This window comes from Phyllobates terribilis, unplaced genomic scaffold, assembly GCF_046119375.1.
Source record: "Phyllobates terribilis strain yellow unplaced genomic scaffold, ASM4611937v1 Scaffold_1__5_contigs__length_1240528914, whole genome shotgun sequence".
In the NCBI taxonomy this organism is placed as follows: domain Eukaryota; kingdom Metazoa; phylum Chordata; class Amphibia; order Anura; family Dendrobatidae; genus Phyllobates; species Phyllobates terribilis.
This window is the reverse complement of record NW_027362761.1, coordinates 66,948,494-68,101,926: the sequence shown is the minus strand read 5'-3', so window position 1 is coordinate 68,101,926 and position 1,153,433 is coordinate 66,948,494. Positions and strand designations below refer to the sequence as shown.

The window sequence follows — 1,153,433 nt, the reverse complement described above, 5'->3', positions numbered from 1 at the left end:
GACCCTCCATGTGGTATGCCTTCAGGGTGGATGTAGTGGGTGGCCGTGGCAGATGCTGCCCACAGCCTCCGGTCTCTGGCTAGGGATGTTTTTGCCCCCACCAGCTTGGGTTCCGGTACCCTTGTGCTGACTCCTCACCCGGTGCTCTAATTTGGGTTCTTGGGTCCCTTCAGTCTTCCTCCTCTGGGTCTTTCTCTTTCTTTCTCCTCTCTCTCTCTCCAGGGCTGCTGTTTCCTTCTCTCTCCTCTCCAACTGACTTGTTTTCAGCGTCTGACCCTGATCTAAGTTGGTGCCCTCCTTATATATCCCTCTATGTGTGAGCTCAGGTGACCAGCACCCAATGAGCTCCTATCACTACCCAGACTGCTCCCCCTATCTGCCCCTACACTACATGGGATGTACCACCCCCCTCCCACTCCAGCCAGGAACAGGCTCGGTTGTACCTGCACATTTCTAAGTGGGAGTACCGTCGGCCTGCTCCTCTGGAATGGGATGTATGTAGTGCATGCAGTCTATCTGAGCTCAGTTCCACTCTCCATCCTTACCCGGGAGTGGAATATCACACCTCTGGGTTGAGGTGCAATACCCCTGTAGCAGCCGAATCCTCAGGGTGCTACATTTACGCCGTACGCACCACACACATACACACTGTATACGCCATATGCACCACCACACACACAGTTTACGCCGTACGTGACGCGCCCCTGGGCCTGTGTCGCGCTGCGTTGCGCACGCGGGAGCTTACCCGGAGCCGGATCTGTTTAGGGTTGTAGTCTCGTGGCGGTGACCCGGTCCGTGCCCAGGGAGTCAAACTGGACGGCAGTCTGTTAGCGGTAGAAAATGGTTGATGACTACGCCACCCGTTGAATGCAGCCAGGGGGGGCTGCTGCTGCAGGGCAGACCGCTGAGGCCGGTGGAAGGATGGTGCAGCGTGATAGTATAACCCCCAACGGGAGGGGTATGGCCTCAGGGCAGCCGACGTGGATGATGGGGGTAGCAGGAACCACTCAGAGACGGTATGGTAGCGTTCAGGGTCTTTACTGGTAACAACGATAGACCCTCCCGGAGTACTTGCTAGCGAACGGGGCCTGGTCAGTCCTTGAGCAGATGGGATCTCCCCTGGCCAGGCGTAGTTGTAGGCCTCCCAAGCTGACTGTACTCTTCTGGCTACCTTGCTAGAAGCTGATGTAAGTAGCCCACGTCCCTGAGTGTACCGTGTGGTGCTCACCCGTATGGCCGGTGACTCGGGGCCTTCTAATGGCTTCCGCTCCACGATGGCGGTGCTGGTCCCACGCGTGTGACCGGGCCTTCGGGCTTCTGGGCCAGGGGACCTGAAATCCCCTGCCTGACGGATTCTGCTGCTGGGTAGAAGTTAGTCCCCACAGCCTCGGACTCCGGGTCCGGTAAAGAATCTTCTTAGTCAGGGCGAGCTCTTTAGCTGCCAGCCCCTGACTCCTTGTGACTCTGCTGCTTCCTATGCTGCTCTTGTCTCTACTCTTCCTGGACTCACTAACCCTGCCTAAGCCCCGGGTTTATACAGGGGAAGTTCTTCCCCTCCCAAGGCTGGGCAGGAGGTGTGGCATGCACAGGATCCCTGACCAAAGGACCTCCCACCTGCTCTCAGACGTAATATCTCTATCACTGTGACAACCAGACCCCTGGGGTGTCACACTCCCCCCTAGTGAAATTTAGTACTCCGGGACTAAACACTTTTTAGAAAAATATAACAAGGTATATCAAAGAACAATAAAATACAATAAGGAAACACAATAAGATTGTCACGGATGTCCGCAACCGGGTGCAGTCTTTGAAGAAAAGCAAAGGTGTCCATTTCACCAACACAGGGAGACGTAACCAGGTAGGGGTCTGTCCTACCCCGAGTCCTTAACAGTCTCTAGTCCATCCTGGGTTACGCTCCAACTATATACAAAGGATTCCCGGTAAATCCACCGAAGACTCCTAAAAACAACTAGAAACACAAAATTACACACAAGCAACAATAAACAGGTAAACATTGTAAAACAACTTAAACATTTAGATCCTCCAACGTGCGGGTAACTGGCCTCTAGTGGCCCTAGTGGACCTACGGAGCTGACTGTCTGGCCCTGAACTACAGGGTGTAGGAGCTGTCAAGGGTAAACTGGGCAGCTGTCTACCGGCTCTTTGTCTCACTAGGGGTACGGCAGGCTCACTATAAGCAGAGGGTGGATTCTCCTGTTCCGCTTGGGTGGAGTCTTCTGCCTCCTGGACCGGCTGCTCTTCCAGCTCTACCCGTTTCTCCGTAGGTTCTTGGGATGATGGTTGGAGGAAGGTGAGTACGGGTACCACAACTGCACCATTGACTTGAGTCCAAGACCGAGGGAAGTCCCCGAGCACGGTACTAACCATATCTTCCCTTTCTTCCACGGGTCGATGGTCTTCCTGTTCCTCCTCAGGGTTCCTCAGTTGTTCGGGGCACTTCTTCAGGTGGTCCCGGGATACAATGGCTGTGGTTTCCCCTCCGTCTTTACTGATGGTACAGACCTTCGGGTTCTCGTGGCTTGAGGGCAGTACGGTGTACGGGTCCTTCTCCCACTGGTCGTCCAACTTGTGGAGCCGTCTCTTCCTCTTCAAGACCTGCTCTCCGGGTACCAGGGGAACAGCGGGAGCATACTGGTTGTAAGTCTTCTCTTGTCTTTCCCTAGCCTGACAGAGACTTCGCTCCACGCTCTCCTGTACTTTCCGGTACTGCTGCTGCCTCTCTGTGTCCCAGTCCGTTTCTGGTGAAGTGTCCTCGGGCGTCAGGACTCCCATTTCCAGGTCAACAGGTAACTTACCAGGTCTTGCCCTCATTAGGTAAGCCGGGGTACAGTTGGTGGAACCTACCGGGATGTGGTTGTATAGGTCCACCAGATCGGGCAACTTCTCAGGCCACAGACTGCGTTCTTCCAGGGGCAACGTTTTTAGAAGATCCATTACCACCTGGTTCATTTTCTCACAAAGTCCATTAGTTTGCGGATGGTAGGGTGTCGTCCTTATCTTCCGGCAGCCATACAGATTGCAGAATTCCTGGAAGACCTCCGCTTCAAAGGCAGGTCCCTGGTCCGTCAGCACTTGGTCCGGGTACCCGTGTGGACGGCAAAAGTGCTGCTGGAAGGCTCTAGCTGCTGTTCGAGCCGTTAAGTCCTTGACGGGGACGACAACCAGAAACCGGGAGTAATGATCCACGATGGTTAACGCGTAGACGTAGCCACTTCTGCTGGGGGTCAGTTTTACATGATCCAAGGCTACCAGTTCCAACGGTTGCCGGGTGACGATGGACTGCAGGGGAGTCTTCTGGCTGGCCCGGTCCTTCCTTCTCAGATTGCACGGGCCACAGTCTCTGCACCACTTCTCGATGGTTCCCCTCATGCCTACCCAGTGGAACCGCTCGCGCAGCAGGAACTCCAGCTTTTTCCACCCGAAGTGTCCAGCTCCGTCGTGGTATGCCTCCATCACCATGGCTGCGTCTCTTCGTGGCACCACTACTTGCCAGAGTAGTTCATGCGTCCTGGAGTTAACCATTCTGCGGCACAACTTCCCCTTGTAAAGGAACAGTCGACTCTTCTCTGCCCATAGTTGTTTGGCTTCCTCTGGAGCGTCTGATTCCAGGCTAGCCTCCGGGCGAGTCAGCATCTCCTTCACCAGTCGGACGGCAGGGTCGCTGTCTTGCGTTTCCGCCCAGTTGTAGTGAGGTAAGGGGTTCAACGTAGCAGCCTGCTTACTCCTTACCCGGTGGGAATACTGGATAGTCCCATGACGGTGGAACGCAGGGAGTTCAACTTCTTCCAGTCCCTCCGGATCTTCTCCTCCGTCCGGCAGGTTGGGCATCCTGGACAGGGCGTCCGCGTTGGTATTGGAGCGCCCTGCCCGGTATTTAATTGTGAACTCGTAGTTGGACAGACGGGCCATCCACCTCTGCTCCAGGGCACCGAGTCTTGCCGTGTCCAGGTGTGTCAGCGGGTTGTTATCCGTGTATACGGTGAACCGGGAAGAAGCGAGGTAATGCCTAAAGCGCTCGGTGACTGCCCATACCACGGCCAGGAACTCTAGCTTAAATGAGCTGTAATTTTCGGGGTTCCTTTCGGTGGGTCGCAGTTTTCGGCTGGCATAGGAGATTACTCGTTCTCTCCCCTGCTGAATCTGGGACAGTACGGCTCCTAGCCCGATGTTACTGGCGTCGGTGTAGAGGATGAAGGGCTGGCTATAGTCCGGGTACGCCAAGATTTCATCCCCCGTGAGGGCCATCTTCAGCTGGCGGAAGGACTCTTCTTCTAGCTTTTCCCATTTGAAGGGCGGCTTCTGGTTCTTGGCCTTCCGGGACTGGCCTATCAGGAGGTCCTGCATAGGTGCTGCCTTTTTGGTGAAACCGGGAATAAACCTTCGGTAGTAGCCTACCAACCCTAGGAACTGCCGCACTTCTTTTACGCTGGAGGGGCTTGGCCATCCCTTAATTGCGGTGATCTTATCGGGGTCGGGAGCCACTCCGTCAGCGCTCACCACGTGTCCCAGGTATTGCACCTTTGGTTTCAGGAGGTGACACTTGGAGGGTTTCACCTTTAGGCCGTAACTCGCCAGAGCTTCGAACACCTCCGCCAGGTGTTTCAGGTGGTCCTCATAAGTTTTGGAGTATACGATGACATCGTCCAGGTACAACAGGACCGTTTCGAAGTTTCTGTGGCCCAGACAGCACTCCATTAATCGTTGGAAGGTTCCTGGGGCGTTGCAGAGTCCGAACGGCATGCAGGTGAACTCGCTAAGTCCCATCGGGGTGGTGAATGCGGTCTTCTCCCGGTCCGCCTCTGCTACAGGAACCTGCCAGTACCCGCTAGTGAGATCCAAGGTAGAGAAGAAGTTAGCAGATCTTAAAGCAGCCAATGACTCCTCTATCCTTGGTAAGGGGTACGCATCCTTGTGTGTGATACGGTTGATTTTCCGGTAATCTACACACATCCTCATGGTGTTGTCTTTCTTTTTGACTAAAACTAGTGGGGCTGCCCAGGGGCTACAGCTATCCCGGATTACCCCAGCCTCCTTCATGTCTCTAAGCATCCCCTTGGCGTGTTGGTAATGTGCAGGGGGTACGGGTCGATACCTCTCTTTTATGGGAGGATGATCTCCCGTGGGGATGCGGTGTTCTACCCCCTTGACTCGCCCGAAGTCTAACGGGTGTTTACTAAACACTCTCTCATACTCTTGAACCACCCGATAGACTCCTTGTTTCTGGTGTGAGGGAGTGGAGTCAGTACCCAGATGTAGTTGCTGACACCAGTCCTCCATGTCTTTCTTAGAGCCGTTACCTTCCTCCGGGTGAGATGGAGGCAAGGGTTCCACAGATTGTATAGAATTTTGATTAGTGGTATATAATTTGGCTAGCGTGGCATACCGGGGCAGGTACACTTCCCTCTCCCCGATATTTATTATGCGAACGGGCACCCTCCCATGGCGTACATTGACCACCCCCCGTGCTGTCAAAATGGTGGGCCTACTGTCTGAGTAAACTGGTTCTACCATTGCCTGGTAATCTCTACCTCTCAGACCAATAGCTGCCCGGCACCAAATCATCATTTCACTTTTTGGGGGCATGGCAATAGGAAAAGGGTCACACATTCTTACGCTACCAATCTCACCGCCGGAGAGTTCCACTTGTTGCCGTTGCATCAGTGCCCGGATCTCTTTCTGGAGCACCCGCTGCTCGCCGGAGCTGGCATTCTTGGCAACCTGCTGTAAAAGGAAAATCACCTCTGCAAGACAATTTTCAATTACATTAGTTCCTAGAGTTATTTTTGGGTGACTCTCATGTTTGTCAATATCTACAATGATCAGTCCCTGTGCGGCCAGTTCGACTCTACCAATTTTGATGGTCACCTCTTTAAATCCGATCTGTGGCACGGGCTGACCATTGCTGGCGATGATACTCAAGTCGTCGTCAGGGTAGCTGGTAATATCCGAGTCATTCCAGTACTGCTTGAAGAGCACGTACGGGATGGTGGTGACCTGTGACCCGGTGTCCAGTAGGGCACTCATGGGAATGCCATCCAGTACCACAGGCAAGACTGGACGTCCTCCCACATATCTGTCGCGCCAGTTCGATGGGCCTGGTGATCTTTTTCCTGGGGGTTGGCCCTCTACCCCAGGTTGTGCCCGTTTAAAGAACAGTACCTTTCCATATGTCCGGGTTGATTGCAGCGGCGGCAGATGGGTCGTCCGTCCTCGCTGTATCGGTCACTGGGTCTTCCTCTGGCCGGTGGGGTCCTCCTTGGTCGACGCCACGGGATGTCCTCCGGTCCGGATGCCAGCTGGATCTTCCCTGGAGTGGAAACCTGTAAAGACTGCACAGTTCGGGTTAGCGCAGCAACGCTTTTAGCTAGCTCTTGGACCTGATGGTGTAGGTCTGGAGCCGGGTCATTGTCCAAAGCCTGCGCATCAGCTCCCACAGGCCCTGCTGACAAGGGCGCCGCCTCCTGGTAGTAAGTGGTAGTGGGGCGTCTGTGGGTCACAACGCCACCTGGTGCCGGTTCTCGGAGCACCCGGATGGCTCTGTCCTTGAACTGTGCAAATTCTAGATGAGGGTCCTGTAAGGCCATTGCCCGCAACTGGGTGCGGTGGGCATTGCAATATAAACCCTCTATAAATTGTTCGGTCAACAGCCTGTCCTCGTTTCCCACTCCATTAGGGTCGGTCTGCTTAATGGCCCTCAGGGCCTCTTGTAGGTTGAGTGCATAGTCCCTTATACTCTCATGCGCTCGCTGCTTGCACCCGTAGAATCTAAGTTTAATCTCGGCTGAGGTGCGGGTATCAAAGGTGTCCTTCAGCCGGGTTAGTATCCCTGCGACAGTCTTCCTCCCAGGTGGCCAGGATTTTACTTCCCTTTTGGCTGCCCCAGTTAGTTGGGCCACCAGGATGCTCACTTTTTGCTCTTCTGTGAGGGGGTACACCTGGAAGAGGCTATCCAGCTTTTCTCTAAAGTCATGCAGGGTATGTGACTCCCCTGAGTACTGGGGTAGCCAAGCTGCTCCCGGGATATAGGGCATGGTGAAGGGCATAACTGCAACAGCGGTAGCGCTGGCGGGGGTTGAGGCAGTGGAGCTCTCCTCCGTATCCGACATCTTCCTCCCCCCTAGTGGACCGTGGCCTACCTTGCGATGATCCTGTTCCGTAGGCCGCGGCTCCGCAGTGGATCGTCAGGGTTGAGGACCTTCCGTCGCGCTCCTGTGACGTCGGCGTCTGCTGGGCTCCTTCCAGGACCTTACGCAACGTCCGGACGTGAGGCGGGGCTTCAGTTCTCGCGCGCTTTCGGAGTCCACGCCCCTCTTCTTCCCGCGCGGCGTCCTCAAGATGGCGTCCAATGGCGGGAAAACTCCACGGATGGCGGGAAGAAGGCTGAAGATGGCGCCGGATGGCGGGAAACTTCACCGATGGCGGGAAGAAGGCTGAAGATGGCGCCGGATGGCGGGAATCTTCACCGATGGCGGGAATCTTCACCACTGGTAAGTTTGAACAGTCTTTGCTTTTCAGGCACGCAGTACCCTGTGGTTGCGGGCACGTGATCCTGCCGACTACGCCAAAGTTGACGCGCCCCTGGGCCTGTGTCGCGCTGCGTTGCGCACGCGGGAGCTTACCCGGAGCCGGATCTGTTTAGGGTTGTAGTCTCGTGGCGGTGACCCGGTCCGTGCCCAGGGAGTCAAACTGGACGGCAGTCTGTTAGCGGTAGAAAATGGTTGATGACTACGCCACCCGTTGAATGCAGCCAGGGGGGGCTGCTGCTGCAGGGCAGACCGCTGAGGCCGGTGGAAGGATGGTGCAGCGTGATAGTATAACCCCCAACGGGAGGGGTATGGCCTCAGGGCAGCCGACGTGGATGATGGGGGTAGCAGGAACCACTCAGAGACGGTATGGTAGCGTTCAGGGTCTTTACTGGTAACAACGATAGACCCTCCCGGAGTACTTGCTAGCGAACGGGGCCTGGTCAGTCCTTGAGCAGATGGGATCTCCCCTGGCCAGGCGTAGTTGTAGGCCTCCCAAGCTGACTGTACTCTTCTGGCTACCTTGCTAGAAGCTGATGTAAGTAGCCCACGTCCCTGAGTGTACCGTGTGGTGCTCACCCGTATGGCCGGTGACTCGGGGCCTTCTAATGGCTTCCGCTCCACGATGGCGGTGCTGGTCCCACGCGTGTGACCGGGCCTTCGGGCTTCTGGGCCAGGGGACCTGAAATCCCCTGCCTGACGGATTCTGCTGCTGGGTAGAAGTTAGTCCCCACAGCCTCGGACTCCGGGTCCGGTAAAGAATCTTCTTAGTCAGGGCGAGCTCTTTAGCTGCCAGCCCCTGACTCCTTGTGACTCTGCTGCTTCCTATGCTGCTCTTGTCTCTACTCTTCCTGGACTCACTAACCCTGCCTCAGCCCCGGGTTTATACAGGGGAAGTTCTTCCCCTCCCAAGGCTGGGCAGGAGGTGTGGCATGCACAGGATCCCTGACCAAAGGACCTCCCACCTGCTCTCAGACGTAATATCTCTATCACTGTGACAACCAGACCCCTGGGGTGTCACATACGCACCACACACACACTGTATACGCCGTACGCACCACCACACACACACTGTATACGCCATACGCACCACACACACACACACACTCTGTATATGCCGTATGTACGTTTTGTCCTAATGTGGATACAATGTAAATTAAAGCACCTTTGTCATAATTTTTTCCATGTTAAAAAAATGTTACCTTTCCCTACTTTGCTTTCATTTTAACACAGGGGGAGGGGTGAGTGCACATAGGAAAGAGGGCACACAGGGGGGAGACAGCTCAAACGAGAGAACACATGAGGGAAGAAGACAGCACAGGGGTGGAGAGAGAGAGCAGACAAGGGGGAGAGCCCATGGGGTAGACAGGTCAAAGAAGAGATCACATGAGAGGAGAAGACAGCAGATGGAGGAGAGAGAAAGTGCACAGGGGGAAGAGAGAAAGCGCACAGGGGGGAGAGAGACTGAGCACAGGGGGGGAGAGAGACAGAGCACAGGGGGGAGACAGCTCAAACGGGACAGCACATGAGGGGAGAACACAGCACAGAAAGGAGAGAGACTGCAGACAAGGGGGATAGTACTTGGAGTAGACAGGTCAAAGAAGAGAGCACAGATGGGAGAAGTCAGCACGTGGGGGAAAGAGAGAGTGGATAGGTGGGTGAGCACATGAGGGGGGGAGATTCCCTGCTGGAGGTCATTTTGCAGGGCTCTGGCAGTGCTCCTCCTGTTCCTCCTTGCACAAAGGCAGAGGTAGCGGTCCTGCTGCTGGGTTGTTGCCCTCCTACAGCCCCCTCCTCCTGGTAGCGCCTCCAGACTCTGGACACTACGCTGACAGACACAGCAAACCTTCTTGCTTTAGCTCGCATTGATGTGCCATCCTGGATGAGCTGCACTACCTGAGCAACTTCTGTGGGTTGTAGAGTCCGTCTCATGCTACCACGAGTGTGAAAGCACAACCAACATTCAAAAGTGACCAAAACATCAGCCAGAAAGCATTGGTACTGAGATGTGGCATGTGGTCCCCACCTGCAGAACCACTCCTTTATTGAGTGTGTCTTGATAATTGCCAATAATTTCCATCTATTGTCTATTCCTGTTACAATCCTCCTGTTTGTTTTTTCCCATCTTGTGTTTTGCGGTCACATGACCATCTGCCTTTATATTCCAGCTCCGCCATTTTGGCTTTAAGCCAAACAAGTCCAGCATAGCCAAAAGGGCGGAGCTGGAATATAAAGGCAGATGGTCACGTGACCGCAAAACACAAGATGGAAAAAACAAACAGGAGGGTTCTAACAGTACCCCCTCTTTTATGAGGATCCTCCGGATCCTCCAGGCCCAGGCTTATCCGGAAACCTCCTGTGGAAAGCTTTAACAAGCCTAGGAGCAGAGACATCATTCGTCCTTACCCAGGAGTTGTCTTCGGGACCGAAACCCTTCCAGGAGACAAGATACTGTAATCTCCCTCTATGCCATCTAGAATTCAAGATACGAGAAATTTTATATTCGCCGTCTTCCACCACAGGAGGAACTGTGACAGTGGCATCCCTATCTGATACATCAGCCTTTTTCAATAAGGAAACATGAATAGTGTTGAGCCACCCCCGTAGTGTTCGAGTTCGGTTCGGTTCGTCGAACACCAGTGTGTTCGCCGAACTGTTCGTCGAACTGTTCGTCGAACACCTTCGAACACCGTTAAAACCAATGGCAGGCAAACAAAAACACATAAAAACACATAGAAAACACCTTCAAAGGTGTCCAAAAGCTGACAAACTGCTCAGAAGACATAACTAACACATGGAAAAGTGACAAGTACATATAGTCATGCGAAAAGAAAAGAGGTGGAGGAGTAAAAGGAGGGGGAGACACAGATATAGGCATGTCATGCCCTTCTAAAATCCAAAAAGTGAGAAGCCGACACGGCCAGTCCGTTCCTGCCCGTGCCACCTCCGTGTCGCCGGGTTTGTGCCAGAGCTGCGGTGGACCCTGACGGCCAGCCCCCCTCTCCCAATACTGGTGCCTGTCCGCTGGTGGGTCGAGCGAGCCCCCCTGTGGTGGAAGCAGCTCTAAGCTTTTTAATTTAAATTGTCTCTCTAATTTGAATGAATACACTTTAAATCCTTTTACAAGGATCTATTGGAGAGCAAGTCTCATGCCAGCAGCCGCGTAATTCCAGCTCCAGTAGCGTCCACTAAAGCTGCTGCAGTTAAAAAGCTTTTATAAGGATCGAGCTCGGCTGTCCACCGCAAGGCTTCGTACCGCCAGTCCCAGCCCCTATGCCTTGGGGAGCCTCCTGATGCTCTTCACTGAGTATCCCGTGGTCCCGAAGCATTTCCTTTGAAAAAATTAAGTGTCCAAACTACAGGTGGTGTAGCTTGCTTAACAGCGGGATAATCCGCTGACTAACAGACACTGCTACTAGGCACAAAGTATTTCCAGGGCTAAATGCAGTTACAAATTTGTAATTAGACACTCTGGTTGAATGCTGAGAAAGCATTCCATAGAGTCTCCTGGCACGCCATATATTATTCTCTTAAAAAGCTTGGGGTAGGGGTCTAGGGGACCCTTTTATAGCCAAAATCACGGCCCTGTAGCGCAATACGTCACCTAGGCTGAAGATAAATGGAACTGTAGCACCCTGAGGGCTCTGTTGCTACAGAGGTATTGCACCTCACCCAGAGGTGTGATATCTCACTCTCAGGTAAGGATGGAGTGTGGATCAGGACCCGACACCTGCATGCATTACACCACATTGCCGTGGGGCAGGGCGACCAATATGCCCCTGAGATGGGCACGACAGTCCTTTTCCCTGGCTGGAGTGGGGGGAGGGAACACTGAGGAAGGGGAACCCTGTAGTGCAGGAGCAGGGAGGAAGCAGTTCCTGGGTGCATTGAGAAGGGAGTATAAAAGGTGGGCACCATCTTAGTTCAGTGCAAAGAAGTCTGAGCAGAAGTGATAGGGAGCAGGGGCTCTGCATGAGCTCTGCTCCGGAGGCGGGCCTAGTAACAGAGGCCCAGGCCTGGAAGAGGGAGAAGAAAGGAAGAGGAGCGGAGAAGGCTCCAGGAACGAGGAACGAAGGGATCCCAGAGGTGCGGACGGGCGAGTCGCCACCACACGCCCGAATCCACCTGCGTGGAGGCCAAAGGGGGAGACCGGTCCCCGAAACTAGTGGAGGCGGGAACTGACCCTCAGCTTGAAACCGGAGGCTGTGACATTTTATGTGGCGCAGCCCCTCACTACACCCGCTAGGAAGGCACCACATAGGGTCAGGGAAACTGGCGCCAAGTTTACCAAGAGGAGGCCCGAGGCAGCCGGACAGAAGGGTTGGTAAGAAAGGCCAGACAAAGGACACACAAAGGGGGTCCTGTGAAGCGCTCCAAAGTTATCTGGGAGTTGTCTGAGCCCCTCACCTGGTGAGCACAGTACGACGTGGGCAGCCTTTACCTAAAGAAGTGGTCTGGATAATAAGAACTGTGAGTAAAGGCCCTGGACTACATCACTGACTCCGTGTCGTTACTTCTGCTGCCCTGCACCATCACCCCCATCCTCCGCATACACTGCCCTGAGGCTATACTCCTCCCGTGGGGAGTTATGCTACGCTCTGCTGCACCCACAACACCAGCCTCAGCGGTCTGCCCTGCAGCGGCGATTCACTCTGACCGCAATCCACGGGTGGCGTAGTCGGACATTTAAACATCAAAACCACATAAATAGTTCCGCCACTGGTTTGACCGCCCTGAGCCACGGAACCGGGTCGCCGCCACGGAGACTACAACCACCAGCATCCACCAAAAAGGGTCCGGCTCCGGGTGTCCCAAGGCCCAGGGGGCGCGTCAGAACATTTTCATCACCTTTCATAATCACCAATGGGACAAGGCAGGGATGTCCTCTGTCCCCTCTCTTATACATCCTAGTGATGGAGCACCTGCTCTCATCAATTCGCCATAACCCCAATATTAGGTGGATTGAGGTGGGAGGCACCGAGTACAAGTGCTCTCTATTTGCTGATGATGTCCTAGTATATATCACTGAATCACATATATCCATCCCTGCTGTTATGTCTGAAATAGATCACTTTGTTACATGGTCAAATTTTAAAATCAATGCAGCGAAGTCTGAGGCCCTCGATGTCCCCCTCCCCAAATCCATACAGGATTCCATCCAGTCCAACTTTCCCTTTGCCTGGCCCTCACAGGGTATCAAATACTTAGGAATTCCTATTCATAGAGACCTCTCCCGTCTATGTTATCTTAATTTTGGGCCCTTTATTGAGCAACTCCATACAGACCACGGTTGGCAAGTTAGAACTGTAAGATTCACTATGTGAACCTCTGGTGTTTTGTGGAAAAGCACATGTACACTGTGTTCCAAATTATTATGCAAAAAGTGTTTAGGAGTGATAAGGGAAGAATTTGTTTGTTTGTCAGTTAAACTCATTGATGGTGATGTGTGTCAGGGCTCTTTATATCACTGTAAGCAATTGCAGACACCTGTGCTAATTAGTTTGGCAGGTGTGTCCAATGAAAGGCAAGACTACTTAAGAAGGCTGTCCCACAATATTAAGCAGCCTACATTTTCTGCCAAAATGGGAAAGAAAAAGGATGTGTCAGCTGATGAGAAGCAACAAATTGTGGAGTGTTTAGGTCAAGGCATGACTACAATCAACATTGTGCGATGATCAGGATGAAGTGTCTTGGCAATCAAGAAATATGTAGCTGATTCACAGTGCACACATGTGCGTGCTGATAAAGGCACATTGAGGACTCTTTCCTACACGCAATTACGTCAGGTTAAAAGAGCAGCGGCAAAAAAGCCTTGTCATAGCAGCAGACAAGTTTTTGAAGATGCTGGTGCCTCCAACGTCCCCCGAACAACAAGATGCAGGGTCCTTCAGAGGTTTGCAGCTGTGCGTACGCCATCCTGTCGACCCCCTCTATCCACTGCACACAAGCAGAAAGGGCTCCAGTGGGCCAAACAATACATGAAGACTGACTTCAAAACTGTTTTGTTCACGGATGAGTGCCGTGCAACGCTCGATGGTCCAGATGGATGGAGTGGAGGATGGCTGGTTGATGGACACCCCATGCAAAGACGGCTACAGCGCCAACAAGGAGGAGGTGGAGTAACGTTTTGGGCTGGAATCATGGGGAGAGAGATTGTCGGCCCCTTTAGGATCCCTGAAGGGGTAAAGATGAACTCCATAATGTATGTGGAGTTTCTCAAACAGCACTTCCTGCCATGGTTCAAGAAGAAGAACCGTGTATTCCACAGCAACATCATTTTCATGCATGATAATGCACCGTCTCATGCTGCACATAACACATCTGCATCTCTGGCTGATATGGGAATAAAAGGAGACAAACTTATGGTGTGACCCCCATGCTCCCCTGACCTCTACCCCATTCAGAACCTCTGGAGCATCATCAAAAGGAGTGTCTATGATGGCGGGAGGCAGTTCACATCTAAGCAACAGCTCTGGGAGGGTATTCTGTCCTCATGCAAAACAATTGAAGCAGAAACCATCCAAAACCTGACAAATTTAATGGACGAGAGAGTTCAGAAGCTCCTTTCGAACAAGGGGTCCTATGTGCAAATGTAACATCACCTAGAATAAAGTTTTGAGTTGAAAACTGTTTGATTTCAGTTTCTAATAACCTGCTAATGCTTATAATTTCAAAACTGACCATTTTTTTGGTCTTTATTAAAATGAAAAGGTTGATCGAAGAGTGTGGGGGATCTAAGAGTGTGGCAACCCAGTAGTCAGGATTACTTCGAATTCTGACAATCTGAGGGTCATGTTGCAGGTAGTGCAGCAAGAAGGCAATTATGTGTCTTGCGCATCTCGGAGCCCCAAAATTATTTTCAGGGCTAGATGCAGCTAAAAATTATTATTAATTTTAAATCTGGTGGAGCTTAGTATAGATGGCCTAATAGAATCAGTACTGCACACTGCTACAAAGCCCAAATTATTTTCCAGCCAAGATACAGATAAACATGATTAGTAATTTTAAATCTGGTGGAGCTTAGTATAGATGGCCTAATAGAATCAGTACTGCACACTGCTACAAAGCCCAAATTATTTTCCAGCCAAGATACAGATAAACATGATTAGTAATTTTAAATCTGGTGGAGCTTAGTATAGATGGCCTAATAGAATCAGTACTGCACACTGCTACAAAGCCCAAATTATTTTCCAGCCAAGATACAGATAAACATGATTAGTAATTTTAAATCTGGTGGAGCTTAGTATAGATGGCCTAATAGAATCAGTACTGCACACTGCTACTGACTCGACCCCTGGGCCGCGTGGGGAACCCGGAACCGGGCCTCTGGTGGGATGCTGGGGGTGGTAGTCTCCGGTCCGTGGCTCAGGGTGGTCAAACCAGTGGCAGTCTTAGTGTAATAACAAATGTCCGACTACGCCACCCGTGGATTGCGGTCAGTGAAGACCGCCGCTGCGCTGCAGACCGCTGAGGCTGATGTTGTTTGCGCAGCTGAGTATGGGATAACTCCCCACGGGAGAAGTATTGCCTCAGGGCAGCTAGTGTGGATGATGGGAGTGATGGTGTGAGCGTCCCAGTACTAATGGTGTTGGTACGGCGATGAAACACAGAGACGTGTGGTTGCAGTTTTCAATGCTTTACTCACAGTTCTTTATCAGGTCACTTGTGCGCAGGTAGGACCGCCCGAGTCATGCTGCGTCCACCAGGTGAGGGACTCGGTCAACTCCCAGGCAATTCCAGAGTGTGGCACAGAACTCCCTTCTCTTCCCTTCTCTGGCCGTCCCCACCAGTGACCCACCTTTGTCCAGCTTCCTCGGGCCTTCTGTTGGCGAAACCTCTCTCCGATTTCCCTGACCCTATGTGGTATGCTTTCCTGGTGGATGTAGTGAGGGGTCGCACCAAGATGTGGTCACAACCTCCGGTTTTGGCTGAGGATTAGTCGCCTCCACCAATTTGGGTTCCGGTACCCTGCTCTGCCAACCCTTCACCCTGTATCTCCTGGGCATATGGGGTTCCTTCTGTCCTTGTGTCTCTGGGCCTTTCTCTGTGTTCCTTGCTTCCTTTCTCCTCTGTTCCAGTTCCTTTCTTACTTTCCTTTCCGTTTCTTCTCCTCTCTCTTTCTGCTGTTTCTGGCCTCCTCTCCAGGCCTGCCTCTGGAGCTGGGCCCAGACTGAGCCACAGCTCCCTATCAGCCCTCTCTGGCTGAGCTCCTCTCCTCTTCTCCTCCTGACTGAACTGAACTCTGTCCTAAGATGGTGCCCACCTTATAGACCTCCTTCTAACACCCGAGCCCAGGTGACTAGCAACCAATGGGCTCCTACCTATGCCCAGAGACCCACCCCTATCTGCTCCTACACCACTGGGTATTCCACCCCCCGCCCCACTCCAGCCAGGGACAGATGCTGTCGTGCCTGCACTTCTGTCTAGTGGGAGCACCGTTGAGCTGTCCCACGGAAATGGGGTGTGTGTGGTGCATGCAGCTTAACGAGCCCTAGTCCACACTCCATCCTTACCCGGGAGTGGAATATCACACCTCTGGTTCGAGGTGCAATACCCCTGTAGCAGCCGAGCCCTCGGGGTAATACACTACAAAGCCCAAATTATTTTCCAGCCAAGATACAGATAAACATGATTAGTAATTTTAAATCTGGTGGAGTTTAGTATAGATGGCCTAATAGAATCAGTACTGCACACTGCTACAAAGCCCAAATTATTTTCCAGCCAAGATACAGATAAACATGATTAGTAATTTGAAACCTTAAAACGGTTGGTGAGGTGATTTTAACCAATCATCAAGCTTTTACTCTCCCCAGGATGACACAGGGGTAGAAAAGTCGTTTCGGATCCATGATTTGTTCATCTTTATGAACGTGAGTCTGTCTACATTATCAGTGGAGAGCCGCGTGCGCTTATCTGTCAGCACACCACCAGCAGCGCTGAGCACACGTTCAGACAGAACGCTGGCTGCGGGGCATGACAAGATCTCCAAGGCGTAAGTGGCGAGCTCCGGCCATTTATCCAGATTGGAAGCCCAAAAAGAGCAAGGGTCCAGTGACACAGTCATGGCTTCAATGTTTACTTGGAGATACTCCTGTACCATCGTCTCTAGGCGTTGACTATGTGTCAGACTTCTTGTCTCCTGTGGCCTTGCAAAGGATGGGCTAAAAAAGTGGTGAAATGATTCCGCAAAATTGATGTTACCAGCAGATACTGTGTTTCTGTTACGGTTTGAGTGCTGAACACTCGACGGTCCCACGGTTGGCAAGTTGGACCTGTGAGATACACCACTGGTGTTTTGTGGAAAAGCACATGTAAGATTCTGCAACAGTCTCTGCTGATACTCCTGCATGCGTGCATCCCTTTTTATGGCAGGAATAATTTCTGCAAATTTACTTTTGTACCGGGGATCTAACAGTGTAGCAACCCAGTAGTCAGGATTATTTCTAAATCTCACAATTCGAGGGTCATGTTGCAGGTAGTGCAGCAAGAAGGCACTCATGTGTCTTGCGAATCCAGGAGCACCAAGTCCATGTTGTGTTGGTGGCGAGGTAACAATCATGCTTCCTTCCTCTGTCCTCTCCCCCCAACCCCGCACAACAGAAATGTGATCAAGGTCTCCCTCATCTGATGAGTCTTCCATCAGTTCGTCCTCCACTTCTTCCTGGGCTCCTGCACCTTCCTCACTAGTTTGGCTGCTACCATGCGCCCTGGTAAAACCATCTCCCCCACCCTCACATGCCTGCCGCCTTGGTGCTGCCGACCGTCTGGACCTTGCAGATGTTAGCTCTTCCGCATACAACTCCTCCTCCTCTACTTCCTCCACCTCCTCTTGTGCCACCACCTGACTCCGAATTCTGTTTAACATGTGCTCCAGCATGTAAATCACCGGAATAGTCATGCTGATAATGGCATCGTCAGCACTAAACATCTTCGTCGCCATTTCAAAACTGTGCAGAAGGGTGCATAGGTCCCTGATCTGAGACCACTCCTCCAGCGTGATTTGCCCCACCTCTGGATCTCATTGGCCCAGGCTATACATCAGAACGTATTGCACCATGGCTTGTCGGTGCTGCCACAGTCGCTGCAACATGTGCAGAGTTGAATTCCACCGGGTAGGCACATAGCATTTTAGCCGGTGAAGTGGCAGGCCCAACGACTTCTGTAGAGATGTAAGTCGCTGAGCTGCGGGATGCGAACGGCGGAAGTGAGCACACAGCGACCGTGCCCTCTGCAGAAGGCCATCTAGTCCGGGATAGTGGGCTAAAAATTGCTGGACAACCAGGTTCAACATGTGAGCCATACAAGGCACGTGTGTGACATTGCCCCGGCGAAGGGCCGCACCCAGGTTTACAGCATTGTCGCACACGGCCTTCCCTGGTTTCAGGTCCAGTGGAGACAACCATTCATGAAATTGGTTCTCCAGAGCTGACCACAACTCCTCAGCTGTGTGACTCACATTTCCCAGACATTTCAAAGTAAAAACCACCTGATGACGTTGAGCCCTACTGCCAGCATAGTAAGGAGGTGTGCAGGATCCCTTCTGCGCAGTTAGAAAGCTTGTGGCATGACCAGACAGGCTTTGGGTGCAGGTGGAGGACCGAGAGGAGGTTGAGGAGGCAGAAGCAGTGGAGGAACTTTGACATAAAGAGGATTGACGCACAACTCGTGGGGACGGCAACACTTGGACAGCAGCCCCTTGTCCTGCTGTCACCATAGTTACCCAGTGCCCAGTCAGCGACATGTAACGCCCCTGTCCATGCCTACTCGTCCAAGTGTCTGTGTTGAAATGCACCCTGTCACACAGAGTTTCTCAAAGAAGTGGTGATGTTGTGTGCGACATGCTGGTGGAGCGCAGGCACACCTTTCTTTGAGAAGTAGTGCCGACTGGGCATCTGGTACTGGGGCACTGCGACGGACATAAGGTCTCGAAAATCCTCTGTGTCCACCAGGCGGAAAGGCAGCATTTCTGTAGCCAAGAGCTTGCAGATGGTGAAATTCAACCTCTTAGCTCTCTCATGGCTAGGAGGAAATGGTCTTTTACTTGTCCACATCTGAGGGACCGAGGGCTGGCTGTTGTGCTTAGACGGGGTTGATAAGGGTGTCCCCGGCAAACTGCCAGTCTGTGAGGAAGATGCAGGCGGACATGTTAGGTTGCCTTGATCCAAAGGTGGTGCTATCGATGTCGGACAGCGCTCAACACCAGCTGGTGTTACCACCTCCAATGAAAATGATGACCTGCCAATCACGCTGGTTGTTGCGGGTAAAGAGGTGGCAGGTCTGCATCCCAAAACAGGTGTGACTGCTGTCCCCCCAGTCACAGAAGATGAAGAGGCCGCAGATGCACAAGATGGGGCAGACGGTGGGTGGCCCGGCCGGCTAGGCCGCATTGTAGCACAGTGAGCTTCCCACTGCAACTTATGCTTCATGTCCATGTGCCGGTTCATGCATGAAGTACTCAAACTATGTATTTTTTGGCCTCTACTTAGCTTTTGCTGACAAATGTTACAGATAACACGAGTTGGGTCATCTTTATCGATCTGAAAAAATGCCCAGGCTATGCAAGGCTTAGCACCCATGCGACCTGAAGAGCCACCACGACTTGTGGTCAGAGGCAGAGTTGTGTTTGAGGATGCAGTTGTTGACGTGCTTCCAGTAGTACGTCTCTGTCCAGGAAGGCGCAACCTGACCTCGTCGTCACTAGCATCCTCCTCCACCTCCTCTGCTGACCTCATCTCTTGGCTGACTGTGGGTTGACAGTAAGTGGGATCTCCAACCTCATCATCATCACCCTGTGTGTTATCACACCCGTCGTCCTCAGAGCCAACCTGTTCCTTCCCTGACAAAAAACTAAAGTTGTCGCTCCAATCAGGTATTTGAGTCTCATCATCGTCTTCCTCATTGTCTCCACCAACAGGAGTTACAATGAGGGTCTACATTATTTTCAGAACCTTCTGCGTCTGGTCCTGGATCCGACTCATAAAGATTCTGGGCATCAGTGCAGATCATTTCCTCGTCTGGATTCACAGAAGCGCTGGAGCCGACCTCTGATTCCCAGGCTATAGTATGAGTAAACAGCTCTGCAGACTCAACCATCTGTTCTACCTCATACTCAGATGGGCAGCTGGAGATTTGGGAGCTGTGAGGAAGCAAGTGCGATTGGGGTGACACTGGAGTATTTGTGATGTTGAAGTTGATGTGGAGGAGAGCCCACTTAAAGGAGCACTTGATATCCGTTGAAGCACCTGCTGTTTTTGTGCCTCATCTGGAATTTGTAGCGATTGGCGTGGCCGTAAGAAAGGGATCTTATCACATTGTCTGCTAAAAGAAGTAGACATTTTAGTTTGGCTGGAAGATGGTCTTTCTTCTGCAGATGTTACTGTTGCTTTAACACCTACCCCACGGACACAACCTTTTTTCCCCTTCCCAACACGCCTATTCCCCTTTCCACCAGCAGCAGGCCTTTTCCCACTCATTTTGGTGGTTAACTAATTCACAACTCTGGAGTTGTTTGCACAAAAAAACAATGGATGGGAACCGAGCAGAGCTGAGTGGCCAAACTGTGGTATTAGGCCAAAACTATTGGCTGGGTTAGATGCAGAAAAAAATTATATTCAATTTGCAACCTGATGGAGGTCAGTATAGATGGACTAATAGAACAAGTCCCACACACTGCTAGAAGCCCAAATATTTTTTCAGAGCTAGATGCAGAAAAACATTATATTCAATTTGCAACCTGATGGAGGTCAGTATAGATGGACTAACAGAGAAAGTCCCACACACTACTAGAAGGCCAAATATTTTTTCAGAGCTAGATGCAGAAAAAAATTATATTCAATTTGCAACCTGATGGAGGTCAGTATAGATGAACTAATAGAACAAGTCCCACACACTGCTAGAAGCCCAAATATTTTTTCAGAGCTAGATGCAGATAAAAATTATTTTTAATTTGCAACCTGATGGAGGTCAGTATAGATGGACTAATAGACCAAGTCCCACACACTGCTAGAAGCCCAAATATTTTTTCAGAGCTAGATGCAGAAAAAAAATATATTCAATTTGCAACCTGATGGAGGTCAGTATAGATGGACTAATAGAACAAGTCCCACACACTGCTAGAAGCCCAAATATTTTTTCAGAGCTAGATGCAGAAAAAAATTATATTCAATTTGCAACCTGATGGAGGTCAGTATAGATGGACTAATAGAAGAAGTCCCACACACTTCTAGAAGCCCAAATATTTTTTCAGAGCTAGATGCAGAAAAAAATTATATTCAATTTGCAACCTGATGTAGGTCAGTATAGATGGACTAATAGAACAAGTCCCACACACTGCTAGAAGCCCAAATATTTTTTCAGAGCTAGATGCAGATAAAAATTATTTTTAATTTGCAACCTGATGGAGGTCAGTATAGATGGACTAATAGAACAAGTCCCACACACTGCTAGAAGCCAAAAATAGTTTTTCAGAGCTAGAAGCAGAAAAAAATTATATTCAATTTGCAACCTGATGGAGGTCAGTATAGATGGACTAATAGACCAAGTCCCACACACTGCTAGAAGCCATAATATTTTTTCAGAGCTAGATGCAGAAAAAAATTATATTCAATTTGCAACCTGATGGAGGTCAGTATAGATGGACTAATAGAAGAAGTCCCACACACTGCTAGAAGCCCAAATATTTTTTCAGAGCTAGATGCAGAAAAAAATTATTTTTAATTTGCAACCTGATGGAGGTCAGTATAGATGGACTAATAGAACAAGTCCCACACACTGCTAGAAGCCCAAATATTTTTTCAGAGCTAGATGCAGATAAAAATTATTTTTAATTTGCAACCTGATGGAGGTCAGTATAGATGGACTAATAGAACAAGTCCCACACACTGCTAGAAGCCCAAATATTTTTTCAGAGCTAGAAGCAGAAAAAAATTATATTCAATTTGCAACCTGATGGAGGTCAGTATAGATGGACTAATAGACCAAGTCCCACACACTGCTAGAAGCCATAATATTTTTTCAGAGCTAGATGCAGAAAAAAATTATATTCAATTTGCAACCTGATGGAGGTCAGTATAGATGGACTAATAGAAGAAGTCCCACACACTGCTAGAAGCCCAAATATTTTTTCAGAGCTAGATGCAGAAAAAAATTATTTTTAATTTGCAACCTGATGGAGGTCAGTATAGATGGACTAATAGAACAAGTCCCACACACTGCTAGAAGCCCAAATATTTTTTCAGAACTAGATGCAGAAAAAAATTATATTCAATTTGCAACCTGATGGAGGTCAGTATAGATGGACTAATAGAATAAGTCCCACACATTGCTAGAAGCCCAAATATTTTTTCAGAGCTAGATGCAGAAAAAAATTATATTCAATTTGCAACCTGATGGAGGTCAGTATAGATGAACTAATAGAACAAGTCCCACACACTGCTAGAAGCCCAAATATTTTTTCAGAGCTAGATGCAGATAAAAATTATTTTTAATTTGCAACCTGATGGAGGTCAGTATAGATGGACTAATAGAACAAGTCCCACACACTGCTAGAAGCCCAAATATTTTTTCAGAGCTAGAAGCAGAAAAAAATTATATTCAATTTGCAACCTGATGGAGGTCAGTATAGATGGACTAATAGACCAAGTCCCACACACTGCTAGAAGCCATAATATTTTTTCAGAGCTAGATGCAGAAAAAAATAATATTCAATTTGCAACCTGATGGAGGTCAGTATAGATGGACTAATAGAAGAAGTCCCACACACTGCTAGAAGCCCAAATATTTTTTCAGAGCTAGATGCAGATAAAAATTATTTTTAATTTGCAACCTGATGGAGGTCAGTATAGATGGACTAATAGAACAAGTCCCACACACTGCTAGAAGCCCAAATATTTTTTCAGAACTAGATGCAGAAAAAAATTATATTCAATTTGCAACCTGATGGAGGTTAGTATAGATGGACTAATAGACCAAGTCCCACACACTGCTAGAAGCCCAAATATTTTTTCAGAGCTAGATGCAGAAAAAAATTATATTCAATTTGCAACCTGATGTAGGTCAGTATAGATGGACTAATAGAACAAGTCCCACACACTGCTAGAAGCCCAAATATTTTTTCAGAGCTAGATGCAGATAAAAATTATTTTGAATTTGCAACCTGATGGAGGTCAGTATAGATGGACTAATAGAATAAGTCCCACACATTGCTAGAAGCCCAAATATTTTTTCAGAGCTAGATGCAGAAAAAAATTATATTCAATTTGCAACCTGATGGAGGTCAGTATAGATGGACCAATAGAACAAGTCCCACACACTGCTAGAAGCCCAAATATTTTTTCAGAGCTAGATGCAGAAAAAAAAATATATTCAATTTGCAACCTGATGGAGGTCAGTATAGATGGACCAATAGAACAAGTCCCACACACTGCTAGAAGCCCAAATATTTTTTCAGAGCTAGATGCAGAAAAAAATTATATTCAATTTGCAACCTGGTGGAGGTCAGTATAGATGGACTAATAGAACAAGTCCCACACACTGCTAGAAGCCCAAATATTTTTTCAGAGCTAGATGCAGAAAAAAATTATATTCAATTTGCAACCTGATGGAGGTCAGTATAGATGGACTAATAGAACAAGTCCCACACACTGCTAGAAGCCCAAATATTTTTTCAGAGCTAGATGCAGAAAAAAATTATATTCAATTTGCAACCTGAAGGAGGTCAGTATAGATGGACTAATAGAACAAGTCCCACACACTGCTAGAAGCCCAAATATATTTTCAGAGCTAGATGCAGAAAAAAATTATATTCAATTTGCAACCTGATGGAGGTCAGTATAGATGGACTAATAGAACAAGTCCCACACACTGCTAGAAGCCCAAATATTTTTTCAGAGCTAGATGCAGAGAAAAATTATATTCAATTTGCAACCTGAAGGAGGTCAGTATAGATGGACTATTAGAACAAGTCCCACACACTGCTAGAAGCCCAAATATATTTTCAGAGCTAGATGCAGAAAACAATTATATTCAATTTGCAACCTGATGGAGGTCAGTATAGATGGACTAATAGAATGATGCTATGCCCAAAAGGTTTTACTTCACTAGGTGCTGTAAAAAAATTGGTATTCTATACACAGGTGGTGTAGCTTGCAACACAGATAGGCTACTCCACTGACTAACACACTCTGCAATAGGCCAAAAAGGATTAGCTTTGCTAGATTTAGCCAAATGCTGTGAAAAAAACTTGCACAGCACTGGCAGAGACCTGCCTGGCAAAAACTGATAGGAACTGATGTAACTTAGTCCTGAAAAGGACTGCAATTACAATTAGTCTTTACTCCCAACCTATCTATTTAAGAGCACAGACCTGCCTGATAAAAGTCGTAGGAAATGCTGTAACCTAGTCCTTAAAATGACTGCAATCACAACTATTCCCTACTCCCAAGCTATCTGTAGATTTGTGCGAAAATTGGCTTGAAATTAACAAGGTATAGCGCATGTAACATACCTGGCGGCGTCCTTGCATGGTGGTCCATCTCCCACTGTGCAAGAGCGCGCACTTGATCTCCAGTCCAGAATGTCTCTCTGGCTTCCCTCCTTGCTGTCTGTTTGTCTGTTTTGGCTGCATAGGGCGACGCCCGCTGAACTTCCTGTTTCTTGTACCTGCTGCGGACACGCCCCTGTTGCACCTTCAGCCTATTGCTGTCCATCTTTGGGTATTTATACCACCTTCTTCCTCAAGATGGCGCCTGAGCATTGTGTCCTGTCAGTTGGCTTTTTTGTCTCTGACATGCCAGGTCCTATCCTGTTTTCCTGCCTGTTTTCCAGTTCTGTGTCTGAACTGTGGTCTGTTCTTGTGAACACGCTTCTTGCCTGTTCTTTCGCCTTCTAGGGGCCGTATTCCTAGATCTGCCTGTCTGTGCCTTGCGGTATCTGTTCCCGTCTGAACAGAGTCCTGTTTGTGTCCCTGCCTTGCGGTATCTGTTCCTGTCTGAACTGAGTCCTGTCTATTTCTCCTGTCTTGCAGTATCTGTTCCCGTGTCTGAACTGAGTCCTGTCTATGTCTCCTGCCTTGCGGTATCAGTTCCCGTGTCTGAACTGAGTCCTGTCTGTGTACTCTTGCCTGCTGCCTTTCCTGGAGGCTGTATTTCCAGGCCTGTCTGAACACGCTCCTAGCCTGTTCCTCCCGCCTTCTAGGGGCCGACTACCTAGATCCGTTCCTGTATCGTGTCTGTCCTGTCTGAACACGCTCCTTGCCTGTTCGTCCCGCCTCTCTGGGGGCCGTATTCCCAGACCCGCTCCTGTATCCCGCTGCAGTGTCGGTCTCTTCCGTACACTCAGTTCCAGTCTGAACTCTCTCCTATCCTTTACCTGTTTTGCCTCTATGTCCGTTCCTTTCCTTTTTCTGCAGAGTCTGAACTCGTACCTAACTCCTGCTTGTTGTCTCTGTACTCCCGTTTGTGAGTTTGTGGTCCCCTCGCTACTTCACTGCAAGTACCCTGTGGGTATCTGGCTCTGCCTTTCCCTTCCTGTCTGTTCCGTGTGAACAGAGCCCTGTCCGTCCTGCTCTGACTCCTTGCTCACTGCTCCGGCAGCCTTGCTCCGCTCTTACCCTTTTGCTCACTGCTCCGGCAGTCCTGTCCTGCCCTGCTTCTGCCCGCTGCTCCGGCAGTCCTGTCCTGCCCTGCTTCTGCCCGCTGCTCCGGCAGTCCTGTCCTGCCCTGCTTCTGCCCGCTGCTCCGGCAGTCCTGTCCTGCCCTGCTTCTGCCCGCTGCTCCGGCAGTCCTGTCCTGCCCTGCTTCTGCCCGCTGCTCCGGCAGTCCTGTCCTGCCCTGCTTCTGCCCGCTGCTCCGGCAGTCCTGTCCTGCCCTGCTTGTGCTCGCTGCTCCTGCAGCCCCGTCCTGCTCTGTTCTTGCCCACCGCTTTGGGCGTTCCCTCTCTGCTGTGGTTGTCTACCGCATCTGCGGTTCTGTGACCCAGTCTGTACTGGGTCTTAACCTTTCTGTGCTCCAGCCCGTCCTTTCGGCCAGTACCTCCCTGCCTGCATACTCGCCTGTATCCACCCCTCTGCATACCTGCCGTGTTTGCTTACATCCACCAGTCTGTGCCAGCCTAACCTGCCTGTTCCAGTAATTCCAGTGTGGGTCAACCCCCGTGTCCGGAGTTTGACCTGGAGTAGCACCTGGTCCCTCTGCCCGGTTTCTCCCTGGTGCACTGGCGTCGTATGCCGTCGTGCCACCTTGGTCGGATCGGCCAGATACTTAGTCACGCCCCTCCAGGCACTCTCCGGTCCATGGTCCAGTGGAACCACAACACCCGCACACGCCAGTCAGTCCGGGCGTGTGCATAACAGTGCACACAGAAACAGCGGTGCCGTCTAACACGCAGCTGCAGCCGTGAGAAAATGATGGCGACGGGGAAAATGGCAAGGACATGTGACATACACTGCCAATGACACATGCCCTTGCTTGTGTGAAAAAAAGCAGTTCGCTCCGTGTGTGCGCTGCTGATAGGCTGACAGATTGCACCTCCCCACTGTAAATGCGGGAAAGAGAATCAAAAATGGAGATCTTCATTATTCCTGCAGAGATCCATCCCCTGCCCCTCCCCCCGCCCCACTGTACACTCAAACTGCGTATTAACATTAATTTTCAGCATTACTGAGAAAAAATACAGTTATGATTTTGGTGCATGAACAGTTATCGAACATAACCTCGAACAGCCGAATTTTTTTCAAATCGTTCGTGTTCGCCGAACGGCTCGAACACCGCCCAAAACAGCTCGAATTTGAGATTGGCGAACAGTTCGAGTCGAACAACGCTCATCTCTAAACATGAAACACAGGATTAATCTTCCAGGAAGTGGGGACATCCAACCTAACCGCAGACGGGTTAACAACCTGAAGCACTTTAAATGAACCCACAAACTTAGGACCCAGTTTTTTAGAGCAGAGGTCCCCAACCGCCGGTCCGCGGACCAGGACCGGGCCGTTGGGGTTTTTCAGCCGGTCCGCGGTGCCGCTGACAGCTAGCTCCGCGGCCCTGCGCCTGGTCAGAGCTCGCTCTGTGTGGATTTATAATGTTTTCTGCCATAGCCGTGACAGCTCGCAGCTCCTGGCAGAGAACATTATGCAGGACGGGGTGGGGCGTCGGGCGGGTCTTAGTGACGCGGCCCTCCACAGCACAGCATGGTGTGTTCCTGACGGGGTGGAGCGGCAGGCTCTCCTCACTGACACGCCCCCGGCAGAACATGTTATGTGGGGCGTGCTTGGGCAGCAGACTGGCTTCAGTGACGCGGCTCCCGGTACCGGTGTTCAGTGTGTAGCGCTGCTAAGCAGCAGCGCTGTATACACTGACGCTCAATGTACAATGCTGCTACTTAGCAGCGCTGTACACCGAGGTCCCGCCAGCATCCTCCCCTTACAGCTCCACCCCTCCATAACCCCACCCCCATATGACCAAAGCCCCGCCCCCACCCCCACCGGGCCATGGAAAACTGGTCTTCCTTATAGCCGGTCCCTGGTGCAAAAAAGGTTGGGGACCTCTGTTTTAGAGGGAATCCTCAACCACAAGTTCCTTGAGGACAACCAAACCATGTCACCCACAGTAAACAAACTTCCTTACGCTTCCTGTCAAAATACTTCTTGGCCTTCTTGTTAGCCTCTTGAAGGTTGCAACGTACATTAGTCCAAACTCTCTCCAAATCACCGGAAAAATTCTCCTCCTCCGGCACCGCCGACCCCAATTTAGAGAACGAACCAAAAGACGAATGTCTCCCAGTACAACAAAAAAAGGAGAACACCCAGCTGAGGAGGATGTATGATTGTTAAGAGCAAATTCTGCGAGAGGCAGAAACTCAGACCACACCTCTTGATTGTCCGCCACAAAACAGCGCAAAAACTGTTCTACATCCTGGTTCTTTCTTTCAGTCTGTCCATTAGACTCAGGATGATACCCAGACAAAAATGACAAATGGACTCCCAACCTGTCACAAAAAGCACGCCAAAAGCGAGCCACAAACTAAGGTCCTCTATCAGAAACAATATCCGTGGGAATGCCATGAAGCTTGACAATCTCCTTAACAAACGCCTTAGTGAGTGTCTTGGCGCAGGGCAACTTAATGAATGGAACCAAATTACACATCTTACTAAAACGGTCCATGACCACCCAGATGACAGTAAAACCCTCGGACACAGGCAGATCAGTAATAAAATCCATTGTGAGATGCGTCCAAGGCACACTAGGAACTTCCAGAGGACAAAGCAACCCCGCAGCAGGAGTATGTAAAGCCTTTGACCTAGCACACACAGTACATTGACACACCCACTTGATGACTTCTTTCTGCCATCCAGGCCACCAAAAACTGCGACTGATAAGTTTCTTAGTCTCCGAAATTCCTGGATGACCTGCCAACCGAGACTCATGACACTCCACAAACAAATCTCTCCTAAAGGCTCTAGGCACGAACAACCTCCCATGGGGAGTGTTAGATGGAGCATTATCTTGAGCTTTCAGAATCCCATTCTCCAAAACGGAGTCCAATGCCACCACCACAACTCCTTTCTGTAAAATGTTCTCCTCCTCCTCGTCACCGACCATAGGAGAGAAGCTGCGAGATAAAGCATCGGCTTTAACATTCTTAGTACCAGGGATATAGGTGACAGAAAAATGAAACCGTGAAAAAAAAAGTGCCCACCTAGCTTGACGTGCATTCAAGCGCTTGGCAGCATCCAGATAGATCAAATTCTTATGATCTGAGAAAACCTGAATAGAAAATCTAGTGCCCTCCAAAAAATGACGCCAATGTTCAAACGCGAGTTTAATAGCCAGCAACTCCCGATTTCCAACATCATAATACAGTTCGGTTTCCGGATTTTTTTTTCGAAAAGAAGGCACAAGGATGTACTCCATCCCTGTTCTCCTGAGACAAAACTGCTCCGACCCCCACCGATGAAGCATCAACCTTGACCAAAAAAGGCTTGGTCTCATCAGGCTGCTTAAGGATAGGGGCAGAACTGAACCTCTCTTTGAGATACTTAAATGCTTCAATGGCCTCAGTAGTCCACTGGACCGTATTCGCACCTTTCCTGGTGAGATTGGTCAGAGGCTTAACAATTACAGAAAAATTCTTAATGAATTTCCTGTAATAATTGACAAAACCCAAAAATCTCTGTATAGATTTCAAACCAATAGGCCTAGGCCATTCCTGCACCGCCTGAACCTTCACCGGGTCCATCTCAAAGCCCTCGCTGGAGACAATATAGCCCAAAAAACGAATTTTCTGCACAGCAAACTCACATTACTCCAGCTTAGCAAAGAGTGAATTATCACTCAATAACTGCAAAACTTCACGTACACTCTGCCAATGGGACTCCAGATCTGGCGAATAAATCAAAATGTCATCAAAATACACCACCACATTCTTACCAATCAAAGGTCTCAGGATGTCATTAATAAGGTTCTGAAAAAATGCAGGTGCATTGGTAAGACCAAAAGGCATGGTTACGCTCACGCCCGGACTGACTGGCGTGAGTGTGATTAGTGATCCCACTGTACCATGAACCGAGGAGTGCCTGGAGGGGCGTAACTAAGTATCAACCCGATCCCACCAAGGTCGCACGGAGGCTCAGTCGACTCCGTGAACCAAGGAGGAACCGAGCAGAGGGACCAGGTGCTACTCCAGGTCAGACCCTGGTCACATCTGTTGATCCACACTGGGGAATGCAGGAACAGGCAGGTTAGACTGGCATGTAGACAGGTGGGTACCTGCAAACACGGCTGGTATGCAGACATGTGGATATTGACAGGCACAGCTGGTATGCAGATAGGTGGGCACTGGCAGGCACGGCTGGCGTGCAGACCAGTGGGCACAGGCAGGCACGGCTGACATGCAGAGAGGCGGGTACTGGCAGGTAGAAACGCAGGCAGGATAGGGACCTGTACAGACTGGGACACAGGAAAGGAACTGCAGGTGCGGTAGACGAGCAGAGCAGAGCAAAACCCGCAGATGCGGTAGACAAGCTGAGCAGAGCAAAACCCGCAGATGCGGTAGACAATCTGAGCAGAGCAAAACCCGCAGATGCGGTAGACAAGCTGAGCAGAGCAAAACCCGCAGATGCGGTAGACAAGCTGAGCAGAGCCAGAAACACACAAGATACTTACGATGAAGTAGCGAGTGGACACAAAACTCACAAACAAAAGTACAGAGACAACGAGTTGGAGTTAGGTGCAAGTTCAGACACTGCAGGCAAAAGGAAGGTACGGACATAGAGAGAAACAAGTAACGGGCTAGGACACTAATCAGACAGGAACTGAACCGAGAATAAGATACAGGAACGAGCCTGGGAACTCAGCCCCCAGGGTGACGGAAACAGACTAGAAGTCAGAGATACAGGTAGCGGCCCTGGGTACTCGGCCCCCAGGGTGGCGGAAACAGAGTCAGGACAGGACCTGGCAACTAATAGTTGCACAGAACACAGACTGTAAGAAAGTGTTGCTCAGGCACCTTCCACTGGGTGGAGGGGGTTTAAGTATCCAGTGACTCACAGCAATAGGCTGGGGATGCATTAGGATTGTGCACACAGTAGCTATAAAAAACATTGCAGAAAGCCGCGCCGACGCCCTAAGCAATCAGACAAGAGACATGGACAGAGCAGGTACTGGAGCAAAGAGTGCAGCATGGACTGACAGGTAAGATTGCGGTCTTGCATGGTGGGAGGTGGTGCACTATGCAAGCACGCCGCCAGGGATGTTACAGGCATCACCAGATTCTCAAAATGACCTACCGGAGTGTTAAAAGCAGTTTTCCATTCATCACACTCCTTCACTCGTAACAAATTGTATGCCCCCCGGAGATCAATCTTAGAGAACCACTTGGCCCCCACTAACTGGTTAAACAAGTCAGGAATTAACGGCAATGGGTAGGAATTGTGTACGGTACTCTAATTAATTTCTCAAAAATCCAAACATGGACGTAAACCCCCGTCCTTTTTATTTTTACAAAGAGAAAAATCCAACTGCCACAGGCGACTTAGAAGGTCTAATGTGACCAGCAGCCAGGCTAGTCTGTATGTACTCCTCCAAGGCCTTTCTTTCAGGGATAGTCAGATTAAACAAGCGACTCTTCGGAAGAGTAGCTCCCAGAACAAACTCAATGGCGCAATCATAATCACTATGAGGAGGTAAAACTTGCAACTCCTCCTCCAAAAAAACCCTCCAAAAATCTTGAATAGGTACCGGTAATTCTCCTTTTTCCACAGCCGCAATGCGACCATTACAACATTTATCATTTCACTTCGGACTCCAAGATTTAATCACATTGGTAGGCCAGTCCAGCAAAGGATTGTGCAGTTTTAACCAAGGCAATCCTAGAACGACCGGAGAGGGTAAATTATCTAATACAACCAAGTCCAAAATTTCTTGTGAACTCCATTGATAGTAAGGGGAAATGCAGCAACCTTGTGAGTAATACATTTCAAGGGAAAGTTATCAATTGCAATCACAGAAATAGGTGATAACAAAGGTTTGGATTTCAATTTAAGTTTTTCCAAAAACCCTTTATCAATCACATTAAGTGTTGAACCACAATCCACAAATACCTGAAATTCAATCAAATTTTCCTGCAAAGTAGTACTCCCTGAAAGAAATATTCCTGCAGAGCGTAAACAAGCTATACGAACGTACCTGACCTTTTTTTTTTCTTTCTTAAACGAAGCTCACAACACTTAATCAAATGGTCAGCTTTACCACAATAAAGACACAATCCCTCGGCGAACCTCCGGTCTCTTTCCTGAGAGCGGAGCGACATCGCCCCAACCTCCATCGGTTCTCCGCCGTCTGAGCAGATTTTCTGGGGACTAGGACCTGGCATTACAGGAGTCTTTACCTCATTCTGCCTGGATCTCAGCCTCCTATCCACACGAACAGCTAATTGCAATGCATCCTGCAGAGTCTCAGGTACGAGGAATGCAATAAGCAAATTCTTAATCCTTTCACTCAGACTAGCAAGAAATAGACATTTCAGAGCAGGATCATTCCATTTCACTTCTGAAGCCCATCTTCTAAAGTGTGTGCAATAATTTTCAACATCACCTGACCCCTGATTCAAGCGCCTGAGTTCTGCCTCAGCAGATGAGATTTGATCAGGATCGTCATATAATAGACTCATAGCAGAAAAAAAATTCTTCTACTGACCTTAAGCATGGATCATTAGGTTGGAGAGAAAATGCCCACCCTTGTGGTTCATTGCGCAAAAGTGACATAATAAAACCAATGCGCTGTGATTCATTCCCCGAGGATCTTCGTCTCAAATGAAAATATAACAAACAAGCATTTTTAAAGGAAAAAAAATCTTGCTGTTTACCATAAAAAACATCCGGCAGTACTACCTTGGGTTCCACAAAATGCGCTCCAGAACAGCTACTCACGTGTTGCTGGATCTCGGCCATCTCCAGAGACAATCCCTGCAAGCGTTAAGCCAAATCCTCTACGGAAGCCATACTGATCCCTGAATTTCTTTCCTTTTATTTTTTTTGGGCTGGACTTACTGTTATGATCTGCAACAAGTACTAAGGAAAGAAAGGGGAAAGCTGTCCCTACAGTAAGACTAAGCTGAATCCCTACAATGTAGTGGGCTGCCTGTTCCTTGCAAACAGACCCACCTTAGTCCTCGGCTAGTGTGAACGAAGGCCTATAACATAAAGGAAGGGGTCCCTAAAAGAACTAAGGATTGGAACAAAAATGGGACACCTCCTAAACAGAGAAGGTTGTTGCAGAACACAAAAAGATAAACTGACAAAAAGGTAGTAAAGGTCCCAGAAGGACCAAGCAAACTGACAGAGATAGGCACAGAAGCACCTGGCTAGCAAAACAGTCAAACAACACTGAAGTCCAGCACAGCAAAAAGGGCGGAGCTGTAATATAAAGGCAGATGGTCACGTGACCGCAAAACACAAGATGGAAAAAACAAACAGGAGGGTTCTAACAGTTTGACTGTTTTGCTAGACAGGTGCTTCAGTGCCTATCTCTCTGTTCGCTTGGTCCTTTGGGACCTCTAGTACCTTTTTGTCAGTTTTTATTTTGTTTTCTGCAACAATTTTCTCTGTTCAGGAGGTGTCCCTTTTTGTTCCAGTCCTTAGTTCTTTTAGGGACCCCTTCCCTTTATTCTATAGGTCTTCGTTCAGACCAGCCTAGGACTAAGGCGGGTCTGTTCGCTAGGAACAGGCAGCCCGCTACATCGTAGGGATTCAGCTTAGTCTTACTGTAAGGAAAGCTTTACCCTTCTTTCCTTATTTCTTGTTGCAGATCATAACAATTCCATTTGCACAACAGCATGTGAAATTGATTGTCAATCAGTGGACAGTTTGATTTCACAGAAGTTTGATTTACTTGGAGTTACACTGTGTTCCAAATTATTATGCAAATAATATTTTCTCAGATTTTCCCAAATTACCTATATGAATTGCAGTCATTGTAATTTTCCAGTCAAATAACTATTAGAGTACAATTGAAAGGTTTTTGTACAAACTGCCTATGATAACAGTATATTTTTTAAAAAATAAAAAACTCAAACTGCACTCAAAATGCATGTTCCAAATTATTATGCACAGCAGAGTTTTCAACCTTTTCATTTTAATAAAGAACAAAAAAATGGTCATTTTTGAAATTATAAGCATTAGCAGGTTATTACCAACTGAAATCAAACAGTTTTCAACTCAAAACTTTATTCTAGGTGATGTTACATTTGCACATAGGACCCCTTGTTCGAAAGGAGCTTCTGAACTCTCTCGTCCATTGAATTTGTCAGGTTTTGGATGGTTTCTGCTTCAATTGTTTTGCATGAAGACAGAATACCCTCCCAGAGTTGTTGCTTAGATGTGAACTGCCTCCCGCCATCATAGACACTCCTTTTGATGATGCTCCAGAGGTTCTCAATGGGGTTGAGGTCAGGGGAGCATGGGTGTCACACCATAAGTTTGTCCCCTTTTATGCCCATAGCAGCCAGAGATGCAGATGTGTTATGTGCAGCATGAGATGGGGCATTATCATGCATGAAAATGATCTTGCTGCGGAATGCACGGTTCTTCTTCTTGAACCATGGAAGGAAGTGCTGTTTGAGAAACTCAACATGCATTATGGAGTTCATCTTTACCCCTTCAGGGATCCTAAAAGGGCCGACAATCTCTCTCCCCATGATTCCAGCCCAAAACATTACTCCACCTCCTCCTTGTTAGCGCCGTAGCCGTGTTTGCATGGGGTGTCCATCAGCCAGCCATTCTCCACTCCATCCATCTGGACCATCGAGATAATTTCATGCATGATAATGCCCCGTCTCATGCTGCACATATCAAATAGTTTTGGTCATGAAAAGGTCTGATTGACACCTTGTCATCACCAAACAAAAGAGCTGGGTGTCAGCTAGTTCCATTTACCCAATCTTCATTAGCATTTCTATTCATGTAATTTCTGGGGCAGCTGTGAGCTGGTATTTTTAGCCTGGGAAGGTGCCATTTGCAAACATGGTCCCTGGCCATTAATAACAGCTCACAGCTGGTTTGTTAGCCGCTACGTCCCCCCAATCAGTACTCAGCAGCGCTTTGGACGCAGCGCATTTTTGTTGCGTCTAAAACACGGTGTTCTAATGCTGTACTTTTGTTGTCGGTACATGTGAATCCACCGCATATAATGACACTTCAATCGGTCAAAATCTACAGTGGAGACTGGCGTGGCCGCTACAGAAATTTACATGCTTCGGGTGAATTTGGGTACGTGGCTATGGTCAAGAGCCGCTGCAAGTTTGACGCTGCATGTTTATACAGCGTCAAACCTGCAGCATCCAGATGTTACAGCATAGTGGATGGGATTTCTAGAAATCATGCGGCACATCTTTCAGGACAGCAGCACGTCAAAATCTCTTGTGGAGTTGCTAGTCTCCGCAACAGAAATTTGACCACTAAAATGTATAGAATGCAGTATATCTGCATGGTTCAGTAAACACATGTGGATTTACCTGTGTTCAATAGAATGCAACGTTTTGGACGCAGCAAAAAATATGCATCCAAAGTGCTGCTACGTCCGTATCATGGGCACAGAGCCTAAAATTTAAAAACAAAAATGGTGTGGGCTCCCATGTCATTTTTATAACCAGCAGAGGGAAAGCCAACCGCTGGGGGCTGATATTAGTAGCTAGGGAAGGGGCCATTAGCCAACAATGTTCCCTGGCTATTAATATCAGCCCACAGCTGTTTGTTTAGCCTTTACTGACTAGATTACAGGGGGACCCCAGAAAAAAATTGACGTGGGGTCCCCCTATAAAATCTAACCAGCAAAGGCTAAATTAGACAGCTGTGGGCTGATATTAATAGCCAGGGAAGGGGCCATGGATACTAACCCCCTCCATAGCAATTAATATCACCCCTCAGCAGTCCCAGAAATGGCACATCCATAAGATGTGCCAAATCTGGCGCTTAGCCTTGCTCTTCCCACTGCCCTGTAGTGGTGGCGAGTGGGGCAATGGGGTTGGGGTTCACATCAGCCTTGTATTGGCGGCTGACATGAAGCCCTGGTTACTAATGGAGGGCGTCTATAATACACCCCCATTACTAACTGCGTAATAAAATGGTCACCGCTTTTTCAATAAATACATGGCCAGAATTAAGTATTTTAACCCCTTTAAAGCCCGTGATGTATTAATACGCTTCTGTGCCCTGCGCTTTAAGAGCCTGACCCGTATTAATACGTCATGGCGATCGTGCCCGCACACAGGCTGTGTGGGCGCCATCGCCGCCAGGTGTCAGCTGATTGTCACAGCTGACACCCGGTACTATGTGCAGGGAGCGGTCCCGCACCTCTCCTGGCACATTAACCTCCGCAAGGCTGCGATTGAAGTCGTTCGCAGCATTGAGGTGGCAAGGGGAGGTGATCGCAATACTCACCTCCTCTTCCGGCCTCCAGCGCTGTCTGCCGCGGCTTCCTGGATGTTGCCATGACAACATCCGGGTCACCAGACAGCAGGAAGATAGTTGGGTCATGCGCAGTGCATGACCAAATGATCTTCTCCCTGTGCAGCACTGACAGCCTGCATAGCACAGGTATGGTACTCCATTCCTGTGCTATGCAGGCGATCAGAATAAAAAAAGTGAAAGTCCCATAGTGGGACAAAGTATAAAAGTAAAAAAAAGTCTCAGAAAGTGGAAAAAAAAAAAAAATTGTAAAAATATAAAAAAAATAAAAATAAAAATAATCCATCAAAAATAAAAATATAATGTACCCATCAATAAATATTATTATGAAAAAAAAACAAAACAATAAAAGTACACATATTTGGTATCGCCGCGTCAGGAACGACCTGACCTATAAAACTGTCCCACTAGTTAACCCCTTCAGTGAACACGGTAAAAAATAAAAATAAAAAACAAAGCAAAAAACAATGCTTTATCACCATACCGCCAAGCAAAAAATGGAATAACACGCGATCAAAAAGACGAATATAAATAAAAATGGTACCGCTGAAAACGTCATGTTGTCTCACAAAAAACAAGCTGCCATACAGCTCCATCAGGCGAAAAATAAAGAAGTTCCAGCTCTCAGAATAATGCGATGCAAAAAAATTTTTTTTTCTATAAAATAGCTTTTATTGTGTAAAAGCACCAAAACACAGAAAAATGATATAAAAGTGGTACCGCTGTAAATGTACTGACCCGAAGAATAAAGATACCTTATCAATTTTACCACACGCGGAACAACATACATTTTTTTAAAAAAAAACAATTCCAATTGTTGTTTTTTGTTTATTCTGCCTCCCAAAAATCGGAATAGAAAGCGATCAAAAAATGTCACGTGCCTGAAAACGTCAACTCATCCTGCAAAAAACAAGCCATCACATGACTCTGTCGGCCATAATATGGAAAAATTATAGCTCTCAAAATATGGCGATGCAAAAACTAGATTTTACAAAAAATGCGTCTTTTAGTGTCTGACAGCTGTCAATCATAAAAACCGGATATGATTCTCGTATCGCTGTAATCGCACCGACCCGAAGAATAAAGACGCCTAATTACTTATACCGCATGAGGAATGGGGTAAAAAATAAACTCTCCGGTTAGGGTTGTGCTAGGGTTAGGGTTAGGGTCGGGTTAGGGTTGTTTTTTTTTTTCAATAGTGAAAAAAAAGAAAGATGACGATATGGAGACTAGTGTTGAGCGTAAGTGCTCGCTACTTGAGTTTGCATCGGGTACTTGGGTATGCACTGAGTATCGCGGGTGCTCGAGTCTCCGCCTCATATGCTTCGCGGCCAAAAAATCCTCGCTTGGATTGCCTGCCATGCATGAGCGATCCCCGCATGTTTTTTTTTGGGTGTCTAATAACCGTGAAACATGTGGGTGGGGACTTGAGCATGTCACTCGAGCACCCGCGATACATGGTGCATACCTGAGTACCCGATGCAAACTCAACTAGCGAGCACTTGTGCTCAAGACTAATGACAACTTATTCAATATGATGACCTAATGTTATCAAATTCTGTGTCGTACCGCTGGCTTCAAAATGTTCACTATACCCCTTGATAAAATCTTTGAGGGGTGTAGTTTCCAAAATGGGGTCACTTGTGGGGGGTTTCCAATATTTAGGCACATCAGGGGCTCTCCAAACGCGACATGGCGTCCTCTCTCGATTCCAGCCAATTTTGCATTCAAAAAGTCACACAGTGCTCCTTCACTCCTGAACCCTGCCGTGCGCCCAAACACTGTATTTTCCCCACATATGGGGTATTGGTGTACTCAGGAGACATTGCACAAAAGATTTTGGGGTCCATTTTCTCCTCTTACCCTTGTGAAAATAAAAAAATTGGGGCTAAAACATCATTTTTGTGGAAAAAGTTTGATTTTTTTATTTTTACGGCTCCATGTTATAAACTTCTGTAAAGGACTTGGGGGTTCAGGGTGCTCACCAAACTTCTAGATAAGTTCCCTGAGGGGTCTAGTTTCCAAAATGGTATCACTTGTGGGGGTTTTCCACTGTTTAGGCACATCAGGGGCACATCCGCTAATTATTCAAGCAAATTTTACATTCAAAAAATCAAATGCCTTCCCTTCCAAACCCTGTCGCATGCCCAAGCAGTGATTTTCCCCCACATATGGGGTATCTGATTACTCAGGAGAAATTGCAAAACAAACTGCATAGTACAATTTCTCCTGTTACCCTTATAAAAATGCAAAATTGGGGGCTGAAAAACATTTTTGTGGGAAAAATGTGAAAATTTTATTTTTACGTCTCAATGTTATAAACTTCTGTGAAGCACCTTGGGGTTAAAGGTGCTCAACATACATCTAGAGAAGTTCCCTGAGGGGGTCTAGTTTCCAAAATGGTGTCACTTGTGGGGGGTTTCCACTGTTTAGGCACATCAGGGGCTCTCCAAACGCAACATGGCGTCCACTAATTATTCAAGCAAATTTTACAATCAAAAAGTCAAATGGCGTTCCTTCCCTTCTGAACCCTGCCGTGCACCCAAACAGTGGTTTTTCCCCACATATGGGGTATCTGCGTGCTCAGGGGAAATTGCACAACAAATTTTGGGGTCCATTTTTTCCTGTTACCCCTTCGAAAATAAAAAAAATTGGTTTAAAATAACATTTTTGTGAAAAAAGTTAATTGTTAATTTTTTTCCTCCACATTCCAAAAATTCCTGTGAAGCACCTGAAGGGTTAATAAAGTTCTTGAATGTGGTTTTGAGCACCTTGAGGGGTGCACTTTTTAGAATGGTGTCACTTTTGGGTATTTTCTGTCATAAAGACACCTCAAAGTGACTTCAAATGTGATGTGGTCCCTAAAAAAATGGTTTTGTAAATTTTGTTGGAAAAATGAGAATTCGCTGGTCAAATTTTAACCCTTATAGCTCCCTAATAAAAAAAAATTTGGTTCCAAAATTATGCTGATGTAAAGTAGACATGTGGGAAATGTTATTTATTAACTCTTTTGTGTGACATATCTCTCTGATTTAAGTGCATAAAAATTCAAATTTTGAAAATTGCAAAATTTTCATTTTTTTCACAAATAAACGCAAGTGATATCGAAGAAATTTTACCACAATCATGAAGTACAATAGGTCACGAAAAACCTATCTCAGAATCAGGGGGATCTGTTGAAGCGTTCCAGAGTAATTACCTCATAAAGTGACGGTGGTCAGAAGTGTAAACATGGGCCTGGTCAATAACGTGCAAACCACTTTGGGTTGTACAGGGGTTAATGAAATAAAAAACAAACGGTTTTGAATTTTTTTTTATTGTACTGGCTCCACGAAGCCCTCGATCTCCTGAAAAAAAAGTAAAAAAAACAAACAACCATTTTCTTCACCTGTCCGCCGTCACGACGCAGTCCACGTACCGCCAATGATTGTCCCATGGCATTCCGGGTCACTTCTATAGCAATGACATCAGCCATCACTGATGTCACTGCTGTAGAAGACAGCAATGTACACTGACAAGGAGTGAAAAATCAATCCTGTCAGTGTATATTGCTGTGCTGGAGATCACTGGGGTTCATCAGCTGAAGATCACGCTCCCGCAGTATACCGCTGGCTGCCGGGAGCATCGGATTGCCATCAGGGACCAGGAGGACACCGGGGGCCGCCGGACAGGTGAGTATAAGTTTTTTTTTTCTTTTTACTTTTTGTTCTTTTTTTTTTTACTGCGGGCACGCGGTCTGGGCAGAGCAGACTACTGCTCCCCCCAGACGCGCCGCTCTCGCTGTTGTCAGCGGGAGTGGCGGTCGGATGAGAGGAGCAGTAGTCCTCCTCTCCCGACCTGGGTACCAACCGCACCACGTTTCTGCCGCAAATTCGCAACCATTGGCTTTAATTGAATTGCAGCAAATCCGCAGGTATAGATATTATACCTGCGGGTTTGCTGCAGTTCAATGCAAGTCAATGGGTGCGAATTCGCGGGGGAAACGCCCGAACAATATCCGTGCTGCGGATTTTTCCGCAATGGTAATCCTGAGCGGAAATTAACGCATCATGTGCACAGCACATCAGGATTACCATTGCTACAGCTGGCAGACCTATTAACAAGCATTTTCGCAGCGTTTCTGCGGCTGGAAAACTGTAGCGAAAACGCATCAAAAACGCTTCGTGTTCACATAGCCTTAAAATTGCATTGCAACCAGATCGCATACGCATGGTAATTGGATGTAAATCGGATGCTAGGTTTGAAAAATAGCATTGTTCTCGCATGAAACTCGCATGATACTCGTCCGATTTTTTTGGTCCAGATATCGGAACTTTTTATTTTCCACACGTATGGGTGTGAGCCCTAAGGCCACGGCCCCAATATCAGTATTTGGTCAGCATTCAGTCAGTATTTTTTCTCAGGAGTGGGGAGACAAAACCAGGAGTGGGTGATAAAAGCAAAGTTGGTGCATTTGTTTTGGCTCTTACACCTGAGAAAAAATACTGACCGAATACTGACCAAATACTGATAGTGGGGCTGTGGTCTAAGCCTCAAAGACGCACCATGACAGCTCTCATCATGAAAGCCTCGAGCTGTACTTTGGATTCAAGATTGGTGATCATCAATACAAATCCTGGGCTCCTCACATCTTTTGTGCAAGATATGCTTTTGATCTAAGGCTGTGTGCCCACTATCAGGCTATAAAGCGCTTTGGACGCAGCATATTTTGGCTGTTTTCCAAATCGCTGCATGTGATCACACAGGTAAGTACACATGTGTTCATTGATCATTACCACATCCAATACATTCCATTGGGTATGTAAAGATGTGCGGTTGTGGATTTTAATAATCACCTAGGCAGGTTATCAATAAAATTAGTTTTATTCCTTCCGACCGCGGTGAACAGCAATTCCAGGTAAATGTCCAACAGGCAATTCTCTTAGTCCTCGAGTTTCCAACCTGGGATCAGTAGCTTCACTGCCCCGTACCAGGTGATACCCACTGTCGCCTAACTTTTGGTTGACCCACAGCTTTTTGTATCTCCCGCCGGTATATTGGCAGTCACAGCATATGCTCCTTCGGATAATGGATATCACGACCACAGCCCGTGATACCACCCATCTCTCAGTCCGACTGGCAATGAATCTTCTCTTTCTCCTGCACAGGGTTCAGCCCCCTGAATCGGCAGAAGAGCTCATCCCTCCCTCCCCCAGCTAATTGTGCCTTAGTGGAGATATTTTCTCAGGTGGAACCCATCCCCTGGGTTTGCATGTGAGACTACCTGTGGTGACGGAGAGAACAATGGCCCATGGTCTCGGAGATATGGTCATTGAATGGAATAGATACCTGAGGTTGAACTGATGAGTAGTGTTGAGCGAGCATGCTCGACACTGCTCGGTACTCGCCCGAGCATCTCACTACTCGGGAAGTTCGGCGAACACCGAGCATTTTCGGGTTACTCGGGCAGGAGCTTGGGTCTCCGCCCTGCATGTTTGGCGCTCTTTACAGAGCCAATGAACATGCAAGGATTGCCAGCCAGTCACTGTAATGCCGCAGCCATGTTGGTTGTGGGCATTACAGTGATTGGCTGGCCGCACAGCGTCACCTCGAGTATTTAAAACCGGGCGCCGCCATCTTGGACACAGTCGCTCCGGATCAGACAGTGTAGGAAGAGTGCTGCTGAGCTAGGGAGAGATTTATACTGCGAAATAGGAAGTGTAGGGTCTCTAAAGCCTGTAAAATCAAACAAACAGTCCTTCTGAGGACTAATATCCATCCCAGATATCAGGCAGGCAGGCTGTATAGGAGACGCAGTGGTTATACCAGCAAACACTGCATTACAGTCCTGTGTGTTGCTGCTGCTCAAATTGCTAGACTTAGCCCCAGGTCTCAGGGGCCAGGAAAAATCCTTTTTTTTTCATATAAATCCTCTTTTTTTTTTTTCCTCAGACTGTACAAATACCCATCTTATTAACCTTTTGGTATTCCCCCCCAAAAAAAAATTGAGTGTGTCTGTGAGTGTTCAGACACAAATATATCTGTTTAAAAGAGTCTGGTTTCGGCCAGATAACTAGAACTGTGGTTTTGCAGTTCCACGGTTCAAATCTCTGTATTATCCACTTTTTTGCCTTTTTTCCATAGAAAAAAAACAGTTTGAGTGTCTCGCTGACTGTTCAGACACAAATATATCTATTTAAAAAAGTCTGGTATACACCAGCAAATTAGAACTGTGGTTTTCCTCTTCCACGGTTCAAATCTGGGTGTTATCCACCTTTTTGCCTTTTTTCCATAAAAAAAAAACAGTTTGAGTGTCTCGGTGACTGTTCAGACACAAATATATCTATTTAAAATAGTCTGGTATACGCCAGGAAATTAGAACTGTGGTTTTCCTCTTCCACGGTTCAAATCTGGGTGTTATCCACCTTTTTGCCTTTTTCCATAAAAAAAAACAGTTTGAGTGTCTCGCTGACTGTTCAGACACAAATATATCTGTTTAAAAGATTCTGGTGTAGGCCAGAGAACTAGAACTGTGGTTTTCCTCTTCCACGGTTCAAATCTGGGTGTAATCCACCTTTTTGCCTTTTTTACATAAAAAAAACAGTTTGAGTGTCTCGCTGACTGTTCAGACACAAATATATCTGTTTAAAAGATTGTGGTGTAGGCCAGAGAACTAGAACTGTGGCTTTCCTCTTCCACGGTTCAAATCTGGGTGTTATCCACCTTTTTGCCTTTTTTCCATAAAAAAACCTGTTTGAGTGTCTCGCTGACTGTTCAGACACAAATATATCTGTTTAAAAGATTCTGGGGTAGGCCAGAGAACTAGAACTGTGGCTTTCCTCTTCCACGGTTCAAATCTGGGTGTAATCCACCTTTTTGCCTTTTTTACAAAAAAAAAACAGTTTGAGTGTCTCGCTGACTGTTCAGACACAAATATATCTGTTTAAAAAATTCTGGTGTAGGCCAGAGAAATAGAACTGTGGTTTTCCTCTTCCATGGTTCAAATCTGGGTGTTATCCACCTTTTTGCCTTTTTTACAAAAAAAAAACAGTTTGAGTGTCTCGCTGACTGTTCAGACACAAATATATCTGTTTAAAAGATTCTGGAGTAGACCAGAGAACTAGAACTGTGGTTTTCCTCTTCCATGGTTCTAATCTTCTTTTTATTACCCTTTTGCCATTGATAGTGTGAATGTAAGCTATTTTACTTCATTTACAATAGGCAAGGCACATGGAACTTGATGTTCTGGTGATAGTGCATGCAGAGGACAGGGCCATGGCCAAAATGTGCCACAACCAACTGTTAGGTTGTTGCTGGATTTGAAATGGGTCCAGAACCTTTTGTGGTCTCTCATTCCAGTCCAGCCAGGGCTGATGCTGCACAGCATTATCAGCAGCCTCAACACCTACCTGGTTTATGAGATGCACAGATTATCTCTTGGGTATTTGTGCCTAGCAATGTTAAGCATAGGTAGGCTAGGGAGACAGGGCTCTTGGAGTCTAAGTCCAGGATTCGCCGCACTGAGCATGCCCGTGACCTGGCGGACCGTGATTGGTGGTTTGGCAACCACCTGATCCGGTGACCTGGCACCGCCTGATTGGTCCACGGGTGGCGTCACCAATGGTGCGACGGTGGGCAGGGCTTAGTCTTTAAAAGGCCCGCCCACAAACATGGCGGTGCTCTCTGATTATAGAGCATGTGATGCTGTTGTGTGGACGACTGTGTTCCACGTAGTTTCCATAGGCAGGTTTAGTGGAAATAGGCAGGCTAGTGGAAATAGGCAGGTAGCTTCGTCTTGCAGTCTGGCTCTGCCAAAGGGGTCGCCTAACACCCCGAGCAGCCTGCAGACATCCTATCCACGGCTATCGCCTGTCAGCCACGTGGAGTAGTACCCTTCAGTCCGGTAGCACGCCGGCTGGAGGCACGTGTACCCGTCGGCGTAGTCACACACGCATCCTTGCGCCGCCAGTGTAGTCCCTGTGCAGTAACAGGTCTACAGATAGTTTTTCACCGCCCATCTCTCGTGCTGCTAATGGAGATTGTGCGAATTGCTATACCCGTTCCCGTGTGCAGTAAGGGTTTATAATTTAAGTTGGTTGCTTTCCTTTTCACCAGGAAAGTGTTCGGCAGCAGTCCACAAGGCTGCATCGAGGACCCCGGGGTCGGTTGCGTTCCATTATAATAAAGTTGTTTGCAACCGCCCTCCTAACACCAACAGCCACATCTTATCATTTCCAGTTCTTGACCGAATTACTAGGGAAGCACACAACAACACCACTATTGCCAACTGATCAGTGTGAACAGGTTATTAATTGGATAGCAGATAATACTTCCAGTCACCTGGGAACCATCACCTTCGGTCTGTCTTCCATACGGTCAAGTCTTAGTAGCCGTGAGTCTCGACCACATACTCCTCCTCACCCTGATGCTCCTTCCTCCCAGCATGCCGAGTGTCGTCAGACAGGAACTGATCCAACAGTTGGACGTTCTGAAGAGCTCTTCACTGGTCCATTTCCATATTTGGGGCCCTCGCCTACTCCGCTTGAAGTGGTTGAAGAGGAGATCTCATGTAGCAATGGCCAAATATTTGAACAGCCACGGCCACAGGAAGGCGACGCTGGCAATTTGTCACAAGAGGTGGACGATGACGAGACACAATTGCCACGAAGTGAGGAGGAGGACCGTGGTGTGGAAGTGGAAGAGGAGGAGGTGGTGGTGGATGATCTAGTAACTGACCCAACATGGCAGGAGGACACGCAGAGCGAGGCCAGCAGCACACAGGGAGAGGGAGGCAGAGTACCCCAACAGGCAGGAAGAAGCAGTGTGGTGGCCACAGACAGAGGGCGGGCAACCGTTCCCCGTAACACCAACACGAGGGACATTGCCAGTACAACCAGTAGGTCTTCCAGAGTCTGGAATTTTTTTAAAGACTCTGCTGATAACCCCAAAAAGGCCATTTGTACCACCTGCCAGGCCAGCATCAGCAGGGGTGACAAAACTACCAGCCTGACCACCACCAGCATGATCAGGCATATGTCAGCAAAGCACCCGACTTTGTGGGGCAAACCCCAGGGTCCACGACCAGTGTCAGCGGGTGTCACCACTGCTTCTTCCGCTGTTTGGCGTGTAAGAGAACCCCCTGTTGTACGTGCAAGGCAATCCCCTGTCCATACTGCATGCAAAGATGCCCCCTTCTCTCAGTCTTCACTTGTTATGGCAGTTTCACAAGAAACAGCATCAACATCCACGTCCACGTCCTACCGCAGCATTCAATTGTCCATATCCCAGACCTTTGAACGAACGCGCAAATTCGCAGCCAACGCCCCACAGGCCACAGTCCTAAATTCGCACATTTCACGACTGATTGCGTTGGAAATGCTGCCTTTTAGGCTGGTGGAGACAGAATCCTTCAGCAACCTTATGGAGGTGGCCGTCCCTCGGTACTCGGTCCCCAGCCGACACTATTTTGCCCGGTGAGCCATCCCCGCACTACACAAGCACGTGTCCAAAAACATCTGCCGTGCCCTCAACAATGCAGTTACTGGGAGAGTCCACCTGACAACGGACACGTGGACAAGTGCTTGTGGCCAGGGACGGTACATGTCCCTGACGGCACACTGGGTAAACATAGTGGAAGCCGGGACCCAGTCGGACCTTGGGACGGAACACATCCTCCCCACACCGAGGATTGCGGGCCCTATGTCAGTCAGAGTTGCCCCCACAGTGTACAGCTCCTGTGCATCATCCTCCTCCTCCTCATGTTCAGCTTCCATCTCAGATATCACCACATTAGTTACAAGCTGGAAGCATTGCAGTACTGCCTCAGCCAAGCGGCAACAGGCTGTGCTGAAACTCATGTTAGGTAGGGGAAAGGGGAAGTAGGAGAAGTGTGGATATATAGAAATATTACAATTCATAAACTTTATTGATTTATTAAAATCCTTTAAGTACAAAGCCGGGCACGCTGAGCACATGTGCGGAGAGTGAGGCAGGAGACACCATGACAATTTTGGTGGTGCACACCTGTGGATATAGATCTGATGAGAATAGACCATCTCTTTGACTGTGCTGAAACTCATAAGCTTAGGTGATAAACCTCACACTGCTTGTGAGTTGTGGACAGCTGTGAAAGAGCAGGCAGATCTGTGGCTGAGACCGCTGAACCTACATCCAGGCATGGTCGTGTGTGACAATGGCCATAACCTGGTGGCGGCTCTGAGGCGAGGCGAGATAACACACGTACCATGCCTGGCTCATGTGCTTAACCTCTTGGTTCAGCGGTTTCTTAAATCGTACCCCGAGTTGTCAGATCTGCTCGTCAAAGTACTCCGTGTAACGGGTCCTGGAGGCGGAACCTCTGAGCAACTATACAAGGGGGCGGTCCTTGTAAGGAAGCGGGTGGCTCCCAGGGAAGACGGGCAGGTAGTCACGGCAAGTGACAGGGACAGTCTCTGGGTAGAAGGGCAGGTAGTCACGGCAAGTGACAGGGACAGTCTCTGGGTAGAAGGGCAGGTAGTCACAGCAAGTGACATGGACAGTCTCTGGGTAGACTAGCAGACAGGTAGCAGGTGGACGCTCCCAGGTGAGCGGGCAAGAGTCTCTGGATGGGCAGGTGGTCACAGCAAGTGACAGCAGAGCCTCCAGGTAGGCTAGCAGGCAGGTAGCAGGTGAGCGCTCCCAGGTGAGCGGGCAAGAGTCTCTGGACTGGCAGGTGGTCACGGCAAGTGACGGCAGAGCCTCCAGGTAGGCTAGCAGGCAGGTAGCAGGTGAGCGCTCCCAGGTGAGCGGGCAAGAGTCTCTGGACTGGCAGGTGGTCACGGCAAGTGACGGCAGAGCCTCCAGGTAGGGTAGCAGGCAGGTAGCAGGTGAGCGCTCCCAGGTGAGCGGGCAAGAGTCTCTGGACTGGCAGGTGGTCACGGCAAGTGACGGCAGAGCCTCCAGGTAGGCTAGCAGGCTGGTCGCAGGTGAGCGCTCCCAGGTGAGCGGGCAGGCTGGTCCATAGACAGACTGATAGGTGTCGGAAGGCAGACCGTCGGACCGCAGGCTTGCAAGCAGGTAAGCGGATATCAGGCAGGTATCAAGCAGGAATCTGGCAGGTGACTGACAGGTAACAGGCAGGAATCTGGCAGGTGACTAGCAGGTAACAAGTAGGAATCTGGCAGGTGACTGGCAGGTAACTGGTAATGGGACCTGAGGGTTGAAGCAGAGTGAAGGCTTTGCAACAACATTGCTCGGGCACCTCCATTTTGGAGGAGGTGCCTTATATATGGTGAGGTCCTCCGACCATTGGCCGGGGACTCCTTAGGACGGCGCGCGCGGCCCCTTTAGGAGAGGGGGAGCGCGCGCGCCCTAAGCACAGTGGCCGGGAAGCAGCGCGCGCTGCCAGCAGAGCGGGAGGAGGACGCCGGGCACGGAGCGGAGAGGTGAGGGGAACAGCGTCCCTGCCTAGCAGGAGGCAGGGACGCCGACGCTACACTCCGCCTGTCAGCTCATTTTCGGAAGTCGGCTACAGCTTCCTCCGCCCTTGCTGTGTTGCAGCAGCGTTTGTAGCTTCCGGCACACCGACTGGTGTGTGATGTCCCCACATGTTGGAACTCTACCCTCCACATGTTGCAAAGGATTTGTGAGCAGAAGAGAGCAGTTGTGGAGTACCAGCTGCAACAAGGCCGTCGATATTCAGGTCAGACTCCACACATAAGACCTCAGGAGTGGACCTAGATGTCTGACATATGTACCATCCTGACAAACTTTGAGGAGTCCACCAAGATGGTGAGTGGCGATGACCCCATCATTAGCGTCAGCATCCCACTTGTCTGTCTTTTGCAACGTTCTCTGCAGAGAATTAAAGAGGAGGCAATGCAGCCAGAGTATGATGAGATGTATCAAGAAGCCGTAGCGGGCGATTACACACAGCCCAGCCTCATCTCATCCCAACGTGCATTGGGGGACAATGAGGGAGAGGAGGAGGAGGAGGAAGAACAGGAGCTGGTATCATGCGCTGTAGACGGTAGTACCTGTACAACTGTCATACTGTCGGTTCAGCGTGGGTGGCCTGAGGACAGGGGGGAGGAGGAGGAGGAAGAGGAGAGCATGGTCACTCGTCATCTTGGTGAGGACACGGAAGTGTTGCCCGTTACCAGTCTGGCACGCATGGCTGACTTTATGTTACGCTGCCTTAACCGTGACCCTCGCGTTGTCAAAATGTTGGGTGACAGTCATTACTGGTTTATGACACTTTTAGACCCCCGCTACAAGGAGAACTTCCACTCTCTTATTCCTGAGGTGGAGAGGTCTACAAAAATGGGGCAGTACCAGAAGGCCCTTGCTGCAGAACTGTTAAAAAAATACCCATCTGAACATGCTAGCGGCAGAGGTCACAGTTCGTTGCCCAACCAAGGCGTATAGGCGAGAGAGACGCAACTCCAATCCAGCAGAGGCAGGGGAACACTGTCAACGTTCTGGGACAGTTTTCTGAGACCCGCCCAGCTTACAGGCCCTGAGGCGTGGGGTACTCTCCCAAGGAGTGGAAAGTTTCAAAAGGTGGTGAGGGAGTACCTTGCCGACCGTACCAGCGTCCTCCGTGATTCCTCTGTGCCTTTTAATTATTGGGTATCCAAGCTGGACACTTGGAATGAACTCGCTCTGTATGCCTCGGAGGTCCTGGCCTGCCCTGCCGCTAGCGTGTTTTTGTATCGGAGCGTGTTTTTAGTGATGCTGGGGGAATTATAACTGATAAGTGCACTCGCCTGTCACCTGACAATGCTGACAAGCTGACCCTTATCAAAATGAACAAAGGCTGGATTGGGCCAGACTTCTCTTCACCACCAAATGACAGCAGAGTAACATAAAGTCAAATCCACTATGTTATTTCGGGAGGTGTATTCCCATGCACCTCTTCACACCCACACATGGGTATACGCTTCCTCATTTCGGCGGTTTTTTGCTCTTCTCCTTATCCTCAGCCTCCACCACCACTATACCACCAGGGTGACCATGGTCCATGTTGCCAGCATTGCAAGTTCCTCCGTTCTAATTTTTGGCATCTTTTGCTTGGAAGGCATAGGCAAAGACTATGGGAGACCCACTCCCCAATAATGGGAATAATGTTTTCAATATGCTGTACTGCATGGCTCTTGTAAGGGGCATTGCAAGTTCCTCCGTCCTAATTTTTGGCAGCTTTTGCTTGGAAGGCATAGGCAAAGTCTATGGGAGACCCACTCCCCAATAATGAAAATAATGTTTTTAATATGCTGTACTGCATGGCTCTTGTAAGGGGCATTGCATGTTCCTCTGTCCTAATTTTTGTCAGCTTTTGCTTGGAAGGCATAGGCAAAGACTATGGGAGACCCACTCCCCAATAATGGGAATAATGTTTTTAATATGCTGCACTGCATGGCTCTTGTAAGGGGCATTGCAAGTTCCTCCATCCTAATTTTTGGCAGCTTTTGCTTGGAAGGCATAATCAAGGACTATGGGAGACCCACTCCCCAATAATGGGAATAATGTTTTTAATATGCTGTACTGCATGGCTCTTGTAAGGGGCATTGCAAGTTCCTCCGTCCTAATTTTTGGCAGCTTTTCCTTGGAAGGCATAGGCAAAGACTATGGGAGACCCATTCCCCAATAATGAAAATAATGTTTTTAATATGCTGTAGTGCATGGCTCTTGTAAGGGGCATTGCATGTTCCTCTGTCCTAATTTTTGTCAGCTTTTGCTTGGAAGGCATAGGCAAAGACTGTGGGAGACCCACTCCCCAATAATGGGAATAATGTTTTTAATATGCTGTACTGCATGGCTCTTGTAAGGGGCATTGCAAGTTCCTCCATCCTAATTTTTGGCAGCTTTTGCTTGGAAGGCATAGGCAAAGACTATGGGAGACCCACTCCCCAATAATGGGAATAATGTTTTTAATATGCTGTACTGCATAGCTCTTGTAAGGGGCATTAAAATCGCCTTGTTAAGCTACTGTGACCTCCACGTCTCTTTCAAGGGTCATTGATATTGTCTTTTTATTCCACTGTGACCTCCACGTCTCTTCCAAGGGGCATTAAAACCGTCTTGTTAAGCTACTGTGACCTCCACGTCTCTTCCAAGGGGCATTAAAACCGTCTTGTTAAACCACTTTGAACTCCACGTCTCTTCCATGGGGCATTAAAATCTTCTTGTTAAGCTACTGTGACCTCCATGTCTCTTCCAAGGGCCATTGATATTGTCTTTTTATTCCACTGGGACCTCCACCACTCTTCCAAGGGGCATTGATATTGTCTTTTTATTCCACTGAGACCTCCACGTCTCTTCCAAGGGACATTAAAACCGTCTTGTTAAACCACTCTGAATTCCACGTCTCTTCCATGGGGCATTAAAACCATCTTGTTAAGCTACTGTGACCTCCACGTCTCTTCCAAGGGGCATTAAAACCATCTTGTTAAACCACTCTGAACTCCACGTCTCTTTCAAGGGGCATTAAAACCGTCTTGTCAAGCTTCTGTGACCTCCACATCTCTTCCAAGGGTCGTTGATATTGTGTTTTTATTCCACTGGGACCTCCACCACTCTTCCAAGGGGCATTGATATTGTCTTTTTATTCCACTGTAACCTACACCACTCTTCCAAGGGTCATTGATATTGTCTTTTTATTCCACTGGGACCTACACCACTCTTCCAAGGGTCATTGATATTGTCTTTTTATTCCACTGGGACCTCCACGTCTCTTCCAAAGGGCATTAAAACCGTCTTGTTAAATCACACTGAACTCCACGTCTCTTCCAAGGGGCATTAAAACCGTCTTGTTAAGCTACTGTGACCTCCACATCTCTTCCAAGGGTCATTGATATTGTCTTTTTATTCCACTGGGACCTCCACTACTCTTCCAAGGGGCATTGATATTGTCTTTTTATTCCACTGCGACCTCCACCACTCTTCCAAGGGGCATTGATATTGTCTTATTATTCCACTGTAACCTCCACCACTCTTCCAAGGGTCACTGATATTGTCTTTTTATTCCACTGGGACCTCCACTGCTCTTCCAAGTGGCATTGACATTGTCTTTCTATTCCACTGGGACCTCCACGTCTCTTCCAAGGGGCATTAAAACCGTCTTGTTAAATCACTCTGAACTCCACGTCTCTTCCAAGGGGCATTAAAACCGTCTTGTTAAGCTACTGTGACCTCCACGTCTCTTCCAAGGGACATTAAAACCATCTTGTTAAACCACTCTGAACTCCACGTCTCTTCCAAGGGGCATTAAAATCGTTTTGTTAAGCTGCTGTGACCTCCACGTCTCTTCCAAAGGTCATTGAAACTGTCTTTTTATTCCACTGCGACCTCCACCACTCTTCCAAGGGGCCTTGATATTGTCTTTTTATTCCACTGTAACCTCCACCACTCTTCCAAGGGGCCTTGATAATGTCTTTTTATTCCACTGGGACCTCCACCACTCTTCCAAGGGGCATTGATATTGTCTTTTTATTCCACTGGGACCTCCACGTCTCTTCCAAGGGGCATTAAAACCGTCTTGTTAAACCACTCTGAACTCCACGTCTCTTCCAAGGGGCATTAAAACCGTCTTGTTAAGCTACTGTGACCTCCACGTCTCTTCCGAAGGGCATTAAAACCGTCTTGTTAAACCACTCTGAACTCCACGTCTCTTCCAAGGGGCATTAAAATCATCTTGTTAAGCTACTGTGACCTCCACGTCTCTTCCAAGGGACATTAAAACCATCTTGTTAAACCACTCTGAACTCCACGTCTCGTCCAATTGGCATTAAAATCGTTTTGTTAAGCTACTGTGACCTCCACGTCTCTTCCAAAGGTCATTGATACTGTCTTTTTATTCCACTGGGACCTCCACCACTCTTCCAAGGGGCATTGATATTGTCTTTTTATTCCACTGAGACCTCCACCACTCTTCCAAGGGGCATTGATATTGTCTTTTTATTCCAGTGGGACCTCCACCACTCTTCCAAGGGTCATTGATATTGTCTTTTTATTCCACTGGGACCTCCACCACTCTTCCAAGGGGCATTGATATTGTCTTTTTATTCCACTGTGACCTCCACCACTCTTCCAAGGGGCCTTGATATTGTCTTTTTATTCCACTGTAACCTCCACCACTCTTCCAAGGGGCATTGATATTGTCTTTTAATTCCACTGGGACCTCCACCACTCTTCCAAGGGGCATTGATATTGTCTTTTTATTCCACTGGGACTTCCACGTCTCTTCCAAGGGGCATTAAAACCGTCTTGTTAAACCACTCTGAACTCCACGTCTCTTCCAAGGGGCATTAAAACCGTCTTGTTAAGCTACTGTGACCTCCACGTCTCTTCCAAGGGGCATTAAAACCGTCTTGTTAAACCACTCTGAACTCCACGTCTCTTCCAAGCGGCATTAAAATCATCTTGATAAGCTACTGTGACCTCCACGTCTCTTCCAAGGGTCATTGATATTGTCTTTTTATTCCACTGGAACCTCCACCACTCTTCCAAGGGGCATTGATATTGTCTTTTTATTCCACTGCGACCTTCACCACTCTTCCAAGGGGCATTGATATTGTCTTTTTATTCCACTGTGACCTCCACCACTCTTCCAAGGGGCATTGATATTGTCTTTTTATTCCACTCTAACCTCCACCACTCTTCCAAGGGGCATTGATATTGTCTTTTTATTCCACTGGGACCTCCACGTCTCTTCCAAGGGGCATTAAAACTGTCTTGTTAAACCACTCTGAACTCCACGTCTCTTCCAAGGGGCATTAAAACCGTCTTGTTAAGCTACTGTGACCTCCACGTCTCTTCCAAGGGGCATTAAAACCGTCTTGTTAAACCACTCTGAACTCCACGTCTCTTCCAAGCGGCATTAAAATCATCTTGATAAGCTACTGTGACCTCCACGTCTCTTCCAAGGGTCATTGATATTGTCTTTTTATTCCACTGGAACCTCCACCACTCTTCCAAGGGGCATTGATATTGTCTTTTTATTCCACTGCGACCTTCACCACTCTTCCAAGGGGCATTGATATTGTCTTTTTATTCCACTGTGACCTCCACCACTCTTCCAAGGGGCATTGATATTGTCTTTTTATTCCACTCTAACCTCCACCACTCTTCCAAGGGGCATTGATATTGTCTTTTTATTCCACTCTAACCTCCACCACTCTTCCAAGGGGCATTGATATTGTCTTTTTATTCCACTGGGACCTCCACGTCTCTTCCAAGGGGCATTAAAACTGTCTTGTTAAACCACTCTGAACTCCACGTCTCTTCCAAGGGGCATTAAAACCGTCTTGTTAAGCTACTGTGACCTCCACGTCTCTTCCAAGGGGCATTAAAACCGTCTTGTTAAACCACTCTGAACTCCACGTCTCTTCCAAGCGGCATTAAAATCATCTTGATAAGCTACTGTGACCTCCACGTCTCTTCCAAGGGTCATTGATATTGTCTTTTTATTCCACTGGAACCTCCACCACTCTTCCAAGGGGCATTGATATTGTCTTTTTATTCCACTGCGACCTTCACCACTCTTCCAAGGGGCATTGATATTGTCTTTTTATTCCACTGTGACCTCCACCACTCTTCCAAGGGGCATTGATATTGTCTTTTTATTCCACTCTAACCTCCACCACTCTTCCAAGGGGCATTGATATTGTCTTTTTATTCCACTGGGACCTCCACGTCTCTTCCAAGGGGCATTAAAACTGTCTTGTTAAACCACTCTGAACTCCACGTCTCTTCCAAGGGGCATTAAAACCGTCTTGTTAAGCTACTGTGACCTCCACGTCTCTTCCAAGGGACATTAAAAGCATCTTGTTAAACCACTCTGATCTCCACGTCTCTTCCAAGCGGCATTAAAATCATCTTGTTAAGCTACTGTGACCTACACGTCTCTTCCAAGGGGCATTAAAACCATCTTGTTAAACCACTCTGGACTCCACGTCTCTTCCAAGGGGCATTAAAACCGTCTTGTTAATCCACTCTGAACTCCACGTCTCTTACAAGGGGCATTAAAGTAGTCTTGTTAAGCTACTGTGACCTCCACATCTCTTCCAAGGGGCATTAAAACCGACTTGTTAAACCACTCTGAACTCCACGTCTCTTACAAGGGGCATTAAAGTAGTCTTGTTAAGCTACTGTGACCTCCACGTCTCTTCCAAGGGTCATTGATATTGTCTTTTTATTCCACTGGGACCTCCACCACTCTTCCAAGGGGCATTGATATTGTCTTTTTATTCCACTGCGACCTCCACCAGTCTTCCAAGGGGCCTTGATATTGTCTTTTTATTCCACTGTAACCTCCATCACTCTTCCAAGGGGCATTGATATTGTCTTTTTATTCCACTGGGACCTCCACCACTCTTCCAAGGGGCATTTATATTGTCTTTTTATTCCACTGGGACCTCCACCACTCTTCCAAGGGGCATTAAAACCATCTTGTTAAACCACTCTGAACTCCACGTCTCTTCCAAGGAGCATTAAAACCGTCTTGTTAAGCTACTGTGACCTCCACGTCTCTTCCAAGGGGCATTAAAATCGTCTTGTTAAGCTACTGTGACCTCCACGTCTCTTCGAAGGGTCATTGATATTGTCTTTTTATTCCACTGGGACCTCCACCACTCTTCCAAGGGGCATTGATATTGTCTTTTTATTCCACTGCGACCTCCACCACTCTTCCAAGGGGCATTAATATTGTCTTTTTATTCCACTGCGACCTCCACCACTCTTCCAAGGGGCATTGATATTGTCTTTTTATTCCACTGGGACCTCCACCACTCTTCCAAGGGGCATTGACATTGTCTTTTTATTCCTCTGGGACTTCCACGTCTCTTCTAATGGGCATTAAAACTGTCTTGTTAAACCATTCTGAACTCCACGTCTCTTCCAAGGGGCATTAAAACCGTCTTGTTAAGCCACTGAGACCTCCACGTCTCTTCCGAGGGGCATTAAAACCGTCTTGTTAAACCACTCTGAACTCCACAGCTCTTCCAAGGGGCATTGAAATGTTGTTTTTAATTACCTCTAACCTCCAAGACTCTTCCAACGGGCATTGCATTTCCTCCTAATTTTAGTCAGCTTTTGCTTTTCAATGTATAGGCGAACACTAAGGGAGACCCACTCCCCAATAATGGGTAGAAGGTTTTTAGTACGCTGTAATCCACGTCTGTTTCAAGGGGCATTGCAGTTCCTCATAATTTTTGGAAAGCCTTCCATTCACTGCTTAGGCCAACAGTGTACAGGAGACCCAGTTGCTATAAATGGAAAAAACGGTTTAGTTAAGGCCCTCCGACCTCCATGTCACTTCCAAGGGGCATTGGAGTGCCTCGAAATTTTTGGTAGGCATTGCACTCACTGTATGCCCTATAACTGTGTAGCCGAACCGCTCCTTTTGGTACTGAAACATATCCTACAAGACATGTGTGGTTGACTGGCCTGATATTGATGTGAATGGTCCCTGTTCCTCCTGCTCTTTCTCCTTTGTCACCACCTCATCCATCATTCATCACCTGAAGCTTTGTTTTAACGGGAGTCATAGAATTGGGATAGTAGCAGGAAAACATCCAGCAATCCTCGGAGAAGGTAAGATATGCGCCAAAACGCTGACCACCTCAGGCCTAGCCGCTACTACATACATGCGCTTGCATTCCAAGGAACAGAAAGCTAAGGAGATGGATGGCCTCATGATCATGAATAATTTACTCATTGTGTAAGAGGCCGACCACTGCTGCTGTCTACCTTCTGAACTTTGTGTTGAAGCCTGATTGACCCAGGACCCGCAATCCTCTATGTCTGGAGGACGTGTTGCATCCCAGTGTCCAACTGTGTCTCGGCTTCCACAATATTAACCCAGTGTGAAAGCGTCAGTGAGATGGACCATCCCTGGCCACATTCACTTGTCCACGTGTTTGTGGTTAGGCTGTCCGTCTCACTAAAAGCACTGGGGAGGGCACAGGCAATGTTTTGGTGTGCGCACTTGTGTATAAGGCGCACTGGGACAAATAGGGGCAGTTGGGGACCGAGTATGGACACCCGGCCGCCCCCTGGCAGCTGAGGACCGAGTGTGGACACCCGGCCGCCGGGCGGCTGGGGACTGAGTATGGATACCAGGCCGTCGACGCAGCCATGAAATGGTGGCCGGCGTCTGCCTCCACAAGCCTAAAAGGCCTCATTTCAAGTGCAAGCAAGCTAGCAGTATGGTATTGCAGCCTGGGGGTGGGTGGGTGGCAGGCTGTACACTTACGCTTGCATTCCAAGAAAACAAAGCAGATGCTAACTTCTATCATCATCATCATGCTCCTCACCTTGGCACTCTCAACTCCCCTGATGGAGAAGCCAGGGCCCACTGGAGGAGTCTGGTTGTCTGGTGGGCTCGGCCAATGCTGCCCTAAAGCAGGCCAGGCTAAGAAAAGTGTGGTGAAAGTTACCGGGACAAATAGTGGCAGCTGGGGACTGAGTATGGAGACCTCGCTGCTGAAGCAGCCATGAGGTAGTGGCCAGCTTCGGCCTCCTCCAAACTAAAAGGCCCCATTTCAAGTGCAAGCGAGCAGTATAGTATTGCAGCCTGTGGGTGGGTGGGTGGTTGGCTGCATATTTGCGCTTGCATTGCAAGGAATGGGGGAGGTACAATTGAACACTGCCCTGGGACAAGGACTTGCACGGGGATAGTTGCAAGCCTCCATCTTCTGATGCGGCAAGGATCACTTCTGATGGGCACACTTTTAGGCAGTGACCTGGGTGTCAGAGATGCTTCCAGGGGTCTTCCCCATGCTGTTTCCATGTCTTTTCAGCACTGTATGCATGTGTCACAGAGCACATGGCCAGATAAGGTTGTAAAATGTTAAAATTACATTTCCCGGTGAATGCATTTGTCACGGTTGAAAGCAATACACAAGTGCTAAAACGCATAAAAAATGCTACTTGTGAACATAGCCCAAGGTGTGGAGGAGTATTTTTGTTTTTGGTTATTTATTTTACCTTATACACAAGTCTTTACCCTGGAAAGGATGTTCCTTAACATATTTCAAAGGAAAACAGTTTCAGTTTCTTTTTTGAACGTTTTATTGTGAGTCCGTAAAAGTGGCTTAATACCTCTGACCACGTTGTTGACAGCAGTGACCTGGGGGTCATAAATGCTTCCTGGGGCGATCCCCATGCTGTCCCCATGTCATTTGAGCACAGTCACTATCGTTTTGGGCACTTTTTAGACTTTCTACAGACTGCCGGAGGTGCCGCCGCAAAAATGCTCGGGTCTCCCATAGACTAACATTGACCTCGTTGCTCGGGTCGAGCACCCGAGTATCACAGTGAGCTCGGCCCGAGCTTCGAGCACCCGAGCATTTTAGTGCTCGCTCAACACTACTGATGAGCAAACAAATCACTAACCAAACACAGCAAGCAAATTTCTAACAAAACACAAAATTAAGATTGACCAAAATGGGTGCTCAGTGCTGGAAAAGTATTTAGTAAGTGGTCAGGTCCTCACAGGGTAAATTTCTGTTTCGGAGACTAGCGCCTACGCAACAGAAATTGACAAGTTGTGGCTTGTAAAGCCGAAGTGCAGGTGAATTTATGCGGCGTCAAATAGAATGCCAGTGGGCATGGGATTTCTATAAATCCCAACCACTGTGTTTCTAATGTGGAACACAGCGTTTTGGACTCAGCGCAGGTGAGCTGCACCAAAAACGCTGCTATTGTGGATCGTGGCATGTCACTCATCACTGAGTGAGCATTTCGTGTGAATGCTATTTCTGTTTACCCTGTCTGTATTTCCCTGTCTTGTTGCAGTATCACTGCTCCATCAGCCACAGAGGAAACACAAGGGAGTTAAGGAGGGGAAACCAAAAAGGAGAGAAAGCAGGTAAACATGCAGCAAAACTGCAACCATGATAGCTAAGTAAACCTCCAAGCTCCTATACACAAAGCTCCTCCTTCACTCTCTAAATCAAGCAGAAGAACTGATCACTGACAACCCTGCGTCACATCCGGCATGGATATGGTAACACTGGGTGACAACCTTTGCTGCCCAATGATGCGGCCGATGTCACTTCCGGTAATGCGCATTGTGCTGCGAGTGGACGCTCAAGTCCTCTATGAATCATCTCTAGGGACTCCACTTTTGCCATCCAATGATGTATTTGAAGTCACTTCTGGTTGCTTATACTGTATATATTATGGGGTGGTGTGTATAAAATATACCATATGTGTTTCGAGTGAAAAACTCTTGAACACTTAGCCAGTGTTCAAGAGTTTTTCACTCGAAACACATATGGTATATTTTATACACACCACCCCATAATATATGCTTTGAGGTCTGAGATGTCCATTTTTTATCTTTTCTACAAGTTTTTAAAAGGATTTGCCAATAAACATTGTTGAATTTTAATTAATTGCCCGGTGTGTTGAGCTGGATCCATCTTCACTTCCTCATTGACCCAGGCGCTGTGCAGCAGCGAAGACGCCGTGCTCCATGGCAGAATGGGATTACATCTCAGGGGTGAGCTGAAATTTTGTCTTTATTCATATTACAATCAGTATCCCTTGAGAAAGGCTCGTGCCGAAACGCGCGTTGGGGTGGCGGTGTATACAAGCTAACTGCCTATTATTCACTGTACTTACAGGAGATATAATGTTAGTATACTCTTTCATAATGGTGTGCCGCCTTATTTGTTTTAATATACACGGAGTGTCCTTGTGCATTTTTGCTCCTTCAGCTTGTTGCTTTATACATAATAACGTTTTCTATTTTTTATACTGTATATGAACCTTTTCTGTCGTTTTTCTGGCCTTTTGGCCACCTCCTTTATCTTACTCCATGCAAATGTATGGAGGGAGGTCGCACTGACTGGGCGGGCTCTGGCCAGGAGTAAGTATAACACATACATACCCTCCGGTCGTAGCTCAGAAGCCGGCGAATCCTTGCAGTGCACAGTGCATGTGCGTGTGTTTATAAGTCACTGAGTGACTGCAGACTTATCAATTTGGACTGGACAACCCCATTAAGGCCACGTTCACACGTGCAGCATTTGTAACTGAAAACCAGGAGAGGAACAATCAGAGGAAAGTATAATAGAAACACATCACCACTTTTGTATTTATCGCCTACTCCTGGTTTTGGCTTACAAATACTGATGTAAAATACTGACCAAATACTGAACCTGTGAACGTGGCCTTAAAGTTATTGTCCCAGAATATTCAAGTGGAGGAATAGTAAGCTTATGAAAGTTGGTTTTCTTAGAGAAGTATCGTATCTTTTCGGGTTACTGTTATGAATTTATTATGTAATAAGATGCATTGTGATTGCTTCACCTACTTATTTTTTATATAGTCTTATCTCGTATATACTCCTTTTCTGCTGTGCATACCTAACAAAAGAATAATGAAGAGGATTTGAGATAAACCTTTATTTCATCACAGTAATCCAACTGATAAAAATAAATATAGATATTAAAGGCAATGTATTTGTTTAGTAATGTAGGGTTTTTACAGCATTTCTAGTAAAGTATACACAGATTGTAGACTTCTTTGTTTTATAAACATTTCCCACAGCTATTTGTTGCCAGCTGATTTCCAACTGTGAAGAACAATGAGTAGTTGCAAGCAAAGTGTAAGACTCCATGGTTGGTGAATTTAGAGTTTTGGAAAATGACTGCTGTTTGTGGGTATCATTTAAAAGCATTGAATTGAGATGCAAATTATATTCACATCCATCATTAAAGGGGCTTTACCACCATGATGTTTTCTGGTCTAATAATTATTTATTGCAATTGTTAAAGAAAAGCAATTGCTAGTCCCTGAAACTTCAATTTATGTTCATGGAAGGACCACAGATGTGTAGTTTTCTTTCCTCTTGTGAACAGGACTAAAAGTGCCACCTCTGGTGGCAATTTATCTACTGAAGGAACAAAATGATCAGGTATTAAAATTCAGATTGCATGATCCTACTCTGCCCAACATTACCCGTTGGAGGCCCCCTTAAACACAGATAGTCAACTGGTGCCACTGCAATCCCTTGATCCCTTCACCTCCGAGCCTGTCTTCGCCTTCCTGACAAGGTCAAATTTTACAATTCTGACCAGAGTCACTTTATGTGGTAATAACTCTGGAATGCTTCAACGAATCCCCCTGATTGTTTTTTTTGTGACATACTGTACTTCATGTTAACCCCTTTACAGCCTGTCGCGTATTAGTACGCACCAGGCTGTCACCCCCTGTTCAGCGCGGGCTCCGGCGCTGAGCCCACACTGAACCGGGCACATGTCAGCTGATTCATACAGCTGACATGTGCCCGCAACAGCCGCGGGTGGAATCACGATCCACCCGCAGCTGTTAACATGTTAAATGCCGCTGTCAATCTCTGACAGCGGCATTTAACATCGCTGCGCCGGAAGCGCGTCACTTACCCCGCCCATCGGTGACCCTGTCACGTGATCGCGGGTCACTGATGGGTGGGCATGATAACCCTGGGTCTGCAGCAGACTCCTGTGATTGTCATGTGCTGATCACTATGAGCGCCACCTAGTGATCGGTGCTCATCGCACAGGAGCATTTCTGCTACATAGTGGTGATCTGTTCATCACCTCTATGTAGCAGAGGCGATCAGGTAATTGCAGCTTCTAGTCTCCTATGGAGACTATACACTGTGTTCCAAATTATTATGCAAATAATATTTTCTCAGATTTTCCCAAATTACCTATATGAATTGCAGTCATTGTAATTTTCCAGTCAAATAACTATTAGAGTACAATTGAAAGGTTTTTGTACAAACTGCCTATGATAACAGTATATTTTTAAAAAAAGAAAAAACTCAAACTGCACTCAAAATGCATGTTCCAAATTATTATGCACAGCAGAGTTTTCAACCTTTTCATTTTAATAAAGAACAAAAAATGGTCATTTTTGAAATTATAAGCATTAGCAGGTTATTACAAACTGAAATCAAACAGTTTTCAACTCAAAACTTTATTCTAGGTGATGTTACATTTGCACATCGGACCCCTTGTTCGAAAGGAGCTTCTGAACTCTCTCGTCCATTGAATTTGTCAGGTTTTGGATGGTTTCTGCTTTAATTGTTTTGCATGAGGACAGAATACCCTCCCAGAGCTGTTGCTTAGATGTGAACTGCCTCCCGCCATCATAGACACTCCTTTTGATGATGCTACAGAGGTTCTCAATGGGGTTGAGGTCAGGGGAGCATGGGTGCCACACCATAAGTTTGTCCCCTTTTATGCCCATAGCAGCCAGAGATGCAGATGTGTTATGTGCAGCATGAGACGGGGCATTATCATGCATGAAATGATCTTGATGGTCCAGATGGATGGAGTGGAGAATGGCTGGTTGATGGACACCCCATGCAAACACGGCTACGGCGCTAACAAGGAGGAGGTGGAGTAATGTTTTGGGCTGGAATCATGGGGAGAGAGATTGTCGGCCCTTTTAGGATCCCTGAAGGGGTAAAGATGAACTCCATAATGTATGTTGAGTTTCTCAAACAGCACTTCCTTCCATGGTTCAAGAAGAAGAACCGTGCATTCTGCAGCAAGATCATTTTCATGCATGATAATGCCCCATCTCATGCTGCACATAACACATCTGCATCTCTGGCTGCTATGCGCATAAAAGGGGACAAACTTATGGTGTGGCACCCATGCTCCCCTGACCTCAACCCCATTGAGAACCTCTGTAGCATCATCAAAAGGAGTGTCTGTGATGGCGGGAGGCAGTTCACATCTAAACAACAGCTCTAGGAGGGTATTCTGTCCTCATGCAAAACAATTAAAGCAGAAACCATCCAAAACCTGACAAATTCAATGGACGAGAGAGTTCAGAAGCTCCTTTCGAACAAGCGGTCCTATGTGCAAATGTAACATCACCTAGAATAAAGTTTTGAGTTGAAAACTGTTTGATTTCAGTTTGTAATAACCTGCTAATGCTTATAATTTCAAAAATGACCATTTTTTTGTTCTTTATTAAAATGAAAAGGTTGAAACCTCTGCTGTGCATAATAATTTGGAACATGCATTTTGAGTGCAGTTTGAGTTTTTTCTTTTTTTAAAAATATACTGTTATCATAGGCAGTTTGTACAAAAACCTTTCAATTGTACTCTAATAGTTATTTGACTGGAAAATTACAATGACTGCAATTCATATAGGTAATTTGGGAAAATCTGAGAAAATATTATTTGCATAATAATTTGGAACACAGTGTATAAGCAAGCAAAAAGTGAAAACATTTTTTTTTTTTTAAATATTAAAAAAATATAAAAGTTTAAATCACCCCCCTTTCGCCCCATTCAAAATAGAATAATTTAAAAAATAAAAACACATTCATATTTTTGGTATCGCCGTGTTCAGAATCGCCAGATCTATCAATATAAAAAAAAGAAGTAAACCGATCGGTAAACGGCAGAACAAGAAAAAAATTCTAAACGCTAGAATTACGTTTTTTGGTCTCCACAACATTGCAACAAAATGCAATAACGGGCGATCAAAAAATCGGATCTACCCCAAAATGGTATCAATAAAAACTTCAGCTCGGCGCACAGAAAAATAAGCCCTCACCCGGCCCCAGATTCCGAAAAATGGAGATGCTACGGGTCTTGAAAAATGGCACCATTTTTTTTTTTTTAGCAAACTTTGGAATTTTTTTTCACCACTTAGGCTGTGTGCCCATGTAGCACCCCGAGGACTCGGCTGCTACAGGGGTATTGCACCTCAAACCAGAGGTGTGGTATTCCACTCCCGGGTAAGGATGGAGTGTGGGACCGAGCTCAGTTAGTTGCATGCACTACACTCATCCCATTTCCGGGGGACAGAACAACGGTACTCCCACCAGATAGATGTGCAGGTACGACAGCGTCTGTCCCTGGCTGGAGTGGGAGGGGGGGAGGAACATCCCAGTAGTGTAGGAGCAGTCAGGGGAGGGACTCTGGGCATAGGAAGGAGCCCATTGGGTGCTAGTCACCTGGGCTCGGGTGTCAGAGGGAGTATAAGAGGTGGGCACCATCTTTAGACAGGGTCCTGTTCAGAGGAGGGTCTGTTCAGAGAGGAGCTCAGCCAGACAGGGCTGAGGGGGAGCTGTGGCTCCGTCTGGGCCCAGCTCCAGAGCCAAGCCTGAAGCACAGAGAGGAGGAACAGAAACACCAAGAAAGGCCCAGAGACATAAGAATAGAGGGAACCCTGAGATCCCACAAGAGAACAAGTTAACGGGTGAAGGGTTGGCAGAAGAGAGTACCGGATCCCAAACTGGTAGAGGCTAAACATCCTTAGCCAGGAACCGGAGGTCGTGGACAAGTTTTGGCGCGACCCATCACCATATCCACCAGGAAGGCAAACCACGCATAGGGTCAGGGAAGCCGGGAAAGGTTTCGCCACCAAAAGACCCGAGGGAGCCGGACAAAGGTGGGTCCCTGGTGAGGACGGCCCGTAGGAAGGAATAGAGGGGAGCTTGGGACCACGCTCTGGAACTGCCTGGGGGTTGGCCGAGTCCCGCACCTGGTGGACGCAGCACAGCTCGGGTGGTCACTGCTGGCCGAAGTGACCGGAGCAACACCTGTGAGTAAAAGCCTTGAAACTGCACCACACGTCTCTGAGCTTCCTTGCTGCACCATCACTACCACTATCTTCCACATCTGCTGCCCTGAGGTCATACCCCTCCCGTTGGGGGTTCTACCAGCTACGCTGCACAACCTTACCACCGGCCTCAGCGGTCTGCCCTGCAGCGGCGGCTTCATAGCCGCATTCAACGGGTGGCGTAGTCGAACATTCTAACATCTACTGCTAAAGACTGCCGCTCAGTTTGACTCCCTGGGCACGGACCGGGTCACCGCCACGAGACTACTACCCCCATCTGATCCGGCTCCGGGTAAGCCCCCGTGCGCGCGATGCCGCACGACACAGCAGGCCCAGGGGCGCGTCACCCACGTAGCATTTTTCAAGCGTATATGCTGCGGAATTTCCGCAGCATAAACGCTCCAAAAACGCTTGGTAATCCGCCCCCCATGGTCCTCAATGAGAAGCCGCACTGTCAATACTCACGCTGCGGTTTTTTCCGCTGCGTTTATGCTCCGCGGAAAAATCCGCAGCATGTCATTTAATTTTGCGGAAGCGCGGCGTAATCGCCGCCATTGACTTGCATTGGGCCGCTTCAAATCCGCAAATATGTAAAAATAATTGCGGAAGTGAAGCGCATTTGCTGCGGTCTTGTACCTCAAAACCGCAGCAAATAGGAAGTGACGTCACAATTGGGCGTTCCATCCATCCATCCCATGAGCATCCCATAATCCAGGAAGACGAGAATCCCATAATATTCCCGTCTCTCAGGATCATGGCTGCTAACGTGGGATGGTACAAGCGGATGAATGTCAACGTGGGATTCATGATTAGTGTGGTAAGTGTCTGTATGTGTCTGTGTGGTGTGTATGTGGTCTGTATGTGTCTGTGTGGGGTCTGTGTGGGGTCTGTGTGCGCGGGTGTCAGCAGGCAGACATAGGCCGATGTGACACTACTACTCCCATCGGCCTATGTCTGTCCCCCGTCCACTCCTGCCAGCAGGATCAGCTCGATGGGAGCAGTAGTTCCCATCAGACTGATCCTGCTGTAAAATGTGCCCCAAAATTAAATTTAATAGCCCCCATATGTGCCTCCATATATTATTGACCCTATCCCCCCCCCCTATTTTTTTTTTTTTTTTGGGGGGGGTGCTATCATTATTAAAGTTTTTTGTTTATTGGCCCCAATAATATGTAATCTACTGCCCCCTTTTTTTTCATTGGTGGCCAGTGGTTACCTAAAATAAATTAGTTCATACATTACCTGTCCCCGCCGATCGCCACCTAAAATAAAGTAAAAAATAAAAAACTACACCTATACTCACCTAGACACCTAATTCCCCGAAGCCATCGATCTCCTGTAATAAAATCTAAAATAATAAACCACAACCTTATCCTTACCCCTCCGTAGTAGTCCACGAGTGTCCCACGATGATCTCCAGTTCAGAGCAGCCACATAGAATGTGACCGCTCTGAACCGCTGCCGCCGCTAAAATGAACGGGTTCGCCGGAGTTCAGGCAGCGCTGCTCCGGTTAGCTGCTTTACGGCCCCGCTGTATCGTGAGAAATTCCCACGGTACAACAGGGCTGTAAAGGAGGTCACCGGAGCAGCGCTGACTGAATGCACTCCGGTGACCTCAGTCAGGGGCTCATGCTGCTGGGAGCGGACGTGTTCCCGGCAGTGTGAGCTTACAGCAGCCATGACAGCTGTCACATCTCCAGATGTGACAGCTGTGCATGGGAGATCAGCGCAGGAACGTGGACAGGTAACTATTTTTTTTTTTTTAGTAAAATTAGAATTAAATAAAATTGTGTTTTATTTCAAATAAATTATTTTTTTCTGGGTGTTTGTCTTTTTTCTTTTTAACACTTTGTAGGTTAGTAATGGGGGTGTCTTATTGACGCCCATCATTACTAACCTGGGCTTCATGTCACTGGCGCTGACATGAACCCCACCACTATTACCCCCTGCCACCGCACCAGGGCAGCGTGGAAGAGCGAGGCTAAGTGCCAGATTTGGCGCACAAATATGATGCGCCAAATCTGGGGCAGCTGAGGGCTGATATTATAGCCTGGGAGGGGGCCTATAACCATGGCCCCTTTCTAGGCTATTAATATCAGGTCGCAGCTGTCCGCCTAGCCTTTGCTGGCTACAATTTATAGGGGGACCCCATGTCATTTTTTTTGGGGGGGTCTTCTTATATAGTAGCCAGAAAAGGCAAAGCGGCTAGCCTTTGCTGGCTACAATTTATAGGGGGACCCCATGTCACTTTTTTTGGGGGGGGTCTTCATATATAGTAGCCAGAAAAGGCAAAGTGGCTAGCCTTTGCTGGCTACAATTTATAGGGGGACCCCATGTCACTTTTTTTGGGGGGGGTCTTCATAAATAGTAGCCAGAAAAGGCAAAGTGGCTAGCCTTTGCTGGCTACAATTTATAGGGGGACCCCATGTCACTTTTTTTGGGGGGGTCTTCATATATAGTAGCCAGAAAAGGCAAAGTGGCTAGCCTTTGCTGGCTACAATTTATAGGGGGACCCCATGTCATTTTTTTGGGGGGGGTCTTCTTATATAGTAGCCAGAAAAGGCAAAGCGGCTAGCCTTTGCTGGCTACAATTTATAGGGGGACCCCATGTCACTTTTTTTTGGGGGGGTCTTCATAAATAGTAGCCAGAAAAGGCAAAGTGGCTAGCCTTTGCTGGCTACAATTTATAGGGGGACCCCATGTCACTTTTTTTGGGGGGGGTCTTCATATATAGTAGCTAGTAGCCAGAAAAGGCAAAGTGGCTAGCCTTTGCTGGCTACAATTTATAGGGGGACCCCATGTCACTTTTTTTGGGGGGGGTCTTCATATATAGTAGCCAGAAAAGGCAAAGTGGCTAGCCTTTGCTGGCTACAATTTATAGAGGGACCCCATGTCACTTTTTTGGGGGGGGTCTTCATATATAGTAGCCAGAAAAGGCAAAGTGGCTAGCCTTTGCTGGCTACAATTTATAGGGGGACCCCATGTCACTTTTTTTTGGGGGGGTCTTCATAAATAGTAGCCAGAAAAGGCAAAGTGGCTAGCCTTTGCTGGCTACAATTTATAGGGGGACCCCATGTCACTTTTTTGGGGGGGGTCTTCATATATAGTAGCCAGAAAAGGCAAAGTGGCTAGCCTTTGCTGGCTACAATTTATAGGGGGACCCCATGTCACTTTTTTTTTGGGGGGGCTTCCTATATAGTAGCCAGTAAAGGCTAAGCTAACTGCTGCGGCCTGGTATTAATAGCAAAGGAAGGGTCCATGGTTATTGGCTACTTCACAGACTATAACATCAGCCAACAACCGTCTGCTTTCCCTTTGCTAGTTATTAAAACTATGTGTGAGCCCACTTATTTTTTTGGGTTAAAAGATTTTATTAAAGTGAAAGATTATTGTACAGTGTATGTAGGTTCATTCACTGAAAGCTCCTGCATACGCTGTAAGGTTGATTTCTCACGTCCACATATCCACGTTAGTACAGATAAGTGTGACCGAGCATGCTTTGCAATGGGTCTGTGTGTGGGTCTCCGCTGTGTGTGGAAAATGGCATCAACACTCGTCCCGGAGATTGACGTGTGAAAGAACCGTACAATATAGGTGAGGGGTTAGTGTTGGTGTGTGTGCGTACATATCTCCATATGTTTAATTATTTTTTTGGGGTTAATCTTTTATTCCTCCATTTTGTTTTTAAAATAATATTCACACACGTTATTATTCACTGTAGATTGAAAAATATCCCGAAATATGGGACCGAGCTAGTCCTGACTACAAAGACAAGCAGAAGAAAAAAGACGCCTGGGCCTCTGTGTTGAGCCAAATGTATCCCCAGTGGGTGAATGCGGAACGTGATGCCCAAGAGGAAATTAGTAAGTTTTGATTTTTACACTTATTTTTATATCTATTTATAATTGCACTTTTTGGTGTTAAAGCAGTTCATAAATTGTTTTGGTTGTGTCATTGCAGTGTATGATATTAAAAATCGGTGGAGATCGGTCACCGACCGGCTGGTGAAGTATCACCAGTCGGTGCAAAGTGGCTCATCACCAAAAAAAAGAAAATTTCCTTTTGCGGACGAGCTGGCCTTCATACTAACCAGTAGGAGTTTGCGGAGGTAAATTCCCAAAACATATTAATTGAAATGTTTCCAAAAATGTTGTATTTACATTGGGATTTACCTTTTATTATATACAGAACTGAAGGAAACATCATGGCCCCAACAGCAGAAGAGGACACAAACACAGAGCAAGCAGAGGAAGAATCCGAGGACTTTTTCCAGCTTTCCTCACCGGATCCATCTGCTTCGGCATCTTCAGCATCTGGTTGTCCCTCACATTCTTTGTCCAATCCAGCGGACATCGGGACGGGTTTGGTGACTGATTCTCCTGCTCCTGCTCCAAGTGACGCTGGAAGCTCTGCTGGTGATGTTTTGAGGCCCACTGGGAGGGGGTCTGGTTCTGCTCATCTCGTGGCATCGAGAAAGGCGGGCAAAAAAAAGGCCAACAGCCACGGGGGTGGGACTATTGTGCTTGAAGCACTCACAAATCGAACCCTCAGCCTTGTGGAAAGGGCATCCCAGGAAGATGCCATCGATAAATTTTGCTCAGCCCAAGCTGCCCGCATCAGATCTCTGCCACGAGATAGGCAGAACATGTACATGACTGCAGCAGGCGCTATGGTCATGGCAATTGAAGAGGCAGCAGTTATGCCCTTGCCCCCAGCCGTAGTATGCGGAATATTTAATTGTTTCAAACCCAGTGTGCCTCCACCACGACCAGCAGCTGCAACCCAGCGTTTTGGGCAGGTTGCTGCAGCATACCGTCCAGAAGATATGCAACCAAGTTATGGTCGGCAAATGGCTCATGGTGCATCATCATTTGTCAGAGGACCATCCCCCAACTCTACTTTTTCTCAAGAAATGTTTCCTGGGTACAGCTTTGAAGAAGACCTTCAAAACTTGTAGTTAAAAAATTTTACCCCTCCCTGTCAGCATTTTTGGACCCTAGCAAATACAGACAGCACCTGTAGGTCGATAGATACACAATATTTTAGAGAATCAGACAATTAACAAAGACCTTTTCTTATGGTCACCTATACCAGGCATCAGGCGTAGGGGACTGTAAGAAAAGGTCTTTCTTTTTATATAATTAAACAACCTACAGGTGCTTCCCGTATTTTAGGGCCCAAAACTGATTACAGGACAGGTGTGCTGTACACAGTGTGTAATTTCTTCCCAAGTTATGGGCAATGTTTGTCCGATTAAATTTTCTAGAAGTTTGTTGTTTTGTGTTTTTAAAAAGTTTTTTACAGTTATTCTATATTACGTATTAAAAAAATTATTTAAACTATCTGTTAATTTTTCTTTTCAAGTGTATATGTGGTTGGATTGGGTTGTAATGAAAAAGTGTTCCCCTGATCTGCGCTCACCATAGCGCAGGTCAGAGGAACTCTACATTTTTGAAATTTGTTCAAACTAATCTACGTATGTGGTCGGCTGTATACAGTCGTTTTTAAATTAGAAATATACTTTGATATTTTGGACCACAACTATTTTTTGGATGAATACTACTCTCAACACTGTTATTTGCTAGTTCTGTTCTTAGCGCAAGCAAATAACAATGGTGAGGGTTGACTTTAGCAGACAGTACTTGTGAAGAGCGCTCTAGGTAGTAATGCCAATTTACAGGCTCTGGTCTTTGTGGGTTGTTCACTTTTGCGTTGACGTATTGTCGGAAAACAAAATGTAGAAGGTTGCAATTCAAGAAATATTTTAGACAAATTTAAGTTTAACCAAAATTTATTTTTTTTAGAAACATTTTTTTTTACATTTTTATTTAAAAAAAAAGGAGGAAGTTCTTCTTTTATTGTTCATCAGATCTTCTCTGCTGGTCAGGCTGCTCAACACCAGCACAGGAGTATTGCCAGTGCACGGCACCTTCAGGACTCATGAAGTAGTCAGCGAAGGTTTCTCGCACCCTGGCACCAGAGTTGGATGGCCTTCCCTGACCGGAGTTGACAACTGGAATTAATTCAGATAGCTGTGACTCCTCATCTTGCTTGGTGCTGTACTCACGAGCATAGTTGTGGAGTACACAGCATGCCTTAATTACAGTGTCAACGGTCTCCGTATCCAACTGGATGGCAGTGTGAAAGATCCTCCACTGACTACAGATGATTCCGAAGGTGCATTCCACATATCTGCGTGCACGACTCAGCCGATAATTGAAAATCCTCCGCCGGGCATTCAGTGCCCTTCGTGGGTATGGGCGCAGCAGGTTGGTCTGTAAGGGAAATGCCTCATCCGATACCATCACAAAAGGAACTGGATGTGTGGAACCCGGCAAAGGTCTTGGGGCTGGGAGCGTTACGCCATCTTGAAGAATTTGCAGCCCAATCTGTGATGATCGAAACACCCGAGAGTCCCCAGTACTGCCATAAGCACCAACGTCAATGGCAACAAATTTGAAATGTGCATCAGCCACCGCCATCAGGACCACAGAAAAAAATTTCTTATAATTAAAGAAGCGTGATCCTGATTGTGGTGGCTGCTGAACTCTCACATGTTTGCCATCGACAGCACCAATGCAGTTTGGGAAATTGGCCACAGTTTGAAAGCCTGCTGCGACCTGCAGCCAAGTCTCCTCGGTTGGAGAAGGCATCACGATGGGCTGCAACTTCTGCCAGATGACGGTACATGTGCACCTGACAATTCTGGAAATGGTGGATTTACCAACCCTAAATTGGAGGTGCAGTGATGTATAGCTCTCTCCTGTGGCCAAAAATCTGAAAAGGAAAAATAGATAATTAGAAAAGCCATAAAAAGAAATACAAGCCAACAGTAATTATCCATTATTGATTCATCTTTTAAAAAATTAAGGTCTTTATTACAAAAAACTATTCCAACAATGGGCGCGTTTTTTTTTGGGGGGGGGGGGGGCTCCACATTTTCAATCTTTTTTGGTCATCTTTTGTTTTCTCTTGAGTTCACACATATCAATTTATAATGTGTTTTGACTTTGTGTCTGTGTTTGCCTACGATGTTTGCTCTAGAGTTTACACATCAGTGACCTTTTCAATCTGATCTCTGTGCATGGTGATCTCATGGTCAAGCCAAAAATATGTACACAAAGACAGACACAGTGGAGCCATCACCACAGGGTAACAAAACCAGGTACACCAGCCATCACCGCAGGGTGGCGAACAAAACCAGGTACATATAAATCAACATTCAACTTACCGCAAGGTGATGAGCAGCCTTTCCTCAGCAGAGATGGCCCTTCGCATTACAGTGTCTTGGAAGTCCAGGTCAGGAGACATAAGGCTCAGCAGCCGATCAAATGCAATAATGTTCAGACGGCAGAACTGTTTAAATTTTTCAGGAAAACTATAGTAAACAGAGAAAAAAAAAAATATTAAAAGATAATTTTGTAACATAGTATACAAACAAAACCTTAAAAAAACAGCATAGACGGGTGACATTATACTTTCTTCACATATATCTTACCTCCTTAAATCCTGGTAGAGAACATTAAAGTGGCCCTTGTCCGTCCGCTCCTGCAAGATAGGGTGCACCCAAATTTTTTTTGGTCGTCTTCTCCTCCTTAAACGCTCCTATAGAACAATAATAGGTTAGTACACACACTACATAAAAATAATGTACCCCAAAAAAACTTAGTTTATATTACCTGCTCAACGTTGTAGTGCAGGAGATTTAAGCAAGTCATTAGCAGAAGGTTTAGGCATGGTCTGCTGACCCGCAGGGGCTGCAATTCCTGTGGCATACTGTCTTTTGCAAAAAACAAAATGGTGAAGAGGGGTTGAACTAGGAAATGACATCAGGATTTCCATCTTTTTTTTTTTTTTTTTCAATAACTTTATTTGTGCTCAAAAACGCATGAAATAAGCTTACAAAAACGCATGTAATATCCGCATACAAAAACGCGTCAAAAACGCATCAAAAACGCGACCAAAAAACGCACGCGATTTTCTGGCAAGGGACATGCAGAAATGTTGCAGAAATTTTCTGCTTCATAAATGCAACGTGGGCACATAGCCTTAAATAAAAAAGAACCTATACATATTTGGTGTCTATGAACTCGTAATGACATGGAGAATAAAAATGGCAGGTCAGTTTTAGCATTCAGTGAACATGGTAAAAAAAATTTAAAAAAACCTTCTGTTTTATTGCACTTTTTTGCAATTTCACCTCACTTGGATTTTTTTTACTGTTTTCCTGTACACGATATGGTAAAACCAGTAATGGTGTTCAAAAGTACAACTCATTCCGCAAAAAATAAGCCCTCACATGGCCATATTGACCAAAAAATAAAAACGCTATGGCTCTGGGAACAAGGGGAGCAAAAAACGAAAATGCAAAAACGGAAAATCCCAGGGTTGCAAAGGGGTTAATAGTAAATTTAGGTCAATATTTTTTGCATTTATTTCTGAAAATATAGGAATTTTGGTAAAAATTTAGCAATTTTTAACTTTTAATTTTTATGTTTTATGCCCTTAAACCAGAGTTATATCATACAAAATAGTTAATAAATAACATTTACCCCATATCTACTATAAATCATCATTTTTGAAACATTTTTTTGTTAGGAAGTTAGAAGGGTTACAAGTAGGGATGAGCGAGCTCTAAAATGCTCCGATGTTCATCACTCGAACTAAATAATTCCTATTGCTCGAGTGCTTGTTCTGAGTAATGAGTATAATGGGAGTCAATGGAAAATCGAGTATTTTTCCAAAAAACCCTACAAGGAGGTGGACGAAGCATTTCCTGTGCGAAACGCACGTCGGGTGTGTGGTGGGTGCCTGGACCTCTAACCTACGCTCCTTGGTAAATATATCTATTTTTTACTACTTCCATGGTTATACTGGGCAGTTTATATAGGTTTTTTCTTACACATATATGCAGCTCCAATTGGATATTGTGCACAGAATGGTTATGTATTCATACTTACCTATATATATGTTTATGTTTTGATGCAACCATGCTGTGCATTTATGTACTTATATTCATTATCTCTTTATATGTGTTTAGCCATTTGTGCATTTAATGCTGCTCAAACATGTTAAGTTCTATTATTCCATATATTTGATGTTGTATATTTACCTATGGGAGCCACACGATTAATATAGTGGTTACTTCATACATTATTTTGGTCCAGGCTCCCACCTTTTCGTCATCTGTGGTGTGCCTTGTTTTTATTCTGAGCATTTTTGTCTTGTACATGTTTTCAATAAAGTCTTGGCAATTTTTAACTCAGGCCATGTAATTGATTGTTGCTTTAAGTATATTGGTGTTATTGAATTCTAACCGGGCCCAAATGGTTTATTGGTGTTTATTTACAAATTTAGATATTGTTTTATTGGATTTTGCTAATTTTTTCCATGCTAGGATAGTGGCTCTAATGATGGGATTAAGAGGTTCTGGCAACGCTGGATTGATTAAATGTTTAATGAGTAGTTCTTTAAGAGAAAGATTTTTATTTTTAAATATTTCCATTACCAACCAAGCATTCGATGAATCATCTACTAACCAGGTCTTACTTTGTTTTATAAGAATGGAGAAGTAATAACAGGATAAATTTGGAAGGCCCAGACTGCCTCTAGATTTGTTTTTCCATAGGATACCTCTTGCTATCCTTGCTTTTTTGTCATTCCAAATAGAGTTATTAAGCATAGATTGCAATTTCGTGATAAAAGTAAGGGGGATTAAAAGGTACATGGCTCTAAAGATGTAAAAAAAATTTGGAAGGGTGAACATTTTAAATGGCATTATTTTCCCAAACCAGGTTAGTCCAGATTTGCTTAAATTGTTCAAATCTTTAACGGTAGTATCAGTAATCATGTTCATATTAAATGTCACAGTTGTATTAAGATTCCTTGTGAAGAAAATCCCCAAGTATGAAATATGGTCATCAATCCAATTCTAAGAAGAAATATTTTTTATGTTCTTTGTCAATGAAATGTCCATGTTAAAGTGTAATATGTTAGGTTTTTCTGCATTAATTTTAAAGTACGAGGCTCTAAAGAAGGAATTCAACAAAATTTGAGATTCATTAATAGATTCATTAATAGAGACAAATGGATCTCTCAAGGACAACAACATGTCGTCTGCAAATAGACCAATCTTTAAATGACGATTTGGAATTTTAATACCTTTAATGTTGGGGTTATCTCTGATTTTTTGAGTTAATGGCTCCATTGCAATAGGGAAAAGATTTGGAGAGAGAGGACATCCTTGTTTGGTGCCATTGGATATAGGAACAGATGTAGACAAATGATTGTTGGCATATATTTTCGCACTAGGTTCAAAGTATAAGGCGATTATTTTAGATATAATTTTGTTATTAAAGCCGAATTTTAGTAAAGTTGCCTTCAGGTAATTCCAATTAATTTGGTCGAAGGCCTTCTCAGCGTCAAGAGTGATGATCAGAGAAGAAACTTTCGAAGAGCTCATAATGCTGACGATGTTTATAGCCCTCCTAGTGCCATCTGATGATTGGCGACCCTCAATAAAGCCTAACTGGTCGTTGTTAATAATTTTTGGCAATAATTTCTTTAATCTATTGGCGATGATTTTAGAATAAATTTTTGATGTCCGTGTTGATGAGTGAAATAGGCCTATAACTTTTAACAAGCTCCAGTTTTCCTTTTGGTTTTGGTATAAGAATTATTCTTGCTTGTAAGCCAAAATCAGGAGTGGAACAATCAGTGGAAAAGTATAATAAAAAAACATGTCACCTCTTCTGCATTTACCATCCATTCCTGGTTTTGGCTTACAAATACTGATGTAAAATACTGACCAAATACTGAACGGGTGAACATGGCCTTAGGATAGGCGATTACTTGTTTTCACCGGAGAACCTCTAAGTGCATATTTGCTACTGTGTAATAGACACAGGACTGGAAAGAGTTAAACGTCCAAGTAATTAATATCTATTGGAAATAAAGAATCTTCCCCTTATTAATATCAGAGAGAACAAATGACCTCCATACACAACATAATCCACTATGTCAAGACCAGTAATACCACAAACAAGAGAGAAATAGTGCCACACCATGATCACACCACATATTACCACCACATAGTTACCGAATAATACCACATACAAAGAACAAATATCACCCCACCATGACCAGTTCACATATTACCACCACATAGTGACCGAATAATACCACATACAGGAGACAAATACTGCCATGCCATGACCAGATCACATATTACCAACACATAGTGACCGAATAATACTACATACAAGGAACAAATACCGCCACATCATGACTAGATCACATTACCACCACATAGTGACCGACTAATACTACAATAATAATCATGACTAAAAACCACAATACTAATAACACAAATATTACCACTTGTGACATTATACACAGGAGCTCTGTATATAGTATCAATGTACAGGTAATACAGTGATCTCCAGTGACATTGCACTATGTACAGAGCTCCTGTGTATATGGTTAGTGCTAATCACTGTGTTACCTGTATGCAATATATCATATACAAAGCTCCTGTGTATAATGTCACTAGTGATCACTGTATTACCTGTACAGTGACACTATATACAGAGCTCCTGTGTATGTCACTGGTGATCACGGTATTACCTGTACACTATATACAGAGCTCCTGTGCATTATGTCACTGGTGATCACTGTTACCTGTTCACTGACACTATGCACACAGCTCCCATGTGCATAGTATACAGGTAATACAGTGATCACCAGTGACATTATACACAGGAGCTCTGTATATAGTATACAGGTAATACAGTGATCATCAGTGATACTATACACAGGAGCTCTGTATATAGTATCAATGTACAGGTAATACAGTGATCTCCAGTGACATTGCACTATGTACAGAGCTCCTGTGTATATGGTTAGTGCTAATCACTGTGTTACCTGTATGCAATATATCATATACAAAGCTCCTGTGTATAATGTCACTAGTGATCACTGTATTACCTGTACAGTGACACTATATACAGAGCTCCTGTGTATGTCACTGGTGATCACGGTATTACCTGTACACTATATACAGAGCTCCTGTGCATTATGTCACTGGTGATCACTGTTACCTGTTCACTGACACTATGCACACAGCTCCCATGTGCATAGTATACAGGTAATACAGTGATCACCAGTGACATTATACACAGGAGCTCTGTATATAGTATACAGGTAATACAGTGATCATCAGTGATACTATACACAGGAGCTCTGTATATAGTGGCAGTGTATAAGTAATACAGGAATCATCAGTGACATTATACACAGGAGCTCTGTATATACTATTTAGTGTATAGTGTCAGTGTACGTGTAATAAACTGACTCACCAGTGACGTCTTAAGTTGAAGTCCTTCATCTTCGCTTTTCTTCTTTATCTGGCACAGAACACTATCACTTCTTCCATCCAGGACTCGTCTCTGCAGAAAATAAGACACAAATATCTATAGCTGATCACTTCTAGAGCACATTCCCCACTTTTTCCTCCCCAATTTCTACACTACATCAGATACGTTAGATGAAGAAAAAAAGCGACAGTGCCGCCATGCACAGTAACAGGGCCTCCCTTTTATTCCTCCATGGAAGACAGTATCCTCAAAAGTAAATTATATTACAGCAGTAATGTCCCTTAATTGGCCCCTCCAGTAATTATGTCCCCACTTGCCGCCAAAAACTAATAATGTACGTACCTCATTCTGGCCTCCATACTTTAATGATCACCCATCCTGGCCCCCTTTATTTAATAATATCCCCCATCCTGGGCCTCTATGTATCCCCCTTTCTGAGCCCCTATGTATTCCCCTCCAAATCCTGGGCCCCTATGTGTCCCCCAAAATCCAGGGACTCTATGTATCCCCCCTCATATCCTGGGCCTCTATGTAACCCTCCCCCATCCTGGGCCACTATGTCCTCTCCCTACCCTGCCCATCACATAGTAAATACAAATTATTCTCACCTTCCTGTGCTCCCCCGGCAGCATCCTCTTGCGGCTTTATAACGGCATGGTCTCTTTAACATAGCTGCCGACCCATCAGAGGCCGCGCACTGATATCGGTGTGCAGCGCATAGCAGTGAAATTTAAAGGCCGCTGGCCTTTAGCCGTCACTGCTATTCACCGCATGATGACATCAGTGCGTGGTGCATCAAATGGAGTGTCTCATAAATAAAAATTAAGAAAGTGTAGTTGTGGTACTTCTACACTCATAAAAGCTCTGCACACAGTGCAAAGCCAGGAAAAATTATAAGGAGGGTCATCCATACACCCTTGAAGGCAACAACTCGAGGGCCTCATTCAAATATTGAAGATTAACCGGTTCCCGACCGCCCACTGTAGATAAACGTCGGCGCTTGCCGGGCTCTGTGCAGTGCCGACGTTTAAAAACGGTGGGTGGTCTCGCAGTGCTCAGGACCCCCAGGGTCCTGCAAGCACTGCGATTCCGGTGCAGAGCGTTAGCTCTGACAGGGTACATCATCGGGACCTGATTAGATCAGGTCCCAGTGATGTTAACCCTTTGCTGTCTTCTATATGCTGTGATCTATAGTGATCACGGCATATAGGAGACAGCAGGAAGAGAGGGGGTCGTCTTACTTACCTCCGAAGACCTCCGTTTCGTTTGAGGACCTGGGGTTGCTATGGCAGCTGGAGGTCACATGACCGCCTCCAGCTCTGCCATATATGGTGTCCTTCCTGTCTGACTTCAGCCTGTATGTAGCTGAAGTCAGACAGGAGACTCTGACTGAAACAGTCAGTGAAGATCTCATATAATGTAATATATGTGTATTACATTACATGAGATCAGTGATCAGAAAAATAAAAATTAATGTCCCATACAGGGACTAAGTAAAAATCTAAAAAAAAGTAAAAAAAAGTTTTTAAACTATTAAAAAAAAAAATCACAAAATAAATAAAAATAAATAAATAAAATATTAAACCAATAAATCCGTAAATTATTACAAAACCAAAAAAAGTACACATATTTGGTATCGCCGCGTCCGAAACAACCCGAGCTATAAAACTGTCACACTAATTAACTCCTTCTGTGCACACCGTAATAAAAATAAATAAAAAACGAAGCAAAAAAATATGCTTTTTCATCATATCGCCAAACAAAAAGTGGAAAAAAATGCGATCAAAAAGCAGAATAGAAATAAAAATGGTACCACTGAAAACGTCATCTTGTTCCGCAAAAAAAAGCCGCCATACAGCTCCATCAGCCAAAAAATAAAAAAGTTATAGCGCTCAGAATAAAGCAATGCAAAAAAAATATTTTTTTTCTATAAAATTGTTTTATTGTGTAAAAGCGCCAAAACATGAAAAAAATACAGTAAGTGTAGTATCGCTGTAAACGTACTGACCCGAAGAATAACGCTGCCTGATCACTTTTACCACACGCAGAACGGCATAAAAAAAACCTCAAAAAACAATTCCTGAAGTGTTTGTTTTTGTTAACTTTACCTCCCAAAAAACGGAATAGAAAGCGATCAAAAAATGTCACGTGCCCAAAAATGGTTCCAATAAAAATTTCAACTCGTCCCGCAAAAAACAAGCCATCACATGACTCTATCGGCCGAAATATGGAAAAATTATAGCTCTCAAAATATGGTGATGCAAAAACTAGATTTTGCAAGAAAAGCGTATTTTAGTGTGTGACAGCTGTCAGTCATAAAAACCCGATATAAATCTGGTATCTCTGTAATCGCACCGACCCGAAGAATAAAGTAATCTAATCAGTTATATCACACTAGGAACGGCATAAAAAATAAATAAAACAAATATTATTCACCTGCTACTGATTTGTTTATTATGTCTCCCAAAGATCCCAGTAAGGCTCTGCTCACATTTATCCTGTGCTCTGCGCTGAGCACTTACACCAGAGTTTCCGTGTAAATCTCTGAAATACGTGATTCAGCCAGAACCCATGATGGAAGATTCCCTGTAATGAGGCAGATATAGGCCACTGTGGATGCCGTCTAGCCTGGGATCCCACGGTGTCATTTGTTTTAGGCGTGCATAAAAGTGCGGTTGGCCACAGTTTTGTGCACTTCTGAAAAAAAGGACACCACTAAACAGAGGCCAGACGGAGTCCAGAGTAACTCTGCTGCCTCATTACAGTGAATGGATCCTGCAGGGGTTTCATCTGAATTACATCACTTGGAAAATTAGATGGAAACCCCGATGTAAGTGCTCAGCCTAGAGCGCCGGATAAATGTTACGTAAAATGTTCCCAATAAAAGCTTCAACTCAGTCCTCAAAAAAAGCTAGTCCCCACTCAGGTCCATCATCTGTTAAAAATATAAGGGACTTCCAAGTTACTGGTAGCAGAAAGGCTCTGGAAAAGCAAAATGGTCCTTGCCCCCCAAAAGAAATTCAGAAAATTTTGTGCTCCCAAATCCAAATGCCTATTCTACAATAATTTGTTCTCCAATTGTCAAATAGCGCTCCTTCCCCCTCAAATCTCACCGTATGGCTAAGTGGTACGATACAGCCACATATGGGGTATTGACACTTTTAGAAGAAATTGTGTGACACATTTCGGCACCATTTTTACCCATTGCCCTGTGTGAAAATGTAAAATCTGAGGGTAAAACATTTTTTTGTGGTAAAAATATAATTATGCTTTTTTCACTGCCCAATGGTATAAATTTAAAAATTAAAAAATGCTCACTACTTCCCTAGATGAATTCCTTGAGAGGTGTAGTTTACAAAATGGGGTCACTTGTGGGAGTTTCTGCTGTTTTGGCATGTCAGCGACTCTTCAAATGTGACATGGTGTCTGCTGCCTATCCCAGCCAACATAGCGCTTCTTTCTCTTCCGAACCCTGCCGTACACCAAAGCAGTGGTTTTCCCCCACATATGGGGTATCGGCGTACTCAGGAGAAATTGTACAACAAATTTCATGGTGCAATTTATCCTGTTACCCTTATGATAATGCAAAATTAGGGAATGAAAAACATTTTTTATGGGAAAAATGTGAAAATTTTATTTTTACGGCTCAATATTATAAACTTCTGTGAAGCAGCTGGGGGTGCAAGGTGCTCACCACACATCTAGATAAGTTCCCTAAGGGGTATAGTTTCCAAAATGGTGGCACTTGTGGGGGGTTTCCACTGTTTAGGCACATTAGGGGCTCCCCAAATGTGACACGGCGTCCGCTAATTATTCAAACAAATTTTACATTCAAAAAGTCAAATGGCGCTCCTTCCCTTTCAAACCCTGCCATGTGCCCAAACAGTAATTTGCCTCCACATATGGGGTATCGGCGTGTTCAGGAGAAATTGCACAACAAATTTCATGGTGCAATTTATCCTGTTACCCTTATGATAATGCAAAATTAGGGAATGAAAAACATTTTTTATGGGAAAAATGTGAAAATGTTATTTTTACGGCTCAATATTATAAACTTCTGTGAAGCAGCTGGGGGTGCAAGGTGCTCACCACACATCTAGATAAGTTCCCTAAGGGGTATAGTTTCCAAAATGGTGGCACTTGTGGGGGGTTTCCACTGTTTAGGCACATTAGGGGCTCCCCAAATGTGACACGGCGTCCGCTAATTATTCAAACAAATTTTACATTCAAAAAGTCAAATGGCGCTCCTTCCCTTTCAAACCCTGCCATGTGCCTAAACAGTAATTTGCCTCCACATATGGGGTATCGGCGTGTTCAGGAGAAATTGCACAACAAATTTCATGGTGCAATTTATCCTGTTACCCTTATGATAATGCAAAATTAGGGAATGAAAAACATTTTTTATGGGAAAAATGTGAAAATGTTATTTTTACGGCTCAATATTATAAACTTCTGTGAAGCAGCTGGGGGTGCAAGGTGCTCACCACACATCTAGATAAGTTCCCTAAGGGGTATAGTTTCCAAAATGGTGGCACTTGTGGGGGGTTTCCACTGTTTAGGCACATTAGGGGCTCCCCAAATGTGACACGGCGTCCGCTAATTATTCAAACAAATTTTACATTCAAAAAGTCAAATGGCGCTCCTTCCCTTTCAAACCCTGCCATGTGCCCAAACAGTAATTTGCCTCCACATATGGGGTATCGGCGTGTTCAGGAGAAATTGCACAACAAATTTCATGGTGCAATTTATCCTGTTACCCTTATGATAATACAAAATTAGGGAATGAAAAACATTTTTTGAGGGAAAAATGTGAAAATTTTATTTTTACGGCTCAATATTATAAACTTCTGTGAAGCAGCTGGGGGTGCAAGGTGCTCACCACACATCTAGATAAGTTCCCTAAGGGGTCTAGTTTCCAAAATGGTGGCACTTGTGGGGGGTTTCCGCTGTTTAGGCACATTAGGGGCTCCCCAAATGTGACATGGCGTCCGCTAATTATTCAAACAAATTTTACATTCAAAAAGTCAAATGGCGCTCCTTCCCTTTCAAACCCTGCCATGTGCCCAAACAGTAATTTGCCTCCACATATGGGGTATCAGCGTGTTCAGGAGAAATTGCATAGCAAATTTCATGGTGCAATTTATCCTATTACCCTTATGATAATGCAAAATTAAGGGATGAAAAACGGTTTTGTGGGAAAAATGTGAAAATTTTATTTTTACAGCTCAATATTATAAACTTATGTGAAGCACCTTGGGGTTCAAGGTGCTCACCACACATCTAGATAAGTTCCCTAAGGGGTCTAGTTTCCAAAATGGTGTCACTTGTGGGGGGTTTCCACTGTTTAGGCACATCAGGAGCTCTCCAAACGCAACATGGCGTCCGCTAATTATTCAGACAAATTTTACATTCAAAAAGTCTAATGGCGCTCCTTCCCTTCCGAACCCTGCCGTGCGCCCAAACAGTGGTTTTCCCTCACATATGGGGTATCAGCACGCTCAAGAGAAATTGCACAAAAAAATTTGGGGTCCATTTTTTCATGTTACCCCTGTGAAAATAAAAAAATTGGGTCTAAAGTAACATTTTTGTGAAAAAAGTTAAATGTTAATTTTTTTCTTCCACATTCCAAAAATTCCTGTGAATCACCTGAAGCGTTAATAAAGTTCTTGAATGTGGTTTTGAGCACCTTGAGGGGTGCAGTTTTTAGAATGGTGTCACTTTTGGGTATTTTCTGTCATAAAGACCCCTCAAAGTGACTTCAAATGTGATGTGGTCCCTAAAAAAATGGTTTTGTAAATTTTGTTGGAAAAATGAGAAATCGCTGGTCAACTTTTAACCCTTATAGCTCCCTAACAAAAAAAAATTTGGGTTCCAAAATTGTGCTGATGTAAAGTAGACATGTAGGAAATGTTATTTATTAACTATTTTGTGTGACATATCTCTCTGATTTAAGGGCATGAAAATTCAAAGTTTGAAAATTGCAAAATTTTCAAAATTTTCGCCAAATTTCCGATTTTTTCACAAATAAACGCAAGTGATATCGAAGAAATTTTACCACTATCATGAAGTACAATATGTCACGAAAAAACAGTCTCAGAATCAGGGGAATACGTTGAAGCGTTCCAGGGTAATTACTTCATAAACTGGCAGTGGTCAGAATTGAAAAAATTGGCCCGGTCACGAAGGCAAAAACAGGCTCTGGCGCGAAGTGGTTAAAAACACTTTATGTGCTGCTGTCATCTGGTGGTGTGGAAAAGTTGGGGCTAATCCAGGCTTTGCTCATTTTTATCAGAATGAGCCTATCAGCATTTTCTGTTGACAAGCAAAAGCATCGGTTGGTTACAACCCCCCAGCGACACTAAAAACCCTCTCAGACAAGACACTAGTGGCAGGGCAGCACAACACCTCCAAGACATAGAGGGACAGATCACGCCAGGTGTTCAGCTTTGAGACCCAAAAGTTGAAGGTCACAGAGGAATTAAGGAGTACGCTTGTTTGGTCGGCCAGGTATTGCTTGACCATCTTTAGAAACATTTCCCTCTTTGTCAAAAATACCCAGTCATCAGGGCCTGGATGCTGGGAGGGTGTCATGACTTTCAATGTGTACCCCTGCCTCTGCTATATCTGGTGTGTGTCTTCCTTGCCTCTCCTCCTTGGTTGGGCAAGGAAGCTTGCCCCCTGCTGCTTGCGCTATCTGATGGGAATTTTTTCAACATATTTTCCACAGTAGCCTTCTATTACAGCACCATTTTAGTAGACCCCTCTGCCTCAGGAAGGAGAGAAGCAAAGTTCTCCTTGTAGCATGGGTCTAGCGGGGTGAACAACCAGTACTCTTTTATGGCCAAGATTAATATAATGCGAGGATCACGTAAAGTTGGCCATATGTACCAAGCAGTCTACAGCCAACACTTACCTGTCTATGATGACACTCCATCTCCTCCTCCTTCTCCCTCTCTTTCTCCTCATTCCCCTCCTCAGTACATCCACGTAGCAGAGACGGGACAAAACTTGTGTGGGTACTAGCCTCTGTTGCTAGCAACCAGCTCCTGTTCCTCCTCCTCCTCCTCCTCAGCCTCCACCTCCTCATTGTTACCCATTCTGTGCTAAGCAGATGAGATGAGACTGGGCTGGGTAGTATTGCCCTGTCTCATGTCTTCCTCCATCTTCACCTAGTCCGCATGCAAAGATCATGTTTAATTGTGAGCAGCGACTGTTTAAGTAGATACAGAAGCGGGATTGGTACTCTGATGATAGCGTCATCGCCGCTCACCATCTTTGTGGAATCCTCAAAGTTTTGGAGAACCACACAAATGTCAGACATCCATGCCCACTCTTCAGTTGTTATGTGCGGTGGCTGACCAGAATACTGACGGCATGTTGGAGCTGGTATTCCACAACTGGCCTCTGCTGCTCACAAAGCCTTGCCAGCATGTGCAGTATGGAGTTCCAGCACGTGGTAACATCTCACACCAGTCAATGAGCTGGAACTTGCATGCGCTGCTGCAAAACTGCCAGAGCGGCGCTGATGCAGTGTACCTTGACCATAAGCTTTGGCAAATCTGGTTTTCAGAAACTGATGAACTACCAAGTTGAGCATGTGGGTTGGTTTCCTAGACAAATTAGCTTCAGCAAAGCCTGTTGCCACTTTGCTGAGGTAGTGCTGCTGAGCTTCCAGCTTCCGGCTGATGTGGACGACGTGCTCTGAGATAACACGTCAGTGGTGGAGGATGAGGAGGAGCTGGAGGGGGTGCAGGAACTGGTGCAGGAGGTGGAGGAAACCCTGATAGAAGTAGGGCCAGCAATCCTCAGCGTTGGTAGCACATGTGCCGTACCAGGGTGGGACTCGGCCCTGGCCTCCACAATGTTCATCCAGTGTCCCATCAGGTAAATGTAGTGTCCCTGGCCACAAGCGCTTGTCCATGTGTCAGTTGTTAAGTAGACAATTCCAGTAAGTGCGTTGGTAAGGACATGGATGATGTTCCTGGACACGTGCTGGTACACGGCGGGGACAGCACAACAGGAGAAATAGTGGTGGCTGGGGACCGAGTACTGCAGAATGGCTGCCTCCATGAGTCGGTGGAAATCTTCCGTGTCTACAAGCCTAAAAGGCAACATTTCCATGGCAAGCAGCCTGGAAATGTGCCTCTTTAGCATTTGGGCCTGTGAGTGGGTGGCTATGAACTTTCTTTTCCATTGCAAGGCCTAGAGTAGGGACAGCTGAACGCTGTGCTGGGACAAGGATTTGGAAGTGCCTGATGATGGTGTCTCAGAATGTGCAACAACAGGTGCAGGGTGGGAGGCATCTGCACCAGTGTAATGAGCAGTGGATTGGCAATCACCTAGAACATGGAAGAGGCAGTGGTGTCACCCGCTGGCACCAATTGTGCAACCAGATATTCGACCCACTGAGTCGGGTGCTTAGATGACGTGCCTGATCATGCTGGTAGTTAGTGGTCAGGCCCCTGCTGATCTTGGCATGGCACAGGTTGCAAATGATAATTTTTTTTGTCTCAGATCTATTTTTAAAAAAGTCCCACACTGGGGAACCCCTAACTCTTTGATGGAGAAATTCAGGAGCATCAGTGCTCTGTGGAACTTGCTTGCCTTCTCCCTCTGGTCACCCAACCGCATCTTCCTGCCTGTTTCGGTGATGCTGGTCCCCCCCCCTCAGCATTGCTGGCCTCGCTCTTCATGCTAGCTTCCCAAGTTGGGTCAGTGACTTCTTCATCCACCACCTTTTCTTCCACCACCGCACCCTGGTCCTCCTGACTTGGTGACTTAACAATGACCTGACTTATCGGTAATTGTGTTTCATCATTATCTACCTCCTTAGACAAAATTTGCCATTCCCCTCCATCATCTTCTTGTGACCGTGGCTGCTCTAAGTTTTGTGCATCACTAAACAGCATGTCCTCCTGTCCTTCGAACATGCAGGGTGAGAGGCCACAATCAAGAAATAATGATGTAAAGAGCTCCTCGGAGTGTCCTAGTGTGGGATCACTGGTCTCCTGGGATTCAACATGGTGGGAGAAAGGAAGATCATGGTAAGGATTAAGTGATCCAGACTCTTGGGTGCTGAGATTGGACCATGTGGAAGACTGGGTGGTGCTGGCAAGCATGCTGGAAGCATATCTGCTATCCGACCGACCACCTGTTCACACAGATGTGGCTTCAGAAGTGGTGTCCTGTGCCTCTCTGCAAAATGGGACAAGAAGCTATGTGTCGTGAATGGGCGTGTTGCTTGTGCTCCAGCAACAGGTGCCCACATCCTCACCATCTGCATGAACCATCATCAGCACTTCCACTTTCTCATCCCGTAGCACACGCCTTACGCATTTTCTAATTGCTCTAGAAACCAAGTTTCCTTGATTAATTTAAAGTACATTTTTTAATAAAAAAAATTTTGATCACCTGTAGCAGGCCAAGCAATTTTAAAAATTTTTAAATCACCGCAATTTCACACAAAGCACGTTAAACTTTATGGAAGGCAGTAGTCAATTCTTACGAAAAAATGCATGAGCGCAATAAGGTCTTATCCACGTTAATAATTGGTAAATAAATAATATAACCGCTTACCTAAAAGGATTGTGCAAGACACAACACCTATAAAGCTTGGAATCCAGATGCAGCAGCTTCCTGAGTATATGTCAGAAATAGGTACCGGGAATGGAAGTTGTTCTGCGCTCTCTGGAGTCACGACAAACCAATACTAGGGATAAAAATGTAGGTTTATTGTCTACGCATTTCACCACTCCTTCAACTCCACCGACTCCTTCCTCAGGACAATCATACATAACCGTATGTATTTATGTAGACAATAAATCTAAATTTTTATCCCTCCTACTGGTTTGTTGCGACTCCAGAGAGTGCAGAACAACTTTCATTACCAGCACCTAATAGTCAATTTTTGGAACAAAAAAATTTCGTCACCTTGAGCAGGCCAAACGTTTTTTAAAAATTTTAAACCACTGTAATTTCACCCCCCCAAAAAAATGTGGTCAACTGCAGCAGCTATACACTGTGTGCAGAATTATTAGGCAAATGAGTATTTTGATCACATGATACTTTTTATACATGTTGTTCTACTCCAAGCTGCATAGGCTTGAGAGCCAACTACCAATTAAGTAAATCTGGTGATGTGCATCTCTGTAATGAGGAGGGGTGTTGACTAATGACATCAACACCCTATATAAGGTGTGCATAATTATTAGGCAACTTCCTTTTCTTTGGCAAAATGGGTCAGAAGAGAGATTTGACGGGCTCTGAAAAGTCCAAAATTGTGAGATGTCTTGTTGAAGGATGCAGCAGTCTTGAAATTTCCAAACTTTTGAAGCGTGATCACCAAACAATCAAACGTTTCATGGCAAATAGCCAACAGGGTCTCAAGAAGCGTGTTGGCCAAAAAAGGCGCAAAATAACTGCCCATGAATTGAGGAAAATCAAGCGTGAAGCTGCCAAGATGCCATTTGCCACCAGTTTTGCCATATTTCAGAGCTGCAACGTTACTGGAGTATCAAAAAGCACAAGGTGTGCGATACTCTGGGACATGGCCAATGTAAGGAAGGCTGAAAAACGACCACCTTTGAACAAGAAACATAAGATAAAACGTCAAGAATGGGCCAAGAAATATCTTAAGACTGATTTTTCAAAGGTTTTATGGACTGATGAAATGAGAGTGACTCTTGATGGGCCAGATGGATGGGCCAGAGGCTGGATCTGTAAAGGGCAGAGAGCTCCACTCCAACTCAGACGCCAGCAAGGTGGAGGTGGGTACTGGTATGGGCTGGTATCATCAAAGATGAACTTGTGGGACCTTTTCGGGTTGAGGATGGAGTGAAGCTCAACTCCCAGACCTACTGCCAGTTTCTGGAAGACAACTTCTTCAAGCAGTGGTACAGGAAGAAGTCGGTATCGTTCAAGAAAAACATGATTTTCATGCAGGACCATGCTCCATCACATGCATCCAACTACTCCACAGCATGGCTGGCCAGTAAAGGTCTAAAAGAAGAAAAAATAATGACATGGCCCCCTTGTTCACCTGATCTGAACCCCGTAGAGAACCTGTGGTCCATCATAAAATGTGAGATCTACAGGGAGGGAAAACAGTACACCTCTCGGAACAGTGTCTGGGAGGCTGTGGTGGCTGCTGCACGCAATGTTGATCGAAAACAGATCAAGCAACTGACAGAATCTATGGATGGAAGGCTGTTGAGTGTCATCATAAAGAAAGGTGGCAATATTGATCACTAATTTTTTGGGTTTTTGTTTTTGCATGTCAGAAATGTTTTTTTCAAAATTTTGTGCACTGATATTGGTTTACCTGGTGAAAATTAACAAGTGAGATGGGATTATATTTGGTTTTTATTAAGTTGCCTAATAATTCTGCACAGAAATAGTTACCGGCACAAACAGATAACCTCCTAAGATAGCCAAATCTAAAAAAAAAACACTCCAACTTCCAAAAATATTAAGCTTGGATATTTATGAGTCTTTTGGGTTGATTGAGAACATAGTTGTTTATCAATAATAACAATAATCCTCTAAAATACAACTTGCCTAATAATTCTGCACACAGTGTATATTTAGCAACGGATTGCAAAGCCCTAAGTCCTGCCTAGAGGCTCTATTCAGCCACTCTATTTGCTCCAGTAGCTGTCCCTATGCTAAATGCAGAATGTATAGCGCAGAAACAGGAAAAGAACAAGATTAGACCTTAGAAGGATTTTTAGTATGATGGTTCAGCATCAGCACCAGTATCACTACTAGAGGACTCTAATTCATGAAACTGTGCACACAAAGGCCTGGACATCTACTCTCTCCCTCCAATCACAACTGTCCCTGAGCCGTTCAATGGCGTCAGTGTGCTGAGTGTGGCAGCCAATCACAGTAATGCCACTACTAAAATGGCTACTGCATTACAGTGACTGGTAGGCAGTCCCCACATGTTTATTGGCTGTGTAACAGGGCAGAAATTTGAGCATTCAATCTGAGCACCAGCCAATGTTCGATGAGTGTCGAGCATATCCGAGCACCCAGATACTCGAGTGATATCTGAGTATCACGGTTCGCTCTTACTAGTTAGAAGTTTATCAGCAATTTCTCATTTTTTCAACAAAATACCCAAACGTTACACCATTTTAAAAACTGCATCACTCAAAGTTCTCAAAGTCACATTCAAGAAGTTTATTAACCTTTCAGGTGCTTCACAGGAATAATTGCAATGTGGAAGGAAAAATATGAACATTTAACTTTTTTCGCAAAAATTTTACTTTAGCGCCAAATTTTTTATTTTCACACAGGTAACAGAAGAAAATGGACCCCAAAATTTATTGTGCAATTTTTTTTGAGTATGTCAATACCCCATATGTGGGGGAAAAGTACTGTTTTCGCGCATGTTTGGGCACAAGCAATGTGGAAGGAAAGAAAATGAAAATGTAACTTTTTCCCACAAAAATGTTGCTTTAGACCCAAATTTGTAAATTTCACAAGAGTAACAGGAAAAAATGGGTCATATAGTTTGTTGTACAAGTTCTCCTGAATATGCCAATACCCGATATTTGGTGGAAAACTACTGTTTTGGCGCATGGCAGAACTCGGAAGGGAAGGAGCACCATTTGACTTTTGAAGTGCAAAATTGATTGGAACAGAGAGTGGATGCCATTTCGTGTTTGCCGAGATCTTGATGTACCTAAACAGTGGAAACCTCCCACAAGTGACCCCATTTTGGAAACTATACCCCTCAAGAACTTATCTAAAGCTGTGATAAGCACCTTAAACCCACAGGGGCTTCACAGAATTTCATAACATTGAGCCATGAAAATTAAAAAACACATTTTTTCCCCACAAAAATATTGCTTCAGCCCCAAATTTTTCATTTTCACAAGGGTAACAGAAGAAGATGAGCCATACAACTTGTTGTGCAATTTCTCCTGAGTACCCCAATATTATTGTTTGGGTACATGGCAGGGCTCAGAAGGGAAGGAGCGCCAATTCAATTCTGGAGCACAGTTTCGGCTGGAATAGATCACAGATGCCATGACACATTTAAAGAGCACCTGACACGCCAAAACAGCAGAAATTTTTTTGGAAACTACACCTCTTGAGAAATTCATCTAGGGGTGTAGTGAGAATTTTTAAGCCCTAGGTGATTCACAAAATTGTATAGCATTGGGCTAAGTCCATGAAATTGTTGCAATTTTTTCCACTAAAATGTTGCTTTGACCCCAAATTTTTAATTTTCAAAAGGGATAATAGGAGAAATTGAACAGTACAATTTGTTGCGCAATTTCTCCTGAGTATACCCCATACAGTGGTGGCCAAAAGTATTGGCACCCCTGCAATTCTGTCAGATAATACTCAGTTTCTTCCTGAAAATGATTGCAATCACAAATTCTTTGGTATTATTATCTTCATTTAATTTGCTTGCAAGGAAAAAACACAAAAGAGAATGAAGCAAAAATCAAATCATTGATCATTTCACACAAAACTCCAAAAATGGGCCAGACAAAAGTATTAGCACCCTCAGCCTAATACTTGGTTGCACAACCTTTAGCCAAAATAACTGCGAACAACCGCTTCCGGTAACCATCAATGAGTTTCTTACAATGCTCTGCTGGAATTGTAGACCATTCTTCTTTGGCAAACTGCTCCAGGTCCCTGATATTTGAAGGGTGCCTTCTCCAAACTGCCATTTTGAGATCTCTCCACGGGTGTTCTATGGGATTCAGGTCTGGACACATTGCTGGCCACCTTAGAAGTCTCCAGTGCTTTCTCTCAAACCATTTTATAGTGCTTTTGGAAGTGTGTTTTGGGTCATTGTCCTGCTGGAAGACCCATGACCTCTGAGGGAGACCCAGCTTTCTCACATTGGGCCCTAAATTATGCTGCAAAATTTGTTGGTAGTCTTCAGACTTCATAATGCCATGCACACGGTCAAGCAGTCCAGTGCCAGAGGCAGCAAAGCAACCCCAAAACATCAGGGAACCTCCGCCATGTTTGACTGTAGGGACCGTGTTCTTTTCTTTGAATGCCTCTTTTTTTTCCTGTACACTCTATGTTGATGCTTTTTCCCAAAAAGCTCTACTTTTGTCTCATCTGACCAGAGAACATTCTTCCAAAACGTTTTAGGCTTTCTCAGGTAAGTTTTGGCAAACTTCAGCCTGGCTTTTTTATGTCTCGGGGTAAGAAGTGGGGTCTTCCTGGGTATCCTACCATACAGTCCCTTTTTATTCAGACGTCGACGGATAGTACGGGTTGACACTGTTGTACCCTCGGACTGCAGGGCAGCTTGAACTTGTTTGGATGTGTAACGGGTCTGGGAGGCGGAACCTCTGAGCTACTATACAAGGGGGCGGCCCTTGTAAGGGAGCGGGTGGCAGTCTCTGGATGAACGGACAGGGAGATACGGCAAGTGATCAGGGCAGTCTCTGGGTAAAGGGTAGGTACGACCTGTGATGGCAGAGCCTCCGGGTAGGCTAGCAGGCAGATGGTAGATGTGTGCTCCCAGGTGAGCAAGCGAGAGTCTCAGGAATAGCAGGTGGTCACGGCACGTGACGGCGGAACCTCCGGGCTGGCAAGCAGGCAGGTAACGGAGAAGCGCTCCCAGGTGAGCGGACAAGAGTCTGAAGTAGCTGATGGTCACAGCACGTGACAACGGAGCCTCCGGGCAGGCAAGCAGGCAGGTAACGGAGAAGCGCTCCCAGGTGAGCGGGCAAGAGTCTGGAATAGCTGGTGGTCACAGCACGTGACGGCGGAGCCTCCAGGTAGGCAAGCAGGCAGGTAACGGAGAAGCGCTCCCAGGTGAGCGGGCAAGAGTCTGGAATAGCTGGTGGTCACAGCACGTGACAACGGAGCCTCCGGGCTGGCAAGCAGGCAGGTAACGGAGAAGCGCTCCCAGGTGAGCGGGCAAGCTGGTCCATAGACAGACTGACCGGAGTTGTAAGGCAGACCGTCGGACCTCAGGAAAGCAGGCAGGTAGCTGATGTGCACTCCCAGGTGAGCGGGCAGGCTGGTCCTTTAGACAGACTGACAGGAGTAGTAAGGCAGACCGTCGGACCTCAGACTGGCAGACAGGTAACAAGTATTCAGGCAGGAATCAGGCAGGTAACTGGCAGGAAACTGGCAGCGGGACCTGAGGGCTGAAGCACAGGTGAGACACAGGTGCAAACAACATTGCTCGGGCACCTCCATTTTGGAGGAGGTGCCTTATATATGATGAAGTCCTCCGGCCATTGGCCGGGGACTCCTTAGGACGGCGCGCGCGGCCCCTTTAAGAGGAGGGGAGCGCGCGCGCGCGCGCCCTAAGCACAGGGGCCGGGAAGGAGCGCGCGCTGAGAGCAGAGCGGGAGGAGGACGCCGGGAAGGAGCGCGCGCTGACAGCAGAGCGGGGAGAGGACGCCGGGCACGGAGCAGAGCGGTGAGGGGAGCAGCGTCCCTGCCTAGCAGAGGGCAGGGACGCCAGCGCTACAGTACCCCCCCCTTTAGGCCCCCCCTTTTTTAGGCCAGACAGAAATTTAGCTAGGATGAGAGGGGCATGGATGTTCTCCCGGGGCTCCCACGTTCTCTCCTCAGGACCAAACCCCTTCCAATCTACCAGAAAAAAGGTCTTTCCTCTTACCCTTTTGGTGGCAAGAATGTTCTCTACCTCAAACTCGTCCTCAGCAGAAACCGGAGCAGGAGGCGTACCTGTAGACTTGGAAAAAGAGTTAAGTACCACAGGTTTGAGGAGAGATACATGGAAGGAGTTAGGGATCCGTAAGTTGGCCGGGAGTTTCAATTTATAGGCCACCGGGTTGATCTGACTGATGACCTCCAGTGGGCCGATGAACCGAGGCCCTAACTTATAGGAAGGGATCTTGAGTCGGACATATTTGGACGAGAGCCAGACTTTATCCCCGGGACGGAATTGAGGAGGGTCCAGACGTTTTTTGTCAGCGTGTCTTTTCATACGCTCGGAAGACTGAAGGAGTGCGGATCGGGTACTCTCCCAAATGGAGGAAAATTTGCTAACGAGAGATTCCGCAGCCGGGTTGTCCACCGAGGTGGAGACAGGAAAAGGAATCCGAGGATGCTGACCAAAGACTACAAAAAACGGGGATTTGGAGGAGGATTCGCTCTCGTGATTATTGTAAGAGAACTCGGCCCATGGTAGGAGATCCACCCAGTCAGAATGGTGGGCATTAACGAAGTGCCGGAGGTAACTGGTCAGGTTCTGATTGATCCGCTCCACTTGACCATTGGACTGTGGGTGGTAAGCGGAAGAGAAGTCCAGGGTGACGTCTAGTAGTTTACAAGTGGCTCTCCAGAAGCGTGAGGTGAACTGTACCCCACGATCCGACACGATGTGGAGGGGCAGGCCATGAAGACGGAAGATGTGACGAATAAAGTTTCTAGCTAGCTCGGGTGCAGACGGGAGGCCTGGCAGGGGAACGAAATGAGCCATCTTGGAGAAGCGGTCAGCGACCACCCAAATGACCGTACAACCGGCAGAGAGTGGGAGGTCAGTTATGAAGTCCATTGCAATATGCTGCCAGGGGGCAGCAGGTACTGGGAGCGGAAGGAGGCGACCGGCTGGCAGATGTCTCGGAACCTTGTTGCGGGCGCAGGACACACAGGCAGAAACAAAGTCTATTACATCCTTGTGCAGGGTAGGCCACCAGTATTGCCGGGAAATAAGCTGGAGGGTCTTCTTCTGACCAGCGTGGCCAGCCAGTTTAGACGAGTGACCCCAGTGAAGGATCTTCTCCCGATCAGGTACTGATACGAACGTCTTTCCGGGAGGGAGACGATTTAGACTCACGGGAGCCACCTGCATTACTCTGGCGGGATCGATGATGTGTTTCGGATCTTCCTCGAGATCAGATACCAGAAAGGATCGAGACAAGGCGTCCGCCTTGACGTTTTTGTCAGCCGGGCGAAAATGAAGGACAAAATCAAAACGAGCAAAAAACAAGGACCACCGGGCTTGGCGCGGGTTAAGTCTCTGGGCATGCTGGAGGTAAGCCAAGTTCTTGTGGTCAGTGTAAATTATTACCGGGTGAAGAGCCCCCTCAAGCAGGTAACGCCACTCCTCCAATGCCAGTTTGATGGCCAATAACTCTCGATCTCCTATAGAATAATTGCGCTCTGAGGAGGAGAAGAGTTTAGAGAAGAAGCCGCAAGTTACCATCCTCCCGGAAGAAGATTTTTGAGTAAGTACCGCTCCAGCTCCAGAGGAGGAGGCGTCCACTTCCAGGAAGAACTGCTTGTTGCCGTCCGGGCGATGCAGCACCGGGGCGGAAGAGAAGGCCTGTTTTAAGGAAAGAAAGGCTTCTTCTGCTTCGGGCGGCCACTCTTTGGGATTAGTACCCTTACGGGTGAGCGCGGAAATTGGGGCAGTCCGGGAAGAGAAGTGTGGTATGAAGAGGCGGTAGTAGTTGGCGAAGCCCAGGAACCGCTGAATGGCCCTCAACCCCTCCGGTCGGGGCCATTTCTCGATGGCAGACAGTTTCTCTGGATCCATTCGTAGGCCGGTCTGAGAAATAATGTAGCCCAAAAACGGAAGCGAGGTCTGCTCAAAGAGGCACTTCTCGTATTTAGCGAAGAGGTGATTCTGCCTGAGCCTGAGCAGGACCTGACGAACGTCCCTCCGGTGAGTCTGGAGATCCGGAGAGAAGACCAAGATGTCGTCCAGGTACACCACTACGCAGGAGTAGAGAAGGTCCCGGAAGATGTCATTGACCAACTCTTGAAAGACGGCAGGAGCGTTACAGAGACCAAAGGGCATTACCAGATATTCATAGTGGCCATCCCGGGTGTTGAATGCCGTCTTCCATTCATCCCCTTGACGGATACGAACCAGGTTGTACGCCCCACGGAGGTCTAGTTTGGTGAAGATTCTAGCCCCCCTCAGACGATCAAATAATTCTGGAATGAGCGGAAGGGGATACTTATTCTTCACCGTGATCTGGTTTAGGCCTCTATAATCTATACAGGGACGGAGAGAGCCGTCCTTCTTTTTGACGAAAAAGAAGCCTGCTCCCGCTGGGGAGGTAGATTTCCGGATGAATCCCCTGGCCAGATTCTCCTCAATATATTCGGACATCGACCGGGTCTCAGCAGCGGATAAAGGATAAATACGCCCACGGGGAGGAGTAGTACCGGGTAACAGGTCGATGGGACAGTCGTATGGTCTATGAGGGGGTAATGTCTCTGCCTCCTTTTTATTAAAGACATCAGCATAAGACCAATAAGGAATTGGAAGTCCAGGTAGATTAGCTGGGGTAGGAGAGGGACGGACGGGATGGACGGGAACCAGGCAGGTCTTATGACAGTCTTGTCCCCAGCGAAGGACTTCTCCGGTTTGCCAGTCAAGCACGGGTGCATGTTTCTGGAGCCAAGGCAGACCTAGCAAGAGGGCGTGAGAGAGTCCAGGCAGAACATGAAAGGAGATACTCTCAGAATGCAGCATTCCCACCTGCAGAGTAATGGATTCGGTGATGAGTTGGATGGGGCGTGGTAAGAGACCCCCATCCACGGCAGCCACAGACAAGGGTACAGCCAGAGGTTTGGTGGGGATGCGGTATTTCTCTACCAGGGACTGTGAAATAAGATTCCCGGCTGCTCCAGAGTCCAGTTGGGCTAGTTCGAAATAACGGTTCTCCCCGTAGACGATTGAAACTGACAACAGCAGGGATGGAGAGGATTTATTCTTGTCTAGGTGGACCTCTCTGAGCGAACCTAGACACAGGCGTTTCCCGACCTCTCCGGGCAGGCACGGATCCGGTGCTCCTTACTGCCACAGTAGAAGCAGGTCCCCTCGGCACGGCGTAAGTCCTGACGGGTCTTGACCATCTTGGTCTGGTCGACCTGCATAGGCTCAGGAGGGTGTACCTGGTTAGAGACAGAAGGAGTGACGGGTTTCTGAAAAGTAGGAGCTAGACGTGGTAACCTCCTCTCACGGGTGACCTCTCTGGCACGCTCCTGGAACCGTAGGTCAATCCGGGTGGCAAGAGTTATTAAGTCATCGAGAGTGGTAGGAATGTCCCGACCGGCAAGTTCATCTTTAATACGGCCGGACAGACCCTCCCAGAAGACGGAAACCAGAGCGTCGTTATCCCAGGCCAGCTCCGAGGCAAGGGTACGGAACCGTATGGCATATTGGCCCACGGTGAGACTCCCCTGACGGAGGCGTAGCAACGATGATGCAGATGAGGTCTTCCGTCCGGGTTCGTCGAAGACTTTCCGGAAGGCCGTGAGAAAAGCAGGCAAGTTGGACACCAGGGGGTCTCCTCTCTCCCATAGAGGATTTAGCCAGGCCAGGGCCTCCCCGGTGAGATGGGACATGATGAAGGCAATTTTGGCCCGGTCGGAGTTAAACTGGTAGGACAAAAGTTCGAAATGCAGGGTGCACTGATTTAAGAAGCCCCGAGCCTGGACGGAGTCGCCTCCGAAGCGAGGAGGTGCAGAAAGCCGGGGTCCGGGGTAGGATACCATGGTATTAGTGGGCAGCGGAGCTGCCGGATTGCAAGATATGGCACTGGCGGAGGTTGTTGGTGGATCAGACAGAGTGTTCAGGCGAGTATTAACATTCCGCAGGTGACCCAGGATGGACTCCTGTTGGGACCTCTGACGGGACAGTTCAAGACAGAGGTCCGAGAGCGAGGGAGCTTGGGTGCCACCGGGTTCCATGGCCCGAGCAAACTGTAACGGGTCTGGGAGGCGGAACCTCTGAGCTACTATACAAGGGGGCGGCCCTTGTAAGGGAGCGGGTGGCAGTCTCTGGATGAACGGACAGGGAGATACGGCAAGTGATCAGGGCAGTCTCTGGGTAAAGGGTAGGTACGACCTGTGATGGCAGAGCCTCCGGGTAGGCTAGCAGGCAGATGGTAGATGTGTGCTCCCAGGTGAGCAAGCGAGAGTCTCAGGAATAGCAGGTGGTCACGGCACGTGACGGCGGAACCTCCGGGCTGGCAAGCAGGCAGGTAACGGAGAAGCGCTCCCAGGTGAGCGGACAAGAGTCTGAAGTAGCTGATGGTCACAGCACGTGACAACGGAGCCTCCGGGCAGGCAAGCAGGCAGGTAACGGAGAAGCGCTCCCAGGTGAGCGGGCAAGAGTCTGGAATAGCTGGTGGTCACAGCACGTGACGGCGGAGCCTCCAGGTAGGCAAGCAGGCAGGTAACGGAGAAGCGCTCCCAGGTGAGCGGGCAAGAGTCTGGAATAGCTGGTGGTCACAGCACGTGACAACGGAGCCTCCGGGCTGGCAAGCAGGCAGGTAACGGAGAAGCGCTCCCAGGTGAGCGGGCAAGCTGGTCCATAGACAGACTGACCGGAGTTGTAAGGCAGACCGTCGGACCTCAGGAAAGCAGGCAGGTAGCTGATGTGCGCTCCCAGGTGAGCGGGCAGGCTGGTCCTTTAGACAGACTGACAGGAGTAGTAAGGCAGACCGTCGGACCTCAGACTGGCAGACAGGTAACAAGTATTCAGGCAGGAATCAGGCAGGTAACTGGCAGGAAACTGGCAGGTAACTGGCAGCGGGACCTGAGGGCTGAAGCACAGGTGAGACACAGGTGCAAACAACATTGCTCGGGCACCTCCATTTTGGAGGAGGTGCCTTATATATGATGAAGTCCTCCGGCCATTGGCCGGGGACTCCTTAGGACGGCGCGCGCGGCCCCTTTAAGAGGAGGGGAGCGCGCGCGCGCGCGCCCTAAGCACAGGGGCTGGGAAGGAGCGCGCGCTGAGAGCAGAGCGGGAGGAGGACGCCGGGAAGGAGCGCGCGCTGACAGCAGAGCGGGGAGAGGACGCCGGGCACGGAGCAGAGCGGTGAGGGGAGCAGCGTCCCTGCCTAGCAGAGGGCAGGGACGCCAGCGCTACAGGATGTTAGTCGAGGTTCTTTATCCACCATCCGCACAATCCTGCGTTGAAATCTTTCGTCAATTTTTCTTTTCGGTCCCCATCTAGGGAGGTTAGCCACAGTGCCATGGGCTTTAAACTTCTTGATGACAATGCGCACGGAAGACACAGGAACATTCAGGTCTTTGGAGATGGACTTGTAGCCTTGAGATTGCTCATGCTTCCTCACAATTTGGTTTCTCAAGTCCTCAGACAGTTCTTTGGTCTTCTTTCTTTTCTCCATGCTCAATGTGGTACACACAAGGACACAGGACAGAGGTTGAGTCAACTTTAATCCATGTTAACTGGCTGCAAGTGTGATTTAGTTATTGCCAACACCTGTTAGGTGCCACAGGTAAGTTACAGGTGCTGTTAATTACACGAATTAGAGAAGCATCACATGATTTTTCAAACAGTGCCAATACTTTTGTCCACCCCCTTTTTAGGTTTGTTGTGGAATTATATCCAATTTGGCTTTAGGACAATTCTTTTTGGGCTTTTTCATTGAAGACAAATTAAATGAAGATAATAATACCAAAGAATTTGTGATTGCAATCATTTTCAAGAAGAAACTGAGTATTATCTGACAGAATTGCAGGGATGCCAATACTTTTGGCCACCACTGTATGTGGTAAAAAACTACATTTGAGGCACAGTACAAAGCTCAGAAGGGAAGAAGTGCCATTTTGGAGTTCAGATGTTTCTGGAAAAGTTTTAACATACCAAGAGACTTGAACCGGCATGTAAATTGGTGTACATGCAGCATGTAAGAGCATGTTCACACATGGCCATTAAACAGAAAAATAAACAATGACAGAAATACAATACACTAATACCCTGCAGTCAATAAATAAATTGCAATAGTGCATGAAAATAATAAAGGGTACTTAGTTAACATAATTTTGATCAAAATAATGTGAAAGCCACCCCGCCTCATCATGGTGACCCTTATGGGACAGTCCTAACTCTAATATTTAAAACCTTACCGTTTGTCAGGTGACATACATGTGGATAAGGGCAGAGAGACTGAACCAAAACAGTGGACACAGAGACATGGGGAGCAAGATGAATAAGCTTTCCAGCTCAAAGAAAGGGTGGCCACACCCTTATATGTGCTTGTACACATTAGACTGAAAAAAACAAGAGACTTTAACCTTGACAAACGGTAAGGTTTTAAATATTAGAGTTAGGACTGTCCCATAAGGGTCGCCGTGACGAGGCGGGATGGCTTTCACATTATTTTGATCAAAATTATCTTAACTAAGTACCCTTTATTATTTTCATGCACTATTGCGATTTATTTATTTACTGCAGGGTATTAGTGTATTGTACTTCTCTCTTTGTTTTTTTTTTTTTAATAGTTCGAACATGCCATGTCCCATTGGCAGAGCCCCTGAGGTGTCAGAACAGCAGAACCCCCCCATAAGTGACCTCATTTTACAAATGACACCCACCAAAAAATTAATCTAGAGGTGCAGCGAGCATGTTGACACCACATGTGCCTCACAGAATTTTATACCATTTGGGCGGTGAAGAAAAGAATAATTACATTTTTACCACTAAAATGTTGTTTTAGCCCCAAAGTTTCAATTTTTATAAGGGCTAATTGGAAAAATGGACTTCGCGGTTAGTTGTGTAATTTCTCCTCAGTGCGCCAATACCCAACATGTAATCGGGAAATACTTTTCATGCACAGTGCTATGCTCAGAAGGGAAGGAGTACAATATTATAGTGTGGATTTTAGTGTTATGGTTTGCAGGTGCCACGACCAGGAACCCCCATAAGTGACCCATTTTACAAATTACACCTCTCAATGAATTAATCTAAGGGTGCAGTGATCATATTGACACTACAGGTGTAACAGAATTTTATACCATTGGTCAGTGAATAAAAAATAATTACATTTTTACCACAAAAATATAGTTTCAGCCTCAGATTTTACATTTTCACAAGGGGAAATGGGTAAAAATGGCACCAAAATTTTGAACACAATTTCTGTTGAACGTGGAAATACCCCATATGTGGCTGTATAATACTATTTAACCATATGGCGAGACTTGGAATGGACGGATCGCTATTTGACACCTGGAGGACAGATTTTCCTCAAATAGTTTGCGGACTCCATATACAGAGCTTCTAAGTGCTAGAAGAGTAAAATGTCCCTCAAGTGACCCTATTTTGGAAATTACAACCCTCTGGGAATTTATCTACTGGGATATGTCTCCATGGATGTTTTTCAGAAACAAGCAGCAGTGGATGTTGCTGAGTGAAAATTACAAATCTGCTATTGTAGTGCCCAGTACGTTGTAGTCCCCAGTACATTGTAGTGCCCAGTATGTTATGCCGAGCTTGTGCTTCTGGAGACACGCACCCGTAAATTAGGTCATTGCTTCAGAAATGCCAAAGGTGGCATTTGAATTTGAGAGCGCAGAATTTGCTGAATTTCTTTTAGGGGGTGAGGAGCCATTTCACTTTCCAGAGCCTTTGTGTTACCAGTAACGTGGAAGCACCTATATTTTCATTAACAGATGACAGACCTGTGTGGGGACTTGCTTTGTTGTGGACTGAGTTGAAGCTTTTGTAGTAAACTTGGAGAGAGGGGGGGTTTATGAGCTCATCACACCATGCAGTCTGATGCTGAAGGTTGAAATCTGTGTGTCGGGTGCCGGTCCTGCTGGTGAACTTCAGCCAAAGATTTAAAAAGAGGAAAGTAATCTGCACATCTGTTCAGACGGATGTGCCGATTACTTTCCTCATTTTGAATCTTTTGTTGGGAACATTTTACATAACATTTTGCATCACATTTATCCTGTGTTCTACGTTGAGCACTTACATCAGAGTTTCCATCTAAATCTCTGAATGATGTGATTCAGATGAAATCCCCGATGGATCCAATATGTATAATGAGGCAGCAAAGTTACTCCGGACTCCTCCTGGCCTTTTCAGAAGTGCACAAAACTGTGACCAGGCAGCGTGTTTATGCAAAACTGAAAAAGACAGACACCACTGGATCATAGGCCAATCGGCGTCTACAGTGTCTCCATCTGCCTCATTATAGGGAATCTTTCACCTGAGGTTCCATCTGAATCATGTATTTCAGAGATTTACATGGAAACACCGGCGTAAGCGCTCAGCACAGAGCACAGGACAAATGTGAGTCAAGCCTTACTGCGATCTTTGGGAGGCAGAATGAACAAATCAGAAGCAGGCGAAGAGTTGGTTTTATTTCATTTTTACACTGTTCCTCGTGCAGCATAAGTTATTAGACAACTTTATTCTTGGGGTCGGTGTGATTACAGCAGTGCCAGATTTATATTGGTTTTTTTTATGTATGGCTAGTGCTATTATAACACTTTTTCTTGTTATTTCTCTTCATCCTCACATTCTAATAGCCATAACTGTTTTATTTTTGGAATGAAAAAAAAAAACAAACAAAGCAAAGCATGCAAATTAAAAACATACAGCAATTTTGCCATTGTTTCTTGGGTTTTGATTTAACATTGTTCACTGTGCAGTAAAAAAAATTTAATTTTCTGTCATTCAGTACAACTACTGTGATACTAAATGTATATATTAGTTTTTCTACTTTTATGAAACAAAAAAACGCATCAGTGCTGAGCTGGCTTTCAGGCAGTGCCTAGGGGTGTACTTACATCTGCCGCTTTCAGTGCTGTGAGCGTTGACTGTAATTGCTCACCTGCTTGACTGAAAGCTCCCAGGAGAAATAAAGTTCATTTTCTCCTGGATGTCTCACTTTCAGTACAGTAGTTGGGCACCTCCAACAGGTATATTAACCCGTTGCAGTCCAATAATGTGTCTGTACCAGAAGCTGCTTTTGAGGTGGAAGTGACCCTCTTTATCTCTTGTTCTCCTATGCGACTAAACAGGTTAAACCAATGGTATGTCCGCCCCTGGACTTGCAGATTAACCCTATATTTGCATCTTAATAATCCTTATTCTGATAGGTTGAGTTTACGAGATGTAGTAAGATAACCCCCAGCTGCCACAATGCAATCATGATTTTATTGATCAATTTAAAAGAAGTGATAATAAAATGATTAAAAAAATAGGATACACAAAAGATGATACCAGAAAAAATCCAGAAGAAAAAGCAGAAATGCAATCTACTTGTATAGGGTAAATTCTGTAAAAATCTGTCAAAAATGAAATAAATAACTTGGTGCCTGAATAATGCAAATTGCATAACAGTAATGGCACTAATACAATGTAAAGCACAAATATAGCAGATATCAAGTAAGAACATAAAGTAACATTACCACTGCAATCCCAAAGGGTATGTGCCCACGATCAGGAAATGCTGCGGGTTTGACGCTGTATATTTATGCAGCGTCAAACCCGCAGCATCCAGATGTTACAGCATAGTGGATGGGATTTTAAAAATCCCATGCCCACTATGCGTGCATCTGGGGCTGCGGATCACCCGCAGAAACAGACATGCGGCGCGTTTTTCAGGACTGTAGCATGTCAATTTCTCTTGCGGGTCCGCATGTGGACTTTCCCCATAGACTTGCATCAATGAGAAAAGCCCGCATGTGAGAAAGAAAAATTGCGGCCGCTCATTTGCATAATGAGGGTGGAAGTGGTGCGGCTATTCTGCAGCGCCTCTTGATCGTGGGCTCATACCCTGATATGCAGGCAATCACACTCACCTGATGCGCGTTTCACATTTACTGCTTCATCTGAGGGTAACTACACTGACTAAACTAGGAGTCTTTATATATAAAACTCAATCATAACTAGCAGTTCATAATAATAATATGAAGACACCTTTGGAACATGTGGCACACTATAATGACCACTAGTCAGAATCTAGGTGTACGTCCCAGCTTCATATCATATGTGTGCATGAGCAGGAGCAGCTGAGTCAGCGGCTAGATGATAGTTTGTGAGCGCAGGTTGTGCGCAGAGCAGCATAAGCTGGTGGGATGCAGAGCGGCGGGCAGGAAGACAGTGGCGCGCATAGCGTGCGCTCTCACAAACTATCATCTAGCCACTGACTCAGCGGCTCTGGCGCATGCGCACATATGATGTGAAGCTGGGACATACACTCAGATTCAGTGTGCATGCCCAGAAAGCTGATAGTCATTGTACAAGAGTGGGATCTGCTGGGAGATTTCGGTGATGTAGGGAGCAGTGAAGGGAAGGAATTATGATGCCAAGGGCGTGGAGAACTTGAAAAGGCATTTGACTGACTGTGACTGGAAAGCTAGAGAACACCACCCCTATTACTGAAACAGAAGAATTCTAATGTCTAAAAAGTGTTTTTTTGCAATAAATACTGGGACATTTTGCTTGAGAATAACATGTTAGTGATGCAATGTGCATCACTTTTAAGACATTGGGGCAGTATAATAGCAAAAAAAGCAGATGACAGGTTCCCTTTAATAGGTGTTGCATTACATGCATGACATTTTTTTTTCACTGGTTATACAGTCTATTAAACTCTGTGTATTGGGAAGGGGGAAGAAGTGTGCAGCGCACTCAGCACAGTGAGAGACTATGCAGAGACAATCAAGTCAGCTATAGCTCCTAGCAAACTTATTTTACTTCAGTGCTGGATTCACAGTCACTCAGCTCAAAACTGCTGTATAATGTCTTCCATGCTGCAGCTGCTTTTATCTGTGTGCTACAAAGAAAGACTAGGAATGCATCTCTGTGTGCGCTGTGTGTGCAAGACTTCATAGCAGCTAGACTCCATCAAGCTCAGAGAGATGTTAAAGATGGAGTCTGCACAGGAGAAAACTGGTAAAAGACACCCAGGATACCAGTCATATAATAGCAGTCAGAAATGTGCCAGAAGTGAGCAGAAGGTAAGAGCTACCACTGTTTTTTAACTGTGCTTACTTCTTTATATTCCCACACTTACTCTCTCACCTTGCTGTATATGCCTTTACTGCTTTTGCTCCACTAGTCCTCACTCTCCTTCACTATCCTCAAACCCCAGCACTCTCCAAACAAAAAACTATATCACTTTCCCTCTTAGCCCCCCTCCATTAGATCTCATCTGAAGACCTGCTCCTAGCCCTCACATCCCTCCTACCGAAACACAAAACAAGCCAGGCACTCGCTTTCTCCCACTTGTTTGCTCTCTCTGTGCTTCTCCTCTTTGCTGGCAATATATCTCCCAATGCCGAACCTCCATAGCTGAAAACCACCTCTACTTCTCCCTTCTATCACTCCCCACTTACTAGAAACTACCGCAATCTCTGCAACATAAAACCCATTCCCTTAATAATAATTTAATAATAATTTTATTAATAGAGCGCCAACAAATTCCAGCACTTTACAATTAAGCGGGGACATGTACAGACAATGGAAACAATACAAAGTAACACATAGTTCCACAGTTACAGGAGGATTGAGGGCCCTGCTACAAGCTTACAATCTACAAGGAAATAAGGGGGACACAATAGGTAGAAAGTGCATGTATGGTCCAGCCATCATTATAATAAATAAGGGTTTTCATATTAAGCTGCATGATCCGGTCATCAGCCAGTATCTGTCTAAGTGCAGTTACCAAGTGCTATTGGGTGCATGAAGGATGTGGAGACAGATCAATAGGACGGAACAGATTATGATTAACATTTAGAAGGAGGGAACAGAATAGAGTTAGGTTAGTGAGTTGAGGTGATACGCCAGTGTAAAGAGATGTGTTTTTAAAGCACGCTTAAACACATGTAGGCTACATATTAGTCATATCGTTTGGGGTACTGCATTCCAGAACACTGGCGCAGCATGAGAGAAGTCTTGGAGACGGAGGTGCGAGGTTCGGATTATGGAGGATGTTAGTCTTAGATCAGTGGCAGAATGGAAGGTACTGGTAGGGTGATAGACAGACATGAAGGATGAAATATGGGGTGGTGCAGAACTGTGAAGAGCTTTGTGCGTGAGAGCATAGGCGGATTATAATGAGGGCAATCTGGGCTACCGCCCGGGGCCTCGGGCTCCGGGGTGTCTATGGCCAGATTGCCCTCATTATATGTGCGGCGCCGCGGCACATACTGGCAGACAGTGGCGGGGGGCCCCGGACCACTCCCCAGCAGCGGCGCACGAACGCTGCTTCTTCTCCGGCCGGGCCAGCACTGCAGCTGTTAACTTCCCTGTGCTGGCCCGGCCGCGTCACTGCTAGGAGACACGGCCCTATTGTGTATAGATGGCTACGTGTGGCCTCCCGCTGTGTATAGATGGCTGCGTGCGGCCTCCCTCTTTGTATAGATGGCTACGTGCGGCCTCCTGCTGTGTATAGATGGCTACGTGCGGCCTCCCGCTGTATATAGATGGCTACGTGCGGCCTCCCGCTGTGTATAGATGGCTACGTGTGGCCTCCCGCTGTGTGTAGATGGCGCCGTGCGGCCTCCCGCTGTGTATAGATGGCTGCGTGTGGCCTCCCTCTGTGTATAGATGGCTACATGTGGCCTCCTGCTGTGTGTAGAGGGCGCCGTGCGGCCTCCCGCTGTGTATAGATGGCTACGTGCGGCCACCTTTATGTATAGAAGGCTACATGTGGCTTCTTGCTGTGTGTAGATGGCGCCGTGCGGCCTCCCGCTGTGTATAGATGGCTACGTGCGGCCTCCCGCTGTGTATAGATGGCGCCGTGCTGACTTCCGCTGTGTATAGATGGCTACGTGCGGCCTCCTGCTGTGTATAGATGGCTACGTGCGGCCTCCTGCTGTGTATAGATGGCTACGTGCGGCCTCCTGCTTTGTATAGATGGCTACGTGCGGCCTCCCGCTGTGTATAGATGGCTATGTGCGGCCTCCCGCTGTGTATAGATGGCTACGTGCGGCCTCCCGCTGTGTATAGATGGCTGCGTGCACACTCTTGGCATTCTCTTGATGAACTTCAAGAGGTAGTCACCGGAAATGGTCTTCCAACAATCTTGAAGGAGTTCCCAGAGATGCTTAGCACTGGTTGGCCCTTTTGCCTTCACTCTGTGGTCCAGCTCACCCCAAACCATCTCGATTGGGTTCAGGTCTGGTGACTGTGGAGGCCAGGTCATCTGGCGTAGCACCCCATCACTCTCCTTCTTGGTCAAATAGCACTTACACAGCCTGGAGGTGTGTTTGGGGTCATTGTCCTGTTGAAAAATAAATGATGGTCCAACTAAACGCAAACCGGATGAAATAGCATGCCGCTGCAAGATGCTGTGGTAGCCATGCTGGTTCAGTATGCCTTCAATTTTGATAAATCCCCAACAGTGTCACCAGCAAAGCACCCCCACACCATCACACCTCCTCCTCTATGCTTCACCGTGGGAACCAGGCATGCAGAGTCCATCCGTTCACCTTTTCTGCGTCGCACAAAGACACGGTGGTTGGAACCAAAGATCTCAAATTTGGACTCATCAGACCAAAGCACAGATTTCCACTGGTCTAATTTCCATTCCTTGTGTTCTTTAGCCCAAACAAGTCTCTTCTGCTTGTTGCCTGTCCTTAGCAGTGGTTTTCTAGCAGCTATTTTACCATGAAGGCCTGCTGCACAAAGTCTCCTCTTAACAGTTGTTAAAGAGATGTGTCTGCTGCTAGAACTCTGTGTGGCATTGACCTGGTCTCTAATCTGAGCTGCTGTCAACCTGCGATTTCTGAGGCTGGTGACTCGGATAAACTTATCCTCAGAAGCAGAGGTGACTCTTGGTCTTCCTTTCCTGGAGCGGTCCTCATGTGAGCCAGTTTCTTTGTAGCGCTTGATGTTTTTTGCAACTGCACTTGGGGACACTTTCAAAGTTTTCCCAATTTTTCACACTGACTGACCTTCATTTCTTAAAGTAATGATGGCCACTCGTTTTTCTTTACTTAGCTGCTTTTTTCTTGCCATAATACAAATTCTGACAGTCTATTCAGTAGGACTATCAGCTGTGTATCCACCTGACTTCTGCACAACACAACTGATGGTCCCAACCCCATTTATAAGGCTAGAAATCCCACTTATTAAACCTGACAGGGCACACCTGTGAAGTGAAAACCATTTCCGGTGACTACCTCTTGAAGCTCATCAAAAAAATGACAAGAGTGTGCAAAGCTGTCATCAAAGCAAAAGGTGGCTACTTTGAAGAACCTAGAATATAAGACATATTTTCAGTTGTTTCACACTTTTTTGTTAAGTATATAATTCCACATGTGTTAATTCATAGTTTTGATGCCTTCAGTGTGAATGTACAATTTTTATAGTCATGAAAATACAGAAAAATCTTTAAATGAGAAGGTGTGTCCAAACTTTTGGTCTGTACTGTATATACTGCTCAAAAAAATAAAGTGAACACTCAAATAACACATCCTAGATCTGAATGAATGAAATATTTTCATTGAAAACTTTGTTCTGTACAAAGTTGAATGTGCTGACAACAAAATCACACAAAAATCATCACTGGAAATCAAATTTTTTAGCCAATGGAGGCCTGGATTTGGAGTCACTCCCAAAATTAAATTGGAAAAACACACTACAGGCTGATCCAACTTTGATGTAATGTCCTTAAAACAAGTCAAAATGAGGCTCAGTATTGTGTGTGGCCTCCACATGCCTGTATGACCTCCCTACAATGCATGGGCATGCTCCTGATGAGGTTGTGGATGGTCTCCTGTGGGATCTCTTCCCAGACCTGGACTAAAGCATCCGCCAACTCCTGGACAGTCTGTAATGGAGACAAAAGGGCCTCTAAGAGGATTCTTACAGGATGCTTCAAAGATAGAGAGAGATTGCCATCTGCTGGTCAGACACAGTCATGCGGAACCGAGATGTACAAGACAAGTTGAAGGGGGAGCAGATTTAGACCCTGGACCGAGTCAGGTGACTTCCAGGAAGGAGTTCCAAGGAACAAGGGGCCAGTGCGCCAAGCCTGAGGGGTTTTTGGCGCCAAGCAGCAGAGAGGAGCAGACGTGCTCCCTGCGTGTTGAGAAGCCCCGCGTGGCAGGTCTAAGCCGGAGGCCTGCGAGGTGCCACAACCGGGCGCCGGTGGATGAGCTCCGGATCCCTCACAGATGTGACCCGAGTGCTGTGCCTACTGAGGAGAGTCAGAACCTGCTTGCGGTGCTGAGTGAGTTCGCGGAACCCGACGTCGCCCGCCGACAGACGAGGTCTGGACCCCCCTATCGACGGCTTGAGAGACTGCCTCCAACGGCCAGGAAGAGAGGAGTTGGGAGACTGCTAAGCCAGGAAAATCACGCCAGTGAAGGCAGAAGAGCTGCATACGTGAACAGGGCTGTCACTTCTACTGATGGTACCGGGGCCAGTTGGGTTTAGGTACTCAGGTTGGGAGGGGAACAGTTGGGGCGGAAGAAGCTAAACTTGCTTTAATTGATTTTGTTCAGAGAAGACTTGCGGCCTAGCGGCACACCTGCGAAGTGAAAACCATTTCCGGTGACTACCTCTTGAAGCTCATCAAGAGAATGCCAAGAGTTTACAAAGAAGTCATCAAAGCAAAAGGTGGCTACTTTGAAGAACCTAGAATATAAGACATATTTTCAGTTGTTTCACACTTTTTTGTTACGTATATAATCCCACGTGTGTTAATTCATAGTTTTGATGCCTTCAGTGTGAATGTACAATTTTTAAAGTCATGAAAATACAAATAAATCTTTAAATGAGAAAGTGTGTCCAAACTTTTGGTCTGTACTGTATGCTCAGTGTGAACCTGCTTTTATCTGTGAAGAGCACAGGGCGCCAGTGGCGACTTTGCCAATCCTGGTGTTCTGTGGCAAATGCAAAGTGTCCTGCACGGTGTTGGGCTGTGAGCACAACCCCCATCTGTGGACGTTGGGCCCTCATACCACCCTCATGGAGTCAGTTTCTAACCGTTTGTGCAGACACATGCACATTTGTGGCCTGCTGGAGGTCATTTTGCAGGGCTCTGGCAGTGCTCCTCCTTTTCCTCCTTGCACAAAGGCAGAGGTAGCGGTCCTGCTGCTGGGTTGTTGCCCTCCTACGGCCCCCTCCACGTCTGCTGGTGTACTGGCCTGTCTCCTGGTAGCCTCCAGCCTCTGGACACTACGCAGACAGACACAGCAAACCTTCTTGCCACAGCTTGCATTCATGTGCTATCCTGGATGAGCTGCACTACCTGAGCAGCTTCTGTGGGTTGTAGAGTCTGTCTCATGCTACCACAAGTGTGAAAGCACAACCAACATTCAAAAGTGACCAAAACAACAGCCAGAAAGCACTGGTACTGAGATGTGGTCTGTGGTCCGCACCTGCAGAACCACTCCTTTATTGAGTGTGTCTTGAAAATTGCCAATAATTTCCATCTATTGTCTATTCCATTTGCACATCAGCATGTGAAATTGATTGTCAATCAGTGTTGCTTCCTAAGTGGACAGTTTGATTTCACAGAAGTTTGATTTACTTGGAGTTATATTCTGTTGTTTAAGTGATCCCTTTATTTTTTTGAGCAGTGTATATATACATATATATATATGCCCTCCATCCTGGTATACTGTATATATCCCTCATTCTGGTATATATGTTACTCATACTGGTATATATGTCCCTCATCCTGACCCCATCCTGATATATGTCCCATATCCTGGGCCCCATCCTGGTATATATATCCATATCCCCCATCCTGGTATATGTTCCCCATTCTACTGCTGTTCTTTAATGAACAGAAAAAAATAAACCATTTTACTCACCAGGGGTCATGGGGCCCCATAGCACAAGTGTAATGCACTCCCCATAGTCCTCCATATAGTTTAACGCATATCCCATAATCCTACCTATAGTATAATGCACCCCCATAGTCCTCCATATAGTATAATGCATCCCATAGTCCTTCATATAATATACTGCAAAGCCCATAGTCCTCCATATTATAAAAAGCACATCATAGTCCTCCATATAGTATACTTCACAGCCCATAGTATTCCATAAAGTATAATGCACAGCCCACAGTCCTCTATAAAGTATAATGTACAGCCCATATTTCTACAAAAGTATAATGCACAGCCCATAGTCATCCATAAAGTATAATGCACCTCAGAGTCATCCATAAAGTATAATGCACAGCTCACAGTTATCCATAAAGTATAATGTACCTCATAGTCATCCATAAAGTATAATGGACAGCCCATAGTCAACTATTAAGTATAATGCACAGCCCATAGTCATCCATAAAGTATAATGTACAGCTCATAGTCATAAAAAAAGTATAATGCACAACCCATAGTCATCCATAAAGTATTGTTAGAACTGGAACCCAGCAGCTCTTGTGCACCAGGCAGTAGCTCTTCCCTCTGACAGTTCCTGGCTAACCCAGATTCTAGTATCTTTGTTGTTCCTGATTGGCTCCACCCTGGGTTGTTCTTGATTGGCTTCATCCTGTGATTTCCTGATTGAACACCCTATTTAAACCTGGTCTGGCACCTCCTTCCTTGCGAGATTATTGAGCTCCCAGCCTTTAGTCAAGCTCTCCCTTCACCTGCTGCCTCATCCAAGATTATACTGCTGTTCCTGTGTACTTACCTCTGGCTTTTTCTGACTACGCAACCTGCTAAATCCTTCAAGACTATACTGCTGTTCCTGTGTACCGAACTCTGGCTTTTCCTGACTGCGCAACTTGCTAAATCCTTCAAGACTATACTGCTGTTCCTGTGTACCGACCTCTAGCTTTTCCGGACTACACAACCTGCTAAATCCTTCAAGACTATACTGCTGTTCCTGTATACTGACCTCTGGCTTTCCCTGACTACGATACCTGCCGATGCTAGTTGCAATACCACTACTACAACCCATAGTCATCCATAAAGTATAATGCACAGCCCATAGTCATCCATAAAGCATAATACACAGCCCATAATCATCCATAACATATAATGCACCTCATAATTATAAAGGCTGCACGGCACTCTCTATATGGGTGCTCAAATAAGGAAAAATTGGCACTCCAATTGTTTCGTACAGAAATAATTTATTACAAACAAAGATCCATTCCTACAGCACAGAGGTGCGTTTCCCTATTGTGCCATTCAGTTGTCACGCCAGGTGTAAGTGCAACAAAGAGGGAAAAGAGAGAGGGAGCCCAGATACTAGGGAAAGGGGGAAGTGGAGACCTCCTTGTCTGGTCTAGCATCACCCTGTCTCAACTAACATCCCTATATAGCTTCCTCAGCTATCGACGATCGCGTGCCTCGTCCTACTTTCCCTGGCATAAGGCTACGGCTAGGGTTGGAAGGAGATGAGCACTAGTCAACCTCCACTAAAACTCTAAAGACAACAAGGGTAGACAAAACAGGGGAAAATGGCTTAGCTTTAGATGAACTCCAAATGTGCACATGGCCTCAAGCTCCAGAGAGGACGAGGTACAGCTCCTGCTAAGCTTCACAAGTAGAAATTAATATAACCGGCGACGCCCTCTCAGACACACCAGGTATATATACACCCAGGCCAGAGTGCAAATTAGCAAGAGAGAGGTAGTTGCTCAGTCCTAAAGACAGCCTCCTATCTAAACAGTTGTCTGCAATGCCAAACGTGGAGATCTCCTGCAACCCACTTCAGGGCGACTGTCTGTCACCTCTGACACACCCGTGACATCAGTACTCTTATAGTCACACCTTTACAGCACTCTCCTGCTTGACCTCAGCCATACCCATTTTTGTTCTAACATTCTGTTCTGAGGAAGGCCAATAGTAGGCCGAAATGTTAAGTTTGTATTGGCAACGAACTTGATCTTTGTTTGTAATAAATTATTTCTGCACTAAACAATTGGAGTGCCATTTTTTCCTTAATAGTGCACCTCATAGTCATCCATAAAGTATAATGCACAGCCCATAGTCATTCATAAAGTATAATGCACAGTCCATAGTCATCCATAAAGTATAATGCACAACCCATCATCATCCATAAAGTATAATACTCCTCATAGCCATCTATAAAGTATAATGAACAGCCCATAGTCATCCATAAAGTATAATGCACCCCTATAGTCATCCATAAAGTATAATTCACAGTCCATAGTGCTCCATACAGTATAATGCACAGCCTAAGTCATCCATGTAGTAGTATCGCCACGTGTAATCACTGATTTAAAAGAAAATAAATAAATACTCATTCTCCTTCCGCTCCCCCACCGTGCGGCATACTCCGGTGAAGCCGGAAGCAGACTTCAGCGTGCAAGCAATGGGAGAGCATGACGTCACAGCCATGTGCCCCCGGTCACGTGCCCACTGCACATCCAGTTGAAGTTTCTGCTGGGCCCTCTACGACCACGGTCATTAAGCCCCTGAAGACGATTAATATTGCAACCTGCAAAGTACCATGTATAGCAATTACTGCACAAAAACAAGTTGCATTACACATTCATCAGAGTATTAATATAAACGAATGCAGTACAGGAACCTTGCGCCTTCATACTGTTTGTTCATCTATCACAAATCCCATAGCTCATTAGGAGGTTGTAAACATTAATAATCCTATTTGACTACATAACTGAATGCTATTTTCAGGCTGGCAAGGCAAAACGCCAGTAGAAGCTTTTGTTTAAACAGGTGAAGGAAGTCTATCTGGATTATTGACCCTACAAAGGTGCAGAAACCGCTAGGTAGGAAACCTGCAATGCAGATGAAATAAAGCTTTGTGTAAGATTATGATTATCACTACTACTATGAAATAAAAGTTTTAATTTAGCACATGCCACTCCCACAGGTGCATTAAAAGACTAAAAGTGGACCCTAATGCAGAGGTTCTCAAGTCTCTCTGCATTAAAAGGTTTATCCAGGACTAAATTATTTTTTTAACTTTTTTTTATTTGTTAAATAAGTGCCTGTTTCATTTGGTTCTATTTGGTGCAGGCTCAGAGCATTCACTGACTTTTCTTCTTCCGGGCCACTCTGTCAATGGGGCATGACTGTCAACGTCATGCTCATTGAGAGCCGCCTTCCCGCAGTTATGCAGCGGGGAGTCAGCAGCCAATCAGCATGACATCGGCTGTCATGTCCCATCAATAGAGCAGAGTGGGAGTGAAGCCGCTGCTCTGTTGATGTGACGTTTGCGGATGCCTTAGAGTCACCAGCAGGAGTGGTCACTGACTGCTCTGTGCTGGCAGAGATCTGTGCTGGGCAGAACAGGCAGGTAATTAGCAACTTAAGCCCACAGTAAAAAATGTATATTGTCCTGGATAACCCCTTTAGGGTTCCAAAACTTGTCACCATTGTTCTTGAGGGACTTCAAATAACCATCGCTTAATAGGATTTGTGGAGCTATTACAGAAAAGAGCAGAGAGCAAGTCAACGTTAGGGTGTACCCCCAGAGCACATGCGGGAGCACAGCATCAGCGTATTGGATTAAAGCTTCTTTCTCAGCAATGTTGAGAATAAAGCCATACATAAAAGTCTGTTTAAACACCATTTTAGGTCTTCTACCTATCATACCTATCAGGTTTGTTAATCCATTTGCATGAACTGGTCATTATCGGGATGAGAGCCCAGCGAACCACTTTCTACATATCAGCATCTGTGACTTTTCTTTTGATTAGCCATGTTGGAGTGACATCATGTGTGTTATGATGCAACTGTGGTGCCCCTGAGGGTTCAGTCGCCACAGAGGTATTGCACCTCACCCAGAGGTGTGGTGTCTCCCTTCTCTCAGGTAAGGAAGGAGTGCTGCCCGGAACCCCAACACCTGCATCCAACACTACACTGCTCCAGGCCGGCTGGAAGGGCGAGATGCATGTGCGATGCTGCTGAGCCCTGTCCCTGGCTGGAGTGGGGGGAACCCAAAGGTAGGGGGAACCAGTAGTGGGTGGAGGAAGCAGTTTAGGGGAGCACTTTGACAGTAGGTATAAAAAGGGAAGTCATCTTAGGGTGGTAGTGGAGTCAGTGGAGTGGAGTGAGAGAAGTCAGTCTGGGAGGAGAGTCTCCTTAGGAGCTCTGCTCCACAAGTAGGGCCAGTGCTAGAGGCCCAGGAGCGGAGCAGAGGAGTAGGCTCCGTTGTAGTAAAAGGGATCCCAGGTGGTACGGCGAGTGCAGGACAGAACTCGTACGCCCCGAATCTGCCAGAAGACAGAGGGATCGTAGGCAAGAAGGGGACCGGCCCCTGGACCAGTTGTGTTACTCCAAGTCTCGGCTGGAAAAACCGGAGGCTTCTGGCTTATATAGTTCAGTTGCCAAAACCTCATTCTAATCTCCGTGAGGGTCAAGCAGGTCCGAGAACTCCAGTTAGACAGGAGGGACTTCAGAGCACCCGAGCGGGATTGAGAGTGGGGAAGCGCAGGGCAGGAGGGAGAAGACCCAGCGTGAAGACGGTCTAGAGAGGAACACAAGAAAGCGGGGTTCTGTCAGGTGCTCCTAAACTCCCTGAGGAAGAACTGAACCCTCATCCTGGTGAACGCAGCGCGATGTGGGAGGCTGTAAGCTAGACAGTGCAACCCGAGGAACTCAACAACTGTGAGTAAAGACTGGGATGACTGCACCGCACTGCCTCCGTCCATTATTTCACCTGCATCATCTCCCCCCCCCTGCACTACAACGCCCAGCGCAACCAACAACTCCTACACTGCCCTGGAGCTAGCTCTTCCTGTGGAGAGCCATACCATCACTGCTTCAGTAACATCAGCTTCAGAGGACTGCCCCGCAGCGGCAGCTCCCTTTGGCCGCATTTCACAGGTGGCGTCACGAACACTTTACAAATCCCCTATAAATAATTCCCCTTTTCGTTGACCGCCCTGGACCACGGACCGGGCCAGCCACCGTGATATCCCCCACCGGCATCCATAGGCCCGGCTGTCGAGTATCTCACGGCCCTGGGGACGCGTCACAACGATGACATTGTGCCAGGCTGGCCAATGAAAAGAGAGACCAGAATGGTGTCAGGTAAAAGACTGTTCTCATGACTCCTGTTGTCACGGGAGTGTCAGAGGTGAAAGACAGTCGCCCAGCAATGGTTTGCAGGAGATCTCCACTTTAAGCAATGCAGACAGCTACCTAGATAGGAGGCTGTGTTTAGGACCCAGCGACTACCTCCCTTTAGTCTAGGTGTATATATACCTGGTGTGTCTAGGTGGGCGTCGCCGGTTATACTCATTTCTATTTGGAACTTGGCTGAAGCAGCATCACGTCCTCTCTGGATTCTTGAGGCCATATGCCCTGTTGGAGTTCTTCTAAAGCTGAGTTGTTGTTCCCCTGTGTTGTGTTCCCCTTTTGTCTTTAGAGTGCTAGCGGAGGTTGACTAGTGCTCATCTCCTTCCACCCCCAGCTATAGCCTTATGCCAGGGATAGTAGGGTGAGACACGTGATCCGCGACAGCTGAGGAGGCTGTATAGGGACATTAGGGGGAGACAGGGTGACGCTAGTCCAGATTAGGAGGTCACCTCTTCCCCTTTTCCCTAGTGTCTGGGCTCCCTTTCCCTTTCCCCTCTGTGTTGCACTCACACCTGGCGTGACTCTCTGTGTTGCACTCACACCTGGCGTGACACCTGTCCAGCAGGCACAAATTACTGATGTTGTCCACTAAAAACAATCAACCAACTCTATCTCTTATAACAAAAAATAGAACAGATTACAGCCTTAGCCATTTTGTAAAGTAAATTTTTTTTAACCATGTTGATTCCTATTCTCCTCTTCCTTAAGTCTTTAAAGGAATTCAGCTTTAGATTTTGGCACATTTGATTTTGGCCAGACGTTTGTGCAGGGTAGTGACATAGAAAGAATTTGCCCCTTTTTTTGTTTGTTTTGTTATGGCAAATATTTATACTTTGCTTTATTATTTAGACAATTCGACAATTCATATATCTTTCATCATTTTGGATTTGAATATTAGCTTTATAAGTGTTATTCATAAATAACAGGGTGTTGATATAGAGATGTATTAAAGCCTTCCTTTGTTTCTGAACATATAGTAAACTAGATATAGCCAGATCCTAAGGAATGCAGCAGAATACATAATTTACGACTTTGTTTTTCCCAACTTATCTTCCTTTTTAGGTAACGTAATGTAAGCCACTCCCACTTTCCTTATCTTTGTGGTTAGTAATAAAAACGTGTGACTGGGCATTTGGGAGCAGATAAGTCTGGGACACAGACAGAATTGGTTGTGTGTTCTCTTGTCTCCGATCGATCGACTGCCTGATTTGATCAAAACTTGCAAACGTGTGAAACCTCTTGAGTTTCTCCTAAAACTTTCCATATAGGTTTCTCCATCAGTTTTCAATATTTCTCTTTCTGTTGTCTATGCAAAAAATCTGTGTGAGATGGTAGAATTGTAGGGTTGGAGAGGATGACGTGACACCTCTCTAGAAACCCATGTTGTTTTAAATGTATGAAAATGTACTATTTTATATGAGTTATCTTCCTGGAGGCTGTAGTTCCTGTTAATCAGGGGTGACAGGGTTAACTGTAGGGCTGGCCCATAGTTTGGGAGGAGTAATAAGGACAAGAAAGGGTATTCTCAGAGGAAGGTTATCATCACCAGGTGTATATGTCGGGAAGAGACCAAGAAAAGGGAGCAAGTTTAAGCAAGAGATTTTCAGTGGCGGCAGTGTTCTTCCTTAAGCAGGCAAGTCAAGGGACCTATGACAAAAAACTTTTAGGAACATTGTTAGTGCTTGCCAGACCTGAGATCTGCCGTAAAGTAAGGCAGAATCAACTAGGCTGGAGTCACATTTAGTAAGGTGGTAGCCAGTGGAGCTCCCTTCCGTTGTTCTCAGGAAGTGTAATTAGGGTGCAATGGTCACAGCGTAACACATTGACCCGTGTGGCCCTGTACCAGGAAGATGAAGTTACTCACTTTGTCCTGCTGTTCATCTTTAAGGTTCACCACAAGTATTGTGCCACTGTCCATGACCACAAATAATGTGCTGAAGAAAACAGCAAGCTTATTTCCTGCTACCCTCTGTATGTAAGTTTTATTGTCAGTAAAAAGAACTTTATTTTTACAAACTGGTCTGGTTTCCTCATCGTGGGTTTAAAGGGGTCCGGTGACGCACAATTTGTGGTAGAGTTGAACCTGAAGATGTCCGCCACAGCATCTCGACCAGATTCACATGCACACCCAGTCAGGACCCCGTTTTCATGTAGTACCTCAACCATGGCTACCGCCCCGAGCCACGTTGCACAGTGAGTCTCCTGATCTCCATGGGCAACTATGTGATGTCAGAAACATGATCCTTGTATACATGCTAGCTGGACACAGGGCCAACTGTTGCCTGGGAGGACAGAGCTAGGATATATTGTTATATTGGAAGGATATTAGGGAAGATGATCCTGAGATAGTAAAGTAACTAGCAGTCAGAAACATAGGGTCTTCCTTGTAATTATTAACCATTGTGTGCTTATTACGCTAATTAATTCCGACATGACGTGTTTGACTTGCTTCTGTGCTGAAGTTATTTTAGTGTGGCTGGACATTGTATTACTTTTGGCTTGGCAGGATGTCTGAGATGCAGCTGGGGAGGAAAAGGGCAACCATTTAGTTAATGTGAAGCTGAGTCATACATTCATCTAAACATTTGCCTTGACATATTTTTTTGTGTAGCCAACAAGATGGAATTGAACAAGCTCTCTCTTTGTAAAATATGGGCCAAGGTTCTGTCTAGATGTAACATTTGTACTTTATGTTGTTACTTCATATGGCGTTATTGCTTTTTTGTTGCATTATATGTGCTTGTTAAGTCTAGTCATGTTTTCTATAGAACCCAGTTGCTGAACTTTGACATCGATTATCTATCTATCTATCTATCTATCTATCTATCTATCTATCTATCTATCTATCTACAGTGGTGGCCAAAAGTATTGGCACCCCTGCAATTCTGTCAGATAATACTCAGTTTCTTCCTGAAAATGATTGCAATCACAAATTCTTTGGTATTATTATCTTCATTTAATTTGTCTGCAAGGAAAAAACACAAAAGAGAATGAAGCAAAAATCAAATCATTGATCATTTCACACAAAACTCCAAAAATGGTCCAGACAAAAGTATTGGCACCCTCAGCCTAATACTTGGTTGCACAACCTTTAGCCAAAATAACTGCGAACAACCGCTTCCGGTAACCATCAATGAGTTTCTTACAATGCTCTGCTGGAATTGTAGACCATTCTTCTTTGGCAAACTGCTCCAGGTCCCTGATATTTGAAGGGTGCCTTCTCCAAACTGCCATTTTGAGATCTCTCCACAGGTGTTCTATGGGATTCAGGTCTGGACTCATTGCTGGCCACCTTAGAAGTCTCCAGTGCTTTCTCTCAAACCATTTTATAGTGCTTTTGGAAGTGTGTTTTGGGTCATTGTCCTGCTGGAAGACCCATGACCTCTGAGGGAGACCCAGCTTTCTCACACTGGGCCCTACATTATGCTGCAAAATTTGTTGGTAGTCTTCAGACTTCATAATGCCATGCACACGGTCAAGCAGTCCAGTGCTAGAGGCAGCAAAGCCACCCCAAAACATCAGGGAACCTCCGCCATGTTTGACTGTAGGGACCGTGTTCTTTTCTTTGAATGCCTCTTTTTTTTTCCTGTACACTCTATGTTGATGCTTTTTCCCAAAAAGCTCTACTTTTGTCTCATCTGACCAGAGAACATTCTTCCAAAACGTTTTAGGCTTTCTCAGGTAAGTTTTGGCAAACTCCAGCCTGGCTTTTTTATGTCTCGGGGTAAGAAGTGGGGTCTTCCTGGGTATCCTACCATACAGTCCCTTTTCATTCAGACGCCGACGGATAGTACGGGTTGACACTGTTGTACCCTCGGACTGCAGGGCAGCTTGAACTTGTTTGGATGTTAGTCGAGGTTCTTTATCCATCATCCGCACAATCTTGCGTTGAAATCTTTCGTCAATTTTTCTTTTCCTTCCACATCTAGGGAGGTTAGCCACAGTGCCATGGGCTTTAAACTTCTTGATGACACTGTGCACGGAAGACACAGGAACATTCAGGTCTTTGGAGATGGACTTGTAGCCTTGAGATTGCTCATGCATCTTCACAATTTGGTTTCTCAAGTCCTCAGACAGTTCTTTGGTCTTCTTTCTTTTCTCCATGCTCAATGTGGTACACACAAGGACACAGGACAGAGGTTGAGTCAACTTTAATCCATGTTAACTGGCTGCAAGTGTGATTTAGTTATTGCCAACACCTGTTAGGTGCCACAGGTAAGTTACAGGTGCTGTTAATTACACGAATTAGAGAAGCATCACATGATTTTTCAAACAGTGCCAATACTTTTGTCCACCCCCTTTTTTAGGTTTGGTGTGGAATTGTATCCAATTTGGCTTTAGGACAATTCTTTTTGTGTTTTTTCATTGAAGACAAATTCAATGAAAATAATAATACCAAATAATTTGTGATTGCAATCATTTTCAGGAAGAAACTGAGTATTATCTGACGGAATTGCAGGGGTGCCAATACTTTTGGCCACCACTGTATCTATCCATCCATCCATAGTACATGTATATATCGAACCGAGCAGCTGCACTTTCACCCCATGTTCCCCACAAGAAAGGCGCAGTGCTGCCTGGAGACAGATGGAGACGCAGAGGGAGCAAGTACAGATTTGGATGTAAGTGTAACCCCCTTGTTTCAAACGGGCCTCTGGCTTTGATATTACTAGACTAAACCCAACATCTTTCCTCTTACCCAAACCTTTACAATGTACAATTTATTGCAGAGATCCTCTCATATCCCTAGACTCAAGGATTTTTATAGCACATACTCTAGATTACCTCAACAAATACAGGAGTAGGATAAGGCCATGTTCACACATTCAATATGCGATCAGTATTTTACATTAGTATTTTTAAGCCAAAATCAGGAATGGAACAAATCAGAGGAAAAGTATAATAGAAACACCTGCACCACTAACAGGGTGCACCGGTGAACGGTTTTAAGCAGGTATTTCTGAAACACATTGGTCATTCAGAAGAAAGGGGTGAATTTCAAATGGAAGATTAATGACCTCAGTTATTTCATATGGACCAATGAACTTGGGGCTTAGCTAAGCGGAAGTTTAATATTTTTACAGGATAAAACATCTTGTCCCCAACACCAGAAGTGGTTTGTCTGCCCTGTCCTCTTCTCTGGTTTTCTCTGCCCATGTAGATGCACAATGTGTTTAGTAAACAATTTTAAGCTTGGCAGTTAGGCAACTCAGTTAGCTAAAAAATGACAGTGTTTACTAAATCTGTCCACGCCACCCTAACAATAGTCCTCTTCTTGAAGGATCAGTAATTAAGTTCATGTAGACATGGGTCAAAGGACCTTTAAGAGTAGGTAAAAACTGAAGAAGTCCAGCAGGATGGGTTGAGGGCGTTTTGGTTACCAGAAGGATAGAATTATTAATCCCAGAGTGACGTGCCAAGTCAGAATCTGTCACGCACGTGGATCGTGCCTCCAGTTCCTTCACATCATCTTCCACCCGGTCCCCTGCAGAAAGCACAGAGTTGGCACCTGAGGACCATGGTCATCCGGCTTCCATCTCACCCCCTTGCAAATCAGCCAAGCAGCCTGAGCCCCAAGTCATGCAACAGTTTCTTCTGATTTTTGATGACTCTGCTGGCTGGGGTTCCGTGACCTATCCAACTGGCCCTTCCCCAGAAGTCCAAGACACTGAATGCACTGCTGCCCAACCACTTGTTAGGTTGAAGGATGAGTACGTGGGAGGGCTAGTGCACACGGTCAGTGGACCACCACAGCACATCTCAGAGGATGATGAAACACAGTTGCTAACTACAGCGTCTTTCTGCAGTGTTCAGACCGACAAGGAGGGCAGGGGTGAGGAGTGGGTGGAAGATGATGCGGGGAATGATAAGGTACTAGACCCCAGATGGAGTAAAGGCCATACTAGTGATTTGCGCAATTTGGACGAAGAGGAGGTGGTCATGCTGCTCCAGCAGCATAGAAAAAGAGCGAGCAGGGTGCAAAAGCACAGCTGGCGGCCCATAGCTAATATGTCGCATACTAATGCCCACCACACCGAGGAAATGAGAACACCAAAACCAGCTCAAAGGAGCTCCCTGGTGTGGCATTTATTCAGGCCATGTGCTGACAACAAGACACAGGGTGGTTTGCATGCTGTGCCGTGAGAACCAGAAGCAAGGCATAAATGTTCCAAACCTGAGCACCACCTGGATGACAAGGCATCTGAATTCCAATCATGAGGTGCAGTGGAGTACACACCTTAGAAAGCATGACAGATCTGAGCCTTCTCCTGCTCCCCCTTCTGCTGCGGTCTCGGCCTTTTCCTCCCTCTCACGATCAATGGGGCCACCTGCCCCCCCACAAGGAGAAGATGTGACAGCACCACCAGTGTCACCGAGCATCTCTATACCATCCCATGGAAGTGTTCATCTCTCCATCCCCCACAACCTTGAGGGAAAGAGGAAATACCCCCCCTACACACCCACGAACCATGGTCCTAAATGACAACATTTCCAAATACCTGGCCTTTGAAATGCTACTATTTGGGCTGGTGGAGATGGACAATTTTAAAAAACTGATGGCGGTGGCTGTCCCGCAGTACGTTGTTCCCAGCCACCGCTACTTTTTTAGGTGGGCCCTTCCTGCCCTGCACACACATGTTGTGGAAGGCCTTCTAGCGCATGTCCTAACACCGTCGAGGATAGCTGGACGTTTCTCTGTCCAGGTTGCCTCCTCCACCGCCTCCTCATCCAGTCACAGTAAGACCTGCACCATCAACTGGAGTACAGCCAGGGGGAAACAATAGGAGGCTGTTCTGAAACTAATTTATTTGGGGGACAAATCCCACAACGTGCAGGAGCTGTGGACAGGGGTCAAACAGCAGACAGATGAGTTGTTGGTGCTGTAGAACCTCAAGTCCGGGCTGGTGGTGTGCGATAACGGAAAAAATCTCGTAGTAGCTATGAGCCTAGCTGGTTTGACCAACATCACTTGCCTGGCACATGTGCTGAATTTGGTTGTGCAGAGCTTCCTGAAAAACTACCCACATATGTCACAGCTGCTGCTGAAAGTCTGGGCAGTGTGTGCATGCTTTCGGCATTCTCACCTTACTGCTGTTCACCTGTCTGAGCTGCAGTGTCACTTCTGCCTTCCCACTCACCGCTTCATATGCGATGTACCAACAAGGTGGAACTCCACCTTGCATATGCTGGAAAGACTATGCGAGTAGCAGCAGGCAATAGTGGAGTTTCAGCTACAGCACGCATGGCTGAGTCGCTCTGCAGAACAACATCACTTCAACACCAATGAGTGGGCCTCCATGCGGGACGTGTGTGCTGTGTTGTGCTGCTTCAAATACTCCACCAATATGGCCAGAGCTGATGACGCCATCATCAGCGTTACTATACCACTTCTATGTCTGCTGGAAAAAAACAATTTAGGTGATGATGGAATAGGTGGTGGCACAGGAGGAAATACATGAATACAATCACATGCTGGTAGAGAAACTACTGACTGCTTTCCCACCTGACAGCGGAGGCTCAGTGGAAGAACAAGGCAGAGGCAGAGGAGGAAATCACCAGCGCAGCTGGTGCTCTGCCACCACCTTGGAAGGCAGGGTTAGCATGGCTGAAATGTTGCAAAACATTCTCAGCATGCCACAACATCCGATACCAACATCTGATACTGTCCATATTAGCAGGAGCCAGCGTTACAACAACATGGAAGAGTACTAGTGATGAGCGAGCACTAAAATGCTCGGGTACTCGTTGTTCAAGTCGAGTAAATTGGAATGCTTGAGTGCTCGGTCTAAGTAAGGAGCCCAATGTAAGTCTATGAGAAACTCGAGCATTTTTCCGACGGTCTGCAGAGGGCCTAAAAATTGCCCAAATCAATGGAAACAGTGCTGAAATGACATGAGAACAGCATGGGGAAGACCCCTGGAAGCATTTCTGACTCCCAGGTCAATGCTGTCAACAACATTGTCAGAGTTATTACACCACTTTTATGGACTCAAAATAAAACATACCAAAACTAAAACCAAAATGGATTTTCCTGGGAAATATGTTAATGAACATCCTTTCCAGGATAATGACTTGTATATAAGGCAAAATTAATAGCCAAAAACAAAAATGCTCCTCCACACCTTGAGCTATGTTCACACATAGCGTTTTTTGATGCATTTTTGCATCGCTTTCAACCAAGACAAATGCATTCACCGGGAAATGTCATTTTAACATTTTACAACCTTATCTGGCCATGTGGTGACACATCAGACACATCCTGTTTCATTTTTGAAGGAAGGATTGTGAAAGTCACAAACACTGTTTTTACAGCCGTACTATTCTTAAAGGGCCAGCAGTCGGCCCTCGCTATTGTTAGAGAGCCATCAGCTGGCTATGCTTCGTTGTTCCCATTATTAACGAGTGGGTCTCCTATATTGTTATTGCGTATGCAGTGACTGCAAGGGCTGCCAAAATTTGGGAAAAACCCCACTAAAAATTTAAAGACACAAAGAGATGGTCCACAGTAACGAGTACGACATGTTCCCATTAGAAAGGAGAGGGTCTGCTATTCAGTTAAAAGATATGCAGTGAGTCCACCGGCTGTCAAAATGTAGGAAAAACACTACTAACAATTTAAAGACACATAGAGCTGGGCCACAGCAATGACATATTCCCATTAGATAGGAGAGCAATGGCTGTCAAAAATTTGGAGGCACTCCAATGTCCCTTGCAAGAGACGTAGAGGTCGGAGGGCCTCCTGAAAACAATGTTCCCATTATTAGGAAGTGGGTCTCCCATACTGTTTGCCTATGCAGTGAAGCAACGGCTGCTAAAAATTTGGTGGAACTCCAATGTCCCTTGCAAGAGACATAGATATGTTGATATTGTACAAATGGTGGTGATATGGTGGTGGAGGATGAGGATGCGGAGAAGGAGGAGGAAAAAAGCAAATAGACAAAATCAGGAAGCGTATACCCATGTCTGGGTGTGAAGACAGTGGTGCATGGAAATAGCGTTAGACCTCCTAAAAAAAAGACACTGTATTTGAGTTTATGTTATGCTGCTATCATTCGGTGGTGTTGAGAAGTCTGGCCCAATCCAACCCTTGTCTATTTTTATAAGAGTCAGCCTGTCAGCATTTTCAGTTGACAGGCGGATGCGCCTATTGGTTATAATTCCACCAGCGGCACTAAAAACCCGCTCTAACAAAACGCTAGCGGCAGGGCAGGCCAGGACCTCCAAGGCGTGGAGAGCTAGTTCGTGACACGTGTCCAGCTTGGATACCCAATAATTATAAGGCACAGAGGAATCACAGAGGATGTTGGTACATTCGGCAAGGTACTCCCTCAACATCTTCCGCCACTTTTCAGAGAAGTGGGATGGTGACGCTAATTATGGTGTCATCGCTGCTCACCATCTTGGTGGAGTCCTCAAAGTTTTGGAGGATGGTACATATGTCTGACATCCATGTCCACTCCTGAGGTTTTATGTGTGGAGTCTGACATGAATACCTACTGCCTTGTTGATGCTCGTAGTCAACAACTGCCCTCTTCTGCTCAAAAATCTTTCCCACCATCTGCAATGTAGATTTCCAATGCGTGGGGACATCGCAGATCAGTCGGTGAGCTAGAAGCTGCAAAAGCTGCTGAAGCAGGGCAAGAGCGGCGGAAGCTGTAGCTGACTTTCTAAAATGATCACACAGGCGGCGTACTTTGACAAACAGATCCGGGTAGGTTTTGATAAACCGCTGAACCACGAGGTTAAGCACATGGGCCAGGCATGGTACGTGTGTGAGCTCGCCTCACCTCAGAGCCACCACCAGGTTTCGGCCATTGTCACAAACGATAATGCCTGGCTGTAGGGTCAGTGATGTCAGCCACAGATCTGTCTGCTCTTTCAGAGCTGTCCACAACTCTTCAGTGGTGTGCGGTTTGTCACCTAAGCATATTAGCTTCAGCACAGCCTGTTGCCGCTTGGCCAAGGTAGTGCTGCAGTGGTTTCAGCTTGCGACTGATGAGGTCATTTCGGAGATGAAGGCTGAAAAGGAGGAGGTGCAGGAGCTGTAGAATGTGGGGGCAACCCTGATTGACCCAGGGCCCACAGTAGTCATCGTCGGGAGAACGTGTTCCATCCTAAGGTCCAACTGGGTCCCGGCTTCCACTATATTAACCCAGTGTGCCATCAGCGAGATTTACCATCCCTGCCCACAAGCACTTGTCCACGTGTCCATGGTTAGGTGGACTTTCCCAGTAACTGCGTTGTTGAAGGCACGTCTAATGTTGTGGGACACGTGCTCGTGTAATGCGGGGATGGCACACCGGGAGAAATAGTGGCGGCTGGGGACCGAGTACCGAGGGACGGCCACCGCCATCAGGTTGCAGAAAGGTTCTGTCTCCATGAGCCTAAAAGGCAACATTTCGAGCGCAAGCATTCGCGAAATGTGTGAATTTAGTAGCGTGGCCTGTGGGGCGTTGGCTGCGTTTTTGTGCTGCGTTCCAAGGACTGGGGTAGGGACAACTGAATGTTGCACTGGGACAAGGACGTGGACGTGCTTGCTGATGGTGTTAGTTGGGAGTGTTCAACGACAGGTGCAGGGTGGGAGGCATCTTGGCATGCGCCATGGACACGGGATTGGCGTGCATTCACAACAGCGGAACAAGCAGTGGTGTCACCCGCAGACACTGTTGCTGGACACTGGGGTTCGGCTTTACTTAGTCGGGTGCTTTGCTGCCATGTGCCTGATCATGGTGGTGGTGGTCAGGCTGCTAGTTTTGCTACCCCTGCTGATGCTGGCCTGACAGGTGGTGCAAATGGCCTTTTTGGGGTTATCTGTAGAGTCTTTAAAAAATAACCAGACTCGGGAAGACCTTACAGTCACAACTCTGCGACCACCACACTGCTTCTTCCTACCTGTTGTGGTGCTACGCCTCCCTCCCCATGTGTGCTGCTGTCCTCGCTCTGTATGTCCCCCTGCCAGGTTGGGTCAGTTACTATATCATCCCCACTTTGTCTTCCACGTCTGCACCCTGGTCCTCCTACTGACTTTCTGGCAATTGTGTCTAATCATCATCATCATCCACCTCTTGTGACAGTAATTGCACTTTCCCACCGTCGCCTTTGTGTGACCGTGGCTGCTTCAATATTTGGGCATCGCTACACGCATTCTCCTCTTGACTTGCTTGATGCTGGCCGGGGCGAGAGGCCTGAATCTACAAATGAAAAAGTGAACAGCTCTTCTGAGTGTCCAAGTATGGGATCAGTTGTCTCTGGGCACTCGGCATGGTGGGAGGAAGGAGGATCAGGGTGAGGAAATGCGGTCCAGACTCACGGCTACTGAGACTTGACCATGTGGAAGACAGGGTGGTGGTGGTGGCAAAGTGTCTGGAAGCATTATCTGCTATCCAACCAACAACCTTTTGAAACTGCTCTGGGTTCAATAGTGGTGTACTGCGGTCCCCTAGTAATTTGGACAGGAAGGAGGCCAATATTTTCCATGTTCAGTTTAAATTTCTGAATTTTTATGGTTGAAATATGGAACAGGTCTGTCTTTATTCTGCAGTGAGAACAAGAAAATGGAGCAGAAAAATGATGTACTCTGCTTTTTAAGCAAATAACCAGGATTAAGATAAAAAGAAAATTTGCCCTGGCCCCTGGGGCTATATCTACAAATATCTGTAAAAATTACAGCAGCAGCAGACAGAACGTTCAATGGACCCTCTTGTGCTGTATCGTACACTGCAGTTTGCCAAATACACTGCTTGCCTGCCTAGCACTGATTATATGCAGCTGGATTAGTCCTCAGAAGGACTGTTAGTTCATATGGATATAGATATATGTTGTGGAATACCTATACTAACAGGACGTTCAATGGACCCTGTTGCACTATATGACTATATGCACTGCAGTCTGTCACATGCACTGCCTGCCTACCTAACTCCTGCTATCACCACAGAATATATGCAGCTGGATTAATCCTCAGAAGGACTGTTAGTTCAGATGGATATATACTGTACATATGATGTGGAATACCTATACTAACTATAAAGAAGCAGATCTCTCCCCAGCGCAGCGGCACCTCTCCCTTCTCTGCCTGATTCCGGGTACACTGTGACGAGCATAGCGGCGCCAGGTCTTATATAGACCTGATGACGCTGTACAGCCAGCCAATCACTGTAATGCCCACAACCAACATGGCTACGACATTACATTGCATGGCAGGCAATCCCTGCTTGTTCATTGGCTCTCTAAAGAGCACCAAACATGCAGGGAGGGGACCCGAGTTCCCGGTCCAGCAACCCGGAAATACTCGCCGAGCTCGTCGAGCATAGTGATGCTCGGGTGAGTACCAAGCAGTGGCGAGCATGTTCGCTCATCACTAAAGAGTATGTGTCCTTCACATCTCCACGTACAAACTGATGGGTTTGCCTCATTTAACTTCTGGGTCTCCAAATTGGACACATGGCCTGAGCTTGCCCTTTATGCCTTGGAGGTGCTGGCATGCCCTGAGGCAAGTGTACTGTCGGAACGTGTGTGTTTTCATGTGTTAAGGCAGCTCCATGAAAAAAATAAATAAATAGAAAAAACACAAAAACTGTGTTTTTTTTCATGGAACTGTACAGTACTGGACAGTAAGCCAGTTCCATTAAGAAAAAAAACAAAAATATAAAAACAGTGTTGGATTACTCCTCCCTTGCCTTTTCCACCTACACCACCACGTCCATCTCTTCCACTTGGACCTCCACCACCTGGTTCTAGATTGTTATTTTTTTGTTTTGTTAATTGTATGCTATTTTAAGTCAGTTACATGAAAAAAGACATAAAAAGGCAAAAAAAAAACAAAAAACAAAATATAAAAACAGTGTTGGATTACTCCTCCCTTGCCTCTTTCACCTACACCACAATGTCCACCTCCTCCACTTGGACCTCCACCTCCTGGTTCTAGATAGTTATTTATTGTTTTGTAAATTCTATGTTGTTTTAAGTCAACTCCATGACAAAAAAAAACGATAAAAAACACGAAAAAAACAAACAAAAACAATGTTGGATTACTCCTTCCTTGCCTTTTCCACCTACACCACTACGTACACCTCCTCCACTTTGACCTCCAACTCCTGGCTTTAGATTGTTATTTTCTGTTTTGTTAATTTTATATTGATTTAAGGCAGTTCCATGAAAAAACAAAACAAAAAAAACAAACAAAAAAAAAACAAAACCTACCTAAGTTAGTTCCCTAACCCCCCCCCCAAAAAAAAACAACCAAAAAAACACAAAAACAGTGTTGGATTACTCCTCCCCTGCCTCTTTCACCTACACCGCCACGTCCACCTCCATCTCTTCCACCTACTCCACCTTCTCCTCCACTTGGGTTTGAATCTCCACCTCCTGGTTCAAGATATTATTTTTTATTTCTGCTCTGCTTAGCGTAGGGACAAGACGCAGCTGGAGTGAGTTACAGTATTAGGTTTTGTGTGTGTGCAGTTTTCCAAAAAGCCTGTCTGTGTCTACTCTGCACTCGTGTCTGTGAAATTGCTGTGCGTAACAACAAATTTTTCTACCCTTATGCACCCGTGTCTGTGATAGTACTGTGAGTAAAAACTATTTTTTTCTACTCTTATGCACCCATGTCTGTGATATTACTGTGCGTAAAAACAACATTTTCTAATCTGCAACCATGTCTATGAGAATCATGTGCGTAAAAACATTTTTTTCTAATATGCAACCATGTCTGTGGGACTCATGTGCATAAAAACCCATTTTTCTACTGTTATGCACCCATGTCTGTGATATTACTGTGCGTAAAAATGAATTTTTCTACTGTTATGCACCCATGTCTGTGATATTACTGTGCGTAAAAACAACATTTTCTAATCTGCAACCGTGTCTGTGGGAGTACTTTGCCTAAAAAACACTTAAAAAAAGAGGAGAGAATCAAATAGGGGATGTGGACATGCCGTGGTGCTGCTGGAGCATGTCCGTAATACAAGCTTGTGCAGCGTGCCTGTAATACATCTCTTCCACAGTCCATAACTTGATAGCTTTTTTCCATACATTCATTAACAGATTCATGTTTTTTATGGTGATCTGTAGTCAGAAATTCATCAAAGCAAGCAAAATTAGCTAACTTAATGACCATTTGCAGTTTCACTGTATCATCCTTGTGTATTTGGTAGTCGTGGTACAGGGCTTCATCTTTCAAACTTTTTTAAATCCAATCAACTTCACAATCTTTTTAAATTCCTCCCCAAAATTTTCAGAGGCCAAGTCAAGTTCTTGCTTTTTGTCGTTGTGTTTCTTCTTGTCCCATATTGGTATCATCTGCTGGAAATGAGTGTTCATTCTGGTCACATACATCACTTCCACAGTCCATAACTTGATAGCTTTTTTCCATACATTCAGTGACAGATTAATGATTTCTATGGTGATCTGTAGTCTGAAATTTATCAAAGCAGGAAAAATTAACTCATCTAACCCCTTTATGATATGGGACACATCCATAAGTCCCTGTGACCTGGTACTTACCGACATGGGACATATGGATATGTCCCGGCGATTTTGCGATCACAGAGGTTGTGCACGCATGATTACCGCCGGGTGTCAGCTAAGTGGCAGAGACGGTGCTCGCACTGTTCCCGGCACTGTAACCCCCTAAATGCTGCGATTGCAGCATTTAGCAAGTGAGCAGAAGGACAGATGCCCCTCTGCTCTTGGATCGGAGACCCCACGACGTCATCATTGGGTCCCGGTCGTTGCCATGGTGACCCGATGTCGTCATGGGTCACCAGGCACTAGCAAGGTAGTTAGATCATGTGCAGTGCGTGATCTAACTATCATATGTCTGCAGAGCAGATAGCAATAAGGCATAGAGGTGTTCCTGCATTGCTATGCCTTATAACAGCGATCAGACTGCAAAAAGTGACAATCCCAAAGTGGGACTAAGTAAAAAAGTTAAAAAAAAGTTGTAAAAGTATTTTTTAAAAATCACAAAATAATAAAAAAAATAGATAACGATATATTGTTCCCATAAATAAATATTATTATGAAAAAATAAATAAACAATAGAAGTACACATGTTTGGTATCGCTGTGTCTGGAACGACGCGACCTATAAAACTGCCCACTAGTTAACCCTTTAGTGAACACAGTTTAAAAAAAAAAAAGTGATGCTTTATCATCATACCACCAAACAAACAGTGGAATAAAACTCGATCAAAAAGACGATTGTAAATAAAAATGGTACTGCTGAAATATAAAAAAAGTTATAGCTCTCAGAATAAAGTGATGCAAAAATAATTATTTTTTTCTATAAAATAGTTTTTATTGTGTAAAAGCGCCAAATCATAAAAAAACAATATAAATGTGGTCCGCTGTAATCGTACTGACCCGGGGAATAAGCTGCCTTTTCAATTTTACCACACGTGGAACAGTATTAAAAAAAAACAAAGAACAATTCCTGAATTGTTGGTTTTTGTTTATTCTGCCTCCCAAAAATCGTAATAGAAAGCGATCAAAAAATGTCATGTGCCCGAAAATGGCATCAATAAAAATGTCAACCACTCCCACAAAAAATAAGACCTCACATGACTCTGTCGGCCGAAATATGGAAAAATTATAGCTCTCAAAATATGGTGATGCAAAAACTAGTTTTAGTAAAAAATGTGTCTTTTTGTGCGTGACAGCCTCCAAACATTAAAACCCGATATAAATTTGGTATCGCTGTAATCGCACCGACCTAAAGAATAAAGTTGTCTAATCACTTATACCGCACGAGGAACGGCGTAAAAAATAAACTAAACCAATTCTTCACCTGCTGCTAATTTGTTCATTCTGCCTCCCAAAGATTGCAGTAAGGCTCGGCTCACATCTATCCTGCGCTCTGCGCTGAGTGCTTACACTGGAGATTCCATGTAAATCTCTGAAATACGGGATTCAGACAGAACCCCGGGGGAAGATTCCCTATAATGAGGCAGATGGAGGCACCGTGGACGCCATCTGGCCTGTGATCCCATGGTGTTCGTCTTTTTATTAGGCATGCATAAAAATGCAGTCGGCCACATTTTTGTGAACCTCTGAAAAAAACGACACCACTGAACAGAAGCCAGACGGAGTCCAGAGTAACTTTTTCATTATAGTAAATGGATCCCTTGGGGTTTCATCTGAATTACGTCATTCGGAGATTTAAATGGAAACCCCGATATCAGTGCTCAGCGTACAGCGCAGGATAAATGGGAACATTTTACATAGTATTTTGGATCACAATAAAAGCTTCGACTCAATCCACAAAAAAAGCAAGTCCCCTCTCAGATCCATCTTCTGTTAATGGAAATATAGGGGCTTCCACATTACTAGTAGCATATAGGCTCTGGAAAAGCTAAATGGTCCTTTCCCCCCAAAAGAACATCAGCAAATTCTGTGCTCCCAAATCCAAATGCACCCCTCCTTTCTGAGCCCCACAGTGTGCCTAAACCGCAGTTAACGTCTACATGTTTGGCATTTCTGTAGCGATGAGAGCCCGCCTAATTTACGGGTGCATGTCTCCAGAAGCACGAGCTGGGTACAATGTACTGGTCACTACAATATACTGGTCACTACAGCGGCAGTTTGCAACTTTCACTCAGCAACATCCATGCTGCTTGTTTCTGGAAAACACCCATGTAATTAAAATCCTCACCACACCTGTAGATAAATTTCCAATGGGGTATAATTTCCAAAATGGGCTCACTTTAGGGGGATTCTGCTCTTCTAGTACTTAAGGTCTCTGTTTATGGGATCTGCATACTATTGTAGGAAAATCTGCGCTCCATCAGGGAATTAGCTCTCCATCCCTTTCGAGTCTTGCCGTGCAGCTAAGCAGTACTTCACAGCCACATATGAGGTATTTCTACATTCAGCAGAATTAGTGTGACACAATTTGGTGCTATTTTTACCCATTTCCCAGTGTGAAAATATAAAATCTCGGGCTAAAACAGAACTTTGGTGGTAAAAATGTTATTATTCTTTCTTCACTTCAAAATGGTGTAAAATTCTGTGAGGCACATGTGGTGTCAACATGCTCATTGCACCCCTAGATTAATTCATTTAGAGGTTTAGTTTGTAAAATGGGGTCATTTATGGGGAGTTATGCTGTTCTGGCACCTTAGGGGATCTGCCAATGTGACATGGCACTGTCAAACCAGTCCAGCAAAATATGAACTCTAATATGGCTCTTCTTCCCTTCTGAGCTTTGCACTGTGGCTCAAAAGTAGTTTTCGACCACATATAGGGTATTGGTGTACTCAAGAGAAATTGCACAACAAATTTTGGGGTCCGATTTCTCCTGCTATCCTTATGAAAATGAAAAAATTGGGGGCGAAAACAACATTTTTGTTGGAAAAATATATTTTTTTAATTTTCACAGATCAACGTTGTACAATTCTGTGAAGCACCTGTGGGTTCAAGGTGCTCACCACACATCTAGATAAATTCCTTAAGGGTCTAATTTCCAAAATGGGGTCACTTATGGGAGTTTTCCACTGTTTAGGCACTCTCCAAACACGACATGACACCCGCAGACCATTCCATCAAAGTCTGCATTCCAAACCACCACTCCTTATTTTCTGAGCTCTGCCATGCGTCCAAACAGTGGTTTTCCCTCACATATAGGGTATCTGGGTACTCAGGAGAAATTGCACAACAGATTTTGTGTTTTGTTTTTTCCTGTTACTCTTGTGAAAATAAAAAAATTGGTGCTAAAAGAGCATTTTTGTAGGAAAAATGTAAAATTTTTATTTTCATGGCTCAATGTTATAAACTTCTGTGAAGCATCTGGGGGTTCAAGGTACTCACCACACATCTAAATAAGTTCTCTGAGGGGTCTAGTTTCAAAAATGGTGTTACTTCTGGCAGGTTTCCACTGTTTAGGTTCATCAGGGGCTTTCCAAACGCAACATGACGTCTGCTAATTATTCCAGCAAATTTTACAATCAAAAAGTCAAATGGCGCTCCTTCCATTCCAAGCCCTGCTGTGCCCCCAAACAGTAGTTTTCCTTAACATATTGGGTATTGGCATTCTCAGGAGAAATTGCACAAGGAATTTTGGGGTCCTTTTTTTTCTTTTTTGCAAAAATAAAAAAATTGGGTCTAAAGTAAAATTTTTGGGAAAAAAGTTAAATATAAATTTTTTTCTTCCACATTCCAAAAATTCCTGTGAAGCACCTGAAGGGTTTTGAGTACCTGGAGGGGTCCAGGTTTTAGAAAGGTGTCACTTTTTGGTATTTTCTGTCATATAGACCCATCAAAGTCACTTCAAATGTAATGTGGTCCCTAAAAAAAATGGTTTTGTAAATTTTGTTGGAAAAATGAGAAATCGCTGGTCAACTTTTAACCCTTATAACTTCCTAATGAAAAAAAAATATTTAAAAAATTGTGCTGATGTAAAGAAGACATGTGGGAAATGTTTTTTATTAACTCTTTTGTGTGACATATCTCTCTGATTTAACCCCTTAATAACATCTGATGTACTAATACGCGTCTGTGCCCTGGGACTTTAGAGCCAGACCCGTATTAGTACGTCATCGCGATCGCGCGCGCACACAGGCTGTGCGGGCGCGATCGCCGCCGGGTGTCAGCTGATTGTCACAGCTGACACCCGGTCCTGCACCGCTCCCAGAACATTAACCCCTGCAATGCTGCGATCGAAGTCGATCGCAGCCGATCGCAGCATTGCGGGGGCAAGGGGAGGTGATCGCAGATACTCACCTCCTCTTCCGGCTTCCAGCGCGGTCTACAAAGGCTTCCCGGGTGTTGCCATGACGACCCGCTGTCGTCATGACAACATCCGGGTCACCAGACAGCAGGAAGATTGTTTGGACATGCGCAGTGCATCTCCAAACAATCTTCTCACTGTGCAGCGCTGATAGCCTGTATGACACAGGGATGGTGCTGCATTCCTGTGCTATGCAGGCGATCAGAGAAAAAAAAGTGAAAGTCCCATAGTGGGACAAAGTAATAAAGTATAAAAACACCCAGAAAGTGAAAAAAAAAATAAATAAATAAAATTGCAAAAATATAAAAAAAAAATAATAAAATAATCCACCAAAAATAAAAATATAATGTACCCATCAATAAATATTATTATAAAAAAAAACAAAAAAAACAATAAAAGTACACTTATTTTGTATCGCCGCATCCGGAACAACCTGACCTATAAAACTGTCCCACTAGTTAACCCCTTCAGTGAACACGGTAAAAAAAAAAAAAGAAAACGAAGCAAAAAACAATGCTTTATCACCATACCGCCAAATAAAAAATGGAATAACACGCGATCAAAAAGGCGAATATAAATAAAAATGGTACCGCTGAAAACGTCATCTCGTCCCGCAAAAAACAAGCTGACATACAGCTCCATCAGCCGAAAAATAAAAAAGTTATAGCTCTCAGAATAAAGCTATGCTAAAAAATATTTTTTTCTATAAAATTGCTTTTATTATGTAGAAAAACGATATAAATGTGGTACCGCTGTAAACGTACTGACCCGAAGAATAAAGCTGCCTTATCACTTTTACCACACGCGGAACAGAATAAAAAAAAAAAAAAACAATTCCTGAATTGTTGGTTTATGTTTATTCTGCCTCCCAAAAATCGGAATAGAAAGCGATCAAAAAATGTCACGTGCCTGAAAATGGCACCAATAACAACGTCAACTCATACCGCAAAAAACGAGCCGTCACATGACTGACTGCCAAAATCTGGAAAAATTATAGCTCTCAAAATATGGCGATGCAAAAACTAGATTTTACAAAAAATGCGTCTTTTTGTGTGTGACAGCTGTCAGTCATAAAAACCCCATATGATTCTGGTATTGCTGTAATCACACCGACCCGAAGAATAAAGTCGTCTAATCACTTATACCGCACGAGGAACGGCGTCAAAAATAAACTCTTGGGTTAGGATTGGGCTAGGGTTAGGGCTGGGTTTGGGGTTAGGGTTGTGCTACGGTTAGGGTTGTGCTACGGTTAGGGTTGTGCTACGGTTAGGGTTGTGCTATGGTTAGGGTTGTGCTACGGTTAGGGCTGGGGTTGGGGTTGGGGTTGGGGTTAGGGTTGTGATGGGGTTGGGATTTTTTTCAAAAGTAAGAAAAAAGATGACGATATGGCGACTAGTGTTGAGCGCAAGTGCTCGCTATTTGAGTTTGCATCGGGTGCTCTGGTATGCATTGAGTATCGTGGGTATTTGAGTGACATGCTCGAGTCTCTGCCCCATATGCTTCGCGGCCAAAAAACTTTACGGGGATTGCCTGCCATGCACGAGCGATCCCCGCATGTTTTTTTTTGGGTGTCTAATAACCGTGAAACATGCGGAGCAGGGACTCGAGCATGTCACTCGAGCACACGCTGTACATGGTGCATACCTGAGTACCCGATGCAAACTCAAGTAGCAAGCACTTGCGCTCAAGACTGATGACAACTTATTCAATATGATGACCTAATGTAAACAAATTCTGTGTCGTACCTCTGGGTTCAAAATGTTCACTATACACCTTAATAAAATCCTTGAGGGGTATAGTTTCCAAAATGGGGTCACTTGTGGGGGAGCTCCACTGTTTAGGCACATCACGGGCTCTCCAAACGCGACATGGTGTCCGCTAACAAATTGAATGGAAAATCGGCTCAAATTGTTAGCGGACGCCATGTTGTGTTTGGAGAGCTACTGCGTGCACAAACATTGGAGCTCCCCCACAAGTGACCCCATTTTGGAAACTAGACCCCCCAAGGCACCTATATAGATTCATAGTGAGCACTTGGAACCCCCAGGTGTTTCACAAATTGATTCATAAATATGAAAAAGTGTTTTTTTTTCACTTTTACATTTTTACGAATCAATTTGTGAAGCACCTGGGGGTTCCAATTGCTCACTATGCATCTAGATAGGTGCCTTGGGGTGTCTAGTTTCCAAAATGGGGTCAATTGTGGGGGAGCTCCAATGTTTGGGCACACAGGGGCTCTCCAAACGCAACATGATGTCCGCTAACAATTTGAGCCGACAATTTGCTAGCGGATACCATGTTGCATTTGGAGAGTCCCTGTGTGCCCAAACATTGGAGCTCCCCCACAAGTGACCCCATTTTGGAAACTAGACCCCCCAAGGCACCTATCTAGATGCATAATGAGCACTTGGAATCCCCAGGTGTTTAACAAATTGATTCATAAATATGAAAAAGTGTTTTTTTTTCACTTTTTCATTTTTACGAATCAATTTGTGAAGCACCTGGGGGTTCCAAGTTCTCACTATGCATCTAGATAGGTGCCTTGGGGTGTCTAGTTTCCAAAATGGGGTCACTTGTGGGGGAGCTCCAAAGTTTGGGCACACAGGGGCTCTCCAAACGTGACATGGTGTCCGCTAGCAAATTGAATGGAAATCGGCTCAAATTGTTAGCGGACGCCATGTTGCGTTTAGAGAGCTACTGCGTGCACAAACATTGGAGCTCCCCCACAAGTGACCCCATTTTGGAAACTAGACCCCCCAAGGCACCTATCTAGATGCATAGTGAGCACTTGGAACCCCCAGGTGCTTCACAAATTGATTCGTAAAAATGAAAAAGTGAAAAAAAAAACACTTTTTCATAATTATGAATCAATTTGTGAAACACCTGGGGGTTCCAAGTGCTCACTATGCATCTAGATAGGTGCCTTGGGGGGTCTAGTTTCCAAAATGGGGTCACTTGTGGGGGAGCTCCAATGTTTGGGCACACAGGGACTCTCCAAATGCAACATGGTATCCGCTAACAAATTGTCGGCTCAAATTGTTAGCGGACATCATGTTGCGTTTGGTGATACCATAACCATTGGGCACTAGGTTTAATTCCAACACAAGAAAGTGTTTAAGCACCTCCTTGAAATCCTCTACATGCTCCTCAATGGACATTTTCCTAAAACCAACAGGTCAGTACATTGCAACCTTTTCTTGTCTTCAATATTTTTGTTCTTTTAAGCTGAAGCACTGGCATATACGTTTTTACAGCTTAAGAGCTTTGGTGACAAAAGCTAGGAGTTGCTACTCTTCATTGAGCAGCAAATAACATGCTGGATTGCTCCCTATCAACTACAACTGAACAACTTATTAAAGGAAATCTGTCACAAGGTTTTTGTTATGTAACTAGTGATGAGTGAACGTCCTCGCCACTGCTCGGTACTCGCCCGAGCATCACTGTGCTCAACGAGCTCAGTGCTCGGCGAGTATTTCCAGGTTGCTCAGGCGGAAACTCGGGTCCCCTCCCTGCATGTTTGGCACTCTCTAGAGAGCCAATGAACATGCAGAAATTGCCTGCCATGCACTGTAATGCCATAGCCATGTTGGTTGTGGGCATTACACTGTGTTCCAAATTATTATGCAAATAATATTTCCTCAGATTTTCCCAAATTACCTATATGAATTGCAGTCATTGTAATTTTCCAGTCAAATAACTATTAGAGTACAATTGAAAGGTTTTTGTACAAACTGCCTATGATAACAGTATATTTTTAAAAAAATAAAAAACTCAAACTGCACTCAAAATGCATGTTCCAAATTATTATGCACAACAGAGTTTTCAACCTTTTCATTTTAATAAAGAACAAAAAATGGTCATTTTTGAAATTATAAGCATTAGCAGGTTATTACAAACTGAAATCAAACAGTTTTCAACTCAAGACTTTCTTCTAGGTGATGTTACATTTGCACATAGGACCCCTTGTTCGAAAGGAGCTTCTGAACTCTCTCGTCCATTGAATTTGTCAGGTTTTGGATGGTTTCTGCTTTAATTGTTTTGCATGAGGACAGAATACCCTCCCAGAGCTGTTGCTTACATGTGAACTGCCTCCCGCCATCATAGACACTCCTTTTGATGATGCTCCAGAGGTTCTCAATGGGGTTGAGGTCAGGGGAGCATGGGTGCCACACCATAAGTTTGTCCCCTTTTATGCCCATAGCAGCCAGAGATGCAGATGTGTTATGTGCAGCATGAGACGGGGCATGCTGCCTACCTACTTTCACTAGCCTGCCTACTTTCACTAGACCTGCCTGAGGAAACTACACGTGGAGCACAGTCGTCCACACAACAGCATCATGCTCACTGATCCGAGCGCGCCACCATGTTTGTGGGCGGGCCTTTTAAAGACTAAGCCCTGCCCACCAACACGCCATTGGTGACGTTACCCATGGACCAATCAGGCGTGCCAGGTCACCGGGTCATGTGGGTGCCAAACCACCAATCACGATCCGCCAGGTCACGGGCATGCTCAGTACGGGGAATCCTGGACTTAAACTCCAAGCACCCTGTCTCCCTCTGCAACCTATGCTTAACCTTGCTAGGTGACAATACTTGGGAGACAATCTGTATGTCTCGTGGACCAGCTAGGTGTTGGGGCTGATGACAATACTGAGCAGCATCAGCCCTGGCTGGACTGAAATGGGAGACCACAGAAGGTCCTGGACCCATTTCGAATCCAGAACCAGACCGACGCCTAACATTATCCCCCTCCACTTGATGCTCATTTTCCTCCATGAGCCGGGGGGCAAGGATGTGGTCCATCGGGTCACAGAGAGGATTCCCGAAACTGTGACCCCTCCGGTATACAGGATACCATTTTTTAGGGCGGGAAGCAGGATGGCAAGAAGTGACAACTGGTTCTCTATGTGTGGGATCCTTCACGGGTGACAGAGGGAAAGGACCCGCCAGTCTCTGGCGGAAAGATTTATCTCTCGTACAGACGGGACACGCGAGAACAAAGTCCTTGACGTCCTGGCGCCATCGGGGCCACCAATAGGACCGTTGAAGGGACTTAGTGGTACGTTTGACCCCCAGGTGAGCTTCAGTTATAGGGGCATGAGCCCAGGAGAGCACCATACTCCATAGATTAGGGGAAACAAACGTCCTCCCCGACGGAACCGGGTTGGAGGACACTGCAGCCACCCTCTCTTCCTGAGAGTTCTTTGCGACATAATCTGACAATACCCGGGTCCTGGAAACAGACAAGGAATCTGTACTGGATGTCGCAATGATAGGAGGATCAGAGACTACCCTCCGGGTGACTTTGACCAAGCACTGAGATGCACAATTCTCACTTCAGGAAGAAATTCTCCCCGTATTCCAGTCAATGTGTGGAGTATGACAACGTAACCAAGGGAGACCCAATAACACTTCGTCTAATCCACCGGGAATAATAAGAAAAGAGATAACCTCCTGGTAGCCCTGAGGAAATTGTAGCGTCGGCGTCCCTGCCTCCTGCTAGGCAGGGACGCTGTTCCCCTCACCTCTCCACTCCGTGCCCGGCGTCCTCCTCCCGCTCTGCTGGCAGCGCGTGCTGCTTCCTGGCCACTGTGCTTAGGGCGCGCGTGCGCGCGCTCCCCCTCTCTCAAAGAGGCCGCGCGCGCCGTCCTAAGGAGTCCCCGGCCAATGGCCGGAGGACCTCACCATATATAAGGCACCTCCTCCAAAATGGAGGTGCCCGAGCAATGTTGTTGCAAAGCCTTCACTCTGCTTCAGCCCTCAGGTCCCGTTACCAGTTACCTGCCAGTCACCTGCCAGATTCCTGCTTGATACCTGCCTGATATCCGTTTACCTGCTTGCAAGCCTGCGGTCCGACGGTCTGCCTTCCGACACCTGTCAGTCTGTCTATTGACCAGCCTGCCCGCTCACCTGGGAGCGCTCGCCTGCTACCTGTCTGCTAGCCTACCTGGAGGCTCCGCCGTCACTTGCCGTGACCACCTGCCTGCCCAGAGACTCTTGCCTGCTCACCTGGGAGCGCTCACCTGCTACCTGTCTGCTACCCTACCTGGAGGCTCCGCCGTCACTTGCCATGACCACCTGCCTGCCCAGAGACTCTTGCCTGCTCACCTGGGAGCGCTCACCTGCTACCTGTCTGCTAGCCTACCTGGAGGCTCCGCCATCACTTGCCATGACCACCTGCCTGCCCAGAGACTCTTGCCTGCTCACCTGGGAGCGCTCACCTGCTACCTGTCTGCTAGCCTACCTGGAGGCTCCGCCGTCACTTGCCGTGACCACCTGCCTGTCCAGAGACTCTTGCCTGCTCACCTGCTACCTGTCTGCTAGCCTACCTGGAGGCTCTGCCGTCACTTGCCGTGACCACCTGCCTGTCCAAAGACTCTCGCCCGCTCACCTGGGAGCGCTCACCAGCCACCTGCCTGCTGTCCTTCTACCCAGAGACTGTCCCTGTCACTTGCCGTGAGTACCTGCCCTTCTACCCAGAGACTGTCCCTGTCACTTGCCGTGACTACCTTCCCTTCTACCCAGAGACTGTCCCTGTCACTTGCCGTGACTACCTGCCCGTCTTCCCTGGGAGCCACCCGCTTCCTTACAAGGACCGCCCCCTTGTATAGTTGCTCAGAGGTTCCGCCTCCCAGACCCGTTACAGTTTGCTCGGGCCATGGAACCCGGTGGCACCCAAGCTCCCTCGCTCTCGGACCTATGTCATGAGCTGTCCCGTCAGAGGTCCCAACAGGAGTCCATCCTGAGTCATCTGCGGAATGTCAACTCTCGCCGGACACTCTGACTGTTCCACCAGCAACCACCGCTAGTGTCATGACTCGCAGCCCGGCAGCGCCGCTGCCCACCAATACCATGGCTTCCTGCCCCGGACCCCGGCTTTCTGCACCTCCACGCTTCGGAGGCGACCCCGCTCAAGCTCGGGGCTTCATAAACCAGTGCACCCTGCACTTTGAACTCCTGTCCCACCAGTTTATCTCCGACCGGGCCAAAGTAGCCTTCATCATGTCCCATCTCACGGGGGAGGCACTGGCTTGGCTAAATCCTCTATGGGAGAGAGGAGACCCCCTGGTGTTCAACCTGCCAGCCTTTCTCACAGCTTTCCGGAAAGTCTTCGACGAACCCGGACGGTAGACCTCATCCGCATCATCTCTGCTACGCCTCCATCAAGGAAATCTCACCGTGGGCCAATATGCCATACGATTCCGTACCCTTGCTTCGGAGCTGGCCTGGGATAACGACACCCTGGTGTCTGTCTTTTGGGAGGGTCTGTCCGGCCGTATTAAAGATGAACTCGCCGGTCGGGACATACCTACCACTCTCGACGACTTAATAACTCTTGCCACCCGGATTGACATCCGGTTCCAGGAACGCGCCAAAGAGGTCACCCGTGAGAGGAGGTTTCCACGTCTAGCCTCTACCTTTCAGAAACCTGTCACTTCTCCCGCTATTCCCCAGGCGCACTCACCCGAGCCTATGCAGGTCGACCAGACCAAGATGGTCAAAACCAGTCAAGAGCTACGCCGTGCCGAGGGGAGCTGCTTCTACTGTGGCAGTAAGGAGCACCGGATCCGTTCCTGCCCCGAGAGGTCGGGAAACGCCTGTGTCTAGGATCGCTCAGAGAGGTCGTCCTAGACAAGAGTAAACCCTCTCCATCTCTGTTGCTGTCGGTCTCTATCATCTGCGGGGAGAACCGTTATTTTGAACTAGCCCAACTTGACTCTGGAGCTGCCGGAAATCTCATTTCTCAGTCTCTGGTAGAGAAATACCGCATTCCCACCAAACCTCTAGCTGTACCCTTATCTGTCGCTGCCGTGGATGGGGGCCTCTTACCACATCCCATCCAACTCATCACCGAATCCATAACCCTGCAGGTGGGAATGCTGCACTCTGAGAGCATCTTCTTTCATGTTCTGCCTGGACTCTCTCACGCTCTCTTACTAGGCCTACCTTGGCTTCAGAGACATGCACCCGTGCTTGATTGGCAGACCGGAGAAGTCCTTCGCTGGGGACAGGACTGCCATAAGACTTGTTTAGTTCCCGTCCATCCTGTCCGTCCTTCTCCTACTCCAGCCAATCTACCTGGTCTTCCGACTCCTTATTGGTCGTATGCGGACGCCTTTAATAAAAAGGAGGCAGAGACATTACCCCCTCATAGAACATATGACTGCCCAATCGACCTGATGCCCGGCGCTACTCCTCCCCGTGGGCGCATTTACCCTTTGTCCGCTGCTGAGACCCGATCCATGTCAGAATATATTGAGGAGAATCTGGTCCGGGGATTCATCCGGAAATCTACTTCCCTGGCGGGAGCAGGCTTCTTTTTCGTCAAAAAGAAGGATGGCTCACTCCGTCCCTGTATAGACTATAGAGGCCTTAACTAGTGTTGAGCCACCCCCGTAGTGTTCGAGTTCGGTTCGGTTCGTCGAACACCCTTGTGTTCGCCGAACTGTTCGTCGAACTGTTCGTCGAACACCTTCGAACACCGTTAAAACCAATGGCAGGCAAACAAAAACACATAGAAACACATAGAAAACACCTTCAAAGGTGTCCAAAAGCTGACAAACTGCTCAGAAGACACAACTAACACATGGAAAAGTGACAAGTACATATAGTCATGCGAAAAGAAAAGAGGTGGAGGAGTAAAAGGAGGGGGAGACACAGATATAGGCATGTCATGCCCTTCTAAAATCCAAAAAGTGAGAAGCCGAGACGGCCAGTCCGCTCCTGCCCGTGCCACCTCCGTGTCGCCGGGTTTGTGCCAGAGCCGCGGTGAACCCTGACGGCCAGCCCCCCTCTCCCAATACTGGTGCCTGTCCGCTGGTGGGTCGAGAGAGCCCCCCTGTGGTGGAGGCAGCTCTAAGCTTTTTAATTTAAATTGTCCCTCTAATTTGAATGAATACACTTTAAATCCATTTACAAGGATCTATTGGAGGGCAAGTCTCATGCCAGCAGCCGCGTAATTCCAGCTCCAGTAGCGTCCACTAAAGCTGCTGCAGTTAAAAAGCTTTTATAAGGATCGAGCTCGGCTGTCCACCGCAAGGCATCCTAGTGCCAGTCCCAGCCCCTATGCCTTGGGGTGCCTCCTGATGCTCTTCACTAAGTATCCCGTGGTCCCGAAGCATTTCCTTTGAAAAAATTAAGTGTCCAAACTACAGGTGGTGTAGCTTGCTTAACAGCCGGGATAATCCGCTGACTAGCAGACACTGCTACTAGGCACAAAGTATTTCCTGGGCTAGATGCAGTTAAAAATTTGTAAGTAGATACTCTCGTTGGATGCTGAGAAAGCATTCCATAGAGTCTCCTGGCACGCCATATATGATTCTCTTAAAAAGCTTGGGGTAGGGGTCTAGGGGACCCTTTTATAGCCAAAATCACGGCCCTCTATCACAATACGTCACCTAGGCTGAAGATAAATGGAACTGTAGCACCGAGGGCTCGGTTGCTACAGACGTATTGCACCTCACCCAGAGGTGTGATATCTCACTCTCAGATAAGGATGGAGTGTGGATCAGGACCCGACACCTGCATGCATTACACCACATTGCCGTGGGGCAGGGCGACCAATATGCCCCTGAGATGGGCACGACAGTCCCTGTCCCTGGCTGGAGTGGGGGGAGGGAACACTGAGAAAGGGGAACCCTGCAGTGCAGGAGCAGGGAGGAAGCAGTTCCTGGGTGCATTGAGAAGGGAGTATAAAAGGTGGGCACCATCTTAGTTCAGTGCAGAGAAGTCTGAGCAGAAGTGGCAGGGAGCAGGGGCTCTGCATGAGCTCTGCTCCGGAGGCGGGCCTAGTAACAGAGGCCCAGGCCTGCAAGAGGGAGAAGGAAGGAAGAGGAGCGGAGAAGGCTCCAGGAACGAGGAATGAAGGGATCCCAGGGGTGCGGACGGGCGAGTCGCCACCGCACGCCCGAATCCACCTGCGTGGAGGGGTCAGGCCAAAGGGGGAGACCGGTCCCCGAACTAGTGGAGGCAGGAAACGACCCTCAGCTAGAAACCGGAGGCTCTGACATTTTATGTGGCGCAGCCCCTTGCTCCACCCGCTAGGAAGGCACCACATAGGGTCAGGGAAACTGGCGCCAAGTTTACCAAGAGGAGGCCCGAGGCAGCCGGACAGAAGTGTTGGTAAGAAAGGCCAGACAAAGGACACACAAAGGGGGTCCTGTGAAGCGCTCCAAAGTTATCTGGGAGTTGTCTGAGCCCCTCACCTGGTGAGCACAGTACGACGTGGGCAGCCGTTACCTGCAGACGTGGTCTGGATAATAAGAACTGTGAGTAAAGGCCCTGAACTGCATCACTGACTCTGTGTCGTTACTGCTGCTGCCCTGCACCATCACCCCCATCCTCCGCATACACTGCCCTGAGGCTATACTCCTCCCGTGGGGAGTTATGCTACGCTCTGCTGCACCCACAACACCAGCCTTAGCGGTCTGCCCTGTAGCGGCGGTTCACTCTGACCGCAATCCACGGGTGGCGTAGTCGGACATTTAAACATCAAAACCACATAAATAGTTCCGCCACTGGTTTGACCGCCCTGAGCCACGGAACCGGATCGCCGCCACGAAGACTACAACCACCAGCATCCACCAAAAAGGGTCCGGCTCCGGGTGTCCCAAGGCACAGGGGGTGCGTCAGAACATTTTCATCACCTTTCACAATCACCAATGGGACAAGGCAGGGATGTCCTCTGTCCCCTCTCTTATACATCCTAGTGACGGAGCACCTGCTCTCATCAATTCGCCATAACCCCAATATTAGGTGGATTGAGGTGGGAGGCACCGAGTACAAGTGCTCTCTATTTGCTGATGATGTCCTAGTATATATCACTCAATCACATATATCCATCCCTGCTGTTATGGCTGAAATAGATCACTTTGTTACATGGTAAAATTTTAAAATCAATGCAGCGAAGTCTGAGGCCCTCGATGTCTCCCTCCCTAAATCCATATAGGATTCCATCCAGTCCAACTTTCCCTTTGCCTGGCCCTCACAGGGTATCAAATACTTAGGAATTCCTATTCATAGAGACCTCTCCCATCTATGTTATCTTAATTTTGGGCCCTTTATTGAACAATTCCATACAGACCACGGTTGGCAAGTTAGAACTGTGAGATTCACTACGTGAACCACTGGTGTTTTGTGGAAAAGCACATGTACACCGCGTTCCAAATTATTATGCAAAAAGTGTTTAGGAGTGATAAGGGAAGAATTTGTTTGTTTGTCAGTTAAACTCATTGATGGTGATGTGTGTCAGGGCTCTTTATATCACTGTAAGCAATTGCAGACACCTGTGCTAATTAGTTTGGCAGGTGTGTCCAATGAAAGGCAAGACTACTTAAGAAGGCTCTCTCACATTATTAAGCAGCCTACATTTTCTGCCAAAATGGGAAAGAAAAAGGATGTGTCGGCTGCTGAGAAGCAACAAATTGTGGAGTGTTTAGGTCAAGGCATGACTACAATCAACATTGTGCGATGATCAGGATGAAGTGTCTTGGCAATCAAGAAGTATGTAGCTGATTCACAGTACACACGTGTGCGTGCTGATAAGGGCAAATTGAGGACTCTTTCCTACAGGCAATTACGTCAGGTTGAAACAGCAGCGGCAAAAAAGCCTTGTCATAGCAGCAGACAAGTTTTTGAAGCTGCTTGTGCCTCCAACGTCCCCCGAACAACAAGATGCAGGGTCCTTCAGAGGTTTGCAGCTGTGCATATGCCATCCTGTCGACCTCCTCTATCCACTTCACACAAGCAGAAACGGCTCCAGTGGGCCAAACATTACATGAAGACTGATTTCAAAACTCGATGGTCCAGATGAATGGAGTGGAGGATGGCTGGTTGATGGACACCCCACGCAAACACGGCTACAGCGCCAACAAGGAGGAGGTGGAGTAATGTTTTGGGCTGGAATCATGGGGAGAGAGATTGTCGGCCCCTTTAGGATCCCTGAAGGCGCTAAAGATGAACTCCATAATGTATGTGGATTTTCTCAAACAGCACTTCCTGCCATGGTTCAAGAAGAAGAACCGTGTATTTCACAGCAAGATCATTTTTCTGCATGATAATGCACCATCTCATGCTGCACATAAAACATCTGCATCTCTGGCTGATATGGGCATAAAAGGGGACAAACTTATGGTGTGACCCCCATGCTCCCCTGACCTCTACCCCATTCAGAACCTTTGGAGCATCATTAAAAGGAGTGTCTATGATGGCGGGAGGCAGTTCACATCTAAGCAACAGCTCTGGGAGGGTATTCTGTCCTCATGCAAAACAATTGAAGCAGAAACCATCCAAAACCTGACAAATTCAATGGACGAGAGAGTTCAGAAGCTCCTTTCGAACAAGGGGTCCTATGTGAAAATGTAACATCACCTAGAATAAAGTTTTGAGTTGAAAACTGTTTGATTTCAGTTTCTAACAACCTGCTAATGCTTATAATTTCAAAAATGACCATTTTTTTGGTCTTTATTAAAATGAAAAGGTTGATCGAAAAGTTTGGGGGATCTAAGAGTGTGGCAACCCAGTAGTCATGATTACTTCGAATTCTGACAATATGAGGGTCATGCTGCAGGTAGTGCAGCAAGAAGGCACTTATGTGTCTTGCGCATCTCGGAGCCCCAAAATTATTTTCCGGGCTAGATGCAGCTAAAAAATATTTTTAATTTTAAATCTGGTGAAGCTTATTATAGATGGCCTAATAGGATCAGTGCTGCACACTGCTACAAAGCCCAAATTATTTTCCAGTCAAGATACAGATAAACATGATTAGTAATTTGAAAGCTTAAAACGGTTGGTAGGGTGATTTTAACCAATCATCAAGCTTTTACTCTCCCCAGGATGACACAGGGGTAGAAAAGTCGTTTCGGATACATGATTTGTTCATCTTTATGAACGTGAGTCTGTCTACATTATCAGTGGAGAGCCGCGTGCGCTTATCTGTCAGCACACCACCAGCAGCGCTGAACACACGTTCAGACAGAACGCTGGCTGCGGGGCATGACAAGATCTCCAAGGCGTAAGTGGCTAGCTCCGGCCATTTATCCAGATTGGAAGCCCAAAAAGAGCAAGGGTCCAGTGACACAGTCGTGGCTTCAATGTTTACTTGGAGATACTCCTGTACCATCGTCTCTAGGCGTTGACTATGTGTCAGACTTCTTGTCTCCTGTGGCCTTGCAAAGGATGGGCTAAAAAAGTGGTGAAATGATTCCGCAAAATTGATGTTACCAGCAGATACTGTGGTTCTGTTACGGTTTGAGTGCTGAACACTTGACAGTCCCACGGTTGGCAAGTTGGAACTGTGAGATTCACTACGTGCACCACTGGTATTTTGTGGAAAAGCACATGTAAGATTCTGCAACAGTCTCTGCTGATACTCCTGCATGCGTGCATCCCTTTCTATGGCAGGAATAATTTCTGCAAATTTACTTTTGTACCGGGGATCTAACAGTGTGGCAACCCAGTAGTCAGGATTATTTCTAATTCTCACAATTCGAGGGTCATGTTGCAGGTAGTGCAGCAAGAAGGCACTCATGTGTGTTGCGCATCCAGGAGCACCAAGTCCCTGTTGTGTTGGTGGCGAGGTAGCAATCATGCTTCCTTCCTCTGTCCTCTCCCCCCAACCTCGCACAACAGAAATGTGATCAAGGTCTCCCTCATCTGATGAGTCTTCCATCAGTTCGTCCTCCACTTCTTCCTGGGCTCCTGCACCTTCCTCACTAGTTTGGCTGCTACCATGCGCCCTGGTAAAATCATCTCCCCCACCCTCACATGCCTGCCGCCTTGGTGCTGCCGACCGTCTGGACCTTGCAGATGTTAGCCCTTCCGCATACAACTCCTCCTCCTCTACTTCCTCCACCTCCTCTTGTGCCACCACCTGACTCCGAATTCTGTTTAACATGTGCTCCAGCATGTAAATCACCGGAATAGTCATGCTGATAATGGCATCGTCAGCACTAAACATCTTCGTCGCCATTTCAAAACTGTGCAGAAGGGTGCATAGGTCCCTGATCTGAGACCACTCCTCCAGCGTGATTTGCCCCACCTGTGAATCTTGTTGGCCCAGGCTATACGTCAGAACGTATTGCACCAGGGCTTGTCGGTGCTGCCACAGTCGCTGCAACATGTGCAGAGTTGAATTCCACCGGGTAGGCACATCGCATTTTAGCCGGTGAAGTGGCAGGCCCAACGACTTCTGTAGAGATGTAAGTCGCTGAGCTGCGGGATGCGAACGGCGGAAGTGAGCACACAGCGACCGTGCCCTCTGCAGAAGGCCATCTAGTCTGGGATAGTGGGCTAAAAATTGCTGGACAACCAGGTTCAACACGTGAGCCATACAAGGCACGTGTGTGACATTGCCCCGGCGAAGGGCCGCACCCAGGTTTGCAGCATTGTCGCACACGGCCTTCCCTGGTTTCAGGTCCAGTGGAGACAACCATTCATGAAATTGGTTCTCCAGAGCTGACCACAACTCCTCAGCTGTGTGACTCACATTTCCCAGACATTTCAATGTAAAAACCGCCTGATGACGTTGAGCCCTACTGCCAGCATAGTAAGGAGGTGTGCAGGATCCCTTCTGCGCAGTTAGAAAGCTTGTGGCATGACCAGACAGGCTTTGGGTGCAGGTGGAAGACCGAGAGGAGGTTGAGGAGGCAGAAGCAGTGGAGGAAAAATGACATAAAGAGGATTGACGCACAACTCGTGGGGACGGCAAGACTTGGACAGCAGCCCCTTGTCCTGCTGTCACCATAGTTACCCAGTGCCCAGTCAGCGACATGTAACGCCCCTGTCCATGCCTACTCGTCCAAGTGTCTGTGGTGAAATGCACCCTGTCACACACAGAGTTTCTCAAAGAAGCGGTGATGTTGTGTGCGACATGCTGGTGGAGCGCAGGCACACCTTTCTTTGAGAAGTAGTGCCGACTGGGCATCTGGTACTGGGGCACTGCGACGGACATAAGGTCTCGAAAATCCTCTGTGTCCACCAGGCGAAAAGGCAGCATTTCTGTAGCCAAGAGCTTGCAGATGGTGAAATTCAACCTCTTAGCTTTCTCATGGCTAGGAGGAAATGGTCTTTTACTTGTCCACATCTGAGGGACCGAGGGCTGGCTATTGTGCTTAGACGGGGTTGATAAGGGTGTCCCCGGCAAACTGCCGGTCTGTGAGGAAGATGCAGGCGGACATGTTAGGTTGCCTTGATCCAAAGGTGGTGCTATCGATGTCGGACAGCGCTCAAGACCAGCTGGTGTTACCACCTCCAAAGAAAATGATGACCTGCCAATCACGCTGGCTGTTGCGGGTAAAGAGGTGGCAGGTCTGCGCCCCAAAACAGGTGTGACTGCTGTCCCCCCAGTCACAGAGGATGAAGAGGCCGCGGATGCACAAGATATGGCAGACGGTGGTTGGCCCGGCCGGCTAGACCGCATTGTAGCACACTGAGCTTCCCACTGCAACTTATGCTTCATGTCCATGTGCCGGTTCATGCATGAAGTACTCAAACTATGTATTTTTTGGCCTCTACTTAGCTTTTGCTGACAAATGTTACAGATAACACGAGTTGGGTCATCTTTATCGATCTGAAAAAATGCCCAGGCTATGCAAGGCTTAGCACCCATGCGACCTGAAGAGCCACCACGACTTGTGGTGAGAGGCAGAGTTGTGTTTGAGGATGCAGTTGTTGACGTGCTTCCAGTACTACGTCTCTGTCCAGGAAGGCGCAACCTGACCTCGTCGTCACTAGCATCTTCCTCCACCTCCTCTGCTGACCTCATCTCTTGGCTGACTGTGGGTTGACAGTAAGTGGGATCTCCGACCTCATCATCATCACCCTGTGCGTTATCACACCCGTCGTCCTCAGAGCCAACCTGTTCCTGCCCTGACAAAAAACTAAAGTTGTCGCTCCAATCAGGTATTTGAGTCTTATCATCGTCTTCCTCATTGTCTCCACCAACAGGAGTTACAGTTTGGGAATGAGGGTCTACATTATGGTCAGAACCTTCTGCGTCTGGTCCTGGATCCGACTCATAAAGATTCTGGGCATCAGTGCAGATCATTTCCTCGTCTGGATTCACAGAAGCGCTGGAGTCGACCTCTGATTCCCAGGCTATAGTATGAGTAAACAGCTCTGCAGACTCAACCATCTGTTCTACCTCATACTCAGACGGGCAGCTGGAGATTTGGGAGCTGTGAGGAAGCAAGTGCGATTTGGGTGACACCTTTGAGGACTGGAGTATTTGTGATGTTGAAGTTGATGTGGAGGAGAGCCCACTTAAAGGAGCACTTGATATCCGTTGAAGCAGCTGCTGTTTTTGTGCCTCATCTGGAATTTGTAGCGATTGGCGTGGCCGTAAGAAAGGGATCTTATCACATTGTCCGCTAAAAGAAGTAGACATTTTAGTTTGGCTGGAAGATGTTCTTTCTTCTGCACCTACCCCACGGACACAACCTCTTTTCCCCTTCCCAACAGGCCTATTCCCCTTTCCACCAGCAGCAGGCCTTTTTCCACTCATTTTGGTGGTTAACTAATTCACAACTCTGGAGTTGTTTGCACAAAAAAACAATGGATGGTAACCGAGCAGAGCTGAGTGGCCAAACTGTGGTATTAGGCCAAAACTATTGGCTGGGTTAGATGCAGAAAAAAATTATTTTTAATTTGCAACCTGATGGAGGTCAGTATAGATGGACTAATAGACCAAGTCCCACACACCGCTAGAAGCCCAAATATTTTTTCAGAGCTAGATGCAGAAATTTTTTTTATTCAATTTGCAACCTGATGGAGGTCAATATAGATGGACTAATAGACCAAGTCCCACACACTGCTAGAAGCCCAAATATTTTTTCAGAGCTAGATGCAGAAAAAAAATATTTTTAATTTGTAACCTGATGGAGGTCAGTATAGATGGACTAATAGACCAAGTCCCACACACTGCTAGAAGCCCAAATATTTTTTCAGAGCTAGATGCAGAAAAAAATTATTTTTAATTTGCAACCTGATGGAGGTCAGTATAGATGGACTAATAGACCAAGTCCCACACACCGCTAGAAGCCCAAATATTTTTTCAGAGCTAGATGCAGAAAAAAATTATATTCAATTTGCACCCTGCTGGAGGTCAGTATAGAAGGACTAATAGAACAAGTCCCACACACTGCTAGAAGCCCAAATATTTTTTCAGAGCTAAATGAAGAAAAAAATTATTTTTAATTTGCAACCTGATGGAGGTCAGTATAGATGGACTAATAGACCAAGTCCCACACACCGCTAGAAGCCCAAATATTTTTTCAGAGCTAGATGCAGAAATTTTTTTTATTCAATTTGCAACCTGATGGAGGTCAGTATAGATGGACTAATAGACCAAGTCCCACACACTGCTAGAAGCCCAAATATTTTTTCAGAGCTAGATGCAGAAAAAAATTATTTTTAATTTGCAACCTGATGGAGGTCAGTATAGATGGACTAATAGACCAAGTCCCACACACTGCTAGAAGCCCAAATATTTTTTCAGAGCTAGATGCAGAAAAAAATTATTTTTAATTTGCAACCTGTTGGAGGTCAGTATAGATGGACTAATAGAACAAGTCCCACACGCTGCTAGAAGCCCAAATATTTTTTCAGAGCTAAATGAAGAAAAAAATTATTTTTAATTTGCAACCTGATGGAGGTCAGTATAGATGGACTAATAGACCAAGTCCCACACACTGCTAGAAGCCCAAATATTTTTTCAGAGCTAGATGCAGAAAAAAATTATATTCAGTTTGCAACCTGATGGAGGTCAGTATAGATGGACTAATAGAATGATGCTATGCCCAAAAGATTTTACTTCACTAGGTGCAGTAAAAAAATTGGTATTCTATACACAGGTGGTATATCTTGCAACACAGATAGGCTACTCCACTGACTAACACACTCTGCAATAGGCCAAAAAGGATTAGCTTTGCTAGATTCAGCCAAATGCTGTGAAAAAAACTTGAACAGCACTGGCACAGACCTGCCTGGCAAAAACTGATAGGAACTGATGTAACCTAGTCCTGAAAAGGACTCCAATTACAATTAGTCTTTACTCCCACAATCTATCTATTTAAGAGCACAGACCTGCCTGATAAAAGTCGTAGGAAATGCTGTAACCTAGTCCTTAAAAGGACTGCAATCACAACTATTCCCTACTCCCAAGCTATCTGTATATTTGTGCGAAAATTGGCTTGAAATTAACAAGGTATAGCGCACACAGCAACAGCGGTGCCGTCTAACACGCAGCTGCAGCAGTGAGAAAATGGTGGCGACGGGGAAAATGGCTTGGTCTTATAGGGCAAGGACATGTGACATACACTGCCAATCACACATGCCCTTGCTTGTGTGAAAAAAAGCACTTCGCTCCGTGTGTGCGCTGCTGATAGGCTGACAGATTGCACCTCCCCACTGCAAATGCGGGAAAGAGAAAAAAAAATGGAGATCTTCATTGTTCCTGCAGAGATCCATCCCCTGCCCCTCCCCCCGCCCCGCTGTACACTCAAACTGCGTATTAACATTAATTTTCATCATTACTGAGAAAAAATCCAGTTATGATTTTGGTGCACGAACAGTTATCGAACATAACCTCGAACAGCCGAATTTTTCTCAAATTGTTCGTGTTCGCCGACCGGCTCGAACACCGCCCAAAACAGCTCGAATTTGAGATTCGCGAACAGTTCGAGTAGAACAACGCTCATCTCTAGCCTTAACCAGATCACGGTGAAGAATAAATACCCCCTTCCGCTCATTCCGGAATTATTTGACCGTCTGAGGGGGGCTAGAATCTTCACCAAGCTGGACCTCCGTGGGGCGTATAACCTGGTCCTTATCCGTCAGGGGGATGAATGGAAGACGGCATTCAACACCCGGGACGGCCACTATGAATACCTGGTAATGCCCTTCGGTCTCTGTAACGATCCCGCCGTCTTTCAAGAGTTGGTCAATGACATCTTCCGGGACCTTCTCTACTCCTGCGTAGTGGTGTACCTGGACGACATCTTGGTCTTCTCTCCAGATCTCCCCACACACTGGAGGGATGTTCGTCAGGTTCTGCTCAGACTCAGGCAGAACCACCTCTACGCTAAATATGAGAAGTGCCTCTTTGAGCAGACCTCGCTTCCGTTTTTGGGCTACATAATTTCTCAGACCGGCCTACGAATGGATCCTGAGAAGTGGCCTCGAGCAGAGGGGTTGAAGGCTATTCAGCGGTTCCTTGGCTTCGCCAACTACTACCGCCTCTTCATACCGCACTTCTCTTCCCGGACTTCCCCAATCTCTGCGCTCACCCGTAAGGGCACTAATCCCAGAGAATGGCCGCCCGAAGCAGAGGAAGCCTTTCTTTCCTTAAAACAGGCTTTCTCTTCTGCCCCGGTGCTGCATCGCCCGGACGGCAACAAGCAATTCTTCCTGGAAGTTGACGCCTCCTCCTCTGGAGCCGGAGCGGTACTTACCCAAAAATCGTCTTCCGGGAGAATGGTAACTTGCGGCTTCTTCTCCAAACTCTTCTCCTCTTCCGAGCGCAACTATTCTATAGGAGACCGAGAGTTATTGGCCATTAAGCTGGCATTGGAGGAGTGGCGTTACCTGCTCAAGGGGGCTCTTCACCCGGTAATAATTTACACGGACCACAAGAACTTGGCTTACCTCCAGAGTGCCCAGAGACTTAACCCGCGCCAAGCCCGGTGGTCCTTGTTTTTTGCTCGCTTTGATTTTGTTCTTCATTTTCGCCCGGCTGACAAAAACATCAAAGCTGACGCCTTGTCCCGATCCTTCCTGGTGTCTGATCTTGAGGAGGAACCTAAACACATCATCGATCCCGCCAGAGTAATGCAGGTGGCCCCCGTGAGTCTAAATCGTCTCCCTCCCGGTAAGACGTTCGTAACGGTACCTGATCGGGAGAAGATCCTACACTGGGGTCACTCGTCTAAGCTTGCTGGCCATGCCGGTCAGAAAAAGACCCTCCAGCTTATCACCCGGCACTACTGGTGGCCTACCCTGCACAAGGACGTAATAGACTTTGTTTCTGCCTGTGTGTCCTGCGCCCGCAACAAGGTTCCGAGACACCTGCCAGCCGGTCGCCTCCTTCCTCTTCCAGTACCTGCTGCCCCCTGGAAGCATATAGCTATGGACTTCATAACAGATCTCCCTGTCTCTGCCGGTTGTACGGTCATTTGGGTGGTCGCTGACCGCTTTTCCAAAATGGCTCATTTCATTCCCCTGCCGAGCCTCCCGTCTGCACCTGAGCTGGCTAAAGACTTTATCCGCCACATCTTCCGTCTCCATGGCCTGCCCCTCCACATCGTGTCGGATCATGGGGTTCAGTTCACCTCACGCTTCTGGAGAGCCACATGTAAGCTGCTAGACGTCACCCTGGACTTCTCCTCCGCATACCATCCACAGTCCAATGGTCAAGTGGAGCGGATCAATCAGATCCTGACCAGTTACCTCCGGCACTTCGTTAATGACCACCATTCAGACTGGGTGGATCTCCTGCCATGGGCTGAATTCTCTTACAATAATCACGAGAGCGAATCTTCCTCCAAATCCCCGTTTTTTGTAGTCTTCGGTCAGCATCCTCGGATCCCATTTCCCGTCTCCACCTCGGTGGACAATCCGGCTGCGGAATCTCTCGTTAGCAAATTTTCCTCCATTTGGGAGAGTACCCGATCCGCACTCCTTCAGTCGTCCGAGCGGATGAAAAAACACGCTGACAAAAAACGCCTGGATCCTCCACAATTCCGTCCTGGAGATAAAGTCTGGCTCTCGTCCAAGTATGTCCGGCTCAAGATTCCTTCCTACAAGTTAGGGCCTCGGTTCATCGGCCCACTAGAAGTTATCAAACAAATCAACCCAGTGGCCTATAAATTGAAACTCCCGGCCAACTTGCGGATCCCTAACTCCTTCCATGTATCTCTCCTCAAACCCGTGGTACTTAACTCTTTTTCCAAGTCTACAGGTACGCCTCCTGCTCCGGTTTCCGCTGAAAACGAGTTTGAGGTAGAGAACATTCTGGCCACCAAAAAGGTAAGAGGAAAAAACCTTTTTTCTGGTAGATTGGAAGGGGTTTGGTCCTGAGGAGAGAACGTGGGAGCCCCGGGAGAACATCCATGCCCCTCTCATCCTTGATAAATTTCTGTCTGGCCTAAAAAAGGGGGGGCCTAAAGGGGGGGGTACTGTAGCGTCGGCGTCCCTGCCTCCTGCTAGGCAGAGACGCTGTTCCCCTCACCTCTCCACTCCGTGCCCGGCGTCCTCCTCCCGCTCTGCTGGCAGCTCGTGCTGCTTCCCGGCCACTGTGCTTAGGGCGCGCGCGCGCTCCCCCTCTCTTAAAGGGGCCGCGCGCGCCGTCCTAAGGAGTCCCCGGCCAATGGCCGGAGGACCTCACCATATATAAGGCACCTCCTCCAAAATGGAGGTGCCCGAGCAATGTTGTTGCAAAGCCTTCACTCTGCTTCAGCCCTCAGGTCCCGTTACCAGTTACCTGCCAGTCACCTGCCAGATTCCTGCTTGATACCTGCCTGATATCCGTTTACCTGCTTGCAAGCCTGCGGTCCGACGGTCTGCCTTCCGACACCTGTCAGTCTGTCTATGGACCAGCCTGCCCGTTCACCTGGGAGCGCTCGCATTGCTACCTGTCTGCTAGCCTACCTGGAGGCTCCGCCGTCACTTGCCGTGACCACCTGCCTGCCCAGAGACTCTTGCCTGCTCACCTGGGAGCGCTCACCTGCTACCTGTCTGCTAGCCTACCTGGAGGCTCCGCCGTCACTTGCCGTGACCACCTGCCTGCCCAGAGACTCTTGCCTGCTCACCTGGGAGCGCTCACCTGCTACCTGTCTGCTAGCCTACCTGGAGGCTCCCCCATCACTTGCCGTGACCACCTGCCTGTCCAGAGACTCTTGCCTGCTCACCTGGGAGCGCTCACCTGCTACCTGTCTGCTAGCCTACCTGGAGGCTCTACCGTCACTTGCCGTGACCACCTGCCTGTCCAGAGACTCTTGCCTGCTCACCTGGGAGCGCTCACCTGCTACCTGTCTGCTAGCCTACCTGGAGGCTCCCCCGTAACTTGCCGTGACCACCTGCCTGTCCAGAGACTCTTGCCTGCTCACCTGGGAGCGCTCACCTGCTACCTGTCTGCTAGCCTACCTGGAGGCTCTACCGTCACTTGCCGTGACCACCTGCCTTTCCAGAGACTCTTGCCTGCTCACCTGGGAGCGCTCACCTGCTACCTGTCTGCTAGCCTACCTGGAGGCTCCGCCGTCACTTGCCGTGACCACCTGCCTGCCCAGAGACTCTTGCCTGCTCACCTGGGAGCGCTCACCTGCTACCTGTCTGCTAGCCTACCTGGAGGCTCCGCCGTCACTTGCCGTGACCACCTGCCTGCCCAGAGACTCTTGCCTGCTCACCTGGGAGCGCTCACCTGCTACCTGTCTGCTAGCCTACCTGGAGGCTCCCCCATCACTTGCCGTGACCACCTGCCTGTCCAGAGACTCTTGCCTGCTCACCTGGGAGCGCTCACCTGCTACCTGTCTGCTAGCCTACCTGGAGGCTCTACCGTCACTTGCCGTGACCACCTGCCTGTCCAGAGACTCTTGCCTGCTCACCTGGGAGCGCTCACCTGCTACCTGTCTGCTAGCCTACCTGGAGGCTCCCCCGTAACTTGCCGTGACCACCTGCCTGTCCAGAGACTCTTGCCTGCTCACCTGGGAGCGCTCACCTGCTACCTGTCTGCTAGCCTACCTGGAGGCTCTACCGTCACTTGCCGTGACCACCTGCCTTTCCAGAGACTCTTGCCTGCTCACCTGGGAGCGCTCACCTGCTACCTGTCTGCTAGCCTACCTGGAGGCTCTGCGGTCACTTGCCGTGACCACCTGCCTGTCCAAAGACTCTCGCCCGCTCACCTGGGAGCGCTCACCAGCCACCTGCCTGCTGTCCTTCTACCCAGAGACTGTCCCTGCCGCTTGCCGTGAGAACCCGTCCCTCTACCCAGAGACTGTCCCTGTCACTTGCCGTGAGTACCTGCCCTTCTACTCAGAGACTGTCCCTGTCACTTGCCGTGACTACCTTCCCTTCTACCCAGAGACTGTCCCTGTCACTTGCCGTGACTACCTGCCTGTCTTCCCTGGGAGCCACCCGCTTCCTTACAAGGACCGCCCCCTTGTATAGTTGCTCAGAGGTTCCGCCTCCCAGACCCGTTACAGAAATGACATGGTGAGAGGGATCGACTGATGGGTGATTTGCACATCCAGGAGTGAACCATTGGCAACACTAATGTGCATTGGACTAGAGAGTAGCTCAATAGGGATGGCATGCCTCTGGGCAAATGTAGATGATAAAAAATTGCCCTCAGCACCAGAGTCCACCCATGCCTTGGCAGTAACTGCAGATTTACCAAAGGACAATGTCACATTATATGATAACTTGGAGGAAGAAGTCCCGGAATTTAATATACCTCCACCAAAGGTGGTAAGACCTACTCGTTTTACCGACTGCTTGGAACCCTTATTTACGGGGTGCTCCAAGAGATGTGCTGGTCGGGAACGAGAGGGACTAGACTCAGTCCGGGATATATCCATAGCCTCAGGCTCCGGGTCGAGAGTCTTGGGTTTGGATCTAAAGACGCCTGGTGCCAACAGATACTGAGGTCTGCCAATCTCTAGCTCTAACTTGTGTTCTGCATGACGCAAGTCTATACGGTCAGCGAGAGATATTAACTCCTCCAGAGAGGTTGGAATCTCTCTGGTAGATAAAGCATCATTAATATGCCCTGCCAGACCCTTCCAGAACACCGGGATAAGCGACCGCTCAGACCAATCCAGTTCAGCCGCTAAGGTTCTGAACTGGACGGCATAGTGACTGGCGGTGGCTGAACCCTGGACCAACGCAAGGCGCTTAAGAGCCGTATCATGCGTGACCTGAGGACCCAGGAAAACACTTTTTAGGGCCTTAAGCAAAAGACCCGCATTTACTACAACCGGGTGGTTCCGCTCCCATAGAGGAGTAGCCCACTCCAGAGCCCTGTGAGAAAGCAATGAGATGATATATCCCACTTTGGCTCTTTCGGAGGGGAACAGTGCCTCCATCATCTCCAAATGAATGGAGCATAGATTAATAAAACCCCTGCAGAGTTTACTATCCCCAGAAAATTTCTCCGGGAGAGCAAACCGGGGTAATGGGGCACTTGCAGTGGTTGCAGTATTCACCGCAGCCGAGTTAATAATATTGGCTGCTAGAGTAGCCGCCTGGGAAGCTACTGCAGTGATATCAGCGACCAGAGCAGTTTGTTCCAGTGTTCTAAGTCTGGTATCCAGTTGCTGTATATAACGCTGCAGTTGTTGATTGTTGGCCATGCTCGGCAAGACCCTGGCACTCGGATACTGTTAGGAGGGCGGTTGCAAACAACTTTAATAAATGGAACGCAACCGACCAAGGGGTCCGCAATGCAGCCTGGTGGACTGCTGCCGAATACTTTCCGGGTGGAAAGGAAAGCGACAAACTTAAATATTAAACCCTTCCGTGTTCCTGCACACAGGAACGGGTATAGCGGTTCGCTCTATCTCCGTTAACTGCACGGCAGAAGAGCGTCCGGGATAGCACCTACTTAACTGATAAACCACTCCGTGTTAAAGCACACGGAGTGGATTTCAGTGGTTCACACAATCTCCAAGAACCTCAGGGAGACGTGCGACTGGGGGAAAAGTAGTAGCCCTGTCTTCGATACAGGCACTACGCAGTAGGAGTTGGCGCTAAGATGCGTGTGTGACTCACGCCGACGGGTACGTGCCCTCTGCCGGCGTGCTACCGGACAGAGGAGTATTTCTCCACGTGGTCCACAGGTGTCTACAGGGAGTAGGACGTCTGCAGGCTGCTCGGGGTGTAAGGCGACCCCCTCTGACAGAGCCAGACTGCAAGGCGAAGCTACCTGCCTACTTTCACTAGCCTGCCCTACTTTCACTAGACCTGCCTGAGGAAACTACACATGGAGCACAGTCGTCCACACAACAGCATCAAGCTCAATGATCCGAGCGCACCGCCATGTTTGTGGGCGGGCCTTTTAAAGACTAAGCCCTGCCCACCGACGCGCCATTGGTGATGTTACCCGTGGACCAATCAGGCGGTGCCAGGTCACCGGGTCAGGTGGGTGCCAAACCACCAATCACGATCCGCCAGGTCACGGGCATGCTCAGTACGGGGAATCCTGGACTTAAACTCCAAGCACCCTGTCTCCCTCTGCAACCTATGCTTAACCTTGCTAGGTGCCAATACATGGGAGACAATCTGTATGTCTCGTGGACCAGCTAGGCATTGGGGCTGGCGATGATGCTGAGCAGCATCAACCCTGGCTGGACTGAAATGGGAGACCACAGAAGGTCCTGGACCCATTTTGAATCCAGAACCAGACCGACGCCTAACATATATCCATCTGAATAGTCCTTCTGAGGACTAATCCAGCTGCATATAATCAGTGCTAGGCAGGCAGTGTATGTGGTAGACTGCAGTGTATGATACAGCATAAGAGGGTCCATTGAACGTCCTGTCTGCTGCTGCTGTAATAATTACAGATATTTCTAGACATAGAAAGGCAAAATTTTTTTGAATCTTAATCCTGGTTATTTGCTTAAAAAGCAATCCAGAGTACACCATTTTTCTGCTCCATTTGCTTGTTCTCACTGCAGAATAAAGCCAGATCGGTTCCATATTTCAGCGATTAAAAATCCAGAAATTGAACTGAACGTGGAAAATATTGGCCTCCTTTTCCATTCTGTTGCCATGTGTCGGTGAAGCTATTAACACTAGATCTCTGTGAAGAATAATATTAGTAAATTGCAGGCCTGCTATTTAAAACACGACTCTCTGTCAGACATATCACCTATAAGACTGTTCAAAAATCATACATTTCTTCCATTTTCATTCTGTTGCAGTGTGTCGGTGAAGCTATCCACACTAGGTCTCTGTGTAGAATAGTATTAGTAAATTACAGTCCTGCTATTTAAATCCATGGTTCTTTGTCAGACATATCACCTTTAAGACTGTTCAAAACTCAGACATTTCTTCCATTTTTATTACGTTGCAGTGTGTAGGTCAAGCTATTCACACTAGGTGTCCGTGAAGGATAGTATTACCAAATTACAGGCCTGCTATTTTAAAAAGAGTGTTCCAAAATGTAGCGCCGGCGTCTCTGCCTCCTGCTGGGCAGAGACGCCGCTCCCCTCACCGCCGCGGTCCTGGTCCGTCATCCTCCTGCTCCCCTGCTGCTGTTGCGCGCACCGCGCACAGCTTCCCGGGCACTGTGCTTAGGGCGCGCGCGCTCCCTCCCTCTTAAAGGGGCCGCGCTCGCCGTCCTAAAGAGTCCCCGGCCAATGGCCGGAGGACCACTCCTATTTAAAGCACCTCCTCCAAAATGGAGGTGCCTGTGCAAGGTTGTTGTTTGTATGCTAACACTCTCCTCAGCCCTCAGGTTCCAGTGCCCACCCGCCTGCCTGTCTATCAGCCGTGCCCACCAGCCTGTCTATCAGCCGTACCCGTCAGCCTTTCTATCAGCCATGCCCGCCAGTCTGTCTACTTGCTGTGCCCGCCGGCTTGCCTACCCAGATCACCTGTCAGGTTACCTGCTGTGTCCGCCTGCTTGTCTACCCGGATCACCTGTCTGGCTACCAGCCGTACCCGCCTGCTTGCCTACCCGGTTCACCCGTCAAGCTACCTGCCGCTGTACCTGTCAGCCTCACCCACCTTACCCGTGTGAGTCGCCTGCTCTCACACAAGGTCAGTCCCAGAGTGGCACCTTGTTCCCCTGCCTGGTCCCTCCTTGGTTCACGGAGTCGACTAAGCCGCCGTGTGGCCAGGGTCGGTCCGAGTAGGCACTTAGTTACGCCCCTCTGGTCCCTCCTTGCATCCCAGCACAGAGGTTCCACCACCCGGACCCGTAACACAAAATCAGACATTTCTTCCATTTTCATTCCATTGCAGTGTGTCGGACAAGCTATTCACACTAGCTATTCACACTTTGAAGAACAGTATTAGCAAATTACAGGCCTGCTATTTAAAATTTTGGTTCTCTGTCAGACATATCACATATAACTGTGTTCCAAAATCTGCCATTTCTCGTGAACGTGGAAAATATTGTCCTCCATTAAAAATGGGCAATGGGCGGGGAAGTAGACGTGTTGGTGATGGTGCATGCGGAGGCAGATGACGTGAGAATGGGCAAGCTGAAATTGTGCCACAACAAACACCAACATCTTGTCTCTCGACCTTTCTGTCCCAATTAATAGGGGACCGCAGAACACCACTATTGAACACAGAGCAGTGTCAAAAAGTTATTGGTTGGATAGCAGATGATGCTTACAGTCACTTTGCCACCACCACCACCCTGTCTTCCACATGGTCAAGTCTCAGTAGCCGTGAGTCTGGACCGCATATTCCTCACCCTGATCCTCCTTCATTCCACCATTCTGAGTGCTCGGAGACAACTGATCCCATACTTGGACACTCAGAATAGCTGTTCACTTTTCCATTTGTAGATTCGGGCCTCTCTCCCAACCAACTTCAAGCGAATCAAGAGGAGAGCGCGGGTAGCGATGCCCAAATATTGGAGCAGCCATGGTCACATGTAGGCGACGGTGGGAAAGTGCAATTACTGTCGCAAGAGGTGGATAATGATGATGATGAGACACAATTGCCAGAAAGTCAAGAGGAGGACCAGGGTGCGGAAGTGGAAGACGAGGTGGTGGATGATATAGTAACTGACCCAACGTGGCAGGGAGACATACAGAGCGAGGACAGCAGCACACAGGGGGAGGGAGGCGTAGCACCACAATAGGCAGGAAGAAGCAGCGTGGTGACTGTAGACACAAGGCGGGAAAGCGTTCCTCATAACGGCAACACGACGGAAGTTGCCAGTACAACTGTTAGGTCTTCCCGAGTCTGGTTATTTTTTAAAGACTCTGCAGATAACCCCAAAAAGGCCATTTTCACCACCTTCCAGGCCAGCATCAGCAGGGGTAGCAAAAGTAGCAACCTGACCACCACCACCAGCATGATCAGGCACATGGCAGCAAAGCACCCGACTAAGTGTGCCGAACCTCAGGGTCCAGCAACAGTGTCTGCAGGCGACACCATTGCTTGTTCCACTGTTGTGCGTGCATGCCAATCCCTTGTCCATGGCGCATGCCAAGATGCCTCCTGCCCTTCACCTGTCGTTGCACACTCTAAACTAGTACCTTCAGCAAGCACGTCCAAATGCAGCGTTCAGTTGTCCTTACCCCAGTCCTTGGAACGCAAGCGCAAATATGCAGCCAACGCCCCGCAGGCCACACTACTAAGTTCACACATTTCGCAAATGCTTGCGTTCGAAATGTTGCCTTTTTGGCTCGTGGAGATGGAAGCTTTCCGCAGCCTGATGGCGGCAGCCATCCCTCGGTACTTGGTCCCCAGCCACCACTATTTCTCCCAGTGTGCCGTCCCTGCATTACACGAGCACGTGTCCCACAACATTAGACGCACTCTCAACAACGCAGTTACTGGGAAAGTCAACCTAATCATGGACACGTGGACAAGTGCTTGTGGGCAGGGACGGTATATCTTGCTGACAGCACAATGGGTTAATATAGTGGAAGCCGAGACCCAGTCAGACCTTGGGACGGAACACGTCCTCCTGACGCCGAGGATTGCGGGCCCTGGGTCAATCAGGGTTGCCTCAACATTCTACAGCTCCTGCACCTCCTCCTCCTCCTCTTCAGCCTTCATCTCTGAAATGACCACATCAGTTGCACGCTTGAAGCACTGCAGCACTGCCTCGGCCAAGCGGCAACAGGCTGCGCTGAAGCTAATATGCTTAGGTGACAAACCGTACAACGCTGAAGAGTTGTGAACAGCTCTAAAACAGCAGACAAATATGCGGCTGACCCCACTGAACCTACAGCCAGGCGTGGTCGTGTGTGACAATGGCTGGAACCTGGTGGCTCTGAAGTGAGGCGAGCTCACACACGTACCATGCCTGGCCCATGTGCTTAACCTCGTGGTTCAGCGGTTTATCAAAACCTACCCGGATCTGTCGGATCTGCTTGTCAAAGCACGCTGCCTGTGTGCACATTTTAGAAAGTCAGCTACAGCTTCTGCCTCCCTTGCTGTGCTTCAGCAGCGTTTGCAGCTTTCAGCTCACTGACTGATCTGTGATGTCCCCACGCGTTGGAACTCTACATTGCATATGTTGGGATGGATTTGTGAGCAGAAGAGGGCATTTGTTGACTACCAGCATCAACAGGGCCGTCGGTATTCAGGTCAGACTCCACACATAATACCTCAGAAGTGGACATGGATGTCAGACATATGTACCATCCTACAAAACTTTGAGGACTCCACCAAGATGATGAGCGGCGATGACGCCATAATTAGCGTCACCATCCCGCTTCTCTGTCTTCTGAAACGCTCTCTGCTGACAATTAAAGAGGATGCATTGCAGGCGGAGCACGATGAGATGGAGCAAGGAACCATACAGGGTGATTACACACAGCCCAGCCTCATCTCATCCCAACGTGGATTGGGTGACAATGAGGAAGAGGAGGAGGAAGAAGAACAGGAGCTAGTTTCCCGCGCTATAGACTGTACTACCTGCTCAACTGTCATATCGTATGTTCAGCGTGGATGGCCAGAGGACAGAGAGGAGGAGGAGGAGGAGAGCATGGTCAGTCATCTTCTTGGTGAGGACACAGAAGTCTTGCCTCTTTGCAGTCTGGCACACATGGCTGAGTTTATGTTACGCTGCCTTTCCCGTGACCCTTGCGTTGTCCAAATTTTGGGCGACAGTCATTATTGGTTGGCGACACTTCTAGACCCACGCTACAAGGAGAACTTTCTGTCTCTTATTCCCGCGCAGGACAGGCCTAATGAAATGGTGCAGTACGGGAAGGCCCTTGTTGCGAAATTATTAAAAAAATTCCCATCTGAAAACGCTGGCGGCAGAGGTCACAGTTCGCTGGACAACCAAGGAGTACAGGCGAGAGAGACACAAATGCAGTCGAGCAGAGGTAGAGGAACACTGTCAAAGTTCTGGGACAGTTTTCTCAGACCCTCCCATCGCTCAAGCCTTGACGCGCGGGGTACTCTCCCAAGGAGGGAAAAGTTGCAGAAGATGCTGAGGGAGTACCTTGCCGACTGTACCAACATCATCCGTGATTCCTCTGTGCCTTATAATTATTGGGTATCCAAGCTGGACACGTGGCATGAACTGGCTCTCTACGCCTTGGAAGTCTTGGCCTGCCCTGCTGCTAGCGTTTTGTCATAGCGGGTTTTTAGTGCCGCCGGTGGAATTATAACTGATAGGCGCATCCGCCTGTCAACTGAAAATGCTGACAGGCTGACTCTTATAAATATGAAGAAGGGCTGGATTGTGCCAGACTTCTCAACACCAACGAATGATAGCAGCGTAACATAAACTTAAATACAGTGTCTTTTTTTGGGAGGTCTAACTCTATTCCCATGCACCTCTGTAATCACAGCCAGACATGGGTATACGCTTCCTGATTTTGTCTATTTGCTCTTTTCCTGCTCCTTCTCCGCATCCTCATCCTCCACCACCATATTACCACCATATGTACCATATCAACATATCTACGTCTCTTGCAAGGGACATTGGAGTTCCTTCAAATTTTTGGCAGCTGTTGCTTCACTGCATAGGCAAACAGTATGGGAGACACATTTCCTAATAATGGGAACATTGTTTTCAGGAGGCACTCCGACCTCTACGTCTCTTGCAAGGGGCATTGGAGTTACTCCAAATTTTTGGCAGCCGTTGCTTCACTGCATAGGCAAACAGTATGGGAGACCCACTTCTTAATAATGGGAACATTGTTCTCAGGAGGCCCTCTAACCTCTACGTCTCTTGCAAGGGGCATTGGAGTTCCTCCAAATTTTTGGCATGGCAGCCGTTGCTTCACTGAATAGGCAAACAGTATGGGAGACACACTTCCTAATGATGGGAGCATTTTTTTGCAGGAGGCCCTCCGACCTCTCCGTCTCTTGCAAGGGGCATTGGAGTTCCTCCAAATTTTTGGCATGGCAGCCGTTGCTTCACTGCATAGGCAAACAGTATGGGAGACGCACTTCCTAATAATGGGAGCATTTTTTGCAAGAGACCCGCTGACCTCTATGTCTCTTGCAAGGGGCATTGGAGTTACTCCAAAGTTTTGGCAGCCGTTGCCTCACTGCATAGGCAAACAGTATGGGACATACACTTCCTAATAATGGGAACATTGTTTTCACTAGGCCCTCCGACCTCTACATCTCTTGCAAAGGGCATTGGAGTTCCTCCAAATTTTTGGCAACCTTTGCAGCCACTGCATACGCAATAACAGTTTAGGAGACCCACTAGTTAATAATGGGAACAACAAAGCATAGCCGGCTGATGGCTCTCTAACAATAGCGAGGGCCGCCTGCTGGCCTTTTAAGAATAGTAAGAGTAAAAGCTGAGTGAGTTTCTGGGATCCAGACAGACTCTTGCATCCTTCGTCCATCCACTGACGTTTCTGGATTGTGAGTCATGGGGAAAGCAAAAGAATTGTCAACGGATCTAGAGGAAAAGGTAGTTGAACTGTATAACACAGGAAAGGGATACAAAAAAATATCCAAGGAATTGATAATGCCAGTCAGCAGCATTCAAACTGTAATTAACAAATGGAAAATCAGGGGCTCTGTAAAAACCAAACCACGGTCAGGTAGACCAACAAAGATTTCGACCACAACTGCCAGGAAAATTGTTCGGGATGCAAAGAAAAACCCACAAATAACATCAGCTGAAATTCAAGACTCTCTGAAAACTAGAGGTGTGGCTGTTTCAAGATGCACAATAAGGAGGCACTTGAAGAAAAATGGGCTGCATGGTCGAGTCGCCAGAAGAAAGCCATTACTGCGCAAATGCCACAAAGTATCTCGCCTACAATATATCAAACAGCACATAGACAAGCTTCAAAACTCAGAACAAGGTAATTTGGAGTGATGAGACCAAAATTGAACTTTTTGTCCACAACCATAAACGTTACATTTGGAGAGAGGTCAACAAGGCCTATGATGAAAGGAACACTATTCCTACAGTAAAGCACAGAGGTGGATCGCTGATGTTTTGGGGATGTGTGAGCTACAAATGCACAGGAAACTTGGTAAAAGTTGAAGGAAAGATGAATGTAGCACGCTATCAGCAAATACTGGAGGCAAATTTGCACTCATCAACCCAGAAGCTGCGCATGGGACGTACTTGGATGTTCCAACATGACAATGATCCAAAACACAAGGCCAAGTCGACCTGTCATTGGCTGCAGCAGAACAAACTGAAGGTTTTGGAGTGGCCATCTCAGTCTCCTGACCTCAATATCATTGAGCCACTCTGGGGAGATCTCAAGTGCGCAGTTCATGCTACACAGCCAGGAATTCACAGGAACTGGAGGCTTTTTGCCAAGAAGAATGGGCAGCTTTACCATCTGAGAAATTGTAGAACCTCATCCACAACTACTACAAAAGACTTCAAGCTGTCATTGATGTTAGAGGGGGCAATACACGGTATTAAGAACTGGGGTATGTGAACTTTTGATCAGGGTCATTTGGATGTTTTTGGTCATTAAGATTTAAAATGAGAAAACACAGTAGTTTGACAATAAATGGCTTCACCCAACCAATAACCATGAGTGGAGAAAAAGTTTTTTGTTATCATTCATATTTTCTGAAACAAGGCCAAGAAAGGAAAAATTATGCCGGGGTATGTAAACTTTTGAGCACAACTGTATGTTACTTTGAGATCCCCCATTGGCAGTTGATGAGGGACACATATCACTTATTGAGGTTCTTTGAAGAGGCTACAAAATGTGTTACTAGGGACAATTGTGGCATCAGAGATGTTGTTCTCCTCGTAATTATATTCTAACAAGGATACAACAAAAGATAGAGGAAGTATATCAGCTTTCAAACTTTCCTCGGCATCCTGGGACTATTGGGTCCCCATGGTGCTTCCCACGGCTTAAAATATTTTCAACACAAATGCACCACTTCCATGATTATGATTTTATCTACCATCATCATCCTTTTTGGTAATAATAAGGATTGTCTCGGCATTGAATAATATGAATTTACCTGGTTCTTGTGCAAAACTGGACACAAATCCATTTTTAATTTACCATTTTTATAATTTTTTTTTTTAATAGAAATAAGGATTTTCTGAGCATTGATTGTTGTAAACTCCCTCACTAGGCTCGTTTTTAGGACTAGGCAAAAAAAGGTTGGTGCAAAGCATTTCACTGTTGACCTACATCAAATGTTTCGAACTGCAACGAGGCTTCACACCGCATAAGGCAATGTGCTGTTTACACCTTCCAGCAACACCTTACTGGCTCCTGTTCAAAATTGGGCTCTTGCCAGGATTGGGAACGAAAAGGCTGTTGTAGTGTTATTTTTTTGTCTCTACTTCATCAGCTCAGAGAACGTGATCAATCCAAGAACTGAATTCTGATTCTACTTTTTCCATGGTCTGGTCACCATCGTAGCCACAGAAAGTAACATACAAAGGCCCCTGCCCTGTGTTTCTCATTTCTAAAATAGATGGTCCAATCAGGTGTGACCTGTATATGCTGAGCCAGGTGAATTTTAATAATAGACCCATGCACAATAAATTTCACTTGTTCTCCTGGGCTTATTGGCAGAGACTGAATGTTCTGCCTGATCAAAAAAGAGGTAATTTTTAAAATATTCTTGTATTTTAAAAAGCAGCGTGTTATTAAACTGTCTATTTGTTACTGTTTATGGACACTCATTTTCCCATTACTAAGGCTGTGTTTGCATTAAAGAGGCAAAAATGGGTTGAATACAATCCTAGGAAGCCTCAGAATGTCATAATCATAATTTCTGGGCATTTGGAGGCTTTGGAGTATTTTCACTTCACTGCAAATCAAATTTTCCTGCCAAAATTTGATGAAGCTGGCAAACTGGAATTTCAAAAGATTTGCTTATCTCTACTTTTTAACACCCATGATTCTCAAATTTTTGGTTATGATACTCCTTAACCAAAATGAGAATAAGTCCTTTGCAATTTTTCTTAACGGGTGAATGTCACGCCATGTCGTTAAGCATAAGAGCTGTAGTTGTGGTTAGTTAGTAGAGTTGTTGTAATACTTTTTAAATTGGATATTCAGATATCTGACAACATACAAGTAATATTGATCTATTCAGTCCTTAATTCCCTAGTGAATAAACATTTATGTAATATAATAGCCTAACACTTCATATACAAGGCATCTCGTCTCCTAGCACCTTACTTCAGTGATAGATTTATGCTGAGTTGGCTTTGACATATTGTTATTGCTGCTAAGCAATAATGTGTATTGATGTACACAGATAACATCTAGTATATATTATGGAAAATGAGTTGCAGGACAGATTTAAGTTGCTAATTTATTTTCCTATGGAGAGGACCAATTTGTGCTTTCAAAAATATACAATCCTAGTAAGCCTGACATAAAGAACTTTTATTTGTGGTATAATTATATATTACTGGAAGCTTAAGGGCTTTAGAAGCGTATTTTGTATTAATCACTATCATTACACAGCACAGAGTATATTATTTCCACAAGACGTGGGGGGCAACTGCTGCCCCTCACTATAAGGGGAACATCTCTGAGTCATTGGTTGCTCCGAAGCCTTTCACTATCAAGAACATAGCTTATTAAAAGAGTAGTGATTGAAGAGCCAGCAAGTTCAACATAGAGGACAATTAACAGTGACTTGTGCCGAGAAGCTGCAATTAGCCGTGAATATGCTACAGTAGTTGTGGATCCCATGGCTACTGAAGCAGCGGAAAACCTTCCGATGAACAGGAGGCTTAAATTGTAATGAGCAAAGGAGCAAGTCTTGCTGTGTCATTGGTTGGGATCCTGGTAGGTAAGCAAACACATTGACCTACTTATGACTGGTGACTCTCGAAAAATTGCAATATATCGTAATTCGTCAATTAAACGGACCCTAAATTTAATGTCTACTTTGTTATCTGTTGCTGTGCAGCTACATGTAATTTATTGTTCCCTGTTACCATTCATGCACATGCTATAGAAACCTATTCACATATAATGGATATTTAGTCCACGTGTTAATAAACATAATAAGCCATTCGTGCATACTTCTTCCCTGCCCTGTGGACCAAAAAGCCACAATCTACTATAACAAAGTTATAATCCAGCAGTTCAGTCTGAATGGGTAAAAAACACTCTGCTTAATTAAAGAAGCAAACCTGCATGAAGGTATACATAGTGTAGTTTAGATGTATTACAATACTCACAGACTGCAGTCTTCTCTAATGTCCGGCACCGCTCCGGTCTTCTTCTGTGTACGTGACTAAAGTTCCCGCTCTCTGGATCACACAGAGCCCTATGGGTAGGTTTACACAAGAGTATAAATCCAGAGTTTCATCCAGAGTAGTGGGATGATTTTTTTCTCACTTGTCATCCATATGTAGTCCGTATGCAATCCGTTTTTCTTTTTACAGTGTCAGCTATTAATCATTTACAAGATTATTTACAGTTTCCTATGTTACTGAATTGCAAAGTATCCGTAACGATCAAATGCCATACTGATGGTTCGTATGGTAATCGATTATTTTTCCACTCACACATAAACTTGAATGGGTGCGTTTCGATGAAACTTGTGCATGCTGCGATTATTTCACACTCAGATTTGGTCAGTGAAAAAAATCCATCATCTGCATTACCCATTGAATAACTGGTCCAAGTGCTGTCCGTTTTATTCACGAACAGCACTGGGGCCAAAAATACAGTCATGTGAACAAGCCCTTAGTGTGAGCCAGAAATAGTTTTTACAATGTAAGTCTATGGAGTGTCAGAACGAGGCTCTATAGGCTTACGTTGTAATAGCGAATTGCGGCTCACACATAGACCCCAATGTGATCTTAACAGTTGGAATAGAAGTCACGTGAGTATGAAGAGAAACGGAGAACTAGAGAAGACATCAATTGGTGAGTATTTTAACACACCTATGCTATATATACATTCACACAGGTTTATCACATATAATTTAAGATTAAGTAGAAACATCAAAAAAAGAATGAAAGGCAAGGAGTAATGAAAGCACATAGAGATTAATGCCAGCTATGCATGGTACAAATTTGATTCAATATCTTGTGCCAAGTATACAGATATGTACCATGCAGAGTAAGGCCAATGAGATACAGTGGGGGAAATAAGTATTTGATCCCTTGCTGTTTTTGTAAGTTCGCCCACTGACAAAGACATGAACAGTCTATAATTTTAAGGGTAGGGTAATTTTAACATTGAGAGATAGAATATCCAAAAAAAAAATCAAGAAAATCACATTGTATCATTTATTTGCATTTTGCAGTGAGAAATAAGTATTTGATCCCCTACAAACCATTATGAGTTCTGGCTCCTACAGACCAGTTAGACGCTCCTAATTAACTCGTTACCTGCATTAAAGACAGCTGCCTTACATAGTCACCTGTATAAAAGACTCCTGTCCACAGACTCAATTAATCAGTCAGACTCTAAACTCTACAACATGGACCAAAGAGCTTTCTAAGGATGTCAGGGACAAGATCATAGACTAGCACAAAAATGGAATGGGCTACAAAACCATAAGTAAGACGCTGGGTGAGAAGGAGACAACTGTTCGTGCAATAGTAAGAAAATGGAAGAAATACAAAATGACTGTCAATCGACATTGATTTGGGACACGATGCAAAATCTCACCTCGTGGGGTATCCTTGATCATGAGGAAGGTGAGAGATCAGCCTAAAACTACATGGGGGGATCTTGCTAATGATCTCAAGGCAGCTGGGACCACAGTCACCAAGAAAACCATTGGTAACACATTATGCCTTAAAGGTTTAAAATCCTACAGTGCCCGCAAGGCTCCCCTGCTAAAGAAGGCACATGTGCAGGCTCGACTGAAGTTAACCAATGAACACCTGGATGATTCTTTGAGTTATTGGGAGAAGGCGCTGTGGTCAGATGAGACAAAAATTGAGCTCTTTGGCATTAACTCAACTCGCCGTGTTTAGAGGAAGAGAAATGCTGCCTATGACCCAAAGAACACCATCCCACTGTCAAGCATGGAGGTGGAAACATTATGTTTTGGGGGTGTTTCTCTGCTAAGGGCACAGGACTACTTCACCGCATCAATGGGAGAATGGATGGAGCCATGTACCGTAAAATCCTGAGTGACAACCTCCTTCCCTCCACCAGGACACTAAAAATGGGTCGTGGCTGGGTCTTCCAGCAAGACAATGACCCAAAACATACAGCCAAGGCAACAAAGAAGTGGCTCAGAAAGAAGCACATTAAGATCATGGAGTGGCCTAGTCAGTCTCCAGACCTTAATCCGATGGAAAACTTATGGAGGGAGTTGAAGCTCCGAGTTGCCAAGCGACAGCCTCAAAATCTTAATTATTTAGAGATGATCTGCAAAGAGGAGTGGACCAAAATTCCTCCTGACATGTGCGCAAACCTCATCATCAACTACAAAAAACATCTGACTGCTGTGCTTGCCAACAAGGGTTTTTCCACCAAGTATTAAGTACTGTTTGCCAGAGGAATCAAATACTTATTTCTCACTGCAAAATGAAAAAAAATGTATCTAATTTATACAATGTGATTTTCTTGATTTTATTTTGGATATTCTATCTTTCAATGTTAAAATTAACCTACCCTTAAAATTATAAACTGTTCATGTCTTTGTCAGTGGGCAAACTTACAAAAACAGCAAGGGATCAAATATTATTTCCTCCACTGTATTAAAAGTACTATTACGAAAATGAAAATGAAATGCCTGGCTAATCCACCTCTCTTTTCGCTACTCCTCCACTTCTCCCCTCTACAAATCCCTCCACTGGCTCCCAATTCCCCAACGAATCCAGTGCAAACTACTACACTCACCTACAAGGCTGTCCATAATCTGTTTTATCCATATATCTCTGAATGTCACGGTGATAACTCGCACACGTACCTCATGCAGCACTGAGTACCTCATGCAGCAATTCCAACTCTGCTGCATATTCCTGCTGTCTCCACCTGTCTATAGGGAGATGAGAGCAGATCCTGCAGGAATTTAACCCTGCTGTGTCCTGCAGCGTTTGGGTTCAACAGCCTATCCCCTACTAGCAGGAGATATATTAGGCTGCTCATCCTCCTGTTCCCTGCCTGAACTTAGGTTCCTCTTCATGTCCGTCTCCATCGTTCAGTCTAGTGTTTTTATCTCCACTCGCCTGTTACTGACCCAGTTCGTTTACCCATTCTCACTGACCTCTCCACTCCTGACCTCAGCTTAGTTTTGTGAACCTATGCCATTTGTCCCGACCTCAGACCATCTGACTATACTTGTGTTTTCGCCCCTCTCTGCCACATTTTCCTTTTCGACTCATGGGTCAGCTACTGCAGGTCCGTGGACTGCCCTGGAGTGACTACCTGTGGCCAAGCCTATCCAAGCCACCAGTGGCTATAGTGAAAACCAGGTAATCACTTGGCTACGCCCCTTCAGGGTAAGCCCCGCTGTCACACCAAACTAATCTCCCAATATATTCTTTCATGTAATATCCGGTCCACCCAAGATCACCTTCTCTCCTCCACACTCATACATTCCTCACTCAATCGTCTCTAAGACTTCTTTCAAGTATCCCACATCCTCTGGAATTCTGTGCCCCAACATGTCTGATTATCTATCACATTTTGAACTTTCAGGCGGAACTTGAAAACCCATCTCATCAAGAAAGCTTACTTCCTGCTATGACCCCGCTGTCATCTCATCACCAACGGAGCTGCCACAACACCCAACCTACTGTCTTCTTCCCTATTACCCAGTAGGCTGTAAGCCTGCAGGAGCAGGGTCCCCTCATCCTCTTTTCCAGTCTGTCACTGTTATTTTGTTCACTGTAAGTGTATAATAGTATTTAATATGTAAACCCTTTTCACATGTACAGCACCATGGAATCAATGATGCTCTAAAAATAAATAATTACCACTAAGTAACCAGCGGATATGTGATTATTATGTCTTTTTACCAGAATATCCTTTTAAGGCATGCTCACATGTTCAGTTTTTGGTCAGTATTTTACATCAGTATTTATAAGCCAAAACCAGGAGTGGAACAATCAGAGGAAAAGTATAATAGAAACAAGTCACCACTTCTGGATTTATCACCCACTCCTGGTTTTGCCTTACTAATACTGATATAAAATACTGACCAAATATTGAACGTGTGAACGTAGCCTAAGGCTGAGACTAGATCTGATGACACCTTAGATATAAAAATAGAAAACAGATACTCATGAATATCAGTTCAATATTTTCCATTCCATCTTAATATTACTATGTTAGAATACTGCTGCTCAAATGCTTTTCATTTATGTTGGGTCCTCCTCTTGTTGCCAGTCCCTTCTTTGTTTCCTTAATATTGTAGTATAGGAGAATTATACTAGAAATAGGAAAGAATTACATGGATTGATAATGTTGTGTTTGCATAGATATAATAAGAACTGAGGAAACTCATCTTTTCAAATATCAAGACAGTCAATTATTGAATACCCAACTACATACAATGGGACCATTAGTACTTTAAAAATTTATAATGCTAGATTCATTATTTAGCTTAATTTATTAATATGAAATTAATTCATAAGAAATTTTAGCTGCAAAATGTTATAGAAATACAAGCTTAAAGGGCAATTGTGCTTGCAAGTAACTATTCAGAATTAGGTTTTCCTGTGTGTATGTAATGCAGGTGTCTGGATGCAACGCACAGAGAACACAAGGCATCAACAGTCAATGATCGATATAATTCTATTTAAATGCAGTAGTAATTTTACAGTAATTTAAAGTAACTCTGAGCAATTGGTGTTAGTAACTAAGCAAATAAACAATGAAATGAATAACCATAAGCTTGGACTATCAAATAGTCTTTCACTATATAACATTAATGTCCAATTAACAAGGGTGGTACACCCATTCGTTGGACTCGCCATGTAAGTTCCTTCTGGTGCTCTGGCCCTAGCAGGGGTCACCGGGTTTTCCCACTAGACCACAAGTTTCTCTCTTACTTAGTCTTTTAAAGCATATTGGGCCTCCTACACACCAACTGGCCCCCTTCCAACCTGTTGTCCTAATCCCAGGCGACCCCGGTATCGTAGGTTATAGCTGGAAGTGACGGCCCTGCTCACTCGCGTTGTCTCTCCGCAAATGCAGGTGTGTCTCTTATGGCACAGTCGCCTCACAGATCATCTCGGCTTGACCTTGCGCTCTCTTGGCCCCCAAGTGTCCTGGGATTTGGCACACAGGGCTTTTATATCAAAGAAGTCCTTCCACTTGGTCACCTGATCAGGTCCTGCACACAAAGTCACTTCCTCTGCAAATCATCAAGCACAATTTGGTTCCACTTAATTTCGCCCCGCCAGCAGATGGCAGTCTCTTCTCATTAGTGACACATCCTGCAAGGGCTCGTCAGGGATATCACTGCTTCTTATTACATGTACATGAAGAATAACATAATTTCTGACCATTATGTGACATATCTTTCATTCTCACCAGCTTTCCCCTCTGCATGTGCTGTCTGTAATAATTCACTAGGAGCTGAGACCAGCTGCAGTGATTGCTCCAATAGACCGCACAGAGATGGGAATGCGTTCTTTTCATTCACTTTTTAGCTGACAGAGACAAGCTGCAGCAATATGGAGGGTGTTATACAGTAGAGGTCAGCTGTTTTGATCTGAGTCAAGCTCTGATGTAACGTAAACCACTTGTTACAGAGCTCTGCACAATGTTTTTCTTTCTGCCTCTGTCTGTTCCCTTCCCTGCTGCTCACTTCTCCTTCCCCTCTCCTCTCCATAAGGCTGCGTGCCCTGTGTGATCTGGAGCCGTTGCGGGTTTGGTGCTGTGGACTTATGCAGCATCAAACCCGCAGCGGCCAGATGCTACAGCATAGTGGATGGTATTTGTAGAAATCCCATGTCCACTATGCGTCTGCGGATCACCCGCAGAAACTGACATGCGGCGCATCTTTGCAGACCGCAGCATGTCAATTTCTCCTGCAGGTCCACATAAGGGCTTTCCCCATAGAGCTAACCTCTATAAGGAAAGTCCGCAGGTGAAAAAAAAAAAGGTGCCGCTCATTTGCATATCCGCCGGGGGCTCCTCCGAAGCGTCGGGGCCACAGGCTGGAATTCATCATGAGCACATACCTTAAAGGATAGTGGGCTGTGTCACATGACACCTGCAGTCCATCTAATCTGAGCAAAATGTACTTCAGCTGCTTTTGCTCAATGGATGACACATTCATGACGTAGGGGGATGGGAAGATGTGTCTGATAAGGGAAAGGAAGCTGATTTCAGTGATAAGATGCATTTCTTATAATCTCCTGTAATATTGATTTATCCAAAGTTTGATAAACGTACAGTTTTGTTTTAAACATGTCAATCTAAAATGATAGTTAATATTCATGTTTTTAGTTAATATTCATGAAGTGAACCTGTAATCTACAAGAATAGGATTTTTGTATAAAATATTGTGGAGAGGAATATAGTATTAAATTGAGAGGATCTGATTTATTAAAACTGTTTAAGTCCGATTTCAAACAAGTATTTTTTCCATATACTGATCTGTGCCCAAGGACGAAAATTAACGGAAAAGGGACAACTCCTTTAAGATAAAAATAGGAAATAGTGGTGGTTTCACTGAGTAATGGTCTGGCTGCTGCTTACCTGTCTCTAACCATGACTCCATATAGGGCTGAATTTTCGCATAAGGCCAACCTAGGCCATAGCCTAGGGTGCAGCAGTCAGGGGGGTGTATGTACAGAAGAAATAACAACCAAATAGCCACAATTTTTTTAGTATTATTTTTAAAAGGCCATAAAAAATGCTGTTTTTTTAATTTAAATCCATGTACATTACATAAATGGATCAGTACGTACGTTGGCCATCTCTCTAGCTTGCGCTAGCTTTACCAAAAAAACGTAATTCAGTCGTTTCAATTCTTTTTTTCATTACGCCGTTTACCGATTGGATTAATTCTTTTTTTATATTGATAGATCGGGAGATTCTGAACGCAGCAATACCAAATATGTGCATATTTGATTTTTTTTATTATTTTGAATGGGGCAAAAGGGGGGTGATTTCAACTTTTATATATTTTAGATATTTTTTATATTTTTCAAAACATTTTTTTTTTACTTTTTGCATGCTTCAATAGTCTCCAGTGGAGACTAGAAGCAGCAATTACCTGATTGTCTGTACTACACACAGGCGATCATTAGATCGCCTGTGTGTAGCAGAATTGCTCACTTGTTATGGGCACTGACCACTGGGCGACGTTCATAGCAATCTGACAATGACAACCGCAGAGGTCTCCTGAAGACTTGAGTTGTCATGCCAACCCATCGGCGACCTGCGATCATGTGATGAGGTCGTCGAAGGGCGGGGCCAATGATGCGAATCCGGTTAGCGTGAGTTAAATGCCACTGTCAGAGATTGACAGTGGCATTTAACTAGTTAACAGCTGCGGGTGGATCAGCTCAGATCAGCTGTCATGTGCCCGGAAAGGTGCGGGCTCCGGCGCTGAGCCTGCACATTTCTGGGCACATAACAGCTGATCTGAGCTGATCCACTGAGCCCGCACCTTTCTGGGCACATAACAGCTGATCTGAGCTGATCCACTGAGCCCGCACCTTTCCGGGCTCATGACATCTGATCTGAGCTGATCCACCCGCAGCTGTTAACTAATTAAAGGGAGGGAGCCAACGTGTGTCATACTATTACGACACACATCTGAAAGGGGCTAATGCATTACACTCAACAAATGCTACCTGAGACCCCGGCCTTAACCTATTTACAATTATAATCACATGCAACCTTGCAGTAACACCCCAGTGTGCACAGTCACACATAGTGTAAGATTGCAATACAAAAATGACACTTGTCAAAGAAACTTCAGTGTTGTTTGTGTACTGAATCTACTAATACCCCTAGGTCCCAATTCACCAAAGTGTATTATGCCAGAATTCTGGCATAATACACTTTGAAAAGTGACACATTTTATGCTCATCTCAATGTTGTTCACTCAGTCTTGTCCAGATATACCAAAGTGGGAAGAACATGGGCGAGATGGAGCATGGCAAAGCCTGCCTGCCAAATTCTTCAAAAGTTAAAATATTTTAGTGGCCTACCTTATGCCAGAAATTCGATGGAAAGATTTTTTTCGTACGTGTTAATGTCATGCAATTTCATAAATGGTGTAGTAGTGTAGTTTTGAATTTAAAATATAATGTGGTTCAAAGATTGTAAAAATTGTATTAAATACTTATACGTTTCAAAAATAAACTATTACTGTCATGACTCTGTTGTCTGGTATCCCGGGGCCAGGGGCTCCAACTCTGTCCCCAATGCTAGGGGCACCCTAGCTGGCCCTGTTCCCCTGATTACTTCTGAAGGCGCCGGGGCCACGTACCTTGTCAGAGCTCCTCAGTCTGTTTCCTCCCCCTTCCCCAGGGAAGAGGGGTGTATTAGTGTATGGCTGTGCACAATACAGACTAACAAGGTAATACAAACAGGGCTAAAGGAAAATGCCAATCATACAAATATATGCACAAAAACAACAGAGGTTAACACCGGGAAGTGGAGGATGGGAAAAAAACTAAATAGGAGAAGAATAGGATTAACACACAACCTAAACCACACAACAGTCTAAGCTGAAATCCACCAAACACCTTCTCAAATAACCACTCTCCACCACACTCCTAGAACCATGCAGCATAAGCTAGCTCTGGCAATGATAGCCTGCCAAAGCCCAGTATAAATAGGAGCGGGGAGTGGCTAACACTGGACAGCAGAGAGACTAAATGAAGGTAAGCTTCCAGGAGCTCACAACTGAGCAGATTAACCTCTGCACTGTTAAAAGAAACCTGCACCATTTAATATGAAGGCGAAAGGCTTCTAATGAGTGCAGGAATGGGAAGAATCAGTTGCTGCGGTTTTCTGGCTTCTCTCTGTCGCGGTAAACCCGTGACAATTACATAATTTAATTGAAAATTATAACTCTAATTTTTGAAGGGGGAAGGTAGGGGCGCAGAATTATGTACTTTGGCCAAGGGTGTAGAAATGTGTAAATCTGTCCCTGACATCATAGTTGCAGATGTTACATTCTTCCACTCGGATTTAGCACAACACTCACAATATTTTTTCATTGTCACTGGGGGTCCTCTGTCAGGTCTTTCATTTCATCATTCATTTCATTATTCATTGTTCATAAATGAAACCTTGACATCAAAGGGAATTTTAGAGAATGTGTATTCTGTCAAAATGGTTCACCAGCCTCTGATATTTGTTCAGTTGGTATGTACTCTAAAGTCTGTGGACAAAACACGTCACAGAAATTAGATGCACATTTTAATGGTCATTTAGTTGGAAAGTTTTTCAAAACAGTAAATGTTCCAAGCAAATGTCCTTGAACCGCATGGCATGGCTAATTTTACAGATTTGTGTTGTTTTCCTATGATTTTCTTTTGTTGTGAGTGCCAAGATGTTAGTTAATGTGGGAATGAATAGTTCACTCCATCCAGTGCTAGGAGTTAGCTCAATTTAGGATCTCTTGTAACTATTGCTTTAGCTCATAAGTGAATAGTTATACTTTCCCATGCAAGAACATTTTTTTTTTATAGTGCATGGTAATTTATGCCGGATCAAGTACTCTACATGAAGCGATTCACAAGGACATTCCATTTATTATCTACAGAAAGGGCAATTTTGTTCTACCAGAAAGAGACGGACACCTATAAATATACCCATTACTGAAGTAAGCATACTGAATAGAATAAAGGGGTTGTCCAGAATTAGAAAATCATCATTTCTTTCTTACAGATGACTAGCCCAGGGGATGGGGATGACTCCGTACCCGGGCCTTTGCCTTGGGGATATCGCTGTGGTCAGCTCCCGGGCCCATACCCTGGGGTCAGCTTTTTAAAAAGGGATTGTTGGTTAATTTTACTTTTATGAAAGTTCGTGACGCCACCTGTGGCTTCTGGTGAGAATCACCAGCGCTGCGCAGTCCACTGAGGCCGATGACAAGGCAGCTTGATGGTATAACTCCCCACAGGTGGAGCTAGGCCTCAGGCATCGTATGAAGGGGGATGCAGGACAGGCGAGACCCAGCCGGATCAGAGCAAGAACAGGGACAGACACGATAGTCACTTCAGTACCTTTTACTGGTGGAAATTCAGGCACGTCCCGGAGCACTGTAGGGTAAAGGGTGCATGTCAGGATCCTCCCCAATGAGCGGATTTAGGGCCTCCTGTTTCTTGCCTCTGCGTAGTAAGTTTCTGACCTGCCTGGAGCTAGGCCTAACTTTGTCTCTGTCCTGCGCTGGCTGACCTTGTGGTAGGGCGTTTTCTTGGAGTACACGCTCCTCAGCTTACGGGGCCTATGTGTCTCCCGGCTCTGTTACATATCAGCACTTTAGCGATCCTGGGACTTGTAGTTCTCCTGGGATTCCGGTTCTACCTTACTGGGTCATAGAGATTCCGGTAAACTTCGGACCCGGTGTCCGGTAACTTCTTCGGGGTGAGCTAGTTAAGCTCCTCTGCCCCTTATGTACTAACTCTCCACTCACCTTCGGCCTACTCGGGCCCTCACTAGGCTACTCACACTAACGGCAGCTTGCCGTGCTTCACCGAACTTATGGCGCCGGCACACCTAAAGCTCACCACTCTGAGCTACGCTGAGTCTTGGTCTGGATAAGCTCCACTGCAGGATAGCAATTGCAGGAGCTGGAACAGGCTTTTGTCCTCTGAGGTAACTCTTCTCAGACTATACTGGACTCACTGCTAAACCAGACTGAACTAGACTCTGAGTGACTGCTGCCTGGCTCCACCTTCCCTATTTATCTATCCCTAACGGGCTCCCTCTGCTGGTCTGAGGTGGAAGGTGAAGATGTGTGAATGGTTATGGGGGCCTCTTGTGGAGGAATCCATCAATGCACTCTTCCAGGATTTGTAATACCAAGCGCAGCTGGGCGTCACATTCCCCCCTAGTTAAGCTCAGCACTCCCGGGCTGAAGTACATTTTATAAAACAACAATGAAAAACATGAACAATCTTCCCTTTATGGGAGGCACCAATCTTAAACGTTACATAACAATAACAAATACAAAGTGTCCTCAGAATTCGAGTCTCCTATGGTGAGGTTCCCAGCACGGATGTCCATCTCACAGGGTAGAGTACCTGGTGGTTTGAGGGACCTGTCCCAAACCCTCAACGTAGGCCCTGGGGTGGCTGCAGGGCATGAAGATCCCGAGTTGGACCTCCAATAGAGCCACTCCCGACAGGTTTTCCTTCTGAGGTCACCTAAAAGGGGCACTCCAGGGAGTGCAATTATATACAAAAGCAGTTTTTGGGCTGCACATAGTCCTCAGCCACGCAGTTCTTAGGTATGCAATAAAGGAATTAATGAGGTTAAGCACAAATTAATAAAGGCATACATTTAGGAAAGTACACAATAATACAGTACATTTCAATTTAATACACGATACCCCAGGGGTAACTATCTACATTTTCAGCAATTTGGCTACTTACTGAGTGTACCTAACAGGGGGTTTACCTCTTGTGCTACGTGTTGCTCTGCGTAGTGCGGTGGTCTGTGGGGTATCAGAGTCTGTATTTTCAGTTACCCTACCAGTTCTATGTGTGACCAAGTTATAAAACTGCCTTAACCACTCTCTTGGGCTGGCAAGTCTACCATTGGCTGGGCCCTCTTGCTCTGCTCCTACTGGGGATCCTTCATCCGGGGATACTTCTTGAGCTGGCTCTTCTGCAGCACTTACAGGTTCAACTTGCTGTGGAGGGTTTTCTGGCTGTTCGTAGAATTGGAGTACTGGGATGATTACTGCACCTCCTATTTGAGGCCAATCTGCCGGGAAATCTCCTAAGTAAGTGTGGATCACTGTTTCTTTAGGCTCTTCCGGGATAGTAAGAGGCACTTCTTCTTGGGGTTTCAGTAGGTCTGGACACAACTTTAGGTGGTCCCTGGACACTGTAGCAGACGTTCTTCCTCCATCTCGACTGATTAAGCATGTCTTCTTATTGTCAAACCTTGACAGTAACACAGTGTAGGGTTCTTTTTCCCACTGGTCATCAAGTTTGTGGTTGCATCTTTTCCTTTTCAATACTGTTTCACCAGGTGTGAAAGGTTATGCGGGTGCGTTTTTGTTGTTGTGCGCCTCCTGCTTTTCTCTCACCCGAGTGAGACTGTCCTCGACACAGGCTTGTACTCTTCTGTACTGCTCTTGTCTGGTCGTGTCCCAGTCCTCAGTGGGCATATCAGCTTCTGGCTCAACAACACCAAGCTCCAGATCCATGGGCAGCTTTCCTGGCCTTGACCGCATGAGATATGCCGGAGTGCAATTGGTGGAACTTACTGGTATATGATTATACAGATCCACTAAGTCAGGTAGTAGGTCTGGCCACTGATTTCTCTCCTCAAGTTGTATGGTCTTTAGCAGGTCGATGATGATGTTGTTCATCTTTTCGCAGCGACTGTTTGTTTGTGGGTGGTACGGTGTAGTTCTTATCTTTTTACACCCATAGAGATGGCAGAACTCCTTGAACAACTCAGCCTCAAAGGCCGGGCCTTGGTCTGTCAGCACCTGCTCAGGATAACCATGGGGTCTACAGAAATACGCTTGGAACGTCTTTGCTGCTGTTTCTGCCGTCAGGTCTTTGACGGGGGCGACCACCGAGCCATCCATCGTTGTTCCAGTGCCCCCAACTTAGCTGTTTCAAGATGGGTCAAGGGGTTGTTATCAGTAAAGGCAGTGAACTTACTGGAGGCTAGGTAGTGCTTGAACCTTTCAGTGATGGCCCAGACTAAGGCCAGGAACTCCAACTTAAAGCTGCTATAGTTCTCTGGGCTCCTCTCAGTCGGGCAGAGCTTCCTGCTTGCGTATGCGATGACTTTCTCTTGGCCATTCTGCTTCTGACTTAGAACAGCACCCAGCCCTTCATTGCTGGCATCTGTATACAGCAGGAATGGTTGGCTGTAGTCAGGGTAGGCTAGGATCTCATCGCCTCTCAGGATCTCCTTCATCTCCTGAAATGACTCGGCTTGCTCCTTATCCCAGTGTAATGGGGGATTTCTGCCTTTGGGGGACTGCCCTACCAGGAGGTCTTGCAGAGGAGCTGCTTTCTTAGTGTAGTCTTTTACAAACCTCCGGTAGTATCCTACTAGTCCCAGGAACTGACGCACCTCCTTGAGGTTCTTCGGCTCCGGCCACTTCTGGATGGCTGTGACCTTCTCCGGGTCGGGTCCTGCCCCTTCTGGACTGACAATGTGCCCCAGGTACTGTACCTTTCTCTTGAGCAGGTGGCACTTTGAGGGCTTCAACTTCATCCCGTACCGGGACAGTGACTCAAATACCTCTGCCAGGTGTTTCAAGTGGTCCTCGTACGTTCTGGAGTACACTATCACGTCGTCCAGGTAAAGTAGCACAGTCTCGAAGTTGCGGTGTCCCAGGCAGCACTCCATCAAACTCTGGAACGTTCCGGGGGCATTGCAGAGTCCAAACGGCATACTGTTTAACTCGCAGAGTCCCATCGGGGTGGTAAAGGCCGTCTTCTCCAGATCCTCCTCAGCCACAGCTACTTGCCAGTACCCACTAGTGAGGTCAAGGGTGGAAAAGTAATTTGCAGACTTTAAGGCAGCTAGGGACTCCTCTATGCGTGGTAAAGGTTATGCATCTTTATGTGTAATGCGATTTACTTGACGGTAATCTACACACATCCTCATGCTCCCGTCCTTTTTCCTAACTAGCACTAGGGGAGCTGCCCAGGGACTACAACTATCCCTTATTACTCCCGCCTTTCTCATGTCCTGCAACATTTCCTTAGCCTTCTGGTAGTGAGCTGGTGGTATAGGCCTGTAACGTTCTTTGATTGGGGGATGGTTGCCTGTGGGGATATGATGTTGAACCCCCTTAATCCTCCCGAAGTCAAGTGGATGTTTACTGAACACCTGCGAATATTCTTGAACCGCCCGGTGTACACCCTGTTTTTGATGGGCAGCAGTGGTGTCTGTCCCAACATGGAGCTGTTGATACCAATCCTCCACCTGGGTTGCAGGGTCGTTATCCTCCACTTCGTCTGGTGAAGTTAAGGACTCCGCCTCGTGAATGCAGTTGTTATTGACAGCATGTAATTTGGAAACAGTGGCATAACGTGGCAATCTGACCTCATCTTCCCCTAAGTTGAGAAGACGGACGGGCACCCTCCCATTACGTACATCTACCACTCCCCTGGCAGTTAAGAGCGTGGGTCTATGCTCGGAGCAAAGGGGTTCTACTAGCGCCTGGTAGCTCTGTCCTCTAAGACCTATAGCAGCTCTACACCAGATGACCATTTCACTCATTGGGGGGATGACAATGGGTATTGGGTCCGTTACCCGCACGTTACCGATTTCACCGTCTGTTAACCTTACTCGCTGTTGATACATCAGGACTCGGATTTCCTTCTGCAGTGCCCTCCTCTGTCTTGGTCTGGCAGTGTCGGCTATCTGTTGGAGCAAGAACACAACTTCTCCCAAACAGTTACCAACAATGTTAGTGCCTAGTACCATATACGGATTGGTGTCATCAGGATTAGTCTCTACTACAATTAGACCCTGGTCCTTCAGCTCCACTCTCCCCACCTTTACAGTCACATTCTCAACCCCGAGTAGGTTAAGGGGGAGTCCGTTTGAGGCATATACAGAAAGATTTGGAGCTGGCGGACGTAGGTCGTCCATGGACCAGAACCTCTTGTAGAGGACGTCAGGCATGATGGTTACCTGAGATCCTGTGTCCAGCAGAGCATGCGTCGGGATCCCGTCCAGTACAATGGACAGGAAAGGTCTTCCTCCGACGAACCTGTTGTACCAGTCTGATGGGCCTGGTGAGTTTACTCCTGGGTGTCGGCCCTCGGACCCAGGGTTTTCTCGTTTAAAGGACAATTCTGGGCGATGTGTCCGGTCTTGCGGCATCGGTAGCAGGCAGGGTCCTTCGGCGGACGGCAATGGTCACTGGTCCTCGAAGAGGGTGATGTTGGCCTCCTCCTCCTTCGCATCCAGTGGACATCCTCAGGGCTATCAGCTAACAAGATCTTCCCTCCTTCCTCGGGCTCCGTCCGCAGCTGCAGAGCACTCAGCACAGTGGTCAGGATTTTGCTCAACTGACGCACCTCAGAGCGCAGACTGTCCAGCTCTCTAGGGGACGTTGCTGGAACCTTAGCTTCAGCAGCCACTGGGGAAAAGGTGGGTGTAGCTGGTACTGGGGTAGCCCCACCCTGGTAACGTTGGATGGCATTTGCTTCCAGGGGCTGCAGTCCTTTTATAGCCATGTCCTTAAGATTATCAAAGGTGGCATCTGGATGATCCAGGGACCACCAACGCACAGTCCTGCTCTCCTCTGGAGACCTCAGTCCCCGGACAAACTGGTCTTTCCGCATTTTGTGTTAATTTTCAATGCTTGTTGGACTGACCTGTTTAAGAGCCCGCAGGGCCCCCTGTAGAGGCCAGGCGTAGTCCCGAACATTGTCCTCCGTTTGTTGGGAACAGTTGTAGAACCTCATCCGGAGGTCCGCCTCAGTAAGGTCCTCAAAGACAGTCTGTAGTTTTTGGAATATTGCGGACACTGACTCCTGGTCTGCGGCCGACCATGTTTCCACTTCCCGTTCCGCAGCACCGGTCAGTTGTCCTAATACGACAGCGGCTCTTTGCTTGCCTGTCATAGAGTACATATCCAAGATACCACATATCTTCCGTTTGAATCCAGACAGGGTATCTGGTTTGCCGTTATACTGGGGGAGCCACTTTGCTCCAGGAAGAGTCATGGGAATAACAGGGGTTACAGGCGCTGTTGGTGGAGCGGCGGCTTTGGCCTGCTCATCATCGGGCGCGGGCTGAACTTCAGGGACGTTGACCGGCATGTCGGCGTTCTGCTGTTCGTCAGACATCTTGGCGGTCCCCTAGTTAACCGTGGCGTACCTTCTAGTTTTTCTTCCGGCAGGCCGCAGCTCCGCAGGTGATGGTCGCCTTCAGGACCTTGCGTCGCTTGCGTCCTACGTCCGAGCGTTCAGCGACTCTCCTTACAGGACCTGGCGCTTCCTGATTTGACGTTGAAGCGTGGGGCGTGTCCGGGGCTTCGCGCTCTTTTGCAGGTACGCCCCTAAGTTTCCCACTTTTACGCCCTTCTTCTCGTTCGGCTGCCCAGCAATGGCGGCTGTCTTCACCACAGTCAAATATACAGTTCACTTTAATAAAGGCGCACAGTACCCGGTGGCAAACGAGCAAAACACGGCGTTGTTGCAGCGGGCACGCGATCCTGTTCGTGACGCCAGAAGAGATGACTAGCCCAGGGGATGGGGATGACTCGGTACCCGGGCCTTTGCTTTGGGGATGTCGCGGTATCTCTGGGATTTTCTGCCCAGTGGGTGGTCCTATCAGTGACTGACAGTTTTCTTGTAAATAGTGTGCATACAGAGATTCCTCTCAGTCAGTGCTAAACCAGCCCATTGGAGCGAAAATCTCCAAAAATGCAGAGGTTTAAATGATTTAACAGGTTATACTGAATCTTTTCTCACAAAACTATGTTTACAAATCTGATCAGCTCCCCTGCTCTATAAAATGGTGCCTGCAGATTGGGCTACATTTTCAAGGTGATGGCTTCCCTTTATCCAAACGTACTTCATCCATAAAAGTGCTTATTGCAATCTTGGTTCAGTAGGAATTTTTCCTTGTAACCACTGTAAGTACTTAAATATGCCTTCAGTTGTGCTTTAGGATGCCTGCCTGCTTACTGAAGAAACACATTACACTGTTATTGCTGTCCTCGAGGCTCCTACACAAAAAAACAATTACCTCTTCTGAATACATTTGATCCTATATTTTTTTGTTAGAAAACGAAGCAGCAGTTTGTTAAATGTATAAGCATCTACCATTTAAGCTCTAGAAAGTTCATTATCCTGGACTTTGTCATATTATTTTGCTGATATTAAATTACAGGTCAAGGCTCTTCAATGCCAGTGTACCCCAATACCCAGACTAGGCAAAGAGGCTTTTATCATTTCCTTCTTCTCTACTGAATATCAAAGGTCCTAACTAGAGATGATTGAATATTTTAAAAATCTAATTTGCCAGATTCAACAAACTTTTTCTAAAATTTTGATTTGAGGTGAATCTCAACTGCTGCTAAGCCTATATTTGCCCAGAAAAGATGAATAACATTTCAAGGTCTCCTAGGACTGTATTTAATCCCATTTTAGCTCTTCAATGCAAACACAGCCTTAAAAATGTCAAAGTGACCTCAACCTATCTGGGCATGAGAAAATTGATGCTAACCAGTGGTAAGCACAGCTTATTGAACAACACAATGCATTAGCAAACTTTTTAGGCTACTTAAATTGTAAAAGGAGTCCAAAAATTATCCCTTTTTGGGAAAAGATGCCTGCCTTGCTGGTGTTTATTCAAAGGTGGTGGAAACAGAAGACGTCTTGGCTTACTCAAAAGGGCTGGTGCAAAAATTATTCCTGTTTAAGGAGTACCAAGAATATTGATCTTTGTCAAATGTAAAAGTGATAGTGTTTTCCCTAGTCATCCAACAATTATCTCTTTATTTGTGGCGCAGAAGCTGGTGTGCTGCGTGGAAAGTGAAAAAGCAATGGCCTATAGACTAGGGCTAGATTAGAGTTTGATTTATTTGCCCATTTTTCATTTTTATTTGTTCATTTGTTCTGCTGCTGCTTCTATTGTATATATAGCAGTCATTAAGTGATGTATATAGAGCACTCACTAAGTGATGCACTGTATATACAGAGATGAAGACATCAGAAAGGGTAAAAACCAACCAAACAAAAAATTCTTTTCTTCTGAGTGCCTGTTTGTCATTTTTGTGGGGTGTGCTGCACTGTTACTGTTTCAGTTCAACAAGAGCACTCTTGACAAAATTGATAAATTGTGCTCTTCATGGTGTGGAGACTGAGGGGGCAGTGCATGGCACAGGGATTAGAAGAGCAACAAAGAAGAAATTTCTGTATCATGTACATGGCCCTTGGCTACGCAGAAAACAATGGCGCAGAAGCCAAAAATATGCGCCCCTTCTAATCATATAATACTCTTTATAGAAAAAATGAACTTAAATATTGACAGTGCTCAGTAGCTGATACCTTTTAATGGCTAACTGAAAGGGTGGTGGCAAATAGGAAGCTTTCAAAAATAACGTAGATCTTTTCATTGGGCCTCAAAATGTTGCTATTTGTCATCACCTTTTCAATTAGCCATTAAAAAGTATGATCCACTGAGGACTCTCATTTTTTTTTTATATCTATTGGTTAACACAAAGCAAATATACTGTACATATATTTTTCTTTGCTTTCTCCTTATATTAGAAATCAAGAGTTTGTGTCAAGATTTGAAGTTCTCCCCAGTCCACAGGGTAGGGAACAACTCACTGATCATTGGGGCACCAACCTGTGAGACCCCCAAAGATCCCAAGAATGGTGCTCTAAAAAGCGTAATCTTAATGGAGCTGAGGTCAAATAAGTGCACCTCTGCTCCATTCATTCTCTACAGGACTGCTGGAAAAAGCATAGTACATCACTCGGCTATCTCCAGCAATTCCATAGAGAATGAACAGAGCGAAGGTGCACATGCTTGACCTTCACTGAATGCAGATGGGGCTTTTCAGAGTCTCGCATCATGATTTGTGGGGGTTACCGCTGTTGGACCCCAAGCGAACATTAAGTTATCTCCTGTTCTATGAAAAGCCATAACTTCAAATCTTGGCACAAACCCCTAACTGCTGTTGTACATTTTGAAAGAAGTTTGAGCAATGTGATGGAACAATAGAAGTTTGCAAGAAGTTACGCAGATGAACATGAAATTCTACAGATGTTTTGATAATGTTTTTCTCTTTAATTACACATACCAATTCATGATTAATGTGTTGTCATTGCTAGGAAAAATTACACAAGCCCACAGGAAGTAATGTCAATATATTTTCATCTTTTTGTCACTTTATGCAATACATAACTGTTATTCAAACTGTATAGTATTACAAAATATGATTACTTGTAAATTAAGCTGTTATTTACACCTATTCCAATGTAATAGTTGCTTATTTAAGCTCAATACTTACACTATATATTTCATGATTTGATGAAGCTTTATCTTTAAATCACTTATATATCAAAAAGTGATAGCCTTGCGGCAACTAGGAAACTGGGGTTGTCTTCATTTCATCATTCATACAGTATCTCAAGGGTTTGAAACGAATAGTAACACCACTGAATTTGAACGAATTCTTCGTGTGAAACCAAGGGGAGTGAAGAGGTGTAAAAGTAAGGTTGTACTTTTTACAAATTAGGGATAACTGTGAAATTAAGAACAGTGTGGATTGTTGGGGAAAGGTATGAAAATTAAAGGGGTTGGACCATGAACAACATTGACACATGTGGACAAAATTGTTGGTACCCTTCTGTTAAAGAAAAAAAAATCCACAATGGTCACTGAAAGGTAATTTTCAGTTTAAATTTACTAAATATAATTTAATGAAAATCAGACATTGCTTATGAATTGTGGCTCAACAGAAAATGTAAAAGAAAAAAACAAGAAACTGCCATGGACAAAAATTATGGTACCCATAACTTAATATTTTGTTGCACAGCCTTTTGAGGCAATCACTGCTAACAAACTAATTCTGTAACTCTCAATGAGACTTCTGCACCTGTCCAGAAGTTTTTTTTTTATCTGCTCCAGATGTTTCAGGTTTGAAGGTTGCCTTCCCCTGACTGCATGTTTCAGCTTCTTTTACAGATGTTGAATAGGATTTACATCAGGTTGCATAGAAGGCCACTTCTGAATAGACCAATGCTTTGCTCTTAGCCATTTTTGGATTTGTGTGTTTTTGGTCATTATTAGTGTTGAACGAGCACTAAAATGCTCGGGTGCTCGAAGCTCGGGCCGAGCTCGCCGTGATACTCGGGTGCTCGACCCAAGCAACGAGCCCAATGTTAGTCTATGGGAGACCCGAGCATTTTTGCGGCGGCACCCCCGGCAGTCTTTTAAAAGCCTAACAAGTGCCCAAAACGATAGTGACAGTGCTCAAATGACATGGGACAGCATGGGGATCGCCCTAGGAAGCATTTCTGACTCCCAGGTCACTGCTGTCAACAACGTGGTCAGAGGTATTAAGCCACTTTTAAGGGCTCACAATAAAACGTTCAAAAACGAAACTGAAACTGCTTTCTTGTGAAATATGTTAAGGAACATCCTTTCCAGGGTAAAGACTTGTGTATAAGGTAAAATAAATAACCAAAAAAAAATACTCCTCCACACCTTGGGCTATGTTCACAAGTAGCATTTTTTATGCATTTTTGCACTTTTGTATTGCTTTCAATCGTGACAAATGCATTCACCGGGAAATGTCATTTTAACATTTTACAACCTTATCTGGCCATGTGCTGTGTGACACATGCATACAGTGCTGAAAAGACATGGGAACAGCATGGGGAACACCCCTGGAAGCATCTCTGACACCCAGGTCACTGCCTAAAAGTGTGCCCATCAGAAGTGATCGTTGCCGCATCAGAAGATGCAGACTTGCAACTATCCCCGTGCAAGTCCTTGTCCCAGGGCAGTGTTCAATTGTACCTCCCCCATTCCTTGCAATGCAAGCGCAAATATGCAGCCAACCACCCATCCACCCACCCGCAGGCTGCAATACTATACTGCTAGCTTGAAATGGGGCCTTTTAGTTTGGAGGAGGCCTAAGCTGGCCACTACCTCATGGCTGCGTCGGCGGTGAGGTCTCCATACTCAGTCCCCAGCCGCCACTATTTGTCCCGGGAACCTTCCCCACACTTTTCTTACCTTGGCCTGCTTAAGGGCAGCATTGGACGAGCCCACCAGACAACCAGAGACTCCTCCAGTGGGCCCTGGCTTCTCCATCAGAGGAGTTGAGAGTGCCAAGGTGAGGAGCATGATGATGATGATAGAAGTTAGCATCTGCTTTGTTTTCTTGGAATGCAAGCGAAAGTGTTCAGCCTGCCACCCACCCACCCCCAGGCTGCAATGCCATACTGCTAGCTTGCAGTTGAAATGGGGCCTTTTAGTTTGGAGGAGGTCGAAGCTGGCCACTACCTCATGGCTGCTTCGGCAGCGAGGTATCTATGCTCAGTCCCCAGCCGCCCGGAGGCCGGGTGTCCACACTCGGTCCCCAGCTGCCAGGGGGCGGTCGGGTGTCCATACTCGGTCCCCAGCCCCCCGCGGCCAGGTGTCCTCACACGGTCCCCAGCCACCTGGGGGAGGCCGGGTGTCCATAAACGGTCCCCAGCCGCCCCTATTTCTTCTGTCACCTTCCCACACACTTTTCTTAGCCTGGCCTGCTTTAGGGCAGCATTGGACGAGCCCACCAGAGAACCAGACTCCTCCGGTGGGCCCTGGCTTCTCCATCAGGGGAGTTGAGAGTGCCAAGGTGAGGAGCATGATGATGATGATAGAAGTTAGCATCTGCTTTGTTTTCTTTTAATGCAAGCGTAAGTGTGCAGCCTGCCACCCACCCACCCCCAGGCTGCAATACCATACTGCTAGCTTGCAGTTGAAATGGGGCCTTTTAATTTGGAGGAGGTCGAAGCTGGCCACTACCTCATGGCTGCTTCGGCAGCGACGTATCTATGCTCAGTCCCCAGCCGCCCGGAGGCCGGGTGTCCACACTCGGTCCCCAGCTGCCAGGGGGCGGCCGGGTGTCCATACTCGGTCCCCAGCCGCCCCGCGGCCGGGTGTCCTCACATGGTCCCCAGCCACCTGGGGGAGGCCGGGTGTCCATAAACGGTCCCCAGCCGCCCCTATTTCTTCTGTCACCTTCCCACACACTTTTCTTAGCCTGGCCTGCTTTAGGGCAGCATTGGATGAGCCCACATAAGAACCAGACTCCGCCGGTGGGCCCTGGCTTCTCCATCAGGGGAGTTGAGAGTGCCAAGGTGAGGAGCATGATGATGATGATAGAAGTTAGCATCTGCTTTGTTTTCTTTTAATGCAAGCGTAAGTGTGCAGCCTGCCACCCACCCACCCCCAGGCTGCAATACCATAGCTTGCACTTGAAAAGGGGCCTTTTAGTTTGGAGGAGGCCAAAGCTGGCCACTACCTCATGGCTGCTTCGGCAGCGAGGTATCTTGGAATGCAAGCGCATGTATGCAGTAGCGGCTAGGCCTGAGGTGGTCAGCGTTTTGGCACATATCCTACCTCCTCCGAGGATTGCTGGATGTTTTCCTGCTACTATCCCAGTTCTATGACTCCCGTTAAAACAAAGCTTCAGGTGATAAATGATGGATGAGGTGGTGGCAAAGGAGAAAGAGCAGGAGGAACAGAGACCATTCACATCAATATCAGGCCAGTCAACCACATATGTCTTGTAGGATATGTTTCTGTAATAAAAGGAGCGGTTCGGCTACACAGTTATAGGGCATGGACAACAAAAGACAGGAATGGAGCTTTTCAAAATGCAAATAGAAGAGAAACTTTATTATTGGTATAAATACATTAAAAGATACATATAGGATCCATAAGAGGGAACATGAATCATGATGTGTGCAAAAGGAGCAGAAACCCCCCCCAAAAACAACAGGCCTCAGGTAGGCATCCCAAAAGGAGCGGTTCGGCTACACAGTTATAGGGCATACAGTGAGTGCAATGCCTACCAAAAATTTCGAGGCACTCCAATGCCCCTTGGAAATGACATGGAGGTCAGAGTGCCTTAACTAAACCGTTTTTTCCATTTATAGCAACTGGGTCTCCTGTACACTGTTAGCCTAAGCAGTGAATGGAAGGCTTTCCAAAAATTATGAGGAACTGCAATGCCCCTTGAAACAGACATGGATTACAGCGTACTAAAAACCTTCTACCCATTATTGGGGAGTGGGTCTCCCTTAGTTTTTGCCTTTGCATTGAAAAGCAAAAGCTGACTAAAATTAGGAGGAAATTCAATGCCGGTTGGAAGAGTCGTGGAGGTTAGAGGTAATTAAAAACAACATTTTAATGCCCCTTGGAAGAGCTGTGGAGTTCAGAGTGGTTTAAGAAGAAACTTTTAATGCCCCTTTGAAGAGACATGGAGGTCACAGTAGCTTAACAAGATGGTTTTAATGCCCCTTGGAAAAGTGGTGGAGGTCGCAGTAGCTTAACAAGACGGTTTTAATGCCCCTTGGAAAAGTGGTGGAGGTCCCAGTAGCTTAACAAGACGGTTTTAATGCCCCTTGGAAAAGTGGTGGAGGTCACAGTAGCTTAACAAGACGGTTTTAATGCCCCTTGGAAAAGTGGTGGAGGTCACAGTAGCTTAACAAGACGGTGTTAATGCCCCTTGGAAAAGAGGTGGAGGTCACAGTAGCTTAGCAAGACAGTTTTAATGCCCCTCGAAAGAGACGTGGAGGTCACAGTAGCTTAACAAGACGGTTTTAATGCCCCTCGGAAGAGACGTGGAGGTCACAGTAGCTTAACAAGACAGTTTTAATGCCCCTCGGAAGAGACGTGGAGGTCCCAGTAGCTTAACAAGACGGTTTGAATGCCCCTTACAAGAGCCATGCAGTACAGCATATTACAAACATCATTCCCATTATTGAGGAGTGGGTCTCCCATAGTCTTTGCTTATGCCTTTCAAGCAAAAGCTGCCAAAAATTAGGACGGAGGAACTTGCAATGCCCCTTACAAGAGCCATGCAGTACAGCATATTACAAAAATTTTTCCCATTATTGGGGAGTGGGTCTCCCATAGTCTTTTCTTATACCTTCCAAGCAAAAGCTGCCAAAAATTAGGAGGAAATTCAATGCCCGTTCGAAGAGTCGTGGAGGTTAGAGTTAATTAAAAACAACATTTCAATGCCCCTTGGAAGAGCTGTGGAGTTCAGAGTGGTTTAACAAGACGCTTTTAATGCCCCTTGGAAGAGACGTGGAGGTCCCAGTAGCTTAAAAAGACGGTTTTAATGCCCCTTGGAAAAGTGGTGGAGATCGCAGTAGCTTAACAAGACGGTTTTAATGCCCCTTGGAAAAGTGGTGGAGGACACAGTAGCTTAACACGACGGTTTTAATGCCCCTTGGAAAAGTGGTGGAGGTCACAGTAGCTTAACAAGACGGTTTTAATGCCCCTCGAAAGAGACGTGGAGGTCCCAGTAGCTTAACAAGACAGTTTTAATGCCCCTCGGAAGAGACGTCGAGGTCACAGTAGCTTAACAAGACGGTTTTATTGCCCCTCAGAAGAAACGTGGAGGTCACAGAAGTTTAACAAGACGGTTTTAATGCCCCTTGGAACATAGGTGGAGGTCGCAGTAGCTTAACAAGACAGTTTTAATGCCCCTTACAAGAGCCATACAGTACAGCATCTTAAAAATATTATTCCCATTATTGGGGAGTGGGTCTCCCACAGTCTTTGCTTATGCCTTCCAAGCAAAAGCTGACAAAAATAAGGACGGAGGAACTTTCAATAATGGCAACACGGACCACGGTCACCCTAGTGGTATAGTGGTGGTGGAGGCTGAGGATAAGGAGAAGAACATAAAACAGCCGAAATGAGGAAGCGTATACCCATGTGTGGGTGTGAAGCGGTGCATGTGAATTCACCTCCCAAAATAACACAGTGGATTTGACTTTATGTTACTCTGCTGTCATTTGGTGGTGATGAGAAGTCTGGCCCAATCCAGCCCTTCTTCATTTTGATAAGGGTCAGCTTGTCAGCATTGTCAGTTGACAGGCGAGTGCGCTTATCAGTTATAATTCCCCCAGTGGCACTAAAAACACGCTCCGATAACACGCTAGCAGCAGGGCAGGCCAGGACCTCCAAGGCGTACAGAGCGAGTTCATTCCAAGTGTCCAGCTTGGATACCCAATAATTAAAAGGCACAGAGGAATCACGGAGGACGCTGGTACGGTCGGCAAGGTACTCCCTCACCATCTTTTGAAACTTTCCACTCCTTGTGAGAGTACCCCGCGCCTCAGGGTCTGTTCGAAGGGAGGGTCTGAGAAAACTGTCCCAGAACATTGACAGTATTCCCCTGCCTCTGCTGGATTGGAGTTGCGTCTCTCTCGCATGTACGCCTTGGTTGGGCAACGAACTGTGACCTCTGCCGCTAGCGTGTTCAGATGGGAATTTTTTTAACAGTTCTGCAGCAAGGGCCTTCTGGTACTGCCCCATTTTTGTAGACCTCTCCACCTCAGGAATAAGAGAGTGAAAGTTCTCCTTGTAGCGTGGGTCTAATAGTGTCACCAACCAGTAATGACTGTCACCCAACATTTTGACAATGCGAGGGTCACGGTTAAGGCAGCGTAACATAAAGTCAGCCATGCGTGCCAGACTGGTAACGGGCAAGACTTCCGTGTCCTCACCAAGATGACGACTGACCATGCTCTCCTCCTCCTCCTCCTCCCCCCTGTCCTCAGGCCACCCACGCTGAACTGACGGTTTGACAGTTGTACAGGTAAGACCGTCTACAGCGCATGATACAAGCTCCTGTTCTTCCTCCTCCTCCTCCTCCTCCTCTACTTCATTGTCCTCCAATGCATGTTGGGATGAGATGAGGCTGGGCTGTGTGTAATCGACCGCTACGGCTTCTTGATCCCTCTCATCATACTCTGGCTGCAATGCCTTCTCTTTAATTCTATGCAGAGAGCGTTGCAAAAGACAGACAAGTGGAATGCTGAGCTAATGATGGCGTCATCGCCACTCACCATCTTGGTGGACTCCTCAAAGTTTGGCAAGATGGTACATATGTCATACATCTAGGTCCACTCCTGAGGTCTTATGTGTGGAGTCTGACCTGAATATCAACGGCCTTGTTGCAGCTGGTACCCCACAACTGCTCTCTTCTGCTCACAAATCCTTTGCAACATGTGGAGGGTAGAGTTCCAACGTGTGGGGACATCACACACCAGTTGGTGTGACGGAAGCTGCAAACGCTGCTGCAACACAGCAAGGGCGGTGGAAGCTGTAGCCGACTTGTGAAAATGAGCTGACAGGCGGCGTACTTTGATGAGCAGATCTGGCAACTCAGGGTAAGATTTAAGAAACCGCTGAACCACGAGGTTAAGCACATGAGCCAGGCATGGTACGTGTGTGATCTCGCCTCGCCTCAGAGCCGCCACCAGGTTACTGCCATTGTCACACACGACCATGCCTGGATGTAGGTTCAGCGGTGTCAGCCACAGATCTGCCTGCTCTTTCACAGCTGTCCACAACTCACAAGCAGTGTGAGGTTTCTCACCTAAGCTTATGAGTTTCAGCACAGCCTCTTGCCGCTTGGCGGAGGCAGTACTTCAGTGCTTCCAGCTTGTAACTGATGTGGTGATATCTGAGATGGAGGCTGAACATGAGGAGGAGGAGGATGATGCGCAGGAGCTGTACACTGTGGGGGCAACTCTGACTGACATAGGGCCCGCAGACCTCGGTGTGGGGAGGATGTGTTCCGTCCCAAGGTCCGAATGGGTCCCGGCTTCCACTATGTTTACCCAGTGTGCCGTCAGGGAGATGTTCCATCCCTGGCCACAAGCACTTGTCCACGTGTCCGTTGTCAGGTGGACTCTCCCAGTAACTGCGTTGTTGAGGGCACGGCAGATGTTTTGGGACACGTGCATGTGTAGTGCGGGGATGGCACACCAGGCAAAATAGTGTCGGCTGGGGACCGAGTACCGAGGGACGGCCACCGCCATAAGGTTGCGGAAGGATTCCGTCTCCACCAGCCTAAAAGGCAGCATTTCCAACGCAAGCAGTCGGGGAAATGTGCGAATTTAGGACTGTGGCCTGTGGGGCGTTAGCTGCGAATTTCCGCTTTCGTTCAAAGGTCTGGGATATGGACAATTGAACGCTGCAGTGGGACGTGGACGTTGATGCTGTTTCTTGAGAAACTGCCATAACAAGTGAAGACTGAGAGGAGGGGGCATCTTTGCATGCAGTATGGACAGGGGATTGCCTTGCACACACAACAGGGTGTTCTATTGCACGCACAACAGTGGAAGAAGCAGTGGTGACACCCGCTGACACTGGTCGTGGACCCTGGGGTTCGCCCCACAAAGTCGGGTGCTTTGCTGCCATGTGCCTGATCATGCTGGTGGTGGTCAGGCTGGTAGTTTTGTCACCCCTGCTGATGCTGGCATGGTAGGTGGTACAAATGGCCTTTTTGGGGTTATCAGCAGAGTCTTTAAAAAAATTCCAGACTCTGGAAGACCTACATGTTGTACTGGCAACGTCCCTCGTGTTGGTGTTACGGGGAACTGTTGACCACCTTCTGTGTGCGGCCAGCACACTGCTTCTTCCTGGCTGTTGGGGTACCCTGCCTCCCTCACTCTGTGTGCTGCTGGCCTCGCTCTGCATGTCCTCCTGTCACGTTGGGTCAGTTACTAGATCATCCACCACCTCCTCCTCTTCCACTTGCGGACCACTATCCTCCTCATCACTTCCTGGCAATTGTGTCTCGTCATCGTCCACCTCTTGTGACAAATTGCCAGCGTCGCCTTCCTGTGGCCGTGGCTGTTCAAATATTTGGGCATCGCTACATGGGATCTCCTCTTCCACCACTTCAAGCGGAGAAGGCGAGGGGCCCAAATATGCAAATGGACCAGTGAACAGCTCTTCAGAGTGTCCAAGTGTGGGATCAGTTGCTGTCTGACGATACTCAGCATGGTGGGAGGAAGGAGCATCAGGGTGAGGAGGAGTATGCGGTCGAGACTCACGGCTACTAAGATTTGACCGTGTGGAAGACAGACCGGAGGTGGTGGTGCCCAGGTAACTGGAAGTATTATCTGCTATCCAATTAATAACCTGTTCACACTGATCAGTTCGCAATACTGGTGTTGTTCTGTGCTTCCCTAGTAATTCGGTCAAGAAGTGAGAGTGAGAAGATGTGGCTGTTGGTTGTGGCACATTTTCACCTTGGCCACGGCCCCGTCCTCTGCACGCACCATCACCAGAACGTCCAGCTCCTCTTCCCTTGCCACGCGCCTTGCCCATTGTAAAGGAAGTAAAATAGCTTACACTCGCACTATCAATGGAAAAAGGGTAACAAAAAGTAGATTAGAACCGTGGAAGAGGAAAACCACAGTTCTATTTCTCTGGCCTACACTCGACTCTTTTAAACAATCTAAACAATCAGGGAGACAGTATTAGTTTTTTTTTTTTACGGCAAAAAATGCCAAAAGCAGGATAATAGAGATTTTTTACCGTGGAACAGCAAAACCACAGTTATAATTTACTGGTGTACCAGACTTTTTTAAATATATATACAGTTATATGAAAAAGTTTGGGCACCCCTATTAATCTTAAGCTTAATGTTTTATAAAAATTGGTGTTTTTGCAACAGCTCTTTCAGTTTGATATATGTAATAACTGTAGGACACAGTAATGTTTCTGCCTTGAAATGAGGTTTATTGTACTAACAGAAAATGTGCAATCTGCATTCAAACAAAATTTGACAGGTGCATAAGTATGGGCACCCTTATCATTTTCTTGTTTTAAATACTCCTACCTACTTTTACTGACTTACTAAAGCACTTTTTTTTGGTTTTGTAACCTCGTTGAGCTTTGAACTTCATAGCCAGGTGTATGCAATCATGAGAAAAGCTACTTAAAGTGGTCACTTGCAAGTTGTTCTCCTGTTTGAATCTCCTCTGAAGAGTGGCATCATGGGCTCCTCCAAACAACTGTCAAATGATCTGAAAACAAAGATTATTCAACATAGTTGTTCAGGGGAAGGATACAAAAAGCTGTCTCAGAGATTTAACCTGTCAGTTTCCACTGTGAGGAACATAATAAGGAAATGGAAGAACACAGGGACAGTTCTTGTTAAGGCCAGAAGTGGAAGGCCAAGAAAAACATCAGAAAGGCAGAGAAGAAGAATGGTGAGATCAGTCAAGGACAATCCTCAGACCACCTCCAGAGAGCTGCAGCATCAACTTGCTGCAGATGGTGTCACTGTGCATCGGTCACCTATACAACGCACTTTGCACAAGGAGAAGCTGTATGGGAGAGTGATGCGAAAGAAGCCGTTTCTGCAAGCACGCCACAAACAGAGTCGGCTGAGGAATGCAAAAGCACATTTGGAGAAGCCAATTTCTTTTTGGAAGAAGGTCTTGTGGACTGATGAAACCAAGATTGAGTTGTTTGGTCATACAAAAAGGCGTTATGCATGGCGTCAAAAAAACTCAGCATTCTAAGAAAAACACTTGCTTCCCACAGTAAAATTTGGTGGAAGTTCCATCATGCTTTGGGGCTGTGTGGCCAATGCCGGCACCGGGAATCTTGCTAAAGTTGAGGGACGCATGGATTCCACTCAGTATCAGCAGATTCTTGACAATAATGTTCAAGAATCAGTGATAAAGTTGAAGTTACGCAGGGGATGGATCTTTCAGCAAGACAATGATCCAAAACACCGCTCCAAATCTACTCAGGCATTCATGCAGAGGAACAATTACAATGTTCTGGAATGGCCATCCCAGTCCCCAGACCTGAATATCATTGAACATCTGTGGGATCATTTGAAGAGGGCTGTCCATGCTCGGCGACCATCAAACTTAACTGAACTGGAATTGTTTTGTAAAGAGGAATGGTCAAAAATACCTTCATCCAGGATCCAGGAACTCATTAAAAGCTACAGGAAGCGACTAGAGGCTGTTATTTTTGCAAAAGGAGGATCTACTAAATGTTAATGTCACTTTTCTGGTAAGGTGCCCATACTTATGCACCTGTCAAATTTTGTTTGAATGCAGATTGCACATTTTCTGTTAGTACAATAAACCTCATTTCAAGGCAGAAACATTACTGTGTCCAACAGTTATTACATATATCAAACTGAAATAGCTGTTGCAAAAACACCAATTTTTATAAAACATTAACCTTAAGATTAATAGGGGTGCCCAAACTTTTTCATATGACTGTATTTGCGGATGACCAGTGAGCGACACACTCAAATTGTTTTTTTTTAGATACAAATGGCCCAAAAGTGGATAATACAGAGGTTTGAACCGTGGAACTGCAAAGTCACACTTCTGTTTCTCTGGCCTACACCAGACTATTTTCAACAGATATATTTGTGTCTGAAAAATCAGTGAGACACTATTAGTTTTTTTTTTTACGGCAAAAAATGCCAAAAGCAGGATAATAGAGATTTTTTACCGTGGAACAGCAAAACCACAGTTAAAATTTACTGGTGTACCAGACTTTTTAAAATATATATATTTGCAGCTGAACAGTGAGCGACACACTCAAACTGTTTTTATTTAGATACAAATGGCCCAAAAGTGGATAATGCAGAGGTTTGAACCGTGGAACTGCAAAACCACACTTCTGTTTCTCTGGCCTACACCAGACTATTTTCAACAGATATATTTGTGTCTGAAAAATCAGGGAGACACTATTAGTTTTTTTTTTACGGAAAAAATGCCAAAAGCAGGATAATAGAGATTTTTTACCGTGGAACAGCAAAACCACAGTTATAATTTACTGGTGTACCAGACTTTTTTAAATATATATATTTGCGGCTGAACAGTGAGCGACACACTCAAACTGTATTTTTTTAGATACAAATGGCCCAAAAGTGGATAATACAGAGGTTTGAACCGTGGAACTGCAAAACCACACTTCTGTTTCTCTGGCCTACACCAGACTATTTTCAACAGATATATTTGTGTCTGAAAAATCAGGGAGACACTATTAATTTATTTTTTACAGCAAAAAATGACAAAAGCAGGATAATAGAGATTTTTTACCGTGGAACAGCAAAACCACAGTTATAATTTACTGGTGTATACCAGACTTTTTTAAATATATATATTTGCGGCTGAACAGTGAGCGACACACTGAAACTGTTTTTTTTCAGATACAAATGGCCCAAAAGTGGATAATACAGAGATGTGAACCGTGGAACTGCAAAACCACACTTCTGTTTTTCTGGCCTACACCAGACTATTTTCAACAGATATATTTGTGTCTGAAAAAACAGTGAGACACTATTCTTTTTTTCTTTACGGCAAAAAATGCCAAAAGCAGGATAATAGAGATTTTTTACCATGGAACAGCAAAACCACAGTTATAATTTACTTGTGTATACCAGACTTTTTAAAATATATATATTTGCGGCTGAACAGTGAGCGACACACTCAAACTGTTTTTTTTCAGATACAAATGGCCCAAAAGTGGATAATACAGAGGTTTGAACCGTGGAACTGCAAAACCACACTTCTGTTTCTCTGGCCTACACCAGACTATTTTCAACAGATATATTTGTGTCTGAAAAATCAGGGAGACACTATTAGTTTTTTTTTATGGAAAAAAATGCCAAAAGCAGGATAATAGAGATTTTTTACCGTGGAACAGCAAAACCACAGTTATAATTTACTGGTGTACCAGACTTTTTAAAATATATATATTTGCGGCTGAACAGTGAGCGACACACTCAAACTGTTTTTTTTTTAGATACAAATGGCCCAAAAATGGATAATACAGAGGTTTGAACCGTGGAACTGCAAAACCACACTTCTGTTTCTCTGGCCTACACCAGACTATTTTCAACAGATATATTTGTGTCTGAACTGTCACAGACACACTTTTTTTTTGGGGGGGGGACACCAAAAGGTTAATAAGACGGGTATTTGTACAGTGTGAAGGAGGAAACAAAAAAGAGGATTTAGATGAAAAAAAAAGGATTTTTCCTGGTCCCCGAGACCTGGAGCTAAGTCCAGCAATTTCAGCAACAGGAGCACACAGGACTGTAATGCAGCGTTTGCTGGTATAACCACTGCATCTCCTATACAGCCTGCCTGCCTGATTGCTGGGATGGATATTAGTTCTGAGAAGGACTGCTTGTTTGATCTGGCAGCCTTTACAGACCCTGCACTAACTATTTCGCAGTATATATCTCTCCCTAAATCAGCAGCGCTGTCCCTACACTGTCTGATCCCAGCCGTCTGTGTCCAAGATGGCGGCGCCCGGTTTTAAATACTCGAGGTGACGCTGTGCGGCCAGCCAATCAATGTAATGCCCACAACCAACATGGCTACGGCATTACAGTGACTGGCTGGCAATCCCTGCATGTTCATTGGCTCTTCTAAAGAGCACCAAACATGCAGGGCGGAGACTCAAGCTCCCGCCCGAGTAACCCGGAAATGCTCGGTGCTCACCGAACATCCCGAGTAGCGTGATGCTCGGGCGAGTACCGAGCAGTGTCGAGCATGTTCGCTCAACACTAGTCATTATCGTGTTAGAGGACCCTGCATCTTAAACCAAGCTTTCTGATATTAGGCAGCCCATTTTGCTCCAGAATGACTTGATAGTCCTAAGATTTCATTGTATCCTGCACAGATTCAAAACACCCAGTGCTAGATGCATGAAAGCAGCCCCTAGACATAAACAAGCCTCCTCAATGTTTCACACTAATGTAATGCATCGATGTTCACACAGTGCAGTAAAGAGGCAATGACCCAGGTTAGTCCAACTTAAAAGTCTTTATTTTGGCAATTCACAACAAAAAGGAAAACATTATCCTCTGGATCGCAGCCGGATCGTCTAAATAGTCCTTAACCCTCCATTGCCATGGGCGACTACACCACCGTATCTCCCGTGGGTGCTTCAGTGGCTTTGTTTTCGGTGGTTCTGGACTGTGTTCAGCCTCACACAGACCTGTGCTACAGAGATCTCCTGCTCTCAAGCTGGCAAACCAAAAACTGACACACCCAACCCTATGTTTAAATGAAATCTGTGGCCATGGGCCACTTGTAAGACCCGGATTGGAAGGAGAGACCCACCATCCCACTACCGATCTTATAGATCTCTCCAAAAATAAAAGCCCATATCAGGTATTCGTAAATGTGACTTGGTCAAATAGTTTGACCAAGTCCACACTTACTTTTATTTTGCATTGAAACCGCACCTGTAGCTTTGCCTACAATGCACTCCAGCGGCTTCAATATGCCTCTATGCGCATCCTGGGTGACACATAACGGCCCTCGCATATTATTCCTCTTACTGTCTCACACTAGATACAATGTTCTTTTCTTTGCATGCTTCATTTTTGCATTTGTCAACATACAGCTGATGTGACTTTCCAAAAAGCACTGGTTTTGTCTCATCTGTCCAAAGAACAGTCTCACAGAACCTTTGTGGCTTATCAATATACAGTACAGACCAAAAGTTTGGACACACCTTCTCCTTTAAAGATTTTTCTGTATTTTCATGACTATGAAAATTGTACATTCACACTGAAGGCATCAAAACTATGCATTAACACATGTGGAATTATATACTTAACAAAAAAGTGTGAAACAACTGAAAATATGTCTTATATTCTTGCTTCTTCAAAGTAGCCACCTTTTGCTTTGATGGCTGCTTTGCACAGTCTTGGCATTCTCTTGATGAGCTTCAAGAGATGCTTAGCACTTGTTGGTCCTTTTGCCTTCACTCTGCGGTCCAGCTCACCCCAAACCATCTCGATTGGGTTCAGATCTGGTGACTGTGGAGGCCAGGTTATCTGGCGTAGCACCCCATCACTCTCCTTCTTGGTCAAATAGCCCTTACACAGCCTGGAGGTTTGTTTGGGGTCATTGTCCTGTTGAAAAATAAATGATGGTCTAACTAAATGCAGATCGGATGGAATAGCATGCCACTGCAAGATGCTGTGGTAACCATGCTGGTTCAGTATGCCTTCAATTTTGAATAAATCTCCAACAGTGTCACCAGCAAAGCACCCCCACACCATCACACCTCCTCCTCCATGCTTCACGGTGGGAACCAGGCATGTAGAGTCCATCCGTTGACCTTTTCTGCGTCGCACAAAGACACGGTGGTTGGAACCAAAGATCTCAAATTTGGACTCATCAGACCAAAGCACAGATTTTCACTGGTCTAATGTCTATTCCTTGTGTTCTTTAGCCCAAACAAGTCTCTTCTGCTTGTTGCCTGTCCTTAGCAGTGGTTTCCTAGCAGCTATTTTACCATGAAGGCCTGCTGCACAAAGTCTCCTCTTAACAGTTGTTGAAGAGATGTGTCTGCTGCTAGAACTCTGTGTGGCATTGACCTGGTCTCTAATCTGAGCTGCTGTTAACCTGCAATTTCTGAGGCTGGTGACTCGGATAAACTTATCCTCAGAAGCAGAGGTGACTCTTGGTCTTCCTTTCCTGGGGTGGTCCTCATGTGAGCCAGTTTCTTTGTAGCGCTTGATGGTTTTTGCAACTGCACTTGGGGACACTTTCAAAGTTTTCCCAATTTTTCGCACTGACTGACCTTCATTTCTTATAGTAATGATGGCCACTCGTTTTTCGTTTCTTAGCTGCTTTTTCTTGCTATAATACAAATTCTAACAGTCTATTCAGTAGGACTATCAGCTGTGTATCCACCAGACTTCTTCACAACACAACTGATGGTCTCAACCCCATTTAATAAGAAATCCCACTTATTAAACCTGACAGGGCACACCTGTGAAGTGAAGACCATTTCCAGTGACTACCTCTTGAAGCTCATCAAGAGAATGCCAAGAGTGTGCAAAGCAGTCATCAAAGCAAAAGATGGCTACTTTGAAGAACCTAGAATATAAGACATATTTTCTGTTGTTTCACACTTTTTTGTTAAGTATATAATTCCACATGTGTTAATTCATAGTTTTGATGCCTTCAGTGTGAATATACAATTTTCATAGTCATGAAAATACAGAAAAATCATTAAATGAGAAAGTGTGTCTAAACTTTTGGTCTGTACTGTAAGTCATTAGTAATTTTGGTGAGGGCAGTTTCGGTGGAATGGTGGGGGCGGAAGCCAGATTGTCGGTTGTCAAAGAGAGAGCTTTATGAGAAGTGAGAGGAAAGTTCAGCGTGAACGTGTTGCTCAAGGAGTTTGGAGGCAAATGGGAGCAGCGATATGGGGCAGTAACTAGAGAAGGCGGTTGGGTTGAGGGTTGGCTTTTTGAGGATGGGCGTAATTGTGGCATGTTTGAAGGCAGAGATGAAGGTACCAGAAGTTAGTGATAGGTTGAAGAGATGGGTTAGGGATGGGATGAGTGTGGGGGTGAGGTTGGGAAGGAGGTGGAGTGGGATGGGGTCAAGTACATAAGTGGTGAGGTGTGATTTGGAGAGGAGATGAATAAGGTTTCCTTCCGAGATGTTGCAAAGGGAGGTTATGAAGGAAGGGCAATGGTCTAGAAAACAAAGGGGTTGTGGTGGTTGAACAGTAAAGACTTGCCTTGTTTGGTCAATCTTGTTTTGAACTGTGTGGCAAACTCCTCGGCAGAGATGATGCAGGTCAGAGGCAGCAGTGGAGGGCAGAGGAGAGAGTTAAAAGTGTTGAATAGCTGTTTGGGGTTATAGGATAAGGAAGATATGAGGGTTGTGAAGTAAGCCTGTTTAACAGAGATGAGGGCTGATTTGAATGCGAGCGTTGCTTGTTTGAATGCAGTGAAGTCACCTTGCGAATGTGTTTTCTTCCAATGCCGCTCTGAAACCCTGTGGGTGAAGTGGAGGCCACCATAACACAGTGCAGCAGGGGAGGCAGTGTTGGAGGGTGTCAACCATGTCTCTGTGATGCCCAGGATTGAGAGATTACGAGAGGACAAAATGGAGCTTGTTGCAGACAGAGCGAGCGTTCCAGAGTGCTCCAGAGAGAGGGAGCAGGGGGTGGGCGTCCAGGGCAAAGGTTTTACGTAGGAGAGGTTGCGGTAGTTTGCAGTTGGTTGGAAGCAATAGGAGGGAACATTGGTGGGAGGTGTAAGCTGTGGGGGTCCAGGATTGGGAGATATGTAGCCAGCAGTGAGAAGAAGCAGAGAGAGGGAGAGCAGGTGGGAGAAGGAGAGTGTCCGGCTTGTTTTATGTTTTGGTAGGATAGATCTGAGGTTGAGGAGCACTTCTGCAGATGAGGTCAGGTGGGGAGGTAAGAGGGAAGGAGAGATTATTATTTGGTTAGAGGGTGCTGGGGTTTGGGGATAGTGAAGGAGAGTGAGGATTAGTGGTGCAAAGACAGTAAGGGCATATGTTAGCATAGTGAATTTGAAAGAGAATGCTAAGTACAATTAGTAAATAGTTATTCGTACCTTCTGGTGACTTCTGGCCCATTTCTGGCATATTTCTGAGGTACTTCATCTTTTCCCTAAACTTTTGGACATAATCCAGAATGGGAACCTCTTCTTTGTGGAAAGTGCCCTCCCAACCCTCTTGTACCAGCTCTAAAGGCCCTTGTACTTTTTGAGTGTACAGCAATTCGAAGGGGGAGAACCCGATAAAATCCTGCGGTAGGCGAAGAGGCACTGCTGTAGGTTTTTCTCCCAGTCTCCTCTCTCGGACTCCACATACTGGCTAATGAGTAATTTGAGAATTTCATTGAAGCGCTCACACAACCTGTTGGTTTCAGAGTGGTAGGGGATGGCACGCATGTGGAAGATCCCATGTTTCTCTCAGAGGGTCTGAATCAGCTCGCTTTGGAACTGGGCCCCCTGGTCGGTTAACATCTCCTGCAGAAGCCCTACCCGACTAAAGATGTCTAATAGAGCTGCAGCCACGTTCTCCGCATCTATGGATGACAGGGCAATGACCTTCGGTTAATGGGTGGCAAAGTTTACCAGTGTGAGGATGAACATCTTTCCGCTGTGGCTGGGGATGGCTTAGGGGCCTACTAAATTGATGGCAACCCCCTGGAATGGTTCACCTAAAAAGGTCATGGATTGGAGTGGGGCACAACTGGGCACTCACCCCATCCATTGACACACCGGACAAGAGGCTTGGTATTTCTGCACCTCTTGAGTCACCTTCAGCAAAAAAAAACTACGCAGGGTTCTTTTTGACTCCCTTGTGCCCAGCTTCAGGGATGCCATGGCCAAGCACAGGATTTGGGGTCGGTACTGCAGGGGTAACATGAGCAGATGGACATGGGTCCAGGGTTTCTCTGAGCAGGATGAGGGCTTTTCCTGACATAAGAGCCCCTTCTCCCATCTATACAACTCCCCCTGATTTCCTTCCCAATATCAGGCAGCCATACTGCGGGCAAGCTCCATGATGGGGTCTGTGAGTTGGGCTTCCCTAAACTCCTTACAATCTATCTCCCCCCAGTCAATGGCCACAGTCTGGTCAGGTGTACTCACTGTTACCGGCTCAGAAGAGGATGATGGAGGCTTGGAATGTGGGTTATCCTGGTAAGCGGTGGCAGAAGGATCCGCATCAGGGTGTTGCTTGGCTTGGTTGCGGGTGATGACTGACAAACTGGCTGGAAAGTCTTTGTCATAGGTCGTTCCCCAAAATAACATGTGTGGGGAGGCTGTCCATGAGCTCCACTTCGACCTCTCCCTGGTCAGTCCCCCAGTTCAACTGCACACGTGCCAGAGAGATGTCCGAGCGCTGGCCCTCAGCAAGGAAGATAGTCTCTTGGTTGCCTGGTAGTGTTGAGCGAGTATGTTCTATTAACCCTTTCGCCGAGCATGCTCGGGCCGAGCTCCGAGTATTTACAGCTGCTCGGTGATATGGTTAAATCGCTCCCGTGAACATGATTTGCAACTGTTTGGCAGCTTTATTACATGTGAGGAATGTGTAAGAAATAGACATTCCTCCCATGTAATAAAGCTGTCAGACAGTTGCAAATCATGCACACGGGAGCGATTTAACCTTATCACCGAGCAGCTATAAATACTTGGAGCTCGGACAGAACATACTCGCTCAACCCTATTGCCTGGTAAATGGTGTTCTAGGGGGACACTATCCTTGCTGACCAGGGTGATGGAAGACTCAGTGTCCCAAAGTCCCTGGGCTTGGATGTCACCGACCTTGATCGGCTGAATCTGATGATGAAAATATAGATTGTAAGCTTGCGAGCAAGGCCCTTCCTCCTCCGGTAACTGTTGAAATGTGATACATTGTATTGTTTATGTTGTCTTTATAGTCTACAGCTTTGAAAACATGATAGCGAAAAAAACTAATTCTGCATGCCATATTGAATATTACATGTTTTACAAATGTGTAGAATATTTAGCATCTCTGTACCACAATATGACTTGACAGATATATATGGAATTTTCCCCATGGTGCTAGAAGTAAATTTTTCACTTACCTAATACCTGATTCCAAGAGACATAGGTTATCAGTTTGTTTTTGGCTTTTCTCAAGTACCTCACAAATTCGAAAATAAAGGAATATGAGCTGCTTTTTTCAAGTAACGTTTCCTTCTGAATTTATTAATTGAGATAGAAACTTCTGATCCACAAATAATAATAAGTAGAATTTTTCTCTAATAAACTTGTTGGTGTACGAAGGATCAAATCTCGATTAACTAAACAAGTTCAATAAGTGCCTGGATGCCTTTCATGAAAAATATAATATTTCAGGTTATGAGTACTAGACTCAACAATGGGACTTTGCCATATGTGGAGGCATGAATTAATTTTACCAATAACATGGGGGCAATTAGCATCTGCCTCATTGGGTTTTTGTCTTCCTTTGGATCAACATGTCCTGGTTTGAATTTTGATGGATTTTTGTCCTTTTTGTACCTTAAAACTATGAAATAGTATTAATATGATTCCTATTTCAGTCTAATAAATGCTTTAAAGTACAGAATATTTGAGCAGAAAACCCTCTATATTTTCTTCTACATAATGCATTTAGTGTATATAATCCCAGATACAGCATTATTCATACAAATAATCGGGAGCAGAGTAGATAAGTATCGACTATGCTACCCTATAGGACTTCATAAATAACATGTATTGAATTTAGGAGAAACCATATGGAGTTAGATTGACTAAAAATCCAAATTTTATTTAAATCCATTAAAAGATGTACAAAAATGTAAGACATAGACAGAACAAACACTGATACATAAAAAATGGGTGTGCAGTGTTGCACAAAACCATACACTTAGACCGATACATCAATCAGATAGAATGTCTGTATATCAACTACATAAATATTCACAAAAGATCATCAGTAAAGGAGAGCAATGCTGGTGCATATAAAATCACTCTGTCAAAAAGTGTGCATCAAGCATAAAGAGGTGCAACCATAGGGGAGCACATACATTGAACACATATATCATTAAGTCATTAGGTACATGCAAAGCCCTAGCTTACCCAATTAAATAAGTCATGGAGAGTGCAGAGAGCTGCCACACACAGGGACCCCCAACCAAGACCCCTACGCGCGTTTCACTATTTGTTAGTATTGCTTCATCATGGGGGATAACACACATAGCCCAACCAGGACCTTTTATCTCCATAGTATCCTGTCACATGGTCAGGAGACAGCCAATAGTGAACAATGAATCACACCTGTGTGTTGGTCATAGTATCAGACGAGGACCTGAATAATTGATCACATGATGGCCATACTCCCACCCACATGTTGCGCATAGCGGCGCATGCGCATCCGGAAACAAGGGGTCAGACGATCAACCAGCCGCGTCACCGCTAATGCGCATGCGCGGGAGCCAGGACGCGAGGCCATGGAAACCGCGCACGCGCACAGCAGCACTGGACGCCCTGGGGATCCCAGACCACAGGAACCGAACAGCGCATGCGCACCGCGCTCCCAGACACTGAATCAGCGTCCCAAACAGCAAGTACATGATAATACAATATGAAAAAATACATATAATCCCAATTTAAGAGAGAAACTTTATAGTTATATATAAATAACCACTCTGAACAATTGCATCTTGAGTCGTATGCTTCACATAGATGTTTTTCTCTTAAAAAGAAGGGGGAGATTCGTATGTGCTGTTGAGAGGAAAAGATCCAGTATCAAAGTGTGGCATCAAGTTCTGAATAGTCCAATTCCAATAAATATGGAGACAGATGACTGGTGGGTATAAGAAAGGACAAATAAGTAGGGAAATAAAAACAATTATAGGAATAATAAAATCATAACATATTCAAAAAAGAGAAAAAGAAAGGGGAATACATATAAGGAGCCTAGTGTCAAGGAAAGGTCTACAGGAATGAAACAAAATTTACAGTCTCATTGAGGCCATGCGGAGTAATGGACCCTAGTACTGAAATCCATCTCGCCTCTTTTTGTGCCAGCATTTTCTTGAGGTTTCCCCCCCTGATGCCTGCATGGACCACATCAATACCTTTAATAGATAGTGATTTTGCAGAGCAATTATGAAATTGCCAAAAATGACGAGGTAATGTTTTCAAAGTGGATATGTCCAGTACAGTCACAGCAGCCTCAATGTCACGGACGTGCTCCTTGGTCCTTATCCGAAGCTCTCTCGACGTCAATCCAACATATACTTTACGGCATCCACATGTGGCATAGTATACCACGTGTCGTACCACATGTGATATAATGTTGGATACTGAAAGTTCGAGTACCATCAACAGAGGAGAATTTTGCCGATCGAGAAATGTTGGCACATGCGGCACAATGGCCACATGGAAAACAGCCAACAAGGGGCCGTCGAGATCCAAAAAGTGAAGGGACGAGGGGAGCATAGTGGCTACATGTCAAAAAATCTTTCAAGTTTTTGCTACGTTTTGGGGTCATTGAAGGCCTGTCACCCAGACATTCAGCCAAGCATGGTTCCGTCTTAAGGATAGACCAATGCTTGGACAAGATCTCCCTCATGGTTTCCCATTCATGGTTGTATGTTGAAATGAATCTGATCGTTTGATCAGACTCACTTTCCTTAAATCTAGACTGAAGCAACTGACTCCGGGGAGTTTGTCTAGCCCTTTTGTAGCCTGCCCTAATACTCCTCCAACTGTACCCCCTCTGAAGGAAACGGTCCCTGAGATCATTTGCCTGTGCCTGAAATCGCTTCTCAGTGGAACATATCCGCCTCATCCTGAGAAATTGGCTGATCGGGACGGCCCGAATGGTTGACCGGTGATGGGCTGACGACGCATGAAGGAGGGAGTTGACGGAAGTAGTTTTCCTGTAGACGTCAGTCTGGAGAACGGCATCTCCATCCACCTCCAGACTGACATCCAGGAAATCAATGTGGCGCCTGTCTCACCTATAGGTGAGTTTAATATTCATGGAATTCCGATTCAACTCCCCCATAAATGCGTCGAGCTCACCAGAAGTGCCCTGCCAAATAAATAAAACATCATCTATATACCTCAGCCAGCACTGCACATGGTTAGCGGCAAGCGCGCCTCCATCGCCAAATACCCCCCTCTCCCATATTCCAAGGAAGAGGTTGGCATAAGAAGGCGCACAGGCCGCACCCATCGCAGTGCCACGTTGTTGGAGGTAAAAACAATCCTTAAACACAAAAAATTATGCGTGAGCACAAACTGGAGAAGCTCCACCACTAAATCTCAAAGGGGGCCGCCCAGATCGGTTCCTCCCAGGAAGAAGCGGACCGCCTCCAACCCGTCCCTATGATCGATACATGTATATAATGACTCAACATCTGCCATAACAATGAGCCAATCAGAATCCACAAAGACCCCGTTTACCCTATTCAGGACGTCCGTCGTGTCTTTAACATATGAAGGTAATATTTCAACCAGTGGTTTTAAATAAAAATCGATAAATTTACAGATACAATCACATAAACGTCGATTCCAGACACGATCGGACGTCCCGGAGGGGCAACGAGGTCCTTGTGGATCTTAGGTAATAGGTAAAATGTCGGTACCTTTGGGAAAGGGGTCAGAAGCCCATCAAAAACTTTCTTGGTAATGGTACCATTGTCCAGCGCCCTGGACAGTATATCAAGAAGAGCACGAGAAAAGGACGGGAGGAGATTATAAGGCAATTTTACATATGTTTTTTTGTCCCTTAATTGGCCAAAGGCTTCCCTCTCATATAACACATTTGGCCAAATCACCACATTCCCCCCCTTGTCTGCCGCCTTAATTACCATATCATCAAGGGCCTGGAGTTCAGTCAGAGCCTGCCTTTGGCGGTGTGTTAAATTGTCGTATCGTCTCTTAGTAGATATGTGTCTAAACTCCTCACCAACTTGGTAAAAATCTCTACAGGTGCACAGATAGACAAGGGGGGGAACTTAGTAGATCTAGGCAAAATGCTGGCAGGAAACCTACCTTCCTGAACCGGCATCTGTTCCCTAAGTAGGTCCTCAAGAACCCCAAGGGCTTCAAGTTCAGCTGTAGAGTCGAGGCCACAGGTGTTTGCTTGTCTATTATAATGAAGCCTCCTTAGGATCAATTTCCGTGAAAAGATATGTAGATCTTTCAATGCTGCAAAAAAATGAAAGTAATTAGTGAGTGCAAATGTCAACCCTTTAGAAAAGACCTCATTCTGTGCTGGAGACAGCACATGATTGGAAAGATTGATTACCTGAAGTGCATTCTTATTATTTTTTGTATTAGACGTGTAGCGTGTTTTTGACTTTCCTTGATTCCTTGTGACTACCGTGGATGGCTTTACCTCAACATTTCTGATCTTGGATGTAGCCCCCATACTGTAGTCCTCTACAGAGGAACTGGATCGTATCAATGCAGAGCGTGACCGTGTACTCAAACCAGACCTTGAAGGGGCTCTTGAACGATTATGTGGAATGCGCCATTTATATATTCTTTCCATCTATAAGTCACTGATGTCTCTTTGAAATTTTTTTAATTTTAATTCCCTCACGTCCTTTTCCCATTTCAGGTAGTCCTGATCTAAACCCTCATTGAATTTCTTCAATGCTTCCACTGAGAGTTCATTCTTGATGGAGTTTTGTAGATTCTCCATCTCAGTCTCCATCTCAATGAGTGATGAAGAATTCAATTCAGATAATAACTTCATAAAACCAATGGAGTATGTACTCGATAATTCTTCCCATTTCTCCTTAAATTCTGAATTATCAATGGGAAACGAGGTATAACCATGTGCAGTGCTGGCTGAGGTATATAGATGATGTTTTATTTATTTGGCAGGGCACTTCTGGTGAGCTCGACGCATTTATGGGGGAGTTGAATCGGAATTCCATGAATATTAAACTCACCTATAGGTGCGACAGGCGCCACATTGATTTCCTGGATGTCAGTCTGGAGGTGGATGGAGATGCCGTTCTCCAGACTGACGTCTACAGGAAAACTACTTCCGTCAACTCCCTCCTTCATGCGTCGTCAGCCCATCACCGGTCTACCATTCGGGCCGTCCCGATCGGCCAATTTCTTAGGATGAGGCGGATATGTTCCACTGAGAAGCGATTTCAGGCACAGGCAAATGATCTCAGGGACCATTTCCTTCAGAGGGGGTACAGTTGGAGGAGTATTAGGGCAGGCTACAAAAGGGCTAAACAAACTCCCCGGAGTCAGTTGCTTCAGTCTAGATTTAAGGAAAGTGAGTCTGATCAAACGATCAGATTCATTTCAACATACAACCATGAATGGGAAACCATGAGGGAGATCTTGTCCAAGCATTGGTCTATCCTTAAGACGGAACCATGCTTGGCTGAATGTCTGGGTGACAGGCCTTCAATGACCCCAAAACGTAGCAAAAACTTGAAAGATTTTTTGACACGTAGCCACTATGCTCCCCCCGTCCCTTCACTTTTTGGATCTCGACTGCCCCTTGTTGGCTGTTTTCCGTGTGGCCATTGTGCCGCATGTGCCAACATTTCTCGATCGGCAAAATTCTCCTCTGTTGATGGTACTCTAACTTTCAGTATCCAACATTATATCACATGTGGTACGACACATGTGGTATACTATGCCACATGTGGATGCCCTAAAGTATATGTTGGATTGACGTCGAGAGAGCTTCGGATTAGGACCAGGGAGCACGTCCGTGACACTGAGGCTGCTGCGACTGTACTGGACATATCCACTTTGAAAACATTACCTCGTCATTTTTGGCAATTTCATAATTGCTCTTCAAAATCACTATCTATTAAAGGTATTGATGCGGTCCATGCTGGCATCAGGGGGGGAAACCTCAAGAAAATGCTGGCACAAAAAGAGGCGAGGTGGATCTCGGTACTGGGGTCCATTACTCCGCATGGCCTCAATTTTGTTTCATTCCTGTAGACCTTTCCTTGACACTAGGCTCCTTATATGTATTCCCCTTTCTTTTTCTCTTTTTTGAATATGTTATGATTTTATCATTCCTATAATTGTTTTTATTTCCTTACTTATTTGTCCTTTATTATACCCACCAGTCATCTGTCTCCATATTTATTGGAATTGGACTATTCAGAACTTGATGCCACGCTTTGATACTGGATCTTTTCCTCTCAACAGCACATACGAATCTCCCCCTTCTTTTTAAGAGAAAAACATCTATGTGAAGCATACGACTCAAGATGCAATTGTTCAGCGTGGTTATTTATATATAATATCTCTCTTAAATTGGAATTATATGTATTTTTTCATATTGTATTATCATGTACTTGCTGTTTGGGTCGCTGATTCAGTGTCTGGGAGCGCAGTGCGCATGGTCTGTTCGGTTCCTGTGGTCTGGGATCCCCAGGGCGTCCAGTGCTGCTGTGCGCGTGCGCGGTTTCCATGGCCTCGCGTCCTGGCTCCCGCGCATGTGCATTAGCGGTGACGCGGCTGGTTGATCGTCTGACCCCTTGTTTCCGGATGCGCATGCGCCGCTATGCGCAACATGTGGGTGGGAGTATGGCCATCATGTGATCAATTATTCAGGTCCACGTCTGATACGATGACCAACACACAGGTGTGATTCATTGTTCACTATTGGCTGTCTCCTGATCATGTGACAGGATACTATGGAGATAAAAGGTCCTGATTGGGCTATGTGTGTTATCCCCCATGATGAAGCAATACTAACAAATAGCGAAACGCGCGTAGGGGTCTTGGTTGGGGGTCCCTGTTTGTGGCAGCTCCCTGCACTCTCCATCACTTATTTAATTGGGTAAGCTAGGGCTTTGCATGTACCTAATGACTTAATGATATATGTGTTCAATGTATGTGCTCCCCTATGGTTGCACCTCTTTATGCTTGATGCACACTTTTTGACAGAGTGATTTTATATGCACCAGCATTGCTCTCCTTTACTGATGATCTTTTGTGAATATTTATGTAGTTGATATACAGACATTCTATCTGATTGATGTATCGGTCTAAGTGTATGGTTTTGTAAAGCACTGCACACCCATTTTTTATGTATCAGTGTTTGTTCTGTCTATGTCTTACATTTTTGTACATCTTTTAATGGATTTGAATAAAATTTGGATTTTTAGTCAATCTAACTCCATATGGTTTCTCCTAAATTCAATAATGCATTTAGGTATTGCACCTCCACTGCAGCTCTCTCCTAGGGTGGGCAACATTTTTTTCATACCCCCAGACCTGAGAAAAGACAAAGTGAAGGTGTTGGTCTGCTTCTTTCATCAAAATGTACTTTTCAGGTCATTCACCCATACCTTCACTTATTTTCCCATATTTTGAGGTCGATACCATCAGACTTTTCTACTCCTTCTCCCTGCAAGTAGAGTGTGTGCATCACCCTCTGGGCCAACCCCACTACTTCATAGATCACTTTGCAACATGGTTTCCCCATTTCCTGTCCTGTGACATTTCCATTCTCATCATGGGGGACGTTAACATCCCTATTGATAATCCACTCTCCCTATCTGTCACTTATTTTCTATCGCTAACTTCCTTTCTAGGCCTTTAACAGCTTACTATCTCTCCTACGCATGAAGATTGGAGTTCACTGGACCTGGTCTTCTTACAACTTTGCTCAGTTTATGACTTTTTTAACTCCCCTCTCCTGGTCTCTGACAGCAACCTCCTTTCTTTCCCTGTCAAAATTTGTTGTCCAACTCTGGAAACTCCTATATACCACACATACAGAAATCTATGTGCCGTCAATCAATACCCAGCAGCTTTTGAAAAAAGGACAGTCATCATTGGCTCTAATCAACTCCCACTCATGTCCCAGCTTAGCTTTATCTCATTGTAATAAGACACTAGAAAGTGCTGTTGATGAAGCCGCACCTCCCACACGTAGAACAACCTGGCACAGACGATAACCCTGACACATGCTGCAAACAAGTTTTCTCAAGAGGTGCCCTATGTGTGCTGGACATCTGTGGAGAAAATCTTTTGCGACAGAAGATTTCATCCATTATAAGTTTACCCTCACAACATATAACTCTGCCTTTCATCTCACAAACCAAGCTTCACCACCTTCACCACTCTCACTACCTCAGCTTTCAACAATCCAAAATGACTCTTAAACATTTTTTACACCCTTCTCAGTCTTAGGCTGAATTCACACGATGCGTATTTCATGCGTTTCCGCGGCGTTTTTGCAGTTGCGTAAACGCCGCGGAAACGCATGAAAAACGCATGGTAGAAGGGAAGCAATGTTCCCCAATTGAAATCCGCATGTGCTGTGCCCATGATGCGGATTTTTCCGCAGCGGAAACGCTGCGCTCAAAAATCCGCAGCATGTCATTTAATTTTGCGGAAACGCGGCGTTTTCGCCGCCATTGACTTGCATTAGAACGCGCCAATTCCGCAAGACTGCATCTGTACTTGCGTAATTGGTGCGTTCTAATGTGCGGATGGTACCCGAGTGTGGAGGAGAGGAGAGTCTCATCCACACCCAGGTACCATTAAAAAAGCTGTAAAAACAAGAATAAAATAAAAAATATATATATACTTACCATCTGTCGGCCCGCACACCGCTCCTGCTTGCTTCCCGGCACTTGCAGTGAGTTGTAGGACCTGCGGTGACGTCAGAGTCATGTGACGGGTCACGTGACGCTGACGTCGGCAGGTCTTTCAATTCAAAGTTGCCGGCAGCCGGGAGAACGGAGTGAGCAGGACAGCGCGGGCCATCGGAGGTAAGTATATACACTCTCTCGGGTCACACTATATAAATCCATGCTGTTTGCATGGATTTATATAGTGTGACCTAGTTGTCAAGCACTTTCCAGGTGATGCTAAAATCGCCTGGAAAGCGCTTGTCAATCTGCATGCGGAAACGCATGTGAATCTGCATGTGGATCCGCATGTATTCTGCAGGAAAAACGCATGCACAATCTGCATGCGTTTTTTCTGCCAGGGAGATGCAGAAATGATGCAGAAATTTTCTGCTTCATTTCTGCATCGTGTGCACATAGCCTTAAAGTGCAGGCCCATTTTAAAAACCTCAGCGCTGACAATCTGGTCACTTATTTCAAAGAAAAATTTGATCATATCTAAGAGGAAATTGTCTCCAAGTGCCCTAATATCATGGATCTTCTTTCCTCCTGCACATGAACAGTTAGATGTAGGTGGAAGATCCTTAAAGATGATTTCAGGGAATTATACTGTAAGCTTAAGGCAAGGACCTCGAAGGTAGTATTTTCTGAAATAGTACCTGTACCATGTGCAACGCAAGAGAGAAAGCGGGAGATTAGGGAGGTGAATAAGTGGCTTAGGAATTGGTGTAGGAAGGAGGGTTTGGGGTTTCTGGAGAACAGGGCTGACATCTCTATTGGCTACAGGCTCTACGCTAGGGATGGCTAGAAGGTTAAAGGAGTGTTTAAACTATGGACTAGGGGAGGGTAATTACAGTACAGCTGGGGAAAATTTTCATGTATCCTTTAATAAGATGTATAGTAGAGGACAATAAACTTCAGAAAGGCTAATGTCCAACGGCTAAAAGATGATCTTAGTACCATAAACTGGGACAATGTAAAAGTACATATTGCAAATGGGACACTTTTAAAAGCATCCTGAATAGGACCTGTGCACAATATACAGGATACTCTATGGGAATAGACAAGCTAGAAATAGGAGGAAACCACTATGGCTAAACAGAGTTTTAAGGAGCGCATTAAATGCCAAAAAGAAAGTGTTTAGAGAATCAAAGCAAGAAAGTAGTGACGAGCGAGCACTAAAATACTCGGGTGCTCGATGCTCGAGTCGAGCAAATTGGAATGCTCGAGTGCTCGGTCCAAGCAACGAGCCCAATGTAAGTTTATGGGAAACTTGAGCATTTTTCCGGCGCCCCTCCCCTCTTCTCCCGGCGGTCTGCAAAGGGCCTAAAAATTGCCCAAATCAATGGGAACAGTGCTAAAATGACATGGGAACAGCATGGGGAAGACCCCTGGAAGCATCTCTGTCTCCCAGGTCACTGCTGTCAACAATGTTGTCAGAGTATTACGCCACTTTTACGGACTCACAATAAAACATACAAAAATGAAACCAAAATGGATTTTCTTGGGAAAAATGTTAAGGAACATCCTTTCCAGGGTAATGACTTGTATGTAAGGCAAAATAAATAACCATAAACAAAAATGCTCCTTCACACCTTGGGCTATGTTCATACGTAGAGTTTTTGATGCATTTTGCACTTTTGCATTGTTTTTGTGGCACCCTGCTGTGCACAGGTACCACAGGACCCAGGGTGCATGGATAGACTTCTCCACAAGAGGCCCTCATTACATACAAACACCTCCACCCTTCCACCTCATACCACCAGAGGGAGCCCGTTAGGGATATATAGATGGAGGGTGGAGCCAGGCAGTTCAATCAGTCAGACAGAGTCAGAGAGAGAGCGTGCTGACGCTGAGAGCAGCAAAGACGCAGCACGTCTGCTGCTGAGTTCTGAGGGCCCTGAGTTTGGCCGATGGCAAGGAGGAAAGGAGAGAGGAGTTGAGGGGGCAGAGGAGCATCATAGGCTCACCCCGATATACAAACCGGACACCGGGTCCGCGCCTACAGGGTCCAATTATACCCAGTAGGGACCACCGGCATTCCAGGAGGACTACAAGTCCCTGGCCGACCTGAAGCTAGACCCATCACAGGACCAGGAACCACGAAGGCCCCGGCGACCAGGGATAGTGGTTGCCAGCAGAAGGTCCTACTACCGAGCGACAGGTGAAGGAAAAGCATGACACATAAGCTAGGCTCAGTTGCAGGCTGGCCAGGAGCATACAGAGAGGCAGACACGGACCAGGAGGCCTTATACCCGCTCACTGGGGAGAAGTCCTGAAGTGCACCCATCCTACTGAGTACCCTGGACCGTACCTGACATCCGCACCAGTAAAGGTATTGAAGCGAATCCCCTGTCTCTGTCAGTTACTCCTGCTGCGCCATCCCGCCTGCACTACAAGCCCCAGCATCACCACCCACCAAACTCGACACTGCCCCGGGTGCCCGCTCCACCTGTGGGGAGCAAAAACACCTCAGCTGCCATCCCATCACCCCCCCCGGAGGTCTGCAGCGCTGGTAAACCTTACCATGTACTACAGGTGGCGTCACAAACTATTTACTTTAATTTTATTTTCTATCCAAGTTACAATCCCATTTTTGGTTGACCACCCTGGGCCACGGACCGGGCCAGCCACTGTGACATACCCCCCCCCAGCATCCATAGGTCCGGCTGCCAAGTACCCCATTGCCCCGGGGGCGTGTCAACTTCTGGCGTCACAAACAGGATTGCGTGCCCGTTGCCACCGGGTACTGTGCGCCTTAGAGAACTGTGTCGCAAACCGTGGTGAAGTTTTCCCGCCAATTGCCGCTGTTTCCCGCCATTGTCTGCCATTTTCGAGTCGCCGCGCAGGAAGAAGAGGGGCGTAACTGCGAGAATCGGAGAGGCGTGACTGCTGGAAGTGCGCGAAGCTCAAGCCCCGCCTCGCGCTCTGATGCAGCACCAGGAAGCGTCATGTCCTGGAAGGAGACTGTAACGGGTCTGGGAGGCGGAACCTCTGAGCTACTATACAAGGGGGCGGTCCTTGTAAGGGAGCGGGTGATGACCAGGGAAGACGGGCAGGCAGTCACAGCAGGTGACCGGGACAGTCTCTGAGTGAACGGGCTGGAGGTCACGGCAAGTGACCGGTGCAGTCTCTGGATGAACGGGCAGGAGGTCACGGCAAGTGACAGGGGCAGTCTCTGGATGAACGGGCAGGAGGTCACGGCAAGTGACAGGGGCAGCCTCTGGATGAACGGGCAGGAGGCCACGGCAAGTGACCGGGGCAGTCTCTGGATGAACGGGCAGGAGGTCACGGCAAGTGACCGGGGCAGTCTCTGGGTAAAGGGTAGGTACGACCTGTGATGGCAGAGCCTCCAGGTAGGCTAGCAGGCAGATGGTTGATGTGTGCTCCCAGGTGAGCAAGCGAGAGTCTCTGGAATGGCAGGTGGTCACAGCACGTGACGGCGGAGCTCCAGGTAGGCTAGCAGGCAGGTAACAGGTGTGCGCTCCCAGGTGAGCGGGCAGGAGTCTCTGGAATGGCAGGTGGTCACAGCACGTGACGGCGGAGCCTCCAGGTAGGCTAGCAGGCAGGTAGCAGATGTGCGCTCCCAGGTGAGCGGGCAAGCTGGTCCATAGACAGACTGACAGGAGTTGGAGGGCAGACCGTCGGACCTCAGGCTAGCAGGCAGGTAGCAGAGGAGCCCTCCCAGGTGAGCGGGCAAGCTGGTCCTTAGACAGACTGACAGGAGTCGGTAGGCAGACCGTCGGACCTCAGGCTAGCAGGCAGGTAAGCAGAATATCAGGCAGGAATCAGACAGCAAACTGGCAGGAATCTGGCAGGTAACTGGCAACGGGACCTGAGGGCTGAAGCAGAGTAGTGAACAGTGCTACAACATTGCTCGGGCACCTCCATTTTGGAGGAGGTGCCTTATATATGGTGAAGTCCTCTGGCCATTGGCCGGGGACTCCTTAGGACGGCGCGCGCGGCCCCTTTAAGAGGGAGGGAGCGCGCGCGCGCGCCCTAAGCACAGTGGCCGGGAAGGAGCGCGCGCTGCCGGAGCAGAGAGGTGAGGGGAACAGCGTCCCTGCCTAGCAGAGGGCAGGGACGCTGGCGCTACAGTACCCCCCCCTTTAGGCCCCCCCTTTTTTAGGCCAGAGAGAAATTTAGCTAGGATGAGAGGGGCATGGATGTTCTCCCGGGGCTCCCACGTTCTCTCTTCAGGACCAAACCCCTTCCAATCTACTAGAAAAAAGGTCTTCCCTCTTACCCTTTTGGTGGCCAGAATGTTCTCTACCTCAAATTCGTTTTCAGCGGAAACCGGAGCAGGAGGCGTACCTGTAGACTTGGAAAAAGAGTTAAGTACCACAGGTTTGAGGAGAGATACATGGAAGGCGTTAGGGATCCGCAAGTTGGCCGGGAGTTTCAATTTATAGGCCACCGGGTTGATCTGACTGATGACCTCCAGAGGACCGATGAACCGAGGCCCTAACTTATAGGAAGGAATCTTGAGCCGGACATACTTGGACGAGAGCCAGACCTTATCTCCTGGACAAAATTGAGGAGGATCCAGACGTTTTTTGTCAGCATGTCTTTTCATACGCTCGGATGACAGAAGGAGTGCGGATCGGGTACTCTCCCATATGGAGGAAAATTTGTTAACAAGAGATTCCGCAGCCGGATTGTCCACCGAGGTGGAGACGGGAAATGGGATCCGAGGATGCTGACCGAAGACAACAAAAAACGGGGATTTGGAGGAAGATTCCCTCTCGTGATTGTTGTAAGAAAATTCGGCCCATGGCAGGAGATCCACCCAGTCTGAATGGTGGGCATTAACGAAGTGCCGGAGGTAACTGGTCAGGTTCTCATTGATCCGCTCCACTTGACCATTAGACTGTGGGTGGTAAGCGGAGGAGAAGTCCAGGGTGACGTCTAGCAGTTTACAAGTGGCTCTCCAGAAGCGTGAGGTGAACTGTACCCCACGATCCGACACGATGTGGAGGGGCAGGCCATGAAGACGGAAGATGTGGCGGATAAAGTCTTTAGCCAGCTCGGGTGCAGACGGGAGGCCTGGCAGGGGAACGAAATGAGCCATCTTGGAAAAGCGGTCAGCGACCACCCAAATGACCGTACAACCGGCAGAGAGTCGGGGAGATCAGTTATAAAGTCCATTGCTATATGCTGCCAGGGGGCAGCAGGTACTGGGAGCGGAAGGAGGCGACCGGCTGGCAGATGTCTCGGAACCTTGTTGCGGGCGCAGGACACACAGGCAGAAACAAAGTCTATTACGTCCTTGTGCAGGGTAGGCCACCAGTAGTGCCGGGTAATAAGCTGGAGGGTCTTTTTCTGACCGGCGTGGCCAGCTAGTTTAGACGAGTGACCCCAGTGTAGGATCTTCTCCCGATCAGGTACTGATACGAACGTCTTACCGGGAGGGAGACGATTTAGACTCACGGGAGCCACCTGCATTACTCTGGCGGGATCGATGATGTGTTTCGGTTCCTCCTCGAGATCAGACACCAGAAAGGATCGGGACAAGGCGTCCGCCTTGATGTTTTTGTCAGCCGGGCGAAAATGAAGAATAAAATCAAAGCGAGCAAAAAACAAGGACCACCGAGCTTGTCGCGGGTTAAGTCTCTGGGCATGCTGGAGGTAAGCCAAGTTCTTGTGGTCAGTGTAAATTATTACCGGGTGAAGAGCCCCTTCGAGCAGGTAACGCCACTCCTCCAATGCCAGCTTGATGGCCAATAACTCTCGATCTCCTATGGAATAGTTGCGCTCAGAAGAGGAGAAGAGTTTGGAGAAGAAGCCACAAGTTACCATTCTCCCGGAAGATGATTTTTGGGTAAGTACCGCTCCGGCTCCAGAGGAGGAGGCGTCAACCTCCAGGAAGAACTGCTTGTTGCCATCTGGGCGATGCAGCACCGGGGCGGAAGAGAAGGCCTGTTTTAAGGAAAGAAAGGCCTCCTCTGCTTCGGGCGGCCACTCTCTGGGATTAGTGCCCTTACGGGTGAGCGCGGAAGTTGGGGCAGTCCGGGAAGAGAAGTGCGGAATGAAGAGGCGGTAGTAGTTGGCGAAGCCCAGGAACCGCTGAATGGCCTTCAACCCCTCCGGTCGGGGCCATTTCTCGATGGCAGACAGTTTCTCTGGATCCATTCGAAGGCCGGTCTGAGAAATAATGTAGCCCAAAAACGGAAGCGAGGTCTGCTCAAAGAGGCACTTCTCATATTTAGCGAAGAGGTGATTCTGCCTGAGCCTGAGCAGGACCTGACGAACGTCTCTCCGGTGAGTCTGGAGATCCGGAGAGAAGACCAAGATGTCGTCCAGGTACACCACTACACAGGACTAGAGAAGGTCCCGGAAGATGTCATTGACCAACTCTTGAAAGACGGCAGGAGCGTTACAGAGACCAAAGGGCATTACCAGATATTCATAGTGGCCGTCCCGGGTGTTGAATGCAGTCTTCCATTCATTCCCTTGACGGATACGGACCAGGTTGTACGCCCCACGGAGGTCCAGTTTGGTGAAGATTCTAGCCCCCCTCAGACGATCAAATAATTCTGGAATGAGCGGAAGGGGGTACTTATTCTTCACCGTGATCTGGTTAAGGCATCTATAGTCTATACAGGGACGGAGAGAGCCGTCCTTCTTTTTTACGAAAAAGAAGCCTGCTCCCGCCGGGGAGGTAGATTTCCGGATGAATCCCCTGGCCAAATTCTCCTCAATATATTCGGACATCGACCGGGACTCAGCAGCGGACAATGGGTAAATACGCCCACGGGGAGGCGTAGTACCGGGTAACAGGTCGATAGGACAGTCGTATGGTCTATGAGGGGGTAATGTCTCTGCCTCCTTTTTATTAAAGACATCAGCAAATGACCAATAGGGAATCGGAAGTCCAGGTAGATTAGTTGGGGTAGGAGAAGGACGGGCGGGATGAACAGGAACCAAACAAGTCTTATGACAGTCCTGTCCCCAGCGAAGGACTTCTCCGGTCTGCCAGTCAAGCACGGGTGCATGTCTCTGGAGCCAAGGTAGACCTAGTAAGAGGGCGTGAGAGAGTCCAGGCAGAACATGAAAAGAGATGCTCTCAGAATGCAACATTCCCACCTGCAGAGTTACGGATTCGGTGATGAGTTGGATGGGACGTGGTAAGAGGCCCCCATCCACAGCAGCGACAGATAATGGTATAGCCAGAGGTTTGGTGGGAATGCGGTATTTTTCTACCAGGGCCTGTGAAATAAGATTCCCGGCCGCTCCAGAGTCAAGTTGGGCTAGTTCGAAATAACGATTCTCCCCGCAGATAATTGAGACTGACAGCAGCAGAGATGGAGAGGATTTATTCTTGTCTAGGTCGACCTCTCTGAGCGAACCTAGACACAGGCGTTTCCCGACCTCTCCAGGCAGGTACGGATCCGGTGCTCCTTACTGCCACAGTAGAAGCAGCTCCCCTCGGCACGGCGTAAATCCTGACGGGTTTTGACCATCTTGGTCTGGTCGACCTGCATAGGCTCAGGAGAGTGTACCTGGGGAGAAACGGAGGGAGAGACGGATTTCTGAAAAGTAGGAGCTAGACGTGGAAACCTCCTCTCACGGGTGACTTCTTTGGCACGCTCCTGGAACCGTAGGTCAATCCAGGTGGCAAGAGTTATTAGGTCATCGAGAGTGGTAGGAATGTCTCGACCGGCAAGTTCATCTTTAATACGGCCGGACAGACCCTCCCAGAAGACAGATACCAGAGCGTCGTTATCCCAGGCCAGCTCCGAGGCAAGGGTACGGAACCGTATGGCATATTGGCCCACGGTGAGACTTCCCTGACGGAGGCGTAGCAGAGATGACGCGGATGAGGTCTTCCGTCCAGGTTTGTCGAAGACTTTCCGGAAAGCCGTGAGAAAGGCAGGCAAGTCGGACACCAGGGGGTCTCCTCTCTCCCATAGAGGATTTAGCCAGGCCAGGGCCTCCCGGTGAGATGGGACATGATGAAGGCAATTTTGGCCCGGTCGGAGTTAAACTGGTGGGACAGGAGTTCAAAGTGCAGGGTGCACTGATTTATAAAGCCCCGAGCCTGAGCGGAGTCGCTTCCGAAGCGAGGAGGTGCGGAAAGCTGGGGTCCGGGGTAGGATACCATAGTATTGATGGGCAGCGGAGCTGCCGGATTGCGAGTCATGGCTCTGGCGGTGGTTGCTGGTGGAGCAGTCAGAGTGTCCAGGCGAGTATTGACATTCCGCAGGTGACCCAGGATGGACTCCTGTTGGGACCTCTGACGGGACAGTTCATGACACAGGTCCGAGAGTGAGGGAGCTTGGGTGCCACCGGGTTCCATGGCCCGAGCAAACTGTAACGGGTCTGGGAGGCGGAACCTCTGAGCTACTATACAAGGGGGCGGTCCTTGTAAGGGAGCGGGTGGCGACCAGGGAAGACGGGCAGGCAGTCACAGCAGGTGACCGGGACAGTCTCTGAGTGAACGGGCTGGAGGTCACGGCAAGTGACCGGGGCAGTCTCTGGATGAATGGGCAGGAGGTCACGGCAAGTGACAGGGGCAGTCTCTGGATGAACGGGCAGGAGGTCACGGCAAGTGACAGGGGCAGTCTCTGGATGAACGGGCAGGAGGTCACGGCAAGTGACCGGGGCAGTCTCTGGATGAACGGGCAGGAGGTCACGGCAAGTGACCGGGGCAGTCTCTGGGTAAAGGGTAGGTACGACCTGTGATGGCAGAGCCTCCAGGTAGGCTAGCAGGCAGATGGTTGATGTGTGCTCCCAGGTGAGCAAGCGAGAGTCTCTGGAATGGCAGGTGGTCACAGCACATGACGGCGGAGCCTCCAGGTAGGCTAGCAGGCAGGTAACAGGTGTGCGCTCCCAGGTGAGCGGGCAGGAGTCTCTGGAATGGCAGGTGGTCACAGCACGTGACGGCGGAGCCTCCAGGTAGGCTAGCAGGCAGGTAGCAGATGTGCGCTCCCAGGTGAGCGGGCAAGCTGGTCCATAGACAGACTGACAGGAGTTGGAGGGCAGACCGTCGGACCTCAGGCTAGCAGGCAGGTAGCAGAGGAGCGCTCCCAGGTGAGCGGGCAAGCTGGTCCTTAGACAGACTGACAGGAGTCGGTAGGCAGACCGTCGGACCTCAGGCTAGCAGGCAGGTAAGCAGAATATCAGGCAGGAATCAGACAGCAAACTGGCAGGAATCTGGCAGGTAACTGGCAACGGGACCTGAGGGCTGAAGCAGAGTAGTGAACAGTGCAACAACATTGCTCGGGCACCTCCATTTTGGAGGCGGTGCCTTATATATGGTGAAGTCCTCCGGCCATTGGCCGGGGACTCCTTAAGACGGCGCGCGCGGCCCCTTTAAGAGGGAGGGAGCGCGCGCGCGCGCGCCCTAAGCACAGTGGCCGGGAAGGAGCGCGCGCTGCCAGCAGAGCGGGAGGAGGACGCCGGGCCCGGAGCAGAGAGGTGAGGGGAACAGCGTCCCTGCCTAGCAGAGGGCAGGGACGCCGGCGCTACAGAGACCGTCATCTGCGGAGCTGTGGCCTACCCGATTAAAGAAGCAGGAGGTAGGTTACGGTTCACTAGGGGGGCGCAACCATGGCCGACGACCGGTTAACGCTCCTGATGCTCAACTTGCGCCTGGCGCTGCACAGGCCGAAGCGGCCGCCCCACCAGCAGGGGTCGTGACTCCGTTGATACCCATGGCCCTGCCGTATATCCCTGGAGCGAAATGGCTTCCCCAGTATGATGGCAAACCAGACACCCTGTCTGGGTTCAAGAGAAAAATATGCGGTGTACTGGACATGTATTCCATGACTGGTAAGCAGAGAGCCACTGTTGTGCTGGGACAATTGACTGGTGCCGCAGAGCGGGAAGTTGAAACCTGGCCAGCCGCAGACCAGGAATCAGTATCCATTATCTTTAAGAGACTGCAAACTGTCTTTGAAAACCGCACTGAGACAGATTTCCGGATGAGGTTCTACCACTGTACCCAGAAACCTGAAGACAGTATCCAAAACTACGCCTGGCGCTTACAGGAAGCCCTGCGGGCCCTGAAACAGGTTAGTCCAGCCAGCATACAAGATGAGAATAAAATGCTGACAGAACAATTCATCCGGGGGTTGAGGTCCCAGGAGTAGAGCAGAACCGTACGGTGGTGGGCCTTAGATCATCCAAATGCCACCTTTGACACCCTGAAGGACATGGCTATTAAGGGTCTGCAACCCCTGGAACCATCAGATACTGCTATCCAGCGTTACCAGGGTGGGGCCACCCCAGTGCCCGCAGCACCCACTGCTCCTTCATTAACGGCTGAAACAAAAATGCAAACAGTGCCCCCTAGCGAGCTGGACAGCCTGCGCTCTGAAGTGCGTCAGCTAAGTAAAACCCTGGCCACTGTCCTGAGCACCATGCAGCTACAGACAGAGCCCGAGCCGGAAGAAAGGACCCTACTCGCCGACAGCCCTGAGGATGTCCTCTGGATGAGGAGAAGAAGGAGAACAACGCCACCCCGTAGGAGGACAACGCCACCCCGGAGGAGGACAACGCCACCCCGGAGGAGGACCAAGGACCAACGACCAACGTCGCCCTCCAGGAGACTTCATCTGCTACCATTGCCACAAGGCAGGCCACACAGCGCGGAACTGTCCTTTAAACGGGCAAACCCTGGGGCCGAGGGCCGACACCCAGGAGTAAATCAACCAGGTCCATCAAGCTGGTACCATCGGTTTGTAGGAGGAAGGCCTTTCCTGTCCATCGTGCTGGATGCTATAGCAGCACCTGCATTACTGGACACCGGCTCACAGGTAACCATCATACCTGATGTCCTCTACAAAAGGTACTGGTCCATAGATGAACTCCATCCGCCAGCCCGAACCTCTCTGTGTATGCCTCTAATGGCCTTCCTCTTAACCTAGTACGGGTTAAGGACGTGACAGTGAAGCTGGGGACAGTGGAACTAAAGGATCAAGGACTGATTGTAGTGGAATCTAACCCTGGTGATACAGACTTGTATATGATACTTGGCACAAATATTGTTGGTAACTGTTTGGGTTTGGAAGAAGTGTTGTTTTTGCTCCAACAGATTGCTGACACTGCCAAACCAGGGCAGAGGAAGGTGCTCCAGAGAGAGATTCGAGCCCTCCTGTACTAGCAACAGGTAAAGCTAACAGGTGGTGAGATTGGTAATGTATGGGTGACAGAACCGATACCCATTGCGATTCCCCCAATGAGTGAGATGCTGATTTGGTGTAGGGCAGCAATAGGTCTCAAGGTACAGAACTACCAGGCGGTAGTGGAGCCCATTAGCTCGGAGCACAGACCTACACTCTTAACTGCTAGAGGGGTAGTTGATGTACGCAATGGGAGGGTACCCATACGTCTCCTAAATTGTGGGGAGGAGGAAGATAAATTACCAAGATACGCCACTGTTGCCAGGTTGTACACTGTGAATGATGATGCCATACACACAGTGGAATCCTTGACCCAACCAGATACAGTGGAGGACAATGACTCCGAAGCTCAGCTGGAGGATTGGTGTCAACAGCTCCATGCTGGGACTGACGCCACTCCTGTCCATCAGAAACACGGTGTTTACGGAGTGGTACAGGAATATGAACAAGTGTTTAGTAAACACCCACTTGACTTTGGAAGGGTTAAAAGGGTACAACACCACATACCCACCGGTGACCATCCACCCATCAAGGAGCGTTACCGACCCATACCACCAGCACATTATCAGAAAGCCAAGGAAATGTTACATGACATGAAAAAGGCAGGGGTAGTAAGGGATAGCTGTAGCCCCTGGGCAGCTCCCCTGGTCCTGGTCAGGAAAAAGGACGGTAGCATGAGGATGTGTGTAGATTATAGACAAATTAATCGAATAACACATAAGGATGCATACCCTTTGCCCCGTATAGAGGAATCCCTGGCTGCACTAAAATCTGCCAATTATTTCTCTACATTGGATCTCACTAGCGGGTACTGGCAAGTCTCTGTCGCTGAAGAAGACCGGGAGAAGACAGCCTTCACCACCCCGATGGGATTATGCGAATTCAACAGCATGCCGGAACGTTCCAGAGACTGATGGAGTGTTGCTTGGGACATCGGAACTTTGAGACAGTGCTGCTGTACCTGAATGACGTTATCGTGTACTCGAGGACGTACAGTACAGAACCTAGAATATAAGACATATTTTCAGTTGTTTCACACTTTTTTGCTAAATATATAATTCCACATGTGTTAATTCATAGTTTTAATGCCTTCAGTGTGAATGTACAATTTTCAAAGTCATGAAAATACAGAAAAATCTTTAAATGAGAAGGTGTGTCCAAACTTTTGGTCTGTACTGTATGAGGACCATCTGAATCACCTGGCGGAGGTATTTGAAGCATTGTCCCGGTATGGGATGAAACTAAAGCCTTCTAAATGCCACTTGCTCAAGCAGAAGGTTCAGTACCTGGGGCACGTAGTCAGCTCGGAGGGAGTAGCACCAGACCCGGAGAAGGTCACTGCCATCCAGAAGTGGCCTGAACCGAGAAGCATCAAAGAAGTACGGCAATTCCTGGGATTGGTCGGGTACTACAGGAGGTTCATAAAGGACTATACCAAAAAGGTAGAACCTCTACAAGAAACTCCTGGTAGGACAGTCCAAAAGAGGAAAGAGTCCCCCATTCCAGTGGGGCAAAGAACAGGCTGAATCCTTTGCAGTAATGAAGGAAATCCTGACTGGTAAAGAAATCCTGGCTAACCCTGACTACAGCCAGCCTTTCCTGCTGTACACCGACGCCAGCAATGAGGGACTGGGAGCTGTGTTGGAAGAGAGAAGATAATTGCGTATGCCAGCAGGAAGCTACGCCCTACCGAGAGGAACCCGGAGAACTAAAGTTCCTTCAAGCTGGAGTTCCTGGCCTTGGTGTGGGCTATCACTGAAAGGTTCAAGCATTACCTAGCCTCAACTAAGTTTACAGCTTTTACTGACAACAATCCCTTGACACACCTGGAGACAGCCAGGTTGGGAGCCATGGAACAGCGTTGGGTGGCCAGACTGTCAAATTATCAGTTCACCATCAAGTACCGGGCAGGTCACAAGAACACCAATGCTGATGCCCTGTCAAGGATGCCCCACCAGTCAGACACCGAGGATGAAGTGGATGATTTAGAGGAAGTTGAATTACCTGCTTTCCACTGAAGCGGAGTGGTCCATGAGCAACACGTCACCAGTAGACGTCAGGGAAGGCCGCTGAATCCTCTACCCCATCACAGTTGGAAGAAGACTCAAGACAGTGGCCCGGTTGTCAGCCTCATCAAAAGACTGATCACCCAGGAAGGTTCTCACCTGGAGAAGGATGCTCCTCCACAAGCCAAGCAACTGTGGAATGAGAGAAGCCGGCTGTTCATCTATAGAGAGAAGCTGTGCAGAAGATATGTCAACCCCAAGACCCATGAAATGGTGTGGCAGATTGTTGTACCCAGAACGGATATCCAGATGGTGTCGCTTTGGCTGGAAGAAACTGGAAACCCTGCTGAAGGATAGATTCTATTGGATTGGAATCCGGAGTTCCATAGAAAGGTGGTGCCGAAATTGTGGGCCCTGTAGCCTCAGAAGGAAAGACTACGACAATCAGAAAGCACCCTTGCAGTCCATCAAAACAACCCAGCCCCTGGAGATTGTCGCTCTGGATCACGTCAAGCTGTCACCAAGCAGGTCAGGCTATTCCTATGCACTGACCATGGTGGATCATTATTCCCGGTTCCTGGTGGTAGCCCCTGTCAAGGATCTGACAGCAGAAACTGCAGCAAGAACGTTCCAAGCATACTTCTGCAGGCCCCATGGATACCTTGACAAAGTGCTGACGGATCAAGGCCCTGCCTTTGAAGCCGAGCTGTTTAAAGAATTCTGTCATCTGTATGGGTGCAAGAAGATCCGGACTACGCCGTATCACCCTCAGACCAATGGTTTGTGTGAGAAAATGAACAACATTGTCATAGACCTGCTGAAAACCTTACCCTTGGAAGAAAGGAACCAGTGGCCAGACAAACTACATGACCTGGTAGATCTGTACAATCACATACCTGTGAGTTCTACTAATTGTACCCCAGCGTACCTCATGAGAGCAAGACCCGGAAAGTTGCCCATGGACCTGGAACTCGGAGTGGTAGAACCTGCAGCAGATACGTCCACTGAAGACTGGGATACAAATCGGCAAGAGCAGTACAGGAGAGTACAAGCCTGTGTCGAAGACAGTCTAAACAGAGTAAGGGAAAAACAAGAAGAACAGTACAATAAACATGCACCAGCAGGACCCTTGGCACCTGGAGAGATAGTGCTAAAGCGGAAGAGAAGAAGTCACAAGCTCGATGACCAGTGGGAAAGAGAGCCCTACACAGTGTTGAATTCTAGATTTGACAACAGTAAAACCTGCCTGATTAGCAAAGATGGAGGAAAAACAACTGCAACAGTCTCAAGAGACCATCTGAAAGTGTGCCCAGGTCTACTGAAGACAACGGAAGAAGAAGTACCTCCTATAGCACCGGAAGAACCCAAGGAAGAAGTGCTTCACACAGTTCTAGGAGATTTCCCTGCGGACTGGCCTCAACTTGACGGAGCAGTAATTATACCCGTAATACACTTCTATCAGCCACAAGAAGAACCTGTGAGCGCCCAGGAAGAGTCCCCAGTAAGAGGAGGATCACCCGTTGAAGCAGAGCTTGCAGGCCCAGTGGATAGTGCACTTTCCAGTCCCATAAAGAGATTAAGGCAGTTGTACAATCTACCAGCACGTACACCTGCTAGATTAACAGAAAGTGCATGCACAGACACTAGTAACACCCCAGTGCTACGAAGGTCCACACGCAGCACACAAGGACAAATCCCTGCCCGGTTTAGGGAATAAGAATAAAGTGCCTACCATTGTAAATAGTTACCCAGTTGGGTATTGCCTATTATTTATTGTGTAAACTGAAAATATCTGTGCATTTAGTTACCCGTCAGGGTATAAAGACTTGTAGGCTGAGGACTGTGAGCAGCCCAAAAAAAAACTGTCTTGTAAATAGTTGCACTCATCAAAAGTGCCCCCCCTTATTTGACCACAGAACAAAAATCCGTTTGGCGTGGCCAGAGACTTGGTCCAGCACCTGGATCACTTATGCCCCATAGCCACGCCCAGGGCCTACGTTGAGGGTTTTCAAGCGGGTCCCTCATGTTTCTCCTGTTACACTTTCATCGGTGAAATGGACACCTGGTTACGGGACTTACTGTAACTTAATTATTGTTAATATTATACTCGTTATTATTGTTGTAACCTGTTACAAAATGCTTCAGTCCAGGAGTACTGAATTGTACTAGGGGGGAATGTGGCACTCTGCTGTGCACAGGTACCAGAGGACCCAGGGTGCATGGATGGACTTCTCCACAAGAGGCCCTCATTACATACAAACACCCTTCCACCTCATACCACCAGAGGGAGCCCGTTAGGGATATATATATGGAGGGTGGAGCCAGGCAGTTCAGTCAGTCAGACAGAGTCAGAGAGAGAGCGTGCTGACGCTGAGAGCAGCGAAGACGCAGCACGTCTGCTGCTGAGTTCTGAGGGCCCTGAGTTTGGCCGATGGCAAGGAGGAAAGGAGAGAGGAGTTGAGGGGGCAGAGGAGCATCATAGACTCACCCCGATATACAAACCGGACACCGGGTCCGCGCCTACAGTTTACCTTTATACCCAGTAGGGACCACCGGCATTCCAGGAGGACTACAAGTCCCTGGCCGACCTGAAGCTAGACCCATCACAGGACCAGGAACCATGAAGGCCCCGGCGACCAGGGATAGTGGTTACCAGCAGAAGGTCCTACTACCGAGCGACAGGTGAAGGAAAAGCACGACACATAAGCTAGGCCCAGTTGCAGGATGGCCAGGAGCATACAGAGAGGCAGACACGGACCAGGAGGCCTTATACCCGCTCACTGGGGAGAAGTCCTGAAGTGCACCCATCCTACTGAGTACCCTGGACCGTACCTGACATCCGCACCAGTAAAGGTATTGAAGCGAATCCCCTGTCTCTGTCAGTTACTCCTGCTGCGCCATCCCGCCTGCACTACAAGCCCTAGCATCACCACCCACTAAACTCCACACTGCCCTGGGGGCCCGCTCCACCTGTGGGGAGCAGAACACCTCAGCTGCCATCCCATCACCCCTCTGGAGGTCTGCAGCAGCGCTGGTAAACCTTACCAGGTACCACAGGTGGCGTCACAAACTATTTACTTTAATTTTATTTTATATCCAAGTTACAATCCCCTTTTTGGTTGACCGCCCTGGGCCACGGACCGGGCCAGCCACTGTGACATATCCCCCCCAGCATCCATAGGCCCGGCTGCCGAGTACCTCATTGTCCCGGGGGCGCGTCATTTTCAACGGTGAAAAATACATTCACCAGTAAATGTCATTTTAACATTTTACTACCTTATCTGGCCATGTGGTGGGTGAGACATGATCAGACAAATCCATACAGTGCTGAAAAGACATGGGAACAGCATGGGGAAGACCCCTGGAAGCATCTGACCCGTGTTCATCAAACGTGATTCTATATTACTCCGGTAATAATACAGACATTTTTGGCAGCGTGACAAATATTAAACTCCATTTAAAATGGGCAAGGGACGGGGAAGTGGACGTAATGGTGATGGTGATGGTGCACACAGAGGCCAAGGCCGTTGGCAAGATGAAACTATGCCTGCTGAGGGAGCACAACAAACACCCACATTATGTCGAACTACCTTCCTGTCCCAATTTCTAGGGTTGCGGAACACCACTCTTGAAGGCAGAGCAGTGTGAAAAGGTTGTTGGTTGGATAGCAGATAATGAGATAATGCTTCCAGTCAGTTTGCCACCACCATCTCCCTGTCTTCCACACGGTCCAGTCTCAGTAGCCGTGAGTCTGGACCACATTATTATTATTACTTTAGTGCCATTTATTCTATGGCGCTTTACATGTGAAAAAGGGGTATACATCTCAAAATCAATTACAATAATCTTGAACAAAAATGTGACAGTGACTGCTACAGGAAAGAAGAGGACCCTGCCCGCAAGGGCTCACAGTCTACAAGGGATGGGTGAGGATAGAGTAGGTGAGGATAGAGCTGGTCGTGCAGCGGTATGGTGGAGCGATGATTACTGCAGGTTGTACACTTGTCCGAATAAGTGGGTCTTCAAGTACCTTTTGAAGGTTTCAACAGTAGGTAGTCAGAAATGTTGGGGTAGAGAGTTCCAGAGAAGAGGGGATGCACGGGAAAAATAATGCATCTAATTGTGGGAAGAGGAGATAAGAGGGAAGGAGAAGGAGATCTTGTGAGGATCAGAGGCTGCATGCAGGTAAGTACCGGGAGACTAGGTCACAGATGTATGGAGGAGACAGCAAAGGGATTGACAGAGAGGAGAGGCCAGGGAATAGTAAGGGGACAGGTGAATTTGTTGGGCAACAGAGTTTAGGATAGATTGGAGGAATGTGAGAGTATTAGAAGGGAGGCCACAGAGCAGGAGGTTACAGTCATCGAGATGGGAGATGATGAGGGCATGCACTAGTGTTTTTGTATATTCGAGGTTGAGGAATGTGCGGGACGGGAGATTTTTTTTACTTGGAGTCGGCATACTCCTCACCCTAATCCTCCTTCCTCCCACCATTCCGAGTGCCCTGAGACAACTGATCCCACACTTGGACACTCCGAAGAGCTGTTTTGTTCATCTCTCCATTTATAGATTATGGCCTCTCCCTCGGTCCGCTCGGAAGTGGAAAGAGCTTGGATATATGGTTTGAAGGAGAGATTAGAGTCCAGGGTTACCCCAAGAGCTGTTCACTTTTCCAGTGATAGATACGGGCCTCTTGCCCAGCCAGCTTCAAGCAGGGCAACAGAAGATTGCATGTAGCGATTTGAGCAGCCATGGTCACCCGAAGGTGACAGTGGGAAAGTGCAAGTACTGTTGCAAGAGGTAAATAATGATGAGACATAATGGACAGAAAGTCAGGAGGAGGACCAGGGTGCGGAAGTGGAAGACGAAGCTGTGGACGATAAAGTCACTGACCCAACCTGGCAAGGGAACATGCACACCAAGGACAGCAGCAGGGAGGGAGGCGTAGCACCACAACAGGCAGGAAGAAGCAGTGTGGTGGCCGCATACACAAGGTGGGCAACTGTTCCCCGGAACACCAAGACGACGGAAGTTGCCAGTACAACTGTTAGGTCTTCCTGAGTCCGGTTATTTTTTAAAGACTGTTGTTTAGATAACCACAAAAAGGCCATTTGCAAAATCTGCCAGGCCAACATCATCAAGAGCATCAAAACTACCAGCCTGATCACCACAAGCATGCTCAGGCACATGACAGCAAAGCACCCGACTAGCTGGGCCAAACGCCAAGGTCCAGAAACAGTGTCTGCAAGTAACACCACTGCCTTTTCCGCTGTTGTGCGTGCACGCCAATGCTCTGTCCATGGCACATGCGAAAATGCCTCCCGCCCTGCACCTGTCATTGTGGACTTGCAACCATCACCGTCCACGTCCTTATCCCCGCGCAGCGTTCAGTTGTCCCTACCCCAGTCCTTGGAATGCAAGAGCAAGTATGCAGCCAACCACCCACCCACAGGCTGCAATAGTAAACTGCCACATTTCTGGGCTGCTTGCTTGCATTTGAAATGTTGCCTCTTAGGCTCGTGGATGCGGAAGCTTTCCACAACCTCATGGCAGCGGCCAGGTGTCCATACTGGGTCCCCAGCCACCACTATTTCTCCCAGTATCATCTCCACCTTCTACAAGCGTGGGTCCCAGAACATTACCTGTGCCCTCCCCAGTGCACTTAGTGGGAAGGACTGCCTAACCACAAACACGTGGACAAGTGAATGTGGCCAGGGACGGTACATCTCACTGACGCATTCCACTGGGTTAATATTGTGGAAGCCGGTACCCAGTGGGACCCTGGGACGGAACACTTCCTCCTGATGCAGAATATCGCAGGCCCTGGGTCAATCAAGCTTCAACATAATGTTCAGAAGGTAGACAACTGCAGTGGTCGGTCTCCTAGACAACGAGCAAATTATTCATGATGGATCATCCATCTCCTTAGCTTTGTGTTACTTGGAATGCAAGCGCAAGTATGCAGCCAAGCACCTACACACCCACAGGCCGCAATACTATACTTCCACATTTCTGGACTGCTTGCTTGCACTTGAAATGTTGCCTTTTAGGCTCGTGGAGGCGGAAGCTTTCCACAACCTCATGGCGGCGGTCGGGTGTCCATACTCGGTCCCCAGCCGCCACTATTTCTCCCGGTATCGTCTCCGTCTTCCACAAGCGCGACTCCCAGAGCATTACCGTGCCCTTCCCAGTGCACTTAGTGGGAAGGACCGCCTAAACACAAACACGTGGACAAGTAAATGTGGCCAGGGATGGAACATCTTACTGACGCATTCTACTGAGTTAATATTGTGGAACCCGGGACCTAGAGGGACCCTGGGACGGAACACGTCCTCCTGATGCAGAGGATTGCGGGCCCTGAGTCAATCAGGGTTGCCCCTACATTCTACAGCTCCTGCACCACCTCCTCCTCCTCTTCAGCCTCCATCTCCATCACTTGATTCATTTTTTTAGGAGATATTCCAGATCATGTATTTAAACTTCGTGTGTGCCAATAACAATAAGCAGGACTGTATGCTTAGGCGACAAACCGCACACCGTTGCAGAGTTGTTGAAAGCTGTATCACAGAACCTGGTGGCGGCTCTGAAGCTAGGCAAGCTCGCACACGTACCATGCCTGGCCCATGTGCTCAACTTAGTGGCTCTGCGATTTCTCAAAACCTACCCGGATTTGCCATAGCAGCTTGTGAAAGGACGCCACGTGTGTGCCCATTTCAGAAAGTCAGCTACAGCTTCCGCTACCCTGGCAGGGCTTCAGCAGCGTTTGTAGCTTCCAGCTCACAGACTGGTGTGCGATGAGACCATACGTTGGAAATCAATTTTGCAGATGTTTGGAATGATTTTGAGCAGCAGAGAGCAGATGTTTAGTAACAGCTTCAACACGTCTGTTGGCATTCAGGTCAGCCTCCACACATAAGAGCTGATGAGTGGGCATGGATGTCTGACATCTGTGCCATCCTCCAAAACTTTGAGGACTTCACCAAGATTGTGAGCGGCGATGATGCCATAATTAGTGTTACCATCCTACTTCTCTGTCTACTGAAATGCTCGCTGCTCACAATTAAAGAGGAGACATTGCAGGCGGAGCAAAAAAACTATACAGTATGATGCTACTCAGCCCAGCCTCATCTCATCTCAACGCGGATTGGGTGATAATGAGGAGGTGGAGGAGGAAGAGAACATGGACAGTTGTCCTCTTGGTGAGAACGGGGAAGTCTTGGCTGTTCGCAGTCTGGCACACATGGCTGACTTTATGTTCCGCTGGCTTTACCGTGACCATTGCATTGTACGCATTTTGTGCATTACAGAAAACTGGCACGTTGCGAGAGAATTCTTGGAGACTGAGGTGTGAGGTTCCGATTAAGGAGGATGTCAGTCTTAGATCAGTTGTAGAACAGAGGGCACGGGAGGGGTGATACACAGAAATGAGGGATGAGATATATGGTGGTGCAGAACTGTGGAGAGCTTGGTGGGTGAGAGAGATGAGTTTGTATTGTATTCTGTAGTGATTGTTTAACCTAACCAGTGCAATGACTGGCACAGTGTAGAGGCGTCGGTGAAGCGACTTGATAGAAATACGACCCTGGCTGCTGCATTCAGAAGGGATTGGAGAGGAGACAGTTTGTTTAGAGGGAGACTGATTAGAAGAGAGTTGCAGTAGTGAATAACAGTGACAGTAAGCGTTTTTGCAGTATCAAAGGTGAGATAAGGTCTAATTCTGGAGATGTTTTTAGGTGACATGAGTGAGTGATTGATTTTCCACGTTGAATAAAGGAAAGTTGTATGTCAAATATTACTCCAAGACAGCAGGCGTGCCAAGTGGGAATTATGGTGGCACCACCTAAAGGAAATTGCAAAGTCAGGTATAGGTTGGTTAGTAGAGGGAGGAAAACGAAGGAGTTCATTTTTGGAGATATTAAGTTCAGGCTCTTGTTGAAGAATTATAACAAAAAAAAATTCCCATCTGACAACTCTGGCCCAGTCAGACAGTTCATTGGACAACCAAGGAGTACAAGTGAGGGAGACACAAACCAGATGCGGCAGAGGCAGGAGAACACTGTCAAAGGTCTGGGACAGTTTTTTCAGACCCTCCCAGTCTGAAAAGTGTTGGAAGATGCTGAAGGACTACCTTGGCAACCATACCAGCGTCCTCCATGATTCCTGTCTGTCTCTGTGCCTTAAAACTGTTGGGTATCCAAGCTGGACATGTCGCTCTGAACTGTCTCATGAACTGTCTTTCTACGCCTTGGAGGTCCTGGCCGCTAGCGTTTTGTCAGAGATGGTTTTTAGTGCAGCCGGGGGCATTATAACTGATAAATCGGATAGGCGCATCCGTCTGTCAACTGAAAATGCTGACAGGCTGACTCTTATAAAAATGAACAAGGGCTAGATTGGGCCAGACTTCTCAACACCAACAGATGAAAGCATCAAACATAAACTCAAATCCAGAGGTTATTTTTATTTTCCCATGCACCCCTTCCCACCCAGACATGGGTATACACTTCAGGAATTGTTCTATTTTATGTCGCCCTCCTCCTTCTCCTCATCCTCCACCACCATATCACCAGGGTGACCGTGATGCAACACCCACATATTTTTTTTACGGGTGTTTCTGATTAGAGACGAGCGAACATTTCAATATTTGTTTCGGATTACAATCGCCATTTTTGCAATATTCCCCAATGTAATTGTCGAACATTCGCCGAACATTGCTGAACGCCATTGGATTCAATGGGTGCCAAAACCAAACGGATACACAACACCTTCAAATGGGACCAAAAGTTGCCAAAACACATCAATTTAGGGGCAGACACCAGGAAAGTGCCATCAATTGACCCAGAGTACAAGTAGTATAATTATTATTATTTATTATTATAGCGCCATTTATTCCATGGCGCTTTACATGTGAAAAGAGGTCACTGACTGGTACAAGAGCAGAGAGGACCCTGACCGTGAGGACGCACAAACAGTCTGTAAGGGATGGGTGAGAATACAGTAGGTGAGGGTACAGCTGGTCGCGCAGCGGTATGCTGGAGCAAGGGGTACTGCAGGTTGTAGGCTTATCGGAAGAGATGGGTCTTCAGCTTTCTTTTAAAGGTTTCAACAGTAGGCGAGAGTCTGATATGTTGAGGTACAGAGTTCAAGAGTAGAAGGGATGCACGGGAAAAATCTTGTATGCTATTGTGGAAAGAGGAGATAAGACAGGAGTAGAGAAGGAGATCATGTGAGGATCGTAGGTTGCGTGTAGGTATGTACCGGGAGACTAGGTCACAGATATATGGAGGAGACAGGTTGTGGATAGCTTTGCATGTCATGGTTACGGTGTTGAACTGAAGTCTCTGGCCAATGAGGAGCCAGTGAATTTTACAGATTGCTGGAGCCAGTCCACAGTAAAAAAAAGCAGCCATAGAGTGTCCAGGAACCTTCACACAGACTTTTCTTAGCCAGGGCTGCTTCTCGACAGGGTTGGACAGGCCCACCAGAGAATCTGAGACTCCTCTGGTGGACCCTGGCTTCTCCTTCAGGAGAATTCATAGCGCAAACTTTGCAGGTCGTGATGATGATAGAGGCCACCATCTACTTAGCTTGCTGCTGGTACTTTTCTGTGGGAATCAGCTTGGCTCCAACCAGCCTGGAATATTTCCGTTGTTTGGTATTGGCACCCAGTACCAGAAGCAAAGCCATCCACAATTTCCTTCTCAGGAATTTTATTTGGTAGACTGAGTGGCTGCCCAAATACATTAATTTCTCACAAAGGAACTGAAGATACTGAGTGGCAGTAGGTGCAAGTTTCTCCAGCATGTTAGATATCAGAGATAGAACAGAGAGGGCAGCACAGTGGCTCAGTGGTTAGTACTGACGCCTTGCAGCGCTGGGGTCCTGAGTTCAAATCCCAGCAAGGACAACATCTGCAAGGATTTTGTATGTTCTCTCCACGTTTGCGTGGGTTTCCCCCTCAGTAAAAAAGCAGCCATAGAGTGTCCAGGAACCTTCACACAGACTTTTCTTAGCCAGGGCTGCTTCTCGGCAGGCTTGGACGGGCCCACCAGAGAAACCTAGGGTAGGCCCTGGCTTCTCTATCAGGAGAGTTCATGATAGCACAAACTTTGCAGCTGCTATGGGACTCTTGAGCGGGGAAGAAAGGTGGGCCCTCAGAATCAAATCCTCTGGTGGGCCCAATGTTCTTCAGTCTGACACTGCTTCTCGGTGAGAGTTGTATTTCATCACAGCCATATTCTTTAGCTCAGTGAAGGGACTGGCATAGAGGGAAACCATATCTACTCCGGCTGTCATTTCTCCGCCACCAGATTCCGGCCATTGTCACACATGACCATGCCTGGCTGTATGTTCAGCGGTGAGAGCCACAGATCAGTCTGCTGTGTTACAGCTTTTGTGTTACAGCTTTGTTACAGCTTTGTCACCTAAGCATTAAGCATATTATCTTCAGCACAGCCTGTTGCCGCTTGGCCAAGGCAGTGCTGCGGTGCTTCCAGCTTGTGACTGATGTTGTCATTTCAGAGATGGAGGCTAAACAAGAGGAGGAGGAGGAGGTGCAGGAGCTGAACAATGTGATTACATTGAGGTCACATTGGCGAGTCTGGTTTATATGCTAAATAAAGATCCTACTGTGTTTTTATTTATTTATTTTTTTATGTCTCTTCAAATGTGTATTGGAGTGCATCCTAATTTTTGGCAGCGCTTGAAATTGCTGCATATGCAATAACAGTATAAGAGACCCACTCTTTAATAATGGGAAGGACAATTCAAATAGATTCTATATTCTAGAATATTAACTGTTTTATCTGAAATTCTTTTAGGGGTGAGGTATCGCAGTATGGATAGCGTATTACACCGATCCAGCCAGGTATTATTGCCTTATACTGCGTGCTGCTGGTGCTGCCCTAAAAAAAAAATGCTAGATTAATTTACAATAGGAACAGGTGCTGCTAGGTGGTATCATCACCAGCTACAGATGAGTGATTCATTCTGGTCGCATCAATGTCTTCCACAGTCCATAACTTTTTTTTTTTAATTCTTTGGCCTTATATACGAGTCATTACCCTGGAAAGAATGTTTCTTAGAATTTTTTCCATTTTAGCTTGTTTTTTGTATGTTTTTTTTTGTCAGTCCGTAAAAGTGGCATAATACTCTGACAACATTGTTCACATATATGCTATTTGTCAGCGGTCAACTGTGAATAGGTTTGAACCCACAACAGAAATACTTTAAGCGTATTTACTTTATTTGTCAGCGACCAAGTGTCAATTGGTTCAACAAAACACAGGTGGCTGACTTTAAATGGAGTGGAATATTCAATCACTGCAATGCCACAACCAACATGGCTATGGCATTACAGTGCGTTGCAAGCAATCCTTTCATGTTCATTGGCTCTCTAAAGAGTGCCAAACATGCAGGGCAGGGACGTGAGCTTCCGCCCGAGCAACCTGGAAATACTCGCCGAGCGCCGAGCTTTTCGAGCACAGTGATGCTCAGGCGAGTACCGAGTAGTGGCGACCACTTTTGCTCAACACTAGTGGCAAGGCATTAAATAATTATAGAAAACAAATTAAATTGTGTAAAAATTCAATCAAGGTATCAAATTCAATCAAGGTATCAAAGATTGAGACAGAGAGACTCATTGCCAAAGAAAGTAAAATAATCCAAAAAATATTTTACAAATATATAAACAGTGAGAAACTCAAAAATATGTCCCCTCAAAAATAGTCTGTGGAAAATGGTGGAGGAGGATGAGGGAAAGGTCAATATGCTAAACTCCCTTTTGTCTTCAGTATTTATACAAGAAAATCCTATGGCAGACTACATAATCAGGGATACTAGAAATTCTCCACTAAATGTCACCTGCTTAACCCAGCAGGAAGTACGTCGCTGTCTCAGTAATCACTAAAGGAGACAAATTTCCGGGCTAGGTTGGCATACACCCGCGAGTACTGCAGGAATTAAGTACAGTGATAGACAGACCGTGATTTTTAATATTCATAGATTCCATAATAACAGGGTCTGTATCACAGGACTGTCGCAGGAATGGAAATTATAGGCCAGTAAGTTTAACCTCGATTGTGGCTAAAATCCTTGAGGGTCTCCTAAGAGATGCTATCCTTGAGTATCTCAATAATAATAATAACCTTATGACCCTGCATCAACATGGTTTTATGAGGGATCGGTCCTGTCAAACTAATCCGATCATCTTCTATGAGGCTGGACCATGGAAATGCAGTGGATGTTGCGTATATGAACTTTTAAAAGGTATTTCATACGGTGTCACACAAAAGGTTTATATATAAAATTAGAAAAATGTGACTAGGGGAAATATGTGTAATTGGATTAACAACTGGCTTAGTCATAGGAAACAAAGGGTGGTTAATAATGGAACACAGTCGAATTGGATAACAGTTGACAGTGGGGTAACACAGGGGTCAGTATTGGGACCTCTTTTTTTAACAGATTTATTAATGGCCTTATAGGTGACATACCAAGTAGAATTACAATATTTGCTGGTGATACTAAAGTCTACAGGGTAATCAATACAGAGGAGGATTTTTTCATATTACAGAAGTATTTATGTTGGGCAGAGAAATGGTAATTGAAATTTAATGTAGATAAATGTAAGGTTATGCACTTGGACAGAGGAAATAAATGTATAAAAAAATGTATAATTCTGTACTAAATTGTAAAACACTGGGTAAAACTGTCACTGTGTCACTGAAAAAGAGTTGGGTGTATGGGTGGATGGCAAACTCCACTTTAGTGATCAGTGTCAGGCAGTTTCTGCCAAGGCAAATAAAATAATGGGATGTATTAAAAGAGGCATAGATGCTCGTGACCAGAACATAGTTTTGCATCTATATAAGTCACTAGTGCGGCCACACTAAGAATACGATGTACAATTTTGTTTACCGGTGTATAAGAAGGAGATAGCTGAACTAGAGTGGGTGCAGAGAAGAGTGACCAAGGTTATTAAAGGAATGGGGGGACTGCAGTATCCAGGAAGGTTGTTAATCTTGGGGTTATTCAGTTTGGAAAAACAGAGGCGTAGGGGCGATCTTATTACAATGTACAAATATTTCTTTAATTTTACACTTAGGCCTGCAATAAGGACAAGGGGGCATCCTCTATGTCTAGAGGAAATCATAGATGCAGATTCTTTACTGTAAGAGCAGTGAGATTATGGAACTCTCTGCCATATGATGTTGTAATAGTTGATTCACTACTAAAATTCAAGAATGGTCTGGGTGACTTTTTAATAAATATAATATTACAGGGTATGGGCAATAGATTCTGTGATAGGAAGTTGATCTAGGGAACTAGTCTAGTTGCCGTTTGGAGTTGGGAAGAATTTTTTCCCCCTGATATGGAGCTATTAATGTCTGCCCCAGGGGGTTTTAGCCTTCATCTGGATCAACATGTTAGGCTATATGTTTAACTCGATGGATTTACAGTAAGTCTAACTTCAACCTTATAACTATGAAACTATGAAACAAGCTCACTTTCCATCCCTGCATTTGTTACAGAAGAAGAAATTATCAGATTATTTGCTTTTGCTCACTCTACTACAAATTATTATGGGGGAGGGGTTCCATCCAGTAAATGGTGTCCTTGAGTACTGTCTTCAAATTGGAACTGGCCTTGTGGAGTTGTGGGACACTTCAGGGTGGGGTCCCTTGGAGTTGGTGGTATGGAAATAGGTTACCAGTGGTATAGGTGCCCTTGAGCTTGTGGTGTAACTGGCGGTAATGTTGGAAGATTATATTTTGGTTATGCCAGGATTTTGGAGCTCCTACATATTGAGCCCACTATCCAATATCCTGTATGTATTGTACAGGGCACTCATCTAGCAGAGGTATTTGTCCTCACGCAGGAAACAAAGTCGGCAGTTTGTATGTATGGAAACGTCTTTCTAATTGACAGCTTTTCCTGTTTAAGGGTTTATATACAGGGAGAGATATCAATTTCTGTGTGTGAGGAGGGGGAAGAATTTTCTATGAGCCCTGGCAGCATTATTAAAAAAAGCTTTTTACATGAAAGTACTGAAAAAAGTCAAAGAAAACTGTATAATTTGGCTCAGTGTACCCCTCCCAGGGGCTGGCTGGCAAATTTTGGCCTAGGGGGCAAGCATACAGCAGTGGCCCATGAGCAGCGGCACAGCCTCACTGCGCAGGCGTGGGACTAGCGCCGCACATGTAGAAATGCACATGCGCCCCACAATAATACACTTGGCGGGAGCAATGTTCAAATACATGGGCGGCGCCAGCAGTGACTGAATATGAGGATCACACCCCTATGACTGAAAACGAGCAGGTAGGACAAAGTATATATAATGTTATAAAATCATTATACTGCCACCAATTTTAATGAAAAAAGCTTATCAGTGATGCACATTACATCACTAACAAAGCAATGGGGGCAGTGTAGATATTAGATACAACATGACAGGTTCCCTTTAAAGCCAGGGATGTCAAACTCAAATACACAGAGGGCCAAAGTTCAAAACTTGGACAAAGTCGCGCATCAACCTTTATATTTATTAAAAAATATGTCTACAATTGAGGACGTTTTTCTTTATCGATTCTTTTAAAAATGATAGTTGAATATTATCCTTGAATGAAACAGATAATAATGTATGATGCAAACAAAAGTTCCCCCAAACACAGTATGATACCCCCACAGTGAATTCCTCCACACTCACAGTATGATGTCCCTACTGTACTCCTCTCCCTCAATCCCCCCAACAAAGAATTATGACCTAATCACAGTATGATTCTCCAACTGTAATCCCCACACAGCCCTCCATACAGTATAATGGCCACAAAGAGTCCTCCATACAGAATAATGGTCGCCACATAGTCCTCCATACAGTATAATGGCCCCACATAGTCCTCTATACAGTATAATGGGCCCCACATAGTCCTCCATACAGTATAATGGGCCCCACATAGTCCTCCATACAGTATAATGGGCCCCACATAGTCCTCCATACAGTATAATGGCCCCCGCATAGTTCTCCATACAGTATAATGAGCCCCACATAGTCCTCCATACAGAATAATGGGCACCACATAGTCCTCCATACAGAATAATGGGCCCCACATAGTCCTCCATACAGAATAATGGGCTCCACATAGTGCTCCATACAGTATAATGGCCTCACATAGTCCTCCATACAGAATAATGGCCCCACATAGTACTCCATACAGTATAATGGCCCCTCATAGTCCTCCATACAGTATAATGGGCCCCACATAGTACTCCTTACAGTATAATGCGCCCCACATAGTGCTCCATACAGTACAATGGTCCAACATAGTGCTCCATACAGTATAATGGGCCCCACATAGTTCTCCATATACTATAATGGGCACCACATAGTCCTCCATACAGAATAATGGGCCCCGCATAGTCCTCCGTATAGTATAATGGCCCCACATAGCCCTCCATACGGTATAATAGCCCCTCATAGTCCTCCATACAGTATAATGGGCCCCACATAGTGTTCCATACAGGATAATGGCCCCACATAGTCTTCCATACAGAATAATGGGCACCACATAGTGCTCCATACAGTATAATGGGTCCCACATAGTCCTCCATACAGTATAATGGGCCCCACATAATCCTCCATACAGTATAATGGGACCCACATAGTTCTCCATATAGTATAATGGGCCCCACATAGTTCTCCATACAGTATAATGGGCCCCACATAGTCCTCCATGCAGAATAATGGGCCCCACATAGTCCTCCGTACAGAATAATGGCCCCACATAGTCCTCCATACAGAATAATGGCCCCCCATAGTCCTCCATACAGTATAATGGGCCCCACATAGTCCTCCATACAGTATAATGGGCCCCTCATAGTGTTCCATACAGGATAATGGCCCCACATAGTCTTCCATACAGAATAATAGGCACCACATAGTGCTCCATACAGTATAATGGATCCCACATAGTCCTCCATACAGTATAATGGGCCCCACATAATCCTCCATACAGTATAATGGGTCCCACATAGTTCTCCATATAGTATAATGGGCCCCACATAGTTCTCCATACGGTATAATGGGCCCCACATAGTCCTCCATGCAGAATAATGGGCCCCACATAGTCCTCCGTACAGAATAATGGCCCCACATAGTCCTCCATACAGAATAATGGCCCCCCATAGTCCTCCATACAGTATAATGGGCCCCACATAGTCCTCCATACAGTATAATGGGCCCCACATAGTCCTCCATACAGAATAATGGGCTCCACATAGTGCTCCATACAGTATAATGGCCCCATATAGTCCTCCATACAGAATAATGGCCCCACATAGTACTCCATACAGTATAATGGCCCCTCATAGTCCTCCATACAGTATAATGGGCCCCACATAGTACTCCTTACAGTATAATGCGCCCCACATAGTGCTCCATACAGAACAATGGTCCAACATAGTGCTCCATACAGTATAATGGGCCCCACATAGTTCTCCATATACTATAATGGGCACCACATAGTCCTCCATACAGAATAATGGGCCCCGCATAGTCCTCCGTATAGTATAATGGCCCCACATAGCCCTCCATACGGTATAATAGCCCCTCACAGTCCTCCATACAGTATAATGGGCCCCACATAGTGTTCCATACAGGATAATGGCCCCACATAGTCTTCCATACAAATAATGGGCACCACATAGTGCTCCATACAGTATAATGGGTCCCACATAGTCCTCCATACAGTATAATGGGCCCCACATAATCCTCCATACAGTATAATGGGTCCCACATAGTTCTCCATATAGTATAATGGGCCCCACATAGTTCTCCATACGGTATAATGGGCCCCACATAGTCCTCCATGCAGAATAATGGGCCCCACATAGTCCTCCATGCAGAATAATGGGCCCCACATAGTCCTCCGTACAGAATAATGGCCCCACATAGTCCTCCATACAGAATAATGGCCCCCCATAGTCCTCCATACAGTATAATGGGCCCCACATAGTCCTCCATACAGTATAATGGGCCCCACATAGTCCTCCATACAGAATAATGGGCTCCACATAGTGCTCCATACAGTATAATGGCCCCACATAGTCCTCCATACAGAATAATGGCCCCACATAGTACTCCATACAGTATAATGGGCCCCACATAGTACTCCTTACAGTATAATGCGCCCCACATAGTGCTCCATACAGAACAATGGTCCAACATAGTGCTCCATACAGTATAATGGGCCCCACATAGTTCTCCATATACTATAATGGGCACCACATAGTCCTCCATACAGAATAATGGGCCCCGCATAGTCCTCCGTATAGTATAATGGCCCCACATAGCCCTCCATACGGTATAATAGCCCCTCATAGTCCTCCATACAGTATAATGGGCCCCACATAGTGTTCCATACAGGATAATGGCCCCACATAGTCTTCCATACAAATAATGGGCACCACATAGTGCTCCATACAGTATAATGGGTCCCACATAGTCCTCCATACAGTATAATGGGCCCCACATAATCCTCCATACAGTATAATGGGCCCCACATAGTTCTCCATATAGTATAATGGGCCCCACATAGTTCTCCATATGGTATAATGGGCCCCACATAGTCCTCCATGCAGAATAATGGGCCCCACATAGTCCTCCGTACAGAATAATGGCCCCACATAGTCCTCCATACAGAATAATGGCCCCCCATAGTCCTCCATACAGTATAATGGGCCCCTCATAGTCCTCCATACAGTATAATGGGCCCCTCATAGTGTTCCATACAGGATAATGGCCCCACATAGTCTTCCATACAGAATAATGGGCACCACATAGTGCTCCATACAGTATAATGGGTCCCACATAGTCCTCCATACAGTATAATGGGCCCCACATAATCCTCCATACAGTATAATGGGTCCCACATAGTTCTCCATATAGTATAATGGGCCCCACATAGTTCTCCATACAGTATAATGGGCCCCACATAGTCCTCCATGCAGAATAATGGGCCCCACATAGTCCTCCGTACAGAATAATGGCCCCACATAGTCCTCCATACAGAATAATGGCCCCCCATAGTCCTTCATACAGTATAATGGGCCCCACATAGTCCTCCATACAGTATAATGGGCCCCTCATAGTTTTCCATACAGAATAATGGGCCCCACATAGTCCTCCATACAGAATAATGGGCCCCATATAGTCCTCCATATACAATATAATGGGCCCCGCATAGTCCTCCATACAGTATAATGGGCCCCGCATAGTCCTCCATACAGTAAAATAGCCCCGCATAGTCCTCCATACAGAATAATGGGCACTGCATAGTCCTCCATATACAATATAATGGGCCCCGCATAGTCCTCCATACAGTATAATGGGCCCCGCATAGTCCTCCATACAGTATAATGGGCCCCACATAGTGCTTCGTACTGTATACACGGCCCTGCATGGTACTCCGTACTGTATACATGGCCCAGCATGGTACTCCGTATTGTACACATGGCCCCGCATAGTCCTCCATACAGTACAATGGGCCCCGCATAGTCCTCCGTATTGTATACACGGCCCCGCATGGTACTCCGTACTGTACACATGGCCCCGCATAGTCCTTCCTACTGTATACACGACCCTGCATAGTGCTTCGTACTGTATACATGGCCTCGCATAGTGCACCATACTGTATACACGGCCCCGCATAGTCCTCCATACAGTATAATAGCCCCATATAGTCCTCCATACAGTATAATGGGCCCCGCATAGTGCTCCGTACTGTATACACGGCCCTGCATGGTACTCCGTACTGTATACATGGCCCAGCATGGTACTCCGTACTGTACACATGGCCCCGCATAGTCCTCCATACAGTATAATGGGCCCCACATAGTCCTCCGTACTGTATACACGGCCCCGCATGGTACTCTGTACTGTACACATGGCCCCGCATAGTCCTCCATACAGTATAATGGGCCCCACATAGTCCTCCGTACTGTATACACGGCCCTGCATAGTGCTCCGTACTGTATACATGGCCTCGCATAGTGCTCCATACTGTATACACGGCCCCGCATGGGACTTCATACTGTATTTACGGCCCTGCATAGTGCTGCGTACTGTATACATGGCCCCGCATGGTGCTCCGTACTATATACATGGCCCCGCATAGTGCTCCTTACTGTATACATGGCCCCGCATGGTGCTCCGTACTATATACATGGCCCCGCATAGTGCTCTGTACTGTATACATGGCCCTGCATAGTGCTCCGTACTGTATACATGACCCCGCATAGTGCTCCGTACAATATAATGGCCCCCCATAGTGCGCCATACTGTATACACGGCCCCGCATTGTGCTCCGTACGTATACATGGCCCGCATAGTCCTCTGTACTGTATAAATGGCCCCGCATAGTGCTCCGTACTGTATACAAGGCCTTGCATAGTGCTCCGTACTGTATACATGGCCCCGCATGGTGCTCTGCGCTGTATACATGGCCCTGCATAGTGCTCTGTTCTGTATACATGGCCCCGCCTAGTGCTCCGTACTGTATAAACAGCCCCGGATAGTGCTTTGTACTGTATAAACAGCCCCGGATAGTGCTCCATACTGTATACAATGCCCCACATGGTGCTCCGTACTGTATACATGGCCCCGCATGGTGCTCCGTACTGTATAAGCAGCCCCACATAGTGCTCCGTACTGTATATGACTCGCCCCCTGGGCCGTGGGGCACTCGGGACCGGGCTTCAGTGCAATGTTGGGGGTAGTAGTGGCAACCCAATCCCGTGGCTCAGGGTGGTCAGACCATATGCTGTGGCAGTCTATTTGTAGGGTTTTAGATGTCCGACTACGCCACCCGTGGATTGCGGTCAAGGATGACCGCCGAAGCAAATCAGACCGCTGAGGCTGATGTTGGTATGCAGCACAAGGATAGGATAACTCCCCACGGGAAGAGTGTAGCCTCAGGGCAGTGTAATAGGATGCTGGGGGTGATGGTGCAGGCAGCAATAATAAGGGTTCAGAGTCTGCTTCAAACAGTCCAGGGTCTTTATTGTAGTTAGTACTAATGACCCAACAGGAGTACAGGGTAGGAATGGGCCTGGGTGTCTGAGAGCATTCGGGCGAGCCCCACTGGTCAGGGTGAGTGGGTAGGCCTACCGTTCTCTCTCTGCCCTTGCTGACTATCCCCCTTTTCGTGGTGTGATAGCCCACGTCCCTGAGCTGGCCGTGTACTACGCCTGTATGGCTTGTGACTCGGGCCTTAGGTACCTGTTGCTTTTCCGTGCTGTACCGGTCCCTCTGTGTGGCGGAGCCTCCAGGCTTCTCAGGCCAAGGGACCTGAAATCCCTCGCAGGTTGGTTATCAGCTGCCGGGCTTGCAACCCTGACAGCCTCGGACCCCAGTGTCCGGTTGTGTAGTTCTCTCTCAGCCAGGACCGGCTCTCGTCGCCTCTGTCCCTGGCTCACTGCTGCTCCTCTGCCTCCCGGACTCCTCAGCTGCTGCTGACATGTCCCTTTCCTTTTGGAACCCTTCTGGATGCTTCAGAAGTGGGTCCTGGTCTCTCTAACCCTGCCCTCAGTTTCAGTTTTTATAGGGGTAGCCTGCTCCCCCTACTGGCCTGGGACAGGAGGTGCTGCATGCTAATGGTCCCTGACCAGTTAACCTCCCTCCTGCTCTCAGACATAGCCTTTAATATTTGTGGCATCCAGGCCTGGGGTGACACATATACAATGCCCCGCATGGTGCTCCGTACTGTATACATGGTCCCGCATAGTGCTCCGTACTGTATACACGGCCCCGCATAGTGCTCCGTACTGTATACATGGCCCTGCATAGTGCTCCGTACAATATAATGGCCCCCCATAGTGCTCCCTACTGTATACACGGCCCCTCATTGTGCTCCGTATGTATACATGGCCCCGTATAGTCCTCCATACTGTATAAATGGCCCCGCATAGTGCTCTGTACTGTATACATGGCCCCGCATAGTGCTCTGTACTGTATACATGGCCCTGCATAGTGCTCTATACTGTATATATGGCCCCGCATAGTGCTCTGTACTGTATAAACAGCCCCGCATAGTGCTCCATACTGTATACATGGCCCCGCATGGTGCTCCGTATTGTATACATGGCCCCGCATGGTGCACCGTACTGTATACATGGCCCCGCATGGTGCTCCGTACTGTATACATGGCCCCGCATAGTGCTCCGTACTGTATAAACATCCCCGCATAGTGCTCAGTACTGTATACAATGCCCCGCATGGTGCTCCGTACTGTATACATGGCCCCGCATTGTGCTCCGTACTGTATAAACAGCCCCGCATAGTGCTCCGTACTGTAAACAATGCCCCACATGGTTCTCCGTACTATATACACGGCCCCGAATAGTCCTCTGTACTGTATATATGGCCCCCCATAGTACTCCATACTGTATACATGGTCGCGCATAGTGCTCCGTACTGTATAAACAGCCCCGCATAGTGCTCCGTACTGTATATGACTCGCCCCCTGGGCCGTGGGGCACCCGGAACCGGGCTTCAGTGCGATGATGGGGGTAGTAGTGGCAACCCGATCCCGTGGCTCAGGATGGTCAGACCAAATGCTGTGGCAATCTATTTGTAGAGTTATGAATGTCCGACTACGCCACCCGTGGATTGCAGTCAGGGATGACTGCCGCTGCAAGGCAGACCACTGAGGCTGATGTTGATGTGCAGCACAGGGATAGGATAACTCCCCACGGGAAGAGTGTAGCCTCAGGGCAATATAGGTGGATGCTGGGGGTGATGGTGCAGGCGCAGCATAAATCACACAGAGTCCAATGGTGCAGTTCAGGCCTTTTACTCACAGTTGTTATCCAAGTTACTTCCGTCGGCAAGGACTGCCTGAGCCGTGCTGCGTCCACCAGGTGAGGGGCTCGGTCAGCCCCCAGGCAATTCAGGAGTATGGCACAGGACCCCCTTCTATCCTTTCTCTGGCCTCTCGTGCCCCACCAGTGACCACGCTTCTGTCCAACTGCCTCGGGCCTTCTCTGGTAAAACTTGCCGCAAGTTTCCCTGACCCTATGTGGTGCCTTCCTAGCAGGTGTAGCAAGGGGTCGCACCAATAAATGATCACGACCTCCGGTTCTTGGCTGAGGGATGATTTACCTCCACCAACTTGGGAATCCGGTACCCTTCTACGGCCTGACCCTTCACCCGATATAACGCGGGTTTGCAACGGTTGCTGTCCGTTCTGCTCTCTCTTAGGGTCCCTTCTGCCTTCTTGTTTCTGGAGCCTTTCTACTCCTCTGTCCCTCCTTCCTTCCTTCTTCTTTTCTTCTCCTCTCTGGCCCCGGCCTTTTCTCTAGGCCTGCCTTCTGAGCAGAGCTCCTACAGAGCCTCTGCTCCCTGTCACCTCTCCACTGTACTGAACCGACTGAACTGACTGCCCTCCCTCCTAAGATGGCCCCCACCTTTTATCTGCTTCTCTGTGTCTGAGCTCAGGTGACCAGCACCCAATGAGCTCCTTCCTATGCTCCAGAAACCGTCCCCTTCTGCTCCTACATCACTGGGTTCTCTCCCCCCTCCCCACTCCAGCCAGGCACATGGTCAGTTGTGCCTGCAATTATATGGGAGCACCGTCGAGCTGTCCCCTGGAAATGGGGTGAGTGTGTGTATGTTGCTACTGAGCCCTGGTCCATACTCCATCCTTACCCGGGAGTGAAATATCACACCTCTGGTTAAGGTGCAATACCCCTGTGGCAACCGAACCCTCGGGGCGCCACATATACAATGCCCCACATGGTGCTCCATACAGTATACATGGCCCCACATGGTGCTCCACAGTATACATGGCCCCACATGGTGCTCCACATACTATAATGGCCCCAGATTAAAAAAAATAAATACTCACCTCTGCCATTCCAACGCTGATCATTACCTTCCTGTGGGCCCACGGGCCATCCCCTCATCCATGTCAGCGAGCCGCCATCCCCTCCCATCAGGCTTCCTGATGGGAGGGTGCGTGCAGAGGAGAGTGGCTGCGATGGATGACAGCCGGGCGGTCCAAAACCTCTGCTGGAGGACCGGCCTGGGGGGCATTTGCCCCTCTGCCCCCCGGCCTAGCCCATCCCTGACTCCTCCCCTCTTCTATACTATGCTGCTCTCAGGTGGGAGACTTTGGAGATCAGACAGATATGCTTTTAAAGGTCACAGAGGCCATATTAATACTAGAAATGTATATGATGTGCTCTAATTGCAGATGTTTTAGTACTTCTATGCATTATGGCAGCAGCATTGGAATGTTTTCCTTGAAAGATAACCCTGAAAGTGGAAAATAGATAATGACAAGTGCACAGTGCAAGGGGGTTAATAAAATGTCAAAGAAAAAAAGACAAAACAAATCATACTTTCCAAGAAAGACAAAAGTTAGCTATCTAAATGCACATAGGTTATAAGAAAGAATCGTACAATGACACACAAAATGTTAAAGGAACAGTCCAGGCAAAATGTATACACAGCGCTAAGCCCAGTGCAGGGCTTGAAGTGGAAAAGGATCACACAAGGATTCAAAAGCTGGGTATAACAAAGTGTATGACATGTTCTATATCTACCTATGGGGTGGGAAAGGCGAAGAGTAGAAATGAAGGAATAGCCCCTAAGAAAGAATTGTTTATTTAATATATTTCAAAATAAATTCATGCAAACATTGTTTTTATATTTGCCAAATTATATACCGTAATTAATAACTCCTTAATGACTTATAACGTACTATGTCTGTCATAAGTCGTCTCCCTGCCTTTGATGCGGGTTTGCAAGCCAAAGAATTCAGCCATTATCGGCCTCTAACAGCTGTGGGTGGATCGGTGCTCCGCCAGCCGCTGTTAACATGTTAAATGCCGCTGCCAATCTGTAACAGTGGCATTTAACATGCGCCAGCAGGGGAGCGGCCTGTTCTATCTCCTCATCGGCGCTCTTGTGATCGTGGGACGCTAATGTGTTGAAATGACAGCCAGGGGGTCTGCTGAAGACCCATGTTTTTGTCATCACAGTACTCCTGTGAAAGCCAGCCCATGGCCGGTGTTCATAGGAGACTTAGCTATTTATATGTATAGCAGAAATGATCAGATGATTGCAGCTTCAAGTCCTCTAAGGGGACAAACAAATACAGTAAAAAGTTTAAAAAAATGTTTTAAAAATATAAAAAAATATAATAGTTCAAATCACCCCCTTTTTGGCCCATTAAGAAATAAAAATATTTGAAAAAATGCACATATTTGGTATTGTTGCATTTGTAAAAGTCCGATCTATCAAAATATAAAATAAATTAATTTGATTGGTAAATGGCATGATAAGAAAAAAAATCAAATTGCTAGAATTATGTTTTTTTGGCCACCGCAACAACAGAAAAAAATGTAACAACAGGCTATCAAAATATTGTATAAACCCCAAAATGGTATCAATAAAAACATCAGCTTGGGGAGCAGGAAACAAGCTTCACACAGCCCTATATCCCAAAAATTGAAGACATTACAATGTTATACCGGTTTCACACGTCCGTATATTTCCAATACCGGAAAAAACAGTATCGGGGATATCCGTGTCCCGTGTACCGATGCTGGGTGCTGATCACTGCCCTCATCATGGTTCCCTGCCGACACCGCAGGGACAATGGTGAGGGTAGTAGTGTCTGCTCCCGCAGTGTCCATCTGTAATAATAAAATATAAAATCCTTATACTCATTTGTCGTAAGTGTCCTCAGCTGTAATCCATGAGACCGATCAGCAGAGGAGCTGGGGAGAATGAGCCGCTGCAGTGGGCTCCTGAACTGAGCTCAGGAGCGGTGTCCTGTCACTCACTAAGCACAGCTCCGGAGCGGCTCATTCTCCCTGGCTCCTTGGCGTCAGCGATCAGAGGATTACAGCGGGGGACATCTCCGGACAGGTGAGTATAAGAATTTTATTATTTTATTATTATTGTTACACGAGGACACTGTGGGAGCAGACTACTACTGATCGGAGATGTCCCCTGCTGTAATCTTCTGATCGCTGACACAGATGAGTCGGGGAGTATAAGCTGATTCAGAGCTGTGCTCAGTGAGTTACAGGATACAGCTCCTGAGCTCAGTTCCGAGGCCCGCTCGCTGCAGCGACTCATTCTCCCCAGCTCCTCTGCTGATCGGTTGCATGGATTACAGCGGGGGACACTTAGGACAGGTGAGTATAAGGAATTTATTATTTTATTTTTACACAGGGACACTGTGGGAGCAGACTAATACTACCCTCATCATTGTCCCTGTTGGTGCTGATCGCAAGCAATGCCAGCAGGAACCATGATTTGGGCAGCGTTCAGCACCGGTGCTTGGGAACAGCGCTAACTGTAGCGCTGATTCCCAGGCGCCGGTACGTGTCACACGGATGACACCCTGATGTCATCCGTGTGGGTCGTTTTGCGGACCGTGCATCCTCAAATAACGGACATGTCAGTGTGTGGCGCACACAGACACATGGTCCGTGGAAGCACACTGACATGTGCACAGTCCCATTCATTTGAATGGGTCTGCGTGTGTCAATGTCTCCAATACGTGTGGAAACTGTCACCACACGTACTGGAAACACGGACGTGTGAAAGAGCCATTACGTTACTGTCAGAAAGTGGTGACATGAGCAAAAACATTTTTTAATTTTTTTTATTTTTTTCACCACTTACATAAAGCAAAAACTGGGCATGTTTGGTATTTGTGACGCGCCCCTGGGCCTGTGTCGCGCTGCGGTGCGCACGCGGGAGCTTACCCGGAGCCGGATCCGTGGAGGGTTGTAATCTCGTGGCGGTGACCCGGTCCGTGCCCAGGGAGTCAAACTAGACGGCAGTCTATTAGTAGTAAATAGTTGATGACTACGCCACCCGTTGAGTGCAGCCAGGAAGCTGCTGCTGCAGGGCAGACCGCTGAGGCCGGTGGTAGGATTGTGCAGCGTGATAGTATAACCCCCAACGGGAGGGGTATGGCCTCAGGGCAGCCGACGTGGATGATGGGAGTAGCAGGAACCACTCAGAGACGGTACGGTGTAGTTCAGGGTCTTTACTGGTAACAACGACAGACCCTCCCGGAGTACTTGCTAGCAAACGGGGCCTGGTCAGTCTTTGAGCAGATGGGATCTCCCCTGGCCAGGCGTAGTTGTAGGCCTCCCAAACTGACTGTACTCTTCTGGCTACCTTGCTAGAAGCTGATGTAAGTAGCCCACGTCCCTGAGTGTACCGTGTGGTGCTCACCCGTATGGCCGGTGACTCGGGGCCTTCTAATGGCTTCCGCTCCACGATGGCGGTGCTGGTCCCACGCGTGTGACCGTGCCTTCGGGCTTCTGGGCCAGAGGACCTGAAATCCCCTGCCCGACGGATTCTGCTGCTGGGTAGGAGTTAGTCCCCACAGCCTCGGACTCCGGGTCCGGTAAAGAATCTTCTTAGTCAGGGCGAGCTCTGCAGCTGCCAGCCCCTGACTCCTTGTAACTCTGCTGTTTCCTATGCTGCTTCTCTTCTCCACTCTCCTTGTCTGACTCACCCTGCCTCAGCCCCGGGTTTTTACAGGGGAAGTTCTTCCCCTCCCAAGACTGGGCAGGAGGTGTGGCATGCACAGGATCCCTGACCAAAGGACCTCCCACCTGCTCTCAGACATAATATCTCTATCACTGTGGCAACCAGACCCCTGGGGTGTCACATTCCCCCCTAGTGAAATTTAGTACTCCGGGACTAAACACATTTAGAAAAACATAACAAAGTATAACAATAACAATACTATAAGAAAAACACATAAGATGGCTACGGCGTGTCCGCAACCGGATGCAGTCTTTGAAGAAAAGCAAAGGTGTCCATTTCACCAACACAGGGAGACGTAACCAGGTAGGGGTCTGTCCTACCCCGAGTCCTTAACAGTCTCTAGTCCATCCTGGGTTACGCTCCAACTATATACAAGGATTCCCGGTAAATCCACCAAGGTTTCCTAAAAATAACTAGAAACACAAAATTATACACAAGCAACAAGACACAGAAAAACATAAATAAAACAATTTATACACTTTAAATTCTCCAGCGTGCGGGTAACTGGCCTCTAGTGGCCCGAGTGGACCTACGGAGCTGACTGTCTGGCCCTGAACTACAGGGTGTAGGAGCTGTCAAGGGTAAACTGGGCAGCTGTCTACCGGCTCTTTGTCTCACTAGGGGTACGGCAGGCTCACTATAAGCAGAGGGTTGATTCTCCTGTTCTGCTTGTGTGGAGTCTTCTGCCTCCTGGACCGGCTGTTCTTCCAGCTCTACCCGTTGCTCCGTAGGTTCTTGGGATGATGGTTGGAGGAAGGTGAGTACGGGTACCACAACTGCACCATTGACTTGAGTCCAAGACTGAGGGAAGTCCCCGAGCACGGTACTAACCATATCTTCCCTTTCTTCCACGGGTCGATGGTCTTCTTGTTCCTCTTCAGGGTTCCTCAGTTGTTCGGGACACTTCTTCAGGTGGTCCCGGGATACAATGGCTGTGGTTTCCCCTCCGTCTTTACTGATGGTACAGACCTTCGGGTTCTCGTGGCTTGAGGGCAGTACGGTGTACGGGTCCTTCTCCCACTGGTCGTCCAACTTGTGGAGCCGTCTCTTCCTCTTCAAGACCTGCTCTCCGGGTACCAGGGGAACAGCGGGAGCATACTGGTTGTAAGTTTTCTCTTGTCTTTCCCTAGCCTGACAGAGACTTCGCTCCACGCTCTCCTGTACTCTCCGGTACTGCTGCTGCCTCTCTGTGTCCCAGTCTGTTTCTGGTGAAGTGTCCTCGGGGGTCAGGACTCCCATTTCCAGGTCAACAGGTAACTTACCAGGTCTTGCCCTCATTAGGTAAGCCGGGGTACAGTTGGTGGAACCTACCGGGATGTGGTTGTATAGGTCCACCAGATCGGGCAACTTTTCAGGCCACAGACTGCGTTCTTCCAGGGGCAACGTTTTTAGAAGATCCATTACCACCTGGTTCATTTTTTCACAAAGTCCATTAGTCTGCGGATGGTAGGGTGTCGTCCTTATCTTCCGGCAGCCATACAGATTGCAGAATTCCTGAAAGACCTCCGCTTCAAAGGCAGGTCCCTGGTCCGTCAGCACTTGGTCCGGGTACCCGTGTGGACGGCAGAAGTGCTGCTGGAAGGCTCTAGCTGCTGTTTGAGCCGTTAAGTCCTTGACGGGGACGACAACCAAGAACCGGGAGTAATGATCCACGATGGTTAACGCGTAGACGTAGCCACTTCTGCTTGGGGTCAGTTTTACATGATCCAAGGCTACCAGTTCCAACGGTTGCCGGGTGACGATGGACTGCAGGGGAGGCTTCTGGCTGGCTCGGTCCTTCCTTCTCAGGTTGCACGGGCCACAATCTCTGCACCACTTCTCGATGGTTCCCCTCATGCCTACCCAGTGGAACCGCTCGCGCAGCAGGAACTCCAGCTTTTTCCACCCAAAGTGTCCAGCTCCGTCGTGGTATGCCTCCATCACCATGGCTGCGTCTCTTCGTGGCACCACTACTTGCCAGAGTAATTCATGCGTCCGGGAGTTAACCATTCTGCGGCACAACTTCCCTTTGTAAAGGAACAGTCGACTCTTCTCTGCCCATAGTTGTTTGGCTTCCTCCGGAGCGTCTGGTTCAAGGCGAGCCTCCGGCCGAGTCAGCATCTCCTTCACCAGTCGGACGGCAGGGTCGCTGTCTTGCGTTTCCGCCCAGTTGTAGTGGGGTAAGGGGTTCAACGTAGCAGCCTGCTTACTCCTTACCCGGTGGGAATACTGAATAGTCCCATGACGGTGGAACGCAGGGAGTTCAACTTCTTCCAGTCCCTCCGGATCTTCTCCTCCGTCCGGCAGGTTGGGCATCCTGGACAGGGCGTCCGCGTTGGTATTGGAGCGTCCTGCCCGGTATTTAATTGTGAACTCGTAGTTGGACAGACGGGCCATCCACCTCTGCTCCAGGGCACCGAGTCTTGCCGTGTCCAGGTGTGTCAGCGGGTTGTTATCCGTGTACACGGTGAACCGGGAAGAAGCGAGGTAATGCTTAAAGCGCTCAGTGATTGCCCATACTACGGCCAGGAACTCTAACTTAAATGAGCTGTAATTCTCGGGGTTCCTTTCGGTGGTTCGCAGTTTTCGGCTGGCGTAGGCGATTACTCGTTCCTTCCCCTGCTGGATCTGGGACAGTACGGCTCCTAGCCCGATGTTACTGGCGTCGGTGTAGAGGATAAAGGGCTGGCTATAATCCGGGTACGCCAGGATTTCGTCCCCCGTGAGGGCCATCTTCAGCTGGCGGAAGGACTCTTCTTCCAGCTCTTCCCATTTGAAGGGCGGCTTCTGGTTCTTGGCCTTCCGGGACTGGCCTATCAGGAGGTCCTGCATAGGTGCTGCCTTTTTGGTGAAACCGGGAATAAACCTTCGGTAGTAGCCTACCAACCCGAGGAACTGCCGCACTTCTTTTACGCTGGAGGGGCTTGGCCATCCCTTAATTGCGGTGATCTTATCGGGGTCGGGAGCCACTCCATCAGCGCTCACCACGTGTCCCAGGTACTGCACCTTTGGTTTCAGGAGGTGACACTTGGAGGGTTTCACCTTTAGGCCGTAACTCGCCAGAGCCTCGAACACTTCCGCCAGGTGTTTCAGGTGGTCCTCATACGTCTTGGAATATACGATGACATCGTCCAGGTACAACAGGACCGTCTCGAAGTTTCTGTGGCCCAGACAACACTCCATTAGGCGTTGGAAGGTTCCTGGTGCGTTGCAGAGTCCGAACGGCATGCAGGTGAACTCGCTAAGTCCCATCGGGGTGGTGAATGCGGTCTTCTCCCGGTCCGCCTCTGCTACAGGAACCTGCCAGTACCCGCTAGTGAGATCCAAGGTAGAGAAGAAGTTAGCAGATCTTAAAGCAGCCAATGACTCCTCTATCCTTGGTAAGGGGTACGCATCCTTGTGTGTGATACGGTTGATTTTCCGGTAATCTACACACATCCTCATGGTGTTGTCTTTCTTTTTGACTAAAACTAATGGGGCTGCCCAGGGGCTACAACTATCCCGGATTACCCCAGCCTCCTTCATGTCTCTAAGCATCCCCTTGGCGTGTTGGTAATGTGCAGGCGGTACGGGTCGATACCTCTCTTTTATGGGAGGATGATCTCCCGTGGGGATGCGATGTTCTACCCCCTTGACTCGCCCGAAGTCTAACGGGTGTTTACTAAACACTCTCTCATACTCTTGAACCACCCGATAGACTCCTTGTTTCTGATGTGAGGGAGTGGAGTCAGTACCCAAATGTAGTTGCTGACACCAGTCCTCCATGTCTTTCTTAGAGCCGTTACCTTCCTCCGGGTGAGATGGAGGCAAGGGTTCCACAGATTGTATAGAACTTTGATTAGTGGTATATAATTTGGCTAGCGTGGCATACCGGGGCAGGTACACTTCCCTCTCCCCGATATTTATTATGCGAATGGGCACCCTCCCATGGCGTACATTGACCACCCCCCGTGCTGTCAAAATGGTGGGCCTACTGTCTGAGTAAACTGGTTCTACCATTGCCTGGTAATCTCTACCTCTCAGACCAATAGCTGCCCGGCACCAAATCATCATTTCACTTTTTGGGGGCATGGCAATAGGAAAAGGGTCACACATTCTTACGCTACCAATCTCACCGCCAGAGAGTTCCACTTGTTGCCGTTGCATCAGTGCCCGGATCTCTTTCTGGAGCACCCGCTGCTCGCCGGAGCTGGCATTCTTGGCAACCTGCTGTAAAAGGAAAATCACCTCTGCAAGACAATTTTCAATTACATTAGTTCCTAGAGTTATTTTTGGGTGACTCTCATGTTTATCGATATCTACAATGATCAGTCCCTGTGCGGCCAGTTCGACTCTACCAATTTTGATGGTCACCTCTTTAAATCCGATCTGTGGCACGGGCTGACCATTGCTGGCGATGATACTCAAGTCGTCGTCGGGGTAGCGGGTAATATCCGAGTCATTCCAGTACTGCTTGAAGAGCACGTACGGGATGGTGGTGACCTGTGACCCGGTGTCCAGTAGGGCACTCATGGGAATGCCATCCAGTACCACAGGCAAGACTGGACGTCCTCCCACATATCTGTCGCGCCAGTTCGATGGGCCTGGTGATCTTTTTCCTGGGGGTTGGCCCTCTACCCCAGGTTGTGCCCGTTTAAAGAACAGTACCTTGCCATATGTCCGGGTTGATTGCAGCGGCGGCAGATGGGTCGTCCGTCCTCACTGTATCGGTCACTGGGTCTTCTTCTGGCCGGTGGGGTCCTCCTTGGTCGGCGCCACGGGATGTCCTCCGGTCCGGATGCCAGCTGGATCTTCCCTGGGGTGGAAACCTGTAAAGACTGCACAGTTCGGGTTAGCGCAGCAACGCTCTTAGCTAGCTCTTGGACCTGATGGTGTAGGTCTGGAGCCGGGTCATTGTCCAAAGCCTGCGCATCAGCTCCCACAGGCCCTGCTGACAAGGGCGCCGCCTCCTGGTAGTAAGTGGTAGTGGGGCGTCTGTGGGTCACAACGCCACCTGGTGCCGGTTCTCGGAGCACCCGGATGGCTCTGTCCTTGAACTGTGCAAAGTCCAGATGGGGATCCTGTAAGGCCATTGCCCGCAACTGGGTTCGGTGGGCATTGCAATATAAACCCTCTATAAATTGTTCAGTCAACAGCCTGTCCTCGTTTCCCACCCCATCAGGGTCGGTCTGCTTTATGGCCCTCAGGGCCTCTTGTAGGTTTAGTGCATAGTCCCTTATACTCTCATGCGCTCGCTGCTTGCACCCGTAGAATCTAAGCTTAATCTCGGCTGAGGTGCGGGTATCAAAGGTGTCCTTCAGCCGGGTTAGTATCCCTGCGACAGTCTTCCTCCCAGGTGGCCAGGATTTTACTTCCCTTTTGGCTGCCCCGGTTAGTTGGGCCACCAGGATGCTCACTTTTTGCTCTTCTGTGAGGGGGTACACCTGGAAGAGGCTATCCAGCTTTTCTCTAAAGTCATGCAGGGTATGTGACTCCCCTGAGTACTGGGGTAGCCAAGCTGCTCCCGGGATATAGGGCATGGTGAAGGGCATAACTGCAGCAGCGGTAGCGCTGGCGGGGGTCGAGGCAGTGAAGCTCTCCTCCGTATCCGACATCTTCCTCCCCCCTAGTGGACCGTGGCCTACCTTGCGATGATCCTCTTCCGTAGGCCGCGGCTCCGCAGTGGATCGTCAGGGTTGAGGACCTTCCGTCGCGCTCCTGTGACGTCGGCGTCTGCTGGGCTCCTTCCAGGACCTTACGCAACGTCCGGACGTGAGGCGGGGCTTCAGTTCTCGCGCGCTTTCGGAGTCCACGCCCCTCTTCTTCCCGCGCGGCGTCCTCAAGATGGCGTCCAATGGCGGGAAAACTCCACGGATGGCGGGAAGAAGGTCGAAGATGGCGCCGGATGGCGGGAAAACTTCGCGGATGGCGGGAAGAAGGTAGAAGATGGCGCCGGATGGCGGGAAACCTTCACCACTGGTAAGTTTGAACAGTCTTTGCTTTTCAGGCACGCAGTACCCGGTGGTTGCGGGCACGAAATACTGCCGACTACGCCAAAGTTGACGTGCCCCTGGGCCTGTGTCGCGCTGCGGTGCGCACGCGGGAGCTTACCCGGAGCCGGATCCGTGGAGGGTTGTAATCTCGTGGCGGTGACCCGGTCCGTGCCCAGGGAGTCAAACTAGACGGCAGTCTATTAGTAGTAAATAGTTGATGACTACGCCACCCGTTGAGTGCAGCCAGGAAGCTGCTGCTGCAGGGCAGACCGCTGAGGCCGGTGGTAGGATTGTGCAGCGTGATAGTATAACCCCCAACGGGAGGGGTATGGCCTCAGGGCAGCCGACGTGGATGATGGGAGTAGCAGGAACCACTCAGAGACGGTACGGTGTAGTTCAGGGTCTTTACTGGTAACAACGACAGACCCTCCCGGAGTACTTGCTAGCAAACGGGGCCTGGTCAGTCTTTGAGCAGATGGGATCTCCCCTGGCCAGGCGTAGTTGTAGGCCTCCCAAACTGACTGTACTCTTCTGGCTACCTTGCTAGAAGCTGATGTAAGTAGCCCACGTCCCTGAGTGTACCGTGTGGTGCTCACCCGTATGGCCGGTGACTCGGGGCCTTCTAATGGCTTCCGCTCCACGATGGCGGTGCTGGTCCCACGCGTGTGACCGTGCCTTCGGGCTTCTGGGCCAGAGGACCTGAAATCCCCTGCCCGACGGATTCTGCTGCTGGGTAGGAGTTAGTCCCCACAGCCTCGGACTCCGGGTCCGGTAAAGAATCTTCTTAGTCAGGGCGAGCTCTGCAGCTGCCAGCCCCTGACTCCTTGTAACTCTGCTGTTTCCTATGCTGCTTCTCTTCTCCACTCTCCTTGTCTGACTCACCCTGCCTCAGCCCCGGGTTTTTACAGGGGAAGTTCTTCCCCTCCCAAGACTGGGCAGGAGGTGTGGCATGCACAGGATCCCTGACCAAAGGACCTCCCACCTGCTCTCAGACATAATATCTCTATCACTGTGGCAACCAGACCCCTGGGGTGTCACATTTGCATACTGGTACTGTCCTGGAGAATCATATTGCCAGGTCATTAAATATAAAACCCAAAATACCATTGCGAAATTGTACTTTTACTGCTATTTTGCCACACTTGAAGTTTTTTCCTGGCTTTCCATTACATCATAAGATAAAATGTATGGTGTCATTCAAAAGTACTTTGTTCTGCAAAAAAAACAAGCCATCACACAGCTATATTGATGGAAAAGTAAAATAAGTTATGGCTCTTGGAATAAGAGGGGGAAAAAACGAAAATGAAAAATCGCCCAGCCCTTAACCCCTTTTGCGTTTTCGTTTTTTGCTCCCCTTCTTCCCAGAGTCATAACTTTTTTATTTTTTGGTCAATATGGCCATGTGAGGGCTTATTTTTTGTGGGACAAGTTGAACTTTTTAACGACATCACTGGTTTTACCATAGCGTGTACTGGAAAACGGGAAAAAAATTCCAAGTGCTGTGAAATTGCAAATAAAGTGCAATTCCACAGTTGTTTTTTTTTTTTTTTTTTTTTTACCACATTCACTAAATGCTAAAACTGACCTGCCATTATTATTCTCCAGGTCATTACGAGTTCGTAGATACTGAAAAAATCCAAAGTTTGGTAAAAAAAAAATGGCACTTTCCGAGACCTGTAGCATCTCCATTTTTCAGGATCTGGGGCCAGGTGAGAGCTTATTTTTTGCTCGCCGATCTGACGTTTTTATTGATACCATTTTGAGGTAGATACAATGTTTTGATTGCTCGTTACTGCATTTTATTGCAATGTTGCAGCGACCAAAAACACATAATTCTGGTGTTTAGAATTTTTTTCTCGTTACGCCATTTACCAATTTGATTAATTCTTTTTTTATATTCATAGATCGGGTGATTCTGAACGCAGCAATACCAAATATGTGTATGTGTGTTTTTTTTTACTGCTTTATTTTGAATGGGGCAAAAGCTGCATAGATCAGCTGACATGTGCCCGGAAAGGTGCGGGCTCAGCACCAAACAGAGGGATCTGAAGTGGGGTGTACTATTATGCTCCACGTCAGAAAGGGATTAAAGGGGGTGTGCCACGAACAAAAGTTCATTTTAATCAACAGATCTTGGGATAAAAATAAACTCCACAAGTTGATGCATTTAAAAAAATGTTCCTGTGCTGAGATAATCTTATAAATATTCCCCTGTGTAATAGTTGTGTCTGACCGTGCAGGAACATGGTCTGATCATACCACAGCTCCTGGGCAGGGGAGGAAGAATATACAGACATTACAGCAGGGGATAGCAGCTGATTATATCTGTGAGGTAAAAATAAAAAGGAAATGTTTTACTCACAAAAAGAATCCTCTGCGATCCTCTGCTGTAATGTCTGTATACTCTTTTCTGTTTCTTCCCCTGCCCAGGAGATGTGGTATGATCAGACTATGTTCTGTACATGGTCAGACACAGCCATTACACAGTACACAGCAGGGGCACATTTATAAGATTATCTCAGCACAGGAACATTTTTTAAAACACACCCAATTGTGGAAATTATTATTCCTGTTGATTAAAAGATACTTTTGTTTGTGGCAAAACCCCTTTAAGAGGTTAAAACCCAGCCTTAGGCCTCATTCAGACATCCTTTTCTCATATTAGTATTCTGTCTGCATGTATTTTTCACGGATATAACACATATTTATTTTAGTCTGTGGGGCTGTTTACATGTCTGTTTTTGATCAGAGTCGCGGATCAAAATTACCTCTATAGGTCTGTGAAAACCATGGCAGGATATGAATGGTATTAGTGAGCAATACAGCTGCTATCCTTGATTAACATTGCAATGGTTAAGAGGAGCTTTGTAATGTTTTGATTTTTTCAAATGTAAAAATCACTGATAAAACTAAGATCCCACAAACTGACAGCGGTTCTTAAATATGATAAAAATCACAGACGTCTGAATGAGGCTATAAGATGCATTTACACCACACGATTATTATGAATGAGTGTTCTTAGGATCTTTCGTTTCCCGATAATCGTGCAGTGTAAACAAGCTGCTAATCACCCGAAATGACATGTGTCACGCTGGTGGGTGTGGAGCCACTGCGCTACAGACCGGGGAGAGCCTGGAGGGGTGTAACTAAGCGACCACCTGGTTCTTCACTAGAGCCCCTGATAGTGTTGTTAGACTTGAGTCACAGGTGGTCTCCAGGTACCACTTCAGGACAGACCCCATTACCGCAGCAGCTGACCCCAGGGAATAGGGATGCAGGAGCAGACTCAAAGTCCATGGCTGGACCGGATGCTGACGCTAGTTCAGACAGAGCGGATTCTGGTTCACAGCCAGGATGGACACTGGTGCTGGTTCAGACAGTGTGGAAGCAGGTGCAAGTACTGGTTCAGACTAGGTAGGTTCAGGAACGCAGAACAGGTTCAGGTTCTGAGAACAGGACAGGTACAGGACTAGGGACCTGACAATGGACTTAACAGCTTGAAGTCTAACTAAATACTAATGTTGCTCAGGCACCTTCCAACAGGTGAAGATTAGTGATGAGCGAGTATGCCTTATTAACTCTTTTGGCGAGCACACTCGGGTGCTCACCGAGTATTTTGGTGTGCTCGGGGTTTCATTCATTGTCGCCGCGGCTGAGAGTGTCACGGCTGTTAGACACATGCAGAGATTGCCTGTTTGATCTGTGCTGCTGAGAACAATGACAGCCTATTACAGCTTGATCATCTGAAGTCAGGTTGACTTATCTAAAGTGGCTATTAAACGATCACCAGTTGGCAATGTAGCTGACCAGAATTAATTTAAGGCCATGGCCCCAAATACTGATAGTGGGGACGTGGCCTTACACAGCGGTTGGCTGTAAACCCAGTTTATGCTCAACTCTTCAGACACAAAATATGTTTATTCTTTTCTAATCAAGCATAGTTAGGATCCTGTCTTTATCTATAGTGAGTAAGCGCCTTGTGTCCCTGATAGCTGAATATTTGTTATCAGGGTCACCTTATCCCAGACTCACAGACTGCCAACATTTTTCATGGACACATTGGAAGAGCTTAATAAATGAAATAAAAATGATAAGAGATGCTTGTTTACAGACCAGAATACCGATATGAGGACCTTATTAGCATTTACATGACCTGATTATAAAACAGTAATAATTGTATCTGAACAAACTCCTCCAGCTTCATACAAATTGAAGGACGGATTATTTTTTAAGGACACTAGTGAATGGTAAAAGTGTAATTTACAGGCGATTGGCAAATTTGACTGTTATACTGTATGATCAGTATTTGACTGAACAGACTACTTTACTTTTTGTAAACCACATGATAGCCCAGGTCACTGAGATATCTACTGCACTACTATATTACAGAGGAGCCAGTGTAATGAGCAAAATGTTCCACCACCTCTGTGGCATTGACCTTGGGACCTGGTGAGGGGTACCCAGAAGACTTCAGTAGCAACTGATATCACCTTAAGGGCTTGTGCACACGACCAATTTTCTTGGACGAGTGCTATCCGTGGTTTTCACAGATAGCATCCGTATTTGCGATATTCTATGGGGCTGTGCACATGTATGATCTTTCCTTCGGAACGAGTGTTTCATGAAAAAATCGGACCACACTCAGATGACATCCAATATTTATCCTATAAATAAAAACTGTAGGCAGAGAACCGTGATGAAGAACAAAATATAAATCTTTATTATAAACTACAAAAATGAATGGCTAAAAAGTGAGAGACCAGCAAGTGGCACTATGACACACACTCAGTGTGTAACAAGAGGTAGGTATAGGAATCATATACGTTATGCAAGGGAATAGAACTACTACAATCAAAAACAATATAAAGGTAAGATGGAATAATACACACAAGACAGGTAAAGCAATCTTGTATAAGGAATGTACCATATAATTATTGCTATATAGATACATAAGCTATATATATTCAATAACGATTTGTGACTGTGTATGTGCATGAACATATAATAAATATCACGCAGTATACCTAACTATGGTGCTGTATAGATACATTCTGCCTGTCATTAGAAATCCTAGTCCCAGTAATAAGAACCTAATACAAATAAATACAATATAAGTCAATTACCTCCTACAGAGTGTGGTGCTAGGCTCCGACGCATGTTTCGGCATGTAGCCTTCTTCTTGGGTTGGTATCACACATGCAAGAGAACATTTATTTACACATATACAGCCAATCACATAAAAAAATGTGTGAGTCGCAAATGAGTCCCAATTTTCTATTGATTACATCATAAGGGGAAAGGATAGAGATCAAAGGGGAGGAGCCATCTATACCCAGGAAACATGCCATTATAACCGCACTATATAAGCCCTCAGTTCTGATTGGCGCAGGTTGCATGATAAAACAGGGGCAGGTGCATCCACAGAGTGCGTCATGGATGATGGTCTGGCCATGAAATGTAAATTACGTGAGCACAAGCCAGGTCACATGACCGGAGCACCACCTTATCTGAGCTATCACAATAAATGTCCTCATGCTTTCCCCTGTACCGGAAGTCCACTGCCTCGGATTAACCCTTGACTCTGCCCTGTCCTTTAAACCCCATTTCCAAGACCTCATCACCTCTTGCCACCTCCAACTCAAAAATATTTACAGAATCCGTCTCTTCCTCAACCTTCAATCTGCTAAAATGTTAGTGCATGCCCTCATCATTTTCCACTTTGACTACTCCTCTGTGGCCTACTGGCTAAAACTATCAGAGCCATCCAGTCTGTCCTTAACGCTGCTGCCCGACTAATCCACACGTAATTTCTGGTCCTCCCAAGACCTTCAAATATCTTCCACATTGATACGTTCCTCATCCAATCACCTCCAAGCCTTCTCAGAGTATCCCCCATCATCTGGAATTCTGTGCCCCAACACGCATCTGATTCCACCACATTTGTAACTTTCAGACGGAACTCTTCAAGAAGGCTTTCAGTTTGCAATAACCCCGCTGTTACCCTCAACTTACCCCGCAACCCCCAACTTACTATCTCCTTCCCCATTACCCTGTAGAGTGTAAGCCTACAAGGGCAGGGCAATCCCATTTCTGTACTAGTCTGTCATTGTTAGCCTGTTCATTGTAATTTATATTTGCATTTGTATGTAACCCCTTCTCATGTACAGCACAATGGAATCAATGGTGCTCTAACAATAAATAATAATAATTTCTGTTGTGTTTCATTGCTCCTGAGTCCTGACCAGCCCCCTTACCTGGTACATTACAAATTAATCCTCGGTATATTAGGCATAATGTAAAGTGTTGACATTTAAATAATATTGCTTTATTTTATATCCCTATGAGTGTAAGTATAAATAAAAGAACAATCGATTTTTGTGTCAAAGAGTTGTGACTTTCAGTTCAATTAAAGCTTTTATGTAGAATGTATGCTAATTAGGAAGAAAAATAAATGTGACTCAGGTTTCCTTTCTGCTGCAGAGTATTTCTGATTTCTCATCAACTTGGCAAACAGTACTTTGCAGGCAGATTCAATAATTAAATGGCTATTCAAGGAGAAAGGTTCAGGATTTTGTGGTCATCCAGCATATTGAAGATGTAGAGATTGCAGTGGATTAAAGTTATTTTTCCATAGCCTCAGTACTCAAGTTAAAGTCAGGAAACACAATAAGCCACAAAGGGGTTTAATATTTATCACTACACATAAGCACTTATATGTATCAGGTATAAAAAGGAGAAAAAAATTGTAGCAACATTGTTTTCTAGCAATATTAATAGGAATATGTAGACTAAAGGCATGGCTTAAGAGTTCTGTATACAAAGTTGGCAAATCTCTATTGATGACTTAGTTGGTAACATGGGCACGTGTATAGGCTGCAAATTCTGCAAGCCTCAGCCCAGCCAACATTGGGTCCTCATTGGAGTTCTTATGGTGGCTGTGATTATATCCATATAAAAAAAAGATAAAAACTTTTTGACTAAGAAGGTACTTTAAAATTTAAAAACAAACAAAAAAACATATTTTATTCTCTGATGCAAAATGTTTCAGCCCTGAAGATTTTGTCAGTAGGGATGAGCGGAACCGTGGATGTTCGGGTTCATCGGTTTCATCGGTTTCGGCCGAACTGTAGTCGAACCCAATACAAGTCAAGTAGAGGAGATTGATTGCACTGAGGCCCAACCACTTGTTTTGTTTGAGGATGAGTATGTGGCAGGAATAGTGCAAACGGTTAGCAGACCACCGCAGCACATCTCAGATGAAGATGATGACGCAACACAGGTGCCAACTGCTGCGGCTTTCTGCTGTGTGCAGATCGGCAAGGAGGATTCCTCAGAATTCCAGAGGATGGGGATACTCGGGAGAGGTTTTGCAGGCCATTGGAGTGGCCTGACACAGGCCTCCCCTATCGGCAGGCGTACACTGCCTAATGTTCCTCACTCCTCACCCTCCCCTCCTAGACTGTATGTAACCAGGAAATGGTTTTCTGTAAAAACTGTTCTTCTGCTGTACCTGCTCCCAGCTGATGATGTAACCCTTGTCCTAACCTTCTGGTGTCTAAGCAGTGTAGTGTACTAAATCCCTATCTCTATTGTATAGTTCCCCTCTGGGCAGGTCTTCCGCATCCCAGGGACGGCCTTAGGCAAAGCCTATAGGAGAACCAGCATACAATAATCGGCCATAGGCATTTCACAGCAAGACATACTTTTATCACACAAATAAACATAAAGACATTTAACAATTATTAACCCCATCTTCAACTCAATGTTTTCATTACCCTCAGCCCCCTACACCTGCGCAACGAACGCCGAGTTACCCGGATTGTTACTGACGCGCCCCCTGGGCCATATTCTTTAGGGGGAATATCCGGAGCCGGATCAGATGGGAGTTGTAGTCTTCCGAGTGGCTGTGACCCGGTCCGTGCCCAGGGTGTCAAACTCAGTTGTATGTGGCAGTACTACAGATGTTAATAAGTTCTTAATGTCGACTACGCCACCCGTTGTATTGCGGTCACTATGGCCGCCGCTGCAGCAGGGTCCGCTGAGGCTGATGGTGTAGGTGCAGCTTTTGATGGTATAACCCCCAACGGGTGGGGTATAGCCTCAGGGGGTCAGGTGCAGAGAATGGGGGTTGTGGTGGTGCAGCATAGATGTTAAAGGAAGACAGAGTCGGGTTATGCAGTTAAGGGTATTTACTCACTGCTGATGTTCCGGTCACTCCAGCTTCAAGTGACCTCCCGAGCCGTGCTGCATCCACCAGGTCCTGGATCCAGCCAACCCCCAAGCGAGTCCGGAGCGTGACCCTGAGCTCTCCTTCTGTCCTTTCTCTGGCCGTCCCCACTAGTGATCCACCCAGGTCCAGCTCCCTCGGGCCTTCTGTTGGGAGACCCTTGGCCTTGGGTTCCCTGACCCTCCACGTGGTATGCCTTCGGGGTGGATGTGGTGGGTGGCCGTGGCAGACGCTGCCCACGGCCTCCGGTCTCTGGCTGGGGTGTGTTTTTGCCCCCACCAGCTTGGGTTCCGGTACCCTGATGCCGACTCTTCACCCGTGGATTGGATTTGGGGTCTCAGAGTCCTCTCTTCTGTTTCCCCCTCTGGGTCTCTCTTGCTTTCTCCTCTCTCTCTCTCTGGGGCTGCTCTGCTCCTCTGCTTCTTACTCTGACAGACTGACCTGCCTGCAAAGACTGACTCTGTTCTTAGTTGGTGCCCACCTTATATACACCCTCTATGTGTGAGCTCAGGTGACCAGCACCCAATGAGCTCCTATCTTTACCCAGGCTGCTCCCCCTATCTGCCCCTACACTACTTGGGATGTACCACCCCCCTCCCACTCCAGCCAGGAACAGACTCGGTTGTACCTGCACATTTCTAAGTGGGAGTACCGTCGGCCTGTTCCTCGGAAATGGGATGTATGTAGTGCATGCAGCCTACCGAGCTCAGTTCCACACTCCATCCTTACCCGGGAGTGGAATATCACACCTCTGGGTTGAGGTGCAATACCCCTGTAGCAGCCGAATCCTCAGGGTGCTACATTACCAGTGCTGATTAGTGGGTGGCCTCCCTGCTGCATCCCTGCTACAAGGACAACGTACCATCCTTACTTCCGTCACTGAAGCGGGATCGGAAAATATGGGAATACAATCACACTCTAGTAGATGCACTAGTGACAGCATTCCCACCTGAGAGGGGCTCAATGGAAGAACAAGGCAGAGAAGGAGGAGGAAGTCACCAATGCAGCTGGGGCACCGGCATCACCTCGGAAGGGAGGGTTAGCCTGGGCGAATATGGAAACCCTTTTTCAGCACGCCACAACATCCAGCACCACCTTCTGATATGGTCCGTATTAGCAGGAGGCAGCGTTTCAACAACATGGTGGAAAAGGATGTGCTCACACGTGTCCACATACTGAATGATGGGTCTACCTATTTAACTTCTGGGTGTCCAAATTAGACACATGGCCTGAGCTTGCCCTTTACGCTTTAGAGTTGCTTGCCTGCCCTGTAGCAACTGTACTGTCAGATTTGTATTTTTAGCATGGCAGGAGGTGTGATCACAGACTGGCCTATCCGCCTGTCCACAGCCGACATGGGCAAGCTCACATTTATGAAAATTAACCAGACGTGGATAACACAGGACTTGTTGGTACCTATGGCTGAATAGAAAAGTATACCAGCCGTACCCACCCATTGTTGTACTCCACCGCAGTTTGTTCATTCTATTTGCCATTTGCCTCCCCAAATTGAAATAAAAAAACCAAAAAAACTCAATGAGAGGTTGTTTTGCAGAGTATCCCCACAGAGGCTGTTTTGATGAGTACACCCACACAGGCTTTTTGGCAGAATACTGCCACAGAGACTTTTGATAGAGTACACACACAGAACCTAACACTGTACCTCACTCAAGCTGCGTTCTGTCCCTACACTAATCACAGCAGAATAACGGCACCACCCATGATCTGGTGGTTGTACAGGCCGGGACATGTGGTGCACCAGTCAATCACAGCCATACCAATCACAGCCATACCAATACTCAGAAGAGGAGAAGAATGGTGCTGGACACCATAAGAGAGCGGCGGTGGGTGAGTATATTAACACAATCACTACATACATTTCTGGGTGCTTCTTGATATATGTTTGGGGTCACTGTTCTGCTGGAAGACATATGACCTAGGAGGCAAACCCAGCTTTCCGACACTGAGCACTACATTGTGACCAAAAATCCTTTGGTGATCTCTGATTTTATGATTCTGTAGAGCGGCGCAGGGCGGTAGCTGCAGGCTAAACACTCATCTCCTTTTATGCCTGTAACCAAAGCTCTGTCCATGGTTGTAATATATCACCCTCCCCTAGGTCATTCGTTGAGTGAGTTTCTCCCCACCAGGGCTGTCTAGCTGTACCCGGATCCAGTGCTCTCTCTCCTTTTAATCCTGGACCACCCCCACAATCCAACTGATCCAAGGGATAAGGGGGAGGGGGATAAGGAATGGGCAGACCGGTGGAAGTTCGGATTTTTGAACTTGACCTGAACTTTTGAGAAAGTTTGGTTCGGGTACCAGAGCAGTACCCGAACTTCCAGCAGAACCTGAACCCCATTGAAAATAATGGAGACCTGAACCCGTAAGAAAAGAAAAACTCTCTCCTACCCCCCTCATCATGGACTGACTTCAGGAGAAATTCCGTGTTCAGCGTTCAGACCCGAATAGTGACTGTCTGGTATGAACGCCGAACATTTCTGTTCAGTTTTGCCCATCTCTAATAAGGGGTGTACATTGGTTGAGTTCACCTCCGGGCTAGATGGGGGCACCATCAGGATTAGAAGGGGACCCTCGGACTTGGGTGGGAAACCTACCATACACTGAGCCAACAAGGCTTTAAGGCATTTGACCCGTCCACGGGCCAGAGGCTGAGCCAGGAAGTAGGCCTCAGTCTCTGATTTGGAGCAGAAGGATCCGGAAACCTTCTCTGTCAAGCCACCCGGCCTCACCTCTCACTCCACCAAGGTCATAACTAGAGTTGAGCGATACCTTCCGATATCAGGAAATATCGGATCAGATTGGATCGGGCCGATACCCAAAAAGTATCGGATATCGCCGATTCCGATACCGGAAACCAATGCAAGTCAATGGGACACAAATATCGGAATGAAAATAAACCCTTTCTTTCCTTGTAGGTTAATTCTACATGAAGGAAAACAACTAACAATAATGTAGAATGTATTGGGGGAGGTGGTTGCCCAAATCGATGGGAACAGTGCTCACAGTGAAACATGAAAAGCCGGCAATTCAGCAGCGGCATACACCGGTACCCGACAATTTATAACAGAAAGAATAGAGCTTCACACATAGATTAGATAGATAGAAACATGTCAGTCACATATATATGAAGTACAGTGACAGTGTTGCTTACTGTACTTGTCATTTAGTGTAAAGGATTTATTAAAAAAAATATTAGTGTTTTCATGCACCGTCTCTTTAAAAAAGCCGGCCGGCAATTCAGCAGCTTTACCCGACAATTTAGAATAGAAAGAATAGAGAATCACACATAGATTAGATAGATAGAAACATGTCAGTCACATATATATGCAGTACAGTGACAGTGTTGCTTACTGTACTTGTCATTTAGTGTAAAGGATTTATTTAAAAAAATATTAGTGTTTTCATGCACCGTCTCTTTAAAAAAGCCGGCCGGCAATTCAGCATCTGTACCCGACAATTTATAACAGAAAGAATAGAGCATCACACATAGATTAGATAGATAGAAACATGTCAGTCACATATATATGAAGTACAGTGACAGTGTTGGTTACTGTACTTGTCATTTAGTGTAAAGGATTTATTTAAAAAAATATTAGTGTTTTCATGCACCGTCTCTTTAAAAAAGCCGGCCGGCAATTAAGCAGCGGTACCCGACAATTTACAACAGAAAGAATAGAGCATCACACATAGATTAGATAGATAGAAACATGTCAGTCACATATATAAGAAGTACAGTGATAGTGTTGATTACTGTACTTGTCATTTAGTGTTAAAATAAAGGATTTATTAAAAAAAAAATTGGCGTAGGGTTCCCCCTAATTTTAGTCTCTAGGGGAGGTTAAGCAGACGGCTGGGGCAGATGTTTGAAGCCTGGGAAGGGGGTAATACCCATGGAGCTTCCCAGGCTACTAATATCAGCCCCCAGCTGAATACCTAGCCTTTACTAGCTATTAAAATGGGGGACCCCCCAAAAAAAATGACGTGGGGTCCCCCCTATTTTAATAGCTAGCAAAGGCTAGGCAGACAGCTGGGGGCTGATATTAATAGCCTAGGAAGGGAGCCATGAATATTGGCCCCCTCCCAGGCTAGAAACACCAGCCGTCAGCCGCCCCAGAAATGGCGCATCCATAGGATGCGCCAATTCTGGCACTTAGCCTCGCTCTTCCCACTGCCCTGTAGCGGTGGCAGTGGGGTAATGGGGTTGGGGTTGATGTCAGCTTATAATGCCAGCTGACATCAAGCCCAGGTTAGTAATGGAGAGGCGTCTATAAGACACCCCCATTACTAACCCCATAGTCAAAGTTAAAAAAAACACAACACCCAGAATAAAATCCTTTAATTGAAATAAACACACAATTCTTTATTGTTCTAAATTAAACCATACTTACCGTCACGCCCATTCCAGCTGAAGCCAACGATCTCCTGCAATAAAAATAAAATAATAAAGCAACATCATCCTTACCTTTCCATGGTTCCCAGGACAGCTTCAGCTCTGCTACATCGAGATGACAGGCTGGACCGCAGCAGAACGCTGCCATCCAGCCTGTCATCCTGCAGACACTGAGAAGCGCAGGCATGCTTGCTCTCCTCAGTGTCTGGCTGTGACGGCATCCAGATAAGCCGACAATGAACTCAGCTCACCTCATGCACGTCACTGACAGCGTGGGAGAATTCTCCTGCGCATGCGGTGACCGTGAGAGACTCGGCTCATCGGGATGCCGTCACAGCCTGACACTGAGGAGCGCAAGCATGCCTGCGCTTCTCCGTGTCCGCGGGATGACAGGCTGGATGGCAGCGTTCTGCAGGTCCAGCCTGTCATCTCGATGTAGCAGAGCTGAAGCTGTCCTGGGAACCATGGAAAGGTAAGGATGATGTTGCTTTATTATTTTACTTTTATTGCAGGAGATCGTTGGCTTCACCTGGAATGGGCTTGATGGTAAGTATGGTTTAATTTAGAACAATAAAGAATTGTGTGTTTATTTCAATTAAAGGACTTTATTCTGGGTGTTGTGTTTTTTTTAATTACTTTACTAGAAATTCATGGTGGTCATGTCTAATATTGGCGTGAGCCCATGAATTTTGGGCTTAGGGCCAGCTGATAATGCCAAGCTGGCCCTAACCCCTTTATTACCCAGTGAGCCACCGCACCAGGGCCCTGGATGAGTTGGGTACAGCGCCAGAAGATGGCGCTTCTATGAACGCGCCATTTTCCGGGGTGGCTGCGGACTGCAATTTGCAGCGGGTGGGGCCCAGAAAGCTTGGGCCTCCCTGCGCTGCAGATTCCAGCCCCCAGCTGCCTAGTTGTACCTGGCTGGACACAAAAATAGGGCGAAGCCCCACGTATTTTTTTTTTTTTTATTATTTCATGAAATTCCTGAAATAATTAAGAAAAAAAGGGCTTCCCTATATTGTTGTGTCCGGCCAGGTACAAATAGGCAGCTGGTGGTTGGGGGCAGCCCGTTCCTTCCTGCTGTACATGGCTGGACACAAATATAGTGCGAAGCCCCACGTCAATTTTTTTTAAATTATTTCATGAAATAATTTAAAAAAAAAAGGGCTTCCCTGTATTGTTGTGTCCGGCCAGGTACAAATAGGCAGGAACGAGCTGCCCCCAACCACCAGCTGCCTATTTGTACCTGGTTGAACACAACAATATAGGGAAGCCCTTTTTTTTTTAAATTATTTCATGAAATAATTAAAAAAAAATTGACGTGGGGCTTCGCACTATATTTGTGTCCAGCCATGTACAGCAGGAAGGAACGGGCTGCCCCCAACCACCAGCTGCCAATTTGTACCTGGCCGGGCACAACAATATAGGGAAGTCCTTTTTTTTTAAAATTATTTCATGAAATAATTTAAAAAAAATTGACGTGGGGCTTCGCACTATATTTGTGTCCAGCCAGGTACAGCAGGCAGGAACAGGCTGCCCCCAACCACCAGCTGCCTATTTGTACCTGGCCGGACACAACAATATAGGGAAGCCCTTTTTTTCTTAATTATTTCAGGAATTTCATGAAATAATTAAAAAAAAAAATACGTGGGGCTTCGCCCTATTTTTGTGTCCAGCCAGGTACAACTAGGCAGCTGGGGGCTGGAATCTGCAGCGCAGGGAGGCCCAAGCTTTCTGGGCCCCCCCCCCCCAGCTGGAAATTGCAGTCCACAGCCACCTCGGAAAATGGCAGGTTCATAGAAGCTGGATGCTGTACCTGGCTGGCATGCAAAAATATGGCAAAGCCCACGTCAACATTTTTGGGAAAAATTAATTAAAAAATAAATAATAATTTAGGGACTGCATCTTTATTAACTCCTCAAATGTCATTTAGTGTTAAAATAATGGATTTATTTAAAAAAAAATTGGCGTGGGATCCCCCATAATTTTAGTCTCTAGCGGAGGTTAAGCCGACGGCTGGGGCAGATGTTTGAAGCCTGGGAAGGGGGTAATACCCACGGAGCTTCCCAGACTACTAATATCAGCCCCCAGCTGAATACCTAGCCTTTACTAGCTATTAAAATGGGGGACCCCCCCAAAAAAACGACGTGGGGTCCCCCCTATTTTAATAGCTAGCAAAGGCTAGGCAGACAGCTGGGGGCTGATATTAATAGCCCAGGAAGGGTGCCATGAATATTTGCCCCCTCCCAGGCTAGAAACCCCAGCCGTCAGCCGCCCCAGAAATGGCGCATCCATAGGATGCGCCAATTCTGGCACTTAGCCTCGCTCTTCCACGCTGCCCTGGTGCGGTGGCAGGGGGTAATAGGGTTGGGGTTCATGTCAGCGCCAGTTGCCATGAAGCCCAGGTTAGTAATGATGGGCGTCTATAAGACACCCCCATTACTAATCTACAAAGTGTTAAAAAGAAAAAAACACACACTACACCCAGAAAAAACTAATTTATTTGAAATAAAACACACCATTTTATTTAATTCTTAGTTCACAAAAAAAAAATAGTTACCTGTCCACGTTCCTGCGCTGATCTCCCATGCACAGCTGTCACATCTGGAGATGGTGACAGCTGTGCATGGCTGCTGTAAGCTCACGCTGCCGGGAACACGTCCGCTCCCGGCAGCGTGAGCCCCTGACTGAGGTCACCGGAGGGCATTCAGGCAGCGCAGCTCCGGAGACCTCCTTTACGGCACTGCTGTACCGTGGGAATTTCTCACGATACAGCAGGGCCGTAAAGGAGCTAACCGGAGCAGCGCTGCCTGAACTCCGGCGAACCCGCTTATGCAGTGACGGGGCTGCTTTACGACCCCGTCATTCTAGCGGCGGCAGCGGTTCAGAGCGGTCACATTCTATGTGGCTGCTCTAAACTGGAGGGGTAAGGATAAGGTTGTGGTTTATTATTTTATATTTTATTACAGGAGATCGATGGCTTCGGGGAATTAGGTGTCTAGGTGAGTATAGGTGTATTTTTTTATTTTTTACTTTATTTTAGGTGGCGATCGGCGGGGACAGGTAATGTATGAACTAATTTATTGTAGGTAACCACTGGCCACCAATGAAATGTATTTAAAATTTATTGGGGACACAATAGGGCAATTTAAATAGCAGGATCAGGCTGATGGGAACTACTGCTCCCATCGAGCTGATCCTGCTGGCACGAGTGGACGGGGGACAGACATAGGCCGATGGGAGTAGTAGTGTCACATCGGCCTATGTTTGCCTGCACGCACACACCCCCCAGACATCGCACAGACACCGCGCACACCCGCAGACATCGCATAGACACCGCACACACCCGCAGACATCGCATAGACACCGCACACACACCCGCAGACATCGCATAGACACCACACACACTCGCAGACATCGCACAGACACCGCACACCCCCCAGACATCGCACAGACACCGCGCACACCCGCACACACTCGCAGACATCGCACAGACACCGCGCACACACCCGCAGACATCGCATAGACACCGCACACACTCGCAGACATCGCACAGACACCGCACACACCGTGGCTACTTCAAATGAACAACTGATCAGTATCACCTGATACCTCAGCTGTTCATTTGAAATAACCGGCGGGAAAGCCGGCGGTGAAGTCTTTTCACTGCCGGCTTCCCCGCCCGGGTCCTTCTCTCCCCCCTCCTTGGTGCTGTGCTCCCCGCCCGGTCCTAACTTACGATCGGGATGGGAGGTGGCGAGGGGAGCGGAGGATCGGGGTCGGAGGCTGCGGGGAAGCAGTATGGGGCTGTATGATTGTTTAAAAACAGGTGGCTTTTTACCGCCCGCCGGCTTTTAAACAATCAGGAGAATTCTCTCACGCTGGGATGGCATTCTGATGACAGGCTGGATCGCAGCTGAGTGCTGCCATCCAGCTTGTCATCCTTCAGAGACACTGCAGAGCGCAGGCATTATGGGAACTTCCGATTCCGGTATTCGATATTGTAAAAGTATCGGAATTAAGTATCGGAATTCCGATACCGCGAATATCGGCCGATACCCGATATTTCAGTATCGGAATGCTGAACACTAGTCATAAGCCTCAGCCACTCACTGTGTCCTGGTCCTCCTCGATTTGGTATGCCATACCAGAGCCCAGTGCTCTTCAACCATGCTATTCCATCCACCATGTCTGCTTGCCCTTTGTTATCCGACCCAAAAATGGCGCTGTCTCTTCCGTTTCCTGAGGCTCGTCATGGCCCTGCCTTTCACTGAGTGGAGTCCTCTCAGACTCACCATCCAATTTCAGTCGTCTCTGTCCATTTCCTTGGGCCACACCTTACTGGGTGGATCTTCTCTTTACACTTAACTCTGCGACAATAGTCACTCTCCACTGGGGGCTGGCGCTCTCGGTTCTGGCACTCCCCTGTGCAGGCATACCTCTCGAAGGCTGGACACCACTTAGTGTCCTTTTACTTCGCCCATGCCCACGATGGGCTCATCCATCTTGCCATTTCGCACCACTCACCGCCATTTTTCAGTCCTTGCTCAGCACCATCTTAGACCGAGTACCGGTCGCCATCTTTCTTGTGTCTCGAGTCTTCCCTGCAATGCATTGCTTTCTAAGATGCAAGACTCAATCTCTGGTGACTTTGCCAAGTGTAGAGGGTCACGGGGCGGTAGCCGCGGGCGAGGAATTCATCTACTTTTATGCCCCGGCGTGCTACATGAAAGTGTGGGTCCTGGTTGGATGTGTGGATTTGTGCTGTGGGGCCTTACGCCCATGCAGGCTGCATATAGACGGTGTTGTGGGCTGGCAAGGACTAGTTGTTTCACAGTTCAATGTGAGAGAGACTTCCAAACACACTCTTTACTGAATGGTAACTTGGTAAGGGTTACATACAAGGGATAGCGGGTACAAAGTCTTATGGACGTTTCCTTTACACTAAAAAGCATTTTCCACTTCCAGTATCCTTCCTTAGTAGTTTACTCCAGGGCTAGCGAGGCACACTGTTTCTCTCTACTTCGCCACAACTCAGCTTTAACGCTACAGTCTTGATCAGCAGCAAGTCTCCTTACATGCTATGCGGTTCTGCATCCTAATTCTTCCACCACTGGCACCCTGGATCTAGTGCTCTGGATCCCCACTAGTCCCACATTCTCAATCTTGTTCAGGCCAGTTACCTTATGCGATACAATCTCTGTGGTTCGTGACCCGGCGTCCTCTCCCAGGATTTGTTTCCAGAAGGCCACTCTGTCTCTTTCTTTCAGGTTCTCTTCAGTATCGCACTATTCCTTTGTCTTAGTACTCCTCTAACTTTCAGCCACCCTTTTGCAGCTCTGCTCACTTTGCACACCAATCTCTAACTCCCTACCTAACAGGAAGCCGTCACTTACCCTAACACTAACCCCACTCCTTATGGGCTAGTCTCAAAACATTAACTCTATCTTACCCTAAAGTCACTACCTATACTACAGTGAGCTATCTACATCCCTATACTACCTGTCCTATAACTATACCTTATACTATGCATCCCATGCATTACTAACATTACTTATAACACTGCTACACACTATACATAATAATATCACAATACATTACAATTCACATTACATAATATATACAGCACATAGCACGATTGGTGTCTTCAGGGGTAGTAACACGATAGCACAGCCCACCACTCGTGTAATGCCTTGCACACAGTAAAGGCACCTATTGTCATGCCAGACGCAGCAAAACACCAAAAGATCTTTGATCCACCACCATATTTGACTGTAGGTACTGTTTTCTTTTTTTTTGTAAGCCTCATTCCATTTTCGGTAAACAATAGAATGATGTCATTTACCAAAAAGCTCTATTTTGGTCTAATCTGTCCAAAAGATACTTTCACAGAAGGATTTTAGCTTACTCACGTACATTTTGGCAAACTGCAGTCTAGCTTTTTATGTTTTTCTGTCAGCAGTGGGGTCCTCTTGGGTCTCCAGCTATAGAGTTTCACTTTATTCAAATGTCGACAGATAGTTTGAGCTGAAACTGATGCAAGCTTAGACTGCAGCACAGCTTGAATTTCTTTGGAACTTGATTAAGACTGCTTTTCCACCTTCCAGACTATCTTGTGTTGCAACCTTTCATCAATTTTCCTTTGCCATCAACGTCCAGGGAGATTAGTTACAGTGTCATGGGGTGTAAATTTGTTGATTATGTTGTGCACTATGAACAAAGGAACATCAAGATCTCTGGAGATGGACTTCTACCATTGAGATTGTGGATATTTTTCAACAATTTTGGTTCTCTAGTCCTCTTCTCTTTCTGTTCTCCATGCTTAGTGCGTCACACACAGACACACAATGCATAGATTGAGTCAACTTCTCACCTTTTTATTTCATATTGCCCACAACTGTTACTTGCCACATGTTTGAACGTGCATAAGATGCTTGAAACAAAGTTATTTACCCACAATTTTGGAAAGGTGCCAACAATTTTGTCCCGCACATTTTTGAGGTTTTGTGTGAAATTATGTCCAATTTGCTTTTTTTTGTGTGTGTTGTTCCAATCCACACAAAGGAAATTAACATGTGTATAACATGTGTAATTGCAATAATTTTCTGTTAGAAATTCTTAATTTTCTGTTACAATTTCATGGGTGTCAACACTTTTGGCCATGACTGTATACACACATTTAAACAATAAAAATGTTAGTGGGAGCTCTTCTTTAAAAAAAATATGGTGATTGGCATCATGGAACTGGTGTCAATGGAAAGTTGCTGCAAAACAGTCAAATTTCTCTTATTTCCCACACCAACATTTACTTCTCAAACACATAAACTTCTTTACTGCACAGCAGAAGTCTGATCAGCGTTTCTGAGGAACCATATTACTGATTATTTCAAGTTGCTTGCAGCTGGAGTTTAATATATATAATACATAATATATTCAGTTGAAACCAGAAGTTTACATACACTATATAAAAAAACACATATGCATGTTTTTCTCAATATCTGACATTAAATCAGAATAAACCTTTCCCATTTTAGGTCAATTAGGATTACCATCATTTTTAATATTTGCCAAATTCCAGAATAATGAGTGAGAGAGAATGTTTTAAGGCATTTTTATTATTTTTTATTATTTTTATTAATTTCAAAAATTTACATACATTTCATTAGTATTTGGTACCATTGCCCTTAAACTGAACGACTTGGGTCAAACATTTGGGATCTCCTTCCACAAGCTTCTCACAATAGTTGGTCCGAATTTGGGCCCATTCATTCTGACAAAACTGGTGTAATTGATCCAGGTTTGTAGGTCGCCTTGCTCACACCTGCCTTTTCATCTTTGCCCATAAATTTTCAATAGGATTGAGATCAGGGCTCTGTGATGGCCACTCCAAAACACTGACTTTGTTATCCTTAAGCCACTTTGTTACCATTTTGGCAGTATGCTTCTGGTCATTGTCTATTTGGAAGACCCATTTCCGCCCAAGATTTAACTTCCTGTCTGATGTCTTGAGATGGTGCTTTGATATTGCCACATAATCTTCTTTTCTCATGATGCCATATTTTTTGTGAAGTGCACAAGTCCCTCCTGCAGCAAAACAACCCCACAAGATGATGCTGCCACCCCCGTGTTTGATAGTTGGGATGGTGTTTTTAGGCTTCCAAGCTTCTCCCTTTTTCTTCCAAACGTAACGATGGTCATTATCCCCAAAAGTTAAATTTTAGTTTCATCAGACCACAGGACATGTCTCCAAAAATTAAGGTATTTCTTGCTGTGTGCATTTGCAAACATTAATCTGGCTTTTTTATGCTTCTTTTGGAAAAATGGCTTCTTCCTGGAAGAGTCGCCTTTCAGCTCATATTGATACAGTGCTCGTTTCACCGTGGATATTGACAAAATCTTTCCAGCTTCTGCCATCATCTTCACAAAGTATTTTGCTTTTGTTCATGGGTTGATATGCATGTCAGACCAAAGCACGTTCATCTCTGGGACACAGAACCCTACTCCTTCCTGAGCGGTATGATGACTGGACATTTCCACCTTGTTTGTACTTCCGTATAATTGTTTCGACAGATGAACGAGGCACCTTCAGAATTCTTGAAATTGTACCCAAGGATGAGCTAGACTTGTGCAAGTCCGCAATTATCTTCCTCATATCTTGGCTGATTTCTTTAGACTTTCCCATGATGCTACACAAAGAAGCAGTGTGTTTCAGGTGTGCACTAAAATACATCCACAAGCGTGTCTCTAATTAATTCAGATGTTGCCAAAAAAACTCAGAAGGTTCCAAACACATGACATCATCATATGGGCAGTAGTGATGAGCGAACATGCTCGCCATTGCTCGGTACTCGCCCGAGCATCTCACTGCTCGAGATGCTCGGCGCTCTGCGAGTATTTCCTGGTTGCTCGGGCGGGAGCTCGGGTCCCTGCCCTTCATGTTTGGCGCTCTTTACATATATATCAGAGCTAGGCAGGCAGGCAGTTTATGTAGCAGACTGCAGTGTATAATACAGCACATGAAGCTCCATTCCAGTTCTGTGTGCTGCTGCTGTTACAGATATTTCTACAAATAGCCCCAGGTATCAGGGGCCAGGGAAATTATTTTTTTAATCTTAATCCTGATTTTTTGCTTAAAAGGCAATCCAGAGAACACTGTTTTTCTGTTCTACTTGCTTGTTCCCACAGCAGAATAAAGCCAGATCCTTTCCATATTACAGCGATAAAAAGCCAGAAGTTTTTAGTGCACGTGGAAAATATTGGCCTCCATTTAAATTTTGTTGCAGTGTGTTAGTGAAGCTATTGGCACCAGGTCGCTGTGAAAAATAGTAACCTACAGGCCAGCTAATTAAAACTGTGTTTTTTCGTCACACATATCACATATAAGTTCGCTCCAAATTCAGCCATTTCTGACCTCCATTTAAATTTTGCTGCAGTGTGTTACTGAAGTTATTGACACCAGGTCACTGAGAAAAATAGTTACCCACAGGCCGGCTATTTAAAACTGTGGTTTTCCGTCACACGTATCACATATCACTGTGGTTCATATCCAGCCATTTGTAGTGAACGTGGAAAATATTGTCCTCCATTTAAAAAGGGCAAGGGACGGGGAAGTGAACTTGATGGTGATGGTGCATGCAGTTGACGAGGCCGTGGGCAAGCTGAAATTGTGCCACAACAAACACGCACATCTTCTCGCTCGACCTTCCTGTCCTAATTAATAGGGGACCGCAGAACACCACTATTGAACACAGAGCAGTGTGAAATGGTTATTGGTTGGATAGCAGATAATGCATCCAGTCACTTAGCCACCACCACCACCACCCTGTCTGCCACACGGTCAAGTCTCAGTAGCCGTGAGTCTGGACTGCATATTCTTCACCCTGATCTTCCTTCCTCCCACCATGCCAAGTGCCTGGAGACAACTGATCCCACATTTTGACACTCCAAAGAGCTGTTCACTTTTCCATTTATAGATTCGGGCCTTTTGCCCGGTCCCCTTGAAGCGGGGCAAGATGAGATCGCATGTAGCGATGCCCAAATATTTGAGCAGCCACGGTCACACGAAGGCGACGGTGGGAAACTGTCACAAGAGGTGGATGATGATGAGACACAATTGCCAGAAAGTCAGGAGGAGGACCAGGGTGTGGAAGTGGAAGATGAGCTGGCGGACAATGAAGTCACTGACCCAACCTGGGAAGGTGACATGCAGAACGAGGACAGCAGCACACAGGGGGAAGGAGGCATATCACCATAACAGGCAGGAAGAAGCAGTGTGGTGACCATAGACAGTAGGCGGGCATCCGTTCCCCGTAACATCAACACGTGGGAAGTTGCCACTACAACTGTTAGGTCTTCCCGAGTCTGGTTGTTTTTTAAAGACTCTGCCAATAACCTCAAAAAGGCCATTTGCACCACCTGCCAGGCCAGCATCAGCAAGGGTAGCAAAGCTAGCAGCCTGACCATCACCAGCATGATCAGGCACATGGCAGCAAAGCACCAGACTTTGTGGGCCGAACCCCAGGGTCCAGCAACATTGCCTGCGGGTGACACCACTGCTTGTTCTGCTGTTGTGCGTGCACGCCAATCCCCTGTTCATGGCACATGCCAAGATGCCTGCCGCCCTGCCCCCATCGTTGAACACTCTCAACTAGCACAATCAGCAAGCACGTCCACGTCCTTTTCCCAGAGCAGAGTTCAGTTGTCCCTACCCCAGTCCTTGGAACGCAAGCGCAAATACGTAGCTAACGCCCCACAGGTCGCACTACTAAATTCACACATTTCGCGAATGCTTGCGCTCGAAATGTTGCTTTCCGCAACCTGATAGCGGTGGACGTCCCTTGGTACTCGGTCCCCAGCCACCGCTATTTCTCCCGGTGTGCCGTCCCCGCATTACACAAGCACGTGTCCCACAACATTAACCGTGCCCTCAACAATGCAGTTACTGGGAAAGTCCACCTAACCACGGACAAGTGGACAAGTGCTTGTGGGCAGGGATGGTACATCTCGCTGATGGCACACTGGGTTAACATAGTGGACGCCGAGGATTGCGGGCCCTAGGTTAATCAGGGCTGCCCCCACATTCTACTGCTTCTGCACCTCCTCCTCTTCAGAATTCATCTCCGAAATGACCACATCAGTCGCAAGCTGGAAGAGCTGCAGCACAGCCTCGGCCAAGTGGCAACAGGCTGTGCTGAAGATAATGTGCTTAGGTGACAAACCAAACAACGCTGAAGAGTTGTGGACAGCTCTGAAAGAGCAGGCAGATCTGTGTCTGACACCGCTGAACCTACAGCCAGGCATGGTCGTGTGTGACAATGGCCGGAACCTGGTGGCGGCTCTGAGGTGAGGCGAGCTCACACACGTACCATGCCTGGCCCATATGCTTAACCTCGTGGTTCAGCAGTTTCTCAAAACCTACCTGGATCTGTCGGATCTGCTTGTCAAAGTACGCCGCCTGTGTGCCCATTTTAGAAAGTTAGCTACAGCTTCCGCCGCTCTGCCCATGCTTCAGCAGCATTTGCAGCTTGCAGCTCACCGACTGATCTGCGATGTCCCCACGCAATGGAACTCTACATTGCAGATGTTGGGACAGATTTGTGAGCAGAAGAGGGCAGTTGTTGACTACCAGCACCAACAAGGCCGTCAGCATTCAGGTCAGACTCCATGCATAAAACCTCAGGAGTGGACATGGATGTCAGATATATGTACCATCCTCCAAAACTTTGAGGACTTCTCCAAGAAGGTGTTATGTTCTGCTACCAAAGCTAAGGAAAGAGAGGAGATCTGTCCCTACTATAAGACTCAGCTGAATCCCTACGATGTAACAGGGAACCTGATCCTGCGATCAGACCTGCTAAAGTCCTAATCTAGTCTGTACGGAGACCTATAGATTTGGGGAGGGAATCCCTACAAGTACTAAGGACTGGGAGGAATATGGGACACCTCCTAACAGAAATAGTAGCAGACAGACGAACAAACAAAATAGATAGAACCTAGAGGTCCGTAGACCAAGCAAACTAACAGAGTTAGATACAGAGCACAGGCTAGCTAGAAAGTAGATATACAATGAAGTCCAGCAAAGCCAGAAGGGCGGAGCAGGATTAAATAGGCCAACAAGGTCATGTGACCAGCAAAGGAAAAAAAACCTAACAGCAAGGTTCTAACAGTACCCCCCCTTCTAAGAGGATCCTCCGGATCCCCTAGGACCAGGCTTATCAGGAAATCTCCTGTGAAACGCTCTGATAAGTCTGGACGCGGAAACATCATCTGACCTCACCCAAGAGTTATCCTCGGGTCCGAAACCTTTCCAGGCCACAAGATACTGCAAACTACCTCTATACCGTCTAGAGTCAAGGATGCGAGAAATTTCATATTCCCCGTCCTCCACCACCGGAGGAACAGAGGCAGAGGCGTCACCATCCGACACAACAGCTTTTTTTAACAGAGAGACATGAAAGACCGGATTAATTCTCCAGGAGGTAGGAACCTCCAACCTAACAGCAGATTGGTTGACAACCTGAAGCACCTTAAAGGGCCCTACAAACTTGGGACCCAATTTCTTAGAAGGAATCCTCAACCGCAGATTCCTAGAGGACAACCAAACCATGTCACCAACAGCGAACAAAACCTCCTGTCGTTTCCTATCAAAGTAGTCTTTAGATTTTCTGTTGGCCTCCTGAAGATTACCACGCACATCCGTCCAAACTCTTTCCAAATCACCGGAAAAATTCTCCTCCTCAGGCACGGCAGATCCCAACTTGGAGAACGACCCAAACGACGGATGTCTCCCAGAACAACAAAAAAAAGGCGAACAACCAGCAGAAGAAGATGTATGATTGTTCAGAGCAAATTCGGCAAGTGGCAGAAACTCAGACCACCCCTCTTGATTGTCTGCCACAAAACAACGCAAGAACTGCTCAACATCCTGGTTTTTCCTTTCTGTCTGGCCATTAGATTCAGGATGATATCCGGACGAAAACGACAAATGAATTCCCAACCTGTCACAAAAGGCACGCCAAAAACGAGCCACGAACTGAGGACCCCTATCAGAAACAATGTCAGTAGGAACGCCATGAAGTCTGACAATTTCCTTGACAAAGGCCTTAGCGAGAGTTTTAGCGCAGGGCAGTTTGACGAAGGGAACCAAGTGACACATCTTGCTAAAACGGTCCACGACCACCCAGATGACAGTAAAACCCTCAGAGGGGGGAAGGTCAGTTATAAAGTCCATAGCCAAATGTGTCCAAGGAGCACTGGGGACCTCCAAAGGACAAAGCAACCCCGCAGCAGGAGTATGTGAGGACTTAGATCTAGCACATATAGTACATTGGCGCACCCACTTAATGACTTCCTTCTGCCATCCAGGCCACCAAAAACTGCGACCCACCAGTCTCTTGGTCTCAGAGATTCCGGGATGACCTGCCAACCGAGATTCGTGACACTCAACAAACAAATCTCTCCTAAAGGTCCCAGGCACAAACAACCTCCCATGAGGAGTGTTAGATGGGGCATTCTCCTGAGCTTTAAGAATCTCATCTTCCAAAACGGAGTCTAAAGCAGCTATCACAACACCTTCTTGTAAAATGTTTTCCTCTTTCTCAGCACCGACTATGGGAGAAAAACTGCGAGACAAGGCATCCGCCTTAACATTCTTAGTACCAGGGATGTAAGTAACGGAGAAATTAAACCGCGAGAAAAACAGTGCCCACCTAGCCTGACGGGCATTCAGGCGCTTGGCAGCGTCAAGATATATCAGATTTTTATGATCCGTAAGAACCTGAACGGGAAATTCCGCACCTTCCAAGAAGTGGCGCCAGTGTTCAAATGCGAGTTTAATAGCCAATAATTCCCGATTACCAATATCGTAATTCAATTCAGTCTCCGAAAATTTTTTTGAAAAAAATGCACAGGGATGTAATCCATCCCCGTTATCCTGCGACAATACTGCGCCAACCCCCACAGAGGAAGCATCAACCTCAACCAAAAACGGCCTAGTAACATCAGGCTGCATAAGGATGGGAGCAGAGGTGAACCTCTCCTTGAGATACACAAAAGCTTCAATGGCCTCAGAAGACCACTGAACCGCATCAGCACCTTTCCTGGTGAGATCAGTCAGAGGTTTGACAATACTAGAAATTTTTTTTATGAATTTTCTATAGTAATTGGCGAAACCCAAAAACCTCTGTATTGATTTCAAACCAATAGGCCTAGGCCATTCCTGCACAGCCTGAACCTTAACCGGATCCATCTCAAAACCTTTGCTGGAGATAATGTAGCCCAAAAAACTAATTCTCTGTACAGCGAACTCACATTTCTCCAGCTTAGCAAAAAGCGAATTGTCCATTAATAACTGTAATACCTCACGCACGCTCCGCCAATGAGACTCCAGATCTGGCGAATAAATCAAAATGTCATCCAAATACACAACCACATTTTTACCGATCAAAGGTCTAAGGATGTCATTAATCAGATTCTGAAAAAATGCAGGAGCATTAGTAAGACCAAAAGGCATAACCAGATTCTCAAAATGACCCACAGGAGTGTTAAAAGCAGTCTTCCATTCATCACCCTCCTTCATGCGCAACAGATTGTATGCCCCCTTAAGGTCAATTTTAGAGAACCACTTGGCCCCCAATAACTGGTTAAACAGATCAGGAATCAATGGCAGTGGGTAAGGATTGCGTACCGTAATTTTGTTAATCTCACGAAAATCCAGACAAGGACGTAAACCGCCGTCCTTTTTTTTTACAAAAAAAAATCCAACCGCCACAGGAGACTTAGAGGGCCTAATGTGACCGGCGGCCAAACTTGTCTGTATGTATTCCTCCAAAGCCTTCCTCTCAGGAATAGTAAGGTTAAATAAACGACTTTTAGGAAGAGTCGCTCCAGGGACAAATTCAATAGAACAATCATAGTCTCTATGGGGAGGCAAAACCTGCGATTCTTTCTCAGAAAAAACTCTCCAAAAATCCTGAATAGGAACAGGCAATTCTCCCCTATCCAAAGCTGCAATACGCCCGTTACAACACTTGTCATAACATTTATGGCTCCAGGATTTAATTTCACTGGTAGACCAATCCAGTACAGGATTGTGAAATTTTAACCAGGGCAAACCCAATATTACTGGAGAAGGCAAGTTATTCAACACTACCAAATCCAATTTCTCATGGTGAACACCATTAATAGTGAGAGGAAATTCACTGACCTTGAGAGTAATATTCTTCAAAGGGGAGCCATCCACAGAAACCACAGCAATGGGGGATGATAAAGGTTCAGGTTTTAAATTGAGTTTTTCCACGAATCCCCCATCAATAACATTCAGTGTAGACCCGCAATCAACAAACACCCGAAATTCCATTAATTTTTCCTGAGCAATCGTGGAAGCAGCTAAAAATATACCCTTGGAATTTAAACAGGCAATACGGGCGTGACTGACCATTTTTTTTTCTTTCTTCATACGAAGCTCACAGCCTTTAATCAAATGACCAGATTTCCCGCAATAGAAACACAAGCCTTCTGAAAAACGACGGTGTTTTTCTTGAGAGCGAGGTGCCACCGATCCAATCTCCATCGGTTCACCACTGTTAGTACACACATTATCATAACCAGAAACTGACATAGCAGAGGATTTGCTCTCATTAACCCTAGCACGCAGTCTTCTGTCCACCCGTATAGCTAATTGCATAGCCTGTTGCAAATCCTCAGGTGTAGGATAAGCAATTAGCAGGTCTTTAACCTTTTCACTGAGCCCAGCAAGAAATAGACTTTTCAGAGCAGAATCGTTCCACCCTGTTTGAGTGGACCAACGACGAAAATGTGTACAATATTTTTCCATATTACCTGATCCTTGTTTTAAACGTCTCAACTCAGTCTCAGCTGATGCCACACGGTCAGGATCATCATATAATAGTCCTAAAGCAGAAAAAAAACTATCCACTGATCTGAAGCATGTATCACTAGGTTGCAAAGAAAAGGCCCACTCCTGAGGCTCTTTGCGCAAAAGTGACATTATGAACCCTACGCGCTGGGATTCATCCCCAGAGGACTTGGGTCTCAAACGAAAATACAATAAGCAAGCATTTTTAAATGAAAAAAATTCTCGATGTTCACCAAAAAATAAATCCGGCAAACATACCTTAGGCTCCAAGAAATATGCTCCAGGACAGTTACTCACGTGCTGACGGAGCTCGGCCACTTCCAGAGAGAGTCCCTGCAGGTGTTTAGCCAAATCCTGAACCGACACCATGATGGAACAAAAAAAAAATCTTTCCTTAGAGAATTTACAGGCTGGACTTACTGTTATGTTCTGCTACCAAAGCTAAGGAAAGAGAGGAGATCTGTCCCTACTATAAGACTCAGCTGAATCCCTACGATGTAACAGGGAACCTGATCCTGCGATCAGACCTGCTAAAGTCCTAATCTAGTCTGTACGGAGACCTATAGATTTGGGGAGGGAATCCCTACAAGTACTAAGGACTGGGAGGAATATGGGACACCTCCTAACAGAAATAGTAGCAGACAGACGAACAAACAAAATAGATAGAACCTAGAGGTCCGTAGACCAAGCAAACTAACAGAGTTAGATACAGAGCACAGGCTAGCTAGAAAGTAGATATACAATGAAGTCCAGCAAAGCCAGAAGGGCGGAGCAGGATTAAATAGGCCAACAAGGTCATGTGACCAGCAAAGGAAAAAAAACCTAACAGCAAGGTTCTAACAGAAGGTGAGCGGCGATGAGTTTATGTTACACTGCCTTTCCCGTGACCCTCGCGTTGTCCAAATTTTGGGTGACAGTCATTACTGGTTGGTGACGCTTCTAGACCCACGCTACAGGGAGAACTTTATGTCTCTTATTCCTTTGCAGGAAAGACCTAATAAAATGGGGCAGTACGGGAAGGCCCTTGTTGCGGAATTAGTGAAAAAATTCCCATCTGAAAACGCTGGCAGCAGAGGTCACAGTTCATTGAACAGCCAAGGAGTACAGGCGAGAGGGACACAAATGCAATCCAGCAGAGGCAGGGGAGCACTATCAAAGTTATGGGACAGTTTTCTCAGACCCTGCCATCGCACAGGTCCTGAGGCGGGGGGTACTCTCACAGGGAGTGCAAAGTTTCGGAAGATGGTGAGGGAGTACCTTGCTGACCCTACCAATGTCCTCCGTGATTCCTCTGTGCCTTATAATTATTGAGTATCCAAGCTGGACACGTGGCATGAACTGGCTCTCTATGCCTTGGAGGTCCCGACCTTCCCTACTGCTAGTGTTTTGTCAAAGCGGGTTTTTAGTGCCGCCGGTGGAATTATAACCGATATAACTGAAAATGCTGACAGGCTGACTCTTATAAAAATGAACAAGGGCTGGATTGGGCCAGACTTCTCAACACCACCGAATAGCAGCGAAACATAAACTCAAATACAGTGTCTTTTTTGGGGAGGTCTAACTCTATTCCCATGCACCTCTGCCTTCACACCCAGACATGGGTATACGCTTTCTGATTTTGTCTATTTGCTCTTGTCCTCCTCCTTCTCCGCATCCTCATCCTCCACCATCATATCACCACCATGTACCATATCAACGTCTCTTGCAAGGGGCATTGGAGTTCCTCCAAATTTTTGGCAGCCGCTGCTTCACTGCATAGGCAAACATTATGAGAGACCCACTTACTAATAATGGGAACATTGTTTTTAGGAGGCTCTCTGACCTCTACGTCTCTTGCAAGGGGCATTGGAGCTCCTTGAAATTTTTGGCAGCCGTTGCATCGCTGCATAGGCAAACACTATGGGGGACCCACTTCCTAATAATGGGAACATTGTTTTTAGGAGGCTCTCTGACCTCTATGTCTCTTGCAAGGGGCATTGGAGTGCCTTCAAATTTTTGGCAGCCCTTGCAGTCACTGCATATGAAATAACAGTATAGGAGACCTACTTGTTAATAATGGGAACTACAAAGCATAGCCGGCTGACGGCTCTCTAACAATAGCGAGGGCCGACTGCTGGCCCTTTAAGAATAGGCTTTGTGACTTTCAGAGTCCCTCCATCATAAATGAAACAGAATGTGTCTGATGATGTGTCACACACCACATGACCATATAAGGTTGTAAAATGTGAATGCATTTGTCTTAAAAAATAGCGTAAAAATAAACAAAAACACAGTAGAATCTTTCTTTAGTATAAAAACCAGAGTCGCCAATGTAACCTCAATGTAATCACATTGTTCACCTCCTGCACCTCCTCCTCCAGTTCAGCCTCCATCTCCGAAATGACCACATCAGTCACAAGCTGAAAGCACTGCAGCACTGCCTTGACCAAGCGGCAACAGGCTGTGCTGAAAATAACATGCTTAATGCTTAGGTGACAAACCGCCTACAGCTGCAGAGTTGTTGAAAGCTGTGACACAGCAGCCTGATCTGTGGCTCTCACCGCTGAACATACAGCCAGGCATGGTCAAGTGTGACAATGGGCGGAACCTGGTGACGGAGAAATGACAGCCGTCACCAGGTTCCGTACCATCCCTGGCCACATTTCATGTGAAAGCAGCTTTAGAGGACTTCATGGGAGAAATGACACCCAGAGTAGATACGGTTTCCCAAGTCCTTTCACCAAGCTAAAGAATATAGCTGTAGTGAAATACAACTCTCAGCAAAAAAAGCTGTGGACTGGCTCCGTACTGTCCCTGGCCACATTCACTTGACCATGTGTTTGTGATTAGGCGGTCCTTCGCAGTAAGTGCACTGGGGAGGGCACGGGTAATGTTGTGGGACCCGTGCTTGTGGAATGCGGAGACGACACCAGGAGAAATAGTGGTGGCTGGGGACCGAGTATGGACTCCCGGCCGCCGCCATGAGGTTGTGGACAGCTTCTGCATCCATGAGCCTAAAAGGCCACATTTCAAGTGGGAGCAACTGTCAAAAATTTGGCTGTATAGTATTGCAGCCTGTGGGTGGGTGGCTGTATACTTGCGCTAGCATTCCAAGTAACAGAAAACTCAGCAAATGGTGGCCTCTATCATCATTATGGCCTCACATCGGCACTATGAACTCTCCTGATGGAGAAGCCAGGGCCCACTGGAGGAGTCTCCGGTTCTCTGGTGGGCCCGTCCAACCCTGCCGAGAAGCAGCCCTGGCCAAGAAAAGTGTGTGGGAAGGTTCCCGGACACTCTATGGCTGATTTTTTTAATGTGTATTGGACGTGCTTAATTGCATGTTATTTCTGAAACCGCATTGCAGATCAGGCCATTGCCCAACTGTGTAGTCATGAAATTAAAGGGCAAAGAAAGATATTTGTGTGTCGAAGCACCACCGACAAGTGCGAGCTGATGTTGGACATGCTACTGCCATTGCTTATGCACCAAGCTGCATTAGAGGACTTCCTGGGATAAATGACAGCTGGAGTAGATACGGTTTCCCGAAAGTCAGTCCTTTCACCGAGCTAAAAAAATATGGCTGTGGTGAAATTCAACTCACCGACAAGCTGTGGACTGGCTCCGTACCGTCCCTGGCCACATTCACTTGTCCACGTGTTTGTGGTTAGGCGGTCCTTCCCAGTAAGTGCACTGGGGAGGGCACGGGTAATGTTGTACGACCCGTGCTTGTGGAAGGCGGAGACAACACCGGGACAAATAGTGGTGGCTAGGGACCAAGTATGGACAAACAGCCGCCGCAGCCATAAGGTTGTGGACAGCTTCTGCCTCCACGAGCCTAAAAGGTGCAAGCAGCTGTCAAAAATTTGGCGGCATAGTATTGCAGCCTGTGGGTGGGTGGGTGGCTCGCTGCATACTTCCACTTGCATTCCAAGGAATGGGGTAGGGACAACTGAACGCTGCACTGGGACAAGGACGTGGACGATGATTGCTGCAAGTCTGCAATGACAGGTGCATGGCGGGAGGCATCTTTGCATGTGCCAAGGATCACTTGTGGTGGGCACACTTAGGCAGTGACCTAGGAGTCAGAGATGCTTCCATGGGTCTTCCCCATGCTGTTCCCATGTCTTTTTCAGCACTGTATGCATGTGTCTGATGATGTGTCACACACCACATGGCCAGATAAGGTTGTAAAATGTTATAATGACATTTCCCAGTGAATGCATTTGTCTTGGTTGAAAGCAATGCAAAAGTGAAAAAATGCATCAAAAACGCTACGTGTGAACATAGCCCAAGGTGTGGAGGAGCATTTTTGTTTTTGTATATTTATTTTGCCTTATATACAAGTTATTATTACCCTGGAAAGGATGTTCCTTAACATATTTGCAAGGAAAATCCATTTTGGTTTTGTTTTTGCATGTTTTATTGTGAGTCCGTAAAAGTGGCGTAATACCTCTGACAACATTGTTGACAGCAGTGACCTGGGCATCCGAAATGCTTCAAGGGGTCTTCCTCATGCTTATTCCATGTCATTTGAGCACTGTTCCCATCGATTTGAGCAATTTTTATGTCCTCTGCAGACCGCCGGGGAAAGCAGCCGGAAAAATGCTTGAGTTTCCCATAGACTTACATTGGGCTCGTTACTTGGTCCGAGCACTCGAGTATTCCAATTTGCTTGACTCAAACAACGAGTACCTGAGCATTTTAGTGCTCGCTCATCACTAATGGGCATTCCAAAATTGTTTAAAAGCATAGTAATCTTAGTGTATGTAAACTTTTGACTTTGCAGTAAGTAATAAAAATGCCTTAAAACATTATTTCTCTCTCATTATTCTGGCATTTGGCAAATATTAAACATTATGGTAATGGACCTCAAATTGCCCATTTTTTATGCTAAAAAATGCAGTTAACGATTGCCTCCGTGTCACATTTACAACCATGTTATAATTACTGTGTGCAAGGATATAGTTTTTTAATTTTGACAAGGAAATGCTGAGCTGATGAAATGAAAAAGCTCTCAATAATGGCATGCAGGAGTTCTTATTATGAATGCCTTTAATTAGTGCATACAATGACCAGTACTGTGCATGTGAATTCAGTAGTACTCAATGGGCAAGTGCTCTGTGGGGCTCATAAAACAATGGGACCACTGTGCTTTGGAAATGGTGCTTGTCACATATTTCGAAGAATCTGCTTTTAATATAACTGAAAATATGCAAGAGACATGGTGAATGTTTTCTTAGGCTTAACATTAGTAGTTTGACTTCCCTTTCTGTAACAACTAATTCATTGTACAAATGTGCAGCTTTCACTAGTGTTTACCAAAAAAGAAAAATTATGGTTAATGCTTTTCTAAGATGACACAATAGCAGGTATATAATGAATTATAAGATTTGTTCCTTAAGCAACAGCTTCATTAAAATAAGAAATAAAAAAAAGCACATGAAAGTAATTGTTAATAAAATGTAATATTCAACAAAAAACGAGTAGAGATGATTGAATCTTTTGAAATTCAAATTTGCCAGGTTAAAGGAATGTTTCCCAAAAAATGGATTTGCCGCGATTCTTAAATACTCCAATTGACCTGAAAAGATATGTGTAACACTCTTAGCTCTCTTTTAATCTCTTTAATGCAAACACAGTTTTAGTAGTGTCAGTGTGACCTCACTCACCAAAGAAACGGATGATAGTAACCAACAGCCCAATTGATGACATAGTGCACTAACAGACTTTTCATGTTTTTTTTAATGAAAAAAACTGTCCAAAAATTTTCCCTTCTAGTCATTTGTGATCAGGCAGATGCTTCTATGCAGAATTATGACTCAAAGTAATGACCGGACTGCTAACAGGAGGAAATTCCCCTCCCCTTTCTCCCTTTACTCAGTTATTTATGGTGTTGTCCTATGAGCGTGACGCGCCCAAGGGATGGGGATGACTCGGAACCCAGGCCTTTACCTGGTTTGGGGATGTCGCGGTGGTCGGCTCCTGGGCCCGTACCCTGGGGTCACTCTTGAAAAAGGGGATTGGAACTTGGATAAAATAAATAAACAGTTTGTGACGCCACCTGTGGTACCTGGTAATGATTACCAGCGCTGCTTCAGACCTCTGGGGGTGTTGGGATGGCAGCTGAGGTGTTTCTGCTCCCCACAGGTGGAGCGGGCCCCCGGGGCAGGGTGGTGTGAAGGGATGCAGGAGAGAGGGGACCCAGCCGGGTCAGAGGAAGAACAGACACACACACCGGGGCTAGTTTCAGTACCTTTACTGCAGATGGTAGTCAGGTACGGTCCGGGGTACTTGTAGGTGGTGTGCACTTCTGGTCTTGCTCCCCAGTGAGTGGGTGTAAGGCCTCCTTTCTGTATCTTCCTGTCTCTCTCCCTGGAGCTTCTGACCTGCCTGGAACAGGGTCTAGCTCCCTTGATGTTTCTCTCACCCGTCTTGCTTGGCGGCGAGGGCTTTCCCACGTAATCTACACTTGACTGTATCCATAAAGTTTTGTAAAAGCCAAATACCAGGAAGTATCAAAAATAAAGCAACTCTGTTTAAAACATGGCATACCCTAAAAAGAAAAAAATGAAGTGTCAAAAATGCAATTAAAACACAAGTAAAAAGATGCACTCAAAAACGCACTGAAAAACGCTAGTAACCTAATTCAGTTAATAGGTGAAGAAAAGTTGGAGAAAATCTGCAACATCAAAAATTCACCAAATACTCATCATGGGAACATAGCTTTACACATACTACATATTATATTTTGCTCGTATGCAGTTTATCTAAAGTATTTTGTAAATTAGGATAAATACCACATTTGGCTCAGTAGCAAACATAAAATTGTGTCCTCTGTCTACTGCATAGTATTTTACAGGTTTCCAGCAGGTGACATTCACAATCCAGTAATAGGACTCTGCAGTGACAAAGTAATTCCCCTACTCAGAGGCTGACTAGCAGTACTTTTTCTGGGCACCAGTGAACCTTCCCTGGTCTATGAATCAATACAGCTGTTCTCTGCTTCCTGACAAGCCTGTGGATTTCTGCCAGCTCATGGAAATGATTGTCATATTCTTCTTTGAAGGGCAATGCAATGAAGACCAACTGTTCTGTGGCCTTGGCCTAAGTTGTTTCATAGACTTGAAATGCAGTAACTTTATATCTGTCTGTGCAGGAATTTACTTATTTCACTGCCTGTTTCCTGACTTTCAACATCTATAGTTTTGAATACTAGAAACATAGAGAAATGTTTTTTTAAAGAAAGTTCACATAAGATAGTAAAAAATGTGACGTCAAAGCAGAACTAATAGACTGTGGCACCTCTGACGGTGTCCTGTGGTATCTGGCACCAGGTAGTAAGCAGCAAATCCTGTACCACCTGTGAGTTGTAAGGTGAGGCCTTCATAGATTGGACTTGTTTTTCCAGCTCCCATACAAGCATGAAATGAAGATCTGGCCACATCAACAATTTTTCATGCTAACTAAAGGGTTGTCTGCTCGATCACTTCAACCCCTTCTCAATCACTATGTTCCCCCTTTATAAAATAATAACACCTATACTCACCTCCATTCTCGGCACTGGCTCTCTCGGGACTTGCGAGACATTATGTTACAAGATCCCTACGGCCAATCAGTGGCCGATTCACTGTCCCCTCCTTTGGACAAATCAGATATCCGGAAAGAAATGAGAGCTGCGGCTGTTCTGTTACTTCCTTCAGCATCGGAGATGAGTATAGGTGTTATTATTTTATAAGGAAGGAACATAGTGATTCAGAAGGGGCTGTCGGAGTAGTGGGCGTCCCCTTTAGAGCATTTTTGTTTTTGTAATAAGGCAGTGCACCTTATCCTATTCAAAGGTGCCTCAGCCTTTAGAGAGTTCTGTTTCCATGAAACCGTGTACTTTTTTGCAACAATTGCTATTGTTATATTTGGACAACCATAACAAATCATAAAGATTATACATGTCTACTGCTTAGACTGCTGATATGAAGACATTCGCAGCATTTTCTGTGAACTGAAAAATGATGGTAATTATAATTCAGATAATGTGTACAAAAATCAAAGAAACATCACTGTGTGTTCTAACCCTTTTCTATCATAGCTGGTGGTAATTATTTCAGAAATTTTTGCTATAGTAGTCTTTCTGTGAGATAGGACTGTATGGGCTAGTCATCGCTCCTCAAATGCATCTATCTGCCTTAGACACTTATGTCCCTGTTAAGTTCACTGGTTGTCCTTCCTATTACCACTTTTGTTGATGCTTAACTGACATGAGCGAATTGAATTCTACTACAATTTTACAAAAATCTGCAATTGCCAAAATGTAGATTTTTTTGTAGTTTGTTTCCACCAGCAATTTCAGCAGCTGCCATTTTTCTCTCCAATAAAGAACCATCAAAAGGTTAAAAAATAAAAAAAGTCCTGATACTCACCTCACTGCTCACTTATCTGCCCCCCACTCTCACTGTCACCCATCCGTTCCTCGCCTCATCTTCTGGTCACCGTCGCTCATGCTGAAATCCCCTTATGATAGACTGGGACTTCCAGCTCTGATTAGGCACGGGACAGTTCTGCGCATGTGCGTGTAAGGCCATGGCACATATAATAATGTTGTGACTGTTCAGCACGAATGGCAGTGATTAAAAGATGCAGAGAGGACAAATGAGTGATGGAGATGAGCAGTAGGGTCAGGTAGGTGAGCGGTAAGTGTAAGGATTTTTTCTTCTTTTTTTTTAAAAGACTTATGTTTATTATGCTCTGGGGTCTGGGGTCTGGAAAGACCCCAGAACGCAATAAGAACATTAAACTCATTGAGAATAACTTCTCTGTAAACTGAATTTCCTGTGTACATCCGCTCAAACATGCAAATTCGAGTTTTACCTGATCAGCTCATCTCTAATACTTACCAATGCACTCTACAGGAATTGCCAATTTAAAAAATCTCTCATCCAGACATCTAGACATCACAACGTGTCTCTTTTCAAAGTGGCTCAGATGGTTATGACTCGCCCCCTGGGCCGTGGGGCACCCGGAACCGGGCTTCTGTGCGATGCTGGGGGTAGTAGAGGCAACCCGATCCCGTGGCTCAGGGTGGTCAGACCAAATGCTGTGGCGGTCTATTTGTAGAGTTATGAATGTCCAACTACGCCACCCGTGGATTGCGGTCAGGGATGACCGCCGCTGCAAGGCAGACCGCTGAGGCTGGTGTTAGTGTGCAGCACAGGGATAGGATAACTCCCCACGGGAAGAGTGTAGCCTCAGGGCAGCGTATGTGAATGCTGGGGGTCTTTAGTGTAGGTATTACTACTGACCCAACAGGAGTACCGGGTAGGAATGGGCCTGGGTGTCTGAGAGCACTCGGGCGAGCCCCACTGGTCAGGGTAAGTGTGAAGGCCTACCGTTCTCTCTCTGCCCATGTTGACTATCCCCCTTTTTGTGGTGTAATAGCCCACGTCCCTGAGCTGGCCGTGTACTTCGCCTGTATGGCTTGCGACTCGGGCCTTAGGTACCTTTTGCTTCCTCGTGCTGTACTGGTCCCTCTGTGTGGCGGAGCCTCCAGGCTTCTTAGGCCAAGGGACCTGAAATCCCTCGCGGGTTGGTTCTCTGCTGCTGGGCTTGCAACCCTGACAGCCTCGGACCCCAATGTCCGGTAGTGTAGTTCTCTCAGCCAGGACCGGCTCTCGTCGCCTCTGTCCCTGGCTTGCAGTTTCTCCTCTGCCTCACAGACTCCTCAGCTGCTGCTGACCTGTCCCTCGTCTCTGAGAACCCTTCTGGACACTTCAGAAGTGGGTTCTGGTCTCTCTAACCCTGCCCCAGTTCCAGCTTTTATAGGGGCAGCCTGCTCCCCCTACTGGCCTGGGACAGGAGGTGCTGCATGCTAATTGTCCCTGACCAGGGAACCTCCCTCCTGCTCTCAGACACAGCCTTTAATATTTGAGGCATCCCGGCCTGGGGTGACACATTCCCCCCTAGTAAAATTTAGTACTCAGGGACTAAACAGGAAACACAAATACAGGGTATAAACAATAACATAACATATATACAAGTACATTTTGTCCTTAAGGTCACGGCGCTTCCGTGACCGGGTGTCCATATCACCCAACAAGGTGAAATTTTCCACGGTGTGGGGACCTGTCCCTATAAACCCCAAGTTCCTGGCCTTGGGCGTGGCGGCAAGGCTGAGCTACCTACTTTGGACCACAAGGAGGCCACGCCGGACAGGTTTTTCTTCTGTGGCCATCTTCACAAGAGGGCACCAAGGTGCAATTATCTACATGGTAGTTCCGGTCATTCAGTGTCCATGACCTGTCAGTCCATTATACTAGGAAAAACTGGAAAACAGCATTAATAACCAGGGTACAAACATAAAACATTAAATATATGCACTGTGCATTTAGATCTTCCAGCGAGCTGGTATTTGACCCCTAGTGCTCCAGGTTGACCTGCGTAACCCACTGTCTGGTGGTGGTCTAACCTGGTTTTCCCCACTATCATTTAGGGTACTGCTACTAGCTGGGTTCACAGGCAGGGCAGGCAGCTGTCTGCGGGTCCTTTGGCTTACCGCAGGCATGGCAGGCTCACTGTCAGCAGAGGGTTGATTCTCCTGGGCTGCTGGCATGGGTTCTTCTGCCTCCAGGGCTGCTTGTTCTTCTTGTTCTTCCTGCTCTCCTGTAGGCTCCTGCTGGGTTGGCTGAAGGAAGTGTAGGACGGGTACCACTATTGCGTCATTTATCCGAGTCCAGGTCTGGGGGAACTCTCCGAGAACGGTGCTGACCATTTCTTCCTTGTCCACTGCGGGCTCAAGGTCATCTTGATCTTCAATTGGACTCTGCAGTTGCTCGGGGCACCATTTTAGGTGGTCTCTGGAGACGGTGCTAGTGGTTTCTCCTCCATCCTTGGTAATCACACATACCTTCGGGTTGTTATGGTCGGACTGCAGTACTGTGTACGGGTCTCTCTCCCACTGGTCATCCAGCTTGTGAAGCCTTCTCTTCTGCTTCAGGACCTGCTCTTCAGGTTCCAGGGGACCAGCAGGGGCGTGTTGGTTGAAGAGCCTCTCTTGCTTTTCTCTCGCTTGAGCCAGACTCCTCTCCACACTCTCCTGTACCTTCTTGTACTGTAGCTGCCGTTCCGTATCCCAGTCCGCATCTGGGGAGGTGTCCTCGGGTGTCAGGACTCCCATCTCCAGGTCCATAGGCAGCTTACCTGGTCTTGCTCGCATCAGGTAAGCCGTGGTGCAGTTGGTAGCATTCACCGGGATATGGTTGTACAAGTCTATCAGGTCTGGCAGCTTCTCCGGCCACAGACTGCGTTCTTCCAGGGGCAACGTCTTGAGGAGATCAATGACGATATTATTCATTTTCTCACACAGCCCGTTGGTTTGTGGGTGGTAAGGTGTTGTTCGAATCTTCCTACAGCTGTAGAGGTTGCAGAACTCCTGGAAGACTTCAGCCTCAAACGCTGGGCCTTGATCTGTCAAGACCTGTTCCGGATACCCGTGTGAACGGCAGAAGTGTCGTTGGAAGGCTCTGGCCGCTGTTTGGGCTGTCAAGTCTTTAACAGGACCCACCACCAGGAACCAGGAGTAATGGTCCACAATCGTGAGGGCATAGATATAGCCGGACCGGCTTGGAGCCAACTTCACATGGTCCAGAGCTACCAGTTCAAGAGGCTGCCTGGTGACGATGGGCCTCAAGGGTGTCTTCTGGCTGGTATGGTCCTTTCTTCTGAGGTGACATGGGCCGCAGTCCCTGCTCCACTTCTCTATGGCCCCTCTCATACCGACCCAGTAGAACCACTCTCTCAGTAGGAACTCCAGTTTCTTCCACCTGAAGTGTCCCGCTCTGTCGTGGTTGGCCTCCAGGACCATTGCTGCATCTCGTCTTGGGACCACTATCTGCCAGGTCAGCTCGTGCGTCCGGTGGTTGACAAGCCTTCTGCACAGCTTACCTTCGTAGAGGAATAGCCTGCTCTTCTCCTTCCATAACTGCTTGGCTTCCTCTGGAGCATCCGGGCCAGGGCTAGCGTCTGCCTGGGTTAGCATGTCTTTCACCAGGCGTATTGCAGGGTCACTATCTTGCGTTTCAACCCAGCCGTGGTGGGGTAAGCGGTTGAACATGATGGTGGTTAGGTCTTTATCTCTTACCCGGTGAGAATACTGAGTGGCCCCATACCGGTGGAACGCAGGGAGCTCTACTTCCTCCAGCTCTTCCGAGTCTTCTTCTCCTTCGGGTAGGTGGGGCATTCTTGATAGAGCGTCTGCGTTGGCGTTGGTTCTGCCTGCCCGGTATTTGATTGTGAAGTCATAATTTGATAGCCGGGCCATCCACCGCTGTTCTAGGGCACCAAGTCTTGCATTGTCCAGGTGTGTCAACGGGCTGTTGACCGTGTACACGGTGAACTTTGCGGAGGCCAGGTAATGCTTAAACTGTTCTGTGACGGCCCACACCACTGCCAAGAATTCTAGCTTGAAGGAGCTGTAATTCTCCGGGTTCCTTTCAGTAGGCCTCGGCTTCCGGCTGGCGTACGCGATCACCCTTTCTCTGCCCTGTTGATTCTGTGATAGTACGGCTCCCAGCCCCACATTGCTGGCGTCTATGTGGAGGATGAAAGGCTGGCCATAATCGGGGTAGGCCAGGATCTCATCCCCCGTGAGGGCCATCTTCAACTGGCGGAAGGACTCCTCTTCCGGCTTGTCCCACTTGAAGGGTGGCTTTTGACTTCTGGATTAGACTGACCTATCAGGAGGTCCTGCATTGGAGCTGCCATCTTAGTGAACCCGGGGATGAACCTTCGGTAGTAGCCTACCAACCCGAGGAATTGCCTCACTTCTTTGATTGTTAGAGGGGCTTGGCCAGCTCTTGATGGATGTAACCTTGTCGGGGTCGGGGGCTACTCCTTCTGCACTCACCACGTGCCCTAGGTACTGTACCTTCGGCTTTAACAGATGGCACTTGGAGGGTTTCACCTTCAGGCCATAGCCTGCCAGGGCTTCGAACACCTCTGCCAGGTGATTTAGATGGTCCTCGTAGGTCTTCGAATAGACGATCACGTCGTCCAGGTTAAGTAGGACCGTCTCGAAGTTTCGGTGCCCTAGACAGCATTCCATCAGCCTCTGGAAGGTCCCGGGTGCATTGCAGAGCCCGAATGGCATACAGTTGAATTCACTCAATCCCATCGGGTTGGTGAAGGCGGTCTTCTCCTTGACAGCCTCTGCCACAGGAACCTGCCAGTACCCGCTAGTAAGGTTCAAAGTAGAGAAGAAATTAGCTGATTTTAGTGCGGCTAAAGACTCCTCTATCCTAGGTAACGGCTACGCGTCTTTATGGGTGATACGATTGATTTGTCTATAGTCCACGCACATTCTCATGGTACCGTCTTTCTTTTTTACCAGAACCTAGGGGGCTGCCCAGGGGCTACAGCTGTCTCTAATGACTCCGACTTCTTTCATTTCTCTCAGCATGCCCTTTGCGTTCTGATAATGTGCGGGGGGTACAGGTCTGTATCTCTCTTTTATTGGTGGGTGGCTTCCCGTGGGGATGTGGTGTTCTACCCCTTTCACCCTGCCCAAGTCTAGCGGGTGCTTACTAAAGATTCTCTCGTACTCCTGAACCACCCGGTAGACTCCTTGTTTTTGGTGCAAGGGAGTGGAGTCAGCACCCACGTGGAGTTTCTGGCACCTGTCCTCCTTAGGTTTCTGGGAGCCATTACCCTCCACCGGTGGAGATGGAGGCAAGGGTTCCACGACCCTGAGAGCATTGTGTTCGACGGCAAACAATTTGGCTAGTGTAGCGTACCGGGGCAAGTGTACTTCCCTTTCCCTGATGTTTAAGATCCGGACGGGCACCCTTCCATGGCGGACATCAACCACCCCCCGGGCCGTCAAAATGGTGGGCCTGCTGTCTGAGTACACGGGTTCTACCATGGCTTGGTAGTCTCTCCCTCTTAACCCGATTGGAGTCCGACACCAGATCATCATTTCACTTTTGGGAGGCATGGCAATGGGGAACGGGTCGCTCATCCTCACGCTACCGATCTCACCACCAGACAGTTCTACGTGTTGCCATCTCATCAGGGCTCTTATCTCCTTCTGGAGGACCCTCTGTTGGCTGGAACTTGCATTCATCGCCACCTGCTGCAAAATTACAATCACTTCTGAAAGACAATTTTCAATCACGCTAGTACCCAAGGTTATTTTAGGGTGACTTTCTCGACGGTCAATGTCCACAATGATCACTCCCTGTGCCGGCAGTTCAACTTTACCAATCTTAATGGTCATCTCTCTGAACCCCACCTGCAGCACGGGCTGGCCATTGCTGGCGATGATGATCAAGTCACTGTCTGGATAGCGGGTTATGTCAGTGTCACTCCAGTACTGCTTGAAAAGTACATAGGGGATGGTAGTCACTTGAGACCCGGTGTCCAGCAGTGCACTCATGGGGATACCGTCCAGCACTACGGGTAAAACCGGGCATCCCCCTACGTACTTATCACGCCAATTAGACGGGCCTGGTGACCTTATGCCTGGGGGTTGGCCCTCTGCCCCAGGTCGGACCCATTTAAAGTACAGTACCTGGCTACGTGTCCCGGCTGGCTGCAACGGCGGCAAATCGGCTGTCCATCCTCAGTGTAACGATCGGCGGGCCTACCTCTGAACGACGGGATCCTCCTCTGCCAACGTCACGGGACATCCTCCGGGCTGGAAGCCAGCTCGATTGGTCCTGACGGTTCCACCTGCAACGACTGTACGGTCCTGGTCAATGCAGCAACACTCTTTGTTAGTTCTTGGACCTGATGGTGCAGGTTTGCAGGCTGGGATGGATTTAGGGCCTGCGCATCAGCCCCCACAAGGTCTGCGGGGTATGGCGCCGCCCCCTGGTGGTAAGTGATGGCAGGGAGCCGGGAAGCTACAGCGCCACTTGGTGCGGGTTCTCGGAGCACCCGGATGGCCCTATCTTTGAACTGTGCAAAAGTCAAATCGGAGTTCTGTAGGGCCATGAGGCGCAGCTGGGTTCTGTGGGTGCTGGACAGCAGACCTTCTATGAACTGGTCAGTCAACAGTTTATCGGTGTCCTGCACGCTGCCAGGGTCAGCTTGTTTGATTGCTCCCAGGGCTTCTTGCAGGTTCAAGGCATAGTCTCTGATACTATCTTGGGCTCGCTGCTTACCGCCATAGAACCGCATTTTGATTTCTGCTGAGGTACGGGTGTCAAAGGTGTCCCACAGACGGGTCAGAACCCCCTTTACAGTCCTTTTCTCCTCAGCTGTCCAAGACTTTACCTCCCGCTGGGCCGCACCAGTTAACTGCCCTATCAGTATGCTTACTTTCTGTTCTTCTGTCAGGGGATAGACTTTAAATAAACTGTGCAGTCTTTCCTCAAAGTCACTTAATGTATGGGATTCCCCTGAGTACTGGGGCAGCCAGTCCGCTCCGGGGATATAGGGCATGGAAAACGGCATCACCGCTGCTGCAGCCACGCTGGTGGTAGTGGGCCCCTCCGCTTCCGTCATCTTCCTCCCCCCTAGTTAACCGTGGCCTACCTTCCGTTGATCCTCTTCCGTAGGCCGCGGTTCCACTAGCGCTGCTCTGCGTGAGGACCTTGCATCGCGTCCTGGTGACGTCAGCGTCGCTCTCTTTCCTTCCAGGACCTTGCACAGCGTCTCAACGTAGGGCAGAGCTTCAGGTCTCGCGCGGTTTTGACATCCACGCCCCTCTTCTTCCCGCGCGGCGTCCCGAAGATGGCGCCCGATGGCGGGAAAATGGCTGAAGATGGCGGGAAAACGGCTGAAGATGGCGGGAAACGGCTCCGGATGGCGGGAAATCTCTTTTTAAGGTATGTATACAGTCTTTTCAGGCACGCAATACCCGTTTGTGGTGGGTTGGTCACAATCCTGCCGACTACGCCAAAGCTGACTCACCCCCTGGGCCGTGGTGCACCCGGAACCGGGCTTCTATGCGATGCTGGGGGTAGTAGTGGCAACCCAATCCCGTAGCTCAGGGTGGTCAGACCAAATGCTGTGGCGGTCTATTTGTAGAGTTATGAATGTCCGACTACGCCACCCGTGGATTGCGGTCAGGGATGACCGCCGCTGCAAGACAGACCGCTGAGGCTGGTGTTGGTGTGCAGCACAGAGATAGTATAACTCCCCACGGGAAGAGTGTAGCCTCAGGTCAGCGTATGTGAATGCTGGGGGTGATAGTGCAGGCCGCAGTAATAAGAGTTCAGAGTCCGCTTCAAACAGTCCAGGGTCTTTATTGTAGGTATTACTACTGACCCAACAGGAGTACCGGGTAGGAATGGGCCTGGGTGTCTGAGAGCACTCGGGCGAGCCCCACTGGTCAGGGTGAGTGTGAAGGCCTACCGTTCTCTCTCTGCCCTTGCTGACTATCCCCCTTTTTGTGGTGTAATAGCCCACGTCCCTGAGCTGGCCGTGTACTTCGCCTGTATGGCTTGCAACTCGGGCCTTAGGTACCTTTTGCTTCCTCGTGCTGTACTGGTCCCTCTGTGTGGCGGAGCCTCCAGGCTTCTTAGGCCAAGGGACCTGAAATCCCTCGCGGGTTGGTTCTCTGCTGCTGGACTTGCAACCCTGACAGCCTCGGACCCCAATGTCTGGTAGTGTAGTTCTCTCAGCCAGGACCGGCTCTCGTCACCTCTGTCCCTGGCTTGCTGTTCCTCCTCTGCCTCCCGGACTCCTCAGCTGCTGCTGACCTGTCCCTCGTCTCTGAGAACCCTTCTAGACACTTCAGAAGTGGGTTCTGGTCTCTCTAACCCTGCCCCAGTTCCAGCTTTTATAGGGGCAGCCTGCTCCCCCTACTGGCCTGGGACAGGAGGTGCTGCATACTAATTGTCCCTGACCAGGGAACCTCCCTCCTGCTCTCAGACACAGCCTTTAATATTTGTGGCATCCAGGCCTGGGGTGACACACTTACATTTGTCCATTTTCCTACTTACAATACATTAAAGAGAACCTGTCAGAATAATTTTGTCATTTAAAGTAAATACTTGGCTGTAATGATGTTGTAATACAGATTATATTGATACCTTTGGTTAAGAAATACGATTTCTGGTTCTTCTTTAATCACCATTTGAAATATTATGCTAATTAGATTTTGGTGCACAGGGGCCAGACTGTGCACGGGGACTTCTCCTCCCTGTCTGTGATTTCTCGGCCCCTCCATTGCCTCCGGTCTGTGAATGACCTGCCTCCTCTGTTTGAAATCTGAGCAGAGACCTCTATTTCAAAGACCAGAGGCAGGTGGAGGGGCTGGAGCATCACAGACAGGGAGGAGAAGACCCCGTGTACAGTCCGGCCCCTGTGCACCAAAATCTAATTAGCAGAAAACTTCAAAAGGTGATTAAAGAGCAACAAAGTAGATTTATTCACCAAAACTATCAATTTTGATCATTTGTATTACAGGGCCATTACAGCCATGGCTTTATTTTATATTACAAAGTCGTGTTGATAGGTTCTCTTTAACATCATTAAATAATTGCTGCCTAATATACTTTACCCCTTGAGAGGTGACATTGTCATTAAAGCAAGAGAGAATATCCATGTGGTGTAACATTCTTATTTTCTGCTGGTGAGTCACCAGCCATAATTAACATCACTGGCCTTATGAATTCCTACTAAATTGCCAAGGAAAGTGGAATCTGCTGTAACATTTTATGAATGAATCAATAAGCTCAGATAGGTGAGTCATGAGTGTAAGGATTTTTTTTTAAAGTCTTATGTTTATTCTGCTCTGAAATCTGCAGACACCCCAGAACACAATAAGGGACATTAAACTGATTGAGGAACTCAGAATTAACAGTTGTATGTCTTGTGCAAACAAGAGAGTGATTGACACCATACTGTATGCATTGCATGGAACTGTGAAAAGAAAATTCAAAAATAGGTTCAATGAAAAATTAATAAAATGTGAATGTGGAGATGATCGTTAGTGAGCAATGCTGCATCTGTCGCTGAGATCAATCCAGTCCTTCTGGATTAGCTCTTTTAATCTTGTGGCTTGGTGGTTTCCATTACTAGTAAAAACAGCTTTACAGTAAAGTGGCGATGAAAGATATGAGAAGGTTTAGCAACAGAGAATACTTTATGTTACTGTTGGGATTGTTGCAAAAAATTAGTTCTCATGATTAGGCCCTTACACCTCTTTATAAATCATTGGTATCTTTCATCTTCATGCAATGAAAGAACGATCTCAAGTGTTCTCAAGAGAATTATGTGTAACAAAAAAAATCAAATAATATCTCATTTGAAAAATTAAAATAGCTATTACTTTTGCAATATTTTTGCTGTTTTCATTTGTCCCACCTTAGTTATAGCCATATACCCTCTTCATTATAGTAGGGAATTGGGTCATATAATCTGCTCTCTAATCTGACAACCTTTCCAGTACATGCTAATGTTCATACAGCAAGTCAGTCTCTGACTTCCTTTGAAAATAGGAGATCATCACTGATCAAATTCTTTGTTAGTTAGCTCTCAGACTCCTTCCTTCCCCACCGAGCTGCAGTCTCTCTGTCACTCTGTATGCCTTCCAGTGTTGGGAATAAGTATGTCTCCTGTCCTGTAATAATGTCCCCCATATTGACACTGTCCTATAATAATGTCCCCCATCCTGGGCCACTTTCCATAATAATGTCCCCTATCCTGACCCCCATCCTCTAATAATGTCCCTGATCCTGGCCCCCATCCTATAATAATGTCCCTTGTCCTGTTATAATGTTCCCCATCCTGGTCCCGTTCTGTAATAATGGGCACCATCTTGGCCCTTTCCTGTAGTAATGTCCCCCATCCTGGCCCCTTTATGTATTAATTGGCCCCATCCTGGCCACTTCCTCTAATAATGTTTCCAATTCTGGCCCCTTTATGCAATAAGGGGCCCCATCCTTGCCCCTTCCTTTATTATTGTCCCCCATCCTGACTAGAGATGAGCGTTGTTCTACTCGAACTGTTCGCCAATCTCAAATTCGAGCTGTTTTGGGCGGTGTTCGAGCCGGTCGGCGAACACGAACAATTTGAGAAAAATTCGGCTGTTCGAGGTTATGTTCGATAACTGTTCGTGCACCAAAATCATAACTGGATTTTTTCTCAGTAATGATGAAAATTAATGTTAATACGCAGTTTGAGTGTACAGCGGGGCGGGGGGAGGGGCAGGGGATGGATCTCTGCAGGAACAATGAAGATCTCCATTTTTTTTTCTCTTTCCCGCATTTGCAGTGGGGAGGTGCAATCTGTCAGCCTATCAGCAGCGCACACACGGAGCGAAGTGCTTTTTTTCACACAAGCAAGGGCATGTGTGATTGGCAGTGTATGTCACATGTCCTTGCCCTATAAGACCAAGCCATTTTCCCCGTCGCCACCATTTTCTCACTGCTGCAGCTGCGTGTTAGACGGCACCGCTGTTGCTGTGTGCACTATACCTTGTTAATTTCAAGCCAATTTTCGCACAAATATACAGATAGCTTGGGAGTAGGGAATAGTTGTGATTGCAGTCCTTTTAAGGACTAGGTTACAGCATTTCCTATGACTTTTATCAGGCAGGTCTGTGCTCTTAAATAGATAGATTGTGGGAGTAAAGACTAATTGTAATTGGAGTCCTTTTCAGGACTAGGTTACATCAGTTCCTATCAGTTTTTGCCAGGCAGGTCTGTGCCAGTGCTGTGCAAGTTTTTTTCACAGCATTTGGCTGAATCTAGCAAATCTAATCCTTTTTGGCCTATTGCAGAGTGTGTTAGTCAGTGGAGTAGCCTATCTGTGTTGCAAGATATACCACCTGTGTATAGAATACCAATTTTTTTACTGCACCTAGTGAAGTAAAATCTTTTGGGCATAGCATCATTCTATTAGTCCATCTATACTGACCTCCATCAGGTTGCAAACTGAATATAATTTTTTTCTGCATCTAGCTCTGAAAAAATATTTGGGCTTCTAGCAGTGTGTGGGACTTGGTCTATTAGTCCATCTATACTGACCTCCATCAGGTTGCAAATTAAAAATAATTTTTTTCTGCATCTAGCTCTGAAAAAATATTTGGGCTTCTAGCAGTGTGTGGGACTTGGTCTATTAGTCCATCTATACTGACCTCCATCAGGTTGCAAATTAAAAATAATTTTTTTCTTCATTTAGCTCTGAAAAAATATTTGGGCTTCTAGCAGTGTGTGGGACTTGTTCTATTAGTCCTTCTATACTGACGTCCAGCAGGTTGCAAATTGAATATAATTTTTTTCTGCATCTAGCTCTGAAAAAATATTTGGGCTTCTAGCGGTGTGTGGGACTTGGTCTATTAGTCCATCTATACTGACCTCCATCAGGTTGCAAATTAAAAATAATTTTTTTCTGCATCTAGCTCTGAAAAAATATTTGGGCTTCTAGCAGTGTGTGGGACTTGGTCTATTAGTCCATCTATACTGACCTCCATCAGGTTGCAAATTAAAAATAATTTTTTTCTGCATCTAGCTCTGAAAAAATATTTGGGCTTCTAGCAGTGTGTGGGACTTGGTCTATTAGTCCATCTATACTGACCTCCATCAGGTTGCAAATTAAAAATAATTTTTTTCTTCATTTAGCTCTGAAAAAATATTTGGGCTTCTAGCAGTGTGTGGGACTTGTTCTATTAGTCCTTCTATACTGACCTCCAGCAGGTTGCAAATTGAATATAATTTTTTTCTGCATCTAGCTCTGAAAAAATATTTGGGCTTCTAGCGGTGTGTGGGACTTGGTCTATTAGTCCATCTATACTGACCTCCATCAGGTTGCAAATTAAAAATAATTTTTTTCTGCATCTAGCTCTGAAAAAATATTTGGGCTTCTAGCGGTGTGTGGGACTTGGTCTATTAGTCCATCTATACTGACCTCCATCAGGTTGCAAATTAAAAATAATTTTTTTCTGCATCTAGCTCTGAAAAAATATTTGGACTTCTAGCAGTGTGTGGGACTTGGTCTATTAGTCCATCTATACTGACCTCCATCAGGTTGCAAATTGAATAAAAAATTTTTCTGCATCTAGCTCTGAAAAAATATTTGGGCTTCTAGCGGTGTGTGGGACTTGGTCTATTAGTCCATCTATACTGACCTCCATCAGGTTGCAAATTAAAAATAATTTTTTTCTGCATCTAACCCAGCCAATAGTTTTGGCCTAATACCACAGTTTGGCCACTCAGCTCTGCTCGGTTACCATCCATTGTTTTTTTGTGCAAACAACTCCAGAGTTGTGAATTAGTTAACCACCAAAATGAGTGGAAAAAGGCCTGCTGCTGGTGGAAAGGGGAATAGGCGTGTTGGGAAGGGGAAAAAAGGTTGTGTCCGTGGGGTAGGTGCAGAAGAAAGACCATCTTCCAGCCAAACTAAAATGTCTACTTCTTTTAGCGGACAATGTGATAAGATCCCTTTCTTACGGCCACGCCAATCGCTACAAATTCCAGATGAGGCACAAAAACAGCAGGTGCTTCAACGGATATCAAGTGCTCCTTTAAGTGGGCTCTCCTCCACATCAACTTCAACATCACAAATACTCCAGTCCTCAAAGGTGTCACCCAAATCGCACTTGCTTCCTCACAGCTCCCAAATCTCCAGCTGCCCGTCTGAGTATGAGGTAGAACAGATGGTTGAGTCTGCAGAGCTGTTTACTCATACTATAGCCTGGGAATCAGAGGTCGACTCCAGCGCTTCTGTGAATCCAGACGAGGAAATGATCTGCACTGATGCCCAGAATCTTTATGAGTCGGATCCAGGACCAGACGCAGAAGGTTCTGACCATAATGTAGACCCTCATTCCCAAACTGTAACTCCTGTTGGTGGAGACAATGAGGAAGACGATGATAAGACTCAAATACCTGATTGGAGCGACAACTTTAGTTTTTTGTCAGGGCAGGAACAGGTTGGCTCTGAGGACGACGGGTGTGATAACGCACAGGGTGATGATGATGAGGTCGGAGATCCCACTTACTGTCAACCCACAGTCAGCCAAGAGATGAGGTCAGCAGAGGAGGTGGAGGAAGATGCTAGTGACGACGAGGTCAGGTTGCGCCTTCCTGGACAGAGACGTAGTACTGGAAGCACGTCAACAACTGCATCCTCAAACACAACTCTGCCTCTCACCACAAGTCATGGTGGCTCTTCAGGTCGCATGGGTGCTAAGCCTTGCATAGCCTGGGCATTTTTTCAGATCGATAAAGATGACCCAACTCGTGTTATCTGTAACATTTGTCAGCAAAAGCTAAGTAGAGGCCAAAAAATACATAGTTTGAGTACTTCATGCATGAACCGGCACATGGACATGAAGCATAAGTTGCAGTGGGAAGCTCAGTGTGCTACAATGCAGTCTAGCCGGCCGGGCCAACCACCGTCTGCCATATCTTGTGCATCCGCGGCCTCTTCATCCTCTGTGACTGGGGGGACAGCAGTCACACCTGTTTTGGGGCGCAGACCTGCCACCTCTTTACCCGCAACAGCCAGCGTGATTGGCAGGTCATCATTTTCTTTGGAGGTGGTAACACCAGCTGGTCTTGAGCGCTGTCCGACATCGATAGCACCACCTTTGGATCAAGGCAACCTAACATGTCCGCCTGCATCTTCCTCACAGACCGGCAGTTTGCCGGGGACACCCTTATCAACCCCGTCTAAGCACAATAGCCAGCCCTCGGTCCCTCAGATGTGGACAAGTAAAAGACCATTTCCTCCTAGCCATGAGAAAGCTAAGAGGTTGAATTTCACCATCTGCAAGCTCTTGGCTACAGAAATGCTGCCTTTCCGCCTGGTGGACACAGAGGATTTTCGAGACCTTATGTCCGTCGCAGTGCCCCAGTACCAGATGCCCAGTCGGCACTACTTCTCAAAGAAAGGTGTGCCTGCGCTCCACCAGCATGTCGCACACAACATCACCGCTTCTTTGAGAAACTCTGTGTGTGACAGGGTGCATTTCACCACAGACACTTGGACGAGTAGGCATGGACAGGGGCGTTACATGTCGCTGACTGGGCACTGGGTAACTATGGTGACAGCAGGACAAGGGGCTGCTGTCCAAGTCTTGCCGTCCCCACGAGTTGTGCGTCAATCCTCTTTATGTCATTTTTCCTCCACTGCTTCTGCCTCCTCAACCTCCTCTCGGTCTTCCACCTGCACCCAAAGCCTGTCTGGTCATGCCACAAGCTTTCTAACTGCGCAGAAGGGATCCTGCACACCTCCTTACTATGCTGGCAGTAGGGCTCAACGTCATCAGGCGGTTTTTACATTGAAATGTCTGGGAAATGTGAGTCACACAGCTGAGGAGTTGTGGTCAGCTCTGGAGAACCAATTTCATGAATGGTTGTCTCCACTGGACCTGAAACCAGGGAAGGCCGTGTGCGACAATGCTGCAAACCTGGGTGCGGCCCTTCGCAGGGGCAATGTCACACACGTGCCTTGTATGGCTCACGTGTTGAACCTGGTTGTCCAGCAATTTTTAGCCCACTATCCCAGACTAGATGGCCTTCTGCAGAGGGCACGGTCGCTGTGTGCTCACTTCCGCCGTTCGCATCCCGCAGCTCAGCGACTTACATCTCTACAGAAGTCGTTGGGCCTGCCACTTCACCGGCTAAAATGCGATGTGCCTACCCGGTGGAATTCAACTCTGCACATGTTGCAGCGACTGTGGCAGCACCGACAAGCCCTGGTGCAATACGTTCTGACGTATAGCCTGGGCCAACGAGATTCAGAGGTGGGGCAAATCACGCTGGAGGAGTGGTCTCAGATCAGGGACCTATGCACCCTTCTGCACAGTTTTGAAATGGCGACGAAGATGTTTAGTGCTGACGATGCCATTATCAGCATGACTATTCCGGTGATTTACATGCTGGAGCACATGTTAAACAGAATTCGGAGTAAGGTGGTGGCACAAGAGGAGGTGGAGGAAGTAGAGGAGGAGGAGTTGTATGCGGAAGGGCTAACATCTGCAAGGTCCAGACGGTCGGCAGCACCAGGGCGGCAGGCATGTGAGGGTGGGGGAGATGATTTTACCAGGGCGCATGGTAGCAGCCAAACTAGTGAGGAAGGTGCAGGAGCCCAGGAAGAAGTGGAGGACGAACTGATGGAAGACTCATCAGATGAGGGAGACCTTGATCACATTTCTGTTGTGCGAGGTTGGGGGGAGAGGACAGAGGAAGGAAGCATGATTGTTACCTCGCCACCAACACAACAGGGACTTGGTGCTCCTGGATGCGCAACACACATGAGTGCCTTCTTGCTGCACTACCTGCAACATGACCCTCGAATTGTGAGAATTAGAAATAATCCTGACTACTGGGTTGCCACACTGTTAGATCCCCGGTACAAAAGTAAATTTGCAGAAATTATTCCTGCCATAGAAAGGGATGCACGCATGCAGGAGTATCAGCAGAGACTGTTGCAGAATCTTACATGTGCTTTTCCACAAAATACCAGTGGTGCACGTAGTGAATCTCACAGTTCCAACTTGCCAACCGTGGTCTGTATGGAATTGTTCAATAAAGGGCCCAAAATTAAGATAACATAGATGGGAGAGGTCTCTATGAATAGGAATTCCTAAGTATTTGATACCCTGTGAGGGCCAGGCAAAGGGAAAGTTGGACTGGATGGAATCCTATATGGATTTAGGGAGGGAGACATCGAGGGCCTCAGACTTCGCTGCATTGATTTTAAAATTTTACCATGTAACAAAGTGATCTATTTCAGCCATAACAGCAGGGATGGATATATGTGATTGAGTGATATATACTAGGACATCATCAGCAAATAGAGAGCACTTGTACTCGGTGCCTCCCACCTCAATCCACCTAATATTGGGGTTATGGCGAATTGATGAGAGCAGGTGCTCCGTCACTAGGATGTATAAGAGAGGGGACAGAGGACATCCCTGCCTTGTCCCATTGGTGATTGTGAAAGGTGATGAAAATGTTCTGACGCACCCCCTGGGCCTTGGGACACCCGGAGCCGGACCCTTTTTGGTGGATGCTGGTGGTTGTAGTCTTCGTGGCGGCGATCCGGTTCCATGGCTCAGGGCGGTCAAACCAGTGGCGGAACTATTTATGTGGTTTTGATGTTTAAATGTCCGACTACGCCACCCGTGGATTGCGGTCAGAGTGAACCGCCGCTACAGGGCAGACCGCTAAGGCTGGTGTTGTGGGTGCAGCAGAGCGTAGCATAACTCCCCACGGGAGGAGTATAGCCTCAGGGCAGTGTATGCGGAGGATGGGGGTGATGGTGCAGGGCAGCAGCAGTAACGACACGGAGTCAGTGATGCAGTTCAGGGCCTTTACTCACAGTTCTTATTATCCAGACCACGTCTGCAGGTAACGGCTGCCCACGTCGTACTGTGCTCACCAGGTGAGGGGCTCAGACAACTCCCAGATAACTTTGGAGCGCTTCACAGGACCCCCTTTGTGTGTCCTTTGTCTGGCCTTTCTTACCAACACTTCTGTCCGGCTGCCTCGGGCCTCCTCTTGGTAAACTTGGCGCCAGTTTCCCTGACCCTATGTGGTGCCTTCCTAGCGGGTGGAGCAAGGGGCTGCGCCACATAAAATGTCAGAGCCTCCGGTTTCTAGCTGAGGGTCGTTTCCTGCCTCCACTAGTTCGGGGACCGGTCTCCCCCTTTGGCCTGACCCCTCCACGCAGGTGGATTCGGGCGTGCGGTGGCGACTCGCCCGTCCGCACCCCTGGGATCCCTTCATTCCTCGTTCCTGGAGCCTTCTCCGCTCCTCTTCCTTCCTTCTCCCTCTTGCAGGCCTGGGCCTCTGTTACTAGGCCCGCCTCCGGAGCAGAGCTCATGCAGAGCCCCTGCTCCCTGCCACTTCTGCTCAGACTTCTCTGCACTGAACTAAGATGGTGCCCACCTTTTATACTCCCTTCTCAATGCACCCAGGAACTGCTTCCTCCCTGCTCCTGCACTGCAGGGTTCCCCTTCCTCAGTGTTCCCTCCCCCCACTCCAGCCAGGGACAGGGACTGTCGTGCCCATCTCAGGGGCATATTGGTCGCCCTGCCCCACGGCAATGTGGTGTAATGCATGCAGGTGTCGGGTCCTGATCCACACTCCATCCTTATCTGAGAGTGAGATATCACACCTCTGGGTGAGGTGCAATACGTCTGTAGCAACCGAGCCCTCGGTGCTACAGTTCCATTTATCTTCAGCCTAGGTGACGTATTGTGATACAGGGCCGTGATTTTGGCTATAAAAGGGTCCCCTAGACCCCTACCCCAAGCTTTTTAAGAGAATCATATATGGCGTGCCAGGAGACTCTATGGAATGCTTTCTCAGCATCCAACGAGAGTATCTACTTACAAATTTTTAACTGCATCTAGCCCAGGAAATACTTTGTGCCTAGTAGCAGTGTCTGCTAGTGAGCGGATTATCCCGGCTGTTAAGCAAGCTACACCACCTGTAGTTTGGACACTTAATTTTTTCAAAGGAAATGCTTCGGGACCACGGGATACTTAGTGAAGAGCATCAGGAGGCACCCCAAGGCATAGGGGCTGGGACTGGCACTAGGATGCCTTGCGGTGGACAGCCGAGCTCGATCCTTATAAAAGCTTTTTAACTGCAGCAGCTTTAGTGGACGCTACTGGAGCTGGAATTACGCGGCTGCTGGCATGAGACTTGCCCTCCAATAGATCCTTGTAAATGGATTTAAAGTGTATTCATTCAAATTAGAGGGACAATTTAAATTAAAAAGCTTAGAGCTGCCTCCACCACAGGGGGGCTCTCTCGACCCACCAGCGGACAGGCACCAGTATTGGGAGAGGGGGGCTGGCCGTCAGGGTTCACCGCGGCTCTGGCACAAACCCGGCGACACGGAGGTGGCACGGGCAGGAGCGGACTGGCCGTCTCGGCTTCTCACTTTTTGGATTTTAGAAGGGCATGACATGCCTATATCTGTGTCTCCCCCTCCTTTTACTCCTCCACCTCTTTTCTTTTCGCATGACTATATGTACTTGTCACTTTTCCATGTGTTAGTTGTGTCTTCTGAGCAGTTTGTCAGCTTTTGGACACCTTTGAAGGTGTTTTCTATGTGTTTCTATGTGTTTTTGTTTGCCTGCCATTGGTTTTAACGGTGTTCGAAGGTGTTCGACGAACAGTTCGACGAACAGTTCGGCGAACACACGGGTGTTCGACGAACCGAACCGAACTCGAACACTACGGGGGTGGCTCAACACTAGTAATGACGTCATGTGTAGCCCGTGCCAGGCACACCGACGTCAGCTACCGGCCTCTGATATAGGCTGATGGTCACTATAGCTATTGCGGCACAGGGAACTGGTGGATCTCTGCGTCGTAGTACATTTCAGCTGAATGTGTTTCGAAGGACTCACATTTAGTGATGGGCGAGTACTAAAATGCTCGGGTGCGTGATGCTCGGGTCGAGCAAATTGGAATGCTCAGGTGCTCGACCCCAGCAACGAGCCCAATGTAAGTCTATGGGAAACTCGAGCATTTTTCAGGAGGCTTCCTCCGACGGTCTGCAGAGGGCCTAAAAATTGCCCAAATCGATGGGAACAGCATGGGGAAGACCCCTGGAAGCATTTCTGACTCCCAGGTCACTGCTGTCAACAACGTTGTCAGAGGTATTACGCCACTTTAACGGATTCACAATAAAACATACAAAAACGAAATCAAAATGGATTTTCCTTGGAAATATGTTAAGAAACATCCTTTCCAGGGTAATGACTTGTATATGTGGCACCCCAGGAGTCCGGTAGCCACATTGGCATTGCCTCCCTCACAGGGGGTGATGCCATGCCTAGAAGCAAGGAGGGGTCCCCTTATCAGGTAACACCAGCATCCAATACTTTTCCTGGCTCCAGACCAGAAGGGGGAGCTCTAACCCGGTTTCAGGGGAGCTTCCCCTTTAAATTGGAGCCTGGAGGCGGGGGTTAGAAAAGTCAGTTGGAGTGAGAAAAGTCAGTTGGAGACAGGAGAGAGAACCTGGGAGAGGAGCTGTGACCAAGCTCGCCCCAGAGAAAAGCGCCAGAAACCGGACACCGGAGTCCGTGGTTGCTCGGGAACTGAAGTCCCGGCAACTAAATCCGGAGGGCAGGAGACTGCAGCTCTCCTGGCCCCACCAAACACCTGGCGGCTCAGCAGCATACTAAAGCCCGGAGCTGCCACGACGGAGCGACGCCTGAAAAAGGCTCGAGCTGCCTGCCATACGGGTGAGGATTAAATGATTATTCAGGAAAGAGGGCCGCAGCATAGCTTCAGGCAGCAGGGCCAAAGAGGACAGTGCAGCAGGAAGGTCTACAACTCCACCTGGCGAGTTGGATCCCCAAATTGCTTCTAGGCCACCCGGATCTCCATTACCTTCTGTGATCAGTGCCCCGGTCTGCTCCAGCAAACCTCAAGTAAAGGTAGAGGAAATCGCCATTCTTGTGTCGTCTGGTCATTATCTGCACCCTCAGTCTTGCACCCCAACATCCATCCAATATATTGCCCTGGGGCCTAGCTCTGCCCGTGGAGAGCTGCACTATCTCAGCTGCATCACCATCAGCCCCAGTGGATCTGAATAGCAGCGGCGGCCCCCCTATAGCCGCACACCACGGGTGGCGTCACAAAACTTTTCTTTCCCCTAAACAAACTGTCCTTGTCCTTTTTATTGACCGGGTCACTCCCCCGTGACAATCCCAAGGAACCGACCGACCCGGTGTAGAGTACCCCATGGTCCTACGGGGCGCGCCATATATAAGGCAAAATAAATAACCAAAACCAAAAATACTCCTCCACACCTTGGGCTATGTTCACACGTATTGTTTTTGATGCATTGTTGCACTTTTGCATTGCTTTCAACCATGACAAATACATTCACCGGGAAATGTCATTTTAACATTTTACAACCTTATCTGGCCATGTGGTGTGTGAGACATGATCAGACACATCCTGTTTCATTTATGAAGGAAAGACTCTGAAAGTCACAAAGTCTGTTTTTATAGGGCCATCAGGCGGCCTTTACTATTCTTAAAGGGCCAGCAGTCGGCCCTCACTATTGTTAGAGAGCCATCAGCCGACTATGCTTTATTGTTACCATTACTAAAGAGTGGGTCTCTTATACTGTTGTTGCGTATGCAGTGAGTGGCAGGGATGGACAAAATTTGGACGCACCCCAATACCCTTTTGAAAATTTGGACACTCCCCAATACCCCTTTTAAAATTTGGACGCACTCCAATACCCCTTTGAAGAGACTTAGAGGAGGGCCTCCTGAAAACAATGTTTCCCATTTTTAGGAAGTGGGTCTCCAATACTGTTTGCCCATGCAGTGAATGCAAGGCTGCCAAAAATTTGGACCTACACCAATGCTCCTTGGAAGATACATAGAGGGGGACCTCCTGAAAAAAAATGTTCCCATTATTAGGAAGTGGGTCTCCCATTGTGTTTGCCTATGCAGTGAATGCAAGGGTTTCCAAAAATTTGGAGGCACTCCAATGCCACTTGGAAGAGACGTGGAGGTCAGAGGGTCTCCTGAAAACAATGTTCCCATTATTAGGAAGTGGGTCTCCCATTGTGTTTGCCTATGCAGTGAATGCAAAAGCTGCCAAAAATTTGGAGGCACTCCAATGCCCCTTGGAAGAGACATAGAGGGCCTCATGAAAAAATGTTCCCATTATTAGGAAGTGGGTCTCCCATTGTGTTGGCCTGTGCAGTGAATGCAAGGGCTGCCAAAAATTGGGAGGCACTCCAATGCACCTTGGAAAAGACGTGAAGGAGGGCCTCATAAAAAAATGTTCCCATTAGAAAGGAGCAGGCCTCCTATACTTGTAATGCCCATGCACTAAGTGTATGGGCTGACAAACATTTACCCCTGGGGGGGTATGCATGAACATACCTGTATAAAAAAAATTTTTTACGGGCATCATAAACACCCTTTAAAATAATTATGTGGGTGTTGCATTACGGACCACGGTCACCTTGGTGATATGGTGGTGGAGGACGAGGATGAGGAGAAGGAGGAGGACAAGAGCAAATAGCCAAAATCAGGAAGTGTATACCCATGTGTGGGTGTGAAAAGGTGCATGGGAATACACCTTACAAAAAAAGACACTGAATTTGAGTTTATGTTACGCCACTATCATTCGGTGGTGTTGAGAAGTCTGGCCCAATCCAGCCCTTGTCCATTATTATAAGAGTCAGCCTGTCAACATTTTCAGTTGAAAGGCGGATGCGCTTATTAGTTATATTTCCACCAGTGGCACTAAAAGCCCGCTCTGATAAAATGCTAGCGGCAGGGCAGGCCAGGACCTCCAAGGCGTAGAGAGAAAGTTCATTCCACGTGTCCAGCTTGGATACCCAATAATTATAAGGCACAGGGGAATCACGGAGGACGTTGGTACAGTCAGCAAGGTACTCCCTCAGCATCTTCCCAAACTTTGCACTCCTTGTGAGAATATCCTGCGCCTCAGGGCCTGTGCGATGGGAGGGTCTGAGAAAACTCTCCCAGAACCTTGACGGTGTTCCCCTGCCTCGGCTGGATTGGAGTTGTGTCTCTCTCGTCTGTACTCCTTTGTTGTCCAATGAACTGTGACTTCTGCCGCCAGAGTTTTAAGATGGGAATTTTTTTAATAGTTCCGCAACAAGGGCCTTCTGGTACTGCCCCATTTTGTAGACCTGTCTGCCTCAGGAATAAGAGATATAAAGTTCTCCTTGTAGCATGAGTCTAGAAGTGTCAACAACCAGTAATGACTGTCACCCAAAAATTTGAGAACGCGAGGGTCAAGGGAAGGGCAGCGTAACATAAACTCAGCCATGCGTGCCAGACTGCTAACAGGCAAGACTTCTGTGTCCTCGCCAAGAGGACGACAGACCATGCTCTCCTCCTTCTCCTCCACCCCCTACTCCTCCTTGTCCTCAGGCCATCCATGCTGAACAGACGGTATGACAGTTGTGCAGGTAGTACCGTCTATAGCACATGAAACTAGCTCCTGTTTTTCTTCCTCCTCCTCCTCTTCCTCATTGTCACCCAATCCACGTTGGGATGAGATGAGGCTGGGCTGTGTGTAATCACCCTATATGGTTCCTTGCTCCATCTCATCGTGCTCTGCCTGCAATGCATCCTCTTTGATTGTGTGCAGAGTGCGTATCAGAAGACAAAGAAGCGGGATGGTGACGCTAATTATGGCGTCATTGCCGCTCACCATCTTGGTGTAGTCCTCAAAGTTTTGGAGGATGGTACAGATGTCTGACAATCATGTCCACTCCTGAGGTCTTATGTGTGGAGTCTGAACTCAATATCGACGGCCTTGTTGATGCTGGTAATCAACAACTGCTCTCTTTTGCTCACAAATCCTTCCCAACATCTGCAATGTAGCATTCCAACGTGTGGGGACATCACACACCAGTCAGTGAGCTGGAAGCTGCAAACGCTGCTGAAGCAGGGCAAGGGCGGCAGAAGCTGTAGCTGACTTTCTAAAATGGGCACACAGGCGGTGTACTTTGACAAGCACATCCAGCAGCTCCGGGTAGGTTTTGAGAAACCGCTGAACCACGAGGTTAAGCACATGGGCCAGGCATGGTACATGTGTGAGCTCGCCTCGCCTCAGAGCCGCCACCAGGTTCTGGCCATTGTCACACACGACCATGTCTGGCTGTAGGTTCAGCGGTGTCAGCCACAGATCTGCCTGCTCTTTCAGAGCTGTCCACAACTCTTCAGCATTGTGCGGTTTGTCACATAAGCATATTAGCTTCAGCACAGCCTGTTGCCGCTTGGCCGAGGCAGTGCTGCAGTGTTTCCAGCTTACGATTGATGTGGTCATTTTGGAGATGGTGTCTGAAGAGGAGGAGTAGGCTGAGGAGGATGAAGTGCAGGAGCTGTAGACTGTTGGGACAACCCTAATTGACCTAGAGCTTGCAATCCTCGGCGTCAGGAGGATGTGTTCCGTCCCACGATCCGACTGGATCCTGGCTTCCACTATGTTAACCCAGTGTGCTGTCAGCGAGATTTACCATCCCTGCCCACAAGCACTTGTCCACGTGTCCGTGGTTAGGTGGACTTTCCCGGTAACTGTATTGTTGAGGGACACGTGCTCGTGTAATGCAGGGACGGAACATCGGGAGAAATAGTGGCTGCTGGGGACCGAGTACCGAGGGACGGCCACTGCCATCAGTTTGCGGAAAGCTTCTGTCTCCAAGAGCCTAAAAGGCAACATTTTGAGCGCAAGCAGTAGCGAAATGTGGGAATTTAGTAGTGTGGCCTGTGGGGCGTTGACTGCGTATTTGCGCTTGCGTTCCAAGGACTGGGGTATGGACAACTGAACGCTGCGCTGGGACAAGGACATGCTTGCTGATGGTGCTAGGTGAGAGTGTGCATTGACAGGTGCAGTGCAGGAGGCATCTTTGCATGCACTATGGACAGGGGATTGGCTTGCACGCACAACAGCGGAAGAAACAATGGTGTCACCCACAGACACTGTTTCTGAACCTTGGGGTTCGGCCCACAAAGTCGGGTGCTTTGCTGCTGACGCGCCCCCTGGGCCTGTGCTGTGCAGGGGGATACCCGGAGCCGGATCGCTGGGGGTTGTAGTCCTCCGTGGCGGTGACCTGGTCCGTGCCCAGGGCGGTCAAACCAGTGGCAGTCTTAGGTAATAACAAATGTCCGACTACGCCACCCGTGGATTGCGGTCAGTGGGGACCGCCGCTGCGCTGCAGACCGCTGAGGCTGATGTAGTTTGCGCAGCCGAGTATGGAGTAACTCCCCACGGGAGAAGTATTGCCTCAGGGCAGCTAGTGTGGAAGATGGGAGTGATGGTGTGAGCGTCCCAGTACTAATGGTGCTGGTGTGGCGATGAAACACAGAGATGTGTGGTGCAGTTCAGGGTCTTTACTGATGGTATAAAGCAGACCCTCCCGGGAGTACTGGTTAGCAGTAGGGGCCTGGTCAGTCTGTGAGCAAGCAGGATCTCCCCCTGGCCAGGTGGAGTTTTAGGCCTCCCCGTCTATCTGCACTCTTTCCTGGCTACCTTGCTCTATGCGGGTAGAAGTAGCCCATGTCCCTGAGTATACCGTGTGGTGCTCACCCGTATGGCCGGTGACTTGGGGCCTTCTGTTAGCCTCCGCTTCACAATGGCGTTGCTGGTCCCTTGCTTGTGACCGTGCCTCCGGGCTTCTATGGCCAGAGGACATGGAATCCCCTGCCGGTTGGATTCTGCTGCTGGACCTGGATGTCCCCACAGCCTCGGACTCCGTGTCCGGTATTAGTGTCTTCAACCAGGGCGAACTCTGCTCAGCTCCAGCCCCTGGTATTCAGCTACTGTTCCTACAGAGCTCCTGGTTCTTACTTTCCCTTTCCAGGCTCTGACTGCTCTGCTTGTTCTGCAGGCTCTGTCTCACCTAATCCCACCCCAGACCCAGTTTATAAGGGCAGATTCCTCCCCTCCCAGGTCTGGGTGGGCCGTGTTGCATGCTTAGGGCTCCTGACCAGAGAAACCTCCCACTTGCTCTGAAACATAATATTTCTATTACTGTGGCAACCAGACCCCTGGGGTGCCACATTCCCCCCTAGTAAATTTTAGTACTCCGGGACTAAACACATTTTTAAAGAAACATAAATGCAGGGTATAACAATAACATATTTACAAGAAGCTTTAGTTCTTTAAAGGTCACGGCGTATCCGCAACCGGGTGTCCATATCACCCTAGGTGAAGCTTTAGGCGAAGTAGGGGACCTGTCCAAAGCAAACCCCTTGCGTTGGCCTTGGGCGTGGCTGCAAGGCTGAAGCTAACTACTTTGGGCCGCAAGGAGGCCACGCCAGACAGGTTTTCTCTTCCGCGGCCGTCTTCGCAAGAAGCACAATGTGCAACTATCTACAAGAATTGTTCCGGTTATCCAGTGTCCATAACCTGTTAGTCCATAGAAATCTGCAGGGTAACTGAGAAACATAATTAATAACAGGCAACAAACATAAACCATAAACATTTTCAAGAAACAGGTAAATTTACAGTGCATTAGTTTATATTTTTCAGCGACCTCTAGTGACTCTAGTGGACCTACGGAGTAGAGATGAGCGTTGTTCTACTCGAACTGTTCGCCAATCTCAAATTCGAGCTGTTTTGGGCGGTGTTCGAGCCGTTCGGCGAACACGAACGATTTGAGAAAAATTCGGCTGTTCGAGGTTATGTTCAATAACTGTTCGTGCACCAAAATCATAACTGGATGTTTTCTCAGTAATGATGAAAATTAATGTTAATATGCAGTTTGAGTGTACAGCGGGGTGGGGGGAGGGGCAGGGGATGGATCTCTGCAGGAATAATGAAGATCTCCATTTTTTTTTCTCTTTTCCGCATTTACAGTGGGGAGGTGCAATCTGTCAGCCTATCAGCAGCGCACACACGGAGCGAAGTGCTTTTTTCACACAAGCAAGGGCACGTGTCATTGGCAGTGTATGTCACATGTCCTTGCCCTATAAGACCAAGCCATTTTCCCCGTCGCCACCATTTTCTCACTGCTGCAGCTGCGTGTTAGACGGCACCGCTGTTGCTGTGTGCGCTATACCTTGTTAATTTCAAGCCAATTTTCGCACAAATCTACAGATAGCTTGGGAGTAGGGAATAGTTGTGATTGCAGTCCTTTTAAGGACTAGGTTACAGCATTTCCTATGACTTTTATCAGGCAGGTCTGTGCTCTTAAATAGATAGATTGTGGGAGTAAAGACTAATTGTAATTGCAGTCCTTTTCAGGACTAGGTTACATCAGTTCCTATCAGTTTTTGCCAGGCAGGTCTGTGCCAGTGCTGTGCAAGTTTTTTTCACAGCATTTGGCTGAATCTAGCAAAGCTAATCCTTTTTGGCCTATTGCAGAGTGTGTTAGTCAGTGGAGTAGCCTATCTGTGTTGCAAGATATACCACCTATGTATAGAATACCAATTTTTTTACTACACCTAGTGAAGTAAAATCTTTTGGGCATAGCATCATTCTATTAGTCCATCTATACTGACCTCCATCAGGTTGCAAATTGAATATAATTTTTTTCTGCATCTAGCTCTGAAAAAATATTTGGGCTTCTAGCAGTGTGTGGGACTTGTTCTATTAGTCCATCTATACTGACCTCCATCAGGTTGCAAACTGAATATAATTTTTTTCTGCATCTAGCTCTGAAAAAATATTTGGCCTTCTAGCAGTGTGTGGAACTTTCTCTATTAGTCCATCTATACTGACCTCCATCAGGTTGCAAACTGAATATATTTTTTTTTTGCATCTACCTCTGAAAAAATATTGGGCTTCTAGCTGTGTGTGGGACTTGTTCTATTAATCCATCTATACAGACCTCCATCAGGTTGCAAACTGAATATAATTTTTTTCTGCATCTACCTCTGAAAAAATATTTGGGCTTCTAGCTGTGTGTGGGACTTGTTCTATTAGTCCATCTATACTGACCTCCATCAGGTTGCAAACTGAATATAATTTTTTTCTGCATCTAGCTCTGAAAAAATATTTGGCCTTCTAGCAGTGTGTGGGACTTTCTCTATTAGTCCATCTATACTGACCTCCATCAGGTTGCAAATTAAAAATAATTTTTATCTGCATCCAGCTCTGAAAAAATATTTGGCCTTCTAGCAGTGTGTGGGACTTTCTCTATTAGTCCATCTATACTGACCTCCATCAGGTTGCAAATTAAAAATAATTTTTTGTCTGCATCTAGCTCTGAAAAAATATTTGGCCTTCTAGCAGTGTGTGGGACTTTCTCTATTAGTCCATCTATACTGACCTCCATCAGGTTGCAAACTGAATATATTTTTTTTCTGCATCTACCTCTGAAAAAATATTGTGCTTCTAGCTGTGTGTGGGACTTGTTCTATTAATCCATCTATACAGACCTCCATCAGGTTGCAAACTGAATATAATTTTTTTCTGCATCTACCTCTGAAAAAATATTTGGGCTTCTAGCTGTGTGTGGGACTTGTTCTATTAGTCCATCTATACTGACCTCCATCAGGTTGCAAACTGAATATAATTTTTTTCTGCATCTAGCTCTGAAAAAATATTTGGGCTTCTAGCTGTGTGTGGGACTTTCTCTATTAGTCCATCTATACTGACCTCCATCAGGTTGCAAATTAAAAATAATTTTTTGTCTGCATCTAGCTCTGAAAAAATATTTGGCCTTCTAGCAGTGTGTGGGACTTTCTCTATTAGTCCATCTATACTGACCTCCATCCGGTTGCAAACTGAATATATTTTTTTTCTGCATCTACCTCTGAAAAAATATTGGGCTTCTAGCTGTGTGTGGGACTTGTTCTATTAGTCCATCTATACTGACCTCCATCAGGTTGCAAACTGAATATAATTTTTTTCTGCATCTAGCTCTGAAAAAATATTTGGCCTTCTAGCAGTGTGTGGGACTTTCTCTATTAGTCCATCTACAGTTATATGAAAAAGTTTGGGCACCCCTATTAATCTTAAGCTTAATGTTTTATAAAAATTGGTGTTTTTGCAACAGCTATTTCAGTTTGATATATGTAATAACTGTTGGACACAGTAATGTTTCTGCCTTGAAATGAGGTTTATTGTACTAACAGAAAATGTGCAATCTGCATTCAAACAAAATTTGACAGGTGCATAAGTATGGGCACCTCACCAGAAAAGTGACAATAATATTTAGTAGATCCTCCTTTTGCAAAAATAACAGCCTCTAGTCGCTTCCTGTAGCTTTTAATGAGTTCCTGGATCCTGGATGAAGGTATTTTTGACCATTCCTCTTTACAGAACAATTCCAGTTCAGTTAAGTTTGATGGTCGCCGAGCATGGACAGCCCTCTTCAAATGATCCCACAGATGTTCAATGATATTCAGGTCTGGGGACTGGGATGGCCATTCCAGAACATTGTAATTGTTCCTCTGCATGAATGCCTGAGTAGATTTGGAGTGGTGTTTTGGATCATTGTCTTGCTGAAAGATCCATCCCCTGCGTAACTTCAACTTTATCACTGATTCTTGTACATTATTGTCAAGAATCTGCTGATACTGAATGGAATCCATGCGTCCCTCAACTTTAACAAGATTCCCGGTGCCGGCATTGGCCACACAGCCCCAAAGCATGATGGAACCTCCACCAAATTTTACTGTGGGTAGCAAGTGTTTTTCTTGGAATGCTGTGTTTTTTTGCCGCCATGCATAACGCCTTTTTGTATGACCAAAAAACTCAATCTTGGTTTCATCAGTCCACAGGACCTTCTTCCAAAAAGAAATTGGCTTCTCCAAATGTGCTTTTGCATACCTCAGCCGACTCTGTTTGTGGCGTGCTTGCATTAACGGCTTCTTTCGCATCACTCTCCCATACAGCTTCTCCTTGTGCAAAGTGCGTTGTATAGTTGACCGATGCGCAGTGACACCATCTGCAGCAAGTTGATGCTGCAGCTCTCTGGATGTGGTCTGAGGATTGTCCTTGACTGATCTCACCATTCTTCTTCTCTGCCTTTCTGATGTTTTTCTTGGCCTGCCACTTCTGGCCTTAACAAGAACTGTCCCTGTGTTCTTCCATTTCCTTACTATGTTCCTCACAGTGGAAACTGACAAGTTAAATCTCTGAGACAGCTTTTTGTATCCTTCCCCTGAACAACTATGTTGAATAATCTTTCTTTTCAGATCATTTGACAGTTGTTTTGAAGAGCCCATGATGCCACTCTTCAGAGGAGATTCAAACAGGAGAACAACTTGCAAGTGGCCACTTTAAGTAGCTTTTCTCATGATTGCATACACCTGGCTATGAAGTTCTAAGCTCAATGAGGTTGCAAAACCAAAACAAGTGCTTTAGTAAGTCAGTAAAAAGTAGGTAGGAGTATTTAAAACAAGAAAATGATAAGGGTGCCCATACTTATGCACCCTGCAAATTTTGTTTGAATGCAGATTGCACTTTTTCTGTTAGTACAATAAACCTCATTTCAAGGCAGAAACATGACTGTGTCCAACAGTTATTACATATATCAAACTGAAATAGCTGTTGCAAAAACACCAATTTTAAGAAAACATTAAGCTTAAGATTAATAGGGGTGCCCAAACTTTTTCATATAACTGTATACTGACCTCCATCAGGTTGCAAATTAAAAATATTTTTTATCTGCATCCAGCTCAGAAAAAATATTTGGCCTTCTAGCAGTGTGTGGGACTTTCTCTATTAGTCCATCTATACTGACCTCCATCAGGTTGCAAATTAAAAATAATTTTTTGTCTGCATCTAGCTCTGAAAAAATATTTGGCCTTCTAGCAGTGTGTGGGACTTTCTCTATTAGTCCATCTATACTGACCTCCATCAGGTTGCAAACTGAATATATTTTTTTTCTGCATCTACCTCTGAAAAAATATTGGGCTTCTAGCTGTGTGTGGGACTTGTTCTATTAATCCATCTATACTGACCTCCATCAGGTTGCAAACTGAAAATAATTTTTTTCTGCATCTACCTCTGAAAAAATATTTGGGCTTCTAGCTGTGTGTGGGACTTGTTCTATTAGTCCATCTATACTGACCTCCATCAGGTTGCAAACTGAATATAATTTTTTTCTGCATCTACCTCTGAAAAAATATTTGGCCTTCTAGCAGTGTGTGGGACTTTCTCTATTAGTCCATCTATACTGACCTCCATCAGGTTGCAAACTGAATATATTTTTTTTCTGCATCTACCTCTGAAAAAATATTTGGGCTTCTAGCTGTGTGTGGGACTTTCTCTATTAGTCCATCTATACTGACCTCCATCAGGTTGCAAATTGAATATAATTTTTTTCTGCATCTAACCCAGCCAATAGTTTTGGCCTAATACCACAGTTTGGCCACTCAGCTCTGCTCGGTTCCCATCCATTGTTTTTTTGTGCAAACAACTCCAGAGTTGTGAATTAGTTAACCACCAAAATGAGTGGAAAAAGGCCTGCTGCTGGTGGAAAGGGGAATAGGCGTGTTGGGAAGGGGAAAAAAGGTTGTGTCCGTGGGGTAGGTGTTAAAGCAACAGTAACATCTGCAGAAGAAAGACCATCTTCCAGCCAAACTAAAATGTCTACTTCTTTTAGCGGACAATGTGATAAGATCCCTTTCTTACGGCTACGCCAATCGCTACAAATTCCAGATGAGGCACAAAAACAGCAGGTGCTTCAACGGATATCAAGTGCTCCTTTAAGTGGGCTCTCCTCCACATCAACTTCAACATCACAAATACTCCAGTCCTCAAACGTGTCACCCCAATCGCACTTGCTTCCTCACAGCTAGAGATGAGCGTTGTTCTACTCGAACTGTTCGCCAATCTCAAATTCGAGCTGTTTTGGGCGGTGTTCGAGCCGGTCGGCGAACACGAACAATTTGAGAAAAATTCGGCTGTTCGAGGTTATGTTCGATAACTGTTCGTGCACCAAAATCATAACTGGATTTTTTCTCAGTAATGATGAAAATTAATGTTAATACGCAGTTTGAGTGTACAGCGGGGTGGGGGGAGGGGCAGGGGATGGATCTCTGCAGGAACAATGAAGATCTCCATTTTTTTTTCTCTTTCCCGCATTTGCAGTGGGGAGGTGCAATCTGTCAGCCTATCAGCAGCGCACACACGGAGCGAAGTGCTTTTTTTCACACAAGCAAGGGCATGTGTCATTGGCAGTGTATGTCACATGTCCTTGCCCTATAAGACCAAGCCATTTTCCCCGTCGCCACCATTTTCTCACTGCTGCAGCTGCGTGTTAGACGGCACCGCTGTTGCTGTGTGCGCTATACCTTGTTAATTTCAAGCCAATTTTCGCACAAATATACAGATAGCTTGGGAGTAGGGAATAGTTGTGATTGCAGTCCTTTTAAGGACTAGGTTACAGCATTTCCTACGACTTTTATCAGGGAGGTCTGTGCTCTTAAATAGATAGGTTGTGGGAGTAAAGACTAATTGTAATTGGAGTCCTTTTCAGGACTAGGTTACATGAGTTCCTATCAGTTTTTGCCAGGCAGGTCTGTGCCAGTGCTGTGCAAGTTTTTTTCACAGCATTTGGCTGAATCTAGCAAAGCTAATCCTTTTTGGCCTATTGCAGAGTGTGTTAGTCAGTGGAGTAGCCTATCTGTGTTGCAAGATATAACACCTGTGTATAGAATACCAATTTTTTTACTGCACCTAGTGAAGTAAAATCTTTTGGGCATAGCATCATTCTATTAGTCCATCTATACTGACCTCCATCAGGTTGCAAACTGAATATAATTTTTTTCTGCATCTAGCTCTGAAAAAATATTTGGGCTTCTAGCAGTGTGTGGGACTTGTTCTATTAGTCCTTCTATACTGACCTCCATCAGGTTGCAAATTGAATATAATTTTTTTCTGCATCTAGCTCTGAAAAAATAGTTGGGCTTCTAGCGGTGTGTGGGACTTGGTCTATTAGTCCATCTATACTGACCTCCATCAGGTTGCAAATTAAAAATAATTTTTTTCTGCATCTAGCTCTGAAAAAATATTTGGGCTTCTAGCAGTGTGTGGGACTTGGTCTATTAGTCCATCTATACTGACCTCATTCAGGTTGCAAATTAAAAATAATTTTTATCTGCATCTACAGTACCTCTGAAAAAATATTTGGGCTTCTAGCAGTGTGTGGGACTATTTGTATTAGTCCATCTATACTGACCTCCATCAGGTTGCAAATTCAAAATAATTTTTTTCTGCATCTAACCCAGCCAATAGTTTTGGCCTAATACCACAGTTTGGCCACTCAGCTCTGCTCGGTTACCATCCATTGTTTTTTTGTGCAAACAACTCCAGAGTTGTGAATTAGTTAACCACCAAAATGAGTGGAAAAAGGCCTGCTGCTGGTGGAAAGGGGAATAGGCGTGTTGGGAAGGGGAAAAAAGGTTGTGTCCGTGGGGTAGGTGTTAAAGCAACAGTAACATCTGCAGAAGAAAGACCATCTTCCAGCCAAACTAAAATGTCTACTTCTTTTAGCGGACAATGTGATAAGATCCCTTTCTTACGGCCACGCCAATCGCTACAAATTCCAGATGAGGCACAAAAACAGCAGGTGCTTCAACGGATATCAAGTGCTCCTTTAAGTGGGCTCTCCTCCACATCAACTTCAACATCACAAATACTCCAGTCCTCAAAGGTGTCACCCAAATCGCACTTGCTTCCTCACAGCTCCCAAATCTCCAGCTGCCCGTCTGAGTATGAGGTAGAACAGATGGTTGAGTCTGCAGAGCTGTTTACTCATACTATAGCCTGGGAATCAGAGGTCGACTCCAGCGCTTCTGTGAATCCAGACGAGGAAATGATCTGCACTGATGCCCAGAATCTTTATGAGTCGGATCCAGGACCAGACGCAGAAGGTTCTGACCATAATGTAGACCCTCATTCCCAAACTGTAACTCCTGTTGGTGGAGACAATGAGGAAGACGATGATAAGACTCAAATACCTGATTGGAGCGACAACTTTAGTTTTTTGTCAGGGCAGGAACAGGTTGGCTCTGAGGACGACGGGTGTGATAACGCACAGGGTGATGATGATGAGGTCGGAGATCCCACTTACTGTCAACCCACAGTCAGCCAAGAGATGAGGTCAGCAGAGGAGGTGGAGGAAGATGCTAGTGACGACGAGGTCAGGTTGCGCCTTCCTGGACAGAGACGTAGTACTGGAAGCACGTCAACAACTGCATCCTCAAACACAACTCTGCCTCTCACCACAAGTCGTGGTGGCTCTTCAGGTCGCATGGGTGCTAAGCCTTGCATAGCCTGGGCATTTTTTCAGATCGATAAAGATGACCCAACTCGTGTTATCTGTAACATTTGTCAGCAAAAGCTAAGTAGAGGCCAAAAAATACATAGTTTGAGTACTTCATGCATGAACCGGCACATGGACATGAAGCATAAGTTGCAGTGGGAAGCTCAGTGTGCTACAATGCGGCCTAGCCGGCCGGGCCAATCACCGTCTGCCATATCTTGTGCATCCGCGGCCTCTTCATCCTCTGTGACTGGGGGGACAGCAGTCACACCTGTTTTGGGGCGCAGACCTGCCACCTCTTTACCCGCAACAGCCAGCGTGATTGGCAGGTCATCATTTTCTTTGGAGGTGGTAACACCAGCTGGTGTTGAGCGCTGTCTGACATCGATAGCACCACCTTTGGATCAAGGCAACCTAACATGTCCGCCTGCATCTTCCTCACAGACCGGCAGTTTGCCGGGGACACCCTTATCAACCCCGTCTAAGCACAATAGCCAGCCCTCGGTCCCTCAGATGTGGACAAGTAAAAGACCATTTCCTCCTAGCCATGAGAAAGCTAAGAGGTTGAATTTCACCATCTGCAAGCTCTTGGCTACAGAAATGCTGCCTTTCCGCCTGGTGGACACAGAGGATTTTCGAGACCTTATGTCCGTCGCAGTGCCCCAGTACCAGATGCCCAGTCGGCACTACTTCTCAAAGAAAGGTGTGCCTGCGCTCCACCAGCATGTCGCACACAACATCACCGCTTCTTTGAGAAACTCTGTGTGTGACAGGGTGCATTTCACCACAGACACTTGGACGAGTAGGCATGGACAGGGGCGTTACATGTCGCTGACTGGGCACTGGGTAACTATGGTGACAGCAGGACAAGGGGCTGCTGTCCAAGTCTTGCCGTCCCCACGAGTTGTGCGTCAATCCTCTTTATGTCAAAGTTCCTCCACTGCTTCTGCCTCCTCAACCTCCTCTCGGTCTTCCACCTGCACCCAAAGCCTGTCTGGTCATGCCACAAGCTTTCTAACTGCGCAGAAGGGATCCTGCACACCTCCTTACTATGCTGGCAGTAGGGCTCAACGTCATCAGGCGGTTTTTACATTGAAATGTCTGGGAAATGTGAGTCACACAGCTGAGGAGTTGTGGTCAGCTCTGGAGAACCAATTTCATGAATGGTTGTCTCCACTGGACCTGAAACCAGGGAAGGCCGTGTGCGACAATGCTGCAAACCTGGGTGCGGCCCTTCGCCGGGGCAATGTCACACACGTGCCTTGTATGGCTCACGTGTTGAACCTGGTTGTCCAGCAATTTTTAGCCCACTATCCCAGACTAGATGGCCTTCTGCAGAGGGCACGGTCGCTGTGTGCTCACTTCCGCCGTTCGCATCCCGCAGCTCAGCGACTTACATCTCTACAGAAGTCGTTGGGCCTGCCACTTCACCGGCTAAAATGCGATGTGCCTACCCGGTGGAATTCAACTCTGCACATGTTGCAGCGACTGTGGCAGCACCTACAAGCCCTGGTGCAATACGTTCTGACGTATAGCCTGGGCCAACGAGATTCAGAGGTGGGGCAAATCACGCTGGAGGAGTGGTCTCAGATCAGGGACCTATGCACCCTTCTGCACAGTTTTGAAATGGCGACGAAGATGTTTAGTGCTGACGATGCCATTATCAGCATGACTATTCCGGTGATTTACATGCTGGAGCACATGTTAAACAGAATTCGGAGTCAGGTGGTGGCACAAGAGGAGGTGGAGGAAGTAGAGGAGGAGGAGTTGTATGCGGAAGGGCTAACATCTGCAAGGTCCAGACGGTCGGCAGCACCAAGGCGGCAGGCATGTGAGGGTGGGGGAGATGGTTTTACCAGGGCGCATGGTAGCAGCCAAACTAGTGAGGAAGGTGCAGGAGCCCAGGAAGAAGTGGAGGACGAACTGATGGAAGACTCATCAGATGAGGGAGACCTTGATCACATTTCTGTTGTGCGAGGTTGGGGGGAGAGGACAGAGGAAGGAAGCATGATTGTTACCTCGCCACCAACACAACAGGGACTTGGTGCTCCTGGATGCGCAACACACATGAGTGCCTTCTTGCTGCACTACCTGCAACATGACCCTCGAATTGTGAGAATTAGAAATAATCCTGACTACTGGGTTGCCACACTGTTAGATCCCCGGTACAAAAGTAAATTTGCAGAAATTATTCCTGCCATAGAAAGGGATGCACGCATGCAGGAGTATCAGCAGAGACTGTTGCAGAATCTTACATGTGCTTTTCCACAAAATACCAGTGGTGCACGTAGTGAATCTCACAGTTCCAACTTGCCAACCGTGGGACCGTCAAGTGTTCAGCACTCAAACCGTAACAGAACCACAGTATCTGCTGGTAACATCAATTTTGCGGAATCATTTCACCACTTTTTTAGCCCATCCTTTGCAAGGCCACAGGAGACAAGAAGTCTGACACATAGTCAACGCCTAGAGACGATGGTACAGGAGTATCTCCAAGTAAACATTGAAGCCACGACTGTGTCACTGGACCCTTGCTCTTTTTGGGCTTCCAATCTGGATAAATGGCCGGAGCTAGCCACTTACGCCTTGGAGATCTTGTCATGCCCCGCAGCCAGCGTTCTGTCTGAACGTGTGTTCAGCGCTGCTGGTGGTGTGCTGACAGATAAGCGCACGCGGCTCTCCACTGATAATGTAGACAGACTCACGTTCATAAAGATGAACAAATCATGGATCCGAAACGACTTTTCTACCCCTGTGTCATCCTGGGGAGAGTAAAAGCTTGATGATTGGTTAAAATCACCCTACCAACCGTTTTAAGCTTTCAAATTACTAATCATGTTTATCTGTATCTTGACTGGAAAATAATTTGGGCTTTGTAGCAGTGTGCAGCACTGATCCTATTAGGCCATCTATACTAAAGCTTCACCAGATTTAAAATTAAAAATAATTTTTAGCTGCATCTAGCCCGGAAAATAATTTTGGGGCTCCGAGATGCGCAAGGCACATAAGTGCCTTCTTGCTGCACTACCTGCAGCATGACCCTCATATTGTCAGAATTCGAAGTAATCATGACTACTGGGTTGCCACACTCTTAGATCCCCCAAACTTTTCGATCAACCTTTTCATTTTAATAAAGACCAAAAAAATGGTCATTTTTGAAATTATAAGCATTAGCAGGTTGTTAGAAACTGAAATCAAACAGTTTTCAACTCAAAACTTTATTCTAGGTGATGTTACATTTTCACATAGGACCCCTTGTTCGAAAGGAGCTTCTGAACTCTCTCGTCCATTGAATTTGTCAGGTTTTGGATGGTTTCTGCTTCAATTGTTTTGCATGAGGACAGAATACCCTCCCAGAGCTGTTGCTTAGATGTGAACTGCCTCCCGCCATCATAGACACTCCTTTTAATGATGCTCCAAAGGTTCTGAATGGGGTAGAGGTCAGGGGAGCATGGGGGTCACACCATAAGTTTGTCCCCTTTTATGCCCATATCAGCCAGAGATGCAGATGTTTTATGTGCAGCATGAGATGGTGCATTATCATGCAGAAAAATGATCTTGCTGTGAAATACACGGTTCTTCTTCTTGAACCATGGCAGGAAGTGCTGTTTGAGAAAATCCACATACATTATGGAGTTCATCTTTAGCGCCTTCAGGGATCCTAAAGGGGCCGACAATCTCTCTCCCCATGATTCCAGCCCAAAACATTACTCCACCTCCTCCTTGTTGGCGCTGTAGCCGTGTTTGCGTGGGGTGTCCATCAACCAGCCATCCTCCACTCCATCCATCTGGACCATCGAGCGCTGCACGGCACTCATCCGTGAACAAAACAGTTTTGAAATCAGTCTTCATGTAATGTTTGGCCCACTGGAGCCGTTTCTGCTTGTGTGAAGTGGATAGAGGAGGTCGACAGGATGGCGCATGCACAGCTGCAAACCTCTGAAGGACCCTGCATCTTGTTGTTCGGGGGACGTTGGAGGCACAAGCAGCTTCAAAAACTTGTCTGCTGCTATGACAAGGCTTTTTTGCCGCTGCTCTTTCAACCTGACGTAATTGCCTGTAGGAAAGAGTCCTCAATTTGCCCTTATCAGCACGCACACGTGTGTACTGTGAATCAGCTACATACTTCTTGATTGCCAAGACACTTCATCCTGATCATCGCACAATGTTGATTGTAGTCATGCCTTGACCTAAACACTCCACAATTTGTTGCTTCTCAGCAGCCGACACATCCTTTTTCTTTCCCATTTTGGCAGAAAATGTAGGCTGCTTAATAATGTGAGAGAGCCTTCTTAAGTAGTCTTGCCTTTCATTGGACACACCTGCCAAACTAATTAGCACAGGTGTCTGCAATTGCTTACAGTGATATAAAGAGCCCTGACACACATCACCATCAATGAGTTTAACTGACAAACAAACAAATTCTTCCCTTATCACTCCTAAACACTTTTTGTATAATAATTTGGAACGCAGTGTACATGTGCTTTGCCACAAAACACCAGTGGTTCACGTAGTGAATCTTACAGTTCTAACTTGCCAACCGTGGTCTGTATGGAGTTGTTCAATAAAGGCCCCAAAATTAAGATAACATAGATGGGAGAGGTCTCTATGAATAGGAATTCCTAAGTATTTGATACCCTGTGAGGGCCAGGCAAAGGGAAAGTTGGACTGGATGGAATCCTATATGGATTTGGGGAGGGAGACATCGAGGGCCTCAGACTTCGCTGCATTGATTTTAAAATTTTACCATGTAACAAAGTGATCTATTTCAGCCATAACAGCATGGATGGATATATGTGATTGAGTGATATATACTAGGACATCATCAGCAAATAGAGAGCACTTGTACTCGGTGCCTCCCACCTCAATCCACCTAATATTGGGGTTATGGCGAATTGATGAGAGCAGGTGCTCCGTCACTAGGATGTATAAGAGAGGGGACAGAGGACATCCCTGCCTTGTCCCATTGGTGATTGTGAAAGGTGATGAAAATGTTCTGACGCACCCCCTGGGCCTTGGGACACCCGGAGCCGGACCCTTTTTGGTGGATGCTGGTGGTTGTAGTCTTCGTGGCGGCGACCCAGTTCCGTGGCTCAGGGCGGTCAAACCAGTGGCGGAACTATTTATGTGGTTTTCATGTTTAAATGTCCGACTACGCCACCCGTGGATTGCGGTCAGAGTGAACCGCCGCTACAGGGCAGACCACTGAGGCTGGTGTTGTGGGTGCAGCAGAGCGTAGCATAACTCCCCACGGGAGGAGTATAGCCTCAGGGCAGTGTATGCGGAGGATGGGGGTGATGGTGCAGGGCAGCAGCAGTAACGACACGGAGTCAGTGATGCAGTTCAGGGCCTTTACTCACAGTTCTTATTATCCAGACCACGTCTGCAGGTAACGGCTGCCCACGTCGTACTGTGCTCACCAGGTGAGGGGCTCAGACAACTCCCAGATAACTTTGGAGCACTTCACAGGACCCCCTTTGTGTGTCCTTTGTCTGGCCTTTCTTACCAACACTTCTGTCCGGCTGCCTCGGGCCTCCTCTTGGTAAACTTGGCGCCAGTTTCCCTGACCCTATGTGGTGCCTTCCTAGCGGGTGTAGCGAGGGGCTGCGCCACATAAAATGTCAGAGCCTCCGGTTTCTAGCTGAGGGTCGTTTCCTGCCTCCACTAGTTTCGGGGACCGGTCTCCCCCTTTGGCCTGACCCCTCCACGCAGGTGGATTCGGGCGTGCGGTGGCGACTCGCCCGTCCGCACCCCTGGGATCCCTTCATTCTTCGTTCCTGGAGCCTTCTCCGGTCCTCTTCCTTCCTTCTCCCTCTTCCAGGCCTGGGCCTCTGTTACTAGGCCCGCCTCCGGAGCAGAGCTCATGCAGAGCCCCTGCTCCCTGCCACTTCTGCTCAGACTTCTCTGCACTGAACTAAGATGGTGCCCACCTTTTATACTCCCTTCTCAATGCACCCAGGAACTGCTTCCTCCCTGCTCCTGCACTACAGGGTTCCCCTTCCTCAGTGTTCCCTCCCCCCACTCCAGCCAGGGACAGGGACTGTCGTGCCCATCTCAGGGGCATATTGGTCGCCCTGCCCCACGGCAATGTGGTGTAATGCATGCAGGTGTCGGGTCCTGATCCACACTCCATCCTTACCTGAGAGTGAGATATCACACCTCTGGGTGAGGTGCAATACGTCTGTAGCAACCGAGCCCTCAGGGTGCTACAGTTCCATTTATCTTCAGCCTAGGTGACGTATTGCGATACAGGGCCGTGATTTTGGCTATAAAAGGGTCCCCTAGACCCCTACCCCAAGCTTTTTAAGAGAATCATATATGGCGTGCCAGGAGACTCTATGGAATGCTTTCTCAGCATCCAACGAGAGTATCTAATTACAAATTTTTAACTGCATCTAGCCCAGGAAATACTTTGTGCCTAGTAGCAGTGTCTGCTAGTGAGCGGATTATCCCGGCTGTTAAGCAAGCTGCACCACCTGTAGTTTAGACACTTAATTTTTTCAAAGGAAATGCTTCGGGACCATGGGATACTTAGTGAAGAGCATCAGGAGGCACCCCAAGGCATAGGGGCTGGGACTGGCAGTAGGATGCCTTGCGGTGGACAGCCGAGCTCGATCCTTATAAAAGATTTTTAACTGCAGCAGCTTTAGTGGACGCTACTGGAGCTGGAATTACCGCGGCTGCTGGCATGAGACTTGCCCTCCAATAGATCCTTGTAAATGGATTTAAAGTGTATTCATTCAAATTAGAGAGACAATTTAAATTAAAAAGCTTAGAGCTGCCTCCACCACAGGGGGGCTCGCTCGACCCACCAGCGGACAGGCACCAGTATTGGGAGAGGGGGGCTGGCCGTCAGGGTTCACCGCGGCTCTGGCACAAACCCGGCGACACGGAGGTGGCACGGGCAGGAGCGGACTGGCCGTGTCGGCTTCTCACTTTTTGGATTTTAGAAGGGCATGACATGCCTATATCTGTGTCTCCCCCTCCTTTTACTCCTCCACCTCTTTTATTTTCGCATGACTATATGTACTTGTCACTTTTCCATGTGTTAGTTATGTCTTCTGAGCAGTTTGTCAGCTTTTGGACACCTTTGAAGGTGTTTTCTATGTGTTTCTATGTGTTTTTGTTTGCCTGCCATTGGTTTTAACGGTGTTCGAAGGTGTTCGACGAACAGTTCGACGAACAGTTCGGCGAACACACGGGTGTTCGACGAACCGAACCGAACTCGAACACTACGGGGGTGGCTCAACACTACTCACAGCTCCCAAATCTCCAGCTGCCCGTCTGAGTATGAGGTAGAACAGATGGTTGAGTCTGCAGAGCTGTTTACTCATACTATAGCCTGGGAATCAGAGGTCGACTCCAGCGCTTCTGTGAATCCAGACGAGGAAATGATCTGCACTGATGCCCAGAATCTTTATGAATCGGATCCAGGACCAGACGCAGAAGGTTCTGACCATAATGTAGACCCTCATTCCCAAACTGTAACTCCTGTTGGTGGAGACAATGAGGAAGACGATGATGAGACTCAAATACCTGATTGGAGCGACAACTTTAGTTTTTTGTCAGGGCAGGAACAGGTTGGCTCTGAGGACGACGGGTGTGATAACGCACAGGGTGATGATGATGAGGTTGGAGATCCCACTTACTGTCAACCCACAGTCAGCCAAGAGATGAGGTCAGCAGAGGAGGTGAAGGAAGATGCTAGTGACGACGAGGTCAGGTTGCGCCTTCCTGGACAGAGACGTAGTACTGGAAGCACGTCAACAACTGCATCCTCAAACACAACTCTGCCTCTCACCACAATTCGTGGTGGCTCTTCAGGTCGCATGGGTGCTAAGCCTTGCATAGCCTGGGCATTTTTTCAGATCGATAAAGATGACCCAACTCGTGTTATCTGTAACATTTGTCAGCAAAAGCTAAGTAGAGGCCAAAAAATACATAGTTTGAGTACTTCATGCATGAACCGGCACATGGACATGAAGCATAAGTTGCAGTGGGAAGCTCAGTGTGCTACAATGCGGCCTAGCCGGCCGGGCCAACCACCGTCTGCCATATCTTGTGCATCCGCGGCCTCTTCATCCTCTGTGACAGGGGGGACAGCAGTCACACCTGTTTTGGGGCGCAGACCTGCCACCTCTTTACCCGCAACAGCCAGCGTGATTGGCAGGTCATCATTTTCTTTGGAGGTGGTAACACCAGCTGGTGTTGAGCGCTGTCCGACATCGATAGCACCACCTTTGGATCAAGGCAACCTAACATGTCCGCCTGCATCTTCCTCACAGACCGGCAGTTTGCCGGGGACACCCTTATCAACCCCGTCTAAGCACAATAGCCAGCCCTCGGTCCCTCAGATGTGGACAAGTAAAAGACCATTTCCTCCTAGCCATGAGAAAGCTAAGAGGTTGAATTTCACCATCTGCAAGCTCTTGGCTACAGAAATGCTGCCTTTCTGCCTGGTGGACACAGAGGATTTTCGAGACCTTATGTCCGTCGCAGTGCCCCAGTACCAGATGCCCAGTCGGCACTACTTCTCAAAGAAAGGTGTGCCTGCGCTCCACCAGCATGTCGCACACAACATCACCGCTTCTTTGAGAAACTCTGTGTGTGACAGGGTGCATTTCACCACAGACACTTGGACGAGTAGGCATGGACAGGGGCGTTACATGTCGCTGACTGGGCACTGGGTAACTATGGTGACAGCAGGACAAGGGGCTGCTGTCCAAGTCTTGCCGTCCCCACGAGTTGTGCGTCAATCCTCTTTATGTCAAAGTTCCTCCACTGCTTCTGCCTCCTCAACCTCCTCTCGGTCTTCCACCTGCACCCAAAGCCTGTCTGGTCATGCCACAAGCTTTCTAACTGCGCAGAAGGGATCCTGCACACCTCCTTATTATGCTGGCAGTAGGGCTCAACGTCATCAGGCGGTTTTTACTTTGAAATGTCTGGGAAATGTGAGTCACACAGCTGAGGAGTTGTGGTCAGCTCTGGAGAACCAATTTCATGAATGGTTGTCTCCACTGGACCTGAAACCAGGGAAGGCCGTGTGCGACAATGCTGCAAACCTGGGTGCGGCCCTTCGCCGGGGCAATGTCACACACGTGCCTTGTATGGCTCACGTGTTGAACCTGGTTGTCCAGCAATTTTTAGCCCACTATCCCAGACTAGATGGCCTTCTGCAGAGGGCACGGTCGCTGTGTGCTCACTTCCGCCGTTCGCATCCCGCAGCACAGCAACTTACATCTCTACAGAAGTCGTTGGGCCTGCCACTTCACCGGCTAAAATGCGATGTGCCTACCCGGTGGAATTCAACTCTGCACATGTTGCAGCGACTGTGGCAGCACCGACAAGCCCTGGTGCAATACGTTCTGACGTATAGCCTGGGCCAACGAGATCCGGAGGTGGGGCAAATCACGCTGGAGGAGTGGTCTCAGATCAGGGACCTATGCACCCTTCTGCACAGTTTTGAAATGGCGACGAAGATGTTTAGTGCTGACGATGCCATTATCAGCATGACTATTCCAGTGATTTACATGCTGGAGCACATGTTAAACAGAATTCGGAGTCAGGTGGTGGCACAAGAGGAGGTGGAGGAAGTAGAGGAGGAGGAGTTGTATGCGGAAGGGCTAACATCTGCAAGGTCCAGACGGTCGGCAGCACCAAGGCGGCAGGCATGTGAGGGTGGGGGAGATGGTTTTACCAGGGCGCATGGTAGCAGCCAAACTAGTGAGGAAGGTGCAGGAGCCCAGGAAGAAGTGGAGGACGAACTGATGGAAGACTCATCAGATGAGGGAGACCTTGATCACATTTCTGTTGTGCGAGGTTGGGGGGAGAGGACAGAGGAAGGAAGCATGATTGTTACCTCGCCACCAACACAACAGGGACTTGGTGCTCCTGGATGCGCAACACACATGAGTGCCTTCTTGCTGCACTACCTGCAACATGACCCTCGAATTTTGAGAATTAGAAATAATCCTAACTACTGGGTTGCCACACTGTTAGATCCCCGGTACAAAAGTAAATTTGCAGAAATTATTCCTGCCATAGAAAGGGATGCACGCATGCAGGAGTATCAGCAGAGACTGTTGCAGAATCTTACATGTGCTTTTCCACAAAACACCAGTGGTGCACGTAGTGAATCTCACAGTTCCAACTTGCCAACCGTGGGACCGTCAAGTGTTCAGCACTCAAACCGTAACAGAACCACAGTATCTGCTGGTAACATCAATTTTGCGGAATCATTTCACCACTTTTTTAGCCCATCCTTTGCAAGGCCACAGGAGACAAGAAGTCTGACACATAGTCAACGCCTAGAGACGATGGTACAGGAGTATCTCCAAGTAAACATTGAAGCCATGACTGTGTCACTGGACCCTTGCTCTTTTTGGGCTTCCAATCTGGATAAATGGCCGGAGCTAGCCACTTACGCCTTGGAGATCTTGTCATGCCCCGCAGCCAGCGTTCTGTCTGAACGTGTGTTCAGCGCTGCTGGTGGTGTGCTGACAGATAAGCGCACGCGGCTCTCCACTGATAATGTAGACAGACTCACGTTCATAAAGATGAACAAATCATGGATCCGAAACGACTTTTCTACCCCTGTGTCATCCTGGGGAGAGTAAAAGCTTGATGATTGGTTAAAATCACCCTACCAACCGTTTTAAGCTTTCAAATTACTAATCATGTTTATCTGTATCTTGACTGGAAAATAATTTTGGCTTTGTAGCAGTGTGCAGCACTGATCCTATTAGCCCATCTATACTAAGCTCCACCAGATTTAAAATTAATAATAATTTGTAGCTGCATCTAACCCGGAAAATAATTTTGGGGCTCCGAGATGCGCAAGACACATAAGTGCCTTCTTGCTGCACTACCTGCAACATGACCCTCATATTGTCAGAATTCGAAGTAATCATGACTACTGGGTTGCCACACTCTTAGATCCCCCAAACTTTTCGATCAACCTTTTCATTTTAATAAAGACCAAAAAAATGGTCATTTTTGAAATTATAAGCATTAGCAGGTTATTAGAAACTGAAATCAAACAGTTTTCAACTCAAAACTTTATTCTAGGTGATGTTACATTTTCACATAGGACCCCTTGTTCGAAAGGAGCTTCTGAACTCTCTCGTCCATTGAATTTGTCAGGTTTTGGATGGTTTCTGCTTCAATTGTTTTGCATGAGGACAGAATACCCTCCCAGAGCTGTTGCTTAGATGTGAACTGCCTCCCGCCATCATAGACACTGCTTTTGATGATGCTCCAGAGGTTCTGAATGGGGTAGAGGTCAGGGGAGCATGGGGGTCACACCATAAGTTTGTCCCCTTTTATGCCCATATCAGCCAGAGATGCAGATGTTTTATGTGCAGCATGAGATGGTGCATTATCATGCAAAAAAATGATCTTGCTGTGAAATACATGGTTCTTCTTCTTGAACCATGGCAGGAAGTGCTGTTTGAGAAAATCCACATACATTATGGAGTTCATCTTTAGCACCTTCAGGGATCCTAAAGGGGCCGACAATCTCTCTCCCCATGATTCCAGCCCAAAATATTACTCCACCTCCTCCTTGTTGGCGCTGTAGCCGTGTTTGCGTGGGGTGTCCATCAACCAGCCATCCTCCACTCCATCCATCTGGACCATCGAGCGCTGCACGGCACTCATCCGTGAACAAAACAGTTTTGAAATCAGTCTTCATGTAATGTTTGGCCCACTGGAGCCGTTTCTGCTTGTGTGAAGTGGATAGAGGAGGTCGACAGGATGGCATATGCACAGCTGCAAACCTCTGAAGGACCCTGCATCTTGTTGTTCGGGGGACGTTGGAGGCACAAGCAGCTTCAAAAACTTGTCTGCTGCTATGACAAGGCTTTTTTGCCGCTGCTCTTTTAACCTGACGTAATTGCCTGTAGGAAAGAGTCCTCAATTTGCCCTTATCAGCACGCACATGTGTGTACTGTGAATCAGCTACATACTTCTTGATTGCCAAGACACTTCATCCTGATCATCGCACAATGTTGATTGTAGTCATGCCTTGACCTAAACACTCCACAATTTGTTGCTTCTCAGCAGCCGACACATCCTTTTTCTTTCCCATTTTGGCAGAAAATGTAGGCTGCTTAATAATGTGAGACAGCCTTCTTAATTAGTCTTGCCTTTCATTGGACACACCTGCCAAACTAATTAGCACAGGTGTCTGCAATTGCTTACAGTGATATAAAGAGCCCTGACACACATCACCATCAATGAGTTTAACTGACAAACAAACAAATTCTTCCCTTATCACTCCTAAACACTTTTTGCATAATAATTTGGAACACAGTGTACATGTGCTTTTCCACAAAACACCAGTGGTTCACGTAGTGAATCTTACAGTTCTAACTTGCCAACAGTGGTCTGTATGGAGTTGTTCAATAAAGGGCCCAAAAGTAAGATAACATAGATGGGAGAGGTCTCTATGAATAGGAATTCCTAAGTATTTGATACCCTGTGAGGGCCAGGCAAAGGGAAAGTTGGACTGGATGGAATCCTATATGGATTTGGGGAGGGAGACATCGAGGGCCTCAGACTTCGCTGCATTGATTTTAAAATTTGACCATGTAACAAAGTGATCTATTTCAGCCATAACAGCATGGATGGATATATGTGATTGAGTGATATATACTAGTACATCATCAGAAAATAGAGAGCACTTGTACTCGGTGCCTCCCACCTCAATCCACCTAATATTGGGGTTATGGCGAATTGATGAGAGCAGGTGCTCCGTCACTAGGATGTATAAGAGAGGGGACAGAGGACATCCCTGCCTTGTCCCATTGGTGATTGTGAAAGGTGATGAAAATGTTCTGATGCACCCCCTGGGCCTTGGGACACCCGGAGCCGGACCCTTTTTGGTGGATGCTGGTGGTTGTAGTCTTCGTGGCGGCGACCCGGTTCCGTGGCTCAGGGTGGTCAAACCAGTGGCGGAACTATTTATGTGGTTTTGATGTTTAAATGTCCGACTACGCCACCCGTGGATTGCGGTCAGAGTGAACCGCCGCTGCAGGGCAGACCGCTGAGGCTGGTGTTGTGGGTGCAGCAGAGCGTAGCATAACTCCCCACGGGAGGAGTATAGCCTCAGGGCAGTGTATGCGGAGGATGGGGGTGATGGTGCAGGGCAGCAGCAGTAACAACACGGAGTCAGTGATGCAGTCCAGGGCCTTTACTCACAGTTCTTATTATCCAGACCACGTCTGCAGGTAACGGCTGCCCACGTCATACTGTGCTCACCAGGTGAGGGGCTCAGACAACTCCCAGATAACTTTGGAGCGCTTCACAGGACCCCCTTTGTGTGTCCTTTGTCTGGCCTTTCTTACCAACCCTTCTGTCCGGCTGCCTCGGGCCTCCTCTTGGTAAACTTGGCGCCAGTTTCCCTGACCCTATGTGCTGCCCTCCTAGCGGGTGTAGCGAGGGGCTGCGCCACATAAAATGTCACAGCCTCCGGTTTCTAGCTGAGGGTCGTTTCCTGCCTCCACTAGTTTCGGGGACCGGTCTCCCCCTTTGGCCTGACCCCTCCATGCAGGTGGATTCGGGCGTGCGGTGGCGACTCGCCCGTCCGCACCCCTGGGATCACTTCGTTCCTCGTTCCTGGAGCCTTCTGCGCTCCTCTTCCTTCCTTCTCCCTCTTCCAGGCCTGGGCCTCTGTTACTAGGCCCGCCTCCGGAGCAGAGCTCATGCAGAGCCCCTGCTCCCTGCCACTTCTGCTCAGACTTCTCTGCACTGAACTAAGATGGTGCCCACCTTTTATACTCCCTTCTCAATGCACCCAGGAACTGCTTCCTCCCTGCTCCTGCACTACAGGGTTCCCCTTCCTCAGTGTTCCCTCCCCCCACTCCAGCCAGGGACAGGGAGTGTCGTGCCCATCTCAGGGGCATATTGGTCACCCTGCCCCACGGCAATGTGGTGTAATGCATGCAGGTGTCGGGTCCTGATCCACACTCCATCCTTACCTGAGAGTGAGATATCACACCTCTGGGTGAGGTGCAATACCTCTGTAGCAACCGAGCCCTCAGGGTGCTACAGTTCCATTTATCTTCAGCCTAGGTGACGTATTGCGATACAGGGCCGTGATTTTGGCTATAAAAGGGTCCCCTAGACCCCTACCCCAAGCTTTTTAAGAGAATCATATATGGCGTGCCAGGAGACTCTATGGAATGCTTTCTCAGCATCCAACGAGAGTATCTAATTACAAATTTTTAACTGCATATAGCCCAGGAAATACTTTGTGCCTAGTAGCAGTGTCTGCTAGTCAGCGGATTATCCCGGCTGTTAAGCAAGCTACACCACCTGTAGTTTGGACACTTAATTTTTTCAAAGGAAATGCTTCGGGACCACGGGATACTCAGTGAAGAGCATCAGGAGGCACCCCAAGGCATAGGGGCTGGGTCTGGCAGTAGGATGCCTTGCGGTGGACAGCCGAGCTCGATCCTTATAAAAGCTTTTTAACTGCAGCAGCTTTAGTGGATGCTACTGGAGCTGGAATTACGCGGCTGCTGGCATGAGACTTGCCCTCCAATAGATCCTTGTAAATGGATTTAAAGTGTATTCATTCAAATTAGAGAGACAATTTAAATTAAAAAGCTTAGAGCTGCCTCCACCACAGGGGGGCTCGCTCGACCCACCAGCGGACAGGCACCAGTATTGGGAGAGAGTGGCTCGCCGTCTGGGTTCACCGCGGCTCTGGCATAAACCCAGCGACACGGAGGTGGCACGGGCAGGAGCGGACTGAACGTGTCGGCTTCTCACTTTTTGGATTTTAGAAGGGCATGACATGCCTATATCTGTGTCTCCCCCTCCTTTTACTCCTCCACCTCTTTTCTTTTCTCATGACTATATGTACTTGTCACTTTTCCATGTGTTAGTTGTGTCTTCTGAGCAGTTTGTCAGCTTTTGAACACCTTTGAAGGTGTTTTCTATGTGTTTCTATGTGTTTTTGTTTGCCTGCCATTGGTTTTAACGGTGTTCGAAGGTGTTCGACGAACAGTTCGACGAACAGTTCGGCGAACACACGGGTGTTCGACGAACCGAACCGAACTCGAACACTACGGAGGTGGCTCAACACTACTACGGAGCTCACTATCTGGTCCTGCACTACAGGGTGTAGGAGGTGTTATGGGTAAGCTGGGCAGCTGTCTGCACACTCTTTGGCTCACTAGGGGCACGGCAGGCTCACTACTAGCAGAGGGTTGATTCTCCTGCGCTGCTGGTGTGGACTTTTCTGCCTCCTGGGCCGGCTGCTCTTCCAGCTCTACCTGGTCTTCTGTAGGCACTTGAGGGGCTGGCTGGAGAAAGGTGAGGACGGGCACCACGATAGCGTTGTTTACTTGTGTCCAGGACCGGGGAAAGTCTCCGAGTACGGTGCTGATCATTTCCTCTTTTTCCTCTACGGGTTAAGGGTCTTCCTGATCTTCATCCGTGCTTTGCAACTTCTCGGGGCCCTTCTTCAGGTGGTCTCTGGAGACAGTGACTGTGGTCTCTCCTCCATCCTTGCTGATGACGTACACCTTTGGATTATTGTGGCTTGAGGGCAGTACGGTGTACGGGTCCTTTTCCCACTGGTCGTCCAACTTATGGAGCCGCCTTTTTCTTTTCAAGACCTGCTCTCCAGATACCAGGGGAACAGCGGGAGCATGTTGGTTATAAGTCCTCTCCTGTCTTTCTCTTGATTGACAGAGACTTCGCTCGACGCTCTCCTGTACTTTCCGGTACTGCTGCTGCCGTTCTGTATCCCAGTCTGTCTCTGGCGAGGTGTCCTCGGGTATCAGGACTCCCATATCCAGGTCAACAGGCAGCTTACCAGGTCTTGCTCGCATTAGGTAAGCCGGGGTACAGTTGGTGGAACCTACCGGGATGTGGTTATACAGGTCCACCAGATCGGGCAGTTTCTCAGGCCACAGACTGCGTTCTTCCAGGGGCAATGTTTTTAGCAGATCTATCACCACCTGGTTCATCTTCTCGCAGAGTCCATTGGTTTGGGGGTGATAGGGTGTTGTTCTTATCTTCTTGCAGCCATACAGGTTGCAGAACTCCTGGAAGACCTCCGCTTCGAAGGCTGGTCCTTGGTCCGTCAGCACTTGGTCCAGGTACCCGTGTGGGCAGCAGAAGTGCAGCTGGAAGGCTCTAGCTGCTGTTTGTGCTGTTAAGTCTTTGACGGGGACCACCACTAGGAATCGGGAGTAGTGATCCACGATGGTTAGGGCGTAGACATACCCGCTTCTGCTTGGAGCCAGTTTAACATGGTCCAGAGTGACCAGTTCCAACGGCTGCCTGGTGATGATGTGCTGCAGGGGAGTCCTCTGGCTGGCACGGTCCCTTCTTAGATTGCACGGGCCACAGTCTCTACACCATCTCTCAATGGCTCCTCTCATGCCTATCCAGTAGAACCGTTCACGCAGCAGGAACTCCAGCTTCTTCCATCCGAATTGCCCTGCCCCATTGTGGTAGGCCTCCAGCACCATAGCTGCGTCCCGTCTCGGTACCACCACCTGCCAGATCAGTTCATGTGTCCGGGAATTGACCATTCTGCGGCACAACTTCTCCTTGTAGAGAAACAGTCTGCTTTTCTCCGTCCACAGTTGCTTGGTCTCTTCCGGAGCGTCTGGGTCCATTCGGGCGTCAGCCTGGGTCAGCATCTCCTTCACCAGACGGACTGCGGGGTCACTGTCTTGCGTCTCCGCCCAGTTGTAGTGGGGTAAGGGGTTGAACGTAGCGGATCGCTGGCCCCTCACACGGTGGGAATACTGGGTAATCCCATGACGGTGGAATGCAGGGAGTTCGATCTCTTCCAATTCTTCTGGATCTTCCCCTTCTTCCGGTAGGTTTGGCATTCTGGACAGGGCGTCTGCGTTGGTATTGGAGCGTCCTGCCCGGTATTTGATCGTGAACTCAAAATTGGACAGGCGGGCCATCCATATTTGCTCCAGGGCACCCAGTCTTGCAGTGTCCAGGTGTGTCAACGGATTGTTGTCCGTGTACACGGTGAACCTGGAAGAGGCAAGGTAATGCTTGAAACGTTCGGTTACTGCCCACACCACTGCCAGGAACTCTAGCTTGAACGAGCTGTAATTCTCAGGGTTTCTTTCCGTGGGTCGCAGTTTTCGGCTGGCGTAAGCAATTAACCGTTCTCTCCCCTGCTGGATCTGCGACAGTACGGCCCCTAGCCCGATGTTGCTTGCGTCCGTGTGGAGGATAAAGGGCTGGCTGTAATCAGGGTACGCCAGGATTTCATCCCCCGTGAGGGCCATCTTCAGCTGGCAGAAGGACTCCTCTTCCAGCTTTTCCCATTTGAAGGGTCGCTTCTGGTTTTTGGCCTTCCTGGACTGGCCTATCAGGAGGTCCTGCATAGGAGCTGCCTTCTTGGTAAAACCGGGAATGAATCTTCGGTAGTAGCCTATCAGCCCGAGGAACTGCCGCACTTCCTTTATGCTGGATGGTCTTGGCCAGTCCTTAATCACGGTGATCTTGTCAGGGTCGGGGGCCACTCCGTCAGCACTCACCACGTGTCCCAGGTACTGTACCTTTGGCTTCAGTAGATGACACTTTGAGGGTTTTACCTTTAGGCCATAGTTTGCCAGGGCTTCAAACACTTCTGCCAGGTGTTCCAGATGGTCCTCATAGGTCTTGGAATAGATGATGACGTCGTCCAGGTATAATAGGACCGTCTCGAAGTTCCGGTGTCCCAGACAGCATTCCATCAACCGTTGGAAGGTTCCTGGCGCGTTGCAGAGCCCGAACGGCATACAGTTAAATTCGCTGAGTCCCATCGGGGTGGTGAATGCGGTCTTCTCCCGGTCCGCCTCTGCTACAGGAACCTGCCAGTACCCGCTAGTGAGATCCAAAGTAGAGAAGAAGTTAGCAGATTTTAATGCAGCTAAGGACTCTTCTATCCTTGGTAACGGGTACGCATCTTTGTGTGTGATACGGTTGACCTTCCTGTAGTCTACACACATTCTCATGGTGTTGTCTTTCTTTTTCACTAAGACTAGTGGAGCTGCCCAGGGGCTACAGCTGTCCCTAATTACCCCAGCCTCCTTCATGTCTTTTAGCATCCCCTTGGCATGTTGATAGTGTGCAGGGGGTACGGGTCGGTATCTCTCCTTAATGGGAGGATGGTCTCCCGTGGGGATGTGATGTTCTACCCCCTTTACTCGCCCGAAGTCTAGCGGGTGTTTACTAAACACTCTCTCGTACTCTTGAACCACCCGGTAGACTCCCTGTTTTTGGTGTGAGGGAGTGGAGTCAGTACCCAAATGCAGTTGCTGACACCAGTCCTCCAGTGGTTTCTTAGAGCAGTTACCTTCCTCTGGTTGAGATGGAGGCAAGGGTTCCACGGCCTGTACAGAGTTCTGGTTGATGGTGAACAATTTGGCTAGCGTGGCATACCGGGGCAGGTATACTTCTCTCTCCCCGATATTGATGATGCGGACGGGCACCCTCCCATGGCGTACATCGACCATCACCCGTGCTGTCAAAATGGTGGGCCTACTGTCTGAGTAGACGGGTTCTACCATTGCTTGGTAGTCTCTACCTCTTAGACCAATAGCTGCCCGGCACCAAATCATCATCTCACTTTTCGGGGGCATGGCAATAGGGAACGGGTCACACATTCTCACGCTACCTATCTCACCACCAGATAGTTCCACCTGTTGCCGCTTCATCAGTGCCCGGATCTCTTTTTGGAGGACACGCTGCTGGCTGGAACTGGCGTTCTTGGCAACCTGTTGCAAAATAAGAATCACCTCTGCAAGACAGTTTTCAATTACGTTAGTACCTAGGGTTATTTTTGGGTGACTCTCGCGACGGTCAATGTCCACAATGATAAGTCCTTGTGCCGGCAGTTCAACTTTACCGACCTTGATGGTCACTTCCTTAAATCCTATCTGTGGCACGGGCTGACCGTTGCTGGCGATAATGCTCAGGTCGTCATCTGGGTAGCGGGTTATGTCCGAGTCATTCCAGTACCGCTTGAAGAGCACGTACGGGATGGTGGTGACCTGTGACCCGGTGTCTAGTAGGGCACTCATAGGAATGCCATCCAGTACCACAGGCAAGACCGGACATCCCCCTACGTATTTGACATGCCAATTCGATGGGCCTGATGATCTTAAGCCTGGGGGTTGGCCCTCTACCCCAGGTTGTGCCCGTTTAAATGACAGTACCTTGCCATATGTCCGGGTTGATTGCAGCGGCGGCAGATGGGTCGTCCGTCCACGTTGTATCTGTCGCTGGGTCTTCCTCTGGCCGGTGGGGTCCTCCTCAGTCGGCGCCACGGGACGTCCTCCGGTCCGGATGCCAGCTGGATCTTTCCTGGAGAAGAGACCTGTAAAGACTGCACAGTTCTGGTTAGCGCGGCAACGCTCTTAGTCAGCTCTTGGACCTGATGGTGCTGGTCTGTTGCCGGGTTATTGTTCAAAGCCTGCGCATCAGCTCCCACAGGCCCTGCAGACAAGGGCGCCGCGTCCTGGTGATAAGTGATAGCAGGGCGCCTGTGGGTCACAGTGCCACCTGGTGCCGGTTCTCGGAGCACCCGGATGGCTCTGTCCTTGAACTGTGCAAAATCCAGGTCAGGGTCCTGTAAGGCCATTGCCCGCAACTGGGTTCGGTGGGCATTGCACAGTAGACCCTCAATAAATTGTTCGGTCAACAGCTTGTCTTCATTTCCCACGCTGTCAGGGTCTGCCTGCTTAATGGCTCTCAGGGCCTCTTGTAGGTTTAGAGCATAGTTTCTTATACTTTCATGTGCCCGTTGTTTGCACCCGTAAAATCTGAGCTTTATCTCGGCTGAGGTTCGGGTGTCAAATGTGTCTTTCAGCCGGGCTAGTATTTCTCTGACAGTCCTCTTCTTCCCAGGTGACCAGGACTTTACCTCCCTTTGGGCTGCCCCGATTAACTGGGCCACCAGGATGCTTACTTTTTGCTCTTCCGTGAGGGGGTATACCTGGAAGAGGCTATCCAGTTTTTCCCTAAAGTCACTCAGGGTATGTGACTCCCCTGAGTACTGGGGTAGCCAGGTTGCCCCCGGGATATAGGGCATGGTGAATGGCATGACCGCTGCAGCGGTTGCGCTGGCGGCTGGTGTGGCGGTGGAGCTCCCCTCTGTGTCCGACATCCTCCTTCCCCTCTAGTGGACCGTGGCCTACCTTGCGATGCTCTTCTTCCGTAGGCCGCGGCTCCGCAGTCGATCGTTGGGGTTGAGGACCTGGCGTCGCGCTCCTGTGACGTCAGCATCGCTCTTCCTCCCTTCCAGGACCTTACGCAGCGTCGGAGCGTGGGGCGGAGATTCGGATCTCGCGCGCTTTCAGCATCCACGCCCCTCTTCTTCCCATGCGGCGTCCCGAAGATGGCGTCCGAAGGCGGGAAGCAGCTGCGGATGGCGGGAAGACGGCAGAAGACGGCGGGAAAGAACCCAAGATGGCGTCCGATGGCGGGAAACGGCTCCGGACGGCGGGAAACTTCACCACAGGTAAGTACAAAAGTCTTTTTTTTTTTTCAGGCACGCAGTACCCGGTGGTTGCGGGCGCGAAATCCTGCCGACTACGCCAAAGTTGACGTGCCCCCTGGGCCTGTGCTGTGCAGGGGGATACCCGGAGCCAGATCGCTGTGGGTTGTAGTCCTCCGTGGCGTTGACCCGGTCCGTGCCCAGGGCGGTCAAACCAGTGGCAGTCTTAGGTAATAACAAATGTCCGACTACGCCACCCGTGGATTGCGGTCAGTGGGGACCGCCGCTGCGCTGCAGACGGCTGAGGCTGATGTAGTTTGCGCAGCCGAGAATGGAATAACTCCCCAGGGGAGAAGTATTGCCTCAGGGCAGCTAGTGTGGAAGATGGGAGTGATGGTGTGAGCGTCCCAGTACTAATGGTGCTGGTGCGGCGATGAAACACAGAGACGTGTGGTGCAGTTCAGGGTCTTTACTGATGGTATAAAGCAGACCCTCCCGGGAGTACTGGTTAGCAGTAGGGGCCTGGTCAGTCTGTGAGCAAGCAGGATCTCCCCCTGGCCAGGTGGAGTTGTAGGCCTCCCCGTCTATCTGCACTCTTTCCTGGCTACCTTGCTCTATGCGGGTAGAAGTAGCCCACGTCCCTGAGTATACCGTGTGGTGCTCACCCGTATGGCCGGTGACTTGGGGCCTTCTGTTAGCCTCCGCTTCACAATGGCGTTGCTGGTCCCTTGCTTGTGACCGTGCCTCCGGGCTTCTATGGCCAGAGGACATGGAATCCCCTGCCGGTTGGATTCTGCTGCTGGACCTGGATGTCCCCACAGCCTCGGACTCCGTGTCCAGTATTAGTGTCTTCAACCAGGGCGAACTCTGCTCAGCTCCAGCCCCTGGTATTCAGCTACTGTTCCTACAGAGCTCCTGGTTCTTACTTTCCCTCTCCATGCTCTGACTGCTCTGCTTGTTCTGCAGGCTCTGTCTCACCTAATCCCGCCCCAGACCCAGTTTATAAGGGCAGATTCCTCCCCTCCCAGGTCTGGGTGGGCCGTGTTGCATGCTTAGGGCTCCTGACCAGAGAAACCTCCCACTTGCTCTCAGACATAATATTTCTATTACTGTTGTAACCAGACCCCTGGGATGCCACACTGACATGTGTCTAATCATGCTGGTGGTGGACAGGCTGGTAGTTTTGCTACCCCGGCTGATGCTGGCCTTGCAGGTGTTGCAAATGGCCTTTTTGGGCTTATTGGCAGAGTCTTTAAAAAACAACCAGACTCGTAAGACCTTACAGTTGTACTGGCAACTTCCTGCATGTTGGTGTTAGGGGGAACGATTGCCCGCCTTTTGTCTGCGGCCACCACACTGCTTCTTCCTGCCTGTTGGGGTGGTCTGCCTCCCTCCCGCTGTGTGCTGCTTTTCCCGCTCTGCATGTCCTCCTGCCAGGTTGGGTCAGTTACTATACCATCTACCACCTCGTCTTCCACTTCCGCACCTTGGTCCTCCTCGTTACTTTCTGGCAATTGGGTCTCATCATCGTCCACCTCTTGTGACACTTTCTCACCGTCGCCTTTGTAGGACCGTGGCTGCTCAAATATTTGGGCATGGCTACATGCGATCTCCTCTTGCCTCGCTTCAAGTGGACCAGGCGAGAGGCCTGAATCTATAAATGGAAAAGTGAACAGCTCTTCGGAGTGTCCAAGTGTGGGATCAGTTGTCTCTGGGCACTCGTCATGGTGGGAGGAAGGAGGTTCAGGGTGAGGAATATGCAGTCCAGACTCACAGCTGCTGAGACTTGACCATGTGGAAGACAAGGTGGTGGTGGTGGCTAAGTAACTGGAAGCATTATCTGCTATCCAACCAATAACCTTTTCACACTGCTCTGTGTTCAATAGATGTGTTCTGCGGTCCCCTATTAATTGGGACAGGAAGATCGAGCGAGAAGATGTGGATGTTTGTCAGCTTGCCCACGGCCTCAGCCTCTGCATGCACCATCATGTCCAGTTCCCCTTCCCTTGCCATGTGCCTTCTTCCACGCTTACTACAAATGGTTGAATTTGGAGCGAACTTATATGTGATCCCTGTGACGGACAAAGCACAGTTTTAAATAACTGGCCTGTAGGTAACTTTTTTTAACAGCGCCGACCTCGTGTCAATAAGTTCACTGACACACTGCAACAAAATTTCAATGGAGGCCATAAATGGCAATATTTTCAGCACAATTATATATGATCCGCGTGACGGACAAACCACAGTTTTAAATAGCTGGATTTTTAGCGCTGTAATATGGAAAGGACCTGGCTGTATTCTGCAGTGCCAACAAGCAAATGGCGCAGAAAAACTGTGTTCTCTGGATTGCTTTTTAAGCAAATAATCAGGATTAAGAAAAAAAAATATTCCTGGCCCCTGAGACCTGTGCCTATTTCTACAAATATCTGTAAAAGCACCAGCAGACAGAGCTGGAATGGACCCTCTTGTTATGTGCACTGCAGTCTGCTATATGGGTATACTGCCTGCCTGTATACACTGCCTGCCTGATATCTCTGCAGATGGATTAGTCCTCAGAAGGACTGTTAGTTGAGATGGATATGTGTCTCTAATATAGTCTGGTATACCTACACTAACTAGAAACAAGCAAATCTCTCCCTATCTCAGCAACAGCTCTCCCTACACTGTCTGATTCCGGAGTGACTGTGACGAGCATGGCAGCGCCAGGTCTGATATAGACCTGATGACGCTGTGAGGCCAGCCAATCACTATAATGCCACAAACAACATGGCTGCGGCATTATAGTGTGTGGCAGACAATCCCTGCATGTTCATTGGTGCTCTAAAGAGCGCCAAACATGCAAGTGAGGGGACCTGAGCTCTTGCCGAGCAACCACAGAAATACTTGGTGAGCGCCGAGCATCTTGAGCAGTGAGATGCTCAGGTGAGCACCGAGCAGTAGCGAGCATGCTCACTCATCACTACTCACATTCAGATAAAAACGAGGCTGGTTCAGCAGGCTTCTTGACCCTATGGGCCCAGTCTCAATCATACCTTATGCGATCAATACGCCCCTGTTGGTGTGTAACCATCAAGCTGTCTACCTCTTTAGACATTATACAGATTACACTTTTTAACACATAAAGTTGAGCTCTATGCCTCTTTGTGTGCCAAAATAAATGCAATTTGTTTGCACCATCAAGTGTCTGCAACATTGTAGTTGGGTGTAGCACTATCATGCTGGCTTATTTCTTTCATTTAACTCCTGGTAATAAAAGTTAGGCAGGCTAGCATTGACAAAATCAGAATTTTCTTTATATGTTTTTTAAATTAGAGCTAAACATTCTGTATTTACACATACTTTACTTAAATTTTTGTATTTTTCCTAATGTAGCAGCGTGCTTACTTTACATTACAGAGAAATCGGAAATCCTAGCATTCCAGATAATAGCTGGCAGGAAAAATGCGTAATGTTAACACATGCTGAGAAAACATACACCTCCAAAATAAACAAGAGAATAACAGGATCTCATTTATTACAAAGTTTTATATATTACAAAACCTTTGGCTGACAATACTTATTGTTCTATGGACGATATTTGATTTTTTTTTTCTCTGCTGCGAAAATAGAAGCAGGAAATTTTTAGACTTCACCAAATAGAAAAACAATTATAAATAGTACTAGAGGAGATACAAATCAAATAAACATGAAAGGTCTGTATGTCATATACACAGCCCTCCACCCTAAGTTACTACATCATCTTTTCCTTTTGCATAGCAGGCAACAAAATAAAAATATGAAGAACAGAAAGAATTACTTTATTAAGAAATCAAGTTTATAAATTCATATCATACCATGAATGCACAGTAATATTATAGGGAGCATACCTGGGTATGAGTCCCGGGCCACCATCACCAATCCACCCTCCTGCAGCTCTTTTCTAGTTCTTAAAATCAAAAGCCTTCCTTGACCAAGCAGCAGGCTAATAATGTAAGTACTGTCCACCAGATGTCCTTTTCCTACATGCAGGCAAAATTGGAAGTGTATGCACTAATACATACCGTATATGGGTCCCACAACTCTCAGGAAAAATGAGGGGGTCTTCTGATGGCTGTTTGGTGAATAGCATTTAGATATTAGAAAAGGTATCAAAGATAACTGGGGCTTATACTGAAGGAGAAGAGTGCACATCTTTGCACTACATTTGCCAGGCTGTTTCTGTACGAGGAAAACTGTAAAAATTCACAAATAGGGATGAGTGGACCCGTGGATGTTCGGGTTCTTCGGGTTTGGCTGCACTGAAGTTCAAAGCTCGGTTCGGCATCTGAACGTGACCCTGAACTTGACCCCAAACTCAAACTCAAAAGAAGTCAATAGGGACATGAAGTTCGGTGCTTTAAAATGGCCGTAAAATGGTCATAGTAAGGGCTAGGGGCTGCAAAGGGAAGTTAAATGGTGGTAAGAGTATGATAATTGCCCTGCAAACAAATGTGGATAGAGAAATAACTTAAAATGACATAGAATGAAAAAAAATAATAATAAGCTTGAATCAGAAGGCACAAGTCCAAACAGAGAAGGTGGAGGTGGATATGGCGGTGTAGATGGAAGAGGCAAGGAAGGAGTAATCCAACACTGTCTTTTGCATGTTTGTTTTTTTCATGTTTTTTATTTTTTTATGGAACTGACTTAAAAGAACATAGAATTAACCAAACAAAAAATAACAATGTAGACTCAGGAGGCAGAGGTCAAAGTGGAGGAGGAGGTGGACATGGCGGTGTAGGTGGAAGAGACAAGGGAGAAGTAATCCAACACTGGTTTTGAGTTTTTGTTTTTTATATTTTTTTCATGTTTTTTTATGCAACTGACCTCAAAGAACATAGAATTAACTAAACCAAAAAATATATAGTCCTAGGAGGCAGAGGTCCAAGTGGAGGAGGCGTTGGACGTAGCATTGTAGATGGAAGAGCCAAGGGAGGAGTAATCCAACACTACTTTTGGTTCTTTTTGTTGCTTTTTTCTTCTAATTTTTTTCATGTTTCTTTTTTTAATGGAACTGACTTAAATGGACATAGAATTAACTAAACAAAAATTAAAAATGTAGACCCAGTAGGGTCCAAGTGGAGGAGGAGGTGGACGTGGAGATGTAGATGGAAGTGGCAAGGGAGGAGTAATCCAACACTGGTTTCTGTTTTTTTCTAACTTTTTTAATGTTTTTTTTTTATGGAACTGACTTACAGAGATTTTCCCACAAACAGAGTATTTTTTATTTAATAGATCTTGGAATAAAAATAAATTCCTCAATTGGATGTGTTTAAAAAAAAGGTTTGTGTACTAAGATAATCTTATAATTGTGCCCCTGCTGTGTACTGTGTAATGACTGTGTCTTCTGCAGGAACATGGTCTGATCATACCACATCTCCGGGGCAGGGGAGGAAGCAAAAGAGAGGATACAGAAATTACGGCATGGGATCGCAAATGATTCTTTTTATAAGGCAAAACAGTTCTCTGCCTGTTTTTAAGCAATGTTTTACCTAAAATAGAGAATCATTTGGGATCCTATGCTGTCCTGTCTGTATCCTCTTCTCTGTTTCCTCCCCTGTCCAGGAGATGTGGTATGATCAGACCATGTTCCTGTATAGTCAGAAACAGCCATTACACAGTACACAGCCAGAACACATTTATAAGATTATCTCAGCACAGGAACATTTTTGTAAACACATCCAATTGTGGAATTCAGTATTATTCAAAGATCTATTGCTTAAAATGTTGATTAAAATAAGCTTTGCTCATGGGAAAACCATTTTAAAGAACATAGAATTAACTAAACAAAAAATATGGGGGAGGCCCCAAAGTAAAAAAAAAAGGCAAATAGAGTTGAGCACTGGCTGGGTGCGGCTGGTATAGTTGTCTAGTCAGCCAAAGGTACAGACAAGTCTTGTGGGATCCACCCCTGGTACATTTTAATAAATATTAGCTTCCCCACATTGATTGTGAACAGGCGGAAGCGTCTGTCTGTCATCACACCCCCTGCTGTGTTAAACACATATTCTGACACTTGCCAGAGGGCAGGCCAGCCAATTTGGACACCCAGAAGTTAAATGGGTCAGAACCATCAGTTAGTATGTGGAAACGTGTGGACAGGTTTTCTTCCACCATGTTGTAACCCTGCCTTCTGCTAATATGGACAGTATCAGATGGTGCTGATGAATATTGTGGAATGCTGAGAAAGTTTTGTCACATTTTGACCATGCTAACCCTGCCTTCCAAGGTGGTGGCGGTGCCCCAGCTGCATTGGCGACTTCCTCCTCTTCCTCTGCCTTGTATTTCCAGTGATCCCCCACTGTCAGGTGGGAATGCCATCACTAGTGCCTCTACCAGCATGCGCTTGTATTCACGCATTTTGTGATCCTGCTCAAGTGACGGAAGTAATAATGGTACGTTGTCCTTGTAGCGGGGATCCAGCAGGGAGGCCACCCAGTAATCAACAGTGGTAACAATTCGGGCAACTTGCTGGTCATTGCACAGGCAAAGTAGCATATATTGGCTCATGTTTGCCAGGCTGTCCAGAGGCAACGACAAGTTGAGGGTCCTCTGTATAATCCCAGCCAAAACCAGCGATGCCCATGAGCGAATTTGAGTGTCACCCTGCTGTGAACACAGTTCCTCCTCCTCATCCTCCAGAACTGTGTCCTGGCTAGACAGCTGGATACCTGGCCGCTGAGGTGGTGGTACAGGAACCCATCCTCCAAGCCATGTGTGGACGACAGGCCTGATAATGTTGTGAATGGTCCCTGTTCCTCCTGCTCCTCTTCCTCCTGGGCCACCACTAATCCATCATCGCCTGAAGTGTTTTTTCCAGCAGGCATAGAAGTGGTATAGTAAGGCTCATGATGGCATCATCAGCACTGGCCATGTTGGTGAAGTATTCAAAACAGCACAACACGGCGCACACGTCCCACATGGAGGCCCACTCATTGGTAGTGAACTGGTAGTGTTCCACAGAACGACTCAGCCAAGCGTGCTGCAGCTGAAAATCCACTATTGCATGCTGCTACTTGCACAATCTCTCCAGTATATGCAAGGTGGAGTTTCACCTTGTTGGTACGTCGCATATCAGCTGCTGAGCGGGAAGGCAGACGTGACTCTGCAGCGCAGACAAGCGAGCAGCAGCAGGGTGAGAATGCTGAAAGCGTGCACGCACTGCCCGCACTTTCAGTAGCAGCTCTGACATTTGTGGGTAATTTTTAAGGAAGCTCTGCACCACCAAATTCAGCACATGCGTCAGGCAAGGGATATGCGTCAAACCAGGTAGGCCCAGAGCTGGTACGAGATTTTGCCCGTTATCGCACACCACCAGGCCAGGCTTGAGGTTCACCAACACCAACCACTCATCTGTCTACTATTTGATGCTCATCCACAACTCCTGCGCGTTGTGGAATTTGTCCCCCAAACAGATGGATTTCAGAACAGCCTGCTGTCATTTCCCCCTTGCTGGGCTGAAGTTGGTGTTGCAGGTCTTACTCTGACCGAATGAGGAGGCGGTGGAGGAAGCTGAGTAGGAGGAAAAGGCAGCCTGGACAGAGGAATGTCCAGCAATCCTTTGTGGTGGTAGGATATGCGCTATAACACCTACCACCTCAGGACCAGCCGCCACTACCTTTACCCAGTGGCCAGTGTAAGGTAGCGCTAATGATCATGTTGAGGGGCACTCACTTTACCAGCCTTCTCAGTGGCTAGCAGGAATGTTACACATGTAATATCGTAGAGCCTTTTCAGTGGCAGCTATGCCCGCTTGGCTTCAGATACAGACTTCAGCAAGGTACAACATCAATATTCATTTAAAGCACCGTTTTTTTACCTTTGCCGGGTCTTAGCTGCTTCAACCAGCTCTGTTCTGCCACAGCTGTGGTTTAAGGCTCACCAGACATGGTCTCCAGGCCACGTGCCTTCCAGGGCCAACGGTGTCCCAGACACAGGGACCAGGCCTCTTGCCTCTCCAGTCTAATGGTGTCCCAGACAGGGACCAGGCCTCTTGCCTCTCCCGGTTAATGGGGTCCCAGACACAGGGACCAGGCCTCTTGCCTCTCCAGGCTAATGGTGTCCCAGACACAGGTACCAGGCCTCTTGCCTCTCAGGGCTAATGGTGTCCCAGACACAGGGACCAGGCTTCTCCACTGTTTCAAAAACCACCAGGATTTATATATCCTTCTGTGCGCACAGGACCTGTGATGATGTCACAGTCATGTGATCAGTAACCTGAAGGGGAGGTTATGTGGTCAGCCAGAACACACACCCTCTGACATTTTGGCAATGCAGCAAGCCGCTGCATTACATATCCCACCCCCTGTTCAAACTTGTGGGGTTGAACACATAATATACACTATCACATTATAACCCACAGTTCATACAGAGACCATGTACTTGACATTTTCGCTGCTCAGCCCCTGGAACATTAGTCATCAACATTAGCCCTTTCCTTAGGGACCTACCATCCGTCATTGTCTCCAACTTCGTCAAGTCACATTTCCTAGTCGTAACCTTGTCAGACCTCCCCCGCTCCCAGCGGTCAATACAGCAGTGCGACTCATTTGCGCTTGTATATAAGGTCCGGTCCGACTCCGTACTGTCTCGTACTCTATTGGGACTGACTTCTATACCAGGAAAGATCTTTGAACAAATTATTAAACAACGTGTATGTAAGTACATGAATAAGAATGAAGTGATTAACCAGAGTCAGCATGGGTTTGTAACTAACAAGTCATGTCAGACTAACTTATTTTCCTTCTATGACAGAATCACTGACTGGGTGGATCAGGGAAATGCTGTAGATATAGTATATCTTGACTTCAGCAAAGCATTTGACAAAGTATCTCACACCATCCTTATTGAAAAAATGACCAAGTATGCAATGGACCAGGCAACTGTTAGGTGGATTCATAACTGGCTTAGTGATCGGACTCAAAGGGTGGTTGTAAATGGCTTCACATCCAGCTGGATGAATGTCTCAAGTGGGGTACCACAGGGTTCCGTCCTGGGACCTGTATTGTTCAACATCTTTATCAATGATTTAGATGAAGGAATTGAGGGTAAACTGATTAAATTTGCTGATGACACAAAGCTAGGAGGGATAGCTAATACTAGAGAAGAGAGAGAGAGGATTCAAAAAGACCTAAATAAACTGGAGCAGTGGGCAGCAACCAACAGAATGGTTTTTAACAGGGAAAAATGCAAAGTACTACATCTGGGCAATAAAAATGAAAAAAGCATATACAGAATGGGAGGAATAGAGCTAAGCAACAGTACATGTGAAAAAGACTTAGGTATACTAATAGATCATAGACTGAACATGAGTCAACAGTGTGATGCAGCAGCAAAAAAGGCAAATACAATTCTGGCATGTATTAACAGAAGCATACAGTCTATATCACGTGAAGTCATTATCGGTCTTTACTCCTCTTTGGTCAGACCTCATCTGGAATACTGTGTACAGTTTTGGGCACCACATTTTAAAAAAGACATATACAAACTGGAGCAAGTTCAGAGAAGAGCGACCAGAATGGTGACTGGTCTGCAAACCATGTCCTATGAGGAACGGTTGCAGGATTTGGGAATGTTTAGCTTGCAAAAAAGAAGACTGAGAGGAGACTTAATAGCTGTCTACAAATATCTCAAGGGCTGTCACATTGTAGAAGGATCATCTTTATTCTCATTTGCACAAGGAAAGACTAGAAGCAATGGGATGAAACTAAATGGGAGGAGACACAGATTAGATATTAGAAAAAACTTTTTGACAGTTAGGGTGATTAATGAGTGGAACAGGCTGCCACGAGAGGTGGTGAGTTCCCCTTCAATGGACGTCTTCAAACAGAGGCTGGACAGACATCTGTCTGAGATGATTTAGTGAATCCTGCTTTGAGCAGGGGGTTGGACCAGATGACCCAGGAGGTCCCTTCCAACTCTACCATTCTATGATTCTATGATTCTATGATTTCTATGGGACATTTGCATGGGCCTCTCAGACCTGAGTTACTGGAGGTCTCACTACCTCTAAACCCACGCCCACTACTCTCAGGACATCCTGAAAGGTCTCTAACTTCTGCTGTAGCTGTTCTAATATTTAGGTGGCCCTTTCTCTGTCTGGTCTCACAATTTATAGACGGCTGCCATCTTCTGCTGTTCAGGTGACGCTGTCTTTCTATTCGCAGTCTGGCAAGATTCAACTGTTCTACCTCTCGCAGGAGGATTTCTTCTGTGCCTACAGCAGAGAATGACACCATGCCGTCTTCATCTGGTATCCAGTCCTGATGATCACGTGGACAGCTTATTTTTATCACACCAGACTTCTTTACCATCATTTGCATGGTGCATGCCTTTTCTCCCAATGAGCTTTCTTACCAGAGCATGAGGCACCCGGATGACTTCTTCCCGCAGACTTTGAGCTTTTCTCATAAGCTCCAGTTGTCTAATGGCTTGTTCCGTCTTCAACCGGACAAACCGCTTTGTGCGAACACATCGCCAGTGCATGTCACTTAGGATAGCCACCCTCTTCACTGTGACTTCGGTTGTGGACAGGACCACCAGCTGTTTATCTTCTGAGGTCGAGTACACCTTACAGGCTCCCACAGCCTTCTTAAACTCTTCATGCACTGACTCTCTGGTGCATTCTTCTCTCAAATCTTCGGGTACATCTATGAGACACTTTTACCGAGACGTTTCTGTCTCATCAGTGGTTTCCAGACAATCATCCGGCTAAGGTTTCAGGGACAATTGACTTTCAGCTTCTTCACCCTGTATGCTTCCCCTGAGCTGCCTCACAGCTATGAACTCAAGAATTCTCATCTTGACAACTTCCATTCTATACTTATCTTCTTTTAACACTCTCTCAGCTCTCCTCAGGTCCACTTTCTCATGGTTTAAAGGATTAAGCGCAATTTGTTTGCCCTTCTCCTTCTCCAAGGATGCCTCGTTCACTGATTGGTACTTTGTCAGGCGACCTTTGCGCTCGACAACTTCTTCCTCTAGCTCAGCTACTCGCCTCTCAACAACCCATCTCTGAAGCTCTTCCTGCTTCAACTGCTCCTTTATCAGCAGAATTCTCTCAGACCTCTCTGTCTCCAATGCGCCCACTCGGCTCTTGACAGCCAGTCTCTCAAGCTTCTTTTGCTTCAAATGGGCTTGTAGCGTCTCCTTGAGCTCCTTGATCTCGGCTCTTACATCCACAGATTCATCCAAGCTCGCATTATTCGAGGAGGCATTTGCTTCATACCTCCCTTCTCCGACAGACTCCTCCATCTTTTTCCGCTCAGCTTCCATCCTGCCGATTCTATCCTTAAGGCACGTCTCTGCCCTCTGGAGATCATCACAAAACGTCTGCAGCTCCTTCATCTGAGCTTCCAGTCACGAGATCTTTCTGCGGAGATCATCATTCTCATCACGGGTGTCCTGTAGAGTAGTCTCAATCACTTGGCGCATGTGCTCTGCATCCGCCTTATCATCCTCTAGTTTTTCCTTAACCTTGAGGAGATCCTCATAGTCTCTCTTAGTTTGTTGTAGTTCCCTATTGAATTTTTCACGCATCTTTTCTGCCTAGTACAGAGAGTCCTCCAGCCGCTCCTTCTCCTGCATTAGAGGCTTTACTTGGTCCTGGAATTGCTGAAGCTCCCTCATGAGTTCACCATACTCCTTCTTGAATTCACACAGCTCCCGGTCGAACTGTTCGTGCAGTTGTTCTAGGTCTTGATCACGTCCAGAAACTTCATCCTGCAGCGCCCCTTTTAAGGCAGATAGCTCCCTATCCCTCTGGTGTAGACCCTCATCCAGACTTTGCTTCTCCTGCATTAGCTGCTTCACCTGCTCCTGAAATCTCTGCACTTCCTTTCTTGAGGCCTCTGCTTCTTCCGCATCCACAGAGCCTTTTGTGGCACCCCAGGGGGTCTTGTTGCCACAGTTGTAGTAATACTATGTCTGGGAGCAAAACTGGAGTTTCCTGGTCAGGGAACACACTACATGCAACACCTCCTGCTCCAGACCAGAAAAGGGGAGGATCCTGCCCTACATAACTGGATCTGGAGGCGGGGTTAGTGAGTTTGAGTCTAGTTCAGTGTCAGGAGTCAAGCAGGACACAGGAGCAAGAAGCCAGGGACTGGAGCTGTGCATAGCTCGTCCTGGCCAGAGTACATACAGAGAACCAGACACCGGAGTCCGAGGCTGTGGGACCCTTCAAGCCCAGCAGCAGATACCGCAAGGCAGGAGATTGTAGGTCTCCTGGCCCCCAGAAGCCCGGAGGCTTAGCCACACGAAAGGACCAGTACCGCCGCAGAGGAGCGAGGAATACACGGGATTCGAGTCGCCAGCCATACGGGTGAGCACTGCACGTCACGCTCAGGGACGTGGGCTACAACACGACTATAAGCGGGATAGCCAAAAGAGTACAGTTAGAACAGCAGGCCTACAACTCCACCTGGCCAGGGGAATTCTAGGATTGCTCCCACACTGACCAGGCCCTCATCTCTAGCAAGTACTCCGGTTGGGGCCACATAATTGCCACCAGTAAAGACCCTAGGACTGCACTGCAAAGACTCCTTGTTATTATTACTGATCCAGGCACTATCACCACCATCATCCATACATGCTGCCCTGAAGGTACACTCTTCCTGTGGGGAGTTACACTACCTTGCTGCACATACCACCAGCTTCAGTGGACTGCTCCGCAGCGGCGGTTCCCAATAACCGCATTCCACAGGTGGCGTAGTCAGACTATTTAAACCAGATACACATAGACTACCCTGGTTTGACCGCCCTGTGTCACGGACCGGGTCATCGCCACGGTGACTACAACCCTCAGCATCTACAAGGCCCAGTTCCCGGTATCCCCCACGGCCCAGGGGGCGCGTCAACTTTGTCGTAGTCGGCAGGATTACGTGCCCACTACCACCGGGTACTGCGCGCCTTCACAGACTGTGTCGCATACCGTGGTGAAGATTTCCCGCCATCTGTCGCCGTTTTCCCGCCATTGTCCGCCATTTTCGGGTCGCCGCACGGGAAGAAGAGGGGCGTGATCGCTTAAATCGCACGAAGTCCAAAGCCCCACCCCACGCACTGACGCAGCGCCAGGTCCTGGAAGGAGCCACAGCGCACGCTGACGTCAGACGCGTGCGACGCTAGGTCCTCGACGGAGACCATCGCCTGCGGAACTGCGGCCTACGGAATGAAAGAGAAAGAAGGTAGGCCACGGTTCACTAGGGGGGAGGAAGACGCCCGATATGGAGGGAACTTCAACCACCGGCGTGGCCGCTGCCGCGGTAATGCCATTCACCATGCCTTATATACCGGGGGCAGCGTGATTGACCCATTACTCAGGAGAGTCGCACACCCTGAGTGACTTCAAGGAGAGACTCAACAGTTTATTTAAAGTATACCCGCTGTCCGAGGAACAGAAAGTGAGCATCCTTATAGGCCAGTTGATTGGTGCAGCCCAGAGAGAAGTAAAGTCCTGGTCATCCAGGGAAAAAGGGACTGTAAAAGAGCTGGCCCGCCTAAAGGACACTTTTGACACCCGTACTACAGCAGAGATAAAGATGAAGTTTTATGGGTGCAAACAACGGGCACAGGACAGTGTACGGGACTATGCTTTAAACCTGCAGGAGGCACTGAGGGCCATCAAACAGGTAGACCCTGACAGAGTGCGTGATGAAAGCAGACTGTTAACTGAGCAATTTATTGAGGGTTTACTGTCCAGCGCCCAACGAACCCAGCTGCGCATAATGGCTCTGCAAAACCCTGACTTGGACTTTGCTCAGTTTAAGGACAGGGCCATCCGGGTGCTACGAGAACCAGCACCAGGTGGCGCTACAGCTCACCGGCGCCCAGCTATCACCTACCACCAGGAGGTGGCACCCTTTTCCCCGGAGCCTGTAGGAGCTGATGCACAGACTCTGGACAATGCTCCGTCTACAGACCAGCACCATCAGGTCCAGGAGTTAACTAAAAGTGTATCTGCACTAACCAAAACTGTGCAGTCCTTGAAGGTGTCTCCCAGAGGAAAGATCCAGCTGGCTTCCAGTCCGGAGGATGTCCCGTGGCGCCGACAGAAGAGGATTCCACCATCCAGAGGGAGGAACAGCGACCGCTTCGACCAGGACGGACAACCCATCTGCCGCCGCTGCAACCAGCCGGGACATTATGCAAGGTACTGTCATTTAAACGAGCAAAACCTGGGGCAGAGGGTCAACCCCCAGGCATAAGACCACCAGGCCCATCAAGCTGGCGAGACAAATATGTGGGAGGACAACCGGTCCTACCTGTCGTGCTGGACGGCTTTCCAATGAGTGTGTTGCTGGACACTGGATCCCAGGTGACCACCATCCCCTACATTCTTTTCAAGCGGTACTGGACTGACTCTGACCTCACCCGCCATCCAGATGAACATTTGAGCATTTATGCCAGCAATGGTCAACCCGTACCCCAGGTGGGGTTCAAAGAAGTGACCATAAAGGTTGGCAAAGTCGAACTGCCAGCACAAGGACTGATTATTGTCGACATTGATCGCTAGAAAGTCATCCCATGATAACCTTAGGCACTAATGTCATTGAAAATTGTCTTGCAGAAATAATTGTCTTGTTACAGCAGGTTGCGGAGACCGCCAGTTCCAGCCAGCAGCGGGTTCAACAGAGAGAGATCAGAGCCCTGATGAAAAGACAACAGGTAGAACTGTCTGGTTGTGAAATTGGCAGTGTCAGGATGAGTGACCCATTCCCTATTGCCATGCCTGCAAGAAGTGAAATGCTGATATGGTGCCTGGCAGCCATCGGTCTAAGGGGCAGAGATTACCAGGCCCTGGTAGAGCCCGTCTACTCTGACAGTAGGCCCACCATTTTGACAGCCAGGGGGGTGGTTGATGTTCACCATGGGAGAGTGCCAGTCCGCATCCTGAACATTGGGGAAAAAGAAGTTCATTTGCCCCGGTATGCCACCCTAGCCAAGCTATTCACCGTCAACCAAAATTCTATAAAGACAGTGGAACCCTTAACTCCATCCAAACAGGCGGAGGATAATGGCTCCAAGGGACAGATGGAGGACGGGTGCCAGAAGCTGCATGTGGGCACTGACTCCACCTCTCCACATCAGAAACAAGGAGTATACCGGGTGGTCCAGGAGTATGAGAGGGTCTTCAGTGAACACCCACTCGACTTCGGGCAGGTAAAGGGGGTTCAACACCATATCCCCACGGGAGACCATCCACCCATTAAAGAAAGGTACCGGCCTGTACCGCCAGCACACTACCAAAATGCCAAAGGGATGTTACGAGAGATGAAGGAGGCTGGGGTAATAAGAGACAGTTGTAGCCCCTGGGCAGCTCCATTAGTTCTTGTAAAGAAAAAGGATGGCACAATGAGAATGTGTGTAGACTACAGGCAAATTAACCGCATAACTCACAAAGATGCATACCCGCTACCCAGGATAGAGGAGTCACTAGCTGCGTTAAAATCTGCTAATTATTTCTCTACTTTGGATCTTACTAGTGGGTATTGGCAGGTTCCTGTAGCAGAGGCGGATAAAGAAAAGGCCGCATTCACCACCCCGATGTGCCTCAGCGAGTTCAACTGCATGCCATTCGGGCTCTGCAACGCCCCAGGAAACTTCCAGCGGTTGATGGAGTGCTGTCTAGGACATAAGAATTTCGAGACAGTCCTCCTGTACCTGGATGACGTCATAGTATGCTCCGAAACATATGAGGATCATCTGGAGCACCTGGTGGAAGTGCTTGAAGCCCTGGCTAGCTTTGGCCTGAATGTGAAACCATCAAAGTGCCACCTGCTGAAGCCCAAAGTACAGTACTTGGGACATGTGGTAAGCGCTGACAGTGTAGCACCAGACCCCGACAAGATCACCGTAATCAAGGACTGGCCGAGACCTTCCACCATTAAAGAAGTGCGGCAGTTCCTCGGGTTGGTAGGCTACTACTGAAGGTTTATACCAGGCTTCACCAAGATGGCGGCACCTATGCAGGACCTCCTGATAGGCCAGTCCAGAAAGGACAAGAACCAGAAGCCACCATTCAAATGGGACAAGCTGGAAGATGAGTCCTTCACCAGGTTGAAGATGGCCCTAACAGTAGACGAGGTCCTGGCCTACCCTGATTATGGCCAGCCCTTCATCCTTCACACAGACGCGAGCAACGTGGGAATAGGAGCTGTGCTGTCCCAGATCCAGCAAGGCAGAGAAAGGGTGATAGCCTACCCCAGCAGGAAGCTCCGGCACACAGAAAGAAACCTAGAGAACTACAGCTCCTTCAAGTTGGAGTTCCTTGCCATCGTCTGGGCTGTGACTGAACATTTCAAGCATTATCTCGCCTCCTCCAAATTCACCGTCTTCATGGATAATAACCCGCTGACTCACCTGGACACTGCAAAACTTGGTGCCCTGGAACAAAGATGGATGGCCCGACTGTCTAATTATGAATTCACCATCAAGTACCGGGCTGGGCACAAGAATGCAAACGCAGATGCGCTGTCCAGAATGCCTAACTTACCAGATGGGGGAGAAGACCCAGAGGAGCTGGAAGAGATAGAAATCCCCGCGTTCCACCGCCATGGGATAAAGCAGTGCTCCCATTGTGTGAAGAACAGGTGCTCTGCCAACAGAGAAGCCACGTTCAATCCATTGCCCCACCATGGATGGGCAGAGACACAAGACAGCGACCCGTCTGTTTGCCTAGTTAAAGAGTTGCTGACACAAGCTGACTCATACCCTGATTCAGATGCTCCAGAGGAGACCAAACAGCTGTGGAAAGAAAAGAGCAAGCTGTTCATCTATGAAGGGAAGCTGTGTCGAAGAACTGTCAACTCCCGGACACATGAGCTGGTCTGGCAGGTGGTAGTCCCGAGGCGAGATGCGTCTATGGTCCTGGAAGCGTACCACGATGGAGCGGGACATTTTTGGTGGAAGAAGCTGGAAGTCCTGCTACGTGAACGGTTCTATTGGGTTGGCATGAGGAAAGCAGTCGAGAGGTGGTGTCGAGAATGAGGACCATGCAACCTGAGAAGAAAAGACCGTGACAGCCAGAGGGCTCCCCTGCAGCCCATCATCACCAGGCAGCCACTCGAACTGGTAGCCCTGGACCATGTGAAGCTGTCCCCGAGCAGGTCAGGCTACGTCTACGCTCTCACCATCGTAGACCACTACTCCCGGTTCCTGGTAGTAGTGCCAGTCAAGGACCAAATGGCTCAGACAGCAGCCAGAGCTTTCCAACAGCACTTCTGCCGCCCGCATGGTTACCCAGAACGTGTGCTAACTGACCAAGGTTCTGCCTTCGAAGCAGAAGTCTTCCAGGAGTTCTGCAACCTGTATGGCTGCAAGAAGATCAGGACAACGCCTTATCACCCCCAGACCAACGGGATGTGTGAAAAGATGAACCAGGTGGTGATAGACCTACTGAAGACATTGCCCCTGGAGGAACGCAGCCTGTGGCCAGAAAAGTTGCCAGACCTGGTGGACCTCTATAATCATATCCCAGTGAATTTCACCAACTGCACACCAGCTTACCTGATGAGAGCAAGACCTGGTAAGCTGCCCATCGACCTGGATATGGGAGTTCTGACGCCAGAGGACGCCTCACCAGACACAGATTGGGACACTGAGCGGCAACAGCAATACCGTAAGGTGCAGGAAAGTGTTGAAAGAAGTCTGTCCAAAGCAAGAGAAAGGCAAGAGAAGACTTACAATCAACATGCACCTGCTGCCCCCTTGTCACCAGGAGAGCAAGTCCTAAAGAGGAAGAGGCGACTCCACAAGTTGGATGACCAGTGGGAAAAAGAGCCGTACACCATTCTACCATCAAGTCATGATAACACCAAGGTGTGCCTCATAAGTAAGAACGGAGGTGAGACAACAGCAACAGTTTCCAGAGACCACCTGAAGAAATGTCCCGAGCAGCTACAGCATGCTGAAGAAGGCCAAGATATCCCTCAACCCGCAGAGGAAGTGGAAGAAATGGTCAGCATAGTACTCGGAGAATTTCCACGGTCGTGGACACAAGTAAATAATGCAATAGCAGTGCCAGTCCTTACATTTCTCCAACCAGCCCCTCAAGAAGCAGTGGAAGTCCGAGTAGAGTTGGAAGAACCATTGGCCCAGGAGACAGAAGATTCCTCATCAGCAGACCAGGAGAATCTACCCTCTGCTAGTAGCAAGCCTGTCGTACCCACCAGGGCCGGCTCCAGGTTTTTCTGGGCCCCGGGCGAAAGAGTCTCAGTGGGCCCCTTTAACACATACCACGATTCATGATGCAGAGATACAGCGGAGAAATATATATATATATATATATATATATATATAGTACAATGCAAAGATTTCACGTCTTACATTACATGAGTGATATCTATTGTAAATTCCACAACAGCTCAGAAACCGGTGAATCGCTCCACACAGAATACTGGCCCCCATATAAGGCTCCATACGGAATACTGGCCCCCATATAACGCTTCATACGGAATACTGGCCCCCATATAAGGCTCCATACGGAATACTGGCCCCCATATAAGGCTCCATACGGAATACTGGCCCCCATATAAGGCTCCATACGGAATACTGGCCCCCATATAAGGCTCCATACGGAATACTGGCCCCCATATAAGGCCCCATACGGAATACTGGCCCCCATGTAAGGCTCCATACGGAATACTGGCCCCCATATAAGGCTTCATATGGAATACGGGCCCCCATATAAGGCCCCATACGGAATACTGGCCCCCATATAAGGCCCCATACGGAATACTGGCCTCCATATAAGGCTCCATACGGAATACTGGCCCCCATATAAGGCTCCATACGGAATACTGGCCTCCATATAAGGCTCCATACGGAATACTGGCCCCCATATAAGGCTCCATACGGAATACTGGCCCCCATATAAGGCTCCATACGGAATACTGGCCCCCATATAAGGCCCCATACGGAATACTGGCCTCCATATAAGGCTCCATACGGAATACTGGCCCCCATATAAGGCTCCATACAGAATACTGGCCCCCATATAATGCTCCATACAGGATACTGGTCCCCTTATAAAGCTCCATACAGGATACTGGCCCCCATATAACGCTCCATACAGGATACTGGTCCCCTTATAAAACTCCATACAGGATACTGGCCCCCCATATAACGCTCCATACAGGATACCGGTCCCCTTATAACGCTCCATACAGGATACCGGTCCCCTTATAACTCTCCATACAGGATACTGGCCCCCATATAATGCTGCATGCAGGCTGTTACCCCCCACATAATGCCCCATACAGGCTGCCCCCCCCCTTATAATGCTCCATGCAGGCTGTTACCCCCCACATAATGCCTCATACAGGCCCCCCCCCCTTTTAATGCTCCATGCAGGCTGTTACCCCCCACATAATGCCCCATACAGGCTGCCCCCCCTTATAATGCTCCATGCAGGCTGTTCCCCCCACATAATGCCCCATACAGGCCCCCCCCCTATTAATGCTCCATGCAGGCGGTTACCCCCTACATAATGCCCCATACAGGCTGCCCCCCCCCCTTATAATGCTCCATGCAGGCTGTTCCCCCCACATAATGCACTATGCAGGCTGCCCCCCCCTTTATAATGCCCCATGCAGGCTGTTCCCCACCTTATAATGCCCCATGCAGGATGTCATACCCCCCTCTATATAATGCCCCATGCAGGATGCCCCCCCTCTTTATAATGCCCCATGCAGGATGCCCCCCCTCTTTATAATGCCCCATGCAGGATGCCCCCCCTTATAATGCTCCATGCAGGCTGTTCCCCCCCACATAATGCCCCATACAGGCCCCCCCCCTTTTAATGCTCCATGCAGGCTGTTACCCCCAACATAATGCCCCATACAGGCTGTCCCCCCTTATAATGCTCCATGCAGGCTGTTCCCCCCCACATAATGCACTATGCAGGATGTCACCCCCCCTCTATATAATGCCCCATGCAGGATGTCCCCCCCCTTTATAATGCCCCATGCAGGATGCCCCCCCTTCTCTTTATACTGCCCCATGCCTCCATACATTAAAAAAAAAAAATCAAATACTCACCTCCCTTCTCCTCACCTGCTGCCCGCTGCCCGCTGCCCGCAGCTCGGGTCCGAACGCCAGCGTTGTCGGTGTCTTCCCGCTCAGCGCTCCCTGTGACGGCTCAGGGGAGGGCGCGGTGAAAAGACGTCACCGCGCCCTCTGACCTGAGACGTCACAGGGAGCGCAGAGCAGGAAGACAGCGGATCTGCGGAGGCACGGGGAGAGGTAAGTATCCAGCTGCCGGGGCCCTGAGCAAGCGGCGGAGAAGGGCAGGCGCTGACACCGCTCTCCTCTGCCCATAGCCCAGTGCGGTACGCGACCGCCAGTGGGCCCCTCTGCCTGCTCAGGGCCCCGGCATTTGCCCGGGTGCGCCGGGTGCTGACGCCGGCCCTGGTACCCACGGTAAGCCAAAGGATCCGTAGGAAGCTGCCCAACCTACCAGAGACACCTCAAAACACCTGTAGTGAGGTGAACATTGAGCCCACCACACCAGGGGTAAATACAGGGGACCAAGGTAGAACACAGACAGACAGTGTGTTACGCAGGTCTACCAGAATCACCAGAGGTCAGATCCCTGCTCGTTGGAGAATTTAAATGTAAAATATAACTGAAATGTTAATATGTGTGTATTAAATATGTTTTTTCCAGTTACCCTACAGGGTCCAAAAAAGACTTTCAGGTTATGGACAATGAATAACCAAAAACTTTACCTTGTAAATAGTTGCACCTGGAAAGTGCCCCTTTTGTGCCAGACCAGAGAACAAAAACCGGTGGAGGTGGCTGAAGACGTGGTCCAGCATCTGGATCATCAATGCCCTGTAGCCACCCCAGGGCCTCCGTGGAAGGTTTGGGATGGGTCGCTCAAACTACATCTTCAGTGGAATGGACACCTGATTACGGATGATACCGTGACCTATAAAGACAGTAATGTTTGTAATATCCTAATGTACATTGTTTATTGTTATCTGTTATATTTTTGCAAAATATGTTCAGTCCCGGAGTACTGAAATTTACTAGGGGGGAATGTGGCACCCCAGGGGGTCTGGTTGCCACAGTGGTAGTAATACCATGTCTGGGAGCAAAACAGGAGTTTCCTGGTCAGGGAACACACTACATGCAACACCTCCTGCTCCAGACCAGAAAAGGGGAGGATCCTGCCCTATATAACTGGATCTGGAGGCAGGGTTAGTGAGTTTGAGTCTAGCTCAGTGTCAGGAGTAAAGCAGGACACAGGAGCAAGAAGCCAGGGACTGGAGCTGTGCAGAGCTCGTCCTGGCCAGAGTACATACAGAGAACCGGACACCGGAGTCCGAGGCTGTGGGACCCTTCAAGCCCAGCAGCAGATACCGCAAGGCAGGAGATTGTAGGTATCCTGGCCCCCAGAAGCCCGGAGGCTCAGCCACACAAAAGGACCAGTACCGCCGCAGAGGAGCGAGGAAATACACGGGATCCGAGTCGCCAGCCATACGGGTGAGCACAGCACGTCACGCTCAGGGACGTGGGCTACAACACGACAATAAGCAGGATAGCCAAAAGAGTACAGTTAGAACGGCAGGCCTACAACTCCACCTGGCCAGGGGAATTCTAGGATTGCTCCCAGACTGACCAGGCCCTCATATCTAGCAAGTACTCCCGTTGGGGCCTATATAATTGCCACCAGTAAAGACCCTAGGACTGCACTGTAAAGACTCCGTGTTATTATTACTGATCCAGGCACTATCACCACCATCATCCATACACGCTGCCCTGAAGCTACACTCTTCCTGTGGGGAGTTACACTACCTTGCTGCACATACCACCAGCTTCAGTGGACTGCTCCGCAGCGGCAGTTCCCAATAACCGCATTCCACAGGTGGCGTAGTCGGACTATTTAAACCAGATACACATAGACTACCCTGGTTTGACCGCCCTGGGTCACAGACCGGGTCACCGCCACGGTGACTACAACCCCCAGCATCTACAAGGCCCGGCTCCGGGTATCCCCCACGGCTCAGGGGGCGCGTCACTTTCTTCACTTGGTACAGCTCTAACTGTACCAGGGAGAAATGATCTTTCATCTCGCACAACTCATCTTCACACTCCGCTTTGTCAAGCTTCAATTGAAAAACCTCCTCTTTATTTCTCTGGAACATTTCTTTTCATTTGTTGATTTCCTCCAGTTCCCGCTGCAAGTTCCTCACAATCTGATTTATTTTCTGCCGTTCAGACTCCAGGCTCAGCTGGTCCGGAAACACGTTCTCCATGTTTTTCCTTAGTTGCTGCACGTCACTCTGATACTGCTGCCTGTGTAATGACCGGAGGTCCGAGAGAGATCCAGTGAGTCACGAACTGAGACGGAGACAGAAATAAACAACACTTTCTTTATTAACCCTCCGTCACATACAATAGGCCTGACAGGCACATCTTTTTTACTTTCATTTCTCCTTCCTCACCAGATTGTGAGGAAATCCCCTCCCTCCAGGTAGTCTCCTGTCTCTAGCAGCTCTGTGAAACCTCATACCACAGTTGGATTGCAGAGCTTCAGGAGGACAGATATAACTGCGCTAATCTCTCGGGCTCATTGTATGTGAACACGTCACACTCAATAAGGTTGGTATTTTATGTTTTTATTCATCACAATTGTTTATTTAGCTTGTTTTATGAATGTATAGCACAAAGTGTGAGGATATTTCATAGAAATAAGGCAGATTAAAAAAGAAAGTGTGCTGCTCAGGCATATACAGTAGTTCCCTAACACATATTCCTTCTCTTGCTTCAGATTATCTGCTGAAATGGAGAGGAAAATGTACAATTTATCAAAAAACCTTGATGTTGAGGAAGTAACAAACATGCTGTTAGATGATGCAGACCCCACGCTGAATGAGGATTTAGGAGAGGAAAGTGAGATTGATTCTCATGATGAGGTGGAAGTATGTGAAGTGGATTCTGAAAAAGAGCAAGATGGTGACAGTGATGAGGATGAAGATGTAGAATCTTATTATATGGTAAAAGATAAAAAAAAAACAATGGAACAAGAAGCCACTCCAGAAAAAACGTAGGGAACCTCAAAACATTATTACTCACCTTCCTGCAGTTATAGGAACTGCAAGTAATGCAAAAACTGCAGTTGAATGCTGGAATAGTTTATTCACAGATGACATTCTGGACTCTATTGTCACATATACCAACCAATATATAGACATTATAAAGGACAAGTTCATCTGCAACAGAACCATCAAGGCCACAGATGAAATCGAACTGGGTGCTTTTTTTTGATTATTATACCTTGCAGGAGCTTACAGGGCAAATAGACAAAGTTTGGAGGAACTTTGGAGTAAAGATGGGGATGGAGTTGAAAAATTTGGCCTTGTTATGTCCATAAACAGATTCAAGCTTCTAATTCGTTGCCTTCGGTTTGACGACAGAACTACCCGAACCGAACGTAAAACACATGACCGACTTGCTCCAATTGTTGATATATTCCAAAAATTTGTTGAAAACTGTAAAAAAAGTTATTGCCCTGGGGAGAATCTCACTATTGACGAAATGCTCCCTGGTTTTCGTGGTAAATGTGCCTTTCGTCAATATATTCCATCAAAGCCTAACAAATATGGAATAAAAATGTATGCCCTTGTTGATGCCAGTAAGACCTACACTTACAGCCTGGAAGTTTATGCAGGAAAACAACCAGAAGGTCCTTACTGTGTCAGCAACAAACCCAGTGATGTTGTAAAAAGACTGGCTAAGCCCTTATTTGGATCGGGTCGCAATATAACAGCTGACAATTGGTTTTCAAATTGTGATCTGATTGATTATCTGAAAATGCAGAAGCTTTCATATGTCGGAACTGTAAGAAAAAATAAAAAAGAATTGCCTACACAGTTTGTAAGTGTGAAAGGGAGACAACAGTACAGCAGTATGTTTGCATTCCATAATGGAAAGGTTTTGGTTTCCTATGTACCACAAGCAAAAAAAATTGTACTTCTTCTATCAACACTTCATGATGATGATGCCATCGATCCTGGGACTGAGGCACAAAAAACGGAGATAATTACATTTTATAATGCAACCAAAGGGGGTGTTGATACAGCTGATCAGATGTGCTCAACTTTCAACGTCAGCAGAAACACCAAACGCTGGCCAATGGTCATATTTTTTGCTATGTTGAATTTGGGTGCTATAAATTCACAAGTCATTTACCTTGAAAACAAGCTTGAACCACTCCTTAGCCGATTCTATCTGAAAAAATTGGCCCATGAACTAGTGCTTGGAGAGCTACGCAGGAGAAGTATGAAAACAATCGATATCCACTCTCACCTTCAAGTTCAGCTCAAAAGATTCCGCCCAGAAGATGATAGTGAAAATTCACCACCTGCACCACCTCCCAAAAGAAGGAGATGCACCACCTGCACCACGGAAAGCGGAATCAGAAGGCTTTCTAATTATGAATGTCACAAATGTCATAATGCAATCTGCCTGACACATGCAAAAATGATGTGTAATTCTTGCTCTTTGCTCTGCAAGTGTAATTTTTCTGGGGAAACTTCAGGATCTAATTCTGATTGAATATGTGTTTAATAGTACTTAAGGTACCATAAAATTAAGTTTGTTTCCATAAATTTTCTTTGTAGAGTTTTTTGACAGAGTCGAACTGGGGACTATTTGGCGGGAGTTTTGAAATGTTTGTATTTCAGAGTTATTAGTTTTATGTTAAGTAAATGGGTTTTTTTTGCACCTGATTATGTGTAGTCTCTTTTATTACATCCCTATGAAGGTCACTGATCACTTTTAGAGCACTGAAATTGCAAACATTACATATTATAGGTATTTTTCTAGCCTGCGCCTGACAGTCACATTGTATGTGAACTCGTTAGAACCGATATTGTATGTGACGGAGGGTTAAAACAGGGATAAGACTAAAATTCAGTATTGCATGAATCAGTCTCAGGTTCTACCTGGGACACTGTCCCTACTAAATACACACAATCAGCAAAAGCTGAAATCAATGTGCCAATCTCAAGGTTTCCAGTTTATGTGAATTATTCTAGGGATCTGGAACAATTTTACCTAAACACAGTGTCAGTCTAGTGAGGGCGGTCTATGGGGACCCCCTGAGATGGCACACTGAGTACAATCCTATCACTATTAACAATAACAATGCATGAAACTATACCAATTGCTCTTATACCCCTATTACAAGGATACCCAGGTATCTTAAAGTTACGGTACCGTTAACCTCAGATGTAGTCTATCACAGGCCTGTGAATCGCGGTGGCTGCAGCTAGTCCCGGAAAACTTTGGCGCAAAAACAAAAGCAACATTCACAAAAACAGCAAAGGTTCCTGTCTTGTCGGCCGATGCCGAGCCCACACGCCGGGGACTTTAGTCCTGTAGCCTCAGGTTAAGGTCTGGGATGATCTCTTCACAAGGCTTGTCAGTATCCTCTCAATGGGAATGGCACCGGACCCCTTCTTTCCTCTCGCAGTCACTCACTCTTTTCCAGACCACGACCACGTGCTCCGTCACAGAAATGGATTCCTAAGTCTCTTCCCTTCTCACTCGACACTTGGCTCCTTCAGCACAAAGTCTCTAGTCCACTCAGCATGGACTTCAACAAAACCCCACAGAGCCACACAGCTTTCCCCAGCTCAGCACTTGTTCTTAAGCAGGGACAGGGGTTAACAAACTCCACAGGGAAGCGTGTAGAGACAGCGTCTTGTTGCAGCTCAGTTCTCACAGACTTCCTGTCTTGCCTCTCACACAGCAGACACTCTCAGAATGCACAGGTTCTCCAGCTCTGCCCCTGCTCTGAGCTCAGCCTGGCAAAAGTCACAGGGTCCTAATGCTCTCCTGCAGCTATCACAGTTCACACTCTCACATGCCACCCCACTAGAGGTTGGCGTCCTTGACACACCTCCCCACTCAAAGTCGTCTTGTGCATATCGCTGTGGAGGTATACCCGCCGTAGCTCGAGTAGTTCTCCTGGGACCCACCCCAACAGGCTCGGCTCCCGAGGGGGCAGAAATCTCTTCAATGGGAACCAATGAGGCTGCTCCCTCCTGAGGTGTGGCACCCTGTGCCACATCATACGGATCAGGTAACTGTCCTGATTCCCCGTTCTCTGAAGGACATACCACATTCTCCATACTCTCTCCACACGGGGACAAATTGATCGCAGGGGGCAAGTAAGCAGGCGCGGAGGCAGACCCACCATCAAATTCAAGAGCATTAGGGATGCCCACCCCTCGGGACACGGCCTGTGGTTCCGTGGAAACGGGGACGGCATCTTTAAACCAGCAGCGTTGTAGCATGTTACGATGAAGATTACGGGTTGGTCCCCCTGTCCCCACCGGCTCGACCTCGTAGACTGGAATCTCAGGGCTCACCCATTTTTTTTTACCAGGTACGGAGTCGCCTTCCATTGTTCACTCAGCTTTCCGAACCGTCGTTTGATTCTCACCAACACGCTATCCCCCGGGGAGAAAGGCTTGGTTTGCACGGGATGCGTGTCCCTATGGGTCACCTGACTGAGTCGATCACCCACCACCTGATACACCACCCTCAATCGTTGCCGGTGTTCCCGAACCCATTCTGATGCGGTCTGAGGGGGATTGGAGGAGGGATCTGGCATGCTCAAATCCTCAATGTCCTTCCTTGGCCTCCCGAACATCAACATGTGTGGTGAGTAGCAAGTAGTGCTGTGCACTCTATTATTGTAGGCCCACATCAATTCGGGGAGATACTCAAGCCAGCGTACCTGTTGTTTACCCTCTAACGTCCTCAACATCTGCAACAGAGTCCGATTAAAGCGCTCACAAGCTCCGTTACCTTGGGGATGGTAAGGTGTCGTTCTCGACTGTGCGACACCATACAGCTGGTACAGCTCCTTCATCAATGACCCCTGAAAACATGCCCCCTGATCCGAGTGTATTCTTTGCAGACACCCAAACACCTGGATGAAATGTCGACACACGGCTTCAGCCGCCGACTCCGCCGTCTGATCTCTTGTCGGCACTGCTACAGCATACTTGGTGAAGTGGTCTGTCATTACCAAGCAATAGGAATACCCAGACGTTGAGTATCCTATCAAGACATAGTCAATCATGAGCAGCTCTAAAGGAGCGGAAGTCTTAATAGATTGTGTGGGCGCCCGCTGCTCTGGGCTCTTACTGATCCCACAGACCCGACACTGCCGACAAGCCTCTGTCACCATCTCCCCAAATTCAGGACAATAGAGGACTCGCTGTAGCCACTGGAGTGTCTTTTCACTCCCAAAGTGGGCCCCCTTCTCATGTGCCTCGCGAGCGACCACCGGACCCATCCCAATAGAGATTACTAGCTGGTACCGGTGCTGCAGCTCAGATGGCAGGTACACTTTACGGTACAAGAGGCCCTGTTCCACACACAACTTATCCCACTGTCGCAGTAGTTTCATTCCTTCCACGGACAGCTGGGCCTTTTCCTCTGTATGCGGCCAGACCCCTTTTAGTACCCAATTGCGCACAAGTGCAATGTCAGGGCAATCGTTCTGGTCCTTCACCCAATCCGAGGATGTTTTTCCCAGAACACATGGATGGCATCCCTGACGCCACCCCACTTGAATGTACCACACTTCGGAAGATAGGTACCTGCCCCAAGTCAGGGGTTTCAGTGTCCTCAAGCTGGTCATCAACATTTTCCCCCGAGGACCCAAGGGGCACCCTTGAGAGTGCATCCGCATTTCCGTTTTCCCGTCCAGAGCGAAACTTAATTCAATACTTAAACTTAGCAAGGCGAGCGACCCACCGCTGCTCCAACGCTCCCAGCTTTGCGTTTTCTAGGTGAGCCAGAGGGTTATTATCAGTCATGACTAGTACCTCAGCTCCCTTTAAATACTTGGCAAAGTGTTCTGTCATCGCCCACACCAGGGCCAGTAGATCTAGGCGAAATGAGCTGTAGTTAGCTGGGTTGCGTTCAGTGTCTCTTAAAGACCTGCTGCCATAGGTGATTACTCGCTCCTGACCATCCTGCACTTGTGCTAGTACCGCCCCCATCCCCCAGCCCATGCAGACTGCCATCGGTGTATAACAGGAAAGGAGAATCAAACCGGGCATACGCTAACAACGGAGCACTCGTTAGGGCGGCCTTCACCTCCTCAAATGCCTTTAGCTGCTGGGGTCCCCATGGGATGGGGCGATTTTGGGGGCCTTGTGCCGTCCCTCTCAAGAGCTCATTCAGGGGACTCACTACTTGTGAAAACTTAGGAACAAATCGCCGATAGTACCCCGCTAAACCTAAGAAGGCCCGAACCTCTCGCAGGGTACAGGGGGGGGGGTGGCCACTCCTGCACAACCATGACCTTACTGGTCGCGGTCAGAACCCCGTCCGGAGTCACCACGTGACCTAAATACTCAATCTGACTCTGTAACAATTGGCACTTCTTTGGTTTTATTTTTAGGCCATAACAACTGAGCCGCCGGAGAACTTGATGTAACTTCTCAAGATGGTCTTCAAATGAGGTCCCGAACACCACAATGTCATCTAGGTATATCAGGACTGATTCAAAATTCAGATCGCCTAAGCAATGTTCCATCAGGCGTTGAAAAGTTCCCGGGGCGTTAGTGAGCCCGAAGGGCATCCGGTTGAATTCATAGAGCCCCATTGGTAGGACAAACGCCGTCTTGGCCCGATCTTTTTCGGCCATTGGTACCTGCCAATAGCCACTTGCTAAATCCAACGTCGAGAAATATTTGGCCCGACCCAATGCCGACAGAGACTCTTCTATGCGAGGTAATGGATATGCGTCCCTCACCGTGTGAGCAATCAATTTGCGATAGTCCACACAAAACCGAAGGGTCCCATCCTTCTTCTGCACCAAGACCACAGGGGCCGCCCAGGGGCTCTGGCTCTCTCGGATCACTTGGTTGTCAAGCATACTGGCCACCATGCGCTGCACCTCTTGATAGAGCATTGGGGGAATTTGACGATAACGTTCCCTAATAGGAGGAGCATCCCCCGTGGGAATCTCATGCTCAATCGTCCGGGAACAGCCGAAATCCTCCGCATGTCGCGAAAAGGTCTCTTGATGTTCCCACAAGATCTTCTCCAGCTGCTCCAATTGCACGGGGGTCAGTTCCTCCCGATCCAATCCCATCTTGTCCATGATCACACGACCATTCCATTCTTCGGTAGGAGGTTCGGTCCGGCCTACTTGGACCGCGAATGTCCATGAAGACTGTTCATCTGGGCGAAGTTCGAACACTGTCTTGTCAGGCACCTTCCCTGCTGGCACGAACAGTTCAGCCAGAATGGTCCCAGCAGGAATTGTAACAGCCTCATCTAAAACGTTGATACATCTGACTGGCACCCGTCCATTCTTCACAATCGCCAGAGACCGGGCCACATGTGCCTTGGCGAACGAGGACTTCTCTGGGGCTGGCTCGATGAGTACTTCAAGCCCATTTAGTCTCTGCGCAGCCCCCACCGGTAGCATTAAGAGTTCTTCATGCCGGGGCGCTAGCGAGATCGTGGTCCGCGATGGCACTCGGACCAGGCCCACACGACCCCCAGGGACCGCACTCTTCAGGAGATCGCAACTCAGCACTAGACGGTGTAACATTCTCTCGGTGGGTCGATGGTGGGTAGCACGCGCCCAGTATCGGGGTCCCTCACTGGCATGCATCTGATGTTTTAAATCTCGCAGAACGTTCATTCCGAGCATCACCTCCATCCCTCTCCTAGGAGGGTGGTCCACCAGCACTATCCCTTTCTGACCCAGCTCTTGACCAAACATTTTCAGTTGCATCCACACGATCCCCTTCACCATCAGTTGGCCATTGTTAGCGGCTGTAAGCCTTATCACTCGGCCGTCCTCGGGTACCACAAGTTGACTGAAGAGCCTCTGGTACACCTCTAAGGGCATTATGGTACATTCGGAATCTGTGTCAACCAAGCATCTCATCTTCCACCCTTCAAACTCTACTTCCAGCACTGGACTGCATGCGAACAAATCTTGTTCTTCTCGTCGAGGGCTTTGTGGGGGGTGGGCCGCTGCTGCTCGCCCTCTCATGGCAGTGACTGGGAGTTTAACGCCGGCGAAAGAGGCTCCGGGGCTGCAGACATCCAGCAGTCCCGGGAGATTTGTCCCCGACGCCCACACCTCCAGCAGGTGACTGCTCCTCGTGGATGAGAACTTGGATGTTTCGAGGAGGGCGACCTGGCAGACTGTGGAACCACCATTCCAGAGGACGGGGTGGGTGGCCCTTCCGTAGGAGTAGGGACCGGCCCAGCTCTGAGTTTAGACACCTCCAGCTTTAGCTCCTTCAGTTCGGCACGCAGAGCCTGTACAACGTTTACCAGTCCCCCCCCCCTGAAAATGGCGCCGGAACTCCCTCCAGCTGTGCACTGTCAACTGCCCCCTCGGCCACCAGAGTAGACTCCTCCTCCCTTTTCACCGCGGCCCGATAAATCTGCCAGAAGGATAATTCAGGGGTAGCTCGGGACATCTCCATCAGTTTGTCTCGAAGGAGTCTAATGGCTAACCCCATTATGAATTGATCCCGGAGCAAGCGGTCTACCTCTCGGAATGCCCCCATGGCCCCAGGGTCTAGTCGCTGCACCTCATTCAACGTTTCCTGTAAAGTGTTCGAGTACTGCATCAAAGTCTCACATTCTCTTTGGGGCCGATTGAAAAACAAGGAACAAAGCTGGGCCACACGAGCCTGGCCTCCTGAACTCCCTTCACATATCCTCCTACAGTCGTCGCGGCTGCCAAGGGTTCCGCTAACAGCAGGGGGGCTGCTGGTGCGGCAGAGTCATTTCTTCATCATTATACTATTTAGTTGACAGCCCATATTTACACCTGGTATACATTGTAAGCTGTCCCTGGGGATGTTAGTCTCTGAACAGGGCTTTCCTCTCTTACCCTGTCTTCTCTAGTTGTCCTCTCCCCTCCCCATCCATTTTTACACTTTTTTATCGCTACTGTGTAATCAAATGTAATATTGTGTAATAAAATTTATATATTTTTTGATTCAAACCCCCTTTCTTTGTCAATCTGGGATTATCTACAGGATAATAGAGGTAATTACTTATAGTATAGGGGTTCTTTCTCCCCGTTCGTTTCACCTCTTTTTCCCTAATTGAACTCTTTGTTGGTGTTGTTAATATTATAGGGGCTACAGACCATATATTGTTTGGTCGGTTAATAGGATTTCATTTCTTCCCTCGCCTCCGTCCATGACAAGCACTGAATCCTGCCGACTACGCCAAAAATGTAATGACCGGAGGTCCGAGAGAGATCCAGTGAGTCACAAATTGAGACAGAGACAAAAATAAACAACACTTTCTTTATTAAAACAGAGATAAGACTAAAATTCAGTATTGCATGAATCAGTCTCAGGTTCTACCTGGGACACTGTCCCTACTAAATACACACAATCAGCAAAAGCTGAAATCAATGTGCCAATCTCAAGGTTTCCAGCTTATGTGAATTATTCTAGGGATCTGGAACAATTTTACCTAAACACAGTGTCAGTCTAGTGAGGGCGGTCTATGGGGACCCCCTGAGATGGCACACTGAGTACAATCCTATCACTATTAACAATAACAATGCATGAAACTATACCAATTGCTCTTATACCCCTATTACAAGGATACCCGGGTATCTTAAAGTTACGGTACCGTTAACCTCAGATGTAGTCTATCACAGGCCTGTGAATCGCGGTGGCTGCAGCTAGTCCCGGAAAACTTTGGCGCCAAAACAAAAGCAACGTTCACAAAAAACGGAAAGGTTCCTTGTCTTGTTGGCCGATGCTGAGCCCACACGCCGGGGACTTTAGTCCTGTAGCCTCAGGTTAAGGTCTGGGAAGATCTCTTCACAAGGCTTGTCAGTATCCTCTCAATGGGAATGGCACCGGACCCCTTCTTTCCTCTCGCAGTCACTCACTCTTTTCCAGACCACCGACCATGTGCTCCGTCACAGAAATGGATTCCTAAGTCTCTTCCCTTCTCACTCGACACTTGGCTCCTTCAGCACAAAGTCTCTAGTCTACTCAGCATGGAATTCCACAAAACTCCACAGAGCCACACAGCTTTCCCCTGCTCAGCACTTGTTCTTAAGCAGGGACAGGGGTTAACAAACTCCACAGGGAAGCGTGTAGAGACAGCGTCTTGGTGCAGCTCAGTTCTCACAGACTTACCGTCTCGCTTCTCACACAGCAAACACTCTCAGAATGCACAGGGTCTCCAGCTCTGCCCTTGCTCTGAGCTCAGCCCGGCAAAAGTCACAGGGTCCTAATGCTCTCCTGCTGCTATCACAGTTCACACTCTCACACCTGATAGGCTCCAGCTCTTGGTCATGATTGGCCACCTCCTCTTTCAGGGCTGTCGGTTCCTGATCCTTCTGTCTCAGTAGATCATCCTGCTTGTAACGAATCTGCAGAACTGCATCCAACTCTTCCACCTGATCTTCATTGTTGTCTGATACTGTACCAGAGGTTGCTACTGGCAACTTCACCTCCTCTTCCATCCTGATCTCCTCTGCTTCTAAAGGAGGATCCACGCTTGGAATAAAGGCACACAGCATTGCATTTTCTTTATTTACCCTTTCAGCAAAGGGTACAGGAGCAACTTTTTTGTGGCCCTTGCGCCTTCGACGATGAGAGGGGGACTTTCTCACCTCATTTAGCTCCTCCTGACTGAACTCTCTTTCTACTTTCGTAGTGTCACCGTCAGCTGTGGGGTCTGTGTCACTTCCCATGGTGTTATGGACCAACAAGTCACCTCCCGCTTTGATGTCAACCCCTTTTACTGGAGCTACCCAGTTATCAATGGTTAAATTGTCATTTTTAGGCGGTACCAACCCACGACCAGTAACCAATTTTGGTTTTCTATGCTCCACCCTCTTTCGAGACCCCACCCCCTTTTGGACAACCACACCTATAGGGTGTACTTTAACAAAAAAAAACGCAATAGTCTTAGGACCCAGTTCACAACATATCTTACTGCCTACCTAGGCACTCTGTGATAGTACCGGCACCACAGGAGAACTCAAGGAACGGTCCGCTACCACCTTTCTGTAAAGGGCAACAGCTCCTACCCTTCCCGTACCACGTCCTGTTGTCATTTCTCAAATACCTGCTGTTGTTTCTCAAATGCCTGCTGCGAGTCCTGTTGTCGTTTCTCAAATGCCTGCTGCTGCGATTTTAACAGGCACTTTAATCATTCAATAGCTTCAGTCTCATTTGCTGCTCCCTTCACAGCCTTCTTTATCATCTCCTGCATTTCTTCAGGACACTCCATTTTGCTGCAGACCATTTGCATCCGGTCATCTAACCACTTCTCCATTCCGTCTGGAGATACTGCTCCATTCATAGCCATCGCGGTAAGCTGTTCACGCTAGACACTTCACACCGCTCTCCCCGGAAAAATTTTCGTGCCCCCACCAAGCCACAGCAAACCAGGTTTGAGTGTGACGACAATTTTCGTAACCCCGCTGAGTTACAGCCAGATGCTTTAATCTTCGTGGCCCCGCCGAGCCGCAGCAAGATGCTTGCATCCACATTCGTCGTCCTGTGCCGTTACCCCTTGCAACCAGGCTGCAGTTGCCCGAATTCTCCAACCAATTGTAAGGTAGTGCTAATGATCATGTTGAGGGGCACTCACTTCACCGGATCAATCAAAGCACACATGTAACGTTTTCCGGTAATATGAAGTCCAGCAGTTTATTACACATCATAAACTGCTTATAACATAGTCCATCTCAGTGGCTAGCAGGAATGTTACACATGTAATATCCTAGAGCCTTTTCAGTGGCAGCTAAGCCCGGTTGGCTTCAGATATAGACTTCAGCAAGGTACAACATCAATATTTATTTAAAGCACCGTTTTTTTACCTTTGCCGGGTCTTAGCTGCTTCTATCAGCTCTGTTCTGCCACAGCTGTGGTTTAAGGCTCACCAGACGTGGTCTCCAGGCCACGTGCCTTCCAGGGCCAACGGTGTCCCAGACACAGGGACCAGGCCTCTTGCCTCTCCAGGCTAATGGTGTCCCAGACACAGGGACCAGGCCTCTTGCCTCTGCCGGCTAATGGTGTCCCAGACACAGGGACCAGGCCTCTTGCCTCTCCAGGCTAATGGTGTCCCAGACACAGGGATCATGCCTCTTGCCTTCCAAGGCTAATGGTGTCCCAGACACAGGGACCAGGACTCTTGCCTCTCAGGGCTAATGGTGTCCCAGACACAGGGACCAGGCTTCTCCACTGTTTCAAAAACCACCAGGATTTATATATCCTTCTGTGCACACAGGACCTGTGATGATGTCACAGTCATGTGATCAGTCACCTGAAGGGGAGGTACGTGGTCAGCCAGAACACACCCCCTCTGACATTTTGGCAATGCAGCAAGGCGCTGCATTACCCCAGTTAGAGAGACGTAATGTCCCTGTCCATGCTTACTGGTCCATGTATCGGTGGTTATGTGGACCTTACCACTGATGGCGCTAAGCAGTGCACACCTAATTTGGTTGGCATAACGTCCTGTCGCTGGCTGCACCAGAGGAAGGTGTAGTATTTGAGCAAGTAGCAGGAACAGAACGACCACGTCCTCTCCCTGCAGCAGGTTCACCACTGCCAGCAGCAGTTATACAAGCACCACCACGGCCACGTCCTCGTCCCGTCATTTATGGTCTACTCATTTTTTAAATTTTTTTTTAGGCATAATACTCGCGCACACACACAGCGGCAGAATATAATTTTTTTTTTCTGCCTGACCACAACTCGTACAGACACAGCGGTATAGTAAAATTATTTTTTAGTCCTGTTTACAACTCGTACAGACACAGAAGTAGAGTAAAATTTGTTTTTTAGGCATGGCCAGAACTCGAATAGACATAGAAGTAGAGCATAATTATTTTTTTAGACACGGTCACAACTCATACAGACACAGCAGTAGAGTATAATTATTTTTTAGGCCCGGCCACAGCTCATACAGACACAGCGGTAGAGTATAATTATTTTTTTAGGCACGACCACAACTCATACAGACACAGTAAAATTTGTTTTTTCAGGTACGGCCACAACTCGTCCGAACACAGCAGCAGAGTATAATTAAATTTTTAGGCACGGCCACAACTCGTATAGACACAGTGGTAGAGTAAAATTATTTTTTAGGCCCACTACTTTTATAGACATGGCTGCAGAGTACACAGAGGCTTTTTGGCACAGTCCTACCACAAACAGCGGTGCAGAGTACACACAGAGGCTTTTTGGCAAAATACTCTCACAGGCAGGGCTGCAGAGTAGAATCATAGAATCATAGAATGGTAGAGTTGGAAGGGACCTCCTGGGTCATCTGGTCCAACCCCCTACTCAAAGCAGGATTCACTAAATCATCTCAGACAGATGTCTGTCCAGCCTCTGTTTGAAGACGTCCATTGAAGGGGAACTCACCACCTCTCGTGGCAGCCTGTTCCACTCATTAATCACCCTAACTGTCAAAAAGTTTTTTCTAATATCTAATCTGTGTCTCCTGCCATTTAGTTTCATCCCATTGCTTCTAGTCTTTCCTTGTGCAAATGAGAATAAAGATGATCCTTCTACAATGTGACAGCCCTTGACATATTTGAAGACAGCTATTAAGTCTCCTCTCAGTCTTCTTTTTTGCAAGCTAAACATTCCCAAATCCTGCAACCGTTCCTCATAGGACATAGTTTGCAGACCAGTCACCATTCTGGTCGCTCTTCTCTGAACTTGCTCCAGTTTGTCTATGTCTTTTTTAAAATGTGGTGCCCAAAACTGTACACAGTATTCCAGATGAGGTCTGACCAAAGAGGAGTAAAGACCGATAATGACTTCACGTGATATAGACTGTATGCTTCTGTTAATACATCCCAGAATTGTATTTGCCTTTTTTGCTGCTGCATCACACTGTTGACTCATGTTCAGTCTATGATCTATTAGTATACCTAAGTCTTTTTCACATGTACTGTTGCTTAGCTCTATTCCTCCCATTCTGTATATGCTTTTTTCATTTTTATTGCCCAGATGTAGTACTTTGCATTTTTCCCTGTTAAAAACCATTCTGTTGTTTGCTGCCCACTGCTCCAGTTTATTTAGGTCTTTTTGAATCCTCTCTCTCTCTTCTCTAGTATTAGCTATCCCTCCTAGCTTTGTGTCATCAGCAAATTTAATCAGTTTACCCTCAATTCCTTCATCTAAATCATTGATAAAGATGTTGAACAATACAGGTCCCAGGACGGAGCCCTGTGGTACCCCACTTGAGACATTCATCCAGCTGGATGTGAAGCCATTTACAACCACCCTTTGAGTCCGATCACTAAGCCAGTTATGAATCCACCTAACAGTTGCCTGGTCCATTGCATACTTGGTCATTTTTTCAATAAGGATGGTGTGAGATACTTTGTCAAATGCTTTGCTGAAGTCAAGATATACTATATCTACAGCATTTCCCTGATCCACCCAGTCAGTGATTCTGTCATAGAAGGAAATTAAGTTAGTCTGACATGACTTGTTAGTTACAAACCCATGCTGACTCTGGTTAATCACTTCATTCTTATCCATGTACTTACATACATGTTGTTTAATAATTTGTTCAAAGATCTTTCCTGGTATAGAAGTCAGACTCACCGGCCTATAGTTCCCTGGGTCCACCTTCTTCCCCTTTTTGAAGATAGGAACAACATTTGCTCTTCTCCAGTCTTCTGGGACTTCTCCTGTTCTCCAAGAATTTTCAAAGATTATGGAGAGTGGTTCTAAAATTTCTTCTACGATCTCCTTCAGTACTCTGGGGTGTAATTCATCTGGACCTGGAGACTTGAACTCATTTATGTTAGCTAAATATTCCCTCACAATCTTTCTGTTTACAGATAACTTGGATTCTTCTATTCCTTTGAAAGGACAGTGAAGATCAGTTGATGTTACATTTTCTTTCTGAGAGAAAACAGATGCAAAATAGGAATTAAAAAGTTCGGCCTTCTCAACATCCTCTCTTACCATTTCTCCATTTTCATCCTGTAAAAATCCTATAGCATCTTTGACTTTTCTTTTACTTTTGACATACCCCCAAAATTCTTTTTTATTGCTTTTGACATATCTTGCAAGCCTTAATTCATTGTCAGCTTTAGCTAACCTGATACGTGCCCTGCAGGATCTGCAGACTGCATTATAATCTTCTTTAGATATGCCTCCCTCTTTCCATTTAATAAACATTTCTTTCTTTCTTTTTAGCATGTGTTTAAGTTCTGTGTTCATCCATCCTGGTTTCCTTAAATGCTTCCCATTCTTCCTACTTTTCGGGATTGTTAACGATTGTGCTTTGAGAATCTCATTTTTAAAAATTTCCCATCCTTCCTGGACATTTTTGTCCTTAAGGACATCCAGCCATTGGATCCCTCCTATTCTCTTTCTGAGTCTCTTAAAATCTGCCTTTCTAAAATCGAACCTTGAAGTTTGAGTCTTCACATGTCTTCCTCCTCTAGTTATCCAAAATTCTATAATAGCATGATCGCTGCCTCCTAGGGTCCCAGCCACCTTTACCTCCTCAACCATTTCCTCCCTGTTTATAAGGATTAGATCCAAAGTAGCAGATCCCCTTGTTTTCTCCCCTACCTTTTGGAAGATAAAGTTGTCAGCAAGAGAGGATAAGAATTTGCTTGACCTGTTAGTTTTACTTGAGAGAGATTCCCAACAAATGTCTGGATAGTTGAAATCTCCCATGACCACTACGTCATATTTTTTGGAGAACTTGGTCATTTGATACATAAAGAGTTCATCCATATCTTCAGCTTGCCCAGGTGGCCTGTAGTAAATGCCTACAATGGTGTCCTTTCCGTTGTTCTCTCCTTTTATTCTTACCCAAACAGTTTCCACAGAACTCCCAGTCTCTGAAGCTTCAATCTCTGTGCAGATATACGCTTTTCTAACATACAATGCGACACCTCCTCCTCGTTTATCAAGTCTGTTTCTTGCAAATAAGTTGTATCCTTTTAGCCTTTTATTCCAATCATGTGTATCGTCCCACCAAGTTTCAGTGATTCCAATGACATCATATTTCTTTTCCTGCATTAGTAGTTCCAATTCTCCTTGTTTGTTGCCCATGCTTTGTGCATTTGTATAAAAACATTTTAGTTTGTGATTGGTTTCTCTTCCTCCCATATTTTTATTATTTAAATTGTTTTGTCTTTGTTCTTCCTTTCCACTTCCAGTAGCAGAGATCTCAATAGTATTTGTCAGCTGTATGGCTTTTTCTGGCCTTTTGCTTCCCTTCCCACATTGTTCTAGTTTAAAGCTCTCCTGATGAGTGTACCAAGGCGACTTCCAAATACATGTTTTCCAGTCTTCGTAAGGTGCACCCCATCTCTAGCAAGTAGTCCATCGTATAGGTAATTCATTCCGTGATCCAGAAATCCAAATCCTTGTTGACGGCACCATCGACATAGCCAGTTGTTCACCTGTAGAATCTTATTCCACCTCATTGTTCCATGGCCATCCACTGGGAGGATGGATGAGAAGACCACCTGCGCTCCCAATTCTTTCACTTTCTTGCCTAAGTCTTCAAAGTCACTGCAGATGGTTTCCAGGTCCTTTCTTGCGGTGTCATTTGTCCCCACATGTATTAGCAGGAATGGGTAGTGATCTGTAGGTCTGAAGAGTCTTGATATCCTGTCAGACACATCTTTAATTTTTGCTCCTCTAAGACAGCACATTTCTCTTGAGGTTATGTCTGGTCTGCAGATAGCGGCCTCAGTTCCTCTTAACAGGGAATCCCCCATGACCACCACTCTCCGTTTTTTCTTCACAACATTCTTCTTTCTCCATCCAGGAGAATTCTGAGGGCTTACAAGGTTATTCATTGCTGGCAAAGTCTTATTTTGCTGTATTTCTTCATGGTTTCTTCATGGTTCTCCTGCGTGAGAGCCTGGTACTGGTTCCTGAGCAGTATGGGTGCTGACTGCCTCTCGATCCTCCTGCTTCTGTGGGTCACATGCTTCCATTCCTCTGTTTCATCAGGTGCAGTTCGAATTTCTTCTCTTTCTGAATCATGAAGAGATAATTCTGCTCTGTCTAAGAACTCTTCACATTCCTTAATGATTTTCAAGGTAGTTAACCTCTCTTCTAGATTTTGCAACTTTTCCTCCAACAGGGACACAAGCTTGCATTTCTGGCATGTGAAGTTTGGCTTTTCCACTGGCAGTACACAGTACACAAAGAGGCTTAAAAGCACAGTACTTCCACAGGCAGGGGTGCAGAGCACACACAGCCCAGCTGAGACCCTTGTGATAGGTATATCACAGCAGTAGCAGCTGCGATAAGCCTATCATAGCTTTTTCACATGCCCAAGAAATTAGCAGCTGGAGCATAATGATTTTACTGGGATTTTATTCTAAAGCGCAGCCATGTAAAGGCATTGCTGTAGAATAAGGTACATTAATGAACAATGTAAAAAGACATATTGGCAATGATTAACACCTTATTGACTGGTGATACGTGTTTGTAACGGCAGTCATTAATAAGCCTCAGGCTCGGACTGCCCCAAAGGGGAACAAGTTAATCCCCTGGTGGGCCCCTGTGCTGGAGCGGGCCCCCGCTACACCTATTTGAACAGTAGCTGGTACCATTGTACCAGCAGCTACTGTATGTACAGACAAAGGAAGCATCTCATCGTTCAATTAACAAACTACCTAGCTTACTATCATACAGAAGCATAGGTAAATTGGTGAAAGAGGGTAATATAATACTGACATGTAGCTGAACAGTGGGCAACAAGAGTCAATGTTCCCCTGGCACCCCAGTCAAAAACTGATGGCACTGAGGAATAAATATATAACGTACCTCTGTTCGCAGGTGAATACTAGTAGTATTCTAACATCCTTCTGTAATCACAGTCGGTGCTAGCACTGATTTCTGCCATTTAACTCCTTAGATTCTGCTGTTCTTAGCTATAGTGCCAGCTAAATGGTTAACAGAGAGGAAATATGTTTTGCCTTGAAAAATGCAAATTCTGTGTAAAAATAGAAATAAACAAATAAACCCCCCATACATATATTTAGTATTTCCGCCTCTGGATGGAAAGTAGCTATAAAAGTGTCACATTGTTCAACCCATATAATGAATGCTGTTGAAAAAAATTAAACAAAACACACCAAAATATAGTTTTTTCATCATATAGCCACTCAAAAAATGGTTTAAGAATCGATCGAAAATTGTTTTATGCACACCAATGTGGTATCAGTAAAACATCAATTAGTTCTGCAGAAAACAATCCCTCAATGACCTCTGTTAGTGGAAAAATAAAAAAAATTCTAGCTCTCACAATATAGTGATGTAAAAGCAAATATAATGAGCGAGCATGCTGGCTACTGCTCGGTGCTCGCCCGACCATCTCACTGCTCGAGATACTCGGTGCTCGCCAAGTATTTCCGGGGTTGCTCGGCGGGAGCTCGGGTCTCCTCCCTGCATGTTTGGCACTCTTTACAGAACCAATGAACATGCAGGGATTGCCTGCCACTCACTGTAATGCCGCAGCCATGTTGGTTGTGGCATTACAGTGATTGGCTGGCCGCACAGCGTCATCAGGTCTATATTAGACCTGGCGACGCCGTGCTCGTCACAGTCACTCCGGAATCAGATAGTGTAAGGAGAGCTGCTGCTGAGCTAGGGAGAGATTTGCTTGTTTCTAGTTAGTGTAGGTGTACCAAACTATATTAGAGACACATATCCATCTAAAAAAAAACAGTCCTTCTGAGGACTAATCCATCTAAAGAGATATCAGGCAGGCAGTGTATATAGGCTATATAGCAGACTGGAGTGCACATAGCACAAGAGGCTCCATTCCAGTTTTGTCTACTGCTGCTCAGGGGCCAGGAATAATTTTTTTTTGGATCTTAATCCTCATTATTTGCTTAAAAAGCAATCCAGAGAACACAGTTTTTCTGCGCCATTTGCTTGTTAGCACTGCAGAATACAGCCAGGTCCTTTCCATATTACAGTGCTAAAAATCCAGCTATTTAAAACTATGGTTTGTCCGTCACACGGATCACATATAATTGAGCTGAAAATACTGCTATTTCTGGCCTCCATTAAAAATTTGTTTCAGTGTATCAGTGAAGCAATTGACACCAGTTTGCTGTTCAAAATAGTTACCTACAGGCCAGGTATTGAAAACTGTGGTCTGTCCGTCACATGGATCACATACACATTTTCAGAAAATACTGCCATTTCTGGCCTCTATTAAATATTTTTTTCAGTGTGTCAGCAAAGTTTTTGACACCGGATTGCTGTTCAAAATAATTACCTACAGGCCAGGTATTTAAAACTGTGTTTTTTCCGTCACACGGATCACATATATGTTTTCAGAAAATACTGCCATTTCTGGCCTCCATTAAAAATTAGTTTCAGTGTGTCAGTGAAGCAATTGACACCAGATTGCTGTTCAAAATAGTTACCTACAGGCCAGGTATTTAAAACTGTGGTCTGTCCGTCACATGGATCACATATACGTTTTCAGAAAATACTGCCATTTCTGCCCTCCATTAAAAAAATGTTTCAGTGTGTCAGTGAAGCAATTGACAGCAGTTTGCTGTTCAAAATAGTTACCTACAGGCCAGGTTTTTAAAACTGTGGTTTGTCCGTCACACGGATTGCATATACGTTTTCAGAAAATACTGCCATTTCTGACCTCCATTAAACATTTGTTTCAGTGTGTCAGTGAAGCAATTTACACCAGTTTGCTGATCAAAATAGTTACCTACAGGCCAGGTATTTAAAACTGTGGTTTGTTCGTCACACGGATCACATATAAGTTCGCTCCAAATTCAGTCATTTGTAGTGAGCATGGAAGATATTGTCCTCCATTTAAAATGGGCAAAGCACGTGGCAAGGGCCGGGGAACTGGACGTGATGATGATGGTGCATGCAGAGGCCGAGGCTGTGCGCAAGCTGAAATTGTGCCACAACAAACACCCACATCTTCTCGCTCGATCTTCCTGTCCCAATTAATAGGGGAACGCAGAACACATCCATTGAATACAGAGCAGTTTGAAAAGGTTATTGGTTGGATAGCAGATAATGCTTCCAGTCACTTAGCCACCACCACCACCTTGTCTTCCACATGGTCGAGTCTCAGTAGCTGTGAGTCTGGACCACATATTCCACACCCTGAACCTCCTTCCTCCCACCATGCCGAGTGCCAAGAGACAACTGATCGCACACTTGGACACTCCGAAGAGCTGTTCACTTTCCCATTTATAGATTCGGGCCTTTCGCCCGGTCCACTTGAAGCGGGGCAAGAGGAGATCGCAAGTAGCAATGCCCAAATAATTGAGCAGTCACACAAAGGTGACGGTGGGAAAGTGTCACAAGAGGTGGACGATGATGAGACACAATTGCCAGAAAGTCAGGATGAGGACCAGAGGGCAAAAGTGGAAGACGAGGTGGTGGATGATATAGTAACTGACCCAAACTGGCAGGAGGACATGCAGAGCGAGGAGAGCAGCACACAGGGGAAGGGAGGCAGAGCACCCCAACAGGCAGGAAGAAGCAGTGTGGCCGCAGAAAGAAGGCAGGCAACCGTTCCCCGTAACACCAACACGAAGGAAGTTGCCAGTACAACTGTTAGGTCTTCCCGAGTCTGGATGTTTTTTAAAGACTCTGCCGATAACCCCAAAAAGGCCATTTGCACCACCTGCCAGGCCAGCATCAGCAGGGGTAGCAAAACGACCAGCCTGACCACCACCAGCAAGATCAGGCACATGGCAGCAAAGCACCCGACTTTGTGGACCGAACCCCAGGGTTCAGTAACAGTGTCTGCGGGTGGATCTGACGCGCCCCCTGGGCCATATTCTTTAGGGGAATACCCGGAGCCGGATCAGATGGGGGTTGTAGTCTCCGAGTGGCTGTGACCCGGTCCGTGCCCAGGGTGTCAAGCTCAGAGTATGTGGCAGTCCTACAGATGTTATAAAGTTCTTTATGTCGTGGGGTATAGCCTCAGGGGGTCAGGTGCAGAGGATGGGGGTTGTGGTGGTGCAGCACAGATGGTAATTAAAGACAGAGTCGGGTTGTGCAGTTCAGGGTGTTTACTTACTGCAGATATTCCGGTCACTCCAGCTTCAAGTGACCACCCGAGCCGTGCTGCGTCCACCAGGTCCTGGATTCAGCCAACCCCCAAGCAAGTCCGGAGCGTGACCCTGAGCCCTCCTTCCTGTCCTGTCTTCTGGCCGTCCCCACCAGGGATCCACCTAGGTCCAGCTCCCTCGGGCCTTCTGTTGGGAAACCCTTGGCCTTGGGTTCCCTGACCCTACACGTGGTTTGCCTTCAGGGTGGATGTGGTGGGTGGCCGTGGCAGATCCTGCCCACGGCCTCCGGTCTCTGGCTGAGGTGTGCTTTAGCCCCCACCAGTTTGGGATCCGGTACCCTTTTGCCAACTCTTCACCCTGTGTTTGTATGTGGGTTCTCAGAGTTCCTTTTTGTTTCTCCCTCTGGGTCTCTCTTTCTCCTCTCTCTCTCTCTGGGGCTGCTCTGCTCCTCTTCCTCTGACTTCTCACAGACTGACTGACTGTCACAGACTGACTGACTGTGGCAAACTGACCCTGATCTTAGATGGTGCCCACCTTAAATACTCCCTCTATGTGTGAGCTCAGGTGACCAGCACCCAATGAGCTCCTATCTTTACCCAGGCTGCTCCCCCTATCTGCCCCTACACTACTGGGATGTACCACCCCCCTCCCACTCCAGCCAGGAACAGACTCGGTCGTACCTGCACATTTCTAAGTGGGAGTACCGTTGGTCTGTTCCTCGGAAATGGGATGTGTGTAGTGCATGCAGCTTTCTGAGCTCAGTTCCACACTCCATCCTTACCCGGGAGTGGAATATCACACCTCTGGGTTGAGGTGCAATACCCCTGTAGCAGCCGAATCCTCAGGGTGCTACAGATCCACTGTTCTTCCGCTGCTGTGCATGCAAGCCAATCCCTGTCCATGGTACATGCGAAGATGCCTCCTGCCCTGCACCTGTCACACTCTCAAGTAGCAGCATCAGGAAGCACATCCACGTCCTTATCCCAGCGCAACATTCAGTTGTCCATACCCCAGTCCTTGGAACGCAAGTGCAAATACGAAGCCAACGCCCCACAGGCCACACTACTAAATTCCCACATTTCACGACTGCTTGCGCTCGAAATGTTGCCTTTTAGGCTTGTGGAGACAGAAGCATTCCACAACCTGATGGCAGCGGCCATTCCTCGGTACTCGGTCCCCAGCCGCCACTATTTCTCCCGGTATGCCGTCACAGCATTACACAAGCCTGTGTCCCAAAACATCAGCCGTGCCCTCAACACCGCAGTTACCAGGAAAGTCAACCTAACCTTGGACACGTGGACAAGTGCTTGTGGGCAGGGAGGGTGCATCTCGCTGACAGCACATTGGGTTAACATAGTGGAAGCCGGGATGCAGTAGGACCTTAGGACGGAACACGTCCTCCCAACACCAAGGATTGTGGGCCCTAGTCAATCAGGGTTGCCCCCAAAGTCTACAGCTCCTGCACCTCATTCTCCTCCTCCTCTTCAGCTTCCATCTCCGAAATGACCACATCAGTCACAAGCTGGAAGCACTGCAGCACTGCCTCGGCCAAGTGGCAACAGGCTGTGTTGAAGCTAATATGCTTAGGTGACAAACCGCACAATGCTGAAGAGTTGTGGACAGCTCTGAAAGAGCAGGCAGATCTGTGGCTGACACCGCTGAACCTACAGCCAGGCAAGGTCGTGTGTGACAATGGTCAGAACCTGGCGGCGGCTCTGAGGAGAGGCAAGCTCACACAAGTACGATGCCTGGCCCATGTGCTTAACCTCGTGGTTCAGCGTTTTCTCAAATCCTACCCGGAGCTGCCGGATCTGCTTGCTAAAGTACGCCGCCTGTGTGCCCATTTAGAAAGTCACCTACAGCTTCTGCCGCCCTTGCCATATTTCAGCAGTGTTTGCAGCTTCCGGCTCACAGACTGGTATGTGATGTCCCCACGCGTTGGAACTCTACACTGCAGATGTTGGGAAGGATTTGTGAGCAGAAGAGGGCAGTTGTTGACTACCAGCATCAACTAGGCCGTCGGTATTGAGTTTAGACTCCACACATAAGACCTCAGGAGTGGACATGGATGTCAGACATCTGTACCATCCTCCAAAATTTGAGGACTTCACCAAGATGGTGAGCGGCGATGACGCCATAATTAGCATCACCATCCCGCTTCTTTGTCTTCTGAAATGCTCTCTGCTCACAATCAAAGAGGATGCATTGCAGGCGGAGCATGATGAGATGGAGCAAGTAACCATACAGGGTGATTACACACAGCCCAGCCTCATCTCATCCCAATGTGGATTGGGTGACAATGAGGAAGAGGAGGAGGAGGAGGAAGAACAGGAGCTAGTTACATGCACTATGGATGGTACTACCTGCACAACTGTCATACTGTCTGTTCAGCGTGGATGGCCTGAGGACAGAGAGGAGGAGGAAAGCATGGTCACTCGTCCTCTTGGTGAGGACACAAAAGTCTTTCCTGTTAGCAGTCTGGCACACATGACTGAGTTTATGTTACGCTGCACTTCCCATGACCCTCGCGTACTCAAAATTTTGGGTGACAGTCATTATTGGTAGGCCCACCCTACAAGGAAAACTTTATGTCTTTTATTCCCGAGGCGGACAGGTCTCCAAAAATGGGGCAGTACCAGAAGGCCCTTATTGCAGAACTATTAAAAAAATTCCCATCTGAAAACGCTGGCGGCAGAGGTCATAGTTCGTTGGACAACCAAGGACTACAGGCGAGAGAGACACAAGTGCAATCCAGCCGAGTCAGGGAAACAATCTCAAAGTTCTGGGAGAATTTTCTCTGCCCCTCCCATCACACAAGCCATGAGGCGCGGGGAACTCTCACAAGGAGTACAAAGTTTGGGAAGATGCTGAGGGAGTACCTTGCTGACCGTAAAAATGTCTTCCGTGATTCCTCTGTGCCTTATAATTATTGGGTATCCAAGCTGGATATGTGGAATGAACTGGCTCTCTACGCCTTGGAGGTCCTGGCCTGCCCTGCCTCTAACGTTTTATCAGAGCGGGTTTTTAGTGCCGCTGGTGGAATTATAACTGATAAGCGCACCCGCCTGTCAATTGAAAATGCTGACAGGCTGACTCTTAAAAAAATGAACAAGGGCTGGATTGGGCCAGACTTCTCAACACCACCGAATGACAGCAGCGTAACATAAACTCAAATGCAGTGTCTTTTTTTGGGAGGTGTATTCCCATGCACCTTTTCACACCCACACATGGGTATACACTTCCTGATTTTTGCTATTTGCTCTTGTCCTCCTTCTCCTCATCCTCATGCTCCTCCACCATATCACCAGGGTGACTGTGGTCCGTGATGCAACACCCACATAATTTTTTTAAAGGGTGTTTAAAAATTTTTTTTTATACAGTATGTTCATGTATAACCCCCAGGAGTAAATGTTTGTCAACCCATACACTTAGGGCATGGGCATTACAAGTATAGGAGACCCGCTCCTTTCTAATGGGAACATTTTTTCATGAGGCCCTCTACGTCTCTTCCAAGGGGCATTGGAGTGCCCCTCAATTTTTGGCAGCCCTTGCATTCACTGCATGGCCAACACTATGGGAGACCCTCTCCTTTCTAATGGGAATTTGTCATTACTGTGGCCCTGCTCTATGTGTCTTTAAATTGTTAGTGGGGTTTTTCCTAAATTTGGTCGGCCGTTGGACTCACTGCATACCCTAAACTGTATAGCAGACTCTCTCCTTTCTAAATGGAATTTGTCGTTACTGTGGCCCTGCTCTATGTGTCTTTAAATTGTTAGTGGGGTTTTTCCTAAATTTGGTCGGCCGTTGGACTCACTGCATACCCTAAACTGTATAGCAGACTCTCTCCTTTCTAAATGGAATTTGTCGTTACTGTGGCCCTGCTCTATGTGTCTTTAAATTGTTAGTGGTGTTTTTTTCCAAATTTTGGCAGCCCTTGCAATCACAGCATGGGCATTACCACTATATGTGACCCGCTCCTTTATAATGGGAACATTTTTTTTAACTGAGACCCTCCTCTATGTCTCGTCATAGGGGTATTGGGTTGCGTCCGAATTTTTGGCAGCCCTACAGCAGCATACACCCACTCGTTAATAATGGGAACAACAAAGCATAGCCGGCTTATAGCTCTCTAACAATAGCGAGGGCCGAATGCTGGCCTTTTAAGAATAGTAAGGGCCGTCTGATGTCCCTATAAAAATAGGCTTTGTGTCTTTCAGAATCCCTCCATCATAAATGAAACAGCATGTGTCTGATGATGTGTCACACACCACATTGCCAGATAAGGTTGTAAATGTTATGTTCTGCTACCAGAGCTAAGGAAAGAGAGGAGATCTGTCCCTACGATAGAACTCAGCTTGATCCCTACGATGTAACAGGGAACCTGATCCTGCGATCAGACCTGCTAAAGTCCTCAGCTAGTCTGTACGGAGACCTATAGATGTGGGGGAGGAATCCCTACAAGTACTAGGGACTGGGAGCAAAATGGACACCTCCTAACAGAAATAGTAGCAGACAGACGAACAAACAAACAATATAGAACACAGAGGTCCGAAGACCAAGCAAACTAACAGAGTTAGATACTGAGCACAGGCTAGCTAAAGAGTAGTAATACAATGAAGTCCAGCAAAGCCAGAAGGGCGGAGCAAGACTAAATAGGCCAACAAGGTCATGTGACCAGCAATAGAAAAAACCTAAGAGCAAGGTTCTAACAGTACCCCCCCTTCTAAGAGGATCCTCCGGATCCCCTAGGACCAGGCTTATCAGGAAATCTCCTGTGAAACGCTCTGATAAGTCTGGACGCGGAAACATCCTCCGACCTCACCCATGAGTTATCCTCGGGTCCGAAACCTTTCCAGGCCACGAGATACTGCAAACTACCTCTATACCGTCTAGAATTAAGGATGCGAGAAATTTCATATTCCCCGTCCTCCACCACCGGAGGAACAGAGGCAGAGGCGTCACAATCCGACACAACAGCTTTTTTCAACAGAGAGACATGAAACACCGGATTAATTCTCCAGGAGGTAGGAACCTCCAACTTAACAGCAGATTGGTTGACAACCTGAAGCACCTTAAAGGGCCCTACAAACTTGGGACCCAATTTCTTAGAAGGAATCCTCAACCGCAGATTCCTAGAGGACAACCAAACCATGTCACCAACAGCGAACAAAACCTCCTGTCGTTTCCTATCAAAGTAGTCTTTAGATTTTCTGTTAGCCTCCTGAAGATTACCACGTACATCCGTCCAAACTCTCTCCAAATCGCCGGAAAAATTCTCCTCCTCAGGCACGGCAGATACCAACTTGGAGAACGACCCAAACGACGGATGTCTCCCAGAACAACAAAAAAAAGGCGAACAACCAGCAGAAGAAGATGTATGATTGTTCAGAGCAAATTCAGCAAGTGGCAGAAACTCAGACCACCCCTCTTGATTGTCTGCCACAAAACAACGCAAGAACTGCTCAACATCCTGGTTTTTCCTTTCTGTCTGGCCATTAGATTCAGGATGATATCCGGATGAGAACGACAAATGAACTCCCAACCTGTCACAAAAGGCGCGCCAAAAACGAGCCACGAACTGAGGTCCCCTATCAGAAACAATGTCAGTAGGAACGCCATGAAGTCTGACAATTTCCTTGACAAAGGCCTTAGCGAGAGTCTTAGCGCAGGGCAGTTTGACGAAGGGAACCAAGTGACACATCTTGCTAAAACGGTCCACGACCACCCAGATGACAGTAAAACCCTCAGAGGGGGGAAGGTCAGTTATAAAGTCCATAGCCAAATGTGTCCAAGGAGCACTGGGAACCTCCAGTGGGCAAAGTAACCCCGCAGCAGGAGTATGTGAGGACTTAGATCTAGCACATATAGTACATTGACGCACCCACTTAATGACTTCCTTCTGCCATCCAGGCCACCAAAAACTGCGACCCACCAGTCTCTTGGTCTCAGAGATTCCGGGATGACCTGCCAACCGAGATTCGTGACACTCAACAAACAAATCTCTCCTAAAGGTCCCAGGCACAAACAACCTCCCATGGGGAGTGTTAGATGGGGCATTCTCCTGTGCTTTAAGAATCTCATCTTCCAAAACGGAGTCCAAAGCAGCTATCACAACACCTTCTTGTAAAATGTTCTCCTCTTTCTCAGCACCGACTATGGGAGAAAAACTGCGAGACAAGGCATCCGCCTTAACATTCTTAGTACCTGGGATGTAAGTAACGGAAAAATTAAACCGCGAGAAAAACAGTGCCCACCTAGCCTGACGGGCATTCAGGCGCTTCGAAGCATCAAGATATATCAGATTTTTATGATCCGTAAAAACCTGAACTGGAAATTCAGCACCTTCCAAGAGGTGGCGCCAGTGTTCAAATGCGAGTTTAATAGCCAATAATTCCCGATTACCAATATCATAATTCAGTTCAGTCTCCGAAAAAATTTTTGAAAAAAAGGCACAGGGATGTACTCCATCCCCGTTATCCTGAGACAATACTGCGCCAACCCCCACAGAGGAAGCATCAACCTCAACCAAAAACGGCTTAGTCACATCAGGCTGCATAAGGATGGGAGCAGAGGTGAACCTCTCCTTGAGATACACAAAAGCTTCAATGGCCTCAGAAGTCCACTGAACCGCATCAGCACCTTTCCTGGTGAGATCGGTCAGAGGTTTGACAATAATAGAAAAATTTTTAATGAATTTTCTATAATAATTGGCGAAACCCAAAAACCTCTGTATCGATTTCAAACCAATAGGCCTGGGCCATTCCTGCACAGCTTGAACTTTAACCGGGTCCATCTCAAAACCTTCACTGGAGATAATGTAGCCCAAAAAACTAATTCTCTGTACAGCGAACTCACATTTCTCCAGCTTAGCAAAAAGCGAATTGTCAATTAATAACTGTAATACTTCACGTACGCTCCGCCAATGAGACTCCAGATCCGGCGAATAAATCAAAATGTCATCCAAATACACAACCACATTTTTGCCGATCAAAGGTCTAAGGATGTCATTAATAAGATTCTGAAAAAATGCAGGAGCATTAGAAAGACCAAAAGGCATAACCAAATTCTCAAAATGACCCACAGGAGTGTTAAAAGCAGTCTTCCATTCGTCACCCTCCTTCATGCGCAACAGATTGTATGCTCCCCGAAGGTCAATTTTAGAGAACCACTTGGCCCCCACTAACTGGTTAAACAGATCAGGAATCAATGGCAGTGGGTAAGGATTGCGTACAGTAATCTTGTTAATCTCACGAAAATCCAGACAAGGACGTAAACCGCCGTCCTTTTTTTTTACAAAAAAAAATCCAACCGCCACAGGAGACTTAGAGGGCCTAATGTGACCGGCGGCCAAACTTGTCTGTATGTATTCCTCCAAAGCCTTTCTCTCAGGAATAGTAAGGTTAAATAAACGACTTTTAGGAAGAGTCGCTCCAGGGACAAATTCAATAGTACAATCATAGTCTCAATGGGGAGGCAAAACCTGCGATTCCTTCTCAGAAAAAACTCTCCAAAAATCCTGAATAGGAACAGGCAATTCCCCCCTATCCACAGCTGCAATACGCCCGTTACACCACTTGTCATAACATCTATGGCTCCAGGATTTAATTTCATTGGTAGACCAATCCAGTACAGGATTGTGCAATTTTAACCAGGGCAATCCCAACACCACTGGAGAAGGCAAGTTATTCAAAACTACCAAATCCAATTTCTCATGGTGAACACCATTAATAGTGAGGGGAAACTCACAGACCCTGAGAGTAACATTCTTCAAAGGGGAGCCATCCACAGAAACCACAGCAATGGGGGATGACAAAGGTTCGGGTTTTAAATTGAGTTTTTCCAAGAACCCCCCATCAATTACATTCAGAGTAGACCCACAATCGACAAACACCCGAAATTCCATTAATTTTTCCTGAGCAATAGTGGAAGCAGCTAAAAATACACCCTTGGAATTTAAACAGGCAATACGGGCATGACTGACCATTTTATTTTCTTTCTTCATACGAAGCACACAGCTTTTAATGAAATGACCAGAATTTCCGCAATAGAAACACAAACCTTCAGAAAATCTGCGGTCCTTTTCTTGAGAGCGAGATGCCATCGCTCCAATCTCCATCGGCTCTCCACTGTCAGTACACACATTCTCATGACCAGAAACTGACATAGCAGAGGATTTGCTCTCATTAACCCTTGCACGCAGTCTCCTATCCACCCGTATAGCTAATTGCATAGCCTGTTGCAAATCTTCAGGTGTGGGATAAGCAATTAGCAGGTCTTTAACCCTTTCACTAAGCCCAGCAAGAAACAGACTCTTCAGAGCAGAATCGTTCCACCCTATTTGAGTAGACCACCGACGGAAATGAGTACAATATTTTTCCACATTACCTGATCCCTGTCTCAAACGTCTCAACTCAGTCTCAGCAGATGAGACACGGTCAGGATCATCATATAATAGCCCCAAAGCAGAAAAAAAACTATCCACTGATCTAAAGCATGTATCACTAGGTTGCAAAGAAAAGGCCCACTCCTGAGGCTCTTTGCGCAAAAGTGACATTATGAACCCTACGCGCTGGGATTCATCCCCAGAGGACCTGGGTCTCAAGCGAAAATACAATAAGCAAGCATTTTTAAATGAAAAAAATTCTTGGTGTTCACCAAAAATAAATCAGGCAAACGTACCTTAGGCTCCAAGAAATGTGCTCCAGGACAGTTACTCACGTGCTGACGGAGCTCGGCCACCTCCAGAGAGAGTACCTGCAGGCGTTGAGCCAAATCCTGAACCGACACCATGATGGAACAGAAAAATCTTTCCTTAGAGAATTTGCAGGCTGGACTTACTGTTATGTTCTGCTACCAGAGCTAAGGAAAGAGAGGAGATCTGTCCCTACGATAGAACTCAGCTTGATCCCTACGATGTAACAGGGAACCTGATCCTGCGATCAGACCTGCTAAAGTCCTCAGCTAGTTTGTACGGAGACCTATAGATGTGGGGGAGGAATCCCTACAAGTACTAGGGACTGGGAGCAAAATGGACACCTCCTAACAGAAATAGTATCAGACAGACGAACAAACAAACAATATAGAACACAGAGGTCCGAAGACCAAGCAAACTAACAGAGTTAGATACTGAGCACAGGCTAGCTAAAGAGTAGTAATAAATGAAGTCCAGCAAAGCCAGAAGGGCGGAGCAAGACTAAATAGGCCAACAAGGTCATGTGACCAGCAATAGAAAAAACCTAAGAGCAAGGTTCTAACAGTAAAATGTTAAAATGACATTTCCCGGTGAATGCATTTGTCTTAAAAAATAACATAAAAAAAAACAGTAGGATCTTTCTTTAGTATAAAAAGCAGAGTCGCCAATGTAACCTCAATGTAATCACATTGTTCAGCTCATGCACCTCCTCCTCCATCTCCGAAATTATCACATTAGTCACAAGCTGAAAGCACTGCAGAACTGCATTGGCCAAGCGGCAACAGGCTGTGATGAAGATAACATGCTTAATGCTTAGGTGACAAACCGCCCAGCGCTGCAGAGTTGTTGAAAGCTGTAACACAGCAGCCTGATCTGTGGCTCTCACCGCTGAACATACAGCCAGGCATGGTCGTGTGTGACAATGGGCAGAACCTGGTGATGGAGAAATGCCGGAGTAGATACGGTTTCCCTCTATGCCAGTCCTTTCACCGAGCTAAAGAATATGGCTGGGGGGGAAATACAACTCCCACTGAGAAGCTGTTTCAGATTGAAAAACATTGGGCCCACCAGAGGATTTGATTCTGAGGGCTCATCTTTCTCCCCCGCTCAAGAGCCCCATAGCAGCTGCAATGTTAGCGCTATCATGAACTCTCCTACTGTAGAAGCCAGGGCACACCAACCGTTGGGACCGTCCAACCCTGCCAAGAAGCAGTCCGGGCTAAGAAAAGTATGTGGGAAGGTTTCCGGACATTCTATGGCAGCTAAAGAATATGGCTGTGGTGAAATTTAACTCTCAGCAAAAAAAGCTGCGGACTAGCTCCGTACCGTCCCTGGCCACATTCACCTGTCCACGTGTTTGTAGTTAGGTGGTCCTTCCCAGTAAGTTCACTAGGGAGGGCATGGTTAATGTTGTAGGACCCATGCTTGTGGAAGGCGAAGACGACACCGGGACAAATAGTGGCAGCTGGGGACCGAGTATGGATACCCGGTCGCAGCCGCCATAAGATTGTGGACAGCTTCCACCTCCATGAGCCTAAAAGGCCACATTTCAAGTGCAAGCAGCTGTCAAAAATTTGGTAGCATAGTATTGCAGCCTGTGGGTGGGTGGCTGGCTGCATACTTCTTCTTGCATTCCAAGGAATGGGGTAGGGACAACTTAATGCTGCCCTGGGACAAGGACGTGGATGGTGATTGTTGCAAGTCTGCAATGACAGGAGCATGGCAGGAGGCATCTTCGCATGCGCCAAGGATCATTTATGATGGGCACACTTTTAGGCAGTGACCTGGGAGTCAGAGATGCTTCCAGGGGTCTTCCCCATGCTGTTCCCATGTCTTTTCAGCACTGTATGCATGTGTTTGATGATGTGTCAAACACCACATGGCCATATAAGGTTGTAAAATGTTAAAATGACATTTCCCATTGAATGTATTTGCCTTGGTTGAAAGCAATGCAAAAGTGCAAAAATGCATCAAAAACGCTACATGTGAACATAGCCCAAGGTGTGGATGAGTATTTTTGGTTTTGGCTATTTATTTTGCCTTATATACAAGTCATAACCCTGGAAAGGATGTTCCTTAACATATTTCCCAGGAAAATCCATTTTGGATTCGTTTTTGTATGTTTTATTGTGAGTCCGTAAAAGTGGCGTAATACCTCTGACAACGTTGTTGACTGCAGTGACCTGGGAGTCAGAAATGCTTCCAGGGGTCTTCCCCATGCTGTTCCCATGTCATTTGAGCACTGTTCCCATCGATTTGTACAATTTTCAGGCCCTCTGCCGACCGCCAGGGGGAGCCGCCTGAAAAATGGCTGAGTTTCCCATAGACTTACATTGGGCTCATTGCTCGGGTCAAGCACCCGAGTATTCCAATTTGCTTGACCCGAGCATCGAGCACCCGAGCATTTTAGTGCTCACCCATCATTAACAATGACTCATCATCTTAGTCCTATTTTTAGTGCACAAGTGTGGATGACCATAATTCTGTGCACACCTAAAAGGATGGATACAACCGAAACAGTGGCCAAATGGACTCCAAATAGTCTCTATCTGTCTCATTATGGTGGGTGGTTCTGTTGGAGGTTTCGTCTGAATCGCATTTTTGTGGGATTTACACGGAAGCCCCAGCGTAGAGCACAAAAATGTGATTCCGGATTTTAAATTAAAGCAATCAAAATATGTTATGTACCTCAAAATGTTACTAATGAAAACTCTAATTTATCCCGCACAAAACCAGCCCCCACTCAGGTCCGTCATCTATCGCTGGAAATATAGGAAGTTCCCACATTACTGGTAGAACAAAGACTTGGCTTCCACGCCCTCAAATAAAATCCAGTGAATTCTGCGCTCTCAAATCCAAATACCGTCTCCTTCTGAGCCCCACTGTGCCTAAACTGCAGTTAAGCGGCCACATGTTTGGCATTACTGTAGAAGGCAGAGCCTTATTAACAATTTACAGTGGGTCGTGGTTCCGGAAGCACAAGCTGGGCATAATGTTTGAGGGCGCTACAATATATGGGGGCTCCATGCTGTATGAGGGCACAATGTATGGGCACTAAAATGGCATGTTTGCAATTCTGCAGAAAAAATCATGGCGTGGATGTTGCAAAATAATTTTTCAGCAATAGATAAATTCATTGAGATTTGTCTGCTGTTCTGGCCCCTTAGGTTCTCTTCAAATTTCATCCGCAAACTATTCTAGAAAAATCTGTGCTCCAAAAGCCAAATATTGCTTCTTCTTTCTCAGCCCTGATGTGTGGCTTAACAGTAGTGTCTGACGACATATGGGGCATCACGTCGTTTGGGAGAATTTTCACAATAATTTGTGTGGTCCAGTTTCACCTATTAACCCTTAAGTAACTGATACATTTGCAGCAAATACAGAAATTACATTTTTACCACTACAATGTTATATTTTCATGTCCCAATGTTATTAAATTTCCGTGAGGCACCTGTGGGTTCAAAATACTCACTACACCCCCAGATGAAATCCTTAAGCAGCGAAGTTTCCAATATGGGGTCAGTTGTGATGGTTTCTGCTGATCTGGCACCTCAGGGGCTCGGCTAATAGAGCCTACAATCTGTTCAAATGGAATCTGCGTTCTAAAAGCCAAGTAGCACTACCTCCCATCTGATCACTGTCGTGTGCTCAAACGGTAGTGCACAACCACACATGGGGTACTGCCACGTTCAGTAAAAATTGCACAACAAACTATGGGGTCCATTTTCTCTCATTACCCCTCATGTAAATGATAAATTTGGTGCTAAAACAGATTTTTACTGGAAAAAACTCAATTTTTTGTTTTCACATCTAAATGTTATAAAGTCTCATAAATTACCCTAGGTTAAAAATGCTCATCACATCTCTATATGAATTCCTTGAGGGGTCTAGTTTCCAAAATGGGGTCACTTATGGGGGTTTCTGCTGTTTGGCATGTCAGGGGCTCTGCAAATGCGACATGGCACTCACAATTTATTTCAGACAAATTTACGCTTCACAAATAAATCAAATAGTGCTCTTTCCTTTCTAAGCCCTTTCATGTGCCCAAACAGCAGATTTTGACCCCATATGAGACATCTTTGTGTTCAGAGAAAATTGTATAAGAAATTATGGGGTTCGCCTTTTCCTATTATTCAATGTGAAAATGACAAATTTGGAGCTAAAACAACATTTTAGCAGAAAAAAAAATTTTCATTTCACATCCATTTAAAAAAGTTTCATGAAGTACAACATGAAAGTTCAACAAATTCAACACCTCCCTAGATAAATTCTCTGATGGGTTCATTTTCACTTGTGGAGGTTTCTGCTGTTTTGTTATCTCAGTGGCTCTGCAAATAAGACTTGTGTCTGCAATTGATTCCAGCCAAATTGGCATTCCAAATACTAAATGTCGCTTCTTCCCTTCCGATCCCTGCTGTTTGTCCAAACAGAAATTTTGGACTACATGTGGAGTATCGCCACATTCACAAAAAAGTGAGTAACAAACCTCTTTGTCCGCTTTTTATATTAACTCTTGAAAAAGTGAAAAATTTGGGGCTAAAGCAACATATTCGGGAAAAAAAATGAAAATTTTCAATATGACGACCTAATGTTATCAAATTCTGTGCAGTACCTGTGAGTTCAAAATGCTTACTATACTCCTGAATATAATCCTTAACTAGTGTAGCTTCCAAAATGGGGTCACTTGTGGGGGGTTTTCTGCTATTTGGGTACCTTAGGGACCATTCAAATGCGATACGATGCCTGCGATCTATTTCAGCCAAATTTGTTTTCCAAAAGTCAAATGGTGCTCCTTCCCTTCCAAGCCCTTCCGTTTCTTCAAGCAGAACTTTTTGAATACATGTGGATTATCAACATGCTCAGAAGAAATTGGGTAACAAACTTTGCTGTCTACTTTTCCATGTTACCTCTTGCAAATGTGAAAAATTTGGGGCTAAAACAATATTTTTGTGAAAAAAATTAAAATTTTCAACATGACAACCTAATGTTATCAAATTTTGTGTACTACATGTGAGTTCAAAATCCTCACTATACCCCTGGATGACATTCTTGAGGGTTGTAGTTTCCAAAATGGGGTCACTGGTGGAAGGTTTCTGCTGTTTGGGCGCCTTAGGGGCCCTGCAAAGCGCCATAGCTCTAGCAATCTACAGGGTGAGCCATTTATATGGATACCCCTAAATTAAGTGGAATGGTTGCTGATATTAACTTCCTGTTTGTCGCACATTAGTATATGGGAGGGGGAAAACTTTTCCAGATGGGTGGTGACCATGGTGGCCATTTTGAAGTAGGCCATTTTGGATCCAATTTTATTTTTTTCAATGGGAAGAGGGTCATGTGACACATCAAACTTATTGAGAATTTCAATCAATGGTGTGCTTGGTTTTAACTTAACTTTAATCTTTCATGAGTTTTTTACAAGTTTATGACCACTTATAAAATGTGTTCAAAGTGCTGCCTACTGTGTTGGATTGTCAATGCAACCCTCTTCTCTCACCTTTGACACACTGATAGCAACACCGCAGAAGAAATGCTAGCACAGGCTTCCAATATCCGTTGTTTCAGATGCTGCACATCTCGTATCTGGATGGTATGGTGGTATATAAGTTTGATGTGTCACATGACCCTCTTCCCATTGAAAAAAATAAAGTTGGATCCAAAATGGCCGACTTCAAAATGGCCGCAATGGTCAGCACCCATCTAGAAAAGTTTTCCCCGTCCCATATATTAATGTGCCACAAACAGGAAGTTGATATCAGCAACCATTCCCATTTAATTTAGGTGTATCCATATGAATGGCCCACCCTGTATTTCAGCCAAATTTGTGTTCCAAAATTCAAATGGTGCTTCTTCCCTTTTGAGGTCTGTCGTTTGTCCAAACTGAGGTTTCTGACTACATGTTGGGTATCAAAACCTACAAAAGACAAAAATATCTCATACCCTACCTTCATTATATATAAATGTAAAGCAAAGTTGCATATGACATATAGGGTACTTAGTGAACTATTTTTGATCAAAAAAAGTATACAAGCCGTCCCACCAGCGACAAGGTGCATATAAAAGGGTAGACAAATGGAACCGGGTCCCAACATCAGACCACCTAAGCCCGTGGTAAGCTACATATATACTAACCAGCTCAACAATGGGGATGCCACACCCTTAATTTGCACAGAATGCAAACAAGACAAAAAACTAAGCAATGTGAACACATGCAAGAAATAAGAGCATGTTCACACCAGCAAAAAGAAGCAAAACCTACAAAAGACAAAAAATATCTCATACCCTACCATCATTTGATTTACAGTAAGGTATAAGGTATATAAGTACCCTATATGTCATATGCAACTTTGCTTTACATTTATATATAATGATGGTAGGGTATGAGATATTTTTTGTCTTTTGTAGGTTTTGCTTCTTTTTGCTAGTGTGAACATGCTCCTATTTCTTGCATGTGTACCATCTTAGACCTTAGTTCACATTGCTTGGTTTTTTGTCTTGTTTGCATTCTGTGCAAATTAAGGGTGTGGCATCCCCATTGTTGAGCTGGTTAGTATATATGTAGCTTACCACGGGCTTAGGTGGTCTGATGTTGGGACCCGGTTCCATTTGTCTACCCTTTTATATGCATTACTTCAACTTTGATATACAGTAAGGTTTTTAATATAGACAGTGTAGGAACCGTCCCAATTTAGGGTCACCTTGCCGCTGGTGGGACGGCTTGTATACTTTTTTTGATCAAAAATAGTTCACTAAGTACCCTATATGTCATATGCAACTTTGCTTTACATTTATATATAATGATGGTAGGGTATGAGATATTTTTTGTCTTTTGTAGGTTTTGCTTCTTTTTGCTAGTGTGAACATGCTCCTATTTCTTGCATGTGTACCATCTTAGACCTCAGTTCACATTGCTTGGTATGTTGGGTATCAGTGTGCTCAGAAGAAATTAGGTAACATATTTTGTGGTCCATTTTCTTGTGCTATTAGTTGCAAAAGGGAAAAAATTGAGGCTAAAGCAACATTTTACAATAAAAGTTACATTTTTTTTTAATTCAACTTTAATTCCTGTGTAGCACCTAAAGGGTTAAAAATGTTCTGCCAGCAGTTTTGAAGTCTTTGAGGGGTCCGGTTTTTAAAATGGTATCACTTTTGGGGAGTTTCCAATATATAGGCCCCGCAAAGCCCATTTAAATCTGAGTAGGTCCTTAAAGAAACAGGTTTTGTAAATTTCTCGAAAAAAATAGAAATTGCTATTAAACTTTTAACCCTTCTAATGTTTTAACAAAATAAAAGAACATTTGAAAAATGATGCAGATATAAAGTAGATATGTGGGAAATGTTATTTATTAATTATTTTGTACAGCATGACTAACAAGTTGAAGGATATAAAAATTGAAAATTTGAAATTTTTCAAACTTTTCGCCAAAATTCCAATATAAATAAACACAAAACATATCAATCTAAACTTATCAGTAACATAAAGTACAATGTGTCTCGAGAAAACAGTCTCAGAATCACTGGGTTACGTTGAAGCGTTCCAGAGTTATTACCACATCAAGTGACACTTGTCAGATTTCCAAATTTGGCCTGGCCAGGAAGGTTTAAATTGGCTCGTTCACTAAGTTCAACAAATAGTGAGTTTTTAAAAACATTGTAATGATTTTATTTACAGAGAAAAGGCTTTATTCGTTAGTATGTCAGCAATATCATTGTTACTGGTGGTCAGTCGGCTGCTCTCAGCCAATCAGTATCACTAAGATCATTTTCAGAAATCATCACAGTGCACCTCTCAAATGTCTTTTTCAGCTGTATACCAGTCACAGTGTACAGCCCCTAAACTCTATTTCTGGGGATTATAATACTATAAAATATGTGCTAGTATAACCCTTTATGGCTTCACTTAAATGACCACTTTTAAAATTCTTTAATCAAGTATATACGTAGAAAACAAAATAAAAATGAAATCTAGGTATTTTGAACAGTACATATACAAGACATTTTAGTCATATTGAAATTGTAGAAACCTATTCAATAGAATTCAGGAAGACAAATTTGATACATTTAAAACTCATTATTTAAACCATTTTACCATCACCATGCAAAATGTAACACTAACTTAAGAATAAGGAAATTACCTGTCATATGCCTATTGAGTGCTCATTGGTATCTTGCAATGAATACGAAAACTAAATATTTCTCATAACACATCTAATTGACATTCTCCAGTAAAGGCTTATGCCATTAAATATAAAAATTCTTCATGTGAATGTGGACTACAAACTCTTTCCACATTCGGATTCATTCACATAAAATGCTCATATGCTTTATCTCTATTTATCAAAACTATCACATCACGTTTACATCAGAATACCAAGTTACAATAAAACTGAACAATGTATAGCGATATCTTATAAGGCATGACTTTATTCAAATGTTTTGGGTTTTTTTCAATTAAAGTGATAGAAATGTTTGTTTTTCTATTTAAATTTATCAACTCACAGCATTAATGAAATATAAGTATTATTATGCTATAACTATATAAATATACTACATACTGTAAATATATACTATACTGTATATCTATTTACTATAATTTTACTATTACTATATAAAATTTGGGGAAAATAAATCATCAATTTTGATTACTATGAAGACAGGACATTCTTCATATGCTCACCAGTAGTCACATAATAATAATAATAATAATAATCATAATATAATCATATTATGATTATTATTATTATCTCTGTAAAAAATGGTTTTCCAAGTTTTAACAATGAAGACCCCAAGGTGTTATCTATAAAGATGTAATTCCTCAGACCTGCAAAATGAAGGGTTCATAATACTTGTTTGAGTGCCATGGTGTTTCACTGCAATACTACAACAGATAGGGAATAGCAAAAAAAAGACATGGAGCGAAATAGTCACAAAATATGTATAGCAAAATTTATTTAATATATAAGAAAAATAGACATACATATAAATATAGAAAGTCAGTAGTTAAGAACAGTTATTAAGGACATGCTGTCCACTGACAGATTTTGTGGGTGAGAAGATAAATGGGAAACCAGAAAATACAAAAAGTGCCAGTGCTCATGTAATCAAAAATGCCTCACTACATGCATCATCTTTTATATATGCCAGTATACCATGGTGCATGCAACATTCAAGAGCAAAGAAGACAATAAAATGTCAGCACTAAGCTCTATTATAAAGAAGGGTGTGTATACCACTTTAAGGATACATAAAGTAAAGGTAAAAAGTAACAACATTAAATCTTACCCATGATCCCAACGTGGAACAGTATGTCACCAGCCCCAATGCGCATTTTGCGTGGGCTTCTTCGGGGGCTATAGCTTACTGTGTGTTGGGATCATCCTTTAAAAGAACTCACCACAGGTGTATAATACCACTGCGCAATAAACGGCGCGTGTGTGGTGACGCCCGCCACAGTGTTAGCATCGCTTCCGGTCTCATCCATGACGCTGCGGGTCAGGGGAAATCCCCTGTGATGTCACTTTCCGCTCACGTCAGGAAAAAAGTGCCCGTTGGAAATGCTCAATGTATCATCATGTCACAGGCAAGCGCACTGGCAGGAAACCATTTTAGATTATATTATAATTTAGATTAATTGTATTAAATTTAGATTAGATTACCTGGCATAAGGCTATATTCATTTTTTGACTATAAATTCTGTTCTATTGATATTGCTTCTAAGGCTAAGTGCCCACGTTGCGGAACTGAAGCATATTTTTTACGCTTCTCCCTGGCGGGAAAATCGCATGCGGATTTTACATGCGGTATTCTCGCCAGGTAGAAGCGTTTGTGAGGCGTCTTTGCAGCGTCTTTGCATGCATTTCCGCATGCGGGTTATCAAGCACTTCTCCAAGTGATTTAAGCATCACTTGGAAAAGTGCTTGACAACTTGTTCACACTATATAAATCCATGCAACCGGCATGGATTTATATAGTGTGACCAAGTAATAGTTAAAAAAAAGAATCAGAATGGTAAAAAATAAAAAAATAAAGTTTATACTCACCTTCTGATGCATTCTCGGCCCTGTCCGGAGTCTTGAGCGGCTCACGCTGTTGTGTGCAGGACCTGCGGTGACGTCATTGAGTCATGTGATGGGTCACATGACTCAATGACGTGGCAGGTCCTGCACACAACAGCGCGACGGAGGGAAAACACCGGGAAGACAACAGAAGATAAGTATAAACTTTATTTTATTCTTTTTTTTACAGGTTCTTTGGTACCCAGGTCTGGAGGAGAGTCTCCTCTCCTCTAGACTTGGGTACCATCCGCATGCGGAAACGCAAAATTAATGAACATGCTGCGGATTTTTGACCGCAGCATATACGCTGTGGAAAAATCCGCAGCATGGGCATTGACATTGCGGAATGCCATTGGGGACCATGGGGTGCGGATATACATGCGTTTTACAAGCGTTTATGCTGCGGAAATTCCGCTTGTAATACGCAACGTGGGCACGCAGCCTAACAGATAGGGAATAAGTTTCACTGGTGTAAGTAAGTTCTTACTTAATTCAATTCAAATAAAAGGAGAATCCAAAGGAAGTGTCATCTTTAAGACATCAATAAATAGGTAGTCCATGTATCTACCAAATGCCTTTAGACTAACCCTTGGTGGGTATACATACATGGAGTACCTTGTAATTGGTGTCAGTTAAGACAACATTCCCTGCAGTACTTGACACAGTTGTGTCCTTGTGTAAGTGCCTGTGCATTTAGTATTGCAATTGAGCCCTATTAAAAAAAAAAAAAGGGGTGGAGCTGTGGATTACTATACACATCGACATGAACGTTACAATTGATCATATAATCCTTCCTAGTAATCCCTTTAACCCCTTAGTGAACTGAGCTAATTTTGACATTAATGATCAGGCAAAATTTTAGAAATCTTTGTCACTTTATGTGGTAATATCAATGGATCCAACTAAATCTGAGATTGTGTTTTTTCATGACATATTGTACTTCATGATAGTGGTAAAATTTGTTTGACATGATTTGTGTTTTCTTTGTGAAAATATCACAATTTTCCAACTTTCAATCTTTATATCCTTAAACCAGTTAGTAGTGATGAGCGAGCATTTTCGCTACTGCTTGGTGCTCGCCTGAGCATTTCACTGCTCGACATGCTCGGCACTCGCCGAGTATTTCCGGGGTTGCTCGGCGGGAGCTCGGGTCTCCTCCCTGCATGTCTGGCGCTCTTTACAGAGGCAATGAACATGCAGGGATTGCCTGCCATGCACTGTAATGCCGTAGCCATGTTGGTTGTGGCATTACAGTGATAGGCTGGCCGCACAGCGTCATCAGGTCTATATCAGACCTGGCGCCGCCATGCTTGTCACAGTCACTCCGGAATCAGACAGTGTAAGGAGAGCTGCTGCTGAGCTAGGGAGAGATTTACTTGTTTCTAGTTAGTGTAGGTGTACCAAACTATATTAGAGACACATATCCATCTAAAAAAAAACAGTCCTTCTGAGGACTAATCCATCTAAAGAGATATCAGGCAGGCAGTGTATATAGACAGGCAGGCAGTGTATATAACAGACTGCAGTGCATATAGCACAAGAGGCTCCATTCCAGTTCTGCCTTCTGCTGCTGCTGTTATATTTCTAGAAATAGACCCAGGTCTCAGGGGCCAGGAATAATTTTTTGGGGATCTTAATCCTCATTATTTGCTTAAAAAGCAATCCAGAGAACACCGTTTTTCTGCGCCATTTGCTTGTTGGCACTGCAGAATACAGCCAGATCCTTTCCATATTACAGCGCTAAAAATCCAGCTATTTAAAACTGTGCTTTCTATGCCACACGGATCACATATACGTTTTCAGAAAATACTGCCATTTCTGGCCTCCATTAAAAAAAAATTTCAGTGTGTCAGCAAAGTTTTTGACACTGTGTTGCTGTTCAAAATAGTTACCTACAGGTCAGGTATTTAAAACTGTGTTTTCTCTATCAGGCGGATCACATATACGCTTTCAGAAAATACTGCCATTTCTGGCCTCCATTAACCACTTCGCCCCAGAGCCTGTTTTTGCCTTCGTGACCGGGCCAATTTTTTCAATTCTGACCACTGTCACTTTATGAAGTAATTACTCTGGAACGCTTCAACGTATTCCCCTGATTCTGAGATTGTTTTTTCGTGACATATTGTACTTCATGATAGTGGTAAAATTTCTTCGATATAACTTGTGTTTATTTGTGAAAAAATCGGAAATTTGGCGAAAATGTTGAAAATTTTGCAATTTTCAAACTTTGAATTTTCATGCCCTTAAATCAGAGAGATATGTCACACAAAATAGTTAATAAATAACATTTCCCACATGTCTACTTTACATCAGCACAATTTTGGAACCAAAATTTTTTTTTGTTAGGGAGCTATAAGGGTTAAAAGTTGACCAGCGATTTCTCATTTTTCCAACAAAATTTACAAAAACATTTTTTTAGGGACCACATCATATTTGAAGTCACTTTGAGGGGTCTTTATGACAGAAAATACCCAAAAGTGACACCATTCTAAAAACTGCACCCCTCAAGGTGCTCAAAACCACATTCAAGAACTTTATTAACCCTTCAGGTGCTTCACAGGAATTTTTGGAATGTGGAAGAAAAAAATTAACATTTAACTTTTTTCACAAAAATGTTACTTTAGACCCAATTTTTTTTATATTCACAGGGGTAACATGAAAAAATGGACCCCAAATTTTTTTGTGCAATTTCTCTTGAGCGTGCTGATACCCCATATGTGAGGGAAAACCACTGTTTGGGTGCACGGCAGGGTTCGGAAGGGAAGGAGCGCCATTAGACTTTTTGAATGTAAAATTTGTTTGAATAATTATCGGACGCCATGTCACATTTGGGGAGCCCCTAATGTGCCTAAACAGTGGAAACCCCCCACAAGTGCCACCATTTTGGAAACTAGACCCCTTAGGGAACTTATCTAGATGTGTGGTGAGCACCTTGCACCCCCAGCTGCTTCACAGAAGTTTATAATATTGAGCCGTAAAAATAAAATTTTCACATTTTTCCCTCAAAAAATGTTTTTCATTCCCTAATTTTGTATTATCATAAGGGTAACAGGATAAATTGCACCATGAAATTTGTTGTGCAATTTCTCCTGAACACGCCGATACCCCATATGTGGGGGAAAACCACTGCTTTGGTGTACGGCAGGGTTCGGAAGAGAAAGGAGCGCTATGTTGGCTGGGATAGGCAGCAGACACCATGTCACATTTGAAGAGTCGCTGGCATGCCAAAACAGCAGAAACCCCCACAAGTGACCCCATTTTGTAAACTACACCTCTCAAGGAATTCATCTAGGGAAGTAGTGAGCATTTTTTAATTTTTAAATTTATACCATTGGGCAGTGAAAAAAGCATAATTATATTTTTACCACAAAAAAATGTTTTACCCTCAGATTTTACATTTTCACACAGGGCAATGGGTAAAAATGGTGCCGAAATGTGTCACACAATTTCTTCTAAAAGTGTTAATACCCCATATGTGGCTGTATCGTACCACTTAGCCATACGGTGAGATTTGAGGGGGAAGGAGTGCTATTTGACAATTGGAGAACAAATTATTGTAGAATAGGCATTTGGATTTGGGAGCACAAAATTTTCTGAATTTCTTTTGGGGGGCAAGGACCATTTTGCTTTTCCAGAGCCTTTCTGCTACCAGTAACTTGGAAGTCCCTTATATTTTTAACAGATGATGGACCTGAGTGGGGACTAGCTTTTTTTGAGGACTGAGTTGAAGCTTTTATTGGGAACATTTTACGTAACATTTATCCGGCGCTCTAGGCTGAGCACTTACATCAGGGTTTCCATCTAAATTTCCAAGTGATGTAATTCAGATGAAACCCCTGCAGGATCCATTCACTATAATGAGGCAGCAGAGTTACTCTGGACTCCGTCTGGCCTCTGTTTAGTGGTGTCCTTTTTTTCAGAAGTGCACAAAACTGTGGCCAACCGCACTTTTATGCACGCCTAAAACAAATGACACCGTGGGATCCCAGGCTAGACGGCGTCCACAGTGGCCTATATCTGCCTCATTACAGGGAATCTTCCATCATGGGTTCTGGCTGAATCACGTATTTCAGAGATTTACACGGAAACTCTGGTGTAAGTGCTCAGCGCAGAGCACAGGATAAATGTGAGCAGAGCCTTACTGGGATCTTTGGGAGACATAATAAACAAATCAGTAGCAGGTGAATAATATTTGTTTTATTTATTTTTTATGCCGTTCCTAGTGTGATATAACTGATTAGATTACTTTATTCTTCGGGTCGGTGCGATTACAGAGATACCAGATTTATATCGGGTTTTTATGACTGACAGCTGTCACACACTAAAATACGCTTTTTTTGCAAAATCTAGTTTTTGCATCACCATATTTTGAGAGCTATAATTTTTCCATATTTCGGCCGATAGAGTCATGTGACGGCTTGTTTTTTGCGGGACGAGTTGACATTTTTATTGGAACCATTTTTGGGTACGTGACATTTTTTGATCGCTTTCTATTCCGTTTTTTGGGAGGTAAAGTTAACAAAAACAAACACTTCAGGAATTGTTTTTTGAGGTTTTTTTTATGCCGTTCTGCGTGTGGTAAAAGTGATCAGGCAGCGTTATTCTTCGGGTCAGTACGTTTACAGCGATACTACACTTACTGTATTTTTTTTATGTTTTGGCGCTTTTACACAATAAAACAATTTTATAGAAAAAAAAATATTTTTTTTGCATTGCTTTATTCTGAGGGCTATAACTTTTTTATTTTTCGGCTGATGGAGCTGTATGGCGGCTTTTTTTTGTGGAACAAGATGAAGTTTTCAGTGGTACCATTTTTATTTCTATTCTGCTTTTTGATCGCATTTTTTTCCACTTTTTGTTTGGCGATATGATGAAAAAGCATACTTTTTTGCTCCGTTTTTTATTTATTTTTATTACGGTGTGCACAGAAGGAGTTAATTAGTGTGACAGTTTTATAGCTCGGGTTGTTTCGGACGCGGTGATACCAAATATGTGTACTTTTTTTGGTTTTGTAATAATATACGGATTTATTGGTTTAATATTTTATTTATTTATTTTTATTTATTTTGTGATTTTTTTTTTAATAGTTTAAAAACTTTTTTTTTACTTTTTTTTACATTTTTACTTAGTCCCTGTATGGGACATTAATTTTTATTTTTCTGATCACTGATCTCATGTAATGTAATAGACATATATTACATTACATGAGATCTTCACTGACTGTTTCAGTCAGTTTACTGTCTGGCATCAGCTACATACAGGCTGAAGCCAGACAGGAAGGACACCATATATGGCAGAGCTGGAGGCGGTCATGTGACCTCCAGGTGCCATAGCAACCCCAGGTCCTCAAACGAAACGGAGGTCTTCGGAGGTAAGTAAGACGACCCCCTCTCTTCCTGCTGTCTCCTATATGCCGCGATCACTATAGATCACAGCATATAGAAGACAGCAAAGGGTTAACATCACTGGGACCTGATCTAATCAGGTCCCGATGATGTACCCTGTCAGAGCTAACGCTCTGCACCGGAATCGCAGTGCTTGCAGGACCCTGGGGGTCCTGAGCACTGCGAGACCACCCACCGTTTTTAAACGTCGGCGCTGCACAGAGCCCAGGCAGCGCGGACGTTTATCTACAGTGGGCGGTCGGGAACCGGTTAAAAATTTGTTTGTGTGTCAGTGAAGCAATTGGCACCAGATTGCTGATCAAAATAGTTACCTACAGGCCAGGTATTTAAAACTGTGTTTTCTCCGTCACACGGATCACATATACGTTTTCAGAAAATACTGCCATTTCGGTCCTTCACTAAAAATTTGTTGCGTGTGTCAGTGAAGCAATTGACACCAGATTGCTGTTCAAAATAGTTACCTATAGGCCAGATATTTAAAACAGTGTTTTCTCCGTCACACTGATCACATATACGTTTTCAGAAAATACTGCCATTTCTGGCCTCCATTAAATTTTTTTTTCAGTGTGTCAGCAAAGTTTTTGACACCGGTTTGCTGTTCAAAATAGTTACCTACAGGCCAGGTATTTAAAACTGTGTTTTCTCCGTCACAGGGATCACATATACGTTTTCAGAAAATACTGCAATTTCTGTCCTCCTTTAAAAATTTGTTTCAGTGTACACTGCCATTTTGGACCTTCATTAAAAATTTGTAGCAGTGTGTCAGTGACGCGGTTGACACCAGATTGCTGTTCAAAATAGTTACTTACAGGCCAGGTATTGAAAACCTTGTTTTCTCCGTCACACGGATCACATATACGTTTTCAGAAAATACTGCCATTTCTGGCCTCCATTAAAAATTTGTTTCAGTGTGTCAGTGAAGCAATTGACACCAGATTGCTGTTCAAAATAGTTACCTACAGGCCAGGTATTCAAAACTGTGTTTTCTCCGTCACACGGATCACATATACGTCCTGCCTCTGCTGGACAGTCGTGTCTCTCTCGCCTGTACGCCTTGGTTGGGCAAAGAACTGTGACCTCTGCCGCTAGCGTGTTCAGATGGGAATTTTTTTAACAGTTCTGCAGCAAGGGCCTTCTGGTACTGCCCCATTTTTGTAGACCTCTCCACCTCAGGAATAAGAGAGTGAAAGTTCTCCTTGTAGCGGGGGTCTAAAAGTGTCACCAACCAGTAATGACTGTCACCCAACATTTTGACAACGCGAGGGTCACGGTTAAGGCAGCGTAACATAAAGTCAGCCATGCGTGCCAGACTGGTAACGGGCAAGATTTCCGTGTCCTCACCAAGATGACCACTGACCATGCTCTCCTCCTCCTCCCCCCTGTCCTCAGGCCACCCACGCTGAACCGACAGTATGACAGTTGTACAGGTACTACAGTCTACAGCGCATGATACCAGCTCCTGTTCTTCCTCCTCCTCCTCCTCTCCCTCATTGTCCCCCAATGCACGTTGGGATGAGATGAGGCTGGGCTGTGTGTAATCGCCCGCTACGGCTTCTTGATCCATCTCATCATACTCTGGCTGCAATGCCTCCTCTTTAATTCTCTGCAGACAGCGTTGCAAAAGACAGACAAGTGGGATGCTGACGCTAATGATGGTGTCATCGCAACTCACCATCTTGGTGGACTCCTCAAAGTTTGTCAGGATAGTACATATGTCAGACATCCAGGTCCACTCCTGAGGTCTTATGTGTGGAGTCTGACCTGAATATCGATGGCCTTGTTGCAGCTGGTACTCCACAACTGCTCTCTTCTGCTCACAAATCCTTTGCAACATGTGGAGGGTAGAGTTCCAACGTGTGGGGACATCACACACCTGTCGGTGTGCCGGAAGCTGCAAACGTTGCTGCAACACAGCAAGGGCGGCGGAAGCTGTAGCCGACTTCTGAAAATGATCTGACAGACGGCGTACTTTGACGAGCAGATCTGGCAACTCGGGGTACGATTTAAGAAACCGCTGAACCACGAGGTTAAGCACATGAGCCAGGCATGGTACGTGTGTGATCTCGCCTCGCCTCAGAGCCGCCAACAGGTTACGGCCATGGTCACACACGACCATGCCTGGATGTAGGTTCAGCGGTCTCAGCCACAGATCTGCCTGCTCTTTCACAGCTGTCCACAACTCAGACGCAGTGTGAGGTTTATCACCTAAGCTTATGAGTTTCAGCACAGCCTGTTGCCGCTTGGCTGAGGCAGTACTGCAGTGCTTCCAGCTTGTAACTGATGTGGTGATATCTGAGATGGAGGCTGAACATGAGGAGGAGGAGGAGGATGATGCGCAGGAGCTGTACAATGTGGGGGCAACTCTGACTGACATAGGGCCCGAAATCCTCGGTGTGGGGAGGATGTGTTCCGTCACAAGGTCCGACTGGGTCCCGGCTTCCACTATGTTTACCCAGTGTGCCGTCAGGGAGATGTACCGTCCCTGGCCACAAGCACTTGTCCACGTGTCCGTTGTCAGGTGGACTCTCCCAGTAACTGCGTTGTTGAGGGCACGGCAGATGTTTAGGGACACGTGCTTGTGTAGTGCGGGGATGACACACCGGGCAAAATATTGTTGGCTTGGGACTGAGTACCGAGGGACGGCCACCGCCATAAGGTTGCGGAAGGATTCCGTCTCCACCAGCCTAAAAGGCAGCATTTCCAACACAAGCAGTCGTGAAATGTGCGAATTTAGGATTGTGGCCTGTGAGGCTTTGGCTGCAAATTTGCACTTTCGTTCAAAGGTCTGGGATATGGACAATTGAACGCTGCGGTGGGACGTGGACGTAGACGTTGATGCCGTTTCTTGAGAAACTGGAATAACAAGTGAAGACTGAGAGGAGGGGGCATCTTTGCATGCAGTATGGACAGGGGATTGCCTTGCACGCACAGCAGGGGGTTCTCTTACACGCACAACAGCGGAAGAAGCAGTGGTGACACCCGCTGACACTGGTTGTGGACCCTGGGATTCGCCCCACAAAGTCGGGTGCTTTGCTGACATGTGCCTGATCATGCTGGTGGTGGTCAGGCTGGTAGTTTTGTCACCCCTGCTGATGCTGGCCTGGCAGGTGGTACAAATGGCCTTTTTGGGGTTATCAGCAGAGTCTTTATAAAAATTCCAGACTCTGGAAGACCTACCGCTTGTACTGGCAACGTCCTTCGTGTTGGTGTTATGGGGAACGGTTGCCCGCCTTCTGTCTGCGGCCACCACACTGCTTCTTCCTGCCTGTTGGGGTACTCTGCCTCCCTCCCCCTGTGTGCTGCTGGCCTCGCTCTGCGTGTCCTCCTGCCACGTTGGGTCAGTTACTAGATCATCCACCACCTCCTCCTCTTCCACTTCTGCACCACGGTCCTCCTCCTCACTTCATGTCAATTATGTCTCATCATCGTCCACCCCTTGTGACAAATTGCCAGCGTCACCTTCCTGTGGCCATGGCTGTTCAAATATTTGGCCATCGCTACATGGGATCTCCTCTTCCATCACTTCAAGCGGAGCAGGCGAGGGGCTCAAATATGGAAATGGACCAGTGAACAGCTCTTCAGAGTGTCCAACTGTGGGATCAGTTGCTGTCTGACGACACTCGGCATGGTGGGAGGAAGGAGCATCAGGGTGAGGAGGAGTATACAGTCGAGACTCACGGCTACTAACACTTGACCGTGTGGAAGACAGCCCGGAGATGGTGGTGCCCAGGTGACTGGAAGTATTATCTGCTATCCAATTAATAACCTGTTCACACTGATCAATTCGCAATAGTGGTGCTGTTGTGTGCTTCCCTAGTAATTCGGTCAAGAACTGGGAGCGAGAAGATGTGGCTGTTGGTTGTGGCACATTTTCACCTTGGCCACGGCCCCGTCCTCTGCACGCACCATCACCACAATGTCCAGTTCCACATCCCTTGCCACGCGCCTTGCCCATTGTAAATGAAGTAAAATAGCTTACACTCGCACTATCAATGGCAAAAGGGTAATAAAAAGGAGATTTGAACCGTGGAAGAGGAAAACCACAGTTCTAGTTCTCTGGCCTACACCAAAATCTTTTAAACAGACATATTTCTGTTTGAACAGTCAGCGAGACACTGAAACTTTTTTTTTATGCAAAAAGGTGGATTACACCCAGATTTGAACCGTGGAAGAGGAAAACCACAGTTCTAGTTATCTGGCCTACACCAGAATCTTTTAAACAGATATATTTGTGTCTGAACAGTCAGCGAGACACTCAAACTGTTTTTTTTTAATGGAAAAAAAGGCAAAAAAGTGGATAATACAGAGATTTAAACCGAGGAACAGAAAAACCACAGTTCTAGTTATCTGGCCTACACCAGACTCTTTTAAACAGATATATTTGTGTCTGAACAGTCAGCGAGACCATGAAACTTTTTTTTTTATGCAAAAAGGTGGATTACACCCAGATTTGAACCGTGGAAGAGGAAAACCACAGTTCTAGTTATCTGGCCTACACCAGAATATTTTAAACAGATATATTTGTGTCTGAACAGTCAGCGAGACACTCAAAATGTTTTTTTTTATGGAAAAAAGGCAAAAAAGTGGATAATACAGAGATTTGAACCGAGGAACTGCAAAACCACAGTTCTAGTTATCTGGCCTACACCAGACTTTTTTAAACAGATATATTTGTCTCTGAACAGTCAGCGAGACACTGAAACTTCTTTTTATGCAAAAAGGTGGATTACACCCAGATTTGAACCGTGGAAGAGGAAAACCACAGTTCTAGTTATCTGGCCTACACCAGAATCTTTTAAACAGATATATTTTGGTCTGAACAGTCAGTGAGACACTAAAACTGTTTTTTTTTATAGAAAAAAGGCAAAAAAGTGGATAATGCAGAGATTTGAACCGTGGACCTGCAAAACCACAGTTCTAGTTATCTGGCCTACACCAGACTCTTTTAAACAGATATATTTGTGTCTGAACACTCACAAACACACTCAATTTTTTTGGGGGGGGTGGGGGAAATACCAAAAGGTTAATAAGATGGGTATTTGTACAGTCTGACTGAGGGAAAAAAAAACAAACAAGATTTAGATGAAAAAAAAAAGGATTTTTTCTTGGCCCCTGAGACCTGGGGCTAAGTCTAGCAATTTGAAAAGCAGCACACAGGACTGTAATGCAGTGTTTGTTGTTATAACCACTGCGTCTCCTATACAGCTTGCCTGCCTGATATCTGGGATGGATATTAGTCCTGAGAAGGACTGTTTGTTTGATTTTGCAGGCTTTAGAGACCTTACACTACCTATTTCGCACTATAAATCTCTCCCAAGCTCAGCAGCACTCTCCCTACACTGTCTGATCTGGAGCGTCTGTGTCCAAGATGGCGGCGCCCGGTTTTAAATACTCGAGGTGCCGCTGTGCGGCCAGCCAATCACTGTTATGCCCACAACCAACATGGCTGCGGCATTACAGTGACTGGCTGGCAATCCCTGCATGTTCATTGGCTCTGTAAAGAGCGCCAAACATGCAGGGCGGTGACCCGAGCTCCCGCCCAAGTAACCCGGAAATGCTCGGTGCTCGCCGAACATCCCGAGTAGTGAGATGCTTGGGCGAGCACCGAGCAGTGTCGAGCATGCTCGTTCAACACTAGAAACAATGTTTGAATTTTTTACTTTCAGGCTTCCAATCAAACCATCTACTACTGCTTCGAACTTGAGACTATCAACATTTTATAGACAATCATCTTGGCTATCTCATACATAAATTTGACCTGCAACTATTTAGTATATGATTAGTTATGCAGATTCTTGTCATGTCACTGCATTGTTATTATTTTGCTCCTAAAAATCTACATTTTCATTTTTATTATTTTGTCAGTATTTTGTAAATTCTTGTAATTGACTTTTAACACTACCTGAATCCTTCTTTGCATGCTCTAGATCAGATTCAAACATGTAGGATACTCACCTATAGCTCAGCATTGAGACCACGATCGATCCTGGTCAAGTATTGTGAAAAAAAACCATATCCTCAGGCTTTCTGCACCGAACTTGACAGTTCCTTCAATTTCTCGATTCGATAGCCCATTTTTCCAGACTCATTTTCACCCATCAGAGCCTAGTCTATTGGCATTCGTTTCATTGCTCCAAATCAACGGTTTCCAATTTTCTACTGTCCACTTTTATGCAAACTCAAGCCAACGCTTCTTATACCAATATTGAAGTCGAGACTTTTTTGAGCCACCATTCCAGACTTGTGTAAAGCCATGCAACAGTGCTTGCATGGACATATGTGATCTCACTATTATGAAGCATACAATCCACCTCCACTGCCATGTTTGTCGTGCCAGAACTGTAGACCTTGTGATGAGCTGATTTGTTGACTCCGATATTTTGCCTGAACGACCACCTCTTGGCTTTTGAATGAATGGAAGGAGTTAATTTCATATTCTTTCAACTGTCATGGCACTCACATGATGCAGTTTGACAATTTTCTCGGCCTCTATTGATGACCTGGATGATGCGGTTTATCTTTTCTTGGGAAATCTTCTTCATGGCTGCTCCTCGATTTGAACCAGTGACCTTTCGCTTGGAAATCAACCTAATAACACATTGAACTATTAGGAAATGTGAGAACAGGTTGTATTTTGTAGTATACAGGAAGAAAAAGATTTTTCCACCACCAGGAGCAACACAGTAGCAATCTTTCTCTCCCTTAATGCAGTGACATGACAAAAATCTGCATAACTAATCATATGCTAAATAGTTGCAAGTCAAATTTATGTATGAGATAGCCAAGATGGTTGTGGATGGTGAGATGTGCATCCTGAAAGTCAAAAGTTCAAAACATTGTTACATTTTTGCTGATTACTATAGTGTACATAAACCGTTTTTTACTTTCAAAAGTGTAGAAAAATGTATTATCCTCTAGAAGCACTCAAGGTTGGATTAAGACAGTAGAACCACCATGCAAAAACAGTATGAGCCCCTTGTTCTCAAATAGCTCAGGATAAAGTAAACCACTTACAGCATGTCTCTCTAACAATTCACCACTAGAGATGAGCAAATCAATCCAAAGAGGATCAAGTTCCAGTCGAATTTCCTCAAATTCACGCTTTTACACAAGTTCAAACATTTTGAGATTTGATTTGTGGTTTGCAAAAAAAAATTTGGCCAGCACCATTTTCCACACTACTGAAGCATTAGACAGTGAGCTAATGTCTTTTTTTCTTGTCCGCGTGGATCTCCCCATAATGCATTGCAGCTATTACACCTGTGACGCAGTAACCGGGATCGTATACTAGGGACATTATATATCCCCCAGAATGTGTACAGAGACCTATTAAATCCATTGGAGTGCATTGCAGTCACAAACTCACCTGCGGCTGCAATGCAGGAATAAAGGTGAGCATTGACCTGGTCAGGCTATCTGGCTAAGGCAGATTCGTAAAACCCGGAAGGGCCTTCATTTCTTGGGGGAAGCTACAGGAAGGCAGTGGGGCGGCCTCCTCCCTCCAACCCGGGTTTTCCAGTGGCTCTTGCCACAGGTCCTTTAAAAACCCTACATTAAGGATTAGTGTTGTTCAGTGTTGGGACCTGCTAGGAGCATAGCAGGAAAGCTCGGCGGCCCTGTGTGTAGCTGAACCTACGCCTGGGAAGGCTCTGCACCCGTCAGGCTCTGAGCGGCCCGGTGCGGCCGTTGCCCACGTCAACCGTTGTTATGGACTTATGTTAACCCGGCTGCGAACATGAGGACTTTGTGTTTTACCCATGAGTGCTGAATAAAAGCTGCTTATGTTGGACTTGCTTGGGTCACTGCCTCAGTTACTGCACGGTGTGAACACCGCCGCCTTACACACCTTTCAGATTATCTGTACCTTGTACAGTGATGGTCGGTAACTGGGCCATCTGAAATCAGTGGTTTTCAGCAGAACACAGGTTGTATGGCACAGTCGTTTTACATCTCAGTCTCTCTCTTCTGTAGAGTGTAAGCTCTTATGATCAGTGTGGTCCTTTCTCTCGCTCCCTTTTCTGTTTCTTCTGTAGAATGTAAGCTTTTGTGATCAGCTGGGACTTCTCTTTCCTGTCCCCCGTGTGTATCTTCTGAGTACTTACAAGCATTGCAGTAATGAAATTCATGCAAATTTATACGTTATCAATTGAATTTCAAAGGGAAAATTCCGCAAAGCTGGCGAATTTGAATTTCAAAAGATCCGCCCATTTCTATTCATCACTAATAGTAAGCAATGACATTCACCTCAGTTTATGTGCAATCTAACAGACAGTAGGAAGCTGATGTTGAGCTAGTGATCCTCTTTACCGCCAGGCCACCTCTTGTACTACAGGGGTTACAATGGCTATGTCTGTCTCTTGGCTTTCAACTGAAAACAGTTTATGTGAATATTTAGAGCAGTTTGGCATAGTGACAAGTTAATATCCTTAAACAATACCCAATTAGGTATTGTAGGAGACTTGCTGTACCTTTGATAAATATTGGATATGTGTTCAGGAAATGTAGACTCTAGTTTTGTCGGTTGAGATAAGGGTGCAAAATTTAAACCAGGATTGCACAACTTTTTTTTGGTGCAAGGGCCACATTGCTATACAGAACCAACCTGGGGAAAAAAAATAAAAATAATGGATTTTTTGCTTACTGCCTAGCGGCAGCTATCTATTGTGTATAGGGGCCTATAGAATAGCTGTGTTAGATCTACAGGCTACAGACTCTTTAATGTCCTCCTGTAGTTGACAATATCAAGATAACACTATCTACGTGACATGTAAACCAATGTACAAAGTTAAAGTGAGTGCAATCGGTTGCATTCAAAGCTCTCATAGCAGTGAATGGAGAGAGCCAGCAAATGTGAGGTCATGTCATCTGTAATTGCTATCAGGAAACAGTAGAAACGGGGCCCTGAAGATAGGTACAGGCTACAGAGGTCAACCCAAATCAAAAAACATTTAAGGTATATCACATGGATATGCTATAAGTGTCTTTTGTGCGACAACCCCTTTAAGTACTGTAATTGTGGCACCCTGCTACCACAGGTACCACAGGACCCAAAAGGGTGCATGGACGGACTTCTCCACAAGAGGCCCTAATTACAAACAAACATCTCCGCCCTTCCACCTCATACCACCAGAGGGAGCCCTGTTAGGGATATATATATGGAGGGTGGAGTTAGGTAGTCAGTGAAAGAGTCAGTCAGAGAGCAGTGAAGACGCAGTCTGCTGCTGTTCTGAGGGCCCCAAGTGTGGCCGAGGCAAGGAGAGAGGAGCGAGGAGCTAAGAGGGTAGAGGAGCGTCTGAAGCTCACCCCAAGATACTAGCCGGACACCGGGTCCACGCCTACAGGGTTCTCTACACCCAGTAGGGACAACCGGCATACCAGGAGGCTTCCAGACCCCTGGTCACCCTGAAGCTACCATCAAATACAGGACTAGGAACGACGACGGCCCCGGCGTCCAGGGATAGTGGTTGCCAAAGAAAAGTCCTACTACCAAGCGGTCAGGTGAGAGAGCAATGCACATAGAAGCTAGGCCAAGTTCCAGGCTGGCCAGAAGCTTAGAGAGAGGGAGACACGGATCAGGAGGCCTTTTACCCGCTCACTGGGGAGAGTCCTGAAGTGCACCCTTCCTAGCAAGTACCCTGGACCATACCCGCCGTTACACCAGTAAAGGTACTGAAGCGAATCCCCTGTGTGCGTGTCCGTCATTCCCCCTGACCCGACCGGGCCATCTCTCACCTGCATCCCATCCATCAACCATGCCCCGGGGGCCCGCTCCGCCTGTGGGGAGCAGAAACATCCCAGCTGCCATCCCATCACCCCCGGAGGTCTGCAGCAGCGCCGGTAATCATTACCGGAAACCACAGGTGGCGTCTTGAGACAAACTAAAAACATTAAAACCCCTTTTAAAGAGTGACCTCAGAGGACGGGCCCGGGAGCCGACTGCCGTGACACCCCACAGAAGGTCAAGGCCCGGGTACCGAGTCTCACCCATATATCCCCCTGGGCGAGTCAGCTCTTCCTGGCGTCACGAACAGGATTTCGTGCCTGTTGCCACCGGGTACTGTGTGCCGTATTGAACTGTGTTTTAACTGTGGTGAACATCGCCGCCATTACCGCGCTGCCGCGCGGGAAGAAGAGGGGCGTAACCGCGGGAACCAGAGAGGCGTGACTGTTGGTAGCGCGCGAAACTCAACCCCCGCCTCGCGCTCTGACGCAACACCAGGAAGTGTCAGGTCCTGGAAGGAGACCGTCGTCTGCAGAGCTGCGGCCTACCCAAAAAAGAAAGAGAAGGTAGGCTATGGTTTACTAGGGGGGTGAAACCATGGCCGATGACCAGCAAAACGCAGGAGCACCAGTTAACGCTCCCAATGTTCAACTCGCGCCCGGCGCTGCTCAGGCCGGAGCGGCTGCCCCACCAGCAGGGGTCGTGACTCCATTGATACCCATGGCCATGCCCAGGGCTGGCTCCAGGTTTTTCTGGGCCCCGGGCAAAAGAGTCTCAGTGGGCCCCTTTTAACACATACACGAGTCATGATGCACAGATACCGCAGAGAAATATATATATAGTACACAGGGCCCAGCCTGCCACCTCATCCTTCACATACGCAGACATGCGCACACACACGGTACGCAGACATATGCGCGCACACACACACGGTACGCAGACATATGCACGCACACACACGGTACGCAGACACATGCACGCACACACACGGTACGAAGACACATACACGCACACACGGTACGCAGACATATGCACGCACACACGGTACGCAGACATATGCACACACACACGGTACGCAGACATATGCACGCACACACGGTACGCAGACATATGCACGCACACACAGTACGCAGACATATGCACGCACACACGGTACGCAGACATATGCACGCAGACACGGTACGCAGACATATGCACGCACACACGGTACGCAGACACACGCACGCACACACGGTACGCAGACACACGCACGCACACACGGTACACAGATATGTACACATACAGACATACACACATTTTTACACAAATTCTTAAAACATATATAAAACAGACAAATATATATACACAGTTATACACACTGACATTCACATACATGCACTCACACAGACCCATTACAAATGTTTTTAATATGGGGATTGGGGAAGCCTCACTCACCTGTCCCCGGTCCAGTGTCCTGTCCAGCAGCTCCTCAGGTATGGGGCAGTGCAGGGCCCCCGGCGTGTCACAGACATCATGGCCCTGGACCATCAGAGGGGCCCACTTGCGGTCGGGTCCGGGCCGCTCCACCCCATCTGTGCAGGACCTCCGACGGTGCTTGATTGCCGGCACTCCCCCAGACATGGCCGCGCGCTGTGCGGCTGTGTCTGCTAGTAATGACGCGGCAGGGGCGACACACAAGCACAATTAAAGGTGCAGTGCCGTCGACCCTTCCGTGTCATTACTAGCAGACACAGCCGCACAGCGCGCGGCCATGTTTGGGACTAGGGGAGTGCCGGCAATCAAGCAGCGCCTGCGTCACTGAACAGGTGCCGAGGAAGCGGCCAGGGCCCCGACAGTGAGTGGGCGGTGGGCCCCGACAGTGAGTGGGCAATGGGCCCCGACAATGAGTGGGCGCTGGGCCCCGACAGTGAGTGGGCGATGGGCCCCTCTGATTTTCCAGGGCCCCGGCACTTGCCCGGGTACGGCGGGTGCTGACGCCGGCCCTGGCCATGCCGTATATCCCCGGAGCGAAATGGCTTCCCCAGTATGATGGCAAACCGGACACCCTGTCTGGATTCAAAAGGAAAATATGCGGTGTACTGGACATGTACTCAATCACTGGTAAACAGAGAGCCGCTCTTGTGTTGGGACAATTGACTGGTGCCGCAGAGCTGGAAGTTGAGACCTGGCCAGCCGCAGACCAGGAATCAGTATCCATTATATTTAAGAGACTGCAAACTGTGTTTGAAAACCGCACTGAGACAGATCTTCGGATGAGGTTCTATCACTACCCAGAAGCCTGAGGACAGTATCCAGGACTATGCCTGGCATCTACAAGAGGCACTACGGGCCCTGAAACAGGTTAGTCCAACCAGCATACACGATGAGAACAAAATGCTGACAGAACAATTCATCCGGGGGTTGAGGTCCCAGGAGGAGAGCAGAACTGTACGGTGGTGGGCCTTAGATCATCCAAATGCCACCTTTGACACCCTGAAGGATTTGGCTATTAAGGCCATCAGCCCCTGGAAACATCAGATACTGCTATCCAGCGTTACCAGGGTGGGGCCACCCCAATGGCTACAGCGCTCACTGCCCCTTCATTAGCGGCTGAGACAAAAGTGCAAACAGCGCCCCCTAGCGAGCTGGACAGCCTGCGCTCTGAAGTGTGTCAGCTAAGTAAAACCCTGACCACTGTCCTGAGCGCCCTGCAGCTACAGACGGAGCCCGAGCCGGATGGAAGGATCCTACTCGCCGACAGTCCTGAGGATGTCCCCTGGATGAGGAGAAGAAGGAGGACAACGCCACCCCGTGGGAGGACCAACGACCAATGTCGCCCTCCAGGAGAACTCATCTGCTACCGTTGCCACAAGGCAGGCCACACCGCGCGGATCTGTCCTTTAAAATGGCAAACCCTGGCCGACACCCAGGAGTAGATCAACCAGGCCCATCAAGCTGGTACGACCGGTTTGTAGGAGGAAGGCCTTTCCTGTCCATCGTGCTAGACAGCATAGCAACACCTGCACTACTGGACACCGGCTCACAGGTAACCATCATACCTGATGTCCTCTACAAAAGGTACTGGTCCATAGACGAACTCCACCCGCCAGCCCCAAATCTCTCTGTGTATACCTCCAATGGCCTCCCTCTTAACCTAGTAGGGGTTAAGGACGTGACAGTGAAGGTGGGGAGAGTGGAACTAAAGGACCAAGGACTGATTGTGATAGAATCTAACCCTGGTGATACCAATCCGTATATGATACTTGGTACAAATATTGTTGGTAACTGTTTGGGAGAAGTGTTGTTTTTACTCCAACAGATTGCTGACACTGCCAGACCAGGGCAGAGGAAGGTGCTCCAGAAGGAAATTCGCGCCCTCCTGTACCAGCAGCAGGTAAAACTAACAGGAGGTGAGATTGGTAATGTACGGGTGACAGACCCGATACCCATTGTGATTCCCCCAATGAGTGAAATGCTGATTTGGTGTAGGGCAGCAATAGGTCTCAAGGGACAGAACTACCAGGCGGTAGTAGAGCCCATCAACTCAGAACACAGACCTGCACTGCTAACTTCTAGAGGGGTAGTTGATATGCGCAATAGAAGGGTACCCGTACGTCTCCGAAATTGTGGGGAGGAGGAAGTTAAATTGCCATGATACGCCACTGTTGCCAGACTGTATACTGTGAATAATGATGCCATACACACAGTGGAATCCTTGACCCCACCGGATACAGTGGAGGACAATTACTCCGAAGCTCAGCTGGAGGAATGGTGTCAATAGCTCCATGTTGGGACTGACGCCACTCCTGTCCATCAGAAACACAGTGTTTACAGAGTCGTTCAGGAATATGAACAGGTGTTTAGTAAACACCCACTTGATTTTGGAAGGGTTAAAGGGGTACAACACCACATACCCACCGGTAACCATCCACCCATTAAGGAGCGTTACAGACCCATGCCACCAGCACATTACCAAAAAGCCAAGGAAATGTTGCATGATATGAAAAAGGCAGGGGTAGTAAGGGATAGCTGTAGCCCATGGGAAGCTCCCCTGGTCCTGGTCAGGAAAAAGGACGGTAGTATGAGGATGTGTGTAGATTACAGACAAATTAATCGAATAACACATAAAGATGCATACCCTTTGCCCCATATAGAGGAATCCCTGGCTGCACTGAAATCTGCCAATTATTTCTCTACATTGGATCTCACTAGTGGGTACTGGCAAGTCTCTGTTGCTGAGGAAGACCGGGAGAAGACAGCCTTCACCCCATCGATGGGATTATGCGAGTTCAAGAGCATGCCATTTGGACTCTGCAACGCACCCGGAACGTTCCAGAGGTTGATGAAGTGTTGCTTGGGACACCGGAACTTTGACACAGTGCTGATATACCTGGATGATGTTATCGTGTACTCGAGGACGTATGAAGACCATCTAAAGCACCTGGCGGAGGTATTTGAGGCATTGTCCCGGTATGGGATGAAACTAAAACCTTCCAAGTGCCACCTGCCTAAACAGAAGGTTCAGTACCTGGGACACGTGGTCAGCTCAGAGGGAGTAGCACCAGACCCGGAAAAGGTCACTGCCATCCAGAAGTGGCCTGAACCAAGGAACATCAAAGAAGTACGTCAATTCCTGGGACTGGTCGGGTACTACAAGAGGTTCATTAAGGACTATACCGAAAAGGCTGCACCTTTACAAGATCTCCTAGTAGGACAGTCCAAAAGAGCTAGAAGTCCCCCATTCCAGTGGGGCAAAGAGCAGACTGAGTCCTTTGCATCAATGAAGGAAGTCCTAACCAGTGAGGAAATCCTGGCTTACCCTGACTACAGCCAACCTTTCCTGTTGTACACAGATGCCAGCAATGAGGGACTGGGAGCTGTGTTGTCCCAGAAGCAAAACGGCAGAGAAAAGGTAATCGCCTATGCCAGTAGGAAGCTTCGCCCTACTGAGAGGAACCCGGAGAATTACAGTTCCTTCAAGCTGGAGTTCCTGGCCTTGGTCTGGGCTATCACTGAAAGATTCAAGCATTACCTAGCCTCAACTAAGTTCACAGTCTTTACCGACAATAACCCCTTGACACACCTGGAGACAGCCAGGTTGGGAGCCATGGAACAGCGTTGGGTAGCCAGGTTGTCGAATTATCAGTTCACAATCAAGTACCGGGCAGGTCACAAGAACACCAATGCAGATGCCCTGTCAAGAATGCCCCACCAGTAGGACACCGAGGATGAAGTGGATGACCTAGAAGAAATTGAATTACCTGCTTTCCACAGAAGCGGAGTGGTCCATGAGCAACATGACTCCAGAAGACGTCATGGTAGGACGCTGAATCCTTTACCTCATCACAGTTGGAAGGAGACCCAGGACAGTGACCCGGTTGTCAGCCTCATCAAAAGACTGATAACCCATGAAGGTTCTCACCTGGAGAAGGATGCTCCTCCACAAGCCAAACACCTGTGGAATGAGAGAAGCCGGCTGTTTATCTACAGAGAAAAGCTGTTCAGAAGGTATGTCAACCCCAGAACCCATGAAATGGTGTGGCAGATTGTTGTACCCAGGACGGATATCCAGATGGTGCTAGAGGCCTACCATGACCAAGCAGGTCATTTTGGTTGGAAGAAGCTGGAAACCCTGCTGAAGGACCGATTCTATTGGGTTGGAATGCGGAGTTCCATAGAAAGGTGGTGCCGGAATTGTGGGCCCTGTAACCTCAGAAGGAAAGACTACGGCAGCCAGAAAGCACCCTTGCAATCCATCAAGACAACCCAACCCCTGGAGATTGTCACTCTGGATCACGTCAAACTGTCACCCAGCAGATCAGGCTATTCCTATGCCCTGACCATGGTGGATCACTATTCCCGGTTCCTCGTGGTAGCCCCTGTCAAGGATCTGACAGCAGAAACTGCAGCAAGAATGTTCCAAGCCTACTTCTGCAAACCCCATGGATATCCGGATAAGGTGCTAACAGATCAAGACCCTGCTTTTGAAGCTGAGCTCTTCAAGGAATTATGTCACCTGTATGGATGCAAGAAAATCTGGACTACACCATATCACCCGCAAACCAACGGTATGTGCGAGAAAATGAACAACATCGTTATAGACCTGTTGAAAACCCTACCTTTGGAAGAAAGGAACCAGTGGCCAGAAAAGCTACCTGACCTAGTGGACCTGTATAACCACATACCCGTGAGTTCTACTAATTGTACCCCAGCGTACCTCATGAGAGCAAGACCTGGAAAATTGCCCATGGACCTGGAGCTCGGAGTGGTAGAACCTGCTGCAGATACTTCCACTGAAGATTGGGACACAAGTTGGCAAGAGCAGTACAGGAAAGTACAGGCCTGTGTTGAAGACAGTCTAAACAAGGTGAGGGAAAGACAAGAAGAGCAGTATAACAAACATGCACCAGCAGAACCCTTGGTACCAGGAGAAATAGTGCTCAAGCAAAAAAGAAGAGGTCACAAGCTTGGTGACTGTTACGGGTCCGGGTGGTGGAACCTCTGTGCCGAGGTGCAAGGAGGGACCCAGAGGGGCGTGACTAAGTATCCACCCGAACCGACCCTGGTCGTACGACAGCTAATGACACCGTGACCAGGGAGGATCCGAGCAGAGGGACCAGGTGCTACTCTGGGGACGACCTTGTAAGAGAGCAGGTGGCTCCCACGGGTCAGATGGCTGGGACTGACCGGTATGGCGGATGGACACGGCAAGCAGGCGGAAGTCTCTGGTAGCAGACAGGTGGTCACAGTTCGAGAAAGCAGGGCAAGTAGCAGTCTTTAGGTTTACCAGTAAGGTGGTCACAGCAAGTGACGGCAGGGTCTCCAGGCAGGCTGGCAGGAAACAGGCAGGTGCTCCCAGGTGAGCGGGCAGACAGACGAGGCGGGTAACTGGCAGGTAACTGGTGGGCGCTCCCAGGTGAGCCGGCAGACAGACGAGGCTGGTAACTGGCAGGTAACAGGTGGGCGCTCCCAGGTGAGCGGGCAGACAGACGAGGCAGGTAACAGGCGGGTGCTCCCAGGTGAGCGGGCTGACGGACACAGCAGGTAACAGGCGGGTAACTGGTGGGCGCTCCCAGGTGAGCGGTCTGACAGACAAGGCAGGCGGATGCTTCCAGGTGAGCGGACAGATAGCCAAGGCAGGTAACAGGCAGATAACAGGTGAGTGCTCCAGGAGAGCAGGCTGGCAGGCTCGGCAGGTAACGGGCCGATAACAGGCTGGCAGGCAGGACGAGAAGTCAGGCTAGCAGCGGAACCTGAGGGCTGAAGCACAGATCAGACACAGTGCAAACAACTTTGCTCGGGCACCTCCATTTTGGAGGAGGTGCCTTAAATGTGGGAAGTCCTCTGGCCATTGGCCGGGGACTCTTTAGGAAGACGCGCGCTGTCCCTTCAAGAGAGGGGGGAGTGCGCGCGCGCGCGCCCTAAGCACTCTGGTGGAGGAAGAACGCGCGCCGGCCACAGCAGGGAACAGAGCGCAGGAAGAAGCCGCGCCAGGAGCCGGGGGGCGAGAGAGACGGTGTCCCTGTCTGACATGGGGCAGGGACGCCGCTGCGCCGACAGAGACAGGAGCGCTGGAGGGGCCCAAGTGAGGAGCGCGGAGGTGAGAGGGACGGCGTCCCTGCCTAGAAGAGGGCAGGGACGCCGATGCTACAGTACCCCCCCCCCTTACGCCCCCTCCTCTTTAGGCCAGAAAGAAATTTATCAAGGATGAGCGGGGCATAGATGTTCTCCCGAGGCTCCCACGTTCTCTCCTCAGGACCAAACCCCTTCCAATCCACTAGAAAAAAGGTCTTTCCTCTTACCCTCTTGGTGGCCAGAATGCTCTCTACCTCAAACTCGTTTTCAGCGGAAACTGGAGCAGGAGGCGTACCTGAAGACTTGCAAAAAGAGTTAAGTACCACGGGTTTGAGGAGAGATACATGGAAGGAGTTGGGGATCCGCAAGTTGGCCGGGAGTTTCAATTTATAGGTCACCGGGTTGATTTGCTTGATAACTTCCAGAGGGCCGATGAACCGGGGCCCTAACTTGAAGGAAGGAATCGTGAGCCGGACAAATTTGGACGAGAGCCAGACCTTATCTCCAGGACGGAATTGGGGCATATCCAGACGTCTCTTGTCAGCCTGTCTCTTCATCCGCTCGGAGGACAGAAGAAGTGTGGATCTGGTACTCTCCCAAATGGTGGAGAATTCGCTAACAAGAGATTTCGCGGCCGGGTTGTCCACCGAGGCGGAGATGGGAAACGGGATCCAGGGATGTTGGCCGTAGACTGTAAAAAACGGGGATTTGGAAGAGGATTCGCTCTCGTGATTATTGTAGGAGAATTCGGCCCACGGTAAAAGATCCACCCAATCGGAATGGTGGGCATTAACAAAGTGCCAGAGGTAACTGGTTAAGATTTGGTTGATCCGCTCTACTTGACCATTGGACTGTGGGTGATAAGCAGAAGAGAAGTCCAAGGTGACCCCCAGCAGTTTACACGTGGCTCTCCAGAAGCAAGAGGTGAACTGAACCCCTCGATCGGACACGATGTGGACAGGAAGACCATGGAGACGGAAAATATGATGAATAAAGTCCTTAGCCAACTCAGATGCAGACGGAAGACCCGGCAGAGGAATGAAGTGGGCCATTTTAGAGAAGCGATCAGCGACCACCCAAATGACCGTACAACCAGCAGAGACAGGGAGATCCGTTATAAAGTTCATAGCGATGTGTTGCCACGGGGCAGCAGGTACGGGAAGAGGCAGAAGGTGGCCGGCTGGCAGATGTCTAGGAACCTTGTTGCGGGCGCAGGATGCACAGGCCGAGACAAAGTCTATTACCTCCTTGCGCAGGGTAGGCCACCAGTAATGCCGGGCAATAAGCTGGAGGGTCTTCTTTTGGCCAGCATGGCCGGCTAGCTTAGACGAATGTCCCCAGTGAAGAACCTTCTCTCGATCAGGTACTGTCACAAACGTCTTACCAGGTGGAAGACGATTCAGATCCAAGGGAGCCACTTGCATTACCTTGGTGGGGTCGATGAGGCTCCTCCTCTAGATCGGAGAACAGAAAGGAACGGGACAAGGCATCGGCTTTGATATTTTTGTCTGCCGGGCGGAAATGAAGAATGAAATCAAAGCTGGCGAAGAACAAGGACCACCAGGCCTGGCGCGAGTTAAGTCTTTGGGCACTCTGGAGGTAGGCCAAGTTTTTGTGGTCCGTATAAATTATTACCGGGTGAAGAGCCCCCTCGAGCAGGTAACGCCACTCCTCCAGTGCCAATTTAACGGCTAACAATTCTCGGTCTCCTCTAGAATAATTGAGCTCAGACGAGGAGAAGAGTTTGGAGAAGAAGCCGCAGGTTACCATTCTCCCGGATGGCAACTTTTGGGTGAGCACCGCTCCGGCTCCGGAGGAAGAAGCATCTACTTCTAAGAAGAATTGTTTGTTGCGTCCGGACGGTGCAGCACAGAAGCGGAGGAGAAAGCTTGTTTCAAAGAAAGGAAGGCCTCTTCAGCCTCGGGCGGCCATTCTTTGGGACTAGCGCCCTTACGGGTGAGCGCGGAGATAGGGGCAGTCCGGGAAGAGAAGTGCGGAATGAAGAGGCGGTAGTAATTGGCGAAGCCCAGGAACCGCTGAATAGCCTTCAACCCCTCCGGTCGGGGCCACTTCAGGATGGCAGAAAGTTTCTCAGGATCCATTCGTAGGCCGGTCTGGGAGATGACTTAGCCCAGAAATTGAAGCGAGGACTGCTCAAAGAGGCATTTCTCAAATTTTGCGTAGAGGTGGTTCTGCCTGAGCCTGAGCAGGACCTGACGAATGTCCCTCCGGTGTGTGGGAAGATCCGGAGAGAAGATCAAGATGTCGTCCAGGTGCACCACCATGCAGGAGTAGAGAAGGTCAAGGAAGATGTCATTGACCAACTCTTGAAAGACGGCGGGAGCATTACAGAGGCCGAAGGGCATTATGAGGTATTCATAGTGGCCATCCCGGGTGTTGAATGCCGTCTTCCATTCATCCCCCTGGCGGATACATACCAAGTTATACGCCCCACGGAGATCCAGCTTGGTGAAGATTCTGGCACCCCTCAGACGGTCAAATAATTCAGGAATGAGCGGAAGGGGGTATTTATTCTTCACCGTGATCTGGTTAAGGCCTCTATAGTCTATACAGGGACGGAGTGAGCCATCCTTCTTTTTAACGAAGAAGAAGACTGCTCCCGCCGGGGAGGTAGATTTCCGGATAAATCCCCGGGCCAGATTTTCCTCGATATATTCAGACATGGCCCGGGTCTCGGCAGTGGACAATGGGTAAATACGCCCATGGGGTGGAGTAGCGCCGGGTACCAGGTCGATTGGGCAATCGTATGGTCTATGGGGGTTAATGTCTCTGCTTCTTTCTTGTTGAAAACATCAGCATAAGACCAATAAGGAGCCGGTAGACCGGGTAGATTGGCTGGAGTAGAAGAAGGACGAGCAGGACGAACGGGAACTAAACAAGTCTTATGACAGTCCTGCCCCCAGCGAAGGACCTCTCCGGTCTGCCAATTCAGCACTGGTGCATGTTTCTGGAGCCAAGGAAGGCCTAACAAAAGGGCGTGAGAGAGTCCAGGTAGAACATGGAAGAAGATCCTCTCAGAGTGCAGCATTCCCACCTGCAGAGTCATGGGTTCGGTGATGAGTTGGATGGTTAGTGGTAAGAGCCCTCCATCCATGGAGACGACAGATAAGGGTTCAGCCAAAGGTTTAGTGGGAATGCGGTATTTCTCTACCAGGGACTGGGAAATGAGGTTTCCGGCAGCTCCAGAATCGAGTTGAGCTAGTTCAAAGTAGCGGTTCTCCCCGCAGATGATAGAGACCGACAGCATTAGAGATGGAGGGGGTTTACTTTTGTCTAGGACGACCTCTCCGAGCGATCCTAGACACTGGCGTTTCCCGGCCTCTCCGGGCAGGAATGGATCCGGTGCTCCTTACTGCCACAGTAGAAACAGCTCCCCTCGGCACGGCGTGACTCTTGACGCGTTTTGACCATCTTGGTCTGGTCGAGCTGCATGGGCTCTGGCGAGTGCGCCCGGGGAGTTACAGAGGAAGAGACGGGTCTCTGGAAAGTGGGAGCAAGGCGGGGAAACCTCCTCTCACGGATGACCTCTTTGGTACGCTCCTGGAACCGGATGTCAATCCGGGTGGCAAGTGTTACTAAGTCATCCAGGGAGGTAGGAATGTCCCGATCGGCGAGTTAATCTTTAATCTGGCCGGATAGGCCTTCCCAGAAGACGGACACTAGGGCCTCGTTATCCCAGGCAAGCTCGGAAGCAAGGGTACGGAACCATATGGCATATTGGCCCACGGTGAGATTCCCCTGGCGGAGGCGTAGCAGAGAGGAGGCGGATGAGGTCTTTCGTCCTGGTTCGTTGAAGACTTTCCGGAAAGCCGTGAGAAAGGCTGGCAGGTTGGACACCAGGGGGTTTCCTCTCTCCCATAGGGGATTTAGCCAAGCCAGTGCCTCCCCAGTGAGATGGGGCATGATGAAGGCCACTTTGGCCCGGTCGGAGATGAATTGGTGTGCCAAAAGTTTGAAGTGCAGGGTGCACTGGTTAATGAAGCCTTGTGCCAGACCGGGGTCTCCACCAAAACGAGGCGGGGCGGATAGGCGGGGACCGGGAAGGGATGCCATGGTATAGATGGGCAGCGACGCTGCCGAGGTAGGAGTCGTGTGACTGGAAGCAGGTCCCGATGAAGCAGTCAGTGTGTCCAGGCGGGAGTTAACATTACGCAGGTGGCTCATAGGTCCGAGAGCGAGGGAGCTTTGGTGCCACCGGGGTCCAAGGCCCGAGCAAACTGTTACGGGTCCGGGTGGTGGAACCTCTGTGCCGAGGTGGAAGGAGGGACCCAGAGGGGCGTGACTAAGTATCCACCCGAACCGACCCTGGTTGTACGACAGCTAACGACACCGTGACCAGGGAGGATCCGAGCAGAGGGACCAGGTGCTACTCTGGGGACGACCTTGTAAGAGAGCAGGTGGCTCCCATGGGTCAGATGGCTGGGACTGACCGGTATGGCGGATGGACACGGAAAGCAGGCAGAAGTCTCTGGTAGCAGACAGGTGGTCACAGTTCGAGAAAGCAGGGCAAGTAGCAGTCTTTAGGTTTACCAGGAAGGTGGTCACAGCAAGTGACGGCAGGGTCTCCAGGCAGGCTGGCAGGAAACAGGCAGGTGCTCCCAGGTGAGCGGGCAGACAGACGAGGCGGGTAACTGGCAGGTAACAGGTGGGCGCTCCCAGGTGAGCGGGCAGACAGACGAGGCAGGTAACAGGCGGGTGCTCCCAGGTGAGCGGGCTGACGGACACAGCTGGTAACAGGCGGGTAACTGGTGGGCGCTCCCAGGTGAGCGGTCTGACAGACAAGGCAGGCGGATTCTCCCAGGTGAGCGGACAGATAGCCAAGGCAGGTAACAGGCAGATAACAGGTGAGCGCTCCAGGAGAGCAGGCTGGCAGGCTCGGCAGGTAACGGGCCGATAACAGGCTGGCAGGCAGGACGAGAAGTCAGGCTAGCAGCGGAACCTGAGGGCTGAAGCACAGATCAGACACAGTGCAAACAACTTTGCTCGGGCACCTCCATTTTGGAGGAGGTGCCTTAAATGTGGGAAGTCCTCTGGCCATTGGCCGGGGACTCTTTAGGAAGACACGCGCTGTCCCTTCAAGAGGGGGGGTGCGCGCGCGCGCGCCCTAAGCACTCTGGTGGAGGAAGAACGCGCGCCGGCCACAGCAGGGAACGGAGCGCAGGAAGAAGCCGCGCCAGGAGCCGGGGGGCGAGAGAGACGGTGTCCCTGTCTGACATGGGGCAGTGACGCCGCTGCGCCGACAGAGACAGGAGCGCTGGAGGGGCCCACGTGAGGAGCGCGGAGGTGAGAGGGACTGCGTCCCTGCCTAGCAGAGGGCAGGGACGCCGATGCTACAATGACCAGTGGGAAAGAGAGCCTTACACAGTGTTAAATTCTAAATTCAACAACACCAAAACCTGCCTGATCAGCAAGGATGGAGGTAAGACGACTGCAACAGTCTCAAGAGACCACTTGAAGTTGTGCCCAGGTCTACTGAAGATACCGGAGGAAGAAGCACCTCTTGTAATACCGGAAAAACCCGAGGAAGATGTACTTCATACAGTTCTAGGAGACTTCCCTGCGGACTGGCCTCAACTTGATGGAGCAGTTATTATACCAGTAATACACTTCTGTCAACCACCAGAAGAGCCTCCACCACAAGAAGAACCTGCTCAGGAACAGGAACAGTCCTCAGTAAGAGGAGGATCACCCATTGAGGCAGAGCCTGAAGGCCTAGTAAACAGTGTACTTGCCAGTCCCATAGAGAGATTGAGGCAGTCAACAGAGAGTGCATGCATAGACACCAGTAACACCCCAGTGCTACGAAGGTCCACACGCAGCACACAAGGCCAAATCCCTGCCGGGTATAGGGAATAAATACAGGATGCCTACATTGTAAATAGTTACCCAGTTGGGTATTGCTTACTGTTATTTATGGTGTGAACTGAAAATAATGTGTTCATTTAGTTACTCATAAGGGTATAAAGACTTGTAGGCTGAGGACTGTGAGCAGCCAAAAACTTTCACTTGTAAATAGTTGCACTTACCAAAGTGCCCCCTTATTTATTTCATATTAAAAAGACCACAGAACAAAAACCCGTTTGGCGTGGCTGAAGACGTGGTCCAACACCTAGATCACTTATGCCCTGTAGCCACGCCCAGGGCCTACGTTGAGGGTTTTCAGGCGGGTCCCTCATGCTTCCTCTTGTTACACCTTCATCAGTGAAATGGACATCTGGTGACGGGACTTACTGTAACATTGTTATTGCTATTATTATTGTTACTTGTTGTTGTTACCTGTTTGAAATGCTTCAGTCCAGGAGCACTGAATTGTACTAGGGGGGAATGTGGCACCCTGCTACCACAGGTACCACAGGACCCAAAAGGGTGCATGGACGGACTTCTCCACAAGAGGCCCTCATTACAAACAAACACCTCCACCCTTCCACCTCATACCACTAGAGGGAGCCCTGTTAGGGATTTATATATGGAGGGTGGAGTTAGGTAGTCAGTGAAAGAGTCAGTCAGAGAGCAGTGAAGACACAGCACATCTGCTGCTGTTCTGAGGGCCCTGAGTGTGGCCGAGGCAAGGAGAGAGGAGCTAAGGGGGCAGAGGAGCGTCTGAAGCTCACCCCAAGATACTAGTCAGACACCGGGTCTGCACCTACAGGGTTCTCTACACCCAGTAGGGACAACCGGCATACCAGGAGGCTTCCAGACCCCTGGTCATCCTGAAGCTACCATCAAATACAGGACTAGGAACCACGAAGGCCCTGGCGTCCAGGGATAGTGGTTGCCAAAGAAAAGTCCTACTACCAAGTGGTCAGGTGAGAGAGCAACGCACATAGAAGCTAGGCCAAGTTCCAGGCTGGCCAGAAGCTTAGAGAGAGGGAGACACGGATCAGGAGGCCTTATACCCGCTCACTGGGGAGAGTCCTGAAGTGCACCCTTCCTAGCAAGTACCCTGGACCATACCTGCCGTTACACCAGTAAAGGTACTGAAGCGAATCCCCTGTGTGCGTGTCCGTCATTCCCCCTGACCCAACCGGGCCATCTCTCACCTGCATCCCATCCATCCGCCTGTGGGGAGCAGAAACATCCCAGCTGCCATCCCATCACCCCCGGAGGTCTGCAGCAGCGCTGGTAATTATTACCATAAACCACAGGTGGCGTCACGAGACAAACTAAAAACATTAAAACCCCTTTTAAAGAGTGACCCCAGAGGATGGGCCCGGGAGCCGACTGCCGTGACACCCCACAGAAGGTCAAGGCCCGGGTACCGAGTCTCCCCCGTATATCCCCCTGGGCGAGTCATAATAAAACTAGAGAAGAGTTAGATTACCTGGTATGTATAGAATATACATTTAAAGAACAGGAGGCAGAATCAGTAGGCAATAGTCAGGGTCTGAAAGACAAGATTATTAAGAGTAGGACAGGGACAAATCTGAAGTCAGAAATGGAAAGACAGAGGACTAAACAAGATGTCAGGTAACACAACATGGCTAAAGACTAGTGATGAGCGAGCACTAAAATGCTCGGGTGCTCGAAGCTCGGGTCGAGCACATTGGAATACTCGGGTGCTCAACCCGAGCAACGAGCCCAATGTAAGTCTATGGGAAACGCGAGCATTTTTCTGGCGGTCCCCCCAGACCAAAAATTGCCCAAATCGATGGGAACGGTGCTCAATTAAACGTCAGGCAGGCAGAATATATAGTTAAATACACATCGACCAATATACATAGCATCATGGATAGGAGATATAGAAGAAAAACAGCTTATACTCCATAACCATGAAAAAATAGCCTACTCAAAAGTAAATACAAAAACTAGAGGAGACTGAGTACATGGCATCAAATAGAAAAAGCTTTATTAAGAATAAAAGAGTCACATTAAAACATACATATCTCAAGTATGTATGAGTTGCAGAGCATGTCAAGGTAGAGAGACATATGAAAAAATTGCCATAGTCATGCTTCAGTCATAGGGGAAAAAGGTACCTATACACATAAGTGGCCAGGAAAAAATCCTGATATGTACACCAAATGAAAAGGTCTTCCCAAATCACAGAGTTAGCCAAATCTCCATAAATGATAAAACATGGGGTGGAAGCAAAAAGTGGGTTATTTAGAGAATCAATAGCATTCTGGAAGTACAACATATATATATAGGCTGCTACAAGCATCCAACATTAGGAGAAATAACCCAGATACGCATTGTTTCAGACATAAGTAACTCACCCGTATATATATCAATAGTAATGAAAAAAGATGGGGAAAGAGCGGTAAGGGAGTAGACCAACGGAGCAGGAGCGAGCTGATATGGAGCCCGCAAGCCTCGACGCGCGTTTCGCGTGATATGCTTTCTCAAGAGGCGTTGCTGGTCCAAATACCGGCACCTTTTTAAATGTAGCGCTAAAATGGTCACATGTGCGGTCATGTGACCGGAAGAAGATGGCCGCCGACCGGAAGGCATATCTGGCGCATGCGCGGGGACCACCACAACATCCCACCCCCCGCTGAGTCCGTCAAGACAGCGGCGACGCCCCGGAAGCGCTGATAGAACAACACCCGGAGCGCCACCGACGCCATGGAGACAGACACGCGGGACCGTAGGAGGGTAAGTAGCCCCGCGCATGCGCACCGCCCACCCTCTAAGGCCATATCATACCAGCAATACATCCAAATCTTAAATAAGCACAGATCTATAACATCATAAATATTAGACATAAAAGTCAATATGAATATGCTAAAAATTCATATTTGATGAAATGCAGGGATTCACAGGCTTGGATCTCATAGCAGAGAGTGGGCAGTCAATTAGATCCATCAGGGCTGGTCAGTCATTCCTATGTATTTTAATTCCCAGGCACTTTCAATAAGTGAGGACATCAGAGCCGGGATAGGGACCATAATTATGAAAACTAAAATCAAAAAAGTGAAAGAAAAAGAAGTAAGAACAGTTAAAAGAAATTTTAAAAGTGGGCAATCCACATAAGCACGCCCTGCCATTATAGGTATATATTAAATAGCAGGAACTACAGGAGAGCAAAAGAACAAAAAAAAACAAATACAAATAAACTAAACTATTAAGTCAGATGTGACACGGGGAAGATATCAAACACCCCAAAAATAATGTCACTCATCCCAATATCAATTAAATCATCAAAAGAATATATATAATAGTACATCTGAGACGCAGAGCAACACCATGATGGATCATAAAAATGATGAAAAGCCCAGATTTTCGTTCAGACCCTGCGGTGCCAAGGTGTCAAGAGTGATGATCCATTTTGCCTCCTTTAGTGCCAAGAGGCGTTTGGCATTGCCTCCCCGGGAGCCGAGGCACACTTTATCGATCCCCCGCACCTTAAGTGAGCGAGGGTCACAATTGTGAACAGCCCTAAAGTGCCGGGGTAGTGTCTTCAGCTCCCGGGGATCCGTGGCTGTCCGTGCCGCGCCAATGTTCCGCACATGTTCCCGAACTCTGATTCGAAGCTCCCTAGTAGTGAGGCCAATATATATCAGTTGGCACCCACATGTGGCAAAATATACCACATGTGTGGTGCCGCACGAGATAAAGTGGCGGATGTCAAAATGGCGGGAGCCATCAGAGTTGGGGAATGATGTACAGCGAAGGACATTGGCGCAGGCAACGCAATGGCCACATGGAAATGACCCCACCGTGGGACCGCGGGATCCAAACGGATTAGGCCGGGAGGGGACATAGTGGCTGTCAACCAAAATGTCCCTCAAAGTGGGGGAACGTCGTGGTGTCATAAGCGGGAAATCACCTATTCGCTCCCGCAGGGAGGGCTCCGTGTTGAGTATATCCCAATGACGAGAGAGGATCCGCCGCATAGTATCCCACTCATGATTGAATGTGGATATGTAGCGGATCCTCTCCGATTTCCCATGCTTAGGCACAATAGATGGATAGATGAGATGATCCCTAGGGGTATTTCGGGCTCTCCTGTAGCCACGGCCAATACATCGGTTGCTGTACCCCCGTTGATGAAAACGCTCAGCCAGATCTGCGGCCTGTTTCTCAAAATTAGAGTTGGTAGAGCAGATTCGCCTCATCCTGAGGAACTGGCCAACCGGGACAGCTCTGATAGTAGAACGATCATGAGCCAAAGTGGCATGTATTAGGGAATTCACAGCGGTCGGTTTCCTATACACATCAGTCTGGATCCGACAATCATGGTCCACCTCAAGGGTGATGTCCAGAAAGTCGATCCGTGTAGAGTGATGGGCATAGGAAAGCTTGATTGCATATGTGTTAGAATTCAGTCGTTGCATAAACTCATCGAGCTCCTCCACCGTCCCCTGCCAAAAAAATAGAATGTCGTCTATATATCTCATCCATGACACGACATGGTCAGCGCCCGGTACCCCCTCGTCACCAAAAATCTCCCTCTCCCATGCACCAAGGAAGAGGTTGGCGTACAAGGGGGCACAGGCCGCACCCATTGCCGTGCCAACCTCATCCTTACCTTTCCATGGTACCCAGGACAGCTTCACCTCTGCTACATTCACATGACAGGCTGGATCGCAGCCAAAAGCTGCCATCCAGCTTGCCATGCCGCAGACACTGAGAAGCGCAGGCATGCTTGTGCTCCTCAGTGTCTGGCTGTGACGGCATCCAGATGAGCCGAGTTCATGTCCAAAGAACTCAGCTCACCTCATGCATGTCACTGACAGCATGGGAGAATTCTCCTGCGCTCAGCGCTTGAACAGGAGAATTCTCCCACGCTGGGATGGCATTGAGATATCAGGCTGGATCGCAGCTGAGCGCTGCCATCCAGCTTTTCATCCTTCAGAGACACTGCAGAGCGCAAGCATGCCTGCGCTCTGCAGTGTCTATGAAGGATGACAAGCTGGATGGCAGTGTTCAGCTGCGATCCAGCCTGTCATCTCAATGCCATCCCAGCGTGGGAGAATTCTCCTGCGCTCAGCGCTTGAGCAGGAGAATTCTCCCACACTGGGATGGCATTCTGATGACAGGCTGGATCGCAGCTGAGCGCTGCCATCCAGCTTGTCATCCTTCAGAGACACTACGGAGCGCAAGCATGCCTTCGCTTCTCAGTGTCTGCGGCATGGCAAGCTGGATGGCAGATTTCGGCTGCGATCCAGCCTGTCATGTGAATGTAACAGAGCTGGAGCCATCCTGGGAACCATGGAAAGGTAAGGATGAGGTTGCTTTATTATTTTACTTTTATTGCAGAAGACATTGGCTTCAGCTGGAGTGGGCGTGATGGTAAGTATGGCTTAATTTAGAACATTAAAAAATTGTGTGTTTATTTCAATTAAAGGACTTTATTCTGGGTGTTTGTGTTTTTTTTTAACTTTGACTATGGGGTTAGTAATGGGAGTGTCTTATAGACGCCTCTCCATTACTAACCTGGGCTTAATGTCAGCTGGCATTATAAGGTGACATCAACCCCAGCCCTATTACTCCACTGCCACCGCTACAGGGCAGTGGGAAGAGCGAGGCTAAGTGCCAGAATTGGCGCATCCTATGGATGCGCCATTTCTGGGGCGGCTGACGGCTGGTGTTTCTAGCCTGGGAGGGGGCCAATATTCATGGCACCCCTCCTGGGCTATTAATATCAGCCTCCAGCTGTCTGCCTAGCCTTTGCTAGCTATTAAAATAGGGGGGACCCCACGTCATTTTTTTGGGGGGTCCCCCATTTTAATAGCTAGTAAAGGCTAGGTATTCAGCTGGGGGCTGATATTAGTAGCCTGGGAAGCTCCGTGGGTATTACCCCCTTCCCAGGCTTCAAACATCTGCCCCAGCTGTCTGCTTAACCTCCGCTAGAGACTAAAATTATGGGGAACCCCACGCCAATTTTTTTTTAAATAAATCCTTTATTTTAACACTAAATGACAAGTACAGTAATCAACACTATCACTGTACTTATTATATATGTGACTGACATGTTTCTATCTATCTAATCTATGTGTGATGCTCTATTCTTTCTGTTCTAAATTGTCTGGTACCGGTGTATGCCGCTGATGAATTGCCGGCCGGCTTTTTTAAAGAGACGGGTGCATGAAAACACTATTATTTTATTTTTAATAAATCCTTTATTTTAACACTAAATAACAAGTACAGTAGCCAACACTGTCACTGTACTTATTTTATATGTGACTGACATGTTTCTATCTATCTAATCTATGTGTGATGCTCTATTCTTTCTGTTCTAAATTGTCGATACCAGTGTATGCCGCTGCTGAATTGCCGGCTTTTCATGTTTCACTGTGAGCACTGTTCCCATCGATTTGGGTAATCACTGTAATGCCACAACCACCATGGCTGTGGCATTACAGTGAGTGGCAGACAATCCCTGCATGATTGGTGCTCTAAATAGCGCCAAACATGCAGGACGGAGACCCGAGCTCCCGCCCGAGCATCTCGAAAGTACTTGGCGAGCTCCGAGCATCTCGAGTACTGAGATGCTCGGGCGAGTACCGAGCAGTGGCGAGCATGCTCGCTCATCACTACTAAAGACCAAGTTTTTTTGTCCCCTGAGTGATGTGTTCTACAAACTTTCCCGTGATTCTATATATGAAAGTTCTCTTGGATATTACTACAGCAGTGAAAACTTGTAATGGCTTTTAGTTTTGGTACATTTTGGCATTTGTTTCCATCATTTCAACTGCACAAGATGTGTTATGTTAGATTCCTCAAATGAGGGTACATTCGTAAATGGTGCAGAACATAGTACAGAACTGAATAAATGCACTAGGATAGGAACAATCTTCTTAGGCATATCCCTGTTGCTCTCACATAGATCACACTGTGCCTCCTAACATAGTCTTACACCTAACTCAAAGTTTCCAGGCCACTTCTTAGGCATCTGTTTCTTTTAACTGTACCTACATTTAGAGTGCTGTGCCTTGACTTCTTGACCTGCTCTTAAGGGACTCGTCGCCCCCTCTGTCACTGTTCTTGAGTCTTTATGTCCCAGTCGCAATGGGTTACTTTTTGTTGTTATTGTTCCCTATCACTCAGTCAAAGCTCTATGACCCTCAAGAGCTATGTCTTCAAAGACATTATACCAGGGGTCTCAAACATGCAGCCCGAGGGCCGCATACGGCCCCTGAGTCTGCTTAATGCGGCCCGCATGCACTGGAGCCCCCACAATGATTGCGGCCTGATCCTGAGGGCCGCCAAATCAGTGATTCTTTTCAGTTGAATGTTCTACAAGTTAGGGACCAAAAAGGGGGGGAGGCCGAAGCACAAAAAAAGATGATCCAAAATATGAACATGGTAAAAAGGTATAAATTTATTAGCAATAGGGGTGGAGTAACACACATAAGATGCAAAGTATTAAAATGGCGCACACATTGGATGGAAAAACTCAGGATCAGGTGAGATGTACATATGGTAGCAGATACACAATAGACCTGAACTGGCTTAAACATATAACATTTGTAATATAAAGCATAGTTCATGGAGACCTTAAATTATACATAAACCGTACTACGTAGCATGACAGTAAGTCCCCAAAAGATAGTCTACCTGTGCCTGGGGTCTGCGCACACATACCAGGCACAGGTAGACTATCTTTTGGGGACTTACTGTCATGCTACGTAGTACGGTTTATGTATAATTTAAGGTCTCCATGAACTATGCTTTATATTACAAATGTTATATGTTTAAGCCAGTTCAGGTCTATTGTGTATCTGCTACCATATGTACATCTCACCTGATCCTGAGTTTTTCCATCCAATGTGTGCGCCATTTTAATACTTTGCATCTTATGTGTGTTACTCCACCCCTATTGCTAATAAATTTATACCTTTTTACCATGTTCATATTTTGGATCATCTTTTTTTGTGCTTCGGCCTCCCCCCCTTTTTGTGTAGTGTTACACGATGATCCCTTACCGTATTAGTCCTTAGGTGGGCAATCTGTTATAGATATGGAATATATTGTGCATACTAGGGCCACTATAACCATTTTGCCTCAATCTATTAAGCTCCTTTGTCAAGTTAGGGACCAGCATGGGCCATTACTACAAGATGAAGACCAGCATGGGCCATTACTTCAAGGAGGAGACCAGGATGTGCACATTACTACAAGATGGGGACAGGATGGGCACATTACTAAAAGATGAGAACCAGGATGGGCACATTACTGCAAGATGGGGACCAGGATGGGCACATTACTACAAGATGGGGACCAGGATGGGCACATTACTACAAGTAGGAAACCAGGATGGGCCATTACTTCAAGATGGGAACCAGGATGGGCACATTACTACAAGATGGAGACCAGCATGGGCCATTACTTCAAGATGGGAACCAGGATGGGCACATTACTACAAGATGGGGACCAGGATGGGCACATAACTACAAGATGGAAACCAGGATGGGCACATTACTACAAGATGGGGACCAGGATGGGGCACATTACTACAAGACGGGGACCGGGATGGGCACATTACTACAAGATGGAGACCAGGATGGGCACATTACTACAATATGGGGACCAGAATGAGCACAATACTCCAAGATTGGGAAGCTACTATAAGAAGTTGGTCACAATAACTATATGGTGCAAATTGTAAGAAAAAAAAATCACTGTATGTGGCCAATTAGGGGAGACAAAAAGGAAATATCAATTGTAAAAACTGTAAAACTGTAAACTTGTAAAAAACTATAAAACTGTACCATAGCCCATAAAATGAATGCCATTTAAAAGAATAAAATAAAATAGCCAAAAATGTAAAAAAAAATTATCTAAAAGGGGGATAGAAAAAACAATATGGTATCATTAAAAATTTCATATCACCCTGCAAAGAATGCGGCCCTTCAAATTCACATTTTTTTCTATGTGGGGCCCATATACTGAGCCGAGTTTCAGACCCCTGCATTATACCAACTATTTAATTTATAATTATGGCTTGAAGGTACTAGTCTTTTCAAAAGACATGCACACACAAACATACACACTTTGACAGCTAGGCAGACATTCATACTGTTTTTCTCACAGTAGATCTTACTAGGTCACCTCTCATATTGTCTACACTCCCCAGACCAATACTATTCAGGACATTTCTACCAGGTTATGTTTCAGGCTTATAGGCCAACTGGACATCCGCTATAGTTCATATTGGAACAAAGGATTCTATGCATCTTACTAAAGAGCATGACTACAGTTTCCTCAGGCTTAAAGGGAGTCTGTCAGCACAGAATGACTGTTTAAACTAAGTTCAAGTGCTTGGTGCACTCTTGGTGTGGCCAAACATTTAAGTGCACCTTAACACCTACTTGTTTTTCATGTATCGCTGCCCTTCTCTGGCTCTGTAAAGCCTCAGCTATCAATTAGAAATGAGACGATCGATCTTTGGAGGATCAAGTTCAAGACAAATTTCCAGAAATTCACAGTTTTATGCGAATTCGAACATCTTGATATTTGATTTGTGGTTCGAATAAAGAAAAAAACACTTGCCTGGCACAATTTCCCACACTGCTGAAGCATCAGAGAGAGGGCTAATGTAATTTTGAGTGGCAGCATGGGCCTCCTCATAATGCCTTGCAGCTAAGACCTTTAAAGGATTATCATACTTTGTACAGTGGTGGTCAGTGCCTGGATCATCACAGATCATCAGTTCCCAGCAGAGCACAGTTTGAATATTAAAGTTGTTTTCCATCTCCAGAGTCACTGGATATATCTTTCTCTTCTGTAGAGTGTAAGCTCTTATGGTCAGCAGGGTCCTTTCTCTCTCACCTTTAGAGTGTAAGCTCTTAAGATCAGCAGGGTCTTTCACTTCTGTAGAGTGTAAGCTCTTATGAACAGCAGGGTCTTCCCTCTCTTTCTTCTGTAGAGTATAAGCTCTTATGATCAGTGGGGTCCTCTTTCTCTCCTGTGGAGTGTAACATCTTATGGTCAGCAGGGTCCTTTCTCTCTCACCTTTAGAGTGTAAGCTCCTATGGTCAAGTAGGTCCTCTCTCTCGCTGTCTCCTGTAGAGTGTAAGCTCTTAAGATCAGCAGGGTCTCTCACCTCTATAGAGTGTGAGCTCTTATGATCAGCGGGTTCCCCTCTCTCTGGTACAGGGCAAGTTCTTATGGACTGCAGGGTTCTCTCTCTCTTTCTTCTGTAGAGTGTAAGCTCTTATGATCAGAAAGGTCTTATCTCTCTTACTTCTGTAGAGTTTAAGCTCTTATGATCATCGGGGTCCTCTCTATCTCCTGTAGAGTGTATGCGCTTATGCTCAGAAGTGTTGTCTCTCATCTTCCCATGTGTATTTTCCAAACAATTACAAGCTTTCCAGTATTGAGATTCACGCAAATCACATCAATCAAGTGTTTGGGGGAAAATTCAGTAAAGTTGGCATATTTGAATTTCAAAAGCTTTGCTCATCATTACTACTACTGTCAATCAAAGAAGAGGGTGTTCCCCTTTACAGTCACATCTGAGTGACATGTGCAGCTAGTGAGCAGCATTAATAACAAAATTGGTGGTAGTGGGGGGATAATTTTTTATTAGAGCAGTAAATGCCTGGATTATTTTATTCATTCTTGCACTTAGGGACAGTTAGAATCATTGCAAGGAGCGCTACATTCATTAAGGACAAACTCAGTGGTTAATTTTGTTTATTAAGACATACCTGCAAACCAGTCAACCTCTATCATTCTTGTATTTATTTCCTTTTATTTGGCCAGTATAATCTAAGATGGCTACTACAAAGCAAGAGAAAGCTATGTTGATTTACTTTTGTGAAGAGAGAGGTATCGTTAATACGGATAAATCCAAGGAGATGTTGATTCATGCCTTGATGGAGGATGATGCCAAGCACCAACGCTGTGTGATACTAGATCCAGGGACCAATGTCACCCCAGGATGACGAGCCATGGATTTTGTTCCAGAACTGTCCGACCCAGAGGATATCAGCAGCAACCACAGCTCCCACAGTGGATTGAACTCTTGCTTTCCCCTATAAGTCTACAGCAATTGGAAGAATGTGACTGCCATGTTTTACAAGAATGAGAAGCAGAGAGTCAGTTTTGTGACCGCAAATGCCTATGCAGCATGTATTACAAGAACGAGAACCAGAGCGTGAGTTTGCATAGTGGCAGCTGAATGACAGGTCAAGTGAGAAACTGCAGTCCAACACGCCGAGTAAGAGGCTTCTGAGCGCCAAGTTGAGCGAGAGTACCAGCTGGAGTTACCAAGACTCCAAATGCAGCGCTCCACTCCACAGTACAGAAAGTCCAGTGATGACAACACCTTTAAACCCAATTTGGAGCACTTTCCTCTTATGGAAAAAGATGGGGACCAGGACACTTTCCAAAAAGGAGTTAAAAGGACCTGCAGATAGTACCAGTTGCCCAGTGAGCAATGGGTCAGAAACAGAACACTAGGGTTAAGAGGCAATGCCCTGGACGTGTTTGCAGCTCTTCCCCTAGACAATGATAGAGATGATAAGGCCATCATTCAGGTCTTGAAATGGAAATATAATCTCACACTGGAAGTATATCACAAAACGTTTCAGACATTCCAAAGTGAGCATAATGACAGCTATTCTGATTTGGTGGCTGGGCTGTAAACTAGCCTCCATTAGTGAATTCAAGTACTTTCTATTTCTACCTTTGAGGACCTGAAGGGTCTGATGGTTAAAGACCCTTTGCACATTTGCCCCATGAAAGTGCAACAGTTTTTATGAACTGGGAGCCCAAGGTTGCAATACAGGCAGATTGCAGTTGCATATGTGGCCAACTGAACAGCCAAGGAAGCCTGCATTCATCAGTTGTTAAGAGGGTAAGCCGATACCCAACACCCTTACCCCTGCCAACCGACCCTTTGGGGGTCCAGCTCCATCTCCCAATGCCAGGCTTGCATTTCACTCCTTCAGATGTTTTGTATGCAAAAAACTAGGACATATCAGCACTATCTGCCCTGACAAAAAGAACATACCCTCACCCAAGCCACCTGCCTCCTCTTCAGTTGTTGTGTGTGTGTGTGGGGGGGGGGGGACCCAGTGATAATTTACAGTCTTTTACTGTTGGCGATACTGTTACTTTGGGCCTGAGAGACAGTGGTGCTGAGATTTGTCCCAGGATTTTACCCCAGGAAAGACACTGACTGTCACCAGAATTGGACGAGTCATCTCTGCATTGCCGATGAAATGGGTTTGCATTCACTGGGGTTCAGGGTGGGGATTAAAGGAAGTAGGGGTATCTGAGAACATTCCCACAAATATCTTTCTCTAGATACTGACCTGGGATGGTTGATATCCCAGTATGTTGCTGAGGACCTCCAGTACTCTATTATAATGCATAATGATGATAATGTAATCTGTTCTCCTCTTGACTGTATAAAACCCTGTAGTACTGTGAAAACTGTCTTTCAAGAAAGTCAGAGTCAGAAACGGAAAATAGCTACAATACATTCCCAAGAAAAGTAGGGTGAATAGTCTGTTACTCAACTGTAAGGTGTTCATGACAGTAGCTGTGAGTGAGCTGCTGCTCCATAATGCCCTGGCACTTTACAAATAAATCATGTCCCAGTCCATAAGTGTTGTGCTCTGTACATTGCATTGTACCCACTTGTAGGCCGGAGGCCTTCGCTGTCTCCAAGTCCAGGACCAGCCAAACACACATCAGGGGACACCCAGGTTGTTTAAGAAGTTCAACTTTACTGCACAGTTCAAGTACATCAGTCTTTAACATGCAGTATAGAGGACACAGCCCCCTCTGGTTCTAGTTCCATCAACACATTACATTTCAATCATTTTCTTATGTTCAGCTCAAACTATCCCCACTTTAAGGCTATGTGCGCACTGTGCATTTTTGATGCGTTTTCGCAAGGTTTTTCTGTGCTGAAATGCACCAAAAACTCTAGTTAATCCGTCTGCTAGCTAACGCAATGACAATCCTGATGAGCTGTGCACATGATCCAGAATTTTACGCTCAGGATTGTCATTGCATTAAAATACGCAGCATGTCCATTCTTTGTAGCATTTCTGCAGCGCAAAAACGTACAAAGAATGGTACCTGGGCCGAGGAAGAAGACTACTACTCCCATCATCTGACCGCCACTCCTGCTGATAATAGCGAGAGCGGCGCGGCTGAGGGGAGAAGTAGTCTCCTCAGCCGAGCCGGTGTCTGTGCGCGGTGTAAAAAAAAAAAAAGTAAAAATCTCTATTAAAATAACAAACACCTTTCTCACCTGTCCGGCGTCCTCTCAATGTCCCCCGGCGACCCGATCACTCGGCAGCCTGCGGCACACTGACGGGAGCGTGCTTGCTCCCGGCAGTGTACATCGCTGTGCTGCTGGATGAGGTCACGTGAGTTCATCAGCTGAAGGTTAGCTGAGAGCTCTGGGACCTCACTTTATGGCACCGGTGCTGCATGGGAATATTCTCACAAATTTTCCCATTAACACTGATGCAGTAAATGAGGTCACTGGGGCTTATCAGCTGATCTTCCGCTGATGAACTCACGTGACCTCATCCAATAGCTCAGAGATGTACGCTGACAGGAGTGATTACACTCCTGTCAGTGTACAGAGTTCTGTCTTCTACAGCAGTCACATCAGTGATTGATGTGGCTGCTGTAGAAGTGACCTGGATCGCCGTGGGACACTTAGATTACGTCATGACGGTGGACAGGTGAGGGATATGGTTGTTTTTTATTTTTGTTTTTTTTACAGGAGACGAAGAATCCGGGAATTAGGAGAACAATAAATAAATTATTAAAACCGTGTGTACACATTCACACTAAGCAATGTTTCCATATGTTTTCATTCTCTCACCTATAGTCCTTCACTTTCTACTCACCCCCCTAATACCTACACCTCATCATGAACTGTTCATCTCTCCCTCCATCCTACCCCTCCATCTCACCTCCTCATCAGAATTGTTCTTTAATATTCAATCCTGTGTCTCCAAACACAGACAGCCACCTCATGCTCTCTCCTGCTCCCACCTACTAACACTTTCTCTTCTTCTCCTCACTGCTGGTGATACCTCTCTAAATCCTGGCCCTCCTCACCACATCCCCACAGTCACTTCTACCTCTTATACACGACCTACCACAAATTTCTGTAACCTCTCTAACCTTATACCCATCCGCCCAGCCCCCGTTTCCCCAGCCCCACTAACCGGAGCTCTCTGGAACGCTCACTCTGTCTGCAACAAACTTTCCTACATCCATGATCTTTTCATTACTAACAAACTCTCCTTCCTCGGCATCACATAAACCTGGCTCACCCCCTCTGACACAGCTTCTCCAGCTGCACTTTCCTATGGTGGATTCCATCTTTCCCACACACCCCACTCTAGCGGGAAGCATGGCGGAGGAGTTGGTATCCTCCTTTCAGATAACTGCTCCTTCTCCCCAATTCTACTGCCGCCCTCTGTTACTTTCCCCTCTTTCGAGGCACACTGTGTGCGCATCTACTTCCCCTCCAACCTCCAACTGGCTGTCATTTACCGCCCCTCAGGGCCAGCCACCACTTTCTTATATCACTTCACCACCTGGCTGCTTCACTTCCTTTCCGCTGACATCCCCACTTTCATCATGGGCGACTTCAACATCCCATTGACACTTCCCACTCATCTGTCTCTAAGCTTCTATCCCTCACCTCCTCCTTCAGCCTTGCTCAATAGACTTCCGCAGCCACTCACAAAGATGGCCACACACTGGACCACATCTTCACCTGCCTCTGTTCCCTATCTAACCTCTCTAACTCACCTCTCCCTCTATCTGACCACAACCTACTCACAATCTCTTCCCTCTCCTCCCCAGGTGCACAATCCCCACTCCACAAACTTGCATTGAGAACTCTCAAACACCTCGACCTACACTCACTCTCTGAATTCCTTCTCCCTCTTACAGACATAACCTCCTTACATGATACAGATGTTGCTGCCACTTTATATAACACCACAACAGCTGCAGCCCTCAATTAGGTCACCCCCCTCACACATACCAAAGCTCGCACAATCAACAGGCAGCCCTGGCCCACCAGCCTGACTAAAGAACTGAGACGAACCTCTAGGGTTGCAGAAAGGGGATGAAAAAAGTCCCACTCCCACAAGCACTTCATCACATTCAAACAGTCCCTCACTACTTTCAACTCCACACTCACCGCAGCAAAACAAACCTACTTCTCATCTCTCATATCCTCCCTGTCACACAACCCTAAACAGCTATTCAACACTTTCAATTCTCTCCTCCGTCCCTTAGCGCCTCCTCCCTCTCCTCTCATCTCAGCCAAGGGCTTTGCCTCATTCTTCAAGCAGAAGATTGATACCATCAGACAAAGCTTTTACCTAAAGTCCCCACAGCCTCTTCTCATATCTACTCAATCCTCCTCCTCCAAAAACAGCTTCTCCGCCATTACAGAAGATCAACTTTCCTCCTTACTCTCCAAGTCACACCTCACCACCTGTGAACTTGACCCTCTCCCGTCCCACCTTATCCCTAACTTTACTACAGTCTTCATCCCAACTCTAACCCACCTCTTCAACCTGTCACTAACAACTGGTGTCTTCCCCTCATGCTTCAAACATGCCTCGATCACACCCATCCTCAAAAAACCATCCCTTGACCCATCCTCTCTGACTAGCTATCGCCCCATATCACTTCTCCCCTACGCTTCAAAACTACTGGAACAACATGTCTATTTTGAACTGTCCTCCCACCTCTTCTCCTGCTCCCTCTTTGACCGCTTACAATCTGGCTTCCGACCGCACCATTCTACTGAAACTGCCCTGACTAAAGTCACCAACGTCTCAACTGCCAAATCCAAGAGACACTATTCTGTCCTTCTCCTCCTGGACCTGTCATTTGCCTTCGACACAGTGGACCATTCCCTCTTATTAGAGATTCTCTTATCTCTTGGCATCAAAGACTTGGCCCTATCTTGGATCTCCTCATACTTAACAGACAGGACCTTCAGTGTTTCTCACTTACACACCACCTCCTCATCTCGCCCCTTATCTGTCGGTGTCCCCCAAGGTTCAGTCCTAGGACCTCTGCTCTTCTCAATCTACACCCTCTGCCTGGGACAGCTAATAGAGTCCCACGGCTTTCAGTATCATCTCTATGCTGACGACACACAAATTTATGTCTCTGGACCTGATATCACCTCCTTACTAACTAGAATCCCACAATGTCTGTCCGCTATCTCAACCTTCTTCTCTGCTAGATTTCTAAAACTTACCATGTATAAAACTGAATTCATCATCTTTCCCCCATGTCACTCAGCCCCCCCATCTGACCTATCCATCAAAATCAATGGTTGTCCACTTTCCCCAGATCCACAAGCTCGCTGCCTTGGGGTAACCCTGGACTCTAACCTCTCCTTCAAACCACATATCCAAGCCCTTTCCACTTCCTGACGATTCCAACTCAAAAACATCTCCCGGATCCGCACATTCCTCAACCACGAATCTGCAAAAACACCTCCTGCTCTGTGGCCTCCCCTCTAACACTCTCGCACCCCTCCAATCTATCCTAAACTCTGCTGCCCAACTAATCCACCTGTCCCCCCGCTATTCCTCGGTCTCTCCTCTCTGTCAATCCCTTCACTCCCCATTGCCCAGAGACTCCAGTTCAAAACCCTAACCATGGCACACAAAGCAATCCACAATCTGTCTCCTCCATACATCTGTGACCTAGTCTCCCGGTACATACCTACACGCAACCCACGATCCTCACATGATCTCCTTCTCTACTCCCCTCTTATTTCCTCTTCCCACAATCGCATACAAGATTTCTCCCGTGCTTCCCCCCTTCTCTGGAACTCTCTACCCCAACATATCAGACTCTCACGTACTGTGAAAACCTTCAAAAGGAACCTGAAGACCCACCTCTTCCAACAAGCTTACAACCTGCAGTAACCTTTGCTCCACCACACCGCTGCATGACCAGCTCTACCCTCATCTACTGTATCCTCACCCATCCCTTGTAGACTGTGAGCCCTCGCGGGCAGGGTCCTCTCTCCTTCTGTTCCAGTTTGCCTTTGCGTTTTTGTTCAAGATTTCTGTAATTGTTTTTGCTATGTATACCCCCTTTTTCACATGTAAAGCGCCATTGAATAAATAGCGCTATAATAATAAATAATAATAATTTTATTTCAATAAAATGCTTTATTCTGGCCGTGTCGTTATTGAAAAAGCATAGTAAACCTTGCTACGGGGTTAGTAATGGGGGCATCTTATAGACGCCTCTTCATTACTAACCTGGGCTTCATGTCAGTCGCCAATACAAGGCTGGAATGAACCCCAATCTTATTAACCACTCTCCACCACTACACGACTGTGGGAAGAACATAGGCTAAGCGCCAGATTTGGTACATATTATGGATGTGCCATTTCTGGGACTGCTGAGAGCTGATATTATTAGCCTTGGAGGGGGCCAGGATCCATGGCCCCTTCCTGAGCTATTAATATCAGCCCGCAGCTGTCTGTTTAGCTTTTTCTGGTTAGATTTTATAGGGGGACCCACGTCAATTTTTTTTCTGTGGTCCCCCTGTAATCTAGCCAGTAAAGGCTAAGCAAACAGCTGTGGGCTGTTATTAATAGCCAGGGAACATTTTTGGTTAATGGCCCCTTCCCCGGCAACTAATATCAGCTCCCAGCGGTCGGTTTTCCCTCTGCTGGTTATGAAAATGACACGTGAGCCCATGCCATTTTTTTCTTAATTTTAGGCTATGTGCCCATGATCCGGAAGTAGCAGCGTAAATCTGAATGTGGTAAATCTGGATTCACCGCATTCAATACATTCTAGTGGTCAAATTTCTGTTGCGGAGCCTAACGACTCCGCTAGAAAATTTGACATGCTGCAGTCCTGAAAGAAGCGCTGCATGTCAGTGTCCATGGGTGATCTGCAGCCTCAGATGCACATCTAGAAATACCATCCACTATGCTGTAACATCTGGACGCTGCGGGTTTGACGCTGCATAAATACGCAGCTTCAAACTCGCAGCGGCTCCTGACCATGGCCATGTACCAAAACTCACCCGCATTATGTCAATTTCTGGTCTCCGCTGCAGATTTTGACCATTTGAAATGTCATTATATGTAGTGGATCCACATGTACTGACAACAAAAATGCGGCATTAGAACACAGCGATTTGGACGCAGCGAAATTATGCAGAGTCCAAAGCGCTCTTGGTTGCTGATCGGGGGTATGTAGCGGCTAACGAAACAGCTGTGAACTGTTATTATTAGCCAGGGAACATGTTTACCTAATGGCACCTTTCTAGGCTAAAAATAGTAGTTCTCAGCTGCCCCAGAAATGACTTGAATGGAAATGCTAATGAGCTTGGGTTTATTGGATTAGCTGACACGACACCTAGCCCTTTTGTTTAGTGATGACAAGGTGTCAATCAGACCCTTTCATTACTAAACCTAATTAAAGTAAAGAGTTAAATAAACACTTTATTTGAAATACAAAAGACACATTCTTTAATCATGTGGCTCGGCATGTACTGACAAAACAATTGCGGCATTAGAACGCAGCATTTTGGACGCAGCGAAAATACTCACCCCGGGTCTGACGGTAATCCAAGGGTTATTAAAGCGATGTGCCACGTTTCTTTTTTCAAATATCTTTATTTAGTTCCAAAAAGCATTCATTGATGTACAAAAACGCATTAAAAAACGCGTCAAAATTGCGGCAAAACACACATTTTTTCTGCCAAGAGATGTAGAAACTCTGCATAAATTTCTGCAATCAAATCCTGAATATGCGCACATAGCTTTTCAGGTTCTGTTAGCCCTAGGAAGTCCGGCACCGCAGTATGCCCTACTGTACCTACAGTAACTATCTATCTCTATCCTAAGTATTAAACTATATCCCATACTTTTATTATACCTGAGCTGAGTGTACCAGAGTTATCTTAGGCATTACCTTTGCAGTACCCACACAGCAGCATCAGTACCTATCACACTATACGTTAGTTACATTATACTCTATACATTTTACATTTCACATGACACCATGAAACGCAGTAAAAGCGCATGTCAGTATTCACACTACACAATTTGTTGTCTTCAGGGGCATGAACACGACAGTCTCTGTCACACCCTTACACAACTACAAAAAGAGGTAAAAGAAAAAAAACTCCATAATTCTATATAGTGTTAAAAAAATGACACAATTATAAAAAGGACATATTGGGGGGAGAAAATATGATATCCCACGCATTTCAAACCGATATGTCTGAATGGTTTTAAGTCACATAAGCTAAGTCATCTTATCTCCTTCAGGATGCCCTGTTTTTAATTGTGTAATTGGTTTTTAACACTATATGAATTGAATAAGGTTTTTCCATTTTACCCTCTTTTTGGAGTTTAATGCAGGATTATACACCCTTGGGTTGACCCACCAAATCTAGCAAGCTGGGATCCCACTTACACATCAGCTGTCACATGCAGCCAGGATATCCGTAATGTAGACAGCAGTCTGCTGTCTGAACCCTCACTATTGACCTCTGGAGAGAAAGCTGAGCCCTGGAGCCCTGTATGAATTATGGTACTTTAAATGGGAAGGTGCCGAGATTTTTATTTTTGTATTAATAATTATTCATTATAAAATCCATTATTTTTAATACAAAAGTAAATTTACTGGTTTAATTGTTTTTAATTATTATTAAGCCCTCTGGGCTGTCCAGGTCATAGATGTGGGAGGAAATCGCATCCATTTCTTTGTAGCCCCAGCTTCCCCCTGCCACCGCCCACACTGCTCAGTGCGTGCGATGACAGTAGCTGCCGGGGAGAGAAGGTGAGCGGTGAACAGCAGCCTGGGATTAGTAGAACATTACCAGGCTGCTGATCACTGCTCATTCTGTGCGGTGACAGGAGATGCCAGGGAGAGGAGGTGCCATGGAGCAGAGGTCTGGGCTGAGGTGAGTATCAGCGGCGGTGAACTTTGATTAGCAGCTTGGGATCAGTAGTACATTACCAGACTGTTGATCACCGCTTCCCGCCGCTGTCACCACAGTGATCAGAGCACAGCGGAGTAATTATCACCCTGCTGTGCCCTGATCACTGACACAGATCATTATACGGTGGAGCACTATATGGGGCTATTATACTGTGGTGCACTATATGGGGCCATATACTGTGGAGCACTATATGGGGCCATTATACTGAGGGGCCATTATACTGTGGGGCACATTATACTGTGGTGCACTATATGGGGCCATTATATGGATACCTTCCCCTCTGCTTTCAAACATGCCACAATCACGCCCATCTTCAAAAAGCCATCCCTCTACCCAACCACTTTGTCCAGCTATCGCCCCATATGGCTGCTACCATTTTCCTCCAAACTCCTTGAGCAACCTGTTCACGCCGAACTTTCCTCTCACCTCTCATCTTACTCTCTCTTCGACAACCAACAATCTGGCTTCCATCCCTACCATTCCACTGAAACTGCCCTGACCAAAATTACTAAGGACTTACTTAGAGCCAAAGCTAATGTGGCGCCCCTGAGGGTTCAGCCGCCACAGGGGTACTGCACCTCAGAACGAGGTGTGGTATCTCCTCTCCCAGGTAAGGATGGAGTACTACACCTGACCCCAACCACACACTCAACACTACACCACTCCAGTTCTGAAGGGGGCCTAAAAGCACCATAGTGCTGCCCCGGGCCTGAATGGAGGAGTTGGGGGGAACCAAAGTTAGGGGGAACCATGTAGTGAGTGAGGGTGGAGGAAGCACTTTACTTAGGCACTTAATTAGAATCATATATAACTGGAGGCTATCTTTATAACAGGGTCTTTGGTCGTGGGTCTTTGGGACGGCAGGTCAGCACAAGGCTGCAGCTGGCTGAGAGGTCCACGGTTCCCGGTATCAGGCCTCGAGACTGGGGGTCAGGGCAGAGTTATAACCGGCTCTGTCCCCGGTCAGGGTCCAACCAAGAAGGCCCAGGAGGGGAGCAGAGGAGATAGGCTCCACAGGCGAAAGGATCTCAGGGGGTGCGGACGGAGCGGAGTCGCCACCTGCATACCTTATTCTCGCTCTGCCAGAGAGACCCTGCTGCAAGAGGGGGTACCGGTCCCCGATTATCTGACTTTACACTTCACGTCTCTGTCGGAAAAGTCCGGAGGCTTATGTGGATCCCAGGGGGATATGGACGGAGCGGAGTCGCCACCTGTATGCCCAAATCTGAGTTTATCCAGAGGGACCCGGCCTTACGCCACGTTCTCACCACAGGTCACCAAAAGGGCACCCAGTCGGTCCGGGAGCTACACGCTACCCATAAGGGACATCGCAGTACCCATACGGGACTCAGTGGGGGACACAAGGCGGGAGAAGTTCAACAAGAGAGGAACACACTAGAGTGGGGGTCCTGTCAAGCGCTTCTGAACTACCTGGAGTGTGCTGAACCCCACCCTGGCGGACGCAGCTCGCCATGTGACAGCAGAGAGAAGCTCTGAGCTGAGAAAGCGCCACCGTGAGTAAAGACTTGGATGACTTCAATTACTGCCTCTGTCTGTTCTTTCCTCTGCGGCTCTGCACCCGCCAATGCTCTACTCTACACCCTCTCTACGCTGCCCTGAGGCCCCGCTCCACCTGTAGGGAGCCGAACCATCTATAGCTGCCCTGACACCTGCCTCAGAGGACTGTTGCAGCACTGGTGACCTTCACCAGACACCACAGGTGGCGTCACGAACATTTCCCCTTTCCCATACACCTTTTTCCCCTTCCCTTGCTTTTAAGAGTGACCCCAGGATACGGGCCCAGGAGCCGGCCACCGCTACATCCCCCAAAACCAACAGCAAGGCCCGGGCGCCGAGTCGTTCCCCCATCCTCTGGGCGCGTCAGCAACAGACAATTCTCCATACTCCTCCTTCTAGACCTGTCCTCTACCTTCGACACAGTTGACCACTGCTTCCTACTACAGATTCTCTCTTCCATTGGTGTCAGAGACCTTGCCCTATCCTGGATCTCCTCATAGCTTTCCAACCGCACATTTAGCGTCTACCACTCGCACACTACCTCCTCATCCCGCCCTCTCTCTGTTGGAGTCCCTCAAGGCTCCGTCCTAGGACCCCTACTCTTCTCCATTTATACCCTTGGCCTGGGACAGCTCATAAAGTCCCATGGCTTTCAGTACCACCTGTACGCTGATGACACTCAGATCTACCTCTCTGGCCCAGACGTCACTTCTTTGTTGTCCAGAGTCCCAGCGTGTCTATCAGCCATATCCTCCTTCTTCTCCTCTCGCTTCCTCAAACTCAATGTGGACAAATCTGAACTCATCATCTTTGCTCCAGCTCACATATCTTCCCCATCTGATCTATCAATCACATTAAATGACACCACGCTTACCCCTGTACCGGAAATCCGCTGCCTCGGCGTAACCCTTGACTCTGCTCTGTCCTTCAAACCACACATCCAAGCGCTTACTATCTCCTGTTGCCTCTAGCTCAAAAATATTTCAAGAATCCGTCCTTTCCTCAACCATCAATCTATTAAACTGCTTGTGCATGCCCTCATCATCTCCCACCTCGACTGCTGCAACATTCTCCTCTGTGGCCTACCTGCAAGCACTCTTACACCTCTCCAGCCTGTCCTTAACTCTGCTGCCCGACTAGTTCATCTCTCACCTCGCTACTGACGTGCCCCCTGGGCCGTGGGGTACTCGGCAGCCGGGCCTCTGGATGCCGATGGGGGATATCACGGTGGCTGGCCCGGTCCGTGGGGATTTGGAAAGTTCGTGACGCCACCTGTGGATTGTGGCTAAAGGGTGCCGCCGCTGCGGAGCAGTCCTCTGGAGCTGGTGTTACGGCAGCAGGGATGGTGTGGCTCTCCACAGGTAGAGCTATCTCCAGGGCAGGGTAGGAAGTGTAAGTTGCGCTGGGCGTTGTAGTGCCGGGAGGGACAGATGGCGCAGATGAAAGAATGGATGGAGGCAGTGCGGTGCAGTCATCCGAGTTTTTACTCACAGTTCTTATGACAGTTCCACTGGTGCACTGTACAGGTGTCAGCCTCCCGCGTCGCGCTGCGTTCACCAGGCAGGGGTTCAGCACTTCCTCAGGCAGATTAGGAGTACCTGACAGAATCCCACTTTCTCGTGTTCCTAGCTAGACCGTCTTCACGCTGGGTCTTTCTCCCTCCTGCCCTGCGCTTCCCCACTCTCAATCCCGCTCGGGTGCTCTGAAGTCCCTCCTGTCTTGTCGGAGTTCCCAGACCTGCTTGACCCTCATGGAGATTAGAATGAGGCTTCGGCAACTGACTATATAAGCCTGAAGCCTCCGGTTTTCTCAGCCGAGACTTGGAGTAACACGGCTGGCCCAGGGGCCGGTCCCCTTCTTGCGGCCTACGATCACTCTGTCTTCTGGCAGATTCGGGGCGTACGGGTGCCGTCCTGCACTCGCCGTACCCCCTGGGATCCCTTCTGTAGATCGGAGCCTACTCCTCTGCTCCCCACCTGGGCCTCTAGGACTAGGCCCCAACTTGTGTAGCAGAGCTCCTAGAGAGACTCAGCTCTCTGACTGACTGTCCTCACTCACTCCTCTCACTGACTGATCTGCCACCCTAAGATGGCTTCCCTTTTTATATCTCACTCTATAGTGCTCCCCTTAACTGCTTCCTCCACCCACACCCACTACTGGTTCCCCCTACCTCTGGGTTCCCCCCCACTCCAGCCAGGGACAGGGCTCAGCAGCTGCGCACATGCATGTTGCCCTTCCAGCCGGCCTGGAGCAGTGTAGTGTTGGATGCAGGTTTTAGGGTCCCGGGCAGCACTCCCTCCTTACCTGAGAGAAAGAGACACCACACCTCTGGGTGAGGTGCAGTACCTCTGTGGAGACTGAACCCTCAGGGGCACCACACTACTCCTCTGCAACCCCCTTTGCAAATCCCTTCACTGGCTCCCACGTGCCCAGGGTATCCAGTTCAAACTACTAGCACTGACCTAGAAAGCCATCCATAACCTTTCTCCTCTGTACATCTCTGAACTAATCTCCCGATATATTCCTTTACGTGATCTCCGGTCCTCCCAAGACCTCCTTCTCTCCTCCACTCCATTCACCCAATCGCCTCCAAGACTTCTCCTGAATATCCCCCATCCTCTGGAATTCTATGCCTCAACACGTCCAATTATCCGCCCCATTCGGATCCTTCAGATGGAACCTGCAAACCCATCTTTTCAAGAAAGCTTACAACCTGCAACCCCCAAGCCTACTGTCTCCTTCCCCATCATCCAGTAGAATGTAAGCCCGCAAGGGCAGGGCCCTCTTCCCTCTGTACCAGTCTGTCACTGTTAGTTCATTTAATGTAAATGATTACTGTATTTGGTATGTAACCCCTTCTCATGTGAAGCACCATGGAATCAATGATGCTATATAAATAAATAATAATAGTAATAATTATATTCTGTGGAGCACTATATAGGGCCATTATATGTGATGCACTACATGGCGCCATTACACAGTGGTGCCATTATACTGTGGGGCACATTATACTGTGGAGCACTGTATGGAGCCATTATACTGTGGGGCACTATATGGAATCATTTTACTGTGGGGCACTATATGGGGTCATTATACGGTGAAAGCAAGCAAAGATGTCTCCAGCAGGACCAGGGTTGTATATATCTTGTTAAAACTTCACTTTAATTTCAAGTTGTAAAAGCCAAGGATGAGTTACAGAATGAGCAATATAGCGGCTCTTAGGTACAGCACATTCCAACGCGTTTCGGCTAAACCTTATTCTGGAAGTCACATTTGAGACTCCTTTCTAGCGAAACATCACAGGAAGTATAGTAAAAAAAAAACACATTTAGAAATTAGGTAGATAGGGAGAAGTGTAATTGTGTAAAAAAGCTAACTACAAAAATGGTTAGGGTGTTAAAAATAGTTAGAAAATACATTTTAGGTGCTAGACCACCCCTTTAAGCATATGTTTATATGTTAAAACAGAGTTATCTTTGAGCTATTGAAATCCATCATCACAATAAACATAAAATCCCCAAAGATCTGTCAAGAGCAGGATGCTGTTTATTGATTTCTAGGTCAGACTATGATCATCCACCATACGAAGCCCAGAAAATGCTATTGAGACATACTGTTATGATTTGTCATTCCATATTTAACAAGTATGGAAGCATCGTATGTTGGCATACTGAGTGTCGTTGGGTCCATAAAACAGATCTGTATTCACATTGAAAACAAAATAGTTTCATTATAATATTCTGATATACAGTAAGTGCTAAGGAACACATTATGTGCTTAATTACCAAGTTAAAAACATTCATGTACATTATGAGGTGGGTAAGAGTTAATGGAAAAACAAAAAAACTAAAACCTTTTCATATTGTTTACCCATTCAGGGCATTCAACACAAGGCCTTATTTGCAAAATGTCAAGTCCAAACTTTGAATTTCAAAGCTTTATTCAAAGTAGAGGAACAACGCAGGAAAAATTCCGAGACCAATGATACTTATTTTTATTGCACGCTACATGTTAGACATTGTTTATAAGCAATTTCAATGTCATAAATATCCACAACCAATGTCTTTCCCTCCAACAGTTGTACATTAATAGGAAGCATTGGCAGCTAGAATTATTTCATTATATCATACTCTATATAACTACTTACAAACGGCATAATAAGATGTCAATGTTAACCTGGCTGTCGTGAATATTTTCAATGTATATGAAAAGATGTACATAAAAAAAGAATCAATCCTACAGATAATGAGCACATTCATTGACAATTAATTGTAAACTATGGTATAAATTTAAATATCCCTATGCAACTGTACCAACTCTAAAGCTGGTAAATATGCTGCCATCTACAACTAAATGGAATCTATCATAAAATAATATATATATATATATATATATATATATATGTAATCCAGAATTATTGACCAAAAAACACATATAAGCAATGAGTGATATTTTGGATGTTAAAGGATTTGTGCCGTGGTTCTCTTTTCCACCCAATCTGACAATTGGGTATGAAGAGACACTGCTGCATGTTGGCAGGTCAGTCGCAGAGGCAGCCATTTGATGACCACTAGATATCATGCAAAAATCCTATTCTAAAAAAATAATCCAGAATTATTATCTATTATTTTTTAATAGAAGACTTCAGACTTTTTATGTTGAAGATATTGTAGATATTGGTCAACTTACTATACTATGGAAAATTCAGATGAAGCCCTCTATCTGCATATTGCAACCAAAATCCATAGCTTACTTTGAGTAATAGTCTAAAAGAGATACAGAAAGATCTGAGCGAGAGTTCAAAAGAGGCATCCACAAGCTTGGGTTCCTTAGAGCATCTACTACATGCATTTTAATGACTAAATTGGTGTGTCTTGGTGACAAATTCTTAAGTCACGTGAATGTCTGCAGAGTGAAGATAAACTCTAGGATAAATCCAACAAGGAACCAGTAATTTTTTTATGCATTTGAATTGCGATAGAACTGACACAAAGCTCAAAATCGGTACAAGATAAGTGAAAAATCAACATTTTCTATATATTTTAATTCTAAAATGTAAATCAATAGCATATTAAATAAAGAATAGAAATACAAAATAACAGGAATAGTCATACAAAACATAGAAAATGTACTGAATTGGATTAATACAAAAATAAAACACTGAAACTAAACTTTATTAAAATAACTGTATTGAATAAATAAAAAACAACAACATATTTGCATACAAATGTACTTCTAAAAAATATTACCTACGAAGTTGAAAGTGCAGCTTGGGTCTGAATGAGAAAATGGCATCAGATCAATATACAGTCATGGCCGAAAATGTTGGCACCCTTGAAATTATTCCTGAAAATAAACTATTTGTCCCAGAAAATTATTGCAATTACACATGTTTTGTTATACACATGTTTATTTCCTTTGTGTGTATTGGAACAACACAAAAAAAATGAGAAAAAAAGGCAAATTGGACATAATTTCACACAAAACCCCAAAGATGGACCGGCCAATTTTTTTGCATCTTTCCAAAATTGTGGGTAAACAACTTTCTTTCAAGCATGTGATGCACATTCAAACTCACCTGTGACAAGTAACAGGTGTGGACAATATGAAAATCATACCTGAAACCAGATAAAAAGGGGTGAAGTTGACTCAATCTTTGCATTGTGTTCCACACTAAGCATGGAAAACAGAAAGAGGAAAAGGGAACTGTCTGAGAACTTGAGAACCAAAATTGTTGAACAGTATGAACAATCTCAAGGCTGCAAGTCCATCTTCAGAGATCTTGATGATCATTTGTCCATGGTGCACAATATAATCAAGAATGTTACAACCCATGGCACTGTAGCTAATCTCCCTGGACGTGGACGGCAGAGAAAAATTGTTGAAAGGTTGCAATAAAGGATAGTCAAATTCAAACTTTCAAATTCAAGTTGTCCTACAGGCTCAGGGTGCATCAGTGTCACCGAGAACTAACTGTCAACATTTGATTGAATTAAACGCTATAAGGAGAACCAGAAGGACCATACCGGTGACACAGAGACATAAAAAAACTAAACTGCAGTTTGCAAAAATGTACTTGAGTAAGCCAAAATCCTTCTAGGAAAGCGTTTTGAAGACAGATGAGACCAAAATAGAGCTTTTTGGTAAAGCACATAATTCTACTGTTTACCGAAAATGGAATGAGGCCTGCAAAGAAAAGAACACCATACCTACAGTCAATTATGGTGGAAGTTCAAAGATGTTTTGGGATTGTTTTGCTGCCTCTGGCACTGGGTGCCTTGACTGTGTGCAAGGCATCATGAAATCTGAAGATTACCAAAGGATTTTGGGTCACAATATACTACCCAGTGTCAGAAAGCTGGATTTGCTTTCTAGGTCATGGGTCTGTTAGCAGGACAATGACCCCAAACACACAGGTGCTTCTCACAAAATTAGAATATCATCAAAAATGGAATTTATTTCAGTTCTTCAATACAAAAAGTGAAACTCATATATTAGAAAAAGTCATTACAAACAGAGTGATCTATTTCAAGTGTTTATTTCTGTTAATGTTGATGATTATGGCTTTTACACAAAAGTCATTATCTCAGTAAATTAGAATAATTAACAAAAAACACCTGCAAAGGCTTCCTATGAGTTTACAAAGGTCCCTTAGTCTGTTTCAGTAGGCTCCACAATTATGGGGAAGACTGATGACTTGACAGATGTCCAGAAGGCTGTCATTGACACACTCCACAAGGAAGGTAAGCCACAAATGGTCATTGCTAAAGAAGCTGACTGTTCACAGAGTGCTGTATCCAATCATATTAATGGAAAGTTGAGTGGAAGGAAAAAGTGTAGAAGAAAAAGGTGCACATGCAACCGGGATAAGGAAAGGATTGTTAAGAAAAGGCCATTCAAAAATTTAGGGGAGATTCACAAGGAGTGGACTGCTGCTGGAGTCATTGCTTCAAGAGCCACCACACACAGACGTATCTAGGACATGGGCTACAAGTGTCGCATTCCTTGTGTCAAGCCACTCATGACCAATAGGCAACGGCAGAAGAGTCTTACATGGGCCAAGGAGAAAAAGACCTGGACTGTTGCTCAGTGGTCCAAGGTGTTGATTTCATTTGGAAATCAAGGTCCCAGAGTCTGGAGGAAGAGTGGAGAGGCACACAATCCAAGCTGCTTGAGGTCTACTGTGAAGTTTCCACAAACAGTGATGGCTTGGGGAGCCATGTCATCTGCTGGTGTAGATCCACTGTGTTTTATCAAGACCAAAGTCAGCGCAGCCGTCTACCAGGAAACTTTAGAGCACTTCATGCTTCCCTCTACCGACAAGCTTTTTGGAGATGGAAATGTCATTCTCCAGCAGGACTTGGCACCTGTCCACACTGCCAAAAGTACCAATACCTGGTTTAAAAACAACAGTATCACTGTGCTTGATTGTCCAGCAAACTCGTCTGACCTTAACCTCATAGAGAATCTATGGGGTATTGCAAAGAGGAAGGTGAGAGACACCAGACCCAACAATGCAGACGAGCTGAAGGCTGCTATCAAAGCAACCTGGGCTTCCATAACACCTCTGCAGTGCCACAGACTGATCGCCTCCATGCCACGCCGCATTGATGCAGTAATTGATGCAAAAGGTGCCCCGACCAAGTATTGAGTGCATTTACTGAACATACATTTCAGTAGGCCAACATTTCGGATTTTAAAAATATTTTTCAAGCTGTTGTTATAAAGTATTCTAATTTACTGAGATAATGACTGTTGTGTTTTCATTTGCTTTAAGCCATGGACATCAACATTAACAGAAATAAACACTTGAAATAGATCACTCTGTTTGTAATGACTCTATATAATATATGAGTTTCACTTTTTGTATTGAAGAACTGAAATAAATTAACTTTTTGAGGATATTCTAATTTTGTGAGAAGCACCTGTACTTCAAAAAGCCCCCAGAAATGGATGGAAACAAAACGCCGGAGAGTTCTGAAGTGGCCAGCAATGACTGGATATAAATCCCATTGAACACCTGTGGAGAGATCTTAAAATTGCTGTTGGGAGAAGGCGCCTTCAAATATGAGAGACCTGAAGTAGTTTGCAAAGAAGAGTGGTCCAAAATTCCAGTTGAGATGTATAAGAAGCTTGTAGATGGTTATAGGAAGCGATTGATTGCAGTTATTTCTTCCTAAGGGTGTGCAACCAAATACTAACTTGATGGTGTCAACAATTTTGTCGCGCCCATTTTGGGGATTTTTTGTGAAATTATGTCCAATTTCACTTTTTTCTCTGTTTTTTGTGTTGTTCAAATTCACACAAAGGAAATAAATATGTGTATAACAAAACGTGTAATTGCAATAATTTTCTGGGAGACATACTTAATTTTCTGGAACAATTTCAAGGATGCCAACACTTTCGGCCATGACTGTATTTTCAGGTTAGCGAGTAGCTGCATAACTTTTAAGGCAAGGGGCGAAGTCTTTACAGCAGAGATAAAACCACACAGAAATGGTTGGATGTTACATAAATGTGTCATAATAGGCCGATTACATAAGCTAAATATTTCCTATTCTCTCCAAGTTTCTTGACTTGGCTATACCTTACTAAATATGGCACAGCATGAGATTTCTGACCATTATTAGCAGAAACTAAACATTTGACGTGAACATGTCAACTGATTATTAGACCCCAAACTAACATCATCTGTATAAAGTACCTTTAACGTTGACAGCCATACCTTTGCTTTATAAGTCCTCGCCTCTTTTTTATAGAAATTCATTTGCTGCAGGCGGGGAAAGGAGAGAGGCCGGAGAGCTGTAAGTGGAGGGACAAGTCCCCTGCACTTGCGGCTCATATGCATGAAAATTCATCAGTGGATTTCTATAAAACGGAGGCACAGACTTACAGAAAAAAGGTATGGCTGTCATCAACACTATACAGACTTTACATAGATGACGACAGTTTGGGGTCTGAAAACGTGCTGGCAGGTTCATTACAGTAAGTCTAGGTGGAGACAACCATATGTTTTCTCATCTGAAAAAATCAGGTCAGTTATGCAAATCACACTCTGATCATACTTTGATCAGAGATTGATCAAAGTGTGATCATAGTGTGATCCGATTCTCTTGGATGAGGAAAAGATGGAGAAAAAAATGTCTCCCCATCTTCTTATTCTGTCAGTCCATGGAAATGAGACTGCATTTAGATGTCATACGAGTGCAGTCCGATGTTTCCCATGCACTAATCGGATTCAAATCAGATTAACCTTAGGCATGCTGCGATTTTTCCTCCAGAATGGCTCTGTTCAAGCAAAAAAAATAGGACATGTGCATGGCCCCATAGCATAACATTGGTCCGGGTGCGATCCGATGATTTGTCGGATCTCACTCGGACCGATAATACGGTCGTCTGCTCGAGCCCTAAACCTGCTATAGTTAAAGCAATATCCTCATTATATATAACATCCTAGAGTAAGCATTTAAGACTTGGCAATTTTGTCTGCATTTGACTTTGTTAAAAAGCATTGTTTTTCCTGTGATTTAATAGAAATTCACATATTTAAGCTGTCGTGTAAAGATGGTTCTGGGACGGCTCATGAAATAACCCTGAAAAAAAAAAAAATATAGATGTAAATAAACATTAATTAATAGAATGGTAAAATATCAAACAAAAAGGTAAGAAACATTGATTCACAACATCCATGAGGTTCTCCAGCCTCTGGTTTGTTAGTAATATACACTGCTCAAAAAAATAAAGGGAACACTTAAACAACAGAATATAACTCCAAGTAAATCAAACTTCTGTGAAATTAAACTGTCCACTTAGGAAGCAACACTGATTGACAATCAATTTCACATGCTGTTGTGCAAATGGAATAGACAATAGATGGAAATTATTGGCAATTATCAAGACACACTCAATAAAGGAGTGGTTCTGCAGGTGGGGACCACAGACCACATCTCAGTACCAATGCTTTCTGGCTGATGTTTTGATCACTTTTGAATGTTGGTTGTGCTTTCACACTCGTGGTAGCATGAGACGGACTCTACAACCCACAGAAGTTGCTCAGGTAGTGCAGCTCATCCAGGATGGCACATCAATGCGAGCTGTGGCAAGAAGGTGTGCTGTGTCTGTCTGCGGCTGGAGGCACTACCAGGAGACAGGCCAGTACACCAGGACACGTGGAGGGGGCCCTAGGAGGGCAACAACCCAGGAGCAGGACCGCTACCTCCGCCTTTATGCAAGGAGGAACTGGAGGAGCACTGCCAGAGATCTGCAAAATGACCTCCAGCAGGCCACAAATGTGCATGTGTCTGCACAAACGGTTAGAAACCGACTCCATGAGGGTGGTATGAGGGCCCGACGTCCACAGATAGAGGTTGTGCTCACAGCCCAACACCATGCAGGATGCTTGGCATTTGCCACAGAACACCAGGATTGGCAAAGTCGCCACTGGCGCCCTGTGCTCTTCACAGATGAAAGCAGGTTCACACTGAGCACATGTGACAGACGTGACAGAGTCTGGAGACGCCATGGAGAGCGATCTGCTGCCTGCAACATTCTTCAGCATGACCGGTTTGGCAGTGGGTCAGTAATGGTGTGGGGTGGCATTTCTTTGGAGGGCCACACAGCCCTCCATGTGCTCGCCAGAGGTGGCCTGACTGTCATTAGGTACCGAGATGAGATCCTCTGACCCCTTGTGAGACCATATGCTGGTGCGGTTGGCCCTGGGTTCCTCCTAAATCAGGATAATGCCAGACCTCATGTGGCTGGAGTGTGTCAGCAGTTCCTGCAAGATGAAGGCATTGAAGCTATGGACTGGCCCGCCCGTTCTCCAGACCTGAATCCGATTCAGCACATCTGGGACATCATGTCTCGCTCCATCCACCAACGTCACGTTGCACCACAGACTGTCCAGGAGTTGGCGGATGCTTTAGTCCAGGTCTGGGAGGAGATCCCACAGGAGACCATCCGCAACCTCATCAGGAGCATGCCCAGGCGTTGTAGGGAGGTCATACAGGCACGTGGAGGCCACACACAATACTGAGCCTCATTTTGACTTGTTTTAAAGACATTACATCAAAGTTAGATCAGCCTGTAGTGTGTTTTTCCACTTTAATTTTGGGGGTGACACCAAATCCAGGTCTCCATTGGTTAATAAATTTGATTTCCATTGATGATTTTTGTGTGATTTTGTTGTCAGCACATTCAACTTTGTACAGAACAAAGTATTCAATGAGAATATTTCATTCATTCAGATCTAGGATGTGTTATTTGAGTGTTCCCTTTATTTTTTTGAGCAGTGTATATATATACCCTGTGAACTTTTCCACATTTTTTCACATTACACCCGCAAACTTAAAAGGTGTATTCTCCTATCCCAATATGTAGTAGGTGTAATAATAATAATATTAGGAAATACGTCCAATTAGAAATGTGTTCTTCTGATTTAGTATGTCACTTACCCCATGTTCAGGGCTTTGCAGTAGTTTAGGTATCAATGGTTACGACCACTCATATAGTGACAGTTAGCTGTTAGTGGTTGTAATCATGGATAACTGATAAGTAGCTTATCAGAAGAACTATACTACATTTCTAATTGAAGGCATTTGCTACTATTAGTATTGTTATACCTACAGCATATTGGGATAGGATTGTGAAGATGGGAATACCCTTCAAATGTATTTTATTGGAATTTCATGTGATACACCATATTTTTCGGACTGTAAGACGCACTGGACCATAAGACGCACTTAGGCTTTAGAGGCGGAAAATAGAAAAAATTGAAGCAAAAAATGTGGTCATGATGCACTGCTATGGGGGAGTCTGCTGCTGACACTGTTATAGTAGTAATGTCCCCCAATTCTGTACTAATATCCCCCATCCTGGTATATATACAGTACAGACCAAAAGTTTGGACACACCTTCTCATTTAAAGATTTTTCTGTATTTTCATGACTATGAAAATTGTACATTCACACTGAAGGCATCAAAACTATGAATTAACACATGTGGAATTATATACTTAACAAAAAAGTGTGAAACAACTGAAAATATGTCTTATATTCTAGGTTCTTCAAAGTAGCCACCTTTTGCTTTGATGACTGCTTTGCACACCCCAAGTCTTTTGCAGCCTCTTACAGCTTTTCCTCCAGGATTGCCCTGTATTTAGCTCCATCCATCTTCCCATCAACTCTAATCAGCTTCCCTGTCCTTGCTGTTAAAGTTAAAGTCCTCTTTCTCTCTTGAGAGGTAATTTGCATATTTAATTTCCCAGAGAAGCATGCATGGCCTATAACTCTTCTCACTCTGACATGCCAGGCTTGGCCTGTCACTCTCCACAAGAAGAAACCTTACCCTTTAGATCACAGTCTTAAACCTCTCACACAGCCAAATCAGATCTCCTACCTTGCAATGACGAGGGAAAACACCCTGAAACACCATGTCTGCAAACTGAGATTCTGGTTTGACTTTTATCCTAAGTCATATGGCAAAACGTGTTAAAGGGTCGATATTGACATTTAGGATTGCTAATTCCAAAAGGTGGCACAAGAGTTCAAGTTATCGTCCTCTCTGAAGAGGCAATTTGAATGCTGAAGAAAAGCATTCCCATAGCACGATGTTGCCAAAACCATGTTTGACAATGGGGATGGTCTTTTCAGGGTGATGTGCAGTGTTAGTTTTCCGCCACACATAGCATTTTTCAATTAGCCTAAAAAGTTCTACTCTGGTCTCATCTGACCAGAGAATCTTCTTCCAAATGCTGGCTGTGTCCCCTACATGGTTTTCTGCAAACAAGATTTTTTATGGCTTGCTTTTATAAATGTCTTTCTTCTTGCCACACTTTCATGAAGGACAAATTTGTGAAGTATACAACTAATAGTTGTCCTGTGGATATATTCTCCCACCTGAGCTGGGATCTCTGCAGCTCCTCCAGAGTGACCATGGGCCTCATGGCTGCTTCTCTAGTGCTCTTCTTGTTTGGGATGTCAGTTTAGGTTGATGGCCATGTCTCGGTAGGTTTGCCATTGTGCCATACTTCTTCCATTTTTGGATGATGGATTGAACTGTGCTCTGGGACATGGTCAAAACTAGTGCTATTTTTTTTATAACCTAATCCTGCTTTACTCTTCTGCATAACTTTATCTCTGACCTGTCTGGTATATTCCTAGGTTTTCATGAAGCTGTTTGATCCGTAATGTTCTCAAATAAACCTCTGAGGCCTTCACACTACCGCTGTAGTTATACTGAGAATAAATTACATACAGGTGAACCCAATTTACTAATTATGTGACTTCAGACTACAGGGGATGAATACAAATGCACATCACAATTTTCAGATTTATATGTAGAAAACCATGTATCATTTCCTTTAGGCAAACGAGAAGAAAATAGAAAATCAGCAACTCACCGATCCTGTTGCAATTAAAAGTAATTTAATCCTGTATAACTGCTAATCCAGCAAGAGGTTCATTGCAAGGCAAGGGTGAGCAGTGCAGGGAGAGTCCTCTTCCCCTCTCCCTGCACTGCTCACTCTTGCTTTGCAATGAACCTCTTGCTGGATTTGCAGTTTTTCCGGATTAAATGACTTTTAATTGCAACAGGATCGGTGAGTTGCTGATTTTCTATTTTCTTCTCATTTGCTTGATTATTTGTCGGTATTTTGCACCATTGGGAAACTCCTGTCACAGCTCAGCCAACCAGCTAGCCACAATACTCTGGAGACTGGTGCCTATTAACCCCTTATTTCATATTCAGTTGATATCATTTCCTTTACACTTCATAAATACTTGCTACTTTGTGTTGTATATCACATAAAATCCCAATAAAATATATTTAAGTTTGTGGGTGTAACGTGAAAAAATGTGGAAAAGTTTATGAGTTATGAATACTTTTTCTGGGCACTAAATGCACAAACATATGTTAAACTAACACCCATTTGACACAGGTTTTTACTACTGAATTCCATGTATATGCAAATATATCCATTTAACAAGTTCAAGTCCAGACCATTTTCTCCCATTCCTGACCAAACACATTTTCGTGCTTTCGTCAGACATGCGAGTTAAAGAGCTGTAACGTTTTTTCTCACTTGGATATTCAAATAATCTGTGCATATTTTTGTGATATGTGGGGCATAATTTTTTTTATTATTTTCATACTCTATTTTTTTCACGAGCAATTTGGGCAATATCAGAGGGAAAATAAAGGAAATACTGATCTGTTTTTTCAGATTGTTTTATGATCACAAAAGACATCTAAAATATATTTTAAAATTTGTTCTCATTTCCATAACAATTATTTTATTTATTGGACAAATGCATTTTTTTTTCAAAAGGGGTGGAGCAAGTAACAGCGATTTGGATTAGCAGCAGCTTTTTATTATTATTATTTTTGTTTTCCCTGATTTTTATTTATTTACTTCCCATATTTTGTCATGCATATGGTCATAACGAACCTTTGGGTGGCATTTCAACATTTAAATACATTTTTTTAATCTGATTTTTCCTGTTATTGGGGCAAGTGTACTAGCCCCACTTATAAGTGACATTCAGCTGCATTGTAGTGCTGACTGGGACTTCTAGCACTTTGCCGCTCCTGCTCCCATGATATACTCAGCGATCACATGATCACTGGGTCTGAAGGAGTAAGCACTGTCAGCACTTCCTATACTGTACAGTGGTGGCCAAAAGTATTGGCACCCCTGCAATTCTGTCAGATAATACTCAGTTTCTTCCTGAAAATGATTGCAATCACAAATTCTTTGGTATTATTATCTTCATTTAATTTGCTTGCAAGGAAAAAACACAAAAGAGTATGAAGCAAAAATCAAATCATTGATCATTTCAAACAAAACTCCAAAAATGGGCCAGACAAAAGTATTGGCACCCTCAGCCTAATACTTGGTTGCACAACCTTTAGCCAAAATAACTGCGAACCACCGCTTCCGGTAACCATCAATGAGTTTCTTACAATGCTCTGCTGGAATTGTAGACCATTCTTCTTTGGCAAACTGCTCCAGGTCCCTGATATTTGAAGGGTGCCTTCTCCAAACTGCCATTTTGAGATCTCTCCACAGGTGTTCTATGGGATTCAGGTCTGGACTCATTGCTGGCCACCTTAGAAGTCTCCAGTGCTTTCTCTCAAACCATTTTATAGTGCTTTTGGAAGTGTGTTTTGGGTCATTGTCCTGCTGGAAGACCCATGACCTCTGAGGGAGACCCAGCTTTCTCACACTGGGCCCTACATTTTGCTGCAAAATTTGTTGGTAGTCTTCAGACTTCATAATGCCATGCACACGGTCAAGCAGTCCAGTGCCAGAGGCAGCAAAGCAACCTTAAAACATCAGGGAACCTCCGCCATGTTTGACTGTAGGGACCGTGTTCTTTTCTTTGAATGCCTCTTTTTTTTTCCTGTACACTCTATGTTGATGCTTTTTCCCAAAAAGCTCTACTTTTGTCTCATCTGACCAGAGAACATTCTTCCAAAACGTTTTAGGCTTTCTCAGGTAAGTTTTGGCAAACTCCAGCCTGGCTTTTTTATGTCTCGGGGTAAGAAGTGGGGTCTTCCTGGGTATCCTACCATACAGTCCCTTTTCATTCAGACGTCGACGGATAGTACGGGCTGACACTGTTGTACCCTCGGACTGCAGGGCAGCTTGAACTTGTTTGGATGTTAGTCGAGGTTCTTTATCCACCATCCCCACAATCTTGCGATGAAATCTCTTGTCAATTTTTCTTTTCCGTCCACATCTAGGGAGGTTAGCCACAGTGCCATGGGCTTTAAACTTCTTGATGACACTGCGCACGGAAGACACAGGAACATTCAGGTCTTTGGAGATGGACTTGTAGCCTTGAGATTGCTCATGCTTCCTCACAATTTGGTTTCTCAAGTCCTCAGACAGTTCTTTGGTCTTCTTTCTTTTCTCCATGCTCAATATGGTACACACAAGGACACAGGACAGAGGTTGAGTCAACTTTAATCCATGTTAACTGGCTGCAAGTGTGATTTAGTTATTGCCAACACCTGTTAGGTGCCACAGGTAAGTTACAGGTGCTGTTAATTACACGAATTAGAGAAGCATCACATGATTTTTCAAACAGTGCCAATACTTTTGTCCACCCCCTTTTTTAGGTTTGGTGTGGAATTGTATCCAATTTGGCTTTAGGACAATTCTTTTTGTGTTTTTTCATTGAAGACAAATTAAATGAAGAGAATAATACCAAAGAATTTGTGATTGCAATCATTTTCAGGAAGAAACTGAGTATTATCTGACAGAATTGCAGGGGTGCCAATACTTTTGGCCACCACTGTATATGTTACTGTAAAAGTCAGAAGGCCGGTAAATCCTAGGTTTTCAATCTGGACATTTACCGAGGCCATCGGTAAAAGCTCAAAATGAAAAGTAAAATTGGACTTTTACCTGTGAAGTCTTGGTAAATGTTAACATTTACCGTCGAGCGTGGTAAAAGTCAGAAATATCAGGTGTGAAGATGGAACATCTGACTTTAACCAAGCGCAGTTGGCAAATGTGCACATTTACCACGGCTTCTTGGTAAATGTAGCTGAGAAGGGTGTAAGCGCAGTTGGTAAATGTGCACATTAAAATGTAGCTGAGAAGGGTGTAAGCGCAGTTGGTAAATGTGCACATTTACCACGGCTTCTTGGTAAATGTAGCTGAGAAGGGTGTAATAAAAAGTGTAAGCCACCGCGGGAAAGGTGTCTGATTAGGCAGATACGGCGAGGAAATGGAGGACACAGTGGGAAAGGTGTCTGATTAGGCAGATACGGCGAGGAAATGGAGGACACAGTGTTCAAAGTTTTTATAAATGTAATAAGAGTAGATGGGGAAAATATGGTAATAACAATGAACAAAATCTGCTACCCTGTAAGGTATCTGCTACCCTGTAACGTATGTACGTTCTATATATACAGATATCAATCCTGACTATCCTTAACGTATGTACGTTCTATATATACAGATGTCAATCCTGACTATCCTATGATTATTGTTCCGATCATTCAAAAAGTGCCCACTTCCCGCTAACATACAACCACTAACCCCACACTAAAATATGCAAAAGAGAACGTCCTATGAATCTTAGGGTATCAGTGTTCTGCAGCACCCTCTCACAAAAAGTTACAAGAAGTACACATGCCGCCGGTGTAGTAGTGTATAAATTGTCCTGTACTTAGCTTCCTGTCGAGCGCAGAGTCCAAAGTCTTTCCAAGAGCATCTTGCAAGGTGGACGCTAACACCGCTCACACGATTTACCGTTGCCGCGCCAATGTGGTAGAACCAGAATATATGCAGATAAGCTCTGAGCCGGAGTTGCTGGGTGCCATGAATGGTCTGTTCCACCCGAGCACCGTAGTCTCTGATCAGGGGAATCGGAAGACAGCGCATTCCGAGAAAAGGCTGGAAGGAAACAGCGCACCAGCCCTGTCTGGGCTCAGTCTAGTCAGCACAGCACCAGTCCCCTCACTCTCCCTAAAATAGCTCCTGCCTCAAGTCCTAGTTTCCTGGGGTTCTCTTCTTAGATTGCTGCCCAATCACTGCCTGAAGAAAATCACTAACTCATCAATGGCAGTGTTAGACCAGTAGATGGTGCTGTTGTACAGTCTTTCACACAATGCTGAGTAACCCTATTACAAAAGAACATGGGATTCTTGCCAAGCAGTGTGGGTAAATGGGCGTACTTCCTGTTTATGTCCTCATGCTGGATGACTGCCTGAGTGTTTTGCAAGCTGCACATACTGCTCAAAGCTGCATAGCCGACTGCCTGTCAAAGCTGCACAGGCACTAGCTGATTGCCAGATCATGAGTGAGGAAATGAAAGATCGTTTTTCGGAACTCTTGAATGAAGTGGTGGAGAAAAAGCGAGATAATAATTTTTATCTCACGGACGATAAATACGAGAATATATTGAAAGAAGTGAAGGAGGCTAAGGTGGCGGTACCTAAACAGAGTATTCACTACAGGCGTTTGAAGAGGTACGACATCATGACCTTCGGAAGTGATGAAAAGTTAATTGCACCAATCTCGTGTGAAAAAGACAACGTGTTGCATTACGTTCGGTGTGCAAAACTCTTTAGTGTCATTCATAATGCGCACATCAGTACCGGCCACGGAGGGCGGACCAGGATCCTAAATGAGGTGAACCGTCAGTTCAAAAATGTCACAACGGAGTCAATAGTTATTTATCTGCGACTCTGCCAGCCATGCCAGAAAAAACAGAAGATTACCAAAAAAGGCCTTGTTGTGAAACCTATCCTACACAGTGAAATGAATTCTCGATCTCATTGACATGCAATCCAATTGTGATAATGATTTCAAGTTCATATTCGTCTATCAAGACCACGTCACTAAATTTGTTCTTCTACGTGCTTTATGCACTAAAAGAGCAGAAGAGGTTGCGTACCACCTCCTTGACATTTTTTCCACTTTTGGTGCCCCGTGTATTCTGCATTCTGATAATGGGAGGGAATTTTGTAACAAGGTCATGCAGAGTTTGTGCGCGATGTGGCCTGATATGAAAATAGTGCATGGTAAACCAAGACACAGCCAGTCCCAAGGCTCCGTGGAAAGAGCAAATCAAGACATTGAAAACATGTTGTCAACGTGGATGGAAACAAATAAGACACCCAAGTGGTCTGAGGGCCTTCGCTATGTACAAGCAATGAAAAATAGAGCATACCATGAGGGATTAAAATGCTCGCCCTATGAAGCTATGTTCGGAGTACCAATGCAGGTGGGTCTAGCTACCTCCAAAATTCCTAGTGATGGGATCTGAAATCTCTCTTCAGAAGAAGATCTTGAAAAAATGTTTGTTGGTTTGCAAGAGGAACCTAGTGATCCGACATCACCAACAGAAGCCGAAGGGTCAGATGAATCTAACTTTCATCACACGTCAGCACCGACAGCAGCAGAAGCTTCGGATGAATCCAACTGTCATCAGCTGTTCACAACGGAAGGAGAAGCTTTGGACTTATCCAACTGTCCGCGCACCTTAACAGCATATGAAACTCCACAAATTTTGCCATCCAAGAATAATGAAGACCTAAAAGAAAAAAGTGTCGAGTCAAAGCCTTCTAAGAAAGATGGAGAACTTCATGATGATCAGCAACCTGACGTTTTGATTTCGCATACAATCTATAGAAGAATTGGTGCGGTCAGAAGAGTTCGAAAAGCTGCAAGAGAAGGTCTTGAAACACAGGCCAAGAAAATGTTGAAATGTTCCAGTCAAAAATTACCCGAACCTAACATTGGACAGAACATCAGAATCAGAATTCCAGATGTCGACCGTTCAAAAATGGACCCTAAGTAGATCATTGCGATTATTATAAAAAAAGAAGATGACTTCTACCAAGTGGGGACTACCACTGGGATCCTAAATGCAGTAGGAACTCCCCGTCCACTAGGGTCATCCCACCCTCTGGCCGGACCCACCTTCTCCGCCACTTAAAGATCACTACTTACCGGAGGCTACCCAGGTCTCGTCGGCCGGCCGCATCCTCCTTCTTCCGGGTCACATGACTGCATACGTCACCACGAAAGTGACAGGTGCATAAGTCATGTGACACGAGTTGTGTCACATGACTTACGCATGCGTCACTTGCGTGGTGATGTATGCAGTCATGTGACCCGGAAGAAGAACGCGGACGACGAGTCCTGGGAAACCTCCGGTAAGTAGCAATTTAGCTTTGTACTTGTCTGCCCTGCACACTCTCACCATCCATGCCTTCCGATGATGCATGAAACATGCATTATCGGAAGGCACGGATATATCCGACAGATATCGGGATTATCCGTATCCATACAGCCCGTTATCCGCTCGGATAACGGGTCTGGACGGATCTATCTGCTTATCCCTAGTCACAATTACAGAATTACATAGTTTTGAAGTTGCGTTATTCTTGTATTTGCGTTAATTTGACATTTTTGAGAAGTATTTTCCTACATAAATGTTTCCTATTTGAATTCAGAATTACATAGTTTTGAAGTTGCGTTATTCTTGTATTTTCGGTAATTTGTCATTTTTGAGAAGTATTTTCCTACATAAATGTTTTCTATTTGCATTTTCCTATTTGCATTCAGAATTACATAGTTTTGAAGTTGTGTTATTCTTGTATTTGTGGTAATTTGTAATTTTTGAGAAGTATTTTCCTACATAAATGTTTTCTATTTGCATTTTCCTATTTGTATTTGTTCATTTGCATTTGCATTTTGAAGAATAAAAATATTTCTAACGATGAAGGCCTTCATCAGAGTCGGAAATTGCGTTTAGTTAACTTTTACCACCATCATCTGCTGGTAAGAGTCAGAATTCTGTGACTCAAAGTTACTTTTACCAACACATGCTGGTAAATGTAAAGATTTACCAATTCGCCCAGGTAAAAGTCCAAAATCGTTCGTTTATATGGAATACATCTGACTTTTACCAACGCTGTTGAGAAATGTTAAGATTTACCAAGACTTCACCGGTAAAAGTCCAATTTTACTTTTCATTTTGAGCTTTTACCGACGGCCTCGGTAAATGTCCAGATTGACCGCTAAATCCTAGGTTTTACCGGCCTTCTGACTTTTACAGTAACATATACACAGTGCTAACCCAAGCACTGTGTTTAGAGTATAGGATGCACAGCTGAGCTGACTGTGGCTCCCATAATATGCAGTGATATTTTAGAACATCACTGCAGCTTAATCACTGCAGTTTATAAGTAGTTAAATGTTTTTTTCACAGTACAAAATCATACTTAGGTATTAGTGTATATAAAAAATTACAGTCCTGCAAATGCCAACCATAGGCTGGTTTTCATGGGAGTGCTGTCATAACAGGCCCAGGGGCCTTCAGCACACCTCTGGCTGTCAAGGTAATCCATCCACACCCCGCTATCACAATGCAAGGTTGATGGGCGCTTGGAACGGTGCACTCCAGAGCAGCGCATTGTAAATGCAGATTTCAGAGATTGAAAGAGGTATTTAAGAGATTAACAGCAGCAGGCGGAGTTAAGCAGCCATGATCTGCCTAGAATAATGCAGGCTCAGCTTCTGAGTCTGCTGGAAAGGAGTATGTTTCAAGTACATGTTGGGAAGGGGATGAAGATTATAGAAATGAGGCGTGAAACAAGCTTAACATGTGTCCTCTAGGTTGTGCTAATGATCTAATACTAAAATACCTACATAATCTGAACCCCCCCCACTTTTCAAAACCTTTCTTGTGCTCCTCCAGTTCTTTGGAGTGCACTGCCCCAGACAATTTGGTCAATTCCCAGCTTCAATGGTTTTAACAGCACCCTAAAAAACATCTTTTAAGGCAGGCCTATTAGATCTTTCAATAATCAAATGGAACCTGACAGCTGATTAATGCTGCCCAATTAGGCACTGGCTGCATGATTTTAGCAGGTATGTTTGACTTTGAAACTTTGCAGCGTTCCAGAGAGAAACATACTTTATAGACTAGTTGGTCTGGCAGGTCCCCGTCAGCTTTTCCCCACCAGCTCAAAGTCATAAATACATGGCTGAAATCATGCAGCCAGTGTCTGAACCATAGCATGTATCAGCTGTCAGGTTCACTTTACATTTTCTCAGATTTCCCCTTCAAAACATTTTCCTCAGCATGTGCACCTTCTTTCAAAAGTTTTCCCCTCACTCCCTGCACAAAATAGTGACGCGTCCCTTGGGTCGTGGGGTACTCGGTGCCGGGCCGGTCGGTGCAGGGGATGTCATGGTGGCAGTGACCCAGTCCGTGACCCAGGACGGTCAATAGAAGGGGATTATAGTTTTTATAGTTTAATGTTCGTGACACCACCTGTGGTATGCGGCTATATGGAGCCACCACTGCGGTGCAGATCCTCTGGAGCTGATGGTGATGCAGCAGAGTTGGGATAGCTCTCCACAGGCAGAGCTAAGCTCCAGAGCAATGCAGGGATGATTTGATGAGGTAGATGTTGCTGTGCTGTGTGGTGCAGGGGATGGCACAGATAATAATTCTAGGACACAATGGAGTGCAGTCTTCAAGGTTTACTCATGTCGCGCCCCTGGGGGCCTTACTGTTTGGGGGACAGTATATATATATCATGGTGGCTGGCCCAGGGCAGACAGTGCACAAAAGGGGTAGCGACTACTAATAAAGTTCAGAGAAATTCGTGACGCCACTTGTGGTGTCTGGTGAAGGTCACCAGCGCTGCAGCAGTCCTCTGTGGCAGGTGACAAGGCAGCTAAAGATGGTACAGCTCCCCACAGGTGGAGCGGGCCTCCGGGCAGTGTAGATAGATAGATGGTGGGTGCGCTGGGTGTTGTTTTGCAGGTAGAGAATGCAGCAGGAGTAACGGACAGAGACAGGGGGTTTTGCTTCATTACCTTTACTGGTACAGCTGGTAGATACGGTCCAGGGTACTCTAGGTGAAGGGCGCACTTTTGGACCTCTCCGCAGGGAGTGGGTATAAGGCCTCCTGATCCGTGTCTGCCTCTGTGTAAGCTGCTGACCTGCCTGGAGCTAGGCCTGGCTTCTATGCTAGATCTCTCCTTCACCTGCTGACTTGGTAGTAGGACTTTCTTTTGGCAATCACTCTCCCTGGACGCTGGGGCCTTCGTGATTCCTAGTCCTGTATATGAGTTCAGCTTGGTGTTCCTGGGAACTGTAGTTCTCCAGGGGTTCTGGTTGTCCCTACTGGGTGTAAAGGGTCCCTGTAGGCTCGGACCCGGTGTCCGGTATGTATATCGGGGTGAGCTTGTTAGGCTCCTCGGCCCCCTTAATCACTCCATCCTTCCTCTTGCCTTCGGCCACGCTCAGGGCCCTCACTAGGCTTCAGTACTGCCTCACACAGCAGCCTGCGTGCTGATACATCCTGAGCACACTCTAAACTCTCTGTGGACTCACTGAGCTGCCTAGCTCCACCTTCCCTTTATATATCCCTATCAGGGCTCCCTCTGCTGGTATGAGGTGGAAGGTGGAGGTGTTTGCATGTAGTGAGGGCCTCTTGTGGAGAAATCCATCCATGCACCTTTCTGGGTTCTGTGGCACCATGCGCAGCAGGGCACTACACTCACAGTTGTCAGACTCCAGGTTCCCAGCGCCAGGGTAACCTTCCATGCCGTCCTGTGTTTACCAAGGCAGGGGTTCAGCAAACTCCCAAGTATTTCAGGAGTACATAACGAGACCCCATTCTGTGTGCCTTCCTCGGTCGTCTTCCTGCGCTGGCTCTCACCCTCCTGCCCTGCGCCTCACAACCAGTGTCCCAAGCTAGTAGCCTCGGATCTTGGCAGGCAACGTGTAGTCCCCTGAATCCTATGCGGCTACCTTTTTAGCGATTTAGTTGCGGTTGTGAGTAACTGCACCCTGAAAGGCTATGTGCCCACGATGCAGAAATGCTGCATATTTTTTACGCTTCTCCCTGGCAGGAAAAACACATGCGTTTTTTACATGCGTTTTTCCTGCCAGGTAGAAACGTTTGTCAAGCGTCTTTGCATGCATTTCTGCATGCGGGTTATCAAGCGCTTTTCCAAGCCATTTTAGCATGACTTGGAAAAGTGCTTGACAACTTGTTCACACTATATAAATCCATGCTACCGGTATGGATTTATATAGTGTGACCAAGTAATAGTTAAAAAGAAGAATAAGAATGGTAAAAAATAAAAAAAAAAGATTATACTCACCTTCCTGTGTCTTACTGGTGTTATCTCTGCTGCGTTCGGTGTCTTGCAATGCTCGCGGTGGTGTGAAGGACCTGCGGTGACGTCATTGAGTCATGTGATGGGTCACATGACTCAATGACGTCATGGCAGGTCCTTCACAACAGCGCGAGCATTGCAAGAGACCGGACGGTGTGGACAAAACACCGGGAGGACATCGGAAGGTGAGTATAAACTTTATTTTTTATTTTAAATTCTTTTTTTTTACAGATTCTATGGTACCCAGGTCTGGATGAGAGTCTCCTCTCCTCCAGGCCAGGGTACCATCCGCACATTAGAACACGCCAATTACGCAAGTACAGATGCAGTCTTGTGGAATTGGCGCGTTCTAATGCAAGTCAATGGCGGCGATTACGCTGCGTGTCCGCAAAATTAATGGACATGCTGCGGATTTTTGAGCGCAGCTTAAACGCTGCGGAAAAATACGCAGCATGGGCATTGAAAGTGCGGAATTGCATTGGAGACCATGGGGGAAGGTTTACCAAGCGTTTCCCAAGCGTTTACGCTGCGGAAATTCCGCAGTGTAAACGCTTTAAAAACGCATCGTGGGCACACAGCCAAAATACAGAAGCCTCCGGTTTCCTGCTGAGCCTTGTAGTTATCCACTAGTTAGGGGCCGGTCCCCTTTGCGGCCTGATCCCTCCACGCTCTGGTAGATTCGGGCGCACGGGTGGCTTCCTCACTTGCCATGCCCCTGGGATCCCCTCGCTTCTGGAGCCTTCCCTCTGCTAACTTTCTCGTCCAGCCAGTCCTCCTGGGCCTCTCGATCTAGGCCCTCTCCTCTGAGCAGAGCTCCTACAGAGCTCCTGCTCCCACGACTTCTCCTCAGACTGTCCCCTCTGAACTGAACCCTTCTAGATGGTTCCCCTTCTTCTTATACTCCTACTGAAGTGCTCCCCTGGCCTTCTTCCTCCTCCCACACCCACTACTTGGTTCCCCCTCACTCGGCCCCCCCCCCACTTCCAACCAGGGACAGTGCTCAGCATAAGCCAGTGCATCTTGCACCGCCTGCTGGTCTTGAAGGGTGTAGTGTTGGATGCAGGTGGGTGGGTCCCGGGCAGTACTCCCTCCTTACCTGAGAGTGGGGCACCACACCTCTGGATGAGATGCAGTACCTCTGTGGCAGCTGAACCCGCAGGGGTGTCACAATAGCACTTCATAGGTTTACATATACAGATATTGGCTGATTATTGGCTCATGCAGTTTTACATGTATAACTTTATTACAATGATACTGTAGCTGGATCATACAATTCAAGCACTTTTTAACTTTTGTGTCACCTCTGTTTGTTCATAAACTGTAAGCTTGCAAGCAGGGCCTTCACTTATCCTATTTGAATTGTTGAATAATGTGTTACTCTGTGATTTCTAATATTATTTCTACATGTACTCTCTAAATTGTAAAATGCTATAGAATATGCTGGATCAATATGCACAAGGTTTGGGTAAATATTATTTTAATATGTGCAAAAATAACCTCCCAACCACTGTGCCCAGTCTTTGTTCACAAGGCCACAATGGTGACATCACACCTACAATACGTGACTGCTGTAGCCAATCACTGTGCTCAATAAATGTGATGTCATTACTGCAGCTCTGTCAACAAAGATCAGGAGGGTTAAATTAAAGGCAGCGTTGGAGTGGCAGGGGTTAAGTAGAACAAATTTTTTATTTGCACATATACCATGTCTTTGGTGAAAAAACAAAAACTTAAAAGAAAACTTAAACGACCTGTCCATTCACTACAGAATATAGCCAGCCTATTATTTTCAATGGATACCACGGAATACCGTATTTATCGGACTATAAGACGCAGTGGACCATAAGACGCACCCCAAATTTTGGGGTGGAAAATAGAAAAAAAATATTTTTTATAAGATGGGGGTCCATCTTATAGTCTGAATAGGTACGGTATCTTACCTGGCGGGCAGTGAAGCGAGGGTCACAAGAGGCAGGGTCCCTCAGGAAGTCGGCAGCTGCAGCAGAAGAGGTCAGATGCTGTGGAGCCTGTGCCAGTCCAGGGCCTGTGTCTGGCTGAGGCCCTTAGCCTGGCCGGTTCCTGTGCGGAGGCCTCTGGCTGAGGCTGGGGCCGGGGCCTCTGGCTGGGGCCTGGGCCTCTGGCTAGGGCCGAGGCCTCTGGCTGGGGCTTGGTCCTCTGGCTGGGGCCTGGGCCTCTGGCTGGGGCTTGAGACTCTGGCTGGGGCCGAGGCCTCTGGCTGGGGCCAGGGCCTCTGGCTGGGGCTTGGGCCTCTGGCTGGGGCTGGGGCCTCTGGCTGGGGCCGGGGTCTTGGGCTGGGGCCGGGGGATGTACCGGGCTGCGGTCGGTGCCGGGCTGTGAGCGGCGAAGCAGGGCGGCCTGCGCAGGTTTCCGGTGTGCGCGGCCATCTTCCTAGAGCTGTGATCTACAGGAGCTACTGGTCCGCGCATGCGCCAGCTCGGGCGGCCATTTTCCTGTAGATCACAGCTCTAGGAAGATGGCCGCGCACAGCGGAAACCTGCGCAGGCCGCACGCCGCTCACAGCCCGACATCGGCCCCAGCCCCAGTACCGGCAAGACACAGTTGCCGTTCCCAGCCGCTCACCTCTGCTGCAGCTGACGCCGCCGCTACCACTACTGCTGCCACCGCTACCACCACTGCCACGTTCCTGGAGGGCCCTGCAATCTCACTTTACCACCACCGCAGGTAACGTTCAGACCATAAGACGCACCCCCCCATTTTCCTCCCAAATATTGGGGAAAAAAGTGTGTCTTATGGTCCGAAAAATACGGTACTTCATTTTCTATATGATGAAAATGTAACCCTTGTCAGATTCTCTTATGGAAAGCAACTGCTCACAAGGGGCCCCAGGAATGGGACAACCTGTGATCTGCTTATATTGTAAGGGATTCTTGTACCAAAGCAGGCCTGTAAAAGCAAACAAGTGATTTAAAGGAAATCTATAATTTCAAGCAACTTATCAGAATAAGCTCTCCTGTGTGTACATGAAATATAACACTATCTATAGCTAACATATGACTTATATCCTGTATTTTCAGCGGTTTCCCCTTCTGCGGCCTCTATCTCCAATTTGAAAATTACTCTGATCTGGTGAGAAGAAACTAGCTGCTGTGATGTGTCCCATACATTGCACAGTACACTGAGAAGGATTCCTGCTCTTCATTCCTTAGTTAGCACACAGAATGAGCAGCAGCATGAAGGAAATTATACTGCAGTACTGATCAGAACAGATGTGAATCCTGCTTAGCTGTGAAGTAAAAGACTTGTAAGAAAGCTCAACACAATTTTTATGTGTTTCCCATTGCTTGTTGTATCTGTAACACCTGTGTCAGCATCTCTGCAGAGACGCCGAGATACTCACTGCCTCGGATACTCTCCTGATTCCGCCGCGGCTCCTGTGCATCAGGGTCAGCTCACGCCTCACAGGTCCTATGGCAGCAAGCTTAGGGAGCACACACGTGCACTTCCTGTATTTTAAAGAGACAGTACTCCTATTCTACTTAGTACTTAAGGCACCAGCACCTGTTGGGAGGTGCCTGAGCAACAACTTTAGTTAGTGTGTAAGCTGCTAGCTAGTTATCAGGTCCATGAACCAGTCCAGTTTAATCTGTACCAGTACCAGTTCTGCTTTCTTGTTCCCATCCTGTCCGACAGTACCTGAATCTGAAACCACTCCGCAAGTACCTGAATCCGTAACTACTCTGGCAGTATCTAACCCTGAAACCGCTCTGGCGGTACCAGAGCCTGAATCCCACGCTGCCAGTACCAGTTCCAGTATCCGTCCCATCTGAACGAGCGGCTACATCTATATCCTCATAGACCTCTCCAGAGTGGCTTTGGTATTCCTCCAGATCCTGGAAAATTCTTTAGTGAGAGCATCAGCTGCAGGAACACCAGAAGCAGTCAACACTGGAAGGGGAATACCAGGCTGGTGACCATAAACAATGAAGAATGGTGACTTTGTGGAGGACACGCTGACATGATTATTATATTAAACCTCCACTGAAGGTAACAGCTTGACTCAGTCATCGTGATGCACTTTCATGAAATGCTGCAGGAAGTTAGACAGGATATGGTTGACTTGCTGCACCTGACCGTTGGACTGAGGATGGTATGCAGAAGAAAAGTCCAAGACCACATTTAAGAGTTTATAGATAGCTCACCAGAACTTGGATGTAAATTGGACGCCCCTGTCAGACACATGTGGAGCAGAAACCCATGAAGACTGAAGATGTGCTGTATAAATCTCTCGGTGAGCTCAGCAGCAGATGGGAGACCAGACAATGGAGTGAAATGAGTCATCTTCGAGAAACAGTCTACCACAACCCAGATGACAGAGCACCCGGTGGACACAGGGAGATCCGTAATGAAGTCCATTTCAATGTGCTGCCAGGGAGCTGAGGGAACAGGAAGCAGTAGCAACTGCCCAGATGGCAGATGCTCAGGAGGGACAGGCAAAAACATACTCGAGAATATCCTTTCTCATCGTAGGTCACCAATAATTAGTGCCCCCACTGCAGAACTCACTTCTTATCAGATTCAGAGACTAAAGTCTTTCCTGGAGGAATCTGAGACCAGTTGACAGGAGCCACTGTGACCATCTTGGAAGACTCGATGATAAGTTGGGGTTCCTCCTCTTAGTCGGTGGGCACAAAGAACCTAGAAAGCGCATCTGCCTTGAAGTTTTTGTTAGCTGGAAATGCAAGTCAATGTCAAAGCAGGCAAAGAACAGTGACAACCTAGCTTGAGGTGGATTCAGCCTTTGTGCGGACTGCAGGTAAGCCAAGTTCTTATTGTCGTTGTATATGACAAGTGGATGAACTGTCCCTTCGAGAAGGTAATGCCACTCTCCTAGAGCCATTTTAATTGCAAGTAACTCTCAGTCGCTAATCGAGTAGTTGCGTTCAGGAGGAGAAAAGGCCTTGGAGAAGAAACCATAGCTGACCATTTTACCAGTGGGAGACTTCTGCGTGAGAGCTGCTCCTGCCCCAGAGGCTGAAGCATCCACTTCCTGGAAAAACTGTTTATTAATTTCGGGCCTATGAAGTACAGGAGCAGTAGCGAAGGCCTGCTTAAAGGTCAGAAAAGCGTTCTCAGCCTCCGGAGTCAATACCTTTGGATCGACATCCTTATGGATCAGCGCTGAAATGGAAGTGGTTAGAGAGGAGAAATGAGGAATAAACTGGCGGTAGTAGTTGGCAAATCCCAGGAAGCGCTGAAATGCCTTAACTCCATCAGGACGCAGCCACTTGAGAATGGAAGACACCTTCTCCGGATCCATCTTCAGACCCATATCCAAGATAATATACCCTAGGAAGGGATTCTCCTTAACATATTCAGACATGACTAGGGTCTCTGCTTGCAACAACAGATCAATACGACCTCGAGGGGGTGAGAATCCCAGGAGCAATTCAATTGGACAATTGTACGGTCGATGTGGGCGTAATGTCTCTGCTTATTTTTTGTCAAAGACATCCACGTATGACCAGTAAGTGGCTGGTAAACCTGCCAGGTTGGATGGTGTCACCAGCGGCTGGACTGGACACACAGGAATCAAACATTTCTCATGGCAAGATTGTCCCCATCTGAGCACTTCTCCGGAACTCCTGTCTAGGACGGGTTCATGAACATGTAGCCACGGAAGGACTAGAAGAAGTGGATGCAACATCCCAGGAAGCACATGGTAGGCATGCAATCTTCTCCATGTGTTGTGTTCCTATACATAGCTCTACCTCCTCTGCAAGCATATGGATGGCTTCAGACAGGACCCTCCCATTGACAGATGACACCAACAAAAGATTCTCGAGGCATTGGACGGGAATTCTACCACTTCTTGCTGCTTGAAATTTCCAGCCACACCGGAATCTAGGTAAGCTGTTTCAATGAAGTGTGAGCCTCCACAAGATATAGATGCAGTCAAAACCATTGGTGGAGAGGAATCACTTTCACTCAAGGAGGTCTCTCTTACCGATCCTAAGATTTGGAGTTTCCCAACTTCTTGGGACACATACAGATCAGCACAGTCCCTTGGCACAACTGTGTTCTTGCTGTTGTTCGGCCTGCTAACAGAGGTTGGACCAACAAGGAGAATCAAGAGTTGTGGTCTATGATGGACTTACTGTAAATACTTCCTGTCTTGCTGTGTTATTTGACAATGCACTTTGTTTCTTGGCTTGACAATGGTTCGCTGGTGTCAATAAAAATCATTTTTGTGAAAGGAATATACCCAGTGCATTGGATTTTTGGAGTAAGTTTGGCCAACTTAAGATGGTCAAGCTCCATGGTTTCGGAGGTAGTAGCATAGATGGCCGAGTAATAGGTGGCCTTTGAAAAGACGGGTCAGACTAAGCAGTTTCTTTTCACGTGCCGACTCTTTAGAAGCTTCCTGAAACCTGAGGTTAATATGGATGGTCAAGGAAATTAAGTCATCCAATGTGACAGGAATGTCTCGACTGGCCAGTTTATCTTTAATTCCTCTAGATAATCACTCCCAGAATGCCGCCACCAGTGCTTCATTATTTCTGCCAAATTCAGAAGACAAAGTGCGAAACTGGACTGCATATTGGCCTATGGTCAGAATACCCTGATGCAGCCTGAGGAGGGAAGATACTGCAAAAGTAACATGGCCCATCTCATCTAAGACTTGCGGAACGCCTCCAGGAAAGCCTGAAAATCCAAGGTCACCGGATCTCTTCTTTGCCATAGGGGATTGAGCCATGCCAGGGCTTCTCCTCCTAAGTGAGACATCAGGAACGCAATTTTTGCTCGATCTGAGGGGAACTGGTGGACCAGCAGTTCGTAGTGCAGGGTGCACTGGTTAATAAACCCACGGCACTGATAGGGTTCCCAATCAAAAGGTGGCGGTGCAGACAGACGGGGAGCATATCCTGATGCATGAATTTCAGGCTGAGTAGTAACTGCCGCGGGTGCTGCAACTTGGGCTGGAGCGGCCAACATCATAGGGTCCAAACAAGTTTTCACTTTTGTCCTGCATTCACGTTGCCTGGACATTTCTTGGAATAACTCAGAGAGCAGAGAGGTCTTGGAATCAGCAGAGTCCGTGGCCTGAGAAAACTATCATGCTTGTGAATCGTGGACCCAGCGCGCCATGGACCAGAGAGAGCCTGCAGAGGCTTAACTAAGCACCCACCTAAGTTATCACTAGAGCCCCTGATGGTGGGCTTAGACTTGGGCCCAGGTGGAAGTCAGGTGCTACTCCACGACAGATCCCGGTACCGCAGCAGATGACCCCATGATTCAGAACAGTAGAACGGAATAGGAGTCCAACACAGGACTGAATAAAGAGTATATAAATGTAGCCGCTCATTCAGACGAGATGGATACTGGAACTGGTACTGGCAGTGTGGGATTAAGGCTTTGGTACCTCCGGAGCGGCTTCAGAGTTACATACCGCTGGAGCGGTTTCGGATTCAGGTACCGCCGGAGAAGTTTCAGATTCAGGTACCGCCGAAGCAGTTTCGGATTCAGGTGAACCATCCAAAAGCGTGACGGCATCACTGTGCTCTTTACTTTTCCTTCGCCTTCCCCTCTCCATAGAGTATATTAGAAGGCATAACCTGACAACATTGTGACCAGGCAGTCTGTCTTTTCTTGAGCAAAAATGTGAGAAAAAGGCAGAATTCTCTCAAAATACAGTAAATTAAAAAGTTTTTTTATACTAGCCCTATGGAATTGATTTATATAAAAAGTTTGTTGAAACTTTTTCCTTAGGCTCTCTAGGTTTCTTGTGATTACAGGTTCAAGTTAGTTTCAATCTCTTATACTCCCCTCCCTCCCAAAAAAAAATATGAGACAAGAATTTATTTACACGAGTTCTCTTTACTAAAAATGTAGGATGTAATGTTGGGGTTAAAAAGTCAAATCATTGTCCAGTAATCTAGAGCCTTAAATGTGATTTAATTCTTAGCATGATCCTAGTCATAAGGAAAGAATTCAAGGATTCATGCCAATCACACACTTTATCACAATTCTGAGTTCAATTTTAGCATTTTATTAGACAGGAGAAGCAATAAAACAAAGCTCATGCTCAAGTCAAATAAACTACTTTACTTTATAGTACAAACAAAGTGACTTATTTTTAATATGTTTTAAATGGTCGGATTTAAAACATATAAAAAATAAACAAACTAAGAACATATTGTTTCTATTTTAAGAGGTTAGAAAAAAAGGAGCTACTCCTTATTTTTACCACAGAGGTTGACAGGCTGACCATAGGAAGTCCAAAAACCAGCACCCCCTGGATCTAAGCCCTGACCCTGTAATATCAAAAGCTGAAAGCAGTTATTCAAGAAAAAATTCCCCATGGGGTTTGGAAGTGTAAAAAAAATATCAAATTAAGTGATACTCACCTATCGGCACCCAACCACACAGGAGTAGTCACTGTGCTACCAGAAGAAGGAGCTCTATGACTGGCTGCAATAGTCAAGTAACTTTAGCAGCAGAATATCATATATTTTTCTAATGACCCGCTGCTCAAGTCACCTGACCACTGCAGCCAATCACAAGTTATAGTGATCCTGCTACTGGTGGAACGGTTACATCTCCAATTCTTTTGTCAGCACAATCCACGTACTGACCTGCGTTGGATCCAGGTGGGAGCCGGTGGGTGAGTATTGCTAAAGCAAGGTGGACATAGCATTTCTGTCCACTGTCAGGCACATATTATCAGTCACACCCCCTGAAGAAGCAGATGTGAAATGCATGTTGGGGTTTCTGAACCCCATCTCCCCTGAATTTGTTTGTGTATTATCTATTTGGGTTCATGTTTATGCTAATTTTGCACATTACTTGAGATTTTTGCACAGTTCTGGTACATTCACTAGGACTCTATTCACCAAATATGAGTTCTGAACCTCTCAGTCATAGTGTTTACGTAATCCTATATCTATATGCTAATGTTTGCATAATATACACTAATTTGTACATTATTTAATTTTGTTCTGGAGACACCTGGATTTATCATATGAACTTTATACTTATGTATGTATTATTTATATGATCGTATATTTATATCCCATTTTTGCACAAATTATGCCAGTTTGCACCATAAAATTCTTTTGAGCTCTTTACAAATTTTTCCACATAATTTGGTCCACATAATTTAATGAGTGACAGGCTCTTAGATTTTCAAACCCTGCACTTGAAAAAAAACTTTTTTAGTGGCATTCATTTAGACCCTATGGTTTTTTGGATTTGTATGCTTCTTGGGAGTTACTCCTCAATTTAGAGAATTGTTTTGGCCAGTTTTTTTGGATATACATACTATAGGGAGGTTGCACCCCTCAGTATGCACTGTCTGGATGAATACCAAGGCCTCACTGTAAAGAAGTGTATACCACATGGTACATGTTTGTTTGCTCCAGCCCTCTGTATAGGAAAGGGCAGTCTGCTGCACTTTTCCATCCAGTGAAAAAACAATATGAAGGCGCATTTTGGACAGATGGAGGCCAAAGGAACACACCTTTTTTTTGCTCTGAAAATCATTTTAAAGGGAATCTGTCGCCAGGTTTTTGCCCCTTAATCTGAGAGCAGCATAATGTAGGGACAGACACCCTGATTCCAGCGATGTGTCACTTACTGGGTTGCTTAATGTAGTTTTTATAAAAACACTTTTATCAGCAAGAGATTATCACTAGGGTCCTCCATATTTATGAGCTCTGTATAACCCCACTTCCACCTCTGATTGACAGCTTTCTGTGAACACTGCACATGGATAGAAAACTTCCAATCAGAGGTGTAGGCGGGGTTATACAGAGCTGAGCATTTACAGAACTGCTAGATCTGCAGCAGATAAAACAGTGATGTTATCAAAAATACAATACACAGCCCAGTAAGTGACACATCGCTGCAATCAGTGACTCTGCCCCAACATTATGCTGCTCTCACATTGGGTAGCAAAAACCTGGCTACAGATTCCTTTCAAGGGAGCAAGCTAATAACGTGATACATCACTTACTGTTCATCTAAAATGTGTCCACTAGCTGTTACAGCACCTGGAAAAAGCAAACAGATTAGGATTCATTACCAATCAGTAACACTTATAGTAGGCTTAGTAATTAATGGGGGAGTAATAGCTTATTATTAGATGTTATATTACACTAGTATTTTATGAGTTGTCACGGCTTACATTTAGAAAAATCTACACCACCCAGGAATGCAAAGAAAATGGGAAATTCTTTTTATTAAAGAATCACAAAAGCATTTTATCTCTTTTAACAATCACATGATAGTAATTCCAAGAAGGTCACACCACTTTGATGCCGTTCCACTTCATTTACTTTTACACACATTTTTTACAATTAGAGTTAATAAGACACTTTGAGTTTAGGAATAAAAAAAAACTGGAATATATCAAAGGCCAAGTGTGTGTTTTCCAGATCAAAGTTTATAAATTAGGGAATTACTGTACATGCAGTTCCTGATATGTGAAAGCATGCTTTCCTTGCATTTTTAGGATTGAGCTCTGCTTCTAAAAACTCACTTGCAATAATATTAGATTGTACTAAGGTTCACATTAATACATTGCCCTTCATCGAGCACTACATTACGGGTTCCCCTTGGAAAACAGGATTTGGCTATTCCGACAGAAATCACCCAACGTAGTGCTTGGCTGAGAACACTGTGTTAATGTGAACATAACCAAGCATAAGACGTATTAATAAACCAGAACTCGCACTTTGCACTGACGAGGGGCAGTACCAAAAAACACAGTGGCTGCAAATTGAGATTTTGGTTTTGGTTATTATGCTAAGTCATGTGCCAAGACTCGTTAAGGGGTCGATATTGACTTTTAGGATTGCTACTTCCTATAGACGGCACTAGAGCTCTAGTCCTCTTCCTCTCTGAAGAGACAATTTGAACTGGCCACAAAACGTATGCAGTAAAATTATGCAATAAGCTCATTAGCACCCCCTAATGGCAAATGTAGACATCAGCATTTTATAGCCTTGGCTATGCTGTTCATTTGTATCTTTGCATAAAAAACAGAAGCTCTAATTACTACAAAGATATAAAAGGAAAATAATTGGAACAGAATGTTAAACCTAAATATTTCACGTGACCTGCATCAATGCCATACTATAGGAAAATAACTTGATTTACTAGAGAATTTTCCTTGGTGTATAGTCATTTCCTATCTATTTATCCAAAATCAGCAGAAATTATGGACATTTACCAATATGCTTGTGTGAAACAGGCAATACTTTAAAACAGATGTGAATTAAGTGCAAAGCTACGTACCGTGCCAATGAGTAAGACATAAATACTATGAAGCATGCAAAGGCAAGTGATCCTAATAAGACTACAGCCATGTGATGACGACTGCCTGATAGCTCTGAAAGAAAAAGAGAATACATCTTAGTTTATAGTAATGGGAACCCCCATAAACAGATTTTAAATTAACAGTGACAAATAATTGTAGAATTTTTATGTTTTATAACAAGGAATATCAATCATACTTGGTATAGAAGAGCAGATATGTCAAGCGATATAATGCAGTGTTTGTGCCAACAATCTTATTCATACATCGTTTTTTCACGTACATGAAAATCACGGATAGCACACATACCCTTTATAGCCTATGAAGCTTTTCACATGTCCGTGTTTTTTGTGGACCATGTGTACAGTTGAAACCAGAAGTTTACATATACTATATAAAAGACACATATGCATGTTTTTCTCAACATCTGACATGAAATTAGAATAAACTTTTCCTGTTTTAAGTCAATTAGGATTACCATAAATTTTAATATTTGCCAAATGCCAGAGAGAATGTTTTAAGGCATTTTTATTACTTACTGCAAAGTTAAAAGTTTACATACACTAAGATTACTATGCCTTTAAGCAATTCTGGACTGCCCATATGATGATGTGGAAGATGTTTTTTTTGGCAACATCTGAGTTAATTAGAGATACACCTGTGGATGTATTTTTATGCACACCTGAAACACACTGCTTCTTTGTGTAGCATCATGGGAAAGTCTAAAGAAATGAGCCAAGATATCAGGAAGAGAATTGTGGACTTGCACAAGTCTGGCTCATCCTTGGGTACAATTTCAAGACATCTGTACAAATAATTATACAGTAGTACAAACAAGATGGGAATGTCCAGCCATCATACCGCTCAGGAAGGAGACGGGTTCTGTGTCCCAGAGATGAATGCGCTTTGGTTTGAAATGTGCATATAAACCCAAGGACAAAAGCAAAAGACCTTGTGAAGATGATGTCAGAAGCTGGTAAGACTGTGTCAATATCCACAGTGAAACGAGTATTGTATCAACATGGGCTGAAATGACACTCTGCCAGGAAGAAGCCATTACTCCAAAAGAAACATAAAAAGCCAGATGAATGTTTGCAAATGCACACAGGAACAAAGAGCTTAATTTTGGAGACATGTCCTGTGGTCTGATGAAACTAAAATTGAACTTTTTGTTCATAATGACCATCGTTACATTTGGAGGAAAAAGGGAGAAGCTTGGAAGCCTAAAAACACCATCCCAACTGTGAAACACGGGGTGGCAGCATCATGTTGTGGGGTTGTTTTGCTGCAGGAGGCACTGGTGCACTTCACAAAATAGATGGCATCATGAGAAAAGAAGATTGTGTGGCAATACTGAAGCAACATCTCAAGACATCAGCCAAGAAGTTAAAGCTTGGGCGGAAATGGGTCTTCCAAATGGACAATGACCAGAAGCATACTGCCAAAATAGTAACAAAATGGCTTAAGGATAACAGTCAGTGTTTTGGAGCGGCCATCACAAAGCCCTGATCTCAATCCTATTGAAAATTTATGGGCAAAGAGGAAAAGGCAGGTGCGAGCAAGGCGACCTACAAACCTGGAGCAGTTACAACAGATTTGTCAGGAAGAATGGGCCCAAATTTTGACCAACTATTGTGAGAAGCTTGTGGAAGGATATCTCAAACGTTTGACCCAAGTCATTCAGTTTAAGGGCAATGGTAGCAAATACTAATGAAATGTATGTAAACTTTTGACTTTGCAGTAAGTAATAAAAATGCCTTAAATCATTCTCTCTCTCTCATTATTCTGTCATTTGGCAAATATTAAAAATGATGAAATCAAAATAAACCTTTCCCATTTTAGGTAAATTAGGATTACCATGTCAGATATTGAGAAAAACATGCATATGTGTCTTTTAATATAGTGTATGTAAACTTCTAGATTGAACTTTATGTGCAAAAAATGTGTCCATTTTTTACTGGAATGATGATGGAAAAGTATTAATTCAAGTATATGTGTCTGTGAAAATCATGGACAGCTCACAGATATCCCCCCGTGTGCATTCTGCGCTCTGTCTGTGATTCACATAACACTAGGACCAATTTTACTTTTTTTGCGTAAGTGAAAAACTATAGACGTCTAAGTGAGGCCTAACTAAAGGGAACAATATTATTTTTTCAGTTTTTTTTTCTCTTTACAATGTTAACCGTTTGGGTTCATTAATTTGATATTTATATAGATAGGACTTTTTTTAACGGATTTGGTGAAACCAATACATTTATTTTTATATTTTTTTTTTTGTTATTGTTAATAGAGGAAAATCGGAGTGATTATTTTTTTTTTATATTTTTTAAAACTTTTTTTTTAAAATACTCTTCTTTAATTTTTAGTCTCTGTAGGAGACTTGAACCTGAGATCGTCTTATCACTAATACTATATATTGTAAAACTACAGTATTGCGATATATAGTCAAAATCATGACCTACTATGAGGTGCTCAGGAGCTACAGAGTCCTTCAGAAGCAATCAGAAGCAATCAGACCTGTGCTCTGCTTGCTGCTATTAGATATAGATGCTGGCTATATAACAAAGCCGCAATCTTCCACATGTGGAGAAAACACCACTCTTGAACCCCCTAACAAACAGTGACCCTAGCGCTGACGTGCACCTCCTTTCGCATTAAGGAGCTGAAGGAGTTGTGTCATTATCTAGCTTCAGGAGCCTAATTGATTGGCAGTCCGGAGCACTGGCATCATTGTGCCACTACCCCAAACTGTGTGTTCTCCAATGCTACAGGCAGAGCAGCATGGGAGGACCATAGTACTGGCTGGATCATCACGCTCCAGCGATCCTGTTAGCTTTAGATCTTTGGTTATAAGCTCTATAGAAAAGAGTATTGCATTCTTTCCCTGAAGGCTGGCTGCCGCTGACAGGCTGCAGAACTGGCCAGTAACCTAGGCAGTGAGCACATAATTAAATTAAAAATCACTCTTCTTAAGAACAGAGAGGATTTGTGATAATCCGTAAATTGCAAAAATAGATACATAACCCTTTAACTAATTCAAGTTATATTTGGTAGCGAGGTGAAGATGTTCAGCAATTTGTTTTTATTCCTCAGTTTCAATATTGTGCATAACATCAGCTACCATACGATAACTTTCTTTAAAGCATACCGGCCCTTTCACAAAATACCTGTGAAAAACATAGTCTTGCCACCCTTGTCCCCTACAACAAATTAAAACTGATTTTGATGCACATACCAGTCTAATGCGTTGACAAACTGTCTCTGAACTTTCTTTCAACTTTTGCCATGTGTTTTTTCTTCTTCATGAGAATCAGCACTATAGGTGCAGGAAAATTCTTCCTCTCAATTCTCATCATACATTGTTCCTGCTCATTTCCAATGATATGTCTGCCCTAAATTGAAAGTCCACCTCTCTATTACGCCTGTATGCAGTCTGACAGATAAGAGAGCAGGAGCAGAAAGTCAAAGACATCCTCCTACTTTCAGCACTCCATGTTTGCTTCTTTGCTGTTGCAGTCAGATTATACTTGACAACAGGCAGAGGAAAACAAGTTAGAAAGAAAGAAGACACCTAGTGGCTTACACTGGAGCCTAAGTAGGAGAGTTAGTACTTAAATACATTATGTAACAATAAGAATAAGAATATACTGTAATCATATGATTATCAAGTGACATCATGCCTGAAAAATCCAGTGGTCTTGAAGTCCAAAAATGAACTGATACTTATGGGGTTAAAGAAGGCATATCAGTTCTCCTGGCATGTACTGTATGATTTAGTAATTTTTTTCATTCCTAAAAAAATAACAATTCTGGAGAATTTTTTCTTTGTGCCGGTCTCATGTTATTCCTCTTGGAAATGTACTGAATGAATAGACACCTGGGTGTTAACACTCTCCTTGTAAAAGTGACACATACCTACACACTCTGACACTGCCCAATCAGAGCTGACAGTGCCAGACTGTGTAGGGTTGTAGGGTTATAACCTGTTAACTCCTTTCCACTACAGTCAATTTTTTGCTTTTGTTCTTTCGTATTTCCTCAATTTCTCTCAAGAATGATACCTTTTTATTAATTTTCCATCAACATAGCCACATGAGGACTATTTTGTGGGACAAGTTGTAGTTTTGAATGAGACCATTTATTTTAAATGCAATGATGCAATGGACTGGCAAACTTGAGAAAATTCCAAATGCGGTGAAATGGTGAAAAATAAACCCGCACTTCTGACATTGCTTATTTGGTTTGATGTTTTCGGTATTCATTGTGTGGTAAAAATAACCTGGCAGCAAATCAGTACAATTATGACAATACCAAATCTGTATTAGTATTTTTTAATTTAAATGGTGAAAAGTTCAGAAATTTGTAAATGAAAAAATAAATTGTTTTGAGTTGCCAATTTCTCAGACTTGTAACTTTATACTGTATGTCCATCGATAGAGCTGAATGAGGGCCTGTTTTTGCATAGTGAGCTGTAGCTTTTATTGGATCTATTAATCTTTCGATCGCTTTTTATTGCATTTTTGGGGGAGATGTGGCAACCAAAAATAGCAATTCTACCATTTGGGTTTTCTTTGCTCTTCAGCAATTAACTTATTGATAACTTTTTATTTTGATAGATCGGACCTTGGCAGATGTGTCAATACCAAATATGTTTATTTTGTATTTATTTTAATTTCTTTATATTTAAGTGAGTAAAAGGGGGGGGTTGATTTTCTATGGTTTTATTTTTTTTTATATATTGTGGTAAGGCAATTTGCTCGGCTCTCCAGAGGCAGACACAGGACACACGGTTTGGGTTAACTTCCTGCTAGTTTATTTAGTGGCATAAACTCCAGCAGTGTCTCATAAAAATAAACAGTCCCTCTCGGGGTTAATGGGAAAAACACAAAGATAAGGTATGACAGAGTCCAATAGTAAGCGAGGCTCTGCCCACTGCAGGTAGCACAGTGAAGTCTTCAGCAACACCAGTCCACCGGTGTTGCTCTCTGGTTTCACCCAAACACAGCCTGGAGACTTCACTCTCCAGACCACACACTCCAGAGAAGCAAAGCTGACTGAGCATTTAACCCTGCTCAGCCACATCCTGAGGGGAGGCAGGGGAATGACTTCCCTCCCATCTCTACATCATTCCCATAAAACCACACCCTTTAAAAGAGTTAACCCTCAGCATATAGCATGCTGGCAGAAGGTTCATTGGTTTTAGTTCACACAGGCTAGCAACCTGCGTGACACATACCTCCCCTCATATATTATACCAGTGACTCTGTCACAATATTTTAAAACTTTTTTTTACTTTTTCATTTATTTTTTAGTCCCCATAGGGTTTTTGAAACCACGATCATGTGATCAATTGTTCTATATACTGCAATACTCTAGTATAGTACAAATCATGGTCTCCTATGCAGCCCAACCAAAATGATGATGATGGAGGCCTTCAGCAGGCCTATGGCTGCCACGAAAACCCCTTTGCAATAGCGAAGAGAGAAGCACATCAGAATCTAATCAGTATGCAGCCACAACCAGGGGTGGATTAAGAGTAGCAAGGGCACCGGGCAGTTTAGAAGGCGTGGGCCCCCCCCCACCACACACACACACACACACCTGATTTATCACGTGACATGTCACATGATCCCCTGTGATAGAACATGTGATAGTTCACGTGAAATTAATTTGGCACAATATTAATTATAATATTTTTTTTTAGGCTGTGTGCCCACTATGCGTTTTTTAAGCGTTTCCGCAGCGGCAATTCCACTGCAGAAATGCTTAAAAAATGCTTGGTAGAAGGTCTGCCATGTTCCCCAATGATAATCCGCATGTGCTGTGTACATGCTGGGGAAATTTCTGCTGCGGGTTATCATTGCGGAAAAATCCGCAGCATTACCAATTATTTTGCGGAAGCGCGGCGTTTTCGCCGCCATTGACTTGCATTAGAACGCATGGAATCCGCATCCCTGCATCTGTAGATGCGGAATCCATGCGTTTAAATGTGCAGATGGTACCCGGGTGTGGAGGACAGGAGACTCTCCTCCGGACCCGGGTACCATAGAACCTGTAGAAAAAGAATAAAATAAAAAATAAATATTATACTTACTTTCTGATGGCCCCCGGTGTCTTTATCCGATGCGTCCTGGCTTGCCGGCAGCTCGCGATGGTCTGAAAAGGACCTGCCGTGACGTCATTTAGTCATGTGACGGGTCACACGACCGCTGACGTCGGCAGGCCATCAGAAGGTAAGTATATATTTTTTACCATTCTTTTACGGTCACACTATATAAATCCATGCTGGTTGCACGGATTTATATAGTGTAACCAAGTTGTCAAGCACTTTCCAAGTGATGCTAAAATCGCTTGGAAAGCGCTTGTCAACCCGCATGCGGAAATGCAAGTGAAGAACGCTTCATATCCGCATGTCCCTGGCAGGAAAACGCATGTACAATCCGCATGTAAAATCCGCATGTACAATCCGCATGTAAAATCCGCATGCGTTTTTTCTGCCAGGGAGATGCAGAAACGCTCAAAAAAAATACGGAACATTTCTGTATCGTGGGCACATAGCCTTACATTAATTGTATGACTCAATATTGAGCACACGTAGCCATCTATACACAGCGGGAGGCTGCATGGTGCCATCTATACACAGCGGGAGGCCGCACGTAGCCATCTATACACAGCGGGAGGCCGCACGTAGCCATCTATACATAGCGGGAGGCCACACGGCGCCATCTATACACAGCAGGGGGCCGCACTGCGTCATCTATACACAGCAGGGGGCCGCACAGCACCATCTATACACAGCAGGAGGCCGCACGGCGCCATCTATACACAGCAGGGGGCCGCACGGCGCCATCTACACACAGCAGGGGGCCGCACGGCGCCATCTATACACAGCGGGAGGCCGCACGGCGCCATCTATACATAGTGGGAGGCCGCACGGCGCCCCCCCCAGAGACAGCAGGAGGCCGCACGGCGCCAACTATACTCAGCAGGAGGCCGCACGCAGTCACGCATGCAGTCATGCACACACACAAACATATACAGACATATACATACACGTATAAACACATTTGAAACACAAAAATACATATAAACAGACATCACACAATGATATCTGCCTGCACACACACACACACACACACACACACACACACACATACACACATACACATACACACATACACATACACACACACACACACACGCACAGACTCACCATCCCCCGGCTCCATTCCTCCTGCCTGCTCTGACTTCTCCGTTGCAGCAGTGCAGGCCGGGCGCGCACTGCATGACGTCACAGCTAGGAGACACGGCCGCGCACAGGGCCGTGTCTCCTAGCAGTGACGCGGCCAGGCCATCACAGGGAAGTTAACTGCTGTAGTGCTGGCCCGGCCGATGAAAAGGTAGCGGCCGTGCGCCGCTGCTGGGGGAGCGGTCCGGGGCCCCCCCTCCTGCCACTGCTACCGGTATGTGCTGCGGCGGCCCGCACATATAATGAGGGCAATCCGGCATTAGACACCCTGCCCGGAGCCGCGGGCCCCCTGCAGGTTTGGGGCCCCAGGCGGTAGCCCGGATTGCCCTCATTATAATCCGCCTATGGCCACAACTATACAAATCACATGGTCACAGTCATGACCACTCACACTGGAAACAGAAGGGAATCCTTACAGTGATTACATTGCACACTGTCACGATTCTGCAGTCAGAGCCCGTAAAACCCCTTGAAAGCCAAGCGTGCCAGTCACCATTGTTAGATGTCTTATGCAACACTCATAGGCTATAAATGCATTAATTTAATTATTATGTTATGAAAATTTTTGTTGAAAATAGTGAAATTTTCTGCATGTAATGTTTTTCCACTGCATAAAAACATTTGCCCACTTTTACAACCCTTTTTCTCATAAGTTCATGATCTTATTCCTTATGTACAGTACAGACCAAAAGTTTGGACACACCTTCTCATTTAAAGATTTTTCTGTATTTTCTTGGCTATGAAAATTGAACATTCACACTGAAGGCATCAAAACTATGAATTACCACATGTGGAATTATATACTTAACAAAAAAGTGTGAAACAACTGAAAATATGTCTTATATTCTAGGTTCTTCAAAGTAGCCACCTTTTGCTTTGATGACTGCTTTGCACACTCTTGCATTCTCTTGATGAGCTTCAAGAGGTCGTCACCGGAAATGGTCTTCACTTCACAGGTGTGCCCTGTCAGGTTTAATAAGTGGGATTTCATGCCTTATAAATGGGTTTGGGACCATCAGTTGTGTTGTGCAGAAGTCAGGTGGATACACAGCTGATAGTCCTACTGAATAGACTGTTAGAATTTGTATTATGGCAAGAAAAAAGCAGCTAAGTAAAGAAAAACGAGTGGCCATCATTACTTTAAGAAATGAAGGTCAGTCAGTCCGAAAAATTGGGAAAACTTTGAAAGTGTCCCCAAGTGCAGTTGCAAAAACCATCAAGCGCTACAAAGAAACTGGCTCACATGAGGACCGCCCCAGGAAAGGAAGACCAAGAGTCACCTCTGCTTCTAAGGCTAAGTTTATCCGAGTCACCAGCCTCAGAAATCGCAGGTTAACAGCCGCTCAGATTAGAGGCCAGGTCAATGCCACACAGAGTTCTAGCAGCAGACACATCTCTACAACAACTGTTAAGAGGAGACTTTGTGCAGCAGGCCTTCATGGTAAAATAGCTGCTAGGAAACCACTGCTAAGGACAGGCAACAAGCAGAAGAGACTTGTTTGGACTAAAGAACACAAGGAATGGACATTAGACCAGTGGAAATCTGTGCTTTGGTCTGATGAGTCCAAATTTGAGAACTTTGGTTCCAACCACCGTGTCTTTGTGCGACGCAGAAAAGGTGAACGGATGGACTCTACATGCCTGGTTCCCACCGTGAAGCATGGAGGAGGAGGTGTGATGGTGTGGGGGGGCTTTGCTGGTGACACTGTTGGGGATTTATTCATAATTGAAGGCATACTGAACCAGCATGGCTACCACAGCATCTTGCAGCGGCATGCTATTCCATCCGGTTTGCGTTTAGTTGGACCATCATTTATTTTTCAACAGGACAATGACCCCAAACACACCTCCAGGCTGTGTAAGGGCTATTTGACCAAGAAGGAGAGTGATGGGGGGCTACGCCAGATGACCTGGCCTCCACAGTCACCAGACCTGAACCCAATCGAGATGGTTTGGGGTGAGCTGGACCGCAGAGTGAAGGCAAAAGGGCCAACAAGTGCTAAGCATCTCTGGGAACTCCTTCAAGATTGTTGGAAGACCATTTCCGGTGACTACCTCTTGAAGCTCATCAAGAGAATGCCAAGAGTGTGCAAAGCAGTCATCAAAGCAAAAGGTGGCTACTGTGAAGAACCTAGAATATAAGACATATTTTCAGTTGTTTCACACTTTTTTGTTAAGTATATAATTCCACATGTGGTAATTCATAGTTTTGATGCCTTCAGTGTGAGTGTACAATTTTCATAGTCATGAAAATACAGAAAAATCTTTAAATGAGAAGGTGTGTCCAAACTTTTGGTCTGTACTGTATGTAGCAGGGTTTATTTTGTATCAGAAGGCAATGAGCATAGAAATAATGCGTCACTCGGGCACAGCTAGTGTTACTGCCTATCTCTGGCATGAGAAGGGCATAAGTCATCTAATTATCATCTAGCTGAATGTCATAAGTAGAATCAAAGTGGCAGTAAAACTACCGTGGGAAATTGCTGTATAACTAGATCATGAAATGGCCACTTAGACTATGATGTACTATAAAGTGACTGAAGCATAAATCTTCCAGTCTATTGTGCCAGAACAGATAAGGAACAGACATTCTGCCGGATTTGGCCCAAAAAAATCTTATATGACAATTGATTTCTGCCTTCGAAGACTCATCTGAGAGTTTAATAAGCTCGACAGAATGAACCGTCATGGAGGCACTTGAGGGTACAGCAGTAATTACATATCCATTGTGAGCATTCCCACTTCATTGGATGAATAATACATGTTAGTTTGATGGAGTGTAAACCCTGTGGAGATGAATCTCTGTTTACCTTCTTAATTATTAATCAGGGTAAACCTCCTTTTTCATCACATGCCATGCAAATAAAGATATCCATAGAAGCATTTTCCTATGCAAATATAATACCTCCAAATACAAGACTTGTCCCTGGTCAGCCTTTGTGAGCTGGCTGTTTTCTTCCACAATCATTCCCTTTATTTATTCATATTTTCTATTAATGGCTCACAGATGTGTGCCGCTGTATTATTCTGCTGTGTAGATAATCATGAAAACATGTTTCAATCTGCTACTGCTGTTGTTGTCACCCAGGTTTCCAAAAAGATTTCCATCTACTCAACTGTAGTTTCAATTTATTAATCTCTCATTGATTAAAACCAGAGGCATGCTTTCACACATCCTAACAAATAAGTATCCTACAGTTCCTCTTACTACAATACAGAATGCGTGTCCTAGAAAAATAAACTTGATCGGTACATCCAAAAAATATATAAAATCTTCATTTTTATTCCATATATGTTAAACTATTAAAACCCACATGTTGGTGATGGAAAAAACACCAACATGTGGATTTTAATTGTTTGACATACACTACCGTTCATACTTTTATTTATCAAATGAGTTGTAAAATGAAAAGAAAACATAGTCCAGACATTGACAAGGTTAGAAATAATGATTTTTATTTGAAAGAATAATTTTCTCCTTCAAACTTTGCTTTCGTCAAAGAATGTTCCCTTTGCAGCTATTACAGCATTGCAGACCTTTGGCATTCTAGCTGTTAATTTGCTGAGGTAATCTTGAGAAATTTCACCCCATGCTTCCTGAAGCCCCTCCCACAAGTTGGATTGACTTGATGGGCACATTTTGCGTACCATACGGTCAAGCTGCTCCCACAACAGCTCAATGGGGTTGAGATCTGGTGACTGCGCTGGCCACTCCATAACAGATAAAATACCAGCTGCCTGCTTCTTCCCTAAATAGTTCATGCGTAATTTGGAGGTGTGCTTTGGGTCATTGTCCTGTTGTAGGATGAAACTGGCTCCAATCAAGTGCTGTCCACAGGGTATGGAATGGCGTTGCAAAATGGAGTGATAGCCTTCCTTATTCAAAATCCCATTTACCTTGTACAAATTTCCCACTTTACCAGCACCAAAGCAACCCCAGACCATCACATTACCTCCACCATGCTTGACAGATGGCGTCAGGCACTCTTCCAGCATCTTTTAAGTTGTTCTGCATCTCACAAATGTTCATCTGTGTGATCCAAACACCTCAAACTTTGATTCGTCTGTCCATAAAACTTTTTTCCAATCTTCCTTTGTCCAATGTCTGTGTTCTTTTGCCCATATTAATCTTTTCCTTTTATTAGCCAGTCTCAGATATGGCTTTTTCTTTGCCACTTTGCCCTGAAGGCCAGCATCCCGGAGTCGCCTCTTCACTGTAGACGTTGACAATGGCACTTTGTGTGTACTATTTAATGAAGCTGCCAGTTGAGGAGCTGTGAGGCGTCTATTTCTCAAACTCAAACTAGAGACTCTAATGTACTTGTCTTGTTGCTCAGTTGTGCAGCGGGGCCTCCCACTTCTCTTTCTACTCTGGTTAGAGCCTGTTTGTGCTCTCCTCTGAAGGGAGTAGTACACACTGTTGTAGTAAATCTTCAGTTTCTTGGCAACCTCTCGCATGGAATAGCCTTCATTTCTAAGAACAAGAATAGACTGTGAAGTTTTACATAAAAGTTCTCTTTTTCTGGCCATTTTGAGAGTTTGTTCTATGAAACAAATGTAATGCTCCAGATTCTCAACTAGCTCAAAGGAAGGTCAATTTTATAGCTTCTCAAATCAGCCAAACTGTTTTCAGCTGGGCTAACATACTTGTGCAAGGGTTTTCTAAACATCCATTAGCCTTCTTACACGGTTAGCAAACACAATGTACTATTAAAACACTGAAGTGGTGGTTGTTGGAAATGAGCCTCTATACACCTATGTAGAAATTGCAATAAAAACAAGACGTTTGCAACTAGAATAGTCATTTACCACATTAACAATGTATAGAGTGTATTTCTGATTCATTTAATGTTAGCTTAATTGAAAAAAATGTGTTTTTCTTTCAAAAATAATGACATTTCTAAATGACCCCAAACTTTTGAACGGTAGTGTATATGAAATAAAATTTGAGGATTTTATCTAGTTTTTTGGATGTGCCGATCAACTTTATCTTTCCTGGACATACAGTGGGGAAAAAAGGATTTAGTCAACCACCAATTGTGCAAGTTCTTCCACCTAAAAAGATGAGAGAGGCCTGTAATTGACATCATAGGTAGACCTCAACTATGAGAGACAAACTGAGAAAACAAATCCTGAAAATCACATTGTCTGATTTGGAAAGAAATTTTTTTCAAATTTTGGTGGAAAATAAGTATTTGGTCACCTACAAACAAGCAAGATTTCTGGCTCCTTTCTGGCACCTGTTTGAACTTGTTATCAGTATAAAAGACACCTGTCAGCAACCTCAACCAGTCACACTCCAAACTCCACCACGGTGAAGACCAAAGAGCTGTTGAAGGACACCAGAAACAAAATTGTAGCTCTTCACCAAGCTGAGAAGACTGAATCTGCAATAGGCAAGCAGCTTGGTGTGAAGAAATCAACTGTGGGAGCAACAGAAAATGGAAGACATACAAGACCACTGATAATCTCCCTCGATCTGGGGCTCCACACATGATCTCACCTTGTGGGGTCAAAATGATCTCAAGAACGGTGAGCAAAAATCCCAGAACCACACGGGGGGAACTAATGAATGACCTGCAGAGAGCTGGGACCAACATTACACAGGCTGCCATCAGTAACACATTACGCCGCCAGGGACTCAGATCCTGCAGTGCCAGACGTGTCCCCCTGCTTAAGACATTACATGTCCGGGCCCGTCTGAAGAGCATTTGGATGATCCAGAAGAGTATTGGGAGAATGTCATATGGTCAGATGAAACCAAAGTAGAACTGTTTGGTAGAAACACAACTCGTCGTGTTTGGAGGAGAAAGAATGCTGAGTTGCATCCAAAGAAAACCATACCTACCTGTGAAGCATGGGGGTGGCAACATCATGCTTTGGGGCGGTTTCTCTGCCAAGGGACCAGGACAACTGATCCGTGTACATGAAAGAATGAATGGGGCCATGTATCGTAAGACTTTGAGTGCAAACCTCCTTCCATCAGCAAGGGCGTTGAAGATGAAACGGGGCTGGGTCTTTCAGCATGACAATAATCCCAAGCATACCGCCAGGCAACGAAGGAGTGGCTTTGTAAGAAGCATTTCAAGGTCCTGGAGTGGTCTAGCCAGTCTCCAGATCTAAACCTAAAGAAAACTTTTGGAGGGAGTTGAAAGTCAGTGCTGCCCAGCGACAGCCCCAAAACATCACTGCTCTAGAGGAAATCTGCATGGAGGAATGGGCCAACATACCAGCAACAGTGTGTGCCAACCTTGTGAAGACTTACAGAAAACGTTTGACCTCTGTCATTGCCAATAAAGGATATATAACAAAGTATTGAGATGAACTTTTGTAATTGACCAAATACTTATTTTCCACCAAAATTTGAAAAAAAAATTCTTTCCAAATCAGACAATGTGATTATCAGGATTTGTTTTCTCATTTTGTCTCTCATAGTTGAGATCTACCTATAATGTCAATTGCAGACCTCTCTCATCTTTTTAGGTGGGAGAACTTGCACCATTGGTGGCTGACTAAATACTTTTTTTCCCCACTGTATATCTTCTGTCAGCAGTATTTGAAAGGGCACCCATCGCACATAAAGGACAGAATTCATCATTCATTACACGGTGAGCGATTTATTCAATATTTTTTCTCAGTATACAGAATATACATAACATGTGTACTTATATAGAGTGCTTGTCATATGATGGGTCTAAGTAGTGGCCTAACGATTGCAGTTGAGGTCGAGACCACAATTGTGCCTGGCGCATCACAGAAAGGAGAGAATCATAAATAATAAAGCCTAATTCTTAGTGAAAGATATTAAAAGGGACAGTGCCTACAAAAAATATGTGCAAATAAAAAACATGCATATGTATATATATATATATATATATATATATATATATATATATATATATACAGTTATATGAAAAAGTTTGGGCACCCCTATTAATCTTAAGCTTAATGTTTTATAAAAATTGGTGTTTTTGCAACAGCTATTTCAGTTTGATATATGTAATAACTGTTGGACACAGTAATGTTTCTGCCTTGAAATGAGGTTTATTGTACTAACAGAAAATGTGCAATCTGCATTCAAACAAAATTTGACAGGTGCATAAGTATGGGCACCCTTATCATTTTCTTGTTTTAAATACTCCTACCTACTTTTTACTGACTTACTAAAGCACTTTTTTTGGTTTTGTAACCTCATTGAGCTGTGAACTTCATAGCCAGGTGTATGCAATCATGAGAAAAGCTACTTAAATTTGCCACTTTCAAGTTGTTCTCCTGTTTGAATCTCCTCTGAAGAGTGGCATCATAGGCTCCTCAAAACAACTGTCAAATGATCTGAAAACAAAGATTATTCAACATAGTTGTTCAGGGGAAGGATACAAAAAGCTGTCTCAGAGATTTAACCTGTCAGTTTCCACTTTGAGGAACATAGTAAGGAAATGGAAGAACACAGGGACAGTTCTTGTTAAGGCCAGAAGTGGCAGGCCAAGAAAAACATCAGAAAGGCAGAGAAGAAGAATGGTGAGATCAGTCAAGGACAATCTTCAGACCACCTCCAGAGAGCTGCAGCATCAACTTGCTGCAGATGGTGTCACTGTGCATCGGTCAACTATACAACGCACTTTGCACAAGGAGAAGCTGTATGGGAGAGTGATGCGAAAGAAGCCGTTTCTGCAAGCACGCCACAAACAGAGTCGGCTGAGGTATGCAAAAGCACATTTGGAGAAGCCAATTTCTTTTTAGAAGAATCTCCTGTTGACTGATGAAACCAAGATTGAGTTGTTTGGTCATACAAAAAGGCGTCATGCATGGCGGCAAAAAAACACAGCATTCCAAGAAAAACACTTGCTACCCACAGTAAAATTTAGTGGAGGTTCCATCATGCTTTGGGGCTGTGTGGCCAATGCCAGCACCGGGAATCTTGTTGAAGTTGAGGGACGCATGGATTCCACTCAGTATCAGCAGATTCTTGACAATAATGTTCAAGAATCAGTGACAAAGTTGAAGTTACGCAGGGGATGGATCTTTCAGCAAGACAATGATCCAAAACACCGCTCCAAATCTACTCAGGCATTCATGCAGAGGAACAATTACAATGTTCTGGAATGGCCATCCCAGTCCCCAGACCTGAATATCATTGAACATCTGTGGGATCATTTGAAGAGGGCGGTCCATGCTCGGCGACCATCAAACTTAACTGAACTGGAATTGTTTTGTAAAGAGGAATGGTCAAAAATACCTTCGTCCAGGATCCAGGAAATCATTAAAAGCTACAGGAAGCGACTAGAGGCTGTTATTTTTGCAAAAGGAGGATCTACTAAATATTAATGTCACTTTTCTGGTGAGGTGCCCATACTTATGCACCTGTCAAATTTTGTTTGAATGCAGATTGCACATTTTCTGTTAGTACAATAAACCTCATTTCAAGGCAGAAACATTACTGTGTCCAACAGTTATTACATATATCAAACTGAAATAGCTGTTGCAAAAACACCAATTTTTATAAAACATTAAGCTTAAGATTAATAGGGGTGCCCAAACTTTTTCATATAACTGTATATAGATATAGATATATATAGATATACAGTACAGACCAAAAGTTTGGACACATCTTCTCATTTAAAGATTTTTCTGAATTTTCATAACTATGAAAATTGTACATTCACACTGAAGGCATCAAAACTATGAATTAACACATGTGGAATTATATACGTAACAAAAAAGTGTGAAACAACTGAAAATATGTCTTATATTCTAGGTTCTTCAAAGTAGCCACCATTTGCTTTGTTGACTGCTTTGCACACTCTTGGCATTCTCTTGATGAGCTTCAAGAGGTAGTCACCGGAAATGATCTTCCAACAATCTTGAAGGAGTTCCCAGAGATGCTTAGCACTTGTTGGCCCTTTTGCCTTCACTCTGCGGTCCAGCTCACCCCAAACCATCTCGATTGGGTTCAGGTCTGGTGACTGTGGAGACCAGGTTATCTGGCGTAGCTCCTCATCACTCTCCTTCTTGGTCAAATAGCCCTTATACAGCCTGGAGGTGTGTTTGGGGTCATTGTCCTGTTGAAAAATAAATGATGGTCCAACTAAACGCAAACCGGATGGAATAGCATGCCGTTGCAAGATGCTGTGGTAGCCATGCTGGTTCAGTATGCCTTCAATTTTGAATAAATCCCCAACAGTGTCACCAGCAAAGCACCCCCACACCATCACACCTCCTCCTCCATGCTTCACGGTGGGAACCAGGCATGTAGAGTCCATCCGTTCACCTTTTCTGCGTCGCACAAAGACACGGTGGTTGGAACCAAAGATCTCAAATTTGGACTCATCAGACCAAAGCACAGGTCTAATGTCCATTCCTTGTGTTCTTTAGCCCAAACAAGTCCCTTGTGCTTGTTGCCTGTCCTTAGCAGTGGTTTCCTAGCAGCTATTTTACCATGCTGCACAAAGTTTCCTCTTAACAGTTGTTGTAGAGATGTGTCTGCTGCTAGAACTTTGTGTGGCATTGACCTGGTCTCTAATCTGAGCTGCTGTTAACCTGCGATTTCTGAGGCTGGTGACTCGGATAAACTTATCCTCAGAAGCAAAGGTGATCCTTGGTCTTCCTTTCCTGGGGCGGTCCTCATGTGAGCCAGTTTCTTTGTAGCGCTTCATGGTTTTTGCAACTGCACTTGGGGACACTTTCAAAGTTTGCCCAATTTTTCGGACTGACTGACCTTCATTTCTTAAAGTAATGATGGCCACTCGTTTTTCTTTACTTAGTTGCTTTTTTCTTGCCATAATACAAATTCTAACAGTCTTATTCAGTAGGACTATCAGCTGTGTATCCACCTGACTTCTGCACAACACAACTGATGGTCCCAACCCCATTTATAAGGCAAGAAATCCCACTTATTAAACCTGACAGGGCACACCTGTGAAGTGAAAACCATTTCCGGTGACTACCTCTTGAAGCTCATCAAGAGAATGCCTAGAGTGTGCAAAGCAGTCATCAAAGCAAAAGGTGGCTACTTTGAAAAACCTAGAATATAAGACATATTTTCAGTTGTTTCACACTTTTTGTTAAGCATATAATTCCACATGTGTTAATTCATAGTTTTGATGCCTTCAGTGTGAATGTACAATTTTCAAAGTCATGAAAATACAGAAAAATCTTTAAATGAGAAGGTGTGTCCAAACTTTTGGTCTGTACTGTATATACAGTGGGTACGGAAAGTATTCAGACCCCTTTAAATTTTTCACTCTTTGTTTCATTGCAGCCATTTGGTAAATTCTAAAACGTTCATTTTTTTTCTCATTAAGGTACACTCTGCACCCCATCTAGACTGAAAAAAAACAGAAATGTAGAAATATTTGCAAATTTAGTAAAAAAGAAAAACTGAAATATCACATGGTTATAAGTATTCAGACCCTTTGCTCAGACACTCATATTTAAGTCACATGCTGTCCATTTCCTTGTGTTACACGCATGCCGCTAGGTTCAGATAGGGGCGAGACAGGTTACATGAATTCTTTGGAATCCGGGGGGAACCGTTACTCAGGGCGACCATAGACCATGTGCTGCAGCTTCTCTCAGGCACACAAGGGTATTGACCCTCAGGCACAGACACGTAGGTTGTTTCACTTGCTGACCAGACACGCTTGACAAGAGTCCTCATAAATGGTAGAACAGTAGTATTTAATAAGAAGCCACACAGCCAGTGCAAGTTAAGTCTTATGAGCAACAGGCTCCAGTGACAAACAGTACAGTTTCCTTAGCAGCACAGCAGTTCACAGTCTTCCCAGTAGTACAGGACAGCACAGTTCTAATGCAAAGGCACCTTAATGAACACAACATTCTTTACAGCAGAGTGAGATGGAGGAGAGGGGGAGGGTTTGCTAAGGGAGATGATCCCTGTGACACCATTTCTTCCAGTCCTTATCTTTCTGCCTGACCATACTCTACACTGCTAGTTCAGGAACTGTACCTGACCTGTGCTTAGCTTCACTCCTGACTTGAATCCTTTTCACTTACAGGGGCACTTTTGTGAGATACATAACACACACACACCACCTTTCTCTTCGACTCCAGCCAGAAAGTAAACAACTTCCCCACAATCCCCCTGGGGCTCTGCTAAAACACTCCCCTTCTCCTGTGACTGTGTTAACCCCTCTAGTTGCTGGATTCTTCTTGAGCACAACACTTCCTGTCTCGTGCTTGTGTTACTTCTAATAGTTGCTGAATGCTTTGAAAGCAACATCACTACTTCTGAATGTTACACTCTGCAACAGCACTACTTCTGCATGTCACACTTGTGATCCTCCTTGCGATGGTTCTACTCCTTCATTGGAGTCCAGCTGTGTTTAATTAAATTGATAGGACTTGATTTGGAAAGACACACACCTGTCTATATAAGACCTCACAGCTCTCAGTGCATGTCAGACCAAATGAGAATCATGAGCTCAAAGGAACTGCCCAAGTCGCTCAGAGACAGAATTGTGGCAAGGCACAGATCTGGCCAAGGTTCCAAAAGAATTTCTGTGTTACTCAAGGTTCCTAAGAGCACAGTGGCCTCCATAATCCTTAAATGGAAGAAGTTTGGGACCACCAGAAGTCTTCCTAGACCTGGTCGTCCAGCCAAACTGAGCAATCGTGAGAGTAGAGCCTTGGTGAGAGAGGTAAAGAAGAACCCAAAGATCACTGTGGTTGAGCTCCAGAGATGCAGTAGGGAGATGGGAGAAAGTTCCATAAAGTCAACTATCACTGCAGCCCTCCACCAGTCGGGCCTTTATGGCAGAGTAGCCCAACGGAAGCCTCTCCTCAGTGCAAGACATATGAAAGCCCGCATAGAGTTTGCTCAAAAGCACATGAAGGACTCCCAGACTATGAGAAATAAGATTCTCTGGTCTGATGAGACGAAGATAGAACTTTTTGGTGATAATTCTAAGCGGTATGTGTGGAGAAAACCAGGCACTGCTCATCTCCTGCCCAATACAATCCCAACAGTGAAACATGGTGGTGGCAGCATCATGCTATGGGGGTGTTTTTAAGCTGCAGGGACAGGACGACTGGTTGCAATTGAAGGAAACATGAATGCGGCCAAGTACAGAGATATCCTGGATGAAAACCTCTTCCAGAGTGCTCTGGACCTCAGACTTGGCCGAAGGTTCACCTTCCAACAAGAGAATGACCCTAAGTACACAGATAAAATAGGAGTGGCTTCAGAACAACTCTGTGACCATTCTTGACTGGCCCAGCTAGAGCCCTGATCTAAACCCAATTGAGCATCTCTGGAGAGACCTGAAAATGGCTGTCCACCAGCGTTCACCATCCAACCTGACGGAACTGGAGAGGATCTGCAAGGAAGAATGGCAGAGGATCCCCAAATCCAGGTGAGAAAAACTTATTGCATCATTCCAAAGAAGACTCATGGCTGTACTATCTCAAAAGGGTGCTTCTACTCAATACTGAGCAAAGAGTCTGAATACTTATGACCATGTGATATTTCAGTTTTTCTTTTTTAATAAATTTGCAAAAATTTCTACATTTCTGCTTTTTTTCAGTCAAGATGGGGTGCAGAGTGTACTTTAATGAGAAAAAAATGAACTTTTTAGAATTTACCAAATAGCTGCAATGAAACAAAGAGTGAAAAATGTAAAGGGGTCTGAATACTTTCCGTACCCACTGTACAGTTATATGAAAAAGTTTGGGGACCCCTATTAATCTTAAGCTTAATGTTTTATAAAAATTGGTGTTTTTGCAACAGCTATTTCAGTTTGATATATGTAATAACTGTTGGACACAGTAATGTTTCTGCCTTGAAATGAGGTTTATTGTACTAACAGAAAATGTGCAATCTGCATTCAAACAAAATTTGACAGGTGCATAAGTATGGGCACCCTTATCATTTTCTTGTTTTAAATACTCCTACCTACTTTTTACTGACTTACTAAAGCACTTTTTTTGGTTTTGTAACCTCATTGAGCTTTGAACTTCATAGCCAGGTGTATGCAATCATGAGAAAAGCTACTTAAAGTAGCCACTTGCAAGTTGTTCTCCTGTTTGAATCTCCTCTGAAGAGTGGCATCATAGGCTCCTCAAAACAACTGTCAAATGATCTGAAAACAAAGATTATTCAACATAGTTGTTCAGGGGAAGGATACAAAAAGCTGTCTCAGAGATTTAACCTGTCAGTTTCCACTTTGAGGAACATAGTAAGGAAATGGAAGAACACAGGGACAGTTCTTGTTAATGCCAGAAGTGGCAGGCCAAGAAAAACATCAGAAAGGCAGAGAAGAAGAATGGTGAGATCAGTCAAGGACAATCTTCAGACCACCTCCAGAGAGCTGCAGCATCAACTTGCTGCAGATGGTGTCACTGTGCATCGGTCAACTATACAACGCACTTTGCACAAGGAGAAGCTGTATGGGAGAGTGATGCGAAATAAGCCGTTTCTGCAAGCACGCCACAAACAGAGTCGGCTGAGGTATGAAAAAGCACATTTGGAGAAGCCAATTTCTTTTTAGAAGAATCTCCTGTTGACTGATGAAACCAAGATTGAGTTGTTTGGTCATACAAAAAGGCGTCATGCATGGCGGCAAAAAAACACAGCATTCCAAGAAAAACACTTGCTACCCACAGTAAAATTTAGTGGAGGTTCCATCATGCTTTGGGGCTGTGTGGCCAATGCCAGCACCGGGAATCTTGTTGAAGTTGAGGGACGCATGGATTCCACTCAGTATCAGCAGATTCTTGACAATAATGTTCAAGAATCAGTGACAAAGTTGAAGTTACGCAGGGGATGGATCTTTCAGCAAGACAATGATCCAAAACACCGCTCCAAATCTACTCAGGCATTCATGCAGAGGAACAATTACAATGTTCTGGAATGGCCATCCCAGTCCCCAGACCTGAATATCATTGAACATCTGTGGGATCATTTGAAGAGGGCGGTCCATGCTCGGCGACCATCAAACTTAACTGAACTGGAATTGTTTTGTAAAGAGGAATGGTCAAAAATACCTTCGTCCAGGATCCAGGAAATCATTAAAAGCTACAGGAAGCGACTAGAGGCTGTTATTTTTGCAAAAGGAGGATCTACTAAATATTAATGTCACTTTTCTGGTGAGGTGCCCATACTTATGCACCTGTCAAATTTTGTTTGAATGCAGATTGCACATTTTCTGTTAGTACAATAAACCTTATTTCAAGGCAGAAACATTACTGTGTCCAACAGTTATTACATATATCAAACTGAAATAGCTGTTGCAAAAACACCAATTTTTATAAAACATTAAGCTTAAGATTAATAGGGGTGCCCAAACTTTTTCATATAACTGTATATATATATAGAGAGAGAGTAGCTGTGCCAGGCAGATCACTACATAGCACTTGACAATGTAGTACATGGCAACAATACACATGAATGTGCCATATGCAAGTGTCCACAACACCAGTACTCAAGTAGAAGTGGTTAGCTTTCACCCAGTTCCAACAGAGTGCTTCAAGGTCGAGGGGTATTTCAGGTGACAGTAGAGACTGGGTATATGGTCCCTCTAATTATCTAGTAACCCATGTCATGCCCATATAAAAACTCCTGCCCTGACAAGGGCAATACCCAAGTGTATAGAAAATAATTCTTTTACTACCTCCTGATGAGTTTCATTCTCATTTCTGAGGTTTCATCTTGGGAGTGTACTTGCAAAGGGAACTCAAGAAGGGAAGGGGACCCTTAGTAATCAGGGCCGCCTAACTCAGTGTGTAGATTATCGAGCCACCTAGAATTAATGGAGTTGGCGTGCAGAGTGCCTCACTGCCTGAAAATAATAGTGCTACGAGGGTGCATTGCTCACCCTACAGGGAGCCTATTTAAGGTATTTTTTAGAATCTATTACTAGAAGGAATGTCAATCTAATCAAGTTTTCATTGACCACCAGTTTTTTTCCTCTTTGATGGATCTACCACCAGTTCAGGGGCACAGGAAATTGGGAACAACTATGCCCCCACTTATGCTAATTTGCTTCTTGTCTGGTGGGAAAAAACAGAGAGTATGAACCTAGAGATGGGGAACATCAGCTAGATATATAGATGACTGTTTGTACTGAGGAAGGGTATGCAAGAAAATTTCACTGCTTTGTGGAGACTTTAAATAATAAATCAATTGGGTTACGATTACGATTTATCTTGGAAACTGACAAGGAGAGGTTACCGTCCCTGGATTTAATGATCATGGAAGAGAGGAATGGATAATTAAAAACAACTATTTATAGAAAACAAACTGCAACAAATGTACTTTAGGCTGGGAAAGTCATGACCCACTACCACTTAAAAGTGATATCTCAAAGGGCCAATATCTACAACTCAGACTAAATTGTTTGGATAAAAGAGACTTTAGAATTAGTGATGAGCGAACGTGCTCGCCACTGCTCAGTACTCGCCCGAGCATCTCGGTGCTCGACAAGCTTGGCACTCGTCAGGTATTTCCGGGTTGCTCGGGCGGGAACTCGGGTCTACTCCCTGCATGTTTGACGCTCTATAGAGAGCCAATGAACATGCAGGGATTGCCTGCCACGCACTGTAATGCTGTAGCCATGTTGGTTGTGGGCATTACAGTGATTGGCTGGCCGCACAGCGTCATCAGGTCTATATAAGACCAGGCGCCGGTATGCTCGTCACAGTCTACAAAAGAACAACTGTTATTTGTTTCCATGCTTTTTATTTTTTATTTTTTTTTTATTTTCAATAAAGGGTTATTTCACACCAACATCAAGCAATAGTCACATTTTCAAGATGAGCAGTGTATAAGCGGCATGGCCAAACAAATGTGACAAGACAGTGAACAAGAAAACAATATCATCAAATTATACAACAGGGAGGGATGTTGGGGGAGGAGAAGTGGGAAGAGGGGAGGGGAGGGGGGGAGGGTAAAGACAAATACATGGGGGTAGGGGAGTAAAGGAGCACGCATCAAAGGATGCTTTTTATTTTTGTTATAAAAATAATAAAAAAATTACAAGGAATAAAACAATTCCACACATATTTACAATAGGCTGCAGTGGGGGGCTGCGTGTGTGTGTGTGAGTGGCATGTCCTTCTTGTGTGACTAACATTTCAGCACTCACTCAGCAGTCTGCCTGCACTGTCGGAACATACCTGGCACTGCCTGGGTATGTCCCTGGTACATTTGCCACACGTGTATTTGTAGCAGTCAACACATCTCTCAGTTGCACAATTGTTCGTGCATCGATGGTTGACTTGACACTTCGCCCTTTTGCCAGGGCTGGGTGTGAAAGGTTGTTGCCGAAGGAGTTTCTCCTTGCATGCCTTCTTTTCAGTCACATGAGAGCCACCTAACTCTTTTGCAAGCTCAACCAGGAAGTCCACCCGTCTCTCCTGCACCCCAGTGCATGCCTGATAAAGAACATGAGCATTCAGTGCTGCCATGTCAATCATGTTGTAGAACACGGCGACTGGCCATCTCCGTGTTCCTGCACACACGCTGTACTCCCGCACCATATGCATCCATTACATCCACACCGCACTTTGTGTGGTTGTATTGTGTGTCCGTGTTTGGCTTCCTTTTGTTAGTATCCTCAGTCTCAACCACACTGTGCATGCTGCTGAGAATGTAGACGGCCTTCTTTCGTTTGGGTGCATACACTGTCAGTGTGGCACCAGTGGATGAAAACACCTGAGTGGTGAATTCAGTGCAGTCCATCTGTCTAGCGGATTGAGGAATTTCCCGGCGACTCTTGTTGACTGTGCCGAGGATAGTGGTTTTCCGGCTAAGCAGTCATTGTGCAAGTGACAATGATGTAAAGAAATTGTCCGTGGTTACAGTTCTGCCCTTGTCCATGAATGGTTCCATCAGCCTCATCACAACAGTTTCGGACAGTCTCTCCTCGCTGGGACGACTGGGGTCCTTGCAAAGATATGGGAGGACCTTACAGATGTACTTTGATTTCAAGTCGCAAGCCACCCAAAACTTGATGCCAAACTTGTCTGGTTTTGTTGCAATGAATTGCAGAAAACAGCAGCGAGTCTTTGACGGGAAAAGCTGTTCATCAATAGTGATGTGTCGGCCAGGGTTGTAGGATGTGATGCAGTTGGTGACAAACGATCTCCACACATCGGAGATTGCAGCAAACTTATCGGTCTCCACTCGCTCACTGCGTGTGAACATGTCATCAAAGCGTAGGTGTTGCATGATGTCTTGGAAGCAGTTTCGCGTCATAGTTGCAATGATCCTTGGGTTTGCCAGGTTTGCTGACCAGCTGTCACGTAGTGATGGAACCTTGGTCACCCACCGCAAGATAATGACTGAAATAAATGCCATTAGTTCCGGGAGACCCATGAACCAATCCACCTGCTCCGTGTGACGTGCATGTTGAGTAGTCCATTCTTGAATGCTACGAAGCATGTCAAGAGTGATAAAACAGAGGAGGCTCTGAAGGCGACTCCGGACACTTCGTCTGGCCTTAGCACTTGGCTCTCCATCTGTAGGGTACGGTTATATTGGGGTGAAATGGAGACGTTTCCCCACTTGTACTTCACGCCACACTGTGCCATCTTTTGCGGTCTCTGTCGGCTCACTCGCCAACCGAGCTCTCTTTTTTGGTAGAGGAGGAGTCTCCTCATCTGCAAGATAAATAATTTCAAATTAACATTTTGTTTTGGTTCTAAATAAAAAAGATAGTCAGGAAATAAAAATAGGTAATTTGAAAAATCTAACCTGAAGACAGCTCAGAGTCCAAATCCGGTTGAAGGACTATGTCTTCTCCATCTGAGTCAGAAGGGATGGTGTTTCTCAGGATCAGTTCCAATGCCTGTTGAATGGTGTGCCTTCTCTGCATTTTGTTTCTTGTGAACAAAATAGGTGAAGCAGTCACCTATTTATCCCCCACAGCACAAAAGGCTGCATGCAAATTTGCTAAGGTGTTAGCAACCTTATGCATATCCCCTGCACAACAATGCAGCTGGTGGGTGGGCAGACACACTCAGGAGCAGCTTACATTCTTTTGTTTACACTCTCTTACAAGACCTTTGTTGAGGTGGATCAACACAACACAATTGCCCCCTGCAGATTCCTCAGGCAATGGCCATATTTACAAATGAAAGGATGCTAATTGGAGCCATCAGAGTTGTCAGTTTGGACTAAGGGTCTTTTGACCCTCTTTCGGGACTTCAGGGGGGAGCTCGAAATTTCTGGGACTTCTAGTGTTAGGTGACACACTGCACAACACTGATGAGTTGTGGACAGCTCTGAAAGAACAGACAGATTTGTGGCTGATACCGCTGAACCTACAGCCATGCATGGTCGTGTGTGACAATGGCCGGAACCTGGTGGCGGCTAAGAGGCGAGGCGACCTCACGCACTTACCATGCCTGGCCCATGTGCTTAACCTTGTGGTTCAGTGGTTTCTCAAAACCTACCCCGATCTGTGAGATCTGCTTATCAAAGCACGCCGCCTGTGTGCCCATTTTAGAAAGTCAGCTACAGCTTTCGCTGCCCTTACCGTGCTTCAGAAGCGTTTGCAGCTTCCAGCTCACTGACTGATCTGCGATGTCCCATGCATTGGAACTCTACATTGCAGATATTGGGAAGGATTTGTGAGCAGAAGAGGGCAGTTGTTGACTACCAGCATCAACAAGGCCATCGGTATTCAGGACAAACTCTACACATAAGACCTCAGGAGTGTTCATGGATGTCAGACATATGTACCATCCTCCAAAACTTTGAGGACTCCATCAAGATGGTGAGCGGCGATGGCAACATAATTAGCGTCACCATCCCACTTCTCTGTCTTCTGAAACGCTCTCTGCTCACAATTAAAGAGGATGCATTGCAGGCGGAGCACGATGAGATGGAGAAAGGAACCATACAGGGTGATTCCACACAGCCCCGCCTCATCTCATCCCAACGTGGATTGGGTGACAATGAGGAAGAAGAGGAGGAGAAAGAACAGGAGCTAGTTTCCTGCGCTATAGATGGTACTACCTGCACAACTGTCATATCGTCTGTTCAGCGTGGATGGCCTGAGGATAGGAAGGAGGAGGATGAGGAGGGGAGCATGGGCAGTCGTTCTCTTGGTGAGGACACGGAAGTCTTGTCTCTTTGCAGTCTGGCACATATGAGGCTGAGTTTATGTTATGCTGCCTTTCCCGTGACCCTCGCGTTGTCCAAATTTTGGGTGACAGTCATCATTGGTTGGCGACACTTCTAGACCCACGCTACAAGGAGAACTTTCTGTCTCTTATTCCTTTACAGGACAGGCCTAATAAAATGGTGCAGTGCGAGAAGGCCCTTGTTGCGGAATTATTAAAAAAATTCCCATCTGAAAACGCTGGTGGCTAAGGTCACAGTTCGTTGGACAACCAAGGAGTACAGGTGAGAGAGACACAAATGCAATCAAGCAGAGGCAGAGGAACACTGTCAAAGTTCTGGGATAGTTTTCTCAGATCCTCCTATCGCACAAGCCCTGATACGCGGGGTACTCTCTCAAGGAGGGAAAGTTTCGGAAGATGCTGAGGGAGTACCAACGTCCACCGTGATTCCTCTGTGCCTTATAATTATTGGGTATCCAAGCTGGACACGTGGCATGAACTGGCTCTCTACGCCTTGGAGGACCTGGCCTGCTCTGACCTTTCGCTAGCGTTTTGTCAGAGCGGGTTTTTAGTGCCGCCTGTGGAATTATAACCGATAGGTGCATCCGCTTGTCAACTGAAAATGCTGACTCTTATAAAAATGAACAGGGGCTGGATTGGGCCAGACTTCTCAACACCACTGAATGATAGCAGCATAACATAAACTCAAATACAATGTCTTTTTTTGGGAGGTCTAACTCTATTCCCATGAACCTCTGTCTTCACACCCAGACATGGTATACGCTTCCTGATTTTGTCTATTTGCTCTTGTCCTCCTCCTTCTCCGCATCCTCATACTCCACCACCATATCACCACCATATGTACCATGTCAACATATCTACGTCTCTTGCAAGGGACATTGAAATTCCTCCAAATTTTTGGCAGCCCTTGCAGTCACTGCATATGCAATAACAGTATAGGAGACCCACTCGTTAATAATGGGAACAACAAAGCATAGCCGACTGCTGGCCCTTTAAAAATAGTAAGGCTGTAAAAATAGTGTTTGTGACTTTCACAATCCCTCCTTCATAAATGAAACAGGATGTGTCTGATGATGTTTCACACACCACATGGCCAGATAAGGTTGTAAAATGACATTTCCCGGTGAATGCATTTGTCTTGGTTGAATGCAATGCAAAAACGCATAAAAAAAAGGTGTGGAGGAGCATTTTTGTTTCTAGTTAATTATTTTGCTTTATATACAAGTCATTACCCTGGAAAGGATGTTCCTTAACATATTTCCCAGGAAAATCCAGTTTTTGTATGTTTTATTGTGAGTTCGTAAAAGTGGCGTAATACCTCTGACAACGTTGTTGACAGCAGTGACCTGGGAGTCAAAAATGCTTCCAGGGGTCTTCCCCATGCTTTTCTCATGTCATTTGAGCACTGTTCCCATCGATTTGGGTAATTTTTAGGCCCTCTACGGACCGCCGGGGGAGCTCGCATTTTCCATAGACTTAAATTGGTCTCGTTACTCAGTCCGAGCACTCGAGCAATCCAATTTGCTCAACCCGAGCAACGAGTACCCGAGCATTTTAGTGCTTGCTCATCCCTATTTAGAATACAATCCCTTGACCTGCAAAGGTCAGGGGATTATCCAGATCAAGTACTCAGACAGGCCTACAAACATGACCAATTATATTATTTTACCCACAAGTGGCTGTTCTGCGTGGCCCACTGTGATCGACTGCAAAAGGAATCCTGGTGCTGTACATGCCAAGTACAGCATTATGTTTACCCACATCACTATGACATAGTTTCTGTATCTGTTCTGCTCCAACTAACTGTCACGGGTTTATCAGAGGTGACAGACAGTCGCCCTGCAGTTGGTTGCAGGATATCTCTACATTTGGAATTACAGACATTTTCTTAGATGAGAGGCTGTCTCTAGGACCTAGCGGCTACCTCCCTCTGGTAATTAGCTCCCTGGCCTGGGTGTATATATACCTGGTGTGTCTGAGAGGGAGGTGCCGGCTATATTCATTTCTACTTGTGAAAGCTTAGCAAGAGCAGCACTTCGTCCTCTCTGGAGCTTGAGGCCGAGTTGTCTGGAGTTGTCTAAAGCTAAGCATTCTCCCCCTGTTTGTCTACCCTTGTTGTCTATAGAGTTTAGTGGACATCGACTAGTGCTCATCTCCTCCCATCCCTAGTCTTAGCCATATGCCAGGGAAAGACAGGGTGAGGCATGCGTGCGGCGATTGCAGAAGAGGCAATATAGGGACGGTAGTTGAGACAGGGTGACACTAGACCAGACTAGGAGGTCTCCACTTCCCCCTTTCCCTAGTGTCTGGGCTCCTTTTCCCTCTTCCCTCTGTGTTGCACTAAGTCTTTCCCACACCTAGCATGATACTAACCATGTTACCAACAGCTGATAGGGAATCCCCATCATGCCCGAAGTCAGACATCGAAGCTGGTAAACGGGGCTGGGACATGCCTTAAATAGCCTCCCTGTAAGATAGGAATGTGCCCTTGTATCACTATTATTTTTAAGGCAGTGCGGAACTCTGCACGCCGAGTTAAGGGGCCGTGGTTATTAACCCCTTTCCGACCTTGTCAGTAATAGTACGTAGCTGCAAGCTGGGCCTTATGGACCAGCTACGTACTATTATGCACACTGCGATAGAGCCCGCACACAAGCGGTGCGGGGGCGATCACCGCCGGGTGTCAGCTGATTATCACAGCTAACACCTGGTGCTATGTGCCAGGAGCAGCCCTGCACCTCTGCTGGCACATTAACCCCCGCAATGCTGCGATCGAAGTCAATCGCAGCATTGCGGGGGCAAGGGGAGGTAAGCGCCAATACTCACGTCCTCTCTGGCGTCCTGCGGTGTCGTCATGACTAGTGTTGAGCCACCCCCGTAGTGTTCGAGTTCGGTTCGGTTCGTCGAACACCCGTGTGTTCGCCGAACTGTTCGTCGAACTGTTCGTCGAACACCTTCGAACACCGTTAAAACCAATGGCAGGCAAACAAAAACACATAGAAACACATAGAAAACACCTTCAAAGGTGTCCAAAAGCTGACAAACTGCTCAGAAGACATAACTAACACATGGAAAAGTGACAAGTACATATAGTCATGCGAAAATAAAAGAGGTGGAGGAGTAAAAGGAGGGGGAGACACAGATATAGGCATGTCATGCCCTTCTAAAATCCAAAAAGTGAGAAGCCGACACGGCCAGTCCGCTCCTGCCCGTGCCACCTCCGTGTCGCCGGGTTTGTGCCAGAGCCGCGGTGAACCCTGACGGCCAGCCACCCTCTCCCAATACTGGTGCCTGTCCGCTGGTGGGTCGAGCGAGCCCCCCTGTGGTGGAGGCAGCTCTAAGCTTTTTAATTTAAATTGTCTCTCTAATTTGAATGAATACACTTTAAATCCATTTACAAGGATCTATTGGAGGGCAAGTCTCATGCCAGCAGCCGCGGTAATTCCAGCTCCAGTAGCGTCCACTAAAGCTGCTGCAGTTAAAAAGCTTTTATAAGGATCGAGCTCGGCTGTCCACCGCAAGGCATCCTACTGCCAGTCCCAGCCCCTATGCCTTGGGGTGCCTCCTGATGCTCTTCACTAAGTATCCCATGGTCCCGAAGCATTTCCTTTGAAAAAATTAAGTGTCTAAACTACAGGTGGTGCAGCTTGCTTAACAGCCGGGATAATCCGCTCACTAGCAGACACTGCTACTAGGCACAAAGTATTTCCTGGGCTAGATGCAGTTAAAAATTTGTAATTAGATACTCTCGTTGGATGCTGAGAAAGCATTCCATAGAGTCTTCTGGCACGCCATATATGATTCTCTTAAAAAGCTTGGGGTAGGGGTCTAGGGGACCCTTTTATAGCCAAAATCACGGCCCTGTATCGCAATACGTCACCTAGGCTGAAGATAAATGGAACTGTAGCACCCTGAGGGCTCGGTTGCTACAGACGTATTGCACCTCACCCAGAGGTGTGATATCTCACTCTCAGGTAAGGATGGAGTGTGGATCAGGACCCGACACCTGCATGCATTACACCACATTGCCGTGGGGCAGGGCGACCAATATGCCCCTGAGATGGGCACGACAGTCCCTGTCCCTGGCTGGAGTGGGGGGAGGGAACACTGAGGAAGGGGAACCCTGTAATGCAGGAGCAGGGAGGAAGCAGTTCCTGGGTGCATTGAGAAGGGAGTATAAAAGGTGGGCACCATTTTAGTTCAGTGCAGAGAAGTCTGAGCAGAAGTGGCAGGGAGCAGGGGCTCTGCATGAGCTCTGCTCCGGAGGCGGGCCTAGTAACAGAGGCCCAGGCCTGGAATAGGGAGAAGGAAGGAAGAGGAGCGGAGAAGGCTCCAGGAACGAGGAATGAAGGGATCCCAGGGGTGCGGACGGGCGAGTCGCCACCGCACGCCCGAATCCACCTGCGTGGAGGGGTCAGGCCAAAGGGGGAGACCGGTCCCCGAACTAGTGGAGGCAGGAAACGACCCTCAGCTAGAAACCGGAGGCTCTGACATTTTATGTGGCGCAGCCCCTCGCTACACCCGCTAGGAAGGCACCACATAGGGTCAGGGAAACTGGCGCCAAGTTTACCAAGAGGAGGCCCGAGGCAGCCGGACAGAAGTGTTGGTAAGAAAGGCCAGACAAAGGACACACAAAGGGGGTCCTGTGAAGTGCTCCAAAGTTATCTGGGAGTTGTCTGAGCCCCTCACCTGATGAGCACAGTACGACGTGGGCAGCCGTTACCTGCAGACGTGGTCTGGATAATAAGAACTGTGAGTAAAGGCCCTGAACTGCATCACTGACTCCGTGTCGTTACTGCTGCTGCCCTGCACCATCACCCCCATCCTCCGCATACACTGCCCTGAGGCTATACTCCTCCCGTGGGGAGTTATGCTACGCTCTGCTGCACCCACAACACCAGCCTCAGTGGTCTGCCCTGTAGCGGCGGATCACTCTGACCGCAATCCACGGGTGGCGTAGTCGGACATTTAAACATGAAAACCACATAAATAGTTCCGCCACTGGTTTGACCGCCCTGAGCCACGGAACTGGGTCGCCGCCACGAAGACTACAACCACCAGCATCCACCAAAAAGGGTCCGGCTCCGGGTGTCCCAAGGCCCAGGGGGTGCGTCAGAACATTTTCATCACCTTTCACAATCACCAATGGGACAAGGCAGTGATGTCCTCTGTCCCCTCTCTTATACATCCTAGTGACGGAGCACCTGCTCTCATCAATTCGCCATAACCCCAATATTAGGTGGATTGAGGTGGGAGGCACCGAGTACAAGTGCTCTCTATTTGCTGATGATGTCCTAGTATATATCACTCAATCACATATATCCATCCATGCTGTTATGGCTGAAATAGATCACTTTGTTACATGGTAAAATTTTAAAATCAATGCAGCGAAGTCTGAGGCCCTCGATGTCTCCCTCCCCAAATCCATATAGGATTCCATCCAGTCCAACTTTCCCTTTGCCTGGCCCTCACAGGGTATCAAATACTTAGGAATTCCTATTCATAGAGACCTCTCCCATCTATGTTATCTTAATTTTGGGCCCTTTATTGAACAACTCCATACAGACCACGGTTGGCAAGTTAGAACTGTAAGATTCACTACGTGAACCACTGGTGTTTTGTGGAAAAGCACATGTACACTGCGTTCCAAATTATTATACAAAAAGTGTTTAGGAGTGATAAGGGAAGAATTTGTTTGTTTGTCAGTTAAACTCATTGATGGTGATGTGTGTCAGGGCTCTTTATATCACTGTAAGCAATTGCAGACACCTGTGCTAATTAGTTTGGCAGGTGTGTCCAATGAAAGGCAAGACTACTTAAGAAGGCTCTCTCACATTATTAAGCAGCCTACATTTTCTGCCAAAATGGGAAAGAAAAAGGATGTGTCGGCTGCTGAGAAGCAACAAATTGTGGAGTGTTTAGGTCAAGGCATGACTACAATCAACATTGTGCGATGATCAGGATGAAGTGTCTTGGCAATCAAGAAGTATGTAGCTGATTCACAGTACACACGTGTGCGTGCTGATAAGGGCAAATTGAGGACTCTTTCCTACAGGCAATTACGTCAGGTTGAAAGAGCAGCGGCAAAAAAGCCTTGTCATAGCAGCAGACAAGTTTTTGAAGCTGCTTGTGCCTCCAACATCCCCCGAACAACAAGATGCAGGGTCCTTCAGAGGTTTGCAGCTGTGCATGCGCCATCCTGTCGACCTCCTCTATCCACTTCACACAAGCAGAAACGGCTCCAGTGGGCCAAACATTACATGAAGACTGATTTCAAAACTGTTTTGTTCACGGATGAGTGCCGTGCAGCGCTCGATGGTCCAGATGGATGGAGTGGAGGATGGCTGGTTGATGGACACCCCACGCAAACACGGCTACAGCGCCAACAAGGAGGAGGTGGAGTAATATTTTGGGCTGGAATCATGGGGAGAGAGATTGTCGGCCCCTTTAGGATCCCTGAAGGCGCTAAAGATGAACTCCATAATGTACGTGGATTTTCTCAAACAGCACTTCCTGCCATGGTTCAAGAAGAAGAACCGTGTATTTCACAGCAAGATCATTTTTCTGCATGATAATGCACCATCTCATGCTGCACATAAAACATCTGCATCTCTGGCTGATATGGGCATAAAAGGGGACAAACTTATGGTGTGACCCCCATGCTCCCCTGACCTCTACCCCATTCAGAACCTTTGGAGCATCATTAAAAGGAGTGTCTATGATGGCGGGAGGCAGTTCACATCTAAGCAACAGCTCTGGGAGGGTATTCTGTCCTCATGCAAAACAATTGAAGCAGAAACCATCCAAAACCTGACAAATTCAATGGACGAGAGAGTTCAGAAGCTCCTTTCGAACAAGGGGTCCTATGTGAAAATGTAACATCACCTAGAATAAAGTTTTGAGTTGAAAACTGTTTGATTTCAGTTTCTAACAACCTGCTAATGCTTATAATTTCAAAAATGACCATTTTTTTGGTCTTTATTAAAATGAAAAGGTTGATCGAAAAGTTTGGGGGATCTAAGAGTGTGGCAACCCAGTAGTCATGATTACTTCGAATTCTGACAATATGAGGGTCATGCTGCAGGTAGTGCAGCAAGAAGGCACTTATGTGCCTTGCGCATCTCGGAGCCCCAAAATTATTTTCCGGGCTAGATGCAGCTAAAAATTATTTTTAATTTTAAATCTGGTGAAGCTTTAGTATAGATGGCCTAATAGGATCAGTGCTGCACACTGCTACAAAGCCCAAATTATTTTCCAGTCAAGATACAGATAAACATGATTAGTAATTTGAAAGCTTAAAACGGTTGGTAGGGTGATTTTAACCAATCATCAAGCTTTTACTCTCCCCAGGATGACACAGGGGTAGAAAAGTCGTTTCGGATCCATGATTTGTTCATCTTTATGAACGTGAGTCTGTCTACATTATCAGTGGAGAGCCGCGTGCGCTTATCTGTCAGCACACCACCAGCAGCGCTGAACACACGTTCAGACAGAACGCTGGCTGCGGGGCATGACAAGATCTCCAAGGCGTAAGTGGCTAGCTCCGGCCATTTATCCAGATTGGAAGCCCAAAAAGAGCAAGGGTCCAGTGACACAGTCGTGGCTTCAATGTTTACTTGGAGATACTCCTGTACCATCGTCTCTAGGCGTTGACTATGTGTCAGACTTCTTGTCTCCTGTGGCCTTGCAAAGGATGGGCTAAAAAAGTGGTGAAATGATTCCGCAAAATTGATGTTACCAGCAGATACTGTGGTTCTGTTACGGTTTGAGTGCTGAACACTTGACGGTCCCACGGTTGGCAAGTTGGAACTGTGAGATTCACTACGTGCACCACTGGTATTTTGTGGAAAAGCAAATGTAAGATTCTGCAACAGTCTCTGCTGATACTCCTGCATGCGTGCATCCCTTTCTATGGCAGGAATAATTTCTGCAAATTTACTTTTGTACCGGGGATCTAACAGTGTGGCAACCCAGTAGTCAGGATTATTTCTAATTCTCACAATTCGAGGGTCATGTTGCAGCTAGTGCAGCAAGAAGGCACTCATGTGTGTTGCGCATCCAGGAGCACCAAGTCCCTGTTGTGTTGGTGGCGAGGTAACAATCATGCTTCCTTCCTCTGTCCTCTCCCCCCAACCTCGCACAACAGAAATGTGATCAAGGTCTCCCTCATCTGATGAGTCTTCCATCAGTTCGTCCTCCACTTCTTCCTGGGCTCCTGCACCTTCCTCACTAGTTTGGCTGCTACCATGCGCCCTGGTAAAACCATCTCCCCCACCCTCACATGCCTGCCGCCTTGGTGCTGCCGACCGTCTGGACCTTGCAGATGTTAGCCCTTCCGCATACAACTCCTCCTCCTCTACTTCCTCCACCTCCTCTTGTGCCACCACCTGACTCCGAATTCTGTTTAACATGTGCTCCAGCATGTAAATCACCGGAATAGTCATGCTGATAATGGCATCGTCAGCACTAAACATCTTCGTCGCCATTTCAAAACTGTGCAGAAGGGTGCATAGGTCCCTGATCTGAGACCACTCCTCCAGCGTGATTTGCCCCACCTCTGAATCTCGTTGGCCCAGGCTATACGTCAGAACGTATTGCACCAGGGCTTGTCGGTGCTGCCACAGTCGCTGCAACATGTGCAGAGTTGAATTCCACTGGGTAGGCACATCGCATTTTAGCCGGTGAAGTGGCAGGCCCAACGACTTCTGTAGAGATGTAAGTCGCTGAGCTGCGGGATGCGAACGGCGGAAGTGAGCACACAGCGACCGTGCCCTCTGCAGAAGGCCATCTAGTCTGGGATAGTGGGCTAAAAATTGCTGGACAACCAGGTTCAACACGTGAGCCATACAAGGCACGTGTGTGACATTGCCCCGGCGAAGGGCCGCACCCAGGTTTGCAGCATTGTCGCACACGGCCTTCCCTGGTTTCAGGTCCAGTGGAGACAACCATTCATGAAATTGGTTCTCCAGAGCTGACCACAACTCCTCAGCTGTGTGACTCACATTTCCCAGACATTTCAATGTAAAAACCGCCTGATGACGTTGAGCCTTACTGCCAGCATAGTAAGGAGGTGTGCAGGATCCCTTCTGCGCAGTTAGAAAGCTTGTGGCATGACCAGACAGGCTTTGGGTGCAGGTGGAAGACCGAGAGGAGGTTGAGGAGGCAGAAGCAGTGGAGGAACTTTGACATAAAGAGGATTGACGCACAACTCGTGGGGACGGCAAGACTTGGACAGCAGCCCCTTGTCCTGCTGTCACCATAGTTACCCAGTGCCCAGTCAGCGACATGTAACGCCCCTGTCCATGCCTACTCGTCCAAGTGTCTGTGGTGAAATGCACCCTGTCACACACAGAGTTTCTCAAAGAAGCGGTGATGTTGTGTGCGACATGCTGGTGGAGCGCAGGCACACCTTTCTTTGAGAAGTAGTGCCGACTGGGCATCTGGTACTGGGGCACTGCGACGGACATAAGGTCTCGAAAATCCTCTGTGTCCACCAGGCGGAAAGGCAGCATTTCTGTAGCCAAGAGCTTGCAGATGGTGAAATTCAACCTCTTAGCTTTCTCATGGCTAGGAGGAAATGGTCTTTTACTTGTCCACATCTGAGGGACCGAGGGCTGGCTATTGTGCTTAGACGGGGTTGATAAGGGTGTCCCCGGCAAACTGCCGGTCTGTGAGGAAGATGCAGGCGGACATGTTAGGTTGCCTTGATCCAAAGGTGGTGCTATCGATGTCGGACAGCGCTCAACACCAGCTGGTGTTACCACCTCCAAAGAAAATGATGACCTGCCAATCACGCTGGCTGTTGCGGGTAAAGAGGTGGCAGGTCTGCGCCCCAAAACAGGTGTGACTGCTGTCCCCCCAGTCACAGAGGATGAAGAGGCCGCGGATGCACAAGATATGGCAGACGGTGATTGGCCCGGCCGGCTAGGCCGCATTGTAGCACACTGAGCTTCCCACTGCAACTTATGCTTCATGTCCATGTGCCGGTTCATGCATGAAGTACTCAAACTATGTATTTTTTGGCCTCTACTTAGCTTTTGCTGACAAATGTTACAGATAACACGAGTTGGGTCATCTTTATCGATCTGAAAAAATGCCCAGGCTATGCAAGGCTTAGCACCCATGCGACCTGAAGAGCCACCACGACTTGTGGTGAGAGGCAGAGTTGTGTTTGAGGATGCAGTTGTTGACGTGCTTCCAGTACTACGTCTCTGTCCAGGAAGGCGCAACCTGACCTCGTCGTCACTAGCATCTTCCTCCACCTCCTCTGCTGACCTCATCTCTTGGCTGACTGTGGGTTGACAGTAAGTGGGATCTCCGACCTCATCATCATCACCCTGTGCGTTATCACACCCGTCGTCCTCAGAGCCAACCTGTTCCTGCCCTGACAAAAAACTAAAGTTGTCGCTCCAATCAGGTATTTGAGTCTTATCATCGTCTTCCTCATTGTCTCTGACGCGCCCCCTGGGACATATTCCTTTTTGAGGGGAATACCCGGCACCGGATCAGATGGGGGGTTGTAGTCTCCGAGCGGCTGTGACCCGGTCCCGTGCCCAGGGCGTCAAGCTCAGTGTGATGTGGCAGTCCTACAGATGTTATTAAGAGTTCTTTTGTGTCGACTACGCCACCCGTTGTGATGCGGTCACTGTGGCCGCCGCTGCTGCAGGGTCCGCTGAGGCTGATGGTGGATGCGCAGCTTGGTGGGATAACCCCCAACGGGAGGGGTATAGCCTCAGAGGGGACAGGCGCAGAGGATGGGGGTTGTGGTGGTGCGGTGCAGCCGGCAATGAAGACAGACTCGGGTTGTGCAGTTAAGGGTGTTTACTTACTGCTGATGTTCCGGTCACTCCAGCTGCTAGTGACCACCCGAGCCGTGCTGCGTCCACCAGGTCCTGGATCCAGCCAACCCCCAAACAAGTCCGGAGCGTGGCCCTGAGCTCTCCCTCTGTCCTTTCTTCAGCCGTCCCCACCAGTGATTCACCTAGGTCCAGCTCCCTCGGGCCTTCTTTTGGGACACCCTTGGCCCTGGGTTCCCTGACCCTTCATGTGGTGTGCCTTCGGGGTGAATGTGGTGGGTGACCGTGACAGACACTGCCCACGGTCTCCGGTCTCTGGCTGGGGAATGTCTTTGCCCCCACCAGCTTGGGTTCCGGTACCCTCTTGCTGACTCCTCACCCGGTGCTCTAATTTGGGTTCTTGGGTCCCTTCAGTCTTCCCCCTCTGGGTCTTTCTCTGCTCCACTCTCTCTCTCTCCAGGGCTGCTGTTTCCTTCTCTCTCCTCTCCAACTGACTTGTTCTCAGCGTCTGACCCTGATCTAAGTTGGTGCCCTCCTTATATATCCCTCTATGTGTGAGCTCAGGTGACCAGCACCCAATGAGCTCCTATCACTACCCAGACTGCTCCCCCTATCTGCCCCTACACTACATGGGATGTACCACCCCCCTCCCACTCCAGCCAGGAACAGGCTCGGTTGTACCTGCACATTTCTAAGTGGGAGTACCGTCGGCCTGCTCCTCTGGAATGGGATGTATGTAGTGCATGCAGTCTATCTGAGCTCAGTTCCACACTCCTTCCTTACCCGGGAGTGGAATATCACACCTCTGGGTTGAGGTGCAATACCCCTGTAGCAGCCGAATCCTCAGGGTGCTACATTCCCCCCTGGTAAATCACAGCACGTCCTCGGGCTGTAAGACATAAAACACCAAAACTTACAAAATTTTTATATGAACATATAAAACATATAAACATTATATATATATAAAACTTTTTATATAAACATTCTCGTAGACTTCTCTTGTCTCTGGTTCCTCCTCCGGACACTGTGCAACGTGTGTCCGGGAAAAGTGCGACAGTCTCTTAGAAAAATCTGGTTTTCTTATAAAACCGGTAGGGGGCGCTTTAGGACGCGCAACTATATACAGGGGAAGTTGAAAGTTGGCCGCTCTCAGTCCTCGGCCAGGTAGAGGGTAGGGAATGGCTGCTCACAGTCCTCAGCCTGTAGGACGAAGGGGTTAACGGGTAAACAGTTCCCTGGTCCCAACGGGGACTATTTTAGCAGCAACAGTTTCAGTTTCTATATACCCCTTTTGGGTAACTATTTACAGCTCCTGCTCTGCCGCACTCAACGGCGTCTTCCTCCTGCTCTTTCTTGATATGATGTTTCTTCAGACCCGTCCGGGTCCTCTGGCTCCTCCTCTCCGTACCGCAACTCCTCCTCCGTCAAGCGGTGTACGTGGAGGGCGTAAGGTCCTTTGGCACACTTGTGCCGGGTGAAAGTGACCTCGTCTCCGACGTAGAGGTCACGGCCTTTGTGACCTTCCGGCAGGTGGGACTCGACGTCTCTGCGGGTCACAAAAACGTCACCGCGGTTGTTACGGTCCCGAATAAAGCCCCACCCATGCTGCGGGTTGAACTTTATCACTGTCCCGATGGTGCGGGGACAATGCGCTGCACGGGGGTTCCTCCTAGTCCGGCTCTTCTGCTCCGCGCTCTGGATTTGGGCCTGTTGTTCTCTGACCCGCCTCTCCTCCCGTTCTCTCTTAAACTCTGCCAGCTGTTGACGGCAACACTCTGTACGTTCAGCTGCGGCTGCCCGAGTTTCTCCGGTGAACCCCATCAAATCTTCTCCCGTGGGGTCCCACACGAATTGGGCTTCTGCTAGAGGAGGCGAGACCCGAGCCACGGGCTTCGGAGCCGGGATTAGGGGCTCACACAAGGGCCCTAGTCTTTGCTGCCGCTCCAGCTCAGGGTACCCTTCGGGCCAGATGAAGGGCCGCCCGTCCGGCCATGTGAGCTGGCCGAAGAGGTCCTCCCCCAGGTGTGGCACCCTAGGTTTCACGGGTGCGGGCGCGGTGGTGGTGGCGCCCGGGTTGCCCAGGCCTTGCGACCAGGCCTGGGGCACCTGGAAGGTGAAGGGCACCGTTAAGACGGCGGCACCCTGGGCTACCTGGCCTTGCGGCCAGGCCGGAGGCTCCGCGGAGGTAGGGGGCGCTGTTGGTGATGCGACGCCCGGGAATTCTAGGCCCTGCGACCAGGCTGGTGGTACTTCCTGCTTGGTCACGCTCGGGGTCGAGGCGTGTGACGTCACAGGGGTCGCGGCGGCGGCTTCCGGTTGGGGCCTAGTCCATGGCGGTGACCTGGCGGCTACGGGCACAGCAGGGGGACTTTCGGGCTCTGCGACGGGGAGCTGGGGCAGGTAAGCGGTGTCACGGCTTGGGGTATAGGCGTCCCCTTTACCTGCCTCCATGCGTTCGGCTCCCTCCTCGGCGCCGTCTCCGGCCTTGGGTCCTCCCGCGCCATCCTCAGAGGCGGTCTGCTTCCTCTTCCAGGGTAGCGTGCTCCGTTGACTGGTCTTTGCTTGCTGGGTCATCTCCCGGCCCCACTCCGCCAGTATCTCACGCTGTACCCGGGCCATCCTCCTTGCGAGGCCCTCCAGGGCAGTTTGTGCACACTCCCGGTCTCGGGGGAGCTGCGCTAGGATCTCCGCTAGACCTAGCGGGGTTGTGGACTCTAGCAGGCTCCTGACCATCGGGTCGGTGCTGCTCTGCTCTGCTTCCGGCAGGCTCCTGGCCAGCGGGCCGGTGCTGCTCTGCCCTCCTTCCTCGGTCTCTAGCAGACTCCTGGCCAGCGGGCCGGTGCTGTTCTGCTTTCTTTCCATCTCCGGGTGAGCTTCTCCGCTACTCCTTGTTAGACCTCTTGCCTCCGGGTGCGCTCGCTCCACACTGCTCCAAGCGACACCCATCTTTTCTCTTCTCTTTCGTCTCCTCCCACCTCGAGGGCTGTCCCGGGGCAACTCGGTGACTGTCAGCTCCAGGGGGAGTTCTTTCACGCTGACAGACACCTCCAGCATCACAGTCTCTGTTGGTGGGGGCGGTTTCCACTTTTGGCACCATTTTCTGTCCTGGCCCACGATGGGAGGTGGCCTCCTGCCCTCCTTTGGCACGCCCATAATGGCGTCCGCTGCTCTTCCAAGGCGGGAAATCTGCGGTTTTGGCGGGAAGCGTCGCCCAGTGGCGGGAAACTCTGCAGATGGCGGGAACAAGTTGGAAATGGCGGACAATCGGCGGGAAACGACTGGTGATGGAGTCCGATGGCGTGGACTCTCCGGAACCGGCGGGAGACTTCTTTCTGAGGTAAACTTGCACTTTTCTTCAGGCACGCAGTACCCGGGTGTTGCGGGCACGTAATCCTGCCGACTACGCCAAAGTTGACGCGCCCCCTGGGACATATTCCTTTTTGAGGGGAATACCCGGCACCGGATCAGATGGGGGGTTGTAGTCTCCGAGCGGCTGTGACCCGGTCCCGTGCCCAGGGCGTCAAGCTCAGTGTGATGTGGCAGTCCTACAGATGTTATTAAGAGTTCTTTTGTGTCGACTACGCCACCCGTTGTGATGCGGTCACTGTGGCCGCCGCTGCTGCAGGGTCCGCTGAGGCTGATGGTGGATGCGCAGCTTGGTGGGATAACCCCCAACGGGAGGGGTATAGCCTCAGAGGGGACAGGCGCAGAGGATGGGGGTTGTGGTGGTGCGGTGCAGCCGGCAATGAAGACAGACTCGGGTTGTGCAGTTAAGGGTGTTTACTTACTGCTGATGTTCCGGTCACTCCAGCTGCTAGTGACCACCCGAGCCGTGCTGCGTCCACCAGGTCCTGGATCCAGCCAACCCCCAAACAAGTCCGGAGCGTGGCCCTGAGCTCTCCCTCTGTCCTTTCTTCAGCCGTCCCCACCAGTGATTCACCTAGGTCCAGCTCCCTCGGGCCTTCTTTTGGGACACCCTTGGCCCTGGGTTCCCTGACCCTTCATGTGGTGTGCCTTCGGGGTGAATGTGGTGGGTGACCGTGACAGACACTGCCCACGGTCTCCGGTCTCTGGCTGGGGAATGTCTTTGCCTCCACCAGCTTGGGTTCCGGTACCCTCTTGCTGACTCCTCACCCGGTGCTCTAATTTGGGTTCTTGGGTCCCTTCAGTCTTCCCCCTCTGGGTCTTTCTCTGCTCCACTCTCTCTCTCTCCAGGGCTGCTGTTTCCTTCTCTCTCCTCTCCAACTGACTTGTTCTCAGCGTCTGACCCTGATCTAAGTTGGTGCCCTCCTTATATATCCCTCTATGTGTGAGCTCAGGTGACCAGCACCCAATGAGCTGCTATCACTACCCAGACTGCTCCCCCTATCTGCCCCTACACTACATGGGATGTACCACCCCCCTCCCACTCCAGCCAGGAACAGGCTCGGTTGTACCTGCACATTTCTAAGTGGGAGTACCGTCGGCCTGCTCCTCTGGAATGGGATGTATGTAGTGCATGCAGTCTATCTGAGCTCAGTTCCACACTCCTTCCTTACCCGGGAGTGGAATATCACACCTCTGGGTTGAGGTGCAATACCCCTGTAGCAGCCGAATCCTCAGGGTGCTACATCTCCACCAACAGGAGTTACAGTTTGGGAATGAGGGTCTACATTATGGTCAGAACCTTCTGCGTCTGGTCCTGGATCCGACTCATAAAGATTCTGGGCATCAGTGCAGATCATTTCCTCGTCTGGATTCACAGAAGCGCTGGAGTCGACCTCTGATTCCCAGGCTATAGTATGAGTAAACAGCTCTGCAGACTCAACCATCTGTTCTACCTCATACTCAGACGGGCAGCTGGAGATTTGGGAGCTGTGAGGAAGCAAGTGCGATTTGGGTGACACCTTTGAGGACTGGAGTATTTGTGATGTTGAAGTTGATGTGGAGGAGAGCCCACTTAAAGGAGCACTTGATATCCGTTGAAGCACCTGCTGTTTTTGTGCCTCATCTGGAATTTGTAGCGATTGGCGTGGCCGTAAGAAAGGGATCTTATCACATTGTCCGCTAAAAGAAGTAGACATTTTAGTTTGGCTGGAAGATGGTCTTTCTTCTGCAGATGTTACTGTTGCTTTAACACCTAGCCCACGGACACAACCTTTTTTCCCCTTCCCAACACGCCTATTCCCCTTTCCACCAGCAGCAGGCCTTTTTCCACTCATTTTGGTGGTTAACTAATTCACAACTCTGGAGTTGTTTGCACAAAAAAACAATGGATGGTAACCGAGCAGAGCTGAGTGGCCAAACTGTGGTATTAGGCCAAAACTATTGGCTGGATTAGATGCAGAAAAAAATTATTTTGAATTTGCAACTTGATGGAGGTCAGTATAGATGGACTAATACAAATAGTCCCACACACTGCTAGAAGCCCAAATATTTTTTCAGAGGTACTGTAGATGCAGATAAAAATTATTTTTAATTTGCAACCTGATGGAGGTCAGTATAGATGGACTAATAGACCAAGTCCCACACACTGCTAGAAGCCCAAATATTTTTTCAGAGCTAGATGCAGAAAAAAATTATTTTTAATTTGCAACCTGATGGAGGTCAGTATAGATGGACTAATAGACCAAGTCCCACACACCGCTAGAAGCCCAACTATTTTTTCAGAGCTAGATGCAGAAAAAAATTATATTCAATTTGCAACCTGCTGGAGGTCAGTATAGAAGGACTAATAGAACAAGTCCCACACACTGCTAGAAGCCCAAATATTTTTTCAGAGCTAAATGAAGAAAAAAATTATTTTTAATTTGCAACCTGATGGAGGTCAGTATAGATGGACTAATAGACCAAGTCCCACACACTGCTAGAAGCCCAAATATTTTTTCAGAGCTAGATGCAGAAAAAAATTATTTTTAATTTGCAACCTGATGGAGGTCAGTATAGATGGACTAATAGACCAAGTCCCACACACCGCTAGAAGCCCAAATATTTTTTCAGAGCTAGATGCAGAAAAAAATTATTTTTAATTTGCAACCTGATGGAGGTCAGTATAGATGGACTAATAGACCAAGTCCCACACATTGCTAGAAGCCCAAATATTTTTTCAGAGCTAGATGCAGAAAAAAATTATTTTTAATTTGCAACCTGATGGAGGTCAGTATAGATGGACTAATAGACCAAGTCCCACACACCGCTAGAAGCCCAAATATTTTTTCAGAGCTAGATGCAGAAAAAAATTATTTTTAATTTGCAACCTGATGGAGGTCAGTATAGATGGACTAATAGACCAAGTCCCACACACTGCTAGAAGCCCAAATATTTTTTCAGAGCTAGATGCAGAAAAAAATTATTTTTAATTTGCAACCTGATGGAGGTCAGTATAGATGGACTAATAGACCAAGTCCCACACACCGCTAGAAGCCCAAATATTTTTTCAGAGCTAGATGCAGAAAAAAATTATTTTTAATTTGCAACCTGATGGAGGTCAGTATAGATGGACTAATAGACCATGTCCCACACACCGCTAGAAGCCCAACTATTTTTTCAGAGCTAGATGCAGAAAAAAATTATATTCAATTTGCAACCTGCTGGAGGTCAGTATAGAAGGACTAATAGACCAAGTCCCACACACTGCTAGAAGCCCAAATATTTTTTCAGAGCTAGATGCAGAAAAAAATTATTTTTAATTTGCAACCTGATGGAGGTCAGTATAGATGGACTAATAGACCATGTCCCACACACCGCTAGAAGCCCAACTATTTTTTCAGAGCTAGATGCAGAAAAAAATTATATTCAATTTGCAACCTGCTGGAGGTCAGTATAGAAGGACTAATAGAACAAGTCCCACACACTGCTAGAAGCCCAAATATTTTTTCAGAGCTAAATGAAGAAAAAAATTATTTTTAATTTGCAACCTGATGGAGGTCAGTATAGATGGACTAATAGACCAAGTCCCACACACTGCTAAAAGCCCAAATATTTTTTCAGAGCTAGATGCAGAAAAAAATTATTTTTAATTTGCAACCTGATGGAGGTCAGTATAGATGGACTAATAGACCAAGTCCCACACACTGCTAGAAGCCCAAATATTTTTTCAGAGCTAGATGCAGAAAAAAATTATTTTTAATTTGCAACCTGATGGAGGTCAGTATAGATGGACTAATAGACCAAGTCCCACACACTGCTAGAAGCCCAAATATTTTTTCAGAGCTAGATGCAGAAAAAAATTATTTTTAATTTGCAACCTGATGGAGGTCAGTATAGATGGACTAATAGACCAAGTCCCACACACCGCTAGAAGCCCAACTATTTTTTCAGAGCTAGATGCAGAAAAAAATTATATTCAATTTGCAACCTGCTGGAGGTCAGTATAGAAGGACTAATAGAACAAGTCCCACACACTGCTAGAAGCCCAAATATTTTTTCAGAGCTAAATGAAGAAAAAAATTATTTTTAATTTGCAACCTGATGGAGGTCAGTATAGATGGACTAATAGACCAAGTCCCACACACTGCTAGAAGCCCAAATATTTTTTCAGAGCTAGATGCAGAAAAAAATTATATTCAGTTTGCAACCTGATGGAGGTCAGTATAGATGGACTAATAGAATGATGCTATGCCCAAAAGATTTTACTTCACTAGGTGCAGTAAAAAAATTGGTATTCTATACACAGGTGTTATATCTTGCAACACAGATAGGCTACTCCACTGACTAACACACTCTGCAATAGGCCAAAAAGGATTAGCTTTGCTAGATTCAGCCAAATGCTGTGAAAAAAACTTGCACAGCACTGGCACAGACCTGCCTGGCAAAAACTGATAGGAACTCATGTAACCTAGTCCTGAAAAGGACTCCAATTACAATTAGTCTTTACTCCCACAACCTATCTATTTAAGAGCACAGACCTCCCTGATAAAAGTCGTAGGAAATGCTGTAACCTAGTCCTTAAAAGGACTGCAATCACAACTATTCCCTACTCCCAAGCTATCTGTATATTTGTGCGAAAATTGGCTTGAAATTAACAAGGTATAGCGCACACAGCAACAGCGGTGCCGTCTAACACGCAGCTGCAGCAGTGAGAAAATGGTGGCGACGGGGAAAATGGCTTGGTCTTATAGGGCAAGGACATGTGACATACACTGCCAATGACACATGCCCTTGCTTGTGTGAAAAAAAGCACTTCGCTCCGTGTGTGCGCTGCTGATAGGCTGACAGATTGCACCTCCCCACTGCAAATGCGGGAAAGAGAAAAAAAAATGGAGATCTTCATTGTTCCTGCAGAGATCCATCCCCTGCCCCTCCCCCCACCCCGCTGTACACTCAAACTGCGTATTAACATTAATTTTCATCATTACTGAGAAAAAATCCAGTTATGATTTTGGTGCACGAACAGTTATCGAACATAACCTCGAACAGCCGAATTTTTCTCAAATTGTTCGTGTTCGCCGAACGGCTCGAACACCGCCCAAAACAGCTCGAATTTGAGATTGGCGAACAGTTCGAGTAGAACAACGCTCATCTCTAGTCATGACAACATCCGGGTCACCAGACAGCAGGAAGTTAGTTTGGTCATGCGCAGTGCATAACCAAAGTAACTTCTTCCTGTGCAGCGCTGACAGGCTGCATAGCATAGGAAGCTGCTGCTCTCTATGCTATACAGCCGATCAGGCTGCAAAAAGTGAAAGTCCCATAGTGGGACAAAGTGTAAAAGTAAAAAAAAGTGCCAGAAAGTGAAAAAAAAGTAAAAATATATTTAAAAAAAAGAAAAAAATAATTCCCAAAAATAAAAATATATTGTACCCATAATATTTATTTATTATGAAAAAAAAAAATAAACCAATAAAAGTACATATATTTGGTATTGCCACACCCGGAATGACCTGTCCCACTAGTTAACCCCTTTAGTGAACACGGTAAAAAAATAAATAAAAAACAAAGAAAAAAAAAAAAAACGCTTTATCTGCATACCGCCAAACAAAAAATGGAATAAAACGCGATTAAAAAGACGAATGCAAATAAAAATGCTACCGCTGAAAACATCATGTTGTCCCACAAAAAACAAGCCGCCATACAGCTCCAACGACTGAAAAATAAAAACGTTATAGCTCTCAGAATAAAGCGATGCAAAAACAATTCTTTTTTCTATAAAATAGTTTTTATTGTGTAAAAGCGCCAAAATGTAAAAAAAGATATCAATGTGGTGCCGCTGTAAACGTACTGACCCAAAGAATAAACTGGCCTTATCAATTTTACCACACGCGGAACAGCATAAAAAAAAAAAAACAATTCCGGAATTGTTGGTTTTTGTTTATTCTGCCTCCCAAAAATCCGAATAGAAAGACATCAAAAAATGTCACATGCCTGAAAATGGTACCAATAAAATATTCAATTTCTCCAGAAAAAAACAAGCCATCACATAACTCTGTCGGCCGAAATATGGAAAAATTATAGCTCTCAAAATATGGCGATGCAAAAACTAGTCTTTGCAAAAGAAAGCGTCTTTTAGTGTGACAGCTGTCAATCATAAAAAAACTATATGAATCTGGCATCGCTGTAATCGCACCGACTCAAAGAATAAAGTCATCTTATCACTTATACCGCACGAGGAACAGCGTAAATAATAAATTCTAGGGTTAGGGTTGGACTAGGGTTAGGGTTGGGGTTGGGCGTTGTGCTAGGGTTGAGATTTTTCTACAAAAGTAAAGAAAAAAAATGATGACAATATGGTGAATAGTGTTGAGCGCAAGTGCTCGCTATTTGAGTTTGCATCGGGTGCTCGGGTATGCACCGAGTAGCGCGGGTGCACGAGTCTCTGCCCCATAGGTTTTGCAGCGGTTATACAGCCAAAAAAACCTCACGGGGATTGCCTGCCATGCACGAGCGATCACCGCATGGTTTTTTATGGGTGTCTAATAACCGTGAAACATGAGGGGCGGCGACTCGAGCATGTCACTTGAGCACCCGAGATACACAGTGCATACCCGAGCACCCGATGCAAACTCAAGTAGTGAGCACTTGCGCTCAAGACTAATGACAACTTATTCAATATGATGACCTAATGTTATCAAATTCTGTGTTATACCTCTGGGTTCAAAATGTTCACTATACCCCTTGATAAAATCCTTGAGGTGAGTCTCTCCAAAAGCAATATGGCGTCCGCTAATTATTCAAGCAAATTTTACATTCAAAAAGTCAAATGGCGCTCGTTACCTTCCAAACCCTGTCGTGAGTCAAAACAGTGGTTTTCCCCCACATATGGTGTATCGGCTTACTCAGGAGAAATTGCACAACAAATTGCATGGTGCAATTTGTCCTGTTACCCTTATGAAAATGCAAAATTGGAGGCTGAAAAAACATTTTTTGTTGGAAAAATGTGAAAAATTTATTTTTACGACTCAATGTTCTAAACTTCTGCGAAGCACCTTGGGGTTCAAGGTACTCACCACACATCTAGATAAGTTCCCTGAGGGGTCTAGTTTCCAAAATGGTGTCACTTGTGAGTAGAGATGAGCGTTGTTCTACTCGAACTGTTCGCCAATCTCAAATTCGAGCTGTTTTGGGCGGTGTTCGAGCCGGTCGGCGAACACGAACAATTTGAGAAAAATTCGGCTGTTCGAGGTTATGTTCGATAACTGTTCGTGCACCAAAATCATAACTGGATTTTTTCTCAGTAATGATGAAAATTAATGTTAATACGCAGTTTGAGTGTACAGCGGGGCGGGGGGAGGGGCAGGGGATGGATCTCTGCAGGAACAATGAAGATCTCCATTTTTTTTTCTCTTTCCCGCATTTGCAGTGGGGAGGTGCAATCTGTCAGCCTATCAGCAGCGCACACACGGAGCGAAGTGCTTTTTTTCACACAAGCAAGGGCATGTGTGATTGGCAGTGTATGTCACATGTCCTTGCCCTATAAGACCAAGCCATTTTCCCCGTCGCCACCATTTTCTCACTGCTGCAGCTGCGTGTTAGACGGCACCGCTGTTGCTGTGTGCGCTATACCTTGTTAATTTCAAGCCAATTTTCGCACAAATATACAGATAGCTTGGGAGTAGGGAATAGTTGTGATTGCAGTCCTTTTAAGGACTAGGTTACAGCATTTCCTACGACTTTTATCAAGCAGGTCTGTGCTCTTAAATAGATAGATTGTGGGAGTAAAGACTAATTGTAATTGGAGTCCTTTTCAGGACTAGGTTACATCAGTTCCTATCAGTTTTTGCCAGGCAGGTCTGTGCCAGTGCTGTGCAAGTTTTTTTCACAGCATTTGGCTGAATCTAGCAAAGCTAATCCTTTTTGGCCTATTGCAGAGTGTGTTAGTCAGTGGAGTAGCCTATCTGTGTTGCAAGATATACCACCTGTGTATAGAATACCAATTTTTTTACTGCACCTAGTGAAGTAAAATCTTTTGGGCATAGCATCATTCTATTAGTCCATCTATACTGACCTCCATCAGGTTGCAAATTAAAAATATTTTTTTTCTGCATCTAGCTCTGAAAAAATATTTGGGCTTCTAGCAGTGTGTGGGACTTGGTCTATTAGTCCATCTATACTGACCTCCATCAGGTTGCAAATTAAAAATAATTTTTTTCTTCATTTATCTCTGAAAAAATATTTGGGCTTCTAGCAGCGTGTGGGACTTGTTCTATTAGTCCATCTATACTGACCTCCATCAGGTTGCAAATTAAAAATAATTTTTTTCTGCATCTAGCTCTGAAAAAATATTTGGGCTTCTAGCAGTGTGTGGGACTTGGTCTATTAGTCCATCTATACTGACCTCCATCAGGTTGCAAATTAAAAATAATTTTTTTCTGCATCTAGCTGTGAAAAAATATTTGGGCTTCTAGCAGTGTGTGGGACTTGGTCTATTAGTCCATCTATACTGACCTCCATCAGGTTGCAAATTGAATAAAAAAATTTTCTGCATCTAGCTCTGAAAAAATATTTGGGCTTCTAGCGGTGTGTGGGACTTGGTCTATTAGTCCATCTATACTGACCTCCATCAGGTTGCAAATTAAAAATAATTTTTTTCTGCATCTAGCTCTGAAAAAATATTTGGGCTTCTAGCAGTGTGTGGGACTTGGTCTATTAGTCCATCTATACTGACCTCCATCAGGTTGCAAATTAAAAATAATTTTTTTCTTCATTTAGCTCTGAAAAAATATTTGGGCTTCTAGCAGTGTGTGGGACTTGTTCTATTAGTCCTTCTATACTGACCTCCAGCAGGTTGCAAATTGAATATAATTTTTTTCTGCATCTAGCTCTGAAAAAATATTTGGGCTTCTAGCGGTGTGTGGGACTTGGTCTATTAGTCCATCTATACTGACCTCCATCAGGTTGCAAATTAAAAATAATTTTTTTCTGCATCTAGCTCTGAAAAAATATTTGGGCTTCTAGCAGTGTGTGGGACTTGGTCTATTAGTCCATCTATACTGACCTCCATCAGGTTGCAAATTAAAAATAATTTTTTTCTTCATTTAGCTCTGAAAAAATATTTGGGCTTCTAGCAGTGTGTGGGACTTGTTCTATTAGTCCTTCTATACTGACCTCCAGCAGGTTGCAAATTGAATATAATTTTTTTCTGCATCTAGCTCTGAAAAAATATTTGGGCTTCTAGCGGTGTGTGGGACTTGGTCTATTAGTCCATCTATACTGACCTCCATCAGGTTGCAAATTAAAAATAATTTTTTTCTGCATCTAGCTCTGAAAAAATATTTGGGCTTCTAGCAGTGTGTGGGACTTGGTCTATTAGTCCATCTATACTGACCTCCATCAGGTTGCAAATTGAATAAAAAAAATTTCTGCATCTAGCTCTGAAAAAATATTTGGGCTTCTAGCGGTGTGTGGGACTTGGTCTATTAGTCCATCTATACTGACCTCCATCAGGTTGCAAATTAAAAATAATTTTTTTCTGCATCTAACCCAGCCAATAGTTTTGGCCTAATACCACAGTTTGGCCACTCAGCTCTGCTCGGTTACCATCCATTGTTTTTTTGTGCAAACAACTCCAGAGTTGTGAATTAGTTAACCACCAAAATGAGTGGAAAAAGGCCTGCTGCTGGTGGAAAGGGGAATAGGCGTGTTGGGAAGGGGAAAAAAGGTTGTGTCCGTGGGGTAGGTGCAGAAGAAAGACCATCTTCCAGCCAAACTAAAATGTCTACTTCTTTTAGCGGACAATGTGATAAGATCCCTTTCTTACGGCCACGCCAATCGCTACAAATTCCAGATGAGGCACAAAAACAGCAGGTGCTTCAACGGATATCAAGTGCTCCTTTAAGTGGGCTCTCCTCCACATCAACTTCAACATCACAAATACTCCAGTCCTCAAAGGTGTCACCCAAATCGCACTTGATTCCTCACAGCTCCCAAATCTCCAGCTGCCCGTCTGAGTATGAGGTAGAACAGATGGTTGAGTCTGCAGAGCTGTTTACTCATACTATAGCCTGGGAATCAGAGGTCGACTCCAGCGCTTCTGTGAATCCAGACGAGGAAATGATCTGCACTGATGCCCAGAATCTTTATGAGTCGGATCCAGGACCAGACGCAGAAGGTTCTGACCATAATGTAGACCCTCATTCCCAAACTGTAACTCCTGTTGGTGGAGACAATGAGGAAGACGATGATAAGACTCAAATACCTGATTGGAGCGACAACTTTAGTTTTTTGTCAGGGCAGGAACAGGTTGGCTCTGAGGACGACGGGTGTGATAACGCACAGGGTGATGATGATGAGGTCGGAGATCCCACTTACTGTCAACCCACAGTCAGCCAAGAGATGAGGTCAGCAGAGGAGGTGGAGGAAGATGCTAGTGACGACGAGGTCAGGTTGCGCCTTCCTGGACAGAGACGTAGTACTGGAAGCACGTCAACAACTGCATCCTCAAACACAACTCTGCCTCTCACCACAAGTCGTGGTGGCTCTTCAGGTCGCATGGGTGCTAAGCCTTGCATAGCCTGGGCATTTTTTCAGATCGATAAAGATGACCCAACTCGTGTTATCTGTAACATTTGTCAGCAAAAGCTAAGTAGAGGCCAAAAAATACATAGTTTGAGTACTTCATGCATGAACCGGCACATGGACATGAAGCATAAGTTGCAGTGGGAAGCTCAGTGTGCTACAATGCGGCCTAGCCGGCCGGGCCAACCACCGTCTGCCATATCTTGTGCATCCGCGGCCTCTTCATCCTCTGTGACTGGGGGGACAGCAGTCACACCTGTTTTGGGGCGCAGACCTGCCACCTCTTTACCCGCAACAGCCAGCGTGATTGGCAGGTCATCATTTTCTTTGGAGGTGGTAACACCAGCTGGTCTTGAGCGCTGTCCGACATCGATAGCACCACCTTTGGATCAAGGCAACCTAACATGTCCGCCTGCATCTTCCTCACAGACCGGCAGTTTGCCGGGGACACCCTTATCAACCCCGTCTAAGCACAATAGCCAGCCCTCGGTCCCTCAGATGTGGACAAGTAAAAGACCATTTCCTCCTAGCCATGAGAAAGCTAAGAGGTTGAATTTCACCATCTGCAAGCTCTTGGCTACAGAAATGCTGCCTTTCCGCCTGGTGGACACAGAGGATTTTCGAGACCTTATGTCCGTCGCAGTGCCCCAGTACCAGATGCCCAGTCGGCACTACTTCTCAAAGAAAGGTGTGCCTGCGCTCCACCAGCATGTCGCACACAACATCACCGCTTCTTTGAGAAACTCTGTGTGTGACAGGGTGCATTTCACCACAGACACTTGGACGAGTAGGCATGGACAGGGGCGTTACATGTCGCTGACTGGGCACTGGGTAACTATGGTGACAGCAGGACAAGGGGTTGCTGTCCAAGTCTTGCCGTCCCCACGAGTTGTGCGTCAATCCTCTTTATGTCAAAGTTCCTCCACTGCTTCTGCCTCCTCAACCTCCTCTCGGTCTTCCACCTGCACCCAAAGCCTGTCTGGTCATGCCACAAGCTTTCTAACTGCGCAGAAGGGATCCTGCACACCTCCTTACTATGCTGGCAGAAGGGCTCAACGTCATCAGGCGGTTTTTACATTGAAATGTCTGGGAAATGTGAGTCACACAGCTGAGGAGTTGTGGTCAGCTCTGGAGAACCAATTTCATGAATGGTTGTCTCCACTGGACCTGAAACCAGGGAAGGCCGTGTGCGACAATGCTGCAAACCTGGGTGCGGCCCTTCGCCGGGGCAATGTCACACACGTGCCTTGTATGGCTCACGTGTTGAACCTGGTTGTCCAGCAATTTTTAGCCCACTATCCCAGACTAGATGGCCTTCTGCAGAGGGCACGGTCGCTGTGTGCTCACTTCCGCCGTTCGCATCCCGCAGCTCAGCGACTTACATCTCTACAGAAGTCGTTGGGCCTGCCACTTCACCGGCTAAAATGCGATGTGCCTACCCGGTGGAATTCAACTCTGCACATGTTGCAGCGACTGTGGCAGCACCGACAAGCCCTGGTGCAATACGTTCTGACGTATAGCCTGGGCCAACGAGATTCAGAGGTGGGGCAAATCACGCTGGAGGAGTGGTCTCAGATCAGGGACCTATGCACCCTTCTGCACAGTTTTGAAATGGCGACGAAGATGTTTAGTGCTGACGATGCCATTATCAGCATGACTATTCCGGTGATTTACATGCTGGAGCACATGTTAAACAGAATTCGGAGTCAGGTGGTGGCACAAGAGGAGGTGGAGGAAGTAGAGGAGGAGGAGTTGTATGCGGAAGGGCTAACATCTGCAAGGTCCAGACGGTCGGCAGCACCAAGGCGGCAGGCATGTGAGGGTGGGGGAGATGATTTTACCAGGGCGCATGGTAGCAGCCAAACTAGTGAGGAAGGTGCAGGAGCCCAGGAAGAAGTGGAGGACGAACTGATGGAAGACTCATCAGATGAGGGAGACCTTGATCACATTTCTGTTGTGCGAGGTTGGGGGGAGAGGACAGAGGAAGGAAGCATGATTGTTACCTCGCCACCAACACAACAGGGACTTGGTGCTCCTGGATGCGCAACACACATGAGTGCCTTCTTGCTGCACTACCTGCAACATGACCCTCGAATTGTGAGAATTAGAAATAATCCTGACTACTGGGTTGCCACACTGTTAGATCCCCGGTACAAAAGTAAATTTGCAGAAATTATTCCTGCCATAGAAAGGGATGCACGCATGCAGGAGTATCAGCAGAGACTGTTGCAGAATCTTACATGTGCTTTTCCACAAAATACCAGTGGTGCACGTAGTGAATCTCACAGTTCCAACTTGCCAACCGTGGGACCGTCAAGTGTTCAGCACTCAAACCGTAACAGAACCACAGTATCTGCTGGTAACATCAATTTTGCGGAATCATTTCACCACTTTTTTAGCCCATCCTTTGCAAGGCCACAGGAGACAAGAAGTCTGACACATAGTCAACGCCTAGAGACGATGGTACAGGAGTATCTCCAAGTAAACATTGAAGCCACGACTGTGTCACTGGACCCTTGCTCTTTTTGGGCTTCCAATCTGGATAAATGGCCGGAGCTAGCCACTTACGCCTTGGAGATCTTGTCATGCCCCGCAGCCAGCGTTCTGTCTGAACGTGTGTTCAGCGCTGCTGGTGGTGTGCTGACAGATAAGCGCACGCGGCTCTCCACTGATAATGTAGACAGACTCACGTTCATAAAGATGAACAAATCATGGATCCGAAACGACTTTTCTACCCCTGTGTCATCCTGGGGAGAGTAAAAGCTTGATGATTGGTTAAAATCACCCTACCAACCGTTTTAAGCTTTCAAATTACTAATCATGTTTATCTGTATCTTGACTGGAAAATAATTTGGGCTTTGTAGCAGTGTGCAGCACTGATCCTATTAGGCCATCTATAATAAGCTTCACCAGATTTAAAATTAAAAATAATTTTTAGCTGCATCTAGCCCGGAAAATAATTTTGGGGCTCCGAGATGCGCAAGACACATAAGTGCCTTCTTGCTGCACTACCTGCAGCATGACCCTCATATTGTCAGAATTCGAAGTAATCATGACTACTGGGTTGCCACACTCTTAGATCCCCCAAACTTTTCGATCAACCTTTTCATTTTAATAAAGACCAAAAAAATGGTCATTTTTGAAATTATAAGCATTAGCAGGTTGTTAGAAACTGAAATCAAACAGTTTTCAACTCAAAACTTTATTCTAGGTGATGTTACATTTTCACATAGGACCCCTTGTTCGAAAGGAGCTTCTGAACTCTCTCGTCCATTGAATTTGTCAGGTTTTGGATGGTTTCTGCTTCAATTGTTTTGCATGAGGACAGAATACCCTCCCAGAGCTGTTGCTTAGATGTGAACTGCCTCCCGCCATCATAGACACTCCTTTTAATGATGCTCCAAAGGTTCTGAATGGGGTAGAGGTCAGGGGAGCATGGGGGTCACACCATAAGTTTGTCCCCTTTTATGCCCATATCAGCCAGAGATGCAGATGTTTTATGTGCAGCATGAGATGGTGCATTATCATGCAGAAAAATGATCTTGCTGTGAAATACACGGTTCTTCTTCTTGAACCATGGCAGGAAGTGCTGTTTGAGAAAATCCACATACATTATGGAGTTCATCTTTAGCGCCTTCAGGGATCCTAAAGGGGCCGACAATCTCTCTCCCCATGATTCCAGCCCAAAACATTACTCCACCTCCTCCTTGTTGGTGCTGTAGCCGTGTTTGCGTGGGGTGTCCATCAACCAGCCATCCTCCACTCCATTCATCTGGACCATCGAGCGCTGCACGGCACTCATCCGTGAACAAAACAGTTTTGAAATCAGTCTTCATGTAATGTTTGGCCCACTGGAGCCGTTTCTGCTTGTGTGAAGTGGATAGAGGAGGTCGACAGGATGGCGCATGCACAGCTGCAAACCTCTGAAGGACCCTGCATCTTGTTGTTCGGGGGACGTTGGAGGCACAAGCAGCTTCAAAAACTTGTCTGCTGCTATGACAAGGCTTTTTTGCCGCTGCTCTTTCAACCTGACGTAATTGCCTGTAGGAAAGAGTCCTCAATTTGCCCTTATCAGCACGCACACGTGTGTACTGTGAATCAGCTACATACTTCTTGATTGCCAAGACACTTCATCCTGATCATCGCACAATGTTGATTGTAGTCATGCCTTGACCTAAACACTCCACAATTTGTTGCTTCTCAGCAGCCGACACATCCTTTTTCTTTCCCATTTTGGCAGAAAATGTAGGCTGCTTAATAATGTGAGAGAGCCTTCTTAAGTAGTCTTGCCTTTCATTGGACACACCTGCCAAACTAATTAGCACAGGTGTCTGCAATTGCTTACAGTGATATAAAGAGCCCTGACACACATCACCATCAATGAGCTTAACTGACAAACAAACAAATTCTTCCCTTATCACTCCTAAACACTTTTTGCATAATAATTTGGAACGCGGTGTACATGTGCTTTTCCACAAAACACCAGTGGTTCACGTAGTGAATCTTACAGTTCTAACTTGCCAACCGTGGTCTGTATGGAATTGTTCAATAAAGGGCCCAAAATTAAGATAACATAGATGGGAGAGGTCTCTATGAATAGGAATTCCTAAGTATTTGATACCCTGTGAGGGCCAGGCAAAGGGAAAGTTGGACTGGATGGAATCCTATATGGATTTAGGGAGGGAGACATCGAGGGCCTCAGACTTCGCTGCATTGATTTTAAAATTTTACCATGTAACAAAGTGATCTATTTCAGCCATAACAGCAGGGATGGATATATGTGATTGAGTGATATATACTAGGACATCATCAGCAAATAGAGAGCACTTGTACTCGGTGCCTCCCACCTCAATCCACCTAATATTGGGGTTATGGCGAATTGATGAGAGCAGGTGCTCCGTCACTAGGATGTATAAGAGAGGGGACAGAGGACATCCCTGCCTTGTCCCATTGGTGATTGTGAAAGGTGATGAAAATGTTCTGACGCACCCCCTGGGCCTTGGGACACCCGGAGCCGGACCCTTTTTGGTGGATGCTGGTGGTTGTAGTCTTCGTGGCGGCGATCCGGTTCCGTGGCTCAGGGCGGTCAAACCAGTGGCGGAACTATTTATGTGGTTTTGATGTTTAAATGTCCGACTACGCCACCCGTGGATTGCGGTCAGAGTGAACCGCCGCTACAGGGCAGACCGCTAAGGCTGGTGTTGTGGGTGCAGCAGAGCGTAGCATAACTCCCCACGGGAGGAGTATAGCCTCAGGGCAGTGTATGCGGAGGATGGGGGTGATGGTGCAGGGCAGCAGCAGTAACGACACGGAGTCAGTGATGCAGTTCAGGGCCTTTACTCACAGTTCTTATTATCCAGACCACGTCTGCAGGTAACGGCTGCCCACGTCGTACTGTGCTCACCAGGTGAGGGGCTCAGACAACTCCCAGATAACTTTGGAGCGCTTCACAGGACCCCCTTTGTGTGTCCTTTGTCTGGCCTTTCTTACCAACACTTCTGTCCGGCTGCCTCGGGCCTCCTCTTGGTAAACTTGGCGCCAGTTTCCCTGACCCTATGTGGTGCCTTCCTAGCGGGTGGAGCAAGGGGCTGCGCCACATAAAATGTCAGAGCCTCCGGTTTCTAGCTGAGGGTCGTTTCCTGCCTCCACTAGTTCGGGGACCGGTCTCCCCCTTTGGCCTGACCCCTCCACGCAGGTGGATTCGGGCGTGCGGTGGCGACTCGCCCGTCCGCACCCCTGGGATCCCTTCATTCCTCGTTCCTGGAGCCTTCTCCGCTCCTCTTCCTTCCTTCTCCCTCTTGCAGGCCTGGGCCTCTGTTACTAGGCCCGCCTCAGGAGCAGAGCTCATGCAGGGCCCCTGCTCCCTGCCACTTCTGCTCAGACTTCTCTGCACTGAACTAAGATGGTGCCCACCTTTTATACTCCCTTCTCAATGCACCCAGGAACTGCTTCCTCCCTGCTCCTGCACTGCAGGGTTCCCCTTCCTCAGTGTTCCCTCCCCCCACTCCAGCCAGGGACAGGGACTGTCGTGCCCATCTCAGGGGCATATTGGTCGCCCTGCCCCACGGCAATGTGGTGTAATGCATGCAGGTGTTGGGTCCTGATCCACACTCCATCCTTATCTGAGAGTGAGATATCACACCTCTGGGTGAGGTGCAATACGTCTGTACCAACCGAGCCCTCGGTGCTACAGTTCCATTTATCTTCAGCCTAGGTGACGTATTGTGATACAGGGCCGTGATTTTGGCTATAAAAGGGTCCCCTAGACCCCTACCCCAAGCTTTTTAAGAGAATCATATATGGTGTGCCAGGAGACTCTATGGAATGCTTTCTCAGCATCCAACGAGAGTATCTACTTACAAATTTTTAACTGCATCTAGCCCAGGAAATACTTTGTGCCTAGTAGCAGTGTCTGCTAGTCAGCGGATTATCCCGGCTGTTAAGCAAGCTACACCACCTGTAGTTTGGACACTTAATTTTTTCAAAGGAAATGCTTCGGGACCACGGGATACTTAGTGAAGAGCATCAGGAGGCACCCCAAGGCATAGGGGCTGGGACTGGCACTAGGATGCCTTGCGGTGGACAGCCGAGCTCGATCCTTATAAAAGCTTTTTAACTGCAGCAGCTTTAGTGGACGCTACTGGAGCTGGAATTACGCGGCTGCTGGCATGAGACTTGCCCTCCAATAGATCCTTGTAAATGGATTTAAAGTGTATTCATTCAAATTAGAGGGACAATTTAAATTAAAAAGCTTAGAGCTGCCTCCACCACAGGGGGGCTCTCTCGACCCACCAGCGGACAGGCACCAGTATTGGGAGAGGGGGGCTGGCCGTCAGGGTTCACCGCGGCTCTGGCACAAACCCGGCGACACGGAGGTGGCACGGGCAGGAGCGGACTGGCCGTCTCGGCTTCTCACTTTTTGGATTTTAGAAGGGCATGACATGCCTATATCTGTGTCTCCCCCTCCTTTTACTCCTCCACCTCTTTTCTTTTCGCATGACTATATGTACTTGTCACTTTTCCATGTGTTAGTTGTGTCTTCTGAGCAGTTTGTCAGCTTTTGGACACCTTTGAAGGTGTTTTCTATGTGTTTTTGTTTGCCTGCCATTGGTTTTAACGGTGTTCGAAGGTGTTCGACGAACAGTTCGACGAACAGTTCGGCGAACACACGGGTGTTCGACGAACCGATCCGAACTCGAACACTACGGGGGTGGCTCAACACTACTTGTGAGGGGTTTCCACTATTTAGGCGCATCAGGGGCTCTCCAAACACAACATAACAGTGTATTTTCCCCACATATGGGGTATCAACGTACTCAGGAGAAATTGCACAAAAGTTTTTGGGGTCCATTTTCTCTTCTTACCCTTGTGAAAATAAAAAAATTGGGGCTAAAACATAATTTTTGTGGAAAAAGTTAGATTTTTTTATTTTCACGGCGCCATATTATAAACTTTTGTGATGCACCTGGGGGTTCAGGGTGCTCACCACACATCTAGATAAGTTCCCTGAGGTGTATAGTTTCCAAAATGGTGTCACTTGTGCCACTGTTTAGGTACATCAGGGGCTCTCCAAACGCAACATGGTGTTCAGTAATTATTCAAGCAAATTTTACATTCAAAAAGTCAAATGGCGCTCCTTCCCTTCCGTGCGCCAAAAAGTGTTTTTCTCCCACATATGGAGTATCGGCTTACTCAGGAAAAATTGCACAACAAATGGTATGGTGCAATTTCTCCTGTTACCCTTATAAAAATGCAAAATTGGGGGCTGAAAAACATTTTTGTGGGAAAAATGTGAAAATTTTATTTTTACGGCTCAATGTTATAAACTTCTGTGAAGCAACTGGGGGTTCAGGGTGCTCACCACACATCTAGGTAAGTTCCCTGGGAGGGTCTAGTTTCTAAAATGGTGTAATTTGTGGGGGGTTTCCACTGTTTAGGTACATCAGGGGCTCTCCAAACGCAACATGGCATCCGCTAATTATTCAAGCAAATTTTACATTCAAAAAGTCAAATGGCGCTCCTTCCCTTCTGAACTCTGCTGTGCACCCAAACAGTGTTTTTTCCCCACATATGGGGTATCAGCGTGCTCAGGAGGAATTGCACAACAAATTTTGGGGTCCATTTTTTAATGATACTCTTGTGAAAATAAAAAAAATTGGGGTCTAAATTAACATCTTTGTGAAAAAAAAATAAATGTTAATTTTTTTTTTCCACATTCCAAAAATTACTGTGAAGCACCTGAAAGGTTAATAAACTTCTTGAATGTGGTTTTGAGCACCTTGAGGGGTGCAGTTTTTAGAATGGTGTCACTTTTGGGTATTTTCTGTAATAAAGGCCCCTCAAAGTCACTTCAAATGTGATGTGGTCCCTAAAAAAATGGTTTTGTAAATTTTGTTGTAAAAATGAAAAATCGCTGGTCAACTTTTTTGGTTCCAAAATTGTGCTGATGTAAAATAGACATATGGGAAATGTTATTTATTAACTATTTCATGTGATATATCTCTCTGATTTAAGGGCATGAAAACTCAAAATTTGAAAATTGCGAAATTTTTGTCAAATTTCCATTTTTTTCACAAATAAACGCAAGTGATATCGAAGAAATGTTACCGCTATCATGAAGTACATATTTGTCATGAAAAAAAAGTCTTTGAATCAGTGGGATCCGTCGAAGCGTTCCAGAGTTATTACCTCATAAAGTGACAATGGTCAGAATTGTAAAAATTGGCCTGGTCATTAACGTGCAAACCACCTTAGGGGGGTAAAGAGGTCAAAGGTTTTCTCCCCCTTCTTGAGTCCCCTTTGCAAGTACACTCCCCTGATGAGTCCTCAAAAATGAGGATGAAATGTATCTTCAGGGAGTACTTCAGTACTGCCCTTGTCTGAACTGTTCCTTTCGCCAGAACTGGGTGAGATCAAAACTCTTCTACTTGAGCACTGGTGTTGTGGACACTTGTATATGGTACATTTATGTGTATTGTTGTCATGTGCTATGCTGTTAAGCAATATGTAGTGATCTCCCTGGTACAAATATATATCTGAGATTTTTTATTTACACCTATTTTTTTGTAGGCACTGTCCCTTTTAATATTTTCCAATTAAAGTTAGGTTGTATTATTTATTGTTCTTTCCTTCTTGTGATACATTATATATACACACACACACACATATATATTTATTTAACCATAATATATAAGTATAAAGAGAGAGGAGTCCTATTCATTATAGCTTCTGTTATAATTATGCCTGAGGAGGAAAGGGGCCTGCCCAGATCCCCAGACAGGCACTGCTTGTAACTCAATGCTCAATATTCATGACACAGGTAGAATTGAAAACTGTGCTAGAGCAGGGAACAATGGGATTCTTGGTTTCCAGCGTACAATGGCAATTTACTGACTGGCAAAGTAAGCATCCCTTCGTCACGTCTCCTGCACCAGGTTGATTGCATGGAAATGGAACAGAGCTACATGAGTTTTTTTAAAAGGGTCAAAGAGGGTATGGAAATTTTATTATATAGGGGCACACAGAGTTGCTATTCATAGATGGAAGCATTAACATGTTAGCACAATGGGAAATTGATTATTGATTAAAACATGGAGGCAAGTGGGGGGTATTAATAATGCATGGTGGCTCACAACGGTATTAATATTATACTGTGGAACAATGGGGCATTATTAACATATGATAGCACAAGAGTGCATTATTAATATATGATGGCATATACAGTTGAAACCAGAAGTTTACATACACTATATAAAAAGACACATATGCATGTTTTTCTCAATATCTGACATGAAATCAGAATAAACCCTTCCCGTTTTAAGGTCAATTAAGATTACCATAGTTTTTAATATTTGCCAAATGCCAGAATAATGAGAGAGAGAGAATGTTTTAAGGCATTTTTATTACTTACTGCAAAGTCAAAAGTTTACATACATTTCACTAACCCCTTTACAGCCCATGACATATTAATACGCGTCTGTGCCCTGGGCTTTAAGAGCCTGACCCGTATTAATACGTCATCGCGATCGCACGCGCACACAGGCTGTGCGGGCGTGATCACCGCCGGGTGTCAGCTGATTGTCACAGCTGACACCCGGTAATATGTGCAGGGAGCGGTCCCGCACCGCTCCCGGCACATTAACCCCCGCAATGCTGTGATTGAAGTCGATCGCAGCATTGCGGTGGCAAAGGGAGGTGATCGCAATACTCACCTCCTCTTCCGGCCTCCAGCGCTGTCTGCCGCGGCTTTCCGAGTGTTGCCATGACGACCCGATGTCGTCATGACAACATCCGGGTCACCAGGCAGCAGGAACATTGTTTGGTCATGCGCAGTGCACGACCAAACAATCTTCTCACTGTGCAGCGCTGACTGCCTGCATGGCACAGGGATGGTGCTCCATCCCTATGCTATGCAGGCGATCAGAATAAAAAAAGTGAAAGTCCCAGAGTGGGACAAAGTAAAAAAGTGTAAAAACTGTCAGAAAGTGAAAAAAAAAAAAATTGTAAAAATATTAAAAAAAAATAAAAAAAATAATCCACCAAAAATAAAAATATAATGTACCCATCAATAAATATTATTATGAAAAAAAAGCAAACAAACAATAAAAGTACAAATATTTGGCATCGCTGTGTCCGGAACGACCTGACCTATAAAACTGTCCCACTAGTTAACCCCTTCAGTGAACACGGTTAAAAAAAAAAAAAAAAAACGAAGCAAAAAACAATGCTTTATCACCATACCGCCAAACAAAAAATGGAATAACACGCAATCAAAAATACGAATATAAATAAAAATGGTACCACTGAAAGTGTCATCTTGTCCCGCAAAAAACAAGCCACCATACAGCTCCATCATCCGAAAAATCAAAAAGTTATAGCTCTCAGAATAAAGCGATGCAAAAAAATATTTTTTTCTATAAAATAGCTTTTATTGTGTAAAAGCGCCAAAACATAGAAAAACGATATAAATGTGGTACCGCTGTAAACGTACTGACCCAAAGAATAAAGCTGCCTTATCAATTTTACCACACGCGGAACAGAATAAAAAATAAATTTAAAAAAAATTCCTGAATTGTTGGTTTTTGTTTATTCTGCCTCCCAAAAATCGGAATAGAAAGCGATCAAAAGATGTCACGTGCCTGAAAATGGCACCAATAAAAACGTCAACTCATCCCGCAAAAAACAAGCCATCACATGACTCTGTCTGCCAAAATATGGAAAAATTATAGCTCTCAAAATATGGCGATGCAAAAACTAGATTTTACAAAAAATGCGTCTTTTAGTGTGTGACAGCTGTCAATCATAAAAACCCCATATGATTCTGGTATCTCTGTAATCACACCGACCCGAAGAATAAAGTCGTCTAATCACTTATACCGCACGAGGAACGGCGTAAAAAATAAACTCTCGGGTTAGGGTTGTGCTAGGGTTAGGGTTGTGCTAGGGCTAGGGTTAGGGCTGGGGTTGGGGTTAGGGCTGGGCTTAGGGTTGTGATGGGGTTGGGATTTTTTTCAAAAGTAAGAAAAAAAGATAACGATATGGTGACTAGTGTTGAGCGCAAGTGCTCGCTACATGAGTTTGCATCGGGTACTTTGGTATGCATTGAGTATCGTCGGTATTTGAGTGACATGCTCAAGTCTCCGCCCCATATGCTTCGCGGCCAAAAAAACTTTGCGGGGATTGCCTGCCATGCACGAGCGATCCCCGCATGGTTTTTTTTGGGTGTCTAATAACCGTGAAACATGCGGGACAGGGATTCGAGCATGTCACTCGAGCACACATGGAGCAGTACATGGTGCATACCTGAGTACCCAATGCAAACTCAAGTAGCGAGCACTTGCGCTCAAGACTAATGACAACTTATTCAATATGATGACCTAATGTTATCAAATTCTGTGTCGTACCTCTGGGTTCAAAATGTTCATTATACCCCTTGATAAAATCCTTGAGGGGTCTAGTTTCCAAAATGGGGTCACTTGTGGGGGGTTTCCGATTTTCCATTCAATTTGTTAGCGGACACCATGTCGTGTTTGGAGAGCCCCTGTGTGCCTAATCATTGGAGCTCCCCCACAAGTGACCCTATTTTGGAAACCAAACCCCCCAAGGCACCTATCTAGATGCATAGTGAGCACTTGGAACCCCCAGGTGCTTCACAAATTAATCCGTAAAAATAAAAAAGTGTTTTTTTTTCCACTTTTTCATTTTTATGAATCAATTTGTGAAGCACCTGGGGGTTACAAGTGCTCACTATGCATCTAGATAGGTGCCTTGGGGGGTCTAGTTTCTAAAATGGGGTCACTTGTGGGGGAGCTCCAATGTTTAGGCACACAGGGGCTCTCCAAACGCAACATGGTGTCCACTAACAATTTGAGCCGATTTTCCATTCAATTTGTTAGCGGACACCATGTTGCATTTGGAAAGCCCCTGTGTGCCTAAACATTGGAGCTCCCCCACAAGTGACCCCATTTTGGAAACTAGACCCCAAAAGGCACCTATCTAGATGCATAGTGAGCAGTTGGAACCCCCAGGTGCTTCACAAATTGATTCGTAAAAATGAAAAAGTGGAAAAAAAAATACTTTTTCATTTTTACGGATTAATTTGTGAAGCACCTGGGGGTTCAAAATGCTCACCACCCATCTAGATAAGTTCCCAGGGGGGTCTAGTTTCCAAAATGGGGTCACTTTTGGGGGGTTTCCACTGTTTAGGCACATCAGGGGCTCTCCAAACGCAACATGGCGTCCGCTGATTATTCAAGCAAACTTTACAATCAAAAATTCAAATAGCGCTCCTTCCCTTCCGAGCCCTGCCGTGCGTCAAAACAGTGGTTTTTCCCCACATATCGGGTATCTGCGTGCCCAGGGGAAATTGCACAACAAATTTTGGAGTCTATTTTTTCCTGTTACCCCTGCGAAAATAAAAAAATTGGGTCTAAAGTAACATTTTTGTGAAAAAAGTTAAATGTTCATTTTTTTCTTCCACATTCCAAAAATTCCTGTGAAGCACCTGAAGGGTTAATAAAGTTCTTGAATGTGGTTTTGAGCACCTTGAGGGGTGTAGTTTTTAGAATGGTGTCACTTTTGGGTATTTTCTGTCATAAAGACCTCTCAAACTGATTTCAAATGTGATGTGGTCCCTAGAAAAATTGTTTTGTAAAATTTGTTGGAAAAATGAGAAATCGCTGATCAACTTTTAACCCTTATAGCTCCATAACAACAAAAAAAATTTGGTTCCAAAATTGTGCTGATGTAAAGTAAACATGTGGGAAATGTTATTTATTAACTATTTTGTGTGACATATCTCTCTGATTTAAGGGCATAAAAATTCAAATTTTGAAAATTGCAAAATTTTCAAAATTTTTGCCAAATTTCCTTTTTTTCACAAATAAACGGAAGTGATATCGACGAAATTTTACCACAATCATGAAGTACAATATGTCATGAAAAACGGTCTCAGAATCAGGGGGATCTATTGAAGCGTTCCAGAGTAATTACCTCATAAAGTGACAGTGGTCAGAATTGTAAAAATTGGCCTGGTCATTAACGTGCAAACAACCCTCGGGGGTAAAGGGGTTAAATATTGAATGACTTGGGTCAAACATTTGGGATATCCTTCCACAAGCTTCTCACAATAGTTGGTCAGAATTTGGGCTCATTCCTCTGGACAAACCTGATGTAACTGATCCAGATTTGTAGGTCGTCTTGCTCGCACCTGCCTTTTCACCTTTGCCCATACATTTTTGATAGGATTGAGATCAGGGCTTTATGATGGCCACTCCAAAACACTGACTTTTTTATCATTAAGGCATTTTGTTACCATTTTGGCAGTACGCTTCAGGTCATTGTCCATTTGGAAGACCCATTTCCGCCCAAGCGTTAACTTCCTGGCTGATGTCTTGAGACGTTGCTTCAGTATTGCCACATAATCTTCTTTTCTCATGATGCCATCTATTTTGTGAAGTGCACCAGTCTCTCCTGCAGCAAAAAAACCCCACAACATGATGCTGGCACCCCCATGTTTCACAGTTGGGATCGTGTTCTTCCAAGCTTCTCCCTTTTTCCTCCAAACGTAACGATGGTCATTATGAACAAAAAGTTAAATTTTAGTTTCATCAGACCACAGGACCTGTCTCCAAAAATTAAGGTCTTTGTTCCTGTGTGAAATTGCAAATATTAATCTGTTTTTTTTATGTTTCCTTTGGCGTAATGGCTTCTTACTGGCAGAGTGGCCTTTCAGCCCATATTGATACAGTACTCGTTTCACTGTGGATATTCACACAATCATACCAGCTTCCACCATCATCTTCACAAGGTCTTTTACTTTTGTCCTTGGGTTGATATGCACATGTTGGACCAAAACACGTTCATCTCTGGGACACAGAACCCATCTCTTTCCTGAGCGGTATGATGGCTGGACATTCCCATCTTGTTTGTACTTGCATATAATTGTTTGTACAGATGAACGAGGCACCTTGAGGTATCTTGAAATTGTACCGAAGGATGAGCCTGACTTGTGCAAGTCCACAATTCTCTTCCTGATATCTTGGCTGATTTCTTTAGACTTTCCCATGATGCTACACAAAGAAGCACTGTGCATTAAAATACATCCACAGGTGTATCTCTAATTAACTCAGATGTTGCCAAAAAACAGCTTTCAGCTCGTCTGCGTTGGGTCTGGTGTCTCTCATCTTCCTCTTGACAATACCCCATAGATTCTCTATGGGGTTAAGGTCAGGCGAGTTTGCTGGCCAATCAAGCACAGTGATGCTGTTGTTTTTAAACCAGGTATTGGTACTTTTGGCAGTGTGGACAAGTGCCAAGTCCTTGTGGAGAATGAAATTTCCATCTCCAAAAAACTTGTCGGCAGAGGGAAGCATAAAGTGCTCTGAAATTTTCCGGTAGATGGCTGCGCCAACTTTGGTCTTGATAAAACAATATGGACCTACACCAGCAGATGACATGGCTCCCCTAACCATCACTGATTGTGGAAACTTCATACTAGACCTCAAGCAGCATGGATTGTGTGCCTTTCCACTCTTCCTCCAGACTCTGGGACCTTGATATCCAAATGAAATGCAAAATTTACTTTGCATTTACTTAGTGTCAATGACTGCCTTCTGGACATCTGTCAAGTCAGCAGTCTTCTCCATGATTGTGGAGCCTACTGAAACAGACTAAGGGACCTTTTTAAATGCTTAGGAAGCCTTTGCAGGTGTTTTTTGTTAATTATTTCTAATTTACTGAGTTAATGACTTTTGTGTTTTCATTGGCTGCAATCCATACACATCAACATTAACAGAAATAAACACTTGAAATAGATCACTCTGTTTGTAATGATTCTATATAATATATGAGTTTCACTTTTTTTATTGAAAAACTGAAATAAATTAACTTTTTGATGATATTCTAATTTAGTGAGATGCACCTGTATATACAGTGCCTACAAGTAGTATTCAACCCCCTGCAGATTTAGCTGGTTTGATAAGATGCAAATAAGTTAGAGCCTTCAAACTGCAAACGAGAGTAGGTTTTATGAACAGAAGCATAAATCTTACAAACCAAAAAGTTATGTTGCTCAGTTGAATTTTATTAAATTTTAAACATAAAAGTGTGGGTCAATTATTATACAACCCCTATGTTTAATATTTTGTGGAATAACCCTTGTTTGCAATTACAGCTAATAATCGTCTTTTATAAGATCTGATCAGGCCGGCACAGGTCTGTGGAGTTATCTTGGCCCACTCCTCCATGCAGATCTTCTCCAAGTTATCTAGGTTCTTTGGGTGTCTCATGTGGACTTTATTCTTGAGCTCCTTCCACAAGTTTTCAATTGGGTTAAGGTCAGGAGACTGACTAGGCCACTCCAACACCTTGACTTTTTTCCTATTGAACCAGACCTTGGTTTTCTTGGCTGTGTGCTTTGGGTCGTTGTCTTGTTGGAAGATGAAATTACGACCCATCTTAAGATCCTTGATGGAGGAGCGGAGGTTCTTGGCCAAAATCTCCAGGTAGGCCATGCTATCCATCTTCCCATGGATGCGGACCAGATGGCCAGGCCCCTTGGCAGAGAAACAGCCCCACAGCATGATGCTGCCACCACCATGCTTGACTGTAGGGATGGTATTCTTGGGGTCGTATGCAGTGCCATCCAGTCTCCAAACGTCACGTGTGTGGTTGGCACCAAAGATCTCGATCTTGGTCTCATCAGACCATAGAACCTTGAACCAGTCTGTCTCAGAGTCCTCCAAGTGATCATGAGCAAACTGTAGACGAGCCTTGACATGACGCTTTGAAAGTAAAGGTACCTTACGGGCTCGTCTGGAACGGAGACCATTGCGGTGGAGTACGTTACTTATGGTATTGACTGAAACCAATGTCCCCACTGCCATGAGATCTTCCCGGAGCTCCTTCCTTGTTGTCCTTGGGTTAGCCTTGACTCTTCGGACAAGCCTGGCCTCGGCACGGGAGGACACTTTCAAAGGCTGTCCTGGCCGTGGAATAATAAACAGTAGTTCCATAAGCCTTCCACTTACGGATGATGCTCCCAACAGTGGAGACAGGTAGGCCCAACTCCTTGAAAAGGGTTTTGTACCCCTTGCCAGCCTTGGGACCCTCCACGATCTTGTCTCTGATGGCCTTGGAATGCTCCTTTGTCTTTCCCATGTTGACCATGTCTGAGTGCTGTTCACAAGTTTGAGGAGGGTCTTAAATAGTCAGAAAAGGCTGCCAAAAGAGATCTTTAATCCACACATGTGAAGCTCATTATTCTTGGTGCCTGAACTACTTCTTAATACTTTAGGGGGACCAAACAGAATTCTTGTGGTTTGAGGGGTTGAATAATAAATGACACTCTGAATTAACTTTTTACGTTTTAAAAAAAAACAAAACAAAAAAACAAAAAAAAAAATTTGCTGTAGTGCATTTCCCACTTCCAGGCTGATCTACAGTACAAATGTCACAACGCCAAGTTAATTCTGCATGTGTCAACCAGCTAAATCTGCAGGGGGTTGAATACTACTTGTAGGCACTGTATATTTATATATGAGCCATCCCATACACAGAAAATAATGGCTGTGAGTAACAGCCAGGGCCTGCCTCTAACAGCCGTGGTTAGAGTGGAGCTCCATCCTTGACTATTAATCTGTTAAATGCCGTTGTCAAACTCTGACAAAGGAATTAACAGCGTGCCGGCATGGGGGCGTGTCAATCTATGCAGGCAACTATGCAGAAATCAAGAGATGTCGATGAAGATTTTGTTGCAAAATTTATTCATATTTGGAAAAATTCATTATTCCCTCCACCTTGACTAAATACACAGGTCCAGCTGCAGAAAAACAGAACCAAAGTAGAATGCTTCACTGCATGTATAATGTCCTTTTGGTAATGCGCAGTGTTGCTTTTGAGCTAAACATACTTTTGCCACAAGCTTTTGGCAGACATGATGTTGGTTTTAACAAAACATAGCCAGGCTTGGAAGTAAGGGCCAGAGAAGGGAGGAGATAGATAGAAACCAAGCAGGTGGGAAGGTGTATTTTAAATGATTGGCCCCGCCCTGAAGCACTGAGCGCCTGTACATGGTTTGAACAGTCATTCTGTGCTGACAGAGTCCCTTTAAAACTGGATGAGGAACATCCAAACTTTAGACTGTGGAAAACAGTTTCATGTCACCGGTATGCATCACGACAAAGCTAAGCACTAGAGATGATAGAACTATTTAAAAATCAGATTTGTCGATTTCACTACAAATTTGGCGAATACATTTTCTGCAAAGCTTCTAATTGCCCTGAAAATACAGTAGGTATATAACACTTGGAGGTCTCCTAAGACTATATTGAACCTAATTTTATTACTTTAATGCAAACACAGCTTTAATAATATCCAAGTGACTTCAAGCTATCTGGCTAGGTTAAAATGGGTGGTAACCATTGTTCAATAACAGGCTTTAAGACACTGCAGTATCAAACTTGTTAGGCTAATTAAATTGTAGAAACGGACCAAAAAGTATTTTGGGATCCAGACAAGTTTGCTATTCTTGAAACAAGTAAATTATTACAAAGACTTTTCATCAAGCTTTCCAAAAATGATCCCTTTTAAGAGTGCAAGAACAGGCAAGCTGTGCTTAAAGTGAAGAATTAACGGCTTGTTGCTAACAAGCCTTTCAAAATATCATCCTTATTTTGTGAGCTGTTTGATGTCTCTGTACCCTTAAATGGGTATGTTTTGCATCAGTAGTATAGTCTATCACTATAAAACACAGTGTTCAGCTAGGAGATGTGTGGCTGCCATGGCTGTGCACTGGCAATTTCAGTAGCTGCATGGCAGAGAATTAGGACGGGGAAGCCAAGGAGATGTCTGGCAGTATATGACAAACAATGGCATACCATGCAGCAGCAGTACAGTCTAGCTCTAAAAAGCACATAGGGAAGCCAGGAGATGTGTGGCTGCCATGGCTGTGTAGTGACAGTGTGCAGAGTACAGAATTAGGATGGGACAGGCAAGCAGATCTGTGGCACTGTGGAGCAAGCAACGGCAGGGCCATAGTATAAATTCAGCACTGGTGGCAGCAGAAATCTAGAACACAGACAATGGACAGTCAGCCAGGCAGATGTTGCATTCGATGTTATCATTGGCATCAGCCGTAGGTGATCAAAAGTCCACAGTGTTCCATGCCTGGTTCATTTTGACAAATGTAAGGTTTTCCACACTGGCAGAGGATAACCATCTGTGGCGCCCCTGAGGGTTCAGTCGCCACAGAGGTACTGCACCTCACCCAGAGGTGTGGTGTCTCTCTTCTCTCAGGTAAGGAGGGAGTGCTGCCCGGCACCCCAACACCTGCATCCAACACTACACTGCTCCAGGCCAGCTGGAAGGGCAAGATGCAATGTGTTTCCTGCTGAGCCCTGTCCCTGGCTGGGGTGGGGGGAGCCCAAAGGTAGGGGGAACCAGTAGTGGGTGTGGGTGGAGGAAACAGTTTGAGGGAGCACCATAGTAGTAGGTATATAAATAGGGAAGCCATCTTAGGGTGGGAGTTCAGCAGTTCAGTCAGAGGAGAGCAGTTCAGAAGAACAGCTCAGGACAGTTCAGAAGAACAGTCCGGGAGCAGAGTCTCAGTAGGAGCTCTGCTCCACAAGTAGGGCCAAGTCTGAAGGCCCAGGAGGGGAGAAGGGAGTAGGCTCCGTTCTAAGAAGGGATCCTAGGGGGTATGGCGAGTGCAGGAAGGCACCCATACGCCCCGAATCTGTCAGAAGACAGAGGGATCGCAAGCCACATTCTAATTCCGAGGAGGGTCAAGCAGGTCCGGGATCCGACGTACAGGAAGGACTTCAGAGCACCCGAGCGGGATTGAGAGTGGGCAGCGCAGGGCAGGAGGGAGAAAGACCCAGTGTGAAGTCGGTCTAGAGAGGAACACGAGAAAGTGGGGTTCTGTCACGCATTCCTGAATCCCCTGAGGAAGAGCTGAACCCCTGCCTGGCGAATGCAACGCGACGTGGGAGGCTGTAAGCTGACAGTGCACCTTGTGGAACTAAAGAACTGTGAGTAAAGACACGGATGACTGCACTGCACCGCCTCTGTCCAATTATTTTGTAAAAGCCATCATCCCCTCCCTGCACTACAACGCCCAGCGCAACCACCATACACCTACACTGCCCTGGAGCTTGCTCTACCTGTGGAGAGCCACACCATCCCTGCTGTCGTAACACCAGCTCCAGAGGACTGCTCCGCAGCGGCGGCACCCTTTTGCCGCAATCCACAGGTGGCGTCACGAACTTTCCAAAAACCCCTATAAATCTCCCCCCCTTTTACTGACAGCCCTGGGTCACGGACCGGGCCAGCCACAGTGATATTCCCCAGCAGCCAGAGGCCGGCTGCCGAGTACCCCAGGCCCAGGGGGGCATCACATCTGCTTGGCTGTGAAAAAGTCACCAGCTACAATGAATCTCTTCTCTGACAATACACTGGAGGTTGGACATGACAGAACACCGATCCAACCAGAAGTCCATGACTGAACCTGGCTGTGCAGGCAGTGTGACTCTGTTTGCTGATGTGCATCTGGCTGATGCAATGGCAAATAAAGCATCTGGTTGATCATGTCATGTGCAATATATACGGTAATTGGTGCTGATGCCTTGGTTGATATATTTGTTGAAGGTGTAGTGTTAGTACATATGGGGGAGTGTTGATTCTGCAGGGAGAGGAGAGGGGTCTCCTGATCAGGAATGCAGTCAGCCGCTGTACACTGTACAAAAGCTTCACCGAGCAGGGAACACATATTTTCCTGGTAATGAGTCTATTCACCCTCTCCACAAAATTATTAATAATTTTGAAAATAATTCATGATTTTGTGAAAAAATTGCACTTATTGAATTCCAAGAATTTTTGTTGGATCATTTAAATCAACTTTGCTCTTTCTGCCCTGCACAAGGTTCCAATACTGGGCAGGAAGCAACCAGAAAAAGTCATTCAAGAATGTCCGGATTCGCTGCTACGTTTCGTAATTAACAATTCTAATTCACATCTAGGTGCTGACATGGCATACAACAGACTTCAGATCAAACTTGAACTTCTTTTTGTTTCAGGAGAGAGTTTCTGAGGAACATTATGGCACGGGATAATTGCTCAGCTTCGTTTGACTTTGTTTCCGGCTAAATAGCTGTCGCAGTTGGTTAATTAGTAGGGTATTCTCAGTAAAGTTGGTATGTATATATACCCCGATACAGTCACTGCCAGCTCCACAATAACAAAAAGCAGCAACCAGTACTACCTTCTACCACCAATAGTTTATTCAGGCCGATAGGACACATGTTACAGGTATGGCTTCAGGGTGTGGTTTACAGAGCAAAAGGAACAGCTATTACATTTTATATATTTAATCCAGAAAGGTAGGCAGTTCTTATAAAAAATATACAGTGATGATACAAAATGGGAACAAAGTAATATGGTATAAACAATTACATAGAGAAAAAGGAATAACGAAAGAGAATTACTAAACCTAATGTTGTAGGAATGGCTCTTATCTTTATGGAAGGAAGCACTCCTATAAGGAAAATGTAATACTCTCACAGCAAATTATGTCTTCCTGAATGCACAAAGATAGACACCTAAGTTCTGCTTTCTATTAAAGGTTACACCCTCATACCTGCCCTTAGTGAGCTCGTGTGGGGGCTGGTTATGGGATGTTGTTAGCAGAGGATTAATCCGCGTGACATCCAGAGTTTAGAACACAGAATGTAGGTTTATTCATATCCAGCATAGGCACAGCATGGAGTCTGGTGTTACTGCAGCATGAGGAAATCAAAATACATATATAACAACAACACAGGAAGAGAAGGAGGGGGCATTCTGTCTGTGGGAGTTTTTTTTTTTTTTAACTAAACTTTGTTAACAACCTCACAATATGCACAACATATGAAACAGCACAGTAGTTGTTGCAATACACATACAGATTAATATGTATTATTCCAACATCCCCACTCAACAACTACTTATCCTCTTAGTCCCATTGTGGTTCTCAATTCTTGGAACCTAGCTCGTGGCAATGGCTTTGTCATAATGTCAGCTACCATCTTATCAGTTTCACAATAGACAAACTGAATTATGCCACGATCTATCAAATCACGTAGATGATGATGTCTGACGTCAATATGCTTGGTTCTAGCACTGATCTTTTCACTGCATGCAAGTTTAATGCATCCTTGGTTGTCCTCATAAATCACCGTCGGCTGAGTTGTCGGTTTGCCAAGATCGTCCATCAATTGTCTTAGGCAAACAACCTCCTGGCTTGCATAGGCTGCGGACACATACTCCGCTTCTGTAGATGACAAGGCAACAGACACTTGTTTCCTACTAGACCAGGAGATTGAACTTTCTCCAACTTTAAACAAGTATCCACTTGTGGATTTACAATCACGCGAATCACCAGCCCAATCCGCATCTACATAGCCGGTAAGTTCTAGATCTCCTGCTGCAGATAGTTTTAAATTTACATCTTGCGTTTCTTTCAAATATCGGAGAAGTCTCTTAACGGCATTCCAGTCTCTTTGGCGCGGTTTTTCCACATATCTGCAAAGGATTCCAACTGTTGTTGTGATATCCGGTCGAGTCATAGTTGATATGTATAGAAGTGCCCCCACTGCCTGACGATATTTCTCATTGTTAGGCAACAGGTCATCTTCTCCTTCCAGCTTCAGGTAGGATGGTTCCATTGGGGTTGATATACCTTTGGCCTCTGACATTTTAAACTGATTCAGAATCAAATTAATTTTTGCACTTTGGCTTAGAAGAAAACTTCTATCTTCCTCTCTCTGGATTTGGATTCCTAGATAATATGTCACACTTCCAAGGTCTTTTGTTTCAAAGTGCTGATTCAAAATTTCAGTCATTTTTCCAATTTCTGCGTCGTCTTGATGAACAACAATCACGTCGTCCACATATAAGAGAATATACATCCACTTCCCATCTGTATATTTTGTGTATAAACACGGATCTGCTTGACCTCTTTTAAATCCTTCTTCCAACAAGACTTTATTCATCTTGGTGTTCCATGCTCTTGCTGATTGCTTAAGACCATAGAGAGATTTTTGTAGTTTGCAAACAAGATTCTCTTCACCTCTTTTTACATAACCTTCAGGTTGAGTCATGTATACGTCCTCCTCAATGTCACCATTTAGAAAGGCAGTTTTTATATCCAAATGCCTGACATACATCTTTTGTACAGCAGCTACAGCTAACAAAGCTCTGAACGTGGTCTGTTTAGCGACTGGAGCAAATGTAGCATCGTAATCTTCGCCATACTTTTGAGAATATCCTTTTGCGACCAACCTTGCTTTGAATCTGTGGACTTTACCTTCAGAGTCATATTTGGTTTTGAAGACCCACTTGCACTTGATTGCCTTTTTGCCCTGTGGTAGCTTGGTGAGTTTCCAAGTTTGGAGTTGATGAAGCGATTTGATTTCCTCATTAGCGGCATCGATCCACTTTGTTCTTTCATGGACAGGTAGGGCTTGCATTTCATCCCATGACTGTGGCTCTGACTCAGGTAGTGTCTTGACAATGTAGGATAGACGTTTAGCTGGTATACCTTTGTTTGATCTTGACGATCTCCTGATTTCAGATTCACCTGACTTTTCTGTTGCTCCTTCATTAGTTGAAGAATCCAGCCAGACCTCTACATCCTCCTTGTTGCTGTCTTGTAATTGTGACTTCAGCTGGACTACTGGCGTGATGTCACAAAACTTGGGTGATACAAAGTTCTCATCAATCACTACATCTCTACTTATTGTGATCTTGTTTGTTTCTGGGTGTAGAATCCTATAACCTTTCTGGGTTTCGCTGTAGCCTACCAGGATACCTTCCTTAGTGTGAGATTCCCACTTAGTTCGCTTTTCTTTGGGAACATGTACAAATGCTTTACTTCCGAATATTCTTATGTGATGTAGTTTTGGCTTTCTGCTATTCCATTGCTCAAATGGAGTTTTCTCTGTAGCTTTACCTGGTAGTCTGTTCTGAAGATAGCAAGCTGTTCCGGTTGCTTCACCCCAATATGCTGTGGGCAGATTTGCATCAAATAACATGCTTCTTCCACTTTCACATAGTGTTCGGTTCCTTCTTTCCGCGACACCATTTTGCTCTGGGTTGTACGGTACAGTGGTCTGAAATAGGATTCCATTTTTCTTTAAAATGCTCTGTGTCTCATTACTTGTATATTCAGTCCCATTATCTGCACGTAGAATCTTTGGCATTCTTCCAAATTTATTATATACTTCAGCTAGGTATATTTCAAGTTTCTCAGGAACTTCCTTCTTGCTGTGAAGCAGGTAGACAACTGTATATCTTGAATGATCATCAATAAATGTGAGAAAATATCTCTTCTTCCCTGGAGTCAGAGTGCTCATTGGTCCACAGACATCTGTGTGTATTAAATCTAGTGGCTGTGCTGTTGTTGTACTAATTCTCTTAGGAAAAGCTTTCCTAGACATTTTCCCTTTGATGCAGCTAGTACACTTCATTGTCTGGTTACATAGATCAATTGTAATATCCTCAGCTAGTTGCTTTTGGACTAACTTTCTTATTGCTTCTGGGTCTCTGTGTGCCAGACGCCTATGCCACACATGAATACAGTTTTTATGCTCTTCTTGTTGCGCTGTATACACACACTCTTTGCATTTCAGCTGATAAAGTTCATCTGTGATGTTTCCCTCTGCTAGTGTGTGACCTTCCTTTGAGATGATGCAGCTATCATGCTTAAATGTAACTTCATTTCCTTGTTTTGTGAGTTTCTTCACAGATAGTAGATTACTTTCAAGACTAGGCACATACAGCACATCCTTTACTGGGATCTTCCTGCTTTGTGTTGGTGAGATTTGACAATCAATATAACCATCTCCTATGCCTTCTGAAGTCATGTACTGACCATTAGCCATAATCATTTTCTCTGATTTACTTTGGTCAAGCTTAGAAAAGAAGTCTCTGTTATTAGTCATGTGACTAGTTGCTCCAGAGTCTATACACCATGCATGCTTTGATGTATTTGCACTGACAGTAAATGCAGTTTCAGTATTCACAGAATCATTTTCTCCAGATACAGCACTTTTAACCCTTTGATGACTGCTTTGCTTTTTCAGCTGATTCATTCTAGCTTTCCAGACTCTGCAGTCAGCTTTCAAATGTCCTGATTTCTTGCAAACAAAACATTCACGTGTTTCTTTTATGTGCTTCCTGTTATCAGTTAGGTTTTGTGTCTGTAAAGCAGATTCTGTGTTGCATGTCCTACTGTTTAGACCTTCTGGGGACTCTGGTACATCTGGTACATCTGGGCCCATAACCTGTTAGCAGAGGATTAATCCGCGTGACATCCAGAGTTTAGAACACAGAATGTAGGTTTATTCATATCCAGCATAGGCACAGCATGGAGTCTGGTGTTACTGCAGCATGAGGAAATCAAAGACATATAACAACAACACAGGAAGAGAAGGAGGGGGCATCCTGTCTGTGGGAGTTTTTTTTTTTAACTAAACTTTGTTAACAACCTCACAATATGTACAACATATGAAACAGCACAGTAGTTGTTGCAATACACATACAGATTAATATGTATTATTCCAACAGATGTGCTAGGTCTGTTCGAATTTTATGAGATCCCTAACTTTCAGGATATCTTTGCCACTGAAGATCACAGGTGGTAGATATTGTTGTCTTGTTTCTTATCGCGATTTTATCTGTCTATAGAGATGAAACATGGCATTGATAGCACCATCCTCCAGACAAATATTAAGTTGGAGTTGTTCTGCCGGCCTTACAGTGATGTGAGTGAATGCGTTATGTATGTCCCTTCGCTGCAACGCTGAAAATATATCTCCCATAAATATTGGATCGATGCAAACCCCAATATTCATCACTGGCTCCAAAAAAGTTCTAAGAAAGATTCATTGGTCAGGAAGCTCTTTGGCTTGAAAGCGTACTTTCCCACCTCTGCGAAAATGAATTTCAGACTTGGTGTCTTTTTCCCAGCAAATCTCCCTGCGGTAATTACCTGGTCACTGCAGGAGGCTACAGTGGTGGCCAAAAGTATTGGCACCCCTGCAATTCTGTCAGATAATACTCAGTTTCTTCCTGAAAATGATTGCAATCACAAATTCTTTGGTATTATTATCTTCGTTTAATTTGCTTGCAAAGAAAAAACACAAAAGAGAATGAAGCAAAAATCAAATCATTGATCATTTCACACAAAACTCCAAAAATGGGCCAGACAAAAGTATTGGCACCCTCAGCCTAATACTTGGTTGCACAACCTTTGGCCAAAATAACTGCGAACAACCGCTTCCGGTAACCATCAATGAGTTTCTTACAATGCTCTGCTGGAATTGTAGACCATTCTTCTTTGGCAAACTGCTCCAGGTCCCTGATATTTGAAGGGTGCCTTCTCCAAACTGCCATTTTGAGATCTCTCCACAGGTGTTCTATGAGATTCAGGTCTGGACTCATTGCTGGCCACCTTAGAAGTCTCCAGTGCTTTCTCTCAAACCATTTTATAGTGCTTTTGGAAGTGTGTTTTGGGTCACTGTCCTGCTGGAAGACCCATGACCTCTGAGGGAGACCCAGCTTTCTCACACTGGGCCCTACATTATGCTGCAAAATTTGTTGGTAGTCTTCAGACTTCATAATGCCATGCACACGGTCAAGCAGTCCAGTGCCAGAGGCAGCAAAGCAACCCCAAAACATCAGGGAACCTCCGCCATGTTTGACTGTAGGGACTGTGTTCTTTTCTTTGAATGCCTCTTTTTTTTTCCTGTACACTCTATGTTGATGCTTTTTCCCAAAAAGCTCTACTTTTGTCTCATCCGACCAGAGAACATTCTTCCAAAACGTTTTAGGCTTTCTCAGGTAAGTTTTGGCAAACTCCAGCCTGGCTTTTTTATGTCCCGGGTTAAGAAGTGGGGTCTTCCTGGGTATCCTACCATACAGTCCCTTTTCATTCAGACGCCGACAGATAGTACGGGTTGACACTGTTGTACCCTCGGACTGCAGGGCAGCTTGAACTTGTTTGGATGTTAGTCGAGGTTCTTTATTCACCATCCGCACAATCTTGCGTTGAAATCTCTCGTCAATTTTTCTTTTCCGTCCACATCTAGGGAGGTTAGCCACAGTGCCATGGGCTTTAAACTTCTTGATGACACTGCGCACGGAAGACACAGGAACATTCAGGTCTTTGGAGATGGACTTGTAGCCTTGAGATTGCTCATGCTTCCTCACAATTTGGTTTCTCAAGTCCTCAGACAGTTCTTTGGTCTTCTTTCTTTTCTCCATGCTCAATGTGGTACACACAAAGACACAGGACAGAGGTTGAGTCAACTTTAATCCATGTTAACTGGCTGCAAGTGTGATTTAGTTATTGCCAACACCTGTTAGGTGCCACAGGTAAGTTACAGGTGCTGTTAATTACACGAATTAGAGAAGCATCACATGATTTTTCAAACAGTGCCAATACTTTTGTCCACCCCCTTTTTTAGGTGTGGAATTGTATCCAATTTGGCTTTAGGACAATTCTTTTTGTGTTTTTTCATTGAAGACAAATTAAATGAAGATAATAATACCAAAGAATTTGTGATTGCACTCATTTTCAGGAAGAAACTGAGTATTATCTGACAGAATTGCAGGGGTGTCAATACTTTTGGCCACCACTGTATGTGTCAACTCTCTCTCTCACTTCCCGTGTTTTAATTAGTTTCTTTCTTCCCTAGTTATAACTACGGTAGTTTCTCTCAGCCATAATTCATCCTTTATTTTAAATATGAGGATAATATGTTATTCCTCTGGAGATGTCATTATGGATTTTTTAATTTTTCCTCTATGACAAAATACAATCCAGATGGTCTGGAAGCAATTGTGCTTGACTTGGACATGTGTGAGTACAATTTCCATTGGATGAAAAAGCGCATATTTCTTGGGCACACAAAATGAGAATTGATGCAATAGAGCTAGAGTAGGTAGTCTACGGAAAGATGATAATAGCGCTGATGACAAAAAGGCAGTACTTGTGGGGACCAACTGGTTGTCAGAAAGATGATCACGAGTAGAAGAAATTAGACATCTTAACGGAAACATGTCATGTAATAAAACGCTATTAACCTGCAAATATGGGGTTAATTTGCTAATTAATAGCATTCTGAACCTGCCCGGTGCCTGCCCTGAGAGGTCTGCTACAGGGAGGCAACAAACTTTATTCCTCCTGGCTGGCTCGGGCTTTCAGAAATAGGTGTGTTCCGACACGGCTTCAGTCATTGTTCAGTACGTAGTAAGTGGTGACTGAAAAACCGTCCCAGTACTGACTGACAGCCATTAAGCCTACATCATCTTGCTGGTTAGTTTGCTTTCCTCACATAAGACGGGGAAGTCGTTTCATGTGCTGACAGACTGATGGAGTTCCTATCCCTTTGTACCAGGATTTTCCAGGCGTCTTTTCCAACAGCACAGCCTGCATACTAGAATAGATTGGTTGATTTGTACTCCAGCTACATGGAAAAGAATTCCAATACACAATATACCCGCACATATGAATCACCACCACAGCTTTCAAGCATAATTGAGCCTCATACACCAACAAAAGTCGCAAAATCACCAGTTCTAGAGTTGTCCGCAGAACATTCAGATGTTGCCTCAGAAAATCTATTAGCAGCACGTCGCCTGTGCTGTGTATTGCGGAGGCCAACGCCCTCCTCCTCTGATGATAGCATCACCTCCTTGGCAACCCTATCTGGTTCCCAGGTCAAGTGTCATTGACTGATTGGAAGATTCGCTCTGTACAACATTAAGTGTTATGGTGGTGGACAAGGTGCACTGAGCAGAACACTGAGTCAAAATGATATGTAACGAGTGATGTGATATATATTCCATTACACCCTCCTGTTCCTCACCTAATACTCTTGCCAAAGTAGGACAATTGTGAAAGTTTTATGGTCCCAATATCCATGTAAGGCGTTTTTTAAGCGCTTCCGCAGCGGCAATTCCGCTGCAGAAACGCTTAAAAAACGCTTGGTAGAAGGTCTGCAATGTTCCCCAATGACAATCCGCATGTGCTGCGCACATGCTGCGGAAATTTCCGCTGCGGATTATCATTGCGGAAAAATCCGCAGCACTACCAAATTATTTTGCCATTGATTTGCATTGAATCGCTTAATATCCGCATGACTACATGTGCACATGCGGATATTAAGCGATTCAAGGTGTGGATGGTACCCGGGTCTGGAGAAGAAGAGACTCTCCTCCAGACCCGGGTACCATAGTACCTGTAAAAAAAAAATAATTAAAATAAAAATCTACATTATACTCACCTTCTGATGGCCCCCGATCTCCATAGCGATGCGTCCTGGCTCCCCGGCAGCTCGCAATGGCCTAAAAGGACCTGCCATGACGTTATTTAGTCATGTGACGGGTCACGCGACCGCTGACGTCGGCGGTCACGTGACCTGTCACATGACTAAATGACGTCATGGAAGGTCCTTTTACACAACCGCAAGACAACGGGAAGACCGGACGCATTGGATAAGGAGACCGGGGGCCATCGGAAGGTGAGTATATGTTTTTTTTTTAACCATTTTTATTCTTTTTTTTTAACTAACTTGGTCACACTATATAAATCCATGCCATTTGCATGGATTTATATAGTGTGACCAAGTTGTCAAGCACTTCCCAAGTGATGCTAAAATCGCTTGGAAAGCGATTGACAACCCGCTTGCGAAATCGCATGTGCAAAACGAGTGACAAACGCTTGTCACTGGCAGAAAAAACACATGTACAATCCGCATGCGTTTTTTCTGCCAGGGAGATGCAGAAACGCTCAGGAAAAATCCGGAGCATTTCTGCATCGTGGGCACATAGCCTAAGATCAGAGACCTGGTGCCCTCCTGTCTCTGAATCAGATTCCTGAGGGTTTGTAGTAAGTCATAAATCCTCCTGACAGATTTAGTCCTGTGTGGAGGGTATCAAAGACTCTAATAAATTTGTATTGGGCGCCGACAAATGTTTTTTTTTTTCTGTAATTGTGTGGTGATGAGACCTAATTCTTGCTCTCAGTTTCTGTCCTGTTTCTCCCACATAGAGACCCCCAATAGGACATATAGTGCAGAGAATTAAGTACACCACATTGGAAGATGAACATGTGAATGTCCTGGGAATCTGTATCCTGGTCTCTACATGGGTGCAGGTTTTGCAGCTCTTCACATTGCAAGGAAAAGTTCCTCTTGGTGTATCTGAGGGCATTGAACTTCGGATCATGATGTTTCTTAAATTTGGACGTTGCCTGTAGCACAGCAAGGGAGGGTCTTTGAATATTGTTTTTAGCCACTCTTCCTTGTGTAGGATGTGGTGAAATTTTTTAGCAGTTTTTCTCAGTACCTCAAGCTGTGGATTGTAGGTCGCCACCGTACACAATTATTTTCCTCTTTTTCTCTGTATTGAAGTAATTGACTTCTAGGGATCCTTGTGGCTCTCTTCAATACGGTGAATATGATGAAAGTTGACATGCATTGCCATTTAAATATATGTGTGTGCAAAATATAATAAGAAACTATTTTTGAAAGAACAAACCAACAAATGTGGAATGCGAGTCATTATTTATACTGTGACTTAGAAGTGTGAGAGACCACTTATGGACACTTGCATCAAGCTTGCTGTGAAAAATGCATTTTTTCTAGTAAAAATTTATTGAACATACCAATAAAGTCAGTTTCTGAAAATTTAATGCAAAAAAAGAACACTTTCTAAGAAAATAGAAAAATACAAATGTTAATGAAATAGATAACAATTGTCAAGATTGTCCTTTTTGTAATGTTTCAGACACCCTAGGTGAAAAACTGCCCTACCTCCAGGTTGGCAGACAACCTTTAGCCTTATCATATCTCTTAAGATTTCAGATCATAAACATTAGATTTATATTTGTTCAAAGTCTGATAGCAAAGATTTTATTCACTTGTATTTCCTGATAGAGCTTGAATATGCAGAATGTAAGTGTTTTTATTATTCTTACCTTCAACTTGAGCCATAACCGTACATGTCTGTGTTCTCATCTGGAAAGAAAAAAGATTTACAAATGTAGTAATACTGAAATAGAAAACAGTAGAAGTGAAATTTTTCGTGAGTACTGATTCAGAACATCATATAATTTCAATAATAGTAGGAAGTATAGCGTAAATGTTATAAACTGGCCTTTTTATTTAGAACAAATAAAAAGCCTCTGGTTGGATACACATTACTGCTGCGGCCACATGTTGGTATAGTGTGTCAGTTCATCACTGCAGAAATGTAAATAGAGACGTGCGGGGTATAACGGAAATGTTGGTAGTCAAGTTTTAACAGGTATAGGCTTATTTTTTATTTTATTACATATGCAGCTATACTTTTATTTTTAGTATCCAGCAATTATATGAGAAAAGTATACCCCACCAAAACTTGAAAAAAACTTTTTCAAAACAAAGTGAGTCACATTTTTAAAAGAATTGCACTATACATTGGCATATACCTACCAGATATCATAAAGCAGTGGCATAACTAGGGGAGAGGGATGGCAGACAGGGCATGTGCCCCAGCTGCAGTTAGCAGGGAGGGAAGAGGTGAAGGTGAGGAGACAGCTTTGTTTGCAGCATGCATAGAGAAATACATGCTGTCACACTTGGGTCAGGAGAGACGCAGGCCAGTTCGAACAATGTGGTGAGATCGCCATCCATGTTATATGGCCACATGACTGCACCCTTAGCTCCAGGCTCAATAGTAGGGATGGGCTACACCTCAATGGAAAGGGTGCAGTTGTTCTGGGGGAAGGAATGGCAAGAAGTTTGGAGGAGTCATCAACTAATGACTGGGGGGAGGGCAATTACTGTACAGGAGGGAAAGTTATAGTAGATAGTGAACCATGCTGTAATGAAAAAGGGATGGAGTAGGGAGAGGGATTTGAACAGCTAAAAAAGAGGGGAAAATAAAGATAAAGAAAAACATATAAAGTGCATGTATATTAATGCCAGAAACCTCACCAACAAGATGGAGGAGTTAGAATTAATATTGTTGGAAGGAAAGTGATATAATGGGGATAACAGAAACATGGCTTTGTCACAGCTATGACTGGCCTGTTAATTGCCATGACTATAGTCTGCTCAGTGGGGAGGGATTTGCTTATATCTAAATTCTTCCCTAAAAACCACCCTTGTGTGATAATATATGTGAGTCTTTAAAATTGAAAATAAGGGGAAGGTGAAAGAATAATAAAATACTCATTGGAGTATGTTATAAGTCTCCAAATATAATAGAAGCAGCAGAAAATATCTCCATAAAGTAATTAGATGATGCAGCAAATCTGGGAAATAAAATTATTATGGGGAACTTCAACTACCCTAATATAAATTGGGGAGCAGAAACCAGCATAGGCCCAGTGAAGGAATAAAGGTTTTTGACAATAATAAAAGAGAATTACCTCTCACAACTGGTGAAGGAGAGGGGCACTTCTACACCTAACTTTAACCAAGAGCTATACAGTATCAAATGTAAAAGTTAAGGGTGGCTTGGATAATAGTGATCACAAAATAATAAGTTTTCACATATTCGTTAATAAGATGTATAGAATAGTAGTTACAAGGGCTCTAAACTTCAGGAAGGTGAATTTCCATTGGCTAAATGATCATGTTAATGTTATAAACTGGAGCATACAGAATAGGTCCTGTGCGTAATACAGTATATAACCCTGTCTGTAGGTATAAACACATTAGAAATAGGAGAAAACCTATGCCATAAGATAGTATCTCAATAAAAATAACCTCATGACTCAACATCATTATGAGTTTATGAAGGGGGCCAGTCCTGCAAACTAGTCTGAACAGCTTCTATGATGAGAAAAGTACCAGATTGGACCAAAGTACGGCCGTGGTTGTCCCCTATCTGGACTTCTCAAAGGCATTTGATTCAGTGCCACATAAAAGGTTGATACACAAAATAAGAGCAATGGCACTAGGAAAAAATAAGTGTGACTGGGTTAACAACTGGCCCAGTGATAGTAAACAGAGGGCGGTTATTAACCCCTTCACGCCGTGGCCCTTTTCCGTTTTTGCGCTTTTGTTTTTAGCTCCTCTTCTTCCCAGAGCCATAAATTTTTTATTGTTCGTCAATATGTTTGTGTAAGGACTTGTTTTTTGCAGGACGACTTGTACTTTTGAACGACACCATTGGTTTTACCATATCGTGTACTGGAAAATAGGAAACAAATTTCTAGCGTGGTGAAATTGCAAAAAAAGTGCAATTCCACAATTGCTTTTTGAATTTTTCTTTACCATGTTCACTAAATGCTAAAACTGACCTTTGTTTATGATTCCCCAGGTCATTACGAGTTTGTAGATATCAAACATGTATAGGTTCTTTTTTATTTAGGTGGTGAAAAAAAATCAAATGTTTGTTAAACAAAAAAAGTCGCCAGTTTCCGAGACCCGTAGCATCTCCATTTTTCGGGATCTGGGGCTAGGTGAGGGCATATTTTTTCTGCGCCGAGCTGATGTTTTTGATTTTTTTATCATTACGCCGTTTACTGATTGGATTAATTATTTTTTTATATTGATAGATCGGGCAATTCTGAACACGTTGGTGCCAAATATGTGTATATTAGATTTTTTTTATTGTTTTATTTTGAATGGGGCGAAAGGGTGGTGATTTGAAGTTTTACATTTTTTTAAAAAACATTTTTTGTTCACTTTGTACTGGCTTAAATAGTCTCCATGGGAGACAAGAAGCTGCGATCATCCGATCGCTTGTGATGCACACAGCAGGAATGCTCACTTGCTATGAGCACCGACCACTGGGCGGTGCTCGTAACATCCCGGCAATGACAACCACAGGGGTCTCCTGCAGGTTGTCATGCTCGTGGTCATGTGATACGGGCGGCGATGGCTAGGACTTAGAAGAGATTGACAGCAGCATTTAACGTGTTAACAGACGCGGGTGGATTGCGATTCCACCCGCGGCTGTTAGGGGCTCATGACAGCTGATCAGATCAGCTGTCAAGTCCCTGGAAAGGTGCGAGTTCATCGCCGGAGCCCGCATCAAAGGTGGAGACACGCCATGCGCCGTACATGTACGGCACATGTTGTGAAAGGGTTAACGAAATACACTCGGTTTGGGTCACAGTTAACAGAGGGGTACCACAGGATTCTGTATTGGGCTCTACTATTTTTAACATTTTTTATTGATCTTGATACAGAGTAAAATTTCAATATTTGCAGACGATGCTAAACTCTGCAAGGTAATCAACGCAGAGGAGAATCATTTAATTTTACAGAAGAAGAATTTATGTAAGCTGGATGCTTGGGCTTAGAAATAGCAATTGAGCTTTAATGTAGATAAATGTAAGATCATACACTTGGACCAAGGAAATAAAATGTACAAGTATGTACTAAATGGTAAAACATTGGGTCACTGAAGCTGTGACAGCTGTCACTGAAAAGACTTGGGTGTATCAGTGGATAGCAAACTTAACTTTATTGACCAATGCCAGGCAGCTGCTGCTAAGGCAAATAAAACCATAGGATGTTGTGGTAGATCAACCCACTCAGCTACACACGGAGGTAAACACAGGAACGCTGTTGCTTTAAATTTTCTCAGCGCAAATTTTCTTAATGCAGGCGTAAACCACTGTAAAGTCCATTAAAAACAAACAGGCCTTTCTTGGCAAATAGGGTAAACAAAAGAAAACATATAGCACAGTCAAGAAGGCTGTGGGAATCCGTCCGCACAGGGTTAACAAAACACACACGGTTGAGGTTAGTACAACAAGCAGCTCTTTCCTCTGGAGTTAGCCTCTCCAGATACACTGAACAACTAATGCCTCAGCAGGCCATGTATTTAAACCCCAGACCAGACCACACCCTGAGGTGGAGAGATGGTGAATGACCTCCCACCCTTCACAATGGTCATTTACAAAAACCACTCCCTTTTAAAATGGAGGTTTAACCCCTCCCAGCAAATAACATGCTGGAGTAAACTTCATGGTTTCAATTCACGGAAGCTAATAGCCTCCGTGAAACATATCTTCCCTCTATCACCTTACCAGTGACTTTGTCATATATCCCCCTCCTGTGCCCAAAGCCGGGGGTTTTGGCACCTTCACTTGCTAAGCAGGAAAGTCTGAACAGGGCATCTGCATTACTATGTAGCTTCCCTGGCCTGTGCTCTACATGAAAATTAAAGTCCTGGAGTGCAAGAAACCATCTATTCACTGGGCATTCTTCCCCTTCCTTTCCCTCATCTATCTCAGGGGAGCATGATCTGATACTAGCCTGAACTTTTGGCCTAACAGATAGTATCTCAGGGTGTCAACTGCCCACTTGACGGCCAAGCACTCTTTTTCTACGATTGCGTAGTTCTTCTCACAGGCAGAGAGTTTCCTGCTTAGATACAGGATCGGATGTTCCTCCCCGTTCACTTCTTGGGACAACACAGCTCCCAGCCCGGCCTCCGAGGTGTCCGTCTGGACCACAAACTCCTTATTGAAGTTTGGAGCAATCAAGACCGGCTGCTTACACAGGGCGAGCTTTAATTCCTGGAATGCTCCCTCCGCTTCAGCCAACCATTTGGCCATCGTCGTCTTCGTCCCTTTAAGCAGGTGGGTCAGGGATGCGGCTATCATGGCGAAATTCGGGATAAATCGTCGATAGTACCCCACAATTCTCAGAAATGCCCAAACCTGTTTCTTGGAGGCTGGTTGCGGACAATTTTGGATTGCCTCTACCTCATTCACTTGCAGCTTGATTTTGCCTCTTCCTATGATGTAGCCCAAGTATTTTGCCTCTTCTTTTTCCATTGCACACTTCTTTGGGTTTATTGTTAACACAGTCTTCCTCAGCGCATCAAGTACCTCATGGTCCTTCGGCAGGTGGCTTCCCTATTCCGGGCTGAAGATCACAATGTCATCCAGGTAAGCTGCAGCATACGTTTTGTGAGAGGCTAGGATCCGGTCCATGGCCCTCTAGAGGGTAGCTGCAAGGACTATTGACTTATATACATTGTCTTGAAAGACTCACTGACATCATGCTCTTCAGTATTCATACTGCCTAAGGATTTATATCTTGTATGTGGTCACCAGGCCTATAAATGGCTTCTCCAGGGTGCAGAGGGAACCTGCACCTTAGCACGCCTTACGCCTGCAACCTTCAACCTTCATACTTCTGCATGGTGACCAAGATATGAATGCTGTCCCCAAACATTCCCTATATACATGAGCTGCAGACAATCCAACCGTATGGTAAACCTCATACAGTGGAAAGGGGATGGGGAATAAGAGTATATTCATTTACCCTTTCATTACATAAATGTTGGCACTACTAGTTTATGTAACTGCTAGAACTGATGTATTTATGATGAGATTTGTGGACAAGGTATCTGTCAGTGAACGGGATCTGTCCCCTCCAGGCTCCCATAGAATGGGGAAGTAGCTGATGGTTAAATTGTCTGTAAATAATAAAAAGGGAGGAATTGTTGTGGTAAATTTTTATACTTTGATTATTATTTTAGACAATTAAATCTACCTATATATTTGATAATTTAATATTAGTTTTATAAGTGTTATTAATTTTTAGTTTTAAAAGTTTATTTATTTTTTTTAAGTATAGTTAATTGGAGAGAGCTAGTTTTAGTTTCAAGGACATCTGCAGATGTTTCCATAATTTACGATATTGTTATTTCCAATTAAAATGCTTTCTTTCCCCAATTAAAATATTTGCAGCATTAGGTAATGTAAAGCCTGTAAATACATTCCCCTTTTCATATCTCTGTTGTTGTAATAAATATATGTGACTGGGCTTCTGAGACTCCTAGAAGAATTGTATACTCAGACACTGGCTGTGTGTTATTTTTCTCTTCTCCGATGCTTCGTATTGATTCTATTTATCTAATTTGAACCAAAAATGGCAGACAGATTTAGAGATAATTTGTTATCTCCATCCAAATTAGCTCTTCTTGGAAGGGCTACCACAATACTGGTAATGCGTATGCACTAAGTGCATGGGCTGAAAAACATTTAACCCTGGGGAGTATACATGAACATACTGTATAACATACAGAATGTTAGAGGTAGGCCTCTAAAAAAATTTCCTACGGGCATTATAAACACCCTTAAAAAAAATTATGTGAGTGTTGCATCACGGGCACCCTGGTGATATGGTGGTGGAGGATGAGTAGAAGGAGGAGAAGGACAACAGAAAATAGACAAAATCAGGAAGCGTATACCCATGTCTGTGTGTGAAGAGGTGCATGGGAATAGACGCCCCCCCAAAAAAAGCCACTGAATTTGACATTATGTTCTGCTGCTAACATCCGGTATTGTTGAGAATTCTGGCCCAATCCAGCCATTGTTCATTTTGATAAGAGTCAGCCTGTCAGCATTTTCAGTTGACAGGCAGATGTGCCTATTAGTTATAATTCCCCCGACGGCACTAAAAACCCGCTCTGACAAAACTCTAGGGGCAGGGCAGGCCAGAAGGACCTCTAAGGTATAGAGAGCCAGTTCATGCCACGTGTCCAGCTTGGATATCCAATAATTATAAGGCACAGAGGAATCACGGAGGATATTGATACAGTCGGCAAGGTACTCCTTCAGCATCTTCCAATAATTTTCCCTCCTTGTCAGAGTACCCCGCGCATCAGGGCCTGGGCGCTGGGAGAGGCTGAGAAAACTGTCCCAGACCTTTGACAGTGTTCCACTGCCTCTGCTGCATCGTATTTGTGTCTCCCTCGCCTGAACTCCTTAGTTGTCCAATGAACTGTGACCTCTGCCGCCAGCGTTTTCAGATAGAAGTTTTTTTAATAATGCCACAACAAGGGCCTTCTGGTACTGCAAAATTTTATTAGACCTCTCTGCCACGGGAAGGAGAGATAGAAAGTTCTCCTTGTAAAGTGGGTCTAGAAGTGTGACTAACCTGTAATTACTGTCAGCCAAAATGTGTACAACGCGAGGGTCACGGGAAAGGCAGAGGAACATAAAGTCAGCCATGTGTGCCAGACTGCGAATAGCCAAGTCTTCCCTGTCCTGATCAAGGGGACAACTGTCCATGCTCTCCTCCTCCTCATCCTCCATCCTCCCTCTCCTCAGGCCATCCAAACTGAACAGATGGTATGACAGCTGTGTGGGTAGTACCAGCTGTAGCGCAGGAAAACAGCTCCTGTTCCTCCTCTTCCTCCTTCTCATTATCACCCAATTTGCATTGGGATGAGATGAGGTTGTGCTGTGTGGCATCACCCTGTATGGTTCCTTGCTCCATCTCATCGTGCTCCGCCTGCAATGCCTCCTCTTTAAATTGTGAGCAGCGAGCGTTTCAGTAGACAGAGAAGCGGGATGGTGACGCTAATTATGACGTCATCACTGCTCACCATCTTGGTGGAGTCCTCAAAGTTTTGGACGATGGCACAGATGTCTGACATCCATGCCCACTCATCAGATTTTATGTGCGCTGGCTGACCTGAATAACGACGGGCGTGTTGAAGCTGGTACTCAACAACTGCCCTGTGCTGCTCACAAATCCTTCCCAACATCTGCAACGTTGAGTTCCAATGCGTGGTGACATCGCACACCAGTCGGTGAGCTGAAAGCTGCAAGCGCTGCTGAAGTACAGTGAGGGCTGTAGGTAACTTTCGAAAATGGGCACACACGCGGCGTACTTTGAGAAGCGGATCAGGCAGATCCGGGTAGGTTTTGAGAAACTGCTGAACCACTAGGTTGAGCACATGGGCCAGGCATGGTACATGTGTGAGCTCGCCTAGCTTCAGACACACCACCAGGTTCCGGCCATTGTCATACACGACCATGCCTGGCTGTAGGTTCAGCAGTGACAGCCACAGATCTGCCTGCTCTTTTACAGCTGTCAACAACTCTGCAGCAGTGTGGGGTTTGTCACCTAAGCATATTAGCTTCAGTACTGCCTGTTGCCGCTTGGCCGAGGCAGTGCTGCAGTGCTTCCAGCTTCCGACTGATGTGGTCATTTCGGAGATGGAGGCTGAGGAGGAGGTGAAGGAGCTGTAGAATGTGGGGGCAGCCCCGATTGAGCCAGGGCCCGCAGTCCTCGGCATCAGGAGGATGTGTTCCAGCCCAGGGTCCGACTGGGTCCCAGCTTCCATTATATTAACCCAGTGTGCTGTCATCGAGATGTACCATTCCTGGCCACAAGCACTTGTCCATGTGTCCGTGGTTAGGTGGACCTTCCCAGTAACTGCGTTGTTGATGGCACAGGTAAAGTTCTGGGACACGTGCTTGTGTAATGTGGGGACGGCACATCGGGAGAAATAATGTTGGATGGAGACCGAGTACTGAGGGATGGCTGCCGCCATCAGGTTGCGGAAGGATTCCGTCTCCACGAGCCTGAAAGGCAACATTTCAAGTGCAAGCAGTCGAGAAACGTGTGAGTTTAGTATTGTGACCTGTGGGGTGTTGGCTGCATATTTGCGCTCACATTCAAAGGACTGGGGTAGGGACAACTGAACAATTGTTTCTTATTATCATCATCCACCTCTTGAGACAGTTTCCCACCATCGCCTTTGTTTATATTTGGGCATCGCTATATGCTATCTCCTCTTGCTCCACTTGAAGCACGCTGGGCGAGAGGCCCGAATCTATAAATGGAAAAGTGAACAGCTCTTCGGAGTATCCAAGTGTGGGATCGGTTGTCTCCAGGCACTCAGCATGGTGGGAGGAAGGAGGATCAGGGTGAGGAATATGTGGTCCAGACTCACGGCTACTGAGACTTGACCGTGTGGAAGACAAGGTGGTGGTGGTGGCTAAGTGACTGGAAGCATTATCTGCTATCCAACCAACAACCTTTTCACACTGCTCTGGCTTCAAGAGTGGTGTTCTGTGGCCCCCTAGTAATTTGGACAGGAAGGTAATTTGAAATGATGTGAGTGTTTGTTGTGCTCCCTCAGCAGGCACAGTTTCATCTTGCCCACGGCCTCGGCCTCTGCGTGCACCATCACCATCACGTCCACTTCCCCGTCCCTTGCCACGCGCCTTGCCCATTTTAAGTGGAGTGTAATATTTGGCCTGCTCCAAAAAATTTCACAATTATTACCGCAGTAATATGGGATCACGTCTGATGACCACGGTTTTAGGAAGTGGCCTTATAGATGTGGTATTGGTCAGTGACCAAGTGTGAATAGGATGAACAACACCCAAGTAGCAGATTTTAAATGGAGGGTAATATTTGGCACGCTCCAAAAAATGTCCCAATTATTACCGCAGTAATATGGGATCATGTATGATGACCACGGTTTTAGGAAGTGGCCTTATAGATGTGGTATTGGTCAACGACCAAGTGTGAATAGGATGAACAACACCCAAGTGGCAGACTTTAAATGGAGGGTAATATTTGGCACGCTCCAAAAAATGTGACGATTATTACCGCAGTAATATGGGATCACGTCTGATTATGGAAAGGTTTCTCTGCTTCCACAATACAGCAATGTGAATAAAACCAAAAAATTCTGGCTGTATTCTGTTAACAAGCAAAAGGAGCAGTAAAATGGTGTACTGCAGGGTTCCCCAACTCCAGTCCTCAAGGCCCACCAACAGGTCATGTTTTCAGGATTTCCTTAGTATTACACAGGTGATAATTCCATCACCTGCACAGGCAATAATTCCATCACCTGTGCAATACTAAGGAAATCCTGAAAACATGACCTGTTGGTGGGCCTTGAGGACCGGAGTTGGGGAACCCTGGTGTACTGTATTGCTTTTTAATTAAATAATCAGGATTAAGAGCAAAAAAAGAAAATTAGCCCTGATACCTAGGGCTATGGATATCTGTAACAGCAGCAGCAGACAGAACATGCAATGGACCCTATTGTGTTGCATACAGTGTCCACAAACTCTGCCTGCCTAACACTTGCTATCACCAGGAATATATGCAGTTGGATTAGTCCTTAGAAAGACGGTTAGCTCAGATGGATATATATCTGTTAGAACCTTGCTCTTAGGTTTTTTCCTTTGCTGGTCACATGACCTTGTTGGCCTATTTAATCCTGCTCCGCCCTTCTGGCTTTGCTGGACTTCATTGTATAACTACTTTCTAGCTAGCCTGTGCTCTGTATCTAACTCTGTTAGTTTGCTTGGTCTACGGACCTCAGTGTTCTATATATTTTGTTTGTTTGTCTGTCTGCTACTATTTCTGTTAGGAGGTGTCCCATTTTCCTCCCAGTCCTTAGTACTTGTAGGGATTCCTTCCCCACATCTATAGGTCTCCGTACAGACTAGCTTAGGACTTTAGCAGGTCTGATCGCAGGATCAGGTCCCCTGTTACATCGTAGGGATAAAGCTGAGTTCTATCATAGGGACAGATATCCTCTCTTTCCTTAGCTCTGGTAGCAGAACATAACAGTAAGTCCAGCCTGCAAATTCTCTAAGGAAAGATTTTTCTGTTCCATCATGGTGTCGGTTCTGGATTTGGCTAAACGCCTGCAGGGACTCTCTCTGGAGGTGGCCGAGCTCCGTCAGCACGTGAGTAACTGTCCTGGAGCACATTTCTTGGAGCCTAAGGTATGTTTGCCGGATTTATTTTTTGGTGAACACCGAGAATTTTTTTCATTTAAAAATGCTTGCTTATTGTATTTTCGTTTGAGACCCAAGTCCTCTGGGGATGAATCCCAGCGCATAGGGTTCATAATGTCACTTTTGCGCAAAGAGCCTCAGGAGTGGGCCTTTTCTTTGCAACCTAGTGATACATGCTTCAGATCAGTGGATAGTTTTTTTTCTGCTTTGGGGCTATTATATGATGATCCTGACCGTGTCGCATCAGCTGAGACTGAGTTGAGACGTTTGAGACAGGGATCAGGTAATGTGGAAAAATATTGTACTCATTTCCGTCGTTGGTCTACTCAAACAGGGTGGAACGATTCTGCTCTGAAAAGTCTATTTCTTGCTGGGCTCAATGAAAGGGTTAAAGACCTGCTAATTGCTTATCCTACACCTGAAGATTTGCAACAGGCTATGCAATTAGCTATACGGGTGGATAGGAGACTGCGTGCAAGAGTTAATGAGAGCAAATCCTCTGCTATGTCAGTTTCTGGTTATGAGAATGTGTGTACTAACAGTGGTGAACCGATGGAGATTGGATCGGTGGCACCTCGCTCTCAAGAAAAAGACCGTAGATTTTCTGAAGGCTTGTGTTTCTCTTGCGGAAAATCTGGTCATTTGATTAAAGGCTGTGAGCTTCGTATGAAGAAAGAAAAAAAAATGGTCAGTCATGCCCGTATTGCCTGTTTAAATTCCAAGGGTGTATTTTTAGCTGCTTCCACGATTGCTCAGGAAAAATTAATGGAATTTCGGGTGTTTGTTGATTGTGGGTCTACTCTGAATGTAATTGATGGGGGATTCTTGGAAAGACTCAATTTAAAACCCGAACCTTTATCATCCCCCATTGCTGTGGTTTCTGTGGATGGTTCCCCTTTGAAGAATATTACTCTCAAGGTCTGTGAATTTCCTCTCACTATTAATGGTGTTCACCATGAGAAATTGGATTTGGTAGTTTTGAATAACTTGCCTTCTCCAGTAATATTGGGATTGCCCTGGTTAAAATTTCACAATCCTGTACTGGATTGGTCTACCAGTGAAATTAAATCCTGGAGCCATAAATGTTATGACAAGTGTTGTAACGGGTGTATTGCAGCTTTGGATAGGGGAGAATTGCCTGTTCCTATTCAAGATTTTTGGAGAGTTTTTTCTGAGAAGGAATCGCAGGTTTTGCCTCCCCATAGAGACTATGATTGTTCTATTGAATTTGTCCCTGGAGCGACTCTTCCTAAAAGTCGTTTATTTAACCTTACTATTCCTGAGAGGAAAGCTTTGGAGGAATACATACAGACAAGTTTGGCCGCCGGTCACATTAGGCCCTCTAAGTCTCCTGTGGCGGTTGGATTTTTTTTTGTAAAAAAAAAGGACGGCGGTTTACGTCCTTGTCTGGATTTTCGTGAGATTAACAAAATTACTGTACGCAATCCTTACCCACTGCCATTGATTCCTGATCTGATTAACCAGTTAATGGGGGCCAAGTGGTTCTCTAAAATTGACCTTAAGGGGGCATACAATCTGTTGCGCATGAAGGAGGGTGACGAATGGAAGACTGCTTTTAACACTCCTGTGGGTCATTTTGAGAATCTGGTTATGCCTTTTGGTCTTACTAATGCTCCTGCATTTTTTCAGAATCTTATTAATGACATCCTTAGACCTTTGATCGGCAAAAATGTGGTTGTGTATTTGGATGACATTTTGATTTATTCGCCGGATCTGGAGTCTCATTGGCGGAGCGTACGTGAGGCATTACAGTTGTTAATGGACAATTCGCTTTTTGCTAAGCTGGAGAAATGTGAGTTCGCTGTACAGAGAATTAGTTTTTTGGGTTACATTATCTCCAGCGAAGGTTTTGAGATGGACCCGGTTAAAGTTCAAGCTGTACAGGAATGGCCTAGGCCTATTGGTTTGAAATCGATACAGAGGTTTTTATGTTTCGCCAATTATTACAGAAAATTCATAAAAATTTTTTCTAGTATTGTCAAACCTCTGACCGATCTCACCAGGAAAGGTGCTGATGCGGTTCAGTGGTCTTCTGAGGCCATTGAAGCTTTTGTGTATCTCAAGGAGAGGTTCACCTCTGCTCCCATCCTTATGCAGCTTGTTGTGACTAAGCCGTTTTTGGTTGAGGTTGATGCTTCCTCTGTGGGGGTTGGCGCAGTATTGTCTCAGGATAACGGGGATGGATTACATCCCTGTGCCTTTTTTTCAAAAAAATTTTCGGAGACTGAACTGAATTACGATATTGGCAATCGGGAATTATTGGCTATTAAACTCGCATTTGAACACTGGCGCCACTTCTTGGAAGGTGCGGAATTTCCCGTTCAGGTTCTTACGGATCATAAAAATCTGATTTATCTTGATGCTGCCAAGCGCCTGAATGCCCGTCAGGCTAGGTGGGCACTGTTTTTCTCGCGGTTTAATTTCTCCGTTACTTACATCCCTGGTACTAAGAATGTTAAGGCGGATGCCTTGTCTCGCAGTTTTTCTCCCATAGTCGGTGCTGAGAAAGAGGAGAACATTTTACAAGAAGGTGTTGTGATTGCTGCTTTGGACTCCGTTTTGGAAGATGAGATTCTTAAAGCACAGGAGAATGCCCCATCTAACACTCCTCATGGGAGGTTGTTTGTGCCTGGGACCTTTAGGAGAGATTTGTTTGTTGAGTGTCACGAATCTCGGTTGGCAGGTCATCCCGGAATCTCTGAGACCAAGAGACTGGTGGGTCGCAGTTTTTGGTGGCCTGGATGGCAGAAGGAAGTCATTAAGTGGGTGCGTCAATGTACTATATGTGCTAGATCTAAGTCCTCACATACTCCTGCTGCGGGGTTGCTTTGTCCTTTGGAGGTTCCCAGTGCTCCTTGGACACATTTGGCTATGGACTTTATAACTGACCTTCCCCCCTCTGAGGGTTTTACTGTCATCTGGGTGGTCGTGGACCGTTTTAGCAAGATGTGTCACTTGGTTCCCTTCGTCAAACTGCCCTGCGCTAAAACTCTCGCTAAGGCCTTTGTCAAGGAAATTGTCAGACTTCATGGCGTTCCTACTGACATTGTTTCTGATAGGGGTCCTCAGTTCGTGGCTCGTTTTTGGCGTGCCTTTTGTGACAGGTTGGGAGTTCATTTGTCGTTCTCGTCCGGATATCATCCTGAATCTAATGGCCAGACAGAAAGGAAAAACCAGGATGTTGAGCAGTTCTTGCGTTGTTTTGTGGCAGACAATCAAGAGGGGTGGTCTGAGTTTCTGCCACTTGCTGAATTTGCTCTGAACAATCATACATCTTCTTCTGCTGGTTGTTCGCCTTTTTTTTGTTGCTCTGGGAGACATCCGTCGTTTGGGTCGTTCTCCAAGTTGGGATCTGCCGTGCCTGAGGAGGAGAATTTTTCCGGTGATTTGGAGAGAGTTTGGACGGATGTGCGTGGTAATCTTCAGGAGGCCAACAGAAAATCTAAAGATAGGAAACGACAGGAGGTTTTGTTCGCTGTTGGTGACATGGTTTGGTTGTCCTCTAGGAATCTGCGGTTGAGGATTCCTTCTAAGAAATTGGGTCCCAAGTTTGTAGGGCCCTTTAAGGTGCTTCAGGTTGTCAACCAATCTGCTGTTAGGTTGGAGGTTCCTACCTCCTGGAGAATTAATCCGGTATTTCATGTCTCTCTGTTAAAAAAAGCTGTTGTGTCGGATGGTGACGCCTCTGCCTCTGTTCCTCCGGTGGTGGAGGACGGGGAATATGAAATTTCTCGCATCCTTAACTCTAGACGGTATAGAGGTAGTTTGCAGTATCTTGTGGCCTGGAAAGGTTTCGGACCCGAGGATAACTCTTGGGTGAGGTCAGATGATGTTTCCGCGTCCAGACTTATCAGAGCGTTTCACAGGAGATTTCCTGATAAGCCTGGTCCTAGGGGATCCGGAGGATCCTCTTAGAAGGGGGGGTACTGTTAGAACCTTGCTCTTAGGTTTTTTCCTTTGCTGGTCACATGACCTTGTTGGCCTATTTAATCCTGCTCCGCCCTTCTGGCTTTGCTGGACTTCATTGTATAACTACTTTCTAGCTAGCCTGTGCTCTGTATCTAACTCTGTTAGTTTGCTTGGTCTACGGACCTCAGTGTTCTATATATTTTGTTTGTTTGTCTGTCTGCTACTATTTCTGTTAGGAGGTGTCCCATTTTCCTCCCAGTCCTTAGTACTTGTAGGGATTCCTTCCCCACATCTATAGGTCTCCGTACAGACTAGCTTAGGACTTTAGCAGGTCTGATCGCAGGATCAGGTCCCCTGTTACATCGTAGGGATAAAGCTGAGTTCTATCGTAGGGACAGATCTCCTCTCTTTCCTTAGCTCTGGTAGCAGAACATAACAATATCTTGCTGTAGAATACCTATACCAAACTAATAAACTGCCAATTCTGTCCCTCACTCAGCTGCACCTCTCCCTTCTCTGCCTATCTAAAGGGTAGACTGTGATGAGCTTTGGGTCACCAGGTCTTATATAGCCCCGATGACGCTATGCGGCCAGCCAATCACTGTAATGCCACAACCAACATGGCTACGGCATTACAGTTGTAGCATTGGCGTCTCTGCCTCTTGCCGGGCAGAGACGCCATTCCCCTCACCGCCACGGCCCTGGTCCGGCGTCATCCGGCTCCCGTCCTGCAGCTACTGTGGAGCGCAATGCGCGCAGCTTCCCGGGCACTGTGCTTAGGGCGCGCGCGCTCCCTCCCTCTTAAAGGGGCCGAGCGCGCCTTTCTAAAATGTCTCCGGCCAATGGCCGGAGGACTTCCCCTATTTAAACCAACTCCTCCAATATGAAGGTGCCTGTGCAAGGTTGTTGTTTTGTGTGGTAACACTTGCTTCAGCCCTCAGGTCCCTCTGCCTGTCAGTCCTGTCCGCCAGTCTGCCTGTCGGTCCTGTCCGCCAGTCTGTCTGCTGTGCTCACCAGCCTGCCTACCTGGAAGCACCTGCCTGTTACCTGTAGTGCATGCCAGCCTGCCTACCTGGAGTACCTGCCTGTTACCTGTCGTGCCTGCCCGCCAGCCTACCTGGAGCACCTGCCTGTTACCTGTCGTGCCTGCCCGCCAGCCTACCTGCAGCACCTACCTGTTACCTGTCGTGCCCGCCAGCTTGCCTACCCGGAGCACCCGTCTGGCTATCCACTGAACCAGCCTGCTTATCTATCCAGACCACCCGTCAGCCTTCCTGCCGTACTCATCCGCTGTACCGCTCAGTTCCTGCCATCTGACCCGTGGGAGTCACCAGCTCTCACACATGGTTGGTCCCAGAGTGGCACCTGGTCCTCCTGCTCAGTCCCTCCCTGGTTCACGGAGTCGACTGAGCCGCCATGCGACCTTGGTCAGGCCGAGTAGGCACTTAGTCACGCCCCTCTGGTCCCTCCTTGCACCGAAGCACAGAGGTTCCACCACCCGGACCCGTAACAACAGTGAGTGGAAGGCAATCCCTGTATGTTAATTGGCAGTCTAAAGAGCGCCAAACATGCGGGGAGGGGACTCGAACTCCCGCCCTAGCATGCCGGAAATATTCGCCGAGCATTTCGAGCAGTGAGATGCTCAGGTGAGTACCGAGCAGTGGCGAGCACGTTCTCTCATCACTAATCAGATCCTATATCTGTACATAATACTATTGTGAATGGAAATTTTATAATGATATAAAATGTACAATTCCTATATAGAAATCTACTCACAAATTAAGCTAGCGTAGGGAGATATATATGCCATGCAATGCTCCTCTGGAAAATTAAATATGCAAATTGTCTCCTCAGAGAGGGAGAGGACTTGAACTCTAGTGCCACCACAAGGAGAGACATTACCCCATAGACCCCTTTCAGAGGCCTCTCATACAGCCAAATTAGATACTTTGCACTGAGGAGGGGCAACACTCAGAAACACATTTCTGCAAATTGAGATTCTGGTTTGGCTTTTATCCTAAGTCATATATCAAAGTTCATTAAAGGATCGATATTGACTTTTAAGATTGCTAGTTCCCATAGGTGGCACTAGAGTTCAAGTCCTCTTCCTCTCTGAAGAGGCAATTTGCATATTTCATTTCCCAGATGAGCATTGTATGGCCTATAATTTTTTTTCAGTGGCATGTCAGGCATGTCACTCTCCACAAGGAGAGACGTTACCCAGGATAGAAATTTCAACTGAACTGAATTTTTTTATATTGCTTATACAGAACCATTCTAAGTGTAATGTGCCCATAGTTTTCCACAATCACAATATTCATCCCTCTCTTCACTACGAGCATCTGGCAAGTCACGTACTGCATTCACATGATTGCTGTCGCTCCCTTTACAATTCAACTCTGCAGGAAACTAATGAACAGTTTATATTTTGCAGATGGCTTTGGCAATGCATTGTAATAAAGAATTAAAGCAAAGATAAATAGACGATAGGACATAATGAGAAGATCAGAGATCACTATGGCCTGAGGATAATTGTTTTAAATATTTTAGTTTACTGATATATAGAAATATTTACATTAGATTAGGCTAAATGTTTTTCCTCGTGTCCTTATGGCACTAGCTGCATGAAAATAAAGTTTCCATCTTCATGGGTTGTACATTGATTTTTCATCTCTTCATCAAATGTATTAATAATCATGTAGGTTAGAGGCTAATGTAGGGATAAGTATTTGATCTATTCAGGAAAACTGGACAAGATGTGTTTTTTGATTAACTTCACAATAGAAAAGTATATATTTTATGAGTAGGGATGAGCTAATGTGCTCGGTGATACTCGGATATCACTCGACGAGCATTGGCTGGTGCTCAAATTTAAAGCTTGAATCACCGCATGTTTGGCGCCTGTTACACAGTTAATAAACATGCAAGGATTGCCTGCCAGTCACTATAATGCTGTCACCATCTTGGTAGTGGCATTACTGTGTTTGGCTGGCCGCATTACATCATCAGGGGTTATAACAGGACAGGCGCCGCTACGCTTGGCACACTGACGCCATTGCACCGCTCAGGAACAGTTATGATTGGAGGGAGAGAGCAGTTATCCAGGCTTGTGTGTGCACAATTTAACTAATCAGAGTCCTCTAGTGTTGATACTGTTGCTTACGCTGAACCATCATACTAACAGTCCTTTTGAGGGCTAATCTTGTGCTTTGCTTTTTGAATGAGATATTCTGTATTTAGCCTAGGGGCTGTTGTAGGAGTAGGGAGAGTGGCAGAATACAGCCACTAGGCAGGGCTTAGGGCTTTGCAGTCCATTGATAAATATATAGCTGCTGTACGTGACCATATTCTTTTTTCTTTGGGTGAAAAAATTGACTGTATTGTCATCCATACAGTTTAACGTGCTTAGTGTTACTTTACGGTAGTATATAACACTCTCTAAAAAACTTTCTAAATTTTTTCTGGATTGAATTTGTCATCCATAGAGTAGTACGTGCTTTGTGTTACATTACGGTGGTATATAACACTCCAAAAAAGCGTTCACAATTTTTTCTGGATTGAATTTGTCATCCATAGAGTATTACGTGTTTTGTGTTAGATTACGGTGGAATATAACACTCCATAAAAAGCTTTGCCTACTGCAGGTGACCAATTTTTTTTATTTATTAAAAATAAACTTGGTTTCCAGAGACCTAGCAATTAGAAAATGCGTAAGGCATGCAGCAAGGGACAGGGAAGTGGAAGTGCTGATGATGGTGCACGCAGACACCGAGGACGTGGGGCAGGTGCAACTACACCAGTTGCTGGAGCACAAGAAACATGCCCATCAATGATACATAGCTTCCTGTCCCACTTTGCAGGGAGGCATGATAAACCACTTCTGAAGCCACACCAGTGCAAACAGGTGGTCGGTTAAATAGCAGATAATGCTTCCAGCATGCTTGCCAGCACCACCCAGTCTTCTACACGGTCCAGTCTCACCAGCCAACACTCTGGATCACTTAATCCTCACTCTGATCCTCCTTCCCGCCCATCATGTTGAGTCCTAGGAGACCAGTGATCCCACACTAGGACACTGAGGAGTTCTTTACAACATCATTTCTTGATTGTGGCCTCTCACCCTGCATGTTCCAAGAGGGTAAGGAGGACATGCTATTTAGTGATGCACAGAACTTAAAGCAGCCACAGCCACAAGAAGATGACAGTGGGGAATGGCAATTTTTGTCTAAGAAGGTAAATGATGATGAGACACAGTTGTCGATAAGTCAGGTTGTTGTTAAGTCACCAAGTCAGGAGGACCAGAGTGCCACGGTGGAGGACTAGGTAGTGGATGACAAAGCTGGCATGCAGAGCGAGGCCAGCAGCACTGAGGGGTAGTGATCAGCAGCACAGAAACAGGCAGGAAGAGGCAGTGGGGTGACCAGAGGGAGAGAAAGGGGGCAACTGTTCCGCAGAGTACTGACACTCGTGAATTTCTCCGTCAAAGGAAGAAGGCGTTCCCCAGTCTGGGAATTTTTTAAAGAGAGTTCTGAGACAAAAAAAATGGTCTTTTACAACCTATGCCATGCCAAGATCAACAGGAACCTGACCACTAAGAACCTAACCATCACCAGCATGATCAGGCACATGTAATCTAAGTACCCGACTCGGTGGACCTGGGACCACAATTGGTGCCAGCAGGTGACACCACTGCCTCTTCCCCTTTGCTAGGTGCTTCCCAATCCCCTGTCCATGACACTGGTGCAGATGCCTCCTGCCCTGCACCTGCCACTGACAAAAACTTGTCCCAGCACAGCATTCAGCTGTCCCTACCTTAGGCGTTGAAACAAAAAGGAAGTTCCCACCCACAGGCCCAAATGCTAAATGGGCACATTTCCAGGCTGATTGTAGTGGCAATGTTGCCGTTTACGCTTCTAGACACTGAGAATTTCCGCCGACTCATTGTGGCAGCTGTCCCTCAGTACTCAGTCCCCAAGCACCACTTTTTCTCTCGGTGTGGCGTCCCTACCTTGTACCAGCACGTGTTCAGGAAAATCACCCGTGCCCTTACCAACACAGTTACTGGAATTATACACTTAACGAACAACACGTGGACAAATACTTGTGGCCAGTGATGCTACAATTTCCTGACGGCACACTGGGTGAGCATTGTGGAGGCTGGTGTTAGAACTCTCCTGTTAGGTTTTTTCTATCTTGCTGGTCACATGAACTTTTTTGCCTATTTAATCCTGCTCCGCCCTCCTGGCCTTGCTGGACTTCATTGTAATTTCTACTCTTTAGTTAGCCTGGTGCTTAGTTACCTTTCTCAGTCAGTTTAGCTAGGTCTTCGGACCTTTATGTTCTATGTTGTGTGTTTGTCTTTTAATTCTACAATTTCTGCTAGGAGGTGTCCAACTTTATCCCAGTCCCTAGTTCTTGTAAGGATCCCTCCCTTGCATCTATAGGTCTTCGTTCAGACTAGCCGAGGACTTTAGCGGGTCTGATCAGGTTCCCCGTTACATCGTAGGGATCTAGCTTAGTTCTATTGTAGGGACAGATCCCCTTTCTTTCCTTAGTGCTTGTAGCAGATCATAACAGTAAGTCCAGCCCAAAAATATCTCTAAGGAAAGACTTCCAGTTTCCATCATGGTGTCGGTTCAGGATTTGGCTCAACGCCTGCAGGGACTCTCTCTGGAGGTGGCCGAGCTCCAACAACACGTGAGTAGCTGTTCTGGAGCACATTTTGTGGAGCCAAAGGTACGTTTGCCTGATTTATTTTTTGGTGATCAAGAAGAATTTTTTTCCTTTAAAAATGCTTGTTTGTTGTATTTTCGTTTGAGACCCAGATCCTCTGGTGATGAATCACAGCGCATAGGGTTCATAATTTCACTTTTGTGCAAAGAACCTCAGGGATGGGCCTTTTCTCTCCAACCTAGGGATCCATGCTTTAGATCAGTGGATAGTTTTTTTTTCTGCTTTGGGTTTGTTGTATGATGATCCTGATCGTGTCTCATCAGCTGAGACTGAATTAAGACGTTTGAGGCAGGGATCAGGTAATGTGGAAAAATATTGTTCTCACTTCCGTCGGTGGTCTGCCCAGGTGGGGTGGAACGATTCAGCTTTGAAAAGTTTGTTTCTTGCGGGGCTAGGTGAAAGGGTTAAGAATTTGCTGATTGCTTATCCCACACCTGGAAACTTGCAGGAGGCAATGCAATTAGCTATACGGGTGGACAGGAGACTGTGTGCAAGGGTTAATGAGAGTAAATCCTCTGCCATGTCAGCTCCGAGTCTTGAGAGGGTCTGTACTGACTTTGGAGAGCCGATGGAGATTGGGGCAATGGCACCCCGCTCTCAGGAAAAAGACCGCAGATCTTCTGAAGGTTTGTGCTTTTATTGCGGGAAATTTTATTAAGAACTGTGTGCTTCGTATGAACAAAGAAAAAAAAAAGGTCAGTTACGCCCGTATTGCCTGTTTAAATACTAAGGGGGTATTTCTTTCTGCTACTACTGCTGCTCAGGAAGAATTAATTGAATTTCGGATATTTGTGGATTGTGGTTCTACTCTGAATGTGATTGATGGGGGATTCTTGGAAAAACTTAATTTAAAACCCAAACCTTTGTCATTCCCTATTGCTGTGGTTTCTGTCGATGGCTCCCCCTTGAAGAGTGTTACTCACAAGGTCTGTGAATTTCCCCTCACTATTAATGGTATTCACCAAGAAAATTTGGATTTGGTGGTATTAAATAATTTGCCTTCTCCAGTAATTTTGGGGTTACCCTGGTTAAAATTGCACAATCCTGTACTGGATTGGTCTACCAATGAAATTAAGTCCTGGAGCCCTAAGTGTTATGACAAGTGTTGTAACGGACGTATTGCTGCGGTGGAAAAAGGGGAATTACCTGTACCTATTCAGGATTTTTGGAGAGTGTTTTCTGAGGAGGAGTCACAAATTTTGCCTCCCCATAGAGACTATGATTGTACCATTGAATTTGTCCCTGGAGCGACTCTTCCTAAAAGTCGTTTATTTAATCTTACTATTCCTGAGAGAAAGGCTTTGGAGGAATACATACAGACAAGCTTGGCCGCCGGTCACATTAGGCCTTCCAAGTCTCCGGTGGCTGTTGGATTTTTTTTTGTTAAAAAAAATGACGGCTGTTTACGTCCTTGTCTGGATTTTCGTGAGATTAATAAAATTACTGTACGCAATCCTTACCCACTGCCATTAATTCCTGATTTGTTTAACCAGTTAGTGGGGGCCAAGTGGTTCTCTAAAATTGATCTCCGGGGGGCATACAATTTGTTGCGCATGAAGGAGGGTGATGAATGGAAGACTGCTTTTAACACTCCTGTGGGTCATTTTGAGAACCTGGTTATGCCTTTTGGTCTTACCAATGCTCCAGCATTTTTTCAGAATCTTATTAATGACATCCTTAGACCTTTGATCGGCAAAAATGTGGTTGTGTATTTGGATGACATTTTGATTTATTCACCGGATCTGGAGTCTCATTGGCGGAGCGTACGTGAGGTATTACAGTTATTAATTGACAATTCGCTTTTTGCTAAGCTGGAGAAATGTGAGTTCGCTGTACAGAGAATTCGTTTTTTGGGCTACATTATCTCCAGCGAGGGCTTTGAGATGGACCCTGTGAAGGTTCAGGCGGTTCAGGAATGGCCTAGGCCTATTGGTTTGAAATCGATACAGAGGTTTTTGGGTTTCGCCAATTATTACAGAAAATTCATAAAAAAAATTTCTATTATTGTCAAACCACTGACCGATCTCACCAGGAAAGGTGCTAATGCGGTTCAGTGGACTACTGAGGCCATTGAAGCTTTTGTGTTTCTAAAGGAGAGGTTCAGCTCTGCTCCCATCCTTATGCAGCCTGATGTGACTAAGCCGTTTTTGGTTGAGGTTGATGCTTCTTCGGTGGGGGTCGGTGCGGTGTTGTCTCAGAAAAACAAGGATGGAGTACATCCCTGTGCTTTTTTTTCAAAAAAATTTTCTGAGACTGAACTTAATTACGATATTGGTAATCGGGAATTGCTGGCTATTAAACTCGCATTTGAACACTGGCGTCATCTCTTGGAAGGTGCTGAATTTCCCATTCAGGTTTTCACTGATCATAAAAATCTGATCTATCTTGATACTGCCAAGCGCTTGAATGCCCGTCAGGCTAGGTGGGCACTTTTTTTCTTGCGGTTTAATTTTTCCGTTACTTACATCCCGGGTACCAAGAATGTTAAAGCTGATGCTTTGTCTCGCAGCTTTTCTCCCATGGTCGGTGCTGAGGAGGAGGGGAGCATTTTACAAGAAGGTGTTGTGATTGCTGCATTGGACTCCGTTTTGGAAGATGAGATTCTTAAAGCACAGGAGAATGCCCCATCTAACACTCCCCATGGGAGGTTGTTTATGCCTAGGACGTTTAGGAGAGATTTGTTTGTTGAGTGTCATGAGTCTCGGTTGGCAGGTCATCCAGGAATTTCTGAGACTAAGAGACTTGTGGGTCGCAGTTTTTGGTGGCCTGGATGGCAGAAGGAAGTCATTAAGTGGGTGCGTCAATGTACGGTGTGTGCTAGATCTAAGTCTTCACATACTCCTGCAGCGGGGTTGCTTTGCCCTCTGGAGGTTCCTAGTGCACCTTGGACACATCTGGCTATGGACTTTATTACTGACCTTCCCCCCTCTGAGGGTTTCACAGTCATCTGGGTGGTCGTGGACCGTTTTAGCAAGATGTGTCACTTGGTTCCTTTCATAAAACTGCCCTGCGCTAAGACACTCGCTAAGGCCTTTGTCAAGGAAATTGTCAGACTACATGGCGTTCCTACTGACATTGTTTCGGATAGGGGACCTCAGTTCGTGGCTCGTTTTTGCCGTGCTTTTTGTGATAGGTTGGGAGTTCATTTGTCGTTTTCATCCAGATGTCATCCTGAGTCTTATGGCCAGACAGAAAGGAAGAATCAGGATGTTGAGCAGTTCTTGCGTTGTTTTGTGGCAGACAATCAGGAGGGGTGGTCTGAGTTTCTGCCACTTGCTGAGTTTGCTCTTAACAACCATACATCCTCTTCTGCTGGTTGTTCGCCTTTTTTTTTTGTTGTTCTGGGAGACATCCGTCTTTTGGGTCATTCACTAAATTGGTATCGGCTGTGCCTGAGGAGGAGAGTTTTTCCGGCGATTTGGAGAGAGTTTGGACGGATGTGCGTGGTAATCTTCAGGAGGCTAACAAAAAATCTAAGAGGTACTTTGATAGGAAACGGCAAGAGGTTTTGTTTACTATTGGTGACATGGTTTGGTTGTCCTCTAAGAATCTGCGGTTGAGGATTCCTTCTAAAAAATTGGGTCCCAAGTTTGTAGGGCCCTTTAAGGTGCTTCAGGTAGTTAACCAATCTGCTGTTAGGTTGGAGGTTCCTACCTCCTGGAAGATTAATCCGGTGTTTCATGTTTCTCTGTTGAAAAGAGCTTATGTGTCGGATGGAGACGCCTCTGCCACTGTTCCTCCGGTGGTGGAGGACGGGGAATACGAAATTTCCCGCATCCTAAATTCTAGACGGTATAGAGGGAGTTTGCAGTATCTCGTCGCTTGGAAGGGTTTCGGACCCGAGGATAACTCATGGGTGAGGGCGGATGATGTTTCTGCTTCCAGACTTGTCAGAGCGTTTCACAAGAGGTTTCCTGATAAGCCTGGGCCTAGGGGATCCGGAGGATCCTCATAGAAGAGGGGGTACTGTTAGAACTCTCCTGTTAGGTTTTTTGTATCTTGCTGGTCACATGAACTTTTTTGCCTATTTAATCCTGCTCCGCCCTCCTGGCCTTGCTGGACTTCATTGTAATTTCTACTCTTTAGTTAGCCTGGTGCTTAGTTACCTTTCTCAGTCAGTTCAGCTAGGTCTTCGGACCTTTATGTTCTATGTTGTGTGTTTGTCTTTTACTGCTACAATTTCTGCTAGGAGGTGTCCAACTTTATCCCAGTCCCTAGTTCTTGTAGGGATCCCTCCCTTGCATCTATAGGTCTTCGTTCAGACTAGCCGAGGACTTTAGCGGGTCTGATCGCAGGATCAGGTTCCCCGTTACATCGTAGGGATCTAGCTTAGTTCTATTGTAGGGACAGATCTCCTTTCTTTCCTTAGTGCTTGTTGAAGATCATAACACCTGGGGCTGAGTCCCACCCTGGCACGGCACATGCACTATCGACGCTGAGGATTGCTGGCCCTACTTTGATCAGGGTTTCCTGGACCTCCTACACCAGTTCCTGCACCCCTTTCTGCTCCTCATCATCCTCCATCACCAATTTGTTATCTCAGAGCACGTTATCCACATCAGCCGGAAGCAGGAAGCTCTGCAGCATTGCCTCAGCAAAGTGGCAACAGGCTCTGCTGAAGCTAATTTGTCTAGGAGACAAACTGCACACCATGACAGAGTTATTGAAAGGAATAACAGACTAGACAGATCTGTGGCTCTTGCCACTGAATTTCCAACTAGGCATGGTCATGTGTGATAATGGCCATAACCTGGTGGTGGATGTGAAGCTTGGCAAGCTCACACATGAACCATGTTTCGCCCACGTGTTCAACTTTGTGGTTCAGCGGTTTCTGAAAAGCTACCCACATTTGCCAGAGCTTCTGGTCAAGGTATGCCCCATCAGCACCTATTTCCACGAGTCGGCTATAGCTGCCGCTGCTCTGGCAGTGCTGCAGCAGCGCATGCAAATGCCAGGTCACCGACTGGTGTGCGACATCACCACGCAATGAAACTCCACACTTCACATGCTGGCAATGCTTTGTGAGCAGCAGAGGCCAGTTGTTGAATACCAGCTCCAACACGCCCGTTGGTATTCTGGGCAGCCTCCACACATGAAGAGTGGGCATGGATGGCTGACATTTGTGTGGTTCTCCAAGACTTTGAGGACTCCACAAAGATGGTGAGTGGTGATGACGGCATAATCAGTGCAACAATTCCGCTTCTGTGCCTACTTAAACAGTCGCTGCTCACAATTAAACATGAAGCTTTGCATGCATACCAGGTGGAGATGGAGGAACATATGAGACATGGAATTATTACCCAGCCTCATCTCATATACTGAGCGCGAATTGGGTAACAATGAAGAGAACCTTGCATCTCTCCTTCCTGAGGCAGAGGCGGAGAAGTCTACTAAAATGGTGCTATACCAGAAGGCTATTTTGGAAAATATGTTTTAAAAATTCAAGACAAAATCAGACAACACTAGCGACAAGGGGCAAGCTTCCTTACCCAACCAAGGAGGAGAGGCGAGGGAGACACATACAAGGAACAGTACAGGCAGGGGTACACTGTCAAAGGCCTGGGACAATTTCATGACACCCTCCCAGCATCCAGGCCCTGATGATCGGGTATTTTTGACAAGGAGGAAAACATTTTTAAAGATGGTCAAGCAGTACCCGGCCGACAAAACCAGTGTGCTCCCTAATTCCTCTGCGACCTTCAACTATTGGGTCTCAAAGCTGGACACGAGACATAAGCTGTCCCTCTATGCCTTGGAGGTGTTATGCTGTCCTAGCGTCTTGTCTGAGCGGGTTTTAGTACCGCCGGGGGGTCATAACAGACAGGCGCTTTCGCCTGTAAACAGAAAATGCTGACAGGCCTACTCTGATAATAATGAACAAAACCTGGATTAGACCCAACTTTTACACACCACCAGATGACAACAGCACATAAAATGTTTTTAATGTTCAATATTTAAATGAGGCCCACCAGTTGTTGCCTTCATTGGGTCTAGGGATGACTGGATGACCCTCCTGATCTCTTTTTCCTGGCTTTGCCCTTAGTGCAAAGCCTTTATGAGTATAGGAGAACATCAACTACAGATTTAAAATATTTGAATGAGGCCTGCAAGTTGTTGCCTTCAAAGGTCAATCCAGGAACAGTGTCTGCGGGTGGCACCATTGCTTCTTCCGCTGTTGTGCATGCAAGCCAATCCCCTGTCCATGGTGCATGCGAAGATGCCTCCTGCCCTGCACCTGTTGTTGCACACTCTCAAGTAGAAGCATCAGGAAGCACGTCAACGTCCTTGTCCCAGCGCAGCGTTCAGTTGTCCATACCCCAGTCCTTGGAATGTAAGCGCAAATACGCAGCCAATGTCCCACAGGCCACACTACTAAATTCCCACATTTCACGACTGCTTGCGCTCGAAATGTTACCGTTTAGGCTCGTGGAGACTGAAGCATTCCGCAACCTGATGGCGGCGGCCGTCCCTCGGTACTCGGTCCTCAGCCGCCACTATTTCTCCCGGTGTGCCATCCCTGCATTACACAAGCACGTGTCCCAAAACATTAGCTGTGCCCTCAACAACGCAGTTACCGGGAAAGTCCACCTAACCACGGACACGTGGACAAGTGCTTGTGGGCAGGGACGGTACATCTCGCTGAAGGCACACTGGGTTAACACAGTGGAAGCCGGGACCCAGTCGGACCTTGGGACGGAACACGTCCTCCCGACGCCAAGGATCGCAGGCCCTAAGTCAATCAGGGTTACCCCCACAGTCTACAGCTCCTGCACCTCATCCTCCTCAGCTTCCTCTTCAGTCTCCATCTCTGAAGTGACCACATCAGTCACAAGCTGGAAGCACTGCAGCAGTGCCTCGGACAAGCGGCAACAGGCTATGCTGAAGCTAATATGCTTAAGTGACAAACCACACAATGCTGAAGAGTTGTGGACAGCTCTGAAAGAGCAGGCAGATCTGTGGCTCACATTTCTGAACCTACAGCCAGGCATGGTCGTGTGTGACAATGGCCGGAACCTGGTGGCGGCTCTGAGGCGAGGCGAGCTCACACACGTACCATGCCTGGCCCATATGCTTAACCTCATGGTTCAGCGGTTTCTCAAATCCTACCTGGAGCTGCCGGATCTGCTTGTTAAAGTACGCCGCCTGTGTGCCCATTTTATAAAGTCACCTACAGCTTCCACCGCCCTTGCTGTGTTTCAGCAGCGTTTGCAGCTTTCCGGCTCACAGAATGGTGTGTGATGTCCCCACGCGTTGGAACTCTACACTGCAGATGTTGGGAAGGATTTGTGAGCAGAAGAGGGCAGTAGTTGAGTACCAGCATCAACAAGGCCGTCGGTATTCAGTTAAGACTCCACAAATAAGACCTCAGGAGTGGACATGAATGTCAGACATATGTACCATCCTCCAAACCTTTGAGGACTGAGCGGCGATGACGCCATAATTAGCGTCACCATCCCGCTTCTCTGTCTTCTGAAATGCTCTCTGCTCACAATCAAAAAGGATGCATTGCAGGCGGAGCATGATGAGATGGAGCAAACATACAGGGTGATTCCACACAGCCCAGCCTCATCTCATCCCAAAGTGGATTGGGTGACAATGAGGAAGAGGAGGAAGGACAGGCGCTAGTTTCATGCAATATAGACGGTGCTACCTGCACAACTATCATACCGTCTGGTCAGCGTGGGTGGCCTGAGGACAGAGAGGAGGAGGAGGAGAGCATGGTCAGTCGACCTCTTGGTGAGGACACTGAAGTCTTGCCTGTTATCAGTCTGGCACGCATGGCTGAGTTTATGTTGCGCTGCCTTTTCCATGACCCTTACGTTCTCAAAATTTTGGGTGACAGTCATTACTGGTTGGTGACACTTCTAGACTCACGCTACAAGGAGAACTTTATATCTCTTATTCCTGAGGTGGCCAGGTCTACAAAAATGGGGCAGTACCAGTAGGCCCTTGTTGCGGAACTATTAAAAAAATTTCCATCTGAAAACGCTGGCGGCAGAGGTTCGTTGGACAACCAAGGACTACAGGCGAGAGAGACACAACTCCAATCCAGCAGAGGCAGGGGAACACAGTCAAAGTTCTGGGAGAATTTACTCAGCCCTTCCCATTGCACAAGCCTTGAGGCGCGGGGTACTCTCACAAGGAGTGCAAAGTTTGGGAAGATGCTGAGGGAGTACCTTGCCGACTGTACCAACGTCCTCCGTGATTCCTATGTGCCTTATAATTACTGGGTATCCAAGCGGGATATGTGGAATGAACTGTCTCTCTACGCCTTGCCCTGCCGCCAGCGTTTTATCAGATCGGGTTTTTAGTGCCGCTGGTGGAATTATAATTGATAAACGCATCCGCCTGTCAACTGAAAATGCAGACAGGCTGACTCTTATAAAAATTAACAAGGGCTGGATTGGGCCAGACTTCTCAATACCACCGAATTTTTGGGATGTGTATTACCATGCACCTCTTCACACCCACACATGGGTATATGCTTCCTGATTTTGGCTATTTGCTCTTGTCCTCCTCCTTCCCCTCATCCTCATCCTCCACCACCATATCACCAGGGTGACCATTGTCCGTGATGCAACACCCACATAATTTTTTTAAATGGTGCTTATGATGCCCATAAAAAAATTGTTTATACAGTATGTTAATGTATACCCCCCAGGGATAAATGTTTGTCAGCCCAAACACTTAGTGCATGGGCATTACAAGTATAGCAGACCCGCTCCTTTCTAATGGGAACATTTTTTATGAGGCCCTCCTCATCGTCTCTTTCAAGGGGCATTGGAGTGCCTCCCAATTTGTGGCAACCCTTGCATTCACTGCATAGGCAAACACAATGGGAGACCCACTTCCTAATAATGGTAACATTGTTTTCAGGAGGCCCTCCTCTAGGTCTCTTCAAAGAGGTATTGGGGTGTGTCCAAATTTTCAAAGTGGTATTGGGGTGCGTCCAAATTTTGGGCAGCCCTGCCACTCACTGCATACGCAATAACAATATGGGAGACCCACTCTTTAGTAATGGGAACAATAAAACATAGCCGGCTGATGGCTCTATAAGAATAGTGAGGGCCGACTGCTGGCATTTAAGAATAGTAAAGGCCACCTGATGGCCCTATGAAAATAGGCTTTGTGACTTTCAGAGTCCCTCCTTCATAAATGAAACACAATGTGTCTGATGATATCTCACACACCACATGGCCAGATAAGGTTGTAAAATATTAAAATGACATTTCCTGGTGAATGCGTTTGTCACGGTTGAAAGCAATGCAAAAGTGCAAAAACGCTACGTGTGAACATAGCCCAAGGTGTGGAGGAGTATTTTTGTGTTTGGTTATTTATTTTGCTTTATATACAAGTCATTACCCTGGAAAGGATGTTCCTTAACTTATTTCCCAGGAAAATCCATTTTGGTTTCGTTTTTGTATGTGAGTCCGTTTTTATTGTGAGTCCGTAAAAGTGGCGTAATACCTCTGACATCGTTGTTCACAGCAGTGACCTGGGAGTCAGAAATGCTTCCAGGGGTCTTCCCCATGTTGTTCCCATGTCATTTGAGCACTGTTCCCATCGATTTGGGCAATTTTTAGGCCCTCTGCAGACCGCCTGAAAAATGCTTGAGTTTCCCATAGACTTACATCGGGCTCGTTGCTCGGGTCGAGCACTCGAGTATTCCAATGTGCTCGACCTGAACATCGATCACCCGAGCATTTTAGTGCTTGTCCATCACTAGTTTTTGCACTTCTGCATTGCTTTCAACAAAGACAAATGCCTTCACCGGTAAATGTCATTTTAACATTTTACAACCTTTTCTGGCGTTGTGGTGTGTGACACATCATCAGACACATCCTGTTTCATTTATGATGGAGGGACTGTGAAAGTCACAAACCTATTTTTATAGGGCCATCAGGCGGCCCTCACTATTGTTAGAGAGCCATCAGCCGGCTATGCTTTGTTGTTCCCATTATTAACGAGTGGGTCTCCAATACTGTTATTGCGTATGTAGTGACTGCAAGGGCTGCCAAAAATTTAGAGGTCAGAGAGCCTCCTAAAAACAGTGTTCCTACTATTAGGAAGTGGGTCTCCCATAGTGTTTGCCTATGCAGTGAAGCAATGGCTGCCAAAAATTTGGACGAACTCAAATGCCCCTTGCAAGAGACGTAAAAGTCAGAGAGCCTCCTAAAAACAATGTTCCCATTATTAGTAAGTGGGTCTCCCATAGTGTTTGCCTATGCAGTGAAGCAATGGCTGCCAAAAATTTGGAGGAACTTTAATGTCCCTTGCAAGAAACGTAGATATGTTGATATGGTACATATGGTGGTTGTTACGGATCCATGTGGTGGAACCTCTGTTCTGTGATGCAAGGAGGAACCAGAAGGGCGTAACTAAGTGCCTGGACCGACCCTGGCCACATGGCGGCTTAGTCGACTCCGTGAACCAAGGAGGGACCGGGAAGGTGAACCAGGTGCCACTCTGGAACTGACCTTGTGTGAGAGCAGGCGACTCCCACGGGTCTGATGACTGAAGCTGACAGGCACAGCAGATGAGCACGGCTGGTAGACAGGCAGATGCTGCGGGTAGGCAAACAGGCGGGCACGGCAGGTAGACAGGCAGGCGGGCACGGCTGATAAACGGGTAGATGGGTACGGATGATAGACAGGCTGGCGGGCACAGGAACCAGAGGGCTGAGGAGAATGTTAGCACACAAACAACAACCTTGCACAGGCACCTCCATTTTGGATGAGGTGCTTTATATAGGAGAAGTCTTCCGGCCATTTGCCTGGGACTCTTTAAGATGGAGGGAGCGCACGTGCGCGCACCCTAAGAACAGTGCCCAGGGAACTGCACGTGGTGCGTACACCGCGGGCAGAAGCAGCAGGGGAGCTGGAGTACACCGGTCCGAGACCGCGGTGGTGAGGGGATCGGCGTCTCTGCCCGGCACGGCTAGAGTACCCCCCCTTTATGCCCCCTCGTCTTTAGGCCCGCAAGAAATTTTTCTAGAAGACGTGGGGCATGAATGTTCTCCCTGGGCTCCTAAGTACTCTCCTCAGGACCAAACCCCTTCCAATCAACAAGAAAGTAAGTCTTTCCTCTTACCCTCTTGATGGCCAAAATGTTCTCTACCTCAAAGACGTCCACAGCGGAGACTGGAGCTGGAGTGGTATCGGGATCGTCAGAGAAAGGATTAAGGACAAGAGGCTTGAGGAGAGACACGTGAAAGGAATTGGGAATCCATAAGGAGGCAGGGAGTTTCAGCTTGTATACCACTGGATTTATTTGGTTCAGAATCTCAAAAGGACCGATGAAACGCGGGCCCAACTTGTAAGATGGTATCTTGAGACGGACATATTTGGAGGAAAGCCAGACCTTGTCTCCCGGACGGAATAGAGGTGGATCCAGACGTCTCTTATCAGCATGCTTCTTCATTCACTCGGAGGACTGAAGAAGCGCAGATCTAGTGTATTCCCAAATTACCGAAAATTCACTGACGAGAGACTCCGCGGCAGGATTATCCACTGAAGAGAAGACGGGAAACGGAATTCGGGGGTGTCGATCGTAAACCACAGAAAACGGAGACTTAGCAGAGGACTCACTCACATGGTTGTTATAAGAAAACTCGTCCCAAGGCAGGAGTTCTACCCAATCGCTATGGTGCGCGATCACAAAGTGCCGAAGAAAACTGGCTACTTGACCATTGGACTGAGGATGGTAGGCCGAAGAAAAGTCCAAAGAGACATCCAGCAGCTTGCACGTGGCTCTCCAGAAGCGAGAAGTGAACTGAACTCCTCGATCCAAGACAATGTTGAGGGGTAAGCCGTGGAGATGAAAGATGTGATGGATGAAGTCCTTAGCCAGCACAGGTGCGGACGGAAGACCAGGCAGAGGGATGAAGTGAGCCATCTTAGAGAAGCGGTCAGCGACCACTAAAATGACAGTAGAACTGGAAGATACCGGGAGATTAGTAAGGACGTCCATCCATAGCAATGTGTTGCCAAGGAGCAGAAGGCACGGAAAGAGGAAGAAGACTACCAGCTGGAAGGTGCCTAGGTATCTTGTTACGGGCACAAGAGGAACAAGCCGCAACAAAATCCGCTACATCCTTGCGCAGGTTGGGCCACCAATAATGTCGGGCAATGAGCAGAAGCATCTTCCTCTGGCCAGCATGACCAGCCAGTTTGGACGAATGACCTCAGAGTAAGACCCTCTATCGATCCCGAGCCGCTACAAAGGTCTTACCAGGAAGTAGATGAGACAGGTCAAACAGAGCCACAGTCATTATTCTGGAGGGGTCGATGAAGTGTAGAGGCTCCTCCTCTTTGTCGATAGACAGAAAAGAGCGGGATAGAGCGTCAGCCTTAATATTCATGTCTGCAGGGTGGTAATGGAGAGAGAAGAAGAAACACGCAAAGAAGAAAGGCCATCTGGCCTGACTCGGGTTTAGTCTTTGGGAGGTCTGCAAGTAAGCAAGGTTTTTATGGTCAGTGTAGATGACCACCGAGTGCAGAGCCCCCTCAAGCAAGTAGCGCCACTCCTCCAGCGCTAATTTGATGGCCAGCAATTCTCGATCTCCTATGGAGTAATTGCGCACGGACGAAGAAAAGAGTTTGGAGAAGAAGCCGCAGGTCACCATTCGCCCGGACGAAGGTTTCTGGGTGAACACTGCTCCGGCCCAGAAGGAAGAGGCATCAACCTCCAGGAAGAACTGTTTATTGCAATCAGGACGATGAAGCACTGGAGTGGAGGAGAAGGCTTGCTTAAGAGAGACAAAAGCATTTTCCGCCTCGGAAGTCCATTCCCTGGGATTTGCTCCTTTACGGATGAGAGCAGAGATGGGAGCAGTCCGGGAGGTGAAATGAGGAATGAAGAGGCGGTAATAGTTAACGAATCCCAGAAACCGCTTAATAGCCTTCAACCCCTCAGGTTGGGGCCACTTTAAGATGGCACGCACCTTCTCGGGATCCATCCGCAGTCCGGTCTCGGAGATGATATACCCCAAAAATGGTAGGGAGGCCTGCTCAAAGAGGCATTTCTTGTACTTAGCAAACAGGTGATTCTTCCGGAGCTGCAGCAGTACCTGATGAACATCCCTCCGGTGAGAGGGCAGATTAAGGGAGAACACCAAGATCTCGGAAGATGTCATTTACCAACTCCTGGAAGACGGCTGGAGCATTGCAGAGACTGAAGGGCATCACGTGGTACTCATAGTGACCATCCCGAGTGTTGAATGCCGTCTTCCACTCGTCTCCCTGGCGAATGCGCACCAGATTGTACGCCCCATGAAGATAGAGCTTAGTGAAGATCTTCGCGCCCTTTAGGTGGTCAAACAGCTCCGAGATGAGAGGCAGGGGGTACTTATTTTTGATGGTAATCTGGTTTAGGCCCCTATAGTCGATACATGGACGAAGAGAGCCGTCTTTCTTTTTGACGAAGAAGAATCCTGCTCCAGCTGGAGAGGTGGATTTCTGGATAAATCCCCTAGCAACATTCTCTTCTATGTATTCAGACATAGCATGGGTCTCGGCCAGTGACAAGGGGTAGATTCGCCCACGAGGAGGTGAAGCACCAGGTATTAGGTCTATGGGGCAATCATATGGCCTATGAGGTGGTAGTGCCTCTGCCTCCTTTTTATCAAAGATGTCCGCATATGACCAGTAGGGTGCCAGCAGACCAGGTAGGTTAGCTGGAGTAGACAGAGGTCGAGCTGGACGAACCGGAACCAGACAGGACTTATGACATTCCTGACCCCAACGGTACACCTCTCCCGAGCTCCAATTCAGGACGGGCTCATGTCTCTGTAACCAAGGCAGGCCCAGCAAGGGGGGATGAGAGAGACCGGACAGCACATAAAAGGAGAGCTTCTCCGAATGTAGCATTCCCACCTGAAGAGTTACAGGCTCAGTGACAAACAAGATGGTCTCAGAGACAAGCTTTCCATCCACAGAGGAAACCGCTAAAGGATCAGCCAGACGTATGGCAGGAATCTGATAACGCTCCACAACGGCCTGTTGAATGAGATTCCCAGCGGCTCCGGAATCCAGATAGGCAGTCTCGAAGAAGCGGGTAACTGAAACGGACAGGGTCAAGGGCGGAGAGGAAGAACTTTTGCCTAGGACGACCTCTCCGAGCGGTCCTAGACACACGAGTTTCCCGGTCTCACCGGACAGGAGCGGATCTGATGCTTTACACTGCCACAGTAGAAAAAAACCCCCTTGGCGTGGCGGATCTCCTGGCGAGACTTGACCATCTTAACTTGGTCAATCTGCATAGACTCTGGAGAAGACACCGGGGGAATGCTGGTTGCGAGACTGGACTTTGGAAGGTTGGAGCGAGGCACACGGGTCGTCTCCTTAAAATCCTCCTGAAAACGGATGTCAATTCGGGTAGCTAATGACACCAGGTCGTCCAGAGAGGGAGGTATGTCGAGACCGGCTAGCTCATCCTTGATCCGTCAGGAAAGGCCCTCCCAAAAGGTGGACACCAGAGCCTCATTGTTCCAGGCAAGTTCAGATGTGAGGGTGCGGAAACGCACAGCATACTGTCCCACAGAGAAACTCCTTTGGCGGAGTTGGAGAAGAGAGGAGACAGTAGAAGATCTTCGTCCATGTTCATCGAAAACCTTCCGGAAAGCCGCAAGGAAGGCCTGGAGATCAGACACCAGAGGATCCCCTCTCTCTCACAGAGGGTTAAGCCATGCCAACGCCTCTCCGGAGATGTGAGATATGATGAATGCCACCTTGGCCCGGTCGGAGGTGAACTGGTGTGCCAGGAGCTCAAAGTGCAACGTGCACTGATTTATGAAGCCCTGACATAGGCAGGGTCACCACCAAAACGTGGAGACGCAGAAAGCCGGGATCCAAAGCCGGGTGCCACAGAGCCACTGGGTTGAGGTGCCGCCGGAGCCGGTGCCGCTCGGTTAGAGGCGGAAACAGTCGGGGTGGACAGCGCGTCCAGGCGGAAGTTGACTGTCCGCAGATAGGACAGGATAGTATCCTGTTGGGAATTCTGGCGAGAGACCTCCAGGTACAGGTCTGAAAGCGAAGGAGCCTGGGAGCCACCGGATTCCATGGCCTGTGCAAACTGTTACAGATCCAGGTGGTGGAACCTCTGTGCTGTGATGCAAGGAGGGACCAGGGAGGCGTAACTAAGTGCCTACCCGGACCGACCGTGGCCACATGGCGGCTTAGTCGACTCCGTGAACCAAGCAGGGACCGGGAAGGTGAACCAGGTGCCACTCTAGGACCGACCTTGTGTGAGAGCAGGCGAATCCCATGGGTCTGATGGCTGAAGCTGACAGCCACAGCAGATGAGCATGGCTGGTAGACAGGCAGATGCTGCGGGTAGGCAAACAGGTGGGCACGGCAGGTAGACAGGCAGGCGGGCACAGCTGATAAACGGGTAGGTGGGCACGGCTGATAGACAGGCTGGCGGGCACAGGAACCTGAGGGCTGAGGAGAGTGTTAGCATACAAACAATAACCTTGCACAGGCACCTCCATTTTGGAGGAGGTGCTTTATATAGGGGAAGTCCTCCGGCCATTGGGATGGCGTGCGCGGCCTTTAAGAGGGAGGGAGCGCACGCGCGCGCACCCTAAGTACAGTGCCCGGGGAACTGCGCGTGGTGTGCGCACCCCAGGCAGAAGCAGCAGGGGAGCTGGAGAACGCCGGACCGGGACGCGGTGGTGAGGGGATCGGTGTCTCAGCCCAGCAGGAGGCAGAGACGCCGACGCTACAGTGGTGATATAATGGTGAAGGATGAGGATGCGGAGAAGGACAAGAGCAAATAGACAAAATCAGGAAGCGTATACCCATGTCTGGGTGTGAAGACAGAGGTGCATGGGAATAGAGTTAGACCTCCCCCAAAAAAGTTACTGTATTTGAGTTTATGTTACGCTGCTATCATTCGGTGGTGTTGAGAAGTCTGGCCCAATCCAGCCCTTGTTCCTTTTTTTAAGAGTCAGCCTGTCAGCATTTTCAGTTGACAGGCGGATGCGCCTATCGGTTATAATTCCACTGGCAGCATTAAAAACCCGCTCTGACAAAACGCTAGCGGCAGGGCAGGCCAGGACCTCCAAGGCGTAGAGAGCCAGTTCATGGCACGTGTCCAGTTTGGATACCCAATAATTATAAGGCACAGAGGAATCACGGAGGACGCTGGTATGGTCGGCAAGGTACTCCCTCACCATCTTCGGAAACTTTGCATTCCTTGTGAGAGTACCATTGTGAGAGTACCCTCAGGGCCTGTGCGATGGGAGGGTCTGAGAAAACTGGCACAGAACTTTGACAGTGTTCCCCTGACTCTGCTGGATTGCATTTGCGGCTCTCTCGCCTGAACTCCTTGGTTGCCCAATAAACTGTGACCTCTGCCGCCAACGTTTTCAGATGGGAATTTTTTCACTAATTCCACAACAAGGGCATTCTCGTACTGCCCCATTTTATTAGGCCTGTCCTGCAAAGTAATAGGAGACATAAAGTTCTCCCAGTAGCGTGGTTCTAGAAGCGTCACCAACCAGTAATGTCTGTCAACCAAAATTTGGACAACGCGAGGGTCACGGGAAAGGCAGCGTAACATAAACTCAGCCATGTGTGCCAGACTGCAAAGAGGCAAGACTTCCGTGTCCTCACCAAGAGGACGACTGACTATGCTCTCCTCCTCCTCTTCCTCCTCCCTGTCCTCAGGCCATCCACGCTGAACAGACGGTATGGCAGTTGTGCAGGTAGTACCGTCTATAGCACAGAAAACTAGCTCCTGTTCTTCCTCCTCTTCCTCATTATCACCCAATCCACGTTGGGATGAGATGAGGATGGGCTGTGTGTAATCACCCTGTATGGTTCCTTGCTTCATCTCATCGTGCTCCGCCTGCAATGCATCCTCTTCAAGTTAGAACAGAGAGTGTTTCAGAAGACAGAGAAGCGGGATGGTGACGTTAATTATGGCGTCATCGCCGCTCACTATCTTGGTGGAGTCCTCAAAGTTTTGGAGGATGGTACAGATGTCTGACATCCATGTCCACTGCTGAGGTTTTATGTGTGGAGTCTGACCTGAATTCTGACGGCCTGGTTGATGCAGGTAGTCAACAACTGCCCTCTTCTGCTCACAAATCCTTCCCAACATCTGCAATGTACAGTTCCAACGCGTCGTTGAGCCAGAAGCTGCAAACGCTGCTGAAGCATGGCAAGAGCGGCGGAAGCTGTAGCTGACTTTCTAAAATGGGCACACAGGCGGCGTACTTTAACAAGCAGATCCGACAGATCCGGGTAGGTTTTGAGAAACCGCTGAACCACGAGGTTAAGCACATGGACCAGGCACCACCAGGTTCCGGCCATTGTCACACACGACCATGCCTGGCTGTAGGTTCAGCGATGTCAGCCACAGATCTGCCTGCTCTTTCAGAGCTGTCCACAACTCTTCAGCGTTGCGAGGTTTGTCACCTAAGCATATTAGCTTCAGCACATCCTATTGCCGTTTAGCCGAGGCAGTGCTGCAGTGCTTCCAGTTTGCGACTGATGTGGTCATTTTGGAGATGGATGCTGAAGAGGAGGAGGATGTGCAGGAGCTGTAGAATGTGGGGTCAACCCTGATTGACCCAGAGCACGCAATTCTCGGCGTCGGGAGGATGTATTCCATCCCAAGGTCCGACTGGGTCCCGGCTTCCACTTTTACTAACCCAGTGTGCTGTCAGCGAGATGTACCGTCTCTGCCCACAAGCACTTGTCCACGTGTCCGTGGTTAGATAGACTCTCCCAGTAATTGCGCTGTTGAGGGCACGGCTAATGTTGTGGGACACGTGCTCGTGTAATGTGGCGATCACATAGTGGCGGCTGGGGACCGAGTACCGAGGGACGGCCGCCGCCATCAGGGTGCGGAAAGCTTCCGTCTCCATGAGCCTAAAAGGCAACATTTCAAGTGCAAGCATTTGCGAAATGAGTGAATTTAATAGTGTGGCCTGTGGGACGTTAGTTGCGTATTTGCGCTTAAGTTCCAAGGACTGGGGTATGGACAACTGAATGCTGCGCGGGGACAAGGACGTGGACGTGCTTGCTGATGGTGCTAGTTGAGAGTGTTCAACAACAGGTGTAGGGCGGGAGGCATCTTGGCATGCGCCATGGACAGGAGATTGGCGTGCACACACAACAGCGGAAAAAGCAGTGGTGTCACCCACAGACACTGTTGCTGGACCCTGGGATTCAGCCCACTTAGTCAGCTGCTTTGCTGCCATGTGCCTGATCATGCTGGTGGTGGTCAGGCTGCTAGTTTTGCTACCCCTGCTGATGATGGCCTGACAGGTGTTGCAAATGGCCTTTTTGGGGTTATCGGCAGAGTCTTTAAAAAACAACCAGACTCGGGAAGACCTAACAGTTGTACTGGCAACTTCCGTCATGTTGGTATTACGGGGAACGCTTGCCCACCTTCTGTCTGCGTCCTCCACACTGCTTGTTCTTGCCTGTTGTGGTGCTACACCTCCCTTCCCCTGTGTGCTGCTCTCCTCGCTATGCATGTCACCTTGCCAGGTTAGGTCAGTGACGTCATCGTCCACCACCTCATCTTCCACTTCCACACCCTGGTCCTCCTCCTGACTTTCTGGCAATTGTGTCTCATCATCATCTTGTGACAATTTCCCACCATCGACTTCGTGTGACCGTGGCTGCTCAAATATTTGGGCATCGCTAAATGCGATCTCCTCTTGCCCCACTTCAAGTGAACCAGGCGAGAGGGCCGAATCTATAAATGGAAAAGTGAACAGCTCTTCGGAGTGTCCAAGTGTGGGATCAGTTGTCTCCGGGCACTCGGCATGGTGGATGAAAGGAGGATCAGGGTGAGAAATATGCAGTCCAGACTCACGGCTACTGAGACTTGACCGTATGGAAAACAGGGTGGTGGTGGTTGTGGCTAAGTGACTGGAAGCATTATCTGCTATCCAACCAATAACCTTTTCACACTGCTCTGTGTTCAATAGTGGTGTTCTGCAGTCCCCTATTAATTGGGACAGGAAGGTCGAGCGAGAAGATGTGGGTGTTTGTTGTGGCACAATTTCAGCTTGCCCACAGCCTCAGCCACGTCCTCTGCATGCACCATCATCACCATCACGTCCATTTCCCCGTCCCTTGCCACGCGCCTTGCCCATTTTAAGTGGAGGACAATATTTTCCACGTTCTCTACATCTGGCTGGATTTGAACCGCAGTGATATGTGTGATGGAAAACCACAGTTTTACATAGCTGGCCTGTAGGTTACTATTTTTCACGACGACCTTGTGTCAATAACTTCACTGACACACTGCAACAAAATTTAAATGGAGGCCAATATTTTCCACGCTCACTACAAATTTCTGGATTTTTATCACTGTAATATGGAAAGAATCTGGCTGTATTCTGGTGTGGGAACAAGCAAATAGAGAAGAAAAACGGTGTTCTCTGGATTGCTTTTTAACCAAATAATCAGGATTAAGATCAAAAAAATAATTATCCCTGGCCCCTGATACCTGGGTCTATTTGTAGAAATATCTGTAACAGAAGCAGCAGACAGAATTGGAATGGAGCCTCTTGTGATGTATTATACACTGCAGTCTGCCACATACACTGCCTGCCGGCGTAGCTCTGATATATATATTATATATATATATATGTATATATATATAGTGGAATACCTAGACTAACAGGACGTTCAATGGACCCTCTTGCTATATGCACTGCAGTCTGCCACATACACTGACTGCCTGCCTAATTCCTGTTATCACCACTGATTATATGCAACTGGATTAGTCCTCAGAAGGACTGTTAGTTCAGTTGGATATATATATATATATGTTGTGGAATACCTATACTAACTCTAAACAAGCAAATCTCTCCCTGACGCTGCAGCAGCTCTCCCTACTCTGCCTGATTCCGGGGTAGACTGTGAAGAGCATGGCAGCGCCCGGTCTTATATACACCTGATGAAGCTGTGCGGCCAGCCAGTCACTGTAATGCCACAACCAACATGGTTGCGGGATTACAGTGTGTGGCAGGCAATCCCTGCATGTTCATTGGCTCTCTAAAGAGCGTCAAACATGCAGGGAGGGGACCTAAGCTCCCGCCGAGCATCCAGTAAATACTCGCAGAGCGCCGAGCATCTCGAGCAGTGAAATGCTCGGACGAGTACCGAGCAGTGGCGAGAACGTTCGCTCATCACTATTCTTAAGTAATCAGGGGGTATAAAGTATCATAACTAGTGTTGAGCGATACCTTCCGATATCAGGAAATATCGTATCGGATTGGATCGGGCCGATACCCAAAAAGTATCGGATATCGCCGATTCCGATACCGGAAACCAATGCAAGTCAATGGGACACAAATATCGGAATGAAAATAAACCCTTTCTTTCCTTGTAGGTTAATTCTACATGAAGTAAAACAACTAAGAATAATGTAGAATGACATGAAAAGCCGGCAATTCATCAGCGGCATTCACCGGTACCCGACAATTTACAACAGAAAGAATAGAGCTTCACACATAGATTAGATAGATAGAAACATGTCAGTCACATATATATGAAGTACAGTGACAGTGTTGCTTACTGTACTTGTCATTTAGTGTAAAGGATTTATTAAAAAAAATATTAGTGTTTTCGTGCACCGTCTCTTTAAAAAAGCCGGCCGGCAATTCAGCATCTGTACCCGACAATTTATAACAGACAGAATAGAGCTTCACACATAGATTAGATAGATAGAAACATGTCAGTCACATATATAAGAAGTACAGTGACAGTGTTGCTTACAGAACTTGTCATTTAGTGTAAAGGATTTATTTAAAAAAATAATAGTGTTTTCATGCACCGTCTCTTTAAGAAAGCCGGCCGGCAATTCAGCATCTGTACCCGACAATTTAGAATAGAAGGAATAGAGAATCACACATAGATTAGATAGATAGAAACATGTCAGTCACATATATATGAAGTACAGTGACAGTGTTGATTACTGTACTTGTCATTTAGTGTTAAAATAAAGGATTTATTTAAAAAAAAATTGGCGTGGGGTTCCCCTTAATTTTAGGCTCTAGCGGAGGTTAAGCAGACAGCTGGGGCAAATGTTTGAAGCCTGGGAAGGGGGTAATACCCACGGAGCTTCCCAGGCTACTAATATCAGCCCCCAGCTGAATACCTAGCCTTTACTAGCTATTAAAATGGGGGACCCCCCCAAAAAAATGACGTGGGGTCCCCCCTAATTTAATAGCTAGCACAGGCTAGGCAGACAGCTGGGGGCTGATATTAATAGCCCAGGAAGGGTGCCATGAATATTGGCCCCCTCCCAGGCTAGAAACACCAGCCGTCAGCCGCCCCAGAAATGGCGCATCCATAGGATGCGCCAATTCTGGCACTTAGCCTCGCTCTTCCACGCTGCCCTGGTGCGGTGGCAGGGGGTAATAGGGTTGGGGTTGATGTCAGCTTATAATGCCAGCTGACATCAAGCCCAGGTTAGTAATGGAGAGGCGTCTATAAGACACCCCCATTACTAACCCCATAGTCAAAGTTAAAAGAAAACACAAACACCCAGAGTAAAGTCCTTTAATTGAAATAAAGACACAATTCTTTATTGTTCTAAATTAAACCATACTTACCATCACGCCCATTCCAGCTGAAGCCAACGATCTCCTGCAATAAAAGAAAAATAATAAAGCAACCTCATCCTTACCTTTCGATGGTTCCCAGGACAGCTCCAGCTCTGCTACATCGAGATGACAGGCTGGACCGCAGCAGAAAGCTGCCATCCAGCCTGTCATCCCGCAGACACTGAGAAGCGCAGGCATGCTTGCGCTCCTCAGTGTCTCTCTGTGACGTCATCCAGATGAGCCGAGTTCATGTCCAATGAACTCAGCTCACCTCATGCACGTCACTGACAGCGTGGGAAAATTCTCCTGCACTCAGCGCTTCAGCGTGAGAATTCTCCCACGCTGTCAGTGACATACATGAGGTGAGGTCATGTCCAATGAACTCAGCTCACCTCATGCACGTCACTGACAGCGTGGGAAAATTCTCACGCTGAAGTGCTGAGTGCAGGAGAATTTTCCCACGCTGTCAGTGACGTACATGAAGTGAGCGGAGTTCATTGGACATGACCTCGGCTCATCTGGATGCCGTCACAGCCAGACACTGAGGAGTGGAAGTATGCCTGCGCTTCTCAGTGTCTGCGGGATGACAGGATGGATGGCAGCGTTCTGCTGCGGTCCAGCCTGTCATCTCGATGTAGCAGAGCTGAAGCTGTCATGGGAACCATGGAAAGGTAAGGATGAGGTTGCTTTATTATTTTACTTTTATTGCAGGAGATCGTTGGCTTCAGCTGGAATGGGCGTGGTGGTAAGTATGGTTTAATTTAGAACAATAAAGAATTGTGTCTTTATTTCAATTAAAGGACTTTTTTCTGGGTGTTGTGTTTTTTTAAATACTTTACTAGAAATTCATGGTGGTCATGTCTAATATTGGCATGACCCCATGAATTTCGGGCTTAGGGCCAGCTGATAATGCCAAGCTGGCCTTAACCCCTTTATTACCCAGTGAGCCACCGCACCAGGGCCCTGGATGAGTTGGGTACAGCGCCAGAAGATGGCGCTTCTATGAACGCGCCATTTTCTGGGGCGGCTGCGGACTGCAATTTGCAGCGGGGGTGGCCCAGAAAGCTTGGGTCTCCCTGCGCTGCGGATTCCAGCCCCCAGCTGCCTAGTTGTATCTGGCTGGGCACAAAAATAGGGCGAAGCCCCACGCATTTTTTTTTAAAATTATTTCATGAAATTCATGGAATAATTAAGAAAAAAAGGGCTTCCCTATATTGTTGTGTCCGGCCAGGTACAAATAGGCAGCTGGTGGTTGGGGGCAGCCTGTTCCTGCCTGCTGTACCTGGCTGGACACAAATATAGGGCGAAGCCCCACGTCAATTTTTTTTAAAATAAGTCCTTTATTTTAACACTAAATGACATTTGAGGAGTTAATAAAGATGCAGTCCCTAAATTATTATTTATTTTTTAATTAATTTTTCCCAAAACTTTTGACGTGGGCTTCGCCATATTTTTGTATGCCAGCCAGGTACAGCATCCAGCTTCTATGAACGCGCCATTTTCCGGGGTGGCTGCACACTGCAATTTTCAGCGGGGGGAGGGGGGGGGGCAGAAAGCTTGGGCCTCCCTGCGCTGCAGATTCCATCCCCCAGCTGCCTAGTTGTACCTGGCTGGACACAAAAATAGGGAGAAGCTTCACGTATTTTTTTTTTTTAATTATTTCATGAAATTCATGAAATAATTAAGAAAAAAAGGGCTTCCCTATATTGTTGTGTCCAACCAGGTACAAATAGGCAGCTGGTGGTTGGGGGCAGCCCGTTCCTGCCTGCTGTACCTGGCTGGACACAAATATAGTGCGAAGCCCCACGTCAATTTTTTTTAAATCATTTCAGGAAATTCATGAAATAATTTAAAAAAATTGATGTGGGGCTTCGCCCTATATTTGTGTCCAGTCAGGTACAGCAGGCAGGAACGGGCTGCCCCCAACCACCAGCAGCCTATTTGTACCTAGCCGGACACAACAATATAGGGAAGCCCTTTTTTTCTGAATTATTCCATGAATTTCATGAATTTAAAAAAAAAAAAACGTGGAGCTTCGCCCTATTTTTGTGTCCAGCCAGGTACAACTAGGCAGCTGGGGGCTGGAATCTGCAGCGCAGGGAGGCCCAAGCTTTCTGGGCCCCACCCGCTGCAAATTGCAGTCCGCAGCCGCCCCGGAAAATGGCGCGTTCATAGAAGCGCCATCTTCTGGCGCTGTACCCAACTCATCCAGGGCCCTGATGCGGTGGCTCACTGGGTAATAAAGGGGTTAAGGCCAGCTTGGCATTATCAGCTGGCCCTAAGCCCGAAATTCATGGGGTCACGCCAATATTAGACATGACCACCATGAATTTCTAGTAAAGTATTTAAAAAAAACACAAACACCCAGAAAAAAGTCCTTTAATTGAAATAAACACACAATTCTTTATTGTTCTAAATTAAACCATACTTACCATCACGCCCATTCCAGCTGAAGCCAACGATCTCCTGCAATAAAAGAAAAATAATAAAGCAACCTCATCCTTACCTTTCCATGGCTCCCACGACGGCTCCAGCTCTGCTACATCGAGATGACAGGCTGGACCGCAGCAGAACGCTGCCATCCAGCCTGTCATCCCGCAGACACTGAGAAGCGCAGGCATACTTCCACTCCTCAGTGTCTGGCTGTGACGGCATCCAGATGAGCCGACAATGAACTCGGCTCACCTCATGTACGTCACTGACAGCGTGGGAGAATTCTCCTGCACTCAGCGCTTCAGCGTGAGAATTTTCCCACGCTGTCAGTGACGTGCATGAGGTGAGGTCATGTCCCATGAACTCGGCGCACCTCATGCACGTCACTGACAGCGTGGGAGAATTCTCACGCTGAAGCGCTGAGTGCAGGAGAATTTTCCCACGCTGTCAGTGACGTGCATGAGGTGAGCTGAGTTCATTGGACATGACCTCGGCTCATCTGGATGACGTCACAGAAAGACACTGAGGAGCGCAAGCATGCCTGCGCTTCTCAGTGTCCGCGGGATGACAGGCTGGATGGCAGCGTTCTGCTGCGGTCCAGCCTGTCATCTCGATGTAGCAGAGCTGAAGCTGTCCTGGGAACCATGGAAAGGTAAGGATGAGGTTGCTTTATTATTTTACTTTTATTGCAGGAGATCGTTGGCTTCAGCTGGAATGGGTGTGGCGGTAAGTATGGTTTAATTTAGAACAATAAAGAATTGTGTCTTTATTTCAATTAAAGGACTTTTTTCTGGGTGTTTGTGTTTTTTTTAAATACTTTACTAGAAATTCATGGCGGTCATGTCTAATATTGGCGTGACCCCATGAATTTCGGGCTTAGGGCCAGCTGATAATGCCAAGCTGGCCTTAACCCCTTTATTACCCAGTGAGCCACCGCACCAGGGCCCTGGATGAGTTGGGTACAGCGCCAGAAGATGGCGCTTCTATGAACGCGCCATTTTCCGGGGCGGCTGCGGACTGCAATTTGCAGCGGGTGGGACCCAGAAAGCTTGGGTCTCCCTGCGCTGCAGATTCCAGCCCCCAGCTGCCTAGTTGTACCTGGCTGGACACAAAAATAGGGCGAAGCGCCACACATTTTTTTTTTTAATTATTTCATGAAATTCATGGAATAATTAAGAAAAAAAGGGCTTCCCTATATTGTTGTGTCCGGCTAGGTACAAATAGGCAGCTGGTGGTTGGGGGCAGCCCGTTCCTGCCTGCTGTACCTGGCTGGACACAATTATAGGGCGAAGCCCCACATAATTTTTTTTTAATTATTTCATGAATTTCCTGAAATAATTAAAAAAAAATTGACGTGGGGCTTCACACTATATTTGTGTCCAGCCAGGTACAGCAGGCAGGAACGGGCTGCCCCCAACCACCAGCTGCCTATTTGTACCTAGCCGGACACAACAATATAGGGAAGCCCTTTTTTTCTTAATTATTCCATGAATTTCATGAAATAATTAAAAAAAAAAAAACGTGGAGCTTCTCCCTATTTTTGTGTCCAGCCAGGTACAACTAGGCAGCTGGGGGATGGAATCTGCAGCGCAGGGAGGCCCAAGCTTTTTGCCCTCCCCCCCCCCGCTGAAAATTGCAGTCCGCGGCCGCCCCGGAAAATGGCGCGTTCATAGAAGCTGGATGCTGTACCTGGCTGGCATACAAAAATATGGCGAAGCCCACGTCAAAAGTTTTGGGAAAAATTTATTAAAAAATAAATAATAATTTAGGGACTGCATCTTTATTAAGTCCTCAAATGTCATTTAGTGTTAAAATAAAGGATTTATTTAAAAAAAAAATGGCGTGGGATCCCCCATAATTTTAGTCTCTAGCGGAGGTTAAGCAGACGGCTGGGGCAGATGTTTGAAGCCTGGGAAGGGGGTAAAACCCACGGAGCTTCCCAGGCTACTAATATCAGCCCCCAGCTGAATACCTAGCCTTTACTAGCTATTAAAATGGGGGACCCCCCAAAAAAAAATGACGTGGGGTCCCCTCTATTTTAATAGCTAGCATAGGCTAGGCAGACAGCTGGGGGCTGATATTAATAGCTCAGGAAGGGTGCCATGAATATTGGCCCCCTCCCAGGCTAGAAACACCAGCCGTCAGCCGCCCCAGAAATGGCGCATCCATAGGATGCGCCAATTCTGGCACTTAGCCTCGCTCTTCCACGCTGCCCTGGTGCGGTGGCAGGGGGTAATAGTGGTGAGGTTCATGTCAGCGCCAGCTGCCATGAAGCCCAGGTTAGTAATGATGGCCGTCTATATGACACCCCCATTACTAACCTACAAAGTGTTAAAAAGAAAAAACACACTACACCCAGAAAAAAATAATTTATTTGAAATAAAACACCATTTTATTTAATTCTTAGTTTACTAAAAAAAAAATAGTTACCTGTCCACGTTCCTGCGCTGATCTCCCATGCACAGCTGTCACATCTGGAGATGGTGACAGCTGTGCATGGCTGCTGTAAGCTCAGGCTGCCGGGAACACGTCCGCTCCCGGCAGCGGGAGCCACTGACTGAGGTCACCGGAGTGCATTCAGGCAGCGCAGCTCCGGAGACCTCCTTTACGGCAGTGCTGTACCGTGGGAATTTCTCACGATACAGCAGTGCCGTAAAGGAGCTAACCGGAGCAGCGCTGCCTGAACTCCGGTGAACCCTTACGGCCCCGTCATTCTAGCGGCGGCAGCGGTTCAGAGCGGTCACATTCTATGTGGCTGCTCTGAACTGGAGATCTTCGTGGGACACTCGTGGACTACTACGGAGGGGTAAGGATAAGGTTGTGGTTTATTATTTTATATTTTATTACAGGAGATCGATGGCTTCGGGGAATTAGGTGTCTAGGTGAGTATAGGTGTAGTTTTTTATTTTTTACTTTATTTTAGGTGGCGATCGGCGGGGACAGGTAATGTATGAACTAATTTCTTTTAGGTAACCACTGGCCACCAATGACGTGTATTTAACATTTATTGGGGACACAGTAGGGCAATTTAAATAGCAGGATCAGTCTGATGGGAACTACTGCTCCCATTGAGCTGATCCTGCTGGCAGGAGTGGACGGGGGACAGACATAGGCCGATGGGAGTAGTAGTGTCACATCGGCCTATGTCTGCCCGCACACACACCCGCACACACACCCGCACACACACACCCCGCACACACACCCGCACACACACCCCGCACACACACACACCCCGCACACACACACACCCCGCACACACACACACCCCGCACACACACACACACACACCCCGCACACACACACACCCCGCACACACTAATCATGACGGGTCTGGGAGGTGAGGCTGACCTGTGCGGCCGTGGGAAAGTTCATGTGAGTTCATGCAGTCAAGCATGAACTCACATGAACCCTCTGAGGGCACCGCGGCTACTTCAAATGAACAGCTGATCGGCATCACCTGATACCTCAGCTGTTCATTTGAAATAACCGGCGGGAAAGCGCAGCACAGAACGGGAAAGCCGGCGGTGAAGTCTTTTCACTGCCGGCTTCCCCGCCCGGGTCCTTCGCTCCTTGGTGCTGCGCTCCCCGCCCGGTCCTAATTTACGATCGGGATGGGAGGTGGCGAGGGGAGCGGAGGATCGGGGTGGGAGGCTGCGGGGAAGCAGTATGGGGCTGCGTGATTGTTTAAAAGCCGGCGGCTTTTTACCGCGCGCCGGCTTTTAAACAATCAGGAGAATTCTCCCACACTGGGATGGCATTCTGATGACAAGCTGGATCGCAGCTGAGCGCTGCCACCCAGCTTGTCATCCTTCAGAGACACTGCAGAGCGCAGGCATTATGGGAACTTCCGATTCCGGTATTCGATATTATAAAAGTATCGGAATTAAGTATCGGAATTCCGATACAGTGAATATCGGCCGATACCCGATATTTCAGTATCGGAATGCTCAACACTAATCATAACGCACAGATAGAATTTCATAAAAAAAACAATAAAAATACATTAAATACCCTTGAAAACAAATGTCATTCTATTGTTCATCCACCGCAAGGATCATAGGGGAATTCAGAATTTGTGGGACAGCTTATATAGTAATATCATAGTGCTATATTTTTCAATTAAAAGAAATATTGAAATAAAAAGAAAATGCACATATAAATAATAAAATAATTACATAACTCTAAAAAAAATATTAAATAAGCTGTATTATAAACAATTATTTGGGGGAACAGTTGTTTTGGATTATGGGAAATACCAATTGTTTTATCAGCAAATGTCAATAGCTAATACACGCCCTGTTTAATTATTTTAATTTATAAATGAATGTGCGGAAGTAGCCAGCTCTGGCTAAGGAACATAGGATTCTAACCATAGACAGATGCATTCTCTGAATTATTACTGACAATACTTTGTCCTTTGTGGCCAAGTGATCTACCATGTGGCATTTATAACACTGGTGAACTTTATCTGACAGAAGAGCCAAGTGCAACCACTACCTCTGCACCTGCTATAGCTATGCCCCAATTAAACATGGTATTTCAATAGTTTAGGGAGGTATACAGCTGCATGACTCTTAACATCATAAGGAGGGACGTATCAGCCATTAACATTTAATGCTAACTGATTCTAGTTTTCCCTGAGACCAGCCGAATACCGGTCTTGAGCTATAGTGAAAATTAAAGAAGAATTCTACCCACCAAAAGTGATTCTTATTCAGACGTAAAATCTTATAGAGATTGTCCACTACTTGGACATGCCATTCTCAATCAGCGTGTTTGCCTCAGTACAATAACAACACTTATACTCACCCCCATTGCCAGAGCCATTCTAGCGGTATCGGCATTGGATCTCCCGGGGATCGCCTCATATTATTATGTCACATGATGCCTGCAACCAGTCAGTGCTGACTTCCATCTCCCCACCTTCGGACGAATCAGACTTCAAGAGGAAGTCAGAGCTGCGACTGGCCACTCACTTCCTCGATGTCTGACACATCTGAAGACGGGGAGAGTGAAGCCAGCACTGACTGGGCACAGGGCTCGCGTGATATAATAATGTGACTCAACCCCCGGTAGAGGCAGTGCCAGCATCGCTAGGATTGGCACCAGCACAGGAGGTGAGTATAACTGTAAGGCCACGGCCCCACTATCAGTATTCGATCAGTATTTTTTCTCAGTAATGGGAGCCAAAACCAGGTGAGGAACAATCAGAGAAAAGGTATAATAGCAACAAGTCACCAATTCTGCAAATATCACCCACTCCTGAGAAAAAATACTGACCAAATACTGATAGTGGGGCCTTGGCCTTAATATTTCACTGGAGAAAAACATACTGAATGAAAAGGAGTTGTCACAGTAGTGGATAATTTCTTTAATACACTATTTAGGAAACAAATATATAAATTCAGTTGTAAAATTCAGCCAGCACTTTAAGGCGACTAACTGCAAACCAGGCCAAAGACCACTATGTGCCATTGCTATATAGCAGCGAAATACAGGTGAATAGGTACACTAGGTCACCACATCTATGACAAGCAAGTTGAACAAAATCTTAAGTGCAGTCTCTCAACTTTTTACTGTATGTGCATTTTCCTGTTCAAGTTCGCCAGTCTAATAAAGCTTGTTGAAAGGCTACAGCACAGCCAATCAACATGCTTTTAGACTATGGGCACTTCCACTTCATGTATTGGCATGGCTGTGATTGGCCGGCGCAGCACGTGGCCCAGCCTGTATAAAGGTCGGATCACAAATGTGAATGCCGCCTCCACCGCCGTTATGCACTTATTAGTGTAGGGATAGGACGCACCTGGAGTGAGGGACAGATTTTGACTGCACACTCTGCAAAAAAAATGCTGTGCGTACTCTGCAAATCCATCTGTGGGAGTACTGTTCTTTAAACTACTGTGTGTACTCTGTTCCCCCCCCTTCCGCCTACAGGAGTACTGTCCTTTAAACCACTGTGTGTACTCTGCACCCCCCCCCCCCCCGCCTGTAGGAGTACTGTCCTTTAACACGCTGTGTGTGCTCTGCACCCTTGCCTGTAGGAGTACTGTCCTTTAAACCACTGTGTATCTTGTGCCTCCCCCCGCCTGTGGGGGTACTGTCCTTTAAGCCGCTTTGTGTGTTCTAGTAGTCTGAGAAATAAATAATTGGCAACAGCCATCTCATTTCCATTAGTAGGACAATAAAAAAAATTTCAGGACTGCTGTGTATTTTCTAGTTGTTTTGCAAATAAATATTTTGCATCAGCGGTCCAGTTGCCATTTCTAGGCACAAAAAATATTTTTTCTGGACTAGTGTGTGTTTTTTAGCAGTCTGGGAAATAAATAATTGGCATCAGCCATCTAGCTGCCATTTCTAGGCCAAATAAATAAGTTTTCAGGACTGCTGTGTGCTTTCTGGTAGTGTTGCAAATAAATAAATCTACTCTTCTGCCATTTCTTTGCTAGTAGTGTTTAGAGAAAGTACTTCCAAAAATAAGGAGAGCATCCAATAGGGGCCGTGGTCGTGATGGTGTAGCTGCTGATGGTGGTGGTAGTGTAGCTGATGCAGGGAGAGGACGTGGTCGTTCTGTACCTGCTATGTGCACAAATACACTGGTCAAAAAAATAAAGGGAACACTTAAACAACAGACTATAACTCCAAGTAAATCAAACTTCTGTGAAATCAAACTGTCCACTTAGGAAGCAACACTGATTGACAATCAATTTCACATGCTGTTGTGCAAATGGAATAGACAATAGATGGAAATTATTGGCACTTATCAAGACACACTCAATAAAGGAGTGGTTCTGCAGGTGGGGACAACAGACCACATGTCAGTATCAATGCTTTCTGGCTGATGTTTTGGTCACTTTTGAATGTTGGTTGTGCTTTCACACTCATGGTAGCATGAGACGGACTCTACAACCCACAGATGTTGCTCAGGTAGTGCAGCTCATCCAGGATGGCACATCAATGTGAGCTGTGGCAAGAAGGTTTGCTGTGTCTGTCAGAGTAGTGGCCAGAGGCTGAAGGCGCTACCAGGAGACAGGCCAGTACACCAGCAGACGTGGAAGGGGCCGTAGGAGGGTAACAAGCCAGTAGCAGGACCGCTACCTCCACCTTTGTGCAAGGAGGAACAGGAGGAGCACTGCCAGAGCCATGCAAAATGACCTCCAGAAGGCCACAAATGTGCATGTGTCTGCACAAACGGTTAGAAACCGACTCCATGAGGGTGGTATGAGGGCCTGACATCCACAGATGGGGGTTGTGCTCACAGCCCAACACTGTTCAGGACGCTTGGCATTTGCCACAGAACACCAGGATTGGCAAAGTTGCCACTGGCGCCCTGTGCTCTTCACAGATGAAAGCAGGTTCACACTGAGCACATGTGACAGACGTGACAGAGTCTGGAGACGCCGTGGAGAGCGATCTGCTGCCTGCAACATCCTTCGGCATGACCAGTTTGGCATTGGGTCAGTAATGGTGTAGGGTGGCATTTCTTTGGAGGGCCGCACAGCCCTCCATTTGCTCGCCAGAGGTAGCCTGACTGCCATTAGGTACTGAGATGAGATCCTCAGACCCCTTGTGAGACTATATGCTGGTGCGGTAGGCCCTGGGTTCCTCCTAATGTAGGACAATGCCAGACCTCATGTGGCTGGAGTGTGTCAGCAGTTCCTGCAAGATGAAGGCATTGAAGCTATGGACTGACCCGCCCGTTCCCCAGACCTGAATCTGATTGAGCACATCTGGGACATCATGTCTCGCTCCATCCACCAACGTCACGTTGCACCACAGACTGTCCAGGAGTTGGGGGATGCTTTAGTCCAGGTCTGGGAGGAGATCCCACAGGAGACCATCCACAACCTCATCAGGAACATGCCCAGGCATTGTAGGGAGGTCACACAGGCACGTGGAGGCCACACACAATACTGAGCCTCATTTTGACTTGTTTTAAGGACATTACATCAAAGTTGGATCAGCCTGTAGTGTGTTTTTCCACTTTAACTTTGGGGGTGACTCCAAATCCAGGCCTCCATTGGTTAATAAATTTGATTTCCATTGATGATTTTTGTGTGATTTTGTTGTCAGCACATTCAACTTTGTACAGAACAAAGTATTCAATGAGAATCTTTCATTCATTCAGATCTAGGATGTGTTATTTGAGTGTATTTGAGAGTATTTGAGTGTTCCCTTTATTTTTTTGAGCAGTGTATCTTCCTCTGGTGTAAGCAGGCGACAGGACGTTATGCGTCCCTTTGTAGGTCCAAATACCACTGCATGAATGGTGAGGCCACAAGATGTTGAAAGGTGTTAGATTGGATGGCTGAGAGTGCCTCCAGTTCCTTCACTTTGTGATCCACCAGGTCCCCTTTTAATCATGGCCCCAGTTCAAACAAACAAGAAAATAGAAACGGAGTACAATTCCATTATCCCTAGCTGAAGTATTCAGGCGTGGTTACCTGCTTTGAACAGTATTTTTTTCAAGGTAACCTCTTGGATTCGGGACTTACTATGTTTTCCTCAGATGCATTTGCAGTACACACAGTACTGTAGCATACATTTTTGAAGGCTGAAATTTTTAAACTTCTTATGTGGGGGTATTGTTACTCATTTTCTGAGGCTGAAATTTTTAAACTTCTTATGTGGGGGTATTGTGCACTATGCTCTGTGGTGAAATTTTTAATAATCTTATGTGGGGTTATTGTTCATCATGCTCTGTGTAGAATAGCCAACGTCCGATGCCAGGACAGACAAAAAAACAAGGTCAAGTAAGCCATGGTCAAAGTCAGGTGGGCTCACAGCTCAGGCAAAATATCTAGCTACTATCAGCAAAATGCGTAAGTAGGGTATGGTACTACCCCATTGGCTACAGCAGGAAGATGTTTACACATGATGGACTTCTGGACAGCAAGCACCTATTAGCCTGGTGGAACAACAGGTCTCAGCCATACTAATCCCTGCCCGGACAGTGTCGGTGGACTGATGTTGATATAGTTGGAGCAGCTCCAGTTAGAGATATATCAGGAGCCTTGATCAAGGCCAAAGAGGTAGTTCCTAGTATTTACAAATTTGAAAGTATGTGCTATTGATTATTTTCTTTTATATAAATTCAGGTATATGATGTCCAACAAAACTGATAAATGTCTCAATTAATTAGAAGTGTGCAGGCCATGAAATTTTAGTTTTGACGCAGCCCAAAACCCATACCTCCCAACTTTTAAAGAACAGAAAGAGGGACAAATTATGTGGCGTGCATAGCGGCAAAATTTGGCCACACTCCTGGCCACACCCCAATCCATGCCCATTTACCATTTCTTTCTCCCCTGGCAGGAGGAGTTATCAGAGGAGCGATAGTAGTGAGAGAAATTTAGCAGACACCCGAGACACCCGCAGGTTTCTACTGCGCAGGCACTGGGGGGTCACTCACTTTCCTGCGCCTGCGCAATAGAAGCCTGTGGTGCAGTGTGTAATGACCAGAGGTCCGAGAGAGATCCAGTGAGTCACAAACTGAGACAGAGACAGAAATAAACAACACTTTCTTTACTAAAACAGGGATTAGACTAAAATTCAGTATTGCAAGAATCAGTCTCAGGTTCTACCTGGGACACTGTCTCTACTAACTACACACAATCAGCAAAAGCTGAAATCAATGTGCCAGTCTCAAGGTCTCCAGTTTATGTGAATTATACTAAAGATCTGGAACAATTTTACCTAAACACTGTGTCAATCTAGTGTGGGTGTTCTATGGGGACCCCTGAGATGGCACACTGAGTACAATCCTACCACTACTAACAATAACAATGCATGAAACTATACCAATTGCTCCTATACCCCTAGTATAGGGATACCCGGGTATCTTAAAGTTACGGTACCATTAACCTCAGATGTGGTCTATCACAGGCCTGTGAATCGCGGTGGCTGCAGCTAGTCCCGGAAAACTTTGGCGCCAAATAAAAAGCAGCGTTTACAAAAACACCAAAGGTTCCTTGTCTTGTCGGCCGATGCTGAGCCCACACGCCGGGGACTTTAGTCCTGTAGCCTTAGGTTAAGGTCTGGGAAGAACTCTTCACCAGGCTTGTCAGTATCCTCTCAATGTGAATGGCACCAGACCCCGTCTCTCCTCTCGCAGTCACTCACTGTTTTCCAGAACACTGATCACGCGCTCCGTCACAGAGATGATATCCTCAGTCTCTTTGCCTCTCACTCGACACTTGGCTAGTTCAGCACAAAGTCTCTAGTCCACTCAGCATGGACTTCCACAAAACTCCAAAGAGCCACACAGCTTTCCCCAGCTCAGAACTCGTTCTTAAGCAGGAAGACAGCTTCACCAGGGCAAGGGGTTAACAACCCCCACAGGAAAGTTTGTAGAGAGAGTGTCTTGTTGAAGTTCAGTGCTCACAGGTCTCCTCAGACTCTACTTCCAGAGTCTCACCCTCAGAGCACACAGGGTCTCCCGATCTGCTCCTGCTCTGAACTCAGCCAGGCAAAACCCACAGGGTCCTAATGCTCTCCTGCTGCTACCACAGTTCACACTCTCACATGCCACCCCACTAGAGGTTGGCATCCTCGACACACCTCCCCACTCAAAGTGGTCTTGTGCATAGCGCTGTGGGGGTATACCCGCCGTAGCTCAAGTAGTTTTCCTGAGACCCACCCCAACAGGCTCGGTCCCCGAGGGGGCAGAAGTCTCTTCAGCGGTATCATCAGAGGGAGCCAATGAGGCTGCTCCCTCCTGAGGTGTGGCACCCTGTGCCACATCATCCGGGTCAGGTACCTGACCTGATTCCCTGTTCTCTGAAGGACGTACCAAATTCTCAACACTCTCTCCACACGGGTACAGATTGATCGCAGGGGGCAAGTAAGCAGGCGCAGAGGGGGACTCACCATCAAATTCAAGAACATTAGGAATGCCCACCCGGCCTGTGGTTCCGTGGGAATGGGGACGGCATCTTCAAACCAGCACCGTTGTACAATGTTACGATGAAGATTACGGGTTTGTCCCCTTGTCCCCACCTGCTCGACCTCGTAGACTGGAATCTCAGGGCTCACCTGTTTTTTTTACCAGGTAAGGAGTCGCCTCCCATCGTTCACTCAGCTTTCCGGACCGTCGTTTGATTCTCACGAACACTCTATCCCCCGGGGAGAAAGGCACGGCTTGCATGGAACGCGCGTCCCAATGGGTCACATGACTGAGTCGATCACCCACCACTTGATGCACCACCCTTAATCGCCGCCGGTGTTCTTGAACCCATTCTGATGCGGTCCGGGGGGGATTGGAGGAGGGACCTGGCATGCTCAAATCCTCAATGTCCTGCCCTGGCCTCCCAAACATCAACATGTGTGGTGAGTAGCCAGTAGTGCTGTGCACTCTATTATTGTAGGCCCACATCAATTCGGGGAGATACTCTGGCCAGTGCACCTGCTGTTTACCCTCTAACGTCCTAAACATCTGCAACAGAGTCCGATTAAAGTGCTCACAAGCTCCGTTACCTTGGGGATGGTAAGGTGTCGTTCTCGACGGTGCGATGCCATACAGCTGGTACAGCTCCTTCATCAATGCCCCTTGGAAACATGCCCCTTAATCCGAGTGTATTCTTTGCAGATACCCAAACACCTGGATGAAATGTCGATACACGGCCTCAGCCGCCGACTCCGCCTTCTGATCTTTTGTCGGCACTGCTACAGCATACTTGGTGTAGTGGTCTGTCATTACCAAGCAATAGCAATACCCAGAAGTTGAGTATCCTATGAAGACATAGTCAATCATGAGCAACTCTAAGGGAGCGGAAGCCTTAATAGATTGCGTTGGCGCTCGCTGCCCAGGGCTCTTACTGAGTCCACAGACCCGACACTGCCGACACGCCTGGTACCATCCCCCCCAATTCAGGACAATAGAGGACTCGCTGTAGCCACTAAAGTGTCTTTTCACTCCCAAAGTGGGCCCCCTTCTCATGCGCCTTGCGAGCGACCACCGGACCCATCCCCATAGGGATTACTAGCTGGTACCGGTGCTGCAGCTCAGATGGCAGGTACACCTTATGGTACAAGAGGCCCTGTTACACACACAACTTATCCCACTGTAGTTTCATTCCTTACGCGGACAGCTGGGCCTTGTCCTCTGCATGCGGCCAGACCCCTTTTTGTACCCAATTGCTCACTAGTGCAATGTCTGGGCAATCGTTCTGGTCTTTCGCCCAATCCGAGGGTGTTTTTCCCAGAACACACGGCATCCTTGACGCCACCCCACTTGAATGTACCACACTTCGGAACATAGGTACCTGCCCCAAGTCAGGGGTTTGGGTCCTCAAGCTGGTCATCAACATTTTCCCCCGAGGATCAAAGGGGCACCCTTGAAAGTGCATCCGCATTTCCGTTTTCCCGTCCAGAGTGAAACTTAATTCGATAGTGAGTGAAACAAGCTGTAGTTAGCTGGGTTGCGTTCAGTGTCTCTTAAAGACCTGCTGCCATAGGCTATTACTCGCTCCTGACCATCCTGCACTTATGCTAGTACCACCCCCAGCCCATGCATACTGCCATCAGTGTATAACAGGAAAGGGGAATCAAACTGGGCATACGCCAACAACGGAGCAATCGTTAGGGCAGCCTTCACCTCCTCAAATGCCTTTAGCTGCTGGGGTCCCCATGGGATGGGGTGATTTTGGGGCCCCTGTGCAATCCCTCTTAAAAGCTCATTCAGGGGACTTACTAAATGTGAAAACTTAGTTACAAATTGCTGATAGTACCCCGCTAAACCCAAGAAGGCCCGAACCTCTCGCAGGGTACGGGGAGGTGGCCACTACTGCACGACCAAGACCTTACTGGTCGCGGGCAGCATCATGTCCGGAGTCACCACATGGCCTAAATACTTAATCTGACTAATAGTTGGCACTTCTTTGGTTTTATTTTTAGGCCGTAACAACTGAGCCGCCACAGAACTTGACGTAACTTCTCAAGATGGTCTTCAAATGAGGTCCCGAACACTACAATGTCATCTAGATATATCAGGACTGATTGAAAATTCAGATCGCCTAAGCTCTGTTCCATCAGGCGTTGGAAAGTTCCCGGGGCATTAGTGAGCCCGAAGAGCATCCGGTTGAATTCATAGAGCCCCATTGGTAGGACAAACGCCGTCTTGGCCCGATCTTTTTCAGCCATTGGTAACTGCCAATAGCCACGTGCTAAATCCAACGTCGAGAAATATTTGGCCCGACCCAATGCCGACAGAGACTCTTCTATGCGAGGTAATGGATATGCGTCCCGCACCATGTGAGCATTCAATTTGTATAGTCCACACAAAACCGAAGGGTCCCATCCTTCTTCTGCACCAAGACCTCAGGGGCCGCCCAGGGGCTCTGGCTCTCTCGGATCACTTGGTTGTCAAGTACACTGGCCACCATGCCCTTCACCTCTTGATAGAGCGTCGGGGGAATTTGACGATAATGTTCCCTAATAGGAGGGGTATCCCCCATGGGAATCTCATACTCAATCATCCGGGAACAACCAAAGTCCTCCGCATGTCGCAAAAAGGTCTATAGATGTTCCCACAACACCCTCTCCAGCTGCTCCAATTGCACGACGGTCAGTTTCTCCCGATCCAATCCCATCTGGTCCATGATCACACGTCCATTCCATTCTTCGGTAGGAGGTTCGGTCCGGCCTACTTCAACCGCATATGTCCAGGAAGACTGTTCAACTGGGCGCAGTTCGAACACTGCCTTGTCAGGCACCTTCCCTGCTGGCACGAACAGTTCAGCCAGAATGGTCCCAGCAGGAATTGTAACAGCCTCATCTAGAACGTTGATGCATTTGACCGGCACCCGTCCATTCTTCACAATTGCCAGAGACCGGGCCACGTGCGCCTAGGCGAACGAGGACTTCTCTGGGGCTGGCTCGAGTAGTACTTCAAGCCCATTCAGTCTTTGGGTAGCGCCCCGAGGGTTCGGCCGCTACAGGGGTATTGCACCTCTGCCAGAGGTGTGATATTCCACTCCCAGGTAAGGATGGAGTATGGACCAGGGCTCAGTTAGCTGCATACAGCACACACACCCCATTTCCGAGGGACAGCTCAACGGTGCTCCCACTAGACAGAAGTGCAGGCACGACCGACTATGTCCCTGCCTGGAGTGGGGAGGGGGGTGGAACACCCAGTGCTGTAGGGGCAGATAGGGGGTTGGTTCCGGAGCGTAGATAGGAGCTCATTGGTTGCTGGTCACCTGGGCTCATGGTCAGGGGAGGTATAAAAGGTGGGCACCATCTTAGAACAGTGTTCAGTCTGTGAGGAGAGGGGAGCTGACAGGGAGCAGCAGCTCAGGCTGAGTGCTGCTCCAGAGGCAGGCCTAGAGAAGAGGCCGGAGCCTGAGAGGAGAAGGAGAAGAGGGCCTGGAGAAGAGGCCAAGGGAAGGAGGAGAAGACAGAACAGGAAAGAAGGAGAAGAGAGAGAGAAACAGAAGGGCTCAGGAACAAGAAGGTGGAAGGGACCCTAAGAACCCACGAGAATCCAGGGTGAAGGGTCAGGCAGATTAAGGGTACCGGATCCCAAGTTGGTGGAGGAGAAACTACCCTCAGCCAAAGACCGGTCGTCGTGATCATTTATTGGTGCGACACCTCATCAAACCTGCTAGGAAGGCACCATATAGGACAGCGGAGGACGGGGCCCACATTTACCCGCACAAGTCCGCGGCAGCTGGACAAAAGTGGGTCACTGGTGAGGCAGGCCAGAGAAAGGATTAAAGGGGGTCCTGTGCCATGCTCCTGAACTGCCTGGGAGTTGACCGAGCCCCTCACCTGGTGGACGCAGCACGGCTCGGGCAGTCATTCCCTGCAGAAGTGACTTGGATATTAACCGTGAGTAAAGACCCTGGACTGCAGTACGTTGTCTGTGTGCTTTTTCGCTCCTCCGGCACTACCGGTACTGGGACTCTCACCACCATAACTCCCACCATCCACTACACTGCCCTGGGGCCGCACTCTTCCAGTGGGGAGTCACATCATCCCAGCTGCATACATCATCAGCCCCAGCGGTCTGCCCTGCAGCGGCGGTTCCTAACAACCGCAATCCACGGGTGGCGTAGTCGGACATAATCAATAGTACATAACGGATTACCACTGGCCTGACCACCCTGAGCCACGGAACCGGGTTGCCACTACTACTCCCATCGTTCCCTATTGCCCGGATTCGAGTGCCCCATGGCCCAGGGGGCGAGTCAGCTTTGGCGTAGTCGGCAGGATCGTTACCCACCCGCCACAAGCGGGTATTGCGCGCCTGAAAAAAGACTGTTTTATTGTATGAAAGATGGCGCCCGCCCCAGAAGAACGAGCGCCATAATGTGCACGCCAAAAGACAATAGGAAGCCACCTCCCATCGTGGGCCAGGTCCCAGAATGGCGCCAAAGAAAGAGCCCGCCCCCAACAGCCCTGAGCACGGCTGTGGAGATGACCATCAAGGTGGGGGCGCTGCCCCTGAAAGTGATTGTCACCAAGTTGCCCCGGGACCACCCCGAATGGGGGTAGGAAGAGAAGAAAACTGTGGGGCAGGGCGTGGTCTGGATCAGTCTGGCCAGGCCACACCCAAAGATAGAGACAGGAACCAGCTCCAGCGCCCTGGCGCGTGGCCTGCTGCAGGCCGAATCCCCATGCAGCTTCACGGAGCTGCTAGCACACCTCCCCAAGGAAGACCCCGAGTATGTGCGGGCTGCGCTGGAGGAGCTGGACCGGAGGATGGTCCGGGCGCAGCGGGACGTGATTGCCGGGTGGAAAGAAGAAATGGCCCTGTGGGCCGTGATCCTGCAGCAGGAGGCGCCGTCGACATCCAGCGGCACACCAGCCACCGAGGGCAGTGAAAGCAGAGCGGAGGCCGAGGACAACGCCGCGGACTAGGCCGCGACAGCAGAGGCAGGTAACGGAGACGCCCCTACCCCGAACCCTGGGGCCGCCGACCTGCCCCTGCACCCTGTTGCGGAGCCCAACGTACCTGAACCCGCCATCGACACCGTGCCTCCACCGCTACCAACCGGTTCCCAGGCCATCGACACCACCAGCGAGCCCCGTCCCACGCCGTGCCCTCTGACCCCGGGCGTGATCAGCAGACCACAATCGCAGGCCCGGTCGCAAGGCCTAGTGCCCCCATACGCCGCCCGTCGACGGGAGTACTGCCGCCAACAGCTGGAGGTGTTCGAGAGGGAGCAGCGGGAGCGGCGCATGAAACAGGAGAAGCTGCAGGCCCAAAGTGCGGAGCAGAAGATGAAGGCCCGACGAGATCCCCGAGCTGCCCGCGGTCCCCGAGTCACCGGGACTGTCGTGAAATTTCACATGGAACATGGCTGCGGTTTCATCCGAGACCCTGAGACCATCAGTGATGTGTTCGTGACGAGGAGAGATGTGGAGAGCCACCTGCCGGAGGGTCATCGAGGGCGAGATCTGTTTCCAGGGGATGTGGTGTCTTACACCCGACACCAAGGCGTGAAGGGATGGTACGCCCTCCATGACCACAGAGTAGTAGAGGAGGAGGAGCAGCACTACTCGGACTCTGAGTACCAGGAGGGCCCGGACGGGCCTGAAGATCATGAGGAAGAAGGAGCATCAGGAGGACACCGTTACCAGTGAACGGTAAAGTGGAATTGTACATAGTTACCCGTCAGGGTACAGAGAACTGTGTGGGACTGTTTCAAATTGAGTGTGGTCCCCGTTGGGACTGATATAGGACTGTGTGAAAGTTATCCCCTACATCCCCTACCAGGCTGAGGACTGTGAGCAGCCATTTCCCTTCCCAAAACTGGTCGAGGACTGAGAGCGGCCACTCCCTTGTATATAGTTGCGCTTCCTAAAGCGCCCCCTACTGGTTTTATATAAAAACCGCAACGTCTACCTCAAGACAAGTTTACTGGACTGTTGCACCTTTAAGAAGAAAGAACATCTGGTCGCAAGTTGCACCGCGGCCAGGATACAAGAATATGCCGTATTTGAAAATGTTTTACATGAGAAAGTTTTATATGCTGCTAGGTGATAATGCAAATGTTTTATGTGATATTTTATATGATAAAAGAGTTCCGGTAGTATTAACAATGACAAAGAAAAGTGTTTCCCATAAAGGGAATTGAACAATGTTGTCCGTTTCTAAATGTAAAAAGTTTTTAAAAGTTTTGCATGTCCTGTCATCAACTGTTTTTGCTCTTTTCCAGCCCGAGGACGTGCTGTGATTTACCAGGGGGGAATGTAGCGCCCCGAGGGTTCGGCCGCTACAGGGGTATTGCACCTCTGCCAGAGGTGTGATATTCCACTCCCAGGTAAGGATGGAGTATGGACCAGGGCTCAGTTAGCTGCATACAGCACACACACCCCATTTCCGAGGGACAGCTCAACGGTGCTCCCACTAGACAGAAGTGCAGGCACGACCGACTATGTCCCTGCCTGGAGTGGGGAGGGGGGTGGAACAACCAGTGCTGTAGGGGCAGATAGGGGGTTGGTTCCTGAGCGTAGATAGGAGCTCATTGGTTGCTGGTCACCTGGGGTCATGGTCAGAGGGAGGTATAAAAGGTGGGCACCATCTTAGAACAGTGTTCAGTCTGTGAGGAGAGGAGAGCTGACAGGGAGCAGCAGCTCAGGCTGAGTGCTGCTCCAGAGGCAGGCCTAGAGAAGAGGCCGGAGCCTGAGAGGAGAAGGAGAAGTGGGCCTGGAGAAGAGGCCAAGGGAAGGAGGAGAAGACAGAACAGGAAAGAAGGAGAAGAGAGAGAGAAACAGAAGGGCTCAGGAACAAGAAGGTGGAAGGGACCCTAAGAACCCACAAGAATCCAGGGTGAAGGGTCAGGCAGATTAAGGGTACTGGATCCCAAGTTGGTGGAGGAGAAACTACCCTCAGCCAAAGACCGGTCGTCGTGATCATTTATTGGTGCGACACCTCATCAAACCTGCTAGGAAGGCACCATATAGGACAGCGGAGGACGGGGCCCACGTTTACTCGCACAAGTCCGCGGCAGCTGGACAAAAGTGGGTCACTGGTGAGGCAGGCCAGAGAAAGGATTAAAGGGGGTCCTGTGCCATGCTCCTGAACTGCCTGGGAGTTGACCGAGCCCCTCACCTGGTGGACGCAGCACAGCTCGGGCAGTCATTCCCTGCAGAAGTGACTTGGATATTAACCGTGAGTAAAGACCCTGGACTGCAGTACGTTGTCTGTGTGCTTTTTCGCTCCTCCGGCACTACCGGTACTGGGACTCTCACCACCATCACTCCCACCATCCACTACACTGCCCTGGGGCCGCACTCTTCCCGTGGGGAGTCACATCATCCCAGCTGCATACATCATCAGCCCCAGCGGTCTGCCCTGCAGCGGCGGTTCCTAACAACCGCAATCCACAGGTGGCGTAGTCGGACATAATCAATAGCACATAACGGACTACCACTGGCCTGACCACCCTGAGCCACGGAACCGGGTTGCCACTACTACTCCCATCGTTCCCTATTGCCCGGATCCGAGTGCCCCACGGCCCAGGGGGTGAGTCATTTGCACAGCCCCCACTGGTAGCATTAAGAGTTCTTCTTGTCGGGGTGCTAGCGAGATCGTGGACAGCGATGGCACTCTGACCAGGCCCACCCAGCCCCCAGGGACCACAATCTTCAGGAGATCGCAGCTCAGCACTAGACGGTGTAACATTCTCTGTGTGGGTCGATGGTGGGTAGCACGAGCCCAGTATCGGGGTCCCTCACTGGCATACATCTGATGATTTAAATCTCGCAGAACGTTCATTCCGAGCCTCACCTCCATCCCTCTTCTAGGAGGGTAGTCCACCAGCACTATCCCTTTCTGACCCAGCTCTTGACCAAACATTTTCAGTTGCATCCACACGATCCCCTTCACCGTCAGTTGGCCATTGTTAGCGGCGGTAAGTCGTATCACTCGGCCGTCCTCGTGAACCGCTAGATGACTGAAGTGCCTCTCGTACACCTCTAAGGGCATTACGGTATATTCGGATCCTGTGTCAACCAAGTTTCTCATCTTTCGCCCTTCAAACTCTGCTTCCAGCACTGGACTGCATGCGAACAAATCTTGTTCTTCCCATCGAGGGCTCTGTGGAGGGCGGGCCGCTGCTGCTCGCCCTCTCACGGTAGTGGCTGGGAGTTTAACACCGGCGATGGAGGCTCCAGGGCTGCAGACATCCGGCAGTATCGGGAGATGTGTCCCCGACGCCCACACCTCCAGCAGGTGACTGCTCCTCGTGGACGAGAACTTGAATCATTTCGAGGAGGACAACCTGGCAGACTGTGGAACCACCATTCCAGAGGACGAGGTGGGCGGCCCTTCCGTGGGAGTAGGGACAGGCCCAGCTCTGAGTTTAGATACCTCCAGCTTTAGCTCCTTCAGTTCAGCACGCAGAGCCTGTACAACGTTTACCAGTCCTTCCCCTCCTGAAACTTGCGCCCGACCTCCCTCCAGCTGTGCACTGTCCACTGCCCCCTCGACCACCAGAGTAGACTCCTCCTCCCTTTCCACCATGACCCGGTAAATCTGCCAGAAGAATAATTCCGGGATAGCCCGGGTCATCTCCATCACTTTGTCTCGAAGGAGTTTATTGGCTAACCCTGTTATGAATTGATCCCGGAGCAAGCGGTCTACCTCTCGGAATGCCCCCATGGCCCCTGGGTCTAGTCGCTGCACCTCATTCAATGTTTCCTGTAAGGTATTCAAGTACTGCATCAAGGTCCAAGATCCTATCCCAATATGTAGTAGGTGTAATAATAATAATATTAGCAAATACCTCAAATTTGAAATGTAATATAGTATTTTTGATTCGCTATGCCACTTACCTCATGTGCAGGCACTGCAGGACCTTAGCTATCCACAGTTACGACCACTAGCAGCTAGCTAACTAACTGTCACTTTATCAGTGGACGTAACCATGGATACCTAAGGTCCTGCAATGCCTGCACATGAAGAAAGAGACATAGCGAATCTAAAATACTATACTACATTACTAATTGTAGATATTGCTAATATTATTATCATTACACCTGCTACATATTGGGATAGGATCTTGGAGATGGGAAAACCCCTTTAAGGTTTGTGGGTTCAAGACCAGGGATTCACAGAGAGAAAAAAATATTTTTGGAATTGCTCATAAATTTACTACTTTTATTTATAGGACCAAAAAAATCATTTTCTTCTGCTCAGTACAGAGGTACCATAAAAATACATAGTTATACTCAATGTATTTCTATGAACTTGTATGAGCTCCTTCTGGAGTCATTGCCTGCAATGTAGAGTCAAGTTAACTAAATTCTTCCTATGTTAACTATTGAGAGCTGTAGCTCAGGGGTTTTAGCTGCAATCTCTGGACACTGAGTTCCCAGTTCAAGTCCCAGGCCAATGCGATCAAAGGAAAAAGAGGAGATGAGTAATATAATTTGATTTATTCACTGACCAGTGAGAAGCCCCGTCCCCTGAGAAGGAGCTACGGAGTGACATCGGAGAGGTGAGTATAAATAGAACCTGGGAGAACAGCTGAACCGTGACGGGACAGACCCGCAGAATACGGGACTGTTGGGAGCTATGCAAAACCACAAGCAGTTTTTGCACAAATGTGTACATTCTGACTGCGTTATTCCATTTTAACCCCTTTCTGACGTGTGACCTAATAGTACGTCATGGTGACCTGGGCCGATTGGACCAATGACGTACTATTAGGTCATCATATGACGATCGCGCCCGCACACAAGCGGTGCAGGGCGATCGCCGCTGGGTGTCAGCTGATAGTCACAGCTGACACCCGGTGTTATGTGCTGGGATCGGTCCCGCACCGCTCCCGGTACATTAACCCCCTCAATGCTGTGATCGAAGTCGATCGCAGCATTGCGGGGGCAAGGCGAGGTGATCGCAATACTCACCTCCTCTCCCGGCCTCCAGCGCTGTTTGCCGGATCACCAGACAGCAGGAAGATATTTTGGTCATGCGCAGTGCTCCATCCCTGTGCTATACAGGTGATCAGAATAAAAAAAAGTGAAAGTCCCATAGTGGGACACAGAATAAAAGTCCAACAAGCTTTAAAAAATGAAAAAAAAAATTTTTTTTTGCAAAAATTTAAAAAATATATATATATACAGTACAGACCAAAAGTTTGCACACACCTTCTCATTTAAAGATTTTTCTGAATTTTCATGACTATGAAAATTGTACATTCACACTGAAGGCATCAACACTAAGAATTAACACATGTGGAATTATATACTTAACAAAAAAGTATGAAACAACTGAAAATATGTCTTATATTCCAGGTTCTTCAAAGTAGCCACCTTTTGCTTTGATGACTGCTTTGCACACTCTTGGCATTCTCTTGATGAGCTTCAAGAGATAGTCACCGGAAATGGTCTTCCAACAATCTTGAAGGAGTTCCCAGAGATGCTTAGCACTTGTTGGCCCTTTTGCCTTCACCCTGCGGTCCAGCTCACCCCAAACCATCTCGATTGGGTTCAGGTCTGGTGATTGTGGAGGCCAGGTCATCTGGCGTAGCACCCCATCACTCTCCTTCTTGATCAAATAGCCCTTACACAGCCTGGAGGTGTGTTTGGGGTAATTGTCCTGTTGAAAAATAAATGATGGTCCAACTAAACACAAACCGGATGGAATAGCATGCCGCTGCAAGATGCTGTGGTAGCCATGCTGGTTCAGTATGCCTTCAATTTTGAATAAATCCCCAACAGTGTCACCAGCAAAGCACCCCCACACCATCACACTAGTGAGGAAGGTGCAGGAGCCCAGGAAGAAGTGTAGGACGAACTGATGGAAGACTCATCAGTAGTGTTGAGCCACCCCCGTAGTGTTCGAGTTCGGTTCGGTTCGTCGAACACCCTTGTGTTCGCCGAACTGTTTGTCGAACTGTTCGTCGAACACCGTTAAAACCAATGGCAGGCAAACAAAAACACATAGAAACACATAGAAAACACCTTCAAAGGTGTCCAAAAGCTGACAAACTGCTCAGAAGACATAACTAACACATGGAAAAGTGACAAGTACATATAGTCATGCGAAAAGAAAAGAGGTGGAGGAGTAAAAGGAGGGGGAGACACAGATATAAGCATGTCATGCCCTTCTAAAATCCAAAAAGTGAGAAGCCGACACGGCCAGTCCGTTCCTGCCCGTGCCACCTCCTTTTGTGCCAGAGCCGCGGTGGACCCTGATGGCCAGCCCCCCTCTCCCAATACTGGTGCCTGTCCGCTGGAGGGTCGAGCGAGCCCCCCTGTGGTGGAGGCAGCTCTAAGCTTTTTAATTTAAATTGTCTCTCTAATTTGAATGAATACACTTTAAATCCTTTTACAAGGATCTATTGAAGGGCAAGTCTCATGCCAGCAGCCGCGTAATTCCAGCTCCAGTAGCGTCCACTAAAGCTGCTGCAGTTAAAAAGCTTTTATAAGGATCGAGCTCGGCTGTCCACCGCAAGGCGTCCTACCGCCAGTCCCAGCCCCTATGCCTTGGGGTGCCTCCTGATGCTCTTCACTGAGTATCCCGTGGTCCCGAAGCATTTCCTTTGAAAAAATTAAGTGTCCAAACTACAGGTGGTGTAGCTTGCTTAACAGCCGGGATAATCCGCTGACAAGCAGACACTGCTACAAGGCACAAAGTATTTCCTGGGCTAGATGCAGTTAAAAATTTGTAATTAGATACTCTCGTTGTATGCTGAGAAAGCATTCGATAGAGTCTCCTGGCACGCCATATATTATTCTTTTAAAAAGCTTGGGGTAAGGGTCAAGGGGACCCTTTTATAGCCAAAATCACGGCCCTGTATCGCAATGCGTCACCTAGGCTGAAGATAAATGGAACTGTAGCACCCCGAGGGCTCGGTTGCTGCAGAGGTATTGCACCTCACCCAGAGGTGTGATATCTCACTCTCAGGTAAGGATGGAGTGTGGATCAGGACCCCGACACCTGCATGCATTATACCACATTGCCGTGGGGCAGGGCGACCAATATGCCCCTGAGAGGGGCACGACAGTCCCTGTCCCTGGCTGGAGTGGGGGGAGGGAACACTGAGGAAGGGGAACCCTGTAGTGCAGGAGCAGGGAGGAAGCAGTTCCTGGGTGCATTGAGAAGGGAGTATAAAAGGTGGGCACCATCTTAGTTCAGTGCAGAGAAGTCTGAGCAGAAGTGACAGGGAGCAGGGGCTCTGCATGAGCTCTGCTCCAGAGACGGGCCTAGTAACAGAGGCCCAGGCCTGGAAGAGGGAGAAGGGAGGAAGAGGAGCGGAGAAGGCTCCAGGAACGAGGAACGAAGGGATCCCAGGGGTGTGGACGGGCGAGTCGCCACCGCACGCCCGAATCCACCTGCGTGGAGGGGTCAGGTCAAAGGGGGAGACCGGTCCCCGAAACTAGTGGAGGTGGGAAATGACCCTCAGCTAGAAACCGGAGGCTGTGACATTTTATGTGGCGCAGCCCCTCGCTACATCCGCTAGGAGGGCAGCACATAGGGTCAGGGAAACTGGCGCCAAGTTTACCAAGAGGAGGCCCGAGGCAGCCGGACAGAAGGGTTGGTAAGAAAGGCCAGACAAAGGGGGTCCTATGAAGAGCTCCAAAGTTATCTGTGAGTTGTCTGAGCCCCTCACCTGGTGAGCACAGTACGACGTGGGCAGCCGTTACCTGCAGAAGTGGTCTGGATAATAAGAACTGTGAGTAATGGCCCTGGACTGCATCACTGACTCCGTGTCGTTACTGATGCTGCCCTGCACCATCACCCCCATCCTCCGCATGCACTGCCCTGAGGCTATACTCCTCCCGTTGGGAGTTATGCTATGCTCTGCTGCACCCACAACAACAGCCTCAGCGGTCTGCCCTGGAGCGGCGGTTCACTCTGACCGCAATCCAAGGGTGGCGTAGTCGGACATTTAAACATCAAAACCACATAAATAGTTCCACCAAAAAGGGTCCGGCTCCGGATGTCCCAAGGCCCAGGGGGCGCGTCAGAACATTTTCATCACCTTTCATAATCACCAATGGGACAAGGCAGGGATGTCCTCTGTCCCCTCTCTTATACATCCTAGTGACGGAGCACCTGCTCTCATCAATTCACCATAACCCCAATATTAGGTGGATTGAGGTGGGAGGCACCAAGTACAAGTGCTCTCTATTTGCTGATGATGTCCTAGTATATATCACTCAATCACATATATCCATCCCTGCTGTTATGGCTGAAATAGATCACTTTGTTACATGGTCAAATTTTAAAATCAATACAGCGAAGTCTGATGCCCTCGATGTCTCCCTCCCCAAATCCTTACAGGATTCCATCCAGTCCAACTTTCCCTTTGCCTGGCCCTCACAGGGTATCAAATTCTTAGGAATTCCTATTCATAGAGACCTCTCCCGTCTATGTTATCTTAATTTTGGGCCCTTTATTGAACAACTCCATACAGACCACGTTTGGCAAGTTAGAACTGTAAGATGCACTAAGTGAACCACTGGTGTTTTGTGGAAAAGCACATGTACACTGTGTTCCAAATTATTATGCAAAAAGTGTTAAGGAGTGATAAGGGAAGAATTTGTTTGTTTGTCAGTTAAACTCATTGATGGTGATGTGTGTCAGGGCTCTTTATATCACTGTAAGCAATTGCAGACACCTGTGCTAATTAGTTTGGCAGGTGTGTCCAATGAACGGCAAGACTACTTAAGAAGGCTGTCCCACATTATTAAGCAGCCTACATTTTCTGCCAAAATGGGAAAAAATAAGGATGTGTCGGCTGCTGAGAAGCAAAAAACTGTGGAGTGTTTAGGTCAAGGCATGACTACAATCAACATTGTGCGATGATCAGGATGAAGTGTCTTGGCAATCAAGAAGTATGAAGCTGATTCACAGTACACACTTGTGCGTGCTGAAAAGGGCAAATTGAGGACTCTTTCCTACAGGCAATTATGTCAGGTTAAAAGAGCAGCGGCAAAAAAGCCTTGTTATAGCAAGTTTTTGAAGCTGCTGGTGCCTCCAACGTCCCCCGAACAACAAGATGCAGGGTCCTTCAGAGGTTTGCAGCTGTGCGTAAGCCATCCTGTCGACCTCCTCTATCCACTGTACACAAGCAGAAACGGCTCCAGTGGGCCAAACATTACATGAAGACTGATTTCAAAACTGTTTTGTTCACGGATGAGTGCCGTGCAACGCACGATGGTCCAGATGGATGGAGTGAAGGATGGCTGGTTGATGGACACTCCACGCAAACACGGCTACAGCGCCCACAAGGAGGAGGTGGAGTAATGGTTTGGGCTGGAATCATGGGGAGAGAGATTGTCAGCCCCTTTAGGATCCCTGAAGGGGTAAAGATGAACTCCATAATGTATGGGGAGTTTCTCAAACAGCACTTCCTGCCTTGGTTCAAGAAGAAGAACCGTGTATTCCGCAGCAAGATCATTTTCATGCATGATAATGCACCGTCTCATGCTGCACATAACACATCTGCATCTCTGGCTGATATGGGCATAAAAGGGGACAAACTTATGGTGAGACCCCCATGCTCACCTGACCTCTACCCCATTCAGAACCTCTGGAGCATCATCAAAAGGAGTGTCTATGATGGCGGGAGGCAGTTCACATCTAAGCAACAGCTCTGGGAGGGTATTCTGTCCTCATGCAAAACAATTGAAGCAGAAACCATCCAAAACCTGACAAATTCAATGGACGAGAGAGTTCAGAAGCTCCTTTCGAACAAGGGGTCCTATGTGCAAATGTAACATCACCTAGAATAAAGTTTTGAGCTGAAAACTGTTTGATTTCAGTTTCTAATAACCTGCTAATGCTTATAATTTCAAAAATGACCATTTTTTTGGTCTTTATTGAAATGAAAAGGTTCATCGAAGAGTGTGAAAGATCTAAGAGTGTGGCAACCCAGTAGTCAGGATTACTTCGAATTCTGACAATCTGAGGGTCAAGTTGCAGGTAGTGCAGCAAGAAGGCACTTATGTGTCTTGCGCATCTCGGAGCCCCAAAATAATTTTCCGGGCTAGATGCAGCTAAAAATTATTATTAATTTTAAATCTGGTGGAGCTTAGTATAGATGGCCTAATAGAATCAGTATTGCACACTGCTACAAAGCCCAAATTATTTTCCAGCCAAGATACACATAAACATGATTAATAATTTGAAAGCTTAAAACGGTTGGTGAGGTGATTTTAACCAATCATCAAGCTTTTACTCTCCCCAGGATGACACAGGGGTAGAAAAGTCGTTTCGGATCCATGATTTGTTCATGGACCTTGCAGATGTTAGCCCTTCCGCATACAACTCCTCCTCCTCTACTTCCTCCACCTCCTCTTGTGCCACCACCTGAGTCCGAATTCTGTTTAACATGTGCTCCAGCATGTAAATCACCAGAATAGTCATGCTGATAATGGCATCGTCACCACTAAACATCTTCGTTGCCATTTCAAAACTGTGCAGAAGGGTGCATAAGTCCCTGATCTGAGACCACTCCTCCAGAGTGATTTGCCCCACCTCTGGATCCCATTGGCCCAGGCTATACGTCAGAACGTATTGCACCAGGGCTTGTCGGTGCTTCCACAGTCGCTGCAACATGTGCAGAGTTGAATTCCACCGGGTAGGCACATCGCATTTTAGCCGGTGAAGTGGCAGGCCCAACGACTTCTGTAGAGATGTAAGTCGCTGAGCTGCGGGATGCGAATGGCGGAAGTGAGCACACAGCGACCGTGCCCTCTGCAGAAGGCCATCTAGTCCGGGATAGTGGGCTAAAAATTGCTGGACAACCAGGTTCAACACGTGAGCCATACAAGGCACGTGTGTGACATTGCCCCGGCGAAGGGCCGCACCCAGGTTTGCAGCATTGTCGCACACGGCCTTCCCTGGTTTCAGGTCCAGTGGAGACAACCATTCATGAAATTGGTTCTCCAGAGCTGACCACAACTCCTCAGCTGTGTGACTCACATTTCCCAGACATTTCAAAGTAAAAACCGCCTGATGACGTTGAGCCCTACTGCCAGCATAGTAAGGAGGTGTGCAGGATCCCTTCTGCGCAATTAGAAAGCTTGTGGCATGACCAGACAGGCTTTGGGTGCAGGTGGAGGACCGAGAGGAGGTTGAGGAGGCAGAAGCAGTGGAGGAACTTTGACATAAAGAGGATTGACGCACAACTCGTGGGGACGGCAAGACTTGGACAGCAGCCCCTTGTCCTGCTGTCACCATAGTTACCCAGTGCCCAGCGACATGTAACGCCCCTGTCCATGCCTACTCGTCCAAGTGTCTGTGGTGAAATGCACCCTGTCACACACAGAGTTTCTCAAAGAAGCGGTGATGTTGTGTGCGACATGCTGGTGGAGCGCAGGCACACCTTTCTTTGAGAAGTAGTGCCGACTGGGCATCTGGTACTGGGGCACTGCGACGGACATAAGGTCTCGAAAATCCTCTGTGTCCACCAGGCGGAAAGGCAGCATTTCTGTAGCCAAGAGCTTGCAGATGGTGAAATTCAACCTCTTAGCTTTCTCATGGCTAGGAGGAAATGGTCTTTTTCTTGTCCACATCTGAGGGACTGAGGGCTGGCTGTTGTGCTTAGACGGGGTTGATAAGGGTGTCCCCGGCAAACTGCCAGTCTGTGAGGAAGATGCAGTCAGACATGTTAGGTTGCCTTGATCCAAAGGTGGTGCTATCGATGTCGGACAGCGCTCAACACCAGCTGGTGTTACCACCTCCAAAGAAAATGATGACCTGCCAATCACGCTGGCTGTTGCGGGTAAAGAGGTGGCAGGTCTGCGTCCCAAAACAGGTGTGACTGCTGTCCCCCCAGTCACAGAGGATGAAGAGGCCGCAGATGCACAAGATGTGGCAGACGGTGGTTGGCCCGGCCGGCTAGGCCGCATTGTAGCACAGTGAGCTTCCCACTGCAACTTATGCTTCATGTCCATGTGCCGGTTCATGCATGAAGTACTCAAACTATGTATTTTTTGGCCTCTACTTAGCTTTTGTTGACAAATGTTACAGATAACACGAGTTGGGTCATCTTTATCTATCTGAAAAAATGCCCAGGCTATGCAAGGCTTAGCACTCATGCGACCTGAAGAGCCACCACGACTTGTGGTCAGAGGCAGAGTTGTGTTTGAGGATGCAGTTGTTGACGTGCTTCCAGTACTACGTCTCTGTCCAGGAAGGCGCAACCTGACCTCGTCGTCACTAGCATCCTCCTCCACCTCCTCTGCTGACCTCATCTCTTGGCTGACTGTGGGTTGACAGTAAGTGGGATCTCCAACCTCATCATCATCACCCTGTGTGTTATCACATCCGTCATCCTCAGAGCCAACCTGTTCCTGCCCTGACAAAAAACTAAAGTTGTCGCTCCAATCAGGTATTTGAGTCTCATCATCGTCTTCCTCATTGTCTCTACCAACAGGAGTTACAGTTTGGGAATGAGGGTCTACATTATGGTCAGAACCTTCTGCGTCTGGTCCTGGATCCGACTCATAAAGATTCTGGGCATCAGTGCAGATCATTTCCTCGTCTGGATTCACAGAAGCGCTGGAGCCGACCTCTGATTCCCAGGCTATAGCATGAGTAAACAGCTCTGCAGACTCAACCATCTGTTCTACCTCATACTCAGATGGGCAGCTGGAGATTTGGGAGCTGTGAGGAAGCAAGTGCGATTGGGGTGACACCTCTGAGGACTGGAGTATTTGTGATGTTGAAGTTGATGTGGAGGAGAGCCCACTTAAAGGAGCACTTGATATGCGTTGAAGCACCTGCTGTTTTTGTGCCTCATCTGGAATTTGTAGCGATTGGCGTGGCAGTAAGAAAGGGATCTTATCACATTGTCCGTTAAAAGAAGTAGACATTTTAGTTTTGCTGGAAGATGGTCTTTCTTCTGCAGATGTTACTGTTGCTTTAACACCTACTCCACGGACACAAACTTTTTTCCCCTTCCCAACACGCCTATTCCCCTTTCCACCAGCAGCAGGCCTTTTTCCACTCATTTTGGTGGTTAACTAATTCACAACTCTGGAGTTGTTTGCACAAAAAAACAATGGATGGGAACCAAGCAGAGCTGAGTGGCCAAACTGTGGTATTAGGCCAAAACTATTGTCTGGGTTAGATGCAGAAAAAAAATTATATTCAGTTTGCAACCTGATGGAGGTCAGTATAGATGGACTAATAGAACAAGTCCCACACACTGCTAGAAGGCCAAATATTTTTTTCAGAGCTAGATGCAGAAAAAAATTATATTCAGTTTGCAACCTGATGGAGGTCAGTATAGATGGACTAGTAGAACAAATCCCACACACAGCCAGAAGCCCAAATATTTTTTCAGAGGTAGATGCAGAAAAAAATTATATTCAATTTGCAACCTTATGGAGGTCAGTATAGATGGACTAATAGAATGATGCTATGCCCAAAAGGTTTTACTTCACTAGGTGCAGTAATAAAATTGGTATTCTATACACAGGTGGTGTAGCTTGCAACACAGATAGGCTACTCCACTGACTAACACACTCTGCAATAGGCCAAAAAGGATTAGCTTTGCTAGTTTTAGCCAAATGCTGTGAAAAAAACTTGCACAGCACTGGCACAGCACTGGCACAGACCTGCCTGGCAAAAACTGATAGGAACTGATCTAACTTAGTCCTGAAAAGGACTGCAATTACAATTAGTCTTTACTCCCAACCTATCTATTTAAGAGCACAATAAATGGATATGAATAGCGGTACCAGAGCGCCAATAACAGGGCAAAAATATTAAAAGGACTGATTTATTAATATACACACAACGCGTTTCGGTGGACACAGCCACCTTCATCAGGTGACCTGATGAAGGTGGCTGTGTCCACCGAAACGCGTTGTGTGTATATTAATAAATCAGTCCTTTTAATATTTTTGCCCTGTTATTGGCGCTCTGGTACCGCTATTCATATCCATTTATTGTCCCTTTCCCCCTGTTGGGGTGCGGTAGAGCTGCCTTTAATCGATTGTTCTTTCACCTGTGGGAGGAATTTAATTAGAATCACTACCCTGGTTTTCCAAGCTGCGCTGCCCTAACCCCTCCGGAACGCTGCCGGGGGTGTTGGTGAAGCTGGGCGTCCATCTCGGCGTTACATGCAACTAGCCTGACCACGTGATCCACCACCGAGAGATCAGGATCTGTGAACGCCGCTGGAAATAGATGACAGCCACCAACAGAGCGGAGCTTGTGGAGCTTTACACTGGGGTTGTGCAGAGGTGCACAACTTCATAAGGTTAGTAGCCATCCTCACACCCCTCTAACAATTGCAATACTGAGTCACCCATTGCGCCTTGTTCTCTCCTCTCTTTACTATTTAAGAGCACAGACCTGCCTGATAAAAGTCATAGGAAATGCTGTAACCTAGTCCTTAAAAGGACTGCAATCACAACTATTCCCTACTCCCAAGCTATCTGTAGATTTGTGCGAAAATTGGCTTGAAATTAACAAGGTATAGCGCACACAGCAACAGCAGTGCCGTCTAACACGCAGCTGCAGCAGTGAGAAAATGGTGGCGACGGGGAAAATGGCTGGGTCTTATAGGGCAAGGACATGTGACATACACTGCCAATGACACATGCCCTTGCTTGTGTGAAAAAAAGCACTTCGCTCCGTGTGTGCGCTGCTGATAGGCTGACAGATTGCACCTCCCCACTGTAAATGCGGGAAAGTGAAAAAAAAAATGGAGATCTTCATTATTCCTGCAGAGATCCATCCCCTGCCCCTCCCCCCGCCCCGCTGTACACTCAAACTGCGTATTAACATTAATTTTCATCATTACTGAGAAAAAATCCAGTTATGATTTTGGTGTACGAACAGTTATCGAACATAACCTCGAACAGCCGAATTTTTTTCAAATCGTTCGTGTTCGCCGAACGGCTCGAACACCGCCCAAAACAGCTCGAATTTGAGATTGGCGAACAGTTCAAGTCGAACACCGCTCATCTCTACTCATTAGATGAGGGAGACCTTGATCACATTTCTGTTGTGCGAGGTTGGGGGGAGAGGGCAGAGGAAGGAAGCATGATTGTTACCTCGCCACCAACACAACAGGGACTTGGTGCTCCTGGATGCGCAAGACACATGAGTGTCTTCTTGCTGCACTACCTGCAACATGACCCTCGAATTGAGAGAATTAGAAATAATCCTGACTACTGGGTTGCCACACTGTTAGATCCCCGGTACAAAAGTAAATTTTCAGAAATTATTCCTGCCATAGAAAGAGATGCACGCATGCAGGAGTATCAGTAGAGACTGTTGCAGAATCTTACATGTGCTTTTCCACAAAACACTAGTGGTGCACGTAGTGAATCTCACAGTTCCAACTTGCCAACCGTGGGACCGTCAAGTGTTCAGCACTCAAAACGTAACAGAAACACAGTATCTGCTGGTAACATCAATTTTGCGGAATCATTTCACCACTTTTTAAGCCCATCCTTTGCAATGCCACAGGAGACAAGAAGTCTGACACATAGTCAACGCCTAGAGACGATGGTACAGGAGTATCTCCAAGTAAACATTGAAGCCATGACTGTGTCACTGGACCCTTGCTCTTTTTGGGCATCCAATCTGGATAAATGGCCGGAGCTCGCCACTTACGCCTTGGAGATCTTGTCATGCCCTACAGCCAGCATTCTGTCTGAACGTGTGTTCAGTGCTGCTGGTGTTGTGCTGACAGATAAGCGCACGCGGCTCTCCACTGATAATGTAGACAGACTCACGTTCATAAAGATGAACAAATCATGGATCCGAAACGACTTTTCTACCCCTGTGTCATCCTGGGGAGAGTAAAAGCTTGATGATTTGTTAAAATCACCTCACCAACCGTTTTAAGCTTTCAAATTACTAATCATGTTTATCTGTATCTTGGCTGGAAAATAATTTGGGCCTTGTAGCAGTGTGCAGTACTGATTCTATTAGGCCATCTATACTAAACTCCACCAGATTTAAAATTACTAATCATGTTTATCTGTATCTTGGCTGGAAAATAATTTGGGCCTTGTAGCAGTTTGCAGTACCGATTCTATTAGGCCATCTATACTAAACTCCACCAGCTTTCAAATTAATAATAATTTTTAGCTGCATCTAGCCCGGAATATAATTTTGGGGCTCCTAGATGCGCAAGACACATGAGTGCCTTCTTGCTGCACTACCTGCAACATGACCCTCAGATTGTCATTATTCGAAATAATCCTGACTACTGGGTTGCCACACTCTTAGATCCCGCACACTCTTCGATCAACCTTTTCATTTTAATAAAGAACAAAAAAATTGTCATTTTTGAAATTATAAGCATTAGCAGGTTATTAGAAACTGAAATCAAACAGTTTTCAACTCAAAATTTTATTCTAGGTGATGTTACATTTGCACATAGGACCCCTTGTTCGAAAGGAGCTTCTGAACTCTCTCGTCCATTGAATTTGTCAGGTTTGGGATGGTTTCTGCTTCAATTGTTTTGCATGAGGACAAAAAACCCTCCCAGAGCTGTTGCCTAGATGTGAACTGCCTCCTGCCATCATAGACACTCCTTTTGATGATGCTCCAGAGGTTCTCAATGGGGTTGAGGTCAAGGGAGCATGGGGGTCACACCATAAGTTTGTCCCCTTTTATGCCCATATCAGCCAGAGATGCAGATGTGTTATGTGCAGCATGAGACGGTGCATTATCATGCATGAAAATGATCTTGCTGCGGAATACACGGTTCTTCTTCTTGAACCATGGCAGGAAGTGCTGTTTGAGAAACTCCACATACATTATGGAGTTCATCTTTACCCCATCAGGGAACCTAAAGGGGCCGACAATCTCTCTCCCCATGATTCCAGCCCAAAACATTACTCCACCTCCTCCTTGTTGGCGCCGTAGCCTGTTTGCATGGGGTGTCCATCAACCAGCCATCCTCCACTCCATCCATATGGACCATCGAGCGTTGCATGGCACTCATCGGTGAACAAAACAGTTTTGAAGTCAGTATTCATGTATTGTTTTGCCCACTGGAGCCGTTTCTGCTTGTGTACAGTGGATAGAGGAGGTCGACAGGATGGCTTACGCACAGCTGCAAACCTCTGAAGGACCCTGCATCTTGTTGTTCGGGGGACGTTGGAGGCACCAGAAGCTTCTAAAACTTGTCTGCTGCTATGACAGGGCTTTTTGCCGCTGCTCTTTTAACCTGACGTAATTGCCTGTAGGAAAGAGTCCTCAATTTTCCCTTATCAGCACGCACACGTGTGTACTGTGAATCAGCTACATACTTCTTGATTGTGCGATGATCAGGATGAAGTGTCTTGGCAATGTTCATTGTCATGCCTTGACCTAAAAACTCCACAATTTGTTGCTTCTCAGCAGCCGACACATCCTTTTTCTTTCCCATTTTGGCAGAAAATGTAGGCTGCTTAATAATGTGGGACAGCCTTCTTAAGTAGTCTTGCCTTTCATTGGACACACCTGCCAAACTAATTAGCACAGGTGTCTGCAATTGCTTACAGTGATATAAAGAGCCCTGACACACATCACCATCAATGAGTTTAACTGACAAACAAACAAATTCTTACCTTATCACTCCTAAACACTTTTTTGCATAATAATTTGGAACACAGTGTACATGTGCTTTTCCACAAAACACCAGTGGTTCACGTAGTGAATCTTACAGTTCTAACTTGCCAACCGTGGTCTGTATGGAGTTGTTCAATAAAGGGCCCAAAATTAAGATAACATAGACAGGAGACGTCTCTATGAAGTATTTGATATCCTGTGAGGGCCAGGCAAAGGGAAAGTTGGACTGGATGGAATCCTGTATGGATTTGGGGAGGGAGACATCGAGGGCCTCAGACTTCGCTGCATTGATTTTAAAATTTGACCATGTAACAAAGTGATCTATTTCAGCCATAACAGCAGTGATGGATGGATGTGATTGAGTGATATATACTAGGACATCATCAGCAAATGCAGAGCACTTGTACTCGGTGCCTCCCACCTCAATCCACCTAATATTGGGGTTATGGCGAATTGATGAGAGCAGGTGCTCCGTCACTAGGATGTATAAGAGAGGGGACAGAGGACATCCCTGCCTTGTCCCATTGGTGATTATGAAGGGTGAAGAAAATGTTCCATTTATCTTCAGCCTAGGTGACGTATTGCGATACAGGGCCGTGATTTTGGCTATAAAAGGGTCCCCTAGACCCCTACCCCAAGCTTTTTAAGAGAATAATATATGGCGTGCCAGGAGACTCTATGGAATGCTTTCTCAGCATCCAACGAGAGTATCTAATTACAAATTTTTAACTGCATCTAGCCCAGGAAATACTTTGTGCCTAGTAGCAGTGTCTGCTAGTCAGCGGATTATCCCAGCTGTTAAGCAAGCTACACCACCTGTAGTTTGGACACTTAATTTTTTCAAAGGAAATGGTTCGGGCCCCCGTGACACTCAGTGAAGAGCATCGGGGAGGCACCACAAGACACAGGGGCTGGGACTGGCGGTAGGACGCCTTGCGGTGGACCGTCAAGCTCGATCCTTATAAAAGCTTTTTAACTGCAGCAGCTTTAGTGGACGCTACTGGAGCTGGAATTACCGCGGTTGCTGGCATACTTGCCCTTCAATAGATCCTTGTAAAAGGATTTAAAGTGTACTCATGCAAATTAGAGAGACAATTTAAATTAAAAAGATTAGACCTGCCTCCACCGCAGGGGGGCTCGCTCGACCCACCAGCGGACAGGCACCAGTATTGGGAGAGGGGGGCTGGCCGTCAGGGTCCACCGCGGCTCTGGCACAAACCTGGCGACACGGAGGTCGCACGGGCAGAAACGGACTGGCCGTGTCGGCTTCGCACTTTTTGGTTTTAGAAGGGCATGACATGCCTATATCTATGTCTCCCCCTCTTTTACTCCTCCACCTCTTTTCTTTTCGCATGACTATATGTACTTGTCACTTTTCCATGTTGTGTCTTCTGAGCAGTTTGTCAGCTTTTGGACACATTTGAAGGTGTTTTCTATGTGTTTCTATGTGTTTTTGTTTGCCTGCCATTGGTTTTAACGGTGTTCGACGGTGTTCGACGAACAGTTCGACGAACAGTTTGGCGAACATACGGGTGTTCGACGAACCGAACCGAACTCGAACACTACGGGGGTGGCTCAACATTAGTAATCAAGCCTCCTATAAATGCACCTGCTCTGTGATAGTCTCAGGGTTCTGTTTCAAGTGCAGAGAGCATCATGAAGACCAAAGAACACACCAGGCAGGTCCGAGATCCTGTTGTGGTGAAGTTTAAAGCCGGATTTGGATACAAAAAGATTTCCCAAGTTTTAAACATCTCAAGGAGCACTGTGCAAGCGATCATATTGAAATGGAAGGAGTATCAGACCACTGCAAATCTACCACGAGCCGGCCGTCCCTCTAAACTTTCATCAAGAACAAGGAGAAGACTGATCAGAGAGGCAGCCAAAAGGCCCATGATCACTCTGGATGAACTGCAGAGATCTACAGCTCAGGTGGGAGAGTCTGTGTGGCACCCCAGGAGTCCAGTCTTTTTATTGACCGCCCTGGGTCACGGACCGGGTCACCGCCACTGTGACATCCCCCAGCATTTACCGGCCCGGCACCGGGTACCCCACGGCCCAGGGGACTCGTCAACTTGGCGTCACGAACAGGATTCCCGAAGACCGGTATAACCGGGTCCTGTGTGCCATAGACTTTATTGAACTGTGTTATCACGTGGTTTGCCGCCCGCAGAGGGGGGAAGAAAGAAGCCCCGATCCGGAACCGCCGGGTAAGTTATCCTTCCGCCTGCAGAACAGCATACTGGTACATCAGGAGACGCCCAGGACCTGGCTGAGGTTCACTAGGGGGGTGGAAGATGCCCAAAATGGAGGAGGGTTCAGCCGCAGGCGCGGCCGCTGCCACTTTAATGCCGTTATCACTGCCGTACATACCGGAGGTGGCGTGGTTGCCTCAGTACTCAGGGGAGTCGCACACCCTGAACGACTTTGAGGAGAGACTGCGCAGTTTGTTTAAAGTGTACCCCATGTCTGAGGAGCAGAAAGTCAGCATCCTCATAGGCCAGCTAATCGGTGCAGCCCAGAGAGAGGTGAAGTCCTGGCCGGGCAGAGACAAAGGCACTGTAAAAGAAATACTGGCCCGGTTAAAGGATACCTTTGAGACCCGCACTGCAGCAGAAATTAAAATTAAGTTTTACGGGTGCAAACAAAGGGTCCAGGACAGTGTACGGGACTATGCTCTAAACCTGCAGGAGGCGCTGCGGGCCATCAAACAGGTAGACCCCGACAGTGTGCGAGATGAGGACAGATTGCTAACACAGCAGTTTATAGAGGGGCTCCTGTCCAGCGCTCACAGGACACAGCTGCGCATTATGGCTCTGCAAAACCCTGATCTGGACTTTGCACAATTTAAAGACAGAGCCATCCGGGTGCTGGGAGAATCAATCCCAAGTGGCACTGCATCCCTCTGGCGTCCAGCTATCACATACCACCAGGAGGTGGCGTCCTTTCCCCCAGCACCTGTGGAGGCTGACGCGCAGACCCTAGATAATGATCCATCTGCAGACCTAAGCCTTCAGGTCCAGGAGCTGACCAAAAGTGTGGCTACACTAACCAAAACCGTGCAGGCCATGCAAGTGTCTCCCAAGGAAAAGATCCAGCTGGCTTCCAGTCCAGATGACGTCCCATGGCGACGACAGAGAAGAATTCCACCGAATAGAGGGAGGAACAGCGATTGCTACGACCAGGACGGACAACCCATCTGCCGCCGCTGTCAAAAGGCGGGACACTACGCAAGATTCTGCAATTTAAACGAGCAACACCTGGGGCAGAGGGCCAACCCCCAGGAATAAGACGACCAGGCCCACAAAGCTGGCGAGACAAGTACGTGGGAGGCGACCGGTCCTACCAGTCGTGCTTGATGGCATCCTAATGAACGCGTTACTGGACTCTGGGTCCCATGTGACCACGATGCCATATATCCTTTATAAACAATACTGGACTGATTCAGACATTGCCCGCCGTTCAGATGAACATCTTAGAATCTATGCCAGCAATGGTCAGCCCTTGCCTCAGGTGGGGTATAAAGAGGTGACCATAAAAGTTGGCAAAGTAGAATTGCCATCACAAGGAATGATTATTGTTGATATTGACCGCCGAGAAAGTCATCCCATGATAACCTTAGGCACTAATGTGATAGAAAATTGTCTTGGAGAAATTATTGTTTTGTTGCAACAGGTCGCAGAGACTGCCAGTTCCAGTCAGCAGCGAGTCCTGCAGAAGGAGATCAGAGCCCTGATGAAAAGACAACAGGTAGAGCTGTCTGGAGGGGAAATTGGCAGTGTCAGGATGAGTGATCCGTTCCCCATTGCAATGCCCCCTAGGAGTGAAATGTTGATATGGTGTCGAGCAGCAATTGGTCTCAGGGGTCAAGATTATCAGGCCCTGGTAGAACCCATGTACTCTGACAGTAGGCCCACCATCTTGACAGTCAGGGGGGTGGTCGATGTCCGCAAGGGGAGAGTACCGATACGCATCCTGAATTGTGGGGAGAAAGAGGTCCATTTACCCCGGTATGCTACCCTTGCTAAGCTATTCACTGTCAGTAACAACTCAATAAAGACAGTGGAACCCTTGCCTCCATCCAAACCGGCGGAGGATAATGGCTCCAAGGGGCAGATGGAGGATTGGTGTCAGAAGCTACAAGTGGGCACTGACACCACCCCTTTGCACCAAAAGCATGGAGTATACCGGGTGGTCCAAGAATATGAGCGAGTTTTCAGCAAACACCCACTAGATTTTGGGCAGGTAAAAGGGGTCCAACATTATATCCCCACAGGAGATCATCCGCCCATTAAAGAGAGGTACAGGCCTGTACCCCCAGCTCACTATCAATGTGCCAAAGGAATGCTACGGGAGATCATAGAATCATATAATCATAGAATGGTAGAGTTGGAAGGGACCTCCTGGGTCATCTGGTCCAACCCCCTGCTCAAAGCAGGATTCACTAAATCATCTCAGACAGATGTCTGTCCAGCCTCTGTTTGAAGACGTCCATTGAAGGGGAACTCACCACCTCTCGTGGCAGCCTGTTCCACTCATTGATCACCCTAACTGTCAAAAAGTTTTTTCTAATATCTAATCTGTGTCTCCTCCCATTTAGTTTCATCCCATTGCTTCTAGTCTTTCCTTGTGCAAATGAGAATAAAGATGATCCTTCTACAATGTGACAGCCCTTAACATATTTGTAGACAGCTATTAAGTCTCCTCTCAGTCTTCTTTTTTTCAAGCTAAACATTCCCAAATCCTGCAACCGTTCCTCATAGGACATGGTTTGCAGACCAGTCACCATTCTGGTGGCTCTTCTCTGAACTTGATCCAGTTTGTCTATGTCTTTTTTAAAATGTGGTGCCCAAAACTGTACACAGTATTCCAGATGAGGTCTGACCAAAGAGGAGTAAAGACCGATAATGACTTCACGTGATCTAGACTGTATGCTTCTGTTAATACATCCCAGAATTGTATTTGCCTTTTTTGCTGCTGCATCACACTGTTGACTCATGTTCCGTCTATGATCTATTAGTATACCTAAGTCTTTTTCACATGTACTGTTGCTTAGCTCTATTCCTCCAATTCTGTATATGCTGTTTTCATTTTTATTGCCCAGATGTAGTACTTTGCATTTTTCCCTGTTAAAAACCATTCTGTTGGTTGCTGCCCACTGCTCCAGTTTATTTAGGTCTTTTTGAATCCTCTCTCTCTCTTCTCTAGTATTAGCTATCCCTCCTAGCTTTGTGTCATCAGCAAATTTAATCAGTTTACCCTCAATTCCTTCATCTAAATCATTGATAAAGATGTTGAAGAATACAGGTCCCAGGACAGAGCCCTGTGGTACCCCACTTGAGACATTCATCCAGCTGGATGTGAAGCCATTTACAACCACCCTTTGAGTCCGATCACTAAGCTAGTTATGAATCCACCTAACAGTTGCCTGGTCCATTGCATACTTGGTCATTTTTTCAATAAGGATGGTGTGAGATACTTTGTCAAATGCTTTGCTGAAGTCAAGATATACTATATCTACAGCATTTCCCTGATCCACCCAGTCAGTGATTCTGTCATAGAAGGAAATTAAGTTAGTCTGACATGACTTGTTAGTTACAAACCCATGCTGACTCTGGTTAATCACTTCATTCTTATCCATGTACTTACATACATGTTGCTTAATAATTTGTTCAAAGATCTTTCCTGGTATAGAAGTCAGACTCACCGGCCTATAGTTCCCTGGGTCCACCTTCTTCCCCTTTTTGAAGATAGGAACAACATTTGCTCTTCTCCAGTCTTCTGGGACTTCTCCTGTTCTCCAAGAATTTTCAAAGATTATGGAAAGTGGTTCTAAAATTTCTTCTACGATCTCCTTCAGTACTCTGGGGTGTAATTCATCTGGACCTGGAGACTTTAACTCATTTATGTTAGCTAAATATTCCCTCACAATCTTTCTGTTTACAGATAACTTGGATTCTTCTATTCCTTTAAAAGGACAGTGAAGATCAGTTGATGTTACATTTTCTTTCTGAGAAAAAACAGATGCAAAATAGGAATTAAAAAGTTCGGCCTTCTCAACATCCTCTCTTACCATTTCTCCATTTTCATCCTGTAAAAATCCTATAGCATCTTTGACTTTTCTTTTACTTTTGACATACCCCCAAAATCCTTTTTTATTGATTTTGACATCTCTTGCAAGCCTTAATTCATTGTCAGCTTTAGCTAACCTGATACGTGCCCTGCAGGATCTGCAGACTGCATTATAATCTTCTTTAGATATGCCTCCCTCTTTCCATTTAATAAACATTTCTTTCTTTCTTTTTAGCATGTGTTTAAGTTCTGTGTTCATCCATCCTGGTTTCCTTAAATGCTTCCCAATCTTCCTACTTTTCGGGATTGTTAACGATTGTGCTTTGAGAATCTCATTTTTAAAAATTTCCCATCCTTCCTGGACATTTTTGTCCTTAAGGACATCCAGCCATTGGATCCCTCCTATTCTCTTTCTGAGTCTCTTAAAATCTGCCTTTCTAAAATCTAACCTTGAAGTTTGAGTCTTCACATGTCTTCCTCCTCTAGTTATCCAAAATTCTATAATAGCATGATCGCTGCCTCCTAGGGTCCCAGCCACCTTTACCTCCTCAACCATTTCCTCCCTGTTTATAAGGATTAGATCCAAAGTAGCAGATCCCCTTGTTTTCTACCCTACCTTTTGAGAGATAAAGTTGTCAGCAAGAGAGGATAAGAATTTGCTTGACCTGTTAGTTTTACTTGAGAGAGATTCCCAACAAATGTCTGGATAGTTGAAATCTCCCATGACCACTACGTCATATTTTTTGGAGAACTTGGTCATTTGATACATAAAGAGTTCATCCATTTCTTCAGCTTGCCCAGGTGGCCTGTAGTAAATGCCTACAATGGTGTCCTTTCCGTTGTTCTCTCCTTGTATTCTTACCCAAACAGTTTCCACAGAACTCCCAGTCTCTGAAGCTTCAATCTCTGTGCAGATATACGCTTTTCTAACATACAATGCGACACCTCCTCCTCGTTTATCAAGTCTGTTTCTTGCAAATAAGTTGTATCCTTTTAGCCTTTTATTCCAATCATGTGTATCGTCCCACCAAGTTTCAGTGATTCCAATGACATCATATTTCTTTTCCTGCATTAGTAGTTCCAATTCTCCTTGTTTGTTGCCCATGCTTTGTGCATTTGTATAAAAACATTTTAGTTTGTGATTGGTTTCTCTTCCTCCCATATTTTTATTATTTAAATTGTTTTGTCTTTGTTCTTCCTTTCCACTTCCAGTAGCAGAGATCTCAATAGTATTTGTCAGCTGTATAGCTTTTTCTGGCCTTTTGCTTCCCTTCCCACATTGTTCTAGTTTAAAGCTCTCCTGATGAGTGTAGCAAGGCGACTTCCAAATACATGTTTTCCAGTCTTCGTAAGGTGCACCCCGTCTCTAGCAAGTAGTCCATCATATAGGTAATTCATTCCGTGATCCAGAAATCCAAATCCTTGTTGACGGCACCATCGACGTAGCCAGTTGTTCACCTGTAGAATCTTATTCCACCTCATTGTTCCATGGCCATCCACTGGGAGGATGGATGAGAAGACCACCTGCGCTCCCAATTCTTTCACTTTCTTGCCTAAGTCTTCAAAGTCACTGCAGATGGTTTCCAGGTCCTTTCTTGTGGTGTCATTTGTCCCCACAATTGTTTTAGCAGGAATGGGTAGTGATCTGTAGGTCTGAAGAGTCTTGATATCCTGTCAGACACATCTTTAATTTTTGCTCCTGGAAGACAGCACATTTCTCTTGAGGTTATGTCTGGTCTGCAGATAGCGGCCTCTGTTCCTCTTAACAGGGAATCCCCCATGACCACCACTCTCCGTGGAGGCTGGGGTGATCAGAGATAGCTGTAGCCCCTGGGCAGCTCCATTAGTTCTCGTTAGAAAGAAGGATGGTACAATGAGGATGTGTGTTGATTACAGGCAGATTAACCGCATTACACATAAGAACGCCTACCCATTACCTAGGATTGAGGAGTCATTAGCTGCACTAAGATCTGCTAATTATTTCTCCACTTTGGATCTCACCAGTGGGTGCTGGCAGGTTCCTGTGGCAGAGGCGGACAAAGAAAAGACCGCGTTTACAACACCAATGGGCCTCAGCGAGTTCAACTGCATGCCATTCGGGCTTTGCAACGCCCCAGGAACCTTCCAGCGGTTGAGTGCTGCCTAGGACACAAGAACTTCGAAACTGTCCTGCTGTACCTGGACGACGTAATTGTCTACTCGAAGACATATGAAGACCACCTGGAGCACCTGGCCGAGATGTTTGAAGCCCTATCTGGTTTTGGCCTGAAGGTAAAGCCGTCCAAATGCCACCTGTTGAAGCCAAAGGTACAGTACCTAGGTCATGTGGTAAGCACCGAAGGTGTAGCACCAGACCATGAAAAAGTCACCATAATCAAGGACTGGCCAAGACCCTCCACTATCAAGGAAGTGCGGCAGTTCCTCGGGCTGGTAAGCTACTACAGGAGATTTATCAAGGGTTTCACCGGGATAGCAGCACCCATGCTGGACCTCCTGGTAGGCCAGTCCAAGAAGGCCAAGAACCCGAAACCTCCGTTCAAATGGGGTAAACCAGAAGGAGAATCTTTCACCCGACTGAAGATGGCTCTGACCGGAAACGAAGTCCTGGCCTACCCCGACTATGGCCAACCCTTTATACTTCATACAGATGCCAGCAACGTGGGATTGGGAGCGGTGCTGTCCCAGGTACAGCAAGGCAGAGAGAGAGTGATCGTCTACGCCAGCAGGAAGCTCCGGCCCACGGAAAGGAACCCCGACAACTACAGTTCCTTCAAGTTGGAGTTTCTCACCATAGTCTGGGCTGTAACAGAGCGCTTCAAGCACTATCTCGCCTCCTCCAAATTTGCAGTCTTCACAGATAACAACCCGCTGACGCACCTGGAGACTGCGAAGCTTGGTGCCCTAGAACAACGATGAATGGCCCGACTGTCTAACTATGAGTTTACCATCAAGTATCTGGCGGGGCATAAAAATGCAAATGCTGATGCGCTGTCCAGGATGCCCAACTTGCCAGATGGGGGAGAAGACCCGGAAGAGCTGGAGGAGATAGAGCTACCCGCTTTCCATCGTCACGGGGTGACCCAGTGCTCCCACTGTGTAAGGGACAGGCACTCCGCCAGCAGAGAGGCCACGTTCAACCCATTGCCCCACCATGGGTGGGCAGAAACGCAAGATAGCGACCGAGCCATCTGCCTGGTAAAGGAGTTGCTGACGCAAGCTGACTCGTACCCTGATCCAGATGCTCCAGAGGAGACCCAACAGTTGTGGAAGGAGAAGGGCAAACTGTTCATCTACGAAGGAAAGCTGTGTCGAAGAAGCATCAACTCCGGGACACATGAACTGGTCTGGCAGGTGGTAGTCCCGAGGCGAGAAGCGTCAATGGTCTTAGAAGCGTACCACGATGGAGCAGGACACTTCGGGTGGAAGAAGTTGGAAGTCCTGCTACGTGAGTGATTCTACTGGGCTGGCATGAGGAAAGCAATTGAGAGATGGTGTCGAGAATGTGGTCCATGCAACCTGAGACGAAAAGACCGTGACAGCCAGAGGGCTCCCCTGCAGCCCATCATCACCAAACAGCCACTAGAACTGGTAGCCTTGTACCACGTGAAGCTAGCCCCAAGCAGGTCAGGCTATGTCTACGCGCTAACCATAGTAGACCACTACTCCCGGTTCCTGGTAGTAGTGGCAGTAAAAGAACAGACGGCTCAGATGGCAGCCAAAGCGTTCCAAAAGCATTTTTGTTGCCCGCACGGTTACCCTGAATGGGTGCTTACCGACCAAGGTCCAGCCTTTGAAGCAGAGGTGTTCCAGGAATTCTGTAACTTGTACGGCTGCAAGAAAATAAGGATGACGCCGTATCATCCCCAGACCAACGGGTTGTGTGAAAAGATGAACCAGGTGGTGATAGACTTGTTGAAGACGTTGCCCCTTGAAGAGCGCAGCCTGTGGCCAGAGAAGTTACCAGATTTGGTGGACCTATATAACCACATCCCGGTGAACTCCACCAACTGTACACCCGCTTACCTGATGAGAGCAAGACCTGATAAGCTACCCATTGACTTGGACATGGGAGTCTTGACACCAGAGACAACATCACCAGATGCGGATTGGGATACCGAGCGGCAGTAACAATACCGCAAGGTGCAAGAGTGTGTTGAGAGAGGTTTGTCCCAGGAGAGACAGAAGCAAGAGAAGACTTACAATCAGCACACACCTACCGTTCCCTTATCACCTGGAGAACAGGTACTTAAGAGGAAGAGACGAGTCCATAAATTAGATGACCAGTGGGAGGTTGAGCCATACACCGTCCTACCCTCGAATTACAACAACACCAAAGTGTGCCTCATCAGCAAAGATGGAGGGGAAACTTCAGCGGCAGTCTCAAGAGATCACTTGAAGATATGTCCTGAACAGTTGAAACACACAGAAGAAGATCAAGGCAGCCCTCGGCCCACAGAAGAGGTGGAAGAAACGGTTCAGACAGTCCTTGGAGAATTTTCCCGGTCTTGGACGCAGGTGAACAAAGCGATTGTGGAACCGGTCTTGACCTTTCTCCAAGCGGCCTCACCGGAAGCTGCAGAGGCTCCAGAACATCTGGAAGACCAGTCGGCCCCAGAGACAGATGCTTCATCAGCAGCAGATCAGGAGAATCTACCCTCTGCTAGCAGTGAACCTGTCGTACCCAGGGTGAACCAAAGAATTCGTAGGAGATTACCCAGCTTACCAGTGTTACCTTAGACTACCTGTAGTGTAGTTCACACTGAACCCACCGCACCAGGGGTAGACACTAGGGACCACGGTAGGGCAGTGACGACTAATGTACTACGTAGATCGACCAGGAGCACAAAAGGTCAGCTCCCTGCTCGCTGGAGAAACTAAAGTATACAGTATAAAAGAACTAAAGTGTATGTTGTTTATAGTTGTACCCGTTAAATAGTCTTGGAAAAGTATATTTGTTGAATTTATGGACAATTGGACCACAGGACTAGGTGTGGTCAGGACAATATTGAATATAGTTACTAATTGGACTAGAAAATAAACCGCAGGCGTGGCTGAAGACCAGGCCCACCGAAAGAGTGCCCTGAAGCCACGCCCAGGGACGATACACAAAGTGGGTTGATGCGGTTCCCACCAGCAAAATTTTGGGTATCCGGATTGTGGCGTAGAGACTAAGCGCCGCAATGACTGTTTTCAATTCTAGTTTGGTTTTTGTAATTTTTGACTTTGTACCCTGTTTATAATATAAATTGTTATTGTTAATTTTAAAAGGTATCCTCAGTCCGGGAGTACTGAAGTTAACTAGGGGGGAATGTGGTACCGCAGGAGTCCAGTTGCCACAGTGGCAATGCCTCCTTCACAAGAGGTGATGCCATGCCTGGAAGCAAGCAGGGGTCCACTAATCTGGTTTTGCTAAGCATGCAACACTTTCCTGGCTCCAGACCAGCAAGGGGAGCTCCTCCCCTTAGCAACTGGGATCTGGAGGCGGGGTTAGTTAGACTTAGTGTGAGGAGTTGAAGTCAGGACGTCGAAGAGAGAGGAGCTGGGGACTGGAGCTGCGCGGCAGCTCACCCCAGAAGAACCAGCACAGAAGAACCGGACACGGGAGTCCGAGGCTGTGGGGCACCGAAGTCCCAGCAGTAGAAACCGGAGGGCAGGAGACTGCAGGTCTCCTGGCCCCATCAGACGCCCGGAGGCTCAGCAGCACTGCAGGGTCCAGCACCGCTACGTGGGAGCGACGCACCAGCAAGGCCCGAGCTGCCTGCCATACAGGTGAGCACAGAAACGTTGCACTCAGGGACGAGGGCCACCGCACAGCTAGAAGCAGCAGGGCCAAAGAGTTTAGTGGAAAGGGAAGGCCTCCAACTTCACCTGGAAAGGAGGATTCTTTACTTGCTTCCAGGCTGCCCGGACTTCCACTTCTAGCCAGTACCCTAGTCCCGGCTTGTCTAATCACCACCAGTAAAGATAAGAGGAAACCGCCATTAAGTTGTGGACTGATTATTGCTGCGCCATCAAACCCTGCACTACAACGCCCAGCATAACCCATAACATTTACACTGCCCTGGAGCTAAGCTCTACCTGTGGAGAGCCACACCATCCATGTTGCAGTAACATCAGCTCCAGAGGACCTGCTCCGCAGGGGCGGCTCCCCTAGCCGCATACCACAGGTGACGTCACGAACTTTATACAATCACTATAAATCCCCTATCAATAACCCCTTTTTATTGACCGCCCTGGGTCATGGACCGGGTCACCGCCACTGTGACATCCCCCAGCATTTACCAGCCCGGCACCGGGTACCCCACGGCCCAGGGGGCACGTCATCTGTCCATAGGACAACAATCAGTTGTACACTGCACAAATCTGGCCTTTATGGAAGAGTGGCAAGAAGAAAGCCATTTCTCAAAGATATCCATAAAAAGTCTCGTTTGAAGTTTGCCACAAGCCACCTGGGAGACACACCAAACATGTGGAATAAGGTGCTCTGGTTAGATGAAACCAAAATCGAACTTTTTGGCCACAATGCAAAACAATATGTTTGGCGTAAAAGCAACACAGCTCATCACCCTCAAAACACCATCCCCACTGTCAAACATGGTGGTGGCAGCATCATGGTTTGGGCCTGCTTTTCTTCAGCAGGGACAGGGAAGATGGTTAAAATTGATGGGAAGATGGACGGAACCAAATACAGGACCATTCTGGAAGAAAACCTGTTGGAGTCTGCAAAAGACCTGAGACTGGGATGGAGATTTATCTTCCAACAAGACAATGATCCCAAACATAAAGCAAAATCTACAATGGAATGGTTCAAAAATAAACGTAACCAGATGTTAGAATGGCCAAGTCAAAGTCAAAGAATCTGTGGAAAGAACTGAAAACTGCTGTTCACAAACTCCCTCCATCCAACCTCAATGAGCTCGAGCTGCTTTGCAAGGAAGAATCGGCAAGAATTTCAGCCTCTCGATGTGCAAAACTGATAGAGACATACTCCAAGCGACTTACAGCTGTAATCGCAGCAAAAGGTGGCGCTACAAAGTATTAACTCAAGGAGGCAGAATAATATTGCACGCCCCACTTTTCAGTTTTTAATTTGTTAAAAAAGTTTAAAATATCCAATAAATTTAGTTCCACTTCACTATTGTGTTCCACTTGTTGTTGATTCTTCCCAAAAAAATTAGAATTTTATATCTTTATGTTTGAAGCCAGAAATGAGGCAAAAGGTAGAAAAATTCAAGGGGGCCAAGTACTTTCACAAAGCACTGTATAATGTACCCATCAATAAACATTATTATGAAAAAAAAAGAAATCAATAAAAGTACACATATTTGGTATCGCCACGTCCGGAACGACCTGACCTATAAAACTGTCCCACTAGTTACCCCCTTTAGTGAACACGGTAAAAAAATAAATAAAAAACGAAGCAAAAAACAATGCTTTATCATCATACCGCCAAACAAAAATTGGAATAACACGCAATCAAAAAGACAACTATAAATAAAAATGGTACAGCTGGAAACATCATCTTGTCCCGCAAAAACCAAGCCGCCATACAGCGCCATCAGCCAAAAAATAAAAAAGTTATAGCTCTCAGAAGAAAGAGATGCAAAAAAATATTTTTTTCTATAAAATAGCTTTTATTGTGTAAAAGCGCCAAAACATAGAAAAACCATATAAATGTGGTACCGCTGTAAATGTACTGACCCGAATAATAAAGCTACCTTATCAATTTTACCACACGCGGAAGAGCATAAAAAAAAACATAAAAACAATTCCGGAATTGCTTGGTTTTGTTTATTCTGCCTCCCAAAAATCAGAATAGAAAGCGATCAAAAAATGTCAAGTGCCTGAAAATGGTACCAATAAAAACGTCAACTCATCCCGCAAAAAAAAAGCCGTCACATGACTCTGTCGGCCAAAATATGGAAAAATTATAGCTCTCAAAATATGGCGATGCAAAAACTAGATTTTACAAAAAAATGTGTCTTTTAGTGTGTGACAGCTGTCAATCATAAAAACCCGATATGATTTTGGTATCGCTGTAATTGCACCGACCCGAAGAATAAAGTCGTCTAGTCACTTATACCGCACGAGGAACGGCGTAAAAAATAAACTCTAGGGTTAGGGTTGTGTTAGGGTTAGGGTTCGGGTTAGGGTTAGGGTTGGGCTAGGGTTAGGGTTGGGGTTAGGGTTGGGCTAGGGTTAGGGTTGGGCTAGTGTTGGGGTTAGGGTTGAGCTAGGGTTAGGGTTGGGGCTGGGGTTGGGGTTAGGGTTGGGATTTTTTTCAAAAGTAAAAAAAAAAAGATGATTATATGGTGACTAGTGTTGAGCGCAAGTGCTCGCTACTTGAGTTTGCATCGGGTGCTCGGGTATGCACTGAGTATCGCGGGTGCTCGAGTGACATGCTCGAGTCTCCAGCCCATATGCTTTGTGGCCAAAAAAAACTTGCGGGGATTGCCTGCCATGCACGAGCGATCCCCGCATGTTTTTTTTTGGGTGTCTAATAACCGTGAAACATGCGAGAAGGGACTCGAGCATGTCACTCGAGCATGCAAAATACATGGTGCATACCAGAGTACCCGATGCAAACTCAAGTAGCGAGCACTTGCGCTCAAGACTAATGACAACTTATTCAATATGATGACCTAATGTTATCAAATTCTGTGTCGTACCTCTGGGTTGAAAATGCTCACTATACCCCTTGATAAAATCCTTGAGGGGTGTAGTTTCCAAAATGAGGTCTCTTGTGGGGGGTTTCCACTATTTAGGCACATCAGGGGCTCTCCAAACGCGACATGGCGTCCGCTCTCAATTCCAGCCAATTTTGCGTTCAAAAAGTCACACAGTGCTCCTTCCCTTCTGAACTCTGCCGTGCGCCCAAACACTGTATTTTCCCCACATATGGGGTATTGGCGTACTGAGGAGAAATTGCACAACAGTTTTTGGGGTCCATTTTCTACTCTTACCCTTGTGAAAATAAAAAAATTGGGGCTAAAACATCATTTTTGTGGAAAAAGTTTGATTTTTTTATTTTCACGGTTCCATGTTATAAACTTCTGTAAAGCACTTGGGGGTTCAGGGTGCTCACCACACATCTAGATAAGTTCCCTGAGGGGTCTAGTTTCAAAAATGGTGTCACTTGTGGGGCTTTTCCACTGTTTAGGCACATCAGGGGCACATCCGCTAATTATTCAAGCAAATTTTACATTCAAAAAGTCAAATGGTGCTCCTTCTCTTCCGAACCCTGTCGTGCGCCCAAACAGTGGTTTTCCCCCACATATGGGATATCGGCATGCTCAGGAGGAATTGCACAACAAACTGCATGGTGCAATTTCTCCTGTTACCCTTATGAAAATGCAAAATTGGAGGCTGAAAAACATTTTTGTTGCAAAAATGTGAAAATTTTATTTTTACGGCTCAATGTTCTAAACTTCTGTGAAGCACCTGGGGGTTCAAGGTGCTCACCACACATCTAGATAAGTTCCCTGATGGGTCTAGTTTCCAAAATGGTGTCGCTTGTGGGGGTTTCCACTGTTTAGGCACATCAGGGGCTCTCCAAACGCAACATGGCATCCGACTAATTATTCAAGCAAATTTTACAATCAAAAAGTCAAATGGCGCTCCTTCCCTTCCGAACCTTGCCGTGCGCCCAAACAGTGGTTTTTCCCCATGTATGGGTTATCTGCGTGCTCAGGGGAAATTGCACAACAAATTTTGGGGTCCATTTTTTCCTGTTACCCCTGCGAAAATAAAAAAAATTGGGTCTAAAGTAACATTTTTGTGAAAAAAGTTAAATGTTAATTTTTTTCTTCCACATTCCAAAAATTCCTGTGAAGCACCTGAAGGGTTAATAAAGTTCTTGAATGTGGCTTTGAGCACCTTGAGTGGTGCAGTTTTTACAATGGTGTCATTTTTGGGTATTTTCTGTCATAAAGACCCCTCAAAGTGACTTCAAATGTGATGGGGTACCTAAAAATATGGTTTTGTAAATTTTGTTGGAAAAAAAAACGATGACCAGAAAAATGCCCACAGGAAAAATGCACACAGCCATGAATGCCCACAAGAAAGTTGTCCACACAGAAAATTACCCACGCAGAAAAATTGTCCACATGGACAAAATAACAACAGTTTATAAAAGAGGGCGAAAAATTGAGCACGTGTATAAAATAACAGTTTAATAAAAAGGCTTTATAAACACATGGAATCTGAGTGCAGATAATGTAGTGGATGTGACATGCAGTCCTATGTAACACCACAGATAAGACAGTGATGTCTCTGAGTACAGATAAAGTAGTAGATGTGACCTGCATGCCAATTGGAAACAATGGAGGAGGCTGGAAGGCCCATTTGAAATAATGGCAACGAGGAAAGCCAATTGACTTCCATGGGCTCCATTGAAATACAATACAGCACAAAACAGGCAGCAAAGAAAATGCAGAATGGATTTCATCAAAGGTCTCTGGGCACACTTCACTTCTTCAGGTTCAGTTCACTCATACCTAGTCCCAGAGTACAGATTCTGTTCTTACGAGTTGTCATTCCACTGTATTGAATGTCATTCCAGTCTCAGTGTGGTCTGTATGGGCCCAGAGACCTTATTCAAATCCATTCCGCATTTTCTTTGCTGACTGTTTTATATTGCAATTTATTTCATTGGAGCTGAGGACCGCTATCGGACCACAAAATCATATGCCCTCGCCCACCCTGCAGTATATATGTGTGATCATAGGCGGATTATAATGAGGACGATCTGGGCTACCGCCCGGGGCCCGAGGCTCCGGCAGGGCCCACGGCCAGATCGCCCTCATTATAATGTATTCTGGAGAGGCAGGGGCAGGGGGACCGCACATTACAATTAGACGCCGGCCGCATCAGGGAGACAGACACGCCCCCTGCACGCTGTGGCTGTGTCTCCAGGACTGACGTCACACAGCAGCGCCTGGAGCTTCTTCACTTCATCCTGTCGGAGAGGAGCTCGTGCATCAGTGGATGGCGGTAAATACGAGGTCGAGGTCGGGCCCAGGGCAGGATGTCTGGAGTGAGGAGGGGGCTGCAGGACGCTGCTCCCCTCCTGATGAGTTCACACAGATCCCTTAGTGTCAGGTCGGCGGCCGCTCTGCAGGGGCTCTGTATGACTTATGGCCGGAGTCTGACCTTTGCTGCAGATCAGGTCACTCTGGGTCATCGGCTCCAGAGTCACCAGATCTGCAGGAAAATTCATAGTCCTGCAATAAATCACACTGAGCCCCTGCAGAGCGACCACAGACATCAGCAGAGCGGATCCTGCACTGACTGATCAACCCTGAACCTACAGGACGTCACATACTATACTGCTCCATATATAATATGTGAGGTCCTGTAGGCAGGTCCAAGTGTGATCAGTACAGTGTATGCCCATGTACAAAAATGTCATCCAGTATACAGATTAGTGTATGGTATACTGTGGTACAGACATCAGATGGGATATAACAATGTGTATAGCATATAACATCTAATGTCTGTATCACAGTATATCATACTAGCTATTGAACCTGTTCTACGCCCGGGTGGCGAGCTTTTTTATTAGTATATGCTCTCCCATCCTGGCCCCGTATGCTGGTATATGCTCCCCAATCCTGGTATATGCTCCCCCATCCTGGTATATGCTTCCCCATCCTGGTCCCCCATCCTGGTATATGCTTCCCCATCCTGCTCCCCCATCCTGGTATATGCTTCCCCATCCTGGTCCCCCATCCTGGTATATGCTCCCCCATCCTGGTCCCCCATCCTGGTATATGCTTCCCCATCCTGGTCCCCCATCTTGGTATATTCTCCCCTATCCTGCTATATGCTCCCCCATCCTGGTCTGCCATCCTGGTGTATGCTTCCCCATCCTGGTCTCCCATCCTGATATATGCTCCCCCATCCTGGTATATGCTCCCCCATCCTGGTATATGCTTCCCCATCCTGGTCCCCCATCTTGGTATATTCTCCCCCATCCTGGTATATGCTCCCCCATCCTGGTCTGCCATCCTGGTGTATGCTTCCCCATCCTGTTCTCCCATCCTGGTACAGGGGCGGACCTACTGCCCGTGCAGCCGGTTCATTGAACGGGGGCCCCCGAGGGAGAGGGGGCCCCTCCAGCCTCCAGCAGGGCCGCCATCTGTGCATGACTGCCCTGACTCCAGCATGGGGCCCGGCCGGTCGGGGCCCCCTCAGAGCCCCGTTGGGGCCCCCCTCTTGTGCGTCTCCTCATGGGGCCCCCCCGCAGGACCCCCCACCGTCACATGAGCGGAGATGTCCCTGCGCTCAGCATCTCCGGTCATGTGACGGCGCCGGCACAATACTTACCCCTCCCCGTGCCTCCGCAGCGTCTTCCGCGTCCTCTGACTGTGACGTCTCAGGTCAGAGGGCGCGGTGATATGCTTACACCGCGCACGATCTCTCCTGAGCTGTCACAGTGGGAAGACGCGGACGGTGCTGGAGTTCGGTTCAGCATCAGGTGAGAAGTGAGGTGAGTATTTGATTTTTTTTTTTTATGTATGCGGGCATGGGGCATTATATGGTGGGGGGAGAGTGGGTGTGACATCCTGCATGGGGCATTATATGGTGGGGGGAGAGTGGGTGTGACATCCTGCATGGGGCATTATATGGGGGGGTGACATCCTGCATGGGGCATTATATGGGGGGGTGACATCCTGCATGGGGCATTATATGGGGGGGTGACATCCTGCATAGGGCATTATATGGTGGGGGGAGAGTGGGTGTGACATCCTGCATGGGGCATTATATGGGGGGACGGACATCCTGCATGGGGCATTATAAGGGGGGAGAGGTGACATCCTGCATGGGGCATTATATGGGGGGGTGGGTGTGACATACTGCATGGGGCATTATATGGGGGGGTGACATACTGCATGGGACATTATAAGAGGGGAAGGGGGGAAGTGACGTCCTGCATGGAGCATTATAAGGGAGGGGGTGTGACATCCTGCATGGGGCATTATAAGAGGGGAGGGGGGAATTGACATCCTGCATGGGGCATTATATGGGTGAGGGGGGAATTGACATCCTGCATGGGGGCATTATATGGGGGAGGGGGGAATTGACATCCTGCATGGGGGCATTATATGGGGGAGGGGGAGGGGGGAATTTACATCCTGCATGGGGCATTATATGGGGGAGGGGGGAATTGACATCCTGCATGGGGCATTATAAGGGGGAGGGGGAGGGGGGAATTGACATCCTGCATGGGGCATTATATGGGGTGGGGGGGTGACATGCTGCATGGGGAATTATAAAAGGGGAAGGGGGGAAGTGACATCCTGCATGGGGCATTATAAGAGGGGAAGGGGGGGAAGTGACATCCTGCATGGGGCATTATAAGGGAGGGGGGGTGACATCCTGCATGGGGCATTATAAGAGGGGGAGGGGGGAATTGACATCCTGCATGGGGCATTATATGGGGGTGGGGGGAGTGTGACATCCTGCATGGGGCATTATAAGAGGGGAAGGGGGGAAGTGACATCCTGCATGGGGTATTATAAGGGGAGAAGTGACATCCTGCATGGGGCATTATATGGGGGAGGGGGAGGGGGAATTGATATCCTGCATGGGGGCATTATATGGGGGTGGGGGGTGACATCCTGCATGGGACATTATAAGAGGGGAAGGGGGGGAAGTGACATCCTGCATGGGGCATTATAAGAGGGGAATGGGGGGAAGTGACATCCTGCATGGGGCATTATAAGGGAGGGGGGGTGACATCCTGCATGGGGCATTAAAAGAGGGGGAGGGGGGAATTGACATCCTGCATGGGGCATTATATGTGGGTGGGGGGGAGTGTGACATCCTGCATGGGGCATTATAAGAGGGGAAGGGGGGAAGTGACATCCTGCATGGGGCATTATAAGGGGGAAACAGCCTGCATGGAGCATTACATGGGGGCCAATATTCTGTATGGAGTGTTATATGGGGTTCAGTATTCTGTATGGAGCGTTATATGGGGGACAGTATCCTGTATGGAGCGTTATTTGGGGACCAGTATCCTGTATGGAGCATTATAAGGGGGTCAGTATCCTGTATGGAGCATTATATGGTGCCCATAATACTGTATGGAGGACTATACTGTCCGGTCTGCACTGTGCGCTGTGAGGATTCGCCGGTTTCTGAGCTATTATAGAATTTACAATAGATATCCCTCGTGTAATGGGGCATTATAAGGGGGGAACAGACTGCATGGAGCGTTATATGGGGGCCAATATTCTGTATGGAGCGTTATATGGGGGTCAATATTCTGTATGGAGCGTTATATGGGGGACAGTATTCTGTATGGAGCGTTATATGGGGGCCAGTATTCTGTATGCAGTGTTATATGGGGACCAGTATCCTGTATGGAGCGTTATATGGGGACCAGTATCCTGTATGGAGCATTATATGGGGACCAGTATCCTGTATGGAGCATTATAAGGGGGTCAGTATCCTGTATGGAGCATTATATGGTGCCCATAATACTGTATGGAGGACTATACTGTCCGGTCCGCACTGTGCGCTGTGAGGATTCACCGGTTTCTGAGCTATTGTAAAATTTACGATATCGCTCATGTAATGTAGTAAGTGAAATCCTTGGCCTTGTACTATATATATATATATTTCTCTGTGGTATCTGTGCATCATGAATCATGGTATGTGTTAAAGGGGCCCACTGAAACTCTGTCGCCCAGGGCCCACAAAAACCTGGAGCTGGCCCTGGGGGTAAGTACAGTATAACAAGTTTTATTTTTTTTAAATACAATTAATTAACTAGGAGTGGGGGGAATCAGAGATGCACGGGGGGATGAGAGATGCACAGGGGGGAGGCCCTTCATGACCCCTATGAACGGCAGAGGGGGGGGCCCAAAAAAAATTCTTGCACAGGGGCCTACTACAGTCTGTGTCCGCCCCTGTCCTGGTATATGCTCCCCCATCCTGGTATATGCTCCCCCATCCTGGTCCCCTATCCTGGTATGTGCTTCCCCATCCTGGTATATGCTCCCCCATCCTGGTCCCCCATCCTGGTATATGCTTCCCCATCCTGGTCCCCCATCCTGGTATATGCTTCCCCATCCTGGTATATGCTCCTTCATCCTGGTCCCTGCTCCCCCCCATTATGGTATATGCTCCCCCATCCTGGTCCATGCTTTTCCCCATCTTGGTATATGCTCCCCCATCCTGGTATATGCTCCCCCATCCTGGTCCATGCTTCCCCCCGTCCTGGTATATGTTCCCCCCTCACTCTGGTCCATGCTCCACATGTCCGCATAGCGCGATATCCGGTTTCATTTAAATGAATACAAATGTGCAGCGTGTATTCAACAAAATGGCGCCAAAGTACGCGCATGCGCATACCACGCTGTCCATTTTGTCGAAGACACTGTTCATATTTGTCTTCACTAAAATAGCGCCGGAAATCGGCGCCTGCGCCACACTCCTCCCCCGGCCTCTCCAGAGATGACAGGACCGAACACGTATGTGGTTATGGTGCCGGAGATCGCGGTATGCGCTCAGTGCTTATGCATACCGCGATCTCCGGCGCCACACTCCTCATCCCTGTCTGGGATGTGGATGTGTCTTTCTGTCTGTGGCCAGACTGCGCAGGTATTGCGCTTGCACAATCTATAGAGGCTTCTGGCAGAAGGACACATCCCTAATTATACTATAGATACCAGTCATGTATTATCATATAAACTATACAGGGCCATACCTAGGGGAATCAGGGGGGGGGCATGTGACCTGGGTACAGCCGTCAGGGGGGGTGCCTTCGGGCCACCTCATGCGGTGGTCAGAGTTGTCTCCCAGGTAGCTGCATTTTGCATTTGACCATTCTCTGAGCTGGCTGTGGAACCGACAATCGATCAGAGAAGGGAGCTATGTACGGGCTCATATTGTATGTAGGGAGCTATGTGGGTGCTCATACTGTATATAGGGAGCTATGTGGGGGCTCATACTATATATAGGAGGCTATGTGCGGGCTTATATTGTATATAGGGGCTATGCGGGATCTCATACTGTATCTAGGGAGCTATGTGGGGGCTCATACTGTATCTAGGGAGCTATGTGCGGCTCATACTGTATCTAGGGAGCTATGTACGAGCTCATACTGTATCTAGGGAGCTATGTGCAGCTCATGCTGTATCTAGGGAGCTATGTACGGGCTCATACTGTATCTAGGGAGCTATGTGCGGGCTCATACTGTATCTAGGGAGCTATGTGAGGGCTCATACTGTATCTAGAGAGCTATGTGCGGACTCATACTGTATCTAGGGAGTTATGTGGGGGCTCAAACTGTATATAGGGGGATGTCAGCATACTTAATTCTGCTCAATATTAAGGCTGTGTGCCCACGATGCATTTTTTAAGTGTTTCCGCACTGGCAAAAACGCTGCAGAAACGCTTAAAAAACACTTGGTAGAAGGTCTGCCATGTTCCCCAATGATAATCCGCATGTGCTGTGCACATGCTGCGGAAATTTCCGCTGCGGATTATCATTGCGGAAAAAAACGCAGCACTACCAATTATTTTGCGGAAGTGCTGCATTTTCGCCGCCATTGACTTGCATTGGAACGCATGGATTACGCATCACTGTACATGTAGATGCGGAATCCACGCGTTTCAATGTTCGGATGGTACCCGGGTGTGGAGGAGAGGAGACTCTCCTCCGGACCCGGGTACCATAGAAACTATGAAAAAATGAATAAAATAAAAAATAAATGTTATATTTACCTTCTGGCGGCCCCCGGTGCGCTCTTCCTCTCATGCCGGGAGATCGCGATGGACTGAAGGACCTGCGCTAACGTCATAGTCATGTGACAGGTCACGCAATGCTGACGTCGGCAGGTCCTTCAGTGTACCGCGATCTCCCGACAAGAGAGAATGGAGAGAAGCAAGACTCCAGGGGCCATCAGAAGGTAAGTATAGATTTATTTTTTATTTTTAAACATGTTTTTGGTCACAGTATATAAATCCATTGCGTTTGTCAACCCGCATGCGGAAATGCATGTGAAGAACGCTTCACATCCGCATGTCCCTGGCAGAAAAAACGCATGTACAATCCGCATGTACAATCCGCATGCGTTTTTTCTGCCAGGGAGATGCAGAAACGTCTGCATCGTGGGCACATAGCCTGAGTCATACAATTAATATATTTTTTTATTATTTTGTTAATATTATTAATATTGAGCAGAATTAATTTCAGCCTATTGATTCACCTTCCACAACAGTCAAGTTTCTCATGTGGCCCCTCAAGGAAATTAATCTCCCACCGCTGCTCTACTATATATAGCACTATGTTATGTATAGGGCTGTGTACATAATGGAAAAAAATTTCCATAATTTTCCGTCTACAGATGTCACCAAAGCATCTGTGTTAGTCACATGACATATCACATGATCTATCAAAAGGGGATCATGTGACATGTCACGTGATACATCGGGTACCTGTGGGGGGGCCCACACCTTCTAAACTGCCCGGGGCCCTGGCTACTCTTAATCCACCCCTGTGTGTGATTAATAACTATTTAGGCTCTGTTCACTCTTGCTCTCGGGAGTCATAAGTGGACAGGGAAGGAAGTGCAGGTGCCAGCTTACCTCCGGCTGAAATCAATGGGAGAGTGGCGCTGCTACAGCACTTCCTGTCCCCCTGTGGGTCAGTGACATCACATTCAGTCCTGAGCAGGAGAGGAGCAGGAAGTGCCGTAGTAGCTCCGCTCTCCCATTAATTTCAGCCAGAGCGAAGCCTTCACACACACTTCCTCCCCACTCCACTTATGACAACATCAAGCCTGCTGCAAGGAACAGTGGGCCAATGATCAGCTGATGCATGGGGTTCCGAAGTGGCAAACACCCATCCATCAACTACTAATTACCTACCCTCTGAAAAAGGGAAGACAACTCCTTTAATGTCACCTTCAGTTCTATGTACCCCCACAGATAACACAGTGATATCTCTGAGTACAGATAATGTAGTAGATGTGACCTGCAATCCTATGTAACACCACAAATAATGATTTCTCTGAGTGCAGATAATGTAGTAGATGTGACCTGCAGTCCTATGTAACACCAACGATAACACAGTGATAACTCTCTGAGTATAGATAATGTAGTGAATGTGACCTGCAGTCCTATGTAACACCACAGATAACACAGTGATACTTTTGTGAGTACAGATAGCAGTAATAGCTATCCTCTGGATCACACTGCTTGCTGGCTTTTCCTGAGCTCAGCGTGTGCGGTTGTGTGCTGGGTTGGTGGGAGGAGTAAGGCAGAATCAGTGAGTGATGGGACCAGACTGTATCTATCTATTGATGATAATGACAAACTGGTACAAACGTGTTTCAAAGCAACAGATCTTCATAATTTTTGCACTAGGTCAACCCAAAACCACAAGTTAATCACATATCATGTGAACATCCTCACCTTGCACCTCAAATATCACAGATCTGAAACTTTGTGATGCTGCAATTATGAAAAACTGTGTGGACAAATTTCCGTGCAGGAAAATTTCCTTGTGTGCAAACCTCCTCGTGGGTAACATTCTGCGTGGGCAAATTTCCATGAGGCAATTTTCCTGTGGCCATTTTTCCTTTGGGCATTTTTCATGGAACCTCTGAAATTATCCTCATTAGTGATACTCTAAAAAGAGCCTCGTTGTGGGTACTTTGAAAAACAGCCTCTGTTGGGGTACTGTATACATGCCATGTAATACTCTGCATTCTTTGGGGTGCAAAGAATGAGGAGAGCATCAAATAGGGGACGTGGTCATGGTGCTGCTGGTGGTGGTGGTGTAGCTGCTGCAGGGAGAGGACGTGGTTGATCTGTGTCTGCTACGCGTCAAAATGAAACCCCTTCCTCTGGTGCACGCATGCAACAGGATGTTCAGCAGAATTTCGTAGGCTTGAGTACCGCTGGATGAATGGTGAGTAGTGATGAGCGAGCATGCTAGCCACTATTCGTTATTCGCCCGAGCATCACAGTGCTCGAGATGCTCGTTATTCGGTAAGTATTTTTTTGAATGTTCGGGTGGGAGATCGAGTCCCCACCCGCATGTTTGGCACATATTATACAGCCAATTAACATGCAAGGATTGTCTGACAGTCACTGTAATGCCATAGCCATTAATCCTGATTTTTTTTGCAAGCTGCCAAATATTATACTCCATTTAAAGTCTGCTACTTGTGTGTCCAAAACATATCCACACTTGTTCGCTGACCAATAGCATCGCTATACCTGCACTGGGCAAAAGAATTGGACATCAGATGTGATCAAATACTGCTGTATTAATCCTGATTTGTTTTGCAAGCTGCAAAAGATTATACTCCATTTAAAATGGGCAAGGTGCGTGGTAAGGGAAGGGGAAGTGGATGTGATGCTGATGACGCACGCAGAGGCCGCGGCCATGGGCAAGATGAAACTGAGCCTGCTGAGGGAGCACAACACCCACATAATGTCGACCTACCTTCCTGTCCCAATTTCTAGGGGGTAAATGGAACACCACTCTTGAAGCCAGAGCAGTGTGAAAAGGTTATTGGTTGGATAGTAGATAATGCTTCCAGTCAGCTTGTGTGGCGCCCTGCTGCACATTGGTGCCACAGAACCCAGAAGGGTGCATGGATGGACTTCTCCACAAGAGGCCCCTCACACATTCACACACCTCTACCCTACCACCTCAGACCAGCAGAGGGAGCCCCGATAGGGATATATATAGGGAGGGTGGAGTTAGGCAGCTAGTAAGTTCAGTTCCTGCTCAGACACAGAGAGGGACAGAGCTCAGAGTGAGCTGAGAGCGTGCTGACGCTCAGAGAGCAGCGAAGAGGCAGCTCGCTGGCTGCTGTGCTTAGGCGAGCCAAGGCCTACAGCACGTGTGAAGGCCTAGTGAGGGCCTTGAGTGGGCCGAAGGCGAGAGGAGAAGGAAGAAGTAGTGAGGGGGCAGAGGAGCATACCAGGCTCACCCCGAGGTATATACCGGACACCGGGTCCGCGCCTACAGGGACTCTTTACACCCAGTAGGGACCACCGGAACCCCTGGAGGACTACAGGTCCTAGGTTTGCCAAACGCTGACTACAGTACCAGGGCTAGGAGTCACGAAGGCCCCAGCATCCAGGGAGAGTGATCTCCAAAGAGAAGGCCCTACCACCAGGTCAGCAGGCGCAAGGGAGAGAGAGACAGTAACCAAGCTAGACCTAGTTCCAGGCAGGCCAGAATCTTAACGAGAAAAGCCACGGATCAGGAGGCCCTATACCCACTCACTAGGGAGAGTCCAAAAGTGCACCCTTCGCCGGAAGTACCCTGGACCGTGCCTGCAGCATCACCAGTAAAGGTACTGAAGCTTACCCCCGTGTGAGTGTCCGTCTTTCCTCCGGGACCGTCCTGCCGTCTCTCCCCAGCATCCTTCATTACACCCCACACTGCCCTGGAGCTAGCTCTGCCTGTGGAGAGCCACACCATCCCTGCTGCCATAACACCCGCTCCAGAGGACTGCTCCGCAGCGGCGGCATCCCTTATGCCGCATTCCACAGGTTCGAGTCACAAACTTTCCAAATCCCCTATAAATTCCCCTTTTTACTGACCGCCCTGGGTCACGGACCGGGCCAGCCACCGTGATATCCCCCACCGGCATACGCAGAGGCCCGGCTGCCGAGTACTCCCACGGCCCAGGGGGCACGTCATGTCTTGGAGTCACGAACAGGATTTCGTGCCCGTTGCCACCGGGTACTGTGCGCCTTAAAAGACTGTGATACTCACTGTGGTGAAGGTTTCCCGCCATTCCTGATATTTCCCGCCATTGTCCGCCATTTTCCTTTCGCCGTGCGGGAAGAAGAGGGGCGTAACCGCGGGAATCGGAGAGGCGTAACCGCTGGAAGCGCGCGAAACCCAGGACACACCTCGCCTCTGACGTCGAACCAGGAAGTGTCAGGTCCTAGAAGGAGCCCAGAGGATGCTCTGATGTCAGACGCGAGTGACGCAAGGTCCTGAAAGAAGACCGTTGCCCGCGGAGCTGCGGCCCACCGGATGAGAAGTGAAGAAGGTAGGCTCTGGTTCATTAGGGGGGCGCAACCATGGCCAACGACCAGCAAGCCGCCGGAGCACCGGTTAATGCTCCTGATGCCTAATTTGCGCCCGGTGCTGCACAGGCCGGAGCGGCCGCTACTCCAGCAGGGGTTGTGACCCCGTTGATTCCCATGGCCCTGCCGTATATCCCTGGAGCGAAATGGCTCCCCCAGTATAACGGCAAACCAGACACCCTGTCCGGATTCAAGAGAAAAATATGCGGTGTGCTGGATATGTACTCTATGACTGGCAAACAGAGAGCCGCTGTTGTACTAGGACAATTGACTGGTGCCACAGAGCGGGAAGTTGAAACCTGGCCAGCCGCAGACCAGGAATCAGTATCCATCATCTTTAAGAGACTGCAAACTGTGTTTGAAAACCGCACTGAGACAGATCTCCGGATGAGGTTCTACCACTGTGTCCAGAAACCTGAGGACAGTGTCCGGGACTATGCCTGGCACTTACAGGAAGCCCTGCGGGCTCTGAAACAGGTTAGTCCAGTCAGCATACAAAATGAAAATAAAATGCTGACGGAACAGTTCATCCGGGGGTTGAGGTCCCAAGAGGAGAGCAGAACTGTATGGTGGTGGGCCTTAGATCATCCAGATGCCACCTTTGACACCCTTAATCACATGGCTATAAAGGGTCTGCAGCCCCTGGAAACAAAAGATACTGCTATCCAGCGTTACCAGGGTGGGACCACCCCAGTACCCGCAGCACCCACTGCTTCTTCATTGACGGCTGAAAAAAAGATGCAAACAGTGCCCCCTAGCGAGCTGGACAGCCTGCGATCTGGAGTGCGCCAGTTAAGTAAAACCCTGGCCACTGTCCTGAGCACCCTGCAGCCACAGACGGAGCCTGAGCCGGAGGGAAAGATCCTACTGGCCGACAGCCCTGAGGATGTCCCCTGGATGAGGAGAAGAAGGAGGACAACGCCACCCTGTAGGAGGACAACGCCACCCCGGAGGAGGACAACGCCACCCCATGGGAGGACCAACGACCAACGTCACCCTCCAGGAGAATTCATCTGCTACCGCTGCCAGAAGGCAGGCCACACAGTGCGGAACTGTCCTTTAAACGAGAAAACCCTGGGGCCGAGGGCCGACACCCAGGAGTAGATCAAGCAGGCCCATCAGGCTGGTACCATCAGTTCGTGGGAGGAAGACCTTTCCTGTCCATTGTGCTGGATGGCATCGCGACACCTGCTCTGCTGGACACTGGATCTCAGGTAACCATCATACCTGATGTCCTCTACAAAAGGTACTAGTCCATAGATGAACTCCAGCCGCCAGCCCCGAACCTCTCCGTGTATGCCTCTAAGGGCCTTCCTCTTAACCTAATTGTGGTTAAGAACGTGACAGTGAAGGTGGGAAGAGCGGAACTAAAGGACCAAGGACTGATTGTAGTGGAGACTAATCCTGGTGATACAGACTTGTATATGATACTTGGTACAAATATTGTTGGTAACTGTTTGGGAGAAGTGTTGTTTTTCCTCCAACAGATTGCTGACACTGCCAAACCAGGGCAGAGGAGGGTGCTCCAGAAAGAGATCCGAACCCTTATGTACCAGCAACAGGTAAAGCTAACAGGCGGTGAAATTGGTAATGTACAGGTGACAGACCCGATACCCATTGTGATTCCCGCGATGAGTGAAATGCTGATTTGGTGTAGGGCAGCAATAGGTCTCAAGGGACAGAACTACCAGGCGGTAGTGGAGCCCATTAGCTCAGAGCACAGACCTACACTCTTTACTGCCAGAGGGGTGGTTGATGTACGCAATGGGAGGGTACCCGTACGTCTCCTAAATTGTGGGGAGGATGAAGTCAAATTACCACGATATGCCACTGTTGCCAGATTGTACACTGTAAATAACAACGCTATCCACACCATGGAGTCCTTAACCTCACCAGACAGAGTGAAGGATCACGACTCGGAAACCCAGGTGGGGGATTTGTGTCAACAGCTCCATGTTGGCACTGACGCCACTCCTGTCCTTCAGAAACAAGGTGTACATAGGGTGGTTCAGGAATACGAGGGAGTATTCAGCAAACACCCACTTGATTTCGGGAGGATTAAAGGGGTACAACACCATATACCCACAGGTGACCATCCACCCATCAAAGAACGTTACATGCCCATACCGCCAGCACACTACCAGAAAGCAAAGGAAATGTTGCATGACATGAGGAAGGCAGGGGTAATAAGAGATAGCTGTAGCCCCTGGGCAGCTCCCCTGGTCCTAGTCAGGAAAAAGGATGGAAGCATGAGGATGTGTGTAGATTACAGACAGGTAAATCGCATAACACACAAGGATGCATACCCTTTGCCCCGTATAGAGGAATCCCTGGTTGCACTAAAGTCTGCAAATTACTTCTCTACCCTTGACCTCACTAGTGGGTACTGGCAAGTAGCAGTTGCTGAGGAGGACCGAGAGAAGACGGCCTTCACTACCCCGATGGGACTCTGCGAGTTCAACAGTATGCCGTTCGGACTCTGCAACGCCCTGGGAACGTTCCAGAGATTGATGGAGTGCTGTTTGGGACACCGTAACTTCGAGACCGTGCTGCTATACCTGGATCACGTGATAGTGTACTCCAAGGCTTATGAGGACCATTTGAAGCACCTGGCAGAGGTATTTGAGTCATTGTCCCGGTATGGGAGGAAATTGAAGCCTTCCAAGTGCCACCTGCTCAAAAAGAAGGTTCAGTACCTGGGGCACATCGTCAGTCCAGAAGGAGTAGCACAGGACCCAGAGAAGGTCACTGCCATCAAGAAATGGCTGGAACCGAAGAATCTCAAGGAGGTACGTCAGTTCCTGGGACTGGTCGGGTATTACCGGAGGTTTGTAAAGGACTACATCAAGAAGGCAGCACCTTTGCAAGATCTCCTGGTAGGACAGTCCCACAGAGGCAAGAACCCCCCTTCCAGTGGGGTAAAGAGCAGGCTGAGTCCTTTGCAGTGATGAAAGAGATCCTGACCGGCGAAGAAATCCTGACCTACCCTGACTACAGCCAACCGTTCCTGCTGTACACTGATGCCAGCAACGAGGGACTAGGAGCTGTGTTGAGTCAGAAGCAGTCTGGCAAGGAGAAGGTGATCGCCTATGCTAGCAGGAAACTTCGTCCGACCGAGAGAAATCCGGAAAACTATAGCTCCTTTAAGTTGGAGTTCCTGGCCTTGGTCTGGGCCATCACTGAACAATTCAAGCACTACTTGGCCTCCAGTAAATTCACGGCTTACACTGACAACAACCCCTTGACTCATTTAGAGATAGCTAAGTTGGGAGCCATGGAACAGCATTGGATGGCCCGGCTGTCAAACCACCATCAGTTCACCATCAAGTACCGGGCAGGCCACAAGAACGCCAACTCCGATGCCCTATCCAGAATGCCTCACCAGTCGGATACTGAAGAAGAAGTGGATGACCTGGAGGAGATTGAGCTACCTGCCTTCCACAGAAATGGGATGGTCCACGAGCAGCGCACCTCCAGGAGGTATTGTGGTAAGACACTAAACCTTTTGCCTCACTACAGTTGGAAGGAGACCCAGGACTGCGACCCGGTTGTCAGCCGTATCAAAGAACTGATAACCCAGGAAGGTTCCTCCCTGGAGAAGGACGCGTCTCCACAAGCCAAGCAACTGTGGAATGAGAGAAGCCGGCTGTTCATCTATAGAGAGAAGCTGTGCCGAAGGTATGTCAACCCTAGGACCCATGAGATGGTATGGCAGATCGTAGTGCCCAGGACAGACATCCAGATGGTGTTGGAGGCCTACCACGATCAAGCAGGGCACTTTGGCTGGAAGAAGTTGGAAACCCTCCTGAAGAATCGGTTTTATTGGGTTGGAATGCGGAGTTCCATAGAGAGGTGGTGCCGGGATTGTGGACCCTGTAGCCTCAGAAGAAAAGACTACAGCAGCCAGAAGGCACCCCTGCAGTCCATCAAGACAACCCAGCCTCTGGAGATTGTCGCTCTGGATCACGTCAAGCTGTCACCCAGCAGGTCAGACTACTCGTATGCCCTGACCATGGTGGATCACTACTCCCAGTTCCTGGTGGTAGCCCCCGTCAAGGATCTGACGGCAGAAACTGCAGCAAGGACGTTTCAAGCATGCTTCTGCAGGCCCCATGGATACCCGGATAAGGTGCTGACGGATCAAGGCCCTGCCTTTGAAGCCGAGCTGTTCAAAAAGTTTTGCCATCTGTACGGGTGTAAGAAGATCCGGACTACACCGTACCACCCCCAAACCAATGGGTTATGTGAAAAGATGAATAACACAGTCATCGACCTGTTGAAGACCTTACCGCTAGAGGAGAGAAATCAGTGGCCAGACAAACTACCTGACCTGGTAGATCTGTACAATAACATACCTGTGTGTTCCACCAAATGCACTCCAGCGTACCTCATGAGAGCAAGACCCGGAAAGTTGCCCATGGACCTGGAGCTTGGAGTGGTAGAACCAGAGGCAGATATGTCCACTGAAGACTGGGATACGACTCGACAGGAGCAGTACAAGAGAGTACAGGCCTGTGTCGAAGACAGTCTGAATAGGGTAAGAGACAAACAGGAAGCACAGTACAACAAGAGTGCACCAGCAGAACCCTTAACACCTGGAGAAGTTGTGCTAAAATGAAAGAGAAGAAATCACAAGCTCGATGGCCAGTGGGAAAGAGAGCCTTACACTGTGTTGAATTCCAGATTTGACAATAGAAAAACCTGTCTAATTAGCAAAGACGGAGGAAGAACAACTGCAACGGTATCGAGAGACTATCTGAAGTTGTGCCCAAGTCTGTTGAAGCCCCAGGAGGAAGTGCCTCTCACCGTACAGGAGGAGCCTAAAGAAGAAGTACTCCGTATTGACTTAGGGGATTTCCCGGCAGATTGGCCTCAAATAGGTGGAGCTGTAATAATACCTGTGATACACTTCTATCAACAGCCAGAAGACCCTCCACTGCAAGTAAGACCTGTAAGTGCCCCGGAAGAGCCTGCTCAGGAAGAATCCCCGTAAGAAGGATCACCGGCTGAAGCAGAGCCAGTAGGCCCAGTAACCAGTGTACTTGCCAGTCCCGTAGAGAGGTTAAGGCAGTCTTGCAATCCACCAACACATAGAGTGGAAAATAGCGCAAGCATCCATACTACACGCATCCCAGTACTACGTAGGTCATCGCGTAGCACCAAAGGCCAGACCCCTGTCAGGTATAAGGAGTAAGTTAAAAATACCTGCAGCATAAATAGTTACCCAGTAGGGTATTGCATAATGTTTATTGTATAAACTGAAAGATATGTGTTTATTTAGCAACCCATAAGGGTATATATAAAGGACTCGGTAGCTGAGGGCTGTGAGCAGCCCAAAAAACTGTTCATGTACATAGTTGCACTCCCTGGAGTGCCCCTTAAGTGACCACGGAACAAAAACCCGTTTGGCGTGGCCGAAGATGTGGTCCAGCACCTGGATCACCTATGCCCTGTAGCCACGCCCAGGGCCTACGTTGAGGGTTTTCAGGCGGGTCCCTCATGTTCCTTCATCGGTGAAATGGACACCAGGTTACGGGACTTGCTGTAACTTTAATGTTATTATAATTATTATACTTGTTATTGTTGTTACCTGTAACGTTCAAGAAAAGTGCCTCCCATAAAGGGAAGAAATGTTATTGTTAAACCTGTTTTTGAAAAATGCTTCAGTCCAGGAGTACTGAGTTTTACTAGGGGGGAATGTGGCACCCTGCTGCGCATTGGTGCCACAGAACCTAGAAGGGTGCATGGATGGACTTCTCCACAAGAGGCCCCTCACACATTCACACACCTCCACCCTACCACCTCAGACCAGCAGAGGGAGCCCCAATAGGGATATATATAGGGAGGGTGGAGTTAGGCAGCTAGTAAGTTCAGTTCCTGCTCAGACACAGAGAGGGACAGAGCTCAGAGTGAGCTGAGAGCATGCTGATGCTCAGAGAGCAGCAAAGAGGCAGCTCGCTGGCTGCTGTGCTTAGGCGAGCCAAGGCCTACAGCACGTGTGAAGGCCTAGTGAGGGCCTTGAGTGGGCCGAAGGCGAGAGGAGAAGGAAGAAGTAGTGAGGGGGCAGAGGAGCATGCCAGGCTCACCCCGAGGTATATACCGGACACCGGGTCCATGCCTACAGGGACCCTTTACACCCAGTAGGGACCACCGGAACCCCTGGAGGACTACAGGTCCCAGGTTTGCCAAACGCTGACTACAGTACCAAGGCTAGGAGTCACGGAGGCCCCAGCGTCCAGGGAGAGTGATCTCCAAAGAGAAGGCCCTACCACCAGGTCAGCAGGCGCAAGGGAGAGAGAGTAACCAAGCTAGGCCTAGTTCCAGGCAGGCCAGAAGCTTAACGAGAAAAGCCACGGATCAGGATGCCCTATACCCGCTCACTTGGGAGAGTCCAAAAGTGCACCTGGACCGTGCCTGCAGCATCACCAGTAAAGGTACTGAAGCTTACCCCCGTGTGAGTGTCCGTCTTTCCTCCGGGACCATCCTGCCGTCTCTCCCCAGCATCCTCCATTACACCCCACACTGCCCTGGAGCTAGCTCTGCCTGTGGAGAGCCACACCATCCCTGCTACCGTAACACCCGCTCCAGAGGACTGCTCAGCAGCGGCGGCACCCCTTTTGCCGCATTCCACAGGTGGCGTCACAAACTTTCCAAATCCCCTATAAATTCCCCTTTTTACTGACCGCCCTGGGTCACGGACCGGGCCAGCCACCGTGATATCCCCCACCGGCATATGCAGAGGCCCGGCTGCCGAGTACTCCCACGGCCCAGGGGGCGCGTCATTTGCAGCCACCACCACCACTCTGTTTCCCACACAGTCCAGTCTCAGTAGCCGTGAGTCTGGACCACATATTCCTCACCCTGATCCTCCTTCCTCCCACCATGCCGAGCGCCCGTAGACAAGTAATCCCACATTTGGACACTCTGAAGAGCTGTTCACATTTCCATTTCTAGATTCTGGCCTTTCGCTCGGTCCGCTTCAAGCGAGGCAAGAGGAGCCGCCACGGTCACACGAAGGCGACAGTGGGAAAGTGCATTTACTGTCGCAAGAGATGGATGATGATGATGAGACACAATTGCCAGAAAGTCAGGAAGAGGCCCAGGGTGCATACGTGGAAGACGAGGTGGTGGACGATGAAGTCACTGACCCAACCGGGCAAGGTGACATGCATAGTGAGGACAGCAGCACAGAAGAGGGGGAGGGAGGCATAGCACCACAACAGGCAGGAAGAAGGAGTGGGGAGGACACAGACACAAGGCGGGAAACTGTTCCCTAAAATACCAATATGAGGGAAGTGGCTAGTCCAACTGCTAGGTCTTCCCGAGTCTGGCTCTTTTTTTAAAGACTGTCCAGTTAACCCATAAAAAGGCCATTTGCAACATCTGCCATGCCAGCATCAGGAGGGGCAGCAAAACTACCAGCCTGACCACCACCAGCTTGCTCAGGCACATGACAGCATAGCACTCGACTAGTTGGGCTGAATGCCAGGGTCCAGAAACATTGTCTGCTGGGGACACCACTGCCTTTTCCCCTGTTGTACGTTCAAGCCAAGCCTCTGTTCATGATGCAGGCGAAAATGCCTCCCGCCCTGCACCTGTCGTTGCACACTTGCAACCATCATCGTCAGCAACCACGTCCACATCCTTGTCCCAGCGCAGCATTCAGTTGTCCCTACCCCAGTCCTTTGAACGCAAGCGCTAATACGCAGCCAACCACCCACAGTCCACAATACTAAACTGCCACATTTCTCAACTGCTTGCACTGGAAATGTTGCTTTTTAGCCTCGTGGAGACGCAAGCTTTCCGCAACCTCATGGCGGTGGCCGTCCCTCAGTACTCGGTCCCCAGCCGCCACTATTTCTCCCGGTGTGCCGTCCCCGCCTTACACAAGCATGTGTCCCAGAACATTTCCCGTGCCATCAACAACGCAGTTACTCAGAAGGTCCACCTAACCACAGACACGTGGACTAGTGCTTATGGCCAGGGATGATACATCTTACTGACGGCACACTGGGTTAATATTGTGGAAGTCGAGACCCAGTCAGACCCTGGGATGGAACATGTCATCACTTGGCGCCCGCATTTCTGAAGATGTGCAGGCGCTCGGAGCAGCGGGGAAACGAGAAGAAGTGAGTATTGTATTTATTTATTTTTTATGGGGGTGCATTACTATATAGACTCTGCCTATGGGGCTGCATTATACTACAGACTCTGCCTATGGGGAGTGGATTATACTATATAGAGGCCTGTGGGGGTGCATCATACTATATAGACTCTGCCTATGGGGCTGCATTATACTATATAGACTGCCTATGGGAAGTGCATCATACTATATAGAGGCCTATGGGGGTGCATCATACTATATAGACTGCCTATGGGGGTGCATGAACTATATAGACTGCCTATGGGGGTGCAACATACTATATAGACTGCCTATGTGGAGTGCATTATACTATATAGAGGCCTATGGGGGTGCATCATGCTATATAGATTGCCTATGGGGGTGCAATATCCTATATACTTTGCCTATGGGGGTGCATTATACTATATAGAGGCCTATGGGGGTGCATCATACTATATAGACTGCCTATGGGGGTGCATTATACTATATACTCTGCCTATGAGGGTGCATTATACTATATACTCTGCCTATGGGGATGCATTATACTATATACTCTGCCTATGGGGGTGCATTATACTATATAGAGGCCTCTGGGGGTGCATCATGCTATATAGACTGCCTATGGGGATGCATTATACTATATACTCTGCCTATGGGGGGTGCATTATACTATATAGACTGCCTATGGGGGTGCATCATACTATATAGACTGCCTATGGGGGTGCATTATACTATATACTCTGCCTATGGGGGTGCATTATACTATATACTCTGCCTATGGGGTGCATTATACTATATACTCTGCCTATGGGGTGCATTATACTATATACTCTGCCTATGGGGGTGCATTATACTATATACTCTGCCTATGGGGAGTGCATTATATTATATAGACTCTGCCTATGGGGAGTGTATTATACTATATACTCTGCCTATGGGGGTGCATTATACTATATACTCTGCCTATGGGGGTGCATTATACTATATTCTCTGCCTATGGGGGTGCATTATACTATATACTCTGCCTATGAGGGTGCATTATACTATATACTCTGCCTATGGGGGTGCATTATATTATATACTCTACCTATGGGGCTGCATTATACTATATACTCTGCCTATGGGGAGTGCATTATACTATATAGACTCTGCCTATGGGGAGTGTATTATACTATATACTCTGCCTATGGGGGTGCATTATACTATAGACTCTGTATATGGGGGTGCACTATACTATATACTCTGCCTATGGGGAGTGCATTATACTATATACTCTGCCTATGGGGGTGCATTATACTATAGAGGCCTATTGGTTGCATTTTACTATATAGAGTCTGCCTATGGGGAGTGTATTATACTATAGAGGCCTACAGGGAGTGCATTATACTATATTGGGGACTATCTTCTGCATTATACTATATGTAGGCTATTTAGGGGGCCATCATATAGTGTGGGAGATAATGTGGGGCCTTTGTATAGTGTGAGTGCCATCATACAGTGTTAGGGCCATCAGTTTGGAGGCTACTAAGGGGTCAGTATACTGTGTGGGGGGTACTATACAGTGAGGGAGCATTATACTATGTATAGGAGAGAATCATACTGTGTAGAGGGGAGCTGTACATGGGAGGAGACTCAGGACATTATTAAATGTTAAGTGGGCACTCAGGTTATTGTGACTGTCAAAGGGGCTAACAGAGGGCATTATTACTTTCTAGGGGGCAAAATGTGGGCTTTGCTTTCCAGGGCACTTGCACACGGCATTTCTATAGTCTAGAGGTTTGTTTTATCATTTAGAGGGCACACCGTACCACATAGCAGCTGCAGTAATAGGGAAACGGCAGCAGCGGCTCAGTATTGGTGTATCAGCAGGATGAGGAGTTTGTGCAGGTTGGGAATAGATGTGGTCGGTGCCTGAAATGTAAGGAGTCAAATGTGTCTTTGTTGTAATCTCTGTAGACGAGTCCTGGATGGAGAAGTTGTTGTGTCGGTCTGGGCCAGATGGAAAATACCGGAAAAATTAGCAATTTCATCATAAAGAACATCACTTGTAAGGTACTATATATAACTGTACTGTAATCTCTTTAGTGATCTGCAGGACTGGTATCTGCCACTATATGGTCACCATATAGCAGTGATATCAGTGTTGGTCTTTGTATAGAGATTTTTTCTTAGCAACAGCCCGGTCATCTGCTGAGGTACTCCTACATCCACTATTAGGGTGTGCCTCCATAGTTGTAATCAGGGTTACCTGGTTAGGGGCCCACTCAGAAGTTAGGCCCTCCGAACCATAACCCTAGCTACGGCTCTGGGCCCTGGATCAAACAGGGTTGCTCCTGTACCTCCTCCTCTTCAGCCTCCATCTCAGAAATGACCACATCAGGCTGTGCTGAAGCTAATATGCTTAGGTGACAAACCGCACAACGCTGCAGAGTTGTTGAAAGCTGTAACAGAGCAGGCAGATCTGTGGCTGTCACCTCTGAACCTACAGCCAGGCATGGTTGTGTGTGACAATGGCCGGAACCTGGTGGTAGCTCTGAGGCTTGGCAACCTTGCACACGTACCATGCCTGGCCCATGTACTCAACCTAGTGGTTCAGCGGTTTCTCAAAACCTACCCGGATCTGCCTGAGCTGCTTGTGAAAGTACTCCACGTGTGTGAAAATTTCAGAAAGTCAGCTACAGCTTCTGCCGCCCTGACAGTGCTTCAGCAGTGTTTGCAGCTTCCTTTTCACCGACTGGTTTGCGATGTTACCTTGCATATGTTGGGAAGGATTTGTGAGTAGCAGAGGGCAGTTATTGAGTACCAGCTTCAACACGCCCATCAGTATTCAGGTCAGCCTCCGCACATAAGAGCTGATGAGTGGGCATGGATGTCTGACATCTGTGCAGTTCTCCAAAACTTTGAGGACTCCACCAAGATGGTGAGTGGCAATGACGCCATAATTAGCGTATCCATCCCACTTCTCTGTCTACTGAAATGCTGGCTGCTCACAATTAAAGAGAAGGCATTGCAGGCACAGCACAATGAGATCTAGCAAAGAACTATATATGGTGATGATACACAGCCCAGCCTCATCTCATCTCAACGCGGATTGGGTGATCATGAGACGGAGAAGGAACAGGAGCTGGTTTCCTGCACTACAGGTGGTACTACCCACACAACATTCATACCGTCTGTTCAGCGTGGATGGCCTGAGGAGAGGAAGAACAAGGAGGAGGACCAGGAGGAGGATGAGGAGAACATGGACAGTTGTCCTCTTGGTGGGGACAGGGAAGTCTTGGCTGTTGGCAGTCTGGCACACATGGCTGACTTTATGTTCCACTGCCTTTCCCGTGGCCCTCGCGTTGTACACATTTTCGATGACAGTAATTACTGGTTGGTCACACTTCTAGACCCACGCTACAAGGGGAACTTTCTATCTCTCCTTCCCATGGAGAAGAGATCTAATAAAATGTTGCAGTAACAGAAGGCCCTTGATCAAGAATTATTAAAATAATTTGCAGCTGACAACACTGGCAGCAGAGGTCACTGTTCCTTGGACAACCAAAGAGTGCAGGCGAGGGAGACACAAACCAGATGCAGTAGAGTCAGGGGAACATTGTCAAATGCCTGGGACAGTTTTCTCAGCCCCTCCCAGCGCCCAGGCTATGATGCGCGGGGTACTCTGACAAGGAGGGAAAAGTTTTGGAAGATGCTGAAGGAGTACCTTGCTTGACCCTATCAGTGTCCTCCGTGATTCCTCTGTGTCTTATAACTATTGGGTATCCAAGCTGGACACATGGCATGAACTGGCTCTTTACGCATTGGAGGTCTTGGCCTGTCCTGCCGCTAGCGTTTTGTCAGAGAGGGTTTTTAGTGCCGCCGGGGGTATTATAACTGATAGGTGCATCCGTCTGTCAATTGAAAATGCTGACAGGCTGACTCTTATCAAAATGAACAAGGGCTGGATTGGGCCAGACTTCTCAACACCACCGATGATAGCAGCAGAACATAAAGTCAAATCAAGTGGTTATTTTTGGGGGGTCTATTCCCATGCACCTCTTAACACCCAGACATGGGTATACGCTTGATGATTTTGTCTATTTCATGTCACCCTCCTCCTCCTTCTCCACCACATCAACAGGGTGACCATCATGCATATGTTCATGTATACTCCCCAGGGGTAAATGTTTTTCAGCCCATGCATCTAATGCACGGGCATTACCAGTATAGAAGACCCACTCCTTAATAATGAGAACAATTTTTTTTAATGAGGCCCTCCTCTACGTCTCTTCAAAGGGGTATTGGAGTGCGTCCTAATTTTGGCAGCCCTTGCAGTCACTGCATACGCAATAGCAATATAGGAGACCCACTCCTTTATAATGGAAACCTCTTTTTAATGAGGCCCTTCACTATGTGTCTTCAAAGGGGTGTTGGAGCGCATCCTAATTTTTGGCAGCCCTTGAACTTGCTGCATACGCAATAACAGTATAAGAGACCCACTATGTTGTATGTTGCAGTACCAGATGGCCCTTGTTGAAAAATTTCTTTAAAAAAATCCCATCTGACAGCACTCGCAGCAGAGGTCACAGTTTCTTGGACAACCAAGGAGTACAAGCGAGGGAGAAACAAAGCAGATGCAGCAGAGGCAGGGGAATGCTGTCAAAGGTCTGGGACAGTTTTCTCAGACCCTCCTAGCACCCAGGCCCTGATGAGCGAGGTACTGTGACAAGGAGGAAAAAGTTTAGGAAGATGCTGAAGGACTACCTTGGTGACCATACCAGCGTCCTCCGTGATTCCTCTGTGCCTTAAAACTAAGGGGGTCCTGGCCGCTAGCGTTTTGTAAGAGATGGTTTTTAGTGCTACCGGGGGTATTATAACATATATATGCAATAACAATATAGGAGTCCCACTCCTTAATAATGGGAAGGCCAATTCAAATTGATTCAATATTCTACAATATTACCTCTCTTATCTGAAATTTGTTTACGGGTGAGCTATCGCAGTATGAATAGCATATTACACCAATCCAGCCAGGTATTATTGCCTTATACTGTGTACTTCTGCTGCAGTAAAAAGAAAAAAAAATCTATTCTATTCCCTATTGATACCACAGTTAGCTGCATTTACAATAGGGACAGATGCAAGGTATCATCAGCTGGAGCTGAGTGTTGTTCATTGTCGTCGAATACATCTCTTTCACAGTGCATTACTTGATATTTTCCATGCACTCAGTGACTGATTCATAATTTTTAACGGTGATCTGTAATTAGAAATTGATGAAAGAAGACAGGGTTGCTTGCGCTCCTTCACAGTTTGGTGGTGCAGCGTACCAAAAAAACCTCTTCGGAGCCAGCTAAATTCTATTTTATATTGTACTATATTGCCTCTTTTATCTGAGATTCGTGTACAGTTGACTTATAGCAGTTGGGATAGCATCTTACAGGCATCTAGTCAGGGGTTGTTGTATTATACTGCGTAATGAAAAAAAAAATTATTCCACTATTCCCTATTAATAACGCTGTTAGCTGCTTTTAAAATAGGGACAAATGCTAGATTGTATTATCAGCTGGAAATGAGTGTTCATTCTGGATGTGTCTGATCTTGTCTCACACACCACATGGCCAGATAAGTTAGTAAAATGTTACAATTACATTTACTGGTGAATGTATTTTTCACCGTTGAAAGAAATGCAAAAGTGCAAAAACGCATCAAAAACGCTACGTGTGAACATAGCCCAACGTGTGGAGGAGCATTTTTGTTTTTGGTTATTTATTTTGCCTTACATATAAGTCATTACCCTGGAAAGAATGTTTCTTACCATTTTTTCCAGAAAAAAAAACAATTTTGCTTCGTTTTTTTTGTATGTTTTATTGTCAGTCTGTAAAAGTGACATAATACTCTGACAACATTGTTCACAGCAGTGACCTGGGAGTTTGAGATACTTCCAGGGGTCTTCCCCATGCTGTTCCCATGTCATTTGAGCACTGTTTCCATCGATTTGACCAATTTTTAGGACCCTCCAGACCTTCGGAGGGGGCCGCCAGAAAAATGTTCGAGTTTCCCACTGACTTACATTGGGCTCGCTACTTGGGTCGAGCACCCAAGCATTACGATTTGCTTGACCCGAGCAACGAGCTCCCGAGCATTTTAGTGCTCGTTCATCACTAATAGTGAGGCAAAGTCAAGTAGAGGCGGTTTTAGATTGGTTGTCTAAGAGTGCCTCCAGTTCCTTCATTTTGTCTTCCACCTGATGCCCTGCTGAGGACCATGGGCATCTGTCTTCCACATCACCCGCTTGCAAATCAGGCAAGCAGTCTGAGCCCCAAGTCATGCACCAGTCACTTCTACTTTTTGATGACTCCACTGGCTGTAATTCCATGGGCCATTAACCTGGCCTTGTCCCACAAGTGGAAGAGATTGAGTGCACTGATGCCCAACCACTTGTTCAGTTTGAGGGTGAGTACGTGGGAGGGGTAGTGCAAACGATCAGCGGAACACCACAGCACATCTCTGATGCTAATGACGAAACACAGGTGCCAACTACTGCGGCTTTCTGCAGTGTGTAGACTGGCAAGGAGGGCAGGGGTGAGGAGTGGGTGGAAGATGATGAGGTCCTAGAACCCACATTGAGTCAAGGCCATCCAAGTGACGTGGACAGTTTGGAGAAAGAGGTGGTGGTCACGCTGCCCTAGCTGCTCAGCAAAAGATTGAGTAGGGTGTAAAACCACAGTCGCCGGCCCCTAGCCAGTATGTCGGCTGCTACTGCCCACCATGCTGATGAACTACGCACACCACAGCCAGCTCAAAGGAGCTCCCTGGCGTGGCAGTTCTTCAGGCAATGTGATGATGACAAGACATGGGTGGTTTGCACGCTGTACCGTCAGAGCCTGAAGCGAGGCATAAATGTTTTTAACCTGAGCACCACCTGCATGATGAATCATCTGAATGCAAAGCACGAGCTGCAGTAGAGAACACACCTGAAAAACCAGGAAAGATCTGAGGCTCCTCCTGCTCCCTCTTATGTTTCAGTCTCGGCCTCTTCCTCCTGCTCCAGAGCAACAGGGCCATCTGGCTCCCCGCAAAGTGAGAATGTGATAACACCACCACCAGCAGTGTCACTGAGCATCTGCACATCATTTCATGGAAGCATTCCGCTGTCCTTCCCACAAACACTAGAGAGAAAGAAGAAGTACCCACATACCCATCCATGAGCCCTGTTCCAAAATGGCAGTATTTCAAAATTCATGGCCGTTGAAATGCTGCCATTCCAACTGGTGGAGATGGACAGTTTTAAAAATCTTATGGTGGTGGCTGTCCCACAGTATGTGGTTCCCCATCGCCACTACTTTTCCAGATGGGCCAACCCTGCCCTGCATGAACATGTTGCGGACAAAATCATGTGTGCACTGCACAACGCTATCAGTGGCCATCATAACCACTGATATGTGGACCAGTAAACATGGCCAGGGGCATTATATCTCCCTAACTACTCACTGGGTAAATGTAGTGGCGGCTGGGCCAGAGGCGGAACGCTTTTTGGCGCATGTCCTACCACCACCGAGGATTGCTGGACGTTTCTCTGTACATGTTGCTTCCTCCTCCTACTCTGCTTCCACATGCATGACTAACTTCAGCACAGTCAGGGGGAAATGACAGCATGGTGTTCTGAAACATCTGTTTGGGGGTAAAATTCCACACAGCGCAGGAGCTGTGGATGGGGATCAAACAGCAGACCGATGAGTGGTTGGTGCCGGTGAACCTCAAGCCAAGCCTGGTGGTGTGTGATAACGGGCGAAATCTCGTAGCAGCTCTGGGCCTAGCCGGTTTGACGCACATCCCTTGCCTGGTGCATATACTGAATTTGGTGGTGCAGAGCTTCTTGAAAAATTACCCCGAGATGTCAGAGCTCCTGCAGAATGTACAGGCCATCTTTCAGCGTTATCACCCTGCTGCTGTTCGCCTGTCTGCGCTGCAGTGTGACTTCTGCCTTCCTGCTTATTGCCTCATATGAATCTCATCCATAAGGTGGAACTCCACCTTGCGTATGCTGGAGAGACTGCGAGCAGCAGGCGATAGTGGAGTTTCAGCTGGAGCACACACGGGTGAGTCACTCTGCAGAACAACACCACTTCACGACCAACGAGTGGGGGACTGGCGTGCCATGTTATGCTGCTTCAAGTACTCTACAAACATGGCCAGCGCTGATGATGCCATCATCAGCGTTATTTCTATGCCTCCTTGAAAAAACACTTCAGGCGACAATGGATGACATGGTGGCACAGGAGGAAGAGGAGGAGGTACAGAGACCATTCACACCATTATCAGGCCAGTCCTCCACACATGGCTCGGAGGGACGGTTCCTGTACCAACAGCAGCCAGGTACACAACTGTCCTGCCAGGGGACAGTTTTGAAGGATGAGGAAGAAGATAAGGAGGAATCGTGTTCACAGCAAGTTGGCACTCAAAGCAGCTCATGGGCATCACTGGAGCACGGCTGGGGGATACAGAGGACACAGACGATACACCCCCCACCGTAGACAGCTTGTTGTTGCCTCTGGGCAGCCTGGCACACATGAGCGAATACATGCTACTGTGCCTGCGCAATGACCGCTGAGATTCCCAGATTGTTACCAGTGCTGATTACTGGATGGCCACCCTGCTGGATCCCTGCTACAATGACAACGTGCCATCCTTACTTTCGTCACTGAAGCATGATTGGAAAATGTGGGAATACAAGTGCACGGTGGTAGACGCACCTCTGACGGTGTTCCCACCTGACAGCGGGTGCTCAGTGGAAGCGCAAGGCAGTGGAGGAGGAAGTCGCCAACGCAGCTGGGATACCAGCTCCCCCTTGGAAGGGAGCGTTAATATGGCCGAAATGTGGAAAACCTTTCTCAGCACGCCATAACATCCAGCACTGCCATCTGATACGGTGGAAGAGTATGTGGCCTTACGTCTCCATGTGCTGAGTGATAGGTCTGCCCCATTTAACTTCCGGGTCTCCAAATTGAACATATGGCCTGAGCTTGCCCTTTACGCCTTGGAGGTGCTGGCCTGCCCTGCAGCAAGTGTACCGTCGGATCTTGTGTTTAGCACGTCAGGGGGTGTAATCACAGACAAGCACATCTGCCTGTCCACAGCCAACGTGGGCAAGCTCACATTCATTAAAATGAACCAGGCGTGGATCCCACAGCTGCACCCAGCCATTGTTATACTCCACCGCAGTTTGTTTGTTCCATTTACCATTCCCAATGTTTTGGGTCCTCCCCAAATTTAAAAAAAAAACACTGGTTCAAGATTATTACTTTTTATTCTGTTATTTTAAGTCATATCCCTATCCACATTTGTTTGCAGTGCAATTGTCCTTCTCTTGCCCCTATTTTGCTTCCTTTTACAGCCCTTACTACGACCTTTTTACGGCCATTTTACAGCACCAAAGTTCAGGTCCCCATTGACTTCTATGGGGTTCGGGCTCAAGTTGGGGTAGAGTTCTGGTACCCGAGCCGAACTTTGGGCTGCAGTTCAGTCGAACCCGATGAACCCGAACATCCACAGGTCCGCTGAACCCTAATCTCAACAGCTCTATTGAATCACATCAGTCAGTGTACTGTCTGATGTCCAGCACACATCCATGCAATATTCTCATCTGAATGAGCCATAAGTATTTTAAAATTATTTAAACAAATATTTTCAAAGTAAGTGCACTAGCCTCATCAAGTCTAAGAGATCTATTCAATATTCTAAGCATTTTGCATTGTGTAATTTGGTGACACACACATGTTAAGTAGTCTATAATTATTATTTGATAAACTTTAAACTGCATATTGGAAGAACATAATCCTATTTTAAATTAGACTTACCTTTGTTATAGTTCGTAATATTATGCAGTAATCCTTCCCACTCTCTAGAGGAGCATTATAGAATTCTCCATAATATTTTCTGTCTCCCACAGAGAATTCCAGGTGGTCCAAAACATCTCCAGGAAAAAACTCAGCAGTGACATATCCTTGGGTTTTTGATACATTATTAAAGTATGTGACAGCTTTCAAAGACTCACAGGTAAACGAGCAACCTTGGACCAACTGGATCACAAATACCTGGTAGGAACTGAAATTAGCAAATATTAAGTAAAGTCGTTAAATTAACTGGCTTTTCATTGTACACTTTACCAGCAGGTACTGAATATTACTGTATTTTTCCAGTATTAACAAATTACATAATTTTAGGCTATGCACAGAATGCTACAAAGAAAGCTGTCGTTCACTAAATAGTGTGTGGAGGTGGAAGGCACTTGAAATATACCTATTTGTATAGGGCTTGCTGGTATTTATACCACTGAATATTCTTGGTCATTCAATAAAAAAATGCACTATTGTGCTCAGTATTCCCTATTCTAATATCCTAACTGCCCTTAATAGTGTTATTCAAACCCAACTCTCAAGTATCTCAGAATCAACTGATTGCTGTGGGTCTGAATGCTGTAACACCTGGCAATTTGGCATTTTTTTGACAATACATATTTCCCATACAGCAGCCACAGTTGCAACAAAATCACAAAAATCACTTAAATATAACTTTATACAGGGCTCATTTAAATGAATGGGCAGCTAGGTACTCTAATACATGGTCATGTCAAGCAATCAAGAATGACTCTCTACTAAGGTCACTTTCACACGTTCAGTTTTTGATCAGTATTTGACCTCAGTATTTGTAAGCCAAAACCAGGAGTGGGTGATAAATACAGAAGTGGTGACGTGTTTCTAGTATACTTTTCCTCTGATTGTTCCACTCCTAATTTTGGCTTACAGATACTAATATAAAATACTGACCAAATACTGAACATGTGAACATAGCCTTACAGAAATGCTCATTACATTAGCTGTCATGGTACTTAAAGGGAACCTGTCACTCGATTCATACTGCTCAAAACATGGCAGCATGAATCAAAGCCTTTCTGCTCGACTGCAGCCAGGTAAAGTCCTCATCTTTTCAAAGTAAAAAAAACGTGCCTGCAACCGTGCAGCCAGGCTCTGTTCTGTACTGCCCAATAGAGTGACAGGTTCCCATTAAAGTTATGATGAACATTTTGTCCACCCTGAAAAAAACATGAACTAGTCATGTTTCACTATAAGGACCATTACTCTTTGTTCAAGTCATTAGATCAATAATTGTTTTCAATTATTTTTATTGGGTTTAACACTAACAAAATAGATTTTCAAACATAACTGTTAAAAATTATAAGGGTATGTGCACACGATGCAGAAATGCTCAGGATTTTTTCCTGAGCGTTTCTGCATCTCTCTGGCAGGAAAAAACGCATGCGGATTGTACATGCGGTTTCCTGCCAGGGACAAGCGGAAATGAAGCGGTCTTCACTTTCATTTCCGCATGCGGGTTGACAAGCGCTTCCCAAGCGATTTTAGCATCACTTGGAAAGTGCTTGTCAACTTCACACTATATAAATCCATGCAGCCGGCATGGATTTATATAGTGTGTGATGTCAAAAAATAAAAAATAAATCTATACTTTACCCTCTGATGGCCCCCGGTGTCCTGCTTCATCGGTCCCGGCTGCCGGCAGTGAAGACTGTAGGACCTTCCGACGTCAGCGTCACGTGACCCGTCACATGACTCTGACGTCAGCGAAGGTCCTTCATTCAACCGCGAAGTGCGCGGGAAGCCGGCAGGACGCAGCGCGGGCCGTCAGAAGGTGAGAATATATGTATTTTTTATTTTATTCTTTTTTTTTTAATGGTACCTGGGTCTGGATGAGAGTCCTCTCATCCACACCCGGGTACCATCCGCACATTAGACCGCATGAAAAGCGCATCAACATATACAGTGATGCGGATTCCATGCGGTCTAATGCAAGTCAATGGCGGCAAAAGAGCAGCGTTTCCGCAAAATTAATTGACATGCTGCGGATTTTTGACCGCAGCGTTTACGCTGCGGAAAAATCCGCATCATGGGCACAGCACATGCGGATTTCCATTGGGGAACATTGCTGCCCTTCTACCATGCGTTTTTCATGCGTTTCCGCGGCGTTTCCGCAACTGCAAAAACGCCGCGGAAACGCATGAAAAACGCATCGTGTGAACTCAGCCTTATTAACTATAAAATAACATGGTTGGGAGGGTAGGAAAAAGAAGTCTAGGTAGCTGAGATAAAGGTATGAACAAAATAACAAGGATGGATGAGGCGGAAAGGGGGAAGGAAACAGGAAAAAAGACAAAGATGGAAAGAAGAAAAGGGAAAAAGGAGTCAACTACTTAATGGTCAAACAATTATATTATACTAAATAAATACAACTAAATTCTGATGTTTATATGATACCTATAAGCTTGTCTACTGCCTGAGCGGTGGTACGGCTAAACAATTAAATCAAAGTTGTCCCAAATTTTCTATTCCAGAGAGACCAATTTTTTTATTTATTCTTTTTATTTTGCAATATTATTGGTTTTAAGAGCATAGCTATGTTCATAAATGTTATAGGCCGCAATTCTTTCAATAATAGCTTCTATCGTAGGAGGATCTTTGCGCTTCCAAACGGTATTAGATCAATAGTTAAGCCCTGACTTGTGATCAGACTCATAATACAAATGCCAAAGTATGCATGGAGTCTAACTTTTCAGCAAAAAACTGGGGCCCTGATTAATCAAAGCAATTTCAACAGAATTCTGGCAAAAAATTGCCCTTAAAAGTCGCAAAATTTTTGCAGTATTTGGCGTTTTCAAGCCAGTTTCTCTGAGCCCTGCCAAAATGGCCATAATAGGGAGTTTGGCAGGTGTGTGATGCCATAGGTCATCTAATTCATGAAGAACTGAGGCAATCCTTATAACCAAAATCTTAATCGATTTCCTGACTAGAGTAAGATTTGGGGTGAAGTGCATGGAGGCATGTCTCTTAATCAATCAGGAGCTTCTGACTCCAAGACCATTCATCAAGACCGGCATTCAAAATCCCTAGTCTTGATCAATCGGGAACTATGTATCTTTTTGGTTAGGAAAACAACACTAGCTCAAAGAAGAATTCTTTCCAATTCATCTGGGCCATAAGTCCAGCAATCACATATATATTACAATATGTGACTTTAAATGAGGCTTCAGTGGGCCACACCAGCAGTCACACATGCAAACTTACTACGGAAAATAGATATAGCTATGAAGAATAATATTCACACTGGTGATATACTTCCACACAATACATCTCGAAGGCATTAACACATTTTTGTTTGTTTGGCAATCTTAGATGGATAGAGCAGAGGAGTTGTTCAAACATCAAACAATGCCACTCAGGTTTTCAATAAGAGACACCTCTATTCGCATGATGGTGCCTTCAGTATTTGATTTCCAAAAGTGACTGCCAGCTTTACCCCTTCAGTGGCTCTGTCGGTCTATGGATGGTTACACAGTTCCACAGCCTATACTACCTAGGCATTTCCCATAGTGTCGCACCATCCACTTAATCTATGTCTGCCCAGTGCACCTGTGTGTCCTCATGACTGCTAGACTACTACTTTTAATGTAATCAGTCCCAGACTCCCAACTTCCCTTGGGTTGAAGACATAGATTGCATTGTATATCTTCTCCATTGCTTTTGTGAGAGCTGAGGTTCCACACAGTCTGCATAGAGTTGGCAGCTCACATGCCTGAAAACTTATCTTATGCTACTGAGCCTCAACCCAACATGACATCACTAGAATGTTCCTTCTGCCCAGAACCTCAGTCCACATGCTGCACAGAGCAAGAGCTTCAGGGCAGGGAGCAAGGTGAGTAGTTTTTATTTTCAGTACGTGTGGGCGTCGTCATGCTGTTGGGGGGCATTATACTGTGTGGGGGCAGCATACTGTTCATGGGAGGCAAACATCTTACACTGTGTTTGATGACTATGGAGGTCATCATGATGTGTGGATGCCATTATACTGTCGGGAAGGGGCTTTGGGCATTATCACGCTCTCGAGGGAGTAATCATGCTGCCTTGGGTGCATTATACTGTGTGGTAAGTTGTGGAGTGGAAATGTGGGAGAATCATTCTGTGTAATGGGGGCTGTGGGGACCATAATAATGTGTGTAAGGGGATTTAGAAGCCATGATACTTTCTATTTTAGGGTTGAGAAGGCATCACACTCTTGAGTAGGGCTACGGGATCTTGAATAATGTGCGCAGGGGTTGTGAGGGCATTATACTGTGTGTGGGGGCTGTGATGTCCATCATATTGAATAGGGATATCATATTGTATTGAGTTTGTGGGGGATTATACTGTTTAGGGGGTCACTTTGGGGACATCCTACTGTGTTAGGTCTGTGAGGATTATACTGTGTTGGTGGTCACTGTGGGAACATAATACAGTGTTGTGGGTTTTATGGCATCATGCTCTGTTGGGTATATCATACTTTGCTGGGGGAACTGTGGGGTCATCATACTATGTGTGTAGTTGACACGCCCCCCTGGGGCCGTGGGGTACTCGGTAGCTGGGCCGGTCGGTGCTGGGGATGTCACGGTGGCAGTGACCCTGTCCGTGGCCCCAGGCGGTCAAGTAATTAAAGGGAAAGTATAAAGGGGAATAAAGTTTTTAAAGAATAATGTTCGTGACGCCACCTGTGGTATGTGGCTATATGGGGCCGCCGCTGCGGTGCAGATCCTCTGGAGCTGATGGTGACGCAGCAGAGTTGGTTCAGCTCACCACAGGCAGAGCTTAGCTCCAGGGCAGTAGATGGTGATTTTATGAGGTAGATGTTGTTGGTGAGGTGTAAAGCAGGTGATGGAGCAGCAATTATTCAAGGACACAGTGTGGTGCAATCTTCAGGTTTTACTCTCAGTTCTTAAGTTCCTCCAAGTTACAGTCACCGGTGTCCAACTGCCCACGTCGTCCTATGTCCTCCGGGGTAGTGCTTGTTATGCACACGCCCGGACTGACTGGCGTGTGCGGGAGTAGTGGTTCCACTGGACCGTGCCGGAGAGTGAATGCCTGGAGGGGCGTAACTAGGTATTCACCCGATCCGACCAGGGTCGCACGATGGCATACGATGCCAGTGCACCAAGGAGGAACCGAGCAGAGGGACCAGGTGCTACTCCAGGACAGACCCCGGACACGGCTGTTGACCCACACAGGGGAATACAGGAACAGGCTGGTTAGGCTGGCGCACAGACTGGTGGGTATAGGCAGGCACGACTGGCATGCAGGCAGGCGGGTATGCAGGCAGGGGGGTACAGGCAAGCACAGCTAGAGTGCAGACAGGGAGGCACTAGCAGGTAGGAACACAGGCGGGATAGGACCCAGTACACACTGGGACTCAGGAACAATACAGGCAGAGGGGTACAGGCAAGCACAGCTAGAGTGCAGACAGGGAGGCACTAGCAGGTAGGAACACTGGCGGGATAGGACCCAGTACACACTGGGACTCAAGAACAGAACCACAGATGTGGCGGACAAACAGCAGAGTGAGGCCGTCCAGAGAGGTGAGCGAGAACAGGGCAGGACAAGACCGCCTGGAGCGGTGAGCAAGAGTAGAGCAGGACAAGGCCGCCAGGAGCGGTGAGCAAAGGGTCAGAGCTGAGCGAGACTGCCGGAGCAGTGAGCAAGAGTAAAGCTGGACGAGACCGCCTGGAGCGGTGAGCAAGAGAGGAGCAAGACTGCCGGAGCAGTAAGCAAAAGGATAAGAGCGGAGCGAGACTGCCAGAGCAGTGAGCAAAAGGGTAAGAGCGGAGCAAGGCTGCCGGAGCAGCGAGCAAAGGAGTCAGAGCAGGCTAGAACCGCCGGAGCGGTGAGCAAAGGAGTCAGAGAAGGCTAGAACCGCCGGAGCGGTGAGCAGAGGAGTCAGAGCAGGCTAGAACCGCCGGAGCGGTGAGCAAAGGAGCCAGAGCAGGCTAGAACCGCCGGAGCGGTGAGCAAAGGAGTCGGAGCAGGGAGGACAGGGCTCTGTTCACACGGAACAGACAGGAAGAGAAAGACAGAGCCAGATACCCACAGGGTACTTGCAGTGAAGTAGCGAGTGGACCACAAACTCACAAACGGGAGTACAGAGACAACAAGCAGGAGTAGGTACGAGTTCAGACTCTGCAGAAAAAGGAAGGGAACGGACATAGAGGCAAAACAGGTAAAGGATAGGAGAGAGTTCAGACTGGAACTGAGTGTACGGAGGAGACCGACACTGCAGAGGGATACAGGAGCGGGTCTGGGAATACGGCCCCCAGAGAGGCGGGACGAACAGGCAAGGAGCGTGTTCAGACAGGACAGACAAGATACAGGAGCAGGTCTAGATAATCGGCCCCTAGAAGGCGGGAGGAACAGGCTAGGAGCGTGTTCAGACAGGACAGACAAGATACAGGAACGGATCTAGGTAATTGACCCCTAGAAGGCGGGAGGAACAGGCTAAGAGCGTGTTCAGACAGGACAGACAAGATACAGGAACGGATCTAGGTAATTGGCCCCTAGAAGGCGGGAGGAACAGGCTAGGAGCGTGTTCAGACAGGCCTGGAAATACAGCCTCCAGGATAGGCAGACATGAGAACACAGACAGGACTCAGTTCAGACACGGGAACTGATACCGCAAGGCAGGAGACATAGACAGGACTCAGTTCAGACACGGGAACTGATACCGCAAGGCAGGAGACATAGACAGGACTCAGTTCAGACACGGGAACTGATACCGCAAGGCCGGAGACAAAGAACGGGACCTGGCACCTTCAGAGTGCAAGCACACACTGAATGAAACACTATGCTCAGGCAGGGATAGATGGGAGCAGCTGAGCTATATACCAGGTGACAGACAGCAATAGGCTGAGGACGCACAAGGGGTGTGACCCACAGCAGGTACAAAAAGCAGGAAGTGATCGGGCGCCGCCCTTAAGCAGCAGAAACAGACACAAACAGACAGCATGGAGGGAAGCCAGAGAGACATTCTGGACTGGAGATCAAGTGCGCGCTCTTGCACAGTGGGAGATGGACCACCATGCAAGGACGCCGCCAGGTATGTTACAGTACCCCCCCCCTTACGCCCCCTCTTCTTCAGGCCTGCCAGAATCTTCCGCAGGGAATTCGAGGACCAGTCGTTCACTTCAAGGAGATCACTTCCACTGTCCACAGGAAAAACTGATCTCATCTGGTTAGCTAGGATGCTACCTCCTATCCAGCCATCCTCAGCAACAGACGAAACGGGTGGAGTACCAGGAACAGCACACAAGGAAGTCTCTCTCCACATATTTTCAGGTGGCACCCCAGAGGGTACAGGAGACAACTGGAAGTCCTTCACCGGGTTGGAGGGGGACAGAGACTTGGGGGTAATCTCTGCTTCGAGGTACATCTTGTCAAGCTCACAGGAAGAAATAGACGGGTTATCAGGTACATAATGAGGAAAAGTCACTGTCTCTTTGTTATCTGGTGGTACCCCGGAGGATTCAGGAAACAACTGGAGGTCCTCCGCCGGGTCAGAAGAGTGCAGAGGCTCAGAGAAAACATCTGCTTCAGAGTACACTAGGTCGGACTCACTGGACGAAGCAGGCGAGGTATCGGGTACCGAGTATAGGAAAGTCTCTGTCCATTCACCACCAGGTGGCACCCCGAAGGGTTCTGGAGACAACTGGCGGTCCTCCGCCTGGTCAGAGGGGTGTAGAGACTCACGGGTAACCTCTGCTTCAGAGTACACTAGGTCGGACTCACTGGACGAAGCAAGCGAGGTATCAGATCCAGGATATAGGAAAGTCTCTGTCCATTCACCACCAGGTGGCACCCAGAAGGGTTCTGGAGACAACTGGAGGTCCTCCGCCTGGTCGGAGGGGTGTAGAGACTCGGGAGTAACCACTGCTTCGGAGTACACTAGGTTGGACTCAGTGGACGAAGCGAGCGAGGTATCAGGTACAGAGTATAGGAGAGTCTCTGTCCTTTCGCTACCAGGTAGCACCCCGAAGGGTTCAGGAGACAACTGGAGGTCCTCCGCCTGGTCGGAGGGGTGTAGAGACTCGGGGGTAACTACCACTTTGGGGTACCCATTGTCAGGCTCACAGGACGAAGCGGACAAAGTATCGAGTACCGGGTGTAGAGAAGTCTCTCTCCATTTGTCATCGAGTGGTATCCCGGAGGATTCAGGAGGCAACAGGAGGTCCTCCACCAGGTAGTAGAGGTGCACAGACTCTGAGGTAACCACAGCTTTGGAGCATCCTTGGACATGCACACCGGTTAAAGTGGGTGAAGCATCTGATGCCGGGTGCAGGAAGTTCTCCTGTGTGGAGTCTGGATGGGCAGAAGTCTCTTCGGGCAGGAGAACTGGTGCACTACCCACGCACATTACCCGTTGGGGCTTCTCCGGGATACAGGGAGATGAAGCTTCAGTAGGGACTTCAAGGTTGGGGTCAGGAGGTCTCAGGGAGGACAGACCCTGGCGTGACGGCTTGCCTCTAAGTCTAGCACGTCTGGACTGCCTCTTGAGGTTGGGAGAAGTATTCCGGAAAGCGTAGTCACCCTGTGAGGATTCTGGGTGGGCAGTAGTCTCATTGGGCTGGAGGACTATTGCGCTACCCACACACATTACCTGTCGGGGCTGCTCCGGGATATTGGGAAGTGAAGCTTCAGCAGGGGCTTCAGGGTTAGGGTCCTCGAAGACCATACGAAAGGCCACCAGGAAGGCCTGCAGGTCAAGGACGACAGGATCCCATGCTTCCCATAGGGGGGTGACCCATTTCAAGGCATCACCCGCTAGGTAGTCAATCATAAAGGCCACTTTAGCCCAATCGGAAGGAAAATAGAGAGGGTAGGCCTTAAAGTGTAGCATGCATTGCTCCACAAATGCACGACACTGTCTTGGATCCCCATAGTAACGTGGCGGATCCGCAGGAACGAGAGCTGATAGATCCATCTGGACGGTGCGTAATTCGCCTGGAACTCAGCTAAGGAAAAAAAAATGTATTTATTTATTTTAATGCATGTATTCGCTGGAAAACTTCTCAGAGAGCGAAGGCCGTGGGGCTCAACGGGAACCATGGCCTGAGCATGCTGTTATGCACACGCCCGGACTGACTGGCGTGTGCGGGAGTAGTGGTTCCACTGGACCGTGCCGGAGAGTGAATGCCTGGAGGGGCGTAACTAGGTATTCACCCGATCCGACCAGGGTCGCACGACGGCATACGACGCCAGTGCACCAAGGAGGAACCGAGCAGAGGGACCAGGTGCTACTCCAGGACAGACCCCGGACACGGCTGTTGACCCACACAGGGGAATACAGGAACAGGCTGGTTAGGCTGGCGCACAGACTGGTGGGTATAGGCAGGCACGACTGGCATGCAGGCAGGCGGGTATGCAGGCAGGGGGGTACAGGCAAGCACAGCTAGAGTGCAGACAGGGAGGCACTAGCAGGTAGGAACACAGGCGGGATAGGACCCAGTACACAATGGGACTCAGGAACAATACAGGCAGAGGGGTACAGGCAAGCACAGCTAGAGTGCAGACAGGGAGGCACTAGCAGGTAGGAACACTGGCGGGATAGGACCCAGTACACACTGGGACTCAAGAACAGAACCACAGATGTGGCGGACAAACAGCAGAGTGAGGCCGCCCAGAGAGGTGAGCGAGAACAGGGCAGGACAAGACCGCCTGGAGCGGTGAGCAAGAGTAGAGCAGGACAAGGCCGCCAGGAGCGGTGAGCAAAGGGTCAGAGCTGAGTGAGACTGCCGGAGCAGTGAGCAAGAGTAAAGCAGGACGAGACCGCCTGGAGCGGTGAGCAAGAGAGGAGCAAGACTGCCGGAGCAGTAAGCAAAAGGATAAGAGCGGAGCGAGACTGCCAGAGCAGTGAGCAAAGGGGTAAGAGCGGAGCAAGGCTGCCCGAGCAGCGAGCAAAGGAGTCAGAGCAGGCTAGAACCGCCGGAGCGGTGAGCAAAGGAGTCAGAGAAGGCTAGAACCGCCGGAGCGGTGAGCAGAGGAGTCAGAGCAGGCTAGAACCGCCGGAGCGGTGAGCAAAGGAGCCAGAGCAGGCTAGAACCGCCGGAGCGGTGAGCAAAGGAGTCGAAGCAGGGAGGACAGGGCTCTGTTCACACGGAACAGACAGGAAGAGAAAGACAGAGCCAGATACCCACAGGGTACTTGCAGTGAAGTAGCGAGTGGACCACAAACTCACAAACGGGAGTACAGAGACAACAAGCAGGAGTAGGTACGAGTTCAGACTCTGCAGAAAAAGGAAGGGAACGGACATAGAGGCAAAACAGGTAAAGGATAGGAGAGAGTTCAGACTGGAACTGAGTGTACGGAGGAGACCGACACTGCAGAGGGATACAGGAGCGGGTCTGGGAATACGGCCCCCAGAGAGGCGGGACGAACAGGCAAGGAGCGTGTTCAGACAGGACAGACAAGATACAGGAGCGGGTCTAGATAATCGGCCCCTAGAAGGCGGGAGGAACAGGCTAGGAGCGTGTTCAGACAGGACAGACAAGATACAGGAACGGATCTAGGTAATCGACCCCTAGAAGGCGGGAGGAACAGGCTAAGAGCGTGTTCAGACAGGACAGACAAGATACAGGAACGGATCTAGGTAATCGGCCCCTAGAAGGCGGGAGGAACAGGCTAGGAGCGTGTTCAGACAGGCCTGGAAATACAGCCTCCAGGATAGGCAGACAAGAGAACACAGACAGGACTCAGTTCAGACACGGGAACTGATACCGCAAGGCAGGAGACATAGACAGGACTCAGTTCAGACACGGGAACTGATACCGCAAGGCAGGAGACATAGACAGGACTCAGTTCAGACACGGGAACTGATACCGCAAGGCCGGAGACAAAGAACGGGACCTGGCACCTTCAGAGTGCAAGCACACACTGAATGAAACACTATGCTCAGGCAGGGATAGATGGGAGCAGCTGCTATATACCAGGTGACAGACAGCAATAGGCTGAGGACGCACAAGGGGTGTGACCCACAGCAGGTACAAAAAGCAGGAAGTGATCGGGCGCCGCCCTTAAGCAGCAGAAACAGACACAAACAGACAGCATGGAGGGAAGCCAGAGAGACATTCTGGACTGGAGATCAAGTGCGCGCTCTTGCACAGTGGGAGATGGACCACCATGCAAGGACGCCGCCAGGTATGTTACAGTGCTTCAGCAAACTCTCAGGTATCTTCTCAGGAGCACTTGGACAAGACCCCGTTCTATGTACGTTTCCTGGTCGTCTCACTGCGCTGGCTCTCACCCTCCTGCCCTGCGTCTCAAAATCAGTGTCCCAAGCCAGTGGCCTCGGGCCTTGTTGGACAACTTGCAATCCCCTGGACCCTATGTGGCCACCTTTCCAGCGATGTAATTGTGGGTTTTGGCTGCAACACCTTGCAAATGCTGCAGCCTCCGGATGGCTAGCTGAGCCTGGTTGTTCTTCACTAGTCTGGGGCCGGTCCCCTTCTGCGGCCTGATCCCTCCACGTCCGTGTGAATTTCGGGCGCACGGGTGGCTTCATGCACTCACCGTGCCCCTGGGATCCCTTCTCTCTCTGGAGCCTTTCCCTCTGCTCCCGTCCTCTCTCACTCTCCTCCTGGGCCTCTCTCACCAGGCCCGTTTCCTCTCTCTCCTTCTGAACTCCTGCTCCAAGCACTGGAGCCAGGAGCATGGACCCTTCTGCACTGCTCTCCTGAGCAGGACTGGACCCTTCTAGATGTTTCTCTCTGCCTTTTATACTCTTCCTGTCTGTGCTCCACTGACCTACTTCCTCTACCCACCTCCTCTACCTAGTTCCACCCTCCAGCTAGGGACCAGGGAATATGCCATCTCTTAGGAGCAATCTCGCCCTTCCCTCCTGAAGTGGAGTGTATTGGATGTGGGTGTGTGGGTCCCGGGTAGTACTCCGTCCTTACCTGAGAGTGGGGTACCACACCTCTGGGTGAGATGCAGTACCTCTATGGCAACTGGACCCGCAGGGGCGCCACATAGTGTGTACTGTAGGGGCAGTTTGTATGGGGGATTTCACTGTGGCGATATCATATTGTGTGTGGGGGGCAATTTCTTTGCAAAGAACTCTGAGGCCATTTAGGGGGCGTCATAGTGGGTGAGAACACTAAGGGGCTTCAGGAGGTGCACAGGTACTGTGGTCATGACACAATATATTTCACTCTTCCTGACTTTAAAAGTTGGGAGGTATGCCCATCTGACACTGCACCTATTTACCTCAAACTTTTTTTTTGGGGGGGGGGGTGAGAGCCAAATTAGGACTTTCATTATGGGGCTCATGATTTCTATGTATTCCCCTGGTAAGGGAGATAAGATGTATGGTCCTATTGTGCATGAAATTAATTTTATTTTTTATAACATTGGAAGGACACTTACCTGATTGGTCCATTTCTGTCTTTCCTCTGAAAACTAATTTTTGGCAACTGACTTTGAGCTGGCACAATTTTCAGTTTAGGAAGTGGTGCATCTGAAAATGGATATACTAATATTTATTCAAGGAAACAAGGACAAAGAAAAAACAAGGTGCTCCAAGATCATAGCAGAATGAACTTTTTTGATACGCACAAATTCAAATGTATAGTTCATGTTGTATCACTGCATATACTGTAGATGTCCTCAAAGCTACAGTAACAATAGTTGTGATATTTTCAACATTACATATGGGCACTGGTGTATGGGGCCCTGTGAGCAGAAGCAAAGAGGGGGGGTGCCCGTACTCAGTCGGGGCCTCACTCTTTCTTGCAGTTTCTCACCGAGCCCCAGGGGCACGGGTGGGTTGCGGCGCACATTTTTTCAGTGCAGGGAGCTTTCCTGGAGCTCCATGGCCATCAAAACAGAACGGTCGCACAGCTCCAAGGGAGGTCCCTCCCCCTCTTCTGTGACGTGCTGGTGTCAGGTGATGGGGCCAATGCGATGACGTACGCGCGCTGGACACTGGAAGTGGAACTGCAGTCGATCGTATGAAAGGTAAGTATAACATTTTTTTTACAAAATAAATTAAATGGATGTGGAGAGCAAATGATTCTGTATTGAAGGTGGGAGACGGGGTACAGTAAAGGATGCTGTATTGAAGTTGCGGTGGGGGAGCACAAATAATGATGAATTGAGGGTGGTGGACAGCAAATGATGAATTGAAGGAGGGAGAGTAAAGGATTATGTATTAAAGGTGGGGGAGGGGTTGGGGTACAGCAAATGAATATGAATTGAGACTGGGGGAGGGGTAAAGCAAATGATTACAAATTGACGGTAGGGGGACTGGGTACACCAAATGATTATGAATTGAGACTGGGGATGGGGTACAGCAAATGATTATGAATTGAGACTGGGGATGGGGTACAGCAAATCATTATGAATTGAGACTGGGGGTGGGGGAGAATGATGATGAATTGAGACTAGGGGGTGGAGAACAGTAAATGATGAATTGAGGGGGAGATCGTGTTACTGTGAGGGCGGCACTATTATGCTATTTTCTTCATCTGATGTAGTGTAGAAATTGGAGAAAAGTGGGTAATGTGCTCTGGAGGCGGTGCTCTAGATAACTTATTTTCAGCAGAGACGAGTCCTGGCTGGAAGAAGTGATGACGGTCTGCACTGGATGAAGAGAAGTGAGGATGAAGGACTTCAACTAGAGACATCACTGGTGAGTCAGTGTGTTATCTGTACACTTACACTATACACTATATACTATATACAGAGCTCCTTTGTATAATGTCACTGGTGATCATTGTATTACCTCTACACTGATACTATATACAGAGCTCCTGTGTATAATGTCACTGGTGATCACTGTATTACTGGTATACTGACAATATATACAGAGCTCCTGTTTATAATGTCATCGGTGATCATTGTATTACCTGTACACTATACACTATATACAGAGCTCCTGAGTATAATGTCACTGGGAATCACTTTATTACCTTTACACTATATACAGAGCTCCTGTGTATAATGTCACTGGTGATCACTGTATTACCTGTACACTTACAATATACACTGTATACTATGTACAGAGTTCCTGTGTATAATGGCACTTATGGTAATATTAGTATTGTGTTTTTTTTATTAATAATCAGTATTGTGTTTTTCGGTCACTATGTGAAGGTAATATGTGGTCTGGTCATGGTGTGGCAGCATTTGTTCCTTGTATGTGGTATTTTTTGGTCACTATGTAGTGGTAATTTGTGGCCTGGCCATGGTGTTTGTCCCTTGCATGTGATATTATTGATTATTTAAAAAAATGTATGTGACACATTCCCTTAAAGAAAAATAACTAAAAATATACCTAAAAAGAGTATTGGGTATTTTAAAACATTTTAATAGAGTAGAATAGGGTTGGCCAAAAGAATCTACCTTGTCGTGGTGGCAGGCTGAAAAAATCTTTTGGCCATAACAAAATCTGATGGCTATGTATGTGATATGGTGTTTCGATGGGAACTGTTAGTGTGATTGGTGAGGACATGGTGCAAGAGTGGGCTGTGGGACTGTGGAAGGTCGGGAGGTAGAGGCAGAGCTGGGGGTGGAGGTGGAGTTGGAGTAGATCCTGGGCGGAGTCAAGGGGGCCCGAAAATGTTGCCAATATGGGGATCTGAAATTCCTGGTGGCAGCCCTGCATATGGGTGATTGCCAAGCAGTTCCAGGGAGTGGTGGATGTCATGAACTTATAAAAGCATCTCTTTACAGAATTCATTCAAGGATCATTAAAGGGGTTGATCAGTGGAAACAAGTAATCACCTATTTATGTGCTGGGATCCTCACCGATTGGTTGAACAGGGAAGGAAACTTTTATCCCTGTAAGAATGTAGCGCCATTGCGCATGCTTGACCTCTGCTACATTTATTCCTTATGGGACTGCTGAGTGCTGCACTCAGCTTTTTCCAGCAGTCCGCATAGAGAATAAATGAAGTGGTGGTCGAGCATCCAATCTACTTGTCCATTTTGTAGCGGGGATAAAAATTCCCAGTTCTGCTGATCGGTGTGTGTTCCTGTAATTGGTCCCCTACCAATCAGTAAGCTGCAGATAGGTGATAACTTGTTTTCACCAGACAACCCTTTTAAACATATAATTTCACTTTTGGCTCGTCTCTTTTCTATTCCTGTCGGACTAAAAGACTACTATGAACAGCAGTTATCTCCTGATGGGATGTCACAACTTCCACTGTATTAGTTCTTAAAAACAAAAATAGAAACTACATCATGGAAAAGCCCACTGATGCTATAAAACCAAGGTTTTGTTATATTTTTTTCATTTTGGGTATTTTACCAGTGTCCTTTGAAAATTGTAGATTCTATTGTTTTTGCTCATACAGATTGCATTAATGCACAGCACCATCTAGTGTTCAATTAGTTGCTGTACCATTTTAGCCGGCCCACACATGGTGATAGCAATAAATAAATTTATGATATATGAAATGTATGATTTATGAGATATATGATATAATTTTAAAACATTGATATCTCTGTTCTCTCTTTAAGAAGTCAAGAATGCTTCTTACAACAAGTAATTATATTTTCTTAGCCACTTTATAAAAATCTAAGATTCCTCCATAAAGTTATATGGTATATATATATATATATATCTTTATAATAGCATGTTTATTATTACTTCACTGAATAATTTGATTTCTTAATCTGAACTAACCAGTATATATTACATTACACCTGTCCATTACATAAAAATAGAATAGGACAGCAAAATATAAAGTATAATTGCATTGATAACTTCAGCTAATCACTATATTTTCATTATTATCTCCCAGTTAAAGGTGCTGACCACTATTAGGACTATGTATATATATAATTGTATAGAGTGCACCACCAATACTTAGAATTAAATTTACCAGGACGGGTGCTATATCATGTGGCAAAAACAACAATCAAAATCAAGAAGAAAATGGCCACATTATGATAAGCTCACCTGTCAAATATAGTGTTAATTTGTCAAAATCTTTATTCCAAAACATATAGACATACAGATTAAAAACAATTAAAATTCATATATCGTGAGAATCTTGTCTCCTGCAGCTATTGGGGACTCAGACACAAATAGATTGTCCCACACAAACAGTTTATAGTAAGTACATCTTCAAAAGGAAATAAAAATTATATATGCCGCATAAAGGCCTCAGATAACACTTTATAGCAAAAATGTTAGATAGTCCCACACAGATTGTAGTAACAAATATAACAAATGAGGGAGTGCTGGATAAGGTTCCACCTCCCTAAAGGGTGAGCCAAGCAAAAAATTTAAAATTCAATAATAAACAGTGCATCTGAATCACAGTCCTAATGGATAATAACACACAGGCCTATATTGCACAATAATTGTAGTAAAGTATATGTTAGGCAAAGAGAAATATCTCTATATAAAAAGACCCAATGCATGATAGCTCGGGTCAAAGGTCATATATAAGGCTCAAAAGGTCTATCCAGATGCAAGACATACAGTTGCATCTCACTAAATTATAATATCATCAAAAGTTAATTTATTTCAGTTCTTCAATACAAAAAGTGAAACTCATATTACAAACAGAGTGATCTATTTCAAGTGTTTATTTCTGCTAATGTTGATGATTATGGCTTACAGCAAAAGTCATTATCTCAGTAAATTAAAATAATTAACAAAAAACACCTGCAAAGGCTTCCGAAGCTTTTAAAAAGGTCCCTTAGTCTGTTTAAATAGGCTCCACAATCATGGAGAAGACTGCTGGCTTGACAGATGTCCAGAAGGCAGTCATTGACACACTCCACAAGGTCCCAGAGTTCCAATTTTCATTTGGAAATCAAGGTCCCAGAGTCTGGAGGAAGAGTGGAGAGGCACACAGTCCAAGCAGCTTGAGGTCTAGTGTGAAGTTTCCACAATCATTGATGGTTTGGGGAGCCATGTCATCTGCTGGTGTAGGTCCACTGTGTTTTATCAAGACCAAAGTCAGCACAGCCGTCTACCACGAAATTTTAGAGCACTTCATGCTTCCCTCTGCCGACAAACTTTTTGAAGATGGAAATGTCATTCTCCAGCAGGATTTGGCACCTGTCCACACTGCCAAAAGTACCAATACCTGGTTTAAAAACAACAGTATCACTGTGCTTGATGGGCCAGAAAACTCGCCTGACCTTAACTCCATAGGGAAGAGAGGAAGATGAGAGACACCAGACCCAACAATGCAGACGAGCTGAAGGCTGCTATCAAAGCAACCTGGGCTTCCATAACACCTCAGCAGTGCCACAGGCTGATCGCCTCCATGCCACACCGCATTGATGCAGCAATTGATGCAAAAGGAGCCCCGACTAAGTATTGAGTGCATTTACTGAACATACATTTCAGTAGGCCAACATTTTGGATTTTAAAAACATTTTTCAAGCTGTTGTTATAAAGTATTCTAATTTACTGAGATAATGACTTTTGTGTTTCATTGGCTGTAAGCCATAATCATCAACATTAACAGAAATAAACACTTGAAATACATCACTCTGTTTGTAATGACTCTATATAATATATGAGTTTCACTTTTTGTACTGAAGAACTGAAATAAATTAACTTTTTGATGATATTCTAATTTAGTGAGATGCACCTGTACTATTAAGAAAATAATCTGTTGCATCTAGCCCTAATAGAGAACTACTGCCATGCTAGATGAACACCACAGGATTATGCTGGGAATCAATAATAGAATGGACTATATGAGTGCCATAGTATAGTCCCAGAAGGGAAGCCCTTCAACCGGAAGGAGGAAAATGATTTCTAAATAAAGCACATCCCGAGTGAGATATTTGTTACCTATATTTGCTTAGAGGTACTGTATGTATCATAGCCCATAGCTGTGTAGAGATATGCCCCGTCTGTGGTATAAGAGGCAGGCAGCGCAGGAGGTGGCAAGGTTCATGACCCCACGCGTATTGCCGCGTCAAGCACAGCTTTGTTTGGGGAATAAAGACTTTATTCCCCTGACAAAGCCGTGCTTGACACAGCAATACACATGGGGTCTTGAGAGTGTGGATATGGTTAAACTATTTGACCAAGTCAGATTTTAGGAAAACTCAACATGGGCTTTTATTTTTAGAGAGATTTCAGGTTTGGTGGTGGGGCGAATCTCTCCCTCCACTCGGGGTTTTGGGAGTTTCCCATGTCCACAAACCACATTTAAACTTTCAGTTGAGCTTTGGGTATGTCAGTGTTTTGTTTGCAAGCTGCAAAGCATTAGGCTCTATGCAATACAGGCCTGTGTGAAGTGAACACGCACCCCAGAGTGATACGGCGGTGCAGTCGCGTACAGCAACGAGTTTTGACACGGCTGCGATCTGGAGGTTACTGTTTGTCTTTACTTTGTGAGTTTTGGAAAATAAAGACATTTAAGTTGCACTTTCTTGGGGTCACTGCCTGTTTACCGCACTGTGTGAATACCGCAAAACTACAAACTGTGGAGAATGTGGGCAGTGTGAACTGAGGTATACCCGAAAGATACATGTCGCTGATTAAGCTGGCAATGCTACAGCCAAGGCCTGCTGACAAAATGGAGGCGATACAGAAGCAGTTGGCCCTCTCTCAGGCACAGCAGAAGAAATTGCAGGAGCTTCAGCAGCAGCAGCAGCTACATCAGCAGCAGCAGACGAACAACCTGATTCTGCAGCAGATTGCGGCCCTGCGAGAGACGCTTCCACCACTGACCCCAGTTTGTCATGAGGCCTAAGACAAAGTCAGGTCAGCACTGAGGAAAATGTGTCCAGAGGATGACATGGAGGCGTTCTTCACCGTCTTCGAAAGCACAGCGGAGCAGGAGAGCTTGCCAACTTCCCAGTGGGCTGAAGTAGTGGCCCCGTTCCTGATGGGAGATGCTCAGAAGGCCTACTTTGACCTGAGTGGGGAGGATACCCAGGAATATGTGAAGTTGAAAGGTGAGATCCTTGCCCAACTGGGGCTTAACACATATATACGCACACAACAGATGTTTCAATGGTCCTTCGTGGAGGCCCAACCCGCTAGGACTCAGGCGTATGACTTGTTACAGCTAGACAAAATATGGCTCCAGCCTGAGACCTTGACTCCAACCCAGATGGTAGAGAGGGTGGTGGTCGACCAACTTGTTAGAACTTTGCCAGCAGCTATACAGCGTTGTGTGGGGCAAGGGGACCCGGGCACCCTAGACCAGGTGATTAGCCTGATCGAGCAATATACGGCCACCCAGGACTTCATACGGGACTCTGTCCCACTGAGGCTATCTCACAGGCCCCTTCCAGCCCAGGAGTCTGGTAAAGACTCACAACCCTCTGCTGGGGTCAATCAGAACCGAGCCCATACTAAGGGGGTACCTTGGAGTGAGGGTAGCAGGAGACCAGTTTCCCCTAAATTGGTCTCATGGACTAGCGGTGCCACCGCTATCAGCTGTTGGCGGTGCCATGGGCCAGGAAATGTGGCTGCCAACTGCCCCCTGACTGCTGAACCCATGGACAGCAAGTTTACTCGACAGGCATCAATGTACACCCAGGCCGTCTACACCGTGGATGCCGCCACCCCAGCGGGTGAACCCATGTGTGCCAGGTGCGTGTCAATGGACACCGGGCAGAGGCTCTCTTCTACTCAGGGATCTCTGGGTTAGAACCCACTGGGAGAAAATTTGGTGTCATATATATTCATGGTGACGGCAGAGGTTACATTTTCCACTCCATTAGGAAAGGTTAAACATGAGTAGTGAAGACCCTTCCTTATGGGGCTGTTTTGAGAAGAGACTTGCCCCTGTTCTGGTCCCTGGGGGAGAATAAAATTAACCCTCCCAGGTTAAAGGTCTTTCCAGGCGCGGAACCGGAAGATCCCAAGTCAGGGATACCCACATAAGGAAAGAGTGTGAACCCAACAGGTTTCCCCAAGAGGTGTTGGCAGGAGAGAAGATCACATCAATTCCGGAGCTCGAAGGACCCAGGGGGACTTTTGGGACAGCCCAGCTCCAGGATCCCACTCTGACCTGGGCACAGAAAAGATGTTTTTTCCGCGCATGGTGGTCAACCAAGATTTACTATATGGGGATGACAAAATCTGGGACAAAGTAGTGGAACAGCTGGTAGTGCTCCAATCCTACCATCAGGCGGTGCTCAAGATGACTCACACACACCTGCTGGGTGGCACCTAGGGGTTAAAAATACGCAAGAACACGGTTCTTTTGGCTAGGGGTTTAAGCTGAGGTACAGATGATTTCTGAGTTGTGTCCAGAGTGTCAACTTACCACACCCACCGCAAGCTTCCAGAGGCCATTGGTACCTCTGCCCATTATAGAGGTACCTTTCGAGCGGATTGCTATGGATCTGGTGGGGCCAATAGTAAAATCCACCCTTGGCACCAACACATATTGGTTGTAGTATATTATGCCACCCGTTACCCGGAGGTAATTCCGCTTCGCCATACCTCGGCTAAACTTATTGCCAAGGAGCTGTTTTCCATGCTTTGCTGCCTTGGACTACCCTAGGAGATCCTTATGGATCAGGGGACTCCTTTTATGTCCAAGGTAACAAAGGAACTGTGCAAGCTGCTCCAGATAAAACAATTGTGCATGTCGGTGTACCATCCACAGACTGACAGATTGATCAAAATATTTAACAAAAACCTTAAATTCATGCTAAAAAAGGTTGTTTCCAAGGGGAGGGATTGGGACATGTTACTGCCCTATTTAATGTTTGCCATCCGCGAGGTACCACAAACGTCAACTGTGTTCTCACCCTTTGAGCTATTGTATAGAAGGCATCCCAAGGGGTTGCTGGACGTAGCCAAAGAGACATGGGAACAGGAGCCTAGGCTCCATAAAAGAGTAATTGAGTATGTGGCAAATATGCAGGACCGGATCTCGGCAGTCATGCCTATAGTGAAAGAACATCTGATGAATGCCCGAACAGCACAGAGCCGAACGGTCAGGTCCTTTAAGGAAGAGGATCGGGTATTAGTCTTAGTACCCACAGCAGAAAATATGCTCATGGCCAAGTTGCAAGGGGCATATGTAGTCTGTGAAAAGGTTTGGGAGGTGTATTACACAGTATACCAGCAAGGGAAGAGAAAACCCGAACAAATGTATCCTGAAAATCTGCTAAAATCATGGAAAGATCGAGAATGTATGATTACAGATGCGACTCTGGTTGTATTGTCTGGGGACCCTCCGACATTAGCCCGGAACGTGGCTGGGAGAGAGGTAAAGATAAGCGACACCCTCTCTAAACAGCAGCGACAGGAGGTTTGGAAATTAGTGCAACAGAATAGAGACGTATTCTCAGAACTGCCCGGCCGTACATCTGTGTTTCAACATGACATTATTACTGAGCCTCAGGTAAGGGTACGAATGAGGCAAACCTTTGTGGCGGAGGTAAAACAAATGCTCCAGTTAGGAGTTATTGAGGAGTCCAGGAGTGAGTGGGCTAGCCCCATTGTACTGATTCCGAAGCTGGACAGATCGTTAAGACTTTGTAACGACTTCAAAAAATTGAATGAAGTGTCGAACTTTGACCTTTATGCAATGACCAGGGTGGATTAGCTGATTGAGAGACTGGGGCAGGCCCAGTACTTCACAACGCTCAATCTGAGCAAGGGTTACTGGCAGGTGCCGCTGACAGATTCGGAGAAAGGAAAGACCGCCTTTGTAATGCCGGAAGGTCTCTATCGTTATGTCGTCTTGACTTTTGGGTTACATAGGGCCCCGGCCACATTCCAGAGGCTGATGGACATAGTGTTAGAAGCTCCATCAAAAGTATGTGTCAGCATATTTGGATGATATTATCATCTTTTGTACTGATTGGCATACCCACTTGTCCGAGTGGCTTTTATTTTTGGAGAGATTTGCAGGTTTAGTAGTGGGGTGAATCTATCCCTCCACTTGGGGTTTTGGGAGTAGCCCATGTCCACAAACCACATTTAAACTTTCAGTTGAGGCCTGTGTGAGGTGAACACAATGCTAAGGAAAGCAAAGCATCTGACGCACCCCAGAGTGATACGGCGGTGTCCACAGCAATGGGTTTTGACTAGTGTTGAGCGATACCTTCCGATATCAGGAAATATCGTATCGGATTGGATCGGGCCGATACCCAAAAAGTATCGGATATCGCCGATTCCGATACCGGAAACCAATGCAAGTCAATGGGACACAAATATCGGAATGAAAATAAACCCTTTCTTTCCTTGTAGGTTAATTCTACATGAAGTAAAACAACTAAGAATAATGTAGAATGACATGAAAAGCCGGCAATTCATCAGCGGCATACACCGGTACCCGACAATTTACAACAGAAAGAATAGAGCCTCACACATAGATTAGATAGATAGAAACATGTCAGTCACATATATATGAAGTACAGTGACAGTGTTGCTTACTGTACTTGTCATTTAGTGTAAAGGATTTATTAAAAAAAATATTAGTGTTTTCGTGCACCGTCTCTTTAAAAAAGCCGGCCGGCAATTCAGCAGCGGTACCCGACAATTTATAACAGACAGAATAGAGCTTCACACATAGATTAGATAGATAGAAACATGTCAGCCACATATATAAGAAGTACAGTGACAGTGTTGCTTACTGTACTTGTCATTTAGTGTAAAGGATTTATTTAAAAAAATAATAGTGTTTTCATGCACCGTCTCTTTAAGAAAGCCGGCCGGCAATTCAGCATCTGTACCCGACAATTTAGAATAGAAAGAATAGAGAATCACACATAGATTAGATAGATAGAAACATGTCAGTCACATATATATGAAGTACAGTGACAGTGTTGATTACTGTACTTGTCATTTAGTGTTAAAATAAAGGATTTATTTAAAAAAAAATTGGCGTGGGGTTCCCCTTAATTTTAGTCTCTAGCGGAGGTTAAGCAGACGGCTGGGGCAAATGTTTGAAGCCTGGGAAGGGGGTAATACCCACGGAGCTTCCCAGGCTACTAATATCAGCCCCCAGCTGAATACCTAGCCTTTACTAGCTATTAAAATGGGGGAACCCCCCAAAAAAAATAACGTGGGGTCCCCCCTAATTTAATAGCTAGCACAGGCTAGGCAGACAGCTGGGGGCTGATATTAATAGCCCAGGAAGGGTGCCATGAATATTGGCCCCCTCCCAGGCTAGAAACACCAGCCGTCAGCCGCCCCAGAAATGGCGCATCCATAGGATGCGCCAATTCTGGCACTTAGCCTCGCTCTTCCACGCTGCCCTGGTGCGGTGGCAGGGGGTAATAGGGTTGGGGTTGATGTCAGCTTATAATGCCAGCTGACATCAAGCCCAGGTTAGTAATGGAGAGGCGTCTATAAGACACCCCCATTACTAACCCCATAGTCAAAGTTAAAAGAAAACACAAACACCCAGAATAAAGTCCTTTAATTGAAATAAAGACACAATTCTTTATTGTTCTAAATTAAACCATACTTACCATCACGCCCATTCCAGCTGAAGCCAACGATCTCCTGCAATAAAAGTAAAATAATAAAGCAACCTCATCCTTACCTTTCCATGGTTCCCAGGACAGCTCCAGCTCTGCTACATCGAGATGACAGGCTGGACCGCAGCAGAACGCTGCCATCCAGCCTGTCATCCCGCAGACACTGAGAAGCGCAGGCATGCTTGCGCTCCTCAGTGTCTCTCTGTGACGTCATCCAGATGAGCCGAGTTCATGTCCAATGAACTCAGCTCACCTCATGCACGTCACTGACAGCGTGGGAAAATTCTCACGCTGAAGTGCTGAGTGCAGGAGAATTTTCCCACGCTGTCAGTGACGTACATGAGGTGAGCTGAGTTCATTGGACATGACCTCGGCTCATCTGGATGCCGTCACAGCCAGACACTGAGGAGTGGAAGTATGCCTGCGCTTCTCAGTGTCTGCGGGATGACAGGATGGATGGCAGCGTTCTGCTGCGGTCCAGCCTGTCATCTCGATGTAGCAGAGCTGGAGCTGTCGTGGGAGCCATGGAAAGGTAAGGATGATGTTGCTTTATTATTTTACTTTTATTGCAGAAGATCGTTGGCTTCAGCTGGAATGGGCGTGATGGTAAGTATGGTTTAATTTAGAACAATAAAGAATTGTGTGTTTATTTCAATTAAAGGACTTTTTTCTGGGTGTTGTGTTTTTTTAAATACTTTACTAGAAATTCATGGTGGTCATGTCTAATATTGGCGTGACCCCATGAATTTCGGGCTTAGGGCCAGCTGATAATGCCAAGCTGGCCTTAACCCCTTTATTACCCAGTGAGCCACCGCACCAGGGCCCTGGATGAGTTGGGTACAGCGCCAGAAGATGGCGCTTCTATGAACGCGCCATTTTCTGGGGCGGCTGCGGACTGCAATTTGCAGCGGGGGTGGCCCAGAAAGCTTGGGTCTCCCTGCGCTGCGGATTCCAGCCCCCAGCTGCCTAGTTGTATCTGGCTGGGCACAAAAATAGGGCGAAGCCCCACGCATTTTTTTTTTTAATCATTTCATGAAATTCATGGAATAATTAAGAAAAAAAGGGCTTCCCTATATTGTTGTGTCCAACCAGGTACAAATAGGCAGCTGGTGGTTGGGGGCAGCCCATTCCTGCCTGCTGTACCTGGCTGGACACAAATATAGTGCGAAGCCCCACGTCAATTTTTTTTTAATTATTTCATGAAATAATTTTTTTAAAAAAGGGCTTCCCTATATTGTTGTGTCCGGCCAGGTACAAATAGGCAGCTGGTGGTTGGGGGCAGCCTGTTCCTGCCTGCTGTACCTGGCTGGACACAAATATAGGGCGAAGCCCCACGTCAATTTTTTTTTAAATAAATCCTTTATTTTAACACTAAATGACATTTGAGGAGTTAATAAAGATGCAGTCCCTAAATTATTATTTATTTTTTAATTAATTTTTCCCAAAACTTTTGACGTGGGCTTCGCCATATTTTTGTATGCCAGCCAGGTACAGCATCCAGCTTCTATGAACGCGCCATTTTCCGGGGTGGCTGCGGACTGCAATTTTCAGCGGGGGGGGGGGGGGGGCAGAAAGCTTGGGCCTCCCTGCGCTGCAGATTCCATCCCCCAGCTGTCTAGTTGTACCTGGCTGGACACAAAAATAGGGAGAAGCTTCACGTATTTTTTTTTTTTAATTATTTCATGAAATTCATGAAATAATTAAGAAAAAAAGGGCTTCCCTATATTGTTGTGTCCAACCAGGTACAAATAGGCAGCTGGTGGTTGGGGGCAGCCCGTTCCTGCCTGCTGTACCTGGCTGGACACAAATATAGTGCGAAGCCCCACATCAATTTTTTTTAAATCATTTCAGGAAATTCATGAAATAATTAAAAAAAATTTATGTGGGGCTTCTCCCTATATTTGTGTCAGGTACAGCAGGCAGGAACGGGCTGCCCCCAACCACCAGCTGCCTATTTGTACCTAGCCGGACACAACAATATAGGGAAGCCCTTTTTTTCTTAATTATTCCATGAATTTCATGAATTTAAAAAAAAAAACGTGGAGCTTCGCCCTATTTTTGTGTCCAGCCAGGTACAACTAGGCAGCTGGGGGCTGGAATCTGCAGCGCAGGGAGGCCCAAGCTTTCTGGGCCCCACCCGCTGCAAATTGCAGTCCGCAGCCGCCCCGGAAAATGGCGCGTTCATAGAAGCGCCATCTTCTGGCGCTGTACCCAACTCATCCAGGGCCCTGGTGCGGTGGCTCACTGGGTAATAAAGGGGTTAAGGCCAGCTTGGCATTATCAGCTGGCCCTAAGCCCGAAATTCATGGGGTCACGCCAATATTAGACATGACCACCATGAATTTCTAGTAAAGTATTTAAAAAAAACACAAACACCCAGAAAAAAGTCCTTTAATTCAAATAAACACACAATTCTTTATTGTTCTAAATTAAACCATACTTACCATCACGCCCATTCCAGCTGAAGCCAACGATCTCCTGCAATAAAAGAAAAATAATAAAGCAACCTCATCCTTACCTTTCCATGGCTCCCACGACGGCTCCAGCTCTGCTACATCGAGATGACAGGCTGGACCGCAGCAGAACGCTGCCATCCAGCCTGTCATCCCGCAGACACTGAGAAGCGCAGGCATACTTCCACTCCTCAGTGTCTGGCTGTGACGGCATCCAGATGAGCCGACAATGAACTCGGCTCACCTCATGTACGTCACTGACAGCGTGGGAGAATTCTCCTGCACTCAGCGCTTCAGCGTGAGAATTTTCCCACGCTGTCAGTGACGTGCATGAGGTGAGGTCATGTCCAATGAACTCGGCGCACCTCATGCACGTCACTGACAGCGTGGGAAAATTCTCACGCTGAAGCGCTGAGTGCAGGAGAATTTTCCCACGCTGTCAGTGACGTGCATGAGGTGAGCTGAGTTCATTGGACATGACCTCCGCTCATCTGGATGCCGTCACAGCGAGACACTGAGGAGCGCAAGCATGCCTGCGCTTCTCAGTGTCTGCGGGATGACAGGCTGGATGGCAGCGTTCTGCTGCGGTCCAGCCTGTCATCTCGATGTAGCAGAGCTGAAGCTGACCTGGGAACCATGGAAAGGTAAGGATGAGGTTGCTTTATTATTTTACTTTTATTGCAGGAGATCGTTGGCTTCAGCTGGAATGGGCGTGACTGTAAGTATGGTTTAATTTAGAACAATAAAGAATTGTGTCTTTATTTCAATTAAAGGACTTTTTTCTGGGTGTTTGTGTTTTTTTTAAATACTTTACTAGAAATTCATGGTGGTCATGTCTAATATTGGCGTGACCCCATGAATTTCGGGCTTAGGGCCAGCTGATAATGCCAAGCTGGCCTTAACCCCTTTATTACCCAGTGAGCCACCGCACCAGGGCCCTGGATGAGTTGGGTACAGCGCCAGAAGATGGCGCTTCTATGAACGCGCCATTTTCCGGGGCGGCTGCGGACTGCAATTTGCAGCGGGTGGGGCCCAGAAAGCTTGGGCCTCCCTGCGCTGCGGATTCCAGCCCCCAGCTGCCTTGTTGTACCTGGCTGGACACAAAAATAGGGCGAAGCCCCACGTATTTTTTTTTTTTAATTATTTCATGAAATTCATGGAATAATTAAGAAAAAAAGGGCTTCCCTATATTGTTGTGTCCGGCTAGGTACAAATAGGCAGCTGGTGGTTGGGGGCAGCCCGTTCCTGCCTGCTGTACCTGACTGGACACAAATATAGGGCGAAGCCCCACATAATTTTTTTTTAATTATTTCATGAATTTCCTGAAATAATTAAAAAAAAATTGACGTGGGGCTTTGCACTATATTTGGGTCCAGCCAGGTACAGCAGGCAGGAACGGGCTGCCCCCAACCACCAGCTGCCTATTTGTACCTGGTTGGACACAACAATATAGGGAAGCCCTTTTTTTCTTAATTATTCCATGAATTTCATGAAATAATTAAAAAAAAAAAAACGTGGAGCTTCTCCCTATTTTTGTGTCCAGCCAGGTACAACTAGGCAGCTGGGGGATGGAATCTGCAGCGCAGGGAGGCCCAAGCTTTCTGCCCCCCGCTGAAAATTGCAGTCCGCAGCCGCCCCGGAAAATGGCGCGTTCATAGAAGCTGGATGCTGTACCTGGCTGGCATACAAAAATATGGCGAAGCCCACGTCAAAAGTTTTGGGAAAAATTAATTAAAAAATAAATAATAATTTAGGGACTGCATCTTTATTAACTCCTCAAATGTCATTTAGTGTTAAAATAATGGATTTATTTAAAAAAAAAATGGCGTGGGATCCCCCATAATTTTAGTCTCTAGCGGAGGTTAAGCAGACGGCTGGGGCAGATGTTTGAAGCCTGGGAAGGGGGTAAAACCCACGGAGCTTCCCAGGCTACTAATATCAGCCCCCAGCTGAATACCTAGCCTTTACTAGCTATTAAAATGGGGGACCCCCCCAAAAAAAATGACGTGGGGTCCCCCCTATTTTAATAGCTAGCAAAGGCTAGGCAGACAGCTGGGGGCTGATATTAATAGCCCAGGAAGGGTGCCATGAATATTGGCCCCCTCCCAGGCTAGAAACACCAGTCGTCAGCCGCCCCAGAAATGGCGCATCCATAGGATGCGCCAACTCTGGCACTTAGCCTCGCTCTTCCACGCTGCCCTGGTGTGGTGGCAGGGGGTAATAGTGGTGGGGTTCATGTCAGCGCCAGCTGCCATGAAGCCCAGGTTAGTAATGATGGGCGTCTATAAGACACCCCCATTACTAACCTACAAAGTGTTAGAAAGAAAAAACACACTACACCAAGAAAAAAATAATTTATTTGAAATAAAACACACAATTTTATTTAATTCTTAGTTTACTAAAAATAATAGTTACCTGTCCACGTTCCTGCGCTGATCTCCCATGCACAGCTGTCACATCTGGAGATGGTGACAGCTGTGCATGGCTGCTGTAAGCTCACGCTGCCGGGAACACGTCCGCTCCCGGCAGCGGGAGCCACTGACTGAGGTCACCGGAGTGCATTCAGGCAGCGCAGCTCCGGAGACCTCCTTTACAGCACTGCTGTACCGTGGGAATTTCTCACGATACAGCAGGGCCGTAAAGGAGCTAACCGGAGCAGCGCTGCCTGAACTCCGGTGAACCCTTACGGCCCCGTCATTCTAGCGGCGGCAGCGGTTCAGAGCGGTCACATTCTATGTGGCTGCTCTGAACTGGAGATCTTCGTGGGACACTCGTGGACTGCTACGGAGGGGTAAGGATAAGGTTGTGGTTTATTATTTTATATTTTATTACAGGAGATCGATGGCTTCGGGGAATTAGGTGTCTTGGTGAGTATAGGTGTAGTTTTTTATTTTTTACTTTATTTTAGGTGGCGATCGGCGGGGACAGGTAATGTATGAACTAATTTATTTTAGGTAACCACTGGCCACCAATGACATGTATCTAACATTTATTGGGGACACAGTAGGGCAATTTAAATAGCAGGATCAGGCTGATGGGAACTACTGCTCCCATCGAGCTGATCCTGCTGGCAGGAGTGGACGGGGGACAGACATAGGCCGATGGGAGTAGTAGTGTCACATCGGCCTATGTCTGCCTGCACGCACACACACCGCACACACCCGCACACATCGCACAGACACCGCGCACACCCGCACAAACATCGCGCACACACACCCCGCACACACACCCCGCACACACACTAATCATGACGGGTCTGGGAGGTGAGGCTGACCTGTGCGGCCGTGGGAAAGTTCATGTGAGTTCATGCAGTCAAGCATGAACTCACATGAACCCTCTGAGGGCAACGCGGCGACTTCAAATGAACAGCTGATCGGCATCACCTGATACCTCAGCTGTTCATTTGAAATAACCGGCGGGAAAGCGCAGCACAGAACGGGAAAGCCGGCGGTGAAGTCTTTTCACTGCCGGCTTCCCCGCCCGGGTCCTTCACTCCCCGCTCCTTGGAGCTGCGCTCCCCGCCCGGTCCTAACTTACGATCGGGATGGGAGGTGGCGAGGGGAGCGGAGGATCGGGGTGGGAGGCTGCGGGGAAGCAGTATGGGGCTGTGTGATTGTTTAAAAGCCGGCGGCTTTATACCGCCCGCCGGCTTTTAAACAATCAGGAGAATTCTCCCCCGCTGGGATGGCATTCTGATGACAGGCTGGATCGCGCTGCCATCCAACTTGTCATTCTTCACAGACACTGCAGAGCGCAGGCATTATGGGAACTTCCGATTCCGGTATCCGATATTGTAAAAGTATCGGAATTAAGTATCGGAATTCCGATACCGCGAATATCGGCCGATACCCGATATTATAGTATCGGAATGCTCAACACTAGTTTTGACACAAACTGTTTGGATGACCTGGCTGCGATTTGAAGGTTACCGTTTGCCTTTACTTTGTGAGTTTTGGAAAATAAAGACATTTAAGATTAACTTTCTTGGGGTCACTGCAATCAGGTTCTTGCCCAATGCTCCACCTAATGACCAAGTGAACCAGGCATCTTAAAGGAAACTTATCATGTCCTCAAGCCCTATAACCTGCAGAAATGGTTTTAATCTGCAAGGGAAAAGCATTCTATAGCGTGCGGTCGCTTCACTGAAAGCCCAGCTACCAGGAGGAAAAGAACTTTATTCCTCCCAGCAAGCCTCTGGCTTTCAGTTATAGGAGTACGGCTTCAATTACTGTTCAGGGCGTGGCTTCAGTCACTGCTCAGTACATGGTGAGTGGTGGCTGTATCCACACCCTGTCTGTAACCGATAACCGGCTCCGCACTGTTGAACTGGCTGTCAGTCAATTCCGGGGCATGGTTATAGCCACTTCTCAATTTAGACTGAAGCCGTGCCTCTATGTAAGCCAGATGTTGCCGGGAGGAATAAAGTTGATTTTCTCCCAGTAGCTGGACTTCCAGTATAGCATTCACACGGCTTCAGAACGCTATTAACCTGCAGATTAACCCCATATTTGGATGATAATAGAATTTTATGATATAACAGGTAATGTTTAAGAACTTTCATTCTGAGCAAAAGTGCCTTTTGGTTTTCGTGTCTGCAAAGGTGTGTTTTGTTTCAGTTCAGCTTGTGTTCTTGACCATATCTTTTTGTTTGCTGCCTGCCGTCACCTCTACCTATTCACAACTCATAATTGATCTCAGCCTGCTCAATGCCATGGCACAGCAATTTGGTGACTTGAGCCTACCTAGAAAGCCAGTCGTTACTAAGAAAGACAACTCTGGTGGTGGGACCTCCCTCTTGTGAAGTCCATAACTCTGCCAAGGGTTAAGGATTTAAAATGCACATTGCTTTAGACTCAGCTCTGTGATGTAGCCCTTAACCAAATCTGTAAGTGAACTAGTGAGTTCACATACCACAGAAACAAAGTACAATCCACAGCAAGCCCACAAATCCTTGCAGATTGTTTCCACAACGAATTGTTAAACACATTAACTTCTAGGTTAGAGCAATTTATACATAGCGGGTGTGTGTATAATATATATCCTATATATAATGCTGGACGCGTCCTTCTGTCCGAAGCCAGGATGGGCGGCACCTGTGCAGTGTGGTGCCAGAGTCAGCACATACCTCACTACGGCGTCATTTTATTGAAGATACTGTGTATTCGCAGACACACTGTCTTCAACAAAACGATGTCGGATATCGTAGGATGCGCACGCATTGACTCCGGCACCATTTTATTGTAGAATTATACTAGAATGTCAACATAGCAGTGCGCACACACCGCCCATTCTCATTATCCCTATGCCCGACGCGTGCGCACTGCTATGTTGACGTTGTACTGCATTACTTCAATAAAATGGCGCCGGAGTCAGTGCGTGTGCATACCACAATCTCCAGTGCCATTTTATTGAAGGCACTGTATATGCAAATTCGCAGACACAGTGTCTTAAAAAAATTGTGCCGGATAGCACGGTATCTCCGGAGCCATTTTATTGAAGAATTCTACTACCAAATTAACATAGCACAAAAACGTACCAATGAAAATGCTCACCACCTGGGTGTAGCATGGGTTCAATAGCTAGTGTGTGTGTGTGTGTGTGTGTGTGTGTGTATGCATGTATGCATGTATGTATGTATGTATGTATGTATATATATATATATATATATATATATATATATATATATATATATATATAATGTGTATAGCCACTTTCTTGCAGCAATAAAATCACTTTACTCAGCCATTCAGTAAATGGAGACTGAAGACTGTATAGAAACAAAGGCAGGGAATGCAGCAGCCATTTTAGGATAGTGAAAGGACATCAAAGCTCTCAGCTCAACAACTCTACTACATCCAGATTGTGTTTTGAGCGGTGACATAAGTAATGCTACCACTCAACACACCATCCAGATATAGCAGAGTTGGAGATCATCGTGGGATGGATTTATGACATACATCTTTGGAATATTTGATTTTTAAAGGTAATAAATGTTTTAAAGAGGGTCGGGGAGTGCTGTCTACAAATAAAAGACTTTTCTCTGTATGTATTTTTTGCTTTAAACTTATGGGGATAGTAATGGGGGTGTCTTATCGATGCACCTCCATTACTAACCCCTGGGCTTGATTTCAGATGACATTACAAAGCTGACATCAACCTCAAAACCATTACATCACTTGCCAACGCACCAGGATAAGCGGGAAGAGCCAAGGCTAAGTGTCAGAATTGATGCATCTATTGGATTTAATAGTCTGGGAGGTGGCCAATATCCATGGTCTTGTCCCAGCCTATTAATCTCAGCCCACAGCTGTCTGTTTAGAATTTGCTGGTTATTAAAAATAAGGGGTACCCCTTCTTTTTAATAACCATTAAAGGCTACGCAGACAGCTGTGAGCTGTTATTAATATATCAATAAGTTGGGAAAATCCATGGATGGTGGCCCCTTCCCAGAATAATAACACTAGCCCCCCAGCTGTATGCTTTCCTTCAGCTGGTTATTAAAAATAAGGGGGATCCTACGCCAATTTTTTCCCCCAAAATATTGATTTAATAGGTTTAAAAAGGCTAAGCACACTTTAGTGGTACATGAAAGACAATAAAGGGTGCTATATTATTATATGTAGGGGGCTTGTGCCTTAAATATCTACAGGACATATATATTATTTAGTCTATCTATCTATCTATTAGAAAAGTAGTTTGAAATGACAGAGATTTACTGTATGTAAAAGCTGATGTTAAAAACGGTTTGCATACGTGTGTCATACAGATGTCATACGGATGCTACTTGATAAAAATCGCATTGTACTCGCATGACTCTCGCATGATACCTGCATGACACTCGCACTCGTCTTACATTTCAGGAACAACATCGGAGCGATTTTATTTACGCTGATGAGTGCGAGCTCTAAAGGCCCCGTAACACTTAGCGACGCTGCAACGGTCCCGACAACGATACGACCTGTCAGGGATCGTTGCTGCGTCGCTATGTGGTCGCTGGTGAGCTGTCAAACAGGCAGGCTCACCAACGATCAGGGGAGCAGCGACATCGTGGAAAGAATCTTTCCACGATGTCCTGCTCCTGGTTACGAGCCTGCTGAAGCAGGAGCAGGCTGGTAACTATGGCAAACATCGGGTTACTAGGGGCACACGCGCTCCTAGGAACCCGTTGTTTATCATGGTTACCACTCTGCTACGGTGAGCGGGAGGTTACCGCTCACTTTAGCAGGCTCGTAACCATGATAAACAACGGGTTACTAGGTGCGCGTGTGCCCCTAGTAACCCGATGTTTATCATGGTTACCAGCCTGATCGCTGCTCCCGCTGGTCACACACAGCGATGTGTGCTGACCAGCGGGAGAGCAACGACCAAAAAATGGTCCAGGACACTGCAGCGATCAGCGACCTCACAGCAGGGGCCTGATCGTTGCAAAGTGTCACACATAGCGACATCGCTGGTGAGGTCGCTGTTGCGTCACCAAAACAGTGACACAGCAGCGATCTCGCTAGCGATCTCGCTATGTGAGACGGGGGCTTTATACAGAGCTTCAGTTGATAAGGGGAGATAAAGAGGTAGAAGAGGTGTTAGCAGTAGCAGTGCCAGACCCAGTGTGATTTATCAGTGATATGCTGAATATATGGCATCTGCCCTGCTACATTTGAATTAAAATTACACCTTTTTTATTCATAATTCACTAGGAAGCAGCAAGTCTGCACAATATGTTTTTGCTGAAAAAAATTAGAAACAGTGTGCCTGCTTGACACAAATGACTGTACTGAGTTTTTGCATTTCTTGTGCAACCCTTTGCATGAAGGGAGGAATAACTGTTATTTAAAAAAAATACAAAAGAAAATGCCCCATCATCCAGATAGTTAACTGTGAATTTCTACCTCAAAAAGTGTGCGAGTTTTTTTTTATAGTAAAACTTTACATCCATGCCAAACACATTCAGCGTGCTGTTGCATGTGCTGAATTTTTGGACCTGTTCCTAGCTAGCATTTTTATTATGTCATTTCTTGAATCTTCAAGGAATTTTAAATATATGTATATAGATTTCCGGAACTTTTTTGTTCCAGGGTGCAGCCAAGTCCATCAGTGCTGGTATTGTAAACTAGGGTGTCTGTCCCCATAGGGTGCACTCAGATAGTACTAAATCTAATAGTATGGACGTAACTAATAGTCTCTAAGCCAGATGCTGTGCACTACCCATGTGTGAGCAGCAGAACAGCTCCCTATACAAGACTTTTTTGTGTGCAATCCTAATACTAAGTAATCATCCCCTCCAACAACTGGTAGGTTGTAAGTGATTGTCTCATCAGTATTTTGCCCCTATGTTGCCGCCATCTTTATTATATGGGTTTGCTTCATCCTGGTAATGCATTGGCTCTTAGATCTGGGCAGGTAAACACTGTTGCCCTTTTTTGCGGTGTCATTTCTGGGAAGGAGGTTAAATTTTGCATAATAGAAAAAAGTGTAAAAAATATGTAGACATTTAACTGTGAATGTCTGTCTGTTTTTAACTCACATGTTTTACTAGTCAAATTTGACAACCAAATATGACACACCTATATTGTATTGTGTGTCCTGCTGCCACATTTTTAACAAGAGTTCTAAAGGTTGCCCACTACTTTAACATTGATGGCCTGTCCTTAGGATAGGTCATCAATTACTGATTGGTGAGGGTGCGACACCAGGCACACCTGCTGAACAGATGTTTTCTGTTAACTGGCCGGAACTGACCAGTTACGGAACTGCACCACGCAGCTCCATCTAATGTATAGAGGCCTCAGCCAGCTACTGCACATCCACTTCATATTAATTTGAATAGGGGGCGAACATGCAGTACAGAGCAGCAGCCATTATACAATATACAGAGCTGTGTAGTGCAGCTCTGTAATTGATCAGTTCCGGCCGACCCAATGTTGAGAACAACTGATCGGAAGGGGTGCACGGTGTCGAACCCCCACTGATCAGATATTGATGAACTATCCTAAGGATAGGCCATCAATGTTAAAGCAGACCCGGGTTGATAAAGAAACCAAGGCCCAGTGCACGCCATCACATTTTGGCAACAAAATACTCGAGACTGAGATGAGGCCTGTAGTTAGCTAAATAAATATATTGACAGTGACATGCCAAAATTATTATCAAGATCAGCGTCTGGGATTTTCGATTACGCTGTGTGGTGCAGTAGCATTGCTATAATGATCTAGTATGTCTGTTTAGGCTATTTCCTCCCCTCAGCTGACTGGTCACATGACTGTGACATCACACAGGTCCTTTTTGCTCACAGAAAGTATGGACACGTGACTGTGAGATAAGCACAGGTCCTGTGGCTGTTTCTACAGGATATAAAAACCCTGGTGATTTGAGACAAGTGTGTAGAGGTGCAAGGGGTGTGATAGGCGTGAGGCCTGTTCCCCGTGTGTGTGGCACCGTGTGAGGCCTTGGAGGGCCAGAAGCTTGGTGGACTCCTGGAGGGTGAAGCCTGGGTCTTGTGACTAAGACGCCAGTAAGCCTTGGAGGGCCAGAGGCTAGAGACCCCATCTGGGAAACAGTAAAGCCACAGTGGTGGCGGAAGCAGCCATAAGCCAGCAAAGGTAAAAACACGGTTTATATGGACATTGTTATTATTACCTTGCTGAAGGCTGGACCTGGAACCAAGTGGGCCTGTCTGCCACTTGGGGCTCGTTTGACATTATACGTGTAATATGCCAGTGAGCACTAGGATGGACTGTGTGACCAGCAGTTTATGAAGTGTAATAAACTGTTGGACTGTGAAACACCGCAAAGACGTGGCTGGTGTGCTTTAATTGACGCGCTGCAGCGAGTATCCCCTAGGATGATGACTAGCGCTGCCTTACATGTGGTTTGAGAATGCGGGCAACTGCAGTCCGGTGGCTAGAGGCAACTGCAGTCTGGTTGCTAGCAGCAATGACAGCCCGGTTGCTAGCGGCAACGGAGCAGGACGACGAGTGTGGATAAAGCATCTGGCTGCAACTCGGCGGGGTTGCGAAGATTGGCGTCGCACTCAAACCTGGTTTGCTGTGGCTCGGCGGGGCTCACGAAGTTTAAGCATCTGGCTGCAACTCGGCGGGGTTGCGAAGATCGGCGTCACTCTCAAACCTGTTTTGCGGTGGCTCGGCGGGGCCACGAAAATTTTTCGGGGAGAGCGGTGAAGTTCAAGTGTGAACAGTGTACCGTGATGGCTGTGAGCAAAGCAGCAGATGTGTTTGGAGCTGTTGAGCGATTGAGGGACCGGTTGGGACCGGATCAGGTATTTGAGAGACTTTTGCAGGACATGGTGCGGGAATCGCAGGAGCCGGGGGCACCATGTGGAATGGCGGCAGTGGACCATTCTGTGAACTCTCCGGGGGCGCCAGTGTTGTCCCAGAGTGCCCAGGGAGGTGGTAAGAGCTGTGGTGAACTGAGTCCTAAGACTACTGTTAATGTTTCTTGTAAAAATTACCCTGCCGGTGTGGTTGTTAAAAAGGGGGCGGAGTTTAAAAAAGGGGTGGATTTTCACAAGAGCGTAGAGTGTAGAAAACTGGAAATTGTTGATGATTGTGGGTTGGCACCTCCTAAAAATGACCATGTGACCGTTGATAACGGGGTGACTCCCGTGGAGGGGGTTGATGTCAAGGTGGGAGGTGACTTATTGGACCACGACACTATGGGGAGTGACACAGACCTCATAGCTGATGGTGACACTACGCAAGTAGAAGGAGAGGTCAGTCAGGAGGGGCTAGACGAGGGGAGAAAGTCCTCATCTCGTAGACGGCGCAAGGGCCACAAAAAGGTTGCTCCTGTAGTCTTGACTGAAAGTGAAAATAAAGAGAATGTAATGGTGTGTGCCATTGTTTCAAGTGTGGATCCTCCTTCAGAGGCAGAAGAGGAGGTGACGTTGCCAGTAGCAACCTCTGATACAGTACTGAGACAGAGGGATCTGACAGCCCTGAAAGAGGAGGCGGCCAGTCGTGACCAAGAGCTGGAGTCTGAAAGGCAGAAATTATACCAGGTTGTGAGGAATTTACAGCGAGACCTGAAGGAAAGCAACGAGGAAGTTGTCCAGTGGAAGGAGATGTTCCACGCAATTAAGGAGGACCGCCGCAAAATCAAGGAGGAGGTTTTGCAGTTGAAACTTGAGAAGGAGACGCGGCAGGATGGAGTTTCTGGACGTGATCAGGAACTAGAACGACTGCGCGAACAGTTCAACCAGGAACTGTGTAAATCTAAAAAGGAGTATGATGAACTCATGAGGGAGCTGCAGCAGTTCCAGGACCAAGTAAAGCCTCTAATGCAGGAGAAGGAGTGGCTGGAGGACTCTCTTTACCAGCGAGACCAGGAGCTATCCACCCTGAAAGAGGCAATAAAAGTTGAAGTGTCTGCTCATGACCATGAGGCAGAAAAGAGGTATGGAAAGTTCAATGAGGAACTGCAACGGATTAAGAGAGATTATGAGGATCTCCTCAAAGTTAAAGAAAAACTAGAGGAGGATAAGGCGGATGCAGAGCAAGAGCGCCAAGTGGTTGAGACCACTCTGCAAGATATCCGTGAAGAGAATGATGATCTCCGGGGAAAGACCCTAGATCTGGAAGCTCAAGTGAAGGAGCTACAGATGTCCTGTGATACTCTCCAGAAGGCGGAGACGTACCTTAAGGAAACAGTCAGCAAGATGGAAGCTGAGCGAGAGAAGATGGAGGAGTCCATCGGAAAAACCACAGACCAGGGCCAGGAGTTGACCACTGGTGATGGGAGGTATGAAGCAGATACCTCCTCGAGTGATGTGGGCTCGGAGGATTCGGTGGATGTCAGAGCCGAGATCAAGGAGCTCAAGGAGTTGCTACAAGCCCAGTGGAAGCAAGAGAAGCTTGAGAGACTGGCTGTAGAGAGCCGAGTGGGCACATTGGAGACAGAGAGGTCTGAGGGAACTCTACTGTTGAAGGAGCAGTTGAAGCAGGAAGAGCTTCAGAGACGGGCCGCTGAGAGGAGAGTGGCGGAACTAGAGGAAGAAGGTTCCGGGCTCAAAGGTCGCCTGATAGAGTGTCACTCAGTGAACGAGGCCTCCTGGGAGAAGGGAAAAGGCAAACAAAGGACACTCACTCCCTTACACCAGGAGAAGGTGGACCTGAGGAGAGCTAAGAGAGTGTCAACAAATGATTGTTTGGAGACCACTGGTAAGACCGAAACGGCTCGGTACAAATGCCTCATAGATGTACCTGAGGATTTGACGGAAGAATGCACAGTGAGTCCGTGCACGACCAGATTAAGAAGGCCGTGGGAGCCTGTAAGGTGTACTCGACCTCAGAAGCTAAACAGCTGGTGGTCCTGTCCACGACCGAAGTCACAGTGAAAAGGGTGGCGATCCTAAGTGACATACATTGGCGATGTGTTCGCACGAAGAGGTTTCTCCGGTTGAAGACGGAACAAGCCGCCAGACAACTGGAGCTGATGAGAAAAGCTCACAGTCTGCGGGAAGAGGTCATCCGGGTGCCTCATGTTCTGGTGAGCAAGCTCGTTGGGAGAAATGGCCGAGCCATGCAGATGATGGTGAAGAAGTCTGGTGTGGTGAAAGTAAGCAGTCCACGTGATCGTCAGGACTGGATACCAGATGAAGACGGCATGGTGTCATTCTACGCTATAGGAACGGAAGAAAGTCTTGCATATATGAGCATGCTGGTGGAGTACCGAGTAACCTACCTGCGAGAGGTGGAACAATTGAATCTCGCTAGACTGCGAGTAGATGGACAGCATCATCTGAGCAGTGAAGGATGGCAGCCGTCTGGAAATGGTGGGACCCGAAAGAGAAAGGGGCCCCAAGATAACAGAACACCTGAAGTTAGGGACCCTTCAAGATGTCCTGAGAGTAGTGGGCGTGGGTTTAGAGGTAGTGAGACCTCCAGTAACTCAGGTTTGGGTGGCCCGTACAAACGACCCAATAGAGGACTGGACAATATGGAGTCGAACCGGACCTTAGATACAAGGACATGTGAGTCGCACTGCCGTATTGACCGCTGGGAGCGGGGGAGACCTGACAGGGTTTCGACTGACCGCTGGGAGCGGGGGAGACCTGACAAGGTTACGACCCGGGAAGGTGACCTGACGAAGTCAGTGACATTGACAGATGGGAGGTCCCTAAGGAATGGGCTAATGTCAATGAATAATGTTCCAGGGGCTGGACAACGTAAGGGTCAAGTGCATGGTCTCTGTGTGAACTGTGGGTTATAAACTGTTGTGTATGTTATGTGTTCAACCCCACAGGTTTGAACAGAGGGGGGGAATATGTGGTGAAGCGGCATTGCTATAATGATCTAGTATGTCTGTTTAGGCTATTTCCTCCCCCTCAGCTGACTGGTCACATGACTGTGACATCACACAGGTCCTTTTTGCTCACAGAAGGTATGGACACGTGACTGTGAGATAAGCACAGGTCCTGTGGCTGTTTCTACAGGATATGAAAACCCTGGTGATTTGAGACAAGTGTGTAGAGGTGCAAGGGGTGTGATAGGCGTGAGGCCTGTTCCCCGTGTGTGTGGCACCGTGTGAGGCCTTGGAGGGCCAGAAGCTTGGTGGACTCCTGGACGGTGAAGCCTAGGTCTTATGACTAAGATGCCAGTAAGCCTTGGAGAGCCAGAGGCTAGAGACCCCATCTGGGAAACAGTAAAGCCACAGTGGTGGCGGAACCAAACGGACGGAAGCAGCCATAAGCCAGCAAAGGTAAAAACACGGTTTATATGGACATTGATATGGACATTGTTATTATTACCTTGCTGAAGGCTGGACCTGGAACTAAGTGGGCCTGTCTGCCACTTGGGGCTCGTTTGACATTATACGTGTAATATGCCAGTGAGCACTAAGATGGATTGTGTGACCAGCAGTTTATGAAGTGTAATAAACTGTTGGACTGTGAAACACCGCAAAGTCATGGCTGGTGTGCTTTAATTGACGCGCTGCAGCGAGTATCCCCCAGGATGATGACTAGCGCTGCCTTACAGCTGCTAAATCACCTCTTTCTTTGTTATTAAGGATTCCATGTTTGTCCTAAAGTTTCAATTCACACCTAAGTGTTGTCAAGACAAGTGACAAACTTCAGGCAATGCTTGAGCTTGCCCAGGAGGGAGCTTCTGAGAAACATTATAGTTACAAGATATTGGCTTAAGTTCTTCAAACTTCATTTCCTGTTAAACAGCTTCTACATTTGGTTATTCCTTCATTAATCCTCAGTATAAATAGGGAAGATCCATTCCTCAGGGTTCAATGTAAACCCATTGGATCAGGGGAATATTTGGTTGGGGAATAGAGTTAATTCCTTGTAAGATTGTAAGTAGTACTTGCTTGATACTGCCCGAGGATCTCACTGCTCTAGATGCTCGACGCTCGCCGCGTATTTCCGGGGTTGCTTGGGGGGAGCTCGGGTCCCCTTCCTGCATGTTTGGCGCTCTTTATAGCCAATCAACATGCAGGGATTGTCTGCCACACACTGTAATGCCGTAGCCATGTTGGTTGTGGGCATTACAGTGATTGGCTGGCCGCACAGCATCATCAGGTGTATATAAGACCTGGCGCCGCCATGCTCGTCACAGTCTACTCCACAATCAGGCAGTGTAGGGAGAGCAGCTGCTGAGCTAGGGAGAGATTTGCTTGTTTATTAGTTAACAACACACATCACCCCTTATAAGGGGTGATGTGTGTTGTCATATCAATTTTGGAGTGACCATATCATTTGTGTGACGTATGTTGGTTACTTTGTTTATTAGTTAGTGTAGGTATTCTACAAGATTCTCTACATATCCATCTTAACTAACAGTCCTTCTGAGAACTAATCCAGCTGCAGAGATATCAGTGCTAGGCAGGCAGGCAGGGTATATCTGCTGGTGCTTTTACAGATATTTGTAGAAATAGTCCCAGGTATCAGGGGCCGGGAATAATTTTTTTTATCTTAATTCTGATTATTTGCTAAAAAAGCAATCCAGAGAACACCGTTTTTCTGTGCCATTTGCTTGTTGGCATTGCAGAATACAGCCAGGAACTTTCCATATTACAGCGCTAAACATCCAGCTATTTAAAACTGTGATTTGGCCATTACACGGATCACATATAATTGTGCTGAAAATTCTGCCATTTCTGGCCTCCATTAAAATTTTGTTTCAGTGTGTCAGCGAAGTTATTGACATCAGTTTGCTGTTAAAAATAGTTACCTACAGGCCAGCTATTTAAAACTGTGGCTTGTCCGTCACATGCATCACATATAATTGCACTGAAAATATTGCCATTTCTGGCCTCCATTGAAATTTTGTTCACTGTGTCAGCGAACTTATTGACACAAGGTCGGCGCTGTTAAACATAGTTACCTATAGGCTAGCTATTTAAAACTGTGGTTTGTCCGTCACACGGATCACATATAAGTTCGCTCCAAATTCAGCCATTTGTAGTGAGCGTGGAAGACATTGTCCTCCATTTAAAATGGGCAAGGCGCGTGGCAAAGGTCGGGGAACTGGACGTGATGGTGATGGTGCATGCAGAGGCCGAGGCCATGGGCAAGCTGAAATTGTGCCACAACAACACCCACATCTTCTCGCTCGACCTTCCTGTCCCAATTAATATGGACCGCAGAACACCACTATTGAACACAGAGCAGTGTGAAAAGGTTATTGGTTGGATAGAAGATAATGCTTCCAGTCACTTAGGCACCACCACCACCCTTTCTTCCACACGGTCAAGTCTCAGTAGCCGTGAGTCTGGACCGCACATTCCTCACCCTGATCCTCTTTCCTCCCACCATGCCGAGTGCCCGGAGACACCTGATCCCACATTTGGACACTCCGAAGAGCTGTTCACTTTTCCATTTATAGATTCAGGCCTCTCGTCTGGTCCACTTGAAGCGGGGCAAGCGATGCCCAAATATTTGAGCAGCCATGGTCACACGAAGGCGACGGTGGGAAAGTGTCACAAGAGGTGGACGATGATGAGGCACAATTGCCAGAAAGTCAGGAGGAGGACCAGGGTGCGGAAGTGGAAGACGAGGTGGTGGATGAAATAGTAACTGACCCATCATGGCAGGAGAACATGCAGAGCGAGGACAGCAGCACACATGGGGGGGAGGCAGAGCACCCCAACAGGCAGGAAGAAGCAGTGTGGTGGCCGCATACAGAAGGTGGGCAACAGTTCTCCGTAGCACCAACACGACGAAAGTTGCCAGTACAACTATTAGGTCTTCTCGAGTCTGGTTGTTTTTTAAAGACTCTGCCGATAACCCCAAAAAGGCCATTTGCACCACCTGCCAGGCCAGCATCAGCAGGGGTAGCAAAACTACCAGCCTGACCACCACAAGCATGATCAGGCACATGGCAGCAAAGCACCTGACTTTGTGGGCCAAACCCCAGGGTCCAGGAACAGTGTCTGCGGGTGACACCACTGCTTCTTCTGCTGTTGTGCGTGCAAGCCAATCCCCTGTCCATAGTGCATGGAAAGGTGCCTCCTGCCCTGCACCCGTTGTTGCACACTCTCAACTAGCACCATCAGCAAGCACGTTCTTGTCCCAGAGCAGCGTTCAGTTGTCCATACCCAGTCCTTGGAACGCAAACGCAAATACACAGCCAATGCCCCACAGGCCACATTACTAAATTCCCACATTTCGCAACTGCTTGCGCTCGAAATGTTGCCTTTTAGGCTCGCGGAGACGGAAGCTTTCCGCAACCTGATGGTGGAGCCGTCCCTCGGTACTCAGTCCCCAGCTGCCACTATTACTCCCGGTGTGTCGTCCCCGCATTACACAAGCATGTGTCCCACAACATTAGCCGTGCCCTCAACAACGCAGTTACCGGGAAAGTCCACCTAACCATGGACACGTGGACAAGTGCTTGTGGGCAAGGACGGCACACTGGGTTAACAAAGTGAAAGCCGGGACACAGTCGGATCTTGGTCGGAACACATTCTCCCGACGTCGAGGATTGTGGGCCCTAGGTCAATCAGGGTTGCCCCTACAGTCTATAGCTCCTGCACCTCATCCTCCTCAGCCTCCTCCTCCTCTTCAGCCTCCATCTTTGAAATGACCAAATCAGTCACAAGCTGGGAGCATTGCAGCACTGCCTCAGCCAAGCGGCAACAGGTTGTGCTGAAGCTAATATGCTTAGGTGACACACCACACAATGCTGAAGAGTTGTGGACAGCTCTGAAAGAGCAGGCAGATCTGTGGCTGACACTGCTGAACCTACAGCCAGGCATGGTCGTGTGTGACAATATCCGGAACCTGGTGGCGGCTCTGAGGCGAGGCGAGCTCACACATGTACCATGCCTGGTCCATGTGCTTAACCTCATGGTTCAGCGGTTTCTCCAAACCTACACGGAGCTGCCGGATCAGCTTGTCAAAATATGCTGCCTGTGTGCCCATTTTAGAAAGTCAGCTACAGCTTCCGCCGCCCTTGCCATGCTCCAGCAGCGTTTGTAGCTTCCAGCTCACCGACTGGTGTGTGATGTCCCAACGCATTGTAACTCTACACTGCAGATGTTGGGAAGGATTTGTGAGCAGAAGAGGGCAGTTATTGACTACCAGCGTCAACAAGGCCATCGGTATTCAGTTCAGACTCCACACATAGGACCTCAGGAGTGGACATGGATGTCAGACATATGTACCATCCTCCAAAACTTTGAGGACTCCACCAAGATGGTGAGCGGCGATGACGCCATAATTAGCATCACCATCCCGCTTCTCTGTCTTCTGAAATGCTCTCTGCTCACAATCAAAGAGGATGCATTGCAGGCGGAGCACGATGAGATGGAGCAAGGAACCATACAGGGTGATTACACACAGCCCAGCCTCATCTCATCCCAAGTGGATTGGGTGACAATGAGGAGGAGGAGGAGGAGGAAGGACAGGAGCTAGTTTCATGCACTATAGACGGTACAACCTGCACAACTGTCATACCGTCTGTTCAGCATGGATGGCCTGAGGACAGGGAGGATGAGGAGGAGGAGAGCATGGTCAGTCATCCTCTTGGTGAGGACACGGAAGTCTTGCTCGTTAGCAATCTGGCACTCATGGCTGAGTTTATGTTACTTTGCCTTTCCCATGACCCTCACGTTCTCAAAATTTTGGGTGACAGTCATTACTGGTTGGTGACACTTCTAGACCCACGCTACAAGGAGAACTTTATATCTCTTATTCCTGAGGCGGACAGGTCTTCAAAATGGGGGCAGTACCTTAAGGCCCTTGTTGTGGAACTATTAAAAAAATTCACATCTGAAAATGCTGGCGGCAGGTCACAGTTCGTTGGCCAACCAAGAAGTACTGGCGAGAGAGACACAACTCCAATTCAGCAGAGGCAGGGGAACACTGTCAAAGTTCTGGGAGAGTTTTCTCAGCCCCTCCCATCGCACAGGCTCTGAGGCGCGGAGTACTCTCACAAGAAGTGCAGAGTTTGGGAAGATGCTGAGGGAGCACCTTGCCGACCGTACCAACGTCCTCCATGATTCCTCTGTGCCTGATAATTATTGGGTATCCAAGCTGGACACGTGGAATGAACTGGCTCTCTACGCCTTGGAGGTCCTGGCCTGCCCTGCCGCTAGCGTTTTATCAGATCGGGTTTTTAGTGCCTTTTATTGGGAGGTGTATTCCCATGCACCTTTTCACACCCAGACATGGGTATACGCTTCTTGATTTTGGCTATTTGCTCTTGTCCTCCTCCTTCTCCTCATCCTCATCCTCCACCACCATATCACCAGGGTGACCGTGGTTCGTGATGCAACACCCACATCATTTTTTTAAAGGGTGTTTATGCTGCCCGTAAAAAAAAAAATGTTCATACAGTATGTTCATATGTTCATGTATACCCCCCAGGGGTAAATATTTGTCAGCCCATACACTTAGTGCATGGGCAGTACATGTATAGGAGACTCGCTCCTTTCTAATGGGAACATTTTTTTGTGAGGCCCTCTACGTCTCTTCCAAGGGGCATTGGAGTGCCTCACAATTTTTTTTTCAGCCCTTTCATTCAATGCATAGGCCAACACTATGGGAGACCCACTTCCTAATAATGGGAACATTTTTTTGTGAGACCCTCTACGTCTCTTCCAAGAGGCATTGGAGTGCCTCCAAATTTTTGGCAGCTCTTGCATTCACTGCATAGGCCAACACTATGGGAGACCCACTTCCTAATAATGGGAACATTGTTTTCAGGAGGCCCTCTGACCTCCACGTCTCTTCCAAGGGGCATTGGAGTGCCTCCAAATTTTTGGCAACCCTTGCATTCACTGCATAGGCAAACACAATGGGAGACCCACTTCCTAAGGGCAAACAGGGTAATGGGATGTATCAGAAGAGGTATAGCTGCAAAGGATGAGAACATTGTTCTTCCACTGTACAAAGCACTGGTCAGACCACACTTGGAATACTGTGCTCAGTTATGGGCCCCAATATATAGAAAGGATATAAACGAGCTTGAAAAGGTACAAAGGAGGGAAACAAAATTAATAAGGGGATTGGAGGGACTGCAATACCCAGAGAGGTTGGCAAAACTAGGACTATTCAGCCTGGAGAAAAGAAAGTTGAGTGGGGATATAATAAATGTGTACAAATATGTTAGGGGACAGTATAGAGACCTTGCCAGGGATTTGTTCAAAAGGAGGGATATTACAGTAACAAGAGGGCACTCACTAAGACTGGAAGAGAAAAGGTTCCAGCACCAGCATAGGAAGGGGTTCTTTACGGTAAGAGCAGTGAGAATATGGAATTCACTGAGTGAGGAGACGGTAATGTCGGATTCACTAAACCAGTTCAAGCGGGGACTGGATGCATTTCTAGATACCAGGCAGATTTCAGCATATACTTAAAAATAGAATAAAATAGTAAGTTGATACAGGGATTTATTCTGACTGCTGGTTTCAGAGTCGGGAGGGAATTTTTCCTCAGGTGAAGATTGGCCAAATCATTTGGGGTTTTTGCCCTCCTCTGGATCAACTTTAGCAACCACATAACTTACAGGTCGAACTTGATGGACGCAAGTCTTTATTCGGCTTTACTAACTATGTAACTATAAACATTGTTTTCAGCTGGCCCTCTGACTTCCACGTCTCTTCCAAGGGGCATTAGAGTGCCTCCAAATTTTTGGCAACCCTTGCATTCACTGCATAGGAAAATACAATGGGAGACCCACTTCCTAATAATGGGAACATTTTTTTTCAGGAGGCCCTCCTCTACGTCTCTTCCAAGGGGCATTGGAGTAGGTCCAAATTTTTGATGGCCCTTGCATTCACTGCATAGGCAAACAGTATGGGAGACCCACTTCCTAATAATGGGAATATTGTTTTCAAGAGGCCCTCCTCTAAGTCTCCTCTTCAAATGGGTATTGGGGTGCGTCCAAATTTTCAAAGGGGTATTGGGGTACATCCAAATTTTGGGCAGACCTGCCCCTCACTGCATATGCAATAATAGTATAGGAGACCCACTCTTTAGTAATGGAAACAATAAAGCATAGCCGGCTGATGGCTCTCTAAGAATAGTGAGGGCCAACGGCTGGCCCTATAAAAATAGGCTTTGTGACTTTCCCTCCATCATAAATGAAACAGGATGTGTGTGATCATGTCTCACACAACACATGGCCCAATAAGGTTGTAAAATGTTAAAATGACATTTCCCGGTGAATGCATTTGTCACAGTTGAAAGCAATGCAAAAGTGCAAAAACGCATCAAAAACGCTATGTGTGAACATAGCCCAAGGTGTGGAGGAGTATTTTTGTTTTTGGTTATTTATTTTGCCTTATATACAAGTCATTAGCCTGGAAAGGATGTTCTTTAACATATTTCCCAGGAAAATCCATTTTGGTTTCGTTTTTTTTATGTTTTATTGTGAGTCCGTAAAAGTGGCGTAATACTTCTGACAACGTTGTTCACAGCAGTGACCTGTAAGTCAGAAATGCTTCCAGGGGTCTTCCCCATGCTGTTCCCATGTCATTTGAGCACTGTTCCCATCGATTTGGGCAATTTTTAGACCCTCTGCAGACCGCGGGGGTGTGCTGCCTGAAAAATGCTCGAGTTTCCCATAGACTTACATTGGGCTCATTGCTCGGGTCGTGCACCCGAGTATTCCAATTTGCTCGACCTGCATATCGAGCACCCGAGAATTTTAGTGCTCACCCATCACTAATTGTAAGCTGTTGTGCCGTACCGCAGGTGAGCCCAGACTACACACATTCAATTATTCTGGATACTAGGTATTAACAGGTAATTGGCAGTTAGTTTACACAGGCTTACCTGTAGTCAAAGATATAGTAAGTATAGTTGGCACATATTGCAGGGCACCACTCTGTACAGCACAAGTGCCTTGGCCCCTCAGCTGAGTGTCTGTGAATTTCTTTGAATATTCCCCCTCTTTCTGGTTACGGTCTTCCACACATTCAAGTAAGATACTTTCGGTGAATGAACTGGTGTTGGATTCATTTTCCTTGTTCGTGACTGCGCTATATACTGGGGAGCCCACTCCGGTACACAGCTTACACATGATTGAAAGAAATTGCATATTATTATGTTGCATAAACTTTGCAGCCCCATAGAATTAAATGAGAAGTTCAGTTCTGCTACATTTGTATGTGTTTGATATTGTATATAGGGCAGTCTGAGTTAAACATTCTGTCTGTATATTCACTTACACATGTTTCTTTATCATGTTAGACATAACATATGTTTAGATGACTGCAAATTGGTACTCTGGCTGCTGATAACAACATTAGCCCTTTTTATCAACTATCTACATCTCACATTTGTAGATCTGTCCTCAGTCTCAAAAGGGGAAATTATGAATTTTGTCCTGATTCGATCACATAAAAAGTGTACATTTTCTGGTGATATTTTTACTTATAATCTGTAAATTGCAGCTCTATGTATTTTATGTTTCTTTCACGTGCTTCTAACCTATTTACTGACTCTTGCTTCCTCCTTATTACGGAATAAAACCGGCTGCATTATCTGAGCTGATTTCCAAACACTACAGCAAAATTAGATCTTCATATGATCATTAAGGCCATTTTTAGAGAGCTAATTATAGTTAATTTCTGATTATGATATGTTTTGCATTAATCTGTGTCCTTTCTCTTATAATATACTGTAATGAATGGACAGTAATTAAAATGAGACATAATGCTGAAATACAAATGATTGTCTTAAAGGGAAATTGTCACGTTGAACATGGTGTCTGATCTACAGGCAGCAGATTATAGAGTAAATGGAGATGAGGAAACTGATTTATAGTTTTGCAGGAAAAAGTCTGTATTTTATTCATTTAAATCAGTCAAGTAAGCTGTCCTATTCAGAGATTGACAGCACATGTACATGACTGACATGTACTTTATTTTACAATAGAGTTACACTTTTAAAAAAAAGGCATTTCACGTGGTACATAGCGCAGAAATATATGTTAGGAATATGGCTTTCTCCTAGGCATCCAAACAATAGGTCACCAAACACTAGATGCCCACCCACTACCTTGGACAGGACATTGTGCGTTCGGCCAAGCTATAAGCAGCCTGCCTGGCAAAGAACAATATGTTCAATCCTTATGGGTCAAGGTGACAGTATCTATCAAAACACATGATCTCTAATGTTGCCCTTTTTTTTTAAGAGAACAGGATTGAAATCCCTTTGCCCAAAGTCGGTAGACATATTGTGACTTTTGATATGCTGCCCTAAAATTTAGTGAGAATACTATATAGCCGAATAAGACTATGCTAGCTGTTTTTGTCTGTGCAAAGTAGAAAATGTTATTGAACAGGCACAGACATTCATAACCTTTACACATTTTCTGCACTGGATCAGCCTAGATTTCCCAGTGTGATCAAGAAATAGCAAGAACTAGCAAGAACTTGCTAAACACATTGTAAAACACAGGTATTTTCATCACATCAGACATAACATAGAATCATCCCTTGTGTTCTCATGTTCGTTCTTTCTGCATTCTCCCTATGAACGCACATAGGGAGAGACCTGTCAGTCCGACAATGCATAGTCCCTGGTGTGCTTATCTAAGTGTGTTTTATGTTAAAGCATACACAATATTAATAACACAGCCGGTGTCCGATTCATGCTGTCCATGGTTCAGGCAGAACCAGAATCAGATGACAGGTTCCCTTTAAGAAAGCAACGATGTCCCCAATTTTTTGCATAAAATTAATTACGGTAATTGTTGTATGTTACGTATACTTATCAGACATCATCCAATATTATATTATACTGGCAATAATGGCTTCTGAGAAAATTTACTGGGATAAAATACAGTATAGTACGCACCTAAAGCTTTATTTAATTAAAAATATAAGTCTCGCAAAAAAAAACCTCACTCACCATCTAATATGGCTCGTCAAGTGAAGAGATCCTATTAATGTTACATTACAGTTTGTAGAAGATCAGAATCAGGCAGAAAAAAACAAGCTGACCATACTACAGGGTAAAAAAATCTGTAGATTTCAATAAAAGTAACAGAGAATGGGCTAAAAATAATAAATTAATGCAGTGATATATACAATCTTTTTGATGTCGTGCTGAGTATATTAAGCAAGTTACACTTTAGAATAGTCTATCATTGTTCCTAAACCTCATAGATAGTATTGGTAAAGAATTTAGTGTTAAAACAACTAAAGTTCACCCCATTGTTTGAGATGGATTTGAATATATAGAATTAAATAGTCTTTTAAATACTTAAAGTGAACATGACAGCTGGTACATGCTGACCGAACTAGAGGGCGCATGAATCAAACACTGACTCTCATTCTAGGCAGGTATGTTTTACTCTGAAACGCTGCGGCGTATTTAAAAGCCAGCCAGGGTGTCTTCTAAATGTTCCTTGGGTGACTAGAGCATGCTCCGTGGGTGACTAGAGGTTGGTTCTTGACAGCTGTTCACTGGCCCGCTCCACTTGTCTGACAGGTCTCTCCCTATACAGATATGTAGGGAGAGACCTTTCATTCAAGGCGAGTGGATTCGAGAGAAACCGCCAGGTACCAGCCTCTTGAACTAGTCACCTGAGTGGCATGGTCACCGCTTCTAGATTTTCTCTGCAACATTTCAGTAAAACGTTCCTGCCTGAAATGCCAGAGCCAGACTCTGATTCATGATGCACGAAAAAGAAGTAAAAATGCCAGCAACCGCAAAAATAAGTAAATTCAAACATCACATTTATTATAGTACGTAAAAATCCAAAGGGAAGATTGAAAATACGTACAAAAGATGAGACACCAAATCTACGCATTTCGAAATGACTATCTTAGTCTTGTCTCATCTTTTGTATGTATTTTTAATCTCCACTTTGGATTTTTACATACTATAATAAATGTGATGTTTTAATTTACTTATTTTTTGAAGTTGCTGGCATTTTTTCTCCTTTTTCATACTTCAAACACTCCGGAAACGGCCTGAGGCTGTGGTGCACCACACCCTACTTTGAGATATTTTCCTACCCGGTGAGCTGATGTTTCTGTTTTACTTTTCTTTTCTTTTCTGACGCATGATGCCTGTGTTTAGTGCAGCATGAATCAACTATCAGGGTCACTTTAAGGTGCCATCTGATTTTTTTATCAAATAGCACTCGAATCAATGTTATTCAATGTGTCAGTGCTGATGACTGATTTTTTTTTCACAAACAAACTGTCTGTGAAAAAAAATTTCACTCCAAAATCAGATGGGTGCAAGAAAAAAGTCGGATGCCATATTAAGCCACAGTAAAGCATCTGATTTTTACATATATGTTACGTGCACACAGACTAAGTTTAGATAGGGGCGAGACAGGTTTCATGAATTCTTTGGAATACTGGCGGAACCGCTACTCATGGTGACCATAGACTGCAGCCCTCTCAGTCATACAGGGGGATGGACTCTCAGGCACAGACACGTAGATGGATTCACTTGCTGACCAGACACATTTGACCAGAGTCCTCATGAACAGTTGAACAGTTGAGCATTTAATGAAGCCACACGGCCAGAGCAGTTCAAATCTCTTGAGCAACAGGATTCAGTAACAAACAGTTTCTTCTTAAAGGCACATTAATAAACAGTCTTTCTTAGTAGCACAGTACAGCACAGATCAAGTCTCTTTAGCAGCACACTTCTATGCTCCCACAACAACAGGCTTTTCCTTCACAAAGACACAGTAGTACACAGCATCCTTTATCCTGCATTGAGATGGAGAGGGGGAGGGTTTTATGAGGGAGATGATCCCTGTGACACAATTCCTTCCAGTCCTTATCTTCCTGCCTGATGATACCCTGCACCCCTAGTTCAGGAAGTCTATCTGACCTGTGCTCAGCTTCACTCTTGACTTGAATCCTGTTCCCTTGGTGGCACTTCTGTGAGACACAGATCACACACCACTTTTCCCTTTGGCTGCAGCCAGACTAATAAACAAGTTCCCCACAATCCCCCTGCGGCTCTGCTAACCACTCCCTGTCTCCTGTGACTGTGTTAACCCCTCTAGTTGCTGGATGCTTTTGAAGCAACATCACTACATCTGCATGTCACAGATACATTGTAATTCTATAATATAGGAAACTGTAAATGGTCTTGTAAATGATTAATTAGTGCTAATGTAAAAAATGGATTGCACACGGATGACAGGTGAGAAAAAAATCGTTCCAGTTTTCTGAATGAAAATGTGACTGATTTTTTTGTAAACTCATGTGATCCTAATTAGTGATGAGCGAGTATGTTTTGTTAACCCTTTCGCCGAGTATGCTCGGTATTATGTTTGAATCACTCCTGTGTGCATGATTTGTGACTGTTTGACAGCTTTAATACATGTGAGGAATGTCTATTTCTTACACATTCCTCACATGCACAAAGGAGTGATTCAAACATATCACCGAGCAGCTGTAACTACTCGGTGCTCGTCCGAGCATACTCGGCGAAAGGATTAACAAAACATACTCGCTCATCACTAATCCTAATCTAAAAGACATTTAAAATGCTCTTGTTGCTTAGCTCAGCTAGTGAACATTTCCATGATTCATTTCCCATCTGAAATAGTGAAATGATAATTGAATGCATACCTGAATTTGGGGTAAGCATAAAAATTTGCAGAGGATACTGAGGGTAAAATGCGGACACCACATCCACTGTGTAGTTAATGCCTTTCTGCAGGTTAAAGCACACAACAGGTTGTTTCTCATCTGTGGTGACATTAAATATCAGCTTGTGTGCGATGCTCTTCTCATTCCTCCTACACCCATAGATGAAGAACTGAAAAATAGAGAAATGGGTAGAATTGTAAGAATACCCAGAATACAGAATTTGTTCATATAGAGCAGTGTTTCCCAAACCCCATCCTCACGGCCCCCCACAGGTCATGTTTTCAGGATCTCCTTAGTATTGCACAGGTGAGAGAATTCCTTGATGATACTTCAATCACCTGTGTAATACTAAGGAGATCCTGAAAACATGACCTGTGGGGGGCCGTGAGGATGGGGTTTGGGAAACACTGATATAGAGTAAACATCCACTTTAAGGTTGGATGTACATTGTTCTATAGTGCAACGATGCCACCGGCAATGCAAGTATCTTGATAAATGCAAGACATTGTATAAAAATTGTGTATGTGTCAACCCACCCTAAGACATGTTTGTCACTGAATACTTAGATCAAGTTGTCCTTAAAGGGAAACTGTCTTGTCAAAAAATGCTATTAACCTGTAGATGGTCACTGCATTGAAAGCCCTAAAAAATTATCTTTAATCCTCCCGGCAGCCTCTGGCTTTCAGCCATAGAGATGCTGTCGGTACTGCTTCAGTCACCGATCAGTAAGTGGTTACAAGCCGAGCCGAGCTGGCTGTCAATCAGTGGTCGGACATGGTTACAGCCACACTGAGAGGGCGTCGGATGGCTTTAGGACGCTATTAAACTGCAGATTAACCCCGTATGTGCAAGTTAATAGCATTTTTTTTAGCATGATGGGTTCCTTTTACAGATGTATCCACAATGACACAGCGTTCTAAATGTGATCAGAATGTCTATTGTGAAGGGGCTGCAAATAACAGATGAAACAATCCATCATAGCATGGGAAAAAGTGTTCATGTCTATTGCCTTTATGCTCAACCCAAGGAAAGATATCGAAACTGGAATGATCAGAGTAATTTCTGATAATTTTTGTCAAATGTAATAATTTTTGCTTCAATAGACACAAAAATTATCGTTGACACTTCAAACAGCTGCCAAAAGATTAAAGACTATCATTACATCAATGAATCTTTAGAATTCAAAGAATATGAATCCCAATCTCTGGTACATATCTTATTTTACAGTTAATGGGCTGTTAGATCTTGGACAATCATTTTTTTCTTAGAAGGGTTCCATGATTATCACTGATTACAAGCTACTCAAGGACCTTTTTTCTCCATATAGCTCATATCACCAGACATTTCCCAGTATCTGAAATGGCCTTTCTCATCACAACAGATCTCTCTGACCATCCAATTGTTCAAAAGCCACTAGAGCTCATCTCTTCAAAAAAAGCTTACAACTTGTAACAGTCCCATCTTCAGTGCTCAACTGTATAGGCAAATTCTACCTTTGGTTTCTGTCTCCTTCCATTTTCCCTTTCACAATGACAGTCTTCCCTTATTCTGTACCAGTCTGTATCAATGTTCAAAATGCCAAGCATTGACGTGGTATCAAGTCACTTGACCATGGCAGGGAATTATGGTGTGGCGAAGTTATCATTCGGCGTAATATGATCAGTAGCAATGGTCATGTGGCATCCCAAAAGAGACCACCTCACTATATGACATTTTAATGTGTCAGAAAATGACCTGCTGTTTAGATCAGGTTTTTATGTTACAATATTAAAAATGTTTAAATTTTTTTTGTAAACTTTCCATATCACTGTCAATATAAAAAAAATCTGAAATCTTGTAACTTTCAGACTGACCAGTAAGACTTATACTAGACTTATCTTTCTTCTCATCTACAGAAGACTCATTATCTTCACAGACAGCATTTCAATGAAAGGCAACACCTCTATATACTGTGGATAACACAGAATCCACCATTCACAATAGGTGATGACACAGCACACCTACTCCCATTCCCTCTTGAAAATTCTTCTATAGAAGTCAATGAGTCAAAATCAGTCTAGTGTAACCTATGCCCATTTGACTGCTGATAAGAACATATGAGTATGAGTTTAGTATTAGGCATGGAGGCCATAGTAATATATGATAAAGAAAAAAAAATCAAGCCTTTTAAAAATATTTAACTGAGTTAAACAATTATGCTATATTCACATTTTTGATGCGTTTTTTTCTGCAGCTAAAACCTTACCTCTTGGCAGTAAAAACACTGGGTATTTTTATTGTGAAGTACAAGTGTGATGTGTCTCCAGTACATGTTTAATAAAGGTAGTTTTATTCATCTAAAATGCTGTGTTTTACAGTATCAGTAAATTGTCTCTTCAGAGTGGAAGAGGACTAGAATTCTAGTGTACAGTGTCCATTTTAGGACAAGATCAGATATCAAAATCAAACATCAGAATGATGTCAGTTTGAGGCTAAATACCATGTCTGAGAAGTGATTTTGATAAGTGATTCTGACAAGTGATTTTGACGAGTGATTCTGACAAGTATTCTGAGAAGTGATTTTGACGAGTGATTCTGACGAGTGATTTTGACAAGTGATTTCGATGAGTGATTCTGACAAGTAATTTTTGACAAGTAATTTTTGACAAGTGATTCTGACAAGTAATTTTGACAAGTGATTTTGATAAGCGATTCTGACGAGTGATTCTGACGAGCAATTTTGACGAGTGATTTTGATGAGCGATTCTGACAAGTGATTTTTGACAAATGATTCTGACAAGTGATTCTGAGAAGTGATTTTGATGAGTGATTTTGACGAGTCATTCTGACAAGTGATTTGGATGAGTGATTCTGACAAGTGATTCTGACGAGTGATTCTGACGAGTGATTCAGACGAGTGATTCAGACGAGTGATTCAGACGAGTGATTCAGACGAGCGATTTTGATGAGCGATTCTGACGAGTGATTTTAACGAGTGATTCTGACAAGTGATTTTGACAAGTGACTCTGACAAGTGACTTTTACAACTGTAATAATAATAAAAAAAAAAAAGTAACTGTTCGATGATGGGACTTGAACCCAAAATTCTGTGTCCCAAAGCCAGTGCACTAACCACTGAGCTATAAACTTAGCTATAAAAGCTTAGGAGTTATATTTGATTATATGATTTTCAGTGCAAACTTGTCTAAAACTCATTGGGACTTATGCACAGATTGCAAGCAAGCTAAATTGTTTGATTTTGATGTGTGAGTCTGATGTGTGACTTTCTTCAAATATCAGAATCAGAATCACAATGACTTTTAGTCACCCTGAGTATTTTAATGGTTGATCTCATAAGACAAGAAAAGCTATCAGTATCATTTGACTCGATAGCTTAATGGTAAAGCATCAGCCTCTGAATCTACAGTGTTAAGAATTCAAATCCTGATAGGAGTAATTTTTTTTTTTTAAATTATGACTGTTTAGCACACGAACTACAGGGGTGTTTTACTTTTAATATCTGACACTGATTGTCATCCTGATGTGTTAAGAGTTTCAGACATGCTGTCTATTTGCATTGTAAATTACATAGCCAAAGTAAATTGGGAGGCAATAATTTACTACATATCTATTTCCAAGTGACTTTATATTTGCATAATTTCTTAAAGGGGTCTAATGATAAAATGTCTTTATCTTTATTGTAAATTTTTCTTTCCATCCATCCAAGAACTGTCTGCAAACTCCCAATTTACTTTTGCTATATAATTTACCATGCAAATAGACAGCGTGTCTGAAACTCTTAACACATCAGGATGACAATAAGAGTGTCAGATATTAAAAGTAAAACACCCCTGTAGTTTGTGTGCTTAATAGCCATAATAATAAAAAAAAAAATGTTATTCCTATCGGGATTTGAACTCTAACACGTTAGCTTCAGAGGCTGATACCTGACCACTGCACTATCCAGTCAAGTGATACTAGCTGGTAGCTTTTCTTGTCTTATGAGATCAACCATGAAAATACTCAGGGTGACTAAAATTCATTGTGATTCTGATGTTTGAATAAAGTCACACATCAGACTCACACATCAAAATCAAACATCATTTGAATTTGGCTTGCTTGCAGTCTGTGCATAAGTCCCAATGAGTTTTAGACAAGTTTGCACTGAAAATCATATAACCAAATAGAACGCCTAGGTTTTCACAACTGAGATTATAGCTCAGTGGTTTGTGCACTGGCTTTGGGACATAGAAATTTGGGTTCAAGTCCCATCAGTGAACAGTTTTTTTTTTTTATTATTATTACAGTTGTAAAAGTCACTTGTCAAATTCACATGTCAGAATCACTTGTCAAAATCACTCGTCAAAATCACTCATCAGAATCACTCGTCAGAATCATTTGTCAAAATCACTCGTCAGAATCACTCGTCAGAATCACCCCTTAAAATCACTCATCAGAAGCACTCGTCAAAACCACTTGTCAAAATCACTCGTCAGAATCACTTGTCAGAATCACTCATCAAAATCACTCGTCAGAATCACTCGTCAGAATCACTCGTCAGAATCACTCGTCAGAATCACTCGTCAACATCACTCGTCAACATCACTCGTCAGAATCACTTGTCAGAATCACTCATCAAAATCACTCGTCAGAATCACTTGTCAGAATCACTTGTCAGAATCACTTATCAAAATCAGTTCTCAGACAGGGTATTTAGCCTCAAACTCACATCATTCTGATGTTTGATTTTGATATCTGATCATGTCCTAAAATGGACACTGTACTAGTGCCACCTATTGTAAGTAGCAATCTTAAAAGTCAATATTGACCCTTTAACGAGCCTTGTCACATGACTTAGGATAAAAGCCAAACCAGAATCTCCATTTACAAACTGTGTTTCAGGGTATTGCCCCTCATCAATGCAAAGTATGAGGTTTGGTTTGGCTGGGTGAGAGGCGTCTGATCGGTGTCCAAAGAGTAATGTTTCTCCTTGCGGACAGTGACATGTTATGCTTGAAATACCAAGGTGAGGAGACGTTTAAGCCTTGCAATGCTCCTTGGGGAAATTAAATATGCAAATTGTCGTTTCAGAGAGGAAGAGGACTAGAACTCTAGTGCCACCCATTGGAAGTAGCAATCTTAAAAGTGTCACTCTCCGCAAGGATAAACGTTACCCCTTGGATCCCGGTTAGTCGCCTCTCACTCAGCCAAACCAGATCTCACAGTTAGCACTGATGAGGGGCAGTACCCTGAAACACATTGGCTGCAAATTGAGATTCTGGTTTGGCTTTTATCCTAAGTCATGTGACAAGGCTCGTTAAAGGCTCGATACTGACTTTTAAAATTGCTACTTCCAATAGGTGGCACTAAAATTCTAGTCCGCTTCCTCTCTGAAGAGACTAGTTGCATATTTTATTTCCTAGCGCAGCATTACAAGGCTTAAAAGTCTCCTCACCTTGGCATGTCAGGCTTGACATGTCACTCTCCATAAGGAGAAACGTTACTCCATGGATCACAATATCAGCAAAAATTTGAAATTTCAGAAATCTCATACATGCTTGTTTTCTTTTTTTCCCTGACTGAATTTGATAACTAGCGGTTTTTAAATCTGCAGCATGTCACATGTTTCAGCGTTTTTGCAAAAACTGAAGCAAACAGCAGCATTTTTTAAGCTTTTTTGGTGAATAAAAGTTACTTTATTAAACATGAAGCATAGACAAATGATTTCATCTGCATGCAAAAACGCAATAAAAATGTCACATGTGAACACAGCCCAAGTCATTTTGTTATGGCACTTATTTGCCCTAAAGAAACAAAGTGAACACAATTCATGCAAATCACTCTCATTTCAGAAATCTATGCTCTTACCAAATATAGCTCTTTTGAATTGAATTGTCTTCTCCAAATCAGACATGTTTCATTGAATACTGTTAAGTTTTGAATGGGTTCTCCATCTACAAAATACAAATGAAAGGATAATATGAAAATGTTTTAAAGCTTACATGGGACTTCTCAAAATACATTTTTAGACTATAGCACTGCAAAGAAAATGTAAGAGTAGATTTTAAGCAGTTATTAATCCTGAAGGGGTCATAAAATAAAAAAAATTGATTTACATTGTAATAGTTGACTTACCAACAAGGTTGGAAAAGGCTCCAGTCACATTATTAGGATGCTGAGCATCCATGGGAATATCCAAACATATTGCACTTATATTACGGTCGCTATTAATTTTGTACAGTAGGTCTTGAAATAATTCTTTTAGAGACCATCTCTCTCCATGAACATACAGCTGTGAATACAAATGAAATTTTATTTAGAACCAGTCAGGTGCATACATAGTAAAATTTTGAATCCTTCCTCCCCACCCCCAGTTAAATTAGAGTATAATCATCATCCCATAAATAAACAATCCCCCCCCCAAAAAAAGAAACACGACAATATGTCATAATAATACGCTGTACATCAATGTGAGTTTTATTATTGTCTACATCAATTTATTGTCCCCTGGTAATAAAATTAATTGTGCCACTGCCTTTCCTCCCAATATGTACAAATTCAAGAGTTCATTTGTTTAATTCCACTCTTTCCCCTTTATGAACAAAGTGAGTAATACATTTGCTGGCCATACACCCTGATGCTGAAACTGGCGAGTGCAAATATAACCCCCCACAACACTGTCTTCATGTACAGAGTCAGGAGCATATTTGCTGAACACACCTCAACCCTCCACCACCCTTCAAGTACAAAGCCAAAAGTGCATTTGCTGAAAGACCCCTCCGCATGAAGAAAGTAAAGTCAGAAGCATATTTGCTGAAAAAACCCAAATCATGTACAAAGTCAGGAGCGCATTTGCTGAAACATCACCAACTCCCAATGTGCGAAATCAAGAACTCGTTTTCTGGCCATGCTATCTCCTAATGCCCATGTACAAAGTCATAAGTGAATTTGCCGAATAACCTCAACCCTTCACCTGCCATGTAGAGTCATACTCAGGAGTGCATTCATTAAACCGCACATCTACCACCCCTGCTTCATGTACAAACTCTTTACTTGAAGTACTACCACCAGGCCCGGCCTACTAGCAGGCAGCATTGTAGTCCAGTCAGTCAGAAGTAGACTATAGTGTCATGAAAACCCCGGTCCACAATCTCCTCTCCCAATGGGTTGCATGACATGAGTGTCACAACTATATCTTAGGCAAATGAACCTAGCATGTGGACACTAGAGGTGACCGAACATGTTCGGAAAACATTCGCCAATATCAAATTCGGCATGAACATTGCACATTCGGATTTGTGATCGGACTCCCGAGCAGTTTTACTCAAAATTCGGCCAAAGTGCAGTAAATGATCACGTTTTCACTAGTGTTTTTTTAGGACTTTGGCTAAAATAGTGGTGCTGTATGATGAGCGGGGGGGACGTGTTTGATGAGGGGAGGGGGTAGGGAGAGATCAGAGGAGTGGCGGATTGTTATACTTTTTTTTTTTCTTAACTTAATGTGTGGAGATTCTGGCAGCCAATCAGGGAGTAGGAACCATCCACAACGTCCAGACACAAGAACTTGTGTCATTGGCTGCCGAAGTCACATGTCCCTCTCCATATAAAGAGCACACATGTTGTTTTGGCGCTATTTTGTCAGTGTAATAGCACAGAGAGGCTGCTCCTGCTACTGCTGGATAGTGAAATAGTTAGCTAGGAAGTTGCTTGTCAGTCAGCTAGTTTAGATAGGTAGGATCCTGTGTGGTTGTTAAATCAACCTTCCAGCAGATCAATCCTTTTTGCTAATAGTGTGGTCTAGAGACACCAGGACGCATTTCAGGATATAACTCTGTTGTGCTGCTACTATTGTGCTCCACGCAACAGTACACCTTTGAAACTCTAAATTCTTTCTGCTAATACCGTGGTGCTGAAACAAGGCCACATTTGTGCATAGAAAGATTTGGTTCTGGTAATTTTTTTGGCCAAGCAGGAGTTCACTTTAGGAAATCAATTTTTTTTCTGCTACTACCATACTATAGAAACCAGGCCACATTTAAGCTTTTAATTCTTTTGTGCCGGTTTTCTGCTCCATCCAGGGTTCCACATTAGAAAATCTACATTTTTTTCTGCTACTACTATGCTACAGAAACCAGGTCACATTTCAGCTTTGAATTTTTTTGTGCAGATATTCTGCTCCATCCAGTGGTCCACATTAGAAAATTTTAATTTTACGAGTAGTTGCTAATAACGTGCTCCAGCCACACTATCTGGGCAAATTAATACTGCTTGGTATAGGTTCTTTTTTATTTAAGTGGTTAAAAAAAATCCAAAGTTTGCTAAAAAAAAATTAAATAAAATGGCGCCATTTTCCAAGACCGGTAGTGTCTCCATTTTTCGGGATCTGTGGATGGGTGAGGGCTTATTTTTTGTGTGCAGAGCTGACGTTTTTATTAATACCATTTTTGGGTAGATCCGATGTTTTGATCGCCCGTTATTGCATTTTATTGCAATGCTGCGGCGACCAAAAAAAGGTAATTCTGGCATTTAGAATTTTTTTCTCATTACGCCGTTTACCGATTGGATTAATTCTTTTTTAATATTGATAGATCGGGCGATTCTGAACGCGGCGATATCAAATATGTGTATGTGAGGTTTATTTTTTATTATTTTATTTTGAATGGGGCAAAAGGGGGGTGATATAAACTTTTATATTTTTTAAATTTTTTAAATATTTTTAAAAACTTTTTTTAAAAATTTTTGCTTGCTTCTATAGTCTCCATAGGAGACTAGAAGCAGCAACTGTCCGATCGCCTCTGCTACATACAGATGATCAGCAAATCACCTGTATGTAGCAGAAATGCTCCTGTACTATGAGCGCCGACCAATAGGTGGCGCTCATAGTAATCTTTACATGACAACCACTGGTGTCTGCTGCAGACCCAGGGTTGTCATGACCACCCATCGGTGACCCGCGATCACGTGACGGGGTCACCGATGGGTGGGGCTAATGCCGCGCTTCCGGCGCGGCGATGTTAAATGCCGCTGTCAGAGATTGACAGCGGCATTTAACATGTTAACAGCCGCGGGAGGATCGCGATTCCACCCGCGGCAGTTGCGGGCACATGTCAGCTGTAATAATCAGCTGACATGTGCCCGGTTCAGTGCGGGCTCAGCGCCGGAGCCCTCACTGTACCGGGGTGCTGGCCTGGGGCGTACTAATACACCATAGGCCAGTAAGGGGTTAAGGTTGAAGAAAGACTAAGTCCATCTAGTTCAACCCATAGCTTAACATGTTGATCCAGAGGAAGGCAAAAAAAAACATGTGGCAAACACCAAGCTCCACATTGGGGGAAAAAAATTCCTTCCTGACTCCATACAACAATCAGACTAGTTCCCTGGATCAACGCCTTATCAAGGAATCTAGTATATATAACCTGTAATATTATACTTTTCAAGAAAGGCATCCATGCCCTTCTTAAATTTTTGTAGTGAATCACTCATTACAACATCATGCAGCAGAGAGTTCCATAGTCTCACTGCTCTTACAGTAAAGAATCCGCGTCTGTGATAATGATTAAACCTTTTTTCCTCCAGACGTAGAAGATGCCCCCTTGTCCCCGTATCAGGCCTCAGAGTAAAACGATCAGTAGAAAGGTCTTTGTACTGTCCCCTCATATACTTCTACATAGTAATAAGATCACCCCTAAACCTTCATTTTTCCAAAGTAAATAACCCCAAGTGTAATAACCTGTCTGTCTTGGTATTGCAGACCCCCCCAGTCCTCTAATAACCTTGGTCGCTCTTCTCTGCACCCGCTCTAGTTCAGCTATGTCTTTCTTATACACCGGAGACCAGAACTGTACACAGTATTCTAAGTGTGGTCGCACTAGTGACTTGTATAGAGGTAAAATTATCTTCTCCTCATGAGCATCTACGCCTCTTTTAATGCATCCCATTATTTTATTTGCCTTTGCAGCAGCTGCCTGACACTGGCCACCAAATGTAAGCTTGTCGTCCACCAATACACCCAAGTCTTTTTCAGTGACAGTTTTGCTCAGTGTTTTACAATTAAGCATATAATTATACATTTTATTTCCTCTACCCAAGTGCATTACCTTACATTTATCTCCATTAAAGCTCATTTGCCATTTATTAGCCCAAGCTTCTAGTTTACATAGATCCTCCTGTAATATAAAATTGTCCTCCTCTGTATTGATTACCCTGCAGAGTTTAGTGTCATCTGCAAATATTGAAATACTACTCTGTATGCCCCCTACAAGGTCATTAATAAATATGTTAAAAAGAAGTGGGCCCAATACTGACCCCTGTGGTACCCCAGTGTTAACTGAGATCCAGTCTGAGTATTTTCCATTAATAATCACCCTTTGTTTCTTATCACTGAGCCAGTTCTTAACCCACATACATATATTTTCCCCTATCCCCATTGTTCTCATTTTATGTATCAACCTTTTGTGTGGAACCGTATCAAAAGCTTTTGAAAAGTCCATATACACAACATCCACTGCATTTCCTTGGTCCAGTCCGGAACTTGCCTCCTCATAAAAGCTAATCAGATTTGTTTGACAAGAACGGTCCCTCGTAAACCCATGTTGATATTGGGTCATGAGGTTTTTCTTCTTCACATACTCTAGTATAGCATCTCTTAGAAAACCCTCCAGGATTTTACCCACAATAGAGGTTAAGCTTACTGGCCTATAATTTCCAAGTTCGGCTCTTGTCCCCTTTTTGAATATTGGCACCACATTTGCTATACACCAGTACTGTGGTACAGACCCTGTTATTATGGAATCTTTAAAGATTAAAAATAATGGTCTATCTATGACGTTACTTAATTCCTGCAGTACTCGCGGATGTATCCCATCCGGGCCCGGGGATTTGTCAACTTTAGTGATTTTTAGATGCCGCCGTACTTCCTGCTGGGTTAAGCAAGTGACATTTAATGGAGAATTTTTGTCATTTTCTGTCATGCTATTTTCTTGCGTAAATACTGTTGAAAAAAAATCATTTAGTATATTGACTTTTTCCTCATCCTCATCCACCATTTCACCCAGATTATTTTTAAGGGGGCCAACACTATCAGTTAAAGAATATTTTGGGATTATTTTTACTTTCTCTGGCAATGAGTCTCTCTGTCTCAATCTTTGCTGCCTTGATTTGGTTTTTACAGAATTTATTTAATTTTCTGTGTTTATTTAATGCCTCATCACTACCTACTTGCTTTAGTTCTCTAAATGTTTTTTTTTTGTCACTTATTGCGCTCCTTACAGCTCTATTTAGCCATAGTGGTTTCCTCCTATTTCTAGCATGTTTATTCCCATAGGGTATATATTGTACACAGGTCCTATTCAGGATGCTAATAAATGTCTCCCATTTGCTTTGTGTAGCTTTATGTCTCAGGATATCGTCCCAGTTTATTGCACTAAGATCATCTCTCAACCGTTGGAAATTTGCCTTCCTGAAGTTTAGTGTCCTTGTAACCCCTCTACTACACATCTTATTAAAGGATAAATGAAAACTTTTTATTTTGTGATCACTATTACCCAAGTGACCCCTAACTCGTATGTTTGATATGCGGTCTGGCCTGTTGGTTAATATTAGGTCTAGCAGTGCCCCCCTTCTTGTTGGGTCCTGAACCAGTTGTGAAAGGTAATTGTCTCTCAAAGTTGTTAAAAACCTATTACCTTTGCTTCAACTACAGGTCTCTGTTCCCCAATGTATTTCAGGGTAGTTGAAGTCCCCCATAATAATGACTTCTCCTTGAGTCGCTGCTTCATCTATTTGCTTTATGAGGACATTCTCCGCTGCTTACATTATTTTTGGAGACTTATAACAAACCCCTATCAGTAATTTATTATTTTTTCCCCCTCCCCTTATCTCCACCCACAGGGACACTACATTTTCATTAGATTCACATATATTCTCACGCAAGATGGGTTTTAAGGATGATTTTACATATAAACACACACACACCCCTCGCTTGTTTGTACGGTCATTTCTGAACAGACTATAGCCCTGTAAATTAACTGCCCAGTCATGGCTCTCGTCCAGCCATGTCTCAGATATCCCCACCATGTCATAATTATTTTCCAACAAAATTAATTCTAATTCCTCCATTTTGTTGGAGAGGCTTCTGGCATTAGTGTACATGCATTTTATGTATCTCTCTGTACCTCTATTCCTTCTTACTATATTGATTCTTCTAACCCCACCCCCAATTTCTTTATTTGTGCCAAGGTCACTACCTGCACTATCTTCCCTACCTATAAAATGAATACCCTCCCCCACAATCCCTAGTATAAACACTCCTCCAACCTTATAGCCATTTTCTCCCCCAGCACAGCTGCACCCTCCCCATTGAGGTGCAGCCCATCCCTAGCGTAGAATCTGTAGTCAACTGAGAAGTTGGCCCAGTTCTCCAGGAACCCAAACCCCTCCTTCCTACACCAGTTCCTGAGCCACTTATTTATCTCCCTAATCTCCCGTTGCCTCTCTGGCGTGGTACGTGGTACAGGTAGTATTTCAGAGAATACCACCTTGGAGGTCCTTGCTTTAAGATTGCAGCCTAATTCCCTGAAATCATTTTTAAGGACCTTCCACCTACCTCTAACTTTGTCATTTGTGCCAATGTGCACCATGACCGCTGGGTCCTCACCAACCCCTCCCAGTAATCTGTCAACCCGATCAGCGATGTGCCGGACTAGAGCGCCATGTAGGCAGCACACTGTTCAATGATCCCTGTCTTTGTGACAGATTGCCCTATCTGTTCCCCTAATAATTGAGTCCCCCATTACCAGCACCTGCCTGGCCTGCCCTGCTCTCCTATTTCCCCCCTTACTGGAGCTGATACTCCTCCAGCTTTCAGAGGACATACCTTGCTGCAGCAGTGCTACCCCTGTACTGACACGCCCCTCATCTGCCAACTTTGCAAACTTATTGGGGTGTGCCAGATCAGGACTAGTCTCCCTGGCACTCTTCCCTCTACCCCCCATTCTAACTGTCACCCAGCTAGCTGCCTCACTGTCCTGAAGCTCCCTACTACCACCCTCCCCCATATCTACGCCAGTGAGCAGCAGACTCCTTTCCATATTGTCAATGGATCTCAGTGTTGCTAGCTGCCCATTTAGATCCAGTACCTGGGCTTCCAAATGCACAACGTGCACACATCTCGCACAGCAGTATGCATCCACGACCGGCTGTTCAAGGATTGCATACATGTGGCAAGATGTACACTGGATAGCATTGTCAATAATGGAGCTCATTTCCTAATGGGGATTGCACTAGACAGAAATGTTAGGTAAAAAGAAATGTGAAGAATTAATAAAATACAGACAGCAAATCAGTCCAAATTCCTCCCTTCCAAAGTCCCTGAATCCAAAGTCACTGAACAACAAGTCACACACTTACTTCCGTTTGCACTTAAACTCCAGTCACACTCAGCTCGTTCCTACTCGCTAAGGAAGAAGATTTAAAGAGTTGTTTTTTTTTCCATTTTAGCAGCAATCCACCCTACAGCTCAATGCACTACCAAAGGACTGGATGCCCCAACCAGCTGCCCCTTTTAAACCCTTAATTATGACCCCTCACCCTTAATTAACCCCTTGTGAGTATAGCTACATCTCAGGATTTAAAAGCAATGTAACCCCCGGGGGACGTTAACCCCCGGGGGAAATGTGATCATGATGAGACTCAGAAACCTGAGGTTCATGCGGACTGTTCTGTGCTGTCAGGGCAGGAAGAGGAGGAGGGTGACTCTCAAGGCGAGGAATGGGAGAACAGAGAGGATGATGATGAGGATGCACTGACAATGTGGAATTCCAATCTGCACATGTTGCAGCGACTGTGTCAACAGCAACGAGCCCTGACACAGTGTGCCATGTCGTATAGCCTGAGCCAATGCAGTATGAACATGGGACATATCACGTTTATGGAGTGGGCACAGATTAACAACCTCTGCACCCTTCTGCACAGTTTCCACATGGCTACTAAGATGGTTAGTGCTGACAATGCCATCATCAGCATCACTATTCTGGTCATCTACATGCTGAAGCAGACTTTGAATAGCCTGCGGGAGGAGGTGGGGGTCCCAGAGGAAGAGGAGGAAGCAGAGGAGGATGCGGAAGGGATAACAATGTCTCAAAGTTCCAGACTGTTGTCACACAGGTGGGTGCCAAGGGAGGGTATGATACCAGACAAAAACTGTTAGTGAAGATGCAAGAGCCAAGGAACAAATGGAGGAGAAAGAGGTGATGGGTGAGCAACAGTCAGGAGATGAAGAGGATAATTATCTCCTCTCTGTTGTTCTTGGTTGGAGGGAGGGGATGGAGGAAACAAGCATCAGTGTTACCCGGTCACCAACACAGCATGGCCTTGGACCTCACGGAAGAGCCCAACATATGAGTGCCTTCTTGCTGCACTATCTGCAACTTGATACCCATATAGTTAGGATTCAAAATAGTGCTGACTACTGGGTTGCCACTCTGTTTGATCAACGTTATAAGAGTAAATTTTTCCAAATGCTTCCCGCCCTGGAAAGGGACCCCCGAATGCTGGAGTATCGAAACACGCTTTTACACAACCTTAAGAGAGGTTTTCCCGAAGACAGCAGTGAGGCACACAGTGTGTATCACAGCTCTAGACTTCCAACCTCCGGAAAATCAATTCGTCAATGCCAAAACATTAACAGCAGCAGTAGTGTAAGTGTCAGAAGCAATTTCTGTGAGTCCCTTCACACATTTTTTAGACCAGCTCGTTTACCAGCACAACAGAGTACAAGTCTGACACGTGGTGAACGACTGGAGAGGATGGTGCAAGAGTATCTAGAGCTCAATATCAATACCATCAGGGAGGGTTTGGACCCTTTTACATTCTGGTCTTCAAAAATGAAAGAGTGGCCTGAGCTCACCTGTCGTTCTCTCAGAATGTGTCTTCATCGCTGCTGGTGGTGTCCTGACAGATAAGCGCAGCTGTCTGTCCCCTGAAAGTGTACACCGATTAACTTTCATGAAGATGAGCAAGTCATGGATCTCCAAGGACTTTTGCACCCCAATCACAGACTGTACAGACTAGGCGATGTTGTAGTTTTTAGTGTGCTGCATTGATCTTGCGTAATTGCAGTCTGTGATATCTTTAGAGTGGCTTCTGTGCCTGCTATTGCTGCTGCAGATGTTAACAATAAATAATGGAAATGTGAAGACTCGTGGTCGGGTCTCCTTCTGCTGGATTGACTGTAGTGGAAGAGGTGTCGGTCCCCATTATACTAATTCTACTCTATTGAAATTTATGCCACTTTGGTGGTGTCAGCCCCTAATTTTGGGAAATGTGAACACTACTGGTTCGGTCTCCATCTGCTGGGTTGGCTGTAGTGGGAGAGGTGTCGGTCCTAATTATACTATTTCTACTCTGGTGAAATTGATGCCACTTTGGTGGTGTCAGCCCCTAATTTCTGGAAATGTGGAGATTCATGGTTGGGTCTCCATCTGCTGGGTTGGCTGTAGTGGAAGAGATGTCAGTCCCCATTATACTAATTCTACTCTATTGAAATTGATGCCTCTTTGGTGGTGTCAGGCCCTAATTCTGGGAAATGTGAACCCTCCTGGTTGGATTTCCATCTGCTGGGTTGGCTGTAGTGGAAGAGGTGTAGGTCCCCATTATACTAGTTCTACTCTAATGAAATTGATGTCACTTTGGTGGTGTAATCCCCTAAATTTTGGAAATGGGGAGACTTGTGGTTTGGTCTCCTTCATTTGTGTTGCCTGTAGCAGTAGGCCTCCGAGACCAGCAGGCCTCGGCTTAGTTTCAGTCAACTACCCGTGTTACTATCCTTAAATTTTTGTGCCAATACTAATCTATGAAACTGATTTTTCTGCCATTTAGTGTGGCTGAGCATAAAACCAGGTTGAGCTGTTGCATGTGGTATAAGGGCTCCCAGTACAGCAGACCTACACCAATCCCTCACCCAATCGTTTTAAGTTCAATTCAAAGCAGTAAATGCTGGCCCAGACCCTGATACCTCATGCATGGCCCATGGCTGAATGCTGCTGTGCCATTATAAAATTTGTACTGCTGGTCAATTGATGCCACTTTCCTGGTGTCTGCCCCTAATTTGATCTGTTTTGGCAGCTTTTTGGCCCATTTGAAGGTGTTGTGTATGCGTTTGGTGTTGCCTACCATTGAATCCAATGGGGTTTGGTACGTTCGGCGAATTATTCAGCGTACATCAGGAAGTTTGCCGAACTGGAGGAACCGAACATTGAAAGGTTCGCTCATCTCTAGTAATAATGTCAAATTCAACCATCTGACATTCTTTATTAAAGACTTAATTAGTAAAGCTCTTCTGTCTACAAGCAAATTGGATTTAACCATGGACAGGGCTCATAGGCTACCCAAATTAAAGTAGTCCTCTTCAAAGAAATCCCCAGAGAGGTGATAGCCAGACTACACTTTTACCGCACTAAGAACATTCTGATGGGATACTTGAGAAAGAATAACAATATTCCTGCTCCATTTGAGAATATCAAAATTTTCACAGACTTATCCAAAGAAACGCTGAAGGCGAGAAAATCTTTTTCAGACATGACTAGCATTCTCAGATCAAGGAATATACCATACAAATGGAAATTCCCCACTAAACTTATACAATTCTAGAAGGGGAACACCTCTACAATCCAAGATGCAGAAGAAGGGCAGAGATTCCTTCTCAGCATGATTTGGTAGAGGAAAGACAAATCTCCAATGAACGAAGAAGAAGAAGGTGATACTTACATTCATATTCTCACTTTTTTTTTCTTTCCAGCTTATGTCTCTCAATTATAATTAATCTTCTGGAATTCCTACTTTATGTTAAAAGCAAGGCAGACTCTGTTTTTTGGCTGAACTTTTTTACCCCCTAGGTAAAGGCTTTTAGCTCTTACTAGGGTCATCTTAGCCGGATCAGATGAAGTGTTTTTTTTCAGGTATTTGATGGTATGTTTACTGTTATGTTTTTTAACTGTGTCTATGTATGCTTGCAATTTCTATACTTGCACTCGTTATTTGGTAATGAAGGCATTTCTTTTTAATGTTTCTTTTGGTTTCTGGTACAAATAAACATTTCCTTATATTTTAACTAGTGGCGGCAGTCCTATGAGGAGATATCTCATATGGAAAGGCGCAAAAAACTTCCAATTCTGATATAATTAACTTCAAGAGATTAAATTCTCATCCATCAAGCCCCCTAAATTTATACATAAAAATTTCCCATCTACAAATCATCCATGGACCAAAAAAGAGCGGGTGTTCTAGCAGCTATCAGAAACACTGTTGCTTTCCTATTCATATCAGAAATTAAGGATCAAAATGGTCGTTTTCATATACTCATATGTAAAGTAAACAACAGTCGACTCAGTACTAAGCAAACTAAAATAAAATAAAGCTTCATTATACTATACTTGACAGCTTCCCAAATGAAGATTATTTAATCTTCAAACACCGTTTATCCGTATCCCTAACAAACATGTTTAATCAAGTAATGGAAGAAAGTAATTTCTCATCTGAGAATCTTCAAGCTACAATTACAGTGATACCTAAACCCCAAACCAGTTCTACTTTAATCTCGAACTACAGTCCTATATTTATTTATTTAACTCACTTATATAGCGCCATTAATTCCATAGCGCTTTATAGACACTATATCACTTTTAAACACCGATATTAAAGTTTATGCAAAAAAAAGGATATCCACTTTCCCTGATTCTTTTCATACTTTGTCACGCCGTAAACGGGGAAACCGGGAAATGGCTGACTGTTGGCACCTGTCCGTGCCAGACTAGGGGGTCCCAGACTTTCCCTTATCTCAGGGGTACCTCTGATGGTGAGGAGGTCTGAGCCGCCAGCGTCTCCTTTACTCCTGCGCAGGCCCTGACAGTGACCCCCTCTCCCTCCAGGGAGGAAGTCAGTACAAAATAATGATACTGTGACAAGACAGGAAAATACAGATAGGGTAAACAGAAATAGCAGTCACATGAAATGCTCCCTCAGTCATAGAGGAAACATAAGGGAGTTAAAGAAGTTGTACAGCACTTTATATTACCCTCCCAATGTATCCCCCCGGGGCCCCTAAGACTTTTTGTAATTACCTTACGCTGCTGATAATGCCTGTGAGCGACGCTATCGGTGGCCGCTCACAGGCATCACGTGACCCCGCACTGGGGTCCCCACAGTGGCTGCGGGGCTGTGGGCGGGGTTACCCCCCGCGTCAAACTCAGCATCCACAGCGCGCTTTGCCAATGAATGGGGAGAGGCAGAGCGCACCGTGGATGCCGGGTGTGACGCGGGGGGGTAACCCCGCCCACAGCCTGGCATCTACCGTGGAACGTAGAAGACATAGACCCCCGGCTGCTGCCAGCACTTGTCGTGACATCAGCGGATGTCAGGGCCGGCTGCAGCCGGGGTTCACGTGATGCCTGTGAGCGGCCAGTGATAGCGCCGCTCACAGGCATTATCTTCAACGTAAGGTAATTACAAAAATCCTTAGGGACCCCGGGGGGATACATTGGGGGGAAATATAAAGTACTGGACAACTCCTTTAAGGAGGGGAAACCAAAAAGGAGAGAAAGCAGGTAAACACGCAGCAAAACAGCAACCACGATAGCTAAGTAAACCTCCAAGCTCCTATACACAACGCTCCTCCTTCACTCTCCAAGTCAAGCAGAAGAACTGATCACTGACACTCCAGGAAGTCAGATCTGAGTCTATATAGAAGGGAAGAGTAGTTAACCCAAATCAGCTGAGAGACCAGAATCTCAGGGAAACCCAGCAACCCAGATTAACTCCCACACTGCTGGTAAAAAGCAGTAAGTTAATAAAATGGAGAGGAGCTTCGGCCCAGTGTGTGTGAACTATGCCCAGAACGCTGCAGTTCTCTGGAACTTCTCTGTTGCGGTAACCCTGTGACACACTTATTCTGCAACCCCTTGCCGAATTCATTAGAATCAACAACCTTATTAATGGTATCCCAACTAACTCAAGACAATATAAGACACAAGTCCCGCCCCAAAGCACGAAGCACTGAGAAACTGAAATTTAGCATTAAGATTTAACACAAACCAGGTGTCACGGGTGTGTCAGAAGTGACAGACAGTCGGTTGCAGGAGATCTCTACATTTGCCATTAGACATCTTCTTAGAGGCTGCCTCTAGGACCCAGCGTCTACCTTCCTCTGGGTAATTAACTCCCTGGTCTGGGTGTATAAATACCTTCTGTGTATCAGAGGGAGGTGCCGGCGATATTCATTACTACTTGTGAAGGCTTTAGGAACAGCAGTACTTTGTCCTCTCTGGAGCTTGAGGACGTGTGCGCATTTGTCTGGAGTCGTCTAAGGCTAAGCAATTTCCCCCTGTTTGTGTACCCTTGTTGTCTATAGTGTTTAGTAGAGATTGACTAGTGCTCATCTCCTCCCTTCCCTAGCCATAGCCATACGCCAGGAAAAGACAGGGCGAAGCATGCGTGCGGCGATTGGTGAAGAGCCAATACAGGGACGTTAGGGGAGACAGGGTGACGCTAGATCAACCTAGGAGGTCTCCACTTCCCCCTTTCCCTAGAGTCTGGGCTCCCTTTCCCTCTTCCCTTTGTGTTGCACTAAGTCTTTCCCACACCTTGCATGACACCAGGCTGCAGATTTTTAAACTAAAGGTATGTATTAAATCTGTATGACAATGCCATACTGCCCATACCTTTAGTTTAACATGGATGATCCTGATGATAGGTTCCCTTCAAGTGTATTTTGCCATATTCTGGCTGGGAATAAATGTGTAATAGGACTTAGCACTACATGGAAATGTGCGACCTTCAGGTGTGTGTTTCAAACACTTTCTGAAGGTAGGTGATTCTGTGGCACCCCAGGGGTCTGGTTTCCACAGTAACAGCAATGTTATGTCTGAGAGCAGGTGGGAGGTCTCTTGGTCAGGGATCCTGTGCATGCCACACCTCCTGCCCAGTCCTGGGAGGGGAAGAACTTCCCCTATATAAACCTAGGGCTGAGGCAGGGTTAGTGAGTAGAGAAGAAGTAGAGACAGAGAAGCAGATATAGGAAAAGAACATCAGGAGCTCTGTGGGAGCAGTGCTACAAGGAGTCAGGGGCTGGCAGCTGCAGAGCTCGCCCTGACTGAGAAGTTATCACTGGACCCGGAGTCCGAGGCTGTGGGGACTAACTCCTATCCAGCAGCAGAAACCGACCGGCAGGGGATTGCAGGTCCTCTGGCCCAGAAACCCGAAGGCACGGTCACACGCGTGGGACCAGCACCGCCGTCGTGGAGCGGAAGCTACTAGAAGGCCCCGAGTCACCGGCCATACGGGTGAGCACCACACGGTACACTCAGGGACGTGGGCTACTTATACCCGCCTCTAGCAAGGTAGCCAGAAGAGTATCGTTAGTTTGGGAGGCCTACAACTCCGCCTGGCCAGGGGAGATCCCATCTGCTCAAGGACTGACCAGGCCCCAATCGCTAGCCAGTACTCCGGGAGGGTCTATCGTTGTCACCAGTAAAGACCCTGAACTACACCGTACCGTCTCCGAGTAGTTCCTGCTACCCCCATCATCCACGTCGGCTGCCCTGAGGCCATACCCCTCCCGTTGGGGGTTATACTATCACGCTGCACAATCCTACCACCGGCCTCAGCGGTCTGCCCTGCAGCAGCAGCTCCTTAGCTGTACTCAACGGGTGGCGTAGTCGTCCAACATCTACCGCTAATACAGCGCCACTTAGTCTGACTCCCTGGGCACGGACCGGATCACCGCCACGAGACTACAACCCTCAAGAGATCCGGCTCCGGGTAAGCTCCCGCGTGCGCAACGCAGCGCGACACAGGCCCAGGGGCGCGTCAACTTTTGGCGTAGTCGGCAGGATTTCGTGCCCGCAACCACCGGGTACTGCGTGCCTGAAAAAGACTGTTCAAACTTACCTGTGGTGAAGATTCCCGCCATCCGGCGCCATCTTCCGCTTCCTTCCCGCCATCGGTGGAGTTTTCCCGCCATCCGGCGCCATCTTCAGCCTTCTTCCCGCCATACGTGGAGTTTTCCCGCCATTGGACGCCATCTTGAGGACGCCGCGCGGGAAGAAGAGGGGCGTGGACTCTGAAAGCGCGCGAGAACTGAAGCCCCGCCTCACGTCCGGACGTTGCGTAAGGTCCTGGAAGGAGCCCAGCAGACGCCGACGTCACAGGAGCGCGACGGAAGGTCCTCAACCCTGACGATCCACTGCGGAGCCGCGGCCTACGGAAGAGGATCATCGCAAGGTAGGCCACGGTCCACTAGGGGGGAGAAGGATGCCGGATACGCAGGAGAGCTTCACCACTTCAACCCCCGCCAGCGCCACCGCTGTTGCGGTCATGCCTTTCACCATGCCCTATATCCCGGGGGCAGCCTGGCTACCGCAGTACTCAGGGGAGTCACATACTCTGCATGACTTTAGAGAAAAGCTGGATAGCCTCTTCCAGGTGTACCCCCTCACAGAGGAGCAAAAAGTGAGCATCCTGGTGGCCCAATTAACCGGGGCAGCCCAAAGGGAGGTAAAGTCCTGGCCACCTGGGGGGAGGACTGTCGCAGGGATACTAACCCGGCTGAGGGACACCTTTGATACCCGCACCTCAGCCGAGATCAAGCTTAGATTCTACGGGTGCAAACAGCGGGCACATGAGAGTATAAGGGACTATGCCCTGAACCTACAAGAGGCCCTGAGAGCCATTAAGCAGACCGACCCTGACGGCGTGGGAGACGAGGACAGGCTGTTGACTGAACAATTTATAGAGGGTTTATATTGCAATGCCCACCGAACCCAGTTGCGGGCAATGGCCTTACAGGACCCTCATCTGGGATTTGCACAGTTCAAGGACAGAGCCATCCGGGTGCTTCGAGAACCGGCACCAGGTGGCGTTGTGACCCCCAGACGCCCCACTACCACTTACCACCAGGAGGCGGCGCCCATGTCGGCAGGGACTGTGGGAGCTGATGCGCAGGCTTTGAACAGTGACCCGGCTCCAGACCTGCACCATCAGGTCCAAGAGCTAGCTAAAAGCGTTGCTGCGCTAACCCGAACTGTGCAGTCTTTACAGGTTTCCACTCCAGGGAAGATCCAGCTGGCATCCGGACCGGAGGACATCCCGTGGCGTCGACCAAGGAGGACCCCACCGGCCAGAGGAAGACCCAGCGACCGATACAACGAGGACGGACGACCCATCTGCCGCCGCTGCAATCAACCCGGACATATGGCAAGGTACTGTCCTTTAAACTGGCACAACCTGGGGTAGAGGGCCAACCCCCAGGAAAAAGATCACCAGGCCCATCGAACTGGCGCGACAAATATGTGGGAGGACGTCCAGTCTTACCCGTGGTACTGGATAGCATTCCTATGAGTGCCCTACTGGACACCGGGTCACAGGTCACCACCATCCCGTACGTGCTCTTCAAGCAGTACTGGAATGACTCGGATATCATCCGCTACCCTGACGACGACTTGAGTATCATCGCCAGCAATGGTCAGCCCGTGCCACAGATTGGATTTAAAGAGGTGACCATTAAAATCGGTAGAGTCAAACTGGCAGCACAGGGACTGATCATTGTAGACATTGACAAACACGAGAGTCACCCAAAGATAACTCTAGGAACTAATGTAATTGAAAATTGTCTTGCAGAGGTGATTTTCCTTTTACAGCAGGTTGCCAAGAACGCCAGCTCCGGCCAGCAGCGAGTGCTCCAGAAAGAGATTCGGGCACTGATGCGACGGCAACAGCTAGAACTCTCCGGTGGTGAGATTGGTAGCGTGCGAATGTGTGACCCTTTCCCTATTGCCATGCCCCCGAAAAGTGAAATGATGATTTGGTGCCGGGCAGCTATTGGTCTGAGAGGTAGAGATTACCAGGCAATGGTAGAACCAGTTTACTCAGACAGTAGGCCCACCATTTTGACAGCACGGGGGGTGGTCAATGTACGCCATGGGAGGGTGCCCGTTCGCATAATAAATATCGGGAAGAGGGAAGTGTACCTGCCCCGGTATGCCACGCTAGCCAAATTGTATACCATCAATCAAGATTCCATACAGTCCGTAGAACCCTTGCCTCCATCTTCCCCGGAGGAAGGCTCTCAGAAAACAATGGAGGACTGGTGTCAGCAACTACATTTGGGTACTGACTCCACTCCCTCACACCAGAAACAGGGAGTCTATCGGGTGGTTCAAGAGTACGAGAGAGTGTTTAGTAAACACCCGTTAGACTTCGGGCGAGTCAAGGGGGTAGAACACCGCATCCCCACGGGAGACCATCCTCCCATAAAAGAGAGGTATCGACCCGTACCCCCTGCACACTACCAACACGCCAAGAGGATGCTTAGAGACATGAAGGAGGCTGGGTGATCAGGGATAGCTGTAGCCCCTGGGCAGCTCCACTAGTCTTAGTCAAAAAGAAAGACAACACCATGAGGATGTGTGTAGATTACCGGAAAATCAACCGTATCACACACAAGGATGCGTACCCCTTACCAAGGATAGAGGAGTCTTTGGCTGCTTTAAGATCTGCTAACTTCTTCTCTACCTTGGATCTCACTAGTGGGTACTGGCAGGTTCCTGTAGCAGAGGCGGACCGGGAGAAGACCGCATTCACCACCCCGATGGGACTTAGCGAGTTTACCTGCATGCCGTTCGGACTCTGCAATGCACCAGGAACCTTCCAACGATTAATGGAGTGCTGTCTGGGCCACAGAAACTTCGAGACGGTCCTGTTGTACCTGGACGATGTCATCGTATATTCCAAGACGTATGAGGACCACCTGAAACACCTGGCGGAAGTGTTCGAAGCTCTGGCAAGCTACGGCCTAAAGGTGAAACCCTCCAAGTGTCACCTCCTGAAACCAAAGGTGTAGTACCTGGGACACGTGGTGAGCGCTGATGGAGTGGCTCCCGACCCTGATAAGATCACCGCAATTAAGGAATGACCAAGTCCCTCCAGTGTAAAGGAAGTGCGGCAGTTCCTCGGGTTGGTAGGCTATTACCGCAGATTCATCCCCGGTTTCACCAAAAAGGCAGCTCCTATGCAGGACCTCCTGATAGGCCAGTCCCGGAAGGCCAAGAACCAGAAGCCACCCTTCAGATGGGAGAAGTTAGAAGAAGAGTCCTTCCGCCAGCTGAAGATGGCCCTCACGGGGGATGAAATCCTGGCGTACCCTGATTACAGCCAGCCCTTTATCCTCTACACCGACGCAAGTAACATCGGGCTAGGAGCCGTACTGTCCCAGATCCAGCAGGGGAAAGAACGAGTAATCGCTTACGCCAGCCGAAAACTGCGACCCACCGAAAGAAACCCTGAGAATTACAGCTCATTTAAGCTAGAGTTCCTGGCAGTGGTGTGGGCAGTCACCGAACGCTTTAAGCACTACCTCGCTTCTTCCCGGTTCACCGTGTACACGGATAACAACCCGTTGACACACCTGGACACGGCAAGACTCGGTGCCCTAGAGCAGAGATGGATGGCCCGTCTGTCCAACTACGAGTTCACAATCAAATACCGGGCAGGACGCTCCAATAGCAACGCGGACGCCCTGTCCAGGATGCCAAACCTACCGGACGTAGGAGAAGATCCAGAGGGACTGGAAGAAGTCGAACTCCCCGCGTTCCACCGTCATGGGACTATCCAGTATTCCCATCGGGTAAGGAGTAAGCAAGCCGCTACGTTTAACCCCTTGCCTCACTACAACTGTGAGGAAACGCAAGACAGTGACCCTGCCGTCCGGCTGGTGAAGGAGATGCTGACTCGGCCAGAGGCTCGCCTTGACCCAGACGCTCCGGAGGAAGCCAAGCAACTGTGGGCTGAGAAGAGTCGACTGTTCCTTTACAAGGGGAAGTTGTGCCGCAGAATGGTTAACTCCCGGACGCATGAACTAATCTGGCAAGTAGTGGTGCCACGGAGAGACGCAGCCATGGTGATGGAAGCATACCACGACGGGGCTGGACACTTCGGATGGAAGAAGCTGGAGTTCCTGCTGCGTGGGCGGTTCCACTGGGTAGGCATGAGGGGAACCATCGAGAGGTGGTGCAGAGACTGTGGCCCGTGCAACCTAAGAAGGAAGGACCGTGCCAGCCAGAAGACTCCCCTGCAGTCCATCGTCACCCGGCAGCCGTTGGAACTGGTAGCCTTGGATCATGTAAAACTGACCCCAAGCAGAAGTGGCTACGTCTACGCGTTAACCATTGTGGATCATTACTCCCGGTTCTTGGTTGTCGTCCCCGTTAAGGACTTAACGGCTCAAACAGCAGCTAGAGCCTTCCAGCAGCACTTCTGCCGTCCACACGGGTACCCGGACCAAGTGCTGACGGACCAGGGACCTGCCTTTGAAGCGGAGGTCTTCCAGGAATTCTGCAATCTGTATGGCTGCCGGAAGATAAGGACGACACCCTATCATCCGCAAACTAATGGACTTTGTGAGAAAATGAACCAGGTGGTAATGGATCTCCTGAAAACGTTGCCCCTGGAAGAACGCAGTCTGTGGCCTGAGAAGCTGCCCGATCTGGTGGACCTATACAACCACATCCCGGTAGGTTCCACCAACTGTACCCCGGCTTACCTAATGAGGGCGAGACCTGGTAAGTTACCTGTTGACCTGGAAATGGGAGTCCTGACACCCGAGGACACTTCACCAGAAGCAGACTGGGACACAGAGAGGCAGCAGCAGTACCGAAAAGTACAGGAGAGCGTGGAGCGAAGTCTCTGTCAGGCTAGGGAAAGACAAGAGAAAACTTACAACCAGTATGCTCCCGCTGTTCCCCTGGTACCCGGAGAGCAGGTCTTGAAGAGGAAAAGACGGCTCCACAAGTTGGACGACCAGTGGGAGAAGGACCCGTACACCGTACTGCCCTCAAGCCACGAGAACCTGAAAGTCTGTACCATCAGTAAAGACGGAGGGGAGACCATAGCCATTGTATCCCGGGATCACCTGAAAAAGTGTCCTGAACAGCTACGGAACCCTGAAGAGGAACAAGAAGACCATCGACCCGTAGAGGAAATGGAAGATATGGTTAGTACTGTGCTCGGAGACTTCCCTCGGTCCTGGACTCAAGTCAATGGTGCAGTTGTGGTACCCGTCCTCACGTTCCTCCAACCAGCATCCCAAGTGCCTATGGAGCAACAGGTAGAGCTGGAAGAGCAGCCGGTCCAGGAGGCAGAAGACTCCACACAAGCAGAACAGGAGGCTTATAGTGAGCCTGCCGTACCCCTAGTGAGCCAAAGAGCCGGTAGACAGCTGCCCAGTTTACCCTTGACAGCTCCTACACCCTGTAGTTCAGGGCTAGACAGTCAGCTCCGTAGGTCCACTAGGGCCACTAGAGGCCAGTTACCCGCACGTTGGAAGATTTGAAGTGTATAAATTGTTTTATTTGTGGTTACCTGTTTTTCTTGTTGCTTGTGTATAATTATGTGTTTCTAGTTATTTATAGGAGTCCTTGGTGGATTTACCGGGAATCCTTGTACATGGTTGGAGCGTAACCTAGGAATGGACTAAAGACTGTTAAGGACTCGGGGCAGGACAGACCCCTACCTGGTTACGTCTCCCTGTTTTGGTGAAATGGACACCTTTGTTTTCTTCAAAGACTGCACCCGGTTGCGGACACGCCGTAACCATCTTTATGTGTTTTTCTTATTGTATTATTATTGTTTATACCTTGTTATGTTTTTCTAAAAATATGTTTAGTCCCGGAGTACTAAATTTCACTAGGGGGGAATGTGGCACCCCAGGGGTCTGGTTTCCACAGTAACAGCAATGTTATGTCTGAGAGCAGGTGGGAGGTCTCTTGGTCAGGGATCCTGTGCATGCCACACCTCCTGCCCAGTCCTGGGAGGGGAAGAACTTCCCCTATATAAACCTAGGGCTGAGGCAGGGTTAGTGAGTAGAGAAGAAGTAGAGACAGAGAAGCAGATATAGGAAAAGAACATCAGGAGCTCTGTGGGAGCAGTGCTACAAGGAGTCAGGGGCTGGCAGCTGCAGAGCTCGCCCTGACTGAGAAGTTATCACCGGACCCGGAGTCCGAGGCTGTGGGGACTAACTCCTATCCAGCAGCAGAAACCGACCGGCAGGGGACGGTCACACGCGTGGGACCAGCACCGCCGTCGTGGAGCGGAAGCTACTAGAAGGCCCCGAGTCACCGGCCATACGGGTGAGCACCACACGGTACACTCAGGGACGTGGGCTACTTATACCCGCCTCTAGCAAGGTAGCCAGAAGAGTATCATTAGTTTGGGAGGCCTACAACTCCGCCTGGCCAGGGGAGATCCCATCTGCTCAAGGACTGACCAGGCCCCAATCGCTAGCCAGTACTCCGGGAGGGTCTATCGTTGTCACCAGTAAAGACCCTGAACTACACCGTACCATCTCCGAGTAGTTCCTGCTACCCCCATCATCCACGTCGGCTGCCCTGAGGCCATACCCCTCCCGTTGGGGGTTATACTATCACGCTGCACAATCCTACCACCGGCCTCAGCGGTCTGCCCTGCAGCAGCAGCTCCTTAGCTGTACTCAACGGGTGGCGTAGTCGTCCAACATCTACCGCTAATACAGCGCCACTTAGTCTGACTCCCTGGGCACGGACCGGATCACCACCACGAGACTACAACCCTCAAGAGATCCGGCTCCGGGTAAGCTCCCGCGTGCGCAACGCAGCGCGACACAGGCCCAGGGGCGCGTCAATTCAACAAATGAACTCTTGGCAAGGAATACCTGTTTGTTGGATGCCATTCCAGGTGATTACCTGATGAAGCTGCTTGTGAGAATGCCAAGGATGTATAAGGGTATGTGCCCACGATGCGTCCAGGCCTGCGGCCCAGATGCTGCGAAAGAGCCGCCTGCAGCTTCTGCTCATTTTATGCAAATGATCGTCAGACTTTTTTTTTTTCACATGCGGACTTTCTTCATAGAGGTTAGGTCTATGGGGAAAGCCTGCATGCGGACCCGCAAGAGAGATTGACATGCTGCGCTCTGGAAAGACGCGCCGCATGTCAGTTTCTGTGGGTGAGCCGCAAACACATAGTGGACATGGGATTTCTAAAAATCCCATTCACTATACTGTAACATCCAGACCCTGCGGGTTTGACGCTGCATAAGTCGGCAGCGTCAAACCTGCAGTGGCTCTGACTCTTTGGCACACAGCCTTAGGATGTCTTTAGAATAAAAAGAAGGTACTTTGAGAAATCTAAGGTTTAATACATATTCTAGTTATTTTCAAGCTCATTTCTTTACTGATTTCTATATCTGCTCCTTTGTGGTTTTGTTGCCTTCTGCCTGAATCTACAATGTACACATTGCAATAAGAACAAGGAAAATAATTGCATGAACAATTATGTCTAATCTTTTGACCAGTGCTGAAAACGTTTGACCTAAAATTACATCAGATTTTCACACATCAGATTTTCATTTTTTTTCCCTAAATATAGAAAGAGAGAACAAGACTAAACAATATAGAAATATTCAACTTTGTTATTTTTTAAATGTGGGAAAATTATCCAGTAACACATGTTTGTGAGTCGCAATGGTATGCTATCCTTTAGGATTAGTGGATAATTTGAAGGTGAAATAATTAGAATTTGGTGTTTAAAGAACAAGGATCTATCAAAGTATGATCTTCACAACAAGTTTCTGAAAATACATCCTGATATGAACAAAAAAGATTTCTGAGGATCTCGGAAGTAGAGATATTGATGCTCATCAAGCTGGAAATGGTTACAAAACCATTTCTAAAGAGTTTAAACTCCACCAATCCACAATCAGATTGTGTACAAACAAAAAGCAAGGCATATACTAGTCTGCAAGGTTATAAAAGAATCTCTATATAACTAAAGGTATTTCTCACATTAACTAAGGTTAATGGTCATGAGTCCACCATTTGAGGACAGTGAACAACAATGGTGTGCATGGCAGGATTGCATAGTGAAAGCCACTGCTCTCCAAAAAGAACTTTTTTGCCCATCTCCAGTTTGCTAAATATCCACTCGACAAGCCAGAAGACTATTGGATCAGTGTTCTGTGGACAAATACAGTAAGTATAAAATAGAGCATTTTGTTTTGAATGGCAAATGTTATGTTTGGAGAAAGAAAAAAGCTACATTACATTATTAAAACCCCATATCATCTTTGGAACATGGTGGTGGTAGTTTCGTGGTTTCAGCCTGTCTTGCTGCATCTAGGCCATTGTTGCTTGCCATCATTGATAGAATGATGGAAATTTATAAGCAAAAGAAAATGTCAGGATATTGGTATGTGAGCTGAATCTCAAGAAAAACGGGATCATGAAGAACGTCAAAGACCCAAAGCAAAGAAGTCGTCCAGCAAAAGAATAAAGAAAAATAAAATTAGCATTATAGAATGGCCAAGTCAAAGTCCTGACCTTAGTCCTATAAAAATTGTACAGTTCATAGGAGAAAACTCACCAACACAATAAAGCTGAAGGTGTTTTTAGGGAGAGTGGGCTAAGATGCCTCCAAACAAATGTGCAGGACTAATCATCAACTACTGGAAACATTAGGTGAAGCTACTGCTGCTCAGAAGTTGAACGTAGAGATATTCAGTAATTTCTTTTGGGATAAAAAATTGCAAAAACTTTATTTGTAGCCTTTAATAAAACATGATGTAGCACCCCGAGGGCTCGGCTGCTACAGGGGTATTGCACCTCAAACCAGAGGTGTGATATTCCACTCCCGGGTAAAGATGGATTGTGGACCAGGACTCAGTAAGCTGCATGCATCACACACACCCCATTTCCGAGGGACAGCTCAACGGTGCTCCCACTAGACAGAAGTGCAGGCACGACAGCATCTGTCCCTGGCTGGAGTGGGGTGGGGGGAGGAATACCCAGTGGTGTAGGAGCAGATAGGGGTGGGTCTCTGGGCATAGGTAGGAGCCCATTGGTTGCAAGTCACCTGGGCTCGGGTGTTAGAAGGAGGTATATAAGGTGGGCACCATCTTAGAACAGAGTTCAGTCCGGTTCAGTTCAGAGAGGAGGAGAAGAAGACAGGAGTTCAGCCAGAGAGGGCTGACAGGGAGCTGTGGCTCAGTCTGGGCCCAGCTCCAGAGGCAGGCCTGGAGTGGAGGCCAGAAACAGCAGAAAGAGAGAGGAGAAGGAACGGAAAGGAAAGTAAGAAAGGAACTGGAACAGAGGGGAAAGGAAGCAAGGAACACAGAGAAAGGCCCAGAGACACGAGGACAGAAGGAACCCCATATGCCCAGGAGATACAGGGTGAAGGGTTGGCAGAACAGGGTACCGGAACCCAAATTGGTGGAGGCAACAGATTCCTCAGCCAAAGACCGGAGGTTGTTACCACATCTTGGTGCGACCCCTCACTACATCCACCAGAAAGGCATACCGTATAGGGTCAGGGAAACCGGGAGAGGTTTCGCCAACAGAAGGCCCGAGGAAGCTGGACAAAGGTGGGTCACTGGTGGGGACGGCCAGAGAAAGGTAGAGAAGGGAGCTCTGAACCACACTCTGGAATTACCTGGGAGTTGACCGAGTCCCTCACCTGGTGGACGCAGCACGGCTCGGGCAGTCATCGCCTGCAGCATTGACATGAACAACAACTGTGAGTAAAGCATTGAAAACTGCACGTCTCTGTGGTTCCTCGCCGCACCAGCACCATTAGTACTGGGACGCTCACACCATCACTCCCATCATCATCCACATTAGCTGCCCTGAGGCAATACTTCTCCCGTGGGGAGTTATCCCATACTCGGCTGCGCAAACAACATCAGCCTCAGCGGTCTGCAGCGCAGCGGCGGTCCCCACTGACCGCAATCCACGGGTGGCGTAGTCGGACATTTGCTATACATTAAGACTGCCACTGGTTTGACCACCCTGGGCACGGACCGGGTCACCGCCACACGGAGACTACAACCCCCAGCATTCTACAACAGGCCCGGTTCCGGGTTCCCCTGCACAACAAAGGCCCAGGGGGCGCGTCAACTTTGGCGTAGTCGGCAGGATCATTACCAACCCGCCACAAGCGGGTATTGCGTGCCTGGAGAAAACTGCACATGTACCTTAAAAAGAAGTCTCCCGCCATTTCCAGAAGTTTCCCGCCGTCCGGAGTCGTTTCCCGCCATCCGGAGCCGATTCCCGCCATCGGACGCCATCTTGGACCGTTTCCCGCCGTCTTCATCCGTTTTTCCCGCCCTGGCAGAGCGGACGCCATTATGTGCGCACCAAAGGACAGCAGGAAGCCACCTCCCATCGTGGGCCAGGTCCCAGAATGGCGCCAAAGAAGGAGCCCGCTCCCACCAGCCATGAGTGCAGCAGTGGAGATGTCCATCAACGTGGGGGGGCTGCCCCTGAGGGTGATTGTCAGCAGATGCCCTCAAGACCAACCCCCATGGGGGCGGATAGGAAAGAAAACTGAGGGGCTGGGTGTGGCCTTGATCAGTCTGGACCTGCTGCACCCGGAGATGGAAGGAGCAGAGAACTCCACCAGCACCCTGGCCCGCAGCCTGCTGCAAGCTGAGCCACCCTGCAGCCTGACAGAGTTGCTGGCCCAGCTGCCTAGAGACCCGGGCAGTGCGCGCGCAGCGCTGGAAGACCTAAACAGAAGAATGGTCCGGGCGCAGCGGGATGTGTTTGCCGGGTGGAAGGAGGAGATGACCCGGCAGCACGAAGGCAGCCAGCGGAGGACCCCGCCGGGACCGGCAGCTGCAGACGACGCCGCGGAGGAGGCCATGGAGACCGAGGCAGGTAATGGAGACGCCACCACCCCAAGCCCTGGGAACACCAGCCTGCCCTCACCCTCCGTTGCGGAACCCAAAGCCCCGGGGACCGTACCTGACACCATGCCTCCACCGCCGCCAGCTAGGCCTCAGGCAACGAGGACCGTCATCACGCCACGCCCCGCGCTGTGCCTTCTGAACCCGGGCGCCGTAGCGCGGGAGACGTCACAGGCCAGAATGCAAGGCCCAGCACATCCGGGCGCCGCTGCCTCACCAGCGCCCCCTACCTTGGCGGTGCCACCCCCGGGCGCGACCAACAAGCGACCACCGGCCTGGTTGCAAGGCCGAGTGCCCCCGGGCGCTGCCACACGTCCGAAGCCCGCGGTGCCGCCCCTGGGTGCGGACCTGTACGCCCAACATACCAGCCCGGACGGGCTGCCCTTTGAGTGGCCACCAGAGTTTGACAACCCCCGTCTCCAGGGAGAACAACCCCTGAGCGAGCCTCTGATCCCGGCCTCGGAGCCCGCCAACATCGCTCCACCCCCGCTGGAGGATGCCCAGTTTGCATGGGACCCCACCGGCGAGAGTCTCATGGGGTTCACCCAGGAGACCCGGGCAGAAGCAGCCCAGCGCCTGGATTGCTGCCGTCAGCAGCTGGCCACCTATGAAAGAGAGCGGCGGCAGAGGCGCATCAGGGAGGAGCGACTCCAGGCCAGGAGCGCGGAACAGAAGAGAAGGGCCCGACAAGACACCCACGCCATCCGCGGTCCCAGAGCCACCGGACCGTAGTCAAGTTCCAGCTAGAGCATGGCTGGGGCTTCATAAGAGACCCGGAGGCTGACACCGACGTCTTCGTCACTAGAAGGGAGGTTGAAAGCCACCTGCCAGAGGGACATCCCGGCCGTGACCTGTACCCCGGTGACTTGGTCACCTACACCCGGTACAAGGGCGCAAAGGGACTGTACGCCCTCCACGTTCACCGGCTCACGGAGGAGGAACTGCAGTACCGCCCAGACACGGAGTACACTGAGGGTCCGGACGGACCAGAAGATTACCCGGAAGAGCAAGAAGCATCAGGAGGACACCGTTACCAGTAAACGGTAAAGTGGAACTGTACATAGTTACCCGTACGGGTATAAGAACTGTTGCTGATTGAAGTGTGGTCCCCGTTGGGACTAGTGTGAAGTTATTAAAGGGACTGTTACCCGTGTGCAAGTTAACCCCCTCAATCCCTAACCAGGCTGAGAACTGTGAACAGCCATTCCCCTATCCCCACAGGCCGAGGACTGAGAGCGGCCATCCCTGTAAATAGTTGCGCTTCCTAAAGCGCCCCCTACTGGTTTTATACAAAAAAACGCAACGTCTACCTCAAGGCAGATTAAATGGACTGTTGCACCTTTTCCTGGTCGCAAGTTGCACAGCGGCCAGAGCTCAAGAATGTTCTACTTGAAAAAGTTTTATATTGAAAAGTTTTATATGCTGCTAGAATAATAATGCAAATGTTTCATGTGATGTTTTATATGCTAAAAGAGTTCCAGTAGTTTTGACCATAGCTAGTGACAGAAGAATGTTAAAGAAAAGAAAAAGAGTACCAGCAACGTTAAAAGAGAAAAGTGCCTCCCATAAAGGGATGGGTTTATAGTTATTGTCTTATATACGAATGCATTCTAAAAATTTGTATGTTTAAATTGTTTTGCTCTTTTCCAGCCCGAGGACGTGCTGTGATTTACCAGGGGGGAATGTAGCACCCCGAGGGCTCGGCTGCTACAGGGGTATTGCACCTCAAACCAGAGGTGTGATATTCCACTCCCGGGTAAGGATGGATTGTGGACCAGGACTCAGTAAGCTGCATGCACCACACACACCCCATTTCCGAGGGACAGCTCAACGGTGCTCCCACTAGACAGAAGTGCAGGCACGACAGCATCTGCCCCTGGCTGGAGTGGGGCGGGGGGAGGAATACCCAGTGGTGTAGGAGCAGATAAGGGTGGGTCTCTGGGCATAGGTAGGAGCCCATTGGTTGCAAGTCACCCGGGTGTTAGAAGGAGGTATATAAGGTGGGCACCATCTTAGAACAGAGTTCAGTCCGTTTCAGAGAGGAGAGGAGGAGAAGAAGACAGGAGTTCAGCCAGAGAGGGCTGACAGGGAGCTGTGGCTCAGTCTGGGCCCAGCTCCAGAGGCAGGCCTGGAGTGGAGGCCAGAAACAGCAGAAAGAGAGAGGAGAAGGAACGGAAAGGAAAGTAAGAAAGGAACTGGAACAGAGGGGAAAGGAAGCAAGGAACACAGAGAAAGGCCCAGAGACACGAGGACAGAAGGAACCCCATATGCCCAGGAGATACAGGGTGAAGGGTTGGCAGAACAGGGTACCGGAACCCAAATTGGTGGAGGCAACAGATTCCTCAGCCAAAGACCGGAGGTTGTTACCACATCTTGGTGCGACCCCTCACTACATCCACCAGAAAGGCATACCGTATAGGGTCAGGGAAACCGGGAGAGGTTTCGCCAACAGAAGGCCCGAGGAAGATGGACAAAGGTGGGTCACTGGTGGGGACGGCCAGAGAAAGGTAGAGAAGGGAGCTCTGAACCACACTCTGGAATTACCTGGGAGTTGACCGAGTCCCTCACCTGGTGGACGCAGCACGGCTCGGGCAGTCATCGCCTGCAGCATTGACATGAACAACAACTGTGAGTAAAGCATTGAAAACTGCAACTGCACGTCTCTGTGGTTCCTCGCCGCACCAGCACCATTAGTACTGGGACGCTCACACCATCACTCCCATCATCATCCACATTAGCTGCCCTGAGGCAATACTTCTCCCGTGGGGAGTTATCCCATACTCGGCTGCGCAAACAACATCAGCCTCAGCGGTCTGCAGCGCAGCGGCGGTCCCCACTGACCGCAATCCACGGGTGGCGTAGTCGGACATTTGCTATACATTAAGACTGCCACTGGTTTGACCACCCTGGGCACGGACCGGGTCACCGCCACACGGAGACTACAACACCAAGCATTCTACAACAGGCCTGGTTCCGGGTTCCCCTGCACAACACAGGCCCAGGGGGCGCGTCAATGACATTCCCATTACTATAAAAAGAATATGAGAGCTTTTCCTATGCATTTCGAATTGAAACTCAGTTCTTACTCATAGATCACTCCAAATATATGATCAACCTTTTATTAGACAAAACATTAATAGGGTGGAGAAACAATTGCTACTGCTAAGAATGAATGTTAACCCTATAATGGTCAGACATATAGTATATGAAGTGTATCAGAAAAAGAAAAAAAGATGTACACCGAACAATATCCAAAAGTATACAAAATTTGATTAATAATAATTAAAAATCCGAAAAAACATGATAGATAAAAACACGGCAGCAAGTAGTAATAATGAGCCAAAATTTTTTTTACAAGAAAGCACCACAACAGATACCCAAATGAGCATAAACTACAGTGATACAGGTTAGACAATGAAAGATGGACCCAATTTTAGACCTGTTCAAAAGGGAAGCACTGCATAACTCAATCGTCTGAGCCAAGTGAGGTATTATAGCATGCACAATGCAATAATATATATAGTGATAAGAAGGAAAAGCATCCTACTTCTAAACTACATGTAGATAACCTCACAAGACTCACTTGTAGGTATCAGTTTATGGTGCAATCGCCCCTACTCGCGTTTCGGCGCTTTGCCTTCTTCCTGGGGTGACAGAAGGCACAGCGCCGAAACGCGTGTAGGGGCGATTGCACCATAGGCTGATACCTACAAGTGAGTATTGTGAGGTTATCTACATGTAGTTTAGACGTAGGATGCTTTTCCTTCTTATCACTATATATATTATTGCATTGTGCATGCTATAATACCTCACTTGGCTCAGACGATTGAGTTATGCAGTGTTTCCCTTTTGAACAGGTCTAAAATTGGGTCCATCTTTCATTGTCTGACCTGTATCACTGTAGTTTATGCTCATTTGGGTATCTGTTGTGGTGCTTTCTTGTAAAAAAAAATTTGGCTCATTATTGATACTTGCTGCCGTGTTTTTATCTATCATGTTTTTCGGATTTTTAATTATTATTAATAAAATTTTGTATACTTTTGGATATTGTTCGGTGTAGGTCTTTTCTTCTTTTTCTGATACACTTTTCAATTGACGTCGAACAGCGTCACGTTTCAGGTCCATCCTACTTTATGTCTGATCCTAGTGGTCAGACATGTTGTCTGATACAGTATATGAATACAATTTCAATAAACTGTAAAAGCAAAAAAGGCACAATCAAAAAATAAGTGTAAGTAATGAAAAAATATAAAAAACATATATAGAAGTATACATACTGTATACAGTATGCGTGTGTGTAATGTCTTCAAACAAATACATGATATATTAAAAGTCAAGAAAAAATGAACACTTGTGCAAAATATAACAAACACAATTAATAATGAAACTTCAAAATTTATTTTAAGGTTCAAACCAACCGGTGCTCTTGCATGTAAATTTAAAATCCACTAAACCTCCCTAGTAAGTAACAGTTGTTGAAAGACACTGTCCTTTTTGTTTTTTGTAATTTTTCAATACCAAACACTATAAAGATATTGTTTTGTGTGTATGATAATTAATAAAGTGCTGTGCTGCATTTGAAATATGCCGATCTGTAGTAAAATTTATGTCATTCAGGTCCTCTAGAATATGTATTTTTAGGGGTCTGGTGGTGCAACCTGCATACTTGATGACATAAAATACGTGATCAGTGTTACAATTGATAAAGCTATGTAAAGGGAATGACTTGGTATTATTGGAATTAGAAAAAATCTTGGTGGAAGTGAGGAACCAGCACATTTTTAGGGAGTCTTGCTACAGTTAAAAAAACCTTTGGGGTGTAGCAAGGTTGATTGCGGACCCTGTCAAATTTCAAAGCGCAGATTATGCTGGATTTCTATTGGGAGGGTAAGGGAGCCTTTGTGCTACCAGTAACAAGCCTCTGTGCTACCAGTAGCCAAAAACGCTGGATATCTCTACCTTCAATTCCAGTGTTACCACCCAGCAGGAGAGTTTTATTATCCGAGCTGTGGATCACTGGCTACTTCAACGTGGGTGAGTTGGGTTATACTTTAATGTTACTGCTCCTCAACGGATACTGAAAGCATAGGTTCATATACCTTTGATACTCAGATATGTGGCATTGTATCAATTTTAATTGGATGAAGTCTAATATTTTTTAATCATTTGTTTGATTTGGTTCTCTTTGTTGGGGCTCATGCATAAATTGGTATTATGACTTTTACACTGGGCTCTCAACCACCCAGAAATTCCAGGACAGTCCATAAAAATAGGGCACTTTTTGCCCTGTCCGTAAAAAAATGAAGACGTCTGTGATTTTTTTGAAGCTGAAGAAACGTATTATTCATATTATAACAGATTATTTTGCCCGTGATTATCATAATTTTAGAGTTTACAGTGAATGCAGATGTCTTCATATCAGAATTATTGGCTGGAGCCATGTATAACTTATAATCCTAATGATTTGTTATATTTTTCCAATGTGTCTGTAAAAAATATTGCCTGTCTGTGATTTTTTGAAAAGTTGTCCAGAAAACATAAAACGTCAAGTTGGCAACCCTGCTTTTACAAGGTACGAGCATATTACGTGTATCGACAGATCATATTGGGGGAAAAGAAGGATCAGGTTTGTTGCATCCTTTAGTTCTCAGAACAGATAAGCTTCCGCCATTATAATTGTGGTGCCCCTGCGGGTTCAGTCACCACAGAGGTACTGCATCTCACCCAGAGGTGTGGTATCCCACTCTCAGGTAAGGATGGAGTACTGCACGGGACCCACGCATTTCCATCCATTACACTCCACCTTAGTAGGGGAGGGCGAGATTGCTCCTAAGGGAGAGCACAGTCCCTGGTCCCTAGCTGGAGGGTGGAGCCATGTAGTGGGTGTGGGTGGAGGAAGTACTTTAGGGGAGCACTTCAGTAGGAGTATAAGAAAGAAGGGAACCATCTAGAATCAGATCAGCCAGTCAGAGGAGAGAGACAGTTGGGAGCAGGAGCTCCGTAGGAGCTCTGCTCAGAGGAGCGGGCCCAGTCTGAGAGGACCAGGAGGAAAGACTGAGCGAGAGGACGGGAGCAGAGGGAAGGCTCCAAGAAGAACAGAGGGGATCCCAGGGGCACGGCGAGTGTGGAAGCCACCCGTGTGCCCAAATCTGCAGGAACGTGGAGGGATCAGGCCACAAAGGGGACTGGCCCCTAACTAGTGGAGAACTACAAGGCTCAGCTAGAAACCGGAGGATTCTGTACTTTCAGGGTGCAGCTGCCCATAACCGCAACTACATCGCTAAAAAGGTAGCCACATAGGATTCAGGGGACTGCAGGTTACCCGCCAAAATCCGAGGTTACCGGCTTGGGACACTGGTTGCGAGGCGCAGGGCAGGAGGGTGAGAGCCAGCGCAGGGAAGACGACCGAGAAAGGAACATAGAACGGGGTCCCGCTTAAGTACTCCTGAAATACATGAGAGCTGCTGAACCCCTTCCTTGGTGAACACAGGATGACATGGGCGGTTATAATCTGGAAAGTGTAACCTGAGGAACTTAACAACTGTGAGTAAAACCTGAAGACTGCACCCCACTGTGTCCTTGAATAATTGCTGCGCCATCACCAGCCCTGCACTACACAGCACCAGCAACTTCTACCTCATAGCATCATCTTACACTGCCCTGGAGCTAAGCTCTGCCTGTGGAGAGCTGAACCAACTCTATTGCATCACCATCAGCTCCAGAGGATCTGCACCGCAGCGGCGGCCCCATATAGCCGCATACCACAGGTGGCGTCACGAGCATTAAACTATAAAAACTATAATCTCCTTTTTATTGACCGCCCTGGGTCACCGACCGGGTCACCGCCCCACTGTGACATCCCCCAGCACCGACCACCCCTGCTACCGAGTACCCCACGGCCCAGGGGGGCGCGTCATATTGATAATCACTTACTTTGTATATTTCTTGTAAGCCATTTAAACTTTGATTCCACCACAGACAAGTTTCATTAAACATTTGCTCCATTGTAGAATTTTCAATTTCTGAAAGCCAAAGTGTGATAATTGGTCACCAATCATTTGCCTGTTATTTTATAACTGAATAAGCTTGGTTTTACATTTGAGATATTTTAAAGGGTTATTCGCTTTAATTCCATTGTACAGGGTGGGCCATTTATATGGATACACCTAAATTAAATGGGAATGGTTGTTTGTGGCACATTAGTATATGGGAGGGGGAAAACTTTTCTAGATGGGTGAAGTTGGCCATTTTGGATCCAACTTTATTTTTTTCAATGGGAAGAGGGTCATGTGACACATCAAACTTATTGAGAATTTCATAAGAAAAACAATGGTGTGCTTGGTTTTAACATAACTTTATTCTTTCATGAGTCTTTTACAAGTTTATGACCACTTATAAAATGTGTTCAAAGTGCTGCCCATTGTGTTGGATTGTCAATGCAACCCTCTTCTCCCACTCTTAACACACGGATAGCAACACCGCAGAAGAAATGCTAGCACAGGCTTCCAGTATCCGCTGTTTCAGATGCTGCACATCCCGTATCTTGATGGTATGGTGTGGTATATGGGGTACAAAGATAGTGGGGCCATTCTTCATCAATGGAAACCTCAATGCCACTGGATATCTGAAATTGCTACATGATAATGTGTTGCCCTCTTTATGCACTGAAGATGGCACTTTCCCTGAGTTTTTCCAACAAGATGGTGCACCACCACATTATAGGTGTCAGGTCCGAGCATTCCTACATGAACAGTTTCCTGGAAAGTGGATTGGTCGTCGTGGGCAAGCTGAATGGCAACCAAGGTCTCCCAATCTGACCCCCTTAGACTTTTATCTTTGGAGTCATCTGAAGGCAATTTTCTATGCTGTGAAGATAAAGGAGGCTCTACAAAATACTGACTTTAGACTTGAGGGGTGAATAGTTATGCACACTGAAGTTTTCAGTTATTTTGTAATATTTGTTGTTAGCTTAACAATAAAAAGAAATGTTTTAGTTGGTAGGCATGTTCTTTTCATAAACTGATGCAAACCCTCAAAAAACACAGTGAAATTCCAGATTTTGAGGTAGCTAAACACAAAAAATGCCAAGGGGGGCTGGGGTTGAATACTTTAGCTAACCATTGTATATGGTTCCCATAATTGCAAACCATCTGTAAATCTGTGTACTGACCGTAGGAGACTTTTTCCCAGTGTTATGAAAAATAATTACTGTGTCCATGATGTAATTGAAGCTAAAGGAGTTTTTACATGTCATTATGGTTACAATTATCATCATGTTTAATTTTGCAGTAAATGCTGGTAATGTATTATAATTTATCACCTGAATTGATACATCACTTTTAATCTTTTGGTTTTCCAAAATATTTTTAGCCCCTTCTAAACATCCCCCGTACATGTTAGGCACAACTCGGGAGATGTTGTATGGAGCAGGCTCCCAGGCTGAGCTTACCCCTTGCCCAGCAGAGCACAGTGGTCAGTCTGTGTAAACGGACCCTAACGTTGTACCTGTCCAACACAACCATCTCTGGTGAGCAAATAACATACTTTCTATTGCACATTAGTGCAGTTCCCTTTAAATTGTTAAAGGTTTTTCTTTTACTTTGCAGTTAGATTCTCCATGTTCTTCATAATTTGTGAGAGCTTGTTGGCTCTTGGCATAATTTGATATTTATTGCAGTGTAATCACTCGGCAGTAAAATTGGGTAACAGTGCTTGATATCTCTATTAACTTAATTTTATTCTGATACTGTCCAATGAGAATCTTTTTTTTTTACTAAAACAGATTATAATTAGGAGAATAACAGAATCCTTGATCTGTGCTCATGCAGCATTTTGGTGCACCATAAAGGAATGTGTATAAACCAAAGACTTTTTTTTTCTTTGGATTCAATGCTCTTTGAATAAATGTCCACATGCACCAAAACCAATATATTAATTTTAGACCTTAAAAATTGAGGCATCTGTACTCACCATCACTTGTTATGTTAATATGAGCATACGCAGACAGCTCCGTGGATGGCTCTGTAATATTCACAAAGTATTCTCCTGCAACAGGCAAATCCAAACAAAGTACTGGAGTAACTTCATCTGTGCTGAAGTTAAACATTATGCTCTGGAGTAAACCGCCTGTAGACCACGTCCTTCCTTGGATAAATATCTACAGAAGAATGATATGTGGTATATCACAGCCTAGAAATCACTGTACTATGAATTCTACAATAGAAATACTCATTTTAAGTTGGTTCCTTTATGATTCACAGTGTTGTGTTGTGTTAATAATTCCATAATACTGTCGCAAGGAATATTTTTTGCCGTTGGTTGGGACGAAGGCAAATATATCTATTAGGCAAAGTGATTACTTCACTCACCTTTTCCAGTGCTTCCCTACTATAAATATTAAAGGGAATCTGTTGCCATGTTTTTGATAACCCATCAGCAAGCAGCCTGATATAGGGGCAGAGACCTTGATTCCAGATATGTATCATTTACTGGGCTGCTTGCAGTCATTTTGATAAAATCCTGTTTTCTCTGCTGCAGATCTAGCAATTATTTGAATGCTGTGCACTGTATAACCCACCTCCCCCACCACTAATTGACAGCTTTCTGCCCATGTACAGTGTACATAGAAAGCTGCCAATCAGTGGTGGATGCGTTGTTATACAGAGCTCATGAATATGGAGGACTACCTGGCAGTAGGTTTACTAGTACTCTAGTGATAATCTCCTGCTGATAAAACAGTGATTAAAAAGGTCATCAAAACTAGATATTTTTAAATCCAAAGACCCAAGGTCAGCAAATGAGTAAGATCTAGGAATTTATATAGGAGCACATAATATACTTACTGTATACACCTCAGATGATCTTGCTGCTGAAGAACTTCTTGTCCAGGTCAAACATGTGTTATTCAATACTGCAATGTCGTCAAATGTTTGTTTCACTGCTTAATAAAACAGACAATTTAATTTATTGTATATAGCTTACATTAACGTCACTGTTCAAATAAATACACGTAATTATATTCATAAAGTACAGTATGTTCATTTGACATTGGAAAGCTTAAAGGGGTTTTCGGGTCTAGATATAGAAGAAATGCTCTTCTATGAGCTAGAATGTGCAAATAGACTCATCAGAGAGAGGAAGAAGACTGGAACCCTATGCCACTTATTGAATGTAACAAACCTCAAAGTTAATAATGATACTTTAACGATCCTTGCCACATGACTTCAAATAAGATGTCAAATCAGAAATTCCATTTGCAGACACTTGTTGCGGGGTGTTTGCCCCTCATCAATGTAAAGCAGGAGATCTGATTTGGCTGGGTTGTAAGTAGAGATGAGCGTTGTTCGACTCGAACTGTTCGCCAATCTCAAATTCGAGCTGTTTTGGGCGGTGTTCGAGCCGTTCGGCGAACACGAACGATTTGAAAAAAAATCGGCTGTTCGATAACTGTTCGTGCACCAAAATCATAACTGGATTTTTTCTCAGTAATGATGAAAATTAATGTTAATACGCAGTTTGAGTGTACAGCGGGGTGGGGGGAGGGGCAGGGGATGGACCTCTGCAGGAACAATGAAGATCTCCATTTTTTTTTCTCTTTCCCGCATTTGCAGTGGGGAGGTGCAATCTGTCAGCAGCGCACACACAGCGCGAAGTGCTTTTTTTCACACAAGCAAGGGCATGTGACGCGCCCCTGGGCCTGTGTCGCGCTGCGCTGCGCATGCGGGAGCTTACCCGGAGCCGGATCTGTGGAGGGTTGTAGTCTCGTGGCGGTGACCCGGTCCGTGCCCAGGGAGTCAAACTAGACGGCAGTCCATTAGTAGTAAATGGTTGATGACTACGCCACCCGTTGAGTGCAGCCAGGGGGCTGCTGCTGCAGGGCAGACCGCTGAGGCCGATGGTGGGATTGTGCAGCGTGATAGTATAACCCCCAACGGGAGGGGTATGGCCTCAGGGCAGCCGACGTGGATGATGGGGGTAGCAGGAACCACTCAGAGACGGTACGGTGTAGTTCAGGGTCTTTACTGGTAACAACAAAAGACCCTCCCGGAGTACTTGCTAGCGGATGGGGCCTGGTCAGTCCTTGAGCAGATGGGATCTCCCCTGGCCAGGCGTAGTTGTAGGCCTCCCAAACTGACTGTACTCTTCTGGCTACCTTGCTAGGAGCTGATGTAAGTAGCCCACGTCCCTGAGTGTACCGTGTGGTGCTCACCCGTATGGCCGGTGACTCGGGGCCTTCTAATGGCTTCCGCTCCACGATGGCGGTGCTGGTCCCACGCGTGTGACCGTGCCTTCGGGCTTCTGGGCCAGAGGACCTGAAATCCCCTGCCTGACGGATTCTGCTGCTGGGCAGGAATTAGTCCCCACAGCCTCGGACTCCGGGTCCGGTAAAAAGTCTTCTTAGTCAGGGCGAACTCTGCAGCTGCCAGCCCCTGACTCCTTGTAACTGCTGTTTCTCCCTATGCTGTCTCTACTTCTTCTCTTCTTCTACTCACTCACCCTGCCTCAGCCCCAGGTTTATATAGGGGAAGTTCTTCCCCTCCCAAGACTGGGCAGGAGGTGTGGCATGCACAGGATCCCTGACTAAAGGACCTCCCACCTGCTCTCAGACATAACATTACGTTACTGTGGCAACCAGACCCCTGGGGTGTCACATTCCCCCCTAGTAAAATTTAGTACTCCGGGACTAAACACATTTAGAAAACATAACAAGGCAAAACATTAATAATACAATAAGAAAACACATAAAGATGGTTACGGCGTGTCCGCAACCGGGTGCAGTCTCTGAAGAAAGCAAGGTGTCCATTTCACCAACACAGGGAGACGTAACCAGGTAGGGGGTCTGTTCTACCCTGAGTCCTTGACAGTCTTTAGTCCATCCTGGGTTACGCTCCAACTATATACAAGGATTCCCGGTAAATCCACCAAGGATTCCTAAAAACAACTAGAAATACAAAATTACACACAAGCAACTATAGACAGGTAAACATTATAAAATAGCTTAAACATTTAGATCCTCCAACGTGCGGGTAACTGGCCTCTAGTGGCCCTAGTGGACCTACGGAGCTGACTGTCTGGCCCTGAACTACAGGGTGTAGGAGCTGTCAAGGGTAAACTGGGCAGCTGTCTACCGGCTCTTTGTCTCACTAGGGGTACGGCAGGCTCACTATAAGCAGAGGGTTGATTCTCCTGTTCTACTTGTGTGGAGTCTTCTGCCTCCTGGACCGGCTGTTCTTCCAGCTCTACCCGTTGCTCCGTAGGTTCTTGGGATGATGGTTGGAGGAAGGTGAGTACGGGTACCACAACTGCACCATTGACTTGAGTCCAAGACCGAGGGAAGTCCCCGAGCACGGTACTAACCATATCTTCCCTTTCTCCCACGGGTCGATGGTCTTCTTGTTCCTCTTCAGGGTTCCTCAGTTGTTCGGGACACTTCTTCAGGTGGTCCCGGGATACAATGGCTGTGGTTTCCCCTCCGTCTTTACTGATGGTACAGACCTTCGGGTTCTCGTGGCTTGAGGGCAGTACGGTGTACGGGTCCTTCTCCCACTGGTCATCCAACTTGTGGAGCCGTCTTTTCCTCTTCAAGACCTGCTCTCCGGGTACCAGGGGAACAGCGGGAGCATACTGGTTGTAAGTCTTCTCTTGTCTTTCCCTAGCCTGACAGAGACTTCGCTCCACGCTCTCCTGTACTCTCCGGTACTGCTGCTGCCTCTCTGTGTCCCAGTCTGTTTCTGGTGAAGTGTCCTCAGGTGTCAGGACTCCCATTTCCAGGTCAACAGGTAACTTACCAGGTCTCGCCCTCATTAGGTAAGCCGGGGTACAGTTGGTGGAACCTACCGGGATGTGGTTGTATAGGTCCACCAGATCGGGCAACTTCTCAGGCCACAGACTGCGTTCTTCCAGGGGCAATGTTTTTAGAAGATCCATTACCACCTGGTTCATTTTTTCACAAAGTCCATTAGTTTGCGGATGGTAGGGTGTCGTCCTTATCTTCCGGCAGCCATACAGATTGCAGAATTCCTGGAAGACCTCCGCTTCAAAGGCAGGTCCCTGGTCCGTCAGCACTTGGTCCGGGTACCCGTGTGGACGGCAGAAGTGCTGCTGGAAGGCCCTAGCTGCTGTTTGAGCCGTTAAGTCCTTGACGGGGACGACAACCAAGAACCGGGAGTAATGATCCACGATGGTTAACGCGTAGACGTAGCCACTTCTGCTTGGGGTCAGTTTTACATGATCCAAGGCTACCAGTTCCAACGGTTGCCGGGTGACGATGGACTGCAGGGGAGTCTTCTGGCTGGCCCGGTCCTTCCTTCTCAGATTGCACGGGCCACAGTCTCTGCACCACTTCTCGATGGTTCCCCTCATGCCTACCCAGTGGAACCGCTCGCGCAGCAGGAACTCCAGTTTTTTCCACCCGAAGTGTCCAGCTCCGTCGTGGTATGCCTCCATCACCATGGCTGCGTCTCTTCGGGGCACCACTACTTGCCAGAGTAGTTCATGCGTCCGGGAGTTGACCATTCTGCGGCACAACTTCCCCTTGTAAAGGAATAGTCGACTCTTCTCCGCCCTTAGTTGTTTGGCTTCCTCCGGAGCGTCTGGTTCAAGGCGAGCCTCCGGCCGAGTCAGCATCTCCTTCACCAGTCGGACGGCAGGGTCGCTGTCTTGCGTTTCCGCCCAGTTGTAGTGGGGTAAGGGGTTCAACGTAGCAGCCTGCTTACCCCTTACCCGGTGGGAATACTGGATAGTCCCATGACGGTGGAACGCAGGGAGTTCAACTTCTTCCAGTCCTTCCGGATCTTCTCCTTCGTCCGGCAGGTTGGGCATCCTGGACAGGGCGACCGCGTTAGTATTGGAGCGTCCTGCCCGGTATTTGATTGTGAACTCGTAGTTGGACAGACGGGCCATCCACCTCTGCTCCAGGGCACCGAGTCTTGCCGTGTCCAGGTGTGTCAACGGGTTGTTATCCGTGTATACGGTGAACCGGGAAGAAGCGAGGTAATGCCTAAAGCGCTCGGTGACTGCCCATACCACGGCCAGGAACTCTAGCTTAAATGAGCTGTAATTTTCGGGGTTCCTTTCGGTGGGTCGCAGTTTTCGGCTGGCATAGGAGATTACTCGTTCTCTCCCCTGCTGAATCTGGGACAGTACGGCTCCTAGCCCGATGTTACTGGCGTCGGTGTAGAGGATGAAGGGCTGGCTATAGTCCGGGTATGCCAAGATTTCATCCCCCGTGAGGGCCATCTTCAGCTGGCGGAAGGACTCTTCTTCTAGCTTTTCCCATTTGAAGGGCGGCTTCTGGTTCTTGGCCTTCCGGGACTGGCCTATCAGGAGGTCCTGCATAGGTGCTGCCTTTTTGGTGAAACCGGGAATAAACCTTCGGTAGTAGCCTACCAACCCTAGGAACTGCCGCACTTCTTTTACGCTGGAGGGGCTTGGCCATCCCTTAATTGCGGTGATCTTATCGGGGTCGGGAGCCACTCCGTCAGCGCTCACCACGTGTCCCAGGTATTGCACCTTTGGTTTCAGGAGGTGACACTTGGAGGGTTTCACCTTTAGGCCGTAACTCGCCAGAGCTTCGAACACCTCCGCCAGGTGTTTCAGGTGGTCCTCATAAGTTTTGGAGTATACGATGACATCGTCCAGGTACAACAGGACCGTCTCGAAGTTTCTGTGGCCCAAACAGCACTCCATTAATCGTTGGAAGGTTCCTGGGGCGTTGCAGAGTCCGAACGGCATGCAGGTGAACTCGCTAAGTCCCATCGGGGTGGTGAATGCGGTCTTCTCCCGGTCCGCCTCTGCTACAGGAACCTGCCAGTACCCGCTAGTGAGATCCAAGGTAGAGAAGAAGTTAGCAGATCTTAAAGCAGCCAATGACTCCTCTATCCTTGGTAAGGGGTACGCATCCTTGTGTGTGATACGGTTGATTTTCCGGTAATCTACACACATCCTCATGGTGTTGTCTTTCTTTTTGACTAAAACTAGTGGGGCTGCCCAGGGGCTACAGCTATCCCGGATTACCCCAGCCTCCTTCATGTCTCTAAGCATCCCCTTGGCGTGTTGGTAATGTGCAGGGGGTACGGGTCGATACCTCTCTTTTATGGGAGGATGATCTCCCGTGGGGATGCGGTGTTCTACCCCCTTGACTCGCCCGAAGTCTAACGGGTGTTTACTAAACACTCTCTCATACTCTTGAACCACCCGATAGACTCCTTGTTTCTGATGTGAGGGAGTGGAGTCAGTACCCAGATGTAGTTGCTGACACCAGTCCTCCATGTCTTTCTTAGAGCCGTTACCTTCCTCCGGGTGAGATGGAGGCAAGGGTTCCACAGATTGTATAGAATTTTGATTAGTGGTATATAATTTGGCTAGCGTGGCATACCGGGGCAGGTACACTTCCCTCTCCCCGATATTTATTATGCGAACGGGCACCCTCCCATGGCGTACATTGACCACCCCCCGTGCTGTCAAAATGGTGGGCCTACTGTCTGAGTAAACTGGTTCTACCATTGCCTGGTAATCTCTACCTCTCAGACCAATAGCTGCCCGGCACCAAATCATCATTTCACTTTTTGGGGGCATGGCAATAGGAAAAGGGTCACACATTCTTACGCTACCAATCTCACCGCCGGAGAGTTCCACTTGTTGCCGTTGCATCAGTGCCCGGATCTCTTTCTGGAGCACCCGCTGCTCGCCGGAGCTGGCGTTCTTGGCAACCTGCTGTAAAAGGAAAATCACCTCTGCAAGACAATTTTCAATTACGTTAGTTCCTAGAGTTATTTTTGGGTGACTCTCATGTTTATCAATATCTACAATGATCAGTCCCTGTGCGGCCAGTTCGACTCTACCGATTTTGAGGGTCACCTCTTTAAATCCGATCTGTGGCACGGGCTGGCCATTGCTGGCGATGATACTCAAGTCGTCGTCAGGGTAGCGGGTAATATCCGAGTCATTCCAGTACTGCTTGAAGAGCACGTACGGGATGGTGGTGACCTGTGACCCGGTATCCAGTAGGGCACTCATGGGAATGCCATCCAGTACCACAGGCAAGACTGGACGTCCTCCCACATATCTGTCGCGCCAGTTCGATGGGCCTGGTGATCTTTTTCCTGGGGGTTGGCCCTCTACCCCAGGTTGTGCCCGTTTAAAGAACAGTACCTTTCCATATGTCCGGGTTGATTGCAGCGGCGGCAGATGGGTCGTCCGTCCTCGCTGTATCGGTCACTGGGTCTTCCTCTGGCCGGTGGGGTCCTCCTTGGTCGACGCCACGGGATGTCCTCCGGTCCGGATGCCAGCTGGATCTTCCCTGGGGTGGAAACCTGTAAAGACTGCACAGTTCGGGTTAGCGCAGCAACGCTCTTAACTAGCTCTTGGACCTGATGGTGTAGGTCTGGAGCCGGGTCATTGTCCAAAGCCTGCGCATGAGCTCCCACAGGCCCTGTCGACAAGGGCGCCGCCTCCTGGTGGTAAGTGATAGCTGGGCGCCTGTGGGTCACAACGCCACCCGGTGCTGGTTCTCGGAGCACCCGGATAGCTCTATCCTTGAACTGTGCAAAGTCCAGATGGGGATCCTGTAAGGCCATTGCCCGCAACTGGGTTCGGTGGGCATTGCAATATAAACCCTCTATAAATTGTTCAGTCAACAGCCTGTCCTCGTTTCCCACCCCATCAGGGTCGGTCTGCTTTATGGCCCTCAGGGCCTCTTGTAGGTTTAGTGCATAGTCCCTTATACTCTCATGCGCTCGCTGCTTGCACCCGTAGAATCTAAGCTTGATCTCGGCTGAGGTGCGGGTATCGAAGGTGTCCCTCAGCCGGGTTAGTATCTCTGCGACAGTCCTCCTCCCAGGTGGCCAAGATTTTACTTCTCTTTTGGCTGCCCCGGTTAGTTGGGCCACCAGGATGCTCACTTTTTGCTCTTCTGTGAGGGGGTACACCTGGAAGAGGCTATCCAGCTTTTCTCTAAAGTCATGCAGGGTATGTGACTCCCCTGAGTACTGGGGTAGCCAAGCTGCTCCCGGGATATAGGGCATGGTGAAGGGCATAACTGCAGCAGCGGTAGCGCTGGCGGGGGTTGAGGCAGTGAAGCTCTCCTCCGTATCCGACATCTTCCTCCCCCTAGTGGACCGTGGCCTACCTTGCGATGATCCTCTTCCGTAGGCCGCGGCTCCGCAGTGGATCGTCAGGGTTGAGGACCTTCCGTCGCGCTCCTGTGACGTCGGCGTCTGCTGGGCTCCTTCCAGGACCTTACGCAACGTCCGGACGTGAGGCGGGGCTTCAGTTCTCGCGCGCTTTCGGAGTCCACGCCCCTCTTCTTCCCGCGCGGCGTCCTCAAGATGGCGTCCAATGGCGGGAAAACTCCACTGATGGCGGGAAGAAGGTCGAAGATGGCGCCGGATGGCGGGAAAACTTCGCGGATGGCGGGAAGAAGGTAGAAGATGGCGCCGGATGGCGGGAAACCTCCACGGATAGCGGGAATCTTCACCACTGGTAAGTTTGAACAGTCTTTGCTTTTCAGGCACGCAGTACCCGGTGGTTGCGGGCACGAAATCCTGCCGACTACGCCAAAGTTGACGCGCCCCTGGGCCTGTGTCGCGCTGCGCTGCGCATGCGGGAGCTTACCCGGAGCCGGATCTGTGGAGGGTTGTAGTCTCGTGGCGGTGACCCGGTCCGTGCCCAGGGAGTCAAACTAGACGGCAGTCCATTAGTAGTAAATGGTTGATGACTACGCCACCCGTTGAGTGCAGCCAGGGGGCTGCTGCTGCAGGGCAGACCGCTGAGGCCGATGGTGGGATTGTGCAGCGTGATAGTATAACCCCCAACGGGAGGGGTATGGCCTCAGGGCAGCCGACGTGGATGATGGGGGTAGCAGGAACCACTCAGAGACGGTACGGTGTAGTTCAGGGTCTTTACTGGTAACAACAAAAGACCCTCCCGGAGTACTTGCTAGCGGATGGGGCCTGGTCAGTCCTTGAGCAGATGGGATCTCCCCTGGCCAGGCGTAGTTGTAGGCCTCCCAAACTGACTGTACTCTTCTGGCTACCTTGCTAGGAGCTGATGTAAGTAGCCCACGTCCCTGAGTGTACCGTGTGGTGCTCACCCGTATGGCCGGTGACTCGGGGCCTTCTAATGGCTTCCGCTCCACGATGGCGGTGCTGGTCCCACGCGTGTGACCGTGCCTTCGGGCTTCTGGGCCAGAGGACCTGAAATCCCCTGCCTGACGGATTCTGCTGCTGGGCAGGAATTAGTCCCCACAGCCTCGGACTCCGGGTCCGGTAAAAAGTCTTCTTAGTCAGGGCGAACTCTGCAGCTGCCAGCCCCTGACTCCTTGTAACTGCTGTTTCTCCCTATGCTGTCTCTACTTCTTCTCTTCTTCTACTCACTCACCCTGCCTCAGCCCCAGGTTTATATAGGGGAAGTTCTTCCCCTCCCAAGACTGGGCAGGAGGTGTGGCATGCACAGGATCCCTGACTAAAGGACCTCCCACCTGCTCTCAGACATAACATTACGTTACTGTGGCAACCAGACCCCTGGGGTGTCACACATGTGTCATTGGCAGTGTATGTCACACGTCCTTGCCCTATAAGACCCAGCCATTTTCCCCGTCGCCACCATTTTCTCACTGCTGCAGCTGCGTGTTAGACGGCACCGCTGTTGCTGTGTGCGCTATACCTTGTTAATTTCAAGCCAATTTTCGCACAAATCTACAGATAGCTTGGGAGTAGGGAATAGTTGTGATTGCAGTCCTTTTAAAGACTAGGTTACAGCATTTCCTACGACTTTTATCAGGCAGGTCTGTGCTCTTAAATAGATAGATTGTGGGAGTAAAGACTAATTGTAATTGGAGTCCTTTTCAGGACTAGGTTACATCAGTTCCTATCAGTTTTTGCCAGGCAGGTCTGTGCCAGTGCTGTGCAAGTTTTTTTCACAGCATTTGGCTAAATCTAGCTAAGCAAATCCTTTTTGGCCTCTTGCAGTGTGTTTTAGTCAGTGGAGTAGAATATCTGTGTTGCAAGATATACCACCTGTGTATAGAATACCAATTTTTTTACTGCACCTTGTGAAGTAAAACCTTTTGGGCATAGCATCATTCTATTAGTCCATCTATACTGACCTCCAAATACATGACCTGCAAATTGAATATAATTTTTTTCTGCATCTAGCTCTGAAAAAATATTTGGGCTTCTAGCAGTGTGTGGGACTTGGTCTATTAGTCCATCTATACTGACCTCCATCAGGTTGCAAATTCAATATAATTTTTTTCTGCATCTAGCTCTGAAAAAATATTGGGCTTGTAGCTGTGTGTGGGACTTGGTCTATTAGTCCATCTATACTGACCTCCATCAGGTTGCAAATTAAAAATAATTTTTATCTGCATCTAGCTCTGAAAAAATATTTGGGCTTCTAGCAGTGTGTGGGACTTGTTCTATTAGTCCATCTATACTGACCTCCATCAGGTTGCAAATTAAAAATAATTTTTATCTGCATCTAGCTCTGAAAAAATATTTGGGCTTCTAGCAGTGTGTGGGACTTGTTCTATTAGTCCATCTATACTGACCTCCATCAGGTTGCAAATTAAAAATAATTTTTATCTGCATCTAGCTCTGAAAAAAGTATTTGGGCTTCTAGCAGTGTGTGGGACTTGGTCTATTAGTCCATCCAGGGGTGGATTAAGAGTAGCAAGGGCCCCGGGCAGTTTAGACGGCATGGGCCCCCCCACCCCACACACACACACACACACACCTGATGTATCACATGACTTGTAACATGATCCCCCTTTGATAGATCATGTGATAGTTCATGTGAAATTAATTCTGAACAATATTAATATATTAATTATAATAATTTTTTTATATTAATTGTATGACTTAATATTGAGCACAATTAAGTATGCTGACATCCCCCTATGTATGTAGGGTCTCATACTGTATAATATGAGCTTTCACATAATCCTCCTATACACAGCAGGAGGCCACACGGCGCCCCCCCAGATACAGCCGGAGGCCACACGGCGCCCCCCCTAGACACAGCCGGAGGCCGCACGGCGCCCCCCCCCAAGATACAGCCAGAGGACGCACGGCGCCCCCCCCCCAGACACAGCCAGAGGCCGCACGGCGCCCCCCCCAGACACAGCCGGAGGCCGCACGACGCCCCCCCCAGACACAGCCCGAGGCCGCACGGCGCCCCCCCCAGATACAGCAGGAGGACGCACGGTGCCCCCCCCCAGATACAGCCGGAGGAGGCACGGTGCCCCCCCCCAGATACAGCCGGAGGACGCACAGCGCCCCCCCCCAGATACAGCCGGAGGACGCACGGCGCCCCTCCCCCAGACACAGCCGGAGGACGCACGGCGCCCCTCCCCCAGACACAGCCGGAGGCCGCACGGCGCCCCCCCCAGACACAGCCGGAGGCCGCACGGCGCCCCCCCCTAGATTACAGCCGGAGGCCGCACGGCGCCCCTCCCGCAGACACAGCCGGAGGCCGCACGGCGCCCCCCCTAGATTACAGCCGGAGGCCGCACGGCGCCCCCCCCCCCCAGATACAGCCGGAGGACGCACGGCGCCCCCCCCCCAGATACAGCCGGAGGACGCATGGTGCCCCCCCCAAGATACAGCTGGCGGACGCACGGCGCCCCCCCCCAGATACAGCAGGAGGCCGCACGCACACAAACAAACATATACAGACATATACAAAGACAAATACATACACGCATAGGCTGTGTGCGTTTTTGCAACGGAATTTCTGCAGCGAAAATGCTGAAAAATCGCTTGGTAATACGTGCCCCATGGTCTCCAATGATAATCCGCATGTGCTGTGCACATGCTGCGGAAATTTCCAATACGGATTATCAATGCGGAAAAAAACGCAGCAAGTCCATTAATTTTGCGGACACGCAGCGTAATTGCCGCCATTGACTTGCATTGAATCGCTTAATATCCGCATGACTACATGTGCACATGCGGATATTAAGCGATTCAATGTGCGGATGGTACCCGGGTTTTGAGAAGAGGAGGCTCTCATCCAGACCCGGGTACCATAGTACCTGTAAAAAAAAGAATTTAGAATAAAAAAAATAAAGATTATACTCACCTTCCGATGGCCCCCGGTCTCCTCAGCGATATGTCCGGTCTGTTGTATGCGTCGCGGTGGTGTGAAAGGACCTGCCATGACGTCATTTAGTCATGTGACAGGTCACACGACAGATGACATCGGCTGTCGCGTGACCTGTCACATGACTAAATGACGTCATGAAAGGTCCTTTCACACCACCGTGAGCCGCCCAACACACCGGACGCATCGCTGAGGAGACCGGGGGCCATCGGAAGGTAAGTATAATCTTTATTTTTTACAATTCTTATTCTTTTTTTTAACTATTACTTGGTCACACTATATATGCCGGTTGCATGGATTTATATAGTGTGACCAAGTTGTCAAGCACTTTTCCAAGTGATGCTAAAATCGCTTGGAAAATTGCTTGATAACCCGCATGCGGAAATGCATGCAAAAAAGCTTGACAAACGCTTCTACCAGGCGGGAAAAACGCATGTAAAATCTGCATGCATTTTTCCTGCCAGGGAGAAGCGGAAAAAATATGCAGCATTTCTGCATCGTGGGCACATAGCTATAAACACAAAAATACATATAAACAGACATATCACACAATGATATCTGCACACACTGACACATCACTCACCATTCCCCTGCTCGGCACCAGTCGTCCAGCTCCTCTATGGTGGTAAGAAGCAGAGCAGGGCACACTGCATGACGTCACGCTAGCAGACACTGCCGCGCACAGGGCCGTGTCTTCTAGCTGTGATGCGGCCGGGCCAGCACACGTGCGCACACACGATATGCAGGTATGCGCACACATGCACACGTTACGCAGATATGCGCACAGACACATACATACGTACATATCTTATAAATACATAAAACTGTCCTGTCCAGCAGCTCCTCAGGCATGTCTCAGTGCAGGGCCGCCGGCGTGTCACAGACATGGCCCTGGACCATCAGAGGGGCCCACTCGCCGTTAGGGCCTGGGCTGCTTCTACAGCATCTGTGTAGGACCTCTTGCGCTGCTTGATTGCCGGCACTTCACCTGACATGGCCGTGCGCTGTGCGGTTGTGTCTGGTAGTAATGGCGCGGCAGGGGCAATACACAAGCACAATTATAGGCGCAGTGTCATTAATACCAGACACAATCGCACAGCTCACGGCCATGTCAGGTGAAGTGCCAGCGGTCCTGCACAGGGGAAGCAGCCCAGGCGAGTGAGCCCCTCTGATGGTCCACAAATACATAGGTATAGATACATATGACGCGCCCCCTGGGCCAGTGTTGTTGGGGATACCCGGAGCCGGATCAGATGGGGGTTGTAGTCTCCGAGTGGCTGTGACCCGGTCCGTGCCCAGGGTGTCAAGCTCAGTGTGTGGCAGTCCTTACTGATGTTACTAAAGTTCTTTATGTCGACTACGCCACCCGTTGAATTGCGGTCACTACGGCCGCCGCTGCAGCAGGGTCCGCTGAGGCTGATGGTGTTTGTGCAGCTTAGGTGGTATAACCCCCAACGGGAGGGGTATAGCCTCAGGGGGTCAGGTGCAGAGGATGGTGGTTGTGGAAGTGCAGGGAAGATGGTAATGAGAGTCAGAGTCGGGTTGTGCAGTTCAGGGTTCTTTACTTACTGCTGTTCTTGTACCGGTCACTCCGGCCTTGAGTGACCACCCGAGCCGTGCTGCGTCCACCAGGTCCTGGACTCGGCCAACCCCCAAGTAGTTCTGGAGCGTGGTTCTGAGCTCCCTTTCTGTCCTGTCCTCGTCTCTGGCCTTCCCCACCAGGGATCCACCTAAGTCCGGCTCCCTCGGGCCTCTTGTTGGCGAACCCTTGTCTCTGGGTTCCCTGACCCTATGCGTGGTCTGCCTTCCGGGTGGATATAGTGGGTGGCCGTGGCAGATTCTGCCCACGGCCTCCGGTTCCTGGCTAAGGTGTGCTGTAGCCTCTGCCAGCTTGGGATCCGGTACCCTGTTGCCAACTCTTCACCCTCTGGTCTAATTTGGGCTCTTGGAGTTCCTTCTTTCTCCCCCTCTGGGTCTTTCCTTCTCCTCTCTCTCTCTGGGCCTTGGGGCTGCTCTGCTCCTCTGCTTTCCTCCACTGCTCTGCAAAAGACTGACAGACTGACCAGCCTTCTGCAAAAGACTCCTCTGCAAAGACCCTGATCTAAGATGGTGCCCACCTTATATACTCCCTCTATGTGTGAGCTCAGGTGACCAGCACCCAATGAGCTCCTAACTTTACCCAGGCTGCTCCCCCTATCTGCCCCTACACTACTGGGATGTACCACCCCCCTCCCACTCCAGCCAAGGACAGACTCGGTCGTACCTGCACATTTCTAAGTGGGAGTACCGTTGGTCTGCTCCTCGGAAATGGGATGTGTGTAGTGCATGCAGCTAACTGAGCTCAGTTCCACACTCCATCCTTACCCGGGAGTGGAATATCACACCTCTGGATTGAGGTGCAATACCCCTGTAGCAGCCGAATCCTCAGGGTGCTACATTCCCCCCTGGTAAATCACAGCACGTCCTCGGGCTGTAAGATATAAAAAACACCAAAACATACAATTTTTTTTCATAAACATAAACATATAAAACATATAAACATCATCAGCAGCAATAAACTTTTCATATAAACATTCTTGTCTTCTGGTACCTCCGGTCACGGTGCAACTTGTGACCGGGTAAAGTGCGACAGTCTCTTGAAGAAACACGGTTTCCTATAAAACCGGTAGGGGGCGCTTTAGGAAGCGCAACTATATACAAGGGGATATGGCCGCTCTCAGTCCTCGGCCAGGTATTAGGAAAGGGATGACCGCTCTCAGTCCTCGGTCAGTGGGGAAATGGGACACACTGGAACAGTTCACACTTGTCCCAACGGGAACCATATTTAAATTAGCAGCATGGCATATACCCTAACGGGTAACTTTATACAGTCTCTTCACTACCGTACTCAACGACGGCGTCCTCCTGCTCTTTCTTTGTGGACAGTTTCAGTTTCAGACCCGTCCGGGTCCTCTTGCTCCTCCTCACACCGCAGCTCCTCCTCCGTCAGGCGATGCACATGGAGGGCGTAGGGTCCTTTGGCACACTTGTGCCGGGTGAAGGTGACCTCGTCCCCTAAATACAGGTCACGACCTCTGTGTCCCTCCGGTAGGTGGGACTCAACGTCTCTCCTGGTCACGAAGACGTCGCCTGGGGTGCGGTGATCCCTGATGAAACCCCACCCATGCTGCAGATTGAACTTTATCACAGTCCCGATGGTACGGGGACCATGCGCTGCACGGGGGTTTCTCCTGGTCCGGCTCTTCTGCTCCGCGCTCCTTATTTGGGCTTGTTGTTCCCGGACCCGCCTCTCTCTCCGCTCCCTCTCAAAGACCTCGAGCTGCTGGCGGCAGCACTCTGCACGCTCCGCTGCGGCTGCCCGAGTCTCCTGAGTGAACCCCATGAGGTCTTCTCCGGTGGGATCCCACTCAAACTGGGTCTCTTCTAGCGGGGGCGAGATCCTCTTTATGGGCTTTGGAGCCGGGATCAGGGGTTCGCACATGGCCCTTGCTTTTTGCAGCTCCAGCTGGATGTATTCCTGGGGCCATACGAAGGGCTGCCCATCCGGGCACGTATGCTGGGCGAACAGGTCTTCACCCAGGTGCGGCACTCTAGATGTTGAGGGCGCGTTGATGGTAGCGGCGCCCGGGTCGACCAGGCCTTGCGACCAGGCCTGGGGCACCTTGAAAGTAAAGGGCACCGTAAGAACGGCGGCGCCCTGGGTTATTCGGCCCTGCGACCAGGCCGGTGGCTCCGCGGAGGTAGGGGGCGCTGTGGGTATTGCGGCGCCCGGGGATACTAGGCCTTGCGACCAGGCCGGTGGTATTTCCTGTTTGGTCGCGCTCGAGGTCGAGGCGTGTGACGTCACAGGGGTCGCGGCCGCGGTTTCCGGTTGAGGCCTAGTCGGCGGTGGTGACGTTGCAGCGACGGGCACGGCAGGGGGTACTTCGGGCTCTGCGACGGGGAGCTGGGGCAGGCATGCGGTTTCCCGGCTCGGGGTAGTGACGTCCCCTTTACCTGCCTCCATTCGTTCGGCTCCCTTCTCGGCGCCGCCTCCGGCCTTCAGTCCTCCTGCGCCATCCTCAGAGGCGGTCTGTCTCCTCGTCTCGGGTGGCGTGCTCCGCTGACGAGTCTCGGTCTGCTGGGCCATCTCTCGGCTCCACTCCGCCAACGTCTCTCGCTGTACCCGGGCCATCCTCCGTGCGAGGCCCTCCAGCGCGGTCTGTGCACACTCCCGGTCTCGGGGGAGCTGTGTTAGGATCTCCAGCAGGCCTTCTGGAGTGGCGACCTGCAACAGGCTCCTGACCACTGGGTCGGTGCTGCCTGGAGTGGCGGCCCGCATCAGGCTCCTGACCACTGGGTCGGTGCTGCCTGGCTCTCCCTCCATCTCCGGGTAGGCTCTCTCTGGACTCTCTTCCAGACGTCTTGTCTCCGGGTGCGCTCTCTCCAGACTGCTCCAAGCTGCACCCATCTTCGTTCTCTTCTTCTGTCTCCGCCCACATCGAGGGTGGTCCCGGGGCAACTTTGTGATTGTCAGTTCCAGGGGCAGTTCTCTTACGCTGATGGACACTTCCAGCATCACAGTCTCTGTTGGTGGGCGCGGTTTCCGCTTTTGGCGCCATTCTTCGACCTGGCCCACGATGGGAGGTGACCTCTTGCCACCCTCTGGCACGCCCATAATGGCGTCCGCTCTTCCAAGGCGGGCAATCTTTGGAAATGGCGGGAATCGTCTCCCAGTGGCGGGAAACTCCATGGATGGCGGGAAAAAGCTGCAAATGGCGGACAACCGGCGGGAAACGACCTGTGATGGGGTCCGTTGGCGGGGACCCTCCGGAACCGGCGGGAGACTTCTTTTTGAGGTAACGGTGAACTTTTCTTCAGGCACGCAGTACCCGGTTGTTGCGGGCACGTTATCCTGCCGACGACGCCAAAGTTGACGCGCCCCCTGGGCCAGTGTTGTTAGGGATACCCGGAGCCGGATCAGATGGGGGTTGTAGTCTCCGAGTGGCTGTGACCCGGTCCGTGCCCAGGGTGTCAAGCTCAGTGTGTGGCAGTCCTTACTGATGTTACTAAAGTTCTTTATGTCGACTACGCCACCCGTTGAATTGCGGTCACTACGGCCGCCGCTGCAGCAGGGTCCGCTGAGGCTGATGGTGTTTGTGCAGCTTAGGTGGTATAACCCCCAACGGGAGGGGTATAGCCTCAGGGGGTCAGGTGCAGAGGATGGTGGTTGTGGAAGTGCAGGGAAGATGGTAATGAGAGTCAGAGTCGGGTTGTGCAGTTCAGGGTTCTTTACTTACTGCTGTTCTTGTACCGGTCACTCCGGCCTTGAGTGACCACCCGAGCCGTGCTGCGTCCACCAGGTCCTGGACTCGGCCAACCCCCAAGTAGTTCTGGAGCGTGGTTCTGAGCTCCCTTTCTGTCCTGTCCTCGTCTCTGGCCTTCCCCACCAGGGATCCACCTAAGTCCGGCTCCCTCGGGCCTCTTGTTGGCGAACCCTTGTCTCTGGGTTCCCTGACCCTATGCGTGGTCTGCCTTCCGGGTGGATATAGTGGGTGGCCGTGGCAGATTCTGCCCACGGCCTCCGGTTCCTGGCTAAGGTGTGCTGTAGCCTCTGCCAGCTTGGGATCCGGTACCCTGTTGCCAACTCTTCACCCTCTGGTCTAATTTGGGCTCTTGGAGTTCCTTCTTTCTCCCCCTCTGGGTCTTTCCTTCTCCTCTCTCTCTCTGGGCCTTGGGGCTGCTCTGCTCCTCTGCTTTCCTCCACTGCTCTGCAAAAGACTGACAGACTGACCAGCCTTCTGCAAAAGACTCCTCTGCAAAGACCCTGATCTAAGATGGTGCCCACCTTATATACTCCCTCTATGTGTGAGCTCAGGTGACCAGCACCCAATGAGCTCCTAACTTTACCCAGGCTGCTCCCCCTATCTGCCCCTACACTACTGGGATGTACCACCCCCCTCCCACTCCAGCCAAGGACAGACTCGGTCGTACCTGCACATTTCTAAGTGGGAGTACCGTTGGTCTGCTCCTCGGAAATGGGATGTGTGTAGTGCATGCAGCTAACTGAGCTCAGTTCCACACTCCATCCTTACCCGGGAGTGGAATATCACACCTCTGGGTTGAGGTGCAATACCCCTGTAGCAGCCGAATCCTCAGGGTGCTACACATACACACACACATATAACACACACACACTGCACATGGACTTACCCTTTCTGTACATGATGCAGGTTCTCCCATCTTCTCTGTGGGGCAGCCTCCCCTCCTCTTGAGGCCCGACTGCAGAGCTCTGGTGTAATTGCAGGGCAGGAGGGGGAGAACGGAGAGGTAACATTCAGACCCGGGTAGGGGGCAGGGAGAGCAGTGGGCTGGCCATGCTGTAAGCTGGCTCTGTGCTCTGCTGGAGGCCGGAGCAGGTGGGCGGAGCCTCCTCTCCTGCACTTACACAGTCAGTTGCTGGTGAGTCATCCTCGCAGCGCTGCCGGACACAGCAGAGCAGATTCCATCTTCCGACTCCCGGGCCCTCCTGTCACACATTATAATGAGGTCAATCCGGCCACAGGCCCCTGGGAGCCCCGGGCCCCATGGCAGCTACGGGCCCCGGGCGGTAGCCCGGACTGACCTCATTATAATCCGCCTATGAGTCCATCTATACTGACCTCCATCAGGTTGCAAATTAAAAATAATTTTTATCTGCATCTAGCTCTGAAAAAATATTTGGGCTTCTAGCAGTGTGTGGGACTTGTTCTATTAGTCCATCTATACTGACCTCCATCAGGTTGCAAATTGAATATAATTTTTTTCTGCATCTAGCTCTGACAAAATATTTGGGCTTCTAGCAGTGTGTGGGACTTGTTCTATTAGTCCATCTATACTGACCTCCATCAGGTTGCAAATTAAAAATAATTTTTATCTGCATCAAGCTCTGAAAAAATATTTGGGCTTTTAGCAGTGTGTGGGACTTGGTCTATTAGTCCATCTATACTGACCTCCATCAGGTTGCAAATTAAAAATAATTTTTATCTGCATCTAGCTCTGAAAAAATATTTGGGCTTTTAGCAGTGTGTGGGACTTGGTCTATTAGTCCATCTATACTGACCTCCATCAGGTTGCAAATTGAATATAATTTTTTTCTGCATCTAACCCAGACAATAGTTTTGGCCTAATACCACAGTTTGGCCACTCAGCTCTGCTCGGTTCCCATCCATTGTTTTTTTGTGCAAACAACTCCAGAGTTGTGAATTAGTTAACCACCAAAATGAGTGGAAAAAGGCCTGCTGCTGGTGGAAAGGGGAATAGGCGTGTTGGGAAGGGGAAAAAAGGTTGTGTCCATGGGGTAGGTGTTAAAGCAACAGTAACATCTGCAGAAGAAAGACCATCTTCCAGCCAAACTAAAATGTCTACTTCTTTTAGCGGACAATGTGATAAGATCCCTTTCTTACGGCCACGCCAATCGCTACAAATTCCAGATGAGGCACAAAAACAGCAGGTGCTTCAACGGATATCAAGTGCTCCTTTAAGTGGGCTCTCCTCCACATCAACTTCAACATCACAAATACTTCAGTCCTCAGAGGTAGAACAGATGGTTGAGTCTGCAGAGCTGTTTACTCATACTATAGCCTGGGAATCAGAGGTCGGCTCCAGCGCTTCAGTGAATCCAGACGAGGAAATGATCTGCACTGATGCCCAGAATCTTTATGAGTCGGATCCAGGACCAGACGCAGAAGGTTCTGACCATAATGTAGACCCTCATTCCCAAACTGTAACTCCTGTTGGTGGAGACAATGAGGAAGACGATGATGAGACTCAAATGCCTGATTGGAGCGACAACTTTAGTTTTTTGTCAGGGCAGGAACAGGTTGGCTCTGAGGACGATGGGTGTGATAACACACAGGGTGATGATGATGAGGTTGGAGATCCCACTTACTGTCAACCCACAGTCAGCCAAGAGATGAGGTCAGCAGAGGAGGTGGAGGAGAATGCTAGTGACGACGAGGTCAGGTTGCGCCTTCCTGGACAGAGACGTAGTACTGGAAGCACGTCAACAACTGCATCCTCAAACACAACTCTGCCTCTCACCACAAGTCGTGGTGGCTCTTCAGGTCGCATGGGTGCCAAGCCTTGCATAGCCTGGGCATTTTTTCAGATCGATAAAGATGACCCAACTCGTGTTATCTGTAACATTTGTCAGCAAAAGCTAAGTAGAGGCCAAAAAATACATAGTTTGAGTACGTCATGCATGAACCGGCACATGGACATGAAGCATAAGTTGCAGTGGGAAGCTCACTGTGATACAATGCGGCCTAGCCGGCCGGGCCAACAACCGTCTGCCACATCTTGTGCATCCGCGGCCTCTTCATCCTCTGTGACTGGGGGGACAGCAGTCACACCTGTTTTGGGACGCAGACCTGCCACCTCTTTACCCGCAACAGCCAGCGTGATTGGCAGGTCATCATTTTCTTTGGAGATGGTAACACCAGCTGGTGTTGAGCGCTGTCCGATATCGATAGCAGCACCTTTGGATCAAGGCAACCTAACATGTCCGCCTGCATCTTCCTCACAGACCGGCAGTTTGCCGGGGGCACCCTTATCAACCCCGTCTAAGCACAACAGCCAGCCCTCGGTCCCTCAGATGTGGACAAGTAAAAGACCATTTCCTCCTAGCCATGAGAAAGCTAAGAGGTTGAATTTCACCATCTGCAAGCTCTTGGCTACAGAAATGCTGCCTTTCCGCCTGATGGACACAGAGGATTTTCGAGACCTTATGTCCGTCGCAGTGCCCCAGTACCAGATGCCCAGTCGGCACTACTTCTCAAAGAAAGGTGTGCCTGCGCTCCACCAGCATGTCGTACACAACATCACCGCTTCTTTGAGAAACTCTGTGTGTGACAGGGTGCATTTCACCACAGACACTTGGACGAGTAGGCATGGACAGGGGCGTTACATGTTGCTGACTGGGCACTGGGTAACTATGGTGACAACAGGACAAGGGGCTGCTGTCCAAATCTTGCCGTCCCCACGAGTTGTGCGTCAATCCTCTTTATCTCAAAGTTCCTCCACTGCTTCTGCCTCCTCAACCTCCTCTCGGTCCTCCACCTGCACCCAAAGCCTGTCTGGTCATGCCACAAGCTTTCTAACTGCGCAGAAGGGATCCTGCACACCTCCTTACTATGCTGGCAGTAGGGCTCAACGTCATCAGGCGGTTTTTACTTTGAAATGTCTGGGAAATGTGAGTCACACAGCTGAGGAGTTGTGGTCAGCTCTGGAGAACCAATTTCATGAATGGTTGTCTCCACTGGACCTGAAACCAGGGAAGGCCGTGTGCGACAATGCTGCAAAATTGGGTGCGGCCCTTCGCCGGGGCAATGTCACACACGTGCCTTGTATTGCTCACGTGTTGAACCTGGTTGTCCAGCAATTTTTAGCCCACTATCCCGGACTAGATGGCCTTCTGCAGAGGGCATGGTCGCTGTGTGCTCACTTCCGCCGTTCGCATCCCGCAGCTCAGCGACTTACATCTCTACAGAAGTCATTGGGCCTGCCACTTCACCGGCTAAAATGCGATGTGCCTACCCGGTGGAATTCAACTCTACACATGTTGCAGCGACTGTGGCAGCACCGACAAGCCCTGGTGCAATACGTTCTGACGTATAGCCTGGGCCAACTAGATCCAGAGGTGGGGCAAATCACGCTGGAGGAGTGGTTTCAGATCAGGGACCTATGCACCCTTCTGCACAGTTTTGAAATGGCGACGAAGATGTTTAGTGCTGACGATGCCATTATCAGCATGACTATTCCGGTGATTTACATGCTGGAGCACATGTTAAACAGAATTCGGAGTCAGGTGGTGGCACAAGAGGAGGTGGAGGAAGTAGAGGAGGAGGAGTTGTATGCGGAAGGGCAAACATCTGCAAGGTCCAGACGGTCAGCAGCACCAAGGCGGCAGGCATGTGAGGGTGGGGGAGATGGTTTTACCAGGGCGCATGGCAGCAGCCAAACTAGTGAGGAAGGTGCAGGAGCCCAGGAAGAAGTGTAGGACGAACTGATGGAAGACTCATCAGATGAGGGAGACCTTGGTACAAAAGTAAATTTGCAGAAATTATTCCTGCCATAGAAAGGGATGAACGCATGCAGGAGTATCAGCATAGACTGTTGCAGAATCTTACATGTGCTTTTCCACAAAACACCAGTGGTGCACGTAGTGAATCTCACAGTTCCAACTTGCCAACCGTGGGACCGTCGAGTGTTCAGCACTCAAACCATAACAGAAACACAGTATCTGCTGGTAACATCAATTTTGCGGAATCATTTCACCACTTTTTTAGCCCATCCTTTGCAAGGCCACAGGAGACAAGAAGTCTGACACATAGTCAACGCCTAGAGACGATGGTACAGGAGTATCTCCAAGTAAACATTGAAGCCATGACTGTGTCACTGGACCCTTGCTCTTTTTGGGCTTCCAATCTGGATAAATGGCCGGAGCTAGCCACTTACGCCTTGGAGATCTTGTCATGTCCCGCAGCCAGCGTTCTGTCTGAACGTGTGTTCAGCGCTGCTGGTGGTGTGCTGACAGATAAGCGCACGCGGCTCTCCACTGATAATGTAGACAGACTCACGTTCATAAAGATGAACAAATCATGGATCCGAAACGACTTTTCTACCCCTGTGTCATCCTGGGAAGAGTAAAAGCTTGATGATTGGTTAAAATCACCTCACCAACCTTTTTAAGCTTTCAAATTACTAATCAAGTTTATCTGTATCTTGGCTGGAAAATAATTTGGGCTTTGTAGCAGTGTGCAGTACTGATTCTATTAGGCCATCTATAATAAGCTCCACCAGATTTAAAATTACTAATCATGTTTATCTGTATCTTGGCTGGAAAATAATTTGGGCTTTGTAGCAGTGTGCAGTACTGATTCTATTAGGCCATCTATACTAAGCTCCACCAGATTTAAAATTACTAATCATGTTTATCTGTATCTTGGCTGGAAAATAATTTGGGCTTTGTAGCAGTGTGCAGCACTGATTCTATTAGGCCATCTATACTAAGCTCCACCAGATTTAAAATGACTAATCATGTTTATCTGTATCTTGGCTGGAAAATAATTTGGGCTTTGTAGCAGTCTGCAGTACTGATTCTATTTGGCCATCTATACTAAGCTCCACCAGATTTAAAATTAATAATAATTTTTAGCTGCATCTAGCCCGGAAAATAATTTTGGGGCTCCGAGATGCGCAAGACACATAAGTGCCTTCTTGCTGCACTACCTGCAACTTGACCCTCAGATTGTCAGAATTCTAAGTAATCCTGACTACTGGGTTGCCACACTCTTAGATCCCCCACACTCTTCGATCAACCTTTTCATTTTAATAAAGACCAAAAAAATGGTCATTTTTGAAATTATAAGCATTAGCAGGTTATTAGAAACTGAAATCAAACAGTTTTCAACTCAAAACTTTATTCCAGGTGATGTTACATTTGCACATAGGACCCCTTGTTCGAAAGAAGCTTCTGAACTCTCTCGTCCATTGAATTTGTCAGGTTTTGGATGGTTTCTGCTTCAATTGTTTTGCATGAGGACAGAATACCCTCCCAGAGCTGTTGCTTAGATGTGAACTGCCTCCCGCCATCATAGACACTCCTTTTGATGATGCTCCAGAGGTTCTGAATGGGGTAGAGGTCAGGGGAACATGGGAGTCACACCATAAGTTTGTCCCTTTTTATGCCCATATCAGCCAGAGATGCAGATGTGTTATGTGCAGGGATCCTAAAGGGGCCGACAATCTCTATCCCCATGATTCCAGCCCAAAACATTACTCCACCTCCTCCTTGTTGGGGCTGTAGCCGTGTTTGCGTGGGGTGTCCATCAACCAGCCATCCTCCACTCCATCCATCTGGACCATTGAGCGTTGCACGGCACTCATCCGTGAACAAAACAGTTTTGAAATCAGTCTTCATGTATTGTTTGGCCCACTGGAGCCGTTTCTGCTTGTGTGCAGTGGATAGAGGAGGTCGACAGGATGGCGTATGCACAGCTGCAAACCTCTGAAGGACCCTGCATCTTGTTGTTCGGGGGACGTTGGAGGCACCAGCAGCTTCAAAAACTTGTCTGCTGCTATGACAAGGCTTTTTTGCCGCTGCTCTTTTAACCTGATGTAATTGCCTGTAGGAAAGAGTCCTCAATTTGCCCTTATCAGCACGCACACGTGTGTACTGTGAATCAGCTACATACTTCTTGATTGCCAAGACACTTCATCCTGATCATCGCACAATGTTGATTGTAGTCATGCCTTGACCTAAACACTCCACAATTTGTTGCTTCTCAGCAGCCGACACATCCTTTTTCTTTCCCATTTTGGCAGAAAATGTAGGCTGCTTAATAATGTGGGACAGCCTTCTTAAGTAGTCTTGCCTTTCATTGGACACACCTGCCAAACTAATTAGCACAGGTGTCTGCAATTGCTTACAGTGATATAAAGAGCCCTGACACACATCACCATCAATGAGTTTAACTGACAAACAAACAAATTCTTCCCTTATCACTCCTAAACACTTTTTGCATAATAATTTGGAACACAGTGTACATGTGCTTTTCCACAAAACACCAGTGGTTCACGTAGTGAATCTTACAGTTCTAACTTGCCAACCGTGGTCTGTATGGAGTTGTTCAATAAAGGGCCCAAAATTAAGATAACATAGACAGGAGAGGTCTCTATGAATAGGAATTCCTAAGTATTTGATACCCTGTGAGGGCCAGGCAAAGGGAAAGTTGGACTGGATGGAATCCTGTATGGATTTGGGGAGGGAGACATCGAGGGCCTCAGACTTCGCTGCATTGATTTTAAAATTTGACCATGTAACAAAGTGATCTATTTCAGCCATAACAGCAGGGATGGATATATGTGATTGAGTGATATATACTAGGACATCATCAGCAAATAGAGAGCACTTGTACTCGGTGCCTCCCACCTCAATCCACCTAATATTGGGGTTATGGCGAATTGATGAGAGCAGGTGCTCCGTCACTAGGATGTATAAGAGAGGGGACAGAGGACATCCCTGCCTTTTCCCATTGGTGATCATAAAAGGTGATGAAAATGTTCTGACACGCCCCCTGGGCCTTGGTACACCCGGAGCCGGACCCTTTTTGGTGGATGCTGGTGGTTGTAGTCTCCGTGGCGGCGACCCGGTTCCGTGGCTCAGGGCGGTCAAACCAGTGGCGGAACTATTTATGTGGTTTTGATGTTTAAACGTCCGACTACGCCACCCGTGGATTGCGGTCAGAGTGAACCGCCGCTGCAGGGCAGACCGCTGAGGCTGGTGTTGTGGGTGCAGCAGAGCGTAGCATAACTCCCCACGGGAGGAGTATAGCCTCAGGGCAGTGTATGCGGAGGATGGGGGTGATGGTGCAGGGCAGCAGCAGTAACGACACGGAGTCAGTGATGCAGTCCAGGGCCTTTACTTACAGTTCTTATTATCCAGACCACTTCTGCAGGTAACGGCTGCCCACGTCGTACTGTGCTCACCAGGTGAGGGGCTCAGACAACTCCCAGATAACTTTGGAGCGCTTCACAGGACCCCCTTTGTGTGTCCTTTGTCTGGCCTTTCTTACCAACCCTTCTGTCTGGCTGCCTCGGGCCTCCTCTTGGTAAACTTGGCGCCAGTTTCCCTGACCCTATGTGGTGCCTTCCTAGCGGGTGTAGCGAGGGGCTGCGCCACATAAAATGTCACAGCCTCCGGTTTCTAGCTGAGGGTCGTTTCCTGCCTCCACTAGTTTCGGGGACCGGTCTCCCCCTTTGGCCTGACCCCTCCACGCAGGTGGATTCGGGCGTGCGGTGGCGACTCGCCCGTCCGCACTCCTGGGATCCCTTCGTTCCTCGTTCCTGGAGCCTTCTCCGCTCCTCTTCCTTCCTTCTCCCTCTTCCAGGCCTGGGCCTCTGTTACTAGGCCCGCCTCCGGAGCAGAGCTCATGCAGAGCCCCTGCTCCCTGTCACTTCTGCTCAGACTTCTCTGCACTGAACTAAGATGGTGCCCACCTTTTATACTCCCTTCTCAATGCACCCAGGAACTGCTTCCTCCCTGCTCCTGCACTACAGGGTTCCCCTTCCTCAGTGTTCCCTCCCCCCACTCCAGCCAGGGAAAGGGACTGTCGTGCCCATCTCAGGGGCATATTGGTCGCCCTGCCCCACGGCAATGTGGTGTAATGCATGCAGGTGTCGGGTCCTGATCCACACTCCATCCTTACCTGAGAGTGAGATATCACACCTCTGGGTGAGGTGTAATACCTCTGTAGCAACCGAGCCCTCAGGGTGCTACAGTTCCATTTATCTTCAGCCTAGGTGACGTATTGTGATACAGGGCCGTGATTTTGGCTATAAAAGGGTCCCCTAGACCCCTACCCCAAGATTTTTAAGAGAATAATATATGGCGTGCCAGGAGACTCTATGGAATGCTTTCTCAGCATCCAACGAGTGAAGAGCATCAGGAGGCACCCCAAGGCATAGGGGCTGGGACTGGCGGTAGGAAGCCTTGCGGTGGACAGCCGAGCTCGATCCTTATAAAAGCTTTTTAACTGCAGCAGCTTTAGTGGACGCTACTGGAGCTGGAATTACGCGGCTGCTGGCATGAGACTTGCCCTCCAATAGATCCTTGTAAAAGGATTTAAAGTGTATTCATTCAAATTAGAGAGACAATTTAAATTAAAAAGCTTAGAGCAGCCTCCACCACAGGGGGGTTCGCTCGACCCACCAGCGGACAGGCACCAGGATTGGGAGAGGGGGACTGGCCGTCAGGGTCCACCGCAGCTCTGGCACAAACCCGGCGACACGGAGGTGGCACGGGCAGGAACGGACTGGCCGTGTCGGCTTCTCACTTTTTGGATTTTAGAAGGGCATGACATGCCTATATCTGTGTCTCCCCCTCCTTTTACTCCTCCACCTCTTTTCTTTTCGCATGACTATATGTACTTGTCACTTTTCCATGTGTTAGTTATGTCTTCTGAGCAGTTTGTCAGCTTTTGGACTCCTTTGAAGGTGTTTTCTATGTGTTTCTATGTGTTTTTGTTTGCCTGCCATTGGTTTTAACGGTGTTCGAAGGTGTTTGACGAACAGTTCGGCGAACACACGGGTGTTCGACGAACTGAACTCGAACACTACTGGGGTGGCTCAACACTAGTTGTAAGGTTGATCTGAAAAGAACCCTTATTCTGAGGATCTGTCATGTCCATTAATTATATGAACAGTTCTTTGAATTTCGGTATACAATTGGAAACAGAGATAGGACATTAATTGATACCTGCTGGATAACAGCAGGAGCTGCTAAAACTTAGTCCCGTTTCACACATTTATGAAACATGGACCATTTTCGTATGAGAAGAACTGCTGGGTCTGCCGACCTAAGCTTGCTGCTTCATAAGCATATATGAAGCAGTTAAATATTTGTTGACTATATGTACACATATATACAGTACAGACCAAAAGTTTGGACACACCTTCTCATTTAAAGATTTTTCTGTATTTTCATGACTTTGAAAATATGTCTTATATTCTAGGTTCTTCAAAGTAGCCAGACTTCTACACAACACAACTGATGGTCCCAACCCCATTTATAAGGCAAGAAATCCCACTTATTAAACCTGACAGGGCACACCTGTGAAGTGAAAACCATTTCCGGTGACTACCTCTTGAAGCTCATCAAGAGAATGCCAAGAGTGTGCAAAGCAGTCATCAAAGCAAAAGGTGGCTACTTTGAAGAACCTAGAATATAAGACATATTTTCAGTTGTTTCACACTTTTTTGTTAAGTATATAATTCCACATGTGTTAATTCATAGTTTTGATGCCTTCAGTGTGAATGTACAATTTTCATAGTCATGAAAATACAGAAAAATCTTTAAATGAGTAGGTGTGTCCAAACTTTTGGTCATCATACGCAGTACAGTCCAACCAGGTGGCACCCCAATTACCCAAGCTTCCCCCCTCGTCACAACTGCCCAACTGCCCAACTGACTGTAGCGAATCACAGATGGGCAAGTCTGTAGAACTCTTCACCCATTCTACACCATGGGCATCAGAAGTGTACTCCAAACAGTCACAGAGTCAAGTAGAGGAAAGCATCTGTACCAATACCCAAATTTTTTTTAGCTTGGATTCGGGGCTGGACGAAGTAGTGTCCGAGCAGGTTCCAGACCCTCGTCACAAGACGTTAAGCGCAGGGAAGGGAGGTGATCCCGATGAGACTCAGATACCGGAGGCTCATGCGGACTATACTGTGTTGTCAGGGAAACAAGAGGAGAGGGGTTACTCTGAGGGCGAGGAATCGGATAACACATTGGATGATGACGAGGTTGAAGATCCTACTTGGTGTAAACCCAGAGTCACGCAGCCGAGTAACTCATCTGAGGAGGAGGAAGACAAGGAGGTTAAATTTTGCCCTATGGCGCAGACACGGAGTGATGCAAGCACAAGGAGCACTACATCCTTAGCCACAACCGTGGCTGTGGCCAGCAGCGGTCACGGGTCTGCAGCTCGCAGGGGCAGCAAAGGTTGCGTAGCATGGACCTTTTTTGTCACTGCAAAGGATGAGCCAACTCACGTTATTTGCAAACTTTGCGATAAAAAACTCAGTAGAGGGACAAACTGCAATAATTTGACTACTACATGCATGAACGTTCACATGCTCAAACAACATTCTTTATGCTGGGAATCTTACCGTGCTGAAATGCGGACGAGCGCACAGAAACAACCATCAGCTGCCCCATCAAACGCATCCACTGCTTCTTCCTCCTCCTCTGTTACCGTGCCAAGTGTTGTCACGCAGGTCTCCCATCGCAGAAACTACGGTTCTTTACCCGCTCCAGTCAGGCTGAGTGACAGCCCGTCAGCTGTAACGGAAGCGGACACGCCTGCTGTGTTTGTTTCACCGAGCACACTGCATGTTTCTCAATCCACCGTAACCTCTGCACCTCACTCACGCTCCACCAGTTTTTCCGGTTCACCATACTCCGCCCTCTCTCAGCATCTTAGCCAGCCCTCGGTCCCACAGTTGTGGTCATGTAAAAGATTGTTTCATCCTATGCATGACAAAGCTAAGAGGTTGAACTCCACCATCTCAAATCTGTTGGCTACGGAAATGCTGCCTTTCTGACTGGTAGATACAGACGGTTTTCGAAAACTGATGGCCGTTGCAGTCCCCCAGTACCAGTTGCCTAGTCTCCATTACTTCTCTAGGAAAGCTGTGCCTGTGCTACACCAGCATGTCGTAGACAACATCACCCATTCCTTGTCTATATCTACGTGTGTCAGGGTGCATTTCACCACAGACACCTGGACGAGTAAGCATGGCCAAGGGTGTTACATCTCGCTGACTGGGCACTGGGTAACTGATGGCTATGGGGTCAGGCAGGGAAGGCGCTGCTCCACAAATCTTGGAATCCCCAAGGCTTGCAGAAGAAACCTCTGTATTTCCCACTTCCTCTGCTGCTTCTGCGTCCTCCACCTCCTCTAGGGCCTCCACCTGCGCACTCAACCTCTGCCTTAACGAGACACGCGTTCCAAGGATGTTGAGCGAATACATACCACCTCCGTACTGCGCAGTCAGGGCTCATCGTAATCAGGCAGTCTTTAAATTAATATGCCTTGGAGATCGCAGTCATACAGGTGAAGAGTTGGGGCAGCTCTCCAGGCTCAGTTTGAGCAATGGCTGTCTCCACTGAACCTAGAGCCAGGGAAGGCCGTGTGCGATAACGGTGCGAATCTGTTAGCGGCCCTAGGCTGAGGCAAGCTCGCACACGTGCCTTGCATGGCTCACGTCCTCAACCTGGTGGTACAGCGATTTCTCCGCCACTATCCTGGCCTGGATGAGCTGCTTCACAAAGTACGGAAGCTGTGTGCTCACTACCGCCGTTCGCACCCCTCATGTCATTGACTTGCATCGATACAGAGGTCTTTGTCTGTGCCAGTTAACAGGTTGATCTGCGAGGTGCCGAACCTGTGGAATTCCACTCTGCACATGTTGCAGCGACTGTGCCAGCAGCATCGAGCTCTGACGCAGTATTTCATGACTTATAACTTGAGGCAACGCAGTACGGACTTGGGGCATATCACGTTTGCGGAGTGGGAACAGATTAAGGACCTCTGCACCCTTCTGCACTGTTTTGAAATGGCTACTAAACTGGTTAGCGCTGACGATCCCATCATCAGCATCACTATTCCAGTCATATACATGCTGGAGCAAACTTTGAATAACTTGCGGCAGGAGGTGGTGGCCCCAGAAGAAGAGGAGGATGCGGAAGGGATACCAATGTCTTAAATTTCCAGACTGTCGTCACACAGGCGGATGCCAAGTGACGGTGGATTACAGCGATCGAGGGGGTTTGGTGATACCAGGCAAACTGTTAGTGAAGGTGCAAGAGCCGAGGAACTAATGGAGGAAAAAGAGGTGATGGGCGAGCAGCTGTCAGAGGATGAAGAGGTTAATCAACCCCTCTCGTTTGAACGTGGTTGGCAGGAGGGGACAGAGGAAACAAGCATCAGTGTTATGCAGCCCACAATACAGCCTGGCTTTGGACCTCCTGGAAGAGCCCGACATATGAGTGCCTTCTTGATGCACTGATCTGCAATATGTTCCCTGTATAGTTAGGATTCGAAATAATGATGACTACTGGGTTGCCACTCTGTTAGATCCACGTTATAAGAGTCAATTTTGCCAGATGCTTCCCGCCCTGGAAAGGGACACCTTATGTTGGAGTATCGAAACAAGCTTTTAAACAACCTTAATAGAGGTTTTCCCCAAGATAACAGGGAGGCACACAGTGTGCATAGCAGCTGTAGTCTTTCAACCTCCAGCACGTCAGTTCGTCAACGCCAAAACATTAGCAGCAGCAGCAGAGTAAGTGGCAGAAGCAATTTCTGGGAGTCCTTTCACACATTTTTTGCACCAGCTCGTGCGCCAGCACAACAGAGTACAAGTCTGACAAGTGGAGAACGACTGGAGAGGATGGTGCAGGAGTATCTAGAGTTCAATATCAATACCATCAGGGAAGGTTTGGACCCTTTTACATTTTGGTCTTCAAAAATGGATAAATGGCCTGAGCTTTCCTCTCACGCCTTGGAGGTTTTATCATGCCGGGCAGCCAGCGTTCTCTCTGAACAGGTCTTCAGCACTGCTGGTAGTGTCTTGACAGATAAGTGCACCCAGCTGTTCCCTGAAAGTGTAGACCGCCTAACTTTCATCAAGATGAACAAGTCATGGATCTCCAAGGACTTTTGCACCCCAATTGAAGACTGAACAGAGTAGGTGATGTTGTTGTTTTGAGTGTGCTGCATTGATCTCTTGAAATTGCAGTCTGTGATATGGCTTCAGTGCCTGCTCTCGCTCCTGCTGCTGCTGGTTTTAGGCCCTAATTTTGGGAAATGTGGAGAATTCTGATTGTGTCTCCATCCATTGGGTTGGCTGTAGTGGGACAGGTTTGGGTCTGCGTTAAACTACTTGTAGTCTGATGACATTGATGCCACTTCGGTCGTGTCAGGCCCTCATTTAGGGCAATGTGAACACTCCTGGTTAGATCTCCATCTCCTGGGTTGGCTGTACTGGAAGAGGTGTGGGTCTCATTTACACTATTTCTACTGTAGTGAAATTGATTACACTTTGCTGGCGTCTGCCGCTAATTTTTGGAAATGTGGAGAATCATGATTGGGTCTCCATCTATTGGGTTGACTGTAGAGGAACTGGTTTTGGCCTCCTTTGCAATACTTATAGTCTAGTGAAATTGATGCCACTTCGGTGGTGTTTGTTCGGCCCTCATTTAGGGCAATGTGAACAATCCTGGTTAAGTCTCCATCTCTTGGGTTGTCTGTACTGGAAGAGATGTGGGTCTTATTTACACTATTTCTACAGTAGTGAAATTTATGCCACTTTGCTAGCGTCTGCCACTAATTTTTTAAAATGTGGGGAATCCTGATTGGGTCTCCACCTATTGGGTTGGCTGTAGTGGAACCTTCCTGTTCTGCAGTCTAAGTTTTGTAAGGTTGCGTACCAGTCCTTGCTACACTCCTGATACAGACTCTGCCTGCTGCACTCCTGATACAGACTCTGCCTGCTGCACTCCTGATACAGACTCTGCCTTCTGCACTCCTGATACAGACTCTGCCTGCTGCACTCCTGATACAGACTCTGCCTGCTGCATTAATGATACAGACTCAGCCTGCTGCATTCCTGATACAGACTCTGCCTGCTTTACCGTCTAGTCTGTCCTACTGGGTTCAGCTGCTGCGCATCCATTGGTCTGTCCTGGAGTGGCACCTGGCGTTCATCGGGAGCCAAGTCTAACCTTACCATCAGAGGCTCTAGTGAACAGTCCGGTGCTCGCTTAGTCACGCCCCTCCAGGCTCTCCAGGGTCCATGGCACAGTGGTTCCACAAACCACGTCCGTGACAGTGCACCCTTGCAGGCAGGGTCCTCTCTCCTGTTGTACCAGTCGGTGACCCCTTTTGACATGTAAAGCGCAACTGAATAAATGTCGCTATCACAGTAATAATAATTATAGTACTTGTACTCTGGGTCAATTGATGGCACTTCCCTGGTGTCTTCACCTAATTTGATGTGTTTTGGCAGCTTTTGGTCCCGTTTCTAGGTGTTGTATATGCATTTTTTGGTCCCCCCATTGACTCCTATGGGATTTGGAAATGTTTGACGAACATTCGGCGAATATCAATTTGTTCGGCGAACTTTTGAAATGCTCGCTCATGCCTACAATGGACACACATGCCTCTGTAGTTGGCACGGTCAGACCTATCCCCACTCTTGTGAATGGGAGCGATGAGGCCCTGGTTCCAGGTACAAGGGAAGTATTCAGCGCTCAGCACAATATTAAACAGTTTAGCCATTGCGGCCTGTATTTTTGGTGGGCTATATTTCAGCATTCCTGTTTGGATTCCATCCATGCCACTGGCTTTTCTACACCTTATGAAATAGATTCCCTCTGTAACTTTCTATAATGTGATTGGTGTATCCAGAACGTTTTGAAAATTATTACTTTTTCTTCCATTGCCGTTAGTTTTGCCTTTATGTTTTTCTGTTCTTGGCTTAGTCCTTTCTTCTGGATGGCTTTGTAGAGGTCTCTGAAGTACTGGAGCCAGATGTTAATGTTTTGGATATGAATGTTGCTTTTTTTTCTTTTTGTGCCCATGTGGTTCCATTCTTCCGAGAAGGAGTTGTCTTGGAGGGCGTCTTGGAGTTGGTTAAGTTTGGTGGAGATGTAACTCTACATAAATATAATGCTCAGCATAAATGAGCCTCCGACAGATTTGTCATAAAACCTTTTGATACCTTTCAGAATTAACATTTTCTATGTGATAACATACTACAAAATACTCCCACAAATGTGAGCCATTGATTTCAAACAAGATTTTTTCTTTTTCCACACCCAAAAAAAGTAATTTTCCTATCAAATTCATTCAAGACCATGTTGCAAAAATAAATACACATCAATGAAAGTATTAGGAGCAAAGCTAAAGCTTAGAATGCAAAATTCTAATTAACAGGGATGCCAACACTGGTAAGTCTAAATATTTATTTAGACTTCACACTGGCTTCACACAGGCCTGTGTTGCAGAGCCACCTGCTCTGCAGGTTGCAGACAAAACACTGACACACCCAAACCTTTGCTGCAGGTTTTTAAATGGAATCTGTGGTCATGAGCCACTTGTAAAACCAGACTGGAGGGAGTGAACCGTCCCACTGCCACCTGCAGTCCACTCCCAAAATAAAAGCCCAAATATCTTGACCAAGTTCAAACTTTACTTTTATTCAGCTGTGTCTGTGATTGTGTGGCGCCCCTGCGGGTTCAGTCGCCACAGAGGTACTGCATCTCACCCAGAGGTGTGGTATCTCACTCTCAGGTAAGGAAGGAGTACTGCCCGGGACCCTAACACCTGCATCCAACACTATACTACTCCAGACCAGCAGGAGGGGCAAGATGCGTCGCTTTCCTGCTGAGCCCTGTCCCTGGCTGGAGTGGGGGGAACCAAAGTAGGGGGAACCATGTAGTGGGTGTGGGTGGAGGAAGAAGTTCAGGGGAGCATTGTAAGAAGTGATATAAAAGCGAGGGTGGAACATTCTAGAGAGGGTTCTGAGGAGAGTGGAATGGAGTCAGTCAGAGAAGGACAGTGAGAGGAGCAGGAGCTCTGTAGGAGCTCTGCTCAGGAGGAGGGCCTAGCCAGAGAGGCCCAAGAATGAAGAGAGAGAGAGGAGCAGGAGAAAGGCTCCAGGAACGTGGAAGGGACCCCAGGGGTACGGGTAGTGCTGGAGGCCACCCATACGCCCGAATCTTCCCGGAGGTGGACGGGTCAGGTCGCACAGAGAGGACCGGTCCCTAAACTAGCAGAGTTCTTTAAGCCTCAACTAGGAAACCGGAGGCTGCAGTATTTCAGGTACTGCAGCCACAAGCCACATCTGTCTCACCAAGAAGGTGGCCATAGAGGACCCATGGGACAGAGAAGACGTCGCTCGGCGAGGTCCGTGGTCACTGGATTGGGACACTAGGTGTGACGTGCAGGGAGACGGCCAGAAGGAACACACAGAAGGGGGTCCCGTTACGTACTCCGGAGGTACCTGAGGGTTGGCTGAGCCCCTGCCCGGTGAACGCAGCACAATGTGGGAAGTTATGATCTGCAGTTGTAACCAGGAGCAAATTGAGAACTGTGAGTAAATCCGGAAGACTGCACCCCACTGTCTCTGTCAATTATTACTGCTGCGCCATCACCCCCTGCACTACACTGCACCGCGAGCACTGCCTCAATATCTACAACATCTACACTGCCCTGGAGCTAAGCTCTACCTGTGGAGAGCTGAACCAACCCTGCAGCATTAACAACAGCTCCAGAGGACCTGATCCGCAGCGGCGGCTCCCTTTAGCCGCATGCCACAGGTGGCGTCACGAACTGTATATAAGAACTTTAATTCCCCTGTAAATAGCCCCTTTTTACTGACCGCCCTGGGTCACGGACCGGTTCACCGCCACTGTGATATCTCCCCTAGCGACGACCGGCCCGGCACAGAGTACCCCACGGCCCAGGGGGCGCTTCAATTGCAATGCACTCCAGCGGGTTCAATATGCCTATATGCACATCCTAGGAGATACATACAGTCCCTCGCATATGATTCCTCTCACTGCCTCATATTTCCCCCCGTCTGTTCAAACTTCTGGCGTTAAACACCAGTCACCACACAGGGTGCAAGTGATAGGGCATCCGCATTTCCCTGCGACTTCCCAGCCTGATGTTCCACCGAAAAACTAAAATTTTGTAGGGACAGGAACTATCTGGTGACCCGAGCATTCCTCTCCTTTGCATTTCTCATCCAGATGAGGGGCGAATGGTCTGTTACCAAACAAAAGTGTCGCCTGAGCAAATGGCGTAGGGACTCCAAGGCCCACTTAATAGCCAGCACTCCTTCTCTACTACGCTATAATTTTTCTCTGCCGGGGTAAGTTTCCTGCTCAATTAGGTGACTTAATGTTCATCTCAGTTCACCTCTTGCGACAGTACCGCACCTAGGCCTACCTTAGAGGCATCCGTTTGTATGACAAAGTTTTTCTTGAAGTTGGGGCTGTTGAGGACCACCTGTCCACACAACGCCGACTTCATAGACTGGAACGCTTCCTCCGCTTGAGGATTCCACCGTACCATAACCGACTTCTTACCCTTTAACAGATCGGTTAGGGGTGCCGATCTCCTCACAAAATTAGGTATAAACCGGCGGTAGTACCCAATGATGCAGAGGAACGTTCCTACCTGTTTTGTACTCAAAGGCCTGGGCCAGTTTTGAATGGCCTCAATCTTGTTTATTTGCGGTTTGATAATCCCATGGCCAATCACGTACCCTAAGTACTGGGCTTCCTTGAGTCCTATTGCACATTTTTTGGGGTTCGCTCTTAACCCCACGATTCTGAGTGAATCCAGCACCGCTTGTACCTGGGACAGGTGGGTACGCCAGTCGGTACTAAAGATGATGATATCATCTAAATATACTGACGAGTACTTCTGATGAGGCTCTAACACTATGTCCATCAACCTCTGGAAGGTGGCCGGAGCCCCATGTAATTCAAAAGGTAAGATGACATACCGATAGAAATCCTCTGGCGTTATAAAGGCGGTCTTTTCTTTTGCCGATTCTGTCAGTGGCACCTGCCAGTAACCCTTGGTAAGATCGAGCGTAGTGAAGTACTGGGCCTGCCCGAGTCTCTCAATTAGCTCGTCTACCCGAGGCATTGGATAAAGGTCAAATTTTGACACCTCATTCAATTTTCGGAAATCATTACAGAATCGTAATGACCCGTCTGGCTTCGGAATCAGCACAATGGGGCTGGCCCACTCACTCCTGGATTCCTCGATGACTCGTAACTGGAGCATTTAGTTTACTTCAGTCGTGATGGCTTGCCTCTGGGCTTCAGGCACATGGTACGGTTTCATTCGTACCCTTACCCGAGGTTCGGTGACAATGTCATGTCGGATCACCGAGGTCCAGCCGGGCAGTTCTGAGAATATTTCTGTATTCTGCAGCACCAAAAACCGAGCCTCCCGTTGCTGCTGTTTCGTGAGATCATCACTTATCTTAACCTCACCCCCGGCCAAGTCCCTGGTCGGAGACAGAGGGTTCCCCGATGGTACGACTGGAGTCGCATCCGTAACAAAACATTCCCGGGCTTTCCAAGCTTTTAGCAGGTTCACATGATACAGTTGTTCCGGTTTTCTCTTTCCGGGCTGGTACACTCTGTAATTCACCTCCCTCACCTTTTCCTGTACTTCATATGGCCCTTGCCACTTGGCCATGAATTTACTCTCTGCTGTAGGCACTAGCACTAACACCTGATCCCCTTCTTTAAAGGACTGGACCATGGAACTTTTATTATACGTGCAACTCTGCGCTGCCTGGGCATCCATTAGATGCTTTTTTTACTATAGGCATGACCGCCGTGATCCGATCCTGCATGCTTACCACGTGCTCAATTACACTCCAACGCGGAGTTGACTCCTGTTCCCACGTCTCCTTGGCTACGTCCAGCAACCCCCTAGGATGCTTGCCATACAAAGGGTGAGAAGCCCATGGAAGTCTGTAGTACCTCGCGAACAGCAACCATCAAATAGGGCAGTAACATGTCCCAATCCCTCCCGTCCTTGGAGACCACTTTTTAGCATAGATTTAAGCGTCTTATTAAATCTCTCCACCAACCCATCGGTCTGTGGGTGGTACACCGATGTGCATAACTGTTTAATCCGGAGCATCTTACATAGTTCCCTTGTCACCTTGGACATAAAAGGAGTCCCCTGATCTGTAAGGATCACTGTTGGTAGCCGAAGGCGGCAGAACTTGTTGGATTGTCAATGCAACCCTATTCTCCCACGTTTGACACACTGATAGCAACACCGCAGAAGAAATGCTAGCACAGGCTTCCAGTATCCGTTGTTTCAGATGCTGCACATCTCGTATCTTGATGGTATGGTATGGTATATGGGGTACAAAGATAGTGGGGCCATTCTTCATCAATGGAAACCTCAATGACACTGGATATCTGAAATTGCTACATGATGATGTGTTGCCCTCTTTATGCACTGAAGATGGCACATTCCCTGAGTTTTTCCAACAAGATGGTGCACATTATGTGTGTCAGGTCCGAGCATTCCTACATGAACAGTTTCCTGGAAAGTGGATTGGTCGTCGTGGGCCAGTTGAATGGCCACCAAGGTCTCCCGATCTGACCCCCTTAGACTTTTATCTTTGGGGTCATCTGAAGGCAATTGTCTATGCTGTGAAGATACGAGATGTGCAGCATCTGAAACAACGGATACTGGAAGCCTGTGCTAGCATTTCTTCTGTGGTGTTGCTATCAGTGTGTCAAGAGTGGGAGAATAGGGTTGCATTGACAATCCAACACAATCGGCAGCACTTTGAACACATTTTATAAGTGGTCATAAACTTGTAAAAAACTCATGAAAGAATAAAGTTACGTTAAAACCAAGCATACCATTGTTTTTCTTATGAAATTCTCAATAAGTTTGTGTCATATGACCCTCTTCCCATTGAAAAAATAAAGCTGGACCCAAAATGGCCGACTTCAAAATGGCCGCCATGGTCACCACTCATCTGGAAAAGTTTTCCCCCTCCCATATACTAATGTGCCACAAACAGGAAGTTGATATCACCAACCATTCCCATTTAATTTAGGTGTATCCATATAAATGGCCCACCCTGTACACATGTATGTGTTAGAAAATGTACATGTATTGTAAGGCAGTGCTATGCATCATGCTGAGGGGCACTCGCTTCACCGGGTCAATTAAAGCACACATGCAACGTCTTTCCGGTATTTCACAATCCAGCAGTTTATTAATTATCATAAACCGCTCATAACATAGTCCATCTCAGTGGCTCGCCGACATATTATACATGTAATGTCCAAGAGCCTTTCCAGTGACAGATATGTCCACTTGGCTCCAGATACAGCCTTCAGCAAGGTAACAATATCAATGTCCACATCAAGCAGTGTTTTTACCTTTGCCGGGTCGTAGCTGCTTCAGTCAGCTCGGTTCTGCCACAGCTGTGGCTTTAAGGCTTCCCAGATGGGGCCTCCGGGCCACGTACCTTCAAAGGCTACTGGTATCTCAAACACAGGGGGGGATCCAGCCGCTGCCTTCCAGGCTAGTGGAGTCCCACACAGGGACCAGGCCTCTCTTTCTAGGCCTCACCAGGCCACTCTTTCTCTTCCAGCCTCTCCAGGGTAACGGTGTCCCACACATAGGGATCAGGCCTCACACCTCTCACCCTGTTTCAAAAGCACCAGGATTATATATCCTTCAGTGCACACAGGACCTGTAATGATGTCACAGTCATGTGATCAGTCCTTCAGTGCACACAGGACCTGTAATGATGTCACAGTCATGTGATCAGTCCTTCTGAGGGAGAGGTACATGGTCACCCAGAACACATCCTGGACCATTACAGTAATGCCGCAAGCTGCTGCATTACATATCCCCCCCCTCTGTTCAAACTTGTGGGGTTGAGCACATAATATACACAATTGCATTATCCCATAGTTCACACAGAGACCATGTACTTGACAATTGCGCTGTTCAGCCCCTGGAACATTAGTCATCGACATTAGCCCATTCCTTAGGGACCTACCATCTGTCATTGTCACTGACTTCGTCAAGTCACATTTCCGGGTCGTAACCTTGTCAGACCTCCCCCACTCCCAGCGGTCAGTCGTAACCTTGTCAGACCTCCCCTGCTCCCAGCGGTCAATACAGCAGTGTGACTCACATGCCCTGGTATCTAAGGTTTGGTTCGACTCCATACTGTCCCGTACTCTATTGGGTCGTTTGTATGGGCCACTCAGACCTGAGTTACTGGAGGTCTCACTACCTCTAAACCCATGCCCACTATCCTCAGGACATCTTGGAAAGTCTCTAACTTCTACTGTAGCCGTTCTATTATTTGAAGGGCCCTTTCTCTGTCTGGTCTCACAATTTCTAGACGGCTGCCACCTTCTGCTGCTCAGGCGATGCTGCCTTTCCATTCGCAGTCTGGCGAGAATCAACTGTTCTACCTCTCGCAGGTAGGTCACTCGGTACTCCATCAGCATGCGTATATATGCAAGACTTTCTTCCGTTCCTACAGCGGAGAATGACACCATGCCGTCTTCATCTGGTATCCAGTCCTGGCGATCACGTGGACTGCTTACTTTCATCACACCAGACTTCTTTACCATCTTTTGCATGGTTCGGCCATTTCTCCCAATGAGCTTTCTTACCAGAGCCTAAGGCACCCGGATGACCTCTTCACGCAGACTTTGAGCTTTTCTCATAAGCTCCAGTTGTCTAATGGCTTGTTCCGTCTTCAACCGGACAAACCGCTTTGTGCGAATACATCGCCAGTGCATGTCACTTAGGATAGCCACCCTCTTCACTGTGACTTCGGTTGTGGACAGTACCAACAGCTGTTTAGCTTCTGAGGTCAAGTACACCTTACAGGCTCCCACGGCCTTCTTAAACTCTTCATGCACGGACTCACTGGTGCATTCTTCTCGCAAATCCTCGGGTGCATCTATGAGGCACTTGTACCGAGACGTTTTTGTCTCACCAGTGGTTTCCAGACGATCAACCGGCTCAGGTTTCAGGGACAACTGACTTTCAGCTTCTTCACCCTGTATGGCTCCCCTGAGCTGACTCACAGCTACAAATTCAAGAATTTTCGTCCTGACCACTTCCATTTCATATTTATTCTTCTGTTAACCTCTCTTAGCTCTCCACCTTCTCATGGTATAAAGGAGTAAGTGCAACTTGTTTGCCCTTTTCCTTCTCAAAGGAGGCCTCGTTCACTGAGTGATACTTTGCTAGGCGACCTTTGAGCTCGAAAACTTCTTCCTCTAGCTGTTAGAACCCTCCTGTTAGTTTTTTCTATCTTGTGTTTTGCGGTCACGTGACCATCTGCCTATATATTCCAGCTCCGCCCTTCTGGCTTTGCTGGACTTCAGTGTTGTTTGACTGTCTTGCTAGCCTGGTGTTTCGGTGCCTATCTCTGTCAGTTTCTTGGTCCTCTGGGACCTCTAGTACTTTTTGTCAGTTTGTCTTTTGTGTTCTACAACAACTTCTGTTTAGGAGGTGTCCCATTTTTGTCCCAGTCCTTAGTTCTTTTAGGGACCCCTCCCTTAATTCTATAGGTCTTCGTTCAGACTAGCCGAGGACGAAGGTGGGTCTGTTCACTAGGAACAGGCAGCCCGCTACATCGTAGGGATTCAGCTTAGTCTTACTGTAGGGACAGCTTCCCCTATCTTTCCTTAGTTCTTGTTGCAGTAAGTCCAGCCCAAAAAAACTTAAAGGAAAGAAATTTGGGGATCAGTATGGTTTCTGTCCAGGAGTTGGCTCAACGCTTGCAGGGATTGTCTCTGGAGGTGGCCGAGCTCCAGCAACACGTGAGTAGCTGTTCTGGAGCGCATTTTGTCGAACCCAAGGTAGGACTGCCTGATGTTTTTTGTGGTAAACAGCAAGATTTTTTTTCCTTTAAAAATACTTGTTTGTTATATTTTCGTCTGAGACCAAGATCCTCTGGGAATGAATCACAGCCCATTGGTTTTATTATGTCACTTTTGCGCAAGGAACCACAGGGGTGGGCCTTTTCTCTCCAACCTAATGATCCGTGTTTGGGGTCTGTTGAGGAATTTTTTTCTGCTATGGGGCTATTATATGATGATCCTGATCGAATCTCATCTGCTGAATCAGAACTTAGACGTTTGAATCAGGGGTCAGGTGATGTTGAAAATTATTGCACACACTTCAGGAGATGGGCCTCAGAAGTTAAATGGAATGATTCTGCGCTGAGATGTTTATTTCTTGCTGGTCTGAGTGAAAGGGTTAAGGATTTGCTAATTGCATTCCCTGCACCTGAGACACTGCAGGAGGCTATGCAGTTAGCTGTTCATGTGGACAGGAGACTGAGGTCCAGGGTGAATGATGTAAAAATTCCTGTAACGTCAGGTCCTAGTTCCCAGAAAATCTGCTCTGACAGCGGAGAACCAATGGAGGTGGGGGCAATGTCACTCCGCTCTCAGGAAAGAGACCGGAGATTCGCCGAAGGTTTGTGTCTTTATTGTGGTAAAGCTGACCATTTGATTAAGTATTGTGAGCGTCGTTTAAGTAAAGAAAAAAAAAAGGTCAGTTACGCCCGTATAGCTTGTTTACGCTCTGCAGGAGTATTTCTTTCTGGGAGTACTACTCTGCAGGGAGATTTGATTGAATTTCAGGTATTTGTGGATTGTGGTTCAACACTTAATGTAATTGATAAAGGGTTTTTGGAAAACCTTAAATTGAAATCCAAACCTTTGTCATCACCTATTTCTGTGGTTGCAATTGATAACACTCCTTTGAAATGTATTACTCATAAGACTGCTGCATTTTCCCTCACTATCAATGGAGTTCACCAAGAAATTTTGGACTTGGTTGTTTTGGATAATTTGCCCTCTCCAGTTGTTCTAGGATTGCCTTGGTTAAAACTGCACAATCCTTTATTGGACTGGTCTACTAATGTGATTAAGTCTTGGAGTCCGAAGTGCTATGATAAATGTTGTAATGGTCGCATTGCGGCTGTGGTAAAAGGGGAATTACCTGTACCTATTCAAGATTTTTGGAGGGTTTTTTTGGAGGAGGAGTCACAAGTTTTACCTCCTCATAGGGATTATGATTGCGCCATTGAGTTTGTTCCAGGTGCTACTCTTCCCAAAAGTCGCTTCTTTAAATTGACTATCCCTGAAAGAAAGGCTTTGGAGTAGTACATACAGACTAGCCTGGCTGCTGGTCACATTAGACCTTCTAAGTCGCCGGTGGCAGTTGGATTCTTCTTTGTTAAAAAAAGGACGGCGGTTTACGTCCATGTCTGGATTTTCGTGAAATTAATAAGATTACCGTACGCAATTCCTGCCCATTGCCGTTAATTCCTGACTTGTTTAACCAGTTAGTGGGAGCCAAGTGGTTCTCCAAAATTGATCTCCGGGGGGCATACAATTTGTTACAAGTGAAGGAGGGTGATGAATGGAAAACTGCTTTTAACACTCCGGTAGGTCATTTTGAGAATCTGGTGATGCCTTTTGGTCTTACCAATGCACCTGCATTTTTTCAGAACCTTATTAACGACGTCCTGAGACCTTTGATTGGTAAGAATGTGGTTGTATTTTTGGATGACATTTTGATTTATTCGCCAGATCTGGAGTCCCATTGGCAGAGTGTACGTGAAGTTTTGCAGTTATTGAGTGATAATTCACTCTTTGCTAAGCTGGAGAAATGTGAGTTCAATGTGCAGAAAATTAGTTTTTTTGGCTACATTGTCTCCAGCGAGGGCTTTGAGATGGACCCTGTGAAGGTTCAGGCTGTGCAGGAAGGTCCTAGGCCTATTGGTTTGAAATCTATACAGAGATTTTTGGGTTTTGCCAATTATTAAAGGAAATTCATTAAGAATTTTTCTGTAATTGTTAAACCTTTAACCGATCTCACCAGGAAAGGTGCGAATACGGCCCAGTGGACTACTGAGGCCATTGAAGCGTTTGAGTATCTCAAGGAGAGGTTCAGTTCTGCCCCTATCCTTATGCAGCCTGATGAGACCAAGCCTTTTTTGGTCGAGGTGGATGCTTCATTAGTGGGGGTCGGAGCAGTTTTGTCTCAGGAGAACAAGGGTGGAGTACATACTTGTGCCTTCTTTTTGAGGAAATTTTCAGAAACCGAACTGAATTATGATGTTGGAAATCGGGAGTTGCTGGCTATTAAACTCGCGTTTGAACATTGCCGTCATTTTTTGGAAGGCGCTAGATTTCCTATTCAGGTTTTCACAGATCATAAGAATTTGATCTATCTGGATGCTGCCAAGCGCTTGAATGCCCGTCAAGCTAGGTGGGCACTTTTTTTTTCTCGGTTTCATTTTTCTGTTACCTATATCCCTGGTACTAAGAATGTTAAAGCCGATGCTTTGTCTCGCAGTTTCTCTCCTACGGTCGGTGCCGAGGAGGAGGAGGAGGAGGAGAGCATTTTACAGAAAGGAGTTGTGGTGGCAGCTTTGGACTCCGTTTTGGAGAATGGGATTCTGAAAGCTCAAGATGATGCTCCATCTAACACTCCCCATGGGAGGTTGTTCGTGCCTAGAGCCTTAAGGAGAGATTTGTTTGTGGAGTGTCATGAGTCTCGGTTGGCAGGTCATTCAGGAATTTCGGAGACTAAGAGACTTATCAGTCGCAGTTTTTGGTGGCCTAGATGGCAGAAGGAAGTCATCAAGTGGGTGCGTCAGTGTACTGTGTGTGCTAGGTCAAAGGCTTCACATACTCCTGCTGCGGGGTTGCTTTGCCCTCTGGAAGTTCCTAGTGCACCTTGGACTCATCTCACAATGGATTTTATTACTGATATTCCTGTGTCCGAGGGTTTTACTGTCATCTGGGTGGTCGTGGACCGTTTTAGTAAGATGTGTCACTTGGTTCCATTCATTAAGTTGCCCTGCGCCAAGAGACTCGCTAAGGCGTTTTGTTAAGGATATTGTCAAACTCCATGGCGTTCCCACAGATATTGTTTCTGATAGAGGACCTCAGTTTGTGGCTTGCTTTTGGCGTGCTTTTTGTGATAGGTTGGGAGTCCATTTGTCATTTTCGTCTGGTTATCATCCTGAGTCTAATGGACAGAATGAAAGAAAGAACCAGGATGTTGAACAGTTTTTGCATTGTTTTGTGGCAGACAATCAAGAGGTGTGGTCTGAGTTTCTGCCTCTCGCAGAATTTGCTCTTAACAATCATACATCCTCCTCTGCTGGGTGTTCTCCTTTTTTTTGTTGTACTGGGAGACATCCGTCTTTTGGTTCATTCTCCAAATTAGGGTCGGCGATGCCGGAGGAGGAGAATTTTTCCTGTGATTTGGAGAGAGTTTGGACTAATGTACGTTGCAACCTTCAAGAGGCTAACAAGAAATCCAAGAAGCATTTTGACAGGAAACGTAAAAAGGTTTTGTTTACTGTGGGTGACATGGTTTTGTTGTCCTCGAAGAACCTGCGGTTGAGGATTTCCTCTAAAAAACTGGGTCCTAAGTTTGTGGGTCCATTTAAAGTGCTTCAGGTTGTTAACCCGTCTGCTGTTAGGTTGGATGTCCCTACTTCCTGGAAGATTAATCCTGTGTTTCATGTTTCCTTGTTGAAAAAGGCTGACGTTTCTGATAGGGACGCCACTGTCACAGTTCCTCCTGTGGTGGAAGACGGCGAATTTGAGATTTCGCGTATCTTGAATTCTAGATGGCATAGAGGGAGATTACAGTATCTTGTCTCCTGGAAGGGTTTCGGTCCCGAAGACAACTCCTGGGTAAGGACGGATGATGTCTCTGCTCCTAGGCTTGTTAAAGCTTTCCACAGGAGGTTTCCGGATAGACCTGGGCCTGGAGGATCCGGAGGATCCTCATAAAAGAGGGGGTACTGTTAGAACCCTCCTGTTAGTTTTTTCTATCTTGTGTTTTGCGGTCACGTGACCATCTGCCTATATATTCCAGCTCCGCCCTTCTGGCTTTGCTGGACTTCAGTGTTGTTTGACTGTCTTGCTAGCCTGGTGCTTCGGTGCCTATCTCTGTCAGTTTCTTGGTCCTCTGGGACCTCTAGTACTTTTTGTCAGTTTGTCTTTTGTGTTCTACAACAACTTCTGTTTAGGAGGTGTCCCATTTTTGTCCCAGTCCTTAGTACTTTTAGGGACCCCTCCCTTAATTCTATAGGTCTTCGTTCAGACTAGCCGAGGACGAAGGTGGGTCTGATCACTAGGAACAGGCAGCCCACTACATCATAGGGATTCAGCTTAGTCTTACTGTAGGGACAGCTTCCCCTATCTTTCCTTAGTTCTTGTTGCAGATCATAACACTAGCTCAGCTACTCGCCTCTCAGCAGCCCGTCTCTGAAGCTCTTCCTGCTTCAACTGCTCCTTTAACAGTAGCGTTCTCTCAGACCTCTCTGTCTCCAATGCGCCCACTCGGCTCTCGACAGCCAGTCTCTCAAGCTTCTCTTGCTTCAAATCGGCTTGTAGCAACTCCTTTAGCTCCTTGATCTCGGCTCTTACATCCACCGAATCACCCGAGCTCGTATTATTCGAGGAGGTATTTGCTTCATACCTCCCATCTCTGGGGTTGCGGATGCCTGCTCTGACATAACACTACAATAAGTGAGTAATGCTCTATCCCCACTTAGTTATTGCGTAGGACCTTAGGTGTCTAACTAATCTGACCTCTGTGAGCGGTCTTTATGCATCTTAGGGCTTAGTTTGAAGCCTTGTGTTTTTCTATTGGTAGTTGGATAGTTTAACTCATTGGTATACATGCTTGTAGTTGGGATGGGGATCTGTGAGTTATATATTTATACCTATACCTATTTCCATTATATTCTCTGTTTGGATGTGCACTGTGCACCTTTACATTTATAGCTCCAGCTTTGTGATTATACTGTATGGGTGGGTTGGGGTTTGTTACATATATATATATATATATATATATATATACATATCTTCTCCATCTGCTATATATATCTATTTGTTGTGCGTCAGCGCTGGCATCCTTGTTTTGGCTCATTATTTATGTATTTGTGCTACTTTTCTAATGAATATCTTGTCTTTTTTACTAATATGTACTAATAAATTTAACAGCTTTTAGAATAGAATATGTTCGTGTACGTCATCTTTGTCTATATGAATTGTCGTTTGAGACGTTGAACAGAGTTTATGGTCGTAATTTTGATTACCTACTACCATGTGACCTCAAAGGTCAATTAATCCGTTTTATCATAGGGATTCAGCTTAGTCTTACTGTAGGGACAGCTTCCCCTATCTTTCCTTAGTTCTTGTTGCAGATCATAACACTAGCTCAGCTACTCGCCTCTCAGCAGCCCATGTCTGAAGCTCTTCCTGCTTCAACTGCTCCTTTAACAGTAGCGTTCTCTCAGACCTCTCTGTCTCCAATGCGCCCACTCGGCTCTCGACAGCCAGTCTCTCAAGCTTCTCTTGCTTCAAATCGGCTTGTAGCAACTCCTTTAGCTCCTTGATCTCGACTCTTACATCCACCGAATCACCCGAGCTCGTATTATTCGAGGAGGTATTTGCTTCATACCTCCCATCTCCAGTGGCCAACTCCAGGCCCTGGTCTGTGGCTTCTCCGATAGACTCCTCCATCTTTTTCCGCTCAGCTCCCATCTTGCTGATTCTTTCCTTAAGACACGTCTCTGCCCTCTGGAGATTATCACAGCTTCACCTGAGCTTCCAGACCTAGGGTCTTTCTGCGGAGATCATCATTTTCATCACGGGTGTCCTGCAGAGTGGTCTCAACCACTTGGCGCATGTGGTCTGCATCCGCCTTATCATCCTCTAGTTTTTCCTTAACCTTGGAGAGATCCTCATAGTCTCTCTTAATTTGTTGCAGTTCCCCACTGAGTTGACCATACTCCTTCTTGGATTCACACAGCTCTTTCTTCACTTGGTACAGCTCTAACTGTACCAGGGTGAAACAATCTTTCACCTCGCACAACTCATCTTCACACTCCGCTTTGTCAATCTCCAATTGAAAAACCTCCTCCTTGGTTCTGCGGCAGTCCTCCTTAATTTCCTGGAACATTTCCTTCCATTGGTTAACTTCCTCGCTGCTTCCCTCCAGTTCTCGCTGTAAGTTCCTCACAACCTGGTATATTTTCTGCCGTTCAGACTCCAGGCTCTGCTGGTCTGAGGACACGTTCTCCAGGTTTTCCCATAGTTGCTGCACGTCACTATGACACTGCTGCCTGATAGGCTACAGCTCTTGGTCATGACTGGCCACCTCCTCTTTCAGGGCTGTCAGATCCTTCTGTCTCAGTACTGTACCGGAGGTTGCTACTGGCAACGTCACCTCCTCTTCTGCCTCTAAAGGAGGATCCACACTTGGAACAAAGGCACACAGCATTACATTTTCTTTATTTTCACTTTCAACCAAGACTACAGGAGCAACCTTTCTGTGGCCCTTGCGCCGTCGACGATGAGAGGGGGATTTTCTCCCCTTGTCTAGCCCCTCCTGACTAAACTCTCTTTCTACTTTCATAGCGTCATCGTCAGTTGTGGGGACTGTGTCACTCCCCATGGTGTTGTGTACTAACAAGTCCCCTCCCACTTTGAAGTCAACCCCTTCTATTGGAGCTACCCCGTTATCAACGGTCTAATTGTCATTTTTAGGCCGTACCAACCCACAACCAGTAACAAATTTTGGTTTTCTATGCTCCATGCTCTTTTGAAAATCTGCCCCCTTTTGAGACTCTGCTCCCTTTTGGACACCCACACCTGTAGGGGGATTTTTACAAAAAAAAAATCAGCAATAGTCTTAGGACCCAGTTCACAACATCTTTTACCACCTCCCCGGGCACTCTGGGACAATACTGGCGCCCCCAGAAAGTCTACAGAATGGTCCACTGCCGCCATTCTATACGGTGCCAACAGCTCTTGCCGTTCCTGCACTATGTCCTGTAGACGTTTCTCAAATACATGCTGCGGTTTTAACCGGCACTTTAATTGCTCAATAGCTTCAGTTTCATTTGCTGCTTCGTTCACAGCCATCGTGGTACACTATTCACACTAGACACTTCACACCGCTCTCCCCGGAAAATTTTCGTGGCCCCGCCGAGCCACAGCAAACCAGGTTTGAGTGTGAGGACAATTTTCGTAACCCCGCCGAGTTACAGCCGGATGCTTTAATCTTCGTGACTCCACCGAGCCATAGCAAACCAGGTTTGAGTGCGAGGACAATTTTCGTAACCCCGCCGAGTTACAGCAAGATGCTTTAATCTTCGTGACCCCGCCGAGCCACAGCAAGATGCTTGTATCCACCCTCGTCGTCCTGTGCCGTTGTCCCTAGCAACCGGGCTGCAGTTGCCCGCATTCTCCAACCACATGTAAGGCAGCGCTATTCATCATGCTGAGGGGCACTCGCTTCACCGGGTCAATTAAAGCACACATGCAACGTCTTTCCGGTATTTCACAATCCAGCAGTTTATTAATTATCATAAACCGCTCATAACATAGTCCATCTCAGTGGCTCGCCGACATATTACACATATAATGTCCAAGAGCCTTTTCAGTGACAGATATGTCCACTTGGCTCCAGATACAGCCTTCAGCAAGGTAACACTATCAATGTCCACATCAAGCAGTGTTTTTACCTTTGCCGGGTCATAGCTGCTTCAGTCAGCTTGGTTCTGCCACAGCTGTGGCTTTAAGGCTTCCCAGATGGGGCCTCCGGGCCACGTACCTTCAAAGGCTACTGGTATCTCAAACACAGGGGGGGATCCAGCCTCTGCCTTCCAGGCTAGTGGAGTCCCACACAGGGACCAGGCCTCTCTTTCTAGGCCTCACCAGGCCACTCTTTCTCTTCCAGCCTCTCCAGGCTAACGGTGTCCCACACACAGGGATCAGGCCTCACGCCTTTTCTCACCCTGTTTCAAAAGCACCAGGATTTATATATCCTTCAGTGCACACAGGACCTGTAATGATGTCACAGTCATGTGATCAGTCCTTCAGTGCACACAGGACCTGTAATGATGTCACAGTCATGTGATCAGTCCTTCTGAGGGAGAGGTACATGGTCATCCAGAACACACCCTGGACCATTACAGTAATGCCGCAAGCCGCTGCATTACAGTATATATATTTATACGTGTGTGTGTTTTTATGCATTTATATAACTCCTCAACATTGAAGTTTCAACACTAATAAGGAAAAGTCGTGGAATTATAGAGACGACAGGAAGGATAGACATGTTAATGATATTCTGATGATGAAAAAGTGAAACAAAACTTTAAAAACTTCTTGCTGTATTCAGTATCGAGTATGAGCACCACATGCAGAAATGCACACACAAGCCTTGGCATGTTATCAAATAAGTTATTATTGGTTGTCTGATGAGTGTTCTACCATGCTGAATGCACTTGGTCACTCAAATCATCAAGATCTGCTGCTGTCATCTCCCTTTGAAATTTCTGAACAATGACGTATCAGATGTGTTCAATGGGAGACAAGCCTCTGCAAGCCATGGCAACATGTTTAGACCATGCAGACTGCTCACAGAAGCACAAGCGACATGCAGCCTTGCATTGTTGTGTTGAAAAAATGGCTCATTGGAGAAATGGCTGTACCATTGGTTCCATCACCAAGTCAGTTTAACGCCGAGCTACTAATGCACCTGGAATGATAACTAGAGGGGTCCAGCTACCATAGATATTACAACCTCTCACCATAATCCTGAGAGTAGAACCTGTGTGACGTTTCATCTCAAAGGCATCTTCATTGACCTCACGCAACTGTTCTCAATGGCTATCATGGTAAAAAGAAAGATGACAATGGAGGCTGGAAGGATGTCTATCCTCTTCAGTGATGAGTCCCACTTTTGTCTTAGACACATTGATAGCCATAGTTTGCTCTGGAGACCACATGAACAACACCATAAAAACAAGAAACAATAGTGGAATTGTTTGATTGTTTTTATTCTAAATTTCACTTGGAAATGCACTTGGAATTTTTTTCCTGTTTTTAAGTACATTGTATGGTGAAATGAATGGTGTCATACAAAACAACAACTTATGTTGCAAAAAAGCCAAAATAAAATAGTTATAGAGTTATAGTTATTGGAATATGGTGAGGAAAAATCTGAAGTCCAAAAACTATAAATCGCTCGGTCCTAAAGGGGTTAAGCAATATCATTTACCTACTGGAGAATTTACAGTAGTAGATAAGTGTGAACAGGTCCAAATAAATGCATGACTGTACTGCCTTAATTACAAATAAACTGTTACCTACTAGTGGTTTTCACTGTTATGTTGAGCAGTATGGCTGGAAGAGTGGCGGAGGTAGCCACCATAGAGACTGTGTAGTTAGCGTCAGGGAGGAGATCAAAGCATACAGCCGGATTTTCATTGTCTGTAGTGTAGTTCAAACTTTTCTTGTCAACAAAGTTTTTGTCGTTCCACCTAATTCCATGTATACTGAACTGTTGTAACAAAGAAGAAACAACTCTGTTGAATTGACCCTAACATTTACTCTTAGGCGCCATTAAATATACAAAGGTCAACTGCTTACCTTATAAAAAATCTCCCATCCAAAAATGTCACTACTTTTGTACCATTGTAGACAGGTTTCATTGAAAATAATGAGGTTACTAATTAAATCTTCTTTTACTGAGAACAAATAATGTTGTTAGTCTCATACTCTAGTAAAATAGTCATTTTATTTCACATAGGTACAGCATAGGCAATAGCTTTTATGCTTTTTTGATCAAAATAGCGTTAACTAAGTACCTATGTTATTTACATGTACTATTACTATTTACTTATTGTAGGGAATATGCTCATTTTCATCTGTATAGCTTCCCATGGATAGGTGTCTCAGTGGGACCCTCTCGAGCTCTGCCCTTATTCACATTAACATCATTTGATACATGGTAAGGATTTCGTACTAGAGACAGGTGAGGACCGTTCCAATGGGTACACATTGTCGTAGAGGGGTAGCTTTTATACTTTTTGATAAAAATAGCATTAACTAAGTACCATATGCTATTTACATATGCTATTATTTACTTGCTGTAGGGTATTTGATCATTTTTGTGGTGTTTTTGTTTTTTTCTTGGGTTTTGGTCTGCAAAATGGCCACAGTGTGAACATACTCTTACACGTTGCATGTATACCAGCTTATAGTCCAGCTCAGTTTTTTGGTTTTAATACAATTCTAAAGACAGAATTCCCAAACAAACCAGGAAACCACTACCTGCGGACCATCCACAGCTCCTTGAAACTACGGGACTGCAACTAAAGATCTTGGTCCCATACACAGGTACACAGCTGTATCACCAACGATCACTGCACTGTTACTTTTGTTAATGTGTACCAGCCACCTGCTGATAATCCAATCAGCTGCTACCCCCTTCCCCATGAAGGCTGCTATCTGTCAGTAACAGATACCCATCTCATAAGTACCAAAGTCAGCCTTAAAGGTGAGCCACACTTTACACTGACCACCCTAAAATTTCACTATCTATACTAAATCCTGGGGTGTCATTTCATTGCAGCTGACACCAGGATTCTCGCTCTTTCAGCATAAAAGCAAAAATAAACAGGGTGTCTAAAGGATCACCCATAAGTAATACCTTAAGCTAATCAGGTAAACTTTCCAGCTAATCAGATATAACATATATTAAGCTCTAAACACAATAAAACTGTAATTTTCAGTCTTATGCTACAGGCTCAACCAGCTGTATCAATCGGAATCAACCTCCTACAGCCCCACAGGAGTATACACCCTACCACCTGGGGGACACCCCTGGATGTTAATTAACATCAAGACTTCTGCCCTTTATGTAAGTCCTCTATTAATTAAATAAACCGAAACAAGACAGTGCTTTCTTTAACCGGTTCCCGACCGCCCACTGTAGATAAACGTCGGCGCTTGCCGGGCTCTGTGCAGCGCCGACGTTTAAAAACGGTGGGTGGTCTCGCAGCGCTCAGGACCCCCAGGGTCCTGCAAGCGCTGCGATTCTGGTGCAGAGCGTTAGCTCTGACAGGGTACATCATCGGGACCTGATTAGATCAGGTCCCAGTGATGTTAACCCCTTGCTGTCTTCTATATGCTGTGATCTATAGTGATCGCGGCATATAGGAGACAGCAGGAGGAGAGGGGGTCGTCTTACCTCTCCGAAGATCTCCGTTTCCTTCCAGGACCTGGGGTTGCTATGGCAGCTGGAGGTCACATGACCGCCTCCAGCTCTGCCATATATGGTGTCCTGTCTGGCTCAGCCTGCAAGCTGAGCCAGAAAGGAGACTGACTGAAACAGTCAGGGAAGATCTCATGTAATGTAATATATGTCTATTACATTACATGAGATCAGTGATCAGAAAAATAAAAATTAATGTCCCATACAGGGACTAAGTAAAAATGTAAAAAAAAGTAAAAAAAAAGTTTTTAAACTATTAAAAAAAAAATCACAAAATAAATAAAAATAAATAAATAAAATATTAAACCAATAAATCCGTATATTTTTACAAAACCAAAAAAAGTACACATATTTGGTATCGCCGCGTCCGAAACAACCCGAGCTATAAAACTGTCTCACTAATTAACTCCTTCTGTGCACACCATAATAAAAATAAATAAAAAACGGAGCAAAAAAATATGCTTTTTCATCATATCGCCAAACAAAAAGTGGAAAAAAATGCGATCAAAAAACAAAATAGAAATAAAAATGGTACCGCTGAAAACGTCATCTTGTTCCACAAAAAAAAAGCTGCCATACAGCTCCATCAGCCAAAAAATAAAAAAGTTATAGCGCTCAGAATAAAGCAATGCAAAAAAAATATTTTTTTCTATAAAATTGTTTTATTGTGTAAAAGCGCCAAAACATAAAAAAATACAGTAAGTGTAGTATCGCTATAAACGTACTTACCCCAAGAATAACGCTGCCTGATCACTTTTACCACACGCAGAACGGCATAAAAAAAACCCTCAAAAAACTATTCCTGAATTGTTTGTTTTTGTTAATTTTACCTCCCAAGAAACGGAATAGAAAGCGATCAAAAAATGTCACGTTCCCAAAAATGGTACCAATAAAAATGTCAACTCGTCCCGCAAAAAACAAGCCGTCACATGACTCTGTCGGCCGAAATATGGAAAAATTATAGCTCTCAAAATATGGTGATGCAAAAACTAGATTTTGCAAAAAAAGCGTATTTTAGTGTGTGACAGCTGTCAGTCATAAAAACCCGATATAAATCTGGTATCTCTGTAATCGCACCGACCCAAAGAATAAAGTAATCTCATCACTTATACCGCACGAGGAACGGCGTAAAAAATAAATAAAACCAATTCTTCACCTGCTACTGATTTGTTTATTATGTCTCCCAAAGATCCCAGTAAGGCTCTGCTCACATTTATCCTGTGCTCTGCGCTGAGCACTTACACCAGAGTTTCCGTGTAAATCTCTGAAATACGTGATTCAGCCGGAACCCATGATGGAAGATTCCCTGTAATGAGGCAGATATAGGCCACTGTGGACGCCGTCTAGCCTGGGATCCCACGGTGTCATTTGTTTTAGGCGTGCATAAAAGTGCGGTTGGCCACAGTTTTGTGCACTTCTGAAAAAAAGGACACCGCTAAACAGAGGCCAGACGGAGTCCAGAGTAACTCTGCTGCCTCATTATAGTGAATGGATCCTGCAGGGGTTTCATCTGAATTACATCACTTGGAAATTTAGATGGAAACCCCGATGTAAGTGCTCAGCCTAGAGCGCCGGATAAATGTTACGTAAAATGTTCCCAATAAAAGCTTCAACTCAGTCCTCAAAAAAAGCTAGTCCCCACTCAGGTCCGTCATCTGTTAAAAATATAAGAATATAAGGGACTTCCAAGTTACTGGTAGCAGAAAGGCTCTGGAAAAGCAAAATGACCCTTGCCCCCCTAAAGAAATTCAGAAAATTTCGTGCTCCCAAATCCAAATGCCTATTCTACAATAATTTGTTCTCCAATTGTCAAATAGCGCTCCGTCCCCCCCAGATCTCGCCGTACGGCTGAGCGGTACGATACAGCCACATATGGGGTATTGCCACTTTTAGAAGAAATTGTGTGACACATTTCGGCACCATTTTTACCCATTGCCCTGTGTGAAAATGTAAAATCTGAGGGTAAAACATTTTTTTGTGGTAAAAATATAATTATGCTTTTTTCACTGCCCAATGGTATAAATTTAAAAATTAAAAAATACTCACTACTTCCCTAGATGAATTCCTTGAGAGGTGTAGTTTACAAAATGGGGTCACTTGTGGGGGTTTCTGCTGTTTTGGCATGTCAGCGACTCTTCAAATGTGACATGGTGTCTGCTGCCTATCCCAGCCAACATAGCGCTCCTTTCTCTTCCGAACCCTGCCGTACACCAAAGCAGTGGTTTTCCCCCACATATGGGGTATCGGCGTACTCAGGAGAAATTGCACAACAAATTTCATGGTGCAATTTATCCTGTTACCCTTATGATAATGCAAAATTAGGGAATGAAAAACATTTTTTATGGGAAAAATGTGAAAATTTTATTTTTACGGCTCAATATTATAAACTTCTGTGAAGCAGCTGGGGGTGCAAGGTGCTCACCACACATCTAGATAAGTTCCCTAAGGGGACTAGTTTCCAAAATGGTGGCACTTGTGGGGGGTTTCCACTGTTTAGGCACATTAGGGGCTCCCCAAATGCGACATGGCGTCTGCTAATTATTCAAACAAATTTTACATTCAAAAAGTCAAATGGCGCTCCTTCCCTTTCAAACCCTGCCATGCGCCCAAACAGTAATTTGCCTCCACATATGGGGTATCAGCGTGTTCAGGAGAAATTGCACAACAAATTTCATGGTGCAATTTATCCTATTACCCTTATGATAATGCAAAATTAAGGGATGAAAAACGGTTTTGTGGGAAAAATGTGAAAATTTTATTTTTACAGCTCAATATTATAAACTTCTGTGAAGCACCTTGGGGTTCAAGGTGCTCACCACACATCTAGATAAGTTCCCTAAGGGGTCTAGTTTCCAAAATGGTGTCACTTGTGGGGGGTTTCCACTGTTTAGGCACATCAGGAGCTCTCCAAACGCAACATGGCGTCTGCTAATTATTCCGACAAATTTTACATTCAAAAAGTCAAATGGCGCTCCTTCCCTTTCAAACCCTGCCATGTGCCCAAACAGTAAATTGCCTCCACATATGGGGTATCGGCGTGTTCAGGAGAAATTGCACAACAAATTTCATGGTGCAATTTATCCTATTACCCTTATGATAATGCAAAATTAAGGGATGAAAAACGGTTTTGTGGGAAAAATGTGAAAATTTTATTTTTACAGCTCAATATTATAAACTTCTGTGAAGCACCTTGGGGTTCAAGGTGCTCACCACACATCTAGATAAGTTCCCTAAGGGGTCTAGTTTCCAAAATGGTGTCACTTGTGGGGGGTTTCCACTGTTTAGGCACATCAGGAGCTCTCCAAACGCAACATGGCGTCTGCTAATTATTCCGACAAATTTTACATTCAAAAAGTCAAATGGCGCTCCTTCCCTTTCAAACCCTGCCATGTGCCCAAACAGTAAATTGCCTCCACATATGGGGTATCGGCGTGTTCAGGAGAAATTGCACAACAAATTTCATGGTGCAATTTATCCTATTACCCTTATGATAATGCAAAATTAAGGGATGAAAAACGGTTTTGTGGGAAAAATGGGAAAATTTTATTTTTACAGCTCAATATTATAAACTTCTGTGAAGCACCTTGGGGTTCAAGGTGCTCACCACACATCTAGATAAGTTCCCTAAGGGGTCTAGTTTCCAAAATGGTGTCACTTGTGGGGGGTTTCCACTGTTTAGGCACATCAGGTGCTCTCCAAACGCAACATGGCGTCTGCTAATTATTCAGACAAATTTTACATTCAAAAAGTCTAATGGCGCTCCTTCCCTTCCGAACCCTGCAGTGAGCCCAAACAGTGGTTTTCCCTCACATATGGGGTATCAGCACGCTCAAGAGAAATTGCACAAAAAAATTTGGGGTCCATTTTTTCCTGTTACCCCTGTGAAAATAAAAAAAATTGGGTCTAAAATAACATTTTTGTGAAAAAAGTTAAATGTTAATTTTTTTCTTCCACATTCCAAAAATTCCTGTGAAGCACCTGAAGGGTTAATAAAGTTCTTGAATGTGGTTTTGAGCACCTTGAGGGGTGCAGTTTTTAGAATGGTGTCACTTTTGGGTATTTTCTGTCATAAAGACCCCTCAAAGTGACTTCAAATATGATGTGGTCCCTAAAAAAATGTTTTTGTAAATTTTGTTGGAAAAATGAGAAATCGCTGGTCAACTTTTAACCCTTATAGCTCCCTAACAAAAAAAAATTTTGGTTCCAAAATTGTGCTGATGTAAAGTAGACATGTGGGAAATGTTATTTATTAACTATTTTGTGTGACATATCTCTCTGATTTAAGGGCATGAAAATTCAAAGTTTGAAAATTGCAAAATTTTCAAAATTTTCACCAAATTTCTGATTTTTTCACAAATAAACGCAAGTTATATCGAAGAAATTTTACCACTATCATGAAGTACAATATGTAATGAAAAAACAATCTCAGAATCAGGGGAATACGTTGAAGCGTTTCAGAGTAATTACTTCATAAACTGACAGTGGTCAGAATTGAAAAAATTGGCCCGGTCACGAAGGCAAAAACAGGCTCTGGCGCGAAGTGGTTAATTGTATATCTCATTACAGTACCAATTCTGACATCCTACCTCACAAGAAGACCCTCCTCCTCTTCTTCTCCATCATCTAGAGAGACCCTCTCACATATAAATATAAAGGTAAAATACATGTACAGTAGTCCTACCATAAAACAACCAACTTATACAGGCTAGTAATCATAGTCTTTCTGTATATCCCATTACAGGTTCCAATTGGCTCTGGACCCCTGGAAGACCGATAAAGTGGTCTCTCTTTTATACAGCTCAACTCCTCTGTTTTATACTAATTTATGCAATTTATGAAATTTTAAATAGTATTTTAAGCGAATGAATAAAATTAATTGAACAATTTTAAATTCTATTTATTATTATCCTTTTAGCAATCCTCACTTACCCTCCTCAGTGAATCAGCGCAATGTTTTTTTAAATTTCAGAATTCCCAAATTTGTTTACACAATCAGCAAAATTACAGAAAATTGTCATCAAAAGTTCACATATATCCTTCATTGCAAATCCATCATTAATATACAGAAGTAAAATGGATTGTTTGGTTTAGAAACTTTATTTTTGATACCTTTTTTAATAAATTGTCTTCATTTTTTTAGTAAAATGCAAAGTAGTTACAACAGCATCGCTTACTGGAAGATCCAGCATGTTTGTGCAATATACTGTATGTAAAAACTGTTGATTTCACTATGAATTGAGTAATACTTAATTTCTCCTGTGATGAAATAGGTGGAAAAAGAGGACAGCGGTTAGTTTATAAAAGGTCAGGGAAATTTTCTGGGTCTGTAGATTGTGGTATGGTGAGAGGAGTAACACTGAGCCAGTGAGAACTGTAAGGCAGCGGCTTTCACTTCAGTACGGTAACGAGGCAGTGACCCAAGTAAGTTCAACTTAAAGTCTTTATTTGCCAATTTACAAAATAAATTCAAAACTTTATTGTTCGTATCAGTCCGTTGCCATGGGAGCCGACACCACCGTATAAATCCTGGGTGCGCTAATGGCCTTGTTCAAGTCTCTGGCTCTTGTCTGGGTTCAACCTCACAGGGGCAGACATACACAGCACATCCAGCCCTGCTGCACATGAAAATCAACACCCAACCTTTACCTTCAGGATTAAATGTGCATCGTGGCCATGCACCACTTGCAACACCCAAACTGGAGGGAGAGATACGTCCCACTACCTTCCTACAGATCTCTCCAAAAATAAAATCTCATGTCAGATTTTCCTAAATCTGACTTGGTCAAATAGCTTGACCCAGTCCACACTCACTTTTATTTTGCGTTGTAAACACAGCTGTGGCAGTAATTACAATGCTCTCCAGTGGATTCAGTATGTTTCTATACACATCCTGGAGGACACATAATGACCCTTGTATATGATTCCCATCACTGCCTCACAGCACCTATAGCGTTGTGTAGTAGCAAGTCTCTGCAACACCAATTAGTTCCTGCTCTGCAGAGGAGAATATTTGTTAGAACACACAGTATCAGGACACTGATTCAATCGAATTCTCACTTGGGTATTATGACAGGAGGAAGTGTAGGTCTGTGACAATCGATAGACATGGTAATGATATGCAAATGATGAAAAAATAGAAACAAATTTCTCAAAATATCTCAAAATTCATTTTGTATCGCGTATGATCACCACACACATAAATATATGCACTTACATGCCTCAGCATGTTACCATTGAGGTTATTAATGGTTGTCTATGAAATGTTCTGTTACATCGAATGCACAGTTCCACAAATAATATGCAGCCAGCTGTTGTCATTTAGAAAAAAACAGCTCCTGTGTTAGGCTGTGTGGCCACGATGCGTTTTTTAAGTGTTTCCGCAGCGGCAATTCCGCTGCAGAAACGCTTAAAAAACGCCTGGTAGAAGGCCGGCCATGTTCCCCAATGATAATCCGCATGTGCTTTGCACATGCTGCGGAAATTCCCGCTGCGGATTATCATTGCGGAAAAAAATGCAGCACTACCAATTGTTTTGCGGAAGCGCTGAGTTTTCGCCGCCATTGACTTGCATTGGAACGCATGGATTCTGCATCACTGCATCAGCAGATGTGCATTCCATGCGTTTCAATGTGCGGATGGTACCCAGGTTTGGAGAAGAGGAGACTCTCCTCCAGACCCGGGTACCATAGAACCTGTAAAAAAAAGAACAAAATAAATATTATACTTACCTTCTGATGGCCCCCGGTGTGCTTGTTTTGGCTTGCCAGCAGCTCGCGGTAGACTAAAGGACCTGCGCTGACATCATTTAGTCATGTGACGGGTCACGCGACCGCTGACGTCGGCAGGTCCTTAAATCTACCACGAGCTGTCGGCAAGTAGAGACAAGGACTCCGGGGGCCATCAGAAGGTAAGTATATATTTATTTTTTAGCATTTTTTCAGTCACACTATATAAATCCATGCCATTTGCATGGATTTATATAGTGTGACCAAGTTGTCAAGCACTTTCCAAGTGATGCTAATATCGCTTGGAAAGCGCTTGTCAACCAGCATGCGGAAATGCATGCGAAGAACGCTTCACTTCCGCTTGTCCCTGGCAGGAAAAACGCATGTACAATCCACATGTACTATCCGCATGCGTTTTTTTTGCCAGGGAGATGCAGAAACGCTCAGGAAAAAATCCGGAGCATTTCCGCATCGTGGGCACATAGCCTTAGAATGACAGTACCACTGGTTCCACAACCAAATCAATGTAATAATGGACTATTAGTGTTCTTGTACTGAGGTTTAGAGGGGTCTGGCTATAGTACATTATGCCACCTCATACCATAATAGAAGGACCGGTGTGACGTTCCCTCTTGAAGACCTCTTTGTGGCATTGCCCACATGGTCTCCAAATGGAGTCCAGAAGGGAGCAATGGAAGCTTGAATAGAGGTCTTTTCTCTTCAGCAATGAATCCCTGTCACAACTGCTCCCCTCAGTGATTCCTCTCACTGCAGTGACCACTCAGTCGTCCAATGCTGTGCAGGGGCATGCTGAAATGTCAGTATTTTGATAGACAGTAGTGATGAGCGAGCACTAAAATGCTCTGGTACTCATTGCTCAGGTCAAGCAAATTGGAATACTCGGGTGCTCGACCCGAGCAACGAGCCCAATGTAAGTCTATGGGAAACTCGAGCATTTTTCAGGCGGCTCCCCCTGGCGGTCTGCAGAGGGCCTAAAAATTGCTCAAATCGATGGGAACAGTGCTCAAATGACATGGGAACAGCATGGGGAAGACCGCTGGAAGCATCTTTGACTCCCAGATCACTGCTGTCAGCAAACTGGTCAGAGTATTACGCCACTTTTACGGACTCACAATAAAACATACAAAAACGAAACCAAAATGGATTTTCCTGGGAAATACGTTAAGGAACATCCTTTCCAGGGTAATGACTTGTATATAAAGCAAAATAAATAACCAAAAACAAAAATACTCCTCCACACCTTGGGCTATGTTCACACGTAGCGTCTTTGATGCATTTTTGCACTTTTGAATTGCTTTCAACCAAGACAAATGCATTCACCAGGAAATGTCATATTAACATTTTACAACCTTATCTGGCCATGTGGTGTGTGACACATCATCAGACACATGCATACAGTGCTGAAAAGACATGGGAGCAGCATGGGGAAGACCTCTGGAAGCATCTCTGACTCATAGGTCACTGCCTAAAAGTGTGCCCATCATAAATAATCCTTGGGGCATGCAAAGATGCCTCCCGCCATGCACCTGTCGTTGCAGACTTGCAACAATCACCGTCCATGTCCTTGTCCCACTGCAGCGTTCAGTTGTTCCTACCCCATTCCTTGGAATGCAAGCGCAAGTATGCATGCAGCCACCCACCCACCCACCCACAGGCGGCAATACTATACTACCAAATTTTTGACAGCTGCTTGCACTTGAAATGTGGCCTTTTAGGCTCGTGGAGGCGGAAGCTTTTCACAACTTCATGCCGGCGGCGGCCGGCTATCCATACTCGGTCCCCAGCCGCCACTATATTTCCCGGTATCGCCTCCGCCTTCCACAAGCACGGGTCCCACAACATTACCCGTGCCCTCCCCAGTGCACTTACTGGGAAGGACCGCCTAACCACAAACACGTGGACAGGTGAATGTGGCCAGGGACGGTACGGAGCCAGTCCACAACTTTTTTTGCTAAGAGTTGTATTTAGCTCGGTGAAAGGACTGGCATAGAGGGAAACTGTATCTACCCTGCGTGTCATTTCTCCCAGGAAGTCCTCTAAAGCTGCTTTCACTTGAAATGTGGCCTGAACATTACCTCTGGTACTTTTCTGTGGGAATTTGCTTGCCTCCTACCAGCCTGGAATATTTCCAGCAATCTATGGTATGACGCCATGGTATTAGCGAAGCCATCCCCAATTTCCTTCTTAGGAATTTTATTTGGTAGACTGAGTGGCTGCCAAAATACATTTTCTCACAAAGGAGCTGAAGATAGAGTGGCTGTAGGTGCAAGTTTCTCCAGCCTGTTAGATATTAGAGGGTGAACGGCAGAACATTGGATCAGTGGTTAGCACTGAAGCCTTGCAGCGCTGGGATCCTGGGTTCAAATACCAGCAAGGACAACATCTGCAAGGACTTTGTATGTTCTCCCCGTGTTTGCGTGTGTTTCCTCCTCAGAAAAAAAGCATCCATAGAGTGTCCTGGAACCTTCCCACACACTTTTCTTAGCCAGGACTGCTTCTCGGCAGGGTTGGAGAATCCTCTGGTGTGGCTACCTCAGGAGAGTTCATGATAGCGCTAACTTTGCAGCTGCTATGGGGCTCTTGAGCGGGGGAGAAAGGTTAGCCCTCAGAAGCAAATCCTCTGGTGGGCACAATGTTTTTCAATCTGAAACAGCTTCTCAGTGGGAGTTGTATTTCACCACAGCCATATTCTTTAGCTCGGTGAAAGGACTGGCATAGAGGGAAACCATATCTACCCTGGCTGTCATTTCTCCATCACCAGGTTCCGCCCATTGTCACACACGACCATGCCTGGCTGTGTGTTCAGCGGTGAGAGCCACAGATCAGGCTGCTGTGTTACAGCTTTCAACAACTCTGCAGCGCGGTTTGTCAATTAAGAATTCAGCATGTTATCTTCAGCACAGCCTGTTGCCGCTTGGCCAAGGCAATGCTGCAGTGCTGTCAGCTTGTGACTGATGTGGTCATTTCGGAGATGGAGGAGGAGGTGCATGAGCTGAACAATGTGATTACATTGAGGTTAAATTGGTGACGCTGTTTTTTATACTAAAGAAAGATCCTATTGTTTTGTTTATTTTTACGTTATTTTTTAAGACAAATGCATTCACCGGGAAATGTAATTTTAACATTTTACAACCTTATCTGGCAATGTGGTGTGTGACACATCATCAGACACATCCTTTTTTATTTATGATGGAGGGACTCTGAAAGTCATAGAGCCTATTGTTACAGGGACATCAGACGGCCCTTACTATTCTTAAAAGGCCAGCAGTCGGCCTTAGCTATTGTTAGAGAGCCATCAGCCGGCTATGCTTTGTTGTTCCCATTATTAACAAGTGGGTCTCCTATACTGTTATTGCGTATCCAGTGACTGCAAGGGCTGCCAAAAATTTGGACGCAATCCAATACCCCTTTGAAGAGACATAGAGGAGGGTCTCAGTAAAAAAAATGTTCCCATTATAAAGGAGCGGGTCTCCTATAGTGGTAATGCCCATGCTGTGACTGCAAGGGCTGCCAAAATTTGGGAAAAACCCCACTAAGAATTGAAAGACACATAGAGCAGGGCCACAGTAGCAAGGTACGACATGTTCCCATTAGAATGGAGAAGGTATGCTATACAGTTATAGGGTATGCAGTGAGTCCACGGCTGACCAATTTTAGGAAAAACCCCACTAAGAATTTAAAGACACACGGTGCAGGGCCACAGTAACAAGGTACGACATGTTCCCATTAGAATGGAGAAGGTATGCTATACAGTTATAGGGTATGCAGTGAGTCCAACGGCTGACCAATTTTAGGAAAAACACCACTAAGAATTTAAAGATACATAGAGCAGGGCCACAGTAACAAGGTACAACATGTTCCCATTAGAAAGGAGAGAGTCTGCTATACAGTTATAGGGTATGCAGTGAGTCCATTGGCTGACCAATTTTAGGAAAAACCCCACTAAGAATTTAAAGACACACGGAGCAGGGCCACAGTAACAAGGTACGACATGTTCCCATTAGAATGGAGAAGGTATGCTATACAGTTATAGGGTATGCAGTGAGTCCAACGGCTGACCAATTTTAACGAAAACACCACTAAGAATTTAAAGATACATAGAGCAGGGCCACAGTAACAAGGTACAACATGTTCCCATTAGAAAGGAGAGAGTCTTCTATACAGTTATAGGGTATGCAGTGAGTCCATTGGCTGACCAATTTTAGGAAAAACACCACTAAGAATTTAAAGACACACGGAGCAGGGCCACAGTAACAAGGTACGACATGTTCCCATTAGAAAGGAGAGAGTCTGCTATATAGTTATAGGAAAAAAGAAGCAAGACAAAAATATATCTCATACCCTACCATAATTATATATAAATGTAAAGCAAAATTGCATAATAAATATAGGGTACTTAGTGAACTATTTTTGATCAAAAAAAGTATACAAGCAGGGCCACAGTAACAAGGTACAACATGTTCCCATTAGAAAGGAGAGAGTCTTCTATACAGTTATAGGGTATGCAGTGAGTCCATTGGCTGACCAATTTTAGGAAAAACACCACTAAGAATTTAAAGACACACGGAGCAGGGCCACAGTAACAAGATACGACATGTTCCCATTAGAAAGGAGAGAGTCTGCTATATAGTTATAGGGTATGCAGTGAGTCCAACGGCTGACCAATTTTAGGAAAAACCCCACTAAGAATTTAAAGACACACAGAGCAGGGCCACAGTAACGACAAATTCCCATTAGAAAGGAGAGAGTCTCCCATAGTGTTGGCCTATGCAGTGAATGCAAGGGCTACCAAAAATTTGGAGGCACTTCAATGCCCCTTGGAAGAGACGTGGAGGAGGGCCTCATAAAAAAATGTTCCCATTAGAAAGGAGCGGGCCTCCTATATCTGTAATGCCCATGCACTAAGTGTATGGGTTGACAAACATTTACCCCTGGGGGGTATACATGAACATACTGTATAAAAACATTTTTTTTACGGGTATCATAAACACCCTTTAAAAAAATTATGTGAGTGTTGCATCATGGACCACGGTCACCCTGGTGATATGGTGGTGGAGGATGAGGAGAAGGAGGAGGACAAGAACAAATAGACAAAATCAGGAAGTGTATACCCATGTCTGGGTGTGAAAAGGTGCATGGGAATACACCTCCCATGAAAAGACACTGGATTTGAGTTTATGTTACGCTGCTATCATTCGGTGGTGTTGAGAAGTCTGGCCCAATCCTGCCCTTGTTCATTTTTATAAGAGTCAGCCTGTCAGCATTTTCAGTTGACAGGCGGATGCGCTTATCAGTTATAATTCCACCAGCGGCACTAAAAACCCGCTCTGATAAAACGCTGGTGGCAGGGCAGGCCAGGGCCTCCAAGGCATAGAGAGCCAGTTCATTCCACATATCCAGCTTGGATACCAAATAATGATAAGGCACAGAGGAATCACGGAGGATGTTGGTACGGTCGGCAAGGTACTCCCTCAGCTTCTTCCCAAACTTTGCACTCCTTGTGAGAGTACCCCACGCCTCAGGGCCTGTGCGATGGGAGGGTCTGGGAAAACTCTCCCAGAACTTTGACAGTGTTCCCCTGCCTCTGCTGGATTGAAGTTGTGTCTCTCTCACCTGTACTCCTTGGTTGTCCAACGAAGTGTGCCCTTTGCCGCCAGCATTTTCAGATGGGAATTTTTTTAATAGTTCCGCAACAAGGGCTTCTGGTACTGCCCCATTTTTGTAGACCTGTCCGCCTTAGGAATAAGAGATATAAAGTTCTCCTTGCAGCGTAGGTCTAGAAGTGTCACCAACCAGTAATGACTGTCACCCAAAATTTTGAGAAAGCGAGGGTCATGGGAAAGGCAGCGTAACATAAACTAAACCATGCGTGCCAGACTACTAACAGGCAAGACTTCCGTGTCCTCACCAAGAGGATGACTGACCATGCTCTCCTCCTCCTCTCTGTCCTCTGGCCATCCACGCTGAACAGACGGTATGACAGCTGTGCAGGTAGTACCGTCTATAGTGCATGAAACTAGCTCCTGTCCTTCCTCCTCCTCCTCTTCCTCATTGTCACCCAATCCACGTTGGGATGAGATGAGGCTTGGCTGTGTGTAATCACCCTGTATGGTTCCTTGCTCCATCTCATCGTGCTCCGCCTGCAATGCATCCTCTTTGATTGTGAGCAGAGAGCGTTTCAGAAGACAGAGAAGCTGGATGGTGACGCTAATTATGGCGTCATTGACGCTCACCATCTTGGTGGAGTCCTCAAAGTTTTGGAGATGGTACATATGTCTGACATCCATGTCCACTCCTGAGGTCTTATGTGTGGAGTCTGAACTGAATAGCGACGGCCTTGTTGATGCTGGTACTCAACAACTGCCCTCTTCTGCTCACAAATCCTTCCCAACATCTGCAGTGTAGAGTTCCAACACTGCTGAAACACTGCAAGGGCGGCTGAAGCTGTAGCTGTCTTTCTAAAATGGGCACACAGGTGGTGTACTTTAACAAGCAGATCCGGCAGCTTCGGGTAGGATTTGAGAAACCGCTGAACTATGAGGTTAAGCACATGGGCCAGGCATGGTACGTGTGTGAGCTCGCCTCGCCTCAGAGCCGCCACCAGGTTCCGGCCATTGTCACACATGACCATGCCTGGCTGTAGGTTCAGCGGTGTGAGCCACAGATCTGCCTGCTCTTTCAGAGCTGTCCACAACTCTTCAGCATTGTGCGGTTTTTCACCTAAACATATTAGCTTCAGCACATCCTGTTACCACTTGGCCGAGGCAGTGCTGCAGTGCTTCCAGCTTGTGACTGATGTGGTCATTTCGGAGATGGAGGCTGAAGAGGAGGAGGCTGAGGTGGATGAGGTGCAGGAGCTGTAGACCGTGGGGGCAACCCTGATTGACCTAGGGCCCACAATCATTGGCGTCGGGAGGACGTGTTCCGTCCCAAGGTCCGACTGGGTCATGGCTTCCACTATGTTGACCCAGTGTGCTGTCAGCGAGATGTACCATCCCTGCCCACAAGCACTTGTCCACGTGTCCGTGGTTAGGTGGACTTTACCGGTAACTGCGTTGTTGAGAGCATGGCTAATGTTTTGGGACACGTGCTTGTGTAATGCGGGGACGGCACACAGGGAGAAATAGTGGGGCCTGGGGACTGAGTACCGAGAGACGGCTGCCGCCATCAGGTTGCAGAAGGCTTACGTCTCCACGAGCCTAAAAGGCAGCATTTCGAGCGCAAGCAGTCATGAAATGTGAGAATTTAGTAGTGTGGCCTGTGGGGCGTTGGCTGCATATTTGGGCTTGCTTTCCAAGGACTGGGGTATGGACAACTAAAAGCTGCACTGGGACAAGTACATGGACATGATTCCTGATGCTGCTACTTGAAAGTGTGCAACGACAGGTGTAGGGCAGGAGGCGTCTTCGCATGCACCATGGACAGGGGATTGGCTTGCATGCACAACAGCGAAAGAAGCAATGGTGCCACCCACAGACACTGTTCCTGGACCCTGGGGTTCAGCCCACAAAGTCGGGTGCTTTGCTGCCATGTGCCTGATCATGCTGGTGGTGGTCAGGCTGGTCGTTTTGCCACCCCTGCTGATGCGGCCTGGCAGGTGGTGCAAATGGCCTTTTTGGGGTTATCGGCAGAGTCTTTAAAAAACAACCAGACTCGGGAAGACCTAACAGTTGTACTGCCAACTAGAGATGAGCGTTGTTCGACTTGAACTGTTCGCCAATCTCAAATTCGAGCTGTTTTGGGCGGTGTTCGAGCCGTTCGGCGAACACGAACGATTTGAAAAAAATTCGGCTGTTCGAGGTTATGTTCGATAACTGTTCGTGTACCAAAATCATAACTGGATTTTTTCTCAGTAATGCTGAAAATTAATGTTAATACGCAGTTTGAGTGTTCAGCGGGGCGGGGGGAGGGGCAGGGGATGGATCTCTGCAGGAATAATGAAGATCTCCATTTTTTTTTCTCTTTCCCGCATTTACAGTGGGGAGGTGCAATCTGTCAGCCTATCAGCAGAGCACACACGGAGCGAACTGCTTTTTTTCACACAAGCAAGGGCATGTGTCATTGGCAGTGTATGTCACATGTCCTTGCCCTATAAGACCCAGCCATTTTCCCCGTCGCCACCATTTTCTCACTGCTGCAGCTGCGTGTTAGACGGCACCGCTGTTGCTGTGTGCGCTATACCTTGTTAATTTAAAGCCGATTTTCGCACAAATCTACAGATAGCTTGGGAGTAGGGAATAGTTGTGATTGCAGTCCTTTTAAGGACTAGGTTACAGCATTTCCTACGACTTTTATCAGGCAGGTCTGTGCTCTTAAATAGATAGGTTGGGAGTAAAGACTAATTGTAATTGCAGTCCTTTTCAGGACTAAGTTACATCAGTTCCTATCAGTTTTTGCCAGGCAGGTCTGTGCCAGTGCTGTGCTAGTTTTTTTCACAGCATTTGGCTAAATCTAGCAAAGCTAATCCTTTTTGGCCTATTGCAGAGTGTGTTAGTCAGTGGAGTAGCCTATCTGTGTTGCAAGCTACACCACCTGTGTATAGAATACCAATTTTTTTACTGCACCTAGTGAAGTAAAACCTTTTGGGCATAGCATCATTCTATTAGTCCATCTATACTGACCTCCATAAGGTTGCAAATTGAATATAATTTTTTTCTGCATCTAGCTCTGAAAAAATATTTGGGCTTCTAGCAGTGTGTGGGACTTGTTCTATTAGTCCATCTATACTGACCTCCATCAGGTTGCAAATTAAAAATATTTTTTTTCTGCATCTAGCTCTGAAAAAATATTTGGGCTTCTAGCAGTGTGTGGGACTTGGTCTATTAGTCCATCTATACTGACCTCCATCAGGTTGAAAATTAAAAATATTTTTTATCTGCATCTAGCTCTGAAAAAATATTTGGGCTTCTAGCAGTGTGTGGGACTTGGTCTATTAGTCCATCTATACTGACCTCCATCAGGTTGCAAATTGAATATAATTTTTTTCTGCATCTAGCTCTGAAAAAATATTTGGGCTTCTAGCAGTGAGTGGGACTTGGTCTATTAGTCCATCTATACTGACCTCCATCAGGTTGCAAATTGAATATAATTTTTTGCTGCATCTAGCTCTGAAAAAATATTTGGGCTTCTAGCAGTGTGTGGGACTTGGTCTATTAGTCCATCTATACTGACCTCCATCAGGTTGCAAATTGAATATATTTTTTTTCTGCTTCTAGCTCTGAAAAAATACTTGGGCTTCTAGCAGTGTGTGGGACTTGTTCTATTAGTCCATCTATACTGACCTCCATCAGGTTGCAAATTAAAAATAATTTTTATCTGCATCTAGCTCTGAAAAAATATTTGGGCTTCTAGCAGTGTGTGGGACTTGGTCTATTAGTCCATCTATACTGACCTCCATCAGGTTGCAAGTTAAAAATAATTTTTATCTGCATCTAGCTCTGAAAAAATATTTGGGCTTCTAGCAGTGTGTGGGACATGTTCTATTAGTCCATCTATACTGACCTCCATCAGGTTGCAAATTGAATATAACTTTTTCTGCATCTAGCTCTGAAAAATTATTTGGGCTTCTAGCAGTGTGTGGGACTTGGTCTATTAGTCCATCTATACTGACCTCCATCAGGTTGCAAATTAAAAATAATTTTTATCTGCATCTAGCTCTGAAAAAATATTTGGGCTTCTAGCAGTGTGTGGGACTTGTTCTAATAGTCCATCTATACAGACCTCCATCAGGTTGCAAATTGAATATAATTTTTTTCTGCATCTAACCCAGACAATAGTTTTGGCATAATACCACAGTTTGGCCACTCAGCTCTGCTCGGTTCCCATGCATTGCTTTTTTGTGCAAACAACTCCAGAGTTGTGAATTAGTTAACCACCAAAATGAGTGGAAAAAGGCCTGCTGCTGGTGAAAAGGGGAATAGGCATGTTGGGAAGGGGAAAAAAGGTTGTGTCCGTGGGGTAGGTGTTAAAGCAACAGTAACATCTGCAGAAGAAAGACCATCTTCCAGCCAAACTAAAATGTCTACTTCTTTTAGCGGACAATGTGATAAGATCCCTTTCTTACGGCCACGCCAATCGCTACAAATTCCAGATGAGGCGCAAAAACAGCAGGTGCTTCAACGGATATCAAGTGCTCCTTTAAGTGGGCTCTCCTCCACATCAACTTCAACATCACAAATACTCCAGTCCTCAGAGGTGTCACCCCAATCGCACTTGCTTCCTCACAGCTCCCAAATCTCCAGCTGCCCTTCTGAGTATGAGGTAGAACAGATGGTTGAGTCTGCAGAGCTGTTTACTCATACTATAGCCTGGGAATCAGAGGTCGGCTCCAGCGCTTCTGTGAATCCAGACGAGGAAATGATCTGCACTGATGCCCAGAATCTTTATGAGTCGGATCCAGGACCAGACGCAGAAGGTTCTGACCATAATGTAGACCCTCATTCCCAAACTGTAACTCCTGTTGGTGGAGACAATGAGGAAGACGATGATAAGACTCAAATACCTGATTGGAGCGACAACTTTAGTTTTTTGTCAGGGCAGAAACAGGTTGGCTCTGAGGACGACGGGTGTGATAACACACAGGGTGATGATGATGAGGTTGGAGATCCCACTTACTGTCAACCCACAGTCAGCCAAGAGATGAGGTCAGCAGAGGAGGTGGAGGAGGATGCTAGTGACGACGAGGTCAGGTTGCGCCTTCCTGGACAGAGAAGTAGTACTGGAAGCACGTCAACAACTGCATCCTCAAACACAACTCTGCCTCTAACCACAAGTCGTGGTGGCTCTTCAGGTCGCATGGGTGCTAAGCCTTGCACAGCCTGGGCATTTTTTCAGATCGATAAAGATGACCCAACTCGTGTTATCTGTAACAATTGTCAACAAAAGCTAAGTAGAGGCCAAAAAATACATAGTTTGAGTACTTCATGCATGAACCGGCACATGGACATGAAGCATAAGTTGCAGTGGGAAGCTCACTGTGCTACAATGCGGCCTAGCCGGCCGGGCCAACCACCGTCTGCCACATCTTGTGCATCTGCGGCCTCTTCATCCTCTGTGACTGGGGGGACAGCAGTCACACCTGTTTTGGGACGCAGACCTGCCACCTCTTTACCCGCAACAGCCAGCGTGATTGGCAGGTCATCATTTTCTTTGGAGGTGGTAACACCAGTTGGTGTTGAACGCTGTCCGACATCGATAGCACCACCTTTGGATCAAGGCAACCTAACATGTCCGCCTGCATCTTCCTCACAGACCGGCAGTTTGCCGGGGACACCCTTATCAACCCCGTCTAAGCATAACAGCCAGCCCTCGGTCCCTCAGATGTGGACAAGTAAAAGACCATTTCCTCCTAGCCATGAGAAAGCTAAGAGGTTGAATTTCACCATCTGCAAGCTCTTGGCTACAGAAATGCTACCTTTCCGCCTGGTGGACATAGAGGATTTTCGAGACCTTATGTCCGTCGCAGTGCCCCAGTACCAGATGCCCAGTCGGCACTGCTTCTCAAAGAAAGGTGTGCCTGCGCTCCACCAGCATGTCGCACACAACATCACCGCTTCTTTGAGAAACTCTGTGTGTGACAGGGTGCATTTCACCACAGACACTTGGAAGAGTAGGCATGGACAGGGGCGTTACATGTCGCTGACTGGGTACTGGGTAACTATGGTGACAGCAGGACAAGGGACTGCTGTCCAAGTCTTGCCGTCCCCACGAGTTGTGCGTCAATCCTCTTTATCTCAAAGTTCCTCCAATGCTTCTGCCTCCTCAACCTCCTCTCGGTCCTCCACCTGCACCCAAAGCTTGTCTGGTCATGCCACAAGCTTTCTAACTGCGCAGAATGGATCCTGCACACCTCCTTACTATGCTGGCAGTAGGGCTCAACGTCATCAGGTGGTTTTTACTTTGAAATGTCTGGGAAATGTGAGTCACACAGCGGAGGAGTTGTGGTCAGCTCTGGAGAACCAATTTCATGAATGGTTGTCTCCACAGGACCTGAAACCAGGGAAGGCCGTGTGCGACAATGCTGCAAACCTGGGTGCGGCCCTTCGCCGGGGCAATGTCACACACGTGCTTTGTATGGCTCACGTGTTGAACCTGGTTGTCCAGCAATTTTTAGCCCACTATCCCGGACTAGATGGCCTTCTGCAGAGGGCACGGTCGCTGTGTGCTCATTTCCGCCGTTCGCATCCCGCAGCTCAGCGACTTACATCTCTACAGAAGTCGTTGGGCCTGCCACTTCACCGGCTAAAATGCGATGTGCCTACCCGGTGGAATTCAACTCTGCACATGTTGCAGCGACTGTGGCAGCACCGACAAGCCCTGGTGCAATACGTTCTGACGTATAGCCTGGGCCAACGAGATCCAGAGGTGGGGCAAATCACGCTGGAGGAGTGGTCTCAGATTAGGGACCTATGCACCCTTCTGCACAGTTTTGAAATGGCGACGAAGATGTTTAGTGCTGACGATGCCATTATCAGCATGACTATTCCGGTGATTTACATGCTGGAGCACATGTTAAACAGAATTCGGAGTCAGGTGGTGGCACAAGAGGAGGTGGAGGAAGTAGAGGAGGAGGGGCTAACATCTGCAAGGTCCAGACGGTCGGCAGCACCAAGGCGGCAGGCATGTGAGGGTGGGGGAGATGGTTTTACCAGGGCGCATGGTAGCAGCCAAACTAGTGATGAAGGTGCAGGAGCCCAGGAAGAAGTGGAGGACGAACTGATGGAAGACTCATCAGATGAGGGAGACCTTGATCACATTTCTGTTGTGCGAGGTTGGGGGGAGAGGACAGAGGAAGGAAGCATGATTGTTACCTCGCCACCAACACAACAGGGACTTGGTGCTCCTGGATGCGCAAGACACATGAGTGCCTTCTTGCTGCACTACCTGCAACATGACCCTCGAATTGTGAGAATTAGAAATAATCCTGACTACTGGGTTGCCACACTGTTAGATCCCCGGTACAAAAGTAAATTTGCAGAAATTATTCCTGCCATAGAAAGGGATGCATGCATGCATGCATGCAGGAGTATCAGCAGAGACTGTTTCAGAATCTTACATGTGCTTTTCCACAAAACACCAGTGGTGCACGTAGTGAATCTCACAGTTCCAACTTGCCAACCGTGGGACCGTCGAGTGTTCAGCACTCAAACCGTAACAGAAACACAGTATCTGCTGGTAACATCAATTTTGCGGAATCATTTCACCACTTTTTTAGCCCATCCTTTGCAAGGCCACAGGAGACAAGAAGTCTGACACATAGTCAACGCCTAGAGACGATGGTACAGGAGTATCTCCAAGTAAACATTGAAGCCATGACTGTGTCACTGGACCCTTGCTCTTTTTGGGCTTCCGATCTGGATAAATGGCCGGAGCTAGCCACTTACGCCTTGGAGATCTTGTCATGCCCTGCAGCCAGCGTTCTGTCTGAACGTGTGTTCAGCGCTGCTGGTGGTGTGCTGACAGATAAGCGCACGCGGCTCTCCACTGATAGTGTAGACAGACTCACGTTCATAAAGATGAACAAATCATAGATCCGAAATGACTTTTCTACCCCTGTGTCATCCTGGGGAGAGTAACAGCTTGATGATTAGTTAAAATCACCTCACCAACCGTTTTAAGCTTTCAAATTACTAATCATGTTTATCTGTATCTTGGCTGGAAAATAATTTGGGCTTTGTAGCAGTGTGCAGTACTGATTCTATTAGGCCATCTATACTAAGCTCCACCAGATTTAAAATTACTATTCATATTTATCTGTATCTTGGCTGGAAAATAATTTGGGCTTTGTAGCAGTGTGCAGTACTGATTCTATTAGGCCATCTATACTAAGCTCCACCAGATTTAAAATTAATAATAATTTTTAGCTGCATCTAGCCCGGAAAATAATTTTGGGGCTCCGAGATGCGCAAGACACATAAGTGCCTTCTTGCTGCACTACCTGCAACATGACCCTCAGATTGTCAGAATTCGAAGTAATCCTGACTACTGGGTTGCCACACTCTTAGATCCCCCACACTCTTCGATCAACCTTTTCATTTTAATAAAGACCAAAAAAATGGTCATTTTTGAAATTATAAGCATTAGCAGGTTATTAGAAACTGAAATCAAACAGTTTTCAACTCAAAACTTTATTCTAGGTTATGTTACATTTGCACATAGGACCCCTTGTTCGAAAGGAGCTTCTGAACTCTCTCGTCCATTGAATTTGTCAGGTTTTGGATGGTTTCTGCTTCAATTGTTTTGCACGAGGACAGAATACCCTCCCAGGGCTATTGCTTAGATGTGAACTGCCTCCCGCCATCGTAGACACTCCTTTTGATGATGCTCCAGAGGTTCTGAATGAGGTAGAGGTCAGGGGAGCATGGGGGTCACACCATAAGTTTGTCCCCTTTTATGCCCATATCAGCCAGAGATGCAGATGTGTTATGTGCAGCATGAGACGGTGCATTATCATGCATGAAAATGATGTTGCTGTGGAATACACGGTTCTTCTTCTTGAACCATGGCAGGAAGTGCTGTTTGAGAAACTCCACATACATTATGGAGTTCATCTTTACCCCTTCAGGGATCCTAAAGGGGCCGAAAATCTCTCTCCCCATGATTCCAGCCCAAAACATTACTCCACCTCCTCCTTGTTGGCGCTGTAGCCGTGTTTGCGTGGGGTGTCCATCAACCAGCCATCCTCCACTCCATCCATCTGGACCATCGAGCGTTGCACGGCACTCATCCGTGAACAAAACAGTTTTGAAGTCAGTCTTCATGTATTGTTTGGCCCACTGGAGCCGTTTCTGCTTGTGTGCAGTGGATAGAGGAGGTCGACAGGATGGCATACGCACAGCTGCAAACCTCTGAAGGACCCTGCATCTTGTTGTTCGGGGGACGTTGGAGGCACCAGCAGCTTCAAAAACTTGTCTGCTGCTATGACAAGGCTCTTTTGCCGCTACTCTTTTAACCTGACGTAATTGCCTGTAGGAAAGAGTCCTCAATTTGCCGTTATCAGCACGCACACGTGTGTACTGTGAATCAGCTACATACTTCTTGATTGCCAAGACACTTCATCCTGATCATCGCACAATGTTGATTGTAGTCATGCCTTGACCTAAACACTCTACAATTTGTTGCTTCTCAGCAGCCGAAACATCCTTTTTCTTTCCCATTTTGGCAGAAAATGTAGGCTGCCTAATAATGTGGGACAGCCTTCTTAAGTAGTCTTGCCTTTCATTGGACACACCTGCCAAACTAATTAGCACAGGTGTCTGCAATTGCTTACAGTGATATAAAGAGCCCTGACACACATCACCATCAATGAGTTTAACTGACAAATAAACAAATTCTTCCCTTATCACTCCTAAACACTTTTTGCATAATAATTTGGAACACAGTGTACATGTGCTTTTCCACAAAACACCAGTGGTTCACGTAGTGAATCTTACAGTTCTAACTTGCCAACCGTGGTCTGTATGGAGTTGTTCAATAAAGGGCCCAAAATTAAGATAACATAGACGGGAGAGGTCTCTATGAATAGGAATTCCTAAGTATTTGATACCCTGTGAGGGCCAGGCAAAGGGAAAGTTGGACTGGATGGAATCCTGTATGGATTTGGGGAGGGAGACATCGAGGGCCTCAGACTTCGATGCATTGATTTTAAAATTTGACCATGTAACAAAGTGATCTATTTCAGCCATAACAGCAGGGATGGATATATGTGATTGAGTTATATATACTAGGACATCATCAGCAAATAGAGAGCACTTGTACTCGGTGCCTCCCACCTCAATCCACCTAATATTGGGGTTATGGCGAATTGATGAGAGCAGGTGCTCCGTCACTAGGATGTATAATAGAGGGGACAGAGGACATCCCTGCCTTGTCCCATTGGTGATTATGAAAGGTGATGAAAATGTTCTGACGCGCCCCCTGGGCCTTGGGACATCCGGAGCCGGACCCTTTTTGGTGGATGCTGGTGGTTGTAGTCTCCGTGGCGGCGACCCGGTTCCGTGGCTCAGGGCAGTCAAACCAGTGGCGGAACTATTTATGTGGTTTTGATGTTTAAATGTCCGACTACGCCACCCGTGGATTGCGGTCAGAGTGAACCGCCGCTGCAGGGCAGACCGCTGAGGCTGGTGTTGTGGGTGCAGCAGAGCGTAGCATAACTCCCCACGGGAGGAGTATAGCCTCAGGGCAGTGTATGCGGAGGATGGGGGTGATGGTGCAGGGCAGCAGCAGTAACGACACGGAGTCAGTGATGCAGTCCAGGTCCTTTACTCACAGTTCTTATTATCCAGACCACTTCTGCAGGTAACGGCTGCCCACGTCGTACTGTGCTCACCAGGTGAGGGGCTCAGACAACTCCCAGATAACTTTGGAGCGCTTCACAGGACCCCCTTTGTGTGTCCTTTGTCTGGCCTTTCTTACCAACCCTTCTGTCCGGCTGCCTCGGGCCTCATCTTGGTAAACTTGGCGCCAGTTTCCCTGACCCTATGTGGTGCCTTCCTAGCGGGTGTAGCGAGGGGCTGCGCCACATAAAATGTCACAGCCTCCGGTTTCTAGCTGAGGGTCGTTTCCCGCCTCCACTAGTTTCGGGGACCAGTCTCCCCCTTTGGCCTGACCCCTCCACGCAGGTGGATTCGGGCGTGCGGTGGCGACTCGCCCATCCGCACCCCTGGGATCCCTTCGTTCCTCGTTCCTGGAGCCTTCTCCGCTCCTCTTCCTTCCTTCTCCCTCTTCCAGGCCTGGGCCTCTGTTACTAGGCCCGCCTCTGGAGCAGAGCTCATGCAGAGCCCCTGCTCCCTGTCACTTCTGCTCAGACTTCTCTGCACTGAACTAAGATGGTGCCCACCTTTTATACTCCCTTCTCAATGCACCCAGGAACTGCTTCCTCCCTGCTCCTGCACTACAGGGTTCCCCTTCCTCAGTGTTCCCTCCCCCCACTCCAGCCAGGGAAAAGGACTGTCGTGCCCATCTCAGGGGCATATTGGTCGCCCTGCCCCACGGCAATGTGGTGTAATGCATGCAGGTGTCGGGTCCTGATCCACACTCCATCCTTACCTGAGAGTGAGATATCACACCTCTGGGTGAGGTGCAATACCTCTGTAGCAACCGAGCCCTCAGGGTGCTACAGTTCCATTTATCTTCAGCCTAGGTGACGTATTGCGATACAGGGCCGTGATTTTGGCTATAAAAGGGTCCCCTAGACCCCTACCCCAAGCTTTTTAAGAGAATAATATATGGCGTGCCAGGAGACTCTATGGAATGCTTTCTCAGCATCCAACGAGAGTATCTAATTACAAATTTTTAACTGCATCTAGCCCAGGAAATACTTTGTGCCTAGTAGCAGTGCCTGCTAGTCAGCGGATTATCCCGGCTGTTAAGCAAGCTACACCACCTGTAGTTTGGACACTTAATTTTTTCAAAGGAAATGCTTCGGGACCACGGGATACTCAGTGAAGAGCATCAGGAGGCACCCCAAGGCATAGGGGCTGGGACTGGCGGTAGGAAGCTTTGCGGTGGACAGCCGAGCTCGATCCTTATAAAAGCTTTTTAACTGCAGCAGCTTTAGTGGACGCTACTGGAGCTGGAATTATGCGGCTGCTGGCATGAGACTTGCCCTCCAATAGATCCTTGTAAAAGGATTTAAAGTGTATTCATTCAAATTAGAGAGACAATTTAAATTAAAAAGCTTAGAGCTGCCTCCACCACAGGGGGGGCTCGCTCGACCCACCAGCGGACAGGCACCAGTATTGGGAGAGGGGGGCTGGCCATCAGGGTCCACCGCCGCTCTGGCACAAACCCGGCGACACGGAGGTGGCACGGGCAGGAACGGACTGGCCGTGTCGGCTTCTCACTTTTTGGATTTTAGAAGGGCATGACATGCCTATATCTGTGTCTCCCCCTCCTTTTACTCCTCCACCTCTTTTCTTTTCGCATGACTATATGTACTTGTCACTTTTCCATGTGTTAGTTATGTCTTCTGAGCAGTTTGTCAGCTTATGGACACCTTTGAAGGTGTTTTCTCTGTGTTTCTATGTGTTTTTGTTTGCCTGTCATTGGTTTTAACGGTGTTCGAAGGTGTTCGACGAACAGTTCGACGAACAGTTCGGCGAACACACGGGTGTTCGACGAACCGAACCGAACTCGAACACTACGGGGGTGGCTCAACACTACTGCCAACTTCCTTCGTGTTGGTGTTACGGGGAACGGTTGCCTGCCTTCTTTCTGCGGCCACCACACTGCTTCTTCCTGCCTGTTGGGGTGCTCTGCCTCCCTCCCCCTGTGTGCTGCTGTCCTCGCTCTGCATGTCCTCCTGCCAGGTTGGGTCAGTTACTATATCATCCACCACCTCGTCTTCCACTTCCGCACCCTGGTCCTCCTCCTGACTTTCTGGCAATTATGTCTCATCATCATCCACCTCTTGTGACACTTTCCAACCGTCGCCTTCATCTCACCATGGCTGCTCAAATATTTGGGCATCGCTACACGCAATCTCCTCTTGCCCCTCTTCAAGTGGACCAGGCGAGAGGCCCGAATCTATAAATGGAAAAGTGAACAGCTCTTCAGAGTGTCCAAGTGTGGGATCAGTTGTCTTTGGGTACTCGGCATGGTGGGAGGAAGGAGGATCAGGGTGAGGAATATGCGGTCCAGACTCACAGCTACTGAGACTTGACCGTGTGGAAGACAGGGTGGTGGTTGTGGCTAAGTGACTGGAAGCATTATCCGCTATCCAACCAACAACCTTTTGACACTGCTCTCGGTTCAATAGTGGTGTGCTGCGGTCCCATAGAAATAGGGACAGGAAGGTCAGGCGAGAAGATGTGGGTGTTTGTTGTGGCACAATTTCGGCTTGCCCACGGCCTTGTCCTCGGCCTCTGCATGCACCATTACCATCATGTCCAGTTCCCCGTCCCTTGCCACGTGCCTTGCCCACGCTCACTACAAATGACTGAGTTTGGAGCGAATTTTTCTGTGATCCGTGTGATGGAGAAAACAGAGTTTTAAATACCTGGCCTGTAGGTAAGTAGTTTGAACAGCAAACTGCGGTGAATTGCTTCAATGACACAGTAAAGGAAATTTTTAATGGAGGCCAGAAATGGCAGTATTTTCTGACAACGTATATGCGATCCGTTTGACGGAGAAAACACAGTTTTAAATACCTGGCCTGTAGGTAAGTAGTTTGAACAGCAAACTGCGGTGAATTGCTTCAATGACACACTAAAGAAAATTTTTAATGGAGGCCAGAAATGGCAGTATTTTCTGACAACATATATGTGATCCGTTTGACGGAGAAAACACAGTTTTAAATACCGTATTTTTCGGACTATAATGCGCACCAGACCATAAGACGCACCTAGGTTTTAAAGGAGGAAAATAAAAAATAAAAAAATTTAAGCCAAAAATGTGTTCATGATGCACTTTTAAGGGGGAGTGGGTCTTCTTCTGACACTGGTATAGGGGTAATGTCCCCCAATTCAGACAATATCCCCCATCCTGGTATATATGCCCCCCCTTCCTTTTATACGTGGTGCCCATCCCCATCCTGGTATGCCTGGCATCCCTCCATCCTGGTATGCATGGAACCCCTCATCCTTATCCTGGTATGCATTGCACCCCTCATCCCTATCCTGGTATGCATGGCACCTCTCATCCCTGTCCTGGTATGCATGACACCCCTCATCCCTGTCCTGGTATGCATGACACCCCTCATCCCTGTCCTGGTATGCATGGCACCCCTCATCCCTGTCCTGGTATGCATGGCACCCCTCATCCCAGTCCTGGTATGCATGGCACCCCTCATCCCTGTCCTGGTATGCATGGCACCCCTCATCCCTGTCCTGGTATGCATGGCACCCCTCATCCCTGTCCTGGTATGCATGGCACCCCTAATCCCTATCTTGGTATGCATAGCACCCTTCATCTTTATCCTGTTATGTATGCCAACCTCAGTGTTACCTTGGTATGTATGGCCCCCTCATCCTTATCCTAGTATGCATGGTCCCCCTAATCCCCCTCATGCGCTGCACATGAAAAAAAAACACACTCCTACTCACCATTCTTCTCTCTTCCAGCGCTGCATTCTGTCTGCCCGCACTGATCTTTCCATGTGAGCCACGCATGACGTCACTACCATGCGCTGCTCACAAGTAGAGATCAGCTGCCGGAAGTCACTGCTCCCCAGCAGGAGCCGCGCTGCTGATACACTGTGTGCTGCTATTGAGGAGCATGAATATTCAGTGCTCCCCATGCCCCATAGGCATGGGGAGCAGTGAATATTCATTTTCTTTAGCAGCGGGGACAGTGTAGACTGCAGCAGGCGGCTGCTGCCTCCTGTGCCCCGCTCCTCCACCGCTACCACTCCCCCCACACCCCACATATATATACACCCCCCGAACATTCGGAATATAAGACGCACCCCCCATTTTCCTCCAAACTTTTGGAGGAAAAAAGTCCATCTTAGAGTCCGAAAAATACGGTAGCTGGATTTCTAGCGCTCTAATATGGAAAGGACCTGGCTGTATTCTGCAGTGCCAACAAGCAAATGGCACAGAAAAAATGGTGTTCTATGGATTGCTTTTTAAGCAAATAATGAGGATTAAGATCCAAAGAAAAGTATTCCTGGCCCCTGAGACCTGGGCCTTTGTATAGAAATATCTAACAGCAGCAGAAGGCAGAATTGGAATGGAGCCTCTTGTGCTATATGCCTTGCAGTCTGCTATATACACTGCCTGCCTATACACCCTGCCTGCCTGATATCTCTGCAGATGGATTAGTCCTCAGAAGGACTGTTGTTAAGATGGATATGTGTAATGTACGGTTTTTCTCCCTACACTACCTAATACACGATCAAATCTCTCCCTGACACAGCAGCAGCTCTCCCTACACTGTCTGATCCGGAGTGACTGTGACGAGCATGGCGACGCCAGGTCTGATATAGACCTGATGACGCCTTGCGGCCAGCCATTCACTGTAATGCCCACAAACAACATGGCTATGGCATTACAGTGCATGGCAGGCAAACCCTGCATGTTCATTGGCTCTCTAAAGAGCGCCAAACATGCAGTGAGGGGACCCGAGTTCCCACCCGAGCAACCCGGAAATACTCGGCGAGCACCGAGCATCTCGAGCAGTGAGATGCTCGGGCGAGCACCGAGCAGTAGCGAGCATGCTCGCTCATCACTAATAGACAGCTAAGTTGACCAATCTAGTGCAGGGGCATCCTGGGCTGTTGGTATTTTTATAGACAGCTCAATTATTAAATCTGAAACAGGAAGGTGCTGAGCTTCCTTCAGGTACTACCTGTTCTAAATGATTACACAGTTACTTATCTAAGCTGTCAACCCCAGATCTCTGCCAAGCATAGCATTTGTTTGGTGGTGCTTTGCCTTGTATTCCAGTTCTCTGTTTGTTGATCTATTGCTGCCTGACCTTGGACCTCGTTCCGACCATCTGTTTGCCTAGCCCCTTTGCTCTTATTTGCTAGCTTCCTGGTATTCTGACCTCAGACGGTTACCTGACAAAGCCTTTGTCTTTTCCATTTTGTTTACTACGTGCTCTCTTGGTATCCTCCACCAGAACATTTGACTTCTCTGTCTCACAACTTGGCTGTGACTAGTGACTAGCATCACAATCCTGCTTTTGTCTTGGTTGTAATATTAGCCGAAGATTGCTCTGGAGACCACATACACAACATCATGAAGAGGCCTTCACAAGGGAACGTCATACCTGTTCTACTCCAAGGATTATGGTGTGGAGTAGCATAAGGTATAATAGCCGGACTCCTCTAGTCCTTATTCCAGGTACACTAATAACTCGGCATTAAATTGATTTTATCTTAGAACCAGTTGTACAACCATTTTTTAAAAGTGTTCAAGGTGGCATTTTTCAACACAACGCCAGGTCACATGTTGCTTATGTAACTGTGAGCAGTCTGCGAGGCCTAAAAATGCTACCAAGACCTTCAGCGTGTCCTGACTTGTCTCCTATCAAGTAACATAGTAACATAGTCTTCCTTCAACCTTAAAAACTAAGTCCATCTAGTTCAACCCATAGCCTAACATGCTGATCCAGAGAAAGGCAAAAAAAAAAACATGTGGCAAACACCAAGCTCCACATTGGGGAAAAAATTCCTTCCTGACTCCATACAACAATCAGACTAGTTCCCTGGATCAACGCCTTATCAAGGAATCTAGTATATATAACCTGTAATATTATACTTTTCAAGAAAGGCATCCATGCCCTTCTTAAATTTTAGTAGTGAATCACTCATTACAACATCATGCGGCAGAGAGTTCCATAGTCTCACTGCTCTTACAGTAAAGAATCCGCATCTGTGATTATGATTAAACCTTCTTTCCTCCAGACATAGAAGATGCCCCCTTGTCCCTGTCTCAGGCCTCAAGAGTAAAAAGATCAGTAGACAGGTCTTTGTACTGTCCCCTCATATACTTGTACATAGTAATAAGATCACCCCTAAGCCTTCGTTTTTCCACAGTAAATAACCCCGAGTGTAATAACCTATCTTGATATTGCAGGCCCCCCCCCCCCAGTCCTCTAATAACCTTTGTCGCTCGTCTCTGCACCCGCTCTAGTTCAGCTATGTCTTTCTTATACACCGAAGACCGGAACTGTACACAGTATTCTAAGTGTGGTCACACTAGTGACTTGCATAGAGGTAAAACTATGTTCTAATCATGAGTATCTATGCCTCTTTTAATGCATCCCATTTTTTTATTTGCCTTTGCAGCAGCTGCCTGACACTGGCCACCAAACGTAAGCTTGTCGTCCACCAATACACCCAGGTCTTTTTCAGTGACAGTTTTGCCCAGTGTTTTACAATTAAGCATATAATTATACATTTTATTCCCTCTACCCAAGTGCATTACCTTACATTTATCCCCATTAAAGCTCATTTGCCATTTATTAGCCCAAGCTTCTAGTTTACATAGATCCTCTTGTAATATAAAATTGTCCTCCTCTGTATTGATTACCCTGCAGAGTTTAGTGTCATCTGCAAATATTGAAATACTACTCTGTATGCCCCCTACAAGGTCATTAATAAATATGTTAAAAAGAAGGGGGCCCGACTTCCGGATCCGGCCCTGGCTAAGGAGGATTGAAGACTGAGAGCTCTGCAAAGCCCCGGTGATTGCCACCCCCTCAGGCACATAAAAACATACAGAGAGGCTGGGCAGAGGATCCTGAAGATAGTGTAAAAGTACCTGGCTGCACATGGACCGGTATGTCCTCAGAAGTGGCTGTAAAATCCCTGTAGCAGGCAAGAAGTGTGGAGAGCAAAGAGGAGATAAGATGGCTGACGCTGATAAAGGCAAGCATACTGAACACTCACAGCAAATGGAGAGGGGGAGCGAGGCAGTTTCAGGGGAGGAGATGCAAGCTGATGCTGGTGTCAGAGAGGTAGATCATTGCCAAATGTACAGAAAAGCAGATCAGTGTGAGAAGCTTTCACTGGTGGCTGGTGCAATAAACTCTGACAGCATGAACTATAAGGATTTGGCACAAGAAGTAGCAAAACACCTTGTCCCAGAGATCACTGCCTCTCTAGCCAGCACAGTACAGCAGTCACTGGCAGCCCTTAAAGAGGACATTACACAGCATGGGCAGAGACTGGATGAAGCTGAGGACAGAACAAGGAAAGTGGAGGATAAAACTGAGCACATGGAAAAGGATGTTAACCTACTGCAGAAACAAGTGCACATTATGGCTGACCGCATTGAGGACCTAGAGAACCGGTCACTCAGAAACAACGTACGCGTAGTGGGCCTGCCTGAAGCGATAAAGCCTGGACAACTTCAGAGGCTATTTGAGGAGGATCTGCCATCAGCTCTGGGTTTAGCGCCAAAAATGAGAGTGGAAAGAGCGCACAGAATAGGGCCGCTTAGGCCAAGTACTGCCGCAGAAACAGAAACGAATCAGAGACCCAGACAAGCCATCGCCAAATACCTAGACTTTAATGATAAAGATGCTATTTTAAGTGCCTTCAGAAGGCGTAAAGAACCGCTAAACTTCCAAGGCCACAAAATTATTATCTTCAATGATTACTCCGTAGAGGTCACTAAAAGGAGGAGGATGTTCAGCAACTGCTGCTCAAAGCTATTCCATGGCCAAATCCAATTTCAGCTTGTGTACCCAGCCACCCTGAAAGTACGGCAGGCGGACGGATTGGTAAAGAGCTTTCAGAACCCGGTGGAGGCAGAGGAGTATGTTTCCAGGATGGTTGAAAAAGATGGACCAAAAGAAAATGAGAAGAGGGCTTCGCCACGACAGGAGAGAAGAACGGAACAGGACGCAGAGGCGGATGAAGAAACTGTGGGACGGAAGTCAGCAGCGCAAACCCAAAGACAAAGATCGCCCCAAAATCATAGGGGATCCCCGGCTGCGGACTCTGGTTAAGATAAGTGGACCATATGGGAGGGTATAACACTTTAAGAGAGAGAGATCTCAAAAAATCTGGCAACCCATGGACTCTCTTGATTTTACTCATTTGAGGGGGTGATCATTTAAAGAACAGAAACATGATTTAGTAATAACAAAATGCCGGGGAGGAGCATATGGGGAGAAGCTGCCAGAAAAAAGGAGGTCACAAAGATGAAGACGTCATTGTTTGTTTATATGTTGTTATATGTTAATGTTAAGGGAAGGTTTATTAAAGGGAAAGACATACAGAATGCTGCTCAAGTACAGGAAGGAACAAAAGTATTAAGGAGTGTCAGTTCAATCTATAATCCAGAAGTGATAAAACACATAGTATGCGGATAGTCTCGTGGAATGTAAAGGGGCTCAGAGCCCCAACCAAGAGAATGACACTTAAAAAAGTTAAAAACAGACATAGCACTGTTGCAGGAAACCCATCTGAGGAAGGAAGACTTGTTTAGAATGAAAAAACTGTGGGTGGGGGAGGCTTATGGATCGGAAGGAGAAGTGAGGAAGGCGGGGGTGTTAATATTGCTGCACAAAAACCTTACATACAAAGTGACACAGGTAGAACACGACGCAGAGGGAAGGTATATAATGCTACAGCTTGAAGGGAATGAGGGGGAGCTGAGTATAATTAATGTTTATGCACCAAACGCAAACCAGAAAGCATTCTTCGAACATCTGCGCACTAGTTTACTGCAAAATACGACCAAGAAAATAGTAATGGGAGGTGACTTTAACAATACTCACCGTGAGGAGGAGGACAGACAAAGTTTAGGGGGTGCAAAACTTAGACCGAATGGGAAATCAACTCTGCTAGCTGACTTGATAGCCGACACAAATTTATCAGACGTGTGGCGCATGGAATTCCCCATTGAGCAAGAATTCACACACTTTTCCCACCCGCATCAGACTTGGTCCAGGATTGACTATCTTCTTGTCAGTAGAGAATTGCTAGATAGGTGCAAGGAGACTAAAATAGAGGAACTGGTTATTTCGGACCATGCGCCAACCTCGATAAACCTCCTAGAAAAATACCCAAAAGGGACAGACTATATATGGAAATTCCCTGCCTTTCTTCTTAGAGAGCAACATTTTATCATTACACTACAGCAATGGTGGGAGGAATACACTTTCCACAATTCATCAGACGAATTAAAGACACAAACATTCTGGGAAGCAGGGAAAGCTGTTTTGAGAGGGAGACTGATGGCATATGTCCATACACTGAAGAAAAAAACGAACACAAAATACGAAGAGGTTAGCGGTGATCTGAGGAGAAAGTACGTACTCTTCCAACAATTAAAAACGGAAAGGGCAAGGGAAGATTGGAAGGAGGCCAAAAAAAACTTTGATGAATGGGCGGAGAAGAAAGAAGGATTTAGGAAGTCACAAATGGAAATTGAACTAAGGAGGTTTGGGGATAAAGCGGGACGGCTACTGGCAAACTTAGCAAAAGGAAGACAGGGGAGGAAAGGCATACTGAAACTTAAGAACGAGAAGGGGATAGCTGTAGATAATCCCAAAGAGATAAGCCGTGTCTTAAGGGAATTCTATGCGTCTTTATACTCAGAAGATGGCTGCGAGGAGGATATGGGAACGACCTTCCTCAGCAAAATTAAAATGCCTGCCATAACTGAGTCACAACTGAATATGTTAAATGCGCCGGTAACAGAGGAAGAAGTGAAAAGCAGTATTGGAGGTCAACCGGGTAGTAAAGCCCCTGGGCCTGATGGGTTCACAGGCGATTTTTTTAAGGTCATGTCCCATCAAGTAGCTCCTATTTTGACTAAATGGTATAACGAGTTGTTACAGGGTGGTGAATTGTTGGGGGGAACCAACATGGCCTATATAAGTTTGATACTAAAAGAAGGGAAGGACGGGGAGGATCCAGCGGCCTACAGACCTATATCCCTGATAAATAAGGATATTAAAATTATATCCAAACTGATGGCGAACAGGCTAGCAGTAATACTCCCGACACTAGTGTCACCAGCACAAGTAGGCTTTGTAAAGGGCAGGAGCGCAGTCACAAACATAAGGCGTACATTACTAGCATTAGACACAGTAAGGAATGGAGATAATAAGAGTAAAGACCCGGCCTTAGTCACATTAGATGCAGAGAAGGCATTTGACAAGGTGAAATGGTCCTGGTTGAAACAAGTCCTGGACAAAATGGGGGTGATGGGCAAATTTAGAAACCTTATAAAAGCCCTATACAATAATCCCATGGCGAAAATTCAAACCCCTGGGCACCTTTCCGCTAGTTTCCTCTTGGAAAAAGGAACACGCCAGGGCTGCCCTTTGTCGTCACTTATATTTAATTTAGCGCTTGAACCTTTGTCATGCTATCTGCAGCAGTATGAAGTATTTGAAGGGCTGAAAATAGGAGACGAGAAGATTAAGGCCTCGTACTTTGCGGATGACATAATACTTTATATGGCAGAGGTAGAAAGAGATTTACCAGGAGTGTTGAAACTTCTGGAGGCTTTTGGGAAATGCTCAGGGTTTACGCTAAACAAAAATAAGTGTGAAATACTGGAATTAAAAGAAAAAGGAAGAGGGCACACAGTGAGAAAAGAGCTGCATGATATACCGATAGCAGGAGCATACATAACCTATTTGGGCATCAAACTGGGTAGGAGACCAGAGTCAGTGTATAACTTAAACTTTCCCCCAATTATATCTAAAATACAGCAAGAACTAAAAAGATGGCAAAACTTGCCCCTGAGCCTATTAGGTAGGATACACCTAATAAAAATGATGAGCACTGCAAAACTCATGTACCCGCTGCAAACTATACCAACTCTTTTAAAACATGTAGATGTTAAAAGAATAAATTCTTCAATTAGGAAATTCATATGGAAGGGTCGGAGACCTCGGATAAAACTGAAAACATTGATGGCAACAAGGAATGAGGGAGGTGCCAATCTACCAGACATAAGAGGGTACAATCTGGCATGCATATCTAGACACATTATAGACTAGTTGAAAGGTACTAGTAAATATTCTGACACGAACCTGGAAAAACATTATGCAGGGCCCTGGAACTTAGTTGACCTGCTACATACACCTTTAAATCATACTACCTAGCAAAATTAAGAATTCAATAATATACCGGGACACGATAGCAACATGGAAGGAAATTAGAAAGCGACTAAAATTATCATGGAGAATATCTAGGGATTTGCCTCTGTGGGATAATCCAGCACTAAGACAAATAGGGGAAAACAAGCTTTTCCAAGAGTGGAAAATAAAGGGGATACATAAGGTTGCTAACCTACTACATGAGAAGGAAAACAGGTGGCTATCTGAAGAGGAGACCATCTCAAAATTTAATCTTAAAAAGCAACAATACCCACAATTTGAACAGATAAGAAAGACAGTGATGGTTCACTTGATAAATGTCAGGGAAGAAACAAAAAGGAATGCAATGGATACCCTGCTGCTAAACCGGGCAAGTTCGCATCACAGTGTTTCTGCAATATATAAAGGTATTAAAGAAATCCTTGTGAGGGCGGAGGTGAAACAAATATTTGGATCTTGGGAAAGTCAAATAGAAGGGGTAGAAATTGGGGAAAAAATTCTATTAGGTTGGCAGGCGGTGCGTAAAAACATATTGAGTGAGACCTGGAGAGACACGCAATTCAGAATTATGCATAGAGCAATTATAGCCTTTAATATACCAGTTTCCAAAAATATGATAGACCGCCTGACACACTGCTCAAAGTGCAAGCTCAAAAGTTCTAACCTACTGCACGGTCTGTGGAGCTGCCCCAAAGTGCAAAACTTTTGGATGGATACAAAAAATATACTAGAGAACTTAGGCGTCCACAATATAGATCTCCATCACCTACCGTTTCTTTTTCATTTTTGTGGTACTGAAGAAAATGCACAACAGAAGGGTGGGAATGTTTTGGCCCCAATGTTCCATACAGTGTGTTTAATAGCTAAAAGAAGTTTATTAAAACATTGGTTGTCTGACTCGATTCCAAGTCCGAACGAAATCATAGCCCAATTGAAAGCCCTGTTTCGCTCGGAAAAGCTGGAAGCCGAGCGTGATAGGGAAAAAAATGTAAAAGCACTCATGACAAAGTGGAGGGGTTTTCTATTGAAGTATTACACAAATGAGGAAATTCAAGGAGCTGTGAAGCCATTTCTATGTACTAGCTGGTATATAGTAGAAGACATGAGTGGAACATTGGGTAGGTTAAAAATTGCTGATCCAAATGTGGAAGGGAAAGAAGCTATAGAACGTGTCGCATAGGTGAGAGGAGCTATAAGACACTGAAATAAATAAAGACAGAACTAACAAGGTCGCTGTACATAGGTATTCCTGTATGTCTGGGATGAGGGAGGGCAGTTGGGGATTATTCTGTTAAAATGTTTTCTGTTTTTTTTTGTTTTTTTGTTTTTGTTTTTTTTTTTGTTTTCTCACTGAACATGATATTCAAAAATCCGGAATAATACTATTGATCAACGATGTTACCTTTGCGAGAGATGTACCTTAATGTATCCAGAGTCCAATACTTGGAATACAGTTGTATAAAGTGAAAATTTCAATAAAAAGTATTGTTAAAAAAAAGAAGGGGGCCCAATACTGACCCCTGTGGTACCCCACTGTTAACTGAGACCCAGTCTGAGTGTGTTCCATTAATAACCACCCTTTGTTTCCTATCACTGAGCCAATTCTTAACCCACATACATACATTTTCCCCTATCCCCATTGTTCTCATTTTATGTATCAACCTTTTGTGTGGAACCGTATCAAAAGCTTTTGAAAAGTCCATATGCACAACATCCACTGCATTTCCTTGGTCCAGTCCAGAACTTGCCTCCTAATAAAAACTAATCAGATTAGTCTGACAGGAACGGTCCCTCGTAAACCCATGTTGATGTTGGGTCATGAGGTTATTCTTCTTCAGATACTCTAGTATAGCATCTCTTAGGAAACCCTCCAGGATTTTACGCACAGTAGAGGTTAAGCTTACTGGCCTATAATTTCCAAGTTCGGTTTTTGTCCCCTTTTTGAACATTGGCACCACATTTGCTATACGCCAGTCCTGTGGTACAGACCCTGTTATTATGGAATCTTTAAAGATTAAAAATAATGGTCTATCTATGACGTTACTTAATTCCTGCAGTACTCGCGGGTGTATCCCATCCGGGCCCCGGGATTTGTCAACTTTAGTGATTTTTAGACGCCGTCGTACTTCCTGCTGGGTTAAGCAAGTGACATTTAATGGAGAATTTTTGTCATCACTAATCATGTTTTCTGTCATGCGATTTTCTTGTGTAAATACTGTTGAAAAAAAAACATTTAGCATATTAGCTTTTTCCTCATCCTCATCCACCATTTCACCCAGAATATTTTTAAGGGGGCCAACACTATCATTTTTTAGTTTTTTACTATTTATGTAGTTAAAGAATATTTTGGGATTATTTTTACTTTCTCTGGCAATGATTCTCTCTGTCTCAATCTTTGCTGCCTCGATTTGGTTTTTACAGAATTTATTTAATTTTCTGTATTTAATGCCACATCACTACCTACTTGCTTTAGTTCTCTAAATGCTTTTTTTTGTCACTTATTGCGCCCCTTACAGCTCTATTTAGCCATAGTGGTTTCCTCCTATTTCTAGCATGTTTATTCCCATAGGGTATATATTGTGCACAAGTCCTATTCAGGATGCTAATAAATGTCTCCCATTTGCTTTGTGTAGTTTTATGTCTCAGGATATCGTCCCACTTTATTGCACTAAGATCATTTCTCAATCGTTGGAAATTTGCCTTCCTGAAGTTTAGTGTCCTTGTAACCCCTCTACTACACATCTTGTTAAAGGATAAATGTAAAATTATTTTGTGATCACTATTACCCAAGTGACCCCCAACTCCTATATTTGATATGCGGTCTGGCCTGTTGGTTAATATTAGGTCTAGCAGTGCCCCCTTCTTGTTGGGTCCTGAACCATTTGTGAAAGGTAATTGTCTCTCAAAGTTGTCAAAAACCTATTACCTTTGCTTGAAATACAGGTTTCTGTTCCCCAATGTATTTCAGGGTAGTTGAAGTCCCCCATAATAATGACTTCTCCTTGAGTCGCTGCTTCATCTATTTGCTTTATGAGGATATTCTCCACTGCTTCCATTTTTTTGGAGACTTATAACAAAATCCTATCAGTAATTTATTATTTTTTCCCCCTCCCCTTATCCCACCCACAGGGACTCTACATTTTCATTAGATTCACATATATTCTCACGCAAGATTGGTTTTAAGGATGATTTTACATATAAACACACACACACCCTCCCTTGCTTGATTGTACGGTCATTTCTGAACAGACTACAGCCCTGTAAATTAACTGCTCACTCATGGCTCTCGACCAGCCGTGTCTCAGATATCCCCACCATGTCATAATTATTTTCCAACAAAATTAATTCTAATTCCTCCATTTTATTGGTGAGGCTTCTGGCATTAGTTTACATGCATTTTATATACCTCTCTGTACCTCTATTCCTTCTTACTATATTGACTCTTCTAACCCCACCCCCAATTTCTTTATTTGTGCCCAGGTCACTATCTGCACTATCTTCCCCACCTATAAAATGAATACCCTCCCCCCCAATCCCTAGTTTAAACACTTCTCCAACCTTCTAGCCATTTTCTCCCCCAGCACAGCTGCACCCTCCCCATTGAGGTGCTGCCCGTCCCTAGCTTAGAATCTGTAGCCAACTGAGACGTCGGCCCAGTACTCCAGGAACCCAAACCCCTCCTTCCTACACCAGTTCCTGAGCCACTTATTTATCTCCCTAATCTCCCGTTGCCTCTCTGGTGTGGCACGTGGTACAGGTAGTATTTCAGAGAATACCACCTTGGAGGTCCTTGCTTTAAGCTTGTAGCCTACTTCCCTGAAATCATCTTTAAGGACCTTCCACCTACCTCTAACTTTGTCATTTGTGCCAATGTGCCATGTGCTGGGTCCTCACCAGCCCCTCCCAGTAATCTGTCAACCCGATCAGTGATGTGCCCGACTCGAGCACCAGGTAGGTAGCACACTGTTCGACGATCCCTGTCTTTGTGACAGATTGCCCTATCTGTTCCCCTAATAATTGAGTCCCCCACTACCAGCACCTGCCTGGCCTGCCCTGCTCTCCTATTTCCCCCCTTACTGGAGCTGATACTCCTCCGGCTTTCAGAGGACATGCCTTGATGCAGCAGTGCTACCCCTGTACAGACACCCCCCTCATCTGCCAACTTTGCAAACTTATTGGGGTGTGCCAGATCAGGACTAGCCTCCCTGGCACTCTTCCCTCTACCCCCCCTTCTAACTGTCACCCAGCTAGCTGCCTCACTGTTCTGCAGCTCCCTACTACCACCCTCACCCACATCTACCCCAGTGAGCAGCTGCTCAGTGAGCAGCAGACTCCTTTCCATATTGTCAATGGATCTCAGTGTTGCCAGCTGCTCATTTAGATCCAGTACCTGGGCTGCTAAACGCACAACGTGCACACATCTCGCACAGCAGTATGCACCCACGACCGGCTGTTCAAGGATTGCATACATGTGGCAAGATGTACACTGGATAGCATTGTCAATAATGGAGTTCATTTCCTAATGGGGATTGCGCTAGACAGAAATGTTAAGTAAAAAGAAATGTAAAGAATTAATAAAATATAGACAGCAATTCAGTCCAAATTCCTCCCTTCCAAACTCCCTGAACCCAAGTCATTGAAAAACAAGTCACACACTTACTTTCATTTGCACTTACACTCCTGTCACACTCAGCTCGTTCACACTCGCTAAGGAAGAAGATTTAAAGAGTTTTTTTTTTTTCCTTTTAGCAGCAATGCACCCTACAGCTCAATGCACTACCAAAGGACTGGATGCCCCAACCAGCTGCCCCTTATAAACCCTTAATTATGACCCTTCACCCTTAATTAACTCCTTGTGAGTATAGCTACACCTCAGGATTTAAATGCAATTTAGTTAACCCTTAAATACACAGGTAGTAAAATAAGAGACTGTAAAACTGTAGAGAGAAAATAGGTTTTAAAAAGCCCAGTAAAACTAAACAGGTAGAAAAGCACTCAGCAGGTCACAATTCAACAACTCACAGTAATTCACACAGGTATTTTCTACAGGATTCCCAAATACCTCTTCACTGAAAAACAAGTCGCACACTTACTTCCGTTTGCACTTACACGCCGCTCGTTCACACTCGATAAGGAAGAAGATTTAAAGAGTTTTTGTTTTTTTTCCCTTTTAGCAACAATCCACCCTACAGCTCAATGCACTACCAAAGGCAGTACATCTGGATCGTCATTGGTCAGCAATTGCAAAGACCTGCCAACAGTAGATCTCAATGATTTGCATGTCCAAGTGAATTCAGCGTGGCAAAACAGCAGAACATTATTCATAAAGCTATTAATAACCTCGATGATAACATGCCAAGGCATGTAAGTATGTGTATTTTTGCACATGGCGCTCATACTCAATACGTTGAGAGGTTTTGAATTTTCTTTTTAATTTTCTCATCATTTGTATATCCTGTGATTTCCAGAATTTCATGACTTTTCCTTCTTGGTGTTGAAATTTCAATTGCAGCAACAGGTAGAAGATATATACAGTGGGGAAACTAAGTAAGTATTTGATATACTGCCGATTCTGAAAGTTTTCCCACCTACAAAGAATGGAGAGGTCTGTAATTTTTATTATAGGTACACTTCGCCTGTGAGAGACAGAATCTAAAAAGAAAAACTAGAAAATCATTGTATGATTTTTAAATAACTAAATTGCATTCTATTGCATGAAATAAGTATTTGATCACCTACCAACCAGCAAGAATTCTGGCTCTCACGGATCGGTTAGATTTTTCTTTTAGATGCCCTCCTACTCTGCACTCATTACCTGTATTAATTTAATCTGTTTGAGCTCGTTACTTGTGAAAGAGACACTGTCCACACACAATCACACTCCAACCTCTTCACCATGGCCAAGACCAAAGAACTGTCTAAGGACACCAGGGACAAAATTGTAGATCTGCACAAGGCTATGGGCAACAGCACAATAGGCAAGCAGCTTGTTGAGAAGACAACAACTGTTGGCGTAATTATTAGAAAATGGAAGAAATACTACACTGCGCTGCAGGTTTCTATTGCGCCGGGAAGTGACAGTGACTCCCCGGCGCCTGCATAATAGAAACCTGCAGTGCAGTGCACAGGCAGACGGGGCTGGGGTGAAGCAAAGCACGCTCTATGTGAGCGGCGCTTTGCGCATGCCCGGAAAGTCAGGGAGCACAATGCACGTCACAGGGCCCTGTGACGTCCAGGGGAGGTGGGGATATGATAACTAAGCATACCGGTGGGGATTTGGGGAAATAATAAGCACATAGGCAGGGATTGCTTGGCGTCCCCCAGAAGCCGAACCTGTACAAAATAGAATTGATTAAAGCGCTTTTCTCTGCAATCAAACCTCTACTATGGGCCATACAGGTATGTATAGATTTACTTTTCTATACCCTGTATGGCCAGAGTAGAGGTCTGATAACTCCAAAGTGGTGACAGATTCCCTTTAAATACTATGAGTGTTTAATCAGCAGGAGATTATCACTGCCTGGACTTGTGGTGTGATTCCTGGTCCAATTCTGAGTAACAGCTACTATCAATATACAGGGTGATTTACTCGCTACTTTAAAAACATTTCTGTAACTTCTAAAAGGGACGATACTGAGACATTGATGTTTTAAAGCAGGTGTTGAAAATGTTCACCATTTGCATCCAAGGATGCCTGCATGCGTCGTTCCATATTGTTGAATGCATTCTACAGGACGTCTGGGGTCGTAGCCTGAATCTCTCGCTGTATGCTCTCTTGGAGTGCCTATAATTTTCGTGCCTTCTTACTGTACACCCGACCCTTCAAATGGCCCTGTCTTGGCAGTTCGTTATATGTGGTATAAGACATACCTGTCTCCTGGGAAAGCCTGTGCAACAATTTATGTGGAGATCCCAGAAGTTGCTGTTTCACATCTTGAATGGTTTCCTCAGACATTTTTGCACATCCTCCATCATGCCTAGCCAGTAATGTTCCTGCATGTTCCAGCTTATTCACCAATGACATAATGCATGATTTGAACGGCGGACTTCAACCTCCAAATTTCTTTAGAAACTAATTTTGGCACCTCTTTAAGGACTCAGTTTTCTAATAAGTTTTCACAATGAAAACATACTCCCCCAAACTGTATCTGTACATTGTTAACAAATGAAGATGGAATTTGGTAGGACTAAAATGCAAGCACCGTACACAAACTCTCTGGTAATGGAGACAATCGGCGGGGGACAAGTCGGCGAGACCACTCGGCGAGAGGATGTTTCTTGTCACTGAGGTTCATTGCAATCTCGCTTCTCATGAACCAAAGTATATACAATCCAAATTTCAGTACGATCGACGGTCTCTTTTAGAAGTTACAGCAATTTCTTCGGGTAAAGTAGCGAGTGAATCAATTTGTACAATATACACAGAAAGCGGTTTTGTGGGCAAGGTTAGTTTTCTTAGCTCTGCTACATGTTACATCTAAAAATTCTGATTGTATCACAACCTCTGCACCCAGTAAACTAAGTGATATATTCTTGGAATCAGGGTCTCTTTTCCTACATTATGCTGCTCAAAGATGAGGTATCAAAAACTGCTGACAGATTCCTTTTAAAGGGAACCTGTCACGTGAAAAAGCACTATGAACCTACAGATGTTGTGTCAATCCGCAGGTTAATAGCATTCTGAACCTGCCCGGCGCCTGCACTTAGACCCACACTGTAGATAAGAAATTAACTTTATTTTCTCTGGCAGTGTTCCGGTTTCAGTCATGGGGGTTACACTGGTGTGGGTTCAGTCACCGCTCTGTTTATAGAAAGTGGAATACAGCAAAGGGTATCGATCTATAGCTGTCCCTATGACCACTCACAATATATAATCAGAGTATTCAGCAGGAGAGAAATAATTCTATGATGAACTAAAATAAAATTTAACATTTAATCATACTTTTTAAAAACAACAGTACCTCGAATTCATATACCACCTTAAAGTGCTAGTGCTCCACAAAGTGAACAGTGCTCAGTAAAAATTGGTTTGGTCTCACCACTCTGACGAAATTTCACATGCCGGGGAATCAAAGAATCCAAAACCATGGGAGCTGTAGATGCTCATCAGAAGTTCAAGCCGATCCAGAGGAGTATTGGTACTTTGCTAATTTCCCCTGTCATGCCCTTGCAATGCTCCTGCCCTCACAAGGGCAGTCCCCAAGTGTGAGACTAGATTTAATGTTCCCACCACAGCCAATGTATTTTTAGAGTATGCAATCTCTACGCATTTCCTCCCTCATGTTGGGGATTCATCAGGGGATATAGAAATTTATGTATGCTGGTTCCCGCAGTGATAAAAACTGACTAGCATAGTCACTGCTAGTTCAGAGTGGTATGCTGTAACATTGCCCCGGCACTGACTGACAGCAGCTCATCTTTAGGGCTGGCTGACAGTTATTGCCGCAGGTGCTGTTACAGCAGCCCTTCTGTATACTCATAAGTGACTGAATCCGTGCCGGCATTGTCTCTGTGAGTGAAACGGGAATGTTCCCGGTGGGAATAAAGTTTATTTCCTCTCAGCAGCAGGGCTCTAAGTGCAGGTGCTGGGCAGGTTCAGAATGCTATTAACCTGCAGATTAACCCCATATCTGCAGGTTAATGGTGTATTTTTTCAGGTGACAGTTTCCCTTTAAGCAGTTTTGCAGAGTGAATAGTGAGATCAGGTGGCAGTGGAGAAATAAGCATTTTTCTCTGCTAAGATATATTACAAAGTTTCTTATATTCCCTTGTACTATGCAAAGTTTGTTTAAGCAACAGTGACCAATTAAATACAGTTTACTTCTTCTTGAAGAAAATACCTGAGCATTTCATATTCGGTACATCCCAAGTTGCATTTTCAAGGCATACAGAAAAGTTCTTTTTGCCGTTGTCAGTAAATCCAGATCTACACTTATAATAGACATGGCTCCTCAGAGTAGTCTGATTATTCCATATCCAATCAGCATGTTCAATCAAAAAAGGCATCCCACAGTCAACCTCTCCAAAAGAAAACCAACAATTATTTATACATATAGTGCATAGCATCGGGCAAGCAAATTCAATATAACAAGCTGTAATATCTCACTAAAAGGAAAATTAATGTAGACTAAAATACTTTATATTAACCTGTTTCAGTTTTCAATTTTCTTAAATATCATATTCGCTAAATAATTTGCTGGATACCTCAGCTAACTGGAATGTAGAATGCTTTTACAAATGTAGTCAATGTACCTCTATTGACAGAGCACAAGCAGCCCCAAGTATGAGCTGGCTCATGCTGACACAGGATTCCAGTATCAATGACCCAAGGTTATAGCTATGACAAACACAATCAAGATGAAATCAGATACAGCCCATGTATTACCTGTGCAAGAAAAAGTTATGTTTTCCCATGTTTCATTTGAAGTACATCTTGACACATGCCAAATTTTAGGATTGTAAAAGCCTTTCTGACATGTATATCGAACTTCACTGCCAAGATTTGCATCTCCATTCCATTTGATTTCTGCGTTTGGAAGTAATGGTGGCTGACCACAGTCTATTTCTTAAAAGGAAAACAATGATTAGTCATCCGGACTGGTTAAAAATCATACAATGTGCAAAAAAGATACAAAATAACACAACAAAACAACTATATAGCAATCAGCTTGCTGTCTCAAACACAGCTGAGCCCTCATGGTAGCAATATAAATACATATATGTGTATATGTATGTGTGTGTGTGTACGTATATATATATATATATATATATATATATATATATATACTGTATATATATAAAAAAATTAACATTTTTTTATTATTCGCTATCCACCGCAAGAGACTTAGCCCCTCCTAGCCTCTATTGCCTCCATGCTTCCATGAGTTGCTGTATATATATACAGTATATACATACGCACGGTGGGGGAAATAAGTATTTGATCCCTTGCTGTTTTTGTGTTTTTGTAAGTTCGCCCACTGACAAAGACATGAACAGTCTATAATTTTAAGGGTAGGTTAATTTTAACATTGAGAGATAGTAAATCCCAAAAAAAAAAAAAATCAAGAAAATCACATTGTATAAATTAGATAATTTTTTTTGCATTTCGCAGTGAGAAATAAGTATTTGATCCCCTAAAAACCATTATGAGTTATGGCTCCTACAGACCAGTTAGACGCTCCTAATCAACTCGTTACCTGCATTAAAGACAGCTGTCTTACATAGTCACCTGTATAAAAGACTCCTGTCCACAGACTCAATTAGTCAGTCAGACTCTAACCTCTACAACATGGGCAAGACCAAAGAGCTTTCTAAGAATGTCAGGGACAAGATCATAGACCTGCACCAAGCTGGAATGGGCTACAAAACCATAAGTAAGACGCTGGGTGAGAAGGAGACAACTGTTGGTGCAATAGTAAGAAAATGGAAAAAATACAAAATGACTGTCAATCAACATCGATCTGGGGCACCATGCAAAATCTCACCTCGTGAGGTATCCTTGATCATGAGGAAGGTGAGAGATCAGCCTAAAACTACACGGGGGAAACTTGTTAATGATCTCAAGGCAGCTGGGACCACAGTCACCAAGAAAACCATTGGTAACACATTACGCCTTAAAGGTTTAAAATCCTGCAGTGCCCGCAAGGTCCCTCTGCTCGAGAAGGCACATGTGCAGGTCCGTCTGAAGTTTGCCAATGAACACCTGGCTGATTCTTTGAGTTATTGGGAGAAGGTGCTGTGGTCAGATGAGACAAAAATTGAGCTCTTTGGCATTAACTCAACTTGCCGTGTTTGGAGGAAGAAGAAGGATGAGTACAACCCTAAGAACATCGTCCCAACCTTGAAGCATGATGGGGAAACATTATACTTTGTAAGTGCTTTTCTGCAAAGGGGACATGACGACTGCACCGTACTGAAGGGAAGATGGATGGGGTCATGTATCGCGAGATTTTGGCCAACAACCTCCTTCCCTAATTAAGAACATTGAAGATGGGTCGTGGCTGGGTCTTCCAGCAAAACAATGACCCAAAACATACAGCCAAGGCAACAAAGAAGTGGCTCAAAAAGAAGCACAGTAAGGTCATGGAGTGGCCTAGCCAGTCTCCAGACCTTAATCCCACAGAAAACTTATGGAGGGAGTTGAAGCTCCGAGTTGCCAAGCGACAGCCTCAAAATCTTAATGATTTACAGATGATCTGCGAAGAGGAGTGGACCAAAATTTCTCCTGACATGTGCGAAAACCTCATCATCAACTACAAAAAACGTCTGACTGCTGTGCTTGCCAACAAGGGTTTTACCACCAAGTATTACAGTAAGTGTTGTTTGCCAGAGGGATCAAATACTTATTTCTCACTGCAAAATGCAAAAAAATTATCTAATTTATACAATGTGATTTTCTTGATTTTGTTTTGGGATATTCTATCTCTCAATGTTAAAATTAAAAAATTAACCTACACTTAAAATTATAGACTGTTCATTTCTTTGTCAGTGGGCAAACTTACAGAAACTGCAAGGGATCAAATACTTATTTCTCCCACTGTATATATAGTGGTGTGAAAAAATATCTGCTCCCTTCCTGATTTCTTATTCTTTTGCATGTTTGACACGCTTACATGTTTCAGATCACAAAACAAATTTAAATATTAAACACAGATAACACAAGTAAATACAAAATTAAGTTTTTAAATTAAGGTCTTTATTATTAAGGGGAAGATAAATCCAAACCTACAGGGCCCTGTGTGAAAAAGTTATTGCCCCTCCTACCCTGCTTAAAACATAAATTAACTGTGGTTTATCACATCTTTGGGAAGCTGAGTTCAATTTCCCTATCCATACAAAAGCCTGATTACTGCCAAACATCTTCTCAATCAAGAAATCACTTAAATAGGACCTGCCTGACAAAGTGAAGTAGACCAAAAGATCTTCAAAAGCTAGACATCATGCTGCGATCCAAAGAAATTCAGGAACAAAGGAAAAACCAAGTAATTGAGATTTATCAGTCTGGAAAAGGTTATAAAGCCATCTCTAAAGCTTTGGGACTCCAGCGAACCACAGTGAGAGCCATTATTCACAAATGGTGAAAACATGGAACAGTGGTGAAGCTTCCCAGGAGGGCCGGCTAAGAGCGCAGCAATGACTCATCCAAGAGGTCACAAAAGACCCCATAACAATATCCAAAGAACTGCAGGCCTCAGTTAAGGTCAGTGTTCATGACTCCACCATAAGAAAGAGACTGGGCACAAATGGCATGCATGGCAGAGTTCCGAGACGAAAACCACTGCTGAGCAAAAAGAACATAGAGGCTAGTCTCAGTGTTGTCAGAAAACATCTTGATGATCGCCAAGACTTTTGGGAGAATACTCTGTGGACTGATGAGACAAAAGTTTAACTTTTTGGAAGGTGTATGTCCCATTACATCTGGCGTAGAAGTAACACAGCATTTCAGAAAAGGAACATTCTACCAACAGTAAAATATGGTGGTGGTAGTGTGATGGTCTGAGGCTGTTTTGCTGCTTCAGGACCTGGAAGACTTGCACTAAACTGGCATATTTGCAATTCTCCAGAATAAAGCCTGGCGTGGATGTTTCAAAATAGTCACTGCAGCCATAGAGGAATTCATTAAGAGGTGCAATTTCTATAATGGGTGACTTTTGTTTTTTTTCTGCAGTTCTGGCACCTTCGTGGCTCCGCAAATGTTACTATTCTAGCAAATCTGTGCTCAAAAAGCCAAATAGCGCTCCTTCCTTCTCAACCCCGACGGGTGGCCTAACATTCATTTTTTACGACATATGGGGCATCGCCGCATTTGGGAAAAATTGCGCAATAAATTATGAGGTCTAGTTTCACCTGCTAACCCTTGTGTACCTGACAAATTTGCAGCAAATACAAAATTTACATTTTTACCACAAAAATGTCATATTTCCAAGTTTCAATGTTATAAAATTCTGTGAGGTACCTATGGGTTTAAAATACTCACTACATCCCTAGATGAATTCCTTAGACAGTGAAGTTTCCAATATGGGGTCACCTGGGGGGTTTGTGCTGTTCAGGCACCTCGTGGACTCAGCTAATGGAACCTACAATCTATTCAAACTAAATCTGTGTTCTAAAAGCCAAGTAGAGCTTCTTTCCATCCGATCCCCGCTGTGTGCTCAAACAGTAGTGTACAACCACAAATGAGATACTTGCAATTGCATAACAAATTATGGGGTCCATTTTCTCCTATTACCCCTTGTGTAAATTATACGTTTTGTGCTAAAACAGTATTCTAGTGGAAAAAAAAAAATGTTGTTCCCACATCTAAAAGTTATAAAGTTTTGTAAATCACCTGTAGGTTAAAAATGCTCAGTACACCCCTAGATGAATTCCTTGAGGGGTCTAGTTTCCAAAATGGGGTCACTTGTGGGGGGTTTCTGCTGTTTTCGCATGTCAAGGGCTCTCCAAATGCAACATGGCATTCACAATCTATTCCAGACAAATAGCGCTCTTTCCTTTCCTAGCCCTGCCATGTGCCGAAACATATGTTATTGACCATATATGGGGTATCATTGCGTTCAGGAGAAATTGCATAACAACTAAAGGGCCCGTTTTCTGCTATCTATTATCCATTATGAAAACAACATTTTCGTGAAAAAATAAAAATTTTCAATATGATGGTCTAGCGTTATCAAATTCTGTGAGGTACCTGTGGGTTCAAAATGCTCTCTATACCCCCGGATAAAATCCTTCAGGGGTGTAGTGTCCAAAATGGGGTAACTTGTGGGGATTTCCACTGTTTAGGCACATCAGGGCCTCTCTAAACGCGACATGATGCCCGCAGACCATTCCATCAAAGTCTGCGTTCCAAAACGTCACTCCTTTCTTTTCAAGCCCTGCCGTGCGCCCAAACAGTAGTTTTCCCCACATATGGGATATCGGCATACTCAAGAGAAATTGCACAATAAAATTTAGGGTCATTTTCTCCTCTTACCCTCGTGAAAACATTTGGAGCTAAAGTAACATTTTTGTGAAAAAAAGTAAAATGTTCATTTTTTCTTTCCACATTGCTTTAGTTCCTGTGAAGCACTTGAAGGGTTAATAAACTTCTTAAATGTGGTTTTTGAGGACTTTGAGGGGTACAGTTTTTAGAATGGTGTCACTTTTGGGTATTTTCTGTCATATAGGCCCCCCCAAAGTCACTTCAAATGTGATGTGGTCCCTAATCAATGGTTTTGTAAATTTTGTTGGAAAAATGAGAAATTGCTGATCAACTTTTAACCCTTCTCACTTTCTGACAAAAAAAATATGTTTCAAAAATGATTCAGATGTAAAGTAACATGTTGGACAATTTATGTATTTACTATTTTGTGTGACATAAATCTTTGGTTTAAGGGCATAAGAATTAAAAGTATTAAAATTGCCAAATTCTCTCAATTTTCACCAAATTTCCAATATTTTCACAAAGAAACGCAAGTCATATCAAACAAATTTTACCACTAATATGAGGTACAATATGTCACAAAAAAAAATTCTCAGAATCAGTGGGATCCATTGAAGAGTTCCAGAGTTCTTACCTCATAAATTAACACTGGTCAGATTTCAAAAATTTGACCTGGTCATTAAGGTCAAAATTGGCTAAGTCACTAAAGGGTTAAACAACATAGGCCACTTGTTGATATTATTTTGATAAAGAAAGCCTGAGGAAGGAGCCTATGTGCTCTGAAAGCTTGCATATATCATTTTTTTCTGATTAGCTAATAATGTTATCGCTCCGAGAATACTTTTGTCATTTTTGGGCATAAAATTATTTACATCGATTTTTCTGGCTAACACGGTGCCACAATATAACTTTGTATTGTACTTCATGATAAAAAAGAGCATAAAATCTAACCCACCGCAACAAAATATACCCAATCAGGCTGGTCCTTTCTCTAATGTAAAACCTTTCTTTGTGCCAACAGGCCTCAAAAAACGGGGACAGAGCAGGACCCAGACCTGACTGTTCAGACACCTGCTCCTTGAAAACTAAATAAACTAAATGCATAGCCCAAAAAGGGGGAGTCTATTTTACTTTGAGGTATTTTTTCATTTTGTTTTTATCCTAGGTGTCACAGTTCCACCCTCAGTGTGTCTGGGATGCAGTTACTGACAGCTCAGCCATCCAATCTGGTACAGGGGCGTGCTGAAGCTGTCAGTACTTTGATGGACAGCACGGTTGTCCAGTCTGGTGCAGGGGTGTGTTGAGCTGTCACTGTGTTGATTGATAGCTCGGCCATCCAATCTGAGACTAGGAGGTGCTGGCTATCTCCAGGTGATTGGCCAGCTACCTAACTGGGCTGTTACTCCCAGACCTCTGCCAGATGTACACTCATCTTGTGTGAGGTTTGTCTCTCTGTGCCTTGTGTTCTGTGCATTGATCTTTTGTTGCCTGACCTTGGACCTCGTTCTAATCATTCGTCTGTTTAACTCCTTCTGCTTTGAAACGCTATCCTCCTGGTATTCTGACCTTGGAACATTACCTGACTACGCCTTTGTCTCTTCCTTCTGTTTATGACATACCCTCCTGGATTTTGACCTCTGACTTCTTGACTATCCCATCTCACAGCTTGGCCGTAAGAAGTGAAGAAGCATCACACTAGGTTGTTTATTATGGGCCACTGTGTGAATGTGCACCTACACATTGCACTTATACCAACATGTGTTCCAGCTCATTTCTTTGGTGTTGCTTTAGTTTATTGTTCTTTGTTCATATAGGGGCATGGCTCCCCTTTTTTGGGCTGGGCATTTAGTTTATCATTGAGGAAACAGAGAGGAAGGTATGACATTGCAGAGGGTGGGTGGGGAGAATTGCCTCTAGACTATAAGGACATGTTCACACGTTCATTATTTGGTCAATATTTTACGTCACTATTTGTAAGCCAAAACCAGGAGTGGGTAATAAATCCAGAAGTGGTGACTTGTTTCTATTATACTTTTCCTCTGATTGTTCCACTCCTGGGTTTGGCTTACAGACGCTGAGGTAAAAAACTCACTAAATACTCAACGTGTGAATGTGGCCTAAGACGCAGGCACTTTCTAGTAAAATATTTTGTTGTAAAAAGTGCAGTTTTTGGTAAAAAATTTGGTAGATTATGACATTAAGTAGATAGACATTTAGGATTAAAATAAAATTTAAACTTCGGACCACCCCTTTAAGCAGGATGTCACTGCGGGTGAAGTGTTAATACCAGACATGCACGAGGATTCTACACCGGGTTCGATATGTAAATGTGCATTAGCACACGGGTGACGGCTGGGGCAGGCAGTCTTATGCCCTCTGTAGCTCCCCAGAAAGTATAAATGGAAAAGAGTTTTCTGCTAATATATTTCAAACATATAAATGGTGTTATAGAAAAGATGGAGGGGGTATACATTAAGAGATTTATGATCAAGGCCTTCTCCAGTGTAAATTAACTCCATTTAGATGTTTTCAAATATGTGATATGCTGAATGTGATCTTACCTCTGCATACAATGCTACTGCCTACCCATTTTCCTTTTTCATTACAGACAGCAGTCTTATTTCCGCTGTATTCCACAAAGCCAGGCGTACATTCAAAACTGACAGTGTTTCCATAAGTAGTATTCCATAATATATCAGGTTTTGTGTTATTGATGGCTGGTGGAGGCCCACAGTCAACAACTAAGAAGAAAACATTAAAATGAGGATTACATGTATAAATCAATCATTGTTCCTATCATAGCTGTCTGCCCCCAAACTCATGAGCATTTTCAGATACACATATGGCATAGGCAATGGCAATCCCTGATATTGTTGGCATGGTAGGAGCCACACATTTTCTTCTAAATTAAGACAATTCATTTAGAGAGCACAGAACCTTAGGACGGGTTTGCACTACCAGAACGATGGGGTAAAATGACTGCTGACAGGCTATATGTTTGCCAACCGGCGGTCACCTACTGTTTAGACGGGCAAATTGCATTTAGGCTATGTGCCCACGATGCAGAAATGAAGCAGAAAATTTCTGCAGCATTTCTGCATCTCCCTGGCAGAAAAAAACGCATGCAGATTGTGCATGCGTTTTTCCTGCAGAATACATGCGGATCCACATGCGGGTTCACATGCGTTTCCACATGCAGATTGACAAGCACTTTCCAGGCGATAGCATCACTTGGAAAGTGCTTGACAACTAGGTCACCCTGTATAAATCCATGCAAACAGCATGGATTTATACAGTGTGAACCGTAAAAATTAAAACAAATAAAGCTATACTCACCCCCGAGGCCCCGGTGTGGCTGCAGTGCTGCTTCCTGGCTGGTTCCCGGCTGCCGGCATATTGCGAGACAGAGCGGTGAAGGGCCTGCGGTCACATGACTGTGACGTCACCGAAGGTCCTTCAGCGCTGCTGGCATTCAGAGAGAAGACGCCGGACAGGTGAGTATAAACTTTATTTGTTATTTTATTCTTTTTTTACAGGTACAATGGTACCCAGGTCTGGATGAGAGTCTCCTCTCCTCCAGAACTGGGTACCATCCGCACATAGAGACGCATAGAAGCCGCTTGTAAAAATGTACAGTCGCGGTTTCTGTGCGTCTCAATGCAAGTCAATGGCTTTAGGCTGTGTGCCCACGTAGCGTTTTTCAAGCGTTTATGCTGCGGAATTTCCGCAGCGGAAACGCTTGTAAAACGCTAGGTAATCCGCACCCCATGGTCCCCAAGGGGATTCCGCATGTTCTATGCACATGCTGCGGATTTTTCCGCAGCGTTTATGCTGCGTACAAAAATCCGCAGCATGTCATTTAATTTTGCGGAAGTGCAGCGGAACTCCCGCCATTGACTTGCATTGAGACGCACAGAAACCGCGACTGTACATTTTTACAAGCGACTTCTATGCGTCTCTATGTGCGGATGGTACCCAGTTCTGGAGGAGAGGAGACTCTCATCCAGACCTGGGTACCATTGTACCTGTAAAAAAAGAATAAAATAACAAATAAAGTTTATACTCACCTGTCCGGCGGCTTCTCTCTGAATGCCAGCAGCGCTGAAGGACCTTCGGTGACGTCACAGTCATGTGACCGCAGGCCCTTCACCGCTCTGTCTCGCGATATGCCGGCAGCCGGGAACCAGCCAGGAAGCAGCGCTGCAGCCACGCCGGGGCCTCGGGGGTGAGTATAGCTTTATTTGTTTTAATTTTTACGGTTCACACTGTATAAATCCATGCTGTTTGCATGGATTTATACAGGGTGACCTAGTTGTCAAGCACTTTCCAAGTGATGCTATCGCCTGGAAAGTGCTTGTCAATCTGCATGTGGAAACGCATGTGAACCCGCATGTGGATCCGCATGTATTCTGCAGGAAAAACGCATGCACAATCTGCATGCGTTTTTTTCTGCCAGGGAGATGCAGAAATGCTGATGAAATTTTCTGCTTCATTTCTGCATCGTGGGCACATAGCCTTACAATGCACACCAAATGATCACTAATAGATCATTCTGTTCGCATAGGCTGCTTTTATTCTCAGCAGCACGTGTTCTGTTTACACAGGATGATGTGCTGCCAAAAACGATGATCTTTTAAGCAAACCAAAAAATAATTTCACTCGACGAATGAGCATTTCTCATTCGTCAGGTGATCGTCAATCAGTTTATACCGCTTGAGTTCCAAGGATAATAGTGCAGTCGAAATGTATTGTTAGGGTATGTTCACGCTGCCTTAAATAGTCTCCAGTACCAGCAAAATCAATGAGATTTCTGAACTCTCATGCACATGTTGCATTTTTTCTGCATGTATTTGGAGCCCTGCTATGATTTTTCAAAAAATGCAGCATGCCAATTATTTGGGTTTGCCAGCACTTTTGCAACATTTTGACCCCCGTTGAAAGCAATAACAAACTCTAAAAATGCTTATAAAACACTGCATAACTTTTGTGCAGTGTTTAACCAGTTCCCGACCACCCACTGTACATAAACGTCGGCGCTGCCTGGGCTCTGTGCAGCGCCGACGTTTAAAAACGGTGGGTGGTCCCGCAGCGCTCAGGACCCCCAGGGTCCTGCAAGCGCTGCGGTTCTGGTGCAGAGCGATAGCTCTGACATGTGGCATCATGGGGACCTGATTGGATCAGGTCCCCATGATGTTAACCTGTTCCTATCTTCTAGATGCCGCGATCCATAGCGATCGCGGCATTTAAAAGATAGTGACAGCCGGTGGTCGGTGATCGGGACCCCCACATACCTTAGCAGCGAGGGGATCCTGGTGCTGTGACCTCTGACATCATCGAGACCTGATTGGCTCAGGTCTCGATGATGTCAGCGTCACACCAGCCAATCAGAGAGATCACGAGGGAAGTTTGTTTTAGCAACAAACTTTCCCGGGCGATCTCCTGATAAATACACTGTTTCTCCTCGGATCTCAGTGAGAGAGCAGAGGAGAAACAGTGTGACAAGAGCTGTCAGCCTTGCCACTGTGAAAGTGAAAAAAAAAAAAGAAAGAAAGTAAGAGTTAGGTTAGGGTTAGTCAGTCCTGTCAGTCAGTCAGTCCTGTCAGATCAGTCAGTCCTGTCAGTCAGTCAGTCCTGTCAGATCAGTCCTGTCAGATCAGTCAGTCCTGTCAGTCAGTCCTGTCAGATCAGTCAGTCCTGTCAGGTCAGTCAGTCCGGTCAGTCCAGTCCGGTCAGTCCAGTCCGGTCCGTTCAGTCCAGTCAAAAAATATAAAAACAAATAAAATGGCCCGTCAGACTTATACCGCAGAGGAGGTGTATGCCCTGCTATGTTCTGACAGTGATGACAGTGCAATGTCAGATGGAGATGTGGATTTTGAGGGCTTTAGTAGTGGTGACTAGTGTTGAGCCACCCCCGTAGTGTTCGAGTTCGGTTCGGTTCGTCGAACACCCGTGTGTTCGCCGAACTGTTCGTCGAACACCTTCGAACACCGTTAAAACCAATGGCAGGCAAACAAAAACACATAGAAACACATAGAAAACACCTTCAAAGGTGTCCAAAAGCTGACAAACTGCTCAGAAGACATAACTAACACATGGAAAAGTGACAAGTACATATAGTCATGCGAAAATAAAAGAGGTGGAGGAGTAAAAGGAGGGGGAGACACAGATATAGGCATGTCATGCCCTTCTAAAATCCAAAAAGTGAGAAGCCGACACGGCCAGTCCGCTCCTGCCCGTGCCACCTCCGTGTCGCCGGGTTTGTGCCAGAGCCGCGGTGAACCCTGATGGCCAGCCCCCCTCTCCCAATACTGGTGCCTGTCCGCTGGTGGGTCGAGCGAGCCCCCCTGTGGTGGAGGCAGCTCTAAGCTTTTTAATTTAAATTGTCTCTCTAATTTGAATGAATACACTTTAAATCCATTTACAAGGATCTATTGGAGGGCAAGTCTCATGCCAGCAGCCGCGGTAATTCCAGCTCCAGTAGCGTCCACTAAAGCTGCTGCAGTTAAAAAGCTTTTATAAGGATCGAGCTCGGCTGTCCACCGCAAGGCATCCTACTGCCAGTCCCAGCCCCTATGCCTTGGGGTGCCTCCTGATGCTCTTCACTAAGTATCCCATGGTCCCGAAGCATTTCCTTTGAAAAAATTAAGTGTCTAAACTACAGGTGGTGCAGCTTGCTTAACAGCCGGGATAATCCGCTGACTAGCAGACACTGCTACTAGGCACAAAGTATTTCCTGGGCTAGATGCAGTTAAAAATTTGTAATTAGATACTCTCGTTGGATGCTGAGAAAGCATTCCATAGAGTCTCCTGGCACGCCATATATGATTCTCTTAAAAAGCTTGGGGTAGGGGTCTAGGGGACCCTTTTATAGCCAAAATCACGGCCCTGTATCGCAATACGTCACCTAGGCTGAAGATAAATGGAACTGTAGCACCCTGAGGGCTCGGTTGCTACAGACGTATTGCACCTCACCCAGAGGTGTGATATCTCACTCTCAGGTAAGGATGGAGTGTGGATCAGGACCCGACACCTGCATGCATTACACCACATTGCCGTGGGGCAGGGCGACCAATATGCTCCTGAGATGGGCACGACAGTCCCTGTCCCTGGCTGGAGTGGGGGGAGGGAACACTGAGGAAGGGGAACCCTGTAGTGCAGGAGCAGGGAGGAAGCAGTTCCTGGGTGCATTGAGAAGGGAGTATAAAAGGTGGGCACCATCTTAGTTCAGTGCAGAGAAGTCTGAGCAGAAGTGGCAGGGAGCAAGGGCTCTGCATGAGCTCTGCTCCGGAGGCGGGCCTAGTAACAGAGGCCCAGGCCTGGAAGAGGGAGAAGGAAGGAAGAGGAGCGGAGAAGGCTCCAGGAACGAGGAATGAAGGGATCTCAGGGGTGCGGATGGGCGAGTCGCCACCGCACGCCCGAATCCACCTGCGTGGAGGGGTCAGGCCAAAGGGGGAGACCGGTCCCCGAACTAGTGGAGGCAGGAAACGACCCTCAGCTAGAAACCGGAGGCTCTGACATTTTATGTGGCGCAGCCCCTCGCTACACCCGCTAGGAAGGCACCACATAGGGTCAGGGAAACTGGCGCCAAGTTTACCAAGAGGAGGCCCGAGGCAGCCGGACAGAAGTGTTGGTAAGAAAGGCCAGACAAAGGACACACAAAGGGGGTCCTGTGAAGTGCTCCAAAGTTATCTGGGAGTTGTCTGAGCCCCTCACCTGGTGAGCACAGTACGACGTGGGCAGCCGTTACCTGCAGACGTGGTCTGGATAATAAGAACTGTGAGTAAAGGCCCTGAACTGCATCACTGACTCCGTGTCGTTACTGCTGCTGCCCTGCACCATCACCCCCATCCTCCGCATACACTGCCCTGAGGCTATACTCCTCCCGTGGGGAGTTATGCTACGCTCTGCTGCACCCACAACACCAGCCTCAGCGGTCTGCCCTGTAGCGGCGGTTCACTCTGACCGCAATCCACGGGTGGCGTAGTCGGACATTTAAACATCAAAACCACATAAATAGTTCCGCCACTGGTTTGACCGCCCTGAGCCACGGAACCGGGTCGCCGCCACGAAGACTACAACCACCAGCATCCACCAAAAAGGGTCCGGCTCCGGGTGTCCCAAGGCCCAGGGGGTGCGTCAGAACATTTTCATCACCTTTCACAATCACCAATGGGACAAGGCAGTGATGTCCTCTGTCCCCTCTCTTATACATCCTAGTGACGGAGCACCTGCTCTCATCAATTCGCCATAACCCCAATATTAGGTGGATTGAGGTGGGAGGCACCGAGTACAAGTGCTCTCTATTTGCTGATGATGTCCTAGTATATATCACTCAATCACATATATCCATCCATGCTGTTATGGCTGAAATAGATCACTTTGTTACATGGTAAAATTTTAAAATCAATGCAGCGAAGTCTGAGGCCCTCGATGTCTCCCTCCCCAAATCCATATAGGATTCCATCCAGTCCAACTTTCCCTTTGCCTGGCCCTCACAGGGTATCAAATACTTAGGAATTCCTATTCATAGAGACCTCTCCCATCTATGTTATCTTAATTTTGGGCCCTTTATTGAACAACTCCATACAGACCACGGTTGGCAAGTTAGAACTGTAAGATTCACTACGTGAACCACTGGTGTTTTGTGGAAAAGCACATGTACACTGCGTTCCAAATTATTATGCAAAAAGTGTTTAGGAGTGATAAGGGAAGAATTTGTTTGTTTGTCAGTTAAACTCATTGATGGTGATGTGTGTCAGGGCTCTTTATATCACTGTAAGCAATTGCAGACACCTGTGCTAATTAGTTTGGCAGGTGTGTCCAATGAAAGGCAAGACTACTTAAGAAGGCTCTCTCACATTATTAAGCAGCCTACATTTTCTGCCAAAATGGGAAAGAAAAAGGATGTGTCGGCTGCTGAGAAGCAACAAATTGTGGAGTGTTTAGGTCAAGGCATGACTACAATCAACATTGTGCGATGATCAGGATGAAGTGTCTTGGCAATCAAGAAGTATGTAGCTGATTCACAGTACACACGTGTGCGTGCTGATAAGGGCAAATTGAGGACTCTTTCCTACAGGCAATTACGTCAGGTTGAAAGAGCAGCGGCAAAAAAGCCTTGTCATAGCAGCAGACAAGTTTTTGAAGCTGCTTGTGCCTCCAATGTCCCCCGAACAACAAGATGCAGGGTCCTTCAGAGGTTTGCAGCTGTGCATGCGCCATCCTGTCGACCTCCTCTATCCACTTCACACAAGCAGAAACGGCTCCAGTGGGCCAAACATTACATGAAGACTGATTTCAAAACTGTTTTGTTCACGTATGAGTGCCGTGCAGCGCTCGATGGTCCAGATGGATGGAGTGGAGGATGGCTGGTTGATGGACACCCCACGCAAACACGGCTACAGCGCCAACAAGGAGGAGGTGGAGTAATGTTTTGGGCTGGAATCATGGGGAGAGAGATTGTCGGCCCCTTTAGGATCCCTGAAGGCGCTAAAGATGAACTCCATAATGTATGTGGATTTTCTCAAACAGCACTTCCTGCCATGGTTCAAGAAGAAGAACCGTGTATTTCACAGCAAGATCATTTTTCTGCATGATAATGCACCATCTCATGCTGCACATAAAACATCTGCATCTCTGGCTGATATGGGCATAAAAGGGGACAAACTTATGGTGTGACCCCCATGCTCCCCTGACCTCTACCCCATTCAGAACCTTTGGAGCATCATTAAAAGGAGTGTCTATGATGGCGGGAGGCAGTTCACATCTAAGCAACAGCTCTGGGAGGGTATTCTGTCCTCATGCAAAACAATTGAAGCAGAAACCATCCAAAACCTGACAAATTCAATGGACGAGAGAGTTCAGAAGCTCCTTTCGAACAAGGGGTCCTATGTGAAAATGTAACATCACCTAGAATAAAGTTTTGACTTGAAAACTGTTTGATTTCAGTTTCTAACAACCTGCTAATGCTTATAATTTCAAAAATGACCATTTTTTTGGTCTTTATTAAAATGAAAAGGTTGATCGAAAAGTTTGGGGGATCTAAGAGTGTGGCAACCCAGTAGTCATGATTACTTCGAATTCTGACAATATGAGGGTCATGCTGCAGGTAGTGCAGCAAGAAGGCACTTATGTGCCTTGCGCATCTCGGAGCCCCAAAATTATTTTCCGGGCTAGATGCAGCTAAAAATTATTTTTAATTTTAAATCTGGTGAAGCTTTAGTATAGATGGCCTAATAGGATCAGTGCTGCACACTGCTACAAAGTCCAAATTATTTTCCAGCCAAGATACAGATAAACATGATTAGTAATTTGAAAGCTTAAAACGGTTGGTAGGGTGATTTTAACCAATCATCAAGCTTTTACTCTCCCCAGGATGACACAGGGGTAGAAAAGTCGTTTCGGATCCATGATTTGTTCATCTTTATGAACGTGAGTCTGTCTACATTATCAGTGGAGAGCCGCGTGCGCTTATCTGTCAGCACACCACCAGCAGCGCTGAACACACGTTCAGACAGAACGCTGGCTGCGGGGCATGACAAGATCTCCAAGGCGTAAGTGGCTAGCTCCGGCCATTTATCCAGATTGGAAGCCCAAAAAGAGCAAGGGTCCAGTGACACAGTCGTGGCTTCAATGTTTACTTGGAGATACTCCTGTACCATCGTCTCTAGGCGTTGACTATGTGTCAGACTTCTTGTCTCCTGTGGCCTTGCAAAGGATGGGCTAAAAAAGTGGTGAAATGATTCCGCAAAATTGATGTTACCAGCAGATACTGTGGTTCTGTTACGGTTTGAGTGCTGAACACTTGACGGTCCCACGGTTGGCAAGTTGGAACTGTGAGATTCACTACGTGCACCACTGGTATTTTGTGGAAAAGCACATGTAAGATTCTGCAACAGTCTCTGCTGATACTCCTGCATGCGTGCATCCCTTTCTATGGCAGGAATAATTTCTGCAAATTTACTTTTGTACCGGGGATCTAACAGTGTGGCAACCCAGTAGTCAGGATTATTTCTAATTCTCACAATTCGAGGGTCATGTTGCAGGTAGTGCAGCAAGAAGGCACTCATGTGTGTTGCGCATCCAGGAGCACCAAGTCCCTGTTGTGTTGGTGGCGAGGTAACAATCATGCTTCCTTCCTCTGTCCTCTCCCCCCAACCTCGCACAACAGAAATGTGATCAAGGTCTCCCTCATCTGATGAGTCTTCCATCAGTTCGTCCTCCACTTCTTCCTGGGCTCCTGCACCTTCCTCACTAGTTTGGCTGCTACCATGCGCCCTGGTAAAACCATCTCCCCCACCCTCACATGCCTGCCGCCTTGGTGCTGCCGACCGTCTGGACCTTGCAGATGTTAGCCCTTCCGCATACAACTCCTCCTCCTCTACTTCCTCCACCTCCTCTTGTGCCACCACCTGACTCCGAATTCTGTTTAACATGTGCTCCAGCATGTAAATCACCGGAATAGTCATGCTGATAATGGCATCGTCAGCACTAAACATCTTCGTCGCCATTTCAAAACTGTGCAGAAGGGTGCATAGGTCCCTGATCTGAGACCACTCCTCCAGCGTGATTTGCCCCACCTCTGAATCTCGTTGGCCCAGGCTATACGTCAGAACGTATTGCACCAGGGCTTGTCGGTGCTGCCACAGTCGCTGCAACATGTGCAGAGTTGAATTCCACCGGGTAGGCACATCGCATTTTAGCCGGTGAAGTGGCAGGCCCAACGACTTCTGTAGAGATGTAAGTCGCTGAGCTGCGGGATGCGAACGGCGGAAGTGAGCACACAGCGACCGTGCCCTCTGCAGAAGGCCATCTAGTCTGGGATAGTGGGCTAAAAATTGCTGGACAACCAGGTTCAACACGTGAGCCATACAAGGCACGTGTGTGACATTGCCCCGGCGAAGGGCCGCACCCAGGTTTGCAGCATTGTCGCACACGGCCTTCCCTGGTTTCAGGTCCAGTGGAGACAACCATTCATGAAATTGGTTCTCCAGAGCTGACCACAACTCCTCAGCTGTGTGACTCACATTTCCCAGACATTTCAATGTAAAAACCGCCTGATGACGTTGAGCCCTACTGCCAGCATAGTAAGGAGGTGTGCAGGATCCCTTCTGCGCAGTTAGAAAGCTTGTGGCATGACCAGACAGGCTTTGGGTGCAGGTGGAAGACCAAGAGGAGGTTGAGGAGGCAGAAGCAGTGGAGGAACTTTGACATAAAGAGGATTGACGCACAACTCGTGGGGACGGCAAGACTTGGACAGCAGCCCCTTGTCCTGCTGTCACCATAGTTACCCAGTGCCCAGTCAGCGACATGTAACGCCCCTGTCCATGCCTACTCGTCCAAGTGTCTGTGGTGAAATGCACCCTGTCACACACAGAGTTTCTCAAAGAAGCGGTGATGTTATGTGCGACATGCTGGTGGAGCGCAGGCACACCTTTCTTTGAGAAGTAGTGCCGACTGGGCATCTGGTACTGGGGCACTGCGACGGACATAAGGTCTCAAAAATCCTCTGTGTCCACCAGGCGGAAAGGCAGCATTTCTGTAGCCAAGAGCTTGCAGATGGTGAAATTCAACCTCTTAGCTTTCTCATGGCTAGGAGGAAATGGTCTTTTACTTGTCCACATCTGAGGGACCGAGGGCTGGCTATTGTGCTTAGACGGGGTTGATAAGGGTGTCCCCGGCAAACTGCCGGTCTGTGAGGAAGATGCAGGCGGACATGTTAGGTTGCCTTGATCCAAAGGTGGTGCTATCGATGTCGGACAGCGCTCAACACCAGCTGGTGTTACTACCTCCAAAGAAAATGATGACCTGCCAATCACGCTGGCTGTTGCGGGTAAAGAGGTGGCAGGTCTGCGTCCCAAAACAGGTGTGACTGCTGTCCCCCCAGTCACAGAGGATGAAGAGGCCGCGGATGCACAAGATATGGCAGACGGTGGTTGGCCCGGCCGGCTAGGCCGCATTGTAGCACACTGAGCTTCCCACTGCAACTTATGCTTCATGTCCATGTGCCGGTTCATGCATGAAGTACTCAAACTATGTATTTTTTGGCCTCTACTTAGCTTTTGCTGACAAATGTTACAGATAACACGAGTTGGGTCAGCTTTATCGATCTGAAAAAATGCCCAGGCTATGCAAGGCTTAGCACCCATGCGACCTGAAGAGCCACCACGACTTGTGGTGAGAGGCAGAGTTGTGTTTGAGGATGCAGTTGTTGACGTGCTTCCAGTACTACGTCTCTGTCCAGGAAGGCGCAACCTGACCTCGTCGTCACTAGCATCTTCCTCCACCTCCTCTGCTGACCTCATCTCTTGGCTGACTGTGGGTTGACAGTAAGTGGGATCTCCGACCTCATCATCATCACCCTGTGCGTTATCACACCCGTCGTCCTCAGAGCCAACCTGTTCCTGCCCTGACAAAAAACTAAAGTTGTCGCTCCAATCAGGTATTTGAGTCTTATCATCGTCTTCCTCATTGTCTCCACCAACAGGAGTTACAGTTTGGGAATGAGGGTCTACATTATGGTCAGAACCTTCTGCGTCTGGTCCTGGATCCGACTCATAAAGATTCTGGGCATCAGTGCAGATCATTTCCTCGTCTGGATTCACAGAAGCGCTGGAGTCGACCTCTGATTCCCAGGCTATAGTATGAGTAAACAGCTCTGCAGACTCAACCATCTGTTCTACCTCATACTCAGACGGGCAGCTGGAGATTTGGGAGCTGTGAGGAAGCAAGTGCGATTTGGGTGACACCTTTGAGGACTGGAGTATTTGTGATGTTGAAGTTGATGTGGAGGAGAGCCCACTTAAAGGAGCACTTGATATCCGTTGAAGCACCTGCTGTTTTTGTGCCTCATCTGGAATTTGTAGCGATTGGCGTGGCCGTAAGAAAGGGATCTTATCACATTGTCCGCTAAAAGAAGTAGACATTTTAGTTTGGCTGGAAGATGGTCTTTCTTCTGCAGATGTTACTGTTGCTTTAACACCTACCCCACGGACACAACCTTTTTTCCCCTTCCCAACACGCCTATTCCCCTTTCCACCAGCAGCAGGCCTTTTTCCACTCATTTTGGTGGTTAACTAATTCACAACTCTGGAGTTGTTTGCACAAAAAAACAATGGATGGTAACCGAGCAGAGCTGAGTGGCCAAACTGTGGTATTAGGCCAAAACTATTGGCTGGGTTAGATGCAGAAAAAAATTATTTTGAATTTGCAACCTGATGGAGGTCAGTATAGATGGATTAATAGAACAAGACCCACACACAGCTAGAAGCCCAATATTTTTTCAGAGGTAGATGCAGGAAAAAATATATTCAGTTTGCAACCTGATGGAGGTCAGTATAGATGGACTAATACAACAAGTCCCACACACAGCTAGAAGCCCAAATATTTTTTCAGAGGTACTGTAGATGCAGATAAAAATTAGTTTTAATTTGCAACCTGATGGAGGTCAGTATAGATGGACTAATAGAGAAAGTCCGACACACTACTAGAAGGCCAAATATTTTTTCAGAGCTAGATGCAGAAAAAAATTATATTCAGTTTGCAACCTGATGGAGGTCAGTATAGATGGACTAATAGAAAAAGTCCGACACACTACTAGAAGGCCAAATATTTTTTCAGAGCTAGATGCAGAAAAAAATTATATTCAGTTTGCAACCTGATGGAGGTCAGTATAGATGGATTAATAGAACAAGACCCACACACAGCTAGAAGCCCAATCTTTTTTCAGAGGTAGATGCAGGAAAAAAATATATTCAGTTTGCAACCTGATGGAGGTCAGTATAGATGGACTAATACAACAAGTCCCACACACAGGTAGAAGCCCAAATATTTTTTCAGAGGTACTGTAGATGTAGATAAAAATTAGTTTTAATTTGCAACCTGATGGAGGTCAGTATAGATGGACTAATAGAATGATGCTATGCCCAAAAGATTTTACTTCACTAGGTGCAGTAAAAAAATTGGTATTCTATACACAGGTGGTATATCTTGCAACACAGATAGGCTACTCCACTGACTAACACACTCTGCAATAGGCCAAAAAGGATTAGCTTTGCTAGATTCAGCCAAATGCTGTGAAAAAAACTTGCACAGCACTGGCACAGACCTGCCTGGCAAAAACTGATAGGAACTGATGTAACCTAGTCCTGAAAAGGACTCCAATTACAATTAGTCTTTACTCCCACAACCTATCTATTTAAGAGCACAGACCTCCCTGATAAAAGTCGTAGGAAATGCTGTAACCTAGTCCTTAAAAGGACTGCAATCACAACTATTCCCTACTCCCAAGCTATCTGTAGATTTGTGCGAAAATTGGCTTGAAATTAACAAGGTATAGCGCACACAGCAACAGCGGTGCCGTCTAACACGCAGCTGCAGCAGTGAGAAAATGGTGGCGACGGGGAAAATGGCTTGGTCTTATAGGGCAAGGACATGTGACATACACTGCCAATGACACATGCCCTTGCTTGTGTGAAAAAAAGCACTTCGCTCCGTGTGTGCGCTGCTGATAGGCTGACAGATTGCACCTCCCCACTGCAAATGCGGGAAAGAGAAAAAAAAATGGAGATCTTCATTGTTCCTGCAGAGATCCATCCCCTGCCCCTCCCCCCACCCCGCTGTACACTCAAACTGCGTATTAACATTAATTTTCATCATTACTGAGAAAAAATCCAGTTATGATTTTGGTGCACGAACAGTTATCGAACATAACCTCGAACAGCCGAATTTTTCTCAAATTGTTCGTGTTCGCCGAACGGCTCGAACACCGCCCAAAACAGCTCGAATTTGAGATTGGCGAACAGTTCGAGTAGAACAACGCTCATCTCTAGTGGTGACACTGAGAGCTCAGAAATGAGCAGTGATTCTGGTCCATCCTCAAGCCCAAGGACCAGTACAACAATAGGGGCAAATAGCGCTACTAGAGAAACGTCTCCAAATCAGGGAACACTGCCCAGTACAAGCGCTGTCCCTGCTACTAGTGAATTGGCGCATGCCAGTGTACAAGGGGCTTTGTCACATGATCTAGCATTTCCCAGATGGGGGGCTTCGGATTCGGCTGCTCCATTCAGCCCTGATTTCAACGTCATTCCTGGTATTATTGTGGAGGTGGAAGATTTTGGACCAATTCATTTTTTTAATTTGTTTTTTACAGATAGCTTGCTAGAGCATATTGTCATGCAAACAAATTTATACACATCCCAATTCATAAGCCAGAATCCCCGATGTTACTATGCTAGGGCAAATTTATGGACACCAACTAATGTCCCGGAAATAAAAAAAATTTTAGGACTTACATTAGCCATGGGGCTTGTTAAAAAACCGAGCATTCGATCCTACTGGTCCAACCACCCTGTTCAAGCCACCCCTATGTTTTCAGTCGTTCTTACTAGGACCCGTTATGAAATGCTCATGCGGTTTTGGCATTTTAACGACAATAGTCAATGCCTGCCCAGAAATGCCCCAGAACATGACAGGTTATATAAAATTAGACCCATCATTGAAAATTTGTCAGAAAAATTCTTAAGGCTCTACACCCCAACACAAAATATTTCTATAGATGAGTCCCTTGTAAAATTCAAAGGAAGACTGCACCTCAAGCAATTTATCCCATCTGAAAGGGCAAGGTTTGGAATAAAGATCTATAAAATGTGCGAAAGTTCAACCGGATAGACATCCGCTTTTCGCATATATGAGGGGAAAGATAGCCAACTAAACCCACCAGGATGCCCTACTTATATGGGGACATCTGGAAAAATTGTTTGGGAGCTGATAAGTCCATTTTTTCAAAAAGGCTACAATCTATATGTGGACAATTATTACACCAGCATACCCCTATTTAAAAGTCTGGTTGAACACAACATCGGAGCTTGTGGGACCATTCGTAAAAACCGTCAGGGGTTTCCACAACCATTGGTCAACCAAAAGTTCCAAAAGGGGCAGTCAGGGGCTGTACGCAATGGAGAGCTGCTTGCCCTGAAATATAGGGATAAGAGGGATATTTTTGTCCTCAGCTCGATCCACACAGATGCCACAAGGGCCACTGTAGAACTAGGATCCACCACTCCGAAGCAAAAACCTGTGTCAGTCATTGACTACAACAAACACATGGGGGGTGTGGACCTTGCAGACCAGGTTCTACAGCCATACCAGGTATCAAGAAAGTCCTATACCTGGTATAAAAAGTTGGTTATTTATTTGTTTCAGGTGGCCACATACAATTCTTTTGTGTTGTACAAAAAAAGCAGGAAATTCAGATCCTTTTCTTGATTATCAAGAAAAGGTAATTGAAAATCTTGTTTTTCAAAGTGTTAGCCCTGCTCATCCATTAGAATCTGAGGATGTGAAAAGACTCACTGAGCGACATTTTATTGCACTTATTCCAGCAATGGAAACGAGAAGGAACCCCGAGAAAAGATGTCGTGTATGTACTAAGAGAGGAATGAGGCGTGATACCCGCTACTATTGCCCATAATGCCCATCATTGCCAGCCTTATGCGTCACTGACTGCTTTAAAATCTTCAAAACAGAACCACGTTTTTAAACTGTAAAAATGTATCTCATTATGTCATTCAAACATTTGGTTCATTTAGTGAATGACACAGTCGAGTAGAGCTCACTTAATTTCCAGGGGTGGGGGGGGTTCTATAGAATCTAAACCTTCCATTGCGTGCTTGTTTCTGGAAATCATCCATTGAGTTAAAATGGTCACTACACCCATAGATGAATTCCCAGAGGGGTGTCATTTTCAAAATGGGGTCACTTCAGGGGGGATTCTTTAGTTCTGGTACTTAGCGCCTCTGAAAAGTGCCAGAACAGCAGAATCCCCCCTGAAGTGACCCCATTTTGGAAATGACACCTCTCTGGGAATTCATCTATGAGTTTAGTGACCATTTACCTATCTACTTATTTTCCCACCACTAGATTAATTTATACAGAGGAGTAGATTGTAAAATTCGGTCACTTGTTGGAGGTTTCCTCTGTTTAGGCACTTCAGGGGCTCTCCAAATGCAACATGGCGTCCGCTATCGATTCCAGCCAAATTTCCATTCCAAAAGTCAAATGGCGCTCCTTACCTTCCGAGCCATGCCGTGCGCCCAAACAGTGGTTTTGCACCACATATGGGGTATCAGCGTGCTCAGGAGAAATTGCACAACACATTTTGGGGTCCATTTTTTCTGGCTGCCCTTGTGAAAATTAAAAATTTGAGGCTAAAGTAGCAGTTTTGTGTTAACAATGTGTTTTTTTATTTTCACACTTCAACATTATAAAATTCTGTGAAGCCCCTGGGGGTTCAAGGTGCTCACCACACATCTAGATAAGTTCCTTGAGGGGTCTAGTTTCCAAAATGGGGTCACTTGTTGGGGGTTTCCTCTGTTTAGGCACCTCAGGGGCTCTCCAAATGCAACAAGGCGCCCGCTATCGATTCCAGCCAAATTTCCATTCCAAAAGTCAAATGGCGCTCCTTACCTTCCAAGCCATGCCGTGCGCCCAAACAGTGGTTTTGCACCACATATGGGGTATCAGCGTGCTCAGGATAAATTGCACAACACATTTTGGGGTCCATTTTTTCTGGCTGCCCTTGTGGAAATTAAAAATTTGAGGCTAAAGTAGCAGTTTTGTGTTAAAAATGTGTTTTTTTATTTTCACACTTCAACATTATAAAATTCTGTGAAGCCCCTGGGGGTTCAATGTGCTCACCACACATCTAGATAAGTTCCTTGAGGGGTCTAGTTTCCAAAATGGGATCACTTGTTGGGGGTTTCCTCTGTTTAGGCACCTCAGGGGCTCTCCAAATGCAACATGGCGTCCGCTATCGATTCCAGCCAAATTTCCATTCCAAAAGTCAAATGGCGCTCCTTACCTTCCAAGCCATGCCGTGCGCCCAAACAGTGGTTTTGCACCACATATGGGGTATCAACGTGCTCAGAAGAAATTGCAAAACACATTTTGGGGTCCATTTTTTCTGGCTGCCCTTGTGAAAATTAAAAATTTGAGGCTAAAGTAGCAGTTTTGTGAAAAAAAGTTAAATGTTCATTGCTTTCTTCCACATTCCAAAAATTCCCGTGAAACACCTGAAGGGTTAATAAACTTCTTGAATGTGGTTTGAGCACCTTGAGGGGTGCAGTTTTTAGAATGGTATCACTTTTGGGTATTTTCTGTCATAAAGACCTCTCAAAGTCACTTCAAATAAGATGTGGTCCCTAAAAAAATGTTTTTGTAAATTTTGTTGTAAAAATGAGAAATCGCTGGTCAACTTTTAACCCTTATAGCTTCCTAACAAAAAAAAAATTTTGGTTCCAAAATTGTGCTGATGTGAAGTAGACATGTGGGAAATGCTATTTATTAACTATTTTGAGTGACATATCTCTCTGATTTAAGGGCATGAAAATTCAAAGTTTGAAAATTGCAAAATTTTCAAAATTTTCGCCAAATTTCCAATTTTTTCACAAATAAACGCAAGTGATATCGAAGAAATTTTACCACTATCATGAAGTACAATATGTCATGAAAAAACAGTCTCAGAATCAGGGGAATCCGTTGAAGTGTTCCAGAGTAATTACCTCATAAAGTGACAGTGGTCAGAATTGAAAAAATTGGCCCGGTCACGAAGGCAAAAACAGGCTCTGGTGCGAAGTGGTTAAGCATATTCGTGTTTGGCAATATAAACTTGCATCATAACTTTTTTAACTATTTTATTAACATACAGTATGTATATCTGAAAAACGCCTATAAAAACTCATGTAAAACGCAGTTGAAAAAAAAACCATGTAAAACGCAATAAATTATGCATTTTGTACTTACCGTTTTTCCTGCCAAGAGGAAAGGGTTTTGGTGCAGAAATGGCAAGTATGAACATACCCTGAGGCTTTCTTCTAGCAGCACAAAATCAATATATCTTATCATAGCTTGGCATTTTATTATTTTTTATTGTCCCATATTTACAACCACTTTGTTATATATAGGTCATCATAAAAAATTATCAGCCTTTTGTCAGTCTTACCTCTGCAGTCAAGATTAGCTCCTTCCCAGCTTCCAGCATGGTTGCATATTGATAAATTATAACCATTTATTGCAATAAATCCTGTTGCACACATGAATGTCACAATGCTCCCAAATGTGGTGCCAGTAAATGTGTGAACTATAGTGTTTAGCATGGCCACTGGTGGACCACAGTCTATAGCTGGAAAGACAAAATAGATAAGAAGCCACAACATTATAATCCCGGATTTCCTGAAAGTTAACCATAACTATCAGTACCAGGAGTGGGTGATAAATGCAGAATTGGTGACTTGTTTCTATTATACCTTTTCTCTGATTGTTCCTCACCTGCTTTTGTCTCCCACTCCTGAGAAAAAATACTGACCGAATACTGACTAAATACTGATAGTGGGGCCGTTGTCTTAGAGTTAAACATATGCGGTAGCTGTCAGACATTTGCTCAATAGCTCTTTATGAAAAAATTCAGTACTGGGCATAACCATTCCCTTTGTATGAGTAGTATGTCCCTGCAAAGGCTGGCACTGCCAGCACTGTTTGCTGCCAGCACTGTTTGGACAGATGGGGTCACACCCTTAACTGGTAACACCTACAGTGGGTATGGAAAGTATTTAGACCCCTTTAAATTTTTCACTCTTTGTTTCATTGCAGCCATTTGGTAAATTCTAAAAAGTTCATTTTTTTTTCATTAAAGTACACTCTGCTTGATTGAAAAAAAAAACAAAAATGTAGACATTTTTGCAAATTTATTAAAAAAGAAAAACTGAAATATCACATGGTCATAAGTATTCAGACCCTTTGCTCAGTATTGAGTAGAAGCACCCTTTTGAGCTAGTACAGCCATGAGTCTTCTTGGAAATGAGGCAACAAGTTTTTCACTTGGATGGTGAACGTTGGTGGACTGCCATTTTCATGTCTCTCCAGACATGCTCAATTGGGTTTAGGTCAGGGCTCTGGCTGGGCCAGTCAAGAATGATCACAGAGTTGTTCTGAAGCCACTCCTTTGTTATTTTAGATGTGTCCTTAGGGTCATTGTCTTGTTGGAAGGTGAACCTTCGGCCAAGTCTGAGGTCCAGAGCACTCTGGAAGAGATTTTCATCCAGGATATCCCTGTACTTGGCCGCATTCATGTTTCCTTCAATTGCAACCAGTTGTCCTGTCCCTGCAACTGAAAAACACCCCCATAGCATGATGCTGCCACCACCATGTTTCACTGTTGGGATTGTATTGGCCAGGTGATGAGCAATGGCTGGTTTTCTCCACACATACCGCTTAGAACTTTTTGGTGATAATTCTATCTTCATCTCATCAAACCCGAGAATCTTATTTCTCATAGTCTGGGAGTCTTTCATGTGTTTTTGAGCAAACACTATGCGGGCTTTCATATGTCTTGCACTGAGGAGAGGCTTCCGTAGGGCCACTCTGCCATAAAGGCCAGACTGGTGAAGGGCTGCAGTAATAGTTGACTTTGTGGGACTTTTTCTCATCTCCCTACAGCATCTCTGGAGCTCAGCCTCAGTGATTTTGGGGTTCTTCTTTACCTCTCTCACCAAGGCTCTTCTTTCACGACTGCGCAGTTTGGCTAGACGGCCAGGTCTAGGAAGACTTCTGGTGGTCCCAAACTTCTTCCATTTAAGGATTATGGAGGCCACTGTGCTCTTAGGAACCTTGAGTAATGCAGAAATTCTTTTGTAAGCTTGGCCAGATCTGTGCCTTGCCACAATTCGGTCTCTGAGCTCCTTGGGCAGTTCCTTTCAGCTCATGATTCTCATTTGGTCTGACATGCACTGTGAGCTGTGAGGTCTTATACAGACAGGTGTGTGCCTTTCCAAATCAAGTCCTATCAGTTGAATTAAACACAGCTGGACTTGAATGAAGGAGAAGAACCATCTCAAGGAGGATCACAAGGAAATGGACAGCATGTGACTTAAATATGAGTGTCCGAGCAAAGGGTTTGAATACTTATGACCATGTGATATTTCAGTTTTTCTTTTTTAATAAATTTGCAAAAATGTATACATTTCTGTTTTTTTCAGTCAAGATGGGGTGCAGAGTGTACTTTATTGAGAAAAAATGAACTTTTTAGAATTTACCAAATAGCTGCAATGAAACAAAGAATGAAAAATTTTATGGGATCTGAATACTTTCCGTACCCACTGTAGATGTCAATATTTTTTATTATGATGCAACGTTCTCAGAAAGGATACTCCAGAATTATTTCATGGGGAAATTGCGTATTTACTGAAATGGGCATGTTAAGACCTCTTCTGCTAGGTCTTGCCACACATTAGACAATTTCCCTTACATCACCACTTGGTTGGCTTACTTTAGACAAATATTTTAGGACAACATTTTGCATATTTTTAGCACAGTTTGGTACATTTTAATCCACTGTCACTTTTTTACACACTTTCTATCAGTCTTTTGAGATCCAAAACAATGTTTAAAACACATAGGGGTGAATTCATTAAGACTGGGTTTTTGCATGCTAGTTTTAATGAAGGGTTGATGCACCAAATACATTAAGAGGCACTCGCCAATTAATGAATTTGGTGTATCTTTGTTGTGGCATGTGTCTTCATGTGCCTCGCCAGAAATTATACTCCTATCAAGGCAAGGACTAGAGTATCATTTCTAGGGTAAGAAATGGCATCAGTTTTAATAAATTGGATGCCACTCCAGCTCTGTTCATTTTGGCAGAGCTGGCCAAATCTGGTGTTAAAAAGCCAAATGTTGCTACTTTTGTGCAACTCTGCATTGCTCAAAAATTTTGCAACTTTTCAAAGTGTTTAATGCCAGAAAACTAGGGTGAACACTTTGCCAAATCAGCCACATAATCTGCCATAATCCATGTACCCCAGTTTTTTTAGACAAATTGAGCCACAATTCTGGTGTTTTCAGCTTGCTTAGTAGATCGCCCAGAACTATTCTAGTATAATACAATATGTAATAAAGTATGCCACAATTTTACCTCCATCAGCCTTCATAGAAACATCAGAGGTTCACTGAGGTATAACATATAGGTTTCTATAGGTAAGATATTAGACATACAACATGAATTTATAGCTATTGGAAGGAGTTCCAAACTTGGGTTGAAATATTGTCATAGAGTAAACCGATAAGTTCTGGTCTTTGAAGATTGGTTGGTGTAAGCAGGGACTACTGTGTCACACGACATGAGAACAGTGTTAGACATCACATCTAATGTTTGCCAGTGGAATTGTACTGCGTCCCCCGACCTACTGCTATTTGGCAGATTTTTAGAGCCAAATGTAAGCTGTAAAATAGGACTAATAGATTTACATATATGCAGTGTTAGGCAAGATTCATACACAGAGTGTATATTTCTCTGTGGTTTTTTTTTCTTCTTTTTCATTTCAAAAATAGCATTTTTTCTGCATTTTATTATGCAGTTTAGGCTATAAGAATCCATGTCTGCTTTTTTGTTCCCAGAAACATTGACCCTCTGTGACCAATCCTCTTAAAATGGTTTGGCAATGATAAAGTAGGACAGTTTGTATTGCTTTGCCTAGGTAAACAAAAATTATATTTATTTCTTCAGTCAACAAGATGTATATCATAACATTACCTGTACAAGCCAAAGAGACGCCTTCCCATGTTCCATTAGAGGTGCAGACTGATGTGTTGTGGCCTTCTTCAAGGAAACCAGATATACACATGTAAGTCACTTGGGCTCCGAATGTTGTGGCTCCAGCCAGAACCATTTCAGTGTTGGGAAGAGCAGGAGGCTGGCCACAGTCAACAGCTGAATGGGCAAATATAAAGCAAACTTATTAGTAAGAGTGGATTTTGAATAGTAGTTTTCACCTGGTATTCTTGATGTACTAAATAGCTAATTGACCACTTTGTGGGATTGTCAGCATAATTGTCGTGTGCATTTGTCAACTATTTGGGACTTTTCTTTTTGATCTTTTTCTGCGCTAATACATTAGGAATTGATTCCAATGTAGGATTAAAGTGTTTGTCACCACAACATAGGCACATGGTACTAAAATAAAAAACAGATATTCACCTGCAGGACTAAGAAAAAGTCTTAGCCCTCTCCTCTGGTTTGGACGAAACGTCATGTATGCAGATTATTAGTGGCCACTATTTGGCTACAGAGATCATGTTGGGTACCCCACCAGAAGGGGTAGCAAAGAAGAACAGTAGGGGACACTGATAGAGGTGCAGAGGAACAGCGGTTTTTGTATTTAGTTTTTGTTGTTTTTTTTGTTTGCTTGGTTTTTTTCATCATTATTGTAGAACCAGAACGTCATTTGTTACCAACTAGTGAGCAGACTAAAGTTGGCTTTAGAAATTGGGCTAAGATACAATGAGTTACCAGATAATTTGAACTTCTGATGCTTATAGGGAAATAAGTATGCACATAATTATTTCTTTATAGCTATAAGAGATTTAGATCGTTGATTCCCATGAAAAAACTTTATAACTGAGAAATATCCTATATTTCTATTTGTAAATACACTGTATATTTATTTCACTGTACAATAGTAAAGTAAATGCTATGGGACAGATTCATTAAGACTGGTGTTTCGTATGTCAGTCTTAGGGCAGAGAAAAAAAAAGGAGCCAAATGTGGTTTATCCGCGTTCTATACAGTTTGTGTCCTGAGTAAGAAATCTGGAATAACTTTGAAACGCATTGACTAAAAAACCTGAAATAAAAAATTGTTTATTATTAGTGATGAGCGAGCATGCTCACTACTGCTCGGTGCTCGCCCGAGCAACTCACTGCTCGAGATGCTCGGCGCTCAGCAAGGATTTCCGGGGTTGCTCGGCAGGAGCTCGGGTCTCTTCCCTTCATGTTTGCGCTCTTTACAGAGCCAATGAACATGCAGGGATTGCCTGACACTCACTGTAATGCCGCAACCATGTTGTTTGTGGCATTACAGTGATTGGCTGGCTGCACAGCGTCATCAGGTCTATATCAGACCTGGTGCCGCCATGCTCGTCACAGTCACTCCGGAATCAGACAGTGTAGGGAGAGGTGCTGCTGAGCTAGGGAGAGATTTGCTTGTTTCTAGTAAGTGTAGGTGTACCAAACTATATTAGAGACACATTGTAGCATCGGCGTCTCTGCCCCTTGCTAGGCAGAGACGGCGTCCCTCTCACCTTCCCGCTTCTAGCGCGGCGTCCTCCAGCGCTTCTCTCCCCGCTGCTGCCCTCTCTTAAAGGGACCGCGCGCGCAGTCCTAAGGAGTCCCCGGCCTATTGCCGGAGGACCTCCCATATATAAGGCACCTCCTCCAAAATGGAGGTGCCCGAGCAAAGTTGTTGCACAGTTTCTTATCTCTGCTTCAGCCCTCAGGTCCCGCTGCTAGCCTGACTCCTCGTCCTGCCTGCCAGCCTGTTTTCTGCCCATTACCTACTGAGCCTGCCAGCCTGCTCACCTGGAGCGCTCACCTGTTACCTGCCTGTTACCTGCCTTGGCTGTCAGTCCGCTCACCTGGGAGCACCCGCCTGTTACTTGCTGTGTCGGTCAGCCCGCTCACCTGGGAGCGCCCACCTGTTACCTGCCTGTTACCTGCCTTGGCTGTCAGTCCGCTCATCTGGGAGCGCCCGCCTGTTACCTTCTGTGTCCGTCAGCCCACTCACCTGGGAGCGCCCACCTGTTACCTGCTTGTCACCTGCCTTGTCTGTCTGCCCGCTCACCTGGGAGCACCCGCCTGTTTCCTGCCAGCCTGCCTGAAGACGCTGCCGTCACTTGCTGTGACCACCTGCCTGGTAAACCTAGAGACTACTACTCACTCTGCAGTCACGTACCGTGACCAACTGTCAGATAACCAGAGACTTCTGCCTGCTTGCCGTGTCCATCCGTTATACCGGTCAGTCCCAGCTATCTGACCCGTGGGAGCCACCTGCTCTCTTACAAGGTCGTCCCCAGAGTAGCACCTGGTCCCTCTGCCCGGATCCTCCCTGGTCACGGAGTCGTTAGCCGCCATCCGACCAGGGTCGGTTTGAGTTGATACTTAGTCCTTCCCCCTCTGGGTCCCTCCTTGCACCTCGGCACAGAGGTCCCACCACCCGGACCCGTAACACACATATCCATCTCAACAAACAGTCCTTCTGAGGACTAATCCATCTGAAGAGATATTACGCAGGCAGTATATATAGGCAGGCAGGCAAGGTATATAGCAGACTGCAGTGCACATAGGACAAGAGGCTCCATTCCAGTTTTGTCTGCTGCTGCTGTTGTTAGATATTTCTAGAAATAGGCCCAGGTCACAGGGGCCAGGAATAATTTTTTTTGGATCTTAATCCTCATTATTTGCTTAAAAAGCAATCCAGAGAACACAGTTTTCCATTTGCTTGTTGGCACTGCAGAATACAGCCAGGTCCTTTCCATATTACAGCTCTAAAAATCCAGCTATTTAAAACTGTGGTTTGTCCGTCACACTGATCACATATAATTGCACTGAAAATACTGCCATTTCTGGCCTCCATTAAAAATTTGTTTCAGTGTGTTAGTGAAGCTAATGACACCAGTTTGCTGTTCAAAATAGTTACCTACAGGCCAGGCATTTAAAACTGTGGTTTGTCCATAACACGGATCACATATAAGTTCGCTCCAAATTCAGCCATTTGTAGTGAGCGTGGAAGATATTGTCCTCCATTTGAAATGGGCAAAGCACGTGGCATGGGACGGGGAACTGGACGTGATGGTAATGGTGCATGCAGAGGCTGAGGCCGTGGGCAAGCTGAAATTGTGCCACAACAAACACCCACATCTTCTCGCTCGACCTTCCTGTCCCAATTAATAGAGACCGCAGAACACCACTATTGAACACAGAGCAGTGTGAAAAGGTTATTGGTTGGATAGCAGATGCTTCCAGTCACTTAGCCACCACCACCACCACCTTGTCTTCTACACAGTCAAGTCTCAGTAGCTGTGAGTCTGGACCGCATATTCCTCACCCTGAACCTCCTTCCTCCCACCATGCCGAGTGAACAGAGACAACTGATCCCACACTTGGACACCCTGAAGAGCTGTTCACTTTTCCATTTATAGATTCAGGCTTCTTGCCTGGTCTACTTGAAGCGAGGCCAGAGGAGATCGCATGTAGCGATGCCCAAATATTTGAGCAGCCACAGTCACACGAAGGCGACAGTGGGAAAGTGTCAGAAGAGGTGGACGATGATGAGACACAATTGCCAGAAAGTCAGGAGGAGGACCAGGGTGCAGAAGTGGAAGACGAGGTGGTGGATGATATAGTAACTGACCCAACCTGGCAGGAGGACATTCAGAGCAAGGAGAGCAGCACACAGGTGGAGGGAGGCAGGTCACCCCAACAGGCAGGAAGAAGCAGTGTGGTGTCATTGCACACTCTCAAGTAGCAGCATCAGGAAGCATGTCCACGTCCTTGTCCCAGAGCAGCATTCAGTTGTCCATACCCCAGTCCTTGGAACGCAAGCACAAATACGCAGCCAACGCCCCACAGGCCACACTACTAAATTCCCACGTTTCGCGACTGCTTGCGAGCTCCTGCACCTCCTCCTCCATCTCCAAAATGGCCACATCAGTCACAAGCTGAAAGCACTGCACCACTGCCTTGGCCAAGCGGCAACAGGCTGTGCTGAAGATAACATGCTTAATGCTTAGGTGACAAACCGCCCAGCGCTGCAGAGTTGTTGAAAGCTGTAACACAGCAGCCTGATCTGTGGCTCTCACCGCTGAACATACAGCCAGGCATGGTCGTGTGTGACAATGGGCGGAACCTGGTGACGGAGAAATGACAGCCGGAGTAGATACGATTTCCCTCTATGCCAGTCCTTTCACTGAGCTAAAGAATATGGCTGTGGTGAAATACAACTCCCACCGAGAAGCTGTTTCAGATTGAAAAACATTGTGCCCACCAGAGGATTTGATTCTGAGGGCTCACCTTTCTTCCTAGCTCAAGAGCCCCATAGCAGCTGCAAAGTTAGCGCTATCATGAACTCTCCTGATGTAGAAGCCATGGCACACCAGAGGATTCTCTGGCGGGACTGTCCAACCCTGCCGAGAAGCAGTCCTGGCTAAGAAAAGTGTGTGGGAAGGTTCCCAGACACTCTATGGCTGCTTTTTTACTGAGGTGGAAACCCACGCAAAAACAGGGAGAACATATTTGTCTTTGCTTGGATTTGCTGGGATTTGAACCCAGGATCCCAGCGCTGCAAGGCTTCAGTGATAACTACTGATCCAATGTGCTGCTCTTCACCCTCTGATATCTAACAGGCTGGAGAAACTTGCACCTACTGCCACTCTATCTTCAGCTCCTTTGTGAGAAACTAATGTATTTGGCCAACCACTCAGTCTACCAAATAAAATTCCTGAGAAGGAAATTGGGGATGGCTTCGCTATTGGTACTGGGGGCAGTGCTAATACCATGGCGTCGTACCGAAGTTCACTGGAAATATTCCAGACTGGTAGGAGGCAAGCAGATTCCCACAGAAAAGTACCAGCAGTAATGTTCAGGGACCCGTGATTGTAGAAGGAGGAGGCAATACCGGGAGAAATAGTGGTGGCTGGGGACTGAGTATGGACACCCGGGCGCCGCCGGCATGACGTTGAGAAAAGCTTCCGCCTCCATGAGCCTAAAAGGCCACATTTCAAGTGAAAGCAGCTTTAGAGGACTTCCTGGGAGAAATGACAGCTGGAGTAGATATGGTTTCCCATATGGCTAAAGAATTTGGCTGCGGTGAAATACAACTCTCAGCAAAAAAAGCTGTGGACTGGCTCCATACCGTCCCTGGCCACACTCACTTGACCACGTGTTTGTGCGTAGGTGGTCCTTCCCAGTAAGTGCACTGGGGAGAGCACGGGTAATATTGTAGGACCCGTGCTTGCGGAAGGCGGAAACGACACCGGGACAAATAGTGGTGGCTGGGGACCGAGTATGTGTGTCACCCTGGCCTGGATGCCACAAGTATAATAAAGCTGTGTCTGAGAGCAAGGGGGAGGTTCTCTAGTCAGGGGAACATTAGCATGCAATACCTCCTGTCTCAGGCCAGTAGGGGGAGCAGGCTGCCCCTATAAATGCTGGAACTAAGGGCAGGGTTAGGGAGAACTGGACGACCTGTCTCAGCACTGAGAAGTGTCCAGAGCAGAGAGGGACAGCTGTATTGCACCCTACATTGACCGTCGTGAGAGTCACCCTAAAATAACTGTGGGTACTAATGACGCGCCCCCTGGGCCTGTGTTGTGCAGGGGATACCCGGAACCGGGCCTCTGGTGGGATGTAGTCTCCGTGGCGCTGACCCGGTCCGTGCCCAGGGTGGTCAATTCAGTGGCAGTCTTAGTGTAATAACAAATGTCCGACTACGCCACCCGTGGATTGCGGTCAGTGGGGACCGCCGCTGCGCTGCAGACCGCTGAGGCTGATGTTGTTTGCGCAGCCGAGTATGGGATAACTCCCCACGGGAGAAGTATTGCCTCAGGGCAGCTAGTGTGGATGATGGGAGTGATGGTGTGAGCGTCCCAGTACTAATGGTGCCGGTGCGGCAATGAAACACAGAGACGTGGGGTTGCAGTTTCCAATGCTTTACTCACAGTTGTTATTCGTGTCAATCCTGCAGGCGATGACTGCCCAAGCCGTGCTGCGTCCACCAGGCAGGGGACTCGACCAACTCCCAGGCAATTCCAGAGCGTGGCACAGGGCTCCCTTCTTTTCCTTTCTCTGGCCGTCCCCACCAGTGACCCACCTTTGTCCAGCTTCCTCGGGCCTTCTATTGGCGAAACCTATCTCCGGTTTCCCTGACCCTATATGGCATGCTTTCCTGGTGGATGTAGTGAGGGGTCGCACCAAGATGTGGTCACAACCTCCGGTCTTTGGCTGAGGAATTTGTTGCCTCCACCAATTTGGGTTCCGGTACCCTGCTCTGCCAACCCGTCACCCGCAATCTCCTGGGTCCTTAGGGTTCCCTCTGTCCTCGTGTCTCTGGGCCTTTCTTGATGTTCTTGTTCCTTTCTTACTTTCCTTTCTGTTCCTTCTTCTCTCTCTCTCTCTCAGGCCCCGGCCTCCTGACAAGGCCTGCCTGGGGAGCAGAGCCCATGCAGCAGCTCTGCTCCTTGTCACTCCTCCTCGGACTGCACTCCTCTCTGAACTCACACTGTCCTAAGATGGTGCCCACCTTTTATACCTCCCTCTAGCACCCGAGCCCAGGTGACTAGCAACCAATGGGCTCCTACCTATGCCCAGAAACCCTCCCCTATCTGCTCCTACACCACAGGGTTTTCCTCCCCCCCTTCCCCACTCCAGCCAGGGACAGAAGCGATCGTGCCTGCACTTCTGTGGGAGCACCGTTGAGCTGTCCCTCGGAAATGGGGTGTGTGTGGTGCATGCAGCTAAACGAGTCCTGGTCCACACTCCATCCTTACCCGGGAGTGGAATATCACACCTCTGGGTCGAGGTGCAATACCCCTGTAGCAGCCGAGCCCTCGGGGTGCTACACTAACGTGATTGAAAATTGTCTTTCAGAGGTAATTGTAATTCTACAACAGGTGGCGGCGAATGCTAGTTCCAGCCAACAGAGAGTCCTCAACAAGGAGATAAAAGCCCTGATGAGACGGCAGCAGGTAGAACTGTCTGGTGGTGAGATCGGTAGCGTTAGACTGAGTGACCCATTCCCCATTTCCATGCCTCCCAAAAGTGAAATGATGATCTGGTGTCGGACTGCAATCGGGTTGAGAGGTAGAGACTACCAAGCCATGGTAGAACCCGTGTACTCAGACAGCAGGCCCACCATTTTGACAGCCAGGGGGGTGGTTGATGTCCGCCATGGGAGGGTGCCCGTTCGCATTCTCAACATTGGGGAGAGAGAGGTACACTTACCCAGGAACGCTACACTTGCCAAACTGTTTTTTGTCGAACACAAAGCTATCAGGGCCGTGGAACCCTTGCCTCCATCTCCTCAGGCGGAGGTTAATGGCTCCCAGAAACAAAAGGAGGACTGGTGCCAGAAACTCCATGTGGGTGCTGACTCCACTCCCCTGCACCAAAAACAAGGAGTCTACCGGGTGGTCCAGGAGTACGAGAGAATTTTTAGTAAGCACCCGCTAGACTTCGGCAGAGTAAAAGGGATAGAACACCATATCCCCACGGGGAGCCACCCACCAATAAAAGAGAGACACAGGCCTGTACCCCCTGCACATTATCAGAACGCCAAGGGTATGCTGCGGGAACTGAAAGAAGCTGGGGTCATTAGAGATAGCTGTAGCCCCTGGGCAGCCCCCCTGGTTCTGGTAAAAAAGAAAGACGGCACCATGAGAATGTGCGTGGACTATAGACAAATCAACCGTATCACCCACAAAGACGCATATCCGCTGCCTAGAATAGAGGAGTCTTTAGCCGCACTAAAATCAGCTAACTTCTTTTCTACTTTGGAACTTACTAGTGGGTACTGGCAGGTTCCTGTGGCAGAGGCTGACAAGGAGAAGACCGCCTTCACCACCCCGATGGGACTGAGTGAGTTCAACTGTATGCCCTTCGGGCTCTGCAACGCACCAGGGACCTTCCAGAAGCTGATGGAATGCTGTCTAGGGCACCGAAACTTCGAGACGGTCCTCCTTTACCTGGACGACGAGATCGTCTATTCGAAGACTTACGAGGACCATCTAAAGCACCTGGCCGAGGTGTTCGAAGCCCTGGCAGGCTATGGCCTGAAGGTGAAACCATCGAAGTGTCACCTGCTGAAACCAAAGGTCCAGTACCTAGGGCACGTGGTAAGCGCGGAAGGAGAGGCCCCCGACTCTGACAAGGTCACGGCAATCAAGAGCTGACCAAGCCCCTCGAACATCAAAGAGGTGAGACAGTTCCTCGGGTTGGTAGGCTACTACCGAAGGTTCATCCCCAGGTTCACTAAGATGGCAGCTCCTATGCAGGACCTCCTAATCGGACAGTCTAAGTCCAGAAGTCAAAAGCCACCCTTCAAGTGGGATAAACCGGAAGAGGAGTCCTTCCGCCAGTTGAAGATGGCCCTCACGGGGGATGAGATCCTGGCCTACCCTGACTATGGCCAGCCTTTTATTCTCCACACAGACGCCAGTAATGTGGGACTGGGAGCCGTACTGTCCCAAAGCCAACAGTGCAGAGAAAGGGTGATCGCATACGCCAGTCGGAAGCTGAGACCCACCGAGAGGAACCCAGAGAATTACAGCTCCTTCAAGCTAGAATTCTTGGCGTGGTGTGGGCCGTGACGGAACGCTTCACGCAAAGTTCACCGTGTACACGGACAACAACCCGTTGACACACCTGGACAATGCGAGACTGGGTGCCCTGGAACAGCGGTGGATGGCCCGTCTCTCCAACTATGACTTTGTGATCAAGTACCGGGCAGGCAAAACCAATGCCAACGCTGACGCTCTATCGAGAAAGCCTCACTTACCTGAAGGTGACGAAGACCCAGAAGAGCTGGAGGATGTAGAACTGCCCGCGTTTCACCGGTATGGGGCCGCTCAATACTCCCACCGCGTGAAGGACGAGGATCTAACAACCGTGATGATCAATCCCCTACCTCACCACAGCTGGGCCGAGACCCAAGATAGTGACCCTGCCATCCACCTAGTGAAAGATCTGCTGACCCAGGAAGATGCCCGCATGGATCCCGATGCTCCAGAGGAAGCCAAGCAGCTATGGAAAGAGAAGAACAAGCTGTTCCTCTACGAAGGCAAGCTGTGCAGAAGGATTGTCAACCACCGGACGCACGAGCTGACCTGGCAAGTCGTGGTCCCAAGGCGGGATGCAGCTATGGTCCTGGGGGCTTACCATGACAGAGCGGGGCACTTCGGTTGGAAGAAACTGGAGTTCCTGCTAAGAGGAAGGTTCTTTTGGGTCGGCATGAGAGGGGCTGTAGAGAAGTGGTGCAGAGACTGTGGCCCTTGTCACCTAAGGAGGAAGGACCATGCCAGCCAGAAGACACCCTTGAGGCCCATCGTCACCACGCAGCCTCTTGAGCTGGTAGCTCTGGACCACGTCAAATTGGCTCCAAGCCGGTCAGGATACATCTACGCCCTGACAATCGTGGACCACTATTCCCGTTTTCTAGTGGTGGTCCCGGTAAAGGACTTGACAGCCCAAACGGCGGCCAGAGCCTTCCAACAATACTTCTGCCGTCCACACAGGTATCCGGAACTGTTCCTGACAGACCAGGGTCCAGCGTTCGAGGCTGAAATCTTCCAAGAGTTCTGCAACCTCTATGGCTGTAAGAAGATTCGGACAACGCCTTACCACCCACAAACCAACGGGATGTGTGAGAAGATGAACAATATAGTCATTGATCTCCTGAAGACGTTGCCCCTGGAGGAACGCAGCCTGTGGCCAGAAAAACTGCCGGACCTGATAGACTTATACAATCATATCCCGGTGAATGCTACCAACTGCACCCCGGCTTACCTGATGCGAGCCAGACCAGGTAAGCTGCCCGTAGACCTGGAGATGGGAGTCCTGACACCTTAGGACACCTCCCCGGATGCGGACTGGGATACGGAAAGGCAACAGCAGTACAAGAAGGTACAGGAGAGTGTGGAGAGGTGCCTGGCCCAGGTGAGAGAAAGGCAAGAAAGACTCTTCAACCAACACGCCCCTGCTGGTCCCCTAGAACCTGGTGAGCAAGTCCTGAAGCGAAAGAGAAGGCTACATAAGTTGGACGACCAGTGGGAAAGGGAACCCTACACCGTACTGCAGTCTGATCACGACAACCCGAAGGTGTGCGTGATCACCAAGGACGGAGGAGAAACCACTAGTACCGTCTCCAGAGACCACCTCAAAAGGTGCCCCGAGCAACTCCGTAGTGCAGAAGAGGATCAGAGTGACCTTGAACCCGCAGAGGACAAGGAAGAAATGATCAGCACTGTTCTCGGAGAGTTCTCTCAGTCCTGGACTCGAATAAATGATGCCATAGTGATACCCGTCCTGCATTTCCTGCAACCGGCACAGCAACAACCTGCACCAGAGCCGGAAGGTGAAGAGGAGCAAGCAGTTCCAGAGGCAGAAGAGCCTGTACCAGCAGCCCAGGAGAGTCAACCCTCTGCTGACAGTGAGCCTGCCATGCCTGCGGTAAGCCAAAGGACCCGCAGACAGCTGCCTGCCCTACCTGTAAACCCAGCTGGTAGCTGTACCCCTAACGCTAGTGGGGAAAGCCAGGTCGGTCCACCACCAGACAGTGGGCTACGTAGGTCAACCAGGAGCACAAAGGGGCAGATACCCGCTCGCTGGAGAATATAGGGTGCACTAATTGTAAATAACCCTGTTACCAAATGTTGAAATGCTTGCCAAGTTACCTGCGTGATTATTAATAGCGCGTTTCAGCTTCTTGCAGTTACCGTAAGGACTCAAAGGTTATGGACTTTTTATAACCGGGAACTTGTATGGACTGCGTTCGGAGCCTAACCAAGGAATGAACTAAGACTGTAAAGGACTTGGGGTAGGACAGACCCCCACCTGGTTAAGGCTCCCCGTTGTATTGGTGGTATGGACACCCGGTCACAGACCACACTGTGACCTTAAGAACTCAAGCTGTGCGTCGTCTGTCTGTTAATGTTTTATGGTTATGCATATTGTCTTTGTTTATTGTTTAGTCCCGGAGTACTAAATTTTACTAGGGGGGAATGTGTCACCCTGGCATGGATGCCACAAGTATAATAAAGCTGTGTCTGAGAGCAAGGGGGAGGTTCTCTAGTCAGGGGAACATTAGCATGCAATACCTCCTGTCTCAGGCCAGTAGGGGGAGCAGGCTGCCCCTATAAAAGCTGGAACTGGGGGCAGGGTTAGGGAGAACTGGACGACCTGTCTCAGCACTGAGTGTCCAGAGCAGAGAGGGACAGCTGTATTGCACCCTAAGAGGAAGTGTGGCAGAAGGAGAGCCACAAGCCAGAGACAAGAGGCAAAGTGAGCCTGTCTTGGCAGACAAAGAACTCAATTTACCAGACTTTGGTGTCTGAGGCTGGGAGGATTCCACATCCTACAGCAGATAACCAGTCCGCAGGGGACTGTATATTCCTTGGCCTAGGAAGCCTGGAGGCTCTGCCACAACAGAAGGGACCAGCACAGTCGTACCAGGCCGGGAGCAGAAAGGAACCCACGTTGCAGGGCATACAGGCAAGAATACACGGAGAGCTCGGAATCGTGGGCTGTTATCCTATAAGGAGGAGATAGCCAGAAGGAGCGCAGAAAGCACGGTAGGCCTACACCCTCACCCTGACCAGGGCCAATTTCCCCATTGCTCTCAGACATCCAGGTCCCCTCCTAGCCGGAACTGTTTGTGGGTCAGTTTACCTGTTCTAGTAAAGACCCTGGACTGCAACCTGTCGTCTGTGTGCTCCTTGCTCCTCCAGCACTATCAGCACTGGGACTCTCACCACCATCACTCCCACCATCCACTACACTGCCCTGGGGCCGCACTCTTCCCGTGGGGAGTCACACCATCCCAGCTGCATACATCATCAGCCCCAGCGGTCTGCCTTGCAGCGGCAGTTCCTAATGACCGCAAATCCACGGGTGGCGTAGTCGGACATAATCAACAGCACATAACGGACTACCACTGGCCTGACCACCCTGAGCCACGGAACCGGGTTGCCACTACTACTCCCATCGTTCCCCTACTGCCCGGATCCGAGTGCCCCACGGCCCAGGGGGCGAGTCATATGGACACCAGGTAGCCGCCGCCAAAAGGTTGTGTTCAGCTTCCAACTCCACGAGCCTAAAAGGCCACATTTCAAGTGCAAGCAGCTGTCAAAAATTTGCCAGTATAGTATTGCAGCCTGTGGGTGGGTAGGTGGCTGGCTGCATACTTGCGCTTGCAGTCCAAGGAATGGGGTAGGGACAACTGAATGCTGCACTGGGACAAGGACGTGGACAGTGATTGTTGCAAGTCTGCAATGACAGGTGCATGGCGGGAGGCATCTTCGCATGCTCCAAGGATCACTTATGATGGGCACACTTTTAAGCAGTGACCTGGGAGTCAGAGATGCTTCCAAGGGTCTTCCCCATGCTGTCCCCATGTCTTTTCAGCACTGTATGCATGTGTCTGATGATGTGTCACACACCACATGGCCAGATAAGGTTGTAAAATGTTAATGACATTTCCTAGTGAATGCATTTGTCTTGGTTGAAAGCAATGCAAAAGTGCAAAAACGCATCAAAAACGCTACGTGTGAACATAGTCCAAGGTGTGGAGGAGTATTTTTGTTTTTGGTTATTTATTTTGCCTTATATACAAGTCATTACCCTGGAAAGGATGTTCCTTAACATATTTCACAGGAAAATCCATTTTGGTTTTGTTTTTGTATGTTTTATTGTGAGTCCGTAAAAGTGGTGTAATACCTCTGACAACGTTGTTGACAGCAGTGACCTGGGAGTCAGAAATGCTTCCAGGGGTCTTCCCTATGCTGTTCCCATGTCATTTGAGCACTGTTCCCATCGATTTGGGTAATTTTTAGGCCCTTTGCAGACTGCCAGGGGGAGCCGCCTGAAAAATACTCGAGTTTCCCATAGACTTACATTGGGCTCGTTGCTCGGGTTGAGCACCCGAGCATTCCAATTTGCTCGACCCGAGCATCGAGCACCCGAGCATTTTAGTGCTCGCCCATCACTATTTATTATACTTCCATTTGGATCTTCATTGCCTACCAGCAGTGTGGATAAACCACATTTGGCTCCCTTTTTTTTTCTTTCTCTTTCCTGGTCGGAAAACCCGTGGATCCGCATTTATTTACATAATTACAGTATTATTCCCAGATAAGATCCTAATTGTGCTTTTTTTTGCTCCTAGTTTTTACTAAGTCTTAGGGCAGAGACAGACTGCCGTATAACTCTTGCGATGATCTCATCACATTGCATGGACTGGCAGGCACCTCTCCTGACTTAAGCATGACAGTGTGATGTATTTCTATGCAGCTGTCAAGCTCAGTTCAGAAGGGCAGAGAGCCAGTACGAGGTTTATGAGGCGATCCTCCCACGAGTTTTACGGCAGTCTGTCTCTGCCCTAAACTAAGGGCTTGCGGGAGTATGATGTGTCGAATTCATTAACACGCACATAGTATTTAATGAATTTGGTGCATCTTCTTAGTGTTGTGCTCCTCCATTTGCAGGTCCCAAAAATGATACTCCAGTCAGTGACTGAAGTAGCATTTCTGGCTTAAAAAAAGTCATAACTGAATTTGAAAACTGGACATGACCAATCCTGTCCTACTCCACCATAAAGTCCCATGAATGCACCAAAAGTCGCAAGATTTTTGTGCAATTCCATGTTGCGCAGAAATTTTGCAACTTTTCGAAGCGTTTTACACTAATTTTCTGGCTGAAAACTTTTGATTAATTGCGAATAGTGATTGCTATTGTAGGGTTCGGTACTCAGCCGCGTTAGAGGTAGGCACGGGACACTGTCTCTTTAAAATGTCCAAGTCAGGTTTATTATGCTGCATAAACCGCACTTCCAGAAGTAAACAAAAGAAAGCCTTGTCTAGCACAGTGTAACAAAAAGAGAAAGTAAACAGTCCAATACAATATGGCGGGTTCACCCGCTCACGGTCACGGTCAGTGTCTTTTTGGCACAAACACTCTGGAGGTCTCCACACCTCCAGTCACAGACACTGAATGAGACACTTGGTCTCCATTTTATACACAAGCCCTGAGGGTGGGGATATGTAAGCAGCCAATCCCCCCATCTCTTATGACTGCTCGAAAAAAACAGCCCTGATACTTCTAATTAACCCACTCAGCACTACTTGTGCTGGAGTATGCTTTTCTGGTTTTACATCACTGAAGTTGCCAACCTCAGCGATGCATATCTCCCCTCAAGGACATGTCCGGTGGCCATTTTACACTATGTGTGACTACAGAGGAAAAAGTGATAGCACAAACGCTGTCTAAGACTTTAACTGTTCAGAATTGATCATTTATAGTACCATAGACATTGCCAATTATTGTTGTGATCATTAATTGGGTATTCCCATATCTATAGAATATGTCATGAATGTACGGCACATGTGAACTAGCCTCTAAATTCTCCACTTTTTGAGATCTGTAGGTCATCATGCAATGTGGCTGCAACCGGCCAAAGATTAAATACAGAGGTGGCTGCATTTTCTCCATTCAGGTCTTCAAAGCATACTGAAATAGTTGAGTGTGACCCAGACTAAGGGTCATATAGTTTACATTGCTGGATAAATTATTGTAACCGGAATTTTTATATTGGAAGCTAACTTTTAGAATATTACATAATTACTTTTTCATATAAAAGATTTAGAATATCATTATTAATTATTATTATTATTACTATTATAAATATGATCAACAAAATCCTCAATAATAATACACCTATATAAAACTATTCATTTAAAGTAGTTTTATTCCCTCCTTTCTTACCTTGACAAATAAATTTGATATCTTTACTTTGAAAAGTGTTTTTGCCATTTTGCGGCCTGTAGCCTTCTTTACAGAAGCATTCAAAACTACCCGGGATATTCCGACACAGAGCGTTAATACCACAAGTTTTAGGAACGTCACATTCATCAATTTCTATAAACAGAAATAAAGAAAAATTAATTTATATTTAAACGTTCACAAATTAGAAGGTTTCAAGTAAACCCAGGATTGTGCTACCAAAATGTTGACATAGTGGGAAATGCTTAGTATATTCAATGCAATTACACAAAAGTAGTAACCTTAAGTATTGCACAACCAAGCCAGCTGCTTCACTTCTCAAGAAAATTATGCATGAACACACTTTTATAATGGTTAAAATGTAAAAAATTTGTAGGAACTGTATATGCAAGGACTAATTAACATAGTAGCCAGTAAAAAACTCATTTATCGTAAGGTCATATTCAGACATCAAATTATCTCACATATGACTAAAACCGACCAATTATTTTGATCAGACTCCGATCAGAGTCAGTTCAGAATCCTCCTTGGAGCCGAATGTCAGTTCTCCGTGCTCCCATCCTCTCGCACAGAGCGGATCGCAGCACAGCTGCGGAGGGGACAGAGAAAGTAATTTCTCCATCTCATCTGTTGCTGGCATCGGTGGGAATCGCACTGCACTCGGGTGATATCCGAGTGCAGTTCGATGTTTAACACGCATCCATAGACTGGTATGGGTGTGTGCGATCCGAATCCAACGTGCAATTGCAGCATGCTGCGATTTTTTTTCATTTTTTATCGGATTGCATTTGTCCAATATAATTGCAAGTGAGAGCAAGCCCATAGGCTGACTTTCACAGGAAGATCGTAATGACAGGCGCGGGGGTCAACAGCATCATCACCGCCCCACGATCATGTCACAGGCGCGCCGATGGGCAAGTAGAATGATGCCCCACTGCCAGCCCGTGTTAAATGGCGCTGTCAGAGATGGACAGCAGCATTTAACTTGTTAACAGCTGCGACCTGTTAGAGGCCCTTGATGGCTGATTAAATCAGCCATAATGTACCGGGAAAGTAGAAGGCTCGGCGGACAAGCCCACATCAAAGGCAGGGACACAACTTGACTTACATGTACGTCAAATGTCGTGAAGGGGTTAGATACAATACGTGCTAATAGGGTTTTCAAAACCCATTTACATCTAATAGAAAAAAATCTGTATGAACATCAGAGCATGGTGCGGACATTCAAATCTTCATATTTGTGCAGATTTTTACAGTGGATGTAATCTTATGCAATGCATCATTATACAGAAGGGTGAAATCTGCAGCCAAGTTTGTGCAGAAACAACATGTAACATCATTTGTGGCCTAATCCACTTTGAAATTTCGACATAGTGTTAAATGGTTATTGCAAATTTATGCTTACTATATGGCAAATGTAGACCCTATCAAAAATGTAATATACGGTACTTTCATAACCAAGAATGTTTTTTGAGTGAAAAATTGCTCTAAAGCTATGCCCACTGATTCATTATTGCCTTTGCGCCATTTTGATTAATTTGGCACCAAAACGGTAACAAATAACTCAGGACAGTGAGGAAGTGTCTTAACGAAAAGCACAAATGTTGAATCGGGCCTAGGGGTCTGCTTTCTTTGCAATTTACTGTCCATTGCCAACTCTCCAGAATGATCAGCCTGCAGTTCCAGATAAACAGAAAGGATTGCAGGACGTGTCCTTACAAGCCTGATACTGTTACTTTAGGCCATGTGCACACGTTGAGTATTTGGTGAGTTTTTTACCTCCGTATTTGTAAGCCAAAACTAGGAGTGGGTGATAAATGCAGAAGTGGTGACATGCTCCCATTAGGCTATGTGCGCACATTTAGTATTTGATTGCAGAAATTTCTGCAAGGTTTATGCATCTCTTGGCAGCAAAAATGCTGCAGCAAAAACTCGCGTTTTGACGCGATTTTGGTGCGTTTTTGATGGAGTTTTTTTATGCGATTTTTGATGCATTTTTGTACAGCAATGAATGCTTTTGGAGCTAAATAAAGATATTTAAAATAAAGAAACGTGGGACATTGCTTTAACCCTTGGATTACCGTCAGACCTGGGGTGAGTATATTGGTTAATTTAAATGATTAAAAATGTGTCTGTTTTATTTCAAATAAAGTGTTTTATTCTTAGTGTCTGGCTGACACCTCGTTATTATTACTCGTAAATCCAGGGTTAGGTGTCAGCATCATCTAATCCCATTAAGCCTAATCCAATTACTCCTAATGCCTCGATTGTGTTATCAGTACATGCATTAGTGTTGAGCATTCCGATACTGAAATATCGGGTATTGGCCGATATTCGCTGTATCGGAATTCCGATACTTAATTCCGATACTTTTACAATATCGAATACCGGAATCAGAAGTTCCCATAATGGCTGCGCTCTGCAGTGTCTCTGAAGGATGACAAGCTGGATGGCAGCGCTCAGCTGAGATCCAGCCTGTCATCAGAATGCCATCCCTGCGTGGGAGAATTCTCCTGATCGTTTAAAAGCCGGCGGGCGGTAAAAAGCCGCCGGCTTTTAAACAATCACACAGCCCCATACTGCTTCCCCGCAGCCTACCACCCCGATCCTCCGCTCCCCTCGCCACCTCCCATCCCGATCGTAAGTTAGGACCGGGCGGGGAGCGCAGCACCAAGGAGCAGGGAGCGAAGGACCCGGGCGGGGAAGCCGACAGTGAAAAGACTTCACCGCCGGCTTTCCCGTTCTGTGCTGCGCTTTCCCGTCGGTTATTTCAAATGAACAGCTGAGGTATCAGGTGATGCTGATCAGCTGTTCATTTGAAGTCGCCGCGGTGCCCTCAGAGGGCTCACGTGAGTTCATGCTTGACTGCATTGCATGAACTCACATGAATTTTCCCACGGCCGCACAGGTCAGCCTCACCTCCCAGACGATCAGCCCGTCATGATTGGTGTGTGTGGGTGTCTGTGCGCGGTGTCTGCGAGTGTGTGCGGGGTGTCTGTGCGATGTCTGCGAGTGTGTGCGGTGTCTGTGCGATGTCTGCGGGTGTGTGCGTGCAGGCAGACATAGGCCGATGTGACACTACTACTCCCATCGGCCTATGTCTGTCCCCCGTCCACTCGTGCCAGCAGGATCAGCTCGATGGGAGCAGTAGTTCCCATCAGCCTGATCCTGCTATTTAAATTGCCATACTGTTTCCCCAATAAATTTTAAATACATGTCATTGGTGGCCAGTGGTTACCTAAAATAAATTAGTTTATACATTACCTGTCCCCGCCGATCGGCACCTAAAATAAAGTAAAAAATAAAAAACTACACCTATACTCACCTAGACACCTAATTCCCCGAAGCCATCGATCTCCTGTAATAAAATATAAAATAATAAACCACAACCTTATCCTTACCCCTCCGTAGTAGTCCACGAGTGTCCCACGATGATCTCCAGTTTAGAGCAGCCACATAGAATGTGACCGCTCTGAACCGCTGCCGCCGCTAGAATGACGGGTCCGTAAAGCAGCCCCGTCATTGTATAAGTGGGTTCGTCGGAGTTCAGGCAGCGCTGCTCCGGTTAGCTCCTTTACGGCCCTGCTGTATCGTGAGAAATTCCCACGGTACAGCAGTGCCGTAAAGGAGGTCTCCGGAGCTGCGCTGCCTGAATGCACTCCGGTGACCTCAGTCAGTGGCTCCTGCTGCCGGGAGCGGACGTGTTCCCGGCAGCGTGAGCTTACAGCAGCCGTGCACAGCTGTCACCATCTCCAGATGTGACAGCTGTGCATGGTAGATCAGCGCAGGAACGTGGACAGGTAACTATTTTTTTTTAGTAAACTAAGAATTAAATAAAATTGTGTGTTTTATTTCAAATAAATTATTTTTTTCTGGGTGTAGTGTGTTTTTTCTTTTTAACACTTTGTAGGTTAGTAATGGGGGTGTCTTATAGATGCCCATCATTACTAACCAGGGCTTCATGGCAGCTGGCGCTGACATGAACCCCACCGCTATTACCCCCTGCCACCGCACCAGGGCAGCGTGGAAGAGCGAGGCTAAGTGCCAGAGTTGGCGCATCCTATGGATGCGCCATTTCTGGGGCGGCTGACGACTGGTGTTTCTAGCCTGGGAGGGGGCCAATATTCATGGCACCCTTCCTGGGCTATTAATATCAGCCCCCAGCTGTCCGCCTAGCCTTTGCTAGCTATTAAATAGGGGGTACCCCACGTCATTTTTTGGGGGGGGTCCCCCATTTTAATAGCTATTAAAGGTTAGTTATTCAGCTGGGGGCTGATATTAGTAGTCTGGGAAGCTCCGTGGGTATTACCCACTTCCCAGGCTTCAAACATCTGCCCCAGCCGTCTGCTTAACCTCCGCTAGAGCCTAAAATTATGGGGGATCCCACGCCAATTTTTTTTTAAATAAATCCTTTATTTTAACACTAAATGACATTTGAGTAGTTAATAAAGATGCAGTCCCTAAATTATTATTTATTTTTTAATTAATTTTTCCCAAAAATTTTGACGTGGGCTTTGCCATATTTTTGTATGCCAGCCAGGTACAGCATCCAGCTTCTATGAACGCGCCATTTTCCGGGGTGGCTGTGGACTGCAATTTGCACCGGGGGGGGGGGGCAGAAAGCTTGGGCCTCCCTGAGCTGCAGATTCCAGCCCCCAGCTGCCTAGTTGTACCTGGCTGGACACACAAATAGGGAGAAGCCCCACGTATTTTTTTTTTTAATTATTTCATGAAATTCATGAAATAATAAAGAAAAAAAGGGCTTCCCTATATTGTTGTGTCCGGCCAGGTACAAATAGGCAGCTGGTGGTTGGGCGCAGCCCGTTCCTGCCTGCTGTACCTGGCTGGATACAAATATAGTGCGAAGCCCCACGTCAATTTTTTTTTAATTATTTCAGGAAATTCATGAAATAATTTAAAAAAAATTGATGTGGGGCTTCGCCCTATATTTGTGTCCAGCCAGGTACAGCAGGAAGGAACGGGCTGCGCCCAACCACCAGCTGCCTATTTGTACCTGGCCGGACACAACAATATAGGGAAGCCCTTTTTTTAAAAAAATTATTTCATGAAATAATTTAAAAAAAATTGACGTGGGGCTTCGCACTATATTTGTGTCCAGCCAGGTACAGCAGGCAGGAACGGGCTGCCCCCAACCACCAGCTGCCTATTTGTACCTGGTTGGACACAACAATATAGGGAAGCCCTTTTTTTCTTAATTATTTAATGAATTTCATGAAATAATTAAAAAAAAAATACGTGGGGCTTCGCCCTATTTTTGTGTCCAGCCAGGTACAACTAGGCAGATGGGGGCTGGAATCCGCAGCGCAGGGAGGCCCAAGCTTTCTGGGCCCCACCCGCTGCAAATTGCAGTCCGCAGCCACCCCGGAAAATGGCGCGTTCATAGAAGCGCCATCTTCTGGCGCTGTACCCAACTCATCCAGGGCCCTGGTGCGGTGGGTCACTGGGTAATAAAGGGGTTAAGGCCAGCTTGGCATTATCAGCTGGCCCTAAGCCCGAAATTCATGGGGTCACGCCAATATTAGACATGACCGCCATGAATTTCTAGTAAAGTATTTAAAAAAAACACAACACCCAGAAAAAAGTCCTTTAATTGAAATAAACACACAATTCTTTATTGTTCTAAATTAAACTCTACTTACCATCACGCCCATTCCAGCAGAAGCCAACGATCTCCTGCAATAAAAGTAAAATAATAAAGCAACCTCATCCTTACCTTTCCATGGTTCCCACGACAGCTTCAACTCTGCTACATCGAGATGACAGGCTGGACCGCAGCAGAACGCTGCCATCCAGCCTGTCATCCCGCAGACACTGAGAAGCGCAGGCATGCTTGCGCTCCTCAGTGTCTCTCTGTGACGGCATAAAGATGAGCCGAGGTCATGTCCAATGAACTCGGCTCACCTCATGCACGTCACTGACAGCGTGGGAAAATTCTCCTGCACTCAGCGCTTCAGCGTGAGAATTTTCCCACGCTGTCAGTGACGTGAATGAGGTGAGGTCATGTCCAATGAACTCAGCTCACCTCATGCACGTCACTGACAGCGTGGGAAAATTCTCACGCTGAAGCGCTGAGTGCAGGAGAATTCTCCCACGCTGTCAGTGACGTGCATGAGGTGAGCTGAGTTCATTGGACATGAACTCGGCTCATCTGGATGCCGTCACAGAGAGACACTGAGGAGCGCAAGCATGCCTGCGCTTCTCAGTGTCTGCGGGATGACAGGCTGGATGGCAGCTTTCTGCTGCGGTCCAGCCTATCATCTCGATGTAGCAGAGCTGAAGCTGTCCTGGGAACCATGGAAAGGTAAGGATGAGGTTGCTTTATTATTTTTCTTTTATTGCAGGAGATCGTTGGCTTCAGCTGGAATGGGTGTGATGGTAAGTAGAGTTTAATTTAGAACAATAAAGAATTGTGTGTTTATTTCAATTAAAGGATTTTATTCTGGGTGTTTGTGGGTTTTTTTTAACTTTGACTATGGGGTTAGTAATGGGGGTGTCTTATAGACGCCTCTCCATTACTAACCTGGGCTTGATGTCAGCTGGCATTATAAGCTGACATCAACCCCAGCCCTATTACCTCACTGCCACCGCTACAGGGGAGTGGGAAGAGCGAGGCTAAGTGCCAGAATTGGCGCATCCTATGGATGCGCCATTTCTGGGGCGGCTGACGGCTGGTGTTTCTAGCCTGGGAGGGGGCCAATATTCATGGCACCCTTCCTGGGCTATTAATGTCAGCCCCCAGCTGTCTGCCTAGCCTTTGCTAGCTATTAAATTAGGGGGGGCCCCACGTCATTTTTTTGAGGGGGTCCCCCATTTTAATATCTAGTAAAGGCTAGGTATTCAGCTGGGGGCTGATATTAGTAGTCTGGGAAGCTCCGTGGGTATTACCCCCTTCCCAGGCTTCAAACATCTGCCCCAGCCGTCTGCTTAACCTCCGCTAGAGACTAAAATTAAGGGGAACCCCACGCCAATTTTTTTTTAAATAAATCCTTTATTTTAACACTAAATGACAAGTACAGTAAGCAACACTGTCACTGTACTTCATATATATGTGACTGACATGTTTCTATCTATCTAATCTATGTGTGATGCTCTATTCTGTCTGTTATAAATTGTCGGGTACCGCTGCTGAATTGCTGGCCGGCTTTTTTAAAGAGACAGTGCATGAAAACACAATTATTTTTTTTAAATAAATCCTTTACACTAAATGACAAGTACAGTAAGCAACACTGTCACTGTACTTCATATATATGTGACTGACATGTTTCTATCTATCTAATCTATGTGTGAAGCTCTATTCTTTCTGTTCTAAATTGTCGGGTACCGGTGTATGCCGCTGATGAATTGCCGGCTTTTCATGTAATACATTCTACATTATTCTTAGTTGTTTTACTTCATGTAGAATTAACCTACAAGGAAAGAAAGGGTTTATTTTCATTCCGATATTTGTGTCCCATTGACTTGCATTGGTTTCCGGTATCGGAATCGGCGATATCCGATACTTTTTGGGTATCGGTCCGATCCAATCCGATACGATATTTCCTGATATCGGAAGGTATCGCTCAACACTAATCACCATCCATGTTCTTGTCCCAGTGCAGCGTTCAGTTGTCCCTACCCCATTCCTTGGAATGCAAGCGCAAGTATGCAGCCAGCCACCCACCCACAGGCTGCAATACTATACTGCCAAATTTTTGACAGCTGCTTGCGCTTGAAATGTGGCCTTTTAGGCTCGTGGAGGCGGAAGCTGTCCACAATCTTATGGCTGTGGCGACCGAGTATCCATACTTGGTCCCCAGCCGCCACTATTTTTCCCAGTATCGTCTCCGCCTTCCACAAGCACGGGTCCCACAACATTACCCATGCCCTCCCCAGTGCACTCACTGGGAAAGACCGCCTAACCACAAACACGTGGACAGGTGAATGTGGCCAGGGACGGTACGGAGCCAGTCCACAGCTTTTTTTGCTGAGTTGTATTTAGCTCGGTGAAAGGACTTGCATAGAGAGAAACCGTATATCTACTCTGGGTGTCATTTCTCCCAGGAAGTCCTCTTATGCAGCTTGTTGCAGAAGCAATGGTAGCCAACATCAACTCGCACTTGTCGGTGGTGCTTTGACACACAAGCATCTTTCTTTGCGCATTTAATTTCATGACTACAGAGTTGGGCAATGGCCTGATCTGCAATGCGGTTTGAGAAATAACATGCATAAGCACATCCGATCCACATTAAAAAAGCAGCCATAGAGTGTCCGGGAACCTTCCCCCACACTTTTCTTAGCCAGGGCTGCTTCTTGGCAGGGATGGACGGACCAACCAGAAAACCGGAGACTCCTCCCGTGGGCCCTGGCTTCTCCTTCAGGAGAGTTCATATTGCCGAGGTGAGGCCATGATGATAATAGAGACCACCATATGCTTAGTTTTCTGTTACTTGGAATGCAAGCGCAAGTATGCAGCCAGCCAAACAGGCCGCAATACTAAACTGCCAGATTTCTGGGCAGCTGCTTGCACTTGAAATGTGGCCTTTTAGGCTCATGGAGGCGGAAGCTTTTCACAACCTCATGCTTCATGCCTCGTGTTCATACTCGGTCCCCAGGCGTCACTATTTCTCCCGGTGTTGTCTACGCCTTCTACAAGCGCGGGTCCCTGAACATTACAGCTGGTACTTTTCTCTGGGAATTTTCTTGCCTCCTACCAGCCTGGAATATTTCCAGTAAACTATGGAACAACGCCATGGTATCGGCACTGCCCCGAGTAACAGTAGCGAAGCCATCCCCAATTTCTTTCTCAGGAATTTTATTTGGTAGACTGAGTGGCTGCCCAAATACATTAGTTTCTCACAAAGGAGCTGAAGATAGAGTGGCAGTAGGTGCAAGTTTCTCCAGCCTGTTAGATATTAGAGGGTGAACAGCAGCACATTGGATCAATGGTTAGCACTGAAGCCTTGCAGCTCTGGGATCTTGTATTCAAATCCCAGCAAGGACAACATCTGCAAGGACTTTGTATGCTCTCCCTGTGTTTGCGTGTGTTTCCTCCACAGTAAAAAAGTAGCCATAGAATGTCCGGGAACTTTCCCACACACTTTTTTAGCCAGGACTGCTTCTCGGCAGGGTTAGACAGTTCCGCCAGAGAATCCTCTGGTGTGCCATGGCTTCCACCTCAGGAGAGTTCATGATAGCGCTAACTTTGCAGCTGCTATGGGGCTCTTGAGTGGGGGAGAAAGGTGAGCCCTCAGAATCAAATCCTCTGGTGGGCACAATGTTTTTCAATCTGAAACAGCTTCTCAGTGGGAGTTGTATTTCACCACAGCCATATTATTTAGCTCGGTGAAAGGAATGGCATATAGGGAAACCGTATCTACTCCGGCTGTCATTTCTCCGTCACCAGGTTCTGCCCATTGTCACACATGACCATGTCTGGCTGTATGCTCAGCGGTGAGAGCCACAGATCAGGCTGCTGTGTTACAGCTTTCAACATCTCTGCAGCGCTGGGCGGTTTGTCACCTAAGCATTAAACATGTTATCTTCAGCACAGCCTATTGCCCCTTGGCCAAGGCAGTACTGCAGTGCTTTCAGCTTGTGACTGATGTGGTCATTTCGGAGATGGAGGAGGAGGTGCAGGAGCTGAACAATGTGATTACATTGAGGTTACATTGGCGACTCTGTTTTTTATACTAAAGAAAGATCCTATTATTTTGAGGTTTTTTTACGTTATTTTTTAAGACAAATGCATTCACTGGGAAATGTAATTTTAACATTTTACAACCTTATCTGGCAAAGTGGTGTGTGACACATCATCAGACACATGCTGTTTCATTTATGATGGAGGGACTCTGAAAGTCATAAAGCCTATTTTTATAAGGCCATCAGACGGCCCTACTATTCTTTAAAGGCCAGCAGTCGGCCCTCGCTATTATTAGAGAGCCATCAGCCGGCTATGCTTTGTTGTTCCCATTATTAACAAGTGGGTCTCCTATACTGTTATTGTGTATGCAGTGACTGCAAGGGCTGCCAAAAATTTGGATGCAACCAAATACCCCCTTGAAGAGACCTAGAGGAGGGTCTCAGTAAAAAAAATGTTCCCATTATAAAGGAGCAGATCTCCTATAGTGGTAATGCCCATGTGGTAACTGCAAGGGCTGCCAAAATTTGGGAAAATTCAGCACAGCCTGTTGCCGCTTGGCCGAGGCAGTGCTGCAGTGCTTCCAGCTTGTGACTGATGTGGTCATTTCGGAGATGGAGGCTGAAGAGGAGGAGGAGGCTGAGGAGGAGGAGGTGCAGGAGCTGTAGACTGTGGAGGCAACCCTGATTGACCTAGGGCCCGCAATCCTTGGCGTCGGGAGGACGTGTTCCGTCCCAAGGCCCGACTGGGTCCCGGCTTCCACTATGTTAACCCAGTGTGCCGTCAGCGAGATGTACCGTCCCTGCCCACAAGCACTTGTCCACGTGTCCATGGTTAGGTGGACTTTCCAGGTAACTGCGTTGTTGAGGGCACGGCTAAAGTTTTGGGACATGTGCTTGTGCAATGCGGGGTTGGCACACCGGGAGAAATAGTGGCGGTTGGGGACCGAGTACTCAGGGACGGCCGCCGCCATCAGGTTGCGGAATGCTTCCATCTCCACGAGCCTAAAAGGCAACATTTCGAGCGCAAGCAGTCGTGAAATGTGGGAATTTAGTAGTGTGGCCTGTGGGGCGTTGGCTGCGTATTTGCGCTTGCGTTCCAAGGACTGGGGTATGGACAACTGAATGCTGCGCTGGGACAGGACGTGGACATGCCTCCTGATGCTGCTACTTGAGAGTGTGCAATGGCAGGTACAGGGCAGGAGGCATCTTCGCATGCACCATGGACAGGGGATTGGCTTGCATGCACAACAGTGGAAGAAGCAATGGTGCCACCCACAGACACTGTTCCTGGACCCTGGGGTTTGGCCCACAAAGTCGGGTGCTTTGCTGCCATGTGCCTGATCATGCTAGTGGTGGTCAGGTTGATCGTTTGGCGCTACTGCTGATGCTGGCCTGGCAGGTGGTGCAAATGGCCTTTTTGGGGTTATCGACAAAGTCTTTAAAAAACAACCAGACTAGGCAAGACCTAACAGTTGTACTGGCAACTTCCTTCGTGTTGGTGTTACGGGGAACGGTTGCCTGCCTTCTTTCTGCGGCCACCACACTGCTTCTTCCTGCCTGTTGTGGTGCTCTGCCTCCCTCCCCCTGTGTGCTGCTCTCCTCGCTCTGCATGTCCTCCTGCCATTTTGGGTCAGTTACTATAGCATCCACCACCTCGCTTTCCACTTCCGCACTCTGGTCCTCCTCCTGACTTTCTGGCAATTGTGTCTCATCATCGTCCACCTCTTGTGACACTTTTCCACTGTCACCTTCGTGTGACCGTGGCTGCTCAAATATTTGGGTATGGCTACATGCGATCTCCTCTTGCCCCGCTTCAAATGGACCAGGCGAGAGGCCTGAATCTATAAATGGAAAAGTGAACAGTTCTTTGGAGTGTCCAAGTGTGGGATCAGTTGTCTCTGGGCACTCGGCATGGTGGGATGAAGGAGGTTCAGGGTGAGGAATATGCGGTCAAGACTCACAGCTACTGAGACTTGACTGTGTGGAAGACAAGATGGTGGTGGTGGTGGCTAAGTGACTGGAAGCATCTGCTATCCAACCAATAACCTTTTCACACTGCTCTGTGTTCAATAGTGGTGTTCTGCGGTCCCCTATTAATTGGGACAGGAAGGTCGAGCGAGAAGATGTGGGTGTTTGTTGTGGCACAATTTCAGCTTGCCCACGGCCTCAGCCTCTGCATGCACCATCACCATTAGTCCAGTTCCCCGTCCCTTGCCACGTGCCTTGCCCATTTTAAATGGAGGACAATATCTTCCACGCTCACAACAAATGACTGAATTTGGAGCGAACTTATATGTGATCCGTGTGACGGACAAACCACAGTTTTAAATACCTGGCCTGTAGGTAACTATTTTGAACAGCAAACTGGTGTCAATTGCTTCACTGACACACTGAAACAACTTTTTAATAGAGGCCAGAAATGGCAGTATTTTCTGAAAACGTATATGTGATCCGTGTGACGGAAAAAACACAGTTTTAAATACCTGGCCTGTAGGTAACTATTTTGAACAGCAATCTGGTGTCAATTGCCTCACTGACACACTGAAACAAATTTTTAATGGAGGCCAGAAATGGCAGTATTTTCTGAAAACGTACATGTGATTCATGTGACGGAGAAAACACGGTTTTAAATAGCTGGATTTTTAGAGCTGTAATATGGAAAGGACCTGCCTGTATTCTACAGTGCCAACAAGCAAATGGCGCAGGAAAACTGTGTTATCTGGAATGCTTTTTAAGCAAATAATGAGGATTAAGATCCAAAAAAAATTTATTCCTGGCCCCTGAGACCTGGGCCTATTTCTAGAAATATCTAACAGCAGCAGCAGCAGCAGACAAAACTGGAATGGAGCCTCTTGTCCTATGTGCACTGTAGTCTGCTATATACCCGGCTGCCTGCCTATATACACTGCTTGCCTGATATCTCTGCAGATGGATTAGTCCTCAGAAGGACTGTTTGTTGAGATGGATATGTGTCTCTAATATAGTTTGAATACATTCGTTTTGGAACAAGAACTTCTGCGTTTCTATAGGACTCTCAGATTGAAAGTACACTTTTCATCAGATAAATATTGTATGGACTTTCCTGCTAATGCCAATGATAATAAGGATAACATGTTTCATTTACAGGATCTTAAACTTTATATCCCTAGTCGTTTTCAACCCCCAAGATCATATCATCATGTGGAAACCTACATAGATCTCGTTCAGAGAAATATTAATGGGACCTTAGAGGCAATCAAAAGGGGTGAACTCTATAATAGAAATAATTTGACGGTGGAGGAAAATAGAGCTCTGTTATCCCTAAAAGATAGGAAAGATTTGATCATAAAACCCGCTGACAAGGGGGGGTGCGGTGGTGGTAATGGACCGTACCTATTACATCTCTGAGATTCAGACACAATTATCAGATAGAGATACATATTTACCTTTATCTGTTAATCCTACTTCTAAAATATCAAGCATTATTAACAAACTGATTGCGAAACATCTATAGGCAGGTACCATTGATACAAAATTGGCTGAATTCCTGGTTAATGATCATCCTACCCATTTTTTATACATTACCCAAGATACACAAGAATCTACAGACGCCACCAGTGAGACCAATTGTTGCCTCGACTGATTCCATTCTATCTCCTCTTGCAATAGTTTTAGAAAAAAATCTCACCCCATATGTGCCACAAATTACTTCATATTTGAAAGATGCCACTCATTTTTTGTCTACTCTTAGTGCATTAGGTCCCATTCCCATTAATAGCACATTGGTCACTATAGACGTTAATAGTTTATATACCAGCATAGACCATGAAAAGGGGATTTTGGCCACAACTCATTTTTTGACCACCCATACAAATCTTACAACACAACAGACTGAATTCTGCATTGATTTACTTACCCTTATCCTTAAGAAAAATTACTTTCTATTTGAGGACCAATTCTTTTTACAGAAGAGAGGGACAGCCATGGGCTCGAACGTGGCACCCCCCTACGCCAATATTTACATGGCTGAGTTCGAGAACAACTTTGTATACACTCATGATCTATATCAAATTTATGTACTATATTGGAAACACTTTATAGATGACATCTTCTTAATTTGGACTGGTACGGATAGTGACTTTACTCTTTTCTTTGATTATCTTAATACAAGAGTCCCCAACCTTACCTTTACTAAACACTGTGACCCATACTCTATTCATTTTTTGGACACAACCATCACATTAACACGGGAACACTTGAGAGTGATTTGTATGTAAAACCAACTGACAGAAATAGTCCTTTATTATATTCTAGCTGTCATCCACGACATGTGAAGAAATCCCTCCCCAAATCTCAGCATTGTAGGGTTGATCATATCGTATCTAACAATATATTAAAAAATGTGAGACATGCAGAAATGGATTCAAAATTTATACAAAGAGGCTATCCGACTGAGATTCTACAACAGCAGACTACAAATATTTCAAACAAGGCTCAAACTCCTCGAATAGCTTTTGTAAACACGTATCACCCATTCAGTAAAGCAATTTATAAAAGCATACAACAACATTGGCCTTTGTTGAGACAATCGTATCCTACAATTTCTGAATTTTCAACCATACCTTTATGTTGTTACAAAAGAACTCGTAACATTCGCGACCATCTAGTCAAAGCTGATATTGGATCAACAAAAACTGAATCGATCCAACGTACCTTGGCTACTCCACGCCGAGGTACTTTCCCTTGCCTATCATGCCCACAATGCTCCAACATCACTAAGGGTGATTCTTTCACACATCCCCGTTCGGGGAAGAGATACCCGATTAAAGGATATTTCTCATGTGATTCCAGTTATGTCATATATCTCATTAAATGCTCGTGCGGTCTCGGATATGTTGGGGAGACCACCCAGCATATCCGAGACCGCATTTCCCAGCATAAGTCTACCATTAGATGTTCCCGAACGATGTTGCCAATTCCGGCTCATTTTTCGGCAATGTCTCATACAGTCTCACAATTGAGGTTTCAAGTGATCGACCATGTCCCATTGAGTAGGAGAGGGGGTAATCGTGTCTTGAAATTAAAGGAACGCGAATCCTATTGGATTCATACTTTACAGACTCTAACACCTGGTGGCCTAAACAGAGAGTATGAGACACAATTTTGTTAAAAATTAGGCTCTCTGATAGGGATTCCCTCTTTTTCAGAGGAATCTTATTTGTACAATATTATGACAGTTCATCCCAATTGTATTAACTGTTTATATATTCTTCACCTTAAATATATATTTTTCTCCTTTTCTATTTTTCCTCTACAGGCGCATACCTGAAATATGGGGCCGAAATTTTCCCCTTTCTTTACTATATCTCAAGAAGGGATACTATCCTATTCCAATTATGCCCTAAAATACTTTCTAAAATACTTTCTGTACTACTCAGTTATTTCCCAGGCTTTCTCTTTAGCGCCTCTTACCTGATTTATACGTGATACACAAGCTGATTTACAGTGTGCAGGCGCAGGAATCCCTATGCGGTTCATCGTGCGTTCCATTGGCCGGAAGTGGTAATCACGCAAACCCGGAAGTCAAATAATGCCACTCACACACGCCACCGGATTCACGCGGTGCACATGCCGGCTGCATCGCGCGCTGGGCAGTCCATACGACACTCTAAACAAGGGTATAAAACGAGCAACCACGCGGTCATTCCACACACCACCTCAGATACCGGCGTGACCCTCCGCAAGGCGCTTCCCTAGACCACAAGGTATGTCTCTCATGTATGTCTCTCATATATCGCATGTGCAGTTTATTCAACTGGGTCTGGATATATATCTTAGTTATTAAATTGTGGCCATACAACAAAAATTTCTTTATATTTCCTCTAGTATTTCACTGGTTCATTCCTTTCTGGTCCATTTGAACAAACATCATATACCAGTAAGTCCCTCTGACCTCACAGGTCATTTTTTACATACATATGTTAGTGTCAGATTTTCTGTTTCTACTATACCTTTTTTCTACTATACCTATTTTCTTTTAAATCATGTGAGTGTGCTAGCTGGTACACCTTAATTTATCTCTCATTCTCCACACGTTATGGAAACAATGTTATATGCTATTTATTCACTGTTTTTTTCTTTTGATTAAAGAATAACCTTGATAAAGACTAGAGATGAGCGTTGTTCTACTCGAACTGTTCGCCAATCTCAAATTCGAGCTGTTTTGGGCGGTGTTCGAGCCGGTCGGCGAACACGAACAATTTGAGAAAAATTCAACTGTTCGAGGTTATGTTCGATAACTGTTCGTGCACCAAAATCATAACTGGATTTTTTCTCAGTAATGATGAAAATTAATGTTAATACGCAGTTTGAGTGTACAGCGGGGCGGGGGGAGGGGCAGGGGATGGATCTCTGCAGGAACAATGAAGATCTCCATTTTTTTTTCTCTTTCCCGCATTTGCAGTGGGGAGGTGCAATCTGTCAGCCTATCAGCAGCGCACACACGGAGCGAAGTGCTTTTTTTCACACAAGCAAGGGCATGTGTGATTGGCAGTGTATGTCACATGTCCTTGCCCTATAAGACCAAGCCATTTTCCCCGTCGCCACCATTTTCTCACTGCTGCAGCTGCGTGTTAGACGGCACCGCTGTTGCTGTGTGCGCTATACCTTGTTAATTTCAAGCCAATTTTCGCACAAATATACAGATAGCTTGGGAGTAGGGAATAGTTGTGATTGCAGTCCTTTTAAGGACTAGGTTACAGCATTTCCTACGACTTTTATCAGGCAGGTCTGTGCTCTTAAATAGATAGATTGTGGGAGTAAAGACTAATTGTAATTGGAGTCCTTTTCAGGACTAGGTTACATCAGTTCCTATCAGTTTTTGCCAGGCAGGTCTGTGCCAGTGCTGTGCAAGTTTTTTTCACAGCATTTGGCTGAATCTAGCAAAGCTAATCCTTTTTGGCCTATTGCAGAGTGTGTTAGTCAGTGGAGTAGCCTATCTGTGTTGCAAGATATACCACCTGTGTATAGAATACCAATTTTTTTACTGCACCTAGTGAAGTAAAATCTTTTGGGCATAGCATCATTCTATTAGTCCATCTATACTGACCTCCATCAGGTCGCAAACTGAATATAATTTTTTTCTGCATCTAGCTCTGAAAAAATATTTGGGCTTCTAGCAGTGTGTGGGACTTGGTCTATTAGTCCATCTATACTGACCTCCATCAGGTTGCAAATTAAAAATAATTTTTTTCTTCATTTAGCTCTGAAAAAATATTTGGGCTTCTAGCAGTGTGTGGGACTTGTTCTATTAGTCCTTCTATACTGACCTCCAGCAGGTTGCAAATTGAATATAATTTTTTTCTGCATCTAGCTCTGAAAAAATATTTGGGCTTCTAGCGGTGTGTGGGACTTGGTCTATTAGTCCATCTATACTGACCTCCATCAGGTTGCAAATTAAAAATAATTTTTTTCTGCATCTAGCTCTGAAAAAATATTTGGGCTTCTAGCAGTGTGTGGGACTTGGTCTATTAGTCCATCTATACTGACCTCCATCAGGTTGCAAATTAAAAATAATTTTTTTCTTCATTTATCTCTGAAAAAATATTTGGGCTTCTAGCAGCGTGTGGGACTTGTTCTATTAGTCCATCTATACTGACCTCCAACAGGTTGCAAATTAAAAATAATTTTTTTCTGCATCTAGCTCTGAAAAAATATTTGGGCTTCTAGCAGTGTGTGGGACTTGGTCTATTAGTCCATCTTTGAAAATTCTTGGAGAACAGGAGAAGTCCCAGAAGACTGGAGAAGAGCAAATGTTGTTCCTATCTTCAAAAAGGGGAAGAAGGTGGACCCAGGGAACTATAGGCCGGTGAGTCTGACTTCTATACCAGGAAAGATCTTTGAACAAATTATTAAACAACATGTATGTAAGTACATGGATAAGAATGAAGTGATTAACCAGAGTCAGCATGGGTTTGTAACTAACAAGTCATGTCAGACTAACTTAATTTCCTTCTATGACAGAATCACTGACTGGGTGGATCAGGGAAATGCTGTAGATATAGTATATCTTGACTTCAGCAAAGCATTTGACAAAGTATCTCACACCATCCTTATTGAAAAAATGACCAAGTATGCAATGGACCAGGCAACTGTTAGGTGGATTCATAACTGGCTTAGTGATCGGACTCAAAGGGTGGTTGTAAATGGCTTCACATCCAGCTGGATGAATGTCTCAAGTGGGGTACCACAGGGCTCCGTCCTGGGACCTGTATTGTTCAACATCTTTATCAATGATTTAGATGAAGGAATTGAGGGTAAACTGATTAAATTTGCTGATGACACAAAGCTAGGAGGGATAGCTAATACTAGAGAAGAGAGAGAGAGGATTCAAAAAGACCTAAATAAACTGGAGCAGTGGGCAGCAACCAACAGAATGGTTTTTAACAGGGAAAAATGCAAAGTACTACATCTGGGCAATAAAAATGAAAAAAGCATATACAGAATGGGAGGAATAGAGCTAAGCAACAGTACATGTGAAAAAGACTTAGGTATACTAATAGATCATAGACTGAACATGAGTCAACAGTGTGATGCAGCAGCAAAAAAGGCAAATACAATTCTGGGATGTATTAACAGAAGCATACAGTCTAGATCACGTGAAGTCATTATCGGTCTTTACTCCTCTTTGGTCAGACCTCATCTGGAATACTGTGTACAGTTTTGGGCACCACATTTTAAAAAAGACATAGACAAACTGGAGCAAGTTCAGAGAAGAGCGACCAGAATGGTGACTGGTCTGCAAACCATGTCCTATGAGGAACGGTTGCAGGATTTGGGAATGTTTAGCTTGCAAAAAAGAAGACTGAGAGGAGACTTAATAGCTGTCTACAAATATGTCAAGGGCTGTCACATTGTAGAAGGATCATCTTTATTCTCATTTGCACAAGGAAAGACTAGAAGCAATGGGATGAAACTAAATGGGAGGAGACACAGATTAGATATTAGAAAAAACTTTTTGACAGTTAGGGTGATTAATGAGTGGAACAGGCTGCCACGAGAGGTGGTGAGTTCCCCTTCAATGGACGTCTTCAAACAGAGGCTGGACAGACATCTGTCTGAGATGATCTAGTGAATCCTGCTTTGAGCAGGGGGTTGGACCAGATGACCCAGGAGGTCCCTTCCAACTCTACCATTCTATGATTCTATGATTCTATGACTGACCTCCATCAGGTTGCAAATTAAAAATAATTTTTTTCTGCATCTAGCTCTGAAAAAATATTTGGGCTTCTAGCAGTGTGTGGGACTTGGTCTATTAGTCCATCTATACTGACCTCCATCAGGTTGCAAATTGAATAAAAAAATTTTCTGCATCTAGCTCTGAAAAAATATTTGGGCTTCTAGCGGTGTGTGGGACTTGGTCTATTAGTCCATCTATACTGACCTCCATCAGGTTGCAAATTAAAAATAATTTTTTTCTGCATCTAGCTCTGAAAAAATATTTGGGCTTCTAGCAGTGTGTGGGACTTGGTCTATTAGTCCATCTATACTGACCTCCATCAGGTTGCAAATTAAAAATAATTTTTTTCTGCATCTAGCTCTGAAAAAATATTTGGGCTTCTAGCAGTGTGTGGGACTTGGTCTATTAGTCCATCTATACTGACCTCCATCAGGTTGCAAATTGAATAAAAAAAATTTCTGCATCTAGCTCTGAAAAAATATTTGGGCTTCTAGCGGTGTGTGGGACTTGGTCTATTAGTCCATCTATACTGACCTCCATCAGGTTGCAAATTAAAAATAATTTTTTTCTGCATCTAACCCAGCCAATAGTTTTGGCCTAATACCACAGTTTGGCCACTCAGCTCTGCTCGGTTACCATCCATTGTTTTTTTGTGCAAACAACTCCAGAGTTGTGAATTAGTTAACCACCAAAATGAGTGGAAAAAGGCCTGCTGCTGGTGGAAAGGGGAATAGGCGTGTTGGGAAGGGGAAAAAAGGTTGTGTCCGTGGGGTAGGTGCAGAAGAAAGACCATCTTCCAGCCAAACTAAAATGTCTACTTCTTTTAGCGGACAATGTGATAAGATCCCTTTCTTACGGCCACGCCAATCGCTACAAATTCCAGATGAGGCACAAAAACAGCAGGTGCTTCAACGGATATCAAGTGCTCCTTTAAGTGGGCTCTCCTCCACATCAACTTCAACATCACAAATACTCCAGTCCTCAAAGGTGTCACCCAAATCGCACTTGCTTCCTCACAGCTCCCAAATCTCCAGCTGCCCGTCTGAGTATGAGGTAGAACAGATGGTTGAGTCTGCAGAGCTGTTTACTCATACTATAGCCTGGGAATCAGAGGTCGACTCCAGCGCTTCTGTGAATCCAGACGAGGAAATGATCTGCACTGATGCCCAGAATCTTTATGAGTCGGATCCAGGACCAGACGCAGAAGGTTCTGACCATAATGTAGACCCTCATTCCCAAACTGTAACTCCTGTTGGTGGAGACAATGAGGAAGACGATGATAAGACTCAAATACCTGATTGGAGCGACAACTTTAGTTTTTTGTCAGGGCAGGAACAGGTTGGCTCTGAGGACGACGGGTGTGATAACGCACAGGGTGATGATGATGAGGTCGGAGATCCCACTTACTGTCAACCCACAGTCAGCCAAGAGATGAGGTCAGCAGAGGAGGTGGAGGAAGATGCTAGTGACGACGAGGTCAGGTTGCGCCTTCCTGGACAGAGACGTAGTACTGGAAGCATGTCAACAACTGCATCCTCAAACACAACTCTGCCTCTCACCACAAGTCGTGGTGGCTCTTCAGGTCGCATGGGTGCTAAGCCTTGCATAGCCTGGGCATTTTTTCAGATCGATAAAGATGACCCAACTCGTGTTATCTGTAACATTTGTCAGCAAAAGCTAAGTAGAGGCCAAAAAATACATAGTTTGAGTACTTCATGCATGAACCGGCACATGGACATGAAGCATAAGTTGCAGTGGGAAGCTCAGTGTGCTACAATGCGGCCTAGCCGGCCGGGCCAACCACCGTCTGCCATATCTTGTGCATCCGCGGCCTCTTCATCCTCTGTGACTGGGGGGACAGCAGTCACACCTGTTTTGGGGCGCAGACCTGCCACCTCTTTACCCGCAACAGCCAGCGTGATTGGCAGGTCATCATTTTCTTTGGAGGTGGTAACACCAGCTGGTGTTGAGCGCTGTCCGACATCGATAGCACCACCTTTGGATCAAGGCAACCTAACATGTCCGCCTGCATCTTCCTCACAGACCGGCAGTTTGCCGGGGACACCCTTATCAACCCCGTCTAAGCACAATAGCCAGCCCTCGGTCCCTCAGATGTGGACAAGTAAAAGACCATTTCCTCCTAGCCATGAGAAAGCTAAGAGGTTGAATTTCACCATCTGCAAGCTCTTGGCTACAGAAATGCTGCCTTTCCGCCTGGTGGACACAGAGGATTTTCGAGACCTTATGTCCGTCGCAGTGCCCCAGTACCAGATGCCCAGTCGGCACTACTTCTCAAAGAAAGGTGTGCCTGCGCTCCACCAGCATGTCGCACACAACATCACCGCTTCTTTGAGAAATTCTGTGTGTGACAGGGTGCATTTCACCACAGACACTTGGACGAGTAGGCATGGACAGGGGCGTTACATGTCGCTGACTGGGCACTGGGTAACTATGGTGACAGCAGGACAAGGGGCTGCTGTCCAAGTCTTGCCGTCCCCACGAGTTGTGCGTCAATCCTCTTTATGTCATTTTTCCTCCACTGCTTCTGCCTCCTCAACCTCCTCTCGGTCTTCCACCTGCACCCAAAGCCTGTCTGGTCATGCCACAAGCTTTCTAACTGCGCAGAAGGGATCCTGCACACCTCATTACTATGCTGGCAGTAGGGCTCAACGTCATCAGGCGGTTTTTACATTGAAATGTCTGGGAAATGTGAGTCACACAGCTGAGGAGTTGTGGTCAGCTCTGGAGAACCAATTTCATGAATGGTTGTCTCCACTGGACCTGAAACCAGGGAAGGCCGTGTGCGACAATGCTGCAAACCTGGGTGCGGCCCTTCGCCGGGGCAATGTCACACACGTGCCTTGTATGGCTCACGTGTTGAACCTGGTTGTCCAGCAATTTTTAGCCCACTATCCCAGACTAGATGGCCTTCTGCAGAGGGCACGGTCGCTGTGTGCTCACTTCCGCCGTTCGCATCCCGCAGCTCAGCGACTTACATCTCTACAGAAGTCGTTGGGCCTGCCACTTCACCGGCTAAAATGCGATGTGCCTACCCGGTGGAATTCAACTCTGCACATGTTGCAGCGACTGTGGCAGCACCGACAAGCCCTGGTGCAATACGTTCTGACGTATAGCCTGGGCCAATGAGATTCAGAGGTGGGGCAAATCACGCTGGAGGAGTGGTCTCAGATCAGGGACCTATGCACCCTTCTGCACAGTTTTGAAATGGCGACGAAGATGTTTAGTGCTGACGATGCCATTATCAGCATGACTATTCCGGTGATTTACATGCTGGAGCACATGTTAAACAGAATTCGGAGTCAGGTGGTGGCACAAGAGGAGGTGGAGGAAGTAGAGGAGGAGGAGTTGTATGCGGAAGGGCTAACATCTGCAAGGTCCAGACGGTCGGCAGCACCAGGGCGGCAGGCATGTGAGGGTGGGGGAGATGATTTTACCAGGGCGCATGGTAGCAGCCAAACTAGTGAGGAAGGTGCAGGAGCCCAGGAAGAAGTGGAGGACGAACTGATGGAAGACTCATCAGATGAGGGAGACCTTGATCACATTTCTGTTGTGCGAGGTTGGGGGGAGAGGACAGAGGAAGGAAGCATGATTGTTACCTCGCCACCAACACAACAGGGACTTGGTGCTCCTGGATGCGCAACACACATGAGTGCCTTCTTGCTGCACTACCTGCAACATGACCCTCGAATTGTGAGAATTAGAAATAATCCTGACTACTGGGTTGCCACACTGTTAGATCCCCGGTACAAAAGTAAATTTGCAGAAATTATTCCTGCCATAGAAAGGGATGCACGCATGCAGGAGTATCAGCAGAGACTGTTGCAGAATCTTACATGTGCTTTTCCACAAAATACCAGTGGTGCACGTAGTGAATCTCACAGTTCCAACTTGCCAACCGTGGGACCGTCAAGTGTTCAGCACTCAAACCGTAACAGAACCACAGTATCTGCTGGTAACATCAATTTTGCGGAATCATTTCACCACTTTTTTAGCCCATCCTTTGCAAGGCCACAGGAGACAAGAAGTCTGACACATAGTCAACGCCTAGAGACGATGGTACAGGAGTATCTCCAAGTAAACATTGAAGCCACGACTGTGTCACTGGACCCTTGCTCTTTTTGGGCTTCCAATCTGGATAAATGGCCGGAGCTAGCCACTTACGCCTTGGAGATCTTGTCATGCCCCGCAGCCAGCGTTCTGTCTGAACGTGTGTTCAGCGCTGCTGGTGGTGTGCTGACAGATAAGCGCACGCGGCTCTCCACTGATAATGTAGACAGACTCACGTTCATAAAGATGAACAAATCATGGATCCGAAACGACTTTTCTACCCCTGTGTCATCCTGGGGAGAGTAAAAGCTTGATGATTGGTTAAAATCACCCTACCAACCGTTTTAAGCTTTCAAATTACTAATCATGTTTATCTGTATCTTGACTGGAAAATAATTTGGGCTTTGTAGCAGTGTGCAGCACTGATCCTATTAGGCCATCTATAATAAGCTTCACCAGATTTAAAATTAAAAATAATTTTTAGCTGCATCTAGCCCGGAAAATAATTTTGGGGCTCCGAGATGCGCAAGACACATAAGTGCCTTCTTGCTGCACTACCTGCAGCATGACCCTCATATTGTCAGAATTCGAAGTAATCATGACTACTGGGTTGCCACACTCTTAGATCCCCCAAACTTTTCGATCAACCTTTTCATTTTAATAAAGACCAAAAAAATGGTCATTTTTGAAATTATAAGCATTAGCAGGTTGTTAGAAACTGAAATCAAACAGTTTTCAACTCAAAACTTTATTCTAGGTGATGTTACATTTTCACATAGGACCCCTTGTTCGAAAGGAGCTTCTGAACTCTCTCGTCCATTGAATTTGTCAGGTTTTGGATGGTTTCTGCTTCAATTGTTTTGCATGAGGACAGAATACCCTCCCAGAGCTGTTGCTTAGATGTGAACTGCCTCCCGCCATCATAGACACTCCTTTTAATGATGCTCCAAAGGTTCTGAATGGGGTAGAGGTCAGGGGAGCATGGGGGTCACACCATAAGTTTGTCCCCTTTTATGCCCATATCAGCCAGAGATGCAGATGTTTTATGTGCAGCATGAGATGGTGCATTATCATGCAGAAAAATGATCTTGCTGTGAAATACACGGTTCTTCTTCTTGAACCATGGCAGGAAGTGCTGTTTGAGAAAATCCACATACATTATGGAGTTCATCTTTAGCGCCTTCAGGGATCCTAAAGGGGCCGACAATCTCTCTCCCCATGATTCCAGCCCAAAACATTACTCCACCTCCTCCTTGTTGGCGCTGTAGCCGTGTTTGCGTGGGGTGTCCATCAACCAGCCATCCTCCACTCCATTCATCTGGACCATCGAGCGCTGCACGGCACTCATCCGTGAACAAAACAGTTTTGAAATCAGTCTTCATGTAATGTTTGGCCCACTGGAGCCGTTTCTGCTTCTGTGAAGTGGATAGAGGAGGTCGACAGGATGGCATATGCACAGCTGCAAACCTCTGAAGGACCCTGCATCTTGTTGTTCGGGGGACGTTGGAGGCACAAGCAGCTTCAAAAACTTGTCTGCTGCTATGACAAGGCTTTTTTGCCGCTGCTGTTTCAACCTGACGTAATTGCCTGTAGGAAAGAGTCCTCAATTTGCCCTTATCAGCACGCACACGTGTGTACTGTGAATCAGCTACATACTTCTTGATTGCCAAGACACTTCATCCTGATCATCGCACAATGTTGATTGTAGTCATGCCTTGACCTAAACACTCCACAATTTGTTGCTTCTCAGCAGACGACACATCCTTTTTCTTTCCCATTTTGGCAGAAAATGTAGGCTGCTTAATAATGTGAGAGAGCCTTCTTAAGTAGTCTTGCCTTTCATTGGACACACCTGCCAAACTAATTAGCACAGGTGTCTGCAATTGCTTACAGTGATATAAAGAGCCCTGACACACATCACCATCAATGAGTTTAACTGACAAACAAACAAATTCTTCCCTTATCACTCCTAAACACTTTTTGCATAATAATTTGGAACGCGGTGTACATGTGCTTTTCCACAAAACACCAGTGGTTCACGTAGTGAATCTTACAGTTCTAACTTGCCAACCGTGGTCTGTATGGAATTGTTCAATAAAGGGCCCAAAATTAAGATAACATAGATGGGAGAGGTCTCTATGAATAGGAATTCCTAAGTATTTGATACCCTGTGAGGGCCAGGCAAAGGGAAAGTTGGACTGGATGGAATCCTATATGGATTTAGGGAGGGAGACATCGAGGGCCTCAGACTTCGCTGCATTGATTTTAAAATTTTACCATGTAACAAAGTGATCTATTTCAGCCATAACAGCAGGGATGGATATATGTGATTGAGTGATATATACTAGGACATCATCAGCAAATAGAGAGCACTTGTACTCGGTGCCTCCCACCTCAATCCACCTAATATTGGGGTTATGGCGAATTGATGAGAGCAGGTGCTCCGTCACTAGGATGTATAAGAGAGGGGACAGAGGACATCCCTGCCTTGTCCCATTGGTGATTGTGAAAGGTGATGAAAATGTTCTGACGCACCCCCTGGGCCTTGGGACACCCGGAGCCGGACCCTTTTTGGTGGATGCTGGTGGTTGTAGTCTTCGTGGCGGCGATCCGGTTCCGTGGCTCAGGGCGGTCAAACCAGTGGCGGAACTATTTATGTGGTTTTGATGTTTAAATGTCCGACTACGCCACCCGTGGATTGCGGTCAGAGTGAACCGCCGCTACAGGGCAGACCGCTAAGGCTGGTGTTGTGGGTGCAGCAGAGCGTAGCATAACTCCCCACGGGAGGAGTATAGCCTCAGGGCAGTGTATGCGGAGGATGGGGGTGATGGTGCAGGGCAGCAGCAGTAACGACACGGAGTCAGTGATGCAGTTCAGGGCCTTTACTCACAGTTCTTATTATCCAGACCACGTCTGCAGGTAACGGCTGCCCACGTCGTACTGTGCTCACCAGGTGAGGGGCTCAGACAACTCCCAGATAACTTTGGAGCGCTTCACAGGACCCCCTTTGTGTGTCCTTTGTCTGGCCTTTCTTACCAACACTTCTGTCCGGCTGCCTCGGGCCTCCTCTTGGTAAACTTGGCGCCAGTTTCCCTGACCCTATGTGGTGCCTTCCTAGCGGGTGGAGCAAGGGGCTGCGCCACATAAAATGTCAGAGCCTCCGGTTTCTAGCTGAGGGTCGTTTCCTGCCTCCACTAGTTCGGGGACCGGTCTCCCCCTTTGGCCTGACCCCTCCACGCAGGTGGATTCGGGCGTGCGGTGGCGACTCGCCCGTCCGCACCCCTGGGATCCCTTCATTCCTCGTTCCTGGAGCCTTCTCCGCTCCTCTTCCTTCCTTCTCCCTCTTGCAGGCCTGGGCCTCTGTTACTAGGCCCGCCTCCGGAGCAGAGCTCATGCAGAGCCCCTGCTCCCTGCCACTTCTGCTCAGACTTCTCTGCACTGAACTAAGATGGTGCCCACCTTTTATACTCCCTTCTCAATGCACCCAGGAACTGCTTCCTCCCTGCTCCTGCACTGCAGGGTTCCCCTTCCTCAGTGTTCCCTCCCCCCACTCCAGCCAGGGACAGGGACTGTCGTGCCCATCTCAGGGGCATATTGGTCGCCCTGCCCCACGGCAATGTGGTGTAATGCATGCAGGTGTCGGGTCCTGATCCACACTCCATCCTTATCTGAGAGTGAGATATCACACCTCTGGGTGAGGTGCAATACGTCTGTAGCAACCGAGCCCTCGGTGCTACAGTTCCATTTATCTTCAGCCTAGGTGACGTATTGTGATACAGGGCCGTGATTTTGGCTATAAAAGGGTCCCCTAGACCCCTACCCCAAGCTTTTTAAGAGAATCATATATGGCGTGCCAGGAGACTCTATGGAATGCTTTCTCAGCATCCAACGAGAGTATCTACTTACAAATTTTTAACTGCATCTAGCCCAGGAAATACTTTGTGCCTAGTAGCAGTGTCTGCTAGTCAGCGGATTATCCCGGCTGTTAAGCAAGCTACACCACCTGTAGTTTGGACACTTAATTTTTTCAAAGGAAATGCTTCGGGACCACGGGATACTTAGTGAAGAGCATCAGGAGGCACCCCAAGGCATAGGGGCTGGGACTGGCACTAGGATGCCTTGCGGTGGACAGCCGAGCTCGATCCTTATAAAAGCTTTTTAACTGCAGCAGCTTTAGTGGACGCTACTGGAGCTGGAATTACGCGGCTGCTGGCATGAGACTTGCCCTCCAATAGATCCTTGTAAATGGATTTAAAGTGTATTCATTCAAATTAGAGGGACAATTTAAATTAAAAAGCTTAGAGCTGCCTCCACCACAGGGGGGCTCTCTCGACCCACCAGCGGACAGGCACCAGTATTGGGAGAGGGGGGCTGGCCGTCAGGGTTCACCGCGGCTCTGGCACAAACCCGGCGACACGGAGGTGGCACGGGCAGGAGCGGACTGGCCGTCTCGGCTTCTCACTTTTTGGATTTTAGAAGGGCATGACATGCCTATATCTGTGTCTCCCCCTCCTTTTACTCCTCCACCTCTTTTCTTTTCGCATGACTATATGTACTTGTCACTTTTCCATGTGTTAGTTGTGTCTTCTGAGCAGTTTGTCAGCTTTTGGACACCTTTGAAGGTGTTTTCTATGTGTTTCTATGTGTTTTTGTTTGCCTGCCATTGGTTTTAACGGTGTTCGAAGGTGTTCGACGAACAGTTCGACGAACAGTTCGACGAACACACGGGTGTTCGACGAACCGAACCGAACTCGAACACTACGGGAGTGGCTCAACACTAATAAAGACCTATAAATAGGTTGAAACATTGGCAATACATTGGATAAAAAATTATTTTGGCAATACATTGAATAAAAATGTATTTTGGATATATGACCAGTATGTTACTGTAAAATGAAAATGAAAGGGATTATATTGTGAATAAAACTTTTTTTCTGCACTTTTGGAATTGCATGGACTTTTCTATATTCTTAATGGTGTGCCGAGGTTTGGTATACCTACACTAACTAGAAAAAAGCAAATCTCTACCTAGCTCAGCAGCAGCTCTCCTTACACTGTCTGATTCCGGAGTGACTGTGACGAGCATGGTGGCGCCAGGTCTGATATAGACCTGATGACGCTGTGCGGCCAGCCAATCACTGTAATGCCACAGCCAACATGGCTACGGCATTACAGTGAGTAGCAGGCAATCCCTGCATGTTCTAAAGAGTGCCAAACATGCAGGGAAGAGACCCGAGCTCCCGTTGAGCAACCCCAGAAATACTTGGCGAGCGTCGAGCATGTTGAGCAGTGAGATGCTTGGGCGAGCACCGAGCAGTAGCGAGCATGCTCGCTCATCACTAATGTGCACCCAAATGGTGACATTAAGAAAGACAACTTGTCCCACAAAAAAGTTATGGCTCATCAAATAAGAGGATGAAACCGTAACAAAAAATGACTTGTTCTGGTGTTTAAGGAGTTAATACAACACAAATTAAAGGGGTTGTCCGGTCCAAATCGATAAGTCTGCAGTCACTCTGTGTGACTGCAGACTTATGAATCCCCCAGCGCACGCACTGTGGGGATACGCCAGTTTCTGAGCCGCGATCGGAGGGTATGTACTGTATGAGTTATACATACTCCTGGCCAGAACCCATCCAGTGGGCGAGGCATTGCTCCATACACTTGTATTGAGCGAGGCCACGCCCCGTCTAGTGATGTGGGCATGGCCAACTAGAGGGTGTGGCCTCACTCCATACAAGTGGATGGAAGCGAGGCCGCACCCACTGGCCGGGAGTATGTATAACTCATACATACTTTCCGGTCCCGGGTCAGAAACCAGCGAATCCCCGCAGAGCTTAGTGCGTGAGCTAAGGGGATTCATGAGTGTGCAATTGTGGCGCCCTGCTGCGCACAGGTGCCACAGAACCCAGTAGGGTGCACGGATGGACTTCTCCACAAGAGGCCCTCACACATTCACACACCTCCACCCTACCACCTCAGACCATCAGAGGGAGCCCCATCAGGGATATAAAAACTGGAGGGTGGAGTTAGGTAGAGTGTGCTGACGCTAGGAGATCAGTGAAGATGCAGCACGCTGGCGGCTGTGCTTAGGTGAGCCAAGGCCTACAGCACGAGTAGAAGCCTGAGGGGCCCCGAGTGTGGCCGGAGGCAAGAAGCAGAGGAGAGAAGTAACGAGGGGGCAGTGGAGCGTACTAGGCTCACCCGAACCATACACCGGACACCGGGTCCGTGCCTACAGGGTCCCTTTATACCCAGTAGGGATCACCGGATACCTGGAGGACTAAAAGTCCCAGGTCGACCAACGCTGACTACCGTACCAGGGCTAGGAGTCACGGAGGCCCCAGCGTCCAGGGAGAGTGATCTCCAAGAGAAGGCCCTACCACCAGGTCAGCAGGTGCAAGGGAGAGAGACAGTAATTAAGCCAGGCCTAGCTCCAGGCAGGTCAGAAGCTTAGCAAGTGAAAGAAACGGATCAGGAGGCCTTATACCCGCTCACTGGGGAGAGTCCTGAAGTGCACCCTTCCTAGCAAGTACCCCGGAACATACCTGCATCTACACCAGTAAAGGTACCGAAGCGAATCCCCGTGTGAGTGTCTGTCATTTCTCCCTGAACCGCCCTGGCCATCTCTCACCTGTTCGACCATTCATTCCCCCCCCCACGATGCCCTGAGGCCCGCTCCACCTGTGGGGAGCCGTTCCATCATAAGCTGCCCTAACATCTGCCTCAGAGGACTGTCGCAGCACTGGTAATCCTTACCAAGCACCGCAGGTAGCGTCACGAACTTTACAAATCCCCTATAAATATTTCCCCTTTTTGTTGACCGCCCTGGGCCACGGACCGGGCCAGCCACCGTGATATCCCCCACCGGCATCCAGAGGCCCGGCTGCCGAGTACCCCACGGATCTGGGGGCGTGTCACAATCATGCAGAGTGACTGCAGACTTATCTATTTGGACCGGACAACCCCTTTAACAATGTCTGATCAATAAACTCCTGATCTTTTGGACACCTATTGATCAATAGAATGGGGTTTCGACTCTAGTCCCATTGTCTATGGTACTAATGAATACCATGTGGTAAGACATTTATCATATATTCTGTGATTACATGATAAATGTCTTTTCTTGGAAAAAATGTAAGCATTATAGGATTTAACAAGCAGCTTATTACATTTTAGGATAACAGTGATGTGGAATACATTTTATAACAACGGTTATAGTCTAATTAATTATATCCAGACCTTGATTGCCAGCTTTATAAGGCCATACATAATGATATACCGTAACTCTAAGACATTGAACAATTGAGAACTAATACTGGTAACATGATTATGATATTTCTATTGGTAAGAATTCTGTAGTATTTATGGATACGTTACAGTACTGTTCTTACCTGTGCACATTACAGTGGCACCTTCCCATGTCCCTTTAGCTGTACAAATAGATGTACTGACTCCTTGATCAGGATTAAATCCAGATAAACATTTATAAGTCACTTGGCTCCCAAATGTGGTTTTGGCAGACACTATTGTTGCAGAATTAGGACCTGATGGGGGCTGTCCACAATCAATCTCTGTGTTTGGAAAAAGAAAGAAGGAAAGATAAAATCTCCAGTCTATCTCAAATCTACTTACTTCAACCTTCGTTATTTTGAGAAGAAAACACATTATTTCTTCATGTATGTCTTTATCCCATTCACTACAAAGGATGTACGTCATGATTTTAAATACATGAATAGATTAAAGGAGTTGTTCATTACTTTTTACGATTGCCCCAATGTACACTGCTCAAAACAATAAAGGGAACACTCAAGTGGCGACTTTGCCAATCCTGGTGTTCTGTGGCAAATGCCAAGCGTCCTGCACGGTGTTGGGCTGTCAGCACAACCCCCATCTGTGGACGTCGGGTGCTCATACCACCCTCATGGAGGCGGTTTCTAACCGTTTGTGCAGACACATGCACATCTGTGGCCTGTTGGAGGTCATTTTGTAGGGCTCTGGCAGTGCTCCTCCTGTTCCTCCTTGCACAAAGGCGGAGGTAGTGGTCCTGCTGCTGGATTGTTGCCCTCCTACGGCCCCATCCACGTCTCCTGGTGCACTGGCCTGTCTCCTGGTAGCGCCTTCAGCCTCTGGACACTACGCTGACAGACACAGCAAACCTTCTTGCCACAGCTCACATTGATGTGCCATCCTGGATGAGCTGCACTACCTGAGCAACTTCTGTGGGTTGTGGAGTCCGTCTCATGCTACCATGAGTGTGAAAGCACAACCAACATTCAAAAGTGACCAAAACATCAGCCAGAAAGCATTGATACTGACATGTGGTCTGTTGTCCCCACCTGCAGAACCACTCCTTTATTGAGTGTGTCTTGATAAGTGCCAATAATTTCCATGTATTGTCTATTCCATTTGCACAACAGCATGTGAAATTGATTGTCAATCAGTGTTGCTTCCTAAGTGGACAGTTTGATTTCATAGAAGTTTGATTTACTCGGAGTTATATTCTGTTGTTTAAGTGTTCCCTTTATTTTTTTGAGCAGTGTATTTACCCTGTGATTATAAGTCTTTTTGTAATTACCTTGCTGTGTCTTTATGGCCTGTGAGCTGCGCTATCGCTGGCCGCTCACAGGCATCACATGACCCCCAGCTCTGACATCCGCTGATGTCACGTCAAGTTCTGGCTGCAGCCGGGGGTGACTCAGTGCTGCATTCCACGGTGAGTGATGGGCTGTGGGCGGGGTTACCCCACGCATCACAGCCAGTATCCACCACGCGCTCTCCCTCTCCTCATTCACTGGGAAAGCTCACGGTGGATGCTGGGTGTGACGCGCGTCCACAACCCAGCAGCCACCGAGGGGACCGCGTCACTGATGTTGATGTCACGCCTCACTTGTTGTGACATCAGCGGAAGGAAGAGCCGGCTGCCGCCAGGGGTCGCGTGATGTCTGTGAGCGGCCAGTGATAGCGCCGCTCACAGACAACAGAGACAACCAAAGGTAATTACAAAAAGTCTTATAATCACAGGGTTAATACATTGGGGGAATCGTAAATAGTAGTGGACAACTTCTTTAAAGCTAAAGCTTAAATGGAGTCCGTCATCCCAAAACTGCATTTTAACCCCTTAACCCCCGAGGGTGGTTTGCACGTTAATGACCAGGCCAATTTTTACAATTCTGACCACTGTCACTTTATGAGGTAATTACTCTGGAACGCTTCAACGGACATATTGTACTTCATGATTGTGGTAAAATTTCTTCGATATCACTTGCGTTTATTTGTGAAAAAAACGGAAATTTGGCGAAAATTTTGAAAATTTTTCAATTTTCAAAATTTTAATTTTTATGCCCTTAAATCAGAGAGATATGTCACACAAAAGAGTTAATAAATAACATTTCCCACATGTCTACTTTACATCAGCACAATTTTGGAACCAAAATTTTTTTTTTTATTAGGGAGCTATAAGGGTTAAAAGTTGACCAGCGATTTCTAATTTTTCCAACAAAATTTACAAAACCATTTTTTTAGGGACCACATCACATTTGAAGTCACTTTGAGAGGTCTTTATGACAGAAAATACCCAAAAGTGACACCATTCTAAAAACTGCACCCCTCAAGGTGTTCAAAACCACATTCAATAAGTTTATTAACCCTTCAGGTGCTTCACAGGAATTTTTGGAATGTGGAAGAAAAAAATGAACATTTTACTTTTTTCACAAAAATGTTAATTTAGACCCAATTTTTTTTATTTTCACAGGGGTAACAGGAAAAAATGGACCCCCAAATTTGTTGTGCAATTTCCCCTGGGCACGCAGATATCCCATATGTGGGGAAGAACCACTGTTTGGGCGCACGGCAGGGCTCGGAAGGGAAGGAGCGCCATTTGACTTTTTGATTGTAAAATTTGCTTGAATAATTAGCGGATGCCATGTTGCGTTTGGAGAGCCCCTGTGTGCCCAAACATTGGAGCTCCCCCACAAGTGACCCCATTTTGGAAACTAGACCCCCCAATGCACCTATCTAGATGCATAGTGAGCTCTTGGAACCCCCAGGTGCTTCACAAATTGATTCGTAAAAATGAAAAAGTGTTCGTTTTTTTCACTTTTTCATTTTTACGAATCAATTTGTGAAGCACCTAGGGGTTCCAAGTGCTCACTATGCATCTTAGATAGGTGCCTTGGGGGGTCTAGTTTCCAAAATGGGGTCACTTGTGGGGGAGTTCCAAGGCTTGGTAACACAGGGACCCTCCAAATGCTACATGGTGTCCGCTAACAAATTGAATGGAAAATCGGCTCAAATTGTTAGCGGACACCATGTTGCGTTTGGAGAGCCCCTGTGTGCCCAAACATTGGAGCTCCCGCACAAGTGACCCCATTTTGGAAACTAGACCCCCCAAGGCACCTATCTAGATGCATAGTGAGCAGTTGAAACCCCCAGGTGCTTCACAAATTGATTTGTAAAAATGAAAGAGTGAAAAAAAAAACACTTTTTCATTTTTATGAATCAATTTGTGAAGCACCTGGGGGTTTTAAGTGCTCACTATGCATCTAGATAGGTGCCTTGGGGGGTCTAGTTTCCAAAATGGGGTCACTTGTGGGGGAGCTCCAATGTTTGGGCACACAGGGCCTCTCCAAACGCAACATGGTGTCCGCTAACAATTTGAGCCGACAATTTGTTAGCGGACACCATGTAGCATTTGGAGAGTCCCTGTGTGCCCAAACATTGGAGCTCCCCCACAAGTGACCCCATTTTGGAAACTAGACCCCTCAAGGCACCTATCTAGATGCATAGTGAGCAGTTGGAACCCCCAGGTGCTGCACAAATTGATTCGTAAAAATGAAAAAGTGAAAAAAAAAAACACTTTTTCATCTTTATGAATCAATTTGTGAAGCACCTAGGGGTTCCAAGTGCTCACTATGCATCTAGATAGGTGCCTTAGGGGGTCTAGTTTCCAAAATGGGGTCACTTGTGGGGGAGCTCCAATGTTTGGGCACACAGGGGCTCTCCAAACGCAACATGGCGTCCGCTAACAATTTGAGCCGATTTTCCATTCAATTTGTTAGCGGACACCATGTCGCGTTTGGAGAGCCCCTGATGTGCCTAAACAGTGGAGCTCCCCCACAAGTGACCCCATTTTGGAAACTATACCCATCAAGGATTTTATTAAGGTGTATAGTGAACATTTTGAACCCAGAGGTACGACACAGAATTTGATAACATTAGGTCATCATATTGAATAAGTTGTCATTAGTCTTGAGTGCAAGTGCTCGCTACTTGAGTTTGCATCGGGTACTCAGGTATGCACCATGTACTGCGTGTGCTTGAGTGACATGCTCGAGTCCCCGCCCGGATGTTTCACGGTTATTAGACACCCAGAATAAAACATGCGGGGATCACTCGTGCATGGCAGGCAATCCCCGCAAAGTTTTTTGGGCCGTGAAGCATATGGGGTGGAGACTCGAGCATGTCACTCAAATACCCACGATACTCAATGCATACCAGAACACCTGATGCAAACTCAAGTAGCGAGCACTTGTGCTCAACACTAGTCGCCATATCGTCATCTTTTTTTCTTACTTTTGAAAAAAATCCCAACCCCATCACAACCCCAACCCCAGCCCTAACTCTAACACAACCCTAACCGTAGCACAACCCTAACCGTAGCACAACCCTAACCCTAGCACAACCCTAACCGTAGCACAACCCTAACCCTAGCACAACCCTAACCTGAGAGTTTATTTTTTACGCCGTTCCTCATGCGGTATAAGTGATTAGACGACCTTATTCCTCGGGTCGGTGAGACTACAGCGATACCAGAATCATATGGGGTTTTTATGACTGACAGCTGTCACACACTAAAAGACGCATTTTTTGTAAAATCTAGTTTTTGCATCGCCATATTTTGAGAGCTATAATTTTTCCAGATTTTGGCAGACAGCCATTTGACGGCTCGTTTTTTGCGGGATGAGTTGACGTTTTTATTGGTGCCATTTTCAGGCACGTGACATTTTTTGATCGCTTTCTATTCCGATTTTTGGGAGGCAGAATAAACAAAAACCAACAATTCAGGAATTGTTTTGTTTTTTTTTTATTCTGTTCCGCGTGTGGTAAAATTGATAAGGTAGCTTTATTCTTCGGGTCAGTACGTTTACAGCGGTACCACATTTATATCGTATTTCTATGTTTTGCACTTTTACATAATAAAAGCAATTTTATAGAAAAAATTATTTTTTAGCATAGCTTTATTCTGAGAGCCATAACTTTTTTATTTTTCGGCTGATGGAGCTGTATGGCGGCTTGTTTTTTGTGGGACGAGATGATGTTTTCAGCGGTACCATTTTTATTTATATTTGTCTTTTTGATCGCGTGTTATTCCATTTTTTGCTTGGCGGTATGGTGATAAAGCATTGTTTTTTGCTTTATTTTTTTTGTTGTTTTTTTTTTACCGTGTTCACTGAAGGGGTTAACTAGTGGGACAGTTTTATAGGTCAGGTTGTTCCGGACGCGGCGATACCAAATATGTGTACTTTTATTGTTTTTTTGTTTTTTTTATAATAATATTTATTGATGGGTACATTATATTTTTATTTTTGGTGGATTATATTTTTTATTTTTATTTTTTATATTTTTACAATTTTTTTTTTTCACTTTCTGACAGTTTTTAAACTTTATTACTTTGTCCCACTATGGGACTTTCACTTTTTTTTCTCTGATCGCCTGCATGGCACACGAATGCAGCACCATCCCTGTGCCGTGCAGGCTGTCAGCGCTGGACAGGGAGAAGATTGTTTGGAGATGCACTGCGCATGTCCAAAAAATCTTCCTGCTGTCTGGTGACCCAGATGTTGTCATGACGACATCGGGTCATCATGGCAACGTCCTGGAAGCCACGGCAGTCAGCGCCTGAAGCCGGAAGAGGAGGTGAGTATCTGCGATCACCTCCCCTTGCCACCGCAATGCTGCGATCGACTTCGATCGCAGCATCGCAGGGGTTAATGTGCTGGGAGCGGTGCAGGACCGCTCCCTGCACATAGTACCGGGTGTCAGCTGTGACAATCAGCTGACACCCGGCGGCGATCGCGCCCGCACAGCCTGTGTGCGCGCGCGATCGCCATGACGTACTAATACGGGTCTGGCTCTTAAGTCCCAGGGCACAGACGCGTATTAGTACGTCAAATGTTGTTAAGGGGTTAAAAGGGTTATACAGTGTTATAGGGGAATTAGCTCCTATAACAAGCGTGAGCAGGGGGGCTTTGCATGCCCTGCAGGATTTTAATCCATGACAGTGTAGTGTGTTACTAATGTGTCGCCACTGAGGGTTCAGTCGCCACAGATGTACTGCATCTCACCCACAGGTTTGGTATCCCACTCTCAGGTAAGGGTAGAGTGCTGCCCGGGACCCTAACACCTGCATCCAACACATCCACTTCAGTAGGGAAGGGCGAGATTGCTCCTACATTAGAGCACAGTCCCTGGTCCCTGGCTGGAGTGATGGGGAACCAAGTGAGGGGGAACCATGTAGTGGGTGTTCGTGGAGGAAGAAGATTAGGGGAGCATGAAAGGAAGCCGTACAAAAGGGAAGCCATCTTGAGTTAGGTGTGTTCAGCCAGTTGGAGGAGGAAAATGAGGGGAGCAGAGGCTCTGCAGGAGCTCTGCTCCGGAGGCGGTCCTAGTGAGAGGCCCAGCAGAAGGAGAGAAGAGAGGAGAGGGAGCAGGAGAAAGGCTCCAGGAACAGAAGGGATCCCAGGGGTACGGGAAGTGCTGGAGGCCACCCGTACGCCCGAATCTGCCAGGAGGTGGAGGGATCGAGCCGCAGAGGGGACCGGCTCCTAAACTAGTGGAGAACTACAAGGCTCAGCTAGGAACCGGAGGCTGCTGTACTTGCAAGGTACAGTGGCCGTAACCGCAATTATATCGCAGAGAAGGTGGCCACAGAGGGTCCAGGGGACCGCAGGTTGCCTGACAAGACCCGAGGCTACTGGATTGGGACACTGATTGCGAGGCGCAGGGCAGGAGGGCGAGAGCCAGCGCAGGAAGACGACTGAGGAAGGCACATAGAAAGGGGTCCTGTCAGGCACTCTTGAACTACCTGAGGGATTGCTGAACCCCTGCCTGGTGAACGCAGCACGACGTGGGAGGTTGTAATCCAGAACCTGTAACCTGAGGAACTTAAGAACTGTGAGTAAACTCGGAAGACTGCACCCCTCTGTCTCTGTGATTATTATCTGCGTCATCACCCCTGCACTACAACGTCCAGCACAACCTATACCATCGACACTGCCCTGGAGCTAAGCTCTACCTGTGGAGAGCCACACCAGTAGAGATGAGCGTTGTTCTACTCGAACTGTTCGCCAATCTCAAATTCGAGCTGTTTTGGGCGGTGTTCGAGCCGTTCGGCGAACACGAACAATTTGAGAAAAATTCGGCTGTTCGAGGTTATGTTCGATAACTGTTCGTGCACCAAAATCATAACTGGATTTTTTCTCAGTAATGATGAAAATTAATGTTAATACGCAGTTTGAGTGTACAGCGGGGTGGGGGGAGGGGCAGGGGATGGATCTCTGCAGGAACAATGAAGATCTCCATTTTTTTTTTCTCTTTCCCACATTTACAGTGGGGAGGTGCAATCTGTCAGCCTATCAGCAGCGCACACACGGAGCGAAGTGCATTTTTTCACACAAGCAAGGGCATGTGTCATTGGCAGTGTATGTCACATGTCCTTGCCCTATAAGACCAAGCCATTTTCCCCGTCGCCACCATTTTCTCACTGCTGCAGCTGCGTGTTAGACGGCACCGCTGTTGCTGTGTGCGCTATACCTTGTTAATTTCAAGCCAATTTTCGCACAAATCTACAGATAGCTTGGGAGTAGGGAATAGTTGTGATTGCAGTCCTTTTAAGGACTAGGTTACAGCATTTCCTACGACTTTTATCAGACAGGTCTGTGCTCTTAAATAGATAGATTGTGGGAGTAAAGACTAATTGTAATTGGAGTCCTTTTCAGGACTAGGTTACATCAGTTCCTATCAGTTTTTGCCAGGCAGGTCTGTGCCAGTGCTGTGCAAGTTTTTTTCACAGCATTTGGCTGAATCTAGCAAAGCTAATCCTTTTTGGCCTATTGCAGAGTGTGTTAGTCAGTGGAGTAGCCTATCTGTGTTGCAAGATATACCACCTGTGTATAGAATACCAATTTTTTTACTGCACCTAGTGAAGTAAAATCTTTTGGGCATAGCATCATTCTATTAGTCCATCTATACTGACCTCCATCAGGTTGCAAATTGAATATAATTTTTTTCTGCATCTAGCTCTGAAAAAATATTGGGCTTCTAGCTGTGTGTGGGACTTGTTGTATTAGTCCATCTATACTGACCTCCATCAGGTTGCAAACTGAATATGTTTTTTTCTGCATCTACCTCTGAAAAAATATTGGGCTTCTAGCTGTGTGTGGGACTTGTTCTATTAATCCATCTATACAGACCTCCATCAGGTTGCAAACTGAATATATTTTTTTCTGCATCTACCTCTGAAAAAATATTGGGCTTCTAGCTGTGTGTGGGACTTGTTGTATTAGTCCATCTATACTGACCTCCATCAGGTTGCAAACTGAATATATTTTTTTATGCATCTACCTCTGAAAAAATATTGGGCTTCTAGCTGTGTGTGGGACTTGTTCTATTAATCCATCTATACAGACCTCCATCAGGTTGCAAACTGAATATATTTTTTTCTGCATCTACCTCTGAAAAAATATTGGGCTTCTAGCTGTGTGTGGGACTTCTTGTATTAGTCCATCTATACTGACCTCCATCAGGTTGCAAACTGAATATATTTTTTTCTGCATCTACCTCTGAAAAAATATTGGGCTTCTAGCTGTGTGTGGGACTTGTTCTATTAATCCATCTATACAGACCTCCATCAGGTTGCAAACTGAATATATATTTTTTTGCATCTACCTCTGAAAAAATATGTGGCCTTCTAGTAGTGTGTGGGACTTTCTCTATTAGTCCATCTATACTGACCTCCATCAGGTTGCAAACTGAATATAATTTTTTTCTGCATCTAGCTCTGAAAAAATATTTGGCCTTCTAGCAGTGTGTGGGACTTTCTCTATTAGTCCATCTATACTGACCTCCATCAGGTTGCAAATTAAAAATAATTTTTATCTGCATCTACAGTACCTCTGAAAAAATATTTGGGCTTCTAGCTGTGTGTGGGACTTGTTCTATTAGTCCATCTATACTGACCTCCATCAGGTTGCAAATTGAATATAATTTTTATCTGCATCTAGCTCTGAAAAAATATTTGGCCTTCTAGCAGTGTGTGGGACTTTCTCTATTAGTCCATCTATACTGACCTCCATCAGGTTGCAAATTGAATATAATTTTTATCTGCATCTAGCTCTGAAAAAATATTTGGCCTTCTAGCAGTGTGTGGGACTTTCTCTATTAGTCCATCTATACTGACCTCCATCAGGTTGCAAATTGAATATAATTTTTATCTGCATCTACCTCTGAAAAAATATTTGGGCTTCTAGCTGTGTGTGGGACTTGTTCTATTACTCCATCTATACTGACCTCCATCAGGTTGCAAACTGAATATATTTTTTTCTGCATCTACCTCTGAAAAAATATTGGGCTTCTAGCTGTGTGTGGGACTTGTTGTATTAGTCCATCTATACTGACCTCCATCAGGTTGCAAATTAAAAATAATTTTTATCTGCATCTACCTCTGAAAAAATATTTGGGCTTCTATCTGTGTGTGGGACTTGTTCTATTAGTCCATCTATACTGACCTCCATCAGGTTGCAAATTGAATATAATTTTTATCTGCATCTAGCTCTGAAAAAATATTTGGCCTTCTAGCAGTGTGTGGGACTTTCTCTATTAGTCCATCTATACTGACCTCCATCAGGTTGCAAATTAAAAATAATTTTTATCTGCATCTAGCTCTGAAAAAATATTTGGCCTTCTAGCAGTGTGTGGGACTTTCTCTATTAGTCCATCTATACTGACCTCCATCAGGTTGCAAATTAAAAATAATTTTTATCTGCATCTACCTCTGAAAAAATATTTGGGCTTCTAGCTGTGTGTGGGACTTGTTCTATTAATCCATCTATACAGACCTCCATCAGGTTGCAAACTGAATATAATTTTTTTCTGCATCTAGCTCTGAAAAAATATTTGGCCTTCTAGCAGTGTGTGGGACTTGTTCTATTAGTCCACCTATACTGACCTCCATCAGGTTGCAAATTCAAAATAATTTTTTGTCTGCATCTAGCTCAGAAAAAATATTTGGCCTTCTAGCAGTGTGTGGGACTTTCTCTATTAGTCCATCTATACTGACCTCCATCAGGTTGCAAACTGAATATATATTTTTTCTGCATCTACCTCTGAAAATATATTGGGCTTGTAGCTGTGTGTGGGACTTGTTCTATTAATCCATCTATACAGACCTCCATCAGGTTGCAAACTGAATAAAAAAATTTTCTGCATCTACCTCTGAAAAAAATATTTGGGCTTCTAGCTGTGTGTGGGACTTGTTCTATTAGTCCATCTATACTGACCTCCATCAGGTTGCAAATTGAATATAATTTTTTTCTGCATCTAACCCAGCCAATAGTTTTGGCCTAATACCACAGTTTGGCCACTCAGCTCTGCTCGGTTCCCATCCATTGTTTTTTTGTGCAAACAACTCCAGAGTTGTGAATTAGTTAACCACCAAAATGAGTGGAAAAAGGCCTGCTGCTGGTGGAAAGGGGAATAGGCGTGTTGGGAAGGGGAAAAAAGGTTGTGTCCGTGGGGTAGGTGTTAAAGCAACAGTAACATCTGCAGAAGAAAGACCATCTTCCAGCCAAACTAAAATGTCTACTTCTTTTAGCGGACAATGTGATAAGATCCCTTTCTTACGGCCACGCCAATCGCTACAAATTCCAGATGAGGCACAAAAACAGCAGGTGCTTCAACGGATATCAAGTGCTCCTTTAAGTGGGCTCTCCTCCACATCAACTTCAACATCACAAATACTCCAGTCCTCAAAGGTGTCACCCCAATCGCACTTGCTTCCTCACAGCTCCCAAATCTCCAGCTGCCCGTCTGAGTATGAGGTAGAACAGATGGTTGAGTCTGCAGAGCTGTTTACTCATACTATAGCCTGGGAATCAGAGGTCGACTCCAGCGCTTCTTTGAATCCAGACGAGGAAATGATCTGCACTGATGCCCAGAATCTTTATGAGTCGGATCCAGGACCAGACGCAGAAGGTTCTGACCATAATGTAGACCCTCATTCCCAAACTGTAACTCCTGTTGGTGGAGACAATGAGGAAGACGATGATAAGACTCAAATACCTGATTGGAGCGACAACTTTAGTTTTTTGTCAGGGCAGGAACAGGTTGGCTCTGAGGACGACGGGTGTGATAACGCACAGGGTGATGATGATGAGGTTGGAGATCCCACTTACTGTCAACCCACAGTCAGCCAAGAGATGAGGTCAGCAGAGGAGGTGGAGGAAGATGCTAGTGACGACGAGGTCAGGTTGCGCCTTCCTGGACAGAGACGTAGTACTGGAAGCACGTCAACAACTGCATCCTCAAACACAACTCTGCCTCTCACCACAAGTCGTGGTGGCTCTTCAGGTCGCATGGGTGCTAAGCCTTGCATAGCCTGGGCATTTTTTCAGATCGATAAAGATGACCCAACTCGTGTTATCTGTAACATTTGTCAGCAAAAGCTAAGTAGAGGCCAAAAAATACATAGTTTGAGTACTTCATGCATGAACCGGCACATGGACATGAAGCATAAGTTGCAGTGGGAAGCTCAGTGTGCTACAATGCGGCCTAGCCGGCCGGGCCAACCACCGTCTGCCATATCTTGTGCATCCGCGGCCTCTTCATCCTCTGTGACTGGGGGGACAGCAGTCACACCTGTTTTGGGGCGCAGACCTGCCACCTCTTTACCCGCAACAGCCAGCGTGATTGGCAGGTCATCATTTTCTTTGGAGGTGGTAACACCAGCTGGTGTTGAGCGCTGTCCGACATCGATAGCACCACCTTTGGATCAAGGCAACCTAACATGTCCGCCTGCATCTTCCTCACAGACCGGCAGTTTGCCAGGAACACCCTTATCAACCCCGTCTAAGCACAATAGCCAGCCCTCGGTCCCTCAGATGTGGACAAGTAAAAGACCATTTCCTCCTAGCCATGAGAAAGCTAAGAGGTTGAATTTCACCATCTGCAAGCTCTTGGCTACAGAAATGTTGCCTTTCCGCCTGGTGGACACAGAGGATTTTCGAGACCTTATGTCTGTCGCAGTGCCCCAGTACCAGATGCCCAGTCGGCACTACTTCTCAAAGAAAGGTGTGCCTGCGCTCCACCAGCATGCCGCACACAACATCACCGCTTCTTTGAGAAACTCTGTGTGTGACAGGGTGCATTTCACCACAGACACTTGGACGAGTAGGCATGGACAGGGGCGTTACATGTCGCTGACTGGGCACTGGGTAACTATGGTGACAGCAGGACAAGGGGCTGCTGTCCAAGTCTTGCCGTCCCCACGAGTTGTGCGTCAATCCTCTTTATGTCAAAGTTCCTTCACTGCTTCTGCCTCCTCAACCTCCTCTCGGTCTTCCACCTGCACCCAAAGCCTGTCTGGTCATGCCACAAGCTTTCTAACTGCGCAGAAGGGATCCTGCACACCTCCTTACTATGCTGGCAGTAGGGCTCAACGTCATCAGGCGGTTTTTACTTTGAAATGTCTGGGAAATGTGAGTCACACAGCTGAGGAGTTGTGGTCAGCTCTGGAGAACCAATTTCATGAATGGTTGTCTCCACTGGACCTGAAACCAGGGAAGGCCGTGTGCGACAATGCTGCAAACCTGGGTGCGGCCCTTCGCCGGGGCAATGTCACACACGTGCCTTGTATGGCTCACGTGTTGAACCTGGTTGTCCAGCAATTTTTAGCCCACTATCCCAGACTAGATGGCCTTCTGCAGAGGGCACGGTCGCTGTGTGCTCACTTCCGCCTTTCGCATCCCGCAGCTCAGCGACTTACATCTCTACAGAAGTCGTTGGGCCTGCCACTTCACCAGCTAAAATGCGATGTGCCTACCCGGTGGAATTCAACTCTGCACATGTTGCAGCGACTGTGGCAGCACCGATAAGCCCTGGTGCAATACGTTCTGACGTATAGCCTGGGCCAACGAGATCCAGAGGTGGGGCAAATCACGCTGGAGGAGTGGTCTCAGATCAGGGACCTATGCACCCTTCTGCACAGTTTTGAAATGGCGACGAAGATGTTTAGTGCTGACGATGTCATTATCAGCATGACTATTCCGGTGATTTACATGTTAAACAGAATTCGGAGTCAGGTGGTGGCACAAGAGGAGGTGGAGGAAGTAGAGGAGGAGGAGTTGTATGCGGAAGGGCTAACATCTGCAAGGTCCAGACGGTCGGCAGCACCAAGGCGGCAGGCATGTGAGGGTGGGGGAGATCGTTTTACCAGGGCGCATGGTAGCAGCCAAACTAGTGAGGAAGGTGCAGGAGCCCAGGAAGAAGTGGAGGACGAACTGATGGAAGACTCATCAGATGAGGGAGACCTTGATCACATTTCTGTTGTGCGAGGTTGGGGGGAGAGGACAGAGGAAGGAAGCATGATTGTTACCTCGCCACCAAAACAACAGGGACTTGGTGCTCCTGGATGCGCAACACACATGAGTGCCTTCTTGCTGCACTACCTGCAACATGACCCTCGAATTGTGAGAATTAGAAATAATCCTGACTACTGGGTTGCCACACTGTTAGATTCCCGGTACAAAAGTAAATTTGCAGAAATTATTCCTGCCATAGAAAGGGATGCACGCATGCAGGAGTATCAGCAGAGACTGTTGCAGAATCTTACATGTGCTTTTCCACAAAATACCAGTGGTGCACGTAGTGAATCTCACAGTTCCAACTTGCCAACCGTGGGACCGTCAAGTGTTCAGCACTCAAACCGTAACAGAACCACAGTATCTGCTGGTAACATCAATTTTGCGGAATCATTTCACCACTTTTTTAGCCCATCCTTTGCAAGGCCACAGGAGACAAGAAGTCTGACACATAGTCAACGCCTAGAGACGATGGTACAGGAGTATCTCCAAGTAAACATTGAAGCCATGACTGTGTCACTGGACCCTTGCTCTTTTTGGGCTTCCAATCTGGATAAATGGCCGGAGCTAGCCACTTACGCCTTGGAGATCTTGTCATGCCCCGCAACCAGCGTTCTGTCTGAACGTGTGTTCAGCGCTGCTGGTGGTGTGCTGACAGATAAGCGCACGCGGCTCTCCACTGATAATGTAGACAGACTCACGTTCATAAAGATGAACAAATCATGGATCCGAAACGACTTTTCTACCCCTGTGTCATCCTGGGGAGAGTAAAAGCTGGATGATTGGTTAAAATCACCCTACCAACCGTTTTAAGCTTTCAAATTACTAATCATGTTTATCTGTATCTTGGCTGGAAAATAATTTGGGCTTTGTAGCAGTGTGCAGCACTGATTCTATTAGGCCATCTATAATAAGCTCCACCAGATTTAAAATTACTAATCATGTTTATCTGTATCTTGACTGGAAAATAATTTGGGCTTTGTAGCAGTGTGCAGCACTGATCCTATTAGGCCATCTATACTAAAGCTTCACTAGATTTAAAATTAATAATAATTTTTAGCTGCATCTAGCCCGGAAAATAATTTTGGGGCTCCGAGATGCGCAAGACACATAAGTGCCTTCTTGCTGCACTACCTGCAGCATGACCCTCATATTGTCAGAATTCGAAGTAATCATGACTACTGGGTTGCCACACTCTTAGATCCCCCAAACTTTTCGATCAACCTTTTCATTTTAATAAAGACCAAAAAAATGGTCATTTTTGAAATTATAAGCATTAGCAGGTTGTTAGAAACTGAAATCAAACAGTTTTCAACTCAAAACTTTATTCTAGGTGATGTTACATTTTCACATAGGACCCCTTGTTCGAAAGGAGCTTCTGAACTCTCTCGTCCATTGAATTTGTCAGGTTTTGGATGGTTTCTGCTTCAATTGTTTTGCATGAGGACAGAATACCCTCCCAGAGCTGTTGCTTAGATGTGAACTGCCTCCCGCCATCATAGACACTCCTTTTAATGATGCTCCAAAGGTTCTGAATGGGGTAGAGGTCAGGGGAGCATGGGGGTCACACCATAAGTTTGTCCCCTTTTATGCCCATATCAGCCAGAGATGCAGATGTTTTATGTGCAGCATGAGATGGTGCATTATCATGCAAAAAAATGATCTTGCTGTGAAATACACGGTTCTTCTTCTTGAACCATGGCAGGAAGTGCTGTTTGAGAAAATCCACATACATTATGGAGTTCATCTTTAGCGCCTTCAGGGATCCTAAAGGGGCCGACAATCTCTCCCCATGATTCCAGCCCAAAACATTACTCCACCTCCTCCTTGTTGGCGCTGTAGCCGTGTTTGCGTGGGGTGTCCATCAACCAGCCATCCTCCACTCCATCCATCTGGACCATCGAGCGCTGCACGGCACTCATCCGTGAACAAAACAGTTTTGAAATCAGTCTTCATGTAATGTTTGGCCCACTGGAGCCGTTTCTGCTTGTGTGAAGTGGATAGAGGAGGTCGACAGGATGGCGTATGCACAGCTGCAAACCTCTGAAGGACCCTGCATCTTGTTGTTCGGGGGACGTTGGAGGCACCAGCAGCTTCAAAAACTTGTCTGCTGCTATGACAAGGCTTTTTTGCCGCTGCTCTTTCAACCTGACGTAATTGCCTGTAGGAAAGAGTCCTCAATTTGCCCTTATCAGCACGCACACGTGTGTACTGTGAATCAGCTACATACTTCTTGATTGCCAAGACACTTCATCCTGATCATCGCACAATGTTGATTGTAGTCATGCCTTGACCTAAACACTCCACAATTTGTTGCTTCTCAGCAGCAGACACATCCTTTTTCTTTCCCATTTTGGCAGAAAATGTAGGCTGCTTAATAATGTGAGACAGCCTTCTTAAGTAGTCTTGCCTTTCATTGGACACACCTGCCAAACTAATTAGCACAGGTGTCTGCAATTGCTTACAGTGATATAAAGAGCCCTGACACACATCACCATCAATGAGTTTAACTGACAAACAAACAAATTCTTCCCTTATCACTCCTAAACACTTTTTGCATAATAATTTGGAACACAGTGTACATGTGCTTTTCCACAAAACACCAGTGGTTCACGTAGTGAATCTTACAGTTCTAACTTGCCAACCGTGGTCTGTATGGAGTTGTTCAATAAAGGGCCCAAAATTAAGATAACATAGATGGAAGAGGTCTCTATGAATAGGAATTCCTAAGTATTTGATACCCTGTGAGGGCCAGGCAAAGGGAAAGTTGGACTGGATGGAATCCTATATGGATTTGGGGAGGGAGACATCGAGGGCCTCAGACTTCGCTGCATTGATTTTAAAATTTGACCATGTAACAAAGTGATCTATTTCAGCCATAACAGCATGGATGGATATATGTGATTGAGTGATATATACTAGGACATCATCAGCAAATAGAGAGCACTTGTACTCGGTGCCTCCCACCTCAATCCACCTAATATTGGGGTTATGGCGAATTGATGAGAGCAGGTGCTCCGTCACTAGGATGTATAAGAGAGGGGACAGAGAACATCCCTGCCTTGTCCCATTGGTGATTGTGAAAGGTGATGAAAATGTTCTGACGCGCCCCCTGGGCCTTGGGACACCCGGAGCCGGACCCTTTTTGGTGGATGCTGGTGGTTGTAGTCTCCGTGGCGGTGACCCGGTTCCGTGGCTCAGGGCGGTCAAACCAGTGGCGGAACTATTTATGTGGTTTTGATGTTTAAATGTCCGACTACGCCACCCGTGGATTGCGGTCAGAGTGAACCGCCGCTCCAGGGCAGACCGCTGAGGCTGGTGTTGTGGGTGCAGCAGAGCGTAGCATAACTCCCCACGGGAGGAGTATAGCCTCAGGGCAGTGTATGCGGAGGATGGGGGTGATGGTGCAGGGCAGCAGCAGTAACGACACGGAGTCAGTGATGCAGTCCAGGGCCTTTACTCACAGTTCTTATTATCCAGACCACGTCTGCAGGTAACGGCTGCCCACGTTGTACTGTGCTCAACAGGTGAGGGGCGCAGACAACTCCCAGATAACTTTGGAGCGCTTCACAGGACCCCCTTTGTGTGTCCTTTGTCTGGCCTTTCTTACCAACCGGCTGCCTCGGGCCTCCTCTTGGTAAACTTGGCGCCAGTTTCCCTGACCCTATGTGGTGCCTTCCTAGCGGGTGTAGCGAGGGGCTGTGCCACATAAAATGTCACAGCCTCCTGTTTCTAGCTGAGGGTCGTTTCCTGCCTCCACTAGTTTCGGGGACCGGTCTCCCCCTTTGGCCTGACCCCTCCACGCAGGTGGATTCGGGCTTGCGGTGACGACTCGCCCGTCCGCACCCCTGGGATCCCTTCGTTCCTCGTTCCTGGAGCCTTCTCCGCTCCTCTTCCTTCCTTCTCCCTCTTCCAGGCCTGGGCCTCTGTTACTAGGCCCGCCTCCGGAGCAGAGCTCATGCAGAGCCCCTGCTCCCTGCCACTTCTGCTCAGACTTTTCTGCACTGAACTAAGATGGTGCCCACCTTTTATACTCCCTTCTCAATGCACCCAGGAACTGCTTCCTCCCTGCTCCTGCACTACAGGGTTCCCCTTCCTCAGTGTTCCCTCCCCCCACTCCAGCCAGGGACAGGGACTGTGGTGCCCATCTCAGGGGCATATTGGTCGCCCTGCCCCACGGCAATGTGGTGTAATGCATGCAGGTGTCGGGTCCTGATCCACACTACATCCTTACCTGAGAGTGAAATATCACACCTCTGGGTGAGGTGCAATACCTCTGTAGCAACCGAGCCCTCAGGGTGCTACAGTTCCATTTATCTTCAGCCTAGGTGACGTATTGCGATACAGGGCCGTGATTTTGGCTATAAAAGGGTCCCCTAGACCCCTACCCCAAGCTTTTTAAGAGAATCACATATGGCGTGCCAGGAGACTCTATGGAATGCTTTCTCAGCATCCAACGAGAGTATCTAATTACAAATTTTTAACTGCATCTAGCCCAGGAAATACTTTGTGCCTAGTAGCAGTGTCTGCTAGTCAGCGGATTATCCCGGCTGTTAAGCAAGCTACACCACCTGTAGTTTGGACACTTAATTTTTTCAAAGGAAATGCTTCGGGACCACGGGATACTCAGTGAAGAGCATCAGGAGGCACCCCAAGGCATAGGGGCTGGGACTGGCAGTAGGATGCCTTGCGGTGGACAGCCGAGCTCGATCCTTATAAAAGCTTTTTAACTGCAGCAGCTTTAGTGGACGCTACTGGAGCTGGAATTACGCGGCTGCTGGCATGAGACTTGCCCTCCAATAGATCCTTGTAAATGGATTTAAAGTGTATTCATTCAAATTAGAGAGACAATTTAAATTAAAAAGCTTAGAGCTGCCTCCACCACAGGGGGGCTCGCTCGACCCACCAGCGGACAGGCACCAGTATTGGGAGAGGGGGACTGGCCGTCAGGGTTCACCGCGGCTCTGGCACAAACCCGGCGACGCGGAGGTAGCACGGGCAGGAGCGGACTGAACGTGTCGGCTTCTCACTTTTTGGATTTTAGAAGGGCATGACATGCCTATATCTGTGTCTCCCCCTCCTTTTACTCCTCCACCTCTTTTCTTTTCGCATGACTATATGTACTTGTCACTTTTCCATGTGTTAGTTGTGTATTCTGAGCAGTTTGTCAGCTTTTGGACACCTTTGAAGGTGTTTTCTATGTGTTTCTATGTGTTTTTGTTTGCCTGCCATTGGTTTTAACGGTGTTCGAAGGTGTTCGACGAACAGTTCGGCGAACACACGGGTGTTCGACGAACCGAACCGAACTCGAACACTACGGGGGTGGCTCAAAACTACACACCAGCTTTGCGGCACTAGCATCAGCTCCAGAGGACCGGCTCCCCAGCGGCGGCTCCCTTTAGCCGCATACCACAGGTGGCGTCACGAACTTTGTATATAAACTATAATCCCCTGTAAATATAACCCCTTTTAATGACCGCCCTGGGTCACGGACTGGGTCACCGCCACTATGACATCTCCCCTAGCAACGACCGGCCCGGCACCGAGTACCCCACGGCCCAGTAACAGTAATGTTTGTGACTGTGGTCCAAGCTCTCTTCAGGTCATTGACCAGGTCCTCCCGTGTAGTTCCGGGCTGATTCCTAACCTTTCTCAGAATCATCCTTACCCCACGAGGCGAGATCTTAAATGGAGCCCCAGACCGAGGAAGATTGACAGTCATCTTGTGTTTTTTCCATATTCTAATAATTCTGTCAACAGTTGTTGCCTTCTCACCAAGCTGTTGCCTACTGTCTTGCAGCCCACCCCAGCCAAGTAACGAGTTCAAACAGGTGCAATTAATACAGGTAATGAGTGCAGAGTAGGAGTGCTTCCTAAAGAAAAACTGACTAGTCTATGAGAGCCAGCATTCTTGCTGATTGGTAGGTGATCAATTACTTATTTCATGCAATAAAATGCAATTTAATTATTTAAAAATCCTAATGTGATTTTCTGGTTTTTATTCTTAGATTCTGTCTCTCACAGTTGAAGTGTACCTACGATAAAAATTACAGACCTCTCCATTCTTTGTAGGTGGGAAAACTTTCAAAATCGGCAGTGGATCAAATACTTATTTTCCCCACTGTATGTATATCTATCTATCGCATTCTGATGCTCCATAGGCTTTGCAAACAGCCACTTCCAGGTCACGCAGAGCTGCACGAGGCCTGGCGATTCTGAAGAGTGATGATGCTACTGATGTCAACGCTTTCCAGAGTTGCTGGGTCTCGCGCAGCACTGATTGACTTGGAAGTGGCTGTTTTCAAAGCCTATGGAGCATCAGAACGAGGCTCCATAGGCTTTGTACAGCAGATTCTTAGGACTTTGTCGGACCTGCGTGGGAACTTTTTTGTTTAATTAAGTGGTGAACAAGGGAAAGTGTTTGTTTTTATTCTCTGTGTTTTGCGTGTACATTATTTTCAGGCTTCCATTCGCAGAACTACGTCGGATTCAGTGGACTATGTCGGACCTGTGTGGAATTTTTTATTATTTTTTAATAAAGTGGTGAACCAGGGAAAGTGTCAGTGAGTGTTTATTTCAATAAAACATTTTTTGTGTGTGTTTCCTTTTTATTAATGGGTTAGTAATGGGGGTGTCTGATAGACACCTTTCCATTACTGACACCAGGGCTTAATGTCAGCTGTGCTTTTGGACAATTCACAGCTGACATAAACCCATTACCCGATTGCCAACACACCAGGGCATCGGTAAGAGCCAAAGCAAAGCGCCAGAATTGGAGCATCTCATGTGATGTGCCGCTTCTTGGGCGGCTGTGGGCTGGTATTTTTAGGCTGCGAAGGGCCCAATAACCATGTACCCTCCCAGCCTGATAATATCAGATTTCAGCTGTCTCCTTTACGTTTGCTGGTTAGCAAAAATGAGGGAGGCCCTATGTCATTTGTTTCATTTATTTATTTGGTTAATAGATGTATAGTAAGCTACACATGCAAGGCACAAGTGATATATGTGACGGATATCTATTTATCTATCATCTATATATATATATATTTAGATGTATCTTTGCACATGTTTAACAAATAAAAATCTGTAATTTCTACTCTGCATTCTATTCCAGTATGTGTCACATGGAGAACACACGGATGGTAATCTATAATAATCTTTTTTTTATATTTATGTAGTGCAATTTACAGACATAATCGGCACTGTCCCCATTGGGGCTCACAATCTACATTCCCTATCAGTATGCCTTTAGAGTGTGGGAGTAAACCAGAGAACACCCATGGAGAACATACAAACTCCTTGCAGATGTTATCCTTGGTGGGATTTGAACCCAAAACCTCAGCACTGCAAGGCTGCAGTGCTAACCACTGCCCCACCATGCTGCCCTGTACACATGTACTCATGGATGGCAAACAGAAAACCACACAAATACAAAAAACAGACCGTTTCATGAGTACTTTTTTTTAAGTGGACGTGTGAAGGGCGACTTATTGTATATTTTTTGAAGTGTAAGATTTGTACTTTGAGTGAAAGGGGTAACTAAAGAGAACTAGTTAGCTATACTGAAATATCAAATCTAGTAAACGCATGTGTGACATGCAGAAGTAGTGCTGTTGCTTCAAAAGCATCCAGCAACTATAAGAGTTAACACAGTCACAGGAGACAGGGAGTGTTTAGCAGAGCCCCAGGGGGATAGTGGGGAAGTTGATTATGGTCTGGCTGGAGCCCTAGAGAAAGGTGGTGTCCGATCTGTATCTCACAAAAGACAAGGGAACAGAATTCAGGTCAGGAGGGAAGCTAAACACAGGTCAGATAGACTCCCTGAGCTAACAGAGTGGAGTATTATCGGGCAGGAAGATAAGGACTGGAAGGAATTGTGTCATAGGGATCATCTCCCTCATCAAACTCTCACTCCCTCCATCTCCATGCAGGATAAAGAATGCTGTGTACTAGTGAGTCCTTGTGAAGGAAAAGCCTGCTGTTTATGCATAGAAGTGTGCTGCCAAGAGATCTAATCTGTGCTGAATTATGCTACTGAAGAGACTGTTATACAGTGCCTTGTGAAGAAACTACTGTATTGTAACTAGAGCCGGTTGCTCAAGAAACTCAGACTGTACTGTAATGAAGATTTCTGCTGTAATATCCTTGAATTGCACTGGCTGTGCTTCAGATTAAATTCCACTGTTAAACTGTTGAAAAAGACTTTTGTCAGATGTGTCTGGTCAGCAGTTGACTCTATCATGTGACTCTATTAAATAAATTAGATTACATAGATTTTTTTTCATTGCGTTTTTCTGTGCATTTTTTTACATGAGTTTATTGCATTTTTGGTGCTGCTGTTTTTGTCTTTTTTTTTGTTAAATTAACACAGCAAAAAAGGGCAGCAGTGTTTACCTGCCCAGGTGTCAGAACTAATGTACTAACTAATGAGTGGTTGTTTCATCAGTATTTTGTACCTGTGCTGCCGCTGCCGCTATCTTTATTATACGGGTTTGCTGCATCCTGACCTAGGCAGGTAAACACTGCTGCCCTTTTTTGCTGTGTTTTGGGGGAATTCTAAATCCTCATTCTGTGGCTTTGCTTTTAATTTTAGTGTGAGGACTCCTGACGTGGATTGCAAGCTTGCGTATTTTGGCCAAAATATCGACCAATCTAATTATAAGTATGTGTGTGTGTGTGTGTATATATATATATATATAATATATAATGTCCTTTGCACGTTATCTATATTCAGCATGCAGACAGGCCCATAAATGTTGGTCTTGTCAACTGGGGTGTCTGGTCTCATGGGGTGCACCAATATAGTGCAGGGCAGCCCGCCTAATCTAATAGTATGGGCGTCACTAATAGTCTATAAGCCAGACATTGTGCACTACCTGTGAGTGACCAGCGCGCCCTATACAAACTTTTTTTGTGCGTAATCCTAATATTAAGCAGTCACCCCTTCCATGAACTGGTAGGTTGTAAGTGATTGTCTCATCAGTATTTTGCCCCTATGTTGCCTCCATCTTTATTATATGGGTTTGCTGCATACTGATTGTGCATTAGTTCTGACACCTGGGCAGGTAAACACTGCTCCCCTTTTTCGCTGTGTTAATACTTGAATTTTTTGGGAAATTCTAATTCCTCTTACTGTGGCTTTTTTTTTTTTAATATGACACATTTTAAATAAAGCTGCTTTGATTTTTGTTACTTCCTGGTATTTGACTTTGACAAAACTTTATTGATAGTTATGTGTGGATTACATGCATTTTTAGTGCGTTTCCATTGGCTTTTACCTGTGGATTTTCCGCATCTAATGCAATTCTATGGGAAAATTCAGAAAATTCAGCATGTCTTTGGAGGGTGGGAGGAAACCCATGCAAACACGGGGAGAACATACAAACTCTTTGCAGATGTTGTCCTTGGTGGGATTTGAACCCAGGACCACCAAAAAAAACCATCAATGTGAACATACCCCAAATAACTCTCCAGCTATGAGATTTATTGGTAATATACGTATTTAATAAAACAGACAATTTAGGAGAACTTGCAAGTCCTCTTTAAACATACTGAACAAAATTTTGCTTCAATAAAAATGGCTTTGTTATATAATATTCCATAATAACTTGCATTAAGCTTTGAATGTTTGCATTTTTATTTACCTTTGCACAAAGATTTATCACCATTTGCTTGAAATGGTCCAGTACCGTTTTGCAAACTGAAGCCATCATTACAGTAGCATTCATAATTTCCAGGAATATTTTTACATTTTCCATTAACACCACATATATCAGAATCTTCACACTCATCAACATCTACAAGACAAAAATCAAGAAAAAGAATATATTTAATAAATATATTTTGAGCAATGTAACAGTTAATAGTGTGACATTGCTGGAGTCATAACAATTTCAGTACAATCATATCATGTATTTGTTCCTTTCATCAATGTTTTCTGGGTGACATTATATTTGGGGGGATTAAGGTAGCTTTGCCCAGCTAGGTTACTTCTTCATGCTGTTTGGAGGAGATAATGGAGAGCCCATAAAAGCAGGAGGTTTTCAGCCATTAAAAGCTGCTTAAATTGCTAGACCTAAGTGGTGTGGGTCCATGCTGGGTGCTAATCACTAATGGGAGCATGTTTTTCTCTCTGCGGACAGAAAAGGGAGACTTTAAAGAGAATGTGTCATCAGAAAATGATCTATTGTTTAAATCAGTTGTTTGCGGTAAATGTATTTTTAAAAATGGTTGGCAATTTTTATTTCTTCTGCTATCACAAACTGTATTAAAAATAAAAATGAGAAATCTTGTAATTTTTAAACTGCCATCTGGGGCTATTCTACACTCCTGTTCTTAAAGGAAATTCACATGTTCATTAGCAGCAATAGACTTACTCAAAGCCTATCTTTTGTAATGAAGCATCCAATGAGCATGGCATTATCTGCTGTGACTGGTGGATCCTGTGTTATCAGCTGTGTAAAGAGGTGTTACCTTTTTTCTTAAGAGAACCTTAAAGGGAAACCGTGCTTTCCAGTAACTTTTCAGGATAAAGTGTCCTGTGTGAGTACATGAAGAATAATGCCATTTCTGGCCATTATGTGACTTATTGTTATGCACTTGTGGGAGTAAACACAGGGTAAAGGAACTGGCTATGAATAAACTGCACAAACCCCACCTGGTTGCTGTACAGAATAAATCATCCAGTAACGGAGGCCTTAGCAGCTTCAGCGCAACCTGGATAACTCCTGCAGTTAACACTAGAGATGACCACTCGGACCTGGCTCTCTAAAAGGCTGTCGAGTGTATCTCGTACCTCCTAAGGAACCGAGGGAGAGTGCAGCGTAATAAAGAAACCCCAGAAGTACACTTATTCCATTGGCCTAGATATCCAGAAGTAGGAACAGAACAGCAAGCAGAATCCACTTAAAGACTATCAAAAGCAGAAAAGACCAGCAGGGAGAGGCTTAAATAGTAGCAAATGCAGTGTGATAGGACAGACTAGATAGAAAATGAAAAACAACTGCTGTCCAAAAGGAATGACAAAGGCGTAAGGTAATTAGCACCCAAACAGCGAGAGAACCTGCTGTGGCTCAGCGGGCAGCAATGCCGACAGAAGAGCACAAGACCATCGGACCGAATCTTGAGGCATGACACATATCCTGCATTCTCACCAGTTTTCTCCTCTGTATGCACTCTCTGAGCAGATGAGCTGCATTGATTTCTCCCATAGACAGCACAGAGAGGGTAATGCCTCTACTTTGTATTGAAGAACTGAAATAAATTAACTTTTTGACGATATTCTAATTTAGTGAGATGCACCTGTACCTGTATGTCCCATATTAGCGGTCTGATTGCAGAGAAATGTCTTTTTATAAAATCCGTTTTCATATGCTTAGCGCCCAGGGGATGCCAAGAAATCCCCGCCTATCTGCTTAATTTCCATATTCCTCTCCTCCTGTGCATGTCAACATACTTTGGAGTTGACTAATTTTGTGCTAGTACATAAGCATAATATTTGCACCACAAATGTTACCTACAGAATACAAAAGCCCATATACAACTTGGATATTTATTTATTCATCCATTGCTTATGTGACTATACAGCTTATAATCTTAATCAGCCAGACTATTAGATTTGTTAAGCCAAGAGAAATACACTATTATCTTTGTGTTGTATATGTATGTGTATTTCTGTGGCTGGTTAAGGACAGTGACTCAGCGTGGAACAATGAATATTTGCTAAATATGTTGATTAACCATTGTGTGGACCCTGTGGCTTTTTGACTCACAAAACAGGAGGACAAACTATGTAAATTCATTAAATGCTCAAACAATGAGGCTGTCACGGTGTAGAGGGAATGCTGGTGAGAAATACGGGCAGGGTGAGCAGGGAAAACTAGTCTGTCCCTAGACTGGGAACCCTGAATAGCCCTGACCCCGAAGGTATCTCTGATGGTGAGAAGGTTCGGGTCTCCACCCTAAGCCCTAACTCCTCCACAAGCCCTGGGCTAATCCCCCACACCTTCCTCCACTGAAAAAGGTACAGCAACTTCAAAAGAAAGGACTTCAGCGGCACAAACAAACAGGTCAGCACAGCACGGCTTCCAGGTATAGAGTGAAAATCTATCAGCAGCACCACCTGGTGGAAAGAGAGGCTACTTAAAGGCTAGGAGGAGGAGACTCACGCATTAACTCATGCAGTGCTAGGGGAAATAACACAGTTAAAGTTACAGCAGCATCTAGAATAGACTGCAAATACTTGATAGAGGCCTGAGCACTGTACCTTTCCCCCCGACCTGTGACTGATGACCTTAGCCTCATTTGTAAATATAAAAAGGGTTGTCTATCCTGCTGCAAAGAGAATAGAAAGAGACTTTACAAGGAGGATCAAAGATCAGACTCTCAGACCATCAGCCTGGAAGCATAGCTATAACCAAAAAGACACAGATTTGGATTCTACATGATTCCGGCCTAAGGGTATATGGCCCTGAATGGAAAGATTCATCATGTAGATTCTACAGATCTGCTCCATTGACCATCAGAGAGTCCATGGACACATTTGGGGAGACCAGGTTGGGACAATGAAGTCACCTGGCCCCATGGATATGTTGTTTGGGGTTGCCAGGTGGGACCCTCCGGTCGCCTGGAAACCATTGAGACATTCAGAGAAGCCAGATTGGGACCAGCCGGTCATCTGGCCCCATGGAATCTCTCGGAGAGGCCAGGGTGGGACCCTCGGGTCTCCTGGCCTTGTACCTCAATGGATTGCTAGCTTCCTAAGCTTGCCGCTACCTTCTCTCTGTGGGGGCCCGCCAGAAGCGGGGGGCCACTGGTTGAGGTAGTTGGCCCTGGAAGTTCCAAAGTCGCAGCTGTTCTATCCAAGGCGGGCCAGCGGAAGGGTGAGGACTGTGTAATGTTGTACCATCTTGGGTATTTGGTGGGACTGTTCTATCTGTTTATTGTCCGCTTTGTGGCTCAATAAAGTATTGCCATGCTGTTTTACCCTAACCCTGTGTTGTCTGACTGGTATTACACCCACGGAAGATCCAGTGTCTTCACAGCTTACATAGCAGATTTATTATTTGAAGAACTACTACTTACTATTAGAAGGCCATTTAAACAACAGAAAGCATTTATAAAAGTTTTAAAAGCAAAGGTATTCAAAGATTTCTATATCACAAAGCAGAAAGCTTAATAACTCCAACGCTCTGTGTGCAAGGCAGGTGTGCATCTATCGAAAACACCTTTTTTCTGCTGGTGAATGTGGCTGATAGAAAATGTATCTGTAATAACTTGAACTCATACAGGAAGACATAAAGCTCTTCATAAAAAGCACTTATGTGATTAAATCTTTTCTTAAAATCACATTCAGTTTTTTTTAAATTGTCTTTGAATCGCACAAAACCTATACAAGACTCTTTACTGAAAGTATATACTTTGTTCAAGCAAAGAAAACTCAAAGAATAAATCAGCCCTAATAACATCTATTTGGAAAAATACCATTTTAAATTGAAAATGCAGCTGTGAATTTTGCCTATAATGGTTATATAATATAATCATATACTAAATACATGAAGCTGAGCAAAGCATATGGAATTAGTGAATGGCACTTAAATATTCTTGGCAAAGTATGATGTTTATTACTTATACAGTATTTCTCTTTTCTTTGGGGTACACTCTAGGTTGGAGCTAAAAACCACATTTAGCAAAACATGGTCTTTTGATTGCTACATCTACAGTACTTAAAGAAATTACCCTCATTGTAAATGTTAAAAAAGGAATGCACCTCTAAACAGATACACTATGTTTAGCCAGGTCAGGCTGGACCGTTCTTTCGTTAGATGTTTAAGGCTGGGATGGTGGTTCCAAAGAGTTCTATGGTCGCCCAAACTACCCATAATATTCGCACAGTGCTCCCCACCCAGAAGAAGCAGGCAGCTGCCACAACTGCTACAGACCACACTCATCCTGTCACAATTGACAGAATCCCTGGCACTATGAGTCAGCTTTTGCTGCTGCTCAAAGGGAGATGTGTTTCTGTGCTTAGCTCATCAGTGCTAAGCTTAGCTTTTGTACAGTGCGGAAAGGAAGCTTAGCGCTGATAGCTGGGGGGAACTACAGACAACCTATGTCACAACAGAAGTATCTGGGTGGGCTGCAGAGTTGGGCTGTAAAAGACAAGGCTGTAGAGGGGGATCTGCTGTGACAACTGTATGGTGGGGGATCTGCTGTGACCACTGTAAAGTGGGATGGGGATCTTCTGTGACCACTGTAAGGTAGGGCGGGGATCTGCTGTGGTCACTGTAAAGTGGGGTGGGGATCTGTTGTGACAACTGTTAGGTGGGGGGATTTGCTGTGACCACTGTAAGGTGAGGCAAGGATCTGCTGTGGCCACTGTAAGGTGGGGCGGGGATCTGCTGTGGCCACTGTAAGGTGGGGCGGGGATCTGTTGTGGCCACTGTAAGGTGGGGCGGGGATCTTATGTGACCACTGTAAGGTGGGACGGGGATCTGTTGTGGCCACTGTAAGGTGGGGTGGGGTTCTTCTGTGACCACTGTGAGGTGGGGCGGGGATCTGTTGTGACAACTGCTAGGTGGGGGGATTTGCTGTGACCACTGTAATATGGAGGATTCGCTGTGACTACTGTAAGGTGGAGGATCTGCTGTGAATACTGTAGTGAAGGCTGCTTTGACTGTGAGAATGGTAGCCCCCCTATATACCGCAATAAAAGGGGGGTCTCATGGGAACATGGACACTGGATTGTATTAAGTTTTATCGGTTTATGGTTCTCAATACAGTTTAATAATCGCCTGTGTATGGCTTTTTGGGGTCAAAGGTTATGCTGTGGTCTCTGGTGTCCACGAGCTGGTTCTAACCAGTTTGAGCCAGTTATTCTTGGCACTCTTTTGTGACCTCCTGATTGGTTATTTCTAGTGTTGAGAGAGCACTAAAATGCTCGGGCCGAGCTCACCGTGATACTCGGGTGCTCGACCAGAGCAACGAGCCCAATGTTAGTCTATGGGAGACCCGAGCATTTTTGCGGCGGCACCCCCGGCAGTCTGTAGAAAGCCTAAAAAGTGCCCAAAACGATAGTGACAGTGCTAAAATGACATTGGGACAGCATGGGCATCGCCCCAGGAAGCATTTCTGACCCCCAGGTCACTGTTGTTAACAACGTGGTCAGAGGTATTAAGCCACTTTTACGGGCTCACAATAAAACGTTCAAAAACGAAACTGAAACTGTTTTCCTGTGAAATATGTTAAGGAACATCCTTTCCAGGGTAAAGACTTGTGCATAAGGTAAAATAAATAACCAAAAACAAAAATACTCCTTCACACCTTGGGCTATGTTCACAAGTAGCATTCTTTATGCGTTTTAGCACTTTTGTATTGCTTTCAACCGTGACAAATGCATTCACCGGGAAATGTCATTTTAACATTTTACAACCTTATCTGGCCATGTGCTGTGTGACACATGCATACAGTGCTGAAAAGACATGGGAACAGCATGGGGAAGACCCCTGGAAGCGTCTCTGACACCCAGGTCACTGCCTAAAAGTGTGCCCATCAGAAGTGATCCTTGCCGCATCAGAAGATGCAGACTTGCAACTATCCCCGTGCAAGTCCTTGTCCCAGGGCAGTGTTCAATTGTACCTCCCCCATTCCTTGCAATGCAAGCGCAAATATGCAGCCACACACCCACCCGCAGGCCTTTTAGTTTGGAGGAGGCCGAAGCTGGCCACAACTTCATGGCTGCGTTGGTGGCGAGGTCTCCATACTTAGTCCCCAGCCGCCACTATTTGTCCCAGGAACCTTCCCCATACTTTTCTTAGCCTGTCCTGCTTTAGGGCAGCATTGGACGAGCCCACCAGACAAGCAGAGACTCCTCCCGTGGGCCCTGGCTTCTCCATCAGGGGAGTTGAAAGTGCCAAGGTGAGGAGCATGATGATGATGATAGAAGTTAGCATCTGCTTTGTTTTCTTGGAATGCAAGCGTAAGTGTGCAGCCTGCCACCCACCCACCCACCTCAAGCCTACAATACAATACTGCTAGCTTGCACTTGAAATGGGGCCTTTTAGTTTGGAGGAGGCCGAAGCTGGCCACTACCTCATGGCTGCTTCGGCAGTGAGGTCTCCATACTCAGTCCTCAGCCACCACTATTTGTCCTGGGAACCTTCCCCACACTTTTCTTAGCCTGGCCTGCTTTAGGGCAGCATTGGACGAGCCCACCAGACAACCAGACTCCTCCGGTGGGCCCTGGCGAGGGGAGTTGAGAGTGCCTAGGTGAGGAGCACGATGATGATGATAGAAGTTAGCATCTGCTTTGTTTTCTTGGAATGCAAGCATAAGTGTGCAGCCTGCCACCCACCCACCCCCAGGCTGCAATACCATACTGCTAGCTTGCTTGCACTTGAAATGAGGCCTTTTAGGCTTGTGGGGGCAGACGCCGGCCACCATGTCATGGCTGCGTCGGCCGCCTGGTATCCATACTCAGTCCCCAGCCGCCCGGCGGCCGGGTGTCCACACTCGATCCCCAGCCGCCAGGGGGCGGCCGGGTGTCCATACTCGGTCCCCAGCCGCCCTTATTTGTCCCGGTGTGCCTTATACACAAGTGCGCATACCAAAACATTACCTGTGCCCTCCCCAGTGCATTTAGTGGGAAGAACAGCCTAACCACAAACACGTGGACAAGTGAATGTGGCCAGGGATGGTCCATCTCACTGACGCATTCACACTGGGTTAATATTGTGGAAGCCGGGACACTGTTGGACACTGGGATGCAACACGTCCTCCAGACATAGAGGATTGCGGGTCCTGGGTCAATCAGGCTTCAACACAAAGTTCAGAAGGTAGACAGCAGCAGTAGTCGGCCTCCTACACAACGAGTAAATTATTCATGATCATGAGGCCATCCATCTCCTTAGCTTTCTGTTCCTTGGAATGCAAGCGCATGTTTGTAGTAGCGGCTAGGCCTGAGGTGGTCAGCGTTTTGGCGCATATCCTACCTCCTCCAAGGATTGGATGTTTTCCTGCTACTATCCCAGTTCTATGACTCCCGTTAAAACAAAGCTTCAGGTGATGAATGATGGATGAGGTGGTGGCAAAGGAGAAAGAGCAGGAGGAACAGGGACCATTCACTTCAATATCAGGCCAGTCAACCACACATGTCTTGTAGGATATGTTTCTGTACCAAAAGGAGCAGTTCGGCTACACAGTTATAGGGCATAGAGTGAGTGCAATGCCTACCAAAAATTTCAGGCACTCCAATGCCCCTTGGAAGTGACATGGAAGTCAGAGGGCCTTAACTAAACCATTTTTTCCATTTATAGCAACTGGGTCTCCTGTACACTGTTGGCCTAAGCAGTGAATGGAAGGCTTTCCAAAAATTATGAGGAACTGCAATGCCCCTTGAAACAGACGTGGATTACAGTGTACTAAAAACCTTCTACCCATTATTGGGGAGTGGGTCTCCCTTAGTGATCGCCTATGCATTGAAAAGCAAAAGCTGACTAAAATTAGGAGGAAATGCAATGCCCATTGGAAGAGTCGTGGAGGTTAGAGTTAATTAAAAACAACATTTCAATGCCCCTTGGAAGAGCTGTGGAGTTCAGAGTGGTTTAACAAGACGGTTTTAATGCCCTTTGGAAGAGACGTGGAGGTCACAGTAGCTTAACAAGACGGTTTTAATGCCCCTTGGAAGAGACGTGGAGTTCAGAGTGGTTTAACAAGATGGTTTTAATGCCCCTTGGAAGAGACGTGGAGGTCCCAGTGGAATAAAAAGACAATATCAATGCCCCTTGGAAGAGTGGTGGAGGTCCCAGTGGAATAAAAAGACAATATCGATGCCCCTTGGAAGAGTGGTGGAGGTTGCAGTGGAATAAAAAGACAATATCGATGCCCCTTGGAAGAGTGGTGGAGGTCCCAGTGGAATAAAAAGATAATATCAATGACCCTTGGAAGAGACGTGGAGGTCACAGTAGCTTAACAAGACGATTTTAATGCCCCTTGGAAGAGACGTGGAGGTCAGAGTGGGTTAACAAGACAGTTTTAATGCCCCTTGGAAGAGATGTGGAGGTCACAGAAGCTTAACAAGACGGTTTTAATGCCCCTTGAAAGAGACGTGGAGGTCACAGTGGAATAAAAAGACAATATCAATGCCTCTTGGAAGAGACGTGGAGGTCCCAGTGGAATAAAAAGACAATATTAATGACCCTTGGAAGAGACGTGGAGGTCACAGTAGCTTAACAAGATGATTTTAATGCCCCTTACAAGAGCCATGCAGTACAGCATATTAAAAACATTATTCCCATTATTGGGGAGTGGGTCTCCCATAGTCTTTGCCTATGCCTTCCAAGCAAAAGCTGCCAAAAATTAGGATGGAGGAACTTGCAATGCCCCTTACAAGAGCCATGCAGTACAGCATATTAAAAACATTATTCCCGTTATTGGGGAGTGGGTCTCCCATAGTCTTTGCCTATGCCTTCCAAGCAAAAGCTGCCAAAAATTAGGATGGAGGAACTTGCAATGCTGGCAACATGGACCACGGTCACCATGGTGGTATAGTGGTGGTGGAGGCTGAGGATAAGGAGAAGAGCAAAAAACAGCCGAAATGAGGAAGCGTATACCCATGTGTGGGTGTGAAGCGATGCATGGGAATACACCTCCCGAAATAACACAGTGGATTTGACTTTATGTTACTCTGCTGTCATTTGGTGGTGATGAGAAGTCTGGCCCAATCCAGCTCTTGTTCATTTTGATAAGGGTCAGCTTGTCAGCATTGTGAGTTGACAGGCGAGTGCGCTTATCAGTTATAATTCCCCCAGCGGCACTAAAAACACGCTCCGATAACACGCTAGCGGCAGGGCAGGCCAGGACCTCCAAGGCGTACAGAGCGAGTTCATTCCAAGTGTCCAGCTTGGATACCCAATAATTAAAAGGCACAGAGGAATCACAGAGGATGCTGGTACGGTCGGCAAGGTCCTCCCTCACCATCTTTTGAAACTTTCCACTCCTTGTGAGAGTACCCCGTGCCTCAGGGCCTGTAAGCTGGGCGGGTCTCAGAAAACTGTCCCAGAACGTTGACAGTGTTCTTCTGCCTCTGCTGGATTGGAGTTGCGTCTCTCTCGCCTGTACGCCTTGGTTGGTATGTCAGACATCCAGGTCCACTCCTGAGGTCTTATGTGTGGAGTCTGAACTGAATATCGACGGCCTTGTTGCAGCTGGTACTACACAACTGCTCTCTTCTGCTCACAAATCCTTTTCAACATGTGGAGGGTAGAGTTCCAACGTGTGCGGACATCACACACCAGTGGGTGTGCCGGAAGCTGCAAACCCTGCTGCAACACAGCAAGGGTGGCGGAAGCTGTAGCCGACTTCCGAAAATGAGCTGACAGGCGGCTTACTTTGACGAGCAGATCTGGCAACTCGGGGTACGATTTAAGAAACCGCTGAACCACGAGGTTAAGCACATTAGACAGGCATGGTATGTGTGTGATCTCGCCTCGCCTCAGAGCCGCCACCAGGTTATCGCCATTGTCACACACGACCATGCCTGGATGTAGGTTCAGTGGTCTCAGCCACAGATCTACCTGCTCTTTCACAGCTGTCCACAACTCACAAGCAGTGTGAGGTTTATCACCAAAGCTTATGAGTTTCAGCACAGCCTGTTGCCGCTTGGCTGAGGCAGTACTGCAGAGCTTCCAGCTTGTAACTGATGTGGTGATATCTGAGATGGAGGCTGAACATGAGGAGGTGGAGGAGGATGATGCGCAGGAGCTGTACACTGTGGGGGCATCTCTGACTGACATAGGGCCGCAATCCTCGGTGTGGGGAGGATGTGTTCCGTCCCAAGGTCCGACTGGGTCCCGGCTTCCACTATGTTTACCCAGTGTGCCGTCAGGGAGATGTACCGTCCCTGGCCACAAGCACTTGTACACGTGTCCGTTGTCAGGTGGACTCTCCCAGTAATTGCGTTGTTGAGGGCACGGCAGATGTTTTGGGACACGTGCTTGTGTAGTGCGGTGATGGCACACCGGGCAAAATAGTGTCGGCTGGGGACCGAGTACCGTGGGATGGCCACCTTCATAAGGTTGCAGAAGGATTCTGTCTCAATCAGCCTAAAAGGCAGCATTTCCAATGCAAGCAGTCGTGAAATGTGCGAATTTGGGACTGTGGCCTGTGGGGCGTTGCCTGCGAATTTGCGCTTTCGTTCAAAGGTCTGGGATATGGACAATTGAACGCTGCGGTGGGACGTGGACGTGGATGTTGATGCTGTTTCTTGAGAAACTGCCATAACAAGTGAAGACTGAGAGGAGGGGGCATCTTTGCATGCAGCATGGACAGGGGATTGCCTTGCACGCACAACAGGGGGTTCTCTTACACGCACAACAGCGGAAGAAGCAGTGGTGACACCCGCTGACACTGGTCGTGGACCCTTGGGTTTGCCCCACAAAGTCGGGTGCTTTGCTGACATGTGCCTGATCATGCTGGTGGTGGTCAGGCTGGTAGTTTTGTCACCCCTGCTGATGCTGGCCTGGCAGGTGGTACAAATGGCCTTTTTGGGGTTATCACCTGAGTCTTTAAAAAAATTCCAGACTCTGGAAGACCTACCGGTTGTACTGGCAATGTCCCTCGTGTTGGTGTTACGGGAAACGGTTGCCCGCCTTCTGTCTGCGGCCACCACACTGCTTCTTCCTGCCTGTTGGGGTACTCTGCCTCCCTCCCCCTGTGTGCTGCTGGCCTCGCTCTGCGTGTCCTCCTGCCATGTTGGGTTAGTTACTAGATCATCCACCACCCCCTCCTCTTCCACTTCCGCACCACGGTCCTCCTCCTCCTCACTTCGTGGCAACTGTGTCTCGTCATCATCCACCTCTTGTGACAAATTGCCAGCATCGCCTTCCTGTGGCCGTGGCTGTCGCTACATGGGATCTCCTCTTCCACCACTTCAAGCGGAGCAGGGGAGGGGCCCAAATATGGAAATGGACCAGTGAACAGCTCTTCAGAGTGTCCAACTGTGGGATCAGTTACTGTCTGGCGACACTCGGCATGGTGGGAGGAAGGAGCATCAGGGTGAGGAGGAGTATGCGGTCGAGACTCACGACTACTAAGACTTGACCGTGTGGAAGACAGGTGACTGGAAGTATTATCTGCTATCCAATTAATAACTTGTTCACACTGATCAGTTGGTAATAGTGGTGTTGTGTGCTTCCCTAGTAATTCAGTCAAGAACTGGAAGCGAGAAGATGTGGTTGTTGGTTTCGGCACATTTTCACCTTGGCCACGGCCCCGTCCTCTGCACGCACCATCACCAGAAAGTCCAGTTCCACGTCCCTTGCCACGCGCCTTGCCCATTGTAAATGAAGTAAAATAGCTTACACTCGCACTATCAATGGCAAAAGGGTAATAAAAAGGAGATTAGAACCGTGGAAGAGGAAAACCACAGTTCTATTTCTCTGGCCTACATCAGAATCTTTTAAACAGATATATTTGTGTCTGAACAGTCAGCGAGACACTCAAACTGTTTTTTTTTTATGGAAAAAAGGCAAAAAGGTGGATAACACCCAGATTTGAACCGTGGAAGAGGAAAACCGCAGTTCTAGTTCTCTGGCCTACACCAGAATCTTTTAAACAGATATATTTGTGTCTGAACAGTTAGCGAAACACTCAAACTGTTTTTTTTTAATGGAAAAAAGGCAAAAAGGTGGATAACACCCAGATTTGAACCGTGGAAGAGGAAAACCACAGTTTTATTTCTCTGGCCTACAAGAGAATCTTTTAAACAGATATATTTGTGTCTGAACAGTCAGTGAGACACTCCAAACTGTTTTTTTATGTAAAAAAGGCAAAAAGGTGGATTACACCCACATTTGAACCGTGGAAGAGGAAAACCACAGTTCTATTTCTCTGGCCTACACCATAATCTTTTAAACAGATATATTTGTGTCTGAACAGTCAGCGAGACACTCAAACTGTTTTTTTTTATGTAAAAAAGGCATAAAGGTGGATTACACCCAGATTTGAACCGTGGAAGAGGAAAACCACAGTTCTAGTTCTCTGGCCTACACCAGAATCTTTTAAACAGATATATTTGTGTCTGAACAGTCAACGAGACACTCAAACTGTTTTTTTTATGGAAAAAAGGCAAAAAGGTGGATAACACCCAGATTTGAACCGTGGAAGAGGAAAACCACAGTTCTAATTTCCTGGCATATACCAGACTTTTTTGAATAGATATATTTGTGTCTGAACAGTCAGCGAGACACTCAAACTGTTTTTTTTATGGAAAAAAGGCAAAATAGTAGATAATACAGAGATTGGAACCGTGGAACTGCAAAACCACAGTTCTAGTTATCCGGCCGAAATCAGACTCTTTTAAACAGATATATTTGTGTCTGAACACTCACAGACACACTCAATTTTTTTTGGGGGGGGGGAGGGGAATGCCAAAAGTTTAATAAGATGGGTATTTGTACAGTCTGACTGAGGGGAAAAAAAAGAGGATTTAGATGAAAAAAAAGGAATTTTCCTGGCCCCTGAGACCTGGGGCTAAGTCTAGCAATTTGAGCAGCAGCAGCACACAGGACTGTAATGCAGTGTTTGTTGGTATAACCCAGGGGTCTCAAACTCAGTTGGGCATATGGGCCGCACACGGAAAAACATTTAATTTGGGGGGCCGCATTATTTGCATGACAAAGTGATATTTTTAGTGATACCATTTTATTTTCTATACACCTTTTGAACTGGTCCTCATCTTGTAGACATGGTCTCCCCTCCAGGTCTCCCATATTGCAGACATGGTCTCCCCTCCAGGTCCCCCATATTGCAGACATGGTCTCCCCTCCAGGTCCCCCATATTGCAGACATGGTCTCCCCTCCAAGTCCCCCATATTGCAGACATGGTCTCCCTTCCAGGTCCCCCATATTGCAGACATGGCCTCCCATCCAGGTCCACCATATTGCAGACATGGTCTCCCCTCCAGGTCCCCCATATTGCAGACACGGTCTCCCCTCCAGGTCCCACATATTGCAGACACGGTCTCCCGTCCAGGTCCCCCATATTGCAGACATGGTCTCCCCTCCAGGTCCCCCATATTGCAGACATGGTCTCCCATCCAGGTCCCCCATATTGCAGACAAGGTCCCCCATCCAGGTTCCCCATATTGCAGACACGGTCTCCCGTCCAGGTCCCCCATATTGCAGACATGGTCTCCCATCCAGGTCCCCCATATTGCAGACATGGTCCCCCATCCAGGTCCCCCATCCAGCAGACATGGTCTCCCATCCAGGTCCCCCATATTGCAGACATGGTCCTCCATATTGCAGACATGGTCCCCCATCCAGGTCCCCCATATTGCAGACATGGTCTTCATATTGCAGACATGGTCCCCATATTGCAGACATGGTCCCTCATCCAGGTCCCCAAAATTGCAGACATGGTCCCCCATCCAGGTCTCCCATATTGCAGACATGGTCCCCCATCCAGTTCCCCCTATTGCAGACATGGTTCCCCATATTGCAGATGTAGCGCCCCGAGGGTTCGGTCGCTACAGAGGTATTGCATCTCACCCAGAGGTGTGATATCTCACTTCCAGGTAAGGATGGAGTGTGGCTCAGGACCCTAACACCCACATGCACTACACCACATTTCCGGGGGACAGGGCGACAATGCTCCCAAGAGTGAACACAACAGCCCCTGTCCCTGGCTGGAGTGGGGGGAGGGAACACCTAGAAAGGGGGAACCCGGTAGTGTGTGGGTGGGGAGAGTAGATCCAGGGTGCACTGTAAGGAAGAGTATATATGGTGGGCACCATCTTAGAGTCAGTGGTAGAAGAAAGAGCAGAGAGAGCAGTAGACGGGGAGCAGAGGCTCTGCATGGGCTCTGCTCCGCAGGCAGGCCAAGTCTTAAGACCTGGGCCTGGAGGAGAAGGAAGGAAAGGAGAAGAACGGAGGAAGCTCTAGGAGAAGACTGAAGGGACCCCAGGGGTGCTGACCAGCCAGCCGCCACCGCATGCCCACCGCTACCAAAGTAGGGGGGTCAGGCCAAGAAAAGGGAACCGGATCCCTCATCTAGTGGAGGAGAGCAACTACCCTCAGCTAGCAACCGGAGGCCGTGGCATTGCAAGTGCACGGCCCCTCACTACACCCTTTAGGAAAGCACCACATAGGACCCAGGGAAACGGAACATATGTTTGCCCGCCAAGGCCCGAGGTAGCTGGACAGAAACGTGGTCAATTGTGGGGTACGACAGGCCAGAGAAAGGACACACGAAGGGGGTCCTGAAAAGCATTCCAAAGGTACCTGGGAGTTGGCCGAGCCCCTCACCTGGTGAACACAGCACGACGTGGGCAGCCATTACCTGCAGAAGTGGCTTGGAGTGTAAAACTGTGAGTAAAGACCCTGGACTGCATCACTGGACTCTGAGTCATTACTGTTGCTCACGCGCACCATCACCCCCACCATCTGCACTCACTGCCCTGAGGCTGTACTCCTCCTGTGGGAAGTTATACTACCCTCTGCTGCGCACACAACATCAGCCTCAGTGGTCTGCCCCGCAGCGGCGGTTCTCAGTGACCGCAATCCACGGGTGGCGTAGTCGGACATTTAAACATTACAAAATCAAGTAAACAGATCCGCCACTGGTTTGACCACCCTGAGCCACGGGACCGGGTCGCCGCCATGGAGACTACAACCCCCAGTATTACACAGAGACATGGCTCCGGGTATTCCCCTACACACACGGCCCAGGGGGCACGTCACAGACATGGTTCCCCATCCTGGTCCTTATGTTGCAGACATATCCCCCATCCAGGTCCCCATGTTGCAGACATGTCCCCCATCCAGGTCTCCCCCCATACTGTGCACAGGGTCCCCGTCCCCCCCATACTACGTTCAGGGTCCCCGTCCCCCCCATACTGCGCTCAGGGTCCCCGTCCCCGTACCCCCCATACTGCGCTCAGGGTCCCCGTCCTCCCCCATACTGCGCTCAGGGTCCCCGTCCCCGTCCCCCCATACTGCGCTCAGGGTCCCCGTCCTCCCCATACTGCTCTCAGGGTCCCCGTCCCCCATACGGCGCTCAGAGTCCCCGTCCCCCCCATACTGCGCTCAGGGTCCCCGCCCCCCCCCATACTGCGCTCAGGGTCCCCGTCCCCCCCATACTACGTTGAGGGTCCCCGTCCCCCCCATACTGCGCTCAGGGTCCCCGTCCCCCCATACTGCGCTCAGGGTCCCCGTCCCCCCCCATACTGCGCTCAGGGTCCCCGTCCCCACATACTGCGCTCAGGGTCCCCATCCCAGTCCCCCCATACTGCGCTCAGGGTCCCTGTCTTCCCCCATACTGCTCTCAGGGTCCCCGTCCCCCATACGGCGCTCAGAGTCCCCGTCCCCCCCATACTGCGCTCAGGGTCCCCATCCCCCCATACTGCGCTTAGGGTCCCCGCCCCCCCATACTGCGCTCAGGGTCCCCATCCCCCCCATACTGCGCTCAGGGTCCCTGTCCCCCCCATGCTGCGCTCAGGGTCCCCGTCCTCCCCCATACAGCGCTCAGGGTCCCCGTTCCCCCCATACAGTGCTCAGGGTCCCCGTCCCCCCCCATACTGCGCACAGTGCCCCCCCTATACTGAGCACAGGTCCCCTGAACTGTATTTCACATGACAGAGAAGAAAAAAAAGATTCTCACCTGTCCTCCGTTTCCTCGGCGTCGTTTCTGCACCTATGGCCCGCACGCACAGACCCCGTAACGATCGCGGCTCTCTCCAGCAGCCACGGACATGAGCGATGTATTGCCGCGCAGAGACCGGCTCTCTGCACAGCAATACCAGTGTCAGCTGCCGGCCTATCAGAGGCCAGCAGCTGACATCTGCGCATGGCAGTGACGTCATACGCCGCTGCGCTGGGACGCAGATGTCAGCTGCTAGCCTCTGATAGGCCGGAGGCTGACACTGGTATTGATGTGCAGAGAGCCGGTCTCTGCACGGCAATACTCTGCATTACAGCGCTGATGTCGACGGCTGCTGGAGAGAGCCGCGATAGTTACGGGGTCTGTGCCTGCGGGCCGCAAGAAGCAGCCGGAGGGGCCGCATGTTTGAGACCCCTAGTATAACCACTGCGACTCCTATACAGCCTGCCTGCCTGCCTGCCTGATATCTGGGATGGATATTAGTTTGTTTGATTTTGCAGGCTTTAGAGACCCTACACTACCTATTTCGCAGTATAAATCTCTCCCTAGCTCAGCAGCACTCTCCCTACATTGTCTGATCCGGAGCGACAGTGTCTAAGATAGCGGCGCCCGGTTTTAAATACTCGAGGTGACGCTGTGCGGCCAGCCAATCACTGTGTAACGGGTCAGGGAGGTGGAACCTCTGAGCTACTATACAAAGGGGCAGTCCTTGTAAGGAAGCGGGTGGCTCCCAGGGAAAGCGGGCAGACAGTCACGTCATGTGACAGGGATAGTCTCTGGGTAGAAGGGCAGGAGGTCACGGCGAGTGACGGGGACAGTCTCTTGACAGGCGGGTGGTCACAGCAAGTGACAGCAGGGTAAGAGTCTCTCGACAGGCAGGTGGTCACGGCAAGTGACAGCAGGATAAGAGTCTCTGGACAGGCAGGTGGTCACGGCAAGTGACAGCAGGGTAAGAGTCTCTGGACAGGCAGGTGGTCACAGCAAGTGACGGCTAAGCCTCCAGGTAGGCTAGCAGGCGGGTAGCAGGTGAGCGCTCCCAGGTGAGCAGGTAAGAGTCTCTGGACAGGCTGGCAGGCAGGCAGGTATCAGGCAGGTATCTGGCAGGTGCTTCCTGGTCCGCGGGCGGACTGATCCATAGACAGACTGGCAGGTGCTGGTAGACAGACTGTCGGACCGCAGGATTGCAAGCAGGTAGACAGGTATCAGGCAGGTATCAGGCAGGTATCTGGCAGGTATCTGGCAGGTATCTGGCAGGTGCTTCCTGGTCCGCAGGCGGACTGATCCATAGACAGACTGGCAGATGCTGGTAGGCAGACTGTCGGACCGCAGGATTGCAAGCAGGTAGACAGCACTGGAAAACAAGCTGGCAACGGGACCTGAGGGCTGAAGCAGAGTTGAAAGGCTTTGCAACAACATTGCTCGGGCACCTCCATTTTGGAGGCAGGGACGCCAACGCTACACACTGTAATGCCCACAACCAACAGGGCTGTGGCATTACAGTGACTGGCTGGCAATCCCTGCATGTTCATTGGCTGTGTAAAGAGCGCAAAACATACAGGGCGGAGACCCGAGCTCCCGCCCGAGTAACCCGGAAATGCTCGGTGCTCGCCGAACATCCCGAGTAGTGAGATGCTCGGGCGAGTACCGAGCAGTGTCGAGCATGCTCGTTCAACACTAGTTATTTCAAGAAACTGCGGGAATTTCAAATATATAAATAGAACAGCGTGTCTGGGGTCCTGTCATTATCCTGTCAAAAGAGCGAAGACCCCACCCTCCCCCCCTTGGTATCAATAAAAGTTTTGTATGTCGTGCTGCTTATTTGTGGGAAAATCGCCCAGTTACTAGGTGGATTGGATTAATGTGTTGGTAATTTTATTGAGTTTTATTGGTTAATAAATTATTCAATTTATTTAATTTATTTAGTTACCCTAAATAAACATCATGGCCATTTTCTTCCAGCTGGTGTTATGTGTCGTTATTTCTGGTTATTTACACAAAATGTGTTACCATGATAACTGCACACTGTGACTAAAACTACTGTGGTGAGAGGGAATGCTGGTGCTAATAATGGGGACAACTTCTGGGGAAGTTGGATAGCCTAACGTGAAAATGAGGATATATTCAGATGTTGATGTTGTGCAGAGGACCGAGAATCTTGTGACCCCTGTAAAGGGATGTGGACTACAAGCCCCAGGGAAATAAAGAAACCAGCCGCATTTTTGCTCTGTGTTGCCCGCAATGAAGGTGCCATGTTGCCCAGTAACTGAAATGTAAATAGTGGAGGCAGGTACCGCTAAGAATCGACTGAACTGTGATCCGAACATGGAAACCAAGGCAGAGCTAAATAGGTGAAGGAGGGCTGCTACTTATGGGACAGTGCTGTGTGCTTGAATCCCATGGCTAAAATTTGTCAGTCAGACCCTGCATTTAGCAGTAGCAATTGCAAAAAATTGTTTTAACCCCTTAGTGATCAGAGTCTGCGCCAAGGGACTTTTTAATTTTTTAGATATAGGTAAAGTATCGGACGTCGCAGTGTGACGTCTGTTTTTTGTTTGTTTGTTTTTTTAGAAAAAATTAGTAGTTAGTGCAGAATAGCTTTATAGGTAGGGAGGTAGCATTTTTCTTTCGCAAAAAAAAAAAAATTGTTAACTTCGGGTAACTTCTTAGTGTATTAGTGGAGCGTACATTGCAGTGATGGTGACGACCGTTTTACTTTTGCAAAAAAAAAAGAATAGTTATCGTCAAGTAACTTTATAGGTAGGGCATTAGTGTAGTGAACGTCACTGTAATTTTTTGTATGAAAACTTTTTTTTACATCTACTAATTTTTCTTTTAATTTTTTTCTTCTAAGTGTTTCTTCTAAATTATTCATTTTTACTGTTATTTTCTCTACTTTTTTTCTCTACTTTTTTTCTTCTCTACGTTTTCTTTCTCTCTACTTTTGATAATAAATAGTACCCTTTACACAAGCCCGACACAATACAAGTGTAAAAGCACCACTTACACACACATCCACAGTGTTTTGAAGAATAATATAAAAATGTCCCATTTGTCAAGAAGACGCTATTTACCAGAGGAGGCATACGATTTCCTTGCCTCCGACATGAATTCAGGCAGTGAGGAAGATCCCACATTCCTCTATTTCTCTTCCTTCTCCTTCTCATCTAGTGAGGAGGGACCCCCAGCAAGGCACCCTAGAACCCAGGCAACCCCTACTGCAATCGATCACAAATGCCCCCCCCCAAGAAAATTATCAGCCTGTTATTCCGCATTTCATCGGCAGCTGAGGAATCCAATTTGATGTTACAGGCCTCACTGAAATTGACTTTTTCAAATTATTTTTCAGAGAGGAAATAATAAATCTTATGGTTGCCCAGACAAATTTGCATTCCCATGAATTTTTCACCCAAAATCCCACATCATCATACGCTCAATAGTAAATGCAGCCGAAATTATGTCATTTTGGGACATTGTGCTGCATGTGGGCATAGTCAAAAAAACAGAGCTTCGGCAGTACTGGAGTACTGATAGTCTCTACAGCACACTAGTATTCTTTATGGTCATGACAAGGACATGATTTGAAGAGATCCAAAACGTTTTTTTGCATTATACTGATCTAGCACAGTGTCCTCTCTGATAAGAGCCTAACTTTGATCGTCTATATAAAATTTGGCCAGTAGTTGAACACTTAAACAGAAAATTTGCTGAGGTGTACAATCCCCAGAGGGACATCTGTATTGATGAATCTCTGGTTCATTTCAAAAGGAGGCTAAAATTCCAACAATACTTTCCCAGTAAGAGGGCCAGGTATGAAAGTAAACTGAACAAGCTGTGTGAGAATACCTCAGGGTACACCTACAGATTTAGGGTCTACGAAGGGAAGGACACCCAGATTGCCCCCCCTGAATGCCCCCCTGTTCTGGGGGTGACTGGGAAAGTTGTGTGGGAATTGTTGCATCCACTGCTCGATAAGGGTTATCATCACCTCTACGTAGATTACTTTTACACCAGAATCCCACTCTTCAAGACCCTCTCTATCAGAGGTAGAGTTGCATGCGGCACCGTGCGAAAAAATCAGAGAGGCCACCCTAAGCCGTTAATACGGCAACTGCCAGAAAGAGCGACAGCAGAGCCCAATGCAGAGACAACATACTAGTGGTCAAGACAATGTACTTATCTTGACCACCATACACGGTGACAACAGCTCCCTTGTCACTGTCCAAAGTGCCACAACAGAAGTCCCAAAGCCAGAATGTATCCTGGATTATAAGAAGTTCATGGGGGTGTAGATCTCTCAGATCAGGTCTTCAACCATACAGTGCCATGTGGAAAGCTAAAGTATGGTACAAAACAATTGTCCATGCACATTGTACAGATGGCACTGTACAGTGCTTTTGTGATATTTCGATCTGCAGGCAATACAGGAACCTTCCTTCTTGTAGATAATGGTTCTAACTGTGGTGCGCTGGAGTCCCAAAACTTTAGAAATTGCTTTATAACCTTTTCCGGACTGATAGATGTCAATTACTTTGATTCTCATTTGTTCCTTTAGATCTTAGCATGATGTCTAGCTTTTGAGGATCTTTTGGTTTACTTCACTTTGTCAGGCAGGTCCTATTTAAGTGATTTCTTGATTGAGAACAGGCATGGCAGTAATCAGGCCTGTGTGTGGCTAGGGAAATTTAACTCAGCTTTGCAAAGATGTGATAAACCATAGTTAAATTATGTTTTAAGGGGGGCAAATCATTTTTTCACATAGGGCCCTGTAGGTTTGGATTTCTTTTTTCCCTTAATTAAAAAGACCTTCATTTAAAAACTGTATTTTGTGTTTACTTGTGCTATCTTTGTCTAATATTTAAATTTGTTTTGTGATCTGAAACAGTAAAGTGTGACAAACATGCAAAAGAATAAGAATTTAGGAAGGAGGCAAACACTTTTTTCACACCACTGTATGTAGCAGTATTCCACATCTAATTTCCACTTCAGTGTTATAAAACTTACATGCATGGCACATGGTTGATAAATGTGTCGTATTGCAAATTCTACAATAGTTTGCTGTAAAATGCGATGAAAATAGGCTGCTTGTTGAAATGTGCTGCTGCATGGTGATTCTAAATGGCATTATTTTATGAAGCAAGGTAGTCTCCCCGAGAAGCAACACATCTAGGAACGAATAACTGATTAAAACAGCTACTGACTATGTCACACATTTTGCTCTGTTTTTTTTCTTTATGAATACATAAGGATGACCTTTGTATTCCTCCATACAAGAGAACACTCTCCATGGACTTCTCTGCGTTCTGAACTATGGCTCCTTAAAACTCAGAGCCTGAAAAGAGCTACAATACTGCAGTATGAATGGGACAGTTGTATGGACAGAAAAGTCAATGGAAGAATAACACTGGTCCCAATATAAGTGGTCTAAATCAAATATAGCATTCTCCAGTATGAATATTGGAGTATATTTATTAATACTGTCCTAAAGTGGAACAGGAAAATCCTAGATCAGACAGATACTGTGCCAAATTTATCACAGTAGTGAATGCTGTATGGTAAATTTGGCATATGTTGAAAAAAAAGTTAAATACATTTCTCTTATTTACCTACTACCAACTCTTGATTGGCATACTTTACATGAATATTTTTTGCAAAAGAATTATGCACGTCATAAATAAGTCTGTCTGTCTTTTCTTTTTTTAAATACTACCAAAACTGCATAGAAAGTCTAAAACTGTGTAAAGATAGTAAAGTGCACCATATAACTGTCATGTGAAAGGCAGATATGAAATTACAGAAAGTGTTTGGCTACAAGTACAAACCAATTTTTAAATCTAAAGCAGTAAGTGTATCTTCACTAGGGTCATACAGAGGTGATTAAAATTTTGTGAACCCTTCAGAATTTTCCAGTTTGTCAACCGTCCACAAAACATTGTTCTAATTGCGTTCTAACTAGTGATGATCGCGCATGCTCGTTGCTCGAGATTTACAAGCATGCTCGGGCGAGCACCTATTATCTTCAGCGTGCTCGGGGGTTTTCGTCGTTCCGTGAACATGATTTGCGACTGTTTGACAGCTTTAATACATGTGAGGAATGCTGGAAAAACAGGCATTCCTCAGATGTATTAAAGCTGTCAGTCACAAATCATGTTCACGGAGCGATGAAAACTTAACCGCTGAGCACACTGAAGATAATAGTTGCTCGCCCGAGCATGCTTGTAAATCTCGAGCAACGAGCATGCTCGATCATCACTAGTTCTGACTAGTCCAGTTGATCTTTAGCAAACTTCAAATCTTTAGCAAACTTTCTGCTTGCAAACCTACCATGCACATGATTATTGCCCAGTGCCCTCCTGGTGGTGGGACTCTAATGTGAGAGAAGCCTTTAGTTGCTTAGAAGTTAACTTTGTGTTCTTGCAGACTATTATATGCCTTGCTCTTTGAGAGATTTTTGTTGCTCAACCACTCCTGGCGAAGGCAATAGTGGTATAGAATGCCCTCCATTTGTACATAACCTGTCTGATTGTAAATTGATGGAGTCAAAACTCTTTAAAGACGGTTTTGTAACCTTTTCCAACCTGATGAACACCACAACACTGAGGTCCTCAGAAATCTCCTTTGTTCGTGCAATGGTATACTGCCAGAAAGATACATTGTACAGATTAGACATTGATAGATTCCTGTTTTATAAATAAAATAGGTCACTCACTGACATCTGATAGTTGTCACATTATCTGAAAACACCAGAATTTAATTTCACCTTTATCTGCTAATCCTAAAGGTTCACATGTTTTTGCCACTCATATACATGTGACACTGTATCATTTTCCTCATGTAAAAAATGACAACGTTTAATAATTTTGACTCGTTTGTTTGATTTGGTTCTCTTTATCTACTTTTAGGACTTGTGTGAAAATTCGATGTACTTTTAGGTCAAATTTATGCAAATATATGGAAAATTCTGTAGGGTTCACAAATGTTCAAGCACCATATGTATGTTTGTTAATTATTTGATGTAACTTATATAAATGGAGTAATTTGAAAATTCTAATCTATAGATTGTCACAATTAGGTAATAACAGAAGATACCTGGAATCACTGCATTTACTATACAATGGAAACAGTCCAGTTGAAAGGTTCTGCTACTCACCTGTGCAAAAAGTGCCATCATTAGGTATGAAGTTTTCATGGTTATTGGATGGTCGGTACCCTTTTAGACATATGCAGTAGTAACTTCCATGTGTGTTATGGCATGTTGTGTGTTCTCCACATATCTTATGTGTTCCTTGGCATTCATCTTTATCTGTTAAAATGTTGAAAGCAAATATTATACAGAGAGATACAAGCTGGATTTATGAAATATTAGCAGTAGCTAATTAGGTACATAATGTGCTATAAATATAAATAAAATATGTATGAAGCTTGTTGCAAACAATAGGAGCTGTATACATCCAAATGTGCTCCCTCTAGTGGTAACTGAAGGCAGACCACATTTTGTTAAATTTACTTGATGGTTGAATAAAGGAATTTGTAAAAAGTACCTGTTCAAGAATGCTTACAACCTACAATAACGGTGATGCGACTGCACTGCCATATAAGCAAGTTTTACCCTTCCTTACTGAAATTGTAAGCCGTCGCAGGGAGGGTCCTCACTGCCATTGTACCGGTCCGTCTCTTAGCCATATGTAGTTATAAAAATATGGTTTATAGCACATTACAATTATTTTCCAATACATAGTTAGGTATAAAGCAAGTATATATACACTGGAATTAAAGTCACTATAAACTAAATAACAATAATAATAATAATATACATCCAGAGGAAAAATTCTAATTTCTTCTAGAGATTATTTTTAAATAATTTTTCTATAAACTTACAGCCTGCCAACAAAAATAGATTTATCAGTTTAAAACAAGTATTTAAACTAAAAATAAGGCGAGAATATGTTAATATAAGAGCTTCTGTTAATGTTATTGACTATCTCTTTAGTCACCCCCTAAATTATTAAGATTTTTTTCCTTTTAAACAACTGTTGCATTCATTTTTAGGAAGTCTGACCATAGAAACCGTTCTTTTTGAATCTGTACTATCTTTTAAGATGGATTGCCAGGGCTTCTTCCATCATGTGATTGAACAATAACCAAATTTGTCCTTTCAGGGCACAGTAGTGGCGTAGTGGTGACTAGAATTTAATTGGAAGTTGAGTATACTTTGTTTTTTTATGTGTATATTCAGAAACTAGAATCACTACTGTTTAGCGCAGAGACAATGCATTTTAGTGTATTCTGTAAATGTGTTTTCCAGTATCTGACATTGTCCTTAACTTGGAATTGTAAAATATCTATGGACTCAATGGAAGCACAACTTGTTATTGTTGATATTTATGGAGGTGAATTTATAGAATTGGGTATATCTTTCTGATTGCTGAGTTTCTGACCACTGGCACCCCCAGAAAAGCAGGTGTGAATGGAGAGGAGCAGTAGACGATCATAAGCATTGCCTTTCCATTCGTTCTTAATGGGACCACTGCAGATAGCGTTGAACTCATCTGGTCTCCAGCACTCTCATAAGAATGACTGAAGCGACACTGCACATGATCAATCACCACTCCATTTACATGGGGCTCTTTACTGCCCCAGACTTTGGTATCAGTGGAGGTCCCAGTTGTTGGACCCTCAGCAATCAGGGGTTTGAGGATAACTTCCAAACTTGAACACCCCTTTAAGATCAAAATGAAAAGTCATAGAAACATAAAAGCCTGAATTCATCAGTGTTTTCACAAAAATAGTGGTGTAAAACAGTGCGCAACTCAAATTTGCGCAAAAATGTTGTGGCTTTTGGCATTTTCACACCAGTCCTAGCCAGATCTCCACATAGGCGGAACAGGGAGTGTCGAAGACTGGCAAATTCTTCAAAAGTTATGCCACCTTAATGGTATAGCTTATGCCAGAAATATACTCCATTCCCTGACTGGAGTAACATTTCTGGCGAAGCGCATGCCTATGATAAGATGTGCTTAATTCACTAAGTGACATACACCTCTTAATACACTGCTCAAAAAAATAAAGGGAACACTCAAATAACACATCCTAGAGCTGAATGAATGAAATATTCTCATTGAATATGTAATGCACACGCCCGGGCTGAGCGGCGTGTGCGAGTGATTCCACTGGACCGTGCCGGAGAGTGATTGCCTGGAGGGGCGTAACTAGGTATTCACCCGATCCGACCAGGGTCGCACGACGGCATACGACGCCAGTGCACCAAGGAGGAACCGAGCAGAGGGACCAGGTGCTACTCCAGGACAGACCCCGGACACGGCTGTTGACGCACACAGGGGAACGCAGGAACAGACTGGTTAGGCTGGCGCACTGACTGGTGGGTATAGGCAGGCACGACTGGTATGCAGGCAGGCGGGTATGCAGGCAGGGGGGTACAGGCAAGCACAGCTAGAGTGCAGACAGGGAGGCACTAGCAGGTAGGAACACTGGCGGGATAGGACCCAGTACACACTGGGACTCAGGAACAATACAGGCAGAGGGGTACAGGCAAGCACAGCTAGAGTGCAGACAGGGAGGCACTAGCAGGTAGGGACACTGGCGGGATAGGACCCAGTACACACTGGGACTCTGGAACAGAACCACAGATGTGGCGGACAAACACAGCAGAGTGAGGCCGCCCAGAGAGGTGAGCGAGAACAGGGCAGGACAAGACCGCCTGGAGCGGTGAGCAAGAGTAGAGCAGGACAAGGCCGCCAGGTGCGGTGAGCAAAGGGTCAGAGCTGAGCGAGACTGCCGGAGCAGTGAGCAAGAGTAAAGCAGGACGAGACCGCCTGGAGCGGTGAGCAAGAGTGGAGCAAGACTGCCGGAGCAGTGAGCAAAAGGGTCAGAGCGGAGCAAGGCTGCCGGAGCAGCGAGCAAAGGAGTCAGAGCAGCCTAGAACCGCCGGAGCGGTAAACAAGGAGTCAGAGCAGGCTAGAACCGCCGGAGCGGTGAGCAAAGGAGTCAGAGCAGGCTAGAACCGCCAGAGCGGTGAGCAAAGGAGTCAGAGCAGGCTAGAACCGCCGGAGCGGTGAGCAAAGGAGTCAGAGCAGGCTAGAACCGCCGGAGCGGTGAGCAAAGGAGTCAGAGCAGGCTAGAACCGCCGGAGCGGTGAGCAAAGGAGTCAGAGCAGGCTAGAACCGCCGGAGCGGTGAGCAAAGGAGTCGGAGCAGGCTAGAACCGCTGGAGCGGTGAGCAAAGGAGTCAGAGCAGGCTAGAACCGCCGGAGCGGTGAGCAAAGGAGTCAGAGCAGGCTAGAACCGCCGGAGCGGTGAGCAAAGGAGTCAGAGCAGGCTAGAACCGCCGGAGCGGTGAGCAAAGGAGTCAGAGCAGGCTAGAACCGCCGGAGCGGTGAGCAAAGGAGTCAGAGCAGGCTAGAACCGCCGGAGCGGTGAGCAAAGGAGTCAGAGCAGGCTAGAACCGCCGGAGCGGTGAGCAAAGGAGTCAGAGCAGGCTAGAACCGCCGGAGCGGTGAGCAAAGGAGTCAGAGCAGGCTAGAACCGCCGGAGCGGTGAGCAAAGGAGTCAGAGCAGGCTAGAACCGTCGGAGCGGTGAGCAAAGGAGTAAGAGCAGGCTAGAACCGCCGGAGCGGTGAGCAAAGGAGTCAGAGCAGGCAAGGCTGAGCAGGGGGGACAGGGCTCTGTTCACACAGAACAGACAGGAAGGGAAAGGCAGAGCCAGATACCCACAGGGTACTTGCAGTGAAGTAGCGAGTGGACCACAAACTCACAAACGGGAGTACAGAGACAACAAGCAGGAGTTAGGTACGAGTTCAGACTCTGCAGAAAAAGGAAGGGAACGGACATAGAGGCAAAACAGGTAAAGGATAGGAGAGAGTTCCGACTGGAACTGAGTGTACGGAGGAGACCGACACTGCAGCGGAATACAGGAGCGGGTCTGGGAATACGGCCCCCAGAGAGGCAGGACGAACAGGCAAGGAGCGTGTTCAGACAGGACAGACAAGATACAGGAGCGGGTCTAGGTAATCGGCCCCTAGAAGGCGGGAGGAACAGGCTAGGAGCGTGTTCAGACAGGACAGACAAGATACAGGAGCGGGTCTAGGTAATCGGCCCCTAGAAGGCAGGAGGAACAGGCTAGGAGCGTGTTCAGACAGGCCTGGAAATACAGCCTCCAGGATAGGCAGACAAGAGAACACAGAACGGGACCTGGCACCTTCAGAGTGCAAGCACACACTGAATGAAACACTATGCTCAGGCAGGGATTGATTGCAGCAGCTGGGTTATATACCAGGTGACAGACAGCAATAGGCTGAGGACGCACAAGGGGTGTGACCCACAGCAGGTACAAAAAGCAGGAAGTGATCGGGCGCCGCCCTTAAGCAGCAGAAACAGACACAAACAGACAGCATGGAGGGAAGCCAGAGAGACACCCTGGACTGGAAATCAAGTGCGCGCTCTTGCACAGTGGGAGATGGACCACCATGCAAGGACGCCGCCAGGTATGTTACAGAATACATTGTTCTGTACAAAGTTGAATGTGCTGACAACAAAATCACACAAAAATCATCAATGGAAATCAAATTTATTAACCAATGGAGGCCTGGATTTGGAGTCAGCCCCAAAATTAAAGTGGAAAAACACACTACAGGCTGATCCAACTTTGATGTAATGTCCTTAACACAAGTCAAAATGAGGCTCAGTATTGTGTGTGGCCTCCACGTGCCTGTATGACCTCCCTACAACGCCTGGGCATGCTCCTGATGAGCTTGCGGATGGTCTCCTGTGGGATATCCTCCCAGACCTGGACTAAAGCATTTGCCAACTCCTGGACAGTCTGTGGTGCAATGTAACGTTGGTGGATGGAGCGAGACATGATGTCCCAGATGTGCTCAATTGGATTCAGGTCTGGGGAACGGGCGGGCCAGTCCATAGCTTCAATGCCTTCATCTTGCAGGAACTGCTGACACACTCCAGCCACATGAGGTCTGGCATTGTCCTGCATTAGGAGAAACCCAAGGCCAACCGCACCAGCATATGGTCTCACAATGTGTCTGAGGATCTCATCTTGGTACCAAATGGCAGTCAGGCTACCTCTGGCGAGCACATGGAGGGCACACCATTACTGACCCACTGCCAAACCGGTCATGCTGAAGGATGTTGCAGGCAGCAGATCGCTCTCCACAGCGTCTCCAGACTCTGTCACGTCTGTCACATGTGCTCAGTGTTAACCTGCTTTCATCTGTGAAGAGCACAGGGCGCCAGTGGCGACTTTGCCAATCCTGGTGTTCTGTGGCAAATGCCAAGCGTCCTGCACGGTGTTGGGATGTGAGCACAACCCCCATCTGTGGATGTCGTGCCCTCATACCACCCTCATGGAGTTGCTTTCTAACCATTTGTGCAGACACATGCACATTTGTGGCCTGCTGGATGTCATTTTACAGGGCTCTGGCAGTGCTCCTCCTGTTCCTCCTTGCACAAAGGCGGAGGTAGCGGTCCTGCTCCTGGGTTGTTGCCCTCCTACGGCCCCCTTCACGTCTCCTGGTTTACTGGCCTGTCTCCTGGTAGTGCTTCCAGCCTCTGGACACTACGCTGACAGACACAGCAAACCTTCTTGCCACAGCTCGCATTGATGTGCCATCCTGGATGAGCTGCACTACCTGAGCAACTTCTGTGGGTTGTAGAGTCTGTCTCATGCTACCAGGAGTGTGAAAGCACAACCAACATTCAAAAGTGACTAAAACATCAGCCAGAAAGCATTGGTACTGAGATGTGGTCTGTGGTCCCCACCTGCAGAACCACTTCTTTATTGAGTGTGTCTTGATAATTGCCAATAATTTCCATCTATTATCTATTCCATTTGCACAACAGCATGTGAAATTGATTGTCAATCAGTGTTGCTTCCTAAGTGGACAGTTTGATTTCACAGAAGTTTGATTTACTTAGAGTTATATTCTGTTGTTTAAGTGTTCCCTTTATTTTTTTTGAGCAGTGTATATTAGGCGCATCTTACTCCTGCATGCCCATCATTATAAATAGCGTACAAGGCACAAGTCTAAGGATTCACTCACACTCAGCAGCAGCCCTCACTTTCTCTGGATGTCTTGATTTTTCCGAAGGAGGGGAGAGTGAAGCCAGTGCTGATTGGCCCCAGGGATTGCATGACGTAACAATGTTACTTGAACCCCAGGAGAGCCAGTTCCGACACCGCTGGAATGGAGCCTGCAGTGGAGGTGAGTATAAGTGTTATTATTTTACTAAGGGGAAACCTAGGTATTCAAAAGGGATTGTCCAAGTACTGGACAACCCCTTTAAATATTATATGGGCCTGTCCTTTTTATTATCTGGGGCTGCCCTTTTTATTTAACCCCTTCATGACCTATAATGTATCTATATGTCATATGTCACCTCCTCCTCTTTAATGCGGGCTCCGGCGCTGAACCCTCATATTTTCAGGCACATGACAGCTGATCTGATCAGCTGTCACTTGCCCCTAACAGTCGCAGGTGGAATTGTAATCCACCCGTGGCTGTTAATATCTTAAATGCCGCTGTCAACCTCTGACAGCATTTAACATGCACGCGCCGGAAGCATGTCACAAACCACACCCATCGGCACTCTTCTCACATGATCGCTGGGGGTCTGCAGGAGACCCCCGTGCTTGTCACTGCATATCTGCTATGAGTGCCGCCTCGTGGCCGGTGTTTATAGCAGAGGATCTTTTCTGCTACACATAGAAGGGCTGCAGCCCTGCTATGTGTAGAAGAAGCAATCAGAAGATTTCAGCTTCAAGTCTCCTAAGGAGATTATTGAAGTCAGTAAAAATTGTAAAAAAAAGTTTTAAAAAATATTTTAAAAAGTCCAAAAATATAAAAGTTCAAATCACTCTCTTTTTGCCTCATTCAAAATAAAACAATAAAACAAATAAAAAATACACATATTTGGTATCGCCGCATTAAGAATCACACGATCTATCAAAATATAAAAATAATTGATCTGATTGGTAAACGGCATAATGAGAAAAAAAATCAAAATGCCAGAATTATGTTTTTTTGGTTGCAACAACATTGTAATGAAATGCAATAACAGGCGATCAATACATTGTGTCTAACCTAAAATATCAGTAAATATGTCAACAGAGCACGCAAAAAATAAGTCCTCACCCAGCCCCAGATCCCAAAAAATGGAGACTCTACAGATCTCGGAAAATGACGCCATTTTTTTTTTCACAAACTTTGGAATTTTTTTTACCCACTTAAATGAAAAAGAACCTATACATGGTACACTATATTGTAAAATCAATAGTGTAGTTCAAAAGTACAACTCATCCAGAAAAATACAAGCCCTTACACGGCCATATTGATGGAAAAATAAAAATGTTATGGCTCTGGGAAAACAGAGAGGAAAAAACAAAAGCGCAAAAATGGAAAATTCCAAGGTGGTGAAGGGGTTAATATAAGAGTGGGCAAACCTAGACTGGTGATTTTTAGTGATGAGCGAGCACTAAAATGCTCGGGTACTCGTTGCTCGGGTAAGCAAATTGGAATACTCGGGTGCTCGACCCGAGCAACGAGCCCAATGTAAGTCTATGGGAAACTCGAGCATTTTTCAGGCGGCTCCCCCCCAGCGGTCTGCAGATGGCCTAAAGATTGCCCAAATCGATGGGAACCGTGCTCAAATGACATGGGAACAGCATGGGGAAGACCCCTGGAAGCATTTCTGACTCACAGGTCACTGCTGTCAACAACGTTGTCACAGTATTACGCCACTTTTACGGACTCACAATAAAACATACAAAAACAAAACCAAAATGGATTTTCCTGGGAGATATGTTAAGGAACATGCTTTTCAGGGTAATGGCTTGTATATAAGGCAAAATAAATGACCAAAACTAGTCCTCCACACCTTGGGCTATGTTCACACATATAATTTTTGATGGGTTTTTGCACTTTTGCATTGCTTTCAACTAAGACAAATGGATTCACTGGGAAATGTCATTTTAACATTTTACAACCTTATCTGGCCATGTGGTGTGTGACACATCATCAGACATATGCATATAGTGCTGAAAAGACATGGGAAAAGCATGGGGAAGACCTCTGGAAGTATTTCTGACTCCCAGGTCACTGCCTAAAAGTGTGCGCATCATAAGTGATCCTTGGCGCATGCGAAGATGCCACCCGCCAGGCACCTGTCGTTGCAGACTTGCAACAATCACAGTCCACATCCTTGTCCCAGTGCAGCGTTCAGTTGTCCCTACCCCATTCTTAGGAATGCAAGCGCAAGTATGCAGCCAGCCACCGGGCTGTAATACTATACTGCCAAATTTTTGACAATCTTAAGGTGGCGGTGACAGGGTATCCATACTTGGTCCCCAGCCGCCACTATTTTTCCCGGTATCGTCTCCACCTTCCACAAGCACGGATCCCACATTACCCGTGCCCTCCCCAGTTCACTTACTGGGAGGGACCGCCTAACCACAAACACATGGACAGGTGAATGTGGCCAAGGACGGTACGGAGCCAGTCCACAGCTTTTTTTGCTGAGTTGTATTTCACCACAGCCATATTCTTTAGCTTGGTGAAAGGACTTGGGAAACCATATCTATCCAGCTGTCATTTCTCCCAGGAAGTCCTCTAAAGCTGCTTTCACTTGAAATGTTGCCTTTCAGGCTCGTGGAGGCAGAAGCTTTTCATAACCTCATGCTGGCGGCGGCCGGGCGTCCATACTCGGTCCCCAGCCGCCACTATTTCTCCCGGTATCGTCTCCGCCTTCCCAGGCACGGGTCCCACAACATTACCTGTGCCCTCCCCAGTGCACTTACTGGGAAGGACCGCCTAACCACAAACGCGTGGACAGGTGAATGTGGCCAGGGACAGTACGGAGCCAGTCCACAGCTTTTTTTGCTGAGAGCTGTATTTAGCTCGGTGAAAGGACTGGCATAGAGAGAAACCGTATCTACCCTGGGTGTCATTTCTCCCAGGAAGTCCTCTAATGCAGCTTGTTGCAGAACCAATGGCAGCCCGTCCAACATCAACTCGCACTTGTCGGTGGTGCTTTGACTCACACACATCTTTCTATGCGCATTTACTTTCATGAATACAGAGTTAGACAATGGCCTCATCTGCAATGCGGTTTGAGAAATAACATGCATAAGCATGTCCGATCCACATTAAAAAAGCAGCCATAGAGTGTCTGGGAACCTTCCCCCGAACTTTTCTTAGCCAGGGCTGCTTCTCGGCAGGGTTGGACGGGCCCACCAGAGAACCGGAGACTCCTCCAGTGGGTCCTGGCTTCTCCTTCAGGAGAGTTCATAGTGCCGAGGTGAGGCCATGATGATGATAGAGACCACCATCTGCTTAGTTTTGTGTAACTTGGAATGCAAGCGCAAGTATGCAGTCAGCCACCCACCCGCCCACTCACAGGCCACAATACTAAACTGCCAGATTTCTGGGCAGCTGCTTGCACTTGAAATATGGCCTTTTAGGCTCGTTGAGGCGGAAGCTGTCCACAATCTTATGGCGGCGGTGACCGGGTATCCATACTCAGCCCCTATCCGCTACTATTTTTCCCGGTTCGTATCCGCCTTCCACAAGCACGGGTCCCACAACATCACCCATGCCCTCCCCAGTGCACTTACTGGGAAGGACAGCCTGCTCACAAACACGTGGACAGGTGAATGTGGCCAGAGACGGTACGGAGCCAGTCCACAGCTTTTTTTGTTGAGAGTTGTATTTAGCTCGGTGAAAGGAGTGAAAGGACTGGCATAAAGGGAAACCTTATCTACTCTGCGTGTCATTTCTCCCAGGAAGTCCTCTAATGCAGCTTGTTGCAGAAGCAATGGCAGCCCGTCCAACATCAACTCGCACTTGTTGGTGGTGCTTTGACACACACACATCTTTCATTGCGCATTTAATTTCATGACTACAGAGTTGGGCAATGGCCTGATCTGCAATGCGGTTTGAGAAATAACATGCATAAGCACGTCAGATCCACATTAAAAAAGCAGCCATAGTGTCCGGGAACCTTCCCCCACACTTTTCTTAGCCAGGGCTGCTTCTCGGCAGGGATGGACAGAACCACCAGAAAACCGGAGACTCCTCCGGTGGGCCCTGGCTTCTCCTTCAGGAGAGTTCATAGTGCCGAGGTGAGGCCATGATGATGATAGAGACCACCATCTGCTTAGTTTTCTGTTACTTGGAATGCAAGCGCAAGTATGCAGCCAGCCACCCACCTGCCCAATCACAGGCCACAATACTAAACTGACAGATTTCTGGCCAGCTGCTTGCACTTGAAATGTGGCCTTTTAGGCTCGTGGAGGCGGAAGCTGTCCACAATCTTATGGCGGTAGCGACCGAGTATCCATACTCGGTCCCCAGCCGCCACTATTTTTCCCGGTATCGTCTCCGCCTTCCACAAGCACGGGTCCCACAACATTACCCGTGCCCTCGCCAGTGCACTTACTGGGAAGGACCGCCTAACCACAAACACGTGGACAGGTGAATGTGGCCAGGGACGGTACGGAGCCAGTCAAAAGCTTTTTTTGCTGAGAGTTGTATTTAGCTCAGTGAAAGGACTGGCATAGAGGGAAACCGTAACTACTCTGGGTGTCATTTCTCCCAGGAAGTCCTCTAATGCAGCTTGTTGCAAAAGCAATGGCAGCCCATCCAACATCAGCTTGCACTTGTCAGAGGTGCTTCTACACACAAACATCTTTCTTTGCGTCTTTAATTTCATGAAAAAGCAGCCTTAGAGGGTCCGGGAACCTTCCCCCACACATTTCTTAGCCAGGGCTGCTCTCAGCAGGGTTGAACGGGCCCACAGAGAACCGGAGACTCCTCCGGTGGGCCCTGGCTTCTCCTTCAGGAGAGTTCATAGTGCCGAGGTGAGGCCATGATGATGATAGAGGCTTAGTTTTCTGTTACTTGGAATGGAAGCGCAAGTATGCAGCCAGCCACCCACCCACATGCCGCCATACTAAACTGCCAGATTTCTGGGCAGCTGCATGCACTTGAAATGTGGCCTTTTAGGCTGGTGGAGGTGGAAGCTTTTCACAACCTCACTATTTCTCCCAGTGTTGTCTCTGGCTTCTACAAGCACGGCTCCCTGAACATTACTGCTGGTACTTTTCTGTGGGAATCTGCTTGCCTCCTACCAGCCTGGAATATATCCAGTAAACTATGGTACGACGCCATGGTATTAGCACTGCCCCCAGTAACAGTAGCGAAGCCATTCCCAATTTCCTTCTCAGGAATTTTATTTGGTAGACTGAGTGGCTGACCAAATACATTAGTTTCTCACAAAGGAGCTGAAGATAGAGTGGCAGTAGGTGCAAGTTTATCCAGCCTGTTAGATATCAGAGGGTGAACGGCAGCACATTGGATCAGTGGTTAGCACTGAAGCCTTGCAGCACTGATATCCTGGGTTCAAATCCCAGCAAGGACAACATGTGCAAGGATTTTGTATGTTCTCCCCGTGTTTGCGTGGTTTTCCACCTCAGTAAAAAGCAGCCATAGAGTGTCCTGGAACCTTCCCACACACTTTTCTTAGCCAGGACTGCTTCTCGGCAGGGTTGGACGGTCCCACCAGAGAATTCTCTGGTGTGCCCTGGCTTCTACATCAGGAGAGTTCATGATAGCACTAACTTTACAGCTGCTTTGGGGCTCTTGAGCGGGGGAGAAAGGTGGGCCCAATGTTTTTCAATCTGAAACAGCTTCTCAGTGGTAGTGGTATTACACCACAGCCATATTCTTTAGCTCGCTGGCATAGAGGGAAACCGTATATACTTCGGCTGTCATTTCTCTGTCACCAGGTTCCACCCATTGTCACACACGACCATGCCTGGCTGTATGTTCAGCGGTGAGAGCCACAGATCAGGCTGCTGTGTTACAGCTTTCAACAACTCTGCAGTGCTGGGCGGTTTGTCACCTAAGCATTAAGCATGTTATCTTCAGCACAGCCTGTTGCCGCTTGGCCAAGGCAGTGCTGCAGTGCTTTCAGCTTGTAACTGATGTGGTCATTTCGGAGATGGAGGAGGAGGTGCAGGAGCTGAACAATGTGATTACATTGAGGTTACATTGGCAACGCTGTTTTTTATGCTAAAGAAAAATCCTACTGTTTTGTTTTTTTTATGTTATTTTTTAAGACAAATGCATTTACCGGGAAATGTCATTTTAACATTTTACAACCTTATCTGGCAATGTGGTGTGTGACACATCATCAGACACATCCTGTTTCATTTATGATGGAGAAACTCTGAAATTCACAAAGCCTATTTTTATAGGGCCATCAGACAGCCCTTACTATTCTTACAAGGCCAGCAGTCGGCCCTCGCTATTGTTAGAGAGCCATCAGCCGGCTATGCTTTGTTGTTCCCATTATTAACGTGTGGGTCTCCTATACTGTTATTGCGTATGCAGTGACTGCAAGGGCTTGCAAAAATTCAGACGCAACCCAATACCCCTTTGAAGAGACATAGAGGAGGGTCTAGGTAAAAACAAATGTTCCCATTATAAAGGAGCGGGTCTCCTATAGTGGTAATGCCCATGCTTTGACTGCAAGGGCTGCCAAAATTTGGGAAAAACCCCACTAAGAATTTAAAGACACATAGAGCAGGGCCACAGTAACAAGTATGACATGTTCCTATTAGAAAGGAGAGGGTCTACTATACAGTTATAGGATATGCAGTGAGTCCAACGGCTGACCAATTTTAGGAAAAACCCCACTAAGAATTTAAAGACACATAGAGTAGGGCCACAGTAACAAGTACGACATGTTCCCATTAGAAAGGAGAGGGTCTGCTATACAGTTATAGGGTATGCAGTGAGTCCAACAGCTGACCAATTTTAGGAAAAACCCCTCATTAAGTATTAAAAGACACATAGAGCAGGGCCACAGTAACGACAAATTACCATTAGAAAGGAGTGAGTCTGCTATACAGTTATACGGTATGCAATGAGTCCAACGGCTGACCAATTTTTGGAAAAACCCCACTAAGAATTTAAAGACACATAGAGCAGGGCCACAGTAACGACAAATTCACATTAGAAAGGAGAGAGTCTGCTATACAGTTATAGGGTATGCAGTGAGCTCAACGGCTGACCAATTTTAGGAAAAAACCCACTAAGAATTTAAAGACATAGAGGAGGGCCACAGTACCGACAAATTCTCATTAGAAAGGAGAGGGTCTCCCATAGTGTTGGCCTATTCAGTGAATGCAAGGGCTGCCAAAAATTGAGAGGCACTCCAATGCCCCTTGGAAGAGACTTAGAGGGCCTCATAAAAAATTTTTCCCATTAGAAAGGAGCGGGTCTCCTATACTTGTAATGCCCATGCACTAAGTGTTGGGTGTGAGGAGGTGCATGGGAATACACCTCCCAAAAAAAGACACTAGATTTGAGTTTATGTTATGCTGCTATCATTCCGTGGTGTTGAGAAGTCTGGCCCAATCCAGCCCTTGTTCATTTTAATAAGAGTCAGCCTATCAGCATTTTCAGTTGACAGGCGGATGCGCTTATCAGTTATAATTCCACCAGCACACTAAAAACCCGATCTGATAAAATGCTAGCGGCAAAGCAGCCCAGGACCTCCAAGGCGTAGAGAGCCAGTTCATTCCATGTATCCAGCTTGGATACCCAATAATTAAAAGGCACAGGACGTTGGTACGGTTGGCAAGGTACTCTCTCAGCATCTTCCCAAACTTTGCACTCCTTGTGAGAGTACCCCACACTTCAGGGCCTGTGTGATAAGAGGGTCTGAGAAAACTGTCCCAGAACTTTGACAGTGTTCCCCTGCCTCTGCTGGATTGCATTTGTGTCTCTCTCGCCTGTACTCCTTAGTTGTCCAACGAACTGTGACCTCTGCCGCCAGCATTTTCAGATAGGAATTTTTTTAATAGTTCCGCAACATGGGCCTTCTGGTACTGCCCCATTTTTGTAGACATGTTCTCCTCAGGAATAAGAGATATAAAGTTCTCCTTGTAGCGTAGATCTAGAAGTGTCACCAACCAGTAATGACTGTCAAAATTTTGAGAACGCGAGGGTCATGGGAAAGGCAGCGTAACATAAACTCAGCCATGCGTGCCAGACTACTAACAAGCAAGACTTTCGTGTCCTCACCAAGAGGATGACTGACCATGCTCTCCTCTTCCTCCTCTCTGTCCTCTGGCCTTCCACACTGAACAGACGGCATGGCAGTTGTGCAGGTAGTACCGTCTATAGCGCATGAAACTAACTCCTATTCTTTCTCCTCCTCCTCTTCCTCATTGTCACCCAATCCACGTTGGGATGAGATGAGGCTGGGCTCTGTGTAATCACCCTGTATGGTTCCTTGCTCCATCTCATCATGCTCTGCCTGCAATGCATCCTCTTCACAATCAAAGAGTGAGCAGAGAGCGTTTCAGAAGACAGAGAAGCGGGATGGTGACGCTAATTATGGCGTCATCGCCGCTCACCATCTTGGTGGAGTCCTCAAAGTTTTGGAGGATGGTACATATGTCTCACATCCATGTCCACTCCTGAGGTCTTATGTGTGGAGTCTGAACTGAAAACCGATGGCCTTGTTGATGCTGGTACTCAACAACTGCCCTCTTCTGCTCACAAATCCTTCCCAATATCTGCAGTGTAGAGTTCCAACGTGTGGGGACATCATATACCAGTCTATGAGCCGGAAGCTGCAAACGCTGCTGAAACACGACAAGGGCGGTGGAAGCTGTAGGTGACTTTCTAAAATGGGCACACAGGCGGCGTACTTTGACAAGCAGATCTGGCAGCTCCGGCTAGGATTTGAGAAACCGCTGAACCACGAGGTTAAGCACATGGGCCAGGCATGGTACGTGTGTAAGCTCACCTTGCCTCAGAGCCGCCACCAGGTTCTGACCATTGTCACACATGACTATGCCTGGCTGTAGGTTCAGCGGTATGTGCCATAGATCTGCCTGCTCTTTCAGAGCTGTCCACAACTCTTCAGCATTATGCGGTTTGTCACCTAAGCATATTAGCTTCAGCACAGCCTGTTGCCGTTTGGCCGAGGCAGTACTGCAGTGCTTCCAGCTTGTGACTGATGTGGTCATTTCGGACATGGAGGCTGAAGAGGAGGAGGAGGAGGAGACTGAGGAGGATGAGGTGCAGGAGCTGTAGACTGTGGGGGCAACCCTGATTGACCCAGGGCCCGCAATCCTCGACATAGGGAGGACGTGTTCCGTCCTTAGGTCCGACTGGATCCCGGGTTCCGGCTGGAACCCAGTGTGCCGTCAACGAGATGTACCATCCCTGCCTACAAGCACTTGTCCATGTGTCCGTGGTTAGGTGGACTTTCCCGGTAACTGCGTTGTTGAGGGCACAGCTAATGTTTTGTGACCCGTGCTTGTGTAATGCGGGGACGGCACACCGTAAGAAATAGTGGCGGCTGGGGACCGAGTACCGAGGGACGGCCTCCGCCATCAAGTTGCGGAATGCTTCCATCTCCACGAGCCTAAAACGCAACAGCGCAAGCAGTCGTGAAATGTGGGAATTTAGTACTGTGGCCTATGGGGCGTTGGCTGCGTATTTGTGCTTGCTTTCCAAGGACTGGGGTATGGACAACTGAACTGGGACAAGGACGTGGACATGCTTCCTGATGCTGCTACTTGAGAGTGTGCAATGACAGGTGCAGGGCAGGAGGCATCTTCGCATGCACCATGAACAGGGGATTGGCTTGCATGCACAACAGCGGAAGAAGCAATGGTGCCACCCGCAGACACTGTTCCTGGACCCTGGGGTTCGGCCCACAAAGTTGGGTGCTTTGCTGCCATGTGCCTGATCATGCTGGTGGTGGTCAGTCTGGTCGTTTTGCCACCCCTGCTGATGCTGGCCTGGCAGGTGGTGCAAATGGCCTTTTTGGGGTTATTGGCAGAGTCTTTAAAAGACAACCAGACTCGGGAAGACCTAACAGTTGTACTGGCAACTTCCGTCGTGTTGGTGTTACAGAGAACGGTTGCCTGCCTTCTTTCTGCAGCCACCACACTGCTTCTTCCTGCCTGTTGGGGTACTCTGCCTCCCTCCCCCTGTGTGCTGCTGGCCTCGCTCTGCGTGTCCTCCTGCCATGTTGGGTCAGTTACTAGATCATCCACCACCTCCTCCTCTTCCACTTCCGCACCACGGTCCTCCTCCTCACTTCGTGGCAATTGTGTCTCATCATCGTCCACCTCTTGTGACACTTTCCCACCAACGCCTTCGTGTGACCGTGGCTGCTCAAATATTTCGGCATCGCTACATGCGATCTCCTCTTGCCCCGCTTCAACTGGTCCTGGTGAGAGGCCCGAATCTATAAATGGAAAAGTGAACAGCTCTTCGGAGTGTCCAATTGTGGGATCAGTTGTCTCTGGGCACTCGGCATGGTGGGAGGAAGGAGGTTCAGGGTGAGGAATATGCGGTCCAGACTCACAGCTACTGAGACTTGACCGTGTGGAAGACAAAGTGGTGGTGGTGGTGGCTAAGTGACTGGAAGCATTATCTGCTATCCAACCAATAACCTTTTGACACTGCTCTGTGTTCAATAGTGGTGTTCTGCGGTCCCCTATTAATTGGGACAGGAAGGTCGAGCGAGAAGATGTGGGTGTTTGTTGTGGCAAAATTTCAGCTTGCCCACGGCCTCTGCATGTGCCATCATCACCATCACATCCAGTTCCCCGTCCCTTTCCACGTGCCTTGCCCATTTTAAATGGAGGACAATATCTTCCACGCTCACAAAAAATGACTGAATTTGGAGCGAACTTATATGTTCGTGTGATTGACAAACCACAGTTTTAAATACCTGACCTGTAGGTAACTATTTTGAACAGCAAACCGGTGTCAAAAACTTTGCTGACACACTGAAAAAAAAAATTTATGGAGGCCAGAAATGGCACTATTTTCTGAAAACTTATATGCGATTCGTGTGACGGAGAAAACACAGTTTTAAATACCTGGCCTGTAGGTAACTATTTTGAACAGCAATCTGGTGTCAATTGCTTCACTGACACACTGCAACAAATTTTTAATGGAGGCCAGAAATGGCACTATTTTCTGAAAACTTATATGTGATTCGTGTGACGGAGAAAACACAGTTTTAAATACCTGGCCTGTAGGTAACTATTTTAACGAGCAATCTGGTGTCAATTGCTTCACTGATACACTGCAACAAATTTTTAATGGAGGCCAGAAATGGCAGTATTTTCTAACAACGTATATGTGATCCGTGTGATGGAGAAAACACAGTTTTAAATAGCTGGATTTTTAGCGCTGTAATATGGAAAGGACCTGGCTGTATTCTGCAGTGCCAACAAGCAAATAGCGCAGAAAAACAGTGTTCTCTGGATTGCCTTTTAAGCAAATAATGAGGATTAAGATCCCAAAAAAAATATTCCTGGCCCCTGAGACCTGGGCCTTTGTCTAGAAATATCTAACAGCAGCAGAAGGCAGAACTGGAATGGAGCCTCTTGTGCTAAGTGCACTGTAGTCTGCTATATACCCTGCCTGCCTGCCTATATACACTGCCTGGCTGATATCTCTGCAGATGGATTAGTCCTCAGAAGGACTTTTTGTTGAGATGTATATGTGCCTCTATTATAGTCTATTGTGACGCCCAGCTGCGCTTGGTATCACAGATCCTAGAAGGGTGTATTGATGGATTCCTCCACAAGAAGCCCCCATAACCATTCACACATCTCCACCTTCCACCTCAGACCACCAGAGGGAGCCCGTTAGGGATAGATAAATAGGGAAGGTGGAGCTAGGCAGCAGTTGGTCTAGACTGGAGTCGACAGAGAACAAACCTGTTGAGAGAGTTCCTGCAGAGTGAGACACAGAAAGAGGTCAGTCTGCAGTGGAACACAGTCCAGACTCAGTTGTAGCTCAGAGCAGTGAGCTTTAGGCGTGCCGGCGCCATAAGATCGGTGAAGCGCGGCAAGCTGCCGTTAGTGTGAGTAGCCTAGTGAGGGCCCGAGTAGGCCGAAGGCGAGTGGAGAGTTAGTACATAGGGGGCAGAGGAGCTTAACTTGCTCACCCCGAAGCATTTACCGGACACCGGGTCCGAAGTTTACCGGGATCTCTACGAACCAGTAAGGCATAACCGGAATCCCTGGAGGACTACAAGTCCCAGGATCGCTAAAGTGCTGATACGTAACAGAGCCAGGAGACACATAGGCCCCGCAAGCTGAGGAGCGTGTACTCCAAGAAAAGGCCGCAAGGTCAGCCAGCGCAGGACAGAGACAAAGTTAGGCCTAGCTCCAGGCAGGTCAGAAACTTACTACGCAGAGGCAAGAAACAGTAGGCCCAAAAACCTGCTCATTGGGGAGGATCCTGACATGCACCCTTCACCCTAGAGTGCTCCGGGACGTGCCTGAATTTCCATCAGTAAAAGGTACTGAAGTGACCATCGTGTCTGTCCCTGTTCTTGCTCTGACCCGGCTGGGTCTCGTCAGTCCTGCATTCCCCGTTCATACACTGCCCTGAGGCCTAGCTCCACCTGTGGGGAGCTATACAATCCAGCTGCCTTATCACCGACCTCAGTGGACTTCGCAGCGCTGGTGATTCTCACCAGAAGCCACAAACAAACCGATTATCCCAAATATCCACCCTTTTAAAGAGTGACCCCAGGGTACGGGCCCGGGAGCCGACCACCGCGACATCCCTAACGGCAAAGGCCCGGGTACCGAGTCATCCTCATCCCCTGGGCTAGTCACTATACACCTACACTAACTAGAAACAAGCAAATCTCTCCCTAGCTCAGCAGCAGCTCTCCCTACACTGTCTGATTCTGGAGTGACTGTGACAAGCATGGCGGCGCCAGGTCTGATATAGACCTGATGATGCTGTGAGGCCAGCCAATCACTTTAATGCCACAACCAACATGGCTACGGCATTACAGTGAGTGGCAGGTGCCAAACATGCAGGGAGGAGACCCAAGCTCCCGCCGAGCAACCCCGGAAATACTCAGCAAGCGGCGAGCATGTCGAGCAGTGAGAGGTGCGGGCGAGCACCGAGCAGTAACGAACATGCTCGCTCATCACTAGTGATTTTATTAAATATAAATTAGTGACAAAAGAGTTCATCAGTTCTTCTAATACACCCCAAATAACCCGACTTTCTTTCAAAGTCAGGCCCAAATTTAGCCATTCTCTCGCAGTGGAAGAATGAGATCTCACAAGATCTCACTCTTTTCACTAACCCAGTGCTGAAGCGTATTTTACTAAGCCATTACGGAACTGTAACCACTGTAGTAAGGTACCATTCAGTGACCACTTAGTAAAGTACGTGGCAGAGTTGGATTAGTGAAAAGAGCAAGATCTGGCTCTTTCACTCTGAAAGAGGTATGGGAACCCGCAATCTGGTAGTTTGGTTCTCCTTTTTGGCATTAGGAGCACCTTATGAGCGTTTCTAACTATGATTTATATTTAATAAAATGACCAGTCTGAGACTACCCATTCTTTTATTAAATAAAAGGGCCCAGATTGGTAATAGATATTCCTTAAATAACATTTTCAACTGCAATATGTTCATATTTAAATCTTGATTTATTATATTTTAATGTACATCTCTGGCACTATTGAGAGTAGTGTAAGAGAAAACAGTTGGCACGTGATCACAAGTTTGTAAATTGTATATGAGCAGTCATGTAACAAGTGGCTGGACTGTACAAACAACTGAATCCTAATAGTGAGTACATTACACACTGTTAGGATTACACATGTTGGATTCGCTGGCAATTGATATAAATGAACAGGACAACCCTTTTAATGGGCTTAGCTCTTTTTTAACAAACTAGTATTATATATTCTGTTATCATGATCAGAATATTGATGACATATAGTTAGGATATCAGGTCAGATGTTTGAAGGGGCCATTTATTACTCTGCAGAGTTGCCCATTTACTTCACAAGGACAACACTGGAATACCCTGCACCGCCATTACTATGAAGATGGCATGCTTTTACATTGAGCGATGTAAACAGGAAATGACTGCAGCACTCACTAGTTTGTCATTTCCCCTTTAAACAGCTAATCATTGGGGGATCCCCCACTCATCTGATACTGATGGCCTATCCTAGTAATAGATTATAATGTTCTCATCCCGAAAAATCCATTTACATACTGTATATGTTAGCATTAATAAAGATATTTTGCTTTTAGGTTTATTTAGCACTAGAAAAAATATATATATTTTATTTATTTTTTTAGTCTAATAAAGAGTATATAAAACCTGTAAAAATATAAACCTATCTTGTTAAGATGTACCAAAATTATGCTCTATTGACATTAACATAACAGAGCGCCGGGGTCACTTGTCAGATTCCAGGCGGTCTCCATTGTAATGCAATCAATTGTTATGCTACCATTTGTTCCTAATCTCATGATTAGGTTTGGGGTTAGTAATGACATTACCCAGAACACTGGTGATGATATTATAACTACAAGTGCATCTCACTAAATTAGAATATCATCAAAAAGTTAATTTATTTCAGTTCTTCAATACAAAAAGTGAAACTCATATATTATATAGAGTCATTACAGAGTGATCTATTTCAAGTGTTTATTTCTGCTAATGTTGATGATTATGGCTTACAGCCAATGAAAACACAAAAGGCATTAATTCAGTAATTTAGAATACTTTATAACAACAGCTTGAAAAATGTTTTTTAAATCCGAAATATTGGCCTACTGAAATGTAAGTCCAGTAAATGCACTCAATACTTGGTCGGAGCATCAATTACTGCATCAATGCGGCGTGGCATGGAGGCGATAAGCCTGTGGCACTGCTGAGGTGTTATGGAAGCCCAGGTTGCTTTGATAGCAGCCTTCAGCTAATCTGCATTGTTGGGTCTGGTGTCTCTCATGTTCCTCTTGACTAGAGATGAGCGTTGTTCTACTCGAACTGTTCGCCAATCTCAAATTCGAGCTGTTTTGGGCGGTGTTCGAGCCGGTCGGCGAACACGAACAATTTGAGAAAAATTCGGCTGTTCGAGGTTATGTTCGATAACTGTTCGTGCACCAAAATCATAACTGGATTTTTTCTCAGTAATGATGAAAATTAATGTTAATACGCAGTTTGAGTGTACAGCGGGGCGGGGGGAGGGGCAGGGGATGGATCTCTGCAGGAACAATGAAGATCTCCATTTTTTTTTCTCTTTCCCGCATTTGCAGTGGGGAGGTGCAATCTGTCAGCCTATCAGCAGCGCACACACGGAGCGAAGTGCTTTTTTTCACACAAGCAAGGGCATGTGTGATTGGCAGTGTATGTCACATGTCCTTGCCCTATAAGACCAAGCCATTTTCCCCGTCACCACCATTTTCTCACTGCTGCAGCTGCGTGTTAGACGGCACCGCTGTTGCTGTGTGCGCTATACCTTGTTAATTTCAAGCCAATTTTCGCACAAATATACAGATAGCTTGGGAGTAGGGAATAGTTGTGATTGCAGTCCTTTTAAGGACTAGGTTACAGCATTTCCTACGACTTTTATCAGGCAGGTCTGTGCTCTTAAATAGATAGATTGTGGGAGTAAAGACTAATTGTAATTGGAGTCCTTTTCAGGACTAGGTTACATCAGTTCCTATCAGTTTTTGCCAGGCAGGTCTGTGCCAGTGCTGTGCAAGTTTTTTTCACAGCATTTGGCTGAATCTAGCAAAGCTAATCCTTTTTGGCCTATTGCAGAGTGTGTTAGTCAGTGGAGTAGCCTATCTGTGTTGCAAGATATACCACCTGTGTATAGAATACCAATTTTTTTACTGCACCTAGTGAAGTAAAATCTTTTGGGCATAGCATCATTCTATTAGTCCATCTATACTGACCTCCATCAGGTTGCAAACTGAATATAATTTTTTTCTGCATCTAGCTCTGAAAAAATATTTGGGCTTCTAGCAGTGTGTGGGACTTGGTCTATTAGTCCATCTATACTGACCTCCATCAGGTTGCAAATTAAAAATAATTTTTTTCTTCATTTAGCTCTGAAAAAATATTTGGGCTTCTAGCAGTGTGTGGGACTTGTTCTATTAGTCCTTCTATACTGACCTCCAGCAGGTTGCAAATTGAATATAATTTTTTTCTGCATCTAGCTCTGAAAAAATATTTGGGCTTCTAGCAGTGTGTGGGACTTGGTCTATTAGTCCATCTATACTGACCTCCATCAGGTTGCAAATTAAAAATAATTTTTTTCTTCATTTATCTCTGAAAAAATATTTGGGCTTCTAGCAGCGTGTGGGACTTGTTCTATTAGTCCATCTATACTGACCTCCATCAGGTTGCAAATTAAAAATATTTTTTTTCTGCATCTAGCTCTGAAAAAATATTTGGGCTTCTAGCAGTGTGTGGGACTTGGTCTATTAGTCCATCTATACTGACCTCCATCAGGTTGCAAATTAAAAATAATTTTTTTCTTCATTTATCTCTGAAAAAATATTTGGGCTTCTAGCAGCGTGTGGGACTTGTTCTATTAGTCCATCTATACTGACCTCCATCAGGTTGCAAATTAAAAATAATTTTTTTCTGCATCTAGCTCTGAAAAAATATTTGGGCTTCTAGCAGTGTGTGGGACTTGGTCTATTAGTCCATCTATACTGACCTCCATCAGGTTGCAAATTAAAAATAATTTTTTTCTGCATCTAGCTCTGAAAAAATATTTGGGCTTCTAGCAGTGTGTGGGACTTGGTCTATTAGTCCATCTATACTGACCTCCATCAGGTTGCAAATTGAATAAAAAAATTTTCTGCATCTAGCTCTGAAAAAATATTTGGGCTTCTAGCGGTGTGTGGGACTTGGTCTATTAGTCCATCTATACTGACCTCCATCAGGTTGCAAATTAAAAATTATTTTTTTCTGCATCTAACCCAGCCAATAGTTTTGGCCTAATACCACAGTTTGGCCACTCAGCTCTGCTCGGTTACCATCCATTGTTTTTTTGTGCAAACAACTCCAGAGTTGTGAATTAGTTAACCACCAAAATGAGTGGAAAAAGGCCTGCTGCTGGTGGAAAGGGGAATAGGCGTGTTGGGAAGGGGAAAAAAGGTTGTGTCCGTGGGGTAGGTGCAGAAGAAAGACCATCTTCCAGCCAAACTAAAATGTCTACTTCTTTTAGCGGACAATGTGATAAGATCCCTTTCTTACGGCCACGCCAATCGCTACAAATTCCAGATGAGGCACAAAAACAGCAGGTGCTTCAACGGATATCAAGTGCTCCTTTAAGTGGGCTCTCCTCCACATCAACTTCAACATCACAAATACTCCAGTCCTCAAAGGTGTCACCCAAATCGCACTTGCTTCCTCACAGCTCCCAAATCTCCAGCTGCCCGTCTGAGTATGAGGTAGAACAGATGGTTGAGTCTGCAGAGCTGTTTACTCATACTATAGCCTGGGAATCAGAGGTCGACTCCAGCGCTTCTGTGAATCCAGACGAGGAAATGATCTGCACTGATGCCCAGAATCTTTATGAGTCGGATCCAGGACCAGACGCAGAAGGTTCTGACCATAATGTAGACCCTCATTCCCAAACTGTAACTTCTGTTGGTGGAGACAATGAGGAAGACGATGATAAGACTCAAATACCTGATTGGAGCGACAACTTTAGTTTTTTGTCAGGGCAGGAACAGGTTGGCTCTGAGGACGACGGGTGTGATAACGCACAGGGTGATGATGATGAGGTCGGAGATCCCACTTACTGTCAACCCACAGTCAGCCAAGAGATGAGGTCAGCAGAGGAGGTGGAGGAAGATGCTAGTGACGACGAGGTCAGGTTGCGCCTTCCTGGACAGAGACGTAGTACTGGAAGCACGTCAACAACTGCATCCTCAAACACAACTCTGCCTCTCACCACAAGTCGTGGTGGCTCTTCAGGTCGCATGGGTGCTAAGCCTTGCATAGCCTGGGCATTTTTTCAGATCGATAAAGATGACCCAACTCGTGTTATCTGTAACATTTGTCAGCAAAAGCTAAGTAGAGGCCAAAAATACATAGTTTGAGTACTTCATGCATGAACCGGCACATGGACATGAAGCATAAGTTGCAGTGGGAAGCTCAGTGTGCTACAATGCGGTCTAGCCGGCCGGGCCAACCACCGTCTGCCATATCTTGTGCATCCGCGGCCTCTTCATCCTCTGTGACTGGGGGGACAGCAGTCACACCTGTTTTGGGGCGCAGACCTGCCACCTCTTTACCCGCAACAGCCAGCGTGATTGGCAGGTCATCATTTTCTTTGGAGGTGGTAACACCAGCTGGTCTTGAGCGCTGTCCGACATCGATAGCACCACCTTTGGATCAAGGCAACCTAACATGTCCGCCTGCATCTTCCTCACAGACCGGCAGTTTTCCGGGGACACCCTTATCAACCCCGTCTAAGCACAATAGCCAGCCCTCGGTCCCTCAGATGTGGACAAGTAAAAGACCATTTCCTCTTAGCCATGAGAAAGCTAAGAGGTTGAATTTCACCATCTGCAAGCTCTTGGCTACAGAAATGCTGCCTTTCCGCCTGGTGGACACAGAGGATTTTCGAGACCTTATGTCCGTCGCAGTGCCCCAGTACCAGATGCCCAGTCGGCACTACTTCTCAAAGAAAGGTGTGCCTGCGCTCCACCAGCATGTCGCACACAACATCACCGCTTCTTTGAGAAACTCTGTGTGTGACAGCGTGCATTTCACCACAGACACTTGGACGAGTAGGCATGGACAGGGGCGTTACATGTCGCTGACTGGGCACTGGGTAACTATGGTGACAGCAGGACAAGGGGCTGCTGTCCAAGTCTTGCCGTCCCCACGAGTTGTGCGTCAATCCTCTTTATGTCATTTTTCCTCCACTGCTTCTGCCTCCTCAACCTCCTCTCGGTCTTCCACCTGCACCCAAAGCCTGTCTGGTCATGCCACAAGGTTTCTAACTGCGCAGAAGGGATCCTGCACACCTCCTTACTATGCTGGCAGTAGGGCTCAACGTCATCAGGCGGTTTTTACATTGAAATGTCTGGGAAATGTGAGTCACACAGCTGAGGAGTTGTGGTCAGCTCTGGAGAACCAATTTCATGAATGGTTGTCTCCACTGGACCTGAAACCAGGGAAGGCCGTGTGCGACAATGCTGCAAACCTGGGTGCGGGCCTTCGCCGGGGCAATGTCACACACGTGCCTTGTATGGCTCACGTGTTGAACCTGGTTGTCCAGCAATTTTTAGCCCACTATCCCAGACTAGATGGCCTTCTGCAGAGGGCACGGTCGCTGTGTGCTCACTTCCGCCGTTCGCATCCCGCAGCTCAGCGACTTACATCTCTACAGAAGTCGTTGGGCCTGCCACTTCACCGGCTAAAATGCGATGTGCCTACCCGGTGGAATTCAACTCTGCACATGTTGCAGCGACTGTGGCAGCACCGACAAGCCCTGGTGCAATACGTTCTGACGTATAGCCTGGGCCAACGAGATTCAGAGGTGGGGCAAATCACGCTGGAGGAGTGGTCTCAGATCAGGGACCTATGCACCCTTCTGCACAGTTTTGAAATGGCGACGAAGATGTTTAGTGCTGACGATGCCATTATCAGCATGACTATTCCGGTGATTTACATGCTGGAGCACATGTTAAACAGAATTCGGAGTCAGGTGGTGGCACAAGAGGAGGTGGAGGAAGTAGAGGAGGAGGAGTTGTATGCGGAAGGGCTAACATCTGCAAGGTCCAGACGGTCGGCAGCACCAGGGCGGCAGGCATGTGAGGGTGGGGGAGATGATTTTACCAGGGCGCATGGTAGCAGCCAAACTAGTGAGGAAGGTGCAGGAGCCCAGGAAGAAGTGGAGGACGAACTGATGGAAGACTCATCAGATGAGGGAGACCTTGATCACATTTCTGTTGTGCGAGGTTGGGGGGAGAGGACAGAGGAAGGAAGCATGATTGTTACCTCGCCACCAACACAACAGGGACTTGGTGCTCCTGGATGCGCAACACACATGAGTGCCTTCTTGCTGCACTACCTGCAACATGACCCTCGAATTGTGAGAATTAGAAATAATCCTGACTACTGGGTTGCCACACTGTTAGATCCCCGGTACAAAAGTAAATTTGCAGAAATTATTCCTGCCATAGAAAGGGATGCACGCATGCAGGAGTATCAGCAGAGACTGTTGCAGAATCTTACATGTGCTTTTCCACAAAATACCAGTGGTGCACGTAGTGAATCTCACAGTTCCAACTTGCCAACCGTGGTCTGTATGGAATTGTTCAATAAAGGGCCCAAAATTAAGATAACATAGATGGGAGAGGTCTCTATGAATAGGAATTCCTAAGTATTTGATACCCTGTGAGGGCCAGGCAAAGGGAAAGTTGGACTGGATGGAATCCTATATGGATTTAGGGAGGGAGACATCGAGGGCCTCAGACTTCGCTGCATTGATTTTAAAATTTTACCATGTAACAAAGTGATCTATTTCAGCCATAACAGCAGGGATGGATATATGTGATTGAGTGATATATACTAGGACATCATCAGCAAATAGAGAGCACTTGTACTCGGTGCCTCCCACCTCAATCCACCTAATATTGGGGTTATGGCGAATTGATGAGAGCAGGTGCTCCGTCACTAGGATGTATAAGAGAGGGGACAGAGGACATCCCTGCCTTGTCCCATTGGTGATTGTGAAAGGTGATGAAAATGTTCTGACGCACCCCCTGGGCCTTGGAACACCCGGAGCCGGACCCTTTTTGGTGGATGCTGGTGGTTGTAGTCTTCGTGGCGGCGATCCGGTTCCGTGGCTCAGGGCGGTCAAACCAGTGGCGGAACTATTTATGTGGTTTTGATGTTTAAATGTCCGACTACGCCACCCGTGGATTGCGGTCAGAGTGAACCGCCGCTACAGGGCAGACCGCTAAGGCTGGTGTTGTGGGTGCAGCAGAGCGTAGCATAACTCCCCACGGGAGGAGTATAGCCTCAGGGCAGTGTATGCGGAGGATGGGGGTGATGGTGCAGGGCAGCAGCAGTAACGACACGGAGTCAGTGATGCAGTTCAGGGCCTTTACTCACAGTTCTTATTATCCAGACCACGTCTGCAGGTAACGGCTGCCCACGTCGTACTGTGCTCACCAGGTGAGGGGCTCAGACAACTCCCAGATAACTTTGGAGCGCTTCACAGGACCCCCTTTGTGTGTCCTTTGTCTGGCTTTTCTTACCAACACTTCTGTCCGGCTGCCTCGGGCCTCCTCTTGGTAAACTTGGCGCCAGTTTCCCTGACCCTATGTGGTGCCTTCCTAGCGGGTGGAGCAAGGGGCTGCGCCACATAAAATGTCAGAGCCTCCGGTTTCTAGCTGAGGGTCGTTTCCTGCCTCCACTAGTTCGGGGACCGGTCTCCCCCTTTGGCCTGACCCCTCCACGCAGGTGGATTCGGGCGTGCGGTGGCGACTCGCCCGTCCGCACCCCTGGGATCCCTTCATTCCTCGTTCCTGGAGCCTTCTCCGCTCCTCTTCCTTCCTTCTCCCTCTTGCAGGCCTGGGCCTCTGTTACTAGGCCCGCCTCCGGAGCAGAGCTCATGCAGAGCCCCTGCTCCCTGCCCCTTCTGCTCAGACTTCTCTGCACTGAACTAAGATGGTGCCCACCTTTTATACTCCCTTCTCAATGCACCCAGGAACTGCTTCCTCCCTGCTCCTGCACTGCAGGGTTCCCCTTCCTCAGTGTTCCCTCCCCCCACTCCAGCCAGGGACAGGGACTGTCGTGCCCATCTCAGGGGCATATTGGTCGCCCTGCCCCACGGCAATGTGGTGTAATGCATGCAGGTGTCGGGTCCTGATCCACACTCCATCCTTATCTGAGAGTGAGATATCACACCTCTGGGTGAGGTGCAATACGTCTGTAGCAACCGAGCCCTCGGTGCTACAGTTCCATTTATCTTCAGCCTAGGTGACGTATTGTGATACAGGGCCGTGATTTTGGCTATAAAAGGGTCCCCTAGACCCCTACCCCAAGCTTTTTAAGAGAATCATATATGGCGTGCCAGGAGACTCTATGGAATGCTTTCTCAGCATCCAACGAGAGTATCTACTTACAAATTTTTAACTGCATCTAGCCCAGGAAATACTTTGTGCCTAGTAGCAGTGTCTGCTAGTCAGCGGATTATCCCGGCTGTTAAGCAAGCTACACCACCTGTAGTTTGGACACTTAATTTTTTCAAAGGAAATGCTTCGGGACCACGGGATACTTAGTGAAGAGCATCAGGAGGCACCCCAAGGCATAGGGGCTGGGACTGGCACTAGGATGCCTTGCGGTGGACAGCCGAGCTCGATCCTTATAAAAGCTTTTTAACTGCAGCAGCTTTAGTGGACGCTACTGGAGCTGGAATTACGCGGCTGCTGGCATGAGACTTGCCCTCCAATAGATCCTTGTAAATGGATTTAAAGTGTATTCATTCAAATTAGAGGGACAATTTAAATTAAAAAGCTTAGAGCTGCCTCCACCACAGGGGGGCTCTCTCGACCCACCAGCGGACAGGCACCAGTATTGGGAGAGGGGGGCTGGCCGTCAGGGTTCACCGCGGCTCTGGCACAAACCCGGCGACACGGAGGTGGCACGGGCAGGAGCGGACTGGCCGTCTCGGCTTCTCACTTTTTGGATTTTAGAAGGGCATGACATGCCTATATCTGTGTCTCCCCCTCCTTTTACTCCTCCACCTCTTTTCTTTTCGCATGACTATATGTACTTGTCACTTTTCCATGTGTTAGTTGTGTCTTCTGAGCAGTTTGTCAGCTTTTCGACACCTTTGAAGGTGTTTTCTATGTGTTTCTATGTGTTTTTGTTTGCCTGCCATTGGTTTTAACGGTGTTCGAAGGTGTTCGACGAACAGTTCGACGAACAGTTCGGCGAACACACGGGTGTTCGACGAACCGAACCGAACTCGAACACTACGGGGGTGGCTCAACACTACTCTTGACAATACCCCATAGATTCTCTATGGGGTTAAGGTCAGACGAGTTTGCTGGCCAATCAAGCACAGTGATACCGTTGTTTTTAAACCAGCTATTGGTACTTTTGGAAGTGTGGACAGGTGCCAAGTCCTTTCCATCTCCAAAAAGCTTGTTGGCAGAGGGAAGCATGAAGTGCTCTAAAATTACCTGGTAGACAGCTGCGCTGACTTTGGTCTTGATAAAACACAGTGGACCTACACCAGCAGATGAAATGGCTCCCCAAACCATCACTGATTGTGGAAACTTCACACTAGACCTCAAGCAGCTTGGATTGTGTGCCTCTCCACCTTTCCTCCGGACGCTGGGACTTTGATTTCCAAATGAAATGCAAAATTTACTTTCATCTGAAAACAACACCTTGGACCACTGAGCAACAGCTCTGGTCTTTTTCTCCTTGGCCCAGGCAAGATGCTTCTGGCGGTGTCTATTGGTCATGCTTGACACAAGGAATGCGACACTTGTAGCCCATGTCCAGGATATGGCTGTGTGTGGTGGCTCTTGAAGCAATGACTCCAGCAGCAGTCCACTCCTTGTGAATGGCCCCCAAATTTTTGAATGACCTTTTCTTAGCAATCCTTTCAAGGCTGCAGTTGTCCCGGTTGCTTGGGCACCTTTTCCTACCACACTTTTTCCTTCCACTCAACTTTCCATTAATATGCTTGGATACAGCACTCTGTGAACAGCTAGCTTCTTTAGCAATGACCTTTTGTGCCTTACCGTCCTTGTGGAGTGTGTCAATGACTGCCTTCTGGACATCTGTCGAGTCAGCAGTCTTCCCCATGATTGTGGAGCCTACCGAAACAGACTAAGGGACCTTTTTAAACACTTAGGAAGCCTTTTCAGGTGTTTTTGTTAATTATTTTAATTTACTGTGATAATGACTTTTGTGTTTTCATTGGCTGTAAGCCATAATCATCAACATTAACAGTAATAAACACTTGAAATAGATCACTCTGTTTGTAATGACTCTATATAATATATGAGTTTCACTTTTTGTATTGAAGAACTGAAATAAAATAACTTTTTGATGATATTCTAATTTAGTTAGAAGCACTTGTATGTACCTCAGGCTCTTGGTGTACAGTACAGACCAAAAGTTTGGACACACCTTCTCATTTAAAGATTTTTCTGTATTTTCTTGACTATGGAAATTGTAGATTCACACTGAAGGCATCAAAACTATGAATTAACACATGTGGAATTATATAGTTAACAAAAAAGTGTGAAACAACTGAAAATATGTCTTATATTCTAGGTTCTTCAAAGTAGTCACCTTTTGCTTTGATGACTGCTTTGCACACTCTTGGCATTCTTTTGATGAGCTTCAAGAGGTAGTCACCGGAAATGGTCTTCCAACAATCTTGAAGGAGTTCCCAGAGATGCTTAGCACTTGTTGGCCCTTTTGCCTTCACTCTGCGGTCCAGCTCACCCCAAACCATCTAGATTGGGTTCAGGTCTGGTGATTGTGGAGGCCAGGTCATCTGGCGTAGCACCCCATCACTCTCCCTCTTGGTCAAATAGCCCTTACAAAGCCTGGAGGTGTGTTTGGGGTCATTGTCCTGTTGAAAAATAAATGATGGTCCAACTAAACGCAAACCGGATGGAATAGCATGCCGCTGCAAGATGGTAGCCATGCTGGTTCAGTATGCCTTCAATTTTGAATAAATCTCCAACAGTGTCACCAGCAAAGCACCCCCACGCCATCACACCTCCTCCTCCATGCTTCACGGTGGGAACCAGGCATGTAGAGTCCATCCGTTCACCTTTTCTGCGTCGCACAAAGACACGGTGGTTGGAACCAAAGATCTCAAATTTGGACTCATCAGACAAAAGCACAGATTTCCACTGGTCTAATGTCCATTTCTTGTGTTCTTTAGCCCAAACAAGTCTCTTCTGCTTGTTGCCTGTCCTTAGCAGTGGTTTCCTAGCAGCTATTTTATCATGAAGGCCTGCTGCACAAAGTCTCCTTTTAATAGTTGTTGTAGAGATGTGTCTGCTGCTAGAACTCTGTGTGGCATTGACCCGGTCTCTAATCTGAGCTGCTGTTAACCTGCGATTTCTGAGGCTGGTGACTCAGATAAACTTATCCTCAGAAGCAGTGGTGACTCTTGGTCACTCTGAAACACTCTTGGTTTCAATTGTACATAAAAATGACCCCTAGCTGCTACTTACACTCGATATACAGTACAGACCAAAAGTTTGGACACACCTTCTCATTTAAAGATTTTTCTGTATTTTCATGACTATGAAAATTGCACATTCACACTGAAGGCATCAAAACTATGAATTAACACATGTGGAATTATATACTTAACAAAAAAGTGTGAAACCACTGAAAATATGTCTTATATTCTAGGTTCTTCAAAGTAGCCACCTTTTGCTTTGATGACTGCTTTGCACACTCTTGGCATTCTCTTGATGGGCTTCAAGAAGTAGTCACCGGAAATGGTTTTCACTTCACAGGTGTGCCCTGTCAGGTTTAATAAGTGGGATTTCTTGCCTTATAAATGGGGTTGGGACCATCAGTCGTGTTGTGCAGAACTCTGGTGGATACACAGCTGATAGTCCTACTGAATAGGCTGTTAAAATTTGTATTATGGCAAGAAAAAAGCAACTAAGTAAAGAAAAACGAGTGGCCATCATTACTTTAAGAAATGCAGGTCAGTCAGTCCGAAAAATTGGGCAAACTTTGAAAGTGTCCCCAAGTGCAGTTGCAAAAACCATCAAGCGCTACAAAGAAACTGGCTCACATGAGGACCGCCCCAGGAAAGGAAGACCAAGAGTCACCTCTGCTTCTGAGGATAAGTTTATCCGAGTCACCAGCCTCAGAAATCGCAGGTTATCAGCAGCTCAGATTAGAGACCAGGTCAATGCCACACAGAGTTCTAGCAGCAGACACATCTCTACAACAGCTGTTAAGAGGAGACTTTGTGCAGCTGGCCTTCATGGTAAAATAGCTGCTAGGAAACCACTGCTAAGGACAGGCAACAAGCAGAAGAGACTTGTTTGGGCTATAGAACACAAGGAATGGCCATTAGACCAGTGGAAATCTGTGCTTTGGTCTGATGAGTCCAAATTTGAGATCTTTGCTTCCTACCACCGTGTCTTTGTGCGATGCAGAAAAGGTGAACGGATGGACTCTACATGCCTGGTTCCCACCGTGAAGCATGAAGGAGGAGGTGTGATGGTGTGGGGGTGCTTTGCTGGTAACACTGTTGGTGATTTATTCAAAATTGAAGGTATACTGAACCAGCATGGCTACCACACCATCTTGCAGCGACATGCTATTTCAACCGGTTTGCATTTAGTTGGACCATCATTTATTTTTCAACAGGACAATGACCCCAAACACACCTCCAGGCTGTGTAAGGGCTATTTGACCAAGAAGGAGAGTGATGGGGTGCTACGCCAGATGACCTGGCCTCCACAGTCACCACACCTGAACCCAATCGAGATGGTTTGGGGTGATCTGGACCGCAGAGTGAAAGCAAAAGGGCCAACAAGTGTTAAGCATCTCTGAGAGCTCCTTCAAGATTGTTGGAAGACCATTTCCGGTGACTACCTCTTGAAGCTCATCAAGAGAATGACAAGAGTGTGCAAAGCAGTCATCAAAGCAAAAGGTATATAATTCCACATGTGTTAATTCATAGTTTTGATGCCTTCAGTGTGAATGTACAATTTTCATAGTCATGAAAATACAGAAAAATCTTTAAATGAGAAGGTGTGTTCAAACTTTTGGTCTGTACTGTATGTATGTATGTACACTGCTCAAAAAAATAAAGGGAGCACTAAAATAACACATCCTAGATCTCAATGAATGAAATATTCTCATTGAATACTTTGGTCTGTACAAAGTTGAATGTGCTGACAACAAAATCACACAAAAATCATCAATGGAAATCAAATTTATTAACCAATGGAGGCCTGGATTTGGAGTCACCCCCAAAATTAAAGTGGAAAAACACACTACAGGCTGATCCAACTTTGATGTAATGTCCTTAAAAAAAGTCAAAATGAGGCTCAGTATTGTGTGTGGCCTCCACGTGCCTGTATGACCTCCCTACAATGCCTGGCCGTGCTCCTGTTGAGGTTGCGGATGGTCTCCTGTGGGATCTCCTCGCAGACCTGGACTAAAGCATCCGCCAACTCCTGGACAGTCAGTGGTGCAACGTGACGTTGGTGGATGGAGCGAGACTTGATGTCCCAGATGTGCTCTATCGGATTCAGGTCTGGGGAATGGGCGAGCCAGTCCATAGCTTAAATGCCTTCATCTTGCAGGAACTGCTGACACACTTCAGCCACATGAGGTCTGGCATTGTCCTGCATTAGGAGGAACCGAGAGCCAACCGCACCAGCATATGGTCTGACAAGGGGTCTGAGGATCTCATCTCGGTACCTAATGGTAGTCAGGCTATCTCTGGCGAGCACATGGAGGGCAGTGCGTCCCTCCAAAGAAATGCCACCCCACACCATTACTGACCCACTGCCAAATCGGTCATGCTGAAGGATTTTGCAGGCAGCAGATTGCTCTCCACAGCGTCTCCAGACTCTGTCACGTCTGTCATATGTGCTCAGTGTGAATCTGCTTTCATCTGTGAAGAGCACAGGGTGCCAGTGGCGACTTTGCCAATCCTGGTGTTCTGTGGTAAATGCCAAGGGTCCTGCACGGTGTTGGGCTGTGAGCACAACCCCCATCTGTGGACGTCGAGCCCTCATGCCACCCTCATGGAGTCGGTTTCTAACCGTTTGTGCAGACACATGCACATTTGTGGCCTGCTGGACGTCATTTTGCAGGGCTCTGGCAGTGCTCCTCCTGTTCCTCCTTGCACAAAGGCGGAGGTAGCGGTCCTGCTCCTGTGTTGTTGCCCTCCTACGGCCCCCTCCACGTCTCCTGCTGTACTGGCCTATCTCCAGGTAGCACCTTCAGCCTCTGGACAGTACGCTGACAGACACAGCAAACCTTCTTGCCACAGCTCGCATTGATGTGCCATCCTGGATGAGCTGCACTACCTGAGTAACTTCTGTGGGTTGTAGAGTCTGTCTCATGCTACCACGAGTGTGAAAGCACAACCAACATTCAAAAGTGACCAAAACATCAGCCAGAATGCATTGGTACTGAGATGTGGTCTGTGGTCCCTACCTGCAGAGTCACTCCTTTATTGAGGGTGTCTTGATAATTGCCAATAATTTCCATCTATAGTCTATTCCATTTGCACAACAGCATGTGAAATTGATTGTCAATCAGTGTTGCTTCCTACGTGGACAGTTTGATTTCACAGAAGTTTGATTTACTTGGAGTTATATTCTGTTGTTTAAGTGACCCCTTTATTTTTTTGAGCAGTTTCCTTATATATATCTATGTGTGAGTCTATTAGAGATTAGCAAAATGTTTCACAAGACAGGGTCCAGATTGCAGTAACCATGTGGGTAGTCCATTGACGTTGGATGAGATCACTATGAACCTCCTACTATCTGCTGCATCCCAGGCGCCTCTTTTGATTAGTAGGCCGCCGCGATGTCATTATGTTTAGGTGCAATAGATGCATGATGTAGGAGGTTCACAGTACTCTGATGGGATTGTACTTTGCTACCACTGTGGTCACTGCACTACATTCCTGTGATTCTTTTTCACTCAACAGCAGTATCTATCTATCTAATTCCTAGAAGTTAAATAATATTAAACAAAAACAAAAATACAAAAATACAATTCGTTTAACTTACCCACACATTGTGTCCTTCCATTTCCAATCAATCCAAAGTTGCACATACAGAAATACTTGTTATCTTTTTCTATACATGTGGCATTTTGATGGCATGTTTTACATACCTCCGCTGACAGCACATCTGAAGGAAAAAAAAAAGAGTAGAGTGATACCTGGGTTAAACATGGAAAACAAATCTGAAAGCAAAGTATTGGAATTATCATCCATGCAAATTATTTCTGAATCCTGTAGGCATGTGTGCTATAATTTCATCACACTACTAAAAAGACCTTGGAAAGCATTGAGGTCGGTTCCAAGCCACAATTTGATATGTCCATACTTTAAAAAAACATCATCTTTTGTTTCTGCTGCCTGTAATCAACTGTGCTCAGTGATTTGCTGCAGCGGTCATTGTGGTTTCACAGTTGCAGCTAAAATACAGAGACTAGAGCAATGGTGGGGAGCCGACACTGCAGTGGGGGAGGGTGGCTTTGTTATTACATATTACTAAAATCATTCGATGTCCACTTTTATAAAAGTGGAGAATCCCTTTAATATCCAGATTGACTGATTTAGGCTGATATTACACATTGTAACCACATTACTGTATTGTATTCTCAACCGCGCAGTTTTACAGTGAATTGTCGCAGTTTTCTGATGTGTCTGTTTCCATGTTGAGGCAACATGTAGTAGTACCCTAAGGCCACGGCCCCACTATCAGTATTTGGTCAGTATTCGGTCAGTATTTTTTCTCAGGAGTGGGAGCCAAAACCAGGAGTGGAACAATCAGAGAAAAGGTATAATAGAAACAAGTCACCAATTCTGCATTTATCACCCACTCCTGGTTTTGGCTCCCACTCCGGAGAAGAATCACTGACCGAATACTGACCAAATACTGATAGTGGGGCCGTGGCCTAACACTTATTAAAGAAATTAGTAAGGTGGCCTCACACCTTAAATAATTGTCAGCTGAACGTCCTTATAATCATGCACAATTAGCTTTGCTGAGCATGCAATGTGGTCAATGGGTAAAAGAGAAGAAGATATTTCCAGACTTTTCTCTTTCTCCTGCAGGAACAAAGGATGAAGCCTATTGAAAGCCAAATGTAAATGGAGAATCGAAAAACTCCTATACACGTTAAACAGCGGAATAATCCAACGTCCAACTTACATCTAACATAGCGCCCCATATAGCTAAGGTTTTAAAGTACGGAAAGACCACATGTAGCTGCTGCTATCTGGTTAAGTAATTTTCACCATTACCGCACATCGACAATGCTTTTGCCATCTATGTTTTACACAGTGAGCACAATTATTATGCAATTTGTATTTTTGATAATTAATTTTATTATTGAACAATTACAGTGCTGTCGGTCAATCCAAGATGTTAAGAAAAAAATATCAGTAACCAATATAGCCCCGTTCTCTTCAATAACAGTCATACGCCTTCCATTTATGGAGTCTGTCAGTTTCTTAATATATGAAACAAGGGAAAAATTGGTGTGATAAACATATAGTATTACTGCTATAATTATATAGTATATTATATGTAGTATCCTCACAAACCGAAAGACAGGACCCTATGCATACGGAATAGAACAGTTGGTGAATAACCAAGAAACAGAGAGAGAATGAATCCGACCATAAAAGTATCAATACATCAAATTAGTGAACCAAAATTATTTGTTTAGGATCAGGTGATAACAAATAGAATACAAACCAATGTCAAAAAAGATAGAAGTTAAAAAATGTAAGAACAAAGGGCACACATCCATAAAGGTTTTAATTTTTGTTTACAAAGGTATTAGTTTTAGGCCGGTTTCACACGTCAGGATATTTCTGGTACCTGTGCTGAATGCCGCCCTCATCACAGTCCGCTGCCGGCGCTGTGATCAGCACCAGCAGGGACCATGATGAGGGTAGTGGTAGTCTGATCCCGCAGTGTCCCACCTGTAAAAATAAGAATAAAATAATAAAATCTATGCACTCACCGCTCCTAGGTGTTCCCCGCTGTAATCCATGTGACTGCTGCTGCAGAGGAGCCGGGGAGAATGAGCCACTCCATAGCTGAAGCTCAGAAGTGGTGCCCTGTCACTCACTGAGTGCAGCTCCGGAGCCACTCATTCTTCCCGGCTCCTCTGCAGCAGCGGTCGCATGGATTACAGTGGTGGGCACTTAGGAGAGGCGAATATAAGGATTTTATTATATTATTCTAATTCTGACAGGGGGGCACCGGGAGCAGACTACCACTACCCTCATCATGGTCCCTGCTGGTGCTGATAGCAGCCGCGACAGGGAACCTTGGTGGGAGCAGCTTTCAGCACTTGGCGCTTGGGAACTGTGCTACCTGTAGCGCTGATTCCCAGGCGCCAGTCCATGTCACACTGATTACACGCAGATGTCATTCGTGTGTTTCCAGCGCGAGGCACTTTTGCAGACTGTGTATCCGCACAAAAACGGACATGTCAGCGTGTGGAGCACACGGACACACCGCTGCCGGCACTTTAACCTTCTAAATGCTGCGATCGCAGCATTTAGCAAGCAGAGGAACAGAAGCCCCTCTGCTCTTGGATCGGAGACCCCACAACGTCATTATGGGGCCCCAATCGTTGCCATGGTGACTCAATGTTGTCATGACAACATCCAGGTCACCAGGCACTAGCAAGTTAGTTAGATCATGCGCAGTGCATGATCTAACTAAGGGCTCACTCTCACTTGCGATTAAATCAGACAAATTCAATCCGATAAAAAATCGCAGCTCAGTGGCATTTTTTTTTCTAGCGATCAGACTGAAAAAAAATCGCAGCTTGCTGGATTCAGATCGAACGCACACATATAAGTCTATAAGCCTGCACCCAAGTGCAGTGCAATTCCCGCCGACGTGAGCAACAGAGGAGATGGAGAAATTACTTTCTCCGTCCCCTCCACAGCTGTGCTGCGATCTTCTCTGTGCGATAGGATCAGAGCACAGAGCACTGACACTCGGCTCCCGCTCACAGCAGAGCAGGAGCCGAGGGTCATTAGCATATCACATCCGATGCTCTCGCATAGCATGCCATGCGCTAGTGGGACCCTGGCCTTACTTGAGTCTGCAGCACTGACAGGTTATAAGGTATAGCAGTGATCTTACACTGTTATACCTTATAACTGTTGCACAGCTTCTGGATACCCACAGTTATGGTAGAAACTTCACAGAGCAGATTACATTGGGATAACAAGCTTTTACTTCGGAGAACATGAGGTAAAGGAAAAAACAATGCACAGTCACACAGTACTGCACCAGGAAGTATGAACAAAACAGAAAGTACAAGAGAGACTTTTTTCTTTCACAATACAGTAAAAACAAGGAAACTTTACACAACATCGCCATCTATTCTCAGATCAGCATCAAGTCCTCCTTCACACAAACAAAGAAGTCCACAACTGTTGCATATACCAACACCCTTTCTCAACAGTAAGGACTTATTCAGTCAAACCTAATTTCTTCATTAGTCTCTGATGTTTTTCAGCATTCAATGCCTTTGTGAAAATGTCTGCTGTCATATTTTCAGTTGGACAATATTCTAATTTCAGGATTCCTTGTTCCTGATGGTCCCTCAAGAAATGATACTTCACATCAATGTGCTTGGTTCTTGGGTTAACTCTTTCTATCTGAGCAAGAAAAAGACATTCCTGATTGTCATTATTTATTTTTGTTGGTTCCAACTGTGCTTCTCCTAGGTCTGTTAGCAATTGTCTTAACCATAGAACTTCTTGACTCGCATGTGCTGCTGCAACATATTCTTCATCTGTTGATGACAGCGTTACTATTGATTGTTTTTTACTAGTCCAACCAATTGGTCCACCTGAGAGAAAGAAAAGATAGCCACTGGTAGATTTTCTGCCAGTTGGATCTCCAGCCCAATCTGCATCAACGTATCCAGTTAAAATGCATTTATCACTTGTAGGCAGTTTCAGTTTAACATTGCTGGTTCCTTTCAAATAACATATTACTCTCTTCACAGCATTCCAATCTGCTTTATTTGGCTTGGACACTTTTCTACTCAGAATTCCTGCTGCTGCTGCTGCAATGTCTGGCCTTGTAACAGTCGCTAGATACAGTAATTTTCCTATCGCCATTCTGTACTCTTCATTATTTGGTAAGACGTTTTTCTCACTACTCATCTCTTTAAGATAATTAGTTTCCATTGGAGACTTTGCTGTTTTTGCATCCTTGAATCCAAATGTTTCGGTTATGTCTTGAATCATGTGATTTTGATTAAGTAGGAAACTTCCATCTTCTTCTCTTTCTATCTGTATTCCTAAGTACTGTTTCTCATTTCCCAAGTCGTTGATCTCTAAATGTTGATTCAGGATTTTTAGTATGTCCTCTTTACCCCTTTCTTTTTCAAAACAAACTAAAATGTCATCAACGTACTGTACAGACCAAAAGTTTGGACACACCTTCTCATTTAAAGATTTTTTTTTCTGTATTTTCATGACTATGAAAATTGTACATTCACACTGAAGGCATCAAAACTATGAATTAACACATGTGGAATTATATACTTAACAAAAAAGTGTGAAATAACTGAAAATATGTCTTATATTCTAGGTTCTTCAAAGTAGCCACCTTTTGCTTTGATGACTGCTTTGCACACTCTTGGCATTCTCTTGATGAGCTTCAAGAGGTAGTCACCGGAAATGGTTTTCACTTCACAGGTGTGCCCTGTCAGGTTTAATAAGTGGGATTTCTTGCCTTATAAATGGGGTTGGGACCATCAGTTGTGTTGTGCAGAAGTCAGGTGGATACACAGCTGATAGTCCTACTGAATAGACTGTTAGAATTTGTATTATGGCAAGAAAAAAGCAGCTAAGTAAAGAAAAATGAGTGGCCATCATTACTTTAAGAAATAAAAGTCAGTCAGTGCGAAAAATTGGGAAAACTTTGAAAGTGTCCCCAAGTGCAGTTGCAAAAACCATCAAGCGCTACAAAGAAACTGGCTCACATGAGGACCGCCCCAGGAAAGGAAGACCAAGAGTCACCTCTGCTTCTGAGGATAAGTTTATCCGAGTCACCAGCCTCAGAAATCACAGGTTAACAGCAGCTCAGATTAAAGACCAGGTCAATGCCACACAGAGTTCTAGCAGCAGACACATCTCTACAACAACTGTTAAGAGGAGAATTTGTGCAGCAGGCCTTCATGGTAAAATAGCTGCTAGGAAACCACTGCTAAGGACAGGCAACAAGCAGAAGAGACTTGTTTGGGCTAAAAAACACAAGGAATGGACATTAGCCCAGTGGAAATCTGTGCTTTGGTCTGATGAGTCCAAATTTGAGATCTTTGGTTCCAACCACCGTGTCTTTGTGCGACGCAGAAAAGGTGAATGGATGGACTCTACATGCCTGGTTCCCACCGTGAAGCATGGAGGAGGAGGTGTGATGGTGTGGGGGTGCTTTGCTGGTGACAATGTTGGGGATTTATTCAAAATTGAAGGCATACTGAACCAGCATGGTTACCACAGCATCTTGCAGCGACATGTTATTCCATCAGGTTTGCGTTTAGTTGGACCATCATTTATTTTTCAACAGGACAATGATCCCAAACACACCTCCAGGCTGTGTAAGGGCTATTTGACCAAGAAGGAGAGTGATGGGGTGCTATGCCAGATGACCTGGCCTCCACAGTCACCAGACCTGAACCCAATCGAGATGGTTTGGGGTGAGCTGGACCGCAGAGTGAAGGCAAAAGGGCCAACAAGTGCTAAGCATCTCTGGTAACTCCTTCATGATTGTTGGAAGACCATTTCTGGTGACTACCTCTTGAAGCTCATCAAGAGAATGCCAAGAGTGTGCAAAGCAGTCATCAAAGCAAAATGTAGCTACTTTGAAGAACCTAGAATATAAGACATATTTTCTGTTGTTTCACACTTTTTTGTTAAGTATATAATTCCACATGTGTTAATTCATAGTTTTGATGCCTTCATTGTGAATGTACAATTTTCATAGTCATGAAAATACAGAAAAATCTTTAAATGAGAAGGTGTGTCCAAACTTTTGGTCTGTACTGTATATGAGTACATAGATCCATCTGTCCATTAGTCTTCTTGTGTACAGGCAAGGATCAGCTTTGCTTCTTTTAATTTTTTTATTTGTGAGCACCTCCGTGATTTTATCATTCTACGCTTTAGCAGCTTGTTTTAAACCGTATATACTTTTCTGTAATTTGCAAATCATGTTTGGGTTACTTTCATATTTGAATCCTGGAGGTTGTTCCATGTAAATTTCTTCTGTTAAACTTCTATTCAAAAATGCTGTCTTTACATCCAGATGTTTCAGTTCCATTTGTTTCATTGCTGCAACTGCAAACAAAGTTTTTATTGTAGTATGTTTGACAACTGGAGCAAATGTTTCATCGTAGTCTTCTCCATGTTTTTGAGAATAACCTTTAGCTACGAGTCTTGCTCAGTATCGTTCAGCTGTGCCATCTGTACGCTACTTTACTTTAAAAACTCATTTACATCCTATAGCTTTTCTTCCTTCTGGTAATTCTGTTAAAGTCCATGTTTTTGAGTCATGCATGTATTTTCTTTCTATTTCTGTTGCCTCTATCCATTTATTGGCTTCTTCTTCAGGAAGTTGAGATATGTCTTCCCAAGAGGTAGGCTCATAAATTTTACTTGTACTTGCCTTGTATGAAAGGCGTATTGGTGGTTTTCCTTTGTTTTCTCTTATTGAACGTCTTGGTTCTGTGTCTGTTTGTAGTTGTATCTCTTCACTTTCTGTATCTTGTTTTTTATTAATTTCATCAGATATTTTTTCTTTTTCATCAGATATTCCTTCAGCTATATCATTGCTGTTTTTCTCATTTTTTGTTTCCAGTGAAATCATAGTGTCTTCATTTAGATCCTCAATGAATGTCACACTGTCACTCACCAAAACTCTGTCTGTTTTGGGATCTAGGATTCTATATCCTTTGCAATTTTCACTATACCAACAAATGTTTCTTCCATTGACCTATTTTGAAGTTTGGAACGTTTTTCTGTTGGAATGAATACAAAAACTTTACAACCAAAAACTCTTAAATGATTTATACTTGGTTTCATACCTTGCCACAGTTTATATGTTTTTTTTTTCAGTTTTCTAGAAAAAAGTCGGTTCTGTAGATATGTAGCTGTCATTGCTGCTTCACCCCAATATTTCTCTGATAGTTTGGAATCTGTCAGCATACACCTTATCATTTCAGTCAGAGTTCTGTTTTTCCTTTCTGCTACTCCATTTTGTTCCGGTGTGTATGGAACAGTCTTTTGATGCTCTATACCATTTTTTCTTAAGTAGTTTTCTATTTGGTGTCCTGTGAATTCACCTCCATTATCACTTCTAATGACAATTGGCTTCCTCTGAAATTTGTTATTCGACTTTGTCACGTAGTCTACTAGTTTATTGAAAACTTTATTTTTGTTCTTGATCAAGTATGTGACTGTGTATCTTGAGTAGTCATTTATAAAAGTCACCATATATCTATTGCCTCCTGATATAGTCACTTTCATGGGTCCACATATGTCAGTATGCACCAAATCAAGTGGTCTTGTGCTTTTTGTTTCACTTTCTTTAGGAATAGATATCCTTGAGGCTTTGGATTTCATACATCGTTCACATCTTACAGTAATTGGGCAATCAGATATCAATAGATCCTTTGTCAATTCTTTCCTTTGTAGCTCCATTATACTTTCAGGATGTCTGTGTCCTAGACGTATATGCCACATGTGAATACAATTCTTGTGATCATAGGTACACAACTTTATCTGTTCCTTTAATGTGTCTAGATGATATAATTGTTCATCTGCCTTGACATTGGTTATTACCTTGTTTCCTGCTAGGATTGTACACTCATCATCTTTGAATTTTACAGTAAGTCCTTTAGCTGTTAGACGTTTTACAAATAACAATCCTCCTTATAATCCTGGAACATATAACACATCCTGTACAAGTACTTTTGAATCATGCCCAAACTTGTTAGAACAGTTTAGCATTCCTTGTCCAACACCTTCCACAATTATTTTGCTTCCATCTGCAAGATAAATGGCTTGCTTCTTAAGGCCCCGTCACACATAACGAGATCGCTAGCGAGATCGCTGATGAGTCACGTTTTGGTGACGCAATAGCGATCTCGCTAGCGATCTCGATATGGCTGACAGGTAGCAACGATCAGGCCCCTGCTGTGAGATCGCTGATCATTACAAAGCTTCCTGGACCATTCCTGGGTCATTGCGCTCCCGCTGGGCAGTGTGCATCGCTGTATTTGACACCTTGTCAACGACCTCGCTAGCGATTCAGAACTGAGGCACATTGAGGTGCATGAATTGGACTTTTCTGCGTTCATCGTCCCTGATTGGTGGTCGCTACTGCGTCCTTGTTTTTTTCAGATCCCACCAGCGTTCTCCGGCTGTGACTCCACTTTGAACAAATCAGACATCTTTAGCGAAGTAGGTATTGTTTGGGGTCTCAAATGAGTTTCCATTTTTAATTCATTTATAGGACATCTACCAATTATCTGCTATCATTGCTCTTCAGGGAGGGAGGGCTTGGCTTCAATAGCGATCTCGTTAGCGATCTCATTATGTGTGACGGGGCACCAGGACCGTTAAAATACTGGCAGCAGTTGTCGCGGCAGGTCTTCGCATCATGGGTGTTTCTGCCATGTCCCACTGGTTGAAGGCCTGCAATTGCAGGATCGTTTGCACGCTATTCACCGAGCTCCACTTCCCCATTGGCTCGATCCACAGAGTCCACAAAGCCAGGCGGACAGTACGTAATTGCATCACGTCGACGAAGAAAGTTTCTGAAGCGGTTGGCCATGACAGCGTGTCAGAAAACGTGCTGTGTGGGTGTGTGTGCACGAGACCCCTAAAATATCTGCCCATGCAAAAGCATATATATACAGATAGAAGCCAAGCCCTCCCTCCCTGAAGAGCAATGATAGCAGATAATTGGTAGATGTCCTATAAATGAATTAAAAATGGAAACTCATTTGAGACCCCAAAGAATACCTACTTCGCTAAAGATGTCTGATTTGTTCAAAGTGGAGTCACAGCCGGAGAACGCTGGTGGGATCTGAAAAAACAAGGACGCAGTAGCGACCACCAATCGGGGACGATGAACGCAGAAAAGTCCAATTTATGCACCTCTACGTGTCTCAGTTCTGAATCGCTAGCGAGGTCGTTGACAAGGTGTCAAATACAGCGATGCACACTGCCCAACGGGAGCGCAACGATCCAGGAATGGTCCAGGAAGCTTTGTAACGATCAGCGATCTCACAGCAGGGGCCTGATCGTTGCTACCTGTCAGCCATAACGAGATCGCTAAGCGAGATCGCTATTGCGTCACCAAAATGTGACTCATCAGCGATCTCGCTAGCGATCTCGTTATGTGTGACGGGGCCTTTATTTGAATTAAGTTGAGTAAAGAAATTTTTATTACTTGTCATGTGACTTATTGCTCTTGAGTCAATAAACGAACCTAACGATGATTTCTTATTAGTCACTTTAACAAAACATCGCCATTTACTGTCAGATCAGCATAAAGTCCTCCTTCACACAAAGAAGTCCACATTAGATACCCATAAATAAATATTATTATGAAAAAAAATAAACAATAAAAGTATGCATATTTGGTATCATCGCGTCCAGAACGACCTGACCTATAAAACTGTCCCACTAGTTAACCCCTTCAGTGAACACCGTAAAAAAAGGAGGATAAAACTATGCTTTATCATCATACCGCCGAACAAAAAGTAGAATAAAATGCGATCAAAAAGACGAATGTAAATAAACATGGTACCATCTTATCTTGCAAAAAACAAGCCGCCATACAGCTCCATCAGCCAAAAATTAAAAGTTATAGCTCTCAGAATAAAGCAATGCAAAAATAATTATTTTTTCTATAAAATAGTTTTTATTGTGTAAAGCGCAAAAAAATGTAAAAAAAACTATCTAAATGTGGTACCATTGTAATCGTACTGACCTGAAGAATAAAGCTGCCTTATCAATTTTACCATACACAGAACGACATTAAAAAATCCCTAAAAACAATTCCTGAATTGTTCTTTGTTTATTCTGCCTCCCAAAAATTGGAAAAGAAAGCGATCAAAAAATGTCATGTGCCCAGAAATGGTACAAATAAAAACGTCAACCCGTCCCACAAAAAACAAGCCGACACATGACTCCATCGGCAGAAATATGGAAAAATTATAGCTCTCAAAATATGCGATACAAAAACAGTTTTTGCAACAAAAAAAAAGCATCTTTTAGTGTGTGACAGCTGCCAAACATAAAAACTCGATATAAATCTGTAATCGCTGTAATCGCACCGACCCGAAGAATAAAGTCGTCTAATCACTTATACTGCACAAGGAACAATGTAAAAAATAAATAAAACCAATTCTTCACCTGCTGCTGATGTGTTCATTCTGCATTTACATCAGGGTTTCCATGTAAATCTCTGAAATACATAATTCACACGCAACCCCAGGCAGAAGATTCCCTATAATGGGGCAGATGGAGGCACTGTGGACGCCGTCTGGCCTATGATTCGACGCTGTCTGTCTTTTTAGTCGTGCATAAAAGTGCCATCGGCCACAGTTTTATGCACCTCTGATAAAAAGGACACCGTTAAACAGAGGCCAGATGGAGTCCAGAGTAACTCTGCTGCCTCATTATAGTAATTTCACCGAAAAAATACACCTAAATTTATGTTTATTGGTATCATTAAAAATTCAAATGTAACTAACCCTCAAAAAAACAAAAAACACCAAAAATAGTTAAAAAGGCTGTAAAGTATTCTCAGCCCTAAAAGAGATTATCATAAAGTGGGGAAGGGGCAATGCCCTAAACTCACCACTAATCTGTCCCTATCTCACAGCAGAGGTTGGCACCCTCTTGAACGTAAATGGCGCCCCCGCTCCTCATCGGCTCACCCTAAAGGACCCTATAAGTCCCTGCTTAGATGAGAGTGATGGGAGTCAATTATCAGTGTAAGGGGACACAAGATGGTAATCACCATTCAATCCCCAAGACAACTGGGCCACCACCACTGTACCTGCAGTGTACAGGTGTGGTACATAAAAAAATAGGAAATTAATGGGTACTCGTTTCCTAACCGCCAATTATCTTAATGGCCTAAATGCTCAAGAGGATATCAATCATCAAACAATCAATAATACTGTATATAGATCTCAATCTGGCTGTAAATACAGAAAAAGTATATGTGTATTAGTAACAAAAATGATCGCAGGGAATATTCTTGCATCCCTCACCAAACCAGAAAATAGATGTCACTTTATAGAAATATATACAATAGACCAATCTTCAAGCACAATAAGCATAAAAAGATTCACTAGTCAACCAGAAAGTCAAGAGATATAGTATGGAGGTTTCCTTGGACCCTACTATTCATAGGGACAAGATCAGAAATGCAAATAGACCAACCCCACAACTACACCGCTAAGTTCAAGTATAGATGCAGTAGGATATATGCGGGTGGGGGTCAGCGCGAGTGGTTACTATTTGGCACAAACCTCATGGGAATGAGGCATTATCTCCCCTGTTTGCACTGAGCACTTTATCACTTTCTTCCACAGCTTGCATGAGGCACCTTACTGAGAATACCAACATGATTCATCTAAGCTAAGTCTCTCTTATTAAGCATTGATATTGCATTATCTGAAATTATAGGGTATGTGGCTCCTGATGAGCCGATTAGCAGGAGAAACGCCTGCATCTGTACTTGAACTTAGCGGTGTAGTTGTGGGGTTGGTCTATTTGCATTTCTGATCTTGTCCCTATGAATAGGAGGGTCCAAGGACACCTCCATACTATATCTCTTGATTTTCTGGCTGACTAGTGAATCTTTTTATGTTTATTGTGCTTGAAGATTGGTCTATTGTACAGGGTGGGCCATTTATATGGATACACCTAAATTAAATGGGAATGGTTGGTGATATCCAATTCCTGTTTATGGCACATTAGTATATGGGAGGGGGATAACTTTTCCATGTGGGTGGTGACCATGGCGGCCATTTTGAAGTCGGCCATTTTGGATCCAACTTTATTTTTATCAATGGAAGAGGGTCATGTGACACATCAAACTTATTGAGAATTTCATAAGAAAAACAATGGTGTGCTTGGTTTTAACATAACTTTATTCTTTCATGAGTTTTTTACAAGTTTATGACCACTTATAAAATGTGTTCAAAGTGCTGCCCATTGTGTTGGATTGTCAATGCAACCTTCTACTCCCACTCTTAACACACTGATAGCAACACCGCAGAAGAAATGCTAGCACAGGTTTCCAGCATCTGTTGTTTCAGATGCTGCACATCTCGTATCTTGATGGTATGGTGTGATATATGGGGTACAAAGATAGTGGGGTCATTCTTCATCAATGGAAACCTCAATGCTACTGGATATCTGAAATTGCTACATGATGATGTGTTGCCCTCTTTAAGCACTGAAGATGGCACGTTCCCTGAGTTTTTCCAACAAGATGGTGCACCACCACATTATGGGTGTCAGGTCCGAGCATTGCTACATGAACAGTTTCCTGGAAAGTAGATTGGTCATCATGGGCCAGTTGAATGGTCACCAAGGTCTCCCGATCTGACCCCCTTAGACTTTTATCTTTGGGGTCATCTGAAGGCAATTGTCTATGCTGTGAAGATACGAGATGTGCAGCATCTGAAACAACGGATACTGGAAGCCTGTGCTAGCATTTCTTCTGCGGAGTTGCTATCAGTGTGTCAAGAGTGGGAGAAGAGGGTGGCATTGACAATCCAACACAATGGGCAGCAGTTTTAACACATTTTATAGTGAATGGATCCCTCGAGGGTTTCATCTGAATTATGTCAGCATAGCGCACAGGATAAATGGGAACATTTTACATAACCTTTTTGATCATAATAAAAGCTTCAACTCAATCCACACAAAAAAGCAAGTCCCCACTCAGGTCTGTCATCTATTAACGGAAATATAGGGGGCTTCCACGCTACTGGTAGCACAAAGGTTCTGAAAAAGTGAAATGGCCCTTTCCCCCCCAAAAGAAATTCAGCAAATTCTGTGCTCCCAAATCCAAATTCCCCCCTCCTTTCTGAGACCCACATTGTGCCTAAACCGCAGTTAGCGTCCACATGTTTGGCATTTCTGTAGCGATGAGAGCCTGCCTAATTTACAGGTGCATGTCTCCAGAAGTATGAGCTGGGCATAATGAACTGGTCACTACAACGTTCTAGTCACTACAATGTACTGGTCACTACAATGGCAGTTTGCAATTTTCACTCAGCAACATCTTCTGCAGCTTGTTTCTGGAAAACACCCATGTAGTTAAAAATCCTCACCACAACTGTAGAAAAATTCTCAAAGGGGTATAATTTTCAAAGTGGGGTCACTTGAGGGGAGATTCTACTCTTTTAGTACTTAGAGTCCTCAAACTATTCTAGGAAATCTGCACTCTAGGAGGCAAATAGCGCTCATTCCCCCCAGAGTCGCGCCGTATGGCTAAGCAGTACTGCACAGCCATATATGGGGTATTTCTACATTCAGCAGAAATTGTGTGACAAATTTTGGTGCCATTTTTACCCATTTCCCACTTTGAAAATATAAATTTTGGGCTAAAGCAAAATGTTGGTGGTAAAAAAGTAATTATTCTTTCTTCACTGCTCAATGATGTAAAATTCTTTGAGGCACATGTGGCGTCAACATGCTCACTGCACCCCTAGATGAATTCATTGAGAAGTATAGTTTGTAAAATGGGGTCTCTTGTGTATTTATTTTTATTTATTTTACTCACTTATATAGCGCCATTAATTCCACAGCGCTTCACAGACATTATCTTATGGGAAGGATTCTGTTTTTCTCTCACCTGACCATGCATCTAGACAAGTTCCCTGAGGGGTCTAGTTTCCAAAATGGGCACACTTGAGGGGGGTTTCCATTGTTTATACAAATCAAGGGCTCTCCAAATGCGACATGATACTCGCAGACCATTCCATAAAAGTCTGCTTTCCAAACTGCCACGCCTTTTCTGAGCTCTGCCGTGTGTGCAAACAGTAGTTTACCCCCACATATGGGGTATCTGCGTACTTAGAAGAAATTGCACAACAAATTTTGTTTTCCATTTTCTCCTGTTATCCTTGCAAAAATGAAAAAATTGGTGCTAAAAGACCATTTTTGGGCAAAAAATATGAAATTTTTATTTTCACTGCTCAATGTTATAAACTTCTGTCAAGCACCTGGGGGTTCAAGGTGCTCATCCCACATCTAGATAAGTTCCTTGAGGGGTCTAGTTTCCAAAATGGTGTCACTTGTGGGGGTCCCCACTGTTTAGGCACCTCAGGGGCTCTCCAAACGCAACATGGCGCTCACTAATTATTCCAGCAAATTTTGCATTCAAAAAGTCAAATGGCACTCCTTTCCTTCCAAACCCTGCCGTGCACCCAAACAGTGGTTTTCACCCACATATGGAGTGTTGACATGCTCAGGAGAAATTGCACAAATTTTGTGGTCCATTTTTTCCTGGTATCCTTACAAAAATAAAAAACAATTGGGTCTAAAGTAAAAATTTTGTGGAAAAAAAGTCAAATGTTCATTGTTTTCTTCCATATTCCAAAAATTCCTGTGAAGCACCTGAAGAGTTAATAAACTTCTTGAATGTGGTTTTGAGCAGCTTGAGGGGTGTAGTTTTTAGAATGGTGTCACTTTCTGGTATTTCCTGTCATATAGACCCCTCAAAGTCACTTCAAATGTGATGTTGCCCCTAAAGAAATGGTTTTGTAAATTTATTTGGAAAAATGAGAAATCGCTAGTCAACTTTTAACCCTAATAACTTCCTAACAAAAAAAAATGTTTCAAAAATTGTGCTGATGTAAAGTAGACATGTGGGAAATTGTATTTATTAATTTATTAACTATTATGTGTGACATATCTCTCTGATTTAAGGACATAAGAATTCAAAGTTTGAAAATTGCAAAATTTTCAAAATTTTCACCAAAATTCCGTTTTTTCATAAATAAACGCAAATTATATCGAAGAAATTTTACTACTATCATGAAGTACAATATGTCATGAAAAAACAATCTCAGAATTAGTGTGACAGTGGTTCAAATTGTAAAAATTGGCCTGGTCATTAAGGTGCAAACAGCCTTCGGGGATAAAGGGGTTAATAAAATCACTGTTTTATCAGCAGACGATTGTCACTAGTAAATAGAGACCAGCGAACCTTTCAACCTTCAGCACAGTACAGCCCACGCATGCTCCTCAGGAATCTGAGTCGCATCAGGATCACCTCCACCCCCGGAGGTTAACGTCTGGTGACGAGGGTCTGGATTCTGGTCAGACCCTACTTCGTCTGGCCCCGGATCCAACTGAAAAAAAATTTGGCCATTGGTGTAGATGCTTTCCTTCTCTTGAGTCTGAATCTTTGGAGGAGACCTCTGATGCCCAGGGAATAGAATGTGTAAACAGCTCTGCAGACTCGCCCATCTGTGGTTCCCCTCTTTTAACCAGCTGTTTCACAACCCTATGCCCAGACCTGTCAGTTACCTCTCACTAAATTAACAATCAGTATTTAATTTCTAAGATAGTGTGGCTGTACCACAGAATTAGCACAAAAGATTCATATGCTGAAATGTGGACTGGTGTCTGGACCACACAATTAGCACAAAAGATTTAGATGCTGAAATGTGGACTGCTGGCTGGACCACACAATTAGCACAAAGAATTTAGATGCTAAAATGTGGTCTGCTGGCTGGACCACACAATTAGCACAAAGGATTTAGATGTTGAAATGTGGACTAGTGTCTGGACCACACAATTAGCACAAAGGATTGATATGCTGGAAGGTCGATTTGATACAGGATTCTATCTATCTGAACTAGCTGACAATAAACCGCCTAGATAACTGACTATTTGCAGCAACAGCAGCCTCATTACGCTGTTACACTGACAAAATGGTGCCGAAGTCACATGTCTGCTTTTTATATGGAGAGGAACATGTGACTTCGGCAGCCAATGACACAAGTCCTTGTGTCTGGACATTGAGGATGGTTTCTGTGCCCTGATTGGCTGCAGGACTCTCCACGTGAAAAAAAAATAAAATAACAGTCCGCCGCTCCTCTGACCTCTCCCCACTCCTTTCCCTTATCAAACAAGTCCCCCTGCTCATCATACAGCACCACTATCCTAACCAAAGTCCTAACAAAATAACAAAAGCATTAGTGGAAACGCGATCATTAATCGAACTTTGGCCGAATTTTGCAGATTTTGAAGAAAATACTCGGGAATCTGAACATGAATCTGAATGTGCAATGTTCGTGCAGACTGAGATTGGCGAACATTTTCCGAGCAAGTTCGCTCATCATCTCTACTTGTAAACCTGCTGCGAGATAGTCCTGCATTTTCATGAGATCTGTATTACCCTGATCCCACCACTGATTGCCAGCTTTATATATATACTGTACATGGGCAGAAAGCTGCCAATCGGTGGTGTGAGCAGCCAAGTAACTGACACATTGCTGGAATCAATGTCCCTGCCTCTACATTATGCTGGTGTCAGACGGGGTAGCAAAAACCTAGATACAGATTCCCTTTAACTTTTCAATAAATGATTCAATTAACATTGCAAGTTACAAATATTACTATTCTGTACAATACTGATATTGATTAAAATAAGAGTCCAGACTGACAACCATCTATATGCTTTTAGTCCATTGTGAGAAAAGCGCAAAACAAATTGTAATGCCATTTAGTTGAGCATATTTTTTTAAATACAGATGAAAATAGTTGCTTTTGAGGAAAAAAAAATGTTATATGCTTCAAATTTGATTTGTGCCTTTCTGTAATATTGATAAAACCAACCTAGAGTAAGTGCTTATGGTATAACTAGTTCTATGAGCTATGTTAACAAACAAAAAAAACAAAAACAAGGAATAAATATTTGGACCCAAAGATTCACATTTCACTAATCATAGAAGTTAAAATATTTCCCAGCTCCAATTATTGATCCAATCTCCATATACAAATACAACAATGTGTCTAATTAAATAAATTCAAATTGTAACACGAATTTCTCATAATAGAATTCAAAATCTGGATAAACAACATAAAAGACAATATCTAAAACAATATATTGTTCAATTCTCCTTTGGCTGAAAAACAATCATTCAGTGCCTAATTGGGGCTAATTGGCATATGCATCTTCATTGGTATTAAAGGAAATCTGTCACCCCCTGGGAGATATCAGACCTCTACTATGGCCATACAGGTTATAGAAAAGTAAATCTATACATACCTGTATGGCCCATAGTAGAGGTCTGATTGCAGAGAAAAGAGTTTTAATCAATTTTTCTTTTGTACAGGCTTGGTGTCCGGGGGACGCCAAGCAATTCACGCCTATCTGTTTATTATTCCCCTAATGCCCCGCCTATATGCTTATTTATCATATTCCCCCCCTCCCCTACACGTCACAGGGCCCTGTGACGTGCACTGTTGTCCTTCACTAGCCGGGCATGCGCAAAGCGCCGCTCACATAGAGCTCACATAGAGCACGCTTTGCTTCATCCTGGCTCCGTCTCTGTGCTCTGCGCTGCAGGGTTCTATTGTGCACGCTCTGGGAAGTGACAGTGACTCCCTGGCGCCTGCGCAATAGAACCCTGCGGAGCAGTGCCAGAGACGGAGCCGGGATGAAGCAAAGCGCGCTCTATGTGAGCGGCGCTTTGCGCATGCCCGTCTTGTAAGGGACAACAGTGCACGGCCCAGGGCCTGTCACAGGGACCTGTGATGTGCAGGGGAAGGTGGGATATGATAAATAAGCATACAGGGGGGGATTTAGGGGAATAATAAACAGATAGACGGGGATTTCTTGGAGTCCCCCGAATGCCAAGCCTATACAACACAGAGTTGATTAAAACACTTTTCTCTGCAATCAGACCTCTACTATGGGCCATACAGGTACAGTACAGACCAAAAGTTTGGACACACTTTCTCATTTAAAGATTTTTCTGTATTTTCATGACTTTGAAAATTGTAAATTCACACTGAAGGCATCAAAGCTATGAATTACCACATGTGGAATTATATACTTAACAAAAAAGTTTGAAACAACTGAAAATATGTCTTATATTCTAGGTTCTTCAAAGTAGCCACGTTTTGCTTTGATGACTGCTTTGCACACTCTTGGCATTCTCTTGATGAGCTTCAAGAGGTAGTCACCGGAAATGGTTTTCACTTCACAGGTGTGCCCTGTCAGGTTTAATAAGTGGGATTTCTTGCCTTATAAATGGGGTTGGGACCATCAGTTGTGTTGTGCAGAAGTCAGGTGGATACACAGCTGATAGTCCTACTGAATAGACTGTTAGAATTTGTATTATGGCAAGAAAAAAGCAGCTAAGTAAAGAAAAACGAGTGGCCATCATTACTTTAAGAAATGAAGGTCAGTCAGTCCGAAAAATTGGGCAAACTTTGAAAGTGTCCCCAAGTGCAGTTACAAAAACCATCAAGCGCTACAAAGAAACTGGCTCACATGAGGACCGCCCCAGGAAATAAAGACCAAGAGTCTCCTCTGCTTCTGAGGATAAGTTTATCTGAGTCACCAGCCTCAGAAATCGCAGGTTAACAGCAGCTCAGATTAGAGACCAGGTCAATGCCACACAGAGTTCTAGCAGCAGACACATCTCTACAACAACTGTTAAGAGGAGACTTTGTGCAGCAGGCCTTCATGGTAAAATAGCTGCTAGGAAACCACTGCTAAGGACAGGCAACAAGCAGAAGAGACTTGTTTGGGCTAAAGAACACAAGGAATGGACATTAGACCAGTGGAAATCTGTGCTTTGGTCTGATGAGTCCAAATTTGAGATCTTTGGTTCCAACCACCGTGTCTTTGTGCGACGCAGAAAAGGTGAACGGATGGACTCTACATGCCTGGTTCCCACCGTGAAACATGGAGCAGGAGGTGTGATAGTGTGGGGGTGCTTTGCTGGTGACACTGTTGGGGATTTATTCAAAATTGAAGGCATACTCAACCAGCATGGCTACCACAGCATTTTGCAGCGGCATGCTATTCCATCCGGTTTGCGTTTAGTTGGACCATCATTTATTTTTCAACAGGACAATGATCCCAAACACACCTCCAGGCTGTGTAAGGGCTATTTGACCAAGAAGGAGAGTGATGGGGTGCTACGCCAGATGACCTGGCCTCCACAGTCACCAGACCTGAACCCAATCGAGATGGTTTGGACCGCAGAGTGAAGGCAAAAGGGCCAACAAGTGCTAATCATCTCTGTGAACTCCTTCAAGATTGTTGGAAGACAATTTCCGGTGACTACCCCATGAAGCTCATCAAGAGAATGCCAAGAGTGTGCAAAGCAGTCATCAAAGCAAAAGGTGGCTACTTTGAAGAACCTATAATATAAGACATATTTTCAGTTGTTTCACACTTTTTTTTGTTAAGTATATAATTCCACATGTGTTAATTCATAGTTTTGATGCCTTCAGCGTGAATGTACAATTTTCATAGTCATGAAAATTCAAAAAAATCTTTAAATGAGAAGGTGTGTCCAAACTTTTGGTCTGTACTGTACGTATAGATTTACTTTTCTATAACCTGTATGGCAATAGTAGAGGTCTAATAACTCCCAGGGGGTGACAGATTCCCTTTAAATGTTTGCTGGCAAACGCTAGAAGTCTTTCAAGCAAAATGAATGAATTGGGAACTCTTGTCAGCCACAGATTATGATGTGGTGGGTATTATGGAAACCTGGCTGGATGAAAGCCACGACTGGATGACAAACATATAGGGTTACACTACATTTAGAAAGGACATGAAAGACAAGAAAGGTGGAGGGGTGTGTATTTTCATTAAATCCAATTTAAGACCTTTGCTCAATGACGACATTGGGGGGAGCTTCGACAATGTAGAGTCAGTATGGTAAATATACTTGGGGATGGCAATAATGGAAAGCTGCTAATTGGAGTTTGTTACAAGCCTCCTAATATTGCTGAACAGGTAGAGGATGAAATACTGCAACAAATTAAAAAGTCAGCAAATAATAATAGGGTCCTTGTTATAGGGGATTTTAACTATCGAGACATTCAATGGGACAGAGAATCTTCTGGTTTTGCTAAAAGTTGCAAGTTCTTATCCGCAGTTCAGGACAATTACCTCTCTCAGCGGGTAGATGAACCAACCAGGGGAGGTAATCTGGTGCTGTCAAATAGACCAGATACAATTTCAGATCTACAGGTCCGGGAGCATTTGGGAAGCAGTGACCATAATATGGTAAGTTTCAATGTAAAATTCAATAAAACATTTCAAAGGGGAAATTCAAAACCTGGAACTTTAGGAAAGCTGATTTCAACAAATTAAGGGAAGAGAATATTCATGTAGACTGAGACCATGTCATGGTAACTGGGGATACTGAACATAAATAGGGCATGTGTGACAAGTAGACGCTGCACTGATTGAAAATTATCCAGCAACTTGTGGGGTTAAAGTGGTTACAGGAGACAGGGAGTGATCAGCATGGCCCCAGGGGGTACTGGGAAACATTAGCAGTGTCTGGGATATGCATGGAGAAGCAGGACTGGAAGCAGGACTAATGGAGTTGCTGAACCTGTCAAGCTGCAGAGGCCAGCTAGTTCAGAGAAGCTAATGTTAGAAGTGAAGAAACACGTCAACTGCTTATATAGCAGGAGAAGATTGAGAAAAACTCTCTCCCCCCACCTCACTGTATGATAAGGTACAGTTCTGCTCTGTGTAAAGAACTGTGTGAAGAGAAATTGTCTGTGAAAAGACTTTCATGTATGTTTGCCTGGAAGCATTGGGTGAAGAGGGGGAGCCTGATTAAAATCTTACTATCTACCTCTGTCTGGAACAGTGCTATATAGCATCCTGCTTGGAAACTGTTACACCACCTAACTATGAAAGATGCTTGTTAACGGAAGCCCTGATTGAAATCTCGTCAAGATTCCAAAGAACTCATGTTTACTGTGTCCTGCCTCCCTATAGTGGGCAGTGGACATACAACACTGGTGGCCCGTATGGGAATTTTTGACAGGTAATAAGACTGTAGTTGCGTAGAGGCACAACTATTGAAATATACAGCAGCACAGCTCCTCAACTTAACTCTGCTATACCAATGAAAGGGGACGGGTATTGAAAAAGCAGAATATCAGAACCAGGCAGCTATGGATGTGGTTACACAAATGAACAGCGTCAGTGAGTTGCTTCTCCAATTAATGTATGAGGAATTGAGTGCAGTAGTGGGACATGTAAAGGTGTCAGAAGAACAGATTTCTGAGGTGCACACAAGACTTGACCTATGCTGAGCTCAATAATTTCACCTAGTTCTGCATCACCTGTACCTCACCAGCAGGGGTTAATCAGCAAACAAAGGATTACCAGCAGACAGCAGTGACAAATAGACAAACTGAATGCTTTCTTGTGAAAAAGATATATAGTGACGCAGCAATGTTTATAATGTAAACCGCATCATAGTTCGATACGGTTACAACAGACAAAGGCTGTGTGCCCACGTTGCGTTTTTTAGCGTTTCTACAGTGGCAAAAAAGCTGCAGAAACGCTTAAAAAACGTATGGTAGAAGGCCTGTCATGTTCCCCAATGATAATCCGCATGAGCTGTGCACATGCTGCGGAAATTTCCGCTGCAGATTATCATTGCGGAAAAATCCGCAGCACTACCAATTATTTTGCGGAAGTGCTGCATTTTCGCCGCCATTGACTTTCATTGGAACGCATGGATTCCGCATCCCTGCATCTGTACATACGGATTACATGCATTTCAATGTGCGGATGGTACCCAGGTCTAGAGGAGACTCTCCTCCGGACCCGGGTACCAAAGAACCTGTAAAAAAAAAAAAGAATAAAATAAAAAATAAATATCTTATTTACCTTCTGATGGCCCCCGGTCTCCTTGTCTTCACTTGCCGGCAGATCGAAGTGACGGAGGCGGGGTAAATAAAGACTACGGGGGGGGCCATCGGAAGGTAAGTATAGATTTATTTTTTTATTTTTTAACATTCTTTAAGGTCACAGTATATAAATCCATGCCTTTTGCATGAATTTATATAGTGTGACCAAGTTGTCAAGCACTTTCCAAGTGATACTAAAATTGGAAAGCGCTTGACAACCCGCATGCGGAAATGCATGTGAAGAACGCTTCACATCCGCTTGTCCCTGGCAGGAAAACGCATGTACAATCCACATGTACAATCCGCATGTACAATCCGCATGTACAATCCGCATGCGTTTTTTTCTGCCAGGGAAATGCAGAAACGCTCAGGAAAAAATCCAGAGCATTTCTGCATCGTGGACACATAGCCAAAGGGTTAATCATCAGGACTGAGCCAGGAATTAAATGCAGATAGTAGTGAGAAACAAGCAAAAGTTTGTTGAAGCAATAATTGTCAACTGAGAGGAATGGATGATGAGGCACACTCCAAAGCCCTGCAGCTGCCACTAAAGTCTGGAATAGTTTGTTTCCAAATAATCATAACTTTAAAGGGTTTTTCCATATTCACAAAATGCTTTTCCCAGGATCAGTTTGCTTTAAGAAAACAAATTGCACTTTACTCACCTTCACTGGGTCCAGCTCTCAGTCTTCACCGCTGCTCCAGTTGCTTATTATTTTCTGCAGCGCTGATGTCACGTTGACACAGCTGATTAGTGATGGGCGAGCACTAAAATACTCGGGTGCTCGACCCGAGCAACGAGACCAATGTAAGTATATGGAGAACTCAAGCATTTTTCCGGCGGCTCCCCCTCCCTGCGGTCTGCAGAGGGCCTAAAAATTGCCCAAATCGATGGGAACAGTGCTCAAATCACAAGGGATCAGCATGAGGAAGACCCCTGGAAGCATTTTTGACACCCAGGTCACTGCTGTCAACAACGTTGTCTGAGTATTACGCCACTTTTACGGACTCACAATAAAACATACAAAAACTAAACCAAAATGGATTTTCCTGGGAAATATGTTAAGGAGCATCCTTTCCAGGGTAATGACTTGTATATAAGGCAAAATAAATAACCAAAACCAAAACTACTCCTTCACACCTTGGGCTATGTTCACACATAGCATTTTTGATGCGTTTTTGCACTTTTGCATTGTTTTCAACCAAGACAAATGCATTCACTGGGAAATGTCATTTTAACATTTTACAACCTGATCTTGCCATGTGGTGTGTGACACATCATCAGACACATCCTGTTTCATTTATGATGGAGGGACTCTGAAAGTCACAAAGCCTATTTTTATAGGGCCATCAGGCAGCCCTTACTATTCTTAAAGGGCCAACAGTTGGCCCTCGCTATTGTTAGCCATTAGCCGGCTATGTTTTGTTGTTCCCATTATTAACGAGTGGGTCTCCTATACTGTTATTGCTTATGCAGTGACTGTAAGGGCTGACAAAAATTTGGAGGCACTCCAATTGCCCTTGCAAGAGACGTAGAGGTCAGAGAGCCTCCTAAAAACAATATTCCCATTATTAGAAAGTGGGTCTCCCATAGTGTTTGCCTATGCAGTGAAGCAACGGCTGTCAAAAATTTGGAGGAACTCCAATGTCCCTTGCCAGAGATGTAGAGGTCAGAGAGCCTCCTAAAAACAATGTTCCCATTATTAGGAAGTGGTCTCCCATAGTGTTTGCCTATGCAGTGAAGCAACAGCTGCCAAAAATTTGGAGGAGCTCCAATGCCCCTTGCAAGAGACGTAGAGGTTGGAGAGCCTCCTAAAAACAATATTCCCATTATTAGGAATTGGGTCTCCCATAGTGTTTGCCTATGCAGTGAAGCAACGGCTGCCAAAAATTTTGAGGAACTCCAATGCCCCTTGCAAGAGACGTAGAGGTCAGAGAGCCTCCTAAAAACAATGTTCCCATTATTAGGAAGTGGGTCTCCCATAGTGTTTGCCCATGCAGTGAATTCAAAAGCTGCCAAAAATTTGGAGGCACTCCAATGCCCCTTGGAAGAGACGTAGATGTTGGAGAGCCTCCTAAAAACAATGTTCCCATTATTAGGAAGTGGGTCTCCCATAGTGTTTGCCTATGCAGTGAATGCAAAAGCTGTCAAAAATTTGGAGGCACTCCAATGCCCCTTGGAAGAGATGAAGAGGTCGGAGAGCCTCCTAAAAACAACATTCCCATTATTAGGATGTGGATCTCCCATAGTATTTGCCTATGCAGTGAATGCAAAAGCTGTCAAAAATTTGGAGGCACTCCAATGACCCTTGGAAGAGATGAAGATGTCGGAGAGCCTCCTAAAAACAATATTCCCATTATTAGGATGTGGTACTCCCATAGTGTTTACCTATGCAGTGAAGCAACGGCTGCCAAAAATTTGGAGGCACTCCAATGCCTCTTGGAAGAGACGTAGAGGGCCTCATGAAAAAATGTTCACATTATTAGGAAGTGGGTCTCCCATAGTGTTTGCCTATGCAGTGAATGCAAAAGCTGCCAAAAATTTGGAGGAACTCCAATGCCCCTTGCAAGACACGTAGAGGAGGTGATATGATTGCAATGGTGGTGAATGATATTATGATGGAGGATGAGGAGAAGGAGGAGGACAAGAGCAAATAGACAAATTCAGGAAGTGTATACCCATGTGTAGCTGTGAAGACGTGCATGGGAATAGACCTCCCAAAAAAAGACACTGGATTTGAGTTTGTTATGAGTTTGAGTCTGAGAAAACTGTCCCAGTTCTTTGACAGTGTTCCCCTGCCTCTGCTGGATTGGAGTTGTGTCTCTCTTGCCTGTACTCCTTGGTTGTCCAACGAATTGTGACCTCTGCCGCCAGCGTTTTCAGATGGGAATTTTTTTAATAATTTCACAACAAGGGCCTTCTGGTACTGCCCCATTTTAGTAGACCTGTTCGCCTCGGGAATAAAAGATAGAAAGTTCTCCTTGTGGCATGAGGAGGAGGAGGTGCAGGAGCTGTAGAATGTGGGGGCAACCCTGATTGACCCAGGGACCGCAATCCTTGGCGTCGGGAGGACGTGTTCCGTCCCAATGTCCGTCTGGGTCCCGGCTTACACTATGCTAACCCAGTGTGCCATCAGTGAGATGTACCGTCCCTGCCCACAAGCACTTGTCCATGTGTGCGTGGTTAGGTGGACTTTCCCAATAACTGCGTTGTTGAGGGCATGGCTAATGTTGTGGGACACGTGCTCGTGTAATGCGGGGACGGCACACCGGGAGAATTAGTGGCGGCTGGGGACTGAGTACCGAGGGACGGTCGCCGCCATCAGGTTGCAGAAAGCTATCGTCTCCACAAGCCTAAAAGGCAACATTTCGAGCATAGGAGTCGCAAAATGTGTGAATTTAGTAGTGTGGCCTTTGGGGCGTTGGCTGCATATTTGCGCTTGCATTCCAAGGACTGGGGTAGGGACTACTGAACGCTGCGCTGGGACAAGGACATGGACATGCTTGCTGATGGTGCTAGTTGAGAGTGTGCAGTGACAGTTGGAGGGCAGAAGGCATCTTCGGATGCACCATGGACAGAGGATTGGCTTGCACGCACAACAGCGGAAGAAGCAGTGGTGCCACCCGCAGACACTGCTCCTGGAACCTGGGGTTCGGCCCACTTAGTCTGCTTTGCTGCCATGTGCCTGATCATGCTGGTGGTGGTCAGGCTGGTAGTTTTGCTACCTCTACTGATGCTGGCCTGGCAGGTGGTGTAAATAGCCTTTTTGGGGTTATTGGCGGAGTCATTAAAATGTTACGGGAACAGTTGCCCGACTTCTGTCTGCGACCACCACACTGCTTCTTCCTGCCTGTTGTGGTGCTACACCTCCCTCCCCCTGTGTGCTGCTGTCCTCGCTCTGTATGTCCCCTGCCAGGTTGGGTCAGTTACTATATCATCCACCACCTCGTCTTCCACTTCCGCTCCCTGGTCCTCCTCCTGACTTTCTGGCTATTGTGTCTCATCATCGTCCACCTCTTGTGACACTTTCCCACCATCGCCTTCGTGTGACCGTGGCTGCTCAAATATTTAGGCATCGCTACATGCGATCTCCTCTTGCCCCACTTCAACTGGACCGGGCGAGAGGCCCGAATCTATAAATGGAAAAGTGAACAGCTCTTCGGAGTGTCCAAGTGTGGGATCAGTTGTCTCCGGGCACTCGGCATGGTGGAAGGAAGGAGGATCAGATTGAGGAATATGCAGTCCAGACTCACGGCTACTGAGACTTGACCGTGTGGAAGACAGGGTGGTGGCTAAGTGACTGGAAGCATTATCTGCTATCCAACCAATAACCTTTTCACACTGCTCTGTGTTCAATAGTTGTGTTCTGCGGTCCCCTTTTAATTGGGACAGGAAGGTCGAACGAGAAGATGTGGGTGTTTGTTGTGGCACAATTTCAGCTACCCACGGCCTGGGCTTCTGCATGCACCATCACCATCACGTCCAGTTCCCTGTCCCTTGCCACGTGCCTTACCCATTTTAAATGGAGGATAATATTTTCCACGTTCACTACAAATGGCTGGATTTGAACTGCAGTGATATGTGATATGTGTGATGGAAAACCACAGTTTTAAATAGCTGGCCTGTAGGAAACTATTTTTAACAGCGAACTGATGTCAATAACTCCGCTAACACACTGCAACAAAATTTCAATGGAGGCCAGAAATGGCAGTATTTTTAGCACACTGATATGTGATCTGTGTGACGGACAAACCACAGTTTTAAATAGATGGATTTATGGATTTTTAGCGCTGTAATATGGAAATGACCTGGCTGTATTCTGCAGTGCCAACAAGCAAATGGAGCAGAAAACGGTGTTCTCTGGATTGCTTTTTAAGAAAATCAGGATTAAGATCCAAAAAAAAATTATTCCTGGCCCCTGATACCTGGGGCTATTTCTAAAAATATCTGTAAAAGCACCAGCAGCAGACAGAACTGGAATGGACCCTCTTGCTATATGCACTGCAGTCTGCCACATACACAGCTTGCCTGGCTAGCACTGATATCTATGCTGCTGGATTAGTCCTCAGAAGAGCTGTTAGTTGAGATGGATATGTGAATAATATATGCTGGTATACCTACATGAACTAAGAAACAAGCAAATCTTTCCCTAGCTCAGCAGCACCTCTCCCTACACTGTCTAATTTCAGAGTTACTGTGACGAGCAAGGCGGCTCCAGGTCTGATATAGATCTGATGATGCTGTACTGCCAGCCAATCACTGTAATGCCACAACCAACATGGCTGCGGCATTACAGTGTGTGACAGACAATCCCTGCATGTGTTCTAAAGAGCGCCAAACATGCAGGGCGGGGGCCCGAGTTCCCGCCGAGCAACCCTGGAAATACTCGGCGAGTGCCGGGCATCTCGAGCAGTGAGATGCTCGAGAGAGCACCAAGCAGTAGCGAGCATGCTCGCTCATCACTACTGCTGATGTCACGTTGACAACGCTGCAGTCAATCACTATGGTCAGCGACTATGCCAGAGTAGACTGCACAAGTCATTGAAAGCCATTTATTCGCTGCAGGCCTGTTGAAGTAACATTAGCAAGGCATGCAATAACATATACTGGGAGCAAAGGAAGAGATTCAACACGGAACCAGTAGAGAGTGAATAAAGCACATTTTTATAAAAAAAAATTCACCCTGGGCACAGGGATTTCCTGAAAACAGAAAACTCTCAATTAAGTTGTAGAACATCTGCCGTGTGAATTGACATTTCAATTACTTAAATGTGAGTCCCCTGTACAGTGAATGCGCTACTAAACCATAATGAATAGAAGAGCTAATTTGTTGTGGGGCATTGTGGCATCTTTCCCATCTCCAAAAGTTCTCTTGTGTGTTGTATATTTATGTATATGTTTTGTTGCCTTTCATATGCTTTTGTGGTGTGAGCTCCCTGCATGTATAAGTACTGTTATGGTAAATATTTATACTTTGCTTTGATTATTATTTAGACAATTAAATCTACCTATATATCTTTGATAATTTTTTAGTCTAATATTAGCTTCATAATTGTTATTCATAAAAGCAATAACACGGGGCATTGTATCTTATAGAAGTGTTTTTGTGTTAAAGCCTTCCTTCTTTGTTTTTAAAAGTATAGTTAATTGGACAGAGCTAGCTTTCAAGATGACACTGTTATTTCCAATTAAAATACTTTGGAGATGTATCTCAACTAGTGTTGAGCGAGCACTAAAATGCTCAGGTGCTCGTACCCGTGATACTCGGATGCTCGACCCCGAGCAACGAGCCCAATATTAGTCTATGGGAGACCCGAGCATTTTTGCGGCGGCACCCCCGGCAGTCTGTAGAAAGAATAAAAAGTGCCCAAAACAATAGTGACAGTGCTCAAATGACATGGGGACAGCATGGGGATCGCCCCAGAGGGCATTTCTGACCCCCAGGTCACTGCTGTCAACAATGTGGTCAGAGGTATTAAGCCACTTTTACGAGCTCACAATAAAACGTTCAAAAACTAAACTGAAACTGTTTTCCTGTGACGGGTATTTGTATAGTCTGACTGAGAGAAAAAAAAAAAAGAGGATTTAGATGAAAAAAAAAAGATTTTTCCTGGCCCCTGAGACCTGGGGCTAAGTCTAGCAATTTGAGCAGCAGCAGCACACAGGGCTGTAATGCAGTGTTTGTTGGTATAACCATTGCGCCTCCTATACAGCCTGCCTGCCTGCCTGCCTGATATCTGGGATGGATATTAGTCCTCAGAAGGACTGTGTGATTGATTTTGCAGGCTTTAGAGACCCTACACTACCTATTTCGCAGTATAAATCTCTACCTAGCTCAGCAGCACTCTCCCTACACTGTCTGATCCGGAGCGACTGTGTCCAAGATGGCGGCGCCCGGTTTTAAATACACGAGGTGACGCTGTGCGGCCAGCCAATCAGGGGAGGAGTCCTGAGGAGATAATTTGCATATTCCCACTGCATTTTGGGGTAAGTGAAGAGTCTCCGCGAGCTCAAAGAACACTGGATTTTGGCTGTTGGAGCTGAAAAGAGGACATCGGCAAACCGCGCACCGGAAGGCGCGCGCATTTTGAAGCTTTTTTTTTAAGCTTTTTTCACTGTTTTCAGAACATTAACAGTAAGAACATGGAAGAGTCCAGGAGCCATTTGGTGAGCTGCATATCCTGCTACATGTTCACAGACTTGCCAGTGGAAAAGCCAAACTTCACATGCCAGAAATGCAAGCTTGTGTCCCTGTTGGAGGAAAAGTTGCAAAATCTAGAAGAGAGGTTAACTACCTTGAAAATCATTAAGGAAGGTGAAGAGTTCTTAGACAGAGCAGAATTATCTCTTCATGATTCAGAAAGAGAAGAAATTCGAACTGCACCTGAGGAAACAGAGGAATGGAAGCATGTGACCCAGAGAAGCAGGAGGATCGAGAGGCAGTCAGCACCCATACTGCTCAGGAACCAGTACCAGGCTCTCACGCAGGAGAACCATGAAGAAATACAGCAAAATAAGACTTTGCCAGCAATGAATAACCTTGTAAGCCCTCAGAATCCTCCTGGATGGAGAAAGAAGAATGTTGTGAAGAAAAAACGGAGAGTGGTGGTCATGGGGGATTCCCTGTTAAGAGGAACAGAGGTCGCTATCTGCAGACCAGACATAACCTCAAGAGAAATGTGCTGTCTTCCAGGAGCAAAAATTAAAGATGTGTCTGACAGGATATCAAGACTCTTCAGACCTACAGATCACTACCCATTCCTGCTAATACATGTGGGGACAAATGACACCGCAAGAAAGGACCTGGAAACCATCTGCAGTGACTTTGAAGACTTAGGCAAGAAAGTGAAAGAATTGGGAGCGCAGGTGGTCTTCTCATCCATCCTCCCAGTGGATGGCCATGGAACAATGAGGTGGAATAAGATTCTACAGGTGAACAACTGGCTACGTCGATGGTGCCGTCAACAAGGATTTGGATTTCTGGATCACGGAATGAATTACCTATACGATGGACTACTTGCTAGAGATGGGGTGCACCTTACAAAGACTGGAAAACATGTATTTGGAAGTCGCCTTGCTACACTCATCAGGAGAGCTTTAAACTAGAACAATGTGGGAAGGGAAGCAAAAGGCCAGAAAAAGCCATACAGCTGACAAATACTATTGAGATCTCTGCTACTGGAAGTGGAAAGGAAGAACAAAGGCAAAACAATTTAAATAATAAAAATATGGGAGGAAGAGAAACCAATCACAAACTAAAATGTTTTTATACAAATGCACAAAGCATGGGCAACAAACAAGGAGAATTGGAACTACTAACGCAGGAAAAGGAATATGATGTCATTGGAATCACTGAAACTTGGTGGGACGATACACATGATTGGAATAAAAGGCTAAAAGGATACAACTTATTTGCAAGAAACAGACTTGATAAACGAGGAGGGGGTGTCGCATTGTATGTTAGAAAAGCGTATATCTGCACAGAGATTGAAGCTTCAGAGACTGGGAGTTCTGTGGAAACTGTTTGGGTAAGAATACAAGGAGAGAACAACGGAAAGGACACCATTGTAGGCATTTACTACAGGCCACCTGGGCAAGCTGAAGATATGGATGAACTCTTTATGTATCAAATGACCAAGTTCTCAAAAAAATATGACGTAGTGGTCATGGGAGATTTCAATTATCCAGACATTTGTTGGAAATCTCTCTCAAGTAAAACTAACAGGTCAAGCAAATTCTTATCCTCTCTTGCTGACAACTTTATCTTCCAAAAGGTAGGGGAGAAAACAAGGGGATCTGCTACTTTGGATCTAATCCTTATAAACAGGGATGAAATGGTTGAGGAGGTAAAGGTGGCTGGGACCCTAGGAGGCAGCGATCATGCTATTATAGAATTTTCGATAACTAGAGGAGGAAGACATGTGAAGACTCAAACTTCAAGGTTAGATTTTAGAAAGGCAGATTTTAAGAGACTCAGAAAGAGAATAGGAGGGATCCAATGGCTGGATGTCCTTAAGGACAAAAATGTCCAGGAAGGATGGGAAATTTTTAAAAATGAGATTCTCAAAGCACAATCGTTAACAATCCCGAAAAGTAGGAAGAATGGGAAGCATTTAAGGAAACCAGGATGGATGAACACAGAACTTAAACACATGCTAAAAAGAAAGAAAGAAATGTTTATTAAATGGAAAGAGGGAGGCATATCTAAAGAAGATTATAATGCAGTCTGCAGATCCTGTAGGGCACGTATCAGGTTAGCTAAAGCTGACAATGAATTAAGGCTTGCAAGAGATGTCAAAAGCAACAAAAAAGGATTTTGGGGGTATGTCAAAAGTAAAAGAAAAGTCAAAGATGCTATAGGATTTTTACAGGATGAAAATGGAGAAATGGTAAGAGAGGATGTTGAGAAGGCCGAACTTTTTAATTCCTATTTTGCATCTGTTTTCTCTCAGAAAGAAAATGTAACATCAACTGATCTTCACTGTCCTTTTAAAGGAATAGAGGAATCCAAGTTATCTGTAAACAGAAAGATTGTGAGGGAATATTTAGCTAACATAAATGAGTTCAAGTCTCCAGGTCCAGATGAATTACACCCCAGAGTACTGAAGGAGATCGTAGAAGAAATTTTAGAACCACTCTCCATAATCTTTGAAAATTCTTGGAGAACAGGAGAAGTCCCAGAAGACTGGAGAAGAGCAAATGTTGTTCCTATCTTCAAAAAGGGGAAGAAGGTGGACCCAGGGAACTATAGGCCGGTGAGTCTGACTTCTATACCAGGAAAGATCTTTGAACAAATTATTAAACAACATGTATGTAAGTACATGGATAAGAATGAAGTGATTAACCAGAGTCAGCATGGGTTTGTAACTAACAAGTCATGTCAGACTAACTTAATTTCCTTCTATGACAGAATCACTGACTGGGTGGATCAGGGAAATGCTGTAGATATAGTATATCTTGACTTCAGCAAAGCATTTGACAAAGTATCTCACACCATCCTTATTGAAAAAATGACCAAGTATGCAATGGACCAGGCAACTGTTAGGTGGATTCATAACTGGCTTAGTGATCGGACTCAAAGGGTGGTTGTAAATGGCTTCACATCCAGCTGGATGAATGTCTCAAGTGGGGTACCACAGGGCTCCGTCCTGGGACCTGTATTGTTCAACATCTTTATCAATGATTTAGATGAAGGAATTGAGGGTAAACTGATTAAATTTGCTGATGACACAAAGCTAGGAGGGATAGCTAATACTAGAGAAGAGAGAGAGAGGATTCAAAAAGACCTAAATAAACTGGAGCAGTGGGCAGCAACCAACAGAATGGTTTTTAACAGGGAAAAATGCAAAGTACTACATCTGGGCAATAAAAATGAAAAAAGCATATACAGAATGGGAGGAATAGAGCTAAGCAACAGTACATGTGAAAAAGACTTAGGTATACTAATAGATCATAGACTGAACATGAGTCAACAGTGTGATGCAGCAGCAAAAAAGGCAAATACAATTCTGGGATGTATTAACAGAAGCATACAGTCTAGATCACGTGAAGTCATTATCGGACTTTACTCCTCTTTGGTCAGACCTCATCTGGAATACTGTGTACAGTTTTGGGCACCACATTTTAAAAAAGACATAGACAAACTGGAGCAAGTTCAGAGAAGAGCGACCAGAATGGTGACTGGTCTGCAAACCATGTCCTATGAGGAACGGTTGCAGGATTTGGGAATGTTTAGCTTGCAAAAAAGAAGACTGAGAGGAGACTTAATAGCTGTCTACAAATATGTCAAGGGCTGTCACATTGTAGAAGGATCATCTTTATTCTCATTTGCACAAGGAAAGACTAGAAGCAATGGGATGAAACTAAATGGGAGGAGACACAGATTAGATATTAGAAAAAACTTTTTGACAGTGAGGGTGATCAATGAGTGGAACAGGCTGCCACGAGAGGTGGTGAGTTCCCCTTCAATGGACGTCTTCAAACAGAGGCTGGACAGACATCTGTTTGAGATGATTTAGTGAATCCTGCTTTGAGCAGGGGGTTGGACCAGATGACCCAGGAGGTCCCTTCCAACTCTACATTCTATGATATGAATCACTGTAATGCCCACAACCAACATGGCTGCGGCTTTACAGTGACTGGCTGGCAAACCCTGCATGTTCATTGGCTCTGTAAAGAGCGCCAAACATGCAGGGCAGAGACCCAAGCTCCCGCCCGAGTAACCCGAAAATGTCGGTGCTCACCGAACATCCCGAGTAGTGAGATGCTCGGGCGAGTACCGAGCAGTGTCGAGCGTGCTCGCTCAACACTAATCTCAACCCAAATTAGCTGTCCCTGGAAAGGGCTACCACAGCAGTACTAAAACGAACATCAGATCTCAGAAGATATGTATTTGAAAGTGTAAGATGTGTGTCGACTCACCAGGGTGATATAGTTGTGTATACCTGTATTCATACCAGTGTAACACTGTACTTGTTGTAAATAGATTTGCTTCTTACAATAATGTTGTTATTTGGCCCCAAGATGTCGCTGTTGTTTAAGTATTGTTGAAAGACTATGTGATGCATATAGAATTGTCAGAGGAGGGACTACAGTCTGACGATTGTGGGACACAGGAAAAGGGAGTGCAGCCATCTTGAGAGCAGTCTAGAGCTTTCCTGAATAGTGAGAGGACATGCTGGAGAGGAATTCAGCAGCATCTGCTTATGGGAGCATCTCACCGATACCAGGGAAGCAGCAGATTGGAGCTGTACTTGCTCGTGACCAGATCCTGTCCAGATTTGAGGAGATTTCTGTCAGGGACACTGTTAAGACATGCTAAAGGCTGGCACCTACAGTGAGAGGTGTTGGACGTCACTGAGGAATCAAGCCACAAGCATCTATTGTACCGCTCACTGGTTGGAGGGGCCCCACAATGAGTAGATGTGCACGCATCTCATAACATTTTGGCACCAAAATATTTAAGGTTGAGATATAGCCTTTAGTTAGATAGTTAGGCATATTGACTGTTTCAAACCACGTTTATTGGTGAAAATCAGCGTCTAGAACTTCCGGTTTTTGTTGCCACGTTTTTTGTTTGCGTGATAACTAAAAATCCTAACCCACTCTTAGGTGCCGACACGGCACACAACAGACTCCAGACCAAACTTAAACTTCATTTCGTTTCAGGAGAAAGTTTTTGCTGAGCCTTATAGTATGGGACAGTTATTCAACTGCGATATACTTCATTAATAGCTAAACAGCCATCTCAGTGTTTTTTTGGGTATCTTTGATGCAGTTGTAAGGGGGTAGACCAGGGTGTAAGTACTGTCAGAGCAAGGGATCTGGAATTGCTGGGGCTGTGCCTCTGGTTGCAGGGGGAAGACAGACTGCGAGCACAGGAGTCAGGTGACTGGGAAGCTGGGGGCGTGTCCAGGGTGAGAGCTGGGAGGTCAGGTGACCGAGAGACGGGTGGCGTGGGTAGAGAGAGGAAGAGACGAGGACGTTTGCGTGGGAAAGCAGAGCTGGGTCCTGCTCAGCTGAGCAGTGTGAGAGGGTCCAGGCTCCTGGCTCCAGGACTGGGAGCAAGAGCCGAGTGCAGTGGACCGGAGGAGTCAAGCCGACTAGAGAAGAGACGCAGGGTCGGTGGAGCCGGGCACGTGAGGTACCGTGTTATGGACTAGGGGCTCAGCGGGTAAAACCGGAGACCGCCCGCTGCCAGCAGAAGATGGAGCATTGTTTGGATGGGGAAGCCTGAAGAATTCAACACCGGCCTCAGCTGGCAACTGCCTTGTGGAGGAAAAGAGTCAGCTAAGTGTAAAAACTGTTGTTTACAACCAGTTTGACTCTGCTATATCTAGTTAAACTGTGAACTGTCAGTTAAAGACTTTTACTTGCTACTTCCCTTGTTTTCCCCCATATTTTCCCCTGATACTCCCTGCGTTTAGATTTACCCTGTTATTATAAACTTCCCCTGTTTACTAACCCTGTATTGGCTGCTCTGTGTTTCTGTGTTGCTGCATCTAAAGTACCCGTGTTACACAGTTGAGGACAGACTATACCTCTGAGTTTACTGAAGACACCACGGGAAGGGAGAGGGATATTAGGTTGGGGGAATAGAAAGAAATGCTTGTAAGATTGCAAGCTTCTGTGCTGCACCGCAGACTAGCTTCATACACTCACACAATTGATTCAATTCCCAGGGTGTAAACCGGTAATAGGCGACCAGTTTAGACAGGCATGTCAGTAAGCAAATTTATAGAGACAACATTAAATACAGATTGCTTGGGTGCCACACTGTATAGCACAGAGGTTCCAGCTGTTTGACTAAATGTCTGCATAATGTTTTAAGTGTTTTCTATTGTCTAGTTAAAGTACTTCCTTAAATAAGCAAAATAGTTTACGGCAGCGAACTGTGTAAGAATTGGTTTTCTTAGCCCGTGACTCTGCTGTGTCCTGAAAAACACCCCAGGTACTCGACTTACAAAAGCATCACGGACCACATTTGATGCAGCCTATACTCTTGGGGTTAATTACCACTTTTTGAAACCATATCACTTTAATATCTTTTTAATTTATCCTATATACAAACTGTTGCAGGTGACAGCTGCCAGTCACTTAATTGCAATTAGCGCATTCAAAACCTTTTATTCTTTTCTAGCTTCAATCTAGACATTGGCTTGTTTAAAACTTTTTTTCGGCTTTCAACACCTGGCAGTGTGAAAATGATGCTGCAATCTTGACATGACCACACTGCTGCTTCCTCCCTTGACCTGTCACAAGAATCATTAACGTAATTATGTCAACATGATGCTCATTGTTACAGTATATCCTAATCTCTTGTAAGTTTTGGACTTCCTTCCAACTTCTAACAAGCTTCCTTCTTGCGTTCAGTTCAACAGGAAAACAGATCCAAGAAAATATCTACAAGTAGACTGCAGTGAGGGCTGGAATGAAGGACCTTTCCTGAATGATGAGTTCATATATCTTCTTAGTTACTTGCACGGATTATTTATTGTTTTTAGAATATTGAAACAAAGAAAGAGAATTTCCTTGCATTTAAATGCTTTATGAAATAAAGTAGAAGAATGACAGCAGGTGTTCAGGACTGATGAGTCAAAATGTAAAATATTATAATGATGATTATAATAAGTGTCTGCAGGCAACAGTGAACCATGTTGGAGGTTCCTTGCAAGTTTGGGGCTGTATTTCAGCAAATGGAGTTGGGGATTTGGTAAGAATTAAAGTGAACCTGTCGCAGATTGAGTTGTGGACAGCATGGTATAGAGAAGGAGAAGTGGAGTAGGATGATATGTCAGTTTGTTGGAAACAATTCAGTAGAACTTGTATTTTATTAATTAAAATCCCTGGCATTTGTATGCTTATGAGCCCAGTTGTTGGTCCTACTCAGTGACTAAATATATCTTACAATCCTACAGAAAAGATTGTTAGTCACTGACTAGGACTACCTACTAGACTCATATGCATGCAAAAAACAGGGATTTTAATGAATAAAAGAAAAGTTTTACTGAAAATATTTCCCATAATAAGGGTATGTGCACACGATGCAGAAATGCTCAGGATTTTTTCCTGAGCGTTTCTGCATCTCTCTGGCAGGAAAAAACGCATGCGGATTGTACATGCGGTTTCCTGCCAGGGACATGCTTATGTGAAGCGGTCTTCACTTTCATTTCCGCATGCAGGTTGACAAGCGCTTCCCAAGCGATTTTAGCATCACTTGGAAAGTGCTTGTCAACTTCACACTATATAAATCCATGCAAACAGCATGGATTTATATAGTGTGTGAATGTCAAAAAATAAAAAATAAATCTATACTTTACCCTCTGATGGCCCCCGGTGTCCTGCTTCGCTCGGTCCCGGCTGCCGGCAGTGAAGACTGTAGGACCTTCCGACGTCAGCGTCACGTGACCCGTCACATGACTCTGACGTCAGCGAAGGTCCTTCATTCAACTGCGAAGTGCGCGGGAAGCCAGCAGGACGCAGCGCGGGCCGTCAGAAGGTGAGAATATATGTATTTTTTATTTTATTCTTTTTTTTTTAATGGTACCTGGGTCTGGATGAGAGTCCTCTCCTCCACACCCGGGTACCATCCGCACATTAGACCGCATGAAAAGCGCATCAACATATACAGTGATGCGGATTCCATGCGGTCTAATGCAAGTCAATGGCGGCAAAAGAGCAGCGTTTCCGCAAAATTAATTGACATGCTGCGGATTTTTGACCGCAGCGTTTACGCTGCGGAAAAATCCGCATCATGGGCACAGCACATGCGGATTTCAATTGGGGAACATTGCTGCCCTTCTACCATGCGTTTTTCATGCTTTTCCGCGGCGTTTACGCAACTGCAAAAACGCCGCGGAAACGCATGAAAAACGCATCGTGTGAACTCAGCCTTAAGTATATAAATCTTATTATCTCCTCTTGCTCTGTAACATTCTGCTTGCAGATAAGATATAATTTTCAACTTGACAGGTCTCCCTTAATGGTGTCCTCTATGTTAGGAAATGTAGATAGATACTTAGTCATCATGCAATACCATCAGGGAGTCATCTGGTTCTAAATATATTTTGCAGTTGAACAACAAAAATACAGCCAATGTCATTAAGAACATAAAGAAGCATAAAAAAGATCAAGGAGCCCTGGAAGTGATGATATGGCTCCTACACAGCCCTGATCTCAACATCATTGAGACTTTCTGAGATTACATGAACATATATAAGGATGTGCAAGCCTATATCCACAGACCTGTGATTAGTACGCTAAGATGTTTGGGAAAAGCTCCCTCCCGAGTTCCTTCAAAATCCTATTTGCCAATGTACCTAGAAGAATTGATGCTGTTTTGAAAGTAAAGGGTGATCACACCAAATATTGATTTGATTTGTACTTCTCTTATGTTCATTCACTTTGCTTTTTAAGTGATAAAAATAAACTGTTAACATTTCTATTTTCTAGTTTGGTTTTGTTTTTAAATGTGACACCCCCGACACTCTTTTTAAATCAAATGTATTTATTAAACCATTTGCAAACTTTTCAGTTTTTTTATACAGGTCTTAAGACAAAACATACAATAAGAAACTAGTAATACAAACAGAAATCATTCTTTTTTTCGAAACCCCAAACCCTATCTCTCCTAGAATCTTACAGTAAATGCCTTCCCATCCCACCACTCGAACAGGATGAGCAGATTTAGCGGATTATAAAACAGTATGGCCCCGAGTCATCAACATCAGCGTTTTTCATGCCAAACTTAATGAGGGGGCACGAAGGAGTGCAAAAGGCGCCTGATGCCCACGCCTCTTAATGAATAAAGCGAGGTGCAAAGTGGCATGTGCTTTGCCACAAATCTTACTTCAGTCAAAGACTGTAGTAAGATCTATGACGTATGTAATACAACCACTTGTCATAAAGTTGACTAACAGGGTCGCCATGCCTCATTCCATCCCAGTTCCACATACTCTTCTGCCTTGTGTTGTGCAAAAATGTTGCAAATTTTCAAAGCTTTTGATGCCAGTTTTCTGGCATAAAAGCTTTGATGAATCAGGGTCAACTTGTTTCTCAGAATCCTCATCCTGAAGAGCCTGTCTAGCATTCGCCAACTATTATATTCTTATACCGACTCAAGCATTTTTTCCCATAGCATTAGAGCAAATAGTATATCCAGAGTATTCAGCCATGGACCTCGTACTTTCTCAAACTTATGCATTGTTTTTCACTTTCTGTAATTAACATTTTCGAGTCTGATTAATGTGGGAGGGGGATGTCTGTATCCAATGGGAGGCTATAAGTTTCTGGACCTTACAGAGAATGCATAAAATACCTATTTGGATTGGATCATTTTCCATTTCCTCCTCCAATAAGGCCAACACACATATTTTAGGGTCTGCCCCCAAAGTAATATTACAAACTCATTATATTATAGCAATAATCCGATTCCAAAATGTTCCCAATTCGGAACACTTCAACATCACATGCATTAACTGAGTATTTTCTGTATTACATCTTGGGCATCTATGTGATGTTCAATATTGTATAGGAAACATTATACTTTCTATGTATAAGATCCATCTGTGACAAGCTTTGTGCCTCACAATGAGACAACTGAGGTGTAAATTCTAAGATTGTATTCCACTGGCCCTGTACCATATGGCCTCCATCTTCCTCCCTATCTACAGTATTTTATTAAAGATTTATAAATGGAAGATGTTAAGCCTTTGAATTGACCAGTATCCACAATGTACCCAATAAAAGCATTGTACTTATACTTAGAAGCATTATTCTGGTCTGCAAATTATATGCATGTCTATATTGCAAATATTTGTATAAGTGCTTATGAGCTAAACCAGTCTCATTGTAATTGTTTGAAACTTTTAACCCCTTTCTGATGCGGTCAGTAACACTACATCGCACTGGCCCGGGCCTATTGGACCAAGTACGTACTACTACGAGTGATCTTTAATGCGGTCCCGCCAGTGACCTGTCTGTCACTGCCCTATGACCCCCTGTGATGTCTGCACAGGCCCCAGCCAGCTCTTATTGTAGCGATCGATGATGACATCGATCGCACCAATGAGAGTCCCTGACCATAGGTGGCCGAGCGGTCACAGGCCGGTGACCGGCCTGTGACCTGCCTGCTACCATCCTATGACCCCCTGTACTGTCAGCCCTGGCCCCAGCCAGCTCTGATTGGAGTGATCGATGATGACATCGATCGCACCAATCAGAGTGCCTGACCGGGAGGTGACCCGACAGTGACCGGCCTGTGACCTGCCTTTCACTGCCCTTTCACCCCCCCTTTGACCAACCTCCACTTTTGGTGAGGATTTTTACAGGGTGGTCACACATCTGATCTCTCTGTGCTGGGCCTTGTGGTGCCACAGAAGGCTCTGTGACACCACAAGGCTTTCTCTTACCTGCTCCGGTCGCAGCTCCTGCTGGGTCTGCTGCTCCGGTCTCCTGCTGCTGCTCCTGCGGTAAGCTGCTTCGGCCTGCTCCTGCTGCCGATCCTGCTCCAGAGCCTGCTCCTGCTGCTGATGCTGCTCCAGAGCCTGCTCCTGCTGCTGATTCTGCTCCAGAGCCTGCTCCTGCTGCTGATCCTGCTCCAGAGCCTGCCCCTGCTGCTGAAAGAGGAACAGAGAAGACTTTGGTAAGTCCATCTATGATCTCCCCTCATCCACCCCAATCCCCCTCCCTGTTTTTACCCCCCCTCTTTTTACTGCCCACCCCAGCCCCCCTTTCTGCCACGAGTGCTGATCAGTACTTGATCGCTCGTTTTTTGGCAGGCTTTTTTTTTCGTGCGTGCTGCAGTGGACTAGCGCTGATCAGTGACTACGTCATTGATCAACGTCTGTGCTTGCTGGTTTCCAGGACTTTTTTTTTTCCCTGTCCATTCACCCCCCTCACTTTGCACCACCTCCGTGCGTGCATCCAGCAGCCGCCGAGCGTTGATCAGCACTCGCGCTTGCTACTTTACACTTTTTTTTCACTAACTTTTTTTATTTTGTAGAGGATGGTCATGCTGTCTGATTGTGCGCCGTGCTGGGCCTTGCGGTGCCACAGAACCCTGCGACACCACAATCGCCGCTCCTGCTGCTACAGAAGACATCTGACAGAAGACAACTGTAAGTAGGATTTTTTGATCCCTCCTCTTCCACCCCAATCCCCCTCTCCCCCTTCCCAACCCCCTTTCTGCCACCAAGTGCTGATCAGTACTTGATCTCTCGACTTTTGTCAGTTTTTTTTTCGTGCTTCACTGATTAGCGGCCGAGCGCTGATCAGTGACCACAGATCCGCACTCGTGCTCGCTGTTTTACCCTTTCCCCTCTCCTTTGCACCATATCTGTGCGCACATCCAGCAGCCGCCGAAGGTTGATCAGTGACGTAGTTCACTGATCCGCACTCGTGCTCACTGTTTGCACCACCTACGGTTGTTCCTTTTTTTTTTTTAATCTTTTTCTTTCAGAAAAAAAAAGTTTATACCAAGCCCACTGACACACACACATACTCTAAATAAAGTACTGGCATACACACACCACATACATAAAAAAAAAATGTCCCGCTCATCCCAAACTCGCTATTCAGTGGAGGAGGCATACGCTTTACTTGCCTCCAACACTGACAGCGAGGGAGAGGATCCCACCTTTCTTTACTTTTCTGATTCCTCGTCATCCTTCTCTTCTTCCTCCTCCTCTTCCTCCTCATGTGCTGCTGAACCGCCATGCAGTTGTCCCAGGAGAGAAGATGAACCAGCGCCCCCCCACTACTGACCCCGTATGGACTTCGCTCCCCGAAAATTATGAGCCACTGATTTCTGATTTTGTGAGGGAATCAGGAATCAAGTTTGACACCACCAGCCTCACAGAAATAGGCTTTTTCAAAATCTTTTTCTCTGAGGATTTTGTAAACCTCATGGTGGACCAAACTAATTTGTACGCTCATCAATTTGTGGAACAAAACCCCACTTCATCATTTTCTAACTGGTCTCCTGTAGACACAGAAGAAATAATGAAGTTTTGGGGCCTGGACCTTCATATGGGGATTCTGAAGAAGCCAGAAGTTCGGCAATACTGGAGTGTTGACGTTTTGTATAACACTCCAGTGTTCCGAATGGCTATGATTTGGACAAGTTTTGAGGCCATCCACAAGTTCTTGCATTACAACGATAATGCAAGGTGTCCTGCATGCGATGACCCGAACTTTGATCGTCTTTTCAAAGTTTGGCCGGTTATCGAGCACTTCAACAACAAGTTTGCTGAAGTGTAAGTGCCCCAAAGGGACACCTGAGTGGATGAGCCCTTAATTAATTTTGAGGGGAGGCTTGGATTCCGGCAGTACCTGCCCAGTAAGAGGGCCAGGTACGGAATCAAGCTGTATAAACTGTGTGAGAGTACCTCAGGGTACACTCACAAGTTTAGAGTTTATGAAGGGAAGGACTCCCTGATTGAACCCCCTGAATGCCCCCCTGTTCTGGGAGTGACTAGGAAAATTGTGTGAGATTTGGTGCACCCACTGCTGGATAAAGGTTATCACCTTTACCTGGATAACTTTTATACCAACATCCCGCTCTTCAAGTCCCTCTCTGTGCGAGGTACCACAGCCTGTAGTACTGCCCGTTAGAAAAATCCGGAACCGCGCGTCAGGGACGATTGTCCTGTCAATGTGTTATGTGTCAGCACACTAGCGATGTCCATGTCATTCCCTGGTCTTGCCATGTGCCGGTTTCGCTTTCTAAGCACCTCACTATATGATTAAAAATGCAGCTTGATGTTTGCTGCGCTGCTCCTGCCGTTTGAATATACTCAACGGCACTGACCGCGTGCGTACCACCTGCATGCGATCAGCCTGGAAGCTCTTTGTGGGAGACTGCTCTAACCTATGTGCGAAATACCGACACATGTGCTGGCGATTCACCTACACAACCTGGGGCATAGGCGGATTATAATGAGGGCAATCCGGGCGACCGCCCGGGGCCCCGAGCCTCCAGAGGGCCCGCAGCTCCGGGCGGGGTGTCTAATGCCGGATTGCCCTCATTATATGTGCGGGCCGCCGCGGCACATACCGGTAGCAGTGGCGGGAGGGGGGGCCCGTACCGCTCCCCCAGCAGCGGCCGCCGCTACTTCTTCATCGGCCGGGCCAGCACTGCAGCAGTTAACTTCCCTGTGCTGGCCCGGCCGCGTCACTGCTAGGAGACACGGCCCTGTGCGCGGCCGTGTCTCCTAGCTGTGACGTCACGCAGTGCGCACCCGGCCTGCACTGCTGCACCGAAGAGCCTGAGGACTGGAGCCGAGCCGGGAGATGGTGAGTGTGTATGTGTGTGTGTGTGTGTGTATGTGTATGTATGTATGTGTATGTATGTGTGTGTGTGTGTACGTGTGTATGTGTGTGTGTGTATGTGTGTGTATGTGTGTGTGTGTGTGTGTGTGTGTGTGTATGTATGTGTGTATGTGTGTGTGTGTATGTGTGTGTGTGTGTATGTGTATGTGTGTGTGTGTGTGTGGGCAGATGTCATTGTGTGATGTCTGTTTGTATGTGTGTGTGGGGGGGCAGATGTCATTGTGTGATGTCTGTTTGTGTGTGTGTGGGCAGATGTCATTGTGTGATGTCTGTTTGTGTGTGTGTGTGTGTGTGTGGGCAGATGTCATTGTGTGATGTCTGTTTGTGTGTGTGTATGTCTGTGTGTGTGTGTGTGGGCAGATGTCATTGTGTGATGTCTGTTTGTATGTGTGTGTGTGTGTGGGCAGATGTCATTGTGTGATGTCTGTTTGTGTGTGTGTGTGGGCAGATGTCATTGTGTGATGTCTGTTTGTGTGGGGGGGGGGCAGATGTCATTGTGTGATGTCTGTTTGTGTGTGTGTGTGGGCAGATGTAATTGTGTGATGTCTGTGTGTGTGTGTGGGCAGATGTCATTGTGTGATGTCTGTGTGTGTGTGTGTGTGTATGTGTGTGTGTGTGTGTGTGTGTGGGCAGATGTCACTGTGTGATGTCTGTGTGTGTGTGTGGGCAGATGTCATTGTGTGATGTCTGTGTGTGTGTGTGTGGGCAGATGTCATTGTGTGATGTCTGTGTGTGTGTGTGGGCAGATGTCATTGTGTGATGTCTGTTTGTGTGTGTGTGTGTTTGTGTGTGTGTGTGTGTGTGGGCAGATGTCATTGCGTGATGTCTGTGTGTGTGTGTGTGTGGGCAGATGTCATTGTGTGATGTCTGTTTGTGTGTGTGTGTGGGCAGATGTCATTGTGTGATGTCTGTATGTGTGTGTGTGTGTGTGGGCAGATGTCATTGTGTGATGTCTGTATGTGTGTGTGGGGGGGCAGATGTCATTGTGTGATGTCTGTTTGTGTGTGTGTGGGCAGATGTCATTATGTGATGTCTGTGCGTGTGTGTGTGTGTGTGTGGGCAGATGTCATTGTGTGATGTCTGTTTGTGTTTTGACTCACCCCCTGGGCCAGTGCTGTAGTGCGGCGCGCGTGCGCGCGGGGGATACCCGGAGCCGGATCCGATGGGGGTAGTAGTCTTCGTGTGGCGGTGACCCGGTCCGCGCCCAGGGTGGTAAAACTAAGTGGCAGTTATTGGTATGATGGTATTAGTGTCCGACTACGCCACCCGTTGAATGCGGTTATGAAACCGCCGCTGCAGGGCAGACCGCTGAGGCCGGTGGTATAGGTGTGCAGCAATGTTGATATAACCCCCAATGGGAGAGGTATGGCCTCAGGGCAGCGGATGTGGATGATGTTGGGAGTGATGGTGTGGATGTCCCAGCACTAACGGTGCGACAAGGAAGCACGGAAACGCGAGGGTACAGTTCAGGGCCTTTACTGATGGTACAAGGCAAATTCCCCCGGGAGTACTGGCTAGTAGTTGGGGCCTGGTTAGTCTGCGAGTAAGCCGGAGTTCCCCTGGCCAGGTGGAGTTGTCTGTACCCTTCCTGGCTACCCTGCTTTCAGCGGTTACAAGTAGCCCACGTCCCTGGGTATACCGCGTGGTGCTCACCCGTATGGCTGGTGACCTGGGGGCCTCCTGTTAGCCTCCGCTCCGGGATGGCGGTGCTGGTCCCTTCGTTGTGACTGAGCCTCCGGGCTTTTATGGCCAGAGGACCTGGAATCCCCTGCCGGATGGATTCTGCTGCTGGGTATATCTTAGTCCCCACAGCCTCGGACTCCTGTGTCCGGTTTTAGTACCTTCTCCCAGGGCGAGCTCTGCACGGCTCCAGCCCCTGGCGCTTCTCCTTGGCTCCTACAGAGCTCCTGATGTCTATCTGTCCCTGTTTCTGCGTGTCCAGACCAGACTCCGTCTCTGGCTGGAACTTCTCTCTCTAACCCTGCCTCAGCCCCAGTTTATATAGGGGAAGTTCTTCCCCTCCCAGGACTGGGCAGGAGGTGTGGCATGCTTAGGATTCCTGCCCAGGAGACCTCCCACCTGCTCACAGACGTAATACTGCTATTACTGTGGAAACCAGACCCCTGGGGTGCCACATTCCCCCCTAGTGAAATTTAGTACTCCCGGACTAAACATAACAGGGTATAAACAATAACAATTAAATACATGAGATGGTCACGGCGTGTCCGTAACCGGGAAGCAATAAGGGTGTCCATTTCACCAAAGAGCAGGGAGCCGTAACCAGGTAGGGGTCTGTCCATTAGTTTGTGGGTGATAGGGCGTTGTTTTTATCTTCGTGCAGCCATACAGGTTGCAGAACTCCTGGAAGACTTCCGCTTCGAAGGCTGGCCCTTGGTCTGTCAGCACTTGGTCCAGGTACACGTGTGGACGGCAGAAGTGCTGCTGGAAGGCTCTAGCTGCTGTTTGAGCCGTTAAGTCCTTGACCGGGACCACCACCAGGAACCGGGAGTAATGATCTACGATTGTGAGGGCGTAGACATACCCAGATCTGCTTGGAGCCAGTTTCACATGGTCCAGGGCTACCAGTTCCAGTGGCTGTCGGGTGATGATGGGCTGCAAGGGAGTCTTCTGGCTGGCACGGTCCTTCCTTCTTAGGTGGCACGGTCCACAGTCTCTGCACCACCTCTCGATGGCTCCTCTCATGCCTACCCAGTAGAACCGCTCACGCAATAAGAACTCCAGCTTCTTCCACCCGAAATGTCCTGCTTCTTTGTGGTACGCCTCCAGAATCATAGCCGCGTCTCGTCTGGGGACCACTACCTGCCAGGTCAACTCATGTGTTCGAGAGTTAACCATTCTCCGGCACAACTTCTCCCTGTAGAGGAACAGCCTACTTTTCTCCTTCCACAGTTGCTTAGTCTCCTCTGGGGCGTCTGGGTCCAGACTGGCATCGGCTTGGGTCAGCATTTCCTTCACCAGACGGACTGCAGGATCACTGTCTTGCGTCTCCGCCCAGTTGTAGTGGGGCAAGGGATTGAACATCGCGGAGCGCCTGTCCTTCACACGGTGGGAATACAGGGTAATTCCATGACGGTGGAACGCAGGGAGCTCAACTTCTTCCAGATCTTCTGGATCTTCCCCTACGTCCGGTAAGTTCGGCATTCTAGACAGGGCATCCGCGTTGGCATTTGAGCGTCCTGCCCGGTATTTGATGGTGAATTCAAAGTTGGACAGGCGAGCCATCCATCTCTGTTCCAGAGCACCGAGCCTTGCAGTGTCCAGGTGTGTCAACGGGTTGTTATCCGTGTACACGATGAATTTGGAGGAGGCAAGGTAATGCTTGAAACGTTCGGTCACTGCCCACACTACTGCCAGGAACTCCAGCTTGAATGAGCTATAATTCTCAGGGTTCCTCTCGGTGGGTCGTAGCTTTCGGCTAGCGTAAGCAATTACCCGTTCTTTTCCTTGCTGGATCTGGGACAGCACGGCTCCTAGCCCGATGTTACTTGCGTCCGTGTGGAGGATAAAGGGCTGGCTGTAGTCTGGATATGCCAGGATTTCTTCCCCCGTGAGGGCCATCTTCAGCTGGCTAAAGGACTCCTCTTCCAGCTTTTCCCACCTGAAGGGCGGCTTCTGGTTTTTGGCTTTTCGAGATTGACCTATCAGGAGGTCCTGCATAGGGGCTGCCATTTTGGTGAAACCGGGAATGAATCTTCGGTAGTAGCCTACCAACCCGAGGAACTGCCGCACTTCTTTTATGCTGGAGGGTCTTGGCCAGTCCTTAATCACGGTGATCTTATCAGGGTCAGGAGCCACTCCGTCAGCACTCACCACGTGTCCCAGGTATTGCACCTTTGGTTTCAGGAGGTGACACTTGGAGGGTTTCACCTTTAGGCCGTAGTTTGCCAGAGCTTCGAACACTTCTGCCAGGTGTTTCAGGTGGTCCTCGTAGGTCTTGGAATAGACGATGACATCGTCCAGGTATAACAGGACCGTCTCGAAGTTCCGGTGTCCCAGACAGCATTCCATCAACCGTTGGAAGGTTCCTGGTGCGTTGCAGAGCCCGAACGGCATGCAGTTAAATTCGCTGAGACCCATCGGGGTGGTGAATGCGGTCTTCTCCCGGTCTGCCTCTGCTACAGGAACCTGCCAGTACCCGCTAGTGAGATCCAAAGTAGAGAAGAAGTTAGCAGATTTTAATGCAGCTAAGGACTCTTCTATCCTTGGTAACGGGTACGCATCTTTGTGTGTGATACGGTTGACCTTCCTGTAGTCTACACACATTCTCATAGTGTTGTCCTTCTTTTTCACTAAGACTAGTGGAGCTGCCCAGGGGCTACAGCTGTCCCTGATTACCCCAGCCTCCTTCATGTCTCTAAGCATCCCCTTGGCGTGTTGGTAGTGTGCAGGGGGTACAGGTCGGTATCTCTCCTTTATGGGAGGATGGTCTCCCGTGGGGATGTGGTGTTCTACCCCCTTTACTCGCCCGAAGTCTAACGGGTGTTTACTAAACACTCTCTCGTACTCTTGAACCACCCAATAGACTCCTTGTTTCTGGTGTGAGGGAGTGGATTCGGTACCCAGATGTAGTTGCTGACACCAGTCCCCCACTGGTTTCTTAGAGCCGTTACCTTCCTCTGGTTGAGATGGAGGCAAGGGTTCCACGGCCTGTACAGAATTCTGGTTTATGGTGAACAATTTAGCTAGCGTGGCATACCGGGGCAGGTGTACTTCTCTCTCACCGATATTTATGATGCGAACGGGCACCCTCCCATGGCGTACATCGACCACCCCCCGTGCTGTCAAAATGGTGGGCCTACTGTCTGAGTAGACGGGTTCTACCATTGCTTGGTAGTCTCTACCTCTTAGACCAATAGCTGCCCGGCACCAAATCATCATCTCACTTTTTGGGGGCATGGCAATAGGGAACGGGTCACACATTCTCACGCTACCTATCTCACCACCAGATAGTTCCACCTGTTGCCGCTTCATCAGTGCCCGGATCTCTTTTTGGAGCACACGCTGCTGGCCGGAACTGGCGTTCTTGGCAACCTGCTGTAAAATGAGAATCACCTCTGCAAGACAATTTTCAATTACATTGGTTCCCAGGGTGATTCTAGGGTGACTCTCATGACGGTCTATGTCCACTATAATCAGTCCTTGTGCCGCCAGTTCGACTTTACCGATTTTAATGGTCACCTCCTTGAATCCCACCTGCGGCACGGGCTGACCATTGCTGGCGATGATACTCAGGTCGTCGTCTGGGTAGCGGGTTATGTCCGAATCATTCCAGTACTGCTTGAAGAGCACGTACGGGATGGTGGTGACCTGTGACCCAGTGTCTAGTAGGGCACTCATAGGAATGCCATCCAGTACCACAGGCAAGATTGGACGTCCCCCTACGTATTTATCACGCCAGTTTGATGGGCCTGATAGTCTTAGGCCTGGGGGTTGGCCCTCTACCCCAGGTTGTGCCCGTTTAAATGACAGTACCTTGCCACATGTCCGGGTTGATTGCAGCGGCGGCAAATAGGTCGTCCGTCCTCGTTGTATCGATCGCTGGGTCTTCCTCTGGCCGGTGGGGTCCTCCTTGGTCGGCGCCACGGGATGTCCTCCGGTCCGGATGCCAGCTCGATCTTCCCTGCAGTAGAAACCTGTAAAGACTGCACAGTTCGGGTTAGCGCGGCAACGCTTTTAGTTAGCTCTTGGACCTGATGGTGCAGGTCTGTAGCCGGGTCACTGTTTAAAGCCTGCGCATCAGCTCCCACAGGCCCTGCAGACAAGGGCGCCGTCTCCTGGTGATAAGTGATAGCAGGGCGCCTGTGGGTCACAGCGCCACCTGGTGCCGGTTCTCGGAGCACCCGGATGGCTCTGTCCTTGAACTGTGCAAAGTCCAGGTCAGGGTCCTGTAAGGCCATTGCCCGCAACTGGGTTCGGTGGGCATTGCACAGTAGACCCTCAATGAATTGTTCAGTCAACAGCTTATCTTCATTTCCCACGCTGTCAGGGTCTGCCTGCTTAATGGCTCTCAGGGCCTCTTGTAGGTTTAGAGCATAGTCTCTTATACTCTCATGTGCCCGTTGTTTGCACCCATAAAATCTTAGTTTTATTTCGGCTGAGGTGCGGGTGTCAAATGTGTCTTTCAGCCGGGTTAGTATGTCTCTGACAGTCCTCTTCCTCCCAGGTGGCCAGGACTTTACCTCCCTTTGGGCTGCCCCGATTAATTGGGCCACCAGGATGCTCACTTTTTGCGCCTCCGTGAGGGGATACACCTGGAAGAGGCTATCCAGCCTTTCTCTGAAGTCATTTAGGGTATGTGACTCCCCTGAGTACTGGGGTAGCCAGGCTGCCCCCGGGATATAGGGCATGGTGAAAGGCATGACCGCAGCAGCGGTGGCTCTGGCGGCGGCTGTGGCGGTGAAGCTCTCCTCCGTATCCGACATCCTCCTCCCCCCTAGTGGACCGTGGCCTACCTTGCGATGATCCTCTTCCGTAGGCCGCGGCTCCGCAGTCGATCGTCAGGGTTGAGGACCTTCCGTCGCGCTCCTGTGACGTCGGCGTCCGCTGGGCTCCTTCCAGGACCTTACGCAACGTCCGGACGTGAGGCGGGGCTTCAGTTCTCGAGGGCTTTCGGAGTCCACGCCCCTCTTCTTCCCGCGCGGCGCCCTCAAGATGACGTCCAATGGCGGGAAAACTCCACGGATGGCGGGAAGAAGGCAGAAGATGGCGTCGGATGGCGGGAATCGGCTCCAGATGGCGGGAAACGACTCCGGACGGCGGGAAACTTCACCACAGGTAAGTATAAAAGTCTCTTTTTTCAGGCACGCAGTACCCGGTGGTTGCGGGCACGTAATCCTGCCGACTAAGCCAAAATTGACTCGCCCCCTGGGCCAGTGCTGTAGTGCGGCGCGCGGGGGATACCCAGAGCCGGATCCGATGGGGGTAGTAGTCTTCGTGTGGCGGTGACCCGGTCCGCGCCCAGGGTGGTCAAACTAAGTGGCAGTTATTGGTATGATGGTATTAGTGTCCGATTACGCCACCCGTTGAATGCGGTTATGAAACCGCCGCTGCAGGGCAGACCGCTGAGGCCGGTGGTATAGGTGTGCAGCAATGTTGATATAACCCCCAACGGGAGAGGTATGGCCTCAGGGCAGCGGATGTGGATGATGTTGGGAGTGATGGTGTGGATGTCCCAGCACTAACGGTGCGACAAGGAAGCACGGAAACGCGAGGGTACAGTTCAGGGCCTTTACTGATGGTACAAGGCAAATTCCCCCGGGAGTACTGGCTAGTAGTTGGGGCCTGGTTAGTCTGCGAGTAAGCCGGAGTTCCCCTGGCCAGGTGGAGTTGTAGGCCTTCCCGTTAGTCTGTACCCTTCCTGGCTACCCTGCTTTCAGCGGTTACAAGTAGCCCACGTCCCTGGGTATACCGCGTGGTGCTCACCCGTATGGCTGGTGACCTGGGGCCTCCTGTTAGCCTCTGCTCCGGGATGGCGGTGCTGGTCCCTTCGTTGTGACTGAGCCTCAGGGCTTTTATGGCCAGAGGACCTGGAATCCCCTGCCGGATGGATTCTGCTGCTGGGTATATCTTAGTCCCCACAGCCTCGGACTCCTGTGTCCGGTTTTAGTACCTTCTCCCAGGGCGAGCTCTGCACGGCTCCAGCCCCTGGCGCTTCTCCTTGGCTCCTACAGAGCTCCTGATGTCTATCTGTCCCTGTTTCTGCGTGTCCAGACCAGACTCCGTCTCTGTCTGGAACTTCTCTCTCTAACCCTGCCTCAGCCCCAGTTTATATAGGGGAAGTTCTTCCCCTCCCAGGACTGGGCAGGAGGTGTGGCATGCTTAGGATTCCTGCCCAGGAGACCTCCCACCTGCTCACAGACGTAATACTGCTATTACTGTGGAAACCAGACCCCTGGGGTGCCACATGTGTGTATGTCTGTGTGTGTGTGTGTGGGCAGATGTCATTGTGTGATGTCTGTTTGTATGTGTGTGTGTGTGTGGGCAGATGTCATTGTGTGATGTCTGTTTGTGTGTGTGTGTGGGCAGAAGTCATTGTGTGATGTCTGTTTGTGTGTGGGGGGGGCAGATGTCATTGTGTGATGTCTGTTTGTGTGTGTGTGTGTGTGGGGGGGGGGCAGATGTAATTGTGTGATGTCTGTTTGTATGTGTGTGTGTATGTGTGTGTGTGTGTGTAGGCAGATGTCATTATGTGATGTCTGTTTGTGTGTGTGTGTGGGCAGATGTCATTGTGTGATGTCTGTGTGTGTATGTGTGTGTGTGTGTGTGTGGGCAGATGTCACTGTGTGATGTCTGTGTGTGTGTGTGGGCAGATGTCATTGTGTGATGTCTGTCTGTGTGTGTGTGTGTGTGGGCAGATGTCATTGTGTGATGTCTGTTTGTGTGTGTGTGTGGGCAGATGTCATTGTGTGATGTCTGTTTGTGTGTGTGTGTTTGTGTGTGTGTGGGCAGATGTCATTGCGTGATGTCTGTTTGTGTGTGCGTGTGTGTGTGGGCAGATGTCATTGTGTGATGTCTGTTTGTGTGTGTGTGTGTGTGTGTGTGGGCAGATGTCATTGTGTGATGACTGTTTGTATGTGTGTGTGGGCAGATGTCATTGTGTGATGTCTGTATGTGTGTGTGTGTGTGTGTGTGTGGGCAGATGTCATTGTGCGATGTCTGCGTGTGTGTGTGTGGGCAGATGTCATTGAGTGATGTCTGTTTGTGTGTGTGTGTAGGCAGATGTCATTGTGTGATGTCTGTTTGTGTGTGTATGTGTGTGTGTATGTGTGTGTGTGTGTGTGTAGGCAGATGTCATTGTGTGATGTCTGTTTGTGTGTGTGGGCAGATGTCATTGTGTGATGTCTGTTTGTATGTGTGTGGGGGGGGCAGATATCATTGTGTGATGTCTGTTTGTGTGTGTGTGGGCAGATATGATTGTGTGATGTCTGTTTATATGTATTTTTGTGTTTCAAATGTGTTTATGCGTGTATGTACAGTACAGACCAAAAGTTTGGACACACCTTCTCATTTAAAGATTTTTCTGTATTTTCATGACTATGAAAATTGTACATTCAAACTGAAGGCATCAAAACTATGAATTAACACATGTGGAATTATATACTTAACAAAAAAGTGTGAAACAACTGAAAATATGTCTTATATTCTAGGTTCTTCAAAATAGCCACCTTTTGCTTCGATGACTGCTTTGCATACTCTTGGTATTCTCTTGATGAGCTTCAAGAGGTAGTCACCAGAAATGGTTTTCACTTCACAGGCATGCCCTGTCACGTTTAATAAGTGGGATTTCTTGCCTTATAAATGGGGTTGGGACCATCAGTTGTGTTGTGCAGAAGTCTGGTGGCTACACAGCTGATAGACCTACTGAATAGACTGTTAGAATTTGTATTATGGCAAGAAAAAAGCAGCTAAGTAAAGAAAAACGAGTGTCCATCATTACTTTAAGAAATGAAGGTCAGTCAGTGCGAAAAATTGGGAAAACTTTGAAAGTGTCCCCAAGTGCAGTTGCAAAAACCATCAAGTGCTACAAAGAAACTGGCTTACATGAGGATCGCCCCAGGAAAGGAAGACCAAGAGTCACCTCTGCTTCTGAGGATAAGTTTATCCGAGTCACCAGCCTCAGAAATCACAGGTTAACAGCAGCTCAGATTAGAGACTAGGTCAATGCCACACAGAGTTCTATTAGCAGACACATCTCTTCAACAACTGTTAAGAGGATACTTTGTGCAGCAGGCCTTCATGGTAAAATAGCTGCTAGGAAACCACTGCTAAGGACAGACAACAAGCAGAAGAGACTTGTTTGGGCTAAAGAACACAAGGAATGGACATTAGACCAGTGGAAATCTGTGCTTTGGTCTGATGAGTCCAAATTTGAGATCTTTGATTCCAACCACCGTGTCTTTGTGCGACGCAGAAAAGGTGAACGGATGGACTCTACATGCCTGGTTCCCACCGTGAAGCAAGGAGGAGGAGGTGTGATGGTGTGTGGGTGCTTTGCTGGTGACACTGTTGGGGATTTATTCAAAATTGAAGGCATACTGAACCAGCATGGCTACCACAGCATCTTGCAGCGGCATGCTATTCCATCCGGTTTGCGTTTAGTTGGACCATCACTTATTTTTCAACAGGACAATGACCCCAAACACACCTCCAGGCTGTGTAAGGGCTATTTGACCAAGAAGGAGAGTGATGGGGTGCTACGCCAGATGACCTGGCCTCCACAGTCACCAGACCTGAACCCAATCGAGATGGTTTGGGGTGAGCTGGACCGCAGAGTGAAGACAAAAGGGCCAACAAGTGCTAAGCATCTCTGGGAACTCCTTCAAGATTGTTGGAAGACCATTTCCGGTGACTACCTCTTGAAGCGCATCAAGAGAATGCCAAGAGTGTGCAAAGCAGTCATCAAAGCAAAAGGTGGCTACTTTGAAGAACCTAGAATATAAGACATTTTCAGTTGTTTCACACTTTTTTGTTAAGTATATAATTCCACATGTGTTAATTCATAGTTTTGATGCCTTCAGTGTGAATGTACAATTTTCATAGTCACAAAAATACAGAAAAATCTTTAAATGAGAAGGTGTGTCCAAACTTTTGGTCTGTACTGTATATGTCTGTATATGTTTGTGTGTGTGCGTGACTGCGTGCGGCCACCTGCTGAGTATAGTTGGCGCCGTGCGGCCTCCTGCTGTATCTGGGGGGGCGCCGTGCGGCCCCCCGCTGTGTATAGATGGCTACGTGCGGCCCCCCGCTGTGTATAGATGGCTACGTGCGGCCCCCCGCTGTATATAGATAGCTAGGTGCGGCCCCCCTCTGTGTATAGATGGCGCCGTGCGGCCCCCCGCCGTGTATTGATGGCGCCGTGCGGCTCCCCGCTGTGTATAGATGGCTACGTGCGGCCTCCCGCTGAGTATAGATGGCGCTGTGCAGCCTCCTGCTGTCTCTGGGGGGGCTACGTGCGGCCTCCCGCTGAGTATAGATGGCGCTGTGCGGCCTCCTGCTGTCTCTGGGGGGGGCGCCGTGCGGCCTCCCGCTGTGTATAGATGGCTACGTGCGGCCTCCCGCTGAGTATAGATGGCGCTGTGCGGCCTCCTGCTGTCTCTGGGGGGGGGGCGCTGTGCAGCATCTATACTCAGCAGAAGGCCGCACATAGCCATCTATACACGTATACTCAGCAGGAGGCCGCACGTAGCCATCTATACGGTGCCATCTATACACAGCGGGAGGCTGCACGTAGCCATCTATACACAGCGGGAGGCCGCACGTAGCCATCTATACACAGCGGGAGGCCGCACGGCGCCATCTATACACAGCGGGAGGCCGCACGGCGCCATCTATACACAGCGGGAGGCCTCACGGCGCCATCTATACACAGCGGGAGGCCGCACGGCTCCATCTATACACCGCGGGAGTCTCAGTGCTTTGCAAGAGCAGTCAATAAATTCTGCTTGACTAATTCTGAGCACCATAAAGTCTGGTTCGCTTCTAGCCTGCTGTCTTCATTTTCAGCTTGCTGAATTATAACTCATTTACTGTCATTTGAGACGATGCCTTTGCTGGTCTCTTTCACCTTGAATACCTGTAAGTGCTCCACTTAATGTCATATTTTTGATTCTGTTCTTCTTCATCTTTTGGCATGTGCAATTGTATGAGCAAGTATTCATATGAATTTATGACCTACTTAAACCTTCGAGGACCTTAAATTTTATTCAATCCAATTTTTTTCCAGTTTAAAACTATGGGACATATATGTGCCTTGGTCCTCAAAGGGTTTTTAAAGGGGCTGCAAACATAAATACGAAAAAAATAATTCAATTAGTGCTTTTTGTGTTCATTTAATTTTTATTTGAAGTCCATTTTTTTTATATACCTTGAAATTAAGCCCTACCCCATGCAATGAAGCCCTACCTACACGACATCTGAGAGCTTCATGGATCCCGCTTGTGAGGTGCCTGTCCGTCACTACTATTCAGTTTTAGGGTCCACTCACTAAGCCATATATTCTCTCATGCAAGAGAATAGGGCCAATTATGCTAATGACACTCGGCTCAAACTCTGTCAGAGCTTCAACTGAGTGTGATCCGATTCTCTCGCAGCACAGATATGGAGAAGATGGAGAACTTACTTTCTCCATCTTCTCCATAGTCTCTGTGAGTGTTCATCAGACTGCACTTGGATGACATCCGAGTGCAGTCTAATGTTTTACGTGCACCCATAGACTTGTATGGGTGCACATGGTCCGAATATCGAATGAGATTATTTTCTCATGCCGATAATCGCAGATCTGCATTGTCCCATAGTATAACATAGGGCCGAGTCCTATCCGATAAAACATCACATAGCATTCGGCCGTGTTATACGACAGTGTGAGCGAGCCCTTAGAGTCAAGGAATATTTACATGCAGATGATGATATTACTCTCCCAGTGTATATTTTTTTAGGCGAGTTCATAGTAAATGCTTTGCCTTTTTGACATGTGATCAACTAAAGAACAAGAAAGATTTAGGACCTCCCCTATAGAGAAACGGAAAATAGTTTGGAGGACTTGCATGTCCTTTTTTATTTATTATGAGAAAATCATAAAAGATCCCATTTTTTAACCATCCTGTGACTTTCTGCTGAGGGAGAGGGAGAGAGCTGCCCTATTCAGAGTCTGTAATAAGACCTGCTGACAAAAGTGTTGAAGATACAGTCTAATGTGAATTAACAATGAAAAAAAGTTAATTTCACAAATGGCTTGTATTTTTTTTAATACAAACCTTTTTGTGTTTACAGCTCCTTTAAAGGGAATCTGTCATCAGGTTTTTGTCACCTAATCTGAGAGCAGCATAATGTAGGGTTAGAGGCACTGATTCCAGTAATGTGTCACTTACTGGGCTGCTTAGTGTTGTTTTGATAAAATCATTGATTTGTCAGAAGGTAATTATCACTAGATGACTAGTAAGTTCTGTAGGACCCCACCCCCATCACTGATCAGTAGATTTCTGTGTACACTGAGCATGGGCAGAAAGCTGCCAATCAGTGGTGTGGGTGGGGCTATACAGAGCGCAGCATTCAGAGAGCTGCTAGATCTGCAGCAGATAAAACGGTGATTTTCTCAAAATGACAACAAGCAGCTGAAAAAGTGACACATCGCTGGAATCAGGGTATCTGCCCCTATATTGTGCTGCTCTCAGATGGGGCAGCACAATTAATATTGTGCCAAATTAATTTCCCGTGAACTATCACATGATCTATCACAGGGGATCATGTGACATGTCACGTGATAAATCAGGTGTGGGGAGGGGGGCCCGCGCCTTCTAAACTGCCCGGGGCCCTTGCTACTCTTAATCCACCCCTGACCTGGGGTGTCAGTTTTTAACGCCGACATAATTGTGGTATGCGTGATAACTCCCCACTATAGGACCACATCGCTATAATAGCGATTGCGGATATGATATATCTGCCGTCTTCTCACTTATTATAGATATAAGTACATCAACCCCACAGATCTGATATATGACCTAATATGAGGCTGATGGATGGTGGTTTCTATATTAGCCACCTTTCATATTGAGGATGCTTTCGATTATACGGCATATTTAACAGAAATAGATTAAATTATAAATAAATTTGACAGGCTAAGACGGAGATAGATGGGATCTCTAGATAGGAGATTATAATACCCAACCATTTAACTGTGGGGACATTCGTTGTGGAATATTATGTATTGGTGCTGTCACATTGAAATCAAGACCTTGTGGGTCATAGCTGTTTACAATTTATTACAGCAGTGGCCCAATATACATCTCCCTGGATGTATGATAATCCGTTTTATCAATATTTTAATTTCATTATTAAAAGTAAAATTTTATTCACATTCTTTTCCTTCTTGGTACCCTCCCTATTTTCTAATAGCTATATAATTGGTGGTGACCACCTATGTGAATATTGTCCATTTCAAATCGGATTCTATTTACTTGTCCGCAGAAATCAGAGAGGCCTCTTGAAGACGCTAATTGGGCAGATGCTCAGAAGGGGTGAGAGCAGAGCCCAATGTAGCGACCACCTTTTGGTGGTCAAGTACAGGTACAAGACGGATGTCCTTCTCTTGACCACCATACATGATGATGGCAGCACCCTCAGCACTGTATGAGGTTCCACTACACAGGTCATCAAACCAGACTGTGCAGTGGGGTACAACAAGTATATGGGGGGAGTTGATCTCTCTGATCAAGTCCTCCAGCCGTACAGTGCTTTGAGAAAGGCCAAGGTATGGTATAAGAAGCTGGCCGTGCACATCGTACAGATGGCAATGCACAACGCTTTCCTTCTATCACGATGTGCAGGCCAGACTTCTACGTCGTACCTTCAGTTCCAGGAGGTAGTGATCAAGGCCCTGATATTTGGCAGTGGTGACGGAGCGGGCCCCAGTACTTTTGGAACTGAAGGACCTCGAATTGTACCAGGCCAGCATTTCCCGGGGGAGGTCCCTCAAAGCGGAAAAAAAGGTAAGTCACAAAAGAAGTGCAGAGTGTGTTTCCAAAGGGTAATATGCAAGGACATGTTAGGAGGGTGGTTGCAGACAACTTTAATTTAATGGAACGCAACCGACCCCGGGGTCCGCAATGCAGCCTGGTGGACTGCTGCCGAGCACTTTCCGGGTGGAAAGGAAGGAGACAACTTAAATGTAACCCTTCCGTTTTAACTTCACACGGTACCGGGTATAGCGGTACGCTCTTTCTCCGATAGGTGCACGGAAGAAGAGCGTCCGGCGACGCACCTACAAACTGCCTAACCTCTCCGTGTTACAGCACACGGGAGGAGACTAACGGTTCACACTATCTCCAAGAACCGCAGGGAGACGTGTGACCGGGGAGAAGCAGTAGCCCTGTCTTCGATACAGGCGTTACGCTATGGGAAATGGCGCTAAAGCAGTTCACACAATCTCCAAGAACCGCAGGGAGACGTGTGACCGGAGAAGCAGCAGTAGCCCTGTCTTCGATACAGGCGCTACGCTATAGGAGTTGGCGCTAGTGTGCGGGTGTGATGCCCGCCGGGTATTCGTGCACTCAGCTACCGAACTGAGCAGACCCGCTCTATAAGGCTCACAGGCGGTACTGGGAGAACGGCGTCTGCAGACGGCTCGGGGTGTAAGGCGAACCCCCTGGTCAGAGCCGAGCAGTCAGCCTAAGCTACCTGCCTGCATAAAGCTATGGCTCTTCGAGGAGCTCAAGAGTAAAGCGTGCACACCACAAACAACCAGCTCAAATGATCTGAGCGCGCCGCCATGTTTGTGGGCGGGCCTTTTAAAGATTAAGCCCTGCCCCACTGTCGCACCATTGGTGACGACACCCGTGACCAATCAGGCGGTGCCAGGTCACCGGATCAGATGGTTCCTGAACCACCAATCACGGTCCGCTATGTCACGGACATGCTCAGTGCGGCGCATCTCGGACTTAGGCTGCCAGAGCCCCGACTCCCTCCGCAACCTATACTTCATAGTGCTAGGCACAAACACCCAAGATACAACCCGAGTATCTCGTGCACTAGCTAGGCGTTGGGACTGAAGGAAATGCTGTGCAACGTCAGCCCTGGCTGGACCTGAATGGGATACCACAGAATCCTCAGATGGCTCTGAGCCCATTTCAGATCCAGCAAATGCCTGATGCCTAACAGGACACCAGTTATCAATGCAAAACCTGCCCTGACAAACCTGGCCTGTGCATGAAAGAATGCTTCAGAAGGTACCATACTTCCATTGACTACTAAATTAATTTCTGACATATGACAACCTGACAAACACTACACAACTGATGTATGACACTATATTATAATATTCACAGATCAGGTATCAATTCCAAAAAGGGGCACTTGTTGGGCATTTCCACTGTTTAGGGGCTCTGAGAACGTGACATGATGCCCGCAGACCATTCCATCAAAGTCTGCATTCCAAAGTGCCACTCCTTCCCTTCTGATCCCTGACATGCGCCCAAACAGTCATTTTCTCCAACACATGGGGTATCAGGGGAAGGGATTTACCACAACTGTTACATCAGTTTTTTTACTTCAAAAAGTCTCAAGTTTTGTTGAACAACATTTTTGTACAAAGCATGTGACTTTTTGTTATATTAAGCAGCACTTGCCACTTGTGAAAAGGTGTGGGGAACGATACAGATGTTCATGTCTGACTCAAAGTCAGCAAAAGCAAGTGGGCATGTACACTGTATCTAAGAGCCATGCTGTCTGGTTTCTAACTCGCTCTTCCAGTCTTGATTGGCATCCCTCTGGATGCCACAGTCACCAGCAAGCTCCTCCAGACCTCAAACAGTGTCATTTCCTTAGATTCTCATGGTATGTGAAGTGCAGTGAGAGTACTGTGGTGAAGACCACAAGAGTATACCTTTCTGCTCTGTACATGCCTAGGGTATGCATGGCAATGGCACATGCAGAAGACGTAGAGGAGCCTGGTGGCAACATCAGTGGCGGGGGGGAATGCCTATGACACTACTGTAGAGATTGAACACCAACTTGATTCTTCACAGTCTATTACACAATAGCATTGTAAAAATTGATTTTATTGCTTATGCTGAATCCAAAAAACAGATAGGGACATGTTTAGAAAGATTGAAATGTCATCCATTACAGCTTGGTGTCAGGGTGGTAAAATGACCTACCGGTTGCCTTTCAAAGTACTTAGTCAATGTATACTGTTACTAAGGTTCTGGTTACATTTGTTTTTGACTTCTGCTAAAAACTCAGCAACAAGTCTGTGTTGTATCTGTACTATTTCAGAAGCCAACAGTTACCAGCAAATTTTATTGACTTATAATGAGGTTCTTCGAAAGAGCCAAGGTGTCCAGTGTTTTAATAGAAAAAAATATATTTCCATCAACCTCAATTATTTCCATCAGCTCAATTATTTCCATCAAGTATGACCCTACTTAGATATGAACAAGGCCTAATAGTGTCAATTTGTCATCATTTTTAAGACTTGTATATATAGCAGCTGATAGAAGTTAGGGGGTGAATCTGCATTCTTCCATCATATCTGATCAACCAATCCTTGCCTTCAAATATGTGAGTTATAAAACAATTTAGAATGAATTTAACATTTGTAGATTGTTCATGATCGTATATGGTCATATAGGGCAAGTGTATTGGGAAAGGGAAAATTCTGTACAGGAGATAACGTCATTGTTTAATCTTGAATGCAGTCACCACTACAGTGACATGTGGTCAAGCGCTACAGGGAGGAAGTATTACGAAGCTTTCTGGTGACCTTAAAACATCATTGTTTACAGGAGAAAAAGACTTGAAAAGGAGGAAAACAGGAAGGTAATAAATGAACTTTAGCAGGTGCTGATCATAACTGAAATAAGGATGTAAAAACTATATGCCCAACTATTGTAAAAACTGGAAGAGCTTACTCACATTGAGGCAACTAACCCAGTGGTACAGTCTCCCAAGTAGGCTTCAAACATGGCTACTATAGTGGTACATATACCACAGTGGCACAGAACTTGGCAGTTACAGAATAGAATGATGGTACAAAGCTTTGTGGTTATATTTTATAGTTGAGGCACCGTACACAGTGTTTCCCATTCAAGGGAATGGAAGATAAACCGCAGTACTATGCAGCAGCCAGTAACCATGTGCTGAGATGCAATGGTTCTCTCCATACATTGCTCACAACCAGCCTCGTCTGAGCAGACATCAGCTGGTGCCGATATGCATAGGTCATCAATATGTAAGTCCCAGACAACCCCCAGTAAGAGTAGTCCAGAGCAGGTCCACTGCATAGGTGATGTTCTGTAAGCACCCTGTCAGATTTCAGGGCCACATTCTCTCTTTAGCAAGTTCAATTCCAACCAGAGATCTTCTCACTGCACTAACTCAAAACAATAGCAACAGAATTTACATTGCCACAAGGGTTTTACTATAGAGGTTGCAGTCACACTAAGTTTTTCAAGAGGAAGATGCTTTAGGAAATGCCAGCAGTTTTTTTTCTGAAGCTACTATTTTAGCATTTTTTTGCTAATTCCATTAGTTTTTTACTGTTTTCCAGAATTTTTGTGCCATAATTTTTACTGCCATTTTCCTGTCTTTTTTTACTTCATTCCATAATGAAGCTCTAGCAGTTTCTCAAGAAAAAATTCTGGCAAAAGCTCAAAATCTTCCAAGCATCATTTGATCCTTCCCATTGACTTCTATTATAAAGTACAGAACTTCTTCAGAGCAGAAAACGCCTGAAGAATGGTCAGGTCGTCTCTGCTAACCACTTTACGTCTTTGTAAACCTGAAACGGTTAAAAGAAGCTCAAAACACAAAACAACAGGATACCAAGTTGTTCTTACATTACAATGCATATGTTCATTCTTTTGGGTGTTTAGTTAGCGATTTTTAGAGATATTCGGAGCGGAATTTGCTAGAAAAGACATCATGTGCATATATCCTAAAGACTCGGTACCCAAGAAAGCCTAAACAGAAACCTGTGTAGTAACTTGCATTGGTGTTGCCCCTTTTGACCACATCTACTCTTTTGTCATGTATTACATTGGGTATCCCTTTAATAATGTCTCATACATTATTAAATTAAGCATTTATCTGTATTTTGATTGTATGGAATTACCTAAATGATAAAGAAGTTTTAATTTAAAGGGTATTTGTCACCACATGTGACCTATCTAATCTATTAATATGGGCATACAGGTTATAGACTGCTGAGGAGAGAGATACCTGTATGTCTCATATTATGATTTTCTCCAGGCTCTGGGGAGGATGCTGCCTGGAAGATAACTCTGCCTCCCGAGCTTATTATACAGTACAGACCAAAAGTTTGGACACACCTTCTCATTTAAAGATTTTTCTGTATTTTCATGACTATGAAAATTGTACATTCACACTGAAGGCATCAAAACTATGAATTAACACATGTGGAATTATATACTTAACAAAAAAGTGTGAAACAACTGAAAATATGTCTTATATTCTAGGTTCTTCAAAGTAGCCACCTTTTGCTTTGATGACTGCTTTGCACACTCTTGGCATTCTCTTGATGAGCTTCAAGAGGTAGTCACCAGAAATGGTCTTCCAACAATCTTGAAGGAGCTCCCAGAGATGCTTAGCACTTGTTGGCCCTTTTGCCTTCACTCTGCGGTCCAGCTCACTCCAAACCATCTCGATTGGGTTCAGGTCTGGTGACTGTGGAGGCCAGGTCATCTGGCGTAGCAACCCATCATTCTCCCTCTTGGTCAAATAGCCCTTACACAGCCTGGAGGTGTGCTTGGGGTCATTGTCCTGTTGAAAAATAAATGATGGTCCAACTAAACGCAAACCGGATGGAATAGCATGCCGCTGCAAGATGCTGTGGTAGCCAAGCTGGTTCAGTATGCCTTCAATTTTGAATAACTCCCCAACAGTGACACCAGCAAAGCACCCCCACACCATCACACCTCCTCCTCCATGCTTTACGGTGGGAACCAGGCATGTAGAGTCCATCCGTTCACCTTTTCTGTGTCGCACAAAGGCACGGTGGTTGGAACCAAAGATCTCAAATTTGGACTCATCAGACCAAAGCACAGATTTCCACTGGTCTAATGTCCATTCCTTGTGTTCTTTAGCCCAAGCAAGTCTCTTCTGCTTGTTGCCGGTCCTTACCAGTGGTTTCCTAGCAGCTATTTTAACATGAAGGCCTGCTGCACAAAGTCTCCTCTTAACAGTTGTTGTAGAGATGTGTCTGCTGCTAGAACTCTGTGTGGCATTGACCTGGTCCCTAATCTGAGCTGCTGTTAACCTGCGATTTCTGAGGCTGGTGACTCGGATAAACTTATCCTCAGAAGCAGAGGTGACTCTTGGTCTTCCTTTCCTGGGGCGGTCCTCATGTGAGCCAGTATTTTTGTTGCGCTTGATGGTTTTTGCAACTGCACTTGGGGACACTTTCAAAGTTTGCCCAATTTTTCGGACTGACTGACCTTCATTTCTTAAAGTAATGATGGCCTCTCGTTTTTCTTTACTTAGCTGCTTTTTTTTTGCCATAATACAAATTCTAACAGTCTATTCAGTAGGACTATCAGCTGTGTATCCACCTGACTTCTGCACAACACAACTGATGGTCCCAACCCCATTTATAAGGCAAGAAATTCCACTTATTAAACCTGACAAGGCACACCTGTGAAGTGAAAACCATTTCCGGTGACTACCTCTTGAAGCTCATCAAGAGAATGCCAAGAGTGTGCAAAGCAGTCATCAAAGCAAAAGGTGGCTACTTTGAAGAACCTAGAATATAAGACATATTTTCAGTTGTTTCACACTTTTTTGTTAAGTATATAATTCCACATGTGTTAATTCATAGTTTTGATGCCTTCAGTGTGAATATACAATTTTCAAAGTCATGAAAATACAGAAAAATCTTTAAATGAGAAGGTGTGTCCAAACTTTTGGTCTGTACTGTACATGAAGGAGGAGTTACAAGTGTGAGACATGTAATGGCCACTCTCTGCTCTCCTGATCTCACTGCAGAGCTGGGTGTGATTATACCTGACACATCTGCAGGTTTCTCTCATCTCCAGCTTCCATCTCACAGGCAGATAGGGCTGCAATATTGTTACAATACAGCAGAGCTCAGAGAGAAACAAAAGATGTGTTTGTAAGAAAATAAAGATCAGTTGTCCTGTTCTGTGTTAGTTACTTGTCCCACACTGGTATCTCCCCCTTCATGTAAAATAATCTCTGGAGGCAGAGTTATCTTCCAGGCAGCATCCATAGCCTGGAAGAGGTCATTTATATAAAGTGATATAAGATGATTTTGTCAGCAATAGAGATGAGCGGTGTTGGACTAGAACTGTTCGCCAATCTCAAATTCGAGCTGTTTTGGGCGGTGTTCGAGTCGTTCGACGAACGCAAACGATTTGCAAAAAATTCAGCTGTTCGAGGTTATGTTCAATAACTGTTCGTGCACCAAAAGCGTGTCCTGCATGTCTGGCGCTATTTAGAGCACCAATCATGCCAGGATTGTTTGCCACTCACTGTAATGCCACAGCCATGGTGGTTGTGGCATTACAGTGGTTGCCCAAATCGATGGGAACAGTGCTCACAGTGAAACATGAAAAGCCAGCAATTCAGCAGTGGCATACACCGGTACCCGACAATTTAGAACAGAAAGAATAGAGTATTACACATAGATTAGATAGATAGAAACATGTCAGTCACATATATATGAAGTACAGTGACAGTGTTGGTTACTGTACTTGTCATTTATAGTTAAAGGATTTATTAAAAAAAATATTAGTGTTTTCATGCAACGTCTCTTTAAAAAAGCCGGCCGGCAATTCAGCATCGGTACCCGACAATTTATAACAGAAAGAATACAGCATCACACATAGATTAGAGAGATAGAAACATGTCAGTCACATATATAAGAAGTACAGTGATAGTGTTGATTACTTTACTTGTCATTTAGTGTTAAAATAAAGGATTTATTAAAAAAAAATTGGCGTGGGGTTCCCCGTAATTTTAGTCTCTAGCGGAGGTTAAGCAGACGGCTGGGGCAGATGTTTGAAGCCTGGGAAGGGGGTAATACCCATGGAGCTTCCCAGGCTACTAATATCAGCCCCCAGCTGAATACCTAGCCTTTACTAGCTATTAAAATGGGGCACCCCTAAAAAAATGACGTGGGGTCCCCCCTATTTTAATAGCTAGCAAAGGCTAGGCAGACAGCTGGGGGCTGATATTAATAGCCCAGGAAGGGTGCCATGAATATTGGCCCCCTCCCAGGCTAGAAACACCAGCCGCCAGCCGCCCCAGAAATGGCGCATCCATAGGATGCGCCAATTCTGGCACTTAGCCTCGCTCTTCCCACTGCCCTGTAGCGATGGCAGTGGGGTAATAGGGCTGGGGTTGATGTCGGCTTATAATGCCAGCTGACATCAAGTCCAGGTTAGTAATGCAGAGGCGTCTATAAGACACCCCCATTACTAACCCCATAGTCAAAGTTAAAAAAAACACAAACACCCAGAATAAAGTCCTTTAATTGAAATAAACACACAATTCTTTATTGTTCTAAATTAAACCATACTTACCATCACGCCCATTCCAGCTGAAGCCAACGATCTCCTGCAATAAAAGTAAAATAATAAAGCAACATCATCCTTACCTTTCCATGGTTCCCAGGACAGCTTCAGCTCTGCTACATTCACATGACAGGCTGGACCGCAGCGGAACGCTGCCATCTAGCTTGCCATGCCACAGACACTGAAAAGCGCAGGCATGCTTGCGCTCCTCAGTGTCTGGCTGTGACGGCATAAAGATGAGCCGAGGTCATGTCCAATGAACTCAGCTCACCTCATGCACGTCACTGAGAGCGTGGGAAAAATCTCCTGCGCATGCGGTGAGTGCAGGAGAATTTTCCCACGCTGTCAGTGACGTGCATGAGGTGAGCTCATGTCCAATGAACTCAGCTCACCTCATGCACGTCACTGACAGCGTGGGAAAATTCTCCTGCACTCACCGCATGCGCAGGAAAATTTTCCCACGATGTCAGTGACGTGCATGAGGTGAGCCGAGTTCATTGGACATGACCTCGGCTCATCTTTATGCCGTCACAGCCAGACACTGAGGAGCGCAAGCATGCCTGCGCTTCTCAGTGTCTGCCGCATGGCAAGCTGGATGGCAGCGTTCTGCTGCGGTCCACCCTGTCATGTGAATGTAGCTGAGCTGGAGCCGTCCTGGGAACCATGGAAAGGTAAGGATGATGTTGCTTTATTATTTTACTTTTATTGCAGGAGATCGTTAGCTTCAGCTGGAATGGGCGTGATGGTAAGTATGGTTTAATTTAGAACAATAAAGAATTGTGTGTTTATTTCAATTAAAGGACTTTATTCTGGGTGTTTGTGGGGGTTTTTAACTTTGACTATGGGGTTAGTAATGGGGGTGTCTTATAGACGCCTCTCCATTACTAACCTGGGCTTGATGTCAGTTGGCATTATAAGCTGACATCAACCCAGGCCCTATTACCGCACTGCCACCGCTACAGGGCAGTGGGAAGAGCGAGGCTAAGTGCCAGAATTGGCGCATCCTATGGATGCGTCATTTCTGGGGTGGCTGACGGCTGGTGTTTCTAGCCTGGGAGGGGGCCAATATTCATGGCACCCTTCCTGGGCTATTAATATCAGCCCCCAGCTGTCTGCCTAGCCTTTGCTAGCTATTAATATAGGGGGGGGACCCCACATCATTTTTTGGGGGGTCCCCCATTTTAATAGCTAGTAAAGGCTAGGTATTCAGCTGGGGGCTGATATTAGTAGCCTGGGAAGCTCCGTGGGTATTACCCCCTTCCAAGGCTTCAAACATCTGCCCCAGCCGTCTGCTTAACCTCCGCTAGAGACTAAAATTACGGGGAACCCCACGCCAATTTTTTTTTTAATAAATCCTTTATTTTAACACTAAATGACAAGTACAGTAATCAACACTACAACTGTACTTCTTATATATGTGACTGACATGTTTCTATCTATCTAATCTATGTGTAATGCTCTATTCTTTCTGTTATAAATTGTCGGGTACCGAAGCTGAATTGCCGGCTGGCTTTTTTAAAGAGACGGTGCATGAAAACACTATTATTTTTTTTAATAAATCCTTTAACACTAAATGACAAGTACAGTAAGCAACACTGTCACTGTACTTCTTATATATGTGACTGACATGTTTCTATCTATCTAATCTATGTGTGATGCTCTATTTTTTCTGTTCTAAATTGTCGGGTACCGGTGTATGCCACTGCTGAATTGCCGACCGTTTTTTTTAAAAAGAGTGTCTTCTGAGCAGTTTGTCAGCTTTTGGACACCTTTGAAGGTGTTTTCTATGTGTTTCTATGTGTTTTTGTTTGCCTGCCATTGGTTTTAACGGTGTTCGACGGTGTTCGACGGTGTTCTAAGGTGTTCGACGAACAGTTCCACGAACATCCCGGTGTTCGACGAACCGAACCGAACCCGAACACTACGGTGGTGGCTCAACACTAGTCAGCAACAAGGCATCTGATATGAGACATACAGGTAGGACTTTTTTTTCAGCAGTCTATAACCTTTATGCCATATTAATAGTTAGATAGGTCAAATGTGGTGACAGATTCCCTTTAATACAGCCATATACACAAGTCTAGATAAGTGTATTGATCAGGCTAATCAATTATTCTATATTCTTTGACCGCTTACAGTCATTTATTTCGACAAGATACAAAATAGTGTATAGTATTAGAGATGAGCAGATCGATCCACGGAGAATCAAGTTCAAGTCCAATTTCCTAAAATTTGTGGTTTCACGTGAATTTGAACATTTTGGCATGCAATTCGCCCAAAAAAATTTCCCACACAATTTCATACTCTGCTGAAGCATCAGATAATGGGCTAATGTCAGATTGCATGGCCATGTGAGCTTCATCATAATGCTCTGCAGCTATGGCATCTTACGGATTATCTGTACCTTGTACAGTGATGGTCAGTACCTGGGATATCACAGATCAGTGGTTCCCAGTGGAGCACAGTTTGTATGGCAGAATTATTTTCCATCTTCAGAATCTCTAGGTAAGTCTCTCCTGTAGAGTGTAAGCTCTTGTGGTCTGCAGGATTCTTTGTCTCTCTCTTCTGTAGAGTATAAGCTCTTATGATCAGTGGAGTCCTCTCTGTGTCCTATAAAGTGTAAGCTCTTGTGATCAGTGGGGTCCTCTCATTCTTCTGTAGAGTGTAAGCTCTTGTGGCCAGCGGGGTCCTCTCTCTGTTCTATAAAGTCTAAGCTCTTATGGTAAGTGGAGTCCTCGCTCTCTCTCTATTATCTCTCCTCTGCCCCATGTGTATTTTCCGAGCAATTACAAGCTTTCCAGTATTGCGATTTGCACAATATTATTCACTGCAAATCAAATTTATGGGGAAAATTTGGCGAATTTGAATTTCAAAAGATGTGCTCATCTCATAAACTAGTATGCTAAAATATTACTTGTTTATAACAAAAGAAGGAAGTTAGCTTACTGTGATCTAAAAATCATAAAAGGCAAAAACATTCTTTATTTTGGGCATGTTTGGTTTGTGGTCATATGATAGGATAAGGATGCAGAGCCATCACAATTTCTGAAAAAGGTAGAAGTCTGTTTTTTCTATGTAGATTTCTGTGGAGTTTAAGAAAGTTTATGTAAGGAATAACTAAAAACAGAAACTCTAAGACCAAAAGGCACTTTGGGTGCCTCCATAAATGTCATAAGAATCCATACAAAATACATTTGTAACATTTGTATGCCTTCAATGAAACTGAAAGGCACAAAAGTTCAGTAGATTTGTATAGGCAACATTAGTTGTGAGAATGAAGTCTATAGGGTTATTCCCATGTCTGCCATAGATATCTGGGACTGGAATAGCAACATCCAAGTTCTGGCCACAGGTGGTGAGGCTACAAAAACACCCGAACGAAGCTGAGTTACGCTGTTTCTGAAACTTCCATGAAAGTGAATAGGAGTTATGGTAACAAGGTTTTCTGGATTCCAGTTCTGGCTATGGTCCATTTTTTAATGAATATAGTTGGGCACTGCAAAGTAAGTTTTGCTTAGGCTTCATTCAGATGCCCATGATTCTTCCAGTATGCAAAATATGTTCTGCATTTCATCGGTGCTTTTCATTTGATTTTGTCACGGTCCCATAGACTTGCATTGGTGAATTTGATCCATGAATTAAATCAAAATCGGACAAGTCTCCATATTTTGGTTTTGGACATCCAATCTACGAAAATACCGGACATAAGAACAGCCCCTTAGACTATAGTAGGAATAATATAGTTATTGAATATGAGTGGACGCTTTTCTTTAAGATTTGTTTGACTCTCTAGATTCCTCTGTAAAACCACAAATACCTCATCATAATATCATGGCGAATTGACAATTTTTGTTCTGCTACATCTTTATTTCTTACAGAGAACCCTCCTAGTAAGCGTTGTGGGAGTTAGCTATGAAAGAATTGTAATTAAATCTGTTTAAAGGGTTTGTTCACATGCTGCTTGTTTTACAGTACCAGCAAAGTGAATGAGATTTCTGAAATGTCATGCCCATGTTACTTTTGTTTATTTTTTCCGTGAAGATTTGAACGTTCAAATCATTTATTCAAATCTACAGCATGTCAATACTTTCAGTGTTTTTGCAGTGTTTTCCACCAATTCAAATTAATGTGAAAAAAGTAAGTAAAAAAAAGACAAACAGAAACACCTAAAAATGTGCATATTTTACGCAGCTGCCAACACTCTGTTTTTTTGCTGCAGAAAAATGAGCTTCAAATGCTGCAAATCAGCTTTTAGTGCATTTCTGTTGAAGAAACACACTAAAAACGCATCTCTGTTTTTTATTTGCGGATTTCCCTCATCCCATTCAAGTCCAAGGAAAAACAATGCAAATAAAATGCATATTTACGGCAAGAGAGATTGACATATTGCGGATTTCAAAAATGCACCGCATGTCTATTTACGCTGCTTTAAAAGAAATGCACAATTGGCATGAGATTTCTATAAATCCCATCCATTTTGTCAGAATTGTAATGTACTGCATTTTTTTCCGCAGTGAAACACACAGCATCAAAAACTCACCAAATAGTCATTGTGGGAACTTAACCTAAATGAGTAATATTATGATGGAAAATTCACCAAAACATAAATAGTCTTCAGTCCCAATTCATTTTTACATTTTGCCCCCTTTTTTTGTCTATTTTTTAGAGTTTTTCACCTATTTTTCATTTTTCTTTTTTATTCCCGCCTTTTTATAGTCTACTGTATATGTGTTCGCCTGTTTGGGTTTTTTTTGTTCATTATTGTGAGCAGAGTTTGGGATTACCAGACGTTTTTGAATGATTTTTTAGCAAGTTGTTACAATTTTTGCGCAGATGTACTTCAGTTCCACCATGGAGTAAGTTGAAGTATGTCAGAATTTTTTTGCACTAATTTTGCCACATTTTAAAATGCGACCTTTTGCTCTGAAAATGGCAAAATAAAGATTTTTTTTAAGAATTTGGCGCAAAAAAAAAAAGACAAAATGAATACTACAAGACAAAAAAAAAATTACTTAAAAAACCCACAAATGTTGATTCTGGCCATTGTGCTATAATACAAAATTAATCCCTCCAAGGACAATATGAAAGTTCTCTCTGTATTTGCATGGGTTTCCTCCTACACTCCAAAAGACATACTGATAGGGAGTTTAGATTGTGAACCCCAATGAGGAAAGTGATGATGATGATGTCTGTAAAGCGCTGGTGAAATTACAGATGCTGTATAAGCTAGTAAAATCAATGAATTAAAAAAATAGTAGATTTCAGGTAATTCAAGTAATTTAAATGCTTAGCTCAGGTGACAAGTGTCATCAGTATTGTTTGATCACTCTGATATCAAAGATTACTGACGTCTACCTTATATATAGGGCATAATTGGGCATACAAAGCCTGTGCAGTTGAATTACCACTGTAGAGTTGGTTTTGATGATCCGAATTAAAGCAAGTAAATAAAGCGGTACAATATTCCAATTCTGGATTTAGTGGACCCTACCTGCACTCTTACTTGCTCCTGCAAAAGACCAACAGATTTTTTTTTATTTCATTTCAAGAAGCAGTTCTAAAAGAAAATTTCTCCAAAAATTATGTGACTTCAAAATCACCTACTGGATTATCTGTGCATGAGAATTCCTAAATTCCTATTCGCATATATGTAAACTGCACTAGTATAACCCTAGGTGAACCCAGGGGAATAAAGAAAGGCATGCCATTTTTCAGGTATGCATATTAATACTAGTATTATTAACATTAATATAATATCTAATAGAAATAATAATATTTAATGACATAACTCCAATGAGAACAAAGGTGCATAAAATGGAATGTATCCTTTAAGCTATTCCAAAACACATTTCATTGCTCACAAGAAAGCAATAAATCCAGCAAATGTTACGTAGGGCTGTAACTCACCAGTAGAGCCATAAGCACAGAACGGGAGCAGTAGCCATATCTCCAGCAGGACAAAGTGCGCAGTACTTAGTGTGGTCATATCACGAAGTCTTTCAACACTCCCCCACTGTTAACTTCTTGGCAGCTCCAGTTCTTACCATGCACATCTAAAATAAGTTGAGAGCAGAAAACTCTTTTTTATCAGATACAAGGCGTCATTTTCCTGTGGGCAGCACATTCATAGAACTCCTTGGCAGGATGGAGCAAGCACTCTGGTGACTCATTCTTCATCTTGCATTAAAGCTGCTCTCAATATAAAAAAAAACAAGGTCCCCATCTGAATCCAACGCGTTTCCTTACGTCATGAACTTGTCAGCTGGAATAGGCGGGCTAACTTTAAATATGGGGTATGAGATAGCAGTACTCTGTATACTCAAGTCATTTCACTCTGACTTTCCCCTTTTAATCAACATGTTCGACATGGTGAAACTTCTTCCAAGTGAGGGGTACAAGCATTCAAGTTTAGAAACAACTCCCGGCATATGTACTGGAACAAAAACACATATCGGTCATATAATATACCTAAAACAATGAGACAATTTTTTATAATATTCTATATATAATATTCAAATAAGCTTGAGGGATAAACCAAAAGATACGATGTAACGTTACAATTAAATATTAAATAAAAATAGCAAATAAAAGAAATATAAACATCATGATTTGTTTTGTTTTGATTTACTCTCAAAGCTCCATCTATACAGATGAATATATTTCCTCCATTATGTTTCATTGTCAATGACCTATGTAATGCAACTGCACATGGAGGAGCTCATTTCAGTACTAATATACAAAAAATGGGGCTCTCTTGGATAGTTTCCAAATATTATGCGGTCACCGTGTGACCTATCTTTTTCCTCCAGATATAAATATATCTTGCAAGGTCCTGTCTGTCCCCTTGTGTGTCCTCGCTCAGAAAACCCAGGGCATTTGAGCAACTTCAGCACTGTGTGCAGGTGCAGCAGTCTGATAAGGCTCATGTTAAAAATGGCCAATTAGTAAGGGAGCTTCGGTTTCATGTAAGAAAAACAAAATATGACACAGGATTAGCCGCAAGTGAAACATGATTGTACAGTGTCAATAGTCATGTTATACTGGCATACTGTACAAAACCGGAAAAAACGCCGTGTTAGTAAACGTCTAAACATATGATTCAGTGCCGTGATACAGTGCCAAGTCACTGCACTCTGTCCCAGTTGACCACAGTGTGACATTCTCGGTTACAGACTGATGGGGCCACTTTTAAAGGCACCCATTTAGAGGCATATTGAACCACAATAAGCCTTCAAAATTGCATTATATCAGTGAAGTATGGAATTTATGAGTTGTTGAAATTATTCTGGCAAAAAATTGGTCCATGCAGTCAGGATAGTTTTTTTTGCAGTTGCCACAAATTAAATGGAGGTACTGACATGCTCTGAACATTGTGTCCTTGGTCAATCAAAAACTGCTGCAATTTAAGGACCAAAAGGAAAGACAGTTGTCATGTTCTTGGAACCAATCCGACTATATGACAGCTGCCAGGGCGGGGTCACAGAAGAGCATTTCTCACAATTTCGCAGCCCTTACAAAGTAATTTTGACCCTCAGTGCTCCTATGCACTAAAATACCCCTTTCATGGTCCCCATAACATATGATGCCTACAAAAGTATCCCCACAAACACAGTATGATATCCCCAAAGCGAATTCCTCCACTGTGCCCTCCATACGCATAGCCCCCACACAGCCCATTATACAGTATGATGGTCCTCCCTACAGTATAATGGCCCTCACATCACTCCATACAGTATAATGGCCCTCACATCCCTCCACACAGTATGATGGACCTTACACAGCCCTCCACACTGTATAATGCCTCCCACATACCACTTCAAGCAATATAATGACCCAGATAACGCCCTCCAAACAGTACAATGGCCCCCACATAGCCCTAAAAAGGGTATTATGGCCCCTCACATAGCCCTACAAACAGTATAATCGTCCCCCATATAGCCCTCCAAATAGTATAATGGCAACCAAATAGCCCTCCAAACAGAATAATGGCCCCCCACATAACCCTCCAAGCAGTATAAGGGCCCCCACATACCACTCCAAGCAGTATAATGCCCCCACATAGCCCTCCAAACAGTACAATGGCCTCCACATAGCCTTCCAAAGAGTATAATTGCCGTCCACATAAGCCCTCCAAATATTTTAACTAACGCCCTGCATAGGCATCCAAACAGTATAGTTGGCCCTCACATAGCCCTCCAAACATAATAATGGCTCCCCTACATAATCATCCATACAGTATAATGGCCATAATGTAACCCTTCACACAATATAATTGGCCCTCACATAGCCCTCCAAAAATAATAATGGCTCCCCTATATAACCATCCATACAATATAATGGCCATAATGTAACCCTTCACACAATATAATTGGCTCCCACATAGCCCTCCAAATAGTATAATGCCCCCACATAGCCCTCCAAATGATATCAGGACCACCACATAGCTCTCCAAACAGTATAATGACCCTCTACATAGCCCTCCAAACAGTATAATGATCCTCATATAGCCCTCCAAACAGCATAATGGCCCCTGCATAGCTCTCCAAACAGTACATTGTCCCACATATAGCCTCCCAAATAGTATAATGGCCCCAAATAGCCCCCAAACAGTATATTTAACCCCTTACATAGTCCTCTAAACAGTATAATTGCCCCCCACATAGCCCTCCAAACAGTATAATTGGCCCCCACATAGCCCTCCAAACAATATAATGACCCCCACATAGCTCTCCAAACAAAATAATGGCCCCCACATGGCCCTCCAAACAGTACAATGGCCCCCACATAGCCCTCCAAAGGGTATGATTGGACCCCACATAGCCCTCCAAATGGTATAATTAGGCCCAACATATCCCTCCAAACAATATAATGACCCCCACATAGCCATCCAAACAGGACAATTGCCCCCACATAGCCCTCCAAAGGGTATGATTGCCCCCCACATAGCCCTACAAACAGTACAATTGTCCCCCACATAGCCCTCAAAATAGTATAATGGACCCCACATAGCCCTCCAAAAAGCATAATTGGCCCCCACATAGTCCTCCAAAAAGCATAATTGGCCCCCACATAACCCTCCAAAAATATAATTATCCCTCACATAGGCCTCTAAATAGTCTAATATACCCCACATAGCCCTCCAAACAGAATAATGCCCCCCACATAGCCCTCAAAACAGTATAATTAGCCCCACATAGCCCTCCAAACAGTATAATGGCTCACGCATAGCCCTCAAAGTAGTATAATGGCCCCCCATAGCCCTCAAAAAGTATAATTAGCCCGCAGATAGCCCTCCAAGCAGTATAATTGGCCCCCATATAGCCCGCTAAAATTCCCTTGTATTGAGTAAGGGTGTGCGTATTTAGTCGGCACTTGGCTGCATGTATGCAAATTGCATACCGCCAGCTCCACAATGTGCATGGTGCAGGGATTCACAAGTCCAAAGTCAAATAGAATGACTGCAGACTTTAACCCCAAGCCTGGATAGCCCCTTTAGGAGAAGAAAATGCTTCAGTTCTTCCAAATTCTACACCTTTTTATGCTTTGATCTCAATGCAGACATCTTTCGCATGGTACTTCAAATGGCTTGGTACTGAGCATACACTACCCTTGTAAATGCACTTGATAAGTAAGTTAATGCACTTCATCATGTAAAGGAATTCTCTGCTTGGCAGTCCCTACTTGGTGGCTGAATTTCTTGACAATAAGACAAAGTGCCACCATTTTTAAGGAAAACCTGGCAATATTTGTTCCATTTCCAGCACCACCACAGGAGAAGCATTACACAGTGCCCATTCAAATAAATGACTCATTTGTATTCTACGGAATTAGACAGGACCTTTAGAGAGGGAGAGAGTCGCTTTTTGCAACTGCTGTCAACTTTAGCCAAGAGATTAATATTCTGAAGAGAAAACTCACCTTTAATTAAACTGGTTGTCCGGTCTAAAATGAAAAGTCTGCAGTCACTCTGTGTCACTGTCACTCTCTGCCTCAGGGACAGCGGTCAGGTATGCACCTGTATGAAGCGAGGCCGCGTCGACTAGAAGGATCTGCCTGGGAGTATGCATATCGCATACCTGATCACCGTTCCCAGGTCAGAGAACGGCGAATCCTCTCAGCACACATTGTGTGTGTGTTGATGTTGACGACCATTTTCTCCATTTCTGGAAAATCGGTCCAATTATGATAATCACAATCTGATAACACTCAGATCAATGTGTGATCCAATTTTCTCGGAGGTGGATAGAAAAAAGTTTCTCCACCTTTTCTATATTGTCAGTCCATGAAAACCAATGAGATCCGTTTTTTTTTCCATGGACCCATTGGGTTAAATGGTCAAGTGCCATTCGATTCTCAGAGGCAAATCGTACATGCCGACTCGGTCTTAGTAAAAAATCGGACATGTGAACGGCGTCATAGAATAACATGGGGAAAAGTGCTATCTGTCAAAACCATGGATCGCACTCGTCGAAGTTACACAGTCATCTGCACAAGCCCTTAAAACCATTTTACAATCCTTGTTAATTCTGTTAATAAAGGAAAAAGGGAAATAAAAGTCAGAGGTCACGTCCAGAAGTACATCTGTTTTTGCCATCATGAGTAAACATTGTTCTACATCCATGAATACAATAAAGAGTCCTTATAGCTACATTTACCAATGTATGGTACAAAGTATTTTTACAGGAGATGGGTTGGCATTGCTTTGTAGATAAGCTGTTTCTTTGTTTAAGCATGGCATTATTAAATATGCACTGGGTGTTACTGGTGTGCGGTGTGCGGAAGTAATGTTATATTTGCTGGATTTTTAATTCATATTGATCAAGAAAGAAGATTACATTCTTCTACTAAAGGTTAAGAGTGATGGTCTTATATAGCCGTTGATATGTTCCTACACAAATCTCACGGAAAACTAGAAAAATGGGGTGGAAGAAGAAAATAATTTTTCTTTCTTTTCCCAACAGAAGTCTAATGTTTGGTTTATCCCCAGTTTAACATGAACGACATAGAAAACAATTCTCACGGTACATTTCCTGTCTTTTCAGCAAACATTCGACTTCCAACAGATGATACCTCATATCACTTAGAAAATGAGCTTTCAATTGATATGTCACCACGTTATCTCTTATCAGACAAGTACATATGGGTGTCAATTACTGTGTAATCTCCATGTCATTTAATCGTGGTCTGCTCTTATCTGTGTATGACTTAGTTCACACAGGCCAATATAGGCTATATTTGTGTCACATCAAGAATCAATTGTACAAATGCTTCAATGCAAGGCTAGAAATGGGATTTTTTTCTGTGTGGTACAACCTTAAAACATGTGTAGAATATACAGTCATGGCCAAAAGTCTTGACACCCTTGAAATTATTTTAGAGAATGAAGTATTTCTCCCAGAAAATTATTGCAATTACACGTTTTGTTATGCATGTTTGTTTCCTTTGTGTGTATTGGAACCCCAAGAAAAAAACAGGAAAAAAAACAAATTGGACATGTTTTCACACAAAACCCCAAAAATTGTTGCCACTTTTACAATTTTATGGGTAAATAACTTTGCTTCAAGCATGTGATGCTCCTTCAAACTCACCTGTGGCAAGTTACAGGTGTGGGAAATATGAAAATCACACCTGAAACCAGATAAAAAGGTGAGAAGTTGACTCAATCTTTGTATTGTGTGTCTGTATGTGCAACACCAAGCATGGAGAACAAAAAGAGAAGAGAACTGTCTGAGGAATTGTGAACAAAAATTGTTGAATAATATCAAAAATCTCGAGGTTACAAGTCCATCTCCAGAGATCATGATGTTCCTTTGTCTATGGTGCTCAACATAATCAAGAAGATTACAACCCATGGCACTGCAGCTAATCTCCCTGGACGTTGCCGGCAAATAAAAATTGATGAAAGGTTGCAACGCAGGTTAGTCCGGATAGTGGATAAGCAGCCCCAATCAAGTTCCAAAGAAATTCAAGCTGTCCTGCAAGCTCAGGGTGCATCAATGTCAGTGCGAACTATCTGTCAACATTTGAATGAAATAAAACACTCTGGCAGGAGACCCAAGAGGACCCCACTGCTGACACATAGACATAAAAAAGCTAGTCTGCAGTTTGCCAAAATGTAAGAGAGAAAGCCAAAATTCTTCTGGGAAAGTGTCTTGTGGACAGATGAGACCAAGATAGAGCTTTTTGGTGAAGCATATCATTATACTGTTTACTGAAGATTAATGAGGCCTACAAAGAAAAGAACACAGCACCTACCGTCAAATATGGTAGAAGTTCAAAGATGTTTTGAGGTTGTTTGGCTGCCGCTGGCACTGGGTGCCTTGAATGTGTGCAAGGCATCATGAAATTTGAAGATTACCAAAAGATTTTGGGTCGCAATGTAGTGCCCAGATTCCGAAAGCTTTGTTTGCGTCCTAACATACTTCAAGAAGCACCCAGAAATGGATGTAAACAAAGAGCTGGAAAGTTCTGAAGTGGCCGGCAATGAGTCCGGATCTAAATCCCATTGAACACCTGTGAAGAGATCTTAAATTGCTGTTGGGAGAACTCATCCTTCACTGACTGCAATCCACGGGTGGCGTAGTCGGACACATCAACAGCGCGTCGCAGACTACCAATGGTCTGACCACCCTGAGCCACGGAACCGGGTTGCCACTACTACCCCCATCGTTTCCCGATTGCCCGGCTCCGAGTGCCCCACGGCCCAGGGGGCGAGTCAGCTTTGGCGTAGTCGGCAGGATAGTAACCAACCCGCCACAAATGGGTATTGCGTGCCTGAAAAAGACTGTACACGTACCTGAAGAAGAGGTTTCCCGCCATCCGGAGCCGTTTCCCGCCATTTTCAGCCGTCTCCCGCCATCTTCTGTCGGTTACCGCCATCTTCAGCCGTTTTCCCGCCATCGGACGCCATCTTCAGGACGCCGCGCGGGAAGAAGAGGGGCGTGGACGTCCAAACAGCGCGAGACCCGAAGCTCCGCCCCACGCACCGACGCTGCGCAAGGTCCTGGAAGGGAGAGAGAGCGACGTTGACGTCACCAGGACGCGACGCAAGGTCCTCGTCCAGAGCAGCACCAGCGGAGCCGCGGCCTACAGAAGAGGATCGTCGGAAGGTAGGCCACGCTTAACTAGGGGGGAGGAAGATGTCGGACACGGAGGCGCCCACTACCACCAGCGCAGCTGCAGCAGCGGTGATGCCATTTTCCCTGCCTTACATCCCTGGAGCGGCCTGGCTGCCTAAGTATTCAGGGGAGCCCCATGCCCTAACTGACTTTAAGGAAAGGCTGTACAGTTTATTCCAAGTTTACCCCCTGACAGAGGAACAGAAGGTTAGCATACTGACAGGGCAGTTAACTGGCGCAGCCCAGCGGGAGGTAAAGTCATGGCCCGCTGAGGAGAAAAGAACTGTGAAGGGTATTCTGACCCGGCAGCAGGGCACCTTTGACACACGTACCTCCGCTGAAATTAAAATGAGGTTCTATGGATGTAAGCAGCGGACACAGGACAGCATCAGAGACTATGCCCTAAATTTGCAGGAAGCCTTGAGGGCCATCCAACAAGCTGACCCTGGCAGCGTGCAGGATACGGATAAGCTACTAACAGAACAGTTTATAGAAGGTCTGCTGTCTAGCGCCCATAGGACCCAGCTGCGCCTCATGTTCTTTCAGAACCCTGATCTGACCTTTGCCCAATTTAAGGACAGGGCCATAAGGGTGCTCCGTGAACCCGCAACAAGTGGCGCTATAAACCCCCGGCGCCCTGCTCTCACCTACCACCAGGAGGCGGCGCCCTCCTCTATGGACTCTGTGGGGGCCGATTCGCAGGCCCTGAACCAAGCCCCGTCGAAAGATCTGCATCACCAAGTCCAAGAGCTGACCTGGAGCTTCGAGGCATTGACCAGGACCGTCCAGGCGTTACAAGTGGACCCGTCAAGACCCATTGAGCTGGCTTCAAATCCGGAGGATGTCCCGTGGCGTCGACAGAGGAGGATCCCGTCGTTCCGAGGGAGGTCCACAGACCGCTACGCAGAGGATGGACAGCCCATTTGCCGTCGATGCAACCAGCCCGGACACATTTCCAGGTACTGTAATTTAAACGGGTCCAACCTGGGGCAGAGGGCCAACCCCCAGACATAAGATCACCAGGCCCTTACAATTGGCGTAATAAGTACGTTGGGGGGTGCCCGGTTTCACCCGTGGTGCTGGACGGTATCCCCATGAGCGCCTTGCTGGATACCGGGTCGAAAGTAACCACTATCCCTTATGTACTTTTTAAGCAGTATTGGACTGATGCTGATATAACATGGCATCCAGACACTGAGCATCATCGCCAGTAATGGCTTGCCCGTGCCGCAGATGGGGTTCAAGGAGATGACCATTAAAATTGGTAAAGTTGAACTACCTGCACAGGGAGTGATTATTGTGGACATTGACCGTCGTGAAAGTCACCCTAAAATAACTGTGGGTACTAACGTGATTGAAAATTGTCTTTCAGAGGTAATTGTAATTCTACAACAGGTGGCGGTGAATGCTAGTTCCAGCCAACAGAGAGTCCTCAACAAAGAGATAAAAGCCCTGATGAGACAGCAGCAGGTAGAACTGTCTGGTGGTGAGATCGGTAGCGTAAGAATGAGTGACCCATTCCCCATCTCCATGCCTACCAAAAGTGAAATGATGATCTGGTGTCGGACTGCAATCGGGTTGAGAGGTAGAGACTACCAAGCCATGGTAGAACCCGTGTACTCGGACAGCAGGCCCACCATTTTGACAGCCCGGGGGGTGGTTGATGTCCGTCATGGGAGGGTGCCCGTCCGCATCCTCAACATTGGGGAGAGGGAGGTACATTTACCCAAGTACGCTACACTTGCCAAACTGTTTGCAGTTGAGCACAAAGCTATCAGGGCCGTGGAACCCTTGCCTCCATCTCTACAGGTGGAGGGTAATGGCTCCCAGAAACAAGAGGAGGTCTGGTGCCAGAAACTCCATGTGGGTGCTGACTCCACTCCCCTGCACCAAAAACAAAGAGTCTACCGGGTGATACAGGAGTACGAGAGAGTCTTTAGTAAGCACCCGCTAGACTTCGGCAGAGTAAAAGGGATAGAACACCACATCCCCACAGGGAGCCACCCACCAATAAAAGAGAGACACAGGCCTGTACCCCCTGCACATTATCAGAACGCCAAGGGTATGCTGCGGGAAATGAAAGAAGCTGGGGTCATTAGAGATAGCTGTAGCTCCTGGGCAGCCCCCCTGGTTCTGGTAAAAAAGAAAGACGGCACCATGAGAATGTGTGTGGACTATAGACAAATCAACCGTATCACCCACAAAGACGCATATCCGCTGCCTAGAATAGAGGAGTCTTTAGCCGCACTAAAATCAGCTAACTTATTTTCTACTTTGGACCTTACTAGTGGGTACTGGCAGGTTCCTGTGGCAGAGGCTGACAAGGAGAAGACCGCCTTCACCACCCCGATGGGACTGAGCGAGTTCAACTGTATGCCCTTCGGGCTCTGCAACGCACCAGGGACCTTTCAGAGGCTGATGGAATGCTGTCTAGGGCACCAAAACTTCGAGACGGTCCTCCTTTACCTGGACGACGTGATCGTCTATTCGAAGACTTACGAGGACCATCTAAAGCACCTGGCCGAGGTGTTCGAAGCCCTGGCAGGCTATGGCCTGAAGGTGAAACCATCGAAGTGTCACCTGTTGAAACCAAAGGTCCAATACCTAGGGCACGTGGTAAGTGCGGAAGGAGTAGCCCCCGACCCTGACAAGGTCACAGCAATCAAGAGCTGGCCAAGCCCCTCGAACATCAAAGAAGTGAGGCAGTTCCTCGAGTTGGTAGGCTACTACCGAAGGTTCATCCCCGGGTTCACTAAGATGGCAGCTGCTATGCAGGACCTCCTGATAGGACAGTCTAAGTCCAGAAGCCAAAAGCCACCCTTCAAGTGGGATAAACCCGAAGAGGAGTCCTTTCGCCAGTTGAAGATGGCCCTCACAGGAGATGAGATCCTGGCCTACCCTGATTATGGCCAGCCTTTTATTCTCCACACAGACGCCAGTAATGTGGGACTGGGAGCCATACTGTCACAAAACCAACAGGGCAGAGAAAGGGTGATCGCATACGCCAGCCGGAAGCTGAGGCCCACCGAGAGGAACCCGGAGAATTACAGCTCCTTCAAGCTAGAATTCTTGGCGGTGGTGTGGGCCGTAATGGAACGCTTCAAGCATTACCTGGCCTCCGCAAAGTTCACTGTGTACACGGACAACAACCCGTTAACACACCTAGACAGTGCAAGAGCTGGAAGAGGTAGAACTCCCCGCGTTTCACCGGTATGGGGCCGCTCAATACTCCCACCGCATGAAAGAGGAAGATTTAACAACTGTTATGATCAATCCCCTACCTCACCACAGCTGGGCCGAGACCCAAGATAGTGACCCTGCAATCCACCTGGTGAAAAATCTGCTGACCCAGGAATATGCCCGCTTAGATCGGGATGCTCCAGAGGAAGCCAAGCAGCTATGGAAAGAGAAGAACAAGCTGTTCCTCTATGAAGGCAAGCTGTGTAGAAGACTTGTCAACCACCGGACACACGAGCTGACCTGGCAAGTCGTGGTCCCAAGGCGGGATGCAGCTATGGTCCTGGGGGCTTACCATAACAGAGCGGGGCACTTCGGTTGGAAGAAACTGGAGTTCCGGCTAAGAGGACGGTTCTTTTGGGTCGGCATGAGAGGTGCTGTAGAGAAGTGGTGCAGGGACTGTGGCCCTTGTAACTTAAGGAGAAAAGACCGCACCAGCCAGAAGACACCCTTGAAGCCCATCGTCACCCAGCAGCCTCTTGAGCTGGTAGCTCTGGACCACGTCAAACTGGCTCCAAGCCGGTCAGGATACATCTACGCCCTGACAATCGTGGACAATCGAAGCTGAAATCTTCCAAGAGTTCTGCAACCTCTATGGCTGTAAGAAGATTCGGACAATGCCTTACCACCCACAAACCAACGGGATGTGTGAGAAAATGAACAATATAGTCATTGATCTCCTGAAGACGTTGCCCCTGGGGGAACGCAGCCTGTGGCCAGAAAAACTGCCGGATCTAATAGACTTATACAACCATATCCCGGTGAATGCTACAAACTGCACCCCGGCTTACCTGATGCGAGCTAGACCAGGTAAGTTGCCCGTAGACCTGGAGAAGGGAGTCCTAACGCCTGAGGACACCTCCCCGGATGCGGACTGGGATACGGAAAGGCAACTGCAGTACAAGAAGGTACAGGAGAGTGTGAAGAAGAGCCTGGCCCAGGTGAGAGAGAGGCAAGAAAAACTCTTCAACCAACACGCCCCTGCTGGTCCCCTAGAACCTGGTGAGCAGGTCCTGAAGCGAAAGAGAAGGCTACATAAGTTGGACGACGAGTGGGAAAGGGAACCCTACACCGTACTGCAGTCTGATCACAACAACTCGAAGGTGTGCGTGATCACCAAGGATGGAGGAGAAACCACTAGTACCGTCTCCAGAGACCACCTAAAAAGGTGCCCCGAGCAACTCCGTAGTGCAGAAGAGGATCAAAGTGACCTTGAACCTGCAGAGGACAAGGGAGAAATGATCAGCACCGTTCTCGGAGAGTTCCCTCAGTCCTGGACTCGAATAAACGATGCCATAGTGGTACCCGTCCTGCATTTCCTGCAATTGGCTCAGCAACAACCTACACCAGAGCTGGAAGGCAAAGAAGAGCAAGCAGTTCCAGAGGCAGAAGAGCCTGTACCAGCAGCCCAGGAGAATCAACCCTCTGCTGACAGTGAGCCTGCCATGCCTGCGGTAAGCCAAAGGACCCGCAGACAGCTGCCTGCCCTGCCTGTAAGTCCAGCTGGTAGCTGTACCCCTAACGCTAGTGGGGAAAGCCAGGTCGGTCCACCACCAGACAGTGGGTTATGCAGGTCAACCAGGAGCACAAAGGGGCAGATACCCACTCACTGGAGAATATAGGGTGCACTAAAATTATAAATAACCCTGTTGCCAAGTGTTGAAATGTTTGCAAAGTTACATGCATGATTGGTAATTCTGTGTTTCAGTTTCTTACAGTTACCGTACGGACTCAAAGGTTATGGACTTTTAATAACCAGGACTTTGTATGGACTGCGTTCGGAGCCTGACCAAGGAATGAACTAAGACTGTAAAGAACTTGGGGCTAGGACAGACCCCCACCTGGTTAAGGCTCCCCATTGTGTTGGTGAGATGGACACCCGGTCACAGACCACACTGTGACCTTAAGAACTCAACCTGTGCGTCGTTTGTCTACTAATGCTTTATAGTCATGTATATTATCTTTGTTTACTGCTTAGTCCCGGAGTACTACATTTTACTAGGGGGGAATGTGTCACCCTGGCCTGGATGCCACAAATATAATAAAGCTGTGTCTGAAAGCAAGGGGGAGGTTCTCTGGTCAGGGGAACATTAGCATGCAATACCTCCTGTCTCAGGCCAGTAGGGGGAGCAGGCTGCCCCAATAAAAGCTGGAACTGGGGGCAGGGTTAGGGAGAACTGGACAACCTGTCTCTGGATAGATAAGTGTCCCAGAGCAGTGAGGGACAGTTGTATTGCACCCTAAGAGGACGTGTGGCAGTAGGAGAGCCACAAGCCAGGGACAAGAGGTGAAGTACGCCTGTCCTGGCAGATAAAGAACTAAATTTACCAGACTTTGGCATCTGAGGCTGTGAGGATTCCACGTCCTACAGCAGATAACCAGTCCGCAGGGGACTGTACGTTCCTTGGCCTAAGAAGCCCGGAGGCTCCGCCACAGCAGAAAGGACCAGCAGAGCCGTACCAGGCCGGGAGTAGAAAGGAACCCACGTTGCAAACCATACGGGCGAGAGGACACGGTGAGCTCGGGACCGTGGGCTGTTACCCTACCAGGAGGAGATAGCCAGAAGGAGTGCAGAGAGCACGGTAGGCCTACACCCTCACCCTGACCAGGGCCAATTTCCCATTTGCTCTCAGACGTCCAGGCCCCCTCCTAGCCGGGCCTGTTTGTGGGTCAGTTCACCTGTTCTAGTAAAGACCCTGGACTGCAACCTGTTGTCTGTGTGCTCCTTGCTCCTCCAGCACTAACGGTACTGGGACTTCCTGCACCATCACCCCCATCTTCCATTATACTGCCCTGGGGCCGCACTCTTCCCGTGGGGAGTCACACTATCCCAGTTGCATACATCATCAGCCCCAGCGGTCTACCTGGCAGTGGCGGTCCGCACTGACCACAATCCACGGGTGGCGTAGTCGGACACATCAACAGCGCATCGCAGACTACCAATGGTCTGACCACCCTGAGCCACGGAACCGGGTTGCCACTACTACCCCCATCGTTTCCCGATTGCCCGGCTCCGAGTGCCCCACGGCCCAGGGGGCGAGTCATGTACATGCATGTTATGTAGTGTAAGTGTAATAATATACTCACCGACCACTACTTTCTCCTGTGTCCAGCGCCGTTCTTCTCTGTTTCTGAGTGACGTCACCGCAATTGCGACTAGCCGGCGTGTTCTATGCATGAGCCAGAAGTCGATTTTACAATGAAAGCCTATGGAGTCTCATTTTTACATTTTTATTATAAAAGCCACTTTCGGGTCACGCAGAACCCAGCAGCTCTCTACGTGACCCGGCCAGTCTGCAGAACGGTGACGTCACAGAGAAGCAGAGAAGAACGATAGTATATTAATACACTCACACTACATAATATGCATGTACGCACACTTTTACTGAATAAAAAAGTTAGTGGGAGCGCTTCTTTAACATTCCTATTGATAATCCGCTCTACTCATCTGCCACTCACCTTTTATGTCTAACTTACTCTCAGCATTTAACAGCTTACTAACTCTCATATGCATGAAGATGGGAGTACATTAGTAGTGTTGAGCCACCCCCGTAGTGTTCGGGTTCGGTTCGGTTCGTCGAACACCGGGATGTTCGAGGAACTGTTCGTCGAACACCTTAGAACACCGTCGAACACCGTTAAAACCAATGGCAGGCAAACAAAAACACATAGAAACACATAGAAAACACCTGCAAAGGTGTCCAAAAGCTGACAAACTGCTCAGAAGACACTCTCTTTAAAAAAGCCGGCCGGCAAATTCAGCAGCGGCATACACCGGTACCCGACAATTTAGACAAGAAGGAATAGAGCATCACACATAGATTAGATAGATAGAAACATGTCAGTCACACATATAAGAAGCACAGTGACAGTGTTGGTTACTGCACTTGTCATTTAGTGTAAAGGATTTATTAAAAAAAATAATAGTGTTTTCATGCACCGTCTCTTTAAAAAGCCGGCCGGCAATTCAGCATCTGTACCCGACAATTTAGAACAGAAAGAATAGAGCTTCACACATAGATTAGATAGATAGAAACATATCAGTCACATATATAATAAGTACAGTGATAGTGTTGCTTACTGTACTTGTCATTTAGTGTAAAGGATTTATTTAAAAAAATAATAGTGTTTTCATGCACTGTCTCTTTAAAAAAGCCGGCCGGCAATTCAGCAGCGGTACCCGACAATTTAGAACAGAAAGATAGAGCATCACACATAGATTAGATAGATAGAAACATGTCAGTCACATATATATGAAGTACAGTGATAGTGTTGGTTACTGTACTTGTCATTTAGTATTAAAATAAAGGATTTATTATTAAAAAAAATTGGCGTGGGGTTCCCCTTAATTTTAGGCTCTAGCGGAGGTTAAGCAGACGGCTGGGGCAGATGTTTGAAGCCTGGGAAGGGGGTAATACCCACGGAGCTTCCCAGGCTACTAATATCAGCCCCCAGCTGAATACATAGCCTTTACTAGCTATTAAAATGGGGGACCCCCCAAAAAAATGACGTGGGGTCCCCCCTAATTTAATAGCTAGCAAAGGCTAGGCAGACAGCTGGGGGCTGATATTAATAGCCCAGGAAGGGAGCCATGACTATTGGCCCCCTCCCAGGCTAGAAACACCAGCCGTCAGCCGCCCCAGAAATGGCGCATTCATAGGATGCGCCAATTCTGGCACTTAGCCTCGCTCTTCCACGCTGCCCTGGTGCGGTGGCAGGGGGTAATAGGGTTGGGGTTGATGTCAGCTTATAATGCCAGCTGACATCAAGCCCAGGTTAGTAATGGAGAGGCGTCTATAAGACACCCCCATTACTAACCCCATAGTCAAAGTTAAAAAAAACACAAACACCCAGAATAAAGTCCTTTAATTGAAATAAAGACACAATCCTTTATTGTTCTAAATTAAACCATACTTACCATCACGCCCATTCCAGCTGAAGCCAACGATCTCCTGCAATAAAAGAAAAATAATAAAGCAACCTCATCCTTACCTTTCCATGGTTCCCACGACAGCTTCAGCTCTGCTACATCGAGATGACAGGCTGGACCGCAGCAGAACGCTGCCATCCAGCCTGTCATCCCGCAGACACTGAGAAGCGCAGGCTTGCTTGCGCTGCTCAGCGTCTCTCTGTGACGACATCCAGATGAGCCGAGTTCATGTCCAATGAACTCGGCTCACCTCATGCACGTCACTGACAGCGTGGGAAAATTCTCACGCTGAAGCGCTGATTGCAGGAGAATTTTCCCACGCTGTCAGTGACGTGCAGGAGGTGAGCTGAGTTCATTGGACATGAGCTCACCTCATGCACATCACTGACAGCGTGGGAGAATTCTCCTGCACTCAGCACTTCAGCGTGAGAATTTTCCCACGCTGTCAGTGACGTGCATGAGGTGAGCCGAGTTCATTGGACATGACCTCGGCTCATCTGGATGCCGTCACAGCGAGACAGTGAGGAGCGCAAGCATGCCTGCGCTTCTCAGTGTCTGCGGGATGACAGACTGGATGGCAGCGTTCTGCTGCGGTCCAGCCAGTCATCTCGATGTAGCAGAGCTGAAGCTGTCGTGGGAACCATGGAAAGGTAAGGATGAGGTTGCTTTATTATTTTTCTTTTATTGCAGGAGATCGTTGGCTTCAGCTGGAATGGGTGTGATGGTAAGTATGGTTTAATTTAGAACAATAAAGAATTGTGTCTTTATTTCAATTAAAGGACTTTATTCTGGGTGTTGTGTTTTTTTTAAATACTTTACTAGAAATTCATGGCGGTCATGTCTAATACTGGCGTGACCCCATGAATTTTGGGCTTGGGGCCAGCTGATAATACCAAGCTGGCCCTAACCCCTTTATTACCCAGTGAGCCACCGCACCAGGGCCCTGGATGAGTTGGGTACAGCGCCAGAAGATGGCGCTTCTATGAACGCGCCATTTTCCGGGGTGGCTGCGGACTGCAATTTGTAGCGGGGGGGGGCCCAGAAAGCTTGGGCCTCCCTGCGCTGCAGATTCCAGCCCCCAGCTGCCTAGTTGTACCTGGCTGGACACAAAAATAGGGCGAAGCCCCACGTACTTTTTTTTTAATTATTTCATGAAATTCATGAAATAATTAAGAAAAAAAGGCCTTCCCTATATTGTTGTGTCCGGCCAAGTACAAATAGGCAGCTGGTGGTTGGGGGCAGCCCGTTCCTGCCTGCTGTACCTGGCTGGACACAAATATAGTGCGAAGCCCCACTTCAATTTTTTTTAATTATTTCATGAAATTCATGAAATAATTAAGAAAAAAAAGGGCTTCCCTATATTGTTGTGTCCGGCCAGGTACAAATAGGCAGCTGGTGGATGGGGGCAGCCCGTTCCTGCCTGCTGTACCTGGCTGGACACAAATATAGTGCGAAGCCCCACGTCAATTTTTTTAAATTATTTCAGGAAATTCATGAAATAATTTAAAAAAAATTGACGTGGGGCTTCGCACTATATTTGTGTCCAGCCAGGTACAGCAGGCAGGAACGGGCTGCCCCCAACCACCAGCTGCCTATTTGTACCTGGCCGGACACAACAATATAGGGAAGCCATTTTTTTCTTAATTATTTCATGAAATAATTTAAAGAAAATTGACGTGGGGCTTCGCCCTGTTTTTGTGTCCAGCCAGGTACAACTAGGCAGCTGGGGGCTGGAATCCGCAGCGCAGGGAGGCCCAAGCTTTCTGGGCCACCCCCGCTGCAAATTGCAGTCCGCAGCCACCCCGGAAAATGGCGCGTTCATAGAAGCGCCATCTTCTGGCGCTGTACCCAACTCATCCAGGGCCCTGATGCGGTGGCTCACTGGGTAATAAAGGGGTTAGGGCCAGCTTGGCATTATCAGCTGGCCCTAAGCCCGAAATTCATGGGGTCACGCCAATATTAGACATGACCACCATGAATTTCTAGTAAAGTATTTAAAAAAAACACAACACCCAGAAAAAAGTCCTTTAATTGAAATAAACACACAATTCTTTATTGTTCTAAATTAAACCATACTTACCATCACGCCCATTCCAGCTGAAGCCAACGATCTCCTGAAATAAAAGAAAAATAATAAAGCAACATCATCCTTACCTTTCCATGGTTCCCATGACAGCTTCAGCTCTGCTACATCGAGATGACAGGCAGGACCGCAGCAGAACGCTGCCATCCAGCCTGTCATCCCGCAGACACTGAGAAGCGCAGGCTTGCTTGCGCTCCACAGTGTCTCTCTGTGAGGGCATCCAGATGAGCCGAGTTAATGTCCAATGAACTCGGCTCACCTCATGCACGTCACTGACAGCGTGGGAAAATTCTCCTGCACTCAGCGCTTCAGCGTGGGAGAATTCTCACGCTGAAGCGCTGAGTGCAGGAGAATTCTCCCACGCTGTCAGTGACGTGCAGGAGGTGAGCTGAGTTCATTGGACATGAGCTCACCTTATGCACGTCACTGACAGCGTGGGAGAATTCTCCTGCACTCACCGCTTCAGCGTGAGAATTTTCCCACGCTGTCAGTGACGTGCATGAGGTGAGCCGAGTTCATTGGACATGAACTCGGCTCATCTGGATGTCGTCACAGAGAGACGCTGAGCAGCGCAAGCAAGCCTGCGCTTCTCAGTGTCTGCGGGATGAGAGGCTGGATGGCAGCGTTCTGCTGCGGTCCAGCCTGTCATCTCGATGTAGCAGAGCTGAAGCTGTCGTGGGAACCATGGAAAGGTAAGGATGAGGTTGCTTTATTATTTTTCTTTTATTGCAGGAGATCGTTGGCTTCAGCTGGAATGGGCGTGACGGTAAGTATGGTTTAATTTAGAACAATAAAGGATTGTGTCTTTATTTCAATTAAAGGACTTTATTCTGGGTGTTTGTGTTTTTTTTTAACTTTGACTATGGGGTTAGTAATGGGGGTGTCTTATAGACGCCTCTCCATTACTAACCTGGGCTTGATGTCAGCTGGCATTATAAGCTGACATCAACCCCAACCCTATTACCCCCTGCCACCGCACCAGGGCAGCGTGGAAGAGCGAGGCTAAGTGCCAGAATTGGCGCATCCTATGAATGCGCCATTTCTGGGGCGGCTGACGGCTGGTGTTTCTAGCCTGGGAGGGGGCCAATATTCATGGCTCCCTTCCTGGGCTATTAATATCAGCCCCCAGCTGTCTGCCTAGCCTTTGCTAGCTATTAAATTAGGGGGGACCCCACGTCATTTTTTTGGGGGGGTCCCCCATTTTAATAGCTAGTAAAGGCTATGTATTCAGCTGGGGGCTGATATTAGTAGCCTGGGAAGCTCCGTGGGTATTACCCCCTTCCCAGGCTTCAAACATCTGCCCCAGCCGTCTGCTTAACCTCCGCTAGAGCCTAAAATTAAGGGGAACCCCACGCCAATTTTTTTAATAATAAATCCTTTATTTTAATACTAAATGACAAGTACAGTAACCAACACTATCACTGTACTTCATATATATGTGACTGACATGTTTCTATCTATCTAATCTATGTGTGAAGCTCTATTCTGTCTGTTATAAATTGTCGGGTACCGATGCTGAATTGCCGGCCGGCTTTTTTAAAGAGACGGTGCATGAAAACACTATTATTTTTTTTGATAAATCCTTTACGCTAAATGACAAGTACAGTAAGCAGCACTGTCACTGTACTTCATATATATGTGACTGACATGTTTCTATCTATCTAATCTATGTGTGATTCTCTATTCTTTCTATTCTAAATTGTCGGGTACCGCTGCTGAATTGCCGGCCGGCTTTTTAAAAGAGACGGTGCATGAAAACACTATTATTTTTTTTGATAAATCCTTTACGCTAAATGACAAGTACAGTAAGCAGCACTTTCACTGTACTTCGTATATATGTGGCTGACATGTTTATATCTATCTAATCTATGTGTGATGCTCTATTCTTTCGGTTCTAAATTGTCGGGTACAGGTGTATGCCGCTGCTGAATTGCCGGCTTTTCATGTTTCACTGTTGGCACTGTTCCCATCGATTTGGGCAATCACTGTAATGCCACAACCACCATGGCTGTGGCATTACAGTGAGTGGCAGACAATCCCTGCATGATTGGTGCTCTAAATAGCGCCAGACATGCAGGACACGCTTTTGGTGCACGAACAGTTATCGAACATAACCTCGAACAGCCGAATTTTTTGCAAATCGTTCGGGTTCGTCGAACAACTCGAACACCGCCCAAAACAGCTCGAATTTGAGATTGGCGAACAGTTCTAGTCGAACACCGCTCATCTCTATACATTAGACCTGATCTTCTCCCAACTCTGCTCTATGCTCCCCTCTCTCACTCTCTAACCACAACCTTCTTTAATTTTTTGTCAAGAATTGTTACCCTGCTCAGGACACACCTACCTACCACACTTAAAGAAATATAACTGCAATTAATACTCAGAAACTTATGAAGAATTTACAGTAATCATTGGTTCCAATATCCTTCCCCTCATGTCCTGACTTAACTCTGAAACATTATAATGAAACACTGGAAAGTGTCCTGGATGAAGCTACACGCCCTACACATAGAACCACTCATCACAGACGGTGGCAACCCTGGCACATGCTGCAAACATGTTTTCTCCAGAGGTCCTCCAGGTGTGCCAAACGTCTGTGGAAAAAATCCCTTTTGGCAGAAAATTTTATCTTTTAAATTTATGATTAAAACATACAATTCTGCCCTTCACCTCTCCAAACAAGCCGACTTCACTGCCCTCATCACCTCACTATCTAACAATCCTAGACAACTCTTTGACACTTTTCATTCCCTATTCAGTCCAAGACTGCAGGTCCCAACCTGCGCTGACGATCTGGCCAATTATTTCAAAGAACAAATTGACCATATCTGACAGGAAATTTTCTCTCAATCCCCTAATATCATGTATTTTTCTCCCTCTCGCATTTCATTTACCTCATTTTCTGTCTTTGAACCAGTCAAGGAAGAAGTTACCAGGCTCCTTGCATCTTCTCGCACTACTACCTGCACCACTGATCCTATTCACTCTCACCTCCTCTAATCTCTGTACCCGGCTGTCACTACTAGTGATGAGCGAACATGCTCGCCACTGCTCAGTACTCACCCAAGCATCACGGTGCTCGACAATCTCGGCACTCAGCGAGTATTTCTGGGTTGCTCGGGCGGGAACTTGGGTCCCTGTCATGCATGTTTGGCACTCTTTAGAGAGCCAATGAACATGCAGGGATTGCTTGCCACGTACTGTAATGCTGTAGCCATGTTGGTTGTGGGCATTACAGTGATTGGCTGGCTGCACAGCGTCATCAGGTCTATATAAAACCTGGCGCCACTATGCTCATCACAGTCTATCCCGGAAACTGGCAGAGTAGGGAGAGCTGGTGCTGAGTCAGGGAGAGATTTGCTTGTTTATAGTTAGTATAGGTATGCCACAACAATTATATACAGTATATATATCCATCTGAACTAACAGTCCTTCTGAGGACTAATCCAGCTGCATATATTCAGGAGTTAGGCAGGCAGACAGTGTATGTGGCAGACTGCAGTGCATGATACAGCACAAGAAGGTCTATTGAACGTTCTGTCTGCTGCTGCTGTTCTTACAGATATTTGTAGACATAGCCCCAGATATCAGGGGTCAAAGCAATTTTTTTTTATCTTAATCCTGGTTATTTGCTTAAAAACCAAGGCAGGCAGGGCATGTGACAGACTGCAGTGCATGATACAGCACAAGAAGGACCATTGCATGTTCAACTTCTGACTGATCCTGCTGTGACAAATATTTGCATAGCCCCAGGTATCAGAGGCCAGAGCTAATTTTTTTTTATCTTAATCCTGGTTATTTGCTTAAAAATCAATCCAGAGTACACCATTTTTCTGCTCCATTTGCTGGTTAGCACTGCAGAATACAGCCAGATCTTTTCCATATTACAGCGATAAAAATACAGAAATTTGAACTGAACGTGGAAAATATTGGCCTCCTTTACCATTTTGTTGCAGTGTGTCGGTCAATCTATTCACACGAGGTCTCTGTGAAGAATAGTATTAGTAAACTACAGGCCTGCTATTTAAAACTGTGGTTCTCTGTCAGACGTATCACATACAACAGCATTCCAAAATCAGCCATTTCTGGCCTCCATTTCCATTTCGTTGCAGTGTGTCGGTCAAGCTATTAACACTAGGTCTCTGTGAAGAATAGTATTAGTAAATTACTGGCCTGCTATTTAAAACCGTGGTTCTCTGTCACAATAGTGGTGTGCTGAACCGTGGTTCAGCACACCACTATTGAACCCAGAGCAGTTTCAAAGGGTTGTTGGTTGGATAGCAGATAATACTTCCAGTCACTTTGCCACCACCACCCTGTCTTCGACACGGTCAAGTCTCAGTAGCTGTGAGTCTGGACCGCATATTCCTCACCTGATCCTCCTTCCTGCCCGAATACAACTGATCACACACTTGGACACTCAGAAGAGCTGCTCATTTTTCCATTTGTAGATTCGGGCCTCTCGCCCGGCCAGCTTCAAGTGAGTCAAAAGGAGAATGCGTGTCGCAATGCCCAAATATTTGAGCAGCCACAGTCACACAAAGGCAACGGTGGGAAGGTGCAATTACTGTCACAAGAGGTGAATGATGATGATGAGACATAATTGCCAGAAAGTCAGGAGGAGGACCAGGGTGCGGAAGTGGAAGACGAGATGGTGGATGATATAGTAACTGACCCCACCTGGCAGGAGGACATGCAGAGCGAGGACAGCAGCACTCAGGGGCAACAGGCAGGAAAAAGAAGTGTGGTGGCTGCAAACACAAGGCGGGAAAGTGTTCCCCGTAACGTCAACATGACGGAAGTTGCCAGTACAATTGTTAGGTCTTCCCGAGTCTGGTTGTTTTTTAAAGACTGCAGATAACCCCAAAAAGGCCATTTGCACCACCTGCCAGGCCAGCATCAGTAGAGGTAGCAAAACTAGCAGCCTGACCACCACCAGTATGATCAGGCACATGGCAGGAAAGCACGCAACTAAGTGGGCCAGACCCCAGGGTCCAAAAACAGTGTCTGCGGGTGACACCACTGCTTGTTCCGCTGTTGTGTATGTACGCCAATCCCCTGTCTATGGCGCATGCGAAGATGCCTCCCGCCCTGCATGTGTCATTGCACACTCTCAACTAGCACCATCAGAAAGCACATTCACGTCCTTCTCCCAGCGCAGTGTTAAGATGTCCCTACCCCAGTCCTTGGAACGCAAGCGCAAATACGCAGCCAACTCCCCACAGGCCACACTACTAAATTCACACATTTCGCAAATGCTTGCGCTCAAAATGTTGCCTTTTAGGTTCATGCAGATGGAAGCTTTTCGCAACCTGATGGCGGCGGCCGTCCCTTGGTACTCAGTCCCCAGCCACCACTATTTCTCCCGGTGTGCCGTCCCCGCATTACACGAGCACGTGTCCCACAACATTAGCCGTGCCCTCAACAATGCAGTTACTGGGAAAGTCCACCTAACCACGGACACATGGACAAGTGCTTGTGGGTAGGGACGGTACATCTCGCCGATGGAACACTGGGTTAATATAGTGGTAAAGCCGGGACCCAGTCGGACCTTGGGACGGAACATGTCCTCCCGACGCCGAGGATTGCGGGCCCTTTGTCAATCAGGGTTGCCCCCACATTCTACAGCTCCAGCACCTCCTCCTCCTCTTCAGCCTCCATATCCGAAATGACCACATCAGTCACAAACTGGAAGCACTGCAGCACTGCCTTGGCCAAGCGGCAACAGGCTATGCTGAATCTAATATGCTTAGGTGACAAACCGCACATTGCTGAAGAGTTGCAGACAGCTCTGAAAGAGCAGGCAGATCTGTGGCTGACACCGCTCACCTTACAGTCAGGCATGGTCGTGTGTGACAATGGCTGGAACCTGGTGGCAGCTCTGAAGATAGGTGAGTACACACACGTACTATGCCTGGCTCATGTGATTAACCTCGTGGTTCAGGGTTTCTCAAAACCTACCCTGATCTGTGGATCTGCTTATCAAAGTACACCACCTGTCTGACCATTTTAGAAAGTCAGCTACAGCTTCCGCCGTCCTTGCTATGCTTCAGCAGCGTTTGCAGCTTCCAGCTCAGCGACTGGTGTGTGATGTCCCCACGTGTTGGAACTTTACATTACAGATGTTGGGAAGGATTTGTGAGCAGAAGAGGGCAGTTGTTGACTACCAGCATCAACAAGGCGGTATTCAGGTCAGACTCCACAAATAAGACTCCAGGAGTGGACATGGATGTCAGACATCTGTACCATGCTCCAAAACTTTGAGGACTCCATCAAGATGGTGAGTGGCGATGACGCCATAATTAGTATCACCATTCCACTTCTCTGTCTTCTGAAATGCTCTTTGCTCACAATTAAAGAGGATGCATTGCAGGCGGAACACGATGAGATGGAGCAAGGAACCATACAGGGTGATTCCACACAGCCCAGCCTCATCTCATCCCAACATGGATTGGGTGACAATGAAGAAGAGGAGGAGGAAGAATAGGAGCTAGTTTCTTGCGCTATAGAAGGTACTACCTGCACAACTGTCATACCATCTGTTCAGCATGGATGGCCTGAGGACAGGGAGGAGGAGAGCATGGTCAGTCATCCTCTTGGTGAGGACACGGAAGTCTTGCCTCTTTGCAGTCTGACACACATGGCTGAGATTATGTTATGCTGCCTTTCCCGTGACCCTCGCATTGTCCAAATTTTGGGTGACAGTCATTACTGGTTGGTGACAATTCTAGACCCACGCTACAAGGAGAACTATCTGTCTCTTATTCCCGCGCAGGACAGGCCTAATAAAATGGGGCAGTACCAGAATGCCCTTGTTGCAGAATTATTAAAAAAATTCCCATCTGAAAACGTTGGCGGCAGAGGTCACAGTTCGTTGGACAACCAAGAAGTACAGGCGAGAGAGGCACAAATCCAATCCAGCAGAGGCAGGGGAACAATGTAAAAGTTTTGGAACAGTTTTCTCAGACCCTCCCATCGCACAGGTCCTGATGCGCGGGGTACTCTCACAAGGAGGGACAAGTTTCGGAAGATGCTGAAGAAGTACCTTGCCGACAGTACCAACGTCCTCCTTGATTCCTCTGTGCCTTATAATTATTGGGTATCGAAGCTGGACACGTGGCATGAACTGGCTCTCTACGCCTTGGAGTTCCTGGCCTGCCCTGCCACTAGCATTTTGTCAGAGCAGGTTTTCAGTGCCGCTGGTGGAATTATAAACGATAGGCGCATTCACCTGTCAACTGAAAATGCTGACAGGCTGACTCTTACAAAAATGAACAAGGGCTGGATTGGGCCAGACTTCTCAACACCATCGAATGATAGCAGCACAACATAAACTCAAATACAGTGTCTCTTTTTGGGAGGTCTAAGTCTATTCCCATGCATCTTTGTCTTCACACCCAGATATGGGTATATGCTTCCTGATTTTGTCTATTTGCTCTTGTCCCATTCCTTCTCCTCATCCTCATCCTCCACCACCATATCACCACCATATCTACTATATCACCATATCTACGTCTCTTGCAAGGGGCATTGGAGTTTCTCCAAATTTTTGGCAGCGATTGCATTCACTGCATCGGCTAACAGTATGGGAGAGCCACTTCCTAATAATGGGAGCATTATTTTCAGGAGGCCCTCCGACCTCTACGTATCCTGCAAGGGACATTGGAGTTCCTCCAAATTTTTGGCAGTCGTTGCATTCACTGCATAGGCAAACAGTATGGGAGACCCACTTCCTAATAATGGGAACATTGTTTTCAGGAGGCCCTCCGACCTCTACGTCTCTTGCAAAGGATATTGGAGTGCCTCCAAATTTTTGACATCCATTTCAGTCACTGCATATGCAAGAACAGTATGGGAGACCCATTCCTTTGTAATTGGAACATGTCATTACTGTGGCCCAGCTCTATGTGTCTTTAAATTGTTAGCAGGGTTTTTCCTAAATTTTGGCAGCCGTTGGACTCACCACATACCCTATAACTGTATAGCAGACCGCCTCCTTTCTAATGGGAACATGTCGTACTTGTTACTGTGGCCCAACTCTATGTGTCTTTAAATTTGTATTGGGGTTTTTCCTAAATTTTGTCAGCCATTGGACTCACTGCATACCCTATAACTGTATAACAGGCCCTCTCCTTTCTATTGGGAACATGTCATTACTGTGGCCCAGCTCTATGTGTCTTTAAATTGTTAGTGGGGTTTTTCCTACATTTTGGCAGCCGTTGGACTCACTGCATACCCTATAACTGTATAGCAGGCCCTCTCCTTTCTAATTAGAACATGTCGTTACTGTGACCCAGCTCTATGTGTCTTTAAATTGTTAGTGGGGTTTTTCCTAATTTTTGGCAGCTGTTGGATTCACTGCATACCCTATAACTGTATAGCAGGCCGTCTCCTTTCTAATGGGAACATGTCTTTACTGTGGCATAGCTCTATGTGTCTTTAAATTGTTAGTGGGGTTTTTCCTAAATTTTGGCAGTCGTTGGACTCACTGCATACCCTATAACTGTATAGCAGACCCTCTCTTTTCTAATGAGAACATGTCGTACTCATTACTGCGGCCCAGCTCTATGTGTCTTTAAATTGTTTGTGGGGTTTTTCCTAAATTTTGGCAGCCGTTGGACTCACTGCATACCCTATAACTGGATAGCAGGCCCTCTCCGTTCTATTGGAAACATGTCATTACAGTGGCCCAGCTCTATGTGTCTTTAAATTGTTAGTGGGGTTTTTCCTAAATTTTGGCAGCCGCTGGACTCACTACATACCTTATAACTGTAAAGCAGACCCTCTCCTTTCTATTGGAAACATGTCATTACTGTGGCCCAGCTCTATGTGTCTTTAAATTGTTTGTGGGGTTTTTACTAAATTTTGGCAGCCGTTGGACTCACTGCATACCCTATAACTGAATAGCAGACCCTCTCCTTTCCAATGGGAACATGTTGTTACTGTGACCCAGCTCTATGTGTCTTTAAATTGTTAGTGGGGTTTTTCCTAAATTTTGGCAGCCGTTGGACTCACTGCATACCCTATAACTGTATAGCAGACCCTCTCTTTTCTAATGAGAACATGTCGTACTTGTTACTGCGACCCAGCTCTATGAGTCTTTAAATTGTTTGTGGGGTTTTTGCTAAATTTTGGCAGCCGTTGGACTCACTGCATACCCTATAACTGGATAGCACAACCGCTCCCTTCTAGGAACATGTCGTTACTGAGGCCAACCTCTATGTGTCTTTAAATTGGTATTGGGTTTTTTCCTAAATTTTGGCAGCTGTTAAACTCACTGCATACCCTATAACTGAATAGCAGACCCTCTCCTTTCTAATGGGAACATGTTGCTACTGTGACCCAGCTCTATGTGCCTTTAAATTGTTAGTAGTGATTTTCCTAAATTTTGGTAGCCATTGGACTCACTGCATACCCTATAACTGAATAGCAGACCCTCTCCTTTCTAATGGGAACATGTTGTTACTGTGACCCAGCTCTATGTGTCTTTAAATTGTTAGTAGTGATTTTCCTAAATTTTGGCAGCCATTGGACTCACTGCATACCCTATAACTGAATAGCAGACCTTCTCCTTTCTAATGGGAACATGTCGTTACTGTGGCCCAGCTCTTTGTGTCTTTTGTAACATCCCTGGCAGCGTGCTGGCATGGTTTAACACCTCCCACCATGCAAGACCGCCATCTTACCTGTCCAGGCTGCACACTTTGCTCCAGTACCTACTGTGTGCATGTCTGTTGTCTGATTGCTTAGGGCTGCGGCACGGTTACTGTCTGATTCTTATACTTACTGTGTGCGCACTCCTAATGCGTCCCCAGCCTATTGTTGTGAGTCACTGGATACTTAAAGCCCCTCCACCCAGTAGGAGGGGCCTGAGCAACACTTTCTTTCAGTGTGTTCTGTGCAACTGAGTTGCCAGGTCCTGTCCTGTATCTTGTCTGTTTCCGCCACCCTGGGGGCTTTATACCCAGGCCTGTTACCTGTATCTGTGACTTCTAGCCTGTTTCCGCCACCCTGGGGGCTGAGTTTCCAGGCTCGTTCCTGTATCTTGTTCGTGGTTCAGTTCCTGTCTGAACAGTGTCCTAGCCCGTTACTTGTTTGTCTTTATGTTCGCATCTTTCCTTTTCCTGCAGTGTCTGAACCTGCACCTAACTCCAACGCGTTGTCTCTGTACTTCTGTTTGTGAGTTTAGTGTCCACTCGCTACTTCATTGTAAGTACCTTGTGTGTATCTGCTCTGCTTGTTTACTGCACTTGCAGGTTTTGCTCTGCTCTGCTTGTCTACTGCACCTGCGGGTTTTGCTCTGCTCTGCTTGTCTACTGCACCTGCGGGTTTTGCTCTGCTCTGCTTGTCTACCATACTTGCGGGTTTTGCTCTGTTCTGCTTGTCTACCGCACCTGCGGGTTTTGCTATGCTCTGCTTGTCTACCGCACCTGCGGGTTTTGCTATGCTCTGCTTGTCTACCACACCTGCAGGTTTTGCTCTGCTCTGCTTGTCTACCGCACCTGAGGGTTTTGCTCTGCTCTGCTTGTCTACCGCACCTGCGGGTATTGCTCTGTTCTGCTTGTCTACCACACCGGCAGGTTTTGCTCTGCTCTGCTTGTCTACTGCACCTGCGGGTTTTGCTCGGCTTTGCTTGTCTACCGTACTTGCGGGTTTTGCTCTGCTCTTCTTGTCTACCGAACCTGCGGGTTTTGCTCTGCTCTGCTTGTCTACCGCACCTGCGGGTTTTGCTCTGCTTTGCTTGTCTACCGCACTTGCGGGTTTTGCTCTGCTCTGCTTGTCTACCGCACCTGCGGGTTTTGCTCTGCTCTTCTTGTCTACCGCACCTGCGGGTCTTACTCTGCTCTGCTTCTCTACTGCACCTGCGGGTTTTGCTCTGCTCTGCTTGTCTACCGCACCTGCGGGTTTTGCTCTGCTTTGCTTGTCTACCATACTTGTGGGTTTTGCTCTGTTCTGCTTGTCTACCGCACCTGCGGGTTTTGCTATGCTCTGCTTGTCTACCACACCTGCAGGCTTTGCTCTGCTCTGCTTGTCTACCGCACCTGAGGGTTTTGCTCTGCTCTGCTTGTCTACCGCACTTGCGGGTATTGCTCTTCTCTGCTTGTCTACTGCACCTGCGGGTGTTGTCCTGCTCTGCTTGTCTACCGCACCTGCGGGTTTTGCTCTGCTCTGCTTGTCTACCGCACCTGCGGGTTTTGCTCTGCTCTGCTTGTCTACCGCACCTGCGGGTTTTGCTCTACTCTGCTTGTCTACCGCACTTGCGGCTCTGTTCCTGTATCCCAGTCTGTACTGGTCCCTATCCTGCCTGCGTTCCTACCTGCCAGTACCCACCTGTTTTTATACCAGCCGTGCCTGCCAGTACCCACCTGTCTGCACACCAGCCGTGCCTGCCAGTACTCACCTGTCAGTATGCCAGCCTAACCTGCCTGTTCCTGCATTCCCCGGTGTGGGTCAACAGCTGTGACCGGGGTCTGACCTGGAGTAGCAGCTGGTCTCTCTGCTCGGTTCCTCCCTGGTTCACGGAGTCGACTGAGCCGCCGTGCGACCTTGTCGGACCGAGTTGATACTTAGTCACACCCCTCCAGGCACTCCTCTGTTCATGGTCCAGTGGGATCACTAACCACGTTCACGCCAGTCTGTCCGGGCATGAGCGTAACATCTTTAAATTGTTTGTGGGGTTTTTCCTAAATTTTGACAGCTGTTGAACTCACTGCATACCCTATAACTGTATAGCAGACCCTCTCCTTTCTAATGGGAACATGTCATTATTTTGGCCCAGTTTTATGTGTCTTTAAATTTTTACTGGGGTTTTTCCCAAATTTTGGCAGCCTTTGCAGTCACTGTATGGGCATTACCACTATAGGAGAACCACTCCTTTATAATGGGAACAATTTTTTTACTGATACCCTCCTCTATGTCTCTTCAAAGGGGTATTGGGGTGCGTCCAAATTTTTGGCAGCCCTTGCAGTCACGCAATAACAGTATAGGAGACTCACTCTCTAACCCCTTCAGGACCCAGCCTATTTTGACTCTGAAGACCTTGGCATTTTTGTCAATTCTGACCAGTGTCCCTTTAAGAAGTAAAAACTCTGGAACACTTCAACGGATCCTAGCGATTCTGAGAATGTTTTTTCGTGACATATTGGGCTTCATGTTAGTATTAAATTTAGGTCGATAATATTTGTGTTTATTTGTGAAAAAATCAAAAATTTGGCAAAAATGTTGAAAATTTTGCATTTTTCAAATTTTGAATTTTTATTCTGCTAAACCAGAGAGTGATGTGACACAAAATAGTTAATAAATAACATTTCCCACATGTCTACTTTACATCAGCACAATTTTGGGAAAACAAATTTGGGGGTAGGAAGTTTGAAGGGTTCAAAGTTCATCAGCAATTTATCTTTTTTCCAGCAAAATTGACTAAACCATTTTTTTTAGTGACCACATAACGTTTGAAGTCCCTTTGAGGGGTGTACATGACAGAAAACACCCAAAAGTGTCACCATTCCAAAAACTGCACCCCTCAAGCTACTTGTGTTTGGAGTGTCCCTGTGTGCCTAAACATGGGAGCTCCCCCACAAGTGACCCCATTTTGGAAACTAGACCCCCCAGGGAACTTATCTAGATGGGTGGTGAGCATTTTGAATCCCCAGGTGCTTCTCAAATTAATCCATAAAAATGAAAAAAAGAAAATTTTTCTGGAAATTTTTTTTTCATCTTTCCGAATCAATTTGTGAAGCACCTGGGGGTTCAAAATGCTCACCATCCTTCTAGATAAGTTCCCTGGGGGGTCTAGTTTCCAAAATAGGGTCACTTGTGGGGGAGCTCCAATGTTTAGGCACACAGGGGCTCTCCAAACGCAACATGGTGTCCGCTAACAATTTGAGCCGATTTTCCATTCAATTTGTTAGCGGACACCATGTCGCGTTTGGAGAGCCCCTGTGTGCCTAAACATTGGAGCTCCCCCACAAGTGACCCCATTTTGGAAACTAGACCCCCCAGGGAACTTATCTAGATGAGTGGTGAGTAGTGTTCAGCGATACCTTCCGATATCGAGAAATATCGGATCGGATTGTATTGGACCGATACCCAAAAAATATCGGATATCGCCGATTCCGATACCGGAAACCAATGCAAGTCAATGGGACACAAATATCGGAATGAAATTAAACCCTTTCTTTCCTTGTAGGTTAATTCTACATTAACACTAGAACTACTGATGGAGTCATTTTGACTCCTTTCGTTTTTTATTTCTCTTCTGTGACTACATTTTTCAGAATTCCGGCTTGAAACTCGGTGACTTTTCCTCAAATATGATGTGAAAAAAGATTTTGTGAGATTAAATAATTTTGGTGAAAAATCTGCGCTTTTTTTCTAAATTTACCAAGAACTACTGAAGGGAGTCATTTTGACTCCCTACTATATTTTGAGGTCCTTTTGTCACTAAATGTTGCTATAAAGTTTTGTGCATAATTTTTTCACTCTGTCTTATTTACCCTGATGTTCATATAGATGTAGTTCAATTTACATGTCAACTTTTCACATTTTCCTTGTGTTTTACCTGCTTGTATTACTGTGTAATGCTGAACAAAATAGCTTGTTTACTCTAGGCTCTTATCTTATGCTAATGAAGGGTGGTGTTTTTCTAAGGTCCTAGCAGGAGACAGTATTCTGGATAGTAACTTTACTTTCAGTTCAGCTGAAGAGACAAAGAGAACAGACGCAGACATACGAGCTCTGAAGACTCATACAGGTATGAATTGTTATGAAATAGTTTAGCTGTCTGTCAACTGATTCAGCCCACCTACTTTTGAAGGTGGCAGAACAGTTATTATTTCTTTTAGTTTTCATTTCATTTCTATTTTTCAGCAGGGAACTATATAGAATTATGGAATTTGTGAGGAATATGGAGAGAAGACGTTTGATAAAGCCTCAGGATATTCTGGCTACTTTGCAATCCATACCGGAGGATGAATCGGAATCCGAATTGCAGGAACATGTATTTGATTCTGACAGTGATGAAGATTTCATTCCTCAGAACATATCAAATGAATCTGAAGACTCAGAAGGAACAAATCCAGAAGGTAAGTAGTTATGTGTATTTATTTGTTCTTCCACACACTGAGTTAGGGCCTGTGCGCACTAGCAGAATTCTGGCTGAATAGCCATCTGGATATTCTTGCCGCAATACAGGCCGTACCTGCCCGCTCATGCCTGAAGCTCCGCTCCGAACCCCGGGCTGGAGCCGCTGTCAGGGACAGAGCGGCGCTTGCTTACGCGCGAGCACGGCTCCGTCCCAGACAGCGGCTCCAGCTCGGGGTTCGGAGCGGAGCTTCAGGTATGAAACTCCGCTCTGTACCTGAGCGGGCAGGTACGGGCCGGATTGTGGTGAGAATATCCGGTCGGATATTCCGCCGCTAATCCAGCCAGTGTGCACGGACCCTTACAAAACAAAAATTCTAAATATTCATCAACTTTTTTACAGATATTCCAAGCACATCAACTGGGGATCGGGCTCATGCAGTTATGTTGCCTCGTGACCATCCTCCTGGTCGTGGACAGAAAAAATCAGCAAAACGTCCCAGAAATGAAAGAACAACAGATAACGATGGCGGCGAAGGTAATGCAACAACAAACACCAGAGAAGGCGAATCTGAAGGAATACTAGTTTCAGCGGATGGTATTCAATGGAAACCTGTTGAAATTGGAGAACACTTGCCTGGTAGGCGTGACAGCCAAAATATTCTTCGAGAAGCACCTGGCCCTACAGGATACGCCAGAAGAAATATCATTATCGATAGTCCTTTGAGCGCATGGCGTTTATTTTTTGATTCATATATATTGACACATATAAAGAACTGTACGCTTGCAGAAGCATGCAGGAACAATAATTTACAGTTTACTCTATCTGATGAGGAGCTAGATGCATTCATTGCGATATTCTATGCTCGTGGAATATCTGGCACGAACCGTCACTCGATTAGCAGTATTTGGTGTAATGACTGGGGAATACCGTTTTGCAAAGCGACAATGTCTAGGGACCGCTTTGTTGAAATTATGAGGTTTCTCAGATTTGATGAGAAATCTACTCGATCGGAGAGACTGCAAACGGACAAGTTTGCTCTATTTTCTACTGTGTGGGACAGGTTTATTGAAAATTGTATTGCGTGTTACAAACCTGGCCCATACATAACAGTGGATGAGCAACTTTTCCCAAGCAAAACTAGGTGTCCATTCACGCAGTACATGCCTTCCAAACCAGATAAATATGGCCACAAATATTGGCTAGCTGTTGATAAGAGGAGCAAATATCTGGCAAATGGCTTCCCTTATCTAGGCAAAGATGACACACGCCGTGCTGAGGACCGTTTAGCTGACCATGTGGTAATGAAGTTATTGGACCCGTTTTTGAAAAAAGGTCGCAATGTTACAACCGCTAATTATTTTACTTCAGTAAAATTAGCTAAACAGCTAAAAAGCAAAGGAACAACCATCGTGGGAACACTGAACAAGATAAGGCGAGAAGTGCCTAAAGAAATAAAATCCATGAAAGAGGAATTGTACAACACTAAAGTGTTTAGAAATGAAGACAATTTTACACTTACAGTATATCAAGGAAAGCCCAACAAAAATGTTGTCATTTTGAGTTCCGTCCATCCAGATGTTGTTGTTGCGTCTGATTCCGCTAAAAAAACTCCAGAAACGGTAAAGTTTTACATTGAAACAAAATATGGAGTAGATGTAGTGGATCAGATGGCACGAAAATATACCACACGAACATGCACAAGGAGATGGCCTGTTCATGCATTTGAAAATGCCTTAGACTTTGCGGGTATAAATGCATGGATAATATTCAAGGAGATTACCCACCAAAAAATGTCACGCAAGGCATTTTTGCAAACGCTTGTGAGAGAGTTGAGTGGTCCTTATGTCACAGATAGGGAAAAGGGTTCCACGTCCCAAGTTTCTACATGCTCAGAAGTGATGGTTCAAACAAAATTTTGCCAGATCAAAGAAAAGTGCAAGAAAAATAGATCTGTCGGAAATTGTAAGACTTGTGGTAAGTCTTTGTGTGGGCAATGTACTGCCATAAATCAAAGGCAATGCCTAAAATGCGAAACACCAAATGTTTAGAAGGTGAATTCTGCGCCATATTTTCATTTTTATGCTCCTCCACCTACATTTTCTCTGCTTTTTGTTCTTCAGTTGTTGTTTATATGTGTGCACTTGAATAAAAAAAAATGTTTGAAAAACGTCTATTATAATTATTGTTATTTTCTGTAGAAAAATAAGAAAAGCAGAAAAAAAACAATCAAAAGCATTACTGTTGGATCTCACAATAATAATACATTACAAAAAATATAATTATTAATAAATAACCACAAATGAAACTCTAAAAATAAACGAAAACAAGCAAGGAGTCAAAATGACTCCTTTCAGTAGTTCTAGGCGGGGTCACGAGTAGTGTTGAGCCACCCCCGTAGTGTTCGAGTTCGGTTCGGTTCGTCGAACACCCGTGTGTTCGCCGAACTGTTCGTCGAACTGTTCGTCGAACACCTTCGAACACCGTTAAAACCAATGGCAGGCAAACAAAAACACATAGAAACACATAGAAAACACCTTCAAAGGTGTCCAAAAGCTGACAAACTGCTCAGAAGACACAACTAACACATGGAAAAGTGACAAGTACATATAGTCATGCGAAAAGAAAAGAGGTGGAGGAGTAAAAGGAGGGGGAGACACAGATATAGGCATGTCATGCCCTTCTAAAATCCAAAAAGTGAGAAGCCGAGACGGCCAGTCCGCTCCTGCCCGTGCCACCTCCGTGTCGCCGGGTTTGTGCCAGAGCCGCGGTGAACCCTGACGGCCAGCCCCCCTCTCCCAATACTGGTGCCTGTCCGCTGGTGGGTCGAGAGAGCCCCCCTGTGGTGGAGGCAGCTCTAAGCTTTTTAATTTAAATTGTCCCTCTAATTTGAATGAATACACTTTAAATCCATTTACAAGGATCTATTGGAGGGCAAGTCTCATGCCAGCAGCCGCGTAATTCCAGCTCCAGTAGCGTCCACTAAAGCTGCTGCAGTTAAAAAGCTTTTATAAGGATCGAGCTCGGCTGTCCACCGCAAGGCATCCTAGTGCCAGTCCCAGCCCCTATGCCTTGGGGTGCCTCCTGATGCTCTTCACTAAGTATCCCGTGGTCCCGAAGCATTTCCTTTGCAAAAATTAAGTGTCCAAACTACAGGTGGTGTAGCTTGCTTAACAGCCGGGATAATCCGCTGACTAGCAGACACTGCTACTAGGCACAAAGTATTTCCTGGGCTAGATGCAGTTAAAAATTTGTAAGTAGATACTCTCGTTGGATGCTGAGAAAGCATTCCATAGAGTCTCCTGGCACGCCATATATGATTCTCTTAAAAAGCTTGGGGTAGGGGTCTAGGGGACCCTTTTATAGCCAAAATCACGGCCCTGTATCACAATACGTCACCTAGGCTGAAGATAAATGGAACTGTAGCACCGAGGGCTCGGTTGCTACAGACGTATTGCACCTCACCCAGAGGTGTGATATCTCACTCTCAGATAAGGATGGAGTGTGGATCAGGACCCGACACCTGCATGCATTACACCACATTGCCGTGGGGCAGGGTGACCAATATGCCCCTGAGATGGGCACGATAGTCCCTGTCCCTGGCTGGAGTGGGGGGAGGGAACACTGAGGAAGGGGAACCCTGCAGTGCAGGAGCAGGGAGGAAGCAGTTCCTGGGTGCATTAAGAAGGGAGTATAAAAGGTGGGCACCATCTTAGTTCAGTGCAGAGAAGTCTGAGCAGAAGTGGCAGGGAGCAGGGGCTCTGCATGAGCTCTGCTCCGGAGGCGGGCCTAGTAACAGAGGCCCAGGCCTGCAAGAGGGAGAAGGAAGGAAGAGGAGCGGAGAAGGCTCCAGGAACGAGGAATGAAGGGATCCCAGGGGTGCGGACGGGCGAGTCGCCACCGCACGCCCGAATCCACCTGCGTGGAGGGGTCAGGCCAAAGGGGGAGACCGGTCCCCGAACTAGTGGAGGCAGGAAACGACCCTCAGCTAGAAACCGGAGGCTCTGACATTTTATGTGGCGCAGCCCCTTGCTCCACCCGCTAGGAAGGCACCACATAGGGTCAGGGAAACTGGCGCCAAGTTTACCAAGAGGAGGCCCGAGGCAGCCGGACAGAAGTGTTGGTAAGAAAGGCCAGACAAAGGACACACAAAGGGGGTCCTGTGAAGCGCTCCAAAGTTATCTGGGAGTTGTCTGAGCCCCTCACCTGGTGAGCACAGTACGACGTGGGCAGCCGTTACCTGCAGACGTGGTCTGGATAATAAGAACTGTGAGTAAAGGCCCTGAACTGCATCACTGACTCCGTGTCGTTACTGCTGCTGCCCTGCACCATCACCCCCATCCTCCGCATACACTGCCCTGAGGCTATACTCCTCCCATGGGGAGTTATGCTACGCTCTGCTGCACCCACAACAGCAGCCTTAGCGGTCTGCCCTGTAGCGGCGGTTCACTCTGACCGCAATCCACGGGTGGCGTAGTCGGACATTTAAACATCAAAACCACATAAATAGTTCCGCCACTGGTTTGACCGCCCTGAGCCACGGAACCGGATCGCCGCCACGAAGACTACAACCACCAGCATCCACCAAAAAGGGTCCGGCTCCGGGTGTCCCAAGGCCCAGGGGGTGCGTCAGAACATTTTCATCACCTTTCACAATCACCAATGGGACAAGGCAGGGATGTCCTCTGTCCCCTCTCTTATACATCCTAGTGACGGAGCACCTGCTCTCATCAATTCGCCATAACCCCAATATTAGGTGGATTGAGGTGGGAGGCACCGAGTACAAGTGCTCTCTATTTGCTGATGATGTCCTAGTATATATCACTCAATCACATATATCCATCCCTGCTGTTATGGCTGAAATAGATCACTTTGTTACATGGTAAAATTTTAAAATCAATGCAGCGAAGTCTGAGGCCCTCGATGTCTCCCTCCCTAAATCCATATAGGATTCCATCCAGTCCAACTTTCCCTTTGCCTGGCCCTCACAGGGTATCAAATACTTAGGAATTCCTATTCATAGAGACCTCTCCCATCTATGTTATCTTAATTTTGGGCCCTTTATTGAACAATTCCATACAGACCACGGTTGGCAAGTTAGAACTGTAAGATTCACTACGTGAACCACTGGTGTTTTGTGGAAAAGCACATGTACACCGCGTTCCAAATTATTATGCAAAAAGTGTTTAGGAGTGATAAGGGAAGAATTTGTTTGTTTGTCAGTTAAACTCATTGATGGTGATGTGTGTCAGGGCTCTTTATATCACTGTAAGCAATTGCAGACACCTGTGCTAATTAGTTTGGCAGGTGTGTCCAATGAAAGGCAAGACTACTTAAGAAGGCTCTCTCACATTATTAAGCAGCCTACATTTTCTGCCAAAATGGGAAAGAAAAAGGATGTGTCGGCTGCTGAGAAGCAACAAATTGTGGAGTGTTTAGGTCAAGGCATGACTACAATCAACATTGTGCGATGATCAGGATGAAGTGTCTTGGCAATCAAGAAGTATGTAGCTGATTCACAGTACACACGTGTGCGTGCTGATAAGGGCAAATTGAGGACTCTTTCCTACAGGCAATTACGTCAGGTTGAAACAGCAGCGGCAAAAAAGCCTTGTCATAGCAGCAGACAAGTTTTTGAAGCTGCTTGTGCCTCCAACGTCCCCCGAACAACAAGATGCAGGGTCCTTCAGAGGTTTGCAGCTGTGCATATGCCATCCTGTCGACCTCCTCTATCCACTTCACACAAGCAGAAACGGCTCCAGTGGGCCAAACATTACATGAAGACTGATTTCAAAACTGTTTTGTTCACGGATGAGTGCCGTGCAGCGCTCGATGGTCCAGATGAATGGAGTGGAGGATGGCTGGTTGATGGACACCCCACGCAAACACGGCTACAGCGCCAACAAGGAGGAGGTGGAGTAATGTTTTGGGCTGGAATCATGGGGAGAGAGATTGTCGGCCCCTTTAGGATCCCTGAAGGCGCTAAAGATGAACTCCATAATGTATGTGGATTTTCTCAAACAGCACTTCCTGCCATGGTTCAAGAAGAAGAACCGTGTATTTCACAGCAAGATCATTTTTCTGCATGATAATGCACCATCTCATGCTGCACATAAAACATCTGCATCTCTGGCTGATATGGGCATAAAAGGGGACAAACTTATGGTGTGACCCCCATGCTCCCCTGACCTCTACCCCATTCAGAACCTTTGGAGCATCATTAAAAGGAGTGTCTATGATGGCGGGAGGCAGTTCACATCTAAGCAACAGCTCTGGGAGGGTATTCTGTCCTCATGCAAAACAATTGAAGCAGAAACCATCCAAAACCTGACAAATTCAATGGACGAGAGAGTTCAGAAGCTCCTTTCGAACAAGGGGTCCTATGTGAAAATGTAACATCACCTAGAATAAAGTTTTGAGTTGAAAACTGTTTGATTTCAGTTTCTAACAACCTGCTAATGCTTATAATTTCAAAAATGACCATTTTTTTGGTCTTTATTAAAATGAAAAGGTTGATCGAAAAGTTTGGGGGATCTAAGAGTGTGGCAACCCAGTAGTCAGGATTATTTCTAATTCTCACAATTCGAGGGTCATGCTGCAGGTAGTGCAGCAAGAAGGCACTTATGTGTGTTGCGCATCCAGGAGCACCAAGTCCCTGTTGTGTTGGTGGCGAGGTAGCAATCATGCTTCCTTCCTCTGTCCTCTCCCCCCAACCTCGCACAACAGAAATGTGATCAAGGTCTCCCTCATCTGATGAGTCTTCCATCAGTTCGTCCTCCACTTCTTCCTGGGCTCCTGCACCTTCCTCACTAGTTTGGCTGCTACCATGCGCCCTGGTAAAATCATCTCCCCCACCCTCACATGCCTGCCGCCTTGGTGCTGCCGACCGTCTGGACCTTGCAGATGTTAGCCCTTCCGCATACAACTCCTCCTCCTCTACTTCCTCCACCTCCTCTTGTGCCACCACCTGACTACGAATTCTATTTAACATGTGCTCCAGCATGTAAATCACCGGAATAATCATGCTGATAATGGCATCGTCAGCACTAAACATCTTCGTCGCCATTTCAAAACTGTGCAGAAGGGTGCATAGGTCCCTGATCTGAGACCACTCCTCCAGCGTGATTTGCCCCACCTCTGAATCTCGTTGGCCCAGGCTATACGTCAGAACGTATTGCACCAGGGCTTGTCGGTGCTGCCACAGTCGCTGCAACATGTGCAGAGTTGAATTCCACCGGGTAGGCACATCGCATTTTAGCCGGTGAAGTGGCAGGCCCAACGACTTCTGTAGAGATGTAAGTCGCTGAGCTGCGGGATGCGAACGGCGGAAGTGAGCACACAGCGACCGTGCCCTCTGCAGAAGGCCATCTAGTCTGGGATAGTGGGCTAAAAATTGCTGGACAACCAGGTTCAACACGTGAGCCATACAAGGCACGTGTGTGACATTGCCCCGGCGAAGGGCCGCACCCAGGTTTGCAGCATTGTCGCACACGGCCTTCCCTGGTTTCAGGTCCAGTGGAGACAACCATTCATGAAATTGGTTCTCCAGAGCTGACCACAACTCCTCAGCTGTGTGACTCACATTTCCCAGACATTTCAATGTAAAAACCGCCTGATGACGTTGAGCCCTACTGCCAGCATAGTAAGGAGGTGTGTAGGATCCCTTCTGCGCAGTTAGAAAGCTTGTGGCATGACCAGACAGGCTTTGGGTGCAGGTGGAAGACCGAGAGGAGGTTGAGGAGGCAGAAGCAGTGGAGGAAAAATGACATAAAGAGGATTGACGCACAACTCGTGGGGACGGCAAGACTTGGACAGCAGCCCCTTGTCCTGCTGTCACCATAGTTACCCAGTGCCCAGTCAGCGACATGTAACGCCCCTGTCCATGCCTACTCGTCCAAGTGTCTGTGGTGAAATGCACCCTGTCACACACAGAGTTTCTCAAAGAAGCGGTGATGTTGTGTGCGACATGCTGGTGGAGCGCAGGCACACCTTTCTTTGAGAAGTAGTGCCGACTGGGCATCTGGTACTGGGGCACTGCGACGGACATAAGGTCTCGAAAATCCTCTGTGTCCACCAGGCGGAAAGGCAGCATTTCTGTAGCCAAGAGCTTGCAGATGGTGAAATTCAACCTCTTAGCTTTCTCATGGCTAGGAGGAAATGGT

At 46.5% G+C, this 1,153,433-nt stretch overlaps 1 protein-coding gene and 1 long non-coding RNA gene across 2 annotated transcripts; one reads left to right on the top strand and one right to left on the bottom strand.

The window, feature by feature from the left end:
- Nucleotides 1–66,761: 66,761 nt before the first annotated feature.
- LOC141165904 (uncharacterized) lies at nt 66,762–67,283 on the top strand. The gene is made up of 3 exons (XR_012251220.1): nt 66,762–66,899; nt 66,997–67,144; nt 67,225–67,283. It is a non-coding gene; the product is annotated as an uncharacterized lncRNA (long non-coding RNA).
- Nucleotides 67,284–469,054: 401,771 nt separating this feature from the next.
- Nucleotides 469,055–1,114,013, bottom strand: SUSD1 (sushi domain containing 1). Its single transcript, XM_073663765.1, has 25 exons — nt 1,113,725–1,114,013; nt 1,042,986–1,043,108; nt 1,008,492–1,008,644; nt 985,332–985,484; nt 962,446–962,625; nt 932,110–932,262; nt 917,339–917,515; nt 913,754–913,933; nt 896,313–896,492; nt 889,219–889,398; nt 888,674–888,853; nt 843,948–844,045; nt 843,669–843,858; nt 794,074–794,171; nt 793,202–793,388; nt 791,165–791,253; nt 758,608–758,764; nt 758,341–758,426; nt 752,473–752,662; nt 712,985–713,075; nt 700,556–700,802; nt 577,746–577,785; nt 496,126–496,219; nt 494,843–494,879; nt 469,055–470,779 (listed from the first exon to the last, which is right to left on the bottom strand). Exons 1-24 carry the CDS (start codon nt 1,113,801–1,113,803, stop codon nt 494,864–494,866), a joined length of 3,321 nt encoding a protein of 1,106 aa, XP_073519866.1. The 5' UTR covers nt 1,113,804–1,114,013; the 3' UTR covers nt 469,055–470,779; nt 494,843–494,863.
- Nucleotides 1,114,014–1,153,433: the final 39,420 nt, after the last annotated feature.

Coding starts and splice junctions, on each gene's coding strand:
- SUSD1 (XM_073663765.1), bottom strand. CDS start 1,113,803: ATGACCACACTAAGTACTGCGCACTTTGTCCTGCTGGAGATATGGCTA. Junction 985,485..1,008,491: donor TGATGGCACTTTTTGCACAG/GTGAGTAGCAGA, acceptor TTTGTCTTGTAG/ATGTTGATGAGTGTGAAGAT. Junction 843,859..843,947: donor GATGGGAGATTTTTTATAAG/GTAAGCAGTTGA, acceptor TTGTTACAACAG/TTCAGTATACATGGAATTAG.